The sequence below is a fragment of the Vanellus vanellus genome, assembly GCF_965231255.1.
Source record: "Vanellus vanellus genome assembly, chromosome: 1".
Lineage (NCBI taxonomy): Eukaryota > Metazoa > Chordata > Aves > Charadriiformes > Charadriidae > Vanellus > Vanellus vanellus.
The window spans coordinates 69,012,642-70,071,317 of NC_138905.1; the positions used below are offsets into that span (position 1 = coordinate 69,012,642).

General features: G+C 43.6%; 13 protein-coding genes and 1 pseudogene across 16 annotated transcripts; 8 read left to right on the plus strand and 6 right to left on the minus strand.

Annotated features, from left to right (window-relative positions):
* The first annotated feature begins 434 nt into the window (after positions 1–434).
* WNT5B (Wnt family member 5B) lies at positions 435–16,822 on the plus strand. The gene is made up of 4 exons (XM_082488905.1): positions 435–529; positions 1,309–1,556; positions 7,880–8,172; positions 16,264–16,822. Exons 1-4 carry the CDS (start codon positions 450–452, stop codon positions 16,720–16,722), a joined length of 1,080 nt encoding a protein of 359 aa, XP_082345031.1. The 5' UTR covers positions 435–449; the 3' UTR covers positions 16,723–16,822.
* Positions 16,823–24,750: 7,928 nt separating this feature from the next.
* On the plus strand, positions 24,751–73,702 carry ADIPOR2 (adiponectin receptor 2). Of its 2 annotated transcripts, none has more exons than XM_082488390.1 (8): positions 24,751–24,839; positions 48,790–49,025; positions 63,693–63,812; positions 65,680–65,851; positions 66,520–66,706; positions 67,757–67,944; positions 69,179–69,372; positions 70,907–73,702. In XM_082488390.1, the coding sequence occupies exons 2-8, from the start codon at positions 48,858–48,860 to the stop codon at positions 71,036–71,038; spliced, it is 1,161 nt and encodes a 386-aa protein (XP_082344516.1). In that variant the 5' UTR covers positions 24,751–24,839; positions 48,790–48,857; the 3' UTR covers positions 71,039–73,702. The 2 variants fall into 2 exon arrangements, with proteins under 2 accessions (XP_082344516.1, XP_082344517.1); XM_082488391.1 differs by lacking the exon at positions 24,751–24,839 and adding an exon at positions 26,126–26,232.
* Positions 73,703–82,461: 8,759 nt separating this feature from the next.
* Positions 82,462–214,576, minus strand: CACNA2D4 (calcium voltage-gated channel auxiliary subunit alpha2delta 4; the record flags this gene model as incomplete). The annotated part of the gene is made up of 40 exons (XM_082479730.1): positions 82,462–82,844; positions 84,022–84,092; positions 84,746–84,870; positions 88,629–88,746; positions 94,079–94,099; positions 95,501–95,556; positions 96,553–96,605; positions 98,432–98,507; positions 99,332–99,402; positions 105,272–105,334; positions 106,294–106,338; positions 108,263–108,277; positions 109,443–109,504; positions 151,805–151,885; positions 155,164–155,291; positions 157,458–157,553; positions 158,926–159,019; positions 160,998–161,095; positions 162,535–162,580; positions 162,707–162,774; positions 163,438–163,499; positions 167,658–167,729; positions 171,222–171,308; positions 172,727–172,801; positions 175,237–175,317; positions 176,650–176,727; positions 177,994–178,011; positions 179,667–179,800; positions 181,429–181,507; positions 182,599–182,712; positions 191,482–191,571; positions 192,750–192,824; positions 194,400–194,550; positions 195,133–195,193; positions 196,254–196,385; positions 198,726–198,888; positions 200,483–200,542; positions 202,039–202,155; positions 208,980–209,061; positions 214,488–214,576. 40 exons carry the CDS (start codon positions 214,574–214,576, stop codon positions 82,758–82,760), a joined length of 3,294 nt encoding a protein of 1,097 aa, XP_082335856.1. The 3' UTR covers positions 82,462–82,757.
* LOC309670372 lies at positions 90,053–93,601 on the plus strand (annotated as a pseudogene). Its single transcript has 4 exons — positions 90,053–90,059; positions 90,346–90,392; positions 91,453–91,537; positions 92,558–93,601. The product of its transcript is annotated as an uncharacterized misc_RNA (transcript).
* LRTM2 (leucine rich repeats and transmembrane domains 2) lies at positions 125,227–133,507 on the plus strand (the record flags this gene model as incomplete). Its single annotated transcript, XM_082488437.1, has 4 exons — positions 125,227–125,251; positions 126,680–126,841; positions 130,566–131,156; positions 133,053–133,507. Exons 2-4 carry the CDS (start codon positions 126,775–126,777, stop codon positions 133,505–133,507), a joined length of 1,113 nt encoding a protein of 370 aa, XP_082344563.1. The 5' UTR covers positions 125,227–125,251; positions 126,680–126,774.
* A 19,208-nt stretch (positions 214,577–233,784) lies between the features above and the next one.
* DCP1B (decapping mRNA 1B) lies at positions 233,785–253,730 on the minus strand (the record flags this gene model as incomplete). The annotated part of the gene is made up of 5 exons (XM_082479840.1): positions 233,785–233,865; positions 235,739–235,987; positions 242,432–243,277; positions 243,999–244,127; positions 253,653–253,730. 5 exons carry the CDS (start codon positions 253,728–253,730, stop codon positions 233,785–233,787), a joined length of 1,383 nt encoding a protein of 460 aa, XP_082335966.1.
* A 14,646-nt stretch (positions 253,731–268,376) lies between these two features.
* On the plus strand, positions 268,377–764,191 carry CACNA1C (calcium voltage-gated channel subunit alpha1 C; the record flags this gene model as incomplete). The annotated part of the gene is made up of 49 exons (XM_082498635.1): positions 268,377–268,506; positions 345,326–345,647; positions 349,347–349,452; positions 563,038–563,177; positions 570,475–570,614; positions 592,703–592,864; positions 594,739–594,935; positions 615,444–615,547; positions 621,850–622,022; positions 644,541–644,631; positions 653,780–653,806; positions 655,921–656,081; positions 656,891–657,116; positions 663,081–663,288; positions 664,123–664,243; positions 666,203–666,317; positions 667,439–667,559; positions 667,687–667,756; positions 674,292–674,424; positions 676,164–676,293; positions 679,954–680,013; positions 680,150–680,209; positions 683,615–683,721; positions 685,228–685,315; positions 686,469–686,576; positions 687,261–687,313; positions 687,421–687,567; positions 688,474–688,675; positions 689,130–689,288; positions 691,652–691,762; positions 712,070–712,153; positions 712,779–712,862; positions 733,485–733,517; positions 736,595–736,723; positions 740,384–740,449; positions 743,641–743,732; positions 744,534–744,699; positions 745,600–745,727; positions 747,098–747,194; positions 748,996–749,098; positions 751,291–751,392; positions 752,827–752,954; positions 754,103–754,237; positions 755,232–755,584; positions 757,847–757,975; positions 758,451–758,560; positions 760,527–760,630; positions 763,178–763,501; positions 763,770–764,191. 49 exons carry the CDS (start codon positions 268,377–268,379, stop codon positions 764,064–764,066), a joined length of 6,636 nt encoding a protein of 2,211 aa, XP_082354761.1. The 3' UTR covers positions 764,067–764,191.
* Positions 764,192–772,893: 8,702 nt separating this feature from the next.
* On the plus strand, positions 772,894–799,588 carry IL17RA (interleukin 17 receptor A; the record flags this gene model as incomplete). The annotated part of the gene is made up of 13 exons (XM_082479954.1): positions 772,894–773,043; positions 780,913–780,937; positions 783,854–784,000; positions 785,178–785,302; positions 786,348–786,474; positions 789,624–789,671; positions 789,768–789,925; positions 791,199–791,276; positions 791,734–791,809; positions 791,894–791,908; positions 792,769–792,870; positions 793,929–793,970; positions 796,591–799,588. The coding sequence occupies 13 exons, from the start codon at positions 772,894–772,896 to the stop codon at positions 798,099–798,101; spliced, it is 2,604 nt and encodes an 867-aa protein (XP_082336080.1). The 3' UTR covers positions 798,102–799,588.
* A 4,086-nt stretch (positions 799,589–803,674) lies between these two features.
* On the minus strand, positions 803,675–805,201 carry TMEM121B (transmembrane protein 121B; the record flags this gene model as incomplete). The annotated part of the gene is made up of 1 exon (XM_082480071.1): positions 803,675–805,201. The coding sequence occupies one exon, from the start codon at positions 805,199–805,201 to the stop codon at positions 803,675–803,677; it is 1,527 nt and encodes a 508-aa protein (XP_082336197.1).
* A 6,885-nt stretch (positions 805,202–812,086) lies between these two features.
* Positions 812,087–821,415, minus strand: HDHD5 (haloacid dehalogenase like hydrolase domain containing 5; the record flags this gene model as incomplete). The annotated part of the gene is made up of 8 exons (XM_082480197.1): positions 812,087–816,905; positions 817,495–817,683; positions 817,965–818,139; positions 818,546–818,579; positions 819,058–819,151; positions 820,350–820,462; positions 820,795–820,995; positions 821,392–821,415. 8 exons carry the CDS (start codon positions 821,413–821,415, stop codon positions 816,542–816,544), a joined length of 1,194 nt encoding a protein of 397 aa, XP_082336323.1. The 3' UTR covers positions 812,087–816,541.
* Positions 821,416–827,995: 6,580 nt separating this feature from the next.
* ADA2 (adenosine deaminase 2) lies at positions 827,996–847,563 on the minus strand. The gene is made up of 9 exons (XM_082492235.1): positions 847,244–847,563; positions 844,052–844,277; positions 836,988–837,198; positions 833,753–833,880; positions 832,546–832,636; positions 832,132–832,240; positions 830,997–831,154; positions 829,924–830,126; positions 827,996–828,983 (listed from the first exon to the last, which is right to left on the minus strand). Exons 1-9 carry the CDS (start codon positions 847,554–847,556, stop codon positions 828,875–828,877), a joined length of 1,548 nt encoding a protein of 515 aa, XP_082348361.1. The 5' UTR covers positions 847,557–847,563; the 3' UTR covers positions 827,996–828,874.
* Positions 847,564–879,152: 31,589 nt separating this feature from the next.
* Positions 879,153–977,258, plus strand: CECR2 (CECR2 histone acetyl-lysine reader; the record flags this gene model as incomplete). Its single annotated transcript, XM_082498391.1, has 19 exons — positions 879,153–879,329; positions 931,588–931,682; positions 952,994–953,177; positions 953,933–954,072; positions 954,564–954,668; positions 955,287–955,336; positions 957,690–957,859; positions 958,608–958,685; positions 963,486–963,642; positions 967,355–967,484; positions 967,772–967,809; positions 967,912–968,003; positions 968,286–968,412; positions 969,811–970,244; positions 971,343–971,471; positions 971,604–972,426; positions 974,487–975,894; positions 976,764–976,869; positions 977,152–977,258. The coding sequence occupies 19 exons, from the start codon at positions 879,153–879,155 to the stop codon at positions 977,155–977,157; spliced, it is 4,449 nt and encodes a 1,482-aa protein (XP_082354517.1). The 3' UTR covers positions 977,158–977,258.
* A 24,307-nt stretch (positions 977,259–1,001,565) lies between these two features.
* Positions 1,001,566–1,014,281, minus strand: ATP6V1E1 (ATPase H+ transporting V1 subunit E1). 2 transcript variants are annotated; one of them, XM_082493933.1, is made up of 9 exons: positions 1,014,161–1,014,281; positions 1,009,229–1,009,294; positions 1,007,770–1,007,879; positions 1,007,218–1,007,284; positions 1,005,281–1,005,370; positions 1,003,893–1,003,961; positions 1,003,398–1,003,492; positions 1,002,782–1,002,869; positions 1,001,566–1,002,181 (listed from the first exon to the last, which is right to left on the minus strand). In XM_082493933.1, the coding sequence occupies exons 1-9, from the start codon at positions 1,014,191–1,014,193 to the stop codon at positions 1,002,119–1,002,121; spliced, it is 681 nt and encodes a 226-aa protein (XP_082350059.1). In that variant the 5' UTR covers positions 1,014,194–1,014,281; the 3' UTR covers positions 1,001,566–1,002,118. The 2 variants fall into 2 exon arrangements, with proteins under 2 accessions (XP_082350059.1, XP_082350058.1); XM_082493932.1 differs by lacking the exon at positions 1,014,161–1,014,281 and adding an exon at positions 1,013,204–1,013,292.
* A 1,604-nt stretch (positions 1,014,282–1,015,885) lies between these two features.
* Positions 1,015,886–1,054,574, plus strand: BCL2L13 (BCL2 like 13). The gene is made up of 7 exons (XM_082492246.1): positions 1,015,886–1,015,990; positions 1,021,548–1,021,740; positions 1,030,974–1,031,084; positions 1,032,055–1,032,211; positions 1,035,509–1,035,578; positions 1,041,233–1,041,376; positions 1,053,196–1,054,574. Exons 2-7 carry the CDS (start codon positions 1,021,617–1,021,619, stop codon positions 1,054,006–1,054,008), a joined length of 1,419 nt encoding a protein of 472 aa, XP_082348372.1. The 5' UTR covers positions 1,015,886–1,015,990; positions 1,021,548–1,021,616; the 3' UTR covers positions 1,054,009–1,054,574.
* Positions 1,054,575–1,058,676: the final 4,102 nt, after the last annotated feature.

The window sequence follows — 1,058,676 nt, forward strand, 5'->3', positions numbered from 1 at the left end:
CACGCCACGGACGGCGGGGTGGGCGCATCGAAGGGCGGCCAAGCCGGGGCCGTCCGGGAGGCTCCGGGGGTCCCTCCCGACGCCCTTAAGGGCGAGGCCAGCCCCACGCATCTCCCCACTCCCCCCTGGGGAGGGACGGGGAGGCTCCGTCGGTGGCGGCGAAGCCCCGGCAGCGCGGCCCCCTGCCCCCGGGACCAAGGGCGGGCGGGCGGGAGGGAGGGAGGGAGGCAGGGCTGCCGCCGAAGCCCCCGGGAGGCGGCGGCCGGGGGAGGGTCCTGCGGGGTGGGAGGGGGCGGCAGCCGCAGCCGGGCTGTGCTCGCCGCGCCCCCGCCGCACGCAGGCCCCGCTCCAGGGCTTTCCTCGGCGCTTCTCCGCAGGGCGCCCCGTCCCGGCGGCCGGCTCTGCGGGGGCTGCCCCAGCCCCGCCGCCGCCGCCGCCCGCAGCCCACCATGACCGGGCCGAGGTTGGCCCTCGCCGCCGCGCTCCTCTGCAGCTGCACCTCGCCGGTGGCCGACGCCAACTCCTGGTGGTGAGTGAGGGCGCGGGGGGAGGCAGCGGCGCCTTTGTCCGCCGCCGCGGGACGGGGGACCGGGGGGGGCCGGGGACCGTCCGGGGGCGGGCGGCGGAGCGGGAGCGGGGCGGCTGCTCTCCGCTCCCCGCGGGAACTTTCCTGCTTGCCGGGCTTCTTCGGCAGCAGCTCGCTTCTTTTCAGGTTCCCCCCCGCCCCTCTCCCACCGTCCCTGCCCAATTTTGGGGGGACGTGGGACGCAGCCCCCTCTTCTCCAGGCATTTCTGGGCTCCTTTGGTACGGGCTGGCTGAAATCCCGTCCGGGCTTTAGGATGTGGGGAAAGCGTCGGGAGAGGATGGGTAAGGTTTCCTACCCGCTGCCAAAAAGCCCTGGGAGCAGCCGCGGAGCCCCCTTCCCCTAAAGAGCGGAAAATAGCCCGGCTTGAAGGCAGGCATCGCTGGCTGGCGGGCTGCAAAAAAAAAAAAAAAAAAAAAAAAAAAAACAAAACCAAAGCAGCTCACTTTCTTCTTTTGCAGAGAAAGTGCTGAGCTTTCTCTCTGCCCCCTCCCCATCCCGGGTGTCCTCTGTGTTTAAACTCAGGTTACAAACGAGCTGTGTTTTTCCCGCTAGAGCCCTGGAAAAGCCTCACATCTGGCAGAGCCGTAGAGGAGGACATGAGAAATGCGGCCGGGTTTTGGGAGCGGGGCTGGGCTGAGCTGGGCTGGCGGGGAAAGGTGCCGGGCGTTTCGCGGAGGGGCCCTCTCCCTCCAGACTCCCTTGGATGTTTTTCTCATCGTAGGTCTTTGGCCATGAACCCTATCCAGAGACCTGAGATGTATATCATCGGCGCTCAGCCGGTGTGCAGCCAGCTGCCGGGGCTCTCCCCCGGGCAGCGCAAGCTCTGCCAGCTCTACCAGGAGCACATGGTGTTCATCGGGGAAGGGGCCCGCAGTGCCATCAAGGAGTGCCAGTACCAGTTTCGGCAGCGGCGGTGGAACTGCAGCACGGTGGACAACACCTCCGTCTTTGGACGGGTCATGAAAATAGGTAGGAGCACCCCGTGTGGGGCAGGTGCCCCTCTGCAGCTTTCTCTCTTTCTTCAAATACACATGCAGGAGCGATGAGCCCTATTAGCACTGCTCCTAAAGCTGCTTTTAACGAGCTTTTCCATTCCCTGGTGTGCTGGTGCTGCCCGAACCCTGCCTGTGTGCTGCCTGTGCCTGAGAGGGTGGCAACAGTGCACCTGAGCCGCGGCCGGAGCTAGCTGGGACAGGCAGGGGGAACTTTCTTTGGGGGGCCATGGGGAAGGTCAGGAAGAGGGGGGCTGCTTTTGTGTGCTTGTTTAAAGGTAGGGAGGGAAGAAGCTGGAGCCAGGAACAATGGATCTGTGTTATCATTCCCAGCATCTGGAGTGCCCTCCAACAGGGAATGCAGTCCTGAGATGTAGGAAACGTGGAATCCCTTGGCATGGGATCTTTCCCCCCTCCCTGTTCTGCCGCTTTCTGTGTAAACCTAAGAGATTTTTATAATTCCTGCCCTGCTGGCCGTAAGAGGCACATTGACAGGCCATTGCTGCACTTGAATTGAGGTGTGACCTAGCTACATTGTCCCAGCTCCTTTTGAAATGCAATCATCTGATGGCAAGAAACTGAGAAATCCGGGCTCGGTTTGATGTGTCCGACAGCCAGGACAATAAAGAAAAGGTGTTAAATCAGCCACTCACACAAACATGCGTGTGCGCACACACACACACACTCACTCTCACTCTCTCCAACCCCGTGTAAAGACGTTTTGTTTCCCACCCACAAAGCCGACCCTTTACACTGAAGAACCAGCACTATTTCTAGGTTGTGAGGTCAAGGAAAACAATGAGCAAGGGATGGAAAAAGGCCTCCAGCTCCTGCACCCCCATCTGCCCCCAGCATTGCTTGCACCTTTTTGGCTTCACTCAAAAAAAAACCCACAAAAAAAAACCCCAAACCAAACCAAAAAATGAACAACCACCGCATAGGCAGCCAACACCAAGAGATGAATCTTTAATACCTCTGAGGTGGCAGGGTGATAGGGCACCAGGGTAACCAAGTCCTGTGATCCCTTCCATTTGATCTTGAAATTCTTACATGTCATCCTAGAGAATTTTAGGGATATTTTTGCATGTGTTACTCAACCTTTCAGAATTCCTAATTCAGCCCACCAGAACCATTCTGATTCTTCCCTTTCTGCTCAGCTCATACCCTAACAAATCCCCACTTCTCTGGGGTATTCCCCTGGGAAATGCCGTTTCCTGACACATACTTTCAGCCGCTGACACATATCCAAGGCATCTGTGCATCCTTGATCTCTTTCTTTCTGATAGCAAGGGTGGTGGCCAGATGAGGCTGTGTGCAATCCCAGATTGTTAAAACTTGTGCTTTGGAGTACGAAAACTGAAGTTTCAGCCACCAAAGGGAAAGGACAGAAAATAGGCCTCCATCTCTCCCTTCTGCTGTCCCTCTCTCACATGTAACTTATCCTAAAGAATGGGGTAAATTTCAGATCCCCCAAGAGATCCTAGTGACTCCACAAGGACACAAGAAAATAGGAATCTCCCCTTCTGGAGCAAACCTCATCTTCCTCTTCAGTACTTTCCTGCAGCCCCGGGTTGGTCCAGTGGGTGAGTCCACACCTGGAAGAAAAGAAGTAAGGGTGAACTAAGAGAAAGCAGAGATTGGAGCTGAAGGATGAGAAGCCAGCAGGAAGGATCAGAGGGTGTACAGGAAGAAGGGACTGAAGTGGATAGTGGAAGAGGGAAGATTCCTCCTCTCTAAAATGGGTTTGATCCTGTTAGATTGGGAGTAAATTTGGGGTTTTATGGGGAAGGAGGTGTTGTGGGTATGTGATGGGTATGTCCAGTAGTCCTGTTGCTGCTGTTTGGTTCGTGTGTGCATGCATTTGTTTGTTAGTAGTACTGTTGTATCTCTAGCAGGAATCTGCTGATGGTAGTGTCTGTGAGGTGACTGCCTGTGCTTGCCCGCTGTTTAAAAACCTATCCTAACAAAAGAGTTTTTAACCCAGCTCCTTTAGATTCTCTGGTCAGAGCATGTTCGGATGTTTATACTCCAGCACAAGCCAGTGCAGAAGAAAAATGTCACCAAAGGTGGCCTGAGGTATTACAGGGTCTGTGATGATTCATTGCTGTTGTCTACATCAGTGATGAGCTGTTGTGGAAGGGGATGCTGCCTCTTCTCTTTTCTCTTAGTTCCACCTTCCACTTTGATTTTTTCCTACTTTGTAATGAGGCAGTGCTTATCATTTCAGCAAATCTGTTTTCCACGCTGGGGAAGAAAACAAAGCCTTTCAATCTCTCAGGTTGTGTCAACTATAGTTATTCTTCTCTGGGTTTGTACTGTGTGCCTGTCTCCTGTTTTCAACCTCTGAGCCCCAATTCTGGACCACAGCCCTTTTTGTGTACTCTGTGCCAATGGCACGAGAAAGGTCTGGAGGCCAGAATATCTGCAAGAGTGCAGAGGCATGCCAGAGTGTTGTGGAGCAGGGGGGGAAGAGATAAGGACCAAGAAGGTGTATAGTGTGCCAACAACCCTTGGCTGCCCACCCACCAATGCAGGCATGGCATATATTACATGATTTCTTGAGCTGGTCTAAATTATGAGAGGGAGGAGAACCTGCCCTGGCCAAGTCCAAAGCCTGGGACTCATGAGAGTGTTCACTCAGAAACCTGGAAGATGTGTTTCCTTTCCCCCTCGCAGAACTTGGCTCAGCTTGGAAACGGGAGACCCGGTTGGTCTGTGTTTAATCATTACACCTTCATTTTGTGCATTTCATAGAGGTGAGGCCGTCCAATGATACAAAGCTTTTGTAGAGGCATCCATAGCACTGAAGTAGACTGGTTTTTAGCACTGTTTTTTCCTAGTGTTTGTGGTGTTGTGAGAATTGCTCTTACCTTTTAAATGTGGTTTATTCAATAATGATATCTGGCAATCTACAAAAATTGTCCTTCTGAAGTTGCTCCTTGTTCTGTCGATACAGATTTTAGACTGCATGTGTGTGTGTATATATATCTCTATACATTGTATACAGACACATTCCTTACTGCTACATTTATGAGGGAGAGGACAGCACCCAAAAAGATCGTGTTAGAATTTCCTCAGGGGAAGAGAGACTGTAACTCCTAAACGCAAGGCTGGGGTTTCCAGGTTAGTCCAGTCACTTCTGGAGCCAAAGATCTTATCTCTTCTGCCTTTTCAAATGCAAAAAAAAAAAAAAGGAGTCATAAAAGAAGAGAACAAAGAGTATTTTTTCCTCGTTTTTCGTCCAGATTGCCAAACTTCAGGGATGTGCTTTTAAAAAAATTGGTTGAAATGAAAACTTTTTCATCAAAAAAGTTAAGAACGACACATTTTTATCATTTTTGCATGAGTCTCCCCACTGGTGTCAGTTCTCCCATCTCCTTCTCGTGCAGCTCCAGAAAAGCAGGCCCTGGGGACCTTGCTTGGCATCCTCACCCGTGGCCCCCGAAAACCCTCGCGGCCCCGGGCTCTTCGTCCTGCTGCCGGCGGCGGGTGGCCGGCGGGCGCAGGAGGGCAGCAGAGCTCCGCGGAGCTCCGCGCCGGCGGGCAGAGCCTCCCGGGGACCGGAGCTTCCCGGGGACCGCAGCCCCCGGCATCGTCCCCGGCCTGCCCAGGGTACGGCAGCCCGGGGTGACTCCGTCCCATCGCTCGGGAGAGCTCGGTGCGGCGTGGGAGGACGGTTACTGCCCGACCGTCTCTGTAACCTCTGTTCATGTTTGCACAACTTTGGGGATAACACCCCTGTCTGTTGAGATGAAGGCACAAAGGTGTGGAACTGGAGTGAATTTTGAGATGATGAGTGAAAACCCAAATATTTTTCCAAGGCTGGAAGGTGCGACAGGAGAGCAGAGAAAATGAGGAGGTATAAGCCCACAATTGCCAGCTACAAATTTGCTTTGTATTAACACGGGGTCTCATGCACACATCTGATCCCACCTCCCAAACCAAGCTGCAGTCTTCCAAACGTACATCTAGTGAGCACTGTGGTTTGTTCTGCTTTGTGGGCAGCAAGGGGGGAAAAAAAAAACACTGTGGCTTCTTTCAGCTGCTCCCACTACCATCCTCAGCAGCCTAAACAACTCATGCAGATCCAGGGGCTGCACCACGGAGTTGTGCTGCTACATCTGAAATGTGGAGATGGTTAAAACATGGACAGTTAAAGTGCAAATCTGATCTGTGCTTTCAGTACAGGGATGTCAAGCAAGCTGTAAGGATGCTAAGCACCTGGAGCCGTGCAGGCTCTGTTGCACAAGCTGTAACACTGGGAGGTCCTTTCCTCGCGTGGTTTTTCATCTCTATAGGTGCTGGGAGTGCTCTACTTAATAGGATGATTGGTGTGTCCGCAGGGCTCTAGTTGTACAGGCAAAGACTAGTTAAGGGCAAAACTGCACATTGGACGGTTACCTTAAAATACCCATAACGTGCAAAACAAAGTAGATTAGTAAAAGGCTTGATTTTAGGCTGCTGAAAAATGACCATAACTCCCTTATGGGCCAATCTCAGCTGAATTACCTTAACTAGGAGTCACTCCTCTTTACCTCTCAGACCAGGGAGGTTTGGGGGGGCATAGTCCTCTCCTTATAACCTGTTAGTATGGCCCTCACTTCTCTGTGTCCTGTAGTGTTTTATCAGCCTTGTGCTGTTCTCCAGAGCAGAAGCCCTTAACGTACAACTCTCATTTAGAAGGGGAAAAAAAAAAAAATCACAAGTTGTTCTGCAAGGTGGATGCCATTTACAGCCTTGCCTTTGTCTTGGGTCATTACCACTAAGCTGGTGATAAGCTGCTATTAATTACAGATTGTCAGCACTTGCAAATTGGAACAAGAGCATACCAAAAGCATCAGCTCAGTCCCACTGAGGGAGCTGGCACTGAGAGCCTCGTGGGTTGGTGACAAACTGTTCTTGGAGGATCTGCCTTCTGAAGTCATTCAAATTTGCTTGAGAGCATTAGAGGGTCGCCTCTTGCTGGGGCTTAGTGTAAGTAGCCCTTCACAATCAGATTGCTTATTCCAATGAAGTTTTGGCAGTTGTTCTCTTTATCACCTGAGAGTTTGGTGACACAAAATTATTCTGAAGGTGTTGGTTTAGCTATTTATTACACCATGAAGTGAGAGTGCAGGTGTGGATTGCCTCCTTCTCTTCCTCATCCCCCTCTTCTCCCCCCTTTCAGACCTGCAGCACTCGCTGGTGCAGCACATTTAGCCTCATGCAGTATTCTGGCTGTGTTGATGCCCCGGTCAAATTGGGGCTGAATCGCTGCCAGGAATACATAGCTGGAGACCCGATCCAGCTGCTTGGCTGGGAGTCTAAGTGGTATAGAGAATCCACTCCAAGCAGAGCAGTCTTTAGTAAACCTGCTAATGGAAAGTCTTTTCATTTATTATTGTCTACATGGGAAAGTTTTACTTGTTCCAGCACTGCAGTTATGTAGGCGTTGGGACAGCCTCTGCCTTGATGCTTTAATGTAAAAATGATCTTCCTTCAGTTTGTCTCAAAACAATTAGCAGGTGGCCTTATGTAAACCAAAATAAGGTCAATGAATTGAGGCGCCCATAAAGAGTGCTTGTCCCAATTAAATTAAAACTGTTCCAGGGTGATATCTGGCTCAACCAGAACGCTGCTGTTGCACAGACCCAACCTTGTTAGTTGTTCTCAATGATTCTTCAGTGGCTGACGCAGCAGCTGTGTTTTCAGCAAGTGAATAACCCTCTTGCTGCTTGAGTTTCCTCCAGGTTAAAATGAGAGGATACTGAAGGGTTGATCTGAGGGGAAGGAGGCTGAGCCGTTTGCTCTGCTTGCCTATGGTGTTGCTGTTTCTTTTGGACAAGACCTGGAGTTTCCAGGGCTCTTAAATGGTCAAACATAAGTATAGTAAAGATAATAAACCTTGAGGAGCAGCACCTACAAATTCATGATGAACATGCTCTTCCAAAGAATATTCCTCCAGGTGACAGCAGAAATCTCAGTCCCTTCCCTGGTTTGTGTCAGAGAATTGGATTTGGTTTTGATCCTGGTTACACAGAAACTGACAGCTCTGGGCAGTCAATTGACTGGAGCTGTTATTGTGAAATGAAAACAAGAACAGGATGTGAGCATGTGTTAGGACAGTTCCCCTTCTACCAGAACGGGCTGGTGCCCTTGCACTTGACCACCCCATTCCTTTGTTCCAATTGATTCTGTGCACCTTCTCAGAGCACACCACGTCCTACTGTCCGGAGCCTGTTTGCTTGCTCCTTGCTGTGCATTGCGTTTGTTAAATGAGATCTGCCTCTCGTTAATTTGCTTCTCACATCTCTCTCACAGGGAGCCGAGAGACTGCTTTCACCTACGCCGTCAGCGCTGCCGGGGTGGTGAATGCGATCAGCCGGGCTTGCCGTGAAGGAGAGCTCTCCAGCTGTGGCTGCAGCCGGACTGCCCGGCCCAAGGACTTGCCCCGAGACTGGCTGTGGGGTGGCTGCGGCGATAACGTGGAGTATGGATATCGTTTTGCCAAGGAGTTTGTGGATGCCAAGGAGAGGGAGAAGAACTATGTGAGAGGTTCAGAGGAGCAGGCTCGCATGCTGATGAACTTGCAGAACAACGAGGCTGGTCGTAGGGTAAGACCAATGCTGACCCTTTCCTCTTTCTCAGAGGCAGATTCAGAAGGCTTGAGATAGTCAGATACCAAATTACTTGGCGGTTTGATGAGGGATAGTCCAATGATGCCCCAGGAACTCCCTTGAAATGGTGTATGGTCACATTTTCTGCATTTTTGTGACTATTGCAGACAATATTGCCAATATTATGTTCGAGCTTTAATGGCAGGCTTCCATTGCCAGCTAAAGCCAGTGAGTTTTTGAGTCTGTTGAGATACTGTATGGCACATGTGCCCAGACATGTAGGCCCTTTCCAAATAGACTAGGTGCTGTCATGACCCACTTTCAAGGTTTATGTCTCAGAAACTGGCTTCCCAGAGCTGCCAAAATGACAGGCTGGTGGTGAAGAGGAGAATCTGCTGGCACGAGGAGTTCTCTTCTGCTGCCATGATTCAGATTTTTGGGAGTATAAGGGCAGAAACAAACACTGAATCAGGCTACCTGGCTATGTCTGAAACTTATTCCTTGCTCAGTTACCTTGATATTGGGCAAAATAAATAATTTGCATCTAGGTGACAGACATTTTCTGTGAAGATACAGTTTTGATCTGGAGACCCCTAGGGATGGAGAATCCATCACTTCCCTTTGTAATATGCTGCCATCATTAATCACCCTGTTTCAACACTGTGCCTCATTATCATTTGAATTTATCTGGTGTCAGCTTCTCATCAGTTCATTTTCTGACTTTTACAGCTAGATCGAAAAGCCCCTTAGTAATCAGAATTTCTTCTGCATAGATGTATTTATCTACTGTAATTTATTCACCACTCTTTCTTGACAAACTAGATTTGAGCACTGAAGACTCTCTTTCAGATGTTCTCATCAGCTGTCAAATCATTTTCATGTCACTTTAGTGTACCTTTCCAGTTTTCCCATATCCTTTAAGAAACTAGATACCAAAATGACATACTGGGTTCTGGTATTGGTCTCACTGATGCTGTAAACGTAGATGAAGTTTCCCCCTTTGTATGCATTCAGTGTATGCACATTTGCTTTTTACACAATTCCTTTGTCTGTGATTAATAGCCTGGAAGGTGTAGCATCATTCATATGTGGTACAACTGTGTAATCCTGCCTCTTTCCAAATGTAGAACAGGAATACTTACTTGAGTATTTGTCCCTTTTCCACAGGGTGTTTAAAATTTTTACCATTCTTCTCTAGTAGTGAGCTTTTCTAAGGTTAATTTTATTTCTAATGCATATTAAAAATCCTATTAAGTGTACTTAGCCTTGCTCTTTTGCACATTCTTAACTAATATCCTTAGTTTCCTTATCAATTTTCTGCTCTTTCTAACTTCTAATTGTTACTGAATTATCTTTCTATTTCCTGTGTACGTCTGTCTGTTCTGCGTGTAATTTTAGCTTCATTTTGCTGCTGAAGAAGATTTGCTGGTTTTCTGATTGTGAAATCAGTGTGTCAGGTTGAAGCATTGAAAATACTCCATTCTTCTTTTGCAAAATCAAATTGGGTTAAATTTGCAGTAGGTGGAAAACTCTGGACTTGAAAGCTGTAGAACTCAGTGGGTTTTGGTTTGGGGTTGTGGGGTTTTTTTTGGCTTGCAAGGGCAGAAGGTCTGCATTTGCTTAGAAATGGGGAGGCGTTTCTCCACGGAATAGTAGCCTCAAAGTGGCATTCTTGTCTGCATTACTTGCTTTGAACATCTTACATGTCTGGAGTCATGAACTTGGGTTACTACAAATAAATACCCTGCCTAAAATAGGGAGTGAATATGTTACGAGACTTTTTAACAGCCAGTCCTATTGCCTTGAGGGATCCAGAGACAGAATATGGCCAATACTTTGAGGCGCTAGTTGAACTGTAGTAACATCTGTATTAGAAGATCAAGTCAGAAGATACTTGCTCTGTAGCATGGGTGAAACACTACCCTGTCTTGTTTTTCTTGTTATATGGGCAAGAATCCAACTGAGCTGTGATTTCAGATTATGATACAGTTTTAGATGGAAGAAAGCTTTTTCCTGCTTTAAGGATAGAGCTAAAAACAGTTATGTCCTGCCTTTACTACAGTGCAGAAAATGATCTAAATTGTGCTTGGAACGCTACAGTGCCCGTGCTTCTTTGGACTCCATAGATAAGCTCTCAAGGCAATTTCTCTGTCTCCAGCTAACCCAGGACCTGGACAAAAGCTTTCCAAAGAGCCCAGCAAAAGACAATGTTATTTCAAGCTTGTTTTTTGTAGACTCTGTAGAACATATGGCCATAGAAAATAACCTTAGATTAAATGAACACGAGTCATTTTAGATTAAATTAAATGTAAGTAGAAACCACTGTGTAATTAAGCTTGTGGATTTCAAAGAAGAATCTCTGATAAACTAAAGGAGCCAGTTAGTAAACTCAGCCGAGGAACTCGATGTGGAGGAGGTCTGGAACTTTTTCAAGTCAAAGATGCTAAAGCCATTACAATTCTGCATGCCAAGCAAGAGGAAAAAGCTTGTAGGAAGAATATCCAGACCTCACTGAATGAATAACTACCACAGAGAAACTGTTAGGAATAGACCAAGAGCCTACTAAGAATGGAAAAAAAGAACTGATAGCAAATAAATAATGAAAAGCTCTGTCTTAGAGGTCAAGAAGTGTAAAGATGAAGTGAGAACAGTAAAAAATCACGCTGAGTCAGACCTTGCAAAGGGTAGTAAAATAAACAATGAAAGTTTTTTAACCTTTGTAAATTGGAGGAGGCTATAGAAAGGAGGCTGCTAGTCAATAGGGATGGGGCTGAGTCTAAAGACAGAGTAGTTTTTGTCCCCAAAGTAAATGAGTGCTTTAGTTGGGATTTCAAGTCAGTATGGGGGACATTGCTCATGGAGAGGGGTACTGCGTGTCTGCTGCACAGTGGAGATGTCTTTTTCTGCCCTCAACACTTGTGCCTAGGGGAGTAAGTGCTCGTAGTGTAGATTTTTAAATGTCCCCGGGACCGTGATTTTGGAGGAAGCCAGGTGGGGTGCCCTAGGGACAGGCGAGGTTTATCACAGTAGGCAGCGGGCAACGGTGCTGGCACGTTGTGGGAATGAGGAAGGCATGAGGAGGCAGCTGTTGCGTTCAGACAGGTAGAGGGTTCTGATGTTTGGGGCCAGCAGACCTGGGATGGGTGCGATGGTGCAGGCGGCTGCTGGTGGAAGGGAGTTTGGGATTGGGTCAAATGAATCAGATGGGAGTCAAGGGGCAGCAAAGGGTTGGAAGAACGGAGGGCTCTGGAGTAAATGAGGCTGGGGCTTTGGGGTGGATTGAGTAGATGAGGATTTGGGGGTAGTGAGGGATGGAGATGCTGGGATCAGGAACGGAGACAAATATGAAAGGAACTGGAGATGAGACCTGGGATGGCTCTCAGATAGCATTGCTACGGGTTGCAGGGTTGTCTGCTCAGGATGGTATTTGGCCAGTATGGGACAGCTTTTCCTCTTCACTCTTAGAAATATATTAGTGTGGGAGCAAAGGAGAAAGACTGGAAATGAAAATTATCACCATCAAGGTGGAAGCAAAACTCAGGTAGCGTAAAGCTCTCAAGTCACAGGAGGTGCCTACTTTCTTTCCTGGCACTCTGAAAGAGCTGGCACCTGGCAGCACAGGCAGTGTGACCTCGGCAACATTTACAGGAGGACCTAGGGGAAAGGATATCTCAGAAGAGCCAAAATGGGAAATAATTTGAGAAGGATCACACAACCGTTTAGAACATCACTGATTTCTTAAAAAGCAAAATAGATCTGATAGGTCTCATTTATCGGAGCTTCTGTGAGAAGTTTAATGTATTTCCCACATGGGAAATGCTTGGTTAAATTCGGAAAGAGAAGGAAAAATGCAACAGCTATGAGATGGACAAGAAACTGGTTCAAGGAAAGATGTCAGTAAGTTGTGCGAAAGGCTGTATCTTGATCTTAACAGAGCTTAATTAGCAGAGTTCTTCAAAGACTTGTCTCAAGGCCAACACTTAGTATTTTTGTTTCTCAGCCTCAATACAAGAATTAGGAATGGGCTGATGAAATTTGCTGGTGATGCAAAGGTGGCAAGTATTATGGATATAGAGGAGAATCTGAATTTTGTACAGCAGCTCGTGACATCCAAAAAAACAACATTAAGACCATCATTTGAGGTCTTGTATGAAAAACATTTTTAGTCATTAGGAAATGAGTAGAAAAGAATTGGTCGCAGCAGTCACTTGCACATGACTGCAGATGTAATGTGGCTCAGAAGGTGGTAAATATCCTATAATGTACTTGGGAAAGTCTTTTCATAAAACATCGGGGAATACTAATGCCATGGTATTAAGCTCTCGTGAGGTCCCAAAATATTGTATGTTCTCATATTCCCAAGCAAAATGACCTCAGACTAGAAAAGGCTTGTTATGGCTGACCCAAGGGATAGGAATCTTTTCTTAAGAAAGTGGGCTAGAATAGCTTGCCATGTTTAGCCTAGCAAAGTGAAAGTTGAGAGAGGATATGACTGATGTCTGTGTTAGTGGGAGAAATAATACGGACGGAAAAGTACTTTTAAAGCAAAAGGCCAATTTGGCACAATAGCAAATGGGCATAAAGTGAATACATTTAGGCTGGAAAGTAGAAAAAGATATTTTATCATTGGAATAGTGATCAGAATAATGGTGGCTGAAAACCTAATTGCTTTTAAAAGGGCACTCTATACATTTAAGGAAAATATTATTTGAAGCAGTGCCTACAATAGCAAGAGATCGTACTTAATAACCGAGGAGTTCCCATCTAGCCCTGCATTCCTAAACTTCTGAGATTCTGGTTTTGGAAGCAGGAAGGTGCACGTGTAACTCCATACTCCCGAAAGTTGGTGCTGAAAGAAAGGAGTACAGGAGACAGGGCAGTGAGCACTGCTAAGTGGCCACCAGGTGCCATCCCACATTCAGCCTTGCTCCGCTTTCCCTGCCACTGTTTCAGTTGATGTCTTCTGATTTCTAGGCAGGCTTTTGGCATGTCCCCTCACTGAGTTTCCTGTGGGTGAGAAAGTTCTCCTTGAACCCTGAGGAGCTCTGGTGGCAGGAGAAAAGATTGTCCCTGCTCTCTGTGGTTCTCAGAAGGGGAGCTGAGAGGGAGAAGAGGGGACCAGAGGTCTTTTATCTTTCAGGCAGTCCTGACCCCATCACCCTTTCACTCCACGTCGGAGGCCTTGTGGTGGTGGCTCCTGGCTTTACTGCCCTTGTTTGTTTGTCTTTGGCTGTTATCTCAATATGTCCTTTCCTTCCATCTGTCTTTTTCTTCCAATTGGTCTCCATTACCCTCTTTTATTTCCCCCCATTCCTTATCTGTCACACTGTCTGGCGGACTGTGGCTGTCAGTCCTTCCGTGCTGTTTACCCAGTCAGCATATGGCAGGCCTCAGTCATCAGTCACTCCAGCCAGTGCCAGGAGAGCCTGGAAGGGGGTCTGGCTAATTGACCACATAGGAATTCCCCATTAATTCTCTTCCCGTTCCCATTCTTGCAAGAAAAGAATTGGAAGAGAACTTGGGCTTATGGGAAGGGGCTTTAAGCCTTTCCATTAGAGGCATTTTCAACCTGTTTAAGTGGCATGGCCATCGATCAGGTCCTGCCCTCAGAACTGCATGTGGGGTCTGTTATTCTTTACCTTGACCCGAGCCCAGTCAGAGAGGAATTCTCCAATTTCCTCTGCTTTCTCCCCATCTAGGCAGTAAAGGAGGAGAGTGAGGGACCCATGTAGCAGCTGAAGTTACAGTTACCTCCACAGGACGTTTATGGTGGGAGCTGCAGGGGCTGAGTGGTGGCATGCTTACCTGTGATAACTGGTAGTGTTCGAATTCCCCAGCACAGCTACTACCCACATGGGCCAGATGTTTTGAGCATCAGTTGCTTAAAGCCAAGTCGGAGCAAACTCAGTCCCATGACATTAACTGAGAGGGATCGAGTTGCAGTGTTTTTCTAAAGGAACAAAGCCCAGGATTAGGAAGAATCATAATACTTTATAAAAACACAGGCAAGGGCAAGGGAGGCATGAGTGGCCTGGGATTTGACAGAACCATAACCAAAAAGTGCTAACACAAGCTTATAACAAGCAGGCTGACAATGCAGTGAGGATATAGTAAGTGTCTGGGGCTCGGGAAATTCAGCTGTGGCTCTGTCTGGTTATAGTACAGCAGGAATCCTTAAGTAACGGTGTGGTTGGTCCTCTGCAGTTGTAGTCCGATGCAAGACAAGTGCTTAACTCCCAGCCTGTAGCTGTTACATTGCGCAGTGAGGGACTGCCTCAGTAAATTGAGCTCTGAGGAGCAGAACTAAAGCTTCTCTGTTTTAAGGACTCACTCTGTTGACTTCCTTGGGAGCTGGATCGGCCTCCATGTGATTTAGCCATTAAGCCAAATTGAATCTTCACTAGCTGTCAAAAGCACTAGATGTTAGTTAGACCAGGAGCAACCAGTTGTTGTAGGGGAACTCTGACCTCTCGCTGCTGGTCCAGAATGTAGTCGTAGGTGGAAGGTTTTGCTTGTGGTATGCTCAATTGCCTTAATCACCTACTCCTTGGCAAGCGAACGCAGAGAGCTGGGAAGCTTTCTTCTGTGTCGGTGAGCGAGGCAGAAAAGAAACCTCAGCGCTTGGCTGTTTTCCTCAGCAGAAAACCTGGCGAGAAGACTTATGGCTGTCTCCTTCAGAACATCCTAGGTTTTTTTTCTCATGTTCCTCGATCTCCCCCACCAGATACAGCTGGTGGTAATTTTGTGGCTAATGCCAAACAGCTCTGCTTGGCAGGTGGGATCTGGCAGGGCCGCTGCCCTGTGAAGGTGGCAGGACAGTCATGGGAGAGCAGATGTGATCCTGACGGTGACAGCGCAAGGAGCACGGGCTGGGGCTGGTGGAGGGGTGAGCTGCCGTAAGGCCCTAGCTCCGATGGCACGGGGATGCCAGCTCCTCGCTCTGCGAACTCTGGTCAGTGCCAACAGCATCTCGCATCACTGGCACTTTTGTACCTGTCTCTGGAATTAGCAGGAAGGACAAACCCAACCTGCATTTCAGTTTATTTTCCTACATTTTGAGCTTTGTTACTCTAGAGGGTATTCTTCAATATCTCTCGCTCCTCCCAGCTAGTGCGGGGAGGAGGAGAGTATCGACCGGTTTGCTGCACACCCCGTAGTCGCTCTGCTGAGGGTTTAACGCTCAGCGGCTTAAATTTCCAAGGCTGTTTCTTTGAATTTTGGGTTTCCCAACTTGCGGCCGGTGATGCCTCATTTTCAGGGGTATGATACATCCGCGGACCGCCGACAAGGGAGGCAAAAGTATCTCGGGAAAAGAGAGCCCCGTCAGCTTTGCCTTCTGCCGCTCGAAACGGCGGCCCCTCCTGCCCGGCGGCGGCCCTGTTAGCGCAGGGAGATGTCTGGACACAAGATGGCGCCGGTTTGCAGTTGGGGGGCTTGCAGCTCAGCTCAGCTCAGCTCTTCGAGCAGGACTCCCTGTTAACACCTCGAGCAGAGGTGGCCACCTTTCCCACCACCGCCGCCACCCCTGTTTGCTCCTCGCTGGAAAGTGGTGGCCTCCGGAGGAGGCCACCCCTTGGGCGAGCTCCTCTGGGCAGAGGCAGAGGGAAAGGCGTGGGCTGATTTCAAGAGGATGCAGGTGTATCCCTACAGACCACAAGCGTCAGCTGCTGGGGCGGGTGGTGGGAAATGGGCAGGTTCCCAGGCGTTCCCCTGTCGCAGCTCTGAAGGGGAAAACGTGGAAAACCACAGTGGTCCTTGAGATGGGGGGGGGAGGGGGGAATTTCCAGAGGCCACAGGGATGGGACTGTTCCCTTCCTTCTTTCCAACTCCTGACCTTGCCGGCAAGTCAGAAATCTGCCAGGGGAAAAGAAGGCGGGGTGGGGAAGCCACGTTTGGAGACAGTGTAACCAGAAATAGAAATATTTAGGGAACGAGAACGAAGCAGTTGCCAACAGGAGGAAGAGGAGACTTTCATCCCTTCCGAAGGGTGAAACAACAGAAATTGGGGGATAATCAAAGCAGCTATGGAAACGAGGTGAATCCATTGTCATTAAGCAGCTCTGCCTGATTGCATTTCTCTTCCCGCAGGCTGTGTACAAGCTGGCAGACGTGGCCTGCAAGTGCCATGGCGTGTCGGGCTCCTGCAGCCTCAAGACCTGCTGGCTGCAGCTGGCTGACTTCCGCAAGGTGGGCGACCTGCTGAAGGAGAAGTACGACAGCGCCGCAGCCATGAGGATCAGCCGCAAGGGCAAGCTGGAGCTGGTCAACAACCGTTTCAACATGCCGACGCAAGAGGACCTGGTCTACGTCGACCCCAGCCCGGACTATTGCCTGCGCAATGAGACCACCGGCTCGCTGGGCACTCAGGGTCGCCTGTGCAACAAGACCTCGGAGGGCATGGATGGGTGTGAGCTGATGTGCTGCGGACGGGGTTATGACCAGTTCAAGAGCGTCCAGGTGGAGCGTTGCCACTGCAAGTTCCATTGGTGCTGTTATGTCAAGTGTAAAAAGTGCACAGAGATCGTCGACCAGTACGTCTGTAAATGAAAAGAGCCACCAAAGCGACAAATCTATATTATATAAATCTATATAAATATATTTTATATTTGTATAAATAAACAGATGATGATAATAATTAAAGAAGCTTATTTAAGAGACATTTTGGTTTTGAAATTTCCCCCATCAGGCCGGCTGGTTTGCCATTCCTGCAGTTCTGCTGGGGAGTTTGCCTTTGGGTACATCTCCCCTTGGATGTTTTGGTCAGGGTGAAGAGGCGGAGGACGTGCTGACAAAGTGACCCCCCCCTCAGCACTCAAGCACATGCTATTTCATTACAGAAACAGAGCCAGCGAGAAGGAGAAGAGTGGCTTCTTTCTGCTCTCTCATCGGTAAATCTCAGCATTTTGCATAGTTATCGTACACCTGAAATTACAGCCAGACATGGGTGAGTCTTAGTTATCTTGAGTTTCAAACCGTGCCACCTCACTAAACCCACTGGGAATTTGGAACCAATTCTTGATTCTTCAAAAGGGCTTTGTTGCACTAGAGGGAAGGTTAGCCAAGCCTCCTCTACAAGAATATGACTTAAAATCCAGAGCCCTGTAAACCACTCCTGGACGCTGCACAGACCACAATGTGGTGGAGGAAGGCTTACAACCTGCTGTTGTGAGGAAGGAAGGTGTGACCTGTGGCTGACCAGTGCGTGGCCTGGGACTCCCCACAAAGCCAGTATCTAGCTCTTCTGTACCACCCAGGCAAAGGGGAAGTCCGTCCAGCTCAGATTACAGGGCGATGTGCATGAGGGAGATTTTTTTTTCCCCCCTTTTAATCCCATGCTGAAACTTAATTTGTCAATACAGAGGAGAAGCTTCTGGTGCCTAGGGATGTTTGCGAAGGTAATATACTTCGTATTTTGTCAGTAGAAAGAAGCACTGCACACACACACGTGCAGAAGGCTGCATAAGCACTCCTCATACCACTGCCGGTTTTCCTCTTTGAAGTGGATGCAGGTGGTCACCTTGTTCAGCTCTATTAAATCCTCCTCACCGCCATCCCAGATGTATAGTTCCTCTTTAACATTAAACACCCCTCAATGACATTTCTTTCCCTCTGTTGGTTGTATATATGTGTGTTTTTGTTTTATTCTTTTGGTGGGGTGCCTTTTATTTTGCTGCTCTGTATTTCAGAGTCCGGGGGCCATGCTCTTCACCGGCATAAGCTAACCACAGATACGTTTGCTCCCAGAATGGTATGGTCACCGATGGAAGTCTATTCTGTGTTTTTCATTGATAATAAAAGAGTATAATAAAATTGTACTAGGGCAGAAGGCATTACCAAAGTCTGCTAATCAGTCTTACCACGTTGGAATTTTAGTATAATCCAATTCATAAAGCAGGGAACAAATGCTGTTTCTAGCACAAGACATTTCCTGTGCCTCTCAGCATCTGCAGAGTTCATTTGCAGTCAGAACAATCAAGAGAAGCCAGTCCCCAAAATGTAAGGGTTTGCTAATATACATCCTCTTTGTTACTGACATTCCAATAGTGTTGGTTTTTTTACTGTAAATTTAAAAATGCGCAAAATATGCCAATAAGCAAAGAGCCAGCCATGAAGATTATTATTTTTATACTAAACCTCTGTTTCTTATAAAGCATTGCAGTTTTACAGATTCCACCATTTCAACCACCAGAGAAGAATTTATATGTACCTTTCATACTTCAAATATTTGAGGACTCCAGAAAAGCACAAGGAAGAAAAATTATGTTTAATAATTAGGACCTGTTGTTTTTTTAAACCAATGTGTCCAGTTTTTATTTTATTTTATTTTTTTTAATCCAACAGGCAATATATTTGCTGGCATCCCAGAATGCAGTTTCTTGGAATATAAACAGTGGCCTAGATTTATTTTATTATATAAAATCCAAAGCCAGTGGTATTGTAATTCAAAGTAACGGAAATAGTTTTCCATGCATGGAAAAAATGTGAGTGCAATGGTCTGATCCAACTCCCATTAAACTTCAGTGGGAGCTGGACTGAGCCCAAGATCGGATCAAATGTGTGAGCTATTCACTCCTGGGATACTATACGTCTCTAGCCCAGTAATAAAACTTACTCTACCTTGGATACATCTAAAAAAGACCTTTCCTCCCACCACCCGCACCTCATGTTCTTGTCCATCCTTATTGCGTCAGTGCTTAAAGGTGCCGGCTATTTGTATATGGCACCCTCAGGTATTGTTAATGTGTCTAATAATTTCAAATTATTTCATTTGGCCTTCCCGATAAAGACCACACATTTAAGGGAGTTGCAACTCTCCTTGCAGTTTGGCACCACAATTCTGTGGGTGTAAACAACTTCAGGATCTGAAAAGCTGGCATTGTTAGGGCTAGTATTCATCTGGGTGTCTCTAGATATGTCCTTCTTTTTCCACCTAGAATTTTTTCTGGATGGAAAAAAGATGATTTTTGGCCTTTTGTCCTAGCACTCTGGACCTCTGGCAGCCTGGCTGGAGCCAGCAGTTCCTCTTGGAATGAGACCATATAGCGATAGGAGAGAAGTGACCATTGGATTTCTGCCCCCCTGCCCCCGCTCCCCCTTTTTACAAGACCCAGGTTTCAGTCATCTTGACTTTCTGGGAGTTTTGTATGCATAAATTTGATCCCACTAAACTCTAGCTTAAAACTTAATTTCTATGGCGCCCACACATAAAAGAACCTCCTTAGGGTGGTAGTAAGTATAAAATAAGAGCACAGCCGGTTTGGTTTGATGCAAAGCCAAAGAAAGTCAAACAGAAAGCTGCAGCAGAACTGCTTCTTTACCATTGAAGTTAAAAAGTGGTGGATTCTAAGTTGTGCCTTGTTAGATGCACGAAGTGGTAGAGGGATGTGGGGGTGGGGAGCTAAGCTCGATTCAGAGCTCTGCCGATTATCTGCTTTGTAATCTTCAACGAGTTGCTTAATTTCTTTGCATTTTAGCCTCCAGCCTCCTCGTGTATAAAATGAGGAGCGGAATACCTCTTTTTTCTCTAAAGCTCTTTGAGAAATATGGCTGAAAAAAAAATGTAATTGAAGGCCTACCCTCTACGCTCATTAACTCTGGCAGGCAGACAGCTGTATCCCCATTGTGTGGGGACACGCTCGATTCGGGACAAAGAGGCTCAGCGGCACCTCAGAGGGTCAGATGCTCGGAGGTGGTTGCTGGGGGGCTCAGCGGGAGCCTCGGAGAGTCTGCTGCAGCGAAGCCCTACTCTGGCACAATGCTGGAGGGAAGACTGTTCTACAAAAGAGAAGTGAACTCGGGGCTTCTTTGTTTATGGGTATTGAATATCTGGGAGCAAGAGCGAGGCTTAGAGAGGTTAGCCTGGTTTCTGAATCAAATACCTGCCTGCTCACATTCTGTTTGCAGTTTCATGTGGATAAGATATTAACACAATACGCTATTATATAGTGCGCGCTGGTGACTGGCTGCCGCATTCCAACCCTGAAGTCACTGCACTTCAAGGTTGATAGAAATGACCACCCATAAGTCATGTAAAACTAAAATATTTTGGAGTTAAAGGCACTATGCAAATATACGGTTATTGCAAGTCAGTGAACATCAGCTCCTAAACAGAGCAGAACAGGATGCAAATCTGTCATCATTTTCCAACTGGCTAGTAATACATAAGTTATAACGTGAATGAATGAGGCCTCAGTATGTTCTGCTGCAAGGTAAGCTAAGCAATAGCTGATCCCAGAACAAAGGGAAACTTTCATGTGATATTAATTATGGTAAAAAGATAGCGACAGGGTTGTGGAAAATTTAGATGAACTTTTTAAGACCGCTGGACTCCAGGTCATTTGCATCGTTTGGAGGCTCCCATTCTTTGTCCCCAAAAAGTCTGTGTCTACCCAGAGCTCAATGTAATGGAGAGACTGCTGCCTTTTGCAATTCAGGAAACAGCCAAGTTGAACCCAGACACGCAGGGTGAGTGTAACTTACGCTTTCTATATGGACCCAGGTTTCATAGCCCTGACAAAGCACAAATGAAGCAGATCTTGTTCAGTCATATAAAATCAAACATGCAAGGTTCTCTCTCTGCTCACTTGACCGTGTCCAGGGAGAAGCCTAGTAGGTTTAAATTACGCTGTGGGAGCAATTCCTAATCACCTGTGGCTACAGAAATATAGAGGGTATTTTCATCAGCTGACGCAGACACAAAACATCCCAAGGAGACCTTGGGAAATACCTTCCAGTGACTAAAGGGCATTTCTCAAGTGCCTGTCACAAGGTTTTCCAGAACCTACTGCTTATGTGGTCCTTCACTTTCATTTAGCTTTTGTTTAACTACATTTCAGCTTAAATAGATTCTAGAAGATGATCTATGAAATCGAGTTCACTGAGTGGCAGGCTGTGAAGGAACTGTCACGCGACAGACCATGAGCAGATATGAACATAATATTGGATCCCCTTCTCCTCAAAGGTAGACTTCTGGCTGTGTCTAATCTGTGGGGCCTAGAGATGCATCCCATCTCCATGGCCCCGATGTGTGTCCTGAATCCCTGCCAGGGCAGTGCAGGCACCAATACCCCATGTGCAAAGGCTGATGGATGCAGAGACCATTGAGCAGGTAGCCCATCCCAGCTCCAGCTCCAGTGTAGATAGCTGGTGGCTTTGGGACTGGGCCATGTCTTGAGGATACCAGCTCCGAAGTCTAAATATAACCAGCCTCAAAGACAAGCAAAACAGATTTCCGTGGTCAACAGGACACATACCAGAAAGGACAAAAAGAATCACGATCATCTGTTGTAAATCTTCAAGTAACTATAATAAAAACCCCAGTATAATACAATGACCACAGCATGCTCATCTTTCAACCCATTGTCAATCCTCTCCTCAGGGCCCGAAGCTGTTACCATACCTTCTTCTTTTTTAGCTCTCTTTAAATGACAGTTGAAATCTTTCTTTTTTTTTTTTTTTTTGCATTAGGATTCAACAAGGCATGACCTACTAATAGCCTTTCCTCAAAGAGAGAAAGGGGGAACAAACAGCAGGGTCAGGAGTTGTCCCTGTGAGCAGGGATAAAATGCAACAGCCATAAAATGGAGTACTAAGTATCGCCCTGTGATGCTCAAGTTGGACACCCGCCCTAAGTGGCACAGTTAGCTCTCCACGCTGCCTGCCCAAAGCAAGCTGGGTCCGATGGCCCTGCAGTACCAGCAACAGCTCCAGCTGTTTGGAAGGTCGGGGGCTGGAGCAAGCACCAGCCTTTGGCAGCGTTATGGTGAGGGTCAGGCCCTTTGTGATTTGGGAGGGGACGAAGACTTTGACAAGGAAGGAAATGCAAAGAGAGTGAGCAGGCACCGCTTTGCTGGGAGGCAGGGTGATGATAATTCCTCCCCCAGGCCCTTTCCCCATTAGCACTGCCCCACAGTGCTGTCACAAGGTGGCAGCCATCCCGGGGAATTCGGAACGGAGCCGCTCAAGTATGACTGCTAATAGACATGAAGCAGTTTAGAGGCTTGCAGCAATAAGGCTTATCCTGAAAAAAAAGTTCAGGCTCTTCCTTACCCTAGGGCAGTTTTTTTTTGTGAATCATAATTTGTCTTTTGGCCCTTCCTAGAGTGCCACAGAGTTGTGTCAGTCCTTTGCATGACGGCAAGAGCATCGTGGTCACATGGGATGGGCAGAGGTATTGTCATGCAAGGACACATTACAATCCTGCCTTTCTTTTCCAAAAAAAAAAAAAAAAAAAGATGTGGGGTAGACTCAGTGTCACTTAATGACTGTCACAGTCACTGTGCTGGAGCTAATTGTAGCCCTGCCTTGTTCACAGCCCCAAGGAGCTGCACACGCGCTTAGCCATTACCTGTCTTGGGCTGAGAAAACGTCTAGGCCAGGTTTTTAGTGTGGCAGCCCTCTGTAATTCACTGTGATGACTCTGGCCAGTCTCAGTTTAATTTACCACAGGCAAATTTGCTCTCCCTTGCTGGGAAACAACAGAGTTAACTAATGACCTGCCAACTTTCACAAAGCACGGGGCTATGTATTTAGGACAAAACCATTCAGAGAGGGATTTAAGGCAATGAACATTTTATATTAATGCTGCGATTTCTAGGAATCATCTCCAAATGCCCAGGAAGTACATAAATCAGGTTTTTGTAAATGTGGCTTTCCAAATGAGTACTTTGCCCTGTATGGCAGAACAAAGCTTTCCTTTTTCATTTCCAGGCTTTCGAACCAGAATAAACCACCCTAATTCCTTCTATTCAATATTTAATTAAACAGTATTCCTATCTCAATTTCCCTCTTAGTTGGCTGAGTACATGTTAAGTTATGGTGACAGGAAATGACAGATGAAAACGACATGCAGTTTTTCTATATATTTTTCATCAATGGAGCTCAAAATATTTTAAAATCATTAGCACCATTTTACATATGAAATACCGAAAGATGGGGCAGGAAATACTTCATCCGCTCGGCACGGGGTGGAGCTGGAGCAGGCACTGCAGCTGCTACTCTCCATGCTGCTGCCCGATGGCTGTCAAAATACATTTTGATTGATGAAACTGTAAATATGTGTAATAGTGAAACTGTGATGTTCAGTAACTACCTTGCTCCCTTCGCAATAATAAAGGCTTTAATGAATATGTGAGATGGGACATAATTTAAAGGAGGCAATAGGGGATTGCAGTTTTATAAACAGAGTTTTAAGGAATGGCCAGTATATATCTAATGTTGGTGGGTATTAGGGATCAAACATTTCAAGTATTAATTTATAGGGATAATTTTGCTTCCGTTAAGTATCTTGTTCACAGTCACTGGTTTGAGCTAAAATTTCTGGGTGTGTGTACAAGTCTACTGGAGTGTGGCTCAGCAAAGCACTGAAGTGCGTAGAGCCACACAAACTACGCCAGTCCTCCCAGATCAGCCAATTGATCTTGGCAATTCATTGTCCTCTAACAGGATAGTTTGTGTCTTGTATCCTCTAACAGGATAGCACAGTGTCTTGAACTAGTCTCATTGTACAATGTGCAGGCTTAGATTTTCCACCATTTTCCCCAAGGACACTATTTCAGAAGCTGAAATCTCCACATCACATAGGTCTTCCTGCTGCCCTGCCTACACCTCCCATTACTTAACAGAGAAACTTCTTGTTCTCTTTGGAAACAGCTTCTCCAAGTCTCTACATCAGACATAGGTGTTTGGGCCCTTTCACAAAAAGGCAGCATCAGACCTGGTAACGCTGTCTGGTTTTCATCATCTTTCTGGTGTTGCACCATCTGTGGCCTCCCCACCCCGTTCCATGCCCTGGATCATGCAGTTCAGTCCCGAGCCCCAGTGGGGCCTCTTCCCTCTCAGCAGGACCCGTGGCAGCTGCCGTGGTCCCTGGGGACGCTTCACATCTCCCCACCCCAGTGAGTTTCACAGTGCATCTCTCGGCCTGGATGGCTCTAAGCCGTCACCAGGGGTGGCCCCTCTCGGGCCCCTTTTCCGTCACGCCTGCGGGAAGGGCTGCGTGCCCGGGGGTTTCCTGTGACACCGCTTTCTGTAGGAGAGGGTGACAACCCGCCGCCCAGAAGGAAGGCCCAGAGGAAGTGGTGTCACGGGGAGAACCCCCCCGCCACCCCGCTGCCCGCCCGCCCCTCCCAGGGCGGCAGGACGAATGCGCCGGCGGGCCCGGCCCTTCCTGAGGGGCTGCCAGGCCCTCCCCCACCGCCACCAACTGCCACCAACTGCCCCCGCTACAGCAACCACCTCACACGCGCGGGCCCGCGCCAGCGCAGAACAAAAGCCCGCGCAAACGTCACTCGCTCCCCTCAGCCAATCAGCGCCGGCTCCTGCCTGCGGGCGCGGCTGGGGGATCCGCACCCTTCCTTTCCCCAGCCTGCCAGGCCCCCGGGCGGGCGGGAGCCCTGTGCGCATGCGTGGAACGCCAGCCTCCCCCTTCCAGACTATATTCCCCAAGATGCAGTGGGGCCCCGCTCCCTGCGCGCTTCCTTCCGGCTCGCCGTGCGCAGGCGCGGTGGGGTGTCCCGCATTGGCGGTGGTGGCCTCGTGCGATGATGACGCTCTAGGGCAAGGAGGAGGCGACGAGGCCGGGCAGGCGGCGGCGGCAGTGGTTGCCGCTGGAGGGGGGCGGCGGGGCGGCGGGCAGTACGTCGCGGGCGCCGGCCGTTGCCAAGGTGAGTGACTGGGGGACCCGCGCGCCCCGCTCCTCACCGGACGGGCTGCGCGGCCTGGCCGCCGCCCGTGGGGCCGAAGGTCCCGGCCCGGGGCCGAGCGTCCGCCCGCTTGGCGGGACGGCGAGGGGGAGCCCCCTCGGCGGGGTCGGGTGGAGCGTCTCCTTCTCTCCCGCCGTTCCACGGGGAACGGTGGTGTGGCGGGAGTCGGGGCCGCGGCTGCCCCTGGCACGGGCGGGCGGGTGGGTGGCCCGGGTGTTGGGGAAAGACCGGCGGTGGGCGCTGCTCTCGGCCGGGGCCCGGGTTTTGTCGGCGCGGCGGGGAGCGGGTCCTGCGGGCGGTTGGCCGGGGGCAGAAGTGATCCGGGCTTGTGGTCAGGGTGTGTGCTTAGGGGCACGAAGGAGCGCTTGAAAATGCTCGGCTGGAGGAGGCTTTAGGCCAGTGAAGGACTCTAAGTGGGTCAAGAGCACTGTAAGTGGGTCTTGTTTGTAGCTTTCTGCACACTTGTTGCTTGTCAGGACAGGGAAATCGGCTGCTGCTCCTAAAAGCTTTTTTGCAGAGGCGATAAAAATAATAATTCCTGTGCTTGCACAATAGAGGAACCTTGCCTTGCTCGCGGAGCGCTCTGTGTGTGTGTTTATGTGTATGTATCTATAAACACTTGAGTTACCAACAGTAGGTAATGTAAATATTTGACACTAGTGTCGCGACAGTTTGGGTATTCCTAAGTGAGTTTATTAACTTTTTAAAAAGGCTGGGTTTTTTTGTTGTTGTTGTTTTTTTTTTCTGAGAGAATCAGGAATTCATCTCTTGTTTGCTTAGGATGAGCAACAAAGACGTTGAAACATATGGTAATCGACTAGAAGAACAAAGAAGATATGACAGCTGTTGCTCTTCCTGAGCTTTTCAAGCAGTGTTGGTTTCTTTTTGTGTCTGTCTTAGCCTTAGAACTCAATTGATTTAGTGGCTTTAGTAGATGTATACATTGGCATATGTTTAAGAAATCCATTAATATTGAATTATTACTTATTTGACATACAGGCTTTGTCACTTCATGTATGTAAACTGTATTGTATGCACCTGTCACGTAGCAGAAAAGCTTTTGTATATTATTCCTCATTTAAAGATACATTTTGTTCTTAGTGCAGCATTGAAGTTCTTCAGGCAGTTGAATTCTCTTGTGTATTGCAACTGTGTTGTATATTTTTTAAAATGGACCAGGTTTTTAAAGTTCACGGGGTCCTCAGGGCAAACCTTCCTGGGCATAATGTCGTTTTCAAGAGTTGAGGTCTTAAAGTGTAATTTAAACTCTTGTTTTCACTCCTATGCTGTAGTCAGTGTCGGGGAGTATTAAATTCCTGGTTACATCCTGGCTGTGATCTTCACATGTCTGGAAGTCAGTCAAGAGCTGTGTACTGCACAGTCCTCTCTCTGAATAATATTGTAAAAATTCTCAGCTTTTAGAGGCCTTTTTGTAACATTTCAGTAGCGAGGTGCTTGCTTTCTATAGAACCTTAATGAGACTGCTTCAAATTTAATGACGGCTGCTATAACAGAGGAAAATACGTTTATGATCGACAGAACTAGATGTTGTGTCATAGAATTATGGGTGCAGCACAGTCGTAAAACACAGCCTGTTTTCCTTGTTATCTTCGGCTATGAGCTAATACTGTTTATACAAGAAAGGAAGTGATCGTGTTTTGGGTTTGTTTTTCCTTTTCCTGCAGGGGTATTAGCCAGTTCCAGTTATGAAGATTTTATGCTGTGGCTCTTATGTTATAGGAATAACTTACTATGTGTTAACTTCATCTGTACTGTGACACTTAATCTTATGTGAAAACTGTGAGTGTGTGTTAGTAGGCAACTTGAAGGAAGTTCATTGTTGTGTTGAAAGTGTAAGATTAGTTGATAAAATATGGAAATGACTCGCTTGTCTGAACTGACAACTAAATATGGTTAAATAAGCCTGCGGATAAGGTTGTTGGCAGCTTCGTGGTGAAAACCGTGGAGAATAGTTACTAATGTGGAAAACTGAATCGGAATTAGCGATGAAGGAGTTAAAAGCTGTATCCCGACTCAGTCCAGGTTTCCATAATGATGCCTTCTGAGTATAAATCAGATAGGAAAAAATAATCTGGTGTGAAGGACAAGAGTGTATTCTTGGCATGCTTCTTAAACAAAACCTTTCATGGTGAAAATCCCTTCAACAGATTCTTATCTATTGTATGTATGTTCTCAAACATAAATATAAAATGCAATGAGTGTAGGAGCTGAAATTATATCAGGTCTTCAGGAGAGCCAGACACAAACAAAGGGTTTCCCACCCTAGTCTTAACACTGATGTAGTTGTGTCAGTGCTATTGAACTGGTGACACTGCTACTAGTTTGCTCAAGTGACTCGTGAGCAGTGGTTTTGGCAATGTGGGTAAGATTCAGACTTGAAGCCTGACTCCTGGATACAGGATAAAAAGGCTGGAGTTTGAAAAGCCTGTGCTTGCTCTAGGCAAGAGTTTCTGTTGACTTGTCATGAAGGAAAATAAATGGGAATTGGCAGGGCATGTAATGCCAGTGATTTTAATGCTTGGATCTCTGCCGTTATCATATGTTTTCAGTTGCATGTTCAAGGAGCTGTGTCAACCATTCACATACAAAAGATACTCAACTCAATGTTAGGCACTAAAAATTTTGCAAGTTTTACAGGCTTCTTGTAGTGAAACCGTGTTGTCCACGACGCTGTGCAAAGAAACAAGGCTTGCTTTTGTCAGTGAAGATGCTGTCTGCGCATGAGGAAAATCATGATAAGGAAACTTAAGGAGGTTGTTGGATTATTATGCCATCAGCAATTTGAATGCTTAAATAGAAGTAGTTCTGAAATGGAAACAGCAGTTTTGAGTATTTATGATTTGAAAGTGTCTGCGTCTGAGTCATTCAGAGAATTTTCTGGCAGACGGTGTTGGTAAATGTGAAAAGACGTTACGCAAGATAATGGTAGTGATTATGGAAAAAGTATTTGGGACAGTGTTTAAGGGGCAGACTATTACTTTGAAATTTATTGTTCTCTGATAAAACTTGTTCTAAGTGACTTATGCTTTCTACAAGATACTGTATTTCAGCTGGTTGTACTTAACATGGTGACCGGCTGCTTTGATTTTTAAAGCAATATGTTTGTCAAGACAAGTTCAATTAAAAAAATGTTTTTTAAAAGTTAAGAATGTAGAGACAATCAAGGTATGAGTTCTGCTTCTTCAGAAAACAGACTTCTGAAAGCATTTTTAACTTTCACTTGTTTATTTGAATGTGCTCCTACTACCAGAACATTTTACTTTTGAAGTAGGATACTGCAGATCAGTATGTAAACTAGTAAGAAGCAGGAGGTGAGTTATTTCCTTAGTTCCTGTTGCAGTGCTTTGAAAAGAACAACCTGCCTTCTGCGTGGCAATAGTTAGGATGAGAGCTTCAGACTTTTATCATCAGGTAACTATAAAACTAAGCTGGAGTGTAACTTTCCCAGTGATTACATATGTTCTCTGGAATGTTTGTCTCAGTGGTTTGACATAGAAATAAAATCTTTATCAGTTTGAAGATGAACCTCAAAGTTTCCTTTCAGGGCACAGTGACGATCTTTTTGTGTACCAAAGACTGCTCTCCATGTTGAAACATGGCAGCTGGTGTGGTGATAAGCAGGTAGCCTCTCTCGGGAAAGGATGTGCTACAGCTTATACTGCTGCTGCTTGATTTGAGAAGTAGCAAAGAACTTGAAGCGAGGAGGTGTTGGCTCAGAATTTTGAAGAGGAAGTACTATATGATTAATACCAATTTTCCCTCTGATTTAATATAATATTCAGCTTTAACTTCTTTGGAATTTTCAGAACCTCACGGAAATATCTCTGTCCTTCACTGTTTTTTGTTGAATGGCATTGTTTGAGTTAAGAAATGGCCTGGGTAGGAAGAAAATTACCGTCTGGGTTTTGTTTGTGGCTTCTTTTTTTTTATTTGTAGCTTAATGGTCTGAATCTTAAGCAGGTGAAATATGTTGTAGGATGATGGGCATAAAATAAAATTAGGTGACAGTTGTATTTGTTGTTGCATGTAGCCACAATTACTCTTGTATTCTAGAGTTACAGATCTCTGCTGCTCTGTTAGTGGAGGAGAGTCTCTTTTTCTAGCCATGCAGGGTTGTTTGGCCTTCTGTGAACTGTACATGTGTCAGCAAATGTTTCAGGACTTCTCAGGGCTTGTGGTTAAATTGCTTGCAGAAAGGTGTCTTCTAATACATAGAGATATATAGGGTTCACAGGACATGTGATTGTCAGTGTAGAAAAATTTCCAGCATGGTTCAGATGGATTTCAGTAGCTGTGAAAATGCAATGGAGCCTGCTGGGATGTGCCAGCTGCTGTAGCTCTCTGTGAACAGGACTAATTAAGCCCTTGTGAGAACAGAAAATAGGCAGGCACTATTTACAGGCAGAAAGTGTTGGAACAGGCAGAGCTATAATCATTGGCTCTAAGGTACCTTTAGACAGCACTAAGCAAGAGAGTAGACAATTTACTTGCAGAATGGGTTCGAAGTCAAGTCTGAGTACTTAAAATGGGTATTGCAGCGTTCTGCCAGCAGATGTAAGTACATTGCAAACTTCTGTTGGGACCTGCTGCAGGAAAGGAGAGGTCCTTTTTTTACTTTGTCTTATTATCCCCTTTCTGGCAGCGTTTTACCTTAAAATGGTTAGCATTCATGTTTCTTCAGCTAATGCTGAAAGCCAATCTTATACTAGGTGTAGGTGTCATAATGTTACAACGTTGCCCGCAAGTAAATGGGTCATGTAAAGGTCTAGCTGTCTTTGCCAGAGTGAATTATTTTTCTAAATGTAGCTATGATCGTCTGCATATATTCAAAAGTAAGGTGTGGCTAGGCTGACTTATCATAAGCACACCGAAGCCATTTTTCATATATGTTCATCCAATTTTCTTCCTTCCCTTCTTAACCAAACTAAATGCTCTTTTCCCCAACCTGTTTGGTTCCATCTGCTTAGAGGATTGCAGAGACTGCTGTTCCTTGTTTGAAGCCACGGTCAGTTGTGCTGCTCTGTTTAGGTCTAGAGGATGACAATTTATATGTTAGAGATTTTGTTATGGGATCACTGGATGTGTTAAGCAATTCTACAGCTCTTAAGTAAGGGTTGTTTTGTTGGTAGCAACCTTTAGTGGGCTTCTGTTTTAATGACAGCATTTTGGTGAGGTTCCTGTTTTAGTTCCTCACTGATGGATATGCTTATTGCTTGACTAGTATGATTTTCTCAAAATGTTGTCATAAGTGTGTTTTAGTAAATTGGATATTTATGGATATTTGAATAAACAGGCTGTTCTTCTGAAGGGAACATGCCATGGACTTTCTTGCTGTATGAAACATTTTCTTCTTGTAATTTTGCAGACTTTATCAAAGGCACTTATTTGTGCTGTTTTGATTTCTTGTGCAAACTACTTGGTGAGTGATACTAGGTTTTGGGACCTGTTGCTGTAAGGACTTCAAGCCAACATATGCCTATACATAGTTTATGAGTTTTTTCAAAATGCAGAACTTCTGATGGAAATGGAGTAGTTGAATTCAGGGAGCAGAAGCTGCCTTCTCAGAACAAGTATCACCTCTGGCTTCTTAGATTTAATCTGAATGGTAAAATTCCTTTAGCTAGTGGTAAAATTCCGTTAGCTAATCTTTAACTCCTGCTTGTACTACAAATACTTGTATCTGTGTCTCCGAGTCTGCAGTGGGAGCTGTTTTAAAAAGCCATGCAATGCAAAGATAAGTATAACTGAGACTGGCTATACTCTCAGGACTGAGAGTATTGGCAAGCTTTTTCCTGCAGGGAAAGGGGTTTTAGCACTTGGAACAAGGAAGTGGGTGGCTAGCAGGACTTGAGATGAAGAGCCACTGAACATGCATTTTGGCTTCTCTCAGCTGGTTTAGGTATGCTTTTGTTATGAAGAATGCTGCACTGTGTTTCCTAGTGGGCTGCTCCTGAGATCTCATGTTTGCCCTTCCCTGGTTTAAACTGAAGGATGTACTTATTCTGTTTTTCTTCCTAATGCTTTAATTTATGTCTTGGTCTCCTTGGCTGGTGGAATATATGGGCATGTATTACTTAGACAAGCGCTAGTGCTGTGGAGATAAGTTAGTGGTGGTGGGATCTGGTACTTTCTGACATTACGGGATGATACAACCAATTTGCTTGTGAAGAACAGTGTGCTTTGCAAATTGCTTTATTTAAGCGATTATTTGTGTGTCTGTGTATTCCCTAGAACAGCATATAGCATTGCAAGGCTGATAACAATATTTTGCTGTTCTCAGTATTAATCTTGCAGGCAAATCGTTTTTTGTTTTAATGGAACATGACTGTAGACATAAAAGGAAGAGCCTATTCATAATTCTTATTAAAGTAGCTATGTGACAAAGTGCCAACTGTTGGCTTTCTGCCTGCTGTACCTTCAGTGGGGAACAAAATGGATTATTTTCTGAGGTGGGTGTCCTGAGAGTTGAGAAAAGCATAACAAAGCCAACAAAAGCTTTACTTAGTGGTTTTCTGACCTTTATATAGTCCAAGCTAAGAGAAGGATGCTGAAAAAGGCTTGTGTCCTGATGATCTTAATGTCCGTGGTTAAGTGCAACCGCTCTTTGACTTCCTGCTCTGTGACCTTTCTAATAATTGGCAACCATATGAATTCTGCAGCATTACAGAAATAGTTCAATAATGGATGTGTTATAAAAATCCTTTTGAGCTTCACTAATGCAGTGAAGGAAGTTGCTAGGTAGCTTAGACTTGATTTGTAAGATTCTTAAGGGGCAATTTTCAAATATGTTTTTGGTATATAAGAGGAATACTAAATTTCTCTGGCCACCTGATAATTATGAATTATTCATTTCACTCCTATGAAGGATATAAAGGAATAGTTTTTCATGGTGCTTTTTGTTCTCTTTTTATAGGTCATCCTCCAGAAACAGAGAGTGTAATTTGCCAAAGCCTCCTTTTCTTTTTATTAGGATTTTTCATAGGTGTTCTGGCATTCTTATGTCAGCTAGGACTGTAGAGAAGGAAGATCAGTAATAAAACATTAAAACTTTATGGTGTACAAAAAACTGATGTTTTATTCAGTAGGAGGTGACTTGTTGCTAAAATAATTGAGAAGATGTGTGTTGGTTTTAGCTACTGTATCTCTAAAACTCTTCTAATTTGGCCTTGATCCTATGCTCTGGAGTTTAAAGATATGATATTTCCTGTCTTCTGCTGTGATGGCAAACCCAGAATTTCAAGTTAAGCTGGTCCTTCATAGAGGGTGAGAGAGGCTGACCAAGCTTCACAGCACTCACATAAATGTTTCTGTCCAAAACATTTAACTAGCGCGTGATGCTGTTGAAAATGCCAGTTATGTCAACTGATTTGGAAGGACTCCAGTATACGGGTCAGTGTAGGGAAAGGGAGGTGATACACAAGACTGTCTGAGATGATACTGAAAAAATCTTAAACACTCGGATAAAGTCAGGGGTTGATATAACAGTACAGCTCTGCATGACTGTGGGTAACCTAGGTCCGCTTTGGGTTTTGAGCAGCAGTCTTAAAATGCTATTGGAAAAGTGGTACAAGATGCTCTTAGAAGGACATTAGTTTTTCACCCTTCCATGTAAGCCCTTTCCAGCTGACTTTTTCTCTATTAATTGATGGGTTCAAATACCCCCTTGTTGCACATCACAGTAAAGTCATTGTGAAAAACAAAGCGTGATCACAGAACCCATGACTGTTTTCCTCTGAAAACTCATGTCTTGGCTCTGTTTCAATAGTTCATTATTATGTAAGTGCCTGAGGGCTTATCTGCCTGCAAGACTCACATGAATGTTTTGTGCAGTCTAAGGTCATCCTTGAAAAGGTACAATTCCACATTCCTGTTCTTGTAGCAGTAAGTATGATGTGTCCAGTAGTTCTTGTAGTACCGCCTGAAATCTTACTGCCTTTGGAGAGGCTTTATCCTATGTAGACACTAAAACTCAGTGCTCCCTTCTTGGAGATCCTGTTTTGAGGTAACAGACTATTTGAAGACTTTCTCATTTCAAGCCAAAGGGACTCCTGAATTGGGTGGTATTTTAAGTGATGTCTTTTCAATAAATGTACAGTTTATAAGCATAATTTTTGTTACAACATTCAAAGTCACAGGTAGCAGTGGTGGTATTTGGGGTTGACCAAAGCATAGTTGCATAATTCCTATTGTAGAATGATGTTTAGTCATACTGATGATGGAGTAATTGAGAATTGCTGGCACTTAAAATTAATTACTGGGCAGACATAAAAAGGAAAGGTGTAGAATGTATGCATTACTGCAGCTTGCATTGGAGACTGCTTCTTCAGGGGATGTGACAGGTAATAGACCTGTATCAGCATATCGTGCTGGTGGTGATCCAGTCGCTATGCAAACATGCAGGATGTGTATGCTAAAACTGCTTCTCTTCAGTGATTGTCCAACCGTCTTTATTTGCCTTTGAGCTTTTGATTGGATTGTGCCAAAAATCTTGGATCATCTGGTAAGTGGTCTAGAGAATTGATTATACTAGGAGGCAAGTGGTCTGTAGTGAAAACCAATTCTGCTTTCTGTTGGAAATATTGAATAAGTAAGCTGTACAACTAGAAGGCTTTAAACTGTTGGGTGTAAGACTTCGTATAGAAATATTACCAGCACTTCTTGAACATAACATAATACGTGTAATGTTTGAGCCAGCTTTTCTGTCTTGTGTACTACTTGCAGTATGGATGAAGTAGGTTGTATAACTTAGAAACCTTCCCTCCTCCGCTGGAGTGCAATGAGTGTCAGTTTGAAACTGGCATGTGAGTGCTGTATGCTTTACAACTCCAGTGTCACAAGATCCTAAGATAAACTCAGCCTTCATTTAGTGAATTTTTTAGGCTCTAACAACATGCTGTGAAGTGAAACAGAGAAAATGGAAATGGAGTACAGGAGAAGTGTCCTCTATTACTTGCTGTTTTCATGCTGTAATATTTATGTTAGACAGTCTCTCCCAAGCTCTGATTTCAAACTCCCATGTGTACTAAAAGCAACATTGTATATGGCTTGAGAAAAGTCCTTTCTGACTAACTTTAAGTGACCTGAAGCAGATTAACATGCAGATTAATGTATTTGGCAGTAATAAATCAGGTTTAGCAAGTACTAAGGCAGAGGTTTGTTTGGCAGAGAGTTTGAATAAAATGTGATATCTGGAGTTACATTGAAAAATTTATGGAGAATAATGTAGCTGAGATGGTTAAAAAATTTCCTGCTTCCCTTGATTTTGTGTTGATACATCTTTTACAATTTAGCTGTAACTATGTGGAGTTTTATTAAAGTCAAAGTTACCTTGGTGAGTGAGCCTACAAAAATTTAAATGGAATGTGCATATCCGCTGTAAATGTTTCATAGCTGCTGTATAGCATGTATACCCCAAGGATATCATCCCACCCCCTCCCGGTCTGCATAAATTTATTACCTAGTTTTGTGCTAACTTGTAGAAGAGCTTTCATGTTGCTTTCACATCCTTCTTGTAGGAATCTCAGACTTTAACCTTCCCAAGCTTGAATACATAAGTCAAGAACCAGTGAGAAGTTGGAAGTGAGAGAAGTTGATCTGTGCTTCCTCATAGGTAGCACAGCTATTTGTCAGAGAGCAGTAACAAATTAGAGAGTAGGAATACTGGATGGTTTGAGGAAATGCATTTTAGTGGTTAAGATAACTGCTGCGTGTTACTCCACAGGGAAGATACAAGATTGGGTTGTTTCATTGTTCTAAGTTTTATTTCTCAGGACTGAGGCTTACAAGAAATTTGTACATTTCTGAAATGATGTGACACTTAATGTGACAAGCTTGGCTTCCAAATTGGAGTTGATAGTTGAGGTGAGTGCTAGGTACATGCGTGAGAGTATAAACCAGTCAGAGACAGGACTTGAACTAGTCATTCTTTTCCCCTTGAGAAAGGAAATTGTAGCAGTGTGTCAGGTATTTGATAGGGTTGGTTTTTTGGGTGGGTTTTTTTGTTTGGTTTGTTGGGTTTCTTTCGGGTTTGTGTTGTGTTTGTTGGGGGGGGGGAGGTTGTGGTTGGGTTGGGTTTGGGTTCCCCCCCTCCTCCTCCTTTTTTTTTTTTTTTCCTTATACCTTTGCTTTTACTGTTGGCTTCAGCAATGGAAATCAATGACATCAAATTGCTGTGTGACATTTTAAAATACTATTCATGGAAGAAGGTAAAAATCATAGTTGGTGGTCAAGAGATTTTATCTAATCTGTATGTAAGAATCAAAATTGGTGCATACTGAGTGTTTTGATTTTCTTGAGTCTCTGGAAAAAGGCAATTCATTCCACTGAAACTTGGAATTCCAGAATAGCAATAATATAAACCAGGCTGGGTCAAATTAGAAATCCTCTGGCTCTGGATCATCATTGTGAAGCTGCTGCTTAAGTTTCTGCCCCATGAGACTCTGACCACCCTTGTATGTAACCCAAGTAGGCTGTGTGGTATCAACCCAGCCTGCCTCCAAGCTATGCTACAGAAACATCTTTATATTCTCATGCTCCACTAGCACGGTTTTCTTGCCCTTGTATCTTACCCATGCACAAAGTGATGAGATCTCCTGCCTGAAGTGGAGAGACCAGGAAGCTCTGGGCTGGCTTGTGTTCAGCAGATTCTGTGTTTCACTGGAGATAAGTTGATGAGTGTTGTGAGAGTTGTGCTATGGGTGTGTTCCTGGTACGGTTCACTTGCTGTGTCCCCCCGCTGCAGTATGAATCCTGACATGTGTATGCCAAATGTGCCAGGTTGCAGCACCTCTTACTGAGGCTTTGACTGTACTTTGTCCCTAACCTTTCTATTTATACCCTTTGAGTCTGAAGCCCAGCCAGTTTGCAGGACCACCTACCGGTCCCAGACAAGCTGGCCATTCAGGGGAGAAGGAACAGACTTGGCAAATGAGATTCCTGGCAGCTATAGGGTTTTTCTGTTCTCTTGCCCTCTTATATAAGTCGCTGGCCAAAGCATCTCAGGATGGTTCCTAGTGTCTTCTTGGATACCTTTGAGGCCTTATTGGCATTGTTAGGGTGCTTGGTCTGGTGTCCCAGAGAAATTTTCTGTTTTGACCCACCTCCTTTCTTCTGTGGGGTTTTCATTTTCTGTCTCAATCATTTGACTTCTTGCCTGTTTTGTTTTGATTAGGTGGTTGTTTTTTTTTAATTATTATTATTCATTAGGCCCCTTACTGTCCTACCTCAGAGAGGCCTCTAAGGTTTTAGTAAGGATGCCCATCCCCTAAGGAAGAAAATAGCTTCTAAGCATTAATATAAAAGCAATATATGATAAACATGGACTGGTATTTAGGGGCTTCTAGAGCTAGTGGTGGCTTTGTGTGCTTAACACCCTTTGATGGATTTATTCTGTGCATTTGTCCAGTTTCCCAGTGAATCCTCACCCCGTAGCAAGGAGTTCCAAAGGTTACTGGTTTGCTATGTCAAGAACAACTTCTTTATGTGTTTGAGGTCGCCATCTGCCAGCTCTGTGACCTTACCTTGGCTGACAGGCAGTGCTTGGTATTTTCACTTTTTCTTGTTGTTGTTTTGGGTGGTGGTGCTGTTGTTATAGACATGAAGATTGAGAAACCTTGTGCTGTGTTGAAATCTTACTGCAATTTTAAGTGGTCAGCTCTGGTTTTAAATAAAACTCTCTTTGCTATTGCAAAGCAAATCCTTTCTCAAATCATTTAGTAAGTGTGTAAAACATGATGTAAAACATTTCAACTATTACTGGTGAACTAGCATATGATAAAAATAGATATTAGATTTTGTATTTCATAAGTGCAAGGCTTGTGTCACTTCATACTCTTGTTTCCTTAGCTACAGCTGCTTGGTTGTCTACATAGATCGGGGCTTGCCTGGTTATCTGGGCAGATCAGTTATCCTCCAAGATTTTACTTCTGTTCTCTTCTAACATGCTAAATTCACAACACCAATTATTGACTTTTCTTAGGACTTAAAAATCTGTCAGGGTCTACTTTTTTTCCAAAGATGTGCATGCCACCACTGTGCTGTCAATACCATCGATACTGGAAGAACCTTTCATGCTTTTCATAATGGTATACCTGGGGATTTTAGAAGTGGTAAGGCAGTGTTTATGCTCTGTTTATACCTGACCCCTGTATAAAGTTCTCGGCTAGGTTTCCAAGTACATCTTTGGCATGCAGATTAGTGGTTGGCTCCTACGTGTAGCACTCGATCTCTACTGAGAAGCTTGGCCTGCATTATCTCAGTATTGATGACAGCTGTATGACCGTGCACATCACATCAATCTGAAGAGCTGTCTGTGTCTCAGTCACAGCCACAGACATGATAGTCTTTGCATCAAAATTATAACTAGATACCTTATTTTTATTGCAGAAAGAGACGAAAGTTATAGTAGAATGAGATTCCTAATTTCTGAACTCCATTGACAGTAGGTGTGTCAGCATAAGGTATTTTTTTCTTCTTTCCAAAATAGTTTATCTGAATAGTTCTACATTTATTAACACCCCTTACAGATGCAGTTAGGCTAGAGTAAGAGTACCTTCATGGAGTATTTGAAAACTAGGACAAATAGCTATTCAGTAGTTTGCTGACCCAGTTCTTGCTCTCTGCTTGTGTTCCTCCTGTCTGGGCCCTGGTCCAGGAAATCAACCCAAATTCCTACCCTTCCTACTTTTAAGAGTGTGGATGTTTATCAACTTGGCCATGCTTCCTTCCTGTTCTTAGGGTTTCTTAAAGAAATCAAGTGTCTTCTATGATGTCTAGAACTTCTTTCTGCAAACAGAAAGTGCAGACAGTGACTGCTTAGCTTGCTTGTTGTTTTTTTTTGTATTTAGGTGCTGTTGTAGGACTATATTTACATGTATGAAAGGTCCTTTGGTACAAAACAATGTTCTGTGTTGCCCTAGCACAAAGAGTTCCCTCTGGGGAAAGAATGTGTTACAAGTTCAGATGGCCCATATGGTTGCTTTTCCTGGGGCCATTTCAGGCTTTGTTATTACACTGTAATTTTCCTGTAATACTTCAAAGACTAACAATGCTCTTCAGAGTTGCAAAAGGGGAGGAGGAATGGAGGACCTGTTGGAGGTACTTAAAGGGGGCCTACAGGAAAGATGGGGAGGGACTTTATCAGGGAATGTAGTGACAGGATGAGGGGTAACGTTTTTAAAGTGAAAGAGGGTAGATTTAGATATTAGGAAGAAATTCTTTACTGTGAGGGTGGTGAGGCACTGGAACAGGCTGCCCAGAGAAATTGTGGATACTGCATCCCTGGAGATGTTCAAGGCCAGATTGGATGGGGCTTTTAGCAACCCACTGGTCTAGTGGGAGGTGTCCCTGGCCTGTGGCAGGGGGGTTGGAACTACATGATCTTTAAGGTCCCTTCCAACCCAAACCATTCTATGATTCTATGCTTCTATGACTCCCATCCGTGTTGTTATGTTCTTGTTTATGGGTGAAGAGGAAGCACCCCTTGTGCACATGTCTGTGTGTATATAAAAATAATGTGTAAGTAAAGCCAAGAATTTATTGTTAGTATAATGTAAATCTTAACAGTCTGATTCAAGAACCATTAGTTTAGATTTAATTCTTAAGAAAAATTAAGAAGAATATTGCAGTTAGAGTACTTATATATGGGAAAATGTGGCCAAAAGCAGCTAAAATTGTAACACGTGCACTTCTTGTTTTCTGTCCCTTCTCCTGTAGTTACTTTCACCCTTCCATTGCTGCTCTGGGTCTTTAAGTCAGCAGCTTTGAACTGGTGGAGAAGATAATGGGTAGGATATTGACATTACTTCTTTCTTCTTCCTCCCTCTAGGATCCACTTGGAGTTTTTTTTGTATGTTTGCTAATATGCTTTTGCACCTCTTTTCTTTCTTCATTGGTGTACAGCTCCAGGTTATGTTTGGATTTACTATATATGGCACCCTTTATGGATGTAGTTACTATTTGTTACCCCAAAAGCCCGGTTTGTCCAGCTCCAGGTCTGCTTTTTTTTTTTTTTTTTTTTAACTGGCCAGTAGTGAGTTGTTTATAGCCATGGGGTCTCTGCTTGCAAGGCTGTGCCCCGTCTCTTATCCTGCACTTGTACCTCCTCTGTACCGCAGCCTGTCTCTCCACTTCTCACGGCTTCTGTTGTCATACTAGGCCAGTATTTCTTGGCATCATTGTAAATACCTTTCTACCCAGAGGATAACTGGAGGTTATATCACACCAAGGTAAACAAAAGTAAAATAAATTAGCCATTGACATCTAGTCAATTAAAGAAGCTGCTGTCACAGCTAAACTGAGTAAAAGGCAGGTCAAGAAGTTTGGACAGAGCAAGCCCGACAAGCCTCAGTCTTGAGGCCTTGCAGCTTGATACTGCTGCTAGCAGTGGTAGTACTGTATTACAGGGCTGCATGGTTACAATCCCCCTCTCCTTCAATGTCCACAAATCCCTGCCTATCACTCACAAGTCCAGGAAGGGTGTTGCGAACCCTCCTATGACTCCAGGCTCCTGAATAAAGGAACCTGGAGGCATTCGGTCTTTTCCATCTTTTGCCTTGCGGTGACCTGTGTAGGTCTGAGGGTGACCAGTAGTGCTTTATTGTGATATATACCCGTCATTATTTAGTACAGGAGCTTCATGTAAGTCTTGTGTTTTCTTTTATGAATTTTATTATTACAGTAAGTGCTGTATTCTATCTATGTTAAAGACAACCTGAATGTCTAACTTCAACTTTTTCTCTTTTATGTGAAATTACTGTTTTATTCCTGTTTTGTCATAAGGTATTTTTGTAAGTATAAATATTGTGTCTATTGCCTTTGAGGATTTTTTTGCTTAATTTCCTGTTGTCACTGTCTTCTGTTGTGAATTGTCTTCTATAATAGTTTGATGTAACTAAATAATCTTTATTTTCTTTTAATGGTGCTGATTGTCGTTCATCCAATGTTACAGCTAGTCCTCATTTTACTAAACAAGCGGTGTATCTCTGTTATCAAAGGGTGGATTGCAATTACATGCTTCAAAGTACAGACAGTAGATTTTTCAATGAAAGTATATAGACGTGAAGTGCTCCTTATTGCCACAGCTCACTTACAGCATATTTTTCTTTAGACAGTTCCAATGTGTATTTGGGTTGGGTTTTTTGGGGAGGATTTTTTTCTGAAGTTGGAAAAGACATGGATCACTCTTCCCCACCCCATATGGCTACTTGAATGCATCAATAAGTGATATCAAGGCATGCAAGACATCTAATGTGTATATTCCCCAAATGTTTCCTGGTTACTTGAAAATTAACTTGGACCGTGTTTATGGTCTTAAAATGTTTCAAACTTAAAATTTACACTAACATAGCTGTGCTGGTTGGACTGCAGGCTGCAGCTGTACCACTGAAAACCTCTGCAGGGAACACAGTTATACTAGCAAAAATTATTATGCCAAGTTGGTAAAACAAACCACAGCAAGATGATTCTTTGTGTGAGTGTCTTGGTCTAGGTCCTGAAGACATGTTTTGAGTTTAAGCTACATCCCTACTTAAAGGGCTTGCATGTATATGGATAATAATTTTGGTTCTTAGAATTTTAGCAGTAATGTCACAGAGTATCATAAGTAGACTGTGGGTGTCTTGCTGTCTCTCCTTAGTTATAGGACAGTAGAAAGTAAAAGATTAACTTAACATTTTTGCTTTTGAGTTACGTCAGTGGTGTTGTGATATCAGTTTCCTTGGTCTGGTTTCAGAAATCAAGATGATTTCAAATAATGTTTGAAAGAAATATATATCTGAAAGAGTGGCACTAAATGGTAGAGGACACTAAAAGTTCACTTCAGCTGATTTCTTAACTCTCAACAATGATTATCTTTTAACAAAGTTATTCTCTGGCTATTGTTATTAAGGAAGTTAAGATACATAATGATTAAGTATCTTTACCTGGTCTTATCTAGAACTTCAGCCATTTGACTAAATCTGCTTCTGACTGACATAAATTAGGTGCAGTCTAGTTACAGTAGATCTATCTCTTTTGCTTGAGTTTTGGTGGTTAAGAAAGTATCTGAAAAAGATGCTGTACCACTTTTTTGATCTTAGACTGATACAGTGCTGTGGGTGTGGAGGTTGGTTATTCCCCCAATGTTCTTGTAACGTTTGCTACAGAAAAGTAGCAAATTTTTAGAATTATTTGACTTGGGGCAAAACATCATTATGATTTTTGAGGAAGGAATATATGCTGGTTTTAACTGAAGAACATTGCTGAACATAAGTAAAGGAGTAATTTTATTTTGTTCTTAGTTTTTACAAATATGGGAATGCAAACATATTTTGCAGACCAAACCTGTCAGCCACAAAATAAAACACTGATGAGCAAGCTTTACAACCTCATGAATAAAGCTTATCAAGTTTATCAGCAAAACTAGAGAGTGAGTGCTTCCAAAACCTGGGCAGAGTGTGATGGTCAGCTTTTTGCAGCCAAACTTCTGAGATCCTGACCGCTGCATTAAAATCGGTAATCTTGGTAAGGTGTCTGGTTTGCTATGCCAGCTGTGGTCTGCAGCTGGTCAACAGGTCATAAAGGCTGTGGTATGTACATACATAACAGTTAAAGGCTTGGGCTGACAGATAACTGTCACTCCTCAACAGGTTAGGAAAATACTGCCTATAAAATGCATAAAGAATTAAAATTTTGGGTGTGTGGTCCTACCCTTTCTGTCATGTTGTCCACACTGCTTTTCTGACGGTGTATTGAGCCAATTCAGTTTGCTAGTAAACGATTATCTCATTTTATGTGGGTTAACGTTTTTCCAGACTGCCACCTGGAATGGGTTGTGACAAACATCAGAGTGCCTCTTGGAGGTGGGGGGGGGGGCAGCGATGAGAACGGGGGCTGTTTGATGCTCACCCAGGGAAGATTGGGGCTGCCCCCTCTTGGCACCAGTCAGCTCTTAAATCTGCACAGTGATGGCATCTCAGTAAAGATATGTCCAAGCAAGCCAGTAAGAAGCACTGAAGGCAACTGTCTTAAATGTTTTCCTGCTTGAAGTTTGCAGCCTAAAACGTGTATTCCTCTTTTGTTTTAAAAGCAAGATAGTAGTAGGGGTTTTTTGTACAGTTGCTCCAGGCCTTGGAGCATTTTCTTGAGTTGTAAGAGATCTTGGTTCAGTTTCTAGAGCTTCAAGCTTATGCTTCCTAGGAGTAGGGTGTTGTACCTGCCAGGGTAGAGGAACGTTTGCTGTCTGGATTGCTGCTGTTGAGCTTGGTGCCATTTGCATTCCTATGCGAAGATCCTCTGTGTAGAGAGGGAAAAATGAATGTATCTTTGGCTTAGTAGTCTAGCTCTGGATTTTAGTGCCTGCTCCAAAGACCTTGGGTTTTTTCATATGCACCCAACAGTTTTTCTGTGAATCAGATGGCCTTGAGGCAGTAGTTAAAAGGATGTATTCTAAATTTTCACTTAAGAGGAAAGTAATGTTTAATTTCAGTCTTTCAGTTTTAGAGAATCTGTGATCCAAAGTGTTACTAACAAAAAACAACTGCATCTTTTCATTGTTGGCAACTGTGGAGTAAGTTGGTGCGAGTTAGAAACATGCCATAGAAATAAAATCGTAAAAGGGAACGATGCTGGAACGTTTCTCACTAGGGGAAACTGAGCCATTTATTGGGGGGGGGGAAGAACCAAAAGCAAGTTTTCCAGGTCTGGGCTGTGGATTATTGTGGAACGCAATGTGAAAACAACTTGAACTTCTGTTCTTTGTCTTGTACTGCTTCTGTGGCAATTCTCTTGGTTTTGGTTTATTGAAGAGTAAAACTAATTAACACCGGTCATGCAGTCTCTTAACAACTGGGCATTGTGCACTGGGGGTGGGCCAACCTCTGACATAACGCTTAACCCAGTTACAAAACTGAGGTCCAGTTTTCAGTACAAATTGGACAAATGTTGTAACAATGTAATGGGATCCTCTGAAATGGAAGCATTCGTTAATGTAGGCGGGTTGCTGGCTTGTTCCCTTTCTTTGGACCTAAATGCATCAGAATGTGCTTGATTGTTTGCCTCTGGAGCCTGCTGTGAAATAGCTTAGGCTGAAGTGTCCAGTGACAGTTTACAAGTTACAAAGACAGCTTTTTGGCCACTGACCCTGCGCAGCAGGAGTCTAATCTTTGTTTTGTAGATGTCTCTTTATCTAGAGAAATTACATCTAAGAGAAGAGGTGCTGGATTGCTTCCTCATTGTTAAAGATGACCTCCAAAGAATTTTTACAGCCTGATTCCTAGTTATCCTTTAGGGTACATTGAGAAAACAATGTTTTCTGTGATTTTCCTCCTTCTACTGTTCATACACACCCTTGCTTTGTTTCTTTTGGATTGTAGTTTTGGAAAACACTTGGAATGCTGCTGTAGGTGTTTAATTCCTGAATTGTAAAAGATGGGTCAATCATTGAAACACTCTTAAGGAAAAAAATGAAAAAGGATAAAAGTCCCTTATTTGAAGTTGTACTCTTGAATCTTTCAATAATACTGTTTTGTTAACTTTTCAGCTGTGGCTTTCTAGCTTAGGGGCAATTCACAAATCTACTTAGTATGTATGGTTTTCTTATTTCTTCCGCTTTGCGCTATGCGTAATGAAAAAAGCAGCCAGCCAGTGGATAGCCCATAGTTAATGTGACCCAGTGTGGGTTAGCTTGACCACATGCACAGGTGACGCTCAACAGCAGTCTTAACTGATGTGACACAGCACTTGCTGTCTGACTTCCTCTTTCTCTCTCTCTTACCCAAACTCTATATGCCTGCCGTGCACTGCCACTGGTGCTTGCCTAATTTCCTTGGTAAATGGACCAGGGTGCCATGCGGGCAGAAAGTCAAAGTTGACACCCACCCCCCTTCCCCCTCTAAAACCCAGAACCCAACACCTTGCCAAGAGTTTGCTGTCAATGAACTCAATTGAGCACCAGTGCTGGTGCTAGGGGGTGAGGGAATCACATGGGTGATGGGATGATTCCAGTGTCACCTGAGAATAGTTTAAGCTTTTGTACGATGGTACTGAATACTGTTGGTGTTACTGTACCATTTGGGAGGGACTACTTGTGACAGAATCTCCCTACCAGAAGATAATAGTAGAAATAGAATGTGCCAAGAAAGCTACATTTTGTTTAGTATATTTTATTTCAGTCAACGTAGCCAGAACCAACTATTTTATGGGCAAAAATTACTGGAATGAATTTGCCATTTGTACCTGTGCTAACAGTTCTGGAAATGGAGTTGTGCCGATTTTGTTACTAAGGCCTAGTCTAAACAATTTCAGATTTAGTAAAGTTAGTCAACCCATAGGTGGTTTACTGTTCAATTAGCTTTGCTATTCTACTGGCGTGGAGGTAGCTGGCCAACTATTGATGCTGTTGTAGCTGTGATGGTATGTGGACACAGACAGGCAAGGCAAAGTTGGTAGATTGAGGTAGTATCTCAAGGCCTTCATTAAATATTGATGAATGTTCTGTGAAACAATGTAGCCTGAAATTTTCATGATGAACTTTTGTTCTTTTGATAACTAACCTCTGTTAGGGTGAATGAGCTAATTTTATGAAGATTTGTCCAGAGTGTATATATTGCTTATGGTAATTTAAGGGGTGCTTTGAAGAGGGTGAGCAAGGAAGGAGCATACAGTGGATGCCATTGTCCTGAACAGGAAATTTTCTATCAGAAAGGCTGTTGATCAATGAGAGGGGAATGGAGGGGGATGCCATTTTCATTATTCTTCCAAATACCAGCTATAGACAGAATGAAATAGGGATCATTGAAGGGATCATTCTTGTGCTGCTTATAGGAGTAACATACTGGGAAGAGCTGGATGCTGGAGAGATTGCTTTGCTTAGGGGTAGTGGGGGGTAGTCTGACCATCTGGGACTGTGGTTTATCCTTAAAAGGGAGTTACAGATCTCTTAAATGTAACTACAAACACTACCCTTAGCGTGCTTTCTTTGCGTTGCTACATGTGGCATTGTTTAGCGTAGGTAGAAAACCAGCCCTTTTGCCAGGTGAATTCTAGGAGGTTAGAAAGGCCGTATCACTTATCCGGGGCAACATCCAGGGAGATCTTACAAAGAATAGTAACATCAACCTGTGGTGCTTAAGTTTGTGTAAATACTCTTCCCTTGTTTTCTTAAGGAGTGAAACAGTGTCCTAAATGTCCTCTGTAATTGTGGATGTTGACTCCTCTGACATTGCACAATTGTGAACTGTTGAAATAGTTTTGCCTTCCAATTCTGTTTTCAGAAAGATGATGAGTATCTGTCTACAGCTTGAAACTGGCAATAACTCTCCTTGCCATGGGGGTGACTTCTGAACTGGGGTGGAGTGAGCATCTGGGAGTGCTGACCACTTGGGTTTTGTAGGTTGTGTGGTGGCAGCAGCATATTAAGTTGACTAATGTAGTGCTACCTTTTGTGCTCATGGGGTGTGTTTAGAACTATGATAATATTAAACTGGTAAGTCCTTTCTAAAAGCTGACTTAGCCTTTAGAAGTTTTCTATATTAAAAAAAAAAACTAACAAACCAAACTCTGTAGATACTTTCCTCGGCTGAATTTAAACACCACAGGAACTCCCTGCTTGATCTAGATTCTGATACTACGCTTATTATATATGCATTCATTAAGTATATTTTAAGTTGTACATGGCAACTTCCTCTTAAATGGAAGCTAATTTTAATGAAAGTTTTTGTTCGGATGCTGCAAAAAAGCTAAAGGACTTAAATATAAGAATTATAATCTCAGTGAAACACAATCTCTTTCAAGACCTCAAGTGGTCTATAGCTTTCCACCTTCCAGTTTTTGTTTTCATGAGCTACCTACTCTTAGACACAGAATGGGGCAACAAATCTCTTCACTCACAGTGTTTCAACTGTCATCTTCTGACTAGATGCCACTGATCATACTTAGACTTCACATTTTCTTAGGAAAAGGTCATCCTAGTCATTCAAATCCTTCACTGAACTGTGGAGTCATAGAAACTTTGTAATAGAAATTAAAGACCATCTATGGCTTTCGTGATCATAATTTCAGACTGCTTGCTTTCACTTATGAACAAATAGTTCTGGCTATTAGCACTTTTCTGTTGGCAACTCCATGTTGCATTCAGGCACGTGTTTTTGGCTTTTGTAGTACATTTTTAAAAAGGACTAAAACCCAGTAGTGATGCTTTTGGACTATTTTTCGGCTTGCTTACCTTTGCATGCTCAGTAATGGCAAGCATATTTAGCACTAAAATGATCCTGCATGAAGGACAAGAGGGAAACATCTTAGTTCATTGAGCAATTCCTCTGTCATTTCAAGAAATGACAACTTCTATTTATGCAGAGCTCTAAAGTTCAACTCTGCTGAATGCAAATCTCACTTGGTGGAGGTGAAATGCATCATTTATTTTTAACCTTAGTGATTGCTTGGCAGCGAGTGCTAGCGAAGTAAATCTTCAAGGCCTGATTTCAGAAGTCTCTTGGCATTCTTGTATCTTCTTGTATTAGAAGAAGCTTTCGCAAGCATCTTGGCCAATTGTGGTTAAGCCTGTTGTGTTACTTGTTACTGTGTCTCTTTGAGTATTGCTCCCACAGTATCATAGAGGTGATATAAGGACATGCTCCCAGGCAATATAGCAGGTGATACAGCACACAATAGCAATTCTATTGCTTAAAGCTGGCAGAAAGAAAAACTGGTAAAACTTGCTGGCTAAATGTCTAATGCAGATTGAACAATCTGTGAAACTAACTATGGCTGTTTCAACAAACTACCAATTTGAAATGTTGTGTGGAAATGTGTGGTAGGGGTGTGTGTTTGTAACCGTTGTTTACAAACTGCTGCTCTGCTTACTTGTATTCTTGTTTTGTTTTGTTTTAGCTACAGCTTCAAATTGGTACAGTGTACTTTACTGAAATCAGTCTCTTATAAGTTGCCTTTTAAATTAAGACACCAAATCAGTTTCATATTAAACTGTAGTTCCTGTTGCATACTCTTTTCTTTCTTCCCTAGATCAGTTTTGCCAAATGGCAATGTGACAAAGTCTTAATGTTTCTCGCATAAAAATAGAATTGCGAATTGGCTGCTTGAAATATGACAAAAACAGTCAAGATTTCAGTTGTTCTGTGGCTTTCTAAATATTTGTTCTTGGTCTTAAAATCCACTTGCTCAACTTCTTCATTGGGCTTCCTGTGTAATGTTGTTAAACCTTGGCTTAATTCTCATGGGGTGATAGTCCTGTGGCTCTTGTGTTTACCAAGTAAACAGCTGTGGCCATTTTAGATGTTACTTCTCAGATGGAGGTTACTGACCCTGTGGTGGAGTTAGCAGGAAAGTGGGCATACCATCTGCTCTGCTGTTGTATTGTTCATCTTACAATCTTGGGTGATTAAAGCAGTGTGCCATACTGAACTCGGATAACCGAGGTATCATTTAGTTCTGTGAAATCTGTTACCTGCTCATTAGCAGCTCTCTTCTCTGGGGACTGCCAGGCAGCTGAGGGGATATAATATTACAAACTGCTGCAGCAAAATTAACTATAGCACATTGTCAGGGCTGAGAATTATCTTGCAGCGATCATATATAAATGAGATTAGTCCCTGAAAGGAAGGAGTACATTATTTATTCGCTTTTTGGAGGTGACATTTTATTACAAGACTGCCAATATCAGTCCCTCATCTTATGCTTTTAATTTGCTCTCATACGTTATGACAAAGTTCAGCATCTTTTATTGGGCACTAAAATTCCAATCTAATTATGCACCCTAGCCAGTTAAAACTTGTTAGATGGGTTATCTTAATGTTATGTATTAGTCACATCCAAGTACTTATATGCTACAGTAATAGAATGACACCAAGTGATTAGTACAAAACGAATAGATTCGCATTCAAAGTGATTCTGAAGCCTCAGCTGAGCGCTAATTCATTCTGATGGCTTCTGGCACTCTGATTTGTTTCAAAGTGCTCTGGCTGTTGGGGCCTCCCCCAAGGCAACCAGTGTCAAACAGGTATGTCTTGACTCGCTATTGAAGTGACCACCACACAGCGATGTACAAGATAAATAGGTAACCAATAATACTCTTGGATGAGGGCTCAGATTAACAGGTTGTCATTAGGTAATTTCCTGCAAACTTATTAGTCTTCAGCATCTTGAGTTAAATTTGCCCCGAATCCTTTTTGCTGTGTTGTAAGTGTAAAATATAGTTACTTTTCTGAGTAGAAAGCGTGGGTTATGGTTTTCTGGGAGAATTATCTGTTTATGGCTGCTGTGATGGAATGAATGGTGTTTAAGTCTGTCTGGTCTAAATCCTTGTATAAATAAAGGTACAGACTCATTGCTAGCAGTAATTGTGAATATGTTAATTTAAGCAGGGGAAACTTAATCACTGTGTGTACTACTGCCCTCCTTGCAGTCTCTCTGAAGTTAGTTGCTGCTTGAGCTCTGCTTGCTTGCTACTACCCAGGCAGCTGTACCAGTGTTCTAGTTTTGGTGAAACCTTACCCAGATGACTTGAAATGAGCTTAATATCCACAAAAAGCTGGTAATTATTGTGTCTGTGATAAGTGGTTTATTTGTAAATAGTATTAACAGCCCAGTGTTTGCAACTTTGTGAAAATAAAAATATCTATAAAAACATCACTGTGAATTTACTGTTTTATGGAGCTCACTTTCTATCATCTTTCAAAGTTGTCTTTAACTTGTGTTAGGATATGAAAGTATTAGTGGTCACAAGAATTCATTGTTCAGCAGTGTAGAAGTCTATGTAATTGATCCCATGGGAGTTTGGGCACATATAAAAGCAGTTGTCATAGCTGTTTGGTAGCTTTTAAGCATGCTTTTATTCCACCCAGCTCTTGCACTCTTCTTTTTAACTTCAGTTTAGTTATATAAACTGTTTGTCTTTCAGAGCCAACACATAATCAGCCAAACCGAACCAAGAGGAAGCAGAATATCTGAGAAGGCTCCCAGCATCTCATGAATGAACTAACGGAACTCGATAATGCTGGTTCTCCAGAGCCAGGTCTACGGCTCAGAAAAGGACACATGTCTGACACCGCAACAACACAGGCAGCCTTTGAAGAAGACAGCTCTAAGCAGAGGCTTCTTTTAGTGGAGCCACCTCTGTCTTCTGACCAGGAAAGTGTAAGTTATACGATTTATCTGTTAAGTTTGCTAGGAAAAATGACTTTTGATGTAGGCGCTTCAATGCTTGAAATAAGTTCCCGAAATGTGAACTGTGAGGATACAACCTCTTTATACCTGCTAAATAATTGTAATAAAACCAGGAAGATGCCAGAAATATTCACTTGAATGTATGCAGACTTGGTTGACAAGACAGAGCATAAGTGTAAGTTTATCAGCTTTATGGTTTTTATTCCCTCCTCAAAGAAATGGGACTCGTACTGGTTTGTTCTCTGCTGAGACACTGCTCATATCAAAGACTTTTGATCTGTAACTTCCAACTAGTTACAAGTGAAAGGAGAAGATACATTGACTCTGAATGTAATCTGAACCTTGATTAATTGCTGTTGTCTTGGCGATTAGGACAGAAAAATCCATTTGGAAGCATTCTTGTTGGAAGAATGGCTGTACTTGATGAGACCAAACTTCCACAGTGCGCAATATCCTATGTCGGACAGTAGCCAGTAAGAGACTCATAAGGAAGAGTACAAGGCTGCATTACTTCCCTAGGACACTCTCCCAGCTTTTTGTAATTGGAGGCTCACAGATTTCCTGAGCCAGAGGCAATGTTTTTGAATTTTTGGTGCATGAGCCTTTGTAAATTTTAGCAGCCACAACATCCTGCGGAAAGGCATTCCATGGCCTTAATTAAGTGTTGTGTACAGGTAATGTCTCCAAGCATTGGACAGAAGTACCTTCTGGTTAGAGAGTTTCAGAATTGCAATTAATGGTTCTCCCAGGATATATACAGGTGGATATCAGTTAAGTGGAAGAGGCATTTGGCTTAGGCTCACTATTAAATTTATCATGGCTTAATGAGGTTACTGTATCAGTACAGCTACTGTGTGGTTTTAGCCAGCAGCAAAAACACGCTGGTGCTACTTAACTTAGCCTTCAATGCAGACGAGTTAGGCTGTTGCTGTAATTGCATTTGCCACAGGTTCTGGGTGTGTGCATGGACCGCTATCATGGTTCAGCTGACATGAGAACCTCTGCTAGGCTGTTTTAACTTGATTAGTTTGGGCCCTTACTGAATTTAGTTTCAAGTGTCCTTGTGATGGGAAGTCCTAGCAGGTATTCATGGCTAATAAGCCAAGCCAATGCACTGTAGGTTGTACACTGCTAAAACTTCTATAGGACATTCTCAGAATCCTGATAACAGGAAATGCCTAGGGTCTTTTTCTTTGCATTGTATGGAAGGTTGTCAAGCATGTGTGTAAGGTGCAAAGTGTTAGCTGATAGTTGAATTTGCTAAGGTTAGAAAAAAGAAAAGTTGGGTTGTACTAACAGATATTTTGAACATACATATGTTTATCTGACAGTGTGTTTGGGATCATCTCTTTTGGAAGGCTGTTTTCATTCTTGTCTCTGACTCATCCAAATAATTTCTATTTAGCTAAGCAAATGTACAGAAAGAATTACAGGCCATAACCAGTTACGGGCTTTTACTTTGTGCTCTTCCATCTTCAGGCAAGAGGTAATTCACATTATTCAACCAGGAAAGTCAAAGTGTTTAATTTTAGAATTTTGGAAATAAAATGGTTAAAGTATTCTCACGCTGTCTTTGGCTTTTTCAGACCTTCTTAGCATGTGTTAATCCTTTTGTTTTTTTGGTTGCTTTCATCCTTATGACAAAAGTATGTGTTTTGGCTCACTAAAAATATTTAGCTTTCTTGTATTTGATGTCTTCCCTCTTTCTCAGTCTCTTAAAATGCTGCCACAGAAATTTGTTTTTTGCCATTTGGGCATTGCTGTTCTGCCTTGAACTGCATCACTTTCTGTGCCATATATGGCCTCCAGCTTTTCTGACCTTTTTTCAGCCTAAACTTTTATTCCCATCCTCTGTGATTTCTTGTTTTTAATAGCGTGATATCTTTAAATTCTTTTCTTAAAATGTTGAATACTTAATGGTTCAGATAGAGTGTTTTGGGATGCTCTGTCAAAAGTACCAATATTATCTTGCCAAATGGCCTTTATTATGTGACATACTGCAGTGTTCTAAATAATCTGGAAAAAACACTATGCTATATATCTTCCTCTGTTTTGTATAAGCCCCAGCACAGCTGTTACTCAAATGCCAGCTAGGATTCACTTTCTCAGTAGAGATGACTTATTAGTTCAAAAGCATGATTTTCTTCTGATTTTGAAGGGGCTCTTATTTAGATAACAGTAATGTAAGGTTATTGTTCTTCTGTAGATGTCAGTAGTACTCAGGCACACAAGCTAAATGCAGCCTTATAAAAAGACTGAAGTATTGCCCATTACATTAGTATTCTAATGGCTAAATTCAACCATGTTGAAGCAGACAGTAACAATGAAGGAATTCCTATGTTGGAAGAGGAATGTAGATGAGACCTATATAGTGTCTTGATGGTAGAACAACCATGGTCATTTAATATGCTTTTAAATGCTTCTACTTATGACAGGCTAATCATATTGACTTTGTTGAATATCATAATATAGATGTATTCTAATAGATACAATACTCCCCCAAAACTTACAGGGCCTAAGATTTGAGATACTAGTGTAAAAATGTGTGTATTTTTATTCTGTGATAATATTGCATTGTTTAGTCTTCCTATTGCCTCCTATTACCCTATTTACATCATTGCAGCTCCTTTATTAGTATAAAATCTGCCCCAAACTCCTCTACAAAAATCGCTTCCCTCTGCCTTCTTGTATATCCACTTTCTGCTGTACTTGTAGGAGGAAGCAATCTGAGCTCTTAAGAGGTGGTAGTTGCATTTGATGAATTGTCTTAATAGTCTTTTCAAGGAGGTGTGTGGAAGCCATACCACTGTGGTGTTCAGCATTATTTTCCATCTCTCCCACAGCTTGCATTGCATGCTATCTAATTTTCACGGGCCAAAGCATTGTTCCTCTTTAGAAATAAAGCATCTTCATGCAAAAAAATTGAGGTGATATTAAGAAATCAAATTTAGTCCTAAAAATTTTTTGAGGCCTTTATCCCTGACACCAGTAATCTACCTGGCTGGTTGCGTAGCTGTGAACTTAAAAATTACATTCAAGATCCTACTTTCTGTAAATTGTGGCATTCACTGAATACATGTAGCAAAGATTTACTAGCTGTAGTGAGCATGCTTATCCAAAATAATAATAAAACTACATGCTTCTGCAAGTGCTGTTCGTCTGCCAGTTTGATAATGGTGCTTATAAGAAGATATGGATCATATAAAATCAATATCCTTTTCCACCTGGTCCTCGTAGTCTGTATTTTATCCCATAACTCTGCATTCTTTCCTAGAGTGCATATTTGTTGATTATCCCCTCTTCCAACTATCTGTTCCAAAGAGTAGATACACATCTTGTTACCTTGTTTAAACATGCAGTTACTGTAGTGGCAGATGAGTGGTGTACCTTTTGTGACTGAGAAATAGTAACCGTTTCTCTGAACGTTAAGGATTTGGTGTTGAGAAAAGGATCAGGCAAGCTGCATAGGTCTTCTTTCTTCCAGCAATTTAAACTCTTTCACTTTCTCTAGTTTACGTGTGCTGATAAGGCATTTTTCAGGAGGTGCTTCTCTCCTGTAGCATGCTGGATTGTCTAGCCTTTGGGACATAATCTTCTCTCCTAGTGTTTCTGTGTCTCAACTGCCTTTGTAATTCCAACAGTGATAGTTCCTAAAGAAATCTCTCTTACTGTGGCTTTGTTAAGCTGACACAATTAAGTGCATGTGACTTCTTATAACCTGATGAATGGGTTCTTTATGCAGCCCTAGAAACCTATGCTTGATTCTTTCCTTTTATACCTTAACCTGTCAGTGACAGGAAGCAAACAAAAGAACCGTTTTCTTTGCCTTTACTCCAGTGTTTCTGAATGATGATTCCTTTCATACAGTTGAGCTGTGTTGTGCAGTTGTCCTGTGTGGCACCGAAATGCACCCATGAAGTGGAGACCTGTTGCTCTGAAGTGTTTGATAACATAGAGTAAGGGTTTGGGAGGATGTTTGCATAGCTCTCAAGTGATCTGAATGGACAGAAGAAATTTGGGCAAATACTCATCGCAATTGCTTCTCAGGGAGCATGGGTTTTGACTTCAAGCTACCTGCATGTAGCTACAAGAATCTTTCTAGAGCATAAATACCAAAGTGACTTGAAGGAGGTAACAGATTTTCAGGTACAAAAGAAAAGTTTAGAATAATTAGAAGGTGAGCAAATAACTTGAGGCTTTTAATTTGAATAGTAGAACTTACTCAAAGCCTTTTGTGTTACAGAATATGTATGTATTATCTACCAAAATAGACCACAAAAATAGTTTTGGTATTGACAGAAGGGTGCATGTAAACTCATGGAGTTCTCAACTTGTCTTTGTGGTGCATGCCATCAGAGTGAAAAAGATTCAGGTGAAGTCTTGAAGGCCAAAGGTAGACATTTGAGCTTTAAGAATAGTCTTTCTGCAGCTAATATTCGTAAATTCTGATTTCCTTACATTTTTTTCCTCTATAGATTTACTTGCAAGCTTCTTGCTCAGTTTGAAACAATTTAGCTTTATTTTCAATCTACCATTTTACTATTGGTACTTGGAGTTACGATTAAAAACTTGGCATCTGCTTCTGTATTTGCCTTTTTCCTGCATTGCGTTACAGGTTTTGTTGGTAGATGTCTTCTGAGTGTGTATCGGAGAGGCCCGGCATAACAGAATTTGAGGTCCCACCAAAACATGTTTGCTTTTGTTTTATAGCAGATTATGTTCAAAATTTGTTGTTCTGTAGGCTTCTTTATCACCTCTTCCTTTCTTCCATTTTTGCAACTCTTGGGAAAGAATGTTATTTCTTTGAAAGCATGTGAATTGCCTTTTTACTTCAGATCAAAAGTTCTTAACATCTGAATTTCTCCTTCACTTGCTGTTCTAAGCACTAGAAGTAATGCATATTTTACTCAGACTTCTAGTCACTGAAGTAAGTGTGTGAATCTAGTATTTTTCCCTACAAATATGCCTCTTTTTTTTTTGTACAGCAAAGCATTTTTGGATAAACAGAGCAGAGTATCTCCCAAGTATTTCCACTTAAACAGTATGAAGATGCGATACATCTATGGAGATTGTTTCCAGGCTCCGCAGGCTTGAGTTGATCAGATGCTAATGCATCCTTCACGGACAGTTGATGTGCCTGGCTTATTAACAAGCTTTTAGAGCTTGAGCGTCTGCAGAAAAGACAGAAACTGGTGACCTAGTCAACCATGAGTAGACAGTATTCTGCACAGAAGACTGGTAATGTGGGAAATGGCCATGTCTCTGTGTCTGCCCTGTCTCCCACAAAACTCCCATGTGAATTAACAAGAAAATTGTAATAGGTTATGGCTTGCTGACTTGCAGCTGGGTTCAACTGTCTCCTATTAGTCTGGACAGTCTTAGCTGTTTGAGAGGGGAAGTGTTGGTACTCTGCTGAGTTTGCTGCCTGCCAGCTGGTTTTGTAACCATTGCTTGCTGTGATGCATGTTGAAACTAGGAGAGGGAGGGAGCGGTTCTGTTTATAATTCACTGGCACAACTGTTTTCCTGGACAAGGGTTAGATTCCACAGTTTTTGCCTTTGTTCTCTTGGAGATGGTATCTGCCTGATTTGGGCAGCAACTGGGGACCTGATGGCCTTTCACAGTGGTATAAGGGAAAATAGCATTGTATTGGTTGGTTAACTTGCATCTTCTTCTAACTGTTTTAGATTGATTGAGTCTACTTTTCTGTTAAATTCAGCAGTACACTTTCAGTCTTTGTTTATTTTTTTTAACAGAGTACTTTTTTCCAAAAAACCCAGCGTGCTTGATTTCTTTTTCTGCTGTTGGGATTAACAGTGACAGAGGAACAGAAGATGGCACGTGAGAATCTTCTGTAGCAGAAGCAATTTCTACAAGCTTTTCCCCAAAGTGCACTGATTAGTGCATGCGGGCATTGAGGTCTTTGGTCCTTTTCAAATACTGAGCATTGACAGAAAATCGGTAGCTGCTACTGCTTAGAGATTCAACAAACCCATTTCATCTGAAGATCTTTAACGAGGTAGCTGGTTCTAATAAGGGTGTATTAGCAAGGTTGCTGAAGCCAAGATGTGACTTGGTCCTAGGACTATTTGCTAAAGGAGTGTTAAATGTTAGTGCTTGTTTTTAATGAGTGCCAGCAAGCAGTCACCCATGACCAGTTGTATAAAACTGTTTCCAAGTGCTGTATTAAATGGAGTGTAGCTTTTATAAGAAGGTGACCTACAAAGGAAAAATACTAAACTCCAGGAACCTTCAAGCACTTAACGTTTTGACCAGTAGGCTGAAAGGGGCTTTGGCACAGTGCTAATGAAAGACTTTTTTTGGTCTGGTGACAGCAATAACAGCTTTGCGCACCCTGCTTGGAGGGTGAATGTAGTTAGCCTTTTGGAAACTGCACTGTGTCTATGTTTACAAACCTGTCAGATTAAGAGAGAATGTAAACTCTGAATGACAAAGCTGTTACTTTAAAATAACTTGGTACGTGCAGAAGTTAGAGGAAGTTGGGGAAAGTTTTAAGGTGCTGTGCTTTTCCAGTTAATTACTTACAATCCAAAGAACATAAGCTGATGAAATTCTGAAAAACGTGCAACAGGCTTTTAGGAGAAATGGCATGGCACGGCACCACCTATTGCTCCTTTCTCCTTACGAAAGACATGTTGATAAAGGTCATATGACAGAATGGGCACAGAGGAGTTGCTGAAAAAAGCAATTTGGCTAGCTGAAAAGGATGTTACAGGACTGTGATTAGAAAAATAGCATTTTTATATTATAGCCTTGAGCGTATCTTGGCCATTACGCTGAATGCTCTCGAGTTACTGAATCTGGCATGCTGCCCCAAGAAACATTAAATGACTTGAATGTCATGTTAAACACTATTAATCATTCATCTGATGAGATCAAGATAAACAAGAGCAAAAACTCCAAGTCATGTCTAGACTTTGTGACTTCAATTTAATATTGGGGATAACAGTGGTATTGTAAATGCAGCAACATATGTTTTCTAACTTGCATTTTAAGAAGAGAATTGTATATAAGTATCGAGTTGTATAATATCCCACGACTCAGCGTTAAACAAGACATTTGCTTTTGCTGAACTATCTTGCCTGTGTTACAATGATGTGTTCATACCCAGGCAGAGTTCTGTCAGGACACAGATCAAGAAGAGAGTGGGAGTGGGAGAGCATCTATCAGCAGCTGAAGGAAGCAACAAGAACATTAGAACAAATTCAGACTGCATCGCACTGGAAATTCCTGTGATGGTAGCTTTAGGGCACCGGTGACACCTTGATGGTGAATTGGCATCACAAACAGTTGAGTTTTGAGACATGGGACTTCATTAACTCCAGAGCTTAATGTTACGTAGGTATGTGCATGGTCCGTTAGGCCCTCAAGTAATTGAGCGATGACTGTCCAAAAAGGAACTCTAACGCTTGTGTTGCAGTTACTAGTGTTAATGGTTAACACAATTCTGGTTCTCCATCAAACACTATACATGCAACCAATGAAAACTGTCAATTTCTGAAAAGTGCGGTCCTGAAGGTTGCTGGAAGTTTTGAGGATACAGCAATCTATTGAGGTGATCATTAGTTTAACTTTCCTTAATCCATGTGTGGCTAGGTTCTTAGGCTCCTTTCTAACTGATGAGTGCTACAAAAAGGGGGACTGGAGATCGTTTGGCATCCACCTGATATGCGTCAAAAAGAAACTTGGCCTTGAACGTGATCCACAGAAAGTATTCTGTAGTGGATCTTAGTAAAATGGGAACTGATGCTTCCTTTGTTTCTGTTGCAGTAGCTTCAGCTCCCTAAATCCCTTGGTTATCTGAACCAACTTTATTATCTAATAGGAAGCTCACCTAGCAAAAATGTGAGTAATTTCTGCCAGATTAGTATTGGATCAGCTAATCAACCCAAGGATCAGAGGGGTGCCAGAAGCAGCATAAAGGAAGATGGGAGCAAGGGAGAAGAGGACCACTTTTGACAGAGTAAGCTGCTTTGGTGGCTTCATTCATGTCTGACTTACGTTTCAGTTTGCACACTCTAATGAACACAGATTGATGATGTTTTCTAGCAAAATTGCAGTCTGAAGTGATGAACAAGAGCTTGCTTGTCACCTGTGCAACTGGTAGTCATGTGCAAACTCTCAAACTTTCTAAAAATCTTTAAACTGACATGAAGAAACTGTGGACCTCAAGAAACTATATTTTTACCACTTGAAGTCCAGAGAACACAACTTTTAAGAAAGTGGGAAAAGGGTTTCTGAAATCTTTTCCTACCATTGTGACTTGACTTCTGACAGGCTTTTCCATAGTGAAGGGCATTAATAAACAGTGTATCTGTTAACAGATTTGAGAGCGATAGTATAAAAACTGTTAATCTATATGAGAAGGATAAGCTGTTGTAGTAGATAAGGGAAGTATATTGCATTTACTACAGCAGGTTTTACTGCAGTTTTGTCTGTAACAAAGTCTTTGGCTATCTGATCTGACATTTTGGACTTTATTCAGGCAACAAATTCTTGTACTGAGTGTAAATATTTTTTTAAAAAAAACAACACCAGACTTGTGCCATTGCTATAAAAGAGTGAGATTTTAATGTTAAAATAAACTTACTTAGTGATGGGCACTGTGCAATTGGACTCTTAAGTTTCTTGATCTAGTGCTCTAAGTTTTGGTTTTGGCTTTAAACCTTTTCTATCCCTGCCAAAGCACAGTCTGAAATTCTTGTTTAGAAGATGATCTGTCCATGGAAGTGTGTTCCTGGAACTCTGTACAAAGTGGTATAATCAAGCCTGGTTTCTATCTCTTTCTCTTACCTTCCAGTCTATCACTGTTATCACCAAGGAATCTGGAAGGCTTCCCAAAATAAAGTGAATGTGGATAAACCAGTAAAACTATTTTCTTCTGGCCATTGTCACTTGTCCTTCAGGTTTAGTTTATTCTCTGGTATCGTTATTCAACTTGGGATGCATTTATACTTCTGTTGTATAATTTTTGTTTCATTAAGTATCTATACTTAGTTTGTTAGTAACTTTTAACACTTTATGAATTTGCAAAGGGGGTAGGATTAAAATTGGAAGGATTGTTTGGCATTTCCATAGAATTAAGTGTCCAGACCCTCTAGAGTGTAAGTATTACAGAAGCCGTGATTTCTGATTTGTATGAAAGACTGATTCTATGCATTGCTGCATGTGTGTAGCAGAAGAATGACAGCTGATGATTGCAACAAGTTTGCTTGAAATGAGGGGTTTTATTTCAAGATATTCTAAAATGATATAAAGACTTCACGGAATTCTTTAGTCAAAATCTGAGACTACTTTTACAAGAAATTGAGTAAATTAGGTGACGTAAAAGAACATCTGAAACATTAGCAGTGTGAAAATCCTTTTGGCCAATGATCTAAAAAGTACAAAGACAAAAATTATTCTGGAAGCACTTGGTTCAGGGTATACCATACCGCATTAAAAGCGGGAGTATTGAGTTTTGTTCTGGACTCTCATTTCTTGCATGGTGTTAGGCAAGTGGGATTATTTACTTAACGTGTTCCCGATTTTAAAATGTGATTCTGTGGGCAAAACTTAGAAATAGTTGAAAACAGGTCATAAAGTATATGGCTGCTTATGTTGTTAAGCTCTAGAAGTACTTTTGAATTTCTGATATGATCAGCCAAAGAAGAGAGAGTGTGGGTATCCTAAGATACGAAGGAAGTTTTCACAGTGGAAACTTTACAACTATATGCCTTCTGAACAGAAAAGTGGTATTTTTCCCCTTCAGTCATTGTCTGAAGAATTGAAGGTCAATAGACTCCTTCAAACTTCCAAATGAAAACTGGCATTGGTGTTGCACTCCAACTATAGATTTCCAGCTTGCAAGAAGCACAGTTTACTGTTCTTTCTAACGGCAGGTTACGGGAAGGAGTTGAGAGAGGATGGATGTTCCAGAACAGATCTCATTTTGCCTCCTTAGCAAGAAAAGGACTAAGAAGCTGAGCTTTAGTTTTTTTTCCTTGAATGCTAATTTTGCAGTTTAAGGGCAGGAAGGAGATAGTAAAGTAAATTCCATTTTCTGGCAATAATCTGGACTTTATATATGAAATGAATTCTTTTTATCATTAAAAGAAGCTCAGTAATGATTTGTTTGTAGGCGCATTGCCAAGATGCAAAGAGTTTGGACTGGTTCACAAATAGCTGTGCTCCTCGAGCTTTACAGTCTGTTCAAATTTAAACCTTCCCATCATTCTAGAAATGGAAGTTTGAGGAGAGGGGGAAATGAAAATTTTTTTGGCTTTGAGTCACTGGGCAGACTGCAATGAATACAGTCTTTGATTCTATAAGGGACCTTTTTTTCCTTCAGTCCACCAAGTTTTGTAAATTGAGGATTACTAACTTGTTCATCCCATTCCAGCTGGTCATTGTGTGGTGGTGGTGGAGGACATTCTAGGGTAGCTAAAAGGCACAGCAGTGCTGCTTGTATAAATTAGACTGGAATTTAAACACTATCCTTGCTGTTCTGTAAGGCGCATTCTTGGAAAGTGAAGATTTCTTTGATTTGTAAGATTGTGCACACTATCATGAGTGTATCACAGACTCCCATGGCAGGGGACTTGGACTACATGATCTTTAAAGGTCCCTTCCAACCAAAATCATTCTATGTTTCTATAACCTTGAGTTAATTATTTATAATATTGAAAACTGAGAATCCTAACCAGAGAGATCCATTAGTAGAAAAAGCCAGTAAAATTTACAGTGTGGGAAATAATGTCAGTGAATGTTGTTGAGTCAGAGTGAAACCAATTTTTTTTTTTATTAATACACTTTCTGGCCCAACAGGACATGTGCCTATTTTAGAAGGATATTAAACCCATTTACATCTTGGTGTTGCTTCATGCCTTTCTCAATAGAATTAATGGGGTAACCTGGGCAGTGACAGTGTATTTAATAGTCTTGTAGTGCTCTAGGATCTGCCTGAAGCTGATCAATATTTGTATCAATCATCTGCTATAAAATATGAAGTCATTGCCCAGAGTTGCTCAGATGAGGTGTTGGCTGGAATGATAAATGAAGGTGAGTAGACAGTACAAGTAGATTACGTACAAAGATTCATTTAATCAATAAGCTGTCCTAGTGTGGATAAATATGAGATCGTACAGAGCGTACAAAGTATGTATACTATGTATTACATAGCAGAGATCTGTGTTCTGGATAAGCAGAACTAGGTCGAGAACCCAATGGGGTGGACCTCTAAAAGGTGAAGCTTCAGTGGCTACTGCAAGCCTTGGGTACAAAGGCAAGTATTTGCATGTCATTTGTCTCTCAAAAACCCCCAAATTATTGAAGAATCTAGATAGCTCACTGTAGGTTGGAAGAAGTCTCCTTTTATTTATTAAAAATGAAAGTTTTAAGCAGCTAGTTCAGTTAACTTGTTAATGGAAATAGATAACAAGGCCTTACTCTAAGGAGAGAGCTATTGTGGGAAAAATGCACAGCCAGATCTGATCTCTGACTCAAAGTTCAGGAGAGTAACTTGAACGTTACTGACAATAGTTCATAGATAAAGTATGTGAGGTTATATGTGAGATTCTCAGTCACTTTGGATGGCTTTGTTGATAAGTAATCTTGATTTTTAAAATTGTTATCTTAGATATGGGAATAGGAGAGAGAAAAAGCGTTGTGGCTTGTAATATGGAGGAGGCTGGTCTCCGTAGATTGTGGATCTTTCTTGGCTTGGTCACGAGTTGTGTGGCAGCTTTCTGCATCAAGCCTGAAGGGTACAAAAGGCTCATTCTCTCTTTTCTAGCTTTCTAAAGCTTGTTTACCTTGGAAGCGGAAGCGCTGAATGCAGTCTCTCATGCACCATGAGCATTGTAGTCAGCAAACAGGAATGTAGAACCTTTGTGGGCCACCCTGCTTTTTTCCTAAATGGAAAGCTAGAGTGTATCATAATATGTAGATAATGTGATAGGTCAACATGGGGTAGAAAACTACCAAACCACATCCCTGTAAAGTTATTAGTAACGTGTACCAGCTGAATATCTAGGCTCCATGGGGGTTTTATTTTTTTGGTTTTCACAGAATCACCAGAGTTGGAAAGGACCTCTAGAGATCATCTAGTCCAACTCCCCTGCTAAAGCAGGATTGCCTAGAGCACATTACTCAGGACTGCATCCAGGCGGGTCTTGAAAATCTCCAGGGAAGGGGACTCCACAACCTCCCTGGGCAGCCTGTTCCAGTGCTCTGTCACCCTCACCGTAAAGAAGTGTTTCCGTGTATTTGAACGGAACTTCCTGTGTTCTAACTTGTGCCCATTGCCCCTCATCCTGTCACTTGGAACCATTGAAAAGAGCCTGGCTCCGTCCTCCTTCAACCCACCCTTTAGATACTTGTACGCCATAATAAGGTCTCCCCTCAGCCTTCTCTTCTCCAGGCTAAAGAGTCCCAGCTCTCTCAGCCTTTCCTCATAAGGCAGATGCTCCAAGCCCTTAATCATCTTAGTTGCTCTTCGCTGGACTCGCTCCAGCAGTTCCCTGTCCCTCTTGAACTGGGGAGCCCAAAATTGGACACAGTATTCCAGTTGTGGCCTCACCAGTGCAGAGTAGAGGGGGAGAATGACCTCCCTCGACCTACTGGCCACACTCTTCCCTATGCAGCCCAGGATTCCATTGGCCTTTTTGGCAACAAGGGCACATTGCTTGCTCATGGATAATTTACTGTCTACCACAACCCCCAGATCCTTCTCCTCCAAGCTACTTCCCAGCAGGTCCACCCCTAACCTGTACTGGTGCCTAGCATTCTTCCTCCCCAGGTGGAGGACCTTGCACTTGGTTTTGTTGAACCTCATTAGGTTCTTCTCTGCCCAGCTCTCCGGTCTGTCCAGGTCACGCTGGATGGCAGCACGGCCCTCTGGGGTGTCAGCCACCCCACCCAGTTTGGTATCATCAGCAAACTTGCTGAGGATACACTCTGTCCCCTCATCCAGGTCATTAATGAATATATTAAACAAAATAGGACCGAGTATTGACCCCTGGGGGACACCACTGGTTACAGGCCTCCAACTAGACTCTGTGCCGCTGATCACAACCCTCTGAGTTCTGTCCCGCAGCCAACTCTCAATCCACCTCACTGTCACCTCATCTAGCCCATACTTCCTCAGCTTCCTAATGAGGATGTCATGGGAGACAGTGTCAAAAGCCTTGCTAAAGTCAAGGTAGATGACATCCACGACTTTCCCCTCATCCAGCCAACCAGTTATAACATCATAGAAAGCTATCAGATTGGTCAAGCATGATTTACCCTTGGTAAATCCATGTTGACCACTTCCAATAACTTCCTGTTCCTCAACGTGTTTGGAGATGACATCCAGAATGAGTCGCTCCATTACCTTCCCAGGGACAGAGGTTAGACTAACCGGTCTGTAGTTCCCTGGGTCCTCCTTCTTGCCTTTTTTGAAGATTGGAGTGATGTCGGCCTTCCTCCAGTCCTCAGGCACCTCTCCTGTTCTCCATGACCGTTCAAAGATGATGGAGAGTGGTCTAGCAATAACATCCGCCAGCTCTCTCAGCACTCGCGGATGCATGCCATCAGGGCCCATGGACTTGTGAATGTCCAGCTTGGCCAAGTGGTCTCTGACACGGTCCTCCTCAACTGAGGGAAAATCTTCCTCTCTCCAGACCTTCCCCTTTGCCTTCAGAGTGTGGGATTCATGAGGGACAGCTTTAGCAGTGAAGACCGAAGAAAAGAAGGCATTCAGTAACTCTGCCTTCTCTGTGTCCTCCACCACTAGGGCACCTGTCTCATTCACCAGTGGGCCTACATTTTCCCTAGTCTTCCTTTTTCTATTGATATACTCAAAGAATCTCTTCTTATTGTCTTTAACTGCAGTGGCCAAGCTGAGTTCTGATTGAGCTTTGGATTTTGATAGCTTTTTTGGAGCTTTTTCTGATTTCATAATTCTCTTGGTGCACCTTGGGGATATGGATGTTTCTCTTTATTTGAATTTTGCTTACAATTCTGAAGTCTGTTACTGCTTTTATTTGATAACTTGCCTTTGTCTAACTGGCAAAAGTTTCATACTAGTTTCTGAAATACCTTGAAAGTCAAACAAATGAGTAAAAGTCCATTACTGGATTATGAGCTGAACAGAAGTGTCAATTAAACAGAATAGATCTTCAGATTTGAAGTAACGATTGAGTTGAAGCATTTATATCAAAGTAAATAGATTCCTCTCCTTGGCTTGCCTTTTATTATCTTAAGGTGCCAGATATGTTATAAAGGCATTAAGGCAGGCATAGTGACATTGAAACATAAAATAGGAAATAATCCTTCCCTAGAGTTGGGTAGGCTGCAAGCCTCAGACTCCATATCTGGGCTTTAATGAAGCGTAACTTACAGAAGAACACTGCTTTCTTCCAAACCTGGTGAAAACGTGCAAAATGGATTAAACATGTGAGTTCTCAGATACCTAAGAATTAAATAATTTTTTTGCTGGTTCTTTTGAATTCCTTCCTCGGTGCCATACAAGGAAAGAAGGCAACTTCTTTGTTTGTCAAGACCTCAGATCATAGTTTTGTATGGAAAACAATGTCACCTTTTTTTGTTCATCTTTCTACAAAGCATTTACTCTATTTTTCCCTCCCCGTACAGTGTTCTGAGGATTATAAACGCAATGATGAGTCACCTCAAGAAGATGAAGGTTTTATGGGTATGTCACCTCTTCTACAAGCCCACCACGCTATGGAGAGAATGGAAGAATTTGTGTGTAAGGTAAGGGCATGTGGAAACTGCTGAAGTAGTTTTGGTTTTTAGGAAGCTCCAGTGGGCAACAGACTATGCCTGCAGCAACTGCACTACTAATGTGAGGGAGAGCAGGTCCACACCATCCCTGAAGGGGGATCTGTTGTTATAACTAGTAACGCTACAGCTTCTCAGGATCTCAGTCTGTCATAAATGAATAAACTGTAAGGCATGGAACAACAGGGATTACAAATGAGACTCTAAAGCTGATCGTGCAACTGAGGAGTCTCTCTTGAGAAACACCTGTGAGCGCAAAGCAGAAGAAAAGCCTGCTGGTTCAAGGGAATTTAGTTTACAAGGTCATTTTTGTCCGAGGTTTCTTCAGACTTGTGAATATTTTGCTTTTCCAGCACCATTTCCATCCATTGTAGAATAAGCTTTGTCTCTTATTTTAAAAGAAAACAAAGCTGTATTAAAACTATATCTAAATAAATCTATTGTAGATTTTGTAATTTATGACCCTGGCTCAATTTTTACTACTTTTTTGGAGCCATGGGGCTCTGGCCCTCCTTTCTTGGTGAAAGGAGTGCTGCCCCTTTATGCACTTGTTCCTGCTGGTTTTATGAACTATGCTTTGATGTTTTTACAGAGGGACCCTAGTTACTTGGTCGTCTTTTGTATGTGGGTGGTTTTGTTGTATGTGGGTTGGGTTTTTTTGATTTTTTTTTTATTATTATTATTATTATGTGTCTTTTCCCCTTTTTTAGATGGTCTTTAGGGTGGATTGTGTAAAATGAATTCTCTCCTGTTGTTCCTACCTCCATTCAAATTTTTGGTTCATTAGTTAAACCAGTAATTTTCTTGTTTAATGCATTTAAGAACCCAATCTTTAACTGGGTTGGTTATTCTGATTAGTTTTACTTCCATGAAGGAGTGTGGAGAATTGATTTAAAAACTGTGAGCTCTTGTTGTGGAAACTGAAATAAGAATGTAGCTTTTTAAACTTAGTGTTTCAGGATTCTTCAGGCTCGCTCCTGTATTACTAGCCAGACGACAAATCCAAGGAACACTGCAGAAGCAACCCCGGTACATAAAGCAGTTCCCCGATACCCTTCTGCTTGCCAGTGCTGCTTCTGATGCCAAACTGAAGACTACATGTATCTTATGTTACTGAAGCAGTGCTTAAGAACACCTGTGCACGCTTCTTTTCATTTGGAACCAGCTGCAAGAATAGATGTGTGCACACATGCTCTCTGTCCCTTTAAAGAAGAAATCTGATGGAATTGAGAATCATGAATCTGTTGCCTTAACTGATCTGTTACCGTTTGTTTTGGGAGCAGGTTTTTTCCAACCTTGATAAGGGATTGGACACTTCTCAGTGGTCTCTTCCCACTTCATGCTTTCTGGCCCATATTAGTCCTGATGGGTAGCTTTTCTGCTTAACTGCCCCAAATGCTAGCAGATACATAGTCAGATTGGCTTGTGGTTTGAAGAACAGGCTTTTACTTATTTATTTCTTGGAGAGAACTAGGTGTAGGCTTCTTCAATTAAACGGAAAAGATAATCTGTGAAAATAACAGAACATGCAAATGAATTAAATGCTTTCCCTTCATTAGCAGTAAAAAAGCCCAGTAGCTTTCCTGTTCAGTGAAATGCCAAAGTATTTCTTTCTCTGGTGGTGCAGCTCAACTTCATAATGATACTTTTTAAAATAGGGAACAGTGACTTAAGCATTATATTTCAAGCATAAAACCTCTTCCCCAGATATGTTCCATCAACCCTTTTCTGTTTACTGTACTCATAGATTAACACTTTGACTAATATGGGTTTTCTGACTTTTGCCATACGTCAGTGGAACTCAGTTCCCTGCATTTAACTAAAGTCTTCTAACTTCTAGGTATGGGAGGGCCGATGGAGAGTCATTCCCCATGATGTTCTGCCTGACTGGCTAAAGGACAACGACTACCTGTTGCACGGACACAGACCACCCATGCCTTCCTTCCGGGCTTGTTTCAAGAGTATCTTCAGAATACATACAGAGACTGGTAACATCTGGACGCATCTTCTAGGTATTTTCAGCTTGCTCTAATGCTAATTGGCTTCATTGCTCTCTTTCTTTGAGAGCAAGAGAGGAAGGGGTGTGGGGTGGTCAGCATTATCATTCCATTAGTAACCTGTTAACAGGTTGGTACTCCTCTCCTAATTTTATCCCACCAGGGTTAGATCCTTAATTATGGAATTCAATACAAATGAATGAATTAAAAATTTCATGATCATTAATAAATTACTGGTAGATATTCTTTTTTTTCCAAGTGTGTAGGTGTTAATTGAGATCACATTTCTTGCCACAGGAACACACTTAAGTTGCAGCTTCTATGAGTGGATTTCTACTTGCAAGGAGCCTTGAAGATAAAGAGTTTCTTTGAACTATGCCCTTCTCTTTTTACATTTTGCAACTGATTTTTTTAATGGTTCAAGAATGTCCAACTAGTTTTGAGGCATCTTGCAAAACAAGCAAAAATATGGAGTCCACGCAAGTCTATACTGCATCAGTCCGAGACACAAATGTGGTTGGAATGAATAACTGAAGTAGGGCAGTACATTATTCTGCATGTGTGCTGCTGATTGTCGTGTAGCTCCCATGTTTGGTGCTCCTGTACATTCAAATCTATGCTTTGAGAAAGAAAAGCTTTCAGTATGCGTGAACTTGACACCTTTCTGCCTTACTGTTTTTCAGGATGCGTCTTCTTCCTTTGTCTGGGAATTTTCTACATGTTCCGGCCAAACATGTCCTTTGTAGCACCTGTGCAGGAGAAAGTGGTCGTTGGATTGTTCTTCTTGGGAGCCATACTCTGCCTCTCCTTCTCATGGCTCTTCCACACAGTTTATTGCCACTCAGAAGGTGTTTCCCGGCTGTTCTCCAAGTAGGTGCCTAGAGGACAGGGTAGGCCAAATAGGAAATAGGTGGGCAAACAGAGTTGGGGATTTATGCCTGGAGCCCCAGAGTAGGAGTTGTTCGTTGCATGACTGCATGTACTTTGGAACAGAGCTGAGCAGAGATTCAATGCAGCTTCTTCTAATTGTTGCTTATTTCAGCACAAGTTTTTGTGCTGTCGACTTAGTCTTAAAACTCCTTCTTTTTCTGCTGTTTGGCAGGCGTGTGCGTGCATCTTGCTGCTCTAAGTAATATACCTAGAGCTTAGTTGCAAGACTTTGAATTTTTAATGCAACTGTCACTTCTTTTCATTTAAACTATTCTGAGTAACTTTGACTCTTCAACTTATGTAAGACAGCTCCACTATGTGTATCAAGATGTCCTGGTCTTTTGGTTTTACTACGTGTTCTTTTTTGGCTGGCTGCTAAATATCTCAATCATGTAATCTGCAAGACCACCTCTAAAGTAACCCAGGAGTTAAAATCCCCTACTGAAAAATTAACTCCATCATCTTTTGTCAGAGCATTTTGTCAGGGTGTGGTAAAAAGAAATGACTGTAGGAATTCCTGCTCTTCACTGGCGTACAGAAAAACAGTGTGGTTGAAAAGTTGCGACGTTATTCCCCAGTGGTCACTTGAGCTGATGCCTAACTCATGCTTGTCAGTTACTGAAGTGTTTGTGTTGGATGTGCTCTTGCAACATCCTGTGTGCCCTTTTTTGTGTTCAGATGACTCTTGTGCTGCTTTTTTCCTCATCTGAAACTTAAATCTGAGTTTCCTTTAAAAAGCTTTGGTCTAAAGGCTGCTGTATATGTTGCTGGTGACTGTCCAAAAATGGCCTTTCTAGCTGGCTATCAAGGTAATCCATTACTGTAGGAGGGCATTGGTGGAAGAGTTGCCATCAGAAAGTAAGTTGAAATGGTGAGAATAACTTCATTTCGCAGTGAGAAGTAGACAGTTGATCTACTAAAGAAGAAAGTGTTGTTATGAGGACTTAGAGGTTTGCATGTCTTAATAAACTGATTTTTGTTTCCTTCTAGGCTGGATTATTCTGGCATTGCACTTCTCATAATGGGCAGCTTTGTACCATGGCTGTACTACTCCTTCTATTGCAACCCTCAGCCTTGCTTCATCTACTTGATTGTGATTTGTGTCCTGGGCATCGCAGCCATAATTGTCTCACAATGGGACATGTTTGCAACCCCTGAATACCGGGGTGTAAGGGCAGGTAAGACCTGAAGTTAATTGTTTTGCTTCTTAACTGCCTTTCCTCCTTCCTACTTGCCACTTGGAAAAAACCATCTTGGGAGGACTTTAAGAGAGTTTAATTTTATAGAGCGCTAATATTCTTGGACTGGGAGCTTGATGGGTTTTCTTTCAGCAGTGATTATAGCCACCTGGATGCACAGATAAGGGCTGGTGCAAGTCCTAGAAGTGCATTCCTGAAATGGACAGTAACACATGCAGTAGGAAAGGTAGTGCTAAGTATTTCTAGCTGTATCTAGCAACTTTGCTCTTTCAAAAAATGACTGACTGCTTGGTGTGTGTATGTGTATATTCCTTCTACTGTTTGTCTTGTTTTTGTAACACTAGGCTCAGACACTAGCAAATCTTTGAATGGTTGAACTAATCTGAATGATTTGCCTAGATAAAACACGTATTTAAGACAAAGTCTATTTTTTTTCCTCTTCACGTAATCAAAAGAACAAAACCACATTTGGTTTAACATTCTGAGGTAAGAAGAAAGAGAAAGCTTTAGGGGGCAGCTATGGAATCTGAACACAGCTGGGTTGTATAGTAATATTTCTTATTACTTAACCTGCGCATGCTGTCTACAGTAAATCTAGATTTCCTGGACAGGCTATGGGTGTACCTTCAGAGACTTCAGCCTTCCAAACTTAAAATCTGGATGGGACATGTTTGTTTCCCCCACCCCACACACTGTTTTACAAGATTTCTGTACTTGCTGCTAAAAATCTAAATAAATAAACCATGTTCTCATGTATGGCAGATCAGATAAGCCTCAGATGCTACTTTTATCTTTCATAGGACTACTTGTACAGTATGTGATAAATAGTCTCTTTGTTGTCTCTCCTTGTCTTGGCTCTTGAGAGACTATGGTAAAGTGAAACGTAGTTCATGTAGTCTCAGTGCCCTCTACAGTCCAAGATGTGTAACTGGCTTAGTGTACATTAAGCTGGCAGACACATACATTACGTAAAGTTATTTCAGTATCTGCTGGAACGTATAACTAAGTAGCTTCTACTATATGAAGGAAGTCTGTGCATTCTTTAACTTCCTCTCCAATAAAGCTCTTCTGAGGACCTACAGCTTCAAGTTGTCACCTTTCTGCTGCTTTGGCAAATACTGAGTTTTCCCTCCGTAGCTTTTGTGTTTTCATTGTCTCCCTTTACCGCCACTGTGTTCAAATCTGACTCTCCCACATTTTCTTTACCTCCCAGGAGTATTTCTAGGTCTGGGTCTTAGTGGGGTTATTCCCACCCTGCACTTTGTCATCTCTGAGGGGCTCCTGAAAGCAGCCACAATGGGGCAGATAGGCTGGCTGGCACTCATGGCATGCCTGTACATCACTGGTGCTGCACTATATGCTGCCCGCATCCCGGAGAGATTCTTCCCTGGCAAGTGTGACATCTGGGTGAGTCTACAGAATGACTGGATGAGGAGACCAACATGAAAGCTGGTTCCCCTTGAGGCTGGAGGACGTGTCAATGTTTTCTTATTGCAAGTCTCAAACAGCTGCACCAGAAACATAGGTCTTACGGGGCCAAATAACTGTGGGCTCCCTGAGCCTGGCTTACCTGGTGCCTCTCTTGCTGACTTATCACAAGCTGGCTGGTCTGAGGTAACTGCTGGTGTGCAAACTCACCCCGGCGCATGTACTAGATAGCTTTGATAGATGGGTAAACAACTTGGCAAAGCTGTGTGTGTGTGTGTTGAGGATCCTGCAAACACACATCTTACCTTGCTTCTGTGCAGAATAGTGCATGGTTATTTCTCTGATGTTCAGTGTGTTCTCTGGGATCTTCACAATGTCTGTCTCCTCATCTTGTACGGCCAGTGAAATTGCTGGATAGAGATGGTAGACTGTCCTGGTTTGGAGGGGTCTTGCCCAGAAGAAGGGAAAGTGGGATGAGCAAGTGGGTGGGTTGGGGGAGAAGCTTGGGATGAGGGAAAGGATCATGAAGACTGTAGAGGGGAAGTATGTGGGGAAGATGTAAAGAAAGAAATTGGGTGGAACAAGAGTAGCGATGAGAGGGAGGTGGGCCTTTGAAAGGCCGCTGTACTTCCACTAGGACAGTTTAAGGCCTCTAAAGAAGACCGGAAGTGAGAATGAGGCCTGGGTTGTTTGAGTGGCTTTTGCACAGCAGCAGTTTGCTAGGTTAGTTTAAATGCCAAACAAAGCCTTGTTATGATAACGAGCTAGGCTCCAAAAGCACTGGTGTACCACCAACTCTTTTCCAAGCTTCCCATGGAGCCTGCAAATACACATTTGTAGAAAATTTTCAAGAGCATTATCCATATTGGTATGGCTTCCCTCAAACAAGGGCGTGCTTTGTCATATAGCTCCCTCGTGGTTTTCAGTCTGCTGTACTATAATCAATAGCATCCTGGGCCTTCATTCAGAACATCTGGTTGTGTCTAGGTTTTAATATAATACCATTTTTTTCCTGTTCTGTTTCTCTATGGCAGAGAAATAAAATAACAACGTTCTGAAAATCCACTTGGTAAAATTTATGCCTGCGACCAGAGCGGAGTTTGTGCCTGTTAAGTGTATGAGAGCCCTTTTTATTTAAACCACTAGTGTGTGTTGCTGAGGAGCTAATTTAAAAAGTGTCCTGCTTAAGCCTTTTGCCCAAAGCTCTGAAATCATCTTTCTCCTTTCACAAAGATGCACTATAGCATTTATGTAGCATATTTGTTGATTGACCAGTTGGTTAAGATAACTGTGAAGGAAAGGCGGGATGTGTGTGTGGAGAATTTGATTATTTTGCAAATGATGGGAGAGGGGTGGGCTTTTAATACACAACTTAGAGATCTTTGCAGCTTGTGATTTGAGGTACTGCTACGTGTTACTGTGTACTTCAGCTGAATGTGTGGCTTTTTTGGAGACAGGGCAGCAGTAGACCCCAGAGTGCCCCGACTGAACAGAAGTGTTTTCTTTTCCGCAGTTCCACTCCCATCAGCTGTTTCACGTCTTTGTTGTGGCTGGCGCTTTTGTGCATTTCCATGGGGTTTCGAACCTCCAGGAGTTCCGTTTCACGGTCGGCGGAGGCTGCACAGAGGAAGATGGGATGCAGTAAAATCAGCCTTCAGCCCGAGATCATAACCAAAACAGTGCCGCAAGTGCGGTTGAAGCATAGAGGCTAGCAAAATGAATACCCAAGAAGAATCCAAGTTTCAGCTGATGGGGCATGGAGCTTCATGGGGGATTCTGACTAACCAATATAAATTCTATACCTCAAGCAATGGAATGAATCAATTTGAAGACCAGGAAATTCTGAAACCCTAATTTATTCTTGGGATCTACAGATTGAGCTACAGAGGACCCTTTCCAAATCGGCTTCTGTTCAATGCCATATTTATTTGTAGAAGTGGGGAGGGATAGCTTAGCCGTTTCCTTTTTTTTTAAAAAAGAAAAAAAAAAACAAGGTTAAATTTATATCCTCTTGGAGGGTCTGGGAGTTGATTTTAGATGCTCTTTTGGGAGAAAAACAAATTGTAAATAAGATTTCTAACTTTCTGTTTAAATAAAATTTATATAAATGTTTTAAACAATGGGGGGGGGGAAGGGTTTTTGTAAAGAATGCAACATGCAAGTACCACACACTGTTTCAATTTTGCACAAAATAAATGATTGCAGGAGGACCAGGGAAAATTCCCAGGAGTGAAGCATGTTGGCCCTGCAGATTTTCCAGGTGGCCAGCATGCCCTGGGCAATGTGGGGTCCTGGCCGGCACTTGGAGTAGATTCAGTACATGTACACAAGGGTTGTGAAGGCTGGATTAATGACGTTGTCATCCAGGTCGCAGTGTTAGCAAGTTTATTTACTCAAGTAAGTCGAAAGATATGTCTGCGCCCTGCCTGAGTGTGCGGGGCAGCTGCCTTCCCAGCTTGCGTGGCCTGTTTAGTTTTGGATAGTGGATCTTACAGTAAGTTGTTTTCTCATCATATGAATTGGAGCACGATGGGATAACTGCACATGAAATGGCAAACAGTCCAGCTCCATCAGTGCCTGCCTATACCCAAAGGCTCCCGTTGAGTAGGTGGTTGCCATTTGCCGGCCTGTCCTGTTTTGTGTGAACAAATGATGGTAATGCACTTGTCAAAAGATAGTTGAGCATGTGAGGGGAAACAGAGGTGAGGTTAAGATGGACTGGAAAGAGGAAGCTGTGCGCTCCAGGACTTGGAGTTAACAGTTACTGCAGACCTCAAGCACATTACCGTCTCATGTGTCAGGCTCCATATGCCAAGGGAGTTTGCAGGTTTTTCTTTTTAAGAGGAAAAATCCACAATCAGCCCAATGCAGTTCCATTTTTTTTTTTTTTTTTAGTTTTTTTTTCCTTAGGTCTGCTTCCCATCTGTGCTTGAGCAATGGGACTGCTGGTATTTCTTAAACCTAAGAGTTCAGTTGGATTGCTGTGGAGCAGACGCACCTCCTATATAAGGGAAGGCATATATCCTTCTCTTGTGTAATTGATGTAGCTTGATCTTTGGAGCCCAGTCAGAAGCTAGACTGAAGGAGAATCTTTGGAGTCGTAAGATGAAATTTGAGTGTTTTGTTTGTTATGGCACAGGTATTGCTTGGAGTGTTTAGTTGGAAATTCAGAGCAATTACCTCTCTCACAAATGAGTTAAACAGCTCATAAAATGCTGTATTTCACAAGAAAGTAAGGTAAAGGGTGGGGCTTTTGTTTTGGGTGGTTTTCTGGTTTGGTTTTTTTTTTTGTTTGTTTGTGTTTTCCTTTTTTTTAAAGACTCCTGCAAATTTGAACTTTCATCCTTCGAGAGAAAAGTGTGGATTGCAAAGATCTTCCCGTGTCCTGGATGTAACGGAGTGTGTTTTGGGGGTTTCTTTGCGTAATGGAGTCAAGTAGAAGCAGAATGCTTTCCAAAAGTTGACTGGATATTAAGGCTTCACCCCTCGAATGGAGTCTTTGTAAAGCCTCTGAGAGCAAGGTCAGCTGCAGAAAGAGGTGCTGCAGCAGAGTCTGCAAGCTGAGAGGGATGTGTTCTCAGTAGGATCACTACACTGGATGCCTGTAGGGCCAGCAGAAGTTTATCACGGGTCTGTGTGGTACTAAAATGAAGTAAAGAGCAGTATTAACTCGGATGTAAGGGCTAATAGCACTGGCATCCCGGACAATGATGTAGAGTTGCCTGGCAGGAAATATACTGGTGTCTGAGAGAAGCGTGGTACATATCAGAATCGGAGTTGCCCGTAAGGCGCTTTGGGATACCTCTGTAACAGTACCAGCAGAAGTGGCAGTCTCCATCCTGGATCATCCCACGTTCACTCCTGGAAGGGTGATTGTAACCTGGTCCTACACAGCACAGAACTATTAAAAAAACACAGTACTCCACCTGCTATTCTTAACCTAGTCAGTCTCTCCGTTCGAGAAGTTTGTGTTCCAATAAAAACAACCTAGCTGTGCACTTTTCTGTAGCTCTTGCTGAGAACTCTTCCCAGGTTGGCACCTGAATGCCTTACTCTCAGCAGTCAGAGGCTTGCTTGCTCTGTGTGCAGGTTATTGCCATAGAATAGTTAGGACCTACAGCTTCTTTCCTTCCCCATTAAATAGTGGCCTTGTTCAGTATATTTCTTTTTAAAAATTGCTTACTGTTGAAAGCAATGAAGCACATTCTGGGGTTTTGATGGTTGGGGACTCTGGTGATGGTTCCATATAAGATGGGATCTTATTACTTGCTGTATTCTTAACTTCTGCTAATAAAAGAACCAAATGGAATATTGTCTAGTTTGGATCTTTCTGTGCTGCGTGCGAACCTTCAAAGAGTCACTCTCCTTCCTTCCTGATGCTTACAGGCAACACTTCTTAGGTAAAAGACTTCTGCTGGTGCAGAAACCAGATACCTTGAGGCTTGTCTGTGTACAGCTGAACCGAGGCTTGCTGCATGCCTCCTCCAGCAAGAGCTGGTGGGCGGGAGTTTGTCTGACTGAAACATTGGTTCCGATGTGTATCATCCTCTTGATCTCTATAATTCACATCAAGTTTGTGCCTGGTCTTGCCATAAGATTTAAGTACTGTTTAACATGTATAAATGTTGCAGCAGACAAAGGTGTCCATGGACCGTGCTGCCTTGTAGTGCTAATCTCGAGGAAGACTTGTTTTTCCAAAGTCTAGACTTTTATTCAATGCCCACTGGAGTTGCCCATTGTAGTGTGGGGCAGATAGCAGTGTGGGGGAAGGAGGTGTTATTAGGTGTGTCTGGTGCCACTGCTTCATAAAGCTGCTCACTGTAAGAATTCCCTGAGATACAATTATTCTGAACTTTCAGAGAATGAAAAGCCTGGGACAATATTTATCTTGTCCCATGACTGCTTGTTTTTGACCTCTGCCACTTGAGGACAAAGTGGGATTGGTGTTACTGTTGAGTTTCATCTTTTGTTTTGGAAAGTTTAGCTGAACCGACGCTGTAGAGTGAGGGCATAAAGCTGCAGGGTGGTTTTGGGGCTGGCTAGCCTTCATCAGGTCTCTCTTCATCCCCCAAGCCTCCATCCCAACCTAAGCTAGCTATAATTTCAAAGGTTGCCTGTTTTTGCATGTTTAGAGACACTAATTTTCAGTGGCTTAGTTTTCCAGTTCCTGCTCTTGCAGGTTTTAGAGCAGACTGCATAGGTACAGTCCCCTTCCTCGCTCCAAGGGGAGCAAAGAGCTTTCTCCCACCACTGCAGGTTGGGTGCTAGCAGGTAACAGGCAGAAAAGGGAAAGGCGCAAACTGGCCAAGGAGTCAACCTGGGCAGAACGTGGTGGAAAGAGCAGAAACTGTGATTTATTGATGGTATTGGAAAGCCAAAGGTGAAGCACTGGGGGGTTAGGGCTTGCGAGGAGGGACTGAGGGTGTGAAGAACAAGAGCTGGGTGGAGAAGAGGGTAGGTGCTGGAGACCTTGGTGGGTGTGGGCAAATTTCTAGGTGAGTTGAGATTGTGAAGAGACCTTCAGGAAGCCTGGACTCAAATTCCCGGTGTAGAGGAAATGCCTCCCAGCCTGTACCCAATAAGGGATTTATTGTCTCCTCCTGGTATGCAGGCTTAGGGAAGGAGTTGAGTTTGGTTGGGGAGGGAGTGGGGCTGGTGCTGACCAGCACAGCCCTGTGCCCAGACTGGGGCCTTCATCACTGCTCCTCATCTGTCAGCAAACATCTGGGAACCGCCTGGGCAAGGTGAAACTAATCCTCCTCTTGTGTTGGTTTACACCAAGTCTGGGTATCTACAGCTGTGCTGTTTATCATTTACTTGTCTCAAGATACATATTTTGCAGTGACTTGTAAGAGAGCCAGCTCCAGTAAATGACCTGTGGCAGCTTGAGGTCTCAGGATGGATTTTATTTTTTTTTAACACAAAGCAAATTCAAGGAGTGTGGAGAATGTCGGCATCAGATTGTACACAAATTACGCTAAAGAAAGCTGCCACATTTGAATATGGATTGGGTTTATTTTGTTTTCAGGAAGCCAAGTGATACTTAAAAAGTTGCCTGAGCAGGCTGAAGTTGTACATCCTACCTCTGGTGCGTGTAGTTGTGGCCGTGCTTTGCCTTCTCCCAAGAGCCGTTTGCTTCATTCCTTGTGAAGGGTGAACTTGTCCTGAGTATGGATTGGAGCGCTGTAATCAAGGTGAATGTCTAAGGACGCTGCCTACCTTTTTGAAGGAGCTGGAAATAAATGAAGCGTATGATCGGTGTGGAGGAGCTGAGTTTGTTTTAGTAGAACCCATTAGAGACTTCCCGCAAAACTGACTTCTTTTTTCCCCTACCTGTTTTTTCTCCCTGCCTGCTGTGTGGCATCAAGCAGCTTGTTTGAACCAAACTCTCCTGCTGGTCAGCGCTTCTATACTTGCCTGGAGTGCCGGAGCCAAAATTCTCCAGTCTGATTTCCAGGAGTGCTGAGCGCTGATGTGCTTTGAATAAAGTGCCCTAAAACGATCAGCTCCCTGGAAAAGATGTGTGTTAATTCCTAGGTCCGCATTGCTATTTATGAAAAAGGAATACCAGCCTTGAGCTCATGGCAACGTAGAGGGTGTCACACCGGATCATCTTCAAGTACTTTAACAACAAGCGATGCAGGGGAAGCACAGGAGGAAGCCCTCTACCTGGCACCACGTGGGCAGCGCTGCTGTTCAGCCGCTGTGAGAGGACTGCACTATATCTGGTGCCTTGTTTGCTGTTGGGAAGGTGGGCTCCTCGGGGAGGGATGGCAGGATGCGAGCCGGGCACTCCTGCACGTGCGCGGGGGGGATGGTTTCCTTGCTCGGTCTCAATTCTGGCATTTCCAGGAGCTTCACCTTTGCCTCTCTCTCCTCTAGTAAAATTCGTGTTTGAACCAGCAGAGCTGTTGCTGTGTCTCAGCTCAGAGCTGTTTGCACTGGAGATTCGCGCTGATCCTGCTTTTTTTCATCTCTGGTACTGGTACAACTGGGCAGAGAGGCTCTTCACAGCTGGCATAAAAACCAAACCAGTCGGGTCGTAAATGAGATGGGAAAATCATGGGCCTGACTGTGTTCCCGGAGCAAAGATGTGTTTCTCTAACAGAGGCTCAACGACACCCAAACCAGCTCCAATAGCAGGTTGTTTTCATCTCTGACCATGACAAACCCGAGGTTTGGCTTAGCACTGGCTGGAGCTGAGCTCCCCGAAACCAAAGCAGTAGCTCTCTGTAGCCGACGGCAGGCTGCGGGGCTGGCCAGCAGCCAGAGCCACTCGCTGGGGCAGAGGCAGGAAGGGGCAACAGGACCAGCCGGGGCCACCGCTGGGAAGGAGACGTGGGAAGCTGTCCCTCCCGGGAGGGAGCAGCCACTGCCACCACCTCCCTTCCTGCTCCTGGCTGTGGCTGTGGTGGCCAGGCAGGGGCTCTGCTGTCCTGCTGCCCGCAGGGTCGGTGGGGCTGGGTTTGTTTGCCTGTTGAAAGCGATGCCATGTCCCTCAGAGCTGGGCAGGAGGGGAGGTGACAGCAGGCTCCAGGCTCTGCTGCAAGGGGGGGTGGCTGCGCCGCGCTGGAGGAAGCCACAGCTGGCTGAAATTCAGACGAGCTTTGGGTAGCGTGTGGCTTACAGCATTGGCATACTCGCTCCCATCGGTGTGGGAGCTTCCCTGGCAGCCCCCCATCTTCTTCCTTCCCTCCCACCCATGTGAGGACAGCCCTCGGTGCCTTGGTCGCCTCCAGGAAGGCTGTCAGCCTCCTCCCGCCGCCGTCCCCGCAGCCTCTCCTTGGGGAGGGCTGAGGAAGCACCTGCGCATCCCTGTGCTGCTCCCTGGAACGCTGGCGGGAAGGGCAGCGGCGGCTGCCTGGTCCCGGAGGAGCCAAATGGGGCTGTAATGACAGCAGTCATGGCACAGCCCTCTCCTGCCACCGGCAGGGACCTGCTTGGGGAAAGGTGGGGTGCTGGGGCTCCCAAAATTCAAGGCGGTGGCAGCAGCAGCAATCAAAGCAGGAAGAGCTGATGACATTTCCCGCGGGGCCCAACAAGGCGTTTACTGAAGAAACGCGCTTGGCAGCGTCCAAATGGGGCTGTTACGGTTTGCGTCACGCGCTGATGACGAGCTGCATTGCTGCGGCTGATGTCACGGGAGGTAATGACAGCGGCGTTCGCTGGCTGCGTGACAGAAGGCGCAAAGGCTCCTTCGGGGCGCAGGCAGAGGTGTTGTCAGGGGCCCCGCGGCCGGGGCAGGGCAGGGCAGGGACCCGGGGAACAGCCTGCGCTGAGGGATGGGGGAGCTCCCCGGCGCCTGGGGTGGGGGGACAGGAGCAGCAACCCCCTCCTGCGAGGGTCCAGCCGGCGATGGAGTCGCTCAGCCCACTGGAGTTTGATGTTCCTTCCCTACTTGCGTTCGAAAAACTGCTTTGTACAAAAGTAAAAGTGCCACATTCGGCTGCTGTGATCTCCACCTCCCCGGCAAGCGGAGGCCCGTGAGCGCACGGGGTTTCTGCTCAGAAAGTACCAGTGGGCTTTGTCAGCAGAAAAAGCAGCCTGGAAAATACTCCGCGGAGCTCGAGTTTGAGAGCTACGCGTAAAACCAAGAGGGACTGTGGTACTGGTCCTTTGCTGCGGCAGAGAAGGGGACCCCCCTCTTAACCCCCTTGGAGCGTGCAGCCCTTTGCTGCCACCGCTGCCGTCCCCAACCCAGGACGTGCCAGGCTCTTCCTGAGTATAAGCCAACTGAGACCAGCCTGGGGAAAAGCTGCTGCTTTTGTGCCCGCTCCCAGCTGCAAACAGCTGCTGTAAATCCAGGGCTGATTCTTCTACTATTTTGTAGGATGAAATCATCCCTGTCTGGTCATACTCGAAGGTGTAGTCATGCACCCGCTCCGTCCCAAGGCACGAGTCAAGGGAAGGCACGTGTACGTGACGCTGTGTGAGGTGTGTGTCCCTGCCCGTAGCTCACGTGTCCTCAGCGCCCACCACAGCATTTGGGGAAGGACAGGGTTACCTCAGCCTGCAGTGGGGTGCTTCTGAAGCCTGGGAGGAGTGTAACGGAGAGATCTGAGGTCCCTTCCCAGCTCCCCCTCCACCTGCCTGGGAGACAGTCAGGTGCAGATTTAGGGCTTGAGAAGCCCCTGATTTGTGTGGCAGCCAGATGTGGCCGGCTGGGTCTGACGGTCACCCCTAACTGCGGAGCACCGCTGGTGACTTTTCTCCCATTGAGTCTTGCCTTAACAGAATAAACCCCAGTACCTGCCATTTACGTGCTCGTGGGGGTGGACGGGATCTTGCAGGAGGTACAGCTGTGATTGATGGTGCCATATCAGGACGGCAGCGGGATGCTGCTGGGCTGGAAGTGAGAGATGGCTCCTCACACAGCTGCTCCGCTGCTGGTTGCATCCTCTGGCTTCAGAGCTCTGTTTGCTTTTGCTGACCTATTTTTGTCTGCTGTGCCCGGCACACGGCCGAAGAAGTTGGGAGCTAAAGCAGCAGCTGCTCTTCCAGAGGATTTTTCTCTCTCTGTAGGACCATGAGCCGCTATCTCTGCTGGGCAAGCAGAGCACGTGGTGGAATTGGCTTAACCCCATGCTGGGGACCAGAAATGGGTAGGCGTGCTTGGGGTCTGCTTTGCTGGCAAAAAAACAAGCAAGCCGTTTGCCTTCCAAGGCTAAAACCATACCTAAGTGTGGCTCATCCCACTGTGGATCAGCAGCGCTGTGGGAAGAAAAGGGCTGTGTTTGCATCCTAATAAATGGCTAAGACAAACCTTCCTTAGCAAAACTGGGTGCCGCAATGTACATGTGCTGCCTCCCCCGGCGAGCACCGGCGTGGCCCCCCTGGGAGCCACTGTGGCCACGGGGGTGTCGAGGGCAGTTGTGAGGGTGTCCCGGGGAAGGTCCCCTCTTCCTCGCTCCCCGCAGCAAGCCCCGGAGCGGGTCTGTAAATCACACTTCTTCCCTGGGCAGCAAGGAGTCTCCCCAGAGGGGTGCCTGGCACTGCCCAAATGGTGCTGCTGGAGCTTCCCCGGGGTGTCCTCCATCCTCCTGCACAGGATCTGGGCGAGGAGGCAAGCCTAGGATGTCCCCATCAAGCATTAAATGCAAGTGCGAGGGCACGGTGGGAGCAGGTGGTGCAGCCCATTGAGGGGGCACAAGGAGATGTGTGCAGCCAGAGAGCTGTGCCGCAGGAGTGGGGCAACCCCAGAACAGCCCCAGCTCAGGTGCTGAGGGGCTGTGGAGGTCATGCCTTACTCTCACCCCTCATAGGAGCCGCTCTCCTCTGGAGACACACCAGAGCATCTCCCGACTATTAGTTGCCATCCAGTTTCATCCCCCCAGTGCCCAGCTCAAGCCCCGCGGCGTGGGTGGGAGGGGAGCTGGTTGCTGCGGGGCACGGGGCGCACTCGGGGAGCAGCTGGTGGGCGCCGGAGGAGGCAGCGGAGGCTGGCGGGTTGGGATGCAACCTGTGGGACCGAGGCCGAGGGACTGTGAGGCAAGCGCTCGGCATCTGCTGCCAGCCCCGGCAGGGCCCAGCCGAGGCAGCCAGAGGTGCCCACAGCCCGGCTCTGGCTGCCTGGCAGGTGCCTGGGGAGGCCCCGGCACGGCAGCACCGGCAGCTCCGGGACCGTCTGGTGTACCCCAGGGCCGGCTGTGCGGAGGGAGAAGTCCGTCCTCCCGCTGCCCACTGCAGCAGCACGACGCTGCGGCGTGCAGGTGGTGCGAGTGGCTCTGCAGCCTCCTTCCCAGAGCATGCTCGGGTTTTAAGTCGGGGCAAACCTTCGCCCTTATTTTTGGGTTTAAGAAATAATCCTGTTCTCACCCCTGTCCTAGTCCCTCCAGTTACAGCCTATGCACAAACTCGCTGAGTCAGCTAACCCGGGTATAATTCACGTCCTCACTCTGTCAGCGCAGGTCTCTTTACAGGACCGTGTTTGTTGTGGATTAATGCACCTGAAATCAAACACGGCTTGTAGGCGGCAGGGCAATGTGTATTTATATATCTCTTTTAAGCTGAGAGGAGATGGGACCGCTAATCCCTTCTGACAGGGAGGTCACCCTTGAGAGCGGAGCCCCAGGAGGGCAGGCACCAGGGGCCGGCGCAGGGAGCTGGGGAGCTGTGCCAGCCCGGCAGGGGATGCCCTGAGCCAGTGGCTCCTCAGTCTGCGAGCAGCTCCTGACTCCTCAGCCTTGACAGCCGTCCCTTTTCCCTCTGCTTTGCCTTCATCTTTCTCGGCTGCTTCTGGCTCTGATAAGGTCACTGCATCTGAAGCCTGGAAACGTCTCCACCTCCGGATTTACTTCCAGTACCACAGTCGTTCCTCTCTTTTTTGCTGTAACATCACCTCCAGTGAGGGAAAGCCTGCCACAGCAGGAGCTGTAACATCCTGTCAGGTGACACTGGTGGCAAGAGGGGCAGCATCCGTACTGGCCCTAGCACACCTGGGGTGCGTATAAACACTCTTGCTTGTGGGGGGGAAGGACACAGCCCTGGTGTGAGGATAAAGCCCTTTCCCATAAAACTGCCCTTTGCAGCAGCTGCTTACGGGTCTAACCCCAGTGGCAGTGGTGGCTGCGGGAGCAGGTGGCATGGTGGGCTCGGTGAGAAGCCCACAGCTCTGCATGGCCAGCAGGCACAGAGGGCAGCACTGCCCATCAGGCAGTGAGCAAGGAGGGTGCTGGAGCTTGCCCTGCAGGAGGTGGCAGCTCGGTGTGACAAGCCACACAGCTCTCGGAAGGGCCCAGAGGGGTGCAGGGGCCTCCCAAAGTGGCCACCTGGCAGAGGAGGCCAGGGCAAGGTGCTGCCTTGCTGGCCCGCTCCCTCGGTGCCACCACAGTGTACCCACAGGTGCTGGAGTGGCTAAAGATGGGGACAGTGCAGAGCTCCAGGTGAGACCCTGTTTCCATCTGTAGCCATTGGCTGTGGGATCCCTACCCCTGGCACGTGCCCAGTGCCAGGACCCCCACTCTGCCTCAGGGTGGCAGAGAGCCACGGGCTGCCGTGGTGCAGCCGGCTGCTTCACAGCGCACACTGCACGGTCAGAGGCTCTTCTTCCTGTAGCTCCAGTAAAACCAGTGGCGCACTTCTTGGCATCCCCATGAGTTGCTGGTACATCCCTGCTGGTCAGGCCACCGCAGTTGTGTTTGCAGTCCCTCTGCCCGTACCTGGTCCCCGCGAATTCGGTGGGAAGAGGGGTTTTTGGGATGTAGTGTAGAGCTGCGATTAGCACCGAACATGACATGATGAAGCTTAAGTATCTATTTAAAATATGCCATATATTTGTTTTTAACAAGATGGTATGGAGCAGTTCATACAAAAAAAAAAAAAAAAAAGGAAAAATGGGTGCTCCTCACCCGTTGTCCTTAAAGCTCTGTGAGAAACGGCCCATGCCCACCAGCCGGGAATGCCGGACTCAGGGCAGGGGGGTGCTCGCCCCGTGACAACCAAGGGCAGCTTCAGTGAGCAGGGCAGTGCTGCTCCGAGGGGAAAAGTGCCTGTTTCTTAGCTGCTTCTGCAGTGAAACTACCAGGCAGCAGGGAACATACCCCCTCTTTTGGTGGGTCATGAATAACCCCTTCCCAGAGGTAAGTCCACATCTAGACAAGAATGTGGATGCTGTGCTAGCACTGTTAGGACGGGTCTCCTTGGCAGAGCTGGCGTAGCTGCAGCTAACTGGTCAAACTGTGCTACCTCCCATCATCCAGTTGTGTGTTAAGTTAGTGCAGTTCGGGTTAGGTGCCGTGTCCTGCCCCTGGGGTCCCAGTTGAGGACCACCCCCAAGACCAGGAGATGCCACCTCCCTGCTGGAAACCATTAAGGGCCTGCTGTGCCAAGGCTACTCTGGTCCCAGGTGCTTAAAATCCCGGTGGCTCCCACTGAGGGACAGGCAGACAGTGTCCCCTGCTTCTCCTGCTCCCTCCTAAGGGCAGATCTGCCCCACTGAGCCCTCTGCTTTCTGGGGCAAACTACCCCAGAGTGTCTCTGAGGGAGGCAGGGTGATGGCAAAATCGAAGCCATGCCAACGACCTTGGCTGTCCTGGCTGTGAGCCGACCGCCGGGAGGAGCAGCTCAGTAGGTGGTGTGCCCAGAGCCAACCCTGCCAGTCCTCACAGGCCTTTTGCTGTGGGCTTTTGAGGAGGAAGCAGCTTCCACCGGCGGTACCATGCTTGGATGTCATGGTGAAGGACACAGGACACGCTGCACTGCATCATTAACACCTTGGTCTCCCTGGGGAGTCACAGTGGTCATCCAAGAGGAGCCTGTGCCTCCATCCACTCCCCTCCTGCCGCTCCGGCCAGCAGCAGCCCCCTCCTTCCTGGGTCTCTGCCATGTCAGATGCGTTGCAGGCAGCATCACCGTTGCAGGCAGTGTCACCGCAGCAGCAGCCCCAGGGGCAGGAGGAGCAGCGTCGGCGAGACAGAGACCTCAGCAGCACCACCACAGTCTTGGGCATTTTCCTGGGAGATGGGAGAGAAGGTGTCAGTGTGCTTACAGCCAGGGTGGCTGCTGGCAGAGAGAAGGGAGCCTGCCCTTCACCTTTCATAGAATGGTTGTGGTTGGAAGGGACCTTGAAGATCATCTAGTTCCAACCCCCCTGCCATGGGCAGGGACACCTTCCACTAGACCAGGTTGCTCAAAGCCCCATCCAACCCGGCCTTGAACACTTCCAGGGATGGGGCATCCACAACTTCTCTGGGCAACCTGTTCCAGTGTCTCACCACCCTCACAGTAAAGAATTTCTTCCTAGTATCTAATCTAAATCTACCCTCTTTCAGTTTAAAACCGTTACCCCTCGTCCTATCCCTACGGTCCCTGATAAAGGGTCCCTCCCCATCTTTCCTGTAGGCCCCCTTTAAGTACTGGAAGGCTGCTATAAGGTCTCCCCGGAGCCTTCTCTTCTCCAGGCTGAACAACCCCAACTCTCTCAGCCTGTCTTCATAGGAGAGGTGCTTTGGATGGGGGAGCAGTGCCTGCAGCAGAGGGTCAAGAAGAAGGATTAACGGGGCAAAGGGACCGGTTTGATGCTCACAGGCTGTGGCATCCGCCTGGAAGCTAGGAAGCCATCCGCCTCCCCGGCTCTTGCCATGCTTTGCCCCGCACCCTTATTCTGATCCCTCAGCCTCAGAGGCCGCAGCAGGATCAGCTCCTGCCTGCCCGTCCCTCCTGCAGCTCCTTCCAGAGTTCCCTGCCTGTGAGCGGGTCACTGTGTCTGCTCCTGGCTCTGCGGGGCAGGGACAGGCAGCTGAGCTGCCTCGCACGCTGCGCAAAGGTGCCTGGACCAAAATCCTGCCATCCCAGCAGGCAGGAGAGCTGCCTGTGGTGGCACCAAGCCCAGGTCACAAGGACTGGTTACAGGAATCGGGGTCTCTTCCAATAGATGAACACCCCCCAAAGAAACCCAGCAACACTGTGATATCTGAGCTCAAGGCCTTCCCAGGTGTCACTAGCATGACTGTCCTCCTGCTAGGAAGCCCCCTGGGGAGTCACACGGCTGTGTCTGGCTCCAGCCAGCAGGATGGGTATGCCATACGCACAGCGCAGGGCTGCAAGAGGAGATGTGTTCGTGGGCACAGACATGCCCACGGCGAAACCCAGCCCTGTGCTCTCCCACCCTCCCACGCTGCCCCGGGGTACCTCGGGGTGAAACGCGTGGCATGTGTCCGGCCGCCGCCGCAGCTTCTGAGAGCGCATCCGTTCACACTTCACTGAAGTGTTATGTGCGAGGCTGTTAAGGACCACTGGCAGTGGCAGGGAAAAGGGGGACAAGCCCGGCACAGACCCACGGGGGCCCTCATGCAACCCATCTAGGTGTAACTGCACAGCCTGGGGGACAGAGCAGGTAGAATAACAGAAGGGCAGGTCACCCTGCATGGGCTGGAGACTTCTCCAAGCGCTAGAAGGTGGCAAGGAATGATGGGCAGCTGAAAGTGGCCAAAATGCACGGAGAGGGCTCAGCTTCATGGTGACAAGCTGCACCACATCACCGCCCTTACAAGAAGCAAGGGATGAAGACCCAGCTGAGATGGGTTACAGAAGCACCTGGGAGCAGTGCTGAGGAGCCAGCCCAGCTGTGCCCATCCCACCACTGACCCTTTCTCCTGGCCTGTCCCACCCTCACCCTTGTACAGTCCATCTGACAGCCAGGCCAGGGGAGGCTAGCTTCCTTTTGGCAGGGGGGGAGGATGGTTACCTCCTCTCCACCACACCTCAACCTTGCTCACCCTGTGTCTCCCTCCCTGACTGTCCCCCATGTCAGGCCATGCCCTCCACCCACATGGCAATTGTCATGGGAGAAGGTTTTCCACCCTAGGAAACACGGAGACAAAAGGGCCTGTGGAGCTGTGTGTCCCTGCTGCGCATGGAAGGATATATTTAACCTCTTTCACATCCAGCAGGACGGGTGGGAAGACGGTGCAGTCGCAGGTGGCATCCGTGACGAGGAGCAGGAGGTTACTGCTGGCGATCTGCTGTGCCACAAACATCCTGCAAAGAAGAGTGGGTAGGAGAAAGCACATCCCTCCTGCTGCAAAGCCAGAGCAGCTGCCCCAGCACCTCCTGGCCCACAGCAAAGAAATCCAAAGGAAACAGAGATCATTGGACACGGGATGTCAGCAGAAAGCGGGAGAGACACAGTGAGCAGCCATGGGCATGGGGGAGTTGGCCTTAGCACACCTTTTTGTCCTCAGGAAGCTCTGAACTGGTTCAGAGTTACAACTCCACACTGGGCACAAAAGCCAAAATCAAACCCCAAACCCAACTAACAAAAAAGGCCAACCAACAAACAAAACCCAAGGCAAGCCCCCCAGGGGCAGCATGTCGCAGCAGATGACACCTGAGAAGGCCTGGTTACATCCAGAGGTGTGCCAATGCCATTCAATGTATATTTATGCAGGTGCTTTTACAAAGCAAGACTGTATGTACTATGCGGTCCTGCAAGGGGTGGAGTTTTGCTAAATTTCCTGTTGCTGGAGTGAGAAATGGAGGATCCCAGTAGCATCGCGCATTACGTTGGCGTGATGGGACTGACCAACTGCTGCTTGGTCTTGCCTACTGCCACAAAAAATGTGCAACTTCACGTCGCAGCCGCAAGTTCTCCTGTCCCTTCCCCTCCCCGTCGGACAAGCAGGCTACAGAAAGGTCCGATGACGAGCACAGGCACGTGCCGGTGAGGAGGTGTCTAGATGTAAGCGTTTGCCCGGCGACACGCACGTGAGGGCTGGCGGAAGCACCACTGCCCGGTTGTGCAGGCGGCCGAGGGCTTGCGTGGGCAGAGCAGGATGAGGGCAGGCACGTGTTGCAGCTGCGTGCAGGGTTTTGTGCATGAATGCGTGTGCACACGGAGGTGCGTGGGCAGCTCAGACACGCCGCTGTGCTGACGGGGCTGCGGGCGCCTGTGACTGTGGGTTTGCACACCAGCACGTGCACATCTGCAGCACCCCTGGGTGAGCACGGGGAGGTGACACGGGGTGCATGTCTAAGAGTATGCATGCCGGCGTCACCGCAAGGTGCTGTACGTGTCTGGGCATCTCACCAGGCTGTGCCGTCCCCCTACCCGATGCTGTGCGGGCATTGCCTGCCCTCTGCCAGAGCAGAGGCTGCAGCCAGCCGGAGCAAGGCTGAGCTGCCCACGCTGCCCGTCCTCCAGTGCCTGCCTGCAGGCTGTGCTGCCACCGGGCACGGGGCGGCCGTACAGCCCTGGCGAGGAGCCTGCAGGCCGGGCTGGGGCTGCTGGGCACCGGGAATGCCAGGAAGAGTGGGCTTGGCGTGGCTGCGCTGGTGGCAGGGGTGCAGCGCTGCAGCCAGTACGCGGCTCTGTGCACTCCTGGTCCTGCTAAGCACCTCTCAGCCACGGGAGAGGGCTTCTGGATCAGAAATACAGGTTTGTGAGGATGTGCCCACTGCACCAACCAACCTGACTGTCCTGGAGGACTGCCCTGTCTCCCTGGTTAGTCATCACCTAGTCTCACCGCCTTCTAGCCTCCAGGGATTCCTGTAGTCACTTTTAGAGGTGTTGAATGTCACACACTGCATCAAGCAACCATTTCATTAGTATTCCCGGCTGATGACTGCTTTGGGAGCTTTGACAAGCAGATTTTTAACCCACACACAACATCAGTAGCTGGGATAGAGGTCCCCCATGCATCAATCCGCAAGCTAACTTTTTGCCCAGGATGGAGCACCCAGCCTATCTTTGTTCCACTGGGAATCACCTGGGCTTGTGAAATGTGGTGGGGAAAGCCTGCACGCCCCAGAAGGCCACTGGCTAATGCTCCACAGAGCCTGTGTCGGGGCACATGTCTCTCCTGACTATAAAAGGACCCAGGGGCTGCAACTGCGCCTGTAACCACAAAGGAGCCAAGCAGGACTCAGCTGCTGCTGCTGACAGTACTGGTGAGGTGCTGCCTCAACCCCTTATACCATAAGGCAGTGAATCAAGCGGGCTGGGCAGAAGGAGACACAGGGTTTATCATAGAACAGAATCATAGAATCATTTAGGTTGGAAAAGACCCTTAAGACCATTGAGCTCAACCATAAACCTAACACTGCCAAGTCCACCATTAAACCATGTCTCTAAGTGCCACATATATACATCTTCTAAATACCTCCAGGGATGGTGACTCAACCACATCCCTGGGCAGCCTGTTCCAATGCTTAAGAACTCTTTCAGTGAAGAAATTTTTCCTAATATCCAATCTAAACCTCCCCTGGTGCAACTTGAGGCCATTTCCTCTTGTCCTGTCGCCTCTTACTTGGGAAAAGAGACCAATCCCCCATCTTGCTACAACCTCCTTTCAGGTAGTTGTAGAGAGCGATAAGGTCTCCCCTCAGCCTCCTTTACTCCAGACTAAACAATTCCAGTTCCTCAGCTGCTCCTCATAAGTCTTGTGCTCCAGACCGCTCACCAGCTTCATTGCCCTTCTCTGGACTTGCTCCAGCACCTCAATGTCCTTCTTGTGAGGGGCCCAAAACTGAACACAGTAGTCGAGGTGCGGCTCACCAATGTTGAGTACAGGGGGATGATCACTTCCCTAGTCCTGCTCACCCCACTATTCCTGATATGAAGGAAAAAGGCTCCTCACCCTGAGATTATTCAGCCCTTCCTCCAGCTCCCACCACTCAGGGGGTTGCTATAACCACCACAGTACATAATACCCAGGGTGGAAACCTCTGCCAGCTTTCCAGGGGAGGGTGGATGGGTGCTGGGCACCAGCAAGGAGAAGGCACTGCAGCAAGGAGGCGTCAGCCCCAGGCTGCATCAGCGGAGGAGATCTCTGCAGCAACAGCTTAACGCACAAACAAGTCAGTTTGGGGCACTCAGCTCCTCTGGATCCACCCAGTGCTTATTACACCTACATAATACCTTCTTGTCACCAAATCTGCAATCTCTTCTTCTAAAACAATGTTTGGCAAGGCCTGGTTTTCCTAAAGTCATGCTGACTAGCTCAGGCTGTTTTCCTAACCTTTAAGTCTTTCCTGCAGTTGGTCCAAGACTGAAGTCAGACTAGGTAGGACTGGGATTTTTTTTTTTTTTTTTTTAAGAGGGATTTCAGTCAGATCTGTTTGGATGCCTCATTTTAGGAAAAACTGGACCAGTGGAAATTCATCCTTCTGTCACCTTTTCACACGTGATTGCGGATTGTGCTACACAACCACTGAAAACGGTTTCTTTTCACAATGACTTTTCTGTTACTTTGCACTGTTCATTCTCTTAAAATGAAAATGGAAAATAAAAAAGTAGACCTGTGTTTTCATTTCTTTTGGTTTAACACTCCCTCCAACCTTTTTTTTTTTTTTTGTAGAAAAACAGAAAAGAGGGAAAATAAAAAAAAAGCAAAAGGAAAGCCGAAAGCATTGCAAAAAGGAAAATTTTCTAAGGAGAAATCTTTTGCCAGAAATGTGAAAAAACAGAAGTAGTTCCTTTCTGAAATCTGTGGAATGGAAAGATACATATATATATATATATTAAATGCTCTTTCCCTCGTTCTACAGCCACCTCTGCTTATTAACAGATGGTTTTAGTTTTTTTTTCTCGTTTATCAATAAGTTGCAACTCGGTCTTTTCACCTCCTCGGTGTCCAGCATGGCTCTGCTCTGTGGCCAGAGCTGTGGCTGTGGCAGTGGCCATGCAATGGGCACAGCAGCAGGTGACTCTTCTCAGGTACCTGCTGTCACCAATGGGCTCTGCGAAAAGGCAGAGCATTGGGGAAGCTCCCAAATGAAAGGGAAGCTGCTATTCTTACTTTTGACAATCTCCACACTCGATCAGACCGTTGGTCTCCTTGATGGCCGGCTCATACACGAAAACGGGGTACTCGGTGTCACAGGGCTGCAAGGTGTCGTGCTTCTTGTGCTTGTGAGCTGTGATGGCAAGGAGACAAGGTGAGAAAGGAAGAACAGAGGACCATATAGGAGCAGTCTGCACTGAGATGGAAGCATTTAAGTCTGGCGATGTCTCCCCCTCCCCGACAGTGACCAAGAGCAGGTGCCTACTGGAGAAGAAGAGGAAGGAGATGCTGCAGAAAGCTGCCAGGCAGTGATCCCTGCTCCCACTAGGTGGTGTGGGAAAACCGGCCTATGTGAGAAATGTGCCCAGTATTCCCACTCGCCTCCCCGAAGCAAGGCTGGACCCTGCCCTGCCGAAGCTGCAGCCGTGGGGCCGCAGAGGCTGCAGCACCCCAGGGACCCCTGAGGCCAGGTATGCAGTGGCATTTGGGCACTGGTACCCCTGTGTTCAAACGAGGCGGGGTGGTCCACTGAACCAGCGGCGTCAATAAAGTCCCTCCTGCCTAACCCAGCCCCGGTTCATGCACTTTTTTAATGTTCAAAGCTGCGACTGGGCTGGTCCTCAATGCCGCTGCTGAGGGATCTGCCCCTGGGGGGACCCTGTGTGTCTGCAGTGGGGTTCTCCATCAACCACTGACACTTTCTGAGCCCTCTGACATTTCAGAGCAAGCCCACAGCAGGCAAATTGAGGGTTTGAATAGGTGTTACATTAAACAGAAAACATCACCGGCAAATAGATCTGGCCTGAGACCACAGGGAAGCAGATGATGGCTCTCGAGGACCACCAGAGGCCTGGCTAACGTGTAGCAGTGGCTCCTGGATGGAGCGATCCACTGCAGAGGCAGGGAGCTGCTGCTCCATCATTCATCAGTCATGCTCTGTGGGACTCCCATACTAATTTGGGGATGAGGGGGAGCTGAACTGCCTTACTCAGCCTCCCTTGAGAAGCAAGGTCATCCTTTCTAGGAGTTCAGCAGTCTGTCTTGCCTGAAACTACTACCTTGGGCCCTTCTGGCAATTATTTTCTGCAGTTGGAGGTAGCAAAACCAGCTCCTGCCTCTCTAAGACACAGGGGAATGTCACCGATGGAAATGTGAGGCTTTGTTGCTAGGGGAGAGGTGGTTCCAGCTCAGTCAACAAGTATGAGAAATGGTTTCTCCATCAGCTTTGGGTCTGAGCATAAACGACTCGCTCTGCAGCCCTCCACCCACACAGTGGCTGCAGGCAGCCCTGCCGGGGGGGGGGGGGGGGGGGGGGGGAGGGGGGGGGATATGGGCAAGAAAGAGAGTCCTTCTGATGTGGAGGACTATCAGTTTATCCCTTGCAGCAGCAGTGCTGAAGATTTATAGAAAAATGCAGCAACATGGGTTTTAATCAGTAAATGTATGGTAAGAAGGCACCAAGAGGGCACCCGTGATTCTGATGGGTAATTTGCATCACTGTAAAGCCCTCACTGAGAGCTATGGTCTCCTCTCCCCTGAAACTGCCATAGCGTACAGAAAGAGGCAGGCACCACCCCACGGAGCCCTACATCTAAACAATGTGGATTACGTGAGAGAGAAAAGCTGGATGATTTTCTCTGATTTTTCTCTCCACCATGATGATCCAGTGACACAAGACATGCATTAAGAGCCAGGAGCTGCAGCCTGATCTCCCCTCTAATGCCTTCCCCAGGTGAATATGATGAGTACTCAAACACCTCCCTGCAGTACAGAGTCCCGGTAAGTCGTGCCTTGTGCTTTTCTTCTGAAATCTCAAAAAATGTCACTTGCAAGGCAGCCTCCTACTTAAATCCTCCCAGACTGTGGGATCCACCTTTCGGTGTCGTGGTTAGGTTCATTTTGCACAGATTCAAAAGCACACAGGGCTTGATTTCAGCACGATGCCTTGTTCTGTATTCACCCTGGATTCACACTAAATTAATCAACTAAACTTGTCATTTCAGGGTCCAGCAGCAGCTCTGCCACCAGTGAGGAGCTGCCTGGCTGTGCTCTGTCACCAGTTGCTGTCCCTCTGTGCAAGCAGGCACCGCACCCAAAACCCCACACTGCAGAAGGATGGAAAAGCCTCTCCCATTTTTGCTAATGGAGAATGCCTCTGACTGGTACCTGTCGTGGGGATGAACAGTCCTGAGAGTACATTTGGGATGAGCAGTAGAAGACCCTATTGCTCTGAGGTATGTTTCAACGGCTTAGATATTTCTGATGAAATACACAGAATATCCCCATTTATGCTGTAAGGAGAGAAGCTACAAACGCTTTCCAGCTCAGACCAGCTCCGGGGCTAGTAACTGTATTCCAGCCAGTAAAGTCCCTGATGGACTAAAGGAGTGTGAGGAACAGAGCGGGAGCCCTCTCCTTCACCCTTAATTCACTGTACTAGTGGCTGGGAAAACAGTTCCAAACTCTGAAACAGACGGCCAAACTATTGTAGTCTGGGCCAGGGACAGACCTTCTTAGGGACATGCTTGTGGCATGACCACACATTGATCCCTCAGCCACCAACTATCAGATTCCTGTTGTGTTACCCCCAGATTCACAGCACTGAATGACCAGGGCTGTCACTGCAGCACAGCTTTTGGTGACAGACTGTGCCAGTTCTTGCTCAGAAGAACAGCTGTGATGACCACAAAGGTGACCTGATAAAGTTGGGGCACAACTGCTTGCAAAAATTTAGCGCATTGCTTATGTCAGGAGTGACAAAGGGTCTTGATGTATCAGAGACTTCATCCAGGTCCTCATTTTCCCCCCAGCCCTGGCAAAGACCAACACTCTCCACTAGCTCCAGCTTCCTGATGTAGTGTCATCAGAGTGGCTGGAGTTAACGCCATATAAAAACCAGTGGTGTGAAGGACAGGGTGCAGGGAGTAGGTGAATCAGACATCAGGTTGGAAAATATCAGATGGAAGGAGATTTGAGGCCTCCCAGCCTCAGCCAGTGTTGAATTGGGGCCATTGTGCTGGACTCGGTGGGCTTAGAGGACTGGGCCTCCAGGGGAAATGCAACTGAAGAGACCGCACAAGCCACACCGCAGACAAACCCGGCCAGCACTGCTCGCTGGCCTGACCTGCGCGTGTGGGCAAGAGCTGTACCTCGGCTCTGGACACAGGACCAGAGAGGCACCACTTAAGCAGTAATCCTGGGCCAAACTGTGCTGTGGTGGCACTCACGGGAGCAGCCTGTGCATCTGGAGGTAAGTGGTGGGAAGTGCACCGGGTTTAGTCCCTTCAGGGGCACTTTTGCCACTGGCAGTATGGGCTAAGTCACAAACAGAAGCTGCGTTCCTGTTTGAGCCTTTCACGAACATCTGCAATTTGACTTGCTCTGGGTTAACCTCATCACGTGCACCAAGCTGTATTTTTAAACTCTGCTAAATTGGCACAAGTTCCCTGCACAGACCATCTTAAATCAGTTTCTTGGCACAGGCTAAATGAAAAGAAGCCACTTTAAAAATCTCCTAACTTCTGCACAGAGACAAGACCTATGACAGAGATTATGCTTAAGCCTACCGCCACTTAATTTTCTTGGAAGCAGTGCAGCTGCAGCAGTATCGAGAAGTTCAGAGGAGCCCAGTAGCGTGCACATCATCAGCAAAACGCTTGGGCTGAGCCTCTGCGCGCACACGCTGGACATCAAAACGTTATCAGCGCTCTGAGAGTCTGGTGGTCAGGGATTAGTAAACAGCCAGAGGAGCTGATAACAAATTGCAAACTTTATAGCAAAGCGTGAGTTAATTCCAGGCTGTCGTTGCTACCATCTGCGCTTCCAGAAAGACTTTGTCAGACATTTGGCAACCAATCCTTCTGAGCAGCAAAGGCAGCCGCCGCGCCTTGTTATGAACTATACAGCCCAGATTGTGAACTCTTTTCCACCAGCATAAATCACAGATAACTGCACCCAAGTCAGTGGTTTTACTCTGGGACACGTGAGACAAAATCTGCCACTTAGTTACAAATACAAAACACAGAATTTAATCTATTATCTTGTAAAATATCCTCTGCATACATTACCGTGCAGTCAAAAAAGAACTTTTCTGAGCTACAGAATTCTAGAAATAGTCCTTTCTAGGCTGCATGCCTTGGCTGGAAGTATTTTTGGCTTAATTAAAGGCTTTCAAACCTGTGGTGATGTCCATAAAAGCAGAAGCCCTTACAAACACAGAGAGGAATGAGATGCTGAGAGCAGTGAAAAATCTGTGGAAGCAAACATATCTTCTCACCACCTCTGAAAAGCAGATTTGCATGATGAGTGCAGTCTGAATATATCATGCCCATATTCCAACAGCAAGTCTCGCCTTCCCAGAAAGCAAAAGAACTTGGGAAGCAGAAATAGGCGCAGTGCTGCAGAGCCAGAGGTGTGCAGGCAGGCAAGGGTAAGCATTAGATCCCCGACCGTTAATTCCTCTGCACATATCCCTGAATAAATGCGTGCTCAATTTCTCTCTCACAAAATGTCTCCTTCTCTCCATACTTTTTGCATACACCAGCATTGGCAGGCAGTCAAGAAAATGTTAACATCTCTGGCAAAAACCTACAGCCCATTCTTAACAACATGTGCAATCCATTTCTTCCAGCCCCAATAGTATTCTACTACTCCCTCCCCCACATATGGACACTCATTTTTTTTCATCCATAGCCACACTCTCTTTCTCTTCTTCTTCTTCATACAGTAAGACACATTCCAACTGTCTGTTTCTCTGTCTCTGTCTCACACATACGTCTTGCTGGGCAGAGAGCAAATCGGCAAATACAAGCTAGATATGGAAGCAGGGAGATACAAACACAGTTACAGTCTGGACTCTGTCTTGGAGGGATTTCTAACTTGCCTGTAGGAGCGGATTTATGAGCCAGAGCATATACTTATCAGTCAAACTGCTTGAAAGTATTCTGCATTATCCTGGAGCTGGGCTGGTATTCATCAGAAGGAGCTAAGCCATGGAGTGTGGAAAAGATGACTTAAGTTGCCTCTTAATATCTGAAGTCTACGAGACCCATATAGCTTTTCCTGCAAGAAGGCACGCGTTGGTCTTTGGTTTTGGCATAACAACTGAAAAGAAAGGGGCGGCTGGGAACCAAAGTGAAGAACATGCCATAGTACAGAGGCGACGGGCCCACCTATGCCATAGTAACGAGTGACAGTTTTGACTGTGCCTGCAGTCACTGGGGAGGCTGGTGTGTCCCTTCTTTTATTGACGTCTCAGTGACAGACCTTCCATCACCTGCTCAGCCAGCTAAACAAGCAACAGCATCACTTCCTTCTTTGCCGTGCAGTGACACAGCCAGGCAGTGCCTTGTCCCGGTCACACTTTTCTCTAAGTTCCCCATTGTCCAAAAGGTGGAAAAAAGTCTTTCCTAGCCTGGGATTTCTATCTAAATCCTCATTTTTTGCTGCTAAGTGGTTTTACTTACCGTGATGGAAGACAGCCTTGGCTGGAAAAGTCGCATGACGCACACAGACACACAATGAAGATGGAGCCACGTGACAGTTTCACATGATGGCAGCACAGCGAAGAGATGAATTTACACACAGCAGTCATGGAAGTGATGCAGGAGAGAGATGAAGAAAGTGCAAAAGGAAATGGTGATGAGCAGGACAGCAGTGAGAACCCCCTCTCTTTTTCCTCACGTCTCCTCAAGCAAAGACTAAACAGAACTGCAACCATTTAGCATCCACAGCAGCTCCCTGCAGGAACACCGGGTCGGCCTGTCCTCCAAAAAGAGCAGTCCCTCCTTCACTGCCACAAGTACCGTACTTGCTCGTCTGACTCTTCCCCACTGATATCTGCGTGGGGCACTCCCATTATCCCGATGTGTGTTAAGCAGCAGCCAGGACCACAGAAAGGATGGCTGCAACTACTACAGCCATTTCTGGCGATCCTCTTTGGAGGAGGTGAGTGGGACCTAAACAGTACCCAGATGTTGGGCTGGTTCTGACTAGAAGGAAATTTTGCTTTCTAAAAATGACTGTTTTGCCATTACGCCAGAAGAGTTCAGTGCAGAAGACTCAGCCTCACAGTTAGCAGGGAAGGTACCACTGTCTCCACTAAAAGCAGCATTAGTGCTGAATAATTAGTGAGGATGTAATAATAATGGCACCTACATGGCTGTGCAGAGCACTCCTCACCTTTCCCTTTGGGTTGCCTCAGGGCCATTAGCGTCCCTCCTGCCTGTGGGGCAGGGATGGGACCACAGAGACTCCCGAGATGTTTTTAGCAGGCTGCACTGTAGCTGCAGGGCAGGTCACTGGATTTCAGCCCAGACATACCACTCTGCTGCGCTCAGCTGCTGGGCAATACCATGTGCTATCTATCATCTTCTCTCTTCCAGAGAGCATCCAGTGGGCAAGTGAAGACTCTCCATGTGTTATGGAACAGGTTTCTGGCCAGGTTCCTGGGACCCCTGCTAGGCTCTGGAGAGCCTGCTGCTCCAGTCCTGCTCCGTCCTGTCCAGGAAAGACTGGAAGGGAGACTTTCCAACCTTTGCAGCTGATGGTCTCTCTCATCCCATTGCACGTTCGGTGGGGGTCTTTGGAGAGAAGAGCCTCCCCCCACCCCAGCAGTTACCCCGAGGAAAGCAAGCAGCATGCTCCGAGCCACACACACCTCACCCTGACTGCTCCCGTGCTATGGCAGCGTGAAATGGGGGTGGGAACTGGGGGAGATGGGGTGGTGGTGGGACCTGGAAGCCGGATTCCAGTGTCCGCAGAGGGAGAGGTGGTGGGGCATATGGCAGACTCCTCGCATGAGGCCAGGCTTCCCCATCCAGCTTCTTCTGCCACCAGCGGCTGTAACACTCATGTGCTATGGGGCGGCTGGACTCTTGTGTACTCACCATCTGCCAAGTTGTCTGAGTGCCAGAAGCTACTCATGTTAAACTCCAAAAGGAAGCTGTCAAAAGAGCCAGAACAGAGGATGCTTTTTCAGCAGCCTGGAAGGATGCAGGTGTCAGGGAGATGGCCCCGTCGCCCGGCGAGTATCAGTTCTAAAATGTTTACTATGAATTTGCTGGCAGTGGAAGTCTCAGGGTGGTTTTTTTTTTTATTTTTTTTTTTCTTTCCTCTCCACATGATGAGAGTGTAGCTCTGTATCATGGGAGCTGTACTGTGGAATAACTGAATGGGCTTTTACCTGAAGTACATACTGTGCGGGGGCCTTGCCAGCGAAGGAAGGACTGAGTACGGCAGCCCCCGAGGCTGGGAGGGGATTCAGTTACTGTGAGACCCACCTGAGAAGCAGGCATGGATGGCCATCAGGGAGACCATACTCTGGCTACACGGAGGTAGCTGCACATCACATTGAATTATTCTGAATTATGCTCAAGCCCTAGGAGCTGGATCTTTTCCACACCTTGCCTTCTGCGCACCCAGCAAGCTGAGCAGCATCACTTTCATCCCAATTTGAACTTGAACTCCGATTCCCCCCAGCAGTTTGAGGTGAGCCTGAATCCAGAACTTGATTCAAGGCCTCCCCTTCTTCCCTCCCTTGGCTGTTGCTCAGACCTGAGCTCCCTGGCTTCCTTCCTTCAGCCTTTGCCCCCGGCGAAGCAAAGGTGCACGTTCATTCATCACGGGCAAAGGAGACATGCAAGAGGACGTAGCATCGAGGATCTGCATGGGGCCCCGGGAGACCTGAGTCCTATTTCTGACTCTGCCACTTTGTACTGAGTGACTTCAGGTAAATCCCAGACCCGCTCTGGGCCTCTGCCTCTCCGTTTGCAAAATGGGAATAGTAATAGCTTTCTGTCTCCCAGGAGTAAGGTGCTGAGCTGAATGTCAGGAGAAGGCTGACAGCAATGCCCTGCGCAGGGGCCTCCGTCTGCAGCTTTCTCAGCTCTCACCCCTGTTGGTCTGAGCCTCCCAAACACCCCCATCTTTTGGTACTCACATGAGGAAATCACTTATCAGCCATTTCACTGCAGCTAGAAAGGCATAAATTGGCTGGAGAACAAAAGAAGAAATGAGAAATACCATAAGGACCTGGTCAGAGAGGTTATAATTGTTATGCAGGACCCCACGTTTCAGACCAGTTCCCTCCACTGATCAGAGCTCTTGAAGACAGGCTGGAAATTCAAGGACTGGGCATCACTGGAAAATGTTCAAAATACGTCAAAAGCCAGCAGAGCTGCCTTGCTACTAATAATATCTTCTCACCCCCTCCCCATCAGGGTCAGGGAGTTTATCACAAATGTATGAAGGACTTTGAAGATGTAATTGCTTGATGATTTCTCTCCAGTATGGACGACCTTGAGAGCTCAGAGCAGGAGAGAAACACAGCTAAATGGGACACCACCAGTTTAGGATGCTTTTATATTCTGATAGCAAGTGGTGTTTCTGGGACAAGCTACAGCATTGCCCAGGATTTAGTATTATCTGCCACCGATTGATTATGCTTAACTGTGCTTTCATCCAGCTTTTCCTCAAGATGGCATGACTTCTATCATCTTCCTGCTTTTCAGCTACAAATTGGAAATCCAGCATTGTCCCAGGGACAGTTCATCTGCAGAGGATCCTGCTGCTTCTTTTCTTCGTGGGAACCATGTCTAATTTTCATCTCTCCCTTTCATAATCATGCCCATACCCTCAAACCCAAAACAGATGCAGCAGTCACAGGACACAAGATAATGTTCCATTTCTGCCAACTGACTTATCTTCAACCAAAATAAATCAGCAAATAGTAAATTGTATAGAAGGTGGGAATTTGACTGATTTTCCTTTGAATGATGCATACGAAAAATGGACTTTTCTTGATTTCTTCCTTTTTGAGGGTTTTGCTGAGAGGTGAAAGGGAGAGATGAGGATGATGCTCACCCTTTTATTCTCTTCCCAATTCACCTTGTTTTTGTCAGCTAATATTTTGTGACATTTCTTTCAGAAACCGAAATTCTTAAGGATATGATCAAGCAAATGTGTTCACAATATTTTATCTATGCAGCTCAAGTATAGCTATTACCAAAACTGTTATACTGTTAAAAATGTAACACATTATTAAAAAGTAATATTTTGTTGAAAATTCTTTTACTGGAAAAAAAATGAGCATGTCATACTGTAGAATGTACTTCCAGCACACCACATTTTGAAGTATCAACCCCCCCCCCGGATCATAATGGCAATAAACACATCCCTGTTTAGGGTTGCTTCAACTAGTGTGAAGTGGCCTGACTTTTGAGTAATTACTTAGTCCTGCCTAGTCAAGGCCAGATTAGCAAGGTAGAGCTTGTATCAGACTAATGAGAGGTTGCATTTGGGTACTGGCAAAACTATTCACTCTGATAGCTTGTTCCCTGCGCTATCAGCATTTCTAAACAGCTTTAACCCCTCTCCCTGTTGCTCCAAGACCACTCATGCTTCCTTGAGAGGCTGACAGCTTTCTCCCAGATGCTCTCTTCCCTGACAGCGCAACTCTCCTTTTTGAGCTGCTGAGTAAAACCATGCCCTGTAAAAGCATTTCTTGTTCCTTTCAGCTGCAAACTGGTTCCTTGCCTTTTAGGAGAAGCCTGGCATAGTCTAGTTCCTGTCCTCTCCCTGGTCCTTCCAATTTTCAGTGAGATCCTATACGCCAATAGAGAGCCAAATTGGAAACCACTGTCAGTGGCCATCACTGCCTCAGAAATCTTCCTTAGACGAGTTTGGACATTCCCATCACTTCAAAGCAAACAGCTACTAAGCTCTTTTGGGGAATGTGCTACATCAAGGTGCTGGAGACGTTCTAGGAGAAAGCCTCCACAGCCAAGCCCAGAGAGGGTTGTGTGCCAACAGATACGTACGCTGAGCAGAGGCCGGGCACCGCTGTGGTGGTGGTAGGGTACTTTGCACATTGCTTGATAATCATACATGGTCACCCTGCAATCAAAACAAAACAAGCAAGCAGTCAAAAGCAAGCAATGCAACAACCTAGGGGACACACACATCAGTGTGCACCACTTTTCCTAAAAAAATTCCTGTATGGAAGAACTGAAGCAGTGGCCTGCTTACACGTCTTTGCTGTTTGGCCAGTGCTGGATTTCGCAAAGTGACAAACACAGGCTCTGGATTAACGTATCTGGGTCAGCACAGGAGAAAAGATGGCCCTAATTTCAGATGGTGAGGAAAGCAGGCTCTGAAGCAGGAGAATTGTATCTACCTCAGGTCCCTTTAGTTCCTGTTTTCAAGCCACTGAAACTCCGAACTCTCTTTTGACATGGGCTAGGGGAGTGGAGTGCGACGAAAAGGTATTTTTAAGAGATAGAGAGAAATGTGTTCAGCCAGCTGCAATGCCACATCTGAGGGGCTCTCAGACAACTGCTCACAGAAGGGCTTTCCAAGTGGTGGGAGGAACTGAAGCACTTCACCCGAAATGCCAAGAAGTGTTTCCCATAGCATCTTGCCCTGGAAAGACAAAGGAGCAGCTGCTTTCTGGCCTCACGGAGATCGGGAGTTACTGTCTCAGTCCTTTGCAGTAGGTGGAAGAGCAGGAGATGAGGAGAAACAGGGGGTGTGGTGATGATGGCTGAGCAAGTCGGGGGAAGGGGCAGGTAGTTAAACGAGCTCTTGCAGCAAAATAAGAGAGCCACAAGCACCAGCATGTGCATTTTCCCCTCCTCAAGTGCTGCTTATGGGCACCAATATGTTCTGACCCACACACCAGCTGAAGAAAGAGAAGTACAGCACAGAGATCCCCCGCTTACCGCCTGAACATGCCCATGTTTAGTAGCTGGGTCATTACTGAGCCATCCACTGCACCAAAAAATTTTCCAGTCTGCAAGCACAAGAAAGGAAAAAGAACAGAATAAGCCATCAACAGTAAAATTTCCAAATGCTCGATGGCTCCAGCCGATCCAGTTTGTCTGGAGGCCTACTACACATGACGAGTGTTTTATAAGGAGGTAACGCTGCGCTTTGTTTGTCGGCTGGCTGGAAAGCTTGAGGGAGAACTTCCCCCATCGCCAGCTGGGCATCCTGCACCATTCCTAGCATACTTTGAAAGGATTTAGCCCACGTAAGTCCCTGCAGCTTGTGACAGAAAAAGGCAGACTCTCAAGCTGCGGAGACCCAGGCACAGTGATTCACAGGGAGCCTGGGCTCTCCTGTGGGTTTTTGTGAATCCACATTCTCTGGATCTGAATGCCTGAGTCTCTTCCACTTGAGTCTCTCTGCTAGCCCGCAGCTGCAGTGCCTTCGAAAACCTCTGCTCTCCTGTTGCCTGACTGCTGCAAACTGACTCACCACACATAAGTGCGCCATAGACATTTATTTAGGTAACAAACACAGTTTTACAACTCACTGCTGTGCAAGTTCCGAGCAGGCAGTAACCCAAACGACACAATGCCCACTGACCCATCCCTTTAGCTTACACACTACACAGTGGCACAGTAAGAGCTGTGCTAGCACAGACTCCACCTGAGCAAAAAGTTGTAGTTGGGGGGCAACAACCCTCAAATCCCACTTGCATGCCTGGACGTGGCTTGTGGGCCTCTGGTCCCATTTAGGTTTTGGAATCAATAGCATCAAATACAGTCCCAATCCCAAATCCAGGAATCGCTGCTCTAAAGAATTCTTCAAACAAACAACAGTTCTGGGTTTCCTGATTACTAAACCATGACAAATCTATTGCAAAAATGCTTCAAATCTGCCAAGTCCACTGCTTTGTTTGCAAGCAAGTAAATAAATACTCATAAATAATAAAAATGCAGATACAAGTTGTCCTCTGTCTATTTTCCTGCCCCGTGGGTCTTAACCCAGTAAATAGCTCCCATATGTTACGGAAACGTCCACACAGTTTGGGGGGACATTTTACTTTTCCACTGATAGGCTAGCAGTCATTTAGCATGTATTAGCAGATGACAGATGACTTCATTTATTTGAGTGGGGCATTTCCACTAAAAAATCCCAAACCCTTAGGCAGATTTACCGAAGATCATATGGTAATCATCTAATAGTAGTGTTACATGGTTATGAGCCTCTTCCCAACAGGCTTTAGAAGGCGTTTCACTGTATAAATCAATACATAACATCAACGCCCCTTTAAGCATTTAGGCTGTAATCGTCTCAGACATAGTCAAATGTGTCTGAGCAAGCGCTAACTTTTTTTCACCTCCCTTACTCTTTCAATCTGATTAGGGGGTGAGGAGGCCAGCTGCTTCCATTTAATACCAGGCTGCAGCCCCAGCAGGAGCCCAAGCAGTGAGATTTAATGCAGGGCAAGCTGCAGCCGGTGTGGCAAGGGCAGGGGGCCACTGCAGGACTGGAAATGGGGCCCACCTTGTCCAGAGATGCTGATGTTGGACCGAATTTATCCAGGCAGGATGTTGTTCCTATAGGTACAAGTACAAGGAGCTATTAGTCTACTTGAGAGTAAGGCCTAGGGAATGCGTTCAGAAAAGCATCAGCTAACTGGCTTTTAACACCTAATCAGACATTCAAAGCTCAGTGCTGTTTTCAGTACCCTGTGCAGGTAGTAACACAGGAAAGCATCACTTGGCAGAAACCAAAGCGGTCCTGTACTGAAGCCATGTTTTGCAAAGCAGCTCTCATTACAGCCTGCTTCTTCCAGTGACTGGCTGCTGTTCTCCCAGGCATCCCTTTGCCGTGCTTCTCCCGACTCCCAGCTCTGGTGGATTTCCACAGGCCCTTGCAATTTCAGAGGTTCACAGCACAACACGTCGCCTCCGACATCCTGCATGACACACGCTGTATCACATCCCCCTGCAGCTAAGAGCGTACAAGTACATACGCAGGCTACGCATGGGGAAGAGATGCATCCCAGAGCATGCATATGGCTCAAAAGGTACATCGCTGCTCAAAGACATATATGTGGCCACACTTTGCTGGATCGTTGAGCAATTTGCACTTTTGGTACACACAAAACCTGTAGACAAATGAGATCTGCCAAATGGGCCGGACTTTGGGCAAGCAGGCAGCCTCCTCGCTGCACGGCTCCAAGAAAGCCACCTCTTGCTTTTCCACAGCCTCTGCTCAGCCCTGGTGGGATCTTGGCCTTTTAGCTGTCACCCTGCACCCTGTCCTTGCAGTCCCACCTGGGCACAGCTTGCAGAAGTACCCTGTAAGATGACTCAGGGAGAAGGCAACAGTTCTAGAGAAAGAGGTTTAGCAAGTGAAGGGACATATGGATGCAGCAGGCGGAGGGAGCTCCAGACCTGTGATCCGCAGCTGTGCCTCCGGCTGGCAGCGAAAGGCGGCTTAAAAACTCAGGGGCGGTTGTGGGGCCATGGCTACAAACATTGGCAGAAACATAGCGCAGGGCAGCCCTCACTGCAGCACAGCCTGGGCTCACCACTGGCTTTCCCTTCCTCCCCTGCCCTAGATCACCAGGTCCTCCTCCTCACCCGCTCCCTTCTCCTGGCTCTGGCTATTAACTCTTTGTGTCCTCTGTGATGAATCTGGAGGGAGGGATTAGCCCGAATTAAGAGATTACCCATTCTTCCCCAAGTAATCCCGCAGGGAGCTTCCAACTCATCACTCATTAAAATCCTGAGTCCCTCTTTCTTCCTCAGTGGCTTCTGGCTGCTGGTAAGCTTCCTGCTGCCTTCAGGCAGAGGTTATTAGAGCTGATCCCCCATCCTGATCCCCCATCCCAAGGGTGGAGGGGGGCAGAGCCTGATCCAGGTGGTCCTCACCCTGTTCCTTCGTGAAACCGCTCTGGTTTCCCGTGTAGTCACCCGAGGAAGGAGATGGGGGCAGCAGGCAGCCCCAGGCAGGCAGCGGGCTGAGTGCACGGTAAAGCACCTCAGCCCCAAGGGAGCGAGCAGAGAGATGGAGCAAAACACCTCAGAGCCGGGTCTCCGGCACCAGCTGCTCACTCTGTGGCTGTAAGGACACTGGCACTTTGGCACCACTCCGCTATTCTTAGCTTGCACTTTGCCCCGGGAAGTGGGCATTTGGGATGTGAAAGCTCCTTTGCTGCTTTCCTCGGGGAAGCGAGGATGAGCATGGGTCCCTGATTGTGCTGGAGCCACCACAGCCTGTGCAACACAGTGAGGAGGGTGGGTTGTCTGTGCACCCTTGCTCCTTCGGCATCCAATATGCTCCCTCTCATCCTGGCTGGCGGGGCAGAACAGGCAGCACGTGGGCAGGCTGCCCTTCTCCCTGCCGCAGAGCTGAAACGCTGACCCATGCAGCTGAGCCACTCTTGCTGGTCCTGGTGTCAGGGAAGCGAACTAGCTGACCTCTCCAGAAAGGTGAAAAACCCACAAAAGTCCAGGTATGGGATTTTTTTTTGCATTATATTAAAGGATGCACTGAGGGAAGAGTGCGGGATGGGGCAGGGAAAGCCACATAGCAGCAAGTGATCCCACGCAGCACCATTCAGGCAGCAAGACTATGAAACCCAGGGTATTGATTTAATGCTGCTGCTGTCTTGAATTCCCTGTAGGGTTTAACAGTGCGGACACCCATGGTGCCACTGGGAAATAAAAGCAGTAACTGGAACAAGATAAAGAGATCAGAAGAAAAGTAATGGTGAACTCTCCAAGGTCAGGAGAGGTAACAGCTGGAGGAGATGACAGCTCTGGTGCCTGCCAAATGCCTGATCTTGGAGGCATGTGGATAATGTTTATAATTTACCCAAATCCACTATAATGCTGTGTTTCTGCTAGTCAGATCTTACAGAGACGAGCTTTTTGAAAAATCCATTTTCCTAAGATGCAGGAAAAATACAGAGACAGAACCCAGCAAGGCAGTTGCTGAAGATGAACATTAGACATGGTACCCAAAGGTTGTAGTCACCTTTATCTATGGACACATGCCACAGGACTTAGTAAAACACCTTTGAAAATGCCATAGGGGTCAGAGGAGGAAACAATGATTCCTAGGACTACCAGCTCATCCTGAACACCCAGCAGGACATGGCCTCCCACAGTAGGGAGCCAACACAACTTGACAGCATTTTTCTCCCTTATCTTTCAAGTTTTCTTTGCTTTTTTTTTTGGCACACCACGTCACTGAAGTGGCACTTTTACTGGCATATTCAGTGTGCCGGAGAGGTCACTTTCCCCACAGAAAACAGGTTGGTTCCTTGCAATATGCCCCCCTCACTATCTGCCCGTATCGCCCGCTGGTGCGACTATGTTGCTGATTCATTTTGCTTTGTGAGTCTCAACAGTTCTCATCTTGGTCTCTCTGAACTTACAGTGTAGTGCCTGCAGAACTCACAATCTCACCTTTTTCTTTTGTCAGCCTATTCCGAATATGCTAACCCACACAACTCCAGATAGGAAACCACGGGACTCATATAGCTGATGTTTTCTGTCTAAATATCCATCTAAAAATTCTTCTTCTTTCCTCTTTTTGTCCCAAATACTTTGAGATCAATGCCACTACTTCATGCTTCACTCTTTAACCGGAACTTCTTGTAAGGGACTCTGTTCAACGCTCTTAGAAAAACTGAAAGGCAGTAGGTCACCCATTCTCCCTTACCTCCTGATTTACTCACACTTTCAAAGACCTATAGCTGATAAGATAGCTTTTCTTCCTTTATAAAAGCTGTGCTGCTTGTCCCAGTCACACCCATTGGGTGCTCTGTTACTTTATTTTTAATTTCCATTTCAACCTGTTTGTCACATCTCAAGATGTACTCAAGAAGTAATTTCTGGGATCAAATCTACTGCCTTTTGGAAATACACATACAGCGTTTGTTAACTCCAGTAGTATAGCAATTTTAATGAAACTCCACACTTCCGTCAGTAACAAAACCACTTCATTTCCTATTTCTTCTATAAGCCCACTCTTGCTATTGACTTATAGCTTTCTAGTTTATGAGACTGTTCCAACACATCACTTTCTGACACTCTATCTATGGCCTTTTATTATTTTGAAACAAACAGCTCTGTGGTGAATTTACTGGAAAGCAGAAAAGTATAGCTAAACCATGCAGTGGCTGGTAGTGTTGACTTGACCCAGGCTGCACTGGATGTCACATCACAAACTCTGCCCCTTCAGCTCCCTAGAAATGGTCATGGAAGTGCTGGCAGCAGGAGGAAAAGCAGCAACTTTTTTTGGTTTATATTTTTATTACTATTCTGAGTCTTTTTCCTTACTCTTTTCACCTCTGCAAGTAAATCCTCCAGCTCTTCAAGTGTGCTCCTGTTTCCAATTTGCCTAAATGATTTTGTCTTCCTTTTTGCCTTTGGCATTTTGCTCTTACTATCCCCTTAGTTTCCTTTCCTGAAGAACGCCCGCTTTGACTTCAGAGGTGCTCAAAAGCATGCTCCCTTCCCTTCCCTTCCCTTCCCTTCCCTTCCCTTCCCTTCCCTTCCCTTCCCTTCCCTTCCCTTCCCTTCCTTTCCCTTCCCTTCCCTTAGCACACCTGCCTTCTGGGACTGTCTCAGATCGTCTTTCAGTAGCATTTGTGCCGAGGGAAAGGAGTCTAATTTCCTCACTTCTGATAAAAAGATATTTTGACTAGTTCCTTCCTTATCACAGCATACTCCTTCCTTACCTAGGATGTGCTGTCACTCTGCCGGGAGGCTTCCCCCTCACTGCGCAGCTGAATTTAATTATACCCAAGCCACCCTTATTACACAATTGAACTTCATTTGGTTTAACAAGTTCTGGTGGGTTATTTAGGAACAAACCAAGAACACTCTCCTTCTTCTCTTATGCTCTCTTACCTCTGCAGGTCTTTTGGAAACGAGTATAAAGCCGTTATTATCAATGAGGAAGCAATTCAGAATCTGCAGAGATGAAAGAGAAGCAACATTAAAGACAGCTTTTCCATGGTTGTCTGGTACATATTGCTGTTTGCAGGATGGAGCGGTGTGGGCTTGTGCTTATGGCAACAGCCTTGGCATTTCCTTGCCTAGCCCCACAGCTCAGCTGCCATGGGTTTTAGACAATTGACTTTTCCCTCTCTGTCTCCTTTTTGAGGTATTTGCTTTGTGATCTGTCTGTGACAGAGACTGTCCCTTGCCAGGGCTGTGTGCAGGCCTCATAGGCTCCGAGACACACTTAAGACAAGACATCCTGCAGGAAGCGACAGGATATTTGGAGAGCACTTCTCTTTAATAAAATGGTATCTAATGCTTTCCATCTTCAGATTTCAGAGTTTTATAACCACTCATGAAATAACCCTCTCCTCACCACTGAGTATCATCAGTGCCGGTCTTATTTTTATTTTGTAGAGCAGGAAATGGAGGCACAGAGTTTTGAAGAAAACCTTCAGGTCTCACAGGGAAAAACTAGGATGCAGGGGAAATCCTACATGAACAGAGAAGGAAAATTCTTTGGTGATCCCACGCTCCAGGGCAGAGGAGCTCCTGTCCCAAATATGCCCGAGACCAAGGTTGAAGCAGTGGAGTAAATGCAAAGTGGGGTGTCCCCGGCACATGTCATGCTGACAGCCACTCTCTTTGGCAGACCTGGGACGCCAGTGAGAGTCTTAGAGGAGATGGACTCTCCTTAGTCACTGGCTGGACTCCCCATGCCCCTTCCTGGGCTCAGCTGATGTCTCACAGCTAAGGGGAAGTCCTGAACTGCAGGTTTGTCTCAACAGCATGAGCTCCTGCCACAGCTGTTCACCCTCTTGTGAGGAGACAACAGGCAATACCTGATTTTTGGGGAGACAAAGACCTCTGCAGAGCAGGTTGTCAATCATACCCTTCACAGGCATAGAGAGGAAATCTGGGCAACTTACATCATCCTGACAGCTTAGTGGACAGGCACCTTCAAAGGCACTGCACTGGAAAGGAAAAGCAGGGCATTAACCATGGCATGATCTCATCTTACAGTCTCCCCATTGGGACTGCTGAGCTAATGGTCTCCATTCCAGCATCTCATAAAGCTCTGCATTTTAGCTGGTGTTTCCACAAAGACAAGCTCTACAGCATGCCACCAGTGCCACCCACCGAGTTGGCCACTCAATGGCTCTGTGTACTCCCCACCTCTCTGAGCAATGTCCCCTTTGCTGAGGGCTCTGATCCTGCACCTGCTTCCCTCACACACTTCCAGGGGGCAGCATCCAGCTCTCTGGCTGTGAAAGCAAAGGTTATTGTCACCGGTGAGAAACCAGCATGCATTTCAGCATCTGCTAGTATCTGGACTAAACACATGGTATGGTATTTTAGATCAGGATTCTTCTCAGGCAGGGATTTTTTGTTGTTGTTGCTGTTGGTTTCTTTATTCTCCAGACAGCTAATGATAAAATCGGATGTGAATGGTGCTCATGTAGCCCAAGGCACCATCCATTTGTTTCATTTAGGATTTCTGTGTACTGGACTTGACATGTGTTTCACAACGCTGAACCGGGTGGGGACACGAGGGGTTAAGTGGTGACTAACAAAGCCCTTCAGGTGCTTATTGATTTCATAATTGTTCTGAGTTTGCCATGTCTGCGTGTGTCTGTCTCTTTGTGTTATTTTTTAATACTATTTTCTCTAGCAGCAGAGGGAAGAAAGCTGACATGGTGTTGCCATTTCTGTACATGGGCTCTCCTTCCTGCCAGAGGTTTTCTGGGGTCAGGGAAGGACGCTGACGTGTTGTGTACCCTGTCTGCTGTCAGCCAGCTGCCCTTTATTTCCACACAACCCTTACACATAAACCCCAGCCCCCTTTCCGGATGATTCTCAGTAACAAGAGGTGAATTTGCTATTTCAAACCACAACAAGACCATTACTTTCAGTTAGAATTTGTTTCTCCTCTTGAGTTTTGCAGAACAAACTCAATAGTTTCAGGTTTCCATCCCTCTGCTCAACTTCAGGGAAGGCTCGGAGATGCCTGATTTTGTTTCAAGCCCTGTGGCTTTGCAATATCGCGTGCTCACACTCCAACCCTGATTGGCTTTTTGAGGCCCTAGGGATGACAGTTTAAAAGCATCCCTTTACCCATGCTTGCAAGCATCATCTCACACTTGCCTCACCACAAAACAGCATCGGGTTGTTTTGTCTCCCTGGATGTACGCATAGAAGTGACCCTGTACTTCATCCCTGGTGGGTTCCTTCCTTCAGTCAGCAGAGAAATATGGCCACAACGAACCACTATTATGGCCTTGGGGGATAACAAATACAGAGCCCAGAGCTCAGAAAGCACAACAGAAACCCAGGTGAACCAGAGTGGTTTCTCACAAGAAGGGTCCCCGTCTCACAGCATCTTCCTCAGCAGTGTGAGGACCAAGTCTTCCTGCTGCTGCTCTTCCAGATCTTGTGAAGCTCCAGCAGTGCCTGGTGCTGGGCTGGCCATGCAGCAGCGGGATCGTGGTGAGGAGCCCAATCTGAGAGCACCAGCAGCTTGTAGGGAGCTTCTGAGGGGAGTGCAGAGCTGAACCTGAGCTCCCTGGTCACTCTGAGACCACTTCTTGTGGTCTTGTTGGCATGACCACATGCCTTGTTGGCACAGCTCCTTCCTCAGGGACCAGCCTACCTCACAGCATCCCCCTGCTGTTGGTCAGGTCTCTGAAATGCTTTGACCCAGGGCACTTTCAGCTTTGCCAAAGACACTTAATTACTGTGAAGACAAACACAGCCTACGACAGGCTTGGACTGTCTCCAGTGATTACAGACAAGGGACAGTGCCTATAATATGCTGGCACACAAACGACGCAATTACGAAACCGAGCTGCAGTGAGGCACACCAGGATGCCTCCCCATCCCCAGCTTGTGTCTACTTACATCACTGTCATTGGGCTGGGAGACGGGAAGCACAGCGTGGACATCCAGAGTGGCATAGTATGCGGTGAAGTAAGAGAGAGAGAGAGAGAAAACAAAATCTGTTAGTCATTCCTCTGTCAAATGGCGGTCACGTCCTGGGAAACCATATATAGGCTTTTTTCATATTAGCACCTACCAGTGCCGCGGCATGCAGGTACTTGGCACACAGGCTCCTTTCAGCTTCTTTAATAAGGCTTCCCAGTTTCACTTAATGCCCATGTGGGCTTGTTTATGTGAGAACTGCCTGGATATGGCCCTCAGGAGATTTTTTAAAATGCAGCTCTCTGCTGATGCTTGAGGATGTGCTCACATGCTTTGCAGAAGTCTTTTTAGCTCAGGTTAGGCTTATAGGATCTCTCACCTGCAAGGATACTCCTGCCACCACTGCCAACTCTGCTTTTGTGTACCCCATGTGTTCTGACTCTCATTGACCAGCCTCCTGCCCTCCTATCTTCTCTGTCATCTCCGTCTGATGACAGTTCCCTCTCCTGACAGCAGAGCTGCTTCTGCTGCCTGCTGCTTCGGTCCCATCAGTCTCACCCCTCCAGTATACCTCCCCGAAAGCAAAGCCTGAGGGGAAAGACCCTGGGTGGTAAAGGACAGGTGTTTCACTTTCCCTCCCTTTCAGACCGGGGTGCTGTTTTAATTATGCCACTTCTCTCAGTTCAGCCAGAGTGTCCAAAACTAGGACAACACTGAAAGCTTATCCCTGGAGCAAATAATTTTTATTTTGGCAAGCTGGTAGCATTTTGTTACTGTTATCAAGATGATAAGAGACGGCGGTAGATTTTTTTTTTCCATGTGTCCAAAATTGCAGATTTCCATGAGGTTTCTGAAAGGCTGAATGAGCACAAAGCATATTTCCACAATTAAATGTGTCATATGCAGCAGAGCTAATGCCAGGCCAGGATACTGACACTGTCAACACGGCATTTGCAGAACAGACTCGTGGCTCACACAGCATTAGTGCCGTCAAAGGATTACAGAAATGTGTGACTTCAAACTTATCTACTTCATAAATCTTTTAATATGAATTTCACAAAAGTCCTCATCAAAATGCGTTCATATGACGTAACACAGCATCAACTTAGCTGTTGAAGAGCATTGAATCATCTCTCTGCATGATTGCTGATGCTCCTACCTGTTGCATGGACATCCAAAACTTGCGTTGGAGCAGCTCCAGCTTAATTTGCACACCCACCGCTATGGGAAACAAAAAGAGAGGAGGATGAAAAGAGGAATGTGCAAGAGAGAGAAAGACAAACACAAGTTAGGAAAGGACGGATAAATATTTGCCTGAAGTGATGGGATGGAAATCACAATTGCAACCTGCTTCCAAGTGTGAATGATAAGCATTGGGGGATCAGCGCTGAGTCAGACTGCCAAGTGAGAGTCAGAGGTTTAACAAGGCAGAGGAAAAGGGGGCACTGACTGCTGTACCGAAGTACTGACACCTCTCTCCCATTAAACAGTACGGAGCTACAAACAAATTAACAACAAAAAAAATCCTACCAAAAAACCCCCAAGAGAGCAAGCGCATGAGCTTTCATCTTTGTCTTTTGTAGATATACCTGCCCAGAATGGATGTTTCTGATCACCCCAGCCTCAACTCCTGCACCCCTCAGCATCAATCAGAAATAAAGTAGGCCAGTGTGAGGAAGGGATTCATTTGAAAACCCACCTGTCTTGAGGGGAGACCACAGTGATTTAGATTGTTCCTAAGCCACTACAAAAGCCCAAAAATATGAATATCACTTGTCAGAAAACTGTCGATTAGAAGTAGAGCTTTGTTACCCTGTCCCAGCCTAGTGCACGCTCCACTAAGCAAAAGTGTGTGTGTGTTTCTTAATGAAGTGCGTCCTAATTTCTTGGCTTAATTTCTCTTCTATTCCCAACACCATGTTCCTGAAGTAAGACATAGCTCCACAGGAGAAGAAACGGCGCAGGGTCTCCCTGACAGAGTAACATAGCTGTCCCCAGGTAGGTTGCCTGCAGGCACACGTAATAACCAGCGCTGTCGTGCACAGCCTGGCACAGTGACGGGCAATAACCGGGCTCTGTGTCAACTAGTTGAATCCAAGAGCTCTGCAGGAATTACAGCCTCAAGCAGGACCTTGAAATAGAATATAAAGTGCAAGTGAGGGAGAAAAAGAAGTACAGAGAGGGAGAGTTTGAGCCTTTTTTCACAGCCACCAATACCGGGCGGATGAAGTGTTGCTGTTTCTACAGATTTCCTCTGAATAGCAGGAGCTTCAAAGAGGGGAACAGATCCTTTAAATCTGAATCATGCATGTGGGTGCTTTTAAGTTAACAGTATGATCTGATGCTCTAATTCAAATGTGTATGAATTAAATCTGGAGTATGCAATGGTATATTTTCTTGCAGCATGCACAGAGACCCTGGCACCTGGCAGCAGCTCTGCCTTTTATGCCAGTGTCAGTGTCCTCGTCATATTCCCATTGCTGGTACATCTTACAAAATTCCATTCACAGGCACATTTCTTATCCAGCTCTCCCTGCCGTAGGCTGAATCTGACTGTACGTGGGGGAAAGGAATGGTTTTGTAGAGCTGCCTTGCCCTACGCCTCACAGAGCACAAACCAGATAAAGAATGCAAACAAAGGAGAAAGGATGAGGCTGACTCCAGCCCAGGTGAAGATTCACCAGGCATGGTTTGGCTTGGTGCACCTGCTGACAAATCGGCAGTCCATGACAGAAGGCAAATGGTGTTGTTGCTGCTGAGTCCGATGAGGCCCACGCATCTGATTTGGTATGTGGCTTTAAATAAATTCATTGTTATCCTTTAAAACCATATCAAGAAAGAGCTACTCCCTTTATCAGAGCAGATCACATCAATGGGACTGAACATTCCCCAGGACATACAGTTTTTATGAGACTTGAAGAGCAGTTGATACCTACATAACTAACCTTGCAATGCAGAGGTTTACTCTGTGATTCATGTTTTTGCAAGTGGGAACATCTATCCACAAATTGTTCTTCAAAGGAACTTCGCCCCTGGTTGTGAATCCTTGCCTCTGCCCAGAAGGCATGAGTAGCATGTACTGAACTCAGACAGAGTTGCCTGCAACATGAGGAAGGAGAGTACCTGGAGGCTTGCACTGGTGACTGGTGGCAGTGACAGAAAGTGGAGTCTCCCAGGTCTCTCCTTCCTCTTTCCACATTGCTCACAGCCATGTCTAACCCGTTTGTGCCATCTGTCAGCGAAACTTGTCCTTTGGATGGAATCTTTGCAGCCCAACCTCTCTGTGGGGCTTGCACTTACTCATCTTCTCTGCACCAGCCCTTTCTTTCCTTCCCAACAGTCCAGTACACATCTCTAACTGTTCCCCAAGGAGCTGCAGTGAGCACCATTCTCCTCCTCACATCACAGCACAGTCTGAAGAGGTCACTGAAAGCAAAGCTGGGGGCTATTCTGCCTTGCAGCTACGTTTGTCTGTCTGAATGGTACCCATCACAGGGAACCATACTAGAGGGATTGCTCCACGCTCCTGCCTGGCAGCACTGCTCCTCGCCAGGCAAGGTGGATTGGCAGCTCCTGGCAAGGACTGTGAGAAACTTCCACGCATTCAGGTGACCTGAGGAAGATGTGTGATCTGAGGAGAAAGAGGCCACAAACACCCTCACAGTGCTAGTAACAAGTAGTTGCTCAGCTGCCTTTAGGCTGTTGGTGAGGATGGGTAGAAAGGACAAAAGCAGTGATTCAGTCTGAGGTAAGGATGATGCTACAGATCAGGTAAGAGAGAAAAAACAGGAACAACCCCCCTCTCCTGCTTGTTCCAAAGTATAACTGATCATTAATCAGCCTTCTTGCTCTGGTGTCAAAGAGCGTGTTGCAGGAGTGGGAAGATCTGAGGTCCATGAAATGATGAGTGGCCCTGGTGTGCAGCACAGCAACAACCTTGGAGAGACCATGGCTAATAGCTTTATTCCTACTAATGTGTAAATAACCTGTGCAACTGTGGCTTCCCAGCAATGAAATAAAACAGGAGGATAAGCAATGCTGCACACCTTGCATAGTTAGACGTTGCTTCACCATGTCAACGAGCTACCCAGACCTGTGCATGACACCAGCAAGCACCCTGCTTGCAAACCCAAGTGGCACCTGCTGCATGGCTGCAGCCGGCTTTCTCCAGTCGCATGATGCCATTCACCGTGGAAGAAGAGCCTTCCCCTCCACCTGTTCATCCCTCTGTTGAACATGTCTGCCTCATTAGCTCATCCTCTGCTTGTCTCTCTGTCTGCCTTCCCTGGCTTGTCTCCTTGATTATCCATATGCTGTTCTCATAAGGATCTTTCCCCAAGCTTTAATTCTCGGGCCTGCCACACGACAGAAAGGCATAACAGAGTCACAAGATTACATCCTGCTTATCAAGGTGTACCTTGCCATTCAAAACCTGTTTTCATGGCTGCTGGTTTGATGGTTAAATAAAACCCTGCGATTCAAATGGAAGAACATATGAGAGTAGCAGGGTAGCCCTGCCTCTACTGTCCATTTGCATTCCCCACTCCCTATTTTTGAAATATTCCCATTTTCCCTCTTGAGCCAGCAGTGGAGCTGCCCCACTCAAAATTTTACTCAAAAAATAACTTCCAGGTAAGTTAAAAAGAAGAAAATGCCCAAACCAAGGGCATACTGCCTGTGCTACTAGAAGAGGCAGTTCAAGTGGATCAGCACAACAGTAATTCTTGCAAATGTGGCTACCGAGGTCCTCAGCAAGCTGGAGGAAGGCAAATGAGGGGTCTGATTTTGGTGGGATGGAAGGCTGCAGGAGCCCATGGGAGAGCACAGAGAGAAGCCTGACAGAGAAGGTGGGTTGGATTCGGGTGCTTACTGCACCCCTGTACCAGCAGGCTGTGCCAGGGAGGGCAGAGAATGCCTCTGCCATGGCATGGATGTAACTGCACCTGACACTTGAGCTGGACGTATGGCCAAGCATACTCTCCCCACTGCACACCAAATTCAGGGGAGAAAAGTGTGGGTGCAAACACTCCTCTCCCTCACTCATTCCCCTTGTGTCCCACTATCCCCCCGCCAGCAGTCCTAAGTTTTCCCCAGATCCCCAACGAAGCTGAGGCCAGGTCATGCTGCATCCAAGCCGGGAAGTGTTACAGCAGCCCATGGGGTCCGCCACTGTGGCTGGGCAGGATGGAGCCAGCCTGCCGTGGGCACCTCTTGCTTAAGTCAGACACACTGTACCTCCCCCCGCCGTCTCTGGAGCACCAGTGGGAAGGGGCTGCCTTGCTCCCAGACCCCCAGTTTCTCCTTTGCTGCTTCCCCTTCACTGCTTTCCCTTTGCTGCAGCCACTTGCCTCACCCCTACACAAAACCCAGCCGACAGTGTGGCTCGTCCTTGCTCCTCCTCGCCCCTTTCTCTCTGGGTTTATTGTCATCATCCATAGCAGGCAGGGGAGGGATGGAAGAAGGGGAGGAGGCGTTCAGCTCGGTGCCTCCTCTCATAACCTGTGCCTGACCAATCTGCCTCCCGAGGGGCTGCAGGGAGCTCCCCCAGCCCCGTCACCTCCTCACCCCTCATTGAGCCCCTCGGCTGCCGGCACCCGAAGAGGGATGGCAGCAAGGTGGGGAGGAGGGAGAGAGAGGGACTGACAGCAACAGCCCTTTCTCCAGCATGGGATGAGAGAAATGAAAACCTCCCGAGCTCCTTCCTCTGGGTGTTTCGGAGCAGATCCTGCCTGCCTGGCGGGGTGACTCCTCTGCACTGTCTGTGCGCGTTCCTGTGCGTGTGCTGCTGCCATCGCAGATGTACCCCCAGCTGTCATTTCGCCGCACGCAGTCGTTCCCTCTCCCGCCTCTCTCTCTCTTTCCCTCTCCCCTTATTTATTATTTACGGAGGATTACAGTCCCTTTCCCACGCTGCTGTCTCACCGTGCGGCTCCTCTACCCTCTGTGTGGGGCGAGCGGCTGGCTAGGAGGGGCTCCTGCCAGCTAAGGTCCACCGAGAGCCCAGCTGGCAACGGAGAGACTTTCTGCTGGATTTGCTTTGGGATTGTACTGGGTTCGCTGGAAGAGCTGCCGTTATCATAAGAGGGTCCATCCCAACCTGAGAGAGGTAAGTAAAGACGTCTCTCTTTTGAATTCCGCTCCCCCCTCCCCCCCCCCCCCCCCCCCGGCTATGTGAGGTCAGTGGGGCTGCCCCCCAGCAATTGGCTTCCCCAAGGAGGAAAGTGGCGGTCGGGGGCAGCCCCGTCTGCCAGACGGCACAGTGCACAAGTCCCGGTGGTGCGAGGCTGACAGGCAGCAATCTTCCCAATAAAGCAGAACGACAATCCTGCCGCAGAGGCTGCTGGTACTGGTTCCAGTCCAGTTTCAGTGCGGGCAGCTGGGAGCAACTTCTCCCAGCTCTGAATGGCACCAGTGTCTTTCGTTGCAGCACGGGCAGCTCAGGTGCAGCTTTGAGGCTCAGCCCTTACTGCTGTGGCCACCGGGTACTGGGCAGCTCCCAGAGAGCCCTGGCTTTTGTCCCCTCCTCAGAGCTTTTAGAGGGGCCAGCATGTGAGTTGCCACGCACCTGACCCATGGTGGCTTTGCTGGGTATCATTTTGGATCGCTGTCTTAGTAAGAACAATCTAAAATGCAGAAGTGAGGAACAAAACTGGACAGGTCTGGCATTCAGTAAACAGGCGTTAGGATGAGGGGTGTGTATATGTGTGTGTGTGTGTGTGCGCATGCATGTACAGTTTCACACACAAAGCTCATGGATACGACCACAGGACATGAAGTAAAGGATGCCATATCACAAGTGAAGCCAAAAATAAGTCCCAAGTTGCTTCCAGCATCCCTGCAGGCTGAGCCTGGGATTTCTAAACTTTTGGGAGGAAGGCACAGCCCCGAGGGTGGGGGTGAAACACAGCACAGAGAAACTTCACAGCCTTTTCCAGCCCTGCCTGGGAGGAAAGGGGGAGAATAAGGTCCCGAATGAGCTGATGTGAAGCTGTCTATGGATAGGGGTATACGTGTGACCGTTAGCATGTGTGTATGTGTGTGTGCATATATACACGTGTGCATATATACACATGCATGGACACGTGCACACATACATACATCCCACTCGGGGCATTCTGCCCCCCTCCTCCCACTGCCTGCCCAGTTTATTACTGCCACTGTATCTCATGCTAATTGAGAGACGTGTAAAATTGGAGCTCTCCCAGTTTGGGGAGAGAGGATGTTTGGAGCTGTTTCTCCAACCAGGTCATGACTGAGCCAGGCCCCAGCCCCGTCATGTGGACCGTCAGGTAGCCTGAATGTGCCACGTCCAGAGCATCCCTGATGGCAAAGGTAGTGAGCGGGGAACAGATCCACTCTGCTGCCGGTGCCTGATCTGCCACCCAAGGATGGAGGGAGAAAGGCAGATTTCGTTTGGGGAAGGACTGGAGCAGCTGTTTTTGCAGGGTTTAAAGAAGGAAACCCCTAAAAGACAGGGGGACCCTTAAAGGCACACAGGGATTTGTTACAAAGCAGGGGACATTTCTAGCAGTGAGGAGGAGGGGGTGCCTTTCCAGAACTGCAGACCATTTTTCTTCTGAGCTTTGTCACTCGGGTCTGTTTGGGGGCGGGGGGCGGATCTTCCTCTAACTGCTGTGGGCAAACAACATTTGCAAGGGAATTATTCCACATGAGCGAAAGGCTTGCGGGAGTTGTCTCCCTGTCAGACATCAGTGCAGTCCCCGTTAGTGTATCTTGCCCACTTGGAAGAATTATGCTAAATCCTGAGCAAAGGGGCTGTTTGCAAAGAGAAAGGGGGGGAAGCCCTCTTATGTAAGTTTTATACCAGATCATAGCTTTACCCTTGCCTCCAGCAAAGCAAATGTCACACGCTAGCAAGGTGCACTCCCAGCTCAGATATCTTCATGAGCTACTCCAGCTTCCTGCTCTTCCTCTGGTTTTTCTAAGCCTGATGCAGAAAGGCTTTTCTAGGCTCTTCAACACCACAGAAGCCTGATTAAGGCAGACCTAAGTCTCAGCGCAGCAGGGAGGGCCAGCAGCAGCCGCTCAGGGCCCTGAGGATACCTGGACAGGAGCATCCAGGGAGCAGCGGAGGCTGGAATAGGATGGGGACAGGCTCAAGCCTGTGGGAGGGCATTTCTGGGCAGTTCTTCGGTGACTCTTCAGCACTTGCCTGTTGCTGATTCAAAAGAGAGACCAAGCAGTTTCCTTCACTTGCCATGTTTGGTTACAAGCAGCTGCTTACACCGTTTGACATCTGTCCCAGCCCTGGGTGGCTCAAGCCGTCATTCAAATGACCATACTGGGATGCTCCTGCCGGCTGGGTAATGCTCCAGAGTGCTACACCATGACACATACTCCAGTTCTTAGTGGGAAGGAGCTGGAGTCCTGGGCTGTTTCTGTCCCTACTGCATGGAAATACCTTGTAACACATAGCTTATTCCTGCCGTGACTTTACCAAAATGCTGGCTTACAAAAATGCTTTGTGGGGCTGAGGGCAACCTAATAGCAAGAAGAAATTTTTTTTTCCATAAACCAGTTCAATTCCAGGCTGGAGAGATGGAAGGAAAAGTTGCTTCAGATGCGAGGGGTGGGATTATGTGAAATATGGTTTTATTCACCTTGTAAAAAGAAGCAGTTGAAAGTTAGGAAATGTCAGGATTCGGTGCAGCATGCCATCTGCCCTGGGTTGGAGTCCTGACTGATAGGATCACGTGCTGTATTTTCATAAATTGCCTCATTCAGGGCACCAGCTAAATGGTGCTCAGGGAGTGAAGCAGGGGGCTGTTATTTCTTTTTTTTTTGGTACTGCAAAGTGCGTGCCTGTTTTATTTGCTTACTGCCTGCCATCCAAGCCCTGCAGGCAATACATCATTATTCATTGTCTTGTGGTGTTCTGAAGACATTCGCTGATACAGTTACCTTGTAGCTGATGATAGAGAATTTATGCTACTGATGAGGCAAGAGGCAGTGGTTATTTTCCTTGCTTTTGAAGGGAAAAGAGACTTCCCCTTTAGCCACATGGGGAAGGAGCAGCAGGTGCAGAACCAGAGCTTGGGGCCTCTTGGCTCTCGGTGCCATTGAGTCCTCGAGACCGTACCAGTTTGCTGGCTAAGCTGCCAGCATTTTGGAAAACAGCTGTGAGTGCTCAGCAGTTCTGCAAAATGGCCCCTAGGGTCTTATGTTGGGCACCCGCAAAATTAGGAATGTACAGGCTGTGGCCATCTGCCAAAACTGTGGTTTAATATTTAATGCTGACTTTATAAAAATAGCCTTATTTATTACAACATCCTCATTGTTAGCTTGAGTATAATGTGTCCTTTGCATCGAGTATGGGACAGGGTCCTGTGGAAAAAAAAAAAGTACTTGCTTGGATAAGCAAAGGCTGTGTTGTAACACACACACGCAAGTGGCTGAATTAAGGCTGCGTAGGTATTAACTCACATTTGAGTGCTTGGCTTTGCAAGCCAAATGGCATATTTTATCATATGGCAATTTTAAAAAAAAATGAAAATGACACTTTCTTGATTCTTTCTTTATGAATGGGAAAACAAGAGACTTTCCATTATTTATACACTGCAACACCTCACACCCATCACAGGAAGGACTGAGACCTACATTTACAGTGGGGCCATACAAGTCTGAACTTCATGACTGACTGCAAACAAAGGCTGTTACTTTGAAGACAAGTCCTGCTACTACTCTCCTCCTCACTCCAAGGAGGTTGGCGAGTTGGGGAACTTTCTTCCCCACGGACTATGCCCTCACGCAAGGAATAAAAAAGTAGGACCACATACTGAGTCTGGAGAAGAGCTGTTGGAAGCAACTTGGCTTAGCACTCATCATTTGGGCTCTTCCCGCGCTTGGTGAGGCTCTTTGCTGCCGGTGCTCCCCAAAGCAGGGTGTGCTGCTGCTGTGATTCTGCTGTGAGGTGCCTTGTGTGGGGGCAGAGGAGCTGAAGGTGGGCCCTGCTCTCTAAACTGCTTGCATTTTGTGATTTTGACGGGATGTGAATGTTGCCATGCCTCTTCTGTGGCTGCAAACACTCCAGAAAAATACAGTCATATCAAATCTGAAGACCTTCCCTAGCCTCAGCAAGCTCTGCAGCATGGGGCTCTGATGTGTGTGCTAACTCAGATGCATCCAAAGTTCCTGGCTGGAGCTCTGGGTTGTGAGAGCTATCACCACATGTTGTTGAGCTATGGGCAATGTTCCCAGCTTATAAAGAGTGTAACTGTGTCCCAGAGATCCTCAGGCACCCCTGAAGCTGCAGGCAGCAGCCTGGACCCCATGCAGTTTGTGTGGACTTTGCAAGGATGCCCCTTTTGGATGCCCTGGCAAGGTGATGGGAAGCAATAGGGAAGGGGAAGAAGAGCTTCAGGCTTTCTCTAACAGGCAGCACCACTGACCTCGTGCCACAGTGGCAACCAAGTGAAACAGATCTATACAAGTCACTAAGGGAAAAAAAAAGAAATCAGCAAAAGGTCTCCTTCAGAGTTCAGTTTAAATGCATCGTGTGCAAACAATGAGAGTCAGCCTTTCCTTGGGAGGTTTGCCAGGAGCTGTGTGCGTGCTGGGTCACTGATCCCCTTACGATAAGAGCAGAGAGGATTTTTACTGCTGGCACGTTGTGCGCTGACCCACTGCTGCATATGCATGGATAATCCCTGCCCCTGTGAACACGCCCGGGGCACAGGCTTGTGAGGTGAGATGGTAGTGAAGTTCTTCCTTCATCCCATCATGTTTTCTACCTCCTCTCCCTCCTCCTGCTCCAACTGCCGAAGTGGCGAGCCACTACCCTTACAGATGGTGGTCTGATTCTGAGAGGCCAGCCGCCAGGGAAGCACAGCCAAGGTGCTGGGTGAGGAAGAGGCGGAGGGACTCTCACTCAGCAGCTTAGGTGGCAGCAGTTCTCCATCGCTTTGGCTTCTCCAACAGAAGCAAAAGTAACCAGTGTCAAGCACTAGGACGGCTGGTAAACTTGGGGTCCCAGCTTATTTCAGAATAAAGGCTACGAAAAAAGGCAAACCCAGTTCTTGGGCTAATGCACACATGAATGATGGCAAACAAGAAGGTGTGGGACATTTTGTGTGCACAGGATCACCCAGGCTTGCAGAAGCTCACCCAATTCTAGGAATGAGGAAGCACAAGGAGAAAAGCTTATGGCTGAAGTGCCTTGGCCCCCATCAGATATAACAGGACTTTCTTGGTATTGATCTGGAAGCCCCTTGATTTGGCAGTCTGGCCATACTGTTTGACAGACATCTGGCTTAGCACTCCAGGGACAGTACTGTGAACTGAGAGCTTATATTGATAAAAAAAAACCTTATCTTTTCCTATCATGCTGCTAAATTATGTTTTCCTATCTTTCTGCATCTACTACTCTGCATGTAAATGTATCTCTCACCTCAGACAGGCTGGCACCTTCTCTGTTACAGATCTGCTGCATACTTTGACCCTAACAAGAGACCCAGGGAAGGTACTGGGTCATGTCAAAATTTCTGAGTCCTCAGAAAATCCTTCACAAATATAGGCCCATACATACCCTCCTTCTTGAACACCACCTGAATAAAACCAAGAGATTACTTTGGGATCTGGAGCACCATCCAACTAAGAAGTGTGGAAAATACCTGTGTGTTTTGTGGGGACAGGGGTGAGGACCACAGAAATAGGATTCTCCCACCAAGCCTCCTTCTCTGCTTGGAGCCTCTCCCTGTGGTGTGCCACCCATCCACACCCATGGGGTAGGCTTGGTGGGAAGAGGGGGAGCAGCATTTTAAATGCCAGTGAGCTGGAGGATGCTTGCGGGGTGCAAAGCAGGAGCTGGGAGCAGAAGGGTGACTCCCTCAGACCTGCTGGGTCGGGAGCAGCTGCAGTCCTTCTGTCAAGGGGCTGAGTGCAAGGATTAAGGGCCTGAGCTACTACTGACCATGGGATTAACCCCTGCAGGAAATTAAAGTTGTAGAGAAGGCTCTTCACTCCACAGCTGAGAGAAAGAGAAAAACTGGGATCTGGATTAGAATTGGCAGGGCTGGTGACAAGACACCACCCACAGACAACTGTTCCCAGCTGGATCAGAAAATGTTATCTCAGTCTTCATGTAGAACCCCCCTCCACATCTCACTTGGTTACCAATTTTTGCCAACAGTGTGAGAAGAACAAAAACATCACTCTGTGGCAAGAAAAAGAGGAGGAAACTGAGTAGCCGGCTCACGTGTCCCTCCTCTAAGGCCCTCTCCCACTCCCTCACCCGCTTCCCTTCTCAGCTGCCTCCGTTTTGCATGGAGGAAACATGCACGTGGTCTGTCGCATTCAATAATACTCGGAGAAGATGCTGGCACACACATGGCTGGATTTCTTCCTGTCAACTGCCCCCTCAGCTCTCCTCCTGCTGCTGCTCTGGGCCTCCTCCATATGCCGCACTCTCACTGTGCTGGGACTTTCCTGTCACTCCCGTGTTGGATATCCTGGTCTCCCCACCTGCTTCCACAGCTTCCCAAGGAATCCCACTTCTCCATAGCAATCTGGGTCTTTCCCATCAGTGCTACCCGCCCTGGCTCCCCTTTGGAGGTTCTGTGCTTTCTCAAAGGGTCTGATGAGGCCTGATGCCCTTTGTATTTCCAGCCCCTCCGACATCTCCAAGTCTCATTATGGTGCATTGGGTCAGAGAGGCTTGGGATGCAAATAATGTTTCCTGGTTAAGGTACAGCATAAGGAATCAAGAAAACTGTCTTTTCTCCTGATTTTGCCACAGGCCTGTCAGGAAACTTTGGGAAAACCTGGCCAAAATTCCTTTATTCTGTGTAACATTGATAAGCCCTACAAATCATCTCTGCAGGACAGGAGAGCGTTTACAAGCCCCAGTGATCCAGTGCAAGCACTGCACCTGGCAGCTTCGAAAATCCGGAGTGGGGAACTGATGTGGGCTCTCATGATGAAGTATCAAAAGATAGGCAGCTGAAATTTCAGACAGCCAAACTCAGCAGCCATTTTTACATCTATCATAGTTTTCCCCTCCATAAAATGGGGATAAAGTTGGTATTTCTCGGAGGTGCTTGGGGAGGAAACATTTTTTAACACCAATCACATTTGCATTTCAGAGGTGCCTACACATTGTCATTCCAAAGATCAGAAGCTTTTTGACCTCTTCACATCCCAGAGAATAGGGTGAGGTTTTTATTCACACCAAATCAGGAATGTGGCAGAGTCCCTTACAATGCCGACTGGGTTTTGCACACTTTCTACTTACTTTACGGCTTTTTGTATGAGGTGTTTTGCTTAGCTGTGATTGATCACTGCAAGTCTGATGGCACCATTTCTTCTGCAGCTGGGTTTCTAGTGTGAATTTAAAATGTGCTTTCCATTGATTGTGACAACACAACACTAATGAATCCTGAACACATGTGTTAATAAATCAGCAAGTGCTGGAAATGAAGCCCCCAGCTATTTAGCTTAGAAGCTCACTGGGGCAGCGACACACACTGTATGTGTCTACAGTGCTGCTGAGCTTGGATCCCACCTCTAGGTGCTTTTGCAGTCCAAATAGACAATAAATAAGGAGAAGCATCTGAGACAATGTGACCTCTTGTGGTCAGTAATTTGCGTGACTGACCTAGGTGTGTTGGGGGACCAACAATGGGCATCATCTCCATGCCTTCTAAACCCACTTGTGGTACTGTCAGGGGCATGATTCCTCACTAGGACTCATCAGCCGGGTTACTTCACGAACTTTCAGTTGCTGTAATCAGACCACATGGCTGACATGTCTCCGACAAGTGTGCCGACTCTTGCCCCTCAAGGGCTGATGAAGGAAGAGACATAGAACAACATGCTTTAGCCACTGGACACTGGGGTACCACTGTCCTCCTCTATTACGAGGTGATGGTAATAAAACAGGAATCCTAAAGCAACAAGGAAAGGGGAGGAAAAAAAAATAATCTCCTTAAAGCATCCTCCATGCCCTCCCTCACCCTGCTGCTTTTCTGATAAAGGCTAAAGCAATTCAGCATTGGAAAGGGGAAAGGGACTTTGCCATCACTCGTCAAGAAGAGTGTGGGGGAGGGATAAATGTCTGCGTGTACTTCCTGATAATTTATTGCTGGCATCTGTTGCAGCCTCTGTTACCTACCCTTTTGTAACATAGGTCACCCACATGCCCTGCCAATGCTCGTAAGCCAGGCTGTTAACGGAGTCTGATCCCTGAGCCACAATCCAAGGGTTAGTGCAAAGGACTAGGAGAGATAATCAGAGATAGAGGTTGCTGGGCTCTGTTTCTTACTGCAACTCATCCTAGTGACACAGTCACCTGTCTCTCTAGCCTCAGTGTCCCGTCTGGAAAATCGGATAGCTTTATCCACCTATCTAGAGCAGAAGCACTACAGCTATGACCTCAGCCTTACTTCTAGGGGTCATTAAATACTAAATAACAACAAGAACACCTACAGCCATGGTAAGAGCCATTCATAGAGCAGATGGAAAGCTTTGGATAGAAGGTGTCACAGAATTGGGAAGTGTTACTAAAACAGTATGTGGATGCAGTAAACTGAAACCCTCCCCACCCTCACAGTGTGCTCCCTGGTACCCAACTTAAGAAAGCTAAGGCTTTAGAGCCATGCTGCAAACGTTACCGGTGTCTGGGCAGGGAGAAGGGAAGCACAAGACAGCAAGAGTGCCTCTTGTAGCTTTTATGCCCTGGCAAGGGATGCAGAGTCATTACAATCTCCTCAGCACCACCCCCCCACACACACCCCCCAGCAGTAAAGTTCCCTGTTCAAGCTAATTAGGGGAATCCTCATTACAGAGTCCTCTAGAGTCTGACAGCAGGCCAAATGTCCAAGTGGCACTTCAGCTCAGTGTATTTTTGGCCACTGGAGCCCATGGGCCAGAAATGGATGATTTCATTCTGTTGCTTTGAGCTGAAACTAAAAAAGTTGTCTTTTACTGTCCTATATCAAATGGTAAGAAAAGGACATCACCAGCCCCACAGGCTACTTTGTTCATTTCTCCAGAAATTTCTCTGGAAAAGAGATTCAACTCGAAGCACATGGAAGAGAGCTCTGGACACTGTGTCCCATGGATCACAGGGCATTTGGCTGACATGTTGCTCCAGGGAGAACGAACTATCTAGTAAGCCTGGAAGAAGACTAATGCCTGGTTTGTGGAGCCCTGGGGTGGCTTCATAGCATTCAGAGCTCCAGCAATGCTGATCAGCTTTGGGTCTCCAAACGCAGGCAATGCCACGCTAGTTCAGAATGGATGGCATAGTACCTCTCCTCTCGGGCTAGGGGCATACGGGGGGCACTCCTAAGTCTGGCAGAGTCCTCGCTGCTGGAAAAGTCCCTGGCTGTCAGGCTGAAAGCAGCCAGACAGATGTGATGGTGAGAGAGCCTTGAGGTGTGGGCAGGTGCTAGTTGCCCCAGGACTATGGGGTTCCCAGTGCTGTGTTGGCAGGGAGCACAGCTGGCCTAGTGCTCTGCAGAACGGAAGGCACCTCTCAGGCCACAGTAAAACAGCTAATTATGTAAGAATTCAAGACAAATCAGAGAAAACCTTTAAAAAAGAAACTCTCAAAATTTCTCTCTGCCTCCTTGGTCTCTCCTGGCTGCAGAATATTAATTACTAAGGATCTATCATGCTCATTGGCAATAGATCCGTGGGAGAAACTGTTTTTTTCTGGATCCTTGGAATTAAAATTTCTCCATAAACATACTACTTCAAGGTATAAATGCAGAAGCTCATTGGCCCTTGCACTTCAGCAGTCACAAACCTCTACCTATTCCAAATCTACTGCTCTGCCACCTGAGCCTGTTATACTTGAAAAGTAGGCAGTTTTGTGCAAGACATGGATGTTGATAAATGTGGGTCACAGAAAAGTCCCCAGTACATATGCAAGCCCAACTCTGTACACACATTTGTAAATGTAAGCTAGATTGGTAACTATATCTGCATATGTAGATGAAGACAGCTGCTTTTAAGTCTTAGAAACATGTGTATTAGTGCACAAAGAGTGGCTGCTATCTATGGGGTGGGGAGTGCTGTGTTTATGTGACATGCTTTTAAAATAATCTTGGGTTTATCAAGGCGCCTCCATCTTTCTGTGTGTTGCAGCGCAGGAGACAGCATTAAAGCCTGAACAGGTGTTAATCACCATGCACTGTAATAAATTCTAAACATAGGGAAAGAGCTTATTTATAAACGGCTGCTCCTCCCACCCTGCACCCTGTGCTTAAGCCTTGGCGCTGCCTGAGAGAAAGAGGAGCCCGCGAGGTACCAGAAACCAGTGCACAAGCTGGACTTGCCCTGCCAGAGCAGAAGTAGCTAAGGGTAGAAACCCTGATCCTATGACCACCATCCTTGTGCCTGGGTGTGCTGGTTCTGCTCCCGCCCCGCACTGTCGCCTGGGGATGTTGTGGCTGAACTGCAGAGAGCAGCAAGAGGAATGGGGGGGACACCAGCCCATGGCCTGAGCGGGGACCTGGGCTGGGGGGAGACCACAGACGGAAGCTGTGTCACAAGGCACCCAAAGAAGCTTTTTTTTTTTTTTTTAAAGCTTAGCCCCACTGATTGGAGCCAAGCCAGCTGATACAGATGGGGTGTTACAAAACAGAGCCAAAAGGCAAGAGCGCAAGGAACAGAGCTATCTATAACCCTGACAAAGTTAGATGGAGTGAAGGTGGGGAAGAGGGGAAGACAGAGCATGGCAGGCAGCCCCTGATGCTGAGAGCAAGGACACAATCATTCAGCAACGGGATTTGGAGCTGATCGACTCCTGCTATCCAGCAGGCAGATAAGGCTCTGTGGCTGTCAGCTTAACTCTGCCGTTTATTCCTGTGCTGTAGGGAGTTAAATAGAGCACACGGAAAGCCTGCTGCCGGGGAGTGAAAGTCAGAGGGAGAGGGAAGGAAGAGGCTGTAATTGGGCAGTGGCCGGGGAATCGGGTGGAAGTGGCTGCGGGCAGAGCCCCTCCAGGTAAGTGCTTGGGGCTTTTCATCCTCCTTGTCGATACAGACAGCTGGGGACAGGAGACTTCAGGGGTGGCATTGGCATCTTCAGGACAGAGACATTGATATGGGGGAGGCTGAAAGTCTCCTTCCGAGCCAGGGTGAGCACAAGCACTGAATGGGGACAGCTATTTGTTGCAGCTTCTCCTTCAGCAGGGACTGCAGGGCAAGGGCTCCAGCTTGGTTTGGGGAGTGGGAGGCTGCAGCGGGTGGAGGGTGGATTGATTTTGGTGCCGTAAGAGGTATTCATCTATTTGGTGCATCAGCATTTGGGTAAATGATCTAAATAGCCTTGCAAAATGTACTAGTCCAGGCACTGAACCTGCTCATCTTTTTCATCAAGATGCTAATTTAAATATTTCCTGGTGGTTTACATTCCCATATAAAATAAATCAGTCCTGGGAGCCCGGGGGATGGGGAGCAGCTGGCACGTGTGTGGGGAGAGTGTTCCAGTGGGAGTGCAGCACCCAGCTAAAATAACGTCTGTGGATGTTGTCAGAGCCCCTCAGAGGGGATGGAGGAGGGTTTATTTCTGTACCCTGGTTGAAAAGTGTCCATCTAACTGCTGCTGTGACTGTGGGTGGCACGTCAGAGAGCAAGCAGGGGAACAGGAGGGTGCATGGTGCTTCCCCTTTTCCTGCTTGCCTGTATCCAAAAGGGAAGCGGGAGGGAAGGAGGAACCTGTTGTCAGTCACTTATTGTCAGGGGAGAGTTTATGGTCTTTGGGTTTCTAATTAGACTGAGCATTTTTCCTTCTTCTAATTAAGATGTAATTCCTCTCTTTACAACACTCCCACTCAGTCTCCCCCGCCCCAGGTCCTCCCTTCCCCTCCAAGGCTCACTCGCTCTTCAGCTCCTGCAGTTGCTGCAGTGTGAAATCCCTAAGCTGGAGCTGTGCTCTGCTCAGCCCTGCTCTAGCCACCACATCCATTTTACCTTACAACAGAAAGGAAGCACTGGTGGGGAATACGGGGAGCGGGGTGAGAAGCGGCTTGGCAGGGAAAGGATGCACAGGTGGTAGGAGCCTGTGTGGCAGTGAGAGGGAATGAGCTGGAGTCTGCTGCCCTGGCAGGGTCACCTCAGCAATTCATCAGGTTAACCTTGAGCATGAAGCTAATGTAGCTACTGTAGCAGGCTATTCAAGCACAGCCTTGTTTCTTCGGTACTTAGGTGAATCGCGCCTTATTTCTGCACCGTGAGGTTCAAAGTGAATTAACTTTGTGCTTTCATCATGCTGCGCCTCCTGAAACATCCTCCATCTCTCCTCCAAAATGGAGCTGATGTCTCAAAGGCAAAACTCTAGTTGGGGAGGGGAAAGGACAACACTAAGCCCACCCTCATGTCCTGTGTCCAGGGAACCGAATCCCACCTCCTCTGCTCTGCTCTCCCCCTCCAGGACCTGGCAGACAGGCTACAAGGTCATTCCTCATCCCTCTGGGGCCGAGTGCCAGGCTGGCTGGTGGATGTGAAGACACGCTGGAGAAGACAACAATGCTGCCTACAACTGCTGGCCACCGGTGGAGGAGCAGGTTCCTCATGAGGTGGCAAGAGGCTTGTCGTAAGTAATGCCTACTCAGGTACTAAGTATGATGATCCTGTTTGTCAAGGGAGTGGAAAGAAAATAGGTCACATCAGGGTTAAGAACAGGGGAGAGGGACAGCTAAGAATGGAGATGTTTGAACTAATTCCTGATTCCTTTAGAGGCCAGGCTAGCTGGGAGGGAGAGAGAGACTTGAAAGCTGAAGATGGGCTTAAAGTGGGACAGTGAGTGATGATTGCTTCTGAATTCCAGTGGGCCTGGCAGGTGAGAAACAGCAAGACAAATACCACCACACAAAGATCCACCCTGAGTATTTCTCAGATCAGCATCCTGTAAGCTGCAGACTCCTCTCTGTGGTAGGGGTTTATAAGTAGGCTGCTGAGCAAGGCTCCCAGCTCTTCATGGCAAAAGTCATGACAGATTTCAGAAGGGAATACAGGATGTGAATACAAAATTCTCCTACCGGGAACTGCCACGTGTAGTGAAAATCAAGGAGTAAATAAAGAAGATCTATTTTAAATTAAATTGTAAAAGTTCAGCCTGTGCGTCTTCCCAGTGGACTAGGGCATTTGCTACAGTATCCCTGAGTGCAGAGCAGAGACTGCTGGGGCGATGTGGAAGCCCCACATTGGGGAATGTACCTGCACTTCAGAGAAGCATTGAGGGACTGCAGCAGAGGAAAGGGAGCACCTGGAGTGTGTCCATCACCACTGCATGCCCAGGCAGCTGAGCAGGTCTGTGGTTTCCTGCCCTCCTGATCAAATTTGGGTGTACCACTGTAAGAAGCTGAGGGAATTATTTGCTTCTCCAGAAAACAGGCATCTTTGTAATCCATACTCACAGACTAGACTGCCGTATAAATTATTTATAATGAATGCTACTGAGTCTTGACTTAATCTGATCTTCCTGGATCAGCTTTCTGCCACCTACTAGAGTCACCAAACACCCCACAAAGTAACTTCATCTTCCCCTAACACGAAAACACATACTACTCATCCTTCTGTAGGGCTGGAAGACAGCTTCAAGTTCTGCCTGTTGCTTCCCTGACTCTCTTTCCTGTAAAGCTGCATCCTAACCAGTGCAATGAATTCATTGGTCTCAGCTCACATCCTAATGGATGTATCTCTTGCAGGGACTGACAATGAAATCAGACCTTCTCCTCTCTATGATTTTAGTAAAATATTTCCAAGAGCACAAAGCAATATATGGGTAACAAAAAGACATTTTTGGCACATCTTACATGGCTGCAGAAACTTGGCATGAATCCAGTTCCTGAACATAACCACAGCCAACTGCCCGAGACTTTGTTCCTACCAGCCACTGTCAGCATACATACTGGTGGAACCTCACGGATAGCCAGTCGGGTTCGGTGGTGGGTAGGTATTTTGAGAGATAAGCCCTGAACAGAATGCCACCTGTATAGCATTACACACAGTCTGCTCTTGCCTTTCTCAGTGTACAAAGAAGCTAAGTGTTATCTCATCATCACAGCTGCCAATCTATTATTAATACTGTACTTTTGTTAAGCATCTAGGAAAAGACGGGGTCACTTGAGTGACTCATGGCTCTCTCCCTTCCCCACTCCAGCTCCCATTCTTTTAATTCGCTCCCTACAACAAGAGCACGATGTATTCTGAAGGGAATTAAATATCAGCCAGCCAGACAGTGCCTGTACTGCGCCAGTCCAGAGGCTATGATCTGCTTTCATGGCAATCTTTGCTGTTGATCCCAACCTTTGCATGACGAGAAAGCACAGAGGTGCTCAGAATAAAGATCTCTCTTGTATTTCACCGTAAGGATCCATAATTATCATTAAAAGAGCACACAGATTGTTATAGCCTCAGCTGATGTTCACCTGAGATCTCAACTGTAGCACAGAAAAAAAATCTTGACGGAATTTTGAAAGATGGATGAAATAAAAAAGAGCTAAGACAATCTCTCTGAACACTTAGCCCTTGGTCCTTAATAAAGTCATATAGCTTAGGATTCAAACTGTGTAGGTCTCCTTAGGCTACCAGTCCACAAATCTGCCAACTCTCACAAGGATTGCCAGAAAGCCAAAAAGGTCCCATGCAGGATAACAGGGTTTGAGTATGAAGGCAGCATCACTGCCAGAAAGTGGATATAAAAAAAAATGGGCTACGGGTCAGACTAAACTCTAGGGAGAGTGGCACAAGGGAAGAGAGGAAGAGCATGGCTAGCTGCAGAGGTGTTCCAGGCAGAGCTTCTCCAGAGCATGGGTATCCACCAGCTCCCTGTCCTATGGCAGTCCTTTCACAATTCCTTTGAGGTTAAGAAACAAAACACCTGCTTGTTGGTTCTTTGGAAAAAAGCAGGACAGAAGAATCTGGTTTCCAGTCCAGGAAAGAGTAGCAAGACAATAAATGCATCCATTTTAGCTACCATTCACCCCTAAAAAGATTCTACCAACCCCAAGTGACTGCCTTATCTGAAGAAAAGTGAAAAATGGAGAGGACACGGAACGATGTACAGACAAACCTGCTTCAGTTTTAGTCAAATGCTCAAACTTGTCACCTTAAAAAATAGCGAGGGAGCTGAATTTGCTTCCCACATTGAAGAAACTAATCTCATTTCCACAAAAGGAATGAAGATGAAGGATGCAAATGTTTTACATAGTCTGCTTAAACAACTCCCACTCCTCTAATGACAGGAGGCACAAAGCTTGCTTTCCTGAGAGTTTTAAAAGCCACCGGCTCCCAGGGAGCGTTGGTAACTAGTGCCCTGACACCACTCATAGTATCTGGACTCATGTCTGGAATAGTGATCCACAACAGCTCTAAAAAATGCTGTTTTGTGGATTGTCTGGCCTTACCTTTGAGATGCTGCAGGAGAAAGGGGGTGTTTGCTAACTGTTTTCCTAACACCCCTTTCTTCAAGTGCAATTCACCTGCAATTTTTTTCCTCATCTACGTTGCTATGGGCAATTTTGGTCAGAGGTGATTCTTGTGGGGCTATTGCTGTGGGATTAAGAAACTATTTTGAGGGCAATGGTAAGTACCAGGTGTCTAGTGGGTTAGGGTCTCCTTGTTAATTTTTAACTGCTTTCTTGGTCATCCTTTTGTAATGTAATCTAATTCATTAAAAAGTCTTTTGTCACAAGGCCCACACAACACACTGTGGACATGGAAAGCAAATGATACCCTGATTTAGAGGCTAACTTACACCTAGAGTCTGATCTGTCACAAAGATTAGGATTCAAACTGCAGGAGTACAACTGAGATGTGGGTTATTTTGTTTACATTTTCCTTAAAAGCTTTTCATTAACAGGTCTATTTCTGGAAAAAAAAATAATAGAGCTTCTTTTATATACACCAGTCCCTCTTCTCTCAACCCTGACTGTTTAGAAAGAGCTGTCCTTTATCAGAGGTGACACCTCCCACCGCTTGCTTCTCCATTCTCATCTGACAGGTTCCAATGCTCTAGTATCTGGCAGCAAAGTCCTTTGGGATGCACTGTTCTTACTTCCTTGTGAAACTGGAAGGACATTCATTTGCTTGCTCATAAAAAAAGACCAAGAGGAAATTCATGCTGCCAGGGTGCAGGCCAGCAGTAAAGGGACATAGCTGTGAAAAAGCTCATTACACTTCAGGGCATTGCAGTGAAGAGTCCTGCTGTGAAGGTCATATTGTAGCCATAGCTGCATTCGAGGTGGTGATGGGTGAGGATGGGAAAGCACTGCTCTAATAAATGCATTCTCTCTCCCTTGCTTTTCACCTACCAGTGCTTGGCTGTTGGCTGTCGCTATGTGCTGCCGAGTCCTTCTTTGCTTGTCCTTCCTCCTGCAAGTGTAATAGTGGCAACCTGGAAGTGGACTGTAGCGGCTTGGGCCTCTCTTCCATCCCCTCAGACATCCCCACAAACACCAGGACCTTCCTCTTTCTCAACAACAAACTCAGCATCCTGCCAGGAGCAGTGTTTTCCAACCTCTCTGCCCTACAGAGGCTGGATCTATCCAACAACTTCTTGGACCAGCTCCCTCAGAACATCTTCAGCGACCTGGGGAACCTCACAGAGCTCCAGCTGAGGAACAACAGTATCCGGGCCTTGGACAAGGACCTCCTACAACACACGGCCCTGCTGCGCCAGCTGGACCTCTCCATCAACGGCCTGGCCCAGATACCGTCGGGCATCTTTGATGACCTGCCTGCTCTCCGCTCCCTCTCTCTCAGGTCCAATCGCCTGCAGAGCCTGGACAGGGTGACCTTCGAACCACTAACCAGCCTGCAGCAACTCCAAGTTGGGGATAACCCCTGGGAATGTGACTGCAACCTCCGAGACTTCAAGCACTGGATGGAGTGGTTCTCCTACAGAGGTAGGTGCTCACGCAGCGGGAGCCAAGCATGGATGTGCTGGTTTTCCATGGAAAAGCAGAGAAAGGCAAGCAGGGAAGAAATATGGGCAGATATATCTGGCAGGTCAGGCTGACCTGATTACCAGATCTTAGCCAAGGAGCATGAGGGCCGTGCTACATTAGGGCTACGCTAAAAAACAGTTTAGTGCCACCACACCTTTGTATAGCAACACCGCCAGGCTGAGTCGTCCTCGGCCAGCCCAGATCTCCTGTTTCCTCGTTTTGTTTCTAATCTGAAAGATTACTTTTTTTTTTTTTTGGGGGGGGGGGAGCGGCGAGGAAAGAACTTTCCTCAAACGTCATCAAAATTTTAGGACTATGAGTTCCCCTCACTCTTTCTGCCTAAAGAGAAGAAATGCTTTTCACACTTGAAAAGAACTGTCCCATTCTCTTCCTTAAACCAGGAGAAGTAAAAGCCAGATTTGGCTGTAAAGTATCAGGTTTGCTTTCAACAAAAGAACTATAGGAAACACCGACACTTAGGAAAATACTGCAATTAATATTGGCAAACCCGAACTAAAGCTCAAATTAACAAGCCTCAAGTCAGGCTAGCTCCAAAATCGTCATTTCAAAACAGGCAGTTTTGACAAGTTTGTATTTCCAGCTTTTCCTTGACATATGGAAGGCTGGAAAGGTACGTATCACTTAGCATGCATGCCGATGGGATGACATGCTTTCAGGAGCTGCGACTCAAAGAAAGATGGCACATTTCACAGGAATGACAATTTAAGGCCTAACCTTCTCTCACTGAAGCCAATGAGTAGGAAAGGGTCTCAAATCATGCGGATAGCAACAGTCAGCTGTCACATCCCCGCTGATCCCAGCCATGCTGCAAAGAGATTATCTACGCCTATGGCTACACTGCATTCTGCAATATGCATTTGTGTGAGCAGAATCAAACAAGCATACAAGCGCCACTTTCCTCTTTTTTTTTTTTCTTTTTGTTTGTTTTCTTTCTTGACTCTCATATCACAGAGTCAATGGAAAGCACATGGAGTTAATTTTCCTTTTTTTTTTCCCTTCCAAAGAAATTGCCCAAACTCGCTCAAGCATTTGTTTCAACATCTGTCACTATTTTCACAGAGGGAGGATGGATTAGTTGTTAGAAGATGGGTCTGTGTGTCTGTTGTTATTTTGAGAAGATACAGCCTGGTCCTATCTTTTCGCTTTAATTTCTCCTTTTCTAAAATGGTTCTACTGACACTTACATAACTCACTAAACAGTATGCGGCTGACTTAATAAACGGTTTCAGAAGTCTTTCATGTCTTGGCCTGAAAGACGTCTATGCAGATATGCACAATGAGCTCTACTGTCAAATCCAACCTAGGCAGAAGCATCCCAGCCAGCTGCCATGGTTGACACCGTTCCAGCTGAGGAGGGCTAAAGCATGCAAAATGTCTCCAAGATAGGCAAAACAATAGTTTTAAAGGATATTACGTGTGCTCCTTCTGCCCAGTGCGTGGAGATGCACTCCCTCCCTCCATCTTTGACATGCACTGTGGATGTCTCAGGATGTGGGGGTCTGCAGCACCTCCTGACTTCAGTGTCACCCTTGAACTCTAGAAACATCCTGCACTAGATCATGGCTGCCTTTTGGGGATGGGAGAAGCTCTCTGAATACTCTCTCTACTCAGCAATGAATTCACGCATGAGGGACTGGATTTTATAGCCCCATTACTATGATAAAGCAGTTCCCCACTTGATAATCATAATGCTGCTATGTCTGACTTCTGCAGGGCAAATCCTTGTCAGGTGTGAATGGAGTCATAGGAACTTATCCCACCTGAGGATCTAGCTCTGCTGTCATTGTATCAGGATGAAGCTGTGGTTCACTCCTATTATCTCTATTGGGACAGGTGGGAAAATTGACCAGCTGGCATGTACCCTGCCCAAGGAGCTGAAAGGGAAGGATATGCGAATGGTGCCCATGGAGATGTTTAACTACTGCTCCCAGCTGGATGATGAGAACAGCTCTACGGTGCTGGACAATACTGGCCCACCCTGCACTAAAGGAAGCCCAACTCCTTCCAAATCTAAATTGGGCCCAGAAACAGAAGTGGAGCCCAGTGTGGGATGCCCTCAGAAACAGCGATACAGGCCTGTGAGCGTGCGCCGGGCTATTGGCACTGTGATCATCGCAGGGGTGGTTTGCGGCATTGTTTGCATCATGATGGTGGTGGCAGCTGCTTATGGTTGCATCTATGCCTCCCTCATGGCCAAGTACCACCGGGAGCTGAAGAAGAGGCAGCCACTCATGGGTGACACAGAAGGTGAACATGAAGAGCAAAAACAGATCTCTTCTGTGGCATGAAACTCTTCTAGGAAGGAAGGGACAGCAATGAACAAAGGTACCTGAGAGCAGTCAAGCATGGGGTCCTCCCAAAATACATCTTCCCAGACAGACAGACAGACTGTGCTATTGCTCCACTCACCCAAGTAGTGCAACATGCTTTTGGGAGGTCAGGGCACCTGGCTCAACTTCTGTTCCTCTGCCCCAGGCCATTTTGTGCCCTTTCACCCTTGGGCCCTCCCAGACAAATAAAGTAGAGTCAGACCTCGAGTGCTTGCTGTGCCTCATGCCCTTGCACAGAGCTTCCCTTGCATGCCTGCTGTGGAGGCAGCTGGCACCTTCTGGGAACCTGTGTCATCCTCTCAGCTTCAGTCCTGAGTCGTCCTGTATCCTGTCAAGAGCTCTCTGCGAACAGAGAGAGCAGCTCTGTGAAAGCCTGTGTGAGGAGCAGGACACCAGAAATGTCCATGCCTCACTGTTAGGGTCACTGCTGTTGTGTGACAGTAAGTTGCTGCCCACCCTACAGGTCAGTGCTGCTGAGAGCACATCAGAAGGGAGGGAAAGTCCCTAGGGGATGACAACAGTCAGAGGAAGATTTCCCTTCTCACTTTTAAAGGTGGAAAGATACCTGTATCACTCTAACACACTGCTAGGGAGCATAGCATCCCTCTTTTTGCTCCTGGCCAGGTCAAAATCTGTGAGCTGACACACACACCTCATTCGTTATAGGTGTACAGATATAGAGCCGTCCACCTATACGCACACACACACACACACACACTTACTGATGCATTTTGATCCCAACACACACACGCAGTCAGCCCCAACTCCAGACATCCAGGCACCCCACCTGCACATGCAGAGACACGTGTGCACATGCTGATCTCCCCTCTGCGTGCAGCCATGAATACCTTCAGCCACTTTACCTTACTCTCATCATAATAGTGCAAAGCACCTTCTGGTTCAGACAAAATACATGCACCCTGCCACTGAGGAGCTAACAAAAACATCTCAGCCATAGTGCAGAGCCAGTGGAAATGGGCAGAGAGGACAGAGAGAGGCAAAGTTATTAAGGTTACAGCACGAGTCTGTGGGAATGAATACAGAGCATGAAAAAAATAAGGTGTGTTCCTGTTTTCTATTTTCTGTTTCCTATGATAAACGGAGAGCGTGAGGATGTGAAGCCTCCATTTGGAAATTTTTGATTGGCAAAGTAGAAGTGGGTCATCAGGAAAGACTAGAGGAGGAGGTGGCTTACCAGCCTCAGCAGTGTAAGCCATGTTGAGGAGTAGTGTGAGCCTAGGGGAAGGTTGCAGGAGAAGACAACACACAACCCAAGAGCTAGTGTGGCTGGCAGAGGGGCAAGCACAGTGTATGGGGTAGGGTTATGCAGCTGGGCTGACTGAAGAGAGGGGGGACAATTCTGGAAGGTCTTGAGGTGAAGGCTGAAACCTAGACCACAGCATGGCACAGGTGGGAGAGCCCAGGAAGGGTCCAGCACAGTAGGCAGCACAGCCCACGGTCCCCTCACCGTCACTGCTGCGTTCACTACCATCCACAGCTGCACATGAGTGTGCCCACACAAAATTGCGCACACTGCCACTGTCACGTAGAGTGACTTCCCCTGACCAGATTTTAAAGCCCTGAGACTGCAGTGCCTCCTATTAGTCTTAGCTCTTTCCCACCTGACAGAAGAAAAAAAAAAAGTGAGAGGGAAAAAAAAAAAAAGTAACTCAACATAAGGACTCATTTTGTATCACTGGAAGTGGGATAAAATGCTGTCTCCGGGGAAGAGCGCACATTGCCATGGTAACTTGCTCTAACCCGTCACAGTGGGTATTCCTGGGCGAGGAAGATGACACGGGAGGTCGTGCATCCGCAGTGCCTGTGGATGGTGTGATCCCTGCCATCAGGAAACAAGCTGGCAGCCAGCCCAGCTTTGCAGGGTGTTTTGCTAGCAACCTGTGTCCAGAGCCCAGCACGCACTGCAGGTGGACCCTGCCAGGGCACATCACCTCTTCCCCCTGCTCCAGCTGGATCCCGATGCCTTCAGACGTCTCATAGCCCTCCTGCTCATTGCTGCTGGATCCCTGTGGAAATGATGCACGCTGGCTCCTCACCCCCTTCTGGTCCCAGACAGGTGTCTGTACTGTCCCATGGGCAGCCAATGCCAAGTCTCTAATCAAAGCCTGGAGTGGCAAAATCCCTCCCGGCCTACCCTGGGCCACCAGAGGCAGACACAGGATTCTCTAGACTGTTCTGGCATGACTTCCCTTTGACACAGGGATGCATGGGACAGAGGAGGATGTTCTTCAGGAAGCAGAAGACCAGGCTGCCCTGGAAGGAGGACTGGGAGAAGCTGTCCACCCACAAGTGTGCACACACATTGTACCCACACTCCCAGCACACTGCTTGTGGGGAAGAGGAGGAGGAATAGGACAAGGGGGGTTGGCAAGACGTGAGGAGGAAGGACTCTTCCCCCGTGCACTGTATAGCCACACCAACCATCCCATCTGCTGCAACCGTAGCCCACTCTGAAGGGCAGAACTGGTGCACTGCAGACTCTGTATGCGTGTTACTGCTGCTCCACATTCCCAGCAAGCCAGGATTAGACTCTGCCTGCTGGATCCAAACCTCTCCCCAACCTCCCTCTCAGGGGACCTTCTCCCTTTACCATACCGGACTCCACAATCATACTTGAAATGGGACTTGAGTCAGAGCGGTATATTTATAGATCTATATTTTACTTGCATCAAATAATGGTGAAACATTGCACAAAACAAATGGGATCTATATATGTGTGTGTGTGTGCGTGTGCGTGTGTGTGAGTGAGCAAGAGAGTGAGAGAGATTGTTTGTAAGGGGATAGACTAGAGGTAAAATGAATGGGAGGGAGGCAGGGGACAATGCAGAGGTTTGGGGGGGAGGAATCTTCCTTTCTCTGCACCTTCGTTGTGACCTCCTCCTGCCCTGACCAATTTTTCTTTGTTACTAATAACATTTTCTATACCTTGTGTTGTGGGGCTGATGATGACCTAGCCCATCCTTTCCTTTTTGTTTTCATTTATAAGGCAGAAAGTCGGGATTCATCTCAACCCTAGACAAGGGACTGCTATGTTTAGAAATGCACCCAAGAAAGGAGAAGACAGGAAAGGGGAGAAAAGAGAGCTGCTGAGAAACATGAAGGCTGGCTGCTATGGGGAGTCCCACTGGAAAGCAAACACTGTACTTGGAAGGACAAGGACTTGTCTGTCGTCTTTCATGCAGCACAGAGTAACAGGGTTCACTGGGAAATGCCCTCTTTATACCACTGACTGCAAACAGGCTCTTACTCTGTTCCCTAGCTCACCCGGAAAACAGGCTGCCCCAGTGTGACTGAGCTGCTGCACTGTCCACAGGCACTCTAGGGAACATGGTATCCAGTGTGATCAGAAGCGAAGCTCTGCTGTGGCATGGTGGATACAGAACGAGACCCAGTGCTCCCGGTGTGCCCAGGCAATGGGTTCCTCTGGTGTGTGGGGACAGGGGCTTCTGTTCTCCCTGCAGGCATGGCTAGCATGGGGGGAATTCCCCTGAACGCACCCTTTGCTGCAGGCAGGTCTACCAATGCCACACGCAGGTGCCTGCCCTCAGGAAACGGTTTTCTGGGGCAGGCAGGTCTGACACGTGCCAGGGCGATGGTAGGGGATGGTAGGGCCACCAGAAACACCTCTTCTGCTCCCCCTGCTCCCCTTCCCCGCACACCCACCTGTGGCACAGGCAGGCACATTCCTTGCAGGGAACAGATGGCACTTGTAATTTCTTTTACTTTTTGTTACTGTTTGAGGGAGAGCAACAAGATTTTCTAAAATGATTGAATGGAGGTTTCTTTGGCACGAGACAGAAAATTTTTAAAGGTATATTATATTTCTGGCTTGTTGTTACAGAAGAATAATAAAGAATGTATTTTCCTACGCTCTTTCGTGTTTAAATGAGATCTCTGATAGTAACCTTCCCTCCTCTCCCCTACCCCCTGCAAAAGCAAACACTGTAGGGATACAGCCAGCCAAATGAAAAGGCCCCTGAATTCCCACATATATGTATGCTTATCTGTACAGTGTTTGAACTTGGGATGAACATAGATATAGACATAGACATACACATATACACTATATCAGTGTAAGTCCTAGGCAAGCATGTACCTGTAGTCCGGGTGAGGCTGTAGGACTAAATACACAGTCAGTCAAGGTGAGACCCTAGATCTAGAAACACACACACACAGTGCTCCAGGGACACAGCCAGACAAGGGCGATTGTGTAACAAGGATAAGATACTGTGGCAATCAGCTCATTACATAAAAGTAGAAAGGGCCAAATTAATCCCTAGTGTAAGAACGTAGAAGCCAATGGAGTTATATTCAGGTCAAATTTGATTCCAAAAGCTTTTTTTTTTTTTTTTTTTTTAATTAGAGCATAATGTTCAATAAAACTTACAATAACAAATACTGAGCTATGGGTTCCTACATCTCCAGATTCCTGACCCTCCTGAGCAAGGTTACTTTGAAATGAATGGAAATTGCTATCTAATCCTATTGCACCCCCAAGTACACCAGCTCTCACCCCTAGAGCTAAAAGAGCCTCTCCACCAGCTGTTCACTGGCTAGGTCTGTCACACACAGCTAAGAAGTTTATATTCCCCACTTCTCCACTTCCAATGCTATGCATACACAATTCATCACACACTCTTCCTGTGACAAAAAGTTCATCCTGATGCGCCTGGAACCACAAAAGATGTTAAACCCTGCCGCAAGCAAACCCTTGTGCCGTCATACTCACACTGTTATACTCAGCCACCCTGTTATACTCAGTCTGATCTTCAGAGAGAAACTGGGAGCAGAACCCAGATACTCTTAATCCGATAACAGCTGAGGCATCTGCTCTGCTGAAAAGGTATGTGCCGCGAGGGAATCACCATTATTGTTTAACAGCATGGTGTCTATGACACATAGTTTAATCTAATTTTGCCATGTAGGTAGAGGAGTGCACACAGATACTACTAAGCAGTTCATATAATACCAGAAATGTAGAGCAGAAAAAAGCAAAGCCAACACAATCATCCAATGACTCTAGGCTTTTTTGGTTCATGAATTATCTGGGAGCAGGCTGTGATTTTAGGCAGTTTGATTATCTTTCTTTTGGCAAATGTATTTGCCCTGTACACATATCCACTCATGCACACATATAACTCCATATATATAAACACATAATTACATATATGCATATATAATAGATGTAAAATATATAAAATAGAAATCCTCCTCACTATCTTGTTCATTGGCAGCTTGCTGTGCTTGCTGGAACAGTGTTTGCTAGTACTGATTGGAAGCACAGGTCAGAGGGTCAGCTTCTATCCTCTGATTAGATAAGGCAAGTCCTAGCATGGGATTTCTGAGGACCAAAAAGCCTTCCCTCCATGAATACTGTGCAATACAGACAAAATAATAAGCATTCCCTGATGAGTACAGTTACAGAACAGAGTGAAAGCAAATAAAGATTTCCTGCGTCTTTTGGGGAGCTCCCCACAGCAGTAGCAGCCCACGAAATCTGGGGACAAGGCAGCATCCTCATAACTTTTCTCCCTTTAGAAGGTAGGGGAGAAGCAACCAACGGGGGCCAGACCTCTCCTTCCCACGGTGGCACTGTGCTGCAGCCAGGCAGAGGCTGTGTGCAGGACACCTGGAGCCAAGGAGAAAGCCAAGCATGAAGCTAAGAATAACTCTGCCTTGCATTGAGCTTCTGGGCCAGGACAAAAACATGCTGCTCTTTGCTCGGGGCTCCAAGTTGAGATTTGGCTCTTCACATTTGCTTTTTCTGTGTCCTATCTTGGGAATAAACTTGTTTGTTAGAACAGCTGCAGAAAATCAACCTGTAAAGGGCACCGAATGAGCGACAAATGCAGGTATTTCATTTGAGGAAATATGCACCGATGATATACTGGGATATTCAACCAGCTCTGCATAAAGCTCAGGGGAAACATCCAGAGTAACAACAATGCTTTGCATTTCTATAGTGCTTGCCTTTGGCAGCTCTCTGGGAGCTTGCAAACATTAATGAATTCACAGAGGCAGAGATTCAGAGAGTATAAAGGCCAGAAGGGACTTTAGATCATCCAGTCTGACCTTCTGCGTGTCGCACGCTACTTAGAAAGTGCGCGGAAAAGAACCACAAACATTATTTGAGGGTGGCAGAAAATGCCTTGCTGTGAAAGGCTTAAAGAGCTCAATCTGTTTAACTTATGAAACAGAAAATAGAGAAGTTATCCTGTACAAAGTCCAACAGTGAGAGTTTACATGCAGCTAAGGTGAATCTTCCAGAAAGGCATCTACCTTTGATTTAAAAAACATTCAAGAGATGAAAAACCCCCTTTTCCCTTGGTACCTCGCTACAATAACTATTCATGCTCACCGTTAGCATTCATGCTTAGTATCTCATTTGAATCTGTTTTGTTTTCTGTCACAGGTTTTTGTTATGCTTCTCTCCCCTAGATTAAAAAACCCAAATGTTCGGTAACCAGCATCTCTCCCTGCGAAGGTACTTTAATCAAATCATCTCTCAGTATTCTTTTTGGTAAAATAAGCAGATTGAGTTCATTGAGTCTTTTGCTGTAAAGCATTTCCTCACCTCTGGAACAACACTGTAGCCTTTTGTTGCACTCTTTCCAATTTTTCCTCCTCCCCTCCTTTTAGAAGTATGCTCCTCATCCATCACAGTGTGTGCTCTGTATTGTGTGTACTACCTGACTATTGCCATACAATAGTAAATATCACCTTTCCCTACTCCCCCTTGCCAAACAATGTTCTCACAGCACACTCGCTAGGCTGTGTGAGCATTGTTCCTGCTTTAAAGATGGAGGCATATGGAAATGCTAGGGCAAAACCCTAACAAGTCGTTTTGAGGGAGCCAGGATATGTGAAACTGGTTCTGATCCCACTCATAGCCACCTTTATAGTAGTATAAATTCACTGGATTTTAAACAAGAGTCTCTGGATTTATGCAATTCTTGGCAAGAGAAAAAGCTAGCCCTTTATTTAAACTGGTAGGCCCCTTCTGGCAGTCTCCACTTTCTGATCCGCTCATGGTCTCATATGGTTATCTTTCACATCTCTCCCACCGGACATAAATGTCCTTGATTCCCCAGTTATTCTTTCTCTCTCCCCCTTATTTTCATCCTCTTGTGACTGATCATCCCCTTTTCAGCGACTGCCTCTGACCAGCTGCTTTTCAGATTCTCCCTTCTCTGATCTCCTCAACTGTCACTTCTCAGCTGCCACAAAACACACCAGCCCCCACATCCCCATCTGCTTTTTAAAGGCTTGTTATCATAAGCAGGGGTTTCTCCACTCACTCTTCTTTACTTTGCAAAACCCAAATCAATCAATAGAAACCACCACGCTGTCAAAGGCTGAGAGGGGTTTAGGTCAGCCCTAACTGCTGGCCTTCCAGGTGCTGTGCTGGGGATTTCAGCTGCGTTAACAAACATATTTTTATTCAGTCATGACTAAAATCATGGAGTGTGTGAATTATGCAGTAAAAAGGCCCAGCCTTGTACCCAAAGGGAGTGCTGCGGTGAACAAGGAGTGCCCCGACTGACCGCCCTGCGGCTCTCTTTCTTGCTGGTAATTGTACTGTGGCATGGTGAGACAAGAGACTTCAGCTGGTCCGTCTTTCTATTCAAAGCACCACCACCTTCTTACAGGCTTTTCAAGCTCCAGCTTAAACTCATTTGTCTTTTTACCTCAGATTCTGGCTAAAGCTGTATTACCCTAACAGCTAGAAACCCTCTTCTAGTCTTCCACCCTAAATATTTTCATGGCCTAGCTATACTACACTGTCTTCATACAAACCGTGTGCTTTACTTTAAATGTTTCCTCCAAGATGCATTTATTACAGCAATCCTATCCACTTCAGCCTTAGTTGCATGGGGTTAAACAACCTGGGTTCTCCCAGGCTCTTCTCAAGAAGTCAGGCTTCCCTTTCCTCTCATCATATTTCTATCCTGTCTGTACCTGTCTCAGCCTGTATTCCTTTGGCAAAAACTGTAACAGGTCTTGCAGGGCTTTGGGTACAAGCACCAATGCACCCCCGTCCCCACTGGGAACACCTCTCCAGGTACATTCTAGGACAACATTTGTTTCATCCACAACTGCATCACACTATCACTCACCATCATCCTACCATCACCTAATACATAAATTCTCAGCGTTTTTCTCCTGAGCTTTCTCAGGATATGTTTACCATGGAGTCTACCCAGTTGCCTTTCCACAAGGATCTCTGGACAGTGCTTGGCAGACAACAAAGGTTCCCTGAATTTTGTGTGGGCATCAGGAGGCAACACAGCCTACACTGAGGATCCTCACTGAGACTTGGCAAAATGGGCCCAACAGTTCCCAGAAGACAAGGGCTGCCTCTAGTCCTGCTTGCTGTGCTCTCTGCCAGATCTTACAGAGTTCCCAGCTTACAGAAGATTTCTAATATTAGTTCTCAAGCATATGACCTTGTCTGTCGTACTACTGAAATTCATTCTGTTTCTGGTACTCCTGCCAAGGTCAAATAAGGCTTTCTCTACTATGTCCTGGCCCTTCTCTGTACTAGCAATGCCTTCTAGTGTTGAATCATCAGGACACTTTCTCACTACCTATTGCTCTCTGAGTCAGGGTCTCAGGTTAACGTCAGCGAAGACTAATCCCATGGCTGACCACGGGGGAGTGCTACAAATAACCTTTTGCTAGACTTTGATAAGTGATCTTGCTGCTGCCATCTTCCCAGACTGAGTTCTACTTACCTGCCCCTTACAACTCCTCTGCCTTTCCTGATCTCCTCCAGTTTAACTAATTGTTTCTTATGTGGCATTGTATCAAGTGCTTTACTGAAATACAGAGATGAGATCTTTGAAATTTCTTTTCCCTTTCACGAACGCAATCATTTGAAAGAAAGCTATTGGGTTAGTCTGGTATGATCTAGCATTGATAAACTCACATTGTCTGTCTCCTTTTTCCCCTAACTGTTTGGTAATATTGTACTTTCCTTCAAGGTCTCCTCTAAAGTGCTACAAACATCACAGAGGTCACACTTACAGGTCTGAGACTGGCAAGCTTATTTCTCCCCCTTCCTTAACCCTAACTGCTGAATTTTCACTTTTCCAGCCTGCATGAAAACCCTACCACTGCAGATAGAGTAAAAAAAAAAAATCCTTGCTATAAGCCTGTGTTTCCACATGCCAGTTCTACCGGGGCTGGAGAGCACCCAGGCCCAGCACTGTTAGTGCACTAAGCAGCTTGAGCTGCTTATTCCCAGTCGTCAGCTTGTTTCTTTCCCCAAGGACAATATTGCTGTCCTTATCAATAACTTGGGCACAGAGTCCTCTTTGGTTTTGGCTCAGACTATAGTCTCCTTGATCTTGACTTCACTGTTACTGCCCAGAAGTGGCCTCACTTCTTATTCTTTTTTTTTTTTTTCCAAATAGCTGAAGAATCTTTTGCTGTTTGTTTTAATCTCCTTTGCAAGGTCTAACTCAGCTTTATTTGTAAGCAATCCTCACTTTATCCCTACATTTCCTGACCTTTAAGACACAGCTTTCTTTGCTGTCTGTTCTTTTTCCATTCTACGTAGGCTCTCTGCAGAGCCAGCTTAAGGAGCCTAAGCAGTTGCCTGTGGTCGCACACAGATGGAGGGCAACAGAATCAGGCATTGCCATTTACTGACTCCTCCCAGAAATGTGGGCTCCACACCATCCCCGAAAGCTGAAGTGCTGCCTTCCCATGCTGTAAACTTTGCACTGCTGCCTGTGAAAGCAGTGCTAAGAGCCAGCAGCAGACCACCCCTCCACATACCCTGGGGCAAGCAGTGTTGTCCACATCTTGCACAACATCTCTCCCCTGCCTTCACCACCGCCTTGGGAAAGCCTGGTGCTTCCCAGGGCTTCCAGGCAAGGGCTCCCAGCCAAGCACTCTCACAGGCAGAAGCAGGACGGCCACCTTCCAATGCTCCTTTCCTCTCTTGCCCTCTGTGCCTCACCACCCAACAGTAGGCCCATACCCACTGCAGACTACCCTGCGTCCAGCACCTCCTCATGAAGGTTTGCTGATAGTCCTCATACAGAGCAAGGATAGGAAGAGAAAAAGAGAATGGCTATCAGTACAGCCTCTGCACAGTACAGATGGTGAAAGTACAGTGTATGAGCACTGTGGATGAACAAGGAATATTTCTGGGCATACTATTGCAATAAAGCTCTAAACAAACTGGTCAGATCTCATAGTTGACCCTGCTTTGAGCAGGAGGCTTTCTAGAGACCTCCTGAGGTGCCTTCCAACCAGAATTAGCCTATGAATGGCCTTCTGTATCCCAGTGAGGGAAAGGAGGAGAAGTAAAAGGTCTTATGAGGGGAAAGAGCTGGTAGTAGGAGTCCCATTATAGCCTTATGACGAGGAGATTTGTGCTTTAAGTGGATAGATAGGGCAGGGGATGAGGAACTCAGGAAGGAAACAGGCTGAGTTTGGTGGTAAAAGGAATGTATCTTAGGAGTAGACTGGAGCTGTCCTCAGATCTGCAAAGTTTCTGTGGTTGTCACCCTGCTAAACTTGTCTGCTTGTGCCTTGGCTGAATTAAAGCTAAGTCATCTCACAAGACATTTCCTATAACCTCCTCTGCTGTAATATGTACCCTTTTCATCCCTACATCTACAGACTGCTTCTGTGATCCCTTTCAGCATCTTCTCACATGACTTTGCTCCTCTGCTGAACTATAGGTCCCAACACAGGTCATGACATCAATTATACTTATGCTAAGGCTATGGTTCTTGCATGGACAATACTGTTTTCCTCCATGTACTTTAGATGCATAGATGTAGGCTGCTATGGGGGGACACACGTGAGTCAGGCAATGCACTGGCCTTGCAATCACACAAGATTTAGGTTTGCACCCTACGTGGCCAGAGGAATAAATGCTACTTTCTTGGCAGTCTGTGGATCTTCACACAGCTCTGAATGGAAGGTCCCGGCCCATTCATGACCCTTGCAGTTTGTCAGTCCTCCCTGAACACTCAGTGCATGTTGACTGACTCTGCACACTGGGTACAATTCCATGTCCACACAGTTTACTCATGTACATACCTGTGTGCATACCTAGAAAACACATGTGAGTATCGAGCTCCACCACAGACAGAAATAACTGCAAGTCGCATCTGTGCACACCCCCAGTTACACAGGCAGACAGGTATCACAGCCACACAAGGCACTGTAGAGAAACTGTGTATGCAAATATACACATGCCTGCACAAATCCCCTCACGCATTGTGCATCTCAACATACTCTACATGCAAGGTGCTCCCACAGGCCCATGTGGCCCCGGGCAGAGACACAGGTCCCTGCTGATGCTGGCTAGGTAGGAGTTAATGCAAGAGAGGATGGGAAGGAAATTAAAAGCAAAAAAAAAAAAAAAATTGAAAGCCCAGCACATGATTCTTCTCCTATCACATCTGTGAATCCTGGAGCGCGAGAGTAATTGTCTGCAATGAGTCAGACCAAAAGGCACAAGGAAATGGTTGCCATGACAACCCGCGCACTGCTCTAATTCGGCTCAGAATTAAAATGATATCAAATAATTTGCAAGCAAAGAGAACACGGCAAAGGCGCCGGGTGCCAATCTAAAAAATCCAGCAATATGCAAGCCTCTCCTGAGCCAGTGTCAAGGGCTCTTTTCCCTTCAAGCGTGACAACCATGGCAATCAGAGGAGCTATAGAGGTGGCAGTGATGGATAACCTTAGGCTGGAAGATTTCTGCTAAACACAAGCAGGAATGGGCTCGTGGGCTGGAGCTTCAGCCTGGAACAGGCTCCAGGACTGGGGATGTCCCAGGGAGATGCCTGACCAGACCCCACAAGAGAAATCCCATTGCTCACAAGTTGTTATGGTATCCTGTTGAGAAAATACCCTGAAACAGCAGGTGAGGGCAAGGTCTGGTCACAGGCACCCCCCACACACACTGTGCTGGGCAAAGCAATGCCCACATGGGTTGAGGAAAAGAAGGCTGATTCACTCAACGTGTTTTTCCCAGGAAGTGGTGCAGCGTGCAAACTCTGGCACTCAGCTGAGGCTACAAGGAAATATTTATTCTACAGAATTGGCTATTGTCATCGCTTTTCCCCCAGCCAAGGGTCATCCCCAAGGCAATAGGTAATGTTCACATGCACAGGGAGGAGGCATGATCCCTGTGCTGAAGATCTTACAGCCTACACAGAAAGCAGATACACCTTGGAAGAAAAGGAAATTGCTGATGTCCAGCCAGGGTGGGCAGAATGCTATGGAAGATGTCTCACATACCTATTTTTAGCATTCTTTTGAGGATAAAATAAACATATTTGACCCCCTTGTCATCAGTTACTGTCTATGCATGGAGACATCTATACGGAGTTTTGCAGGCAGATGCTTGCTCTTTCTGCCTGTTCACTGACCTGGCTAGAGGCTAACCAGTTCTGAACAGGGAACCATGTGGCCCCAGCACTGATACCAAACCTTGGCAAAAGGCAGAGTTTGTAAGATCAAAGCTAGTGCAAAATAAGGCAACCACCTCACTTTTGTCTGGCTCATAGAACAACCGGTGTCTGCCCCAGAAACACCCCAAAAAACAGCCTTTATGCTTACACGTTTCTCCCCTAAGGCTCAGTATACAAAGTAGAATGCAATGGATGGGAGGCAGGCAGATGGATGGATGAAAGCTGCAATAGACACTGGTTTTGGCACACTAATGGCACTGTCTAACATTGATACCCTGGCCCGTGGAGTATTGGCTCAACCCTTAGGCCAGCCAAATGTGTACTGACTGATAACGGCCTCCAGACAGATATCCTGAGGAGTGGAGAATGCGTGGCTGCTGTTAGTACTAAAATCATCAGCATTTCTGCCTTACTGAGTGCCCTAACACTTTCTGTGACTGAGCTCCAAGGCACAGCCCCTTCAGATGTCTCTCATTTTGTCAGATCAAAGGGATGCCTGAGAAACTGCTTGGGCTTTGGGGACTGCCAGAAGGGGATGGCATCAGGCAGAAACTAGACGTAGCAGGTGACAGGCTGAAAATGAGTTGAGACTTCCTTCTTTATACCCGTGCTACCGCTGGATGCAGGGGAGACCGTGACTTCCATAAAGGCACCCAGGTGATGCCTCAGGAGCTCACAGAAGTCCCTGCACTGGGACAATGTTGGCATGACCTCCAGCATTAAAAGAGGGGCAGCATTCCTTCTGAATACCACAGCACACACTCAAGAGATCAGCTGCTCTCAGGTTTTGTATGGGTAACGTTATGCTGGTTTCCAGGCCAGCCTAGTGAAATAATTTTAATTCTCCAGCTTGGATGGAGCTATTCCCATGTAAAAGGTGCTTATACTATTGTAGCTTATTTCCGTGAATTTTAGCAGCTTCTACAGGTGCAGCTGTCCCTTTCTGAGAGGAGGTTGAAATGTTTTATCCACCCAAGCAAAAAAAACCTGTAGGAATACAGAATTGCGCGTAGAATAGTTTGAAAAGATGCAACAGCAACAGAACTGCTGAAAAAGCCACCTGCCCCTCCTCTCTTTGCTTGCTGGTAACAGATAGGAGGTAGTCAAAATTGGAGACCAAGGAAGAGAATGGAGAGACATCAAGCTGGCCTATAATCGCTTTTCAAATGAAGAGCTTCTGTTGGAATGACAGAGGTTGGATTTTAACCAGAGGTATAATGGCAAAATTACTTCCCATTATCTATTTTTCAGACTGATTGATTTCAAATACTTTTGAAAAAAAACCCTAGGCTTTTTTGAAAATCTCCTTCTGCTGTGAGTACAGAGCTCTTCAGAAAACACTGGTCTTAATAACTCAGTGTCCCAAAACCCTCTCTGTAACATACGGACAATACTTCTCTTCTCCCACCCTTCTTTAAGGTTGCATAGAACTCTCCCCAAATACATCTGTTGTCATCATGGGATAATAATTTCACTGTGGTCCAACCACTGCAGATAGAAACTAACAGTAACTTTGAATATAAACAGAGGAGAGAAGTGTCGTATAATATAAACCTTCATCTCCTAAGTGCCCTTTTGGATTTGTTTTATTGGGCACCATGGAGCCTGTGCATGCCCCATGGTTTGTTGGTATCGGCTGTCTCCCATCCTTGAGACACGACAACCATGGCAAGGAACCTAATGGGAAGAAACCCTACCTGCTCCTGTTGGGACTGGCAGCCAGCTGACAACCACATAACTCGAACAGCAAGAAGGTCAGGCAATGAAAGAGACGTCATACACAGCCCAAAGTGACAGCTAAATTCCTGCACAGATTCCAGCAGTTTCACTGGGGCTTTAAATCACTAAAAGCTTCTGTCAGCAACTACATGTTATTTCTGCTGTGCACCCCCTGAGGACCAGAAAGCCCCAGGCTACTGACTCATGGGAGGGAGCAGATGACAGTGCTATCTGGGGCAGGACTTGGCTTGGGGAGAGTGCCATCACAATTCCTTATTTTTCATTTCCAACAAAATTAGTGTGCTTGGAAGGTACTGGACTGACATCCCAGGAGAATAGTTGCCTTCTAATTAATTATAATTAATCATCCAGGCATTACTTAATGTTTGCATAGTGCTTTGAAGTGCCAAAGCACAATATAGCAGGTAGATATTATTGCTTCAAAGAAACAGGTATAGCCAAAGCCAACACTAGGTTTGCCTGTGTGGCTTTCCACCAAAGAAACCACACTTACTCAGCTTGCACACGCAGACCCTGCCTTGGCTCCACCATGTCTTCTGAGAGACCTGTGGGTACCTTGAACCCTTTGTGCATCCCCCTCATGCCCCAGGTACAGGGGCTTGGCCCACAGGGGTAGGAGAGGGGTGGGTGAAAAGGGGAGAGGGCAGGGCAGGGCAGAGGACATCCCTTTTCCTTCCTGAATTTGGCCACCTCCCTTCCTATTCTTGTATATAGAATTGCTTAGAGCAGCATCTCTAATGGTGAGAGAAGCATCTCAGACTCCCCCCAAACCCATTCTGGGACTCCCTGCTGAGCTAAGCCAGACCAAAATGGGGGGCAAGAGGCCCTTGTGCTTCCCGCTCTGTCCCTGCTCTCAGCCCTCCAGTCTGGCTGCTTTCTAATCCCAGCTGACTGCTCCCTCATTCCCTGACAGCGTCCAGGCCTCTGTCATCTTCCTGGACATTTGATTTTACCAGTTTGCCTTTCTCTGCCTTGGCTGGGGACTGCTATTCAGCTGCCAGAAGAAAAGGGGCCCAATGTTCCCTGTCACTGGCGTCCTCCCCGTGGGAGCACTGGGGGCACTCCCTCCCCTCAGGCATGGCTGTAAGTCCTAGAGCTTAATTTTTCACTGCATGCATAGCAAACATTTCAGAACGCTTATAAATCCCCCCCAAGCACTGTCAAGTCAAACAAGTGACAGTAATGATCAGTGGCAGAATGACAGGCCAGTTCATACCACTTGCACTTTTATAGGGGCTCTTAAAAAGTCTCTGTTGTTCCCCTTTTACAGAACTGTGACTGCATTTATCCAGAAATGAGAAGCCTACCAGATACTTGGCTTTCTGGGAACCAATGCTGGGTACCAAACTTCTGGTAGTATCCTAACTCTAAAAGAACACGGTATCAAACCTACTGAGGGCTGACACCATCAGAATAACAATAATAATAATAACAATCTGCATCCCATTCTGCTCTAATTGCCTCTTGCTGTGTCTCTCCTCACTCCCCCTCCCTCATCTCTCTCCTGTACCCAGGATGGTATTGCAGCACTGCCCAGCATCATTTGCACTGCAGCCTCCACTGGGGGGTGAAGTCCCCTAGAATCAGGTCCTAGCCACTCTCAGATGAAGAGAGACCTACATCCTCACTCTCAAAAGCTGCTATCCTCAAGATCAAATAGTATTGCAATAGGCAATGTGACCACAATTATTACGGTTTTGTGGTTTTTTTTGTTTTTTTTTTTTTTTAATGACTGCTGGTATGAAAGATTCAGATGACGAACCTAATCACTACTGGAAACAAAGCAAATGGTAACATAGATGTAGTACCTTTTTGCTCCCTGAAACCCCCAAAACATGGTGTAAACTTATGCCCAAGCCAGCAGATAGGACATATCTCTCTAAATCCTTGCACTCCGGCTGAAGTCAATGGGGACTACAGCTGGGGGCCTGAAGGACTTTGGACCCTTTGGGAGAAATTATTTCCCTCATTGCTGTCATGCAGCCCGTACTTAGGATGAAATATGGGCAGTTTTCATCAATGCATAAGAAATGGGGAATGAAGAACACCCAGATGTATGTACCATGCGTGGAAGTAAGCAGAAGATGCTTGTGGTCAGGTCACCTAACGTGCGGGCTAGTGACAGGGACTGTGGTACCTTTAAGGAATGAAAGCAATTGAGAATTCATTTCCACGTCTCAACTTCTGTGGTTACCAGTGAGGAAACTGATTTGTTCTGTATCATTTCCACAAATGACAGAATTTTTACCTTATTGTTTTAACATGATTTCTTTCCCTATCCTCTGCTGCTTTCTCCACCCTCCTTTTCCCTCTGCAGAGGATCCTGCCCCTTCACAGCATGTCCACACAGACAGTCGATTCAGCATTCAGTGTAACTGAGGGGGTGGAAATCTCCACGGGGGTTATAAAAAGTGCTGCTGACAGAAGAGAAATGGCTCTGTCAGGGGCAGATCCTCCTGCCACTTGTTCTTGCTCCAGCAATTCTACCCAGAAGTTTCCTTCCCTGTATTTATGCTGAGTGCCAGATGAACTGCTTGTGTGCCTCTGCTCTAACTCACAGGTCAGGAAAGGGAAGGAAAAGAACCATTAAAAACAATCTATTTTTTTTTTTTAAAGTTTTTTCTCTCCTCCCAAATTCATGCTTAGAGAAATGCTCCAGTGCTGCACAGAGACCCTTGGTACAGTTCCAATGCTATTTCATACTCTGCTGGGTATATTCATACTAGTGTCAGTTAGTATCGGTTTTGAGAGCAGTTTTTATGACCCAAGCACCTACTTAACATGAACTTTACTGAAGCCATCTCTATTTTGCTGGGGTCTGTTGACAGATTTCATAATAATTTACTGGAAATGGTGGTATATTAGTGAAAAATGCTATTTCATAACAGCCCTCCTTCAGCTTATAAGTACTTTCTCAACACCCAAGTGATACTTAAAGAGTACTACTCTCAACTGGAACTTACTGAAAGCCTGGAAATTAAGGAACACTTCATCAGATGAAGTTAAACTGCCATAGTTTTACTGACTAGTAGTATTGAAGACAATTTATTGTATCCTACTCAGCACAGGCAAAAGCAATAGCCAACTCTCTGATCTGAAGGTATCTGCTATATGGCCTTCTCTCTACTGGATAATCCCATAACGAAGTCATTGCTCAGTATCTATTCTATTCAATCATTCCTTCCACCATACAGGACTTCATTAACACTAAAGATTCTTTGACAAGCAGCTTTGCATCTCAGCATGTTTCTGATGATAATTACTCCATTACCTGTTCCATCAACCTCTTCCCTTAGTCAATGCTTCCAGGTCTAAAAAAAGGTCCACTGAGCTACATCTTCTCTTACCTCAATACTCCTGCACAAAGCGTTTAAGTTGGATATGATGCCAGCATTACTGATTAATGTTGCTTTGTTTCATTAAATGGCTGCTCTGTTTCACTTCCAAGTTTACTGTACTTCCATAAAGCCTGAAGCAATGGCTGCAGAAAATGATAAAGCTTCAGAAGCTTTGGGGTTCTGTTGGAAATAATGTGCTGTATGAATTTTCCAAAAAGAGGTGCAGGGTCTAGTGAAGGTCTGCCAAAATGGGTTTAAAGTTCAGATACAAAGATAAGTTTGGCAATCTGTATGTCTGAGTTGGAAATCCAGCAACGAGCCCATTCCACAGCAAAAGTTATTTTTCAGCTGAGATAATGATGAAAATGCATGAATGTGCTGTTTGTCCAAAAACAAAAGTGTCTCCTACAAACAGGTCAAAACCTGCACGGACTTCTCAACCTACTCATGCTCTAGAGAAACAGTCTCAATCCACAAATTCATCAGCCTTGAAGATGGGAAGCTTCCATTCAAACAGGCAGTTTCCCTTTCAAAAGCCTATCAGCCATTCAGTACCTGTTCTAATATTCTGTTTAGCCTAGTTTTCAACATCACAAGCTATTGTGGCTCCCATCATTTCCCTTGAATGACAAGCTAACAGCTCTCAGCTCCCACTCTCAATAGAAGAGGTAACCATTTCATTCAAGATAAAAAGAGAAACCAGAATGTCCTACCTGCAGCAATACCCATCTTCCCATCCACAGACACAGCCACTGCTGTGCTCACTGTCACCACTTTTGGTAGGCCACCTCCTTCTGTCAAGACACAAATACAGCAGGCTTGGTTAGCTTACCACCGGAGAGGAGTAAAACACAGCAGGAGCAGCTTGCTCACACACTTTCACATTCAGGCCAGTGTGGACATATGCCTCAACCCTGGAACATCCAAGAGTTTGGAGGACTGCATCTTTCAAGGCACATAAGCAGCCTAAGGGGCTGTGAACAGATTTTTTTTTTTCCCTTCTAGATAACGTCCCATGAAAAAAGTAGCATTCTCAGCATAAAATGTAAAGGACTGGGCTCCTCAATTTTGGGTATGTGGAGCTTCGCTTAGGCCAGAAAGCTGTTCTGCTTCATGCACCAACTAAACTCTAGACAGAGGAGAAGCAGGACAGGTAATTCCGACACCGTCTCGCACAGCAAAGGCCAGGCTTACACCCAGCTCTGTTACCCAAGCCAGGCCAGCACTACAAACTGGAGAGACACACACAGCATTTCCAGGTACCTCCAGGGTGCACTCCATTTTAGAAACAAAGTCTTCTGGGACTTTGCTGCCTAAATTCTGTTATGCCCCGGGGTGTCCCAATTATCCTTGAGCTGCTGCTTTAAGCATCCTGTCTGTCCTGTGTCACATCTGCCAGCCCCTTGCAGATCTCTTGGCTCCCACAAGGCATTTAAAATAGCATGGCTGGATAGGTTTAAGCAACTGAACCCCACCTGCCTGCTCTTTGTTAGTGCAGTTGTTTCAGTCTGCAGTTGTCCACGTGACAGATTCCATTTTAGTATTTTTTTTAAAGTGATGAGATTAGCTTCAGCTGGGGCACCTTTTTTGGAAGTGCCAGGGGACAGTTTGAAGGTCAGCATGATCGATCTAGCCTGCAACTGATTTCCCCCTCGCTTGCTGTATGGAAATCTCTTGCTCAGACAGATGGGTCAGGGATTCTTTCCTTCCCAAGAGCTTCAGCATTTGTTACTGCTTTCCATTTCTGCCTTCATCATTCTTGTTGGTACCCACTGTGTCCTGAGCACAATTCTGTGTCTACCACAGTTTAGCCTGGAGTCTCTACTCATTTTTTTTTTTTTGGACTGAAGCCAAACTAACTTGCTCAAGGATGTCAGAAATAGTAAAGTCCTTGTGAAACAAATACCCAGCCAACTTATGCTCACATGCCTTGAGCCTAATCCTGCCTTTATGGTGAACCCCAAATTTCTTGCTGTCCCTGGGTTGGGACAAATATGCAAAATACACTTAGCAACCCTAGGAAAAAAAAAGGCAAATCGAAAAAAAAAACCCAATCACCCAACATATGAGAGATCTGGACTGCAAGAACAGTTCTTCTTGGCTTGCAGAGCTTTCCCTGCTGTCTTCTCTCTGGGACTTTTGGACACTGGAAGGAAGTGCCCTGGATACATTTTTCTGGTGACCTGCAGCCATTTTCTGCTGGTTTCCTCCCAACATAGAGGTTCCAGGCTTTTCCCTCTCATGTGATGAGAAGTACATCTGCCATGAAAACCCCTTGTCACAGGGCAGGCATGTACTGAGTTGTGTGGAAAGCATGAAAGGGGGACTTGAGTATCTAATTATCAAGAATTTAATAAGAAAACGGCTGGTCTGTTCTGGCCAAAAGGTGGGACACCCCTGCTTCATTGGATGTTAAGGAAGGGCCTGCACTCTTCTGTGACAGTGAAGCACTGTGATTCAGAAGCACTGAGTATTATTTGCTGGCTCTTCCAGGCATATCGTGTGATCTCATGGATCACAGTCTCCCTAAGACCAGCTGCTCATCTCTAAAGAGACTAATAATCTCCCTTACAGTTTAGAGCATAAGGTCTTCAGGGCCAGGTACTACTTCTTACAATGTGCCTGTAGGGTTTCCAGGTAAATGGGGTCCTAGACTTGATTGAAGCTTCTGACCAATAGTCATGTAATACAAAGAACAGTGGCATCAGCTTGTGTTCTGTCTTTATCCATGCAAAACTACCTGTGGACTTCTAAGAAAGCCACATCAAGCCACAACCCCAATGTTTAGCCAGCAGTGACTACTTTGGCCTGGGTAATGGCTGCCCTAGGAAGACCCACAGGGCATCACTGCCTGGTTTTCTAACCCACGCTGTATTCCAAAGAGCAAATGCCCTGGCATGCAGGGGAGTAAAAGATCCCTCATGCCATGCCTCCCCCCTCTCCACATTTGCCTTTTAAGTGAGATGTAAGGGTGCTGGGTAGAGAGAGGCTTTCATGGAAGGTTTCAAGTATTTTCTCTTTCCACCCCTCTCCCTTTACATCCTGGTTCATATCTCTTGCCTCCCAATCTGGTTTTCTCCTCTTTGCTACTTGCTTTCCCACCCACCAGCCTCCCACCACTGCGCCACAAAAAGCTTTAACAGCTAAAGAGCTGAGTTCTGTGACAGAGATGGAGTGCTAAGGGCCAGGGAGGAGCACAGAGGGGACTTCTGCCTTCTGTGTAGGAGTCTCACATGAGTATTTTGTTTTGGTTGTTTTTTTTCTAGGCTCTTCTGCTCTCTTCCAGCCTTTGAGGAGGTCCTGACTGGCCCTGCAAACTCACAGGAACCAACACCCTAAGCAAGAGACACTGAAAGGCCGCTCCTTGCTTACCTCTCGTGATTGAGCTCCTTAGCTGGGCAGAAGGTGCCATAGTCTCGTAGTATGATGGGACAGGGGACCAATGACACACCCTCACCAAGAGGAAGCTATGGAAAAGCCCTCCCTTTCCCTCCACCATCTTCCATAACAAACCCATCCTTTCCTGTCATGGGAGGTAGTGATGTAAAAAAAATGACACCCTCTAAAGTTAGACTTCCTGACTGAGTGCTTGCTGATCCCTAGCTGTTACTGTCATCCAGTTCTCCTGATGATGTTTCCTCCCAGGCCTGGTCATGCCTACGTGTCTATTTCCTTCTGCAATACCTTTCCCTTCCCCTTCTCACAGTTCACGTGTTCTCCAGCCCCACAAGTACCTTGTGATTCCTCACCCCCTGCCTCCCTAAATCCTTCGGTCTACCCAGGCCCTGTGTTTCCATGTGTCCTTCACCTCCTCTGCAACCTCACATTACACAGCCCTGACAACCCTCCCCACAGCTTGTAGCTTTGTCTGTATGCTGTGTCCAGTATCTTGGCCATGACCGCTCTGCCTCTACACTGGTGTGAAGATACCGCCAAGAGACCAGGGGCTCAGCGCTTCCCACTAGGCAGTAGATGGTGATAAAGGGATCTGGACGAGCATGATATGGGCTGCAAGATGTGAAAAGCTTTTTTCTTCCCCTCTCCTCTGCTCTGGTGTTCAGGCTGGGGTTACCTGAATCGTCTTCTGAGACAATGCTGTAGATGAAGCTCCCGGGGGGATGCTCGGCTGCCCGGCGGTACCACAGAGGGAAGTGGTCCATGGTGAAGATACTTGCCTTGTCCTTCCGTGTCAGGAATTTCCTGCCGGGAGAAAACCCAGGGCAGCCTTTGTGCAGGGTGTAGAGGAGGAGCAGCAGCCCTCCTCGGGACAATGCCCCGTGGACCCCAGGCGCTGGGCACATCACCTGGGGATTCCCCTGCGGCAGAGGGAGCTCGGGGAACCCCCGGGTGACCGAAACACGACAACGCGAGGGTCCTCGTGGAGCACCCCTCTCGCCCCGGGGACTCCGGGGCGGTGTTCCAGGCCTTCCTCCCTACCGACAAGCGGCCGTGTGGGTCGGCCACCCACCCCCGGGACGGGCTCAGGGCTCCCACCGGCAGCCGGGCCGGGCCGGGCCGGGCCGAGCCGCTGTCGGCCAGGCCCCACCTGCTGGCCCGCGGCACTAACTGCCATTTTCCGTCAGCGCCCGAGGGCCCGGCGGCGGCTGCCCGCCCCGGTCCTGCTCCCCCGCCGCCTCGGGGCCAACGCCTCGGCCGCGCCTCTGCCGGCCGCCCGCCAGGTGCCGCTGTTGCCCCGGCCGAGGCCCTCGGCGCCGCCGCCGCCACCGCCGGCGGTGGCCCCGAGGGCGGGCGAGGGGAGGCTGCGGGCCGGCAGGGCGGTGGCAGCCGCGGGTTCCCCCGGTCTCTGGGGCTCAGTGCCTGGGGAGGGCGGGAGAGAAGATGTCCCCCTCTCTCCCCCTGCCCCTGCGGGGGGGGAGCGGCAGGTTACCGGGTGAGGAGGAAGGGGCAGGGCCGTAGAGGGAGAAGTGAGGCGCGGCGGGTGTGAGCGGGTGGGCGAGGGAAACCAAGCTGGTGTGTGGGCAGTGGAAGGCCGTTAATTACTGCAGGAGAGTGGGGAGCAGGTGAGAAAAGGGAATTGGATCGTTCCTTACAAAAAAAAAAAAAAAAAAAAAAAAAAAAAAGAAAAGAAAAACCCCTCCCCAAACCAAAGGTGATGCTGTTGTGGGTAAATGCTGAGCTCCCAGAGATGCGCAGACTGAAGGGAAGGGAATGAGTGCTCCTGAAGGCAAGATGGTGATTCCTGAGGGCATGGGCAAGACAGGCAGGGAGTGCTTAGGAGAGACCCCAGGGAAATCAGGTCATTGGCTTCCCTGGAGGTCCCTACACCCTGCCTGTTAAATCCCCTTTGCTTTCAGGCTCTTCCTTCACTGTATATTTTGGCATAACAGTAATTACTCATTTATACGGTTCCTTCCTTTCAGGGGATTACAGAAGCGCCTCTTGTGTGATGCGCAGGGGTCTGTCACTGCAGTGTGGTGATTGCAGCTTTTTAAAAGCATTGAGCGATGCTCCTGATGAGGAGTGGGGGATAGGGAATTGTCATGTTAGCCTCCTGCAGCACACGTCGTTTTCTCCCTTGTTGCCAGAGCCTGACTGAATTATCCAGACAGCCTCAAAAACATGAAGAATGTCACCTTTCAGGCACAGCAGAGCTCTCTGCCTTGAACGTGTGACTCGTGTTTGGGGAACTCGGAGACAGTGAAACAGTTGCCAAGAAGCTAAGGTCCACCACCGACACTGTTCCCTTCTGTTCCATCTGTTGGTGTGCCTCTGTGGCCTGTCCTTTCTTACAGCAGCATGCACTAGCTTGCGTATTCAAAACGCAACAAAAATGCAGACTATATCCTTTCCATGTCAAAACCCTCCACTGAACACACACTTTTGCCTTGAGGGAGAGGGCAAGAGAATGAATCATGTATGACAGATGTCAGTCACATCACTTAATGCCTCACTGGAAGGCACTGGGATACTACTGTGATGTGGGCAATATAAGAGGCAGAACAGAATAAACCTGGAAGAGGAACTGAGACAGAAAGATCAAACCTAGCCAAGCTGGAATGTCACCGGGGCACTGGAGTGCAGAGCCTTTGCACTGCACAATGGTCCTGGGGATATATAGTAACTGTGGACGTTTTCCCTGACTTCAGTCAGCTAACAGAGAATGATAGAAGGTTTTCATTAAAATGAATGCACTTTGGAACAGTATTTTAAGAAAAACTCAAGAGGACCAGAGGAAGATAAAGGACCCCTACCCCGACTCTGTAAATAAGCACCAATGCCATCAAGGTATTGTTCCTTTCCTTTCTGTTTCTGTCTTCCCAAATAAATTTTTAAGGCTGGTGGTGATTTTGTGCTGCCCCTTCAGAGACACCGAGAGAAACCCATTAATGCAGTTTAGGGACCTACCTGTTGGAAATTTTCTCAGAGCCCACGTATAGGGCACTCCTCATGAGTCCAGCCCGAGTCCCCAGAAATGCCATCTCAATACCTGCCTCAGTATCCCTGTGGAACAGAAACACAAAGCAGAAGCAAGCCTTTCTCAGAAGAACAGCCATCTCCCTGCCCCAGGGTGAGGGCCTCTCAAACTAGAAGCCACACCTGGAGACGTGGTCCCAAGTTCATTTGCAATGTAACCCATTTACACCAGGAGTGACACTGGCTCCTCCCTGCTGCTGGCAACAGGTTGTTACTGGCTAACAATTGGCAAGCTTAAACTTGTACCTAGATTCACACCTTTGAAGTTTCCTGATTTCATTCTCTTGTAAGTAGACCATAAGTTCCTCTCCTCCTGCTAGCCCTGCTCCAGGCTGCCTGCATGAGACTGAAGTGAGGGAGAGGAACTGCAGATACTGGCTGTATCAGGGATGCAGAGGATGGGTAGGGTAGCAGAATGACTCTGAAGCAGTAGATTGATTCTGATGTGTCTTGCTGGAGGTATCAAGGGCACAGGGGGGACAGCTACATGGTGGAGAGCCTTCTGCAGTGTGGTGGCTTCAAAGTGAGGAGGCTGTGTTGGTGTAGCTGTTTAAAGATGTGCTGATAATTGGGTGTCCTAGCCACTGGCTCAACCTCTCTTAGTGGTAGGGATATTGGTAACAAATGGGGACAGGAGTCCTGTGGCCACACATCTGTGTAAGTAGTGTGTTGTCTGCTGAAAGAAGATCTGTGTGACATGATACTAGATACTACAAGCGACAGGTGCCTCCCTGGAAATAACAAAGTAGAAAGTTGTTTACTGAAGCCAGCCTGTCTGCTCCCTTCCTGAGGCTCAGTCTGAAGGCATCACCAATACAGACAAGATCAAACTCCCTTTTCTTCACTGCTGGTAAGGGAGCAAATTCCTTGCTACCTGGGATGGAACTTCTCCTACAGTCATATAGGAAGTCAAGCCAAACCATGCTGCTGCCATTCAAAGGAATAACCAATGCATGGGTAAATAACTCATGATAACTAAACTGAAATGGTCTCAGGTGCCCTGAGACACCAAACTCTATCAACTAAAGAGGCAAATGCATCGCATCTGAGTGAGGTGTTGCAAAGAACTGGTGCTGAATACCCCTTGCAGTGACAGATCTGGATCACTGCTGTCCTCCAGTGATATTCAGACATGGATCGCTTTAATGTTGCATTACCAAAAAACCCCTCACCAAACTAAAGGCTGTCCTGAGAAGGCCCAGCCTGCTGGAGTCCACTCCCGAGAGACACTTTTTGAGTTATTTCTAAAGCGATTGAGCTATTTCTATCAGCTTTTTGATCTATTTCTAAAGTTTCTTATATGTTACGCAAGGGTCTGTGACTGTTTCGGGCACACCTGTAGCATCTGGAGGTGCATCTTCAATGCTGTTTTACCTATATTTGTTTCTTACACACTTACATGGACATATTGAGAGCTAGTGTTGTCCAGTAGGCCTCCATGGGTGCAGTGACCACTGCATCAAACAGCACTTCCTGGACCAACTCCTCATCACCTAAGAAGAAGGCAAAACAAAAATCAGGAGAGAAAGACATGTCCCTCCCTAGATGTCTTGGAGAGTCCCTTGTTAAGGAGCATCTTCCTGGCCAGGACAGTGGAGCAATATGGCACAAAAAGAGGCCTCCTGTTACAGGGCTGAGAACAGGACCTACCACTCTGGATGGCAGAGAGCTCAGGAACAGATGTTACAGCTAAGATCATCAGACTGGTTCCCCTGCAAACTCAGTGGAAGAGGTTGGGTTTGAAAGTGTGGGCAAGCAAGAGGCTTTCAATTCATCAGACCTTCAGTCCTTGATTGAACAGGCTGTCCACAGCCATTGCCTCAAATCCCTGCCTTGACCTTTCTTCTGGGTGCCCTGTAGAGAGGACACCAGCTACCCCATTCCATTCAAGAAGCTTTCAAAACCACTAGTGACTTCTTCATGGCCTATACTCTGTCCTCGTGCTCATTGGCTTCTCTATTAGTCCTTCTTCCTTCCTGTAAGTCTCACAAAACACTGTCCTGTCCTGGTTTCCACCAGATGCTCAGCCCAGTCTAGGCTACCAGTCTAATCCACTCTGGACTGGAACTGAGAGGTGTATAGGAAGGGGCGAGGTATCATCATGTGCTAAATGACATACTCTAAAACCCCATTTATTTGTCCTGCTTCATTTCTGTGTTGCCCTGCTTGCATTCATCTCCTGTGAGAATGTGATGGCTATTGTACTGCAGATATGCGTCTTTCAGTGCTCTTTTAAGTGGAACCACCCCCACCATTTCAGTGTTTCTGGCTCCACTTTCTGTTTTGAAGTCTCAGGTCTCCCCTAATGTTTTCTCCCAAGTTTTCCCAACTTCCTTTCTCCTTTCTTTGTCACAGCTGTCAGGATCCATCTCTCTATCCTTGTTGTCATTCAGTCCTTAAAACCAGAGGTCACCACCAGATCTTTCCCTCCCCAGGCCCCACATGTCTAGGATGCGTCCAAATCATATTTGTTTTTCCTCCACAGCACTTCCAAGTCTGCATGTTTTTTGTAGTCAGCTCTCTTGAAACTTTCCTCCTCCCTAGCCTCTTCCACTCATACATCTCCTCTTTTCAGCCTGCTCCAAAGACAGACAGGAGGGGTCTGCTCACATTGGGGAAGAGAGGAACAATTATTGGATTACATTTAATTTTAGTTTTAAGAGATTCCCAACCTTATGCCAAAGGTTTGGACCTCTCAGGTGGAGCATTACATGCAAAAGCTTGTACTTGGGACAGCTAAAGGGGATGAAGCCATGGAGAGTGAGGTGGGCTGAAGGACATCCTAACGCTAAATTGCTGTAGGGAGTTTCTGTGCACAGCTGCCCACCTCTGCCCCCCAACAGACATCCCACTCTGCAGTGGTGCTATATCAGCTGCTTGTGTGGCTACACATCGCCTGGAGAATGGGACCTGGTGCAAGGGATGAGCAGCAGGAAAGATAATCATTCTGTAACATTTTTTTTCCCCCTGAATTAGTTACCAATTGTGTTTGGAAAACAAAATTAATAATCCTTGTTCTGAAAGAACCCATCTGTCTAGATGGCATCATGCAGCCCTCAGAGGAAGCTGGCTGGGGCCCTGGGGAGCTGAGTAGTCACAGCAGCTTCCCTGGCTCCTCCTACCATTGCCCCCTCTAGCCCAGCTGGTCAGTCTGTCTTAAACTTGGTGTGCAGCCCCCACCAAGCTCCATTCATGCCTTTAATCTTTCAGTATTTCCTATGCTGAGACCTTCAATAAGGCTGAGTTATGTGATAGCTTTGAAATGGAAAAAAAAAAAATCCTCTGACAGAGACAAGGAAGTGGATCCTCAGCTCATTTCCATGTGTGAATTAAGCTGGGCTTGAGTTCAGTCCTGCCTGCGTGAGCAGGTGCCACAGGAGCTTAGTCTGCCACCAGTCTGTCACAGTCCCCTCTCCCCCGTGATGGGTACAGGAAAACCCCAGCAGGGCCCTTTCAGAGCCTGGGACTCACATTCCAGGTCAGGTTCCTCTCCGGTGAGGAAACGGATCACAGCCTCCAGCTGGCTGAGCTTCCGGTGGTCCGGATCAATGTCGGTGATGCAGTAAATCCTGGTGGGGAGGGGAGAAGCAGCCCGCAAGGGCAAAGAGAAACCACAGTCAAGCAAATGCTCCTGGGAAATAATAACTGCAAACAGAAATTCAATGAGAAAGCTTGGGCTGCAAAGATTTTGCCACTGCTGCATGCTGTGCCCACTCCAAATCTAACAATGTGGCTGTAAGTCAAACCCTACCAATAAACCAAGCACCAATTAATCTGACTGCTGTGCTTAGTAGGGCTGCTGTTATGTTCTCCAGCATAAGCTCACAATGCAACATAGCAGTCCCAAATCAGTTATCCCAAAGCAGTTATATGTATTATGTGTAAGATGTGTACCTGTGTATACATAAACACTAACAAAGTGATGGAGAGACCTGAAAAGCAGAGGGTCATGTGCAATGTGAGTGAGACCAGACTGGGAGCAGAAAAAGCAAGAGACAGAGAAACAAAATGTGAGATGAGGAATGATCTTGCAGTGTGATATGGTGGCAACAAAAGCTGTCCCAAAGGGACACAGCTGCAGGAGCCTCAGGACATAGTTTGGGGAGAAGTGGGAGAATGTATTACAAATGCTCTGTATTGTAAAAGAAACCTGCTTCCAATTTTGACCATTTCACTGTCAGGACAAAGGAGAAGAAGAGGTTATAAGAGAGAATTACAACTCATAAAGGGGCTGAAAGGAGTGATTTATGAGAGAAGTCTAAGAGAAATGAATATGTAAAGTGTGGTAAGCTGACACCCCAACTTAGGAGTAGAAGAAGGAGAAGTCACTGCTTGTGTCTCAAATGTGCTGCCTGTGAAACCTGACAGTGTAATGAGAGGTGTGAAGGGCTGCAGGGCTCCTTGAATATAGTTATTTTGGCTTTGATTCAGACTGGGTTCACGTGCCTGAATGTAACTGAATGTTGGGTTCATGAAAATCCCAAACCTCACAGCAATAAATGGAAAGTGCCATGCTTTACCCTGTTTCACATCCAAACCAAGCAAACCCATAAATTATGCTTGCTATTGAAACAGGGGTCATAAATCACCTTCATGTTCACTAGAAATTAGGTCTAGCCTCAGTTCAGAAGAATGCCAACCAAAAATAAGCTAGGACTTAAAAAAGCATTTCAATCTCTCACTAAGTTTGCAACAAAATTTCCTGACAGGTCTGACATACTGTAGGTTTTGTAGCACAATTCTGAGCAACACGAAGAGGAACAAAATAAGTTTGAGCAGAGAAGATTGATGGTAAATCTCAGGAGATGTTTCTTAGTAGAGGGATGTGCCAAAGGACGAGGTGGAACTGAATTGCCTGGAGACATTCAGGTCTTTCCAGGTACAGCCCCTGCACAACACTGCTTTTCTCTAGACTGCAGAGGGTGGTAAACTGAAGCCAAATTGATGGGAACTTTGCCAAAATCTCATGACAAAGTCCTGTGTCATTGACAGGATTTCCTCCACTTACCATTCATTCGCTAGAGACAAGTCTGGCTGGAGCAGGTCATGCAAACCTAAAACCAGATAATACATAGGGTATTCAGATGGGTGGCCGACAGGCAGAAGGAGAAGTGATGCGGTGGGGTTCAGAGCAGCTACCTTGTCCCTTAGGACAACGTGGCTGTTCCAGATTAACCTACCTTCTTCCACTGAAGTATTCCCCAGCAGAATGTACTCGCCATGTCCCCTGGACAGCACAACACCCAGGCTGCAGACAGGAAGGAAAACAGAGGGCTTGTCAGCAAGGAGAGGAGTAATCCCTAAACATGACACTGCGTTCCCTGCAATTACAACCCTTAAAGACATTAACTCCCTCCACAGCTATTAAAGAAAAGAACATCATCAAAAGAGGATTAAGTGAGATCCAATTTCAGTACAAGAGGCTAAGGAGCCTGCCTGTAGAGCTATGAGGCATTTTTGGTGACAATTTTTTTGGCAAACGTTGTAGGTTCAGGTCAACAATACCATTTCTCCCATATAGGCCAATTTCAAAGCACTTCAGCCGGGGAAAAAACACAAAAAATTTTTTGCTTGATTTCTTATGTGGTATTTCATAATTTTCAGTTTATAACAAAGTTTTGTTTAGAGCTGTACAGCAGAACATAAAACATATTCACTGGAACTGAAAATTGAAGATGTCTCATTTCTCTGAAATGAAGCAACATGCTTCGCCTGAGGTATAGCTTTTGGACTCTGAACTTCAGATAAATCATAATATTCCATTTGAGTTGACCCCCCAAAATATTTTAATGGCTATACCAACAAAGTGGTCAGTTATTCACTCTACTCATGAATCATAGCCAGTTTTATGAAGAAAAGGGGCCGATTTGCTGTCCCTAATGGCAGGACTTGTATTCGTGTCCTTGCTCACCTGAAGGGTGTGCCACTGATGTCCGTGAAGAAATAGTCATTGGTGAGGAAGAGAACTCGTTTCTGGAAGAAGAGCATGAATAAGAAAGTGAGAGACCATCTGACAGACCAAGAGCATAGTGATGATGGGGACCTGAGATACACGTCCCCAAGGCTAAGCAATAGCAGTTGATCATTACCAACACTTCACACCCTGCTAGGGCTGGCTGGAGCCAGGGATGAATGTGCAGTATTCAGCATATTCAGCAACTTGTGACTTTCAGGATCCAGGCAGCCACTCTGTCTTTCCGTCTAGGGCTTCAGTTAAGCTTTTCTTTGCTCTGGGGCTCCTGCACAGGCTGCAGGAAGGGGTGAGGGGAAGCAGCCCTACCTCTCGCACCCTCTGAGCCAACGCGCGGGGGCCCTGCTGCTCTTTTGCTGTACAGAACAACCTTGATGGCTTTGCACATCATCATCATCCCCAGCAGGAGTGGGGCTCCATGGGGCAGGTGGGAAGGAGAGGTGGGCTGGGAGGAGAGGCAGGATGGCAAACCTACCCACTGTGTGGGTGGGCAGCCGGGGCCAAGTCTCCCCACTCCTGTGGGAAATGCTGAGATTCCTGACATTTGTTTTTGTGCCAAACCGGGACAAAACATTAGCATATTCCAATTTTGTTAAGAAAACATCAGTAAAAGAAACAATTTACATTTTCAAATTAAACAAAAGTGCTGATTCAAATCCAAGCCGTTTTGATTCACATGAAAATATTTTTTTCAGGCTGACATTTCAACTGAAGACATTTCAGATTATTGAAAGCTGCTTCAGGACTTCAGCTGTTTGCCAGACTGGCCTTTTCCTGTAGGAAAGTGTTGATTTCAGTGGAACTCTTTTCCAAAGGAGAAAAGTGTTTGGAAAGTTTCTATCCAACCCTTATGCCGGTATATGAACCCTAATATGTTTAAAATCCCAGCCCCGGTCTGAAAACGAGGTGAGAGGATGTATGTGGGAGACAGGGAGTGAACACAGAAAACTCAGTGTTCCCTAGGGAAAGTCACGCCTGCTGTAACCTGCTTAAGCCACACAGTGGTGGAAGCGGAGCAAGGCACAAAGGACAAGCCAGCGCCAGCTCCACAGTGTGCCCCGAGTTTGTGCACACCGCGGATGGGCTGATGGGGACGGGGGTTATTGTTAGGTGAGGAGGTGGCAGATGGCTCAACCCCTTCCCTCCCCTCTCTCTCCATGCATGTCAGTTGTGTACTGCTGAGCAACAGGCTCTGATTCTTTTGCTGAGTCGAGATGTTCTGAAAGTTGTGATACCCCCAAGGAACGTGGTGGTGTTTTGGTGACTGTGGGCAAGGTACAAGAGGTCTTAAGCCTCCCTTTCCTTGCCAGTCTGATCTGATGGCAGAGGTGGGGAGGCATTGGGGGAGAAGGAGACCAGAGGGTGTAAGCCTGCCCCTGGGAAAAAGGTTGCAGCAGAAAATGGCCCAGGGGTGCCACTACTCTGAGACCCTTTCCTTCAGCAGGGCTTGTTCCGCTCATCCTTTGTTGCCCTGTCCTGCCCCTCTTCTGCATGCAGCCACGCAGCACTTGTGCCTTGTGGGAGGGAGCGCAAACCTCTGTTTGGGCAGAGGGAGGGGATGGCTGGTCAGCCCTCCCCAAGACAGCTGGAGGTATCACCACTTATCCATGGGAAGGAAGAGAAGCAGAGGCACCCTTGAGCCAAGCAGGGCTGAGGGTGATTGGGCAGGACTTTGCTACATAGCGCAGAGCAAGGGAGAAGACAAGAACAAAGGCTTGTTGGCACTGTGATAGGATGGCTGACAACCAGCACCTGCGGTCTGGGAACACACGTATTTCCAGTTTTGGGATTGTCACTGTACTAGGCAGCCAGTCCTGGCTGATGCCATTATCAGTGGTTTGCCACAGCTTCTACCCACATCCTTGCTCTTTTGCTTTCACAGTCACAACCCTTTTGTACCCTAGCTGCAAGCAAGGGCATTTTTGCCACTAGAGCTCTCGAACAACTGCCCCTTGTTGTTGGTCCTTATTTTCCCTTCTATACCTCACTCCACTCTCAGGGCCTTCCTGAGATCAACCTGGGGAATCAACGTTTACATGGTTGACAGAATAATTTCTATCCCCTTCACTCAGCCCTTCTCTCTGCCATCTGACTGCCTCATTCTCTTTGTTTCAAGGCTCTGTCAGCACTTTCTTTGTTTCAACGGTGCTCTGCTTCATCAGCTAGCAGAGTACAAGTGGGAATTGCTAAGTTTCACTTCTGGTCCTCACTCTGTGTGTATTCTGATAATAGTAAAACTGTCACATACTCAGATTCGGTCTCATATTATGCTTCATAACGCTCGCACAGTTGCAGAATAAAACAGGTAATATCTCTTACCAAGGCTACTTTTTTTTTACCTTTTTTTCCCTGAGTAGGGGAGCAGAAAGATGTCCCTAAAATAGTGAATTAAAAAGATATCTTTGGATGACTCAGAAGAAATGTTATTGAAGGTGCGCAGAGACAGAGAAAGAGAGTAAGTTAGCAAAATAAGCAATTTAGGCTTACAAAGAATAGATCTTGCTGGAAAACCCTGATTGCTTTTCTGACAGAATAACAAAGGTAATGGATGAAGGGAATAAAGAACATGCAATGTATCTGGGTTTATATAAAGCAGTTGAAACAGCTTCTCAGGAAATTTTATTCTAAATAATCACTTAAAGTGGGCTTAAATAAGATGTGGAGTGAGAACCAGCTGCAGTACTGCAAACAAAAAACCCAGTAAACAATATGGCATCGAAGGAAAATGATGTAATGAGAGGAATAGACAGAGTGTGTCTTAGGAGCCCTTATGTACAGTGATCCGTAAGACAAAATAAACCATTTCTCTGCATACTGAGAAAAAGTCCCAACAGCCCTAAAAATTAGAAAGACTGGACAAAAAGGACTGGGAAAATGGCCACTGGAAACAACAGCTAAGAAACATGGAAACCAAGGCAGCTGTTCTGGTGCAGCTATGGGAGGGAGAAAACATTGAAGGGACAGCAGAAAGGAGATTTGGGGCTCCCTGTTCAGAAAGATCCTATCACAGAGAATAGATACTCTCTGCAGAGCAACGGGGAAACAGTACTCAAATAATTCAGTGCAGCCCTGGTACTCGTGTACCAGAAACGATACAAGAGACAAAGGGAACAAAAATGATTGCTGAACTGCTTGGACTAGAAAGCATTTCAAATGCAGTTGTTGGCAAGGCCCAAGAGAAGAAGGGCCAAGCCATTGACAGGTACCTGGTAGTTGCAAACACCAAGAACAGAGAAAGAGAATTTAGTTACAAGATCCAGCAGTACAACTATTCAGAGGAAACAGAGGGGTGTCTTCATTAGGAAAAGGCACAGTTTCAGCAGTGGCTGGGAGCAGTTGGTTTATTGGAATTTGTGCTGACTGTGGCTTAGCATGGGAGCAGTTCAGCCAGCCTGATTGCTGAAAAAAACGCTCCCTATAAGAGATGGAAAATTTTCCTGAAATATGGAAGACTTCTGGGCAGTGTAACTTGCAGGACTCTGGAATACTTCCTAACAGGAAATGATGAAAGCCAAAATCTTTAGGAGAGTTAAATAAACGTGAATGAAAAAGTACCAGTGAACGTAAATGTACAAGACAATTTTGCACTGATTCCAAGGGAAGATGTATAACCCTACATTAGAGCTGGTAGGGAACGTTCAAAAGTCTCCATTTCACTAGAACTTTTCATAAAACATCTGTAAATATTTGCATAGAAATTTAATCCTGGACCTGGATGAAGCAAATCGCCTTTCTGACAGAGTGAGGGACAAAGTTTTCACGAGTCGATAGGGAAAAGGGAGTTGCAAAATACCCTCCAAATCTCTTTCTGTCTAGGTCAGCCCAGCATAGTCTTTTCCCATTCTAAACTCTTGAAGATCTCAGATTTGTTTCACAGCCCTATATACAATGAACAACACGGGTTTAGTCTTTACCTGGACAAAGTAGGGAGCTGTGAGGCGTTTCCAATGCCTCTGTAAGAGCAGAATGTTGGAGGTTTAAAGAGCATTTCTAACAATGCTCTATTTTATGTCTTTAGTGCATGTGTTATATATGTGGTGAAACAATAAAATCCTCGCTCTCAGAAATGCTGAGCATTAAAACCGCATCCTTCGTGGCTCTTCAGCACCCATTTCCCATCCCCTCTCTCTTGTGACCTGAACAGAAGGATAATTTCTTACCCCTTTATCCACAGGGACCTTCACATCCATAGAGAGGTAGCCTGTTTCCCCATTGATCATGGCGGTTCTCAGCTGCAGAGGTGAACAAGATCAGTATTAGTGTCTCCAGGCAGGGCAGGACAGGGATTAATAGAGCCACTTGTCATTAATGAATGAGGGCTAGCAGAAAAGAGCGACTGGGTTCCCCCCCCACCCCCAGCTCTTTCTTGCCTTTTTTTTTTTTTAAACTGAGAACCTGTTCTCAGTGGTCAGGATCCTTGTTCAGTCACGCTGATAAGTGGCACAGAATGATAATGGCTTATGCTGAAAGCTTGTTGATATGTCTTTTTAGTGAAAGGAAAGGATCTGGCAGCTATGAAATTGCCAGCCCAAGTTTCAGACTTCGCCCTTTGGCAGCCAGAAAGTCATTAGCACAGTGCTTTGAGAGCCTGGAAGAGGAGACACCTGAGAAACCCACTAACTCCCCCAGACTGATTCCAAAGATCTTGGACGTTTTTTAAACTGATTTATGAATTATAAACTGTATTCAGCACCACTCTGAGGTGCAGCAAAGCAGCTGTTTAACACAGCAAAGCAAGACTGTATGATTACAGGGCAGGCAGTGAGAATACCACTTTATTCAATCCAGGTTCCAAAGGCAAAATGTAATTTTCACAGTGACTCCCAGCCTCTTGCAAGAAAGAGCCAGGGAATTTTTTCCACAAGTGCAGAGGCTTTAACTTTATATCCAGCCTGCCAGAGCATATCAGCCTATTGCTTCAGCCTGGACAGAAAAAAAAAAAAAAAAAAAGGTGGGAAGTAACTTATTCATTCACACAAAATGCTTCCTTACTTCCAGAGACAGGCCTCTATTCAGGTGCTGGCCAGTCTCAACTGCGTTTGTGTTACAAGGCCACAGTTCTGTTTATCATGGCTGTTTGATGTGGGTTATTTACAGACCTAGAATATAAAGCTTGTGTTTCCCAAGGCCCACATCTTGGAAATCAAAACATTGACTGGTACTGTTACTCCTTTTTGGCTAAGAGCATTCAACCTCCTGCCGGAGCCACGGCATGCTCTCTGTTCTGGTCTGACAGCCTGCAGCATTTTCTGTGGGTTCAGGTCAGATATTGTTGCTTCATCCATATCTCCTTGAATGTCAGGCATCTCTTGTTGCCCCATAAGGCAGTGGAGAAGTAAATCAATGGACATCCAAGATGTCTTTGGATCTCCTCAGCTCCAGCTAGGCTGCAGACAGGCTACTTGTCCTGTGCCCAGCCCCCAGGTGACAGTGACTGTAGGTTGGTGCCCAACTCCAGGTTTGCTGTTTCTTCCTCAATAGCTTTTCCTGCATTCAGAAGTCAATTACAGTCCTGCTGTCTGGGAGCCCCCAGAATGCTCAGTCCTTTTTTGGGCAGAATACTTCTGGCAACAGCTGGCCTCCACTTTGAAAAATGTGTAGCAGAGGTTGGATGAAGGGGTGGTCTGGTGCATGCTGTAGTGCTCGTTCCCGACACTCCAAACAGCAAATTCTCTTGCTCCAGGGCAATGAGTCTGTGCCATCTCCATCACTGGCAGCCAGTGCTGCCGAATCCTTTTCCCTGTATGCTTGTGTAGTTTCAAACCAACACAGACATACAGTTTACCTGGGGGGTCTCACAACATCTAGGGGTTTTGCCACTCCGTTTCAACATCCTTGCAGGCTGATTTCTTCTTCGGTGACTCTGTCAAGGCTGAAGAAAATCTGTCCGGGTGACAGCTCCTAGACTGCTGGGAAGGGTCCCTCGACCCTTCCCTTTTCCCCTCACACTAAGAATATCCCTGCATTGCTTCATAAGCAAGCCAAAACTTCCTTGCTTCCCAGCTGGAGATAGTACTATTGGTATTTTCCAGACAGTGCCATCTTCCCTCCCCTAGATTTCTTTTTAGCAGCTGGCTGTATTACACATCATTAGCACTTGGGCATATTTTTCCAGTCTGAATTTGCTGCTTATCGGTGTTGCTGAGATTATACTGCAACTGATGTTGAGTCTGTCATTGATCTAATACCATAGCTGCAAATCTGAGTGTTGAAATGTTGGCAGCTTTCTGCTGCAGTGGGTGTATCTTGAGAGTCTCTAGACTTGCTGAAGTCACACTGCAGATATCGTTCGCGTCACTGAATGTTTCTGTACCCTCAGTGACTGCAATCTTTCTTCTGGAAGATGCAGTACAGGAACACAAAGTGGCTTTGTTTTTCATGCCTCTTTTGATGTTTATTTTTTTTCACTGGATAGTTTTACAGACAAAAGCCTCACACTTTGCATCATATTTGCATTCAGGTATCAGTGTTATTTGGTCAGACAGGTAGCTGCTAGCCAAATAAATATGACAGCAAAGCAAAGTCCTCTAATTTCCTGGATTTTTTTTTTTTTTTTCAATAGTGAACTGGGTAAAGAGGAGGAGCTCTAAAAGCGGTTCCAATGAGAGATGAAACTACAATGGCAGCAGGGCTCCTAGAAGACATCAGCGAACCCGCACAAAGTCATTGGCAACCTGCATCTTGGTTCTTCCACTGCATTTAAAGCCTCTTATTGTTATCTTGCTTTCCACATTTCACACCCAGTGCCGTTGTGTTTCCTTTCTCAATTTGCCACTCTTCCATTTCCCAAGTTCCTTTGGTGTGGCCCTTTGTACTTGGCCTGCACCAGTGACAGTAGCTACTTTGATCCTCTTGCTGGGCAGTTTGTTTGTCCTACCTGTTTAAGTGGATATCTTTAGCATCAGATCCATTTATCTCAGCAGTCTCCCCTGTAATCCAGAAGCATGTGTCCCACAGCTAATTCTATCTTACTCCAAATTCAATTCTTATCTTAGTAACTTAAGTATCTGTTCTCTCCTAATTCTTCTGAGTAAAAGAAAACCGGCCACAGAGGAACCTCTCTGCCTCCTCATTATATCTGGGTCTCTAGTTGTGCAATGGGGCAGTGTGCAGCTGTTAAGGTGCATGCTGTTTCTTGTTTATCACTTTTTAATAATTTTGCTCGAAAGACAGTAGAAAAGGTATTTTCTAATCTTTTCTCTCTGGTCAGCTTTTGTTTTCGGTGCCTCGGCAGCTGTGCAATAAGGTTGTTTCTGGAAATCTGTTTTTCCTCAAGTGTCTAAGTCCCTCTGTCTATTATTAACAGTGACTGCAAGCTTTAGGCTCTTTCTGAATGCACTTTCTTCCTTGTTGCAGATCGCATTAGTTGAGTGGCTTCAGCTATATCTCACATACTACATGTATGGGTAACATCAGGGGACACCACCATATTCCTAAGCTATCTTGGCTTTGTATTAAGGCAGCATTTGGGCCATGTACACACAGTGCTTCCTCTCTCCTGCCATCATTTTTCCTCCCTGTTCCATGAAAAGGAAAACTTATACTGGGAAGGAAGACAAGCACTTTGTAGGGGAGCATCATTCTTGTCCTCTTGTAGATCACCAGCCTTTCTCAGTCAGCGCCACTCAGGCACAGAAAAAAACCAGGAGTGCATGCTGCCTGCTGCTCCTCTGCCCCTTCCATACAGACACACAAAGTAATGGAAAGAAGGACCTGATACTCACTATTTCATCCCGGTCTTCCCATTCCACTTCTGAGAGATCTACGCTGTTGTAGTTTGGCTTAGGCTTCAGTTTCTTTCCTTCTTTATACTGGTGTTTATTAAAAAAAAAAAAAAAAAGAAAAATACCTAAGTAAGCAGCTAGATTACTTGCTAAACTAACCCTTTAAGAATCAATATCTAATTTGAAAAATAGGGGTGTCTCATTTATTCTCTGCCTGGGAAGGCAGCATTTGGGTGCAGGTGCCTTCTCGGTCCCATGCTATGTAATTCTTTATGCAGGTGGTATGAGGCTGGGACAGTTCAAGTGGGAGAGGCTGATCCAGTAGCAAGGGACAGGCGGCAACACAAGTAAACTTGCAGGTAAGGGCTAGAGCCTCCTTTGTGAGAATATTTTTCTAAATAGATCAGTACAATATACTTTTCTCCAAGAAATCAGTTTTTTCCCACAGCTAAGAGTGTAATCCCATTAACACTATAATACCAGCAGGAGTTCTTTCCTGATGGGAATTAGGCTTTGACTCTACTGACAGAAAGGTAGACTTTTCACTTAGGATGCAAGAGCGCTATTTCTCTGCAATCTTCTGGGTTAAGGAAAAGGTGTGAAGCAGGCTGAGAGAGCCCAATTTCAGGTGGAGGATAAAGCAGTGCCCTTGCCTAGCTTTGCCTTGCCCCATCCTGGAATCACAATGTGTCCCTTCTCTTCACCTAATGAAGTAACTGTCTATGCCTGTGGTCTCCCTGAGCAAAGCTACCTTTTTGAAGACAGCTGCTGTGAAGCCTTGTGGTGGCACTTTCTCTTGCTGGTGACCCCACTAACACAACTGTGCACAGATGGATTTGTGCCGACAGACATGTGCATGAAATATAAAATCATTGTGTGCCTGGGTATCTGAGTAATGAGGCCAGCTGTGTTTTTGCAGACAGATGTGTGGTCTGGAGCTTCAGGTGGCACCGTGAGGGAGAAACTTTGCCCTTGTGTCCACTCCCTCAAGTCCTAGAAGGTCTTTGCAGCCTACTGGTCTCTAAATTGTCTCTGGCTTTCCATGTTACTAAGATTTGTGGTAGTGGACCCTGCTAGCCTCAGATTCCCCAAATGTCCAACACTACACAGCTGCTGGGTGCCTATTACTGGGGTACTGCTCATGCTGAATCTTCTTGTAGGAGATATGCCTGAGCGAGGGGAATTGTTTCTTCAGCCCGACAGTGAAACCTTGCATGGATGCAGATACATGTGCACCCACAGTACAGCCAGTGCACACAAATACAGCTCTCACATGCATTTTAAGGACAACAGACGGGCAGGGTGCCCTACACTTCATACACATGTGTGTGCATATATACATCTGTGTATGTGGAATTGATTTTTCTGGCCCTCATTCTCCTGGGTACCTATATATCAGAGCGTGGTAGCCTTCACAGCTCAATAAAATGTGAGAAATCAGGGGCATCCCTGAAAGCCATTGTTTCCAGGTAAGCAAAGGTTCTCAAATTCACAGCTATACATACCAAAGGACGAAGGTCTGGGTGTGAAAGGATGTAGCCGTTGTTAGTGTTCAGAAAGGCGTATCCATGGACACCCAGCTGGAGAAAGAGGCATTAGAATAATTAGCGCTTTAGCTAGAAACACTGCTCTGTAATGAGTGCCACTGATACCCTGGCACCACCAATATTCAGAAATACTTTTCTTTTAAAGGTTTTCACCAGCAGAAAATAGGGTCCATCCCAAACCATTTATCTCCAGATCTCTGGCCGCTCTGTCTGAGCAGGCTGACTATGCTTGGATGTACACAGGGATGGGCAGGTAGTTGATTTCTGTACACATTCAGAAAAAGATGCCCTCCTAGAGTCTGATTGTCCTCATGGACAGTTACCACCCAGAGGAAGAATAAACCCTCCACAGCAGGCACAACAGTGGTGCACATAAAATGAGCAACGATGGGGAATGTCGTAAACAGTACGGAAACAGCGGTGACAGGTCTGTATGCCCATCACTACATATGCACAGCAGTGAATGAACAAGTGAGTATGAATCTCACAGATGGCTTCCCTGGAAACCCAGTCGGTCTTCAGAGGGGCTCTGCATTATGTTTCAGTGTTGGCAAGACCAGACCTAGCCTAGGCCAATAGTACAAGCCTGTAGTCTTAAAATGCTTTTTAAGGAATAGCATAATCTAACAAGAGCAGACACTGGCTGACCTGATCGGCAAGAGATTTCCGAGAAAGCAATTACTCAGATCAAGCCCATATATAATACAAATTCCAGCTAAACCCTGAGTTGCTAAAAACCTGCTGATAGTCCTGCGCTTGCCAAAACAATAGGTGTCTCGAGGAAAACAAGAATGGCTAAAGTTTCTATCTTCAAAAAATGTTGCAACTTTATATTCCTACAGAGACAATCCTGGAGGGACAACAGTAGGGAAGCGGGTAGGTAAGTAATTTACAGTCTATCTGTGCCTTTTTGGGGGGAATGAATTCTGTATTTCACACATCCCAGATCAAAACTTTGTACTCTCGCTACGTGAAACAGTTAGGGAGAGCACACTGAGCTCAGCTCAGCTTGGCAAGAATGAAACAAAGACATTGGATCAGGACTACAGCAAACTTCCTTGTTGGCCTATTAAGGCTGACATTTCCCAGCCCAGTAAGGAGGATCATAAATGTATGAGCTTTCAAGGGGTGTAACTCTGGAACTGGTCCTTTGCAACCCATATGCCAGGGGATTCAAGTTGAGGATCTTAGGTTTCCAAGCTGTTGGAAGAGCTCCCGGGAAGTTGTGTCCTGCCTCTGATGTAAAGAAATCCTTCAAATAATATTCCCTCCTTTCCTGGCACCACTTGGAGGAAAGAAGAGTGTCCCTCCCTGGTCCAGAAGAAAGATTATTGTGACACATGGCCTTTGAGTGACTTGGAGGAAGATGAAAAGGTATTAGTCTTACAGAGAAAATAAATGTATATAAAAGTTGCAGCTCCTAGGTTCCCCCAGAGGTTCCTCCAGACCCAAACCAGCTAGCTTTTGCATGCTGAGTGCATGCACCCCAACACTCATAGTTCCTGGGTTGCCTGAAGGATCATTTCCTATAGCTGCATGCAAATGGCCTGCCTTGCATCCACGGCTGGAAGTGCCACACAAATTCATAGCTTCTGATAGCACTTTCAGTCCTGTGAGTCTTCAGCAATCAGATTTTGGACAACTGCTTAACTGGTAGTAGTTGTCTGATAGTTATTTAAGAGAAACTGAAAACTTGAAATGATGGCTCAAACTGCCTGATTTCATGGTGATCCTCAGATGTGCTTGCTGTCTCCTGGTGTGCAGACTGATTGAACAAAAGGTCACTGCATGGAATTTACAGCAGAAACCAAACTAAACAGTTTATCTCTGGGGGAGTCCTATGGATGAACACATTTTTTTAGATATCTGGAACGTAAAGCTAATGGAAAATTGTTGGACTAACAATTCTGGAGAGCAAATACTCTATGTAGGTACAGCACAAGCGAGTGAGAGCCAACTTCCTGTACACTGTCCTGTCAAGAAATCTTCATGCTGGTCTGGAGAAAGGAACCTCTAGGCATGACAGAAAAGTTGGGTCTCTGTAGTCCATTCCATTCAGTCCTCAGTTTTTCTGCTAAGAATATTGATGGTGAACTAGTTTCTTTTTTTTGCCAGCTGGAACGGCAGCTTTGGTCCACTGGGAACTGGATTTAATTCATCTGAGATAGGCTGTCAGATCCATATCATCTCTCAGGGATCTAAGTTGGTGACCATGCAAAGGCTCCATGACCTGTTGCCAATCTACTGGATCATCAAGTCCTTGTGTTTCTGAAGCAGCCTAAGAGCTTCTAGTAGTGAAGGATTTCCCATGTGCTATATGGAAACCACGCATCACCACATCCAACATCTCTTGCTTTACACTCATAGTTCCTCCTACAGGCAGAGAAATGGTTTTTCAGTCATGCCCATGGAAGAATGACTGGTGACTTTGCTGTGCAAAATAACAAATTGCATTATCTCAGTCTTACCTTATACCGCGGAGCAAGTTTTAACAGCTCCCTCAGGGGTACATCAGAGCCCACCACACCCAGGAGAATGCCATGAGATCGCTTAAAAACAAAGGAGAATCCATTTTCAGAAGCAAAACCTGGGTAGATTTCTACCTGAATACCATTATTGCCTTCCTACTAGTCTCTCACTTATCCTCTCCAGGCTTGTGTGAATATGTTCATTCAAAACCAATTAACGTACCTCAAGAAGCCTAAAGAAGTTTCCCCAGGTTTCTCTGGTCTACCCAATACTAGCCAGCATTTTTTTACTATGATTCAGAAATAACATAAAAAAAGGTAACATAAAATCACTGAAAACAAGTTTTGAGGATGAAACCCTGTATTCAGTAGGTGTGAGTAACAATAAGTACAAGGCAATCATGAAAAACAACATGGATCGATTGATAACTTGGGTCAACTAAACCGAACGCCAAGTGCAAAATTGTTAAACTGGGAAAAAGGAATGCAGGAAATTCCTACAAAATCGGGAACTTGCTTTAATAAGCATCTGGGGAGCACAATGGAAAAATGACACACAGGCTTCCGCTGCAGTGCTGCGCTAGTACAGGTTAAGCCCAGCCTCAGGTGGAGAAGGCAGACAATTGTTTGTAGGGCCTGGATGAAGAGTTTATCCCTTGTACAGCAATAGTAAGGAACCATCCACGATTTTAAAAGGATGCTGAGAAACTAGAAATGGTATGGAAAAGAGTGTCTAAAGGGCTTCAAAACCCAGAGGAAATGCTCTTATCAGAGACACATAAATTGTTCAACCTTTGTATCTTCTCAAAAGATAGACAAGTTTGACTCTATTACAGTGTAGAAGATGCTTCCCAGGAAAAGATACCAAAGGGTACAGGCTTTTTAATCTAGCAGAGAAAGCCATTATGACAGGAAGGTGAGGTCAGACAAAACGAAAGTGGAATTTAGACACCAGTTTTTAATGGAGAGTGAGAAACCACAATGGAGATCTCGAGGCTGGATGCCTTTCTTCAATAACACTTTTGCCAAACACAGGTTATTTGGCTCATGAAGGACCATCTCTATGAAATGTGAAGGTCTGCAATAAAATGGACAGACTAGACAAGGTAATGATCTCTTCCAGCCTGAAACTTTATGGGTCTGTGAATTAGGCTCAGTTTGAAAATGGAAGCAATAAAACAGGGAGAAGTGTCATATTCAAGGCGTTTTTTCAAGAAATAGCATTCAGAGGAAATGACAGACTATCATTTTGTCAGATAAATTATCAGCCGCCCATCCTGCCAGAGGTCTACCGCAGTCCCTAATGGCTGGCTCTCTTTTCAGAGACCCACTGGCGTTAAAACCCTGCAAAGGTCCACTGCATCCTTTCACCTCTGCTTGCTGGAGGGAGACTGAAACCCGCGTTGCACTCACCGTCTCGTTCTTTTTGCTGAAGACTGGCATAGCCACTGTTGTCATGAGCAACAGACTTTGAGCCTGAGATGCAAAGAGCTGCCACAGAACAACGAACTGTATGTTAGCAAATGCAATACCACAGATAACCCGAGCGAAAAGCACTGGAATTCCCAAGGACCCCAGATGTTGATTACAATTAGCCGCCTCCTCGCCTCCCACACCCCTCCAAAAACAGATGGCAGCACTTTTCAATACTCTGTATCCAAGAGGATCGTAGGATGGATGCTTGCTTGTGTGGGGTGATGAGGATGGGATGAAAGCCAGTGAAATATGTTGAAGCAAGAGAGATTAAAGAGCTGTTTTAATGAAGAGACAGGAACCTGGAGAAGTGGTGGCACAATTTATATCCACCACTCATTGGGAGCGCAGACATGAGCACTTATGCAACAAGTGTAAAAACCACCAACACAAGGAGCACAGAATAGAGAAAAGCAACACAAATATGAGCAAAATCACAAACAAGATATCATCTATATTGCAAACACATGAATACCACGAATGAGAAACACCACAGGCAAATATTTAAAAGGCACAAATATACACAGAGACTGCTTATATATACTTGTTACTCAAGCATCTAAGCTTAGGAAAAACAGAGGCAAAATCATAATCCAAACAGATACAACATGGTGAGCTATCTCTACAGGGGATACAGGACATGCACATGTAATGGGGTAACAGATGCTCCCAGTACTGCAGAAGACAGATGCTCTAAAAACACGCAGGAAAGGAGGTTAAACAGGCAAGACACATGCAAAGGAGTCTCCCAAACATGCCTAGCTATCAAAAGAACCAAATTCCTTGATGTCAGTAGCATCCCCCTTCTACCTCTCATTTGGTTGAGGCAAGAAATGAGCTCCTCTCTCCATTACTGTACACACTGGGAGCCACAAAGGAGCTAGTCAATAATCTATGTGGTTGCTTGATAGAGATTTGAGGCTGGTATCTTGAGTTACTGGTCTGGATGATTCTGTGTGGAAACTTCCCATTCACAGCAACACTCACACCAACACACAGCAAGTAAACTTCTCTGGCACTTACCGGATATATGGAAAAAGAGATCCGGTGAACTAAGCTACAGCACAACACAGACACTCCTACCTACTCTGAACCAACAGCACAGCTCTCCAGTACATCCAGCATTTCCTCTTCTCGTTCTACCAGTGTAAGAGGGCTCCTTCAGCGCTGCAGCCCCCACCCCCCTCCAGATGTACAGGCCAGCTGTGGCTGTGAGCACTGGCACTGACACACCAACTGGCACAAGGGAAACAACACGCTCACAAAACACAGGGGTGCAGTTACCTCCTCAGACTGTGGCAGCTAGCGAGAGATATGGATGAACAGATGAATGAATACATGAATGGAGGAATGAATCAAAGATGGGAGAGGCTGGGGCAGAGGAAGTGAATGGCAAGCCAAGCCAAGAGGTAAGAAAAGAGGTGCAGCAAAAAAAAAGTGCAGCAAACAAATCCCTTTGGCTGCCTTGGGAAGTGTGACACTGTACACCAGTGCCAGGGGTGGCATGCTTACTATTAGAATAAACTTCTTGGGTAGGTAGTAGCATTTCTGGAGGTTTTGCTTAGCACGCTCAAGTGCCATGTCCCCAGCTTTCGCTTGACACCGCTACTGCAGCAGAAGACATCCCCACATCACCTTCACAGACCTAGTGTGCCATGGCTGCAGCCTCGTTGGTCAGCCACAGAACAGAGGTGAGGGACAATCTCTTCCCATGGGAGCACGGCACCTTGCTACAGAGCTAAGCTCAGTGCCCCTAGTTTTACTCCAACTCAGAGAGTTCAGATTTCTCACCACGGATCTTGAACCTGCAAACTGTGGGTTCTCCCCAGGGCTGTGGCAGACACCCTAAAGCTACTTCTGGCCAGACCTGGGCTAATAACTTCAGTCCCACAATGGGATTCTGTATGGAAACATTCTCAATGTTCCTGGAAGATTTTTTCCTCCCTCAGATAGTATAAACAGTGCTGAGACCTCAGGTTTGTCTCTGGAAGAGGGGGATCTGACTTGTAGTCAGCTCTGTCACATTTATGCAGACACTTCTCTGGGGTGAAAAGTCCAGTGTAGGAAAAAATCTTTATCTCTCTGAAAGCACAGAGAGCCCCAAAAGAAGAAATATAACTTTCTCTTTCTGCAGCGTAGAAAGGGATGGAGGTGAAGATTGAGAAACATCCTCCATTCAGGGAAGTGCAGGGGAAGGCTCCTTCAGTGGCAGTCTACTCTGTCCTTCTCTTTACTCCTTTGAATTTCCAAGCTGCCTTGGCAACACACCACCTGCATCTGCTCATGGTCCAAATGTCTTAAGTCTTCCCGTAGGGCAGGCCTGAGATGAAGCAAGGGGAGTTGGGAGTGCTGACCGGTACTTTGCAATGTCCTTTACCCACAGGGCTATACACAGGGCCACTGCGGTGATGCTTGTTTTGCTGGCCCAAGGAATGAAAGAGCGAGCCTGCTTCCCAAACTGAGATCTGTACCTTTGAGTGGCAAGCAGTATGCAGTTGGCTACTGGGCTGGAGGAGATAAATCTTTGTGACCTGTATCCTGAGCTGTAAATAATCTTTCCTGTGAATAATCCTTTAGAAGGTAACCTGCTTTCACAGAAGCACTGCTTAAGTCACGCTGTGCCTGTGTGATTAGTCCTGGGCTCCTGGGTCACTGCAGATTCAGACCTGAGTCTGCATATACATCTCAACTCCAGGAGTGAGCAGAAAAGAAATATTGTCTGCCTCAGCAGAGCCAGAGACCAGTAATTTCTATCAGTCAACCAACTCCTGGTTTTAAATAAATTTTTAAAATAAGTTTCAGGACTTTATTTAGATTCTGATATACAGAAGATATTTAGATGGGAAGCTAGGACAAGTTATATGCCTAATGTACTAGCTGGGCATCTAACACCTTTGCCAGTTTGGCCCATAGGCCCTGCTGTTTGCTGACTAAAGACTTGTGCTGTAGGTCCTTACCGCGCTGTCCATGTAGGCTTCAGTCCAGATAATGTCGTGGTCGTGGTTGATGACCATGGGACGGCTGAGCACATGCAGGTACTCCATCACATTCTCCTGGACGTCCGCTAGTGTGGAGATCTGAGTGTAGTAGCCTTCATGAAGAAACAGAGGTATGAGTCACTCTTCTAATGTGTCTTCCGTATCTTTAAACGAGCATTTGTGCAAAGCTAGAAAACTGGATGTCAAAGACTTTATCTAAGTTACCTATTTCCAGAGCTTTCTCCTCACAGATGGACCTGTAACAGTCTAACACTACAACAAGGACTACAGGGGAAGAGTGTCTTCAAGGTATCAAAAGGTCCTCTAAATTAGCTGCTTAACTGGTAAGAAATGCTAACACGGTGTAATGTCATGAGGACTCTCGTCCTGCTTCTCACCAGATGGATCTGATTGGTTGTACTTGGTATAGCACGGAGTATGCCAGATAAATGGAAAACTTTCGTTGTCACTAGGAAAACGCTGCCATGTGAAAGGGCTTATGGTCTGATAAGCTTTGTGATGTGGAAACAGATTTAGTGTGCTTGGAAACAAGGACTACAAGAGCTATACAATGTGTCAAAACAGAAGAACCGAAAAATCAGTGAATCTTCTGCAGAGCTCAAGTCTGGTAAGTGAGAATTCAAGTGCAAAGAGCCTATTTTCGTTCTGCTTGGTAATTCAGGAGAATCCATTCTCACATTTTATGGCAAACCAACAGGCCCATGAATTCCCTGTCGCTAACCTTATGGCTGAATACGCAACCTGAAATCCAGAATTTTTTTTTTGGCTAATAGAAATTTAAAACACTACGAGTTATTCATAGTGCTAACAGATGAATGTTTGAGCCTTGAACATGCCCAGCTCAGGCCAGCAATTCTTGTCTGTCAATTATTTTCAGTAGCAAGTGCACCCATGCATTTCATAGTCTGCTGAAGCCACTGCTCATACAGGAAAAGAGTCGATATACCTGGCTAGTCAGCCCCCAACATCAGTCGTCCCTTCTTTTCCCTTTTTAAACAGGATACTGATGTATCAAGCACTGCTGACTGTCTCCAGTCATGCTGAGGCCAAGTCAGGCCCAAACAGGGAAGGCTTTTTTTTTTTTTTTCCCTCCTTCCTTTACCCTTGTGGACTCTGACAGGGCTGACTGAACTTTTTAACTGGCCCCAAATGCATAGAGGTGACTCACCTACTCTGGGTGGATTTCCTCATTCATGCCATTTCACGCCAGCTACAGAGAATATTGGTTTTAAGGTGGGATTAGCAAACTAATCTGGTACCTCAGTGAAACTACTGGCACACAAAGAATTTGGCCAGGATATAGGGGTTAACCTGCAGAACTTGTGAAAAATGCTGTAAAAATCTTTAGAGATGTTCGTTTTACATCTCAGCCAAAAGATGTCAGGCTTTCTGACAGCGTTTTAGACAGATTGTCAAAAGCCAGCAACTGGGAGACAATAAGCACAGGGTGGACCACCGCCAGCATGAATCTCGGTCACAGTGTCCCTTGGCACCGTGACAGGAAAAATGTGGTGGCTCAGCACGGAGGACTTGTGTTAGTTGGACACAGACCCACTTCATGTGGACTAGTGGAGTCTGCATTTTCCTTGGGTCGTCTTCCAACCAAGGGCTCATGGGCCCCAGCTATAGTGGGGAAGCCTTCGAGAGATCCAGGGCCCCGTGGTGGCAGCCCACGTGTGATGTGTGTGATGGCGGGTGGGGAACCATTGCCACATAGCACCTTTGTTGTTGCAGGCGATCCATTTCACATTGGGGGCAAAAGTGACTTCCCGTCCAATGAGGTAAGTGAAAACCCGGACCTGGGAATGCAGAAACAGAAGAATTAGGCTGTAATGTGCTACCGAATCCAAATGGCTGAGATTTGGCATCCTGCTATACACTGGAGTGAATGCCTGTTTGCGGCGCAAAGCAATAGCTCTGCTTTCACACAGAGACAGGAGCCTCTTGCTCCATTTGTTTTGGATTTTGTGGGCTGGAACTTCATTTCCAATTACAATATGCTCAGGAAGCCAAGTAGCGCCCGGGATCATCTGAATAACAAGGCAGAAGTGCAAATTCTATTTGTTTTTATGATGGCAGCTCTGCCAGGCACTCAGCAACCGCATGCGGAGAGGTTTATAGCTCACAGGAATACTTCACCCAGGGGAACAGCTGGCCGCATGAATCATTCAGAGAAAGCTTCACCATTTCTCTTGTGTTTGACCAATGTCAAAAGAGCCAATCCTGAAATAAACTGCTTTAACAGCCCCATGCTCTGGCCTCTCAGTAGGCTGCTTCTCTCCCTTTGTGCATTGCTGCTAGCTGGGATGAGGTAAACAAATAAATCAGGAAGGTTTAGGATGAGCTGTGGTCTATTCCACTTTCACAGTCTGCTCTTGCTAGTACAAGCCTGTAATCATGGACCTCAAAGTAAATAGGGCTGGAAGGCACCTAGAGAGGTTGTCTGGGCCATTCTCCTGCCCACCATAAGAACTGCTAATAGCCAAACCTTTTCCCAAACAGGCCCCATTATAAACAGTCCTGGATGGCATTAAAATTCTTTGCATAAGTAGGTTTTTTTAAATTTTAAAACACTCATCTTAGTCTTTATCATCTTATCAGGAAAATGTTTTGATTGCCCACACCTTCGGAAAATGAGAAGTATGGAAAAAAAATCAACCCGAAACTGCACTGACCTACAGATATCCATATGCCATCCTACCACCTCTAAAATCACTGCAGCAGGCTCCCGTCTGGCTGCTTTCTTTTGTGTTTACAGCAGGATGCAAGCGGACATTGGAGTATAGGAATCTTCTGCTCTGCCTGACCTCCTGGCTCACGCTCTTCTATTCCCACCATAGCAGGGTAGCACCTTTCCTCCCCCTTTCTGTTTATCGCTTCCCAGACGAACCTTCCGATCTGGCCAGTTGTATTTTTCAAACACAGCTTCATAATCCTCCACTGCTCCGTCTGTGATCAGCATGATGGCTTGGTTACACAAGCCTCCTTGACCGGCGTCTCTGAACTACAAACAGAGAGGAACAGCATTCGTTATCTCAACGCAGGCTGTTTCCGTGTAATTGCAGCGTATTTATTCATGATGGGCCAGATCCCACCTTCCTCTTGCAAACCTCACCCTGCGCTCAGAAAGAGCTCTGCTTAAATAAGGACTGTGTGTGTATGCTGCATATAATTTGTTTTTATTTATACAGCCCTTCCTAGCACATGCGGCCACAGGAGGCTTTACAGAAGTAAAGTAACAAGCAGAAAATAAGTGCTGTGGAGGAAGGGTGTCATTCCCTGCTGCCTCACATCTTGCACAACCGCGTTCGTTTATGCAAAACAACTATAGACTGACCATAAACACTGCCACTCTGATTTGACGGCAATAACTGTCGCTTTTTATGGAAGAAAATGTGAGAGGAGGGGGAAATCAGACTCATTATTTCAGGGTAAATCCATCAACCTGCCAAAAAAATAGCAGAGAAAGGCAGGAGCACGTGAAAAAAAGAAGGCGACTGCCATCAGAGCTGAAATAGGTTATGAACGTGCCAGATAGAAAGGCCACACAGCGTAATGACGGATGACCTGTTATCCGTGCCAAAGTGATGTTTTTCAGGTAGAGTGGAAGTACACTGGGTCTCTGGTACAAAGGTTGATGTGCTCCCAAGGACATGTGGAAAAGTGTTGAACAGGCGTGCTCTTGCAGGCAAGCCAGACCCTGCCTCCCCACGTTGCTTATCTAGTGGTCCTGCACGCACAGCCATTCGCCTCTCATGCCCCCAGGTACACCGGCTCTGGGGAACCAAGTGCCTTATGCAGCAGCGACGCGGGAGTTGGATTAGCTGTCACCAGAGGCGGTGGCAGAGGACATCAAGGCACAAAAAAGAGCAGCTACTTTGCTGCGGCTCCCAGCACAGTGTCAGTAGGCACTTCTCCTGGCACAGCATCTCACCGCTTCTGTGCTCTGGGCAAGGAAAACGCTAATCAACAAGGGAGGGTACAGAAACTGATGCAGGGTAAAAAAATATGGAAAGAGGACAATATGACAAGTCTGCACAAGAGATTAATGAGAGGCAATGGCATGAGATGGAGAGTGTACAGGAGAGACTAATTGAAGGGGACTAAGGTTATATCAAACACAGCAGTAATTTTAAACTGGAGGGAGTAGTTATATCTTATAAATGAGGAAAAAGGTATCCAAGTGGCAAGACTAATTGCATAAAATGAAAGCAAGCACTGGATGGGAGAACAAGCGCACCGAGTGTGAACTGGGACTTTTTAGATGTTCTAGGGTTCAGCTCACAAGTCCCTTCTGGTTTGGTAGTGTTGTGTTAGGACAGAAGGCAAATGTCTTCACCAACGTGGATGGTACTGTGGTTCCACTGCAGATTAACATCATGACCATCGATCGATACCTGAAAGCCAACTCCAAGTCCAGATCTTCCCAGACATTTCACCACTCCTACATTTACCTGTGTGATTGTCCCTCATTATGAAATTACCAGGTTCAGAGCTAATATCACCATAATGTCTCCTTCCACCACCATTTACATTATCAGTCCTGCTTCCTTCAACATTGCTCTTGATATCACTGAAGAACCGGTTACTCCAGTAAGCATGGATTCAACAGCTTCTGAATGACCATCCCATTACTTGTATCACTGACCAATATCAGTACAGATGATTGTGAAAGAGAAGGATGATGTAATAGGGTCATTTCTAACTAGCTGTTCTCAGACAAAACATCCATATGCATTACTGAATCAGGATGAGGTGGTTGGGCATGCTCCTCCTCTTTCATGTCACCAGAGCAGCACAACACAGGAGAGGCAAACTGTACCTCTGCTGCTGCAGTCGTGCAACCCAGCAGTGGGGATCTCCCATGTCTTCCTCTACAGAGTCCCCAAGGTCTGACGTTTCCAGTGGTCCAAAAAGCTTCTACACCTTGTACCATAGAAAAAAGCCATCAGTGCCAGCTACAGGGTAACTGAAGCTCCAGGAGGGATCACAGAAGACATGCCCTCTGCTCAGCAAGGAGACTCAGGGCAAAGGCTGAGGGTGCACAACAGGAACAAACACAGGATGCTCTATGGTGCAAATGAAAGGGGGAAAACAGTTGACAGCTGCATGGGATTCTGCTGCCAACCATCAGGTAGGAAAAAGACACGGATTCTCAAGTGAGCTATTCCTAAGACAGAGATCAACTGTGTGCAGGTTAGCGGAGAGAACGGCTAGTGTGAGCGTCCATTAGGGAGGCATAGGGTTACGCGATGGTGCAGGAGATACTGTCAGAATGAGCTTCAGATCACAGATATGTGAACCTTGTAGTTACGAAAGCAGCTTATTCCAGACTGTTGCAATCTACATGTTTTGTTTAGATGATTATTAAATTAACACTTAATTAAGGTCACCCACCATTTCATCAAACTATTTAAGACATCTTTTCATGTAGCTTACTTCAGACCTCATAATACTGAGATACTGAGAAATTAGATGCTGTATGAGAACCAGCAATCTCCTAATTACAGGAGTAGATGATATTTGCAACAGGGAAAATGAGATCATCAGAGTCATAGAAATAGAGATTAAAAAGACAGATTTAGAAAACAAACGAACAAGAGGTAATCCCTGATTTTTAGGTCCTTTTGTGGCTGGCTGCAGCTGTAGCGAATGATCTGACAACATTCGCATCAAGCTCTGAGCATAATTCCCTGCTCTGACTGAAGTCCCAGGAGCGTGAAAGAAGGGGAGATGAGGAACAAGATGTCCACAGAACAGATGTCTGAAGAGATGCGGACTAGAGCCGCAGTCGGTGAATGAGGCAGAGAGCTAAGTATTCTCCTGTATAAATTTGGTCACGTTGTCAGGAGGAACAGGCATGATCTAATTAATTCAGGGTCACAGTCTCTTGTACTCCCTTGTTTGCTCATTGCCGTTTACTTTGCAGTTATAGCCTGGCACAGAGTTACTAGTTAAGCAATAGGAACATCAGCACAGCTCAGTGGTGCGCAGGCATGCGTGCTGATTATATACACATCTGGCCAGATGACTGAACAGCCCCTCTCCATCTCCTCCTGCCCGTTCTTATGCAGACTGGCCTCCAGAATTACTGAAAATTCAAACTGGGTGGCAAGCGTCCCATGGGGAGAAAATCAGCAGCAGAGAAGGAAAAAAGCCAGTGAAGAAGAAACGAGAGATGGCATTAAGCAAAATGGCATAAACTAGTAAACAGGAAATAAATCCTGAGCTTTGCATATCCTGAAAAATAAGCTGCAGAATCCAGGTGCATAAAAATGTGAGTGGAATCAAGAAAAGATTCATAAACGTTTAGATAGAAGCAAGAAAGGCAGTAAAAAGAGTATGTTGCCAGATGATAAAAAGCAGAGGGAAATGGTCAGGCAGAGATGCTTTATAGCCTCCATACTTCATCATCAAAAGGACAATATTGTAATGGCTGGGTACATGCTGAAGTGATAAGAAAAAAAGAAAAAAAATGAATTAATTACAGGCAGGGTCACAAAGTGGTAGGGTTAAAGAAAAAGTTAATTGAAAGCATTTGAATAATCTGTGCTCAGCAGGAAGGGAAAGAATTACAGAAGGTGGTGCTGGACTACTTGCCTCATGGGCTGATACCTGACTGGGACTGTATGAGATCCCAAAGGATGAAGAGTTAATCAACAGAAAATATGTTTTACAAGAAGCAGAGAAACTAGACAGCTAGATTGTCCTTAAACATCTAGCCTGTTGCTGGTAAAATTAGTAACACAGTCCTCTTTGTGTGCACAAAGGGAATGCTTCCCCACACAGATGGGGCATAAGAAGCCACACTCTCTTGATTACTCACATCAGCAGATAGGTTTATTCTTTGTATTACACTAGTTTACTCAAGTTAAGCAGAATTTTATGTTCTGCTGAAATCCAGTTTGTTACCAGTTTCACCATTTTTTTTCCACATATAGGCACTTTGGAGTGACCTACTCATAATTAAACTCAAAATTTATGTAACTTCTGAGTTCAGCAGCGAGTCAAGGCACCATTAAACCAGCTTGGTGTTAAGAGGTGTGTCCTGGTTTGAGGTTTTAACAGGACCAGTTTTGTTCGGTAACTTTACTTTTTAGCTGGGCCTCTTCTAACTACAGAAATTAACAGGATATTGTGCAGACAGTGTTCACTCTCAGAGTGATAAGACCAATGTTTATAGCTTATGCCCAGGCATGGTATGCAGAGAGGCTCTTGCTTATACTTATTGCTATAACACCCAAGGGCAGCCAACTTTGTTATGTGCCCCATTAGAGAGTTGGAAGCAGAAAAGTGTAGAGGTGTCCCACCTGCAGGGAGGAGCAGACAGAACAAGTGACCCAAAACTGATCAACAGGGTATTGCATCCCATCTGCCTCTGCCTCAGTATAAAAGCTGAGGGATCAAAGGGTCGACTCTCTTCAATGGCTGGCATCCAAGGAGGACTCTGTTCATCTGCCTCTGATACTGACCCTGAATCCCGATCTGGAATCCAGTTCCCATCCATCACTGAGTCCAGTCTGGGACTTCCCCAGTGCCAGCTGGTGACATGATTGTCATCCTGGGAGCTTGATACAGTTTTGTATATATTTCATTATTTTCTTTTTATATTATTATTAATATTTCATTCAAGTAATTTATTTCCTTCTAAAATCCTAAGTCTCTTTTCCCCTCCTCTGCCTCTGTCTTTGAAGACATAGAAGCATCTGTCACTCACCCGGTGGCCAGTTCAGCCTAAACCATGACAAGGAGACATCATTCCAAGGTGGCCTCAGAGAGCCTGGGGTTTCTTTTCCTCCACAGGGTCAGAAAAACATTAGCTTTCAAAGTACCTACTTACTCTGAGCAGATCCTGAGAAAGGAGGACCTATAAGAGTTACAGATTTTGCACTACCTAATCCTGAGAGTGTCATATATAATGACTAGGATGAGAGGTGTGTGTTTTCATATGTACGTATATACACAAACATATATACAGCATGCCTATAAAAAAATATATATATATATTTACAATTTGGTTTACATTGGAAAGAACAGGAGGCTGAATACTGGCTGGAGAGAAATACCGCAGAGGCAGATCAGCTGGATAGGAATTAACAATGTGACAGTGTCTGAAGGAAGGTGACTGTTGTCTTACATTGTGTTAAGAGGACTATGGTGTGTAAAACAAGGAAGGTAATTATTCTGCTCTGCTTAGCACTTGATAGCTCTCAGCTGCAGCACTTACATAGTGTTGGGAGGATGGTGTTTTAGGGAAGGCAGGCAGCCTGCAAGCAGCCGAGAGCAGAGCAGCAGCCAGAACAAAGGGGTATAAATCCTACAGGAAAAGGGCAAAAGGACAAGATGTGCTGAGGTTGTTGAAACGAAGAGAAGGTAGCAGCAAGATAGGCTAAAACTTGATAAACAAGAAAAGAGCTCAAAAGGTAACACTTGATACCTAAGAATTTTGAAGCACTTTATAAATGTATGCTTAACACCATGGTTTCCCTGGGATGCATATTTTATTGAAACCACTCAGTGTGTGGCTAAATTGAAATGGAGAGTTTAAGTGGTTTATTGAGCATGGCAGAGAGGGGCAGGGGAGGCTCTGGCTAACTGTTCTCCTGAAACTGTTCTGCAAATTGCGTCACAAATTAAAATATGCCCCATCTACCCCAGAACATAATGGAGGAAAACAAAGACAGTGAAAGATCGTGCTCTTCCTCAACCCTTCTCTACTACTCATACCTCATTGAGTAGGTCTCTACTGGGCTATTAATTCTACAAGCAATTGGACTGAGGAAAATTACCAGGGAAATTTTGCAGTCACTTTCATTACAGATATTATTACTGGTTGTCTATTGTAATCAGCAAAGCCTGTTTCATCAGTATGATGTAGCGATTTTCATTTTCATTCTCTTGCATATGCTCCTGTGAACAATAACAGGACAGCCTGTGAGGAATGGCTATGATTACAAGCTGAGAATGACGGGAAGGCAGTGGCCAATTCCAAAGTTCCCCCTTCTCCCACCTGCATGACTGCAGCAGCACAGATTTGTTTCAGGGCACAGTGATGGAAACAAACACTTTTCCTCCCCTATTACTGGTATAGATCTAAGAAGCTCTAAGAGATTGCGGAGAGTCCTTAAAGCATACAAGCATTTGAAGGTGGTGCCCTTTTGCCTTAAGCTATGGTACTGGCAGAGCCTGGGGTCCTCCAGCTGGTGATATCAAGGCACTCTCTAGATGAGCCCTTACCAGGGAAGCTACATGTTGGGTAAGGCTGCTGCAGGATAATAGGCATGTTTCTACACTTGTGTGCCTATGTACGCGCAGTCACAATCTCTCTCTCTTCTGAGTGTCACCAGGCAGACAGAAATCCTGGGATGAAGCTGCAAAATGACCAGCAGGAGGTCCTGCAGGCCTCCTGCTGCACGTGCAGCCATCCCACAGCTGGCTGCGAACAGGGGTCCCACCTGATGGCTTCTGTGACCTTGGACTGAGATCCCAGAGGAGGCAATCGTGGCCTATGCTACAGTGAGCTCCCTTCTGTCATGCTGCGAGAAAGCTGCAACCAGTGCTACTGGGAAAGGAAAGCTGGGTGGAAGAGATATATAGCCCAGTTTCACACCTTTCTTTGACAGCAAAGTTACTGTTTCTGAGCTCCGTTTTCATGGACGGCAGTTTCCAAGATGCAGAGAAGTGTGGCACAAGCAGCCACCGAAAGCACAGCCACCTTTCCTCATCTGCAGATGCTCAAAGGAAAGATGCTCAAATGCCTGAGTCAGTTGTCCTCTCCCCAGATCTGAGGTGATAACGAAAGGCATAAGGGAAGCAACACCTCACCTTGTGAGTGAGTAACATCAGGAAGGTTTTAACACCTCTGGGTGCTGTACTGTCTAAAAGCAATCTCAGAGCTGTTTTGAGCTCATTAGTCAAGGATCAATATAAGTGATTTTTACTTAAACTGCTGACTGCATTTTTGATGCCAAAGAGAGGAAAAATATTTTCTCCACCTGCCAAAGAGTTTCTTCCCTGTTACTGCAGTGGAGTTACATTAGTCCACTGGGCGGTATGGACATCACTCTCTCTCTGGAGGTATTTTACGTCCAGCTATATCAGTGGAGGACAGTTGTTTTTTTCGGTCTCAGCTATTCCACCACGTACCTTCTATTTCCCACGGGTGTGCCTGGCTCAAAGTAATGCAGGGTTTTATAGAGGTCCTGGCTCCTGGAGGCTTGAAGAATGCCTAGTCTAGTCGGTGAGCCATGCCTGCCAGAAAGGAGGTTGCGAGGTCTCCTCATTAGTGGGACCAGACCAGTTTGGGCGCCTGTGCCTGGCATGACCAGCTGCTATTTCAGCTGGGGCAAGCAGGCTTTCTTTAGGGTTCTCCATTACTCTCCACCGAGACCTTCAAAGCTGTGCTGGTTGAGGGAGTCTGCAGTTGTACTGCATTGGGCTGCTTTAATCTGTTGTTGGTGTACATAACTAGTGCTACATTAGACATTAAGAAATCATTTTTCCTCTGGTGGAAAAAATGTTTAAATACTCTGATTTGTGTAACACAGACCTATATAGGCTCTGGATCTTTGACTTTAAAGACAAAGTTAACTTTGTCACAAAGTGCAAGGATACATGTACATGAATCTAGCAGGCATCTAATCCATGTAATTGTTCTAGGTTTATATCATTACTGCTTCCCTGGGTCATCTCAGTAACTACCTTCCCCCAAAGATGTTGAACTAGTACTACTAGCAGCGCTGCCAGCCTATTAATGGAACGTCTAGGCTATACCACACTCTTCTCAGGTTGCCATTAAAGCCATTATGCTTCTATTACCACTGACAAGTCAGCTCAGCTACCACCATCCCTGGGTTCAACTCTGATCATGCTTGCACTGGCATAAATTAGGAACAGCATTCCCATAGCCAAACTTAAACTTCCAGTTTGTAAAATAAGTAAGAGTGAGGAATCCTTCCCAGGGTGTCAATACCTCTAGCACACTACCTTTAACATCAATGCCATCATTATGGCCACTAGCATCATACCATGTACATACTCTTACAAGCACCAAAGGCATTGGCATCTTTAGGCCAACCCCACTATAGACAGTGCCACGAGGAGGTGGGGGTGTTCAGCTGGTTCTTGATCCTTCTTTTGTTAACATTCCTTAAGAAACTGAGTTAAGTCATATGTTTACCTCCAGGCTATTGGGGTCCCAGTTGTTCACATAAGTCAATGAATCATTCACGGTTCTTATCACAGGACATGATCAGATTGACTGATTAATTCTCCTGTACCTGTGGTTTCTTCCTCAAGCACTGATCCTCAGCAAAGTGACATTGGAATAAATCTGAAGCCTGAGAATAATCTTTTATGTCTTCATCATCATCTACTTACCAGGGCTCACTAATAACATTACTTATGACCAGAATTGTTGCCCTCAGCTGACCAGTTATATTTTATTGCCACCATCTATAATCAAGGTGCCTGAGCAATGCCCAGTTGTGGGGCTCGTTAAGGAAACATCATGAGGCCACAGCCTCGCCGGCTCCTGATCCCTCCTGGACAGGCATCGGCAGCCCCAGGGCATCACGCACCAACCATCACCTCCCCAAAGCCAGGTCACTCCTGCATACTGCCTGGCGCAAATTTGGGGCCCCTGAGATCAGCTCATACTACCTCCCCCCTGCAGCCCCATGAAGGATGTGCTAAGTCATTAGACGTAGAGGGGAAAGTAGAGGTGGGCAGGGACATGTGTGCCCTATGCAAGCATTGGCACTGACTCTCTTACCTCCCTCAGGATTTTGAAGGACTCTGTCAAGGCCTTGTTCACAGTCCCCACTCCTTTTGCCTGTAGTTCATCCACCAGCTGCTTGAAGTGCTGGCAAGAAGAGAAGCAGAAAGGCAGCAATGAGTTGCAGGCAGGGTGCTCCCTTCAACCAGAGGAGGAAAGGATAACCTGGAGAAGCCTGTGCCCTCGGGCACCTGTTCCTTCACTGCTGCATCGTGATGGGTGGAGGTGGGAAAGTCAAGTGACCGCTCCATTGGCAGTGCCATCATGGTGCACCTATGGCAAAGGAGCCACAACAGGACTGCATTTCTCAGTCTGTGGGCTGGAACCATTGTTGGTCTGTGGAACGTCATGCAAGGGACAAAAGTATTAGAAATCAGACTTTCCCTTATCTACGCCTTCAGGAAAAAAAAACAAACCACATTCCTGTGCATGCAAGAGTGACAGGATTGGGGAAAAAGAAAGGCAATAAGCAAGCATTCAAATTTTAACAGGCATTGATATGGTTGTAAGTGCACCCTCAGAAAGTGCTCTCTGTAGGGTGGATAATGCCCCAAAGGCTAGGCATTCCTTTACGAAACACTACAGAGTCATCACCCTGTGGAGTCATTCTCTGTGACCCAGGGCTAAGCTGGGAAAGAAATTTGGAGAGAAAGCTGGTTGTTTGAAGACATGGAGGGACGTGCTACCTCTGTGTTAATAGAAGCTAAAAGTACCAGTCAGCCCAGAGGGTGGTGGAGCAGCCGGATGCAGGCTGACCACCTCAGGGCTGCTGAGCCCTCCTGGATCAGAGCAGCAAAAAGTCTCATGAGAGAAAGCTTGCTGGTGGTTCCCTCTGGCAAAGAATCAGGCCAGGCTGAGAATGCATTCATTGGGAAAGGGCTGATTTTTCTCCTTTCCAAGGGCTGACCATGTAGAGTTTTCAAAGATGGAGAATGTTTGCCCCCTGCATGCTGTTTTTCTGGAGCAGCCTGGCCCAGGTTCACTCGTGCTCCAGCAGCGGTGGTGCCAAGCCTGTTGTGATACTGGAAAGTTGGTTGCTGCTGTTCAGGTTGGCAGCTGACCTGATGTTACAGAGGATTTGTGTAAGCAAAGGTTAACCACGGAGCCAGCACACACCACTGAACTGGTGCTTGGTTCTGAAATGCGAATCCACACACTTCTGGGAGACGGTTGTTTCTTGTCCCTCGAATTTCATGTCACAGCATCTTAGCCCCAGGTACTTAAGAGAACTACCTGAATAACATCAGTAGTAGCCTGCTACTCACCTCTCTGTTATCTCTGTCTGCTTGGACCAGGATACCCTTAAAACAGGGTTCGATAAAATGAACATAATCATTGTACTGCAAAGAGAAAGTGAAAAGAAAGGGATTGTAATGGGAGAAAATTCACAAAAGGGGTTCACATCATAGGTGGATGTTCAAAAAACAGTACGGAGCATGATGCCATTTTATTTGTAGTAATCATGGCAAATTATAATTTTGATAAATCTTGTATTTGTTTAAATAATGTGTTAATTACAGTGTTTTGCTGAGTTCTGTCTGAGCATATCTACACACTTACTTCCCCCCCCCCGGCTCACAGGATAGAGATTTTCTCTGTGGTCTATTAGCTTGTGCCCCTGGCCTTACTTCTAGCAATATTTGCAAATATTTTTGACTTCTGGAGACTTTGTGAGTCCCCAGTGGCCAACTGAACCTCCCAAGTGGTTTTGTAGCCTTATGTCTGATGCCTCTGGCACATGGTTGAATGATAATCCGTCAAGTTATCACACATCCACCAAACTGTGATAATTAGTAGGGTGTATACTTCTAGCCTGACACATATGTGAGGTAAAACATGCCGGTGTAAACCTTTTCCTGCAAGGTTCAAGACGGCATAATTCCTAAAAGCATGGCTAAGAGGCCACTGATGCTCAACTGATCAATAGGAGCTTAAGTCAAATTATGTGTCTGAGCCAGTAGGTTCTTGGTGCGAGTACAGAAAAGGAATATATATGCTCTTTCTGGAATTGTTTTTGAAGAACATATAATATTTCAAATTCTTTAATGACTTCCCTCCATTTTTATGCCAACACTGTTCACTCTTCCATCTATCCAGCTGTATAAAGACAGAGCTGTCACCACTGGACTTTCTCACTATATTACACAATAAGAAGCAATGAACAAAAAGTAGACTGTATATTTCAGTGGCCATGCCCTGGCAAAATGTTATAGGAAGGAGCCTGGGGAAAGAGGTGGTGCTTGAATTAGCTTTGAAAATTAGAAAATGAGCGGCCATTTGACATTAACCTGGCACCAAAGCTCCCAGTCTTGACACGGATCAAGGAAAGATTTTGCTTTCTCTTGTCAGTGGTGCTGGTTCTCTGTGGGTAACTGGCCCATCCTCATCCCGGTAGGGCTTAAAATGGGAGAGAGTAACACTCAGGCAACCTGACCAAACTCCATGCAGGCCTGTGCAGATTGACACTGGACTGCAGTCTTGCAGGATGCTGCTGCACAAAATGGCTTATGGTGGTAATTTTCTAACCTGGAAACATTATCCTGAGAATTATACTGCTACTGGACCTAAATACAGTACTATGCTACGCTATGCTATGGTAGGTGAATTTATTAGCTCACGTCCCTGTTAGCTCAGGTGTCTCTACAGCACTTCGCTATTTGTTGCAATCACATCTGTAGTTAAGGAAAGAGGTGCAGCTGACATCCTCCATAGAGTGGGGTGAGATGACTAAGCAGCCACCCTGCTGACCATACGAAGCTGAGTTCCCAGGGGTACTTGGTTTTATTCCCTCATCCAACATAGGTACGAAGTGTTGTAGTTACGCCACTGTAACACCTGTAGTTTGCTAAAGGGGCTGAAGGGTTGGTATGAGGCACAAGGAAGACAACTCAGCACTGGAAATGGGACATACTTACTGCAATGATGTTGACAAAGTCATTTTCTCCCAGAGTATCTAAAATGGTGATGATGGTGTGTTTGGCAATGGTCATCCGCAGGCCCTTCATGCTCCCACTGACGTCCACGATGATTACAATGTCCTTGGGAGAGGTGGCCGCTTGGATGTACCTTTATAACAAGAAGAATACAAGGAAGCAGGATGAGCATACAGGGAGGGGGAACGCTGGGTGTGCTGCTAGCTAGCTGCAGCGTGCACCACACGCTCACGTGCACCACGAGCACAGCTATCCAGCAGGGTCAGGCTGGGCAATCTGATGGGTCCCCTCCTACCAACCTGCCTCTCCCGCCGGCCCCAGTACCTCGCTTCCTGCATTGGCAAGTGCTGGGCCTGCTGCAGACCTATGTCCAGATTCAGCAGGGAGTGACAACTGCTAAAGCCTCCTTTAGCCATGCTGAGTGGACTGAGTAAATGCCCTGCATTGCTGGAGTCTGAACAGCCCTGTCCTTCTGGTTGAGAGTTATAAGGAAGGGTACACTGGCGGTGATTTCCACGTGGCACACGTAAGATGCCATATGGAAAGCTGGCACTGGCAGGTGGGAGGACAGTATTCCTAACCTGGTATTGCCTTCATTTATGTATCCCCTAATCTCTCGCAGGAGCAGCGTGGGGCAGTAACTGGTGTCACCTTGGAAAAGAGGGAGAGAGGAAGACAGGGAGGTGCTTTGGGCAAATCCCTCCAAAACTCTTACCAGCCACGATTCCTGCAGTCAAAGGAGATGACTCCGTTCTCATCTGGTAACCACTTTATTCCTGAAGGGAGCAGCAAAAGGAGCAATCAGCACACACAGGCAGGCAGGCATCTGCTCCCCACTCCCCAGGCACCCGCATTTCTGCTGTTCACTGCTGAGACCCGGCTGCCCCGCAGGGGCACGCAAGTCTGGCCAGCAACAGCAACAGCCATTCTGCAGAAATAAAAGCAGAGCTGCATGGTCTTCAGCAGTTCTCAGTAAACTGTTTATTAAATTTCTATTTAAAAAATGTACCTAGATATAGTCAGTTTGAATTTGGGGAGAAATTGCACTTACTTTAAACTTTCTGCCACTTTGATGTAATTCTCAACAACATCTTTTTCTCCCCAAGGGTGGTTGAGAGCATAAAAAAGCAGCAGCAGTGACAGGGATGTGTCCCAGATTCCTTCCTAAAGGCTCTGTTCACAGTCATCTCTGTTCTCCCCTTCCACAACACGTGACAGGTCACAGAGCAAGGGCATGCAGCCATCTGACAGGGCCACCAGGCCAAGCTACAGCTGGGGAGGATCTCGTGGGTTCCTCCAAGCACGGGGCCTCCCTCTTGCTCTGTGACCTTACATGCTGCTTGCAGCTGGCGAGCGGATAACAAGTCAGGCCAACCAGCTGCATCTGCCATGTGTGGCCTTGGCGATGGAGAGAGGCTGTGGCCACCACTAAATGCCACAGGGAGCACAAGGCAGGGTGCCCTCATGCAGCCTCCGCACCCCACCTGTGAGATTTTCAGGTCCTGTCACGGTGTTTTGTGGGCTTTTTGGAGGGCAGTCTCCTTGATGCATAACCCTGCGAGCAGACTCCTCTGGGGTCGCAAGGACAACACGCCTGGAAGGCTGGTTCTTGGGTGGAAAAGGGGTTTATGCCTGCTGTGGACACTAGTCCTTCATCCTAAGCAGCAGCAGCAGCCGCAGCCCATGGACAGAGTATTTCTTGTTCACTGCACCCTGCCTTTCACGGGGACACACTGCCTGCAAACTTCCTGGATTGGGCTTTTCCACAGCACAACCCCTGTCGTGCAAGACTGTTGCTTTGCACTGAAAGAGTGAAGCTGATCTCTGCTCTTTTACCTGGGTAGAGCCTGAAGAATCCAGTGGAACTGCCAAAGTACTGCCAGGTTAGTGTGGGATCTCTTTCAAAGTTGTCCACAAAAATAGGATTCAAGGCTTCTGACATGTAAACACCATTCAGGATATCAGGGTCTGTGGGGAAAAGAATAGAAAACGGGGAAAGCAAGCATGCAAAAGAGGGGAGGACACCCACCACCCCCGATGAAGGAGGGGAGGGGAACAAAGACAACCCCAGGAGGAACACAGCCTTGTCCAAAGGTGGTTTTCATTGTGGTCTGCAAAAGCCACGTCCCTTTATCCCAATCTCCCCCCTCACAACGACATCTATCCCCTCAGCAGTGGCTTTCCAGCTTTCCAACAGGCATCACGAAGGAAATTGGATGCACCATCCAGGTAAATCCTGGAGGGCAGGTGACCACTTGCCACTACAAGTGATCTCAGCTTGGTCATGGACTATTATTCCCATTTCTCTTTCCAGCCTTGTCTGCCCTTGGGCGCTATGTCTGTTTGGAAGAGGGCTCTGAGAGACGCAGGAAAACCAGCACAGTGCTGAACACAACTGTCACACTGTCCAGGCAAGACTCAGCTGCTGCCAGAGAAGGGACATGTGGCTGTTGTAAGGCATTGCCTTATGCACCTCTAAGTGGAACAGCCTTTCTACAAAGAGTGTTTATATTTATGCTAGATGTAATTACCTAAAGACAGAGGAGCTCTAGGATTTACATGCCGTTTCTCTCTCTCTCTCTCTCTCTCTCCTCTTTCTCCCAACAATTCTTTTCTTCTTTGCCTGCCCTTTCTTTCACAAAGCCTGGGCTGTCCTCCCTTGCCCCTGGTCTCATCAGAATCAGTAGGAAGTTACAGACTTGCAAGAACTCGTAAGAGGCAGCGTATATTTGGTGTCTGCGTTGACTCATTGCCTCAGGAGACCGACCACAGCAGCAGCAATAGAAATAGGGAATTATAAGAAACTGGTCATTTTAGGATTAACTGTATGAATGTTGACAGGGATGGGGCTTTGACTTACCGCTTCCTGTTTAGTCACTTTAGTAAAGGTGGTTTTGGTCAAAACAGGGGGAAAATTGAACTGTGACTCCCCAACAATGAACCCAAAGTAACTTATGCAGGAAGGGACCCAGAATAGCTGTGGAGAGCCAGACTTGTTGCTGTTTGCAAGAGGGGGAGTCAGTACTGCCAGGCACTGCTCCCAGCAGAAGCTGTAGGCGTGGAAGCAGCTGCCCTTCTCCTCCGTCTCCTGCTCATCCTCCAGCCATAGCCATAGCCAAGCTGGATAGCTTGGGTCAAGCTGTACAGGCAAGAAATCAGCTAGCTGGCCACTGCCTCTCTATTCTGACAGCGGCCATTTGGCCACCTCTTTCAGTATGCCGCTGTAGGTAGCGGCCTACTTTATGTATCTCTGCCGTCGATACCCACGGCCATCTCTGCTGGTGGCTCTATTGTGCACAAGATTTTAGTGTCTGGGGCTGTCGGACCAGATGGAATTAATTTAAAGTCATGGGAGAAATAGAACTCCCTCTATTGTCCCTCTAAATAACAAAGGACTTGGAGCACATTTACAAACTTCAGGACGAGATGGGGCAGGCGCTGGTGACTGTGCTCACATCTATGAGGGAAGTAACGGAACTTTTTTCCTTGCCAAAACATATGCAAGGGGAAGACCAGATGGGGAGGTAGGGAAGGAGCCAGTTCAGGCAGCTTCAAACATTGGCCAAAAAGAGCAGTAAACTTAGGACAATTGCAACTGGTGTCTCAGCCTGCAGATTTGGCAGTGTGCTGACCAGCCTGGAGACAGACCAGTTTCTGGTGTGTAGCTGGAGTGGTGTGCATATGCAGGGGGAGAGGACGCAGTCTGGGCACAGATGAGGCCATGTGAGTCTTGGTGCCTCCCTGGACTCCTGCAGGTGCCAAAGGCTGGCTGAGAACACAAAATAGCCCAGAACAGTCACATCCCAGTAGCAGTTGTGAATTATCCCCAGTCTCCTATGGGTACGCTTACTGGAAATTAAGAGCGTCCCTGGGAGGTGTTAGTGCATCATAATACAAAGGTACTTGGGGTCTAAATTCTCAGATGAGAATCCTTGACACCTAAAGACCTTGACAAACCTGACGCTTTGTACAGAGTAACAATTGCCAATAAATTCACACCACAGTTTGTTTCACAGCATCTTTGTTTGGGTAGATGAACCCTAGGAGACTATACTGCCTGCCTAAGATGGAGGACTGTCGATCATTAAAGGTCTAAGAGCAAAAGAGCACTGTAAGTTCTAAGAGCACTGTGGTCACAGTGACAGACTACAGCACAGACATGACCGTGCCTTAGGATAGTACTTTTCCAGACCTGTTTTCTGTCAGTTGTTTTTTTTCTGTTCACATCCTTTCTTTCAGCATTATTACTGGTAGTTTCCACAGCAACCTCCTAGTAGTGAGAAAGTAGAGGCCAGTAGAGGCCGTTACCTTTGTTGTAGACGTTGGTGGGGAGCTGGATATCACTGTAGGTTGTGTTCACCAGCAGGTTATTGAAATGCTCATTTGGCTCCAAAATAAATTCATCTCCAAGCTCCACATAATTGTCATTTTCATCCTTGTCATTAATCAGGAGAGAATTGTAGTAATCAAACTGTTGATGAAGACAATGGAAAAGAGAAAGGCAACAAGAGAGAATAAGACAGAATATTACCACTACTGCCTGAAAAGAAACACTCTTTAAAACATAAAAAAGGGACATCTGGAGAATTCAGGCTTCAAATCAGATCAAGACGAGCAGCAAACAAGAGCCATTACCAACTAAAAAATGTCAAGCTGCCAAAATGATGGTTTCTGCCCAGTTTCTTATTGTCAGGCACCCCCATGACTGAAAGCATGGTCATAACTGGTAGCAGAATTGCCACCTGAGAGCAAAGGGACACAGTGACAGATTCCTGTGGTCCCTTAGAGATATTTAAGTGACTAACCAGAGTGTGTCACTGGGTCTGGTTCCCAGGTTTGCTACAGGGCATGTCGATGCTGACCTTACTTGCCCTGTCTCTGCAGCTGTCATTTACTGGAGTTAACTCCTGATGTACATCCATCCGGGATTATCCCTTCACTCTGTCACTGCAAGCAGAAGGTGCTCATCAAAGGATAGAGCAGAAGGTGCTCAAAGACAACACCGTTTTCCCTCTGGGAAAGCCACTGGGGATTCAGCATCTACAGTCAATTTAGTATCTTCAGGACACTCTTTACCCTTGTATAACAGATGCTTTTAAGATGTTTTTGTTGACTTTATCTGAGGGCAGAGGTTATTTGTTATTTAAGGATTTATGTTCAAGCACTAACAGTACTCGGGGGTTGTGAACTGTGTGTGCAAATACCTGGTCATGTACCTCCACTCACCCATGATCCTTACTGTGAATGTAGCTGACCCAACTAGCACAACTGTAACGTGATTCTTAAATAAAGAGGTAGGAGAGGTGAAATTGGTAGACAGCTTGATTTCAAGAAGCATTTTCATTCCCACCCTTTCCCAGCATGGAGAGGTGTACTTGCGGGGTAGCCCGTACTTCTGTCAAGCACCCTGCTTGCACAGCACGGGACAGCAGACTTCCTTCAGAGTTTTCACTCCAGTTCCCTTCACCAGTAATAATCCCATAGATTGGCTACAGTTTTTGACAGAAAGCCAATTATCCAAATTGCTTGGGCAGCACCACGCTTTTACCCAACAGGGAATCCTGACAAGTGGGTGTCTTGAGGGTATAGAAAAGATGAGGAGAGCTGTTGAGAGAGATGGTGAGAAACTCAGCTCATTGGGATTAACGGTTTGCTGTGGGTATTTGTAACAGCATCCTCCTCATTGCTCACACACACACTCAATTTTTAGCTCATTTTCCAGTCAAGTAACCCACAAAGCGCCAGCTAATTTGCACTAATGCGTCACATAATGACAGCCTTGGTGCATAGTAGATGTAATGCCAACAACATCACACAACCCAATGTCTTCTCAAATCCTTCCCCTCACAGGGCCAAAGGGATTGACCTCCTAGGCGTTACCAGGTTTGGAATCTGCCAAGGGAGTTGCTTACTCACACAGGTTTCTAGACAAGCTGATTGTGCTGGACGAGGAAACTCCTAACCTGTCTAGAAGCCCAACAGGACTGGGTGCTGCTAAGCCTGCCTTTTGCCTAGTGTCTCTGAGGACGCGTGTCATATTTTGTCACTGACAGAGATAAACTTACCTCCAGTGAGGAGTTGTACTCATGGTTCAGATCTGCATCTTCTGCTGCTTCCACCAACCTCTAATGCAAGCACACAGAAAGACAGATGAGGGGGTGCCATGGAAAGCCCTCCAGAAGCTCTTCCAGCTGTATCAGCCATTCACACAGTTAGTGAAAAGACACACGACTGCCTCCTTCACCACAACACAGTCACAGGGCTATAAACTTCCCTCTTTCCCTCCTTTTTCTGCTGACCTGTCATTCTATGCTGCAGCTTTACAGCTTGGAAGGTGTATTCACAGCTATTTACTGCCGAGTATGTTCACACCTACTTACTGCAGATTCCCTGCTAAACCCCTGAGCAATCTTAGATATCACAGGACATACACAAACAGAAACATGTCCATTTGGAGAAACAACAGCCAGAGATTTAATTTCATTTTTCCATGAACTCTTCCAAAAAGCCATGGGAAAGGCATTTCAGACCCAGCCTGATGTCAGTATCTCATCAAAGGAAAAGGCCTTGTGGGAGTCTCAATCTGGTATTGTTACCAAGACAAAGACCACGACTTGATTTTGTAAAGGGCTCAGTGATGCTGTGGCCATTTATAAGCTCTTACCATTTATGGAAGACAATATAATCAACTGGTATTCTTGAATACGATGCTTCAGGGCACTGATTCTCAATTGGTACAGACTGGGAAGGAATCCAGCTAAACATGTACATGTTTTCAGGGTTGCACAATCAGCGACAGTCTCAGCAAAACTACTTTTTGCTCCTTCAAAAAGGATAAGGCAATCCAAACACCGGAAAAGTCTGGCTATGAATTTAATGTTATAGGCCAAAGTTCTGGGTCTAAATATGCCCACATTTCGCTTTGAGATTCAAATGACGTGTTTCTGGATGACTTTTCCACATTAAACGCCTTAAACAGTCAAGCGTCTGTGACTACAGAAATATGCTTTTCATACTGGGTAAACATAAGGGAATATGATAGATCCTAAGATGCAAGAAATAAGAGGGGCCGTAACAATTACCTGCTCTGATCTCCAACGCAGCAACAGCTAAAGACCTCTTGCCACCTCCTCCATGCTTCCCCATGTACACAGCTGGAAATCCAAGTACCTTCTTTGCAGCTTGTGTTCAGGGGCTGCAGGAATTTCCTTCAAGCCACACACACAGCTGAAACAAGCTACTAGTCTTCAACGGCCAGAGTGCATCATGCAAGGATGAACATTATTTTCACTTCTGAGTTTTTTTCCTCTTCAAACAGCTCTTCTCTTTTAGAAGAGTGTTCATTCCCTCACATTTATTCCTAGACTTTGTTTTTATCTTATTTCCTACTTTGGGCTGAGGGAGAAGCCAGCATTGCCTTGTCTGAACGCCCACATCCTCCCACCAGCGTCTACTTAAAGCTCAGAGTGAGCAGCCAGCTGCACCAGCAGGCATTTGCTTGGGCAAGGAAGTCCTCGTGCAACCTCTGCGCCCACACACTCCTGGTACAGCAGAAGGTCTGCGTCTACTGTTCTGGGGCTGACAGGAGAGGACTTTCTTCCCATAATCCCTATGGTCATACCTCAACGGCTTCAACCTTCCTACGGAGCATGCTTTCCATCTGCTCCGAGAACTTCTTCACCAGCTCCAGGCCGTCCACCTCTTTGATCTTCAGAGTTGGCTCCACATCTTTGTACTTCTACCCAAGGGAAAGCAGAAAATTCTGCTGAGCTGGAGGCTCACAAGGAGAGGCATGAATCTATTATTGTCAGCTGGGTATTGTCTTTGGTGAAGAAAGATGTGTTGAAAGAACTGACATACCACCTTCTCCCATCTTTGCCTTTCCTCCCTTTTCATCCCATAATTTGGGTGTGTACAGATCACTACCCATAAGACAAAGAACGTTGACTAAGTGAAAGCAACTGATCCAATTGTGAGCTTGTGGCTGTTGAAAACAGCAATGTACCTGAAGCTATTAAATAGTGCCTACCAATAAAAGAGAGAAGTGAAGGCCGACTTTTGAAAACACATTGTGCTTACGTGCATAAGAGCATTTTACACATCACATACCTGAAATTTACTTAAGGCAGAGGGAAGCGCAAGGGAATGGAGCTGTATGCTGTCATTACATTGCCTCCTATGTCATAGGTGCTCTGGGGCAATAGCAAGAGAGATGTCATGCCTAGTGCATGTCCTGTCCTGTCCTCCCACAGTGCCATCATATCTGAAGGATAACTCGTCAGGTCTGCAGCAAGAAAGAGTCTGCTCGGTACTTAAGTAGGAGACTGCCAAGGAAAGGTTGGCGAGACAGTTACGATGCTACTTATTCAGCACACATGAGCATGCTTTGGGCCAAGAGTGGCACAGAGGCAATTCCCAGAAACTAGGAATTACGAGCATGGCTACTTAGTGCTGCCTCCACTGGGAGAGATGCCACAATGAGGAGGATCTGGATCTGACAGCTTTAGAGATAGCCAGTTTCTTCTGACCGTATTTCATATATTCTAGGCATTAAAAACTAGAGAGTACTCCCAAACTGGGTAACTGTAATCTACCTCCCTAAATCTTCCCTTTCAAGACTGGATACAATGGCCTTCATTTCTCCTTTTAAAAAAATCCCAAAGCTAACAAAGATAGGCAGAAAGGAAGGGGGAAAAACACCTGCAAAAAGGTCACAGTATGATTAACTTCATTCAGAAAAGACAAAGCCTTATCTCCCCAGCAATGTGGAAGTGCGAAGGCAGCCAATTGAATTTCTCTGGTCCTTCATCATCATTTCTCTCTGCAGTATATACGCATCCCCTCCTGTTATATTAGGACCGTAGCAGCAATCTCAGCCGGGGCTGGGCTTCTTGAGCTGGTATGTAATAAGGTGGTGAAAAGGGTAAGGGGACGGCAGGGCCTTCAGTGGCACTTTTGAATTAGAAGGAAGTGGGACGGAAGGACTTTGCATGTCTTTAGGGTGACTGAGTAGATCTCCTTTTGTTCAAGAAGCTCATTGACCATCCGGGAGGGCGGTTGAACAACAAGCAGAGTACGAAACGCCTCAAGGATGGGACAGGCTGAGGAGGTCAGACAGAAATAGCAGCAGCATCCAGCCTGCAGCAGGCATGGCGGGGAGGCTGCTCGCTCTGTCTGGCGTGATTAACAGCAAGGGTTTTACTGGATTAAAAACGCCAGGCCTTGCATCCCCTCTGCTGCAGCTGGGTAGCTGGGATGGGTGGGGGAAGAGGAGGAAGACGTCGGGTTGAGCACAAAGGTTAGCGTAACCATCCTGCCGAAAGAGGGATGTGCCACAGCCACCCCCTGACCGAGGTCCCTGGCTGCTGACATCCCAGACGGTGCCTGTCCCATTTAGCTCCATGTCACGGTTTCATTGGGAGGGAAGTGATCTCTGGCACGCTAGGCTTTAATCAGGCCCTCCTCGGGGGGGGAGGAGGGTAATCTCTCCTGGGAAAGCTAGCAAAGGGGGGGACCACACCAGCACGGGCACGCACGCGCTTTGCAAAGTGACCTGCCGTCGGTTACCTCGGGTCATATCTTGAATTAAAAAGAACAGGGCTCTTTAACTCTCATATTTTATTTTTCTTTAGTGTGCTTTTGACCAATTGACAAGTAGATGTTATTAGGATGAAAGTAATCACAAGCAGTCTGCTGATACCGCGTACACGTCTCAGCCCTGGGAACTAGCCAGAGCTAGGAAAACAAAAAAAAACCCCAAAACTTTCTGCAATATTTCAGTTGGCTGTGAGGTCTATACCAGGTTTAAGCTCAGATCCCCTTTGAGCTTTTTTCCAACAAATGATCCAACAAACCGTTTTTTAATCTGTATTCCCGCAACTAAAATCTCCTGCAACTAATGAATATTCACTGCAAGAGTTCCCAAAGGTGGGCAACAGAGTGGTACTGCCGATTTCAATACTGCTACCAGAGACCATGGCTGAAAGTACGCAGCAAATGTCAACACAGGTGCTTGTAGCCAACCAAGACTAACCTGCACAACCTGAGTTTAGGGTCCAGGTTACCAGTTCATTATAATTTACAGAACAGGAATCAGCTACAGGCTTGTCAGAACCTGTTGATAGGATCTGATGTCGAAAAGGGGCCAAAAAGTTAACTCTGATCTAGCAGAAAATCTTTTCATACTCATCTAGTACTTAGTATTCCCTTAAAACAGCAAGAGCAATTCATTATGATTCTCCTTCCGCAGCGATGGGGGTGGTGATTTAAAAGTGGAAGATCCAGGATTCAGTATCCTAAGTTTTATCTGTGAACAGAGATACGTCACCAAATATATTTTCTTGTTCCCACCTCCATGAAATTTAGCCCATTGAAGTACACAGTGTTACATTACTCACTCCTAGTGAAACTATATTAAGAGTGTGAAAGACATCCCTTTCATCTTCACCCAGGAATGTCTTGACTGAACTTCTTTAGCTTGTCTGTTCTTTGCCACATAGTTATTTGTAGTGCTTTTTAGTAATTACATAGCTGGAGCCAAGCCCTGCTATCCTTTCTCAGCCCCTTCCACCAGGAAAGGCAATCTGCACCTCAGCAAAAGAAAGCAGGAGGTAATTATCAGAAACTCTTCTAGTGCATCATTAACATAGTAGAAGAAAAAAATCAAGTTTTGGGTCTGCTGAAATTGATAGTGTTTCTGTCACTCAGAGACAAGCCCTGAGAAGCACAGAACCACTGCGGTATCCTCTTGGCATGGCTGCCATTGGTGGCCCCAGGCCTTTGGTCACTGCCTGGCCAACTGCAACAGCAGGACTGTGGCAAACAGACTTCAGAAGCCACAGGTTCAAACTTTCTGTTCCTCAGCTCTGGGAGATGCTACTGCCCTCCCCCTGCTCAGCCTTTCACATAGAATCATAGAATCAGTGAGGTTGGAAGGGACCTTTAAGATCATCAAGTCCAGCCATTAACCTACCCTGATAAAAACACCACCACTCCTAAACCATGTCCCTAAGCACCTCATCTACCCTTTTCTTAAACACCTCCAGGGATGGTGAATCCACCACCTCTCTGGGCAGCTTATTCCAATGTTTAATAACCCTTTCAGTGAAAAAATGCTTCCTAATATCCAATCTAAACCTGCCCTGACATAACTTGAACCCATTTCCTCTTGTCCTATCACTTGTCGCCAGGGAGAAGAGGTCAGCTCCCATCTCTCTAAAACCTCCTTTCAGGTAGTTGTAGAGGGTGATAAGGTCTCCCCTCAGCCTCCTCTTCTCCAGGCTAAACAACCCCAGATCCCTCAGTCGTTCCTCATAAGGTTTGTCCTCCAGACCCTTCACCAGCTTTGTAGCCTCTTTGCTCCGGCTGTGTTGCCCTCAGCTGCCCTAGACCCCAGCCAGCATTTTAATACAGATCCATCATCTCTGAGCCAGGCCGATATGCCAGCCGAGTGCGCAGGCTTATCTTAACCTCTGCTACATCATGGTCAAGATAATACAACGAACACTTCAGTCATCAAACCAAAACCACTCTTCAGCTCTTGCTACCTCTGTGAGGTTTAACTTCATGATATCTTGACTGCTTGGGGTGGAGAGCAACCTATGGGCTTTCTCAAAGCTCTCTGATCCAGGGTGAGAACCTGCCCTTGTGGATTCAAGGGATGTCTACTGGTTCAGTGATAAAGCTGGTAAGATATTGAGTTTTTGGGTTGGCAATGTGATATTAGGGTTCTTCGGGGGGGGGGGGGGGGGGGGGGGGGGGATCCTAACAAAAAAACACCAAATAAATCCAAACAAACTTAAAGCCACAAAAGGAAATTTATGCTAAATATTAAAGAGAAGGTTTACATGCAAAACCTTCAGTAACTGAAAAATTATGGGTCCCAAAGCAATAATAAGCTAGTTGCTTCAAGCCTATTAGGCACAAGGGAGACATGAAGTCAAATTTGAAAGGTGTTGTTATCACTCAGTTTGTATTTCCTCAAAGACAAAATGCCCATCTAGCACTGAAGAAAGAATTGTCTGGACCTCTACAGCGTGCCCCCCACCCTTCTGCTGGTCTGCATATACTCATGCACACAGAGAAATATTTCATGTGAAAAACAGGCAATGTCCCCCAAAAAGGAAGGTGGCTGAGGAGCACATGTGCTTGGATTTCCAGACTTGGTACAATTGGCTCCCCAGGCCTAACTTGCCTGCAGTCTGCACCAGCGCGGTGATCTACATAAGGCTGTTCAGGGTCTGCCAAGGTGCACCTCACGGGGCATGAAAACGTTGCCTATTAGCCAAAGATTTGTCTCTGTCCTCCTGAAGGTGTCCTTCTGCAGTGCTGTTAAGTGTCAGCAATGCAGAGGGAGACCTTCAGGACAGTTCCTGCTTTGAGACACTGATTTGTGAGAGGGTGTCTGACCCAGTGCTTGCTAAAGAAATGGAGACCGAGAAGGATGGAAGTGAATGCTGGCTAGTCCTCTCCTACTTCCCTAGTCCCAGGGATATAAGGGAACATCCCTGGCTCAAGGAGTGGGACTTGAGAGGTGAAATGTAAACCTGAGCTGTTTAAACTGCTTAAGTAAATTTCAGGCAGGGCAGAACATGCATTTAGGAGATGACTCTGCTGGAGTATTAACAGAGCAAGGTTAGATCAAGCTCATTTGTACCCCCTGCTGGAAGTGGTGACAGTGACTCACTGAAGGACATTTTACCCTCCGAGTCACAGGTGACACTGTGTTCCAGTCAGGGGTGTCCAGAGACTGTGCAAAGCACAATCGGTCTGTGCTAAAGCTGATAGAGTTGTGAATTTTTGTTCAGGACCTGGTTGCCATGACTGTCATTTTACTGGTACATCTACAGGTCTCATATAACCCCTATCCCAAAGGGATCATGATCCCAAGAGTCAAAACAGAGTGTGGACAGAAGGAGGTGAAATGACCTGGTACAACATCTCCAGAGGGCCTACACAGCATGAGATGATGAGCATCTCAGTACCACGTGTGCCGTCCTTGGCCTCCACTGTTAACTTTTGCAACACCGGTATTTTAAATCTAAGCCCTGTTCTGCTTAATCTCTCTGATTTTTGGATCTTAAGGAGTGTGAATCCCCTTAATCTGTTAGAAGCACTGTCACAGAAGCAGTGCAAGTTGGCCATGTTGAAGTACACCTATACAGCATCAGACACAGGTACCTGACTATCAAATAATCCATATCTGCACCTCCTGCCCACTGGAGCTCAAGTGCCCCCCAGAGATGCCTCAGCATGTCACTTTGCCTCTGGCAATTATTGCTTGGGGTCCCCATGGAAGAATAGGCAATGCAGAGCATCATCAAAACTGCTAAAAGACAAACTTTTGCCTGTATTGACATCACACCACAGCTGCCTCATAATTAGGGCATGAAGTACCTATATCAGTGTTGACAATTTTTTATTGCAAGGTGGCACATTCCTCCTAAGAAGAGCTGATGGTCAGTGTGGGCTGAACGCCTTCCTTGGGCAAGCCTAGCAAAGACGATGCTGCAGGAACCTCTCCCTTTCTGCAGACAGAAAGCAGCACTGTGGGGACAGGGAAACAGAGGGCTCGGCAGCAAGGCAAGGCAAATAATATGCGGATACATTTTTGCATTGAGTTGTGGGTGTTATTCCTAATAAGAGGACAGAAATCAGACACCTAGAAGGCCTAAGAGGCAATGCATGGCTTGTGTTGAAGGAAAGAGTAAAGAAAAAGAACTGGAGAGCCATGTGAGGTGGAGAGGGGCACAGCATCCCTTCAGATGCACTCAGCAGCCACCAGGTCCCCTGAGCAGCGCTTGGGAGATGCTGATCCATACAGCCCTGCTAGTGCTGAGTTCGCAGAGACTGAAAAAGGAGCAGCTGTTCACTTCTGACTTCAGGAATCAGGGTAACAGGGTGATTTCTCTACAGCTCAAAGTGGGAAAATTTACTTAAAGCCCATGGAGCCACATCCTTTGATGCTGGTAGAGCATTTGGCGCAGCAATGCCTGTTGTTTGTTGACCCAGGCAGGCAGATCTCTGCACCCCTGGAAGACCACAGCTTCCAGGGCACCTGCCTCAGAGACTCCGTCAAAGACAGAGTTTTAAAGGCATAATTCAAAGAACTGATGAGTGACTGGAGGAAGATAGGTAAGGAAGCAGAAATAAACAAGAATGCCAGCTGGAGAGCTGCAGGAGGGGACGACAGGGTATGATGAGCAGGAGGTGAGGGACTGATATTGCACTTAGGAAGGGAGGAGTGGAGCCAGTATGGAAGGGCATGAACGATCATCAGAGGGCAAACAAGAACTGTTAAGTACTTTTAAGAAATAGGGCAATTTAAGTGGCGTTGGGCCATGGCTAATGAAAGCAGGAAAGGCATTAAATTGATCCCCCTCTCCGGTTCATGGAGGACAGCCACAGGGCATCACGCTGTGCTTATGGATATGAACCTGCATGGTTTTGAAAATTCTCTGGAGACCTGTGCATTTTGCTTTCTTCCACCCCAGGGGGAAACCTTGGAGGGCTAAATGGGGAGATCATGCACAGCCAAGGGAACCCTCACAGTTTTTCGCCTACCTTCTGCAACAGGAGAGAGCCTGAATACTTAGTCACAATGGAGTACAGCTCCCCACCAAAGGCATCTGCCCAAGACTTCACCCTAAAGAGAGGAAAAAAGGAAAAATCAGTGTTAATGATTCAAAGTCGGCAGAACTGCTTACTTCTTCAGACAGGGAAAACTCCATATTCCTGATTATGACCCCCCCGTATTTCTCTAAGCCACTATAGTGGCTATGACTATGAATTGCTAGCCTGACAAGCAGAGGGCAGGACGCAAGCGCTGCTCTTAGACGTTCTGCCCAGGACATTGCTCAGTTGGGAGACACATGGAGTTCTGCTGGTATCAGTCACTACATTTTGACTCCGAGTGGAATTTGCCTTGCCTAACTTCAGAGGTATGAAATTTGTACATTTCGTCTTAGATATCATCTGGTTTCCTCTATTGTTAGTAAAGTGAAATAAATAGCTCTGCAGACACTTATTTGTCTTCAGTGATTGTAGACAGAGCCTGGGGTGAAGGGCTAGACACCTAATGTCAAGACTGCTGAAGAGAAATAAGTGCCAGACCTGAAAGAAATTGTCAAGATTCACCCCTTGGATTCGGTTCCTAGAGCTGCATGAGGCAGAGACTAACGAGCTAGACAAATTCACTGCTCTCAGCGGAGATACTACGGCTTGATTATGCCAGAGTAGATTATGCACCTCATCATTGTAAAACACTACTCACATTTGTGCCATCCTGTAAATAACTGATGGTAGCAATAGCACATGGAGACCATAAGGATGTTGAAGAGCAGCCTGAGCACCAAGCCATCCAAATCAAAATAGATGGCTCTTGTAATTGACAGAGCACTTAATCAGAAATCTGTTACATGATTCACATTAGGCAGTTCCACCTACGTGCAGTTCCTTCAACAAAGATTCACTTTGGAGAGATTTATTTAATGGAATAAGTGGCCTCCCCCACTTACCAGAATACACTACTTATTTATGGGGTGCAGAGCCTTACCTATGGCTTGCAGTAGATTTCTTCCAGTCTAAGCAGCCTTTAGCTTCAGAGCCTCATTTCCCAGTGCATTGCACCACTTTCGTGGCAGAATAATACACCAACATAGAGGCAAGCTCTGGAGTAAAGCCAGCGCAGCGATGGTGGAATAATCACAACAGCTAACTTTAGCCTAGGAAAGCCTGTTTAGGCTCTCCTCTTGCAAAGAGAGACAAATAGGCAGCTATAGAGGATGATTTGTAGCATACACTTCAGCTCTGAACTGCACCTCTCTCCACTGCCTATAAAAGGAGTATAATAAGAGTGGGTGCCCTTTTAAATCGCTCCTTAATTGGCAATGAGGCATTCATTTCGAACCACTGAGTGTGACCCAGCACCAGCTGAAGTCAATAAGAACAAGGCTGCTTGCTTTTTTTTTTTTCTTTTTTTTTTTTTTGACATCGTGCTCTGTATCTTATTTTGGCAGTGAGAGTTTTTACCTTTTCATTTCACTCTTAGAGAAAAATGGATATAGGTATTTGCTAGGAGGCCAGGATTTATTGCCCCATATCGGAGTTATGCTAGCAAGCCTGGAATAAAAGACGAAACCAGAAACAGGGACCTCATGGGATGCTTTCCTGTTTGTTGTAGTGACTAACGCATTTCCTGAAGTATGAGGACCTCTGAATCAACACTTAACTCAATGCCCATCTGCTGCTGCTGGTTTCATAACTTTTATGTATGAGAGGTTTGGTGCTGACATTAATTAATATTCTCCGGTCTTCTGACCTTTTACTGTCAAAAGAGAGAACCTAAACATGAAGTTTAGGATACTAATTTTGGCAGGGAGGTTTATTTTTACCCCATTTCCTCCCCCCCCCCCCCCCCCCCAAAAAAAAACCCCGAAGTACATGTGATCCTGGTCTTTCTCTTTTGTGTTGTGCCTGTGGCTGTGCCCCTATTCCTCCCAGCCCTCGTCATTTTTCAACCCAGCAGGGTGGAAGAGTCTGTGATATTCATTTCAGACTAGTGGGTGCGGTTGGGCAGCTTCAGCAGAAAGATGCTATTTTTGAGGCAAAAGCTCATATTGCAATATGAGCTTAGCAATGATCAGCCAGTCAGTAGAGAAGCCAGACACAGACACGGTTTTGTAGAAAACCCAGCCCTGCTGCTCGTGGATCCGCTTGTTTGTGAAGTCCCTAAGTCCACCGAGACTTGGGATTCTCCGCTTATCATAAAAACAGGAAAAGGGAAGGTCAGATTTTAGACTTTGAGGATGTAGCAAAAGAAGCCTAAATGTATGAACCCCGAAACTTCCAGTAACAGCAGAACTCGAGGATAAAATGGTCGGGATTTGGGTAATGTCCCGATTTCGGTGTGGGTGCACTAGGTGTCAGGTGCTCAGCCGGGAAGGGCTGTCCCAGCCCGCCCGAGGGAGCAGCCCCACAGCCACTTCTGAGCCACTGCTCTGGCTCAGGCGCTGATATTTCTGCTGCTCTTGAAGCAGCTCTGTGAGACGTCAGGCTGTAAAACCCACTGGCCCTGGGAGAGGCAAAGGGGCGAGGAGGAGGAGGAGAGGAGGAAGGAGGCGCAAAGGCAGAGGGGAGCAGAGAGAGGGCCAGGGACTGGCAGCTTCAGAGGACTGGCTGGAAAGTTTAGGGGGCACAGAGGAATGAGAGGGCACAAAGGTCCCAAAGCCCTGCATGACAGGGCTGAAGAGTGGGTAATTAAAAATATATGGTGGCATTTCATGGAAGCTGAAAAGGAAGTAAGTGCAGAGGCAGAAATACGCTGGCTTTTACATATTTAAAAGACAATTATTTGCCAGGGAAGGGGGTGACCTTAGAGTACTGGGAAATTAAGGGTAGTCTACTGAATTTAAATAGATTTCTATATTTTCTTCATAAACAAGTGAGAGAAAAGGTCAGTCTAAAACTCATCCGGTTGCAAAGACATTTCATCTAAGGCTGCTGGCTCTGTGAACTCAGGAGCAGATGCATAGAGGCGGGAGAGGAAGCCTAAAGAGGCCAGACCAGGTTGATCTTCACCTCTCCCACCAGCATTTCCTGATGTTTCTGATACCCCAAGAAGCAAAGGCTGAGCAGCCGGCCCCAAATCCTCACCATTCTCACAGCTGCAAGCACTCCTGCCCATGCCATGGGCAGCTTATGGGCAGAGCAGTGTCCAGGAGGAAAGAGGAGGTGGTTTCAGTGCTGGACCCGCACCCCAGAAGCATTGCTGGTAATTGACTAAGTGGATTTTTTGCACCGCTGGCGTTAACGCTGAGTGAGCTTTGCAAAGATGTGAATAAATTGGCGACGAACCGAGTGTGGCGCCACAAAGCCAGGCATGACTTGTGGAGCAGCCCAGGCTGACTTAGCCTTGTGTCACTCAGCTGTGGTTGAATCCAGCTGGTGTTTAAAAGTCTCTGGTTTTGTGTCCCCAAAATCTCCCCGTGTAGTCTCTGGAGCAGATCAATTTTCTGCTGATTTACTCCCTTTGGTCCTCTGGCCAATGTGGTGTTCTGCTGAGATTTCATTTGAAAGGGGCAACTTTTGTGTTTTAGTTAAATTCATGAGTGGATTTGAAACATCAGGGATTAATTCAACTGTTGGTCTGGTTTTGGTACCGGGGGAGAAAAGCTCTTTTTCTATTGTTTATTCTTTCTTCTTGTACATGAAGAAGTTCCAAATTGTGCAAAGTGACGTAACTCTTTTCTCAGTAGTAAAAGGCTATCACATTATAACCAAACACATCAGAAAAGGATTTGGTCAGAGGTTGCCTGCCTGTAATCCCTGCACTTGTGTTCAGTGGTGAAAACAGCAGAAAGGATGGGCTGGTTCTTAATGCCACAGATCTCAAGGCCAAAAGGTATTTCCGTGCAGTATTTCCCCTGCACACGGAAAGTCGATATTTATTTTATGGGGTTTGAAGTTATCAGAGGTTGGGTTTTGTTCCGCATAACCTCTGCGCCCTTTTTGTGAAACCCAAATGAGAAGCATTTTGCTGAGGAAGGGTTGGGTAGTGCAGCCAAAAATAAAGTTGGCGGCGAAGTTTCCTGAGATCTGCCCCCAGTTAAAGTCAGCGCAACACCTGGTAATCACGTGGGCTGCATTGTGCGAGCACATCTGCAAGGGTCTTATTGGCAATTTTTGAATAGAAAAGATTTTCTCAATCTCAGGAAAGGGCTTGAGCTGACTTAGTTCGGTGTAGCGGACATATCTCCTCCTGAATCTCGCTGGCAGGGTTGTCTCCTCTCCAGACCAACCTGCTGTCCTGCGCAGACGCACCTATCCCAGCTGCAGAGGAGCTGCCCCACAACAACGTTTACCGACCGCGGTGCTGACATTTTTAATCCTTAAAGGATTTAACTTGCCTAAATCAGCTTAACAAGGTGAGGTTTTTATAAACTGGGTTTGCTGAGAGCTGTTAGCCTCCTGCGGGCTGCTGGGGTGGGCTGCACCGCTGGCGGGGAGCTTTCCGGCAGCGACCGTGCCAGAGGAGCTTCTCGTGCACGCCGACACGCGTGTTGGTGTGGCTGCCCTGCAAACCCACATCCAAAAAAGTACATCACATTCTCTATGTGTGCGTTGGCACCTGGACTCAAAGGCAGCGCGTGCAGAAACCGCGCTGGTTTATGCTGTGTGTTGCAGCTCAGCGTTGCCTTCCCGCGCTCCCGAGCTCCGGGAAGGGCTGTTGGGCTCTTTGCAGTAGGCTGGAGCAGGAACAAACAAGAAAAGGTGCCATGGCCTTTTTCTTCTGTTTAGCTTGCCCCCACTGACATCCCCTGACATCAGCACGTGTAAGTAAACGCGCCTCTGTGCGTGTGTATTACACAGGCGGTGTATGTGCGCACGCATGGAGGCTCTTGTCAGCCTTCAGTGTACCAGACCAGTGCGTTGGATCGGCGCCAGCGACACGTAACGGTGAACAAGAGCTGCAAACCTTGCGCTGCCCTGTCTGGATCTCACATCTGTTGAAGAGATACCTCCCGGGGCCAGGTCCTGACCAGGGCTGTGCGTCCCCAAGGCATCCTCGGCAGGTTGCAAACCAGCAACGTCTGCTGGAACCGCTCTGCTAAACTGGGGAGCTGCTGAACTGGGGCCGCTGGTGCAGATCTGCCTCTGTGGCTGAATCGCCGCAAGTGGCACCAGCGGTGGCATTTTACAAATGTGTCTTTAAACTGGTTTCACCTTCTACCGCCCAGTGCATTAAGCAGAGCATTAATAGATGTCAAAGTGATTAATTAAAGCAGATGAGTGTCATTGCTCTGCTTGACGAATGGGGAAAATGAGCCATTGCATCCGCGCTAGACCTGGGAAATTAATTTGTGGCTCCTGTGCCCGTGTCCTCTCCCAGGAGCCATCACCACCATTGCAAGGAAACGCCACCCCTCCCTGCAGCGACGTGCCTTGCCGGAGCAGCCTGAACCCCCGGTGCCTGCCACTGCCAGGGAGGCACTCCCACCCACCCGTCCATGCCCACAGCATCACCCTCTTCACGCCAGAAATGCCCCATGCCAGAGAGAGGGAAACACTTACGTCTCCAGCGGGATCTTCGTCTGGGCCCTGGCGGAGGGCAGGAGGCAGAAGAGCCAGAGCATCATCCACGGGACGGCCCAGGGCCCCATCCTCCATGTGCCAACCATCAGCAAGGGGACCGGCCGGTGGGATGCGGGGGCTCCCCGCCTTTCCTGCTGCCCTGGTGGGGGTCCCACGCGGCCCCCGCCATGCTGCTGGGCAGGGTGACCTGACGCTGCGGGGCCGAGCCCCGGGATGACCCCGGCTGCCTCTGCCCCGGGGACGTTGCTCCTGCTGCCAGGCGCCGTCAGGGGTCTCCGGCGCAGGGTGGGTGGCCAAAAACCCACTGGAGACCCTTGCTGGAATGGCACCCGCGGGTGCAGTGCGTCTCTGTGCCCCGAGGAGCGGCCGCGCCGGGAGGCAGCTCCGCGCTGGGAGCCGCAGCGGCTACGTAATCCCCCGCCAACCCCTTAATCCCCTCACCGAGCAACAGCAGCCGCAGATTTAGGGAAGTGGAGTGGGGATAAAATCACCCGGGATTACTCTGATTCCTGAAGACGGGTCTCGGCTTCTCCAGCCAGAGGTCAGACCGTGCCTGCTTTAAAGGGGTCGCATCCATACTCCCGAAAAATACCCCCTGACCTTTGATCTGGGTCCGGCAGGGCTTCCCTGTCACACTGCAGGATGCTGGCGGGTTGCTCCAGCGGGTCGCCCCAGCACCGTCTCCTCCCCACCGGGGACCTGGGTTGGGACCAAGAGCATGGGGTACACGTTGGGCTCCTGCAGGCACCGGAGGGTTTGGTGCTGCGCTGCTGCTTTGCTGCTGAGGTTTGCACAGGAGTGACAAGGCCGGGGAGAGTCGGCATCTTGGCAGCATCCAATGCGGTCCTGCCCAGGCACTTGTCCTCCAAGCCATGTTTGGGGACCTCACACAGGCGAGAGGAGAGGAGGGAAAATGGGCAGCGGAAAGCAAAAATGTCATGAAAAAAAGGACTCTGCTGGTTTTAACTGATTGCCTACTAATGTGAGCAATTATTTATTAATAGTCAAACACTTCAGTTCGGGCAACGTTCAATTGAGATTGCCATCCCTTCATCTGTGTCTGGAGACCAATGAATCAAAGGATCCCAATGGCTGAACTTGATGAATGGCAGCAAGTAGCAAACTGCTCGCTCGGATGAGGGGCACGCTATATAAACTCATTATTGTCACGAGGAATATGAATTTTAAATAACTACAGATATGGCAGCAGAAAGATTATAAATGCCTAGAGCGACCTGTTGAGCAGCTTGACTCTATGGCTATGAATTAACCCGTTTATTAGAGTATCTTCCAATCATCTTTTGCACCTTTACAATTGGCTTATTTAATATAAAATGCAAAGCCACGTTAGGTCGTTAGGTTTCTCGTAAGAATGTGGAGGGGGAAAATGGCTGTCAAAGCACTGAAGTAAAACTAAGGCACATATTATAGATGTGCTACTGAGTGCAGCGTTGCTGCCACACATTAAATGGGATAATAGAAGCGGCAGAGGAAATACAGAGGAGGGAATAAAACCATGAAATGTGGAATAGAGGTTAAATTGTATGATAAGAGGCTGAAAGCCCAGGGTGAGCAATTAAGTAATTACAGGAATAGCTCACCTCAGGATAGGATGGCTTCATCATTTACTACAATCTTTACTCCAGGCTGAGTATCTTTTTGAAAGTTGCGATCTTCTTCAAGCCGAGGTTGCGGGCCTGAAGGGCAGAAATTTCCAGCTGATGTTATTAAGTCTGTGCAAAGGGTTACACGGGAAGGTTGAAATGGTTCTTTCTGACCTTAAAATCTACAAAAAATCAATTTCTACACACACAAATGCTCTAGAGACAGTGCCTTCAGGGTACCACATGGCTGTAGAGCGAATGCCATAGTCAGCGTATGAGGGCAACGGGCAGAGCCGATCTGGATCTTAGTTACGCATTTCTCAAATGGCCAAAAGGTGTTATGGGGGTTCTTGCCCTGAAAAGGGGTAAGTACAGACCCGGACTGCCCCAGGGAGAATCTGGAGGTGACGGCAGTACAGGGAAATGTCTTCCTCCCAGAAATGCTCATTGCAGCCAAGGGGTGCAGTGTGTTGCCCATGGGAACAGAAGGAGCTGATTGCCCTTCCCCTGACTCCGGCCTCGCGCTGCTGGGACCAGGGACCACGGGGCTGGGTGTCTGCTGCCTCCTCCTTCCTCTGCAGCCTGGAAAAGGGAGAAGATTGCTCTTAGAGGAGCCAGGAAGACTGACCATCGAGGTCTCATTTCTCCGTCTTTACCAGGATTAAAAATGAGGGGTAGCATCCAGGGTGGCAGACTTCCCTGTCTGGATATTTCAGGGAAGAGATGATAAAAATTCATGTTCTGAAAAAAATCTGAAAGGAGATCTGAAGGCAGGATAATCAACAATTTAGACAGCATTTTCTCTCCACTTTGCAAGGAACAATATCAAATAGTTATTGTGAATGATTTTTGCAGGATCTTTTCTCTAACCCTTCCAGCCACTGTATTCTATTTGCAGCTGGGACCCAGTTTAGTCCAGATGGGTTCTGGCGAGACCTCTTGTCTGGGAAAACCCTGAAACACTGATAGAAAAGGCAATGAAACAGCAACATTCTGAACTGGGAGATCCAAATCCCTTTATTTGGATTTATCTCATTTACTGGATATATCTCACTTAACCCCTTAATGATCTAAAGTGGCAAGGGAGCGGGATTTGAAGATGACTTGAAAATAGCACGGAAAACTGTAAACCCCCAGGTGACGAGAGGGCCCTTAATGGCATTAGTGTGCATCCAGTCACTTCTGCAGGGCTGAGCCACCACAGTGCGCGAGCACAGTTGGAGCACAGGGAGGAGATAAACGACGGCAGGGTCTGACTGGGGAAAAAGAAAATGAATCCCATGAGCAAGAATGAAAGCAAACATGTAATGAGGGAGAATTTAAGGCTGCGAGAGGTGGGGGGGGGGGGGGGGGGGGAGTACAGCAAATTAGAGCTAAATTTGCAAAACCATGGGGCAATAAAAAAAATGCCAGTGCGATTTTGTGCTGTATTCACAGGCAGGGGGAAGATTTAACAACTCTATTCATTTGTGGTTTTAATAGAACCTGAGTTCAGTTTGGATTATTTTGTTATGAGAAGATATTGGCAAATGTCAAGACCGAATATAATCAAAACACCGGTGTAAACAGTATATGAGGAGCGTTTATTACAGTAGAAATCCTCATTTGTTTAATGCATTCATGTGGTGACCCTGACTTGGAAACGCTTGGAAATGAGCGGACTAATGTGTAGTCTTACAGAGGGGTAAATAGAAGGAGAACGGGGCAAAATGAAGAGAGGGGAACTCTACACTGAGCATCAGAGAAAGCAGATTAGAAAGATGTGCTGGACATGGCACAGCCTATTGAGGCAACCTCTCTCCATGCAGTACTGGTCAATAAGGCACATTTTGTAGCAGCCAAGTGTCTCTTTGTTAGAAAGTGATCCGGAACAGGGGATATGGCAACAACTTTGAACCAAAGAGAACATGTAACTTCATGGAGTTGAAGAGCAGATGGGACAGTGTCTCAGACTCCTCAGGCATCAAACTCATTGTGATACTACTTCTGTTGCCAGGAGGTTTATCTGGCTGAAACTGGTCACTGGAGATGCTTCTTCCCCGTGACACCCGTGGTACTGATCTCCCGACTGGCCCGTGCAGGGAGGCAGGGGTGCTCCCTCCTATTTTCTGGGTACTCCGGAGCGGTGTCTCAGGGCCCATATGGAGCGAGCATCAGGGTCCTTTTTGCACTGTAGATATCAGGACTGGGGAAGAGGTTTCAGGAGACCAGCCCTGACTTGCTTTTCATTCTGGAGGCACCGGGATCTTGCTGCGTGCCTGCCACTACTGCATACCTCAAAGCAAGTCTTTGCTCCATCGTGATGCTGAACTTAAAACATCTGGGACACGATCAGTTAATAAGAATAACTTGCTTTTATTTTGAATAACTTAAAACAAGGCATGATGGGAATAAACTATGCGGTCTCGTTCACAGCAGATGCATTTATCTGAGATCATAATCTTGTGCTTCTCACTGTCTCTTGGCAGGACTCCTTAGATAAGTATCTGGGTACCACAGCTCCTTTCTGTCCTGGTCAAACTTTCTGCTTGTGAAACTGCTCTCTCCACGGTGTCTGAGCTCGTGTCCTGTTCAGGAGGCAGGAGGGCGATGCCTCTGGCCTGTCTGAGTAGGTTTAACTGTTCCTTGGGGTGGTTTGGAAAGCAGTCGTGCAGCATTTTGCCAATACTAGAGAATCCGATCTCCTTGTCCCAGCAGCTGCCAGGAGGAGGGGAGCCCTGCCAGCAGCAGTGATGGAAAAGCGCTTTTAGTCGTGGTTTTACTGGCTGGTCACGCGAATCTCTTCTGATCAGGTTTCAGGGCTGTGGGGAGTTAGCACTCGCAGGCTGAGTTTGGGGATGTGTGGACTTACTAGCTGAGCGGGGCCGGGGAAGAGGGCTGCAGGCTCCCTTTGGCGCGAGCGCTGATGCTGCAGGCAGGCCCCGGGCTGGGGGCTGGAGAGGTGTCCCCGCAGCTGAGAGCTGCCCTCCCTCCCTGTTTGGTCGCATCAGGACCTGCGCAATCCCAGCTGAGCTCCGGGAAGCCACAATGCAACGGGGAGATGCCGTTTGGTCTCAGGCCGGCTCGGCGGCCTGACTGGCAGTGTGCCTGGGACCTGGGAGGTTTGGGTTGGTGAGACCTGAGCAATGTGCAGCGCTGGGTGATGCTGGGTGAGCACAGCCTCTCTGAGGGCCCCTTTCTCACCACAGCCATCATGGGAAAACGATGCCTCCCTCACTCCCAGGTGGGTTTTGGTTTAAATTAGCTGCTTTTATCACCATCTGGGTGCATTTGAAACAGTCTGGATCTGTGCGTGGAAGGGTTTTTCTGCCATCCAAGACCAGGCTGCTGAGTGCCAGTGGTCACAAGGAGACCCTGATATAGAATCATATAACTCAGTAGAGGAGGCACACAAAAGCCTGTTTACCATGGGAATGCAGCTAATACCTGGTACCTCGCTAGGATCTCTGTAGAGCAGGACAGATTCACCCCTAGCGTAGCACAGAGAGGATATACAGGAGAATATGCAGGGGAATATAGAGGTACACTGACTGACACGTAGGCCGGCATGATACCACTGACTTTCTTCATTTAGTGTTTCCTCAGAGGCAGTGAATAACAGATGAATATCTGGCCTGCAGACCATCATCAGACGTCAGCAGGATGACTTGGACCAAACATGTCCTTCCAGACCTCACATTCTACCTGGGTGCTCTCTAAATATCTGCCTGCAGATCTATTCATCTGCAAGCCACACGCTTTCCCTGTTGTTTATAGAAGCAGCCACATAGGTGTCATATTAATGAATGCCTTCGGCTGGTTACTTTGCCTTTTTTCCTTTTAATTTTTTTCCACGGCTCCACTCTAAATTTAGACTCGTTTAAATACTCCAAGATGAAACAAGTGTTTTCTTTTTTTTTTTTTTTTTTTTTTTTCTAGCAGCATTTTAAACCCTTATCAGGCACAGTGTTCTGAGGAAATTTAGGACACAGAGGGAGACACCAAGGGAGAGCAGAATGCACAGGAAACAAGGAGCACTGAAGCTTCTTCCCACCATCTCTGAAGACAAGGCAAGAAAACCAAGAAAGAATAGAGAAAAAGGAAGAGGAAAAGTAAGTGAAAGCAGATGCTCAATTTGGGGAGAACTGTGAGAGGAATGCAGCTTTCCTGGGTGCTGTCACAAAGCACCCACAGTGAAAGTCAACTTTATCCCTATCTCTCCACTACTGAAGGGTTAAACTTAATCTTTTCCATTTCAAGTCCACATGACCTGAACGAACTTGATTAGGAGGAAGGGAAACCCCATTTTAAAAGAGATTAAAGCCTTTTGTGATAAAGTGGCTGCACTAGAACAGCTTTTTTGAGGGAGGAGGCTTTACTTCGTGGGGAGACCCAGGAATTGTGGTGCATCAAGTGACTAAATAAATGATGCCACTTATTCTGCTAATCTCTACAGCCGCAAAGACACTTGACTCAGTGTGTGTCTAGCAACATCATTTATTTTGCCAAATCCTTTGTATTAAATGCATGATGCAATGACCCTATTTGGAGGACACACTACAAATACCCCCTTCTCTCTACTCAGTGTGTTAATAAGGATTCAGGATTTGGCAAGGTTATCAGGACAGAGGTATTTGGGCCAAATTAGGGTTACAGAATCACAGAATCACAGAATGGTCAGGGTTGGAAGGGACCTCTGGAGATCATCTAGTCCAACCCCCCCTGCCAGGGCAGGGTCCCCTACATCAGGTTGCGTCCAGGCGGGTTTTGAATGTCTCCAGTGTGGGAGACTCCAGAACCTCTCTGGGCAGCCTTTTCCAGTGCTCTGCCACCCTCAAAGTAAAGAAGACCCTCCTCGTGTTTAGATGGGTTGCTCCAGCCTGGCTGAGTTAGAAAGAAGGGGGGTCCCTCCTCCCGTGTGTTCCCCTGTCAGGGTCAGCAGATGTGGAGGGCACAGAGATGAGTTACTTGCCTTCATGGTCTGCTGTTACTGCCTCACCTCTTTGCTGAAATCCTGATGAGGATTTATTAGGTAAGGGCTGTAGGGTGCTTTGGAAATACAGGGTGCTCTCTAATTCTCTGCGCTCTTGTAAAAGGAGACAACGTAGCCTTCGGGGCTGAGGACGGTCTTCTCGCATGGCAAGTGATCCACGGGGGCAAAGCAGCAAACCACTCTGTTTCCCTCCCCTCCCCTGATTTATTTGGATCACATCATCAGCGGTCCAGGGGTCGGACCAAGCCCACAGGGCTATTTTATCGGTTTTCCGGCAATGGAGGTGGGTCAGTGAGCCAGCGGAGCTGGGCTGCAGCACTCCGCAGACCTCTCTGTAGTGATCCCGGCGTTAAACATCTGCCTGTCAGGAAGAATGGCATCAATACAGACTATCCCCAGCGTAGCGTCTGTAGGCCACGGGCTCCGCGGCTGTGAGTTTGCACAGTATATAGAGCGATCGTGCCTGCTCCCTGGGGAAGCTGCTGCACGCTACCATACCATAAACAAAGGGCAATGTCTAGGCAGGAAGACTTTTTTGGTATTTTTTTTTAAATCTTTCAAAGGTTTCCTATTAATTTTATTCGTTTTCCTGCTGATACTGAGTGTCCAGGCAAGAACTGTTGTAGAAATGCATATCAGCATTGCTGGAATATTCAGAACTCAATTAAAAATCTTAAAAGTTTGATTACTTTTTCCTTCCTTTTGATTTCACAGAAGGGAGCAGCTTTGCCAAAATTCTAGGTCACAAATTATAACATTTCATGCTTTTCTCCCTTGAAAAACAGGACTATTTTTTTTCCCCACAAAAATCAGAGGCGATCAGTTTTAGTGTGATTAAAGATAAAAGCTGGGCTTTGGATACATTTTACCACACATTGATGTAGGTGTAGATAAAAACAGTCCATTCTTTCATGAATATTAATGAACACATGTTTTGTGATTTCAGGCAGCCATCAATTGTTATGAAAAATACTCTGACAGTTTTGAAGAAGAGAAAAGGGTGGGGGAAGGGTCCGCAAGGCTTTCCACATCAGACTGACACCATTTTGCAGCAGCCTGTGCTTTGCTCCGCAATTACTCTGCAGCCTGCGCGGAAGGTGTTTCCCTGACCTCCGGCTGCTCAACGGGCTGACGGGGAACGGTCTTCAGCCCATCTGAGCACGGCACTGTCTCCTTTCAACCTCTGGTTACAATTCCAGTCACTTCCCGTCACCCTAAATTGCCTCCGAGTCCGTAATTAGCTCAGTCACCTGCCAACTTTCATAACACACGCTCACTCTTCTGCCCTTCAACATCTGACAGCATCTCGCTCGGCGAGCAGCTTTCAAAGAGATTTCCCCTCCACCCCAGGGGTTTTCGCGCTGTGAGCCTGCCCCGAAAGGATGAAGATACAAATCACGTTGTGCCCAGAAGGATCATTAAACGCCGCCTTTGATTTCCTTCAAGGAGCACAAATTAGCTGAGGAAGCAAAACAGTGTGTTTCTTGCTAGCAGTTTTTGTTGGTGTTTTCTAATCCCCTTCGGAGGGGGATGATAGAGCTGGGAGCTCCCCATGGTGGGTGAGCTCTGTCCAGGTTGCAGCCACCTCCTTCCCGACACAGGTGCTGGCCAAGGAGGACGTCAGTCCCCCAGGAAAGAGTGGCTCACGAGGACTGGGCCTGGTCTAGGCACATATGTTATGAGAGCAAACAATCTCTTACTGCTGGAACGCGTACCGGTATGCAAAGTATATATCAGAAAAAATCAGTTTCTAGCAGCCTCTCTTGTTCGGCGTCCTCCTGCTGTTGTCCGCATCCGGGCAGCACGTGGGACAGTCAGTAGAGCGATAGGGACACCTCAGCAAACCATTTGGTTGGGTTGGGGACAGAGCAGTCTGCAGCACGCTTGAAATAAAACTAAAATAACTGGCTTCGCTGTCCATGACAAAAAGTGGAATTTAGGATTGCCAGAGCTATAGATAAATAAATAATGCATGCATATGTTGCAAAACCCCCTGAAAATTTGAATTTCAAGTTGTGACGTCTGTCTAAAATCATCTGCCATTTGCTAAAGAGGCACTCCGACTGCCTGCCTTCTGCTTAGCACAGCGTCGAGGTCAAAGTTAATATCTTTCTGAGCCAGAGGCTCCTGAAGTTTCAGACAGAAGCCAAATAGTTGTGCCCCAAGGGATTCCTTTGCAGGAAATCTGATGTGCATAAAGTAGGCAGAGCGGCACTGAAATCTCATTAGCGATGGTTGCTTGCTGCAGCTCTGACCTTAGCTTAATTCGTTCAAGTGATGCTGGAGTTAATTGGCGTTCCCAGTTCGGAGTGATTCCCTTTTCTAGCTGCAGTTTAAACCTAGATCTACTCTGCTCACCAGGCCTATAAATCCCCTCGAAGGAAAAAGCATTACCTGTCTCTTCTCGTAGTCTAATGTACAATCTCACACTCTGACAGCCACTATGCTACTTTATGGCTGTGTAGGGGCCAAAACGTCATAGCAGGCAGCAGTGAGATGGGTGTTGCAGCCTGCGTGCTGGTATTGCTGGTGGAGCACTTCTGCTCTGAACACTTAGAACACCCATTAGACCACAATGTCTTTGTCCGTTTTCAGAGCATTACATTGCAAGAAATGAAGACCGCATCTGAGAAACCATGATGGATGGAGTCAGCAAAGCTGCTCTGGCAGTGCTGGCCCAGGAGCGCTAGCAGATGCTGGTTTGAAGAGGCAGGTCCCCATGGTGGCTCTTGTGGGGTATGTGAGAGCTGCACCTAACTGGGAAGGAGAGGGGTAGCATCCTCTGCCAGCATGGGGGACCCATCACACTGTTGGTGTTGTGTCTCAGGAGAGCTCTAGGCAGAGGTAGGTGACGTTTCCATTGCAGGCCAGGATGCAGATGAGCCGCCACGGCTGTGAAGAGGGGGCTGTGACTGGCAGCGGTGGCACACTGTGCTGCACAGGGACCTACCTGCCTTGTTGGCACTAGTGGTGTAAGTAGTCTAAATTATTATATCAGGCAGGTCATACTCAAAGTTTCCCCCTGCACTTTCCAGCTATATAAGACCCTCCCAGACTCAGTATCACCTGCCCGTGTGGAGCCCAGTGCCGGAGGGAAACCGTGACCAAACACAACAGCTGGGTTTTACAGCATACGCTGTCATGCAGCTTTAGAGTTATCCGCTCTCCGCCGCCGAGGCATAGGGCCAACCACCTCTGCCAGGACACTCGACCTGCTCTGCTGCTCCAGCAAATTGCCCTTACTCAACTCGCACCTCTACCTTGTGAGCTCCAGCTCATTTAGGAGATGAATTCCTGAGACTGGCTGTGGCTCCCTGTGGGCGCCGGGGCGGCACGCAAGGCCAAAGACCCAGAGCTCCTCATCCCACCCTGGAGATGTAAACAGTGCCTGGGACCACACAAGTCCTTTGCTGGGACACCTCCAAACTGCTGTGGCGATCGTTACAGTCCTCAATTACCGGTCAGCTTTGTCCCATCTTTAAAGTGCCATAAGCTCCTACTTGTCTTCCAGAGGTTTTCCAGAGCTCTGCTCATATCTTTTCCAGGGTGCTAATGTCTGGCTTCACAGCTACCAACAGCTGCTTTCTCCTTCTCTACCCAAGCAGAAACAGAAAATGCAAAGGTTATTCACTTCCAAAGCCTTCCCTCCAAGGATGGTCTCCAGCAGCAAAGGGCAGACTGTTGTTCTTTCTCATCTCACTGACACGAACATCTGTTGAGGGTGATCAGGAAAGAAAGGAGCTCGCTGCTTTCGCAGTCCTCCCAAAATGCTGGGGGGAGGCCAGCAGCCTTTCAAATATGGCACGCTGCTGTCATACCCGGGCTAAAAGATTAAATAAATACATAAATAAATAACCTAACGCATCTACTATGGAACAGGATGGAAGCAAAGGAGGTTGGTGTAACCAAAACTCCTTAGAATTGATTGCTTAGGAGGGCTAGGAAAGCTGACAGGCTAGAATAGCTGTGGAGCCCTCTTCCTGCTTTTTGGCAGAGAGGATGCCGATTAGTGGATTTAGTATGGTGCTGCACATGCTAACCAAGTAGAAAATTGTTATTAGCACTAGAAAATTGTGTATGGCCGTTCAGGGCCAAGAAGGTGTGGATACAAACGCAGATAATGTGCTTGAGAGCACGCAGCCAGCTCGCTCTCCATACCGGGGCTCTGTGTAGATGAAGTGAAAAGTCGCTGTGTTCAGGAGTCGGGAAGATGTTTTATCACCCACAGTGTTTTTCAGCATTGCTGAGCAGTGCTATGCTGGGCCGTGGGCTTTCCCCGGCGCATGAAGACCGGGGTGGCAAAGGACAGGGGCAGAAACAGGTCTTAATAGCTCAACAGTCCAACCTATTCTGGCAAACTCGTGTTTGTGGGGAAGTAGCTAACACACAGGAGGTTTCTCCTTTTCCTCTCCAATCCAAAAATGGACTTTTTGTTAATACTGGTCTTTTCTGAATTGCCAGTAGCAATTGCTTACCTCTGGACAGACCATCAAAAAACCTTTAAGGGTCCCATTAAGCTGCTGCAATCATCTGGCAGAAGAAAAACATTTCTAAGGAGGAAGTGCAACAGCAGCTTTGTCAGCAGCACGTCGCAAATCACATCAGAGACTCCGAGCAAAGAGTCGAGGGAAGAGCAGACGCTAATGGGACAGGAAGGATAATGGGAAACTTGCACCGACTGGCCTCTTTAGTGCCATCTCTATTACACAGCTGGAGAGAGTACATTTTGGAGCGACAGCAATTTATTTTTTGATCAATACAGGAATTGCACATGACAATACTGTTGCTGTTCTGTTCATTCCTGCTGGCTGCGTTCATTCATCCGGCCTACGACAGGCACGGGGCACACCAGGCTGTCGCATCCCAGCCTGCTGGATGCTGCAGAGGAAGGGAGAGGGGAAGGGATTCCTGCTGGGTCATATAGCACCTGCAAAGGGAAAAAAAAATAACCTCAGAAATCCCACATTTGTCAGAACTTGTGTTTGGTCGCTGGGCCGCTGCTGTTGCCTCTATGAGTTCTTTGCTTTTTCCAGTTTTCCCCGCCTACACGACATGCTGGTCTCTTATGAAGTGCTGCATCTGGGAAACAGAGCAGTTTGGGCTGTACTCAGGGATTTTTATGTCTGCCGCAAACAAAAACTAAGTGATGGAGAAAGGAGCGAAGCCCCAGTGAGGAGCAACTGAGCATCAGTCTCTGTCTTTGCCTCTTGACTTCTTCTGTGACCTCCATAAATCCATTATGGAACCACTCTTCACATCCATTTTAAATGGAGATAGTATTTCCTTCTCTTTCCTTTGCAAGGGTAATTTGTATAAAAAGCACTTCTAGATACTTTGTATCCGTCTAGCTATTTGTATGAAAGCACTTTTAGAGCAATGCTGAAGACATTGAAAATATATGTAAGAAATAGAAATCCTTTAAAATCATATAAGAGTTCTCATCCAAAGATGTTTAAGAGGATTATGAAATCACCGCTATTGTCATCTTTCCAAACAAAGAGCAGATTGCTTTAGGTTAAATATTGACCAGACTATTTGTGTCCCTCCATTTTGTACCTGAACCCGCCCATCTTCCCCATCCCACCACGTATATTCAGGCCCACCCCCTCAGCACCAGTGTAATTAAACACGTTACAGTGCAACAAGAAGAGCCCCCAACTTTTCTCCTTCTGTCACCTCCTAAGCTGGTGTTTTATCTCTGAAATCTTCACATTTAATGAGTTGATTTCTGCAAGGTATGCACAGGAGCACTTGCAGAGCGCTCAGCTGGCGCTGCTTTGACTGCCTGCTGATGTCTCAGAAACGAGTGCTTGTTGTGGTCTTCATCTTCGGCTATCTGGCTGCTTCAAGGCACTTGACTCCGAAGAATGTTTGTCTGCTGGGTTTAGCAGCCCCCTGCAGTCAGGGATTAGCTTAGTGTTCCTTCTGAACTTTAATGCTCTCTAAGTTTCTGCTTTTATGCAAGGAAGTGAAAGTTTTCCTGAAGAAAATCGTGTTTCACTTGTGCTTTTCCATCTCCCTGCTTCCTCTTCCAATTGCCACACCTTCACTTCTGCCCCTACAGGTGAGCTGAAAATTCCCGGCTGTCACTTCTGTTATTCACTATCCTTTCTCTTCTTACTGTACATAGCCAGCGTTTCCTCTTACCTCTCAGTCAAAGGAGTTAACTGGAGATTCTTCATCTTCTTTATGTTTCTACTCGTTCCTTCTACCCTTCCTTTGCCGAAGATCATGTTTTACAATTCCTGCAGGGACTTCTCTCAAAGATAACAAAGCTCTTCTTTGTTATGGGAGTCATCATCTCCATCTTTGGTGCTGTTGCAATCATCCAGACATACCTAAGTTGTGGCACACATTTTTGGTAGGATCTGGTCCACCTGAAAGTAGTACGTGGTGATGGCTTGTTCTTGCGTGGCAGAAGCGGGCAAACATCTCCCTGCGAGCAGCTGCTGTGGAGGAACTGGAGGTGGGGATTATAGGAATTGAGGCAGTAGTGGGAATGAGGACACATTAACTGGAAGGACCAGGTTTGGGCCTTCAGGTGTAGAAAGAGGGGAAGGGAACAGTGTATCGCAAGAGAGTGAGACAGCAGGGACAAGCTGCAGCATAGCTCTAAAAGAGATGGGAATTATACCTCTCTTGCCAAACAGCAAGCATTAAGTCAGGGATCCCTGAATTATGTTATGACAGTACAGCCTGACAGATCCTCTAATTCAAACTCTTGGCCACAGCTCGCTGCATCCACAGGAGAAGCCAGGAGAGGCAGGACTTCCCTGATAAGAACCCGAGGCGAGCCTCAGGCATGAAACCCCCCTTTCTTAGATGAATGAGAAATGCAGGCACTTTTACTAAGTGGTAGGTCTGGGACTACTGCTCTAAGTGGAAAGAAGGCAGCTGTTAGTGAGCCAGGCTGCTAAGCAGCAGTAAAAATGAAGGAAAACAGAGCTTTTGTTCCCAGCCTGAGTAGCCCTATGCTGGGAGTGCCGCCAAGAGCCTGCACGCTCCTTTCCTCTCTCTCTCCCCCTCTAAATATTTATTTACAGGCAAGTGCTGAAGAAAAACACACAGGTGGGTAGGTTTTTGAAGTGGCATAATAATAATCTCTCTCTCTATTTTAGTACCTTTCAGAAGTTGATTTCAGGTATCGGGTGAAGAAATACAGTACCAGTGGCTGCACCCACAGCTACGTGGCATAAGGGAGATGCGCAGCAGCTCTGCGTTCAGCACAGGGGCCTGTGGAACAGGGTGGCAGCACTTGGGCAAGAAAAGCATGAACATTTAGGTAGGATCTAATGATGGGATTAACATCCCTCTATGTACTTTGTTTCTTCTTCAGTAGGACTTTGCCATCATTTCCCATAGTTCCCTCATGGCATGAAAACAGGCTACTCTCTTGCGGATAGCGAGATGTCATCCTTTCTATTTCTTGACTTTCGTTTAGTCACCACATGCCGGAGGGTTTCTTCTTCTTCTGCCTTTATTGACTGGTGGCGTTCGTGCAGACACATTGTTCTGAATTCAGAGGTACTTCGCTTTTTGCAACATTTGTGTCCAAATATAGTAAAAAGGGCTTTTAATTAATATATGCCCCAAGTGGTTTAAAAAATGTTTTTGTATTGCATGTATAACTGAAGCTGCTGCTCTCAAAAAATGTGTAGTGTCTTCCTATTGTGTACACCAGATGTTTATCCTAAATTCATTCTTCGGAAGTTTTTACAATGTTGCTCACCTTTTAAAAGGAAGAAGCATGGAGGTTACTTGCAACTCAAATTCTTTCCGTAACAGCTATAAAGTAAAGGTGTTCATATACCAGATGCTTTCTCCAAAAGCTATTCTTTAAAATGACCTAAAAATCTCTCTTTTTCTTTTCCTTTTATCTTCCCAGTGCTTATTTCCTGCTTGTTTCAGTAGTTTACTCAGCTACACATACAAAAGCAATCTGGTTCCTGCATTTCTCATTCACTTCCATGCTGAGCAGATTTATATTCGAACAGTCTGTTCATGTTTGATGGTACAGCCTCCATTAAATGAAAAAAAAAAAAAAAAAAAAAAAAAATCAGGAAGGGAAAATTCACCCAAACATCTGCTGTATTGTGAAGAAAGGTAGGGGCTGACTCGGATGTCAGTACTGATTCAGTACAAGATGGTGGTGGTGGTGAAGGTGTTTGCAAAGGCTAACTTTAGCCCACTCAATCTAATCTCCCAGGCTAAATTAGGTTTGTACTGAGACTTGCCCTCAAGAGGATCCTGTCTTTCCACTGGCTCTGCAGAGAGCCCGGAGAGATTAGGCTCCCGAAAAGCAGTTAGCCTTTGTGGAGGTATCTGCAAATGCTTCCACGGACTTCCACAAAGAGCCAAGGCAGGGAATAACAACGAAATCACATTTTGATCTTTGTGGCATCTTCTGAGTCTTTATGTCAGTGAAGAGGCAAAGGCCTTTAGATCACCATTTCACAAAAGCTTCAAGTCAGTTTAAGGCAGTCCTGCAGCTCAAGTCTCCTGCCTTACTCTCCTCTCCCCACATCCCACCCATTTATCCCTGCGGCTGCACACCACCATCCATACACTGGTACAGGTGCCTGGGCCACTGCCCACTGAACTGATGTAGGTTAAAACCAACCTCAGCGTGGAGGGAGCCTTAACCTGGACTAATTCTGCTGCAATACATTTTGCCACATAGCCCTCTTAATCAAAATTAAAAAAAAAAAAAAAAGGAGAAAAATACACGGAAAAAGGAAGGAAAGACTGGTGTTGGAGCAGGGATGAGCAGCTAGGAGTGGGTGGCTGGGACGGGCTGCCTCTTCAGCAGCAGAGCCAGCTTAAAGTGTTTATAAAGCTACAGCCTTTGTTTCTTAGTGTCTTGCAGAACCACATTTTCCTCCTCCTGTTTGTATATGCCAAGCTCCTTCCTGCTATATTCCCAACTCAGCTGCACGTAGATTTATATCTAGAGGCCAGAACAAACTTGTTAGAGATATCTGTAGCAGTTTGGAAAAGGCAAGGACTTGTAAGAGTCTCTTAGAAGTCCTTAGGATTAGCAGTAAAGTTTACTGTAGGTTGACTGAGGATTAATTTTTTAGTGCATTATTCATCTCCAGGACAAGAATTCAGGGATCTCTCTGGATAAAGCCGCCATCTCAGAACATTTTCTATATTAGAGCCACCAATGCTTATTGAAAAATGTCTTTTAATTTTGCCTTTTCTTCAACAAGGTTCTCCAAGTTTGCTAAAATATTAAACTGATTTTAATATCCTAAAGGGACAAAGACAGCTCGAATACTTACTGCTTTTATGACTGAAATTCAAAGCCCAACACATTCTAAACAGGCTGTCAGAGGAGACGAAGCATCCTGCCTATTCAGCTACATCCTGCTCCTGGAAAATTTTATTTTGCAGTACAATTTTAATTATCCCCTTTGCAGCTATAACAAGGAGTAAATAGAGGAGCAACATAGAGCTAATGAATAAAAATCAAATTACGGATTTGAATTTTCTGTAAGAAGGGCCTGAGGAAAGATTCAGATGCCTTCACTGAGTATCATGGATTTCCATGTTAAACATTGACAGCGATTATGCTTCAGTATTTCACTGACTTTCTACTCTGTCTTCTCACTCTAGTTTAATAGGTGGGGAATTTGCTAAGGAAGTGGACAGTGGTTAAGTGGAACTACACCAAAAACTAATATCAGTTCAATGCCGAGACTGGTATTAATGCATGAAGTGCTGCTGCAACTTCGGGAATTCTTGCTAAGCCCCAATTTACAAGGTATTTATTCCACTGGAAGAAAAAAAAAAACCCCAAACCACAACACGGAAAACCAGCAGTATATTGAGAAATATACAGACAATAAAAAAAAACAAACCATATTACACATGCATACTGTGGATGCATCTAAAGCAGAGTTAATGTGTTCCTTACATATCTTTTGCTTTTCTGCTTGCTACCTTTTCCTCTTTTTCAGATTAAAAAAAAAAAACAGGCTCAAAGAAAGGCAATCCTAACTGCTGTGGGCTTTTCCTCTCCAAAGGCTTTGCTAGCTTAAGGGCTCCCTAGTTCTAAGTGTGTCTTAAAAAAAAAAAATAAAAACCTAAAATAGGGCAACCTGAGTGTTCAGAACCACTTGAGTTCAGAGGTGATCTGTCAAGCCCAAAATAAACTTATTGGTATCATGCACAGATGTGGCTGCATAAAGAGACAGTCCCAGCTGATAAAAAAAGCTATTAAACAAAACTCAGTACAAAAAAGCAGAGACTAAGTTTTCAGTATTATGTGAGGATCCTCCAGCTTTTGCACAGTACTGGAAGGCTCCAATTATATTTCTGGGAAAAGCCTTTTTCCGAGACAGATACTTCAGTTTGCAGTAGAAAGAAGAGAGAAAAGGGCACAGCACATTTTTACACTCCAGTACAACTCCAAGCTCAGTCTCCAATTCCCAAATGCCTCTGAAGCGGTGGATCCTGCCATCTGAAATGCAAACCTATGTCTCCCGAACAATCCCCAAAATCCCTTATAGCATAAGAGTGACAGAAATCCAGCTCCATCAGTGTTACCTGGTGTAGATGTAACCAGAAGAGAGGGCAGTGGGAAGAAACCCTGAATTAGCTCTATTCTAGTCTGCTTTAAGATAAGCCTCAGCTTGTCAAGCATAGTGCCAATACTACTATTGTCACAAGCATCCAGAGTTAACAGATGTTTTTAAAAAATACGCCCCTAATTTTTGTAAATAAGTTACTCTGAAAAGCAATAAATAAGGATGTTTTTAAAATTTCTACTTACCTTTTTTGTAAATAAAAATGTTTCCCCCATGACTAGAAAACCTACCACAAACACAGCTTGAGATGCTTAAGGATTATTTTTACCTGCTAATTACAGAAGTTCCACATGTCAAATGAGGTCTTAACTGTGTGTCCCCACCATCTTTAAATTGTACTCTCAGATAATCCAGCATTACAGACAGCAGTTAGGCATGTATTTAGTTTCATACTAACTCTTTTGTGGAGATTCCAATTTATTCCACACCAGTTCATTCAGAAATAGTATCAATTAACTCAGTAGAATCCCATAAATTATAATGGCTACATAAATTATTAGGGATACAGGACTGGAATTGGGAGTTGCTATCTTTGAAGTCTACCCTTCCTGGTATCTGCTCAACGTGTTCTTTTCACTGAATCTGCAAGAATTATAAGTAATTTGGTAACAAAATGGAACTAGAATACAACTTGCTGTCTATGAGCTACTGAGTGTAGAAAAAGTCTAGCGGTTCTGTAGGCACAAGTCTCTTAAGGTTCTTCACTTGTGTATAAAGAAAGTAGCTCTTGACTTTTTTTAAATATTGATTTAGAGCCTTTCCCAAGAAATGTGAGCAACCCCCCTGCTGCACTCTTACACTAGAGAAAGGCCAGATGTAGGGCGGTGGGGGAAAACTGTTTGAATCATTACAACTATACTAATTGAAACCCGCATTCTAATTTACTCTGAAGAACCTTCACAGATGAGGCTACTGAGTTGGGCCTACATCAGTGCCCACAGTAAAGAAGAGCGTATACTCATTTATGGATTACAGCTTGGGTTCTCTGCACCCACAAAAGAAATGCCTCCTCAGCAACAACTTTGGGTTCCTTAACTGTAGCAAACTGGCACTTCAGCAGCAGATGCTAATAAAAATATACATAAAATTTCTTTCAGTCATTTATTCTAATTGATTTAAAACCTCATTGTGTCTTCTGCCAAGTGTAAAAACATTTTCAAGTCATACAAATACAAGTGACCCAACAATTCTAAATACATGGTCCATCGTACAATAAAATGAAATCAGCACATAGTAGGGATTATCCATTTTATTTTCTTTAGAAATGGATCAATGAAACCACTGTGCTCCAGGAACACACTAGAAAAAAATTAATAGGACTTTTACACCACGGAGCCTTCCCCTTAACAAAGTTGTATGTTGCTTACAATAATGCAGATTGGATCTGGAATAATAGAAATATGAATCCAGTGCCAGCCCAGAGCTACGGTGATAGAAAGTACATTCACAAACAAACCCTACCCCCCCAATTCTTCAAAACACCTGCAGAGTCCCATTTCTACAACTAGCTAAAAATATTCTTGTTAAAATAGAAAAAGATTTTTCTACAAAAATCTGGGGGAAAGTCACGACATTTCGTCTAAATTGCTTTGCAGACAACTAAGTACAATGACAGATCAGTCTTCCCAAGATTTTCCCATCCGATTCCACCCGGGTTTTCACATTCCTAAAAATAGTCCAACATTGCCACCATGTGGTCAGAGATGAGCACGTTCATCGGGACAGATGCATATGATGTCTCTCGGAGAAAATCCATGACAAATACCTAGTCAATGAATAACCACAATGCAAGTAAAAAAGGAAACTGAATTCTGAGAACTGAGTCCATATGCAGGGAAATCAATTCTAAGTATGGACCAATATAAGAAAAATAGTTTAAGATATTTTGTGATTAAGTCTTCAGTATCGTGATGCTCCCCTCCCTAAAGGCACAGTCCGTTTCCACTCACTTCTTTCTCAATATAGCATGTACTTGCCAACAAGCAAAATCTACGTGTATGCAAAATGCCTAAGACCATTCACTTCTTTAAACGTAAACATACTTGAAAAGTTTGAAACCTTTTTCTGGAGTTCAGGAAGCAACAGAAATTGAATTTAAAAATCATCTTTCACATAGACTTTTTCATTGCTGCCTTTCTCACACTGAAGAGATATGCTTCATAAATAATATTTAAGAAGTTGTCATCATTCTGAAAAACAAAACAGGTAATTGTTAGTGTGCAATAGGTGTTTTGAGTAAAGAGATTAGAAGGTTTTTCCATTTCATGGACCAGATACTTTTCAACCTTACTCTATTTTAAAGAGTGAGCAATAGGAAGGCTATTTCCTTTACCAAAAATATGTATTATTTCCAAGCCTTGCTAGTAGCCTTAGAAGAACTGGAAGTGAATATACACTTTACTGCAGCAAACATGACTGTATCTCTGTAAGAAGTAATGAGTACACAGACAGCAGATTTTCCAAACTCACAGTGGATTTAACTTGAATTCACTGTTGTTGCATGATAATGTAGTGATGATACAACCCTGAAATTTCTTCTCTTTGCCCTCACTTACCTAGGGATTTCCTTAAGTAGTTTCCTCCATTAGGTCAGTGATAATTCCAAGCATGTCTGAAGGAACAGTGTAACACCCTGGGGTGTTACACTGATCCTACACTAAATCCTACCTGGGCCAATCCTTGCATCTTGTTTAGCTCTTTTAGACGTAATGCTCCTAACTGAACCTGCTCCTTTTGCTCTGATGCTTGTTTAATTTTTTTCCTTCTGAAGATCATTTTGCAAGAATGGGTCAACCCACACTAAGAAAGAATGTCCTAAGTAGCTCACATAAACATGTGAGGATAATTAAAATCAAGATACTATTTGAGAAAAGACGGGAGCGTCCGAGATTGTAGTTTCATATAATGGAAAATAACAGGTAAGAAATTAGCAGTAAATAGTTTCCAGGTAATTCAGTTAATCCTAATTACCACCAAGAACAGCAGGGTCAAATATACATTTTACAAGTACAGTTTCAGAGGTGAAAATCCAATTTTCCTTGACTAGTTTCCTTTTTAACTTCATATATGGTTTTAGTACTATCCGGATACTCAAAGGATGTAAAGTCAGGATAACATGACATTTTTATTTTTTAATCCCAAACTAACAATACAGGGAAAAGTGAAAAAAGTCTCTAATTTGTTAAAGATACTATTTTCTTTCTGGGTCTGTAACTCAAATAGCATTTTAATTAACTTCAACATTCCAGTAATGACTTTTATTTTTATTCCTAAGCCATACAGACACATAGTTTTGGCCTACAAATCGGACCCACAAACCTGTGTCTCTATTCCTTGTGCTTTGTAGCCAGGTCTTTAGTTATATAATCTCCCCTCAACTTCTACTCTTCAGATATTCATCACGTGGCAAGTTAAGGAAAAAAAATATATTCATAATCACTGATATCATCCCAGAGCAGTAAACAATCGTCTCATACGTAATGTTGTTAATGCTTTGTCACATTTAAACCTGAAAAACTGCAGCAAAAGGAATTTTAGCATTTGAAGTACAGAATTACATTGAATACACTGAACTAGTATATTTTTAGGTTATCTAACCCATATTTTAAAGTTGCTCGCACTCATCCTGCAATTTTAATTTCCCATCTGAATTCCTCTTACTGCTAACACGCATCTCCGAAATATTTGGCAGCTAGGATAATCACCCATTATTTATTCTGAGTTAAAAATATAATAGGTATCTCTCAGGCTCATGGGCCGACCTTATGAAGCTTTCAGTCATCTTTGTTCTTTTCCATCAAACTCATTATCTTTCCTTTTTGGGGTTCACCCAAATCAGATGCATTAAATAAAACGCAGTTAAGCCAGCAAGGAGAGGCTATCACAGCCCCAGTCTATGCCATAGTGCTCTGTTAACATGCACCCATAAGTAGAACAACTTCCAACATATATTTTAACTCTTTGTTTAGCCTCTAGACAGGCAGATGCAACCGATTATAGGGTGCTTATATCAAAATGGGAATCAGGACTTTAAGCAAAGTAGGAGAAGTCTTGGCACTTTACCTGGATCAGATGTAGAAGTGTTTCTTGCAGCTGCATCTTCGTCATTGAGCTGCTGTTGACCACAGATGGCTCTGGGGTTTGCAGTGGCAGGAGAAGGCTAGCAGAGCTAGGGGCAGGTTCTTGGTTTGCTGCTGCTAGCCGCCCACTTTCATTTGCTTTTGGTGGAGCAGGTGTGGTCTGAGTGAAAAGCATGGGGGACATCAGCAAGGTAGGAGTCACAGTGGCAGGAATGCGTTGAGGTGAGATTACCTGTCCATATAAAAATAAGTAATCAATTCAACCTATCTACTTAATTCTATGGGAATAAAGATGAAGAAAACTGCAGACTGATTGGCAACGGGTACACAGACTGCTGGAGATCGATACAGTTATATGAAACTTTAGCTCAGGACCACCTATACGATCTATTTCCAGACTAAAACATCTTCCATCCCATTTGAGAGTGCAGCAATGGATTCAAGGGTGATTAAGTCTATCTGATAGGCAAATGATCTTAGGACAAGAGCATTTTATTACAGAAATCAGACTACTATTAAATATCAGCACTCAGAGAATGCAGTTTAAAGTCTTGTACATAGGGACAGTAAATAATTAAATTTAATTTTTGAGAATATACTTATATGCAAATATCACTATTGAAGACTAATCTTTGTACCTAATTCTAGAAAGTATCTTCCAGTTATAACTTTCAAATTACTTTATGTATATATATGTATATTTTTTTTCCTTCTCATTTTACTTAAGGAGAGGGGAAAGAAAACAGAGATTAAATGATTTATCTAAAGAGCCACAGTGAGCTGGTGGCACTGTCAGAAACAGAACCGACTCCTAACCAACACGCAGTTGACAAAATCAAAAAGGCCCTCAAAGAGAAGGAAAACCTTGATGCTGTAGTAGTTCTGCAAGCTCCCTCAGTATCATATCCATGCCAACCTGCAAAGATAATGTGTCAAAGGATACTTTTGAATTTCACAACGCATCTTGGAACTGTAAAACATGCAGGACTAGCAAGTATTGTCTGATATAATATACAACACAATGGAAAGTTTATTCACTCAGTTTGCAGATATTACAGCTCTCTCCAGGTAATTCTAGTAATAAATCTTAATCCTAATCAGCCATCTCCTCGCTATTCAAGTATACAATCTTTTTTTTTTCGAAGAACAGAACATACAAAGGAATTAATAGAAGCTCACCAAAGCTCCTCTCTTTTGGACTGGAGCATGATTTATTGCTCCTGTACGAAGGTGAAAGGCTATTGCAAGACTTCACTGTGTCCTGGGTTACATTTTAATTTTGAAGAAAAATTAAAATTAAGAAAATAAAACTGAGGTTTCTCTCCTAGCTGTGCAATACAATGTAGGTTAATATTAAAAAACATTCATATTTTTGTAGCTTGTCTTACTCCTATTTATGATTGTTACACCAAAGACATTTCTGAACAATGTTAGCTAGACTACAATACAAAGAGAAATAGAAAGAAATGAGGAGTACCAAGATCTCATCCTGTTTTATGTGAAATTTGAGAAAGCAGGAAGACTAGGGATGAGGAATGACTCATGAATATTAGAAAGCATGCAATATGCACCCAGCACAAAAATCTCCCAGTACACATTTTAGGTAAACATTGTTTCTGTTTCTCAAATACGAAGTACTACTTAAAGCCAAAATACTTGACCTACAGCTTTTTTTCTACCCCACGGCAGGTAATCATAACAGAAATCATAAAGTCTGTGTTACAAGCTCCTGAACGAGTTAAGGCATTCCTAACTCATTGTAGGTTTGCTCCAATCAGGAAGGCAATGCATATGTTTGTGCACCGGTGCTTGAAAAACAATGTTCATTTTAGAAGAAAACCAATGTAAGTCCGAAGTGACATCCCTCTGTGGAGCGAGACCTTCAGACTCTGTACAGATGTTCTCCTGTAAGTGAGAAGATTTTTCTCCTGCCTGTGCAAGACTGACTACCTCCAGACACTTACCACAATGCTTCTGCTCTATTCACCCATGCAGCTGCAGTAACTCCTCTTTAATTTACCTCAAGCAAAACTGGCAGGGTTTGCTTAAACCAGAATATTCTTCCTAATGTGATTTAAAGAATGTGTATACAAACTGCTCTCCAAGGGCAGGAACCTCTAGCAAAAGGATGGTGGTAGCAGCTGGAGGAGATAAACTGTCCCACTAATACAGCTGAATCCACAACAGACTATGTCAAAGACCTAGATGATACGTCCTTCAAAAGCTAAAGACATTTCTCTCTAGAGTCTAAGGCAAATAAATGAACCCGAGACAAACTGTGCTCTTAATAACATACAGTTACTACAGTCAAACACATATACATGTTGTGGTTTAAAAGACATATGAAAAATTATTTGTTTTCTCTGGAAAGAAACAGCTTTTTGGTAGGACTGGCCAAGCATATGGAATTGCAATATTTGTATCAGAAGAAGAATAGAAAAATTTATGTATATCTTTTTCAGTGCATAGCATTTGTTTCTGTATGCAAACATTAAAATGTACTTTTCCTAACAGTTTGTGCTCAAAGCTTCTGCCATTTAACAAACTTTTACATAAAAATTAAAAAAAAAAAAAAAAAAAAAAAGCACAACCACCATAACCACCATAAAGGAAAACTTTAATTTTAGATTTGGTTCAGATCACATTCAGTCACTGGGACAACTGACACCCACCAGAAAATGGGATGCTGATCTTGGTATTACTAGTACAATTCCTATAGCACCATGCTTTTGCTGAAAGCAGTGAAAATGCTCTGTAGGGACACCAATAGCCTTTGGGCCGTTCTTTCAGCTTTGAGTAATTTTTCACAGGACATAACAGCCCTTCCAAAATGCTGTTGATCAACTTCTTTCCCACAGAATCTAACCTCAGGTGCTTGTTCATCCAGCCTCTGATGAATTATCTCCAGCTTTATCAGGTCAACACTTAAATCTCTGGGTCACTAATAACAGAGTAGGAGTCTACCGTCAGTTGTGCAGCAATGAAGTAAGAACAACGAAAAACGTGCAAAATAATCATTCCAGCATATAAGTATTCTTTCTCTGAAGCACAAATGCTCACTAAGATATCTGTTTGACATTCTGCGTAGCTGCTGGCAGCTCAACGACAAGATAGCTGGCAAATTCACATAACCCCATGAACCAAGGAATGCATTGGATCTTCTGTAATGCAGACTGGCACTCTCTGTTGCTTCCTATCCATGCAGACTCCCACGTGCATCAAGCACTCCTCTGGAACATCAGCACCTGGTGGGTGCTGTGGCCCTTTAACTGTTTTAAGTGTCACTACTTAAAACTGAGGACGTTTAATCTAAGAATGGTTCAGGAATTTTAAAGACGGTTACTATTAAAATAAAGCTGGCTACCGTGCTAACATTGCTTTGTCTTTCAAGTTTAATTCAGAATTTTTTAATTTATGCGTAACTACAGAATCTTAAATGACTTTTCAAAACAAGTTTAATGTACCTATTGCATTCCCCCTGTGCACATTTACAATCTCATGCTGAAACTGCAGTCAGGCCAATTGAGAGGTAGTGGTGCGATGCTCACACCAAACATACTAGGTACCAGGCACATATTCAGAAGATGTAACACTATGTACAAAATACATTCTTGATGGAAAATGCTGCAAGAAACGAGAAAAATGGGCTGCAAGATAAGTGGCCTTCTGAAGAAAAGATAAATTTGTGTCAAGGTTATTGTAAGCACTTTTAAAACCATAATTCTGATTAACATAAACACTTAAGCATGCATGTATCTATAATCAGGATAACTCATGCCTAACACTAAGCATATGCTTAAAAGCCCACTGCAGATTAATGCTTTTTTATTACATTTTAAGCACATGTTACTCACTGTCCGCATAAGGAACACTTCACAGAATAGGGCTGGCACCAGACCAGACTGAATGCTCCCATGTATTATTCTTCAGCTTTTGCTTTTTTATTCCCCTTTTTTTTTTTTGGGGGGGGGGGGGGGGGGGGGAACTGGTCTCTTCCTTTTCATGTGGGAGATCACAGTTCTTACACCATATGGAGATGCAGCAGAAGCCAATTTAAACTTGGACTTGTAATGTGTCAATTGTGGAAAAGACTATTGCTTTCATTTTCTTAGTGCTGCTGATGGATTTAGGGTGTTCCCTTTAATACAATTTTTCCGACAACAGACATGGTCCAGATACCTCTCTATTCCTGTCAGGCTTTTTAGAGTTTGCTTTTTCTGTGTGATGAATTGTAGTAAAAGAGGCAATACCAAAAGATAAATAATTACAGAGAACAAACCTTTTGCTGCATTTGTTGTCAGAATCTGCTTTGATCAATTTTGCATGAGCATGTGCAGATATATTTGTGCCAATTCAATTTCACTCGAATGTGTGTCTGCAGGCATGGCAGCACTTAAAGCCTCTGATCTACAGCAAGGATGATATTATAAAAACATTAACATCATTGGTTTTAAAAGTTGCTTCAAATTTTTATCTTCCATACTTTTTTCAAAAATAGGCATATTTCATGTGGCTAATTCATGCTATTCTACAGGAATACAGACTTGTTCCTTCACCTTTCGCCTCCCCTCCTTTTTCTTTTTTGGCAACCTGCTGCACGTGAGACAGGCCATTCCTTCCAGATTGCAGAGCTTTAGGTGTCCTAAACAATAATTAGTCATACTGTCATTTTTAGTCTATGTATTAAATCTCAGAAGCAATACTAAACATGTTGGAAGAACTGCATCTAATACTGTTTTGATAGCAGCTGTGACTGTGTCAGTCCATGAAACCACTCCTAGGCAGTCTCACTCTACTTGGTCTGCTCACAGCCATGCAAAGTAAGACTGAGCCTCCTTAGTTGCTTTTTTTTTTTTAAAGGCAAATCTGCAGCAGTAACTGCAATGAATGAGACTTATTCCAGTGAAGATTTTTCTCTTACAAGCTGTTGTTCTAGTCATACTCAAGCAGTAAGATTACTGAAATTGCATTATGTCAGACCTCAGTCATTCCCTTTCCATATTGCAACTAATGCTGGCATCATTTTCTTTTTTTCAATACACACACATATATTTGTGTATGTTTCAAATATACACAAATACAAGTCATTTGCCATATCAGCATCTATACATATTTTTCCTTAGAAAATGTATCAGCATATTTGCCATTTTTTATTTATCCATACTGACTTACAATGCATGGCACTTGCCTCATTTTACTTTTACCTTCAAAGTAAAATGTCTTATGTCTCCATGCTATCAGTACATGTAGCAGTGAACCAGACAATTTCTTTTATCTATAGCAGGCAAGTTCCATTCTCAGTGAAGATAGAAGTAAATTTTTTGTGACTCTGGATCCTCTTTTTATTCACTAGAACTCCACTGGAAAGTCAGATTACCACCTTTAAGTAACTGATCCTGAATAATTTCAATGACTAATCCACCCCAAACTCTTTCACACAGATTCAAAGTCATGCTGCTCAAATTAAAAGAATAAAAATAATGATGGCTATTTTCTATATCAAATTCATCTTCCTCTGACCTCTCTCAAGGAAAATCTTGACCTGTCACAGCGTTACTGGCAGATGTGGCCCTTACTTGTTAAATGACTGTTTTCGTCTCTTCACCTATAGGATAACTTCCTAGAATAAAGAGGATTCTTGGGACGTGCTGAAGTATTCTGTAGTCTTTCATTCAGGTTTAACAAGTTGCAATAGAAAAGCAGCTTTTGAACTTTACACTGAAAAGGTGAATGCTTTTTCATTTGGATAAGTAACTTCTAGACTCCAACGCAAGTCAGACTCCAGTACAACACAAGTCTTGTGGACAGTCTGTCCACATTAAAGGAAGTTAAAAGGGGCTTAGATGCATCCCCAAACAGGACATTTAAAGATATGCAAGTGTAGAAGATCCTACAGAAAATGAAGTTGTTAACAAAGACAGTAGCTGTCCAGGATGAGACATTTTGCATATGATGCTTTTCTGAAGAACAGAAAAATGCACTCACGACACAGTCTCTTGACATCTCCTGAATTTTTTAAGACACCAATCTGACTTTTAGGGTCACAATCACCAGAATTAAGGGGTTTGAAGGCATTCAGGCACAAGGCCTTTTTTCAAAATAATACATAGCAAATAAAAAAATAGCTAATGAATAGCTAGAAGTAGCAGTTATGGTACAAGGTAACTAATTCATCAATATACACATATTTAAAAAAACTGCTGTTAGAAAATAAGTGATCTTTTAAGCACCTTTAGCAACTAGCATAGAAAGGAATGCATACCCACACAGAGAAAGCTACCATTAATTTTGTAAGAAAAATTATTAAACCCAAAGTATTACAGTTGGTAACCAAAAATTACACACAACAGCCTGAGACTAAGTATTGCAACTGAAAACTAGGGCACTTCTCAAAGTGCCTCTGGAAAAACCCAAGACTGCAGTATTTTTGGTCATTATTGATGCGCAAGCGATACAGCCTTCAGTATTTACAACATCACAGCTTGGCAAATCAGGACTTACTTGATGTTGTTAAATTATCACCTGCAAGATGAATGACGTGCAACATGCGGTAGGATAGTAACAAAAATATCCTGGCCAAAATGAAACAAAGACTAACCTTACAAAACCCCAAATGCAAAAGATTGCTAGATTTTTATTTATTTATTTATTTTAAATGTTGAAGTTTCCCATTTACCTGGAAGAGAGCGCTCTGTTTTTCTGTACCCGGTGCCTTTTCTATCCAGGAATCCAGTGGTTTCAGCGTATTGGTATTCTGAGTAACAACAGGAAACTTAGCTGCCAAGGTTGGTCTGCTGGATACATGCAACTGTTGTTCTTGCTGCACTATCTGGAGTTTTTTCAGCAACTCTTGAGGCGAAATCACCCCAGAACTGGCTGCTTGATTGCCAGAGAGAGAAAGCGGCTGTCTGGGAAGTTTGGATTGTTCTTTACCAAGTGTCTGAGACTCCAAAGTCTGGCCTGGTAGGGAACCATTGAAATATACCAAAGGTGGCTGGCTCATATTATTTACTGTATTATTTGCTGCTGGTGCTCCAACAGCAGCAGGAGTCCTGCTGAACACAGAAGCCGTTGAGTTCACAGATGCTGTTGCGCTGGGGTCCATTTTAGTCACCGACCCCGACTGACTCTGTAATTTCTGCAATAAGCTCTGAGTGCCAGCAGTATCCTGAACTACATGAGATGTTGCAATAGCATGAGAAGTCACAGGTTGGAAGAGTCCTGTGAAAGTCTCACCCACAGGGTGGATATTGCCATTTTCACAGAGTCGGTTTTCAGGAAACTCAGCAAGCGGATGAAGGTCTGTCCCACGCACCATAAGCTTCTGAATGGCAGGGCAAAGCTGTTTCTCTGCAGAGGGTGAATGCCTGCTAGGTTCTTCGTAGGACAGTGAACGTACCACTCCCTGCCTAACAGGAAGATTCTCTTGATGTTGTTTATTAAGTGGTTCTGAGACATCTGGCCTTTCTTGTTTTCCAAACAGTGCTGTCAAAGACAAGTGCTGTGGTTCAGGATCCACATTCTGTGAGAGGACAAAGGAAAAAAGTAAACATAGTTCCCTCCTGCTTAAGTTACATTAAGTGGTGACAATATTTAGCCAGTGGTATTCAGAAAAGCTGAGAAAACTGCTATGCTCTTTTCTCCCAAGAGGATTTTTAATAGTTTTGTCACATAGGAAGGGCAAGAAGACAGTTGTCAAGCTGCTAATGTGGGAGAAAAATCAGTGAATCTGAGAGATAGCCATGGCTTCATTTTAAATACCATGGAAGAGCATCTTCCCTTACAGCCATCAGTACAATGTCAGCAAGAGACAGAAATCTCCCCATGTATGAAGTAGGGCCACTTCTTGTGCACCTCCCTGTTGTAACTGAGTTCAGCTTTTAGGATTTTGCAGTATGATTTAACTTGAAGATATATCAAGAGGCACTTCTTTATTTAGATTAATTGAATTCACCTAAAAAAAAAAAAAAGAACACAAAATCTGTGATCAAAGCAGCATCTGAAATTTGAAAGACTAGTATTCCTCCATTGCATCAGGATAGTATGCCTGTAATTTACATTCTTCCGCATTATATGGTGGGGGTTCGGGAGCTTTGTATGAAACAGATGAGTTTGGCACTAAAATCATTCCTTACAGTGGTTCCACCTCAAATTCTTGCAATGGCCTTCTGACTCAAATAAATATTCCTACATGGTTAGTCGATTAGAGCAGCATTAGTCAGGAAACACACAAAACATTTTACCTTGCTTTGCTGAGATATTCGTTGATGCTGATTTTCACTAGGCTTCACTGGAATTGGTTTGATTAGGTTGGGGTTGTTATAGATTGCAGAGGAACTGGTTATTTGTTTTGGCTCTGAGCAAGTCTTACACTGCAAAAAGAAAGTATTTTTTAGTCAAGTGTGACAAAACCTTTTCCCTCCGTTCTCCCACTACAGTAAAATAGACACAGCCAGGTATTCAATAACCAAAGATACTAGTTGCAGCACTGATTATGAAATGTTATGCTATTGAAAGAACTTTAACAACTGCAACATAATTTTCTAAAACCGCACAGCATATGTAAAAACAAATACTTAATTCCAAGATTTCCTGAGTACAAGGCTTCCCTCTAAATCTCAGTTCTCTTTCTTACCTTCTGCTTTTCCCTCACTTAAAAAAAAACTCAAAACATAAAATAATTTTTAAAAAGAAAAGCACCTTAGAAACCAAGCAATAGACATGTTTTCCCTGCATCACTAGGCAGCCAGAAGTAGTTTAGATACATGAAGGATTAATGTGCCCATAAAGAATATTTTAAATGCTTTTTGTTAAAAACTAGAATTCTAACTCATGCTCTTTTACATAAATATTCCACATTGTGGGAACTTGGTGGATGCATATACCCGCACAGAAAAATAATTAAAGATTTAATCAAATTTGTAGAATCAGTATGTTTCCCTATTAAATATGACAGGATTAATAACCATATTTATAAAAAGATGGTCTGAGACAGATGACTAAAAGAGATCAGGGACATGGAATGGCTGACATATGAAGAGAGAAGGACATAAATTCAGAAAAAATGCACAGAAAATGCTACATGAGAGAGAAATAATAAATGGAAAAGGTGAGTATGATGTCTTATTTACATTGTACAAAAAGTTAAGAATATAGTAAATGAAACTAAAAAAGCTGTGGGTATACAGGGAATGCTATTGTTAGTAGAAATGAAAACCGTATATTGGAAATCACTGTCGCTCAATACAATTGAAACCAAGAAACTGGAAAGTTTTTAAAAAGAATCATCTAATAAAAAGTTAATTGTATCTAACAAGATTATTCACAGTTAATAACCTGAATTTGATGGGCTCTAAACTTTGTACTGCAGGACTAATGGTTGGGGTAAGGAATGATCATTTTCGGATTCTCATTCTTTCCTCCAAAGAGCCCAGTCTTGTGCATTATAGAGGACAGAACTGGACCGGACAGACTGCCATACAGACACACAGCAGAGCCACTACTGTGCAATTATGAAAATACCAGTGTCCTTCCCAGAACTTTCCAAGACAAACTCCTTAGGATTCAAATGTGTTAAGTGAGAAAATAGCCCCCACTCCCAAATACACAAAAATGATTATTTAATCCATTTCTGACACCTACTTCAACAGCAAACAAAAAGACACACTGGTACCAGGGCTGCTCTGTAAAACACAACTTGAGCTCTTGAGGGGACTCAAAGGGCTCTGGGAGGTACTCAGTGACTTCTTTGCAACATTTGTCCTCAGGAATCCCTCACGCTTGAGGCTGGTGGGGAAGTCTAGAGTGATCAAGACTTACCCTTGGTAGAGGAGGACCACATTAGGTAGTATGTAAACAAATTATACAGACACAAGTCCATGGAACCAGATGGGATGCACTTACGAGAGCTGAGGGGGCTGCCTCCATCATTGGGAAACTACTTGATTATTTTTGCGAGGTAATGGCAATTGGACGAGGTTCCCAAGGACTGGTAGAAGGCAACTATCACTCCTATCTTCAAGAAGGGCAAGAAGGATTTGGGAAACTTCAGGCTGGTTTGCCTCACCTTGATCCCTGGCAGGGTGATGGAACAAATCCTCCTGGAAGCCATTTCTAAACATACTAAGGACAAGAAGGTGATTGGAAGTAGTCAGCATGGATTTATAAAGCAGAGATAATGCTTGATCAACCTGATAGCCTTTTATAGTGAGATGACTGGCTCAGTGGATGATGGGAGAGCAGCGGATATTGTTTAACTTGACTTTTGCAAAGCTTTCAACACTGTCTACCACAGCATCCTCAAAGACAAACTGATGAAATGCAGACTAGATAAGTGGACAGTGAGATGGACAGAAAACTGTCTGATCTGCTGGACTCAAAATATTGTTGGCATGAAGTCCAACTGGAGGCCAGTCACTAGTGGTGTACCCCAGGGTTTGACATTGGGATCAATACTGTTTATCATCTTCATTAATGACCTCGAATGATAGGGCACAGCAAACTTACAGACAATATAAAACAGGGATGTGTAGTTAATAGACCAGACGGCCAGAGGGATCAGAGGAACCTTGACAGGCTGGAGAAATGGGCCGACAAGAACATGAAGTTCAATGAAGGGAAACTGAGGAGGAATAATCCCATGCAGTACAGGTTGGTGCTAACTGACTGAAAAGCAGTCAGTCATTTGCAGAAATGGGCCTGGGTGGACAAGAAGTTGAATATTCATCAGCAACATGCCCTTGTGGCAAAATAAGGCCAACAGCATCCTGGATTGCATTAGGCAGAGCATTGCCAGCTGATCATTCGCTTCTACTGAGCACTGGTGAGATCACCGGTTAGACTCATCTACTGAGCACTGCAGTGCTATGTCCAGTTCTGGGCTTCCCAGCCCAAGACAGATGGAGACACACGAGCGTGTTCGCTGAAAGTCTACAAAGTTGATTTAACCACCTGTCAAGCAAGGAGAGGCTTAGTCTCTAGAAGAGAAGGCTCAGAGTACAATATCAATGTGTATAAATACCTGACGGAAGTAAAGACGACTAAGGCAGACTCTTCTCAGTGGTGCCCAGTGAAGACAAGAGGCAAAAGGCAAAAAATAAAATATACAAAATCTTGATTAAACTTAAGAAAAGACTTTTTTTTACTTTAGGCATGTTTGAATACTGGAACAGGTAGCCCAGAGAGGTTGTGGAGTCTCCGTCCATGGACATATTTAAAACCTGACTTAAGGTGTCCCTGGGCAACCCACTTTAGCTGATACTGCTGTAAACAGGGAGGTCGGACTAGACTATTGCCAGAGGTCCCTTCCAGTCTCAACGATTTGGTGAGTCTCTGCTGAAAAAACATCTTGTGGGTGTTTGGCCAGTCAAGGACTTTTGCAATGGATTTCCAAAGACATGATCTTGCAGAGTAGAACTGTAGTTCTACTCATGTAGCCAGCTTTTTTCTATTGTATGTGCTCTTAGAAAAAATCTTTAAAGCACGCACAGACTATCATCCATCGGGTGGTTAGCTATTTGGTTTGAAGAAAGAACAAGCACCTGTCTCTTGTTTCCTGCTATACCCCTACTGCATAAAGTGAGAAACTTCCTCAAGCACTAGATTGGCAAAAATGTGAAGAACAAAGTACTGACTTTGCCAGTAATGCAGAGCTTCACAGCAAAATTGAATTTCAGTTAAACATAAAACCACACAGCAAGTGCCTTATAGCTAATCTCAGTAGGCCACATTCAACAGTAAATATATTTAAACTCAGCTACACTTTGTGCCCTCTCTGGGGAAAAAAAAAATATCAAAGAAATAATTTTACTAGAATGTAGTATCTCATTCAACAAGAGCTTTGCTACCCATCTCACAGAGCTGTGCAAGTCGGATGACTAAAGATGTCAAAACATTCAAATAAAGAGCCAAGTCCAAAGACTATTCATGGCAAGCAAAATGGTTTTCTTTTAAAGCTAGTCCATGCTTGCCTCCCTTCTCTATGATTCAAAGCCTGATTAACGAAAGCACTCAACAGAAATTTACACTTACTGAAGTTTCAGTTTTGCTTTGAAATTTGTATTTAAAATAGTTATGAATGGATTGCTGTGAAAAATCGTAACAGAAAGAAGCCATGAAAAAAAGTGTAGAAGACAAGCCTACAAGACTAACATAACTATTAAAGGTTTTAAAATAAGGAAAAGTTTCCTTTCTATTAGTGCTGAGTTAAATTTATCAGTGCACTGCAACATTGTTTTCTTAAGCTCTTTTGAGCTTACATGTAGTCATCCTTGAATTAGAGTAACTTAATTTTTTTTTAATAAAATATTTATAATGAAAAGGAAATAATGAAATATATACAAAATATACATATAATATAGACATAGAAATATACATATAACATAGACAAAGCTCCCAGCTCTTGAATATATCAAGCTCCCAGGATGACAAACACATCATCAGCTGGCACTGGGGAAGTCCCAGACTGGACTCAGTGATGGATGGGAACTGGATTCCAGATCGGGATTCAGGATCGGGATCAAAGGCAGACAGACAGAGTCCTCCTCGGACACCGGCCATTGAAGGAACAGAGCTGACCCTTTGATCCCTCAGCTTTTATACTGAGCATGAGGCAGATGGGATGCAATACCCCGTTGGTCAGTTTTGGGTCACCTGTCCTGTCCACACCTCCCTGCAGGTGGGACCCCTCTATGCTTTTCTGCTTCCGACCCTCCAACGGGGCACATAAAGTTGGCTGCCCTTGGCAGCCTCTCTGCATACCATGCCTGGGCATCAGCTATAAACATTGGTCTTGCCACTCTGAGAGCAAACAGTGTCTGCACAATATACTGTTAATTTCCATAGTTGGAAGAGGCCCAGCTAAAAAGTAAAGTTACTGAACAAAATTGGTGCTGAATTTTACGTCAAACCAGGAAAGTTGTGGTTTTCTACAAGCTGTATTTTCTCATAATTTCCAGGCAGTTCATGTGGACTCTCAACAATGTCCTAGCACGGAGCCTTCTGCAACCTCATCAACTTTTAAAAAAATTTATATACAGTAGGGAAAATGACTGAATTATTCTTATATCACTTTTCCATCCAGTTTCTGACTGGTGACTTATGATGACTCTCATACACTTAATGGCAGTTAAGCAGCTTACCTAGTTAATTATGAGATGAAAGTTTTTTCATAGCCCAAATATGTAGCCCCTATTTGATCTACACTAAAATAAGTGAAGATAATTTACTTATTTTTTTACATTGGAGATATCCTACATGGTACTACATACACCCAAACCACAATTCAGTAAGATTAAATAGCTTTTCTCTCCCAAACTGTTCTCTTTTTAATGATGCTGCCTTTTCTTGAATATACCTCCTTCTTATTGCTATTTTTCAACAGAACTTTTTGGGCAAAACCCATATAAGTACATATCAAAAGAATTGTAACCAGCAGGTCAAGGGAGCTGATTGTACTCATCTGTTCCACTCTTGTGAGACCCCACCTGGAGTACTGCATCCAGCTTTGGGGACCCAACAAAAGAAGGACATGGAGCTGTTGGAGCAGGTCCAGAGGAGGCCCACAAAGATGATCAGAGGGCTGGAGCACCTCTCCTATTCAGACAGGCTGAGAGAGTTGGGGTTGTTCGGCCTGGAGAAGAGAAGGCTCCGGGGACATCTTATAGCAGCTTTTTAGTACCTAAAGGGGCCCTACAGGAAAGATGGGGAGGGACACTGTCACAGAGTGTAGTGATATGACAATGGATAATGGTTTTGAACTGGAAGAGTGTACATTTAGATTAGATACTAGGAAGAAATCCTTTACTGTGAGGGTGGTGAGACACTGGAACAGGCTGCCTAGAGAAGTTGTAGAGGCCCCATTGCTGGCAGTGTTCAAGGCCAGGCTGGATGGGGCTTTCAGCAACCTGGTCTAGTGGGAGGTGTCCCTGGCCATGGCAGGGGGATTGGAACTAGGTGATCTTTAAGGTTCCTTCCAACCCAAACCATTCTATGATTTAAATTTTTCTTTAATATGATGGATAACATACTCTTGTATATTTCACAATGAGGTCTGTGGAATTTAAATAATACCCTTATTTCTCCAGGCTATTTTAATAGACTGAATTCTTCAGAAACCATGAGTACCTTAGATTCCACTGTCATACTCTGCATGATCGCAGAACTAAGCATATAAAATTGAGGTGAGGAGTTTAGAGTTATCACTAAATGAGCATTTTTGAGACCAAATCCCTCAGCAAAATTAACAGCAGTATATACAAAGGCCTATAGAGAATGACATTGACCTGACTTGGTATCATTCCCATGATTTGATAACATGGCTAGTAGACTGGTATCAAATACAGGGAAGTATGCTGAAGAGAAAGAAAGCCTGTGATGATTTCAAAGGGATCTGTAACTACTGCAGCTCAGAATATGAGGTCATTTTGTCAGATGAGTTGCATGGCCTTGCTGATGAGTAAAGTAGGAGCACCAGTATGACATTTTAAGCAACTGTCAGGTGGACAGGTAAAGAAGATATCAGATCATCATCAAACAGCAAAAATCAGCATGAAAGAAATGTCACCACACTCTTTAGTGACAGAACCAGAAGAGTACTCATCAGCTACAACACGTGATGATTACTACATCTTGCTTCACAGGTCTGTCCTTTAGTCACGTGTCTTGTTCAAAGCTATGCTCCTACAAAAGACGTGTAAGAAATCAAAAGGCTCTAAGGTCAAGTCAAAGAAAGGCTAAGCAACATTGGAGAAAAAAAAAAAAAAAAAAAGATGTATGTGGTGAACATCAATCAAAAAGAACAAGACCAACACTAAGGATGTTTTAGGCAAGTTTGGTTTAGTCAGAGACATTTGAGGCAAACAACTGCTCTATGTTGTGAGATTTCATAGTCTACCTGTACAATATAAAGCTCTAGCTGAACAGGACATTGTGAAAGGAAACAGACAATGGACAAGCACGGTACCTCAATATTGCAGTTTTCCTGAAGCAAATACCAAGTCACATCCCAATATCATGCTCTGAAGCAAAAACCTGACTTTGAGACATGTGAGCTGCAAAGACCTGTCAAGCAGAAGGAAGAGATCCTAGACGGTCTGATAAAAGGAAAGAAGGTCAGCCAAGATGTGATGGAACTTAAAAGACTTTGTAGATGGATGTCTATGCTGAAAGTGATGAAGAGAACTTTGAGGTTGTCAGAGCTTGAGTGCAGAGTTAAAAAGCCCTGGAAAATAAGGTTTTCTACCTAGCTGATGTAAAGCAGCCACAATATGACATTAATGAAGAGTGACATGAAAGGGTACAAGATGCTCTGCAGAAGAGAGGTGCTAAGGAAGACAAGAACTGTCCCAAAGAAGAGCAGTAGCAGCAAGGATTTCCAGTCAGAGTCCTGCTTAAGTGAGACATACAGAACCAATTCAGACTGTTCAAGAACAGTAGCATAGGCTCTGCATCATCCAGGCTGAGTATGGCACCGTGCCCTCAGGAAAGCTAGGTCTCCTGGATCCTACTATTAAGTCTTTCACATTGTTAACAAATCAAAAGCTAAGGCACCTGAAAACTTAGAAACTATATTCTTGTTTGGGCAGGGCAGTACCATTGGAACATTTTGCTGAAAAGATAGTGAAGAAGCAGGCATAGAAAGAAACAGAAGCTCAGAGGCCATGCTTGCTCACTACCACAAACGACATTCTTATCAAATGGTAGTGTGTCCTTAGTAATGAAGAAGCAAGTTTCAGTTATTTTGGGCACATCAGCCAGTCAGAGGACATCCACCTAATCTGATCTTTAATAGATCAAAGACAGTGTAGTAAATGGGTAGATGCTGTAGAAGCGCAGAGCTAAAACCAGAGCTTGACAAAGCACAATGGTTGAAAAGAAACACATTTTGTCCTGCTTTGTTCTGTACCCTAGCAGCTCGCCAACTCTTTATCTCCTCAGCTATCATTGTGAGGCCTGCTAATACCACTTCTTACCAGAAATCAAAAGAAAGCAAGCGTGTACATTTTTCAAGAAATACTTCAGTAGTTTAGCAACTTAAAGCTCCATTAATAAAAATGGAGAGGGGAGGTTATGTATTTTATTTTTCATGTAACCTCTAAATGTTTATCTTATTTGATAATAAGCTATACCCTTCAAAGTTAGTTACACTCTTCAAAAAAAATATCTTATCCTAGGACTTAAAAACTGAGCAAAATATCTTAGATTCTTTGAAAATTGATGTTCTTAATTTACAGCTCCAAACACTTCCAAACACTCTCTTCTCTGAAACCACACAGAATGTGATTTCAGCACATTAGCACTGTAAGCCGTACGACATACACTGGCAAGGAAGGAGAAGAAAATCAAACAGCCAAAAAAGCACGACTGCTCTGAAATATATTGCCATTAAGGGCAATGACAACCATTTTTGTATTTATTTATCACACCCTTCTTAATTTTTTATTACTAACAACACAGGAAAAAACACATATCCAGTTCTTAAGAGGTCAGATAATCTTTGTACTCATATTCCAGATGAAGAGGAAGTTTTCATGTTATTTCCGTAGCAACCCCTCAAATGCAGAAAGATTAAAGATGAAGTAAGAAGCAAATTTGCAAAAGATCTGATCTGAAGGGAAAAAAACTAAAGACACTATTATTTAAACAGATCTTCTGGAATTTCCTCTCCTTCGTCTTGATTTTCTGTGTGCTCATGTAAAAATGGAAGTTAACTTTTTTAGGTTTATTACCTCCTTCTCATAGAATCTGAAGACAACCTAGTATTTTTCCAGTTTTCCATTGACAGTATTTTAAGGTTATTTAATGAAAACTGCTTAAACATTTCATAATATCTCAAATCAACTCTTTTATGCCAAGACTAAATACTGATTCAGTGTTAAAACACAGAAAGGATAACAGGTTTTGGAGGGGTTTGTCCACTGTAATACATTAAATCCCTATTACAGAAAATACAAAGGTCCTAAGCTTCAAAAGAAGCTATACCAGAACAAAAAGGGATACATGTCACTGTAACTCAAATAATTTGCAATTATCTTTCTGAGGATCTTATTAGTAGCCACATTTCAGAAAAAAAACCCTTCTTCTCTCTTTAAATTGCTTAAAATATATATTTCTAGGCTCAGAACATTTAAGAGCTTTATTACTGCATGACAACGCATAGGAAATAAAGCAAACAGCAGTAGGAACCTGCAGGCTCCATAACAATTTGCAGCATATATATGACTAGTTAAAATTATTAGCTTTTTATTCCCCAAAGTAAAACGTTTTTGATTGCTCAATAATAGAGAACATTATTAGTCCATTAGTTACTTCTTTATTTAGAAGCCTCAGAAGACCAAAGCAGCACATGGGCTGAAATCATACTACATTTCAACCTTTTCATTTCCTTCCATTAGTGTCTGAAAGTAGCTAACAACCACAATTAAAAGCAGTAACTTCACTGTTAAAGGTCTCCTCTGAAGGAAGTTATTTGTACAAACCACAGAAACTATTAGCAGGTTTGAATACTTCACCCAGAAAGAGGATACAACTTCCAGGTGCTACTCAATATGCAACAAGCACAGGAAGTCTAAGGGTCAAAACGAAAGTCACTTTATCTTCTTCTTACCCCCTAGCATTCAACTAATAATCAATCATACACATGTTCTCCTTTCAGAAGTTTTTATTGACCGCATTAATTTCTTTTGAATCTTTAGCAAATTCTGACAAAACTTTTCTGCCAGCCACTTTTACACAAAATGAGAGAACACACTGTCCAAAACCAGTTTCACTTTGAGTAAAACTTTAAAAAAATGAAACAAACCCAAATCTTCTATGTTTTAAAATGTAAAACGTAAGCAAATTGGCACCACAATATCACCAGAAAGACATGTCCTCTTTATATAGACAGCAAGTCTCACCTTGGTGTACTCATCTTTGGCCTTCGTAAGCATCCGTAAGATATCCACTTCTTTGTTATTAGCTGAATTCATGATCATTGGGGACACTCCTGTTCCTGTGCCCTGCTGTGCTTTGAATTGTTCCTGCTGAGTTAGGCTGAAAGTTGGAGGTGAGAGGAGAATATACAAGACAAAACCCAGTTAAAATATAAAAAGTTTAACCATAACTACTTTACAGTAATTAATCAAAACTCAAATATTTTCATTTTCCCCATCTCCATTAAAACATGTAAAAAAATCTCTATTAAAATATCTATATTAAAACATAGTTTGACCAGGTGTGAGATTATTTTTCTCCAATCCTGAATAGGCTGGGCCACAGACTAAAATATCTGTAACTCAGTCACAATTTCTACACCCAGAAGGAGCAGTGAATTTACAGTGTTATTCAGTTCTGCTGGTGGTGGAGGATGGCAAACATACACAAATCAGTCATTAACAACTAGAAAATGACCAATTTCCTGCCCCAGCTGTTTTATTATTATTGTAGAATGCTGAGAATTAAAACATGCAGACAATTGGCTGAGTGACAGGGTATTTTTTATCTATATGCAACACTGCTATTATAAACCACTACACGTGGTTTACAATTGCATGAATCCTCTGAAAACTAGTTTTTATTGTAGTAAATTACCAGTTTGAGAGTACCTAATCACCACCAACTGAAACTTGAGCTAGTTAACTAAAATTAGCTGTCAAAAATCTGGGTTTCCTAGGGTTCATTGCTTATTTCTGTAAATTCATCCCCATCAATTATTTCTTGGGTCACAACTGACTCATTTTAGAGCTGTAGGATATACAGCAAAACCAACAAAAAACCCTAAACAAACCCCCACCATTGTCACAGTCTGTGCTTCGCAATGTTTTGTCACTGCAAAATGAAAAGCAGCAGGTATTACTTTAAAAAGAGATATAGAGGTAACATGACTACCTTCCCATCCAGTATTTATAACAAATCCTATCTGGAACGTAGTGGTACAAGAGTTAAAGCACTTTGCTATGGATCAGGATGTGCGAGGATGAGCCTTGTTTGGACTTGTACTGCAGGGTACATAAATGGGCTTTTGGGCACTTGGTAACTTTGGCAATCAAAATTGATGTCACTTCCTCAGCATGCTTCTGGCTACAGAAGCTGTTAAGATTGGGACAGGTGACCTGAAAAGGAGACATTCACAGGTCTGACAGTGCCTTTGCATTGCGCTCTGCTAGCGCCTAATGCTGTCAGCTCGACTGTATCTGCCTCCCATGGCTTTTCTTGGGATGACAAAGACCTGGCTCTGCGTCATCCCTCCTCCTGTCCCTTAAAAGACTTGTGACATGACGATATGTCCAACCTTATATACCGCAGGCAACTGGTATATCCAACCTCCGCCCATTCCTATCGGGCCGCTTCACTATATCCTCCACATTATACCTCTAAAAAATTTAGATTGCGTATGTTGATAACAATCTGTAAGACTTCAGCTCCTTCCTCCTCCAAACAAACATGAAAACCTGCAGAATATGGTCATAAGAAAGGGATTGTTGCAAAGAAGCCCATCATTAGGCCAACCAGAAGGTACAGCAGAAGAATGAACCCTGTCCATCCTGGACATGTGAAGAAAGCAGTGACAGTGAAAAAACTATCCATGAAATTGTTAAATTAAAATACAGCTGAGAATACAGTTCTGTTTAAAATTTTAATCTCCAACTTGACTGCAAAATTAAAGATTGTATAACATGTATAAAATAATATTATTATGTACATAAAAGTAATGCATTAAAAGCTAATTAAAGTCTTGCTTTATATTCCAAAATCAAAGTGAATTTTGTACATACTGCTAAGAAATGAGGAAGCAGGAATTCAGCCATGATGTAGAAACGGGATAAAACCCACAGAAATAGTATTATTACATTATGCCTTCATGGTAGCCCACACTTACACTGATATAGGGAAAAAAAGTAACAGAAACCTTTAAAAAAACCCCTCCCCAAACTGAAAAATATATTAAAACCCCAAAGAATACAATTCTTCAAAACAAATCTCTGAGTCATCAGGAAATAGATCAGATGAGCTCTGATATAGCTGGAAAGCTGCATGGCAAATTATGAAAAAGTATTGCAATACAGTGACTTATTTCTGATTATACAAAATGCAGGTGTGTGACAATTTTATTTGCAACAAAATCTATAAAAATAAGTTTAAAGTAGAAAGGTATGACCATCCTAGTAATATAATGTGCATGTATGTACAGAAATACATACATAAAAAAAGCACAAAAAGTCTTGTTACCCATCACTTACTTTTTCATGAGCTCTGCAATTCTTTGGCATTCTTCCTTATCATAAAACCAAATCCCATATATGGACACTGTAAATGCACATCAAACACAAACTATGAGCATCTTCTCAAACAGCAATTCTACCTGGTAGATATTTAAAAGTGAACTGTAAAGGAATTTTTAGGTTTATTTCTGTCTTATGTTTCCCCCATCTATAAACATAAAAATGACACCTCAGATCCTCCAAAATCAAAAAAAGATCAAAGGCAAATCTCTAAGGATGTAAATTACAAGCTCTTGAACTTGCAATAAAGGCAGAGGTATTTGATCCTTTTCTTCAGAACACTAAACAAGAGGGTTTTTTTCTTTAAAACCTCTTTCTCTGTTTATTTTTTTTAGTTGTGTTGTATCATATCCATTAGACTCCAGTGGCTAGTGTACCGCAGGTAGTGTTGCACACATATATAGGCAAGCAAGATTTGTTTAGTTTTCAACAACATTCAGGCCTATCTTGTATATCATCAGAGTTGTTAGAGTAGTACTAACACAACTCTGCCTCCCTGTAGATTTCCTATAATGTTGCCCATTATTTTCACCACCGAAGAAGTAATTATCTGTAGCCAACCTCAGGATTAGAAAATCTATATCTAAGTTCAGACCTTTGCTAACGTAAGTGCCTGCAGCTTTGCACAGCAACAACGGATTTAAATTTACTAGTAGTTCAAGATTCTCAAACGTACACGCTGCTGCTGAAACCACCATGATGGTAATAGCCATAATGAAACTGTAGTTAGTGCAGCTTCCACCATAATAAACAGGGAGCTTTTTTCCACTCACGACCATGTTATATAGCTCTTGTAAGACAGCCCGGGAATAAATCTACAACACTGTCTCAAAACAATCTGTCTACATTTGTCAGGGTAACTGTCCTAGTTTTAACCTCAGGCACAAGTTTGTTGTGAGACAAGGAAGGGAGAAGCACTTAAAGGGTTAACACAGATCTTCCCCTCTCTATCACCACAACCTTGTGTAACATCGATGTTCCCCTTTACATGATATGGTAGCAAATAGGTAGCGCTGTGTTTCTTCCCCCGTCCCCTTCCTACCATACTGCAGGCAAGAGTTTTCCCTTCATCTAAGAAACGACAATTCCTAACGTCTTCAAACAAAGTAAGAGCTAGATTTTACTTGAAAGGGGCATAAATGGATTAAGTACCTGCTTAGAAACAATTGCAACACTGACCCTGATCATGTAATATTTCCTTACATTAGCAGAATCCAAGAGCAATCACTTCTTCAATTCCACAGAACCAAAACCGTTGCATGCAAAGTATAAGTTGGCTTTGTTAATGTTTGAAAAGAAAACAAATGTGCAGCTGTTTGTAAGACACAAGTGTAATACTTATCTCCATTCCCCCTCAAATTTTTCAGCCATGTGTCGTCTTTTATATAGCTAAAAATGGTTCAACTGTTTATTACAGCATCCTGGTGAAAAGCCTAAAAAAACCACAAACCAACAGCCATCCTGTAGACATATAATAAATAACTTTGAAAAGATGTAGAGTCCTTTTTATGATTAACTTTTGAAAAGTGTGATGATGTTTTCTATTATTCACCTAAAAAAGGTAAATAGCATAATAGGCACCAGTGGTTCTACAAGCGTGCAACATAAGAGCTGATCTGAACTGCACAAATAATTTTTTGTAATAGATATTAATATTAAAATATTAATTTTAAATAGATATTAAAATTCTAACACATTCCAGAAAGCATCCAATAATAAACTGCAAACCTGTAGAAAAGCATGTGAACAATTTGCAAGGTTCCAGAATACCAACCTACTATGCAAAACTACACATCCTTCTGACAAAACATATCTGAAGACTTGTTATTGTCCATACTACAAGTAAGACTATTTTTTAATGCAACAACATAGCAAGCGGACTGAAAACCCCAGCCAAGCCAAATTTGTTTTAATCAAGATTCTTCTTTGTTATAAACGAATCTCCAATGCAGAAAAGCGTTGATGAAGCTTTGGCCACCTGCTCCATCCTCTCAGTATTTTTTTTTTTTTTTTATGTCTGCCACAGCTGGTGGCAACCTGCCTGGCATCTTGGCGATGAACAGCTTCACCTTATGGCCAATTGATCAAATATATCATAAGCTACTTATGAATATGCGATAAATTTGAAAGCTGACAGTCCCATGGAAATACTGCAGTGCTTCTGGCCATTGAAAGTCGAAAGACTGGAATCAACAGCGGAAGCGAGGTAGTTTACCTCAACTCAGCGACAGACACAAGTAAACTGATTACCACTATAAAGCACCGTTTCAGATTTTACAGAACTACAGCTAATATTTTGAAATACAATTCAAACAAACGCACTCCCATTTCAAATCACAGAATAAGGACACTAATTACTGCCTGTCCCCCCAGACCAAACCACCATCCCAACAATATATCACACCTTAACTGAAGTTTTAAGTGAGGATATTGCAGATCCAGAGACCTTTAGCCTAGGCGTTAGCTGAGATTCAAACGCCCCCCCTCCCCCCCACTTACTTGCTTACCTCAGTCAAATGGTACTTTCAACCCAGACTAGGAAGCACAGCTGAAAGCAAGCCAAGACCAAAACCCGCCATCCCCTGAGCTTACAGCTCACCCATTCAGTAGTGAAATCTTTCAGAAGCGGACAGTTGTCCTCATCTTCCTTCCACACTTCCCCCATCTGTCCATTACAGATGAACACTGCAGAAATACACTGAGAAATAATCACACAGCCGCTCCATTTGTTGCGGCACAGCATACTGCGAGCTCTTCCGTGCACGGGAGAATGATGTACCAGTGAGAAGGCAACGACTTGGTGGAAAACCGAGATACCAGGTATTCAAAGGATACTTGACATAGGTTTTCATATTTGGTGCTGATCACCTGGAGTACCCACGGCATAAATTCATACTACAGTAGTATATTCTGCTATAATCTACATTTAAGGAAACAAAAATGTAAATACTACTAGTAGAAATGTGTATTAACGGCCATCTTCTTCATTAATGATGAATACAAAGTGGCAAAAAATATTTTTTTTATGTGTATGACAACACATAAAACCCCAGGACTAGCAAAAGAAGCTAAGATGATTACAAACTGTAACTGTTAAGCTAGGAACCTGGCACGCTCTCCACTAATAAAAACTAAATACACATACAATACAAATTTCACTACAAGCTTTCTACCAGCATGAAAACACTGCATGTCTTATCAGGATTAAATCTAAACAGATTACTTTTATCCGCCCTCCATCTCTATCAGACAGTTTGACAAAAACGAAATCCTGATCTAAGTATCATCTGTAGAGTGGTAATTTCACTAAAATGTTCACATGTTAAAAATGAATCATTAAACAGCGGAGGCACAACTGAATCACTAAATAGCAGATGCACAAAGCAAATTTTTCTACTGCGGCACAAAAGAGGAAATATTAAGTCACTTTTAGGCCCAGGTTCAGCTATAAAGTTATCCAAGAAGAGATTATTGTAAAAAACAGAAAAAGAATAAACAAATCAGTCAAGTATCTTCTGCTAACCAAGTGAACCAGTTACATGAAAAGTAGCTAACAAAAGCCAAATAAGGAGAGATAGTTTTATACCGACAAGACGATACTCATCTATCCATCCACTTTCAACTGCTCTGAAGTCATTTACTAACAGAAATGAGATTTAGTAATTAATTGATCACATTAAAGAAAAAGGCACTAGTTATGATGATGTTAACAAGATTACACACAACTAGAAGAATATAATGCAGCTATCAAATCAACAAGACAATTAATATTGAATGGCAATAAGCTAAATAAATTACTTAGTTCATCTACTTGAAATTATTATTAAGAGATATCAGTCTTTAGAATTTCTAGAATTCAAAAAACGTAGGTTGCTCACAAATCAAAACTGAAAAATTTGAACAAAATCTGAGAAGCTCATTTAATATAGCTCAGTCATTTAATTTCAGGAAGTATATTATTCAATTTTTAAGTCACAACTTCAGAGCTAGTTCTACAGCTTCTGCCTTACAATTTTCATTTTTTGGCTATGTATTTCTCCTGTCCTCACAAACACTAGAGCACTCGATACTATTTATAAGCAGAAGCTGACAGCTGCTATATACCAGAATTGTGGATGACAAATTTTAACCTCTCAAAATCTGAGGCATTAATTTATTAAGATGATGAAGAATTTCTTATCAGCTTTCATAATTCATGCTAAGTATCCTTTTAAAAAGGAAGGCATTTGCTCTAGGATTATTTATTTTACTCTTCATTTGTCTAGCTTCAGCTTGGATTTTTGTCTTCTGGATAGACACTTCCATTCTCAAAGTTTTGGTTTCACTGTACTTGCAACACATCATTTTTTAAATACTGTATGCAGTCTGTGGGGCAATAGCTTAAGCTTGGTAAAAATAAATACAGAAATAACATAACTACTGACTAGAGACTCCCCTGTACCTAGAAACTATATAAATAAAATGATTCTTCAACTTTCACGTTCTATTCTTGCGATCATGCTTCTTAAGGACTTTATTTCCTAGGTATGGCCTAGACTCTCGCTCCTGAATATGTAAATCCATACTTGGCTATATTAAAATGTAATTTCTTTTCTTACAAGGTAGCCAGACTTATGTTGGTTACCTTTTCTCTTTGCTTTCTATCATTCATGTAATATTTGACTATTCAGCAAACTATCAATGCTTGCACTTCTTTTTCTAATACCTTTTAGAAAATTGCACCCTCCATTTTGCAGGACCTACTGAAAAAAGAACCAAAGTAGGTTATATGCACAATAATATTTTTTAATCTATGAGTTCTTAAAACATTAATTAAAGCATGCCATGTTAACTTTGTGCTCTTCTAGTCCAAAGCAACTGTGATCCCTTTGTCCACCACACTGTCTATACAATTACGATACAAGCATACGATATTTCTTCCACTTCACTCAGGCTCAAGTAGTGAAAGAGACTTGCTTGTTGAAGTTCTACATCATGGTCTGTGGGATAAAGCGATAGGACCGCAACAAAGGAAAGAAGATATAAAATCCAGCAGCTAAGGCAGCTGCGTGCTATCTTGGAAACCTGAATTCCATTTCTGACGCTGCCCCAGAGATATTATGCAATGATACTCAAGTTGTGAAATGTCATCTGAAGTGGCTCTCACTGATTGTGTGTATTTCATTTTCCATCATTTGATTTGAGGTCCTAGACCTGGGTGTAAGATTTGAGTGCATGACCTGCAAAAACACCAGCATCTTACAATCACAACTGAAGTCTGTAAGAAGTGTTTTTGAACATATGAATGATAAATATATTGGAAAAATTAGGCCCAAGTAATTTAAAGTCAGACACTCTACATTTAACTGATCTCTGTAATCGTAACTAGGATCCCAGTTTGTAAAATAGGAAGAATAATAGTTCTAATCTGAGCACGGTACAAAAGTTCAGCTTATTTACAAGTTATCAGTTATTATACTGATCAGCATCGCAGAAAAAAGCAATTAATAGTTCTGTCCCCGGTGCAGAACTTCAGTGGTATATAACAAAGCAAAACATCCACATATCAGTAATGAGGAAAAAAAAGAATACTAAGTAGCCACTCTTTACACAAATGCCATTCAGACTATTGCACAACTGAAGCAAAGTTCTTATTGCAGAAGACCATCACATAATTTAAAGTTCCATAAGCAAAAAAGAGGTTGCACAAGCAAGCTTAATGTTGGTATTTGCTAGCTAAAGAGCCTTAGAGTTCTTTTAGTTCTTTACAGCCTTAAAGTTCTTTCAAATACAAAATTTTGCTTAGCTATTTAGGTATTTAAAAACAAAACACTAGAAAAAAAATTAAATTTCATCCTATTATGCTATATTGATAGTGACGTCGCTCATCAACATGTCTGGAACTTTTAGTTCTCTTGCCTCTATTGTATTGTATTGTAAAGCAGCACAATACACAATATATATAAACCAAATGTATTTGTTTCTAAATAATGGAAATTAAGCTTAGATATATCCTGTTATTTCTGGAAGTTCTTAGAGGGGAACCAAAATTTTTATGATGCCCCAGGCACAAAAATGCCAAGAAACTGAAGCAAGGTAAGAGTTTTTCAAACAACAACCACTTGTATTTTGATATGAGCTTAGCTTAAATTCCTAAAAAACTGCTGAAAAAACCCCACCCTGTTAAATCACCAGACACTTGTTCTTTCATTTAAAGGTTGATAAAACTCCTGATCCACTTACTTAGGGAACACTTAATATAGACAGGGATACAGATGACTTGGTATTTCCATTATTTCAAACTTCTAAAACATTGTATTACAAACAAGCAGAAAAAAAACCTCACTTACTAAAGGGAAAAGAATCCTGCTCAGAAACATCTTAATGTAAACTGATGATCCCACATGGAGAGTGAAAAAGCTGTTTTTCAGCTTGACCAGCCAAGTTCAAGTGAGGAAGGAACTGTTTAAACAACTTTCTTTAAAAAAACCCACCCCAAAATTACAAGAAAATACACAACAACAAAAACCCCAATAAAATGCAAAAGCCCCTCAAAACCCTTCTCCCCAAAAGCAGATGGTTTGAGAGTGGGCAATGATTGGCAACACTACTGAAGTCAAGAGGAAGTTTCTCACCACCATCTGTTTAATTGTGCCTGGAACGATGCCCTGAAAATCGCCACAAGAAACAGTTTTTTGCTAATGGGATGGACCCTGAAATATCCCTGCCATCTTCTACCAGTCGTGAAAGTCAGGTGACCAATTTGCAGACTTCCAGACAGAGCCAGCAAATACTTCTAATATCATGAGGCAAAAAAAGGACAACTTGGAGATGGTGGATTGTTTATTAAATCATGTCTGTGGTTCTACTGGGACAGCTTGACTTCAGACAGATTTTTAGTCAAAATTTATCAGAAATTCTTCATGAAAGCGCCATCAACTCTGTGGCAACATAAACAAGATTGGCTCACTAGAAGACCTCTTAAATAGCCTCAAAGCTAAAGTTATGTTAGTATTGTAGGAAACAATACATTGATCCATTTATTTCCATAAAGCTCAGCAGATGTAAGAGTCCATCAACAGGTTCTTTACTTTTTGGAAAAGAGCCCAAAGGCAAACTGAATTAGCGAGATTTCCCTTAAAAATCACATTCTGTTGATGCTACAAGAGATTTTGAGTCACGACACAGGAATGGCATCTATGTTGTGATCCATCTAGCTTAGTGCATTTATTCTCCCCCCTCCCCCCCCGGCTGGTTTTCCAGTCACATCCCCTGCCATTGCATCTTCAGTTCCAAATGATTTTTAAATCATGATGACGCACGACACTGAAATTAAGGCAGGAAGTCTGTGGATGCCAGATTGTCTATTTCTTAAAGAACAAGTTTTTCTTAATGAATTGTTTATTGTTTTTATTTATAAGTTGTTCTTCTATAAAAAGTGGTTCTCATTACTATTTCACAATAGACTTCTGAAATGTCCACATCAGACTGGAGCTCCACTGCCTTTTGTAATGGAAATAATTAAAGTCTCACTCAAGGAGCATAAAAGCTAAGTGAGGCGGTATTAAGATAAAAAAAAAAAAAAGGTGGGTGAAAGTACTGTTCTATTAGTGATATGGAAAAATGACAGACACTGACTTTAGAAAGGTAAGTGTAGAAGTCTGCAGCAAGGCTAAAAATGAAATCCAAACATCCTCAGTCAACAAAAGTACCCTTCCTGTGAAAAAAATTCCATCAGAGAATGGTTCAGTGGAAAAGAAACATAATTCCTCAACATAGAATCGTTATGGCTGGAAAAGACCTTTAAGATCATCAAGTCCAACCGTTATCTAACCCTACCAGGCCCACTTCTAAACCATGTCCCTGGGCACCATATCTAGAAGACTTTTAAATACACCCAAGAATGACGATTCAACCACTTCCCTGGGCAGCCTGTTCCAGTCTTTGATAACCCTTTCAGTGTAGAAGTTTTTCCTAATGTCTAAACTAAACCTCCCCTGGTGCAACTTGAAGCCATTTCCTCTTGTCCTATTGGTTGTAACTTGTGAGAAGAGACCAACGCCCACATCTCTACAACCTCCTTGCAGGTAGTTGTAGAGAGCGATAAGGTCTCCCCTTAGCCTCCTTTTCTCCAGACTAAACAACCCCAAGTCCCTCAGCCGCTCCTCATAAGACTTATTCTCAAGACCCTTCACCAGCTTCGTTGCCCATCTGAAACTACTACCTGTATTAACTTCCCAGTGCTCTATACTCTCTGCTAACTTTCTACAGCAAACCATAAAACATGTCTTTGACACACTGAAATAAAGCCAGGCCCCGATCTACAGGAATCACCTGAACATAACACAAAAATACCATTACACAAATCTAGGCTAAACATATATCTGTAACTTCTACTAGCAGAAAAAGCCGAGACAAACATAACACTATCTGTTGTTCGTCTCAGTGGCCAGTCTGGCCCAAACCACAACATAAGTGGAAGAGGTTGAACTAGAAACCACACTCTTTTCTTGATTCCGTGCACATCACATCCTGCCTAGTAGCTAACAGCAATGAGAACTCTACTCAGTCAAGGAGAAGGGAACAAGACTGCCTTTCCAACCTGGAGACAAAAAAAAAAGTTTGCTTTTACTTTAAAGAATAGGAAGAAGAGCTGCCTTCATCTTCTCAATTTCCAGCCTTTTTATTTCCATCCTGCCTTCCAAGTAGGTTAAGAAAAAGCAGCTCCTTCCATTATGTTTCTTGTGGAGTATCTAGGCTTTTAGTCCTGCAGGGGATAGAGCCTGCTCTACTGTATGTGACAAACATGGTTGGTAGAGGACTCATCAGGATTCAAACATCACGGTTTTCATTTATAATTTAGTCAAATCTAAGAATATGTTCCCAATGATTTTTGAAGTACATCTCTGAGGTACCTGCCAAAGGTCAAAACACACCTCTAATTCCAGAGCTAGTCAAGTTCAAGGTCAAGTTCTTTTCCAAACTCTGCCGATGCCCTTTTTTCAGTAAAATAGAAAAGGAGAGAAAGAAGGAAGAATATTTAACCTCATATAGGTGTTCAACAGCATGTTATTTTATGTTTTCTTCCTGAAACCTGAATTTTTACTATAATCAGTCTGATGAGTTGTCACCCCAAATGTTTTAACTCCCACAAAATTATGAACAACTTCGAAAAGGGCTTCATGAGGAAAATAAGCAACCTTAACAATAGATAATGTTTCTACGTCTGACTGTTGCATACCTTCAGATCCTAAGTAATGGAAATGCATTTGCAGATCTTGCCTAAATTCTTAACCTCCAACAACAAAAGTTTAAGTTGCTTGTATATATATATATAAACACACACTTGTTCCATAACAAGTAACACCTAAGAAATACTGTAAGATTAACAACATTAAAAAAACTACTCTGTATTTTTCCATTTGCACACTCTGTAGATGCCATCATTTTGGAGGCATGCAATTTCTTTATTTGTCCAACACCATCTCTATTTCTGAAATGGTTAGAAAAAGAATTAAAGAATCCATATAGAAATAGGCAAAGTCAACTACTGTTTCTGAAATGTCAAACGTTTAGTTCATATTTACAGCATATTTTATGTATTTGCATTTATTGATTTGCCACAGCCTGTTAACATGTTATATTCAGCACATTAAAAAGTTCTCCTCTACTACTCTGTAGCCATTCCTTCTCTTATAGTCAGCTGTTACATTGCCTTCAGTAACACCTGCTTATCTGTAGAGTTGCTGTTGGAAATTTTTAGGTTCGTACGATTTTTAGTGATACAATACAATTTCACGGGCACAGAAAGGACTTTCACTGTTCTCACATAATGACAGGCAAACAGTACTAGGTTTACTCCAGTTGTGGGTAGGTTCACGCTGTGCTCGCAAGCTAAATTTCAGTAGACGGCTGCACTTTGGACCCTTCATCATTCACATACAGCGACTGCCTTTTTAAATGCTTGAAAACTAAAGGATCATTAATCTTAAAGTATTAATAAAAATGATCAAAATATATTTTATGACTGACTTTTTTCTTGTGAAAGTTGCAATTTTGTAGTTTCTTTCAGGAAGATACAAATACAACCTCTTTGATCTACCTTACTGCTTTTTTCTTTTGATTGCTGTAATTCTTTTTTAGTATATTTGTATATCTTTAAAAAATTTATTTTAAGTGTTGAGGTTCGTGTTCAGATTACCATGAACATTAGCAGTTTACTGACTTTTCTATTTTCCTGCACACAAGACATTCTGTGTGGGTATATGTACAGAGGGAGAAACAGCATGTACTCCTGAGATCAAATTTGTCACCAAGAAAATGCAATTTAAGCAGTAAGCATTTCCTTATTTTAAACCTGTAATCCAACAGAAAAAAAAACAACATTTATCAAATCCATTTTATATTAGCAGCTAGACATTTCACAATAGTAACACTGGGAGATACCCTGCAATTTCTAATCCCTGAACATAGAATAGAGATATATTTCAATTCATATAAAAATTTGGAATTTTGCATCGGGTGATTTTCATTACAATTGTATTATTTTCACACAGAAAGTAAAAGCACGTATTTCAATTTGCTTCAGAATTCAGCAGTATTTTACTAGCTTATGCATAAACCTTTAGGAATAAAACACATCAGTAACCATCTTCGGCTTTCTCAGTCTCTCCCCTCCTTCTGCTTTTAACTTTCTCAGTGCAAATTTGCACCTCTACTTTGTTTTATATTTGAAAGAGAGAGGTACAAAACCAGAATAAAACAGCAGAGAGATGACAACCAAAAAAAAAAAAAACAAAAACCAACCCAGAATCAAAGCACTGCAGGAGGGCATATGATACCTTACATAAAAATCCAGTGTTACTTCTCTCCTTTTCTAATTATTATGAAGTTTCATGAACATCTTCATTGAATGATGCTACACATTCCTGTGCAGAGGATTTAACACTTTATGTTGTTAAGCAAATAATACTGAAATTTTCCAGAAAGGCAGTTTGTTTGACAGAGACAAAAGAATTGGTGGAGCTCATCAAACTGAAAGTCCATACCCTGTCTAAGACAATGACCAGCACCAGATGATTCACAGGAAGAATCTTCCTAGTCCCTTTATTGTTGACTTCTGACCTGAAGCATGTGTCTTGCATCACTTACATTCTTTTTTTTCCCCTGGCTACAGGATCTCTGGTTGTTTTTTTTTTCATATAAGTATCTCTGTTATGCAAAAGGATTACTGAAACAGGCTCCAAAAGACCTAGGAGCATGTTTGTCCAAAATAATGAAGCTAGCAGGTAAAACCCATGTTTGTTTGTTTGCCTTTTTAAAGATTGATTTTTAAGCAACACATTGATACGAACACTTTATATTTTATTAAATTTTATTAAAGCAAGCTCTGTATTGCAAATCCAACAACTGGGCTGCAACTGCAACCATTAAAGCACAGCAGATAGCAAATATTAAGCCAAATACTCTAACTAGTTTGTATGTCAGTTAAGACAAAAAAGCAATACTGCATTTGCAGCCTTAGTGGAATTCCGCTGGAACAGTTGCACTGTGTTTCTGTATAGAACGCATTCCTTGTCCTTTAAAGGGTATGCTATCTTATACTTGAGAAGGGTTTCTTTCTTTTTTCCTCACGTAATTGAAAAGTATTGTTTACTGCCGATTTAAGGCTTGTTTTGACGAAGAGTGAGCTGATGAGGCACTCAAGAGCTTGTATTACAACAATACTAGACAGAAGTGAGCAGCCTGCATATGCGCTGCGGGATACACTTGCTTGCATATTTATCTTCCATGTTTTGAGAGCAGGTTAGAAATATTTTTATATATATACACACACATATAAAAGAGTGCGAGTGAGCAAGCACACATTCCAAGAGAACTTTTCTGGCTATGTCAGGAGAGAAGTCCACCCCCTAGCAGACAAACCTATTTTTTTCAAACACAGGAGGATATTATCAGAGAAGACCGTGCTGATATACAGAAACCAGAGATCGTCATGGCTCAGTGAGGTGATGAGCTGACGGGTGGATGGCGCCCATTATCTTCACTTCTCAATCCAAGTTTTCCTGAAAAACCACAGGGGGAGGAGAAGGCTCCAACTGTGCATAAGGCACAGAGGACAAGAAAAGGATTAGGAGTGAAGAGCAAGGAAAGGAAGGATAATGCAAGAGATATCGCAGAGGTTTCAAAGAGCTGGAAAATAGTTTCTAGATTAATAGACCAAGTTGTCAGTACTTTAAAGCAACATTCAGGTTTTAGCTTCTGCACAAAGCTATTACATAACTCTAAAGTAAGAAACAATTGATCGAAAGGAATTTACCTTTACTATATATAGAAAATATACTCAGGTTCAGCTGTTTCAACAGTCCTTGGAATTTTAAAATGTTTCAAGCCTTTGTTCGGCAAGCGTATCACCCGCTACCCAACCACCAGCCAGGGGAAGCTGAAATGAAGTATAAGGGGAAGCTGGTGCATGAAACTCAGCTTAACTGCTTCTACATCAAACCTGGAGGTAAGACAACATTTCCCAATTGTGTGCACGCAAACTGTACTGGTATCTACCTGCTGGGGTCTACTTAAATAGAACAGTCTGTATAATATATGAAACTACCCTAATAACTTATACTAATAGTTGGGGATAATGTACTGTGAATTCCTATATATGTGATCACACTACCACAGGATTTAGATAAATCTGGTAATTCTCAAACCTGTGGAGTTAAGTAGATGGACGGCTTCTCTTGGTCTTTTCAGCATCTAATGAACATTACTTTCCCACTTCTACTTTGACACAAGAGAAAAAAAAAAGTCACAGGCAAGGCACGTAACTATGAGGAACAAGAAAGAAAAAGGGTTTTTTTTTGTAGACAAAGAGGCTAGGAAGTTTAAAACATACAAAAGCTTGAAATATTAAACGCATAGGTGTGCTTGTGAAGGGACTAATCTGAAAAGGGGGTTACACGAGAAATTTCTAAAAAGCAACCAGTTCTGTAATATTTTCATCTGCAGATGAAATATGTAAGCATTCATGTACGTATTTATACTGACCTGGAAACATCTACTTTTTATGCTATACAAGGAGGTGCGTAAGAAGCAAAGGGTATACAGGTAGTCACATGAAAATAACCTCTTTAAAAAAAGTTATCTGTTCCAACTTGAACTCTTGAGCTTTACTGCATCATATGCCTATCTTATCTTGAAAAGATGTCCGGAATTCCCAGTGCTGGCAGTACACTCTCAGCAGTAAATGTCCAGACAAGCTAATATGTTGCTTATATGCTGACATCCATAAATGGGAAACACAGACTGCGTCTAGCTGATATACGCGGTATTATACTCCTTCCGTTCTATTCAGAACCTCATCCACAACTGCAGGATGCTTGGTACACGCTTTTGATTCTATTCCATATACTTTTCCTAACAACTTGCTCGCCCAGGCAGGGATACAGTTCCACAACACACAAAATAACTACCAGCCATCAAAAAACCTGCATAGCTGTGTTATCTTAGCTCCTTAGTCTGTTTCTTCTCACATGACATTTAGCTTCTCTGACTTCAGATTGGAGTCCATCGTTCCACACAACTGAAAACCCATGTTAGGAATACTGCACTTTTTTCCTTCCTTTTTTTCCCCCCACAACCTTCATCACACAACAGAAACGCATCATTAGAGCAAAAAGATGGCTGCGGTCATAGTTACAGTTGCAAAAAGTCACTTTCTAAGTGCAAAGCTTTCTAAATTATTTGCTTTGCTCAGTCAAAGACTTCCACAACTGGTACCAAATCCTTAGGGTAGGAAGGGTGAGGAAGAAACAACAAAAATATCCTTTTAGGAAAGTCTGAATAGAAATATCTGTGCTGAATTGGGTGGGGTGGCAAGGGACAGGATTTTTCTCATCAAAACTTACATCATAATCTTGAGGCCTTCACAACTGGCATATACAATTTCAACTGAAAAACATATATTGTATTGAGTTAAAAGGAAAACATGAATAACTGGAAAAAATAACTTTAGAAATAATTTTGCTTTAAAAACAAGAAACAAAAAGGCGATATTACAGTTCTTCCTCTGTTTTTACTTATTTGAACCCTGAAAACCTAAATCACAGAACTACATTTACTCTCCACAATAAGCACAAAAAAACCCAAACACCATAAAGCAGACTCAACCAATATATGCTAACCCTAGTCACATGAGTAATTTAGATTGTCTGGGGTCTCTGAAGGTCACTTAATCCAGCCTTCTGCCCAAAATAGGGCTAGCTTCAGTAAGAAGCTTCAGTTTCAGTTAGGAAAAGAAGAAATTGTGGTCAACTACAAGTTACCACAGAGAAGTATGTTCTATTGCACTTTTCCAGTCAATTTATTTTTTCTTACAGTAACTTCCATATATGCATGTATTTCTTCACTCTACAAAAAATTATCCTGTCTGTTTTACTACATTAAAAATCCACTCCTACTTCCATAGATTCAAGCAGAGTTTAGTTACAGATTTCAAAAACAGGCATATCGGGTTGTATACTCTAGAACAGGCAAGCGGACTAACCACCTGCATTGAGCCAGCACTGCAGCATGTCCATCCACACCCAACTGCAAAACAGTGTTTAGTTATGCCGTCAAGTTACAACCCTATTTTAATGTCTCAACAAGCTAGTATTAAAGACTTTTAGACATCCTTGAAAATTAAAATGAGAGACAGAAAGCACAAAATCTAATATATAAATGTATATATTTTATAGTTTTATGTATAAAAATGTAAATCAATAGCTATAAGTTTTCCAAGAGGCAGTTTATTATTTTTCTTGACATTCTGATGCAATTTTTACCATCTTCAAAGCACATTAAAATCATTAGTAGATTGAAGTATAGAACACAAAGGGAGGAACCAGACGGCAAACAGCATAGGAAATTAGTAATGCTTTTATATATGCTTTTATAAACTGGTCTAAAACCAGATAATTTCTGAGTAGGTACAAGGAAGTCACTAAACTGAGTGCTAGACAGCATTGTTCTCACATAAAAAAAATTATCATCACTATGCATCTGATAAGCAAGTTTCTTCCTGTTCCTATTTATTTGCTTCTCTCAAGAAAATTTGCATGACAAACTATAAAATAGTTAAGTTGGACAGAAACCATAAAGCAGGTTTTGAAAAAAAAAAAAAAAAAGAAAAAAAATGCACACAACATGACAAAGCTCATTCTGACTCAAAGTCAACCTTAATTTTCTGGGTTTAGAATCAACTCTTACTACAACATATATGTATTTTCAGTATGTATATTTTCCTTTTAAATTAAAAAAAGGCAAATAATATCTATGTCTAACAGTGTTAGCATTCCAACGCTCTCGGCAAAACCGAGGTTTCACTTCAAGGTCAATAACATCCAGGGAAGACAATAGTGACCTCTGCTGCTGTTTCTGTCTTGCTGGATGCATAACGAATTTTTATAATGCTGATCAAAGGTGGAATGGGAAGAAGGAGGAGCAAATCGTTTATTTCTCTGAGACAAAAATGTAGACAGATCCTCAGGTAAACCACATACATTTGTATTCTGAACAAACAGCAGCGGTCAGTGCAGGCAGGCTTTAAAAAAAAAGCAGCTTTAGCCAAATCTGTTTAGCAAACAATAGACTGAGAAGAACACACCTCTAATGAGGGCAAGGCCATTCTGCCAAAATTACTTTGAAATTCTATAGTTTGAGCTTTCACTTTTCAAACACTTTTGTTCCAAATTGACAAACATTTTTCAAAGAGTTTTAAACTACAGAAATGTATTATTCAATAAAACATGCAGGTTCTAGCAGGCCAGAATAATAATTTTGCAATCAAACTTAACTTAAAAAAAAATGGTTTTAAGTCATTCAGCTGTGACGAAAACATTAAGTTTTGCTTAATGATGCAGCAACAGAAACCCATGTAATATTTCTCAATCGGCAGACCACTTAATTTAGAGAAAAATAATAAAAGCTGAATGAAGTTAAAAACACTTAACAGCATTTGTTTCAAAATTTAAGAAGACCAATGAGCATTGAGGGAATAATCAATTGAATACACATTTCAACTTACTGTGTTCATCCTGTGGTGTTTTTTGTTATTGGACCAGATACTGTAGGTTGGCAGGTAGGCGGCTGATAAATAAGGCTCTCCATTTTAAACTGACATTTTTACCAAAACCAAACACCAAAGAGAAACTCTATTATATCATAAAAACAAAGCCTGGAATATCTGTTTTGCCTGTCTCAATGGAAACAATTGAGCAAGTAGTTGTTTATTGGCCAATATGCAGAAAGCTGAATCTAAATATATACACAAGTAAATTTAACCACAGAATGCTGGTTTCATTTGCAAATAAAAACACATTTCTGAACAAAGAAGTGATTTAAAATATTGAATTACAGAATATATAATGTAGTACAGACTAAGAGCATGTTTCAGGGTAAAAAAGACACTATAGTATCCAAAAGAAGATTGTTTTTCATGACATATTCATTTTTACGTATCACTCAAATTCTATTACTGTTGTCTCCTGCTTTCCCTTCAGAAGTAAACTTCTAATAGTCTTCAAACTAAGATGTTCTTTACAAGAGAAATGCTACTTGCAGGGTCAATGGGTCTTCAGAAATGCCTACAGAAGTGGGACACTTGTTACCCATTCAGTATTTTTTACCAGGAAGTATTTACTTAGAAGGATGAACTGAAATGAGCCACAATCAGTCTCCACGATAAGTTTTCTTTTTAACAGGGCTCTAGGACCTTGTAACATAGAATTTAAGCATGAAAAATAATAGTTTGAGAAAAATATACACCATTATCTTTTCCTAAACTTTTTACAATCACTCACCCCCAAGCATTTGGAAAATTTTTCATGCATAAATAATTATGATCTACAGAGAACCCATCCCCAAAGAAAAAACAAAACTTAGGCTACTTCTTTGGACAGCTGGCAAACTTCTCTCCCTCCCACCCCATCTCATCTACATGATGTCTTTGCACTGTGGGAATCTGGGAAAATAATACCAAATTTTCAGGGTTCTGACAGACATATGGTGGCAGGTTAAACTGGACAACTGAAACTAGTATGAGGTTGTGTATGTATCACATGTATCTAGCCAGTTTTACCAAAACCACACATGTCTGGCCTGCTTTTTTACCACTTCCTGAACCTCTATAAAAGCTCAAATTCTATAGAATATGCCATATCTGACTAGGAAGCTTCATTCAGTTTTAAACCTAGAAGACATGATCAAAGGCCTTGCTACAATTACGGCACAGAAATGAAAAGTAACCTCTATGCCCAAATAGGTATAGAATCTAGTCAGATATAGAATATTGGTTGATCTGTCACACAGTTTCTTTCTCCACTTGCTATACCACAAAAGCACCCAATTAACCTGTATCAGATCATTGTCATAATTAGCATAATAACTATTATAAGGTAGGATCTTACATCTTTTTCTAGCAGCTGAAACGCTCAAGGGGAAGCTAGCTCTAAGATATGCAACTTACTATTCACCAAGTTCTGTCCCCTGTAAGCATGAAAAACAGTATTCAGTGATGAAATCATAAGTCAGTAGACTCAAGAAATAATTCACTGACCCACCATACGCCCATATACACCTGGTACAATATATAGTTGGGAATAGTTGTGATTAAATTATTATATAGCTCATCAGTGTTAAAAGGAGAAAATGAAGTTATTTTAACCAATAATTTACAGTTATGCATTTCTTCTGAACTATCTCATATTAATCAGCATCAAGTCTTAAGCAACATCGGTTTTCACAAAAAATATCACCAAAGATGAAGGAAAAAAGCAGTCATTATGTAGTTAAGGTTACTCAAATATAGAACCCAGGAAAATTTTTTAAACCATTAAAATCAACAGATGATCTAAACAAACCCAGAAATACTGTCCTACTTGCTCTCAGAGAGAAAACATCTAAAATTGCAGTCAACTACGTAAGTTTAAAGGTCACACTGAAAGTACCTATTTGATCCATAAACATTCTGTTTCTTGGTGGACAAGGATTTCTGCTGGCATTAAAAACTGTCATTTGAGCTTCTCTCCTGGCTTTGAAATGAATAACCCTAGCTCTAGCCTAACAGATTTCCCAAACTAAACTTTCCTGTGAAATAGTGGATCAGTGCAAACATTAACTGGCATGGATCCCAAATCCAGCCTGAAAAGTCCTGGAATTAGACTGTAGGTGTCTGCAACAGTGTTTAGACAGTATTTCAACTTTAGATGACCAATATCATATGGAACAATAGAAGAAATAAAATAAACAATAAAGTAAAAAGTAAGATCAAAATATTCCTTTTCTTACTTTAGTATTCATAAAATTTATATTTATTTTGTATAATTTTGGAAAGCTTTTTCCCTTGTAATCGTATATTGGATACAAAGCAATCTTTACAAAACGATAGCTATAACATGACAAAATGTTGGCAGACTTGTCCAGTACACAAGTACCACCTTTTGCTGCCAAGAGCGTTTACTTTAGACTGTGCGATACAACCAGCCATAGATATTCAGCTGTACTAAAATGAAGTTGATTTCAACAAACATTTCTAATATTGGAAGGAAAAAAAAACAACTACTGGGCAGGACTTCTTTATTCCTCCAAATGCTTGCTTTTGTATTTTTCTGAAATTAACATTGTCACAAACCCCAAATGTAAGTCCTGTTATACAGGAAAGCAACTATGCCAATTAGAAAAACAGAGGAAACTCTGCTAGTTTTGTTGTATCTAATATGATATGTATGAAAAATAGAGTAAGAAGTAACCAAGTCAAACAAAAGGTTAGAAAAAGATAAGTTGTTTCCAGATACTGTTGAGTATTACTGCCAAACTGTCCACAGTTTTGCCAAGTACACAGCTATTACTGAGTACTCCCTGTTAGTATCTGAAAGCAGGAGATAAAAATAATATTATAAGATCAGGACCTAAAAATCCCAGTTTTGGATGAAAGCTCTGCTTAATAAAGAATAAGCCTGAAGCCTTAGTTTTGCAAAAATTATAAAGATAAGCTGTATAATAAAGCAAAACACAAGGAAAATATTCACATAGAAATTTCAAGATCAATATTCAGAAACGAGTTTAGATGACACCCTAGCGAAAACAGATACTTAATGTTAAGGAGGTTCCTTTATGTAGTAAAGGTTTTGAAATACACAGTAAGGAAGAAAGGCCTACAGGTATCTGCATCTCAGTGGAGAAATCACCATGTGAACAATCTGTAGGGACCTAAAGAAAACCCGGAAAAGTCAAATGAGTTGGTAAATAACTTTTCTTCTAAAGTTTTTCCTTTGAAGTACCAAGACATTCAGTTTTCTTGAAGAACTAATGATTAAGCCTTGGTAAGAGTATTTTAGGAAGATAAATAGCTAGGAGTAACATATCCCTATACCTGGAACACATCTAATACTAATTGAAATCCTAAACTAGTGTATTTTTTTAGCAAACATGAATCTTCTCTCAGACAACAAAATTCTCAAATTAATCAACAGATACAGATTTACCCATGGTTAGATCAAACAGCTAACTGTGGTAAAAGTCAGACCCACAGACCCAGGCTGAAGATGACTTTATAAAACCGGGAAAACACCAGCTGGGGATCTTGTTATTTCTTTTTTCATGGTTGCACCCAAGGGAATGATACAGTAAAGAGTTCCATGAGGTCAAGAAGCTATCAAAGTTTGTGGCTGAGAGATCCTAAGCTGAAAGAAACGTGTTGTTACTTTCACATTGCCACTGGCAAACTGCAGTGCAGGTGTTGTGGGTTCACCCCAGCCGGCAGCTCAGCCCCACTGAGCTGCTCGCTCCCTCCCCTAGGTGGGATGGGGAGAGGATCAGAACGGCAAACGTAAGAAAACTTGTGGGTTGAGAATAAAGACAGTTTAATACGTAAAGCAAAGCTGTGCACACAAGCAACGCAAAATAAGGAATTCATTCACTACTTTCCATTAGCAGGCAGATATTTAGCCATTTCCAGGAAAGCAGGGCTTCAGCATGTGTAATGGTTACTTGGGAAGACAAATGCCCTAACTCCAAACATCACCTCTTCCTCCCCCAGTTTTTATTGCCAAGCACAATGTCATAATAGCCTGGGGTATCGCTTTAATCAGTTGGGATCAGCTGTCCCAGCTGTGTCCCCTCCCAAATTCTTGTGCACCCCCAGCCTACTCACTGGCAAGGCAGCGTGAGAAACAGAGAAGGCCTTGATGCTGGGCAAACACAGTTCAGCAGTAACTACCCTAGAAGAACCATAGCGTAGACAGGAAAAACCTAGAAAAGAAGCTTTCTCATTTCACTATTGCATAATTAACCAAAAAGCCCCCGGCAAGTTACTTGAACATAGGCCCGCTGCTCAGAAGCATATGTTAGTACTTATATTTGAAACCCTGCAAATCTAAAATTCTGACATCTCTTAGTAAAAAAATGGCTTACAGCCCCCCCAAAGCCTCCAATTTTTCTCCTAATAAAAACCCAAACAATTCACAGTTTACGTGTAGTACTCAGACTAAAGACTATCTTACTTCATGTCAGCATAGACTTATGAAAACTCCTAATTACTCTTTATACCAATTGATTCAACAAAAAGAACAATTATTAGATCAGATTTCAAAATGTAGCTGTTAGCATATACACACATAAACTCCTACTGGAATTTCAAAATGAGATAAAAAAGATTACATGGATAAGACTCCTCAAATTCAGATGGGATAAGTCTTGTGGTTTTTAAAATGTTAATGTCTAGTCTAGTCCAGGTTAGCTTGGAGATGTCTGCATTTCTTTTCAGTTTCTTTGGGAATTTCAATTCTCTGTCAGCCTATCAAACACTCTCAAAAACAGAAGTTTAATTTAGGTTATTTAACATGTTATTTCTCTATTGTTTCTACCAAACAGTGTGTGTGAACAACAGGACTCCCTCTTGATATGCTTTCCAACTCCAAGTTAAATTTATGAAGTAAAAACATCTAGCAGATTATCAAACTGGGCTGCTTTGTATGCCCCAAATTTCCTCTGCTTTTACTTCATCCAGAGGGAATGCTTCTGCATCACAGTTTACATAAAACATTTTTGCAATCTGCTTTCATGCATCAAGCACAAAACATAGATCATACTACAGCTCTGCTTCCAAGTACAGATATAAACTGTATAACTGCTCATGCTCATATAATTGCACATTATAACAATCTGTATGTATATCTGCATGTAAAAGTACAGCTTTTTCATGTCTTCCACTTATTTCTGAGTTTGCCTGATGCTTACTAATTCTTGTATAAAAATAACCATGTAAGATAAACACAGAGCCCAAAGTAATAACTTTGTCTTTCATTCAGGGTTTAAATTAGGCTCAACACTATGTTGTCAAGAGTTACCCATAATAGTTTAGAAGTCATCTACCTTCCGACTTGCTTTAAGGACAGTATTTCGGAGCTGCAGCAGAAGACAGGGTTTGAATTGGCTGCATTTCTATGCAGGAACCCAAGAATACAAATATTGCTCCAACCCTCAGTAGCTGTAATTTATGGCAAGACTTCTCAACACTAACTGGGGCGTATTGAGAAGACACGCGTATCTCTGTGAGTCTTTACGCCCATCACATGCACATGAACATAAAAATCTACTATTTGTCAGTTAAATGAAGATATTACTGTTAAGCACATTCTAATACTTTCTTTAGAAGAGTAGCATTTTAGGAAGCACTGAGCGACTCTTCTCTTTCAGCACACCAAAAGGCAAAATGTATTCCTTTAATTGTAACTGTTAACCAGCTAGTTTCAGCCCTTGACAGCTGCAGTGTAATCATTTATATGGCTTTAACCAAGAACAGACTCTGAAGAGGAACTGACTTCTTCAGTATTTAACTAAACATATCACATACTTACATCTGGCATTTCTGTACAGTAGAAACGGGTCCTGCAGCTGGAAATCGAGGTCTTTAGTAATAGGTTCTGTTCGATTTTCCATGCTCAGTCTGTTCATAATTGTGAAGCCGTGCCTTGGAGAAGCTGACCTGAAAATTATCAATTAAAAATCACATCAAGTCAAGGAAAAAAAGAAATTACTGGAATTTCTTTGCTGTATAGTTCTCCAAAATCTTTTTTTTTATTTCTAAGAGATACTACAAAAATCTAATTTTGTTGCCAGGGAAATAACAATTGACTTTTGCAGTGTTTCATGTGATCCTTTTAATTATGTCAAAACCCTACGTTATGTATAAGAAATAACAGAAGCACCATTGGTCTCACAACAGCTACAGAGAGTATGCCACTTCTGTGATACTGCTATTTGAGATCCAATGATTTAGTCACAGCATAATCATATCTGCATGTTCGGTTTTCACTTCAAGTTATAAGGCCTACAACTTCTGAACAGGCAAGAGGTTACCACTTTGTCTCAGACCATCAGCATCATGTTATCCAACCATCTACCCTACAGTTTCTTCCCAGAGTAGAAAACAGCGATTAGAACAATTCAGTCACGGGTCAGAGCGAGTATATTTTTTAATACTCAGGTTAACAATTGCAGACAGCAACAGTGATCCCAGATAGGATCTTCCATACCATCTAAACATAAGAACAAGAGTGAAGGTGGTGAGACACTGGAACAGGTTGCCCAGAAAGCTGTGGATGCCCCATCACTGGAAGTGTTCAAGGTCAGGCTGGACAGGGCTTTGAGCAACCTGATCTCTTGAAAGATGTACCTGCCCGTGGCAGGGAGCTGGACTAGATGATCATTAGAGGTCCCTTCCAACCTAAGCTGTTCTATGACTCTAAATCATTATGCCCATTCATGGGAGTTACACTTCAAGTCCGTTAGATAATGCGAGCAGTTAAACATATCACGATCCTGACAGGAGATACTACTTTCAAACCAAGTATGAAAATAAACGAAAAGATGATGGCTAAACATTTGGGGAAAGTGCCATCTCTGATAATTGGTGGTGGTGGATTTCTCTATGAAATCCAAAGCACACGAACCTGCATTACAGGATCGGTGTCAACAGAAAGTTAAACAAAAGTGGAACCCTTAACAAGAATCCTTGTTTCCAACAGTCAGTACTTCACTTAGAAAAACACAAAGAAGGAAACAAAATAACTGTCCACTTCCACTGGTGTTAACACAGTTGGAAGTCTGATTTTTTTTTGACCATTCCTCAGAATTTGCAAAGTTGAGATACATGTTAAATAAGTCAGCTCAAGCAAAATGCTCACATTACTTTATATTGTCATAACAGTAATGAAAAGTAATGAAGGCAACACCAGTGGTCTCCAACCTACTATCTGTTAGCAATGCTTTTTCCACAAGACTTTCATGACTTTGTTCAAAGACACAGGAAATTAAAGTTAAAACCGACAGAGAGGGCAACGTATGATGTTACTCACAGCTCATAACCTGTTTCATACTGTTGCCTATAGGGCAGCCAGCAGCCAGGGTAGCAATCTCTGCTGTAAAAGGAAACTTTCTCAGCCAAGAAAAAGAACAGTGAAAGATCACAGATGCTAGAAGTGCCAGGTTACGCGTTGTCAGTTTGAGAGTTTTAAAACCAACATACCAGAGAAATACTACTTCTGTTTGCAGTACACAACTAGCCACCTCCACCTACTGCTAGCACAACTCAGGGCCAGTTCCTCTTGTGGTGGTAATTAAAACAGCATCTTATCTCCATTTACCTGAAAGCAGCTTAGAAAAATTACTGATGATGATTTCCACTATTGGTACAAAAGAGCTCAAAAGATTAAAACCAGCATTCTCACTTCACACAAAGCTCACAGTCTCTTGGGCCTCCCTGTCACTTCACACATATATCTCTCGCCTTCTCAAAACATTCTTTTGCTTTCTCAGTTCTCCTACCAGATCCTCATCGACATAAATGTTGAAGGAGAAAGTTTCTGCTTTGGTGTCCCATTCCAACAGCTACTGCAAGATCTGTATTATTTTCTGATTTTAACAATAGTCACAGGGAAATGCCGAGGCATTAACTTGGAAACCCAAACATAGGGCAGGCTTCACCACAGACCTAAGGTATATGCTAGAATAAATGATGTAACCAATGCTCTAAAAAGCCACAACTAGAACTGCTGCAAAAGAAAGAATTAAAAACATGCAAAAGGTTGGATGAAATATGCATGAAAAATGAACAAGCAGACAAGTAGTATGGAAGTTCCCTAAGTAGGGAACAAAATACTTTGTAAGTTCTACCATCCCCTTACTTTAAGAAATACCATTATATATTTCACTATTCTTTATTTGTTCAGACACCTTTTAAACTGCAAATGCTACACCGCATTTAAAACAATGTAACAGATTTATATGGTTTAGCCATATTAAGATTTAAATCACATTTGGAAGTCTTATCCAAATATAAGGTGATCCCTCCTTCCCAAGGTTTTCTTCCCCGTATTTGTCTCTGCCAATTTCAGTTTCTTTTCACCCTTGAACATGGAGGAGCATTCTACTTCATTCAGCCACATTCTATCCCAGCCAGCTTTTCCACATCCACAGGTTTCACCTGCAGACATTGAAACATTACATCCTCACCTTGTGTAAACAAACAGTGTTCCCTCCACATCAGTCTTCTCCTGAAGAAAAGGAAAGTTAAGAAAGTTGAAATCAGGGCAGCATTTTGCTAGCCATCACTGAGCCCCCCCCTTTATTTCTGTTTTACCAATACCACCAGTTACCAGCTCTCACACCCTAAGCCATGGAAAACCAACTAAACTTAATTTCATCAACTACAGCTAGCACAGGTCATTGTGTAGCTGACCCAAGTTTTATGGCAAGACATGAAAAGGCTAAAGGCTCGACACCGCAAGACTGGACAGGCCAAACTCAGGGGGAGGATGTTTCCAAACAGCATCTGCCCTCAGGGGCGACACTCGGCCCAGGGAAGGGGGACCCCATACAAAAGGCAGATTGCACAGGTTTGTCAGACACAGGCCTTAAGCCCCACCGTCAAAGCAAACCGAGAACCACCTGCAAACAGACAGAATGTTAAATTACCAAAAAATTCCCCAAGTTAATTCATATTTTAAATCTTAAATAGCCTTTTTGGTAGCTGCAACTCCAATACACTTTCGTACCCACTTTGGTTCCACTACAGACGTTTTGATAGCAGAGGAGCTCCTGAGGCCTACACGCTGGTCTCTGCACCCAGCCTCTGCCCCTGCAGGCTAAAATCTTTACAGCCCTGTAAAGCCTTTCAAAACCCGCTCCCCACACTCCCCAGAGAGTCCGAGCCATGCACAACCCCTCACCCAGCTCGGTGAAGGCAGGGAGCACCCCACAACACCCAGCTGGGCCCAGACAGCCCCTCAGCGCCGCCCTCACCACCGCCTTCACACCTCAGCCATGGCGGCGCCCACCCCTTGCCCCCTCCCACGGGGGGAAGGGGCGGGGCCTCCCTGACGCCCCGCCCCCCCTCCTCGCCCGGAGTGGGCGGGGCGAGAGGGGGCCCCGCCCCGCCCCTGCTGGCGGAGGGTGCGGGGAGGGGCGGTCTCACGTACCCACTCGTTGGCGCGGTGCCCGAAGGTGTAGAGCGCCACCTGGCTGGCCACGTCCACGATGCTGCTGATGTAGGGGTCGTGCTGCTGCAGCGCCGCCAGGCTGATGTCCAGCCCCTTGCCCAGCAGGGCGGCCCCGGCCACCGCCGCCGCCATTTTGCCTCCCACAACAACACAGGGTTCCTAGTAGGCGCAACTAATCCAACGCCGAGAGGAAGGGTGGCGGCTCCCCCTCCCCCGCCCAGTCGGAGCGAGAGCGGGCGGGAGAGTCGGAGCCCAGCCGCCGCAATCGAGCGCCGAGCGCCGCCGGCTCAGGATTGTTGCCGTTGGCGACGGGGCAAGCTGAGGGGCGGCCTGGCGGGCCCCGCCCCGGCCCCGGGGGAGGGGGACGGGGAGGGCCAGCCCGCATCCCTGCACCTCCTCCGGCAGCCACCCGGTTTTCCCTCGGTGCTGGCACCCGTCGTTTTCAGGCCTCTCCCTGCCACCGGCGAGGCCGCCGACCGGCTTCCTCTCCAGCGGGGCAGCTGCGCGCCCGAGGAACAGCATGGTTCCCGCGGCTGCAGGCCTGAGAGAACCGGCCCAACTCGACGGGACGTGCCGCACACCGGGGCGCGGGCACTTGCCGTGCCGAGCAAGGGGGTCCTGTGCCCTCGCCACATGGCCGTCAGCCTCAGCGGGAGAAGGTGTAGTGCGCTCCACGGCGTACGCAGCCTGAGGAGAGCAGGGAGCCACCCGCCACGGTGGAGCTGAGGCCGCGTAGGCCTGGGCCTTGCATCTGTACGGGAGCATTGGGGTGCAGCGGTGTGCCTGCGGAGAGACTGTGCATGCGAGGCTGTGCAAAGTTCATCACGTGTACCTGTAAGCAGATGTATCTGTCAGGACGTACGCGCTTCCTGCGTGCTCACGCGTGTGCACCGACGCACCGCAGGCACTGCACTCCGACAGGAAGAGAAGTTGGTTCAGATCAATGAGTGTTCACAGTCTGTATTTGCTAGCATACAGTCATAGATTTCTGCATAGAACTTAAGGGAAAACGAACACGCGTGCAAACTAAGCCATCACACAACCCTTGTGTGTGTATATATATATATATATGTACATGTGACAAGCAGCTGAAGCATAAACAAGCATACTATGATATGATGATATACAAACAGCAGAGGAACAGATGGACAAGACCATGAATCTAGTTACCATATTTTCCTGTCAGACAGACATATTTATTATTAATCTATTGATATCAACAGTTTACAGCAAATACATGAGCTTTATGTGGCATGTAGATAAACTCAATACGTACTTACGTTTAAAAGATTTGCCTAATCGTCCAGCCTGACTCCACTGCGAGAGCAAATTTTTTTTTACTTCGTCACCTCAGACCGATGTAGCAATTTTGGAAGGAGTCACCACCTTCTATATACGGAAGCAGTAGGGTGATATATATCTTTCCAGAGAATGGGATACCCTGGAAGAACTAAAGGCAAAGGTAGTGGATGCTATCTTGTTGGTTTGCAATATCCCTGACACAATATTTTGAAAAGGGCAGTAGCTGGACATAGGGGGATGAAGACTGCCATTTTGTTTTCTTCCCTCCTTTTCACTCTAGGCCAGATGGAGCCTGTGGGATAGAGTGAGCAATAGCATCTGTTCTAAGAGCAAATGGGCAAGCCCAGATGAAAAAGCTTCCATAGTGTGAAGTGGGGATGGGAGAGAACTGAGAGGCAGCAAGCTGGGAATTCATAGTATTAAATGTAGGAACAGTGAGTCTCTTGAGTGGAGTTAGGAATGGGCATGCTCTCAGAAAGGACAGAAAGGGAGACTGTTCTTTGAGACTCAGGAGAGAATATGTGGGTTTTGTTGTGGCCCAGAAGACCACTAAAATTGTGTTACTAAGAATAAGAACCTACAGCTTGCTCTGCAAACATGTAGTGGGAGAGGAAACCTCTATACTTACCCTTTTATTATAATCTGTCTCACTCTTAGTTCCTCTTTTTCTAAAGCCACCTTGTTTCCCTTGAGGCTGTAATGAAACACAGCTTTAGAGTTCATAAGTTTTAAAGTGTTTTCGGTAGGAAAACGGCTCTAAGCAGTTCCATTGCAAAGCTCCAGCTGATTTACAGATCCTGGAACAGCAAGGAAAATACATAGGCTCATGGTGGGCAAGGGAAACTGCTGTCCTTAGTCTGGAAGTGACCAGAGTAGAATGGCAAAAAAAGGAACACGTAGTAAGTAGGAAAGATAAGTCACGTTGCTCAAATAGTGTACAGATGCACAATCATTTCTTTTTGCTGATTAGATAATCCTCAGTTCCCAGTTTCCAGGCACACCTAACCACATTCCTCCTCATGTGCTGGAGTTTCTCATTACCATCTCATCTCTAATTCTTTGGCAATTCTTCTGCTTACAAAAAGTCCCAACTTGTCACCAAGGCACAGAAGTGTCAAACTCTTGGAGTCCCACTCCTGGAGTTTCCCTTTGCAGATGCCTTTGGTCCCTCCAACAATAATACTTACAAAAAAGGGGCCCTGCTTTTTTTTTTTTTTTTTTTTTATGGTGGTGAGGAGGAGGTATTGCAAAGTCCCATATGGAAGAATGTTATAGAAACTGTATTTCAAAGGGTATTCATCTGAAATGAAAATAGTTAATCACAACTGTTATCAGCTAGGATAAAGCAGTATACAGAATTTAGAAGATGTATTGCAGCCCTATTCCAACTGGAAGAAATGTTTGAAGCAGTAATAAGGTGTCTTTCAACTTTTACAACTTACCTTGTTTCTGTTGTTGCCTCTTTTGTCAGACCAAGTAGTAACCAATACTTGAAGCCTTGCATGTTTGTTATGTTAGAGAGACAGACTGAGCAGCTCACGTGTATCTCCTGTGCCCTTCTCTTGACACAGGAAGATTGTAGAATATCCTGTTTCCTTGAGCTCCATGGAAGAAAACCTGACTATGAGGTTAAATATCTTGAAGTAGGCCTGTCAAAAATGTTGCCTGTTTTCAGTGCCCTATTTGTGGATGCTTACTCCCTCCTTCCTGGAATACTGCATGCCTTTCTACATAGCTGGACAGACAGTTCCCTCACCCTGTGTTTGGAGTCAGTGAACCTGTCAAGCTTCTGATCAGGCCTTTTTATATTTTCTGTTGCACTGTGAAGTAGTTTCTGCTGGTTCCAGCTGTTTTGCTATGTAAGTGGGATGTAATTGCTCCTTCCATTTAGCCTGAAGTAAAGGTACTTAATAAAGCCATTAGTTCTGCCCTGCTTTATGGGATCACTTGATAGTAGACTAAAAATTTTCCAATGAAACAAGATCTTGTTAAGAAGAGAAACACTGAATTCTCACGGCATCTAGAAAGTTGATGACGTTTTAGCAAAAATGTCACAGCTTAAAAAGGTTGATTCTTTAAACTGCAGTTATTTGTTTACAGTCAGTAATCCAGTAGTCCATAATAACTATCAAATTGAGTTAGAATGATTTTGCTGTAATTTGTTTATGAAACAAAGTCATTTTCTAGCTTTCAAAATGTCATAATTTCATGAAGTATATAATTAGAATGTCACATTTTTGTCTTCCACCCACCTGGATACTATTCTGTAAAAAAAAACCACACACCTATGCTTTTGGCATGGTATGAAAGGAATTTTGGGTAGGTAATATCCAGAATAATTTAAGGCAAAATCCACACAGCATGATGTTCTTAAGGTCTCCATTAATAATAAAAAACATTAAGATGGTTAGGCCAAACCTTTTCACAAGGATTGTTCAAACAGATGTTAAAGCCTTTGCTTCACATTCAAGAATCTATGGCACTTGTAAAGACTAAGCCGTGCCTCCTACAGCAAACGATCAACACTGAGGATACGATTTTATGTGAATGTATTTGGTGGCACTGCTGGGTATACACAACCCCTGTCCCAGGTCCCAGACGTTCAGTCCTGCCATTCTGGCACCTTGGTACTGTACTAGCACAGGTGCCTATGTGGCCACAGTGTGAACCAGTCAGACTGGGGAAATGAACTGATTGAAAAACAAGTGTTCATACTGCTGTTGAGATCACAGCCTCCACTGCCTGCTTTCCTAGCTCTTCACATTCAGTCCTTCCTCTGAGCAGCAATATTTTTAATAAACAGCAGGAATCACTCGAGAAAATGTAGTGTTGAGCACCTCAGTTGCTTCACTTCCTCATCTCCAGACCCTTTGGAGTTGTTATTGCACAGTAGTTGCCTTTTCCTTTTTATTCCTTCCCCAGGGCTGCCAGAATTTTCTTTTCACTGACTGGTGTCACCACTGCGGCCCCTGCTAGTGGAAAGGGTACCGAGGCAGTATTAATAAGCTCCTCTTACTCCACCCGGGGCCATTTGAACACCTTTGCATGGTGCTTTCCAGCATGCCAGCTTCCTGGGGAACAGTGAGTTGCTCTTGTGGAGCCACGATGATCCCACAAGGCTTGGTTACCCATGCTCCACATATTTCTGGGGATGTGTTCACAAGTCTGCAGTATGGTACCCCTCACCACTTGGTAACCAGTGCCCCTGTGGTTTGTGCTGGAAGCTATCTGCATCCCTTCCCAGACCCTGTCGAAATGTATGGTCTTTCCAGCCCACATTTATTACAGGCTCTCAGTAGCTAGCTTTAGAGTGCTTTCCTTGTGCTCAAAATCTGAAATTGTTGGTTGTACTGTTGGACCTCTTCTTAACTCCAGTCCTAATGGTTAAAACAATTTTAGTCTTTTTGTTACTAATTTATTACTTCCTAAAAGTTCCTTAATGAGTATAGGATCAGACTATATAGCTTCATCTGGTGCAGTTATTAAAAAAATCTCTCTCTGTGCTAAAACTAAATCTGGTTATTTTGATTCCAGTTCAAAACAACTCTCCCCTCTGCCCCCAAATAAACCCCAGTGCATTAAGTTATTAGCATGCATGTGTGTGTCTGTAATGTTGCTCCCTAGTGAAGTTTATGAGACTGTTTTGAGATTTTCTGCAAATGTTAGTCCACACAAGAATGGGATAGTATTCTTTGGCATTGTTGGTTTTGAAATTTGGATAGTATACATACTGTGTATGAAATAATTAACTATAATTTACTATGATTTTCAGTTGAAGGTTGTTTTTTTCTGTATGTAAGAGCCTGGGTTTTTACAAAAGACTGCTTTTTCTTTGACTTACATTTTGTTAAGTGATTCTGGTAGTAAGTAACACTACTCTTTTTCGTTTGCTGTACATATATTTGCAAGATACTGAACTTTACCCTTTTTATAGGCTCAGCTTCTGCCAGTGGCCTAGCTGGAGGAGGGCAAAAGGAAAGTTCCCTACTATCATGAATTGAACTACAATTTTTTTTCTTTCTAACTTCCTCTGTAGATATTCTTCTTCTGAAGTGAAGAATTATTTCTGATTTAGCTTTAGTCACTTTTCAGAGTGCATAATCTGAGCTGAAAAAAGCCTTTAATACCAGGAAAAGACTATTTCAGGAGGAGGGAGAGAGAGGCTATACCAATATAATTGCATTGACTTACAGTGTTATACAGAAAAAAAATAATCTTTCTTAGAATCATAGAATGAGTAGAGTTGGAAGGGACCTTAAAGATCATCTAGTTCCAACCCCCTGTGATGGGCAGGGACACCTCCCACTAGACCAGGTTGCTCGAAGCCCCATCCAGCCTGGCCTTCAACACTTCCAGGGATTGGGCCTCCACTACTTCTCTGGGCAGCCTGTTCCAGTGTCTCACCCCCCGCACAGTAAATAATTTCTTCCTAATATCTAATCTAAATCTATCTTCTTCCTGTTTAAAACCATTATCCCTTGTCATAGCTCTACACTCCCTGATAAAGAGTCCCTCCCTATCTTTCCTGTAGGGCCCCTTTAGGTACTGAAAAGCTGCTATAAGGTGTCCCCGGAGCCTTCTCTTCTCCAGGCTGAACAACCCCAACTCTCTCAGCCTGTCCTCATAGGAGGGGTGCTGCAGCCCTCTGATCATCTTTGTGGGCCTCCTCTGGACCTGCTCCAACAGCTCCATGTCCTTCTTATGTCAAGGGCTCCAGAGCTGGACGCAGTACTCCAGGTGGGGTCTCAGAAGAGTGGAGTAGATGGGGAGAATCACCTCCCTTGACCTGCTTTCCTGTGAACATTTAATAAGTAAAAAAATCTAATTTTTATCAGTGTTAGATTTTCAATGTTTTAAGTGACTATGTAATTTCAGTATCTTATCTTTCAGTAGAGCAGAAATGATAAAATGATAAACGTAAGAAAGATTTTTGTGCGTGGACTATTTAGTCTCAGTTATTCTAGTTGATACAATAAAAGGTGTTACTTTATCTGTAAACTTTGCCTGACTTCTATAACTATACAATCATAAGCATGATTCTGCCAGATCTCTTAATAAAATTTTAGATTACATCTTCTAGTCTCTCCCCAATGCTAATAATGTTCTAAACAGACTTTGTTGGTTTTCCTGCTATAACAAAGAAAAAATACTGTCAAAACTTGTTGGCTTTTTTCACCTTCTTTGTTTATTTAGTGTACCAAAAGTTACTGACTTCCTTCAGTAATATTTCTCATAAGGTTTAACTTTACAAGTTCTTTTACTTTCACCACCATACTACTTTAATTACAGTTTTCAAAAGTTGACACTGGATTTTATTATGAGAAGACAACCATTTCGGGCCAGTATTTGAGTTCTTCAGTAATTTTGTTACCAAAACAGTATGTGCTTATAATAGAAAAAGTATTGTTGATAGCCATTACTTTACTGCTGTCCTGATAAACTGCAATAAACTGTTTTGATCCATCAGCTTCCTTCTTTACACAGTTGATTGGTTAGACAAACCACCAAAATACTGATGAGGATAGGGCATTCCTGCTGTTTCTCATAGGTTAATAGCATACAATAGCAATTATATCTTACCTAAGATAGTACCTTTCCAATCCCATCTTTCTGGTAATCACCATTTAATTTGGCAGAATCAAACACCTGTAGCTCTAAAAGAGCTATTTCCAACTAGTTACAGAGAAGATGGCATCCTTTAATTAATTCCTAATATGAAAAGTTGCATTAGATAATTATATTAAGTCAGGACCTCATTTTTACACCTCACCTGGCATAGGAGCTATTTCCATATTAAAGAAATGGAGTCATCACCAAGGTGTGCTACTGTTGCTGCTGCAAAAAAGCTGGTAGCAAGTCTGGAGGAGTAGTTGGGCTGAGTCTGATCAGGGGGTTGGGATGGCGTGCACAGGGACTTGTGCCTGTGGTGCCAAAGTATCTTTTTAAGAAAATGAGTTCTGTCTGTTCAAATCAGCTTTTTTTTTTTTTTTTTGAGTTGATCAATGAAGTAAGGACAAGCTCTGAATAACTATTAAAGCTGTAGCTGTTACAGTGTTACTCTATGAAGATAATTTGCATTATTCCCTTCTCAGCTGACAGAAGTATCTTCTTGGGGTTTGTTGGGTTTGGGTTGTTTGTTTAAATGAAGAATGTTGGTGTTTATTAAAGACTGATAAAGGATTTCATAGCTTTCTACATAGCATAAGTAAATGAAGTTAGGGTGTTGTAACAATACTGAATTTTAGAGAGCTATGACAGGTAAATGATGATACAAGGAAGTATCCTTAAAGTTAAAATAACCAAGCAAGTAAAATAGGGTTTCTGCCTCAAATATTCCCCCTTTTTTTTTGTATTTTTGATAGCTGTCCATGAAGATTGCTGGGGAAATTCTCGTGATGCTAATGGCTATTTCATATCTGCTCCTGCAGGTGGTAAGAGCTAGTGAAGGTTCTCACAAATGTATCTTCTGTAGGTAAAGTTAGGCTTAAAAGCTATTGTACGTCTTTCAACGTGAGATCACCTAACTTCTAGTAGCATGGTCTTTCCATTTTGGTATAACAATTTGGGTGATCATTTTTATTTGCTACTGGCTTTATTTTGCTAGCAAATATCAATGAGATATTTGTTTTAAAGTAAACTTCCTTTCAAACTGAAAATTGACTTTTTTCTGTCATTATGCAGCATGTTGCAATAAGGATTCAGAATTACCTCTATGCTTTAAATGAAATTACTTGTTTCTTCCTGAAATTTAAGAATGCTTCGTTTTGCTTTTGTTTCTTCATTTTGATTATTATTTGTGTTGCATTATGGTTTGTGGTTATGGGAAGAAAGGCCTGGGTAGAAAAAGGAGCTTAGATTTGTGTAACTGCACCAGAAGATAAAATTTGATGACATTTGAAGTGTTGCCCTTGGAAACAATGAATGCAATCTATCCCTGGTTTTTAGGAGGGATGTATTTGGGCAAAGGCACCCTCCAGCAGGCAACTGATGGAAGAGTTAAGCACTTTGAATGATATTTTGAAGTGGAAACTAAAGGTATTAGCACCACAAACCTCCAGTGGGTATCTGAGTCTGGGTTTATTACACTCGTGTGAATTTGTTTCCCCCAGTGAATTCTGAGAGCTGTGAAGGTGTTTGGCAGTCCCTCTCTTACAATCTCATTTTGTCATTTTCTGGTGATGCCATGCTATGTCTTCTGTCAGATTAAATTTACAGGCATATTACCTTGCTTGACATAAACATGAACTACATGGATTTTTCAAAGAAACTTCCATAAGCAGTAACAGGCTGAGGTTTCTTTCTTCCTCTTATTTTTCCTGCTGTTTTGCCCAAATCTGTTAATTTTATTATCATCCTAAATTAATCTTATAAATATGATCTTCAGCTGAACTTGCTTTGTGATCTTCAGTGAAATTGCTGTGGTGTTTAAGCAGTAGTAAACCTAACAAGACCATGTAAAATTAAAACAGGTTCAGGACACTTTTGTTGGGTGCTTCTGTTATTTACTCTTGACTTACTATTCAATTTCATGGAAATAACTTTCTGAAAAAGTTTCACATGGTTTCTGAGCGAGCTCAGTTACTAACAGATCAGATAATACAGTATATTTCATGGTGCTTTCAGAATCACAGAATGGTTGAGGTTGGAAGGGACCTCTGGATGTCATTTTGAGCAGGTTGCCCAGGACCTCCAATACTCCAATGAGGGAGATACCTCAACCTCCTTGGGCAGCCTGTGCCAGTGTTTGGTCACCCTCACAGTAATAAAAAAAAATTAAAAAATAAAGTGTTTTGTGATGGTCCAGTGGGAACCTCCTGTGTTTGCCTCTTGTCCTGTCACTGGACACCACTGAAAAGAGCCTGGCTCTCCCAGCTTTGAACCCTCCCTTCAGGTATTTATATATATTACTCATGGGAGAGATGCTTCAGGCCCTTAATCATCTTTGCAGACCTTTGCTGGACTCTCTCCAGTATGTCCATGTCTCTCTTGTACTGAGGAGTCTAAAACTGGACACAGTACTCCAAATGTGGCCTCACCAGTGCTGAGCAGAGGGGAAGGATCACCTACCTTGACCTGCTGGCAATACTTTGCCTAATGCAGCCCAGGATACCATTCACCTCTGCAGCAAGGGCACATTGCTGATTCATGTTCAACTCGGTGTCCAGCAGGATCCCCAGATCCTTTTCTGCAAAGCTGCTGTCCATCTGGGTGGCACCCAGCATATACTGATGAATGGGGTTGTTCATCCCCAGGTGCAGGACTTTGCACTTCCCTTGTTGAACTTCACAAGGTTCCTGTTGACCCATTTCTCCAGCCTATTGAGGTTGCTCTGGATGACAGCATGACGCTGGTGTATCAGCCACACCTCCTAGCTTGTGTCATTTGCAAACTTCCTGGGCATACACTCTGTTAAACAGCACTTTAACGCCTTAAACAACTCCTTTAGTCCTTATTCTAATCAATATGATTTTTTTCCTTTTTGATGCAAAACCCAGCATGTTTTGTTTCATCTCTGAATAAAAAAGAAAGGGGGGGGGGGGGGGGGGGAGAGGGGGAGAGAAGATGCATGAGGCAACTTGGTAGATTGGATTACTAAGGAGATATAAGGATTGGAAGAGAACTAGTGACAGTATTGTGTTATTGTTGATATAATGCATGAGCATACAGACTGGGGAAGCAGGATGCGGGCAGAGTCACAGCTGATGAGATGAGGGGACTGAAGAACCAGGAAGAATGGGATGGACTACAGGAGGCAGAGCTAAGGTGGGACAAGACTTGCCATGGTGGAGCGGAAGGCAGGATTAGCATGGGGGCAAAACTGAAGGAGGCTTGAGGCCAGAATGAGACACACGTAGGAATAAAAGGAAACGGAAAGGACAGGGTTGGCTAGATACTGGAGCAGAAAAATTCTGGTAGGTCTTATTACTGAAAGGAGAGTAAGAGGAGTGTTTTGAGGTTTTGATGGAATGAAATGCTGAGCACAGGGATGGGTAAACAGTGTGCCATCATTAATGGAAACTGCCCTTGTGCCACAACCATTTTTTAGGTCACTTTAATCACTGCTTGTGACATGACCTAGTTGGAAGTCTTTGCTGTTACAGAACAGAACGTATGGAGAGTCTCTCCTCACGCAACGCTGAGCAATTTGGAGCCAGATACAGCATCACGTAAATTTTCTGTCTCTTTGTCTCCGAGTGGTTTCTGAGGGATACAGAAAAAGAGGCATTTTCTCTGCCTGTTTAAGGAAGAAAGGGGCATAGACTTAAGGGTTGTAGAAGTTGGTTGACCATTAAGACAAATGGTGTAATGATTGAGGAAGCATTTATGAAAGGATAAGGCCTGCTAGAAAGCATCTGTTTTCCCTACTACTTGGCAACAGTTGCCACAAGATGAAAAAGTCTCCTGTACAGTTCCAAGAGAGATGATACAGTCTAACATTTTCAAGTGTCTTAGTATCAGTAATTCCAACTGATAAATAGCAGTTAGAATTTATCCTAAAACTAACTGTATGTCAATAGAGACTGCTGTTTGAAATGTAGTTTAGAATATAGAGGGAGGAAAAGGCGTAGGGTACTATTTTTAACATTCTATCTTGGATATTGCTGTTTGCAAAAATTATATAAACCAAGCTGTTTTGTCTGAGCTGTTGGTAGTATATGTATGTGTGTTTGTATACAAAAAAAACCCACCAGGCCTAAAAGGGGAGAGGGGCTCATTTTACTTGTCACTAAAAATCTCAGGCAATGGAATGATGTAAAGCTTTTCTGAAGTTTGATTTCCTCTAGCATTTGGTTATCTGTATTAATTTCATTGATGATGACTCCATTTGCATTCAGTGTAATTGAATAAGATGGCTTAGCTTATGGGTTTTTCCTTTCACAAGGCAAATCCACCTTGCTGTGCTAGGAGAGAATTATAACCATGTTAGGTTTGTAGTTTTATTGATTCTCAGGTGTCCTACAGTACTGAGGAATGTTATCTTTGTTCTGTGAATGAGAATACTGTACTTAAACTGCTACAGTAACAGAACAAAATCATCCCAGATTTGCCTTTTCCATTAAAGTGACTGAACAGATTTAAAGCAAAAGTAGGAGCAACAGGATTGGAGATTCCACAGTGTTTCTGGGCAACCTGTTCCAGTGTTTTACCACCCTCATAATGAAAATTATTTTCCTTATGTCTAATTGGAATTTCCTCCTTTGTGACTTGTCTGCTGCCTCTCGTCCTTTCACAATGTACCTCTGACAAGAGTCTGGCACCAACTTCTCTATACCCTCCCCTTGAAAACCTGAAGGCAGCAACAAGGTCTACTGTAATAATCTTTTCTTCAGGCTTAACAAGCCCAGTTCTCTCAGCCTGTCCTCATATGTCATGTGCTTCAGCCCCCTAATTTTCTCAGAGGCTCTGGACTTCCTCCAGTGTGTCAGTGTCTTGTACTGGGTAGCCCAAAACTAAACTGCATACTCCAGTTGTGGTCTCACAGAATGACTTCCCTGTGACCTGCTGGCAACATTCTTGCTAATTAGATCCAGGATGTGGTTGGCCTTCTTCATAGCCAGGGCATGCTACTTGCCCATGTTCAGTAAGTCCTGGTCCTTTTCTGCAAAGCTTCTTCTCAGCCTCTACTGGTGCATGGGATTATTCCATCCCACGTGCAGGATTTTGTACTTACCATTGTTGAACTTTATGTGGTTCCTGTTAGTCTGTTTCTCCAGCCTGCTGAAGTCCCTCTGGATAGCAGCTCTGCCTTCCAGCATGACTTCTCCCCCAGTTTAGTATCATCCACAAGTTAGCTGAGTGTGCATTCCCTCTGATAATCATGATTTGTTAATAAAGGTGTTACAGAGGTCCCATTTTCAATACCTGAGAGACATATGGCACTAGTAGTTGGCCACCAGCAGGACTTTACATTGCTGATCACAGCCCTTTGAACATGCCAGTCCAGGGCAATTTTCACCCTTCTTACTTATCCAGTCCACATCTCTACAATTTGGCTACAAAATGTTATGGGGGACTGTCAAAGGCGATACTAAAGTCAAGGTAAGTGACACACATTTCTCTCCCCTTGTCCACAGAGACAGTCATCTCACCATAAAAGATAGTCAGGTTGGTCTGGCATTGTTTGCCTTTGGTAAATCCAGTCTGACTGTTCTTTTTTTTGTCTTTCATGTGCTTGAATATGGCTTCTGGGATGACTTACTTCATAATCTTCCCAGGAATTAAAGTTAGGTTGACTGCCCTACAGTTCCCTGGGTCCTCATTCTTGGAGATGGATGTGATTTTTGTCTTTCCAGTCATCAGAAACCTTCCCTGATAGTCATGACCTTTCAAAAATGAGAGTGTGACCTTGCAGTGACATTGGCCACTTCCTTCCACACCTTCAGATACAGCTCATGTCATTCCAAGGATCTGTGTATGTCCAGCTGGCTTAAATGCTCCACTGCAACAGACTGCCTCTGGAATCAGAGACCTGGAAGGCCTAAAGACAAACCTTACTAGGAAGAAAAAATCCCAAACAAAATGTAAGGCAAAACAGGCATTGAGTACCTGAGCTTTCCCCATGTCCTTTGTAACTAGTTTCCTGGCAGACTGAATTGCGGGTCCACATTCTTCTCAACCTTCCCTTTGCTGCCAGTGTGCTTACAGAAGCCCTTTTTGTGTTTCATATCTCTTGCTATTTCCAACTCCCTCTGAGATTTGTCTTTCCTGACTCCATCCCTGTGTTCTTGGGCCATGTCTATGTATTCCTCCTGGGTACTCTGTTGCTGCTTCCACCCTCTTCATACTTCCTTTTTCGCATTTGAGCTCAGATAGGTGTTCCCTGTTCATGCTAGCTTTCTGCAATACTTGCTTCACTACTGCCTGTCAGAACTTCATGTTCCTGTGCATTGAAAAGGGGGTCCATGAGGACTGACCACCTGTCCTGGGCCACTCTGCCCTGCAGGGCAGTCGTCTGTGGGATCCCACGCAGCTGATTCCTAAACAAGCTGAACTATATCTTGAAATCCAAAGTTGTGATTCTAGCATTTCTCTTGCTCACTTCTTTCAGGATGTTGAACTGCAGAATATCATGTTCGCTGCAGCCTAGGCTGCCCTCGTCCTTCACATTGCCCACCTCTTCATCCTTTTTCATAAGTAACATGTTGAGTGCCTCTCGTAGTCATCTCATTGATAACCTGCATCAGGAAATTGTCATCAACATCTTAACATGATTATTGATGAAAAGGATTTGATTTCATGAAATGTCTAGTTCAGAATTACAGACTAAAAAAGTTTGAATAAATTTCCAAAACTACTGGGTAATTATCCAGACAGAACCGTTTAAAGCTCTCCCACTCCTTATATTAATAGGAGCCACAATATTCCCATGCTGACTATGAGGGGAAAAATCAATATCAGCAAACGTACAGTCATATTGATTTATCTTCCCTTTTGGTTTTCTAATTTAGTAAAGGCTACTAACGCAACATTACATAAAGATTCTCGGGAGACTAAAAAGGCTAATAAGATCAGGTATCACTGTTTGTTCTGTGGAAGTGAACTGACTTTACTGTACATAGTCAACTGTTGAGTTGCCCAATACGGGAAGGCCAGCGCGTACTATTAAGCCATGTATCAGAGGGTGTTATTCCAGGGAAGCGGACTAAAAGGAGCCATCAAGATGCTTTTTGGTATGCAGGCCTAGTAAGCTGTTAGGATGTCTGTGTTAGAGAGGAGAGGTCTGAGGAACCAAATACTAAGAATTTTTTGTCCACATAGTATTCAAAGAAACATTGTATGTGTATTTTAATGTTCTATTATACACATCTGTTCAGAGCAGTTAGTAACCTTTGTCAAACTAGGTTAGAAAAGTGCAAGTTCTTATGCAAATATTTGATTTTTAAGATATTATTTCATGTGTTGTATGGGGAAAGAGGAATGCATTATGAAAATGATCAGTTTGTTGCGCTTACTCATTTTAAACAAAGTAAAGGGAAGCAAATGGTGGGGGATTTGAAACCTGAAGTTTATGACTGTCCAGAACACTAGAAAATTGTCTTGTGGGAAAATAAGTCAGCTATACACCTTCATGTTATAAACTTAGACATGAAATTAGGACATGATATAATGCAAGCTATTGCATGTTTGAAAGGATATAAAGCTTCAGAAACAAACTATTAATTTCACAAACAGTGTACACTTAACACAGCCATATCAATCTTGCAATACTATTTCTTGCACTGAATATTAAATCTCAAGATATTTAACCTTACAATTGAAATATGTATTCCTTGTTACGTTAAAAACATGGAAGTGCAACAAGTTGTAAAAGGAGAACAGCATTATCCGTATTCTTACTGAACATCATCTATATGCACAGATTCACTATTGGAAGTATTTTCTGCTTTCCATATAGTTGGGGTTTTTCCCCTTTTTGAGGCTAGGACATTCATGAAGGTGCTATCATGAAGGTACTATCAAAAAGTAGGACTTTTCCTTGCCTGCCAAAGGACAAGGAAAACAGGAGATCACTGAAAAATAAGACCAGCTAATTCGGTCATTGAAGGCCCCGGCTTATAGAGGTATTTAGTGTCCCAGAAGAACAGCTGATATTCTGCAGCTGCAGGATGATTGTAAAAGTTGAGTTCTGTCTCCCAAACACAACATTCCCAATTTTTTCAACTTTTAATTAGTTTGACCATCAAGATATTCTGCTAGGGTTGTAAATGCAAGAACAGTCTTTCTCCCACTATATTTGATGGAAAATTCATTTTCATTAGTCACTTTCATTGGACCATCAACAAGTCCTTGCTTATGAAGAAGGATTACGTTTTGATCTGGAGTACAAAATGACAAGATGGCTATCTCCAAATGGCCATGACATAGACTAAAAATAACTTTCTTCAGACTGCTCTTGCCCAGTTGTCCATCAGCAAAGACTTGTGACTCCTGCCTCGAGCTTCAGTAACACTAGTTTGATTCAGTATAGAGATGTGCCTCTTTCCTAGGGGAGAGATTTTAGTGTACATATGACCTCTTTACTCATTTTTTTGGTTCCAAAGAGAAGATGTATCAATATCGCAGAAGTAAGGTATTCCAATGGTCCTGTCAGAAAGTAGTACTTGAACACAGCTTAAATATTATAAAACATAACTCCATGGAAACAGAATTACAAGGTTACTCAGCCAGGCTTACTTCTTGTTTCTTTCACATAGTCTTTTGGCTATAATTTTCTTGTTACGCATCGCCTGAAACACACTTTCACCCACCCCCAAATGTAAGCATATGTGGTATTACTGCACAGTTTATTAAAACAGCTGAAACATTTCTGTTCATAGCCCTTTTGCCATTTGAAAAACAGGAGTAACTGATAACAAGCATAGGGGATCATACTCTCATACAGAGACTACACCTGCAGAACACGTGAAAGCTATTCTCTCGAGCAGAGAAGTGCTAGAGATCCAAGTGTGGTGTTCTAGTCTAGCTTCTGAGGTTAGTGACTCTTGTGGTCTGGGATGTTTCTGGCCCTATAGCTTATTCTTTTTCCATACTGAGCATATGGAAGCCACAATCCTTCTATGGAACTTTAATTTGACAAGATTCAAGTCATGTACATGACAGAAGGCCCAGAAATCTGGGCAATTTTTCTTGTCAGATTACAAGTCCTAGCTCTGAAGCATTTATTACCCATTTCCATTGGGAGTTCCTAGCATATGAATTTTTGAATACTGTAGGAAAAAACATTTCTTAACTTTCTCTGAGAAATGACTGATTTATTTTTTTCCCCAGAAACTATCAGAATAAATTCAACCTGCAACCTGAGAAATTTAAATCCAAACAGTTAAAACTTTACTATCAAAAACTGAAAAGAATGTCTTGTGATAGTGTTGCCTTGGACTTATGTTGTGTAAAAGAGGGTTAATGTGAAATTAAAATCAAATTACAGGGTTCCATTTAGTAACACCATAGCTCATGTGTACTAATATGGATTTTCAGTTCTTTCATTGCAAGATCTCAAATAACTTCACAAATATTATCTCAGTGAGATGCAGAAATATACATTCATCTTTTTCTAAAGCAAAAATAGGGGTGGAAGGGTTGCAACTGGTCAATATGAGTGAAGAGGCAACATACCTTTGAGATTAAAGATGAAATAATTTACCAAGTACTTCCTGTTAACCTTTGAAACTGCAGCTCTTTCTTCTGAAAGGATCTTTAGGAAAATCTTAGTAGTTCCATCATTGGTTTGGACTGCTGCATTATCTGCTGAAGACAATGTGACTCATCGACAGTAATTTTTGAATTAAATCTCTTATTGTTGCTTGCACTGTCACAAAACCTTGTTTGGTGACAAGAATCTGTAAATTTTTTTTTACCCCCATATTCCTTTGTAGGTTGTGCTCTGCGTGGCCCGCCCAGGTGCCTGGTCAGTGAATCAACAAGTGTTTTAGATATTTACTGCTCTCGTTTTGGCCTGGTTAGTGGAAAACTGTGAACACCTGTGACATCTTCTTGTCTAGAAAAGCACTTGTCAACACACAGACTAACTTGGAAATAATTCTGGATAGCTCCTAATAGAGGACTCCCTTGGTGCTCTTTCTTTAAATAAAGAGTCCTTTGACTGAAAATTAAATGAACACTATCAAGCAAAAATTTGCATGGGGGAAATCTTTAATGTATTTTAGTGATAGGCCTGCATCTTTTAGAAATAATTTTAAAAAGTCAACACTGATACTGTTTGTTTATCTTCTGCTTTTCATTCGTATTATAATGATCAACATCATTCTTCATTTGTAATTACTTCCACCGTTTATTTCTTATGCACCACTCGGTAGTTCTTTCTCTCATGTAGTTTGGTGAAGTTATTAACCTCTTTACAACCAAGGATTTGCCCATATTAATGAAATACCTCTGAGGAGTCCTAATACGTCATCTGTCTGCAGTTTTCTGCTAGTGATAAAATAATGAGAAAGTATTTTCAAAAATATTTCCAGTATTCAGAAAGTTTGCCAGTAGAAATATTGCCAGTACTGCATGAAAATGATGCAGTTTCCCTCACTGAGATGTCAGTGAATTATTAGGGTCTGCAGGGACACTATTTTTCCAAAATTGTTCTCAGACTTCTTCAGAAGATTTTAGGATGCATGTTACTTTCCTGAAAAATCTATTTTCTGATCATTAGTTTTCTAATCTGAGGAAGGAAAGCCTGCTTGCAAATAGCTTTCCCCTGTTACTGTTTATCCAAATGCCTGGGTGATATTAGCAAACTATATGAAACATAAGTCAAAATTCAGTCTTGGACAGTGAGATGAAGCGATGGATGGTTGGGAAAAGTAATGTAAAGAGATTGCGATGCACACTGCATCCTGTCATGAGGAAATCCACCTGGAGACTAAAAGTGTTTGCATCCTTGTGTTCCCCTAGATCTTTCATTACTTCCAAAAATCCATAAAGCTTTTACTGCAGACCAGATCTTTTCCACCTGAGGCTAGCAGGAAGACTGCATGTCCTTATGTGAAACTTAGGCTCAGTTATAGAAACCCATGCCATCATCAGGTTTCATCCTTGTAACTGTGTCTTCCTGTTGCTGTCTTTCCCTGTTAAATGTGGAGATGAGAATCTTTGGGGAGAGGAACACAGAGTATAGAAGAGAAAGATCGATTTGATTTGTAGTGTTACAAGAGGCTAAAAAACTTGGGGGGGTTGGGGAGGTGTATACCTAAGCAGAGATACAACAACCAGAAGTTAACAAGGAGATGTCAAGTGTTTCTTTCCATTTCTGCAAGTTTCAATAATAAACTACCCTGCATTTACAAATCTACTCCCTCCCACCCCCAGCTGGGAACACACTAGCTTCCACAGTGCCTCACAGATGGAGGGGAAAGACAGGGAGATGTCAGCACAAACATCCTTACTGACTGTATGTGGTGGCTGGGAAGTAAAGGGTGGAGGACATGACAGTTTGGCTATGTCAAGATATGTCTTGAAAACAATATTAAGGAAGAAATTGCCTTCCTCTCTTTATGATACTTTAAATGTGATTTGAACCCAGAAAACTAAACAGGGATAAGAATGAAAAACTAAGAAGAAAGTACACAGAAGATGCAATGCATTATGATACCTTACATAGTGCCAAGTACTGGAGAAACAAAAAATGTGTTGCGCATTCTTTTTTCCTTCAACTTTTTTTTGGGTGGGGGGAAAGAGGGACAGCTGGTACGTCTCTTTTATTCAAACACAGTGTATTTTAAGATATATTTTGGCTTATCCTTTGGAACTTGAAGAGTTTTCATGTGTTTATTAAGCTACTGGATATGAGAAATTGTCTGTAATAACAAAAGTCTTGAGTAATTCAGAGGTCATTGATCTTTCTCAGATTAACAGTTGTTGTCATTTGGGTCTTAAGGATGACCACACTGTCTTTCTCAATGTTTTGTTATTATAAGAATAAATGATTCAGGAGCACCTTTATACACCACGTGTAGTAACTTCCATGTGTTGGCCCTTCATAGGCTGACATTTTACTCCGTGATTTCATGATTACCCAGTCGTTTTTCCCCCACCTTATAGCTCATGGCTCGGTTCACTTGGTAGGTATTTCCTTTCAGAGCTGAAGATAGTTTACTTAGAGAGGAGAGTGCAGAGTGCTTTTTGCTTTGTCAGATACTCTGTGACACAGATAGCTGCTGGTAAGCGGTACCCTCAGTCCCCCTTGGAATCACTTTTTACATTCAGAAGAAATAAGGTGGTGGAAAACATCTTTGTTCCCACCCTGCTATATGCGTGCTTTCTGACGGGAGACGGTAATTCAATTGGTGACGCATTCGTGATGCGCATTGTAGTTTTTCAGGTCCAGTTCTGCCAGATGTGCAAAGCATAACAGTTCAAATGCAGTCTTTCACTTTTGTCTAGGAAGAGCTGAACTTGGCTCTGGCATTAGTTCCAATTGTTTGAAGTTACAAAACAACTTTTTTCCTTTTTTTAACCCTATGCAAAGGACAGGGCTGTTAGTATTGCAAAATAATTGAGTCAGAGACTGTTGCAATCAAAAGATGATTAGTTTCTTGTGTTTATGTGTGTTCTGATGTGAATTCAACCAATCTATTATGTCTGTTTTGTGTTCCTAGGGATGCACTATTTTTATGTAGAACTTGCAAAAGCAGACACAGTTCACTGATGTTTATTAGTGACCTTGTCTTGTCCTCTGAATTATGGACAGTCTGCTTTGAACATGGGGAAATGCTACTAGCAGTCATTATGTGGATGTTCTTTTCTTGTAGTTGTTTAACCTCTCCAAGGCCCTGCTGCAGTTTTAGATGTAAAAAAAAGAGAAACTGAATTATGAGTGTTTAAAGCTGAAATATTTATAGAAGCAGTTTTTTATTTAAAAATAGCATTTGTGCCTGAGAAGATCAGATGTACCACTTCAGTATGAAAAACAAAACCAGATTTTAGTTGATATTATTAATAGAAATTGCATGAAATTTGATAATGTAATTTAGCTGAAAATATTTTCTTCCAGTCTAGGTTTTGGAGTGTTTTTGTGTTACTAAATGTTATAAAGAAAAAAAATTAGATGTTGTACTTTTTAGACGTTGCAAAGACAAATAGTTGATTACTGTTTTTTAAAGAAGAAAATATACCGAGTATCAGAACATATACCATAGAAATTAGATCTTTCAAATGAAAACAGAGGCAAGTGATATTAGAAAAATAATTTTGCTTACTATGGGAAGATGGGATTCCCATCTATCAGCAACAAAGTGGCATAAATTAAGATGAAAATGTGTTCTAGAACAGATTAAAATTAAAAACTGGATTACTTAGGATCGAAAGTTTCCTTAATTGCCTGTGAGAAAAGCTTACATAGACTTTCAAAACCTATCCCACAGACTTTCGAAATCCATCGTTATTAAAAATGAAAAACAACAATATGTGGAATCCTGAAGTCATTATTGATTTGAAGTCACTATTTAGGTTGTTTAACATTTTACCTGAATGAATGTCAAATATTGCAGGATGTGGCTCAACTGATTTTAAAGTGGTGGCAATCATTAGTTCTCCAGTATCAAAAGCATATCCAAATTTGGGTCATTTGGAAATGCTTCCTGATTTGAGAAATCATATATTGATGGGATTGAAAGAGTAAAAAAGTGTCCTGTGTTTTTATTTTAAGGCTTAAGCAAAGAATGTAATATACTGTGGTGTTTCTCTCAAGCTCAATGAAAGAAACTCTTCCACATTCTTTGTAAAATGCTAAACTGTGATAGGGAGTAAAATAAATGACTGTGGTGAGTTACTGCTTTGACTTTTCAAATACTATGTTAGAGCACACTTTGGGGGGAAAAGAAATGCCCTCGGAGCAATGATCCACAACTCCAAATCAAAAATGTAAATTTGAGTGTGTTTTGAAGAGGGGTTTTGCTCCACATTCTTCAATATTTTAAAATATTTCCAGTACTGTGACAACTCTCACATAAAAATTTGAAGAAAAAAAGTCTTCCTAAAACTTTGGGTACCGACTACAGAAACCAAAGCCTGTCTGAACAGAGAGAAGTTCCTGCTTCGTGGTTCTTTAGAATGACAGATTTCCTTGGCTTGCACCCTTCTCCCCAAAACCAGTTTGAAGCAGCACTCTTGATTAGTCAAGAGAAGGCAGCATGCAACCATTAATATTAACTGTATCACATCACACCATCTGGCTCCACCAGCTTGGAAATGATGGCCTGTATTCTTTAGTCACAGCTGACAGGAAACAGCAAATTAATTGGAAGTACAATTGTGATTTACCTTTTACCCCTTACTCTTGACTCCCCATGGTTACCATTCATTTTGCCTTTGAAAGATCTAATACTTCCATTTGTATTGGTTTATCTATTAAGAAGAGAATATTTGTTCTATACTACAGCACTAAATATGTAAAGAGAAACAAAAAGTAGGTGGAAGTTGGTGTATAACAAGTTTTCTTTTAAAAAACACACAAACTTTTTTTTTTAAAATTCAAAGTTGAAGGATTATACTCTTCTGCGAGGGTCTGTTTAACATTTACTCTCAGAAGTATTTATGGACAGAGAGTGGAATGTTAGCATGTAAGAATACTGCCGGGCAGCCACCTACTCATCTTTTTATTTCCTAACTCATAATTGACTGCATACCCTTGCTTTATTTGAAAATACTTTTGGTCTTACCTCCGTAAGTATGCTTTTGCTACAAGCAAAGTTTCCAAGGTCCTTGCAATTTAGTCTGGTTGAATCTGAGCATAAAGAAGATCTTATTCGCATAGATGCTCTGAAGATTAATTAGGCCATACTTTGCAATGCTTTAAAGAGTTAAAAATGCTATGTAAGCATTATAATTTGGTTCTTCACTCTGGAGTAGTCCAGCTTTTAATTGCTCTGCTTGCCATATTACTGGGAATTGAACTCTTGCAAAATAAGCAAAATCACTCATAGTTATTAATCGAATGAGACTTCAACTAGAATTTAGGGTGACACCAGATGTAGTAAAGCTAATGAGCAGATTGCATTCTTCTCCTGGAATTAGTACCGAGCCAACAAAACTATATGCTTTGGGTTTCACTGTGCTGCCTACTATGCTACCTTTCTGCAACTGTAACATACATCTGATGATAGCTTAACAATTTATGGTCTTTATAGATCTCACTAAACCTTTCAGTAAAGTTTAGAGGACCAAGATAATTTCCTGTTGTTATAATTATATTCTGACCAAATTCTTACAATAGCTAAATAATTTCACGTGGCATTTTTCAATTCCAATCTCAAAGTACGGTGTGGTGTTAATTGAAAATGAAGCTTTAACTCAAACGTCCATTCTATCTTTGTGACTAGTAAAATTATTTTTAAACAATTTTTGTGTGCTTGGAAGTTTTTTGGATGCAAGGCACTCTGGATATCATCAGTGACTGTATTTGATGCTGCTGCAGACTATGGGAGCTTCATCTCAAGGACCGAGAAACTTAGAACGTGGGGAGTCACGAGTATGTTCTTAACTAGTGCCAGAATATCAGCTCAAGCTGATTGCTCCTTTGTGTCACTCTTAGGGCAAGAGTGTGATTCATCACTTCCATTTTGCTGAATACTGAAGTGCAGATGCATCTTTATGGGTTAGATTTTACTTCCATTGAAGACTAAATGGCATCCTGATCTCATTTGTAATAATGTAAGTTGGGAGTAATTTGGTAAAACTGATTGACCTACATCAGTATAATTCTTGTACGAGATCTTGTCAGATTCAACAGCTTCACTGGAAATAGGTTTGGACTTAGCAAATACATATATTTAGTTCCCCTGAAAAGTATGTGTATTTCCCATGCACTGGGAGCATGTCTGGGTTCTGATTGTTATTCACCAGTAGAATATTTGCAAAATAAATTCCCTGAACATTTTTAAGCCATGTGCTCTTCCTGTGTGAAAGTTCAGGCATGATGTAGCTTTCAATGAACGATTAGGCTTGACCAGGAGCCCGCTTCCATTTTGACAATAATACCATCTGCCATTCTTTCATAGTGTGCTTGTTCCTCTATCTTTGTAACTCTCTTGATGACTACATTGTTTTGATATGCTAGGCCAGTTAAGCTGCAAAAATCTAGTTTAAAAATAGCTGTATGACTTTAAAATGATTTTTAAAAACTGGAGGAGCACAGAAGAAAAAATTGTTTATATATGGTTATAAATCTATTTCTGTAGTTCTATTTCTGGTAAACTGAAGCTATCTGATACACTAGAGTATCACAAAAAGGAAGACTTATGTAAGTATAGATAGGGAGTCATTTCAGGCTGTGGACAGGATGATCTTACTGGTGTGTCTTTGGGTCACTGGGCCAAACAGGATCTGTTATGGTTTTTTGGTGTTTGTTTGTTTTCTCTGTAGCATTCTTCGTCTATCAACCTATTTTTTTTTTAAGAACAGAATTTCCTTTCTAGTTTTTTCCTTCTTCAATTAATTGATGTCTTTCACTTCTAGACATCAGTTAGGCTGTGAAACAGCAGTATAGCAGTGTACGGCTAAATACAGATATTCAAAATGTGAAATCTGTCAGTCCATCCCCTGGGCACAAGTCTATGCCTATTCATGTTAGAACAACAGCCACGTGTCAGGTACTCTTTGTGCAGCCCAGGTACTGTGATTTGCTCTGCTTTATCCTGCATAAGCTCCACTGTTGTGCTTGTGCTGATAAGAGTTTCTTCCTCAGGCTGCAGTGAAAACCGGCAGCCCCTGTTGTGCGTGGTAGCAATTGCCATAAACACTACAGACTTTAATGGAAAAGAAATGGAATCAGAGGGATGTAATAGTCCTATATTACTTAAATATGCATCTTCTACATTCTCAAACTCTACCATCCTAGAACTTGCAGACTACACTTTTCCTTTGGGATTGACAGGCAGCACTGACCAGTAGAAAGCTCAGAATGTCGATACCTCCATTTTCCTGTCTTTCTCCAAAGTTCAAGCTGTGTTTCTTCAGGAGATGGCAGCAGATGATACAGTAATTGTAAAAGTCAGAGACTTTCCTACGAGACTGAAGAGGAAAAAAATGGAAATCCTTATTTCTGTCCAACAGTTACTCACTTAAATATCAGAATGATCAAGCCTTTTACATTATGATAATGCAGATGGAACTGAGTAAGATTTTGAACCTTTTGTGTTCGACACAAGAGAAGTACCCTCCAGACTAAAGGAACATGGTAAAGTAAAGTACAGTTGAAAGTGAATCAACAGTTTTTTTCACCTGTTCTTGTTTCATAATTGCAGCGTATCAATAGACATTTTATACTGATTACAATAAAATAAACACCAGTAAAGTCTCATAAAAACTTTGGCATTTTTATCCCTTTCAGTCTTGGAAACAGAACAGCTTATGTTGGAAGGGACCTCGGGAGGTCACCTACTCCAACATCCTGCTTGAAACAGGGACCAGGTTGCTTATCGTTTTGTCCAGTTGACTTTGCAAACCTCCAAGAGATGCCCTTCTGAGAAACTTGGTCCAGTTCTTGACAGCTCTCAGGGTGAAAACAGTTTTCTTTATATCAAGTTGGACCATCTTGTGTTTAGTTTATGACCATTGACGCTTATATCTGTTGTGAAGAGCATGGCTTTGTTTTGCTCCAGAGGTACAGAAGAATCACAGAATCACAGAATCACAGAATTTTCAGAGTTGGAAGGGACCTCTAGAGATCATCTAGTCCAACTCCCCTGCTAAAGCAGGATTGCCCAGAGCACATTACTCAGGACTGCATCCAGGCGGGTCTTGAAAATCTCCAGAGAAGGGGACTCCACAACCCCCCTGGGCAGCCTGTGCCAGTGCTCTGTCACCCTCACCGTAAAGAACTGTTTCCGTGTATTTGAACGGAACTTCCTGTGTTCTAACTTGTGCCCATTACCCCTCGTCTTGTCACTGGGAACCATTGAAAAGAGCCTGGCTCCATCCTCCTTCAACCCACCCTTTAGATACTTGTACGCCATAATAAGGTCTCCTCTCAGCCTTCTCTTCTCCAGGCTAAAGAGTCCCAGCTCTCTCAGCCTTTCCTCCTAAGGGAGATGCTCCAATCCCTTAATCATCTTAGTTGCCCTTCGCTGGACTCACTCCAGCAGTTCCCTGTCCCTCTTGAACTGGGGAGCCCAAAACTGGACACAGTATTCCAGTTGTGGTCTCACCAGTGCAGAGTAGAGGGGGAGAATGACCTCCCTCGACCTACTGGCCACAGAAGAAACTAAGGAACTGGATAGAGAGACTCCATCAGGGATTTAGTTTTTTAGAGAGCTATATCTGAAATATCCATCTTGCTTTCACTCACCCAATCTGCAGAAGATTCAAATTGTCTCATGGAAACACAAGTAAATGAGGTATAAGGACATCTCCTGAAAAGGCAATCAGAGAACAAAATGGGAAGTGTGACCTCTTCTGTTCTCTTTATAGCTTGTTGGTTGTGCAACATCGTGTCAGACATTTATTCTGTTTTTCCCAATTTGTAGATTACTTATGATAAGTAGTATTATATTTTATCAGTTTATTGGTTTAAAGTCCAAAATTCCGGATTAGGATCGAGGCCTGAGTTCTTTACAACTCCTGATTAAAGAAAACAGGACAGAAAAGTGAGGAGGACAGGACAGAAAAGCGGGATAATGGCAAGGAATGGAATGATGCAATTACATATGCTTGCTGTATGTGTAATTAGCATGAACTTTCTGTTCTCTTTTAATTTTTTTTTTCATTAAAAAAATATTGGTTTTTCTTCCCATAGTGTAAAAGGGGAAATTAAATAAAGACTGAAAAATTCCATGGTGTTCTGAAAAAGGGCGAGTTATGAATAACAGCTCAAGCAGCCTTAGCCTGTGATGTAACCTATTGTTAAACCCAGCTATTTTGTTACTTTGCAGAATAGCGTAGTCTTTTTTAGCTAGTGAGAAGGCAACAAGTTTTCCCCTCAGCGTAAAACTATTACTATTTTCAGTTACAGCAAAAGGTGGTCTTCTAGTTCTTGCTTACTGTCACTCCAAATCAAAGAGGATATTAAACCTGATCTGGAAAGCTTATGTCTTGTGATGCATTTCTTGCTGATGAAAAAAAGCCTGCTGCCTGTTGTTGTTGTTGGGTTGGGTTTTTTTGTTTCTTCTTGTGTGTGTGTTTTAGGAGCTTGGCTTGGTCATTCTTGTCTCATGGAGCTCTTGAGAGGCAACTCTTAAAAACTGGTTTACACATTGATGGCATAAAGTAAGTGAACTCTTAACTATTTATGTTAAGGAAATATAAATAATTCCTTCAGAACATGTGGAACTAGTGAGTTAAGATTTTAGAGTTGTTTATTTGTTTCATTTTGCTTGTTTGCATGTTTAAGCAAAGATGGAAAGAAATGAAAGGAGAGACATAAATAAACTGTTCTGATTGCCCACTGGAGGGGTAGTTTAAATAACAGCATAACATTTTTCTCTGCTGGTAAAGCTACAGATTTTTTTGAGAAACTGCAAACATAATAAACATCTCTTACACTATGTTTATTCCAATCCTACCTTAGTGTATTATCCCTCAAATCAAATAATGCTCTCAACTTTGCTGCCTGTCACTTCACCTGTTTTACTGCTTCTGTTCCATCAAAGTACCACTGCACCTAAGGAAGTGTTGGAGGGCACCTATTCAGAAAACCACCTCTTACATATTGCTACAAGTATTTGGAATGTTCTGCAAAAGTTGTGGCGTTTACAACCAGTGACACCCACACCCATTTTTAAATTAAAGCTATTTGAATAACTCTTGTGTGCAAGCCCAAATCCATGCAATTGGAGTGGATTTAATTTATACAGTATTTGGGAACCTTGCCAGGATGCCTTTAATATCTCTCCAGCAAAAGACACTTAGAAACACTCTGGTTTACACTTCCAGAACTTCTGTAACACTTATTAAAGTCCCACTAAATGACCTTTTGGATGTCCTAGGAGGCCGATTAGTCAAGATGGAACCATAATGAAATGTACAGTTTTAAAGTTGATGATTTAACCAATTCAATTAGGGTCTGTGTAGCATTCATTTGTGGTGTTTTGATGATGATTTTTATGGAAATAAAGGGAGCTATTTTGAGCAACCTATTGGGACTAATTTTGTTTTAAAGGACAGTTTTCAAAGGGCTTTAGATCACTTGAATACAAGGTTTAGGTGGTACTGAGATAACCCTGAACAGACTATAGTCTGTAACCATACAATTCTGTAAACTGGGGTTGAAATCAAACATTGCTACATGTTGAAGTTGTCTTTAACTTAGCACCCATTTGAATTGACCACAAAATCGTTATTCAGCTAAACACAATTACCAGTCATTTTAACAGAAGGCAGTGGGAGAAATGCAAGCTGTAGTGCAGGTTTTAAGATTACATGAATTCAAGGTGGTGCAGCTGAAACAGAGGCTGATTGCTGGGTGAGTTGTGACTTTCTGCATTTTGGAAAGAAACGATCGTAAAAAAAGCCAGAAGAAAATTACAAAGTTTGTGTTATAACCAGATATACTTACTAAGCAAATTTAGTCCTTCAGTATAGAAAGACCCACTGTGCAAAATTAAATGAGTGACATTGTATGTAAGGCCAATATGACTATACTAACGAATTAATCCAATCATCTTCCTTGCAGTTGATACATAAGACCATGCATTTTTAGACCATTTTATCTCATTAGTGATTATTGTAGATCCTCCAAAATCTGTCAGAATTCCAAATTGTTGGCTTCCTTGAGTTTGTCAATAATTTCCTATGTTGACAAAGCAGATTTAGAGGTTCCGAGACTTTAAATGCCAAAAGAGAAGGAACTTGGTTTTATAGCCCACCCCTACACTTCTTTTTTTTTTTCTTTTTTGAACTCAGTTTATTGTTTTTTTTTTAATTCGTTGCACTGTCTAAGTATATTTTTCTGCATTTCCTTCTTATTTTGACCTTGTGTAGTTTTCATTGTTTAATAATTAGATCCACTGAGGTTTCCAAATGCCAATATCCTATAATCCTTCTTGTCACTGTAAAGTCTTCCTCACCAGCTTGCAAAAATTTACTCTTTGAATAATCCATCCCTTCCAAAAAAAATCCTTCATTGTACTAGCCCTAAATTTCAATTTACACGTGATGCTTACTTGCGAACAAGATACAAACTACATATTCCTGAGTATTTTGTAGAACTATGTTAGAAAATTAGAATGGTAATAACTTTTTGTGTGTGTGTGTTTGTAAGCAGTGGCAAGTATCTAAGATACCCTCAACAGTTTGCATAATGAAATTTTTTTTGGCAAAAGTGTAGGCTGTTTGGATTAAAAATTAATTTTTCATTGTAGATCTTCTTGTAGACATTATTAGGTCATGGGGTTTTTTTGTTTGACTGATGATTTTAGACTACTTTCCACAGCAATTATTTTGGGGTTTTATGTGGGTTATTGGGGGGATTTCTTGTTGTTTGGTGGGGTGTTTTTTGTTTTTTTGTGGGTTTTTTGTTTGTTTGTTTGTTTGTTTGTTTTATTGGCAGTAGCTAATGTTGAACTGCTGAGTTTAAATCTCTTTGTATCAGTACATATCCCAATCTAGACAGGCTCAGTTATTTCCTATCTAAAATAGAAACAGTGCAACACTTTTTGTTAAGTTCAAGTCTCTTCCCATAAGCTTTTATGGCAGAGTCAACAACTGACCTTTTGCCTTTTTGAGGAACAGAAACTACTTCTTTTTTGAAATTCTGGAAAGGTGTTAGACCTTCCTCAGTGCACTAATTAAGACTGTGGCTGGGTGTCTGTGATGGCATAGTGAAAACTGCCACAAGTTCTCTTCAAGTTCGATAAGCATACCTGCATTCCTATTTTACTTGGGATAAATGTCTATTGTGTTGTTTCAGTGTGTTCAAGCATGTTTGCTGCTACAATTCAAATTTGTGCATGAATTCATACGATGCTACAGAGAATCATGAAACACTAATCACCTATTTACAAGAATAAACGGCGAGCTCTTTCATTTCTGCGGTTGGAACTTAAAAGATCACCACTGCCACCACCCATTGAAATCACAGATCACAGCTGAAAGCTAAGAGAGCTAGCAAGATTTGAATAAAGTCACACTTCCACATAACACATTACTTTCTAGAAGCTTCTGCAGTCTAGAAAATCGAAACCTACTTAGAATGGCTTGGGTTAGAAAAGACCTTAAAGATCACCCAGTTCCAACCCCCTGCAATGGGCAGGGACACCTCCCACTAGACCAGGTTGCTCGAAGCCCCATCCAACCTGTCCTTCAACACTTCCAGGGATGGGGCCTCCACAACTTCTCTGGGCAGCCTGTTCCAGTGCATCACCACCATCAGAATAAAGAATTTTTTCCTAATATCTATGCATCACCACCATCAGAATAAAGAATTTCTTCCTAATATCTAATCTAAATCTATCTTCTTCCTGTTTAAAACCATTATCCCTTGTCATAGCTCTACACTCCCTGATAAAGAGTCCCTCCCTATCTTTCCTGTAGGGCCCCTTTAGGTACTGAAAAGCTGCTATAAAGTGTCCCCGGAGCCTTCTCTTCTCCAGGCTGAACAACCCCAAGTCTCTCAGCCTGTCCTCATAGGAGGGGTGCTGCAGCCCTCTGATCGTCTTTGTGGGCCTCCTCTGGACCTGCTCCAACAGCTCCATGTCCTTCTTATGTTGGGGCCTCCAGAGCTGGATGTGGTATTTAAAGGCTATCAATTTCATCTACTTACTTCTCTGTCTAATGACATTTTATTCTTATTACTAGCTACTTTCCTACCCAGTTATAAATGATTTCATTCTTTCCTTTTTCCCCCTTAGATCCAGTATTTTCCATTGTTTACCAATACTAGGCTTTAATATGCTTTAGTAGACCATGCAAATGTCCTGATAAATCTTATTAATTTCCTTCTAAGTTTTTGTAGTTGCTTATTGACATTTGCGTGTAAGTGTAAAAGATAATGATTTAAATTTCAAAGCCAAATAACCACTACTATTAATTTCAATGTGAAAAATACCTCTAAGTTTTCCAAGTTGACTTTGAAAATCAGTCTTTATGACTGTAGAAAATTTCAAAAGTACCTGTGCATATGGCACTGTTCCAGATTTTAAGAAATGGAATAACCTAGAAATCCTGATCATCAACTTTCCTTTTCTCTTCCATCCCAGATTTCTTTTTTCTTGAGAAAGTCTCCTGTGTTCTAGCTAGTTAATACTTTTGAAAGGTCTGCAGTTTCCTGACCACACTTTGAATAGCTTTAGATAGGACTATCAATTGCTTTCATTCCAATTAAAATTAAGCAACCAAAAAAAAAAAAGTCAAATAAAGAACACTTTTTGAAATCCATACTCATAGATATGAACAGGGTTGGTTTTTTTCAGTAACAACTCAAATAGAGAGGATGATCAAGAACAATTCTAAACAGAGCAGTCCTGAAATATGAGAAAAATGTGCTGTCATCAATATTTAATTTAAAGAAAATACATTGTAGTCACAAAACACCAGCAAATACCCAACATTTCTATCATACTGTGTATGGACCAACAATGCAGTATTGTCAGAAATGACAGAAGTTGGTAAGAGTGTTATGTTATTCATGCACGATGATTCTTTTAATGTTCCCAGGACTCATCACGCTATCGCTTTAGGTATGTATGCTCTGAAGGAAACAGATACTAGACAGAAACCAGAATTGACATGTTAGTCTTTGAAAAAAGGAAGGTCAAAGTCTTCATGCAAAGATTGCTGTGTGTTTAGATCCCATTTGTTTAACTCGGTAACAAAAAAAGTCCCATAGTTTTCGGTGCAAGAAAGTGCTGATTCTTATGGGAAGCCTTCTCTGTTTGTTGGCGGAGGTGCAAAACCTTAAATCTGTGGGAAAAAAATACCTTTCAGCAAAGTAATAAAGAGCTCTGGCACTGTTTCTCTGAGCTGGCCCTGGGAAGAATCACATTTGTATTGTGAGCCTTAATACTATTTCTGGGGATAAATAAATTTCTTTTCCACTTTTGAATAATTTACTTTCTTATTTCATAGTAAAAGGCACTATTGCTTAAATAGTGTGAACATAATCTACTGCAATTAGATGGCTAGATAACTTATGTAGTAGGCCCAATGAAAACCCTAGATCATATAAAAAGTACTGAGACTGCTTAAAAGAGCCTTTCAAGCAATTTTATGAGTTATAAATAGTTTGATGCAGAGTTATTGTATGCTCTTGTCTGTTTTCATCCATTGCTTTCTAGCCCCATCTTTAAATACAGCATGACAGTAACTCTTCCTTTTTGAAGGAATTTCCTGCGCATTTTCCTGCGCAACCTATTTGGGAAATTTCTGTTCTGAAGATGGATGTGGGTTCTGATACTGGATTTTGAAGAAGCTGTTGTGCCCAGTGTACTCTATATATGGCTGGGTAAGAGGGAAGGAGTACTGTATTGTACACAAAACAAAAAAAATCCTCACATGCAGAATGGACTGTTGCATGTTCACATTATGCACCCTACAAATCATCTTTGACACTTTGTAACTTTAAATAGCTGTTTCTCAGAAATCTCTGTCTTGGTTCTTTATATGGCCCTCATTCCTATTGTTCTTAGAGCAATTGCAGAGCAATTTTTCTCCTCCTAGCATTCCTGTGGGGTAGAAAACTGGTATCTCCACTTTAGAGCTGGCCTAAGGCTGAACATACATTGGATCATTTGTCCAATCTGTAGTCATCTGCTTAGAGGAGGTCTACAAGCACAGATTCAGTCTGTTGTGAGGTACCCTTGTGTCTGATCATTACACTGTCCATCTTGATAGGACGAGGGGGAACGGCTTCAAACTGGAGGGTGGTGACGCACTGGAACAGGTTGCCCAGAGAAATTGTCGAAGCTCCATCCCTGGAAGTTTTTAATGCCAGGCTGGATGGGGCTTTGAGCAACCTGGTCTAGTGGGAGGTGTCCCTGCCTATGAAAGGGGGGTTGGAACTCAATGATCTTCAAGGTCCCTTCCAACGTAAACCATTCTATAATTCTGTTCCATGGTCTTCTAAATCTGCTGGCTGTCATGTCAGGCAGGGACTAAGAACTTTCTAATTGTTTTTGTATAGAAAGAATAAATCTTCATAAATCTTTTAAGATCATTCTCTCATCTTTGGGCTGTATGTGTGTGGATCTAGCTCTGAAGAAGGTTAGTGTACTCCCCCTTCAGAAGGCCTTTTTAGAGCATCAGCTGTTCACAAATAATAGAAAGCCTTCTAATTCACTTAGGCTGTAAACTTTGCCTTTAGAATCCTGGCCTAGAATATACCCAATTGGAGAGCTTAGGGTTCAGAGGCTGTGCAGGGAAGGGCTTTTATCCTTCCTGAAGTCTCCAAACTGCTGCTCTGGAATCCCTAAAAAAAATCCCTTCTGCAGTACTTCTATGAAAAATGTAAGAAAGTGTGAAGAATGGAAAGAAACACATTTTAGGCCAATTGAATTTTCCTGGTTTCTGGGGAGGGTAACACCTTGGGTTCTTTCCTGTGAGAATTATTATTAAATGTGAATTTCAGTAATTGCATTATTAAGAAAAAAATCTTACAAGCACCTTTACTTCAAATGCCACCTTTTTACCAAACCTGTTTTCATGAACGACATCTTCTTAGTGTACTTTGACAGAAGAAAGGCTTTAGGGAAAGGTATGATGTTCACTCTTATGTCACCTGATTCTCCTTCATTAGCAGGATCTTTCCGAATTAATCCTAGTCAGTGTCTTTCTGCTTCTCTGTATAGAAAATTATTTGCATCAGAATTGCTGAGTAGGGAAACCTGAAGTTATAGTAGAATTTTATTTATGCTGAAGAAATTAATGCCAGCAAGTATTCTTGTTTCTTGTTCTATTTTTCTTGTGTATTTGATTTTTGGTGATTGGCCCAACTTGTGTCCCACTGTGGGAATTTGGCAGAGAGAGAGGGATACAGAACAGAGAAAAAGATTTGTAGGTGGCAGGGAGAGCTTGTGTATGTTGCTGCAAACGTATGTGAGCTGACATAAAGCAAGGCTATGTGGATGTTAGCTGTTTAACTAATGCTGTACATAAATCCTTATCTAGCTGAGAATGTGATCCGAGAAGGGCAAAAGAAATATTTACAGGTACCCCACTGGTGTTTGATTTCTGTACAAGAGTGATCAGCACGCACTTAATTACTTCCCCAGAGATGATGTCCATGCAAGGGTGAATCATGCAACTCTTGGTTGACTCATGTCTGGAAAAAAATGGAGTTAGCACAATCCAAAATGGCAAGGATTTGTGGTTACAAGGAGAAAAATAAAATGTGTATTTACACAACAAATGCAGGTAGTGAAGGATTTGCTGTTCAGTCCTTCTTATGATGGTGAAGGGAGGACATTTTTTTTAAAGAAAAAGGCAACTTGAATTGAAAATGAAAGCTAATATATTGCCATTCCACCTCTAGCTGTGATCTTGCTTGATCTGGTAAGTTAAACGGGGTAAGTGCATGTGACATTATTAGACAAAAACTAGGCAATAGAGGACAGAGGATTTTAATTGCTCAGAGGAACTCTTCCTCCTGAGTCAGAAATAAAGCTGCGTCTCTACATGCTGTCAGTGGCAATGTGTTGTTGGTGAATTACCCTTTGAACAGCATCTAAAGCAGAAGTTGTGATGATCAGTGGTTATAAGAAACCAAAATGACCTTTTTTTAGGACAAGTGCTTTGGCTGCATCCAGTTTTGGGTAAGTGCTTTACATCTCTTCCAGTTTTCCTTGTAGTTCCGAGTGGATGTGTTGTTTTCGTGTTTCTTTGCCTAAATCTGTTGGGTGGTGGTGTTTTCTATTGTATTTTGAGTTCCATCCGAGAGACAGCTCAAAGTGGTGGGGCAAAAGCCTTGAAAAGAGACAGATACTTGATACATCCCACTGAAATCTGTTTGTAGGGAAGGTACCAAGTTCATTCGAAAGTAATTCCTTTATAGGGGTACTACCAACTTTAAAATACTCTTTTTCTAGTTGAAACAGAAAGCCACTTGCAAGGAAAGAACCACTGTGTTTTAAGTTCCACAAATAGTATTGCGTGAATGTGGTGTTAAATGGATGCTCTGTTGTCATGAGAATTTACAGCCACGGGTTTGCACGTAGGACACGGTATTCTGGACATTCACCCCCATGTAAGTCAGAGCGGGTTAGTTTCTCGGGCTGTGGCGGTTTCTGCAGTGGTTCCTGAGGGGCGTTTTTGAACTCTGCATCTCTTGTTTAACATGGCAGCTCGGAGAGTCCAGATACATTTAACATGTACTGCATTCAGTTCACATTTCGTTTTAAAGAAGTCATTTTTGCTCTCTGCGGAGGCTTCAATTATAGAGGGCCAAATGACAGGCATAATTAAGGCAAGTGGTGGGATACCAGCAGAGCACTTTGGTGTTTCCACCAAGGATTTTGCAAATCCTAGCTTGATTAATCTGTTTAAACATCTGTGCATCCTCTCGTCTGTGCAACTCATCCCTGGGTATCTCTTTCTCTTCCGCTGCCTGCCCCTACCGTGCCTGGATTTGCCTGCTCGTAACGCATCAAACACCACCGCAGCCCCTTCTGCCGTTTCGCTAAGCGCTCGACACACGATGCCGGCTGTAACGACCGCTCCAGCAAATGATACCGCCCTCCTTGAAATGCAGCTCACAGTCGCGTTCCGTAGTGGAACCGCAGGGCAGAGCCCACGATATTAAGAAACCGGATCGAAGCGGGGCCGGAGGACGGCGGCGCCGGCTGCCTCCGGGGGTGCTGGGCGCGGGCGGGCGGGCGGGCGGCGAAGCCGCCGCTGTGCCACCGAGCCGTGCCGTGCCACCGCCCCGCCCCTCCCCCCCCCCCCCCACCCCGGCCCGGCCCGGCCCGGCCCCGCCGGCGCTCCCCTCGCCTGTCCCCCCACTTCTCCAGGCTGCCGGCTCCAGCTCGCCTCCTTGACGTCATGTCTGTAGCGCGGTTTCAGCAGGCGCAGTGAAGGCAGGCAGCGTGTTAAACTTTCAGATCGAGTCCGGCGGCTCCGAACGCCCTGCGCGGGGGGCTGCGTGCAGCCGCCGCAGCTGGAACATCTGGAAGCGTTCAGTGTGTCTGTCTGTCGGCGAGAGGGAGAGAGCGGGGAGCGAGCGCGCTGAGGGAGGGGAGGGAGTAAGGGGCTGGGACTGTGCTCTCTTCCTCTGCAGAAACAGCTCCCTGCCAACACAACGCGCTCAGAATGGCTTTGAAGAGGAGGAGCAGCAGCGTCTGAACATCTCTTTTTTTTTTTTAATTTTTTTATTTCTCCCTTTCTTACTCTTGTAGTTGGTGGATTTTAAAAAGACATTTAACCCTCAGAGGTTTGTCCTGGATGCTTTTGCTTTTTCCTTCCCCCCCTCCCCTCCGCCCCCCCCCCTCTCGTTTCCCCCCTTCCTGTTCTTTTTTATGGTTTAACAGCCAGAGGTGCTGTGCTAAATTCTTGGAAGGGGCCCGGATGTACTGAGGATGCATTGCAATTTCACTAAAGGAGGCAGTAGTGGAAAGGATCAGTTTTTGGTGTTTGATGCAATAATGGGAATCAGGTAATAATCAAAGGGGAAATTCTGCAGCTCCATTCTTCCTTGAATTTTACCAAGCCGATTTTCGGAGGGATTAATCTGGACTCGTTTTAAATGGTCAATGAAAACAAGAGGATGTACATTCCAGAAGAAAACCATCAAGGTAAGCCTGAGATTTACCCCCGAGGATCTAGCAACCATTCTCTCCCCTAGCCTTTGTCCGTAATCTCTCGGTTCGGTTCAGCCACTGCCGCCGCTGCCACAGCCAGCGGCAGGCGGAGGGGCCGGGGCAGAGGACAGCCTTTGACACCGCTTCCCATTCGGAGCACACAGCTCCCCTCAGCCGGCGTGCTGCAGGGAGACCCCCGCAGCCCCTCGGGGAAGGGGTGTTTCAAAGGAAGCCCCGGGCAAGGAAAAGTTGCTTTAAGTCGCTGACGTCGCTTTCTAAGGCGAAGGGGCTGCGCGCTGTGGCCGGGGGCTAAGCCGAGCCGCGGAGCAGCCCCGCTCGCCCGTGTCAGAGGGAGATTAACTCGCGGCGCGGCCGGAATTAGGGGCTCTTTCCCAATTAATGTCGTCCCGGTCCTCCTAACCCCCATCTGGGTACGGCTTCGTAAAACACCGGGAGAGGAGCCCTTCCCTTCTCTTACGCTATTTCTAATCTCTCATACAAAAGGGGAGGGGAAGGGGGAATTACCTGTTTACACACATATACACCATACAAACGCACATACTGAGAGAATGAGGGACACCAGGGAGTGCCCGTATTAAAATTAAAGTTAGGTTTTACTCGGGGCAGTGATTTCTCGCCGAGCTCCTCTCAGGATCGCTCGCATCATGGATACCAACCCGTGCTGCTGCTCCTCGGCATTAGCAAACGTCCCCCGCTATTCCCTGTAGTAAAACTTTGTTTGTCCAAACTCCAGAAGCCTTCCCTCCCCCTCCCCCGCCCAACCCCGATCTGCCGTTCCTGAAGTTATTTTTATCCTGTTACCTGCATGTTGTCACCCCCTCCCCTCCCCGCCAGCCCCGGCTGCACACACACGTCGGTGTTGCAGAGCAGACAGAGCCATTTCCTCCCCTCGGCGAGAGAGGAGCAGCGCTCCGGCGGGAGCGGGCTGCCGGGCTTGCCTCTCTCTTCCCAGCAGAAGCCCCTAGCCGCGGCCAACTCCTTCCCCATCTTCCCCCTCCGCCCCCGGCCTTGCCCTGCAGGGCAGCTCATTCCTCGGTTGGGGCCAACTTGCCTGCCTCCGCAAATGAGCCCCCGCCCGCTGCGATGGACCACCTGCTCTGGGTGCCCGGGCGGCGGGGGGTGGGGGGGAGCAACGGCCTGAAGAGAGTCCCCACCCCCAGTGAGCTCCCCCCTACCCCTGATATTGGCAGCCAAGGGTGTAGATGGGGAGATGTATTAGCACTATGGCAGCCCTTAATGGTGGAGGGGCAGCGGGTTTCAGAGATAACACCACCCTCCTTCTGATTAAATACAGATTAAAAAGAAAAAAAAAATCCCAACGAACCCAGCACCCCCACCCCTAGCCACTCTATCGAAATGAGGTGGGAGGGGAAAGGAAGCAGCCCCTGATCCAGAGTGCTCCTTCTAACTGGGAGCGAGTCCACCGCAGCACATGCATTCAGCAGGCGTAATTGGGCTGCTCTTCCTGGACCAGAGCTGATAAAGTGGACGAAGAGCTCAGCCTCCATAGCAATATGCCAACGCTATGGCAACCTAAATCCAGCTCCTTCCTTATCAGCTGCAGTGATTATATAATTGGAGGAACAGTTTTGCATCTGTCTCTTGATGTGGATTGTCCTTACTCCCAGGTGAAAGAGCAACTTCTAAAGCAAACAGAAAATCAGCCAGGTGGAAGAAAGTTCTGTTCCCTGATAGTGCTCAGGCTGCCATTTATTTACAATCTATTTTGTGCAAACAGCACCTGAAAGGTTAAATCAATTAGTAGTCAGGAAAACCTGGTGGCAAGGGGAGCAAACCAATCACAATGTGGAACGGAGTAATTAAAGCAACCACAGATTCCCACTTGCAAGGTGGAGGTAAAAAAAAATAAAATAAATGAGTGGAAGGCAAAGCTAGGTCTGTGATAGTGCTCTGCTCCGCTCCTTGCTTGTAAGAGGAAAGATTGATTTGGATAAGTGCTTTAGTCTTGCATCCTTCTCAGTTGCTGGCAGCAAGGTGAATGTTCCAGGTACTACCGACGCAAGACAATTTTTTATGTCCGTTTTTGAAACGTGAGTGATGCGACTAGGCCTCTGCCAGCAGCTGCTCTCTGCACATGTCTGTTGTCAGCGAGCCCCTTATCAGCCTACCTGAACAGCCTTACGCTCAGGAGTTTGGGCAGCAGGGGAGCCTGTGTAATAGTGGCTTACTTCAAATAAATAAATAAGGAACGCTAGAGGCCATTAGTTAGATTGTGATGACTATGGGGAAGAGGAATTGTATTTGAAAGTGCTTTATTGACTTTGTAACCGCTAATTTGGGCAGGTTTGTAATATACTTGGTTTACGCTTTTGAATGTGATTTTGTGCACTGAAAATCTTTCACCCTAAAGTAAGACTTTCCTATTTTTTTTGGAAGGTAAATATAAGTCTACTGTGTTTTCATTGCAGTCTTCTATTGCACAAAGAAAGGGGAGGTGATAGAATTATTTGTTGATGCTGAGGTACTTTTCAATGTTTATTTTTGCTGCACGATGGAATGCATTTTTATAACAATTAATTATTCATTATTACCATAGAGCATATGTTTATCTAGAAAATTTTTAAAAACCACTTGACAAGCATCAGAAAAAGCTTTCAAAACTAACTACATCACATTTAATGCACATGTGGGACCGGGTGGAATCCTAGATGGGCACCTTTAATGTGTTCCTTCATAATATTTTGAAAACTTGCACCCATAATGTAAAATGGAAAATCAGTTTGCAAACCCACGTTTTACAGCCCTCTCAAGGGAGGGAGCAGCATGAGTCAACCTGGCCTCTGGTATTGCAAGTTTGAATCTCAAGCGTAGTTTAAGCATCTAGTTAAATTTCTCTGCTTGCGATTCTGGCGTTCGGTGGGATCTTCCGTAGTGAGATTTGGTGACAAGCCAGGAAATGAAACAAAACCAGTAGTTTTGCTGTGTTTTTCAGTTCCAGGGATGAGGTGGAGGTGGGAGGGAGAGCCGGTGGGGGTCCCGGTACTGCCTCTCCCAGAAGGTGGCACTACAGGGCTGCGGAGCCAGGAGTCCTGGCGGCGCTCCAGAGGGGTTTGGCAGAAGCCACTTCTAGGTCTGCTTCATCCCTCTCCTGCTTTTCAGGAGGAAAGGCCAGATGTAGCCCTCATAGATACGTATCTATCCCGGAATAAAATTCATTAGGATTTAAGAGCCCCTGCTAGGTCATTTGTTCCATATAGTAATGATCCTCTGAGTGAAAAGCCATTTCTGATACCATGTCTGAACGACCCTTCCTTCAATTTCATATAATACCTTTGGGCTTTGTCCTTATTGCATATTTTGAATAGATTTTTACCTGCTGCTTGTAAAAAAGAACCCCCTCAGGTATTTGTCAACCATAATTAGGTCTTCTTGCAACCTCCTTTCCTAACCCGCACATATTCTGTTCTTGAAATCTTTCCCTGTAAGACACTCTTTTCATAGACCTTGTATCTTTTGTATCTGTTAAATTAGGAACTAATTAGTATTCCTTTTATTTCTCAGAAGCCTATTGATAGTGAGAGGGCCAAGTCACAGGCATAGTCCCTGATGCATTTTCTGACCTGAAGTGAGGGTCAAACCCACAAAGATTCCCCTTAACTTTGCAGGTATAACTACAGAGATGATTGTGTACACTTCACAGTTGATTTCAGTTGAAGGGTTGAAATCTGTCTCATGCTGTGCTACAAGACAAAACCACTGGAGATATGGACTAGAATTTATTGGATATTTGCTTTAATTTTCTGCTCTATTTTCAGAATGCCAATTCTATTTCCTGTAATTTTGGGGGGCAATACTTTTACATGTAGGAGAAACTGTGTTCTTTCCATGGTGACAAAGCGATCGGTTTCACAAACCGAGTCTTCATTTTTGAGTATTTGGTTTCGTGCTCTTGTTTTGCTGTAAAGGTTTGTCAGAATAGGTATCGGTTGTGGGGCATAGAGAATACCTTTAAGTGGTTTGAAACAGCTTATTTTTTGGGGGGAAAAATATCCGAATCATTGTTCTAAAATTCCAGCTCCCGCTGATTTAACGAAAAATGCTTGTATTTATAAAGTATGATCTTCTACCTCACAGTACTTCGAACATTCAGTGAGTGTTAAGCATTTAATTAAATATAATATGAAATAGCAGTGTAATATAAAAATATTTAGTATATTGTTAAATAACAATGCTTAAATATTTTGCATAATACAGTGTGCTGCATTTACTTGTGAAAGTTGCCAGTAGTCTTCAGAAAAGTATTTAAGTGCTTTCAACCATTTCCTATCCTTAAAAGGAGTATTAAGCATCCTGCTAAAGGCATGGAATTTAAAGTATATACTTCTGGAAGTTTTTCTTTGAACTTTTCTTTAGTCATTTTGGGTTAGGTCATCATCAGTGTTCCTGCTGACTGGTTCTTCCTGAAGTTTGTGAGTTTCTGCCTCACTTACATCAAGAACACTTACTTGTGAAGACCTAGCTGGTGCACTCTCTGCAACCAGGACACAAGTGGGTTCATAAACCCACTCTTGGTTGCATCTCTGCTCTGCAATCGAGTATGTTTTGGGGGATACATCTGTGTAATTCGCTGCAGCAGATGTGATGCACCCTTGCCATGTGGAATTAATTTATCCTACCAAGATATTTACTTTGAATTATTTGTCCTCATCTTTTCGCTTTGTTTCCTCAAAACACTTTAGAGAACATGTCGTATAACTGCAATATTACCATGTATGCTTAGGTTTGGCTTACTTTTTTTCAATGTTGTGGAAAAAGGGCCTATGTCCGTGCCTGAAATAGGATTAATCTGAATGGCAATCACTGCTAAATTTACTTTGTGTGTGTGTGTGAATTGTCGTCATGGCCATTTGACTTGTTAGGAACCGTCTTGTTTAACCCTTTTCGGGAATTAATTCGAGGAGCAGACTCACTGAAATTCAGGACCAGCAAATACAAGATCTCTTCTGAAAAAATGTGTTCTCTAAATTTATTGTCTCTCAACCACCATAACAGATGTGACTATGTGCAGTAAAAGTCTCTCTTAAATTATTGAAAACAACAAATCAGATCAACACTGAAGAAAGCTTTTACCAATGGCAGATATATGCTTCATGAAACATAATGTTATTAAATGGTTCAATTGCCCATCTTTTTTTTTTTTTTCAGACTGTAGACAAACCCAATGTATTTTTTGAGTCAGTCATTTATCTGAAACACTGTTTTTTATTTAGATAGTGTGAATGAGATGAATTTGAAAGAAAGCATGTTAATTAAAATGTTTATTACTGGATTTCAGCATCATTAATTTTAAGAAAAGAAGACAACATTAAGCATTCAGACATATTGGTTACCACGGAATACTTTTTCTTTTGATGTAGTTCATAACACCCAACATAAAAATGGCATTTTTTTCCTTGTAATTTTGCCAATGGGTGTTTAAAAGAAAAAAAGAATATTTACCATTTTAAGATAATTTTTACTTTATTGGAATAAATTGTCATTGTGCATTTAAGCTACTTGAGGATTTTTTTCCTCATCCTTCCCTTTTTTTTCTTATGGGAGAAGAAGTCGCAGTCAGTTTTCTGTGCAGAGAGCACATTGATGGGCTTATGGTGCTTCTGCCAGAGAGTGGGTATGGTTTTAGGTGGCAGAGTGGTCCTGCGGAGCTCTGAAATACAGTGATGATCACAAGGGCTCCTGTTGCTCTTGCAAGGTTGTTGTGGAATAAATCAGAGAGGAGTCAATAGTATATACAAGTCTTTCTCTGAAAGAGTCCTTGAAATAGTTTCTGTCAGTTTGCATAGATGGGACATAACAATGAGAGGGAGATAAACTTCACTAAGAACTTGAGAGGGATTCAGGGTAGTTCTCTTTCAACTGGAAGAGTTACAGGTGTCTCTGTACTGTGTATAGAGATTTCAAGAACAAAAGTCCTTGCTGAATTTCTCCCAGAAACCTAAATATAACATTAGAGATTGTCTGGCTTGGATTGTTGAATTTGACAGTCCAGGGTGGGGGGTGGAGGGTTAGGGGGGGAGGGGGAGTAATATGTGTATCATAGAATGTGACAGAAATTTTTATGGAATCACATTTTGTCTTTGTCATATGGCAGTTGTCCAGATATCAAGGTTGAATTATTGTGATCTACGGCTGAGAGATTATTAGGACGGCTCATCCTCAAGAGAAGCTTAGGTTGAGGGGAACCCACTGGTGATGGCTTTGAAGCTCGTCTGCTCTGTATGTCACCTTCCCAGTCATCCTTCCCAGAAAGGGTATTTCTAGGAGACGCTGCTCTCACTGCTATGCATTTCACTGCGAAGAATTGCATTTCTAAGGAGCTGGGATTAAATAAAATCATAATGTAGGATGGAAGGGACCTGCAGAGACCAGGTAGTTCAGCACCCTGCTCAAAATAGGTCTAATTAGATGATGATGCTCAGGGCCACGTCCAGTCAAATCTTGAATGTCTCTGAGGACAGAGCTTCCACAAACTCAGTGGGCAGCCTGTTGCAGTATTTAACTACCCTTATGGTAAAAACCAGCCAAACGAAAAAACCCAACACATTTAAGCAACACATTTTTGCTAGTATCTACTTTGTATATTTAAATCTGTGTATTTTAAGATGGAGAGCTAATTTACATATGTCAGCCAATAACTAAACTGCAACCACGTTTCTGTGTTCAGTCAGACATAGTGGCCATTTGTTGCAACTTTGAGATGGAGGACTTGAGGGATTTATGCCTCAATGCAGCTCACCAGTTTCAGGGTAGTTTGCTAGGCTTTGTTGGAAATCTTATCATCGTTTCTCGGTGAGGTGAGACAAGCCTGGAGTCTCAATTGCTCTGATAGACACACTGAGTGGGTTGTTTTCCTGCACTGTGCTAGAATAGCTTTCATGCACAATTGTGGCTAGAGACAGACACCAGCACATAAAATAACGAGGCAGTACAAATCTATCATTGTTCACTTTACTGTTCCAATATGTGCTAATATTTCAAGTCAATAGATGAACCCTGCCATCATTTCCAAACATTTAGCTGAATCTAATTATTTACTGTCGGGCTATATATATGCACACATAAAATCACCATGGAAGTGATGACTACAGGGCTCGAATCCAAAAAGGATTGAGGTCCTAACTTAGATTCCGTTTTCCCTACTGACTAAAGAAAATTAAGGTAACTGTTAATGGATGCTCTGTGGGATGTTAGAAGCTTATATAGGAGTGCTAAGACTATGTATTTGTAGAGGACTTCTGCAATTTTCCCCCTTTTCTCTGTGTGTGCGTGTGTTATTTTTAATCCATGATATGAAATTCTAAATTGCAGTGGCTGTCTCAGCAGGCAAAATATTCAGAATCTGTGAAGAGGGACCAGCAAGTTGAATCTCCTTCAACAGCTGGGAGGAGTTATCAGAGTACCAATTAAAGCCTTGTCTGGGTGAGGAGGGGAGGAAGGTTATTTAACCTGGCACCTGTAAGGAAAATAAAAGAAATCCGCAAGATTCATCAGTCTCCTGAGCTGGGCACCAACAAACTTAGCACAGTTAAGAGGGAAGGAAAATTTGCTTCTTTGATAAAAGACAGAAGATTAAAATAAGGCAATTCTTAAGGGTGACTGGAGACTTAATGGTTTTCAAACCAGACTCAGAAATGACACCAAAAAATCTGTCTAATCCCACGGGAACTCTCTTTGCATCTTGTACATAAATCTCAAGAGTTAATTGTTTTAAGGAAAATATTGTCTGAGATCCATCTAACCTTTAAGGATACTTTACCATATGTTTAAAATATGCTTCTCAAAATGGTATTGCTATTTATCTTAAATTTTTCAGGTTTTCAGCCCGTGATGTGGATGGTTGCCTTTGGGTATTTTGGAAAAAACAATTAAATATGACTGAACATGACATTATAATTACAAAGTAAATATGCTCTAATTGAGTAATTAACTCAACATTTCTTCCTAAAGGCATTGTAGGAACAGATTCATGTTACTGATCAGATTTCAGATTCTTTATTCCAAAGGAGGAAAAAAAAGACTTCCATTCTTCAATATGTCTGGCTAGATGTAAGACTTCTTAAGATTCTTCGGGTTTTGAAATTTAATATGCATTTTGATACATCAGATGTTCCTCTAACGCTTTTTGTCAGATGAAATAATCCTTTAAATATACAAAAAAGTACCTATGTCTCTTTGCTTGAAAGTCAGTCCAACTCTGTTATGTACCAGATATATTCTGCTTCATGCATTATTGACAAAAATCATAGTTCTGGAATTGAAACTTGTATGATATAGCTGTTAGTAGTAAAGTTCATACAGTAGATACAGAAGCACTACAATGGACTGTGTGAGAAGCAATAGAATCCAAGTGAATTCAAGAATTAAAATTGATGTTTGTTGAAGAAAAGTTCAATAATTCATTTTGCCTCTACATACACTGCACAGTGTATTTATGTTGAAATTTATGTTTAGGTCTGACACAGATCAACAAATATCAGGAAGCTGAAAGTTAAGACTGATGTGCAGTGCCAAACTGCTGTGTTTTCCATCTTGTAGCTTTCATATAGTTCACAAAAGCAATGTTTTCCACGCAGACCCTATATAGAAATGTTAGAAATTGGATTTAGTTAAGTATGAAGGGGTCCGATTTCCTTGGGATGTATTTAACATATTGATGGCACGGTTAGCAAATTAAGTCAGATAAGCCCAAGTGCCATTGGGAAAACAGAGGAAATCCATAGTATTCATTATTTTCTTAAGTTGTAAACAAATAGACTTATGCAGAGGGAGGAAAGCTTCACTTGTGTGCTGAGATTCCCATATGATACTTAAATCGCCTATTATTGCTGCTGATTTATAAATTGTACAGATGCACAGAGTGTTTTCAGGTGTATTGTAAATTTAAATCGGTGTCTTGAGAGAGAAATAAAATGCATTTACAGAGTGAATATTGAAAGTGATCAGGCTTAATTGTGGTCTGAATGGAACTTTTGTAACACTGTATTCAGGAGCAACAGGTAGGAGTGGATTATATGAAATGTTTACATCACTTTCACCTAAACTGAAATTTTAAGTAAAAAGCTGGAGAATTGCAGGCATGAGTTTTATTTGGTGCAGGCAGCGTCAAAATTGAATTCTTAAATCAGTGAATGGCTTGAGTGGTATAACTCTAATGTCTTTTGTCTGTCAGATTCTCACTGGCTTTGGCTTAATTGCACAAATCCTCCGAGTGTGGAATGTTTGTTAGCAGGTGTTTGGGATGTGTTAGTTCTGCATAGAGCAGTATGCACTCTGCTGAGATCTGAAACACATTTCTCTACAGTTTTCTTGGAAGAAAGTTGTTTGTTACTTGTTATATGTAATGAAGCTTATTGCTCAAATCAGAAATGGGAGAATCCCAAATGCCTGGGAAGTTCATGAGGGACTATCTTGAAGCCTAATTTATATATATATATATATATATATATATATGTATATATATATATTTAAAATTTAAATTATGAATAAAAGAGTTAGAGTTTAATTGTAATTTTGGATTTGAAAGCAAGTGCAATGGCATAGTGGTGACTGGAACAGAGAGAGTATCTTTTGTCAGCTTGGCCATTATAACAAAAGTCAGAAATAAAAGCAGAGAGTGAAAGATTAAGATGAACATGGCTCGAAGGCTTTTATCTGCTTTAAGGCAAAGGGTGTCAAGGAAGATCATAAGAGATGAAAACTTGTGTCCTATTTCGCGTGCAGTGATAAAAGCTGTTATGCATGCCAGGAACTCAGTCAAAAAAACCCTAGAGGTACTCGCTACTGACAGTTCCTAAAAACAACTAAAGTGTTTTAAAATAAAATAATAATAATAATAATAAAAAAAAAAGTCAGATATCAAGCTTCAGCAAATTTGAGCGTGGAGCTCTGCAGGTGCTTGGCAGAATCTCCAGAGAGGTATCTTAGCACATGGTCAGACTTGAAGTGCTTTAAAAAGGATGACATCTTAAAATATTAATAATTCAATAAAACATTGCAAAAAGTTTCTAATGCTGACAATGCAACTTCCGTTAATTCCTATGAAACATTAGCTTAGACATCTTCTTAAGTGCTTTTAATTTGCGATGTGAGTTACACAGCTTAGAGCATTTCTGTCAATAGATATGTATTTGACTAGAATGTGCATCCTGCTGTCTTGATGCAAAGCTTATATTGAAACAAGATTTTGTTTGAATTTTATGGTACACGTGGGTCAGCAGTTTTCTATCTGTTTTTTCTAGTATTTAGCATTCTTGTTTTGCCTTGATTTTGCTCTTATTCACCAGAACACCTTTTTACTTTTATTTTGCAGTATGCCTTTTTTAGATTTTGTTTGTTGTGCTTTAAGGCGATTTCTCATGGAGAACATGAGTGCATAGAATACAGAGCTGGGTTTGACTGAATGTTGCTAAGGATGTTGGCATGCATGCTGTAGGGCCAGAGGATGCATTATTTACAAGAAATATGGGTGCAGAAACCCTATGTGGAGTCAATTCTACAAATATCAGAGGGCAGGAGATTTATTCTTACAGCACATATCAGTGGTGTTTTGATACTTCAAAAGGAATATGATGTAAGCTCATCCAGATGGCTTAATGTATTGGTGAACGTTGTCACTCGTCTCCCTGTGTCAGTGTTGATCAGATACTATTTAAATATAGAATTAATGTAGAGGATGGAAAGCCCTACTTGTTATCTTCAGTTTTAAACCTCTAGTTCATGTAGCTCGTTGTTTTAATAACAGTATCTAAAGTATCTAAACCTGATTCTGCAGCTACAAAAGAGTGAACAGCGAGATTTGACATTGTCAGGTGCTATTCGGGAGATTAATACAAAGACTAGAGTACGGACATTTAGAGGATCAGACTGTGTTATAATTTATTTCTTTGTTAGGATGTAGACTTCCAGGTCTGTCATACCTCCACAAAGGCAATATTTCTTTCCTTTTGGAAGGCTGGCAAAGAAATGTTTTCTGTGAAGTTATCTACCTATGTTCCTATATATTTACATGGTCATTATGCCTGTAATATGAACGTCTTCCAGTGTTAAACACTCGATTACTTTTCCTGACATGCCAGGTCAATAGGCTTGGAAATTAATTTTCTTTCTCTCTATTAACTATGTTTTGAGTGTATTCTTATGTGCAGATATTACTCTGGGAGGTGCAGGCAAAGAAATTAATATGGCATTTAATTTTAGTGATATGGGTGTTATGAAATGGCGTGTCATCAAGCCTGTAACAGATACTGACATGGCAATGCTGGGATGCTCGATTCATCTGTCTGGGTGCGAGCCAGGGAGAGCAACCCCTGCCCTGGTCCTCCCAACTGCACAAGCAGGTCCGAATCTTGTGGGATGGTCAGAACAACAGGTTGGTTTGTTGTACCGGTCCAGCTGTGGTGATCAAGTGCAGGGCTCCCAATGGACACCCCCATACAACTGTTGTCCCGGGATATGCACTATACCTTTTCAGTTCTGCTGACTCTCCTTTCCACTGCCTTTGTGCCTCCCTTCTCTGTCCGGTCTTCTCCAGAATAAACAACCCACCCCAGCTGCTTTTCCCCCCCCCCACTGGTCCCAGCTTTTCTACATCCGTACCCAAATTTGGTGTTTCTGAGCCTGGTACTCAGTAATCCTGGCCTTATTTGGCATTATTGGCACAGTTATCTGGGCACTGTTGGCCTTGCAATACTCCCCAACAGGACTCCATCACTTCCCTTCCTTTAACTGTGAAGTTTGGTCATCTCTGACTCAACTTCCTCATAACGGTGTGTGACATCTGGCCGTTCCTCACAGTGGTACTTGTAACTCTTGTCAGCTTTTCACTCTGTTGTCATGTCTGGTAGTTTCCCGTGTCATATCCAGTAGTTTTCCATGTCCTGTTCATTTACCCAGGCCAGGACTCGGTCATCTGCCTGCAGCCCTAATACCAAGTATTCTGAGTAGTCTTAACTTTGGCAAGTGAGTGCTGTATATTAATAAGTAAAGAGGATTCTCTTTGTACTTACAATCTTTCCCTGGTGATCAGCAGTTTTACAGTTAGGAGATGTAATGGTCAAGGAAGGAGACCAATATCTTAGGTAACTGGAAACAAATGATCAGGAAGGTTTGGTCAGAGATCCACAGGTTTATGAGGAGTTGGTACAGAGGACTTGGTATGAATTTTGAACCAAATAATTTATCATAAGGGATTGCATGGTTTCACTCCTGGATGTAAGTTGCAGAGATCAAGCGTGCTCTTGAATGTAGATGTTACCATGATCAAATGGGAATCTGATTGAAAAGGGGCTTGCTGTCTGGTCTGTCTCTGGGGGCTGCACATGGTAGCATGTGGTGTGCACACAGTGTACTTGGTACTAATGGGTAAGAGGAATTATGCCTCCCTTTTCCTCCCAACTCTGCACATACTTACCAGTGAGCACCAGCTAACTGTACAGACATTTCTGGGTTTATCTGCTGTCTTTCCAGTGTGTGTATCATGGGGCATTTTTATTTTCGTTTTCAAATAGCTGGAAAAAATTATCTACGCTCTGGAACCATCAGAATGTCTCAGAGATGTCTGCAGTTGCACTGTGCCTACACAGTTGTGTGTATATATATAGGCAGAAGTATAATTTGCTTAGTGGACCAGAATGAATAAGTGACTGTGATTGGAAGGATCTAGCTGTGTTACGAAAGATTTGGAAAGAAATAAAATAGTATGAAATAAGAGAGAAATGGTCTGTGTTTTCAGGTTGTCATTCTTCATATAGTAAAACTAATCATTTAGCATAGATTTCATTTTACCTCTCTGTAGGCGTTCAAATTGTCTAGTTGGAGCTAATCATCTAGAGCTCTTGGGTAGCCAGTGGAGAGGAAGGCAGCCATGGCCACAAAACATTAGATATCTAAAATAGGTGGGGTGGACTGCTTTTTTGGAGGTACTTAACTGTGCCTTGACTATATAGATAAAGGTTTGATGACTAAGTTGGACTAAATGTCAGATTTTAGATTGCTAGAATTAGTGAAATGAATTCCACGTTCTCTGTGTGTGTGTGTTGATTTCTAATTTTGGTTGTCAACAGCAAAAGTGTAGTCTGAAGAAAGGAGTTATGTGCCTATAACAGGTTTTAGTAAGTCTCCTGTCTTTCAGGAGAGCTGTGTGAATGCAAATAGATTAAATGTATAATTCCTGTCCGAATTAATGCCATTAAATAAAAGAGATTGTTAAAGAAAAGCACGACAAGAAAAACAATAACTTGGGAAAAATCCGTGTTGGAAATTCAAGGAAGCTGCTTCTTGAGGAATGTCCCTGTCTCCATCCGGGGTGAGAAAAATTCATTTTTCCCAAGACTATGTTTAGGAGTGGAGAACATCGCGAATACAAAATAGGTAGCTTCAGGAAGGAGACAGGACTTTCCAGGCAGTGTCAGAGAAGGATGGCATGCATGCCAGAAGACACAGCATCCAAGAAACCATGCTGTAATCAGTTCAAGCTGCTTCTCCTAGCTAGCGAGTGTGGTTAGGCAGGCTGGCTGGAATGTACAAAATTCACAGGGAAAGATTAATAGTTAGGTAATAGCAATGTGGAGTTCTCTGCAGTAACTCTTTGGTTTGTGTGTCTTGTGCTTTTAGGTGAACAAATACAGCGTGCCCAATTTTGACATTCCCATTTTTGAAGCATTTCAAACTTACACAGTAACAGGGTCCCAAAGAGAAGATAAATTGAGGTGCAAAATTCATTTGGTCTTTTTAACTTGGCAACTTTGTCCAACTTTGGACGTGTTGGCAAACAAGCTTTTGCTTGCCAGAGCCTGGACTACCGTACGAAGTGTGCTGGATCCGTGATTTCAACAAGAGGGACAGCCATTGTCCCTCCAAGATGCAGCCAAAGGAGGAACAGAAAGGTATTTCATTCTGGTGACATCAGGAGAAAAGGTTAACCTGTCTTGGCAGGGCAGATTTTTATCGCTGTAAATAAAGGGTGACACACACACTTTCTTTATATCTTTATAATACTGCTTTATCTCAAAGAACATGTATCTTTCTGAAATTTCTTCCTCTTGCTGCCACAAGCAGGGTTATGAAGTCTTTATGTATCATCCTATCACCTCTTTTTCCAGAATTTATAGCCTTGACTCTAGCACGCTGCCCTTTGCGTAAGCTATATAGTGACCGAACACCTGCCGTGCCCTGGAAGAAAGGCTGTGCTGCTCCTGCTACGATATGTGAAGCAACGATTATAGCTTCCTGAAGAGCATCAGCGAGAAATTCTGGTCACAGAAATTGTCATCTGTGATGAGGTAGAACAGTTCAAAGCAATACCTGCCCTTCTTGAAATAAACTTTCTTGTGAGTTTATGAAATAATTGAACTTTTAAAATTCAAATTTGAAAATTGAACTTTGAAAGTAGGATGTAAGGGGAGTTTTCGATTGAATAATAACAATTAAAAAAATGTAGTATTTCCCACCAGTGTCTCCCACTTTAAACTTTCTATAGAAATCACAAACATATGCTATGCCTCTATGGGAAGCTATTCTATAATTTTGCATAGGGTTGTCTACGATGCTTTCTGTCATCATTTCACCATTTGCTTTTGAATGCTCTTTTACTGCCTGTGCCTGGTAATGATACAGTGACTCAAAACTTGAGACAAGAGAATGTTTCAGGAAATGTATAGATTCAAGTGGGAGTAATTTACTTAAAATAACATAACAGGTTTTGTAACACTACTTTTCTGATTAAGCCATTGTGCTGCAAATAACTTGAAATAAGGACAATGGGGATTCCCAGCTGATGTGTGAAAATGTTGCATTTATCCCACTGCAGGCCTCAATATGTTGTAAAGGATACCACTTTACAGAGACATTTCCAAGTGATGTGTTTTCAATATCATTATAATAGCTTTGCGTTTCCTACTGTCCTTGGGCCGCCTGTGAATAACAGACTTTTGAGTTCACCTGCAAAGCTGAAGGCTCCTACTGGCAGGTACCTTAGAAAAATACCCGGGCCTGACCTGGCCAGAGAAAGTGCAAGTGACCCCTGGCGTTTCACAGTTAAGTTTTCCACTGGTTCGGCCTCCTCGTTGCTATCAATGCGTACCTTATTGGACATCAGAGTTTGCTTAGTTACAGCTACCAAATATTTAATCTCATAAAGGGTTTTCCAGTTAGTTGAAAGGGTCTTGTGGTGTCACAAATCTTTCGCGTGCTCATGCTGATGAATTCCGATCAAATTTTTTTAACTGTCTCTTATATAAGACTAAATGATTCTGATGTCTTTAGTCTCTAATTGTAAGATATTAGGCACTCTACATTTTCTTGTACCTCTTTTTTTCAGTTCTTTGAACTATTTTATTATTCTTTTTGAGGTGTGGATTCTCGAACCGGGGCCCGCGATATCGTGTTCCGTAGTAATGCTCTGTACAGCCACGTTACCTGGGCTTTTAGGCTCACGTGTAGGTTGAAACTCATTGAGGTCCACGTTGCCCGATGTGTGTCGGTTCTCTCTGGCCGTTAGAGCCAGCCAGCTGGCTCTCAGGACAAAGCAGCTCAGTCATGAAAGAGGAGCTAACTTGCATACGCACTCTGCCTCCACACAGGGAGGGCACAATACTGATGCCAAGCTGCAGAGGTAATGAGAGATGCCTACTCCTTGCAGATAGGCTGGATGCGTGGGAGGTTTTTTTGTGGTTTTGTTTGTTTGTTTTCCTAACGAGCAGTAGAAATGTAGAATCTCTTGCCCAGTGTTCAGATGCTGTTAGAGTAAATGGTTTGTGGGACACTTCTTGCCTCTTTTGTGATGCTGATCCTACAAAGTGCAGAGCATCCCAAGAAAGGAATGCAAAAGCCTTAGCTTTCACCACCTTTGGTGTGATCTGAAAACTATCAGAAAGATGAATCTGAAGCAGTGGCAGGAGCGCTAACTCAATGGCAGTGCATAAATATTGCCCACTGACTTCTAAGCAAGCGTTCTACAAATGTGGAGTGTGTCTGTGTCTGCTCTTGCCACCTTTGCTCTGGTACGTGTAAATTCAGTAATGATCAATGAATCTGCTTTTACATAAGCGGGATTTTTTTTTTTTATTTTTAGAAAGAATCTATAAAGACTGTCTCAAACATTTGTCTGCATCTACTGCAGAAAAGGTCACAGAGAAGCTGGTTAACCATGTTTGTATAGACAACCAGTGACATAAGAGCTATTTCAGGGTTTTATGTTGCAGTGTTTAACCTAAGATGTAAGCCAGATGCTGTTTTTTCTCATACAGGTGCTTACAAAGATTGTCTCTTGCTAATTTTCCCACCTTTTTATTACCACCCCCCACCCCCCTTGCTATAGTTGCAGTCTTCTGATTTAGTGCCTTATTTAGTTTGGAAATGCTCTTAAGTAGCACAGCAAGTCAAGAGTGCTTGGTTTTGCATCTGGTTGTTACACATGCTTAATATTCAGACTTGGAACATCTTCCAAGAGGATACCAGTAAATAGAAAGTAATGTGAGAGAAAAGCCTGCATGTTAGAGATAGAACGTACCACTTTAGATACCAAACACCTCAGTAAAATGATTTTCTTCTTTGCAAACTGGCTTTAAAAATATGACTCTAAATCTGTTAATGATGCAATGCCTCTAGATCACAAAGGCCTTAGTTTGAATAACATTGTTGTGTGTTTTTTTTGTTTTGTTTTTTTTTTTTTTTTTCAAATTGCCTCTTAATATCACCCTGAAGTTGAAACAAGCCATTGTTTTCCTTTGTTGTATAGCGTGGTTTATATTCATGCGGTTAGTAATTTTCTATGTGTTTGTTTTAATGGAGGTTCGCAAGTGCCAGGGCTTCCTTTTCTTGCTTTGCAGAGCATGTTGCATATGGAGCATCCTCTTGAGATTCTGTGGATGAAAGGAAATCGAAGGATAGGAATGAGGCAACCTAATTTTTTTTTTCTTCCCTTAGTTCAAATTTTGCCATTTTTGCATGATCTTTCCAGCACCTTAACGCTGCTAAGTCAAAAAGAGCCCTCTTGTTTGAATACTTTTATTTTGTCTAAAATTACTCAAAAATAAGATAACATTAATTAGATGACTGAAATTAGAAGAAAACCCAAACTATTTTTACTTGCTTAATTCTAACGATTTGCTAGAACTGCTTGTGTAGTCTGTTTCAAAACTTTCCTCTTCAATTGCTTTATCTGATGTTTTGCTGATCTTAATCCAAGCGGGGGGGGTGGGGGGTGGGGGGGTGGAAATCACATTTTTAAAAATAGAAAAATGTGTTTTTTAGAACACTGAGATTAATAGCTGGAATCAAAGTCAGTTTTGACACTTGAAACCCCTTTTTAATACCTTTTCCTTTGAAACTGCCTGCATTTCAAGAAGGGAGTGCATATTTAATTTATTAGGATATTGCATGCATAATCTAAAATTAGGTGAATGCAGTTTAAAATAAAGCTGAAGTTTTGCCTTTCTGAAAAGCAACAAATAGGTTTTGGGTGGCTCTGTTTTGTGTGGGTGCTGATAATATAACTTACAGATGTCTGGTTTTCACAAAGTATAATGTAGTAGGTACCTCTTAAAATTAGGTATATACTGTTCTCTTAAGTTGTATGCCCAATACCTGAATGAACCTTTGATTTGGGAGCCTACTGCGATCAGTCCTTGCAACCCTACCCACAGACTCGGAGAGAGTAGTAGTGGTGCAAGCGATGGTGTTGGATAGCCGAAGGAGTTGACGTTTGACTGCTTTTAAATGAGGGGACTAAAAAGGAGGAGGGGTGTGGACCAGAAGGCCTTCAGAGGTCCCGTTTAACCGAAGTTATTTTATGATAATGTGGATTAATGGCTTCCTGATGCGAGTATAGCCACTGGGAAGGGAGGGCTGGCAGGGAGTGCTTATGGCTTGCACAGGAAGGTTAGATATACGCTCTCCTTTTATACGCTTGCTAAGCCCTTTCCAGCAAACTGTGCCTGCTGTCTGGATTTGCGCAGCTGAACAGCGGCCCCATAAACAGCAAGGGGAAGCAAAAAACTCAGCCTGTAAGAATTTCCACTGTGTATTGTTTATCGGGGCTGATCTCCATTTAGATCCATTTAGATCTGGATGCTGAAATTTTGTTTGCTTTGGTTTGTTTTGTCGGTTCGCGTGTGTGTCTGTCTATATTGGAATTCATGTTGTCTGTAACTCAGAGACAGACCCATACAGAGATCTCTTTGTGCTTTTTAGTCATCGTCTACCTGGTGTAGCTGGGAACAGACTGCTGTTTCTGGACTGAGAATACTATAAGTAGTGAAAGAATTGTGATTGATTTTTCCAGGATGAAGAATCATTGAAATTGCAGGCTTTGAATTATTTAGATATGTCTACATATTTTCCAAATTTTGTCACCTGTTTTGGGCCAAAAGCAGCTACAGAGTTGCTCTGTACCTTGTGCGCAAGCACATGTGCATGCACGTACTCCCTACACGGAAGTGGGAGTCATTTCATCTCATTTAATCCACTTAAATTTGACGTGCAATTAAACCTACTTTTTAGATTACTTCTGTACAATCTGAAGAGAGATTGGCACTTCCAGCAGCTAGTTTCACTTGTATTTCTGACATCTGACTTAAGAATGGAAGAAATGGTCCTCTGCACTGACTCGAGAGGGAGCTTAGACGAGATCCCTTTTTTAAGATGGTTTAGGTAGAGGGAAGCAAATCACATTCAACAGATTTGTGTGTTGATTTCTGCCCCACTCTGCATTCTCAGACAAAGAATCTGGAGACCATCTAATACAATAAAGATTATTTTAAACCTGTAAGAGCTTAATTTCTGTAAAGAAGTTATATTTAAATTACTCACTAAGTGAAGAGTAATCATTCACCAGTAAGGAAATGATGAGCAGCTAAATTGAGAAATTTGTCACAAGAATCCAATCTATTGAGTTACAGTTAATCTCCAGAGGAATTTGATCTCATCAATGCTTATAAATATCTAAAGGGTGGGTGTCAAGAGGATGGGGCCAGACTCTTTTCAGTGGTGCCCAGTGACAGGACAAGGGGCAATGGGCACAAACTGGAACGCAGGAAGTTCCATCTGAACATGAGGGAAAAACTTCTTTACTTTGAGGGTGGCAGAGCACTGGAACAGGCTGCCCAGAGAGGTTGTGGAGTCTCCTTCTCTGGAGGTATTCAAAACCTGCCTGTTCTAGGTGAACCTGCTTTGGCAGGGGGGTTGGACTAGATGATCTCTGGCGGTCCCTTCCAACCCGTACCATTCTGTGATTCTGTGAATTTTAATCAAGTTAAGGAAATCTTACCAAAGCTGTGCTTGAACCCAGCATCCTTAACGGTGGTAACATGAATTTAGATTAATGTGCAAAAATGTAGATTTAAGCAAGAAAGCTCTATTGGTGTCTATGTTGGAGGATCTATGCCTGCAGTTTGTCCAAGAAGGCCATTGTTCTTCCAAGAAACTCACCATGAGGTGTATGCACGTTACGGCAAAGGTCTTGTACTGATAGGTACCCTAACATACTTGAAAAAGATGTTTTAATGCACTATACCATGAGATGTGCATATATTACTGCCTCAAGTGAGGAGCCTTGGTTTTAAAGTTATACGCTATTTGGTGTTACAGATGCCTTTGTGCTTTGGTCCTGTGGGAGACTGCATTATCACAGCACAGCTATGGTTTTATGTAAAAGCTCTTGCTAGCCATTCCTTCGAATACATGGCTTACTGGGTTCTATTGGGCTTATTTGACATGAATACAAATACTGTTATTAGTAAAAAGGATCTTTACATCACTAGTCCTCCATTGCTGGTTTTGAGTTTTAAGAATGTTTCAGTGAGCTTTGGTTGACGGAAAGGCAAGCGTTCCTTGGCTTCATTTCTGAGAGCTTCATCTAGGTGCCACCCAAAACTCGTCTCAAGAAAACAAAAAGGATTCTTGGTGGGTTTCTTTGTGTATTCTTGAGCTTGAAAACCACAAGAAAATGCAAGTGCTTCGAAGCAAATTGGCCTCTTACCACCCCAGCCACCCTCCCAGCCTAATAATTTATCTCCTAATAGAATTTGTAGTCCAACTGAGTTGTATTATAAACTTATCTGTCTCTCCTGATGTTTACATGAATTATCAAACTTTCCATATTAGACACTTGCCTTGGGGCTTAATATTTAGTAGGCTCCATGATTTTTCCCCTCTTCCTCCTCTCTGAAAAAGAGACCTTACCCCCCAGTCTACTTCTCTTGAATCCATAGTTACAGAAGAGAAAATCAGAGGCTAGATGGATTTTTGTGACTGCTGAGGATTTGGAAACTTGTGGCTTTCTCATTTCCTCTGAGCAAGATTTGACAAGGTGCCTCTTTGGTGAAGGAGGCAGAACAGACTGTTGCTTTACTTTGTTTTGTTTCAGAATGGAAAGATAAAACTAGAGAAGTAAAGGAAGGAACACTGATGAAATCTTAGATGATAACTTTTTATCACTTGCTATTAGAAGGGAGGAGAGGGGGGAATTCTATCATTTATGTTATTGTAGACCGATCTGTAAAAACCCCAAATTTGTCAGTAAATAAGAATATAACTTGCTTTTACTACAAGTACATGATCATGTCTTTTATTAAAAACAAACAAACAAACAAACAAAAAAAACAAAACAACCCACAACCCACCCCCGAAAAAAGCCTCAAAGGAGAAAATAACCCAGCCCAAACACCTGGATTGTGTTCATTAAAAACAATAGCATTTTCAAACACGAAAGTAAGAGAAATGTTAGAAATTTGCATCTCAGTACCTATGTCTTTTGCATGTCTAAGTGCATATGGAGGAAAGATCTTATCAGGAAGCAGTGGCTTTCTAACTTATTCTGAAACAAAGTATTTTTGCATGGAGAGAACTATCTATGTGGTGATTTTAAGGGAGGAGTTGTCCCATGATTTATTCCAGTGTTGATAGGGAATTATCCTTGCTTATATTCTTGTTGTGTCTTATTCATTAGCAAGGAATCCCTTGTGCTGGGAGTTCTACCAATATAGAATAAAAGTCTGTCCCTTTCTCAGAAAATTTGAAATCTGAATAGCGTTGGCAAAATTACGGTAACTTATCATGCAGTGTCCGTAGTTAATTTTCAAGCATAAATATTTAACTTGAAGGCATTCAGTACTTGAAAGAAGAGGAGCTTGTGCACTTGCTGTCTTCATTGAAATGGACTTGTTTTTTCACATTGCTGGTAGCTCATTGCATCGTCTTATGTTAATGACATGCAGCAAAGAAAAAAAGTCTCTTTGGAGGGGGAGGATAAAGGAAAACAAAGATCTGGTTGCAAAAGAAGCATGGTTCTTGAATAAGATTTTTTTTGTTTAGTTTTAAAAAAATGTTTAGTCTCAACTATGGCAAATGAACTGTCTTAAATAATGCATCTTTTATGTGCGTGTTTTGAAGCCCCCAAAAAATTTACAGGAAAAAATTCTTTAACTCTCTTATCTGGGCTAACTACCCACTGAATTTTAATCTGACATGATGTTTTAGAGTATATGTGTATATTATAAATTTTATAGAAAAAGCCATAGTTCAGGTTGCAATCCATCTTTCATTATAATTCTTATCTCTACTTACAAATTACCTCCAGAAAAATCTTCTTTTTGGACAAAACTGCTGTCACTTTAGCAGTTAGCTGTCAGAACTAATGTCTTGTCAACTTGTTTTTAAAAAAAATGAAAATAGGAAAAATATCCAAATTATGCTTTAAAGAAAGTGAGCTTCATGTGTGTGCAGTCCTTCAATTGCTAGGGGAAATTTCGAAGGATATTAACTGAAAATTTAATAAAAAATTCCAGAAAAGATTGTTTTCTAATACAAACAAGCAGATTTATTTCACTTCAAGATTTTTACACTTTGTGTATGGCTAGTTTTTATTGTCCTGAGATACTGAAAGACTTTTTGAAAAATACATTTGCAGAGTGAGGTTTTAAACCCAAAGAAGTAGAGTTTCAGGTCATTTGGACTGAGGACCCTGACCTTTCTCCCCATGGAGTGATGAGCGTGTATATAGAAGTCTTACAATGTGCTGCTGTAGCTGTGATGATCTAAAGGCTTGAGTGAAGCAGGGTTTACTTGGAGTGGTCTCTTCTGATAGTTTAGCTGATGGAAGAAATACATAAGCTTTCTGCGCAAAAGCCTTCGTTGACGTCAAACTTGCTGTAGACTAACAAAAGAAATAACTTCTCACTGTAAATCTTGCCGGATGTATGTGATTCTGGAGATATGTTTTCTGGCCTGGTCTAAAAGACCTAGAGTGTGGGAGGTACTGCCACCAATGCAGGAAGTCAAGAGATGTGCTTCATTGTCACTATAGGTAGAAAGTGTGTTCCTAAGATACATCCTGAACTTTTCTTACTGCAAAAGCCGTTGCTTCTGCTTATTCACTGGGAGTATGGTGATAGATATTCCCTTTCTGTTCTTTCGAATAATATGCACACACGCAGATCTATAAATATATATTAAAAACATATATGTGTATATATATACACACACACACTTAAAGACTGTTATCGTACCCTCCTCCCCCTCACATCCTCAGGAGCAGCAGCCCAAGTTCTGGCGTTCCCTTTTCTGTCATTTTGCCTAATAGCTCATGTTTTCCAGGCCTTTGGTTGGGCTCCTTGTTCTCTTCTGGGCAGCCTGAATTGAGCTACATCTTTCCTGAAGTGTGGAACCTGAAACTGCCCACCGTATTTCAGCTGAAGCCCTGCCAATGTTGAGCTGAAGAGAAGTCTTACTTGTAGTGTTGCATAGATTTTATCCCTGTTTATATAGTGCATTGTGATGATTGCATTTTGTGGGAAGAAGGCAGTATGACAGTATCAACTTCTGCTCTGTTGGGGATCCAATATAACCCCCAAGGCTTTTCTGGAAATAATTTGGGCAGATGATTAATTTTGCTTAAATACTTTGCATGTGTCCCTGATGAACTCCGTTCTATTTTTAAGACTTTCTCCAATTCATGAAGTTCATTTTGAATTCAAATCCTGTCCTTCAGTGTATTTGCTTTACCTCCCAGCTTCGTAGCTACCTGCTTGTTTAATAACACCATTCACCATTTCATCATCCAGATCGTTAATGAAAACATTGAACAGAATTGGATCCAGGGCAGGCACTTGGGTACCTCCATGTGACAAACCCTCCAATTGTAGACCGTGTACCAATGATAATTGCTCTCAGGCATCCACTGGGTTTGTACTGACGTTACAGCAATTTTTTTCTTGTTCTTATGTTCCTAGCATCCGACCTCATAAAACTATTAATGAAGTCAGGAGACGTGGCACCTACAGCTTCCATCTTGCCTGTGAATTCTGTTACCCAGTCCTGGAAGGAATTAATCTTCTCTGACACAATGTATTCATGACAGATCTATATCGGCTGCTGTTTTTCTTCGTGTCCTCCAAATACTTGCTGACACTTGTTTATTTTGCTTACTCCAGATTTTTTTTTCTGGAGACCGAAGTTCAACTGGATTTAAATTTCCCCCTTTCCCACTTTTTTAACTGAGGACTCAATTCACCCTTTCTCAGACCTCTGAGATCTCTCCTGTCTTCCATGAGTTCAAACCAGCAGCTAATGGCTTTGACGTTATTTCAGAAAGCTCTTTAAATATTCTAGGATATTCTAAGGTGCGGTACCTAAGTAGCTGAAACCATGGACATTATCTAAGTACTTTCTGTACTTTCTAACTTGTTGTTTCAGTGTTACAGTTGGAAATGATACCTGTTTTGGTTTGGGGATTAATTGTGCTAGTCACCTGCTCTTGATGGATTTGATTGATGCAAAAAAAAAAAAAAAAAAAAAAGTGATGCAAAAAAAATTGATGCAAAGAGGTCATGTAACCCTTAAACCTTCTTACAATCGTCTATCAAATGCTCCCCTTTTCCCGTTGGTTAATGGATCAGTGTTTTCCACATTCTTCCTGTTGTTAACAGATGATCTCATACACTGACATTTTTGTGTGTGTTATCCTTCGTGTTTCTTTTCAGGCACCTCTCACTTCAGTCTTTTATAATTTCTTTCCTGTGTGCTCGAATTGGTCTCGCACATGATCTTAGTAGTGTGATCAGTTTTCTACGTACTTTGTTTGCTTTCTTTCAGTGTTCCGTTAAGACATTATAATTTAACCATTTTTGTCTTTTTACTGTACCTATCTCTCTTCTGCTTTGGGGAAAAATACAGTCATGCAACAGTTTCAAGATTTCCATTTTTAGGATTCTGATATTTTTAAAGTGACTGGAAAAAAAAAAAAAGAATAGTGTCACCCCACATCGACATAGCTCCATTTTCATTGAAAGAATTAATCAAAGCACAAATTCTTCTAAAATAAATGTGTAGCTAATTAGATGAAGTCAAGAAACTCAAAAGTTGCAGCTCTGTTGTGTCATTAACTTGACTCATATAGAATGGTCACTGCTTAGGTCTTTTTAATGATGCTTTTGAGATAGTTAATAGGTGGCATGACTGGTGTTACTAGTATACAAATAGCGCTTATAAAGGTATTAATAGTCATCACTGTATGTTTTAATAGTGATTTTGGTGATGACGATTTTAGTGGTTTAGTTGTAAGCTTACAGTGTCAGGTATTCTGTGCAACGTCATTCATTTCCTGTTGTAAGCAACATTAACTGTTACTTTTCAACAACTCTGATTTTTGAGACCTGTATTTCTGTTGTATGTGCATTTGAAATAGTTCTGCAAGTTGGCATTTTTGCAGAAATTAAAGTCTCCCAAAGACTTTGTAATCAAATTTGTTCACTATATGGACTTTAATTACTATTCAAATGCTTAAACTCATGATCCGTAGCACGGAACTACTTGAGAGAGAAGAGTTTTGTACACCAGCTGGACATAGTCAACAGTACAAATTCTTGCTAAAGGGTGATAGGGCTTACCAGGGTGATGACACTGTGGATCACAGTGCTTAGTGAGTTATTACGTTTGGGTGGGGGCCGAATCTCCATTTCCCACTTCTGGTCAACTTCCAGCCTAACAGTATAAACAAATATGATTGAAGTGATTTAGGTATCACGAAACTTTATTTGTAGCGGGGAAATTGGGTGAAGTATTTTAACTGCTACATTGCAAAATGAAAATAGCAGATCCAGTAACTGCAGCTCCCGGGTTACAGTAAAGTTTTGTGCTGGAGGAGAAACAGTGCCATAGGTGAAATTTCGCGTGGCGCCCCACAAGTTCAATATGAACTGTGTTCTGTGTACATCCTAGGAATTAACAACAAGCATTCAGATTATAGGGTAGAACTTCGTTCTCCCTGAAAGTTTGGCTATGCTGCGTTTGAAAATATTTTGCTCAATTCTTGAATGTACTTTCCGTGAAGCTGTGTGAACGTCACTCTTTAAGCTGTTTCTATAAACTGCCTGTAGATCAAGTAATTCGTCACTGCCATTAGTTATTTAGTACAGATAGTCTGCAGTCTCTGAGCTTCATAAAGCAGAGATCCTTATCAGTAATCAATACGTGTAATATTTGTTAATATAAATCTGTCATTACTGACTCATCTTTTGAAATTAATTTGAGACAAAGCACTTGATTATAGGACTGGTGATCGTGCTAGAAGCAAGAGCAAAGAAACCACCAGCAGTTGAATCCTTAACTTTTCTGGCCTATCAAAGTAACAATGCATAGACTTGAATCGTCATGTGAAACCTAACTAATAAGCAATAGTAATGGAGAAGCTTGACACATTCCCAAATTGCAGAAAAGCCTTCATTAAGGTGCAGCAGCTGTTTATTTTCAGGACCACATGGTTTAGTCAGCACGATAAGAACACAGTGGCGATGGATCAGCAAGTTTGCTTTTGCTGGAAAACACACACGTCTTTCTTATCCACTCTAATGGGTCAGTATTAAAGAAGAGCTGGAATTGGAGAATAATTGGCATAATTTTCCATTTATTTTTCTTTCCAGCATGCCTCGGGCTAGGGAGGTCAAATGCATGCTAAAGAGAAAAACTGCATCTGGAACTAGTCTGAAAATAAATATGTATCCCATGAGTAGTACTGCGTACAACTTGCTTAGTCTTAGAAAACTAACTGTGTTTGTCTGCCAGCTGATTGCGTGCTTCATTGAGGCAATCTGCTTAGCCTGTGCGATTCTGAAAGCTCTTTTTCTTCGGTTTCAAAATCTGAGGGATGTGAATTAACTATTTCCCATTTCATGTTTCTTTCAGCTTTCCCTTTCACATATCAGAGTCATATTACTCACCAGCTTCCTTTGGCTGGTTTGCAGCTAGGAGGTTTTTCAGTGAGCAGAGACAAGCTCGAGATTTTCCTGCTGTGCTGTGCAATGAAACTATAGCAGCCTGGAAATCTTATGGCAATGTCTGACATAAAATAACATCTGACTCTATCATGTCCTTCCTTCCGATTTAGTGAGGTGAATTTAAAAATCTTGCATGCTTTCTAGGTAGAGGCGTATCCAGTTGCACTCTGTGTGTCAATGTGATGGTGTTTATTTTACCTGCTTTAATTCGTGTGTACTAGAGTCATTGCTGTGATATCTTGGCACTGCACATCCAGCTATGAAATATGCGTCTTGGGTAATTATTCCTGTTCAAGAACAGTTTGCCAGTTACCTGGTTTTGAATGTCCTTCATACAATATTTTAAGGAAAACAGCGTCACGTGGTCTTCTGTTTCCTTTGCCCAGTAGTCTATAGGAACCTGTCCGATCTATTTAGTAACACCATATTCCTATATTAATCTGAAGTGGAACACTGCCAATAGTAGACTTCGAGCTTGCTTTGAAATAAAAGGTGATCTAACTACTTTACTGGGTTTCTACTATCTGCCTCTTGCACGTACACTTTTTCTGAAGCGTAGTCTCTGCTCATCAGATGTAAGGGGAAACGCAGTCTCTTGAGTGCAGTGTTTTGAAACTGAACTCTGATTTCACAGCCTATGAAGGAATAAGATCTGTAGACCATTTGGGCTTCCTTTTAGCTGTATCCCCATGTACGGGCCACAGGCAAACTCACAAGTCCGCAAAAAAGATAAGTAGTCTCTTAAATCTTATACAGGACATATCTAAACAAGATGTTCTTCCTAGTTAAAGTTTGCTGTTGTGGCTTTGTGTAGATTTTATGTTGCACTTTTCTAACATGGTTTATATTTTCTGCTGTGAAGTGTCTGTGGCAAAATTCAGTTAATATCTCACAAGTTCTCACATATCTCAATTGAAGCGTACTCCAAAGAGTAAGGGAATATGTTTTGAAGTTTCAAAATTCACTCATTTTGAAGTGATTGAAGCTTTAATTTGAGTTGCTGAAAAATCGTCATTGAAGAGGTATAGGTGACTTAACTGTCTTTACTGAAACAATGGAACAATTGCAGTAGCTTGAAAGGGTGACTTTCATTGTTTGTACTGCTAAGACCTTCTAAATATCAGCCACATGTCGCTTGGTTTATATATTCCATGACTGTTATTGGGCAAAAGCATGTACTCCCTCACTTTTGGCTAAAAGAGGTGCAAAACTTGGGACTGCTAGGTCTTGGCATTCTTGTTATTACACACTTTTGAAATAAGTGTCACTCCATTGATTTCAATAGTTTGTCTATTTTGAAATCAGCTTATCAGGATAAGGAATCAGTTCCACTTTCTATATATATGTTGGTTGGCCTAAACCATCTGCACAGCATCCTATAGAGCACAAAAGCCATGAACTCTGCCTTTATGTTCCAGTTTCTGCTTCAGTGTACTTTTGAGTCAGGCCGTTCTTAGGCTTATACATACGTATCGTTTGCAGAGAGAATTAAGCTCATTGTTGAAATTTCACGTTACCTTGATGTAATCTTGAAAACATAAGGATTTTTATGATAGGACTTGAGAAACTCATTTGGGTGTGCTGCTGTGTACTAAATAGCGTAGTGCTGCATGTCTGTGTGATAAAGTCCTGAGAACTAGCCTCACCTTTGGAGCTTTCAAACAATCCGATTGCAAAATGTGTGGGTAAAAGAGGAAAAGGACAGTTTCTTTTCTGTGAATCCCTGGAGACAGTATTGATTGGAGGCACTTCTAACAGCTCAGTGTCCGTTGGGTCTTGTTGGGAGGCTGTTGCAAGTCAAATGATTGCGTAGCAGTATTACTTTAAACAGAGTTTAAGTTGGAGGAAGAAGTTGGTAGCAAGTGGATAGCCTACGCTTATCCTTAACTTTAGCTCTTGATTTTACTGATACTTAAGATTTTTAAAAACACTATTTGTCTTTTCTGCTGTTTAAAAAAATGGCTTCACAAATTTCTGGTTATTTTTTTTTTTTTTTTTTTTCCCTTTCACAGGTTCCAACTATGGGAGTCCCCGTCCAGCTCATGCCAACATGAATGCCAATGCAGCTGCAGGGCTTGCCCCAGAGCATATCCCTACTCCAGGGGCAGCTCTGTCCTGGCAAGCTGCGATTGATGCTGCCAGGCAAGCCAAACTGATGGGTAGTGCTGGCAATGCAACAATATCCACAGCTAGCTCCACGCAGAGAAAACGGCAGCAGTATGGGAAACAGAAAAAACAGGGTACCACCACAGCTACACGTCCTCCCCGGGCACTGCTGTGTTTAACACTGAAAAATCCCATCCGGAGGGCATGCATCAGCATCGTCGAATGGAAATATCCTTTTTGATGTTCTCATTTGGAAAACGGCAAATTGTTTGTGCGCACCAGGCACTATTCATAAGTGTGAAGAAATCAATACATTGAGTTGAAAGGCATCAATGGGAACGAAGTGCACGAATAGTTTTTGATGTCTTAACTGAGATCATTTATGCTGGGGGGGGGGGGGGGAATGTTTAAGATTGAAGCCTTAACGATAGGCTTGTGTAAGAAATCACCTAGAAGTTTAAATGATAAAGGTTAGGGGTTGAATATTGCTTTTTTAAAAACCCGTCGCCCAGCCTGAAATCGATAGGAGATACGCAAGATATCCGAGGCCAGAATTGAACCAACTCTGTGGGATTGATAGCAGCTCCTGGCTTTCCCTTCTCTCTCTCTCTTTTTTTTTTTTTTTGTTTTTTTTTTTTTTTTTGTTTGTTTGCAAGCACTTAAAGACATGCTACCAGTTAAACAGCTCTGGTAGTTTGAATCATGTGCTTTTTTGGTAGACATGTGGCATCACACTTTCTACGGTGTGGAGAAAAGAACGGGACAAAAGGGGGACGCAAAAGAAAAGCCAAACCTATGCAGTAAGACCCTCAAACTGGGCTAAGATCTGTTAATTATATTGGAATTCCACTTAAACTCCTAAGGCTCACTAATGTGAGGGGAAAAAGGGTAAAAAGAAAGATAGTTAAAGTAATCCTGCAACATGTACAAATGCAGTACAGGGCCAGATCTGGTAGTCTGAACAAGAGAGAGACTGTGTCACAGGTTCTAGATGATAACCACTGACACAGAGCTGCCGAATGTAAGGGTCAGTGCCGCTTCCCTGGAAAGTCAGTGAGAGTTGGGCCATTGGCTTCATCACGTGGAGGGAGCAAAGCCTTTATAGTTGCCCAAGTCTGATCAGCACAAGTTGGAACTTGAGAATTTGGTGTGAAACACAAACTGAAACAAAATATACCTCCCTTACCTCCTCAAAGAGAAACCAAGACCAACCCTGAACAGTAATTGTCAGTAAATCACAAGCTAATGGGGTTCTTCAGTAAATACAAAAGAAAAAGCATGTTGTTAGGGGGAGATAAGCACGTAAAGGGAAGGCAGTACAGAACTTGGCAGTAGTTAATATGATAAAAAATGAACGATGGCATTTAAGACAATGTGATAATATTGTTGCTTTGGGGGTCTGGTGGGATGCTAGAAAGATGAGAACAGGATGTGAGTATATCAGGTCTTGCTGACACGGACATATTTTTCAGATGAAGAACTTATTAAAAATGCTCCTGTCAATTCTTAGACGTCCTTAAATTACCTGCCTGCCTATTCCTTTCTTCTTCAGATGCTAATTTTTAATCCCCCTGATTAAGTTTGCTACTTTTTATCCCTTCTGGCATAGCTCTGATACTTTAAGCATAAGATGATGGATGATGACTAACAGGATGAAGCTGAATATTGGTTTACTTGCCAGCGCCCCAGTAACCACATGTCATTAGAGAAAGAGCACAGAGTGACATTTGATAAATGAATAAGATCAGCAATGAATGATGGGAATGATGTGTTGTAAAACAGGATACAGCACTGCTGAGATCGAGAGAGGACGAAACAATGCAATTAAAGCAATTTAAAGATGCTGATGCTTGCATTTTTGGTTTTCTTTGGGTTTGGGTGAGTTGATGGAAGTATTTTTTTTCCATTAGAACCTCTAATTGGAGATCTAGTATTTATAAATGTGAAACGTTTCAATGACAAGTAACAATATCAAAGGGTTGTGAGAAAGTTTAATTTTAGTCTGTATTCTAACTTTTCCCTAATTGCTTTAAAACTACGGAGAAAAGCTTAGCTTAATTTGCTGAACCACTGAAGTCTAAGCATGGCAGATATTAAGCAAATATCAAACAGTACTTCTGTGGTGTTTCTTACCCAAATGTCGTAACATTAAGGGCCTTGAAGGTGCAATTGCACTTAAGAAAAAAAGTGAAATCAAGTAATTACCTTATTTTGCACACATTTAACTGTGTATTTAATTTTCTGCCGTGTGTGCAGTGTATTTGTGGATTTTATACTGGTTTATTATTACAGTGCAAAAAGAGAATATAAGTTAAAAAAATATGCATAAACAGTGATAAATTAATAGGTAATAATCCTGTAAAACCCAAAAAGTCTAGGAAAAAAGCAATTAAGAAAAGGAAAATCTATTCAGGTCTTTATATGGAGTAAAGACTATATATACAGCCTGAGGTACCTGAGAGGTCCTGTTGATTTCACATGTAATCTACTGACCCTGATCTGCTCTTCTTCCTCCATATTATCGCATATCTCCTTTTCTTCATAGGTTTAAGCATGGTAGTCTGGTGAGTTTGGAACCCTTTGACTCTTCCGTATGTGAAATGTGGAATGTATCTAAGCACACACAGTGGTCAGGTGCCTGGGATTTGTAGGTATCTTGCAGTTCAGGCTGCTGCACATCTCCAGTTCTTTCCTACTAAAACAGGCTGAAAACTGTAGTCTGCTGACCAAAATCATACGTGTTGTGTTGACATTTGGCAACACTGCAAACCTAGTCCCGTGGCAGATAAATTCATACTCAAATGCACATGGTTGTACTTGGCATTCTCCCTGTCGTATCCGGCTCTTCATTCCCCTGCAGAGTACTGGTGAGTTATCTCAGAGCTAGCCTCCAGGATATTCTTGCAGGCAAGTAAATGTAGACAAACTGGAAATCTGGTCTCTAGTCTGAGTTTGGAGACACTTCACCACGATTAAGGTTATGAAGTCCACCAAAGTAGATGAAGTACAGTGCCAGCAAATTGGTCAGTAGAAAAATGCCTTTTGATTCAAATGGGCGGTCAGGGGGGCATTCAGATTGTGCAGGATTTGTTTGTTGAACATCTCAAACGTTTGGTTTTTTTCCCCTAAAAAAGTCGATGCCAGACTGAAATGCCTCTGAATTGGTGTTAGCTTCTCTGTCATAAGGATCTCTTAGGTTCCTAGTGTCCCTAATATGCTCTGCAGACACATTTGTTTTCCCTACAATGCCAAATGGAATGCAAATAAAAGAAAAAGAAATACTCCCTCAAATAATTTTTAAGCAAAACAAGTATCCATGGCAATGAACAGTAGAAGCGTGTTTCGGACAAAGCTTTTTTTTTTTTTTTGCCTTAACAAACTTTATAATCATTTAAATGTCTTCTAACTGAAGCTATGCATGTATATCTTGGGCCCTTGCATTTAATGTTGAGATAGAGAGATTGAGAAAGGTGAAAAAGAAATCTAACAGCAACAACAAAAAATCCCCCAAGCTTTTTTAAAAATTATTTCAGAGTTTGTAAAGACGAATGGAAAAGACTGAGAGAAACTAATCGTAAGAGGAAGGATGACAGTCCTTCTAGAACCAGCTTCTGCTATTAAAAATAGTACAGCCACACTTGAAGGAAAATGGGGAAAATGCAATCTAAATAAATAAAAGAAGAAAAAACTTTTAAGAAATCCGTGTTTACTCTGGCACGCGACTGGCCTACAGTGCTTTTGACATATTAGGAAGATTCTTGGCTGGGAGCTCCTAAAAGCACTTAAAAAGGCATATGTTTCTTTTCAGAATATAAGGGGCTTGGAATGTTTTCTTTAAACAGAATTCTTATAAATCTTTTCTTTATTTTTTTTTTTTTTTATTATGTGTGCACACTTTGGAACAACTTCCTTAACTCCATTCCTCAGACCATTTGAAATAATTATTTTACTGACTATTTTTGCCAATTGTGTGGCCTTAGCTATCTATATCCCCTTTCCAGAAGATGATTCCAATGCCACCAATTCCAATCTGGTAAGTCCTTGATGGTGTTTAGTCTTACTATTTTGAAAGTCCTTTTTAAAAGTGACCAGAGAGACTTTTGAAGCTAGGGAAGATAAATATACCCATCAAAGATGAGAATATGATAAAATAAAAATTGGTTTTTTGAGTGCTGTGTCTCCTCTGTTCGTGTTAGCGCATGCTTCAGTTGAGCCGGCTTTAGAAAAGAATGTTCCAAAAATTGCGCGGGTGCTGTATGTGATGTTTTGGTTAACAAATTTCTACATGCTGCAAAGTGCTTGGTAAGTTTGAAACTGCAGGCGTTTGTGGAAGAAATCTCATGATCATGGATTACATGGTGGGTTTGGTCTTACAAAAGTGCCATTGTGGAATTGATACCCTCCTCCTCTCAGGTGATACATGAGAGCACAGCTTGATACCTAATTTCTAGGAAGTACATTAACGCTTGCGTTTCACAGGCATGGTTGGTTGGTTGAACAATGTTTGTGGCTTTGGGCTTGTTTGTTGGTTTGTTTGGTTTTTTTTCCTTCCCACTCGTTGAGGGAATATAGCTTTTCCTCTGTCACCGCCGATGCTAATGTTGGTACTTTGCAATAGAGCTGTCCATATAAAAAGGCAAGAGTGTTTACTTTTGGCTAAGCATGAAGTCATAGCAAAAAATTCTGTTCAGTAAGGGCACAACACAAAACAACTCTGGAACGCAATTCACTGAATTAGCAGAAAGCATTTTTCTTCCTCTCAAATTTGTGAACAAATCTCCTACTCGTCTGGTTGGATCAGGATGAAAACTTGCTCCCAGAGTTTAACATTTGGGATGATTAAAATTTACTGAGACATAAGAAATTTTAGAGCAACGGAGGAGGAAAGCAAAAGCCATACTTCCAAAGTAGGGATAATTGGGATGGCTGACAAACATTGTAATTAAAATGATCCATGCTGTTCTTGGAAGTCATTCATTTGATTAAATATCTTTTGTAGTTGTATAAAGAAAATTGCGAACTTTGGGACTTAGCTGGAACAGTACTTCTGTGTTTAAAAACAAACAAAAAAGAAGAAAAAAAAATTGTAGTGTAATGTTTTTCCACTGTGACTCCTTAAAGAAATTTAAAAATGGGAGCAGGAGGGGATAAGTGATCGTTAACTTTTAACTATTCTCTATATTTACAGAATACGTGAGTTGTCTTGTTTCTCTTTTGCTATCTCTTTGTTAGCTTGACTTAGTGTTTAACAATAATGAATTGTGGTGTGTATGTTTAAAACACTTCAGTATAGTACCTTTCAAAAATTAGTGTCTTTTAATAAAACAAAACAGATTCAATCGATCCTCTGGTTATAAAAGACAGCATGTTGTTGCACGTTCTGACTTGCAAGGTTGAAAAAGGAAAACAGCAAAGTTGAAGGTTCTCTTAATTTTGTCTTAACTGGGTGTGAGTTAGAGGTATTTGCTTTATTTCAGTAAGGAGATTGCTGGCTAATATTAGATTGGGAATATATTAATAAATGAATGAGGTATATTGAAACTGTTCTACTACCAGAAAATTTATGAGCTGAGTTGCTATTCTGCATCTGTTTTCCAAGACATCTCTTACATCATTTGGATTTGGTCAGTCTATCAAAACAGTCCTGTTGTGTGTGAGTAGGATTAGAAAAAACCAAACCAAAACACAAAAATCCCCCAAACTAACAAACAAAAAAACCCCAAATAACCAAGCAAGAATTACCATCTTGGGAAAGTTTATAAATGGTGTAGCCTTGAGGAGGAGGAGGCATTGTTAATTTATCCAAACTTCTGTTTCACGGAATTAAGGGGTGAAGAAGGTAAAATGGGGAGTCTGCTTGAGTACTCTTTGTTCTTCGGATCTTAACAGAAAAAGTAATTGAAGATGGAAAATGGGATACTTGATATCCCATGAGGGTCTTGCACTAGTGGAATTAAGGCTCTATTTTATACACTATAGATAAGCCGTGAAGCTCTGACTGCTCGGTAGCTTTTCGTCGAGTGATCTCCTATTAGTCCCTGGTTGTGGTTGTTGGGCTTTGTGTGTTTCGGTTTTGGGTTTGGTTTGTTCTGTTTTGTTTTCTCAGGGCGATATACACATAACTTGGTATGTATATGCTGCTGTTGGGAAACAAACTTTTTGAGTGTATGTCATATGCTGCCTTTCTGAAACTTTTCACAGAAATGTGAAGTTATGTGTTGTGATCAGTGAGTAAAGTACTGAGCAATAGGGAGGGGAAGTGGAGGCAAATGGGTGAGATAAGGGTGAAAATATGTGTTAGTTGTGTTTTGGAATGGGATGAAAAAATAGATGAAATTTGGAGTTAAAGAAAAGCTATTCCAGATGGCAGAAACTGCAGGAGAGTGGGACCTTACTCTCAAAGAGCCAAACTGTACATGGAAGTGACTAAAAAAAAGCTGGGGTTAATAATACGTTCTTGTAAAAGCTCATGTACTCACTTGATTATTTTATTTTATTTTTTATTTTTCTACCTGTGGGCATGTATTTTGCAATCAGATTTATTTTGTAGCCATGAAGTCTAGAGTTCCGAAGGCTATAATCTGAAACAGGAAAGGAGTGTACGTCTGCAATGTGTGGACATAGCTGAATGAGCATGCACAGATGTGTGTACTGTGCAGAAGTGTGAGTCTGACGGAATTTATACAGAATCTTCCTAACTGCCCAGAAGAAACTTCCACTTGTGTAAGAACTCTTGATTCATTTCCGTTTTGCAATTGAGGTTTTTTAGGGGTAAAGCTGCCACGCAAACTCCCACATCCCCGGCTTCCTGAGCCGTCCTTAGCTTCCTAAGACATGAAGAAACTATCTACAGAAAACATATGATGGATAGTAACTGTTTTACGAGCTTTGAAAGTGACACAACAGTTTTCCGATAAGCTCCCACTTTTCCCTTAGGGTCCGACTCTTCCTTCTCTAATGTTTCATCGTAACTTTTCAAACAATGTTTTCTTTGGGGGCTGAGGTAAAAATTCAATCAGTTTTTTTTAACAAGCTAATAGAGTAGAGGGTGGTGAGAGAAGAGAAAGGAATTCTGAATTGTGTGAGTGTCTTCTTTCCTTCTCTCTGTAGAAGTAGAAAAAAGATAGCTAAATAATGTTTTGACAAATAATTGCTCCATATGAATTTCACAGATGTGATCAGCCGTTGGTGAAATAGGACATATTTAATGCTGCGTAACTTCCAGAGAAGTCTTGAAGAGATACATGCCTCATTTGCCTCTGCAAAGCCAGTAACCTGGAGTCATCTCTCTGTTTTAATAAGCCTTGTCTTTAAGTGCAAGACCTATTTGATATGATGCCACGGTAGTAAATATGAGCACTGGAACTAAGTACAGAAGAGTCCAGTAAATAATTCCTTCCCTTTCATCTTAGTGAAGAATTGTGATTAGCTGTTGCATATTACAAGTTTAGGCCAAATACCACATGGATATTCTGACTGGTGCTCTGCAATCTGGCTTCCTATAATAATAATTCCTATAAATCCTCAAGACATTTTTATCAAGTCTAGGGATTGTAACTTGGATTGTGAAGTACGTTCGTTTTTCAAATGCACATTTATACTAAAACTGAGATTTCATATTTTTATGCCCACTGCAGTGTCTTTTTCACTGCCTTTAAGAAAAAATGCCAGAACAATATAATGTAGTAATAACAAATGCTTGAAATCGGCCTCAGCAGTTTTTATGTTTTACTTTTGCAGTGTGTTCACTGGAAAACTCTTGAAACCTCACAAATGGAGGGGAGTTGTATTGAGTGCAAAATTTTTTTGGTATTAATGAACTCTGCTGAGACTTTGCTTAAATTTACCAGTAAAGAAAGCTCATGCATGACTCTGCAAAGAACAGTTATGTATTCTCTTGATGCAGTAAGGAAAATTGGAGTTAGTTTGAGGGGAATTAAAGCTAGCCTGAATGAGAGGCTGTAACTGATACGGAGGCTTTTTGCTTGTTATCCCTGCAATTATGCATTAGAACAGAGATAACCTACATTAAGGAATAAAACTATAGACTGCCTAAGATAGGAAGCTGAGAGGAAAATGCTTCTGTCACTTTACTGGCAATTGCAAATGGCACATGCCTGGTCAATGTCACAGCATGGCGATAACATAATGAGGTTAAGACCAAGGTTTACAACGCGTTCCGTGGAAGGCAACCCAGTCGGTTGTTTATGCTTTGGATAAATAGCAGGAGAAGATTCCTTGTGTTGTTTTGATAGCTCTGCTTTCTCTCCCTTGTCCTTATTACAGGAAGGAAATCCTGTTGTACACTAGTTAAATTTAAAAAAAGATCTCTTGTGTTTATATGTGAGCTTATAATGGGATGTCACCTTCAGACTAATTTGTTAAACCTGAAATAGGACACTGTGAAAGTAAAGATGGGATTTCTGCTGGCTTGTCAGTGCTTGTGCCAGCTGATGTTTGTGGGAATGCCTGCCTACGGAAAGGGGGCCTACCTTTCATGGCTGCTTTATTAACTGGTGATTATGGTAGTATCCAGTTGAACAGGTAATTCCTGTACAAAAAAGAAGTGCTTTTAATTTTTAATTTTTTTGCATTTGCAGCAGACTGATACAATAGGTGTGGACGTGGCGCATGCGGTCTCTCTCTCTCTCTTACATTTCTAGATAGTGGCATAACAAAGTTCAGCGTTTCTTATATCAGAGAATTTTGGAGTCAGCACATTGAGCAGTCTCTCAATGTTTCTTGTACAAACTCAAAAAGTGTTAGAGACCAAACTGTGAGGGAGTCAGGAAAAGAATGGCTTTTCTGGATAAGGAAGAATACTGCACAAAAGCTTTTGGTTATCTTGTGTCATTGCTATCGTCCTCCTGTGTGACAGTTCCCAACTAGTAAGTGAATACAGTAATGAGTTATGCTGCCATTAGGGGTGAGGTGCAGGGTGGGATAGAGTGGCTACCAAGCTAATAAACTCTGATAGGTTTATTAGCTTGGGCCTCGTACCTGCACTGCTACAGCTGGGAGATGTTACAGAATTTGAAAACTGAGAAGTAAGCAACAGAGCTGGAAAAGAGGAGCTGAGGAGGCTAGAAAGGGACTGGCGTCAGGATGGGGAGAAGAAGAAAGGACATTGTTCGAAAAAAATCTTTGAGGTCTTCCTCCAGAAATCACTGGACCTGTGTGATGCTAAGGAAGTGGAATATGATGGAATTTGGTCTCAAAATTTCCCAAAGTCCTTAGAAGCCCTGCCTCTAGCAGGGAGAGTTGGATACTCAGCATCTCTAGCAGTAGTGAAGCACAGGGTGGAAGAATAAGCATTGGGTTTGAGAAGACATTCAAGCTTGTCATCTAGTTCTGGTGTTGGCAAACTGTTTGGCCTTGGTTAAATTGCTGTCTCAATTTTCCCATCTGTAAAGTGGGTTAGTTACTGCTTTCACTGTGAAGGTAATAGTCAGTTCCTTACGTCACACAAACCATTAAAAGGAACGCTGTAGAAAAGACTGTCAAGAAAAGAATAAAATCTGTAGCAACCAATTCCAAGCCAGTGGTCACTAACTGAACAATAAGGGTAAAATGTAGGATGGAGACCTCATCTCTTTGCACTGATGGGGGCAGAATTTAAGTTCTGCAGAGAAGTGTGTAGGACTGCATCATCACAATTTGTTCACGTGTTGAATTAATTTGAGGGGAATCTTAACTTTCGATGGTTAAATTTGAAGCCTTTGTATCTTTCTTTTAACATAGTGGTGTCATTTCCTAGGCTTTGTGAAAACTAAGCTGGTAAAGCAGAGATTAACACCTATATGTGTTACTAGCAGGACCAAAACTGTTGGGTTCCCTCTCACTTGAGTCGTCTGGGTCATCAGCAGTGGTAAGAGGTGGTCCTCTATGTGGACCAGGTGAAGATAGGATTGAGAAGGTTTGGCAGAGGGGTTCAGAGGTTTTTGCCCACAACAGAGGAATGCTAGGTTCTGGAATTCCAGGCTCTGGAAAAGGGATATGCTTGAAGGGCTCTTCTATATCTTTGGAAAAAGGGCTTTTTTTCTGGCTCTTTCTGCTAATAATGCCTCCTTCTGAACCTCCCCCTATCTCAGCTGTAGTTGTCTGAGCTATAACTCTTCCTCAGTTCAGCCATTTGTTCTTTTTCTTTACTGGACTTAGAGCCCATACTTCAGGTTTCTCATCTTTTTGCCATTTCATTAGCAGTTTTCTGTCCTGCACAGAGCTTGCTATTGAGTCCAACTCAAATCCCAGTCTTCTGCTTTTCTTTATACTGGTGGTCCTAGTGTCCTCACCTAGTCTGTGCTTGTTGTTTACCATCTCTTGATCTGCTCTGAGATCTCTTATGTCTGTGTGTCCCCATTTTTTTTTGTTGCATTTTAATTCGTTATTGTTGCTTTGCCAAGTAATTTTTCTCCTTCCAGTCCAGCTTCCATCAGACCTGTCGTGTTTGCTTTCCCGTTTCCTCCTAATTGCAGTCTCCCGTCCATAGTGGTTTCATATGTTACCTGTTTTCTCATTTGATCTCAGTGCTATCCTCACTCAGCTTCGGCTCCCTGACCACTTCCCTTGTTAATTCTAGTCCTAAATTCCGGAGCAATCCTGGTGCTCCTTCCAGCTGCTTCTTTCTCACTTTCCAACTCCATTCTCAAGATGTTTGTCTCCCAGTCTGAGCCTGTCCCTGGTTTGGCCTTAGCCCTTTTGCTTTTGAACTTGGTGGTGCCCTTCCCAATGATGTCTGGACACCAGCAGCAGAAATACTGAGGGAGCAGCCAGCCCCAACTCAAAGTTTAGTTGTTTTATTCCAGCTTGATTCAGGCCAGCTGAGAACAGTTATTAGAGGAGTCCTTGAAAGCTTTTGTAGCCCTCGCTCAGCTCTGTGGATGTGGCACGTACATTCCAGTCTGCAGAAGCTGTAAGATGTCTGATTAGTGTTTGTACTGACAGTTTGGGTGTTAAGTTTTAGCAAGTCGCTGTGGAGCCTGTGCAGATGGAGGATTTTAAAAGCCTATCTTGCCAAACTTAAGTGGGTAGCCAAGGCAAAAAATGCAGCCCAGATGCAAAGACCATTAATTTGGCAGTTCTTATGACCTTGTTGCAAAGAATATGATCACTAAATAAAATAGTTGTTGATTTATGTGTGTGTTTTTTTTTTTTTTTTTTAACTGGCATAAATCAATGGATATTGTTAAACTGTTTTGTCTGAAATAGTGCACAAGTATTCAGCCTGAGACAGAAACCAGCCTCAAATACTGTGGTATTAACTGGTAAAATCACAATTAAAAGAAGCTGAAAACACTCTCTCAATAATGGGAAGTGTTGGGTAACTTTAACAGAATTAGCACTAGAGATTCACCTCTGTTAATGTCTTCCATATTAAAGTGTAACACGGTGGTTCACTGAATCGGTGAGATATTGAAAAGTGGCATAATAGGCTTTCAGAATTAAATAATGAATTATATATTATGCTGTAATGATATCAAGTACATTTACATTATGCAGTATATAATGTAGTAAAGAGAAGAGAATTAAGAGATACAGACCAAGGGGGAAAAGTAGGTTTCAGATAGGATTTGAAAGTGAAATACATGCCTTTGAGGCAAGATTCAACAATTCAAGAAGGGCTGTCCTGGTCTGGAGGAGCTGCAGAGAAAGGATCTTTGTACAGACAGATCCAGATTGGTAGAACAGATGAATACTCCTATTTGCTTACAGGAGGTCTGTAAGTGTAAGTTGTAGGAAAAAAGACTAATTCTGTTACAGAAACTAACCTAAGTCCATGGAAGTAGTAGCTTGAAATTTGCAGGTTGTATATTTCCGTGTAAGTGATTTTGAAATTTTAACTATATATTTTGGTTCTGATTGACGGCAAGTTTATTGGTTTAGTCCAAACATTGAGCTATTTATCCCATTTCTTTAGACAGCTCTGATTACCATTTTCCCTTTCTTTATGTGTAAGCTTTCTAAATCTCTGACTTATCAAGCGTGGTTTAGATTTTCTTTTTTTTTTTTCAGGTGGTAATTATTCTTGTTTATCAAACCTCAAGTTCACTGTAGAATGCCTCCCCCCTCCCCCCTTCAGGAAAGACAGGAAAAATGAGGAAGCAGGCCCAAGAAGAGAGTTTTTAGTACTGACTCTAAAGGCAATACTTCTTGTACTTGTGCAAACTAGAAACAGCCCCAACAACTTTTCATAATTCTCTCAGAAATAAAAGAAGTGCTGCTTGCCAAGGGGCAGAATTGCCAGAAGGAAAGAATGTTTTGTATGTTCGTCAAACTTCTGACTAGCTGTTCCTCTTGAGGACAATTCCTATTTTTTCCCCCTGTTTTCTGACTCCTAAACCATGAGGGTCCATGTGTCATAGCAGCTCTTCAGTCCTCCTGGCCAAATGACAGGCAGCCTGTACTTCAAAGCAAGCTAAGACCATCCTCGAATTTCACTTCTGAGAAATGCTGGACGATTTATATATGAGTTTGTCTACAACCTCACGGAACAAAATCTTTTTCTTGTACAATAACAGTGAAGAGCCTATGCTTATCAATGATATTCCCTATTAATATGAGGTTGGAAGTTTACCAGTTAGGGGAAGACTTCCAGTAAGCAGCAGGAAATATTCATTAACATCTCTTCATTATGTTGCATTTCTGGCAGATGCTGGGAGGTTGGCGCAGCAGGCCATCTCCTTAACACAGCCTCAGCAAGTTCTGTTTCACCTAAGCCTACGCAAGGGAGTGGGACCGTCTTTGGACTGCAGTGTTTTTCTAACCTCTTGCTACAACCTTAATAACCTGCGATGGTCTGTGGGACACAAAGTAATGCATGTTTGGCTCGGTTGAGACACCTTAACGAGGTGTACCTGTAAAGTTTTATATATGCATGACGTAAATTGATGTCTTGATGCTCGTAGTGAGCTTATCCATGCAGCCTTTAGGCTCTAATGCAGAACACCTGGCCAAAGGAGGATACCGCCTCTCTGAAAACTGTCACCCTCCTGTAGTTTCCGGTAGTACAGCTTCTTTACAGTCTCTCTGACAGCAGTGTCAACGCCTTTAGCCCCGTGCACTAAATTTGGCAATGGCAGGGGCAAGATGCACAACTTCCACAGTACGACCTTTCCAGAAGTGGCATGTACGTGGTTCCCCAGCTAGCTGTGTGGGTAAGTGTGCAACTGTTTTTCAGGCTGACCTGATGAACTTGCGCTGATGGAGAGTTTGGGGTTTTGGAATTCTTCCTCTTCTGCTGGCTTACTATTGTCTTTTGCTTGTAAAATTTATATTTAGGTAGTTTATATTAGAAACTGAAGCAACTGTCTTTTGCATATGATTATCTTCATCTGGTATGTTGAAATGTTTTTCTAGTTAGCAATAAACGCGTTTAATCTCTTACTGTTATTCTTTGATCTGAAGCATTGTGAATGCTTTTTATGTGGACATTTTAAAATGTTTTAGTTCTGTTACATACCCTCAAATATAAAACCTCACACGAAAGCGGAACTTGCATGTTATTTTATTATTATTATTTTTATCCATTGAAAACCACTTACAGTGTTGTTATCCTTGTGTGGCCTTATTGTTTGTTAGAGTCACTTTAAAACAAGAATCCCTGTTTAAATGAGATTATGCAGCCAAACATGTGGTCACAAAAGATTTTTAAAGATCTAGTTGCATAATTGTTTCACAATCTAAACTTGTATTTAAAAACAAACAAACCGAAAGCTTCTCCTCATTGTGGTCACCAAGATAATGTCTGAATCTGAACAAAAGGCACATCAGTGCCCTTCAGGAGTAGTTGGCTGAGATGAAACACTGCAAGATGAAATAAAATCGAAGAGAATGAACAGCTCCTATTCACCTCCTTCAGCTGTTAACTCTAAATCATAACAATGACAAACTAAGATCTCAAACACACGTAAGACTTGGACCACTGTAGCGATAGATACTAGGGCATTTAACTGTTGAGGGTTGTTTTTCTGTAGAATAAGGAAATCTGCTGCCTGTGCTCTTTAAAGCCACTGCTGTCCTTGCAACAAAGGGAAGGAAATACAGGAGTTTCAGCCTCCTACTTCTATTAAACGCCTCAGGTGCCTCCTGAGTCCAAGAAGCTAACTAAGCGTTTGCTTGTGCAAATAATGAATAATCATGCGTAACTATAGTAATGGAGTGGTACTATATTTTCATCTGGAGTTTTCTATAAAATCCAGTGCTGTATGTCAAAGTAGGGAGAACAGTAGGTAAAAGTTGGCATCTGCATGTAGATATCAAGGCTGGATGTGCAGCTGTGGTGTACACTTCATGCTGCATTGATTTCTACCAGCAAGAAACTGATAAATCTCCTTTAAACCAAACAACTTGTATCGTAATTTTTTGTAAGTCATTAACCATTATTTATTCTTCCCTTATTCAACCCGAACTGAGTTTTAGCTGTGAATCAAGTCACTGACTTTTTTTATAGCTCTTATCTTATTTCACATTTTCACTCTATCCTACTTCTCATTTGACAATTATGTAATTTTTATCCATCTCTGGGGTGTGATGCTTTCATCCTGACATAAAATAAGTTCTTGTTTATAGCAGTTCAGCATTACCTTTTACTTACTCAAATTAAACATTTAACGCATTTTACACCACACTTAAAAAGTACATTCAATTTCAGTCTCTTTTTTTATATTGGATATAAATATTAATGTCGAAATCTATTTTGTCTTCAATTTTCATTGTCCCTATGATAAAACTAGCACTGCTGCTACTTTGTTTTCCTTTTGAAGCATCAGGCTGTTGCATGCAAGTATTTGACAGGGGAATAGCGGAAAGAGGAAGAAGCAGATGAAGCAAAGTTGAATGTTTTAGCCTTTCAGAGGTCATGAAATATGAGAATGTGTTTGGGTCTTTCAGATGATCTTTCTGTACCGAAATCTTATGGAGTGAAAGAGGAGCAAAAAAACATATGCTGAAATGTATTTGTAACCCTCAGAAGGTCTAATTTTGCTAAGTTTTGAGCCATGTACGTAGCAGTCACCTTTACAGAGGATATGCCTATGTGAGGGACATAGTGTTTTAGAGGTTTAAAGAGCAGGAGCTAACCTAGGGAAGATGCAAGGCAGTATTTGGGAGAAGTAAGTGCTGATACAACTATGGAAGTATTTCTGATAATAATAATCTCTTGCAATAAATTCAGTCCTGGCTGACTGCTTCTTTTGGAAATGTTTACCTTTGCTTTCACATTTCAATACTGTATTGAAAAAGGATACCACAGAGATATTGATCCCCCTTTCAGAGGAAGGCAGATCACAGCTTCTATTCAAGCTGCTGTTCATGTGCTTCTCTGCTCTATTCATCTTGGTTACTCAAGTCATTTTCCATGGTAGGCACGTAACGGTGTTGGGTTCTGGTATGAATCTAAAGGAGTGTGTTTAAAACAGTCAGTGTTTTCTGTGGCTCGTTCCCCCCCTTCTACCATCCAGACCTGAACTAACATGGCTCCCAGCCTGTGTGCCTGCCGCTGCTCTTCAATAAAATACAAAGAAAGATTTCACTGGATGATAACTTACTATAGCTTTTACATTTTTCCTTTTCCTAAAAGAATAATAATTGCCAAAGAAGGATTTTTGAATCACTGATTCTTGAGTATGTCTGGGTTGTTTTAAAAGCCTCTATTGAACTAATACACTGAAGCAGAACTCATGAAGAGCATGGTTCCACCTTTGCTAGGATCTGCTTCTGAGATCTTGGGCGCCAGGGTTATGGATGTTTCTGGGTGATGCTCACAGCAACTCGCACTAGCCGGAGGCTGTATAATTGTCAGAGATAGGCTTTGTCCCAGTCATTCTCCATCTTTAGTTAAAGTACACACTCATACTGTGTAGACGTTCAGGGTAGCAGGCACCAGTCTGGAGGCTTCGCCCGTGTCTCTGCATGCAGACACAGCAGCAGCTGTGTGTGTAGGAGGAGTGCCTCTTCCTTTGCCTTGCACCTTCCCTCCTATCTCACTGGGATGGGTGTCAGGTCCATTTGACAGTCTGTGCAGGGAAGGAGGTTGTTCCGCTTTTGAAATAGTGGCAGAGCAGGTAAGGCCTTTTACTGTTCTCCCATGGGTGGCTGTTTTAAGCTTTGATCAGGAGAGTGTTGAAAATCGCCTCTAATTGATGCATCTGCATATATGGACAGAGGGTGAACACAGCTAAATACAGTGATAATCATATTGCTCTGTATGCCTCTGGCTATAGAAACTGATGTGCCTTTACTGTTCCAGCCCAGAAGGCAAACGACTCAGCTGAGCCTTTGACCTTTTGAAAGCATGAAAATCCATAGGGAGCTGAAAACGATTCCTTTTTTGTGGAACTGCTTAAAATAAAGTGGCCTATGACCTCTTGAAAGTATGTCTGACCCTGTGGGACTAGGGAGAGACCAAATGAACTAGACCATAGCAGGGCCCAGAGGTGAGCACAAACTCAAATTTGGAGACAAATTCCATAGATCAGATTATATTGTAAAGTGGGAGGTGGTGATTTCAAGCATCTGGTTTTGCTTTCCACTGGTCATGTAAATTCACAGAGTAATTCCTCTACAAAGAAAAGGAAAGACATGTATAGCATATTTGTTAGGACAACCTCAAATGTAATTTAAAGCTGCTTAAGAATAATGTAACCTGAAAAAAGAGAGAGGTGTTTCATTCTGCAGTACATTCTTCTACTACTACACAAATTCACACCAAGAATGAAAATGTCTTTCCTAGCCCCATGTAAAGTCTACGGATTACGCTTAATTGTCCCTATTATAAGGACCATAACTTTTTTAATGTTTTCACTATTTCCCAATGATAATTCTTGTTTCTTTCTGCTGACAATACTCATCAGCATCATCTTTGAAGGATGGACATTGGAGGTAGATAAAGTTTTCAATGGTGCTCTCACTAGCACAGGATAGAAAATTAATAACTGGTTCAGTTTTTCTCCTTGGGCATCCTAGAGTCTTATTAGCCGTCTTATCTGAAAGCTTTGTTTGCCCTGATGCTTGTGTTTGGATGACCTTGGATGTGATCTGGAAGTCACCCTGAAGAACAGTTGCTCTCCAATATATAATGACAGTTTGTTAAGTTTGGCCTACATTTCTTGATCATCTCAGACATATGCCTTTGTTTTTGGCTATGCTGAAACACATTGTTCAGTAGTTCCCAATTCTCTGATAAATACTCTTAAGCTTGCACTGCTTTAGCAAAATCGGAAGCATGCAGATTGATCTCGGTTGGTGAGTGAGTCTCACTCAAGCAGCTTGCAAACATGTTGTGTTTCTTCTGCCGTTTGGCTACTCCTGCTATGTCTCTGCATCTTCTCTCCATCTTACCTGCTGGAGCCCTGCATTGTATACAAGTAATTATGTGGTTATTCTGTTCTGTTATTAGTAAATATGCTTTAATTGGACTAGAGAGCAAGAGAAACTGTGGGCTTTGAGTCTGTTGTATTTACTGGCCATATCAAAGCTTGTTATTTTAGATCCTCTGGTCTGAATCAGAAAAGCAAGAACTGAAGGCTTGTAAGCAAATCCAGATCCTGCTTCCTAAGCCACAGATGAGAACATATTCTCCCTCATCATACATAAATGAGAAAAGCAGCGATGATTGTAAAGCAAACACTGAGGGGGAAATGGCTCATAGAATAACATACAGAAAAAAGCAGCAAGTGAATTTCAAAAAGCCCTCATGTTATGCCTGGCCGACAAGGATTGTGCAACAATTTGTTCAGACATTTAGTGTCAGAAAAAGAAATCATTCCTGCTTCAGGATATTTGCCATTTTCTTTACAATAGTGAAATACTGTATACAGCCCTAAATGTTTTGGAATCTAATCTCATCATGTCCATCAAATGACCATGCTCGAGGTATTTATCGATGAGGCTGGATAAATCCTAGCTGAAGAGAACACCACTTGTCATGGAGTGAGTAAAATCCCAGGCATGATGCCAGACTCTCAGGGACAATTTTGCCTTGATGGAGTATAGAGATTTATACTTGTCTTTGCTTCCATCACGGGGTGCTAGAACAGGGAGAAAGGAAGAAGGAGGAAAGCAAAAAGCACTGTATTTTCACAGGGGTGTTATTTACTTAAAAATTAAGTAAATTTTTGCCTCACTATTTTCTGGAGGAAAAAAAAAAAGTAGAAGCCTGACTTCATTTGAAATTATATAGTCCATGCTAAATGTGAGTCGGATATGATGGTTGTGATGACTCTTTCTCACCCTAAATTATTTTTTTCATGCTGAAATAATCATAATCCTGTGAAAACAGAAGCTTATTTATGTTAAATAATCTTAGACTGGACTGCTGATAAATAGACTGAATTCTTGGTAGAATTTTTCTTGCTACTCAGTGATGTTTTGTTTCAGTGAACAAAAGTTCATTTTCCAATCTGCTTTCAATGAATCATAGAGAAGTCTATACACTTTAAAGATGGAAAATGACCAACACAGAGAAGCCTTTTATGACTTTCAATAAAGCTTTTCGTTTTGCTAGCTTATTAAAATGAATTTTTGCACTTGGGAGCTGACTGACTTGTGCAAGGAGGAGTAGTTTCCAACTATTCCCTATAGCCTTATAGGAAAATAGCATTCCTGGACAAAAGTTGAGTCAGGAGAGAGAAATGACTCATTCTTTGTACTGTTCCCCTCTGACATTACTTCATGAGCGATCAAGAAGTTTATTCTGAAGTATGACTGTTGTATACGAATGCAGAAAGTTTACATTAACAACTCTAGGGGAGAATGGAATAAGAATTTGGGAGTGGTCCATCGAGGGTTAATAAATAGACAAACTGTATCTGGCTGAGGAAATCCCCTGAGCTGAAAGAAAATAATTGAAGGCTGGGAGAGTAGGTGGGAGAGGTACATGCCTGTCTTGTCATTGATCTTCCTTTGCCTTTTGATTATGCTCACTCTTGGAGGCACAATACTGAGTTAGATGAACCCTATTTTTGGGGTGGTGGGGAAGCCTGAAAACCAGAACTTTGGGATTCAAAATCCAGAAAGCGGCCAAGACTTTCTGTTTTATGGTTTTATGGCCAAACTTCTGCTGGTGTGGAGGGGAAGGAAAGAAAAGGAACCAATGTATTTTGAATACCTGAGACACATAATGCTGGAACTGTCTTTTAAGATCAGTTGCCTTTTAGTGAATTTGGTTTAACATAACTTAATTGTAAGTGAAGCTGAAGATTTGTGGCTTGTTATTTTAATTAAATCTGAGGAAAGAGGAAGGTTCAAGGTTGTCAGTTAAGAAGCTCATCCTGAAACAGTAATGTAGGAGTTGCCAAACTCAGGTAGACATCTGAAAATGCACTTTTACCTCAAACTGCTAATTTTGTTGGTAATAAGCTTTGGCTTCATAAATATTGTGGGCTTAGATTTGAACGAATTTGGGAAATGAAATCTGAAAACTATTCATAGGGAATTTTCTTCTTTCACATCCCTTCACACGGGAGAACTCTTCCTAAGAACATCAGTGATTTCCCTCTAACTGGTTTCTCAATTAGGCTGGTCATCAAAGCTGTGGCTCGTAAACCCAAAGCACCAGTGATTCCTGCCATGAGATAATGCTGTCCAGATATATTTAAGGTGGCATTGCTACCAGCAAAACTAAATTCTGTGCTTTCCTGAATCTTTCAGGATGCTGTCATGGATTGTCCAAAGCACTGAAGGTAAAAGTGGTCTTCCTGCTATATAAAGAAGTCTTTGTTTGGGGAATTCAGTAATTGTGAAAGAGTATTTAGCAAAAATTCTTCATCTCAGGTTGGTACAGAGAGCTGAAAGACTGGTATTAAGCTGAGATGGTAATCTCAGCTAGAAACTGGGGGGGAGGGAGGCAGATAATATCACAATGTCAGTTTGTTCATTTGTGATATAGCCCTCTATTCAAAACATATCTTTTAAAATCTAATTTTGCTTTTGCACTGCAGTTAAGTAAGAGAAATTGGGAATCTGTGAAGTGACATCACGAATCCTTCATTAGAGTATTGGCAATGTAGTGTCACAAAGAAGCTGACGACTCACCATCAGATTTGTGACTTTTTTTTTCTATTCTCCTTTTTTTTTTTCTATTCTCCTTTTTTTTTTTCTATTCTCCTTTTTTTTTTTCTATTCTCCTTTTTTTTTTTTCTATTCTCCTTTTTTTTTCTATTCTCCTTTTTTTTTTTCTATTCTCCTTTTTTTTTCTATTCTCCTTTTTTTTTTCTATTCTCCTTTTTTTTTCTATTCTCCTTTTTTTTTCTATTCTCCTTTTTTTTTTCTATTCTCCTTTTTTTTTCTATTCTTTTTTTTTCTATTCTCCTTTTTTTTTCTATTCTCCTTTTTTTTTCTATTCTCCTTTTTTTTTCTATTCTCCTTTTTTTTTCTATTCTCCTTTTTTTTTCTATTCTCCTTTTTTTTTTTTTCTATTTTCTATGTCCTTCAGTAGCTTTATTTCAAGGAGTTTTCAATGGAGAGTCACATACAAGGACTATAAAGGAGATGGCAGGACCCAAGACATTTCAGCCTCTCTCCAAGGAAAACAGACCTAGCAGCACGGTCTAGATACTGTCCCTATTTTCATCAATTCCCTAGCAAGTTTAAGTCCAGATATAAGTGTCCCAGATATCAGAAAAATGGATCTCTCTAAGGCCTCAGAAACCTTGCTTGAACAGAATCCTCTCAGTCTTTCCAATAAAGTTCCTGACCAGGGAACTTTCTTAGAAGACAGCTTACAGGAACAGGCTATGCTTACTGCTTGCGCACAGTATCAACAAGTTCCAGCTCTAATCACATGGGGGTATTCTACCAGTTTTTAACAAGGTATCTGTTTCCCTTTTAGTCTTTTCACTTTCTACATAGAGGAAGTACAGAACCAGTTTGACATTTTTCTAAGGTGGCTTAGCCAGTTTACCAGCTGTGCAGAGGTTATACTGTAACCCATTCAAAACTGAGTATGTAAGAACTTTGAGGCAACTGTGTTCAGTCTATATTAATAATGAAAGGGAATTTCTCTGGGCTCAGGAACTAGTCTGGGATGAGCTCTGTGGCATCTAGGTCAGTCTCTAGTGTTGTCTGAATTGAAGGTTTGGATGATGACTCTTTATGTTGGAAAATATCCTGCTGGTTTTGCATTTGTTTTTGGCATTTCTCAGGTTCTCTAGGAAGACAGTTCAGCAAAATTATTCTGAAAGCCAATAAAAAGAAGCTGAAAATATTGTTGGATTATTTTTTTTAGCACACTAATATATCACCAGGATGCCATTAGAATCCAGACACTGATGCATTTCCAAATCAAGATCCTGTACTCTATATGTACACTTCTGTTAAATTTTGCTGTTAAATTTATCTTTTGTTGATAACGTTTCTTTTATGGAACACTAGTGGTTGCTATTGATCTCCTGAGGATGTTAAAGTAATCTAGTGAAACTTGGAATTGCAATTCTGAATTTCTAAAGATGGGCAAAGCAGAAGTGCTGTGTTACATACTCTGTGGTTGGATCTACTTGACTTCTAATTGGCCGTTGGGTGATTAGCATGAACCCCACTTCCTGGACCAGTGAATGTTTGGGAAGTTCAGATTCAAAACAGGACAGAAACACACAGAAATACATCACAAAGGATCAAGAGGTTCCTATAATGACCAGATCCTCTTGCTGGACTTCTCATAGAATACTCTAGGCTGGAAGGGACCTTGAAAATCATCGAGTCCAACCATCAACCTAACGCTGCCACAACCACCACTAAACCATGTCCCTAAGCATCATGTCTACCCATCTTTTAAATACCTCCAGGGATGGCAACTCCACCATTTCCCCTGGGCAGCCTGTTCCAGTGTTTGATAACCCTTTCTGTGAAGAAATTTTTCCTAATATCCAATCTAAACCTACCCTGGTGTAACGAGGCCATTTCCTCTAGTCCTACTGCTTCTTACTTGGGAGAAGAGACTGACAGCCACCTTGCTACAGCCTCCTTTCAGGTAGTTGTAGAGAGCAATAAGGTCTCTCCTGAGTGTCCTTTCCTCCAGACTAAACAACCCCAGTTCCCTCAGCTGCTCCTCATAAGACTTGTGCTCTAGACCCCTCATCAGCTTTGTTGCCCTTCTCTGGATACACTCCAGCACCTCAATGTCTTTCCTGTAGTGAGGGGCCCAAAGCTGAACACAGTATTTGAGGTGGGGCCTCACCAGTGGTGCGTACAGTGTGACAATCACTTCCCTAGTCCTGCTCACCACACTAGTCCTGATACAGGCCAGGATGCTGTTGGAGGAGAGTCTATGGTCAGCATTGTTCAGATGAAAGCAGTGTAGTAGTAGTCTGCTTCTGACAGGGGTTTCGGAATTGGAGGAGTAGGTTGAATTTCAATAGGCTGGAGCTGATGCTAGAAGCATTTCGTGTATCCTTATGAAAGTATCTTCAATACAGATTTAGGTGAAACTGTCGTCTTGGGTTTGCTGTCTTGCTCGAGTGCAGCCACATAGTGAAATAACACCTGAGTAGCGCGTAGCATTTGCATTAGCAGCACAGAGTAGTGCACAGGCTGATCTGTGCCATCTCTGCCATTAGACTGCAGTAAAATTATTTAAAGAATCAAAGCTGCTAGGAGCCTTAGTGGTAGGCCAGACCCCATTGTGCTTGGCGTTATAGAGAACAAAAGATGATCCCTGCCCCAAATCTTCCAAGCACCGGGCTGAAAGAAGCAATCCTGTGTAGCTCAAACGGTTTTCTCAAAGTGCTAGGCTCCTTTTCCTGAATGAGAACAGAGAACGTATATATCAATACAAGCTGACATCTGAGTGAGTTTATCTGAGTATCAAGAGTATCTCAAAGCAAGAGACCTGTATCGTAGCAAATTACTGCTTTACATGCCTATGTTTAAGAATGCGTGAGTTTACTTAGTATTTTCAGTTTCTTAAGCTGTGCAAAGTTACCAAAACAGGAGGAGAGGGTTTAGGACTACTCTGATAGCACTATATATGTCAGTGTAATATTGATTATTATTATTTTTTTAAAGCTATGTTTTCTTAAACGGTGCAATTGGAAGAAGAGGTGTCTATTGGCTCCTGCATGTCTAGAAGTACAATAAAGGACCACTGCCTTGAAACAAAATATGAGAGAATAGAAGAATGTCACTGGAATTTTTTTGCACTTTATCAAATTAGTTCTGAATTACGATAGCTATGTCTTCGCCTGCACCTGATGAATGTGAGAAAAAACATACAGGGAAGGAAATTTTTAATAGAAAATATGCAATATTGTTCCAATGATCTTATAGTATTCTCAATAGAATAGCTTGTAGGCCATGTCACAGTCTCTTTGTTTTGTCAAGAGGAAAAAAAATGGTGCTAGTGTTATCTTCAGGCCATGTTTAATATTACTTTCTTCCTATTATTTTTTTTCACCGGAAGATAAATCCTTAATAGTTGCAATATTTGATACCCCACAGTAAAAGTTTTGTGCCGTCTTTACTGCGTGTCACATTTAAATTTAAGGCAGCAGGCTGAGATTCGACAGATGGTATTGCTTCCATGCACCGTTAGGCTTGTTGCTCCTGAAGTTCCAGCCAGTGGCACGTGCAGATGTTCCTTTCTGTCTTACTGTGCATAAGGCTAGTTAGGCATTTGAAATTGCTGATGCATATTCGTGGGACCCTCCTCTCCTGTGTGCGTTCTTCACTGTTTACTATTCCAATTATCAACCATTCTGAAAGGCTAACACGGCACACATGACCGCTGGCTTGAAGTGAGTTTTGGCAGAGATGGGCACACTGTCATTTTAGTTTCCTTGAAGTACTCTACATACTTATTCAGCTTGTGTATGAGTAGAACAACGTGATAGGGCTGTGGAAGAAAAAATGTCATTTAGTTTTCAGAAGAAGATGAAGTAAACTTAAAACAAACTAAACCAAACAAAAAACCCCAACCCATAAAGTGGGATTTTGCTCAGGCTTTACGGACCATTTCCCTTTGCCTGGAACAAATGTCATGAGACTCCACTATGTTATATCGCTGGCAATTGTTCAGAACCTGTGTCTCTAGCCCAATACTGGCTTACTGAGGATGAGAAACGAAGAGCATTCCCACTATAATTACCCAGACCACTTCCTACAAAATTTCCGCTTAGATTTTGTATTCAGGTTCTCCTTGTGCCCAAACCTCCTTAATTTTTGTGGTTTAATGTTTGAGAACTATCACAACTTGAACTGATTAAGCTCCAGGAACCATGGATATAGCCACAGTATTTTGAAATTAATTTGTGAGTGGTTTGTTTGAGACTGTGGCCAAAGGATTATGTTTTTTGATTTACCAAAGTTTCTAATCTTGTGGTGCTGGAATTAAATATAAATCAGGAAAGTGGTCTAGGTGGAAAAAAGGAACAATAGGCATGAGAGCAGTAGTATCCCTTTGCCTTCAGATACTTTACGGGTGGATAACAATACCAGATTGGATGAAGCACACTTTCTTATGAACTATAGGTTATGATATCTTTGTTAAAAAATAGTAAGAGTGCCTGTTATGAAAAGAAATGCTTTGTAACTAGCAATTTGGAACAAAGTCATCAAGCTAAGCTGCATCCTTATTTTGTGGCCCTTGCAGTTCTGCTTTCTCCTCCCTTCCTCAACCTCTTACAGCAAATGGGATATATACACTTTAAGTTCTGCATTGGGTTCCTGAAGTCTAAAACATTACGTGGTATAAAATGTTGATGTGGGACCAGGACAGAGAATGAGAGCTTACTGCTAGATACAGAGTGATTCAAATAAAATAAAAAATGTAATAATTCAACTTCAGCCATTGTAGTGAGTCACTGTCCCGAAGACTTTATGTTCTGACACAGTAGTGGATTAAGGCAGACTCTTCCATCTTCTCTTCATGCACGACAAGTCATTTGGAAGAACTGTGCAGCTGGCAGGGAAGAGGTGTGAGCATGTCTATCTCCTTGACAGGCCTGACACCCTTCCAGCTACATTAGGTAAAATTAACTGATTGACTAGGGGCAAATTCGAGTTTGTGCCAGGATAAGGAAGAACACCTTGAGCATGTTTTACCTTTATTTTGTTTTCTGTAGACTTCATAGTATTTAATTGTATTAAGGGTAAACATATTTGCTAGCAACACAAGTATTTTTGTTTTTTTTTTTTCCACATGTAACTGCATGCAGAAATTTGTGAAACACTTATAAGGATGTCAAACTGTAAGACTTGCTGATAAAACAGTGTGGTAGCTGGACTTCAGTGCAATAATATGGTGACTATCACAGTTTAATTATGCCACATACTTTGACATAAAAGGTTTGCCTGTGGGAATCAGTGAAGTTCTCTATACTTCCCACATGTTCACAAATCTCTAATCTCTTCCAAGGGTTTGATAGAGATTTTGTGGTTTCCTATGAAATTTCAGAAACCGGTCACTAACCAATATAGGTTATCAGATTACGTTCATGATTTGAATGTATTGGATATTACATGGATTCTTAGGATAAATTTATCATTCTCTTCCTATGTATTGAGGTGGTGGAGCTTTCATCCTGTGATTGTGCTTAAAAATCAGTAGTCTGAATGTTGTTGTCTTTGATTTGGAATGTCAGCGTTTGTATTCTTGATAAACTCTTGGCTGCACATTGGTATTAAGACCAAAATGGAAGAATATAGCTATTTTTTTGTCCATGTATGGTGCAATCTAAGAGGAATTTTTGAACTTCAGAATGGGAACACGGGATTTTAAAAACGAGCACAGCGTAGTGCTATGGTGAGCTTTAGGGTGCTTCATGACAACATTGCAAAAGATATTGCCTTTCTTGTTCACTGTCCTTCCTTTCGTATAGGACTAATGGTGTCTGAATAGAAGAGAGGAAGAGAAAAAGCCATTATAATGTGCAATCGTATCTGAGAAGGAAAATATTTTTTTCCTCATAGCTGTTGGCTTAGGCTCTCAAAGACATTTCATTCATGTGCACTGCTTTTAAAACCTCAGTGAAGTTCTGAATTCCCTAATTTTTTATGGCAACGTATTCCAGTATTGATATAAGCTTTTATTTATTTAGGTAGGCTTTTCTGCTTCACCTGTCAATTTTTCTAGCTGTATCATGAAAAATAAAAGCAAAACATGTCAAACTTTGAAAAACACACTTCCTTTAAAAAAATATATAAAAATTTTCCAAATTTCAGTGGCCTTCATTCTTATCCTGAAATTTAGAGTAGGAGCTATATGCTCAACACTTTTGAAAATTAAATCACTGCTTTAGATGCCTAAGTATAGACATAGAATGCTAACTTCAAACAGTCACTTTACAAATTTGTGGCTTTGGTTACAAATATCAGTGAATGCAGGTAATAGTGGAAGCATACCACATCATGCCAGAATCTAAATAATTGAGAGACCTGAATAACAACAGATTAAAATTTGTTATGAAAGCATGAAGGAATTATTATAGTTAACCCAATATTAAATGACTGAGTAACACATGAGGATGTAAATAAATATTTTTTTACAACATAATAAATATTTGGCTTTGGAGCACATAAAGGAAGAGGGAGGACTTAAAACTTTCTTATTGGGACTGGCGGAGGCAAATACAGCATGAGAGAAGTCACCAAATGGTGGCAATAATGTTCCATTCCCTTGGCCACTCATTTCAGTTTGGAAGGTAAACTCACCTGCCTTGGGAATCCTGCTGGTACAGTAGATGGTGAGATGTGGCTGCTGAATCACTGGCAGGTGCTTTGCGCACTGCTGCCCAAGCTCCAGGGGCAGTTATCCGCAGTTGTGCCAAATGGCAGAGCAGATCACTTGATGCGGCAATGGCTTTTACACTGGATGAATCCAAGTTATTGCCATATTCAACTGTCTCCAGGTTTGCCTATGAAATCAAACTCTTCTTCCTCCCCACCTGGGGCACCAGCAAGCACAGTGAACCTGTCCTCCAGTTGCTCCAGTCCATGCAGGTCCCAAGGGATACCTGCTCCATTACCACTTTCTTTTCCCTCTGCTAATACTGCTGCTGTCAGGATCACAAGTTAATCAAAGAATGGGATGGAAGAGCTGGAGATAGTAGGGCAATGGCTATTTCTTATAACGATGGTAACTTTTACCAGTTTATAATGGCAGAAATTCATAGACCGACCCTCTCTACAGACGGCTAGAAGTAATTCAGCTATTAAGCGAGGGAACTCTAATTTATTAGCAGAGGTGTTTTGATGGCAATTTACATGGTTTTGTTATTGTGAGACTTGAAGGAAAACAGTTAAAATGTGGTTGAAAGTTAGATGGGAAACTAAGAGAAATCTTAAACTACAAAATCATCCTGAAGAAGGCCGTTTAAATGCATTTTGCTACAAGAATAAATGGAATAACAATATAAAGCTACTACATTTGACACAATAAATCACAGAAGAGAACTAATTCATTAGAGCCTAAAAAAACTTTTTAAAAAATGGAAATTCTGTCCAGACACCATTAGTAGATTGGAGCACAAGTTATGACACAACCTGAAAATAATATTTATTAAAAGATAGGAAGATAAATAAAAACAATGAAGTGCTCTGAATATACCATGTAAGGTAACTGAATACAAAAACAGAGGCTTCTGCCCTAGTAGCAGATGACGCAGAGAATTCTCTGCATTGCAGAAAATATTGGGGAAATTGCTTATTTAAAAGTATTTTTTTAATAGAGAAATTTAGTATTGCCTCAAATGAAGATAAAACTTTTGGAATAGAGTTTGTGTCTTTTTATGTATTTGTATTTTGATCTGCTCCTTGACTGGCTCGGGATTGTTTGGAGTGTTTTGGATTGGGGTGATGGCAGTTTGCTGGTTTTTAATTGTCTTATTGAAGTACCTATTGTAATAATCAGAATATAGGGGGAAAATGAAAGCAAAAGAATTAAATTATGTTTACAGAAGCATTTTGAAAAAATGGACAATGACTGAGAAATTTGGATCTATATTCCAAAATCTGGGATGATTTAGGATATTATGTTATTCCCAGTCAGTCTCTAGATCTAAAGCATGAAAATAAATGGCAGATATGGGTGAGGAAACATCATGCATCCACAACAACAACTGTGATCAAAGACTTGAACTTGCAAAAAAAAAAAAAAAAAAAAAAAATCCTCAAACTGTTTAGACTCTGAAACTGAATTTATTTAAGGACAGAATTGTTTAAAGACTTGAAGGCTGCTTTGAACCCAGAGCCTGTCTTTGAGCGGGAGGTTGGATCAGATGACCTCCAGAGGTCCCTTCCAACCTAGATTATTTTATGATTCTTTGATTCCCTCTGGTCTGTTTTACAGTAGACACGGAGAGGTACATTTTACCCTGGACTTATGCCAGATGAACTCAAAGGCATTGCAACTCCCCTGGAAATGCCTTTTTGTGTGGTACAACTTTGCCACACGTAAGTGTCCCTCTGAGGGAGCCTGCTGACTGGCATGTATGTCAGCGGTGGGCCCCATCCGCCCCAGGAAGGCAGCACAAGGTGGGTAGGGTCCCAGGATGGTTGGACATACAGCCAAGAGCTGCAAAAATGCACATGCTTCCAGGAGCAAAGTGAGGATGGGTGGCTTAGGATTTGGATTCCCATCCTGCAGTAGATGCTTTGCAGGTGAACCACTGAGCTCGTACGCAGTAGGAGTCTTGAATGCTATTTAATCTTCCTTTATTTGGGAGTTAAGTGTGATGAGTTGTATGTTGTAACTGTCAGAGTGTTCACCTACATGTGTATTGTATCTGTTTTTAAAGAGTAAGCCATGATGAAGTCATTTTCCTTTTTGAATAGTCTGGGCAAAATTGTTTAAACCAGCCCTTCATTTTTAATGACACTCTATGTTCATTAGGGCAATATCTAAATCTGCTTGAAACTTGGCTTGTTGTAGTCCTCTCAGCATTGCTTGGTGCCTAGCAACCACCATCAGGGCCAGTATTTTCATCCACTTTCCTTCTGAAGTGTTTTCCAGTTTCTTCTAGCTAGGGTATGAAATAAAAACAGCCTGAGAGACACTTACCTCTCTATGTAATGGCAATAGCTGATTTTATGTGCTTCAGGGCAAGCTTACTGTGGTAGGAAGCCCTCCAAATCATTCTTTATTATTCTAATATTATGATTTGGAATCCTTGAATTTAATCTCTTGGAAACCCTGTGGTAGGAAACCCATGTGGTAGGAAGATGCAAGAATTTGTGTGCTCTATGTCACTTGTAAAAAAAAAAAAACAACAAAAAACAAACAAAAAAAACCCCACCAAAAAACAACAAAAAAAAAACCCCAAAAAAACAAAACCCCAGGTAATCTGCAGGGAGGAAGAGAAATCAAAAAATAGTCCAAAGGGTTCATTTTCCCAAAGTTGTTCTTCAAATGTGTTATCAAGAGAAACAGTCTTGAACGCTTTCTAAATAAGCAGACAGCTTGCAGATACAAACAGTTTTTCATCTCCGTGCTGTTCAGACAATAATCCTATTTTCTCAATATTAATAACTGCAGGGGCTTTAGGGGAAAATCTACTCTGGCAGCAGATGTTAAACCAAAACTGCATAGCCTAGACCTTATGTGCAAGCTACTTCCTTGCTTTGCAAGGTTTCAGTTGGAAGGTATGTTGTTCAAGTATCGTCATTTGTTTCCTTCTATTAGGAAGGTATTGCGCCGGCATTACTTTAACAGTATCATGAGACTTGTATGTATATTTGCAAGTGCCGTTTTTCTGCTGCATAAGGCTGCTCTCCTGAGTAGTGGCTTAGCGTGATTATTTCTCTCGGCAGTAAAGTAAAAGAAGGGAATAACAACTACGTTTGTTGCTTTCTTTTAACTCAAGTAGCTTTAAAATTGACCACCTACATTGCTAACTGTAGCATTTAATTTCTTTACAGTATAATAGCTCAACTAAGGCATGCTGGAGCTTGTAGTTCATGTAGGTTTTGCAGAGGCAGTTCAGGCGGCGCTGCAGAACTTGCAGTTCACTTGGACGGTAGCAATGCTTGCTGTAATGAAAACGCAATTAAAACCAGGCAGGAGCCTCTGGACTCCTACTATAAGTTATTTAATTACAGTTCATGGTAAGCTAGTGAGATGAGATGAGACGATTTCTGCCCATATGAGACTCTTAGAGTGATGAGCTATTTGTGAAGATGAAATGGTTCACAATAACAACAAAAAAGCACAAGTCTTAGAGCTAGATCCTCAGACTGTATAAACTGGTGTAACCCCACAGATTTCAATGGAACTAGGTTATAACTGTTTGAAAACATGGCTGTCATATTAAAAACAAACTGAACTGTGGCGAGGATGGGGAACAACCTACCTATAAGTTCCTCTTCCCTGGGCCTTTCCCTATTTTACTACTTTCCTGCAGCCTTCCCACCTACGCAGTCTTCTTTTTTCTTTAACAGTCATACCAAGGGACAAAATCTATTTGTGCAGTTACAATACATTTCAGAAGACTGTCCTCAGAGACTGGTTGATGCAGCACAAACATAAACTAAGGGTGCATTACCTGAGTCATATGAAGTATGCTGTTTGAGTGAGACGAGATCTTCTGCAAAGATTCGTTCAGATGGTGACTGAACTTTGCCTAGTGGAGGTTTGGGGTTTCTTATCTGATTACCTCACTTCCCTGAAACATTGTACTCCAAAATGTGTTTAGTATTTTTTTAAGCAAATTTAATGCTAACAGCTGTGAAATTAAATGTTATGGATTAAAGTCTGGCTGTCTTATCCAATGAGAAATACATTTATGTTATCTCTTACTGAGCCAATGGTTGTTCTGTCTCACATGCAGACACTGCACTGCCAGTATGTATCTGTAATACATTTGGTACTTACTGCTGCTCAGTCGCATCTCAAGTAAAATTTTAAAATATTAAGCTTATGTATATGGCAGTAAAAGGTCATCTGGGACATTTGTTGTGTTTATTTCCTTTGAAGTAACAGTTCCATTTCAGAAGAAACTTCAAATATTAAAAAACATTTTTATATATTGCAAATTATATAACACAGGTAATGGTATTCCTTTTTTTTTTTTTTTTTTTTGCATGCAATCTTTAGTTTTAGAATGGCCTACTGTCCTGGTTTTGCCAGGAGAGTAGAAAGAATTTAACAGTAGAGGGATAGGAGATTATTCCTTTTGGCAGTTCCATAGTCTGTGTGTTCCTCAGTGCGTGAGGAGCAAGGAGATTAGGAACATGATCATCAGAGTATGCTTGTTCAAATGAAGAGTGGAAGGAAGGTGGTTGAATTTGCCTGAGATAGCGTCATCATATTTGCCATCATATTTCTTATATGTGCCAGCTTTTTACTTGGGACACCCAGATTCTTCTGGTAGCCTGTTTATAGAGATGGAGGAATGAAGGCAGCAGGTGAGAGTTTTTTGATAAAGCCTCATTTTTAGGACAGAGACCAATCAGCAACTGGGTCCTCAAACTCAGATCCAGCCTGGAGAAACATGAGTTTCCAACATATAGGTTGCATGAATATCAGAATAGAATTTCCTGATTAGCGCATGTGTCACAATAGGCACTTTTTATAGGAATGTACGCTACCAGTTTCTGCAGGAAAAGCTTTTCCAGTTCAGAGAGGAATGTATAGTTAAGATGAGAAAATGCACAACCTGAAACAGTCACTGAGAGCTTAGTGTCCAGGACACTCACTTGATGGGGGTGATACAGATTCAAGTCTTCAAACAGCTCAGCAGCTTAGGTGGTGGCTCCTCTACCCAGCAAATGCCCCAACTACTAGGTTACAGAACCATTCTTGGCTTTTTGCCTGTGAAAAGCATTCTTGGTGATCATAATTATATACGGTGTGGAAAAAGCGAGGGAGACTTGAATGCATGTCCGCAGTTACGACAATCACTAGAGATGAGCAAAAGAGATTTAAGCCTGGTCTGCAATGAGTCAACCGTTTATATGTAGTGAGTTATATCCAACAGGAAACCTTGGGAGAGAATAATTCTGTAATCCAGTTGCTAAGACATTCTTTTATAAGATTCATATCCTTAAATAAGCAGAGTAAACATCTATACTGGGATTTCCCAAACCCAAGATGAATGCTGTAATCAGCTGCAGAGCTACTGGTTATGCAGCGGGTAAGTGCTCCCTGTCTTTTCTTGTATACTCATCTATAAGAAGAATTAGGTCCACTTAAATTTCACACCCTTGCATTAGGAAACTAGGGACCTATTTCATGCTTAGATTCAGTTGTTTGGGTCTAGATGGAGTATTACGTGGTGCCTCAGTGTTAAAGATGGCTCCACTCCATTTTATATGTTCTTCTGTTGCTGCTGTTTCATTATGATCCTCTGTGGAGAAATATGCATCTATGTACCAAACTACTTGTAGCTGGCTTCTCTTTGCAATTCCCCATATAAATGGTCAGAAAGAAGGATGAAAGCCAGTAATAACAGCAATACCCTTTGCATTATTAAACTGCCTTCATTGTTTTGAAATGCCTCAAGTGTATAGCAACAGGAAAAAATTTAGAAAAAGGCCTGTGTATGTTTCACTGGGATGTTTCAATTACTTTAACCCTTATTTAATGAACTGCTCTAAACTAAGTGCATAAAAGCCTTATAAATAGTCACAAAGACTGTAAGCAGCCTTTTTGAACCCAAAGCAGGCTAATGAGAAACATTGATTTAAAGGAACCGAACAACTTGGGCTCAAATTAGTAACAAGACAAGAGAATATTTTACTGCTTCCATAGCTTGTGTGAAATGAATTGGTGGCCCCAGTCCAGTTTCGAGTAAATGTTTTGCTGCTACAGTAATAGTCTCTCTATAAATCATCAGTAGTGCCCACATCAGAAAAGTCACCACTAATATTTGACCATAATTGGCTGAATGAACATGTTCATGCAGGATTGTCCTCATTGCCTTTCAAAGGAGTTTCTCTTTGCTAATGTTAAAGAGCATTGGGAAGGAATTTGGGGAGGGTTTGACAAGTGTTGCTGCAGATGTTTTTGGGGTAAACCCCCTTGATTTCTAATTCTGTAAAGGTTTTGGTTTTGTCCAAACTAAAACTCAGTCAAAATGGAGTCATGTAAAGAAAGGCATTGGATTATACAGTCCCGACTCTCTTCTGTTCTGATGGCTGATGTTTCAATTATTCTTATGCTGCTGCCTTTTCAGTAGTAGGGACAATAGGACCAGCAATTATTAACTATTTCTTGGTGTTCACAGAAAATGTATTCTGCAATTCTTTACTTTGTTCTAACACTCGCTGGTGTTTCCTTTGCCTTTAATACAGTAAACCTGTTGTATACTCTGAGTTGTTCCGAGTTGGCTGCTATTTTAAGTTTTCCTTATGAGACATAACTGTCTTGCCTGCTGTCCCATTGCTTGCCCTAGGGAATCTCCACAATATGTTCCCCTTAATGGCAACTAGTAAGATATGCTTGGTCAAGCTGCCAGTTTGTCAGTGAAAAAACCTCTTCAGGGTCTTAAAAATCTGACATCTGTGTAACAGTGTGGGTAGAAGATCCACAGGACTGTGTTATTAGAGCACGTAGGACAGCCATTACAAATAGGTGAATCAGTCCAGATAAAATTAGAACTGACTCTGTTCTTTACCAAGTCCTTGAACTAAACCTAGATCAGATAACTTTTGAAATAACTGTCAAATCTCTTACAGATTTTTAAATTGGAATCACTCATTCAGGACTCCGATCCTTCCATTTTGTTAAGCTTTCAAAATTAATCCACTTCTGTTCATATTCACGCACCGTGCACTTTCTTGTTCTAGTTGTGGCCCTTTGTGCAAAATCTGCATCACGGAAGGGTAGTTATTCCAGCCAGACCAGACTTGGGAGGGACCAGAAACTTCCCCATGGAAAAACAAAATCAAACCAACAAAATACGACAAAGCAAGAAACATATATTCCCACATCTGCTCTTGCAAGACTTCCTTCTGTGTTAAAAGACCAAAGAGGTTTGATAAAGGTTTGGGTAATCAACCGTTTGGTGTACTTAACAGAACCTCAAGCCTCCAGTGGTTTGACTGTCACTGTTCAGAGTTAAAAAGGCATTCTCTGCTTTTGAGCGTACCATGCGTATCTAGCAGCCAGTCTCTTTTTTAGTGTGCTTCAGACACAATAGTATGCTATTAGCTAGCAGACATTTCTCTTAAAGGTCAGATGAAGTCAGAGAAGCATATTCCTCAGTGATAATAAAATAAAGCCAGAGATGACACTTCAACAGTGCCAAGGAAAATGCAGTCTCTTCTTGTGTGCATACATGCACCTGAATCAGAAAGCCAGTCTCTACGTTCTTCTAGAACGCCATAATAACTTCATAAAAAGTAGGTTCCACAGAGAAACATCATATTGTCTCTTGAAATGAAAATTTTGTTTGGTTTTCTTGAAACACTAATTAATAAGCATTCAGCGATCCACATGCTGTGGCTAGGAAACTGTGGCAGCAAAGCCCATGCTGGCTGCATTTGTATAATATTTTTGCTTATGGCAGAATAAAAGAATAAAATCACTGGAGATATCTGAAGACTAATTCATTAGGAAGGAGCTGGATAAAATCATGGTACTTTTGTTTCGCCTCATGCTACTCTATTTCCATATGCTGTTCAAGATAATTAATGAGTAAGACTTCGGAGTGACATGACAGACGATGGTAGGAATGGTACTTTGATTAGGTTATTTCAGTATTTACTCTACAAACACATTTAGTCTAATTGGGGAGGTCAGGTAAAAATCAGAACAAGCAGAAAAAAACCCAATGGCCCAAAAGTTGTTACTCCACAGCAAATACTTTAAGGTTGGATTTTTGGAAGGCTGTTTTCTTACTCAGCACTACTGATCATGAAGTCCTAACTGCAGTAAACCACAGGCAATCTAACTCGGTCATGTCTACTGGGTTATACTGTAGCCCATAATGTGGTTATGAGGTAAAACATGGGAGTCTCCTGCAATGTAGAAGAATGAAGCCTAGGAAGTGCACAGAACTGGACATGAATTGCACACCGGCTGTACAGAAGCATCAGTGGAGCAGAAGTGATCATGTGGTGGTTCTCACACTGGAGGTAGGATAGCAGTTGTGTGTTCATTGGCTGTTTAAAAAAGCCCCAAAACCTATTTACTTTAGAATAAAGTTTGCTTACATTCCTACATTCCCACATTCCCTGGAGCGATACTTAATATTATCTGCATTATTATGATGACGATAGTGTGTACCTTGAGGTCTGTTCTCCCTTCCCACACCCATCTAACATATTGGCAGATAATTCTCTTTAGAAATTAAAGTTGCTTCCTAATGAGGCTAATCTTCGGAAACTAATGGAGTTTCTAGAACTTTGGTGATAAAATATATTATCTGTAGGAAGGTAATTGTCACATCATGTTCATTGGTCATTTTCAAAGTCAAGAATAAACTGTCTTATTACATATAACAAGACCTTCAACAGTAAAAAGAAAAATTTTAGCAAAGCTGAAGAGAGCATTGGCCTAAGTCCTATGAATGCGTATCATTCCTACCTCTTGACACAGATGGCTCTTATATCACATACTTGCTTGTGACTTCCTCGGCTAGTTTCAAACTCATGGTCTTCTGACTTCTGCACCTACATATAACCCATTTGAACCACAACACGGAGATATCTGTTCTGCTCCCAAGTCTGTTGCAGGTGCAATTGGCTGAGTGGGGTGGAAACACAGAAGCTCCCCCTTCAGGCAAAATTCCATCAGGGTCCTTCCTCCTTCAAGACTCTAAAGTGTGTGAGATGATGTATGCTTACAAATAAAGTTAGAGGATTTGGAAACATGTGCAAGCCTGGATGATGACTGGCCGGGGGTGGGTGGTCATGCAATGTGAGATGTGCTTTGAAAACAGGCCTCACAAAACAACAGCGGGTGGAACTCAGTGAAGAATCATTGTACTAGGACGATAACTGCAGTCTGTACTCATGAGAGTTGTAAGATGCTTCTGTCCTTAACCTGGAAAGCCTGACCTTGAAAATAGACTCACAGAATAAATTAGGTTAGTAGGGCCTTCTCAGGGTCATCTGGCTAAGCCTCCACCCAAAGCAGAGCCAACTTTCAGGTTAGATTGAACTTCGTAGTTAGATCAGATTGCTCAGTGCCATGTCCAGGTGAGTTTTGATCATTTTCAAGGATGGAGATTCCACAGCCTGTCAGTTTGACCACATTTGTGATGAAGTGTCTTTCCTAATATCTTATTGGAAATGCTGTGGTAAGATTTTCTATATATGTAAAGTCTGGTCTGAGTTACATCCTGCTATGACAGAAAGGATATCTATGTAGTTTGAAACTGTTTCCAATTTATTCTAATCATTCAGAACATTTCAATACTAATTTCTTTTTATTCCATTCCATTTTTTTTCTGGCAAACTGTAGTTACAAAAGTAGAGGAAATAAGTCCATGCTAAATAATAGAGAGAAAGCAAATGAGGTGTCTGAGCTCCGAGGAACTAGATAGCTTTTTTTTTTCCCCACTCTTAGTATTTAAGATCTGCATGTTTCTTTGGGGGACCAAAATGGAAGGTATTATTTCTTAAAGAAAAGTTTGATTCCTTTTCATTATACGTTCATAAAAAACTCATGCTAAAGTCATGTGATCCCATAGTGGCACTAAAAAGATGAACACAATTCAAAGCACTTAGATTTAATATTTCTGTGAAAACCTGAACTCTTCTTTGCAGCAGCAAAACCTATATAGAGAGGAAATCATTATCTAAATATCTTTTCAATGTGCCAGGAATTAAATATCTGTACGTTTAACTCCCATATGTAGGCAGTGAAGGACTAGAAATCGAATTTTCAATTTTTACTTCAGATTATTTCTATTTAATCGGTTTTACACCAAAAGTGTTAGAGGAATGTGTCATTTTTGGTTGCAATCCATATAGGTAAGAAATGCTAGAAATATTTCTTTTCTGGATGGCTTCTAAGAATGTTTCACGGTGTTTGCCATTTTCTGTGGCATAAATATATTTACATATATAGGGATATTTCTTCCGTATTTTTGCTTTCTTGAATGAGACTCTTCTAGCCAAGCTCCTTTCCTGCCTGTATAGGCATCTGTTTTGGTTTAACACCAGCCAGCGACTAGGACCATGCAGCTGCTCACTCACTTCTCCCCCAGCCCAAGGGGGGTGGGGAGAAGAATCGGGGAAAAAATAAGGAAAACTCATGGGTTGAGATAAAGACAGTTTAATAAGTAAAGCAAAAGCTACACACACAAGCAAAGCAAAACAGGGAATTTGTTCACAACTTCCCAGCAGCAGGCAGGTGTTCAGCCATCTCCAGGAAAGCAGGGTTCCATCACGTGTAACGGTTACTTGGGAAGACAAAACGCCATAACTCTGAATGTCCACCCTCTTCCTTCTTCCCCAAGCTTTATATACTGAGCATGACGTCGTATGGCATGGAATATTCCTTTGGTCAGTTGGGATCAGCTGTCCTGACTGTGTCTCCTTCCAACTTTTTGTGCGCTCCCAGCCTGCTCACTGGCAGGGCGGTATGAGGGGCAGAAAAGGCCTTGACTGCCTAGAAACAACTGAAACCACCAGTGTGCTATCAAGCACTATTCTCATCTCAAATCGAAACCACAGCACTATACCATCTACCAGCAAGTAGATGGACTCCATCACAGACTAAACCATGATAGCATCTTTGCACTGGCTCCTTGATTTGACCTTGGTTCACCTGTACTGCTGCTTAAACTGACTTAATTTTGTCAAGATGTGCCTGCTTACTTTGCCCTTCCTTTAGGGAATGATGCATTAACTTGTTAGTTTTATTTTAGTTTATAGCCACTGTTGTTCCTGGATGGTGTCCATGTCCAGAACATGCTGGACTCCTCCTTTCTGTAAACCTCTGAGTAACAATAGTTTGGGGCGTTTTGTTTGTTTGTTTGTTTGTTTCTTTCTTTCTTTCTTTCTCTCAAAATGGAACTGATGCGAATTGCTTGTTTGAATGATCCTGGAAGGGAGAACATTATGATGCTAAGTGTCATTGCTTTAGGAATGAAGATGGAACAAATACTGTGAAACAGAATATCTGAGATGGTGGTATTCTAGTCATGTGAGGAAAGCAGTTTCATAGTCAGAAACTGTCTCATAATCTTCAGCATAAATACGTTCACAGCTTGAATATTCCCATACCTTCCATTATCCCTGTCAGTTCCTTAAATCTCACTCAAGGCTGTTTTAGATGTGCCCTGAAAACACAGAGAACATGTATGTCTCATCGAGATCTGATGAAAGAGCAAGCGTAATTAGAATGTTTTACCATGTTTGTGGTTGCCGGTACATCATTAATCAAAGATTTCGCAGGGGTCTGTGGCCAGTAGATTTAGATGTGTGTAACAGACCCAACACACTTTTTAGTGTTTTGGCCTTTTGTGAATTCTTTTTTGGAGTTGGCAATCAAGAAAACAAAAAATCTGATCTGGGAATCTAAATCTTATCTTCCTTTGGGGTCTGACTTCCAAGATGGATGTATCAATTAATCCTTTCTTCCTGTCAGGCTCGAACATGATTGATTGGTTTGTATAGCTCTGCTGGCATTAGAGATCTGTTTCACCCTGGAAATTGCTCATTATATCCACAGATCTTTTTATGCAATGTCTTTTTTTTTCAAATCAGGTGTTCTTTGCTGGAAATACCTCTTGTCTTTAGGTGCAATTTGTAGGTCTGTTACGATTTTATACTTACGCATACTTTTGTTTAGAGACTAGGAGGGATACTGTTTCCTTTGCACTTCATCGTGCATAACATACCCTGGCTTGTATGTAATGATTTGCATCAACCAAATGTGAGGCAGGAGTTAGTAAATGGCTGCAGGACTGTGCTTAGGAGGTATGTGGCAGGTTTAGCAAACTCATGTCACGCAGATGGAAACTAAAAGCATGCTGTTGCTACACTTCAGGGGTAAAGCAACAGGCTTTTACTTTCAGAATGATTATGAAAAGCAAATGTTTCTCACTAGATGTACATCCAGATATGGATATCGATATAGGTACACAGAGCTAGTCAGAACCCTAGATTTTTACAACAAATTTTGATAAAACTATGAAATGAATCGTTACACTTTGTTCTCCAAATTATCATGCAAACAAAGGAGGGTGTTTGAGTGGGTATTTTTTTTTTTTTTTCATGATGGAGATTGCCTGAAAACTAACATGTTTGTTAGATATTTTCTTTATCATTAATGACTTTGAGTAAAAAAATTAATAATGTGCTGAGGAAAGTTGCTGGTCACTAAAGTTATGAGGCATTATCACTACCAAACAAGATCTGATATGTGAGAACAACTTGATGATTTGACTAAAGTAGTAAAAATCAGGTGTAGTCTTGTAGCACAAAATGCAAGGTCATGCCTTAAGGACATGCCTTTATTACACTGTTAAGCCTCATTTTAAATGTATATACATGATTTTATATAGCAAAAATAGACTGTTTTTTTCATTCCTCACTAACACCCCAACGACCACCACTTGTTTTGAAGCAGAGAAGGTAGTAACTCAAACAAGCGCGAATAGCAGTGTCTTCTATGTAGAACTGTGGGATTTGTGGTGACTGTAAAGACCAGAGCGCCTCAGCTGTAAAATGGTGCCGATGTTAGCAACAGCCCAGCACGCTCTAAGAGTTTGTCAGACCAGTCATTCAGTTACAGAAACCAGTATCGATAAATCAGTGCGAGAAAGCCACGTGCTGAATCATGGAGGAGGTTTTCTGCAAAGATCCTGTAGAGATTCTGCTGTGTGCTTCCCCCATCTCTCTTAAATAGCCAGTATAACCCCAGACAAACTCAGGAACAGAATTTTCCCCAGTTGTGTGTTTCGAGTTATGCTGTCGTGCAAGATCCTTGCTACAAGCCCCAGTATTAGGGGACTGGTGGAGGCTGCGCTGACCAGAGGGTGAGCGTCTTGGGGAAGTGAAAGGAGCTCAGGTCTACGAGTACTGAGGAATGTTCCGCTGTTATGTACAGGCGGTGACAAATTTACATCATTTTCACAGTCTATCCTAGTTAAATTGGTGTCCGTGTTTCTCTTAAGAGCAGCAGAAAGACTAACAGTAAAACATCATACGCTTGGGGTGTCCCATTCAAATACTGTGGACAGCACACCTGCTTTGTTTTTATACCCTAATAGAGTCTAAAATCTATTGCATCTGCAACTGTGACTTGAAGTCGGGTTTGGTGGCTTCTCAGGGGTTGGTGTAAATTGAATATTGGTCTCAACTGAAGCGATCTCATCTAATAGATGCTGTAGATCTGTAGATTTCCACAAAACCAGATTGAATGTGTTCTCCAGTATCCCCTTTCTTGTGAGCAATGGCAGCATCCCTGAGGTTCTAATAACTCAAGGTCACTTTGAAATTTTATTAGGCTTTCCAGGTCTTAGCGCTTTGTGAACAAATATGGCCAGTGTTAAAGGAAGACCAAAGGAAATCTAAACTTAGCAAAATACTGATAAATGCTTGCTTTTTGGATGCTGTTTTCTCACAAGGTTCTGCAAACACCTTTAAAAAGATTGCATAACAACTGTGAATAGGTCAGCACTTTTTTTCAGCTAAACGTTTCCATCCGAAAACATGAGTTCACTGAAAAGAAGGCTTTTGTAGGAACCTAGCACTTTTGTCAAAACTTAAACCAGAAGGGGTTCTGAAATCTTGGAAGGGATTCCCAGCTCTGAAAGCACTTCTAGCATAGGCAGTATTCTGGTGGATGAAGCACTGATTTGGGACACAGGAAACATGGGTTCAAGTTCTTTGCTATTTCCTACTGGGAATCTGGGACTGGCCTTCAGCTGGAATGGTTCAGCTGCTGGAAAATTGCAGTTCTGTTTGTTGCAGTGAGCAGGTGAAACTTGGTTATCCTCGTCCCACAAGAGACTCTTAAACGCTGAAGACCTGTATTTTTTCTGTCCCTGTTATTACTTATTCATACAAAATAGGCCAATTCAACAGGAGACGCTAGAAAGGAACAACCGTGGTTAAGTCCTCACTGAGTTTAGACTATTAAAACTTTTATTGTCCTGGCTGTGGGTAGGGGTTTTAGTTCTTGCTTTCTACATGTCAGAGGCATTCTCTACCCAATACCTAGGTGGATCTTACAGTACAGTACTCCAATTCTTTTTAAATGAAAAAAATCTGAAGTACTTTGCATTTTTAAGGCAAATAATTTTCCAAATCTTAAAAATCATATGTGGCAAGAAAGACATATTGTAAAATTTCTATCATTCTTTACAGATGAAGTGTTGCTTCTTGAAGAAAGAATGTTTCACTCTTGCATCAGGAACTGCTCTGCATATAGTCTATAGGGACCATTAGTGGCCTATGAGTTATAGTTTGCAAGTCACTGGTTTCAGTGCTGGTTGTCATAGAGTTCTTATTGGTGCTACAGCTGAAGAATCAACAAGAACTGAGAGCAGAACTAGCCAGAAAACAGTTACGTACCTGGAATAACGGAAATGAAAGCATGTAATACTGCATCAAGTGCTGTTAAAATAGTACATTTTTCAGAAACCATATAGCTACTTAAAATGAGGTATTTACCACAGAAAATAAATCTCCGATATAATGAAATTAGGAGAGTATTTTCTTCTGTTGCAGTTCATATCTTTTGCATTTGATGTATATACAACAGAAATTTAAGAATGAGGTTATGGACTCTTTTGTGAGGAAGGGTGTGAAATATTACAACTTTCTTGTGTGGCTTCACTCAAGACTCCGAGGTACAATATAATCAGTCAAAAAGGACAGTGCTGCATGTTCAATCTGTTGAAATAGGAGTCAGCTATTTGAAAGAGGGAGCATTGTATTTATTTTTAACACATTGAGGAAAGTTTTGCTAGAATACTAACAACGTTCTTGGTTTTATATTTATTAATTTGATATTGAATTATTAGTTGAAGTGTTTAAAGGTAGCAATTAATAGAAACAAAATGCCTGATCGTATTTAGGATGGAAAAATCCCATCAAAGAACTTGCAGCGGCATTTCGGTAATTTTAAAATTACTTTACAAACTGCCTTAATAACTGGAATGAAATATCTTTCAGGCGAGTTTGTCTTGATTTTTCCTACACTTTCTAACTTCTTAGTTACCTTTGTTCTATAAAGAAGGTGAAATTCACATCCTCTTGGAATGACCAATGCAAGGCTACACCTTGCGTTTTCCAGTGTTGAAAAAAAGCAAATAGAAGATTTTTGGTATAGAAGGGAAGGAGGATAAAAGGTGGGAGAGACACTGAATAAGGAAATAGAAACTATAATCTCACTTGTGTGAGTGACATATTGTATGACCTCGTGCAAAACACCTTTCAGTTTCTTGTAACTGTACGAAGTTCTAGCTGATTTGGTCAAGAAAAAAAAAGTGTTAATGTAACAAGAAAAGTTATACTGAATCTGAGATGAGTTTTGTGGCAAAAGAAAGAAAAACACCATGAATGACAGCTCTTTGAACTGCGTTTTTTGCATAGGTTCTTTGAGAAAAAAGCACGCGTGATAGCACTTTCTGTCAGTCTTCTGCTAATAAGTTTTGAGTTTGTTAGCAAATTTTAATCAAAATTAGCAGGTAGACAGAGATCTCAAAGGTGCTAAGTTCCTAAAACAATTATCAAAAAGGGTGACTGATTAAAGGAGGGAAACCCTGTTAATGGCCCCACTGAGAGAATGGCAGAGAAAACTCAGCCATTATCCATCGAGTTTGGCATCAGCCAGTTGGGCAGTCAGCACAAGAGCCCAAGTTGTGCAACCAGCACATGAATAGTACATCAGCAAAGAGCATGTGTGGCTCCAGACAAGCTCATGCTATGCCTTGCCCAAACAAGAAAGGTCAATGAGGTTTGGTGCAAATGAGGAATATTGCTGCTAGGAGATGGGGTAAAGGAACACTGAGAATAGTATGGAGAAGTAATGCGAATATGGGGAGGAACAGGTGGTCTTTTGCAGGTAGCTGGTGTTACAGGTATCCGGGGAAACACGGAAGATCTAATTGGAAGTACAATAGGAAACATGGGGTGTGTTGAGCTTCTTGTCATGGAAGTGGAGGAGGAAGACGACGTCTGGTGTAAATCTGTTGGAATGCTGATTTTATTAGTTATCCTGCCTCAGGAGCCATTTGGTTGCTTTTATTTTGGGGGTGGGGTGGGGTGTGTGCACTGTTCCTCCTTTTAGGTAGACCTGAATATGGTAGAGGTTTAGTGCTTGTACCTCTGCATAAGGGTCCTCATCCCAAAGACAGATTTGAATTGCACAAGTTTTATTTCAAATATTGTGCTTATTTGCAGACTCCATTATTGAGAGAAAAGGTAACTTTGGGGTTTAATTTGACTCTGTTTTGCTTGTCACATTCAAATTTTCTTTGAAGATTGTAAATGAGAGATTTGTGCTATGTCAGAGACCTTTCAAAAGAATCAGAAATATCCATATTCAAGAACCTCATGTTCTTTGGATTCTGATCAACATCTCTGTTTTTTCCTTTGTGCCTCTTATTAGTTGAAGTAAAAGGATGTGTCATGCTACCTTTATTTTCCTTATTTTTTAATCTTTGAGGCTGTGCCTGGAAGTCAGTGTTTAATTTATCATTTCATGTTGGTTTATTCCTCACTAAAAGTCATAACTAAAGCTGATTAAATCTTTCCTTTTCTCCCAAAGAAGTAAGATGTTTCAGTTTTGATGACAATTACATAAAATCTTGGATAGAATTTTGGCAAAACAGGTATGGATTAGTGTAAATAGTGCATACACAAGGCGTGGGAGATATGTGATCAAGTCCTTCATCTGCTGATCAAAAAACAAAAGAAGTCAAAACTTCAAACACTTTCAATATGTAAATTTGTTGTTTTCCTGCCAGCCTTAGCAATATTCCATATGGATAAAACAGTTTGTTGTTTGAAGGTGACGTGCCTGTTTCAATGAGATAGTCTAGAATAATTAAAAAATAATAAACAGCAGAAAATACAGATTCTGTGTGATCTGGTGATCACACTGCCTTTCAAAATGGTTTTCAAAATGCTCTCATCCCTACGTAGTAGCACCCCGAATTGTTTTGAGAAAAAAAATGGTGGACCATTGTGCGTGTTGTGAAGAGATTAGGTTGAAGCAGTGGAGTGGAGGGAGAGAAATGAGGCTGGCGGTCTCCTGGCCTTTCTTATGAAGTAAATCTCAGGAGGAAACCGGTGCAGAACTACTGCAATAGATCAACAGTCTGATTTCTAGCCCAGTTTTGAGAGCTTCCCAGGAGGTGGGAGGTGGCGATCACTCCCGAAGGACAAAGTTCTGCTCAGTTCTCCTGTATATCTCTGAGGGAAAGCCACCTTTCCAAGGGGCATATAAAATGATTGACTTGAATCTAAAGATACCTGCTGGAGCTTTGCATGTTCATTATGCCCACTTTCTGCTTTCATAACTGACTCAGACCTCAAAACTTGAAAGACTCCTTAAATTGCAGTTCTTCTTAGAAATGTGACTTTGTTTAAAAAGAAAAAAGATGTGATAGGTTGTCATGTTTCTTTCTATATAACTTCAGATCAAATATATTTAGATTACAGGTATTTTTGCTGTCAGCCTTACAGACTTTGCAAAGAAAGACAAGCCTGATTCTTTCCTGCTTGTGCATCATCACCAGTAATATTCTGCAGCATAGATTTGACTCTCAATGAAACTTATACAAGCCTATTGTTTCAGTGTAGTTTTACAAGTGCCATAAACTTCCAGATGTGGCACTTCAATGGAAACTTATAAATTGATACATAAGCCAAAAATGAGCCAGTCTGATAGACACATTTATTCCTCATTGATAGAAAGAAGAGAAGAAATTGTAAGCAGCACCTTAAAGCAATTAGTTATAGCAGTGTTGTATAGCTTGTGTTCATGTTGATAGAATTATTTTTATGGGCTGCTTTGTAAAGGAGAAACCATAAAGAGATTTGTGAATCTTTCAAGTATATTTGAGTCAATTACAAGTTTTTAGTGGAAATCAGCTGCAATTCAATGAGTCTATGGAGGATTTTACTCTAAGTTTTAGGTTTAATTAGAGTTTAACTGCCAAAAAATTTGTTCACACAAAAATGTATATGTGCTCATGTAAAAACCATTTTAGATGTGTACTTTTTCATCGTAAATTCTACAATTCTTAGCCAGTCACGGGACAAGAGTAGAGTATCCCGTAACTTACCGAATTAGTTACAACGGAGGAAAACCTGAGAAGAGTCTAGTGAAGGAAAAGGATAAATATGTCCGCATAGGAAGGTATTCCAAAATACCTATTTTATTTTAAATCGATACTTTGCTGCTATGCTCCATAGAACTTCTGTAAATAGAGAAATGGTGACATTTTAAAGAGATTTGGCCTTCTAATGACTTAAGTGCTCCTTTCTTCCTAACTAAGGGTGTAAGCGATGGTTATGTTAATTATTCAAAACAGAGAAAGTGACGCAGGAGGCAATTCCAACACATTTAGAACAAAACGTACTCCCTCGATGGCATAACACTTTTACGGTGCATTTAAGGTGAAGTTTTCTCAAATTGAACAATGGTCCTGTAGAATTTGAGAGATGAGATCAGTGCATCTTCATTCTAGTGCTGCACAAGAATGAGATCTATGTTCTGTTTTGGCTACAGGTCTCATCAGCAGTTCTTCCTCCAGTGTGCGATCTCTAAATTTTGGATTAATAGAGAGCCATTTGTTGTGTTTTGCATGCTTCCTGGTGTGGCGCTCCAACTAGATGCTTTCCGCTGCTCCTCTCATTTGTTATCTGAACACAAAGCTTTTATTTCTATTTTGCAGTGAAATAGGTTAATCTTAGGGCAGCTTTTTTTCATGTATTTCCTGGGGTAGATGTTGTTTTAACCATAAAATGTAATGTAAATACAAAAAAAAAAAAAGAAAAAAAATTAAGTATAAAATATATATACAGAATTGTTTGAATTTAAACGATTCTTTAATGCCAATATTCTGGAGGTAAATTAATAATCACTTTTTTGAGTGTTTTCAATTTAGCTAATGCTCCTGGGCTGCAACTGTATTCCCCAGAAGTTTTACGTGAATGTGTGATAGTTATTTGTGTCTAAAATACCAGATTTTCTCTTCCGTGGGAAATTCCAAAATTTGAGTAGAAAATAATTTCAAGCTGGAATATACATACAACATTTTTTGAATGAAGATTCAAAATATGGCCAACATTTTAATGGTATCAAAACATTTTGATTAATTTCATTTCCACTTTTATATTGTATAATCTCACTAAGTATAATAAATATATTTTTACATATGCAACTACAATAAATAGTTTAATGTGAGAAGGAGTAGATTAATTGCTATGTTCAACATCTAAAGTGGAGAGCTTTGACAATTTTCTGTCAAAAATGTAATTAATATCAACATGTCTGCAAAACAGCAATTTTGATAAAATTATTTATGCAAAAGAGAACTTTTCTGCCATTGTGTTTTTTTGAGGGGGTTTTGTGGTTGGTTTTTTTTTTTTTTTTTTTTAAAGCTTTAAAAGATACCGAAAGAAAGACTTGCTATAGGTAACAGAAGTGCAGCAGAAATTAAATAAGAAAAGACATAACGAGACCACTTGCTGATGGCTGTTCCTTTATTTGCCCTTAGTACTGTGCATGTTAAAACTAGAAATTAGAGCTCACCTCTCCCCTCTGCCTCCCCACCCCTCCCAATTGCCTCTGTGACACCAAGGGAGGAAACCGTGCTCCACTGGAACTAGTAGCCAGTTGCTAGTTACTACTAGTAACTAGCAGCTAGTTACTACTAGAGTAGTAACTCTGTGTACCTAAGGCAGTGTTCAGGCCCTCCGTTTAGGTGTCGCTGAGGGATTTGCCGTGGAAGACTCATCAGGGAAGCACTTCGCCCTAACTAGTTAAGTTTTGTGGAGACAAATGGAGTCTTGCGCGTGGCACAGAGAACAGAATGTCTTTATAAAGTCATGCCACTTCGTGCTCCTCTTCAGGGGAGCTGCTAACTGGCACCTCCATATATGCAAGAACTTGGCTCAGGCTAAGGAATCCCTAATTATATTTTAGAAACAAAACTAAGAAGCTCAGAGTTCAAAATAACTCTTTTGAGCTTCAGAAAACTTTGTATCTCTGGAAACCATCCCTGGATGGGTATTTGTGTTTCCCGAGGGGATGCAACAAGAGGGAAAAATCAAGTCCGATTTTTTTCAGTATTTGAGTTCGTGACTTCCTTAAAGGTTATCACCATATTTGCAATTGCTTTGTGTTTTTATGGGAGCTGAAGCCCGTCCGGACAAAAATCAAATTCTCGGCTGAAATCAACAGAGTTAAGATACAGTTATATTAAGTGTTCTGCGTGTCTGGCTATGTTTGTATAAATTAATCTTATCTGATACTCAGCAAGTCAAAATGTATAAAATTCAGTGATGGATGCCAGAACAAAGGGAAGAGGATAAGAATGATTCTTCTAACTAGAAGAGACATTTTAATTTTAAGTCCTTTCTGAAAACAAACAGTCACTAGTAAGAAATCCAGCTCTCATTGTTTTAGCTTTCTTTGTATCGTTCTTGTTTGGTTTTGGAAGTAATTTTCCACTCAAATTTGGCCTTTTTTTTTTTATTTAGTGCCTTTGTAGGGTGTCTAAAAATATATTTTTAGACGATTCTCAGCAAATCCACTGCTTCTTTATGTTACTGTTTCAAAGGTCCTTGTGCACAAGGATGTTATTCCAATTTCCCAAATCCTCCATGCCACTATTAAGTGTTTATTGTGACATTTTACACTTGCCATTGATTCCTATATACACTGAAGAAGATATATTATTTATTGAAACATGGCGGGGGGGGGAGAAATGAGAGAATAATTTTCATCATAGTGCATCTGATGTGCTGTGTCTTTCTAAATACTGGGTCATGTACAGCGCAGAATTTAGGTGGAAAATATTGTCTGGGCTGGGTGCTTGAGGTAGAAGACTGAATATTTGGATCAGATTTTACTCCTACTGAAACATACAGATTTTGCAACATCAAGATGTTTTAGAAATTCCTTTTTTGTTGCCCAGTTATTCATTTGAAGCAACAATGTTCAAAAACCACCAAATGTTTCGTTTTAGCATCTTAAGTATTGAAAGTTTACATTATTTTAATCTGAAATTACTTTCTATTGCATAATTCCTTTTTGGTTTATGTCGTTACACTGTTTTCAGTTTACAAAAAAGAAGAAAAAATGTTTCCTAGGAGAAAGAATTAATTTTTCTTCAGATTTTCCTTACTTGAAATGAAAATAATAAGTAAAATTCCTCTTTTAGTTAACTCAAAGGATTTGTTTATTTAGTACACTGAAATGGCCTCGGGCTTGATATTTAGTTCTTTGCCTAGCTTTTCCTGTGAAAGGAGTCAGCTGGACAAGCAGTTTGGCCCAATCCTGCTGTATTTCTGCCATGGGCTTATCCCTTCCAACCTCCAAGGAATGGTTCCAGGGAATCCAGTAGCACAAACCCGTGCAGATCTTGGAGTCAATAACTGTAAAACACTACTGATTAGGATCAGGCTTGATTTTGATATTTTAGTTTACAGGGACTCTTTCAGCTTTCTCTCCTCTAAAATACTTGCTCCTGGGAAGAACGGTGCTGCAGATCTGTCTTTCCATATGACCTTGGGGTTACTTGTGGTTGGGTTTTGGGTTTCTTTGGTCATGTGTCGATGTAGTGACCAGGAATGAAGCAGTGAAGGCTGCCTTTTGTTTTCTTAGTTGCAACTTTTATTAACTTCTGGTGAAAAATTTTTCACTTCAACAGCCTTTCCTTCCTTGGTGATGAGCCTTTGCAACATGTGCTTTCATCCACCCTGTTGCAGTTAGACCCGGCATATCTTGTATTCCCATCATGTCTTCAATCTCAGGATGACAAAGCCCTTGATGTGTTCCGTTGCACAATATTCTAAGTTGCGTTTTCTCTTATTTTATAGGGTCCATATGCATAGGGAATGTTTAGGGATGGAAATGAAATCCTGTTTTTTCTCAGTCCTTAACTACAGGACAGTTCTTATGCAGACAATGTAAACCAGCAGAGCTGCCACGCTTTCCAACTCTGCTGATGCAGGGATTTAAAAGGGTTTTAGTCTTTTATCTGTTAGTTGCTTTGAATATGCAGAGCAATTTATCTCCTCTCCTGCTTTTTACTCTCATGTTTTCATTGATTTGGAAAATCTCCCCACTGTCATGTTTTAGTTGGTTTTGCTGCTTAGAAAAATGGGCTAATTTTAAAAGGTGATCAAAGCCTGCGGAATCTAAACACCCTGTAACGGCTGCGATCTTGAGGGAGCTTTATTATTATTTTGCCTGTTACACATGAACATCTAGGAAAAAAACCCCGACATCTTTATTTTTAGGCCTTGCTAATTCTCAGTCTTCTCTTAGTTGCGGGCTACCTGGCAACAGCTGATTGCCATGGCAACGCCGGGCTGATGAGTGAGGCTCAGCCTGTCTGTTCTGTCTGGGTCGTTCTGATAGATAGAGAGCCGCAGTAGCTTTATGGCCACTGAAGGGCACAAACCGACAGATTGCTTGCTCACTCGAGACGCTGCAGTGTTGCCGGGGCCCTCCTGCGTGCTGTCGAAGTGGAAGGAGAGGGAAGGAAGGAGCTTGTTGCCTGGGGTTCAGATTTTTGTTGGGAAATAGAGAGCTATTCCTGTCGAATTTGTCTCCTCTTTTGAGTCATTATCCAGACTCTCGATGCACTCATTATCTTTGTTCACTTCACAACTGCGGTTGCACTGGTACCTGTTTGTGTTCCTTACTCTGCTTACTGAAAATGCTTTTACTGTTTCTGAATTTTTCTCTCAGCCAGAGGCACCCAGCCCATGGTGCCAGAACATGACCTGATTATGTTCAGGTGGTTCCTACCTGGCATTGTACCTTCTGCAAGACACCGGTGGTAGTTTTGTCACCGATGCTAGGGATTTACCTGGGACTTTAGTGCCAAGGTTGTGAGCCAGAGCAGAATTTTGACCATTCAATGTATGAGGTTAAACTAGCACAACAGGAAAGAGCTATTTACTCTTTTTAAAATTAATGTAATACTTAATGCTAGTTCAGAGGTTAGATTTCTTATTATTTTTTGCATTTATTCCACTGAACATTCAAAACATAAGTGTCAGTTTCTGGGACCTCGGCATGAAAGTTTGCTAGAGTAAGTATCACAGTATCATAGTATGCTAGGGATTGGAAGGGACCTCAAAAGATCATCTAGTCCAATCCCCCTGTCAGAGCAGGAACACCTAGATGAGGTTGCACAGGAAGGCATCCAGGCGAGTTTTGAATGTCTCCAGAGAAGGAGACTCCACAACCTCCTTGGGCAGCCTGTTCCAGTGCTCTGTCACCCTCACTGAGAAGAAGTTTCTTCTCAAATTTAAGTAACGGACAAAGACCGTTCTCTTTCCTGGCTGTTAGGACACATTGCTAGCTTTGCTACCAGCTTTGGATTGCTCCACCTTCCTTATCTTGGTTTTAACTCTGCGGAATATGACTCAGGCCTGACTGCTCTTCTTTGCAAATTGATGCAAATTGGAAGTGATTGGCATCTTTGCGTTAGAAAATGATTTTATTGAAATCCTCCTGAATGTGGCTTGAGGAGGAGTGAGTGGATCCTGCAGGTGAACAACTGGTTGCACAACTGGTTTTGACAACAGAGATTCTGCTTTTGCGACCATGGGATCCTCCTTGAGTATCAAGGGCTGCTAGGGAGAGATCCACCTTACCGTGAGGGGGTCAAAAGCATCTTTGCCAACAGGCTGGCCAGCTGGGTGAGAACTTTAAACTAGGAGCGATTGGGGAAAGGAATGATGACCGACATTCAAGTGAGGAAGGGGTGGATTGAGTTCATAAGCAAAGGGTGCAGGGTTTTGCAGACAGGAGAGGGCTTTTAATCCCCAACGCTGAAGGGGGCCCACATCAAGCCTGTGCGTGCAATAAGGAAATGCCTACAGGACAACAGCATTATAGGGAATGCTTTCATACCTTTTCTGGGAAATCAGCATGACCAAATACCCATCTGAAGAGTCTGTCTGCTAATGCACATAGCGTAGGGAACAGACAAGAGGAGTTAAGGGTTCTGTGCAGTTTCAGGGCCACAATCTCATCTGAATTGCAGGCATGGTGGGATAGCTCACACAAGAGCAGCACCATAACGGATGCGTACAAGCTCTTTAGGAAGGATGGGCCAGGACAGTACGGGGGGGGTTACTTTTCATGTGAGGGAGCAGTGGGAGTGCATGGAGTTCTGCCTCTGATGAGCCAGCTGAGAGCTTATAGGTTAAGCCTATAGGGAAGCCCCATGTGGGTGACCTTGCTGCTGCAGACCCTCTGATCAAGACTAAGAGGTTGATGAGGTCTTCTTCAGACAATAGAAAGAAGCCTTATGTTCAAAGGCTCTAGTCCTCGTGTGGGATTTAAACCACCCCAATATCTGCTGGAAGGGCAATACAGGAGGCCATGAACAATCCAGGAATTTTCTGGAGTGCCTTGGTAATAACTTATTGCCAGAGGTGATCAAGGAGCCGACAAGAGGAGGACACTCTGATGCACCTCATACTTGCAAAGCAGGAAGAACTGGTTAAGGATGTTAAATTGGGGGCCACCTTGGCTGCAATAACCATGAGGTGGTAGAGTTCAGGATCCTGAGAAGGGAGCAGGGCAAATAGCAGGATCACAACCCTAGATTTCAAGAGAGCAGACTTTGGTCTGGTCAGGGATCTGCTTGGAAGAATCCTATGGGAGGCGGTCCTGGGGAGCAAGGGTGTCCAGCAGAGCTCGTTGGTTTTTTTCTGAGAATCGCTTTCTCAAATCTCAAAAACAGTTGATCTCAAAATGTGGGAAATGGAAGGTGGCTGCAGGTCTACAAGGATCAACAAAAAGCTCCTAATAAAACTCAAATTATATGGGCACAAGTTAGAACACAGGAAGTTCCGTTCAAATACACGGAAACAGTTCTTTACGGTGAGGGTGACAGAGCACTGGAACAGGCTGCCCAGGGAGGTTGTGGAGTCCCCTTCCCTGGAGATTTTCAAGACCCGCCTGGATGCAGTCCTGAGTAATGTGCTCTAGGCAATCCTGCTTTAGCAGGAGAGTTGGACTAGATGATCTCTAGAGGTCCCTTCCAACTCTGATAATTCTGTGATTCTGTGAAATTTTAAAAAGGAAGCATACAATAGGTGGAAATAGGGTGAAGTGACCTAGGAAGACTACAGAGGCACTGTCCAAGCGTGAAGCGATGGGGTTAGGAAAAGCAAAGTCCACCTGTAGTTTAATCCAGAGAGGAACGTGAAAGGCAACAAGAAGTGCCTCTACAGGTATATCGGCTGTAAAAGGAAGAGGAGAGTAAATGCGGGCCTGCTGCTGAATATGGTGGGACACCTGGTTACAAAGGACAGGAAAAGACCAAGGTACTTGGTGCCTTCTTTGCCTCATTCTTTACTGGTAAGACTGTGCTTTAGGAATCCCAGGCACCTAAGACTGGTGGGAAAGTCTGGAGTGATGAAGACTTACCCTTGGTAGGGGAGGATCAGTTTGGGGAGCATGTAAACAAAATGGACATACGCAAGTCCATGGGACCTGATGCGATGCACTCACGAGAGCTGAAGTAGGTGCCTCTGTCATTATGAAACCACTCTTGATTATTTTTGCCAAGGTAATGGCAATAGGGCCTGTTTTTGAGGACGGGAACATGTTGTGGTTTTTTTCTCTGTAGTCTGAGAACAGAGGGGTGTACTCATCGTAACAATTGGAGAAAAAGTAAATTAAAGAATGCCCTCAAACTGGTAATCAGAAGCTGATTTTCTTTTGGTTATCCAAAAATCTGAACCTACTAAACATTGCACATCAAAACTAAATCAGTGTTACTTACAGAAAAGCAGACTCTTTTTCTGGAAAGTTTGCTGGTTTCAAAACTTGATTTTCCTCACAGAAGTTTTTGTGGGAACTGAAAGGCTACTCAAAACAGTCCTCTTAAATACGATAGCTGCTGGTTTGCCATTCCTTTTGGGTTCATGTCAATGAAACCAAATTGATCAGCAAACAACGTGCCATGGAGTTCTTTGTTGTCGCTGCCTTTCTGAATGTGTAAGGGAGCTATGAAGCAAGTTTCCTTAGAGCAAAGGCAGCGGCCTGTGGCAGGTGTGCTAATGGTCAAACACAGCAGGTACTAAGCGGCACAGAGCAGAGCCAGCACAAAGGCAGATCTAGGACACTAGGCACCCTCCAAAAACATTTGTGAGGGCGAATGCCTCCCAGGGCCTGCTTTCAGAACTCAGTGGGAGGCTTTGCCTTGTACTCATGAAGTGAGTGACAGCAATGTCTCTCGGGTCCTGCTGAATTTCCACCAGCGTATTCAAACATTCAACATCTTACCTGGGAAGGAAGCGTGCCATTTAGATACACTGTTCCTGGCAGGTAGATCACTGATGTTTGCTTTGAAATTTCTCATCTTGAATCTGGATTGGTAGGCTTGGGATTTTTTTTCTTTTTTTTTTCTTTTTTTTAATTTGCATTTTCATGTCTTAGATTTTCTAAATGTTACTATTAGGTTCAGTAATACCACTTTGAGGGTTTTGATAATGTAGAAGTGAAAAGTTTTTCATTTTTTTACCCAACAATACCCAAATATATGCTATTAAAACCCAGATATGCTTCCTGCCATGAGGGCCTGTAGTTGCCCACAAAAGCACTGATCGATATGCTCGTTTCCCTTATCTGTCAGTGGAATAGAATACTCTGTGACTGGTCTGGTATTTTAATAACTGTCATCTCATAGCTACAGTTTAATAGAAACGATAACAGAAAAGGAAAAATAACAACACTAATAACAATAATAACGATGACGCTGGTCACTCTCACTGCCTGGAGAATTGTCACTGTCCTGAGCAGTGTTAGTGGATTCCCACCCCCTGGCTAACCCCCATTTATATCCTGAACATGATGCCTATGGTATGGAATATTGCATTGGCCATTCCACTGCTCTGTCTGTGCTTCTATGGGAAGCTGAAAAAGTCCTTGAATAGTGTAAACATCGCTTAGCCACAACTAAAACCAATAGGTGTTATTGACATTCCTTTCACAGCAATCACCAGAAAGAAAATTAACTCTTTCCCAGCTGAAACGAGGACACTACACCATTCATAATTCATGGGTGAAATGCTGTATTATGTTACATGTAAAATATGTTGATGATTGTATGCATTTTAGAAGCAGCTGCACTTACTAATTTGGATTGAGTTTAAAAAAACAATTTTGCTGTAAAGCTACAGACAAAATTCCGATTGATACTCACTGATTGAGGTATTATGTTTAGCAGCAGTGGGTGTAAACCCATTTTTTTGGTCTTGGTGGGCTCTGCATTGTTGAAGCCTGTGAATTGAATATCCTAACTCAAGATAGTGACCAATTTACGGGAGATTACTTTTTAAATAAAACCTGTGAAAGCATGGAGTTGTAAATTCCTTAGCTATGAGATAGGACAATCATTACAATCTCCTTCCATCAGTAATTGATCTTTACTCTGAGTCTAGATTTCACCAGTAGATTGCTGAGCTTCTCATGTAAGGATTTGTGGAAGTCATAATAAATAGGAATTTTAAGCAAATGTAATTACTACGAAAGAATTAAAAAGCTTCAATCAAATATTTATAAAGAGATTCCTTTCCTTTTTGATCCAAAAATTACAGTACAGTTTGGAGCTACTGGGTGGCCTTGGCAATCCTTGGTCATAATTTTACAGTTTGTTGATCCTATTCAGGCCGCTGGAAATGTTAAGGTTATCTTACGTTAAAGACATATTTTACTCATTAGATACCTCCAAGAGTCTTATAGTTTTAACACTTAAAAGCTGAGGTTATGATTTTTCTTGCCTCCACTTCAGTTTCAGGGCTCCAGCAGTCAGCTTAAGCCCTTAACACAAGCTTGGGAACAATGGGAATCTTTTTGGTATTTGTAGAAGTTGTCGCTGGAAGCCTTAAACAAACTTTGTAGTGGAAAAAAATGTCTTTCTTACTATTAAGAGTGAGGGAGCTATTGGAAAGGATACATAAACAAAAGAGAAGCCTCTAATCACTCAAATGCTCTTCCAGGATAAGAAGTTGGCAGTGCTGGGCTGCATTGTGTTCATAGTGATAAGATAGATGACTGACATCTCTGGAAGATAGGGAGGAAAGGATAGGTTGGTGTGAGCTTTGCAAGAGAAACTTTAAAAGTTGAGATTATTCATACAGCCATCATTCTTCAATTTAGGACATAACTCAGTTTTGGAGAGAGACCATGAATGTTCACGTGGGTTTTTTTCTGGATATAATTACCCCACTGACATAGTAAACACTTTATTCTCTCAATAACATAATCTGTCCAACAAGCTGTCAGGAGGATGGAAAATGCTTTAGAATACATCCAAGCTACAACTCTCTTTGCAATCATAGCATTGTTGCAGGTGGCTGCTTCTAGTTCATCGTTCCTTTGGGAATAAGAGCCTTTAAAACGTATAGAAAAATACAGCTATTACAAATCGGACTGTGTTGCTGAGGGGAAGGACCATTGTCTAGGTAGGCTTTTAGAAATATATTCAGAATTGTAATTGTGGCTGAGCCACGGTTTGTTCTCTCTTGGCACCCAAGCTCTTGAAACTGGATGCTTGAAAAATATGAAACGCTGCTTCTCTCTCATTTCTGTAGGCCTGTCGGTACCTTTCTGTTACGACTATCCCCTGCCAGCCACGTGCAGCTTCCTACCAGTTCTTTCTGAATTCCTCTTTGTCCCGCTCTGCCTCTCTTATCCCAAAGCCTCTCACCATAGCTGGGATATAAATACACCTTGCAAATATACAGCACTTCGAAACTGTGGGGAGCACTTGGGAGATGAGAAGGGTATGGGAAAATTTTGGGCAGAAACAGAACCTGAGGTGCATTCCAACTGTAGCTTTGAGGGGTGTACCAATAGTTTTCTTTAACTTCCCATAAATTGCTTTTAAGCATCAAAAGCAGAAAACAAGGATATATTGGCATTGATTTTTTCTATTCCTAATCCATTAAAGTCACTGAGTGTGTAATTTGCCTAAAGAGAGAGCCAGTGGGCCTTTATGATTCACAGTGCTAATAAGAGGAATAAATACTGAAATTCTTTAGGAGAATGCATCTATGCAACTCTTCATTGTAAATTACGATTACGGAGGAGAGCCTGGATCTTTCTATTTTTAACTGTGAAGGGTTGACAGTATGTTATATAACTTCAAAATATTGCCCTCTTGCTTTCCTTGAACATCTTACTTAAAATCCAGGAACAAAAGAATATGAAAAAAAGTTCTTTGCTGTGTTGTATCATCTGTACTGTGTGCTCTGTAAGCATCAGCAGGCTGGACTGAATACACAATGCTGTAGAGTGTTGCTATCACGGATGCATTTTTGCAATCAAAAATTTCCCCTTTCACAAGATGAAAAGATATTTTCTTAATGTTCATTACAGCGTATTAAGACATTAGTGCTCGGATCCTTTCAGTGCATTAGACAGAGCACACTCATTCTTTCTTCTCATCAGATGAAATAATCGGTTATCTGAAATTGCATTACCTTCAGATAAAACAGGGAAGAATATGGGCTCAAGCTTTGACAATCAAGGCTCACTTTAGATAATGCGGTTAACCACTTGAAATAGCAGAGTGGGACACCTGAGCCATTGCCACATAGCAAACCAGCAGAAAACAGGGTAATGCTTTTGACTTGTTCTACGACTCTGCATGCCGATTTTAAGACAAAACCTAAGGCAAAGGTCAGTCTACTTGTGATAAACTTTCAAGTTGACTTTGCATTAATAGGTGAGAGATGAGAAGCTGTTAGGAAAAAATAGGATCATTGTATTTTCATGATTTTTTTTTTTTTTATTTTATACAGAGCCACAGATGTTTGTGGCGCTCCACAGGCAAATAAAACAATAGGTCCCGACACTGAGGAATTAAGACTACAGTGAAATGTTACACAATAAGGGATGACAGTGTTCACGGGGAGATAAGAAGAAAATGTTTCACGGGAGTGAAGTATCTTGAAATATGTTTATTACGCACATTTTGATGTCTAACTATTAAAATGTCAAAGCAAAGCCATACTTAATAATGTAAGATTGTAATCGGTGTCCCAGATTGAGGGTTGAGCTCAAGGTCATCGATGGAAAGATGCCTGAAAAATTAAGAGCCATCAGGTATCTGAAAATGGAAAGATGAAAGACAGGATCTGGGAGAAAACTGAAAGCAATGGGGAGGGCATGGTAGAAAAAACATTGTATTCTGCTAATCACCAGCAAGTAAAACTCACAGTAGCTATATGTCCCTGAAATTTTAAATCTGGTTGCCATCCCGACCTAAGGAAATGGATCTGTGTCTTGGTGCATCGCCCAATGCTATTCAAAGACCCCATTCACTTCCACTCTCCCACAGAAAAGTGTCTGTGTTCTCTCTCACTTTCTTGCGAGTGACGGAGTATTCTATCACAAGGTGATAGAAGTGACCAAGCAGTCACCGGAGGGAAATAAAGAGTAGGAGACAGCGATGATCTGGATTCAAGCAATGGATTGAGGGAGCATTTAGACCATTTAGGCTCTATGGAAATAAGCAAATTAAACAAAGTGGGAGAATTTTCTAGTAACTGCCTACTTGGCTAATTGAATCACATAAACTTCAGAAAGCATTTGGGGAAATGATTTGGGGAAAATGTCCATTTTCTTTCAGGCAACTTGTAACGGGGCTTTTCTCTATGTGCTATGGAAGTAAACATGCAGAATTTGATTGGACATGTTCAGTTGAGCCTTCTCTGAGTTTTACGACTAAAATGAACTTGCTACCATTCTTTGTAAAACAGAAGGACAGTGAATATTTTCCGAGAAAGTTTGAATTTTACCTGTTATCCAGGAGCTGAAATAAACTCTGTTCATAGAAAAGAAATTCTTCTGCGGAGATCTGCTGTTTCTTAAGAAATACTGCTTCCTGTTTGACAACTGTGATATTGAATATCTTAAAAGAGGCTTTATGGTGATGTGTAGTTTGCTTGCTTTTTTTTTTTTTTTAAATCCAAATATATGAAGATCTAAGATTGAATTCAAGGCATTTCTGCATGACTCGTAGAGTATTTGAACTTGGACAAGACAGAGAGTAGGATTATCAATTGGCAGAATTTTATGTACTGTGAAATTGTTAGTGTTTGTCATCTGTTGAGCAGTACCTCTATATTGAAGTGAGAGGTGGGTAATGGAGTAATGATTGTATATGGCAAATAAAAGTCTGAATTTAAGTGGACTTTGAAAGGCATTGGGTACTGGCTATCAGATGTAGTTTAGACATTCATCAGCTTTTAGGGGGCTGTGGTTAAGATATGGGATTTTTCAGATAGGAGTGCTGGACTGGAACAAAATAAAAACATTGTCATGGATGTGCCTTTTCCAAATGCATTTTGAACTCAGGAGTCTTTTAATCTTGATTTTTATTTTTTTTTTTATTTAATCAATCTGTCTAGAGATGCTCCTGAACATGGTTTACATGTGTTTTGTTTCTTTGATAAGGTTAATTTTCTGAGTTAATCATTTTAGCTATTTAAAAACCTATCTAAATACATTTGGCATGCAAAATGACAGCTGGAATGTGTATTGTGTGCTGCTGAGAGGTGCGTTTCTTAACTAAGAATAATCAAAATCTTCCAAATCTATTTTATTGCATGATATCAAAGATAATCTGTAAGGAAGATCAATCCCTTCCCCCCTCCATATGCATAGGAAAATGTTACTTTCCTGGCTCGATCACAATTTCCTTAATCAGTTTTGACTTGGTCATTATTTAAACAGACACTTTACTAACTTCACATTGACTGAAGAGGGAATGAATAAAAATGTGGGAACTTGCCCCTGGAGGCTTCTTTGTGGTAATTTAATACAATGAAAGTATGTTTTGAGATTAGGAGATAATTCTACTGGAAGAGATCGTGTGTTTTTGAAGTGAAGAAAGTACAGTTAGCCGACACAGAGCCATTCTCAACAACAGTTTGCGTAATAATAAATAGGTTACGATTCTGTAGGTCCTTTCAGTCAAGAATCATGAAGTGCTTTATAGTAAAGCCCACATATTATTATCCAGACTTTGCAGAAAAAAAAAAAAAGAATTAAATAGTGTTTGAAGTACAGGTCGAAGGTCTCAAATGAAACAGGCATATCCAAGTTCACAAACAAACTTCCTTTTTAAACCGTGAGACCATCCTGCCAATCCTTATGGTGCTTCTTTTTAGCACACAAACTTTAGCAGATTGCAGTGAGATTTTTCTAAACTGACAACCATTTGGGCTTTATGGTGGCTGTTCTTAATTATGCAAATTTGCAAACTTTGCCCAAACTGAGATTTAGGACTAGTTGGCAATTATATCTTTTTGAAGTGCTGCAGGGCAGTCATCAATGCTTTCGGATGACTGAACAGATTCGCACTTGGGTGGTTGCTTGACCTCTATATGTGAGCTGTTTTGTTTTGTTTTGTTTTGTTTTTCTTTACTGGACTGATAGCTCTTAGGTTTACCCAGGAGTTTTTTCAGTGCATCTTTTATGAGCTTGGTATCTTCATGTACAATTTAATTTAGTCAAATATTTCAGTTAGTAATTTCCACACCAGAAGAATTCTATAGATTATACTTTACCTAAGAACGGCTGAAGATGAACCTGTCAAGAAAAGTTAAATTCTTGCTGAACACTTCCACTGTCCTTAGCAATTGCACAGCACTGCATTTGAATAGACATTTTCAAATTCAAGTTCATGGTTCGATGTTAAGACAGGATATCTAATTTCCCAAACCAGCAAAAATTAGGAGCCAAAATTTAAGTCTAACCTCCCAGAAATACATTATTTGAAGTCAATAGGAATGCAAGAGAGCAGATTAACCTTCCCTTCCCATCATTAGCATCCTTCAGCTCCACTCTCTTCTTTCAGCTGAAAGCATATTATATGTCTTTGGTTTACATTCTCTCGGTTCTCTTTCTGTTGATGTTTACTTGCTGTTTTATTGCCCTCGGTTCCCTCGCATTTGTCTTCCTTGTCCATTTAACTTCATAATATCTTTGAGATGGGGACTGTCTCAGCTGATGTAGAAGTATGATCTCTGAAGTCATGGGAATTGAACTTCCATAAGCAAAAAAGTAGAAAAAAGACAAAGCTTTGGGAAAAATAATAACTCCTGCATTTCAGGTGATATGGAAAAATATTATGCAGACTAAAACTTCTACAAAACTTACTGAAGAAAGTACTTAAATATTTTCTTTAGTCTCTTTGTAGAACTGCTGCACAGGCCTAAAGTTAATCATATTCTTAAACATGCTTCTGTAGCCAGAGCCTGAATTATATTCTGTAGCTGTGTGATTATTTTTGAAAAAGAAAACCTGCATTAAAATGGAAGTTTTCATTACTATTATCCTTTGTTATTTGGCAAATTGCATAGAGAAGTCGCTGGAGAAATAAAAGCCAAAAGGACAGGTAAAGTGGCATAATTGACAAACATTGACAAACACCAAGAGAGCTCCACTGAGACTAAATCTCATTAACGTTGTTGTAGAACTGAACTGGGTAATCTCTTTCCTGATTTCCATTTTGCATAGAGAGATTGTCGTCACATACACTAGTAGCAGAGAAGAATCTCATCCATGCAGTTTAAGTATTTTCTTTATTAACCTTTGAGAAGGTCTATTTGTGCCCTGTATTGTTCACTGTACCCAGCAAAGTAACAATGAGGAAATAGCTTCTTAAAAACAACAAACTTCAAGCAAGAATCCCTCCGCATTGCTGGGAAGGTTTTTGAAGTTGGGGAAAAACTTTGTTCTGAAGCCAAACTGAACTGTGTTTGACCTATGCATCAGTAATGGCTCTTTGTTATTAGTCTGCTAGTTTTATTAACTTAAAAAATGAAATTACTTTTATTGGCTATAGGCAGGCTGCAGGATCCAATATCTTGATATGACCGTGGTTACCTAATCTGGGTTAACTAATCTGATGTATGACGATTTACAATGATATGACAGTGATTTGTTAGATGTTTTGCTATCCAGCTGAATTGTGCTGTGTGAACAAGGCCACAGTGGTTTGGAATGTTAAACCAAAATAGATCAGTATATAGAAGATCAATGACACATCTGAATATCATCGGGATATACAGTTTATCACGTAGGTTTCAATTCTGTATATGCATGAATGTGAAATATAAAGTATGTATGAGGGTATTCTCCCAGACTCGTAAACACAAATCACTTTGTCTGTCATTAGATAGGCATTAGCAGTCTGCATTCAATTCAGAGAGCAACCTGATCTCACATAAGATTAGGTTATTCTTAGTGAGTTGATAGCATCTGAGATTAGGCATTTTTTTTTCATTCATGGAAAACTGAAAAGAAACGCTCATCCATCACCAGAGAGGATGGCTTCTGTGGAGCTGTATTATTATATAAACCTACCAGAAATTAATTCACAAAGGATGCCTGCAGAATGCTGCCACAGGAAATGAGGACCAAGGAGAACCTTCTGCATGGATCTGTCGCATTAGGGGTGCCAGGAATCAAAACAACACACGTATCTGCTTGTTTTCATGGGTACAAATAGAGAAGCTGCTGAACAGACCTTTAGGTTTTAACATGATCTATCCCAGCTTTTATTTATCTGTTGCTCTTTAGTCTACAGGTAATGTGCTGAATTCGCTGCTATGGTAACTTAAGATCCAAAGCCAGCAGAAATTTTTCTATTTTAAAGATGTTAATTTGCCATTACCGTTCCCTCCATACTTTTACCAGAGTCCTATTCTGGAGTTATATTAGCAAATAACTAAAAATAAACTAAAATTGTGGTTTTTTAGGTGAGAATTAACTAGGCGAAGAAACATCTGGATAAATTAGTCCAGACCGAGGAAGCTGATGTACAGAAATGCTTGCTATGTGTCTCCAGTGATGTGGTGTTGTGACATGATTGGAAAACAATTCAAGCAGAGTCCTTTCAGAGGTCTCCAGGGAAAGGACGACACTAAGAATGATATTTGCATATCACAAGGATGTCAGTAGGAACTGTAAGACACACATACCAAATGGCAGTGCTTACGGGTTTGATTTGGGCTGACCTTCATTAACACAATAAGCTTAAAAGCAACTGTTAGCATCTCCTCATTTGGTTCCATTTCCTAGGAAAACAAGTAAGCATAGTTCAGAGATCCCTTTGGAAAATCTTTTACTTTTCAATTAAAAAAAAGAAAGAATGTGTATAGGAGATGGAAGAAGGTCCTACTCTTTATTGTAACCTAATTCTTCCACAAAACAAACCAGTTTAAAAAAATACATATACACATATAATGATTCCCTGGAAGTTGATAAAAATGAGGGATGAAATAAAACAAAAGCAAAAAGATAAAAAATTGTACTAAAACTCATTCCCGAAACCACTATATTTTAGGTGAGAACTGATCAAGAAGAATAATCTTAACAATGTATTTGTTACTTGATAAATTTAAAAATAGATGCTGATAAATTTAAACCTCCAATTTCCAGTACCGCATGCTCACATTAGCATGAAATTGAATCAGTCTTTTTCCTGCCTCTATTCTGTCTGTATTCTCTACGACTAGATTCTCTTCGTCAGAAGTAATCCCTGTCTCATAGTGCTTTCCTTGCTGTTGTACAAATCCTACCATACTTCACAGTGAGGCAGAATTCGCTCTAATTCTGATCTGGTGCTGGAACACATGCTGGAGGAAATAAGCCAATTTTATTTTGCTTTTCTTTTTTTTTTTTTTAATATGTTTTCTAAGATAAGTTTCATATAAAGACAATTGCTCCCTCATCATGTCAGCTTCATTCATCTTTCTGCAAATCTTTATGGATATTATTTGATCTGGTCTTCCGAAGCACTTAGTAGAAACAGGCAGAAGAGCCTCTCTCTTGTCCTGTGAGGTGTTGCAGCATTTCAAATATTGACTCATTCTGTAGAAGGACAAGTCTGAATTTCAAAGTCAAGAAAGATGCTCCTTCTAGAACAGTAGGCAAGGCATTCACTTTCCATGTGAAGGTCTATGCTTACTTAGAGCAAAGTTTTAAACCTCCCTATCCTGTCATAATATAACAAGTTCTTTTCTACTTATGTGGATTTCTCTTACTGCCAAATCAAGATCGATTGAGCCATTCTCCTTTTTGGGGTCCGAGAATCCATCTTTGTTGACACAGACATAGATGTCCATGTGAAGTTTTGACTTCAATTTATCAACGTCTTTCTGGAAAAAAATAGCAAATACTTCATTTGAAAATCTTCAGCTAGCTTTGAGAGATACTGTGGCTGAAACGCCTTCTCTCCGGCGACTGGAGTCAGACTTTGGGCAGGACTCTGTCTCTCAGAAGATGCTGTTTTCCATGTGTAATGGAGATCGTAACACCTGCCTGCCTCATATAGAAATGGTGAGGGTGAACGAGTTTATGTTCATGCCTTGGTAGGTGTTCTTCCTAAAGCTAAATGCTGCCTGAGAATGAGAGTCCTCACCTTGAAATTGGATGTAGTACTGTTATAGGCAAAACTTACCACAGAGCGAATGTGCCAACCCTCTATTTATCACTTACCCAGCTGTTTTGCTAAATTGCAGCTCCTTTAAAATTATACTCTAATTCATCAATAATTCAGGAGTGAAGTCTTACAAAGAAAACACTAGATGCCATTTTGAATAGCTCCACTATCAAATGATAAGCTATTCAGAGAAGAGAGTGGGAATACTGCTGAGATACTCTGTCTCCGTTACCAAGGGAAATTCAGTTAACGTTAGAGAAAGCTGCAACACAACGGGGCTCAGGAGATTGTTTCACAACAGACCTTTGGTAGACACATAACAGAATGACGGGAAGGGAGAGGGAAGCCTGTGGGGTAAATATATCGATGTGATCTTCTTGCAGCTTTGCAGGCTTATCTGCGTATTTAAATACCACACAAGAAAAGCAGATCAATGCCGAAAGCAGCGTATTGCGCATGAGCGCAGGGGCTGGCAACCAGCCACGCTCTGCCAACGCTGCAATTAGTCAGTGTGTGCTAAACAGATGTGTGTGTGGTACCCCTTTAGATCCACGCTAGGCTTAACTCCTTCGGGATGGCTGGCACAGCGCAGGGCCGGAGCACAGGGGTGCTGGTTCTCTGCACTTGTATGTGGGTCTGTCCTATCTAGCGAGTGCATCTGCTCATTGTGCGAAATGCTGTAGAGGGGCGGCTGCAGCAGTGTGTGTACTTTTTGGGTTTTGCTACAGCAGAATCATTTCAGTAGCACTTACTGGCATCCTGGAAGTCTGTCTTCTCTCCTACTCCCTTTTTCTATGCGCGTTTTACTGTATGACAAAACATTTGTCATTATTTATCTGGATACAGGCACGGATATGCTATGCGTGTGCATTAATCTGTAGTAACACTTAATGGGTGAGACAGTGCATGTTAAATCATAGCTAGATCAAACAGATTAAATCACTGCAAATTATTTAACAAGTACAGTAATTCACCTGCCTTCATTTTTGATTTGCACTGAAGTTCCGACAGGCTTTTAAGCATAAGTATACTTTTGAAAAATATGCAAATGTTTTGTGGATTTTTTTCTAATGAAAGCATATTCACGAGATTATGAGAGGACTTTGGTCAAAAATACTGTATGTTTGTAGCTTCAGCCTTTTGTACGACAGAAAAGGAAGAAACCTTCTCGCAAAGCAGTTTTCATGCAAACGATCTGAGCCGTGGATCCCACTTACAACTCCCCACAATGCTGCAAAATCAGCACCGAGGTGGAAGCTGCGCCGGCCATGATCTGTACAGGCCTGGGCACCTCCACAAAATTTGAGGTCTTATAGAAGACAAAGTCGTCTTCTTTTTCAGTCCTAGTTGTCCTTGCTTGTCCAGTTGATCCTGCTGATGCCGGTCTTTTGTCAGACACTTCTCTCCATGCCCTCCCCTTAAGACCCTGATTTTTTTTAATCTATCTACCTCTTTTTCCCTTAGGCTTCCCAGGGGATTTGCTTTTTGTTCCATACCTTAAAGAAAACAGCCTATAGAGTCCCTGGATTGGGTAACGGCTGCATTTCTTTTTCAGGGGCCACCCTGTAGCTATGAAAGGAGCCGCTCTGTGCAGGTGCTATTTAGCTGTCGATGGGGAAAACTCACCTTTGCCTCAGGGTCTTGGGGCCGCTACCAGTGGTAACTGGTTATTTCTATACAGTAAGGCCTAAGACCAGCAGTCCCATCCTGTCTAGACTATCGTTTTGATGCCAGCAGAATTAGAATAGTGCTCTTACTTATAAAGTACTCTCCATTTCTTGTTTTATTCTGTTTGTTTAAACTAGGAATTGTTCATTTAGACATAAAAAAAAATCAGTAATACTAAATAAATAATATAGTATTAAAATGCAAACAGATTAAAGACGAAGGCAGCATCCTACTATCCCTCTCTCTCCTAGACATTCACAGGCTCAGAAGGGAGGCTGGTAAAGACGTAGCATTAATAAACATACGGCCAGCAGCAATCATTAAATAAATATCATTAAAAAAATCCCCTTGATATTTAAAAAATGCTGAAGGCTTTTGTTTAATAAAAAATGGGTAGGAATATAAGATGAAATGGGTGCTGTAGAGTAGTGAATTCCACTGTCAAGAAATCAACCATGATAAAGTACAAAGACCCACTACTTCCACAGGCAGCTGTGGGATCCCTGGAACAAGGATGATGTCAAATCAGTACAGAGGTTTCTGTGTTATATAGGGTCTTTCCAGTTGGGGTGTTAAAATTTAATGAGCTCACCTTCCGGTCAAAATACCACTCTGAGCAGCCCCCGGAAAGCACTCAGGGCAGACTAAATCTGATGGCTCTTTGCTGAACAGAATTGCAGACAGGCTAATCCATTCTGAACAAGCTGCGAGCTTCGGAACTGCTCTGCAAAAACAGAATTACAGCACCTCCAGCCACGTGGTGACTAAGGCACGTGTTACCGATGTGAGGTTGCCATGGCATAAGTAAGGGCACAGCACATGCAAACTATGCAACAGTAAAGTCATTTTCAATTGTGTATTCACATCTCTTTCCAGAGAGAGTCAAAATTGACGTCAGGATTCAGCTCAGCTGCTTTCAGCTTCTGTGAAATGTTGGAGGACCACAAAAGAGGGAGCCAGGAAGGGAAGTGGTAAATGGTCTAGTTCCAAACTGAAGTGCTGGCATGATACGTTCAAATCACCAGCAGCTTTAAAGAAAAGAATACCTATTTCTACATGTACTGAGGGTTGTAGAGTGGGAAGTATTTTCCAAATACACACAATGTGAAGACTCTTGGGAGTTATAAGACTCAGAAGCAGCTTCTTATTTAATCTAAATAGCTGACAGATCTCTGAACAATGATGTATGTAACAGCAGTTTGTACAAAAGTAGCGGAGCTAGCTTTAAAACTGAATAGCTTGCCTAGCAATAGCTCTTTAATCACAGCAGCACAGAGTTCAACTCAAGCCAACTGTCGAAGTATTTTCTGAGCTTCTCAGGAAAACTTTGCAGCTTGTTCGGCATTCTGGGATTCCATTCTGGGATGCCATGTTGGTAGCAGAACATCTGTAAGCTATGTTCAGGCATAACTGTGTGAACATGGCCGTGTGTATAACTGCATACGCGGAAACCAGTGCGGAGATACGTGTTTTATCTACTTCTGAAAATGTAGTTCATAGATTGAGCACCACTTAGGAGTGGGATCTCTATATATGCATTCATTCTCAACAGCAAAGCCAAAGTAGTTTATATTGTTCATTTCTCCTCCTGTAAAAGATGAGTTGGAATACTTTGCAGTTACTGTGAGCTCATAGGTAGTGGAAACTCAGAGTTCTTCAAAATGAATGTGTTGGTGGTATTCCTTGCATCATATAGGCAATACTTGATAACAAAGAGCATTTTTGCTCATAGATGGTGTGAATTCAGACCATGAATTTATTATAGACCTTTTACATCTAATTTACTTTTATTGTACCTACAAAATGGAAATGCATTAAAGAGCATCTCCATTTCCTTTATTAGACCAATAGCCAATTTTCTATTCTATGTCTTTTGAGAATTCTTAATTGTCTTCTATAATTAGGTATTGGGAGTGTAAACAATTATATGAGATTATAAGAGGGGTTTTCTTAATACAAGGTATGGTGTAAACTTCTAGGAGTTAGGTCGCTGCAGCAGTGTTTCCTGTTTTTCCTTTTGCATTGAATTTTACTTTAGTAATTCCTATCTCTTGTTCAGTTCTGCATCATATCTCAAAAAGTAAAATATTAACAAATGTAGAAATTTCTAAGACTTGAAAATTATGTGGTCCCCACAGTTTTTAATGAGTCAGTAGGAGATCAAGACATTCCAAAGGGAGATCACAGTTTATAATGTAGAATAGTTAGCGTTCCATAGCATCTGAAGACATCACAACCCATAGTTTTCCTGGTTTTTGTCTTTTTGGCTTCCCCTACAAAAATTCCACTAGCAAGATTGCACTGCTACGCTTTGCAAAAAACTTCACTTACCTCAACTATTCTGCAAGTCAAGGAACATTTATTTTAGCCTTCAGGGCACAACCAGGTAAAAACGGAAATATCCCAAGATATTTTTATTAAAATGCAGATTCCGTGCTATTTGGATGCATGCAACATTTGAAGTCCGTAGCGGGTTGCCTTGAGTAGTTCATTTGGAATGACAGCAGCTCTCACTTCTACCTGAGACTCATTACACAACTGGTGGGGATCATCATATTATATCCAACCTCACATATACCCTTTAGATGAACTATATACTGGAAGGCTTGGGCACAAGTCTTATATTCACACTCATTCATCACTGCTCGTTTTGAGGGACTTGTAATCCATCAGTCCATCCCATCTCCACCAGTGAATAGATCATCCAAGCTTTGGAGCTGTAGAAAAGTTACTCGAGTAGAAGATCAGATAATATTTGGCCAGCCATATGGTATCCCTTTGCTCCGAAGATCATACTCAGCTGTCGGAAGGAACAAATTAGTTCAAATAAGCCTCAAATTGGACTTGATGGGCCATAGACACAGATCTTTCTCCCATGGTACTTCACATTGTGGCTATTGCTTTAAAAGGTACGCTGAAGTGTGCGTCTTTATCAAACTTCCCCTTCTGCCACTCTCCTCTTCTCCCCTGTGCGTAGCAGCTGATTTCCATAGTAGTTATTAGGGCACGAACAGGAAAGACTTTATGTCCCATAATTGGTGGGCTGATACATGCTATATATCACACATAATCTCTTCCACTTTCCCCCTATTTCACTGCAGTTCATAACATGCTTGAAATACAACAGGCCCTGCTTGCCCCGGTAATAAGACCTCCTTTTTTTTTTTTTGTTTTGTTTTTAAAGGGCAGTTTTAATATTAGCAAGTGGCTGCTCCTGTCGTGTTTTCAATATGTTGCTAATCTCTAAGTACCTGCTCCTGTTAGTGGCTGAGGGCCTCCTGTGTTGTGGGTAGCCTGCTCCGCTTCCATTGATTTCGGCGGAAGCTGAGGATAATCAGTACCCTGCAGGACAGGCCGTAAGTCCATGCTCCAGGCAATGGGAGCACAGAAGGGTAATCACAGTGCTAATGAAAGCAACAGGTGGCTGTCTGTGAAATGAAAGCAATAGGTGGCTGGCTGTGAAATACAGTTTTTCGTATTGAGTTTGTCTTGAGAGGTGCAGAAAAGTTTTGCTTGAATTAAGTGTGTATAAAAAAAAAAAGAAAAAAAAAAAGAAAAGCGGGAGAGAAGATTATTCATATTTCAAGTTTGTGTTCTCGAGCTGCCGTGCGAGGGCTGCTCAAAGGAAAAGTCACTGGAGATCTTATATACAGAGGAAAAAATATTTTCCTATTGGCTAATAGCACAATTAATTTGACTGAAATAAAAGAAAAAGTCCCTCCAAACTCAGCTTCAGACAGGATGAAAAGTTTCTAGCAAGACAGTTACATGTCAGTAATAAGCAGTGGAAAATACTATTTTTTAATACGAGGCATTTCACAGCCTTAAACGAGATAGTTGCTGACAAGAGTATTGCCACCTCTGGTAGCTTGTTCGTCCAATAGTAGAGAGCAAGTGGGGACACAGTAGAACGATGTAAATCTAACACTGAAGAGAACATTTTTAGGATGGAACTAGAGTGTTAAATAGAGATAATGACAAGAAATTATAACAGGGTAATTTTAGACCTGAGGGGAATAGACTGTGGAACGGAGAAATGGTGGGAACCCTATTGTTGACACACTTAAATATAGACTGGACAAAATGTTAATAAATGTGCAATAGGGAACAATTTGACATTGTGCTCAAGGAGATGGAAAGGATGCAGTAATGAGTCTTTTAAAAAGGTCTGTCAGGTTCTTTAATACACTTTATTGTGAACTTTATTTCACTTTAAACATGTTCATATTTAATATAAATACAACAGAATTTGTCCTATTTATCAAAGGAAATTTTACTCTCTTCTTTTTATTATTTTTTCCATTCAAATATTACACTTTTGAATTCAACCCACTGTCCTTGGTTGTCTTGTAGGGCATAGGGCTCTCTGCTGACTTGCACCTAGTGAGTGTGTAGACAGTGGTAATTTATCTTTCTGTACCTTAAAGGCACTAATCTGTTCAGTTTTAGTAAGTCATTTAACAAGTAGCTCCAGAGAAGGGAATGGCATTCGGATATGGCCCTCTGAATCTGAAAACCCACGGAAACTGTGGAAGGGAGGAACGTCTATATGGAAGCAGTCAGCAAGGGCTCTTAGATATTGGTCTTGATATTTTCTGAATCTCCTGTCAGTATCGCACAGTCATGAATCACCAATACTAAACTGTTGAAAACAATCAGCACTATCAAAAAGGTAATTTTTAATTTGCAGGCAAGACAGAGAGTGGTGGAGCTGCCATCTAAGGAAAAGACACATTCAGGTGAACAAATTTTTTGTATGATTGAGTTCTGCTAATTTAGTTTATCCTTTTAAACTCAAGCAAATCTTCAGAAAATTGTGTTTGCTTTAGGATCACATGTTGAAAGATAATTAGTGGTCCTTGACATTGAAGTTATAGGTCAAGTGTAAGTATTTAGTGTAAACCTAGCGAAAAGTACCTTTCCAACAACATATAAAAATAATTTATATTTTGTACTGTTTTTCATCCTGGAGGAGGTCCAGGTATTTTGCAGCTACCATACCCATCATAAAGTTTCACTTCTCACTAATTTATTGTTTACAAATTGTTGGTATACAAATTGTCCTCGACATTCTATAGATATAGGAGGTCAGTGGTCGTCCAGACGAGTTTGTATGCTAATAATAAACATGGTGCAGCAAGGCAGACATGCTAAAATGAGGTCGACCGGTCTTAAGGTTATAACATAGCTAAGTAAAAGTCTTTAATGTAAAAGTCTAGTAAGAAATTATTTCTCTCTACTATATTTCCTCAGCTTACTCAAATGATTTTACCTTGAGGATATCCTTCTTACTAATTCTCACTACTCACTCTGTCATTTCACTTCTCAGCACATTCTTTCTGCTACTCCCCTCCCTTCCGCTAGCCACCGAGCAGGCGACTTCCTTCGGGACACTACCACAGGCCTTGTTGAGTGAGGAACGTTACAGATCATAGGTGAAATCCAAAACAGATTATAAGGTATCCTCATTATTTTCACGTACACCAGAGTTCTGCTGCCTTTCTGAAAATATATGGCTTGGCTTTACGGGCAGATGAGTTCATGAGACAGCTAGTAAATTATAGACAATGTTTGAGAACTTTATAGCAAATCAAAGGGAATTACCTTTCTGTGATATTGTATGTTTTGAGATTCGTAGTCACAGTGCTTAGGTGAAAAATGTGTTCTCCTGTTCATAGATAATGTTCATTATCTCTAAATTATATATAGCAAAAATTTATTTTATGCATCTCCTTTCTTTCTTAAAAGATTTGACTAGATTACATGATAGGAAACCTCCTTGAAATTCTGATACTTATCAACAAGAGAACACAAACTAATTCTTATCAGAAGTGTGATAGCATGATTTTAACCCAAGAAGCAAAATAAAGAAACGTAGTATGCCACTGAGCTTATTTTTGAAGAAATCAAGCACTGACGTAGTTCAGTGTTATAGTTCCACTAATAGACAATCTCCTGGAAGCAGGCTTGTGGAAACCTGATACTCTGTCTCTTACTTAAATTTTTCTTTACAGTGCTCCTTACCTTGCCTCACCAATGTCATGCCTACGTGGTATGATTGATGCACTGACGTGCACATTACTACTGCAGCTAATAAAGCTTTTCTTGTGGGGTTTATGGGGATTTCTGCCTTGGCAAACATGGAGGGAGAGGATATAGGGCAGTCAATTTAACCTGCTCCTCGGCAAGTTTGATGGAGCTGAAAGTGAATATGTGAGCACGTACTCCAATGCTTTCAGTTCTTTTCTTGATTAACGTAAAGAGAAGGAGAAAGGCTTGAGGATGCCTCTAAGCTCAGGAGCAGTGACTGTCCAGTATGAAAGATATGCAGGAGGGAAAAACAGAGCAGCGAAGAGCAGTTCTGCTCTGTGGGGGCATTGTGTAGGACAAGGGAGAATGTTTGGGATGGGTGAGGGTTGGTAGCTGTAGTTAAGGAAGGGCAGGAAATTTGGGATGTCCTGAGTTCACAGGGCACTCTATCAAACAGGGCAAGACGGAATAAAAGGCTGTCCATTGCTAAACAGTGATTTCTGTAGCAGGGACAGAAGCAGGTTGAGGAAAGAGTAGACAGGATTTAATGTTTATTGTGTTCTGTACTTTACATTAATTCTAAAAACATTATCAAACATTGGAATGGGCTGCCCAGGGAAGTGGTGGAATCGCCATCCCTGAAGGTATTTAAAAGACAGGTAGACGTGGTGCTTAGGGACATGGTTTAATGGTGGTTTTGGAAGTGTTAGGTCGATGGTTGGACTTGATGATCTTAAAGGTCCCTTCCAACCTGGATGATTCTAGGAAAGCAACCATGTAGCAGCCAATTCTTTGCGTCACCTCCTGTTCACCTGCCCTAGAAATATTTTTATCAAGTCATAGAATGGTGACCTAGATATCAATTAAAAGTAAAGGAGGGGGAACATAACCGTACGTGTGAATTCCTTAGCTGACAGGAGGAGAGGGACAAACAAATCTACAGTGGATACATAGTTTTGTTTTCCTTTTTGATAGTGTAATTGCTATTTGTACAATCTTGTTTGAAAGAACCTCTGCTGCTCTTGAGAACCTTGTGATAACAGGCTTTTTGTAGCAGCGTGGTTAGACGCAGCTTTGTTGCGTTCATGTTTGCATGCTGGTCGACACTCAGCTGAAGGAGAGAACCTCAGTCTGTCAGAGTAAAACCACCATATCTCACTCTCATTTGCATTCTACGTGCCATGTTTCAATTTTCCGTCATTAAATAATAATTTGTAGCTATGTAGAATCTTTTATTAGGGATCTCAGAAAGCTTTATGAATATTGTATGAATGCATGAAGCCTCACAACATGCCTGTGAAGTACAACTAGGTAAGAGTCATTATCTCTATTTTTTGCAGGAGCAGGATAGGACATTAAAGCACAGGCAGATTAAGGCTCTGAATTTCACCCCCAAATTGTGAAAGCGCTGTCTCATAGCAAAGCAGTTGAACATGTATTTTTGCAAAAGGCTGATATATGTATATGCAGGTAACTTGAGCACAGTTTCAAACTGAACTTTTTTTTTCAAGGTCATGTGATGAGTTTAATCAGAGTGAGGAAGAGAACTGATGTCTTAAGTCTCCCTGTACTGTGTTTTAAACATAGGGCTCTTCATCCTCCTTGAAAGACTGAAATTAACAGGGAAGATGATATATCCCAGTGAGGATTAATCCTACTCAGAGCTTCATGTAGGCTTCTCTGATTTGTTTTTTGGTTTGCTAAATGTTTTTTTCTCACATTGTCTTTTCAGTTGGATTGTTCCCCATTGAGTTAAAAATAAATGTCAAACAATATGACTTAAAGAAAAATCTGTGTGTTTCAGAACTGTCTGCTTTCCCCAGGAAATACCAGCCAATTAATAAAGCAGAATGGGGGGTTTTGCCTAGGGACCCATCATGAAATACAAAGCGTGTATAAATACATGCACAAAGAGAGACATAAGAACCCATTAAAAGAGCATTTCATTTGGGCAGGTTCTACTTATCAGTGTGGAAATTTATGAGGCACTGTAGAGCATGGACAAACACATATCAAGGGGAGGATGCTATTTTGAAAGGCTGATGAAGTCTTCCTTGTGTATTTTTTTGCTAGTGTATCAGGAAGCATCATGAAAACCATGAAACAGTTATTGGTTAAGTCTGTGCAGCAGAAGTTCTGAAGCAGTCGTTTTTCCCCAAAACACTTAGGAGGATGTTATAATTCTTTTATATACTACCATTTCCATACTAGAAGAAGTTTCCCTGTGTCATACAGCTTGAGTATCTCTCTCTGACCAGCTTCAATAACAGTTTTATCTTTCTCTGCAGAGATTTGCTCTAATATCTGATTACGCTTAATATTAAGATATTTCCTTATAGCTAATGAGATTTCTGGCTTAATTCAAAACCAGATTTTATGTACTGACTTTGTACAAGTTGCCCATGTTGTTTCTACGTGATCTGTGCATGTTATATGCAATGAATATTCATCTTCAGATTATTCATCCTTGTCTTAATCTTCTCCACCTAAAGGCTAGTAAATATTCTAAGATGGAGTTATCACAGCCATGCCAGGTGAGAAAAAAAGGCTTCTTAAAAGAAAGACTCACGGTTAAAAATGCCAAACTCTCACTTTCGGAAATCTTAGGGATTACTAGTGGCAGAAGCAATAAAAATAATCTTTAAAGCGATTTGTGAATTGTTAAATAAATTTCTTTCAAACTGCTTTATTACTCATAGGAATTGTATCAATCAACAGTGAGAGCTAAATTACTAGATCAGTCAGAAAATATTGTTGCAGCTGAAGAATCAATGCTAATTGAATCATTAAGGCATTATTACATGAAACACAAATAGCTACGGATGATAACTCTTTGCTCTGCTTGATCTACAGTCTACAAAGAAGACATAATACCAACAATTTAAATGCTTGATTGTTCTCCTCCTAAGCATCGTATTTCTTCAATACAGGATTTTTCTCTATCGGTGTCATTTTGCTTGTAAATTTCCTACTAGTGAATTTAAGAAAGGCTGACGTAGATTAATGCAATACACATTTTCTCTGTAGTTCAAAGGTCAAACTTTCTTCAGCCAGACTCCCACTGATTGCAATGAAGTTCAGAGATGGGGGCATTTTTTGCTTGAACTATTTTTTCACTTTTGAAGAGCCTTGTCAGTGCTGCCCTTACTATGTTGGTCAAAGCAAGGTTGGATCTGATGGAAACTTTTGACAATCTGTAGTAAGACTGACATTGATTAAGGGGAGTCAGTGCCTTGGCTTTCCTCTATCTGTGTGTTTTGCCCTGGTTCACTCTTCATTGACAGCCAGAAAAGTTTGCTCTCCTGCACTTCAGGAGGTGAAGGATGTGGGTACTGTCAATATCGTTGAATTTATCAGGCTGCAGTCACATAGGATGAACAAGGATGGTGTGGTATCTTCTGATTTCTGCCCAAGTCCTCTAACACATAAATAACCACAGTCAATTTGCCAGACTTTACTCTGTTGCTGGGAGATTCAATGAATGTTTCTCTGTCTTCTAGCTGTTGGAAGACCATTGTATCATGGCTATAGCATAGTGACAGTTAGAGCGACAGCCCGTGGATTACTTATGTATATGTGGGTGTTGGTGCATATGTGCCAGTAGTGGTGATAAGGATAGTATTTAGGTGGGTAGATGGAGGCTTGCTGGGGTAGATGGGAATAAGAGCATCTAGGTGAGAAAGTGTGTGAATATGTAGGTTAGAGTAGGTTTGAGATGATGTTTTTGTCTTGATCTTCCTACTCCCTCTTTTTTCCATGAACAAAACAACTTGGGGTTCGACATATGTGGTTGCAGTCATAGCAGGATTGTCATATATGGGGTATGCTTTTTTGCCATCTTGTCCCAACAGTAAAACCTGCATATTGTCTGCCAAAGAAACCTCGCCTCTTGATTTCTCATTCTTCTGGATCAGGAATATCATTTTAGTGTATATGATAATTTCTTTTGCAAATTGACATCTTCTGCACTTATCAAAGGTTTGGAGTAGTTTAAGTGCATATGTATGCGTGTATATATAGTGATCAGCTAAAGAGCTGTACAGAGCTGGAAAAAATAAGTCAAGGAGTCACAGAACCCATGACATATTCTTTAATTCTAAAGTTCATTGGCTGCATTAAGAAGACTGATGACTAAAAGAGCTTGGTACCAACAAAGGCCTGGAGTGCGCCTTTTGAATCTCTGTTAATGTAATTTAATGGGTAGAACAACACAGCTGCGGGACTTCTCTTTTCTGTTTTTTTTTTTTTTTCTTTTTTTTAAAGTAAACGTTCTCGTTTGTATTCATGCTGACGGCTCTTTCCACTTTCCAGGTGGTTTGTCTGCCAGTCCAATGTATCAGTTGGGAAATTTATAAAGTGCTTTTTTCTTTCTCCACCATTTCCACATTTCTGCTCCTCATCAGTGCCCCAAGTGAGTGGTCACCAGGTTCTTGTAAGCGCAAGACTGCAGATGCTCATCATCCCAGGCTGGTATAATATGGCACGAGATGCAGTGGGGAGGCAGCAAAACATCATGCAGTCATTTTCATTCAAGCCAAAAAATATCCAAAGATTTTTTCTTTCTTTTTTTTTTCCCCTTCCCCCACTCCAGTTCCCAGGCCTGTATAAACCAAGAAAATGCAGCGTGATAGGCATACATTCACATTTCACCCAACAAAGTTATTATCTTAACCAACTTTTGCAAACTGGTTATGTCTGGCAAACGAACAAATCCCCGTGAAGTCATCTCCATAGTAAAACAGAGCAATTGATTTAAAGTACCCACAGTTACAGAATAATTTTAGAGGAGACGTTTCTGGGCATATCAGATAGTTAAGAAATAATTCTCTAGGTTGAAATTTAGCTGGGGTACCAGGCCAGCAAACACAGTCTGTGAATATATGGGTCTTGTTGGGAGAGACAGAGATCTGATACAAGGCCTCCTGCTGCTGTTGAAAAGTGGTCCCTACCTACAACCACAAAATGCTTCATATGTAGCCAAGTTCTAGTACTAATTCACTAACAATTCTTGCAGCCCTTTTTTTTGTTTTGTTTTGGTTTTGCACAGTCTCTATTCATTAGTGACCTATTCCCACCTCATTCAGCTACAGGTACTACTAGCTAATACAGTGAAAACGATATGACTGAATTGAAAAATTTACAGCCATTTTGGGTATTTAACAGTGATTTACTAGCTCATGTGTCTTGTGTATTTCTTTTTTGTCTTTCCAATAAGGACTTGTCAGCAGTTTCTTCAGACCTCTGAAGTTTATTTTGTGGGCTCTGTGCCTCATCCTACTGACATTATTGAGGTTTATTCTGTGTTTTTAATAGGGACAGGATCTGATCTATAAAGAATAGAAAAAAAATTCAAAAGAAAAGAAAGCATCCTAAGTTCTCTTTCAGGTTAGTTACAGGTGAAAAGCTCTAATATACAGAAAAGTAAGGCCAAGGATAAAATGGAAAGAAGGTCCTGCTCGTGAATGCTAAAGAGTCTAAAAAGACCATAAACAACATCTAAAGATAAAGAAGCGAAAATCAACAAAATCTTTTCCATCATTGGTGATTGTGACAACTCTCAAATCCCAAGTTCCTTTTACAAGTATGATTCAAGACCTTCCTGGCTCTAAAGCTTGTTAAATCAACCCAGTTGATTTTAAGAGATTTTATTTCCTCCTGCAGCGCTCCATGTTTTAATATCAGTGCTTAGAAATATTTTCCCCATTTGTACATGAAAAAGGGAAAAACAACTAAGAGGAGTGAGATGTGCTTACCAAGAACAATGAAACTAAGTCCTGTTTTGGAGCTGCACCTTCAGAACGTCACTCCATGCTCATATTTCAAATGTGGCACTTAGGCCATCCTTAATATCATTCACATGAGAGCTGCTGGGATGATTCAGTCCTCACATTCGGGTAAAGCTCTAGACATGGTCTTGCCTCCTAATGAAGTATAACTTTGTGAACTTAATACTATTCCATTCTCCGTGTTGTCTAGCTTCTGTTCAAAAGATGTATCATCGGCTGATTCCTGCCTCTAGAGGTGTATACTCTATGAGAATTGGCTTTGACACATATCTGGATGATGGCTAGCAGAGGACATATGAATCTAAGAAATGTTCAGAACAGAAGGTGGCCACGTATTTCTCTATTTCTGTTTTTACCCTGCTTTCCTGATTTTTCATTCTGTCCCTTAGTTCTCCTTCAAAAATAAATCTGATCATTTCTTCAGTTTCTGAAATGCTTTGATTATAAAGACTTCTTCCAGCAAGTAAAGTTAGCTCTCTATAGTAAATCCTGAACAAATTCTCATTTTCAATGTCGGATTCTCAGAATCTCTTAGACTGCAAATAGATTATCTAGGCCATCCAAAACAAAACTGGCCTGAATACAAACCTAGTATCTAGGTAGTTTGAAAATAGTTCTTGGATTCTCCCACCATTTTTATTTGGGTGGGCAGCTTCTGGTCAGCTATTCCATATGATCTTGTGTGTCATCCTTCCCTGCAAAATTTCTCCTACTCTTAGAAAAAGTGGTTGATTGGGGTCAGTGGCAGCAACAGACTTTCTGCTCAGTCTGGTGCCAGTAATAAGCTGTGTTGGGATCTGATGAAGCTAAGTTGAACATCATTAGTTCCGTCTGGAAAGCGCCCTTTGGATCAGAGGTGAGCAGCTTGTTGATGATGGTTTGAGAGGAATGTTTTGAATGGATCATGAATGGAAAATAAATTTACTGAACTGGGCCTGATGATTTGGTAATAAAATATTCAGATCGGCTTCACTATTATGGAGAAGTAATAAGAAGCACTGATTCTCCTTTTGTTTCCCATGACTGCCCTGTTCTGTGTCCTGTAAGCTGTGATCCGCGCAGCTTTGTCCCTTCCTAGCTGCAGCTATATTACGGCAGTGGAAGAGGACAATCCATTTGCTCTCTGTTCCACACCCTGCTTCCTTTCCAGGCTATGGAAGTCAAAGGGAGAGCATCACCTACATCTTCCCTGGGGCAGCAGTGCCTCTGCCAAAATGCAGTCCCCCTTATCCTCCAGAGACACCAGGAGCAGCTGAGGATAGGGAAAAAAAGAAGAACAGACTGATAACGGAAAATGTGAGATACTGGAAGCGGTTCAGTTTGGTTTAGTCAGACCAATAGCTGAAAACGCAACCAGTCTGCAAGCTGTATCCTGAGTGTCCTACCTTCTGCTGCCGGCCCCTGTCTGCAGATGTCTGCCCGAGTGCTCAAGTTAGTAGGGAACTCCTCAGTTCTCCGTACTTTGGTCCCAGCCCTCTGTGTGTTTGTTTGTCTTTGCAGGGTCCCTCTCTCTGCCCCTGCTTCCCACGTCCTTCTCCCAAGCTGGATGACACTGTGATACACTCTATGTCCCTGAATCTTGGTGGCAATCTTGGTAGAGAGTATAGCAGCACTCAGGCTGCTTGAACTTAACCCTGTTTGTTGCCTTTTGTAAGGGCTCACAGACTGTGTGCCATACAGTGTTCTGCAATTATTTTCTTCCCCTCTGCTTGCTGCAGCTCAGACCCCTGGCTGGCTGGACGCTGGCCAGGGCAATTCTCTGCCTGCTGGTGCCTTCCTTGTTTAAATACTGTTCTCAGCAGATGAGCAGTTTGGTGGTAGAGAATCTGTCCCAAAGCATTTACTGTGAGCTTTCCAAAGCAGTTCTTTTAATACTCACTGTGAATTTGATTAGCTTCTGCTTTTTTACAGGATGGTATGACAGTGCGTCATATTGGTGTTGGGACATTGAAGTGCTTCATTATGCAGAGCGGCGTTCGCCATCTTTGTTACTGAGTGAATATGTGGTTGGATATCGGTCACAATCCTCAAACTCTCCAGCAGTTTTTGCTTTGCTTGAAAATGGATTCTGTGACAGTATTAATTAAAACTTACAGGTTTCAATAATTTAGGTACAGATTCTGCCTTCAGCTATCTGTGTACTTTTCACAAACAAGTAAGAGCTCTGTGTTTATTTTAGATCCATCTGTCCTCATATTCCTTTGATTTTTCAGAAAGGCAACTGCTATTGAAATTCAGTGCAAAAGTAAGGAAGAGAAAAATATAGAAACTTTCTTTAAAATTCAGCTCTGGAAAAGGCCCTGAGTTTTCCCCTTCTCAGACTTTACCGGGGCATCCCTTACTCGCAGAGTCTCAGCTCCTACAGTCCTGTCTCAGGAAAGATTCAGATTTAGACTTTAACACCCCTGAGCTATTTTGAAATCTAAAAGCACCTAAAATGGCTCAGGCAGAGTCTCCATTTCAGGATAATCATCCACGCGTTCTGCATTCCTCCTCAGATTGTTTATGCTGAACATTCTCTTAATCTCACTCTCTGTAGTGCCATCTTCTTTGTAAGAAACAATAAATCAAGCTCGTTGTGTTCTCTCCTCTGCCCCCCACCTTTAGTCCAAGGCCTGTGCAAGAGTGAGCAGACCCAGCCGCTGCCCTGCTGGCCGGTGATGATGCAGGAATGCCTGGAATCTCTCTGATCTGTTTCCAAGGAACATTTCCCCATGGCATGGCCAATGAGCAAGAAAACTTTTCTTTCCTTTGTAACGAAGTTGAAGCCCTTCCTCCACTCACACTTCTCAATATATTTAGCTTCTAGCTGCAAGCGAAGAGTTGGGTCCTTGCTACCATAGAAACTGACAGGTGGTATATGTTGCTAGTTGGCATCCTACACAGGAAATAGATCATAATGGAAAGGTGGTGCCACTACCTGATGAATGGGCGCTGTTTTCTTTTACTGGCACAGATTCTGTTATCCATATGCAGGCGTTACTCTGTCCAATGAGAGTTACCAGTGATGCTTAGGCTGTGCCTTTGATCTCTGAACATTCACAAAAGGGGAGCGTGAGGCGAGGGGTAATGGCAGATGATACTTCTTGTCCAAAGTCGGAAAGTGATGCTGTGTTATGCCCATGGAGGGAGAAAAGACTAACTGGTTTCTGAATATTCATCTGTACTTCTATGCGAAGTGAAATATTTGAGATACTCAAATGATGGAAAATTCAACTGATATAATTAGAAGAAAATCTACGTCCAGGCCTTAAGTAAAGTTTAAAGCTCTGATGAAAATTAGGCTTCTACATTTTTCATCATCCCAGATGGGGACCTACTGAGATCAGTGCTTTTTAAAACCACACTGCCTTTCTAAATATTTAAATAGGAGTTAGAAGCTTATTTTCAGAAACCTGGTTATTGAAACATGTAGCACAGTGATACATACACTTTTCTTACGTCTCCTTTTAATAAAGATAGCACTGCTCTGCAGTTTTTCAAATTATCTATAATGTCCAGCAGTTTGACTTCAAAACGAACTTCCTCAAGTACTTCACTGTCTTTAATACATGAAGCCATATCACATCCTTGTTAGGCAAGCTAATATTATTACTTCTGGTTTAAGAATGAGGAACAGAATGATTAAGATGATTGGGCAAAGCTGCAGAGAAAGTCTGTGGTAATGTTTCAAACAAGAAGAAATCTTGGCTATCAATTATTATTTTTTTTTTAATCTTTTATTATCTCTGGCTTTAGAGTGTTCTAAATGGTAGAATTTTTTGAAAAAATATTATTTGTTTTATTTGAAAGAATTACAAGTGAAATGATTTTATTCCTTTGTTTCAAATTGAAATTTTAATTGTAGGACTGTTTTAGGGTTTTCTCCTTTTTCTTGTTAGCTACTGAACACTCTTTTTGACTAAGAAACAGAGAAAATGAAAGGAAGCAGAAAACTAAGATTAGGAATTTGGCAACAGGGATGGGTAACTCCCCATACTTCGGCAATGAAAAAATCTAGGTGAAAATTTTAAAGCTTAGGAAATGATTTACTTTCTTTTATTCAGTTTGCATTCTTCTGATGATGAAAGAAAGTTTGAAAATTTCTTCTGGTTGGTTTGTTTGTTTTTTTTTTTTTTGGTTATATTAGACTTTCTTTTTCTTACAGGGAAGTTAATTGATAAAAAGTAGTGAAAAGGCATTTAAATTCCCTCCTTCCAAAAATGAAAAATATAATTATAAAGAAAATGTTTTCTAAAAACAAGCACACCGAATAAAATTAAATTTTCAACCAAAATAACAGATTCTTTTTTTATCACACTTTTTTTTTTTTAGCTGAAGTTTGAGGCCTCTGTCTAAATCAAGTCAGGAAACTTGATTTGAAAGTTATAACTTTTGTTTCAGAGAATTAAAATTTTACTAAGCGTTGCCTTTCTATCAATATTTTGTACAATATTAAGTAGATAGATTGTTGGATCTTAGCTTTGGTGGATAAATGTTCATGCAATGAAAGAATGGTATACAAAAAAGTTTCATTTAAAAACTTTAATTTAGCTACATTGAAAGTGGTGTCATATCCATGGATTTTGATTTCTAATGGATGTTTGAAATCAAGCTGTTTCCAGGGGAATGAAAGACCAGAGAGTTCTATATAGGGAACTAGTTGAGAGTCGTTACACTGTATCCATAAACATGTACTTGCCGTAGTAGTGAGTTTTTCCACATCTAAGCTCACCAGAGGAAACAGTAAATTAAATAAATTATTGAGATATGGGGCAATATTAACCCAAAACAATCTAGATTCAAGCTGCTGAAAAATATACTTGTATTTGTGTTGAATTTGGTAAATAATTTTGATTTTAAGAAATAAAAAAATTAAAGTCAAAAGATTTAATTCTTTTCAAAACGGATTGTATGTATTCTGCTATATAAATTTATATGAAATATTTCACCCAACTTGAAATAAGTTTTCAGCTTTTAATTTTGCTGGGGAAACAAAAAAAGTTGTTTCTCATCTAATATCTAAGCCAAAAAAAGCCCCAGTAAACATTTGTTTAGCTCTAAGAAGAAGTCTGCTTTCTGTATATTAGAAAAAATCTGAATTAGAATACAAGATCCACAGTGTAACTTCACTGTCTCCTGAGACCTCTCTTCTCCAATCTTGTTGAGATTTCCTTCCGTGTATACCCGTCCATGCTTTCTGCTTTCCTATGTAAGTCTATATAGTTATACATCTAACCAGTAGGGCAACTGCTGGCAGGGGACCTGAAGGCAGTAAAACAAGTTTTTCACCATGTCAGATTCTCACCATCTTCATTTTGTTGCCTGGTGTGGCCAGTCAGATCTTCATGGTAATGGCTGAAAATATCTTGCAGTAAAACCGGCTGCTGTTCCACAGCACAAACCACATGAGTTAAATGAGACTCCGTCTCATATCGATGGAATTGGAAGGGCTATTACACACTCTTAAAAAAATTTGGGTTATTTTCAACAGAAAGCAATAGTGTAACATACACATTAAGAGTCAATTAAAGACAGCGTCATTATAAGCAATCTTCTCGTTGGATAGCTAACACAGCTCTGTGACTGTGCTTTATCCTCTTATGTTATGTTGAAAACCTGATTATTCTGCTGCCAAAGGATAAAATGCTCTGGAATTTAGTCCATTTTATCTTCTGTCTCAAGTGCCAGTGCCTGGCTGCCACCTCTTTTGTGATATTTGGAGTTCTGCATATATGGACTGTTTCAGAATCAAAAGCATTCCCCTCTCAATATGTGATAAAACAGTTCCTTGGACTAGGTAAGCTAAGCGATCTCCCTGCTGTCAAGACTTCATTTTAAACACATATAAAAATAACGTTAAATAAGAATTTATTAAAGTGAGCTCACAATCATTTCCAAGAATCGATGTGCTCACGCTACTGAAGTAGTGGAACGCACAGCTTTGCACCTGGTCATGCATTTATATAGCTATCTGAGTAGGAACTTATCTTTTTCCAGTTTGCTTAGGTGTAAAAACAAAACCTGAGGTGGGGAATGTAGGAGCCATATGTTCCCTTGTCATAAATTTTGTTTTAATTTTGTCCGTCTTAATTTACATCTTTATTGGAAAAGGTTTCTGGGGCTTGCATGGAGCTTCCAGGTGGAAGAAGAGGGTTCCATTTCTGTCTGCTAAGGATTATGTACTCAAACCTGGGTCTCTCATATGCGTGTGACTGATATAATCACAAGAATTACTGCAGGAAGGGGCTGTGTTTTGTTCTAATCTGGGACAAAAAAAGATGAAGAAATATGAGAAGTTTTCATGAAATGAAATTTATACTTTCCAGCTCTCCTGGTTAGACGATGGAAGAGAATGTCTTATGATATTAGAAAAGTTCATTTATGTTTAAATGTGACGTAGAAATGATGTGGAGGGAGCATGAACAATACCTTGTGTAAACATCATGGACTCTATAGCTAGTTTTGTTGCTCTGAACCTTGAAAGTTTCTAAGAAATTTCAAACAGAATCATAGAATGGTTTAGGTTGGAAGGGTGTGCAACCCCCCTGCCATTGGCAGGGACACCTCCCACTAGACCAGGTTGCTCGAAGCCCCATCCAACCTGGTGCTGAACACCTCAAGGGATGGGGCATCCACAGCTTCTCTGGGCAGCCTGTTCCAGTGCCTTAGCACCCTCAAAGTGAAAAATTGCTTCCCGATATCCAATCTAAATCTATCCTCTTCCAGTTTAAAACTGTTACCCCTTGTCCTATCACTACACTTCCTGATAAAAAGTCCCTCCCATCTTTCCTGTAGGCCCTCTTTAGGTACTAGAAGGCTGCTATAAGGTCTCTGCAGAGCCTTCTCTTCTCCAGGCTGAACAACCCCAAGTCTCTCAGCCTGTCTTCATAGGAGAGGTGCTCCAGCCCTCTGATCATCTTTGTGGCCCTCCTCTGGACTAGCTCCAACAGGTCCATGTCCTTATGTTGGGGGACACAGAGCTGGACGCAGTACTCCCGGTGGGGTCTTATTAGAGCTAAGTAGAGGGGCAGAATCACCTCCTTTGACCTGCTGGCCACGCTTCTTTTGATTCAGCCCAGGATGCCATTGGCTTTCTGCGCTGTAAGCACACATACTTAGTTCAGTAAGAAAGTTCCACTGTTCCTCTTGAGAGAAAGGAAAATGTTTGGTCAGAAAACAGAAAAATAGGGAGGGTTATGGAATAACAGCCCTTTCAAGAGTCCAAAAATAAACAGTTCTGTTCACTCTGCTCTCAAAAGGCATGTGCTCGCACAAACTAACAAACACTCCTTTGGGAGAGTTAGCAAATGAGGACATTTTTGTGGCAAGCTTATATTTTTTGGCCCTGATTCTCCTTTGGCACCTGTTTGACCTGGCAATTTAAGCTCCTTTCTGAAAAATGCAGTTTGTCTGTTAACTATACTGGAAATTTGAATCTCAGTGGGAATTTGTGATCCCAGCCACTTCTAAACTGCCTTTGACCTTCCACGTATGTCCTCCTAACCTCTGTAGAATTTAAGATGTACAGAAGCCTCCTAAGCAAAGACTCGTGCCATTTGACTGATTTTTCTTCTATCATCATGAGTAACACTAAAAGCAGCGAAATGAAAGCTGTAACAAGCTGCTGCTTTGGCGTAATAGCTTGGAAGTACTTTACCCATAGTTAGTATGCACCTGGTGCATTCTCAGATAAACACCCCAAGCAGGGACCAGAATAAAAAACATGCCCAAATATATATCCAAAACTGCCACAAATGATCTTTGACATTTATAGGATCCTGGCTACACTGTATGTGCGTTCCCCACGTCTGGAATGTGTTGGCTGTTGGTCATATTGCTTTGAATCTCATCTTTTCCAGGGATTTCCAAAAAAAGTCTTCCTGCAGCTCTGGGAAAGGTAAAAAGGAGGATGGATGATTGTTTCTAGATGAATGGATAATGACTGAATTCAGTACCAGGGATCTGAGTCTCTTATCTCCTTTACTTTTTAATTTTGAGTTACTTTATAAGAATTAGGAGCAATTTCTGAAGAGCACAGGGAAGATATAGTTGGATTTGCCACCCTGAACCAAGTTGCTGGTTCCTCAAGTCCAATGTCTTTACCTGGGAGTGGCTGTCATTTGAGGCATCAGAGAAACATTAAAAAAAAGCCCCCAACATTCAAGGCATGCCATGATCTTTCTGGGATGAGGAATGAGACTCCCGTTCCCACAGAAGTGCATTTTGGACACAGATAATAGCTTGTTTTGTTGCAGATGTTATTGATAAAGTTATCCAACTCTACTACGTATCTTTTGGCCTCCTCTTGTGATGAATTAATTTCTCGAGTTTAGTGTAGAAAGAGTAAGACAAAATAATTATGTTTCTTTTAAATTTACTGAATTTTAATTTTAAAATGGTGTATAGGAGTTGTATAGTTCCTTCTAATTTTTCTCATGTTCGTAGTAAGTAATACCTGTTTTTACATTCTCTACTTCAAAATACAGTAAGTTGAACTATAGATCTGGATCAGTTTGAATCAGAACTATGGATTTGGATTAGTAGGCTTTCTTCCTTGTAGATTGCATACTTTGTTCCATGCTTCTGAAATCACGTTTGACCAATATGGTAGCCTTCTATGATGGCATGACTGGCTGGATGGATGAGGGGAGAGCAGTGGGTGTTGTCTATCTTGATCTCAGCAAGGTTTCTGACACTGTCTCCCATAACATCCTCATCGGGAAGCTTGGGAAGTGTGGGTTAGATGAATGGACAGTGAGGTGGATTGAGAAATGGCTGAATGGTAGAGCTCAGAGGGTTGTGATCAGCGGTGCAGAGTCTGGTTGGAGGCCTGTAGCTAGTAGTGTTCCCCTGGGGTCAGTACTGGGTCCAGTCTTGTTCAACATACTCATCAATGAACTGCATGAGGGGACAGAGTATACCCTCAGCAAAGTTGTTGATGATACAAAACTGGGAGGAGTGGCTGACACACCAGAAGGCTGTGCTGCCATTTAGCAAAACCTGGACAGACTAGAGAGTTGGGTGGAGAGGAACCTAATGAAGTTCAACAAAGGCAAGTGTAGGGTACTCCACCTAGGGAGGAATAACTCCATGCACCAGTACAGGTTAGGGGCTTGACCTGCTGGAAAGCAGCTCTGCACAGAAGGACCTGGGAGTCCTGGTGGGCAACAAGTTGACCGTGAGCCAGTAATGTGCCCTTGTGGCCAAGAAGGCGAATAGTATCCTGGGATGAATTAAAAAGAGCATGGCCAGCAGGTCGAGGGAGGTTATCTTCCCCCTCTTCTCTGCCCTAGTGAGGCCACTTCTAGAGTACTGTTTCCAGTTCTAGACTCCCTAATGCAAGAAAGACAAGGAACTACTGGAGAGAATCCAGTGGAGGTCTACAAAGATGATCAGGGGACTAGAGCATCTTCCTTATGCGGAAAGACTGAGAGGCCTGGGTCTGTTTAGCCTGGAAAAGAGAAGACTGAGAGGGGATCTCATAAATGCTTATAAATATCTAAAGGGCGGGTGTCAAGAGGATGGGGCCAGACTCTTTTCAGTGGTGCCCAGTGACAGGACAAGGGGCAATGGGCACAAAGTGGAACACAGGAAGTTCCATCTGAACATGAGGAAAAACTTCTTTACTTTGAGGGTGGCAGAGCACTGGAACAGGCTGCCCAGAGAGGCTGCGGAGTCTCCTTCCCTGGAGGTATTCAAAACCCGCCTGGATGCATTCCTGTCCAACCTGTTTTAGGTGAACCTGCTTTAGCAGGGGATTGGACTAGATGATCTCTAGACGTCCCTTCCAACCCCTACCATTCTGTGATTCTGTTTTCAGTGCCCTTCCTGACTGCACTTTTGAACTGGTTTGGCTGCTTTAAGTTATTATGAAATCTCTGTTTAATTATTATTAAATCTCTGTATTTCATTTCATAGTTCCAATTTAGGCTCCAAACAGATTATTTAATTTCTAGAAACCTTTAAGCTCTTGTAGATGTTTGTGTCCTGGTTTGAGGTAAAACAGGACCAGTTTTGTTCAGTAACTTCGCTTCTTAGTTGGGCCTCTTCTAACTACGGAAATTAACAGCATATTGTGCAGACAATGCTCACTCTCGCAGAGTGGTAAGACCAAATGTTTATAGCTGATGCCCAGGCATGGGATGCAGAGAGGCTCCTGTTTATACTTATGGCTATAACAGCCAAGGCCAACCAACTTTGTTATTTGCCACGTTGGAGGGTCGGAAGCCGAAAAGCACAGTGGGGTCCCACCTGCGGGGAGGAGCGGACAGGACAGGTGACCCAAAACTGACCAACGGGGTATTCCATCCCATCTGCCTCAGGCTCAGTATAAAAGCTGAGGGATCAAAGGGTCAGCTCTGTTCCTTCAATGGCCGACGTCTGAGGAGGACTCTGTTTGTCTGCCTGTGATCCCGATCCTGAATCTGGATCCAGAATCCAGTTCCCGTCCGTCACTGAGTCCAGCCTGGGACTGCCCCAGTGCCAGCCGGTGTCGTGATTGTTATCTCAGGAGCTTGATACGGTTTTGTATATATTTTTCATTATTTCTTTTTATTTTATTATTAATATTTCATTAAAGTAGTTTAGTTCCTTCTAAACTCATAAGTCTCTTTTTCCTCCTCTGCCTCTCTCTTTGAATAGGGGTAGAGGGGAGCATCTGTTGGTCCCATCTGGGGTCCCCCAGGTCCCCAGTAGCCGATTTGGCCTAAACCACGACAATTAGCATTTGGTGTAAACCAGACAACTTAGAATAAGAAAACCTCAGCTGGAACTAAAGTGTAGCATAATCTTTTACCGTTTGGTACTCAGTTGTTTCACCTCTCTTTCCTCCTTCTTGTAAGGTCTTGTTACAGCGTTAAGTGAAATTTCAATGTAGTGTTTCTCTAGTAATGGTTTTCAAGCTCTTATATTTTCCATATTGTTCTTTGCTTAGTGACTTGGTTGTGAATGACTCAGATGTGTTGTATTGAGTATAGACTTGATTATGGCAAAACTCTCAATCTGAGTTGTTGTTCATCCCTTTTTGGAAATATTTTTTCAGGCTTCTGCAGGTTATTTGATGAGCCACACAGAAATGGCTAGCCGACTTACAGAATCTCCTCAGCCAGTTTTCACAGCCACCTTAAGGCTTACATATCACACCCACCACACTTATAATGCTCATAGTAGAGCTAAAGACGTGCAAGGGCTCAAGCTTTATGCTAGGCTTCTACAGAAGGAATTCATCTCATCATCCCGCATTAGCACTTCCAGCAGCCTCTTTAATGACATTACTACATGTGAGTTAATTTTAAAAGATTTAAAAACGGTCTAATTTTCTGTTGAAGTGTATGTGTCTATGGAAGGATGTGTTAAGCGCTGTATCATCTGAATTACGTTTTTCCCATCCTGCAGAATCACTTCAGTCTTTTGAGAGTATAAGAATACCATTTACATAAGCTTTTGTCCATTCATAAAATCTGATAATGGGAGTCTTGACTAATGGTTTAATATACAAATAAAGGGTCAACTTGATGACAGGTTAAAAAAAAAAGAATCCATGTTTGCTTTGTTGCTGTAATTATTTCTAAAAAGAAATAATTTAATATCTCTAAAGGTAAAAATACTTTTTCAAACAAGAATATTTTTGATAGATACTCTGTTTTGTACACACATCTCTTAAAATATTTTGGCAGTGAGTAATTCCCAGGACCACAAATCACTTCTAAAACTCAGCCAAATAATTTAGCTCGTACATACCACAATGTCTTAGCCCATCAGGGTTGAATGCCCTTAGCAAATATTACAGCTTTGTTGGACTGAAAAAAATGAACCAGTTGGAAAACCAACAGGGTTGGATCACAGACTGGGAAAATAATATTCCCATTAGCATATTCTGGCAACTACAACAGTTGGGTAAACTTTCAGGTCACAGAAGTATCTCTTTGCTGATCATAAAATGATGCAGGGCATATATTTGTCAAATTTTGTATACATCTCCTCAGATAGTACTTTTCAGCTGAAAAAATGGGACAAAAAAAAATAATCTGAGTTCACTGTCTACACTGTGACAGACAAAATAAATGAACCATACCTTACAATTAGGCGATGGGCCCCAGGTTTCCCATGTGATATGAATAAATCCATGCAATCATCACAGGGCCCAGGCGTAAGTCACAGAATGGTTTAGGTTGGAAAGTTCCTTGAAGATCATTGAGTTCCAACCCCCCTGCCATACGCAGGGACACCTCCCACTAGACCAGGTTGCCCAAGGCCACGTCCAGCCTGGCGTTGAACACCTCCAGGGTGGGGCCTCAACAACCTCTCTGGGCAACCTGTTCCAGTGCCTTACCACCCTCAAAGTGAAAAACTTCCTAATGTTCAATCTGAACCTGCCCTCTTCTAGTTTAAAGCCATTCCCCCTCATCCTATTGCTACATGCCCCAGTAAAAAGTCCTTCCCCAGCTCTCCTGTAGGCCCCCTTTAGGTACTGGAAGGCCGTAATAAGATCTCCCCAGACCCTTCTCTTCTCCAGGCTGAACAGCCCCCACTCTTTCAGCCTCCCCTCATAGGAAAGGTACTCTAGCCCTCGGATCATCCTTGTGGCTCTCCTCTGGACACGCTCCAGCAGGTCCATGTCCTTCTTATGCTGGGGACTCCAGAGCTGGATGCAGTACTGCAGGTGGGGTCTCACGAGAGTGGAGTAGAGGGGCAGAATCACCTCCTTTAACCTGCTGGCCACACTTCTTCTGAGGCAGCCCAGGATACAGTTGGCCTTCTGGGCTGCGATCAGACATTGCTGGCTCATGTTGAGCTTCTCGTCAGTCAGCACACCCAGGCCCTTCTCCTCAGGGCTGCTCTCCAGCCATTCCCCACCCAGCCTGGATTTGTGCTTGGGATTGCCCCGACCCAGATGTAGGGCCTTGCACTTGGCCTTATTGAACTGCATGAGGTTGGCTTGGGCCCACCTCTCCAGCCTGTCCAGGTCCCTCTGGATGGCATCCCTCCCCTCCAGCATGTCTACCTCACCAAAGAGCTTGGTATCATCGGCAAACTTGCTGAGGGTGCGCTCGACCCCACTGTCCATGTCGCTGACAAAGATGTTGAACAGTACAGGCCCCAGTACCGACCCCTGAGGAACACCACTCGTCACTGCTCTCCACTTGGACATCGAGCTGTTGACTGCAACTCTTTGAGTGTGACTGTCCAGCCAGTTCTTTATCCACTGATTGGTCCGTTTGTCGAATCCATGTCTCTTCAATTTGGAGACCAGGATATTGTGTGGGGCAGTGTCAAACGCTTTGCACAAATCCAAGTAGATGACATCAGTTGGTCTTCCCTTGTGCACTGCCGCTGTAACCCCTTCGTAGAAGGCCACCAAATTTGTCAGGCATGACTCGCCCTTGGTGAAGCCATGCTGGTTGTCACCAAATCACCTCCTTGTTTTCTACGTGCCTCAGCAGATTTTCCAGGAGGATCTGCTCCATGATCTTGCCAGGCACAGAGGTGAGATTGACTGGCCTGTAGTTCCCTGGGTCTTCCTTGTTTCTCTTTTTGAAAATAGGGGTTATGTTTCCCCTTTTCCAGTCAGCAGGAAGCTCGCCAGACCGCCACAACTTCTCAAATATGATGGCTAGTGGCTTAACGACCTCATCTGCTAGCTCCCTCAGGCCCCGCGGATGTATCTCATCAGGTCCCATGGACTTGTGCACCTTCAGGTTCCTCAGGTGGTCTTGCACTTGATCTTCACCTACGGTGGGCGGTTCTCCATTTTCTCAATCCTCGTCTTTGCATTCTGCATCATGGGCAGTGCGGCTGCAGTCCTTGCCAGTGAAGACTGAGGCAAAAAAGTCGTTGAGTACCTCAGCTCTGTCTCTGTCCCGGGTAACCAGTTCTTGCATTTCCTTCCGGAGAGGGCCCACAGTTTCCCTAGTCTTTCTTTTCTCGCTGACATACTTAAAGAAGGTTTTTTTGTTTGTCTTCATGTCCCTGGCCAGATTTAGTTCTATCTGGGCTTTAGCTTGTCCAACCCGATCCCTGGCTGCTCGAATGATTCCTCTGTATTCCTCCCAGGCTACCTGCCCCTGTTTCCACTCCCTATAGGCCTCCTTTTTCCTTTTGGTCATGTCCAGGAGCTCCTTGTTCATCCATGCAGGCCTCCTGGCTTTTCTGCCTGCCTTTTTCTTTGTAGGGATGCATTGCTCCTGAGCTTGGAGGAGGTAGTCCTTGAATATTAACCAACTTTCTTGCACCTCCCTTCCCTCCAGCACTTCATTCTATGGCACCACACCAAGCAGATTCTTCAAGAGGCCAAAGTCAGCTCTCCCAAAGTCCAGGGTGGTCAGTCCCTCTTTTCACAGCTCTACACCTTTTTATGTTCCATATCCAATCCAGACTTATTTCCATTATTCAACTATTTTTTTTTTCAGTGCTATTTGTTTATTTTCGATAATCCCATTACAGCCAAAAGGAAAAGTGGCTTTATGTTAGCATTGTGATACAGAGAAGTAGTGCAGTTTTGAAATGAGTCCTCTGATTGTCTCCACTGACCACATTGTGATACATTTCTCTTGTATGGTTTTGGTTCATGTTAAATAGATTCTTCTCAGAAGAACTGCAATCGCAAGCTCTAATCTGGGTACATACCCAGCGGACTTAAAATCCTAAAGAGAGTATGGGGGGGCTGAACCAAGGATCAATCTGCTAGAGAGCTTTACACCACATACGTAGTGGGGATGTTTTGATCCAGAAAAACAGATTAAATTTAATCTGAAGTAACAGTGGAACTTTGTACAGTGGAGATGTAGGAGCCTGAGTACCAACTGCTCTGACCTACTGACCTTCTTCTGTTGTGGTAGGAAACTTTCTCATGTAGACGTAGTCAAAGGAAGCAGTTTTTGAATCAGTGGGTTTTCAGTTCTGTTGTAAAACTATCACTAGCCATTCTCTTTCTAATTCTTATTTCTACCTCAACCTGGTGGGATATTGTACTGCGTTCTAGAGCCGAACTTGATGGTTGAAAATAAGGTAAGCCATAGAAGATCAAAATGGGAAATATTGTCATAGGACAATAGTCTTTCATGCTTCCAGCTCTGCAGGCAAAGAACAGATATTAGCTGCCACTATAAAACAAAATTAAATGACATATAAAATGCTAACCTGTCTTCCTAGTGGGAGTGCTTATAGTGGTAACATGTAATTGCTACTACTCCTGCTCCGGAAGGTGATTCAGGATTGAACCACAGATGCTCCCATCTTGTCCTTGGTGTGAGTACAGTTACAGCATGAAGAAAAGGCAGCCTGGTTTAATGGGAACCTGCTGCTACTGAACACCTACTAAAGGAAATTCAGAATAGTATGTTTCTGAGTGTTCTGCTACTGTGAAAAGAAGATTAAAGGATAAGTGGCTTATACTGTTACATTGACTTGAGCCCACAAAACAAAGTGGCAGATTTTTTCTGTGGCGGTTTTGATATGCTGTTTATCAGTAGTGTGTGGCTTCCATTTGAGAATTATAGTATTAAAGAAATAGATGGGGAAAATGTATTTTGCCCTGTAGGGAGGAATGTATTCCAGTGCAAGAAGTGTGAGAAACTTAGAAATTGGTATTCTAATTAACTTGCTCCAAGACTTCAGGTAAGTCCTACTTTCCAGAATTTTCAAACAAAAGAGCCTGAAATTAGGTAATTGCAATACTGAAGCTTGGCTAACTAAATGAGAGAAATGAAGAAAGGTCAGAGCACTGCACACAGATGGAACGTTTTTGTGGTTGACAACTTCAGTTGTGGGGAATCCACACCATTGGGGAGAATTTGCTGCTTTCAGAAAAATCAGTGGTTTTGTGCTGTTGCCTGCTAAGGGAGGCCTTTTGAATCAGCTCTTTGAAAATCCTATTATAAAAATGCAGCAAGTTTCCTATGTAAGAAAGATGTGAAGAAATACTAACTTCCTAAATCATGCAGCGAACGCTTCTAATCCAGTTCTGTCACCTAAAATTAATAGGGCTCTCATCAGTCAGGGAGTGGAGGCACACCTAATTGCCCAATATCACTGATGATAGGTAAGGGGCAGCATGCACAAACGTCCTGTAAATGACATGGCTAAAAAGCACTTTTTTGATGTGCAACATCAGCTTCCTCTTGCTAGGATACAGGCGTGTGATTTCTGTTTCTGTCTGCCCAGTTCTGCTCTGCTGGAATCCACTTACTAAATCCCTTGCTGCTTTCCTTGCAGGGCCAAGGTAGATTCTTTCTGCTAAAACCCATACATGGACTCTTGAGGTCTCATTCTTTGAGATCCAAGCATGCTTTTATTCTCCTCCCAAAGATCTGAGTATACCTTTCCCGTCTTCCATTCTCTCACCAGGAATATAAACATAGATTTAATTCTTAAAAGGCACATGAGCTCTCTTTTTTCCCCCTTTGTTACTGATAAAGTCAATGCTAAGTACAGTTCAGTGAGACTAGACCTAAAGCTTGGAGCAAAATTCTTATGGAAGCTACAGTTTTGTGTCTCTCTGGAAGCTACAGTTTTGTGTCTCTGTGGACAGCAATGCTCTGACGAAGTGGAAACTGTCCCTCCCAGACTGTGTTCGTGTAATAGAACGTTCTTTCTACCTGGACTTTTTGACCCCTTTTTTCCTTGCTCTCCTTGGCCAACGTGCTGCAGGCTAGCGAGAAGCTTAATCTCTAGGGCAAGAACAGCACATAATTAAATACTCATGCACTGTCAAAATACTGACAGTTACAAAATGCTCCAGCCAGTAACTTGTTGGAGAGCAAGCAATGAGCAAAATGACTTCAATATGCAGAAGAAATTTAGATGCCCTGAGGGAATGCTAATTCAGAGAGATAGTAATAGGGATTACTACTTGATTTATAATGTGGCTTGAAAGGAACCAACAAGACCAGACCTGCTGCCGGCGTATGCACTTAGCCAGAGTCACAATTCAGAAAGGAAGACATAAACTGTCCATCTTGCCTTAATGCTGCCGTCTGCTCCTCTGACCTCTTCCGCTCAAAGTCCAGGTGGATTCTTTTCTGTTTCTAATTAAGCAACTTCTCTGTGACTTCATCTGTCCCTCTGGTTTGCACCTTCTACCTATTTTTGCTTCACCTGATAACTGAGTTAGTAATTTGCAGTTGTTGCCCCAGGTGCTGCCTCCTCCTGTCTGATAACACATATAACCCACTTCAGTCTGTCTTCTTCCTTCTCTCTTCTGTAGTAACCGCACTCATTAAGGTCTAGAAAAGTTTCTTTGTAGACAAATCTCCTGTCCTCTTTGCCACCCTGAACTCTTTTGCTTGGATGTATCATTCCTAAATAAGTTTTAATCTGTTCTCTTTTCCTTTCCCTCCTTTGCATCTTCCAGTTACTGTGGAGTTTCTTCTGGCCCATTTAACCTCCAGTTTGGAAAAGGAAATTGCACTTTGGCATGTCAGCCTGGAAATACTGCTGACCCCTCATTTAATTTCAGCTGTCTGACATGCTCCATGCTCAGCCCTCTGCTCCTTTGCTTTGCAATGTTTCTTCTGCCACATTTTATGGAAAAGAGTCAGAAGATGGAAGGATAATCTGTGAGTCACTTGTGCAATGACTTGCAGATTTTTTTCTTTCCTTCCTCATTTTTTCCATCCTGCCAATCTTTTATTTCAGTTTCTTCTTTAAAAGGGCGAGAATTCATTTGTAAAATATGTTGAATGCCTCAGCAATTTTAAAATATTATCAATACTTAGAGCAGAATTTCTCAACTTTCATCTACAGGGCATATCTAAAGGATTTTTTCTTTTTGTCAGAAAACATAATCTTTTCACAGAGACTTTAGAGCCCCATTCATGACAGCTCAGACAGGGAGATTATATACCCTTTGAACTCTGGTTCTCTTATTAGAAGCTAACAGGAACTTTTTGCTTGTGTGCTCGTGCTTTTTTTGTGTCCTGTCTGTCCCGCCCCCCCCCCCCCCCCCTTGTTGTTTAATCTATGTTAGACCGTGGAGATACTGTAATCTGATGATTTAGGATACTGAAAAATATTAGATTTGTTATTTGGGATCCAGGATGTCTTATTGTGTAAGTGGGTGGTTGAGTGCAGAGGTATGATTTTGTATTGCTCTGGACATTTTTGTGCTGAAATGACTAAGTATTCTGGAAGTCATCTTAAGTTTCTGACTGGGGTATACAGCTGCCTTGCTGTGTGGAGAAGAGAAACTCACAAAAGCGAAATGAGAGAGAATATTATATAGTTTTATTTTAATGTATTTTTCTGATAGCTTTGTTTTGGATATATCTTTTGTTTTGATTTATTTTGATCTGCCCATGAATTAGTTATTGCCATATGTTCTATAAGTAGAATTTGTGTCACTGTTTAACAGTCGTCATTTGACTACGGGACTTAACAACATTTTCAGTTTTTCCTCTTTGACATTTTTAGGGTAAATATGTTTTTGCAATGGCTTTGGTTATTATGTAGTCAAAGCTGCTGTCAGATAGAGCTGCCCAGGCACCTCATCCATGGCCTGCGACTTCTCATTACTTCAGGCGTGCGACCTTCACCCAGCTCTATGACTGCATCTCATGTTCTGATTTCAGCCTTCCTCATTTCTGGTGATCTGTGCACTACCTCTCCCATATGTGATCTGCAAAAGCCTTTTCTGTTCCTTTTAGAGTTTCTCACATAGTTTGCCTAATGCGTTTTACTTCTGACCTGTGTAATAGCTATGCTATTTGAATCACAGGCCTTACTTTAAGAGACATCACTCCTGTGAGGTCCCTGCCAAACCTGGTAATAGTCCACAGTCATAAAAAGCGCATCCCAAACCACACTTTCCTAGCAGAGCAATGCCCGTCATGAACCTGGACTTGAGGCCATCCCTAAAACGATGAGTTTGTAAAATTAATAAATGGAGACTAAGACAATACCATCCCAGTCTCTTTCCCTTTCAGATATGCTACATGCAAAGTCTCATCAGGAAGACTAACACTTTTGGTGTTGTGATGTATGAGCAGAACAACAAATGCAAATCCTTTTTTATCCTGATAAAAGTTTTAAAACATTGAGAGGAAGCTATAATATTCTTCTAGTTTCCTGGGATGGTATAACGATTTCATGCTACACATGTTCTGACTTTTCTTAAAGAATGAAGGAGAAGATCTATGAACCCACAAATAATTTAAAACTGTAATTTTAAAAAAGGAAAAGGTCAAGAAATTAATGTAGTTATTAAAATAAAGGGGATTATTTGCAGATAATCTCCGAATTTAACATGTAAAGGATCCTGGTTTTAATAAGGTTAAAAAAATGAGAAAGATATTAGAAATATGGATTGGGAGTTAAAATTTGTTAGATGACTGATCTACTGACATTTTATCATTCTTCAAGAGAATACTGGAGTTTTCACAGCTCCTAGAGCGTAAATCTGAAAGGCTGCATAAGTCTAATATTTCTTTAAGAAAGCAAGCTACAAATAATAAAGGACACATTCAACCTCCTACTTTGATTTATTTCTGAAATCTAATATATTTTATGAAATTCCATAATACATATTGCAGTTGGAGTGAGTTACTTCTTTTTTATTTTATTTTCTTTATAGGGTAGGAGTATTAGTCACTATCATAAAAATGAAATGTGCATCTTCTAACTAAAGAAGCTGAGCATGTTTATGTTGCTAGCAACATGTGTTTGCACAGAAAAAGTTGCTGAAAGCTGACCCCATACTGGGAAAATTGCTAATCTCCAAAGAGAATCCTAAACAACTTAAACCAAACATTTTACTGCATGCATTTTTAAGGTCATCTCACACGTTCTGAGACAGCATTTCATTGCACGCTGGCAATGTAAATCGACTTGTGCCTACTAAATGTTGTTGTTGATTTTTTTTCCCAAGGAATCTTCTTGTTCCTATGCCATGTCATGCCACGTGTGCCCCATTTAATATTTTCTCAAATGGAACACGTCAATTCCAGCCTTGCTTTTTGGGTTTCTTTGGTGATTTTTCATTGATTATCCAACAAAAGCATCCTGTCAGCTGTCATTTATTGGTGAAATTTGGTTTTAGTACAGTGTCAAAAGGATTCTCTCATTTAAAATTTCTTACTGTAATCAAGTTACAACTATGTCGTTATAATACACACTTAAATGTTATATGGATATATATGCACACACACACTTTCAGAAGTAGTGAATTGTACCTTATATCTCTGTTTTGGGTCAGAACAACTAGTATGATCTGCAGCCCCACAAGATTATTAGAAAAGAAGCCCATCTAAAATATTCCACGGTAAAAAACAGCCAAAACCGAATGGGGAGTATCTCTCCACTTCAGTCACTTGGGTGGTTGACAAATAAATGGAGCACGCTGAGGGCCAGAATTGATACAGGTGGGTGCTCCTCAGTCAGGAACCAAACTCCGGTGAGATCTTTCCTACAGAGAGAAGAGAATCATAAACCGACTGTCAGCAAGACAGTGAGAAGCCTCTAGCTTAGAAACAAACCAAAGCACTGTTTGTTGTCTTCAGTAATATGATTATCCCAAAGTCATGCCGATTTGCAGCTCATCATTATATCTTTGGGAAAAATGTGCTTCAGTTAATCTACAAGGATAGATCTGATGATTGTAAAAGTCTCTTCTCGCCTCACAGTACTGAATGAAATCCTAACTTTGAAATTGGTTACAGAACTACCGATTTCAACACTGCCATGGCTGCTTCATCTGAATCCATTGTCTCTATATAAAGTAGTCTGAAAACAATAACGATTCGTTACATCTCAAAGGTGAGATGGCTCAATTTATTATCTTTAAATATTTGAACAGTTTCAGATGAAGGGTACTTTGTAGATGTGAAATATTATTCTTAATACTTAAGTGCACATCTTAAAAATATGTCTCAATTCCCTTTGTATTTACCTAAATGAGTGTGATGATAAAGTCTCCTTACAGCTATGGTGAGCCTTCACTTATCATATCTTCCCAGGATGTTCTCCAGGAGAAACTGGCTGCTTGTGGCTTGGATGGGCGTACTCTTCATTGGGTAAAAAACTGGCTGGAGGGCCAGGCCCAAAGAGTGGTGGTGAATGGAGTTAAATCCAGTTGGCAGCCAGTAACAAGTGGTGTTCCCCAGGGTTCAGTACCGGGGTCTGTTCTGTTTAATATCTTTGTCAATGATCTGGATGAGGAGATCGAATGCATCCTTGGTAAATTTGCAGATGACACTAGTTGGGTGGCAGTGTTGGTCTGCTTTGAGGATAGAATGGCTCTACAGAGGGATTTGGACAGGCTGGATCGATGGGCCGACGCCAATGGTATGAGGTTCAACAAGGCCAAGTGCTGGGTCCGGCATTTGGGTCACAGCAACCCCATGCAGTGCTACAGGCTTGGGGAAGAGTGGCTGGAAAGCTGCCTGGCGGAAAAAGACCTGGGGATGTTAGTTGACAGCCAGCTGAATATGAGCCAGCAGTGTGTCTCAAGAAGGCCAACGGCATCCTGGCTTGTATAAAAAAAAGTGTGGCCAGCAGGACTAGGGAAGTGACCAACACCCTGTACTTGGCACTGGTGAGGCCGCACCTCAAATACTGTGTTCAGCTTTGGGCCCCTCACTACAAGAAAGACATTGAGGTGCTGGAGCGTGTCCAGAGAAGGACAACAAAGCTGGTGAGGGTCTGGAGCATAAACCTTATGAGGAGAGGCTGAGGGAACTGGGGTTGTTTAGCCTGGAGAAAAGGAGGCTGAGGAGAGATCTTATCACTCTCTACAGCCACCTGAAAGGAGGTTTCAGTGGGGCAGGTGTTGGTCTCTTCTCTAAAGCAACAATCGATAGGATGAGAGGAAATGGCCTCAGGTTGTGCTAGGGGTGGTTTAGACTGGATATTGGGAAAATTTCCTCACTGAAAGAGTTACCAAGCATTGGAACAGGCTCCCCAGGGATGTGGTTGAGTCACCGTTCCTGGAGGTATTTAGAAGACGTGTAGATGTGGCATTTAGGGACATGATTTAGCGGGAATTGGCGGTGTTAGGTTTACCGTTGGACTTGATGATCTTAAAGGTCTTTCCCAACCTAAATGGTTCTAAGATTCCCCTTCCTTTCCATATTAACTTGTTTTCATATTTTTGTGAAGTGTATTTTTGTGTAAAGAAACTGTATTCTGTGGTGTTTTGTGAAGTGTTTTGCCTTGTGAAGGTCTGAATCTAGGTGAGACCTCTGGATGTTACTCTACTATTAATAATACTTAGCAAACCCATGCTTTACCAAATGTTTGTTTAGTCCTGTACTAACAACCTTAACACTCATGTTACATAATTCACACAATGTTTCTATGAAATAAGCTAGAAAATATTTTTAGTGTTACAACATAAATAGAGAAATCGAGTCAGAGAAGTGAAAAGATGTGGCTGGCGAGGGGATGGGACTTGACGATAGGGCTGCATTCTCAAACCCCGCTTCCAGGCTTATGCTGATTTCCCTGGTCAGCCTGCACCAGGAGCCGTACCACTAGGGTCTTCCTTTCAAATAGGAAGCACTCAGTTTATAAAATAACACTCTACTGATCTGATGGTCTGCATCTGGACATTAAGCTAATTAGGTTTGCCTGTCCAGCGTTCAGGTTACAGTGAGTCTGGAGCTTGGTCTGTGGCTTATCGCCTCTCTTGTTAGCACATTAAGACTGGCTTTAGATTTCTCACATTTTAATTGTATTCGAAGAGAGCTGTTTCTATGAAGCCCCGAAATGGATTTGTTTTCCAGAGCTTCTCCTTTGTTGCACATTAACGTTTAATTAGCAAAAAGATCCTATTACCTCAGCACTAAAAGTGAGATTAGCTAAGGGACCTGCTAAATATAAAATTAGATGCACAGTCAACCTTTATCCTGGTCATAATGCTGTTACCTAAATATTATTATAACTCCTATCATAAACTATGATTTGATTGATTTTGAGATGTTTATACCCAGAATGTCTGACACGACTTGTTTTTGTGAGTACGCTGAAGTCAAAATGTCTGAACTGAAGAGACAGCTACTCCTAACAAGCTTTATTTGGGGTTTTCTTTGGTTCAAGTGGTTGGTCTGTAATGTCCTTCCTTCAAAATGGGAACTGAGCTAGAATCCAAGTTGAACTTAAACCAAGAAAAACAATTCTCTAAGCATACTTTAATCACCCATAAATGTTCTCATGGCTCTAAGGACCATCTTTCAGTGGAATCTGGTTTTGAAGGAATAGCATTTTCCCCTATGGTACTGGAAATTGAGGGTGCATAACTGAAAGGCAGTTGTAACACAAAAATATATAGGAAAATATATTCTCTTGTTCGGGTTTTGTTTTGGGGTGAGATGTGTGAAGCCAAAAATCAGATGAAAGTTTTCACAGTGGGATACATAAGGAATGGCAAACGAAAGGGCTCCTGGTATGCCTGTCCTTCTGTGGCTTTAAGGAGAGCTTTGCTATTTATTACAACTATTACCCCAACAGTTAAAAAGGCTTTTGGTAACATGCCCTCTGCAAAATCTCTTGACTATTTTTTCCACTTAGTTTTTGTTGCTAAGTTCTGTTTCTATACATGACATCGTTGTGTTTTGGTTTGTATTATGATGTCTCAGCAGCAATATTTCATCACGGACAGTTGTTTTTATACTCACGTATTAATATAGCAATGGGCATCTCACAGATCCCTCTATTTTAAATTTGGGCCTACTGTTAAAAATCATGATTTGAGAACACATAGTAATGTTGCTGGGATGTTGTGTGATAAGACATACATCTGAAATTTGCTGACAGCATCTAAAATACGTTTGATCCAGCTTAGAAAAGAGTAGAAATTGAGATGTTGTGTAACTGAAATTTTGATTATGCTTGCCCTTGCCGCTTCCAATTTGGAAACTATCTTTGTTATTCTGGTTTGAACTTGGAAGCTAAAATAGTTTGAAAATCACACAAGTGATTTGTTTTTGTAGTTTAGGAACAGGATATCTCTTGAGAGGATTAGGTTTGCGACAGTTTCAAGCAGTTGGCAAATGAAAGAGGATTTCTTTAGTTTGCATTACTATTTATTACAACATTTTCTGCAAACGTAATTTAAAAAAAAAAAACCAAAACAAACCAAAACAACTTGTCTTTCGAAAATCTTATATTTTCCTTCAAAATTTTTTTACCAGTGTTTTCTTTTTCTTGGGAGAAAAAGCAAACAAAGTATTTAATTTTGAGTCTGGTTAATCTGAGACAAAGTTTTTCATTGTGTTGAACTGAATAGGAACATCTTCCCTTTGAGTTTATTTGTGTTAATTTCCTGAGCTGGTTTAATGCCTCCCAAGAGAGGTAGAAATATCTGCAGCCTCCCTTCTCCTGTAGGGACTAACCACCTTCTACAACACACTCACAGCCTGTTCTCTGGTTGTACACTGAGCGTCCATCATGGGAGACATAATCCCTAGAGCATGGCCTGTCATGTGTGACGGACGTGAAATGCCAGAAACACATCTAAGAATCAATATGACAGGTTGCAAGAGTTTACGCTAATATTAAATGAAACTTGAAGAAAGAGTTTTCTTTCCAATGGATGGTGTAAAACAGAAGTAGTTCTACAATTCCAAACATTTTTTAACATCTCCCAAGTTGTTTGAAAGAATTGTTGGAAATATTTAATTACTAAAGCCTTATCCCTCACCCTGTTTTACCTACTAAAGTGCCTGAGAGGTGGTTCTTGGTTGTCATTCTGAGTGAACAAGTATGGAAAAAATAAATGTGAGAGGAACCACATTCAGAGTATGAAATCTTGCACCACAGACTAGAACACCTATTAGAAGACTATAAATATAATTCAAATTCCTTTGACCACCATGCCTTGGCAGGTAGGGTGCAATTTCTGAAACACACAGTTGCTGTTAGTGTATTGATTTTTGTGGTTAGTTCAATGACTAGCTACTCTTGGGACTTCTGTCTTTCCTCGGATATTTGCCAACCTTATTTTTATTGTATATTAATTAAGTTCTCCCATTTATTCAACTCTTCAACTCTGTTGCTGGGACAGATATAAAGCTTTTCCACTAGGCAACTGTCCTGGTTCCGGCAAGGATGGGGTTAATTTCCCCAAGGAGCCGGCAGGGGAGGCACGTGTTCCATACCACGTGACCCATGCCCCGCTAGAAAAGGAGCTAGCCGGGGCGGGGGAGTCAGTCGCCACTCGGGGGCGGGTTGCGGCGGTGCGGGGTCGGTCGGTGCGCTTCGCGGCGGTACTGTAATCGCGTTCTTGTATTCCTTTACCGGTGTTATTGTTTTTCTTTCTTTCTTTTCTTTCTTTTTCCCTTTGTCTGTTCTGCTAAATTATGATATTTCAACCCACGAGTTTTGCCCTTTTCTGCTGATTTTTTCCCACGGCTGTGGGAGTCGAGCGAGTGGCTGCGTGGTTCTCTGTTGCTGGCTGAGGCCAAACCACGACAGCAACAAAAAGAAAGCTAAATGAAACCGCTTTATTCCCTGAGAATACATATTCCTCTGCATTTTAACAGTAGCTTTGTGTTCTGGCCCAAAGTTAAAAGTCTACTGACCAAACGCCAGAAATGTATTGAAGATTTGCTCAGGGGTGAACCCACTTGATATTCCAGGGGGAAAACAGAGAGCGTGGCTCGCCATGCATTTGCCTGCCGCGTGCATTAGCAATTATGAAACTCTCACTGTTCGTGACTCAGGTAACTCCTTGTTTTCCATCTGTCATTGCCATTCCATAGCACCACTGGAGTTAGTAATAGAAGATGTCCTGTGGTCCTCTGTAGAAAGGCCAAACTCACCTGCTGCAAGGGCAGATGGGATTAGTAGGCAGCCTTGTTTGGACACAGGGAGACAGATTTAAGGAGAATACTTGACAGCTTCCAGCTGATCCCAACACCAGCCAGCTCAGGTACAGCTATGCATAGCCTTCATGTTAAAACACCAATGGATGTCAATAGGATGGCTCCCTTTCTAAAGCAGGAGAGCTATCTTAAATGACTTTTACATACTACAGTGTTCCTGAGTTGGGTATATATTTGTCAAATTTCCCTGTCTTCCTTAGGTCTCATATGCCATTCACTACTGTTTTTAGATTTGCTATGTCTGGGGTAGCTGTCCTGATTCCTGCTAGTACATAGTATATTTTGTACATCTGCTTTTTTCTGTTTTAGTGCAACGTGGACAGTGATTCTGTGCATAGCATTTTAATTTTCCAATTCTCTTGCATGAGCTGTTATTGAACAGTTTTCACCATCATAGTGACCAGATTCCCCCCTCAGTGAACTAGACTCGTTTCCAAAACCAGAATTTGGGGACCAGGACTGTATTCATTTCCAAATAGGTTATTTGGAAAACAAGAACACTTTTTTGCCTCCCTAAAGATTTGAGAAAAAGGGAACCAACTGAGAAACTTTAATACACAGACAAAAAATGCTTTTGGTGCTTTATACATGTTATGTAAAGATCAGATTTAATTCAGGTGTTTGGAGAACATCATCCTTCAGGATATTTTAGAAAAAATGTCCTCTTTGATATTACAGCTTTCCAAATATTCAAGTTGAGCTGAAACACCTGGGAGCAGACCCCAGCTTTTCAGTCACTTTAACTGAGCAAAAGAAGTTGAGTTATTAGCCCTCCTTCTGAGTGAGGCAATTGAAATGCCTGCTGAAGTAGACAAAGCACATAGCAAGGTGGAGATTTTCAAAGTTGCCTAAAGAATTTGGAGTCCCAGAACAGGTGGCTCTGAAAACGCTATCTTTGAAAAGTTGTCAACAAAAAAAAAAAAAAAAAAAAAGGAGAAAAAAAGAAAAAGAGCGAAAGGAAAAGTAATTGTGTGAGAATCTGAGTAGACCTAGTCCTTCAGGCTTCACCTTTGTATTTCTGACTCCCTTATCAGATCTGTTCTCCATTCAGATCAGTGCTGCAGCAGGACAGTTGGCGTTGGAGGTAAAGCAGGATCCAGTGAGTCTCCTTCTATCCCCTCCCACTGTGGGACCTCTTCTGGCTCATCCTCTCCCCTTTCCCTGTGTTTCCTAGCTGAGACCTGAGCTGTTGCATTGCAGGAGCTCCCTCACTGTTCTATTACTAATTTGTGTGCAGAGTCCTAATTACAATTTACCAAAATGTTTTTCCATTTTCTATCTATCATGTTCTAAGTCTATAAAAGAGTGGGTGAGAAGACTTGTCAGTAAGTCACACCTCTTCCATTTTTTAAGCTATATTTTTAGTTGACTGACTCAGATGGACTTTTGCTGTCAGAACATCAAAAAAGCCTTACCCAGCGTGTGTACCTCTTTCCATGATCAGTCGTTTTGAATTCAGGATTTGAGTTCACGAGGGGATGCATTTGTATCCTCAACTTACTGATTATTTTCAACGTAACGTGTTGTTTCAGTCTCCTGAAGATTGAGGGTAGATTTCATGAAGCTGTGAATATGACATATTGCAACCTTACCAGTTGCTTCTTCCAATAAATAGTTTCAGTAGTAAGCATTTGCAGTGTGTGGCCTGATTGCTGTTGATAGGTAACCTGAAATTTAGCTCTAATGATATTACATGTATTGATGAGTCTGTGGTCCCTGCAATGAGAGTGAATATTTTCATTGACCAGGTGATGTATCTAGGGGGGTAAAAGAACTTGGATACGCGACAGGATATGGAAGAGAGGTTTTAAGAAGAGAGATGGAAGAGAGATGTTAGATGGAAGAGAGATGTTTAATTGCTCTCATCATTCCTCCATGTCTAGCACTTTCTACAATGCTGCTGGGTTTTCATTTGTCGTATTATGTGGTGTGCTGTAGTAATTCTCTATGTTATTGACAAACATCTGTAAATTGTTTTCTCTAGTAATAATAGTTTTTTCTTGTCTTTTACATGCCTGCTTGCATATACCCACAGTCGCCCCTGCACTCTTACGCCCACCCATGTACAGCAAACGCACCTGCGTGAGCACACACATGATTCTTTTCGTGGAAGATGAAACCGCTAGAAAGTCTTCCTTATCTTTATATGCCAATCATTCTGCATAATGGCGTACCATCTTTTTCGAAGATGTATTCTAAAGGCCTGCTTCAAGTTGAAAGCCCGGCTGTGAGCACCCTGAAGCTGGAAAAACTCAGTTTCTGATCTGAAACTTTGCAGCTAATGTGGTCTTCAACACAGAAGCTCAGGGTGAGGCTCTGGTGTGAGGAATTGCTGCTTCCCAAAGTGTATGTCAGTCTTAATTTAAGTCACTTCCATTATGGTCAGAGTGCCTTAAATGTTTCATGCTGTAAACATCCCTAACAGGAAACAATTCATTCCCCATTGATCTTTTCTGGCAGCTTGCTTCCTCCCTCCAGTGGAGTGGAGAAATGCACCTTTGCGTTCGCCTGCCATATAGCTGGCTATTTCAAAACCGGTATTGGCATTACTGAAGCTCTACAGAGGCTGTCCACCAAGGGCAGTTCAGGCCCGAGCGTTTCATGTCTCCTTAGCCGTTGTCACAAGGAGGAACGAAATGCTGATTGAGTGATTGCAGGGACAGGCCTTACCCCAGCTGTCCCAGACAAAGTAATAGGAACTATGTAATATCACCATACTGGCTTTGTTCCTTTGATCTAATCTTTTCACAACCTTTTACAGAAGCCAGAGAATTTCCCCCTTTCCTCTTGTTCTGTCTTTGGTACCAAAGTTGTAGTATATTTCTGTCCAACTCTGTATTCTGCCTCCTATGTATACTTTTTCTTGTGTCCATATGTGTTAAGAAATGCCTGTTACTAGAGTCTTTGTGATCACCTTTGTTTCACGAGTGTTTTCGCCAGCTTTGATGTCCATTAAAATATGAAAGTGCAAGCCCACTTGCTACCCTCTGTGGCACAGTATGGAAAGCAGCAAAGGGACTGAAAACCACGGTGAAGGAACTTCAGTCTTCATTTCTCTGGTCCTAGAAATCGCAGAAGGTCACTGGGGTGACCTTCAGAGGGGTGTGTCCCCTGCAAAACCTGACTCATTTCTAAGTTGAAATGAACACAGGCCTTTGCGCTGGTTTGGCCAACACAGGTTGGCCTCGTTAGAGCAAATTGCCTCTGAGAGGGAGCTCCCTGCCCCCAGGTGGGGAGAGGGGTAACTCAGGCTGTTGTGCTGAGGATCGGGGGCTGCCCAGGTGGTCTTCATTCCCATTAAGGGTATGAAAGAGCCAGTCCTCCTTGAGTCGGTGTGGGAAGATAGTGGTGGGCTCCTTTTCCTCTCTACGTAGGGATGGGCTCCTTTTCCTCTCTACGTAGGGATGGGCTCCTTTTCCTCTCTACGTAGGGATGGGCTCCTTTTCCTCTCTACGTAGGGATGGGCTCCTTTTCTTCTCTACGTAGGGATGGGCTCCTTTTCTTCTCTACGTAGGGATGGGCTCCTTTTCTTCTCTACGTAGGGATGGGCTCCTTTTCTTCTCTACGTAGGGATGGGCTTTTCTTTCTCTGAAGACAGAGATCTGCTGAGTGGCAGCTCCCAGCTCTCCCTGGCCCCTCTGCAGGAGCACCTGTGTGAGTACAGCATCTGACCGGTAATCTCTGAGCTAGGATGTTTTCTGCAGCTTGTATTCCTCCTATTGAGATTGCTGATACTTTGCCTGTTAGCAGCCTTTGGTTGTTATCTGATATATGTATTCCTGGTGTATATTTAGTTTATGGAAAGCCTATATTTTTCCTGTGTTATGTTCCATTTACAAGTATTTCTTTGTGCGGGCTGCACAGTGAATGTTAACAGCACAGCCGCTTGTGTATGCAACAAACGGGTGGGGTAGAGGATACCATACATACTAATGAACACGCTGCTCGATTTGCTGCTATCTAGTGGCTCTCACAGCCTTTGTCGTGTAATATTTGGAATACTTGGTTGGAAGAACTGTGACTGTCAAAAGGTAGCGCTAATAAGTATATCTGACCTGAAAATTATACTATAAACTGTAGGGCAGTGTATGTAGTATAGACAATTTTAATTAAACTCTGTTCAAAAGCCATGTAGCTCATTAAAATGAGGGGATGCCAAGTTGTCAACTTGCCAGTCAAACTAAAAGGGTTTCCATCGAACAAAGTGGACCCATTTGAAAAATACGGTTTATTGAAATTCAGCACCTTTGAATAATTATGCACTAAGTGCGTCTGCCCTGGGAAGCAACACCACAACGGATGGAGTTGTGCCTGGCAGGCTGAAGCTTCCTGAGTAATAAAGGCACTGTGGGACAAGTACAGTTTGTGCGCCAGCAGTGCTTGAGGGCAAAGGGCAAGGCGGGAGATACACGGTGGGCTGGAGGTGCGAGATCAGTATTACGTGCATCTCTGCTGATTTAAAAAAGGCTTTTCAACCTATAAACTTTGTGATTGCTCATAGACATCAGTCAGGGACTCTGTGCAGGCATGCCTGGGCCATTCAAGATCATGGCTACCTAATGTTGTAGTTGTTTCTTGCGAAGTCATGTACGTGAGTGTGACTGGGCTATAGATTTAAGGTAATGCAATGAGGGTGTCTGGAGGAGTTGTATTTTAATTGTGGTATGAAAATACAGGCTTAACCCCCTACCGATCATTTTCAGTTTGCTAATTTTGTTCTATGCAAAATAGTATTAAGGCTGATTGACAAAGAAGTCTAAGGAATTCAACAGCATCATTTTTGAATTTAATTAACCCGTTAGTAACTGAAAACGCACCCTTTGTTCTGTCCTGCTCTTCTGAGGTCAAGGTTATTCATAGGTCTCATGTTAACAGTGGTATCCAGAATTCTGACCATTTTGATATATATCTTTACCACACAACTCTGAGGAAGAGTAATACTGTCTACTCTGAAAATCTCAAGAGGAAGGGGCTCTGGAAAACTGTTGTTACCAATAACTTGGAAGAAAAATAAAAGAGCAAAATGCCCATTGTACTATGGTAACGTTTGCTGTTAGCGTTCCGTATGAAGGATATTCTCAGGTTTGCATGACCCTACTGTTCATTTTACAGACAGCAGAGAGAATGAATGAGCAGGGTTGCACAGGAAGGCTCTGGTGTAATAGACAAATGTGTCTTTGATGTCCTTGATTTCTGACCAACACTATGACTGCTGGACCCTCCTTCTTCTCCAGCAATACAAATACCAGCCCATTTCCAGGGTGTTGGTCTGAAAATGCTGCTGGCACAGTTTCCAGGCTATCAAGAACATCTGAAAGATGTCAGCACGCTCAGCATAAGCTAGCTAGAGCCATTACAGCTGTGCAAAGAATGAACGATGGAACAAACTAGGAGCAGTATGGGTTCAACTTACGTCAGATCCATTGTCCCCCTACCTGTGTCAAGTAAGGGTGGGTTATTTTTTTTATTTTAGAAAATTACTGCCAGTATCTTCCAAATTCCAAAGGAAATTATTGGGAATGCTTAAGGAAGTGGTTTCAATTTGGCAACGTTGCAGCATTTTCACCAGCGTGCAGCTTCATCGCGTAATATTGTTGGGTAATACTTCCTGTATTTACAAGCAAAGTCACATCCTTGTATGAACTATAATTCATGGCTATAAAGGAAGGCAGTTCTGCTTCCCGTGGCGTTAGAGAATTGTTACCATTGCCCATAAGTGGCCACGTAGGTACACAACAACTGGGGAGTGTAGCAGAGATCAAGACACATGTTCCTCTGAAACAGTGGTGTTAAGGTCACAGTACGTTGTAAACTTAAAGAAACGCTGAACAGAAAAAAAAATGTTCGGGATGGTTGGGGTATGGAGAGATTGAATGTTGCAGGGCTTTTGTTTTGTTTGGGGATAACAGACAAATAAAAGCAAAACCATGGTTCGGTGATCGTTTGTGGTCCTCGCCAAAGAGGTATGCCTGCCCTTTTCTTGCCTCTGGCTGTATATTTCTGCCACATCTCTTGTGTCTGCACGTACTGCTTTTGCAGCTCTGTGGTGAGTCAGATCAGGGTGAAAGCTAAATTGTAGGGGAGCCATGACTGGTTTTCAGCAGAGCTGATCCCTGCTCAGGTGAAGAGGAAGAGCCTGAGGATGCGTGGTGGGGGATCAGGAGCTAAGCGGGCAGGGCTTCCCCTTCGGATGTCAGCCTGTGCTTAGATATTGGCATTAAGCTTCATGAACAGTAACTTGAAAGCTACGTCATTCAACCTATTCATGGTCATGAATTGCACTTTGTAAGATTTGGGATGTCAACCACTCTAACTTTAGAGAATGGATTCCTCTTTCCTAAATCACTCTTTTGGCTCGATACAATAAGCTTCGTATATTGTCGTTCGGTGTTCCAAATACTCTCTTCTCCCTGAATTCAGGTGGGAAGGGCTTCAGCAATGGGTGAAAAATGATAATTTTTTTTTGGGGGGTGTCTCTTCCGTGCTTCTTGGGAGGTGTTGTGATGCTAATAATTCAAGAATACTGGGAAACTTGAATCTAAAGCAGTATAGGAATCCAGAGTGCTCTTAGAAGATGCAAGGAACCTTACTAATACACCTTGTGCTGATTTGCCCGCAGAAAATAATGATGGCTTCCCTGCTACTTTTAGCAAAAACATAATAGCAGAATGCTGCAGTGAGGATTTTTTATTACTTAAGACTTCATTGCTTTTAGAAATATGCCAAAGGACATTTACTATTACATTATGAAATATTATCATAAATAACTAACACTATAAATGACATTTGGAAAATAAATGAACAAAGTACTTTGTGTGATTCATTATGCTTGCTTTTGTTTTAGTGTTGTTCATTTACTTAGAACCTAAGAAAATTCAGGAATTTTCCACATGGTTCATAATGAAAGATCTGAGAAATAACAATTTAGTGTACAAATTTAGAGACTGAAGGCTATTGTTTAGTCACACAGGCAAATAACTCCACTGACCTCTGTGAAGTTGTACTGAAGTGTCAAACTGATGTTGGAAAAACTATTAAAACAAGCAAAAATATGGAGAATGTAGTTTTATGTATGATTAATAATAACTAGGTGAACACCAACACTTTTCTAAATTATTGCATTATATGTATTGTAAGCTTGATTTTTGTTGTGGTTTTTTTTTTTTTAATTTAATGATGAGCTGAAATATTCTATTCTGAACACAAAAGTATTTTGACATAATTTTTTTTTATTATTCTTTCAACTGTCAAGGTGCTGTGGTTTTGGGGTTTTTGTTTGCTTGTTTTAATCCAGTCATTCACAGAGTATTTTGCCACAAAACTGATTCTATATCTAACTTCTGTCATCTCTAATTGCATTAAACAAGAAAGAGGGGTAAAACAATCAGGGTTAGTTTTTTCTCTTGTGGTACGTGGCTTACATGAAGATGTACTTTAGACTTGGCCTCATGCCTAAATAAATATGTACCTTTTGTTTCTCGGAGAAAAGATGAACAAAATGATGAGACATCAAAAAATCAGTGAATTGGATGCTAGTTTTCTCTATTTCATGTACTTCTCAAGAAGCCAGTTGCTGTTTCAATAATATGTTACAATTGGAAGATTAGAAAAAATATCTGGTGACTTGAAAGAGTGAATATAATATCATTTTAGCAGGCTAAAGATCAAATTTTTGTAGTAGTATCAAATTCCCTTTCGCTTTAAGGAATGATGGCCATACGAAATAGCAGCAGAAATTTGAAAGTAGAATAGCTGCTTACTAGAATATATGCATGCAGCCACACACAAGCTGGTGTTATCAGATGCATTTTTGAAAAAAGCATTGGAGAAATTCTTAAGTGAAAGAAACTCGATCATTTCAAAGGAAAGTCACAATTCTGAGGCATTAAATATAAGTATGGTTTAGAAACCTGGTATTGACAGAATATTGGGTTTGGTTTCGCTTAGTGGTCTGGGGTCTTTTTTTTTTTTTTTTTTTTTTTTTTTTTTTTTTTTAATACTTATGCCAGCTATTGAGATAACTGGAGAAATTGCTAGCACCACCTATTGGATGAGAAATCCTTTCTAAACCTAAATTGTTCCTGTTAATTTCCGCACAAAATAGGCGTGTATTCATTTGAAGCTGAAATATCTTTAAACAGGCAGCTTTCAACAGGCCATTTCGTTTAGTCTGTCTTTCAATAAATACAGTAATTTAATAATTAGTTGCCAGAACTGAGAAAGATTAGGTTTCATTGCTGCAGCATGAGGGCTTTCTTATGCTGGGAGTGTACCTAAAGCTGCTGATTGTTTAGAAAATCCTCAGGCTGAGCACACTAATACTATAGCTGTCACTTTGTGGGGACATGAGGAAGTACTTGGTGCATCTATTCTTTTTGCCAGAAATTGCTTGTTGTTAAACCATTTGTATCCATCTTCTCATAAATAAAGGGTATTCAGGAAAAAAAAAAAAACCAACAACCAACCCTCCTGCCTGAGCTGATTTCTTTGAAAAACCCTTACGCTGAGTTAAAGCTTTAGCTCTTCAGTAACTATATTTAAAATAGAGCTATGCTTTTCACTTCTTTTTTTGAATAGATTATTTATCCTTCCATATACATGAACACAATTGACACTAAAGACATAAAGAATAGTTATTTATTTCCACTCCTACTCTTCTTGCTTCTTCCCTATTAACATTATCTCCTTGGTAACACATCCCATGAATTGTGTCTATGATACGCCAGTTACTGCAGTTTGTTTAGTGTCTTGCTACTTAAATGTATTTCAATTTTGTCTGTGAGGTCCCACCCTAAATGGTGAGCTTCTTAAAATTTCTTTGTGGTCTTTTCCTCTCAGCTTTCCTGAGTATTTTTTTCTTGATTTTTTTTTTTTTTTTTGTCATCATTGATCCCAGGTGTGACATGACCCCTGCCTCTCAAAGGAATGACACTGAACTTAATTGAGCCAGAATCTCTGAAAAGATTTTTCTCTTTTAATCCTCTTTTGATATCTAAAAATGTTCAGATGCATCTTTTTAGTATATTGAATAATATCTCATCCAAATGTATGTTTATGCATAAACTTAACAAAAAAGACTGTGACATCTTTTTTTCTCTGCAGTGCTCTTGTGAAAGAGCCTACTGATTTTTGTTTTAAATATTTGATAATGTGTAATCAGAACCCATCTGAGCCTAAAGCACTACCACTTCTAATACCAATTATAGCTGACAAGGTTTTTTATTGGGGGGGGGCTGATCAGGCATGTTTATATGTTATTTTTGGAAAACTACAGAGGTTTGCTATATTTCTATCACATGTACATTCTGTATGGGGGTCCTCACGGCTGATTAAAATCTAGTTACTTGTTTGGGATGGGATAATAATAATCGCTGTGAATTTTTAAATTGACTTTGATACAGGCTACTTGAACTTGTTAGTTTCAGCACCAAAGAGAGAACCTCTTTACTTTCTTTGCCAGAATAAAATTAAATTGCATCCTGGAGTTCTTTCTCTTTCACCTATTAAAAAGTTATTAAATGACTTCCCAAATAAATACAAGGACATAGAAATTACATCCAGGCCCTTTAAAAAAAAAAAAAAAAAGAAACACTATATTGGCTAGCTAAAAATTGACTTAGCTCTGCTAGGTATCTCAGTGGCTCCCTTCCTTTTATAGCACTGAACATAGGCAGACAAGTGATGATACTTTACTCTGGGTTCTGCGAAGGAGTTCTGCCTCCTGTGACAGCACCTCCTTTGGTGTGCCCCGTCCAGCCGTGCACAGGAGAGATCTCGGAAATGGCTTTGGATACCTCTCCAATACAGTCCAGATGAGCTCACGAAATTACTGGTCACTAGCAGCAGTGCTGTCTTTAATATAATATATGTTTTCTAATAGGAAATGGAGCTAATAATGGAAGTAATATTTGTAAAATACATAAACATTAGTATTTAAAGTGAAACTCTAGCCAGTGCAAACTTCAGAAATCCAAAGTGTCAAAAACTTGCAGTAGTCAGCTGGAGATGTTGCAGAGGACAACTCCTGTAATTTAATGCGGAGATAATCCTGGTGAGATAACTGAGTATTGGCTGTGTTAGGGGAAAGAAAGCTTGGCATGGATAACCCCACTAATAGGGCTTGTGTGTCTCAGGTGCTACAAGCAGCTTAACAACCTGCAACTGCGTGTGTGGCTGTGCCTCTGTGTTGGGTACATATACAAATGTGTGTGTCCTGGTGACAGCTAAGGCATCACAAATACAAAGGGATAGGCAAACTCCTTTTTTGTCGTCAAGAAGATTAGATGATGTTGAGCTACTCCATTTGTCTCACCTGATTTATTCACTGGTGATAAAACTGGCACTTGTCTATATGTGAAGCATCCAAGAAGTGGCAATCGTTTCTTGGCAAACAGTTGAAGAAATCACTCCAACTCCAATGTTAAAAGGTTGGGACTAGTGTTGTCAGTCTTGGGTGTCTGAGACGACCGTGTAGAAGTAAAGATGTACTTAAAGGTAACGTTTTGACAAATTAAAGGCTTATGCGTTTATTTGCTTTGTCATTGTCAATATTTTCTATGCCAGGTGGTCTAAGAGCCTTCATTCCAGTAACTTGTATGATGAACCCTATGGGCACTTTTCACCAAGTAATCCTCATTTCCCTAGTGAAATAGAGTTTAGTAAAATAGGGGTTTGCTTTCGAGTAAGTAGAAATATTTGCCCAAAATATGGGTGCTTCGGTATGCAAATATAATATTCAGTTATCTTTATCCTTTGTGATTGGCATGGTGGTTGTTGTGGTTTAGGCCAAATCGGCTACTGGGGACCTGGGGGACCGCAGATGGGACTGACAGATGCTCCCCTCTACCCCTACTAAAAGAGAGAGGCAGAGGAGGAAAAAAGAGACTTTTGAGTTTAGAAGGAACTAAACTACTTTAAGGAAATATTAATAATAAAATAAAAAGAAATCATGAAAAATATATACAAAACCGTATCAAGCTCCCGAGATGACAGTCACGACACCGGCTGGCACTGGGGCAGTCCCAGGCTGGACTCAGTGACGGACGGGAACTGGATTCCGGATCCGGATTCAGGATCGGGATCACAGGCAGACAAACAGAGTCCTCCTTAGACGTCGGCCATTGAAGGAACAGAGCTGACCCTTTGATCCCTCAGCTTTTATACTGAGCGTGAGGCAGATGGGATGGAATGCCCTGTTGGTCAGTTTTGGGTCACCTGTCCTGTCCGCTCCTCCCCGCAGGTGGGACCCCACTGTGCTTTTCGGCTTCTGACCCTCCAACGGGGCAAATAACAAAGTTGGCTGCCCTTGGCTGTTATAGCCATAAGTATCAGCAAGAGCCTCTCTGCATCCCATGCCTGGGCATCAGCTATAAACATTGGTCTTATCACTCTGAGAGAGTGAACACTGCCTGCACAATATGCTGTTGATTTCAGTAGTTAGAAGAGAAGAAGCTGCTTCTTTGCTAAGAAGCAAAGTTACTGAACAAAACTGGTTCTGTTTTACCTCAAACCAGGACAGTGGTCTATGTGCATGGGAAGCAGAGTAAGCGGAAAGAACAGGATTGATAAAGAGAAGAAATAATTTTTAGGCCTTTTAATCATTTTTCTGCTTCATAGCTTAGAGAAGATGAATAAACCGCTCTGAGGACAGGTATTTATGTCAGGTAGCAACCCATGAATCTGCACTTCTAAATAGCTAGGGACCCCGATATTTTTGCTGCTGGGAAGAGGGATATCAGATTCTTTTGTTCTCAGGAGATTTTTGAGATGTATAAACTAGGCTTATGCGACTTGGCTGCTCTGAACTTAGAGGAAAGAGCCTGAGCCTTTAATGTTTCGAGTAGGGCGCCCAAAATCTGTGCCAATACTTCTCGGGAATGACTTGTGAACGGCACAGTGATCTTTCAACTAGGAAAGGAATGGGAGTAGCAACATGTTAGTTGCTGGGAGAAAAAATGTTGATAATGTAACGTAGGCAAGTTGAATTTTGATTGTATTTGCAAATTTTCTGAACTCGCTTATTTCCTCTTGGCTGACATGTCTAAATTCTTAATGTCAATTACCCACAATGACGAGGAAGGCGAGAAGGGGAAATTACCCTAGCTGTCAGCACAGAGAGCTGCGCTATTGACAAGGAGCATTTACCAGACATGTTTAAAGGTTGTTTGCTTTATCAGCCACATTGGCTGTGTTATAAAAGAGATACGGTAATCTTTCACACAAGCTAAAACTGACAAATATAAAACCTTTGATGGAAATAGACACTGTTATTAGGTTACACATTTGCAGAAGGATTTTCTTATTACGATATCACCTATTTCAAGAGCATAAAGACTGCCCAGGCGGCAGACTTAGATTACAGGCTTGACTCCCTTTCCCCTGCCAGGGCAGGAAGGTGGTGTGCAGAACAAACCCCGAGGAGCCGGGGTTTGGCTAAGGAGGACTTAGTAATGTGCTACTTCGCTACACCTTCTGGGTATGAGAGAAATCTGACCCCACATCTCTTTAGCAGCCCTTATCACGGTGGTTTGTTTTGTTTGGGTTTTTTTTTTGTCTTTATTCTTAGGAGGAGAAAAAAAAATTGCCATCAAATTTCAGGAAACCCTTTTGGTACAAGATATAATTTTGTTTTTTATGATTAGCTGCAAGGCAAGTTAGGAATCTGGCCTTCTGACTTCACACGTACAAAAGACTTGCAGTTTACTGAGCTATGATATTTTCAGAAGTCTCACCGGACTTTGTTTTATGCTGGGCTTCATTTCAAACCTCAGCACAGCCATTCAAGTTGAGCTGTTGGCTATCATCATTGAGACCATAAGTTTGACCTATCATAATTTTGTCAGAATCAATAGGAATTGTCCTACAGACTTGGATATCATGATACAGGCTAACAGCATTAGATCTATACCTGAAGGATTTAGCCTGCAGGTGCATCTAAATTCAGCGATCTCTGTGTGTGTATGTGTGTGTGCGCGCTTGTTATCCGTGTGGATTTTGCATATGATTTATATTACTCTGGAGGTGTTCACATGAGTGAAAAAGATTTGCCAAGAAGCCTGTGAGGATGAGCTTACAGGGATACCATAAGATTATAGTTTGCCTGAGTGGCAAGTGAAAGGGCTCATCTAGGTGTCGGGGAGGATTTAAAGAGCATTAATGGGAATGAAGAAATTAGGTCAGACAATCTGCAGCCCAGGCAACAAGGACAAGACGTTTTACTGCCTTCCAGCTTCAGGATCTATTCTGAAAGTAGTGTTTTTAGAACCAGGGATTTAATCCAGACAATGTAGTTATTGGTTTTCATCAGGAGTCCCATCAACATTCATGTATAAACATGTTTCGCTGGCAGAAATTTCACTGATGCTGTGCAAGACAATACTTAACAAAGGTTGACAATGGAAGCTTCACAGGAGCATGCTTACAAGACTACTTAAAGGACAATTTGGGTCAAGTCCAAAGTTGTGTTTATAAAAAGTATGTAAAAGAAATACTAGTCTAAGTTAGTGTAAACCAAAATATTTACGTTTTTCTTTTTTAGTTTTAAGATATTTCCAGCCACGTACAGTGAAGCAGTCTTAATTTGTGCTTGGTTCAATTCTCTATTTAGAGGAATTTCCCTGTTACGTAGCTATGGCTGAACAGAATAAATTGTTCAAGTTCACATCCTTAGTGGACTAAAATAATTGCTTTTTGTAAATATTTTAAATACAAGCAGAAAGTGCCCTTTGGCTTACAAGTTGTCCTCGGATTAACATCATAACATGTCAAATAAATGTTCAAAGTGTTCAGAAATCGTCATGAATAGTTAAGGTACATCATGAAGGTAGGCAATGTTGGCCTGTGTATTGCAGGGAGTGCAGGCAGGCAGTCCTCTTAAGCAGCATAAGAAGCTATATAAGGACTTGATTTCCAAATTTTTCACTAGGGATAGCAAAATAAAATATTGCACTGTTCACCTTTCGGTGCATTGACTACAGCTGTGTCAGCGACAGCTTTCTTTTTAGCTTTAAGTTAATAGTAAATTAGCATGTCTCTTCTGTTTGGACATGCTGAGTTGCTGGAAACTTAATATTATGTACAGATGCATTTCTGGCCATCAGTGATACTTGAGAACTGTTCCCAAGGATAGGAACATTATACATATATATATATGCGCCAATCACATTCTAATTCAGGAAAGAAAATTTCCCTGTTTGATATTTTGTGAAGTTACTGCTACATACTGTATTCACTTCTAGTCCTAAAATGCTACGCAGCATTCATTCCTACCTATGGTGGGGAGGTTGGAACTCGATGATCTTCAAGGTCCTTTCCAACCTAAACCATTCTATGATTTCTGGTAGGGGTCTTGTGAGTCAGGACCTCTCTTCTGAGTGTGTGCCCTTCCTGGGAAAGTCCTCATGCCTGGTCGTCTTTTAGCAGAGAACCTTGCAGTTCCCCTCTGCCCAGACTCAGCACAAAAAAGCTTTTGTTGATCCATTTACTGAATTTACCGCCCTTCTATTCCCACTGTTCATAATATGTTTCTAAAAGGCAGACTTTTATGAAAAAAAAAAAAAAATGAAGTATAATGTAAGAGGAGGATGTTTTTGGTAAATTAAGGTATTCCTACACATTGAACTTTCGTAAGCTTCTTAAAGCCTCCTTACCCTTAAGAAGCGCACGTTTTTCAAGAATCCTTGTGGAATATCTGGGGACATCAGCCTGTTCCCTGTGAAAACATATTCTGGAAATTTCTCTCTGCCAGGACCAAGTGCTGTGCATTAAAACGTTACTGTAGCATTTGTTGCCTCTTGCCAAGTCTTTTGATAGCTGAGTAGTATATGGGTTAGCTCCATACAGGGTTAAACCGGGACCGCAGCCTTTGCATTACCTCAGGTAGTTTTGGAGATGATGTTAATGAGGTTATTGACCTCCTTCCTGCTGATGTGCAGCTCAGTCTGTCTTGAAAAAAGGCCTCGTGTATGTACAGTTAATCCCCTTTACTATAGTCACTTTGCACCCCAGAGGTGATATATTTCGAGGAAGAAGGCAATGATTTCTGGAAATATGTTTTGTAAGATAATTTTAAATCTTTTGAAGTAAAAGCTGCTGTTTACTCTGCAGTAAGTGTTACTACTGACATAAGGTATTAGAAAATATTCTTTCTTCTCTTTCAAAAACCACGGATAACTCTTCTGTCTAGGCACTACATTACACGAATTTTTATCCAATACAATTACCGTTTTCTAGGGGGAACATGAATCCCTCGTATTATGGTTTGTTTTTTTTTAACTTTTGGCTACACTGCAAATCAATTCTGTATGATCAGTACTTATCTGAAAGTATGCAAGATATTCTGAGAATATCTATAAATCCTCCTCTTCCCAGCATTGCTAGTGGGGCTAGAAATAGAAACTGAGAAAATGAGGAGTGTGGTCTACTAATGTTTTTGTCGCTTTGAGAGTAGTCTGCTTTGATGAACTCTAGGTGAGGCTACATCTTAAAGCTGTTAAGGGATTGCAGTGATTTGTAAGCAGAAAGGGCTTTTATTGTTTCTTTAATGAACATATTAGCCCTGTCCTCTTCAATCTAAACTCTCTTGTTGGTTTTCAGATCTATTTGTATATGTTTTTGTAAAACTTTCTCTAGTTTGGGTCTACTCTCTTATCGTAATGTTTTGTTCTGATGGGTAGCAATGGTATATAGGCGGGGAGGGAGCAAAGAGGTAAAGGAGCTTGGCTGGCCAGACTTTCTTAGGTTTCTTATTCTTCAGTGTGTGGAATAACCCCCCCTTTTTTCCCCTCACTGGTGAGATAATACATGAAGGTCTACCACAGATGTTCAGAACTCTGGGAGTTGTATGAGGGGATGTTAGTCCATTGTATTTATATTCACAGGTGAAAGATTAAGATCCACTGAGAATATTTACTCTGACCTCTGAAATTTAAATGCGCTGCAGAATTTCACTAAGTGACTTCCTCTATCAAGTCAGGCTTAAACTAGACCATGCCTTCTAGGAAAGGAGCCCCGGCTCAATGTATAACATCAAGGCACAGAGAAAGAGAATCCATTGGGCCTCAGTAGTTTGCTTCGCTAATTTTTTTTTTTTTTTTTTCTTCTTTTCCTTGATTATTTAAGTTGTGGCACAGGGATTTGTGAAAAGACTAGAGCGGGTGTCCAGGGCAGTGGTTGAATCCTCTACTGATATTTATACCAATCTAAAGCAATAATTATTTCGTCCAGTTTCTGGTCACTGTTCAGATTGTCATCTAAATAAGATGCATTCACGCCTGTAAGAATATTTGTAATATGATTTCTTTTCTTGACAAATAACATAACTGGAAATGATGGCTCCAAACCACACCCAAAATTTTACATTCGGTTGTGTGTCATTTATCTGGATTTTGACAGCTTTTTTACTTCTGATCTTGCTTCTTTTTTGAGTTTTTATATGGTGATGCTTGTTTCCTTGGGCAAGAAACATAATTTTAAATTCAATGGCATCCTCCTAATCTATCTTGCTGTATCTGTATAGCTCACCAATTTGCTCAAGCAATACATTAATGGCACTGGGGTGTAGATCGCTGCCTAGGATTCTACTTAAATCCTAAGAAATATTGGTTAGAAGGAGACAAATAAAAGCTGTAGGAAGTAAACAAAACATATTGTCTTTTATGGGTTAAAGAATAAGACTCCAAAGAAATATTGTGAATTTGCTCACCAAAGTTTGTCAGACCTATTTTTAGCTGTTTGAACATGTTGACTCTTACATAAGATTCATTCAGAATATATAAACTATTCGGTAAATATTCCCAAATGTGAAAGAATCCTATTTTCACCCATTTTGTTTCTGTCTTTCACATTCTAAAACGGGCCGCAGGAGCATTTCAGATATATTTCTGAAATAGTTGCATGAAGTTCTAGCGCTGATTCATAAGCATACATGATATATTAATAACATTGCAGGGAAGTCAGGACTTGGGCAAAGAGAGAGAAACACTATTTGGTACATGTGTGTCTATATTTAAATAAGCTCTGTATCTTGATAAATGAGTGTGCTGCTCCTTTTCTGTCACGTCTGGTACATGGCAAAGGTATGACTCTGCTGGTGAACTTTGCAATACAGCTACTTGATCAGCGAGTTACTCCGTGATGTATTTAATGACGGCTATGTCTATATTGGGTTTTGGTAACTGTGCTGGAATACAGGCTTGGCTACACAGAGCAAAGTTGACTTTTATCCAATTGACCAAAGAGACAGAGGTTGCACTTGAACCCAACGTTATGTTCCTGAGTTTCTCCGCCGGTAGAGGGAAAAACAGAATCTGATTAAAACCTGTTGAGGAACTCTGGTCTCAAGTACAAGACTGAGCTTTCGGGTAACATAAGATAACCATCTTATCTCTCTGTTGTTACAAGATGTTGAGGATGTAGTAATGGTACTCAAATTTGCACAAGTGTGACTCAGTCTCCTTATGTGGGCAAAGTTACAGCTTCCAGAAAAGGAATTCTTTTTCCCCTGACCATTGAAATCTACTGACCACTTAAAAGGATATATTATGTTTTATTCAGTTCACTACTTAGCTCCTACTAATTTTAGGTATAGCTGCAGTATGGTTATGCATGCTGTTGAAGACCAGGACTCCAAGAGAACCAGGGGGTTTGATCTGAGGAGGTATGACGTTGGGGCAACGGATTTCACTCTATACTTTAATGGCATTTTATGTCTGAAATTCTGCAGTGTAGTTAGGATTAGCCTGGTCTATTTAGGTTAAAGAAGTATCTTTTGCTATACTTTATTATTCATATGTAGCACTTTAAAGTGAATAGAAAAATATATCAACATATCTCCCTCTTGTTCACACAAAAAAATCCTCAGCAACTGTTCGGTGGTAACCCTGAAGAAGGGTAATATAAACACTCTGATGTCCATACCTTCAATTTGACCACTATCTTCCCTAAATTCTACTGATCTGGAGCGCTACATGAGAGTTGCTGCTGTGTCCAGTAAGAGAAAATAGGAGGAGGAGATCTCGGATCCTGTGCTACTTGTCTCATGTGCTTCTTCCTCCAGGCAGAATTAAGAGCCAGTCTGCCATAAGTGTTTCCAAGCATATGCAGAATAAATAATAGGAAAGGGGAAGCGCTGGAGAGATTTAAAGAAGGGGAAAAAAAAAAAAAAAAAGCTTTCCAGCCTTGCCAAGCTAAATAATTTTAAATAGTTTTCCTTTCAAGAAACAGAGTTAGAGACTGGCATTGCAAATGAGCAAATGCCTCCTGAATATTAATCCCTGTTCCTATTCCTCTCTACCTAGGAGACGGAGAGGGGGAATTACTTCTGCTGGTCCCCCTGCCCATCCACAATGGAATTGTTTACAACTCAGTGCATAAATCCTGGTCCTTGACATCCATATACTTCCTGATCTGGTTCTGCAGGGAACTGCAGATTATGGAAGAACTTAATTCCTTTTTCCTAAAGGAAGTTGCTTTAGCTAACAGCAAATGTCCCTGACTAGGTTCACGGTGTCTCCCAGATGTTGCCAGTCGTTGTCAGTGGGACTGTATCGCTCCCAAACGGTCCCATACCATAACTGTGTTTGGGGCTGTGCGTGCCCAACTTGAAGGTGATTGGCAATGTCATCACTGCAGGGCACGTACAGGATTTAATTAGTGACACCACCACCAGGCCTGTAAGCCTGAAATTAATTGTTGATATTAATACCAGGCAAGGTAAATCAACTGTTGTAGGAACAAACACAATTGAGTGACTTTGTTCCTTTACCTGCAAGGGGGAGGGAAATCATTGATGAACTGCTATAATGGGTGTTAACAAAAATAATATTAACTTTCCGTGTTACCACAATAATTTAGACTGTTGCGTGCTGCGGATGGAGTGCTGCGTGAGGAAAGCTGAAGTGCCAAGATGTTTCATTTCTATTATGAAATCAAGACATGTTCAGTCTGTGGGCTGCTACGATCTGAGATTACTTGAGGGGGTCACGACTAGGCAAAAACCACTAAAGCTAATTCTACTTTAACATCAGACAGAGAGGGCTTACAACCTCTTGTTATGTATCCTGGAGATGAAAGAACCTAGCTAGGGACCCACGCAATCCCAACAAGTACCGTGTTGTACAGAGGAAGCAAAATACAGGGTTTCCACAGAAGAGAAACACAGCAAATCTTCCAGGAAGAAAAAGGTTAAAAATCTTAAGAAGCAGGATAAAATAGCATCTAGTGAAAACAACGGAAAACAAATGTTGACAAAAAAAAAAAAAGGGGGGGGGCTTAGCACTAATTAACAAACATCAGCCTGCTTCTGAAAGTCTACATGAGGAAACATAAGCTGCTGTGTGACTCACAATATGCATCAGATGAAGCAAATTCCAAACCCATTTTGCTGGTGCCTGGAGATAAACTGTTTCAAAGATGACAATTTTGGCAACAGCAATTTTAGAGTCACACCCTGCGTAAAGGAGGTGCTCCAGTCAGCAGCCACCTTTGGGGGAAGATGCTGTGCCTGGAGCTGGCAGCAGCTGTGCTTTGGGTTAAGGCTGCACGGTGATGCTGCCTCTCCACTGCAAGGTGAGCTGTTAGGTGCCTCCAGGGGCGGTGTAGTAGGGAAGGAGGAAAGCAACAGCCCCCTTGATATCACTGCCGGCCCTGCCTGACCCTTCTCCGTCACCTACTTCCATTGCAATCGGGAAACTATTCTGCTCTGTAGTTTTGGGGGGAAATGATAGATTATGTAGGGAGATTGTATTATAAAATGCATATTATGTGTGTGTATATACATATATTTAGATATATTTATTTTCCTGAGACATTAGCAATTTTCCACTAACATGTTTTCTCATGGGGGAAACTAAAATTTGCCCATACCCCTTGATTTTTCATTTTAGAATTCAAAATGACGTGTCACACTATAGATTCAAGTTACTGAACCATTGTGTTTCAGGTCCATTTGATGTTAATCTTTTTTCACCTTAATTGCTGTGATTCCTTGCGAGCGTTCCTATTCAAGTGGTGCGTGTCCCTGTTCTTTTCCTGGGTTAGGCCTTTCCTTGGGGTTCTCTGTTGTGATACCCTTTGTTCAACCATTACAGTATATTGTGAGACTCGTATATTCCAAACAAAACAAAATGCTTTTATTCAAAGTATAGCTTTGAGTTTCAACTTGACATTAATGTCTAAATGAAAAATATTGGCATTTCTAGTTGAAATTTTCTGGTACTTCATGTTCTACAAAATATGCATGATGTTTTGGCTTTTTGACTGAGTTTTGGCACACTACTTCGATAAAAAACAGTGCTGAAATATCAAGTGACAGTACTGAACTTCCTTTTTTTTACTAGTTCTAGCTTTTGTTTACACTATTCCTTAGTGTACTCAGTCTGCTCTGCAGCATTACAAGAAACCCATATTTCATACAATCAACTCCATCTAGGCTACAATATGTCAATAATAATTTACATGTATTCCTACCAATCGTACTGAAGCAGAAGGAAATATGCATTGCCCAACTAGTAGTAAGCAGAGAGTAATAAGTGCTAATAGTAATGGCATGACAGCATCCTCACAGCACTGTTACATCAGTAGTGTGCCCATGTGAGTGACTTATATGATGTGTGACCTCTTTAATCAGAAAAGAACATTTCATAAACATATCCATTCAAATAGCTTTGTCCACATCATTTCTCATAACTCCCCCCCCCCCCCCCCCCCTTCCTCTGCCACCTTTGGTAGGAATTGCACCATATTTTCTCTTAACCTCTGTGTCTGTCACTGTGTGTATATATGTACTACAAGCCAGTCAATCTCACCTCTGTGCCTGGCAAGATCATGGAGCAGATCCTCCTGGAAACTCTGCTGAGGCACGTAGAAAACAAGGAGGTGATTTCGTGACAGCCAGTATGGCTTCACCAAGGGCGAGTCATGCCTGACAAATTTGGTGGCCTTCTACGAAGGGGTTACAGTGGCAGTGCACAAGGGAAGACCAACTGATGTCATCTACTTGGATTTGTGCAAAGCGTTTGACGCTGCCCCACACAATATCCTGGTCTCCAAATTGAAGAGACATGGATTTGAAAACCAGACCATTCAGTGGATAAGGAACTGGCTGGACAGTCACACTCAGACCTGTGGTCAACGGCTCGATATCCAAGTGGAGAGCAGTGATGAGTGGCATTCCTCAGGGGTCGGTACTGGTGTCTGTACTGTTCAACATCTCTGTCGGCGACATGGACAGTGGGGTCGAGCGCACCCTCAGCAAGTTTGCCGATGATGCCAAGCTCTTTGGTGAGGTAGACATGCTGGAGGGGAGGGATGCCACCCAGAGGGACCTGGACAGGCTGGAGAGGTGGGCCCAAGCCAACCTCATGCAGTTCAATAAGGCCAAGTGCAAGGTCCTACATCTGGGTCGGGGCAATCCCAAGCACAAATCCAGGCTGGGTGGGGAATGGCTGGAGAGCAGCCCTGAGGAGAAGGGCCTGGGTGTGCTGATTGACAAGAAGCTCAACATGAGCCAGCAATGTCTGATCGCAGCCCAGAAGGCCAACTGTATCCTGGGCTGCCTCAGAAGAAGTGTGGCCAGCAGGTCAAAGGAGGTGATTCTGCCCCTCTGCTCCACTCTCGTGAGACCCCACCTGCAGTACTGCATCCAGCTCTGGAGTCCCCAGCATAAGGAGGACATGGACCTGCTGGAGCGTGTCCAGAGGAGAGCCACAAGGATGATCCGAGGGCTGGAGCACCTCTCTTATGAGGAGAGGCTGAAAGAGTTGGGGCTGTTCAGCCTGGAGAAGAGAAGGGTCTGAGGAGATCTTATTGTGGCCTTCCAGTACCTAAAGGGGGCATACAGGAGAGCTGGGGAAGGACTTTTTACTGGGGCATGTAGTGATAGGACGAGGGGGAATGGCTTTAAACTGGAAGAGGGCAGGTTCATATTGAACATTAGGAATAAGTTTTTCACTTTGAGGGTGGTAAGGCACTGGAACAGTTTGCCCAGAGAGGTTGTTGAGGCCCCACCCTGGAGGTGTTCAAGGCCAGGCTGGACGTGGCCTTGGGCAACCTGGTCTAGTGGGAGGTGTCCCTGCCTGTGGCAGGGGGGTTGGAACTCAATGATCTTCAAGGTCTTTTCCAACCTAAACCATTTTATGATTCTATGATTTACAAACCAAATGCCCAAAGATAAGTTTTTCATGCTGGAGTCATACGTTTTGCTGATATGTTTGCATGTTGTCAAATATTTCAGCCAAGGTCACCAATCTTTGCTTTGATGGCCACCACTTTTTTTTCTTGAGAAATAAGAGTTCTGCTCAGATGGTGTTATTTTTTGTGACTAGCGCATTTTCTACCTTCCTAATTAGACCTGTAGTAGCAAAATAACATTCAGCTTCTATGTCCCACACAAAATACCCACAAGATACAGCCGCACATGCAGTAAAATATGAGAAATATATGCGGCATTCTCAGTTTCTGTTGTATCACTTTATATACTGTCAGTTTGACTGCAACACGGTTGTAAAATTGAGATCCACTCCTGTGATCTTTATGCCATTCTATGAGATTTAATTAGACTATAACTTTTTCCAAAAATCCAAACTGTCTTTTGACGCTAGTTCACAGGTTGGTTGACCTAGCTGTAATATAATAAGAGACCGGTTTAAACAAACAAACCTCCACCAAAACCCAAGGTAAAATCTTTAAAAGGTTTTATTCCTGATTTTTATAGAAAATTAGCTTTACATAGAACAGTTGTCCAATAAGCTAAGAAACAAAAATTCAACTGTTCCACTTATGGTTTCTTCTGAACGATTACTGAAATCCCAATCTTTTATCAGGCTCATATAAACAAAGAGCAGAGCTAATCACGGATGCCTTTGTAATCCAATGTACCCATTTGTAGTTCCTTGGCCAACTTGTGTAGGGTAGGATTCAGCAGTCCATGTCTAAAATGAGATTCATCTACTTGAAGGTAGATGTCTCAAATAATTGGTTGAATCTTAGCCTAGAATTGTTTCTTACTTGACACTAACTTAAAAAAAAAAAAAAAATCTGGTTGACTAGCATGGTTACAGAGCTGCAATGAAGATGAATCCTCTCCTCTACCAAAAAGCTGGAAATCTCATGATGCATTTCGTATAATCCCTTATGAGAAAATGGAAGAATACTCTCTCCTGGAATAAAATAACTATGATCATATATGCCAGCAGGCCTGATTGCTCGTTGAAAACACTTCCGTTCAACTTATTAAATTTTACTCAAAGGAGACAGGGAATAGCCATTTGAGCAGAATACATTATCTGAGCACTTTAACACCTCTCTGCCTGCCTGAGCGTGCTGTCTGTTACTGCTGTTGCCATTTCTGCTGCAGCTTGAAGAGAGACTAAAAAAAGAGAGGGCAGATGCCACTAGGGGAAACGGCACCTCGTAGCATCAGCAAGCATTCCCCATGTCCCCAGCACTGGCAGAAGTGGCAGAGCTCTGCAGTATTGTGGGAAGCGATATGTTTGGCAGCTGGTTGTACTTGACACAGATGGGAATAGGCTTGGGAAGGATGGATTAGATGGCATGGGGAGGGATTGTGGATGGAGCAGGGGTGAGTAGAGGGAAAGGCAGGTTACTTAGATCTGCCCTGCTGTGGCTAGAGGACGTGCTGTATGCTACAAATGACGGTCATGTGGTGGTCATTACCTGGCCTTCTTTTCCATGTAAAAGAAAAACTGCTTTTTGGGAAAGGAGGTTGCTGGATGATTGCAAATAGGTCAAGTATGAGCTTATGTCTCCATTAAGTGAAATACAGAAAATATTGACAGCTTCCTACAGGTTGCTTCTGCCCATTTCTGTGCTGTGGCAGGCTTGTGTTTGGAAGAGCAGGGCTTCTTCCATTCAAATGACCTTTGACTAGTGACGCAGTTTGCAGCCATATGGATTGCTACAGCAATTGGACCACTTGATGAAATTATCCTCTTCAGCTGCTGTTAAAACAAATGGGCAAAAGCTTTCTTCCCCATTTCAGCACTGTTCTCCTTAAGCTGGTTATGGATTTCTGACTCGTTTAGCAGTTTGTACTGTAGTTTTTTGAAACACACTGGTCCTAGTTTAGTTCAGGGGTTTTTAGAAATAGTTAAGGAGTATTGCTCAGTTACAGGAGGATATGAAGCCATAAAAGGCTTTTGTGGGTGATGAAACAACAAAAAAGAAATTGAGACTATGTAGTCATGAACAGTGTTTCAACTATGTGCCAAGAATAAAAAACAACCAACATGGCAAAGAATGAGAGAAGAATTCTCAAGAAAATAAAATCTTTTTCTTACACTGTGTATTTTGTGCAGCTACTTTTATAGAATTTTTTTTTTCTTGTTTCAGGATTGAGATTGTAGTTCTGACTTAAACATTATTTTCCCTGCAACTGCATTTTTTTATCTCTTTATAAGAACTCTGTTCTATAACAGAACAGAGAAATTCCTTAAGTACAGGTGAAATGGTAACAAAACAAGACCATATGGACCCAGTCTTGAATGATAATTGTCTCTTGAAAAAATGATGACTCTGAGGTCTTGGATGTTAGCAGCCTAATTCCACTTTGACTGAAGTCAGTTGTTTGGGTTTTTTTTTTCCACTGAATTCTGTGCAAGAGGAACCAGGCTCCAGGTGAATGACAGTCTGAGGATGGAGATAGAAGAGGGAGTGATTTTCTTTGGTGTGACTTTGTAAAGGTTTTCTTTGCTCATCTTAGAGTGTCATGGGGGTTTCAGCAAAACTAAACTGTCTGCTGCCTAACATAGTGTCATACTTTTTTTAAAAAGTACGTCACAAAAATAAACTGGTTTATGTCATTTAATGTCAGTATGGCAGCATAAGCCTTTGATAAGTGTTGGTTTTGGTCTTGTTTTTTTTCCGAATGCAGTGTAGTTTTCCTAAAGGGCTTAAATAGTAGACAAGATAATAGACATCCTAACAACATAGCTTTGAAATTCATTTTTTGACTAAAAGTGGTGGTTACTTCTAGAGATTGGGTAAAACTTAAAGTTTTAATGTAGGAAATTGGTACTTTTTTTTAAGTGGTGAGATTAAGTATTTAACGTTGAATTAGTGTTTAGTTTTTGAGTAACTTTTTTATGCATATAATTAGCATATACTGTACCATTTATAGGTAATATCTATAATATCACTGTCATGCTAACTACAAGCGGTAAAACTACTAATTCTTTCAGTGGCTTGTCTTTGTCTTCTGCAAGTGAGAGAAATGCAGGTTGTGCGTAGGTATAATCAAAAACTTTAGAAACAAAAGGTGTTTTGGATTAGTGAGCTGAAAATGCTTTCTTTTAGTTTAAAAATAACGTTGTTAAAAGGTATATTTGCCCTTGTTCTTTGAAGCCAGTAAATACTGAAACTCGTAACTGCCTTCTTATGTTAGTAATAGGATATAAGGAAGCTGCTTGCATACTATGTAAATGTAGCCAGCTGTCTGGAGTGCAAAGGAAGATGAATATGAAAGCTCCAGAACAGCACAAAGCAATGTTACCCGAGAGTTTGGGATGAGAGGTAAGGCTGAATACCATTTACAGCCGAAACCACAGTGAGGATTCGGAAGGCGCTCTCTAATCAACCGAGTGGGAATTGTGTCCAGCGGGAATTGCTGCCATGTACAGAAAATATTGTCACCTCCTAAATTGCCAATGCTAAATATGTTCTTTGGAGGCCCTCCATTAAGCAGCTGACCTAATACGACTTTTTTCAGCTCCTAAGACCTTGTAATATAGCAGTGTCAGGTGGGACGCCTGTCAGTGGTATGCTGAGATATTGGAGTTCCTGTAGCAGGGGACGTGCATATCAGCTTTGCAATAAAAATCCTTTGCAGTAGGATGGTATAGGAGAGGTAACAATTGCCAGGGCCCATGTCCACATCAGAGAGGGGCAACGGATAAGGAGCCCTTGGTCGGTAAACCGTGCGCACGTTCCCACTGAGTCTGTTCTGCTTGCAGCCTTCATGATTTGGTATTGTTGTTTTTGCGATTCATACCCACACAATCAAAAGTAGTTTCTTTAATGCTGCAGAACGTAATTATAGGCCTGACAGGCTCTGACAAGTTGGTAGAGACGTTTATTCTTGCAGCCGGCAGATGCTTAAATGATTTTGTATTGGAAAATGCTGCCTGTGAAATGTTCTGTCTTAGTCTCTGTTACGAAGCCCAGATTCATAATGAAGTCTAGCATCAAATATTTATGTAAAATTACTTTAATCTGTAAATAGTTTAATCTATAAAAGATAAAAACAGCTGAGAAAATTAGTTGGGGGGGTTCAGAAGTTTGTGTTACAAAACAGTGATGTGTTTCTTTTCTGATCTCTTAAAATTGTTACCCAGCTGGCACTTTACAGAGAGAGAAGTCCACAATATCCATTGCTACATGAAAGATGTTCATGTCCTGATGTATTAATAGCACTGTAACCTATCCCTCTTGGGGTCACTATGTATTATTAAAATCCTCTCACAAGACCCATTTGGAAAAGGAGAAGGCTTTATATAATAACCATGAATCAGTCATAAATAAAACACATTCCCAGAGAGTTGTCCCCAAAACAGATTGATTCTCATCAGGAAAAGCCAAAGTTGTATACCCTGACTTGTACCTCTATAGTTCTCTCTACCTCCAAGTTTAAACTGTGTTATCTTTGAAAACAAAACCAAGCCAAGCAAACCCTCATTTGCCATGAACTGACTTCAAGTACTTGGAAAGCCACAAGGAAGAGAGGGATGTCTTCAGCTATTTGAGCTCTAACTCAGAGGTTTTGACAGTGACTGAGTTTCTTTTAATGAGTTGAGTCATTATTTGGAAGCTTCAGTAGCTGACGGTTCATCTGCAGCATGTTTCAGTCTGAAAGTGACTGCAGCCTGATCCTATGGAATTGCACATTCCCGAAATATTTTAATAACAGCAAATCTCCTTGTGTCCACTTTTCCTAGCTTACACGCTCTCTGATGAAGGGTACTACAGAGGCTCTGCTTATCCCTACCACGAGGGACACATAAATCTCAACCACTGACTCTGCTTACAACTTTGTTTTTCATAAGGTTTCTAAAAGTAATCCCTTCCTAGCCACTAATCTGACCTAGTTACTATAAACTGATTTCTCTAGGATGAAAGGGCCAATCTTTCCTCTGGGACTACTGCAGTGGGACTCTCACAGATTATTCATGGGTTTTATACTCTCATCTATGACTGCATAATCTGGAGGCCATCCACTAAAATGTTTGTATAGCCTATGTGACTCTGACATCTGTATATCTCAAAAATATTTGAAAATTAGCAGTCTAAGTCAATTCCTTTCCAGTTTGGAGAAAGGAACTGCTTGTTTCAGTCACGGGATTTTGTTGTTATTTGCTCATTTGTTTGTGCTTGTGGGTGGGTAGAAATTTGTCAAGGGGAAGCTCAACAGAAAAAAAAAAAACATTGATTTTGGTTCTGCAACTAGTATGAACGTGAGCAGTGTTCTGTAATCTGATGAGATAGGCTTAGGTGATCTGAAAGTTTTGACATCATTAGTTGGTGTTTAACTGTGTCAGCGAAGAGTAGGTGTTGTAGGAAGGCTTGGACAAAGGAAAAGGGTAGATCTACAGTGGCCAAGAATTACCTCAAGAAAATTTGTTTTTCTAGATAGGGACCTTCACCTCCGTATCCAACAGACTATTGGAATAGGAAGCAGAGTATTGCAGAGAAGTGCCTCTGTGATTTGTGCTTCCAACTCCATAAAGGTCCAAGATAAGCATGTCAGTGACTATACGTACTTAGGTGATATTCTTCTCTCTGGTCCTGTTTCTTTCTAGACATGCACACAAGTGGGCTTTCTTGCTACAACAGCTATTTGGGCGATGTTTTAAGGAATCCAGATGAGACTAAATAAACCCCAGTTAGAAAATCTGAGGACAGATGCCTTTGAGAGGAGAGAAAAAAAAGCTGCTTCTTACCAATGTTACTCAGTCTTGTGTAGGTTGTTCAGCTGTAGGTAGATACCATGCCTCCACATGATGTTTTCATAGAGGCACTGAGAAAGCTGAGGGATGGTGCTGTTTATATGTGATAAAAAGGAGACTTAGAGCTGTGGGTTGGCTCACAGACTGCCAGCACGACAGTGTTTGTTATCTTACCGGCTCTCCCAGCAGCTTTGTACAGACAGCGGGTAATGTGGAGGAAGGATCTGATTTTTGAGCACTACACTGATGAGGACTCTGGAAGTGAAAGAGCAATTTCCCAAACCTCTTCTGCTCAAGTGAAGCAAAACAATATTGCTATTGACTCTTGTTCATTCTCTCCGGCAAAGGTCGTGGAGTAAGCATGAGGCGTAGTGCTTTGATTTCTTCATTGAAGTCTTGTAAGGATTTAAGCCATCAGGCTCTCCTCGACTAATAAATTCATTAGAAGGAAGCCCAAACCTTTTCTCCTGAACAGTAATTGTTTTGAGTTTTGGGTCCTCCATGTAATGCTTATTATTCATACAGGTCTCATAAAGATTTGGGGAGAAAATAAATTGTGCCCCAAACTGAGTTAATGAGATCAATGCTAGCATTTTTCTGCATGCTTGAAGTTACCAGTAAAGAGGAAATAGTCCCTTGGATTGTATAGGAGAAGAAGGAGGAGGCTTTCTTTTTTCAGAAATAAAAAATAACGGAGACTTGAAAGGAGTATTACAGAATATCACTTCTTGCAGATATGAATAAAGTGTGTAACTGCCAGATTACATGCATGTTCTAGAATGGTGTTTCTTCCTATGCTTTGTTGCCGTATCTATTGGATATTTTGGAGTTCTTATGTTTCTGTTGGCACATGTGAATTAGCTTGTAAAGAATGTGTTTTTTTTCAGGCATCTGTCTTTAGTGTCTATGAAATTCACTGAAAACAACAGGACTAGACAACTCAAGAAGGGATTGCAGAATTATTGTCGTGTTTGCTTACAAAACACACAGTTTGGATTCCCACCATTGCTTGCAATATGCAGACACTCCTGATCCTCCTGCACTCTACACTAATGTCCCATGAGAATGTTTACTTACCATGCAATTCCTTTATTTCCTTTCAGAAACTAAACAATAATGATGTGGTCATTTCAGGACTATTGAAATGTTTCCATTTCTGATAGGAGCTGCAGCTAAACCTCTTAATGTGATGAGAGGTATTAAGAATATAAAAAAGCTCCAGCAGGTCTTTAAAGCACTGGAAGGTACTGATTTTGTAGCCTGTAATCACATATTTACAGTGCTTCATTACTCTAAATTAAAGGTGTGGTAAGCAAAGCAACCGCCTCTTTCCATAGAAGTCAAAAGAGGGCTGCCTGCCTCGGCTGAGCAAGTGGCTGCATTGTTCAGAACAACAAGCCGGGAAAGACCTATTTGTTCCACCTTCTGGGAAAAAATAAAGGGAAAGAATTGAGGAGAGGGGAAAGGAGGGCAAGGAGCAAGGTAGAGAAAAGGAGGAGGAGAATACGGATATCTTGCCAAAGCTCGTGTTAAGATTCCATAATTGAATACAGCAGGTGAGGAAATACAGAAGTTAAGTTTTCTATTATAACATCAAGCTCCCTGCACAACACTAATTTGTATCTTTCACTTTCTTACCAGTTATCCAAAACAAGACATGTAGTTAAGGTCAAATTACCTTAATATGGTTAACGTGTGTATTTCCCAGCAAAGGAATGTGTAATATTGAAAAATAAGATTATACCAGCCTAGATTTTTGTATTTAATTTCCTAAAAGCAAATTTAAAAGAATTAAGTGCAGAAAATAATTTAAAAAGGTTTGCAGCATTAGTCCTGGCAAGTTGCACAGTTGTTATTTTGGTGACTCAGTAGCCTGTATGCATGTGCCCACTGTAGATATGAAAAGAATACAACCAACCCAGAGCTGTAGGACTTAACCATTTTATTTATTTATTATTAGGGATATTTTTTTATTTATTAGGGATTAATGTACCTAGAAGGATTAATGTACCCAGAAACCTCTTCATACTTTTTGATGTTGATGGTGGCTACCCATTTGGGATTAGGTTCTCCAGTGCATTCTAGGCCGCACTTGCTTGGTGCTCTTGGAGGACACAGCTACATTGTGGCGTAGGCTGGGAACTGCTCTAGTTCCCAGTGTAAGAAGCTCACAGCGGGAGTAAATTATATCCCTGATGGCTGAGGACCCAAATAGCTGTCCTGGCACCCAGCAATTGGCAAAGGTAAGATGCATCTTTGACAAAAAGACCAAAAAAAAAAGGGAAGCTGATATTAGGAAACCAGCACAGAGCTATGTAGTCCATTATGCTATTGTAAAGAGAGTAAGTGCAATTTTGGGATGCATGAGCGGGAGAACAAGCTGCAGGAGAAATGATGGAACCCTTCAACCTTACTAAGCACTGGTAAGAATTTAGATGAAACACTGAGGCTAGTCCTAGGTAGTACATGTTAAGAAAGGTGTGCAGCAACTGCAGAGAGGAGGAAGAATGATCAAAGCATGACTTGCAGCTTAGGAATGCTTAGTCTAGAGATAGGAAGTGCAGACTGGATATTAGGAAAGAAATTTTAACAATAAGGATGGTGAAGCTTTGAAATACATTGTCAAAGAAGGCTGTGGAGTCTCTTTCATTGGAAGTTTTCCAAAAGACTAAGCAAGCATCTGTTAAAAATGATGTAAGTATCTGTGATTCTCTCTCGGAACATGGAGAAGGAGTAAATTCTGCTTAACGGGATGAAATAAACTAGTGATTTTCAAACTCTGGGTCATGCTACTCTTGAATTCAAAGAAGTCTTAAAGTGTTAGCAGTGGCTGTATTTAGTAGCATTTGACCTTGAAGTTTCTGGCCCCTATTCACATAATTGTTGCGAGAAGATATATAATCCGAAAGGGAGTTGTGCTTTTCAGAAGATGAAAATCATTGTAATAAATGGCTTTTGAAGGTTCCTCCTGGCCTTCTGACTGTGATCCCACAGAACTGCCGCTAGAGCAATGCAAAGCAAAGTGGGCAGAGCAGATCTGAAATTCACATTTCAATTTAGGTTAATCTCTAGCACCCATTTTTAATTGATAAAGATATATAATGGTCATTGCTATCAAAATTTAAGCTAAATGGCCATTGGTGTTTAAAGTTATAGTAATTCTTTTAAAGCTAGTCAAAATCCTTCTGCAGAAAGACATGCAAAAATATCTTATTTTTCTCCTCGTGTAATTTTTATAAAATGGCCAGAAACATTAGCTCACTCTTGTGGACAAAGAATAATTATCAAGTGTTCTACCCTACAAATATTTATTTAAAAAGGCATGTGTGTAAGACAGAGCATGGCACACAGGAAATTTTGAACGTCTACCGTGAACGAATCTCCCTTTTATTCTTGGTAATAGGGGAAATCTGCTAATTCTGAAGCTCAGACACAAATGAAAATGTCTGTCGAGTGCATGAGTGAACCATGAACTAGCTCATTTAGTGGAACAATGCCTGAGTAAGAACCACTGCCCATACCTTAGGAAATGACCATGTATTTACATCATTTAAACCTGGGTTTTACAGTAATGACTCATCTCTCTTCCTGGCTTTTAATGTATGCATAAGAGAAGAAATATGCTTTTCTAAATAAAAAAGAAACTAACAAATTGTACATTATAACAAAAGCATAGAATAATTTCAATTGGAAGGTTCCTCTGTAGATCATCTTGCACAACCACATGCCCAACCACAGCAGTGCTGACTTCAAAGTTAGATCAGCTTGCTCAGAGGCTTCTTTCATTTGAGGTTTGATTATATCCAAGGATGGAGATTCCACAACCTCTCTAGGTGCTTGATACAATGAGGGTGATGAAACACTGTAAAACAAGCAAACAACGAAACCCCACAAAAAAACCCCAAAAACACACAAACACCAAAACAACCAACAAACTAAAAAAAAAAAAAAAATTCTATATTACAATTTTTCTTGCTATAATTTGTGTCCATTGCCTCTTGTGCTTTTTGTTTTATAGCTTTGGGTAAAGTCTGGCTTCACTGTCTATCTGCCCTCCCACTAAGTAGTTACAGTTGAAGGCGGTACCTAGATCTCTCCCTCCCACCCCCCACCAACTTCAGCTTTCTTCAGGCTGAGCAAACCCAGTTCTCTCTGCCTCACCTCACACATCATCTGCTACAGCTCCCTAATCATCTTGGTATGTCAGTATCTTGCTCATACCTTTGGTTGGGACCCTGATTTAGCCTCACGTGTGCTGAATAGGGAGAAATGACCACTTTCCTCTGATTTTTAACATCATTCCTCCAAATGTGCCATCTAGATCGCTTTGGCGAGGTGATTTGTACTGTTAGTTTAAACACCTGCTGTGCCTGGTTGTGTGTCCAGGTGATGAGTAGCAGAAGGCTTCTAATTCTCTAATGTTTTCAAGGTAATTGAACTGTGGTCAGGGCCCCTTGTAAAGAGTTGCCTGGTTTTAGCACCAGACATCCATGTCTAGTTGTCTCATTTTGCCACAGCAAAAAACAATTGATGTTGAGAATCTGCTTGCTCTCTGATCTCTTGCTTAACCATGTACAATTCATGTTTTCCATAAGGTGCATGGTTGCAGCTTCTGCTGTAGTCAGAGATTTGGCGTTTAAGAGGATGTACTGACAAGCACCTTTAAAAAACAACAGTTTTTCCCTCAATTTAAGTTCACAGAGGTATTTCTCAATACAGGGCTTACTATCCCTCAGTACCTCTCTTCTGGTTACTAAGATCAGAAAACTTTATACAGGTCTAAGCACAAAGAGCAGATTTGTGGTTTGTCAGCACTTGAGGTGTTTGGATTCACCATCATTATTTAGGCCTGTATGTTATATTTTGCCTTTCTCTACATCCTTTATTTTCTCTGTTTAAGAAGTTTCTTGAATTATTTTTTTTTTCTTCTAAGCTTACCCCTTCTTTCCACACAAAAGAACTGCTGTGACCTGGTATCTTAGATGCATTGGTTGAGCATTGCTGTAGTCATTAAACAGAATCATGGTTTGCTTTATGTGTATTGATACACAAAATATCACTGAGAATCCAGAAGAGATTTTGTATAGAGCTACTGATGAAATTTTCCTCTCTAGGGAAAAAAAACTCTCTAAAAAAAGCTGACATGGATAAAACTGATTAATGAGATCTTTTTTCTTTTATGCTTTTTTCTGCGTACCTACCATAAGATATTTTTGCTTAGCATCTGTTTAAGGTATTTATATAAACTCAGACCCTAGTAATGCATATCCTATGCAGAAAAAGAAAAACTCCTAGTTCTGGTTGAACCAAAATTTAAAAACACCTTCTTTTATTGCAGGATACTTTTATATCCCTTCAGAAGGCAGGACAATGCTTTTTTTTTTTTTTTTTAATAGTTTTATTAAGTTTTTGTCACTGTTCTATTGCATCAATAACTGAGAAATAGAACAAGCAGAGTATTACTGCACTGCATGGCTAGGCTTGCTCTCTTTCTACACTCACATGTGCACATGTAACAGGAAAATCCGATAATTAATTGCAGTTGGGACTTTGCCCAAGATAATTATGGGTCAAAGTTTCTAATAGATGTGCTGAAAAGGAGTTGGAGCAGGTGCAGAAGCTACACAGGGCTTGTCCCAGGTGGAAGTACTCGTTGGAGTGTGACACATTGCTGATGACCAGATCAGTGCTGCCTTAAATGTAAGATTTGGGTGTTGTTTTTTTTTTCTCTGAAACAGAAAAAAGCTAATGAAGTGAGATGGCAAAAAAATGATTATCACTTCAATGCTATAAAACTGTGGTCCCAATGAAGGTAGCAGATGCTGTTTTAAATGTCTTGAGACACAGGAAAGTCTTAACCGTTGAATGTGGAAGTTCTGGCATGTGGACTATACACTGATTGCATTTTATAGAGAACCTAGTTATAGCTATCAAAACATGAACCCCTTTATCTGTGTTTGATTCTTGTCAAGAAGAGGTTCATAATTTCATAGATACATGTTTGAATCTTTTACTTCGGGTGTGCTTGGCATAATTATGTCTGGTTTGATTCTTTTGCAAAGAGGTTCTCTGGAAAATCTTATCTGCACAATGGTCTGATTCTATCATTATTTGGATTTGTACTCTAATACAGTGATAAATACAGCAAAGACTTCATTCTAAAGTGATATTTTCTTTTTTAAGTAAGATTCTTTAAATATTAAAATATATTTGAAAAATATATTCTGAAGAGTGCATAGCTCAGTGAAGTTGAGCAATGCTCGACATGATGCTTTCACACTGAACGTATGCTTTTGATAGGATGAAGGGCCCAGGGCAAGTATGCAATGGTACAAACTGCCTCAGCATAAATCACAAAGAAAGTATCATTACTGGCCTAATAAGTCTGCCTCTTGCTAAGATTGCCAGGAATAAGGCCACTTGGCAATAATGGTGACTGATATCTGGATAACAGTGTGGTAGGAACTGTAATAAGACCAAGAATTCAACTTATTTCTTTACGGTAATAACTTCTTAGATAAACTCTTTGTAACAGATTAGATCTCTTCAATACATGATCCAGACATAGAAGATGACAGGAAGTAGCTCAAGTTTCTTCTTCCAAATACAATATAAATCATGTTGGCAGAATGATGGTGATTCTTGCTGTTTCCAGCCATCAGTTTGTTTTCTGTGAATGACCAAGTAAGGATTTTCTGTGGACCTCTGCACCTGTTTCTTTCACATCATCACTTCATTTGACACTACCTAGTAATTTCTACAACTGTCTTCTCTTGTTTTCTTGGTTGTAATTTTAGAGTCTTCTCAGAAAACAAAAACTGGGGGGGGGGGGGGGGGGGGAAGAAGGAAAAAAAAAAAATAAACACTTCAAGGTCATTTGGATACCAGGCCCCCTGGAAGTTTCCAAACCTGGGAGCACACTCTCGAGTGTTAAAAAGCTCTGTGCCAGAATGAGCAAGCTTTAATTCCTGTATTTAATTCCTTGAGTCTCTGCTAAATTTGTGGGTTAATTCAGAAGGATTATAGTTTCAACCTAAATTCCATCTAGAGATGATGGAAAGCTGATGTTCTAATCAACTATGAATGCTCTTTACAAATGTGACATTCTTGTCTAGGGTAGACCAACACTTTAAGAAAGAGCACCTCATTCTTGTTGCTTGTGACATAAATACAATAACTTCTGCTGTTGCCAAAGGTTCCATGTCCAAATAGCTGTCTACTTACATCTCTCAAGGGCCAGTTCAATAGCGCATTGAATAGATGCAATTTCAGTCTGTTAGTCAATCTTTGATAATTTTTGGCAGCCACATGGAGTTTTCGGCACTCTTTTACAAAGCATCGTTGCCTAGACTTGACAGGAGTTAAGAAAGCAGTCAAATAGTGGACTATTTGGGTTGCAGAACTCTTTTCTGGCATTGAATCACCTTAATCCCTGCCAATCTTATTTTATTTTTCAGAATTCTATGGCGCTTTTTTCCACCTTTTTTCTTCAGTATCTATATTCCAGCTTGCCAGCTGTGCGTGATCACATTCTTTCTCTTTCTCTCTAGCCTAGCCTCCTTTAAAATGCTACTCCAGACACCAGAAAAAGATGGGTTGCCAGATAGAGCATTATCTGTAATTACAGACAAAAAATACTCCTCAAAACAAAGTGGAATAACTATTGTAAAAAGAAGGCTGCCCAGTTGAGGCGGTCAGGAGCACAAGCGTGAGCACTTAGATAAGATTAAAAAAAAGTGTAAATAAGCTTGGAGGATGTTCTGCTCTACAGGTTTTTTGGTTCTGTTGTTTGGGTTGTTTTGTTGGAGTTTTGGGGGCTGTTTTTTTTTCTGGGTTTGTTTTTATTTGTTTGTTTGTTTTTAAAGATTACATCTTAAAATACAGAACCTGATTAAAGCCTGTTGAATTCTGATAATTTTAAAAATCTTTTTTTCAAGCCTAACATTTTGTTTCCCAAGACTGGTAGTTTGATAGGATTCTTTGGAAGTTACTTAAATTCTTATACTTAATTTTTCTCAGAAGATAGTAATTCTCTAACCTTGCCAACCATTAAGTTGATCACTCAGATAATGTTTGGCATTGATAATAGTAGTTTCTAAGTAACCCATGTAGGTCATTTTACAAGACAGGAGCAGGTAGCTAGTGTCAAAGATATTGAAGTTGCTATGCAAGAAAACACGCTAATGCAGGAGATCAAAAGTATAAGCTGTAGGAGTTCCTGCTGATCACACGGCCCAGTTCTGTATTTGAACAGAATTCTTTCATCATATCAGTTCAGAAGACAGTTGCAGTTTCAATTCTGTGAAATTCTGTCATACGGGTAGGCCACTTTTGGTTGATTAAAATGAATGTAATTGAAATACTAATACAAATTCATCATGCTGATGGACAAGGTAACTATCGTTCTCAACGTCAACACCAAATTCAGGATAAAAGAAAATATGAATAGTCTTTGTGCCTTTCATCGTGAATTTCCCTGGAAATTTTGTAGGACTGCCTTCCAGGTTACAACGTTTAATTTGCCTTTATACCTTATATCACAATGATGATACCACTTAAAAAAAAGTTAGCAGAAAGGTATGCAAACTTTATAGACAGATCATCTTTTTCAGTGTATCTCTCTGAAATCTGTCCTTCTGATGAATTTGAGTGGCTAACTTACCAGCACAAAACAAAGCCAAAAAAAAATTAAAGTGAGCAAAGATACTTCTAATATGTTTGAGCATTGGAATGTGTATTCTAAGAGACCCATACAAAGCACTGAGGCTTAGGTGTAGGATAAGGTATCTCTCCATTATCGGTTCAGGCATTTTTTTCTTAAACATAATCAGGTTACTTCCAGGTATACAGGTCAGAAAGATGTGTGCTCATTTTTTCTTCAGATATCTCTTCTACTGATGTTTTGGAACAATTGCAGAGGCAGTTGGAGACCTGGTTTTCTAACAAAATTAATGAAATGAAGAAGCATAATGCGAACCCTTTTGTTCATGTTTCACTGATTGCACGTATTCAGAGGAAATGTGTTTATTTCTGCCTGCGTTCAGTTCCAGGGTCTACAGTTCCTATTTTTAGCAGCCACACACTATTGTTAAGTTGAGATTTTTGACTATCCAATGAGTCAGAAGGTCTGACTGCCCAGAGATACATGAGTCAGACAGGCAGGAATAGTCTGTTCTTCTTCAAGACACCAGGAGACATAGATTTAAAAAGGAGGTTTCATACTTAGTGAACAATACAAATGGAAACATAATGTATAAATAGAAATCCTTTTACCCTTCACGTTGGATTCTTTTCCCAGGAAACTCTTGTCCCAAAATTGTTACTTACTACACTATCTATTTGCATATGAAAAGGGATAACTTGTCACCCTTCTTATTCTTTTCATATCCCGTCTATTGGTTAGTGAATGTATTTCTAGGACACACGATCCTCTCACTGTGACATAGCTATTCCCACAGTAAAAGATGGAATACGTAAGAAGCCCGGAGAAGGGGTGTGGGTCAGGGAGGAGAATTTCATAATCATTTAAATTTATCTTCTGAAATCGTCTCTCTGGAAAGGGCAAATTCCATTAAAACAGCAAAGACATAGAGGTGTATCTGGTCCTGAAGTTTCCTTCTGCAATGTATTTCAGGTTTTATTTTTAAATGCTAATACGTTAACCTTTCTGACTATTCATGACAGTGGAAAACTGTTAATAGCCATAGGACTACATATAACATGCAATCTAGGTATGTAACAGTAGCCTGTAAAACGATGTTACAAATTGATGTTCAGCCCTAACATCTGCAGAATTTCCCTGAGGAAGGCAGAAATGCCCAACCAGCTATAAAATTTGGTGGATTCTGAGCTGGGGATCAAGTTTAATAACTAAATGCAAGATACAAATCCACACTGGAATGCTTAGTAATGGAATAACAGTTCTTTGGCAGCTCAACAGTTCAGGAATGAAACAAGGATACTATTACTCAAAGGTCATGGGTTTAAAAGCTATTTAAATCACAAGAGGCTAAAAGCCATGGTGGTATTCAGAGGAACAGACATTGGTGATCTGAGGTCTAATTAGACCACCTGGGAACACAAACAGCATCAGCTGGCTGCCTTTTGGTCAATTTTAGCAGAAAGCCATAGGATAAAGATTAAACTTACTTACTCTTTGGGTGAAGAATGCACAAGAATTTGTAAGAATCCAGAAATTCTTTTTCAGAATAAGTTAGTAAGTGATGCAAAGAAAACGCACTTTCTAATATCTGTATCTTTGGAGAGAAGTTCTGAAGACCTCCATGGGCTTCTAAGCTGAGTAAGAGATTAGTATGCTCAGGATCCCCTTCAGATTCGGTTCAAGACAAAGAAGTCTCATGAAGTGATTTGGACAGCCAACTCATGGATCTATGTGGAGAAATAGTAGCCTGTAAATGAATTAAACGTGTAGTAAAACAGTTCAAATTATTTAAAAAAAAAACAAACCCACAAACCTGACCTTTTATTTAGCCTTTAGTTTGATGTCTCTAATATTTGTATCATCTGTTAAGCTCTCCTAGGACTTGAAGGGGTGCATGGTTTCTTTTGAGCCAAATATCTTCCACGTGATGACGAGATTAGAGTCGAATAGAACAGTTCAGTTGGAAGGGACCTACAACGATCATCTAGTCCAACTGCCTGATCACTTCACAGCTGACCAAAAGTTAAAGCCTCTTACTAGCAAAAAGATCTGTTTAAACTACCTGTGTTCCCGGAGCTGTATGTTCTTAATGTGTCTTCAAGAGCCACTTCTTTTTCTGACCCATGGTCACTTGGGTGTTATTTCCAACAGCATAGTTAGCTCTGCAATTGACAATGCAGAAACATCCAAACTGAAAGGCTGCCTGAATAAGGACATTGTCTCGTAAACAGTAATAAGTACATCAGTTTTTCATTGCTGGAGGCATCAAGATGTATTAAAAAAAAAAAAAAAAAAATCATCCAAGTTTAGTATTTTCCCCCATAACAATAGGGAACGCACATCCAGACTTCACTGGATCTGGCTCATCTGAATTTCAATTGTCTCTTCCCCCTCAACAAAAGTTCTAGAAAGCATTGCCTTTGTCAAGAAGACTAATCAGAGCCAGCATTTTCACAAAGATGTTGCTGAGTGTGCTAAGTCAAACAAAAGAGTCTGTACAACAGTTACTGATAGATGTCTGTATTGTTCCCAAAAAGGGAACTTCTGCGCATTGTAATACATACGTGTTTTGGCACATACTTGTTTCTTGAAAAGTGCCTGTAAAGATGGTAGTCATTTCAGTTCTTTGAGCCAAGGGATGCCAATTTTTGATGGCTGATCAACATGTGATATGCAGAGATTAATAGAAGGAAACTAACTTTGCATAATTGAATGGTCATTTCTTCAAGTGAGTGGTCAACCAATCTATCTTCTCACCACAAATGTGTCATCTGACTTCACATTCCATTGAAATGAAATTGATAAAAGGATATTAAAAGTTCCCCAAGGCTTTTACTGTGAGGCCAGTTACATCCTTGTTTTGCTTGACATTTAATTATCTGGACAATTTCAAAATTATTGCAGTCATGTGACTACCCTGTTAATGTTCTCCTGTTGATCTGTCATTCAATCTTAAGCCAAAGCTACATAAATCAAAACAATGCCCCTGTCAAAGCCAGGCTTAAGCTAGGAAAATTCTAAGAAATATTCTTTAAAAGTTCTTTTGCAGAGTCTGAATTTAATTCTGATTAGCTCATATTCACCCCTAAACTGTACCTCTTCATAAATTCATTAAATAAAACTAATAACTCTTTTAATAGTGAAATTTTATTCATGAGAACATTTGAAAAAAACTAATTTTGGATCCAGAGCTAAAGTTAATTTCAAATGTGATAATTTCAGGTGGAAGCAGAAATAATAGATTAATCTACCACAGAGTATATGGTTATAATATTAATCCAGGTGATCCGGGAATAGAAACAATGCAAGTTCGTTAATATGAAATGTCAGGAAAATTTTTAATTGAATTATCATGCACATCAGCAAAAATCCATAGGTTTGAAATATACTAAACTGTTAAGGAAAGTGTAAATATTCTGATCTGTGTGGGGTACAATTCATAACAACTGCTCAATTTGTTGAATAAATTGTCTGTAATAATTCTGCGCACCACTGTAGACTTGCAAAAGCAGTCAACCTGGGATCACTGTGTTTTTGAATAAATGGGTGATTCCAAGCTATGTCGCTTTACATCTAGGGGTAACATTGATTTTGTTAATAGCTAAATAGAGAAACCTTTTGCACCTCTGCAAAAGAGCTGTGTACTTCTGTCGGCAGAGCAGTACCAAATGAGGGCTGGGGAAGCAGCGATACCGAATTCAGAACTGTGGTACTTTGGGAGAACTGTATGAGGGCAGGGGGTTGGAGTTGCAAGGGTGCTGGTTTATATCCCTGGACAAACTTTAATACTAGCATGATAAAAGTTAGAGGAACATCAAAAGTTAGAGGAACATCAGCTAGAAGGCCAGAAGATCTTTTATGTTGTCACTTCACTGTTCAGAGGGAAAAGTTTATGGAAATGAGCCATCGCTAGTCTGCACTACACCCAGGTCAAGGCAACAATATGGCCGCTTTGTGTTCATGGGCAGGGGAAATCCCCCCCAAATGAAAAAAAAAAAAAAAAAAATAACCAAACCAATGAAAACCAGGGAAGGAGAGGTGAAAAAGAGAATGACTGTGTTCAGACCAGGTCTGAAAAAATTAAAAACAAGGGTATGGACTCCAACTCAAGAAATGGAGGCAGGACCCCTGGTTTTAGGGCTCACTCCTCTTCTTTTGGGACCCCATCAGTTGAGTCCGTTGGTCTGTCTGGTCTAATACATGTGTACTGCCAGCTCCTTCAGTAGCAAGCAGTCTGAATCCATTCCAACACCCACAAGTTCCCTGGACAAAACTATTCTTTATCCAAAGAGAAGAAATTTGTATAGTGGTAATAATAGGAACCAATATATCTACTAAAGAAAAGACAACCTAATAGATTATTTTCAAATATTAGACAAGTAGAGGTTTCCTTGCTATTAAATATTATCGCTTACGTCTCATCTCTTCTGTCCATCAAGCGTTACTTTGTGACAATCTGTAGCTCAAAGATAATTGTTAAGTTTTATTCAAATTACATTACTAACCCTGTAACTCATACTGTGTGTAATCTTAGCTATCTCAAATGATTCTGTGGGAGGGATGGTTTTCAATTTAAGCCAACATTTTTAGCCTTTTTTTCGCCTCTATTGTGCAATATTCAGCATCAAGTCCTAACAGACGTATTAATGATTTGAAATAATAAAAATTCTTGCTAAAAAATTTCTTACTTTTCCTCTTGAATATGCTGCACTAGTATTCTTTACAAATTGTTAACTAATCTGATTTGGCTAAAGCATCCTCTGGAAGTTTCATTATCTCTTGATTGATGCCAATTTAGTCTTTAACTACAAAAACATCTACTTTCCATAGTTATATCATGATGTGTAATTTCTTTTCCACGCTAAAAGAGATGAAAGATTTTAGAATTTACAGTTATGACCATTAATACTATTTTCTTTTACTGGAGCTGCAGTCTGTTACATGTGCAAACGAAATTGTTACTAAATTTCCCTCGCTATCTGCTTGCCAAAAAGTTATAGTCTCCAGCTGGAGTTACTCCAGATTTTCACTAATATACATAGAATTAAAGTGAATTGCAAATGTTTCAAGATGGAAAAAGATCTTCAAACTATAAACCTGAAATACAAGGTTCTGATTTTTATCTACAGTGATGATGATTAGAAACACCTCTAATAAAACTAGCAGAATTAACACTGTGAAAAGTTAATGCAAATGAGATTAGAAACAGGTAGAATGGAAATGATCTTTTTCTGTCAAACCCAAAATCTGGTTTACGCTTAATTTATGCCGGGGCTAGGAGCCAAGAAGATCTTTCTCATGAATATACAGACATTGATTATGGGTTAAGGAAAGTAGAGGGTTTGTTGTCAACTGTATGGCAGCAGCTACCTTGACCATGAGTTGTTGTTGTCATCAGTTTATTTTGTAAATTTGTCCAAATTAGGGCAATTTATATTGTGAAGGATAATGTATATCAATAGTTGCTAATCTGCAGAGAATAAGATGGAAGCTGCAGGCAATAAGGCAAGATGTGAAAGAAGAACATTCATATTCAACCTCCGCAGAGGAGTAAACAGAATCAAACAAACATACAAGAAATGTGTCTAAAGAAAGGAGGACAATGAAAGCTTTCAGCTTTCAAAAATGGATTGACTCTTGTTAGTGAAGTTGGCTCTACCACTGGTGGTGTAAAAATTGGAGTGGGATTTTATTGTCTGTTTTCTTCCATTGCCACTGTACAAAGGTAATTCATAGCACTGTTTTAAAAGTGAAATTTTGCTGTAAACCTTCAAAAATCTCAGCATGAAACTGTGTCTAGAGCACTAAAATAATTTCACAGCAAAAACATTTAGGATAATTTGATAAGGTGCTCTGACTCCAGAAGAGTAAGAGTCTTCTCTGAATTGATTCTTAGCAGAGCTTGAATAAAAATTTCGGAAAAAGACGAAGGCTGGGGATGAACTCATATGGCATCTACTTTTCTACCATGCTTTATTTCAGAATGCACTTCAGTGGTCTGACAGCTTGCACACATTGTTCATAAATCCTGATAGCCACATGGTCTGTATTTGTAGAAGGATTGGTACCATATGGAGAAGATTTAAAAGTGTGTGCTAAATGCATAATCTCATACAGTATTTCATGTAAAAAAAAATGTAAAGCTTTTCCAGGTAGGGAAAGGAAAAGCATTACCCAAAGGTCTCGTAGGATATCACTGCTTTTACTCCCATCAGCAGCTGGGTGCAACTTTGATAGAAATCCTTTACTTGAGCGTTTTCAGACAAACTCCTTTTGAAGGCAAAAAAACGGCAAGAACTCTAAGATTCCACTTAGGTTTACTTCTTTTTCTTACAAATGAGAATAATTATTAATTTTTATATATAATTTATATATTAGTATATATAAATTTATATATTTTGGCTTCTGTTTCCATACCTGAAATTTTTGAGGTATTTATTGCATGCTTTTGAAATGAATGTGGTGTCCCCAAAGTTTCAGATTGTAGTGAGGATAAGCGTGATTAACAGAGCTCCTAAAGAGGTAAACGATCATTTTTTCAAGAGACAAGCTAGATACGGATCTCTTGAATGAAGTCAAGCACTTTTTGCTTGTCAAAAAATTTGATTTAAAAATGTAAATTTAAAATTGTATTACAACCAGGAAAGCCTGGTTGCCAGTTATATAATTAATCCACTAGATCATGCTGCCACTTAGCTCTGCCATTAAGAAATGTGTCTATGTAGCCTCTCTGACATGGGGCCTCCTGATGAGATAATGTATTAGGGAACAATGACGGGTTGTTATATAATGAAACCAAACTCCCTATAATCTACGGCTGTGCTGGTTAAACAGGGAAAAAAAAAAGCTGTTCAATCTATTCTTTTGAGAGGTATTATTCTGTGCTTAGTCCCTCCTTTAAAAAGCACTGTAAAATAGCTTTCCAGGATCCCTTTTCCAAGGTCAAAAGCCTGCTGCATCTAGTTGCGAATGCCTAGATGTAACCGAGAATAGGCAACAAGCAGATAAAAGGCTCGATTGCCAGAGGTGCAAGACCAGAGTTTCAAAGCATGCAGGTATCTGAAGATGCAGATATGTGCCTAACGAGACTTCTCTAAAGTGCCTAAGCAGGGTAAGGTCTGCGAGTTGTATGCCTTGCTTGGGTAGTTGTGTCTGAAAATCTCACTTGGCTCTTTTATCCCTTTCAGTCTTCTCAATAGCTTTGAAAATTTGGCTTAGGGAGCTGAAAATCTGTTTTCTCTGTTCTAGAAACCTGGCAGGTCCTGTATGCCCTGGGTGTTGGGGAAGTTCCAGTGATTTCCGATGGGCAGATTTAGTTATCTGTCCTCTCGGTTTATAGGCATGTGTTCCAGACAGCGCAGGCCGTTACAATAGCCGAGAATTCCTTTCTTCTGTGTTTTTATAGTATCTGCTCAATGTGGTAAACTGTTTTGTGAAGTACGTGTGCTGCCATAAGAACTGATATGCAGGCATAAGAAAAAAAGATATGCTGTTGGTTCAGGAACGCGCAGTTAGCAAGTGTGATACATATACGCGTTTGCTTTCACTTGATCTGCACCTCAGCAATTCACAGGGAGTCTAAAAGCTGGACCTCTCCAAGCTGTTCTCGCTCGGCTCCCACTCGATCTAGGAAGCACAGGCAGTCATATTCCTCTGCTTGTCTTCTCCAGTTCTGAGGTTGCTACCTGGTACAAATTAGTTCCTTTCCCTGTTTTTGCAAACCATGGATTCCATTCTGTCTGTCATTCTTAGCATGGACTTGGGGTTGTCACTATCTCCTTATAACCAAAGGAGACCATCTGATTTTTTTTTTTTTTCTTTTCTTTATTCTACTCCTTAATAAGGCTAGACACTGCATGCTTCTGGTCCAGGAGAACTGGTCAGGGATATCACTTTATAAAAGGGAATTACGTGGATGACATGATTGCTTAATCATTAAAACTAAAAGCCACTAAATAGCAAATGAAAACTGAAAGATGAAACATATTCACTTTTTCTTGGCCTTTCCATGAGTTTGCAAGTCAGCAATATTAACGTTGTAGCTGCAGAAGGCCTAGTGATAAGACAGGCCTTCAAACCTCCCTTGCTGTTTCATTGGGCTACGTTTCTCTAATGCCGAGTGTATGCTTTTTCAATAAAACGTTACAGATCAAAGGAGACAGAGGGAAAGAGACAGAAAGTAATCCAAAGCCAACCCTGCTTTATATAGGATTTTCTAGCTGATTGGATTCATACTAAAGAGGACTAGAGAGAGAAAAAGAAACCATTTAGTAGCAATTATTTTTAATACTTTTTTTTTTTTTATGATGGGGTGGAGACTATCGAGGCATTAACTCTATAAAAATCAAATAGAAAAAAACCACCAAACACAAAAAATGGCACTTGATTTGTAAGGGTTGAAAGTAATTATAAAAATTCTGATCGATTCTAGTCCCAAGATGGTAATCATATTACCATAGATACAGAGGCCTGAAGCAAGAAGGTAACAAGAAGAATATATCTGTTCTTTTACCCTATTTTTTTTAAATCAAAACATGTGGCTTAAATGGGTCTTTGGGTTGTTTGTAATTAAATTTTCCTGAACAATGCAGGAGTTGGCCATTTCTCAACCGTCTGGGGCATCTGTTTTCACATACTTCAAATACAATAAAGATTTTTGTTGTGCGGATTTTTTTCCTTTTTGGACTTCCTGTACAATGAAAGTAGGAATGGATGTGAATTTATAATTGGATACACCTTTTGGGTACAGAGAGCTGGAATAAAAACTGCACAAACCAAATTTTGCCCTTAGTCATTGTTGGATTATCTCATTGAGCTTAAATTCTACAAGTGTAGAGAAGAGACAAAACTATTCTTAACCACTCCATGTAGAGCAGCTGTGTCTTCTAAGGAAATGCTGGTTTAGCAATCCTTAATCAAAATAACCTGAGTTTAGTGTTTTCTTTCAATCTGTCTCGCTGTCAAGCTCTGTCTCTGCCGTTTGTCATAGAGTCGGTGGCAAATTATTTGATTTGCATATTTTTTCATCCCTCTTCTGGAACTTGAATTTTTTGAACTTTTCCAGTAAACTGCAAGTTGCTTTGGTAACGTGAAAAAAACCCGCGAAGTTGGGACACTAGACCGTCAACTGCTCAAGGAGCTAAAAGCTCTTAAACTTTTGTTACACATAAACTCATACTGGCTTGGTGTCACAGACTTGTTGGGGTTTTTTCCTCCTGTTTTTCATAAACTTCTCCTGGTGCTTGGGAACAAAGGCTCATCATTCTTTTCTCAGTAAATGCATTTATTATCAAGATATTTATCTTCATTTTACCAGTGAAATCGAGCTAGATTTGTTGTCCATTTTACAATAACTTTATGTGAGCTTCTCATCTTAAATCAACGTGAGGAAAAACTGTACCATTACACTGAAAGCATTTCAGCAGTATTGCAGCCAGCTTTTGCTCTTTCTGCTTCTGTAAAAGGCTGTAGTGAGTACAATATTTTCATTTATCATGTGATACAGAAAAGAGATGTTCTGAATGAAGCAACTGTGTGCCCGTTTGAGAAAAATGCCCAATAGCAGCACGATGGTACCACACAGTTTGTTTTTTGTTTGGTTTTCTACATGTCAGAGATCGTACTATTTTTTACAGTAAAGGCAAATCATGTCTTCAAAGGTACTTTTAAGTTCTAAAGTACTTGGCTTTGTGGTTTTCTGAAATTTCTCTCTTCTTAAACTTCTGTCATTATCTGGACTATTGCTTCAAAAAAGTAAATTTTAGACTCCAAAGAGATATTTTTTTACTTTGTTCCATGATAGTGATAAACTGCTAGGATTTGGGATATACCTGCAACATGTCACTCTACGCAGGCTGACATACCAGTAGAACTATGCAGCAGATTACATTTTCAGTGTTTCAGATACTTTTTTTTCTTCACTCTTCTGACTTTTTCATGTAAAGTTCTGATATTTTGGGCAGTTTATAGATAAAGAATCACTTAAAACCTCTTGGTGTTTTGGGTTTTGGTTTGGTTTCTTTTTTTTTCCCCTAAAAAAACAAGAGGCCACTTTTCAAAGATTATTTTCAGATAAGCTAAGCAAATATTTTACAAGAAATAAATGGAGTGTGCAGAGAAGATACCAAATTAGATGAACAAGTATATTTAGTACAGAGCTAGTGCAAGGAGATAAATATTGCTTAGATAAAATTTTCGTGCCTCCCAATTAGTTCCTCTTTCACTGTGAATTCATAGAGGGATTGTCTTTAGAAACACAGTAATGGAATCATTTCTTGTTTTCAGCAGAACTGTCTTTTTTTTTTTTCCCATTGTGTGGAACAAAAAATAGATCATAGGGAGTTTTTATATGAGAAACTTTTTTACACGGAGGTGATTTGGGCTGGTATGATAGCTCTTTTCTCGTCTTTGCTTCAATTCCCTATTCCTTTTATTCCCCTGTTAATATACATCATTGCACCAACTCTGGTTTGAAATTTCTCTTCATAATACGGAATTCCCCTAGGAACATACGCATCAATATCTCTTTCGAGGAGACTGATCTATCAGGGTTAGAGACTCTTTTTTCATCACTAAAGTATTTTTCTGAACTGATGGTTATCCCCTCATATTTTGCATAATGTTTTAATTCATTTGTCAGATTCGTGAGCACTGCTACAGTTTTGATAAACCATGGAAAAATATGCCCATGTTGTATGTTTCTATGAAGCCTATTTTGGTTGAGTAATGTTTTGAATATACTCCAGTGGGTGAAATTTAGTATGTGAATTGCGTAATAAGTTTGGTTACTATTATATTCGCTTTTGTGTCTCTATGCACTGAGCTGTAGGCTGTAGAAGTCTTTCTGACTATTTCTTATTTTTCTTATAATCTGATGTTGTAGTGCATTGCACACAGCAGTGATTCCTTCTCTTCAGTCACTGCTATAAGACTTATTATTTCACTATACCTTTATTCCCAAGTTAAAAGGAAAAAAAAGCTAATGATTGTTTGCGACCATTTTTTCCTATCTTTTTCCCAAATCAGTGAAATCTCTCTGCCAGCACACAAAAATATGCATTTTTTTTGTTTTGTTTTGGTTTGGTTTTTTTTTTCTGTATTAAAAAATGGTACTTCAGAGTTTTGAGAGATCAGGTTAGAATCTGATTAAAGTAGTCTACGTATCTTAAAGGATTATAAGAGTTCCAAATAGTCCTGCCATGAAAGCAGTTTATGATATATAAGCCAGTTTAGATAAAATAAGAGCTAACTGCAATCCTCCCACAAAACTCAGATGGACCTCTTTTTGTAATTCAAAAATGTTCAGCCACTTTTTTGCTTTAATTTTTCATATTTTTCATATCTCTGTGCTTTGTAGAGAAGCATCAAGAAACCGCAATAAAGACTATTCTGCAGACTCAAGGGATTATGATAAATATCAGACATTCTGAATGCCCGTCTGAACCTTCAAGGTATTTGCGGTTTGCCCATGACTAATTTCTGGCTGGCTCTGGAGGGAGCAGCTCAGGATGACAATTTTTCCATAGTAATGTACCTGGAGGTACTAGTTTTTCACCAAACAGGCCTTTAAGAAAGCGTTCTTCCCATTTCCAGGACAAAATGCGAAGCTTGCGAAGCTTTTCCTTTGATTTTTCTACCACAAGATGAAGGGAAGGAGAAAAAAAAAAAATCCCAACAACCCGCAACCTTTGTAATTTCTTTTTTTTTAGCTGATGCTGCTCATTTGCTTGCCTAAAGTGATGGTAGGGAATGCTAATGCATCATACAGGGACTGCCAGTTGCCCTTTTGCTGTTGATACAGCTCTTAACGTGCATTTAGTGTAAATAGGTAAAATGTCAGGGTAGCTGAAAAGAAAAGAGCGGTAAAGTCAGTTAATTTGATGAAACACTACAAGGGAAATTCTACCCTTAGTCATACCTGACTGAGCTCCCGGGTGTCAGTGGGATTTTGGGTGTAAACGGTGGCAGACCATACCTGGGTGTATTTTGCTGAAAAGCCGAATGGTAATAGCATCTTCTCAGAAGAGGCTATAGTTGCAGGCTTCTGCCGTCGGCACTGTGCTTGAAATCTCAAGGGAATGCACTTCCCTTTAATAACTTGGGAAATCACCTCTTTCTAAGCAGGCTAGAGTGTTTTGACAGTAGCATTTTTCGTGGTATTTTGAGGATTAGTACAGAAGTCCAGAAACTTGCAAATAGCATAAATGTGGGGCTCCTGACTGATCTGAAAATAGCTGGGGAAATTTTGAGATTTGTTTCAGATGAGAACAAAACTCCAGGTAATTTCTTTTTGGTTATGACAGCATTTGCCTATGCCAAAATGATAGCTCTTTAAAATGAAATCTCTGTGTCTTCAAAGTGAGTAATACTTTCATCCAGCTCTTCCTGACCATCAATTAGCATTGTATTTAGTCAGGAGAGGAAGAAATGGAGATGTGAATATTTTTTATTATTCTTAATCTCCTTGTTGGTCATTTCTCTTACGTCTGGAAAGCTTCCACTTCTAGAACATTCATAGTACACAAAGAACTTGCAGGCAATTCCCTACATAGCTACAGCAATTCAGGACGCAGGATATTTTCAGAAGGGTATGTTTGACTTTATAATATGATAAAGAAGAATGGGTAGCTATTTTCAGGGACAGGCATACTTCATCTATCTCCGTCTGTTATTTAATTCTGAACCTCAAGAAATATAATCTATGGTACAAAATAAGACTTGGTTTCTGTAGGTTCATTAGTGAAGCACAGATCTGTCCTCCCAGCCAATATTTCAATCTGTACTTCAGTCTGACATGTGCTTAAATCTCTTCTTAATCATTTGGTTTAAGACAAACTTAACTCGCATCCTAGACAGATAAAAGGAGAGCCACCCAGAATGAGAGTTTACTTTTTTTTATAGAATTGAGAATGTCGTTACGCATAACAGAGGATACCCACTAAAAGCTGTCCCTGGAGTAACAGTGTACAAATCGTTGAGATAAGACTACATTTAAGCTTATGCGGTTAAACCCTATGTTTAGACCACTTGTCTATGCAATGTGGAACCTCTTTGAAGAATCTCTTCTAACACCAAATGCCTATTCCACAATTTTACTTTCAGTGAAGTGTTTAGAAAACCTTTTCTAATAAATTGTGCGGCAAATAGAAGGCAGAACTGAGGATCAGCTGGAGATGGGAGTGCATTCTCACTTAGTTCACTTCTTCTGCTGGCTTCTCCTTTGTAAGTTGCTTCTGTAACACGCTGGGATTTTTCCTCTTTTGTTCTTGCTTCTCCTCGACTAGCTAGCTGGTTTGGCATCTTATACTCATGAGTATTTTTAGCATCTCTTGAAAAACTCTGAGATGGATTCCTGCTGCTGATCAGCCAATGCTGTTTTCTCCAGTAGTTGCCGTCAAAATATCTTCTATCTGCTTCCTTGGCACTCTTTACTGACCTGTTTCTTCTATTCAATGTCCATAATATTTATCTCATAGCAAGTGTTCTCTCTTTTGGGGGAAGCAGACCTATGAATTCTAGCTTGTACTCTGGATGTCTTTTGCCCAGACTCTTGACTTGCTGTTTAAATACCTGTCAAAAACTTTAGGGGGGGTGTATTTCCATGGTGATTGCAACATGTTTACTGTAGTATTTTCCTTGTATTTTTCTTGTGTAAGAAGTCCCTTTCTCTCTGTGCATGGATCTTTGTGATACTGCAGGAATGTGTCTTACGGTAATTCTGACAAAATAACCTTTCTGTGTATTTAATGCAATGGGATTTATTTTTTTTTTTATTGCAGAATAACTAAAACTAAGAGAGGAATTGTCTTCTGAACAAAGACAGACTGTAGGGGTGGTTTTTTTAGACCTATTCGGTACATCTTCTCCTGATGCAATAGCTGCCTTATATAGAAACCTGAGTTTGCTCACGTTAAACTCAAAGAAAATGTTCTTAGTTATTACAGGCTGTTTATTAGCAATGGCAGTTTTCATATCAAAACTTCCAGAATTGGTATCCTTCTGCCTGGCCTCTCTCATGACACTTACCGGGAGCATAGAGTGGCTGTACAGTATTTACTGCTGTGTTCCAGGGACATTCCTTGACTAAGGTTTTGCTAAGGGAAAAATGATTTTGAAGCGCAGGCAAACAAGAAAAAGGCAAACCTTAAAGTAAGGCAAGGTTGGCTTCAGCCCTCTCCGTTACCTGGTATGCTGTGTGACTGCTGCTGCAACTGCCCAATTTTCAGTCCACAGCACAAATGACCAGGTATGCATTTACAACTGAGTCAAATGAGGACAGTCATTTAAACGATTTCAGTAGGAAAGCGCTGCCACCTACATCTCTGAAATGAACAAAATGTTCTTTATTTCTTCATAACTCTTCTCACTTTTGAGGGCCAGATTTCTGACCCCCAAAATACATTAACTGGATTCAAACCAAATTTTTGATTTAGCAGACTTTTCTGGGAAGCACTCTAGGAAGCATGGGAACATGGATGTTCACATGAGCTCTCTTCACCTCAGCATATGGAGACAGCGTTGCAAACACTGTGTGTGGCACTGGCAGGTATTCCCCAGGTGTTACTTAGCCTTTTCAGTATTACCCTGGAGAGTGTTTTATTGTAGATTCATTACTTCTCCTGTGCCTGTCCACTTTCACCATTTCTTAGTCATGTGGGAAAGATTAAGCCATGTTGTATTCCTTGCTCACTAACCTGAAGCAGCAGCACCTACACATTGCACGTCTGTCATCACAGGATGGAGCAGCATCTTGGAAACTCCTGGTTTATCAGTAGTAGCCTCATGTGCAGAAAGCTCTGGATATCAAGTTTCACAGTAAGGAGCACGTGTTTGTGATGCGTGTGCTCAATATAGGGTGGGGAAGGGGGAAAGAAAAAAAAAAAGAAAGAATTGGAATGTCTATTGATCATATCTGGGAGTTTTCAGTCCACTGATATTGCAGGATACTGTAAAGAGAGGGAACAATCACTGCTCACTAAAATGGGGAAACAGAGGCACAGAGAAGTCCAAGGGATTGCTGAGAATTTCTATTCTCACTGACCTGGGTATGCATGTGGCCGATGCTTGCTGTATCGTGTCCAGCTGCTGTCACAGCTGTATGGTGTTCACCTTAAATGTTTGACTGAAACATTATTTACTCTCCTTTAGAAGTTTACTTCTTACCCATTCAAAACTTCCAGTGATGGCAGAGACTTGGACATGCAAGGAGTACAGCACTGTGCCTTAAGGGAAGCTAGTTTATAGCTGCTCAACCCTTTCCTTCTTCTAATTCAGTATAAATTATAAAAATTGAATTTCTTATGTGAAAAGATGAGGCTTTTGATTTTCAAAACCAATCAAACGAACCTCAGTAATATCCCTAAGGTTTTGTTTTCTTCTGTTTTGCTAAGAAAAAAGATACCAACTAATGTATCTTACATTTTGACAGTGCCTTTCTTTAAACAGAAACTAATTTAACCGAACTCTCAGTTAATTGGTTTAAAAATATGAAAAAGCTCAACTAGGGTGTGCAGTCAGCTTTTCATAGCACATCCCGGAGTCAGTTACCATGGCACTGCGAAAGATTTTTGGTCGCCATGGCAACCCCAGGTCGGCTTGTCGCACCTTTTATCTTATGCAGACTGAAAGCAGCAGCTTGTGGTATCTGGAGTTAATATGTCGAGGAGGAGGTAGATATGTTACCAGAGAGGTGTTGGGTTGGTTGTTTTTGTTTTATCCTCCTCCCCCCCCCCCCCCCCGCCCCCCCAACTCAATCATTCTCTTAATTATTGCTAATCAGGCTAATGGCAGGAGCTGGCAGTAAGGGGCAGAGTGGAAGCGGCGCTGCCTGGTGGGTGCACGGGGAGGCGGGGTGCTCCTGCAGCAGGGGCAAATCTCCCCCTTTCCCTCCTGGTGAGCAGCCGGCAGAGCTGGAAAACCGCCGCTCCCCGTACTTTTTGAGACCCCTTGGCAGCCCGTTGCTGCAGGCAATGAGACGGGCTGTGCCTTTGGTCCCCTGGAGGCAGCGGGTTCGGTCAGGCTGGCTCTGGCCACGGTTAGTGCGTGCTCTGGACCCTGCCCTGAGCCTCCCTGGTGCGCAGTGTGTCTCCCGGCCATCTGTCCCTCCTCTCGCCAGCGGCTTCAGCTCTAGCTGCCTCTGCGATACGGCAGCGGAGGGGTGTTTTCCTCCTGCTTTGGGCTCAGGGAGAGGAGCAGGCCAGCCCCGCTCCTTGGGGGAGGGCTGGGGGTGGCCCTCACACATGAGGGAGAGTACGCATCACCTGGGGAACTGGGAGATTACGCTTCCTGTATATATATCTACGTTTTCTTTCTCAGATCACTCATGGTGTAAGTGCCAGGCGACTTAACTCGGGGAGGTGAAGCAGGTGGTATCCTTTAGCTTTCTGGTCCAGCTGTGCTTGTATGGGAGTTTTTGCTCGTCCCTGTCGGACCTAAGCCGGATACGCCTTTAGGCACAGGTATTACTGTGACAATTGGCCCCACCTAGCTGTGAAATCTGGGGCCGGAGGGAGAAACTACCTCCTTGCTCTTCTGGCCCAAGGGCCGCCTGGCAGAGCCGAGCGCAGGAACAGGCAGTTTCAGCGCTCCTGACCTCCTTCGCTCTCTCCCTGCCTTCACACACTCTTCACGAGCGTTGTTGTGTGGCTCTGGTAGATAGCTGTGTTCAGGGGCTGTCGTTACAGAAGGTAGGGTGACGAAGGAAGGCCGTAGGAAGACCATCTCTCTGCATTCTTTGGGCTTGTCTTGCAAAATCCTGCTGGTGGTGGTGCTGGAAAGCATGGAAGAGTTCCTGGAGCTGCAAAAAAGGAAGCGTAACTCTGGCAACCTGGTGCTCAGAGCTTCTTGAAATTGGGCTTTCATACGCTGACTCCTTGTTTACCTTGAAAGTGTAATGGCTGTGAAGAGTAGGCTGGTGAGGAAAACTGGCAATGGAGGCAGGAATTAAGGAAATACTTTCTAATTCCAGAACAGATTGAAAACTCTTTATGTTGATCTTTTCAGGGGCTTTTGTGTGCTCTCAGGGCAGAGTGGCACATGCAAACCACAAGACAGTTGTTTAGCAGGGGGTGTATGTGGTGTGAGGTGAAGCCTCTCTAGTTACACCGTTGGCTAAAAATGGAATGGGCGATGCTTAACCCATGTTAATAGTGATTCCTGAATGATTTGTCTACCAGGATCTTCCTTCTTAATAGTCTAACACAGCTTTCCAACTGCCCGTTTTTAAAGCAGAACGTGCTATGAACTGGGAAAGCAAATAAGTTTTGCTTTCAACGATAAGTAGACTGTCTTCATATGAAACTGGCAACCCTGAAAATTTTAGGTAGCTTGGTAGACAAATGAGCATTAAGATACATTTAAAATGCCCTTACATTTTTCATGCATATCGTCCTGGATTCACGCAGCTGCCTCTGAGATGCATTTAGTCTTCCCCTCCCTCTGTCTGAGCGGGTGATGAAAAAAACCTCAAGAGGTCCATAGACTTATTCAGTAGGCTTTTGTTAAACTTCCTTTGGGCTATAGAGTTTTCTGCTCCCTTAATGTGGAAAGGAAAAACTTTCCCCCCAAATCAAATCTTTTCTCGATTTTGCTTCTAGTTCAAGACCAATGGAATGAAAATCAGAGCATATGGAATATTTTCAGGCCTCAAAATAGATTTATATTTCATATGGACACGGGCTTTAGCTGAGTCTTATTTTATCATCTGTTTTTAACCTAATGATGAGGCCAAGGAGCAAAGTTTGGATCCAGTTTTGGAGGAGGAAAGTATGTGTTGCAATGAAGACTGTATTTGTGACGGTGTTAAGCTTTCTGGCTAAATTTAGAAAGTCTGTTTTAAGATTCAGAAATGACATTTTTGTATAAAGCATTGATACATAAATCCGTATGCTTTTAAATATATGGATTTCATTTAGAAATTTGACAGCCAGAATTGAAAACACTTAGCTATGACAGAATATTACCCTGTTAAATAACAGGGAGAAAAGAGGAGAAGAACTAGCGAAGATGGGAACCAGATGTAAGAGCATGTTGTAGATTGATCCCAGCATTAGAGGGGAGCGATTCCTTTCTCGCCTGTGCACTGGCCGTTCTGCGCTGGAGTCAAGCAGCTGTCCTGCAACTTTCCCAGCAGGCAGCTGCCCCGACAGCATCGCGGCCCTGCTGCCTTGAGAAGGCAGAGCTGTAAGGATAAAGTTCTTGTTTACATTTCAAGTGTTGCTCTGCCCAATGCACTGAAAGACAGAAATATATACACGTGTAAAAATCCCACAGCTTTTCAAGTTGGTCCTAAGGTTGGAAGCTTCCCTGTTTGTTTTCCAGTCGCACTTGTGTTCGAGAGACTGCTGTAAGGGGCAATTACTTGCTCTGACGGCGGTGGTTTTCGGTGCTTAAAACAATGCTTAACAAGTGCATAACATCCCTGTACGGTGTTTTCAGGAATTGCTCTATAGCGACAGAGGGAAGGAACAAGCGAAGGCAGAGCATGCTCTGCCTTCTGTCTGACTTGAGATAAATGACAGTAATCACATAGACAGTAATCTGGCCTTTTCTGCTCTGCCCACCTGCTGCTGCTGTTGTCATGCTCTGCACTCTGCTGCCATCCTCCGTGACAGCGGTGCCTCCAGCTTGGCACTGCTGGGAATAATTAGGGGTGGCACAACACTGCAGCTGCTGCGGTGGTAAAGGAAGGAGGGGGGGGATGGTGCAGGCAGAGAGGGGGTAAAGAGCTGGGCTGGAGCCAACATAGCAGGGAAATTAGCTGAGCTGTCATTCCCGCGAACAGCGAGTGTTTTAGCTCTAGTATTAGCTGAGGGCATGATAGGGAAGTTTTTATATCTGGAAGTCTGACTGTGTTGTAGGGGAGAGGAGGGGGCATCAGGCGTAATCCAGCCATAGGCGAAAGCGTGGATCGCCATAATGTAGCTCAGAGGGCAGGCCTTGGCATCTTTAAATGCAGTCGTGATCCTATAAAGTTTCTCCCACCCTTCACAAGGAGAGCCCTTCACAGGGCAGCTCTGGGCTTCAGGGGAATTGTCCAGGGCAGAAATCCTCCCGTGGACAACAGGCTGTTTGAAAAGGCAGGCGCTGTCTGGCTTTCAACACAGAAAGGGCACATCTTAAAACACTTCAATGCATTCCAGCGGTAATTAATGAGGAAACAAAAGCCATTAAGCGTGTATTATTTTTTTAAGTAACTGTAAATGACGAATTTAAGAATACAGACCTACTGGATTTAGCTAATTGAAAAGACTATGGGGATACAGAGACTAGATAATGAGCGAGCCGGTGAAGAGAGCAGGATGAAGAGTAGCAGGTTGTAGGACATAGATGTCTCCCCTAGCTCGGAGTTCACAGACTGAATGCTGATGTGATGTTAGGCCTAAGCAGTGGCTTTTGGCCATGCCCTAGAGGTCAGGGGACAAGGCCGAACCTGTTTCTAGAGATTTGAGGTGTTCTTATTAATGGGAAGAGTTGGCACTCATACTGGGCTGCAGCATGTTTTATCTGCTCTGGCTATTTTAGGCTGACCCTCTATAGTTCAGCACAAATAAGGACAGTTCTAAGACATGTAAAAGAATTAGGCTTGTTCTGAGGCCATACTAACCTACGTTGTTTTGTGTGTATATATGCATATACTTATATGTATTTTTATATATACACATGCATACATATACAGTGTGAAATTGCACACTGCCATGACAGTGTCTAATCATTTTGGGCTGATTGATTGAAACACATGTAACACAAAAGATTAATTTTCCACTGTAGATAAGCTAGAATTGATCTTAAAATGTGAAATAAATAGGGATAGTTACTGCTTTTCTGTATCTTTATTGAAAGGATGAACTTGTTACTATTTGGAGACTTCTGACATGGAAGATGTCTAGAATCTATTATCAGTGCCCAGTGCCTTTGGTAGGCCTCTGTGGATGGTGTGTTTGAGTCCTCCCATAGTTTTTGTTGCTCCCTTTGGACTTCCTTTAATCAGTCCCTACGTGGTACCCAGAAATGGGCACCCAGACCTGAAGCCTTCCAGTTGTTCAGCAGAATGGAAGGATAATTTTGCATGTTAACTTTTCTTATACATATCAATATTTCACTGTCAGTGACAAATATCGTTTGTATATTGGGAAGTAATCTCCAAAATAGTGTTCCTACAAGTTTGCACCTATTTTCACATAAGTAGTTTTCGACACTTATGTCACCTAACAGCACATTAAATCCATTACTGAAGTCAAGTTGTACAATATCTCATGTCTTTCCTCTCTCTCCATTAAGGCCTGTTACCAGGTCCTAAAAAGAAATTAGATTGGTATGACGTGATTTTTTTTCACAACCAATCCCTGCTGGATGTTAGTAATTACTTTCCATATAGTTACAAACATTTCATAATTTGTTCCAGAAATTGAAGTTAAACTGACTGTTTCTAATTCCCTTTCTTCTCCTTTCATGTCTTTTATTTTTTAAAAGACTAGAGAAAGGTAAATGTGATGTCTAATACCTTGCCCGGTCTTGATGAGTTCTCAAAATAGCTGCTAAAAGCTCTAGAGTACATCATCCAATCCTTTCGGTTTTGGCTGGGATGAAGCTCATTAGGTCTGGGCAATTTGAAAACAATTGAATTTAACTAGTACTTGTTAATCTGTGGAGGGTTTTTTTCTATTCAGAGACTTAGATCTTGCTCTTTTGTGACTGGAATTAGATTTGATAGCTGTCTGATGAAAGCTTATCTTTTGTGATGATCAACACACAGAAAAGCATTAAACAACTTCACCTTTTTGACATCATACATCAATAACTTTCGGTTTCATGGCAGACTACTCTTGAGCCTACTTTTATTGTTAATGTCTTTATTGAATTATTTATTGGCGTTTCTTGGTGGTTGCATACAACTTTGTACCCTGGACACTCTTACTGAATAATACACTGTAATTTAATGTAATCTTGTTGGGCTTTTGTACTTTTTCTTGGTGATCTGACTTGGTTTTCTCTGCTGGTTTACTTCCTTTTCATGCTTTAGGTCAACGGAGAGCTCACAGTATAGTCAAGGTTACTATGTGATTTGTCTTTTCTCCACGGTGAAACAGCTGCCACTTAAGGCCATAAGAATTATTTCATTAAAGGGCTTCCATCTCTCCTTAATTCCTTTTTCCTTAGACTATTCCCTGGAGGTCTTTCCTGACAATCCTCTGGGGTTACTGAATTGTGCTCCCTTGAGACCCGTTCCTTTGACTTTCCTGTTGCGCTGCCTTCCCATTCTAAGTTGTTCAGTGTGGAAAAATGGAGAAGTCGGAATACTTTTAGCTTTTCCCTTGAAGTAATGCCACCGGATTTTTGTTCTTGTTCATGTTTCTGTTTATACAAGTCCCCTCCAATTGTCCCAGATTTGACACACAGGAGGGTATTCATTCACATCACCTGCCTTACTTAGGTGCCCAAGTTCAGAGGTTACTCTCTGTAGGCTCTTGGAGTAGCTGATGGAAAGAATTGGGGCGTCATACATTTGTGTACGCATGTTAGCAGAGTGTGATTCACAGACCACTTCAATTCTTGCTTCGAGGGCCCCTCTTTTCTAGGGGATGTAAAGGGAGACCGAATACCTAATTTAGGCTTTTAAGTTTAGTGCTCAAAATTAGGTACTTTTCCATGTGATGTCTTTTTTCAATTTACCTCCCAAACTGCATTTTAGCCTTGCGCTGCATCTCAATGTCTCTTTAAGACAGAAATGGAGGACCTGTGAGGAAGAAATGTGACCTGGAAAGTCACCACGCGCTGTACAATTTTCTGCGTTCTGACTGATAAATTATTGTGTCTTCAGCGTGCTCTGGCACGCAGTGCAATTTGTCCATGTAGCAGTGATGATAGGTTGTCCTGAGCTTATAATCAAGACCCCTTTGTTTAGATTCCTCAGCCTTTTAGGGAAGTCTTAAAAAACAGTTCTTATCTCTATGTCAGTTTTTATTCACATTTTATCATAAATGGAGCAAGCTTTTAGCCTTGAGAGTTTTACTGTGATCATGTTAAGAGGCAATCTAAGAAAAGAAAAATAATCGGTACCGTTTGCAGTGACAGATTGCCTTTGCGCATCGCAAGAGAATACGGTTAATTGCATGTTGCAAAACGCTTAGAAAAGGAAAGCTGCCTCTCTTGTCAATACGCCCGAGAACTTTGTGCCACCAGAAGGACACGATCTGGCTTTGCCCTGGGGTTCTCTCAGCCTTTCAGCAATGACATGATTTCACATTCTATGTTTGTACCCCTTACCTAGTCATCTTCCTTCCACCTTGCAGTCAGGATGCCACCCAGAACAGTGCTGCAGCATGTGCTCCACAGCCTGGTACCCTGTCTCCCGCTCTCCATCTTCTATAACACGTCCTCACCATACAAGCTGAAAGGTTTCTTCCAAATTAAAAATTGGCTGGTAGGGTCACAGGGGCAGTGCAATTAACTTGCAGAAAAATGTTGAAGAGAATTAACTTAGCTCTTCAGCTTTAAGCCAGCGTTATTAGCTACTGAAATTTGATTATTTGCACCAAAACTATTAATGTGTAGTCTGTCATTCTTGAGGAACCAGGACTGTTTCCTCATGGCGGAGGGACTATTGATAGAGCAGGAATTGTTCCACGGCTATCCGATGGCAAAATTAAAGGAGGCTGAAGGTGGGTTGTCTCCTCTTTTGCGCTTGTGATAATAGAATACTTTCCCTTTCTCAGTATGATCTGCAGCTCAGCTGTGTCATCTTTCATTGCAAAATGTAAGGCTCCCTTACTGATGTTTTAATTCAGTTTAAGATTGCTCATGTTTTGTTTTCTTGACTTTATTTAATGGTAGAGATGTTTGGGCCCAAGATTTCCTTGTTCTTGCTTTGGGGGTTTGGTTGGTCATTTTAGTCCAACTTCATGACTATGTTACGAGATTGGTTTTAAGTAACCAAATTAATATAGATGCAATCCAACTTCTCACCTACCTAGTAAGTTTAAAGTGGTCTTGCAAATGATTTCAATGAAATTAGCCTTTCAGTTTGATGGGTGAGGCCAATTTAGCAAAATTGTTTCTGTTTTCCAATAGCTTAATCCTTTTTTTTTCTATGTCAACAAAGCATAGCCCACCAAGACTGATGACTCCAGCTCTGTGAGGCATTACAACATGTACTGTACTACTAGCAACATCATGGCACTAGTCATTAATATTTCCATGAAAACTATATTTTTCAGAACAAGTGGACTCATCAAAACTGAACCAGGTCACACTCAAAAGTTGATTAATTTTTCAACACAAATTTTTGGGGGAGTGGAAATTTTTCCAAATTTGCAATACATCAATTTTGACCTTTTTTAGATTTAAAAATAGTGCTTTTTTATTTCAAAAGTGACCTTTCCTTTAGAAAGCTAAGCTAATTATCATTAAAAAGTTTTCAAAACTAAAAAGTTTAGTATTAAATCTTTTAAGCAACCTGAACCTTTTTGGTTTGGGTGGGTTTTTTTTGTTTTGTTTTTGTTTTAAATCCTCCTAGTTCTTCTGGGACAGAAAATTACATTTCTGCAGAGCCACAGATGTTGCCTGCCATTGACCAGCATGGAAGCTAGAAGCCTGCATTGAAGCAGAACACACGTTTTAGTGGGAGTTTCATAGGGAGAAGCTTGCAGTCTCTTTATATTTTATTACATAATCTGGGGGGAAAAAAGAACAAGTCACTACACAGCAAGATAACTACTTTAGCCTTTTTATAGTTGTAGATCAGCAACCTGTTTAAGGCAGTTATCAACTTCTTTAGCAACAATCTTGACCCTTAAATGAGGGCATTAGGCTTACCATAACTGCAGCGCGCATGTTCAAGAACCTTTTTACTACTCATCCTCACTTTCTCGTGAGACTTCATGTGTGTTTTGTGAGCGCTTACCAGGCTGTGGACTGAGGTGATGTAGTATTATATTAATGTTTTGAAAAATTCCTATGGGACATCCAAAAGAAGAGCTCATAGTCTGCAGAGTAAATAAGTATCAGAAAGATGTGCAAAAGTTTATTGTAGAAAGAGCTTTTCTAAATGAACTCAGCTATCTTACAGCAAACACCACAGCTATTTTTGTTGTGCTCTCCAAAATCACGTACTTCTCAAGTAACATCTGCCAGAGTAAAGACTGACTTGAGTTTTCCCAAGCACTATGTCTAGAAGATATGAAACTCCTTTAGCCCATCAAACCATGGTTATTCAGTCTTCTGTTTTCCTACCAGGGTATGATACCCACATCTTATTTAAGGCCTCAGATAGCCCTTGTTACAGCTTCCTCATCTGAGTGCTTACCAGCCTGCTGTGTTGCGATCCTACCACCTAGAGCCTAATTGTTTATGTGCTCTTACTTTTCCTGATATAGAACTAACTGAAATTGTGAGCTCTGCAATACTTACTAGTAGGTAAGTAGAAGTTTGCTGTCTACTAGTCCTCCTTGTAATGTGCAACTCATTTGCCATCTCTCTTTGGGGTCAGTGCTGACACTGCTTATCCCCTACCTTCAACCCAGGTATTTTATTCTTCATGGTTATTTATGCCCTTTTGTGCAGATCCAGTTCTGATATGTCTGCAAGTTCATAAGGGGCTTTTTGAGTGGCATGTAATAACTGAAGCATAGAGACTTTCATAATATGCGTGGATACTTCATTGTACTTATCTGGAATCTTTCTGCCCTAACTAGCCAGGCTCTTCCTTTCTCAGTGGGTTTCCTAGCTCCATGAGACCTCTGAGCGATGAAGTAGGGTCCAGGCCTGCTCAGGAGTCTTTGTGAGTCTTTTTGTTTCTTGCATATCTGTCAGATAAAGGCCCAATTTCTGACCTCTTTGTCTCCTTGTTCACCACTGTTCACCTCCCAGCATTCTGCACACTGGAGGAAGCATCAGCATTTCAGTCATCACATCGAGAGGCATTGAGGTTTGAGTCCCGATTTTCCTTGGCCTGGGAGGTACGCAACAGTATAGATGACTCTGTGTGCTGAAGCATCCCATGGATCACAAATTACGGTGTTAATAACTACGTGGATAGATTTCTTAAATGTCCATGAGGTCTTAAGTCTGAAGGAGCCAAGATTGCTAATTATATAGATAAAGGTATAAATCTGTGTTCTGGAGTCATCACCAGGATCCTGGAAGTAGAATGAAGAGATGGGGATGCTGAGGAGTGACAATAAAGGTCAGAACTGGAAGAAAAATAAAAGAGAGGTGAGGAAAAGAAGAAAGCACCTGCTTTGAAGTCCCCTTTCAACAGCACAGTTGGAAATCACGGCTATAGATTCTAGCTTCTTGCTCCCTCACCCGTGCCAAACAAGTTTGATTTATGGAGTTTAGTCTGCATTTTCCTATCAGCCGTAGTACATTTGCAGCGATCTTACGAAATTAAGACAAAATCTCGGCATCAATGGCAGGTAACAATAGGACACACTAAGCTTCTAAGTCAATGTTTTCTCTATTGCATTTTTTGCATGTTGTGTGATGTCGAGGTTCATACCATCCCACCAGCTACTCTTCATTTCCACAGCATAGTGCCTTCAGTGATAACCTTGACATACTCTCTCTGTTATATAAGAAAACTGAAATCACGTACGCTATCTTTTTCCTGTCTAATCCTTGTCAGTCGTTCCCTTTAGTTCTCCGTGCAACTTTGTATGAGGTGCTGTGTACATCGAGAAACTGTGGTAGGGGTAAGCACAACAGCAGATAAAGCTATAAACCCTCATAAAGTTCAGGGCACTATGGAAGTGGTTGGGCTGCTGAATAGGTGAAGTCAGAGTAAGGGGAAGCCCAAGGGGAAATACGCTTAAAGCAGGGACATGGAATAATCCGGTAGAAGTAAATTTTATCTTATTGGGAAGCTACTCATTCTGAAGTTACGTGGCAAAAGACTTGGGAAAGTAGGTAGAGGAGGACCTGCTGCATATCTTAATACACATATATATACCTTAATACACAATAGCACGTCCGTCAAACGGTGCTACTTGTGACAGATTCCTGCATTACTGAGGGGATCGCATAACTTAGTGTGTCCAAAAATGATTTCGTCACAGCACTCGTGTTTCCAAGAGACATAAGATTAATTTAGTAGCAAGAGTCTGGTACTGAAAAAAATCAAGTCCCAGGTTTGCAGTTGGTTGGCTTTGTTTTGTAGGATAAGACATCTAACTTCCCTGAGCCTATGTTTAACCATCCATAAATGAGAATAATTCTTACTCATCTTCCAGGCTGCTGAAATGTTTAATTAATTAGTGTTTTAAAACTGTTCTGGACTATGCAGATATGAGGCAGAGTAAAGTGCTGCTATTATTTCTTAACACTGCATACATACCTTCCTTCCTTCCTTCCGTTTTTTTGTAACTGCAAAAAACCCCTTTGCTGCAAGCTACTGAAGCCGCGTGGTGTTTAGTCTATCATCCTATACTAACCTTCCAGCCAGAAAAAAGAACTGAGCCAGACATTGAAACGTTTACAGACACTTTTCGGTAATCGCTGCAGTTAATAGAAACTCCAGTTGCTTTAAGAGAAGTCTCAGTTTATGGCTGCGTTTGAATTTAACGTGCCATGAAACCATTCTGACATGCACAGAGCCTGAAGCTTTCGCTGCTCAAACCTTTCTCCACGAAGCTGAGAATCCTAATGAGAAATGAAGGCCCCAAGCTAAGGATCTCACAACAGGCTGTTGCTGTAAACAGAGCAGAAAATGCACCCCAAGGTGAGAAATCCTCTTTAAAAGATTACTCTGCTGTGGAGGTGGAGGAATGCCAGAGCTTCCTTTAATGACCGGATCGTTTGGAGCCAGGTAGATGTTTTGGCAGCTGCTGTTTGATGAAGAAGGAAAACCCCACAGCACCTTGGAGTATTTCTGCAGCAGTGCTCTGCGGCTGCTATGAGAGCTCCAAAGAAAAGCCCCTCCACTATCAGAACTTCTCTTTCCTGGCAGGTTATTTAATACTCCCACCCCCCAGCCCTTCCCCTACCCCCCCAAAATACACATTGACTCAAAGCTTGTTTGATGTACTAGTTAGCAACATTTTGCAAAAGTGAGCCAGGTCAGTATTAACTATGGCATACTTCTGATATCGGGGAACTTTTGAGATTAAGGTCTGGACTCCATTTCACCAGGCACGTCGTGAGAGCCAACTCAAACAAGAGGGCAATGTGGGCAGCAGCACAGCAGTGTCCTTCCTCCGTCTTCTAAGCAGGCAGGTGAAGCTTGCCACCTGCATCAAATTCAGAGCAACTAAGTTGCACCCAGTCAAAGTCTATTTCTGGTATTTGGGTTATTTACAGAGAGAGATTCAGTGCAATGCAGCAAATCTAGCCTGAATTCTTGGTTTGTTAAGTTCCTTCACAAAGCTGTCTACGTTTTTAGAGGGACGGCTGCCCCCAACCAGGTACGCTGCTGTGGTCGTGAGCTACCTATCTCAGCAACGCCCACTCCGTGTTTTCCAGAGGGATTAGTGTGAGGTTTTCAGATAGATTAAGGGTGAGAGAGTTAGATGCCAAAGGCTGATTTATAATAACCTCTGTTACTCTGCACAGTATAATCGTGAAACAGATCTGCATAGTAATATCGTGTGATTAAAAATTCACATTATAGTTAGACTGTGGTGTTTCTCAAGGCCGTAGCAAAACCCGTGGACTGCGTGCAGATCCGGTTAGTGCCAATTTAGTGAGGGTGCAGAACTAACTTACCCCAGGTGCTTGCTGCTTTACGTCCGAAACATTGGGGATGTTTCTATCTTTGCTAAATGAAGAGGTTTAACAAACTGGAATGTGTGTAAAAATACACATAATTATGCACACACAGAAATATATAAATTAATGTGTACTAAATACATATAAAAGATCCGGAGAGAGAGAATTATTTCATATTTGTATTGATGCTGTTGCCAAAACTGAATGAACACAGTAAATTCAACAATGTGCTCTGATCATTGTTGTAATCAAATTGAGTGTAAATATTTTGGCAGAGACTCTTATTTCTGTCAACAATTATTAGTCGAAAATATATTTGCTCTTTGACTGAAAACCAATTTTCACGTATGTCACCAAATTTAGCTACTTCAGGGCATATTTTCAGTCTTAGGTGTGTTTGTGCTTTACGCCAGCTGCAGAATTCCCATCTCTTTAATAAACCAATGTGAATTATTTAACAGTTGTTTGAATCTTTGTATCTCTCCTACCTGGTTGCTCGCTGTGGAAATGGCCTCCTTGTTCTGTAATCTTTTTCATTTCTTGCCACGTAGGAGTAGATAGGGAGAAGAGAGAGCCATACATAATTGTGGCTGTCCGGAAGAGGATTCGAAATCTATTCTGATCACCTAGTTTGGGGTTTTATTTGTCCCACGTACTCATGTGTTTACTTTCAATGTGGATGTCACAAGTAATCAAAAAACTGTTCACTGATATTTTGACTGATAAAATAATTAATGGTCACTGGTAGCCAGAGTGTCCCTACACCCTGGGCCTTCATCTCCCATTTTACCACGCTGCTTCGGTGCGCTCTGCGCTGAGAATTTTCTCAGTCTGCCCTTGACTTTTTTCAGTGTTTAGATGATTTAATTCAGCTGACCCACAACATATAATCTCCTCTTATGTCCTCCTTCCCTGGGTGTCTCAGTTGCTTGGCAGAGCAAAAGAGCTCATCAGAGACATTTGAATTCTTGTTATCTGGTATAGCTGGCTTATTGTGAACAGAAAACGTTCTCTCAAAAATTAAAAGTTTGCAGATATTTTTGACAAATGTGTTCTCAAAAAAGAACACATTGCAAAAATAAATTCAAATCCCTTTACTTTTGCAGGTTATTTCTAGCCCACAAGGAAAGTTTACAGTTACACAGTCGGTATTGCCAGAGGCTGTGGGGTCGTTAGTAACATCTTTGTCTTTCTGAAGAGAGAGGAATAGATTTAGTAAATCAGATTATCCATTAATTGGGTGGAAGAACAGTTTTAGAAATTGGGGTTTTTTTTCAGCCTTTCTTTCATAAAGGGAGAATGAGGTTCGAGGAGGTGGTAGCTTTGAATACCTAAGAAGAGTCATGAATCACCTCATCATTGCTCCTGAACTGGGTGGTTTGGGTGGTTCGGGCACGTAGCTTGGCTATCAGAAATGATCTTCTTTTGTCAAGACCGTTCTAGTAGCAGTGCTTTCTTCTGGATTTAGTGACATTGAATGACAACTTGCCACAAATTCACTGTAATCTAGAGGATCCTTTTAGTTTGGTTACAAGATATGATACAAGTTTTAGGAGTTCCTTAGGAGGATCTTTGAGTGCATGTGCAAGACAGTTGCAGTGACTTGGCAAGGGAGATGGTCAGTTGAGAAACCTTAAAGTGAATAAAATGACAGCCAAAAGGGAATGAAAACGGCCCTTTTCTGTTCAGTAATATGAGTTTCATGGCAGAGCAGTACCATATTTGAAGCTGTAAAATGGAAGCAGTTTTGACAAGCAGAGCATTTCTTTTTTGCCAGTTTTTGTAATGTAAACACTAGCCTGTGGATGTGGAATGGACAGTGTAAACAATATTGCTGAATCACTTGGTAGGACATCTCCAAGAGAAAATAAACCAAAAAATTTGGTTATCTATCACCTATCAATGGAAATGGAAAACTATTGCTAATTTGCATTACTGCATGGAGAAATCGCTGAGCTCTAGTAGCCCATCGGCTTTGTTAGCAACAAACACGTAGCAGATGCCATGTTGTTTGTTATTGGTGACACCTTTAGAAAGCAGAGAATAGCGAACAGATTTTCTCTGTACTAGTGGGACTGAAAATCAGACTCTTGCAAGGTTTATGATAGCAAAGTGTGTATTTGGCACATATGAGAAGAAAAAGGAGCGCTCTTTATGGGCTATCACCGCTACCTCATTGAGAAATGTTGACGGGCTTAGGGTGGAGCCTGCAGCGTAACTAGACATGGAGGAGACCACGTGAGCTGGGGTTACGTGAAGGGGAGGTAGTCCAATAACTCTAAGGCAACTGCAGAAAAAGGGTCTTCTGGTTTAAAGCTGTAACAGAATGAAGCAGAAGAGGATGAACAACTAGGGGAGACAAGATGCTGGACTGAAAAGTGCCCAGGAGAAATAGAAAGGTTGAGGACTCCTTAATTATTTGTATGACAGACTGCAGGCTTCATTAGTAATTTTTCTTATTATTATGTTTCTTGGATGGAGGTTAAAATACATATTTAAAAAAAAAAACAAACCACCAGAAATGCTAGATTAATCATGTAATTGTCAGTATCCTGTGCAGATGCATATTACGTAGAGCTGGCCCATTCTGCCAGCATTCTGTTTGTTTTTTACAAATTGTGCCATCGTCTGTGTGAGAATTATTTTCTAGAGTAAAAGGGGCGAACAGTGAGGGTTTGGTTTGGATTCCTTTCTGGTTTGATTAAGCTTAGCCCAGTCTCTGGGCCCTGGCTCTCCATTAAGTTTGGTATCAGATGGCAGCAGCATCGCTACCAGCCGGAATTGAAAAATACTTAGTTTGATATCAGAGAGGCTTGAGCATGGATGTCCTGAAAGGAAGCAAATTTAACACGCTAAAGCAAGATGCTTTACTGTGCAACATGCAATTTGACCTATGTTACAAATAGGCAAATAGCATACTTAGAGAAGAGTGGACTTGTATTTAAATAAAAATAGTGGTTTATCTAGTTGTGATAAGATTACAAGCATGTCAGGTCCCTGAGTTTTAAGGAACTTTCAGCTGGCATCAGAAAGAAATCAGACAAGTAGGCAGGTGGCTTACAGTACCGAGATATTCAAGGCTTTGTGTAGGTCAAGTATTTAGATCTGGATTTTCTGTAGCGTTGTATTTGCATATGGAGTAGCCGACCTTGTTGTTGGAGAGTTTCTGTCTGTATCGATTTAATTGTTACTCTTGGGAAAGAAAGACTGAAAGCAAAATTTGGGAATGTCACAGACCTCCATGGTCACTGGAGCCAAGTCTCCTAGTGCTGCAGGCAAACCACGGAGTAATCCCTTTTATAAACCAATCAATCCCCATCTTACAACAGTTTTCTCTTGACTACTCCTACTTGAGAGGCTGTCCTAGAACCTCGCTGCTTTTCTGGTTAGAAATCTTTTTCTAATTCCTGCTTGAAATATAGCCATGGGCTGTTTCTTGAGCCACTGGGTCCTTTTGGTTAAATAGGTTTTCTCCCTCCCTAGTGTTTACCATGGTTTGTGTACAGACAGCAATTACGTCCCCCAGTATAACGTTACAGGCTAGGCTCAGGTGAAGAGACTACATACCAAACTCACACTGGCATTAGTGGAAATGCATTCCCTTACAACAGAAAATAATGTAGCCCCGTAATTTGGAACGGTGTGTTAAAGGATTTGAAGTGGTAAAACTTTCCATGTTGATAAAGGCCCTGTTTATTTCATTCCTCTAATCAGAAGTGATGAGTCATTCTTCTGTGCAAACCCAGTCCTGTGGCCTGTCAGCAGCTTCCAGGAGAGAATAATTTTTGAAGAAATACTGTCACTTCTGTAGTGCTGCTCCTCTTGACGAAGCCAAAAACGGTTTGCGAAATGATGTTTGAAGTAGATAGGAAGATCACTTGTCCACTCCTGAAGCGAAGCTCTGTCTCTGCGGTGGGATACAGTGGTTTCTTAGCAGGGCGTTTTATTATCCCCTTGAGAACAAATGAGGTGGAGATCAAATTTACTTAAAAGTGCAGGGTAGGCTTAGGTGTTTCGGAGGAGACGCTGGGACAGCCAGCATACCTGCTTCTGCCTTGAGGCCTGAGGGGTTTCCTCTTCCTTTTTGTCGTGATTTTTGTCTGTTAACTTTGCAGCTCCCTCAGTCCTGTCTGTCATCCCTGGTGGAGCAGGGAAAAGCCTTAATGGAAGTGTTGGGTCTGCTTTCCTTTCCTTTTGATTAATTTAGGCTTTTTGATTAAGTGACAGCTTTCATCACTTTCAGCAGTCGCTCTCTGACAAGACAATTGATAGATGCATTGGCATTATATGATTAGGACAAGCACAGTAAATAACAAAGGAGAGTGATTTATTTTGAAGTTTAAACAGTTCCTCCTCCAAAATTCAATGTTCATGCTGTTTTCATATACAGAAATATATTTTATTTGTGTGCTGAGCAATCTAATACTCAGTGCACCTTTCAAGGATAACTGCTGCCATGCAATGATGAATACAAAAGACAAGATATTTCATATCACTGTGAAATTTGGTCTGTATTTCTTCAAAATCTGAGCTAACTAGATATAAAGAAGGAAAAGTTACAGTTCAAACAGCTCTTTTGGTGTTTCCATCTTGTGCCAAATCAGCTGATAATTAAATGTCATGCTCTGGTTAATCAACAGCAGTTAATCTCCAGCTACCGATGTAACTATCTCAAACTCACGGCTTACAGCCTCTCACTGGGTGTCTTAACCCAACTGTGCAGAGACAGACAAATACTAGTGATTGACACAGCTGCTGGAATTGATTAGACATTTTCTGGAAGTATTTCACTTCTAAAAAAATAATTTCAGCAAACTTGAAATGCTTGAAAGATGTGTGTTAACTTAGACAAAATAAATAAAACAGAAAAAAAAAAGAGGCAGAATATTCTAACATTTTATTTCCAGATTTTTTGGAGGAGAATATTTTGGTTTTTCATTTTGAAATGTTTATTTTGTTTTCAACAGCTATATTGATGTTATACAATATAAAGCAGAAAGACAAAATTGGAATGAAGGGTTTTAATTGCTCTGAAGAGAAAATCATTTGTTTCAGTTTTCTGTGGGAAGATTCAAGAGTTGGTGTTCCTTGTTTCTGTTGCAGATGTGGTTAAGTGTTATGGCCTAGGATGGCTCTGGGAGCTGCAGGTAGCACCAGTGCTAGCTGCAGTGTAGTCTTGCACAGTCCCATGGGGACAAGCTGAAGGATGACCAAGATGAGTAAGGAAGTTTCTGGGCTTATGTGATGCTACAATCACTTACAAAATCATATTGGGATGCGATGCCTTCTCGGGAGAGGCGGTAATATGAAGCACACAAGTCCCAAAGCAGTACATTTTGATAGGTATATTTTCAACCAAATGGTGAGAAGGAAGGACCAAAGAGTCACTTCAGTAGTAGACGTTGTGTGTACATGTAACAGACCATGATGAGTGAATTATCACGTACTGGAGCCTGATTATGGACTAGTTGCACCTCCTGATGCTCTCTAGCAGCTGCTGCTCCAGCTCTCAAACAACCAGCCAAGGACAAATAGTAAGATTTAGAAGCTCGTGAAGTTCTCAAGTCTGAAGCCAAAGCATGCTTACCTAGCTTATCACCTTCTCTGGGAATGTTCTGAGCAGATCCAGACCCTGTCCTTACTGAAGCAACTCCCTCAAATGTGTGATTTCTTTGCAGTCTCATACTCATTTTGTTTTTTCAGAGGTGAATGTTAGAGCAGCGTGCAATTCTCGTTTGATAGTTTGTTATAAGAACATATCTTGGGTCTTCTCATGCCTCATGAGAGACTCCTGGAGGGGTTTCATTTCTGTTCTCACTTTTGTTTTACATGTCATACTAATTGCCTTCATTTTGAAAAAGCCTGTTTGGTCTCTTAGTCTTCTATCGGTTTGTTTGTCTCAGGCCTTTAAGCAGGTTTCCTTATTTAATTTGATAAATGGGTGTGAAATTGAATAGGGCTTGAATGGAAATAAAAGATTAATGGAAGACCACTATGAATCAAAATATATTAGGGTTTGGGGTTTTTTTTGTTTGTTTGTTTGTTTTTTTTAAGATAAAGTAATAGAATACTGGCTAAGACATCACACCAAGATGGCTGTACATGTTTCTCTGCAGACATCTACAAAGGTCACTCAAGCTGCCATGCACGGATCCAGGGTTCTGCAATTCTAATGTATTTATGGTGATTCATGAATTAGATTAACAGGGATCTCAAGGAATTTCACAAAGAAATTAATGATAAATTATTTTTAAAAGCATTGTTTTCCTCCTAGACAGCTCCATCTGATACAAGACTGTCTCTCAGACAGAGTAACTTTATGTTTTAGACCTTGTTCAGAACATCTTTAGACCTCTCCTGTTCAATCTCATTAATAATCTGCCCTTGATTTGCAGCCACAGAACTGGGCAGCAGAATTCATCTTCTTGTTATAGGGAAGTGCACGGTGCAGCCAGGAATTACTTAAATGGATATGTGTAATTTCTGTTGACTGAGAAATAGTACTTTCTGTGCACCGGTGTGGGAAGTCATGGTATTGAAGATTACAGCTCGCTGTGGAATTTAACTAATTCACTGTAGGTGAAGGGAGGGACAAAACTTTGCCAAGTTTAAAAGTCCCTTGTTAGAGAAGAGGTGGGATTGATGGATAAATAACCTAAATCACAGCTGTTGGGATTCAATAATGCTGTTAAAGATGAAACACCATGAACGCAGCTGGCTTTCCCAGAGTTTAAATAAATGCAAGGGATGGTGTTGAGCCTTGTCCTTTTTTTGTGACTTGATATTTTGTATGCAGACCTTCTAATCATAAATCAAATTCCTGCCTCCCTGCCAGACTTGGTGATTTCTAGGGAAGATCTATGCAGAGGCTTCCCCATGGTACGCAGGGAAGGGACAAGCCCACCCACTGCCAGGAGTCAGCAGTGCCCCGCAGTGTTCTCGCAGCTTCCGACTCAACAGCTCAGCCCGATAATCCTTCCTCCCTGCTGATGTGAGGCTGTACCTAGGCTCAGAGCTGTGGCTGGAGCTCAGCTAGGCTGTGTGTCTCCAGGAATGCTTTTTCCTCTAGCACACACTTCACTGAACAACTCTGTGTGCTGTAAGACGCTTTGCAGACCTAATACGCTGACCCTCAGGTTAGCCACGATGGCCAAAAGCCAAGTGAGCCCTCCAGTTTTTCCTGGTGGGCTGCAGCCCTTTCAAAGAGCTGGCATAGGCCTTCTGCTTGAAAATGTAAACCCCTCTAGGTTAAGCATATGTTTATTCAAATTCTCGGGAAGCTGTGAGTTGAAGGATTCATTTTTGTCCTGGATTCTGTCCGCCTGTCTTCAGGTTTTTGCTTCTATGCTGTTGCTGTATATGTTGGTTAGAGGCACTCAGACACTGGGACATCCGTGCTTGAGAGGAGAGTGTGGGTGTATTGACAGAAGTACCAGGAGGTACTATACATGCTAAATCCCAAGAGGCTGGAATTAAAACAAAACTGCCACATGAGAGCAAATGAGTCGAAATGGGTGTGCTTTCCAGAAGGGTGTGCTACTTACAGAGCCAGCATAAGGATTTCTTTTTAACTCTCTTCACATTTCGCATTCCAATGTGCCTTTTTCCTTTGTGAACCGAGGAATTGGTTACAATTGTAAACATTAAATTTATAGCGGGCGTAAATCACAATCAAATTCATGGGTTTAAAAATCTGTGCTCGTGGAATTCTGGATATGTTGTTAGCAGTTCATTCTTTTCCCTTTAATATATAACCACAACCACCCCCCCAAATTTAGACAAGCCAGGACATAAAATAAGGACATATGTAAATCTGTACCTTTCAATCCAAGTTCATTTTTGCTTTTGGCACTGACTTTAAAAAGTCAAATTTGCAGGTAGGTGCCAAAATTGTGCAGAATGTTTGTGGATGAACACGCTTGCAGAGCAATGCATGAATGCGCATTTGCACATGAAGAGGCTTATAACTGTCTCTACAAATATTAGGGTAGGTGTAAACAAGTGACAATTTCTTCACACGTGAACTGAGAGCATTTACAGATAGTGGAAAAAGTGGATTTTCTGGAGGCTATTAGGAAACGTGATCTCGGATACCTCGTTAAGACAGCATCATCTCTTGAGTTTACATCTTCTGTCTCTATGAAAGTTTAGTAAGAATTGACTTACTTCAGATTTCTGGATCTTTTGCTTCTCCTTAGGAGGTTGCATTGAAAATCTGTTTCTCTGTTATCCTCTGTATTAAGTATCCTTGAGTATTGCAGTGTCAGCCACAGCAAGTGGGCTCCACACCTCCCCGGCTCCCGAGAAGAACCAAGTCCCAGAGCAGAGTGTGCAGGTGAGAACAGAGCAGAGACAAAATTCACCATGGCTGCTCAATGAGACGGCTGATCCAAGAGCCAAAACCAGTTCTTACTCTTGGCTTCAGCCCTTCCACCACTAATTAATAATCCTGTGCACCTCATTTTCCCCTACCATTGACTAGTTTTAAAATATGCCGTCATTTAAGAAAAGAGCCTGGGTTCTTGGGGAGCTGCTTTCCAACTCTAGCTCTGCTGCACGCCTCCTAGGGCCGGTTGCAATTGAAATCCTAATGGGGAAACTGAAGGGACTCAAGTGGCATTGTGAGTTTACCATTGCTGCCTTCTTCTGGCACGGTTTTTGTATGCATCATGTTTCTCAGATTTAAGACCTGATTTGGGCCCAGTACATGCCAGTAGCAATTTCTTCAAAGCCGTTAGGAATTATTCAGTCCCAGTAACTAATGCTCAGTCCCTGTTCTGCTGATGCTTTGTACTTTTTTTTTTTTTTTTTGGAAGGGGAACAGCATTGGGTAGTATTTGCATATAAAATGAAAAGGATTGGAAGTTGTATTGTGTGTGTTCTATACTGTCCCTACTCAAGATCAGATCTTCTGATTTATAATTGTAGAAACACGTTTGTTTCTGACGTAACAGCCAGTTCTGAAAATGTGATCCGAGAACCAAGCTGGGCTCTTCTTGGTTCAAGTAGAATGTATTGTTCCGAGGCGCAATTAGACCTTGAGTCACAGTTTTATTGCTAGTGCTTAAGGTACAGAGGAATGCAGGTTCTTTTCAGGATACAAACAAATGTAAATAATTTTTTTTTTTTTTTTTACTGCATTTCACTTTTAGGCAGCTGTTTTTCAAAGTGCTTTGCTAGTCCAACTAGTCCGAGGTATGGAGTGACCTGCTCTGCAAACAACTGCTGTTACTGAAGACCTGATCACCTACAGCTTTGTTAATGTCAAACGAGATTTGTAAGTGCTTAGGGACCTTGTAATCAGGTCAGGGATATTTCTTTTTCTATTTTCTACCTGAGGTGGTAGGTAGAGTTGAACAAGTTTTCTCTGTTGTGGTCCTTAATTAGGCAGATTTCCTACCATGGCTGTAAGTGGTCTGACCACCAAAGCCTCAGGACCTGGGGCTCAGTTTTAGGACCCAGCTGCAAGTTGCAGCCTCCCTCCTTATCTAAGGAGCTGCTTGCCTCTTCCCCTCACATAGCAACAGCATATTCCCACAAGAGAAAATGCTTCTCCAAGTTGCTGGGCCGGCGCACGTCTATAGCCCTTGCCTGGCTTTTCATATTGGTGCAAAAGGAGGTAATCTGTAATTTGGGTAGCCAGCTGCATTCGATCACAGCTGAACAGTGGTTTTGAGACTTATGCTGCATAAGCTGCTGTGAGATTTCATAGATTCTGCAGGCAACTGAGTGGAAAATATGTGGGTTTTTTTTGTTTTTGTTTTTTTTTTTAATACTTCTAGGTGAGCTTGGCTCTGTGTGTTGGCACTCTTAAACAGAGTGCATAGCAGTTTATCGCCCATCAGGAAATGAACAGGTGCCACTTAGGTTGATACACATATCCAGGGAGAGCTCTCACATGGTTTACTACCAAAATAATGTTCAAAGCTGATGTAAGTTGGCTGGTGCGATACATAGGAATAAACATTGCCCAAGAGAGCTGTGTAGGAAGACTGCCTTAGAATGAGACTCCTTTTCATTCTTACTCTTCTTGGTGTGAAACACCAACCTAGAGTCACATGTCATGTGTTGTAGGTTCTTTTCTTCTTCTTGTCACAGCTATTTCAAATGAGGACTACTTTGAGCAAGCTAACATAAGTGCAGATGGGACATACGGGGGTCTAATGATAATTGTGGAACTGAATGTGCTGTTTTAGCACCCACAAAAACAGGTTCAAATGTGAGTAGTTGTAGGTTAAAGATTTCAATGGTAAAAGGACATCTTCGTGTACTTTTCTTCATCACTCGTATCTTCAATAAATATGTTGGGGATTTCAGATTGGTTTATACCTTTATAAAGGTCATTATCTTTACAGAAAGACAGTAAGCCACGTCTTGTCACAACCATGTTTCTTGATCTCTGTGCAGTCAAAATCTAAACTTTATGCCCACATGGATTTTTAAACTGTTGCATGCATATGTAATGATTTTAAAAGGTCTCCTCCGGAGTTTTTGGTGTTTCTTTATGTTTTGTTTATATTACCAGTAGTAGCTGACTAAAGATATAGCGGTGTCTTCCAGGAAGGCTTGTCCTTTGTGCAGACATATATTTGTGCATGCATAACAATATACTTTTGTATTATTTTATAGCTCTTAGGCTATTTATGCTGCTGAGTGTTCACACCCAGCCTTCATCTAAAACCATTAAAAGCCATTTCCTACTATACTTCTCCAAACTTTGAGTAGAGGCATCAAACAATACTCTTGATGGATGTTTTTAAAGTGGTTTAAAAATGGTGAATTTCTCGTCTTCATTACGCAAAAAAAAAGTTCAACTTGTCTAATCCCAAGAAAATACAGATTCAGTTACCACATCAGTGGCTGTAACCTCAGCTCCAATATGTTGCATACAGTTTGTTTCAGTAAGATTGTTTTGCAGCTGGAAATGATTAGCAATAAAATGTATTGTAATAAAGAAGCGTGCTAAGGTTACATAAGTTCAAAAATACACAGTAAAAACAGACTATCATTTGCCTTCCCATACAGCTGGCCCAATTAAAAATGCTTGCTGTGCTGCATCACATGGGCAGCCGTCCTGTCTGTTCTCTCCACTTCTCTCCTTTCTTCGGTCTCCTTCCACTTCCACTCTTTTTTCTCTCCTCCTTTGATTTATCAGTTCTTCCCAGTTAATGTTTGCAGGTCCCATCTTAGCATCTGCTCTTCTGTTTCCACAGGAAATACTATATTCCTTCTCGGCAGTTCTCTGAGAAGGGGTGTACAGAAAAGAAAAATGCCTGGTATGATTCATCCCAAAGTCCAACCCATGCAGACTAAGGAACAGTGCTGCTGTACGGAGCTGGGAACACGTGTATGTTGATTTGGTAACAGGCACAGGGGTTGGCCTTTGTATTTCCTCCAGGAATGTCCAGACAGCAAATGAGTAGGTGCAGAGGGCAGGCTCAGTTAATGATAAATCATACTTTTCCCGCCAAGGTGTTCCTGTTCCCATAGCAGGAAAAAGGCGGGTGCAGCTGTTCCCTTATCCTCTGTTCAGGATAGTTGCTGTGGACAAGAGTATACATGTACCACCGACAGTGTATTGCATTACGGTAAGCCTGAAAAAGCCATTTTGAATTGGGTTACATTAGTGAAGGACATAAGTCTGTGTGAAGCTGGTCAATGAAGTCTGTAGTTAACAGCAAGGGCCAGTCCACCGAGGAGGGGGAAGATGTAAGAAAATACATTTAGATTGCCTTCCCCCAGCTTGCTTCATCAAGTGTGATTTTCTGACTACCCTCTGTCTTGTTAATGATGTACAATAACAACTGTAAAGAAGAAAACAATGAGCTAGCGTTTTCATTCAGGGAAGCCTGAGTAGGATAAACAGCAGAGCTTCTCCAGGGAATTGTTGTGCTTTGCTTTTAAAATAACAACTGGCACCAGGTGGGGATATAAGGAAATAACTGTCCACCATCTTTTCTTATGCATGAATTGTGGAAGACAAAGGATTATATGAAACTAGCGAGGGATAGGACAGGTTCAAAGAAGTCAAAGGAACGTGGCTTTTAACACAGATTCATCTGTGGAACTCCTTCATGCAGGATCTTGTGGATATTGAGAGCTCACAGAGGTTCAAGAAAAGACCCGGCTCATTCACAGAACAGAAGGCCATCAAAGGGCATGAGGTGCAAAGATACCACTCGTGGCTCAGAAAGTCCCTCAGCTAAGACTGCAGTGCTATAAGAAGTGCTCTGCAGAAGTACCACTGGAGGCTTGCCTTCACCCTGGCCTCTTGGCTGAGCAGCTGCTGTTGGCCACTGGGAGATCCAGGATAAGGGACAAGGCAGATCTTTCATGTGGCGCCTAACTGATCCAAGTATGTGTCTCTTCTCATTTTCATTGACCCTGACCTTTCTGACCCACCCTTTGATGAGTTGCCCACCTTCATACAGTAGTGGCCACCAATTTCCACGCAGTTCAGGCTTTTCTATCTCACAAGATTGTTGGAGAATGAGAAGATTTGACTCTTCCACTGTTTCCCATCATCCTGGTTATCTCCTGTTCTCAATGGGTGTCTGGCTGTACCTTGTGGTCTTTGACGTTTTGGGTGCAGTTCAGCTGCCTAAACTTGGGTGCATTGTGCCATTTTAGGTACCCAGAGCATCCTGCCTGGCCTCCAGGACAGCTTGGCTCTCCGTTAGGTTCTGTGTTAGATCTGCCAGCCCAACACAGGTGCCTCAGGAAATTTAAGTTTTTCAAAATATCTCTGTTCAGAAAACTGAAAGCCATCCTTAAAGCACATCTGTTTTTCTTTAGCAGTTTTTAGTACACCTGCATTGCCTGTACGCTTTGAATTGTGTATTTCCTTCCTTTCTTAATGTCTTTCTCTGCCCTTTTATTCTTTATACCCCTTCCTTTTGTACTTTGCCCTCCCTTCCTAGTTTTTCCTTCATTCTCCTGCTTTCTGATTTTTCTCTTCTTTTCACTTTCTGTCAATGTCACCTTCTCTTCATGCTCTCCTCCTTCCCCAACTTTGTTAATGCGGTTGTCCTCCCTTTTCCATTCATATTGTCATCTTTCCATCAGAAAGGCATTTTGGACTATGGGAGGCACCTTCAGTTTGTGTGCTGAAATTAGCATGTGGATTGTCTAGTGAGCTCTATATGTATGCGTGTGACTGGAAACTGTTGGGAAACTGATACCTCCCAAGGAGCTAAATTACAGAACAAAAGAAAATCACTTCAGCTTTAACCGATGACTTTGGGCTTCTCACATGCCCACTAGCTAAGCTGCAATTGGGATAATTCATTAATGAAATCATCTTCCAATAATAGCTGTTTGTATTAAATCAACAGCATCTCTGTACCTCTTCCTTCCGTCTGCCTTTTGTTTAGAGTATGACTCAAATGCTGTAGTGCTGGGGCTCTTCTGCGTACCTAGCCAAGCGTATAGGCTCTGTTACATGGTGGAGGCTGCGTGAGGTGGCTGTGTCAAATGTGCCATCTCTTCAGCCTTACTGCAAGCAAGGTTGGGGCAGCCTGGTCCTCGAGCATGCAGGACCCCAACACTTCCTATGAGGCATTCCCAGCAGCCGCCCCTTCCTTGCTTGCTACCCTCCCCTGCCTCCTCGACCCTCGGGACCACAATAGCAAAGCAGTTTCAAATCCACATCACCAAGGAATGGGTTAAAATGTTGTTGAACCGCAAGAGTGAGCCTGTGTGTGTGTAATCCCTCCACAGCCACCCACTGCCTGAGCCCCAAAGGGAAAGTCTTAGATCTCCTTATATGGGGATCTTCTTTTCAGAAGAAAGTGGTCAGACATTGAACGGTGTCTGTGTTCAGTCTCGGTGTGTGCACAGTGCTGTCATCTACTGCATTATGGCTCCGCAGAGCTCGATATAGGCTTTCTCCGAGTCGAGGGGGGGTGGGGTGGGGGAGCGGTCAGGGCAGCTCAAATACTACTGCTTTTGTAGTACAATGCAGTTACAAAGAAACCTGGCCGGTATGATCTTTACTTTTGCAGATTTTTTTCAAGACCGGTAGATGTCTTCCCTGTTCGAATATAGTGCTATTACAGATTTGCTGTTCCAGCACTACTGCCCAAAATTATGTTTATATTCTTCTCTGATTTTTTTTTCTCGTATTACTTTGCAGGAATGGGCACACGCGTGCGTAAGAATACCCAAACATACATTCAGCTCAGTAAAGCTGGTCTGCTTGTTAGCTCAAGGGTATCTGAACGTGCAGGGGGCTTGGGATGATTATTTAAATTTCCTTATATGGGGATCTTTGTAAGTGTAGTTTTATAGTGATTCATGTTTTGGCCAAGGCTAGGCCTTGAACCTTTTTCAGCTTTTTCATTAAAAAGACTGCTGCATTTCGTTGGTACAACTATCAAATGAAAAGTGATACGTTGCATTTTTCCCCTCCTGCCTGCCTTGACCCGTGCAGTGCTGAATGTTGCACTGAAGGGGAGGAGAGAAGGAACAGCGAGACACAACACAGGGGGGAAAGACCTGCCCAGTCATTTCCCAGTGTCCTTCCACAAAGTGACAAAGACAACGGCTTCCACCTTCCCCGCCTGTCAGTCAGAGCCCCCAGCTTCTTGTTTAATATCAGTGCTGTACCCAGGGGGAGAGAGGCTGTGTGCTCCACACACAGGCTCATCTCAGAGCCATGGCCACCCTCAGCTCCCTCTCTTATGACTCTGCTCCCCCTCCTGCTGCCTGGGGTGGCCCTGGGGTGCATCCTGGCAGGCAGCCACAAGCTGAGCTGGAGTTTGGCTCTCCCAGTTAGGTCTGTACTGGAGGGAGGTTTCTGCGGCTGCATGTTTTCAGCATGTTGCTCTGGCTCTGCGTTTTCAGTGTGTTCGCTTTGGAATAGTTGCATGGAATAAAAGCAGTGATGCAGTTTGCCCTACAGGCTCAGCGTGGCAGCTGCCTGGCCCCATGGCATTGTAAAGAATATGTATGAATGCACATGCTGTGGAGGGGAAACGGAGGATGAGCACAAGATAAGAAGGAATCAAAAAGGAGGTGGCAAACTGTCTGGCACACCCGTTGCCAGCCCTGGGCTCTGGTGTGTTAATGACTCCCGACAACTCAGATGCTTCCTTTTCTGTTTTTTTTGGTTTATGCAATAGATGTAAACAATGCTGCTCCCTTCACCCCCCCATCCTTTCTTTGTAGAGAACTTTGTAGGGTAGGGTAGATGGTTGGACTCGATGATCCCAAGGGTCTCTTCCAACCTACACAATTCTATGATTCTATGATTCTTTCAGCTTCCCAGTAAAAGGTGCTAAATTGAAGGAAAAGGCAGATTTTGCAGAGAACAGAAAACCTTTAAGTTCAAGGCCAGAGCTTCTTTCCCTGGGAGACCTCACTTCTCAAAGTAGAGAGAGCACTATGAGGATGGGCTCTGGGAAAACTGCAGCATAGTTTGGCCAATGGCTGCTGTGACCACACTTTCCCCTTTAATCTTAGTCTTGGCCTGAAGAGGAGGGCCAGGGAGCCATGTCTGACCATAAGACAGCAGTGTGTTCCCATCTTTCAGGTGTGAAGGAGAGGCACTGGCCCCACACTGGTGTTTTGACTGGAGAAGCCATCATAGAAAGCCTTATCTTGTGGAAAAGGATATGCCGTGCTGTGAGCCAGCAGTCAGATGGTCACTGTGCCAGGTATCCATCAGCAATACAAGCACAGCACCACTTTGCCATTAGAGATACAGTCACTAAGTTTTATTTCCTAGGTGAGATTACAGTTGGATCCTGTCTACCCTGACCCCTTTTTCCTTAGGATTCTGTATTAATTTTCCGCCACCTTGAGCTGCCATAGCTTCAACAGTGTCCAGCAGTGGTACTTGCACAGCATCGCATTTAACCTGGAAACTTAAATGCTGCCTGAGAGCTGCAGGCAACTACAAAGTGATCCAGTGGGATCCAGCTGCTGACCTTCGTTTCCATCAGGGAGCAGTGACTTCTAGCTGATGCTTTCTGTTTCCATTGGTGATGCAATTGCTTCATCCCTTTAGAATGACTTGAATTAATTTCTGAGGGATTGGACTCTTCTCATCAGCCTGCCTGTGATCCCTGACAGTACTAATACTGCAAAACCAGACTTGATTAATCATTAGGCTTTTAAAGAAGATTTCCAAGTCTAGCTGCCTGGATTATCTGCAGCTGTTGCTGACACTGGCAGGAGAACCTTTAGCAGAATGGGACATGGTTGATGTTCAGCCGCACATGCAAGCACAGTATCTCTTCTCTATGAGAATAAGGTTTAGGAAGTGCTTTTTAGCTACACTGAGTGTGTTTTCACTAGTACAAAGCAGAAATGACCTCATTTAAGGTCAGAAAGGTCTCTATTCAATTCTCCAGGAGGTATAAAAATCACCCAAATATTTTTCAATACCCGAATGAGAACATGCTTCATGGATTCAAGCTTGGTCATGCGTAACAGGTACAATTCTTTTACTTTTGACCTTTCGAGCTGTAAAGGTCCTGTTCATTTGAAAGGTGCTGTTATTACTTCTAATATAAAAATGTTTGTACTTCAGTTGTCACATTGTATTAATACAGCCAAATGTGTCTGTTCCATGGTGTGACTGGTTTGGAGCTGAACACGTCTTTCAGGACGAGAGGAAACGGGTTCAAGTTATGTCAGACGAGGTTTGGATTAGATATTAGGAAGAAAATTTTCACTGAAAGGGTTATTAAACATTGGAATAGGCTACCCAGGGAGGTGGTGGATTCGCCATCCCTGGAGGTGTTTACAAAAGGGGTAGATGTGGTACTTGAGTACGTGGTTTAGAAATGATTTTGTCAGGGTAGGTTAATGGTTGGACTTGGTGATCTTAAAGGTCCCTTCCAACCTCAGCAATTCTATGATTCTGTATTCTGTGATTACTAGCATGCTTCTTAGTACCTCTTATAGCTTAGATTTACCTAAAGTACATTTCTTTTAGAGGGAAATGAGCTTTTAGTCATGGCACAAGCAGATACATGTCCCATTGATTTAAGAACGGAATCCAGAGTGCCCAGCTTCTCGAGAAACCCCTGGGATCAATTCTTGGCTTCACCACTGTCTAGTTCTGCACTCTGAGGAAGTCATTTAAGCTGCCACTGCTTGAGTGTGTTTTTTGTCTCTGATTCCTTGTGTTTTATATCCTTCAGATATGAAATGGCTATATCCGAGCTCTCCTTCATTGTCTCTTTGCCAAGGTTTGATGTTTAGCTTTTTCTTAGTCTTTCCTTTTAAATCGGTTACACTGAGTTTAGATGCAGTGATGTCAAACAGTATTCAATAAGCAATGTATAATACTTTTATAATTTGTAGGACCTCCTCAGCAAAAGAAGACAAATTAACTTTCACCATCTTTGTGAGCTAGAAAATCTCATTCTGCTGTTTTGTTTCAAAAGAGATATTCAGAGAAGTCACAGTAAGAAAAAAACTACTAAATCATGCAACTTCTCTGGCTCTCAGTATGGAATATTTTCCCTACAGAGCACTTTCAATTATTTGTCCGAAATCCTCCTAAATACCCAAAGCAATGGATCTTCTGAACTTTCCGTTGGAAGGCTGCTTGATATCATACTAGAACTACTTGTAAAGACAAATTGAAGTTTCAATGCAAGTTTATCTTTTCTTAATTTAATGTCATTACTCATAGGTTTACTACTTCTTGCACAACCCAAAATTCCTCTCCTTTCTTGGTGTTTACAGCCTTCAAGTATTTTTCATTTCTTGTTATATTCTTTTTCTTCATTGTCTCCGAGCCAAGGTCTGTGTATTTCATTTTCTTAGTGTCTCCTTTTAAATCAGCCCCCGGATGTTCTTGTTTCTCCTCTGCTTCTGCTTTAGCTAGATTTTTGTTTTAGTTAATGAGATGTCTCAAAGTGAATGAAATAAGCCTGAGTGTTCTAGAAATAGGGACTGAGTCTCCCTGTTCTCTGATGTGCTGGCCTCAAATGCAAAACCACCTTAATGCATGGGGTTATGAGAAGGTCGAAAGATCCCTGAGCCAAGGCAGGAATTCCCAGATTTCTATTCTATTACAGGATTTCTCATATACATGAAATTTCTTGTGTAATAAGGAACTCGACATAATTTTTCCTGTGTTTCTGGGGAAGCCAGCACTCACAGCTTGCAGAGGCTGCTAAGGTACCTGTGCAAATAAATTGTGCGTGCAGAGCAAATCTGGTGTGTTGAATTTAGTGCGGGGGCTCCTCTGAACTCTGTCGCGTGCTGTGTGAACGTAGTCAGACTTGCCGTCTGCACGTGTCTGTCTGGAGCTGTAGAGGTGTTCAATCATAGTTGTGTCATGGGCCACCAAAATCCTTATCCTCAGCTACGCTGGGCTTACTTTGCAAGTCTTGAGCCCTGAAGCTATTTTTCAAGGTTATTAGAGGGACGGTGACATTCTTGCAAGGTATGTGGAAGAGAACCTGGCAGTGACGTTTTTGCACTGTTGCAGTCCACAGCACCAGATATGATCCTCACGGTCGGTCTGTGACAGCGGCCAATGCCTCTGTATAGAGCTCATTTCAGTCTCGTGTTTTCTGGTTGTGGTTCCAGCCTTTAAAGATACCTTTCTTCTCTTTTTCTGCTTTCTGATCTGACTAATGTTTTAAATCATTTTATCGTTTATAACCATGTCATTCTTTATTAATGAACATTTTATTTTTTCTGGAACAACGATGATGATGTTAGGCAAATAGTGGACTAACGTATTTCTCCACAATATTCCAGTAAGCTAAGTGTGCAAACTTGATGTAGTGCCAAAAACTGAATTTTGTTTACTGCCATTCAGTCTGTTTTTGCTTTGGATGATTTTGTTCCCATCAAGATTGAAGTGAATTAATTCTGTGAGTAATATTTCCTGAGATGCTCTGTCAAATGCTTGTAATTCAGATACATCATGTATACTATGTGCTCTACAGCCACTAATTTTACAATTCTGTAAGAGTTACTCAGATTTTTCTGGCAGTCTTTATTCTTTAGAAACTAGTGCAGCTGAAAAAGTTGTTCTATTATTCTATAGATTAGAGCTGACTGACTATGGTCTGCAAACCCTCGTTTTGCGTTTCATGTGGTCTGCAAAGAATTGTCTGGTCACAAAGTGCAGTCTCTTCCCTTAGACACTAAATTTTGTTACAGGGAGTTAGAGTACATTAAACACATTTCTTAATAATAGTCATGTATATAAGCAGTTCTATTTGCTGCAGGACTGTGATCACCAATAAAGGGCAAAGTAATCTGTATAACAGCAAGAGGAAAGGGTGTTGTGTCTTAATTAGGTTGCATTAAACAGTTGACCTCCCTGCAGAACGGAATATATGCTCTGGTAAGAAAGCTCAGCATCTCTTTGGCCTTTGAAGATGTACCCAGGGAGCGACAAAGGGCTTTTCCACACCTTTCATGCCCACTGCTTTTGCTGGGAGTCATTGCGGTTCCAGTCCTCTTATGCATAGAGGAACTTAGCCATCTGTGTGTTGCCAGGCTTACGTATTCTTCTTGGGGGACTAGAGAGTACAGAAAACAGTAACACAGACCACTCTACTGGCCTCCCACTAGTTGGTCTGGAGATACCTCCCTCCTTGAGTTCTCTTTGCTGCATGTTGCCCGTTGTTCCCTGGTGAGATGCAGTCCTTGTCCTTGTGATTCTCGTTTCCCCTTTTCTTTTAGACATCCTGTTTTGATCTGTTCCAGTTTGTTACCATACAGAACAAAACAGAGTAATTGTCAGTGCAGCTACACAGCTTGTGCTTTACAGGTGTGTAAGTGCATTGCACACTCGAAGGGTTTCACGCATTCATGTGTTTTGATACGCTGATGAGCAACCTGTGTTACCTGCCCATCTCTTTTCAGCTCTGTGCCTTTGTTTCCTTCTTGCCAAGGGCTCTGTGCATCTTTCCATGCCCTTTCTTCCTACGTCTGTAGTTTTGCACCCCTGGCCTTTCCCTCAGAGACCTGGTTGTTCCTTTAGTCTCTCTATGCCGGGGCTCCAGGCATTCCTTCCTTCTGTGCAGGGGCCCGCAGATCATTTCTTCCCTTCTCATGCCCTCCATTGTTCAGCATGGAGAGGATCCTTTATCCTCCCAAATACTTACTCACCTTCTACCATCTTCCTCTTTCCCCTTGATCCTTTTTTATCGCAGAGACAATAGTGGAGTCAGTGATATGATCCCTAGATGGGAGACAGGTAAAGGGAAGGAAATACTGACTCTGGTCGTTCTGTGTTTTTCTGATCTGGAGACAATTGCTGAGGCACTAAGATGTGGGCTCTTATAAGCTGTAGGTATTCTTCACTACCCATTTTTGGCTTTGACTTATTCTCTGTTTTTTTCCCTAGACCAATACATTTCTTCCAGAAATGCTTCCTGAAACAATGGAATCACATTGGTCACTCAGTCAAAATTTCCCTTACTAAAGCCGGGCAGCTTGAGTATGAAATCTCTTGGTCCATTTTTCTAACTTTTCCAGATATCAACACGAGAAACTTCAGACACTGGAAGTTTTGCTTTCTCACACCTTTCTATGTGGTCTGCAATTTTTGAATGTGTTTTAAAAAAAAATTGCTCTTTAAATTCTCACATTGCAGAACATAAAAATAGTTTCTTTTTTTCTCCCCCCCCCCCCCCCCCCATATTCATACTTACAGTAGATATTTTATTCCATTTCACCCAAGTGGGACAGCGTCTATCTCCTGTAAATGAATATAGTGTCTTACTTTGTAATCTCTCACTTTCTTCATTAAATATCCTCACAAGAATAGTCAGTGAAACTCACTATTAACATTAGTTCTTTAAATCTCTGTTTAGGACAAATATCAGTAAGTTACTGACTTAGAAAAACTGCTGTAAAAATAAATTGTATAAGCAAAAAAAAAAATCTTATACCACGATGATAAATTTTGGGACATGGAGAAAACTATTTCTTAGCGTATCTTTGTCTTCCATTAATACCAGTAATGCAGAAATTCTTTCACAAGTGAAGGCAGATAAGATAGCCACAAAAAGAATATCTTTATATGGCTCTGACCCAGTTAGCTGTCCTCAGCTAGGAACCAGAATGCCTTTGTCTTATTTTTTGCTGGCCTCTGTTTTTCTGAGTAAATTTTTCACCTGCTGGTATCTCTAATTTTATATTATTGCTCCTGTTACTGCAATCCTAAGAGATTTATCTGGCGCACGTTAGCGTCCTCTCCTGTTGAACTTTTAACCGCTGCTGAGTTCCTACTGATGGAAAGAGCCATACTTCCCTGGGTTGCCTTTGGCTCGCAGCTGCCCCATTTGCTTAAGCTCCATGATAGAAAGAAATTGCCCTCATCTGCTGTTTCTGCACCAGCAGGCCAGTTTCTCTAGTTATTTGGCTATACACCATCTTCCCACTCTCCCCAACTTTCGCCGTTTCATGCACATATTTCACTGAGCTGTGACTTGCAAGGAATCAATATAGTAGGGAGATATTGGATAGCTCTTCCAGCTGGCTGAAGTTGCAGAGAAGGATATTGTAATGACAGGGATGCGATATTATGGGAAGGACAAGAGAGAGGGGGCCTTTTGCGAGACAAAAGGGAGCAAAAGAGAAGCGAACCAATAAGACGATCTCAAAACTGTAGTAAAAAAGGACCCTGATTTTGCTTATGTGATCGTAAGATACTCGTGCTCCTGTACCAGCTGGTTTCCCATCATGCCAGTCAGGATTTGGGGAGGAGGGGATAGCTCATGCCTTCCAAAGTGCACAGAACTGTGGTCAAGCAGCTGCCTGACCTCTACTATCTAAAGGCTGACCTGAAACCTTCCAACATTTGACGTGACGGAGTTGTCTCAGGGTGATTGTGGAGGAGAAGGTCACGCACTGGCTTCAGATCAGGCAAGTGGGAGTTAAACAACTTGGCTTGTGGAATGCCCTAGATCTGTTTGAACAGTCCTGAGAAAATTCCCTCTGTTACAGGATTGACTGCATTCACCCAGCCACCTTGGGACAGCAAAAGGAGAACAGCATGCCAGCATGTTCTGCCAGTGCAGCTGCTGGGGTCTGGTATCTCTTCTGAGGCCTGGCTTGGAGCATTCCCAGAATTAAATTGCTGGCACTCACTGCATTAGCAATGAGCCAGAGGAAAGTCCAGGTTGTTTCTGCTTTCTGCTGCTTTGGTTAGATCACCTGAGCTCCCTCCAGGCTGCACCGTTTTGGTCTAAAGTTAGAGACTCTGCATCTTGCGTTTTGCTGTCCTTGCACTTGGTTATTTTGTCCTTCCTTGTGCTGACATAGGGGAAGGTGAACGTGCTATCCTCCACGTTGGGTCACTTTATGTCATCAGGAGCTGTGATGATAAGCCAAGTTATTAGAAATAATCTGCCTGCCTGTCAGCTGCCTATTAAGAAAATGTTGGTGTGAGTGTGCACGTGTGTAATTGTAGAGAGAACAGACGTGTACTTGTAGCCAGACTGCCTCGGGGAGTGAGCTCATCAGCTATGACAGCCCCTGAGAGTCACTCCAGAGGCTCCAGATCCCCCACAGTTTTTGCCAACGAGTGCCACCAAACCACCTACGGAAGCTGGTGAGACAGTTAATGGGGATGCCTACTTGCACAGAAGGCATTTCAGAAAATATGACTGTAGAGCAGGACACCAGCAGTTTCCAGCCTCCCCGGTAGTCCTTAGGTTAAGTGAGACCTCACATGTGGGACTCCACAGTGTCTCTTCTTTTAACCTTGAAACACTACAAGCAGTGTTTCAGCTGAAAACAAAGTGAACTTTAACCCCAAGGCAAAACCCATTTTCAGAGTTGTGTACAAGATGCCTCAGCTTGTCATGGGAAACTGCACTCCTTTGACAAATGCACCAAATTTCATGTCCCTGCAAGTACTTCCCCCTTTAGTGTGCAAATGACGCATTATGATCGTCTCTGGTTCATTTTTACCCCCATCTGGAAGCCATAACAACTTTAAATCCAGCTTCTTGCTTCCTGTGATGACTGAGTGTTCAGAACAGTCCAGCCTGGAGAGGCTAAAGACTAAATAACCGAGCCCTGCCCCTTCTTAATCTCCTTCCAATCCAGTAGTAGCAGTCCCCAAATCACTGCGTTGTATGACTTTCTACAACCTCATAATCTTCAGGTCCTAAATTAAATAGACTTAATATACAATTATGACACACAGCTGCATGGAAAAGACTTCTTCTATGGGCTGAGTATCTTCTGTTCTTCTTTGTACAAGCTGCGAGGTGCGTATGCCTGAGACTGATTAAAATTTTGAAATGCTTGTATCGTCCACCTCGGAGAATGTCATTTGTCTCCTCCAGGCCCAGGCTCCTGTAGTCTTTGAAGAGGAGGGATTGGCTTCAGAAGGAAAAGGTTGATGCATTTACCTATAAACTACTGTTTTCAGCTGTACATAAAAAAAAACCAAAACCTTGTACATTGTACATAGCAGGCTTAATCTGCAGCGTTATGTATTTTCCATTTAGGAATAACCCAAACTAACAAGTTCTTAGTGCAAAAGTACAAAGAAATACTTTCTAGCATAACCATCACTCCAGGCTGCACAACAAGCCTTGATCCAAAGGACTCTTGTTCTTTCGGGAATGGGAGGGAGAGGGGAAGTGCACTGGGCAGAATCCCAGTCCTCAGGGCATTGCTTAATGCACATCCGTCTTTGTGTTCTCTCTAGCTGTAAACAAACAGTGAGGTCCAAGTGTGCTTTGCACTGTTTGGGTCTCAACGTATTCCCTGGCTGCTTCCAAACCCTATGCCTGGAGGCATGCGGTCTTTCTCTGGGAAGGAAATCCAGGCTCAGGGACTGAAAGCGTGCTTGTGGCATGCTCTGATGTGGACAACGGTAACCAGAAGACTGAAGCGTGCCGCATAGTGCCTCACGGTTTAGTTATAGCCCAGTGATGATCAAGCTGCCTGTGCTGGATCCAGGCTGCTCTTCCATCCTGTCGATTGCAGCCCTGTGGTTGGAGGGTGCCGACCTTCCTCCAGCTGCAGCAGCAAAACCACTTGTGTTTGGGTCTTGCATATCCTATCACTGATTTCATCCTTATAGCAGCTGATGAACCCTGAGCCAAGATGCAATCCTGCAGCTCTGCTGCTTGGGCAGAACTGAGGTCCTTCCCTTGAAACGACGTTCTCTGGAACAGGCTGCCCAGAGAGGTTGTGGAGTCTCCTTCTCTGGAGATACTCAGAACTTGTCTGGAAATGTTCCTGTCCGACCTGCTCTAGGTGAACTTGCTCTGGCAGGGGGGTTGGACTAGATGATCTTCGAAGGTCCTTTCCAACCCTTACTGTTCTGTGATTCTGTGTGATTCTCCTCTCCGAGAAGGGGGCTGCCTCTCTGAGCAGCCTGGGGTCAGCTGCACTGTTTGCTGTAACCTATCGGGCTGATAGGACTTGGACTGGCCTACATAGTGGCTAGTGCTCTGTGGGTTTCGGCTTGCCTGTATGGACACTAATTTGGGGATGTTAATACATTCAATATAATATCCATTTCTGGTTATAGCCTTATTTTGCAGGGAAGCATGCCGTGGTAGTAAGGGAATGGTAACTTCTAGGTAGACATCACAGGGCCATATCTCTAATGCTACTGCAGTGGGTGATTGTGTAATTTGAATCAAGGTGACTTTATTTGAGCCTAATTCACTTTTCAATCTCATTTCTATTTTGCATACTCTGGGGATGCATCTGTCCTCCCTTTCCCGCCCCGGTTTAAAAATTCTCTGATCCTATTTTGGTAGACTTCTTTTTGCTACTAAGGATTGAATAAAAAAAGGTTGGTTTCTTAGTGCAGAAAAAAATGCCACACTTATGAAGCGTTTGGTTAGTGCTTTTCTCCAAGAGACTAAAAAGAGAACTTCTTGCGTTTAGAAACCCATTTGGAGGAAGGAAATGGAGTAAAAACTAGCAGTATTTGACAAATAAAATGATGACTTGGGTATTGGAAACATTCTAACTGTGGGGCTGCCTGGCTTGTAGAAGAGGCTTGGAAAAAAAATAGTGGAAGCTTCATCTGTGTAATACAAGCATAATAAAAGTAGACTGGACATTGCAGGGGAGAATATGCTGAAGAGTGCAGTCCTATTTCTTCATCTGCAACTGTTAAAATTTTTCTGACTTTCCTTTCTATGCTGTTAGTAGCTTTGCTTCTGCCAAGATGAGACGTGTGTGTCTGTGCGTGGTGTTAACTGTCAAATGAAAAAAATGGGGTCCCTTTAAGGCCAGAGGTGAAAAAATGGGAAATATTTCTTTCTTTTGTCTGTTCATCTCTGAAGGCATTACACCTCCCCTTGCTTCTTCATTCTACCCTACTCTTTGTCAACAATAGGAACAGAAGTTGAAGTTTTATATATAGCATTTGTGGGGCCCCCTGTGCTCAGCAGCACATTCTCTTGTGGTTTTGAGGCTGGAAAATAATGGTTAATGGGGCATTACGAAAATTTCTCTATCCTTGGCTGCCAGTGTTAATATTTGTGAGAAACCAAACTTGAGAGAAATCTACAAATCTCAGGTCATAATGACTGTAACACCTGGGCTGAAACATGAGGGACACTATGGCTGTATTGATTAGGCAGAATAAAAAAAACTTTCTTAATGAAGGTGAAGCTTTTGAAAGTTTATATCATGAAACATAAGAGTCTTCCTGACTCTTAATCACGTACATATGTTGTTGAGAGAGAAGTTACAGTATTTTCTCCTGCTCTGAAGTGATTTTTTCAAACATACAAGTAGTGTTACTGACTCAAAATTCAACGAGCCTGCAGACATGGGGTCTCTGCAAGTGTCATTATTTGACTCCAAAGAACCTTAAATTTTTAGAGGCTTTTGCCCCAACCGTGAACAAAACTCTAACTGTACACTTGCAGCAGTCTTTTGTGTCTCTGCAGTTTTACCAACCCTTCAGTGAACATACCTCCAAATTATTGGATGTACATGTGTGTCGTTTGCATACTTTGGCAGCTGTCACAGTGCGGTAGATCTTGATATATGGCCTCAAGATCTTTGATAAAGTATTAACCTTTAATATTAATTAGTCGGTTCAGATGTTCGTACAACTGAGGGAAGATTGATTATTGAGAATTAGATTATGAAAATGTATATAAACTAGATTTTAAAAGCGTTTAAGCAATAAAATGTTGTGTGTATAACCAAGATATTAATTAACCATGAGATGCTGGAATGGACTCTGCTCTCAATTTGTAATTCCACTCCAAGTTAAAAAAAAAAAAATCAATCATACTTGTGAGAAAGTGGTGTAAGGATGCAGAGGCTTGAGGCTCGTACGTACAAGTTCACTTCGCATATGTCATTAATAACCTGTGAAGCTGTGAATTGCGGTGATATGAATACCTGAGAGAAACTTTCTTCTCACATGATACCGATGAAATTCACTGGAATGCTTTGGTAATAGCCTCAAGGTTAAGGCAGGATGAGGCTGATGGTAGGTTATATTTAGCCCAGGTCCTTGACTCCAGGATTTACTCCCCTGCTAGTGCAGCTGGACCCATCTCCAATGACCTTCAGTTCACATTGCAAGATGGATTTAATTTTTGGGACCTTTGGAAATAGAAATTGGGTATGGATGAATTCTGCTGGGCTATGATGGATGTTGCTTGCACGCTTAATCTAATCTGCATATCTTGCTAAATCTCACACTTCTACCTTGAGTTTCACAGTAGTTGATTATTTTGTGATAGCACAGTCTTCTGCAGTTAAGTTGCTCTCAGCTTTGGTCTGAAAAACGGTGAAATTCCAGCCTGTGCATTTTTTGTAGTAATGTTTGAAAATGTGCAGTAAAGCCTCAGAAACTGTAAATCAAAGGAAAAGAACTAAAACCACAGTACTGCTGTTCTTGATAGGTCCTTTTAAGGCAAATTCAGAATTTGCATATTTATTTGCTGTTAGTTATAGTATGTACTAGTTTGAAATAGATACAGAGTTCGTAGAAAAAAATACACTTGGAAAGAGCAATGCGCAGTATACAAGAAAGTGCAAAATGGAATGTGAAAGAGCTGATCTGTAATCTCCCCTAAAATTTGCTTGAAAAGGAGCAAAATAGGGGACACATTACAGGGCAGTTTTGTTTGTGGTTGGTTGTTGTGTTCTTTTTTTTAAAAAAGAACTGATCCTTCTTATCCATTAATGAAGCTGAAAGCAGTGCTACTGGAAATTATAGGAGCTGTGCGGGTTTTCTCACCATTGGGAGTAGAAGTCAGCCTTTGGGACGGAAGTGAACTGTAAATATCCTACAGGCATCTCTTCTTTCTAGGTGCTCTTTCATAAAGTACACTGGCAGGATAGCGTTGTTTCTCTCACCCTGACTCTGTACTAAATGTTTTGCTCCTTGTTTTCCATTATCAAAGACTTAATACTTCTCCTATCGCTGTTTCCTAAGTGCTTTCACGTTGTGAGCTATGGGGTATGGATGATGGAAGGGACTTCACCTGTGACAGAAGCCTTGCTCTGCTGTCCCTGCAACTGGCAAACGGAGGTCTTAAAATCATGCTCAGTTAAGCTAGAGTGACTGAGTAACGTATGTTTCTCAACTTGAGAGGTTAAGAAATGGAGTAAAAGTCTGAGGAGGGCGGAGTCTTCATACTGTATTGTTTCTGCATTATTCATCTCATTCCATGCTGCCCCCCATTGGAAAGGAAAGATGAGTGCCACCTGTAGGATCTGATCCTGGGAAATTATCAGCAATATTCAGAGGCGCATGATGATTGGGCTCCATGTGGTTTTTTCTTTAGTCCCGCTTCATAGTCTGTGCATCTGAAAAATAGCTTACTGGGGTTGCTGAAATCTGATCGCTTACCATTCGTGGCAGAGCAGAATTGCAGCGGATGTGCTACTGCCTCCCTCTCTCAGGAGGATGCTGAAAGGTAAGAGTTGAGTGTCAGTGTCTAATGCCTCCACTCCGCTTGCCCGTTCCTTCCACTCAGGCCTGCTGCTGTTTTCTGGCAACCTGTCTTGTTTGTTAGTGTCAAGAGAATCAAGCAGAGCCTTCCTGCACATAGAGCTTCTCTTGGGCTCACAAGATGAGTGTTGACTTTCAAGTACAGCTGCTGCATACAGATCACAAGGACCATAGAAGACCCATTTAGATGCTTGCTTTTGCCTGTACCCTTGAAGGGGGAGGAAGGAGTTGGAAGCCGTTTCTGCTGGCATTGACGGTGGGCGGGGTGAATTGAGTATTCTTCAAAGCCTTCCAAATGCAATGAGGCTTGCTGTCTGTAACTAGTGTCCCTTTCTCGACTGCTCTTTCTACATCCTAATAAGTATATCTAGATCAGTTATACTAATGATAATCCACCAGAAGCCCAAAGCCTACAGTCATGGAAATTTACTTCCTTATTCAGTGTACTGAGATATAAGCAAATAATTATGTTTTTAATATTTGGTACTGTCACCCAGAAAAATAATACTCATAAATTTCCTGACACCGAAATCAAATGCAACCCACTTAATAACTAGCAAGTAAACAATGATTCTTCCTCCTTAAAATACCCAAACACGTTCATAATTAGCTAATTAAACTACCATATAAATGATTATTCAATATAAAAGAGCGATTGAGAGGCAGGCAGAGGAGGAAAAGCAGTGAAAAGCAGTGAAATCATTACCCGCAGACACGCTTCTTTCTCCAAGGAAGCTAGCGAATCGTTACAGGAGAGATGATGGGTGGAAAATAATAAGAACAGCAGCAATAATTAACTTGACAGCAATAATTAACTTGACAATATCTGCAGTTTTAAGCCAACCAGTATGTTTGTTTTGCTGAGAGAAGACCACATGTGAGAAGATGTTTACCTCTTTCTCAGCACTTCCGCAGTGTGCGTTGCAGGTGGTGGTGGCAGAACAGGGGACTGACAGGGGAGTTCTGGCTTGTGCCCTCCGATAGCCTCAGCTCACTATGTGTGATTTGGGCACATCACATAGGCCAGAATTTTCATTGTTGAATGCCCAGTTTTAAGCAACAAATTCCATGTTTGTGCAGAGCTTTTGAGTGGGCCTGAAAAGCTGCAGAAGAGCTACTCACAAAACCAGGCTTGCAGTGCTATTTTCTGCTGTAGACAGAGTAGTTGCCCTAATTCAGTGCTGCTGTGGGCTGAGTGGCCCACTTAAAATATTGCTGTGCCTGATAAGCCTTCGCTTATCTGTAGCCTAGGACAGAAGAAATCCCCAGCTTCCCCCTCTATCCTTTTTAATATAACTTGAAAAATTCTTGAGGTTATGAAATATCTGAAGGTTTTGCTTAAAGTGGCCATTAGAGTGGAACTACAGTTTGGTGTATTTTCTGCAAATTGGTAAGAACTGGTTAAAAAAAAATGGTCATCTCTCCCTGGTGACTGGGTGTCAACGCTGAGTTTTTCATGACACCATTTCTAATATCCAGGCAAACTAGCAAGCTCCTGCTGGCATGTAATTTCATATAGACAAATTTGTTCATTCAGGTGCGCTTGACATACCTAAAGAACAAGTGATTTGATGTCCGGAGCTCCATTGGCTTCAAAATGTTATATAGGTTTAATATCCATTTCCACAGGCATACGAAAGATAAGTAACGTTCTTTAATTTCTGCATCTTTTCTGTGTTTCCACAGCCCTTGCCGCTCTTATACCTGAACATTGCCTTTCAGCTTCAAGGCAGTAGTGTTTCTCTCTTCTTTCCCTGAAGGAACCAGGCTGAGGGGATGACAGTGTCTTCCCTCCATTGTCTATCCCACGTAGCAAATATTCAACATAGAAGTCGCGGTTATTTCATATTTCTTTTTCTTTTTTTTTAGCTGAATCACAGTTAAAAAGCAACAAGATTAAAAGGGCTGTTTGTTGATAAGGCAAAGAAAGCAAAATTTGGAAATACTATTCAACAGGATGAAAAATGCAGGTGCCTACTGGGTTATGGAGACAAATGTCCTTTAGTAATTGTGTAAGTCAGATTAATTCTTATCCAGTGTTGTAAACCAGTCTGCTTTACTCTTTTTCCTTTAGCAGATTGCTGGAGGACATAGATCTATTGGTTGTCTTTCCTCCCTTAAATCTAATCAGTTTTTAAAAGGCTCTTCTGCATTTTGGTATTGGAAATGCTGCTGTTTTTATGATCACTTGTGATGTGCTAAAGTGGTAATGTTTCTGGACAAGCATTGTGGAGGTGAGGTGCAAGTTTTGTGCCCTTCAGATTCTGTTTTCTGAGAGAACTGTCTGGAGTGTGTGGGCCTTGATAACTTGAATTGTGCAATAAATTGAAGTGATATCTTAATTGCTGTGTATTTTAGCTTTTCTGCCATGTCACTGAGATGTTTGTAATGTTGGAAGGGGAAACGCACGTTTTGTTTAGAGACTGCTTAACAAGAAAACGACTTGGTGGCTAAGGGAAAAAATAGAAAAAATGGAAATGAAGCCTAGGGATGGGGAGCAGACGTGAGGGATGCCTGCAGAATTGATCAGTCTTCCCCAGAGCGCCCAGAAAGCAGCAGCTTCTGGGCAGCTAGATGAACAACTGTGTTGAAGACCAGGCGGACCGATTTGGGACTGCTGTTGGAAATTAGGCATGAGGGGGAATTGAAAAGACTAAGATGCATATCTGCCACAAACAGAATAATGCTGAAACTTAGTGTACAAAGTACAAAACTCTTTGCTTACTTGGAAAACACAACCCTGTTCCTTTTCCTGCTAAAGAGAGCAAGAGCTACTGAATAGCTCAGGAAATGTTGATAGGTGCTTTGGTACAGACTGAGAAGCCAGAACTTGGATGGGTGGCTTTTAAAATATTGGCTCTGATTCACTGTTGTGCCCATTGCAGGACTAGTAATAGTGTGGGGAAATGGGACTCTGGGATTTTGAGTTACTCTGTTTTCTGGGGATTGCTAGGGAGTCATTTTGGTCATAATAGAGAAGTTCAGCGGCTCTTGCTTCCAAAGGTCCGGACCAGCAGTTGGGAATACTTTGCTGTCCATGTTCAAAACCCTTGATGAACATTAACAGGATATCATCACAACATGTCTCTGCAAGCCAGGGGAAGACAACCAGAAAGGAGCCATGGGGCCAGTACCAGTGGTCCCTGCGTGCTGTTAAAGAAGAGCCAGAGTGGCACTGATCCTCAGACCACTTGTTTATCCCCAAGCTGAGTCTGGCTTTATACTCTACACTTTCCTGGTGCTGTTTTTTTTGGACTTTTCATGCCTCCTTGTTGACTTCTGATGACTCCTAAGGAATACATTTTTCTTGTAGGTTTCCATTAAACAAAACTAGTCTAGGGATTACAAACATCGTTACTATAGAGTGCTTGTAGTGTTTTATCAGTGGCTTGGGAACACCGACAAAGTGTGACAGAAGTTTTTAAAAAAAAAAAAAGTATTTAAATAGGGGTGATAAAGTGGGATGGATGAAAATGGGAGAAGTCAGAGGAAGGAGGACAAGAGATAAAAGCCATTGAGCGTGAGGCAGAAAAGCAAAGAAGAACTGAAGTAACAAGCAATTAATTTGTAGAACAGTTTCCAGGTTAAACTCTGCTTCTATGACTGCTCTTGCTGCAGTCCTGCTCCATGTTGCCTTGTATCCACATCAAGGGTCTCTGGAGACAGCAAACCATCTCCTTAAAATAGGTATGTGTCCTCTGTGTGTTGCAGAATGCCATCGTCCTCTCTCATGCAAAGCTGCCTTGACTCAGTCCCTGCGGTAAACTGCCTCCAGGCCTTTCAAAACCACGTTCAGCTGTCAAGTGCTTCCAGGAGAAGATAGCCAAATAGCATTTTTTTGCTTTCACGGATTTCTTACCTTCCTTAAGTATCCTGAGTTCAAATATCCTTGCTTATATTAAGTGCATCTTATTTCTGTTCTCTTCTTCCATCTTGTCTATGTAGCGTTGTCATTCCTGGATAAGTTTCACAGCCAAGTAATCTTATTTAGATTTTTATTGGTTTTACCCATAAAAAAGGTAGTGATTCTTTAAAGTGGAACCCTCAGGCTAAATTGTGTTTTCATCGACATTCATGCCCCACCACTGAAAACAGTGCTGCAATCATCTGCTTCACCTTGAGACAGCTTGGCTTCCTTCTGTGTGCTGTTTCAAAAGCTGTGTCTTCTGTGCTGACTGAGAGTTAACTGTAGTAATGAGAGAGAGAGAGAAAGGAGAAAAATGTATATATTTTCATCTAGGATGTCCCTTTCCTTGTGCAATTGGAGGCAGGCGTCATCACTTTTCATAACAGGCAGCAAAAGTCATGATTTGGTGCACAGACAGCTTTCCTCATATAATGAGGGAGTGTTAGGGGCATTTGGGAGCTAGGTATTTTTGAGGAAAATTTGAGATGTAGAAAGGTTGGCTACTTTAGGGTAAAACTAGACAATCGCCATGAAAATGAAGCTACTCTGACCTTAAATTGGTATAACTGAGATGAGTCCTACAAGTGCCTCAGCAGAAAAATCTGAATGTGAATTCTTCCTTCCCATGCCCTGGGAGTCTGTTTCTCATTGTACCTTGGTTTAGCTTCCCCCCCCCCGCTCCCCCGCCTTCATTTGCCTGTATCATTTTTGTTTATCATTCCCTGGCCCCTCTAGCATTAACATCCCAAATTAATGTAGTACAATGTAAATATAATGCACAACTCTATTACCTAATAAACAAGTGTACATGTTAAATATTAGAACATGATTAAGCAACTCTGAACATATCCTGTGTCCTAGATCCTGCATGACTCATATGTCATGGCAGTTAATAACCAATCAGCTATAATTGAGTAAAGCAGGAAAAAGGGATAATACTAAAAAGGAGGGGGCTTGGTGGTTGTTTTTTCTTGGTTTGTTGTTGGGGTTTTTTTGAATAGTATGGGGATTCTTTTCCATTAATAAACGAAAAAGATTTTTGTGTTGCCTCCATTTAAAGATCTGGGAATGTTCTGCGTTCCTTGCAGGCAGATTGGAAGTACACAGAGGGATTAAGCAACTCTCCACAGGAATGCAGGCACGCTGGGCAGAGATACAGCTTTTAAACGAGGCAAAGCCACTTAAGAGCTCAGAGCACAAAGTAAAGAAAGCCTCACCAATCAAAAAAAAAAAATGCAGAACACGGGAATTTCTCTAATCGAGGTAGGCTGTATTTATCTAACAGAAATTAGTCAAAACAGAGAGAGTGACACTTCTAACTCATGAGGGAAAAGCCATTTGGATGTTAATATCCCATCTTACTAAATTGTTCTGAAAGGGAAGTTTCCTAAGGAGACTCGGGGTTTCGGGTTATGAAGCAGTAGAGATGATGTGGTATGTTTTAGGTCTTGCTCAGAGGTGGAAAAACTCAGAGGCTAGATATAAGAGAAAAATATATCCATTAAAAGATATTGATGTTCATAGGATTGTATGTGTGACAGCGCAATTTTTTTTCCTTCCTAACTGGGCTGAATTTCAAAGATAGTGAAAATCAGAAATTGATAGTACCTGTTACTCTTGGGTTCTTTTTTCCTAAACACCAGCATATTCTTAAACAGTTAAGAATAACTGCTAAAACTGCAGTATTCCTCTCAGAAATTACTGCCTGGTAAAACACAGCCCCATAAAGATTATTTTAGAAAGCTGTAAAGCTCCCCTTGGGAGAGTACAAAGTTGGAGCCCTGGTGAGGGAAGGGCATTGCGGACACAGCTAAGGCTGGAACGATGCCGCATTCCTCTTTCAGGGGACCCACTGGTCTTTTTGGTGCACGTACCTACCGATGGTTATTAAAGGCCCCGATTTCCCTCCTTGTGCAGGTCTTCCTTGCTCATGGTGCAACGCCCTAGAGCACCAGCCTTACCAAAAGCTTACCGGTAGATTTGTAAGGAGTGTGGTGAGTTTATGTTAGGGAAGAATGCTTACTGTCAATAGAAAGCCCATATCATCTCCTTTTATTTAGGATCTGCTCAGAATTTGATCTCTGATCTCCATTCTCATCAATCTACCCACAGCATGAATTCTTCTGATTGCTTTTAAGGAGGAGTGCCGTAGCCTCAGCACTGAGCTATACTGTGCCTATTCTATAGGAGAGACCTAGAGACATACATCTCCTTGTGCCCTCAGTAGGTGCACTGTCTTTTTATATAATTGGGTTTTGTTCTGCTTTTTAAAGAGCAGAGGCCTACCACATTACTTCGTCACAGCGCTGTAAAGTACATCCTGTCAGATAGTGTTTTTGTTGAACTAAATCACAATTTTGCAAGGGATGTTTTGGTTTTGCAGAGAAAAAAAAAAAACAGAGCAGCAGGTAGGAGGAGCAGCCAGTTGATGCACAAGGTCTAACTCAACTTCATTAGGACCCTGGCAACTGGTCCAAGTCTGGGTTTATAAACAGAACTCTATTGTGCAAAAAGTATTACAGGTCCCTCTCTGTGAGTGTAAATGCGGCGTATCTCTACCACGCGAGGCAGACTGCAGCCTTCTGCACCCCAGTGAGCAGTTGATCATGGATTAAACAGCAGTGAGGTTTTAGCAAATGAAACTACATACCACCTACAATACAATATATTCGTTATGCTCTGACATATTATATCGTACCCTCCCTGCTTTTAACCAAGGTAGCAACAGAGGGCTGTTAGACTGGGTTTGACAGTTTTTTGTTCAGACACAATTTGCTGGTTGAGAGAGAATTTTGGCGCTTTCAGTCTGTGTTGGTGCAGCGGTTGTATTTGTGATGTCTTGATATTGTTTTGATGTTACAATGCAAATGTCACCAAATAATATATGTGTTGCCATAGCCCTATATATCAGAATAATTTACAGTAATGACCCCCAAAATACCTTTCTCAGATAATGAAGTTTCTTTGGCACCTCACAAACATTGCTTGTATGTACACCTTATCTATGGCATGCAATAGCAAAGTATCCCCCCAGGATTCCACCATCCCACTCTTGATTTTGTCACAAGGTAGTAATCAGGTAGGTCAAATTTCCAAACTTGTCCCTCAGTTTTGAACAGCTTGTATTACGGAGATGGAGACCCAGACACCTGTGGTTTCAGCTGAACCTCCTGAAATCCTTGTATACAAGGAGAAGAAAAGTGGACTGCAAAACAAAGCAATGAAAAAGAGACGAAAGAATAGAAAGATGGCAGAAACAGGAGGCAGGAGGTGGAGCGGAAGCAACCGAGTGGGACAAAGAGGGTCAGAGACAGCAACATTTCAGTTTTCATCCACCAGGAATTAATCAAAGATTTCTAAACATTTAGACAAGTTCTTTTCATGCTTGTCAGAGGTTCGTCTTCTCTAAATTGCTATTAGCTCGTTAGCTGGTTAAGTCAGCCAAGTCAGTGTGCCAAGCTCCTATCCCTAGAGGCATCATTGCTCCAATTAGTCAACAAACCACTTGGTGTCTCTGAAGAAAAAATAGTCAGGCTGCCATTGTCCCAAAATGGGTACTTAGAAACTGGAAGACCTCAGATCTTCAAATACCTTTATCCTATGTATTTCTCAATTTTCCCAGTTGTGAAATGGAGGCAGTTTCTCTTTTGCCCATGTGGTATGATTTATATTGTAATTCATTCATTACTGTCTGTGAAGTCTGTTGCAACCCTTGGATGAAGGAGACTGCATTTATTCAATATTCATTGAATTCAAGCTAGTAGTACAGCTGGTTTGAAGACTTTCTGATCTATGGAAATCAGTAGATTCAGTGGCCTAAGCCAAATTCTCAACAAATGCCGACTCTTTCTCTGCTCCTTATAACAAGGAAACTCCAGCATTGCCCCAGAGACATAAGGAGTTCAGCAATCCACTAATCCCCAAATTTCTCTAAGTCCAGGATTAATTAAAAATATGCTCAGCAAAGCTCATAGATTTCTGCTACGGGAGCTCTGTGGACCCAAAGCAGAAGAGATCAAAAGAAGACTAAACATTCACAAGGTCATGTTCCCAAATGCCCTTCAGAGGCAGATCCACTGAGGAAGAGAAACTTCCACTGTAAATATCACCAACCCAGATGAGAATCGGTCAGAACAATAACCCTTGAGAGTCTTCTCAGAGAGGGGAAAATCCCTCTGCTTAACTTGGCCTCTACAACGTAATCTCAGAAAACCCTGAAACTGCACCATAAGAACAGGAAAACTCCGTTCCAGTGTGAGCGCAGTGGCATTTCTTGGCAGATCAGCCCTGGGCAGAAGACTGAATTCTGTTTCCCCCAAGAGAGCTATTGAGCTCCTTTTTCAAATGGCGACATATAGAGGCATTCCTTGAAATCCCAAATGACTAACACATTTCTTTCATAGATCTGCTTTAACTGCATGGGTGTCAAAGACATTTTGAAAGGCTATTCACTCATGAATACAGAAGGACTGTCCCCCAGTGTCTTTCTGTCCAAAACCAATAAACACCTGCCTCTCTGATGAGACATATCTGGCTGGATCTTGTGACCACGGACATCTATTAGAACCTCAGGAGTACAAAAGCCAGGGCTAGAAGATACCTTGGGAGGCCATTTAGTCATTCTGCCCCACAGGAGGATTTAACCTCTACTGATTTAAAGTCCATAACTTCCCAGGCAGTGTACTCTGGCACAGCCCTATCAGCAGTACTGGCATCCTAAGGAAAGTTTTCCTTATTGTCCAACCTAAACCTTCCTTGTGCCAGTGTAAAGCCGTTACTTTCTGCCATATCCAAAGTGGATGCTGGCAAATGGGTTATTCACCGCCTCTCTGCAGCAGTCTCCAGCCTTGTCTTGTCTTTCCTTCTCCACGCTGAACAGCCTCACAACAGTCTTTCCTCTCAGGTCGTTTTTCTAAGGTTCAGAAGATCCTTTTTGCTCTCCCCTGGTCCCTCTCCAGTCCATCCATGTATTCCTTCATTCACAGAATTTCAGCAGGACTTTCACGCCTGCTGTGTATAGCAGAAGGATTTTTTTGTTGCATCTTGTGGTTAGTACGTCTGTTTACACATCCCAGCATGTTGTTGTTTTTTTTTTTGTTGTTGTTGTTTTGCAATAGCGTGACATTGAGTCACATTCAGTCTGTGATTGACTATAACCCCTGGAGCCTTTTCTGAAGATCTGAAACATAAAGGTGAAGAGACAAACTTATCCCTGGCAATCTCACCCTTTCAGTCAGCTCTAGAAGACTTGTGGGATAATTTAGCTCTGCTAGTTTCACATCTGGCAAGTTATCCAAGAAATTTCACTGTCATTTCCTTTTTTCTGTGTAACAGCCCAACTAAACATAATATAGTACAGTGAATCTAATGGCATCAGTTCTTGATAATTAAACTTTTCATGAAGGGAATGACTGCAGAAAGGAAGCTAATTAAAATTAAGGAATTTCTCTTAATTATTTTATTTTATGGCCTTTGCCATAGGCCAGTGGATTCATAGTCCTCCTTGCTTATTTTGTTCCATCTCCTTGTGAAAACAAATTGAGTTTGAAATAAAGCAGAGTGAGACAGCATAGGAGAGTGAAACAGAGGACATGCAAGTGACAGACGTGGCTGGAAGATAAGTTGTGGAAAGTAGCTTGTGGAGTCACGCTTGGGGAATTGAGACAAATCCTTGTGACGTGCTGTCTTACTAATGTTTTTCTACGTCTTCGTGAATCCTGATGGATCCTATAAGGATGGAATGGTTATGAGAGAGAAAAATAAGAGGAAAATTTCAGTTTAGACTGATTAACTAAAATGGGAAAATTTCAGCAAAGTATATAAGCATTTGCAAAAATTTAGTCACAAAATCCTTTTCTGTCCATAAAATATTCTATGAAAAAAAGTTTAGGTTGCTGTGTTTGTTCCTGCAGTCTTTCAAGGGATAAGAAAAAACTGTGGATTGTGAGTGATACTTATTACCTGTAAAATTTGTCCTCTTTCCATCTATGTGTTGCTAATGGTACCGAATACAGTCAAAACAGAATGAAAGAGTAATAGTTATATTATTTTTCACTATTTCTATGTTTGTTCCTTTTTACATCCTTTTTGCTGTTCTGTAAATAATAGCAGCTTATTCTATTTAATTATAGTTTTAATCAGTTCCACCATTGAGTTCTCAAACATTCACACAACACTGCTTTAGCACAGTTTGTGGACAATTAAAAGAAAATGCTAAAATCCCCCAAGTCTGTGCAATTTGGTTTAATGTTACCACAGGATAATATTTCTGGTATTACTCGGCCAAAGCTTACTGTACTTACTCAGTTTTTACTCAGTTCTTGCTCATGCAGACCTTTTAGAAGTTGGTGAAAATCATGTCCAAATAAGGACTTCATTTAAAATCTGTTCCATGAGAGATTTTTTAAGTGTTTGCAAAATCTGTATTTTTACTCTCTCTTTTTTTTTTTTTTTTTTTTTAAAGTGAGGCTAAGCTTATTATACAATGTATCTTAAAAGCTTTACCTGCAATACCATGGCATTCGTATAAGGCATTACTTCTTGCAATATTAAATATGTAGGTTGATTTGACGTTTCTGAATTTAATGTGGTTGTCTTCAGTTAAACACAGTAATCGTTGCATGTTTGACTGGGAGATAACGCAATGATAGGAGAATAATTGTCTTAAAATGGCATCCAGGAGTTCATCCAGCTCTTGCCACTGTTGCACTGGTGGCAGTGAGCCCAACTTTACTATGCTTGACCTAAAATGTACAGAAAGCAGAGAGAGGGAATGGAAGGGTAAAAAGCCAGAAAATGTCATGGGATGACACTGTGCAGAGTGCGCGAGGCTACGAGGAGTATGTACTGAGCGCAGGAAAACACTGATGCCCCACCGAAGTTCAAGTGCGGACATCGGCTGTCTTTTATTTCTGTGGTGTGGGCTGGGACTTGGCCAGCAGCAAGGCAAAAGTGATGGGTTTAGTGTATTACAGATCGGTCAGAGCAACTAGTCAGGGTGAAAAACTTGGAAGACGTCCAGTACAGCAGCCTATGACATTAATAGCATTGAAAATAATTTTCAGGCAGATCAATACGAATCCTGTTTGCTTAGAGCCTGAGGGTGATTGAAGAAAGAGAGGGAGCCTTGGGAACAGAGTAAGTGAAAACACAAAGTGTGTAACATCTTATTTTCATCAAGTGAACACAAAATCTTTGAAATCCAAGTCCATTTGGCAAAACGCTTGCCAGCCCCGAGCGGTAGTCTGTCTGACGTAGAGGAAATCTGGCTGAGTTCTTAGAGATCGTTTCACCAGCAGTGACCTCCCGAGCGATGGGCGTCATAAGGATTTGACTGTAACTGATGAAAGGGAACTCTGGTTGTGGGTGGGATTTAGATTTTTTCAGACGGGCCAGCTAAAACCTAATTTTCCCTTTAGACAGAGATCCCACAGCCTGCAGTGCTTGCGGGAGATAAAGCCACCCCTGAAGCCAGGGAATGTAGGAAGAGTATACTTTTTTGCAAACTAGCCAGAAGCTAATCAAGCTGAGTTTAATTAATGAGCATTATAGGATATTAAAAACGTTCCTGACCTTTAACTGCCCAGAGTCGAATATTTTTGTCAGTTTTTATTGTAAGTTTATCTACATGAGAATAAATAGGATCTTAAGGGTTTATCATAGTAAGAGAAAACACAGGTACATTGGCTGTCTCTCCTTTCCTCTGGCACAAAAATTAGTAGCTCACTGTAGCTCTTTACAGACTTTTCACTTGTGAAAAGTGGCATGGGTGCAGTGTTCATTCCTTATTAATGCCTGAACTTCATTAGAAATCCTTCTTCCTTGTTTTTAATGAATTAAATGCATTAGCATGCATTAACCCATTTCAGAGCTGTTTCTCTTCTTTCCATTTTCCCTCCTGCTGGTTTGCCAGTCAGGCTGGTGGAAACTTGGGCGTTGTCTGGGAAATTCCAATATTTTGAAACTTGGTTTTGTTGAATATTAGAATTAAAAGTTGAAGTATTCTATATGTGATATTCCCCCTCTCTGCTGTCCCTAAAGGAAAGTTCGCAGAGCGTTTCAGTGCAGAAATAACAGAGCATTTTGTTTAAACGTTTTTATTGAACAAAAATGTTTTAACATTCCCAGATCCATGTGTTTGGCTTGCTTGAAGCAAATGCAAATATTTTGTTATGACGTGACCTTGCGTTGCTCTGCACCCACCCGAGCGCCGCTGTGGGCTTTGTGAGGGTGATCTAGCATCCCAAAGGCTGAGGCTACACCAACTTGACACCTAAGCCCAGCCTAACTGGATGGTAGGTGGTGGCGTCTGGCAAGGTTATTAGTTTGCCCCTTTACCCCTGCAATACACGCACACGTATGAGGATGAAACGCATGCTTGTCTTACAAGAAATGAAAATACATGCCCCAGACTGACTGGGGGGTGAGGAGGGGTGGGGTGGTGGGCAAGAATCAAGTTCCATTTTCCAGCTTCTTGTCCCTGGGTCTATTTCAACATCAGCAGCCACTGCAGTGAGGGTCGGCAGAGTGGCTAGTGGGAGTCAACCAAGAGACAGAAGAACTGGCAAATAACATCAGTTGTTTGGTTGTGGGTTTTTTTTTGGTTAGCCTAAATTAGCAAAACCCGCTAAAAAGTAAAGCACTTCTTTCACTTCTCCTTGCCCAGAAGAAATCTTGCTGTTCTGCAGAGCTGCAGCCTTGTAAGCTTTATCTTTTTAAAATGAAGTCCATTTCTATTCTCTGGGTACTGCACAGGTCACAGTCATGTTTTTAATTACCAATTAGACTTCCATTAAGAAAATGAAATGAGTTTTATGTGCTGGTTGTCAAAGGTCCTTATAGCTGCCTCATTTCATGTGCCCTGTCCATTCAAGCAGCAAGCAAAGGAACAGAAACTTATTTGGGGTAGTAAACAAAAACTGAAAACCTTTGCCCCACAAAAGGAAAGGCAGAGGCTGAGATGGAGAAGCTGCAAGGACTTTTCATTTTTCATTCCCTTCAGTTGTGTTTTTCCTATCTGCCATGAGCAGTGTGAACAGAATGTTAAATATGCCCTTAAGTTACTCGTGGAAAGGAAAGGTCACACACACGTACACACTCCATCTCTCTCTCTTTTTCTCTCTTTCTCTCATGCGTGTGTGTGTATTGTGTTTCTGTATGAATGTGTATAAAGGGACCCCAACCCTAGAACGTTGAACTGTGGGACCGATTTATTTGCTTAGAAATTTCAAGAGGGAGAGGTTATAAATAGTCATAAATTCAATTTATTTATAAAGCATTCACTGTCAGGCGTCACTGCACTGCACGAACAATTATAAAAGAATTGTAGTAGATTAAAAACATAAATTAGATCATCATAAAATGCACAAGAGTGATCGGATTAAAATGCGTTTGACAGAAATGTTTTAAAAGTGGGATTTGATCAGCTCTTCTGGGTGGTCAGTCAGAGGAAAGCCTGTGCTCAGCAGCCTATTAAAACAAAGATTCAGGGCCAGATTTCTGCAGGGGGTCTCTTGTGGCTCTCTAGTTCTTAGCTCAGTAGTTGAGAGTAATTCACAGAGGGTCTAAATTGTGCTGGATGTGCCTACGGTTTCTTGAGGAGCCCATGTTCGCTGACATCTGATCCCATGCTAGCTGCCCAAATACTTCTTTCTTTGGCTGTTCTGATCTTTCCCTTCCCAGCCCTGTTCTCTTTTGAAAATGTGTCCGAAGTCAAGGGCTTCCATGAGAGTGGCAATGCCGGTCATTCTGTCAGCTTAGTACGTGGTGGTGCCCCCTTCAAATTGGAGTTCCTCCTGCAAGGCAGTTTAGGGAAGGTTTCTAATTCTTTAGTGTTACCTGAGAAGTTATTAAAGAGGATGAAGAGAAATGCGGAATTCAGCCTGTAGACAATTACTGACTTACCTAGTAAGAGGATAATACTTTCCATGTTAAAATTAGTAGCAAAATTCTCCCTGATTTAGACTATATTTTAATATAACCTGGCATGTACTAGAATTACTCAAAACCTTGTAGGATCAGATCTTTTTTTTTTTTAAGGAAAAAAAAAAAGCTTCCTGAGAGTAAAGATGCTTCATTAGATTAAGGGTATGGAATACAACTTCTCCACACCCCTTATCCATAAGGGGATTGTAAAAACCCTTGGCACACAGAAAGTCTCGTTGTGGGTATATTTCCAAAGGAACTCACTGTCCACATATTGAGCTCTTTTGGAAATAGTCTTTCATTTTGAGGCACAATTTTTGGTGATCTCTTAGAAAAGATGACTGAATATGAACATGAATATTCCTCAGTGTGCCTGTCCGTTTGACAATAGTATAAGCTTACAAGGCAGACAAACTTGAGTTGTCATAAAGTTGAGTCCAAGCAGTTAAAAAATTGTCAACTCCTGATATCATGCGATTGACTTGAAATTAATAAATCTCATGGGGGCAGGGTTACTTCTTTTCAGCAGTCAGATGCTTGAGATTCACCTCTGTTAAGCTTTTTTCCTACCACTAAGAAGTTTAGAGACTCATTGGAAAATAATATACTGAAAGCACTGATTGTGTAATGATGATCAGATTAGAATGATATAATGAGAAGAACTCTGGACCTGTGACTTTAGGAACCAGCCCATAGATGGTGCAAAGCAATAAAATCATTAGCACAGTTATTGCTGAGGTCATACAGCTTGTTTCCAAAAGCAAGCGTGCTTTTGTGTCCTGCTTAGATGATGTGCTGTAAAGAAGACCTCCTAACAAGTCAATATTTAATTAGATAGTTTTTTTAGAATTCCTCCTAAAGTGGGATATATATTTACTGTTCTGCCTGGCAACAAAATGCTCAATATTTAACACCAACATGGTTTTGAGCATAGAAAGGCGAGGTTATGCTAGAGGGGACTTTTTTTTTTTTTAAATTAACAATAACAAAAAATATTAATAAAGTGGAGCACTGATTTTTTTATGGCTGATAGACTTGTACATCTCACTGCATACACGATCTCATTCAAACACCTGAGTAGCCAATTTCTAACTTCTCTGAGTCATTTTGGGAGCTGGATCAGACACAATATGCCTTGTGATGATCTATTAGATGTAGCTGTCATACTGGGACTGCTTTGACTTAAATGGATGCTTCTGGTATCCTGTCCTTAATCAGCAGTTGGTAAATGGACAATTGACTGTGGTGTTTCAAATGGCTGTGTTAACCTTGGGAGAAGACACTGGACTACCTCATTGCCTCTGAAACTACATAAAGGAAACTAGTAAAAGCTTTCTTCTAGGGGTGAATTTCATTCCTAGGCATGGTAACAGGACAACACCTAGCCAGCTTTTAATTTCTATCCAGAGATGCTAAATGAGGCTCTCTCAGTCATAAACTTTATGCTGCTTTCACTAATGTTGCTTTCTCCTAGAAGGGTAATCTCTTATTGGTCTGATCGGAATATAAAGTGGCAGTTCATTTCAATTTAATCAGAGTAGTGGACCAAAACAAAAGAAACTAGGATACAACATTCTTTGCCTCTTCAGAGCTGTTCAGGTTTGAGTGTCTGTACGTAGCCTGTTTGGATGGCTTCAATTCTTGGTCACGCCAAAGGAAAAACAAGCCCATTAGGAATATATTCTCTAGCTCACATATAGGCAGGATCCTATCGTTCTATTTCAGTCCAAAAGAGAAGAAATCTTGAGCAATGACACCCAAGAGATTTCTGCTACTGCTAGCCAAAGACCATAACAAAAAATCTTATATAAGTTAGACATTATCTAATCGGCATCAGAATCCAAATTTTAAGTGCATAATGGATGCATAATCCTTTATATGAATCCAGAAAGGTGCATGCTTGACCATCTCTATTATGGAGTATGAGGCATCCCACTGGGAAGCATTGATGTGTAATGGAAAGGAAATAGTGAGTTTGTTGGATTAGTCTGAGGACTAGAGGTGCATTTAGAACGAAAAAATATACATACAGAGTCTTGGAAAAAAAATGTAGGTTGAAAGGGACTTCTGTGGGTTCTTTAGTCCCAATTCCAACTCAAAGCAGGGCTATCTTCAAAATGAAATCAAGTTGCTCTAATCTTCTCTAGTATAAAGGTTTCAAAATAATACTCCTCATGTTATGGTCCAAACGATATTGGCATGTTAACCCCTTCTGAAACATAGGATTCCCAATAATTGCATTATTCTGTATAGCTGGAGCCTGATTCTCCACCTAACGTTAGTAAAAAATGTAGGTAAAATGACAGTAAATCAGAACAGTGTTGGCATTCATCATATGTATTTTGATTTGCGTGAATAACAAACATATGGCTCACTGACAGGCAAAGCCTGTTTGTACAAGGTACCTAGCACAGGGGATTGACCCCCTTGTACCTTGGCTTTGTATTACAATTGGACTCTGACACAAAACGTAATCCCACTGAACCTATAAATAAATTCAACTTGACCCTTGCCAAAGTGCTGTAAGAAAAATAGGCAGATTAGACTAGATCCTGCAAGAGAGCTATGCATGAAGTATTCGTTGATTTGCCACCGAACTCTTGAATATAGAGCATGTGTATCAGGTCTGTAATCATCCAAAACTATTAACGTCATCTCTTCTATTAATTTCGGTGGAAGTTCTTCAAATGCATCGTGGGCATGTTATGAATTATCATAAAGGCTGGCTTGCACTACATTCCTGTTTTGTAATTGCTCATTTCAGATTAGTTAGAATTTTGTCTTTGTCTGCTTTATTCTTCTACTGTTGTACACCTTTAAAGTAGCTGCGTGTGACGGTATCTCCCATTTAAAGGTGTTAGTTAAAAGGTGGCACTTCTGCAGTGCTTGGTGTGAATTTATCTCTGCTCATTGTAAAGCCTGGTGTTATATAGACACTGCCTTTGGCTGGAGTGGAGAGAAGGCAATGCTGATCATATTTGGAAATCTAACCTTTCAGAAGCTGTTCTGACTTCTGGTTGCCAACATGGTGGGTTATGTGTAGTTGAGTGCCAGTAACTCACTTCCTTCTTTGGGCTTATTTTATCTTTGTCAGGTAAAATCAGGTAGTGTTCTTTTGCTTAATTTTTTGGAATATTCTTTTTGGGGAATGGGTAGAAGAAGGGACTCTGTGTTTTAGGACCAGCAGTAACAGCAAATGGAATTATGTTCAGTAGTATACTATCTTGTCATCCGTTTCTAGTTATCAAATAAATGGATGTGGCCACTTGTTTCTGCAATGGCAGTAATTTTAAGGAGAAAGAAAGAAAAAAAAAAAAAACTAAACACGTTCTCTACTTTAAGTTCTATTCCCTCATGTGCTTGTGTACTGTTTTTACACGTACTTAGCTGAAAATGCCTCCTGAGTAACTGAGTACATTCAGAAGTAGCTCGTTGTCAACAAACCTGTCTTAACATCTTCTTTGTTGAATTGATCCTTTAAGTGCGCACATGTGGCTCTTCCTCACTAAAGGTCAAAGTTATTAATGTTTACAGTAGTCTCCAGGTCAGCATACTCACACAATGAGGATATCCATATCTCGGATGTGATGATAACTTGTAGTCCAAAAACATGGAAACTTTTTTGGTAAAGTCTCTGGGCTGTCTTTCCCAGCACTGAAGTTCAGTCTCCTTGCTGCCCGTCATAAAAGATTGTTTTCCCTACTAGGAAAAATTCTGAGTGCTTCCACTCTGACTTCTATCTTTCAGAGCCTATTTATGCAATCAATGCCAAAACATCCTATATGACAGAGGCCCTTAAAATATTGCTGTTTTCCTTGGACTACTGAGTATTTGCTTTACTGGAGAAATGTATTCTCTTATGTTTAAGGAAGCTCTGGGGAATAATAACAATGCAGACATTGACGTAACGTGGTCTAAGGTCTAACAGGCCGCTTCATAAAGGTTCTAGATGTGCAGGGCTTGCTGCACATTACTTCAAATGCATAAGCTTCAGTTTTTGAACCACAGTTTGTAACAAGCTGAGCAGAGTGCGAGCAGAGACAGCATCATGTGAGAAAACCTTCAGACTTTCAGATTGTAAACTCCACAGACTGGGGAGTCTATGTGCGGACCTGATTGCTATTTGAGCCTTGAGTAACTATTGCAAAGGAAATGTTATAACCTAGTAGTGCTGCTGGGTGGATGGGGTCTGGAGAACTAGGATCAAGACACAGTGAATCATTCTGTGGACCATTTCTCAGAAAGAGCACTGGTCTACTCACTCCTCTACCGACAGGAGAAAAGCCTCATGGCACCCTACAGTCATTTGCCTGGATTTCCTGTTTTCAGACTCCTTTTATGAATCCAGGATGTCATTAGGTACAGTTTAAAAATTATAAACAAAAACAAACCTATGACGTCTTCGGAAGGCACATGGGATTAGAGGGGTTTCGTACTTAATACAGTAATCCTCTTTTGGAAATATATCTTAAAGCCTTAACAGAAAGTTAATGTTTGTTTCTTTGTTAAGAGTAAGATGATGTACAATTTGTTTCTTGGCAATGTTGGTGCTGGCTAATCTATCAGCCAGGATAGCTGATGCTCATGTCCTATATCTATAAAAAACAAACTCAAAAACCCAGCAGTACAGTCAGCCCCAGCACATCTGTGTATGCTCCAGAGATTGGCCAGTTTTCTAAAATTTTTGTCCTTCCTCTTCTTCCACTCATATATTGTTGGTTTTTTCCTCTGGTTTTCGAAACATTTTAATTACTGTTGCCCAAGCAGGAAGCTCCTGCTTTGTAATTCTGCAACCTGCAATACGCTTCATGTGTCTCAGCCACATCAGCATGATTCCCAATACTAAGACACAAATAAAAAAATACTGTTCCCTTTTCCTTACAGCTCCAAAATAAGTTCCTTGTCTTTTAATGCTGTGGTTTGGATTTGTGTTTCAAGGGGCAATGCTCTTGCTATCTCCTTTCCCTCCCACAAAGGTAGCGGGCAGCTTTCTCCCTCCCTGCCCCCAATCAGCAGGGAGCTCTCTCAAAGAGAAATGCCAATGTTTGTCTAGCTTAGTTTCTTTTAAAATGGCACCAAATTGGCTTCTCGGAGGAGTCCGGGGTTACAGATACTTTTGCAGTGCTACGTCCCTTGGGAGCTTAAAACACTGGGGCCCGGTCTGCCTGACCTGTAAGGGCAAAACTTCAAATGCGCAAGCCAGAAGGGTAAAGGCCCATTTAGCAGAGGCGAATTAATCGTTCTATGGCTGCTGAGGGTGACAGGTCCTCCTCTCATTTCTAACTTGATTCAAGGGGTGGTTGAGTCATGTTGGTGGGTTCACCAGGCAAGGTGGCATCAGAACTGGGACTGCAACCCAGGTTCCTGGGAGCCCAGTTATGCCGTGTCATTACTGAGTTATGCTGTGTTCGTAAAAACTCTTGAGTTTTATAGTATAAGGAAAAAAGGGGAACACAAATTAATTACTAGGCTTTTCAAATTCTTCTCGAGTCTAAGCAGGAGTAGCTTCCTGAAATGGTCTTGGAGTAGCTGCACTGTTTAATCTCAGCAGTATTTTTCCTTCAGTTTTAGATCCTGAAATCATTAATTTAAGTGCAGAGGATCATAAAATTTCTCTCCTCTGCTCAGCATTCTGTATCTTATGTTCATTTCAGAGGCTTTTATAGAACTTTATTTTGTATGGATCTTTCCACCTTAACCAGAGCATTGAAAGGAATTTATTCAAACGGCTTGTAGTTGTATATGTATATATGCATATATCTATGTATAGATATATATATGCACCTGTGTGTAATATTTTGGCATATTATTACCTCAATAACATGGTTCAACAAACAGCATTACTATAATAACAAAACAGGAGTCTGTGGCCTCGTGGACTTCTTTAGAGGCAAAAAGGTATGAGGCTCCTAAACCCAACCAAATGGAACCTGTTAGTTGTTGAAATACTGGCTGCTCTAAGTATTTTTTAAAAACAACAACAACAAAAAAAGTTGTTCCAGAATTTTCTGAGTATTCGCTTTATTGGCCTTTTGATTGCGTTAGTACAGGTATTTCAATGAAATTCATGGAGTGGAAAGGCTCTTGTGGCTGGGCAGAACTGTGCAGCTCAGGGCTGTGGCCACAGAAGCAGCGCAAAGCCTGACAGAGCTGGCAGCAGCCTTTGTCCTGGGGCGCCCGGAGGCCGAGGGCAGCGTTTGCTGTTAAGTCACTGGGCATGGGGTCAGCTTTGGGCCTTCCTCTTCAGCTGTTCTGACAGTCTGCTTCAAAATGGCCCCGGAGTTATTAAATGAGAGGGTCGGCTCCTCAACATGCCCTTGGTATCAGTCACGGCTGTGACTGCCAAGAGAGGTTTTTGGGGAAGTCTGTTTGTTAGGGCCTACAGCATTTCTCCATGAGCCCATGTCTCTGTTTAGAGAGTGGGGTGCCGGATGAATCGAGTGCGCAGCGCAACCTCAAAGACAGTCTGAATGAGAGAGTGGTCTCGGACCTACTGTGGCCCTTTTTGTGGGTGGGAAAGAGAGCTTGTCCACAACTGTGGAAAGCCCTTGGCTGAAACAGGGAGTGACACCCATTAATGGGCTGGGTTGCAGCAAGAGATATAATTTTTTTCCATCCTAAAAAAAGTTCATTCATTTCTAGTGAAGCCACGTCCATCCCATCCTCTGTTCAGGGTAAGCTCTTCACCTGCAGAGCCCATTTCTACCCCCTTCCAGCCTTTACGCAGGCTTTATCTTGTCCTTGCTAAGGAAGGGCATCGCCTCCCAGGCAGAGCTACCACAAGCTTTCTGCGCGGGATGGCGTCTGGCCTCTCACCCTGCTGATAGAGTTGTGTGGCAGCACAAAGATGCCGGGCAGTCCAAAAGACACTGCATAGTCTTCCCATAACACAATCATTTTGTGGTGTTCTGTTTTGGGGTGTTTTTTTTTTTTAAGAAGTTTCATGACAGCTTGTCGTACTTTACAAATGTGAGCACAGAGCTTGATCGTTTGGGTCTGTTTGTCTGTGATTTGTACATCAATTAGTACCCGTCCAGTTGTCAACAGCAGTGGAAGGAGAAGGGCTGCCCAGGTTAGTCACTTCTAGGAGTGTGAAAGCCTTTACAGAGCTCTTTTCTGTGGCCAAGCCCATGGCTGGACTCCTGGTTGTTAGCACTTTACATGCAAATTCCTGTGCTAAATAAAATAAGGCACTTACTATTTGTAGAGATAGGGACGTAGTAGTCGCTAGTATTGCGTGCTGGTGTTTCTTTCTCTGAGTTCAAGGGGAGGAAAATGCTAAGCATGCTGACCTGTCTCTATCTGGGACAATAATGGCCAAATTCTATGCTGTGGGCACGTTCAAAAGCTTTACGGCTGGATCAGATGACTACAGAATTATACTTTTTCTTTTTTAGGTGTTCTCTGTGGTAAGCACTTGGGAATAATACTGCAGGCATTGTGAAAGCATTGTCTGAGGGAAAACTGCAATATTTTAAAGCACAAACATGTGCCTGTTACTGTGAGAGAGAATTTCCCAGCTGTGTAAAATAACATGTTAATGTAACCATGAAGATGAACTGGAAATTGCCTGTTTTGATCAACAGGTTTCTAGTGAGTTGTTGTTAATTACCTGGAGCTGAATCAAATGATGAAATGATTTTTGTAATCCTGTGCATTTTATATTGCTGTACCATACGACAAAGTGTCATACATGCATTCAGCTGGACAGAGGAGCAGAGCAATTGCAGTTTGGGGCTGAAAAGAAAAATAAAGTGGTGGCTCACCTGATTGTCTTGCTGGGTACCCTGTAAGATATAACAAAATGCCTAGGCTGTTTTAATTTATTTTTATCTCAGCTTTTTATTCCTTTAGGGTGAACTTTTAATAACTTATTTTATAGTTTAACCTTGCAGGGACCTAGTCTCCTTTTGCTGTCATCTAGTTTGCACGTACTCTTTTTCCCCTCAGCTCGCCACGCAGCACTTGTGTAGTGATTACCTAACGCTGCAGTTTCCCTCCTACTTAGTGGAGGTCCCTACCATTTCTGCAATACTGCTATTCCTGTCCCACACTAGGGCTAAAAACCCCAGAGATGAGAGACAGCGAGCCTGTGTACTGACTCCGAAAGCCTGCTTGCTTGTCCTGAATCAGGCTGTACTGTCACTGGGAGTGACTTTGTTTGGATGTGCTTAATTGCAGCCTGCATTTTACAGGGACACGTACATTTCTGCTGGAATGACTAAAAGCCTCTAGCATTAGTCAGCCTGATCTGTAAATCATTTATCACCAATATTCAGCCTACCTATTCCCCAGCAACAGAAAAGGGAATCCCAAAGAAGGCACAGTATGACGCATGCAGCAGTCTCAGGTGGGCCCCTCTCTTTATTTCTCCCCCGTCTGTTCACAACATTGCATCCAGCAACGTTTCCTCTCCAGAGGTAGAAAAGGACTGGATGCAGTTCATTTCTGATGGCTGACTATTTGGCAACACACTCCGCAGAGAGCCGAGTGCCAGAACATGACTGTTGACCCCCCTCTCTTCCTCCTTTGCACAGGCCCATGCAGTGGTCAGTCCCTGCAAAGGCAAGAGCAGCAAATTTCAGAGCCTAACCAAAACTTACTGCCGCTGTCCTGTCAGACTGGCTGCAGACTATGCAAGCGTGAGGAGAAGAGCCCTCTGGCAAGTCACGCGTGTTAGATGTACCCAAGTGGCGAGTCAGTGAGTTGGAGGCTGCATGGGTGGACTGTGATGGAGGAAAACATCCTTATCCATGGTATGTCACTCCCGCTAACCATTGTCTCTTTTGTTCTCTTATCTTCCCCAGGAACGAGTGGAATATCTCTTTCTCATAATTTTTACAGTGGAAGCATTTTTAAAAGTAATAGCATATGGACTTCTCTTTCACCCCAACGCTTACCTCCGCAATGGCTGGAATTTACTAGATTTTATAATTGTGGTAGTAGGGTGAGTACCAACATTTTCTCTTCGAATGCACTGCACACATGGGGACACTGGCAACCTTTGGGAGCATGAGGGTGGGTGTGTGCTTGGTACATTACGTATGGGTGATGTTAGAGAGGGTGATGTTCCTCCTACAGCCACCATTTGTCCCTCCTGCGTTAGCTCCCCTACAGGACTCCACATGTTTTACCAAGTTTTACTGTGTAACCTAAAAATACAGGTAACTTACTGGTCTTCTGCAGGTACGACTTGATTCATGCTAATTTCAGTGTGTAGCAATGATTTACCTGGAGGTAAGTATTAAGGGCTGACAATCAGTGGTATCCCTTGCTGCTTAGCCTTTTCCAAGGCTTCTAATGGTTTGCAAGACATGGAAATTAAACTGCTCCTTCGTAACAGGAATAAAAAGAGGAAGCAGTGCAAGGTTGTTGGACAAAGTCAAACGCTTAACTGGAAGAAAATCCTTTTGTTTGTAAATGTGTATGAATATTAAAAAAGAATATCTAGGTGGGGTCCTTTAAGATTAGAGTTGGATGACAAATAAATTCTGCCATCTTGCGAACTTTTACTGATTTTTCTCATTCTCAAAGGTGGATGAAAACTTTAAATCCCAGGTTTTCATACTTAAAAATAAGTTCTTTTGTTCAATTGCACTGTTTTGCTGATGATTTCAACACATTTTATTTTGACCCTTTTAATGTTTTAACCTTTTTAAAGACTGATTTTACTATTGCAGATAAAATTGCCACTTTGAGCTGCAACCTCTCTAATCCCCTTATCCCTTTCCATGTTTTTCAAGCTTGGCATTTAATTTATTCGAATAAAAGCAAAATAAAACACCTGCTTTTTCTGCTGAAGGGTAAGAGATAAGCAAGGGGTTTGAATTGTGGTTGTTGAAAGGAAGAGGTGAAGTATAAACTACCCCTGAAGACAAAGAGAAGAAGTATTTCTTCGCCTGAGTAATTTGTCCCATCCTCCCACCCCTCCATTGTTTAAGAGTTTCATCACCCACAAAAATTTGCAGTCTTTTAACCTCTTTACCAAGGAAACCCTGCATCAGCTCCTAGGGGAAATGTCAAAAGGGACACTCTCAGTCATCAAAACCCCCTTGTAATTTCTGTCCCAAACCAAAGTCTATCTAGCTTCTTAACCGTTTTTGTGGTGGCCCCAAAAAATTATGTCAGCAAACTGCTGTGTAGTACCCAATCCCTGCTACTTTCAGTTATCATGGGGAAAAGTGGGTGGAAGGAGGATTCCCCACCCCCAGTGAGGGGGTGGGAGAGGACAAGCTGGAACCTGTTCTTACTCCCAAAACCTCTGTGCCTCTATGTGCGCATAACGCTGCTTCTTATGGCGGTGCCCAATTGTTTTTCTCCTTCACTTCTACCTTCAACCAGAGGATCCCACAGCAAATTAGTGATTGGAAATTGGAAAATACTCAACCCCTCCCATGGCATTGATGTCCAATTCCGTAGCTGGTTCTGCCTTTGAATGCCCTCAGATATCTCACCTGCTTGGGAATTGCTGCTTAAGTAAAAGAAAGATTGGAGAACAAGAGCCTTGTGAATGTGATTATTCCCTTTTCATTTTTATGAGAAAGAGACTTTAAAAAGAGAGGGACGCATTACCTCCTCTTCTTCCATGGTAATGCGAAAGAGCGGGGCTCCAGAAATCACAGGGCAGCATTCTATCTAGTTGAAGTACAGTCCTTTTCAATTTTCTTACTAGGGCAGTTAATCAGCAAGATGATATTCAGACTGAAATTAATTCCCTTGCCAATGACAGAAGCTGCAGCTCAGCTCTTCTATCTGTTCTTGCCTCCAGCAACTCTCAGTCACTTGATGGGGAACAAAAAATGTAACCAGGGAGGGATTACACGAGTATAATAAACATGGCCAAGACCCCAAGGTTTCTGTTAAATGGTAACAATCTCAAGTGACAGATTCCACTTCAAGGCCAGATGGGTTCCTTTGATGTTTATCTGTTTAAACTCACTTGTAGAGTACCACAGCCTAGGCTGGTGCACTGCTTTTTCTCTCCACAACCCCTCTGCAAAATCTACGTGCTGATACCATCTGTTCCTGTTCTGCCCTGTCTTCTTTTCCTAGGGGCTGTCTGAAACCCCTCAATGACATTATGTTTAAATTTCAGCATATTTGAATATTTTGCCAGGGAGGAAGTCCCATGGAAAATGTTTAAAATAAATATTAAAGCGAGAGAGAGGAGGAAGAAAGCAAGTGCCGGTAACATTTCCTTGTGGTGCCTTTTTCTACCTATTGATGGAGCTATTGGTGAAAGCTGAGTAATTTGGACACAGCTGTAGCACTGGGCAGAGGGATTTATTTGGCATGTGGGGCAAAGGGTGGTATGGGAATCATACGGGAAGCATCAAGTCCCCAAATGACTGTGGTAATTGCCATTCGTGCTTGTTCTGCCTTAAGAGTCATCTTCATTTTCAATGATGACTGTCCTTGCTACAAAAGATAGAAAGACTAGGTGGGACGGATTTCTTCAAGTACTGTTGGAAGTTAAAGGAGCAAAAAGAAGACAGGTTTTAGATCCTCTGTTTGTCTCTAAATCCACCTAGTATACACTGCTTACCACATAGATCTTGAAGAGATAATAAAGCACAACTGGCTTCCTTTATGTTTAAACCATACAAGTCGATAGAGAAAGAGGAAAAGGAATATGTGTAGGACCAAGCATAAATTCTAGAGGGAAGTCTCAGTTTTATAAAAAAAAAAAAGATAAAAAAAAGTGCCTGTATACTTTCCCTTGCCTTCGGAAGATAGGTCCCCGGGTATCCAAAGGGATCTTAGAGTCGGTGGTTCTAACAAGGCCGCGGGAATATGCAGCAGCAGCGGAGGGGAGCACTGAACACAACTGTTACGTTTTCTGGATAAAGGACGCACTTTAGACCTGTAGGCTTGTAACAGCTTATCATTCTTGCAGTGTGGGAGATCTGCTTATTCATCAGCTAAGTCTTTTAAAACTTGATTCTAGCTTATCTTTAAATAGCCTATGACCCTGCTATAGCAGCATCGTTAAATGCTGCTTTGAAGAAAAATGTCTGTGTGGGGGTATCAATCAGAGGCTCCGTGAATAAGAACATTATTAGTTAAGAGTAGAGATCACACCCCTAAGCTGCCTAATGAGGCACAACCCACAAACACTAAAGATTAGTCAAATTGTATCCTGCTTCTTTCAGTTTGACTGTTCCTCTTTTGGAAAACATTAAAACTTTCAGATAGAACAGTGATGTCCTTTAATATTAGGCTGTTGGAGGAAATTTCTCTTGAGAAAAGACTAACTTGACAATGTTGTACTAGAAGAATATCTGTCTTTCCTGGCAGTGCTGTGGTTTGTCTGCCAAGCACAGTCATTCTCCAAGGGCCATAGCTTCTGACAGAAAAAAAGGAGTCATAATTTGAAAGGCAGTCTTACTTGGGAAGGTAAGCAGTGAAAGTATTTGGAAAGGATATGAAATTCAGAGCAGATTGGAAAATGTGGTGACAGTATATGACTTTCTGAAGACCTGTGGGGAGTTTCTAAAGGGCAGACCCAAACACTTTCACTCTCACAAATTACTGGTGAACTATAAAACACTGTGAAAAAACTCATTGTGCTTTACTATTTCTTTATACCTATAAGGATTCTTTCAGCTGTGTTTTTCTGCTGATTTTGGGCCTTAGAAATACCAAGCCCACTTTTTTGTCTTTATATTCTGGAGGCCCTTGACAAGTTCTTTTTCTAAACTGTAAAAATTGGTGCCTCCCCACAGAGGAAGAGATGAAGAGCTGTAGAGCAAGTTACAGCCTTATCATGCTGCTGTTGGGGTCATCTAGCAAAGCGAAAACCTTTTTGAAATTTCAGCTGTCAAAAGGGAAACAGAAAAATATGAGAAAGAAAAAGTGAGGCTAGATTCATGCCTCACATATAAATATGAAAAAAAAAGTGGAGTGTGTCCATACATGCACGTGTGTGATAAAAATTTATTTTCTGCCTTATAGTTCATGTGTGTCAAATGAATTTAGTTTAGGTGTAGTCAAGTCACAAGTGGAAACTAGGTAGCATCTATCCGTCTCTTAGGATTGGAAAACAATTAGCTGAAAAACTAGAAAGAGTCTAAAGAGCTCATAGAAACTACAAATTGCATATGGGTTATGGGTTTTTTTTTCTTAATAGAGGATAATGGAAGGGGTGTCAGAAGCCTCACTTTTTTTCTGTGTCTTATTATTGGTGCTAGTTCGGAACAGGACATTTTATTATTTTATTTTTTTTCCTCCCCTCTGGGTCATAACAAGTTACGGCTAAAAAAGCACGTGGTAGTTGTAGCCGCTGAGCCATAGATGTCTGCCCATGCCCTAACTCAGGAGGTGGTAGGGACGGTGAAGTAGGACTGGCAAGATGTGGTATAAATTTGAAGAGGGGAGTAGAGATTCAGTAGGCCGGACTGGGCACAGTCTAGACTCCAATACAAAAGGGAGGGAGAGTGAAATAAATGAGAGAAATAAAAAGTTGTATTGCATTAGTAAAAAGCAGGATTAGTACAGGGGGAGATATTAAGCATGGAGTAAATGCGTTAAAGCAGGATTAGCAGGAGTAATGCAATTCAAGTTTAAATGTAGGTTTTTAAATGAGGAGCAGCAGGAATTACTGCAAATTATTCCTGAAGTACAGTAGGCAGATGACTGCGGGTGCCTCATGACAGCACGTTTAGCACGTCAACGCCGCAGCACACAAACAGGGCCAACTGGCCTGCAGTGGAGGGGCATTAGTCTGGGAAGACAGGTTCTAGCTCCAGTGGAGTGAACTGTCTTATTGCTGGTGATTTCTGCTCCTCCCGAATTAATGTAGGGCATGTATAGCTTTTCTGAGAATGCAGAATTCTGGAGCAGCTCATGGTTTGCTCATTGCATGAGTGGCGGGAGAAATGCCCTTGGTGCCAGCTGCCAAGAGCTGCTGTTTGGTATAGCACAGGGCCAGTGAAAAAGGGGACCAGAACGGACCCTCAGTTTTGCACAAACGCTGACTCAGAGTTCCTTGAGGTTTCTTGTCTTCAGCATTGCAAGAGAGCTGAAAAACAGCATAAGAAACCTTTTGCAGTGAATTCTTTTTCCTCTGGAGGATCCCAGGAGACCGGGACTGTTGTATAGGTATGTCACTCATCATCTAGTATGGGAATTCTGTTGACTAGGAAGATAGGAACGTTTGAATAAGAAATAGAGCACGTTTCTAGAGCTTAATCAGTAGCTTACTGAAAATACATTAGCCCAAATTTGACCTACAGTGTTTCTATTATGAAGACCAGCAGAAAATTGCAACTGTATACTTTGTGTACACAGCTCAAGAAATACATACGTTCCAATAATTCATGTTCTGTGCATCAGCCCTTGTTTATCTCTCTCTGTGATATCTGTCGTCAACGCAGTATTTCTCATAGGCTCTGTTTTTGTCTTCTCTGCATCCTGCTTCTCAGTCTGCAACACCTACAAACTCAGCATCCAACCTCCCCACACACATTTTTTCCCACGCCTGTTACCTAGTTGTTAAATCTTTCTGCAGTGCTTGAAGTTGAGGCTTTGAATAGATCCAGTTAGGAGTTCCTCAGTCACAGTTGACAAGTTTTATAAGACTCTTTATATGATTTAAAAAAAAAAAAAAAAGACCTGCTTAAGAAACTAATTTCGCATTTGCACTCCCCTAATCCACTTTTTTTGCCACTTTTTTGTATGGATTTAGTGCTAGGGAAACGTGCTTCAGAAATGAATCCTCCTTTTTCTATCCAGGGCGAGCTTCCTATGTTTGTGGCCCTATCAGTAAGTTTTAACAGCAGACTGCCGGGATTGGAGCTCCTTGTAAAGCAATCAGGCAGCTCAGTCTCTGCTTGATATGCGGTTTGGGGGCTCTCTCTCTGGAATATGCCAGTCAGGGCATATAGATGAGATTCTGACACAGGCACTGCAGACTGCAAAAGTCTGAGAGAGAAATCAGACAGTGCTGAATCCAAGCCACTCCAACTAGGCTGTTTGTGGCATCCCAGGCAGCTTCTTTAAAGTTACCTCTGGTACCTCCATGGCACACCACAGGCCGAGGGGTCTCTGCCACTCACAGGCAAGCTTTTTCTACAGAGTGCCAAACATCCATTTAGACTGGAACAACTTTTAACCTCTGCTGAATTTGGCTGGGTTCAAGCTGATGACTTCAAGGCTGAAAGCAATGCCATTAGCAAATTCATGAGGAATCCATCCTCCCCCAAAGGTATTAATGTTTTACCAGAAAAATGGAAGCTTCTTCCTGAAAGCTAATTTATTAAATCAAGTTCCTATTAACACATAGGGTGAGCATTCAGCTCCTTCACAGAAGAACATTGTCTTTTCTGCCTTGCTCTGCCTTTTCAAATGCATGCTGAGTGAGACGTCTTCTCCTTAAAGCAGCTACTCCTACTAGCCAAGATAAAATACTAAGACTGGTATAATAAAACATTCTAATAATAAGACTCCTACAGTTTTGTGCTTTCCTTATCCAATGCAGCAGGTGATTTACAAATGGATACACAAGTGCATAATCTGAGCATACTCCCTTATCCAAAAATTTGCACCTCGAAGGATCCCTGTGTGCTACACCAAGTTCTACCTGCAGTGACCTTGGTGAATCTTAGTTCCTTGTAAAATGGGTGACAGATAATTAATGATGGGTTAATTATGGATGATGATTTTTTTCCCCAAGATGGATTGTTGGTTAATAAAGATAGCAAAGTATTGGCAGCAGGAAGAGCAAAACCTAAAATTTGTGCTTTCTTACCTTTCCGCTCGACTCCCACTGTGTATGTCCAGACTGTCTGGTAAGAACAACCTGGAGACTGCCTTCAAGGTCTGACTCGCGTGCTCTGCTGTTGGTGACCCTTTAAATTCAGCACGAGGCGTTGCCAGAGTGACCATTTTGAAGCACCCAGCATGCTCCAGCTCACAGGGCAGGAAGCACACCTCCACGTGCCACCAGGAAGACTGGTCGCTGGGGTAGTCTAATGCAAGGAGCCATTAGGCTGATGGAGGAGCATGTCATGTTTATGTCTGCTCCAGAAAGAAGTGTTTTGCAAATGGTATAGACATCACCGTTAGGCTATTGCATATGGGAAGAGTCTGTCTCTCCTCCACCATATGTGAATGTCGACTGAGATGTGTGACACTCTTCACAGGTCTGTGAGATAGTTTGGGTGATATGATGATGATGATCTCTGTTCCTGTTTAGCCCAAGCTTTACTGTCTGCCTACAGATTGTTTCCTCTTTCTTTTTGCAGGCTTTTTAGTGCAATTTTAGAACAAGCAACCAAAGCAGATGGGGGGAATTCAATAGGAGGAAAAGGTGCCGGATTTGATGTTAAAGCACTGAGGGCTTTCCGAGTATTACGGCCGTTACGGCTGGTGTCTGGAGTTCCTAGTAAGTAACGTCATTGTTTTTCTTTTATGTATGTCTGTGGTGTGATATGGGGCAGGAGTAATTTGTGTAACAATTTCAATGAAGAAGCGCGATGCAGATTATTTTTGGCATGCAGGGGAGGTCTTTTTTCAAATTAATATATATTCATGATAAATGTGATAATATCAAAGGATGACCAAAGCTGAAGGCGAATGGAAGTTTCATGGTATGTCAATCTGATTGTGCGACCTTTGCAAATAATGAGAGTGGAAGATCCAAGATTTTTGTTATTTCAAACAAAAGACCCTTTAAATAATTGTGAAGTCACAGTGAATTGGTGGTGTTGTAAATACTCAACCTTGATGGAAATGCTGTATGATCATTTGTGTTGATTTTGGAGGGAGAGGAGCTTTTTCATTGAAATGACATTTTCTTTTTTGCATGTGATGTTCAGACCAAGAGTGCTGGGAACAATTTAGAAGCAACAGGACATAGGACAATGGCACAGTCATGTTCTCTGTTAGTCTTATTTGCTTAAATTATTTGTAATGCCTCTGAGAAAGTCCTCAAGCAGCTTTTGATAGGCTAACATCCATTTTCTTATTTACAATGAAGGTATGAGTGACTGGAAGTCTGGTAATTGTATTGTGGAGATGGAATATGGACATCACAGTGTGGGAGGATTATATCACTTGGCTTGAGCGTTTGTTATAGATGGGACCTGTTGGCCTTTTGGAGGGAGGGTTAGTTGAAAGCTGTCGTTGCTTTCCATGCTTATAGCAACGAGAGGTTTAGTTAGCGGGAAATGAGTTAATCTTTGCCAAAATAGCTGTGGAAAGAGCTTTGTTTATTTTTATTTGGGGAGCTTGCAAGTTTGATATCCTAAAGTACTTGTAACCTTAGTCATTCAAAAACCTTGAGTAAAGTTGCCATAAACTCCGTGAGATCAGCTTAAAAATCGTGATTTATTTGTTAGGAAAATAGAAGTGTGAGGTTCTTTGTCTTGTTTTCTGACCCACTAGGTTGTATCAGAGCCATATTTGCAGGCTTTTCTCCACAACCATAAAGGGTAGAAACTTTTTTGTGGGAGGAGCTGAAGCACTGACCAAAGAAAAAATAGGGACAGCACTACTATTTGGTCTCATGAAAAGCCACGCTTGGTAACCCGGCTGCAAGGCCTCAGCTTGTGCCCAACTTGGGGTTACCTTGGGTATCAGTGGGTCAGTAGAAAATATTGAAAAGCAAATGCTATCTGTTAGGCAGCTAAGGACCTTCCCCTCTGATACAGAACTAACATCCATTATTTGTGCCACCACTGCAGTGGTTTGATTCAGGCAGACAATCGTGTACCATGCAATACCTTCAGTCCAAGCAGAACACAGCTCTGCTTTTGCCCAGATTTGCCTCCTGAAGCACATTGTGTCTGTGGTCTTCAGTCTTCATTGGCACCCACTTAATTCCTGGCTGTAGACTAAGGTTTTGATGTTCTTTCTTAGTCCTTCTCTCATCTAAGTCTTTTCACACTTTCTAGTTGATGCCAACTGTATGGTAAGCGGAAGGTACTTGACTTTAAACGTCTACAAACCGGAGCGTTCTTGGTCAGATGCTGCTTGTGCTGGGACGTTGTTCTGGCATAGGCTGAAATTAATTGTGGTTATAGTTATTGTTATTTTGGAGAACAACATACGTTCCCCAAGACTAAGGGCTTTTGTTACTACTGTTCAAGTCTCTTGACTAGTGCTCGTAGAGGACTAAAGGAAGCTGAGAGTGCCAAATCTGACATACCTGTATGCATATATGATCTTGACATATCTAATAGTCTATTTGTGGGGTTTCTCATCAAGAGAAGCATTTAATTTGTACCAGAACAGAGCCAAGGGAGCCTGGTGCAAGCTAACAAATATTTGGTCTAGACAATGAAGTGCCAGTCCAGTGTGAAGGAGGTAAACCATCAACTTGACCTGACCTTGACTTCTATTAGTGTTTATGGTTCTGACTAGGGATGTATTTATTGAACCAGGCTTCTTTGGGGCTAGTGTAGCTTTTAGAAAGCCTACTGAGGTCTGTAGCTAATACAGCTTCAATCTTCACTGTGCATTTTTGAATTGTACAAATGCCTGTTGATTAGCCTAGATAGATGTTATCGCATCCATATGTATTGGAGCGTAACTTCTCTCATGAGGCCTTTTAGATAAGATTGCCTAAGCCAACCATAAATAGTGCATTACAGGATTACATTATTACATAATAAGTTAGTGCAGAGGTTTAGAAGTGAAATCTCTGGGTCTCATTCAAGTTCTGTCCCCAGGACTTTATAAACACCAGTGGGTGAGTTACCGACATTGCACTTGCTGTATTTTGCCATCCATAAAAAAATGCCTTTTGCTTCCTTCCCCTTCCAAAATGTAGTAGACTTTTTCACTGCGAGGAGAGAACCCACACAAGTTTGTCCTAAAATTACATGAATGTAACATGCATTACAGTTTCTTCTCACTTAACAGACTCTGTAAGTGTGTGGAAGCAGTATTTCATTAGTAAGAGGGAATCCTCTGGGTCATTGGCAGCCACTTTCTGCATGGAAAGCCCAACATCTGCTGCTTGGCTTGAGGTCCGGGTCTAACTACCACTATTTGGAAAAAAAAAGAAGCGTAAAGCACAATGATTCTTATAAACCAAATTTTTGAAGCACGTGGTGAATTTTTGCATGCAAATCTTAAACTCCTGAGGACTGGGGTTGGGAAATAGGTTGTCTGAAGTGGAGAGATTGGCTTGCAGCATGGAATCATTTTTTCTGAGTCAAAAGGAGTTTGCTTAGATTTTTTTCTCTCTGGCTCAATCCATAGGAAATAATCCAATTTAAGAGGGACATCTCTTGTATTCAGGTTCAAGGATTTAAAGACCTGTTTCAGAATATAGAGAGTTTCCACATAAGTATGATTAGAAGTAGGGGGAAAAACATATGAATTGCACTCTGAAGTAAATTACTAGTGTCTGCATTTTGCAAATGGAGAGACTGAAGTAAGAGTTCAAGGTTTAACACTTTCAGAAGTGGCTTCTAATTGTGTATGTCTTATACTGGCTACCAGTGCTAGACACCAGGGTCAACACAGGTATCTGAAAGCTTCAGATAGATGCGTAGAGAACAGTAGCCTCAGAGCTGAGAATCCCTTCCTCTAAGTCCTGTGCATGCTTAGTTCCTGGGTCTTGGCTGTCTCTTGCCAGAAAATGTCTCAGCTGTGTAGCGAAGAATTTAGGGACTGTTCAGTGCAGGAAGTGATTCATCTGCAAGTAAAGATACTTCACCCTATAGGCAGACAAGCAAAGGTACCTTTGACAATCTTTGTTAGGGCTGAAATATCCCAACTCCCAAATTACTTTAGTCCATCTTAAAATGAATAGGTTTGAGGTCAAGAATTCAAAAAAGCCTGAAGACTACTTCTGGATGACTGGATTTGTTCTACAGCATGAACAAAATAGATGTTGTAACTGAAAAGTTGCAACTATTCTCTCTGCACCTTTCTTATATTTGTTGAAATATCAACTTTTGAATATGGTAATGTTACCATTGAAAAAAAAAAAAGATGTATTTTGTTGGACATATTTCATTTTTATGGTAATTTGGCCTTATACATAACTCAATCTCTCCAGGTTATAGAAGATTTAAAAATGTTTACAGGAGGGATTGAGTAAAAATGTAGCATGCTGGTGGACCAGCACTTTAACTGGTGCAAGGAAAAGCCAGTAATGGTATAACAAATAATGCCAGCTGAACATCTGGCCTAAAATACAACATATATTCAGGTTAACAGAGGAGTCACTGAGGCAGAGAAATGAATACAAGTCAAATATTCTGTGCTTACTGCATCTTTCCTTAAGAAAAGTACGTGTATGTTTATATCACAGACACAAGTATATTGTTTCATTAGAGATTCCAGCTAAATGAGTTCTTTAAAGACCAGTCTCTCTACTTTCAGACTGGGCAGCACTGGTTTGTGTTAAGCAAGTATCCTGGTGGCATTAGCATTTACTTTCTTTCCTCACATGGACTGTACGGTCAGTCATGGGCACACAAATATTTCATAATCTCTAAGAGAAGAGATGATACTTTTACTCTTTGTGGTTATATGGACATTCACAAGACCACTTGTCATGAGGAAGGAGATAGACATTTTGTTTAAGAAATAAGACAGACATTTTTTACCTATGTCACAAAACCAATTGTAGCATCATGGGAGAAGCCTTCAACAACACTGAATTTAATGGTTTGGGGTTCTCATTAGACCTTTAAAAATTGGTATTAAGTATTTACACATTTCCAAGCAATGCAATAGGGCTAGATTGAGGGTGCTTTTGGTTTTGTTTGTTTGTTTGTTTTAAAGAAAAAAAGTAGTTTGAGTTCCTTACTTGAAAACTTTTTTTGGAGTGAGAAGTACAGTTTTTGTTGTGACTATGTGAGGTGCATGGCAGAGCGGTAGGTTAGATACTTCCCACATCTCTCATCCCAGTGCTGACAGCTGCTTTGTGAACAAAATAAAATTTAAAAGGGATAATTAAGCAAACCCTTTTATTATTATTATTATTATTATTTCTAACCTTTTTAAAGTCATACTGCATCTGGAAAAATGATCCACTCCCAGTGGCATTAACTTGTAAATTAATGGTGAATATTTTCAATTGCACATGGATGATTTAGGTTTCACAGTGGTAAGTCACTTTCGAAAATTAGACATAAGCACTTTATATCATTGATACACAGCCTAGACTTCACTACTCAACTGTTCTTTTACTGTCATACTAACATAATTCTTGTAGTGCATACTCTTTTTCGGTTGCTGAAATAACTTTATTTCTCTTATATCAAAGCAGTCTCCTTGTAAAAAAAAACAAAACAAAACAAAAAAAACCAACAAAACAAACTTCACAGCACACTAGAGCACCCATCCTAATGTGGCATTAAGATCAATATATTGGTTTGAGAAAGGAGAGAGAAGGAATACAATTTGCTTGACGGACATAAGTAGACAAGTGCAAAATCAGCACGTATACCAAAACTTAATCACTTTAGTGTCTTGGAAATTGTTACCCAGTATCACCTTTGGCAGGAGTACAGCATTGCAAAGCTTTCTAGGGACAGAATCGTCATCCTTTTGTGTCTGTTGATTACTATTCTATCAGCATTTGATGTTATTAAATATTTTAAAACTTGTTTTAAACGTTTTGTGCTTGAGGAGGGCAAAAAGAAGTGTCCAATTTGGCAATGAAGACGCATGACCCAATTAAAGAAGAAAATCACTTCTGACTATTGGAAAGGGCAATCAGCTACTCCTACACATGCTAACTCACACCGATTTAACTTATTAAAGTCCATTTCTATCACCTTTATTCATGCTGCTCAATTATACCACCTCGTACATTCTGTTTATCCTCTTTATGTTGTACTCTGTCTTCATGTACATACTTTGCTGCCACTAGTTATTGTCTATCTGATATTTGCCAAACTTAATTTATAAGCTCTTCTAAATAACTTGAAAGCCATATAATTTGAGTAGATGTTGTGCTCCATACTCGTATTTTCAATGAGATCCTCTGCTGACCACCCAGATTTATGTGGGCAGAAGATCATGATATCCTTGCCAAAGCTAGAAATGAAACTTGACTCTTCCACTACAACAGGGTTTTTTATTATTTTTTTTTAAATTATTTTCTTTAAATGAACCACAAAAAGCTATACCTGTGATGTGTTCAAGCTTCACTGGAGTCTCCTAGTAGGAGACAGTTACTCAAAGGCAGTGTAGTAGGTCTCTAGCACCAGTACTTACATGGTCTACTGGAGATGCAATAATTATGTAACTGGGAAACAGAGGGTTTCAGCAAAAGAACCTAAGTCAGACCCTCCTCATGATAGTGCAATGTCTTTCTGTCAGTGAAACAACAGCGTGTAACTGGCTGAGTGTATTTTTTTAGTTAAAATTAAATAAGGCTAGAATTTTCATGCATGAATGTCTGGAGATGACTACCTTTACATGTATTTAGATAACTAACTAGAGCAACTAATTTTTCGGAATGATGCTGCTGTTGATGTCCATGATTGCTCTGAGTTTGTGTGAAAACTGGGCACCTTCAGACAAGGTGAATGAAAAATTTAGACATTTTTAGATTTTGGTCTGCCTCAGTACAATTAGTCCTCATTTCCCCTGAAAAGTTCTTCTCTATTAACATTTACAGTGCTTTCTCAGTCCCAGCAACGTTCTCTACCCCTTATGCATTGCAGTGTTTTCTCATTAGCACAGTCTTTTTCCATCTTTATCCCAATCTCTCTGGCATTAATCAGATTGTTTCTTTGGACTTTGTAGTGTGTATGAAAGTATCCTGTCTTTTCTTGCAATGTCCTGGTAGACCTGAGCCATTCAGATGTGTATGTGTGATGCCACATTCACCATATACAGCAATTAAGATGAGAAGTAAAAAAGCTCCTGGGGCTCTATGAGAAGAGTAACACGAGAGGAAAGTTTTTGCCCATTTGAGAGATGCTGGATTGGCTAAGTCATCCAGCTAGGTTTGTTGTTAATTTGCCATATTGTTGCATGTAGGTGAAGCAAGGAAGTGCCAGGGGTCATAGGACTGTTGTTGTTTTTTTTTTTTGTTTGTGGGGGACGCTGACTAAGTACATTGTACATAAATTATGGTCAGTTTGGGGGGAGAAGTAAGAGAAAAAGGCTTTCAAATGCTTACAAGGTGTTTAAGCTATAGTCCACATTTTCCAATGGAGATTGTTCTTAACTTTAAGACTGGCAACATTTCTTTTATTTCTCCCCTTTTTTAAGGAATGTGATATAATCTAATAATTACAAATTGTAGAGGAATTCTGTCTTTATGATCTCATAATTCAGAGATACCCCCCCACTGAAAGAAAAATACTAGGGGACTTTTACAGCAAAATATAGAGTAACTTACAGAGTTTAAGACAGTGGGGTAAGGTGAGACTCACCACGGTAGTCCTCCTAACGTACGACTAAGCAAATCCTCTATCTCATGTTTGATTCTGAATTTGCTCTTGAATGATTTATAAAACATGGGGGTTTGATGCTTGTTGCCTATCAGAAGGCCTCTTAGTGTTGTGAACTAGAAAATAATACTATACCAAAGACTTAGTATTCAACTACGCTGGATTTGGAGGTAGCGTACCTAACCAGTGGGGACCAGGCGCAGCATTTTCTCTCTTGTGTAATCCTTGTAAAGCTGAATTTGCCTGGAGGCCGAGTTGAACTCAGGTGTAATTGAAGCATCCTCAAAGCCACTCTACCCAGTGCGTGGAGAAGGCTAGGCCAGTAAATAAGGATCAAGCACCATGCAGAGAGCCCAGTTCCTGACGCAGACATGCCGCTCCTGAAACCTTACGTTCTGCCTGTACTGTATAAAGCAGAGAGGATGAAATGGCAATTCTTAACTACCCTCAAATGCCTCCTCACAGGGGAAATTCACTAGACTCGCTTGTAGCATCATGTCAATTTGGGTGTGCCAAACCACTTTACTGGAAGGTGAGGATGGGACCTAGAGCAACTCTACGTGTTGTTAGTTCTTTCTGTATCTCAGTGTGTAGTGGCAGCATTCGTCTTATTCCATCCCTGGCACCTGACTGTCTGGCCTGTGGTTGCCCTCATGTTTGGGCTTGCAATGCCCTTCCCAGCCACTGAGACAACGCAGATCAATCTATTGCAACGATTCTATTTTGCAGCTGTTGAAATAAACACACCCAATGCAGTTGTTTGGCTTGCATTTGGGATTTATTTTTTAGTGCACAATTGAAATTTTCAACTGTAATTTCTCATTGTTTTCTGCACAGCCCAAGAAAATTAACACCACTTTATATATTTGAGCAAATAATGTAATTGAGGTAATAAACAGAGAATTCAAGAACTCCAAAATCACATCTCTTTTGAGAACCACGCATTTTTGGAATATGGCAAAGAAACGTGAGCCGTTGCCTGTTTCTATATGTTAAATAGCACCTATTGAGTCTTAAGTTTTAAGCAAATACTAATTGACAGTTAGGAAGACAATTTTTTTTTCAAAACGTGTATGCTTCTGGCCAAGTATAGTTGACAGTCATCTGTTTTGCACGTGGTTTGCATTTATACAGTCGCTGGTGGAGCTTGGGGCTTAAATTTACCCTCCTGTTGCATGTGAGGTTATGGCCTAAACAGCACACCAGTGGAGAATTCTGGCTTACCATCAATGTGAGGAGTTAAGAGAAGTGGCCTGATCAAAGCTCCCAAAGTGTGAAAGCTTTGTGTGTAGGTTCAAAAGAGTAGAGTAAGCTGAAGGAGACAATATACTTGGCAGCTTACTGCCACCAAACCTATCTGATAAAGGTCATTGACAACAGAAGGAATAACTGAAAATGCATTTGGGCAAAATTCGGCTTCCAAATCTTAATTTTGCCTTAAACTTTGTTGTTGTTGCATTTAATAATGTCAGCTTTTGGCAAGTCCAGATCCTTTCTTTTCTCTTGGGCTCTAAAAGCTGTAGGAAACGTGCCCTCAAGCAGATTTCTTACGTTCTCCTTCATTCTTGAACAAGACTTCTCAACCATCTGTACCAACTCTCCAGCACATACAGCACCGTGTGAGGACAAGTTGCACCACCTTTCCCATGTCATTGCCTAGCTGTTTTTAATCTCAAGTGGCCAATTTGTTTTGCTTTCGTTACAAATGGGAAGGGAGTGGAGAAAAAAAGGAGAGAACAGTCTGAACCAAATGTCCTCATTAAGCTTATTTCTTCATAGTTAACTTAGAACTCTACACATGCTTGCAAGTCCTTGATTTACTTAGGTCACTGTTACTCAAGGGAGTAATTTGATTCCAGTGTAGCATCTCCCATAGGTAAAGATCATTCCCATGAGTAGGGCTTACACAATCAGGACCTAAAGCTAGTTTCCTTGGGTGGTACAACCTGCAGAATGATATAATTTATGACAGAGGAGGTTAATTCGGTGTGGCAAAAAGGGGGTTGTCTTGTTAAAGAAGATTACTCAGAGGCACAGACGACTTGTTGTAATAAAGATTTCTCTCATATTTAAGGAATGCCAATGAAAACAGGGAAATATTTATTATTTGATCTTGGCTATGTAGCTCTTTTAAAAATAGCAGTAACTACAAATGTACCAAATAACTGTGTCAGCCTTTATCCTACCAATTACTGTGCCTGCTGGCATGATTATTCAACGTGTCTTCACAACAGAACAAAACAAAAAATCCCAATACCATAATGTGGGACCACATCAGGGTGTAGACAGTCCCTTCCAAATGAAGAAAATAAAACCCACGCTGACATGAAAGAGCAGACATGAAGACAGTCAAAAAACCTTAGCTTGGCTTAGTAAGACGTTTTTCAGAAGTGCTCTGGATGCATCAGACTTTCTTTCTAGCACCTTTTTTTCATTCTTCAAGCAATGCCCAGAGTTCTCATTCAGAATGGGCATAGGGCATGGCTCTCAGAGAGAGACCATGCCATCAAGATGCTTGTCCTAAAGCATCTGAAAATCTAAGAATGCCATCTGCTGTCTCCTAAGAACAGTTTGCGTTGTTTAGTTATGCTTTTGTCTGGACCATAAAGGAGCAGAAGTATACATACAGATTGTAGCTAACTGGTATCAGCAGGAGTGTGTTGGGTTCCCAGTTGCTCACTTGTAATTACTGGCTGTTGCTGTCTCCATGACGGGCGAGAGAAGATATTGCTGTTCCAGATCAAAATAGTAAGGATATGATCTACTCTGTTTTCTTCTTACATTGTCTCCTAGATGACATGTTTACTGCATCGGATGTTGTCCCAAGATTACTTCAAATGTAATTTCATAGTATAATTCCAATTGGCTAAATTTTGTGTTGCTTATTAATTTAAGAACTTGTAAGGAATGATTTGAAGTTCTTTGTTCATTTTCTCTAAAGTAAGTCTATTAATTTGTTACTGGACTGTTGGGATTTTTTAACATGCCTGAAGCTTTCTTATCCTCTCTTGAAGAGGTGACTAACACGCTGGGTAGCATTTGTCATGGAAGTGGGACACAAGAGAGTTTGTAGAAGAGTGTTTTGCCCAGGATACAAGGCGGTGCATAGATGCTCTGTGATTCTGGCATCATTTCAATTAATTCTGTTTGTCCTGGCCTTCCAAAAGCATTGTTAGATGCCTGTGGCCATTGTTGTGATTTTTACAAAGCATTATCAAAATATAAGCAAAGCACAGAGCAGTAGACCAGTCAGATAGTTCTCTCCACCAGTAAATACATTTTAAGTCTCCTGTTTAGCCTCCAAATGATTTTTTTAGTGGTGATCTGAATTTGCAATAATATTGCATGTTGTGCAAGTGCTATAGGAGGAAAAAAACCAAAGCACGCTGAATTGCGAGGAGGCAAATCTGATGAAATATATTTAAAAATTTCAGTGGCTACATAAATCTATTGGAGACCGTCCATCTTCTCTTTAATCTAGCTTCTCTAAAATCAGCTGCTGTCCTTCTGAGTTACATCTGCTTGGTATTACTGTGCTAGTTGAGAACACAGGAATATTGGCTGGTATGAATAACACTTTTCTATGCTTAAGATGTTCACTGATGGAACAATTAATTTTTTGTTCTGATCATGGGGAAGTATTGACCAAAGGCAAACTACAGCCCACCTAACCTGCCCAGTCTCTTAACATTTTATCAAAGTTTTCTTTCTGCCAGGGAAAAGGGAAGGAGATCAGACATCTTTCTTAATCTCCCTTTTTCCCAGAGGCAAATCCAATTTCTGTTTAACACATGTAGCAATAACCTATCCCATATGTGTTTTGCCCTTTGTTGCAACTATTTTTTCTGAGTTGTCTGAATAGCTATGCCTCTTATTTTTTCAGTTTTAGATTATCTTCTCCTGGTTTGCCCTGCCACATCAATCACAATTCAGAAAACATCTGCCAGCCCTCTGCAAAAAATCTTTTTTTTCAGCTTCAATAATGCTAAAGCTGCTCAACATTTTTACATCAGAAGCACTTTTGACAGAAAGTAGCTCATGGAATAAAAGAAAAAGAAGAAATTATAAAAATTCTATTTATGTCACTTTTTGCATAAGGCTTACCAAATTTTGGTTTCTTTAGGAGTGGCAATATCTATAGAAATTCAATATCATTATCAGATTACAAAACCTCGTCTCTAAATTTTCTTCAAGCATCTCATCTTTCAATCAGACACCATTCGTGTAGAGGGCTCCTCTTTTTGAAGGCAGTAGTACACAGCTGGTGTGAGAACTGGAACATACCTATATATCGTAGGAGTATAATCTGTTGGTTTGTTTTCTTTTATATTACTGTTAACGTATTAAACTAAGAGACTGGCTGGCATTTCTGTCTGGTTTTGCATTGTCTGTTGGGTTTAGTGATTTTTCTTCTGCAATAACTGTTGTTCGGCATGTTCTCCAATTGGTGTTTTCTCATAGGTTGTTGCTGTACATTGGTTTTTAGTACGTATCGGAAGTTACCAAAAGATAAAGTTCCTTTTAATCAAGTTTGATGTCCCGGTCAGAAATAAAACCAATATGTCCGTGTATCCATACACACAGGCTTTCCAAAGGCCTGTTTTAAAGCTAACAGTTCTGCTATTTAGTATAAACAGCACCCAATGAAAGACTTCAGGGTTGAGTCTCACCCTTGCCCTCCCAGTATGGATGAAAATTTAAATTCAAGCTTTAGCCCATCTTTTGCTTCTCACATTCCAGTGTTGAGATCGTTATTTCACTTAAAATCTTTACTTTGGAGGGGGCCAAATTCCACTTGGATTTATTTATATCTGTAAAGACTTTAATTTAGCTGTTCGGTTTGCAGCAGGAGAGTGTTATGATTCCTTCTTGACAGCTTATTATATGTAAGAGGAAACTCAGAATAAATAAACGTTTAGTTCCAATGCATTCCAGCAATACATACACAGTCTGTACAAAAATCTTTTTAATTGTGCAAGTTGTAAAGAAAGCTACAAAGAAAGTTACAAAGAAAGTAAATATCAATAAAAATCCATTCTTTCATCTGACAAATACATCTTTGCAAAAACTGCAACTATTAATTTTTCCGTCCAAACATACTGGAGCTACCTTGTGAGCTAAAGGAGGTTTTGCTTGTTATATCAGAAGGCATTTTTTCCCCTAAAGCTATTTTATTATCTGATGCGTGCAAGCAGAGTTTTAAGTCTAATCAGATTCACAAAAATCGAAAGCAACAGTCTTATTGGTGTGGAAAAGAAAAAAAGCTGGAGTTTTAGGTATTCGGAGATGGGACTGATTAACAACTGAATAGATGAGTCCCTAAATCCAAACTCTTTTCTTAAAACTAAGAGGCAAAGTTGTTCAGATGTGTCTGGTCAGGTCTTTTCAAGGATTTTGGCATTGTACCATGCATTTTCATTAACAACATTTTTAATAGTTTAAAAGAGAAAACAAATCCCACGTGTGTATCAAGACAGTAACACAGCAGTGATCACACATGGTCTAGTTTGCATAAAATCTTACATTACCCAATCAAATAACTTTCTATTTTGAGTTCTCAAAATAGTCCTGAAAACCGTACATGACAGTGATTTTGAAAATGTCATGCTATGTCTCTCCAGAACCTAGTCCCAGCTATGCCCATTAAGCACTAACCAAAGTTAAGAGGTGGAGTGAGTTTTCTTCTCCAGGGCTACATAGCCTGTGTTTGTCATATACGATTCTGCACTTCTACATAGATTATTATTATTATTATAGAATGGTTTAGGTTGGAAGGGACCTTAAAGATCATCTAGTTCCAACCCCCCTAACATGGGCAGGGACACCTCCCACTAGACCAGGTTGCCCAAAGCCCCATCCAGCCTGGCCTTGAACGCTTCCAGGGATGTTATTAGGGATATTATAAAGGTCAGTGTCGTATTTTATTTTTAAAGCTTATATTTTTAAATCAAATACATTTATGCTCTTAACAATATAACAGCAAACCTGCCCCCTACATTCTAACAACCTCCTGATTTCTTCTTCTATCTTCCCCCAAAGCTCCCCAGCAGCTTACTCATGAGCGGTACCTAGTACCACCAGATGTCCCAAATATAAAGAGCGTTTTCAATGTTTTTATGTAGATAGCTATCTAAAGAAAAAGTTTTAGGGTTTATCCAGTATTTTGTTGCACTTTTTCTGTCATGAGAATGTCAAACTTAGTACAGCTCATGGTATGCCTGATATGATAGGCTTGGAGTGTTTAACCTGCAAGAAGATCAATTTTTGTCATCAATGTATTTTTCTCCAAGTACTACAAGACTGTAATATTATCATCCCTGGATGCACTTTTGCATTTGCGGGATCCCTGTTAACATTTATAACCTTGCTAGCTTTTACCTTTTCTAAACCTGTTCACAGGTGATAAGTTAGAGCACCAGGAGAAGGAGCTCAGACAAAAGACTTTTATTTGTAAGTCAGAAAGGATTATTTAATGATGGACAAAATGGGCTGATGTCCACTTACCTGGGGAGCTATGAGAGTACAGTTAAAAAGAACACTGCTCGTGACCCTGAGATTTTGGCAACTTGACAAAGTTATTTGTAACCCAACAGTCGTTAGTCCTCCACTTAAATGCCAGTACACTCACAATTGAAGGCCAAGTGCTTTGCACCCATTTCTGTTACCATGATGCTTTAGTACTTACAGGTGTCCATAGGTCCTTGTTTCAAAAACTACATCCTTAGGACACAGTAATGTGTGCTGTCATTCCTCAGAGCTGTGTACAAACAGCATTTGGCATTCTGAAACTCTTTCATCATTATCTCACTTCAGAGGTTACTTAACTATGGGTTTGGGAAGGGTGTATGTTCACTTGACCAGACTAAAGACAGTACAGAATTTTGACGCATTCCTATACAAGTTTTCTTACTGAATCCAGTGGGACAGGACTAGACCAAAATTTGTTCCTGTACTGGAGCTTGAAAGACTGTTCTCTGTCACAGCTGTGTTTGAGCAAAAATAAATTTTAAAAAGTGGAAGTGTGGTGGATCATTTCGCTGAGAATTGGTGCAGTCACCTTGCCAAACTGTCTTTGGTTTTGCATAGCTCTGTAGGGAGAGGGGGCGAATAAAAGTTCTTCCTATTTATGATCATTTGCAGTGATTAAGTACAGATAAAACCTTTACAATAAGCCCAAGAACAGTTTTCTCAGAGAGTCCATGTTTGTCCTGTCAGCAGAAAATCAAAGCTATTTCCTGGAAAAGGGTGACAGCTGATCCTTGCTGGCCTAGGAGCTGCCAGGGCTCCTCCATGCCCTTTACCTGCTTTACTTTCAACCCATCTTCAGGAATCCCTATCTGGCAGTGAATACTTGATCTCATTCTCCCCCTCTCAGCATAAGGCTACTTTACAGCGCACTGTGGTCCCTGTTCAAAACAGCCTCAAAGTTAACTTACTGAACTTCTGAACTTCACTTATGTTATTGCTCAAAAGGGTCTGTTTTTTTTCTGTAATGTGCAATATTCAGTAGTCAGTCAGTTGCCTCTTTGCTCTTCATGCTCCTTCTTTGTATGCAGGTAGCTGCATGGGAGGGACACTACAGCTTTTTTTTTTTTTTTTTTTTTTTTTTTTTTTTTTTTTTACATTGAAAGTCTGTAAATCCTGCCTGGACCTCATCCTCAGCTGAACTGAGCTGAGATCAAATAGCTGGTGAATAAAGTTAAGTTTGTAGGAGCTACCTAACGTGTTGGGACTGGAAAAATAAGTAAGGTCTTCTAATCAGCAAGCAACTTTATAAGAAAGTGAATACTTATGTACTTTGAACAAAAAGGTATTAAATAAGGCATAGTGATGATGAAATGTTAGAGTTTTTGATTCTTGGAGAAGCAAGGAGAGGGGTCAGCAGAACTGCCATCTTAGACTTCCAGAGGGTGGACTTTGGTCTTTTCAGGAGCCTGGTTGACAGAGTCCCTTGGGAGGCAGTCCTGAAGGGCAAAGGAGTCCAGGAAGGCTGGATGTTCTTCAACAAGAAAGTATTAAAGGCGTAGGAGCAGGCCATCCCCATGTGATGTAAAACAAGCCATTGGGGAAAAAGACCAGCCCAGGTGAACAGAGAGCTATGGTTGGAACTCAGGGGAAAAAAAGGAGAATTTATGGCCTTTGGAAGAAGGGGCAGGCCACTCAAGAGGACTACAAAGATGTTGTGAGGCTATGTAGGGAGAAAATTAGAAGGGCCAAAGCTCAACTAGAACTTAACCTTGCTTCTGATGTTAAGGACAATTAAAAAAAAGTTTTTATCAATACATTAGCAATAAAAGGAGGACTAAGGATAATCTCCATCCTTCAGTAGAGGGGGGCAGCAATGTGGTGACCAAGGATGAGGAAAAGGCTGAGGTGCTTTAATGCCTTCTTTGCCTCAGTCTTTAACAGTTGTTCCCTGAGTACTCAGCCCCCTGAGCTAGTGGATAGGGGCAGGGAGCACAATGAAGTCCCTGTAATCCAGCGGGAAACGGTGAGTGACCTGCTACGGCACTTAGACGTACACAAGTCTATGGGGCTGGATGAGATCCGCGTGAGGGTACTGAGGTAGCTGGCAGAAGTGCTTGCCAAGCCACTTTCCATAATTGATGAGCAGTCCTGGTTAACTGGGAAGGTCCCAGGTGACCAGAGGTTAGACAGGTAGACGTGGTGCTTAGAGTCATGATTTAGTAGTGGTTTTGGCAGTGTTAGGTTGATGGTTGGGCTCGATGATCTTAAAGGTCCCGTCCAACCTAGACAATTCTATGATTCTAAGGTTAAAGCGCTCCCACCAGAGGGGAGAGAGTTGATTCTATCAGTGGTAGTACAGGTTTCTTCCAGCAGAGAGCCCAAGAGCCTAAGGCGGTGTGTACATTTATCCAACCATCCTCCTCAGGCACCCAAAAGCTGGGGCTACGTGGCCACCATACTGAGGGCAAGCTGTATTGTTTGGCTGTCTAAGTTAGGTCAATCTGTCAAGCAGAGGATACTGAAGATGGATTGCTTCACAAGAGAAAAGGATCCAGAAGGAAGAGCTGGGGTTTGTTGTGGCTTTTGTTTTTGTTCCGTTGTTCCTTTCTAGCCTCAAATGATGAGGCAAGGGCAGTATTGCAAGACTTTACAAATATAAAACAATTGTGTTTGCATACACATGCCTATTTGTATGAATCTCCTTGTGTGTGTGTATGTGCGTACTTCAGTTTCAAAAGTCAATGAAAACATGGTCTGAAAACAGAGGAATGAAAACATTGGGAGCAGATGCCAAAGCTTTCTTTTTCTACTCCTTCCAGCACATGGTTTTGAATTGTACGTTCTTATATCTTTAAATGGAATTACCTACTCCAAAATAGTCACTGTTCAACTTGAAAAGTCTCTTTCCTAGTTTTTCTTTCTTTTCGCTTCAGCTAGTTTTCTGTCCTGTGTCGTGTCTTTCCTTCCTATTCCAGGACCTTCTCCATTATTCTTGAAATAGAAATGACATCTGCAGCCCCAAGAACGCTGCACTACGCCCACAGAATTTGCTTTATCTAGCAATCTGCCACTAATATTTTGAGACTCCAGCAAGACAGTAAAGGACTACCTCCCCAAATTGTTACTGCTGTCCTTAACTGAACTGTGTCATGTGAGTTTTCTTTGCAACACTGGTGAAGAAAGTCCTCAGTGTTTTCCCTCACAAATCATTGCAGATGTACTTATCTAAGATATCTTACCATGACTATGGACTATTTTGTGATAAAAAAGTCTGTTTTTTTCCAGGCTTCCTTTAAAATTGGTATAAAACCTTTCATATTTATGAATAATTAATGTTTTTCCATTTTCTTAGCCAATGCCTCTGTTTATTAAATGATAAACATCCACCTGGGGGAATATTACTGGTTATATTGCTCGTGCGTTGGAAACAGAGATAACTGTAGTGGCAGTCTCTTAGTTTATCATCAGAAATAACTGTGATCTGTGGGTAGGCCTAGCTCGTGGCTGGGGATGGTACATAAACTCTACCACTTAAGAGTGGTTCCCAAAAGTGAGCTGACTCAGGCACTGTGCTGAGTCACAAATCCTCCCCTGCTTCCTCCTTGCTCGCAGAAAGTAGTAGTTTTCTTCTGTACTGTATTAGCAGAAAAATAATTGCCTCCCACATCCTTGGCACTGATTTAAGTGTGAAACACTGTGTGCGTGTGTGTGTATGTATCGGGAGGCGGGGGAGGTATGGATGGTATGGATGGAGTTGAACGTCCTCTCCTTTCCCTCTTGTTCCTGCTTGTTCCCGGAAGGTCGTTTGTATGAGGCTCTGCCTGCTCATCATACTCCTGGTTCAGGCTGTACGATGGTGTAGGTGAACTATAGCCCTGCAGAGCCAATGACGGAGTAGACTCGGGATACGCTTTCTCTGAAGATGTGGACTACTAATATGATTAGAACAGGAAGCTACCCTGTCCAGCAAACCAAGTTTGATCCAAAATTGAAGACACGTGAAAACGTGAGACAGAGCTCTGCTTGGAAAGGCCCAAATGTTTTTTCTAAGACCAACCTACCGTTAGTTTCCTTGGATATGTTCCACAGCACAACAATGCCAAGTGCATTTTAGCAGCTGGGTCCAGTGCACGGGTTTTTTTGTGCCATCTTGCTGAGCATTGGTCGAAATCCAAAAAAGCTTGTAAGTACACAATGGGGTATGTAGGTAATCCCATTGCTTTAGGTACAGACACTTACATGCTTAGAGATAAGCACTTTCTTCAATAACTGCCTGAATTGATGAGACAGCAACCAGCCCCTCTCATGATTGTCTTGCCTGAGAGGAAAATACAGCATCATATAATAGCTCTAAAACACCTGCAGCATCCCTAACAGTGTATTTCCCATAGCTTTGGGAAAGATCAATGTTTCTCGCTGTAAGCTCTTTTCCTTCTCCCCCATTCCTACTCTCCAGTTGTGCCCTAAACCTTTGGCTTGACGCAGTCCTTTAGAGGCTGAAAAGGGCTTGACCTGGTATAAAAAGCAATGTTGTTCACGTGTAATAAATATTTAAAATGTTTTATTGGTGTAAATAAATGCTAAATTCTGTGAGCCCAGGGAATGGCATTAACGTGTTTTGCTTACTGAAACATTTATGGAGTCAATGTCAGCCAACCGAATGCAGCCAAAAGGTGGGGTTTTTTTAAGGTAAACTGAAGAGCTTTTAAAATAAATACTAAGAGCTGTTTAAGATCTTCAGTTATTAACAGAAGAAAAGCTCGGGCTGAAAAACTGCAAACAATCCCTTTTGTGGCACTTTCCCTAACCTCTGTGCAGTTATCTCTTTGTCCAGCCTGGAGTAAGTTCCTCAAGGAATGTGCTATGCCTTCACAGAAGTCTGGAGAGTGTCTAGTACATGGAGAGAGCTTCCACGTCTGAATAAGTACATTTAGAATGCCAAATAATTAAAAACCATTTATTTTTCTATTTACTTGCCAGGACATAAGTTCAGGACTCTGCGTTTATAATTGGCCAATGATGGCATTGCCAGCCCTGGTTAAAGCATTGTAAAAACATAGCTTTTCGCTCTACAGTGGGAAGGCAGTTATTGGCATCACCTACTTGAAATCCAGAGGCCAGCTTTTCAGTCTGATCAGGTCACCAGGCATTCTGATTTAATTATGATTATAAGCTGTACAGCACATTGCTAGGAGTGCAAGCCTTACCTCCACAAGGGAGAAAATGCCAAGGGAGATGTGCAACGGTGTATTAGAGGGAGCATCAGGCAAGCGGGAACTGTATTGCCCCTGTGTTGTGAGCACCCATGTTGTGTGATATCTATGCGTTACAGTGTACAAAGATTAAGAGCATGCATGAGGGGTGTCAGAGAAGTCATTTTTTTATAACTTCAACTGTCTTGTCTTCCTCTGCACGGGGGCAAGAGCGTGTAAAATTGCATAGAAGTTCTCGCCAGTGGTTAGAAAAAGCTTTGTGTCTGTATGTAAGGGGATGATTCACCTTGATTTACCCTGATCAGAACTGTATCTGATCATCCACAGACATTGAGCTGCACCTCTCAGATTTCAGAACACAGATCTTTGATGTGTTTCGAAGCATGTGTTTTTTATTAAAAAAAGCGTCTCTGTGTGTTCTACTCACCCATGGTTCTCCCCAATCTTTTAATCCTTTTTATCTGCTCTCCCTGTTCTCCCCCCTTGCTACTACACCAACTTTTCTGTTTGTCCAGGCCTGGTTCCTCATGCCATTCCTTGCAACAGCTATTCACGTCGCAAGTGGCTGCCTGAACTGAGAATGAAGTAACTTACTGGCAGCAACTATATTGCAGCAATAAGCTCGATAACAATGCAGGGAGCTTGGTGATGGGCACACATCCCTGGCCCTTCTACAAGTAGCATTTGTTACATCTTCTGAGAGGACATTTTTAAAGTTGCTGCAAAGTTAGCGATTTTAAACTTCTAGAAACTCTCTAAATACTTTAATGGTAATGTATGGAAGCTTGCTAATTAGTGGAATCATCTGGATTTGAGACCAGGCTGCCCTAATGGGGTGCTAAACAGCACACACATCAATTCATGCTAACAGTATTCAGTAGCTCATCTTTTCTTCAAAGTTGGTTTATCATCCTCAAGAAACTTTTCTCTAATTAAGCTAGCTGAAGCTCCTGTAAATCTTCTGGTGGTGCATGTTCACCTTGACTGTCTAAACACTTTGTCACCTCATGTTTATGGTGCAAGCACCACTTTGTTAACACAAAGGGCATTGGTTTGAGCAGATATTATCTTCTCTGGACATCTGTAGTACACTGAAGCACTTTCATGGTGTGGGTGATAATGAAGCTACATTTAAAATGAGAGAGCTTTTTGTTCGTCATTGTGTCTGTCCTCAGTACCCTCTCAAGAGCGCTGATATATCCTATGATGAATATTAAATGAATTAATAATAAAAATTGAGGGTAAATTACATAAGAGCTGGTATTAGATCTCTTGACCTTGTAATCTTGGCTACATTTTGGATTAACAGGGCTCCCAAAATCACTAAAAATTGAGGCCTTTATTTGCTTTAGTGTAGGTTTATTTGAAGCTACAAATATTTTGATTTGTGAAGTTTGTGGGTTTGTTTTCAGGTTTATAATCATCTTTAGTCTTTTAACTTTCTTGTCTCATCGTAGATTGTTTGGGAGAAGGTGGGACATTTTTAATTTTCTGGTGAATGTACATTACTGACTGCTGTAAAGTATTGGAGTAATGTTGATGTGGACTGCAATTTATTTTCTGTATATATTTAGAATTAGTAGACTGAATGAGGCGAACGCCTAGGGGAAAAAATTGACTGCCTCATGTAATCACAGCAATATTTTTTTTCCCCAGAACATTGCTTATCCAGAGAAAGTACCTAGAGGTAACTGAGTGAGCAGAACATGCCAGTCTTGTATAGGATGAGTTTTGATCCTGTCAGTATTGTACTTCATGTAAAGATTTCTTTGTTAAAGCCAGAACGTTTCATGCTGAATATCACTCCCTTTGGATAGTAACATGAACCATTAACAGATAACTGAACTGACTGCAGACTGAAAAAATGTTCTGACTAAAGGGATGCTAGTAGCCAGCTTTAGATTACTAGCAGGCAGTGAATGATCTTGCTGACCTGGCAGCTGATGCCACCTTTGACTGCTTCTGCTGTGTTCCATCACGGCTGGGGAGCAAACGCAAAGCCTTAGCTGTGAATTGACAAGTGCATTGCCTACGAGTGAAAATGCTTGTCAAGAGATGTGTCATCCTTATTAGAAAGTATTTAAATTAGTAAAAAAAAAAAAAAGGAATAAAAATTAAAATCTAAGATCTTAGATGATAGATTTTAAAAGTTAATCGTTATCACAAACTCTCTTGGCAGATATATAACAGACATTTACAACTCATGAATCACATTTTTCAAAAATCATAGCTAATATCAACTTCTCTGAGGAGACGACAGAATTTGCAGGAGACATTAATGGCTTCTGGCTCTCAGTCATTGCAAAATCATGAGCTCATAATTGTTCTGATCGAGCTGTTTGTAGACTATAGACTTCTAGAGGTCTCTCAATACTCCCGACATTAATAACTTGCCGGTGATAGTGGTCACCATCACTGCCACCAGTGATAATTTTAAGACCTTTGTAAATGCAAATCCTTACTAAAGGCTTATGAGGCTGTCTTTGTTATTCTGGTTTTACAAATGTCGAGAAGGAGACAGCGAGAGGCCCATGAATCTGCAGCTTGAGCCAGCTGCCTCTGAGGGTACAGCTGCTTAGCACTTTAGCAAACTCAGCTACAAGTCACCTTCCCTGGGCCATTCTAGAAATGTTTGTCTCACTCACGATTAGGACTTACACCAGTCTCATGTCTTAACAGCCGTGTAATAATATTTTGTTCATACCACTTTCTGGGGACCTTGACAACCTCTGCTATAGAGTGATACCTACATCTTGGGGCAAAATCAGCACTGCTGGTTCTGACTGTCCCTCTGTTCAGAGTGAAGTAAGGTGAGGTGGATCTGGAGTGTAGGGAGATCCTAAGAGGTCCAGGAGCTCTCAGTCAGTATGGGTTTGGCGGTCCTTCAGCAGCTTAGGCTCTGCCTGGGACTGGCTTGACCTCTGGAAGGTCTCAGAACTGGAGTAGGAATATGACTTCAGTTTGCCATCTTTCCCCATGCTCTGGGGTGTGTCTCTGAGGTACCCCAGCATTTGCTGTCTTGCATGTCTCACTGTTCTTCATGTCCTGCTTCAGTTCTGGTTGTTCTTTGTTTTTCCAGTGCTTTAACTCTCCTGAATACTGTCTGGGGATCAGCTTAGGTCTGGTTTTCAAGAGCAGGCAAAATAGCTAATGTGTTCCTTCCCCAGGGCGGTGGTATTTCAGTGACAGGTAAGGTAATACCTGTTGTACTTTAGTCTGTGATCCAGGCTGTGATGGTGAATTTGTGAAATATTGGGGATCTTCTGAAGGGAGGTGATCCATAAATGTACATCTTTACATCATCAAGATAATGAGTTCAGGTGAGGGGGAATGAAATAAAGATGACATATTATTGTGCAATTTATAACCTCTCTAAATTTTGTTCTCTTGATGATAAGTGCTTCCTTCTGTTCTCTCTGCAGGTCTCCAGGTGGTTTTAAATTCAATTATCAAGGCCATGGTCCCTTTGTTGCATATTGCCCTGCTGGTGCTGTTTGTCATTATTATCTATGCCATCATTGGACTGGAGTTATTCATGGGGAAGATGCATAAGACCTGCTACCATGTGCAAGGGGGACTCATAGGTAAGGGGAACGCTGTATCATACATACAAAGATTTTCTGAGGGAGGCTTTCCCCTGGTACAATGGAGCGTTTGTACTGGCACAGGAGACGGGTGGCTGTTGTTCCCTGCTGTGTACCTGTCTGGGGCTTCAAAGTGGTGGTTCCTCTGTTCTGCTTCTTGGTTATGAATCACTTCTGATGTAGAGAGACTGCCTCTAATAGTGAGACTTGCTTATCTTGGGCACACAGTTGTTGTCCTGTCTGTAAAGGCTACAACAAAACTGTCAATTCCTGCTAAACACAGTAGTGGACTTTTAAATGTGGAGGTTTGGCACTGCAAGCCAGCCTGAGTTCTTCAGCTAATCTCCCAGAGGCTCAAGCAGCACTAACGTAGTGATGATTTCACCGCTAGCAGACTGAGCTGCAAATGAGATGGCATCACGGAAATGAACAACTTTCGTATTTTATTATCAATCTTGTACACAAATACATCTTCATTTTAAACTGGTATCATTGTACAGGAATATCTAATTGAGGCCCAGTACCCTTTTTTTTTTTTTTTGAAGATGACAGACTGTAACTGTGGTTAGAAGTGCAGCTAATAAGAAAGCAAAATTATATTAATGGGAAGAAACTTTTTGCGCCAAATCCATCAGGAAGGAACTTTCAAATTATTTGCAGAAAGAAATATTCAAATTTCAAAATAATTCAATTGTATTGTCACTCACACGTCTAACCATCTGCTCTTTTTCATTTGATTTATTCAACTTGAACAGCAGTGATTCCCCATGTGGTGGTGGGTACCAATATCTAGGACCCAGTTAAGCTCATAACCAAGAAAATACTGTAAAGCAGGAAATAGTTTCAGAAGTTTTATATTTTCCGCCTTTATAACATTGTCTGCTTTCATTTTCTATAAATGATGCTAGAACTATAATGAATCATCAGTCTGGTTTACATCTTTACAGTGTATATATTTTTCTCCATACTGCCTGTAATTATTACATATTACAGCATCTGATTCTAATATTGTTATTTCCGGCATGCTTTAATGATCAGAATGTGATCAGAACTTCTGGAAAATTAAATTTTTTGCCATATAAGATAAGAAACAAAGATAATTATCTGCTCCCACACACATGCATACCTGCATCTGTTATAAATAGGCTCTGGAATCCATATATTAACAAAATCCTATCGCAGGAATTTTTGTGCTTATAAAAGTGTTTTCTGTAGGATTTTGCATATACCAAAGCATCTAGGCAGGTTTGTTGTATGGGTTCTCCGATCTTTCGAAACACCTGTACAGAATAAGGGGTGGATAATCAAGCAGCAGAGCCTTATGGAGCTTCTGAGTGCCACTGGGCTGTAGATAAAATGCCACACGGTTTCTAAACTCTAAAAGAGCAGAGATCCAGAGACTCTCTGCTGTAACTTAGCAGTAGCCCGGCACCATATCAACCTATCTCCAGAGCACTGAAGCCTGTCTGCTGCAGGGGTTCAGCCTCCTTCAACAGAGTGCCACTCAGTGCTGCAGTTCCCTTCCAAGATTAACCCAGATGCCAGGCGATTGCAGTACGAAAACGCTGGTTGTAACATGCAGCCTAAAGAAATGTAATAGACTCGATCCAGTGTTCCCTCTCATGTTGAAAGACGTTTCAGTTTTGACTGTAAAACTTGATGGCTTGGCCGTTATTTTTACAAAAAGTAATTGGAGCACAACAAAACATCCCTCTGCCCATTAAAATTAATAGTTTCTTGTGTGTTCCTAGAGAAAGCTGTCAAATTCACTGCAAATTGTTTTTGTTAAAATCAGATATCCCTCACTGACTTATCAGTGTGTCAAATAGCAATTAGTTCTCTTCATCTCTGTTTTCTCCCTCCTCTCCTTTAAGATACACCTGCAGAAGATGATCCGTCTCCCTGTGCCCCCCAGTCTGCGCATGGGCGGCAGTGTCAGAACGGCACCGAGTGCAAGGCAGGCTGGGAGGGACCTAAGCACGGCATTACGAACTTTGACAATTTTGCTTTTGCCATGCTGACGGTGTTTCAGTGCATCACAATGGAGGGCTGGACAGATGTACTGTACTGGGTACGTATCCGAAAATGATAAGCTGAAAGGCCTGCTCATGTGCTCCAGCTATGTTGAAACTTTGGGGCTTTAGCTTTCTTGCTTGTCCTATATAACGAAAGCGCGGTTGCTAGCATGGAGCTTTAATTAACTCAGAATAGTAGCGGGTAAAACAGGGGGGTTTGTCTGGTTCAATTAAATCAAACGTAAGTGTTGACTTTCCGTTGATATTTTAATGTTGAAAGATGGCATGCGGCTTACTGAAGTTTTGCAATGTACTTTTGCTGAGCAGAATGTCATGTAAAGACCCTCTCTGCAGGAGTGAAATATCTCGTACATCTCCAGATTACTGATGTAGAAGTATTTGTGACAGATAACTGTGTGCTCTACCCATGGCATTAATGTTACAAAGGCACTACGCTGATCAGCTCGTAGGTTTTATAAGAAAGGCCTCACAAATCCCTTTTCATGCCAGAACTACTCCTAGTTATGACTTTTATCTTAATAGTATTAGAATAAATTCTCCTAATTCTGATACTGGTATCAATCATGGTTACATATTTAGCCGAAACATGATATTATCTTTAATCTAAATGCAGTCTGATCTTGTCCTTTACCCTAATTCTGGAAGTTTCAATAGCTTTAGTTTCTACCTTGTAATTACTAAGGTGCTGGGAAATTCAGTGGCAGTACAATTATACTATAGGAGTTGAAATCAGATTTAGCCTTCACCTGTAAGCCAGCTCTTGCCATCAAGTTTTGCAGGAATATGTCATGGTCCAGGAATGTAATTCAGACTCAGCTCAATCCTGTCTGTATAAGGCTAACCCGGACTATGACTTTGAAGGCTGACATAGATGACACCTATGACACCTGGTTTTCCAAGATGGAAGGATTTCCAATGTAAATAAAACTTGTGCTACAATGCACAATGGAATTTAGCTCAAGACGACCCAAAGCACACAAATGGCTAATCTGGACTGAAGCATCTTGCATTGTTCATCAGCATCAGCTTCTCTCTTAAACGTGAGCCTGAAGCCGCATTCTACCCATCAGTGAGTTAGAGTCCACGAGACTCCCTTTGAAGATTTAGCTTATCTGCCATGGATATTCTCTATGTGGAACAGCTAGTAGTTGTCTCTTTATCCTTGTAAATTTAGATTAGAATTGTGACTCTAGCTTCCTCCTAATGCCTGAGATAAAGGGCAGGGATCAAACCACAGGGGGGGTCTGGGTCTCAGAGCACAAAAATTGCCCTTACTTGAAAAGAGGGTATAGATTAATAAAATCATGAAGAAGAACAGAAGTTAAGTCAGAAAAGGAACTGTGCAAAACCACTCCACTGCTCAACTATTGCTATTTATAATACACCTGTCTTTTTATCATATTTAGCTTGCATTCATCCAGTCTTTGTGCAATTGAGAGGATTTATAGGTAGTTCAGGGGAAACAGAAGAAGGTAAAAGATATCAGAAATAAACATGAAAATAGCTTTGGCAGTGTACACTACTTAGTATTGCGAAACCTATCCACAAGTTATCATCATTTTCTCCAAAGGCACATGTTAGAAAAGACCCTGCCAATCCCCGCACTTTTGGGTCCATGCGTCATTTGCATGACTGGATGTGAATCATTCAGAACTCAGCTATCAGTTATCTAATAACAGGAGCCAAAAGCATATACTCACTGCTAAATGGTTTTTTACCATGACTGCTGCAGATGGTCTGATTTTTTTATGGCATGCCTGCAGCAACCTGGATTTTAGCTGTTGGCTTTTCTTTGGTACTTAGCCAGCTTTTTTCACTGCTTTCCTGAGCTGTTCTTTTTCCTTTAGAGACACTATGGTGAACTGAAATCTGAAATTAATACAGATTGATGGTCATTATTTTTAGTGGCATCTGTATAGTTAGACTTTTAGACTATGGTTTTGATAGATGCTTGCTTTGGGAACAAAACAAATATTTGTTATCGTCAGTTCCCAGTTATTCCTAGGCAAGACTACAAAAGCTAGAGCTAGCACTGCAGATAAAATTTCAGTAATTGAGGAGGAGGAAATTTAGTTTGTGAAGGAAAAACCATACCACCTATTTTGAAAGACCATGAAATACAAAGTTGAACACCTGAGCTGACAGGCATACTCAGTTAAGCTGCCATAAACAATCCTGAGAGTACTATCGTCCCACATGACTTTTTGCCTCTTTGTGCTGTATTGGTGAATACAGTCAGCACTGATCAGTGTTTGCCATGCGGTGGGGAAGGTATCTGAGATGTGATGGGTATTTCCTTCTGCAGAGAGAACTGTGCTACTTTCAGGGCAGATCTTGATTGGGCAATTACTACAGGGCACACCTATGGAGAAGCATTGTGACTTTTATATTTATGTGTAGAAACCATCTCTAAACATTCACACTGTAGTTTCATATGTGGATGTTTCAAACCATATCTATTGTGGTTTACACAGTAAGCTTTATAGTCCATGCAAAGGGCATTCCAGCCTAAGCTAGTGAGATCAAAAGAAAGAGTACTTTTGGATAGGAAAGAATAGAAAAGATGCAACTTTTCAATTTCTGAGAGCGAAGGGAGAATTTTAGTAAGTGGGGTAGGGTATAAACATAATATTTTAAACTTCGTGTGAGCCACTGATTCTTTAGTGAAGTCTGACTCATATATAACTCTACTCCCTGGCCTTTGCCTTTTCAGCCAAGGAAGAGTAGACTTGTCATAGACAACCCATTGAGGGCTGCGTCTCCACAAGAGTGCAGACATAGGAAGTTATTCTCTTCTCAAGTAGATGACACTTCGAAAGATCCCCTGGATCCACAGTGAGGTCATGGAAATTAAGATTTGCTTTATTAGAAAATAATTCTGCACAGTTAATTAAATTAGAGATCCAGACTTAAAGATCCCCTCTCTCTACCTACATCCTGCGATAGAGAGTTGGTTGTCCTTTTTACACTGAAAGGAAAGCATGGATCGAAGAACAGTATACAAAAATGTTGTGTGACAATCAGAAAATTTTGCAGCTGAAAATTTTAGGTGATGATTTTCAGAGGTCATTCCTTAAACTTAATGATGTAAGCTAATGGGTTAGTATTAAAAGTGCTGAGCATTCCAAGTTCAAGACTGTTAGGTTCTTAGCTCCTCTGCAATTCAAAGTAGATACCAAAATTTGAATCTGGGGTCCTGCTGAGATCAACGGCAAAATTTCAATTAAATTCAAAAGGTCAGGATCTCACCTTCTATTTTGTAAAATCTTGATCATGCTGTTGCGATTTTCCACATGCGGTCATGTGTACAACAGGAAGACTTACAGATGCCTAATCAGGGCCTTGGTGTCTGTTGTGATAGTCTTCCAAGGAGATACACGTGGATGTAGGGAGTTTTCTTTGCTCCCTCCTTAAATCTGAAAATACCAGCCTGACCTAAAACTCAGCAGAACAACAGATAAAGCTCAGAGCTGAGGCTGGTAATGTTTAAACAATGGAGCAGTTCCCTTGGTTTGAGCTTTTCTATAAGTGCTTTTCAATTATATCTTCCTGTTTTCTGAAAAATAGCTTTTGAAAGGTACCTAGATCTCCGCATTCCTCTCAGTGGGAATGGAGGGACCCCAGCACATTTCAGCATGTTGCCCTGAAAAATATACTGGTAATTTCCTGAAACCTATGTCTGCCATGTGCCACACTTTGCAAGGTTAAACCTGCATGTTTAAAGGTTAGAAAGCTGTATGATCTTCCACAAGCCCTGGACTCCTAATCCACTTAGTAGCTCTTCAAATTTTACCTTCAGTCTCCTGCTTCCTTCTTCATGCTTCCCCTCATGCCTCCTCCAGCTTTTCACCTCTGTAGTGAAGCCTGTCTCCTCTCTCACGGAGCGCTATTTCCCAGCCTGTGATCCACGTCCTCACAGAAAGATAATCAGAGACAGGAAAGCAGTAAAATTTTATTCCCTAGAAGTATTTGACATCAATAAGATCAGTACACTTTCCAATCTCCTCTCTCCCTCAGCAGACAAGACTTGTGAGTAGATTGGCTTCTTTTGAAATGTGAAAGAAAAATGTTAGGGAAAACAGTTTGAAGCTGCTATAGTGGCAGGTAAGATAATTACTTGTAAGGAGCCAAATTTTTAATGTAAAATAACTATATTGGACAGGATGAAAATCTGTGCAAAACAACCTTGTTGACTCTTTGCTGAAGAATTGGTCTTCACCGAAGGAAGCATTAAGTGTTTATAGGAGCACATCTCCTACACTTCCTCACTCTTACAAGGTTTACTTTGTCCCAGTATAAACTGCCAGTTGGCTTTGTCTCACATGCAGCCGGTTCATAGAATCATTTGAGTAGACAGGCACCTCTTAAGATACGTGACATTATAATTTTTCCTATGCACTGTAGAAAGATGGAACTTATTATTCCCCAAACTATCCTTAATATATGATCAGCCAGCATTAGCAGCTCGCTCCCTTGTGCAGGCACCAAGGCCTATTTCTGAAGACCCCTCAGTCTTGGGAACTTCCAGCAGCAGATGCAAATCCAAATGTTACAAATTGAGTCATTTGGTATTTTGTAATCAGTCTCTGCTGCAGTCCATTATTTCTTATTGTCTTGTTGACTAAGGAGGAAAATTAATCCCTGTGCAGTTTGTAACATCCTGTTTAAGTATTTGTAGGCATTTGTTGTCTTCCCTTAATCTTTTTCTAATCTGAGCAGATTCAGTTCTTTCAACCTTCCCTAATGGGGCTTCTTTTTAATTATTTTTAATCAGTTTGTTACTGTCCTTCAGGGAAAGCTTCACTTCTGAGCTAAGTACAATTCGGACAGTGCCCTGTCTCTAGGAATGCTTTCATCTTTGTGTGAAATCTGCTTTCTGCAGCCAGACCCCTGTGACACCGCATGCAAAACTGCCCACTGCAGCCTCAGTTTTATGTGCCTGGTCTCTCCACTCCCTTGCATCTAGGCAATCAGATACATAAATTAAAACAAAGGGCAGAGCAAGCGCAAAATGCAACCGTACATTGTTGCATTAGGCTATTCACACTGCTGGGTAGTGGAGAACCTGGCCCTGAGATGTTCTGCGTACAGCTTGCCCATTACAGCTTGAATTCTAGGATGGAGTAATTGTACTTGATCTGCTTGATAATTATTAATAATGAGCAACCTTAAGCCTGCCATCGGTTTTGGAGCGTTGGCTTTGTCCCATGTCGTTTGGACAACACTTTGGAATACTTGGTTGAGTCTCTGAAAATAGCATGCAGTGCCTCCAGGGACAGTTTACTTCAAGGCTCTAACTGTAAACTAAAGAGTGTCGTATTATTATAGATGGACTAAAGCCAGTCTGGATGAGATCCAGGGCACTAACCTGTCCCTGGAAGAGATGCCTGAACTGGCACATGATGAGTTGACTCCTTCAAATTTCACTGAACAATCCTTGGTACGCTTGCCCAGCCCCTAGGCAAGAAAATGTTTTAATAGTCTAAAACAGTGCAGTAGAGCCACTACAGTGTACTGAGAACCACAACGTAGTGAGATTGAATCAGTGGAAACATTCAGAAGCATCACATCCCCAAGGACAGCATAGATTAGCACATATAGATGCAGTGGGTTAAAGAGGCTGTCTGAAGATACTTCCATCTCTGAATCTGTGAGATCATACTTCCAAGAGTTACTAAATGAGCTTGAAACTGGAGCTCACAGTCACAGTCACCCTTACAATTCCCATCACGAAATCAAACAAACTGGACAACAGATATAATTTACTTTGCTGACAGCATTGACATATCTTGTGAGCTTTTCTCATCCCCCACAGCCTGTTGCAGCCAATGAGGAAGATGTTGTGAGGAATACAAAGATACTGCCACAAAGTGGAAGACATTAAACGCAGAGCTGCAACCCCCAATTTTCGCCAGCTGTGTTTTTCCTTCTAACCCTTTATTCTTGCAGCACTTAGGCTTGAATTAGTAAGGCTTTCCACACCAGAGAATGATCTGATTCTAAGAATATATCTGTCTATGTGTTTCCATGGTGTTTATTCCCCATCCACCCCCGCCCCTCCAAGAAAATGTTGGGGTTTTATTGTTGTGGGGTTGAGGTTTTTTAATCATCTTTTTGGCAGGGTTTTGCATGGATGTGAAAAATTTACAAAGAATAAGCACGCAAGTATGAGCAACCCATCTCTGTGACTGCAGAGGTTATTTCATCTTCATCTGCTGTAACAGTGGTGGGTAAGGGGAGAGGCCCATAGTTCAGAGCACTGAAGGGCTACAGCATTAATGAACTGAAAAAGCAGTGTCCACACCTAATTTGCATAAAAGTTGACCTAAATCTGTTTTCCTTTTTCTCATGAACAACTGCACATCCAACTGTCACGATGGCCTGTACTGCTGCCTTGACAGAGAGTAACAGCAGTGACTTGCCGGGTGCCACCGGCCACAAAAGCCTGCTGCTGAACACTTGTTCAATGCAAAATAGGCACTTATTGTGTGAAATGAAGTTTTCGTGGGCCCTTCAGACCTCAACTTTGGACCTCTCGGCCCTCTCCCTCTATACGGAAAGAAACTCTCCATTAAAAATAAGCTTCTTCAGGTTGGTTATGGGGAGGTGTTAGTGGAGACCCTCTGCCCAGTGATCCTGCGTGGGAAGGACCTCTTTAATAGCCCTGTCCTTCTGTTTCCCTTTCTCTATTCTTTCTTCTTTTGTTCTTCCTTAGACTTTTTCCTAATTGCTGCTGTCTAATCACCACAGAGACCTTTCTTGTCTTTAATCTTTTATCCCTGAGCTATAAAATTAAGAGCTAAGCTACTGGGATATTTCTATACGACTTAGGATTTTAAGTGACTCTGCAGGTGCACTGCTTGGGGCCTACTACCAGTTTTTCAAGAACTGATGGTCACTGCCTTCTAAAACAATCATCTTCAGAGTTGTTAAGTTCGGACCCATATCCACTAGACAGATTCGCGAATAACAGACTTTGGTTCATTATCTAGACCCTGGGAAAGAAAAAGTGGTGGCTCTACAACCAACTATTTATAAAACTCATGTTTATTTTGAGTTTAATTTGTTTGAATATCTTCTTTTAAAAACAAAGGGCAATACAGCTAATCCCTCACCAATCTTACTGTGAGTAATAAGTCTTTCTTGCCTGCAAAGATAATTCATCCACTAATATTGGCCTTATTCATTGATTTCAGTGGGATTTCTGCCTGAGCAGGACTTGAGGGCTCAGTATGATGGGTGGTCATACCATCACAAGCATACAGTTTAGTTGTGCCCGTGGCCTCCTCTAGAACTGTCTCCTTCTAACTCCAATGCTCTGAACTGCACCCAATTGGAGGCCTAAAACCAATATTGGGCACATCTCCTTAAAGATGCAAAGTGACCAGAAGTAGAAAATTAAGGTTTTAGGGCTCAACCAGAGGAATATTTACCACAGAACATCTACACTGTGGATTTTTAAAGCATATCTAGAAGAAATTAGTCCTGGACATCATGCTGATCTTGCCTACTTGGTGTTGCTGATAAGACTTAAGAAAAAGAGAAGGGGCAGTCATGTCTGCCAATAATGCAGTTGCACCTCATTCAGGCTACTTGATAGTCATTTCTCCAGTGAACCTTTAGTACTTATAAAATATCTGTGAGTGGCTAGTGTGCCTGTAAGATGAAGGTTTATTAGCTGAGTGCTATGAGTTCTAGATGTTATACATTTTATTTGAGACTCTTGGGTGTGATTTCCCAGCTGAAAGCTGGATTCATCATCTGAAACGTAGAGTGGATTTCTAGGAATATCACAGATTGGGGACTGGCTGCAAAGGAAACTGGGATGTACTGATCAAGTGCGAAAAAAGAATTGACAGTCTTGCCTCCGCTTAGTAAAGAAGGTAGTGATTATCTACAGCTTACAGTACTGTGTTTCGTTGTCTTTATTTTTAAGGATTTAATTGACTATGTAAATCTATGAACAGCATGTGCTTGTGTATTCCTGTGCATGCAACAATCAGTGCTGTTCTGATATACTTGTCATAGAATTTGCTGTCACTCTGCACTGAGATAAATAAAGCAGTTATAAAAGAGAAATACAGTAAAACAGGTAGAAAACCCTTTCTGGTTAACCAGCTATGCAAATGTAAATACAAAATAAACAGACACAGGGAGGGAAAGCCCAGAATTCTAAGATGAAATGAAATCTTTAGATTTGGAAACCCACAATACCTAGGGGGTATTTTCATGGTTGAAATCAGCACTTTATTCTTTTGGAGCGAATTTCCAAAGCCTTTAAAAGATGAAAGGTTTTTAACTAACTGAGCAGCAGTAAGAGATGGAACTGCTCCAGTAGCTGTAATGAAAGAACTATCAGCCCTGTGGCTAAATAGCCTTTGGGCTTTTGGATAACTTTTTCAAAGATCAATCTTCTCCTTTTAAAGGGAAAAAAGCTATACGCAGTTCCGTAGGAACAAGGCAACTCACGTAAAGCTCTGTGACTTTTGCCTCTGGAGGCCTGAATTCAAATCCTGGTTAAGTCACACAAGTCAAAATCATTTTTGAAGGTCACTACACTGTATTTCTGCAAATTGCAAATTCATACAACGAGCTAACCCACTTGTCTAATGGGTCGCATGAGAGAATGGAGAGCCTTAATGGGTGCTGTTACCTGTATAGGGACCTGACTCAGGCAGAACACTGCAGATGGATCAATGACAGCATCTCCTTTAAGAAGACCTACTGCTCAGGAACCAAGAAGAGTACTGTGATAAGAAGGCAAAAGTAATGCCACTGTTTATGTTAGCTGTTAAGTAGGGAAGAGGTAAGGAAAATCGTCTGTCAGCCATCTACATCAACAAGCAGAATGGATCAAGAGCAAGGGCTTGGCATACTAGACTCCAGGCTATGTTTGCGGAAAGTTCTGAAGACTTGCTCAGTCTGGGCCTAGCATCTTTAAGAGCTCTGCATGGGTCAGTGTATGGCCTGTTCTTTCCCAGCTGGTCTGTATGACACAGTCAGCCTCAATGCAGACATAGAGTGAGCTGAGCCACCATTTAAAAAAAAAAACACCCAAAACTTTTGAGGGAATAGTTTAAAGGGAATTATTTACATCCTCAAAGGGCAACAGTTCCAGCACACTCTAGAATATGAGTTACTTTATCACTTGGCAATAAACAAATTTCAATATTTCACTTTTGAGCAGCACAGGCACCCACCAAATTAAATCCAAAATGCATCCATGCAAATATATAGCTGAGATTCCTACACAGAGGGATTTTGATTGCAGTTAGTTGTCTGTTTGCATTTCTGCATTGGAAGTTGCATAGGCGTTTTTGGAAGATAGGTTCCAAAGAATTATTTTTAGGCTGCTATCACTGCTACAATGCTGACTCAGAATGAGGGGATACTCTGAAATCGGTGGGTCATATCATTCAACCTCTATTTTGTTCTAGAAACTCCAGCTCATCGCTTCATTCATTTTAAATATGTTTCATTCATCTCTTTTCAGTGTTGCCCTCAAGGTCCTCAGTTTGCTCTGCATGCTGAAGGATAAGTTCTGATCTTCCACTGATGTAGACTCAGTTCTCTGCCTTTCGTGGAGTTAGTCTAGAATTAACACTTTGGCAAAAATGGTTTGAATTGGTCGTGCAAGTGCAGGAACGCAGGACCAGAAAGGCAGTTTTTGTGATACAGAATGCCGTGAGTCTGTTTTCCATGCACTGCTATAGGTTTTGTGCGAAGCACTTTATCTAGTTGAAACTGGAGGGAAGAACTGAGATGAGCTGGCCAGGACACTAACTTTGGCAGCCTAAAAGATGGCAAAAAGTCCTTCCCAGGCCTACATTTCTCAAACCGATTCTCCTCTAGTTTATTTTATTTCTGCAACATCAGGGCATTTCGACTGCTGGTGACCACACCCACGTTACTTTTAAATACTACTTCTCCAAAATAAATAATAAAAAAAAGCAAACATTATTATTCTTTCCAGGCTAACTATGGACAGAAGTAACCATGAGCAATCAATTATGATACCAATAATTCTTCCTTAAGTCTTGGCAGAAGACATGGTCTGATTGATCCAAAATTACATGGACAATTATTCTATGCTAAACTGAATTGAAATGGATTTAATTATTTTTTTCTCTTTAACATATTAAACCTGGAGAAAGAGAGTGAGGTGGCAAAGCAGGAGGCTTATTGGAGCTCAGAATTTGTCTTTGATTATTGCTGTGTAACTAATGTTTTCAGTGGGAGTTCAAAATCCCTGTCTTGCCAAGCATGCTGCAGAGGTATGTAGCCCCCTCCAGTTTTCACAGAAAAATAGAAAAGTCCCACAAGAAAGCACAGAGAGTACAGGTGGGACGGGAGGAGGTGTAAATGGTAGATTCCTGATTACTTCTGTTTTCCCTCCCCTAGTATAGCTGACTACAGGAATTTCCCAATGGTACTTGCAATAACAAAATTTAATATGCTGAGGTTTTGTCAGCAAAATCCACTCTTCAGATAGTTGATTTGCCATGGTAATCCATGGCCCTTTGGAATGTTACCAATGCTAATAGATGTTGCAACTTTGGGAGAAGAAAACCCAGTAACCCTGGTGTTTTCTGTAAGTCAAAGAAGAGCCTAACTTTTTATTCCTGCATTTTGAAATGAAAATGTGAAGTCAAATGCCAGTGGCCTTTGCCATCAGTTGAAATCGTACAGTAAACTTGTGTGAAGGCCATTCAAAATTACAGCTTTAATTAAGACAGTAATAAACACACCCAAGTCAATATTGCCCACTTCCCTCCTCAGCAAGCACAAACTACTGTGCCATAGGAGTAAGGGATCAGTAAGCATTTTCAACAGATATAGCGTGCAGTGGAAAAACAATTCAGCTCAATCATTGTGTGCTACGGACATTTTGACCTGCTGATAGTTGAATGCAAATTTTAATTCTCTTCCCACTCTCAGACAGGGACCTTATATTTCCCATAATAACTCAGTCTGTTACAGAACAGCTGACTGCAAAAAAAATTGTGCACCTAAACCGAAAACAGCTGAAATATGAATCTAGAACTTTACCAAAGAAGGAAATAGTGTTGTGGAGTCTGGTGGTTATACACGGGGGGCTAAAAAGCACAGTGGAAGGAATCAGTGTCAGCATACAGTATCCGTCATCCAGGGCTAGGTGGTTGAAAGTTGGGGTTTTTATATGTGTCTCAGACTTTATGCAGTCTTTCACAGCTGAGAAAGTGTGCATATCCTTGAAAAGGTGGGGCCAGCATTTAATGAGCGATGAAAATATGACTCAGTGCTGTTATAAAGAAATAAGCTTGCCAAATTCTACTGGTAGCAGTGCACTTCCCGCATATTGTATGCAACAAAAAACAAATACAGTTTGCTTCACATCTTTTATGTATCCTTTATTAAAGGGAGTTCATATAACAGCAAAATGCCATTCCACTGTGATTGTATAATTTCAGAGAAGCTCAAGCAGTTATTTGACATGTTTTCACTTTGCCGTCAAGCACCTGCTGCCATGGTTGTAAGGCAGTGCTTCTAGATCTCCACACTTGCCTTGTTCTTGCACAGGTTGCAGCAGCCTGGTAGGGCTCTTCTGCAGGACTCTTCTGCACGACTCCTTCCTTTACGCAGTCTCCCCAAGAAGTTCAAGCCAGGCCAGGTGTGTCTTTTGCAGGAGTGTGTGCTCTCATGACTCTGAGGTTGAGCCCAGCACTGCTTTCACTTGTCTTCTCTGTAGCGCTGTGTGGGAAGCTTGGTCAGTTCTGGAGACTTCACCCTCTTGTCAGGGAGATCAGGCAGCATAACAATGAACTGTAGCTACACCCAGTTTTTCTACAATAAAATAGGAATTGCAGTTTACCTGGTTGAGAGCAGGTCTACTTGGGTGAAGACATCTACAGCAGATTCAACACAGTCTTTGTTAGCAGGGGCGAAGAAGCAACCTCTGCAGACTCCATCTTCTCAGATCCGTCTGCCCCCTTCCCCTTCTCTCTTCTAGACTCATCTTCCATTGCTGCAGTTTCTTTGATTCTTTCTCAAAGGTTCTCTGTTGCAAATTAATCTCTTCCCTTGGTGTTTCTGTTGTCCTCACCAAGGCAGTCCTTTCTCAGTTAATGGCTCCATTTAGCTCCTGCAGAGAGTTCTGTACAAATTGCCAATATTTCTAGCTCAGGGTGGAATTTTAATTTGCTCTTTCCATCACTACACAGCATACAGAACAATTGGGGAACCGAGGAAGACATAGGAATCTTATTATTCTTCCCGCTGCCCACGTATGATGAATCTTGCCTGCATTATTTGCTTTCATCCTACAGTGACCATATAGCAGAATAACCTATCTGGAGCATTCTCTGCCATGGTTCACGGTCCCTGTGCACTTGTCTTCATTCAGTCCTGTCTTGCCTTTCTCGTCTGAATACACTCTGAAAGAAGGTTATAGATGTCTATATGCACATATAGATGTCTATCTACATATAGAATAGATGTCTGTATGTATATATAAAATGCATATATGGAATTTGTAAAATTCCATAATTGAGGTAAGACAGTAAGAAGAACCTTAAAAATAAGTGCTTGGAGAGAACAACTGAGCTTAAAATTTGCCTTTCAGTACTTCAAAATAAAAGAAATGTGATTGTCAATTTTGAACAAGAGCACCTGATCAAGCGCTGGTCCTTCCTTAGAGTGTCATCAGTTCAGACTGAAGCTGGGTTGAACTCTCCAGTCTCTCCTCCACATCCATCTAAAAGTGCTAGCTAGAAAATACGGAGTATTTCAGAACAGTTGTAATGAGCAACTGTGACTTAGAGTCCCTTTAAGACTATTAGGATGTTGATACTTGGAAAGAAATTCTACCCAGAATAAGAGCAAAGGCATCTGGAGTCCTTTGCTTATATTTTAAGCCATTCAGAAGCAATTTTATTCCATTGTTCCTAAGTCCATAAAGGCAAGTCTAGTTTATTTTAGTTTTTATATTTTTGCTCAGTAGGAGGTTTGGAGTTTTGTATTTTTTTACCCCCATCTCTGTCCTTTGGCCTTGAGTCAGCTCTGAGACCTTAAATTCCCACTCCTTATCACCTGTCTTAGAGACTCAGGAAGGCTGAGAGAGTATTTCAGGTTGACAAGATAAGTGATAATACTTCTCATGATGCACTAGAATGTCTAGACTGAAGTGCTTAGAGCTTTTTTTTGTCATTTCTTAGTCACTATATACATTAAACTTCTAATTTTTCCCACGAAATTTTGGAAAATTAGCTCCTTATCATATATTTCTCCCAATTCTGTGCCCTGTCCCATTCAAGCAAAGCACTTATGCCTATCAGTTCATTTCTGCTGGTAACAATAATATTGACCATTGACTTCAACGGAATTACTCATATGCCTTAAATTATGCACATACGTGAGTACTGGATTAAAACCCAACCACGCTAAGACAACTAATTAGATTTTAAATATTGAAGGATTTGCAAGGTGCAGTCTTCATCCTTAGGATAATAATGCAATAAGTCTAAATTCAGTTTTAAGGATATATGATGGGTAATAGGAAATATGATCCTTTTCTTGCTTCTTCTGTGAACGGTGAAGTCAGATGGATACATACGGTGTAGAGACTTGCTTGAGGTGTATGTGGAGACCAGCCAGGGATTTCTCAAGTTAAAATGTTCTTTTTTTCATGTCTTTATTGACATGATATGCAGCAGCCTCACACTGTTCAGGCTCCAAACAAATCAGCAGATACAGGACGTGCAGTATTTTGGTGCTGCAGAAGCAATCCCATAGTTACCTAAGAGTTGTTTAAGAGCATGACTGCTAGAGAGATGGTTGTCAGGTGTCTTAGATTGCAAAGACAAAGTTGAGAGAAAGAAAGGAGTCAAACCTTCACAAGTCCTCTGCTGGCTCGGGGTACTAGCAAGAGTTTTCAGGGCAAAGACTGCAAGTACTGCAGAGCCAAGGTGTTCCTAAGCCTGAATCAGCTCTGCAGTTCAGAAGTTCACCAGAAAAGAATGATTTATGGAACAAATGGTTTCTTTTTTGTTTGCAGAGCAGCCTCAAAAATCATGCTATCACCAGTTATAGTTTTTAGCTGGATGTTCTTAGGAACTACCAGCAATACCCTTTTTTTCATTTGGGATTAATATTTTGTTCCTCAGCTATTTCTGCTGACATAGTATATCCAGCATGAGGAAAGGCAGAAAAATGAATCTTTCAAAGTTTTGCTGCTTCACTGGACAAAGTTATCCAGACACTTTCTGGGAAATTCACCCTGCCTCAGTTACTTCTGAAGGCCTACCTTGGTTTTATGAGACCTTTTTTGTTTCTTGACTGTATAAATGCAAGGCATTTTAGTCAACCTGTGGGTTTCAGAAACAAAGCTTTAACTATCATGAAAGCATCATGAAGATATAATGGAAGCCAAAGAAATAATAGAAGAGTAGAAGTAGTTTCCTCTCTAGGCTACATAGCCCTTGCCTGAGATGTACAATTTACTGATTGTCTGTGATGTAGATTTTTTTTAATCTTTAATATTGTCAGCTGTAAAGGGTGAAGTTCTGTTTATTTTAATTGTTTTTGTACCTGAGTTCTGACTAAAAAATTTTAGGGAAAACATTTTTCCCTTGCAGTGTAAAAGAGAACGTTAGCCTATGAAAAAAGTTTCTAGTGTTAAGCGGAGTTTAAAGTTTTGGTTCCATAAGTATATGTGTGAGTGAAATGCTTACACTCAAATACTCATGGGAAGAGAAGGAAGGAAGGAGTAGAAAAGGAAAATTTATGTTTGAATCCAAACCTCTCTACTTAGTAATTGATCCATGATAAATATTTAAATCTCACATTAGTATCTGCATGGCCTTTTATGTATCACCTGAGCCATGCCTGTCAGGAAGGTAGCATTTGATCTTTGATCTAAGCTGAGGAAATCCCTTCTACTCATCCATGAAGTTATGAAGTACTTAAGTACTTTACCTGAAAAAGATGGTTTTCAAAATGAAAAGCAGGAAGCTATATTCAGCAACAATTAAGTGTTGCCTCTTCTTTCTGCTGTCTCCTTCTCCCAGTATTCTCCAACTTTATTTCCCTATATCATTGCAAGAAAGTTTTGGTTTCAGCTAGAGATCTTGCTGCTGGCCATGACCATTACGTATGACCAGGTTCTTTCCTGAGGCAGTGAATTCCACAGATTGGTTGCGGGCTGCATAAAATAGTATTTCTACACCAAACTTCCAAATTTACAGCCCTTCAATTTTATTGAGTACTCTGGTCTTCTTGATTAACGTTACTCTGTGAAAGGTTATACGCTTCATTATAGAATACTTGAAGCACTTGATTGTATTTTAAAAAGGCTATCATAACATTCTATAGTCATTAGAAATCAATTAGCAATTCATTCAAGAAATAGAAGACTAGCCCCGGTGTCCTAACTAACTTACTTTCCATTAAGCTGCAGCTCTCCAGTATTGTGCACTGAACAAGACAGACTTCGTTTTTTTCTTCAGCTTGTTGCTTTCCAGTGACAGCTGCCCTTCTATGATGGATTAAACTTTTCCTATAACTTTTGGTTATTTTTGAAAGACATTTGGCACAAAACGTCAGTGTGTGGGTGTGGGAATTATAAAGTCAGCAGAATTTAGTGAATTGTGTCTGCCTCTCCCATTAAGTGACTGAAAGACCCCCACTATGTGCTTGGTGATGCTGAACCATTATGTTCAATAGATAATATGCCTTTAACATTATCTTTGAACTATGATGCCTGTGTAAGGGATGAGATACTTGCAAAATGGGCCCAGACTATTATCTCTGGGGAAAAGAAAAATCTCCAAACAAGTAAAGCATGCATATCTCCTGTAGCTTTACCAATATGTCTTCACCTAGTTCTGTAGAACCAGAAGACATAGACACAAAGGTCTATTTATAGAAAAAAAAAAAAACAGAATTGTTTTTCCTTGGCCCCTACTGAAGCTCCTGGTTGTAATTGTGATCAGCAAATTACGGAATTAAAAATCCTGGTGTTATTTCTAGGAGATTATCTGTATCGTTGAGAGAAAAGCCTTCAACTGGATGTTGAAATGCTATAGTTATTATAGCAATTAAGGATGCTTGGCAAAGGAGGAGCTCTGATCAAGTACACAAGGTCCATCAGACCTCAAACATGCTGAAATACCCTTTTTTCATCATGATGCTGAGTGGTTTCTTTGACATTATCCAGTGAGGCAAGGTAGTATCCCACTTTGCAGATGGGAAAGCTGAAGCATAGTGAGCCAAAACGATGTCCCTGTGGTGCCAGAAGAGGGTATGTAGCAGATCGTGAGAAGGAATATAAGATCCTTATCTCTGAGGACTCTGAGAGATGGTGCATTAATGTTCAGAAATGTACCAACTTTCTCAGTGTTGAGAGTAGCGAGATGTGAGTGTTGAGATGTGAGCTGTGAAGGGTCAGGCAGTTTGACTCAGGAAGCAGAATTATTTCTATAAATGACAATCTGCAGATTCCCACCAGTGCTGTGCTCCCAGCTGATGTAAGAGTTGTCCTGTGCATGCTTAAGTTGACATCAGGTTGCGATCACCTTGACTGCTGTAGCTAGAATATTGTAATTCAGACCTGCCCTGTCCAACAGTCTTTGTTCAGAACCATAAATTTAGAAGATAATCCACCTTTTCTATTGAGATTCGTATGGTTAACAGTAAACGCTTGGGGAGAAGTGCACTTGGTGACCAGAGAGCTGAACTGTGTATGAAGAGTTGTACTTGTCTGTCCTAGAGAGGTAACCTATAACTGAACCCATTTCTGTTCACTATAGGCAACACTACAAACCATATTCTGCAGACCTCGTTTTTTCTGCACTCAGCAGTGTGTAATGGTAACACTCCTTCTGATCTTGTCGTGACCCTCTGCAGTTTCTCCACTTCAATAGCATAATTAGGAAAAATCAGCTGTACCACCTAAGTTAAGCTTGCAGTAAAAGCCTCCAGCTGCAGTCAACAGGACATGTGAATGCATACACACATGATTAATAGCTACATATTTGCAGAACTGAGGATAAGTTTCCAGGAAGCAGTTCCAGTCAAACAAAGGTGCAAAGTTTTTAATGATAACTGTATGGGGGCATTGTTTGGTTGAGGACAGTATGTCCCGGACTTCTAGGATACTTCCATTTTGGAGGAATTGTTTCCAGATTATTGGAAGGATACAATCTTAGCCAAGAAACTGATGTTTCTTGAATCTTGATAGGTTGCTGTTACTGTTTTGAGTAAGTCTATTTCTCTTTTTTCCCCCAACTTCTGCCAAGCAGCCTATATCTCTGCATTTCTCCTGCTGACATTTTTCAAGAGCAAACAGTAAGCTCACAATGCAATGTCTCCTATCAAAGTGGTTTTTTAAACATAATTTACTAAATACCTGGTGCTGTATCAGCATATAACATACATTCCTGTCATCTGTGGCTCAGTATGGAATGGAATAATCTCACCTTCTACTGAAGAAAATGAGACATGAGAGCACCAAACGTAGGGAGTCCATCAACAGAGAGTACATACTCAGCTGTCTGCTCTGTACTTGAGAAACTATCACTGTCTCTGTCTCTCAGTGTCTTTGTTACGTATATGACTGGGCAATAAAAACGAGATGAAAAGCTGACCTCTTAAATGTTCAGTCTGAGAAGTCCCAAATGCTTTGCTGTACCAGAATGCAAGTCTGTTTTTCAGGACTAATTTGTGCTGATGCTAGCTGGTACAATAGTTATGCAATTGTGCTAGACATTGGGAATAGCCAGAGTACACTATATTCTAGTTATATACATTGCCAGGCCACGATGGAAGCTTCTTGCCATCTGGAAATTTCTTCATGCCAGAGTAGTAGAAAAGGACAGGCACCTGAATTCTGTACCTGGCACCCTGGTATTTGCTATTTAGGATTCACTTGTACCACAGCTTTGAGAAGTTCTATTTTTCCAGCCGACTTTCCCAGCTGACAAAAAAAAAAAAAAAAAACTGTCAATAGATAAATACCATCCATACAGCTGAGGCTTTTTTATCACCATCTATCATAATTAGCGGGAAGTTGAGTCATCATTGTGCCTGCACTGGTAAATTCTTATGGCAGTTTTTCAAAGTCATCCATACTTATTGTGTGTGTGGATTGCTTTATATAGATAGTGGCGTTCTTTGTAGAAGAGAGAGGATGTTAAGTCTCATTTCTTTACTTAATTCCAGTTTCGGTAGTTACGTTTTCCCTGCCTGATTTCTCCACCGTGATTTCAGATGAATATTTGCTTCCATCTTTATATACCATAATGTTTTGTTCTCTTTAAAGAACTGATGTGTTTCACACCAGAGGTGTCTACTTTTTGGTCATGTGGGAGTAAATGTGGCTTGCAAACATAAAGAATAATTAGTATAATTTATAAACTAACTGAGCAATTCTACAGAAGTATTCAAAGGGAAACTGGATAGTATGCTTAAGGAATGTTAGAGGGACTCCTGGATTCCTGAAGAGAAATGTTCAGATGCTCTCTTCTGACCACTAAATGTATTTATCCTGTGAGGAAGGAGCTGATGAACTGTTTTCACGGAGACAGATTTTGAGCTTATTTTTTAATGAGTCTACTTCAGTTCAGTCGCAGCTGAAGGAGCCCTGAGATAGAGTTCTGGATCGGCCCATTGACTGTGGACTATTGCCAGACAAGGACTTTAGTGGCTCTACTTTGAAAGAAAAATGGGTAATGGACTTCCATCCACAAAGAACTGCTTATATTAGTGTTACCCTCCTGCCTTGTCTTACTGAAGGTCTGAAATTCCTTTCCTGAGTTGTTATGAATCTTGAGTCAGATCGCCTCCCCTGAAGTGTGTCTCAGTGCCCATGTATGGAAGAATATTTCTTCTGCGACCACAACAAATGCTTAGGTAGCAAAGGAGAGTGAGTTTTCCTGGAAGGAGAGGACAATATATGGTAAAATTTTCAAAAGCATGGAAAACAAAGGAACCTGGGCTGCTTTATGCCTTTAGGTACTTAGAAGTCTGCAATTTACGTTCATAAATCATTTTAGTGCTCCTGGAAATGTTAAACACCATCTGTTTCTTTAATGATGATATGTCTGGCTCAGGAGATAAGTGTTTATGAAAAGTAAAGAAGAAGGGACTCTGATATTTTTGATACTATCAAGGAAGTGAGATTCTATTAAGGTATCCAGCAACTTTCCAAAATTTTGAACTTTGAAGGAGATTTCAAGATAAAATGGTGTTTAAGTTCTAGATGCTTTTAGAATATATACAGTATTTTATTATGTGCTAGAGTTGCTCTACACATAAGACAGGTTCTGGTGCTAAAATAATAGTCTGCCTGCTTCATTTGCAGATTCTTATCATAGTGTGAAAGCCAGACCTGTGCTCATGTCATTAAGTTTACAATCCCCAAGTCTCTGAGTATTCCGTTGTGTAGGAATCACATTTTGAAGGAGAGCGAAAGGCAGTTTGTGAGAAAGCTTTAGAAAACACTTGACCGTGTCAGAACATGGTGGGCCTTGTAAAGACCTTCCTCAAAAGCATACAGCAACTGCTCTCACTGTGGTAAACTGTGAAGATTACCAGAGCGTTGCCAGGGAAAGATCAGTATTTGCCCACAGTTACCACATGCTTCTCTCTGAGGTAAATGTACCTGGGCTATACATGGGAAGTAAGTGTGATCTGACAACACGTTCTGGCAATGCTTAGCAAAAACTACCAATATTTTCACTGGCGGCAAAGAGCATGTACAGTGGCTAGACTAGAAGTTTAGAAGTCATCGGATGGACCCTTGTGGTGCTGTGAGTAAACTCCAGAAAGTGACAGTCTGCAACTCTGGGCATCCAAAGAAGTGCTAGTATGGCACATGGTTGTAGCTCAGCCTATATTAATCACTGCCCATAAGGAAACAGCTAGAGGGAAAAAGCAATCAAAGGAGCAGTCACATGAGAAACAACACACAGAAACACTTGCTTATGGTTATGTGTAAACCAACCACAGGCTCTGTTTACAAACCTTTCCATCTGTTCCTTTGCCTAATCATTTCTGCTTTCCCTCTCTGTCTTCTAACTTTCCTTCGTCTTTCCAGATGCAGGACGCTATGGGCTATGAGTTACCATGGGTGTATTTTGTCAGTCTGGTCATCTTTGGATCCTTTTTCGTTCTAAATCTGGTTCTTGGTGTGTTGAGCGGGTAAGCCGACAGTTTTGGTGTCCTTTTTCCAATGCTACAGGGCAAGACTCCATAATAAGAGTTCTTCCCTGTCACCAGGATTCTTTCAGAGGGGTTAAAAATCTGAATGCAACTTTACATCAGCTCTCAAATATTTTGACAAAATGTCCAAACATTGCAAATAACAATACAGGTAACAAGAGGTGTTATTCTCTGACAAAGAAATTCAACCTCAGAGCATTCAAAATGACTAATGTTAACCTGTCATAAATTTCCAGAAAACTTGCTATTGAAAATTTTATTGCTGGTGACTTGGGATCTCTTTGGCTGGAGCCTTGCAGTGCTCAGAATCTGAGCTTGTCTCACTAATTATCATTCCACTCTTCCAGGTCAATGATGCCATAGGAAGGGACTGGCCCTGGATCTATTTTGTTACACTAATCATCATAGGGTCATTTTTTGTACTTAACTTGGTTCTCGGTGTACTTAGCGGGTAAGCAGTACCAGGAAAATGTTTTGTTATTGTTTATTTTTTAAAATTTGTATTTCTATTCCTACTCTCTGGTTACCAAAACAACGGGCAGCGGCGGGTTGATTTCAGGAACCTTAATAGAAGGCCTAAGCTATTGCTGTGCCAATAGAAAAATATGGCATTCCTAATGGCATGGAAGGAGTCTTTTGACTAAATCAAAGAAATACAAGACAACTCTTTGGTTGTAACATGTTCCTCTACCTAAAACTTCTACCTGTACTCCGTGGAAAGAGGACATTATGCTCCCCTGTGGGCGAAGCATACCATTCACCATAGAAGGGGATTATAGCTCAATCTCTAGAAGAGTCAGTGGGACTGAAGGAGGAATGAGAGCAGGAGACAAACCCCTTCACATTTGTGGGATGGAATTCCTGCCAAATTATGTCTTCTCACATGAGAAATTTTCACTTTGCTTAGTATGTCTAAGGCACAGCCTAATGGGAGACACTATTTTCCCTGGAGAGTGTCTTGGGCACGTTTCTTATGCAATAAGCACATCTTCTCTGTTGTGCGGATTACAAGCTTAGCATGATGCAGGGAGAAAAGATCCTTTGCCTCTGACCTTTTCTAAGGATGAACAGAGAAGCAGGAGAATTTCTTCTACTGTTTAAGCAGCATCCCTAAGACATCTAGACATTTAGCTATGTTTCAGTTCTGCAGTATAACCCTTGCTGCAAAGCATCATTTTAGTAGCTTTGATTAAAAACAATTGATATTGTCCCCAGTAGTTAAAAACTTTTCTGCCCCTGGGGAGCTGCACAATTAGAGGAATCAAGCCAGCAAACATTCCTCACAAGATTTTTTTTTTTTAAATATCTCCTAGAATTAGGCTTCTAATTCCATATTTGGGCACGACTGGGTGCCTACAGCCATTCTATGTACATGGATAAATACTGTATGAGGACATTTATGCATCCTCTTTTTCTCTGTTTCTAACATCCTGCCTCCTTTAATCAGCTCTAAATGAATTTGGTCAGAGACTGTACCTGTTGCCTGAGCGGGCAATGCTGAAGTCCCCTGTCTTTTAATTATAAGAGAGGTAAAAAGGTTTCTGAGCAGGAGAGAGGACTTGATGCTTCACAGAAGTTATGGCCTCAGTACTTGGGCCAACAACATAGGAAGGGGTAGTAGTAGGACCAAAGAAGATCCACCATTGGCCATCTTGCAAAGAGACAGGTAATAGCAGATCTACGGGAGGTGTTACTACTGTCTTTATTACTGCACTGAAGGAGACATGCAGCTGAGACAGTTGCTGCAAAGAGAAGGGTTTCCAAGCACTAACTGGAGAAGGAAAAAATCGCCAGTAATGAAGTGTGAGGCAATAGTCTGTGTTTGGATATTTGGAGAGTGATACTCTGGGTTCAGTTTTAAAACATAAGCTCTTCCAGGTGGATGCTCTGATCAGCAGGTAAGGATGTCAGCAGTAGTGGAGGATGATGACCAGTTGACAGAGGGAAAGTGATCTGTTGTATCAGAGCTGCACTCAAGGACCGTATAAGACAGTGGTTAAAGATTATATAGTATCTGATTGGATTAACAGTGCCTGTGAGCCCAGCCCTGAGGAGTGCACACTGTTGAAGCAGTGCTGATTCAATTTACCCACACTTGGATTTGTGTCCGTACATAATTAGAAATCGAATTTCCTCTCTCTTTCATTTTTCAACTCGAGAAACTGTTTTGGGGCCTTGATCTTCCACCTCCTGACATACTGCTGCTAGACCACCCCAGCTAGTGGTGAGAGATGGAGACGGTCTACAGAGAGATCTGAAATCAAAGATGAAGTTCACCTTGTTCAAGCTGCGAGTCACTCTTTCTGGCTGTGTTCACAGTGTTATGACAGCTGCACTGTTTCTGCAAATTTTTTCCCAACTGGAGAAAAGTAAAAAGAAACTGAAGAATTTGCACCCGTGAAAAAAACACAGAAATGATGGGAGAAATGTTCCAAATTTTCTTTGGGCTAAATAAGCAGCTCTCAAACAATTAACTTTCTAAAACAGGTCTAAATCCTGCTGAGTTGCAAAGTGTCTTCACTTTGCAGATTCAGCTTTTTTTTTAGAGACTTGCTATTGCTATTAGTCTGATCTATGCAGATGATCCACCTGTCTGTTCTAGGTAGATACAAAGCAGCATTCCTGGGCATCTTTGTACATCCATTCTGGGCATCTCTGATTTCTTCCCATTTATTTATTTCAGGATCTTCACCAAGCATGTTGTGTTGGTAGACTTCGTCAATGACAGATTAGCTAGGTTTTTTAATCGCTCCTGAATACGTAAGTGTAATTAATTGTACTCACAAAGACACTTTGATTGCACCTGCAAAATCAAATGCTGAGTTCTGCTCTGCCTAAAGAACTCATTTGTAATTTGTTTTTCCTAGCTATGTCATCCGTTCATGGTCCTTCTGGTGAATTTACTAGTCACACGCTAAGCTAAATAGTATGACAGAGTATTCATGTGTAGAGCTATAATCCTCTTCCTGTCTTGACTAAGTGCAATATAAAATTCCTGTATTCCAAAGGAAATATCCAGTCAGCAGATCATACAGTAGCTCTCCTGAAGCCCAGGCAAAAGGATTCCACATCATTGCTGTGAGCAGTGAAGTCACTCTTAGAGGTCTCTTGAGATCAGAGATGTTCACATCTGTGTTATCCGCTTCAGTCAGTCAGTGAGTGAGAAAAAAAATGGCAGTGTGGGTTCCACTTTCAGACCTGCATGCCTAAGCGTATAGATGCACATTTCTTTTATATTTTGCCTAGCAGTGATCCAAATCCAGGACACAGGCCAAATAAGCAGTAGCCTAGGGCAACTGGGGGACAGGAGAACAGCCTTTTCTTCTGCTTTGAGAGGATCCTGGAAAACCCAGTTGGCTGCTTTTGATGCTCTTACTGTCAAGGAAGAGTTCAGAGTAAATGGGAGGCTGGCTATGGTTGTATCTCCTCGTGGAGCAGTTTATGTGACCTTTCAGGACTTTTTCCTAGTCTTCTGCCCCCTCTTCCAACCCTTTCCATTCCTCGGTGCACTTGTCGGGTTGGATGAGGTTTGAAGCCTTGTGCTGCACTTCTAGTAGTAAGCAAGTTTTGAACTGCTAGAATTCAGCTGGTTTGCTCACTTTCCATCCTCTCAATGCGAGAAATCATGTTGAAATCAGATATAGACAAGAATTACCTGTATTCCATCATCAGGATGGGTATGAGAAATTTTCTTCTGCAACAGCACAGGATACAGAGCTGGGTGCTTATCTTTATGATCTTAACCTGCTCTAACCTCACACAGAGAAAACATCTCTCCAGAATACTCTGCTTTTTGGTATTCCCATTGGCAGACATATCTTACCATTTTCTGGAAGAAGCAAAGGAAAGCGTCGCAAAATGAATTCTTGTAAAAACAGCCAGGTTCACCGACCCTTAAACTGATGTTCTTTTGTTCACTGACAAGAGGCAAGTTGCTTGGTAGTTCTGCAAGCCTTTGTTGACCTTATCCTAATGTGATATTGCAATCTTTTTTGGGAAGGCCACCTACAGACTCAAGATGGCACTTCCCTCAGAAAGCTTATTTGGTCCTTGGCCTCCCTGCTGAAACTGCAAACAATGACCATTTATTGCCAACTGTGAGGGTGGCAGAGGTAATCTGCACACCTGCCTGCAATAGGAACTGGACTGAGGTCACCAACTCATTTCACATGGGATGGTAAATGACCATTGGTAGTAATTCTTGATCGTGAACTACATTTGCCTGAGTACAGGCTGGCACTCCACATGGGAAGTGGTTTGAATTGCATTAGCAATTTCCTGAGCCACCTGTTCTCAATGGTTTATTGTTAGTAGAGCATAGAAACTGAGATAATTTAAATTATAAGTTGTCTTCTTTGGAGAGTCATCTGAGATGTGGAATATCGTACATTGTACAAAGGAAAGAGACTTGTAACTGCAGATCATTTAGACTAGAAGACCACAGTATTTTCAGTTGTGCCATTAGAAAGCTAGGTAACAAGTTCACTCCTGTGTAGACTTTCAGTGTAAAGACATCGTGCCAAAATCTCATGTTGAGCTTGGACTCAGCTCTCCCCTGAGTCCAAGTCCCATTTGAGAGAGACAATAAGTGGGGACTGAAAAGACCCAGGTAGGCATGCAGCTTAGATCTGACCTAAGTGATCCACTTCAGTACACAGTAGGAATTTCACTTTCTGTAAGCTGGGCTGTTTCATGACATTTTCCACTTTGGTTTCTAAAACAGCCCCTTGCAAGTTATATCCATGCAAGTATAAATAGTTCTCACTTGGAATTGAGGTCTCAGTCCCTTTCAAAATTGGATCCATTTGTTCTAGATTCTAAAAAATCAGGCTTAATAATACAGTGATCTTTTTTTTTTTTGAGTTAATTCATTAATTTAGATAAGGCACTGTGTCTGACCTGGAGGAAAGATGTTATCGAAGCAGAAAACATAACTGGTATTGATTGGGTTTTTTTAAAATTCTTTGTACAGTTTTTATTACTGTTGTTGGGGGGTTCTTTGTTTGTGAGGAAATTTTATTTTTCATTCTTGCCATGCTTGCAATAGCTGTTTCTGCCTTGTGGTTAAGTTTGGTCTCAGGGTTGACTGTGATCTACCTTCAGGCCTGAGAAGCCAATGATTCTCTTCCCCATTTCCACTTTCACTGTCACAGTCCCATGGGCTGGGCTGAACCCTCAGCAAAGTGAGAGGGGTGAAGATCACACAAACATACTCTGTCACATACTTTGGCTTGAAATGAAGGCATCATCCTACTTTTGTTTTGCTGCAGTGCTGGTTTTGGGCACAGCTCATAATATTAAAACCCTGATCCAAAGCCTGTGAAGTCAGTGGAAATATTTCAGTGGGGTTTGGACCAGACAGGAGAGAAGGATTTCAATATCAGTGTTAGAAACTCACCTCCACCTCAGTTTCTTGAGGATGCTTCACATGACACTCATTAATGTTTTGATTAGGGTTTTCATAATCCTAATATTATCCCACCAAAGTTAGTGGTCGCTTTCTTATTTGTTTCTGTAGGAGCAAACCTAAGACAAATATTAGGGTGGAATTTGTGGGTTGTTTTAAAACCACTCATTGCTGACAGTCATAAGCAAGGGTAATGGATAATGCACTGGGGAGAATGACTTAACCTCTCATTTGTAGACACAGTGGGCCATATTATCTGCTGTGTGTGCCTTGTGTAGTGATCTGCTTCAGCAGGTATAAAACTTAATGTTTAAGTACTCTTGGTCCAGCACTTTTCACAATCATTAAGCTTACTTTTTAAAATACAAGTACTAAAACCTGGTTTAGAACCATGGGAGAGTGTCTAAATGGAGGTAGGTCAGCATTTCTAAAAAAAAAAAAAAACAACTAATGCACTATAGATGTCTCTGAAAGAGAGGGAGGAAGAGCACCACAGCCAAAAAGAATGCAAAGCAAACGCCTGGGCTCATAACTAAGCAACACAAAATTATTGTTCCTATGCCCTCTGTTTTATTCCCAATAGTGTTCTTTCATAAAACTATCAGATGTCTACCCTAGTTCACTTTCTGGCAGAATCTGTCAGTTTTATCTACCCATAATCTATCATGTTTGTCTACATAACTTGAGCTTTGATAAATATGTTTCATGTCAGATGGCAGCACTGGATAATAAATGCTGCAGTAAAACACTGAGGTCTGAGTTTTCAACTATATTGTTCAATACTTAATTATGTGCCCATAATTAAGCCTGTACAGAATTGTGAGTACCATTAATTACAATTACAGTTAGCCCAATTTAGTTGTGATTACACATATAATCTTAAGGACAGATTGAAACCTGGCTAAAAATTAGAGCCACCGTCTCACTCTCCAGATGTCAGATTATTGTCAAACAGTTCATCATTGAATTAAATTAACCATTATTCATATAGATATTTATGGATAATGATTGGAGAATATCAAGTGATAAAGAATATTAGAAAGTGTGTGGTATTGTATATAAATGTTACATATGCATTTTATTTGAAGTGTCAATCAAATGTCAAGAATGAAAGGTTTAAAAAAAGATATTGATCTTTCATAAGCATTGGTAAAAATGTGGACACTCCAGCTGTTTTACATGTGTATCTAGCAAGGATTCTCCATTCATGTGTCTTGAAAGAATAGAGAAAGCTGGGTGTGCTACACAGGATGTTGAGACTTTCTCGTGGAAATCAATCTAACCCATTGTTTTTCAATCTCTTCCTTCCCTCCGCCCATGTCCTGTCCCTCCCTCCCTCTTGCTAGGGAGTTTTCCAAAGAAAGAGAGAAGGCTAAGGCTCGGGGCGATTTCCAGAAGTTACGGGAAAAACAACAGCTAGAGGAGGATTTGAAGGGATACTTAGACTGGATAACTCAAGCAGAAGATATTGACCCAGAAAATGAAGATGAAGGCATGGATGAGGAGAAGCCTCGAAACAGTAAGCAATTTTCTTCTGTCTCTCTCTGTGTGCTTTTAGCAAGGGAGCCCATGCCCACATGCTGTAGAGCTGAGATGTCTTGTAATGAAGACCAAGTTCTTCCTGAGACTTTCACTATGCTTGTACATGATTCCAGTTTAATTCCTGTAGGAAACTCCTCCTGTAGGGGGGAGAAATACATGTACAATAATTGATACTGTTCTGCAGTTTCTTATCTGTGATACTAACATAAGATCCTGATATTAAACAGAAAAAAGATCAATGCTTGCTGTTAGAAGCCCACTATTGGGATAAGTTTTAAAATATACATCTGTCTTCTATTCATTTCTTTAATTGCAGTTTAGCGTTGCAGGCTCTTGACACATGGTTAATTACTTTGAAAGCAAAGGTTTCTAGACAAAGCAGTGCTACAGTATGGGAGAAGGGCCAAATCGGCCCTGTTGTACGTTAAGTGGACCATCTGTAACTCCATTGAAATCAGTAGAATCGTGTTTGCTTTTGCCAGGCTGGAATTAAGCTCTCAGCCATTTCTTGTAAGGGAATTATCTCTTACTCTTCTGTTCTGGAGTTGAGAAGATGCTTGTGCAAAGTGAGAATTCACAAACTGTCTCTTCTAGTTAAAAATCCTGAGGAAGGAAGGGTGTGAAGAAAGCGGCGATTCCATACTTTTCATTACTTTCATTGAATCTTCTCCTTCCACCTTCTCTCTTACCAATGCAGGCTATGTAACACTTCAGAAACACCTGGCAGTTATCACTGCAGGTCATGAACTTAGGAAATGTCAGAGTTGGAACCTTTAGACGGTTACACAGTTAATGGACGCTGGCTCTACTCTTAGCTTTCATTTCTGAAATGTGCACTTTCCTAGTTTGATTTTGGAAGAGAAGACATGAAGCATTTCCCTAGAGATCTCCCTTCCAAACAAGCAAAATCCATGGGAAGATCCAATCAGAAACATATTCTAGTAATAGGAAGATTGGACATGGGAAAGTTGTGCCTACAGAGTAAAGCAAGATTTGTATCAGATGCTCATGATCTTTTGGGGCATAAGCACTACTCTCTGTTGCTGCCAGAACATTTAAGTTATTTTGGAATAATGATATGGGGTCATTAATATCAGGTCATACCCATGATACTTAGGTAACTGCACTTAAGGAGTCACCAGGGTGACTTGCTCAGACTTTCCCCAAATCAGGTTCTTTTTCTTTTTATGTTGGTGCTTCATAGGGCATATAGATTACTTTCACAATTTCACCTCAGTAATCACTCAGAAATTAATTTATTATTCATGGCCAAAATTTGCTGCTCTGTGGCATATACATGGAAGGTGATCCAAATTAATTTCTTTGTAGACACAATTTCCTATTTAAAAAAACCAAAACACCAAACATCACTGCAATGATCCCTGGTTGGTATACTTATATGACATCTGAATGGGAAGGCCAAGGACTGTGTTGACACAGCTCCACTGAAGTCACCAGGAGGCTTTCCCTTGACTTCAGTGGGAACTGGGTCACATTTATCACATTTCCTCTTAGGGACCTGCCTGCTGAAGAAAAGTGTAGCCGTACTGGTAAGGTAGTGTGATGAGAGCCTCCCTTGGTTACCAGCAGATTTGAAGTTTTTCCTTTTTAATTAACACAGTAATAATGCTGCATTGATAAAAGAGTTGTGGAATATGTCAGATGAAGATTCATTGCGTGTGCTGTGGAGTGGGGTCAATCCAGATTTGAGCTAATGAGCTCCTTTTATGGGTGGTGGTGTTAAAAACTGAAAGATAACATCTCTTCAGCTTGCTTTCAGTTCTTCCTGTTTCGTTTAATAAGGTGAGTTTTGTAAGGCAAGGTTTATAAAATTAGTCCTCTTATATCTGACAATTTCTCTACAGTTTCTCACAGTTTGCTGTTAATGACAGAATTACATACTATTAGCAAACTAACTTGTTACCCATTTCTTTTCCAAACTGTTAACGAATACAGTGTCTTCAGTGCTATTGGCTCCAAGTGTTAGGTCTAAGGGCAGTGGCTGATGACTGGTCCCTAGTACACAGCATATCATTCTCTGTGACATTGTGACTTTGGGTCACTTTATCAGTTTTTATTACATGACCGACCAGGCTTGGGAACAGACGTCTGCAGTGCTTAGTGCTATACGGTAGAATTATGCCTCTGTTGAGAGAAATTGCTAAGGATGTGAAGGAAGGCTGTGGACTGATTTTGGCCGTGCACGGGGAGCAATGGTCATGCTAACAAAAGTCTCTGCACGAGACAATAGCAGAAACCAAGCAAACAGGTCATTCTGTGATGTTTATTTGTCTGTTCTTCTGGCATGTGTGCCCCATCTAGAGCAGGCTGTTGATAGCAATGTTCTTAGCACCTATGGTCTGCATCTATGAATGGCAAATTAATCCTTCTTCTCGCTTTGGTGCACCATCCAGTGCTCTACCTTGGCCACCTTTGCACCACAGGCTTTTTTGACCATGGAAGTAAAAGGTCTTTGTGCTGCCATCCTCTGGTAAGGAAACAAATAGCCTCTAGGTGCGGATGGGAAAGAGCAACACTCCCCCACCCCAAAGCCAATCGAAATACCTGGATGCATACACCCACCCAGCAGAATTGTGGAGCTTAGATTCTGGCCTTTTGTATTTCATAAATCACACACATTTTTCTTTTCCAGTAGGCTGTTGCATTTACTTTTGGACAATTGCAGGTACCGTGTTGTTTAAGGTCTATTGTGTTTCTTGATACTTCTGAATTTCAATCTTTATTCACGTGAAAAGTGAGAATGTATTTTCAAATAGCTTGCAGATGTCCTCTCCTAAGATGTCATATGCACTTCATTGGTTGACGTGCTCACCTGTCATACGTGTCACATGGAAAGAAACTCCCGGTATACTTACTGTACCTGCCAATGTGATTCTGCATCTTGCTTATCCTATTGCCTATGAACATACCTTCTGCAGAACCATCTCAACCCACTCAGGTGCTGGAAACCAGCTCTGACAAGGCCTGTCTGCTCTCCTGAAGCTGAGTCACGTTGCAGCTGTACTGCTCTTGGGGCTTGATAGATAGATCTGCTAGAAAATGGGTTGAATGAACACTGTGTAACAAAATCCAACCGAGAAGTAGACCCCTTTTCCTTAATAGCTTCAGCTTAAGATAATACCACAGAAAAGGTGCCATGAGTAAATGACAGGGTGTTTTGTTTGGAGGTTTTTTGGTGTGTGTTATCTACTGTATTGAATATTTTGGCATTCATGACAGCAGTCAATCACCGGTAGGGTTAAAACGAGGGAGAAAGATGGCATTAATTCTCTTCCAAAGCCCTTCTACAAAATAAGCTCCGAATATAAGGGACAGATGGCACAGCAGTTCAGGCAGAGTTGTAAATGCCCTCAGGAATCCCTTTGGCTCCATTGCCCCAAAGACGTTTGAATCGCACCTACTAGCTGTGCTCAGCTTGCATTGCTGACGGTCCGATCTCTTCCTTGTCTTCTTGTGTTTAGCTCTTGCTGACAGAGCTCAGATGCCTCATATGCGTTTTCAGTGTGTTTCTCTCTCAAGCGCTCTTCAAAGCTCACTGTCTTCTGTCTCCAGTACAACATCCTGAACTCTGCAGAAGAGTGTTACTGCCCCTTTCCAGAACACTTTGTTCTGTGATTAATTAATTAATGAGGTTGACTCTTAAGGTATAAGCCCTGAGCTTTTCAGATAACAATTCACTGAATTGCACAAGGCAGTTCAGACCTCCTAAAGCTGTTGTTTTAGCTCAACAGACTTCAGGGGTTGCCTTTGCATGAGTTATATTGCACCGATGCTCGGGGGATCTGGGCTTCTGCCTGAACTCTGAACAGTAACTCACACCATTCCTTTAAAGAAGTAATGTCAGGTTTTGCTTTCTCAGTTTCCCCTTGGAGGTTATTTGCAGGTTTGGGGTTGTTTTTATAAAGAATATCAGAAGAGTTCAGAATTTTAATTAAAATATACTTATTAAACTAGAGTCTCAGCTAATTTAAACTCTGAGATTCAGCAGTTTACACCATCTGGGCTCTAACCCAGGTAGTCTACCTAAACTGAATCATCCCAAACACAAAGAACATATGTTTCCAGTCTCTCCTCTGTCCTTGGCTGCAGAGGCAGGTTTTGCTGTTGCCTTACTCTGTAGAGAGGGCTGTCTGCCCGTCAGCATGCGAGCTGCCTCCTGTAAAACAGAGAACACAAGGTGGAAGGGAAGAGAAATTCTCTTGCATCCCTATTTGGTTTGTTTACTTATGCCAGTCTTTAGTGCATCATCAGTCATATTTTTATATGCCACCGCTTTCCTGAAGCTGTCAAACCTTGCCCTAATTCTTATTGGGTGTTTATAGCCCTTAATGAAACGGTCAACAAGTCCAAGGACTTCAACAATGAGAGACATAGTGGAGGAAAGGGTGAGAAAGGAAGATAAATGCAGCCAGAGTCGGACAACTTGTGCAGCCTTTAGCTGATGCTCTCCGTAGCAGAGGTCTTGGCATTCTTCTGAGGCAGTTTATGACCCATCGTCTCCCACACGCATTGGGGGGCTTTCACAGAGCAGGCTGAATTGATTCTCTGTGGTTTGTGAAGTGCATGTTTACGGCAGTTTCTCTTTGTTGTTTGCAAACATGATTTTGCCATTGTGGCAGATGTGAGGTGGGAAATGTGAAAAGGCTTCTGGGGGCTGTTTGTGTTGATGGTTTTCTTCTATGCTCTTTCCCTGATGGGCCTTCCACATGGGAAGAAAACATTAATTTGACAGAGGAGAGAAACACATGTCATGGCACAAAACAGCTACTGAATTTCAAAATTACATGATAGCAAAGAGAACCGTCCCTCCTGTTGCCACAGTAACTGGGAATTTGCCCTTTTTTTTTACTTCCTGAGAGTGGTCTGGAATGCATCTGTGTTGCTGTGGGCAGGAGCAGGAAACCTCAATCCAACCCAGATTCTCCTCCTATTGAAATAAATTGGCAAAACTCCCCTTGACTGCACTGGGGTCAGGAAAAAGCTGTGAATGGGCAGGGAGAAGTAATTTGATGTTTCTGACTGCTCAGATTTTGCCCTCCCTCTGTTTCCCTCTATTTCAGTCCTATCTGGTGCTGCTGTCTGCAATGTATGACCACATTAATGTCAGCAGAGTCCCTAAGAGTAACAGAGCCCACTGCTTGGCCTGGGATCTGATGACAAAGACATTCTGTGATTCAAGACAACTCATTCTTCTAGTTAAGTCATATCCAAGATAGTGCTATAAATTCAAGAAGTGATTTGCAAATAGCTTACCCTACAAAAATTTAAACTCTAATCATACTCTGGAACTCTATTGTAATGGGACTGATGGTTGTAGATAATCAGTTTTCCACGTAACACAGCAGAAAAAGCAGTACAAATCAATGTGTTGCCTATCAAAAGCATACAGCAATACTTCAGATAGTATTTTAAATAATGAAAGGTATGAGATGGGGGTTCACTGTACGTGCAGATTTATGCCTCAGTTAAGCTGGGAATAGAAAGTGCCCTACTGAAGACAAAAACTACAGAAATACAGGCAGATTCTAAAATATGTAAAAACTAAGCTGTTTAGAAAGAAATAGTCTTGAATCTCTACCTTCAGAGGAATTATTATAGTGCCTTAGTGGCCTTTAGAAATGTTTGTTAACTGCCTCCTTAGAGGCAATCAGCTGCAACCTAACTTTTTGGTGGACCACAGATTTTGCCTCACTCCACAACCAGGGTTACTTGTGAACAGCACTAGTCATGACTAGGCGGTGGAGTGCATTTAATCAGAGGCTTATGAGAGTCTTCCCTAGGAGAAAATGATTTTGAGACAAGGAGGAAGTTTTCAGCTGCAAAAGTAAAACTTTTAGAAGAAATTGGGACCTCTTGGACCATTAGAACTCTTGGAAAAGCTGTGTCTTTCATGGAAACGCTTTGTGATCCTGAACACTGGGCCAGAAATGAGAACAGGAGAGCTGGTGGTTCAAACAGGAGAAGAGAAGAATTTGAGAGCTATAGAAATAGAAGCCTCGGTAGTTTCAACCCAAACGGGATTTTATTCCCAAGAGCTCCAATAGTAGTTTGACTCTATTGCATAACGGGGATAAAAGCATGACCACCTTTCACTAGAAGTTCAGGCTTTTTAGAATTTATCTATCCAATTCCTGTTGACTTGACTTCCTGTTGCAAAGCCAACTTTTATACCACAAGGAGACTCCATTGATTCCAGTGAGGGTGTCTACCAAATACTTTTCATTGACTTTAAGGAAATTTGTCCCGAAATCCTGTGCAACCCTTTGGAAAAGTTAGCGGTTTGAAGCTGTTGGCTGGAGAGAGTTTTGCGTACAGATCTAATCAGGATACCAAGATAAAAGAACACCAGCTTGTTCAAATTTTACCTTTAGTGATTTCATATGTCAGCTTGCTCTGTGGCCTCCGAATCATGTGCTTAGTGTACTGACAGGGAAGTAGCTTACTACTTTCAGCCTGAAAAAATAGCATGGTGCTGTGGGATAATGTCTAAGGCAGAAAATACATAACAGGATTTTCAAAGACTTGGTTATAGGCTAAAATTTCAGGGTGGCCTAAAAAAAACTCTTGGTCCATTTTTATGTGTTGAAATTTAATGGGGAAATGCACAGCTAGGGAATTAACATGGAAGATTCAAAGTAGAAAATGAGTGAGAGCATATTTTCAAGGTGTCTATTTTAAATTCAGTCTTGACCACCACTGCCTTAAAACTCGTGTCGTCTTACTCTAAGAGCAAAAAGGTGGTGTAGTGAGTTAATCTTTGTCTCTTGTTCAACAGAACACACTTGAAACACACTTGAACTTGTCTGTTGACAAGTCAGCTCACCCTGATTTATTCTAGTTTCATCCACAGAATTTGTCCCGATGTATTTCACATACATATGGAAGGACATGGGCAACCACCGCTTACAGGCATGTACAGATTGATATTTTAGAGGATTTTTGCCTATTGTCAAAAATCAATTAAAAAAACCACAGTGTGCTTGCATGGGGTTTATGATCATCTAAGCAAAAGCCGTAAGAGGTACAGGCTGGAAAATGAAACCTTTATCACTTTAGTTCCTCCAATGCCAGTTAATGATTTGAGAATGGTATCATACAACCTGGTTGCATTTTGCTTTCCGTGTGTAAATACAAGGAAGTAAAATCTGTTGTTGTAAAATGATTTATTATCTGTCAAAACCTCAACTAAAGAGGAAGAAAGCACAATGTCATCTACTTTTATCATTATCCACTGGTGTGGAAAGTAATCATCTGGTAACTAAGAAAAGATTAGCTGCCGTGCCAGCAACTGTAGGCATTTCACAAGGGCACCTGATAGATGTTTCACCAGGAGTGTAGTAGCTGTGATAGCTTTATTCTCTTTCACCTAAAGACAGAGGGACAAAAGAAAGGCTTTTTGGTGCTCACTGCACCACTGATTTCTTCTAGGGGAAAAAAAACCCTTCATGCTGCAGAGGTTCCAAAATACAGGTTGCTTGGACAGGAGTGACAGAAACTCCCAGCTGTGCGCTGTGCCCAATCCGTGCTCTGTAGAAAGCAGTCCCAATGGCATTTTTCTACCTTGTCATCTTTTGAAGTAGCTCATACACTGTTCTTAATGTAAATACTATGGTTTGAGGACACTTACTAAAAAGCCTTTGTAAATGATAAGTCAGCTTTGGGTTTGTTGTGTGATTGTTCTTCATGGAGAAGCTTAGGTTGCTAAATGCTGCATGGGTTTGTGCTACAGATGTCAAGCTTGAGTCTATAATTAGCATGCTGCCTAGGAAAAGCTTCTGGGACATTAGTTCTCACATTGGGCTGAATCACTCCTGCAGTCCTTAGGCAAAAATTCTACTGAAGTTGCTGGGGATTTGCCTGGGTAAGGACTTGGGTCCCAATCTGTTTCATCTGAGGTCAATAAAAAACATGCAAGTGTCAGCACTTGAAAATGTTGCCCAATGTGAGGTCTTGATGCGCCAGAGGCGTCTCTGTGTTCACACATGACTTCAGTATTGTGTAACTGTCATCCACCAAAGGGAGAGCATGAGATATTCGAGATCTGAAATTGCTTACAGGACTGAATAGTCCAGATAGTACCTTTTTTCCCAGTGCATATTTCCACAGGCTAAAATGCACTTGTATCTGGCATGAATTTGACCCACTGTCATTACGAGCATTTTGCTTCCATATCTGTACTTAAGGAAATGTGGGATTGGACTCAGATAAACTTTTATATCCTAAAAAGAAAAACGAACGTGTTTATCAGAAAAGAATGAGAAAGCATTTGTGAGGCTTCACAGTGACCCTGTCGGTCACTGCAGTAGCAGAGTACCCAGGGCCATGATATTCAGCACTGTAGGCGAGAGAATTAAGCTGACATTTAAAAGTGTCATTTTTGTTGTGTAAATTTTTGTGCAGGTGAAGTTACAAAAAGAAAGAACGTTTAGGGTGATTCTGCTTCCACTTTTGCCCCACGTTCCATCAATGTCAACAAAACTATGATGCCAACGTTTGACTTTTTCCTACTACAATAAAACCAAAACTGAGTGTAGATTTCCCTCCTGACACTCTTCACATGTTGCTTTGTTTTTTTATTGTGAGTGAAAAAGCAAGGAAGTAGTAGGGCCTTATCCTTGACTGTTTTGTCTTTCTCCCCATTTCCAAGAGGAGAAAAGAGGTAATACTTAGAGGAAAAAATTACTTTTCCCAACAAAGTTTTGCTAAAAACTTTGAGGTTTAAGTTATGCTCAGAAATATGTCATATATAACACTGATTCTTTAAAATATGCATGGAGGTTAGTATTTGGAGAGGGGAGAAATGCTGCTTTGGGCTCTTTTGTCTAATCTAAAGAAAAAGACATAGAAAGGCTAAACGATGTTCTCAGAGTCACCCACCCTCTCAGTGCCAGTGCCAGAGTCTCCGACACCACTGTTCTGCCCTCTAGACCAGAGTTTTGACCTTGGATGGTATCATATAAGGCATTTAAAGGTTTGATGAGGGAAGTTTTGAACTATTTTCAGTCTCTGGGAATTCACCATAATCATCTTAATCACTTTAATAGATACAATTTTCTTGGTCTCCTGAATGTATGGATGGTTCAGTCTGTGTAAACTAATCAACAGGTTTGGTTTTTATTAGTAATACAATTTAACAACCCAGCTTTTATCAAAAAGCAGCATTTAGGTTCATTGTTCTGTAGATTTTACAACTTTGCAGTGTCTTACTGGCTGAAAGGAAGCTTTGATCATAAACCAAAAAGCAAGCAACCATTTGAAAACCATCTTCCCCTTCCTTCTCCGCTGATAGGTACTTCTGAGGGTCGGTAAATCCCATCTAACCAAATGAGATGTAGACACAGTTTAGCTCAAGCCTGTGTTTTATGTCAAAGCACAGTATGGAGAGAAAAAAAAAAATAATTCCTTTGTTTGAATGGAGAGCAAAAGAAGAAAGAGCTGCTGATATTCAGGAAGCCTCAGGACAAACCTATGGCTGATGTTACAATTTATAATTCTGCAGTAATTTGTCCCAACACAGTATAAGAAGGCCTGATATTGTTTGGTGAAGTGGGAAAAGCATGTCTAGAAAGTAGAGTAGAGTAAACTCTTCAGCATGGGGAAGCTGGGCTGAATTCAGGCATGTGTCTGACTCCAGCAGCCAGCTTCTTGAGTGAGTGCTGGTGACTAGTGACAGCTCAGAGATGATTAACTGACCTTGAAAGGATCACTGCAATGAGCGTTTACCAAACCTCTGTACCGCTGCTGTTGCATGGAAGAAGGAACAGGAGTCTGGAAAGCGAACTCCAAAACTGTGCTAATTTTTGCCTGCAGGCTCAAATTTTCTTCTTGGTCCCTTGTAGGCATCAAAAGCTACATAAATTAGATAATCTCCCAGGCCACTGTAGTTCATGTCTAGGAAGAAACTCTTCCTATAAGACGCCCTGTGACTCAAAAAGGTTTGTGGTGATCTACACACGCTTTTGTTCTCTTGCAACTGAGGATCTGGCTTGTGTTGTTCAACTTACAGTTTTTTCCAGCTTCTCCCTTCTCTGACTGTTGAAACCTGGAGCATAAACAACATTACACTGAGAACTGTTAGACCAGTGATATGTGACCAGCTACAGCATATAGAAGCTGATGTTAATGTTAATAGGGCATTAAGTTTATCTACTATAAAAGCTATTTCCCTAGCAAAGACTCTCTGGTGAGATAACACCTCTGGTTTGTCTGCTGGAAGAGAGTCTTATGTTGATGTAGGAATCCTCTTATAGTACTAATATGTCACAGAGAAATATCTTTGAAGGTAAGGCTTTAGAGAGAAACAATTGTTTATATAGCTGGGGAAGACACCTTTGTGCAAATAAATTAATCTCCATCTGCCCCGTTGGGAAGTACTTCTTGAAGTTGTCAAGATTTATCCACTAACACTGTGATTCCACTTCTCAAGAAAGGACTTCAGAAGAAACAGTCTGTGAGAAAACTGCCATCGCCATACCTTCTGACAAATTGAACATGCTTTATTTCCCATGGTTGGAGAGGCATAGAAGGCAATCAGTACCAGGTTCTCCATCGAAAATTTTAGGAAGAAATGCCACTGAGTATTATGCTAGCTGAGTATTTATACAGTAAGGCCACTTTTTTCCCTTTTTTTTCTTCCCTCTTTTTCTTCCCTTATGTATTTTATATTAGAACTTGAAGATTCACGGGCAGGAAGATAAATACTGAGGTCCAGACCTTGTATTCCTTGGACCAGGCCAAGAGCTCTGTATCTAAGAGATCAGGACAGGCTGAGAGAATCAGGATGTACATTAGCAGAGCTCTCCTGGGAAAACTGTCACATCCTCCACCTTCCCTGCCCCTGGCTAAAGGTAGCTTGGGTAGTGCATCGTTTTCTTAAATGGATTCACAAGCAAGCACACAAGAAGGCAAAGATAATAGTATTTTGTTTTAAATACGAGCGGGGTTAGAAAGCTGACCCTGCTGTCAGTGCAGTGGAGCAGTGTGATGAGCTGTAGCTGATGGGAGGTCTGTGACGCTGTGATGTTCCTCCAGCAGAGCTCGGAGACAAGAAGTCTGGGTGACATAACACAGCTGAACTAGTATGTGTATTACCACATTGATAGCCAGCACTGGCACAGCTGAGAACTGACAGTTGTGAATGGCACCCAGCCCTTCTCAGCGCTTTGGTGGGAAGCCTGGGAAGTTTGCAGCAGGACCCCAGTACAGGCACGGCTCTGATGGAGCAGCAGTCACACGCTCGCTCTGTGCCCGCTCACTTCTGCTTATTGGGTGAGAAACTTCCCATCCGCTCCAGTACAGTCTGCTAATAGGATTAGAATCTGCAGTTGTATTTGCTCCTGGAAAGAAAAGCAGGTCTCTCCATCCCAGTTATCTCATAAACAACATCAAGCCCGGAGAGGTGGCGGGGGAAGGAAAATGTTTCCAACTGGGGAACCGAACTGAAAATAGCTGTGGTGCTGAGTCTGCCTGCTGATTACAGCAGCTCTTCAGTTAGCAGGATTGTAGAGATAAGTCAACAGATTAGAGAATTGGCCTTTCAGATCTTGAGGCCTAAATTCAAATTCAGCTTTAGGGCCCATGGGTGTTTGTAGTGCTGCTCACATCCTCATTTCCATTTACGAAACCACAGCATGACACACCTGACTTCTTGTCCACTTGAGGGAGGACTGCAGTCAGACGTGTTCCTCGAAGTGCAAACCAGAGGTCCTGTAGTGGACCCAAGGATGGGTAACACGGGTGTCACTGAAGACCAGGACGAGGATGTTACCAACTGCATTAAAATCCGTAGGCTGAAGTAGTGGAAGGGTTAAACGTCAGAACAAGGATGCAGTGGCAGAGCTGCGTGGATCCTCACAGATGTGCAGATCAAAATGTAAGTGTATTATCTAGCTGTTTGAAGAACCACAAGCAGAATAACAGGGCTATGCCAGGTCACGAATGACTTGCTTTAACACAGCTGTGTGAGGGAAGCTTGCATAACACCTGCCCACACTAAGCTTAGCTCAAGCTGTTGTTATCAGTCCCTCACTCTCCTGCATGCTAGAAGTATTTGCAAACTAGGAATCTATTATTTCAAGGCCACTATCAAATGCCTGTTTCTTTGGCTCGGGGTAATTGACCTGTTCTCAATGCCCTATTCAAGAGGTGTAAAAGCTTTAATTGCAGGTTTGACAAGCTGACTTTAAGGGCAAAACTCTTGAACTTCAATTCTTTGCTTTTCTCCTGGCTGCACGGTAACACACAGCCTGCCCAGCTAGCGTGTCTCATGCTTCTGACTCATGTGATATTGTGATAATAGTGTCTAGTATCAGACTAGTCATTATGTTAGCAAAAGTGTCTGAAAGAACACCACATGCAGGAGCAGCGCACAAAATCACAAGCATTTTATTTACTAGGCACAGAAGAAATGTAACAGACTAGGGTTTCAAAACAGAACTTTATGCACATTTCAGAATAGGAGAGGTGATTTCCATTTCAGACCATGAAGCTGAATAAAATCTGTTCAGTGTGATCCATGAATGCAACTACAGGGGTCCAGCGCTTTCACACAACCCTGGCTCCAGAGTGACCTAGATCTTATGCCTGTGTTGCTGTACCTGTCAATCAGTGAACTGAGCTGCTTGATTGTTCACCATGAGGGAGGGCATCATCCAGAAGTCTTCTCATACATCCCACATGAATACTGCTGTTAGAAAACGTCTGCACTTGCTGAGAATTAATCTCTGTCAGGCACTGCCTGTGCAATGGGACTGCTCAGATGGACAGGGCCTTGCTGCTGTCATTTCTTGATTATATTAATATTTAAATATTTTAAGCAAGTCATTCCTAAGTTAAGTCTTCCCAGATGCAGGAGGCATCCGCTACTCTTCCAGCTTGCAGAGTGGTATTTCAGACGAAACTACTCAGTAACTTGTTCTTTCCCAGAGTCCCTTCACCTGTGGCCCAGCCTCTGCCCAGTTGTCCTGCCTGTCCTTTGAAATAATACAGCCCAATTTCTCCCTCACATTTACTTTTCCTTTTTCTGTGATGTTCTGCCAACCAGGGCCAACCTCCAGGAGAATAGTTTCCTCCTTCTACACCAGACGTAGTCCTCAGAGAGACCTAACTTCTCATTGGCACAATTCCTGCTCGAGCTCTCTGGCTGCAGGCTTGTGTGAGCTCCCTCCAGGAAGGATTTCCATTATGAATTACCAGGGCATGACTCCCCACCCGCTGCACCATCCAAACAGTCCCTGCTGTCCTGACATATCCTGTTATGTGCTTTAGCTCACAAACTGGAGGCCACTCATGGAGTTTCCAGGCGTCACCCACCTTGAAATAACTTGTGACAGGCAGGAATGTCATAAAACAGCTGGAGCTGCATCTCAGTCACTTTGAAGCTTAGCAATCTAGGTGGCAAGCAGCACTCCCTGGAGAGTTTCTGATGACCTAAGCAGATCGAGTTGGAACTAGCTTCTGTAATTTTTTTGCTTCTCCTGGACTCTGCAGGGAAGACAGATTCACAGGGCTGTGAACTGAAAGAACAAAGATGCTTTTGCTGAAATAGAGATCCTCATCAAAGTTACTGATTCACCACCCAGGTGTATGTATGGGCAGACGCAGAAGTTCCCCCATGCACAGGAATTTCAGGAAACACGTGGCCCGCTTTAAAACCACATTTTTTTTCATTAATAACAATGCTAGCGAGCAAAATATGAACAGTGTCATGACTATTAGAGGGACAAAAGCAATCAAAGCAGGAAAGATTCTGTCTTTCAGTTGTTGATTATACTGTCTTGAGGGCACTTTCTTTGTGGTTAGTTATTTTGTTCATGATCAATGTTTGTATCACTTCCCAACACATTATCTACAGTGTTTGCAGCTCTCATGCCCCCCATTTCTAAGGCGCCTGCCAGGCCAGCCTGCAATAATAGAATCCTTCTGGTTTTCAAGTGAGATGCTCCTGCTTCTTGTGCCCATGTATCATTTTGCGGGGTAGATTCAGGCACATTTGGTGGCACTGCTCCTTGTCCAAACTTCCTCTACTAAAAATCATAAAGAATAATAGAGAAATCTTGCAGAACCATTCAGAATGTGCTGTTGTGATTTGTTCACCATCATAAAATACTTTTGAAAGAGTCATAGATTTTCAATTGTTTCACTTTTCCTTTTTTCTTTCTTCTTTTTTTTTTCTTTAATGAATTGCTTCAGAATTCTGTGGGAACCAGAGGGGTTGCTAAAAAGTATTAGACTGACACCAGAAACTTAAGCTATAAACTATGTCCTGGCAATTAAATGCCTTGCACTTTGGCACATTAGTTGTTGCTCTTAGCGAGGCAAACAATACAAGTCATTTATCAGACAGGAAAACCAGTTTAGGATGTCATAGGAAGATCCAGATTCAGGAGAGAGACATCTTTCAAGTTCTGTTCTGGTAGCAGTTCTGTCACCCTGTGACCCAGCCCATCTGTCCTTCTTCAGCCACTGGGATTAAGAGAGTTACTTCCATTGCATTTGCAGGCAGATACTCTGCCACGAATGGACTCCTCTTGCAAACTTAGATGTTTGCTCAGCAGTAGAACTGGTTACCCATAGAGACTGCTGGGTTTGCCCTTTTTAGCAGAAAGTCAGACTCCTTTCTGTAAAGTCTGCTTTTGGGTGAGTCTGACATCTTGTGTTTACTAGACATTTGAGATACTACAGGTTATGCAAAGAGTAGCTTTGCCTTTCAGGCAGGGAAGCGAGAAGAGGATTTTAAGTTCTTCCTTTCAAATACAGAACAGAACACAGGTGAGGCTTGCAAAGGCCATCTCTTGGCAGGGCCAGGAGTTTGGCTGTGCCTGTTTTGTGGTCCCCTGTACAATGAGCATCCCGCTCACCAGCTGAAATGAACAAACGTTTGTGGAACATTGGGTATTACTTGTCAATGCTGCTATAAAAAGAAAACTGGCAGCTGTTTAAAGTAGCTGTGGAGTCTGTTACACTAAAGTAAGTCCTAAGAAGATTAATTAGTGGCAAGGTAATGCTTTCATAGGTGTGCAGTAACCTGCATGTGGTAATGACAGATTTGTTAATCACAAGCCTGCACAACTGATAGGTATCGCTATCTCTCCTACTCCTCTTTGTGTATGGTATAAATTCACTTAGCCCAAGGCTATGTCCCCTCAACATCATAGGATGTGTGTGTGCATATGGTGACAGTCTGGAAGGGGAGGAAGACATCTTTTTATATAAAAAATATTAAAAATAAACGTTGCCATTTATATTGTAAAATATATACTTTATCTGTGAATGAAACATTTGACCATACGATACTCCATCTCAGTATTGGCAGTGTTCCTACTTTCTACTGCTCCATTCAGTAGACTGTGCTCCACTGCATCAGTCTTCTCTGTTGCAGTCCAATGCCCAGCCGGGTTTTACTGCGATGACAAGCCTTGTCACTACGTACTAGCTGCAACATCTTTGCTGCTGGTTCACTGGTCTAAAGATCTTTTTACCAAAAGCCTTTTTCTGTTTGACTGAAGTGGATACAACCGGCGATCACTTTATGGCTCTTTATTACTCTCCTAGATTCTGTGGTTGACTTTGAGTGAAAGTGTGAATCAACCTCTGTCCTTGCAATTGCAGTCATTTGTACGTAACCCAAAAATTAGGTTATGCAAAGTGTATATATTACATGTATTTAATGTCATATTGTGTGCATAATACTCTCTGTATAAGCATTGGCCTCTGAGCCCTTGGTAAGACTTTTCCACGTATCTTCACAATTTTTGTGGATCTTTTTTTTTACTGTGCTAGATCTACCGATGCATTCTGTCTAACTTTGGGAGGTATGTAACCACCAAGACTCTACGTATAGTTCGAGTTTCCTTTCCTCTTCTCCTGTAGAAGCTTTCCTATTGCAGAACTCCTTTTCCAAACAGAAAACCCCAAAGAGTTCCCCAGTCATATCTGGTATATTTTCCTGACAAAATCAGGAGATCTAGAGAAAACTAATCATTTACCTCTGCAGTTTACTTTCTGCATGCTGCTTGCATTTAAGAACACACTCATTGATTGTTCCCAAGACACTGTGTGCATGTAGTGGAATGAAAGCTGTATCTTATTTAAATTAATGAATAAGATGAATGAGTGCAGCATTTCCAAATCAGGCAATAAGAAGAGGAAAGCTAGGCAATATTCGCGTATTAATTAAAATGAGAGCTCTCCACTGAAAAAATATGAGTTGATTGATATTCTGACAGCTGCCCATAGACTCATTCATGAAATGATGGGCATGAGAGGCACCACGGGAAGCAGGGTTTTTACTGGAGACAAAGTCATTCACTTGATGCACGTTCTGTTGAAAGAAGCAGCCTGGATATTGCAATTTATTCTTGTTGTGCTTGATGGAAAAAGAAATCTTAAATCCCAGCTGGAGAATTCACAGGACTTCTTTGCTCTTTACATTTGCTTTATAGTTCAGCAGTGTCCCGCTTGGGAGACATTAGTATCAGTAATAACTATAGTACTTAGCACTTATTGTAATGTGTTTCATCTGCAGATCTCAGGGAGATTTGCAAGGTGAGTGCAGAATTATAATCCCCCTTTTAGAAAACCTGAACAGGTACGTAGAAAGGCTTATGGCCTTGGCATATGGCCAAGGTGACACAATAACATGAAATGGTGGTGGAGTGGCGTCAGGTCCTTCTGACCTCAAATGCGAGCATGGGCAAAAGGGTGATTTAGGCACATATTCTGCAAAGTAATTCATACTGGAAATTGGAGTGCTGGAGAAATTGGAGTCTAAATGAGCATATTAGAAAACACAATCAAGTTTATTGTTGCTTTTCTTAACCTGAAAACCCACTATGGGCCTTTTTCAGTATGAATGGACGTATTGTTGGATAGTGATGCTGTTTCAAGTCAGGTACCTAACCCAAGGACATAAGGTAAATGCCCAGCCTGTCCACATGGTTGAGGGAGACATCAGCACGGCATTCAGAAAACCCGTGATAGGAATCTATCTGCCTTGATAACCTAACTCCAACAGCTGAATCAGAGACATGAAGTCAGGAAATGTGAATAGCCTCTGACATAACCAGTTCTAAAAGTAATGCCCAGATCTGCAAAGTCATGTAGTAATGCATCCCGTTAAAATCTGTGAAAAATTTATGCTTTGTCTGTATTTGTGGAACTGGGCACCCTTTGACCAGGCATGACCTTCTCTGGGCCTTGAATCACCTGTGACAATTTAAGTATTAAAGTGAGATTCAGCAACAAGTGTGGCAACATTATATAATCCATGGAGATAAATCTGAATATTAGAATTACTTCTACTGCCGAGGTGACAAGCATGTCATAGATGCAATATTCAACAGTGGTAATGATATTTCTGAACTGGGAGCAAATATTATTCTCCAAGTGTGTAAAGGAAAAATTATCTCAGAGCTACACAGAAGGGTATTTGCTTGTGCCAGCTTTCTGGTTCAGTGGTTGGCTGTCTTTTGGCAACCTGCCATCTAATAATTCATTGCATGTCCATGGGGCACTTCATTGGAGGAGGGACATATGCTAGTGCAAGAGTAGAGCTGGTATCCATGCTTGGTGCCAGTGACATGGAACAGAGGGTCTCAAAGTGTCTCATACATCTGTTTGTCTAGCTGTCATGGACTGCAGACTCTGTCCGTATTTCTGTCTGCTGGGTCTCAGAGGTAGAATTAACATAACATGAAGAATTTCTCAGATTCATTTTTAAGGAAGCTACAACATAGCATTTGTTGTTGCTTTAGTTGTTGCAGGAATCTTATGTAAGTAATGCGAAAGTGGAGTTTAGGTAGTTTAGGAGAAAAAGTCTATGTTCAGAGATGAGCCACACTGTGGCAAGATATAAGAAGTGCAAAGGCTTCAGAAGCAACTGTTGAGAGAGTATAAAACCTACTGGTCCTTATAAGATACTTGCATGCCTTTAAAAAGTTGATTCACTTCCCTGTAAAAACATTGCTACCTAGAGAGTATGTAACTAATGGGAGGTTTCATCAACCAGAGTGAATTATGGATGTGATGATAAATCCAAGAAAAGAGATTGCTGTGTAAGCAAAGCCACCATGATTTGCCTCAGGAAGAGGTACACTGAAGCAGGTTGCCCAGAGAAGTTGTGGATGCCCCATCATGGGAAGCGCTCAAGGCCAGGTTGGATGGGGCTTTGAGCAATCTGATCTAGTGACAGATGTCTCTGCACATGGCAGGGGCGGTGGACTGGATGATCTTTAAAGGTCCCTTCTAACCCAAACCATTTTATAATTCTGTGAAATATGTAATATATTCTATGGGACCTGTGCCTGTGTTGTTGTTAGTGGCTCACCGTACTGCTTTGGTTGAAGTGAGCCATCCACTCTGTATACTCATTGCCCCGTTTGCTGCACTGCTGCTCCTGGTGTAGTCCAGCAAAGGCAAAATGCCTGATGGCAATGCCTTCTCATCCCTTTAACAGCTTGCTGTCACTTAGGATGGAGGGGTGAGGGGACAGAGTTGTTCTCTACTGTCAAGAAGTCACCTACGTACAACATGGGTATTTAGTTGCTTGACCTAATACCTTAGGGTGTTGGGTGGGCAGTTGAGTAGTATGCACAGGGTTCCATCACTGCTTTGCCCACGCTGCAGTTTAGATGCTGAAGCATCTTCAATGAAAAGTATGGGGTAGATTGAAGATTTAATGCTCTGCTTGAAGGCCAGGAAGTAGGGAGCCCACAGAGAAACGATGTGCCTTCTACCTTGACAGAGAACCACTCCTGTAAGAATGCCCAAGTCACTGAAGACACATGGAGGCAAGGCACCAAGATTTCCCCTGCTAAGTCCCTCTGTGCCCCGGTGGGAGGAAATCTGCATTTGCCTCTTTTTTACTTTGTGCTCAGCTCCCAAAATTACAAGGAGGAAGTGGCCAGTGAGGTGGCATAGTCTGTATATCATGGTCCTAAACATAACTCTGGTCTGGACTAGAGCCCACCATTTAGAAAAAACATCTCTTCCTAATTAAAACATTCCTGTGGTGGATTTACCACCAGCATTCTTGGTACATGGTTCCAGTAATTAATTACCCGGACTGCAAAAAAATGCCTGCCTTGTTTCTAGGCTGGAGCCGGGGTGCGGGCACAAGGTCTGCGTCTCTGAGAACTGAGTCAGATAAGAAAGCCATCTGGGCAGTATTTGATTTACTTCCTCTCATATTCAGCCCCGGTTTATGCACACCTCTCCAGCAGCATCTTCTGTTTTGGGGATTTGTTAACTGGCCTGAATGAACCTCACAGCATCTGCACACGATTATCCCCTGATATTGAAGGTGATGTGAGGTCCCAGGTAAAATAAGTGATTGCCCCACTGAGAGCATACCACATTGGGGAATATAGTCCTAATCTCCTGCCTGTCCTGGCCTTTAACTTCTAGGCTATCATTCCTCTTATACTTGATGTCATCTTAATACTTTTTATTGTCCTTAACGTTTTCCATCAGTGCAGTGTAATGAATGCCTGTGAGCTAGCGCCAGCAAGCTAGCCGGAACCGCAGGAGTCTCTTCAGCCCGTGTGCCACTGCACCTGCATCCCTCACTTTAATTTGGCTTTCTGCAGCAGTGAGATTAGGGAAGTGTGAAGTAAGCTCTAAGACTTCTCTGTGCGTGCACATCTGATCTGTGTAGGCTGAGGGCCTTTGAGCGTAACAGGCAGAGGATCAACGTTAACTAATGCCATGAAAAGTTATGCAGCAGGAGGATGTCAGAGGGCAAGTCCAGATGTAAACTCAAATGGAAATCATGAGACATTTTCTAGGGGTATCCTAGTTTGGGTAAGGCAGTGTATGTCTGAGTGCTTGATGAAGGTTGTTCATCTCTAGAGACAGAGAAAGACAGAAAAATGTGATTACCCGGACAACGTTCCTTTAGCAGTTCTGACAGTTTTGAAAGCATTTCTAGGTATTGGGGCAGTTTAGGAAGAAAGCCAAGGAACTTCATTCAAAAATTGGCTAGTCTAGATTCTGACCCTTAGGGACCTCCTTAGGTGAGGAGATAACCAGGGGACGAATTGTGATTGCATTAGTCTCATCAATTTCAAATGGTCAGACAGTCAAACAAGATGAGTTTTGCCATTGATATCACTGGAAAAAGGATTTTATCCATAAACTTAAATTCAACAACTTCATGTTCTCTGAAGTCAGATATGAAAAAGAGCAGAAAGCAAGGCAGAATTATCCTCTGATGATCTGTTATAATATTTCATACTTCCTTTGTTTTTGATTTTGTACTTTTAATTCACATGATGAAGTTTTCAGACAGAAGTGGATGTCATGTGTAAGCTGAGTTCCTTGTTTTTTTCTTTCGCCTGTCACTGGCTGCATGTTCTCTATTGATGTCTTGTTCCTGGTACTTGACACTGACCATCTTGTCTGTGAAAGGAAGCACTCCAGCTGGCTTGCCTGATGAGAAGAAAGGAAAGTTTGCTTGGTTTAGTCACTCCACAGAAACCCATGGTAATGTTCCACTGCACTCTGTGTCCACACGGTGTATATCTGTGCATATGTGTCTATATATCTCTATACAGACTGACATATAATGTACCTTTGTATACTTCTGCATGTGCGTGCCTTGCTTTTTCCATTGCTTGTGCAGTGTCCTCTTCATGCACTCAAGATAATAAGCTGCTCTGCAAATCAATCTCTTGCTAATGTCTTCAAAATTGTTTTCCATTTGCAAATAAGGTCAAATATGACTTGAAAGTGCTTTACCTCATCTTCAAAGATGACTTGCGAAATATCAACGTTTTGTTTTCTTCCTGAAGGGCTTAGTCTGGACTGAAAATTTTAATTATGAATGTTGTTTTTTCTTACAGCTTACTTGACTGTTTTGTGTGCATCAAAATATGAATTCACTTGATTCCTTAATTTGTCTTTCCGAACAGATGAGATTATTAAAACATCTAGTCTTTGTAAAGCAACAGGCACCATTAGAGTACAATATTTCATAGTTACGCTAAGAGTACTAGACAGCCCATTGTTTCATGTGGTCCTAAGAACACAGTACAAGGACTTTAGAATTCCCAAGGCATATGTTGTAGGCACATGAATTGTTGGAATGCGATGAAGGAAAGATAGTTCATTTTGAGGGACGTTTCTACCATCATGCTTTCAGAGCAGGAACCCAAGACCTCTTGGGAAAAACCTTCTGATATCTTTCTAGCCTCTGAAAGAAGACCTGGTCCCCTGGCCCGTTAAACATCTGCCCAACTGAAATGCGGAACTTATTTATTCTACATGGCCTGCTTTTGCGCCAAGGATCCACAAACAGATATGCTCTCAATATTGAGTAACGTATTCTTACAGGCTGTTAGAAGCCTCTCCAACAGCTAATAGTGCATGCTTTCAAATCTCATCTGAGATATCCAACTGCTAATACAGCTCATGTTCTGAAGTTCTACCGGGCATCTGAGATATCAGTTTAACTCCTCCATCATTCAGTTTTAAGTATCATTCTTTCATTTGTTTTGTGTATTTGAAAAGGGGGCAGGAGGGAAGAGGACACACATTGGATCCTATCCATTGTCCTAATGTATGTTGAATGATTATATATTAAGGAGTTATTAGAGCTCATATAGGAGCTGGGAGCAACTGGTGAAATGGAAATTGTGATATCTTTTTTTTTTTTATGATCTGTAGAAGCAAATAAAATATTGAGGTTTGATTACAGATAGAAGATGTGACAGGTCCTTGAATCCAGATGAGTTTACACCTAAGGTTGCTTTCATTTGATGTTTGTTCCATAATACTTCTGTAAAAGCCTGGGAGATTCTGTCCAGTTCTTAGTTGGTGGGTGTCCACATAAAATCTCTACCATAGTCCATATTCACTAGCTCCATTGTTGGTAATATCTGAATGGGTCAGAGAGTCTGAATCCCCCTCTAATTCCTATAGGTCCAGTTTATAAGTGTAAGGTTGAAACACATTAATGGTTAGTATATGACAGACCAGCCATCAGTATTATTTATGTGGTACTTGCTGTCAGGCTAACAGAAGACATTTTTCTGAATACCTGTCAATCTTTTTACTTGCACTCTGCTCATTGCAGAAGAGATTGGGGAGGGCAGTGAGATGGTTGGGCTGGTGCAAGCAAAGGGGCATTTTTTCGGGTGTTCCACTGAATCGAGCAAAAGCTTCTTTGATGGCTTTGCCAGGTTCTCTAATTTTTAATGGTTCTCATTCATAAAATTTCCAGGAATTGACTCTGAAAGAAAGAAAGCAGCTGCTTCTTCCCTTTAGCATTTGAGTAATCTGTGTATGGTCCTGAAGTCTACCTGCCCAGCCTGGCCTGTGCAGGGACACACTAGACTTGCTCAGCAAATTGCTTAATCCTCAGGACCTGCAGCTGATGGTCTTTTCATTAAGCCAGTTCCTTCAGTCATGATTCGTTAAGAGATGTGCCAGGTTCTAATGGCCAACTCTCTCTTTTTCTTCCCTTTGACTCTTACAGTGAGCATGCCCACCAGTGAGACCGAGTCCGTGAACACAGACAACGTCCCTGGAGCAGATATTGAAGGCGAAAACTGCGGTGCTAGGCTAGCGTGAGTACATATACACAGATATATGTATGTAGGTGTTGGATTGAGCTTGGTGAGTTAAAGCTTGGGCAAATGTCAGGCTTTTTAAGGGGATGAAAACCCCACAATGGGTGAAAGGGGAGGGTGTGGAATATCTTTTGATCCTGGTTCTTATCTTAATTGCAATGTAAACTCCCTCTGGACATTAGTGGAGAGCCTCTGGGTTTACATAGATGTAAATAACGCACAGAATGCCCAGGATAATCAGATCTGTTTTTGCATAATAGCTAAAAGAAGAACTGTTCTTATTTTAAAATTCCTCTTTGGTGATAGATAATCAAATCCAGTATATGTAGACCAAAGAGTGGAAATGACTGGTCTGTTTTAATTTCTCTGATGATTCTTGTACACTTTACAGTGTCTTGTAATAGAAATACATGGATGATAACTCCCATCCTGCAGCCTGAATTACACCCTTCAAATGCTGAACACAATACAGCAGTGACAAAGAAATACATCAGTTAGGAAGAAATAATGCCTTCTTGATATTGCACCATTGTAGTTAATGTAGATGCCCAAGAATGTGTGAGATAGCACTTATGAAATACCATATTATTTTTTAGCATCACAGAGACCAAGAATAGGCAAGAGGAGTCCTTTCTTCCCTTTTGCATGACTTGAACAAGACTGGACTTTATGCTGTGAAGGAATATGTTAGTCCCTCCAAATTTCCTTGAAAAATGGGCTAAGCATAGCAGTGCTATAGCTTGTACCATGCTGGAGTATTTTAAAGCTCTGTCCTGTCCTTGGGCATGCCTTGAGCTCTTCAGTGTTGGTCAAATCCTCATCATAAGTATGTAAGAAGTGCTCTATTTTGTCCAGCTGGCCAGTGTTCAGGTCCTGACAGTGACATGAGGGCAAGTGCACAAGCCTGGCGATTTCCTACTTTCCAGTCCCCTTTTACTGCTCCCAAATTCATGCTTATTGGACGAGAGTTGCTAGAGGGCACACTTCTGCTTTTTTGCCTTTAGTGGCGATTTATGGACCTGCCATCCATAGATTTATCTGAACCTACTAAGGCTGTCTGCCCTCACAATGTCCTGTGGCACCAATTTTCAGAAGTTCACTACCTGCTGTGTAGACAAGTACTTTCTTGCATCTGTTTTAAGATGATCTACGATTACTTTTAGTCAATGTCTGTCCTTCTAATACTGTGAGATTTGGTGATCAACAGTTCTGCATTCAGCTTATCTATCACTTTCATGACTTTGTAGACCTTGATTGTATCTTCCACACACACCATTGGCCCTCTCCTCTACAAACTGAAGAGGAGGAGATCTTATCTGCACTACAAGATGTGATATGTGGAATATGTTGTAAATTCAGTCTGCTTTCCTGTAAGTGCCAGCCAGAGACTTATAAACCCCAGGAGAAATTATTTCTGATAGCTTTCTTTTACCTGCCTGCTGTTGCCTACCTGCTGAGTCTGGCATTTTAGTTTAGATTATGAACTCTTTTCTGAAAGGACCAGGGAAGGTCTATTCATGATTGCGAGGCAGTTTTAGCCCTCCCTTTAGCACCCCACCAAGTTGCTTGTGCTCTTGTCGCATTACATGAAGCAGCAGCTGGATATGCGACCACTTCTTCCAGCTGGATCCAATTTGGAGAACCATCTCTATTCTGCAGTTATGGTTCCCAACACAATGGGTCCCCTGGTGCTACTCAGTACCAACAACAATGGCAACTGTTACTGTAAAGTTGCATATATATTTAATATTACAGCTTACATTCATTTAATGTCCTTAATCCCAAAGGATCCTAAAGGACTTTATGAACTGTAAATACAGGGATTGTTTTCACAGCATTAGAGTTCAGCCACCTTCAGGATAAAATGTGGCAGGTGTTTAACAACAAAGGGCACAAGTGTATAAGGAGACGCATGAGGGATAGCTTGTGCAAAACTGAAACTGCATGGGGATTTTGGCAAGCAGAACATAATTCCCTTGGCTGGAATGTGGCCAGGAGAGCTGAAGTTAAACCCAACTCTAAATGTAATCATGACTTAGAATGGAGTTTACTTAAAATAGCCCAACATGCCCACAGGAGAACGGCAGTACTGTCATTTGGCGTCACAATCACGGGATGGCTACGTCCAACACATTTCAGGGAAGAAGGCATAGGAAAATGACAGGAAAACAGAACTTCATTTCTCCTTCCCATGTTGTAAACGTTAAAACGGGGCCCTAAGTTTCACCAGAGCAGGACAGGTAAGATTCAGGGAGATAAACAGTTTCCTTGCCGCTTTCCACTTCATTTGAAAACGGGTGATGTACAGTAGGGAAATTGAAGTCTGTTATTGAGAAGGGTTTTTTTACCCCTTACCCAAGGACAATTAAGATCCTCAAGGCCTCACTCAGATTGCTTTTCATGTCTAAGAGATGGATAGGCTCCTTCATCCAGAAAAATGAATGGCTGTATCATTGCATTTGAAACTCTGGAGTGAAATACAAATTCTGCCAATGCTCCCTGCTTTTGTAAAATGTTTGTCTCAAACTTGTGGAGCTGCAAATTCCTTAGTTATGGATACATTCAGATCTGCATTTAATTCTGAGGCTTGGAATTCTTTCGGCTTTGTTTTGTTACTGCATCACACACTCAGGCAGAGAGAGAAACAAGCTTTCCTGGTTTCAAGAATTAAGACCTCTTCTTCTTACTGAGCCCTCGTTTAAATCTTCCATAGGCCTGTAGTCCTGCTGCAACATATAAAATGTAAGCAAGAATTTATTTGAATGAGTATTTTCTTTTATTGCAACCTGACTAAGAGAATCAGAATTTGGTCCAGTGTTCAAGACCACAGATAATTCATGTGAGAAGTCAGTTGAGCGTTTCAAAGTTCCTCTTCTAGTATTAGTGACTTTGAGTAACCATTAATAATTATAGTCATGCCATTCTGATTTAGTCTAGTTGAAGATTAGGCCCAGACTTTTGATCAGTCATCTGCCCTCTGGATTTTGTTTTTATGGTTGAAATGGCTAGACAAGTTTTTTGTTCAATTGTTGAGTTTCATCTGTTGCAGATGAGTCTTCATTTTTACCACCCTGCTAAAATCACCTAGTGGCCATGAGGCCCCTTTGCCTTGCTATAAACACATTTTTCCCAGAGGGCAGAGACTGCACTGGGCAAGCTGCAGCCAGACATGACTGAAGCAACAGGGAGATTTCAAGTCAAAGGTAATATATTTATTTATTTAGTGGCATCAGGCTGCTAGGGCATTTAACCACCCCAGCACCACCACCACAGTTACAGGCTGACCTTGCCATCAGCATGTGCTCATGATAAAAGGAAAAAAGAACCCAGGAGACTGAAAGAAAAAGCATTTTTTTGTTGAAGATAATTCAGAATTACTGGCTGTTCTTTCTGTTCTTATAAAAAGCTGTAGAGCTTTGAAAGGCTGGGTCTGTGAATGACAGAAAGATCTGCTTGAGAAGCCAGGCTCAAGCATGCCTTTTGACAGCATTTCTTGGCTCCACAGAGACATATGCTATGTGAGATCAGGAGAGTACCTTGCAAACAGAAGCTATCTCCTGCTGATGAATTGTCTCAAAGACGCTTTTATTTCTATAGTATCCATACGATAGAAACTGCCTTCATCAGCTGTGCTGTCTACAGCAATGCCAGTCTTCAAACCAGCAGAAGGAGTTTCAGGAGGAATCTAATATCTAATCTCTCTTTGCTTATTGTGTAATTCCATTTCTTAGAACTAAAAAAAAAAAAAAAAAAAAAAAAACCCAAACAAAAAAAACCAAGCCCTTCATTCATATTCATTCCTGATTTAATTCTGGTGCCATCAGGAGAGCTGTGTCAAGGAGTAGTTCCCTTCCAAACACGGGCATTAGCTTTATCAGGCATCTGAATTTGAAAAAGATTTTGTAGGGTTCCACAGGACATTAAAAAGCGTCCCACAACTTCCACAGTATATCATCCCTGTCATGGTATTGCCTTGTACTGCACTGACATCCACCCTGCCTCAGAAACACAACAGCTTTTATCCTCAAGGACAACTTTTGGAAGTGGAACTTATCTTACTTCTGATGTGTCACAGCTTTAATAACCTGTTGCCTCTGGGTACGAAGAAACATGTTTCCTCTGCAGCAAGCATGAGTGGGGTAAACCCAGAACTCGGAGCAATGGGTTTCTATTTACAGGATAGCCTTATAGCCAGGACTTTCCAATAATGAGTAATTTCCCTGAGCCTCTGTGGTTACTGCTGTGCAGGACTTAGATTCCTGAGGACAGGCTCTTGCTCATAATCAGTAGTAATCTGTTCTGTGCGGGATGTCAGCATATATAATCTTCCAATACAACCAGAATGTTAATTTTCTAATACAACCATACAGATCTGGAGTGCCACAATAGAGCTTGCTTTTATACATATGTATTAGCTAAAAAAAAAAAAGACCTTTGTGGAAACTAATGTTCCATAGAGCCTCAATAGAAAAGTGAAGCACTTGAGCTCAAAGGGAAAGAGAGCTTAAATTTATCTGCTTTCACTGAAACAATAAGCCACTTGGCATTTTCACCTTGGATGGGATTTCCATACATTTGGAGGACAGTTCGATTGCTTTTCCACCAAAGAGGGTTAAAAGAATAAAACAGGATAAAACAAAAGGAGCAACCGGCACTGGCTTTCCAACTGAAAACAGTGTGTCCTGGAAATATGAACAATGGAAGCTTTCCCTGGCAGCTGAACCATCAGTGATTTTTCCCTTGGTGCTTTTCTGGCTGGGAACATAATTCCTATGCAGTTCTTGCAATAATCAGCGTAGGAGCCAGTGGTAAAGGCAAAAGAGTCAGTTTGTTTGCAGGTTCGCTATAGTTGCTGCTGGTTTTCACCTGATGAGAAGATAACCTCCTTCTGTGAGGACCAAAGTCCCCATCACATCAGAAGCAGTGGTAAGAAAAGTCTGCCAAAAGCTCTGAAGCTACTGCTGACTTCAGTGGGAAAACACACAGGATCAACCCTTATGTGTCAGCCTCAGCTACTACTTTCCAATTTATTATGAGCACAGTGGTTTTGATATTCACAGTCAGCTCTAGATATGTGTCTAAAGGACAATAGCATGCCCTTGTGGAGGAGGAATTATCTTCCTACTTCAGATTCTGTGACAGGCCTTGCCTGTGACTTGCCACAGGGAGAGCAAGATTATTCACTGAATGCTGAAGTGCTGGCCCATTTTTCCAGCCTGTAAGAAAGCCTGTTGAATACCAAACCAGCTCAATTTTAAGCTGGACAGATCCAGTTTTCTTAAGGATGTTCTACAGTTTCTTACTGCTGATCGCCAACAACAACCTCTCTCTTAAAACCAGCATCGCTCCCATCAGGTCAGTGTGCTCTCCAGTGCTTCTGCAAGAGGGCAAGAATGTAAACAAAGAGAAGAAGCATTGCTGTATGGACTGTGCTGAAATTCAGTGATTGCCTCAGCAGGATGATCTCAGGCCACATCAGAACGCAAGTTCTCCAGGGCCAGTCATCTGTTCTGTTTTGCTGGAAGCTTTTTAATTAATATGAAATGGTCGTTGCATGTCCCTGAACAAGTTTCCAGTGTTAGTTGCACGGTACAGAGGGTAACCAGGTGGAAGGATGGAGGCCCATTGCTTCAGTGTGAATTGCAGAGGCATAGCTGAGGGTAGAACTTAGCCCTAACACTTTATTAGCCTGAGAGATTATCAGGTATGCAGCATACATTCCTGAAATGTCATGATGCTATATGCTCTTGTCCCAGTAATATGTGGAAAAAGGACCCTAGGGTGGGCATCTTCTCTTCAGGGATGCCAGCATGCTAGAAGCAATGAAATGTCATGAGCAGGAATAGAGAGAGGGGAAAATGTTGTGCTGTTTGACCAGTAACTGCATGAATGCACCATATTGCACCAAAACGGAATCAGTATCACACTGGGACCATGTTCTCACAGTTCTAAAATCTGTAGGATATGCACAGTGCAGCTCTTTGGATGTTCTCCAAAGTTGTGTATAACCTAGAGGCATAGTAAGTAAATTTCTGCGTTACTGCTTTTCTGAGAGGTTTTACTATTATCCAAGGGCTTTTGTAAGTCCTCATGAAGATAGTCACCTATAGGGAGGATCATATAGTGTAAAAGTAGTTGAGACCAGCATGCCAGATAATTTCATGGTCATGTTTATTAATTTCTACACCCAGAAAACAACTGTACCATGGCCTTTATGTCATGCTTGGAGACCTACAAGATTTTTCCGGAATTGTTTGTTGTGTGTACAATTACACAAAGTCCTCAATCCCTGTTATGCAGGTGTCACACCCTTCACAAGCGCATAGTTTCTCTTCTCTGGTGTCCACCATGAACAGAGCAATAAAGACTTTATCTCTCAGAACACGGGATATCTCACTACATTTGAAATATGCTGATTATCCTGAGTTTATGTTGATAAAATCTTTACATTTCACTTCCTTATCTGTATGTGGTGCATAACTATGTAAGATTAGAAGAGTTTTAGAGAATTTAAAAGATAGCTAGTCAAACAATAGAGGTCTGATTTTTGTGTTTGTCTTTCTAAAAGATAATCTGAGTTATATGGTTCCTATGATAAAAACACTCAGTAGTGATCTGAAATGGTTTTCGTATGGGCTCCTATACCCTAATTTCAAACAATAGTTTCTCAAGACATTCCAGAGCTGGACACAAATGGGAATGCTCTCTTTCTCCCAATGACGCAAAGCTCCCAGGATACCAGGGATGCAAGAGATCCATGTTTAAACTCAGCAGAGAATCTGGTCCACCCTGAAGCCCTGGCAAGTGCCAGTCTGGAGCGTCACAAAGAAGCTGTGGCAAGGCCCCAAATACAGACTATTTGACAGCCCCTAGTGATGCCATAAAAGCATTTTTGTATGTGACATAGTTAACCCTGGTTCTGAAGGACAAAAGGTTCTTGATCATAAGGTTTATTTGAAAAATGTGTTTCCAATTCGGACATAATGTTTTCAGAATTGGGTATTGTACAGTTTGTGTTTCCAAAATTCCATTTCACTCTTGGATTCTGCCTCTAAATATAAATCTCTTCCTCCTTCCTTGTCCTGTTCTATATATATATCACACCCACATGTGATAAAGCCTTCTGCCATAGCAGTAAGGCAATGGGGAGGGAGGCTGTAGCTAACCTGTGGGAGCACTGAATGCACTTGGCTGCTGCTCATAATGCTCCAAAGATATAATTATCACATGCATGATGAGTACTACACCTGCCACATCTCTTTTGCTTAAATAAATAAAAGATTCCTTAAATGCCACACTGCTCCCATACTGGGAAACCATTAGCCAGAGAGGTCACCAGAGGACTTCACACTCCCTGTCCTTCACCTTCCACCAGGCAGGTTCCCCATGACATCTCTCTTGCTCTCTTCCCTCCTCCCCCAGCCTTTTCCTATGAGCGTCCTTGCCATCTCCTTTCCAGTGCCCAGCTTTCTCCTTCATTGCGATTTTTTCTTCTTTTTCTTTCGGTTGTCTTTGTCTGAGCCTTCTTTCCTGTTGCCTGTAAATCTGATCCATTACAGTTTGTAGGTAGCACTTATCAAGCAAGAATTCTGTGAGAAGCTGGGATAACTTTAACGTTAAGGATGTGCTTCGTAGGTGCTTCACCCACCATCCTTGTTAAAGCTTGCTTTGTCTCTGCAGCGTAATTTAGCATTCTGTTCAGCCAGTGCATTATTTCTTCTTTATCAGAGGAGCTCTTGCCTGTGTCTGTAACCATGCTGCTGCCTAGTATGTGGCCTAGACAAGCTGCCTGTGACACAGCAGGAATGATGTATTCAGTGCAAAGGCTTTTCTTTTTTTTTTTTGCTTAGACCATCTGCTGGTGAAATGTTCCTATCACTAAAATCTCTTCCACGTAAGGAAACTGACCCATCACCGATTACTTGTCAGTGACTGATGTCCTCAAACAGGGACATGACCATTTTTAAGACTGCTACAGAAGGTAGTGTTAGATGCTTTGACAATTACTTTGTCCCATGTCTACTAACAGTAAATCCATTTTTAAGCCAGTACAGCAAGACCTTTGCTGACTGTTGTCAACAATGAATCACTTTCCTATCATAGCGGGAACCTTAAGAAATGCTTCAACCCAGCAGAAATGTCTTGTTCATAGTCACTCCCCAGATTCTCATTTCTTCTGTTATTGGTAGTGGATTTTGCAGCTTCCTAAATCACCTCTGACTCATGCCATTGCATCCACATACCTTTATTTCTCTCTGTGCACCATTATGCATGTACCGAAAGACAGCCAAAGAGTTCAAAGGCCTTACAGGACATGTGTCACGCAGAGCAAGGTAATGGTTAGAGAATTGGGGTCTATCTCAAGCTTTGCCTGTGACTTCTTATAAAAGGCTAATGAGATTGTTTAGTTGAATAAATCCAAGTGCATGGAATTAGATATTTAAAAACATATATAATGGGAACATGGCCGATTTTTCAGGATGCTTAATTCCCAAAATTTCATTGATAGCAACAGAATCTGTTATTGTTCAGACCCTTTTGAATTCAAACCAATTTTCATAGGTAACAAAGAAAGTGTTAGTATTTAGTATTTAAGTGTTAGTATAAGTTTGAAAATATCCAGTATGCACTGTTTTTCCCTCAATTGCTAGAAAAAAAGAAAGCATTATTTTCCCCATGGTTTCATAATGTGCTTATATATCCTGAAGTGACAGGTGATGTGTGAAAGCAACAAGTCTGTCTGTATAAAGTCATGCATATTTTAATATAAGAAAAAAAAGTCTAGTTACTAATAGAAAAAAGAGTCGTACTTGAAAAATACATTTGGTAGCAGATGTAGAGTACCCCTAGCATTAGACCAGCCTGTTACCCAAGAGAAAAGCTAGTTCAGTGATGTCTGTAGGTGGTAGGATCCCATCATGGCATGCCTCCTGCTTCATGACTCCCGCCAAAAACAAGATTTGTGTATCAGGGAATTCTGGCCATGCCCAGTGCCTACATTGACTTACAGGGGATTCAAGAGGAAAACACCATCCATTAAAAAATTAACTGAGCTTAACTTTGTTTCTTTCTATCGCTGTTTTCATAAAAGCCTGGGAGGTATGGGACAGCTTCAGAGACTTTAATAGCAATTCTTGTCTTTCAGGCATCGGATCTCAAAATCAAAGTTTAGGTAAGTAAAACTAACTTTTGCTTTTCCTTCTTTCTACTGGTTTTGTTCCTTACTTTTTGAAGTGGTTTACTTATGCATCTGTGGGTCACAGTGGTGATTCTGGAGATACTGCCAAACTTGTCAGGTTTTAGTCAGTCATCTACCCAAAATCAAGATCCTTTTTCTTAGTTTCATACTGAAATAAGGCACAGGGACTACTGACAGTATTTCACTCAGAAGTACCTATCTGATTGCTACCTACATATCTCGAGCCATAAAATATAAAAGCAGAAAGAAAAAAAGTTCAACCACGTAATTATACTACATCCATCAACATCAACCCTGTCAGCTCAAGGTTCTCTTTCCTACACTTTGTTGCGCTACTCTGCTTTGCTTTATTGTAAATCTTTCAGCTGATGAGGTTTGCGTATTATTTGTGAAATGCTCCCTTTCACCATGGGACATATGGAGTTTTTCTGGTTGTATTTGTTTTTCTGTGGACTTAAAGCTTTTGAAAATGTGAAGCACTCCCCAGGTGGTCATCTGTGAGTTTCCGCTGGAAAGGCTGACTGAACTCATGGAACTTGGTTGTTGAGGTCCCAGTCCATTTCTACCTCTTAGCAGCCCAGCTGCGCCCATAACTCTGAATTCAAAGTCAATTTTATAAAACCTAAATTAATTTTCAGAGTAACTGGAACAAAAGTGAGAAACTCTGTCCTTCAGCTTATCTAAATAATGAACAGTAATGTAAATTCAGGAATGCACATATGCATACATGCTGTCTATATGCATCTCTGTGCAAAGAGTTGCATACATGATCGTATTCCTACAATCCGTGGATTTATTTGTATGTAGTTGTAAGCACAAAAACTCACTTGTATCATCACATGGTCGTGTGCATGCACGTTTGTGCACAAGTACCTAGAAAAGTGTGTGGGATGGCTAATGATTTAATGACAACATGAATGCCTAAGTGTTGTGCCCATTTTGAAACCTGGGAAGATCATTTCTTGTCCTAAATCCACCGCAAAACACACAACCCTTATTAAATGTTTGTGCTAGCTAGACTGGGTGCCTTTATAAATTGCATAGCTAAAACAGCCTGGATTTGATTACCTTTTAACATGTTGTAGCAAAATTTTTGGCCACTGTGTGATGTTCACATTGCCTGGCTTTAGTTCTTATAGAAGCTGAACCCTGACCTCAAGCATGGACGTAGCTTATCACTAGAAATAATACGTAAGAGAAGACTAGCCAAGAAAAGTTCTCTTTTCCTGTAATGTTGTGTATTTGTGTGTTTCTTTAGAGACAAACACGCATGCACACACACATATATGTATATAATATCTATGTAAAACTATTAGATTTATTATACAGTGGCAAGTGTTGCCTGGAAACTGGTTGCTATGCAAGTTAAATTCTGAAGAGTAGGAGGTGTGTAATTAGCTTTAAATATCTTCTGTGGTTAGTAATTACCCTCAGAAATCAGTGACACAAGGGGATGTGTTCATGGAAGGCAAACTTTAAAAGGTCTGTTGATTAGTAAATGGTATCCTTAGTTCCAGGTATGAACGTGCAATGCTGAGGTACCCTAAGTTTTGTTTTTCTGTTCAGAGTTAGCCCTCATATTGGGCTTACTCCTGAACATTGCTGAATGTTGGAAGTGTTCCATGGATTTTATTTGACCTCACCTCTCTAAGGACTTAATCGAAAGGTCCATAGTATATAGTGGGTATCTTTTCATTGACTGTCCTGAGGCTGGGCAAGGTCCCATTGCAGGCCACAAACATAAAATACAAGAACAATAATTATTTTTGTGAGAATCGGGCTAAAACACCTCTCAGGGTAGCTGCGTTGGATGTCTTAATCGGATTAACACATTGCTTGAAGAGGTTTATTCACCCCCGAATGTTGCAAATTGGTTTAGGACTAACTTCATTCCTATAGCTAAAGGAAGGATTGAGCACAACTGTCGACTCAGATGAGAATAAGAGAACATTTCTCAGGGTGAACTTTGAAGTTATTCTCTACCACTCTTGAACAATAAATCAAGACTAGAGTCTCTCTTGACAGAGATTTGCAATAGTCTAAGGATCCCTATCTGAAAAGAATTTTTCCTTCTCCAATCTTTCAAGTCGCTACTGGCGCCGATGGAATCGATTCTGCAGAAGAAAGTGCCGTGCTGCTGTCAAGTCCAATGTTTTCTACTGGTTGGTGATCTTCCTTGTGTTTCTCAACACCCTTACCATTGCCTCTGAACACTACAACCAGCCAGACTGGCTCACGGAGGTCCAAGGTAAGGAGAGGCTGATGGTTCTGTTTATTGTGGTCAGTGTCAAAAAAGGGGGCTGAGGGAGGAGCTGATGCATTAGACCACACAATGTAAAAGGAGCATGCACAGCTCCACGTAGTCCTCTGTCTGTGGAGGAACTTAAAGAATACAACTAAATATCTGCCTGCAGTGGGAGAAATCTCAGGGAAAACGCAAGTTCCTCATTTCCAGCCAAAGCAGTGTTCCACTGGGTGTAGGTGAAATCAGGATCTTATGCTAAATATATGTTTGCAGCAACTGGATTTCTGACTTATGGATAGCTACTGGAAGCCACAGGTTCTCCAAGGTTTTCCCTGAAATGGCATTTATGATAAATTCTAGTTACCAGGGAGTTGAGGAAGGAAGAGTGATTTGAAAAGTTCTTCTGTCTGCAGAACAGTTGAATCCTCACTGAAGGTGAGAGCAGCTGAAAGGCTTAATTAAGCAACAGTAGGTAGCACAGCAGCTCTTCTATTCCCACTCTCATCTGCAGATGACAAGTGTGATGGGAGGTTGTGCACAGGAAGGCACGTCCCTGCCATGGAGGTTGTGTGGTTGTGTAATACATTGCAGCTGTATGTGCAGTACATCAGAATTGCTGTAAGCGTCTTCGTAAAACATTTCTGTGAATGAGATGCCCATGCTTTTGAAGTCCATTCTTTGACCCAAGCTGATATGATGTTAATCTTTCAGACTGATCCCAGAAGGGGTTTCTTATAGGCAAGGGCCAATGATTAGCTGTGGTGAGCTTTTGACTAAGTTTCAGTAATCTGTTTCTGTTTGTTTTTCATGAGACACTGCCAATAAGGTGCTGCTAGCTCTTTTCACGGCAGAGATGCTGCTGAAGATGTACAGCCTTGGTCTCCAGGCCTATTTTGTGTCCCTCTTCAACCGCTTTGACTGTTTCATTGTGTGTGGAGGAATCCTGGAAACGATTCTGGTTGAGACGAAGATCATGTCACCACTGGGCATTTCAGTGTTGAGATGTGTCCGACTCCTAAGAATATTTAAAATCACAAGGTACTTTTGTGCTTCTTTGAGAATGAAGGAGGGTTACTGCTCAATGCACAACATATGTAGGTACAAGTCACTCACATCTGTTCTTTCACTTTTTCTACCACTAATTGGGTAGTGGGAGTGTTAGGTTGACAGTCCTTATCTTCTGAAGTCAGTGGCAGGATGGGGAGGGCTGTACAGACTGGATATCCCTGATGTGAGTAGTAAGGATTGGTGAGGAGTCTAGCACAGGGGGCTGGAGACACGCAATACCATGCAGATTGTTAAACTGAAATCTAAAAGGATAGTGTGAGCTGAGCTTGGGCTTTTGGGTTCCCTGTAAAAGGCAAAGTGAAAACAAAACAGGAGATAGCCTTGTGACCTTTTCTGTTGCTTTATGGTGATGGAGAGGAGCCTGAAAGACTGCTTTGAGCCAAAACAACATTCGACTGAGGAGCCCATGCCAGCTCCAGTAGACTCAACAGTGGCCTGAGTGGGAGATACTGTCACTACTAGCAGCTATAGGCAAAGGATGTTGCCAGCCCCACTCCTGCAGAGGAGTCCAGTATGAAGCAGCAGCTTTATGAAGAAACCAGACTTTTCCAGACCCCATTTTCCTCTCTTTTTCATTTTCCTTCTTTGTGTTCTCCCCCTGCATAAAGACACAGTGGTGTCTATTAAACAGTTGTTGCTTCCTGCAGTCAGGTACCTTCAAAACACCAGCTTGGTTTGGCAGGAGTTTTTCAGCTTGAGGGGAGGTTGTAGGAGAGGTCAGCTCCCAACTTACCCAGATGGGAGCTCTTGGAACAAATCTATCCAAGTGCTCACCCAAAGTAGCACAGAGTCTGCCTTTTCCCACGTGGGCACCAATCACCACCTTATAAAAAGCTTGACTGAGGTGGTGAAAAAGTGTGTTTTCTGCAAGCTCAGCTATGAAAATGTCCCTAGAATTGCTATAAACTCCCCCAAAGGAAATTTCTGACAAATTTGAGATAAAAAAACACAGTGCGTGAGAAAAACAAGACCAAAACTGGAAGGCAGTCAAGACGGCAGAGCTGTGAGGCAGAAAAAACAACAGACTTGGACTTGTGCATCGTACAAGATTTACCCTTAAAGCTTCTGAGCCTCAACTCTCTGGCAGGGTGGATGGGTTTCAAGGTCAGATGGCAGAGAGAGAAAATCAGTTTACAGTCTCAGAGAGACAGGCCAAAGCAAGCCTACAACTATTAAAAAAGAAAAAAAAGGTGGTCTGTTTAGATGTGTGATCACAGAAGAGGGAAAAACGTTCCAGCTAACAAGGAGTTTCCAGCCAGAGAAGTGTCTTTGACCTTTCAGAAATAGTGGGGATCTCTGGCCTGGTGGCTGTTTTTCCTGTATCTTTGGGTCTGAAAGCTATCATCACTGAGTCCCAGGCCTGTTTCTGAGGAAACCAGTAGCTGTTTCAGGCATTGGGTAATCAGATACACACAGGGCAACATACCAATAACTATAAAAGCATAAGCTTCAGCATAGCATCCTGGAGAGGTCCTTGTTTTTTCAAGACATTTCTCCACTCCTACACAAAATATATAACCTAGCTAAGAGAATTCTCTAATAGAAAGGCAAATGCTGAGAGAATAGCATTAATACTTTAGGAAGCTTGAGCTATTGGAGTACTCAAATGTTCCTAAAGCTTCTGGCAGAGATGTAGCGTTGGAACCAACCAGCAGTAGGACTAGTTACATTTACCTTCATTTTGCAGCAGAACTAAAATACTGTTTTGCATGGAAGAAAATGTTACCTGGAATGTGTCTCCTGCTATTTGTACAGGGGTCTATGTATAAAGCACAGAGCTGAGGAATAACTCATAATGAATAATGTATTAATCAGATTTTGCCTTCTTTCCTGTTCCTGAAATATTGGCAAGTAGGTTGCAGTAGTCTCAGATTTATCTGTGTTTTTTAATTATTCATAATTTTCTTCATGATTTTTCCCCTCCGTGGGTGAAGTTCACCCTCATGTGGAAGGCCCTAGCACAAGCCTCCAAAGCAGTATTTTAGGCCCACTCATGCCTTACTGCAGGAGAGAATATTCTGGCATTAAAGCAAAACTTTTACCTCTGGTGTTCTCCAGTAAAATACAATTTTTTCCACTATTCATGTAGCTCTAAATATAGTGATGATTTATTGACCATATTGTCAATACTGGTGGACTGCACCACCTGAGTGCAATGATAATACAGAAAGATACAATCCTAGAAAGCTGGGAGGAGTAGGAGGGATGATAGTATAATGTTTTATGTCAAATATATATTCATGAGCAGTGACATGGAGACATATGGTGGAGATGGAAATAGTGATAATCAAGGCCATTAAAAAGGCACAAAGCAGGAAAATTATTCTGGTGGGAGTATATCAGTAGGTAGCCTAATCTCTGTATATTTGTATGGATTTTTCATGGTAAACACCGAGCACAAACAAATTCTGGGTGCGTCAAGATGATACGCTTCTAGGAAAAACACTACTACAGCTCCCTAATATAATAGAAACAAATAAAGACATCGTCAGGTGAACAATGCATTATTTTAGAAACCACGTTTAGAATTTCAAGAGCAAACATTTCTTCCAAAATTATAGATACACTTCAGAATCATATAGTCTTGTTCATTAGACAAGCAGACAATACAATCTGTTTGGTTTATTCTCCCTAATTTTTACAGGGCTGTGCAGAAAGTCTCCCTTTGCTATGAGAAGACAAATTATTTTCTCTTTATAAATAATCCTTTACTGCTTTATAAATCCCTTTATTTGATCCTTTATACTTAAAAAGTAAATCAACGTATTTGCAACAGCATACTGAAGTTTGATATTTTATACCTAATCCTGCCACTAGATATGTCACTGTTAACTGTAGGGAGGAGAGACAGGGCACCTTCTTTTTGTACCTGCTTTCAAAGTGGTTTTATATTGGATGAACAGTGTGGGAAGCTTTCCCACAACGAGACTGCCAGCTGTTGCTACTGTTTTAAGCTCTGCATCTGTGATTGCCAGTATCATAAAGACATAGTGGAAGGCAATGGAGAAGAGAGGGAAGAGAATAAAAGAACACATTAAGTTCTAATCTAGTTCCGCAGCTGATTTTTGTGTGAGATGTTGAACAAACCATTTAACTTCTCTGCATCGTTCCTCCATTTTGAAACAGGGATCATAATCACATCCTACTCACTGGGGTTTTGCAGTGCCTCATTCACTGGCATCCTCAAGGGTCTGAGATCTGCAAGTGTGAGATGTTAACAAGCACATTCATTCCCTATAAGTCTGAGGAAGCAGCAGTGCTTTCTGTCATACTTCCCATTATATGCTACCTGGTCCAAAACCTCTGATTCCATCCAGCAGTGCCATGAGATTCATTGTAACTGGTTTTTTCTTTGTAGTATATTAAGCAAAGAGGACAGAGTAGTGAGAGACTTTTTGTCTGGGCTTCGTCCATTCCTGACTTAAAAGCCTTGCGTTTCATTGAGTAACCCCAGATCTGACTTTGAGGGGGTGTTCGTGTTATTTCTGCAGCCACCTAATGTGACAGATAGTAACCTCAGTTCAGGCTTCTAGGACTCTAAGATAAGACAATTGTGTTTTTCACATCCCAGTCAAGTCAAGCCTTCCTTATCCTTTTTTTTTTTTCCTTTTCTTCCCCCCCCCCCCCCCATTGGTTTGTTTACTTTTCTAATGGTGCTGTATTTCTAGCTAACACTCAGTGCACAGATAAAATGGCACTAATCTTATCACCAGGTCATCTCAGTTAATTGCTTTAAGTTTGACAGTTACATAAGAAACTGAATCTCAGGTATTGAGCCATCTGTAAGAAATGCAGAGCTGATAAAAGTCTATGCAGTTGGGCTCTGAGATAGCAAGGCATTTAAGCTTTAAGTGAGTCATTGAGACTATTCAGATGGGTAACAGCTCTACTGTACCCTTCTTAAGGGCACTGCTAGGAAGACCTAGAAAATGTGTGTGCTGGCTGACATTGGAGGGCTTGGAGAGACATTCTGGACCCCATTGGTTTCTGGTTTAAGGATGTTAAAGTCAGTTAAGTTTCATCAGAAATGAAGTTTTCCCTTTTCCTGTGTCACTTTTCCTTCCTCCCAAAGTGTGAAAGTATGCGAGCTGGAAGCGTAAACGCAAATACAGCGAGCTGTTACATTGCACATTCAGTGCCGACATTTGGTGGCACTGAGCCCACAGCTTCCATGCCCTTACCTTTGGTCTGTAGTTTTTCATTGCTCATCTCTTTAATTGCAGTTAAACTTTAAAGCATTCTAGTTTTCTCTGAAGTGCTGAAGCTGGGCTGGAGGGAAAACATCACAGCTCTTTGAAGCTCAGCCCTTGGAGATGAACCAGTTGCTGAACTTCAGAGGACATGGCGGTGTCCCTCTGCAGATCAGATTGCTAACCTTCATAAAGTGATTGGGCTACTCAAAAATTTTCGTCTTCTGTGGGGCAAGGAAATTCTTCTTTTTACACTAACATTTTAACAATATTAATTTAACTGGGATTTTAAGAACCCTTGTCTCTAATGACTACACTACCTTCAGAACAGATTTGTATGTTGAAGGATCAGAATTTCTCAAAGGAGCGAAAATACTAGACATCTCTGCCATCCTTCTCAAGGGGAACACTTTCTCTGAGGAAAATATGGCTAGAAATTCAGAGTCCTCTAAGGAAAGAAAAGTTCGATGTTACGGGATTTGGGAGAAGGGAGTGGAGGATGTTGGCCAGCGTGGAATCTCAAAGCATGCTGGTAGGCCACAAGAGACGGTCGTAGAAAGAATACTTAGAGATCACAGGCAAACATTATTGGCTTGCTGACCTGTGAAAGCTATTGTAGTTTGCTTGTAATGCGCATTCAAAATGAGGTGATTGGAAGATGACAGCTAATCTTCAGCCCAGTCTGAAAGCTCTGTCAGACTCAAAACTGCATAAAAGAGAAGTGGTCATGACCAGCTAAGCAGTAGACTAGGAGCAGATGCAAGACCAAAGTGGAAGTTGCTTCATGGGTGATGTGGTGGATTCTTTGGATTTTTTTTTCTAAAGCCCTTTTCCAACACATGGCTACTCTGCAGGCTGGCAAAGAATGTGAGCAAACGGACGTGCTGCAGCAGAGCAGGTATCTGGCATCTCTTTGAACCCTAAAGTGGGACCACAAGGGCAAGAAGATCCTTTCTCGGCATCATACATCAGTCTGATCTGGGCACAAGCCTGAATACACCAGGAGAGCAGGTCTTAGCCATCCTCTCTCTTGAATGAAGCCCTTACAAAATGTTCTGCAGCCTGTTTGAGGAAGTATAGTGCGTTTGATACTCAAAAAAGCAGTGATGGTGTGTTCTTCCAAGAGCAGAGGAAACTCTGGGCTTTATGGATGTAGATCTGGAGTCTCTTTTAGGGTCCCTGTAAAAGGATCTTTAATATCTTTCTCATTCCTCTCAATCCCAGAAAGCTTCGCAACCTCTACCTGTGAGTGAGCCCAAGCACATACTCACACGCACCAGATTTTGTACAAGTTTGTATTTGCATCCAAACTGTTTCCCCATCTGCTCTTGTTAGTTATTAGAGGCCATTCTCTGGAGTGAGGTATTCTGACTGCCATAACATCTGTGAGTGTTGTAATGAGGTTGGTTAGAATGTAACTCACTGAAGCAGCAAGAACTAATCACTGTATATTGATATAAGATTTACAGAGCCTTAGATGGAGAGTGCTGCAATAATCTTCTGGGTGTGCATATGGGGTGGGGGGTGGAGGGAATTGTGTATGTACACGTGTGGTAGTAAAATTACTCATTAGCTGCAGTAGGTCTCATTATCTTAGGGAAGCACATCAATGATTCACTGCTTAACAGGGTGTTTGGAAATGCCTGCTTATAGGCAGAAGGCAGCCCGAACCAATATCCTGTGCAGTCCATGAGCACCTGTCTTGGATTGAAGGAATTTTAACTGCCTCTGTTTTCTCTCCCAGATACTGGAACTCCCTGAGTAACCTTGTGGCCTCACTCCTGAATTCAGTCCGCTCCATTGCCTCCCTGTTGCTGCTTCTCTTTCTCTTCATTATTATCTTCTCACTCCTGGGGATGCAGCTCTTTGGGGGCAAGTTTAACTTTGATGAGATGCAGACCAGAAGGAGTACATTTGACAACTTCCCCCAGTCCCTCCTCACTGTGTTTCAGGTAAGGGCAAGAGCAGTCCCAATGGGGCCAACACATTGTGTTTACATGAGCAAAACAGAGAGCAGGTCCTGCACCCGTCCCCTGCAGTCTGACAGTCCCCGAGAGTGGACATCAGGCTAACAGTTCCAGGAACAAGCTGCCACAGGGGTATTCTCTCCCAAAACGGGGAAACAAAGCTAAAGCCCCTGTTTGTAGCGAGGCCACCAGGTCTTAGCAGGGTAGGACAAGAGAAGGGCCATTGCAATGTCCCAGGGCCGCACCTACATGCCAAAGCCCAACCCTGCAGCTGTCCTCCCCCCTCCCACAGTACTGGGGAACAGCACCAGAGAAGTAATCAAACAGCCTTTAAGCTGACTGCAGTTTTGGGAGTGATCAGCCAAGAGCATCAAGATCATGATTTCACATGCCAGCTGAAGGAAAGCGGGGGAGAGGGCTGTGCTGAGGGCCGCCTTCAGTGCTATAGATTGTGCAGCCTGTCTGAAACAACAGGCACATGGGAGGGAAATGCCTGCAAGAGGTGCGGAGGCCTGAGTGGAATTGTCTGGGAAAGCCATTTGGCTTCAGCCATCATCTTCAAGGGGACATCTCTTTTTCTTTTTTTTTTTCTTATTTTTTTTCTTTAACACTTTGAGCACGGGCCCTCTTTGCATTCTCCATGAGTTTTTGTTTGTTTGTTTTCTTTTTTATTTTCTAGATGGACACAGCCAGAGTCTCCAACCATCCTGGGGGAGGGGGTGTTCTCTAAGATAGTAGATATCTTTGTGTTAATGGGGTTTTCAAATTCTCTATGTGGTCTAACACTGTATCCCTTATTGGTGGGAATGTGTCATTTAGATCCTGACTGGGGAGGACTGGAATTCGGTGATGTATGATGGGATCATGGCTTATGGCGGCCCCTCTTTTCCAGGAATGTTGGTCTGTATTTACTTCATCATCCTCTTCATCTGTGGAAACTGTATCCTTTGATGCTACTCTTGTCTCCGAGTGGGGCTGAATTTAAAGCCACCCTTTACTACTTTGTTATGTCAGAAAATAATGAATTTCATACCTTACATTTTTACCTTTTCCCCTTAGGTCTGAATTTTGGCTTTACACTGCCAAAACTTAAACAAGTTTGTTTAATTTTAGCTAGTGCTAAGACTTCAGGCATATAAACAGTTGTAAGAGCCAGCTACGTGCCAGTTCCGCATGCTAGCTTTTATTTAGTATCTTTACATGTGTATTGTTTTTATTTTTCATTCCCCTTAATTATCTCATAGGTTTTTCTTTCCTGCCTTCTTCAGAAACTAATCTCTGTGTGTACCTACTGCACTTACTGAATATTTTTGCTTTAATTGCCTTTTCAATAATATATTCCATGTGCTTTCATCCATGCCTTATGTGGAATAAAAATACGTATAATCTACAATATGCCATATACAAATGCTGTAATAGGAGTAACATATGTTTGACATAATTGATTTATGTGAGATCATATATTAATTCATGTATAAACTAACAGGAACCATGTTCCATTTCAGTTACTGCAATCTGTGTGTTCTTCAAACGGTAAATCACGTGCTCTGTTATCTTCCAGCCTGTGCTGGTGTGAAGTAACTTCAGTTCTCTCTGTCTTCAAGGTGAAGTGAGGGCACTGTACATATCCCAGGAGGTGCAAAGCACATTGCATGATTAGGCTGTGAGTGTCTTTTCACAGGAATTTGCATATAACACAGAGCTATGGTTCTGTTCCGTATCACAGTTTGCTCCAAATTTGTTCATGTTTAATTTCTGCTTCCCTAATAAATGGCCCTCCTGTGTCAGAGGTGACATTTCTTTTTATACTGATTCTTCTATAAAACCACCTTGTAGTCTCAGCCCAGCTCTTCTGGCCTTTCCTCATAATTCAGATCTCTCAAACCCTGTTATTTGACATTTCAGTTGACCTGCATGCCCTGTCTTCAAAGTGAGCTGGTGCAATTCCACTTATCTGAAGGTCGAAGGAGGCAGGCTGCTTGACAGCTTAAAAAAGCTACAATTTGGATCTCCGTGTGAACTGCAGAGGAAATGTGAGCCAGCTCTACATGCTGGCTGACTTTGGAGCCGTGAGACCTTGGAGCACAGGGAGGGGGGTGGCTATATTTCCAGGCTAAGCCTTGAACTGGGGTTTACTTAAAAGTTACCATGTTGTAATAAGACCCACTCTCAAGAAATTTATAAAAGAAGCTGATGTTCAGATTTGTAACACAAGATCTGACCACTGACTGCCAAGACAAGAAAATAGTTGTGATTCCTTGCCCTTCAGCTACGTGGGCATGACTGGCCATGCGTGGAATCTCTGCTAGGAGATGGCAGAGTTGTCAGCTCAACCCTTCGATGCCGAGACTAAATTAATTTCTTTTTGGTTGCCTCAGAGATGCTAATGAGTGCTATGCTTGCTGTCCATAAAATCCACTCATGTCTGTCAGAATACGTATAATGAGGTTGTTCAACTCAACTACGTAGCCCAAAACTGGAAAGCCCAGGTGCCTTGTGGTATGAGGCTCTTGAATACGAGTGCTTTAGTAAAAGTGACCTACGCTGTCAAAGATGCAAAGCATTCAGCACTCCCTTTATCTTCAGTGGGATTTGTTGCACAAAGCGAGACTCTTTTGGGAAATAGGAAACTAAAATGTAAGTCTGGACTTAGATGTTTTACGTCAGTCATTCTGTTGTGAAATTTTGGAAACCCCACACAGTGTGCTAGCCATTTGGATAGACAGTGTAGGTTTGTGCCTGCTGGATATGGGCATCCTGAACATTTGTGTGAAATGGAAGTTTGGAAAATCCAAGAGACCTGATGACAGGTTGCTAAAAATTTTCAATTAAGAAACCTTTAGTATAATGTTGTTCTGCAGTTTTCAGAGTCCATTTTCTTTAAGTAGCCCGCAAACAGATATCCTGCTGAATGTATTTTTGGCCATTGCTGTGGACAACCTTGCTGATGCTGAGAGTTTAACATCTGCACAGAAAGAGGAGGAAGAGGAAAAAGAAAGGAAAAAGCTAGCTAGGTAAATCCATTTGCATACACCTAACTACATTCATATGTATGTATTCCTGTGTGTATTATTACACACACATTATGCACATATGTATGTGCAAGAAAGTATGTGTGTATATGTAATTTATATATATAACTTCTCTGTGGGTGTATATAGATTATCTATATGCGATTAATATAATTATATATGGAATTTCGTATATATAAGATTTTATGTAAAAGAATTCAAACTAAAGGACAAAAAGGTGTCATGAGCTGGGAGTCCCCACAGTTGCAATGACGTGAGCAGAGGAAAGGAAGTCTGGGTGACCGATGAGCTTCCAGAGCATCAGCAGAGAATGTGTGTGAAATGGTGTCAATGTTACAGTCCCATCTGAATCTCCCTATTACCTCCTGATTGGTTTGGACCACAGCGCTTATTTTCAGACTGTTGTTCCCACAACACGAGGTTCGGCAGCTTCCTTCTCTTCTGACGCCACATGCTGTTCTTCTCTTGCCAGTTCTTTTAGTGTTTCTGCAGACTCTTAGGAGGCAGGAGCTGAATGTAGAGCTTCTCTGTCATTTCCAGCTGCCAACAGCGGGGAAGCCTCTCCTTACTGTTTATTTCTAATCATTATCTTCCAGGCTGCTTGGAAGGGGTCTCTTGTGCAGGTCTTTCTGCTTTGTCCTGCATGTTAGTCAGCAGGTTTCCCTGGCTCTGAGAGTACAGCGAGAAGCAAAACTTTGTAGGCAACCTAGTGGAAGTCCACAAGATATAGGTTGGAAATGGTTCATGCCTTTGTCATTGGGTGCACAAAAAGATCTTTAGTGACAGACCTAGAATACACATGTGCCCAAACACACAGGCACATATTTTCTCCCCGTGTGCATGCACGCCCACCCCCACACACAAACACATGCCATTAAGAAAGCTATAAAAGAAAAGGATGCTATATAGAATTAGAGCAGAGTCTCTGCCTTCGCCTGCAGATGAGGACAAGGTGGAGCTGCTGGTATATAAGCTGGACTCAGAATGGAGGTGCCGGCCAACTGATCGTTCTCATGGTGTGTGCTGTACTACATGAAGTTCCTGAAAGAGAAACAGCTTTTCACCTTTGTCACTCTTTGCTTTTTATCTCGTAAAACTGTTAGGACTGCTAGTCCCGAAAAGAAGCAGGAGATAGAAAAAACAGCTGTGGAGGAGGAGACAAAGGAGGAGAAAATTGAGCTGAAATCGATCACTGCTGATGGAGAATCCCCGCCTGCTACCAAGGTAAGGTCTGCTGCCAGCCAGCACTCTCTGTGCTGTGATGGCATGAACAGCTTGGGTTTCTGAGGGAATGAAAACCCTCTGCCTTGGCTGATAAAGGCTTTGCTGCTTCTCCTTCCATTTCTGTCAGATCAACGTGGATGATTATCAGCCCAACGAAAACGAAGAAAAGAGCCCATATCCCACAACAGAAGCGCCAGGTATATATATCTATATATCTTCTTCCCTGATTTGACAAAGAGAAGCTCCAGTTGCTAATGCACATAAAGCCAAATTGTGGTAGCAGGTATGCTGAACATGCAGTGCTTTCATGATGGGACAGGATGACGTGCTTGCCTGTGTTTGCACAGGTGTGGACTGGGCCCTTTGCAGTCCCTATACTGATTAGTCCTATTTGATTTGGTTCTCTGTAAAGCTCTGTATTTGGAAACAGAGAACCAAATCGCATGACATACAAATGTCTGTATATGAAAATGTACACGTCTTTGTTTTCAGTCTATTTTTTCAGTACTCAATGGTCAGGGGAGACTCACAACAGATACTCATGAAAGGCGAAGTGCTGAATGCCTTTTTGCACTTTTTTCTAATCAAAAAAGACGGTGTGACTTATTAACATGATTCTAAAGGCATGAGACGTCAGCCTAGAATTGCAAAAAACAAGCTAGAGCATTAGTTAGGCTAGTTTTCAAGTCAGTTGGACCTAATCAACTTCATAGTCAGATACTCAAAAGATTGGCTGAAGAAATCTCAGAACTTTGAGCAGTTTTTCTTCAAGAGATCCTGAATGGGGGGTGGGGTTGGAGCAGAAGAATGATATGCTCGTCAGTTCACTTCCATTCTTGGAAAAGCACTGGAACAAATGATTAAACAAACTATATGACTGCACGATAAGGAGATGACTAGCAGCCAACATAGATTTGCCAAGAACAAATCACGTCAAACCACCCTTATTTTCTTCTAAAAAGGGCTGCAAGACTTGTAGACAGGAGAAAAAGTAGATGTCATATTGTTTAGGTTTTCTAAGGCTTCAGACTGTCTCTTACAACATTCTCATAAGCCAGCTAGAAAAACATGGTCTGGATGACTGAGAGAGAAATCGGTCAGACTCTTTACGTGGAGAGTAGTGATGGCCAAAATGAGGTTCTACAACCCAAGGGCTTGTCCCGAGTTCAGTTCAGTTCGTTGTTAATGACCTGAATGATGGAAGAGGAAATATGCTTATTACATTTGCAGATGACATGAAGCTAGGAAGGAAAGGAAGCATGCTGGAGGGCAGCATTAGAATTCAAAGAGCTCTTGAGGAACTGGATAAATGGTCTAAATAAAATTGAAAGTGCCAGGCTCTACACATAGACAGGAATAAACAACTCACAAATAAAGGATCTTAGGTGACAGCTATTTAGGTAACAGTCCTTGAGAAAAGAATCTGAATCTTGTGATCACAAGCTCAACAGGTGCTAGTAATATTTTGCTGTCTTTCAAAAGGCAAGCAAGTAGTGAGATTTATAAACAGTGAAAACATGATCCTTTAGTCCAGTTATGGTTTTCTTCTAACTGGCCAGTGAAAGCTAATGAGAGCAAAGCAATTTGTTCACCATTGATAAGATGTCAGGTGGGGTATCGTGTCTCCTTTTGGGTGCTCTGCTTAGAAGTGGGGCTGAATTGGAAGGAGTGTAGAAAAGCATGGTGAAAACAATGCTAGTAGGAAGTAAGAACTAAGATTGAAAGAATTGTGGTCATTTGAGCTAGGAGAGGCAGGAAAAACATCTTCAAATGCATAAAAGCCTATTACAGATAGGAGGGTTATAATCTCTATTACGAAGAAGTAACAGATTTAAGATTCACACCAGGAGAGAATTTTCTAATGGTGAGGCTAGAAAAGATCATGAAGATGGTTGTGGAAGCCTAGCATCACTGAATGTTGTTAAAAACAGGTCAGAAAAATATCTGCCAGAAAAGGCTTAGATATAATAATTAGTTGATCCTGGCTTAGCAGAGGCATGAACCAGAGGGCCTTTTGTGACCCTTTCCTGCTCTGCCCTTCTGGGATTCTGTGATTATGTAACAGGCTGTAATAGGTAATAAAACACATTCTCTTCTATTCCATGATTCCTAATAAATGTCTGATAATAGGTTGATGTGATAGGGTACAAAAAAAAGACACAATCATTCATTTTAAATAGATGGACAAGGGTTTCAGACAAGCAAAAAGGAAAACTGTTCATTGCATTTGATTTTCAGTACAAAGTCCCCACATTTGCTATGCTTGTATTCGTTCATATTTGTAGCCCATTTATCCAACACCATGCAATACTGTTTTAACATTGCCTGGGGCAGATCACTCTGGCTTTAATCTTCTCAGCAAATGATAGGTGAATATCATGAAATATCGCTCTATAGGCACAGGCACTTACTGGACACGCATCCTCAGTTGCTAAGGGGTTTGTCAGAGTCTTTAGTCAGAAGCACAAATTAAAACAGCTTCATACAGTTCTGTTTATGAGCTGGCTTGGATTGGCAGACCATTGCATTTTTTCAAGTGAAGGTACAGTCACCTGTATATCAAAGTTAAGCCTACTGATAACAGAATTGCATTTTAGTTACCTTCCATGGATAGCTTAGAAATAGTCCGGCATGTGAGCTACATGACAAAAACTACATCTACAATTTGTGTCATGGGCATTTTACTGCAGCCATGCATAGGATTAGAGTGCAGAAAATTAATCAAAAACACCTTTAACTCCTGCCTTGGGGTCTCAATCCCTGGCTTGGCATGCTTTTGAACAGAAGCTAAAATTTGAATGAATAGTCAGGTTTTCATGCATCTCCTAAAGTATTAGAAATGCAAAGGGACAGCATCTTGGTTATTTGCCATTGTATGATGCCATTTCTAAACAGGCCTATTCCCTGAATTGTGTACCAATTCTTTGTGAAGAGTGAAGTTACTTTTTCTCTTTTCTGGCTCTCTGAGAATCTTAGCCTTTTGCTGAAAATGATGCCTAACAGCTCACGCGGTTACCTGACCACTTCTTTCAGAGTTCATGGAAGTCAACCGTAAGGCTCAGATGCAGTGAAGTTTTGTAAATCCCTTGTTAGATCAGATTTATCATAGTCATCTATTCCTTTCTGCTGTATAAAGCTCAGAAACACCAAGGCCCCCTCAGAGCTGATGTGGCATGTCACATCTGCCTTGTGTAGTCAGTTTTGGGCAACAAGGCTCCAAGGCTTGCCCTGGCGTTAGCAAGCAAGAATTTCCCAATCCCCACATGCACCCCTGTCCGGTTCCCTTGTGACCATCTGACCAGTCCACAATCCTTCTGCTGATTGCTGATCAGTCCAGCTGTGGTACAAAAGATGCTGTGCAGCCTTATATGGCCCATCTGGGAACATGCCTTTTCTTGACCACTTGCATGCGGATCCATTTCAGCTGTGTTTTGAGTGAAGCATCCTATTGCTTCTTACATGCAGTCAGCTGGTTCTACCTATTTTCTGTTCATGATTTAAGCTGTTAATGTCTGTGACCTTTCCATGGATGCGTACCATTCCATCCTCTGAAAACATCCTTCACCCTAACCCCGTGTTCAGAAACAATTTGAAATGGTCACTTCATTTGTTTTCCCTTTATTCTTTCACCCTACCTCGCTCAATCTCCTGTTCGTTTCTGCTGCCTCAACCAGTTTTCTCAGTAACCTCTTCTGACTCTATTTGCTACACAGTGTTGCTCTTAGCCCCCAGGATACTTTGGGTACTGGCAGCTCATCAGATCACCTATCCTCTTTGTTGGAGAGAGAGACTAGTTATTCCAGAGATTTGTGTACACTAGAAGGATTATTATGATGATATGTTTATTATAGGAAGACAGGGAGCTAGTCTTGCAGTCTAGTACAGAAACAGACAAAGAATTCAGAATGTCAGATGAAGGTAAAAGCTTGGGATGATTCATGGGAGCTTGAAGCAAAGCAGTGTCCTTACACAAGAGTTCTGGTGTTTGTACAGTAAAAAAAAAAAAAAAATCCTCATTATCAAATTTCTCACTGTTGCTGCACTGTAGCCTGTGTGTGCTTATGGCTTCACATCCAAAGGACATCACCATTCTAATGAAGCGTAATTCAAGATGACAGTTCCCAGATTTGAATTTCCTTGAACTTTAGGAGAGTTCAAACCTGGATATGAATTTGGCAGCTGTGACTCATGTTTCTTTATGATTTTGTGGCAAGCTTGATTAGAAGTGTCACTTTTTAAACACAAATATACCTTAAATGTAGAAGAGGGTCAAAGAACAAGTGTTGAATTGCCATTGATGTGCTGCCCAGCCCCACTGTGAATACCATGTTGACCTTTGCTTCTACAAATAATGGCAACTGTGCAACGTACTGTTTCTATATGCAGGTAGATGGCTTAGGTAGTGACCTGAGCTGAGGCTGTAATCAGGTTATTCTTTGCATATTTGGGCCTCAGTGTTTCTGTTCTTCTGTGCCCTAGACCCTACTTTAAATGAAAAAGATTTAGAACATTATTCTTTATCTACGGCTGAGGAACTGAATGAGTTTTCCAGTCTGAAGGTATGTAGTTGCCAGAATTGTTAATATATTTCTTGCTGTATGGCAGGCACAAGAAAAAGAGGAGAGGAACAACGTTCTTTATGGTCTTCATGGGGCTGATCCTTCTGCTAAGAGTCCACTTTCCTGAGACGTTGTTCAATACCCATTTGAAAGTGTTTTCTTAAGCATTCCTCTAAGTAACAGAAAAAGAATGATCTAATAGTGAAGGCACAGAGCAGGGACTCAGAATACTAGTCTTGTTAAGTAAGAGCTCTCAAATATCCTACATGATCACGGGCATCAGTATTCTGGACTGTTAAAGGAGAAAAAGAATTTGCTTACCTCACTCATTGTCAGACCACTCTGAAATCTGTAGAAAAAAGGTGCAAGTGCAAAGTATTATAATATTATATAAATATAAGCATTAACATTAACACCAATTTTACAGGTACTATGCACAAAAGTAGTTCTGAAAGAACGTTTCTTTAACTAATAAAGCCTATAGAAAGAGTATTATAAAGTATATTACAATCTAACATTGAGCTGTTAAAAAATAGACCAGCTTAAAAAGTACAAACTCTATGTACCAGCTCAAACATTTATCCAAAAGTCTATCAAGTGAATTTGAGCTGAACTCTTGCTACTCAAAGAGTAAAGAAAGAATCCTATTTGCATGCAATAATGGCGTGCATTGAAAAGGACATTTTTCTCCTGTCTCTGACATCTAGATTAGGATCTGTGCTGATTCATCTGTTCTTTCTGATGTGTCCATTACCAGATCAAGTATAGTACCTGACCCTAAAGGAACAGGCTTTTTCTGGAATTTATCTCACTTTATGGACTCAAGATAAACCTTTTAACTAGAGTTTCTCCCTTTGCATTGGCTGGAAGATTAATCAGTTGCATCTAACCTGTCAGGCTCCTTTCTTGAAATGTTTTTTCCTGTCTTGCTGATTAGGTGAGAGGATTTGGATCTTTAACATAGCAAAATCCTATCATGTCATTTACAAAACAGCATCTGACTTCAGCAGGTAGAAGAAATCCTCAAAGGTGGAAGGTTCTCTTTCACATGCCACTTAGCCTCCACCTCTGTGTTTTTTAGATTGAGTGTGCTCACTGAGCTGCACACTGCCTGGAGATCTGCTCCATAGGCATCAGGCTGAAGAGTCTCAGCCTTGTTCCTGCCTTTCAGTCTTCCTCCCACTGAATTATGAAAGGGTACAATTATAAGAATTTCTGATTGGTGTAAATGAAAGTGCTCATGCTCCATGTTTGCTCTGGGGCATACAGGCTCTCATCCAGACGCAATCCCAGATGTGGCAGTGGCTCCATGGAGAGCCTTACAAAGAGGAGAAAACCAGACCTTGATAAACTGGAGGAACGGTCTGAAGAAAATAAGATGCAGTTCAATAAGGATGAGGTCAAAGTGCCACTCTTGGGAATAGTCAGCAGCAGAAATACAGAGAGGGGAGTGACAGGCTAGGCAGTCGTTTTGTGGTAAAGAATCTGTACTTTGTGCAAATCAGAAACTGATGGCAAATTAGTGCCAGAGTGTAATGAAAAGAAGTGCCCATGAAGGACATTTAAACAGGAAGATAGTATTATAAGAAGTAACCTAGCTCTCTTCTGCACCAGTAGAACCTCAACTGCAAGTTAATACTGCGGATAATCTGGAGGAAAGTAGCAAGAATGCTCAGAGATTTAGGGAAGACTGCACCTCAGGAAAGACTGTTGTTTTGCTCTAGGAACCAACAATCCTTGCAGAAACATAATAATGGTTCTTGAGTACATAAAAGCCTTCTGTAAGAGGAGGAGGAGAATTTGCTGATTTCTGTGTCCACAGAAAATAAGAAAGTAATGGATTTAGACCATAGTAATAAAGATTCAAGGCAGTCATTAGAAGCAGCTTTTTTTGCAGAAGGGACAGTGAAGTGTCTGAGGAAACCATTGTAAGGATATTGTGGATTTACCAGCATTAATGGTTTTACAGAGAGACTAGATCAATGTCTGCTGGGGCGAGCACTGGGCAGCGGATGCTGCCTTGGAGAAGGGAAAAGTGGACAAGGAACCTGAAGCTTTTGTCATCCTATTTCAATGATTCTTAGTTTTGAGCTCTAGTTATGACAGAGACAAATTCCTCAGCACTCCAGAATGGGTTGTATTTTGCATTGAAAGACAAAAATGCTTCTTGCAGCAGAGGAAGATGAGGAAGAACCTGAGATGCCTGTCGGCCCTCGACCTCGCCCGATGTCTGAGCTGCACCTCAAGGAAAAGGCTGTGCCCATGCCTGATGCCAGTGCTTTTTTCATCTTCAGTCCTAACAACAGGTATTTAAGAGACTGATTAGCTGGAACAAGAGGCGGAGAGCAGGTACCCCTATCGTACTGGGCCCCAAAGGTTATGCGGTACAGAGGTCCCTTCCAGCAGTTCATACCAGAGACCTCCTTTGACCAGTCTCTCCTTTAAAGGCCCTGACATGAAATCCTCATGAAAACACAACTGTAGGTAGCCCCCTGACAATATTCAATGGGAATTCATGGCACCTGCAAGGCTGATTAAAGACACAAATTGTGAAAGCTTTGGAAATAAGGGACTTGGAGGCAAGTCAATAATTGGAATTCCCCAACGTATTCAGGTCCAAATTGCAAGCAAGCCATCATCCAATCAGTTAAGTGTGAGGTAGGAGCTTCCTGTCCTAATGGCTACTCAAAATCAACTCCCAGTAGGGAGTTCATGTGTCTCTGCTCATTCCTGCACATCAAGAATGAGCATACAAGAAAAGGGGGGAGGAGGATGAGAGTCCATAACTCTGAGGGGAGGCTGAAGAGAATAATTCTTCTCTCGCACTCTTCGCTGGGTTCCTACAATGTGGCTTCACGTTGCCTCACCTGTCTTTCCACCATGGATGTGCGAGACCAGTACTGTGAGTAGACACAGCTGAGCTATGACACAGGGGAATATGTCTTTTCAAGGGTGCAGAAATAAGCTCACTGCCCAGTGTTCTGTGCAATACCATGTTCACAACACCTCTCCTGGGGATTTGGCCTCCAAACACAGCCCCAAAGTAAGGCAGGGGTTTAAAAGCACAGCTGAATTCAGAGGCCGTCTTTCCACAGCAGGGCTTGTGCTACTCCTCTTTGGGTATGTGCAGTAGGGAGGGACTGATGATGATTGGGACTCATGGACTCTAATGCCAGCTTTGCCACCCACCCACTGTCGCTTGTTGAAGAAGTAAATTAACCTCTGCAATCATCTGTAAAATTGCTATAATAGGGGCTTGCAGGCTTAACAGCCAAAAGTTGAGCTAAATAGATTAATGAAGTGCCTCTAAAATTATGCATAGGACTGTTATGAGGTTTAACTCCTCATATCCTGTTACCAATGCGTGGAAGGTGCTGTAATGGTTTCCAGTAAGCATGCTGCTTGATGGGAGACTGCTACTTCTTTACCTGCTAGTTTCCCCCTAAGACCACAGAGCACTATACATTGGGCTGATGTTTAGCAGACATCCTGCATGGAATTATGTCCTCCCAGAAGCCCTCTTCAAATGCCAGCCTGCCCTATATCCATTTGGCTAGGTCAGTGCCCTGTTAGCAAGGTAGATCGCCCACAGCTCCTGCCTAGTGACACTGCAGCCCCAGCTCAGAAAGACATCGGCCACCCCGAAGCCCGTTTCTGCTGCTTTCCCCCTAAATGAATGGGGAATGGTTCTGTGAATGAAAGCAAGGCATATAATTTTGGGTTGGCAGGTTTCAGACCTCATCTAAATCACAAAAGGCTCTGTTGGGAGGGAGTGGCTGCTCTCCATTCAAGCGTGAGTCCTGCAGGCAGCTGATCACCCTGTGTGCATCACTGCATGATGTGGAGAGCCAGGGCTGCCCAGCACCCAGCAGGGCCAAGTGCAGCTGCCTGGGCCCACCATTCTCCCTACTGGTGGGGCAAAGGGAAGCTGCTCTGCAGAACGATCCTCCAGGGCCAGTCCCGCTGGCAAAAGAGGAAGGGGGAATGTTTCCCAGGTCTTGCTGTTCCCTGAGAGATAAAGTTGTGCCTCTCCTCTCTCTTGCAGGTTTCGTGTCCACTGCCATCGAATCGTTAACGATAATATTTTCACCAACCTGATCCTATTTTTCATCTTGCTCAGCAGTATCTCCCTGGCAGCTGAGGACCCCGTCCGACACCTCTCCTTTAGAAACCAAGTATGCTTCCCAACCTCCTTCCCTCGCTGTGTATTAGAACTGTGGTACAAGCAGATCATGAATTGAAGCCAGGAAAGGCAGAAAAGATGGCATCAGAGGCTTTGGGAGTGAATTTCTTCCCTGATTTGTGCCTTTTGTTGGCTCTCTGTGAAATCATTGGGTTTTGCAGGGAACACGAGTCAGTGCAGAATTTGGCCTCTAGTTCATTTCAGAAGCATGTGTAGGGGATGGAAGAACGAGAGGCCAAAGCAAAATTATTGTTCCCTGGGAGTGGGGCATTAGAAATGGGCTGTAGAAACATTGATTGGGATACAGATAATTCTAATTCGGAGAATTTGCAGGTTCCCTTTGGAACATTTGCACTCCTGCCACATGCTTTCTTTTGAACTAAAAAGCCCAGGGCCTGATTTTCACTTCGTTCAAGTTGGTGTAAATCAGGAGTAATGTTCTTGAGTTTGATGCAGTCACTCTGAGGGAAACTGGTGTCATCAAGGTTAGAATCAGACTATTTGAATGCAAGCTGCACAGCTATCATTAAATTTGAGATAATCCTCAGAAAATATGCTGTGCTCCTCTCCTCACCAGCCTGGAGGAAGGGAGAGTAAGGCATTCAGCACAGAGATATATTCTCACCTTCTTTCCTGACCATTCTTATTAGCCTTTTGAAATGTTCAGTGCTCCCTTAACTTTGCCGGTGGTTGTTTCCATTAATCCGGGTCATTGCAGAAATCAGAAGAAGGACCAGTCGTATGTGAGACTTCAGGTCTCTGCTGTCTGCAGCGGCATTTTGGTGCCTTTATGCTGGAAGAGCTTTCTAGGCTTAAAGAGTGGGACAATTTATATTTTTTTTTAATAATAAAACCTTAATTTAACGTTTAGTGTTCTACCTCCCTGAAATATCCTGGCCTGAGCATGTATTTAAACACATATGTGCGTGCAGAGAAGATGTTAATGGAGGTTTATTCCTGAGCTTATCTCAGAGCTGCTTTACATTTTGTCCTGAAGGAGGGTACTAAATAATACAGCCAAACCTGTGCGACCAGTGATGCACTTTGTGCACAGCTGAGTGTACCCACCACATAGGGATAGATGTATGTAAATATGTATTAGCACTGCAGTGTGATGTCAGCTGGCATATGGACTTCTGATGTGCCACAGAAGCTGCCGCAGAATCTGTAGCAGAAAGATTTAAATGAGAAAAAAAGTAGTCAAAGCTGGTTGTCCTGGATAAAAGAGATGAAGTTTTGGGGCAAAGTGTTGTCTTGTGTATTTGAAGCCACTGATGTTGCATGAAAATCTGTGTTTAATTTTTGCAGGTACAGATGTTTAAAGTGTATCATACAAGGGGACACTGCCAAGATGTTTGGGTTGCAAATGTGATCTGCCTTTGCACTTTGACAGTAGAACAGTAAGATTGCATCCTGCCCTCTGCCCGCACAGGGGCCTGGGAGGGAAAGAAAGCAAGCAAGCTGAAAGCAAACTAATTGCCTCTACCTTCACTCTAGGACATAATCAGGCAATAACCTGTGCACAAGGGCTCATGCAGACTAGTGCTGCTGTTGACACAAACAGGAATGGAGAGAAGGTCCTCCAGCAGGGGCTAGTAAAGAGGCTTGGACACTGCTCCTGTCCCAGGGCAGGCTAGTGGCTGCGTCTTTCTTGTGTCACACAGGGCTCAGGCAGCAAGTTTTTTGGAAGCGCCTCCCCAGTCTGATCAAACAGCCTTTAAAGCCCAAGCAAGTCCTAAGACTGTGCTCACAATAGTCTACTGTTTGCACCTTGGCAAGGTACTCATACATTTTAGTATACTCTACAGTAAATTCATATTTAGAGACTAATAAATATGCCTGATGATAAATGGTACTGCCTGCACAGGTGGAGCAGTGATCTTTTTCATTAGGCATGAATTCATCTATAGGGGATATCTTTACTAGCTGCAGCTTTGGGGCCAGATTCACCAGTATGCTCTAGCTGGTTTGCAGTGCTCAGGTGATGTAAAGCAGCTGCAGTTACAGCTTAATCACCCACTTTAATCAAGTTTATGACTGCTTTGTGTTGGTGGAGTCATGCAAAACAGCCTTAGACTACCCATGAATCTGGCTAATTGATTATAAAATTATTCCATTGAAATAATAACCAAATATCAGGACCTACAAGGCAGCAATGCAAGGGGACATTTCCAATTATAATGTGCCTAAATTAATATAGGATGTAATTGAGATCTGTCCATCCTTGAAATGGCCCTTTTTTAATTCTTTAAGTTGCAAAAATTGATATAGCCCAAGACAGCCTTGAAGAAGTGAGAACAACTTGGGGTCAAAAATTGAGTAGTGACCTGAAGGATTTTAAGTTACACGGTAGCAGTAAGTGGTACATCCCCCCACTTGACATTCAGTGTCTGCAAATTAGTCCAGATTTTGATCATGCTTAAACAGTGCAATCTAAAATAACCCTGTGGTTTGCAGTAGCTAACCCACTGCCCCTGGCATACCAAGCTGTAAGAACGTAGCCACCTATAAATCTGAGTTAGGGCGCAGGCATTGAAATACAATAAACACCTGTGGGATGAGAGAGGACAGTTTACTGCTGTATGCTTATTAGTGTTTTAGCAGTAAATGTTTAAATTTCACAAATGATCCGTTTTCTACAGCTTCCGTATATTGCCCTTCCAGTTTAGAATTTGGTTAAGCTAAAACAACAGCAATCCAAAGGATGAATACCTTTGACTTTCACTATTTGTAGGGTAGATAACACTAAAATGGCTTGGGATATTGGAATACATTGGAAACAAAGAGTTCAATTCCGGTCCCATTAGTCAATGAGAAAGTTCCCATTTCCTTTTGCGGGATGTCAGTTAATCAACAGTGAAAGAAGTTTCTATCTTTGATGCTGTTACTTTGAAAATCACTTTACGCTTCCAGACTTGCTGTTGCCTTTTGTGACACTCTGGGGCCACTTTTTGTGGTTTGCTATGCGTGCCACCGGTATCTCCATCACCAGGTCTAATTTCATGGGAATGATGAGTGTTTCAGCTTGCCTGTAATCCAGGATGCCAATAGAAAGATGCAAGATCCAAGTTAGGCACCTTCAGCACACGATTGAATTATGGCTGCAATACAAGAGCTGCAATTCTGTTCAGTTGGCAGTGTCTTTGTTATTCACTCTAATCCAGGGCAAATCAGGATAGAGGAAAAAAAGATAGCTAGAGCAGGAATTTGCAGTTTGCTTTTCTTCCTTTGCGAAAGGCACAGAACAAGACTGAGTGGAAGTTATAAGAAGGAATCTCATGTTTTCTGCTGAGAGACCAGGCATCCTTGTATTCTCACTTTGGAAGTCTATTTGGGAAAATGCTTGAATTGTCTGTTCTTTATCAGATTAAAAAAAAAAAAAAATCCTACAACAACAACCAAAGAGTTATTTTGCCTCTAGAGCCCTCATGGGATTGTAACTTGGAACAGATTTAACGGAATGTGCTTCTTGTCCTCTGTGCGAGGACCCTCACTGCATTCAACAAGACGACGTCACAGAACCATTTCCTATATAGTCCTCTGTGTTCCTTTGTTAAAAGGCATATGTATTTGATTTTGAACTGTGATTTCCCATTCAAGTGATCAGTCACTGATCTACCCTCCCCACTCCTATTCCCTTTTGTTTTTACAGATTCTCTTTTATTTTGATATAGTTTTTACTGTCATTTTCACCATTGAAATTGCTCTGAAGGTAAAGTGCCCATCTTCTCTACCATAACTTGTTCACAAGCTTACTAGTTTTCTGCCACTATCTGTTGCTAACACACACGCCTGTTTGTTCCTGGGTCACGCTCAGTACCACTAACCCGATTGTGCTTATTTTTCAGATCCTAGGCAATGCAGACTATGTCTTCACTAGTATCTTTACATTAGAAATTATTCTTAAGGTAACCAATCTGAGCAATACACTTGTTTTCTCCTTTCTTTTTCTTTCTTTCTTGCTCTCTATCGCTCTCTTTTTTTTTTTTAACCCCATTATTATCTCTATTCAAAGGATTGTTTATCTTTTGATTTTATTGTTTTGTTAGTTGCTTTAAAAAGTCTTCTGTGAAATTTTGATATTCAAACTTGTAATTCAGGGCCTATGTCAAAAAAATGCTTTATAGGGGAATCGCAATGAAAGGATGATCCTGTTGGGGAAAGTAAGAGGGGACCAAGAAAAAGGCCATCACCCCTTAAATTTCTCTCTCTACCCTGGCCAGTCTTTCCAAGACAGGATTTGTTTGCTGTGCAAGGGACCCTGAGCGTATACACCTCCTCTAACACATGCTACAACCCAAAGAGAAGGTCTCTGTTCTGCACAAGCCATGAGGCTGGGCCAGAGGGAGGCCAATGACTTCTGTAGGGTTACAGGGTACACAGTCAAGTAGGAGATGGGGAGCACAGTGCAGAAGCTCAATTTTTAGGTGTGGAGAGGTAACTGAGAGTTCAAATCACTGAAACACCAATGAAAATTGCTGCATTGCCCGTTTGAAACTTGGCTTCCCGTTTCCCAGGAACGTGCTCTATATACCCAGGGAAATGTGCAGGAGAATGATCTAGCTTGGAAGAAAATAAAAATAGGCTGCCTTGTTCTTAACTCTAATTTTCCCAAATTGGTAGGCTAATAAGTTAAATAACAGTAATTGAGCAAAGTTCTGGCTTTCTAAATGCTAGGTTCACTTGGCAGCTTGGGTTTTTTCTCAGCAAGCTAACGCTAAGTGCTGGCAAGCAGTACCTTGCAGTTGCACAAATCTTGCAACTCAAGACCCTAATAACAGTATCCATACTGGAGGCTGGCAAGCAGGGTGGCCCCTGCATATTTTTGTAGAGAAACGTACTTTTTGATATTGCTTAAAATCATCAAAGCCGTAATGTTCTCCAAAGAGGTGTACATATTATGCTTGTGTGCAGCGTGCATCTGCATTTACACAATAAATCTGAACATGCAGATCCCAAATGGCTGATCAAAAAGAAAAACATCTCAACAGCAACATTTATAAAATAGAACCACAGTTCAAGGCACCTGTTTGAACTTACAATTACTAATTCTGCTCCCACTGAAGGAAATGGTAACACTCCTAATGACTTCAGTGGAAGCAGAACCTGACCCAATCCATAGGCGTATTGCTCTGGTTTTATCAGGGGAGTGTACTGCATAGTACCTGAGCCTTCCCGATGTCCTCCTGTTAACTTCAGTGGATGTATCTCAACAACCCTGGATATTCTCTAGGTTCAAGTGGGAGAGCAGTGCAAGGACTACAAATGTTTAAGAAATCCTTCTGTTCAAATGGCTTGGTTTCTCAGGGCACGTTTCTCTGCTGCCTTGCATTGAGCACAATGTTTTGCACAAGAGCAACATTAGTTTAAATGGTAAGAAACAAAGGAATAAATGGCAATGGGATGTTCAAGGCTGTAGAGAAACGAGCTTCATCTGCCCTTATGTTGCTCATGACACCTGCAAGCCTCACACTGCCATGGTGGAGTCTGATGAATGTTAGCAAGGTAACCACCAGGTTTTTTTTAATTAGCATCCTAAAAGCTTGTTCAGTGCCCCAGATGGGAGACAGACATAGATTATACACTTTTTGAGAGTCTCTTCTGAGATAACAAAATTTCCCAACAGGCTTGAGAGAACCACAGTTCGTATAGAACTTAAATTCAGCAGAGCTTCCCCTCCTGATTTCAATGGTGTCTCCTTTCTTTCAAGATTGCCATACAAAATCCAACCAGTAAAGGGCATCTTTACCACCTTTGTTATGGCAAGAACACCTCCCCCCCCGCCTTCCCCAATTGAATGTGTCTATAAGTATAAATTCTAAGCCAAGACCAGAGTTTATACTTCCTCCCCTTCTAAGTTCTGTCTGACTGATTGATAGTCAGTTCCCTGATGTCATGGATATTTGGTGAAAAAAAATAATCTGATATATCCACGCTTCTCTGAATAAAGTTGTCCCAGGCAGGTATGGCTGGAAACCACTAGCAAGTATGCCATCCTGAGCTATTAGCAGGAGCCAGAAAACTCCGGTTTGAATTTTTAGTTCATGCTTCTCAGCTGGGAGTCTGGCTAGAACTCGTCATTGAGGAACAGTCTCGTGGTGTCTGCTTCAAGTTACTTTAGACATCTAACTTAGATGAGATCCAGAAGACCAAATTTAGAAGCCTGTGTTCCTAACCCAGGTAATGGAGGGAGATTAGCAGTTTGTGGGGATGGGGTTTCTTCAAAGCAGCTACATTAGATCACTCACCGAGTCTAAGGTAGGTGGTACAAATATCCCCATCACCTCACCCTCTTTCACTGTGCCAGACTCATTTAGTCCCATTCTGTAACTGAGCTCAGTCTAAAATTCGAATTCTGAGCTCAGAAGTGTTTAGGTCTGACACTGGGGCTGAGACCTGTTTCTGTTTACACTCACTTAATCCAATTCTGGAGCTGTGACATCTGCCTCAAAGCCAGCAGGTATTCAATACCCCTTCATACCCAGAAGAGGCAGAGAGTCCCTTGTAAAATATGTAAAATTTTTCCTTTCTTCTGCTGGGTGATGTTCATAATGATTACCTCCACAAAGAAACCACCCTGTCTCAAGGAATCTTACCTTGGGCTTTGTGAGGAAAACCAAGGGGGAGATGCATCTGCTTCTAGAATAAAAATGGTGGAAGCTGGGTAGGAGTAGGAAAAGGGATATAGAGGGATATTGAGCTGAACAGATGGAGCAAACTGAAGACAGCAGGAATTCCTACTGTTGCTTCAGTTCAGCTCCAAAGAATCTGATCCCTGAAGGACTCTCTTTTTATTTCATAGAGTAAAAAGAGCTCTACTGTCCACTGCAGCTCGTCTAAGCATTGAAAAACGTTATTAAATATCTCTTTTTATTTTGTATTATTTACTCAATTTAGCTAAAGAGGCCTTTATGTAATACAAGCGTCCTATTCACAAGTGTCCTCTGTCCTTGAAGAAAAAGGGAAAAGCATATGATTGCGAAGAGTAGTTTTTGCAAATAGTCATTTTGCTGCTTTGCTGGTTCTAAATGTTAGGTACTGCATGCACTCAAAGTGCGTATTTTCCTCACTGAACCCTAGTATTGGCGTTCCTTCCCTAGTTAGGTCTTTCATAGTTATCTTACTGTCTTCTTTGCTCTCTTTTCTTTCAATGGGGACTCAACTTCTCCTTTGGGGTGTGGGGGTAAATTGTCTGCTATATTAGAAAATTATATACTCCCCAATTATATACTCTGAGCACAACCAGAAGGGTTTGGTTTCTGAACAGGTGCTAATGGCAAAGTGTGTTTCTGTCTTCATGTGCCTTCCTGCAGATGACCGCATACGGGGCTTTCCTCCATAAGGGCTCCTTCTGCAGAAACTATTTCAACATCTTAGACCTGCTGGTGGTCAGCGTTTCTCTCATCTCCTTTGGGATCCAGTGAGTGAACTATTTTCAACTGGCTGTATTTTGGGGATTGTAGGACTGAGTTGGGCGGTGATACCTCAGAGCTCATTGTCTTATCTGAGTAAGATTTTTCTTATGAGCCTGGAGGCATTTTTCTCAAATGATTCAAGACCATTAAAATTCATCCTCAAGAGGGGAGGTAATAATTGGGAAATGCTACACTAGCATTTCCTTGGAGGGGGGATCTTCCAGAAAGAGTAAATGAGAACAAGAAACTTGGTCCATTGGGAACTGTGACACTTAGCTTTGTTCCAAGATCTCTGATTCACTGTATCAGTGCAGGACAGCTAAATGACTTACTGTTCCCTTCTAGAGCTCTCATAACCTCTTTGGAAAATGGGGTGATAATGTTTTGCTACTTCCTAAGATGCTGTGGGTGTTGGTCAATGGAAGGCCATCAAGCGCTTGAAGAGCTGTGTGAGAATCTGCAGAGTACTGGTGGCAGTGCCAGTTGATCCTGCTTCTGTCACACCACTTTGTGTTGGTTGATCTGATAATTTGCTTAATACGTTTATAAAATTACTTGACCATGTGGAACTCTATCTGTCAGATAGAGTTTCTTAAGTAGTCTCGCAACTGATGAGAAATAAGCTCCCATTTGTTACCATTACAGGTTAGCAGGTCACATGTTATGTTCCAGAGCTAAGCCAAGCAGAAGGATTTGTCAGGTCCATTGGGCTTTCAGTCAATGTCTTAAGAATGGCACAGTGCTCATTTTGACCTGCTGTTTCTTTCTTAAAAACCTCACTAAACTCTTAATATGTTAGCAAAAAAACTGTTCCCAAAAGCAGTAGGAGGGCCTGATGTCATACAGCATGGAGAACATTCTCAGTCTGTGTTTTAGTCCTGGAAGATGCAGAGAGCTCTGTTGTAGTAGATAGTTGTGTTCAGTACTTAAAATTAAGTATAGAAGTCAGCCTAACCAATTCAGTGGGAGTTTACACATCCTTATATTTATGTACACACTTAATTGATTTGCAGGTTCAGAGGCCAAGCACATTGCAGGATCAAACTCCAGGTAGACAGTATACCTTTAATGCTGGAGTCACCTGGAGTTCCCACACTTCTATGAATATTTCAGTGGAGTGCTTCTTTGAACCTTATCTGAAAATGTCTTGTGATGGCTACATCTTGGCACAATTTCCATATCATAGATAGCTACAGGGTATTTGGCAGCTTGCCCTGCTTAAAAAAGTACCGTGCCCATTCCCTTCCCTTCCATTCCCTTCATTAATACAGCAGAGATGGTGAAAGCCTGGAGAATGTATACTGACCCTGCCCAGAAGACGGAAGGAAGGCCTATGAAGAAAACATCAGAGAGTAGTTTCCTTGCCCCTGAAGTGTCATAGCAAAGAGTTGACTTTCTAACTATCCTAAGCAGTCCTAAGGCTTTGTAGGAATTCAGACAAGAAAGAGGGGGCACAGCAGCACGCCCCCTATATTGCTGTGTCTCTCTAACCTTCTAATGCTTTCTTCCAGGTCCAGTGCTATCAATGTGGTGAAGATCCTGCGTGTTCTGCGAGTCCTTAGACCGCTGAGGGCCATCAACAGAGCCAAAGGACTAAAGGTTAGAAGAGTCCCAATGAGTTCTGTAAACTATAAATTCAAGTTATTTCAAGCTACAAGGACCTTTGCAATGGCTCAAGTAGTGTTTTAGCATAATCACAGAATGGTTGAGGTTGGAAGGGACCTCTGGAGGTTGTCTTGTCCAACAACCCTGCTCAAGCAGGGTAACTGAGAGCAGGTTGCCCAGGACCATGCCCAGATTGCTTTTGAATATCCCCAAGGAGGGAGACATCACCACTCTGGGCAACATGTTCTGATGTTCAGTCAGCCTCACAGTAAAAAAGTGTTTCCCAATGTTCAGATGAACCTCCTGTGTTTCAGTTTGTGCCCATTGCCTCTTGTCCTGTCAGTGGGCCGCACTGAAAAGAGCATGGGTCTGCCTTCTTTGCACCCTCCCTTCAGGTATTTATATACATTGACAAGATTCCCCTGAGCTTTCTCTCCTCGAGGCTGAACAGTCACAGCTCTCTCAGCCTTACCTCATGGGAAAGGTGCTCCAGTCCCTTAATGATCTTTATGGCCCTTTGCTGGACTCCTTGCAGTACATCTATGGCTCTCATGGACTGAGGAGCCCGGAACTGAACACAGTACTCCGGATGTGGCCTCTCACTGGTGCCAAGTAGACAGGAAGGATCACCTACTTTGACCTGCTGGAAGTACTTTGCCTAGTTCAGCCCAGGATATCATTCATCATCTTTGCAGCGAGGGCTCATGTTCAATTTGGTGTCCACCAGAATGCCCGGGTCCTTTTCTGCCAAGCTGATTTCCAGCTGGATGGCCCAGCATCACTACTGAGGTTAAATGATGTAGTTTGCTAGGCTTACAGATGGACTCAGAAGCCTATTTTAACATAGCCTTGCTGTATTAGATAAATTCCTTTCAGTGGACTGGTGAATGCCCAACTATGTAAGTCGGTGCTGGTGGAAGTCTCAGAAATGAGCTCTGGTATTTTGCTATCCCTTTCTGCCTGCTTCTAAGACTACAGTGAGGAACTTAACAAGTTGGTCTTCTCTCCCATTTCCTGAGACATTACTTAATGGGCAATAGTTAAATGAAATTATTTTATTTGTATTTCTAGTCTTGTGCTTTTCCCTTAGCCCGAAGAGCTCAGAACAATCCTGCAAGTTTCTTTTGTTCCTATCTTCCATTTGCAGCATGTGGTCCAGTGCGTGTTTGTTGCCATCCGAACCATCGGAAACATTGTGATTGTCACCACTTTGCTGCAGTTCATGTTTGCCTGCATTGGAGTTCAGTTGTTTAAGGTAAAACCATTGGGCCCATTCATTCATCTATTACACTTAGCTGTATTACAGGGTGGGAAGAAAAATAGCATGAAGAAGCTTGAGGAAGGGGAAGTGGAACATTCTGTGTCAAAGGCAAAACATTTGAGGTGCTGTCAGTGTTACTTGGGCTCCTGCTACCAGCAGTTCCCCAAAACTGGACCAGGCATATTCAGAATGCCTGCCCTTCATCTGTAATCGTAATAATCACCAGTAACATCAGTGACCACCTTCTTCCCTAAATAGCTTATGGCATGACTTAGTGCCAGGGAAGTGAAGGGGGCTGTTCTAAAGGATTGGTACTTGCAGGCTGTCTACCCCCCATCTTGTAGAGGAGGAGGTCATTCATTCACTTCTTTATGTCTGCTTTTATTTCTTTGACCTTAACCAGTTCTCTGACAACTAGTGTTCTGCAGCACGCCGTGGTCATGCACCTCAGGACGTACACATAAAAGTACTGTGCAAGCAGGTGAAAACCTGTGCTCTGAACTACCCAGATGCAGGCAACTCTCAGTCGAGTTTGCTCACATCTACCTGAAAAAAAAAGCATGTAAACATACTCGTGGTTGGTTAAGCAAGTAGTAAATGCAGTCTCCTTGCTACATGATCTGCCCTAACCCTTCCACTCGGGAAAGGAAGCTTCATTCCTCTTTTTTCCTTTTCAAGGGCAAGTTGTACAGCTGCACTGATAGCTCCAAGCAGACAGCAGCAGAGTGCAGGTGGGTCTGACCTTTCCCAGTTAGCCCCATTCACTGGCCACTCACTCTCAGAGCCTCATACTGGAAGTGCAGTTCTGCCATGTTCTCTCTCTGCTCTCCATCCACAGAGGGTACTACATTACATACAAGGATGGTGAGGTCAACCAGCCCATGATACAGCCCCGGAGCTGGGAGAACAGCAAGTTTGACTTCGACAACGTCTTGACTGCTATGATGGCACTCTTCACTGTCTCAACCTTTGAGGGCTGGCCAGAGTGAGTGCTTCTTGGACCGGTGCAACACTAGCAATGTCCTCATTCATTTCAAAAGAGAAAATTCAAATGCTGAGCATAGTCTTTCCCATTCTAAGTATTAAAATAAGCCTAAAGTATTAAATGTGACAATAGTGGCAGCAGTCAGTGTAGTAGTATGTACTTTGTAAATTCCTCGGGGCCTGCAGGAATTGCTGTTCCTGTACTTGTAAACAGTGCACAGCACTGTCTCTAGGTCTTAAAAACGATTATCAGTAGTAGCAGTGATAGCAATATTTATTACAAATATTATGTATATAAGTGGATAAAATGCCAGTCAGGTACTTACCACTATTGCTAGGTGTTGCAAGTTTCCGGGTGGAGCCAGAAGGGCAATAGGAAACACACCAGTGCTATCTCTGCAGTTTGGGCAGCCATGGGATGTCTTACCAGGCTGTGTTGTCTGTGCCACAGGGGCCGAGGACTTCCACAGCTCCACTCTGTCAGAGTGGTATGGGCATGCAGGGTATCAGGGAGCTGACCCTGACCTGTGTCACCGGGTGATGCCAACAGCAGTGTTAACAAATGTTAAAAGTGCTGAGATCCCCTTTTCTCACAAAACCCAGTTCCCAACAACACAGACTTTCCTGTCTTCTGTTAACTGAAGGGCATGCTTTTGGTTTAAATTTTAATTGTTCAACTATGAAAACCTTTCACCCCTAAGCAGGTTCAAATGTGTAAAGTTAGTAAGAGCCATGTCTTCTCTTTCGCAAGAGTTTACACTCAGATCAGTGCAAGTCTGCACATCTGTGAGTGAATTAATTTTGATACGTGTAGAAGAAAATCACAAAATTAAACTTTATAAAATCGCCTATAAGGCCTCAAGGCAGTTGCAGATTTTCTCTGCATTGGGCTCCTGTTTGCTTCCAGGTTGCTGTATAGGTCCATTGATTCCCACATGGAGGATGTGGGACCCATCTATAATCACAGGGTTGAGATCTCCATCTTCTTTATTATCTACATCATCATCATTGCTTTCTTCATGATGAACATCTTCGTTGGTTTCGTCATCGTCACATTTCAGGAACAAGGAGAACAAGAGTACAAGAACTGTGAGCTGGACAAAAACCAGGTAATTTACAATACCTTGTTGCCACTAAAGGTAGAAAATGCATTGAGAATAAGCATTTAAGAAGGAAACGCATACAGAGAGTAACATGAAGATTGCCAACAAGATAAAATAATAAGCTGGCTTCACTGCCGTCTTTCAGGAATCAAGCAAAAAAAAATCTTGCTGCGAAATTTGCTCAAGGGACAACATTTACTTAAAAATGTGTGCTGTACCATTTGGTTCGCTGAGATTAGATGACCATGATAGCATTGTCTGGCCAAAGCAAATGCATATGGAACTCTTCAACAGGTAGAATATGCACATTCAGATTACAACCTAAAAGAAATTCTTTTACCAAGCATTTTAATTTCAGTAAAAAACTTGAAACGCATTGTATTTTTATTATATCTGGAGGTAGCTGACCAACCCTGTATTTTGGGTTTGATTTTTAAATCTACCCATGCCTCTTTCACAGCGCCAGTGTGTAGAATATGCCCTGAAAGCCCGTCCTCTGCGGAGATACATCCCTAAAAACCAGTACCAGTACAAAGTTTGGTATGTGGTCAACTCCACCTATTTTGAATACCTGATGTTCGTTCTGATCCTGCTGAACACCATCTGCCTGGCCATGCAAGTAAGTAAGCAAGCAGAAAATTTTACAGGTGATGAATTATTAGACTTTGTTGGGTAAAATGTAGAAATTGCCAAGGTTGAGACCTACTTTCACCTTCGCAACATGTATCAAGGGAGAAAGACAGGGACATGATAAAAACTGTTGTACCATGTTCACCACTGATGACATTTAGTTAAAAAGAAGAATCTGCTTCTTGTTCTCTTCCTGCTAATATCTGACACTTCCAACAATTCTGTTTTAATTGCTTAAAACCAAACAAGACAGGCCGAGAGAGCTGGGGTCGTTCAGCTTGGAGAAGAGAAGGTTCCAGTGAGACCTTACTGCAGCCTTTCAGTACTTAAGGGGGGCTTATAAGAAAGATGGGGACAAACTTTTTAGCAGGGCCTGTTGAAATAGGTGTAATGGTTTTAAACTAAAAGAGGGTAGATTTAGACTAGATATAAGGAAGAAATTTTTTACAGTGAGGGTGGTGAAACACTGGACCAGGTTGCCCAGAGAGGTGGTCGATGCCCCACCCATGGAAACATTCAAGGTCAGCTTGGACGGGGCTCTGAGCAACCTGATCTAGTTGAAAATGTCCCTGCTTATTGCAGTCTGTGGCCCAGACAGTCCAGATCCCCACTTGTCAACCAGTCCTTCTCACTGCACAGACTCCCAGTTGCAGTTACCCCTCCATGGACCTCCCTTCCAGTCTCTCTCTGCTCTTTCTATTTGATCATCTGCTACACGTTGTTCCCTTCTCTGGTCTGTCCCTTACTGAGTCCAACTCCCCATGCACTCCTACACCAACTTCCCTTTTGACCTTAGCATCCCACTACTACCTTTTCCACTCCATCACTCCCACCTCTGCCCCACTCCTAGCCTTCCCTGGGATAGGAAACTAGCCTCAGTTTCCTATCACTCACTGACAGTCTAAGCCTATATTCAAGTCACTTTTCACCTTATTTTCTCTCACTGTCTCCAGCCCAATCTCGGCAGATTTCTTGACTTCCCTACTTTTTCTTCATCTGGTCTAGCTCTTTCCTATCCCCATTGAAAAGGCTTCCCCTGCTGTCTTGCCTAAGGTACCAACAAAGGAGTGAGGCAGCATGAGCACGAGAAAGTGCTCTGCTCTCAGCTGAAGTATGTATTGTCCTGCTGTCATGGACCAATAGAGAAGGACTATTATGTTCACTCTGAAGCTTTGAATCATGCTCAGTCGCTGTGAAAATGGTGCACGCCAAGGGCAGGTAGAGCTAGAAGCTGTGAGATGTTTGCAAGCTCACAAGCAGGACAGCATCTCTGGAGATTCTGGGAAGTCTATATCCATCTTGAGAAAAGTAGTTTTTCAAAGGCTTATACTGTGGCCAAATTTGGGTCAAATGTCATAACAGACAGCAAACACAAAAGCTAAATTCCACTAAAATTCCACATTTTTAAGCAGAGTCCTGCAGGTACTAGTCTTTCAAGGAAAATGTACAAGAAATTTTGAAAACACCTCAACAATATATTTTTCCGTGGCCTGGCTTTCACCTGCAGCTGAATTGTTTTAACTGAAACTCCTTTAGATAAATGACCTTGAGCCAATGTAGAATATGAAAATGCATCCCAGTTGGTTAAAGTTTATCAGAGTTAAGCAACTACAAAAGGGGGTCTTATAACATGAACTGGAAGATGACCTTAGAATAAGGCGGTGCAATCAGTCTCAAGTATAATGATCTGGAAATAGGGATATGACAAGTGAGGTGGCAACATTTGTGGAAGACACTACTTGAATTAATCAGTAGAAGACAGAGAGTAACTTCATAAGATCTTAATAAAGTTAAGTGAATGGGTAGCATGATTGCAAATTTAATTCAGAGTTGACAAATGCAAGATAATGCATATTGGAAAGATATGATTTGAGCTGCTCGTGTACTTTGCAGAATCCTGAATTAAATATAATTACTTGGGGAATGGCTTGGTATCATTACGAGCAGCTCAGTGAAACCCCTGTTCACTGTGCAGTACCAATCAAACAAAAAAAGTAATCCAAGCATTAGGGAAGAGTGAGATAACAAACACAATTGAAGACTGCCTTGTACCATTATGCAAATTTGTAATGAGCCCTCAACTGGAATGATAAGTGTGATTTTGGTAGCCCCCAATCAAAAAGATTTTTTTAAAAAAGATAGGAGATGCAGACCCAGATGGCAAAAATGGCTAGAGGTATGGAAATGCTTGTGTGTGAAGGGAGATGGGAATTCTAAATTGAAAAAATATGGAGTGTGCTGAGGTTTTCTTTAGAGAACCTGAACATACAGGGAGATCTGGAGGGGCCCTGTGGATTCCTAACTAGCTGGTATGTCTGTTCCTCATGCTGCTGCCGGGACGCTATTTTTCAGCACTACGGTCAGAGCTGCATGTTCAAGGAAGCCATGAATATCCTCAACATGCTCTTCACTGGCCTCTTCACTGTTGAGATGGTCCTGAAATTAATCGCCTTCAAACCCAAGGTAGGTGCTATAGGCATAGAGTTTCCTGGCCTCTGTGTGAGTGTGCATGTGTGCGGGGCAGCTGTGAGGAGAAGGAGGAGGTGAAATTTTCTGATCTATTACCCCACCAGTAACTGAGCTGGACAGTTGCTCTCTGGATTGGAGTCTCGCATATATTTATTAACTTTTCACTGGAGATTAGACACACACAAAAAAGAAAAAAAAAAAAAAAAAGCAGTCTCTGCTAATAGACAAGGTTCCTAGTTCTCTGTTTTCATTAAGTCATAATAGTGACACTATGTTAAGCCTATAACTTGTTTTCCATTTTGAATGTTATTCTAATGCTCTCTCTGACTTTCCTTAAATAAATTATAAATAGCATCCCATGATTAGTCTCCTGGCCCAAGTGAAGTTAATCAAGCATGACTCATTTTGAGTTATGAGCTTTGGAAAAAAATGTTTCTTCTGAGAGGGCTACATCTCAATGATAGTTTGGATTGCTTTAGTTTTGAATTTAAGACTTCATTGATAACATTCAGTACCCAGTAGGTCCTGTCTGAAAGTATTGTCCTGTCCATTGGACCATGGCATTTTACTAGTATAGCTGCACCGTGGGGTATGGTTATAACCTACTCTTCCAACTAAGCTGGCACGGCTGCTGCAGGACAAGGACAAAGATTCTGTCCTCACATAATTTAAGATTATACAAGGCATTCTTCTTTGGCGTTTAAGTTCAGTGGTGTGTACAGATACCTAAACACAGGTACCTCGTGCCATTTCATATCTTCAATAATACTTTGACACACGGGGTTTTATCTTGAACGATACCTTGATACATTGGTGTTGGCAAATACTGTCTGAAACATCAGTTATGACATTGGTAAAGATGAGAACAATCATCTTTGACAGTCACGCTTCTCCTTCATGTTAAACATTCAGGGAATCACTGAAGTTAAGAGCTCCTCCCAGCTCTAACCTAACGTCTTCCTCATCCTCAGCTCAGAAACTTAGGTCTCCAATTCTACTGAATTTGGGTTTACTTTTTCTGTTAACTCTGTGTTGACTTTACTCCCACCCAGCCTCTCTCTCTCCTTCTTCCACACTTTCTAGGAATTATTCTTAGAAGAGTCACAATTTTATTTTTTTTCCTCAGCCCAATATCACTATCCTATCTCAGATGTAGTTCTCTTGAAAGTTAGGAGCATCTTGTGCAGTCCTGGTGAAGGACTGATTATAAGGTGGGTTGGGTTTTTTTGTGAGATCTCAAACACTGTCTTGGGAAATTTAGAAGTATCATCATCTTTTTCAGAAGAGATTTTGATTTTCATGAGGGATCTACCTTTCACTTTTGAGATTTCACGATGTCTGTTAGCAGACAAATCTTCTGGCACTTTGTAAAATTATTATCTGCACACTATATACCTAGAAATGTATCTCACAGGCTTTGTAATGTTCTTCTGATTTCATGGTTCTACTTTACAGGAGATCTGTAACTTTGAGACAAATGAGGTTCTTAGCAGAATTTGTTTTGAGCATTTAGGGAGAAAGTTCAGCTACTTCAAATATTGAGCTCTGTGTGTATACAGAGAAGGCTTTACTACACATGGTTGCCTCTAGCAGTAAGGAATTGGCATTGATGATATTGGAGATCCTTTCTACTTCCTGTGTTCAATCTCCTTTTCAAGTTTTGCTACGCAACAAAGTATTAAACAAAATCAACTGAAGTTAAACATGTGTCCTCTGGATAGAAAAACATTGGAGCAGATTGCCTAAAGAGATTGTAGAATCTCTATAATTTGAGGTTAAGATTAAATTAGGGGAACCTTTTGTTAGAAATAGTTTAGGAATGTATGATCTGCCTTGAGACAGGGGAATGGACTAGACTATCTCATGAGGTCCCTCTCGGCCCAATTTTCCATGATTCTGTCCTTTCCAAACTAAATCCCCAGCTACTACATTATAATAAAAGTCAGAATATAAACGAAGTTTTCCTTGTGACCAGAATAGTAGAGTCTTAATCAAGTCTTCTCAACTAAGGATTAAACAACAAACTTAGTTTGGGTCCTACCCATCCTGAAAGAATAACCAGTGAAAAAAAAAATCTGTTTCAAATGCTAGTCTGGCCTGTATCCCAAAAGTAGTACTAATTCTTAAACTACTATTTTAATTAAATACCTTCAGGAAAATAATTTTTTTAAAAATGGAACCCCAGAATTTACCGGGAAGAAAAACAGGAATGAACTTGTGAAAACAACTAATACAGCAAAAAGTCTTGCCTCCAGCAGTATATTGCCACCTTGGACTTCCAGAGGGCAGACTTTGGGCTTTTCAGGAGCCTGTTTGACAAAGTCCCCTGGGAGGCAGTTCTCCAGGGCAAAGGAGCCCAGGAAGCCTGGATGTTTTTCAAGAAGGAAGTTTTAAAGGCGCAGGAACAGGCTGTCCCCATGTGCCGAAAGCCAAGCCATCGGGGAAAAAGACCGACCTGGCTGAAGAGGGAGCTAGGGTTGCAACTTAGGGAGAAAAAGAGGATTTATGGCCTTTGGAAGGAAGGGCGAGCCACTCAAGAGGACTACAAAGAGGTAGTGAGGCTATGTAGGGAAAAAATCAGGAGGGCTAAAGCCCAGCTAGAACTAAACCTGGCTTCTGTTGTCAAGGACAACAAAAAAAGTTTCTATAAATATATTAGCAATAAAAAGAGGACTAAGGATAATCTCTGTCCTCTAGTAGATGGGGCTGGTAACATAGTGACCAAGGATGAGGAAAAGGCTGAGGTACTTAATGCCGTCTTTGCCTCAGTCTTCAGCAGTAGGACCACTTATTCCCTGAGTACCTAGACCCCTGAGCTAGAAGACAGGGCTGGGGAGCAGAATGAAGCCCCTGTAATCCAAAGGGAAATGGTGAGGGACCTGCTTGAGGACCTGGAGGTGCACAAATCTATGGGGCTGGATGGGATCCACCCAAGGGTACTGAAGGAGCTAGCGGAAGTGCTCACTAGGCCACTTTGCATCATTTTATGAGCAAAGATAACCGGGGAGGTCCCAGCTGACTGGAGGTTGGCAAATGTGACACCCATCCACAAGAAGGGCCAGAAGGAGGATCCAGGGAACTACAGGCCAGTCAGTCTGACCTCGGTGCCTGGGAAGGTCATAGAACAGATCATCCTCAGTGCCATTACACAGCACATGCAGGAGAAAGGGTGATCAGGCCCAGTCAGCATGGGTTTGTGAAAGGCAGGTCATGCCTGACAAACCTGATCTCCTTCTATGATAAGGTGACCCACTCAGTGGATGAGGGAAAAGCTGTGGATGTTATCTACCTGGATTTTTGCAAAGCCTTTGACACTGTTTCCCACAGCATTCTCTTAGGGAAACTGGCTGCTCATGGCCTGGACAGGTGTACTCTTCGCTGGGTAAAAAAATGGCTGGATGACCGTGCAGAGAGGGTGTTGGTGAATGGAGTTAAATCCAGTTGGTGTCCAGTCACAAGTGGTGTCCCCCAGGGCTCGGTGCTGGGGCCTGTTCTCTTTAATATCTTTATCAACGATCTGGATGAGGGGATCGAATGCACCCTCAGTAAGTTTGCAGATGACACTAAGCTAGGTGGGCGTGTTGATCTGCTTGAGGGTAGGATGGCTCTGCAGAGGGATCTGGACAGGCTGGACCAATGGGCCGAGGCCAATGGTATGAAGTTCAACAAGGCCAAGTGACAGGTCCTGCACTTGGGTCACAACAACCCCATGCAGCACTAAAGGATTGGGGAAGAGTGGCTTGAAAGCTTCCCGGCAGAGAAGGACCTGGGGTGTTGGTGGACAGCTGGCTGAATATGAGCCAGCAGTGTGCCCAAGTAGCCAAGGAGGCCAACAGCATCCTAGCCTGTATCAGGAATATTGTGGTGAGCAGGACTAGGGAAGTGATCATCCCCCTGTACTTGGCACTGGTGAGGCCCTACCTCAAGTACTGCATTCAGTTTTGGGCCACTCACTACAAGAAGGACATTGAGGTGTTGGAGCATGTCCAGAGAAGGGCTACAAAGCTGGTGAAGGGTCTGGAGGACAAGTCTTATGAAGAATGACTGAGGGAACTGGGGTTGTTTAGCCTGGAGAAGAGGAGGCTGAGGGGAGATCTTATCACCCTCTACAACTACCTGAAAGGAGGTTGTAGAGAGGTGGGGGCTGACCTCTTCTCCCTGGTGACAAGTGATAGGATGAGAGGAAATGGATTCAAGTTATGTCAGGGGAGGTTTAGATTAGATATTAGGAAACGTTTTTTCACTGAAAGAGTTATTGAACATTGGAATAGGCTGCTCAGGGAGGTGGTGGATTCGCCATCCCTGGAGGTGTTTAAAAAAAGGGTAGATGTGGTACTTAGGGACATGGTTTAGAAGTGGTTTTGTCAGGGTAGGTTAATGGTTGGACTTGATGATCTTAAAGGTCCCTTCCAACCTCAGCAATTCTATCATTCTATTCCCACCAGATTATGTTGAGTACCAGTTCAGTGACTCAAGTTTGGAAACATCAAAATTCCTTGTGTAACTTGCCATTGTCTGTTCAGTAAAAGCATTTGGCCTGCAGCCTTCATTCCCTGCTCCATATTGACTTAACCTGCTCTCCAAAGAAAGAAACCCCCTCTCCCAGATGACCACTTGGACTGATCTGGACCAACAGTGGGGGGCACAATCTGCTTCTCTTTAGGTTGCACATATGGATTGAAGCTGAATTTACCTAGAATATGTTCTGATGTGGAATCTCCCAGCATGGAGAAAGTTGTTACCTTAGTCCTCTGCTTGGCCAGACCTTGTGTCCTCCTATCACTCTAAGGTATAAAAACAAACTACATTTGCAGATGAAGGTTGTCCCTAGAAATACCATCTGGAAAAGTCCAAAGGGATGGGTGAACATCGCTACAGCACAGCCATCATCCTCTCCCCTCTAACCAAGCAAGTCCCCCAGATAAATAAATGAGATGCTAAGTAATACTAGTGTTTCCCAGATGTGAAATGGCAAGCTCAAATGCTCATGAGATCTCTGCTGAAGATAGAGTTGCCTGCCATTTCCTGAGCAATAAAACACAAACCAGCCTTTGTTTAAGCTGCTTTGTCTCATTTTGAATTTGCACCCAAACATCATTTCTGAGGAGGACCCTAAAATGAGTGAGCCGTAAACTTTATGACTGACAACGAGAAAGCAGGAAACTTGGGTAGCTGAAGGTGTCATGTCCTCACCTTCGTGACAAATCCCAGGAGAATGTGGCAGAACAGGACTGAGTACAGAACCCAAGCCGGCAAAATTCATTCTGTTTTCTCCAACTTTGTGGTGCTTAACCCATCAGTGGGTGCTGCAGCTAACCATCAGCTACAGCAAGCAGTGCAGTAACTGACTTGTAACTCTGAAGCAACTGCCACAGAGCTCTCCCTTGCACAGTTGCTTCCTAAAGGCACCTTGGAATGAGTGGTCTGCAGCAGCAACACAGGATCACAGTTTTCTCCATCTGTGCAAGGTAGAACAAGCTGCTGTTTATTCATACCTTTACCAGAGAGAATTGCTAAGGGAACTGGGACAGATCTCTGAGGTATTCAGAGCTGCTATCGCCCTAGCTTCTTACAGAAGTCATCACAGGGATGTGCCCATGCAGAACAGCTTTGGTGGAAGCCTGGAGTTCCCAATATGTGGAGTTCCTGCTGCAGGCAGTGCTGTGGCAATTACTGTATGAAGTAGTATAGTGCACTATAGTGCTACCTGTCTGTTACATACGTAACAACAGAAAAAAGGTGGTAGTCTCTGACTGAGTAGATTTTTTACTGTATCCAGTTTTTATTTCTTCACTCCTATTCTGTGAGGAGACGCGTCTTTTTAATTGCTGTTCTTGATATCAAAGGTAAAAAAAACAGGCACAGTAAATTGTAGACATTAAGTGGGATCACATATGTGCCCAACTCCAAAGAATCAGCACGGATAATCCAGCCCTGCAACTAGTTCTTGTGGTAAGAGTAAGGATTTACTCATTGAAAGGCCAGCTGTTGGAATCAGGGGCCAAGTCTGAGTCAGGGCTCATCTCCGAACACTTACAGAAAGTATGTGAAGGGGGTAGAAAGGCAAGAGCTTTCCTAACTAAACAAACTGTTACTGTTGAGATTGGTGTCTCTAGACAGCAAGTCCCTTTGATAACTGTCCTTTTTATTGGCCATCTTCCGTGAAGAGTGTTTTGGTTTGTTTAGCCTCCAGAGAGGCTATAGAGAAGAGGGGGGTGTTAGCTGGAGCAGCTGCTGCTGGTATAGATAGCGCATGCGAGGCAGGGACAAGGCCAGCCGCTGTGAGCCCCGGTGGTTTTGTGTGGAGCATTTTCCGGAGGAGAGGATCAGTTATCCCAGGTTTTCTGCAGGATAAATCTAAGCACTGTGTAAGACAGCTCATCTATGTCTGATGCAGTCTTGATAGAAGGCTGTACTAACAATGAGCAAGAGAGATTTGGGATGATTAGGGCTGCTAATAAAGAAAATATCCACTACATGCTCTGCATCTCCTTACAGAGTATTAATGTGCTGCTCTGAAGCAAAACTCCCAAATGGACCTGAGTGTTTGTCTTGGCTGACGCTCATAAACTGATTCAAGACTAGTTACTTCAAAGAGACAGACAGTCTAAAAGTAATGCTCTTGAGCCAAGGCCTTTTGCTGCTTCGTTTTTCTAATTTTATAAATTCTCCAGCCAGTCTGGTGAGCTATTTTCCAGTTCCTGCATGGAGCAAGCTGCTGATACTTCATGCTTTTTCCAGAGAAAACTACTAAAGGGAATGAGAGGCGCTGTGCTCTCTGAGGTGATCACAGCTACTGCTGTCTTAGCTTCTTAAAGAAGAAATCTCCACAAGCACCAGTCCATGAAGGACCAGCTGCTCTACAAAACCTCCCTAGGGTTATCTTTTCAATTCAAAGGCAACTTAGAATTCCTATTCATATGAAGCTGTGCCATCTGTTAACGTACCTGCTAATATGGGGATGGATATTCCTCCAGGAATTTCAGATTTTTCTAGCTCCCTGGAATGGACTGTTTAACTGATGAACCACATCTATTTTGTGTTCTTTCAAGAAACATTTAATCTGTCCTCTTATTAGCTGGGGCAGGACTAGTAATCCGAGAGCTATGAATTTTCTACCACTGTTCCTGTCATCTCAAAGTAGGCAAGCCATATCAGTGGAATGACTTCCATGCATAAAGTAAAGCACATGTTCATATATTTTGTCAAATCCATGGCTGCGTGTGGAAAGGGAATCTTGGGGATTTCCTCTGTGGAATTATGACTATCAGAGACACTACAGATCACAAGTCTATTCCGTTTACCAGACACTGTCAGCACCTTTTCTTCCCTGGGTGTTTATGGATGTTACTTGTAAAGCAGCCTGTAACAACGCCATCTGTCCTGCCTCAGATAGTTAGTTCAGTCCCTCATTTATCACTGCTACTTTAGTCTGATTTTTTGCCATTCTTTAGTGTAATTTTCCTGTAGCAGAGTTCAGACTTCTGTACACTGTTTCAAACCAGGTTCATATTCAGTACAAGGCATATAATCTCATGTGATCCCAGACTCCCTGGGGTGACCCTCTGAGTAGTGGAAGTCATGAGTGTCGCCCATGGGTATTTCTTAGTCTCCATTTACTGATGGATCTATGTGTCTTTAGTATTTCTTTCTCCCCTGATCTATTTTCCCTTCTTTAATCGTCTTTAAGCTCCTCTCACTCAGCATTTATCATGCATTTGATGCACTGATATCTCTTCTCAAACCTGCAAAATGACTCATCTGCTTTTGTTCCCTTTTTACTACTCTATTTCTAGTACTTTTATGCCTATAAACAGATCTTTGAGAAGTTTCTCCTGAAGTCACACTGGCTGCTTCATACTACTTGCATTCTTCTTTCTGACTATAACCATAACCTGTCATTCCTTGGTTGGGACAGAAGCTTCAGGTTTCATAAACAACTGAAATTTATATCCTATCTATCCTCTTGCACTACAGAAAAAAGGTTGGTTACTTTTGGAAATCTAATGCTTTTGGTACTTCTTCATTCTTGCACCTTTAGATATACCCATATAGCTTAGGATGCTGCCCTGGCATCATTCATCACAGTGTGTTAATTCTCTGGCTTATACAGAGAAAGCAAAGTAAAATACAAATGTGATACAAAAACGTCAGAAAAACTGTTTACAATTGAGTGGTCTTTTGCCCAGTGCTGAAAAACACTTCAGGTGGATCCAACAGACATAGGAATCATATTTAGTTAAAAATCACATGGTCTGGGATGAAGTATGGTGGTATAAATGAGTAGTTTAAGTTGTGTAAATGTATACGTGAGCCCATGCTGCAGGCAGCTGCCTTCCTCTTATGGAGTTTGGCCGCACAGTTCTGATTGTCGAATGGCTCTTACTTTGCAGATTTTCTCTGCTGGTTTTGTCAGGTTAAGAACCTAAGTAGTCATCTAGTTGTTTCCTCTCCTCAGCTACAGTATTACCCTTTCCGTTGTGGAAGGACAGCATCTAGACATGGAGCATTTGCTGACTGAGTTATCTACCCAGTGCAATGGGAAGTGCAGTCACCAACCACCACCCTGCCTTTGGTTGGAACAAGTGTTTTAAAAGGCAAAAGAAGGGGTGAAAAGCTAATATGTTTCAGGATTTGTGGGTGAGGAAAAAGTATACATCATTCAACAAAAAGGAAGAGTAAGCTCTGCTTGATGTGGTGAATGGAGTTAAATCCAGTTGGCAGCTGATCACAAGTAGTGTTCCACAGGGCTCAGTATTGGGGCCTGTTCTCTTTAATATCTTTATCAACGACCTGGACAAGGGGAACGAGTGCACCCTCGGTAAGTTTGCAGATGACACCAAGTTAGGCAGGAGTGTTGACCTGCTTGAGGGTAGGAAGGCTCTGCAGACTGATATGGACAAGCTGGATTGGTGGGCCAAGGCCAAGTCCTGGGTCCTGCACTTGGGTCACAACCCCATGCAACCCTACAGGCTTGGGGAAGAGTGGCTGGAAAGCTGCCCGGCAGAAAAGGACCTGGGGGTGTTGGTCAACCACCAGCTGAATACAAGCCAGCAGTGTGTCCAGGTGGCCAAGAAGGCCAACAGCATCCTGGCCTGTATCAGGAATAGTGTGGTAAGCAGGACTAGGGAAGCGATTGTCCCTCTGTACTCACCACTGGTGAGCCCCCACCCCAAATACTGTGTGCAGCTTTGGGCCCCTCACTACAGGAAAGACATTGAGATTCTGAAGCAAATTCAGAGAAGGGCAACAAAGCTGGTGAAGGGTCTGGAAAACAAGTTTTATGAGGAGCAGCTGAGGAACTGGGATTGTTTAGTCTGGAGAAAAGGAGGCTCAGGAGAGACCTTATCACTCTCTACAGCTACCTGAAAGGAGGTTGTAACGAGGTGGGGGTCGCTCTCTTTTCCCAAGTAACAAGCAATGGGACAAGAGGAAATGGCCTCAGGTTGTGCCACAGAAGGTTGAGATTGGATATTAGGAAAAAAATTATTTGCAGAAAGGGTTATCAAACATCAGATGAGGCTGCCCGGGGATGTGGTTGAGCCACCATCCCAGGAGGTATTTAAAAGATGGGTAGATGTGGTGCTTAGGCACATGGTTTAGTGGTGGTTTTGGCAAGTGTTAGGTTGATGATGGGACTTGATGATCTTAAAGGTCCCTTCCAACCGAGACGATTCTTTGATTCTAAGTAATAGCGAGCGTGGAGAGAACTAGAAATAGTCAGGTAAGAGAGTGTGTGAACTGAAGAAAGCGAGAGAACTAAACAAACAGGAAGGACCATGTCTGGGGGAGAAAGAGAGAGAAACCAAACCTGGAGGGGAGGAAAAGCCATACAAAGACAATCGAGACTGGAACAGACAGAATATCCTTAAATGCAGAAAGAAAAAATAATAAACTAAAGACCCTGAAGCAGTAAAGTATTCATAAAATGGAGAAGAAATGATTGGACAAAAGCGATGCAAGGAAAAGAAAAACAGAAACAGGGCTGAAAGGAAAAGTAAACATGGACAGGAATTTTTAGAAAATTAAAAACTGAATTAAACCCCATAGCTTTTAAGATAATGAACATCTTTTTGTGCTTCTACAATTTATTGAAGTTCCCTGGCAGACATCCCAGGTCTCCATGTTCAAACACATCAGTATCTCAGTCACAGAGCTTCCCTGTCTACTGTCTCATCACAATAATTTGCAATAAAAGATTGGTGCAATGTATTTCCCTACTTCTGTGGATTAATCTCAGCCCCATTGCAAAATGTATCAGCATGTTACCCCAGAAATACTTTCCTTTTTCACCCCAATTTTTTTTTCTGGGTGAGATCTGAATGTATTCTATATTCCTCTGGATCTTCTGTACAGCCAGTAGCCCGGCTGGAATTAATCTCAGCTGCTCCGAAAAGCCCAGCAGCCATATGGGGCTTTCTCAGCCCAGAAATCCCTGACATCTCTGTAGTGCACAACCAGACACTGCACTGTATGTATGCAGTCAGTCCAAGGCTCTCAAGGAACTGCTGAATCAGACCCAAGGGTTTTGGAAATACACTAGAAAAGAGAAAAAATCTTAAGCCCTCATTAATCACTCCTCTGCTTTCTCTTTACTATGATTACCTGTCTGCCAGGTGTTTCATGTATTTTGCATAGCATACACGTCATGTGGAGATCTGACCATATGGTCTTTCATGTCCACAGGTCTGGGAGGAAGAACAAGCCTCTTTTCTAAGCCCTTTCTACAAAAGTAAATACTAAACGTACTCTGTGTCAAAAAAGCATTTTTAGGTAACTTTGATGTGAAGAAATACTTAAGATAGTTATTCTGGACATGAATGGTCAGGTCACCCCAGTCCTTTATACCCATCGGCAGGTTGGAACAGAGAGTCATCAGGTAGACTTGCTCCTGGATGCTGCTTGCCTGACAGAATTTCTGTCTGCCCATATGTCCAGGAGAAAGAAGTGAAAAGAGAGACTAAGAAAGTAACTGGGCCTCTTGCAGCACAGTCTGTGCCACAACACTCTCTGAGCAGCTTGGCATTGAGACTTTCTCGCAGAACATGGAAAGGCATCCCACCAGCCAAGGGCCAAAGCAGCTGCTTTTGTTATTCCAGGTCTTAAATCAGAACTACTCACGAGTCTGTGCTACCAACATATTACAAGGAAGTGACGTTGAAAGAAAGAACCGCACCCTGGTGTTTTAGAGTGCTGGCCCATCAAGTTAAACAGTATACCTGATGTAACTGTAAAGTCTCAAGCGACAAATCCTCCAGTTAGTACAGAAAAAGAAAATTTGCAACAGAACGTTAGGGATGAGGTTGATTAACAACAGTTTCCACAAATAGGGAGTCAGCAAGCAAATAGCTGCCTTCTCTGGCATGTGAAAGTACAGGGAACCCTCTTCTAGATTTCACTGAGTTCCTCACCAGTTCCTGAGCGTGCGTGGGAGGGGAAGTCTGGCCATTCCTGACACTTTGAAGGAGAAGAAAGTAGTGCCAGACTAAAATTTTTCTATTGTGCATATGCTTATATTCTGAGATGGCATAGGCGTGACTCCACCTAAACAAGTCGTGCAGCGTGAAAAACATTTGGTAGGTGAATGTAACAGAAGAAACTAGATGGATGATGAGAAATGGAATTTTGCAGTAAATCCTAGCTCTTATCTCTAGTGAATCTGGGTCAGGAAGCATAAAAGTCTTCCTTCTGAACACTGGTTGATATCCTATGTGAAGTATACTGGTCTCTTTCCCATTTCCTCATGGAAAATGTACGTTGCAGAGTTGATCACGATTGGTTTCTTTGTTAGTGCCCCGAAAGAAGAGGCCAAGAATGAAATGAGTATCAGAACAAATTTCCGTCTTCATGCAAAAAAACCTTGTCCTTTCATGTTGTGGTGGAAGCAAATGGGGAGGGACAAAAAGGCTGTTTGATCTGCTGCTTCCCATGCTACATTCGTTGTTCAAATGCAGGACTTCCTCCTTCCTGGAGGATGAGGCCAGCAATTTGCTGCACACAAATATATCCTCTAATTGGTGTATAGAATGTGTGAAATTTCTAACACTGATCAGCCAGAGCTTTGCAATCCTCTAGCTTTCTGAAGGATCAACAGAGAATTCAGTAGGCAGAAAAAACTGTTAAATAAGCTGTATAAGAGCTTCAATGAGAGAGGACCTTTTCCTTCACAGCAAACGTACCCAGAGAATTTGCATATTGCTGCAACATTGTGACAGATTTATTTTCAGTCTGGCACTTGGGGGTTTTAATGTCATTATAAATGATCAAAAATAATGATATGACTGCACAATGCAACAATGTGGGAAGTACTGTATTAGCTATTACACTTAATTATTTAATACAGAAAATTATTCACACAGTGTTAAAAGCCCAGTGGGATGGTGAACTGGGGTCTCATTCACAACAGCATTAACAGCGTCAGCAGCAGCATGTAAAGGGAACAGTTCCAGGGAAAAGTGACTCGCTCTCACTCTCAGAGGAAAAATCCCAACCCTCTATCACTTCACGTGAGGTTGGTTTAAGGGGTCAAAAGTTCTCACAGATGTGAATCTTCTCTTCACGTAAGAATGATACCAAACAACAGACTGTGATACAGCCCCTGTTAAGACCTGTTTATCGTGTTAGGAAATGACTTTTCCACTGCCAAATGCTCACCTGACTGAGGTCTACGAGAATTGATTTCTCTTCTCTGTCATGCATCTGGCTTTTGTAGAACCTTGGAAACTTTAGTTTCTGCTTCCCCAATTGTAAAATGAGAGTAACCATCCTCTTCTGAAAAGTTGTGATTGATGGATTACATGAAAGTAAGCGTTATTTTATTAACTACTCTAATCCATATAAAATCAAGCCTTTTCTGAAAACGGAGATAACTTACAAAAAAAGAAACTATTAAAAAACCTATTGCTTATACTTACCGCCCTGTTTCTAGAAGACTGTGCCTTTCTTCCAGTAAGTATCCACTATCCACACAGCAACATGTCAGAGCAGTGCATAGCCTATTCCCATGGTGCATACAGAGGCAGAGAAGCTGTTCCAATTCCAGCCCCATATTCAGACTGCTCCTTCACCCATTATTTGCCAGTGTCTCATCTTCCCACAACAGTAAGTGGCTCTTCACTCTGAAAGATGTGTCACTTCTCTTCTTACAGGTTGAGTTTTACTTCTTTTGCATCATTCTTCCCTGAACTGGGATGTCAGTCCAACTTTAGAAAATAGACTGTCTTAAACAGCAAAGCCCATCCTTTTGCTCTTTTCATAGGACTGTTTCACGTTGCTCGCTTGGTTTAGTGCCTTCAAGAGTTATTTGTTGGCTCTCATCAAGACCTGTTTTTTCTAGACCTTGCAAAGTCTTTGAGCATTTACAGCTTCTTCCTAATGGAATTTGACAGCAAAATTCTCACAGAATGCATTTTGTGATAAACGATCTGTTCAGACATAGCAAGCAATCACATTCACTTTTCAGTCTTTCCGGTAAGAGTGGTGTTGATTTTGTTTCTCTTCGCTGAGAACAAGTCTGGTTTCTGACTGCAGGGCAGTAATTGTTAAATGATTGCAGTGTAATTACTGTTCGAGAGGAAAAGGGCCCAACTCCTCACAGGGTCTCACTGTGCCACAACGTACCTGTAGGAAAGTCAAGAATGATTATCTTATTTTTCTAGGTGGACAGCAGAATTTATGAGAGAGCTTTCTCTGCCTCCATTTTCATGCATTTATATCAAGGAGGCCTTAGGCATTACTGTTCTGAGGCGTTACTCACCCTCCCTTCAAAGGCAGCTAAGAGCAATCCAGGCCAAAAATGACATCAGGGTCAGCTAGTTGAATCATGCAGTTTCAGCATGTTTTACTGTTATCATTTCCTCAGGCCTTCTCAGCACGTTGCTTTGAAATACAATCTTTGCCACCTCTAAGAGATGCTTCCATAATAAATGCTTCCATATTGCCTTTGCCGTGATTTTTTCCCAGTCTTTGGAGGACCTGGGACCACAACATTGCACTTCAAGGCTGAGTGCTTCTGTACTACTAGCAACTTTACAGTAAATGAAATACTGACAGATATAAAAAAAACCTGTACCACTATGTAGGTGGGCAGGGAGGTGCTCATGGGACCTTCTAGAAAATACAATTCTAGTGGAATGAACTGGGTTGCAAGATCTGGAAATGGGAATTCCCAGTTCACAAGACAGGTATGATAAAAACTTTTCTAGGCATGTCTCCCCAACATTTTAAAATATCAGTAGGTGTGGAGAGTGTAAAAAAAGGTGTTGTGACACAAGAAATTATATAGTTCCAGCCTCCATAAATGTTTAAGTTTGTCAAATCGTGGCTTGGGGACCCTGGTTCAGGCAGTGAGTTTTATTCTTTTTTTCCTGTGATGGAGGTATTTGTCCACTAGAAGCACAGGTGAGAACCATGATTTGCTTTAGGACCTACAGGCTCTCAAACAATAAGCAGAAGGTGGTCGCTATTAAGCAGTAACAAGCTAGCCCAGATTTATACCAGTGACCTAGGAATAAACATTTGGGGTCTTTTTTCCAGATCACGGAGCCATTCCAGTGCTCCAACTCCTTTGTTTCTGTCAAGCAGAGTGTCCACTATGTCCAGACAGGCCTCCAGACCCCAAGGGACACCTGTCTGCTTTCACCAGCATCCTCGTTGTGAGAAAGAGTATGAAACAGAGTGAGAGAGGGTAAAGGAAAACATCAGTTATTAAGCACCTATCTTGGTCCGCAAGTTGGTCTTGTTTTCTTATGGAATAAGCAGAGAGAGGCAGGAGGCTTCTTGAGAACCGAGAAGGCCTTTGGAGCAGTCTGGGGAGCTGAAAAGCTCCTCTCCTCACTCCCTGTCTGCAGAAAGATTTGATGGAGTACAGGGGGGCCTTGTGCGATTCCCTGCAGCAGTGACTCATTACAGCAACTGGAAGGTGAACTGCAGGGAGTCTGTGTCTCAGAATTAATCCATCAATGGATGAGAGCTGATAGATAGTATGCAAATAGATGCTGTTTTCCTGCAGCCCGTCAGGAGCTCCAAGCAGCTGCATCCTCCACTTTATTCCTTCTCTGTTAGGTTCTGCTCATTTCACTGATTGCTGTTATGGCTAAATGGTATCTTAGCATAAGAGAATTTGCATCTGACACAATTCTCCGTTTGGTGTCGGGAGCTATTGTAGCTTTGTAAGATTGTTCAGGACACGTACGACTCACTCGAATCTGCTGTGAGAAGGAATGCCAAGAGTCACGATAATGTGTAAATATTGTTTGATACGATACTGTTTTCCAATGAAACTGTCTCTTTTGCAAAAATACTTTCAGGGAAAGCCTCTGTTATTGAAATCTGAGAACTGACTCTTGCAGCTCCAAATACCCTGCAGCATTTTCAGAAACGGATTCACATACTGATCAACCGTCAGCCAAACTAGCAGTTCATCTCATTTTGCAAATCCCCAGTAAAGTCTGCTTTGGTGCCCTTTACAACCAGCAGGAAATTTTTGCTAAGAAATCACACTGAATATCAGGGTATCAGCCCTTTTCTCTCCTTCCTATATATTCTTTCTAGCTGATTAAAATGATGCTTCTTTTTGTCGTTTTAACATGCAGGTTTGTTTCAGATAAGTGGTAGCAAGGTTATCCTGTAGTTTGCTTTCCTTTTAGTCTGTGTAATTATCTGTATGTCTTAGTTTCTCCTCCTGGATACTCGTTTCTGTATTCATACATACATTCTTTCCCTTTTTTCCTATGACATTGCAGCATCTTCTTCCACTGGGGACCATCTGACCTACCCAGTGAATAGCCTTGACCCTTGCTGTGCTCTTCATCTTTAGAGGCTTTTCTCTCAGAGGTTTTTTTTTTTATTTTATTTTTGCCAGCCACCTCATAAGAGATGGAAATGAAAACCTGGGACCAAGCAGATAAATAACTGCACATCACTTAACACACAAGTGACCCTGCAGCTACCGCAGGGCTGGATGCTCAAAACCCAGCTGGTACCATGACTCAACAGCACCCTTCCCCTCAGGATTTCAGTGCTTCAGTGTAGACACGTAGCTCTCCGGCCACCACACATTCTTATTATGGGCCCCAGGTGACTTTGAGCTCAGACCTTCAGATAGAAGTGGGCAATTTTCCCAGCTGTTAATGAGGCTTCTTAGATACTGCATTTAGTATCTCATATTCACAATAAGTAAAAGAAATGGTCTCCAGAGATTTCAGTGGCTCCATGAGTACCCAAACAAACCCCAGCTTCTTTGATAGGTAATCTCAGCAACTAGGAAACCTAAAAATGATTGGCATACTCATTCTGAAATGCTACAATGTCTGCTCCCTTGCACAAATGAGATTCCATTCCAGTCAGCTACTGCATATTTATGCTCAGCCTTTCATTAACTTATTGATCATGTGATGATACACTATCCTTTGCTACTTTTGGGGAAATAAAACAATGGGGAAAAAATGTGCTCTAATGGTGGGGCTATTTCATGCTTTCTGAGTATTCAGTCCAATCCTCCTGGTCTCTTTCTGTCCTCCTTTCTCCCCAAAAGCTTCATGGATCTCCAAAGACATCCCACAAGAGAGGGTGACTACCATTCCCCAGTAAGCCCCTGAGGCTGCCATTATGTGACATGCAATTATACAACTAAATCAGGGTCAAGCGTCTCCCTTTAAGGGTAAAATATGGTATTACACTCTAAATTCCTGTACTGCAAAAACAAACAGTGCCATCAATTCATTTCCAGTCAGACCTCCACCCCCTTGGGAAAAACACGCAGAACTTTCTGGTGGGAAAAATAGTTTGGAACTACAACCTCTTTATTAGAGTGAAAGCTCTTCCTTCATTCAGCTTGTCTTTCATTAGCCACCCTGGTACACTCCAGTGAGGAATGTGGCTTGAAGAGGTACTTTGAGGTCGCAAGAGGCAAGTCTCGAAGGGGTGTAGTTCACTCTCGTTATGTATTCATAACTCCTGACAAGGTTATGAGGTCTGATCCAAAGCTAAATAACCACATGGCCATTTGTAGGTAAATGTTTCTAAGGAGGGTGGCTTTTTAAGGAAGGATTCCATTACCTTGCACACAAATGAAGCGGCTATGTTCTCTGTTTTCTTTAAGCTCTCTTACTATGAATAATATCTTCCTATTTTTCACCCTTCTGTTTGAAACACAGAGGGAACAGGTGAGGAGGAAAGGAAGGTTTTGAAATTAATGTGTTTCCTTAATTCAACACTGGCATATTGGATGTGGGGTTGAGTAAAACTGCATTCATATCCATGGTTCCTCTCTATTATTCATCTAAGAGGTGCAGGAGGAAGAGAAGAACTCTCAGTCCACCTTACAGCCACGTAATAACAGACCATGGTAATGCTCTTTCCGTGCTCCCAGAGCAGACCAGCCCATGACTTGCAAGCAAGGAGCTGGCTGATGAAGCTCAGCAGAGCATTCCAGGAGAAACAGCTCGCAGTGTAAATCTGGAGCAGCTCCACAGAAGTTAGCAGAGTGACTCCAGATATGCTGTGGTGGCACAAAGGTCCAAAGCAACTCTTTGTGATAGCAATGAAAAAGGGACCTTTTCTTCCCAGGCCTGAGTCCCTCCTGACACGTGCCAGCTGTGTCAGTGCAGTGCCATTGCTTCCAGTGAGGTTACATTACTGCAACTGGGAGCAAAATTTAATTCACTGGCTTCAGTGGTCATCTGAGGACAGGATTTGATGCTGCTTGTCACCTTGGTTTTGTACCGGCAGCAAATGCTGTTTTACCAGCAGCAATGGCTATTAAGCTCTATGTCTGGAGGTATTCAGTAAAAAGAAATTGTGAATTTTGTTACACCAAAAACATTCTTTGCAGTATGATGCCAATCATAGTAAACACCTATGTATCACCACAGTTTTAAAAATAGATAGTCATCATTTTCACGGGCAAAACCTGAACAACATGTTTTGGATCTTCACCCTTGCCCAAAAGCAAACTCTGTTTTTTTGGAGTTGTTGGGTTCCTAATGAAATCCTTAATAGTTCCCAAGCTACGCAATTTGAGAAGGAAATGGAAGATAGCCATGCTATTGAATGCATGTATTCATTCGGCATGTGAGCAGTGCCGTTGCCTTCAGCAGGACTGCGCACATGAACCAGGGGCAGGAGGATTGGGTCTGTTGTCTTCTACTCTGTTCTCTTTGATCCTGCAAGTGTACTCTCTGTCAAGGTCGCATCAGGCTGCAAAGGCACTTTTTGCAACTCTGTATGATCTGTGTCTGTCCTTTATTTATTCAAAATGCATTTGCCTCTACAATTTAATCTGCTGTTCTCTCCCTCCCCTTCCTCTTGGTGAAGTCTAATTGCAGTTTTATTCCAGGTCCATCTGGTTGCTAACGATGCTGGACATCACCGCTGAATTCATTCTAATATTTGTTGTGTATTTTCTAGGCTGGACGCTGAATAATAATTTTCTCTGAATTTGCTTTTACTCCTGTTTCCTTCTTCCCTGTTGTAGCTAATTGCATAGAAATGCGTAGCCGTGGGATGATTCCTCCTCCCAATGTAGATCTGCTAAGGGTTGCCTGTTTCAGGCTGCAGAATAAAGAACGGGGTGGGGTGGTGGTGTCTGTTTTTGAGGAGAAGATTTCAAAGTCCACTCTAACAGCTCCCTTCACTGGTGTGGAACCAGCTGGGCAGTGGCTTCCTCTGTTTCTTTTTTTTTTTTTTTTTTAAATTTTTCCTGCCCCAAACATGACACGGTTTATAACTGTGAATCTCAAAGCATCCTGGAGGCAGTGTTTCAGCATTTAGAAAGACACTTTTTGCCAGTGCCTGCTCCACGTGATGGCTGAACCCACAGTAATTTCGGGTTCCCAAGCCTGGCTTGTGCAGTGCCAGTGCTGGGATTTTTTATTATTTTTTTTTCCTTTTGCTTTCTGCAGCACTGCCCTGGGAACACAGACTCACACTTTACCCATGACCTGACTCTCTGGCTAAGAATAGCAGTCACAGTGCAACTTGGGTTCAGTCTCACTGGAGACATGCTGCAGCTGGGAAACAGGGAGGTCAGATTACCCATGTTCACAAAACCAAACACATAAAAGGAGCATGGAGGATTTTGTATGTTCGCCTCCTTTTAGGACTGCAGAACAAGGGGAAGAGGTTGGCACAGACGTTCAGTGAGCCAAGATAAGTTTTCTTTACTCATGACATTGACTTAGACAGGAAGTTTGCATACAGAAGCTCACGTCCTGGGCGGAACAGGACCTTTTCCAAACGGGTCCTGTATCCTTATGGCCCATCCAGCCAAAAATCATGCAGGATGAGGACAGCAAGCAGTGCTGATTAGCATCTCCTGAGCCCTGCTTAGGACGATGAGATGTTTGAGAGAGCCCCCTGAGTAATTCTGTACCACAAAGTGAAGATACCTTCTTATCTTAACCTTCTAAAGAAGAGTTTAGCACATGCTAGTGGATCTGCCACAGCTTGTCCTGGACAGCTGATGTTGCAGTGTTGCTGTGGCACTATCTCTAGCGTGAGTGAGCAACAGGTCACTCTGAGCATTTGCTAAAGCCGACTTTGCTCTCGTTCTTACACCTTCCTGGTGGGATGCGGCAGCAGATGCTTCATTTTGTGGTGCAGACGTGCTTTCACAGTAACGAAAATACCAGTCCTGCTCTATAGTTTTAAGACAGGAGCTAAAGCATTGGTAATAGAAAGTGTTTGGCTAATGACTGTTGTTATACTCATTGCGACTGGGTAAAGATAAAGGAGACAACCAGTGAAGTTTAAATAGCACATCCTCAGCTCGACTGTGCACTCTGCTCCATCGTGATGCAGCAGCCGGCTGTTCCCAGCACCGGCACAGAGCATTACATCTGGAACATGGACTGGTGGATTGATATTCACACTGGCAGAAGGAGAGCTGTTTTTTGAGAGAACTGTATGGCACCATTCCTTTACTCTTCCCCCAGCCAAATCTAGGTCAAATGGGGAAGGGTGCTGTGTTGTTAGGAATCGGAGATGTCTGGAGGAGCTGGTCCTGCAAGCCTTACTCCTGTGAGCGGCCATGCTCAAAGCGCTCTATGTGGGTTCCTTTTGCCCCCCGTTCCAGAGTTGGAGGGGAGGGGTGGCTGCCCTGGGATCGCACTAGCTGGATAGGGGCTGCTCACACAAGTCAAGGAACCCAGGACTGAGCTACAGCTTGAGATGCGACGAGTAGACTTTAAGAGGAAAACCCCTTGAGTATTAGGGCAGTAATTCTAATGGTAATTTTGAACTGTTTTTGTCTGTCTAACATTCCTTTTTAATCCCCATCCTGCCTGCCCCTTCCTTATGTAGGGTTACTTTAGTGATCCTTGGAATGTTTTTGACTTCCTCATCGTAATTGGCAGCATTATAGACGTCATTCTCAGTGAAACTAATGTGAGTATTACTCTACCCTCCCCAGGATACCACCACCTCCTCCTCCTCTGCTGTTCCTTCTCTTTTTCTTTCTTTCTTTCTTTCTCTTTTTTTTTTTCTGGGTTTTTTCCCTCTAGTCATGCTTTTATTGAACTTGCCGTCGTCCTTCTCCTTCTCCCAGGGAAAAAAAAAAGGAGGGGGGGAAAATACCTCCTTCTTTTTCACTTGTCATAGCTTGCCCCAAGGCTGTGACTGGTGAAAGCGCACAGAGTTTGGGGTGTGTGTGCTTTTTTTCCCTCCAAAAGGTAGACATGCTTGAGTGTAACTTTCTGACTAACCAGGCTTTTGTTGATACCCTCCATCATGTGAAACGTTACAGAGGTTTGAGCAACCAATACTATAGAGTGGTAAGAGACTATTTAATATGCCCACGTAACCTCTTTCTTTTCTTATTTTTTCCCTCTTCTCTCCCTCTTTCATGCTTTTTTTTGTTTTGGTTTGTTTTTTGTTTTGTTTTGTTTTTTTTTTTACTTTTTACTTTTTTTTCCCTCTTTTCTCCCTTTCCCTCTCTCTCTCCTCTCTCTCATTCTTTCTTTCTCTTCCTTTCTCTCTCTCTCTCTTTCCTTGGCTTCTCTGCCACATGCAGCACTATTTCTGTGATGCATGGAATACATTTGACGCCTTGATTGTTGTGGGTAGCATTGTTGATATAGCAATCACCGAGGTGAACGTAAGTAGCTGGCGTCTGTCCATGATCGTGCCTGCTCTAACATTCATTTGTCTTTCCCGGGTTCGTTTTTTTTTTTTTTTCCTCCCCCTTCCTCCTTTCTTTTGAGTTTGTTTTCAGAGCTTTTTCTTTAGTTTTGAAACTCTCTCTTTTTTTTTGTTTTGTTTTGTTTTCTTTTTATTCTGTTTTAATTTTTGGAACGACTTAAAGGACTTTTTGACTGTTGCATCATTTTCTTCCCTTCATAATCCGCCTGGCATGAATTAAACTGTATAGCAGGAAAAGTGATGGGAAACGTGGAGCGTAAGTGAAAAAGCTGTTTGTGCCATGGGAAGTTGCTAGAATAGTCCCAGGCCAGCACTTTGGTCTACCCAGTGTTATGCTTTGCTTCCCATGGCAGTTCAATACTCTCCACCCCACAGAGATGTAAAGGTTAGTTCTTTCGAGGTGGAACTGTGGGAACCAAACCAAGATTCCTCCCTGTGCCTCCTCACCCAGGCTTCCTCCAAAAGAAATAAAGACTGTACCATCTCTGTTCAGAGGAACCTGCTCCTAATGTTTAGTTTTCTGATTTGAAAAAAGGTAGATAAAATAAAAACAAGGTAGAAAGGCCAAAGTAAAACAAAGCGACAGAGTTTCAACCCAGTTTTTTGGGTTTGCAACCCAGTTTGCACCATCTCACAAATTCCACCTGCACAATTGACACTGATTGGCCCCACTGGTGCCCATCTCAGCAGACAGGTGAAGGATTGAATGAGCCATGGAGACTGAAATGAGCAGCTGGTGTTCAAGGAATAAATCATGAGGCACACTTTTTCCTCTGTCTTTTTTTTTCTTGAAGGTGGATGGATACAGAATTACAGGATAAACAGACAAAGGACAGGCAGGAAACACACAGGTTCCCAAAAGAAAGACTACAAAGGACCCACTGGGTTTATGAGCACAGACAAAAATTACACTGCAAAATCCAGCTTAGCAAGGCCAGGGAAATATGAAGATGGAAAGAAAATTGCTGTAAATACGTTAATGAAAAGCAAATCAATCATGAATTTGCAAAACGATGTGGTTGTTGAATAAACATTCCAGCTAGGAGTTGTTGTGTACTGTAGAGGCAGTCCATCGCAAGCAGAAAAGTGACAGCATAGTTTTCACTCAGTTGCTGTGTTTAGGGAAAAATGTAGGCAACATTTTGAAAAAATCAAAATGCCCTACTTTGAACTTCCCAAACAAAATGTTTCCATATCTTGGTTCTAGTTTAATTTCTGTTAAACTTCATTTTTTTTTAGTTCTGGAACAAGGAGGTATATCCAAGTTGCAATACTTTTATTTAGAATAAATGGAATCTTTTATTTGACACTAGTCTGTTTTCTTTGCCTTTTGAGAGAATGGAAAATAGTTTCTAACTGAAAATGAACGGGGTTTTTTTTTACATCTCTTAAATGTCCTGCTTTCAGGTCTAATTTCCCCCAGATTGTTGTAAACAATTTTGGTTACCCTTTTAGTACAGAGATACTAGGATTGCGCTGACTTTGCAGAGGGAAGTTACGGTAATCAGCAGGCTGAAGTTGTTAATTTTGAAGAATGAAATGAAAGCCTTTTTTATGCCGCATTTGTTGCAAGAAAACTACATGGGGAACCTGGCAAGAACCTCCAGATTGTGAAAAAGTTCCATTCTCATCCATAGAGGCAGAACTGTACATGGTAATTGGGGAAATAAGTACAGTTAATAAGAGATGAGTTATGCTAAACTTCAGCAAGACTTTCCTGACTGATGTGTTTGAATCTGTAGAAAAGGCTTTCAAGCAGAAAGGAGGGAAATCCTTGTGTTTTGCTAAGTAAGTGGAGGCCCATCATAATCAGAAACTCTGTATTGGAGGGAAAATCTAATGGATCCTTTTGAAAAAATTCATGGTAATTCCCTATAAATTAAAGAACTTTTTACATCAAGGTTTAAGATACTTTGATATACATCTCATTAAACTTTAGTCATCTGAGAGAAGACAGATACCCACCCAGGCTTCCTCTTACAATTAGTGGAGAGAAATGCACACCTTCCCTGGCCAACTGATGCCTCCCTCTCTGTGTCTATGACAGGGAAAATGAACTGCCCTTTGGAGGTGCCCATCCAGTGACTGGAGAGTGTCTAGGTTTGTTAGGTTTGTCTAGACGCCCAGCCCTCAGACACTAAACTTAAGCAGGATAAATTGCATTCATTCTCAGCATGTTGTCAAGAAGGTCACGCTGCTGCTAATTGGGCTGTGTTCAGATCTTCAGTCTCCAGGGCTATCCATATGGGTGTGTTTAATTACCGCTGACAAGGCTCCCTCTCTTTTCCATTCCCTGTCTAAATTCAAGTTCATGTCAGCCAAGGCCCAGAATCCAGTTTTTGGTTGCAGAAATCTGTGAAAAATGAGGGCGTGCCTCTGTCCAAACAGCCATCACCTGTCTTAGTTGAGGAGGCAGCAGGAGCAGCCCTGACTCTTTCGGTTAGGGTTATGAATAGCATTTCATGATGGTCCCTCTGTTTCCTCTAAAGAATCCTTTCCTTCTATACAGTTTTTACAGATTTCTGCACACGTCTTTTTGTTACCTGGCATGTTTAAATCTTCTCTTTTTATCTAGGCAAGTCCTTTGCTACTAGTTTCTAATGTTTGTTACTAAAAACTTGCACAATCTTTTGATGCACTGATAAATGAGCAGCAGCTATGGATGGAGTTTGTTCTGAAATGTTCTGAAATCCCTTTGCACTTATAACCCTTATTGAATAAGAGAATGTTTTGTATGTTGGTTTGTCCTGTCGGATTCCCTTCCTGCTAGCAGCACTTGATATGTTATATCTGTAGCAGATGGGCTTTGGAAGTAGCAGCCCATCTTGGACGGACAGTTGTCATCTCCCCAAGCAGTGTGAGGCAGTTTATCAGATACACTTCCCTTCTTCTCAGGAGCTTGTTGCTTTCTTACTGTTTGTGGGTTTGAGCAAACCCTGCCTTGTGTTTCTGTACACTGTCTTGTCATGTTCCAAGAGACCTGGAGTCTGAAAAAGAAAGAAAAAATAAACCCTAAAATGCCAGTTAACTCCACTAATTGGAGATGTTTAGCCTGGTCAGGACCAGGTAAGATGTTTCTGCCCAACTCCTTAGAAGCTGCAGAATGGTTGTCGTAAGGTCTTGAAAGGCGCTGCTCTTGGAGCTAAGGGACAGTTTTCGTTGTGGTCAGTTAGGGAAGATGGAGACACCTGGCACAGGTTAATTTGACATGTGGCCATAGACACGTAAGCCTGAAATCTCTATGAGGTTCACCAGACGTTTGCACTTAGGGGAAGCATACCCAGCAAGTGCTGAGCTGAGACAGATGTAGGTGCGATGGGAACCCTGACTGACAGGCTCCACGGTGTGTGTGTAGGTATGCGCTTGCATCTATTTGTGCAGTTCCCCGTGCTCTGTTTTTTCCTTTTGACAATTATTTTTGTTTCTTGTAAAGGAATTTCCCAGACCAAAACCTTCATTAAGACATATGTGAGTGTGCATGGGTGGGTCTTTGTGTGTGCACTCCATTGGTTGTGGTATATGTTCCTGAATGGGTTTGGATGCCCGGGTATGGGCTACAAATCCATGGGAGAGTGTACGGACACGAATCCGTGTGTGGAGGAATGAGAGTGTGTATGCAAGCATACCTATTTCATACGTATTTGTGTTGTGAATGGTTGTTGATGGAGACACATGGGTTGTTGTGTATGTAACTGAGCCTATGAACATGTTTTGTGAGCCAGTGTGGCTGTCTTACTGTGCAAGTTTGATCTGCTTATGGGTGGGTGTTTATACCTGAGAGTTTCCTGTATGCAGGCATGTTCTCTGCATGCCTGTGGATGAGTGTACACTTGCATGTCAAGCTCAGCGTATTTTGGTTAGCATGGCTGTGCATTCAAAAATAGCGAGAAGGCATGTACTCATGAGGCAGGGTCCCGGGTTGCCTTCAGCATTTCTGAGTCCTTTAGGAAGCCTCTGCTTAAAACACCTCCGTGGTGTGGAGATATGTTAAGCGTTAAGTCCAATTGCGTCACGTTAGGCTCACTTGCTTACTGCAACTTGGGAACAGCTCCCAGGTCCCCCCGGTCAGCTCCACAAACACATGGAGATGCATCTCACACAACTGAAAAAGTGCAAAGGGCACAGGGCAGGCTAAAGTCTGGTGGGTCTGAAAACTTCAGAGTGGCACGGTTTCTGCCAAAATCACTTTTAAATTACCTCACTTTCAAGCTGCATTTTCAGAGCTTTGCTTCTCAGTAGGTGTTACACAACTACTTCCTAACCACAAATGAAGATCTTCCCAAATTTTCTGGAAATATTCTGTGATTCTAATTTGGGCCACTCTTAAGCCACTTCTTAAGTAACTAAAGAGGGAGGGGAGGACTTTCATCTGCTATTAAAAAAGTAATTTCTGAGGCAGAGACCACATCTACCATGAGTCAACTCTCTTTAAGTGCTAAGACCAAGAATGACTTTTGGGCAACAAGATGAAAGATGATGTAATATATGCATCCCGGGAGGTAGGGCCTGGGAGTTGTATTCCATGGACTTTGACTGGACCCCTATACCTCAGTCTCCCCATCGGTAAATTGGAGATTGTTATTATTCCCTACGTTAAGCAAGCATTTGTCATTGCTGTTTACAAACCACTTTAAGTTCCTTAGAAGAAAACATTAAGGTGGTAAAAATTATTACTATCTATTATAATAATAACAGGAAAGACAATGTTATAGGAGGTGAATAAAAGCCAGCAAATTTGGAATATATCATCGCAGAAGTAGCCCCAGGCACAGGCTTGCATTTCCTTCCCTTCCACCTCAGCAGACACAACCTGGAGTTGAATGCCATGAAGCTGACTGCCAGCCTACTGTCCCCTCCTCCGGGCAAAGAAAGTTGCTCAAAGAAAAGTTGTTGTGCTGTATCAAAGAGGGAAATCAAGTTTGATTTGTGCTCTGTGCTACGGTGCCCAAAGTGATGAAAGAAAAACAGTCAGACCCTGTGTCACTGGGAAAGCTGCTAATGTAATGCCTTCCTCTCAGTCAGAGAGAAAAAACGATAGCTCTCTGGTACATAGGGTCCTTTTTCCTTCACCCTTTCCCCTGCTGGTGTCAGACCAAAGATTTGCTGTGGCTGAGTCTTCATTTGCCACCAAAGCGATTCTCATAGCACTGCCCACTGAGGTAGAAGGGTCCCTGTGGCCAGCCGAGAGGTTGGCCCATCCACCTGCAGTGGGCAGTTCATGGCGTGCAGATGTGTGAGAGTTACGTAGGCACATTCAGGTGGGAGCATGTGTGTCTCCACAGCAACAATGTAGGTACCAGTGACAGTGGGGATGTTGTGTGTTTGATTCTGTCTGTCTGTCTTGAAAGGATGTCTGGGAGGGAGGGTTTGCGCTTACCTGTGAACCTGTCGCTGAGGGCTTCTGCTGGTGCCTCTGACAGTGTCTGCATGTGTGGGTACCTCTGTTCGTCAGTTGTGCCTGGGGGTGCATGAGGATGACTGAGCAAAACCATCTGAACTGGTATCCATCCTGCCTGTTCTACTTGGTGACCATCCTTGCGTGTCTGAGTGTGTCTGTGAAGACTGCAAGAGGTACAGAGGAGGAGGAGGCACTCGTGACAGGCACACAATGCGATACTGCAGATATGACGAGCCAGAGGGGTGTGCGTGGATAGGAGATGGGAACTATCAGAGATAGGGAACTGGTGGCTTGTGGGTTTTTGTGAAATAATGGAATATTTCTCTGTGTAAGTTGCCCTTCTATTGCAGCAGTACTTGTTTTCATAAGAGTGAGTGTTGTGACTGGCCTGAGGGTTGATGGAAATGGTGGGGGTTTTAATGAAAGAGGTGACAGGAGGAGAAAAAAGGAAAGTACAATGTTGTGTGTGATCTGATCCATGGTGGCATCTGGGGTATGTAGGACCTGGGTGTTTCAGGAAGTAGCACCCCTATGAAGAAGGTTAGAGAAACCCAAAACCCATCTTGCCGTATTCCTTCCCCTAAAAAATGTTGGTCAGGTCTGTTGTGCCTAGGCCTGATGGGCAGTGGTTTGGTGTTTGTCTATCAGATATTCAGGAGAGCTGAGTACTTTATATCTTGCATTTCTGAAAAGTTTTCCAAATTCTGGTAGGAAGTCAGCAGAGGGTTGCAGCTTGGTTGATTCCTGAGTAAGTGCATTAAGGCCAGAGACAAACCGAAGCATTCAGCTCCCAAGAGTACTTGGAGACATGTGCAGTGATTTCTCCTTTAGTCTTTTTTATTTCTGAAGTAAAGCAGCTCAGGCTTGAACCAGGCGCATGGGGCCTTTCCTTACAGTCATCTTGCTTTTGGTGTCGAGAGGCTTCATATGATTTGTCATGGGCTCCTGCTCCCATTCTTTGGAATATCTGACTGCCTATACTCAAGTCTCCCTCTTACCTTCTCCTGCACTTCTCCCTTTTAACCCACCCCCTGCCTTTCTTCCTTTTCTCCCTTGCTTTCCTCTCCCTCGTCTCCAGCCACACTAAACCTCACAAGTTCATTTTCACCCTCAATCAATGTGTCTGAAGGCAGAGAACCAGTGGCTTAAATCCTGCAGTCCTTATTCAGGGAGAACTGCCCCAGGGCATTTCGCCTGCACAAGGATTGGAGAGGTCGGCCCCTGCGACACAGTCCTATACACACACCCCCCCGCAATGGGAGCAAGGATCAGTGGAAGGACGACATACATCTAGCCTGCACCTTAGTTGGGACTGGCATTCATCTCTGTCGCTGCGTCTGTCTGTCTGTCTTTTCTGTCTCTGCCTGTCTGGTTCTCTCCGCTTCCATGCCCTTTGCTGCTCAGATTTTGGCCATCAGCTGCCACTGGAGACAAATCTTTGCAATTCCTAGAACTTGCAAGTTCGTTTACCCAAACCTTCCGGAAGAGGCAGAAAACATCTCCCTCCCTCTCTCTTCTCTCTCCCTCTCTCTTTCAAATGCCGTCTGGGTAGCAGAGGCCTCCAAATTATGTAGCAAAGGGCTGGAGAAGCACAGTGGCTTCTTTTGACATCTTGTGTTGTCATACCCTTACTGCTGCCATCCTAGAAGTTGTATGTAGTCCTGAGCTATCCCTGTGTGTGTGTATATGTATGTATATATGACTTGTTTTCTTTTTGGAAAAACTCCTGATAAAATTGATGGGGGGGAGGGGTGGATTTAGTTTGCTTTTTTTAATATCTGGTGGTGTTTTTATCGCTAGACTAATCCAGGTAACACACCGTGGTGGCCCCAGCTTCTATATGTAGGAAGCCACGTTGAAGCATGGTTGTGAGCTGGAGCAACGGCAACTGCCAGTACGCAGTGCTTTATTTTGCCTTTGGTGAACATCAGGAGAGCTGCCCTGAACTCTTCCCCAAATTAGGCTTAGACTGATTTGAATTTGATCCCCTCTTATGCTTAATAAACAATTCCAGTGCATGTTTTTCACCCTGTGTTGGTGAGAGAGGAGTATGCTAAGACTATCTGACCACAACCATGTTTGAACAGGGTTATTTTGTTTTTATTTATGTATATTTTTGTCGTGAAGATGGGGCCTCTTTTTTTTCTCTTTTGACTTAAGAATGTTGGTATTCCGAGTACATTTCCAGAGTTCATAATATGATCTGCGCATTCAAAGAGGTGATTTCGGTAACTGCACAACTTTTTCTGTAAGGAAATCTACATGAAATGTGGGCAAACAGAAGAAAATGTATGTCTTTTTTGCAGAAAAGGGGATAGTAAATGCAAATGACTCCTTCCTCAGTTTACCTGAGTATTTGAGCTGTTACTGATGACTAGCAATATTAGCACCATAAGAAGAAAGCGTGTTGTTTTCATGGGGAAAACCACTTTGAAAGACCAGTCTTCACACTACCTAGTTTTGAGGAAATACCTCAATATTGTGATTTCCACAAAACTACTTCTTATACTTGGCTTCCAACATTATTCCACGTGCATGGAATAAGCAGAATGTATTTTAATGCAGAGGAGATTTAAGAGCAGCATAAAAATAAATTTTCTGTACTGGATAAATATAACCACACACATGCTAGTTAATTAAAATATGAGAAACAGAAGACAAAGAATTGCGGAGAACAAATTCTTAAAAGCTAATTGAAAAAGCAGTAAAAGGAAAGTTAGAGAGCCCTATAGCTTTAAGACTTGATGCACAAACCTGTCTGGATTCCTTCTGAGTGAAAACATTTAGAGCTCTCTTTAAAATGGTGGGGCACAGCATCTCACTGACGGCACTGAGGAGTGGATCGTGCTTTTAATTACTGCAGGCTTTCACATACCCAAAACCTCGGTGGCTTTTAAGGCTTTTCGAGAAGGAGTCCTGATTTCTTACTTGACTGTAAATTATTGTTACAATACCAATAATAGCTAATAATAGGAACATAAAGTATCACAGGCCTTGTCCTGTGTTGGTGCAATGGTAAAAAACTGTGGCGTACGTTTCAGTACAAACAGCTCTTTAAAAAGCCTTCATCCAGATTTTCTGACCGGTATTTAATTTTCCTTGTCATTTTTCTATCACATTACTTTAAAAAAAAAACAGTACAATATGCTGGCATTAATATTTGTGATATAATACAGTTATATTTCATTTTCCTTTTAATTCCAATATGTTTTTCCACAAAGCTAGTTAAAACACTCAAAAGAAAAAATAATAAAAAACATTAGAACTACCCCAAGCTGGTTATATTTTCCATTGGCTTACTAGCCAGGATAAATCATTCCTTTTGCCGAGCAAAAGTTTCTTCTAACTTTCACTGAACTCTAATAGAGATTGTATCTTTATATGAATCCATAGACAAATCTCTGACTGATTCCTTAGATCGTCTCTTAATATATTAATGTTCATTGATGATAGCTTTCTGAGCACCATAAGTTAGATGGTCAAAAAGGTGCTCGGGTGAGTTCAAATCCGGCTAGTTCTGTAATCTAAGGTAATTCCTTGAAGCAGTGGTATATGTTTTCTGGCAACTTATTCTCCTTTTTCGAAGACCTACTTTGCTGAGAACGCCCAAGGAATTTTCCAGCATCGCTGTTCTCCACATGCAGATTGCAGTAATAAAGGGTGCTCAGTCCCCTGTATTTCACTCATTCAGTTTTGCTGTAAAAGCTTCGTTCTTCATCCAAATTACAAGAGCTTTTAACATCAGTCCTCCAAGACCTCATTGCATGCACCATCTCTTACTATTATGCATATTTAGACATCTGCTAACTGGTTCTAGATTGCACTGCCAGTTGCAATGAAAGCAATGAAGGTGATGGAAGAAGGGAAAACACACACAAGTATTTTACTTGTTTTATTCTTTAACTTTCTCTTCCCCTCATTATTCTTATCCCCAGTCACTTTCTCCAAATTTTGCTGAGATCTTGGGTAGCAGGGGTCACGTTTCCCATTCCCAGGAGCACTGGGAATAGTTTCCAGCAAGGCAGTAGTTAGTTCCCTTCTACCTACTGTATCAGTGATTTTTTTCCTGTCTTTCTTCAGCCAAGATACCATCAGTCCAGGGGAAAGGCTGTTCCCCTTTGTGAAGGCTTTTGTGCCAGGCACTCAGCAGCAGTTCAGCATGGTAATGGGTACCATTTTGCAAACCCTAACCAACAGGAATTTTTGAGGTCCCCATTAAATAAAGACCCGATTGTGGGGTTTTTTTGCTAGCAGGCAAGAGAACGTGGCCCCTCAGCCAGATTTGTAATCAAAGGTAAACACATATAAACTAATTTTACCCTTTCTAATATAGCCAATATAGCACCCTTATTTAGCTCCTGCTGCCTTCCTTCTACAGTCCCGTGCACCAGCCAGGAAACATAAAGGAGCCTTTTATTTCTCATTAGAAAACTGTTTTTAAAATGCCTGTGCTCTTACCTTCCTTCACTGGTTGTTCTTCGTGGAGACTGTCTGGCATAACATGCCAACAAAATGACTTCTGCTTCATATATCTTCATAGGCATCTGCTAAATGGGACCCGTTCCCAGCTGCATCCAGATAACCTAGCTGTAAAGACTGTAATTGCTGCTTATGGTCACCTGATTGATGGCCAAAATTCTGGGTCTGGCTCTAATTGCCAGTAAAATTTACAATGTTGCAGAGTAATGGGACATCCCAGCTGGTCACATCCCAGTCATTCTCTCGAAATCAACTTTTAAGCTCAGAGATACCAGTCAGCCATGCTGTCTGCTGAGCCTTGTCCGAGTGACTGGGAGAAAATCTGCTTCACCCAAAGCCAGATCAAGTGACATCTTTTCCTCAGCAAAGATGCCTCAGCAGTAAAGAAACACTTGTTAATAGAAAGGCACTAAAATAAATTGATATTTAGAGCTAGGGATTTTGAGTCTCAACTGTTTGCCCAGATTTGAACATCGTAAATCACACACAGTGAGCATACATATCATCCAAACTATCCCTACTATTTTTTTAACCAAAAAATTCATCAAATCAATAATAATTTATTCTTGGGAAGAGGTGTAGAACAAAAATCTGTTGCTCAGTAGCTTTGTAACAGATAGCTGCCGTCTCCATATGACCACTGCTAACGTGCTCTGATAATGCCTGGGATTGGCATTTTCAATGCCAGAATGGCTCATAGGCTTTATTGTATCCCATATTAACATACAGAAATCCAGTGTGACTCTGTAGGCTGTTCTCCTCTGGGAAACATTCTGCCTCAACATTAAGTAACTTTCTAATTTAAAAGGCAATGAAAAGACACAGCCTGGGAATTAAATACTAACTGCTACAAAATCTCAGATGAATATGATTTTATGTAATAAAATACGAATATTGCTCTCTACGACTACCTGAAAGGAGGTTGTAGACAGGTGGGCATTGGTCTCTTCTCACAAGTTACAACTGACAGGACAAGAGGAAATGGCATCAAGTTGCACGAGGGGAGGTTTAGGTTAGGCATTAGGAAAAACTTCTACACTGAAAGGGTTATCAAAGACTGGAACAGGCTGCCCAGGGAAGTGGTTGAATCGCCATCCTTGGATATATTTTAAAACTGTCTAGATATGGTGGTCAGGGACATGGTTTAGGGTGGGCCTGGTAGAGTTAGGTAACGGTTGGACTTGATGATCTTAAAGGTCTTTTCCAGCCATAACAATTCTATGATCCATAACAAACTCTCTCTTTGGGCTGCTGGTATCTCTGGCTATCCTCCCTTGAGCAGGGATTCATTATCCAAAAGTAACCCAAAAGGGCCGCTAGTTCACCTATATCTATTGTCTCGTGCAATCAACAGTCCTGTTGCATTTGAACAAAGGTGGGTTGGGTTTTTGCCTGTTTTAAATGGTATGTGCAGTTTCTTTCAGCACCTTCATCAAAGCATAAGAGGGCTCGTTCATCTTCACCCTATCCCAGAGCCGTTGGGCTTCCCAAAGGAATGATGCTGGCAACACTGCACGCAGTCTTTGAGCTGGTAGGCTGCCTGCCTTCTTCCCTGGAAAAAACATGCTCATGATCTAGTCTCCATCTGGCTCCATTAGTGCCCAGAAAAGTTATACTGAGGAGTGGGTATTTTGCTGCAGACCACAGGCCTGCTTCTGACCTTAACACCACCAGTGTAATTCCCCATCGGTTACACAGGAGTTGCAAAGATGCTGCTGAAGCTTCTTTCCAGATTCACGCACTCCTGCTGACCACATCACAGTAAACCCTCCATACTGAGCTCCCAGCAAACCTCTTCACAGATGGAGCCCTACAAAGTCCAAAGGTCTCCAGTCTCCTTGCTGTCATAGGCAGGTGAGGCTGCACAGAGACACCCCAGTAACACCAATACACAGAAGGCACCAACTTTCAATCTTTTCTTCCTTATTCTTTTCCCACACCATGCAATCCTATCAGCTAATTAATAAGTAATTAACAAATAGCTGTAGAAGTGCTCAAATGCTCAGTGCACTGAAGACAACCACAGCCATGACAGAAGAAGGACATGCCTCTGGGAGTTTGCTTAATTCTTCAAATCATCAGCCCCCAGGGAATATGAAGCCAGTAGATGACACTCAGCCTCTCTGTACTAATGGAGTATTGCAAAGTGCTGGAGACATGGAAAGCTCCTTCCTACCTGTGGCTCAGGAAATTCATCTCAGAGAAGAACTCTGCTGCCATTATCTTTTCTATCATTTTTTTATTATCCCATTCTATCTGTGGGATAGAAAAATCTACACCTTACACAACATACAGCAGCATGTCTTTCAAGTAACCAAGACTGGTATGAATGCTTTGAACGGTCTCCCCTTTTTCATTTCAAAATCAAAATCAGTGGCACAGTCTTAGAACTTTAGCAGACCAAGCTGTCTCTACTTGCACCCTTCTAGAGCAGCTGTGCTTTCACAACACTGCTACAGATAAGAAGTCAAGATAATCGATTTGTTTGGGATGGGAGAACCTGGATATGAAAAGAACTGTCATCAAGAATGAGACTCAAAACTAGATCCAGTCTGTGCTCCTTTTGGAAAACCAGCCCCGCAGATTTCCCTCCCTCTATCCATCCCTCCTTCCCAGACAATGGAAAGAAAAAAGAAAAAAAAAAAGAGTGACCAATGTAAGGGAGAACATAAATCTTACTGAAGAGGTGGGGGAAAAGACAACTGCCCTTTTCAGCACAGTGATAAGTAAGCTGCTGGGTTTGGTGTTTAAAAGCCATATTAACTGTGTGATGGGAAAGACAGCGAGGCACGTTGGACTACTTAGGAACAGCAATGAGGAAACCATTGGTGTGGATGTTAATAGAGCTGAGGAAATCTGGAGATCTGGGAACTCTAAACTTTCCCATTTGCTCTCTCTCCGTCTTGCTTATTGTGCTCAGTGTCCTGGTCTGTTCCCAGGGTCATCCACCTCAGTCTGCTCTGGGCTGGGACAGCCCGATTACCTCCTTTGGGAGCCCTTGCCCTGTGGATCAAAAATTGGCCAAGAGAAAAGGCAAGCTGAATGAAACAAGTCCACTCTGTTACACATGTTTTCTTGCAGAGGTGTTCAAATAGGCAAAACCTCTCCTCAGCTGATACTCAAACTGGAAAATCCTTAAAATCACTCCACCTGTAACACAAAAGTAACAGGTCCTACTTACAAGTAGCCTTTCAACATTTATTTTCACAGCTTGGTTTATCTTCAGAGCCTTTTTATCCAGATATTCTAGGGCTTTTTTTGGCTACTTGTCCCACAAAACATGAATAATAAAACACAGGCAAGCTGCACCTGCCTCTCTGAGTCAGACCAGTACTTGTACCTGAAGATGAGCGCTACATCTCTGATAGTGTTTAATATCTACTTGTTTCTCAGGAACCCCCCAGGCTTGATTACCACAAGACTTGAACTCTTCATTTACCCAGAGCTAATGAGAAGGATTATTAAAACATCCTGAAAATTAAGAATAATTTGCATAGATATACTTTACCAATTGTTCTGCTTTTCTGAAAGTCATGGGAAAAAATAGAGCTTTCAGCTGTGTAAAAAGTGCCTCTCATTAACTGTCCAGTAATTGTCAATCTAGGGTAATCTGCATAACCAAATTAAAGCAATTGACTTTCCTTATATTTACCTTAAGCACTTGGAACCATAAGATTACTGTCTAACAATTTCATGGATATATAGGAAATTAATTAATAAGCTATTCAAATTGGTATGATTTGCATATTTGAAGCTAATTAGAAAAGCAAGCTCTAGAATTTCAAAATCTTAGAATACATAGGAAATGAAGGGAAAAAAAAAAACCTGATAGCTGCAGGACTCATTTGCTTTAAAAGTTACCTTGACCTTATTAACTGTATTCAAAATAGGCTTTTGTTGCACACGGATATGCTAATATTTCCCCTGAGATCTGAGATCACGTGGAATCTATGTGAAGAATAAACGCGTATATATTGCATTTGTATGAGCTGGCACTTTATGTCTGTTGACTCACATGAGTTAGCGCAGGCAGAAATGTGATGGCAAACTTCGTTGCAGGTGTCACGTTTTTCCTAATTCCCCTTATTGCACCAAGTAAAATTTCAATTCCCTAGTGAACGAGATCTCAGTCTCTCCTGCAGAGCTATCTGAGGATTAGCATGTTATGTTGCACTGGAGCAACTCAGGGAAACCAGCAATTTGTTCCTGTGAAGGCATAGACCTTGATTCCCTGTTTTCCTGTAAGATGGCACCTTTTTCTAATAGGCACTAAAACCAAACCTCAGTTTACGAAAATTATCTAAAAAAACCTCTGGTGCTCCACCCAGGTTAGAGTTATAGGAAAGCTTGGGTTTTTCCAAAAGCTCTTTGTAATTGTGACATTTTCTTCTGTTTTAAAATAGAATAAAAATTGCAAATTTTTCAGTAAAAGATCACTCCAACAGAAATAATTGAGGAAAATCGAAACATTTTCTTAACTAAAGTAAAAACAGTTTAGTCTAGGATTGATTTTTTCATAGTTATATAACATTTCTAATTGAAATGAAAACTCAAATTGAAATGTGTGAGGACAAAAGGTGAGATTTCAATCTTACATTTCTTAAATGCTTTTTTCTAAATTGACGTATTTCTACACAGCATTTCACTTCCAGCATCAGCATTCTTCTAATGGAAATTTTTTTTGTAGAAAAAAAAATCATTGTGGCTAGTTTTATTCAAAATATTCCCAGAAATTCTCTAAGAACTGCAGGCTTAATGGAAGAATGCAGAGCCTGAACAGCTTGCCTTGCTTGTTTTTTATTTTTTTCCTGCTAATAATTTGATTTCACCGTAAGGTTGTGGGAATTGAGAATGATGCCATCTGCAATCCAGTAGTATTCCCCATCAGAATACCAGATATATTTCTGCCTGGTCTTATAATAACTTCACAGACTTTGGTGGCAGGTGGATTATCTCTAGAGTTCTCGTGATTAAAACCACACGCAGCAGTGGCAGACAGATGACTCTGGAGCGGGTTGTGGTAACTCCCCAGTGTAATGGCAGGCTATTACCCGCCAGCAGCTGGGTTGATTTGAAACCCTGACTTTTCCCAGCTCTCCACAAAGACTTGTGTTACTCAGACAGCCTCCTGAGGTCCCTTCAGACTATTGACGCTGCAAGCGGCAGAAGAAGTCTAGTGGCTTTTCTTTTATCATGTCTCCATGGCACTGCTAAACTCTAAATCTCTTTTTTTCCCTGTATCCTGGTAAATTCTTGTTCCTCTGGAAGCTCATGTCCTTGCAGATCCCATCTCAGCTTGTGCGTGACCCGCACGTGTGAAAGAAAAATCCGCAGAACGGTAGCGCCGTTGGCTTGCAGTTGGCCTGTTTGTGCCCTTTACATCCTGTCAAAGTGAAAGTGGCCAAACAGCTGAAACAGCCCTTCAGTTCTTTCTCACTCCCTGTAGCAACAAAATCAAGTCACTGTTGCTCGTCGGGTATCCCTTAATGAAACCGCTTCTACTTCCCCTCAAAATCTTATCTATGTTTGTACAATGAGTTCATTTCCCCAGAATGTCTCTTTCCACCCTTCATTTTGTGTCCAAGAAGGTCACAGATGCAGTATGGCTAAAGTAGACAAGACTCTTGGAGGACTTCTAGATACGAAGAACTCCAGCTAAAAAAGATCAATATCCTAGACCTGCAAAGGAGCTACACAGCACTGCAGCCTGCTCAGGTGAACTCTGCGGTGCAGATTCTCAGAAGCATCCTTCCTGCAATGAGCAGAAAAAAGAGCTCATTTGAGTGAACATCTATCACCCCCTTCCTCATGGGAGGCTAACAGACTGATGGACAATTTTCCAACAGGTACGGCATTTTCATGGGTAACTTTTCATTCTCCAAATGTCAACAGCAATCAAGGAAACATTGTAGCAGACATCCATCACCATCAAGCAGCTACTGCAGGTGGTCTCGTAAGAGCTTCATCCACAAGCCTATTTCCCACGGTGGAGAAATGCCATTATAGATTTTTTTGTCACAAAAGGCAACATTAGCATCTGACCATTTGTTTTCTTGAAAAATATGAAGATACTCTGTCATATCATGGTGCTAAAGTCTCAAAAGCAGATTTCCTCTCATGTCTTGAAATCTAGGGCTACCAGGCAAAATTAGAAGGCTGCCATTGTACCACTGCATTGACTGAGACAACTCTGACTAACAAAGCAACAGTAACACTGTGCATTCGGCTGCTTAAATGTTCCCCAGATCACACCAAGCCAGAGTTCTCCACAACATAAAGGTTGGATTCTGTCTTGCGAAAAGAGATTCCTCCCTATGCATGGAAAAGAAGTTTTGTTAGAAAGTAAAAAAAACTTATCAGCAAGGAAGTTTTACTCCTCAAACGTCAGGAAAAAAACAGTTTGGACTTCCTAGCAAAGACTGGATTCTCTGAAGGAGCTGAACTCATCATCTGCGGTGTGTTCTGTGGTGTAAGAAAATTATTACCATCAACAGTGCTGGTAATGGGAATGCCGCCTGCCTGTACCATCATCTCAGTGGCAGTCAGGCTTCTACAACTACTAAAGCATACTTACCCAGCAGACAAGGAGCCTCCTCGGATATATTGATTAAATATATGCTGTACAAACCTAATGGAGCTCCCCTTCAGGCATTTCTAGGTGCTGCTTCTCTGGATAGCCGTTAATAGCTGACAGCAAACCAGCCAAAAGCCCCGGGGAACTCAAACCTCTCAACATGGTCTTCCATCTCCAGTGTTCCACAGGGATGAAGTGGGATTGATATATCTTCTCAGGATTTTTCTACTGAAAATTTCATTTTAATCTATTTATTAACACACCTTACTGTTTTCTTTCAAATCTTTATCTATCCAGAAGATATTCTAAGCCATGGATGTTTTGAGGGACTTTGATACTACCATGACGGTACCAAGTCTTTAGTCTTTTTGCTCCTATTTTTGCTCCTGTCTTAACAGCTCTGAAGAACAAATTCATCCCTTCTCAGAATTTCAGCATGGATTACGTTACAGCATAAACATTGTATGATATTGACTCTTATGAATTGCCCTTGAAACATTGAAGCTGGTTCTCCCAGAGTGTAAATTTTATCCTCTCCTAGCTTCCAAAGCATTCATGCTATTATCAGGATTTAGAAAACCATAAGCACGACCTGTTAAAAATTGTTTCCTTGACTTGATGGCAAGATGAGACACCAAGTTTGATATGTGAATCAGTATGGAAGTCCAGGAGACTCTGATGCTCCCTGTACCCGTCTGGAGGTGGTATGTTCTTTGCAAATAGCCACCACTCCCACCTACCCAGGTGGAGCATGATTAGCAGGAACACAGTTACTTTATTTGGTGCTGTGATCTCTGAGATTTTAAGTATCTGTCCATTGAATAAATCTCTCTTCTTTTCCAGAGGCGTCCTTACCTGGGATCCTGAATTCATGATGGGCATAAGCTGTACCTTTCACTTTTGTGCCTGTAGGGGCTTTAAGGATGCACACAGTTTAGCAGCAGCTCTAGCAATGTGTCTGTTCAAAATGTTGGTGCTCTGGTACACATTGAACATCGTTAAAATGATACATATGCAGGCAACAATATTTTGAGGAGCTTTTCAGACATGCTTCAGGAATCCCTCAATCTTTATCCTTCTGAATCTTTACTTTGGCTTCTAGAACCTGCTTTTCTGTTTCTTGACCTCTTCTGCTCCTTAGCATCTCTATTACCTTTTTTAATATGGTGACATCAAGGGGGGGGGGGGGAGGGGGGGGGAAGAAATGGCCTAAGCAGTTTCATATCACTCATCCCCATTGAGTGTCTTTACACAGATGCATCCTGCCTCAGGTATTTCTCTTCCCACTCTTAGCCTGCTTGTTCCCTTCTGCATCACTCTTAGTATGCCCCTGGACTTGTTTGTGATTTATACTTCGGGTTCCTTTTTTCTGTGATGGAAATTGTGCAGAGCGTCATCTCTTGGCTGATCTCACTGTTATTGTTGTTGCTCTTTCACATGCAGTTATGTGCATGCTACTTGTGCCCCAAATGACATGAGCAGGGTAGAATACTTGAAGTTCCTTTGCAGGTTAGACCACAAGCAAGAGAAAAGATGGCTGCAAGTAAAACAGAGTACAGCCAAGGCCACCTTCTGTTAGATGGTGTAGCTTCTCCAAAAGCTCTTTCAAAGATATTGAACAGATGAGGATTTGGTTTTGTACGTTGTTCTGAGATTTGTAGAAATGAAATCCTGTCCACTTCAGATGGACATTAGACATTCGCTTTAATTCCAAGTACCTAGCACCATGCCTTCATCCCTGTGAACTGATGTGACTGCTACATTCTCAGGTGCCGGGTGCCTGTCCTTGTCCTAAAATTGTCATACCCACATCACTTGCAAGGTTGAAGATTCTCAGAAAATCTAGCAATAGCTCTCTGACTTTATAGTTAGGAATGGCCACACTTGAAAGTCCTAGTAGTAGGTTCTCGGATATCTGTGCTCAGGTCCATATGGTGACTTTCAGCACAGGTGGAAAATTGTGGGATTTGGCTCCTCTCCGAAACATTTGTGGATATCGGAAAATGTATTCAGCAACCCACAGCTGGGGGCTGATTCCCCCCTTACATATGCATGCACAAGCATATCGGGAACCTCAGCCCACAGTGCGACAGTTCGTAAAAATACCACCCGCCAGCGTTAATGGAAACTTTCCCATGCTGCTTTTGGGCCTTTACTGCAGGTAGTGATATAATTTGCTACCTATTTTACCCCATCTTAAAACACAGGCCAGTTAGTTCAGGGGATAAGAGAGGAGTAAGTCAACCTCTACTTCACTTTCTTAGCAGTGCCAAAGAAACTCAGAACCTTTGGTTTCTAGTTTTTCAACACGATGCCAACTCCTCCAAGTTGAGCATCCTGTATCAACAGTGCCTTATATAGTCATATCCTTTTATACCGATTTTTTTTACTCTCTTACATTACTATTGTCTACACTTTTTGATGAAATAGTAACTATATAAAAATGACAATCAAGGTATAATATTCCACAGTAATTTACAAGGCTTCTTCAGCCAGTCAGTCACAGATGCACCAACACTGTCAGCCAGGAAGGATGGAGAATCCTGAAAGGTGCTGAAAATTTCTGGACTTCCTTCAGTTAGTTTGAAGGGGTTTTGTATCTTCTACCAGGAATGCAGCAACTAGCAGAATAAGGGTCCTTCTATTGTTAGAAAAGATGATTTGCAAAACAAGAAAGAGGAAGGGGGAAGAGGCAGAGAAACTCTTTGCTGGAAAGGAGGTGTTTGCCCAGCGACTCAAAATCAAAACCTATGCCTGGTCTTTAAGAAATGTCTCTATGGGCACCGCTCCTTTATTTGGTATTCAAGATGACTTTTGCCTGTATGTGATCTGAAAAGAAAACACAAGAGCAAACATGTGAAAGAGGAGGATAAAGCAATGAAAGCTGACACTACCAAACCAATGAGTTAACCGCAAAGACTATTTAATGATTAGGTGTACCTTGAGTTTTTAATTTTTCTCACTTGCCTATATCACTAAACAGGCCGTGCATCCAAACTACAGTTTTTATTTAGGTAATACAATGCCAGTTTGGTTACTGCAGTGTCCTTGGAGAGCGGGAGCACACTGCAGGAGTCCTCTGTGATACTAGAGGTGAACTCTGCCATTGGAAGAAGAAGAAATACATCAGTTTCAGCTTTTTTAATGTAGTCACAGGAAGTAATGACAGACAGGTTTGGCATATGGGGCCTATGGTAGAGGTGAAGCCTGAAGGATTATGTTACTATTGAACTGAAGGACTCCCGATAAAGGTGGTTTTATTTAATTTTCAATTCTGCTTCTTACACCTAAAGGGTATTTGCAGCCTTGGGTGTTTTTTTAGAATTTCTCTCAGTATTGGAAATGGCCCAGAAGTTAAGGAATGTCAGGCAGCGTGTTTGCAGCAACTAGACTCTTTCAGGCATGACCAGGGCTCAGCTCAGCTCAGCTTGGCCTCCAAGGACACATCCATTGGGTCTCTGCAGCTTTGCAGTGGGGTGGGTGAAGGTACAGCAGGCTAACCAGCTTTACCAACCCACTTTCCACAGCTGGCGATGGGTGTTGTAGGTTTACCAAGAGCTGATTAGACTGTCCCAACCCACTGTCTTAGTAACAACAATGTTATCACCCAGAACTACGTGTAAGGGAATGGGGATATATAAATAGAAAGCGTTGCTTTAGCACTGGGGTTTACAAATCCGACTGATGCACTAGAAGCTGGTTGGTCCCTGTGCAGACGTGGCCTGAATCTGAGTCGGGGAGCTAAATCAGCCCCTGTATTGAACTTGATAGTAGTCATATAAGAAACATTTTAACAATATAAGTACCTCCAGTGCCTGGATGCCAGCATGTCTAGCACTCAGGAGATACTGGACGCAATTCACATGTGGTGGTTGTGGATACAGCTAACATCAGATTCAATGGGAGTTGTACCTACTTCTGCCATGGCCAGCTTTGATCCTGGGCATCCTAGGGAATAAGCCCAGCCTCTTGTGCATTTCTTTCAAACTCCCTTTTGCCCTCTTCTGCCATTTTGTTGCTCCTGTGTGTCATGGTTTAGGCTGGGCTGGCCACTGTGTTAGCCAAGTGTACTAGGGCTCTTGATTGGAGACTTATTACAGCTTATTTCTGTCTGCCTTTCTTTAAAGCCAGCTGAACATACCCAATGCTCTTCCTCTATGGTAAGACCGAAAATACAGACCACCCTCCCAGCTTCTGTGACACTCTTTCTAACACACTCCTTTATTCTCTTCCCCGTGATCACGAGTTCTCTCTCCAAGCCCAGCCTAGTTATTTGTGCATGAAGCTGCCATGTCGTGTATTGGTGTGAGTCTGGTGTTCACATGAGCTGTGAATATGCTGCACATGTGTATTTCTTGTGCATCCTGAGCTTTCCTTTGGTCAAGTTAACTGTCGTTCTGCCTTCTAATGAATCACCAAGAGAGAACTAGACCTGGTAAGATTTCTTGTTAACAACAAACCGTGTCACAGTCAATGTGACATGGAATGAGTTTCCAATGTAACTTCACGTCCAAGCCTCCAGACTAGAAAGAATTGGGACTCTGAAGTTTCTCTTCAAGGAGGTGATTCACTGTAAAATTTGAGTTTGTACTTTGCACAAAAAAAGAGTAAGTTGTGCAATGGTGCACACAAACTCCTCTGGCTTGGTCTACAAGGCAGTTCCCACACCACTCCAACAGAGTTGCAGTAACTCCAGTCTCTTGATTGCCACTTTGCAGAACCTCCCTCCTCTGGCAAGGTTACACCTTCAAAAAGCTGGATGAAAGCCAGGAGAAAGCAAGCAAGGCTACTCAAGCACCGACTAATCTGTAGCCACCTTGTCTTAAATTGACCATAATCTCCCCAGGCATCACTGAGTGGTTTTGGCTAAGGGGTTTGATGCCAGTAAGTTGCATATTTGCATCAGGGGGGAATTTGTTCTGTTTTATCTGCTGCTTAGACTTTGCCTACTCCAGGACCCTAGGAGGACAGGGATAATTTTCTGTCTATGGCAGCTGCCTCTTCTCAGCAAGGAAAGAGAAAGGAATGCTAAAACCTCTGTCCAGACCCATGTCCCAACTTGCTGCCATCCAAAGGGCTGAGCCAACAAGAACAGCAGCAGCTAGAATAAGAAAACACTTTAAAACGCCTTTTTTTTTTTTTTTTTGGTCACAACCATAGCAGTACTGCTGTCCAAACAATTTTTAAATTTGGACTTCAGTTCTATTCTAGGTGCGATTGGAGTTTAGCTTCTTATAGAAAGTGGAAGGGAGGCCATTGGACTTCTGTAGGATTGGGAGAGATGTGTCACCTTATAAGTAGCCCTGTGGGCCTGTAGTGCTGAAAGTATTGAATGCCATGATTTTTGATTCTTTTGAGGCTGCTCTTCCTCCTTCACCTCAGAGCAATTCCCTCCAGTTCACTGAAGCCCCCAGCCTGTTGTCCAAGTCAGAAAATGAGAACGATGTGAGATGTAGGGAGCACTCAGTCCTTTCCGTGACGCAGCCTCTTCCCCTAATCTTTTTCACCCTGTTACTGCATGGGCAGCGAGCGTCAGCCTGTGCTGCAGACGGGGAGGAAGCTACCCAAAATACCTACCGGTGATTCACCACAGACAGACAGACAAACGGCAGCTGGGGTGCAATCCTGACCTACTGCACATAGCGCTGTGCTTTCTGCGTGAGCGGGGTTCACACACACGCACACACTAGCAAGCAGCTATGGTCCCTGCGAGCCCCCACGGTGGCACAGCAGGAGCTGGGGCACCAACCCAGCCAGGGGCCGACAGGGCTGAGCGCCAACCTGCTCATCCTGGGTTGGAAACAAGAGCACAAACAGCGCACAGGTATGTGTCCTCATCTGGACGTGTAATCCCAGAAAGGTACATCCCGGCGGTTCCCGTGCCGTGGGTTTGATCGGGAGCAGACAGGCAAGCAGCTGCCGTTTTCGCTGCCCGGTGACAGGAAATCCAAAAGGTCTGTTCTCTCTTGGTTTACACAGTGATGAGTAGTTAACAGCAGGGGTGATCTGCACTGTTTCTTCCTCCTAAATGTTGCTCTTTCGGTGGCATTTAGACTCAAACTGCAGTCTTTGCAGCCTGGGTGGGGGACAGAGCAGGGGAGTTCTGTGCACTTCTTCGCTCCATGGCAGGTCAAGCGTCAGGGTGACAGTGTTATCTCCCCCTGTGACAGGAGGTCACATTCCCACAGAGCTGCTAGTGGAAACCACCAGTTCCACAGGCTTCACACAGTATTTTAGGGGGTTGACGAACTGGGAAACACAGCCTCGCCTCCCCTCGAGCTAGGCAGCAGCAGGTCCTTCATCGAGGCCCAGGTGAGCCTGCCGCCACCATAGCACTCAGACAGATGTTGCCTTCAGACGTGTGAAGGCTGAGGAACGTCAGAGATGGTTACAGGCCCAGGGGAACGTGCTTTAGGGACAAAGCAGATGCTGTGAGGAAAAAAAAAAAAAAAAACAACACAGGCCAGAAGAAAGACTATTTTAAAGTACTGCACGCTTGAACAGTAGCAGTGAGCCAAAATAAAATGTTTGGAAAAAAAACAAAAGTGAGTGCGCAGACTGTGGGAAATACAAAGGGGTCATGAGAAATGCGAGAGGCCCAAACACAGAGCAGCGGGAGCGAGCGCCCGGGGCCCAGCCACCCCGAAGCATGGCCATGGTGGCGCAGGGGCAGCCGGGGCTGCCAGCCGTGCCCGTGACGCCGACATTTGGGCAGGGGCAGTGCACACCATGTCCCCGCAGGGTTTCGCACCCCAGGACAGACCTGGGACCTTCTACTGTTTCCCAGCAGAGCGAGCGGCACGTGGCTGATACCCAGCACCAGATTGACCAGAACTGCTGGCTGAGGCACTTGCTGGGGTAAAACATCCCAGACAGGCCAAAAGAGAAATTATCTTTCTCCTCCAGTACAATGTCAAAGGAGAATTGCATCTTTCCAATGTGTGGAGAAGATGTAATTTATAGCATAACACATCGCTAATCCCCGAAGTCCAGGCAACCTGAAGGGAGAGGCTGATGGCCTCAAGAGCCCCTGTAGAGTAGTCTCACCACCATGGGAGGGAGGGCAGGCTTGAGCAGCCCCAGCCCATCCCTGGGGTGCCGGGGCAGCGCAAGCCCAGGGAGCGGTACCAGGACAAGGAACAGTGCAGTGAGCTCTCGGCATAGCGTCCTCTGTGGCCCAGGGCCCCTGTTCCTCCCGTGCTGTTGTAACTCCTGCCTCTGTGCCAATGGCTTCCAGAACGCAGAGGAAAACTCTCGCATCTCAATCACCTTCTTCCGACTCTTCCGCGTGATGCGTCTCGTGAAGCTCCTGAGCCGAGGGGAGGGCATCCGGACACTGCTTTGGACCTTCATCAAGTCCTTCCAGGTATTCCTTCACTTATCTCTAAGTAAGAGCTAATTCTGTGGGTTTTTTTTTTCCCCTTGGTGGGGTGGGGGTGGTTCTCCCAAATGAGCTGGTCGGAGCTGTGCACACCAGTGACACGTGGCACAAATGAGACTCAAGTAAACGGGGCTCGCAGGAGATGACTGCCTGGGTATGAGTTTCCTCTTTAAGGCATGAATAATTGCTCGAGACCTTCCTGAACAGCCTTGATAGTTCAGTTCAACTCAATTACTGCCTTTCTATAACCCTTCAGTCTCCCCTCTGGTTTTGGTTGGTTTGGTTTTTTTTCTATTTTAGCTGTATTTTATATCTGTTGCTTTAAGCTAAATATGCAGCTATGGGGAAGGCCTGGGTCTCAATTAAGTTTCCCTTAAGCCTTGTTTTGAGGATTTCCAGTGAGTATTAGAGGTGTGTGGTACCCATGCTTTCATCCAGGAAGATTTTCACCTTTCTGGCCCCCCACCTTTGGCCCTGGTAACAACGCCAAGTTATTAAATTGCTGCTGCTTTTTCCCTGGAGGCAGGTTGCATTTCAGTGGCAGATAAAGTGCCAGAGTAGATAGGGGAGACCAGACTGGATAAGAATCATCACCTCTGGGGGAAAACAAAACACCAAGAGACAGCTATTTGCTGGAGAAACTGCTTCTAAACCAGCCCCTAAGCTAGCCACATATAGAAAAATGATAGTTAGAGATTAAGCATGGCATACTCCTGCATTTTACAAGTACTTGACCTGGATTTAGTGGGCCAGCACAACCTGGATGTTAGCTGGGGTAGGTCCGGAGGAAGTGTCAGGGAAAGACAGCACAGGAATACAAATGGTGGTCTAAACATGAGAAAAGATGCAGGACACACCACTGGACAAAAGCGTGAAAGAGTAACTTGCACAACACACAAGTCTTGAAGCAGCAACCATACATCCCGCAGATTCAGGCTTTAAATGGTCTATAGCATTTGTATTGGCTCAAACAGGAAAGGAACTGAACCACGCTTTGAAACTTACACCTCAGCAGCTACAACATAAGCTGGGACCAAAGCCTGCAGTGCTGTGGATGACCATGACTGCTGTCTCCGTCAGCAGGAGTAGCACATGTGTACACCAGGGATCAATCTGGACCTTTTCTAGTGCAGCTCTCAGGTGGTCTCAGTAGCCAGACCACCAGGCTCAGGCCAGGGAATCTCATTTGCACACTCCTTGACTGCCAGAGGATCTAATATTGTACACGTCTGTACTACAAGTGACTTTTTCCATTGCTTACACGGTTGCTAACTTCCAGGTTGTTATTTGAGCGGCTGCAGTGGGAACCATTTTGTCTGCATGCACGGGAATGAAATTCCCTTGGCACAGCTCAGCCATCCCTGATGCAGGGGACAGAGTCACACTTTCCAGTTCCTGCTTCTCCTCCCCTTGCCCCTGTGCCCCTCCAGCCTCTTTAGCAATAGCTCCCTCTTATCCTGAGCTCAGCTTGCCACGGCTCTTGGCTGGAGAGGATGAGATGGATGGGAAAGGGAGTGCCTGGTACTTCCCTCCAGTGACCTTCAGACCTCTTGGATTGGAGAGTCACTTTTAGGCAGGGTTGTAGGGTGATGGGAGAAAGTATCGAGGGAGGTATCTTCCACAGCAGGGGGGGCGGGGAGGAAAAAAAAGCACTGCAAGGCAGTGCCTTTTCTCTTGAAAGCCTTCAGCCATTTATAACATGGTATTCTCTCCTCAGAGCTCCTCCTCTTGCTACTACTGGGAGGCTACTCGCATAGCTAAGAATAGCCACTGTGCAGAGCTCTTAACTCAGCCACTCCCACTGTCAAAATCTGGGATCCCTGCAGACTTTGTCTGGCACAGGCTCTTCTCCGTGTCCCCACATGCTTCCAGGAAGCATCTCTGCTCACACAGAGCAGCCTAATAAGCAACAAACTTAGGCTGGAGTTCAGATCCCACCGTAACTACCATGTGCCCTGTGCATGGCACGCCATGCTTACGTACAAGCTGGGGCACTGGTCAGAGGAGCGTGTGGTGGGAAAATGCTCAGCGGGGTTTCCGCCTGCAGAGATAGCAACGGAGCCCAGGCTGGCGGGTGGGAGGAGTAGGAAGTGAGAGGGGCGCTGAGGGCAAGGCAAGGCCGTGGGAATCACAAGGACAAAGTGGTAAAGCCAGGGAATGATGAGACGGAGGAGGACAGAGCCAGAAGGGTGGAATATGGGAGGTGGGGAGATGAAGGAGTCGTGGGGAATACAGGGCAGAGATGAGTAGGGAGGTGCATCAGTGGAGAGGAATGGGCTGAGTGGAAGAACATGGAAAGAAAGTGGAGGGCCAGACAGTGAGGAGAGAAGACACTTTTCCCATCCCCATTTGAAAGACAGAAGAACTGGTATGGTTATGACCTGAGGTCTTGCCTGAACACTATCCCAGGAGCTCTTCTTAGGTCTTTTGTGTATCAAGTCCCAACTAGATCATCACAAAATGTTTGGACCCCAGTTCTGAGCTGATGTATCTCTATTGACGTTGTGGAGTAGCCATACAGATTTGTCTTTCCCCATAAAACACACAGGAATCTGTCCTTGAGCCTCAAGATAATGATTACAGACATTGTTTAAAGGTTTGAATTTTTGCCATTTTAAGATTCAGATCTCTGAGATGATTTCTGCAGATCTTAGTCAAAGTGGTCAGTGGAAATTTTTCCTTAATTCTTCCTGTATGATTTAGCTCTGTTGAATTTAGATATAAACTTAAAATGTGTAAATAATCTTCTTTTTTAAAAAAATAATACTGTTGTAGGCTTTTTATACCCTGCGAAGTGGGGTGTTCAAAATCCAGATTGGAGACTGTACTCACATTTTCAGGATGTATCCGTCTGCCCACTGAAGTAAGGTCTGGAAATATCTGGTCTGAGCACTATATATTTCAAAAGCAACAGAGTCCAAAATTCCTCCTCAAAAGCCTGAGCCTGTGAGGTCCCAAGCTGTGCCCTTGATTCCTGCTAGTAGCGGAGGAAACCGATGGCACTCAACACTTCGCTGATTGCACTGGCCTCTTGCTTACGAGGCAGCTCTGCGTATCAGGGCTCTGCATTTCCTCTTCAGCAGCTGATCACAGACACATAGTGCATTGTGGACACCATCACAGACACCTAACACTGAACAGGGAACAAAGCTGATGCTGCTTGAGGTACTTAGGGTGGTACCAGCCATCGTAGCAGAAGCCTTGAATTTGGATCTTTGCAGCTGTTGTGTTTTTGATTTTGCCAGACTGGATCCAGAAAAAAAATCACATTGCCATTAGTGCCAGAATGATACTAGTTATGAGAGCTGTCTCCTCTTGGCAAGCAGCTGTAGATGCTGGTTTTGGCCTTACTTTCCTCACTCCGTCAAGGGCTGGACTGACTAGAAGGCAGCAAATCTACACCATCGCGAGTAGAAGCAGAGTTAGGGCCTGCCTGAGCTGGGTGGCAGCAGGGTGGTGGCGGGGAGGGCAAGGAAATGTGGGACTGTAGAGGCATCTAGTGGCAATCTGGTCAAATTACAGACTCTAAATTTGGGGCCAGCCTCTGCCCGGTTTCCCAAAGCCAGGAGCATGAACCAGGCTCCTCTGTGCCCGGCTCGGTGGACACACAGTGTTCTTTTTTTCTTTTTTTTTTTTTATTTCTAGGCTCTCCCCTATGTGGCTCTTTTAATAGTGATGTTGTTCTTCATCTACGCCGTGATCGGGATGCAGGTAAGTGATGCTAAAGAGCTCAACTGTGTCTGTCTCCTCCTGTTAAGAGTTTTGGGAACTGACTTATAAAGTAACTAGATCAATATGTAGTTGTAGGGGCTTACAAGAATGTTTTCATCCAGTAAGGTAAGACAGTAGCTAACCTTGGTTAGAAAACATTGTCTGCCTATGCACTTCCAACAGAAGCACAACACACTCCAGGAAAAAAAAAAAAAAAAAGTTTAATGGCTGAACGCAATATGCAAATCGTAAAAGGACCATGCAAAGGAATACCCAGCAGTGGTGGCAAAGGAGATTTACTGCCTCACTTATTGGTTCAAAGTAGTTGTTTCAGTGGGCTTATGGCCATGCTGCACTAAACAAATTAATTTTTTCTCTCGCATCACTTTCACACGGATGTAACTTCCACTGAGTTGTAAAGAGCAGCTTCTGATTTACACCCGTGAAAGTAAATATGGGATCAGACCCAACGTACCAACACTCTGTGTTTGTGCCAGTTCTTCAGGAAGCTGCATCGATACATATCCTACTTGGTTTACGAAATGAACTTGGAACCTGCCTGAGCATTCATCTGTGCAAGGAACTGATGTTGCATACAGACCATTGAAGAAAGCATGTGATATAGGCACAGTCTCTGACAGTCCTAGCCTCATTTGCTGTACTGCTGTTCAAACTAAGCTTCGCTTTCCACTTTGGTGTTAATCAAAGATCTCAGACAAGTCAGCCATCTGGGGCCAGAGACCAAAGTATAGAAAGGCATGGCATAATTGCTTCCAGAGGTCTTCAAACGTGACAGGCTGCTTGGTTTCACAATGCTGACAGAATTTGTAACAAAATTCATCTGACCTCTGTGACCTTGTTTTAATTTGTTTCCTGTTATTGTAATCACATCTTTTCACAGACTCCATCTATCCTCCCCCAGTTTGAAAAATAAAACTAATCTTTCCTTGAATTATCATAGGTTATCTCAATTGCCCCCAGTAATTACAGCTAAATGTCATTTAGTCTACTAGGCTCATACTGTAAACTTGCCAGTTTTGCCTTTAATACTTACCTAGCTCAAATGGCCAAGATCTTACAGGATTACCTGTGCTATACAGAAAATCACTTGAGAATATTACACTAGTGTTATATAGCTACACAAAGCATTAAAAATGGCTTCCAGTCACCCACGCAGATGGAGTCTACAATGATCAGGGCACTGCCACAGCTAGATATTTTATTCTGTAATTCTGTTCCCTTTTCTGTGAGCTAGTTCTAAGTTGGCTATTTAATCCTTGTCTTACATTCAAGCCTCTGTTTTAGTCATCTCTCAGCAGCCTGAAGATCATACATCTGTCTTTCACATTGATCTAGATTAGTAGATTGCTTGCTGCCCTCCTGTCTTCCAATGAGAAAACCAACTTTTCTCATCTTCCCTCTTAGCTTAGAGCCCACAGACCTGTTATCATCACTTTTTGTCCAAATGGCATCTCAGACATTTTGTGTGCTGCTCTCCTGAACCTGCTGACACAGAGAGTTCCCTCACACAGAGACACGTAGAAAGGAAAATCCTTCTTCACTCCATTAAGCAGCTACCTTAAAAAACTAGATGTACCAGATCTGATGAAAATGTAAGAGTTTCCCTCATAAAGGAGACCTACCACTTTATCTCAGCTACTGCCCTGACCTGGAGCGTAACAACATTCAGGCCTCACTACCTAATGTGCCCAAGTGGAAAAATCCAAATTGATGCTGATGGATGAAGCCACTCATATCATGGCCCAGGAGGCACAGACTGGAGAGGCCATGAGAGAGGAACTGCTACCTGCAGCTCCTCATAGGTGCCTAATGCAAAGCACCCCTAGTAGCTGCTGCTAGTGCCTCCTGTGTGAGGGAATCTGCAGGGCTGAAAGGAAAACTAGACTTCCAGCATGGGAAGTTCCCTCGCCTACGCTTGCCTGAAATGAAAAACATGGGCTGTCTCAGCTCAAACTGCCTCTAAACATTTAATCTGTCCTCCTGCTCCTCCTCAGTGCAGCTGGGGCTGTCACTGCTACCCACGGCGCGGGAGCAGTTGGGGCTGGGGAAGGCCCACATGTCCATGAGGAACCCCTGCAGAAAGCCTGCCGTGTACAGACCCTCCCTCCCATCTGGCATGGCCTCCCCGCCATTGTCCCTCTGCCTCTCTCCACCTTGTTGTTTCCTTTGGGGTGTTAATTACCAGTGACATTTGCTTGAAAAGAAGCTTCATGTTCCCTCTGAGATGCTCTGTTCCTGCTGCTCATTTTGGCTACGAGATTACGGCTCTCGGTCCTTGAGATCTCTGTCACGTTGCTATCGATGGGGAATAAATAGTCCTGACTGACCATGCTGTGCAGAGACCTTTCTGCCAGGCGAGGTTGGTTAAGCTCTCGGTCCTGATGCCCGAAAGTACCAAAGCTACATAAGACTTTTTCAAAGAAGCCTGAAACTCTTCTCCACTGGGGGCTTCACATCTGAGGACAGGTCCCTAAAAAGGTTTGCTGGCGGCTGCAGGCTTCGTCCTATGGCTGGATCAACGAGTTGGTGCAGCGCCGGTTGGTTGGGCACAGAAGGAAGCTGTAAGCCATCCTTGCCTAGGCAAATACAGCGTCATCATCTTCACACTGCTGCATTCAGGGGGAGGGGGGACCTGAAACACCTGCTGGTGACAGACATGGCTACTAGAAGGGCAAGCATTTGGACAATCTCCACGTTCAAGGCAATGTACTTTACATTGTTTTGGGAAGATCCAAGGCACCCCACAGAGATGGAAGCTCAAGGCTTTGCAGCTGCTGGTCTTTTGCTATCGTTTCCTCCTGGTGAGGACAGATAAGCAATGAAAGAAGGAGCCTTTTCTTCTGTGTTATTGATTTCTTTCAGTTGGACCCCCTCCCCATATGAGTGCCTGGTAAAATAAGGCCCCGTATCATGTATTCACAGTGCAGGAAAGAAGGAAGGATGTCTTGTTTTAACAAAAGATGCCTCTTGTTATAAAAGGAGTGCTTTTCTGGTAGTAAAGCACAAGCAAGGGAAGCAACAGCAAATATGAAAGACCTGTGGAAATGATTTTTTAAGAGAAGAGCAGATTCTGTTAAATATCAGAGTCAGGGTGGGGCCAAGAGCTACAGGTGACAAGAGGTTTGGGGATTTCGCAGGGCTAACCTGAAAAGACCTCTGCTTTCTGCCAGGTGTTTGGTAAAATTGCGCTGAACGATACCACAGAAATCAACCGCAACAACAACTTCCAGACCTTCCCCCAGGCAGTGCTGCTGCTTTTCAGGTAGGTGTCTGACAGCTCCGGATTGTGTCAGTCTGGAAGCACGATTCCCCTCTCTTGGGCACGGCTTATCTCCTTCTTCCGTGTCATGCTCACAAGGTGAGTAGAAACATGTTGTCCCTTCGTGGGGGAGCCCAGGAGTTAACATCAGATGAAATGACCGATCCATTAAGCCTTGTGCCCTGCCAGCTGACGCTGGCCAACACTCAGTCCTGGGGAGGGAGGCAAGTCCTCCTACTCAGGAGGGAGGTAGCCAGTTTTCAGTGCTCTCAAATGTTGATGTGCATCTCAAATGCAGTATGACTTCCCGCTTATTTTAGCAGGGAAAGGGACATGAACTCCCACTCATGCTTTGGCATGGCCATGCCCAAATCAGCTTAGCACATCATCCTACTCCAGCTGTGGCCAGGTGTGCTGGGGCCAGGTAGGTGTGCTGAAGGGGTGGGGAGTTGGCACGAATTCAACACTCTCTCCTTGTTTTCAAGGAGTTTTTTCGTGCAATCCACAGCCGTTTCACACACATCTCAATGACTCTGGCTGGTGGGAGCATGACAGCCCCGTAACCAGAGTAGGCAAAGCCAGTCAGGAACAAGACGCTGATGATGGCAACAAAGCCAAAAAGAGGAGCAGAGTATACCAGTGTATGTCAAAGCCCAGCCACCAGCTTGACTTGCTCTTAATTGACCTCAGTGGCAAAATTCCCATTAATTTTCCCATTAATGCTCATAGGAGCAGGAATAGGTTGCTAAAGTGCCAGTCCCTCTCACATTGAAGATCACTGCTGTCTTCCTTTGCCATGCCCAGGTGTGCCACCGGTGAGGCCTGGCAGGAAATCATGCTGGCATGTCTCCCAGACAAGAAGTGCGACCCAGAGTCAGAGCCGGCCAACTCCACCGAAGCCGATCACTCCTGTGGCAGCAGCTTTGCCGTCTTCTATTTCATCAGCTTCTACATGCTCTGTGCCTTCCTGGTGAGTCTGCCCCAGCCACCGACCCCTGCCCTCTTTCAGGCTGATCTCCTGCCTCCCCAGATATCAGCACTGCACAGCAGAAGAATGATCTCAAGGAGGGGAAATCTCCCCATGGGGTCTTTCCCAGCAGCTCCCTTTCAGTGACAACACTCCCTTGGTCACTGCCATTCCTGCCTCCCTCCAGCTTTGGGGGATGCTCTGCTTCCAATCCCAATCCTTTGTGCACAGCAAAGGAGTGTTCTCCTCCCCTCCCCCTCAATGAGAAAACCAAATTAGCGTGTTGTGGGCTGTGCTGAGGCTAGCAACGCCTCAGCCACACTTCCCACCTTCCCTCCTACCTTCCTTCTGGCTGCTGAGCAGGTTTTTCCTCCCCTGCCAGCAGGAATGACTGTGAGAATACACATATCCCACTTGCATCTGCTCCGTGTTGGCAATGCGGCATTGCTCAGAGCGACAGCACATGCTCTGCAGCTGGCATCAGTGCGCAAAACTCTCCCAGTGAACAGCAGCAACATTTTAAAAGTTTTGGTCTTGGGCCAGAAGGAAGGACTTTTATCTCAGCCCTGCTGCGTGTAGAGGATAAATCACAGGTTCTCCCACCACTACCCCATTTTGCTGGGCAAAGACACAGGTAAATAAAAAGCCATCACAACATGTCGAAGCATTCAGCAAACTTGGGCCTCATCCATTCAGTAGGGAAGAGAAAAATGTGACCAGCTGAGAATATCCCACCCCTGGGATCTTCCCATTTAAACTGGGGGGCTGCCATGGGGAAACAGAGAACCCACCTCCAATGGCTTCCTAGTTTTACAAGTCCAAATCCAGGCCTTAAATGGAGAACCCAGTAAAGTCTGCTGTTACCTGCCTCATCCATCAAGTCATCTCTGTCCTTGTTTGCAGATCATCAATCTTTTTGTAGCTGTTATAATGGATAACTTTGATTACCTGACACGGGACTGGTCCATTTTAGGACCACACCACCTGGATGAGTTTAAAAGGATCTGGGCAGAGTATGACCCTGAAGCCAAGTAAGTAACCCAGCATGGATATCGGAGCTCCTCGGGAAAACAGGCCTGTTATTTTCTGTTCTCTAGACCCAGTGCAGTAAGTGCCATGTTCCTCCTGCAGGAACACTTTTTTTCTGCACTAATCCCAAAATAGGTATCTCCACAAGGTATTGCTGGTGAATCCATAAGACAGCAGTGCAAAGATACACACAAAAATCTCAGCATTTAGGCTGCACTGTTACCTGGCAGGACATCGCTCCGCTTTCAGTTGAGGGGAGATACAAGACTCTCCAGGGAAGGGCAGTAGGATATTGAGCAAAGGAGGTTAGTGGGTTGGTTTATCGTTACATGTGTTTGGGATATTGAGCTGGGACTCTTCTATGTGACTTTCTACTCACAGTAGAGCTGCTGCACTCAAATCTCCATTTTGTCATGTGTCATATAGGCCCATCACAACCTGTACCTTCACATGGCTGCATTACGTTGTCTGCGGGGTTATTCACATCAGCAGACTCGCAGAGAATTAAAGCTACACAAGAACAACTCACACAAGGGCTTAACTGACATTCAGCATTATATGCTCTGTTTGACACATGCTTCGGCTTAAAGTGCATTTAGATCCCTGTGGCATTACAGTACAGTTGACAACTGTAATTGCAAAGGCCCCTTCGTCATGCAAAAACTGTGGAAGGAGATCTTGGTGTAAACTAAAAGCAGATCTCTTTAGGAGACATAGTGTCAAGATTAATTTGGGCTTGGGTTCTGCAATATGTGAGGCCACGTCACATTATCAGAGTGATGCGTAAATTGAAACCCTTCTTCTCTGCCAGAGTGACTGCCAGAGAGACTTTTAATATGGATAGGGGATAAACAAAGAATTCTAATAAATACACCGTTCGCTAACAAAACAGATGCTACTATTTGTGCTTGTTTGAAGGCAAGACTGCAGTGGCTGAAGCCATACAACAGAGAGCTGCTCAGTCCAGATGACATCCTGTTCCTTCCCATCCATGAATGGGAAGCTCTTTTGTTTCTCTTCCCCATCCATGTCCCACACTTGAAGCCCCACCTCTGGCTCTGGTAGCTCTCCTCCCTCCCCGAGAGAATTCTTCTTTTGCGATGCCATTCACAGAACTTAAAAGAAACCCAACAGCTGCTGTGGAGGAAATTCAGCACTTTGGTTTGTCCTGGCTCCAGTGAGAAGAGCCCAAAGCATAAACAAGTATCAAAAGACAGTGGCTTGGGGCTAGTTATAGGGGAGGTAAAGCGCCGGGGGGGGGGGAAAGAGACCCTTTGCACCTCTGTGCCTGCTATAGCCCTGAGACCGAGGAGGCGGATCGGCAGGTGGCCCCGTGGTAAGGACGCGACCTTCACTGTGCTTTCTTCTTTAGGGGACGGATCAAACACTTGGACGTGGTGACACTGCTCCGGCGGATCCAGCCCCCCCTGGGCTTCGGGAAGCTCTGCCCTCACCGGGTGGCTTGCAAAGTAAGGCACGCCGCGCCTCGGGGCGGGGGGGAAGGCTGGCGATCACAGCAGCTAAATAAGCCCGCCGTGGCGTTTGCTAGTCAAGCCTGCCGCACGGCCTGGCCGCCCCCCCCCCCCTTTCCCCGGGGGCTGGCGCCGGGCCCGGGGGAGCGGAGCGGCGGCGTGTGCTGCCCCGCCGCGGCGGAGCCGGCGGCCGCCCCCTACGGGTCTGAGCAACTTCCCCCCGGCCGCCCCGCGCCCCTCACCGGCTCCTCTGGGCGGCAGCGACCCGGCCGAGCGCTGGAGGGCCACCAGCAGGCGTGTTGGCCGCTAGCCAAGAGGCATGGGCGCACGGCCAGCCCTCTCTCTAGCTAGGAGAGCGTCCATGCTAACTACGTACAGCTCTCGCATACCCAGCACTGAATCAACCACACGCCTGTCTGATAACCACAAACACACATATCGAGACAGATCGGGACAGATAGAAATAACAGTGCAAGTAAAAATCCCTCTGAGATTTTCTTTCGACTAAGCAGTGCACCAAAAACCTGGTGTTATGTCTCATTCTTGCTTAAATAATGACAAATATTAAATGGCAAGGTGAGCGTGGTATTAAAATACAGGAAGGGCAAGGACAGGTTTTCTGTGAAAATGTCTCACTCGTTTCTTTGGTTGTGAGACTCCAGCTATGAAAAAGGGCTCTCTCTAGCGAATAATGACATGTTTATAACCTTTATGCTTCCCTCACTTGAGGTGCTCTGTTCATCTCCCTGCAAGTTTGTATGTGACGCTTGAAGTTGTTTTTATATCATTCCCAGAGCAAAATACAAAGCCTGGGGCCTGTACACAGAAATATATGACTTCTGTGGCCTACTGTCGATCCCTTTCCATCTGCAGTCTCGCAATTGCTTGTTATCTTGATCTGGTCCAAACCCCCCAGTCCATGATTGCATTGGTAGTGATGGGGGATGACACCCTTTCTTCCAAACTGGTACTGAACAAGGCCTGTTGCATGAAAGTGTCAGAAGACAGAGCTCGAACAAAACCAACCCCTGAAAGCATAAGAGTTCGAACTAAGCCCCTGGTGTCTCTTACCTCCTGAGAGAGAAGTAAGGATGTAAGATCTGGTGACTCTGCTACATCTGTCTCAGATATGTGTCACTGGTCTCACTGACCTGCAGCTGCAACAGCACTCAGCACTCACTCTTTGTCCTACATGGCTTTACAGAATTACTGCAGGGCAGACACAGCCTTGTTTTAAAAGGGAGAAGGGCACTTGTTTGATAAAGCAGATCAACTTTCAGGTTCGGCTAATCCCCTTTCTTCAAGCCTGTCATATAAAGGAAGACCCTGGCTCTCTGTCTATATACATTTGAACCAGGCACAGCTTTAGTACAGGCGACTTTGCAAGTGTCCCACGAGGTATGAAGAAATCAGTTTGCTCCTCATAAGGAAAAAAAAGGTGTCATTTAAAAGCCAAATGATCTGGGGACTAGATCAAATCTCTGTCAATGTAATAAATACACTGTGGGCAAATGCCCACTGGCCACTGGGGAAAATTAAGGTTACAAAGTGATAGCCATACAGAAGGAAACAGAGTATCTAGCAATGCAAGAGAGACCCAAGGGCAAACACACCATGGTTGGGACCATCAGTGGCTAGGACAAGCACTTTTATAATTGTGTAACTAAATCCACAGGCCATGGATGCTCACATGAGAAGGGTGGCAGGTCTGGAGGTCATCATGGGGGCATAAGGAAGAGCATGCTTCAGTCCATGTGCTGGCAGTATGATCGTTCTCTTTATTCTCCTTACTCCACAGCGCCTTGTCTCCATGAATATGCCACTGAACAGTGACGGGACTGTCATGTTCAATGCCACTCTCTTTGCATTGGTCAGAACAGCGTTGAGGATCAAGACAGAAGGTAAGAAGCTGGCTGACTACAAGGGTACAAAGGTAGCTGAGTGGTGTTCACACTAAAGCGTGCTGAGCTGGAATACAGCAATAAGGACGTCTTGTGTAAAATGATCCCAGTTACTCATATGCAGCACATGGTAAAAAAAGCAACGTAAAGATGTTTGGAGGAATATCTTCTAGAGAGAGAACAGTGTTTCCAGTTACTTAGAAAGTATTGCCATAGTATTGTCTCAGATTATTGATTGCATTCTTTACAGTGGTCTCAAAGTTAAAAGTTTTAGATCAATGTCCGCTCAAACAGCAACCAGGGGAAGGAAAAAGGGCAAAGAAGCCTCCCCTTGTGCAAACCAGCTGCTTTTTGACCTCTGTTGCCACTGATCTTCCAATCCAAGGCAGGCAAAAGAGCTTGGACTCAAGGGTCTCACCCCACTGAAACTCCCCCTGCACTTCCATTAGCATGAGTTAACATCACACTGTAGTGCCAGTGTTGTAGCCTAAAGACAGACGAGAAGCAAAGTGACTGTTAACAGCTTTGCATAGACCAGTGCTATAGTTGGGGAAAGCAGACAAGATTTTGGGCTCAGCTTGTCCCCTTTGTTGCACTCTGTCATCTGCTGTAATGAAAGATATTGGTCCTGAGTCAAAACCTGGCTTCATGTAATAATGAGATGCCCTGAAAGAGTGTGTAGGTCTGTGATTCACAGCTAAATACCTCTAGCTCAGGAGTGGCTGCATTACATTTCAGGCATGGGAAAGCAGAGACCAACACAACCCTAGCTTACTGTGCCAGGATTATACTGACAGCTGAGCCAAAAAGAGTGGTAAAATTTAAAAATTATATTAAGGCCTTGGATGTTGTGCTAAACAGAATTTGACTGTAGCCAAAGAGACTGTCCTGAGGAAAAAGCCAACCGCAACCCCTGTAGGACATCTTGTGTCTTATGAAACAGAGACCCAAAAAGGACTCAATTTTTCTTGTCTATCTTTGCCTCAAACTCTCCAAGTCATTGCCAGTGAACTCCTGGGAAACCACCTAAAAGCCTCAAACTGCTTGCTTTCTTGCCTTAGCAGGATTTTTGTAAGTGGTTAGGGCAGGAGTTTGGAATTAGCCCTCCTGGGTCAGATTTCTGCCTTTGATGCTGCCCACCTGTTTGATCCTCAGTAAGTTACTTAGTGTCAGGATGCATCTTCACTGCATCCCATTAAGGGAGCTACTGGCATGCAGAGCCCTGTGCGGCACATTGAGGAGCCTTAATGCTGGGAGCATCAAGAAAAGCTACAGGAACATCACCTTTAGAAGGAGAAGATAGTGGTTTAGTACACATAGGGAGAGAAGAGAGCTTCAATTATAAGGGGGTTGAATGTACCTCAATCAAGAAATAAAATCGAAGGTGAGTCATTTGGGAGGAAATGAGTACCTAGAAGGAAAGGATATAAACCAAACCTGCTTCACGCACTCTCGAGGGGTAGTATGGCTTGATTAATGTCTCATTTAGCTCAGAGCCCCTTGGAGGAACATGTAATGTCTAAGTTCAGACAGTTACATAAAAGGCTTGTTATAGCCTATGCTGTTCTTTAGAGAATAAACACAAATATCCTGGGACAGTCCTCTGAGTTAGATAGTGAAAGCCTTGGACATGCCTGGAGTGCCTTGTCAGAGCACTGTGCAGGCTCTCCAAGGCAGACTTTTGGCACCATGTGAAGAACTTGATATCTGCTGGGAGGCAGGGATTGCAACAGGTAGTTCTTGGGAAGTGCTGCAGGCAGGCCCAGGTATTCAGATTTCTAGGTGCATCTTTACCACCAATTATTTGTCTTCTCCAAGCTGTAGTTTCCCAGTAACTGACCTCTGTTCTCATCATATTCAACCTTCACTGGATCTTAATTAAAATTTGAAGTGTTAGATGAGATTGTTGCTTTTTGGGACGAAGTAGCACCATGGTTCTGTTGTTTCTGGCTGTTGCAGACTACGAATCAGTAACTCAGTCACTTTCCTACCCTGAGATGACTATGCATATTTAGGAAGAAGACCTCTTGCTGTGAGGGGGCTTTAGAAATGGTCAGAGCATCTCTTTGCCCAAAACTTTCCACTACTGAAAAAGCTCTGTTATTTTCCTCCTAAGATTGCCATGCCAGACATGAAATTGTTCCTCTGCAGGGTCTGCTTAATTCCTGTCTCTGATGATTTTCACCCTGCAGGTAACCTGGAGCAAGCCAACGAAGAGCTGAGAGCAATAATTAAGAAAATCTGGAAGCGCACCAGTATGAAGCTGCTGGACCAGGTGGTGCCCCCCGCAGGTGGTGAGTGCAGGATCTTGTCCCAGACTTTGAATGTCTCTGTCTTTTTCCCCACCTGACATGTCCTACTGCACCTCATGATCATCAGGTGGAATATGGGGGACAAGCTTTCTTCTACAAGATGCTACCTGTATTTCATCAGGCTCAGATCTCTTTCTGCCTGTACTAACATGAATATCACGTTCTTACTGCTGAGAAATCAGGAAAGGAAGAAAAGATGTATAAATAGGAGTTAGAAACCACTATTCCTAGATCTTGTTCCAGTTTGATCATAGGAATTTGCTCCCCTGGACATTACCTGGTGCCTGCTGGGGGCAAAGGAAGCAAGCAGAGCTAAGGCTCCAGGGAGGATGATGTGGACTTTATCTGACTGAATAAGAGATATGGCCTTACACTCAAGTTAAGGATGCAGCCGCATCTCATGACCCCTTCATATTTAGCAAAACTACCTTTACTATGGCATATAACTCTTTTTTTTCACTCACGTAACTGCTTTCTACTATGATACCTGGAGACATTCCTTAGCCAGTCTGAACTAGTGTAACAAATTGCTGTGGGTTTCTATGCAGCGTCCCTGGCAGGCTGTAATTACCAGGCTTCTGGGACACTCCTTTGCTAAGCTTCTTGGGAGCTGAGGTGCACAGACATCCAGTGTGGCCTTCGCTGACCTTCCCGGTGGCTCCAGGGGCTATAGCACAAAACACCCCTTGGTAGTTGGTTAACAGTTGCAGACAGATCCTGAACCTTGCTCAGCCTGCTCTGAAGTCAGTGGATCATGTCTTATAAAATTTCCATTGGGTTTGGAGAAGGGAGGAGAGTTGCCTGGATAAAAACTTAATGCACATTTTGGCTCACTGACAGTTTGTACTGAGTGAGAATACAGCAAGGACTGCATTTCTGGGGAGAGGTGATCACTTTGGTTTGCTCACACCCATGCTAGGCACAAGACAGAATTTCAATGCAGAGAATTCCAGATCAGGTCTGGAATGGATGGTTAGTTAGATGCTGTTGGTGAGCCCAGACCCTGCGTGTGTCTTACCCCAGGCTATCACAAGACAGAGCAGCGTGTGTTGACCCAGACTGGGAGTCTGCTGCTATAGCAAGATCCTATGTTGTAAACCAATACCAAAGACTGCAAATGTTAGAGACACTTTACCATAAACAACATACATCCAGAGGCGCATAGCTATAGGGGTTCTGTGCCAGCAGAGCCAGTCTATCCAAATCCCATGTGCACCTCTCCTCCTGACTACTTATAGCAAGCTCTGGCCGTGGAGCAATCCCTTCCTTCAGCTCTGCATCCTGATGCCATAAAAAGCAGAGTTGTACTGCAGTACCTAGTGTTTCTGCTGTGAACTGCAAGGCTCACATTAGCAAATACACTGTTTAAAACCAGTTGCTTATTTAATTTTATTTTTTTTTTAAAACCCTTTGCAGATGACGAGGTGACCGTTGGGAAATTCTATGCCACTTTCCTGATTCAGGAGTATTTCCGGAAGTTCAAGAAGCGTAAAGAACAGGGACTGGTGGGCAAGCCCTCCCAGCGCAACGCGCTCTCCTTGCAGGTGACAACCGGGCACAGGACGGACAGGGGTGGTACAGTAGAGGCATTTGACCCCACTTCCCTCTCAGTCATTCTGGGGGCTGCAATGGGCTATCCCCACTGGAAAAGAGCTTGTAGACCCCTTGAATTGCCACATCAATTCTTTTGGGTAAACAAGCATGTACCATGGGCCACATCCCTTAGCTCTAGAGGTGGAAGGCACAAGTGAGGTATATCCACAGTTTATCAATCTGCTGGTTATATTTGAAATTTGGGCTCCTTTTAGAGAACTGGTGTAAAGTATCCAGCAGACATTTGCTTATTACCACATTCATTCTACCCTTTCTGAGGGGAGTCACTCTAACAGCGTCAGCGAGAGCATGTTGCCAGGAGGAAAAATCAGTTAAAAAGCAAAAAGCATACCTGGATACTAAGGCCATCCAACGGAGAGGACACCAGGCTCTAAGACCTGGGATCTGTTCACTGCTGTGCTACACGTTCACTGGGTGGGCTACCAGGCTGTGTGAAAGAAGGAAAAAGCCCCATTGATTGTACAAGCAGCACCATTTACGTCCCTTGAGTGTACAGTAAGGAAGAAGGGTGACTCCACAGTTCCAGCAATCTAAAAAATGCTGTGACACAGCCACAGATATAGACTGAGGTCTCGGCATAACCACAGCTTACCTTCCTGGATGGACTCCCTGGAATGGATTTCAGTCAGTGAGGGGTTTGAGGACTGTCCAGGTCCAGATGCCAGAAGTTTAGCTATAAAATACATATTTAAGCTGCTGATCAAAAAGAAGATATTTTTAGAGGTACCAAGTACGTGGTTCAGCTGGAACTGTGGCTGCTATAGGGCTTCTGGTTGTGGATCTCAGAACCCAAAATTGAAAGCATGCAGACTTGCTTAGTCAAGCCTGTGGATTTATGTCTATGTCTTGTTGTGATGAAGCCAGGGGACTAGCAACAAACATTCCTGCGTTGAATTGCTATGAGTTTTTCCCTCTTTAAGCTGGAGATGAAAGAACAGAATTTGTTGGTGTTTTTCTAGGAGCTGGGGATGCTATATTAAGTGAAAGGGCTTCACAGTGCTTAGGAAGAAATAGCACTGCTTTTATTTCTCATATACCCAGTCGGAGATATGAAGCTCTATAGTTTGCTGTTTTGCAGGCTGGTCTGCGCACACTTCACGACATTGGGCCAGAGATCCGACGAGCAATTTCTGGAGACCTGACAGCTGAAGAAGAGCTAGATAAGGCCATGAAGGAAGCTGTTTCTGCTGCCTCTGAAGATGATATCTTCCGGGTAGGTGGTGAACAAGTTTACAAGCTGAGGCTAGACCAGTAGCTGAGCTCAAAGAGCACTACATTCTCTTTTATGCACTCTATTTCAGCTGGGCCCTCCTCCTTGTTTTCTAGACCCTAGAGTAGTGGACTCAGGGTGCCAGATCCTGAGATCTTTGCACAGTTTTTATCCCGTTTTCTTCTCAGTGGAAGTTTCCCTCATAAAACCTAAATAAAATCAGAATAAGAATGGCCAAAGAGTCTGAAGAACAGATCGGTTCAGACATCCTACAGTCTGCAGAGCAGCAGCCGGGCACGCTTCGGTGTTTTGTTCACTCCTCCTTTCAGTGGCACAAGTAGTATCCTTCCAAAAAGTACACCAGAACCCAATAGAGCTCCTATGGAAGGAGGACATTTTCTGAGAAAGTTACCTAGATCTTCTCTTTCTTATTTCATTCCTATTTCTTGTAATTGTCTTCTCTGGTAATATTTCCTCTCCTTTGGCATTTTCCTCCTTTCCTTTCAGAAAGATGCTGTCAGTCCCTTTCATTACTCATCATCTAAACAGTACATAACTGGCTCATTAAATCTTTCTTCATTTGTTCCTCCAGGTGACTAATAGTTTCTGGTGCTCTTCTCAAATTCCCGCTCATGTCTAAATGTTGCTTTGTAACTGCACTGTGAAATCCAGAGAACAGTTACCTGGTTCTTCCATCCCTACCCAGTCCTGTGCTCCCAGGACTGGTGGGAGGTGTAGAGACACTTTTGCCTCACCTATGCACCTGGCTGGTCCTCTGAAATATCTTAGAAAGCTAAAGTTTTCACAGCCTGTGTGTACCTAGTCCTTCTGACAGAGAAGTCCATGCACTATCCTCTGGCAGAGAGAGCACCAGTGCCATCATGCACACTTTGGTCCTCACATTTCTTTTCCTCAACAACAGGCTAACCAGGAAACATCAGGGCCCTTGCACATCTTCTCCCTCACAAAGGGAAAATAACTTCTGTTTCTCTGACAGAGAGCTGGAGGCTTGTTCGGAAACCATGTCAGCTATTACCAAAGTGATGGCAGGAGTGCGTTCCCCCAGACATTCACCACCCAGCGACCTTTGCACATCAATAAGTCTGGCAACAACCAAGGAGATACCGAGTCTCCATCTCATGAGAAGTTGGTGGACTCCACCTTCACTCCCAGCAGCTACTCATCTTCAGGCTCCAATGCCAACATCAACAATGCCAACAACACTGCCCTGTGCCGCTTCCCCAGCCCACCCAGCTACCCCAGCACTGTCAGCACAGTGGAAGGCCACGGTACCCCCTTGTCACCCACCATACGTGTGCAGGAGGCTCCTTGGAAACTGCCTTCCAAAAGGTAAGCTTCACAGAGCAAAGAGTGGGTCAAGGGACCAGGGAGAGGAACACGCATGCAAACACCAGAGCACTGCTGCCTAGCTGAAGTCACCCACCAGACATTGCCCAGCCTGCAGCCTGGATTGAGCCTTCTGGTTCTCCCCTTGCGCCAAAGCCCACAGTGCAACAGATACACATCAGTTGACCACTGCAAAGCAGCAGCACTCTCACTGACCAATGCGCTTGATTTCTTTGGGCTTTATCATGAAGAAACCTTTGTAAGAACCAAAAGGAGCTTTCTTTAGCCTTCCTTCACCACATGGAGGTGTTTTATCAACTACTAACTGAAAGACAAAGGGACTGCAATTCATCTCTTAAGAGCCGAATAGGGAGCTTGGTGGGAATCAGTGGTTTTTCATTCAGTGGGTCACATCTCTACAGAGGTCACCAAAGGCATTCTGTGAGGCATTTCTCAGAAATGCAATACTGTGCAAAGCAAAGAAAATCCCCTTCTCTGGACAGCTTTCAGTTTGTCTATGCACAGATGACAGATATTAAAGGAGTGTCATTTTTATTGGTGGGGAATTTTTTTTTTACCATCTCAGTAACAGCAAGAAGGAGGTGGAAATTTTTTTTCAGTGCAGAGAGTGGGCAATGTGAAAAGGTGAAATGCTGCCCCAGCAAAGGACAGAATAGGACAATAAGATGGAGGAAATTCAGTGGGTGCAGAATTGCCCAATTAAAGAGTCCAGTGATGTTTCTATTTCATGCCTTCCTGAGGGAGGCCACAGGAGTTGCACAACATGTGTTACCATCTGCCCTCCCCCTTGCTTACTTGCACTGATGTGACACTGCTAACATGGTGTTCTTTTCTCTCCTCGCTTCCTTGGGTACCTTCCTTGAATTAGGACGCATTACTACGAAACACTGGGACGGTACGTCTTTTCCCTCATGCTCTAATGCTCTCTGGGTGTAAGACCCGTTGTTTGTGCCATTGAAAGTCCAAATCTGTGTTAATGCTGAACATGAGCTCTTCTTTTTGGTGTCAGTAGGGCTGAAAAATAGGTAACAATCACCATATCTCTAGAAAATACTCCCAAATCAGGACTTTTCTGCCCACAGGCAGGTAGCGATGCATGGGCTGTTTCTAGTTGGTTTCTAGATTTGGGGTTTTTTTAGAGTTTCTAGCTGGGCTCACAACATCTAGGCACCCTCTGTTCACAGTACGCAGTGGCATGTTCGTACAAAAATTCTGTATGGTTTTGGCTACACACAGACTGTTGAATAGGGGGAGCTGCCACGTACTGATTTCTCCCCCCTGCACCTTAGCAGATTTACTTGCCTCCCATCTCAGCAGGAAGGTCACTCCAGCACTGTCCTGAAGGCTCTTCTATACCATGCATATGCACATTTCTCCTACTGCTTTTTTGCTCAAATCGAATGATAAAATAATGTTTCCTATCGAGTTCCTGAAAGATAAAAAAACCTGCCCCACAGGTCTCTTCTGCAAACGCTAGTAACAGACTGACATTGGCTCCAATAGCTCCATGTCAGTATCTCGAAGACTCACACTACCTTCAGATTTAGTTTACTCCTCAGAAAACACAAACTCAGAATGAAGTATGAGGGCTCAGACATGAAACAGAGGGACAAGGAGGAGGCAAGCAGGGAATTCAGGGCTGTTGCGCTTAAGGATTTGAACAGACCCTACCGAATTCAGTAGAAGCACTCTGCAGTTAGCGATGAGAAAAAAGGGACTAAGGATGGGAAAGACAGCAAGGAACGAGAGGATGAACAGGAGGCAGAGGGAAGAGATGGCGCAGAGATTTGGGAGGCAAAGACCATACACCACAGAGCTGAGAGGGTTACTGTTAGTGTCTAGGAGGCTTCTCTGAAATTCATAACCGAGGCTTTTGCCACAAGGGAAAAAGCTGTATTTCCAAGAGCCCATCTCAGATTTTACTTCAAGGTCAGTGAGGTCTTTCTTTGGAAATGTGGTCAGTGTGATATGCACATTTATAGAGTACATGTAGTCACAAATGACATAAATATGTTTACAGTATTGTTCAGCATTGATTTAAGAAACTCTTCCTCTGAAAGAGGACACAGACAAAGGTTATTGCTTTGTGTTTGTGAACTCTGCAGCTCTGTTCAATCATTAATTTCTCTATGATAGCTCTTCAACATTATAATAAACTGAGACAGATGGAGCGTGTCATTCTTGTCTTTATAACAGGTTGTCTTTACCATCTCCATATCTTGACTTGTCTTTTTTGCTCATTAGCTCCAGTTCCAGAGACAGCCAGCTGGCAATTGTTTGCCAAGAGGAAGTGTCTCAGGATGAGACTTATGATGAAAATTTGAATGAAGACATTGAGTACTGTAGTGAACCAAGTCTGCTCTCTACTGAAATGTGAGCTTTGCAGCTTTAGTCAAGGTGTTTGGGTGGTTCTTTAATTAAGGGGGAAAGGTGGGAAGAAGTGATGTTTTTCTAGAAAAATTTAAATTTATGGGATAAGGCCAGAAGATTTTAGTCAGACAACTGAAATACCAGAAAATAATAATAATAATAAAAAAAAAATGCAGTTCAGCCCTGAGAAGTAAGGATATCTTTCACCTAGGATTTTCCTTCTCCTCTGAATGAGACATCTGGATCTGCAGGGCCTCCCCCCTCCCTTCACTTCTACCATCTAATGTTCCCAGATCTCATGTTTAGAGCATTCTCTGTCTCATGGTCTCTTTTACTGCTCCTGGTCCAGTTATAGGTCGAAGCTAGCTTGCTATTGCGTCCATTTGATAGCATGATCTTCTTGGCTTCCCTGCTGGAAGAGGGGTTATGCTGTCCATTATCTGCTGCTTTTCTAGAATCCCTCTGTTCTCCTTTCCAGGCTTGCATACCAAGATGATGAAAACAGACAACTTACTCCACCAGAAAACAATAAAGGAGAGGACACCCGGCACTCTCCGAAGAAAGGGTTTCTGTGCTCCTCGGCACTAGGTAACATCCCAGTGTGACGTGCAGGCTGTGCTCTCCTCTGCTTTGACTGGGTTCTCACATCTTGCTGGAGGAATCCCAGTGTGTGTGGGCACGGGTGTTGCTGTTTGCTGCATTTAGCTTGTGAGACCAGGAATCCCACGGCGTGCAAACGACCCTGATCACGCACATGACTCTACTGACTTTATGCTCAGTCAGTAGATGAAACTGTGGCTGTTCAGTTAAGCCCACCTGTGAATTAGGGGAGTTCATTAGAGCATTGTAGACTTTCAAAACAATCACCAACAAGTCACCGAATGGGCTAGCCTTGAGTATATGGTGTTCTGTTCTGTGTGCATTCAGCAGAGAGAAAGGAGAGGTTGTGTCTTTTGTCCGCTACGACGAAAACAGTGAATTTCAGATTAAGTTAATACAATACAAATTTTCTTTCTGCTCTAATTGTACCTGGAGATTTTTCAAGTGCTCGAGCGCGCAAACTACGCCCAGGTGAAATCCATGAATCACAAGATTTTATGACAGTATCAGGATAAATGTGAGAGTCTGGAAGAAAAAGAGGTCTTTTATGTAGAATATTTTTCAGCCTTTTTCCTGAGTACTGGTGTGGAGAAAAAGGACATTTAGTGGAGAAACTAAAAAGAATCCTGTTTATAAAATATATTATTACAAAATAAAAGTGACAGACTAGGTCGTGTAATGTTTAAAGTGAGGCTAACAAGTCTTCACTCAAATTCTTCAGGATGTTTGTACAATTGGCTATTTTAAAAGCATTTACGTTATTTTAAAACTTAAAATATTAAGCAATGACAATTCCTCTATCTATCTGTAAGGCCAAATTTGCAGTCAGTCCTTGATACAATGCTTCATTAACTACATTCTAGTGGGTATTTATACAGTGATGTCATACTCATTTTACTAGGATTTTTTCTCTAGAAAGAGAAAATTCTTTTTATCTGCATTGTAGCATTCATTCTCTGGGTTATAACATGTTTCCTCCAACCCCTGAGAGGGCCTTATCTCAACAAATCAATATTATAGATACTGTTTTCAGAATTCTAATTTTCTTTCCTTCTTTAGAAAAATATCAACAAGATTGAGAAATCCACAAAATATTTTAGTATGCCATACAGTTCTATATTTAATGCTGGATTTATTTGCCATTCTTCAGAAGTAAAGCCTGTGCATGTGTTCATAAATATACTTTGCAGTACTTTTAAATTCCTGCGTAGGGAGTACCTTTCTCCTATTTAGAGAAGTCAAGTTTATTTTTATAGCAGGTAAACAATGTGATGCTTTCAATAGTTCCCTCTAAAATCTTTTTTAAGAGAAAAAAAGCTTTTTTTCTCTTCCCTTCTTTCCAAATTTTGAAAATGCTTCATGTCTATATAAGCAGCCTTCCATTCACCAATGAATTCAACCATTGATTAATTCACTTCTACTTGACCTTGCTCTAGACGCAGCCTCATAAGCTGTGGTATGTCTGGCAGCTAAGGGACACAGATCACATGCAAGCAGGAGGCCAATGTCACCTGAGCAGCCTGACGTCCCCTCCTGCAGGATGTGTACAGCCAGGCACAGCACCAGAGCCTCAGCTGCCATCACTGGTCCCGCTGAGGGCTTTACCTGAGCCAGAGAGGTCTGAGAACACTTCCACTGCTTAGGAGGGAAATCAACTGCCTGGTATCTACTAGGACAGTGTTTTTTAAAAGAGGAAAAATAAAACCCATCATCCAGAATTTTATCTTGCAGCTTGCTTGGAAGATAGTGCTGGTTGGTCCATGACGCTTGACTGCTTTTTATAAATATAAGTGCTTTGGAAAGGGCAAGGTGTTGAGGGCTTGTTGAGGACAGAGCCTAAAATGTGGGTGTCTTTGCTGTACCTCCAATGGGACTGCACTACAAGAAATTGAAATCAGATTAACTGTAGTGTAGTATGAGTGATGGACACAGTTGTGTGTGATTGCTGTTTCAGGTCGAAGAGCATCTTTTCACTTAGAGTGTCTGAAAAGACAGAAAAACCAGGGTGTAGACGTCTCACAGAAGACAGTTCTGCCTTTGCATCTGGTACATCATCAGGTAAGCATTAATAACCACAAAGGCCCCAGCAATGTAACAGACCCTACCATCTGCAGTGCTCCCCCATTATGCCCCAACTAACTTTTTAAAAACCATTTGTGATAGTTTTCCACCCGTATCAAAGGTCCAATTTTTAGAAATTGTATTTGCCATCATGCTCATTCCTGCTTTCAGGATTTTTGTCATTCCTGGAAGAATGCTACAGGAACATGTCCTTTGGAGTCAACAGAGATATCATTTTCTGATGTCCATAAAAGAATAAAATAAAAAAACAGCTAAAAGATAAAAAAAAAACCTACCCAAATTGCATACTGCAGTGCAATTACACTGTCTTTGATGGTAGTATGCATATGAATAAAGTGTGCAGGGTCTACTTTCACATTAATTAAAGGTAATCAGTAACTGTAATTAATCATTTTAAAACATAAACTGATTACATGTAATTAATCAGCTTCTTAAGCTCTTTGTAACTGCATTCAGCAGCCTAGCAAATGTATGCTTAGCCACGTACCTAGATGATTAGCCAGCTGTCATAGTCCAAAGTAGATTTGTGTCTTTTAGTTTGATGATGCCACTTTTTGTCACCATGAAAGAAACAGGTGCAGATGGTAGTGCCAGCCTTGCAAGTGAGGCATCCTGCGCTTTTCAGTCCTCCAGGGCATGGCAGAATGGCCTTCCCGTCTCCCCAGGGTGCCACAGGGGCAGAAAATGCCAAGCGGCAGGGGCGGTAAGAGTGAGAAGTCAGAGCAGAGGAGTGAGATGAGCGTGCTTGAGGCTCCCTGGCTTTTCTCACCTCCACTCCCAGACAGTTATCCTTTACGGATTGAGCTCCAGAAAGCAGTGGTCTGCAGAGAGTGTAACTGGGGGCATGAAACAGCTTCCCACCTTCCCCGCAGCAGCAACAGCCTCCCACGGCAGTCCAGGCACAGGGGACATGTGTTAGCCCACCTAGCCAGCAGAATCACCTCCAACCTGTACAAAGAGGACAGAGCTACTTCACCCGTCCTCATCCCACCATGCAACTCCAAACCTAGAGGGATGGGGCTCTACCCACCCCAGTGTCACTCAGCCAGACTGAAGGGTTACCCTGAAATAGGCATCTGGCCTCAGCTGACAACACTCAGCAGTGTTCATATGTCTACAAAAATGTTAGCCTACAACAGTGCTTAAAACAAGAATGTAAGGTGGAAAGGTTGCCTCTGCTAAGCGCAATGGATTTGGTTACTCGTGAATGCTTGAAGGGGTATTCTCAGGAAATACTCGTGCATCATGATATGTAAATATATGCATGCCTGCAGGGCATGACTCGTACAGATGAATTTTTAAGGCCCTACTTCCTCACTGAAATTCGATAGGAGTCTGACATCTAATTCCTGAGAAAATCTTGGTGAAGCTTGTACGTGACTAATAATTGATTCTTTTCTTCATCTGTCACTGAAATCATCAGCACAGCATGGTTATTGGTTCCCAAGGATTTCACTGGCCGATGGACTAAGCTTCACTTAACTTTAGATACCTTAAAGGCAGCTGTCTGGTTCAAACCGGTCAGTTCAGTCTCACTGTGGTTAACGGAGGGAGAGAGCATCTCCAAAGTAGGCAAGTGTAAGTCGTCTCTGAGTTGTCCTCCAGACAGCATTTTCAGGCAGGTGTCCAAAAGAGGCAGGAGGCTGGTTTCTCTCTGCACAGTTAGCTTAGACTAAACACATAGCCCTCAGATAGCTGAAGGTGTATGAGACCAACCCCAGCCCTCCTGTCTCCAACACAATCCACATGCCTTTGTATTTCCTATGCATTTTTTAATTTGCTCATACTAGGCAGTAGCGAGCTCTATGAGATGAGCTTGTGACTCTGACGGCATTGCTTATGGAACAAGGCAGCATTCACCATGAATAAGGCATCAGATCAGCCCTGTGCTACAAGGGGCTTCTTGACAAATTTGTTTATAAAAGGAGGCTGGATGACTCAGAGGTTGTGCATATGATTACAGGAAGGACTGGATGGCTCAAAGTATAATCATCAGATATTGATCCTCTCACCAACAGGAGATGCCTTAAAATCCAGTGGTGGATTTATAGTTATAGCCAACTGCAGACATATCTAAAATTCACATCTGGTATCCGTTCAGGTTCCACAGTAGATACTTAGAGAAAACACAGCAATGTCAGTAAAAGCTAGCAGTATGGGTGGTGGCAGTGGTGGGAAAATGCATTGCTGTCTCACCCACTGGAGAAGAGGTGGTGTTTCTGGCAAGGCTGTGAGGAGTGGGGCTGCATCCCTCCTGTCCGTGCAGTGGCTCCAAGGCTGAAGAACTGGAGTCATGAGAGTTTTCGGTCTGGTGCTTGGCACTAGCGCAAGATACACCATTTAAAGGAAAGCTTGCAAAATGAGTTCGTAGGAAACATCCAAACCATTCCAGCAGCTGGCACCTGTTTTCACAAGCCTCGAGACCCTCCAGGCCTTTCTCAGGTAGTTTCTCCAGCACCTCCTCCTTCCAGCCCTGCTGCTAAGAGCAGGCTCTCACTCGTCTTGTTCCTCCTCTGTCCACAGGCGCTAGCGGTGGCCGGCCTGAGTCCCCTGCTCCAGCGAAGCCATTCCCCCACCATGTTCTCTCGTCTGTGTGCTACGCCCCCCGCTACACCCTGCAGCCGTGGCTGGCCGCAACAGACCATCCCGACTCTGCGCCTCGACGGGGCAGAGTCCAGCGAGAAGCTCAACAGCAGCTTCCCGTCAGTACACTGCGGCTCTCGGTACACTGACACCACCAGCTGCAGCAGCCCGAGGAGAGCCAGACCGGTCTCCCTCACCGTCCCCAGCCAGAGCGGAGGGAGCAGCAGGCAGTTTCACGGCAGCGCTGGCAGCCTGGTCGAAGCGGTAAGGCTGCAGAGTCACAAAGGAAACGAGCAGTGTCAAGGCCAACTAGAAATGTGGCCCTCGGAAGAGCAGGGCAACAGATGTACTGCTGCCCGTAATGCCAAGAGCAGGAGAGCCCATCTCCAAGTGGGGGTCAGCAGCATGAATGGGAGAAGGACCGTTGGGGAAAATACAGCGGTAAAGAGGGTTGTGATGGGGTGTGATAGGGTTGATGACGCAGGGTACTAATGTATGTCTTTGTCTCTGGTTTCCCTACCTGCTTTTGAAGGTCTTGATTTCGGAAGGACTGATGCAGTTTGCTCAAGATCCAAAGTTCATTGAGGTGACAACCCAGGAGCTCGCAGATGCCTGTGACATGACGATAGAAGAGATGGAAAATGCAGCAGACAACATTCTCAATGGTAACAGCAAGCAGAGCCCCAATGGCAACCTCTTGCCTTTTGTTAACTGCAGGGACCCAGGGCAGGACAGTGCAGGAGAGGAAGAGGAAGAGGTGCAGAACCCGGATTGTAGAAAAAGTCAGGAGGAGCTCAAGGACAGCAGGATTTATATCAGCAGCCTGTAGTTGCCAGGGCTGGAAGCGATGCTGGTTTTTTATTTGTTTCAATGTTCCTAATGGGTTTGTTTCAGAAGTGCCTCACTGTTCTCGTGACCTGGAGTAACCGGAACAGCGTTCTTCATTCATTTCTGTTGGGACGAGTCGCAGAGTTGGGTGGTGTAAGAAAGCTTTTCAGGAGCGGATATAACCCCAGCACGTGTCCATGAAGGAAGAGTGAGGAGGAGGAGGAGGAGGAGGAGGAAGAGGAGGAGAGCCAGCTCCCTCTTTTTTTCAGTCCCTGCACAAGGAACGATGACTGCCTCCCGAGCGCGAAGGGGAACCTCAGCTTCCTGTGGGTGGCCCCAGCCAAAAGGACCCTGCGTCAAACGGGTGTCTTTCAACTTTGCTTGTAAAAATCATTTTGCACATATTCTGTATGAGCCTCACCGTCTCCATAAAGCCAAGGCCCTTTGATTCGGAAGGAGAGGAGGACTTCTTCTGCTGTGGATTCCCATACCGCCAAGGGGAGGAGGAAGCAGAAGAAGCCCACGGGCGCCCAAGGGGCAGGTGGCCAACACTGCCCAACCCTGCCGAGACTCCCAGGCAGCGGTCTCTGCCAACCAACCCGAGCTCAGGCAGCCACTCCTGCCGACCAATCAGAGCTCAAGCAGTCACTTGCCAGCCAATCCGAGCTCAGGCAGTCTCCTGCCAACCAATCAGAGCTCAGACAGCCAGCCGTGCCGGCCAGTGGGAGAGCGGGGAGCAGGCTCTGCGGCGGGGCCAAGCCGACCTGCCCCGCACTTGCTGAGGTGGTGGTGGGCTTGTGTAGATCTCTCCTTGTTTTGCAGTTTGATATTTTCTTGAAAGCATGTTGCAGTTTTTATTTTGACTATTTTATTAACTTTTTTTTTTTTTGGGAGGGAGAAGGGAGTGTTTACAATGTTTTGTAATCACCTACCTTTTTGTTTTGGTTTATTTTCACCTTTGCAAATGTTAAATTGGTTTGATCATATTGTATTATTTAAACTGGGTTTCTTTTCTCCATTGAAATTTGGTAGAAGTATAACGATAGACGAGTTTTACCAACCATTATGTACACCGAGAATTTGTAATTTTATTTGCTAGTAATTGAAACCTCCTTTTTTTGTTGTTGTTTTATAATTTAAAGATAGTAGGCAATGCACTTGATATAGTCTTGCACATTTGAGTGATTGATTTGGGTTCTTTTTAGTGCTAAGTATATCTGTGAGCGTGGGAGCAATACGGAGCGAGTGTGCGTGCGCGCGCGTGTGTGTGTAAGTGCATGCAGTTCTCCACATCCTGATTTGAGCTGCAGGAGATCTGTATCTGGGGCCATTTGAATGCAAAAACAAACCACTGTCTCTGCTTTTGAAAGGGGAATCAGTAACTCTTTGCATCTTCTGTTCCACAAGATATGCAAAAACAATGCAATAATATTAATTTTAAAATACAATTGTAAGTTGTGTTGGCATTAACACTGTATAGAAAAAATTGCGGGGGTGGGGGGAAACAAAAAAAAAAAACCAGAAGGCGTTACGCTTCGATATATTCCGTGTGATGTTTTATTGCATTGATAATGTTTCTGTTGAAGAAACCGTTATACTTGAATTCAGGTCAGTTTCAGTATTTTTCAAATATTTTTTTAAAATGAATTGCAATTGTGCCAAGCAAAGATAATGAATTGAATTAAGTTTGTTTAAAAAAAAAAAGAAAAAAAAGAATCACTTCTTGTATATTTTGCTGCATGTCAAGTGAATCATTTCGTATTTGGAATGTGCCAAGCTTTACCTTTGAACTTTTAAGTGCTTTTCTACGTGTGGTTGGGGAAAGGGGTACTATTTTTTTTTCCTTTTTTAATTTGTACAATGAACAAAGTGTACCTGGTGTAAGTAACTATTCTGCAATCCACTGACAGGTTGAACGTTACTGATTTTGCATATCTTGTGTTCATTTTCCTTTTTCCTCACTCCCTTTAAACATGCACGATGACTTTATTGCTAGAGAATCTTTCTTCCCGAGACCGGGACATTTTATTCAGGCTTTGTTCTCTTTCCTTTTGCTCAGTTTCTCTAAAAGTCTCATCCCACTCGAGGGTGGCAAGACCCCTAAGCCCATTTGGCAGATCCATCCTAAGTATTCAGCTGGCACCAGCAATTCAAGGAGGGGGGAAATAAAAATCTGCTTTCAAATTTAATTTATTAAATAGCTGACCCCAATCGATTGTAACAGGACCCTGGGATAAGCAAATGCAAGAGGCAGAATCATTGGCAAAGTAAAATTATCTAAGTCTGGTCTGGACTGAAAGCAGAAGGTAAGCAAGGGAGACAGCTCTGGATCATGGCTTAGGAGAATTACTGCAGTCTGGTCGAGATGCAGATGTTAAGTGACTTTTTTGCATTCCTATGCACGGTCTCATCCCTCTTCCCAGACTTTAGTGAATGGGTCAGATTCGAAGTCACAAAACATCTGACGGCACAGCATGTCCCAGCCGTATTTCCCTACTAGTGAGTGTGAACCTCTCTTGACTTTCCTCACACCAATACTTGGCCCTAACCCATGAGAGAGGCTGAAAAACCAGGCAGGTATTGTTAGATTTTATGCAACTGATTTTTGTCTAGACAACTGCTGGTTTTTCTCCCTTCTCAAGATGGTTGACAAACTTGCAGACCAGTGCTGGGTTAGGAGGTGTGATCTGACTCACAGCTAAACTTTCATTCAAATCTTGGGCTTGTGCAGATGTCAGAGAACATCATTTATTGCATATGTTGATTACGTTATTTTTGTAATGCCCCCCTTTTTCTTCTTGATTCTCTGGGGCATAAAGCAGAAATAGCAAAGGGTATTTTTGACAGTATACTTTTTTCAGTGTCATTTTGAACTGGCCGATAGCAGCTCAGGATACCTTGAAAAAAAAAAAAAAACCAAATCCTTTTAAACCAGGGAAATATGAGTCCATTTATACAAACATTTGGGATCAAAGTTGTAATTCAAGACTTCCCTGGAGAAAGTAACCAGCTGATGTCAGTCAGTCTCATCCTTTCCATCCCTTGTGCCTGTGTCGAGATGGGCATGCAAGCGTGTCTCCCTTTTGAGAGTTTGCTGCTGCTAGAGCTGAAGTGCTCCAAAGCTGCTTCTGAAAATGAAATCAGCGTAAAGACTCCCTGTCTCATTTTCTTCCACTAGAAAGTCCACCTGACCCTCCCAGTGGGAGACAGAGGTGTTCTCTGCTCCTGAGAAACAAATTACTGATCTAAATTAGTGGTGGCAATGAGCATTTTGGATGCTTGACAGCACATGTCATCTTTTAGGATTTTTCTTGACAGGATGGAAAATAGTGGAAAGGATTATGCCCTGCAGGTATTTCTGGAGAAAGCTGCGACTCCCCTAGGGGTCAGAGCCTACAATTGCCAGGGGAAATCCCATGCTCTGCTGCAAGACCCCTTAGGTCCCCCAGAGTTGAAAACACATGGCTAGCAGACAATGCAGATGACTTTTGTGGTTTGAAGGGCAGGTGTTAAATTTAGTAATTGCTGGTGCCGGCTGTGCAAATTTCTCTTTTTGGGGAGGGCGGTATATTTTTTTTTTCGTTTGAGGTACTTCCAATGTGCACATTGTGACAGGCCTGAGCAAAGAGCTACTGCCTCCTTCAGGTGAGGTAGAGTCTGGGGGATGGTGGGGAGGTGGGTGCAGGTTTAGTTCTTGGAGTGTCCTTCTTTCCCTGTGTTTGGGAGCGGATGGTGGGTACAATCACTGTGCTGTGGATGGAAGCTTTGAAGGAACCGATGGCTGAGGAGTGGCATGGAAGGAAAGGAAAGAATGGAGAAAATGATCTGCTGTTTGCCACTGAGCATCTCTGACTTGCAGGAGTACACTGCAGACTAAAGCTGTTTCTTATCAAACAACAAACCTCCTCCCTGTATCACTCCTGCTCATTGTTCCAGGCAGTACTGGGCCAGCCACACCGGGTGCATTTCTTTTTTTTCTTCCTTATTTCTGTGTGGCTGACGTGATGGGGAAGAAAGTGGAACTCATGATCCAGAGCTGGAGTTTCGTTATCCACAGACCTTTTTCTGCATCATCTGCCTCTTCAGCTGGACATGTGAACGATGATGGTGTAGATGCTGCTGCTACTGCAGGGGTCCCGCCTGTTTTATTACCCTGCCCACCACACCCCAGCACAGAGGGACAGCCAGAGAGGCACCATGTACAGAATCGCATCTATTTCTGCTTTGTTTTCTGACTCAGAACCCTGCCCCTGATGACTACAACGATGACAACAACAACAACAAAAAAAGGGCAAATGCATTTTTTACATTTCTTGATAATTTCCAAAGCAATGTATCATTGCTTTCTTTAGACTGACGCCAATATAACAGTTGTATGGGTCTCAGCCAGGCTCCTGTGTCTTTTCTGCCTGATAGTTTCAGATTGCTGTATGAAAAGTATGCGTGTTTGCACACAGACACAATCCTATGAGGTGACAGCACCGCGAGCCTGTGGGGTTGTTCACCTGTGTCACAGATGAAGTTGGAGGCCTTGCTTCATACGTGTAGATGAGAAACCCCAACCCGTTGGTCCAGTGAGCTGAAGTGAAGCAGCCCTACTGTGACAGAACTGAGTATCCTAAGATATATGCACGCTCCCGTTTTGACTGCCCCCTCAGAAGGGGCAGGGTGGGGGAGAGGAACACTGAATGGGGAATTTGGTGCACAACAAAATTGATAAAAGAAGTAAATACAGTCGGGGGCTCCAGCAGGGGTGAGATTTTATCAGTTCCCATAATGAAAACTCTAGTGTATATAAAGAAAATATTCCAGGCCATCAGAAGCCCTGGTTGCTATCTTGCTAACATGAGGATGGAGGGCACTAGAGGCCAAGGAGGTTGTATTGGTGCAAAGAATGCAGAAAACAGAACCGGGCCCAGAAAAATTTGATTATATCTTTCCTCCATTTATTTTCTTCTCCAAAGAAATGTAAGAAATATAAATTTCAATAGCTGCACAGGGTTTGGGTTTTTTTGGTCTTTTGAATGTTGCCAAGTTTTTAAAGTTTTATTCTGGGTTAGCAAGCCCAGGGATCCAAAAGGTTTCCAATGGGATCTCTGTCCATGGAGCTTTGCTCTCTGTTGCTGCTTTGTTTCTGGATGGCTGAAACCATTATGGCCTTGCTGGTACAGTGCCCTGAGATGGGGCAGGTAAGGGCAGAAGGGCAGCCGAGAGAGAAATCTCCTGTACTGAAGACAGACTGGGCTCCCATTGCTTTCAGAGAAGTTGATAGTATTAGCTGGAATGGAAAAAAAAACAGCCCTCTTCTGATATAAACTTTAGTGTTCTAGTTAAATCCTCCATTCTTCCCCTGCCCCTTAATGAGGACTTAACTGTTAACACTTGAGCATAAAATACAGGCCTTCTTAGGGGCACAGAGCTCGACTCACTTGCCTAAATGTGGGCATCTACTGCCACTTGAGATACGCTAGAGTCCTCTGCCCAGCCTGCAGCAGCTGCTCCAGAAAGACACAACACTTCCACAGAGCTGGTGTCACAGCTACCAGCCCCACCTGGATGGCAGAGATCTCAGGTGGCAGGAGACAATTAGGCAACTTAATTGAGTCCCTTTCTAAAGGGCTAATTGAGAGGAGCAGCACCAATGACTGACGTGATAAGGGAATCCTCATTAGCATTACCAAGGGCTTAGTTACGCATGATCAGGAGCTCATCTCCACGCTCCCATGCTGTTGGTTTTCTACCCCACCTCAGGCAGACAGCCTCCACTCCTGCAGCCTGAAGGTCACGGTGCTCTGCCTGGCCTTTACATTAGGCCACGGTCAGCAGCTGCATCCCAGGCCCAGCGGAGAAGGGGCAAGCCCAGGCGAGAGCAGGTGTCACTCCACCCAACAACAGATTTTTTTCTGCCAGCATTCAAACAGCCCCTTTCCAAAGCATTTTCCTATTCAAGACAGAACCACAAACTTGGGACACCATTCATTACCATCATCGTTCAGATTATGACATACTCGTGGTTTTCTGTTGTGTTTTGCCCAGCCACGCAAAATGCAAGCTCTTTCCCAAACAGCCTGTAATGCTTTTAATATTTTAAGCATCCTAAGCCAGTCTGCTCCCATCTCAAGCACCTAGGTGGACTGGCAGCCAATACTACCTAAACATCATCAACCTTACGGTCGCTCATAGAAGTGATTGGTTCAGGCTTATTCAGTCTTGACAGTTTGAATGTGGGATGATTTCAGAGGAGTGAGATTGTAAATAACTCTTTGACAAACATTGCTGCATCACACACAAAAAAAAGGGGGGGAGATACTTTTAAAACTGCCTTAAAATTCAATTATGAATGATGGAATCTCCCTCCAAATGATTGTTGCTTGCTAGAGCGAAGGGATAAGTTGATTTGGGTGAATTCTGGCAAGAAGTGGTTGGAATCTAGTCCGTTTTCAGGAGTGAAAGCATAATTTAGGATCTGATCTCTCACTCAGTCTGAATTCACATCAACGTGGGTGACTGAGCACTGCAGGATCAAAACTGTTTAAAGTCGGGGGGGGGGGAGGGGGGTGTTACTGTATCTGGCCTGCATCTGCACGGTTTGGGTCTGGCCCAGCAAGGTACTGCATACCTGTGTTTCCCAGTGACTTCAGGGAAGATGGGGTTCCTCAGCACCTCTTAAGTTCAGGCCCTGGAGCATCATTTCCTGCTCTGATCATCAGCTATAAATGTTGATAAATATAAGTGTTTTGCCTTCATTTGAATTGCCCAGAGCTGTAAAATGACCTCTCTCAAGTATGAATCAGTCCAGATATAAACCTCCTCTCCCACTCTTCCCTACACTCCCTGCACACCCTCCCAACCCTCCCTTGCATCTCCACCCAAGCCCTTCCCCGTCTCAGTTCTTTACCTCCTTCCACAATTTTATATCTAGTTTTCATGAACCCACAGAAATGCTTTTGTAAATAATGCTGTACAGTTTGTAACCGTCATGTAAGCCTGTCATCAGTGCCAGAGTCCGTCTTGCCCTCTCGCACGTTTTAAAAATCAACAGAGGAAAGTTAGAGCGAATGGCCCGCCAGTGAGCTATAGGGTCATCTCTGTGTGGGACAAATGTATATTCCTGTAAGATTGCATTTTTATCTAAGGAATGATGTTATTTTAAAATTGCTAATAAATTTCTAAACAATGTCCAGATTTGTTTAATATTGTAAATGTTATCAGAACTCCTTTGACATTGCTCCCTTCTCTCAGCAGTGGCTGAAAAGTAAGACGGCTTCCTGCAGCCCTTATTTCCCATCGCCAGTCCCACTGCCATTCATGGGCTCTCTCGTGTAATTAAGGGCCTGCAGAACAGTCTTGGGCAGTCACAGCCTGCCCTGTTAAGCTGTAACTTAGGAAATCCAATCACTCTCTGTACTGTTGTCACTACAGAAATTCTGCCGTGTCATGATGTCCAAAGTGTGACTCATGCATAACCACACACTTAACGTTTTCTCCACAGGATTTTTTTTTACCAAGCATATGCATCGAAAAATGAATGCCCACAGCCTAAGTACAGTGTAATTAGTACATACATAAGCCATGAAGCTAACAAGACCATAATACCATGCATTTAGTTTTCAATCAAACAAATCTGTTCTACCACGGTTATCAAGCAACTACACTGCGATGCCAGCTGAGCACTCCATTTCCTGTCACAGCACTATAAAATCATAGTGTACTCAGTCCCAGTGTGTTGGTATAGGATCGGGCAAAATAATGTCTAAAGAAAAAAGAATGTTTTTCTTCAGTTACGTGTGTATATATTTTTTTTCCCTGACTTGCACGCAAATGTCAGAACTGCAGGCTTTGCTGCTATGGTTAACTAGTGATGTCACAAAATGATAAAACCCAGAAGATGATTAAAACCTGTGGATGTCATCAGCATGAGGCTTTGGAATGGCAGAACAATCACCAGAAACCTCGTTATCTCCAGGCTCAGACCAGCCCTCAGTTAGACGCTTGCCACCACAAAACCATCCGAACCCGCCGTGTTCTCGGCTGTCAGCCGAAGCCCAGCTTTGCCAAAAAGCTCGCTCAGCTGGAAACCCGGCTGAGCTCCCCGGGGGCCTGGCTGCAGCTTTGTGTGAAAAACCATGAGGTGAAAACCACTGCAAAACCCGGGTGAAAGGTGGCTGTGGGTGTCCCGCAGCATGAAGAATGGTGTGATAACCCCGAGCGAAACCCGTGAGCCAGCTGAAACGCAGCAAGCACGAGGAACGAGTACGAGGTTTGCACAGCCCCCTGTGAATTGGGTGCATTTAGGACAGCCCCACAAGAGGAAAAATACAGCATAGACCTACAATGCTTTTTCCTGGGTAGGTGCAGACCGCGGCTGATGTCGGGGTTTAACGTTGAGGGTATTTACCCGAAGCTAGAGGCGTGCACCGGGGCGGATGAGCACACAGGCCTCGGGAACCCCTCCGTTTACCCGTGAACGCCAAGACAAACCCCGGGTAAAACCAGGCGCGGCTCCTCGGCCCCGACCTCTGCCCACAGCGCTGCCTCCAGCGGGGCCACACACCCCCGTCAGGAGTCACCCAGAGCTCGCAACAACCCGGAGCGGGGCGGAGAGGCCAGCGGAACCCAACCCAACCCGCCCCACTCCTCACGGCCACAGCCACCCAAGCAAAACAACCGCCCCAACGGTCGCTGGCGGCGGGCCGGCCTTCTGCCACGGGGGCGAGGCCCCGCCCACCTCAGGCCCCGCCCCGCGGCGGCCCCTCCTCAGGTGAGGGCTGGCCCCGCCCCGCGCCCAGGTCGGAGCCCGGAAGCCCCGGGGCCCTGGCGGCGGGGCCATGGCGGGCGCGGGGCCGCGGCGGTTGCCCGTGCCCCTGTCGCTCCTCCTCGTTGTCGTCGTCGTCGTCGTCTTCCCCCCTATCCCGCCCGCCGGCGCGGCCCTGCGGCTGCTGTTGGACGCCGCGCCGCCCTTCACCTGCTCCCAGCCGGTAAGCGCGGCGGGGTTGGGAACGCCGGGAACTCGGAGGCCGGTGGGCGGCGGGGCCGGGCCGGGCACGGCACGGCAACAGGAACGGGCACGGGGCTGGCGGCGTACACACCGTCTCCGCAGCGGGCCGGGCCCGGCGGCCGGGTAGGGGAGGTGGGGGTTTCCCGCTTCCTGCGGTGTCTCGCGCCGCCAACGGCTGCTAACTGCCGGTGTGCCCGGGGGGGGGGGGGGGTTCCCCGCCAGGGACAGGGGGGACCGGGATAGGGGCGAGGACCCGGCGGGCCGGAGACGGGGGGGGCGGCCGGGAAGGTGGGATGAGGGAGCGGTTTCCCCGCTGGAGGGGTTTGCGGGGGTCAGCGCCCTCTCACTCGCACGGGAAAGGGCTTGTTGTGCGGGGGGCGCGGTGTCCCCGGCCGGGGCCTGGGCCCGGGCCCGTCCCGGTCCCTCCCGAGCCGAGAGCAGAGAGTGGCTCTGGGGCAAACGCCCCGCAGCCGCCCCGATCCCAGCCCTGGCTCCGCTGGCGGCGAGCGCCTGTCCGAAGCAGAGCCTGTCGGTGAGGGGAACCGCCTGGGCCGGCGGCGGGGTGAGCGCCGACGGGTCCCCCTCGCGGCGCTCCCGCAGCTGGCGGTGGGTGCCCTCGGCCCGTCCGAGGTCGGTGGCGGTTATGGTCCCGCTGCTGACCTCATACTTGTGTCAGGCTGTGTCGCTCAGCCAAGAACCGGTATTTGGGTTTGTACGGTTTGGGGGGGGTTTGGTTGTGGTTGATGTGGGCTGTAAGTATCAAAGCAATGGTATGTAGCGCACAACTGCATTAACTTAATGTTAAATGTTAGAATTATAAATACCACAGAATTAGTCTGGCTATGTGATGGCTGCCAGGAAGCGTCTGTCACTAACATCTGTGAGGGGCCATGGCTGGGGCTGAGATTTGCTAAAACTGCCTGAAGTTACTGAGCAGGATGTGAGTCTTTGCTAATAGCTGAGGTTGCCTAATATCCTAAATGTTTTAACCTGTTCCTTGCAGCTGAGGGGTTTTTAGGAGGAAGTAGGGACTCTCTGCTGAAGGAGTAGATAAACAAACATTACATGTACTTGATTTTGGCTGCTTTTTCTCCCCGTGAAACCAGCCAGAGAGGATAGAGAGGTGCAGATGTGGTGTCTATATAAAAAGTGAACTAACCAACCTGAGCTTACTTTGGCAGCCCAAAGTATGAACTCCTAGCTGGTCTCTTTTTCTGTGGGGGTTTCTGGGGTTTGTTTTGGTTTAGGTTGGGGATTTTTTTGGTCTAAGATACATATAGAGAGTGTGTAGGAGGGGGAAGAGATCTGGTTTTGCTTTTTATTTCTTTTAACAATAGCAATGCATGCATAAACAGGATAATGGGCAGCTATCTTCTAAGCTAGAAAGTTTTATGTGTCATGATGCACTCTCATCAATCTAGAGAAGGCAGCTAGTCAGATGTCGCTATAGACATACATAAACCAAAATGTGTCCTTTGGGATGAAAGCTTCTATAATCTTTTCCTGTACACATTTCCTATCCTTTGTCTATTCTGCCTCCTTTCCTAATGTTTGACCATACGCTTACCCCTGTTTTACCTGACCTCTGCTCTGCTGCCTTCACTCCTATTTAAAAATACCCCAAGAAAACAGTCCACTTCTGCAATTTTATGTGAGGCTGGGCATTGTGGAGTTACAAAATGCAAAATCTTAGCAAAGGGGAAAGAGGACATTACAATATTGCTTAGGCATCTAACATAACCATGGGTATCCCAAACATTGTTAGTAACACAGAGTTTGAGAGTAATACATTATAGAGTTTTTGTGAATCCTTGGATGCTTGGGCTTTGACTGTCTTCCTGGCTGTACCTGTTTTTTTAGGGAATGTGAACCGCAGTAACTTCATGAGTTCGCCAGTACATTACCAACTTCCACTGAGGAAATGTGCTGCCCCACACTCTGGGTGTGCTCATAGATCAGTGAATGTGTTAGCCTGCTACTTAGGCCTTTTCTTTCAATAAGACAGTTTCTAAAATGCAGACAGAATTAAGAAAAATGAGTTGGCTTAAGCCCATGTGCAGCCTCTTTAGAAGCAATTGTGAAGCTGCTGACACATATAGGAAAAAGTACCATCAACTGAAGTTATGACAGTTGAAAACAGTTTCCTCTCTTTCTGTTGGTTGCACTGTTTTTGGAGGATGATTCAGTAACCCTTCCAATGAGTGACTGCAGTGCGGTTCAAAAGGGAAGCTGTTGCTGAGCAGCGGTGAGACCCACTTCCTTTTTCTAACCCACTACACTCACACTGCTGTTGCTGAGCTTTGGAGTAGGTCAGGGTGAGCAACAGTGGTTTTTTTTCAGCAAAACTGTCATGTAGCAGAGGCTGTTTTGGAGATGGAGTGGCAGAGGGAAAGTGTCATATCAGTATCAGTAGACATCTGTAGATTGTGAAAGTAAAACTAAATGCTTGTTAACAGCTCATCTTATTAAAATGCCAACAAATGCACTTAATGGGTCTTACTCACTGCCACTACATCAAACCTGCTCAGCTGTAAGGCTGAGTAGCACAGCTGCAAATCCAGTTCCTTCTAGTAACTATTATTTGAATATGTCACCTGCAAGGAGGTGGGGTTCATTTATTTTTCTATGCATAGGGGAAAAACATCCCAGAGCTTAAATACCCATCTGGTTGTTCACCATCAAGTGTTCAATCATTGTGTTCAGTCATTGGGCTGTAACTGTTTCACGACACAGCATGCCTCATGTCCTGAAGGAATGCAGTGTTTATAACCCTGCCATCTTTAAGGGGCTGGATAGGTGTACATAGGTACATGTACATAGGTGTACATGTCTTTGAAATCCATCTTGCCAGCTTGATGGATATTCATTAAAAGTCTCTGGAGAAGAATTGATGCAACATCTCTCGTGAAGATGAATGACGGTGGTGCATGTGAAGAAGGCTTTTCCTGGTCCTCCTTTACAAATGTGTTCATTTTGCCTTTGTTATTGACCAACTTATCTCATTCCATCTGTGTCATCTTTTTGCTGTGTAGGATGTTACTACAAACCATGGTCACACTTAGTGCTGATAAAATATTTCTGGACTTCTTGGTACGAAAAAGATTCATGATCAAAACTACAAATCTTCAGCATAAAAAGGGGTGGTGATCAAAACTATCAAAATACGATAAAGAAAACTTTAAAACTGATTTTTATGGAGAAGCTTCAACTTTTGTGTTTCAATTTGATTTTGCTGAGAATTTATATGAGGGCAAGAGAAAAACTTAGAAACTATAGAGAAACATGCTTAAAAAATAACAATTTTGTAGAAGATAGTTGTTTCCTACCACCCTTAAACAAATAATCTTTCAGCAGTTATTCCTGTAACGTGTTTATGTCCTATTGATCTCTGCTGCTTTTAACTAAGGACTCAGGAAAGGGAAACTGCAGTAAACTTCAAAGTGGCCAAGCCTCAGAAGATATGTAGAATGGTTCACAGGTAAGAGGCACATTTTGGGAAGCTGGAGTCCTTCCCATTCAGCAGCCACTCTTTAAAGGAAAACTGGACGCTTGCCCAGCTCACAGCAGTTTCTTGCTAGTTACCACAGCATCCTGCTGGGAAATCTTGGCCTCCTGGTAATTTAATTGAATTGTTATGACGTGGTGACGTGGTGCTGTTAATCAGTTTCCCATTTTTTTTCAGATTCATACGATTCTCTGCAGCACTTGGTCTGTTCTTTTTTGATCTCAAAAGCAAGAAAAATCTTGGGAAAAAGCAGTGAAAGAAACAGTTGCATAGCTTTCTGTGAAAATATGGCAAGTAAACATGAAGGATTGACTGTGTGTGTCCTCTTTTGTTGATAATAGTTTCGGGCATCACCTCACAATTGTCTTGTTCTCGTCTTTATGCCTCTCATGTCTGTAGCTTTGCTTGTTGGGCCTGCAAGGCAATAGGAAACTGATGAGAAAAAAACATCTCGATTTAAGCCCCTTCTATAAAAGCATGCAGAGGGTGTTGCCTGGCTGTAGGCTCCATCTTTTCTGCAGAACTCTTGATTTTTTTGTTTCTCCTCCTCCTGTTTGTCTGCTTCTCTGTTGTGTGCAGACTGGCACATGTCTCAATTCTGTCAACGCTTCTTACATGCTTCTAGTTTTATGTGGGTGAGCAGAAACAATCATCACTGTAATTTTATTTCTACTGTATCATCTAAATTTGTGCTTGCTTAAGTAGGGAAACTAGGTTAAGTAGTTCTGCTGACCACAGCTTTGTTAATGCACTCTGAATGGGCCAATGCATCAGATAAGGTTTTGGGTTGGTTGGACCTTTATAAGAGAAAACCAGCAGGTATTTCCCCCTGGTGCTGAAGAGGTAGCCAGTGCAAACCTGGAAGTAGTTGAGTTATTTTACTGGCTATTTTATGCCTTGTCTTTTTCTTTAATTGCTTCCTGACTTTTGGATGTCATTCTCCAGAGTTACACTTTCTTGGTATTAAAGTGTGCCCTCATCTGCAGCTCAGTCTAGTTCACCTGGGCAATATCCAAAAAGGAGACGAGGGTTTTCATGGTGACTACTTTCTAGGTATCCTTTGAGGTTCTTATATCTCCGCTTGCATTGCGTTGTTATCTTCTCCTTCTGTTATCTTTGCTTTCTTATGCCAATAGCGAGGACTTCCTGGCTGGATGAATTGTTCTTCTGGGCGTTTAGGGCTGTTGGGTGATCCCTGTAGCACTCTGGGGACTGGGAAGGTAGTGGACCAACAATTGAGTTGGTGCAGGCTGCCATGTGGTGGTAGAATACTTCCCCTACCCTCCTGTGGTAAACCTGCTAAATTCTTGACTAACTGGTGGCAGCTTAACACTCCGACATAGTCGGCTACACAAAAAAAAAATGTTACTGTCACAGCAGGTAAACAGGTTAGTGTGGGATAGGAAAGAAACGTGTAGGTAACCCCTTGAAAATCCTGAGTAGGGTTGGGGAATGGTGACACGCCAGAAAAGCTATTGTTGTTTGTCCCCATAGAAACCCAGTGTTGAAAGGTAAGAGGTATCTTAATTGTCAGCTTCAGGTCTGAATTCTCATCAACCAACTGATGGTTCCTGATTAACCTCTTGGCTTTTTAATGAATCTCAGAAAGGGCATAGTCTCATCATTGCTGGCAACATCATTGCAAACACTTTACCTGGGACAATAGACCTGGGACAATAGACCTGGGGAGAGAATCCATTTATCTGCTGTGCTGGTTAATTATTCATATTGATCATAAAACAAAAAAGGGGAAATGCAGACTTCCTCATTTAACCATATCTTATCTGCTAATAAACAGAAACATCAGCACTCAAATGAAAGCAGATGTTGCCGCTCTTTAGGCAAATAATGCCTTATAGTTTATATAAGGGCTTTATCATGATGCAGTTTACAATAATTGCTGATAGCTGCAACAGCACAAGGACAAAATGGCTGAATATTAAGTGATAGGTTTTAATAGAAGTCATTTAATTACAAAAAAAAACCAACTTGGTTAGTAGGCAATTATTTTTGTTGGCTGTTGTGTGTTCACCCCAGCTGGAAGCTCAGCCCCACAGAGCTGCTCACTTGGGGAGAGAATTGGAAGGGCAAAAGCAAGAAAACTTGTGGATAGAGATAAAGACAGTTTAATAGGTAAAGTAAAAGCTGTGTGCACAAGCAAACTGAAATAAGGAATTGATTTCCATCAGCAGGCAGATGTTTAGCCATCCCCAGGGAAGCAGGGCTTCATCCCATGTAACAGTTACTTGGGAAGACAAATGCCCTAACTCTAGAAGCCCCACCCTTCCTCCTCCTTTGGTTAGTTGGGGTCAGCTGTCCCAGCTGTGTCCCTTCCCAAATTCTTGTGCACTCCCAGCCTACCTGCTTGGGGGGAGCACTGTAGAAAACATAAAAGGCATTGATACTTTGTAAGCACTGTTCAGTAATAACTAAACCATCCCTGTGTTATCAACACTGTTTTGATCACAAATCCAAAACATAGCACCATACCAGCTGCTGTGAAGAAAATTAACCCCATCCCAGTCAAAACCACTGCACCTGTTTATGCAAGGGGCATTGTCAGGCTAAATAATTTACCTAAGAAAGTCTGATTAAGCATTTGAAATATTAGGAGTAATTTTTCTTCATAGCTTAATCTACTTTTCTGTACTGGTAGTTACAATTTATATTTTTCTCTTTTTCAGTGATCATAGTTTAGCTAGTTTGGTTTGGTTTAATCAGCATTTGCTTCCTTGCTTTCTAGTTTTTTTCCATTATCAAAGGATTTAAGTCCCAGATGCTACGTGTGTTCCAGAATAGGGGGGAAGGAAACCTGATTTGGGAGGTACAAAGTTGCAATAACACTTCTATTAAGTATACTTGTAACCAGTTTTTCTTAAGTCCGACAGGATCTAAATACTCAATGGAGGATGTCTGCAATAATTAGGCACCTAATTGTGAAAGTACAGTTCATACTAAATTATATAGTATAAGTGCTTGCGTGCAAGTGAGGGGAGGTTTTGGGCTGTATCTCTAGCAGTGATGGTGTCTCATGCCAACTTAGTGTCTGTGAAACTTCAGCTTTGCATGCCACACTGGAGGGCATGCTCACTACCAAAAAGGCACAGCTGGCTTTTTCAAGCATCCATCCATGAAAATGTAAATACAACCTTGGATAGCCACGGCTACACCACATTAATAAGCTAAGCCCCAAATACAAACACACTTGCAGAGAGGTTAAAAACCCTGCTGCCTTGCCTCCTCCGCTGGAATGAATTATGTTGTGGCAACAGTGTGACGATAATATCCAAGTCTATATGTCAAGGCATAGGAAAACAGTGGGAGGAAACCTAGCCCTCCTCTTGATTTAGTAAGTCAGTGAAAACTTCAGACTTCCATATCGCTAGGATTTTGCATCACGTTAACCAAGCAAGCTTACATGCTTTTTCCTGGTGACCACGGGGTCTTCCAGTGTAAACAAAACATACCAGGCAGAGTCTGCATAACTTCAGGTTACTTCTTTATGTTCAGGAGATCTTTATCGTTAATATGAAAGAGTCTAATTCTGATATTATTTTTTTTTTCCTTCATGGGTTGCCTCTGAAATAGATTTCTAGAAAGCAAACCCGCCAGACCCTACGTACGAGCCTTGCACTTAATACATGTTATCTTTTCCCTTCCCTGCTTCTTGTGAGGCATCAGAAAAAAGACCAGCCATAACTGATGCAGCCTTTCTGTTCAGGCAATATAGGACCGTTCATCACTGTGTGCTACTTGTCACTTACTGAATTTAAGTTTTTAGAGTGTCATTGCGTAGTGGTTTTGAACCCAAATGCAAGATGAAGGTGATGCCCTGCAGTAGGCAGTATATAACCCAGTGCTTCAGTAGCAAGCCTAACTGCGGAGAGCTCACACATATGGTCAGATGGGCTTAGACCTTGCAACCCTTTCCAGCAAGATCAGTGCTGGGTAGCAGTAACTTAAAGCAGTGGTGTTTAAAAAATATACCCATCTATTTCAAGCAGTCTTTCACATCACACTGGTTTCTGTTTTCACTGTCCTGGATTTTGGAAGGTTTTTACTATCATCATATTACATTTTTGCCTCTCCAATTTCTTTGCATTGTTGCAATTATACTGTCCCATATGCAGTTCAGGTGTGCACAGGTTTCATGTCCTGTGTCCTTTGGGTTTCTGATTAACAACTTTGTGCAATGTTTCCTGATGGTTAATTCTTCCAGTTTGTATGCATCACTATCCACTGAATTGTTTTTTCCTGCCCCTCTCCTGCCACCAAACAGAAGGAAATTACTGTCAATGTAGTTTCTATTCTGAGAGTAATATTCTTGTTTCTTTACCCCCACAGGATTTAAACTGCCTCGTAAGAAATAGTAAGTATTTTTTTCTTCTTCATTGCTGTTTTCTCATCAGATCATGGTTTGTTTTTTTTTTTTTTAACTGGGTTCATACAGCAAGTTTTTCCTGCTAGAATAGGAGAGATGTAAAGTGAAGCAGAGCTATTGTGCCTTGCTTTGGGAGTTTTCGGTTTGATCCATAATCAGCTCCAGCTAAAAGAGGAATGGGAAGTTAAGTCTTTTTCAGGATAGAGTTTGGGGGTGGGGTGGGTGAAACACAACCCAACTTGTTTAGTTTCTATTTAAAGCTGGGGCAATCAATTTTTAAAGAAATGTGAATGTTAGAACAAGTTTCTCAGTAAATGTTCGTTATGACCTATTATATCTATGATAGTACTTGATGAAAAATTAATGTACGAGTTAGAATAAAAAGGGGTGTAAAGGGGTGCAGTTGAGAGCAATTAATGTAAATTATTTGGCATAAAGTCCAATGAATTAGCTCAATCTTAAAGGTCTTTTCTAACCTAGGTGATTCTATAAATTGGAAAAGGAAATTAGTTACTGTAAGTCCCACTGAACAAATATATTGGCTGTATGAGTTGTAAGGGGTCAAGCCTTAGCAATGGCACACATATGAAATACTTTAAGAGCATTACCCATAATTATACAAAAAAAAAAAAAAAAGGAGAATGTTCTGCATTTGTCTATTTGGTACACAGAGGCATCTGGACGGTGCTGCAGAACTCCTTGGCCTTTCTTAGCAGTTGTCATTCTAAGCAGCTTCATTTCTGCCTCAGTGCCCAACCCTGTCTCGTACTGGCACAAGTATTTTTGTAGCCATGCTTGGCATGCCAGATCAGGGAGATGACTATGCTGAAAATAACCAGATTTAAAACTTTTTTGGCAGGAGAAGGATTGGGTAGGATTGGATTAGATCATATTTCCCACGGCAGATGGCCATCAGAATACAGCTTGACAACATGGCTAAGACAAACTACAGCTCCACCATTAAAATGCTGCCTTATTTGAATATTTGGTTTAAATTCTGCCCTGTAGTTCTTGTTACATTTTTCTGCTCTGGGGGGAAAGATTTATTATTTTTTTTTTTGCGCTTAGTACACTTTTCTGAAAGGTACTTTGATCTTATCAGGTTTTCTATAGATCTATTTTGGTAGAATGAGCATTTGAGAATTGCCTAATTACTTCCTAAGCCTAAAACCATACTGTTACACGAAGGGTTAGTGCCCGCTTCCCACTCTTCCTATCACTGACCCAGCAAAAAAGACTGCAAGTGTATTTTGGGGGGCCTGGCCATGCATTGTGTAATGGCAAACGGCTGGGGAAAGGTGCTGCTCCCACCTATTTCCCTGCAAGCAGCCAGCTGAGCGCTCCCACTGCTTCTCCCAGTACAGTGCCAACAGTGGTGTGCCTGCAGACTGAGCTGCTTCTTCAAGCTCTGCTTGATGGAGTGGCACACCAAGGAAATGGGAAAATCTTTGTTTGGTAGGTCATTTTTAAGAACCAAATCATCACACAGCCCCGTCATTGTTTTTGAACTTGTGCAAGGGAGTAAGTGGAAAATGTAGCCAAGAGAGCAACCTTTCATTGGCAGCATGGATTTCTATTAGCTGAAACTGGTAGCAAAACATGTTTTGCTTTTGAGGAGTTCAACCTACAAATTTATTCTCTTGTTCTTCGTTGTTCTCTTTTCAATATTACAGTGGTTTAGTGTGGATGCAACAAGTAGCCAAAGAATATCACACCAATCTCTCCAAAGCCTGTATAACCATTTTACCTCTTCTTTTTTCATATATTCAGTGATCACACTAGCCTATGCATATGATTCACAGATTGCATGACACTGCTTATGTTGAGTAGTTTTCCTGCTACTTTTTCAACAGTGCTGTTATAAATAAATGCTGTTATAAATTCTTATTAGGTAAATATGGCCTACAGGACATGTGCTTAGATGTATATTACAGTGTGTGAAGGAGTGTTTTGTCTGAATGGCCCCAGTATACAAAGTGACTCATATTTATTTTTATTGATAGTTCTACCTTCCCCTCCCCCCATGTCTAACAGTTATGTGCTCTATCATCAGATATTTTATATTTACTTTTAGATTGTTGATTTAAAAAAAAAAATGCATAGCGTTGGGCCTATGCTCACCCCCACAGAGCTATTTAAAACATTCAAGAAGTAATGATTCCCCACTGGCAACTCGTTGATTTGTCAGCCTAGTTCTTCCTGTGTTTGTGCTTCATTGGTATTCAGTAAAGCTATTTTTAATGTGCTCTGATAAGCCAAATGTCTTACAAAAGTCTAAGTAGATCATGTCTGTCTAATGCCTGTCATACCTGATTTCATTTTCTGATGAGATTACAGGACCAGTTTTCCCTAACACTGTATTGACTAGCATAAATTATTTTTCTGTCCAGAGAGCTCATTAATTTAGAAAAGGCAAAACAAGCAGTTGGTGGAAGCTAAATTCAGGTGTATATTCACATTAGGAGTAAGGCAGTTTTCAAACAGAAAGTAATTAACTATTGGAACAATTTCCCTGAGTATCTGGCAGACTTCTTATCTTTGGAAAGCTGGAAATTAGTACTAGTCTTCTAACATAGGTTTGTTTTGGCAGCAAGGTATGGACATGCTGCAGGAGATACTGAGTAAACTTACATGACCTGCTTAGGCTGACTACATGGATTGTGATAATTGCTAATGGATTTTAAGGAAAACAGGAAGTGTAACTTACTAGAATGAGTGAGTTCAGAATATTACAGGCAATTTATAAAGTACTTGCATGCTGAAAACTACCTTTCTGAACTCTGAAGCACTCTGTGATCCAGTTCTGTCCTTTGAGTAACCCTGACCCAAAGGGCAGACCATAATTGCAATTAAGCAGAGCTTCCTTGGCCCCACTCTAAATAGTAGTTTTCATTTGCTGGACAGGTACCTGCATGGAGGCGAGCTGGCTGAAGGTTCCCATGTGGACTCCTTCTGCTCCAAGCAGTCTTCATGTCTCTTCTGACGTTTTCCATCAGATGGATGGAGAACTGCTCCCTGTGCTTCGAATAGAATGGAAAGTGGCCACTGATGGTAAGTGGTGGTTGTTAAATGTGAACATGGAGCAGAGGAATTAACTGGTAAGGGTAGGGAGGAGAATTATGACTTGAAGTCTTTCACTGATCTAGTCATGAAAGCAGACCTTTGAAATTTGGGGGTTTGGCTGCTTCATTTTGTCTGTTTTGAGGGATGTTTTTTGATTTTTCTTGCTGACTGGATTGAGGGTTTGGGTGTGCTGGATATCCAAGAATTTAAAATGTTTCCACTAGTATGGGAAAATGACATTTAAAATGGGAAAGGCAGATAAAAATGGAATCAAGTGGCCTACACCTTTACCATAGTAGTGAGGGGAGAAACTAGGTTTGCACTGCAAGCATTGCCTTTTGAAGGCGTAATTATGACTGCAGCAGTCTTGTGCAGGGGAATTACATCTATGAACTGAACAAATAAGTATTAATTTGAGAGCACAAATAAATTATGCACTATTAACTCAGTGCAAGTTCCTCCCATTTTGGGTAATCTAGTCCTTGTGCACGTGTCTTGGTAAAGGAAAAATTGTCTCATTGCTGGAGCCTAAATGAGTGCCAGTAAGTCAAGTTTTCTCACTCTCTAAATATCTTTGTATATGATGTTTCCTTTGCATGCTCTTGTCCATGGTTTTGCACTGATTCAAGACAGAATTAAACACATTCATTTTTTTCTTCTGCAAGGCCTATGTCTGAGGGCTGTATGGAGTTATTCTCTCAGTACAGCTGTAGTAGTGTAGAAGCAGGTGTGACTTGGGTTTCCCAGTCATTTTGTGTAGCTATGGTTAAACTTTTTAATTGGGACTGTCTGTACTAAAATAAAAGCATATTTGCTTTGGTGCCCAAACTGCATGAAGCAACCTTGAGAGGCAGAGATAAACACATCACTGAACCTGTGGAACTGCCGGGGTGTCTGGAAGGATGAAGTTGCCTTCTACTTTGCCCCTTCATTTGCACATATGATCTCTTGCCATGCAGGACAACCTTTAAGCTGAAAGTGCTGTTAGTCAACCCTGCATGGTCACATTTTTGTGGCCATTTATCTTTGTGTTGGGATCCCCAGCACTTCAAAAGAGTAAGACTGTGACACGAGTAGACACAGTGGTAATCTCTGGGGGTTGCAACCTCTGCACATGGAGACGACAGGAAAAGAAAGATATCTTTCTCTGTCCCTGTGCCTGCAGCTAGCATCCGGTATCTCCGAGGGGCAGAGCTGGCTGTGATGCAAGTGAACAGCAATCAACAGATCTGTGCCCAGTATGACTTTCAGAACAACTTGCCACTTCAGGTCCGTCCGGATGGAGGCCGGGTGAGTGCAAAGGGTTCTAAATTACTTTTTCTAGTCCAAGGATTTGTTTCTGCTTTCACTGTCATACAGCAAGGTTATCAAATAAAAAGTACGGACTGGTTAGAAGAGTTGATGAAACAATCAAGATACTGGGTTTGAGACCTACTGTTGTTTCCAGTTTGTTTTACACTTGTGTGTAACCATGTACAAACTGCTTACCTTGGTTTCTTTCTCACTCTTACCATCCTTCAGGTTTTAAGAATTGTTGCTCAGTGCCTGGCACATGTCATCGTTCTGAACATTGCTTAAAGCAAATAATTGTAGGATTTTTTTGCATTCTGCTTGACAGCCATGACGTTATAGTCTTTTTAACTCAACCCTTCCTTTTACCTCCACTTCTTTCTTGTATTCCCTTGCTGTGGAGGAAAGCACATGGGGTGGTCCTTCAGCTTACACTCAGTCTAGGAAACTCATCAGGAAAATGCTGAGCATCCACAGGTCCCTTTATGAATAATAGGAATCTGGAGTTCATTGCTTACTATGCAGAATTTAGCCATAGTTAGCTTTCCATCTGGAGCCATTGCCTCTCCCAGAATTTGCACAATATTGCCGATGTGGAGAAAACTATAGATTTAAGAAAATATGTACGGAATGGCCAGGTACAGAACTATATATGTATAAGTGCAATTCTGAACGCTTAGCAGTTGCACAGCACTGCAAGATTCATACTAGACTAAAATTTCAGTTTTAAAACTGTGTATTTTAGACTAATTTCCTTTTAGTTCAGAATCTAATTTAGTGGAAACACCACACAGTTGTTTGGCATAACGCTGTTGTATCAAAGATCCCAAGAAATAATTGTACTTTTCTTATTCCAAACAGAAGAATTTGGGACAGACTTGTACATTTAATATACTTGAGTTCCTTTTGGTTTTTTTTTTATAGTCAAGCTTCAGATAAAGGGTGGAATGGGATGAGGGAACACAGTGGAACAGGGCTGTTAATTTCAGGCCTTTATAGAACAACATTCTTGTTTTGAGTCCTTGTGAGTATGTTTTGTTTTCAGTGGAATTTCACTTTTGACCGTTTTGAAGTGGAACCTGGCCAGACTTACCAAGTGACTGTTTACCACCTGCCCAAACTGGGTGTACATGGAGACTACAACTGCAAGTCCATGTCCCTCACAATGCCTGGTAAGAGACGCTGTAGTTCACTTAGGCATTGAGCTTAGGACTGTGATGGTTTGTAGACTTGTGTGTTCATAGAATCATAGAATCAGTGAGGTTGGAAGGGACCTTTAAGATCATCAAGTCCAACCATTAACCTACCCTGATAAAAACACCACCACTCCTAAACCATGTCCCTAAGCACCTCATCTACCCTTTTCTTAAACACCTCCAGGGATGGTGAATCCACCACCTCTCTGGGCAGCTTATTCCAATGTTTAATAACCCTTTCAGTGAAAAAATGCTTCCTAATATCCAATCTAAACCTGCCCTGACATAACTTGAACCCATTTCCTCTTGTCCTATCACTTGTCGCCAGGGAGAAGAGGTCAGCTCCCATCTCTCTAAAACCTCCTTTCAGGTAGTTGTAGAGGGTGATAAGGTCTCCCCTCAGCCTCCTCTTCTCCAGGCTAAACAACCCCAGATCCCTCAGTCGTTCCTCATTCATTTTTTTTTTTCAGACCAGATCTGTGAACTGTGAGTGAGTTTGGCAGTATAGGCAGCAGTATAAAAACCTGTTGTCCTTTCTGAATATTGCTGTTTAGAAAGTCCATGGTGCTATCCTTGTGTACCCTTGTGGCGTATAACCAAAATGTGGGTATCATTTGTACTGCAAGTCACCATCGTTATTTCCGAGATCTTGTGTCCAGGAGTTTGTGAAATCTCTGCTTGGAATAAGGTGAATGTGGAGGGACTATTCTGTGAAGGACAGACCCTTGGATTCTGATTCACTGTAGTTCCTACATGGAAGATATTGCTATAAAAATTTTCATATGCTCTCTAGAAATCTGGACAAAGCCTTGGACTTCGGTCTCCGATTTCTGAGAAATTGCATTTGTAGCTTGTCAGGGGTTCTGCTACAGCTATGGGTAAAGAGAATATTAATAGTTAAACCTGAAAACTAGTACAGGTGCCCCTCTGAGGGGCTGTTTGAAGGTAAGTTACATCTCCTGGATTTTGTTGCTGAATTGTTCCTCAGTGGAGCAGGCACCAAGATATTTCATCTACAAGAATGGGGCTGTAGAGCAATCTCTCATGCTCTCCACAGACTATTGCTGCTGCTTTTACTTAATTTGAAGTCTTTTGAAGTTGCCCCTCTGCTTGTGGAACTTGGAAGTAAAGGCCAGAATTTCCAAATCAGGAGGAGTAAAGTTTGGCCTCTAATATTAAATCGTAGACACGTGAAGTTTGATTTCGGAGGCATAGTTAAGCATAATTTACCAAGAAACTTGATAGAGACAAGTGCCCGACCCTTTCTTGTGTATGTGAAAATTTTCCTATAACTAAAAAGAATTTTTGCTGTTGTCCCCAAATGCATCTGCAGTGGCCTCTGGCTGCTCTGACTAGTTTATAAGTATTTGGCACTCAGTACAGAGCTTGAAAACTGATTCATAATTTTCTTCTTAATTTGCTTATAGTTTTCAACATGACTTTCTAGTTACAAAATGGCAAAGTATGTGGTTTGTCAATGTGAGCTGGAAAAGGAGAGGGAGGACTTGGTTTTCAGCCCTGTTATCCTTTCTTATACCTGGTCACTCTATGAACTTCCTGGCTTTTACCCTCCGCTCTTCTTCAGAAACCGAATGCATTGTGTCAAACTCGATCATTGCTGATTAGAGCTCACGTGTAAATTACAGGGGCACTGTAAACTTTCCAACTTTGAAAGTTTGAAATTTGAGGTATGCAATGTTTTATTTCAACTGTTTAAGCAGGGAGTTATTCCTTTTCCTTTATCCAAACCCTGGAGGAGTGATGTAGTTTAGGTTGAGACTTGTAAATCCCACATTGCTAAATGTTGAATATGTAACTATGGGTTTGACTTTGAAGAAAGTCACAAAGAGCAGGGCAAATCTGCTAAATGAAGTGAAGAGAATGATAAATGTGGAAGAGTGTTTTGGGATCAAGAAAGATTGCAGCCTCCTAGTTTTCCTGGGGCAGAATGCTTCTCAGGAAACTATCGCTGTGGCGCTCTCAAGGTCCAGAGATCAATATGAAGTTTTAATTCCACTATGACTCTCTACACAAGTCTTAGCATCATCTAGGTTGGAAGGGACCTTTAAGATTGAGTTCAACTATTAACCTAACACTGCCAAAACCACCACTAAACCATGTCCTTAGGCACCACGTCTACCTATCTTTTTAATACCTCCAGGGATGGTGATTCCACCACTTCCCTGGGAAGCCTGTTCCAATGTTTGATAACCCTTAAAGTGAAGAAATTTTTCCTAATATCCTCCCCTGGTGCAACTTGAGGTCATTTCCTCTTGACCTGTTGTTTGTTACTTGGGAGAAGAGACCGACTACCACATAGCTACAGCCTCCTTTCAGATAGTTGTAGAGAGTGTTAAGGTCTCCCCTGAGCCTCCTTTTGCCCCAGACTAAACAATCCCAGTTCCTCAGCCGCTCCTCATAAGACTTGTTCTCCAGACACCTCATCAGCTTTGTTGCCCTTCTCTGGATATGCTCCAGCACCTCAATGTCTGTCTTGTAGTGAGGGGCCCAAAACTTAACACAGTATTTGAGGTGGGGCTCACCAGTGGTGAGTACAGCGGGACAATCACTTCCCTAGTTCTGCTTACAACGCTATTCCTGATAAAGGCCAGGATGCTGTTGGCCTTCTTGGCCGCCTGGGCACACTACTGGCTCATACTCAGCTGTCTGTCGACCAACAGCTCCAAGTCCTTTTCTGCTGGGCAGCTTTCCAGCCACTCTTCCGCAAGCCTGTAGCACTGCATGGGGTGGTTGTGACTCAAGTGCAGGACCCAGCACTTGGCCTTGTTGAACATCATACCATTGACCTCAGCCCATCAATCCAGCCTTTCTGTCTTACATGGACAAATATTACTGTTATAGTAAGTATTGTATGTTTTCAGTCTTTTCTTATTATTATCTCTGTTCTGAAAATACAAAAAACACTGTAACATCAGTGGAGGGGCCAGTTTATACACTGGAAACCAATACTATTCTGCTGCAGAATTTTGCTACTGCTTTGGAACAAAGGTTTCTACTCATCAAAGAGGTCTTGGTTAGGTGTATGGCTTCCGATAAGAAAATTGATGTTTTTCCTAAGTAGAAATACAATGTTTCTCCCTAGTCACTGATGGTCTTTCTTGCAGACTGCAAGGACTCTCTGATGAAAAGAACCATCCCATGTATAAAGACAGGTAATTTTTTTTTCTCTATGAGTCATATAGACATGGGTGCTTTGCTGAAATATTTCTGACAGTTGAGAAACTTGGGAATATCTGCACTACTTCCAGGCAGCCTGTGGGAGCCCAGGATCCAAGGTGAAAGTCTAGATGATACAACTCTGCTTGTGAGCTTTAACCCATGGATGGAGGCAGCCCGATACCAAATTCATGTGGCCAGTTTCCTGAATGAGAAAAAGTGTAAAATGATCACACGTGATTTCACTGAGGTAATTACCTTCCTAAATGATGCCCTCTGTGGTAATTTGGACAAACATTTCTTTTAATGGTTGCTAAATAAGGACATGGAACACACTTGAACAGCAGTTTCCCAGGAGTTATTTTCACAGATTTTTAATTGCCTTTGAAAAGAGGAACTTTATTTCCAGAATTTGGTGGATCAAAAAGAGGTTTTGTAATGCATGGAGCAGTCTGTAAACATCTGCAAAGAAACCCAAAATTTGGTATTTGACTATCTGGACTTTATTACTTTTGTCAAGCCAATGCCTGTGGGATAAAACTAAATAAATCAACCAAAACTGAGGTACAAAGTTTCAATAAATCATTGAAGTAGTTTATCAAATGTGATGGCAGGGGTGGGGGGGTGGGTTAATTTTTTTAGATCATGAATGAGTGATTTTGGAACAGACGTTTCAAACTGAGAATCAATTCCTGTAGGTCTTGCAGCCTGTGTTGTTGAGAAGCTCAAAGTAGATCTAGAGTGTCTTCTGACACAAGAAATATTCCTCTTCAGGCATCTGAGGAAGGAGGAATGCTGAATATTTGGTACCAGTCCCCACCCTTCCTTGGGGGAGGGCGGATATATTGGCATTCATTTTGTTTAATCTTTCCGTTCCTTCCACACTTAAAACCCTTCATACTGCATGCGCTGATATGTATTAAGTTATTACTGAGACAAGTTATTAAGTTATTACTGGTACAGCTGTGTGCATATTTCCCTAGTAGAGGGGAATATACCTCATTTTGGAGTATGTATCTGCTAATCACTGTAAAATATATATTTAGATTATCATGATATTGACTGTATACAGCAGGTAGCAAGGGCAACTTGTCTGTTCTAGTGTCAGAAGCAGCAGTGTTGACAGCTGTTTTTAATTAAACAAGGAAGCTTGTTAATGTTTACACATTAAATAACTGAAGACATTTACATTGTTAAAAAACTGTACCTTTAATACATTTGAAGTTATACAATGTATATTCTTAATCATCTCCTGTTACCTGTGCAGTGCAACATTAGCCTGCTGTCTTAATTGTATTACCATGTCTGTCACACAGGGCGCCTGCAGTGACGGTGGCCAGACCATTTATCCGTTTCATTTATTCATTTTGTTCTCTGTGGGCTGCTGCTTAAAAAAAAAAAAAAAAAAAAAGACTTTTCTGCTTCTTTGGACCACTCCATATTCTCATGTCAACTCCTCGTCTTTTTTCCTCCTTTCATTCTGTTTTTTTCCTTCCCTTATAACTTGCATCTGATTTCTGCAGAGTGGACTACAACAGCAAGTGAATGTCACAATCAAAATAGAGAAGAACATAAGAGCTTGCTGCAACTACAGAATACAGGTAGGATCTCACTGTTATCCCTGTGCCCTTCTTTCACCAACAAGGCAATGAGCAATTTAGGAATGTAATGTTTTGTTGCAGTGTTTTTTTTTTTTTCTGAGAATAGCAATCCCTAATTACCTGTACTAGGGAAATAATGACTATAGCCAAAAGAACAATTTTTTTTTTATATAGGTATTCTCTGTAGACCAGGGGCTTTTCCTTGGTATAGGGTTGCCACGTCAGAGACTATAGAGTGGGAATGGGAAGTGTGCAGCCTCAGGAGCTCACTGCCACCTTAATGTATAGTGTAAGAATTTTTGATTAATCTTGTTTTCTGAAGGAAATTTGTGTCCCCGAAGGAATTCTGTGTCCCTGTGCTAAAATACAGGGAATGTTGAGGCAGGGGGAAAGTAAAGCAGGGAAGAAAATTGCTTTTAAGACTAGCTTCTGTTTTCTGAATTTATTTCAACTGCAGATTCAGCCATTCTTTGTGAACTGTGGCACAGACTGCCTGAGACACTCTGCTTTCATTCCATGTTCACCAGCTCCAAGTGAGAACTGCTTTTCTGTAAATTAGATTCCCGTTGTCTTACAGATGAGAGATGAATTTTTAATGTAACTCTTGTCTTTTGCAGGTACAGACCCATCAGGTAAGAAGTTCTTCCAATACCCTGGAACTTTTTTTGCTGTTCTTTTCCTGTCATATAGAATAACAAATGATCCTCCCTGGGAATAACCCAATGGGCAGGAAATGTTCCCTTGTAACACTGAGTTCAGAATGAGTTGTGTTAAGAGTTATTTCACCATGATTTAACAAGGCAAGTATTTGTATGCAGTGTGAACCTTAAAGAGCAATTTTTTTAGAGATACTTAACTTGCATAAAATTCTTTGAGAAACAGTTTTGACAAGAAGAGTCTTAATATAAAATACTTTCTGTCACTTTGCTCAGTGTTAAAAATTTGCATAATATAAAGCAGCTTTTGGAGAGAATAGCTTGCATATATTCATTTTTATGAATGTCAAGATAAATCATGTGCATAATTTGACATCTTTTTTTTGGCTGCAACAACACCTGTAAGGAGCTAGTTTGCACTAGATTTAAAAAGGAAAAAAAAAACACCTGTAGATTGAAAAAAATGTATCACCCAAAATGGTGATTTTATTTTTTTTTTTTAAGATAGATTATGTGAACAGGCAGGACATGGGCGGCATGCCTGTCAAAGCTGGATAAACGTTGCTATTTAGAGGAAGGTTATTGATCTGTGTTTTCAGTGTGCTGCACATATGGTTCTTTGTGGAGCAAGTTTATGGTGTAGAGCATCATCATGAAAGCAGGAATTCATTTTGAGAAGTGACTGTGGTATGTTGTAAGGGGGAAGTGCTGGACTACCTATGTTTTTTGGCAGAGCCAGGGTCCTTCTGCCTTAGCCACTGCTGCTTAAGAAACTTCTGGTTTTTGGTGAAACTGTTGGTGTAAAGCAATGTTTGAGCACTGCTTTTGTACTGCAGGTGATATGATTATATGGCTCTACTGGTGTGTCACTGGGATCTGTGTGTTACTGGTGGGATCAGTCATAGCAGGTGTGATTTATATGACCAAAAAACGAGCAGGTAAGACTCATACCAGCTAGGAAGAAAAGATTTAATGCTAAAACTGCATTTTTCCTATTTCTGTACCTATTCCTATTTTCTTCCTTGCTGTTCTGATGTCTTGCCACTGAGATAATGCTGATGTAAATACCTTCTGTTTTACATCATGGGGCTTGTAACATCCTAATACTATCCACCTGGTTAAGGTAAGACTTCCACAGGTTATGCTGTCTGATACTCCATTTTCATAGCATTTCAGAGCTCATGCAGGGGAAAAGGAACTTCATAGTTCAGCCCTTTGTTTCCTGCAGATTGCTGCAAATATCTTTTCCATTTATTTTTTTCCTGCATTGCCTAAGAGTTTTGCAGGACAGAAGCTTCCTGTTTGTCCAGACTGTAGTCTTTCCTCTGTCCCCCAAAGTCTCTACAAAAATTATTTACTCTCAAAATAGTATAAAAATGAAGTTTTTTAATAAAGATAAAAGAAGAAAAACAGGACACAGAGGTTGACATTGAGTAGGTTGGAACATTGGGTACTTAAGGACTAATTTCTAGTCTTTTGTGCTGCAACTATGAGGCAGTTATCACAGAGGAACTGTGCAACTCACTAGGTTGGGTTTTTTTACCTGGGAGGAGTAATTGGAAATCTTTTTGAAAATTTCTTAATGTCAAACTTATAAGATGTAGTTAGGGACATTTTATTTGCTTCTTCAGAGAAGCTTCTTAAGAAAAAGCTATCTTTAAAAAAGCCTCTTCTCCTTAAGGAGAGGTAGCAGAACAATTGAGGGTTCTGTACTCCTTGAGGCTGGCCAGATCTGGGGAAGATGGAGAAAATTGGGTTTGAGTGCATTCCTTCTTCTCTTAAAGGAAAAATGTAGTGAAGTACATAGCAAAATCGGCTGTAGAAGAGTCTTTATTCATTTAGTGTAATTTTTTTATCAGGCTTCTCCCTTCCCATGATTTAACCTATGGTTAAAGATTCATTTTTTTTAACCTAATCTTTGGAGGGTGTTGTAATTTTAAGGGTTTAATTTTATTTCATGTTTTCCAAGGTGACAGTGACTTTTTCTCTCTTCCAGGACATGGGCGAGGGAAATGCAACCACAATGACTTGCAAACTGGTAAGATGTCCTGCCTGTGTTTTATCAAGCATATGTAATACATTCTGGAGGTGTCACATGTTTGTCCAGAAGGGGCTCTCATAGGCTGTACTACTCTATAGGTGCTTCTCAAAACCAAAAGGTTGCCTCAGGATCTTTCTGTTTAGCTAAAAGAAACATTGTATTTGTGTCGTGGTTTGGCCTCAGCCAGCAACAGAGAACCACGCAGCCGCTCGCACGACTCCCACAGCCGTGGGAAAAATCAGCAGAAAAGGGCAAAACTCGTGGGTTGAAATATTATAATTTAGCAGAACAGACAAAGGGAAAAAGAAAGAAAAGAAAGAAAGAAAAACAATAACACCGGTAAAGGAATACAAGAACGCGATTACAGTACCGCCGCGAAGCGCACCGACCGGACCCTCACCGCCGCGACCCGCCCCCGAGTGGCGACTGACTCCCCCGCCCCGGCTAGCTCCTTTTATAGCGGGGCATGGGTCACGTGGTATGGAATACGTGCCTCCCCTGCCGGCTCCTTGGAAATTAACCCCATCCTTGCCGGAACCAGGACATTATCCACCCCTTATTCCATACCATCTATGTCATGCCCAGATCTTTCAGTTCCCATAGTCTATGAGCCATCCCTTAAAAATGTCCATTAAGCTCACGTAGTCCATGACGGTAGGCTCCAGCAGTGAGAACAGTCTCTCAGGGCACATAAGATGATGTGTAGTGCTGAACTGGTGGGTGCTGTATTTGAAGCTCGTGACTGGGGAATGCAATACAGTCCATGCCCACGGTCCACAGGTTGAAGATGTCGATCTCAAGGAAAATTGCTGGGCGCCAGATACTGAGATCAGTTTTTATTACATCATAAAATTATTCACTGGCTATTCTCACCCAAAATCAAATCCCCATAAGGTACACATCGGACCTCCCCATCCTCTCGCATCACCCACCAAGTGCACCCGGGGTTGGAGTAGCCTCCTTGTCTGCTGGTCTGGCTTTCCCCTGAGGGTCCTGCATAGTACTGAGCAGTGTTTGGTAGATACTGGCCAGGGCCCAACACAGTGCCATAAGTTGTGCCTCTCTGGAATAGCCACAGCATTTTCCTTTGAAATATTCTATTACTTTATCAGGGTCCTGTAGTTGTTCAAGGGTGAAGTCCCAAACCATTGGAGGTGAAAAGTTCTCTAGATATCTGCCCATGTTCTCCCACATCCCATGCCACCCCTGACTATCTGGCCTTGGGACAGATTTCTGAGTGGTAGTCTTAAACAGCTTTTTTACCCTAAAAAAGACTTGAAAAACATTCAGGAGACATAGCAATAGGAACACGCTGGTTTGAGCATCCCAAGGATATTCAAAATTCTCAAGAGGTGTTACACCTGGCCCAAAGGAGAAAAAGGAGGCAAAAGAGCTGGGGAAAGTATCTCCCCCTGTTTCTCCCATAGATTGGGTGTGATTATTGATAACTTCTGAGAGACGGGAACCAAGGTATGGACAGGACAGCAATACTACATAGAAACCCCAACAAAGCCACTTGAATAGTGATGTTACCATATCATAAGCTGATATTGCACAGGACAGCAAAATTATAGTCCTGATCCCTCTCCCTGAGATAACAAACAGCATCACAGGGAGTACATACAGCATATAAGAATTTACATAACACAGCCATGTAAACAAACGAAGCAACATTGTAACCGGCTACTATTTAACTAATAGGAGAAATACATATAAGAAATCCGTTTTAACAAGCTCTGGTCAGATCTGTTGTTATTACAACCCTTCGAGCCCCACGTTGGGCGCCAAAAAAAGGACTGTCGTGGTTTGGCCTCAGCCAGCAACAGAGAACCACGCAGCCGCTCGCACGACTCCCACAGCCGTGGGAAAAATCAGCAGAAAAGGGCAAAACTCGTGGGTTGAAATATTATAATTTAGCAGAACAGACAAAGGGAAAAAGAAAGAAAAGAAAGAAAGAAAAACAATAACACCGGTAAAGGAATACAAGAACGCGATTACAGTACCGCCGCGAAGCGCACCGACCGGACCCTCACCGCCGCGACCCGCCCCCGAGTGGCGACTGACTCCCCCGCCCCGGCTAGCTCCTTTTATAGCGGGGCATGGGTCACGTGGTATGGAATACGTGCCTCCCCTGCCGGCTCCTTGGAAATTAACCCCATCCTTGCCGGAACCAGGACAATTTGGAATGCCATATTTGCCAGGTGGGAGATAATTGCTTTGTGAAGCGGTGAGGCTTTTGACCCAGCTGAGGCTGTACTGGCAAAAGAACCTTTGCTGATCATCTAGGCCATAGCAATAGGAGATTGTTTTGGGGGTGCACTCAGCTCTCCAGCAGAGAATATAGCTACATTTGCAAGCTTCTTGAAGCCGGTCTATTATTCTTGTGTGGTGAAATTCCATGAACCATCCAGGCATTATTATAAATCACAGCCCCGCTATCTGGACTGTCATATTAAATTTCTACAATGAGATGTAGTCTGCATAAGTTGTCAAAATAGCTTCAAAACTAGTGGTTGCTAGAACCTTTTGTTAATATTCTCCTATGTTGATTGCTGCTGGCTTGCACCATTACAAATTTCAGGAATGTGGCTGAGACAAATGTTTTTCTGTCTTTCAGCATCACCATATACTGACCTTCCTCTGCCACCCTTGAAGTCCCGAAAGGTTTGGATTGTGTACTCTGCTGATCACTTGCTGTATGTGGATGTGGTGCTGAAGTTTGCTGAGTTTCTGATGACGGTCTGTGGCACTGCTGTAGCTTTAGATCTACTAGAAGATCATCAGATCTCAGAGTTAGGGCCGTTACCCTGGCTTACTCGACAGAAGAAAGAAATGGAAGACCTGTCTTCAAAAATCATCATCTTATGTTCACGGGGCACGCAGGCCAAATGGCAGGCCATGCTTGGGAGTGAGCCTGTGTGTCTCAAGCAAGATCAGCAAAAGCCAACGGGAGACCTGTTCACCCCAGCCTTGAATTTGATCCTGCCAGATTTCAAGAAGCCAGCCTGTTTTGGAATGTATATAGTCTGCTATTTTGAGGGGATTAGTAGTGAGAAAGATATACCTGATCTCTTCAATGTCACATCCAGGTACCAACTGATGGACAAGTTTGAGGATATTTATTTTCGGATTCAGGACTTGGAGAAGTTTGAACCTGGGCGCATCCATCGAATCCAGGAAATCACAGCTGAAAATTACACCGATACCCCGAGTGGGAGGAAGTTGAAAGAGGCAGTACAAAAGTTCAAGAACTGGCAGATGGAGAACCCAGACTGGTTTGAGAGTGAAACCATCTGCTTGGATAATGATGAAGAGTTGCAGACCCTAAACAGAGAGAGCCAGGTGGATTCATTGCTAAGTGAACCGCGTGGAATTGTGAAACACCAGCTGCACCTACAGGAGCCTGACCCTAACTGCTGTTATGTCATCAACCTCCACATGCATGAAGGTGAAAGCAGAGGCTGTAAACTGCAGCCTCAACTTAATCCGTGTGGGGATCCAACTTCTCAGACTATGGTCTTTCCTATGGATGAGGCTCCTCTAGTTCAGGTAGTGGAGCCAGTCTCTTCCATAGAAGATGGAAATATACTTGGTCATCATGTGCTGAGTAATGAGGACTGTATGGAAGGAGTTCCTCTTCTGGAGACAAGCTTTCCCATGAGGAATAACGTCATCCTCCACGATGACTCTGAAGTTTCAGCAATAGATGACCAGAGTCCTGCAAACCTCTCAGGTGAACTGAGACACCATCTGAATGGACTCATGTACTCTCTTTATCAGCAGAGTGTCATTCCTTCAGAGCCGTCTCTCTGCCAAGAGGAGGCTGATAAGCAACACCAGTTGGTTTTTGATGACCAATGCAAAGACCAAAGACAGTCAGTGCAGTCAGACCAGGGCTACATCTCTAGATGTTCTCCTCTGCCTCCTGATGACCTTGTGGAGGAGGAGGAGGAAGAGGAGGAGGAGGATCAGGAAAAACAGGTAGTCTTTGATGAACTCTCTCCAGAGGTCTTGAACAGTCTAAAGAGCCTCCAGCAGCAGCTGTTTTTCCAGGACATTCAACGGAGCTCTGACTGGGGGTATCCAGCTGAGGTGATGGACACTGGCCAATCTTTGGAGGACCGTTAGGCTCTATCTGGGACCTGCTCCATTTGAAAGGCAGGGATGGAAGGTGGTACCGTGCACGGTGCTGAAACTGCATTTCCAACACCATCCTTGTACTATAAATGACTTAATGGTGGGATCTTCCTGTCTACTGCTAGGAGGCAGGATTGCCCAGCAGACTGGTAACATTGCTTCCAATCTCTGCGGAGAGAAGCAATGAATATTAACCACCCCTGTGAAAGAACAGGCAGTAGTTCTGTTCCTTGGGGAAATGTATTATGTTGAGTCCTCACTGATGGATGGCAGAAAAACTGTGGCTTCAAAATGCCCTCCAGCTCTACTGGTTCTATTGCACTGGATAAAGGTCATGGCCAGGGTTTGGAAAATAGATGTAGATGACATGGCAAAACTTGCATTGCCATTTTAATACACATTTAAAATATTTTGCTGTAAATAATGTTAAAGATGTGTGCCTTAAACTTCAGCTAGGTTAGGGCTGTCTCTACCTGGTTGATACTTGTGTCTGGAGATTTTTTTCTTTTGCCACTCATTCATTTGCAACTGCATTTCCACGGCCATTCACAAATTAAGTGGAGTAACTGTGCAGTAAGTGGGATAAACTTTTAATTAGGAGTTTCCATAACTCTCCTTACTGGCAGGTATGTGCTTGAAAAACAGCAATAGGAGGAAGGGGGTAAAAAAGGGGTAACGGACCAAAAAATGGAATTCAGGCTATAAGAAGAACCTGGGGCTGAATACAGAATTACTGAATCAGGGGAATCTGGTGTATTCTATAATACACTGCTGCAGTGCTGTTTGCTTTTGGACATCTTAGCACCAGGAAGACTTGAACTGAAGATGTAAACAGTGACACACAATTAAGGATATGAAAGACTATTTTGGAGAGGGGAAAAAGTGTAGCTTCAGCAGATGCTGTTTTAGAGCAGAGATAACTCTGTTAGGGGACGCTGAGCTAAAATGAGTGCAAGATGTACTTATGTGGGTATAAACTCAAACACAGGTAGTTCAGGTTAACCATTGTGAAATATTTAATAGAGGGGTTCCTCTTTCAGGAGCAATGATGGTAACTATCAATTCTGGTGTTTTTAAAAGATTAGGCATGATGCACTAGAAAAAATTGTTCCCTGCAAGTGATTGCATATTGGCCCATGTAGCACTGACGGGGTAGCAGACTAGCTGAGTCAGGCATTTACCCTGTTTGTTACCACAGTTTCTGCAGTCCAGCCCACCAGGTAACAACTTGTGAGATATAAATACACCCAGGCCTTTCTCCTTTGCGTTCAATCTTGTCATATTCATGTCCTTCTAAGTTTAACTGTCAAAAAATCTTAAGATAATCTTATTTCAGCTTTTTAAGAATCTGATATCTCGGAAGATAATCTGTTCTTTTGACTTGCACCCAACGTTGTATTATGTATGCTTTATAATTTTATTTGTCTATAACTTGTGTTTTGTTCCTTAAATTAAAAAATGAATACTTTTTGGATATATTTACTTAAACACTTATGTCCTTAATTCTGCCTAACTCCTTATGTTAGTATTTCTTATAGAAATCTGAGGCAAAACTGAGAGCCAGAACTGAACTGGTTGACAAATGCCAAACCATTCCTGCGAAGTGTTGGAGCTCTATCCAGTTGAGCTGGTGGATGCAACTGAGGGCTCTCATGTGGGAGGTACATGCTCCTTCAAAATGGGTCCTAAAGAACGTAGATGTTTGTAATTTCCGTACAGAGGCAGCACTGTTGAGACGACTGGCTTTCCCTGCAGCCAGGTGCCTCGAAAGACTGAAAAAGGGACAGCCCCTGCAAACTTAAGGCTGGGTGCCACCTTCGTTTCCCATCTGTATAGGACCTAACCCAACAGGAGCTAAGCAAGAGGCAGCTGTCATCTCAATGCTTCTCCAATGAGAACACGTTTCTCAGATTATGTGGATAATTGTCATCGTAATGATCTTGCTTCTTAAAGTTTCTCTTATCTTACAGCAATTAACATGTAAATCAGATATTTTTTTCCCCATGAGCCTTTTTCAAGTGGTATGAATTCCTATAAAGCATTTAAATAGGAAGCTCAGAAGTGTCACCTATTTTCTTGCCTTAGTCATTCCCTTCTCAAATAACTCCCTTGGTATTACAGCTTTTAGAATTCGCTTTCACTTACAAGAAGTTTATTTGAGGGAAAAATCCAGACGCTATTTAGCAATCCAACATCAAGTAACTTTAATGCATCTGTTGGTCCCTGAATGCAAAATTGGATAGTCCAGCAGGACTCAAAGGAGGGGAAAAAAAGAGCAAAATCAGTCACAAGTTTCTAATTTTATTTTAACAATCCTGCTTTTTTAAAAAATACAAGTTCTGATTAATGCCAGGGGGATGCCAAGTGTCCATTGGCCACAGGCCTTATCTCTCAGTTCTGTTTCCCCTCCTGGGAGTAATCTCTTTTGTCAGGATAGCAAACAGAGAGCAATAAAATGCTAAATTGCTGAGTTGTGTTACAAGACTTGTAACAGAATCCCAAGGGACATATGTCTTAGTATGGCACAACTTCATTTAGCAAAGTGTTATTGACCCGGACCAGTAATTTAATGGTGGGAGAATATACAGTAGGTGTGCAAGGTGCATCGAGTGAGGTATTGTTTGCACTTTAACAGTACCACTATCTCTCTCTTCTGCAAATGGATCTATTATGCGGCAGAAGAGTTTACATGGAAGTGAGAGCTCAATTACCAAAGAGAAGGGAATTTAAAAGGAGGATCAGGCTTATAAACAAGACATTGAAGAGCTTTAAATGTTTCCCTGTAGTAAGTAATTGAAGTGGCAGCAGAGCTGCCCTTTTAGTGGCAAGGAGGCTTCTTTACAGCCAACTACTACAAGAGCTTTACGCTCTCCAAACAGCACATTTACTAACAACCTAGAAACCATGGCACTACAAAGAACCATTTTTTCTACAAAGGAATTCTATGCAACAGAAGCACCATCTTGCAAGGTCATCTGTCCCAGGCAACCTTTGCATCCATGCACAAATTTGAACTGTGATTTTCCCCATCAATAATTTGAATATGCCATGGCTAGATAAATTTCAAATATGCCATTTTCTCAATAATGTCTTAAATGGAAAAAGGCACTCGCTGTTGAAACAGCAACTTTGATGTGCTATGAAGGGGTACTAAAGTAAGACTTGTTAATAATTCTACTGTGATTCTTCTAGTGTGTCAACTATGCTTACGCTTCAGTGTATTTGGGATGTTTGATGCACTTCGGTGCTATTGTGAATTTGGCCATAGGACATAGTTGGTGGTGAATAGCTCTTCCTTCACCTTGTTTTTAACAAAGTTTGGGGGTTTTTTGGGTTTGGGTTTTCTTTTTCTCTTTTCTTCAGCTGTTTGACTAAAGCATGCAGTACTTCTAGGTACAGGTATCATCTCATTCTCTCTCGAATAATACTGTAGTTCTTTCTGAGCTTTTACTATCTGTTTAATGCTGAAAAAGGAAGGTGCAAGGAAACGAGTATCTGTACAAGCGTAATATACCTGTAATTGCACCTCCTTTGGCCAGGAACTTAGCATCCCCTTGACACATCTCACATCACATAGGAAAAGTTCACAGTACCAAGTTTTACAATCACAGTCACTCACAGCACCAAGATTGTCCAGACAAAAAGAAGTTACTGAAGAGAAAAGGCCACTGGCCAAAATTCACACAACTGCCCGCATAAGGGCTCAGGTTAAAAATAAAGCACTGATGGGAAACTTAATCCAAGCCTTTGCTGACTTTCCATTTGGCATGGGGAGAGCAGCAAGTCACTCATCCTAGCTGCAGCTCGGAACAGTGCTATTGCCCCATCTTTTCTAGGGGCTTTTCTAACCCCTTGAGCTCATCAGCCACCTGAGAGCTGGGGGAGAAGAGCCCCGTGGCACCCCCACTTCTGCCAGTGGGAGCTGGAAGTTACCCAACTGTAAACATTTTGTTGTGGCAGTCCACTGGAGCAGGCAGTTGATCCCACTCTGTGAAAAGGGAGGTGGGATGGAGGCTCAGTCCCACTGAAGCCTGAGCCCTGAAGGAGAGAATGGATGTGTGCGCAGGAGAAGTGTGGGCTGACCCTGCAGTCCTGTTATTGGCTCTGGGTAGTGGTTGGTTGTGCTTTATTTTCCCTTCCCATCAGCACAGCTTGAAAAAAGGCTCAGGATAGGAAACGTGTTTTCCTAATAAATGCAGCCTTGCCCAGATAACAAAATATAAGCCTGGGAGGGGCAAAGTCCTTCCTCCAAACGTGGCCTCTGTGCTCCTGCTTCCGTTTGGCTGGTTTTAGGAGCAGCTGTAGCCAGGCAGAAGAGCAGGCCTTAACCCCCACCAAACATTCATGGAGCTAAAAACCAAAGATAACTGTTTCTATGAGAGGTTACTAACAATTAACTTTTTCCCCGTCCACCCTTAACCACATGCACATGGAGGACAGGGTGCTGGTGTGTGGGCTTTCACCAAAGCTCAGGAGCTCTGTGCTGAGGAGTGAGGTTCACCGAGCACAGGGCCCACCCCGAGCAGCGCTGACACCCTCTGCTCTGCTGTTTGAGAGGGGAGCAGTTTGCAGGCTTAGCCCCATCTCTGCTCTCAGACGTGGAGGGGGGGACAGAGAAAATCTTCCCGGCCTATGGAAAAGGAGACCCTACACTCTGCGTAAAAGAAAATCAACACTGATCCCATAAACATGCATATTCACAGAGAAATGAGAGCCCCAGCACCTGGGCGCTGCTGTCTGAAGCAAGCAGTAGGCTGCTGTAAACCCTGTTCTCACCAGAAATAAATGTCTCAGTGGTAGTGAAATGGGGTCTAAGCCCCTGGATTATGTCCATGCCGGATTTGCATGTTTCACGTGTGAAGTCAACATAAAATGCAAAAGGTTGAAGCACAGAGGTAGACATTTTCGGCTTGGAGAAAGTGGCTCCTAGGCTTGAAATGACCAGATGGCCGGCATGCTCCCAGAGGTCCCCCAGCTGGTATGCAAAGACCTTCTGCAGATCTGCTGCTGGGAAACAGAGGTGGCAGCTTTACACGACCTAGCGAAACCAACGCGTGCTTCCTTTGGTCCTGCCCACACCCCGAAGGCACGTCTCTGCTGGTCAGACCCCTTTCCCATCTCGTCATTGTGGTCAGCAGGAGTTCTTAAAAGAGGGGACAAAAATCTACTGGTCCCTGGTGTTTGGGAGGAGAAAGCAAAACTAAACCTTTATGGTCACAAAGCAACACGATGTCCTGGCAGGGAGGGGGAGGGGAAGAGTGGGATCCTCCAAACAGTGCGGAGAGGCAGAAGCACTAGAAGAAGACTCGTCGTGAAGGGCAGGTGCGTTTTCCGGGGACAAGCGTCAGCCGTAGGCTCCTGCAGGTAGTCGGGTTTGCGCTGATGGATTTGTCCGCGGGAAAGGGAGGAGGAAAGCGAGAGTCCGACGGGGGAGCCCGCGTCCCCGTCCCCTGCTCGGCCACGGCGGCGGGAACCTGAGCAGAAACGCAGAGAGACTCTGCCGGGAGCGGAGTCGGAGGCGGCGGGAGCCCCTCCGGGGGCGGCGGCAGGGGCGAGGGGGGAAATCAGCCCTGGGCGGTGACGGCCAAGGCGTTCACGTACCCGTGGGGGCCCACGTCGGCGTCGGAGAGCCCGTGGGCCAGCGGAGCGGCGGCAGCGGGGGCGGCGGCGGCGGGGCCGTACTTGGCGGGCGGCGGGGCGGCAGCGGGGCGGAGGAGGCAGCAGGTCTCCAGCGCCTCCAGGCCGCGGCAGGCCAGGAAGAAAAGGTTCTTCAGCATGAAGAGGGAGAGCGGCTGCTGGTAGCGCAGGAGCAGGAGGCAGCGGAGGGCCAGGAGCGGGGCGTCCAGCAGCCCGGCGGGCAGCAGGAGGTGGAGGGCGAGGCGGGCGGCGCCGGGGGGGCGGGCGGCGCTGAGCTCGTAGAGCCACAGCACCGGCGAGGCCAGGCAGAGAAAGTAGACGGCGATGAGGAGGTAGCGCAGCGGGGCGGGCAGCGGCGCCGGCCGCCCGGGCTGCAGCACCAGCTCCAGCAAGGAGAAGCTGTCGAGCAGGTCGAGGCAGGTGGCGAGGAAGGCGGCGGCGGCGCGGTGCTGCGGCGGCGGCTGCGGCGGCAGGAGCAGCTGCCCGGCGCCCTCGGTGCCGATGGCCCGCAGCAGGCAGTACAGCAGCGGGGCGGAGAGCGCCAGGGTGATGCGGAAGCCGGTGGTGCCCAGCGGCAGGCGCAGCTCGATCAGCTCCAGGATGGAGGTGCCCAGGATCAGCGCCGCCTTGGGTGTGAAGGCGATGGAGTAGATGAGCCAGGCGAGGTGCGCGTAGGCGAAGTCGCCTCCGCGGGGGGGGCCGCCGGCCCCGCGACCCCCGGCCCCGCGGCCGCCGGGGGGGCCGTGCAGCAGCAGCGGGTGCGGCGGCGGCGGCCCGGGGGGTGGCGGCGGCGGCCGCTCCCGGCGGCGCGCCCGGCTGTTGCGGCAGAAGAAGATGCCCCAGCCTGCCGCCAGCACCAGGTCGGTGGCGATCCAGCTGCACCAGTACAGGTCGGTGACGGCGATCAGATAGAGGTCCAGCAGCGCGCCCTGCCCCAGCAGCAGCACCAGGGACAGCGCCTGGAAGCCCCAGCGCCGCCCGCCCGCCGCCCCGCCGGGCCCCAGCAGCGCCCCCGCCGCCGCCCCGCCGCCCGCCGCCCCGCCGCCCGCCGCCGCCGCCCCGTACAGCTCCGCCGCCGTCATGCTGCGGCCCGGGCTCCCGCCGCCGCCGCTGCTGCTGCTGCTGGTGCTGCTGATGCTGGGGAGCGGCGAGGCGGCGGCGGGCAGCGGGGCGGCGGGCGGCGGCACCAGGGGTTTGCTGATGCTGATGCTGTCCTCCTCCTCCTCTTCCTCCTCCTCCTCCTCTTCCTCGGTGCTGCTGCGGGGGCTGCGGGGGCGGCGGGCCCGCGCCGAGCCCGAGCTCGACCCCGAGCCCCGCCGGCTGCCGCCGCTGCTGGAGCCCCCCGGGAAGAGGGGCTGCCGGTCGGCGGCGTGCGGCAGCGGCGGCGGCGGCGGCGGCTGAAAGGAGCCCGAGGAGGAGGAGACCGAGCGCTGGTTGGAGGCAGCGCGGTGCATGGTCCTCCCCGGCCCCCGAGCCGGCGCGCCGGGACCGACGGCCGCGCCGCGGCCCCCGGCCCGCCCCCGGCCCGCCCCCCGCGCCGCCGCACCGGCACCGGCAGCGGCAGCGGCGGTAGCTGCGGTGCGGAGAGCCCGAGCGGCGGGAGGTGGCGGGGCGCGGCGGGGGAGGCCGGGGGCGGCGCCGAGCCGCAACCGCAGCAGCTGCTGGAGCCGGGGAGGGCGTCTCGGCTGGCGGCGGTGGGTGGGCTGGGGCTGGGGGTGGGGGTGGGGGAGCGGAGAGCGGCTGTGCGGCCGGGGGAGGGGAGGGGAGGAGAGGAGGGGGGCGAGAAGGGGACGGGGAGGAAGGCGCCCCCCTGCCGGTCCCTGGGGCTTCGATAGAGCCAGACCTCGGGAGCATGGCCCGGCTGCGGCCCTGCCCCAGACCCCCGTGACTGGAGCCAGCCGGACCTGGGCGAGTCACCCGTGGACACGCCACAGCCCCCTGACACCCACTCCAGAAAATCAGGAGTACTTCACTCTCCCTTGATGTCTCTAGGCTGACCAAGACAAGGGCCAGTGGCCAGGTGCAGAGCCTACAGTGAAGCACTCCCTTGTGGCTCCTCTGTGGTGCTGGGCATTTGGCTGCCCATATTTTCAGTCAGTTGTACATCAAAGTAAGTGGCTTTTACCCCACTGGTTTCCTGAGTTGAGCCAAGCCACATACTGAGAGCTCTGCCCAGCTTGCCATGATGGGACAGTGGCTTTAAATCAATGTGAATAGCTGTAAAATTCTCGCTTCTACTGAAAGCACCAGTCAGGGCCTTTATTCACCTGCTAATAATGACCTCGAATTGAGTTTGGCTGGCTGGATCTGTCACAGCACCAGCACTAATGACTTGGCATATCATGTTTCAAAGTGCCTCAGTGCTTGGCATCACCAGTCCCTCATTCCTACCTGTGCCCACCAGTCATGAGCAGAGTGCTGCTGTCAGTGATGTAAATTGTATTAACTACACTTTGTGATAGAGATCCAAAATAGCTTGATTATTAGGGTGTTGCTAATCAATACATGGGTTTGAGCGAAACCCAGATGCTTAGTACTGGGAAAGGACATCCAGGACAGCAGTGACAACCATCTAATACATGTTGGTACAGGCTCCCTGAGGAGCCCTGCTCCAGTAAATGTCACTGTCTGCTTTTGACAACAAGGAGAAATCTGTCTGGGGTACCAGGAGAATTCATGCTTAAACCTGAAACAAAGGAATAATTGAGAAAGGGAAGGGGAGAACTTGAGGTGGGTTGACACAAAGATTTCTTTAGACACATAGCAATAATCAACAGGAAAAGCAAGGGAAGATGAAGAAGAATCACAGCAAAAGCATTACTGTCAATGTCGACTGGAGTGAGGGGGCACAGATAAATTTTCTAAAAGCATGGTCAAAACAGAGAGAGGAAAAAAGATAACTGGAGGCTATGCAAGCTTTAATGTAGTTACCTGGGCACAGTACTGAAGTGGTGCAATCTCTAAACTGGGGTAGCAACACGCAGGCATTCCCATGGTCTCCCACACTGGTAGCCATCCTGCTTTGAAGTCCATGCAGGCCCTTCTCTGCTGACATTGCCTGCATGGCTGGGTCGTGGCTAGGACTGGGGACACCTATTTTCTGCTACATCCACATTGTATTTTCAGAGCCAGGATAAACTTGCCAAGATTCAACCTTGCATCAGCACTACTTGTGTTCATTGCCTTCCTCTAACTCACCTCGTCATGATACATAGCATCAGATGAGACTCAACACACATGTGCTCTCTTGCTGCATAAGGGCCCTTTCTCCCTAATTTCACTTTTCAATTTGCAAATAAAAATACTTCATTTTAAGAAGGTCAGTAATTATAGCATATTGTAAGAAACATGAGTGTTCAAAAGAACAGTCCAGCCTGGAGGGCGGTGAATGGGCTGGTGTATCCTAGCCTGGTACAAGGATGGAGGACATGAGGCATCACCCCAGGGCAAACAGGCAGAACACCTATGCAGGTGCCCGCAGTGGGACCAGGATGCAGCAGGCAGCACCACTAGCCTTGTAATTGTGACAAGCGTCGCTGGCATTCACAAGTGTAAGATCAGGTGAGTCCCAGGAGGGCTGTTACCATTTATTTTCTAGAAGGTGGCTGCGTGGCAGCCTGAGGCTGAGGACCTCTCACAAGCAGCGTCCAGACAGCCGTGTACAGTACTGCCCGCATTTAGTTCCGGCAGCTCGTATGCCTCTGCCGAGGCCCTTGGCGCAGGTGTCACAGCTCCAGCATCCCCTCTGCCACATGGACTCACACGGCTGCCCTTCCTCACAGGCTGCTCCCCAAAATCCGCATCCCACGTCAATGCCTCGGAGGCGCTGCCACGTTGCTGCCTCCGCAGTGACGCAGAGAACACTCTTCCCTCGGCATTTGCTGGGGTGTGGTGCTGGCCCGCAGCCACCCAGCACAGGAAAACGGCAAAATTTTGCGTGACAGAAGCAGCGCAGCACTGCTCTCAGCCCAGCAGCTTAGTCTGAGGTCATTCAAGGTGCAAGAAGAGAGCGAGCAGTGAGCCGCCTCTCTTCCTTGCCGGATATGGTCCCATCGTGTTTGCTTTGCTCTCCAGCCTCTCAAGGTGTGTGAACATTGTCAGAGACGAAAGTGTTGGGCTCTGCCACTGAGCGCTGCGTGTTTCGCTGGCGAGGCTTTCTCTCTTTGACAGACTCGCCTGACAAATTAAACACAGCCAAACAATTTGACTACAATTTTGGTACAACCTCGCAAAAACCTTGCTAAGGGCTCTGTTGGATGATCTCTGTTACATAGGGAGCGTGAGGCTCGAGACCATGGCCAAGGAGGATGTTTGCTGTCTGTGTTGGTCTTTCAGGTCTGAGCAGGACCCAGTGCTGCTTCTCTTTGGCTGGTGTTGGGAGTTGCCCAGTTCAGGATGGCTCAGGGTGGCAGCAAGGGTTTGTGAACAACACCGGCTGTGTCTCCTAATTTAGTTTCCACAGAAAGGCTGGGTTAGATGGCAGTGTAAGTGTGCATGATCAAGGGTAGAGGGTAAAATCACATTCCAACATACTGGATCCTGGCCTTTATCTAAGGTGGGTACATCCACCTGACCCTTCTCAGGGTATACTAATGCCTGTGTCACTGACAATGGGTGGTCAGTTCCGAGGTTTAGCTAAAACAGTCTTGCCACATTCATGGATTCCACTGCAAGAAAAGTTTTCCACTTCTACAAGAGGATGTGGAGTCAAAAACCAAGCATCCACCTGGGCTTCTCAGGGCAACAGCCCTCACACAGAGAAGGTTGTTCCTGCCCTACCTGGGCAGCAGATGGTGATGGCTTTGCCTCGTTGGCTCTCCCGCTCCGGGTTTCCTGGGCAATACGCTTCCCTGCACAGCCGTAGGCTGGACATGCTCACTTAGCTGCCCTGGCAGTCTGCCCACAGGCACTCGCATCTCCTCTGCTTTCAGTCCAGAGGCCCATTTCGCAAAGAAGCCGCCGCTTCACAAAGGTTCAGGTGTGTTTCTTGCCAGACTGGCATCTGTCCCACCTGGTGGGATAAGTGCAATTGGATGGAGGCCTCTGAACCAGGTGATGTGGTGAGCTCAGCCCGAGGTAATGGGGGAAACGAGGCACCTGGGGAGGAGCTGGGTGCTAAGTGGGCCTGCCTGGGCTAGCACGTGCTTGGTGAAGGGGCTTGCACCTCTTGTACCCTGGGGAGTGTGGTCCTGCTGGGCTGAGGTTGTGTGAGCCGGACAAGAGGAGCCTTATGGAAACAGTTCTCCAGAGACTAAAGGATCCCTGCCGGGGCTAGGAAGGTCCCTGCATCCGAGGTAGGCAGGTGGGAACAGGGATCTGTGGCTACAGGGTAAGGGGAGCTACAAGCAGGGATGGAGGAGCACTGGGAAGGAGGGTGGGGGCTCAAGGAATTTCTTAGGCTGAACATGGGCTCCAGCAGGGCAAGCACAACCCCAAAAAACAGGTGAGAATAAGAAAAGAGCTTATTTGTGTAGAAGGAAGAAGAAATTCTGCCTGTACCTTAAAAATGGGAGTGAGGGGAGAAATGTCTTCTTCTTGAGGAAGCACTGAAGAGCTTTTTGTAGCACACTGTAGGATGAGATATGACAAGCTTATGTTTCCCATGTGATCCAGTTATTTAATGCAACGCGCAGTCCTTATAAGTGTTAGTGCTTAACCATTACTGTTAAAACATTAAAAGGCTAAACTATAAATAGCTTCTACTCTTCAGCAGCTCCAAAGCTATGTTTCTGGCTTCTTTATGTATTTATGTGTATGCACAGATATATGTGTGTGTACATATATTTAAAGGCAAGCAGCAGACAACAGAGTTCTGTGAAATAGTCGTACTGAATATCTAAAATGCTACCATTTCCAGCTCACACTACTAGTGGAAACAAGCTGTGTGCCCTCAAAAATACTCCTGCTGGGGGAAAGACAGAACTTTCTTGAGGGCAGAATTCGAGAGGAAATAAAATAATGACTCAATTTCTTGGGGGAAGAAAAAAAATTAAAATAAAGAGGCAAATATATGCCTGAAAGAAAGACCAGAGACTAAATCCCTAATTATACCCTGCAGTAAGCTGTCAGAAACTGGCAGCAGTGGGAGGGAAGGAGGCAAAGCTGATCTCAGTGAGTTTGAGCATAATCTGCTCTAACCATACTTAAAATGCCTTTTGTGTGGGAAAGGAAAGTTCTAGGATTCTCTGACACATGCTTTGTAACCGCACTTATCTAATCCATTCAAACGGTCAGGGTTGAAGTTACAGGCCAGTGTAGAAGAGTTTCACCTGGCCAGCACCAAAATTCAAACATGCCTTGGTTCATCTGCCTCCGAACGCAGTCTTTGTAACTAAAGTGCTGATCCAGGATTACAGTTTGGGGAATACAGATAGTCTTCAAAAGGGTATAAAAGTGTAACAATCTAGTGCCTGTAATTACATTTCAGTTCAAAGAACTTTTGATACCAGCATAAAATGCAAAGAGGGTTTTTTTTTTCATGCTTGTAGCGGGGTAGGGGTTTAGAAAGCGAAGAGGATTTGGGGTTTGCTCTTAGTATTTTGTACTTTACTCAGTCTTAGCACACAGTGTGTACTGGAACTGACCTTGAGGAGAAAGTGAAAGTTCTTAGTAGCTGAACTGACTGAATGGGAAAAGCAGGTTTATTATAATGAATTAGAGAAAAGTGCTTTCTTGATGGAACAGTTTGATTCCTAGAGAACCTGTAGCTGCCTTGCTGGTGTGGGGTTTTAAACTGTTGCAGTCTGGATCTATAAAGGTCTTTAAGTGCATAATTTTCATCAAATTGACTGTGTGGCTGCAAAAATCCTTGAAGACTTGTGCTTTTATAATTGAGGTTAGGTAGATTCGGTAAATAGAGGGTTTGGCCATGCCCCTAAAGGGCCAAGGTCTATTCCAGGGTAAGCAGGTAACTGCTTGGCTTGCATTTAAGGCTCACCAGAATCCATAGACTAAGCACTTCTCAGAGCTTACTCTGGTAGGCATTTCTCACCACACCCACCTGGGAGCAAACTCCAACTTGAATAGGGCTCTCGGTCCCTCTTGTTCAACTTGTTCCTTCTTCAGTGTTTCGTGATGCCAATGTTTAAGTCTGCTCCTTTGATGGTTAAGGAATTATATAGAAGTCTATCTTCCAGCTAAGGCTGTCTCCTGCAAGGGACACCTTAACCCTAGGCTGCTCTTTTACTTTGACAATAGTGTAGTGATTAAAAGCATTCACCTGAAGAGGTTCAGCTTTGATCTCTTTCTGCCTAACTAAACCTTGATAAACCCTATCTTAGGTGAGTGCTCCAACTACCAGAGGACTGGATAAAAGGAGAGGGCTGGCTAATGCTTTTTATTATTATTTATTAGAGGTCAGGGCCTTGGGTAATTTCTCTGGGATGTAGAATACAATTTGATTCTTCTCTCTGCTGAGAACAGGAATTCTTGTCCAGTCCCTCCAAAACTGCTTTTACTGCTTTATCCATTGTCCCTTTCAACACTGAGTTCTCAGGACTCTGAATCACGCTTGTTTTGCTGTCTAATGTGCCTCCTGTGAGCTGTGAACTTTGTAGATGGAAAAACTTCTAATGGAATACCTTATAAGAACAACGCAAGTGAATTGGCTGTTTCTACATCATTAAAGCTGACTGTTTTCACCTAGTAGGATCTTTAATTTTCCATTTGCTGAAATCAATGGAAGCTTTTGGCTCTAATCTTTGCCAGTTGGTGTATGACTCCCTAACTCCAGTTACCTTTTTCAAAAGGTACCAGGGCATGGCTCTTGTCAAACAAGTTGGGTTCCTTTTTATGGTCACAAAAGCTTTAACATAGAGCCAAGTAAGCTTCTAGTGGAAAGGATGGCTTTCCTTATGCCCTTAGGTTTGTTCTTCATCTGCAATAGTAGATTGAGTTGGTGGCATCTAGCTTGAGGCTTCCTTACCCAATAGATGTAATCATTACAAGCAACTGCTTAGGTTAGGTCACAACTAAATGCCTACCCTGAAAGCATCTCCCACACAGGTGGCATCCCAAAACTAGTCTTCACTGTGAACAGTCAGTCAGGGCATCATAGCTTGTGGTATGTCCTTCTTTCCCCACCCCCTACAGAGTAGGAATGGTCAAAGTTGCACTCTTCTCACCTGACTATGGCAGATGTAGAGCTTACAGGGAATTGCAGTTTGGCTCAGTCAAAGGAACTGCTGGAAGGGTATCTTTCAGGGTGGCTTGCTCAAGAAAATCTGAGAATGGCTTGATGAACAGAACAAAAGACAGAATTTGTCCTGATAATCTTCTAGGGCAAAGATATGAAAGAGACCAGGGTAATACTCATGAAATGTACACACAGCAAGTTAAAATTAATTTTAAAGAAAACGTCTTTTATTATTTTATATATGTGCTAGATCAAAGGAGCAACTCCAGAACTGGGTTGAAATTAATAAGAAATCTAAAATAATCACAGCGTGTGATTTCTCTGTATGATACGTAATCACTCTGCTACAGTGCACATGACATAATCTGAAACATTACCCACTTATTGGAGGGAAAAAGACAAACCAGGATTAAGATTGGAAAAAAGGGGACAGTAGTGTTATTTGACTCCCTGAATGCCAGGATAGTAGTTGCATGTATCCTCTGGAACAAAGGAATTGATGTCTCTGGCCACCACGTTATGGCATGACATAAAAGCTCTCTGCTTCAGATTTAAAACAAGGTCTAGCCCTTCTCTGCTTCCTCCCTGCTATACTCAGTTGTCTCATCTCGCTGCATACTCCCTTCAGGCTTGACTACAACCCATCCATCTGTGGAAGATGGAGTTGTTAGGATCAGGTCTTCCCCATGTTTGTTGTATAGGGCAGTGCACCATATAAATATTAAGGTATTGTCGTGGTTTGGCCTCAGCCAGCATCAAAGAACCATGCAGCCACTCACTCGACTTCCACAGCCGTGGGAAAAATCGGCAGAAAAAGGCAAAACTCGTGGGTTGAAATAGGGCGATTTAACAGAACAACCAAAGGGAAGAAGAAAGAAAAACAGTAACACCGATAAAGGAGTATAAGGACACGATTACAGTACCACCGCGAAGCGCACCAGCCAGACCCGCACCGCCATAGCCCGCCCCCGAGTGGCGACTGCCCCCCCTCCCCGGCTAGTGCCTCTTATAGCTGGGCATGGATCACCTGGTATGGAATACCTGCCTCCCCTGCTGGCTCCTTAGGGAAACTAACCCCATCCCTGCCGGAACCAGGACAGGTACTAGATCAGCAAGTGAAGTCCCCTCTCCTGCTTGGTCCCATAATCTGCACAGAAGTATGCTTGCTCCAAATGAGAGAAATACAGCTTCAGAAATACCACTTCTGTGCAATACATGAGACAAAGGAAAAGGTTTTTTTTCCAGCCACACTTGAAGCTAATTCCAGGAAGCTGCAATTCCAAGGAAAAAAGATTTCACTGAATTCTAGCAATAACTGATGTCCATAAATGAACTGCAGATGAGCTAGAAGCCTGCACAGCACTCTAGCACAAAACTCATGGAGCAGAGGAGACCTGGCAAGCACAGTTGTCTGCAGAAATTTTCCACAATCAAATCAGTATCCACAGCAGCTGGAGAACCCAGATTTCCTACTCCATCCACAGTGTTCATGCAACAACTAGGCAGTGACTTGGACAAAGTGCACTGTTTCAAGGAGCTGAGCAGGGGAAGAGGAGAAAGGTCTTTCTGTTGCTCAGACCAAGGGCAGCCCATCTGACTAATTAGTGCATAGACGAACAAGCAGAGCCTTTTATGCAACCTTACTTGCTAAGAACTGGGGAAAGGGTACAAGATTCTTCTAGATTCCTTCTCTTCCCTTCTGTCCAATTTCAACTTGCAAGTGAAGCACTTAAATTCCTTACCACTGAAGTTCCTCCTACACATTTTGAAGACTCCCAGAGCACTGTTTCAACACTAACATGGTGAAAAAAAACAAATCTGGAGCTAAAAGCAGATTTGGAATCTGAAGCAGATTCACATCAGTCAGCTCACCTCTACTGCTGTTCCAAAGATGGAGATGCCTGGCTGACCCTCCGTGCAAATGCAAACCTCTTCCTTTCTTGAAGGAGGTGCTACCTCATTCCTCTTGCTACCTACCTCACTTCTGGCTGAGATGTGCCACGCATGCTGATATGAAATTAGAAACTGCTTGTGATTTCTCAAAATTCTTCTGTATGTTCCTTCCACAAAGCTACCGCCATCATTGGAGCAGCAGCCAGTGCCCCCAGCTCCACTTGCGACAGCTGATTCAGCAGCACTACACCCCACAGGGAACACGGGGTCAGCAGCACCTTGTCTTTGAGTAACTGGCAGCACAGTCTTAACAAGTAACAAGAAAGAGCTCTGTCAATGGTTACTGCGCACACAGAGACAGACAGACCTTAGTATTTCTGCAGATAAGTACCTAACAAACTGAAGGTGTGGTGAGCAGTTATTGCCAGCAGCCAGCTCTCTCAGGTCTATGTAATCATGGCCTAGAAGACCGTTCCTATGAAAGTTATCACCCAAGTTAGCAAATACTGCAAGGAAAAGGAGAACTCTTCTTTCTGCACTGGATAGCACCTCTGAAAGTGAGGCTGAGGGACACTAGAGCTAGTTTACGAAAAAATGGGGTTTGGCCTTCCAGTTTCAGGCCTTGCACACTGGGTCCACAGCACAATTGTGATCGTGGAAATGCGCTGAAAGCTAAAAGACCTTCCCTATGTTATATGCAAAATCCTTCCCTGTACTTACTCTTCTGGAAACTGGAGACAAGCCCTTGTCTTGTGCAAGTAGATGAAATGGTAATTGTGTTTTCTCTCCAGTGAAAGGCAAAAGATTAAAATTTAAGATTGTGTTCCTCACATTACAGCTGATTTTTAAAAGAAGCCAAGCGATTCTTGTCCTACACAAAGGAGAACTCCAGCCAGTGCTAAGAGAGGAAGAGACTGCTTCCCAGTATGGATTTCACAGGAGGGAAATTCACCCAAAGAGAATACCTTTCTGCTCCTATTCAGAAAATAAGGTATAGAGAAAGAAGCCATGGAGAAGGACCTCTTTGCCCAAGTCGCTCACAGAGCACCCAGTCCCATTCAGATGCAAAGCCTCGCGTAACATAAGAACAGAGCCTACTCTGCAGATACATCAGTACTGAAAAGATGGAGAGCTGCTGAAGCAGAATGTCAGTGCACATGGATGCTGAGATTAGAATTAAGAACAACTCAAACTTCTGTGCAGAACATCTTGTTTGTACCCTGTGTATGGAGCTGCCTGGTAAAGCAGGAAAGAAGAGGCAGAGCAGACCTATTTCTTAACTCTGTGTGGTGTGAGCTGAGTGTAACTAGGAACACCAACTCAGTTGTATTGGCTCCAAAGGCTTTCCATCACATAAACAGACTGATTTATGCTTCTAAAATCACAGTGCTTCTCTGGAATTAAGACACTCCTTGCTGAGCTAATATTTCACATGGAGTTTCTCAAGCAATGCTTGCTTAGCTTCTTCGAACTGTCTAAGGATAGCCCAAACTAGGAAAGCAGAGGCAACAGAAGGTGCATGACACTAGGGATATGGAAATGTTCCTGGGCAGTAAATCCCTGCTGCTATTTCATGTTAGGGGGACTCTACCTGCATGCCAAATGAAAAGGAACAGGGATCAGACCACATAGGGTATCCCTGAGCTGCAAACCACATGAGGGATGAGAAGAAAAAAGGACGGATACATTTGTACTCTTAAAAATGAAGATTGTGGATTTGGGGCTCAGGTACCATCCCGGCTTGGTGATCTCCTCTTTCAGTCCTGGCACGGAAGGAAGGAGCAAAGGTGTGCCGTGACTCTGTATGGTTGGCCCTTGTTCCAAAGAGAGGCCTCTCTTTGGAAGCTGTGCCAGCTGGAGCAGGAGGATGACCCTTGCAACAGTTGGGGTCAGGGTGGGTGCTGAAACAGCCTCTTGCTGCAACACTGGGTTCTGGGCAAAGACAACCCTGGAAATTCAGACCCTGTCGTGGTTTCCTCTGCTATGGAGAGCAGGCTGCTGGCTCCCTAGTGGGATGCGAAAAGGCAGAAGTGTTCACAGAATGCTAAATAGGCGGGAGGGAATAACGTAAGTTTCCCCTCAGCCCTGTAGCAAGTTGCTCTGACTACTGCAGCTTCCTTTGAGGGGGCCGTGCCTTTCCAAGCTGCCAGATGACTGCAAAATGGGACTTTGTTTCAGACTGACAGTGAGGCAGTGGCAAATCCCCAAGCAAACAGAATTTGTTAAAGTCCATAGGCACTTATTCTTTATAAGGAGAATGTTAAGAGTTAAAGCCTTCCCTTGGCAAAGTGCCACCACAACACAGCTTCTGGTGTGCTCACGTCACAGACTGGACGAATAGTGCATTGTACAAATGGTACATTGGCTGACAGTGGCTCCTTGCACAGGGAAGAGCTTCCTCCTCAAACACATCATGAGGAGGAGGACAAGCTTGCCTGATCTTCATGCACAAAGGGCAGAAAAGAAAGAACTCTGGCTGAACAAAACTGGAATTGCTGGGACAAGCTGCCGCCTTATACCCTGTTTCCATTATGGCTCAATTATTGACGGCAGCAATATACGTTCACAGTTGAAAGCCTGCTGGCAGCTGTCAGGATTGCAGATGAGTACCAATAAAAGCAAGGGGCCTTTAGTGCTGAGACAGGGAGTTTTCTTTCATGTTGGCTAGATTAGTTGATCACCCCAGGTCTCTCCCCATTCCTTCCCTCTTCCCTTTCCAGTACCTAACATCCCTGACAGTAGATCTTTAGGCATACCTGCCTTAACCCTAGCTCCAGTTCTCCTTCTTGAAAGCAAGCTGCACAGCATCATTCACATCGTGCACTATGTAAGATGCCTCCACCAGGCTGGGGTCAAAGCAAAAGTCCCGATGGCCATGGAACACCGTTTCTGTTGTGCATTCCTCCATTTTTCTGGGAACATCCGCATTGTGGCGGTAGACCCCAGTGCAGACCAGAATCGATTCGCAACTCTCCACTGAATTGTTGCAGTCCTTCCTCAGCTCGAGTTGATCCTCAATTTGGGGACTGGCTGCCTCCAGGCTCCTCTTCATCTGGACCTGGCTGTCCTGAGCTGACTTGAGGTAGTTGTTGTAGAGGTTTGCCCCATAGATATCAGACATAGGGTTATCCCTAGATAAGGTCACAGTGTGAAACAGAAATGAGAAACTAGCCCATACATCAATTTCTGGCTCTGGCAGACTGGGATCAAGGCAGCACTGAGGGAGGAAGGGGAGCAAGATATTTACTAACATCAGAAGAACCACCCAGTCTGGGTCAGTGAGTCTACCTAGTGGCGTGTCCTGTTGAGTTGTGGTGAAAGCCACATGCTTCACCAACATCTTTCCAAGGGGAAAAGACATGTCCAAAGCACCCATAGCAGTTTCAGCCACTACTGTAATGTATTCCCTAAGATCCAAAAGCGTTGGGCGTAACTGGGCTAATGGTACCACATCCGAGTCTCTTACCTTTTTTCTTTAATCCAGTCATGCTACATGCATTCTGCATCCTACAGTAACAGCTTTGCTAGGCTGACAGGGCCCTTCAAATTATTAAAAGTGCAGGGTGCAAAAAGCTAGCAAGCATCTGTCCCAGGATGTGAGGCTCCAGAGATGCCATGGGGACTTTAGTATTAATTTTAAAAATATCCATTAAAAAAAACACTTAGGACAAGCCAGTATGCAACTCCCTAAGGAAACCAGCAGGAAAACCAGTCTCTTACCCAACTGCATAGAGGCGTCGGATGGGAGACTTCCAGCCCTGTTTCTCTGCCTGCTGTTTTATCAAGTATTCGGCATAGCGGTAGGTGACTGTGCTGGGTTTTCCAATCAAGGCCTCATACTTCAGCTCATGGCCTGTTACTTTCTTGTAGATGTTTTCCAAGCAGAGAAGGAAAGTGCCATGGCCAAACCTGCTTCAGAAAGGAGGTCATCAATATTCCCAGTCACACCACTTAAGTAGCAAACACTCCTCAGTGAGGAGGACCATCTGCTGTAGCCAGGGTACCACCTAGTTTGGACACGTTATCTACCCACACAGACCTCCACCGGCAGTGGTCTGGCTTTTACTTCTTGAAAGTTTTAGCCTTTGTTTCTCATGCTGCTAATTATGCCATACAGTCAAACTCTAACACTAAAAAATGTAGTAAGAAAAGATCATCTGCAGGAGAGATGTATGACATATGCTCTTCACCTGGGCATCTTGGCTTCGGCCATCCACAGGAGATCCATGTTGCAGGCAAGAACAGGCAGATGGGGATACGGTATATCTTGCAGCTCTGCCCCAGGGTTCCCATTGCTCAAGAGTACATCAATAATAAGTTGCAGGCTTGTCTCCCACCTCACTGGCTCACCAAACAGAATCACCCCTGGAAGATTTTAAGAGATGCTTAGAAACTCACAGCATCCAAGTATAGGACCCACTACCAAAACCCACCCACTAGCAAAAACACTCCTCTGCTGGGATGCCCTGGCTAATACAGCTACTGTTGGAATGTGGCTGGTGTCAGGGCTCCAGTCTGCATATCACTGCACCATGTGCACCACTGGTCCCAGATACGGGAGCAGTGCACAGAGAAAAGTTGGCTTTGCTCTTATCAAGCTTGTGCTTCACACTGTATGAGGGCAGCGAGGCTGCCTCCTGACTGTATCCTCTAAATAAGCTGCCTGTGGATACTGATGAGCCAACAGCACATCATTAGCTCCCATCCCAGCTGGCTTGCCTTGCTGTTATTTCTGCTTGCTGTTCATATGTAAACAAAGGCTATTGCTTACCTTCTATAGTGGGGAAGCCAGTGGTTGGAGGAGGCTGCCAGAAAAAAACGAAGGCTGTGTTAGTAATGCAAAACCTAATGCCATCTCCAAAACAAAACTAAAAATGCTTCCTTTGAACCTGCCAAGGCAATCCCATAAAGAGGCAAGACAAGGCCACCTGGAATGCCGAAGAAAGATTCCGCCCCCACCCCACCCCCCCCAATTAGATTTCACAGATCTTGCATTCCTGTCTCAGAGTTGGAGATGCCAACCAAACCATCTTACCATTCACTGAAAGGAATAGCAACAAAAGACAAGCACGGCATAATGGCATAAATGAGGGGAAAGTCACTACCCTTCCTGCAGGAGCCTGCAGAGAGATGCTGGCTACTCAGTACCAGTCCCAGGTTCTCGCTAAACAAAGTCACTACCAGCCAGCTGCTCTGTGCCTCTGCAGCTTCTCCACGCCATGCTATACACTCCAAGCACCACCACACCAGACCACCCGTTCTACTGATGCATCAGGAAATTACCAGCTCCTTTGGCCTCCGGCTCTGATCCACCATGTCTAACAGGGGATATGCCTTCCTCAGTGCCTCCATGGTGACCACATGCTTGAACCCCAGGCTATTTCAGACTGTCAAGGAAAGTTGTGCAGACTGTTTTTTTTTTTTTTAAGTTACTGTTTTTCTAAGTTACTTGCAAAAGCATCTACAGGATTAATGAATACAAGTCCTAGTAACGGAGCAGTTATTTAACCTGGTAATGCATAACCTCATGGCTTTCAGTGAAACTGTATGCTCTGGTTCAACCTACAGGTGGCCCTGAAGGTTTACAAAAAAACCCAGACTGGGGTGATTTAATTTGAGATCAGCAATCCCCAGAATTAGGCAAAGAGCAGAGGTCGCTCCAAGACCTCTATGGAAGTATGGATGTGCTTTGGGAGACCTTTAAGGCCAGGGTTCTCATACTGATGCAGCACAGGGAGCTGGTCAGACTTCTTGGCTAGAAGCAGAATCGGTGAAGCTCTGGTCAGCTCAGCTGGTGAAAAGAAAATGGTCTGTGCTGATAAAAACTGCGCAAGTGAAGGATGAGTTGCATTTGCTTGCAGAACACCTTGCCCTTAGCTCGCCCTACTGGCCTTGGGGAAACACAGAGATGAGCCAAGTTTTTGTACCAAATGAAGTTAAATGTTAAGTACAAGGTGTGACTCTGTGTGTACAGGTTGAGATGTCGCAAACCCTGCAGGCAGTTCTTACCTGCTTGCAGACAAGGGGCATGTCAGACCAGCTGTGCCCTTGCCTCAGCCAGGCAATATGCATGTGTGATTGTCATTTAGACCACGTCCCTGTACTGGGATGCTCTGAATCTAATGATATTTGAGTTCCTTCAATTGCTGTCAGATTCATGAGGAAAACCTCAGCTGTGGGAGAGCTGGGAGTGATCTCTAATGCACCATGAAAGAATGGGAGAAGCACAATTTTAGCTCAAAAGTGAGAAAGGCACAAAGCTGACGGAGTCCTTATGATGACATCCCGCCAACGGGAACAGCAATCACAAGCGAGGTAATCAGCGTGAGAAGCCAAACACAGAAGGAGGACAGCTAGGAGGTAACTAAGATGGAGATCAACAGTGCCTGCATTTGAGCCTCTCCATGAGGGAGCCTCACCATAATATGAAACCAGTGACCTCTCTGTCTCCTTGTGCTTCTACAAGCTGACCGAGTGAGTGCCAGGGCTATGGGCAGGGCAGGAGCAGCAGCGTTTAGCTGGGAAGCCGCAGAGGGACGGGCAGAGCCCCACAAGGCACGCGCAGCAAAGGATACTTCAGGGCGTTCTCCTCCACGGGCCCCTGCCCGGCCACCAGCATGCACTTCTGGTGGAACTGGCTGAAGAGCCGCAGGGGGCTGTGGGACAGGATCACCTGCTCCGGAGACACCTGCGGGAGGGAGGAGAAGGTGACGGGGGATCCGTGGGGATGGTCTCCCCCCTTCTCCCTGAGGTCAGGTCACATCCCTAACCAGGGCTGCCACCCGCCTCCCTCCATCCCCTCAGGCCAAGGAAGGACCAGTCAGTCACCCCGTGGTGCCACCAGCCCCACAGCCCTTCACCCCTCCCGGGGAAGTCGCACCCGGGTGGGCTCCCTCCTCCACCGGTGCTCCCCTCCATAGCCGGGACACCTGAACGGGGGGGAGCCGTGAAGAAGCCGCCTCCCAGACGGCGCGGGGCTCCGTCTGACCCTGCCGGAGGAGCCGCCTCGTCCTCCCTTACCTGCAGCCCCAGCGCCTGGGAGAGCTCTTGGGCCTTGGCCGACCTCAGGCAGTTGCCGGCGTTGGTCAGGAAGACGACGGGCACCCGGAGCCGCCCGCCGCCGCCCGCCAGGCTCTGGAAGGCCTGGCGGGCGGCGGGCAGCGCCTGGCTGCCCCGCACCAGCACCCCGTCCACATCGAAGAGGAACCCGAAGGCCGGCGGCTGCAAGGCGAGCGGAGGGGACGGTCACCCGCCGCCAGGAGCCCTTCCCTCGCCTCGCCTCTCCTCTCCCCTCCCCCGCACCCGGCCCCGGCCTGCGGCGCCCTTCCCGCCCCGGCGGCAAGGACGCGGCCGGCGGGCCTGGACCCTCGCCCCCGCCGCCGCTCACCCGGCCCCCGGCGCAGGCCCCACGGGCGGGCGGCCGCCGCGGCCCCGCAGCACGCAGCAGCCCCCGGCCGGCCCGCAGGCAGCCGCTGCCCAGCGCCATGCCGCGCCGCTACCCCCTCGGCCCGGCCCGGCCCGGCGGGGCACGCCGGGGCTCGTAGTTCCCGGACTACAACTCCCAGCGAGGCGCGGGGCCCGTCGGGGCGGGACGGGGGCGGGCGGAGGGCTGCCTACCTTCAGCCCGGGAAGGCGACTCATGTCCTTCCTGCTTCGGAGCTGAGGGTTACGGGCTTGGGGGGGGCTGGGGGCGGCGGGTGGTTTGGCACGGTCTGGGGAAGGGGGGAGCGGGTACCGAGAGCCCCGCGGTGGGAGAGGGGTGCGAGGGTCACGGACGGAGAGAGAGGCAGGAGGGGAGCGAGAGGCTCAGACCTCTGGAAGGTGGTTACACCGGGTCCATCTAACCCCTTCACAAAATCCAAGAGCAGGAGACGCTGAGTGAAGCTGGCTCGGTGCTGGAGGGCCCAGTACTCCCAGTTCCAAAGGCATCACCCAGGATAGATTCCGATCTGAGGTGGTGGCAGCTCACCCTGCCCGCAGGTCTGCGTGAAAAGCACCTTCACTGCAACTTTTAACCTCTGCAACCTGCTGTCCTGCCTTCGCTCAGTCTTTTCTACACAAACCCAAGTCTTCCGGCCTTTTTTTTCCCCCACAGATCATTAAGTTTTCTAAAACTCTGGTCATTTTTCTTGCTCTCAGATGTGGGACTGTGTCCCAGTGACTCCCTCTTCCCTGCGGCGCCAGACAGAAATCTTGACACTGAATTCTGCTGAGGCCCTTCCAGACATGAAGAAAGCGAAAGGTTCGCTTCATGTCCATGGAGATGAAACGGTGTTTGTTTGCTTTCTGGCTGGGCTTAAGATCTCCTGACCAAAGCGATATGGCAGGTTTAACAGGTATGACTTTAAGCGTCAATTACACAAACAGTGTAACTGTTTGTTTTCATGCTTCCATTGCCATGAACACCGGCGTTAATTTGTTTTTCACCCACTTTAACACCCAGAGCTCTTTCTGCAGACCCATAAAAGCACTGGCAATGCAGGGTTTTACATTTGTACAGGTGGTTATTCCTCCTTAAGTGCCTTTGCCTTAACTGCACTATCTACTGTTTATTTTACATCATTTCCTCAACTTGCCAGGATAGCTTTAACTTCTCAGAAGCGTTTGCAGCTTCTCCTGCTCTGGCAAAATTTATGCTGGCCTTGGAGACATGACTAAAAGTGTTTAGTTCCCTGCAGAACTGGGCCTCAAACCTTCTTCCGCTAGCACGAGGGAGTTGGTTACAGCTGCTTTAAGGTATGTCTTCTCAACTGCTTCTACACCCACTTACAACTGAGGGACAGCCAACCCAAAGACCCCATTTCCCGTGGCTGCCGATGAAAAGTACAGTCGGAGAGAGACGCAAAGACTTTCTAAAGTTCATGACAAACACAAGAACCTCATCTCGAGGGTTTCTCAGCTATCCACCAGGGCGGTTGCTCCTGGCAGAGAAAAAATTTGATTGATTTACTGTGATTTCTGCTGAGAGTATTGGCCAGTGTGGATTTATGGCCTTTTAACGATACAACCACTCGCAAGTTAGACAGGTTGTTTTGGTTACCGGCCTCTAGTCGCTGAAATCGGGCTGGATTGCTGAGGCCCGTCCGCCCCTTCATTTTAACTATGATATACTTTTAAACTATGTATACTTCTGCTCTTTTCCTGTTCCTGAGACTTGAGAAATAGCTGTGAGAGACATCTAGCCAGTTCCCTGTTGTAGCATTTAAGTTTTAAAAATGTTTACCGTGTCTAAATAGCCTTGAGTTCGGGTTTGGGGGGGAGTGGTTTTTATTTGATGGGGGATTTTTCACCTCATTTTGCTCCCCGCGCGCGGGGTTGCGCGGGAGAGGCGCGCGGCGGCGCGCGCCCCGCGCCGGCCGGCAGGGGTCCCCGCTGCTCCACGGCGCGGGCGCGCGGGAGGGGCGGGGAGGGGGGCGGGGCTAGGTGTCGTGGGGGCGGGTCTAGGGGCGGGGCGGAGGGAGCGGCGGGCGCAGCCGCTCACCTGCAGCTGCGCTCTCTTCCCCCCCCCCGCTATAAGGCACGCTGCTGCTCGACGGGCAGTGGGGCTCGGGAGCTCCAAAGTAAGCTTTGGAGATGTGGGGCAAAGGACAGGCAGTTTCTAACCTTCCTCCCGGGTGAGGTGGCCATGTCTGCTAATGCCTTTTGCATGCTCTGCAGCATTCTCCCCCCGTGGATCAGCCACAGCAGAAAGTGTTGGTGTAGTTCGGGCTGCCACAGCGCAGGGAGGGGTGTTGGAGGTAGGGCCTGGGGATAGCAGGGGATTTTGTGCACACCATGCCTCCGGCACACGAGGTTACTTGTGCAGTGGAGGCCAGGTTGGTAGAGAGGGCCGTGTTTCCAGCCAGGGTACCCACTGTTGAAGAGGTGCCCCTGAAGAGCACATACACCCCAGCGAGCATTCCCAGCAGGCTGTCAGAGCTGCCGTATTTATTTTTACAAGGAAGGCTGTCCAACAGGCTGAAGTGCTTATTTTTAAACCGACACGGTGGGAGTTTGCCAGCGGTCAGGCACAGGCTGAGCCTGGCACACGCAGCAGGGACTGGCAGTGGTGTGGCTGCCAAGCACAGCACCCTGTGGCGCCTGCTTCAGCTGATGAACTCCCATCCTCCCAGCACCTCCCAGCAGGCAGACTTTAGCCTGCTCATCCCTGTGCTAAGTGCCTGGTAAGGTAATTTTCCCTTCAAGAGCTGAGACTTTCCCTGTGACTGCTAGGAGCTTCCCATTTTGCATGTTATACATGGATGGACCTTGTGATTTCTTCTGCAGGCACATCTGGCAACAGCAGTATCCCCTAATACCTCCAGAGATGGTCTGTCTGCCTTTCTCACACCAGCCCACAGGAGACTCCCTCTTCTTCCCCTGTCTACACTGTACTTTGATGTTTCCCCCACCCCCTTTCATAGCTGCCTTTAAAGACTAGTAAACCAGGCTGTTGCCCACAGTCTTCTCCCACGGGTTCCTATGTAAACTTTGCAGATCTCTTTTCCCTGGACTCCTAGCCCTGTCACCACCTCCCCTTTCCTGACCTTCTAACACCCCCGTCGACCGCAGCCCTACCTTCGGTCTCTTTTCTTACCACAGCGGCTCTAATGGCCTGAACCAACCCTCCCCCCCTCCCTTCAGTTTATCTCTTCTCTTTCTCTGCTGCAGCCTGCTCACAGAATGATGGACAAGCTAAAGGTTGAGAAAATACAGTAAAATGCCTTTCTTATCCTGTAATGACCAAGGGGGAGGACACAGCCTGATAAAAATGACAAGCCAGAAGAATTGAGAGCCAAAGCCTTCATCTGCCTGTCCCTTGGCAGACAGAAAACACTTGATAGACCTGCCATGATTGCAGCTGCTGCAAGCCTGGAAAGAAAGGAATTAAGTAGTGAGCCAATTAGAACTACAAGTTTCTGGCCAAAGAAATGTCCTTCTGTTACCTGTGAAGAGACTAATTCAGAGACCTATAGGAGAAAAAGCTGAAGTGGTATGAGCATCAGGAGCTGGTAGAAAACACCTCTATAGCCTTGTGTTTTATGGCCAGAGGGCCTTGCTTAGCATCTGGCATCTGCATAGTCCCACTGCAGTGATGGAGGCTCACATGACATATAGATCCAGCTGCTCACTTGGGCCTATCTCTATTTTCAACCAGCTACTTTACTCCTCTGTTTTTATTGGCATGATTTTTGACAGCGATGACTAGTGCTGGATCAGCCATTTCCTGCTGGTGAGTGACCAGGAGGCAAACATTTCATCTGCTAAAGTGCCCCAAAGGCGGTCTAAGCTGCTCTGCAACAAAACGCTGCTAGACATGGTGTGCTGCGAACAAAGCTCCATCCACCTCCCATTTAAATAAATTGGACCTGAAGAGGGCACAGGGAGAGACCGATGGGGGACATAACAGGCATAAGGCTTGCCGTATTCCTATAGCCGCTTGAAGTAGGCAGCACAGAAACTTCCATGGATCTTCTGCTTTCCTTCCTTGCTCCTGAGTCTGGATGGAGACCAAAGGAGGGCACTTTCTGCCCTGCTCAGCCTCCTGCCACCCTTGTGGCTGCCTCCAGCCCTGCTTGTGCAAATATTTTAATCTCAGGCCATCAGGTTCTCTAGCTGGTAGGAGAGGTAGCATAAGCAAATCACATCCGTCAGGCAGTCTCTGTATGAAAACGTGGCCCAGAGCTGGATGAAGCTACTGAGTGGTTTGGGGAATGGGGGGCTGGGGAGCCTGTGTCATGTCTCTGCCAGGTGGCTTGGGCTTGACTCCACAGTGTGTTAGCCCCTTGGATCATATTGCCCTTTGCACCACGCTGTAAAGACATTTCAGACCCCCTCCCATAATTGTACTCCAGGTTGGGTGATGCGAAACATCCCCCCACCCTCCACTGGGCATTCCAGATTAAAACCTTGCATGAAACACAGTTCTTTTTAAGAGAAAAAAAGGGAGGAACCCCCCCCCCCCAATTAAAACAGGTTTACAAATTCAAATATATACTGTGTCATGAAAGAGGCAGGCAAGGAAGTGTTAGATGCGATGTATTTGCCAACAAACACGAGCAGGGAGCCACGGTACTGAGGGTAAGGGAATGGACCGGCAGCGAAATCCTTGTAATGTTACTGTGAATGCTAACAGCTGAGTCTCAGTGAAGCCTCATAGCCAAATTTACCTGAAGCTTTGGGGATATCTGAATGGACTGACCTTTTTTTAATGGCTGTGATTCAGCCTAAATCCCTCCTTCTTTTGCACACCTAGATTTAGAGAGGTGGGGCTGGCCCTCCTCCCATCTGACTCTAAGGCTCTAAAAATGGTTAAAGCCCATCTACTGCCAGAGGACTCTTGGGAAGCCACAGTCACCACATGTGGCAATGCTCTATTCAAGCAGGGATCCAGGGAAAGCTACATCAATGGAGTCAGGCATCTCCATGCAGTTCAGGCTTGCATTTAAACATATGTGATTGGGATGGGAAAGTTTCTGCTCTCTGACCTACCATAAGATGGATACCTTCAGCAGAAGTGGAGTCACTAGGCTAGTCACAAATGCAAACATAGCCCTGTAAGGTCAAGTTTCACCTTTCTGAGGGCTTCATCTGAAGATCACCTCAGCCCTGTACAATTTTAAACCCCCAGCGAATTCTGTGCTGTAATCCCCAACATCATTTCACTGCTGGCTCCAGACGCTGGGCCACATCACATCACTGTTCCTGATGCAAAGTAGGTAAATGGCCAAGTGCACAACAGGCTTTCCATAGGAAGGCAAGAACGAACTGGACACAACATGTAAACTGGTCCCAGCAAGTGTTTGGCAGAGAAGATCTAGCCCTGCTGTTAATGTGGGTAATGAGGAGGGAGGATGACAGGTAAACAAAAGGCCATTGGTAGTTCAAGCCCTCAAGAGACCACATGCAGGAAGAGCTGAAACATTCCTACTGTGGCAGAAGAGGAAGGGACATGGGTCAAACTGTGTTGAGGAGCTCAGCTCCTCCTACATTAGCTCTGTAATGATTAGCTTCACCTTGGCAGCAAAGAGGCTCACTTAACTTATGGCAAATAAAAGAGCTTCCTCCATCCACATATAGCAAAGCTGAAAGATCAGGGGTCTCAGAAGGACATGTCTTTGCGTCACTGGTTTGCAGCCATTCCACCCGTTTGCAGCGGTTTTCCTCAGCAGCGTTACAAATAAGGCATTTTGCAAATCAGCATTTATAATCTGACCGTGATCAAAGCCTATCTTGGGGACTTTAGACTGAACTCTGTATGCAACATCCATGGAGGAGGAGGAAAGGTGGCTCTACTCTGGCTCCTCCTCCAGTAGAAAGCTCATCCACCAAGTCTGCATCAAGGCCCAGTAAAAGCCAGCAGCTGCTGGTGCTTCAGAGGAAGGTCTGGGGCATGTGGGCAGAGAGAGCTGGAGCAGAGGCAGCTCTGGCTGAAAAGGGCCAGGGTGTGAGGCACATACCCACTCAGTTAACGAGGCGTGCGTCTGGGTTCTCGCTTTTTTGTGGTTTGTGTTGCTGGCTTTTGCAATGTAGACACCTTTGGTTTGTTGTAGGTTTATTTGGGTTTTTTTTTGTTGTTGTTGTGGGGTTTGTAACATAGGTTTGTTTGTTTGTTTGTTTTCCCCTGGGATAACTAGAGCTGAACTTGAGCCTGTGAAACATGCGCAATTTAACATGGGCTGAGCAGCTTGATCCACTTCTGTAGTAAGTATATTTGCCTCCTGCTAAGGTGTTTTAACCAAGGTCAGTGGAAATAAACACTATGGCCAGGCAGCTTGGGACAATTAGCAGAAAACATAAAAAGAGCCAATTTGCCCGAGCTGGTCAGATCAGGAAACAGCAGCCCTCGCAAGTCTGAGGCTCTGAGGAAGGAGACGTCTTTCAGCAGGAACTTTTGTAAATTCTCCCTTTCCTGATGCAAACCAGCATAGTTGTACTGAAGTCAGGGAGAGGTGCTGGTTGATCCTGTGTGCTTTGGGTATGTGTGCCAAAGGATTTTGCTGAATTTCTTTAGCATCCTGATTGAGACTTCTTTTTTTTTTAATCTCCCTGCAACTAGTTCTGATGTTTTTGATGTTGTTAAGCAAGGGAATCTGCTTGTTCAGACACTATTTATTGTGTAGTTGCTGCAATACCTTTTTGCCAAAGAACTGGAAAGTCCTACTAGAAAGGTCCAAGTGAACATATCGGACATTCACAGTGTGACAGTAGTTCTCCACCAAGGAGAAAATCTGTCTGACAGGCTGAGTAAGGCTGCATTTGCACCCTGAGTTAGGCTGGTAGTGGAACCCCCCAAAATCAAAAGGCGCTTCCTATAAATGAGGAGACTTGTATTAACATGGCCCAGTGCAGGGGGAGAGTTTTAATTAAGCTAGATCGGGGTGTTTTTTTCTCAGATGAAAAGTGTTTTAGCTTCCCTGTGACCAGAGGACAGGAAAAGATTTTGCAGGAAAAAAACCTGTCGGCGAGTGAGGCACCTCTTTTTGGCTTTATGATCACTGTGCAACCAGGCTTAAATGTTCTGGGAGCAAGTTCCATCAGCTCATTTCCAGCCATGGTAGGTCCTGAAATAGCAGACATCAGACCTATGACTGGTTCTTCGACCTAGCGGCGCTATTTTGGCAGCAGGCCCAGGGTTAAACATAACAAGAGTCATTTTCAGTCCTTGCTCTCCTGAAGGTCAGTGGCCCAAATGGTTGGATGTTTGTCTTAGCTGTTTCCGGACAAGGTCTGCATTTTGTAACGATAAGGCGAAATTCAGAGATCCTCATGTTGGCAATCTCCTGCTAACTCTAATTAGAAAGCATGTTTTTCCTGAATAAGGATGTCAGGATTTGGTCATTGGCAGTTTTTAATTGTTTTGACTATTTTGAGGGGATGTTCTTTTGTGGCTGCAATAAAGGCTCTATTTTACCTCCAGTCTATGACTTTCACAGGACAGCACAGCTCATTCTTAGCGTTAAACCCATCAAGCTTAGCTTACCAGAATCGCCCATTGCCAGGTGAGAATTTGAAGTTCGTTCATCTGCTCAGGTCACATGGAAGAAGCAGTCTCCCTCCTAGCAATAAGCCTGGCTTGCTCTGGCTTGCCAAATGCCTTCTGAGATGGGTCTTCTCCCCTCTAAAGCTCCCTCAAAAAGCTATCAGAGAGGTCAGCCACAAATTGGTCCCATTTTTTCTGCCAGACCTCTTTGGCCTTGGATTTCTCATCCGGTAGCATGGCACTGTATCTGTGAGGAGGAGAAAAGTCAGTATCAGACAGGAGACAAGGGGGCAGCTATTTCAAGCTCAGTGGCCAAAATGAAAAGGCAGGAAGCAGCAACAGATTAACCCTTGCAGGACAAGCCTACACCGCACAGAGTAACAGTGTAAAGAGCTTTGAGCTCCTACAGGCTGGGCTTACACTGGGACGAGAAGTATGATAGCCGTATCAACAGCTACTGAGTCCTGCACCATGAGGACAAACAGCTCAGTCCACATAAGCTGGAGACTCGCTGGGTTGCACGCAGTGACTAGCACAGAAGAGACAGTGCTTCTGTCGCTTTCAGTTGTCCCCTGGGCTTGGTCCAAATCGGTGGGAAATAAAACTATCTGTTATTTCCCTGGCCATGCGGGAACTTGGGATTAGCATGAGGATTGGCATGGGATTTGGCAAACAGACAAGAGTCTAGGAATGTACAGAAAGACCTTGGGCACCATATCCAAACTATGTTGGGACGTTCAGAGCTGTCCAGATAAACAGAAAAAGTGGTTAAACACACCCAAACTACATGCTGGTAGATTGTTTTCCTGTGTTTCCCTGGTGGGCCATGGCAAACACCACAGCAAGTCAGACTTCAGCAGAAATAGACAAGTGATACAAAGACATAACACTTCTCCCATACCCAGAATGAGGTGCTGGAGGCAAGTTCGCAAAGGATAGAAAAAGAGGAATAAACTAAGACGCTGAGCTAGAAGAAGGCACTCTAGGTCATGGGAAGAGAAGCCTCCGGGGTTGCTGTGTCCCGCCCTCAGGGGAGACACACAGAGGAGATTTTGGATTAACAGAAGCCCAGTTCATGTGGCAAAGGAGACTCTGGGGCCAAAACCCAAATACAGAGGGTTTCCAGGGAGCAAGATGATGGTCCCCTTAGCATCACTATGGCTAGACAAGACAGGTGAGGAACTTACTTTATGGAGTTGAGTGCAAGTTGTTTTAAGGTCCTCAGGTCAGCATTCATCCCTCCGATGCCCATGAACACCTCGTAGAAGTCATAGGAGACACCCTTTGCCCCAAAGATAGGGGGATCATCGGGGCTGATCACAATGGGGTGCCCTTCAGCCATGAGGTCAGCTGCGGGGTGGCTCCGCAAGTCAGCTACCAACAGCAGGACCTCAGTGAGGAAGGGTGGGAGACAACATGATGTTGGGTTATTGCTGTAGCCATGTTTGCAGTATGGCACCCATCACACCACATACCTGCTAGAGCCGCCTGTGTCATCAGGTAGTCATCAGGGAGGAAAAGCCTCCTGAGGGCTGTTCAGAGCATGTTAGGTGTTCTCTGAACTGCTGCAGAAGGAGCCTACTTGTCTCCACTGACTATACAAAGAGATTGGTTTCTTAAATTAATTACCTAAATCAAGGCTAGTGGGGTGAAAAACTTCTGCTTATTTATAACAATTTGACTGTGACCATTTCAGGAACAGTCTTTTGGTTACGTATTTGCCATGACACTTAGCTAAGGGCATCTGGAACTGGTATGAGGGTTCTCTCCTTCAAGGCTCACAGCGGTACATCTCTACCCCAGAGCATCCTTTCTGCTGCATCTAGGGGACAATGCACACCATGCTAATGTGTTGCAAAAGAGTTCCCCCTGGTTATGAATTCTACAAAACCAAAAGGACTCACAGTTGTTATCCCAGCTTCTCAGCCTCTGGCCCTCCTGGCTTTGAAGTATTTTCTGTTATATCTCTTTAGGCACCTCCCTGGCTCTGGGCCTCATCTCCTCTAGGGACGACTGCCTTCCCAGGTTCCTCTGGGTAGGAATTTAAATGTTTTTGAGCTGACTGGCACTGTAAGCCTTATATATACACAGCGTGTGTCTACGTAACAAACTGCAGTGTAATGATGTGGTGCAAAGGAAACTGAGCCAGCCTGTGTACAACAAAACATCTAGCTGACCCCAGCTCCCCACTGCTCCCAGCTGCCATGGTAAATCCCATTCCAGTGTCCCAGCCCCAAGACCTAAGCTTTAATCAACATACCTGGTTGGAGATGGGACAGACTTCTACAGGAATATCCCTCTTCAGAGACAAACTTTTGGCTACTGGGTGTTTAATGAGGGCAAGTCCGTGGCCAATCCGGCTGGTATTCAGTAGCAATGCATCCAGCACATTATTGTCTACAGAGGTGCCCTGCCAGTCTGAGCAGAGACAGGTAAGAATCAATGCAGTGCTGTGAGGAAATATATCTTGTCAAACTGCTAGATGGTTTTGATAATAAATGTCTCAGCTGCAAGGTGAGAGGGTTGCTCATGCTCTGAGTTCCCAATTTGCATTTTCAGTGAAACAGGGATCCAAATCCACCCAGGACATCGCCTAGCGTAGAGATACCCATTCATCTCATCTGGCTTTCGATGTCCATGGTATTGCTCTTACAGCTAAGCTAATTACGCTGGTCTCTGTTCATAGTCAAGGGAGAGGAGTAATAATTTCTGGGGAACAGACTGTGCATTAGGATGAGATGTATCACTCCTTAGAAGTGCCTGTTACTGTCTACGGCTATAAAGTGAGCCTAGGATAACTAGTTCAGATGCAGACGTCTTCTCTGTAGATGTCAACATGCAATAAGCATAACACACAAGTTAGAATCAACTGTCATGCATGGTTAGGATAAATCCCACCCATATGGACTGAAGAATATATTGCCAATAATAATACATATCCCCAGGAACAATGGGCAATGATCAGTTACTTTGATGAGTGTATTCGGTTAAGACTTGAAGCTGGCTCAGACATTCCTTCACCTTAAAATGTAAAACAATGGTTGAGGAATTCTGCTACTGCTGTGGATGGGAGGTGAGTGCTGCTCTGAGGAGGAAATGGCTACCAGCAATAACTCTTGCAGCATGACTCGCTGTTACACACAGGGCAAAGACGCTGAGCAACATGACGCTTACAGTCAAGAGCAGAGAGCAGATAGGGAAGGTGCCATGTAGGGATGCTACAGCAACAAGCTGATAATGGGAGAAGCATAGGGAAAACCGATGACACACATGCATGCATACACACACACACACGTCCCATCATCTTGATACAGACAGTCTTACTTTTCTGTGCGTTGCAAGACTTCACCTTTTGCCTCTGCAAGCAATAACAGGTCTTGAGCCCTCATGCTTACCAGTCTCTCCAGCATGGAAAAAGTACGGCAAGTTGACCCCTAGGGAATACGGGATGGTCAGGGCATCTTTCAGGTCCCATAAAGAGTGACCTTCATCCTCATCACCAACCTGGGGGGAAGAGGAAAGGTATTTTTGAACATGCTCTGGAAGATGGTGGGACTTACAGCTATATATCACTGAGGCACCAACTGTACTGAAATTGCAATGCTGTGGGGTAGGGAGCTGATTCTTTCGGGGGATTTTGTCAATTACCCTCAGCAAAATCCTTAGCTGTAGGATTTGCAATTCATTTACACTGATTTCAGTACAGCAGCAGAGGATCTGGCTCTGGTATAAAACATATGTCATATTATACATGTAGTTCTATTGCACCTCTAGGGGTTAACTCGAAATCACAGAAGAAATACAGTTACCAGGTCGAAGCCTGCCAGGGTGTCTGGGAAGCGGGCTCTGAGTGCCATGGCAGTGACGATGGCTTCTTTAATCTGGGAAACGTTCAGCATCCTAAAGAGCAAGAGAGAGAAAGCAGTGGAGAGGCTCACTCCCACCAGGCCTGCCGCCTTCGGGTTTGAGTTGTGCAATGGGGCCCCCAAGGGAATTTCCAAAATGTAAGTTGCTCCTGAATCTGACAACCAGCTTCAGGTCTCCAGAGTAACAGCAGTAGAAAATTGATATTATGAAAGTAAACCCCTGAATGACCAGGAAATGCCTGGCTAGACCCTGCTGTCACTTGAGTTGAGGCACACTTGTCTAAGACTCACCGGCTTTCCCATCAACCAAGCAGGGAACACAACAGTAAGGAGACAAAATGTGTAATTTTTTTTTTTTCCTCTCAACTGTTTTGCTGGGAGGTGGGACAGTAGCTGCATTTCAAGGAAGTTTTAAATTTAGATTTGTTCCAGCCCTTAAACATCACAGTGCATTTTGCAGACCGACTCCATCCATACCCAAGCTGGCCAGAGGCAAGCCGGCTCTGAACTGGAAACAGCATCGTGCCGAGCCGGAGTAAGTGCTGCTGAGAGGTCTGTTATATTTACTCAGGATCACCTCACATGACTTCGTGGTATCTGGCTGACTTGGAGAACAGCCTTGTGCCTGACTGTGAACAGCAGCACGAACATACCGTACAAAGGCTGCTGAGAGAACAGCGTTTGCAGGGTCCCACGAGGACCTTTGCAATACCAAGTGCCCATACTCGGGCACTGCTGTCACTGCTTCAGCTTCTGCAGAGAGGAGGAGTATGTCCAGGCTCGGCAAGAGAGCACGCAGGGCTTGGACACGCACGCACGCAAGCAGCCCTCCCCTTGCTCATTCCCGCACCCAGGGCTCACAGACGCTTGTCTCTCCAGCACACGCCATGAGCTAACCCTGGTTGCTTCGCACGTACACAGACTTATATAGATGATTTCTCATCCTCAGCCTTTTACATGTGCCAGGGAATGCTTCGGGAGTCAACACCCCAGGCCTGACGACACATGCGGGCATTGCTAACCAACTGTGGCACTTCGGCCCAGCCCTCAGCATCTCTTCTCCTGGCCTGGACCCCTCTCTCCCCACCTCTGCCTCTGCCGTAGCACAGCCAGCCATGCACAGCCGCTCTTAGCCCCTCTCAGCCTCTACCTGTGTGCTGTAAATATAATCTTGGCTCCAAGAAAGTCAGGGTGTTCCTTCACAAACTGTCTGGTCACTTCCCGATAGGTTGCCACAGACCATGATTTGTTGTGCCGGGTGCCATCCAGCTCATACACCTGCGGGACGAAAAGCAGATGGCAAGCAGAAGTTGGATGAGGTGTTTTATTGGAGGGTGGGAGAAATGAACTGAAGAAAACCTTGGGAGAAGCAATGTGCTGCGGTCCTGGCAACAGGGTGGAAAAAAGCGGTTAAATCTGTGCGGAACATTTTCTTCTTGAAGCCTTTACCAGCTGGCAAGAACCAAGGAATGGTTTTCCTCCCTTCTATGTGATACAAGAAACAAGTTGTCCATGTTCAGACATGGCAAGCAAAGTGCCCTTGAGTACCCAGAGGAGACCATGACCTCTTACTCATGTCTGTATCAAATGCTGGAGCGTTTTGTCCCGTCTGGCAGCTCACACACACTCTGTGCCTTGCAGTGGCAGTCTGTCAGCCAAGGCAGCCCCAAAGCACGCGAGGGCTGAGCTCCATAAGCTACCAGCTGGGCTGGGCTTCTGCTTCCCTCTGCCAGAGGTTTGCTCTGTGACCTTGAGTCAGTTGTTTAGTCTTGCCATGCTTTCCCAGTTCTCTGGCTGCAAACTGGGAAAAATAATCCTTTTGGCACGCCCAGTCTCATCAACTTACTTTGTGAGTTCTTCACTACCAGGGCTCTACGTGGGGCTTGTGCCATCATTTCAGCAGGGGTGTAGACCCTGCATGCCCCATTGATACTAACCCACAAAGACCCTGCCTGGCATCATTCACGAATGGTGGCAGAACTCACTCCATCTTTTCCCTTCATGTCCTTCTCGCCTTTCTTTTCTCTTTCACCCTTCTCCTCCACCCTTCAACTCGTCCACTCCACCTTCTTACTTCCCCTCCGGTGCTGCCCCTTGCAGTGCTACCCCTCGCTAAGCCCCCGTGCTCCGCCAATTCTGTGGCATCCCCTTTTGCCGGCACCAGCAGCTGCGGGGTGGCCACAGACGCTCAGAGGGAATTTTCCCCTGCTGCAGCCCATGGGAACGTGAGACTTTACACAGCTGAATTTGCAAACACAGCTGGGCTTGGGGGCTTTTCCACAATGTTTGCAGTTTCGCACTAAATCCCGACTTTCATTTACTTTACTTCAGGGGCCTTTTCTGGCGGGCTTCGCCGCAAGGCGAGCTTTCGCAGAGTGTTAGCGCTGTTGCCCGAGCCTTGCAGAGGATCTCCAGCCACACAAGCATCTCGCTATTCCCGTCGCACCCTGCTCACCTCGACTTTCGAGGCAAAGCCTTTCCCGTTCCAGCCTAGCTGGCACTCAGCTGCCCGTCGGGGGCCGGCAGCCCAGCACGCCCCGGCTCCTCGCAGCCCTTGCAGCGCTACCCGGGCCGCGGACAGCCTGTCTGCCCCGTACCTCGCAGCGTGCCACGCTGCCGGCTGCGAGCAAGCCCGGGGGGGCTCTGGAGGCTCCCACGCCTGGAGCCAGCATTAGGGGCTGGATGGGAAGCGAATTTTCCCTGCCAAGCCTCTCTTCAAAAGACATTACAACCATGTCTAAGGGCTGCCGGTAAATGCAGGGTATTTTCCAGTCAGGCCCACGCGCTCGTATCATGGCAGATACTCTTGGCCCGGAAACCTGTGTGACCTGAGGGGATGCCAGCACTCGCGCTGTCTCACAGTACAGGAATTTTGACACTGCTGTTGTTTTCTCTTTCCAGGTAACCCAAAGACAGATGGTGACTGAGTTCAGAGCAACTGGCTCATGACCAGCCCCCAGCAAAGTTAGATACACATAAGCTTTGTGGTCTTTTCCCCCTCCTTTTTTTTTTTCCTCCTTTTCAATACACCCTTCTCATCTCAGGCACGCTAGAGTGCCAGCCTGCAGTCCTGACACTGAGCCCCATTTTGCTATGGGGCCAGCCTGAGCCACCACAGGGCAGGGTTCGGCAGCCCTGCTCCCCAGCTGTTGGGGTGGAGGCAGGCGCAAAGCCAGATCAGCCTCCAAATTTGTCACAGCACCTGCCTGCCTGCTCACGGGGTGGCTGTGCAGACCTGCCCGGCAGCAGCAGTGGTTGCTGGGGGTACAGACATTCGTCTGCAGCTGGCTGGAGCCCACCAGCCATTGCATGTAAGGGCAATGCTTTAAGGAAGCTGCTGGCAGACACGTTTGGGAGTTGGGCCACTGGCAGGACGTCAGTGTGGCTGCTCCATCCACCTGACACTGCAGTGCTAGCAGCAAGCTGGTACCTGCGTTCCCATGCATGGCTTGTCACCACTGCCTGGTCGTTCAGGTGCTGCTGGATGGACCTCGCACAGCAGCTTCATTCCCATTGCAATGGACTTAGGAACATGGAGGTAGATGGTGTAGTGAGAGTGAGGAGCAGCAGCCTCAATTCATTTGTTTTGGCAAGGAAGCCGCCTTGCCGACAGAGTGCCCACCTCCATGCTGCCCTGCTTGGAGCTGGTCTGGAGAACGGTATGGAAAAGGCGTGTCTGCAGTGTTGAAATTGCCACCAGGAAAGTGGGAACCATTAGAGCCGAAGAATGGTGGTGGGGTCTGCTGGTGCTTGGGAAGGCATTGGGGCAGTGTGGAACTGTAGGACAATCTCACCAGCTCCAGGCAACGTGCAGAGAAAAAGCCCTGAACTCTTACCAACAGATTTTAGTGTTAATGGCAATGAAAAGAGCACTTCATACTTCACGTAGCCAAAATTTTAGGTTGTCTGCAAACCGTGGAAGACTGTACTTTGCCAATTGGTTTACTAGCCTGTTCAGATAAGTCATTCTGAAATAAGTTACAGATTTAAAATAACACAACTCTTCCAGAATGTTTCTATTCAAGATGAGAAATTGTTCCAGAAGAGCTGCCACAGAAGAGGCGATTCTGGTGCAGACCAGCCAAGATGCATCTTCCCAACCAGCAAGGTTTTGATGCAGCTCCCAGTCAGACTGTACAATGCAGTCTTGTGCTCTTGCCACAGTAGGTATCTTCCTTAACCATGAAGAACAAAGTATCTCTTACTTTCAAGCCCTCGCCTATGCAAATCTCCAACAAAGATCTTTGAATATCATCAGGGTTTTCCAGCATCCTTAGAAGGGGAGGTATGCAAACATCCAAAAACTAAATTCAAGATAGGGCTTGAGAAAAGTTTTGGAGAAATAAGGATTTAAAAGAATACTAGAGAAGCCAAAAAATACGTACCGTAGGCAGGATAGCTCTTATCTCAACATACTGTACGTTATCTTCATAGAGCTCCAGCAGCCCCTGGTAGAAATAGGCCTTGAACACAGGTGCATAGCAGATAAGTCCAGAGGCAATGAGAAAGACTTCTTCAAATCTTTTCCATATGAAAGCCTGAGAAGGGTAGGCCAGCTCAGGGGCATCCGTCACCAGCGTCAAGTTTCTCAGCAAGCTGAAGAAAAGGGTAAAGAGAAGAGGAAGAATGAGAAGAACAAACAAGACAACTGGCTTTCAGCACGCGAAAAGCCGTCGGCTGGCAGCTGGGTGTTCAGTACAGGAAGAAATAGGTTTCCTCCAAGATAAGTGTGAGTTTTACTGTCAGAGACCAAGCTTTGCAGACATGACAGCCTCCGACCGGAATGCTCTGGGATGCAGTAGGGCAGTGGCTGTGATGAAGGAGGTAGGTGTTCTTTGGGCAGGACCAAGAAAAGGTGCAAAGCCATTTCTGCCACAATAGGGTTCCAGAATCTAGCTCGGATCCTGTTTGCCTGCAGTACAACAGGTGTAACAATGACTGGTACAACTAGGAAGCATTCAGGTCATTTTTCTGCCACCTATATTTACTCCCCTAATGGCTGGTACAAGTAATAGCTGACAGTTAAAAAGTCATATGCTATGTGCTGAGCCACAAGCAGAGTAAGACTAGGTGTTCAAAACCTGCCCCTTCCTTTTTTGAGGGCAGTATCTTGAGGAGTTACAAAAGCAAAGCAAGTATGATGTTTTTATATCATAAGAATTGTATGCTGCCACCCATCCTTAATGCAAAAGTAGGCTACTACGCTACTCCTGCAGACAATATATTCTCCCAAACATCTTCAATGCATGAAAAAAGTTATATGACACCTGGTGCTCTGTTCACCACCTAAAGGCAGACTGAGTCTCCAGGACATGCCATGTACTGGGCCACCATCGACCTTCTTACTAAGCCTGTAACCTTTGTAACGCTCTGGTACCTTTGTATTGCCAAATATGTCATCTAATACAAGCAAGGGGAAAATGATTGTGAATCAGAAATCCCCCCCCCCAGTGCAACAAACCTGATATCCTGCCTGCCTTGCTGATAACTTCTTCAGATTTGTCTGATGGGAAACAACTGATAAGAATTGCAGGTCCTGGCTTTTCCTTAGTGGGACAGAAATGTTTTTAATTTCTCCACAGACTCAGCTGGTGAATAAGCCTCTTTCATAAATCCAGAGAGGCGCGGGTAGTTTTATCAAGCAGAGTTTAAGGGACCCAGTAATTGCAAGATTATCTAGTTGCAGATGACAGCTTGCATTTAGGACAGGGTGAACGTCTGTGCCGCAACGCTGTCATCTGACAAGCTGATAGCCTTCATCCCGCATGAAGCCTTGCCTCTGGCAATAGCTCTCCTCCCTCCGCCGGTGGCCACCGGAAGAAGAGTTCATAGCAAATTTCTCAGGCCAGTGGGCAAAGTCTAAATGGCAATACAGGGGGGTCATTAACTTCATTCCTGGGTGGCCAAACTGAAGCCATCGCAGCAAGCTATGGAGCCGGTTGCTTGCAGGCAGGTGGGCTTACCAGTCCAGCCAGGCCTGATGTTTATCTAGTGTCAGGGGCTAAGCAGGTTCAAATAGAAATACCTTCCACCATGCTCCATCTTTCAGCTGAGTTTTTTGTTTCCCCTCCATAACAGCTACTGATCTTTAATAATGTTTTGTGTTTGATGTCTTGGCCCCCATCCTCGTGCAGTACTCTGCTCTGTTATATGGGAGACGTGGGTTTGATTATCTTCTTCCAGGAGGCTCCCTCTTACAGACATAAAATGTGATCTGGTCCAAACTTATAAAGAAAGACATCCCAGGCTGGGACATCCCTTTTGAGTCCCTCCATCCTGCGGATAAAACAAAGCTGTTCCCCCAGCATCTGCCTGCTGTTTTGCTCTCTAAGTGGCTGCAGTTTCATTTCTTCTTCACTCTTTTAATTTCTTTGCTGGGAACAATTTTAGAAAGCAAAACTGTACATAAAAGAGATCCTTGTACCACGTTAAGGATGAGATTTGAAATGCTCAACAGTCAGGAAAATTCAGAGTTAAGGTTTCCACAGCAACTTCAGCTCTGCCCTCCCGCGCATTACAATAGGGGCTTTGGTGCCATTATCACAGGACACTGGGCAACCCCAGCTACTCTTCAGTAATCCATGCAACCGAACTGACCCAGCTGGACCATGGCTGGGGCAGGGCGGCATTTTGGGCAGGCAGCGGGGAGCACAGCAGCAGCAGGAGACACCATAGCATCACCCTAGAAACCAGGAATGTGGGAGCCAGGGGCATCGTGAAGGCACTGATCCAGCTGCCGGAGCGGAGAGGGTGTGCTGCAGCTTGGCAGGGAGGGAAGAGGAGGTTTTGTGTGGGAAGAGCTGGGGAAAGCAGACTTGTCCGCTCCCCGCCTGGCCTCAGCCCTGGCCGAAGGGCAGCTCCCCACCAGCCCTGCATGCCAGCGGAGAGCACCTGCACGGAGCCGAGAGCCGAGTTCCCACCAGCCCTGCGAGCACCGAGGGGAAAAAACCTCCCCATGGATCAAAAGGCCGTGCAAGCCCGTTCTCGCCGCCCCACGCAGCTCCGTCTCAGATAAGGATGGGTGGTTAATCGGGCTCCCACCGCTTTCTCCCCTTGTCCTGTGAGAACTCGGCTCCTCCGGCAGCGAGCGCGCACAGGGGTCCCCTCCCTGCCTTTAAATCTAGCTGTACAAACTTGTGGTTGTTTACTTAGCCTGTGATCTTGGGCTAGAAACAGCAATAAATCCCCACACCGCCCTGCTCCTAAAAGCACATAAATCAAATTGTGCTTTTTTTATAATCCCCTTCCCTTTGAGACTGATTATCGATCCCTATAACTGTTGAAGATTTATTGCATAATAGTGATCCATCCTTGATAACTGGATAATCTCCTAAGGGTTCGGGGTCTTTTGCCATCAGTAGCTCATGCAGATGAAGCAAAGCTTCATAAATGCATTTTTTTCTCCTTTTCTGGAATGGGCCCTCGCCAGTGATCAGGTGCAGACTACAAATAGCCTTTCGTGTCATGTCATATATGCACTGAACAATGCTATTGCAATGCATATGCCCAAAGGGGCACAACTAAAACGACCAGCTAAGGATTATTTATTTTCAGCTGTGGTTTTGTTTTCTCTTTTTCCTGTTTTTTCCCCCCCTAACTGTTTTGCTTTCTTGCACTATATAAGGCAGAAGCAGGTTTGTTGCCTTATTTTTAAAGGGAATCTTCTTCCTGCTTCTTTTTCTGTCCTCAATGGGTAATTATACCCCTCTCCTCACCATAGTATCTGAATGTCTTCCAGTGGTGCATTAAATAGTGTGACTAACATCTGTCACATGTGGTTCATTCGCTTTCTCTCTCTCTCTCTCATCCCCTCTTCTTCTCCCCAAGGGGAGACTTGTAGAGGGAGTGGAGTGCTTTGTTTCTGTAGTGGATTTTTATTCTTCCCCCCCCCCGCCTCCCCTTGTAATGCACACATTGCCCTATTTTTCTGTGAGAGAAGGCAGTCGGAGGACACAGAGGAGAAGGTGATGGAGGTCTGGGCAGCCATTAGTGCCCAGGGGAGTTGTCCCCGCAGCTTCGGCCATGGTGTCAGCTCCCTCACAGATGACTTCATCCTGGTGATAGAGAGCTCCGCTGGGCTGCCGGAGCTGTGCTGCTGGGCACGGCCTTAATCCTCGGGCTGCTGGCCGGGGGGGCGTGGGGTGGTGCGGTGGTATTTTACAAATATCTGGAATGTCAACGCTGTTTCCCTAAATATCTAGAGGCATGCTCTTGCTTTACAAAACAGTGGCTGTTATGTTGCATCTTGAGGAAAAAAAAATGGCATTCTCCTATATCGTAATTGATTGTGAAGTAAATAAGTGAGGATTATTTTTTCTTTTAAGTCTCAAAGCAAAATTCCCTTCCTCCCTCTGTCTCCTGGCCTGTGGTCTCCTGATGCTCGTAATAGCATCCTTTTGGAAGCTTACCAGTAACAGAATACTCCAGGGTCTTGGCCCATAAGACGTGTGTTTTGAATAGGAATGATTAAACCTTCTTTTGAGGGAAACAAACAAAAAGACTTCCTTCCAAAACACACACACACACACACACATATATGTATGCATATATACCTAAAAATGCAAACAGCAAAAATGTAATGCAGATACCTCTCTCCCTCACCCCTTCCTGGTCAGAAATGCAGTAAGGTGAAAGAAGTACAGCCTCTCGGAAATATTTCCATTGTTCCCTTCACATTTGCTGATCCACCCTGTCTTGCATGAGAGCCCTTCCCTGCTGCCATATTCCCTTGATACTTCCTTGAAACCACCCAACTATCCATCCGTTCCTTCCTCTGACATCTGCTTTCTCTCAGCTTGTCAGTGCTCAAGGGCAAAGAGGAGCGCAGGCAAGAGGTAGCCTGGGATGCACATGTTCAAGAGACTGGGAGAGTTTCCAGAAACTGAGAAGCAGAACAGATTGGGGCCTATTCCTGGCTAGAGACCTATTTCCAGGCAGCCAAAAAACATTCCTAACCCCTAGACTAGTACCCGGGGATTAGATGAAAATAGGAGGGGAAGCGCCTCAATGTGGCTGTTGTGCATGTGTTCGCACATTATGTGCAAGGACTCCTCTGCGATTTTACGGTGATGAGCACAGAAGGGCAAGAAATGAAGGACAACGCACCCAAATGAGGAGAGCACCCAGAATGTGAAAGATCCAAGTTTGTACTTGGATCTGGCACGCATTTGCTGAGGAAAATCACTTCCTTGGTCTCTGCCTCTGTTTCCCCTCTGGCCTTGGGGAAACTCTTGTAGCAGGGTCTGTCTTATGTCCCTGTGCAGTGCCTGCCACTCTGAAGTCCTGCTCTGACTTGTGGCTATTAGAAGTGTCGGACAACTAATACAAAAGAAGACGAATGTGGTAACACTGCTTCTGAAAAGAAGTTATGTTCCCAGACAGGACCATAGGGAACCAAATAATGCACAGCTCCACCCTCCTAGGTGTATAGGGTGCTGTGGCCTCTAGCCTCAGCCAGAAAGGGTCATCACACTATGGAAATACAACTGAAAACAAACACAACGAAGGGTTGCTCCTGGGATTGGTCTGAAATACCCCGTGCAATTGCTTCAGCTTTAAGGAAGTGAAACTGTTTCAAAATCCAATCTCTTGCACATTATTTATGGGTCTCCTGGGTGGGGTTGAAGAGACCTGGTGCCACGATCTTTCCCTCATCATCACTCCCAGTAGAAATGGAAGGGAGCTAATGGGGAACCAGTTTTCTCTTTGGAAGACATAGATAAGTGACTTCTCACTGGGTCTTATTTCTTCCACCACACGTCAGGGCAGTTGAGCCTCAGGGTCAAGAGCCCTGGGTCTGGTACTACCTTTTCCTTCACTTCTGGAAGTGCTCAGACCTCTGCAGGAGAGGGGCGGTGGGTGCCCCGGAGAATCAGCTCCCTCTGCCTCTTGCTGTTGCTGGGGAGGGAAAGCAATACCATGCCAACAGTCTGGCAGCTCCTTAGCTTCCCAACCTGACCTCCTTCCCAGATCTGTAGAGCACAGAGCCCAGACAGCTTCCATGTGGAGGCGATACCAGCTTCCTAAGTGTTAATAAGTCTCTATTTAAGAGCACGCACCCTCACTGAAGACCACTACAGTAAAAATCATAAAATTTCACTTAGGAAACACCATAATTAGGGTCACCTGCATCACCTTAATCCAGCCTTCTCCTAGTGTATCAGCATGGCTATATTGTCTTTAATTACATCACACCCCATACTATTTTTTTCCATGGGACCCCAGCCCCTCGGGGAGCACTGTGGACGGCAGTGCCCTCTGAATGGATCACTACTCAATATTTTCCTTTGTCCTCATCACTCAGTGTCTGACTTCATGCATTATTTAGTGTGGTCTCTCCAGCCCCCTGCATGCCACACAGAACTACATGCTTTCTCCTGGCCTTTTTGGCGGAGCTTTGCCCCGGGATCAATGGCCCCTGGATGGGGAGATAGGGCTCCCTCTTCCTGCCACCACCGGCGAGGGGGAGCCAGGCTATTCCCACCCAGCTGGAGGTGGTTAAATGGTAGGTGGCTGCTGAGCAGCCAGCTAACACCTGGTCCTGATAAAAGACTGCCAGCAGCTAAGGTAGAGCTGCCTGTGGGGAGTGGAGTTCCTGCAAGAGGGTGAGTGATGCCTTGAGGGGGCCATGTGAGCTCCTGGACAGCTGTAGGAGGCTTTGCCTGTAAGGGGAGAAGCTTTGTTAGTGCAGAGGGTGTTGAGGTGGGGAGTGCTACCAGGCAAAGGACCTGTGTCTCAGGTTTGTTAGCTCAGCCAGGCTGAGACCTAACCCCTTGTCTGAGGGCAAGAGGGCAAGTTGCAGTTCCTGGTGCCTGAGGGTCCTGTTGGGAGTGAATGCCCCATGCTTCAGTGTGGTGGGTACGAGTGGGGTTTCAAAGAAAGCCTTCAGAAAACAAGGATGGTGAGTGGAGGAGGAGGCTGAGTTGGGTTTTCTTTCGGTTGCTTTGGGGCTTTTTTGCTAGTGCAGTAACTAACATAAGTAGTTTGCCCAACTTCTTGCTCTGAATCAAGATGATGACTTTACAAGTGACCTCTCTGTTGTTGGGGAGAGCCTGTTTCTGAGCTACCTGGCTCCCTCATCCTGTTCCTGGGTGCCTCAATGGATGAGGCAAGGTCTTTCACTATTCAGCCCTGTCCCATGCGGGGACCATATACAGCCTGGGTGCTGAGGAGAAGTGGGGGCAGGTCACATAAATCTACCTAAACTGCTGTCTTCAACACATCTCTGCAAAAGACTAGTGTGAGGGCACACAGAAAATTTCCATTTTGATGGTCTCTAACTCTGGTGTTCTAATGCTGGAACCTTCAAGTTCTTATATTGCTATCTGCTTGTCCTATGTCTGCAGCCCTAAACAGAATTCTGCACCTTCAGGGCAGCAAGCAAATGGGGAAGTTGGAGAAGAATGATCCTGTTGGCTACACAATGCTATCATGAAGCAACTCCACTCACCTGCTATCAAACTCTGTCACGTTGTGCAGCTGTTTCCGGTAAGTCTCCAGCAAAACCCACTGGGAGCACTGGGCTGGCACTGGGTGAGGAGGGTGAGGCTTGGAAAAGTGAAATCGAACAGTTCCTGTGCGGGTGAAGCAGATGTAGCAGTCGGGAAGGTAGGTGGCATTGTACACCAGCCAGTCTACGCTCAGGATGGCATAGTCATGCAGATGTAAGACAGCACCTGGTGAGAAGAAAAGCATATCCTGATGAGAAAAGGCAGCCGAAAAGAAGCAATGGAGTTTTAATGTGGTAATAGTTTGAGTTTGCCCATCCAGGGGCATCTGGAAATGCTTCTAGATGGCTGTGAGTGACCTCTCCCAGCAGAGAGACGGAGCGGCTGCTCTGCCTCCCCCATGCTGGGGGATGTGGCCCCCTCCACATCAAATGCGGGGCAGGCAGAGCGTGACCGCTCCCTGGGAGCAGAGGGAAGGAGCGGGAAATCAATAGGGAGCTCTACTTCTCCACTGGGATGGAAAATGCTCTGAGTTATTAAAGGTCTTTCAGACAGAGTTTGCTGTGAGCTGGCTCAGGCCCCGCTGATTTAAAGAGGAACTCACAGTAGGCAGCAGTTTACAAGGCATACTAGCTGACTGGCAGACCTGAAGCAAGCCTCTGTATCTAAGCTGTTTGAATCCCAACCTCGATTTTCGCATCTAGTCTGTGTCTCTTCTTTCATCTCTTTGAAACTCTGGTGCACACCAAAATCCCAGACCGTGACACACCAGGGAATTGCACTCAGATGCAGAAGTACCATCTACTTCTATCCCTTACCAAAAGCATGCTTACTTACATTGTGCATCTGCTGCTGGCCAGCACAAAGGGCCTTTGGGATGTTCTGTTACTGTGCAGTATGTTGGCAACTGCCAGTTTTCCTGGCACAGGAAGCATCCTCTGCATGTTCATCTTCCTCAGCCCATCCTTTTGTTTTGCTAAAATCTCTCCTTTTGCAGAGACTTCTTATGTTATTGGTGCTTGAACTAAACTTCACCTTTGTTAAGGGAAGGTACTGCAAGAGCTAAAGCCTTATAGATATGTATTTTATTAGCCTATGGGAGACCTCATAGTCAAAATAGCTTTGATGCCCTTAGGGATAAAGGGAGAATGAGTAAAAGGAATGAAACTGAAGACTAGTAAGCATGTGATGTTAGACAAACTTCAAGACTATAATCTATAGTGGACTAATCTAATATAGACTATAATGTCTATAGATTCTCATTACAGTGGGTTTGACTGTTAAGATGCTGAGGAACTGTGGTTACTGCTCTCCCCAGAGCTGACATGACAGAATGGGCATGCCACAGCTGTCTAGATCTGACCCTCCTCTCCCTGGCAATGCCACCTTCTTTCCTATGTAAGCACCAATAGAAACCACAATAGTGCTTGAAACAACAGTAATTCCCCAGGAGGTCTGATCAAGACTGAGCCCTCTAAGACTAGGTCCTACTCAAGCAGTTACAAGGATGTGATCTTGACCCTAAAAGCTTACAGCTCTTGCAAAGGTTCCAAGAACCCCTTTTAGCATCTCCTGGATTTAAAAGTTAATTTTTTGTCTTGATTCTTCCTTGGTATCAAAGATACCCCATTGAAGGGGTGTGTGTGTGGGGTGTGTACTTTTAAATTCCTTACTATTCAATCCAGCAATGAAAGGGTAATATCACAAATGATTAGGATGACAGAGTTCCTAACAGATTAGGATGCTGCAAGTGACAGATCCTCATCCCACATCAGAAGCTGGGAGGGAGAAGCTGGGAAGTGAAGAAGATGGCTCTTATCCATGTGCCAGTGTCACAGCCTTGCAAGTGAAAAACATTCCCGTGGAGAAGCTGACTGCCAAATCCTCCAAAGCAGGCCACCAACTTGTTTCTAGGCAGCCATGTGGGCAAGGCAATGGCATTCTGCATCTAGAGGGAGACCACCTAGAATGGTGAACACAGTATTCAGTCACAGGGATATTGGCGACGTCTGCTGTATTCATCTCATATCTTTAGTTAGAGGTGGCACCTTGTTCAAATGTTTCTGTACTGAAACAGAGATGCAGAGGGAGAAACTATCAGTTGGGAGTCAAGGCCTTCCTCTTGTGATCATCTCAACCTCCTGCTTCTCTGCTGACCTGTCAGCAGGTCGCAGACATGGCGATACCAGGTTTCCTGCTACATAGCCTAGATGGCTTGGATTTCCACTTGGCTAAAAATATCCTCTACTCCTTTCCATCACAACCTGGAGTACTGATCTTTCAAATGCTCCTCATCAGAGGATGCCCAGGGTGATGTGGTGCATGGATCAGACAATCTCATGCCATTATCTAACCTAGAATGTTCCAAAGGCCTTAAAAAATATGTATGTGCTGCAAAGTACAGAAGCTCATTTTGGCATAAGGCATGGCAGCCCATCAGCACGTAGCTTGCTGTGTAACAGGAGAAACAACATCTCTAAACTGATGACAAGAGGAGAAATGCCTGCCCTTATAGGCAGAAATCTCCTATGAATGTCCAGAATAGAACACGATTAAGAAAGACTAAGTGAGAGAATGCAATAGTTTCTATATCGTATTCTACAAGTCACATTCAACACAGGCTTTGACTTCTATTCAACAATTAAAAAATGTGCGGTGTTGGAGGTAGCACCTTCCTTCTCTAGTATCCCCCCCCTCTCTTTGCAGGAAAACTCCAGGCCCGCTACAGAACCACCTGCCCGAAAACTTATCAGGGGATGCAGCACTTCTGGCTAAGTAATGGGCTAAGGCAAGGGTAGTAGCATGTCTGTAGTATGTGTGGAAAAAGGAAAGGCCCTGGCTGGAACATGCTGAAGAAATATGAGTGTCTGATATCTTGCTGTCTTCACTTCCTCTGCCCTTTCTCCACGCTTGAAAGGCTGAAGGATCCATATTGTAAGTTACAGCAAATGCTACAATTGCTGGAAATGTGCATTCATCCAATCCATCCCTCTCTTCCTCTCTCCCGCTGCCCTGTCCCCACGCTCAGAGGCAGGGCTCTTCCTGGAACCCAGCGAGCTTGATTTACAGCTCTTGTAGGCTTGCCCGCAACCAAAGGTCTGCCACATCTCCTCATGCTTTGTCCCAGCTCTGACATAGAAAGCAAAAGGCGAGAGGAGGGTGACTAAGACAAGCAACCCTTAGGCCAAGCCTACCTTTCGGCATGCGCTTTAAGATGCTGAACACCATGCTCTGATCAATGAGGCCTTTTGCCCGAAAGAAGTGCATGCTTGGAGGAAACTGTCCTGTAGTCATGGCTGTTGCAACCTCCTTCTTCTTGAGGTTTACGAGCTTTGTACTGAGCTGCTGCTCCTGTCTACTCAGCACCAAATTGCCGCCTGTCTGATGGGCTTTCTCCTCCTGCATTAGGGAGTCCCGGTCCTTCCAGAGTGGGGTGGGAAGGCAGAGGGAAGCCAAATTCAGGAGAAGGTATGCCAGCTTTATGCCTTGCCCACATGGAGGCTTCATTTTACTGCTGCACCTGAGGAGGGAATAAAAGAAAATTGGAGAACTAGCATAGGTCAGGAGGTGACATCTTAGCAATGACCCATTGGGATGTTAAACTGCTGGCCCATCCTGCAGAAGTAGTAGGTTAATCGGATATTCAGCACTAGGGGAGTATCCGGTACCTGTCCCCCCCTTTATTTAGGGCTATGCATTCACGTGCTCCCCATGATGCTGCCTGCACGCATCAAGACTGTGGGTAGGGTGGAGAGAAGTTGCTCCCCGGATCAGGCTGGCAGCACATCACGCAGACCTGCAGTCTGGCAAAGGTCTCGCCCTGGAATGGGGGAGTGGTGAGGTCTGGACTCTGGCTTGCCAGCTGGGGTGGAGCCCCCTCAGAATAAGGGGTGCTGGTGACAAGGTGATGGCTGTGATGTCGGTGTCCCAGGGAGGGAAGCAGGGGGCCATAGCACTTGAGGTGCTTTTGTTTTTTGCTTGAGCTAATCAGATCCCAATTCCCTACATCAAGACCTTGTTGCACCCCTGTAGTATATTCCAGCTATCAGAGGGGTTAATTTATGGGCAGGAAGCCCCTGGCTTTCCCTGCAGTGACAGAGGCGTGTCCCTTCCTTGCAATCCCAAAAGAAAGAGGACAGAGGATGGAAGGGAGACCACGGGAGTAGTAAGAGATCACAGGAGACAGGCACATGTGAACTTGGAGAACTCTGCCCTTCCCAAAAAAAGCACAGCTGCAATATAATCCTTCAACACCAGCATTTAGTGACCCTCCACACCAATCCCTCCAGACCAAAGCAGGCTGGAGAAAAGCTCGACATTTTGAAATGTTCCCCTGTGGAATACAGAGTAAGACCCTGTTTGCGCATGTGTTTTCTGCTTCCAGCCTCTCGCTCTCCACCCGTGGCGTCTCCAGCCCCTTAGCCTCTGCCCTATCAGTGTGTCCCAGGAGGTGAAGATGTGCTGGGGGAGCAATCTGCTGGGAACGGGGGGTGGGGGGGGTGGTAGACACAGCCCCGTGTCAGGCCTGTCTCTGAACTTAGCGAAAGAAACATCCTAGAAGGCGCTATCTTATCCCTGGTGAGACTGACTCACTTACGGTTAACTTTCCTCCTCCTTGCATCCAGAGCTCAATCCAGCTGCCGCCCCAGAGAGCAGGGAACAGTTATCTCTCTCGCAAGCCGGCGCTGTCCCAGCGAAGATAAAGAGTCAGGATCCGTCCCGGCAGTGCGGAGCGAGGCACCCGCCGGCGCACACAGTTCCTCTTCCTGTGCTGTCGCTCTGGCTTGTTCAGCTTTTATTCATCCCTGTCCCTACCGCTTCATGAATATATAAAGAGGAGGAGGAGGCAAGGGGAGGTTATGAGAACGCCGGACACATGCGCTGGGGCAGGTTGAGCTGGGAACCGGGGGGGGCCAAAGCAGTGGGGTCACCTGCGGGACCCCCTCCAGCTCCCGCACAGGATAGAGGGTAGGCTCTTTAACCCGTCATTGCCTGCCTGCGAGGCAATCGGGGGCTTGGCTGTGCAGCTCTCCTGCAGCTTTTTCTCCTGGTACACATATGCAGCTTTTAAATATCTGGGAAGAAACGCTTAGGAACCCGTTCCCAGTACGGGGAAGCTCTTAAGCCCCACTCAGGCTGTTTCATGCGTACACGTGAGCTTGGGTATCTAATCTGATGTAGAACAATGTGCGTTTAATGCCAACAATACTGCAAACTCTACTTACTAATAGGTTTTTATCCAAAAAAACAGTAATTTGTAAAAGCAGTTTCAAATGATTTTGCCCGGTCTTTGCCAGCTGTGCAAACCAGGCAGATGTCAATCCAGCCGGCTGCACCAGGGTTGCATTGGGCACACAGGGCTAAACTTGTTCCTGGGGACTAAATCTGGTGGAGGTGGGTATGGTCTGATTCTTTTTTTTTTTAAAAAAAAAAAAAAAAATCACAATAAATATTGTCATTTCACCCTTTTATTTTGCACAGTTGAATGGACTGAGTTTTAAAGTTATTTAAAGCAGATGTTACATAAACAGCTTCCAATGGAGAACAAAGTCCATTTGGTTTAATTTAATAAAAATTTTAACAATTTTAATTTTTTTAATAAAAAAAAGAAGGATCTTGTAAGCCAAGAGTTATTGAAAACAACGCGCAGCGGTCACAAAGATCATTTTTGAGGCAGAGAAAGTAGAATCTGGCCAATAATACGCTAAATTTCATTAGCTGGCACCACTGCAACAAATTGAAAGTGGGGTGGACAGGCGCCTCTGCATATCCCAGCTGCACACCTGCCAGCTTTTCCTCCGGTCCTGATCCCTTCATCCTTTGCTGTCACCAAGATCAGTCCCAGCACCCATACCAGGATGAGCCAAGGTTCCTCAATACTCTCTGAGCCCCAGCCGGAGCAGCGTGTCCAGAGGGTTGCTGTGGCCCCTTGCCCGCTCCACAGCAGGATGATGTTTTTCTTGAGTTTTGAGATGATTCTGTTACCGAAGGGAGATCAGAGGAGTGGAAAGATGACCCAACTATGCTCTGCAGCAACTATTATTTGATGAAAGCAACCTGAAGACAGGAGGTACAGGGAAGGACCACAGAGGGAAGTGCGTGGAGTGGAAAAGGAATGGTTCAGTAGAGACAAGTGTTCTGCCTACAAATACCTTCAAGGGGACAATATAAGCAAAGGAAGAGAATTGCTCTAATTACGTTGGAGTAGTAAAGCCTGACATTAGGACCATAAAACCAAATTCAGGCTAGGCAGTTAGAAAACCATCTTTGCAGTGAGGAATCGGGTGCTAGAGATGGATTCCCAGGGAGGAACACTGAGATGGGTTAAAATGCTGTGCGAAGGACCTCAAATAGGAGCTCAGAGCCAGGCAGGGGTCTTGGAAATGGCTGCCAGAGGGCCTCCGAGATTTGCAGCACTGGTTCATCCTGTCAAATCAAGTCTGAAAAACAAAATCCAAGTCCAGTATTAAAACACTTCTTTAATGGGACTTTTCCATGTAAGCACTTGCAGCCATTGCCAGAAGAGCGCTGTACAGATGTTGTAAGGGTTATGCTAGGAAATAAGGTGTTTGAGATGCTTTGCTCTCTATTAAAATGTGGTTCATGCTCTGAAAACAAAAATCATGGCAGGGCAGCACTGGTGAAATAAGACCGCAGATGCTTTTAGGCAGGATCTGTCTGGACATGGAGGAAGGAGGGAGAACAGGACAACCCAAGCGAGGGTTGCCACCAGCCAGGAGCCCCATTTGTGGGATGACCTGGGTTCCTCTAGTGCCTGCAGGCATTGACAGCTCTGGCTTCAGACCTCCCTGGAAACCAAGGCATGGTATAGGAAGATTTGCCCTGTATAAATGACCAACAAGGAAGGTTATAGGGGTCATTTCCATGCCAATGCCTCTCTCAGCTAGTTTGAATTCTTGCTGAGAAGTGGGTAGCCTGTCTGGAGGCTGTGTAATAGCTCTGTGTGTCTGTCCACGAGACCGTGATTGCAGTTCCTCTCCAGTCTTGACTGGCTCCTGAAATAATAACTCCCTGGCTCCAGTCCCACTTGCTGTTTAGCTAGCGCTGATAGGGCCACCAATCATGCCCTGCTCCTTCATCAAATGCCCCAGCTATTCCCTGGTTTCTTGGGTGGTTTCTAGCCCATGCTGACCTCTCGGCTGCTGCAGCTGTACCTAGCAGTGTTCAAAAGCCCCGTTTTAAAGCTGTCATGGGTATGTCTGTGCAAGCTGTAGGCACACCCTTTCTTTATGCCCAGCTGCACATCAGATGCATGTGAAGCTTTAAATAGCTGGTGGCCACCACTTAGTGCTTGCAGTGAATTCCCCTTGGTTCAGTTTCAGTTCCGTATGCGAACCAGTTCTTTTTTTCAAACCATTTGAGCTTCTTGGAGGCAATGGTTACCATCTTCTCCAGCACGTTTCCCCACCTCTCCCTCCTGCATCTTCCCTGCCGCTGCCACTGCTGCATGTCTGCTCCCGGCGTTCAGAGCCTTGCAGTGACAGCGGTGCAAAGGGGAGCATGGACACCATCCCCAGCCATGGGGTGCAGGAAGGGGCGAAGGACTGCAGAGGCAGCAGCAGCATTGGGCTTGCGGACATGCGTTTCTCACTTCATCTTTCAGCTCGGCAGTGCTTTACAGCATCATCCAAAGTCCATCTTTCTGCTGCAGCCTCTGCGCAGAGGATTGGCTTGCTGTGCACCACTGCACATCCCAGCCCCAGATTAAAGCCCTGCAGGGCATGGAGGTAATAGCAAAAGCTACAGCGATGACAAACCCAGCAGAAGCTGGACCCAGGGATGGTGCAGACCCAGATGTTTCCTGTGTGGGCAACCCATAAACCAAATTCAAACCAAGGAGCATTTCTGATAGTACGGAGGGTCAGGGTGTCTTTTAGCTTCCCAACATCTCTGAAGTCTGTGCTGTACACTGGAAATAATCACTGTAAGGCCAGGAAGAGAAGGTTGGAGCCGGGAAATGCGTTCCCAGCAATACCAGTTAGCTGTCCTTTATGTGCCAGCTGCCTCATTCGCGAAATGGGACCAATTCCCTACCTAGCTGCCCTGCTTGACAGCGGTGATTGTTCACTGTATCTGCTGGTGAAATAGCCCGGGACAGAAGCTAGATGATTGCGGTTTTAAAGCAAGTCCGCGTAAGGGACGTACTCCAGTTTTGAGAGGAAAACTGTGAGGTGGGACAAGGGGTGGAAGTACATGGGTAGACACGGCAGTGAATGAGGGCAGGCTGTGGAAAGCCTTCTCCTTGAATCTCCACCTCTCTGCTAGGCCTGGGAGAGACTGCATTGCCAGTCCCTGCTCCAAAGCAGTCCCAGCCCCCAGTTGATGCCTGCGAAATACTTAGAACATGTAAAAGTGCTAAGTGCTATAAATTATTATTAAGAAAAGATTGGCCCAGGATGTTTGGGATGATTAAAACCTCCCCACTGGCCTGCTAAATAATCTCTGCTTTGGTCCGGCTGGGCACAGCTTGGTTTTTTGGTTCCCCCCCCCCCCCCCCCCCCCGCCCCCACTTTGTGCCCATCCAGGCAAAAATACAGACCATTTACCAACCAAGCAAGGAGGGCAGTGGCAGCTCTGCAGCAGAGAGGACGCCAGTCTGCCATCGGTCATGCTGGCAGCGTTGTTCCCCAGCCTACATCCAAGCTCCACTCACCCTCGAGGTGCTCCATCCCTGTTCAGAAACCCTTCCTCCCCTTTGCTGTCCAACCATGCCTCCATCCCTCTGTCCTTCTGCTCCTCCTCAGCTACATCCATGGCTATCTGATGATTTAAAATTAATAAGACGCTTGAGATGCTACAAGAACTGGAGTTGGAAATGGAGAGAGCCAGGGAAAGAGCTAAACTCCCAGGTTAACGATGAATCACTCCGGGAGTGGAGTCATTGATTTGTAATCGGTGCCTGGCTCCCAGATATAATAGCCATGAATTCCTCTGACCAGCAACTGAGACGAGGTGCTTTGGGCTATTCCCAGCACACCTGCAAAAAATTCAAATCCATCTTGCTCACAAGAGCAGGGCTCACAGCTCCAGGAGCCCAACAGCTTCATAGGTGCTTGCCCTCTAACAAGCGGAGCTGGCAGCGCTCGCTGGTAGCAGCCTGCACACATGCCAGGTTGCCGCTGTGCTGCTGCTGAGGCTGAGCTTGCAAATAAATAAGTCAAACTGCACTGTTTCCTTCAAAATATGACCCCTGAGAGTTGTTCCCTGCTGTTGTCGCCCCACAGTGGAGGGCTGGGAAGGGGAAGGAGAAAACAAAGCGAGCCGGTGTGTATTAGCACCCTATGGCTTTGGGAGCAAAAGGCAGGCTGCCAAGGGCTCCCAGGGCAGGAGCTGAGAACCCTGGGTATTTGGGGAAGAGACTCGGCACCATCCAGGGTGGGTCTCAAGCTGTCTCTGAGCTTTCCATGCAAAGGCTCCCAGAGAATATTAGCAGAGTCTTAATCTTATCGTTTGTATTTTCTCCCTTGCCTACCTACTAGGGGCAAAAATGAGAGCAAACTAGGCAACCAAAACACTCTGCATTAGCAAGAGTACCTGACTTACTCTCTCTGGGGAATGACTTCAGGGAGGGAAGAAGCCCAGTGCCACAGTGGGAAGTGTTTTCTTGATTTTTGCATTAGTCACATCAGGTTTCCTGTCCACCCTGGGGTGTCTATCCATTACCAGGCTGTGGTGGCTCCCACAGATCAGCATGGTTTTGGGGGGATTGGCCCTAGTATAACAAGCAGGGCAAAATTCCTGTTCCTAAAAGCTATATTCCATCTAAACATTCTCCTCACTCCCTGACTCCTGCTCCAGCCACCTGCCTTCCCCAACCGGAACCTAAAACAAACCACATCTCTGTCTAGATTCTTAATCCCCCCACCTCTGCCACGGGGGTCCATCACACCTCGATACAGAGGATCTGAGTTCACCCCTGCAGCTGTGGACATCCCCATGACCTCTGCCAGGACAGAGGTGTCTTCGCAGTGTCAACCATCTCCTCCTCTCACTGGCTCTCCTTTTCTCTGTATCACCCAGGTTGCTCCACCATCACGTAGACTTCACGCCCAATCAGTAAGAAGTATGAGGCCTTGCTGTGGCACAGCACCATGGTTTCTCTCTGCCTCTCACCCCAGGCTCTTACAGAAGTCCCACCAGAAGACACATATGCTGCACTGCATCCCAAGGCTATGGCTCTATCATATGCTCCAAGGCTCCAGAAATGCTTTGGGAGAGGATAGCAAAGGCTGGGGAGCACACCAGCAGCCACATCCAACCTTCAGTTGCTCTGAAGTCACCCCACTGTGTATGGTTTCTTTTCCTCCTGTACGTGAGGCAAGCAAGTTGGCGTTTAGAATGGGTTTATACTACAAAATTAACAGCAGTGAGGAGTATTTGAGTTAAAACCTGACTGCTCTCCCTGAGTGTGTCTGTCTTGTAGCCAAGCTTCATCCTGCCTAGGCAAGCTTCCAAATTTATTAAAGCCTTGAGATGTCAAAACAAGGCTTCTGCCTCGTTCCCTTTACAGGTACCTCCATACACCGTCACCACAAATGCAGACACTGGCCTCAAGCCAGTTAGCACTAGCAGCGCTGCCAGCAAAACATCATTCCCCCCAAGCATTACCCGGCTTCTTAGGCAGGGTTGTGCTCTGTGGGGATTTATATTGCTATCAAATCTAGCAGCACCTGAGCAACAGAACTTCAAGCGAGGTGAAGGGTGCTCATCACAACAAGTCGCCTGCCCAGGCTACACGCTCAACAGCAGAGCCCAGCCACTTGGGATCATTACAGAAAAAAAACTCAGGGTGTTTCTGTTGTGCCTAGACTTGTTCATCCCGTTCTTCAGAGGTCTTTCAGCCCAGCCCATAACACTTTGCCTCTTGTCCCCTGGCACCTCCCAACCCTGTCCTGCAGGTAGTGACAGGGGCAATCTTACCTTTGCCTAAATCGCTGCATTGCCTCAAGAGCTGCTCTTTCTCTAAAGCACTACAGCACTACCTGCATCACCACATGTCGTGGTTTAGGCAAGCAGAGAAGTCCTCAATGCACCCATCCCAACCTGGGTGACAAGCAAGGCATGAAGCACACAGTCAGTGTCCATTTTGCAAGCCCTTCGGCAGCAAGCTGCAACGTGATCTCTGACCTCACAAAGTGAGGCACAGACAGAGGCTTCAAGGATATGGCTTGTAGGGTCTTGAAGCCAAACAGCCCATGTCTTTTGGTAGTCATGGGGACACAACACCTTCTCAGCTCAGCCTGGGAACAGATAGCTCAAGCCCACCTTCTTTCAATCACTGGTGAATAAGCCTTAGCTCTTGAACTTCACTGTCAGCTCTGAGAATGGCTCTCGTGCGAGTACTGCACTGAGTGACAGGATGGGGAATGTGCTGCTACGAGGACCGCTGTGTAACCTGGGTCATCAGCTATGAGAGGAGGCATGGCTGCAGGGACCAAGCCCTCAGGCTTACCCTGGGATCCCACTCCACATCTAGCATAGCCCCCTTCAGAGTGGCACGTTAGGAGCCCTGGGGAGCCATTATCACCATCTGCCTAAAATTCCCTGTTCCCATGGCCTTCTTCAGTTTGACAGACAGCCCTCATGGCTCTAGCACACATTAAGATTTTGGTATGTGGCACATACGTGTAGGAATGCTGCCCATCGCTGCTTTGCATTATAATATGAGAGCTACTTCCTTTATGTTCTGCCTGATCAATACGTCCTCTGCAGACAGACAACTGTTTCCCACTGTGGTTTCAGGCCATTGGTGACAACCAAGGCAAGATCACAAGGCAACATCATGGATGCAGGCATCGATCAGCATGTCAGCTGGGAGGAAGCAGCAAGGGCCAGCTACTCCATGGGGGAAGGTGAGGCTGGAGTTGGGCGTGACAGCAAGGCAGGCACGGAGCAGTGTGGTCACCCCGGCAAAGGCACAGTCCCACAATATCCAAGCAAGAAGAGCAGAGCAGGTCTGGTGATGGTAATCAGGTTCATCCAAGAGCCCAGAGATTGCTGGGCAAGTCCATGATGATGATACAGATCCGAGGTCAAATCAGGGATTGGAGCCCACAGGCCAAGGTCCGCATAAACAGGGTACATGGCACAGGCATGGCTGAAACACAGCTGCAAGGGAGCCTGGGCAGACACCAAGTGAAAGACCCTCAGCTTACAAGTGAAAACCAGGCCAGGTCCTCAGTGAGGCTTTTTAGCAGAGCTTTCTTGAAGAGAAACGTTGCACGGATGCCTGCAAGACTGTCTAAGTCAGCCCTGAGCCGAGGGAGCCAAACCCACAGGGGGTGCGCTCGGGGCCCTGATACTGGCTACCATGCTGTGGAAGCCTTCTCGAGGCAGGTATAGATGCCAGGAATTAATGTAATCTGCTGCCAGTCTCCAGGCTCAAGCACCACACCTCCACAAACGCCCATGGTAACAGCAGCGGGCATTTTAAAGGAAAAGACCCTTACCAGACATCCCTCACCTGTACCCCAAGCAGCTCTCTGCCTGGCTGGCAACAAGCCTGTGTTATAAGTAGTGTTGGTATAGCAGTTTAATCCTCAATTCTGCTTCCTTGAACACCACCAAGCCCTGCCATAATACAACCCAAAACAAGCTCTGCAGTAGTACCTGTGTACTCTGGCTTCACTGAATCTTGCCTCTGACTTTTTTACCCTCTTGCTTTTGATCTGACAGCAAATGCCACCTGAGGCTGGCTGCCATTTCTTTTCCATCGCTGTGAGTTCTCTACAACTTTGAGCTCTAGTTTCCCTGCCCGTTTGATTAAGGAGCCCTTTGCAGAGATAAAGGCTGGGTACCACCAATGCCGCTTCCTTGGCTTTTTGGGAAGGTAGAGGGTGGTGGAGCGAGGGATGGTTTGTGGTGTTAACAACCAAGCAGTGGTTTGTGGCCCCTGTGCCCTCTGCAGCAGTGAAGTTCTCTGCTCTTATAAAGATCATGCTTTCATGGAAAGGATGTGGAAAGTTGCTGTAAAAAAGGGGGGAGCAAATAGAGAAATTGCCAACCATGTAAAAATAACTGGTTTTTAGCAGTTTTGGGACAGTGCTGCAGACAAAAAGCAGAGCAGTGCATAGCAGAGAGCTCTGCCTCAGTGCTAATACGTGCACGCACTCACCTTCCTCTGCTAAAACAGTATTCATGATTTCACTCCGGATAGGGAGAACTATAAGCCAAGCTGAACTGCTGACTGACTCCAGTGATTCTGGCAGTTTCTGTTTATTCATCCCATTGTGAGTTGGACCAGAACCAGATCCTACCTGCATCTCTCTCGGGTGTTCAATACCCACCTCTGGGAGACGGCAGGAAAGAAGAAATGCTCAGCATTCGTGCCATCCTCACCACTGCCTGAGGAGAAGAGGGGGCTAGCAGCCATCAGCGCCCTTTCTGGACCAAGGTGAAGATGTATCGAGCTAGGAGGGAGAACACGGTACTAGGTTCAAAAATTTTGGTCTAAACTCTGCATCTAGCTTCTGCACCCGTGAGGCTCTCCTGCAATGTGAGAAATCAAGCTTAATAAAACGCAGGGAGGGCTGTGCCACAGGCACTGAGACACAGCCAGGCCGCAGCTTGTTGGAAGGGACCATCTCCATTAGCGTGAAGAAAGAAGATCCAACAACTACATTTAGTCTGTGGACATCTTAATGTCCCTGACACCGCCAGCCCACCTCCTCCCACCACAGCCCCAGTCCAACATGCATGGCCCATCTCAGCACTGACGTAAGGCTGTAATTGCCATCACGGGGACTGGGGCCAAGGGGAATTCGCTGAGACCGTCAGGCTCTCCAGCAGCCTGTCAGCTCCTGGGTCCACAGTGGGGATTAATCACTGAAGCTCGAGGAAGCGCACCTTAAACAAAAAACAGCTACGCTGAGGAGGCAGGGCATGTCCAGCCTGTTGAAATGACACTGTAATTAAAACTTAATAAAAAGTGGCATTTATCGATGAGTTGTATTAACCTTGTCCAAAACCATTTGGACAGATTAAAACCCCTCCTGGTCTTTTCCCGCCACGTTAAAAGCAGCAAGACACGAAACAGATCGATATCGCTAGCCATGTCGGCTCTTTGTTCGGGGCAGGAGAAAGCTTTGCTGTCACAGAGCTTCGGCTGGCATGGCTTCAGCCACCGCCACGCTGCCTCCCAGCCTCTGCCAGGGCCCCTGCTGGCGAGCCCCGAAAGAGATTGCCAGGGTACTTACATGGCCACATAAAGAACGCTCCCAAAAACGCTGCTGGGGACCAGCTGTCCCACTCCTGGAGGGAGGGGGGGGGCACTTCCAGGTTATTTGCATGAGCAGATATAAATGGATGCCCCGGAGAGCGCTGCCAAGGCCCCCGCTGGCTCGCAGCAGGGGCTGCTGCCCAGGGGGGACTCCCCCCGGCACAAAGCAGCGCAGGCCTCGGGGTGCGGCTGCCGCAGCCCCTGCGTGGGTGCTTCACGGTGCAGCCCCTCGTGGGACCAAAAAGTACCCGGGGCCCCTCAGCAGCACAGCCGTGACAGGGCGTCCCCGTCCCAGATGGGTCTCTCCCCACATCTTCTGCGCCGGCGACAGACCTGTAAAGCAGAAAGAGTGCCAGACCTTGAGCGCTTTCCTTCCCTCTCCCAGCTGCGTCTGTCTCTCTCCGGCCACACGACAGCTGAGCAGCTCGGCGTCACGCCACCTGCTCCCCACCTCCACTCCCCTCCTCCCCTCAAATCCCCAAATCCCATGTGCGGCCACCCCACACTCTGCCCCTTTGGCTGCACCCTTCTCCCGTGGGGCTCCGTCCCCCATGGCTGCCACGGTCTCATCAAGTGGTGTGCAGCGGCCAGGAAAAGAGTGGGCAACTTGGGATGAAACTCTAAATACGCCCGGCCAAGGCAGGGGTGGGCACGTCAGCCCCATGTGTGCCTCCTCCTCACACAGCCTGGCAGGGCAGGCAGTAACGGGCAGAAGAAAGGCACAGGGACAAATGGGATGCCTCAGTCTTCCATCCGCTGTTGAGGATGCTCTCGGTTCTTATCAATACTTACAAATACTTCAAGGGAGGGTGCCAGGTGGATGGGAACAGTCTTTTTTCAGTGGATCCCAGTGATAGGACAAGAGGTAACAGGCACAAACTTGAATATAGGAAGTTCCATCTAAACATGAGGAGGTACTTCTTTACTTTGAGGGTGGCAGAGCACTGGAACAGGCTGCCCAGAGAGGTTGTGGAGTCTCCCACACTGGAGACATTCAAAACCCGCCTGGACGCCGTCCTGTGCAACCTGCTGTAGGTGACCCTGCTCTGGCAGGGGGGTTGGACTAGATGATCTCCAGAGGTCCCTTCCAACCCTGACCATTCTGTGATTCTGTGGTTAGTCACAGTCTGCTCATGACGAGCAGTTACTGTGGCTTCTGCTAAGAAGTGCCCCAAAGAACGCGCTTATGTTTGCTGTCGGGTTTGCTTAGGCTGTGGCCTCGGGGCTTCCCCCTGTGGTCCTACCATGGCCGGAGTTCTGCTCTCCTCCCCCATCCCTCATCCGCTGCACTTTGGCAGCCACTGGCTTGCCACAGGCCATCGTATGTGTGAACATCGCTAAGTGTGTGGTTACGGTGGTTTAACTCTGATTGTTCTCATATGATCAAGCAGGCACCAGGCTTGTCCCTTTTTTGGATGCTGGTTAGTCCTTGGTATCCGTTACAGCCAGTGACACAGGGGAATCATCCCCCAGCTGCCAGCAGCCCTTCAGCATCTGCAGTTGGTACATATCCACTGCTGGTGCGATGCGGGCACCCTTCAGGGATGCTTAAAATGGGTAAAACACTTTTAGAGAGAAAAACATTTAGGAACTTTCTCTTTGGAAATGCCAATGCTGCAGAACAGCCAGTGAAACCAACTTCTGGGAGAAATAAATCTGATAAAAAGAAAGTTTTCTTGTTTGCTTCCTGCTCAAGCAGGTAGTTAAGCCATGGAACTCACTGCCCCAAGGCATTTGTTTAAGGCAAAGGATTTTTTGCACCTTTTCACAAGCTCCCAGCACAAGCCCCTACTGGAGTTAAGGACACTGCTGGCATGACCCTCAAGCCATCCCTCTAACCTTGCAGCACCCTCAGGGCTATTCAGGGTTACAGTGGGCATGTTCAATACTTGACATTTAAAGTAGAAATAGAGGAACTGCTTTGTGTTTGATCAGACTAACTCTTCCTCTCTTCTAGCGTTCTGTTTTGGCCAGGGGTCAGCATCACAGGCAGGGACACAAAAACCTCCAGTAGGTAGGAGTGGGAAAACATCCCTACTTATGAAACTCTTCCCAAACCCCACAAGCAAAGGTTGAATTCAGCTTTGGTAAACAGGGATTACACCACTAGAAGCTTTTGTTGCTTTAATTATAACTTTTTATATCATCTGTAAAAATGTTTGACACCTGCTGAGCTCTTCTCTGACTCCTGCTAAAGACCCTTGGGATTCATTGCACGTGGCAGAAGCAAACTCCACAGGTAAGATGTGAATGGCTTGAAAAGGTATTGCCTTTAATTGTCCTGACACTGTTTCTAATGTAATTGAATATCTCTGGATTTCACACAATGAAACAGGGGGATGAGTTCCCAGTGAATTTTTTCAAGCTGCTCATTCTTTTACGGAGTTTTATCAAGCTGCAGCCACAAAGGAGGGGAAAAAAATACTTTGACTCAACCCTGGCTGGGGAGGAAAATGCCTTTGTTTTTACTGTGCAGTTCCGCTTTCCATTTGCATTCAGAATTAAAAGTACCCCGTCTAGCGACAAAAGTAAGTTCTTGATGCTTTTCCCCTTCCTGCACCTTGGTCTCCTTGCAAAGCAACGCTAGCATAGGAGATTAATATAAAGGGTTAGCGAGCAAAATCTGCCATGCTGATAAAGGCATATGAAGAGGAAAACTCCGCTAAACCCTCAGGCCTCCTGTTTAGTTTGCAGAGTTGCAAAACATAAAAAATTCCCTGTTTAGTAAATTGGGGAATCGTAGTCCGGAGCAACTGAGAGACAGATGTGGAACCCCATGATGCCAGTGCTGCAGACTCGCTTTTCAAGCTAGAACAATACTTAAAAATGAAAAATTCATTACCCGGATCTGTGAAAAGCAAATGAAGCTCAGCCTTTCCTAACCTTGACATTTTCCAGACTGCTGGCCAAATCCATGGGTAGGACACATGCATGCACATCCACCCCCACCCTTCAAAGGGCTAGCTGGTCTGACAAAGAATGCCTTTCAGATGTGACTTATCTTCTCTGAATGAGCTGTGACACCACCGAGTCCCAGCGTACGAGGCGCTGTGCATCTATACTTCTAATTACTTAAACTGGCAGTGGTAAAGGCTTTTCAGCTCTGGCTGTGCACTGTTCTGGTGTAGTCCCCAAAGACACACACCAGAAGAAGAGTGGGTGAAAGCAAAGTGCAACAATTAGTTAGTTCAATTGATGGAAGACCGTTTGCATGTGCTCTTGCCAATTGCCACTCCATTTACCCATCGCGAGCGTTGGCAGCCAGGGTCTGCTCACTGATGTGGGGCTATCTTAATGCCACCCTCTCTGCTGTGTGTTTTGTCCTTGTCCTCCCCCAGCTCTGTCTATAACTTGACAGTTTCTGCCAAACAATGTTAGTGCATTAGCCACTTTTCAAACGATCGCTTCCCCACTGGGTAGGGTCTCTTCAGAGCGAGAGGATGGAGACCGCAAGCCTCTCAGCTCCAAAGAGATTTTCCCCTCTCAGGTTAGTGGTATTCCCTGAGCCCTGCTGATGAAAGACACAGATGTGTCTGCAGAGGAGCTGCTCTCAGTGCCTGCCTCATTCCCCAGAGCCCGCTTCAGCCAGTTTGATGTCTAAGTGGAAGGGAAGAAAATAAGCTGACAGTGGGGTTACCACCCAGATGATTTTCTGAATTGATTAGCTGCTTTTTCATAGGTCTCACAGCCATACAAACAGCACCCTCGTTGGGTCTCACAAGCTAAGTAATGACCTCAGCTAGGAGAGCTCTAGAGAAAGACCAGCCATAATGATGTGCTGCTTCCCTAGGAAAGAAACAAAGGAAAAGTCAGGGGAAAACAACATGAAGGGAACTAAATAACAGCTAGAAAGAGGCAAGGGAAATGCAGCTTGCAAGAGGGAGAGGAAAACAAGCACCATTCAGCAGGGGCTCGGTTTTGATTCCAATTTGTATGTAAAGGGCTGGGCAGGCAAGGAAAAGAGAGCTCAGACCACAACTTTTTGAGGTCAGGGCTGCGAGTGCGGGACAGCCCGGTCAGCAGCTTTGAATGTGTTATGATAGAGGTGATGTTGTAATAAAATCCCGATCCCTTTGAGCTGTCATGTGCTGGCCAGCCCACAGCCACATGTGGGGTGGCCAGGAGCCACGTTATCAGCTCCAGCCGTGACCTCTGTGCCAAGTGAAGCCAAGCCGTGTGGGGCAAGTATTGTCCTGCACCCCAAAACCCTCCCAGCCAAGCCACAAGGCTTTCAGCTCAAGAGCTCACCACCCGCGCCACAGACCTCCTGCCAGCCCCAACCCTGCTGACCCCAGCCCCGGCCCTCTGCACCCCAGTGGGTGGGAGTGGCGGGCACCAGTGTCGGCTTTCAGTGCGCGCTGTCTGTCCATCTGAGGTCTTGCAAACGGGAGGGGCCAGGCAGGGCTGCTGGGCCCGGCAGCAACATCAGGGCTTCCTCAGTTTCTCCCACCATTTCTGAGAGGGAAGGGTCTCCTTCAGCATCCTTGGGCAGCCCCGCTCACAGGGAAGCTGCATCTCAGGCAGGGAGGGTGGGTGAAGCCCTCTCTGGCTGGCCTGAAGAGCACTTTGGGGTCCGTAAGTGTCCCACTCAAAGTGTAAGCTTCATGTGTGCCTCTGGGCAGAGACAGGCTTCAGCAAGGGCTACCACCGGCTGGGCTGCGGGTGCCACCGGGGCACGCCCTGTTAGACCCTGCAGAGGTGATGGGTCATAAGAGGGGTGAGTTGTGGAAGTGGGGAGACTGAGGCTGGACTCCGAAGGGCTGTGCTAATTTGGATCAGAAACTGAAAATCTGTCTTTGAAGGAAAACAAATGGCCCAGCCTTCCTAATCTTTTGCTCCTGCCTCCTCAAACCCCAGAACGATGCAGATTAGAAGAGGGAGGGTGAGAAGGGTGCTGTGGAGCCTCATCTCATTGCTCTTTCCCATCTGTGCTGTGCTACTCCTGCCAGAGGTTTTTATTTGACCAAAAATAAATTAGAAAAAAAGCTGGAAATAAAACCGCCCCACACTATATTCCCTCTGCAAGTGCCCCACTCTTAGAACTGCAGTCTGCTGCTCTCAGCGCCTCTAATTAGCTAAGCAAGGCAGGCACTCATTAGCCCCACCTGGGTCACTCTGCAACTGGGGAAGAGGAGCATTAATCCCCACATGGCTCCAGAATAAATAGGTGAGAGGCAGATTCGTTCCCTGTGGCTGCCTCTCTTGGCAGTGGTGCCCTGGGCAGTCTGGCCCTGGAGCAGGGAGCCTTGGGATGTCGGTGCCGGGATGGATGTTGGTGCCAGGAGGCTGGGCGTGCTGACAGTGCTCCTCTGCAGAATCCAGCCTCCCTATGAGGTGCTATTAGCTGTGGATTTGGAGGGAAATTTTGGGAGGGGGAAGGATTTGTTATAGTGCCACAAAGCAGCGCGCTGCAATTTTAGCTGTTCTTGTGCCGTAAGTGCTTTGCTGGTAGCGTCTCCTGGAGTATTTGTGCACGGGAATAGAGAGAGGCTGTGGCACGATGGGTACAACTGCAGCAACAGAGTTTGGCTTGGCACTGATCTGATGTTTCATGGCCATAACTTCAGAGAGCTAAGCAAAGCCAGCTGTCAGTTTAATAAAAAACAAAACAAAAAACCTTAGATGCGTTTTTTTGTTAAAGTTAGGACACAAGGGGTAAGCGAGCACCACAACTAGTCCCTGTGCTGTCATACAAGTATTTCTCTCCCTCTGTGTCAAGGGTTCTGTCAGATCAGGTGGTTTTTTCAGCTGTGGTAGTGCAATCTCGAGCCCAGGGTGGTGGGCACAACAAATAGATGTGGGACAAATCAATCACTGCCTCAGGCTGTTTGTAGCCTTTAAGTAAAGGCACTTAGACACTGGATTCACCCAAAATGGGCAGGCGGATCAAGTCAGAGAATAAAATAAGTGTGTGGTTCCTTGTTCAGTAAAGTTCATTATTATTTTTAGGAAATTGGTGCTAAACCATGTAAGGCATCTGTCTGGGAAAGGACAAGCGAGGAATGGGAGCAACTGCTCTGCCTGCAGACAGGAGATGGTGAAGAACACTGAGTGGCAGTAAGTACTGAAAAGAAAATATGTCTCTGTCCTCTCTCTGGTACAAAGAAACAGCATGGGGCACAGCAACTGCAGCAGCCAGCAGCAGGAAAAGGATGGAGAGTGCTTAAAATACTTCATGACTGACCAAATCTTGGGGCTGCAGAGAAGTTCTGCCTTCCTCTGTGTCCCCTGCCCTGCAGGTGAGAGGAAGTTCAGGGCAGAGGAGGTCAGTGGTGGAGGCCGTCATGAAAGACACCCATTCTGGGTTTGGGAATTATACAGGGTATACCAAAAACATGCTGTCCTGCCTCTCATTCCTGCTTTGCAATCAGGGCAGAAGAGTTAGGGAGACCTCCCGAGTCCCCCAGGGCAGGATACATAAATGATTTGAAATAGTACAGCAACGAGCCGCTAAATCAGCGAGTGACCAGTGACTTCAAGTGACCTCCTAGCAACTGCTCACAGACGTTATTTTTTTTTTTTTTCTGGGGACCATTTCTCATCAGGCATTGATCACCGACACAGAGATGTCAGGAATAGATGTAACGGGCTGACAGGCATCGACCTGAGCTGCTCAGCAGCCTTCTGGGTACAGCCAGCAATAAAACATTCCTCCCCAAACCCTGACCTCTCCCATGCTGCTTCAGGCGAAGGGCCAAACAGTTGGCCTGAGCTGCTAGATAGCTCCTCACTCAGCAGCTTTGAGGTTTCCATGCAATTTCCTAAGTAGAAAAGTTAAAAAGGGGTAGCCTATATAGGCTACACATGTACACACACAGATAGATGCTCATTCACACACAGGCCTCCTCACATCAATAACCCTGTAGGCATTTTTTGCCTATCCGAACCATGCAAGCTATCAACACAGGCAACAAAGCCTGTGGTTATTAGCAGAACAGAGTCTGTAACACACAGTTAAGCAGTTCCCTGTATAGTATTCCACCTACAGTATCTAAGGGCATTTAACAAAGACCTGTTAACAAAATTGCATGTAGCTACAACTATACGTTAACATCTTCATTTCACAGACAATGATCTTGAGACATAGTGATCACTTGTACTAACAGCAGTTTGGACTACTAAAACTGATAGCATTAAAAAAAAAGGACTATTCTTTATGCTACTTCTTTCCCTCCTGTATTTTTTCTCAGCTGGATCAAAGGAATTAGTTTGGCTGGCTTCTCTTTTATTTCAAGTCATCTTCACTACTCTTTCTGTTTGTTAATCTTCCCCAGCACAGTCTTCAGGGTCAGGGTTGGGAAGACTGCAGGGGAATTTGGTTTATATTTAATATCACTGTTGTAATGGCATCTGAATGTTTTGCTAAACGAATTTTTGCTTGGTTTTTCTTTCAACTTTACTCCTATGATGCTACTTCAGAACAACGGGAAAGAAAAATCAGTTGAGAAAAGCACTTTCTTTGGAAAGGTGAGGGTAGAGTGTGATGGGTATTTAGAGACTCTATTTACATCAGAAAGAAAGGGGAGGGAAAGAAAAGCAAAAGTAGTAAAGTTTGGCCTCCCTAAGCAAAGAGACTCCCTGGGAAAGAGTGGCCTTATGTGGGGCCCCTTTCTGAGGCCTTAAAGAGCTGGGCACACAGAACCAGAAATCACTGAGGTGGTGGCCTCAGCCTTCAGCTCATGGGCAGCCTGGTACTTACAGCCACAGGGCTGGCAGGAGAGCAGAAGCTAAAGCTGAATGTTATATGCCAGTGGGCCAGCTGGTGGACCCTATGGAGGAGATGAGCTGGGAAGTGGGCCCACTCCTGCAAGATGCAGTGGCTGCTTAGAAGCTCGGGTTAGAGAACACCTGAAAGATTGTATATTGTCATGCCAACCAAAAAAGCTCTTTGTGTAGGTCCCACAAAAAATCAGTTCTTCAAGGTGTTTGCAATGAGCAATGCTTTATCCTCTGCTGGCATCGTTCCGGCTTCCCACAAAGGCAGCAAAGCACGGCCTTGCCTGCAGTACGTTACTGCATGTTCCCTTGGGCCAGCGAAGGCTGGAGACTGCTGATGTCAGGTGTGCCTACACAGGCAAATGAGAGCGGTTCTGGCAGGGGCAGGCACAGGCACAGGCACACCCACACTAGCTGCCAGTTTGCCAGCAGAGTAATAACGGGAGTAAGGATAATCGTCACTGATGAACCAAATTCATGCTCGAGTGGGCTGGTCCGCTTCGTGCTGAAGCCTACACTGCTGCCTCTTCACCACTGCTCTCCACGCACTGGCTCAGAGATGCGCTCCCCATCCCACTTTGCTCCAAACACACGCGGGTGTTTGACATGAGGTGTCCCAGCTGCCTGAGCAGGGTATGGCTCGATACATGCACCCAAAAAAACCACCTGCCCAGCTCCTGCCTCTTCACGACCTTCAGATCAAAGAGCAGGGGACTTAAGTATGAAGCACGGCTGGCAGCTAGGCAATGCTTCTTGACAGATGATACTCTACAAAAAGAAGGATGGCTTTTGTTTCTTTGCTCTTTGTAGAGTCTCACTCAGAGGAGCAGCAGGATGGGCATAATCTTGTGGTGTGTGAACTGTGCACCATCGGTCTCCCAGGCGCAGTGGGCAAGAGAGCGCTTCTCTGCCATGTCTCCCTTGCGCTGGCAAGGGTTTTCCCCCATCTTATTGCTTCACAGAGAACACATGTGCCCAAGCAATGTGTTTGGTGGAGAGCAGGCGTTGAAAGCCAAGTGGGCCAGGACAAGGTGATCTGCCCCGTCTACACATCTCAGGATGCCCGAGCTCTGTGCTGCCACTTGCCTGAATGGTGGCTGCAGGACCCATCTTGTCTCCAGAGACTTTTCCCTGTCCAGTCTAGCTGCCGATCAAATGTACGAAGCATGTTTCACCCACAAGCATCTCTGCAGTATGTACTAACAAGACATTTCTCCTCCTCCCAGCAGTCCAGCTGCCTTTAGCGTAGACCGTGCACAGCAGGGCACATTTCACCAGGGAAGGCGAAGATTAATTTCTCCTCCAGCTGAAGCTGTCTGGAATTGCTTTAAGACCAGCAAAATGCAATTGCTCAGCTTGCAATGTGCCCAGCACACATGTGCCCAAGCAATGCCAGGGGATTTTTAACCACCAGGACTCACTAAGACCTATATACAATATTGCTTCTTAAAAGACAACAATATTACTTCTTAAAAGACAGGATCTCTGGAAACTCCATCCCGCTTTCCTTCCCGAACGCCCACATGCCCCCCAGCACCATGCTGCACTTGGTTCAGCAGTGACTCGGAAGGAAGATCACTGACACTGGACATGCCTCCCGTCCTGTCCGGGATCTCCCTCGGAGGCCTTCTGTCCCACATGGATCCAACCCATTTTGCAAGAACTTGCACGAACCCAGCTTTCCCCCCGTGGAGTCCACCTGAGGTGGCATGTGCCATGTCACCAATGAGGACAGCCCTAGCTAGGTGTTCGGGGTGACAGAAGGCAGTGGGAGGATTTGCCATTTGCCTGACGTGCTGGCTCTCTGACTTAAGTTCCTTAACCCCCTCAGGCTCAGCTGTGACTCACTGCCGGTATTTGATCATATTTTCAGAGCAGGATTCATTACGCTTTATTGCTTGTTCACATAACGGATCAGTATCATCTTCAAAGGCCCATTCTTTGGACAAGGAGGAAGGAGACATGCCCCGTAATGTAGTGAGCATTGCTTCTAAATGAGAAGGTTAATAGCTTGACCACTTCATGTTTTAACGCCTAAGACTTTTTTCCCTTTCTAATTCTGAAGCATAATGTTTTTTATTTCCATACAGCAGTTCCCTGTGGGGCTTCGTCTATATGTATAAATCAAAGTCTTGCTGCTGCCTTTTGGGGCTCGGGGGCAGATTCTGCCCTCACCCAGAGTATAAAGTGGGGTCACCCCCCCCACAGCTGCCAGCCAAATTACCCCATTTTGTCTGCACATCACTGGGAGTGGCCCCTGGGAACAGGCAAGGGAAAGATGGCCACTCAGATAACCAGCAGGATGGTTGGGTGCCGAGTACTTTTGCAAATCAGACTGTTTATCTAGGTGATTACATACAGCATTAACTTCGAACAGTTGATTTTTTGGATGCTATGGTCTAGCAGGGCAGATGGCGTCTTGAGGGCTGAGGTGGACAGACAGAGCTGCCGGCACACATCACCCTCTCTTCCCAGCAGGAAAATGAGGCTTAAATGTGAGAGTGAACCAGGAAGGCTGGATGTGGGAAACCCAAAACTTGAAAGCTATTAAGTGCAGAAGAAAGAATAAATCAGCTGGCCCTTCTTCCTGCCAATGAAGACCTTTCTCTGTTACATATTTACTTGTATTTTCATCAAGTCACAGGTTTAAAACAATTCACGTGCTTCCATGGGAGCAACCATCCCACCACAGCCGGGTCATTTGCTGTCGGATCCTCATCTTGAACTGAGAGGAAAGAGGAGGTGCATTGGCAGAGCTGGGAACCAAAGCTTAGAGGTTCCTCTGGCCAAGACTGATATGTTTATCAGATCTCTGTTCAGGAGCCTACGGCATCCCTCCTGACTGTAAGGAGTGCTAGCAGCTTGTATTGACACGCCATTAGCATGGGAAATTCTGGAGCTGAGCCTTAAGTGTTTGTTGAGAGGTAGTAAATGAAAACCAGCTGGAGGAGTCAATGGATGACAGTGTCACTAATGATGCAAGCAAGTCTTTTCTTTCCACCTCTACATTGCTGCTTTAAACTGCAGTAGTGACCAAGAGAGGTGACCAGCCGCTGTCATTGCATGCCCTGCCTTAAATACATCGCATGGCCTAAGTCCACACCTCTGAAAGCCTCTGAACAGTAGAGTTACCATGGAGGACAGAAGGGCTCCATCAGGCAGGCGGGGTTACGTCCCAGCAGACAGTTATTTCATCAGTAAGGAGACTATTGCCATGCAAATCATGTCCAGGAAGCAATACTTTGGGCAGCTTCAGAACACTGATTTTCGTGGCGATGGGAGCCAAAACCTTGCACAAGCATATTCAAAACCACACCAGTGGCTCAGGCTTCCTGGATTTAGTCTTACTGGCAGATGTGTGTACAAAGCAGCGTGCTGAGAGGAAGGCTGAACCAGGGAGGTCTAAGGAGATGGTAACACCCCACATCGCCACTTGCACTGCTCTGCCTGTGCAATGCAACACACGTAATGGCAACAGCCGTGCTGCCTCTCAGCCCCCCTGCCCCCATACACAGCGCGGCGCTCAGGCTGCGTCAGACCCTGGGGAGGACCTTTTCTGGGCTGGGTACCAGGCTGGGGTACAGGATGTGCTGCTGGTGTGTTAGAAGAACGAAGCTGGTGCCTGCAAAATGCAAAGTGTAAAAGTGTTTCCCAGACCCTGTGGAAATGCAGTGGGAAGAGCCGCCTGCCTTTTCCGGGCTCGCTGTCACCCCTTGGCTAGCCTGGCACCCCCCATGCCTCACTAGACACAGCTACTGGAGAGGCTGGGGGGAGCAAGAAGGGGTGAAGGCATCTCCTTGGCCCTGCTGCCAGCATCTCAGATCTGTTCTAATGCACATTTGGCACTAGTGGAAATAGTTCCTAAGGTGAAGACTGTGCTCCTGTGGAGACTCGGGCTTTCCCCTTAACTGTTTGACAGAAAAAGTATCTTAAAACTCCCTAGATACAAGCAGAACTGTTCTGGGAAAGGTCTGGAGATGACTAATGGGATTAGTCACTAGCTCTTTCCCTTTGAGGCTGGGCATTTAAAATCCCTTCATTCCACGAATCTGCCAGCCAACCCCCCCTTCAAGCTGCCTACAATGACTTTTCTCTGAGCAGCTTGACATCCACACAGTTTCTGAAAGTCTTTCATGGACCTCGTTCTGATTGAGACCTGTCTGAATTATTTATGCCAGATCCTAGCTGTTTGCCTTGCACTGAAACCCAATCCTAGTAGATATGTGTCTAAACGAATTTAAATTGTGTTTATGCTGGGTGAGCTTAATTATATGTACTGAATTAAGCAAACCAGTAAAAGTGCAGCTTAAACTGGTTCAAGATCATCTGCATTAGGGATCTGGAAATAAATCAATTTTGTTACATGCCAGGCAAACTTTTCTCCAAGTAGGCCAGACCTCGTACTAAAGCCATTACCAAGAATTTCAACTCCCTGCCTTTGGTATTTACAGAGAAACTAGATTAAGTTTCTCCATCTCACCTAGAATAATAACGTTTAGCATGTAAGTAGCATTTTACAATTTCAAAGCAATAAACACTGAGATATCATGGTAATGAGAGCTGACAAGGCACTAGCATTAACTAATTAAGCCCCACAACCTCCCTGAGGTATCTAAATAGGACCGTTCCCTTTTTATAGATGAGGAAGGTGTATATGAGTTGATTTACTCAAAGGCACAGAGCAATTCAGTGAAAGAGCTGGAACCACAACTCAGTCCTCCATGAGGCTCTGCCTTATTTCTAGAGCCGTGCATCGGTGTAACCTAGTATCCCATTCTTAGCAGGATTTAGTAATAAATTACTTTTAATTTCTGTTGACTGCTATAGAAGGAGTGGGATTTGAATATCTCCCTAGCCAAACGCAGCAGCAACAAGCGGAGTTATCGGTGCAGTTGAAAATGGGTGCCAGTGAAGTTGGGATTCAGGAGTTGCACTCACCGCAGAAGCAGCGTAGCAGGAAAAGCAACTAACAGGTGGGTGTCAAATAAAGTGTTGGAAAGGACTGCGTTAGCTTAAACCGTCACAGGTCTTGCGTTTCCAACCCCCGCAACGGTTGTAGTAATTGGTATGCACGCAACCATCACATTTTTTAATTTGTATGGACTTAGTTGTTTACATCAACACTGAATCTGGCCCGGAAATCTCTGTAAGGAGCATCGCTTGACACCAGTTCTGAACGGGAACCCTCCTGCTCCGCACAGGTGGGTACCCAGCAAAACCTCTCGTAGCTGTCCGAGATCAGCGGCTTTAGACAAGAGATCAAGCTTTCCCTCGCATCGTGTATTTTGGTCCAGACTACGGAAGGATGGTTAAAACAAAGGTAATTTCAGCCACACTGCCAGAGCTGCTTTGATACTTCTAATCCCCATCTAAGAAGGCGTTGAGCAGAGAACCACATCGTTATGGGTTGTAAGCAAAATGGTCTTTTAATTCCCCTAAAGGAACACAGTTTTTCTCTCCTGGAGTGACTGATGGGGAGCTTCCCTATGCATGGAGCACTGCCCTGCCGTGAAGCGTCCTCTGCATTTCATCCGGGGCTGTTGTCTCTGCCTGTGAGCGCCTTGCCTCCGCTGCACACTGCACCTGAGCCCAACAAGCTCAGGCTGCGGCGGTGAATCCCAATGAGCCTCTCACCGGGTGTTCAGAGGCAGTCTATAAGGAACCAGTACTGGAGCGCGCAGTATGCGTATCAGCACCATTGCTAACCGCTGGTCTGGAAACAATTAAAATATCTTTTTTGTTTATGCCGTAGCACTGCTGCCTGTGGAATAGCTGCGGATGGCAGAAGTAGAGACAACAGACCTGGAGAGACATGAAAGCGTTCGGGTTTGCATGTCTCTCCGCTCTGCTTCCCACTGAGATTTCCAGGGCAGATCACTCGCTCACCCTCTTGTTTTGTGGCTATCCAAGCCAACTCTCTTCTGACTCCTCTCTCTGCTGGATGTACGGACAAGTGCTCGGCAGCAGCTGTGAGCATGGCTGACCACAAACGCACGCATATGTGGTGGGCCCCTCTCAGTGCTACCCTTTGGGGAAGACTTGGAAAGATCCAGATTCCCTGGCTTTAAATCCATTGCCACAAATTATCATTCGCCTGTTGATTGCTCTCCAGGGGACAAAACATCAAGTTACAACCTGTGGTTTTCAGCCCCAATGGATTAAGAGCAGAAAATCTGTTGAGACCTACGGCTTAGATCTGTTAGTTTGATATGTAGCTCAGTAAAGCACACAGGAGAGGAGCAACGACGGAAGGTGCTTTGCCACATCAGTGCTAGCCAAATTCCCAGTAGGTAGATGCTTTTTGACTAAGAGAGCCAAAACAAACTAAAAAGGGTGCGATGTTGCTAATTTTCTACCTAAACCGATGGTGATGTGTGTGACTGCTGTTATGCTTCATGAGAAGAAAGGCTACACTTCAGTAACGTGGAATTACTCCTACTTTCCAATGGTTTGCTCAGCTGCAAATAGAGTTGTGAGGTAAATATCTGGGATATTACAAAATGCATGGATGAGTTTTTCAGATGCTAGGTCAGGTTCGCAGCAGTGACTGCTTTCACGTTAACTTGTACATTGAACAAACTGAATGTGTACATGCAGGAGATGAAACAAATACTGCACCGCACTTTTGCAATTGCACTGTCCACGGCGTAACAGCTCAGGTCTGCGTGTGAGAAGATGGAGGATGCTTTCCGACCAAGCAACAGGTTCTTGGTTCTTGAGCAGATGAGTCTCAGATCCACACCGCCCATGATGCAGGCTGCAGGAATCACGGAAAACCTCCTGGTTACTCAAAGCTAAAGAGAAATGTTTGTGTCCCAGTTAAATCTACAGCCCTGTTTGTGTTAGCTGAAGTTTAAACGTAGCTGTATCGATACTACATACCTGACTTCAGCAACAGACCTTGTGCAAGCTGGTTCACTGCAGCACAGTGCCAAATAAGTGAGAATGCTGTTTTTTTTCTTGTGCTACTCCTGTTTCCAACTCCTGTCTCCTACGCTTTCCAGCGCTGTCCAGGCAGACCCTGTTCTCTCTTGTGCCTCCGCTCAGCAGCTGTTGTCTGCACCCACCCATCTCTTCCCCACTCATTCTCTGTTTTAACATTTGGCTCTCCTTTTTATTGACTCCCTCATCTTTTCTCTTCAACTTAACTTTTCACGTTGTTAGGCTGCTCAGACCTCACGTTTTGTACCTTCCTTACCTCACCACCTTATCCAACCCTGCAGCTTCCCACTCGCCAGCAGAGTCTCCTGCTTGACCTCGCCTTCACTATGCATTTCTTCCTTTTTCTTTATTCAGCTTCTCCCTCCCTGACTTCACCATCTTTTTCAACCGCTCCCCACTCTTTCCCTTTCTTCCTCACTGCATTCCCACTCCTTCCACTCCCCAAGCGTTTGTGACTACAGACTTTTCCATACTCCTTCCTAATTAGGAAGCAGATGTATAGACTCCTCCACTTCCCACCTTTCACAGCATTTACCGGTTGCTCCCATCCCCTGCTTCCCTTGTGTCTCTCTCATCCTACACAGTCTCTTGACTATACCCATGTCCTCTATTCCAAATCTGTTTTCCTCTCCTTTAGCACTTTCTTGTCAAAGAAACAGGACTTTTCCTGTTGTTCCACTCCAGTTGGCTTTCAAGCATCTTATTTCAGCCCCTTGTGCACCACTGCTGTCCCTACTTACAAACCCACAACTAGTGGCTCAAAATAAGTAATTGTCAGAACTCAACATGGCTTTCTTCTCTCCACTCCCCTGGTTTAATTATAGGAAGCAAAGTTTCTCACCTGCTTTCACACCTCTTCTCTGATCCCTCCATGATGCCAGCCCCACCACTACCCAGAAAAAACCTCTGCCCTCGTTTTCACCGTAGGTGCCTCAGTTTTCTTGACTTCTTGTCTGAGTCAGAAAGGCAGATCAAGGCATTAAAGCCAAACCCCCCAATGCTAAGTACTCCACTTCAGTCTTTTCTCTGTTCAGGAAGGCTTTTGAACCATGCTACGTAAAACACGAAATCTCTTCGCTTAGGAGGTTTGGAAAAGGGAACAAGGAGCTTGAAGATGGATCAAAGTACAGAGAGTCCTAGAAGGCACAAGTGGCCTGGGGTGAAAGCAGGAGTCTAAATCACAACTGTCTTCTACATCATAACTCAGAGAGCAAAAAGAGGCAAAGGCAGTGAGATCTGCTGGTGCTAGACTATTGAGGGAGGTCAACAAAAACAAGTGAGCAATAAAATTCAGACATACTAGAAAAGGGACCTGAAGCAATTCACACAGCAAAATGCGAAAGTTCTGTTTTGAAGAAATGTTGGGTTTAATCTATTCTTAAATTGTTTCCCCTGAATTAGGAAAACCTGAACCTCCCAAAGCCTTGTGCTTCTCAGAATGTACTGCCAGTGAGAACAGAGTCTCAGGTTTGGCTGGTCCTTCTGCAAGTGCTTTAGAGTCCTTACAAGGGAAGACTGCAGGACCTCTGGTACCTAGTTTACAGAAACCTGGTCAGTGGGGCTTTAGCGTAAAGCCATGAAGGAAATGCAAGGAAGTTAAGAGTTTTTTTTAAGAGATCCTTATTAATGATAATATTGCTTCAGCTGGTGAGAAACTGACCTGTACCTGTCAATAATCCATTCTCTTTCAGAGGTGGGCTACAAGAGATCTACCTGTCATTAACCTAATACTACATTTAAGCTTTGCTAAATCGGGCACATATTGCAGGTCTTTCTGGAGAAAGTGGAAAGCATTCCTCCCTTCTTTTTGTTTCCAGGTGAAACAACTTGTCATACAGGAATGGGGACATTCAGTCCCTGCATGTCCTACAACCTTTTTATTTGCTTTTGGCACTTTTTATTTGGCGTTTTTTCTCAAGGAAATGAGCTCAGAAATCCAGAGATAACCTCAAACAACAAAAGCATGAGGCTTTGATTTGGTCCATCAGCCTCAGAGTTCTTTCATAGTGTGGTTCTACATGGCACAAGCACTCAACTTACAGCCAGTTTGGGAAGAAAGGAAGAGAAAAAGTGCAGAAGACAGGAGAGGAGTGTAAGTATGGAGGGGAGTGAGCAGCCAGGATTGGATATTGAGCTGAAAAATCAGTAGGTAGGTGAAGTCTTACCAATAGCGTAGGGAAAAAAAAATGATCAAGAGGAAGAATATAGCATACTGGGAAAGGACACTGGTCAGAGCAGGCTTTGGTTTTGTTAGTTATGAAAAGGCAACTCATAACCAAAGGTAGCTTGGAAGCGGAGAAGCACATGGATTTGTGAACTGAGATATTTATCAAAGAAGAGGAAATGACATATTGTCTTTGCCTACTGTTGAACTGCAGTGGGAGAACAGAGATTTTTGTGCTTGAATAATAAATCTAAAGAGGTGGTTTAAGAACAGTGTAAGAATCTGGCAAAGTAAAGCAATCTTAAGTGATCATGGGCAGCTCCCAGCATCCCTGCATAAAAAGAACAATAGAAGAGAAAACACAGTCCGACAGAAATAATGGGGACGATAGAGGGAGCCAAATTAATTCAAAAAAACGTTAGGCAAAATCGGGACCGCAGCTTTTCTGACAAAAAGAAAGATTAGGAGTTTTCATGAAGGTTCACAAAATTCATGGTGGGATAGAGAGTGGGGATGCTACAAAGCTATTTGGCCTAGTGTCAAGAACAAGCAAAGATGCAGCAGTAAGATAAGCCATGGCTGGACATTACAGGAATTCAGGGAGGAATGTTGGGATCGACCAAGACAGAAACGCAACATGAACTCCCCTTACATGACCGGAGGACAAAAAGTTTACTCCATGGAAGAATCAGGCATTACATAATACTGTAGAGTTCTGTAACTGGCCCAAAGGAAACTGTGTCTGAGGATTTGTCACCCCAAGATTTCTCATGCATGCTATTGGTATTTTACAGAGATCCTGTATGTTGACAAATTAATGTAAGTTAGCCTGCACTCTCCTCTCTGGCAGTTACCGTATTGTAGCTGGAGCTGGTTCAATCCAGTGCAGGCAGATACAATACGCAAGACGTCAGACACTGCCTTGCTGAAGATCAGGTCTTGGAGTCATTGTGCCTTGAAACAGTCAGGGTTTCAGTCTAACATATTGGTCTCCTGCAAATAATAAATTAACTAAGTCAAAAGGGTTTTTTTGGGAAAACAGATGCAAAGACTGTACTTAGAAAGGTAACTAATAAACCAATCAAACTGTATATTTTGGCAAAAGCCTTGTTGGGGAAGGCCTTGGAAATCTGTGCTGTGGGTGTGAAATTTACAGCAAAGGAGAGTGTGGTCTGCTGCTGATGAATGATAGAAGCAGCCTGATGCTACGTCTTATATCTTATCCTCTTTACCACTCCATTTCTCAAGCAACTCTCACAGCCCTCCAAAGAGCACAGCAGTTGCCGTACCAGATCAGCCCAGTAGCCCTCCTAATCCAGTCTTCTCACTTCAACAGTTGCCATTCTCTGACACTTCAAAGAAAGGTGTGAGAAACCCCGTAGTGGTCAATTATAGAATAACCTGCCCCGCAAGGGAAGTTTCTCCCTAATCCCTCGCCATCAGTTAGTAGTTATGTTGTGCCTTGAAGCCTGATGGTTTATATCCCTTCTAAAATGTATTTATATCCTGTCTAATGTGACCATGAATGTTCTCAGTATCCTTATAAATGTCTAATCCTTTTCTGAATCCTGCTAATCTCCCGGCCTCAATGAAACCTCATGGTAACAAATGCCACGTGTTAATTACACACCATACAAATATTTCCTTGCACCATTTTAAATTTGCTTCCTTCCAATTTCACTGGGTATCCCTTGATCCTTCAGTATGAAGAAGGGCAATGAAATTAGAGCTTGTTCATTCTTGCCGAGCTGCACTGCTGTCTCTTGATTTGTTTCTTCTCTAAACTACCTGTTCCCACCCTCCACCAAAGTTTTCCTGGGTCAGGCTGTTAGGCAGTGGCTGAGGGCACAGCACAGACTTATGCCTTCACCTTATTCTCTGTCACCGAGTTCTTTTTTAAAGGAAAGAGAGAGAAAACCCTGAAAGCCTCAAAAGCTTGAGGTTCCAGACCCCGAAATCAGACTGCTTTATGTCAGCTGGTATTAGCTCAGCAGCAATATGATGATGCTGACTGATGCCACTGGCCTTTCCCTCTCTGATGCCGCCAAGTCAGACACAGAACAAGACATCTGCAATGTGGTTTCCCCTTAGCCTGATCCAGCCGCTCTTCAGGCTGCTCCTGAAAAGGGAGGTCCTGCTCCCCCTCCCACCCCATCGCAGGCGTTTCACTGCTTCCTTGCATCCCCGCTGGTGATCACCAGGTCGTGGGATTTGTCCAGTCAGTTCTGGACTAATTACCCTCAGCCCCAGCCTGAGCTCTGTGCATCCCCTCTCTGCTGTCCTGCGCTGAGTCCCCACATTCACGAGCAGCAGCCCGTCACTCTCGGCCAGCTGGAGATGGCACTGGAAATGGCAAAGGAATGTAAGGTGTGAAGAGGAGAGGCTAAAGATGAGAAAGGGAACAGAAGAAAGGAAAGGAAAGGCTAGGAAAAGCGGGACTGATACAAAAGTGGCCCCAGCCAGTGAAGGTAGGAAGGAGTGGAAGGAAGGAAGTCCTAAACCGTGGTTAAACACCAGCTATGCAAAGTTTTCACTGGAGGTAAGACCCTAAGCTGGTGCAGCTGTGCACAGTGGTACTGTGTAACTGTTTTGAAGCTGGACTAAGGGGGCAAACGGAGAGGCTGTGAAGTGACGCAGTGCCAGCGTGCAAAGCTGTACCAGCCTGGTGTTCCACTGAAGCTCTGTGTCTCATTAGGGCAGTCCTGCAAAAAAAAAAAAAAAAAAAAAAACCAAACAAACCAACCACCCAACATCCTCACTGTTACTGGATGTTTTTCCGTAATAGATTTCAAAACGGGGCAGCGCTAACCTCTTTGTTTCAGAGCCAGGAGAAATGGCGGTACCGGGTGTATGGGCGAGACGCTAAAGCCCCTCATGGAGAGGAGAACCAGAAGTGCCGCTTGAGCTCCCGCACCCAAAAATACAAAGCGAGAAAAGAAATCCCGGGGGATTCCCCCTTCCGCAGCCCCCAGGAGCCAGCCCCAGCAGCTCCCCCACCGCCCCAAGCAGCTGCAGCCACCCCTGGGGACCTGACCCCCTCCCCCCCGGGTTGGGGGGCACGGGCTTCGCACCGGGGCTGAGGCACCACCGCGGCCCGCCCCAGCGCCCTGGAGGACCGGAGCGGGAAGGAGACCGGCCCGGGCTGAGAGAAGGGGTTCGAGGCGAAGGGCAGGCCGCAGGCGGGGAGGGGGGGGGCGGAGACCTCCCCGAGGGGCTCAGCCCAGAGCGGCGCTTCGTCCCGTCGCATCTCTCCGGCGGGGGAGGGGGCGGGCACCGACCCGGGGGAGGCCGGAGCGCCCCTCGTCGCCCCCGCACAGGGACAAGATACCGGAGCCGCCACCGCCCGCCCAGTCTCCGGCAGCCCCATGACCCCGCCCACTCCCGGTGGCCCCGCCCCAGTAGGCGTGGCCAGGCGGGCTCAGGGGGGCCCTGTTGTTATGATGAGCGCCGGCTCCACCCCCTCCTCGTGCACGGCGGCGCAGCCTCCCCACCCGCCGGGGCCCCGCCCACCCCGCCCTCACGCCTTTTGTCCACTCCCCGCGCCCCGCCCCGCTGGGCCCCTCCCACCCGCTCTCACCTCCCTATTCGCCCTCCCGCACCGAGCCCCGCCCCCTCCCCCTGCCCGCGCGGGACCCCGCCCCTCCCCTCCCGAGTCCGGCCGTCCCCGTTCCCCCCCGCCGCCGCCCCCGCCCGCCCCGGGCCCATCTGTTCCCCGGCGGCGCGGCGGTTGCACTGCAGGGCGCGGGCGGCGGAGGGAGGATGGGCCCGCGCAGCGGCGGCCGTCCGCGGCAGGGGCAGCAGTAGCAGCAGCGCCCCCGCCGGCCCTAGCGCCCCCGCGCCGGCGCCGAGCCGCCCCATGCGCGGGCGGCAGCGAGGGGGCAGCGCGGGGCCGCCGGGGGGCGGCCGCTGAGCGGCGTGGCGCCGGGGGGCGGGCGGAGCCGGAGCGCCGAGCGGCGGCGGCGGCGGCACCACGCAGCCGCCCGCGGAGTGAGGCAGCCGAGCGGGCGGCAGGCAGCAGGCAGGCAGCCGGCGGCCGCGGGAGATGTGCCCGGAGGAGGACGGCGGCTGCGGCGGCGGCGGCGGCGGCGTGGTCGGCACCGGCGGCCCGGAGGCGGCGGTGGCGCTGGACGAGCTCCGCTCCTGGTGGGAAGTCCCGGCCATCGCGCACTTCTGCTCCCTCTTCCGCACCGCCTTCCGCCTGCCCGACTTCGAGATCGAGGTGAGAGACCCGCGGCCGCCGTCCCCCAGCACGCTGCGCGCCCCGCCGGGCACCGCGCCGGCCGGTCTCGCCCCAGCCCGGGGGCTGCCGCTGCCCGGCGGGTCCCGTGCCTCGCGGTGGGGCGGAGGGCACCCCCCCCCACACACACACACACACCCACCCGCTCCCGGTGAGCCGCTGGATCCCGGGGTGATGCAGCGCGGGGTCTCCCCCTCCGCTTGCCGCAGATGCAACAACTTCCCCGTCCCTGCCGGGCGCGCTCGCAAACTTTCGGCGCGCTCGTCCCGGGGCGGCGGCGGGCAGGACCCCCACCGGGCTGCGGAGCCGGCGGGGCGCACGGCGGGGGCAGCCGCGGGCGGAGAGGGGCCGCTCGCCGCCGGGCCGCATTGTTCCGCCGGGCCGGTGTCCGCACACAAAGGTGGGGGGGGGGACGGACGGAGGGGGGGACGACGGGACGGCCGCGGCACGGAGCCGGCGATGTGTCCCCCGTGCCCAAAATGGTGGCGGCGAGAGGCGGGCCTGGCCGGTAACCCCCCACCTCCCCCGGGGGTACGCGCGGCTGTTGTTGAAGGGGGGGTGTCCCCAGCCCGCTCAGCCCTTGCCCAAGTTGGTCCCTTTTGTTGGAGGAAGGAGGTCCCCACCTGGCCGGTGCCGTTGGGGGGTCGGGGAAGGCGCGGAGGGTCGCCGCCGAGCTGAGCCGAGCCGAGCCGGGCGGCGGGAGGTGCAGCCGTTCTCCCGCATCCCGGCGAGGCCGGGCGGCTCCGCGGGGCACCGCGCCGCTCATTGTGCGGCTCCGCGGAGGCTCCGGTGGAGAGACGGTGCCGCTGTCTCCCGCGCAGGGAAGGAAAACTCTCGGCTTTCGTACATTTTTACCTATTTCCCACTGTAACTTTCTTGTCCCCTCCTTTTTTTTCCCCTTTTTTTTTATTCAGATTTTTTTCGCGTGCGTGGCTAATGTTCCGTAAATATTTTGTGCTCTGGCTACAAATGTTACAAACAAAGTGTGTCCTGGTAGGCAATCTTTTGTGCTTGCTGTGAAAAGCTATTCTTGCCAGCGCGTTGGCAATAAACCGGGTGAATAACGTGGTGGCGTGTGTTTTTTTTAAAGACAGTAATTGCCCCGTGAATGCGAATTCCAAAGATGCTTAAAAGTTCAATGGGATGCGCGAAGCCCTAAAGAGCAAAAAAAAAAAAAAAAAAAAAAAAAACCTCCTCGAGCAGGATGTGAATTTCTGAAGAGGGGGAATCCCTTATGCGGTGCGAAATCTTGAAAGGGGATAAGGTCTCTCAATGATGCAACTTCTTGCGAAAGGGAACTCCCCTCCCCCTCCTATTGATGCCAAACCATTAAAGGGGGAGGCTCTCCGGGCCCAGCAGCGCAAAGTCTTGAAGGAACCTGAATTTACAATGATAAAAGGGCCAAGGCACTAGCCTTTCACCTTTGGAGGCAATTAGCATCTGGCTTGCTTCACAAATGAAGTAAATGTGGGCTCCCCTTTGGTTCCCGGAGCACGCTTAGGGTGGGGGAGTTTAACATCACTCGGAACAAATTAACTTGCTTTTTTGGGGGGATGCCCGGGACGAGGAGTGCGTGCGGGTTGGTGCTGGGGGGGTTGTGGGGGGTGTTGCAGAGCAGAAGCAGTACACTGCAAAAGCGTCGCCAAAAACCTCTGTGCGTGTGGATGGCCTGCAGCGTTTGGCAGAAACGGGTTTCAAAGGATGGCGGGTTTCAAAGGATGGCGTTTGTCCGAGGGACGGTGGAAATCACGGTTGAAATCGGGATGCTGCAAGAGGACAGATGCAGCTGTCAGAACTCGGTGTCTTGAGGCACACGGAGTAAATCTCCTTCTCCAGCACGCTGTGAGCAGCCCAGCGCGGGCGGTTTCAAAACTTGCTGTTCCTTCAAGCTCACCATCTTGTTACCCCTCGCCTGGCGAAGTTTTCCAGTCTCGTCACTGGAATCGGGGATATCTGGGAACGGTGCTTTGCACAAAGAGCTTGCCCAAACAGTTCATGGTGTGAAACCGATTGTCAGCAAAGAGACTTATACATTTCTTTTAAAGAGTCTTGCTTTGTGTGATTTTTGGTTTGTACTTTATTTGGCTGCGTAAACAAGGCTCTCCTTTTGATTTTTGAATCTAATAATGCCAGTGTCCATCCTGGCTGTTTCACTGCTGCCTCCGAGATGGGCTTTGAGCTTCAGGGGTGTCTGAATAAAACAGAGGTGGCCGTTCTTCTAGGGGTTCAGGGAATGCCAGGACTTGAGGCAAATATTAAGGGGAAATAAAACCGTAGCCAGCCATCAAAAATTGAAACTGTGCTCATCTGCAAATGGCATTTCCTTCCTTGAGCTTTGGTTACCGTGGGGAGATTTGCTGGTGGCTGAATGTGAGCGGTTTGAGAAGTTATTGCCCCTTCCCTCAAAAGTTACTGTCCCTGATGGGTAAGCCAGGGGTGAGTGCCCTGGTCCATTTGGATGTGAAATAAAACAGGTGATTTGGGTGGATCTCTTTCCTTGTGTGCGGAAGCAGAAATGGAGAGCTGGGGTGGCTCAGCTCAGAGGATTTCAGCTGGAGGATGGTCATGCTCAAACTCCTTGAGCTTCATGGCAAATGTCTGTCCGGCTGTGTCCCATATCTCTAAGGGATAGCCTTACTCTGGATACAGTTGGCTCTTCTCGGAGGATATTCTCCTCTTCCTTGGAGGGCCCAGCTCCTCTCAAGGGAAATCCTGGTTGGTGGCTTTTTTCTTAATTTCTTTTTCCGATACTGGTGTATCTCCAGTGGGGAGTTTGGTGCTAAGCTCTTACAACATTGTTACAAAAAGTGAAAGTTTTAAACAAACCTTAATTCTGCTTGTAACAAATACCCTCTGCTCTCTCCCTCTCCCCAGTTTTAGGGGAGCATGAGGTTAGAGTTTCACGGCTACAAGTCTCTGCAGTCCCCAAACTAGACAAAACCTGATCTTTCAATGTGTTAAAAAACAAACAAACAAAAGCAAAAAAAAAAAAACCAACCAAACAAAAAAAAACCAACCCAAAAGCAGCTGTAGTTATCTTTTGTTTTGATAGGGTGGTTTGGTTGTTTTGGGGTTTTTTTGTTCCGCCCCTCACTGACTTTTTTTCTTCTGGTGGGTCTGCCCATAGCTAGCTGGAAGGCTCTGTAATGGAAGGCCATCTGGACCCATCCCTCCCATGCTGAGCAGATTTGCTGATGGTATTTGAGAAGTTTGGGGGCTTTAGTACAGGGAGGCAGCACGGAGCTCTTTTTATATATTTTTTTTTTTTTTCCTTTTTAAATGCAAACCTTTCACCCTCTACTTATTGGCCCAAAAGAAAGTGAAGCTTCCAGATGCGGAGCTGCCATCAGCAGCTGGATGTCAGAAACCTGGGAAGCAGATGTTTTGTTTTCTTTTTGCTGGACCAGTGAGTAGACACTACGGGGAAGGGGTGTCCAAAACTGGAAGAAAGGAGCGCATCCATCAGGCCGGGCCCTGGGCATTGTTCAGGAAGGGGGTGGGCGCAGCCGGCCCCCATGCTGGCTCTGGCAGATGCAGGCGCCTGATGAGGCGCAGGGATCCTCTTTTCAAATCTCTGCCGCAGCAGCAGCATCATCGGCAGGCAATGAGCTCAGAAGGGGTTCAGCCACTGCCAACGGGTCAAAAGTTCAGTGGGCCAGGAGCGGGTGCTCCGGGACACGTTCAGCTTCATGCCGTGATTCTATGTGGATCTCCGAGGATGGCAGAGAGCACTTCTGCCTTCTGGGGTGGGTTTTTATTTCCCTCCCTCCCCTGTTTAAATGGCTGCCTTGTCAGCCATCTGCTGTACAAAACTTTCATGCTACTTCAAAAGTGGGCTTTTAGTTGTGTTAGTTTGGTTGTTGTGGCTTCTTTCTAGGGTGGTTTGTTAAATCTGCATTGAGCAGGTTTGTCCTTACCTACTCTAACAGTTCTCCCGTGGGAAAAGGCCTAGCCGTATGGGACACATTCTTTTTTTTTTTTTTTTTTTTTTTTTCTTGGTAGGCGTTACTTTGATGGACAGAAATGATGCTTTCCACAGTCAAGTTAGGGCAGGTGATGATAGGGAGTGATTTGTTTCCCTCTTCCAAGACCGGACTGTAATGTGGGACACCCCTTGTGACAAAGTCTCTCCTGGCCAGTTGCCCTCCTCTCTGCAACTGAAATATCTTCCTGGCAGCTGCAGGGATTGTTTGCATCGAAAATATTAGGAGGATATTTAACGTTTTCAACCGTATTTCAGCACAACTTGAAAACACTGGACAGAAGCCAGCGTGGCTCGGCCACCCAGTTCTTTGGCATGTGCTCCCAGGAGCTGTGGGCTGAAACATTTAGGAACTTCTGCCCGGGTAGGTCGAGGGGAGGTGACTTTCTAGAACGTGCTTGAAAATAGTCAAAACATTGTTGTTAACTTAGTTTATTTGGAAAAGGGGGGGGAAAGCCACATTACACAGGGAAAACATAAATCTTTTCCTGTGGTTTTTAAAAGCGCCTTTGGGCAAATTGCCTCTGCTGTTAACTTCACTACCGCTTTAAGATGCTTTTCCTCGCCTTTTGCCCCTTCCTAGCGCTTCACGCTCTGGCTCTACCTTTAGGTACGCTCCTCCCACCTCCAGACGGGGCACCACTGCTCTTGCCCACCTTTTTCCTCCTGTAGTGCGGTATCTGCCGTGTCGGTTCTTGAACAGGGCCTTTCTGTCAGGAATATTATGTGGCTGTTACAAACCAGCGGCTGCTACTGCTCCCGTGGGTCCCGCAGGAGGAGGAAGAGTGTGGGGAGAGGAAGAGCTGGGCTGCAGCCGTGTGAAGGAGAGCGCAAAGAACAGGGTTTCTTCTATCTGTGCAAACCAGATGCAGCTTTAAAAGCAATATCGTGGGGTTTTTTAATGTGTTAAACTCTAAATGTGTTAGAAATTTGATACTTTGCAAAAAATGTTTTTCCTAGTGAGGATGGGATGGCTGAGTGTGCTTTGACCTCCATTGTCCTGTCAAGTTAGGTCCTGATGAAATTTCTCTGTGGAGCCCCTTGTTCTGTGCCCTCCAGGTGCATCCCTTGTGATCCATGACACCAAAATGACACAATCTTCCTGTTCTGTCAGTGTCCGTATGGGGTTAATTGCCCAGGTAGTGTGGTACAGTACCTGAGCACTAAGTCTTCACCACTCTATAGCTATGTTCTGGTCTGGTGCTGCATTCTTGTTTGTATTACAGTAGCGCGTACAGCATCTACTGCTGCCTTGTCGTGTTGTATGATAGCTGACATGGCCAGGTAGTTTCTGATCAGAAGAATTTAGAATCTAATTAAGATCAATGCAACAAGTAGGTACAGCAAGCTGATGAAAATGTCGGTGAATTCATGTAGGTCAACTCTACTTATAGAAGGTAAGTCTGAGTTCAGTGCCTTCTCAGTACAACAGTTCAGGCAATAGGATGTCCGTCCCTCCTGTCATTTGCCCGTTGGCTGTAGGCAACGCTAAAGTGGAAGGGAGTGGGCACTGACTGTCTGACACGAGAGCGAACAATAGATCTGCTCACTAAAACTTCACTCTCACGCAAAGCACCTGGCTTTAGAAAAAGCAAATTGTCTGAGGAAGGGTAGAGTAATTGGCGGTGCAGGGAGGAGGTGCTGTACGGCGAGTGGACAGGGTTGGAAAAAATGATGGGCTTCAAACGTATTGAAAAGAAAAAGTGTCAGTCCAATTGTGCGGAGAGACCCACTTATGGACTGCTGTGTGAATTCAGGTTACATACCACAGCGGCTCTGCTTCCCCTGGGCAACATCAGCTTCATTGGAGTAGAGGGTGCGAGCTGGGTATTTGTTGTTTGAAAATCAAATTTAAAAAAAACAAAATGAAATGGAGGGTTGATATTGTTTTTTCTACCTGTCCCTTTCGCTGTTTGGTTTAGTGGCTTTGACAGTGCCTCATCCCTTTCCCCACGTCTGTTCCAGCAGCAGTTCTTACTTTGCTGGTCCTCACTTTTGCTGCCTTAGTTATTCTGTTCATAATAGAATCATTAACACTCTACATGTCAGTATTGGGCTCTAGAGTTCATTGAGATTAATGGAGGGGGAGGCAGAGAGATACTTCTCAGAGCTGTTGTTTCAAGTGGTCTGCAAATTGGAAAGCATTAGATCAGTTTCCATTTCAAATGCAAGTCACATCTTTCCCAACTGTAGATCTTAAACTTTCTAACAAGTGTTTACATTTTATATAATGGGACTGGTATAATTGGGTACAAAAAAAAAAAAAGGAATAGGTAGTTGAGGGGGCTGATATGTGAGTTAAAACATTATCTTAAGCCTCTGAAAAGAAACAAGAAGTGACTGCACGCAGCCAAAGGGTGTCTGAACAATGGATAAGGAAGGTTATTTTGACAGCAACATTTTGAATGGATCTGGCTTAGGTGACAGGGGAGTCAGGGAATGACTGCAGCAGCGGAAGGCAGAAGAGAAAGTGGACCTCGATAAGAATTTCGAAGTCTTGGATGGAGTACGTGGGGATTGACAGTACGGGCTTTCTGTGGTGTTAGTTGGAGGCAATTGCCTCTTCTGCTCGTGCCACCGACTGAAAATCATGTCTGGTGTTAGCTGAAGTGTTTCTGCACCCACAAGTTTAACAGTTTAAGCTGAACTTAATTAAAAACCAATTTAAGATAATCTGGTGCAAGTCTTTCCCCGCTAGAAGGAGAAGAAAAAAAAGAAAAAGAAAAAAAGATGCTTTGTGTAGTAGCTTAAATATGACTTCGCAGTTTGCTTTGTTTACAAAGACTCACTACCACAAACCTGCACCAATTCAACACAGCTGATGTAAACTTCTGCACAGCGCATCTAAATTAGGCCTCCAAAGTTCGTTCGTTTTGGAATTCCCTCTAACCAAACCAGCTAAAAGCAACACCTTTAAAGTGTTGCAGCTTTATACGTGGACCTGCTTAACTGCTGTCTTTCTCTCCCCGCGAATAATGCCGGCAGAGCTGTGCCATTCTGCCCCTGGCATCTGTTAAGTGCCTGCATGAAGGGGGAAGAATTAACTTTTGTAATGGCAATGGATGCTTTCATAGACTTCTTTCAGGCAAAAATCTCCTCCAGAAAAGGGCTACAGGCAGAAACGACAACAGCCAGGCGGTTAAAAGTTCCCGAATTAAAGGTTTATCGTGTAAACCGTATTGTAGGTAGGTATGAAAATTATTATTTTATTATTTCCACCCCCCCCTCGCCCCTCGTTACCAGAAGCAACAGCATCTGCTGTGGTGGTGGGAACAATGCAGCCTAGTGATTCCTCCTTCCTTACAGTAGAGAATCCTGTTAAACACACAAGGCTGTGCCTCAGAGTGTATCCTTTCAGCAGGCTTGTTCCTTTTAATGGGTGCCCATTCCTGGGGTCTCCATTGTTTCACCAACAATAGCACTGGGGGCAGCTGATTTGGTTGACAGAAAATGTGTTAATTTAACAGATCTATTCCCTTTAGCCGGTCTCCTTCCTATTGTGCCCCCGTTCTCCCCCAGTTCCTGGGGAGGAGGGCCCCGAGAGCAGGGTCTGTTAGGTGGAGGGCTCCTGCAATTAGGAGGGGTTTGCGGCCTTTTGTGTGAGGAACAGAAAACAGCTGATGGGGAAAAGTGTGGTTTGCTTACTGCCAGAACACACATTTTTTTCTGCTTTTTTTAGGGGCTTTTAAGTCCGCCTTTACCGGGGACGGGGGAATAACTTGACACTACGGGGCTGATGGCAGTCAAGGTCTTTGCTTTGCGCTGAGGTGGCCTCGCAACCCGACGTGGCAACTGCTTTCAGAGCTGCCTCAACTTCTTGATGAACTCTTTATAGCCTGTAAATGCCTAGCTAAAACACGGGCTCCCCACTGAAAACGCAAAGCTGCTGGTATCGTGCAGCATAGGGCTGCTGAGGGCTGGCTGGAGAAGCCAATATGTGAAGTTAATACTGAACAATTTTAAACATGAGGGTGGTCCTCAAGCCACCTCTGCCCTGGGCCAGGCCAACAGTTTAACGCAGTTTTGGGACTGATCTGATTTAAATGGTGCAAGCTCTTCACCCTAGATATACTTACGCTGTCTCAGCTCTTTCCAAATTAACGTAGCTTAGTTCAGCAACAAGGTGGTGGTGTCTCTCTTGGTTTTTACATCGGTGTGGTTGAGCCGGCATGTTCAGCCCGGTGGGAAGGAGGGCACACATACTGCTGAGGGAGCAGTGAAACCCGAAGCTTTGGTTTCGGGGGCTGCCGGCTGCCAGAAGGACCATCCTATCCTGGTCCCTTTCAAGCTCTTGCCCTGGCTTTGCTTCTGACTTTGTGATCTGCCCCTTCCCCGGCACCAGCCCAGCTGCTTGCTGGGTCCCGGATGGGCTTTTGAGGGGTTGCGGTGCTGCGGTGGGAGCGGGACCTCGTGCTTTTAGTAGCCACGAGCTGTTGGGTTGATCCACCATGGCTCTTGGAACTCTAGCCTTAGTTTAGTTCTGGTTGCTGAGGCTGGTGATGTAAAAAGAGCTCTGGAAGGGTCTTTTTCTTCCTCCTTGGTAAAGCCGTTAATTTTCTGGCTCTTTCCCTCGAGTTAAGCCTGCCATAAAGGGGCTGGAGTTTTGCATGGCAAAAGGGTTGGAAGGCAGAGCTAGTTTGCTTGTTTCTGGTGAACACTGTACACAGGGAGTTGTATGGAAGCAAAAATATTTATATATCCATAACATAAGGTAAAGAGGGTTGTGGTTGGGGTTTTTTGGTCGTTTTTTTTCCTTGCTTGGGTTTTTTGTTTGTTTTTGGAGGCAAAAGGTGAGAGTTCATTTAAAGAGCTTGACTCTTAATAGAGCTTGTCATTGTTGCTAATATAAAACAAATGATGAGCATGGGAGAGGAGTCAAAGGCTCCCTCTTCTGGTGTGCTGGGAAGGTTCAAATGCTGAAAAATAAGCAAGATAAAAAAAAAACAGTGAGCAAGACCCCTTCTGTGCTTTCCTGTGGTATTTTAGGACCTTACTTTTGTGCTGGGCCAGTAAAGGTTAGGCCTAAGTTGCTTCATGACTCCTGAATAAGTAACAGTAAGGGTGCCCTGTAAGAGTGAAATGCGTTTTCAAATGCAAAATACATTGTACTTGCAAGTAAAAGTGCGTCCTGGTTTCCGAAGGGTTTGCAGTCTGAACATGGAGGACGGCAGCCCTTCACATCCCTGCATCTGACATTTCTCAGTGCTTCTCTTCACTTCTCCTCTTTTCTGCATCCTCCTCTCACAAAGATCATGTCTTGTCCCATGCGGTGCCCAGGCCACGTGTGTGCACTGACATGTAAACATGTTTGGGATGATAGCAGGGGCCAAGTATGGTGGGTACTCTATATAGAAACTGCGTGTTCAAGACTTCAGCACTCCTGTTGCTTTTGGTTGAGGCAGCCAAGAATTCAAAACTTGTTAATGGGTGATTGATGGAGAAATGTTCACAAGGAGTAACATTTTGTTGGGATTTTTAGATGAGTTTTCTAAAAATCCTTGTATAAAGTGCAGTTGTGGGTACCTCTGAAATTAATAGTACTTCAGGGCATTAGAGAAGTGACTCTTTTTGTTTGTTTCCTATTTTTTGTATTCTTCACTGGAGAGTTTGACATCACGTGGCCATTTTCCCTGAGGCATTAGTGTGGACTCATCAGCAGTGTCTGGTGCAACCTGAGGACATCCATTCTCACACCGCCTTCCCACGGCAGCTCCGGCCACCCGTCACGGATGGCAGTAAAACTGCTCACCCGGATTAAAAACCGCAACACCTTTTTTTTTTTTTCTTTTTTTTTTTTTTTTTTCTTTAAGTGAGCTACGTCTAACCAGGAATAGTTCCCCCAGCCGGTTCCCTCCACAGCCCCACAAAAGGGTTGTACCAGCATGACTGAAGCAGCAGCACGGGAATGGAAACAGGCAGCAGGGAAGGGAAGGGCTTTTTATAGCTGACCCTTCTGCTGAAAGAAACACTTATCACACTGCAGCCCTGGGTAGCAGGTGGAGTGAGACCGCACAGGTAACAAGAGGTCATGCAGCAAGGGGGGCACCTGGGGAAGAATCCCGATCATCCTCTCTAAAAGGGGTTTGGGGGTTGTTTTTTGGTACTAAATCAAGGCTTGCTGTATGTATTTTTTTTTTTCCAGTTAGGGTACTGGTTAGAAGTAGTTTAATTTAAAGTTGATGGTAGTCAACTTTAAGTTGTCCTTTAAACTGTCCTTTAAATTGTTCCTTCCAAAGTCAGATCTGAACATGCAGTTGAAATCAGTTAAATGTCACTGTAGCTGTCTCGCACACACACACAAAAAAAAAGGTGAAAAGTTTTATTATCTTTCCTAGAAATTCAGGCTTTTCTCTTTTAAATAAACAAACCCTTTTCCCCCAGAAAGTATTCCTTATGCTCTGGTCACCCAGCGATGCACGTATCTCTCCATCAGGATTTGCTTGCTTGTGCTGAAGAGGCCGGAGCGACTTGCCTTGTCGGATAGGGCAGCCATGTAGAATAAACAGGGAATAGCAGTCTCAATTTCCTTTCTTTCAGCCCAATACAAGGTGCCGAGGCACAGAAGACTATTTTGCCCTTAAGATAATTGTGTGTTGGAGAGGATCAAAGGGCTTGAGGCGTTGGGGTTTTTTTGGTTTTTTTTTTTTGTTGTTGTTGTTGTTGAAAGGGGATTTTCTCCATGGACAGCTGCAGTAGTGCATTAGTAGTGCAATGGATTATCTTTCCATGATCTGTAGGATCTCAAACAGCTATCGGGGGGCCCCGCTGAAGGCTGCTGCTTGGGGGAGGCAGAGTGAAAGTCTCCTGTAATAGGGAGACCTGTAGGGCTGGGAGCTCGGACCACTTGACTCCCCCTGCCCCAGCAGCAGGGCGGGTGGTGCTGGATATTCTTAGACTTCAGATAGTGCCGGGCAGCATGGGGAAAGGGAGCCCAGCTCTTGGTTATGATTAACTGCAGCTGATGCCCTGCATCCACCCTGCTCTCCGATGGAAGTGCTTATTAAGGAATGTGAGAAGGGAGCCCATTCCAGCTGCTGCGGCATCCCGTAAAGGGCAGTGTGTAATTTGGGAGGGTGTTACGAGTCCCTCAGCGGAACAAACTACTCACTGTAGTAAGTGTCTGACCTACCAAACACCCGGACTTTCTCATTTTGGGAAGTTTTGGATGATGGCTGATCCGCAAATAGCCATGGCATCGAGAGGGAGTCCCTTCACATGCATGGATGGGTATCTCTGTATCCTTGTTGTGTGTAGGGGGGGAAGGTGGCACAATGTGGCCTGACTGTGGCAAGGGTGACAAGAGGGGATGGGACAGGACTTGGTACTATCAGAGGTGGAGATCAGGTCATGCTGTGCCTTGACTCCCTGACCTGGTTTCAGGGCTGGGGGATGAAGGGGCTGGAATGCACAGGGCGGTGGAGCTGTCAAGGAATGCGGGTCCCCAGGTGGCCACTTCAGTCGCTTGCGCCTAAGTCGGGCTCGAATTGCATCTGCGTCCTGGTTAATAAGTGTTGGGGCAGCTCTGCCTCGGCAGGTTCTCCTGTGTGCGCTTCCTGAGGTAGTGGGGTGCCAGATATACAGGGGTGACAATAATATCTTGGTCTCCAATAACCGCCCCCCTCCCCCCCCCCCCCCCCCCCCCCGGCATTTTTAGAATTTTCTGCTAACTTGATGATATGAGTTTTGTCACTTTTGGGGCGGTTTTTTTTGTGTGTGTGTGAATAGCAAAGCACAAGCCCAGAGGAACCCAGCTTTGGATTTCAGGGTTTAGTTTCTTTCAGGACAGGCAGTTAGGAGGACTTGTCTTTTTTTGTAAGTGGGACTGGTTTCAGAATTAAAGGGTAAGCTTGGACCTCCATATGATGTTGCGTTTTCTTTCCTTGGAGGAATAACTACAATTTATAATCATTGCCTAGTCCGTAGCCAGTTGGCAGGAAGGCTGCTGTGAAGGGATTGATTATTAGTGGATGCTTCATTGTGATGTCCAAGCCTGAATTTCTTGATCTAACTGGTTTCCTTCATTTGGAATGGTTGCAGTCAGCAGAGAGAAGAGGGGGAGATACGTCTTCCCTCTCGGCAGCGCTGTTTCTTGTCCATGGGATATGCTCAGGAAAAAAAAGGATCAACAAAAAGTGTCAACACTTCAGCATCCTCATAGAAAGCCAGCTGGCTGGCTGGCCGGCCAGCTAGGGACTGCTCACAATTTTTGTGCTTTCTCTTGGGATTCTCTCTGCATTTGTTTTCAGCGTGGTGACTTAAACAAAACTGGTGCTGTTTGGCGTGAGCATCCTTGAGGCTCCACTCTTTTCCTGGGGAGTGCACTGGTAGAGTGGGAGCATCGCTGGGAAGGTGATCTAGTGCTCAGAAATGGGAAATGCCTGCCCTGCGGTGCAAAGACACGCCGGCAGCTGCGGCAATTGGAGCTGAGTTAGCATTTAAACTGGCAGTAGAGGACGTACAGATGCAGCAGCAGCACAGGCTTGAGCATGGACAGCAACATCTGTCGGACTCCTCGGATAAACGCTGGGATGGTTCAGTTGTGCTGAACTGTATCCTGCTGCAGCTCCTCCGATAAACCTGGGCTAGCTCATTAAAAGTTATCCTGTACGCCGCTAGGCAAAAAGCAGCCGTGCCGCTGTCGTGTAGTGGAGTTGGCCAGCGCTGCTCTTCGGGAAAAGGGAGTTTCTGAGCTGGGTCTGAGCAGGAGCAGTCGTGTGAGTAAGGGGCTGATGGAGGAGGTGGTGTGGCGTGCTTGGGCTGGGCTGCGCACCCCGGCCCGGCTGCCTCGCCGGGCTTAGGCTGAGCGGTAGCAGTTGGAAGAGGACAGCTGAGCTAATACTTGAAAAGCGGAGGGGTGGGAGACCGCACACCAGGTCTTGGAAGTATGATCCTAACCCTCTGCTTGTCTCCTCCTTTCCTCCCCCACTCCCAAAGCCCCCTCTCTTGTGTGGAAGTGTCCCAGTTCTTGCAGCTGTGTTAATTGTAATGGGTCATTTAGTCCTGAAATCCCTGTTTAAAAGGGGCAAGTCCTTGCCTCGTGTGACAGCTGCCGCCTTGCACTTTTCCCCAGGCTGGAAATAACTGCATATGACACAGGAGCAGAGCACGGCGTGGGGGAGGGAGGAGGGTTTCTGGCTTCCTCTTAGTGCTGTAATGGCTTTGCTGTGTGGCTCTTCTCCCATGTGGACCATAGCAGAGTCATGCCCCACATATTTAGCAGATCTCTCAGTTGGCAGTGCCTAGGCAATAAGCTAATGGCCTGGCACTCTCCAGGCTCTGGTCCACTTCCTCGGCATCTGGGAGTGCGAGAGAAGGGACAAGGTGGTGGTGACACAGGACACTTGCATGGAGCATCAGGGAGCCTCTCTGGGGCCAATGTGCCCGCCTGTTTGGAAGTGGGAGCTGTGCTGTTCTGTGCAGAGGCAGAGACAACGAGAGGGAAGGTGGAAAGGTTTCCACTCCCTATTCCCATCCCCGCTCCAAAATCCAGAGCCTTGAGCCCATGGAAACCTGGCCAGCTTTTCCTTCTAGCTGAAGGGCTGTCTCCTGATTGGAATGACAGCTTTGAACTGGAAGACATTATTTCATTAGCGTGCTAATCAGATACAGAGATTACCTGATTGGCTACTTAATAATTAAATGAAGTTGCCTGTAATTCTTTGAACACACACAGAACTAATTAAATTAACCCTTCACTGCCCTGCGTGCCTGGGGTGCACTTGTGTGAAATGGAGAGGGCAGCTTCCCAAATGTGGGGACTGTGAGCAGAAAGGGGTGATAGTCACGAAATAGCCAGTGCTTGACCGCCAGGATGGTCTTTTCTTATCAAGAGCCTTGAGAGGAGAAGGTGACAGACTATTATACCCTCAAGTTTAGTTGGTGTTTGGCCTACCTGGTATGTGATCAGTATGTCCGGCAATGCTCTACCAACAAATCTTGTCCCCATGTAGCCTAGAGAATGCACTGGGCGTATGGAAGTTGGTGCCCAGGCATGTGTTGCAAACCAGCTGATGGCTTTGTTATCACCTAATGAAGAGCAAAGTATTGGCAAGGAAAGATGCACTTCACAGTTCTTCAGGAGAAACCATCAAGTAGAGATCAGAAGATGTTCTCCTGTACCTTTGAAGCATTCTTCCCCGTCCTCACTAGCACACAGCCCAAACAAGCCAGGTTGTCTCCATGCGTTTGACAGGATTCTACAATTAAACTTGTTGTTGACCACCTAATTCTCTCTACTATTTCAGTGGCTGCTTGAGGAACCACATGTTGTGCGCGCTCACAGGAATACAAGTGTATTTCCTACAGTTCAAGGAGGAGACAGAAATCGTATCAGTGCCATAACTTTCCCTTATTATACATTTTTTAAAAATGTGAAAAGAGTAATAAGCAGAAAATTTCCCTGTGTTTTCCAGCCTCACGTTTTCCAGCTCTAATGCTGCGCCCAAGCTTTCAGCTTCTGTAATGCTAGAGGTGTGGCAGAAAGTTTGAAATCTATAGTGAAAGGCCAATTTTTATAACCTGTGAGAATACTGTTACCGTGTTGAAGGCACTGTGTTTGATTATTTCATTGCTAGGGTGAAGAGTCAGCATCTATAATTTTTTTTTATCCGTTTTCAGTACTGAGCACTGGGTTGAGGCAACAGGAAAGCTAGCTGCCTTATAATAATCCAACTCTGTTCCCTTGCTGTTGCTGCAGTCTCCTTCTAGACTTTGCCCATACATGTTAAAATGAAACTGTCAAATTAAGCACATTTCACTGTCATCCAAGACTAAACTTGGCAGAGAAGAGCCCTTGGACCTTCTGGCCTAAGTTAACCACAGCTGGCTTCAGCTACCCCAGTAAGGAATTGCCGCTTCTCCTTGCAGAACGTCTTTCCCTGTACCCATGGTCCATGTTGCTGGGTCTGTCTTCTTCTCCCCTGAAGATGGGTGGTAGCAGCAGTGCCCTCGGAATCAGCCGATCCTCAGCAGAGGGATGAATATCTGAGCTGCTGCTTTGTCTTAAAAATCTGGCTTCCACATGACAGGCAGCCCGAAATGCCTTCTAAAACAGGTCAGGAGACAGAAGAAAATAGGGAGGACGGGAAACAAAAGGGCAGCTTTCGGGGTAATTAGGTGGTTGCAGTGCTCCCTCGGGTAGAGAGCATTCGCTGGTGAGAAATGATCCCCCATGTTGACTCTCTACAGATGTGGATACGCTGACAGGGTTTGAAAGAAGAGCAGAGGAAGCAAAGAGAAGGGCCAGCAGGCCTTGGGATGGTGTGTCCCTCTTGATCCCTGAGATTTAGCATCTCCCCTTCCAAGGGCAGCCATCGGACCTGTTCTACTCGCCAGCTGACCTACACGCCCCATGCCAACCTGCGGCAGACCCAGAGCTACGGTACCCACCTCCGACTCTTAGCTGGGGTCTCTGGGAAGGTGCTACCCCGTTTTTGTGAGCAAGTGGGCAGGCATAGATCTTAAAAGCGTGGGTTTGGGGGGAGACGGGGAAAGAGTGCGTTCAGCATATGCAGGGTCAAAATTGAGCCCAGCTGCAGAAGCCAGTTAGTTTTTAGTATTATTAATATTTGATGGTGTCCTGTTGTAAAAGGGCAATAAGTAAGGCTATAGCAGGTCTGTGCCTGGTCTGTTGTTGCAGTAAAAAGCTATTTTCTGAGGAGATTTCTGAGACAAAGGATATTCTAGCATGTGGTGGAAGTGGCCATTTAAATGCATCTGACCATAAAGATGCTGCCTGCCAGCAATTTTGATATCTGGAGCTTGTGGGACCCACTCCTGTGGGTAAAATCCTGCTCCATAGGACAGACCCTGAACGCCGGAGGTTTGGTTTGGAGATGGAGTTCAGGGAGGCTTTTTACCTTTTGTGTCCTCTTTGTTTTTGTTTATGGGTTTACAAAGTCAGATTAGCATTTCAATGTTGGAGGCGAAGGCCCTTGGGGTGTGGTGGAAAGCGGCCTGGCTTAGCCGGTTTGGGATTACTGCTCCTTCCCCAGCAGCCGTCCTCCCCAGGCTCTGGTGAGGAGCAAAGCCTGAGGCTTCTCTCCCTGTTGGGAATGCGCCCAGGCTGCGGCTATCCCTCCAGCTGAATCTTAAGGTGGATGGGCAGTGTCATCGTGAAGGGTAATTAGCCGCCTTTTCAGGCAAAGATAATTTTTTAATTGTTTTAAATGGTAGCATAAGTTCTAGTGGGGGGAAAAAAAAAAACCCAAAACAAACAACAAAACGAAAACCAAACCGTGTCTGAATCCAGAAGCTGTTTACTTTTTCTGTTTGTAGCTACTGATCTAATAGATGTTGCCTGTCCACAAACTTGGCTTTGCTTTAAATCCTGGGAATCTCACATCCACAGTCCTATTACTGTAATAAAACAGCGTATTGAATAAAACAGAAGCCTCTGCCCCTTTCCTCTCCCTGTCAGGCATAATGCTGTATTCAGTCGCAGCAGTGTAAATTTGGAGCAAGTCCAGTGGGTTCAAGTCAATGTACTCCAGATTTACGCTGTAAGCGCAGAAAGCAGTGTCTCATCTGAAACCCAAGTTTTATCTTTGGGATAGCCCCTGTTTGTTAACTAGAGCTGCTGCTCCATGTGGTACCCAATCTGTATGCTGAATATGGAGTGCAATAGAAGCGGTCTTACGTGCTCCTGTAATGCAAGACTGTTGCATGTGGTTGAGCTTACAAACTTCAGTTTATGCAAGAAGCTTAAAGAGGTAATTTAAGCATAAGAACTTGTCTTTATTGCTTCTTTATTCTGAAAATAATGGAAGGTTGTTTTTTTTTTTTTTTAACCCCACCCCACCCCTCGGTTGATTAAATAGCTCATTTGGGTTTTTTTCTCCCCCTGTGTGAAGAGGGCACTGTATTCTTTGCTGAAAGGTCAGTCTAAAAAATCTTCTCAGCTTGTAGATATTAATAAAAGGTGTTTTGAGTCTGAGTAAAACGTATTTCTCGAGGCTAGTTTTACCTTCTTGGCTGTCTCAGGTCAACTCCGAATTTTTTACTCTAATATAAGGTTTTATAACGGCTAGTACTATGTGCTGCCTCTTTTCTCATGCTAGGGCACTGTGTACACCTTAATTCCTTGCTCCCCTCCATATTACTGTTTGTCTGCTGTCTGGGAGAGAAGTCATTCAGGTTGCCAATATGTTAAGCTGTTGAGAGAATGGGGAGAGATGAGATGAAGGTATTGTTATGCTGGAAGGTGTTAATTGGTGCTATCAACCACTTGTTTAATTTCTAGACAATTACAGCAGCGCTTGAAGTTGTGTCTGAGCTAAACAAATGGCAGGGGCTCTGCAAGTTCCCCAACTTCTCTTTCTTTTTGAGTGCTTATTTCCCCACTGACACCCAAAAAAATTAGCAGGGCTGTACACAGTTGAGCCAAGAGGATGTGCCTGGATGTTGGGGAGTTAGCTGGGTACGCTGCACAAAAGTTATCGCATTGTGTGTGAGCCCTGGCCTAGCCTGGTGGCTTGGCACGGGCAGGATGAGGAGCAGGGGATAGGTAGGGGATGCTGAATGGTGTGGACGTGTTTCTGGGTTCCTTAGAAGCAGAAGAACAAATAAACTAGGGTGATGTTTCCTTCTGTGATGTTTCCCGGTTAACAGGCAGATGCTTGACGTTATCTAAGGTAGAGCCTTCTTGGAGGACAAATACCCAGCTGCCAAATAAAACCTCTTATTCGTAGTCTGGGACTCTTGCCCCACAGAGAGGAGAAGTGAGAATCTCCATTCCTCCCTCTGTAGGAGCGTACGAGGTCAGACCTGTGGCACCAGAAAAGTGGCTTGGTCCTCTGCAACCAAAGAGGAGGAATCCTCTTCCCTGCTGCCCTTTCTCTTATAGGAGGGAAGTAAGGCACCGTCCTGATTTCCCTGATTGATTTTTCTACTTTTTCCGGGATGCAATAAGAAGCAGGATGGGGAGTGGCATCTGCTGCAGCGTGGAGGCAGGTTAATTTCAGCCTGGGTACATTAATGCCTCCTCCTTCCACCAAAAGGTCCAAGGTGTGTTGGACATTACTCAACCATACCTTTGTGGGGACCTCTTAGCGTTCGTATAAACACATGCATTCAGCCAGCCCCAAATGCTTGTTCATCACATTCCTTTGGTCACGATGGGTGCAGTATTGCCACACCAGTGTCCTACCCTGGGTGTAATGGCTTTGCTTGTTGCTTTTCCTGGTCGTTCATGGTGTGCACCTGGGGTTTTTTTGCTATGTCATACATGGAGAATAGAGTGAAAGGAGGCATCTGAAGGTGTAAATGATCTGTGATGACCATTACTAAGGGAAAGCCAGTCAAGACTTGATTTCAGGAAAGGCTGATAAGGAAAGCCCAAAATAGAATCACAAGCATTTATAGTCAGAAGGAACCTCTGAAAGCCTCTAGTTGAACCTCTTGCTTGGATTGAGGCTGTTACCAAGAGCAGGGCAGGCTAACCGTGGTCTGAAGAATGCAAAATGCTTTCGTCTGTTTTTTTTTTTTCCCTTTTCCTTTTCCCCACCCTCCAAAAAAGAGAGCAAAATTGTCACAAGATTTGTTTTAAGAGAACACTTAGCAATGCACGGTCTAAAACTGTTTGTTGAAATCCATCTTGGGCAGAAGGGTAGCTGGGCAGCAAAGGTGTTTAGTTCTGAGGCAGGGATACGCCTTTTGCTGGTGTTTTTTTGAAACTCCACTTGAACTGTGACTTGAATAAGACAAGGTTGGTAACTGCCAGTTCCTTTTTTCACTCTGTAGGGATTAGTTTGCCTTTGAGGGATGGTTGTTGCCTGTCCACTGATACCTTACTTCAGGAGTCATTATGCAAGCACTCCAAATGGGACCTGTGGCTAAGGAACACACAAAGTAGCAGCTGTTGCCGTGCCAGAAACGCCTTAGACCAGACAGGAAGATATTTTTTTTAATTATTATTATTGAGAACAGATAGCCCAAGAGTTCTGGCCTTTGGTTTTTTAAGACCTAGCTCACTTCATCTATGTCTATATGCCCAAAAGCTAGATGACTGTCTAGTCCCTGCATCCCTAGCAGTACTTTCTCAGGTATGCCAGCACAATTCTTTGTGGGGCCACACTGAAACGGGTCAGGGAGCTGATCTGGCTGATGGATTAAAAAGCAAAACACCTCAACTCCCCTTTCCTCCTGTTATTTTTTGCCTGGATTAGTTTTACGAGCTGGCTCGGAGTGGCCTGGCAAACAGTTGTGCCAGCCATACCATGGTGTAGGAGTTGGAATAAGCTGTGGCGATGAGAAAAGGGGCAAGAATAATTTAGTGTTCAAAGCGGACTGTCATGTCAGACTGATTGTGCAGGGGTTCATCACTGTCAGTGGAAAGAAATTGATCTTTGAGAGATGAGAGGCGTCTATTTTAGACCAGAATGAATCACTCTGAAGGTGTTCTCTCTTTCTCTATGGATGATGGAGAGGAACCGAGTGCACCGGCTCAGACAAGACATCAAACTTGAGCCTCTTTTTTTCACTCTAATATTTTAATAATGAAAATATCAGCATGGCTAATTGGTGTTCATAATGCTTCACCTTCAGTGCTGCTGTAAATATAGAAAACATCACCAACTAGAAGCAGAATCCCAGACTTCTTACCAGGGCAGGTGTGAGCAATAGCAATACCATGAAAATCCAACTGCTAACCGTAGCGTACCTGGTTGAAGAGCTAACTATTAGCTCTGGGCAGGGGGGGAAACCCCACTTTTAACTGCTTGCCTTTGGGCAGGCTGCCCATAAAACAGGGCTGTTCCTGCATGCTTTTCAGTGTTTCTGTCCTGCCGCGAGGGCTTCAAAGAGCAGTATTCTCTGCTTGCCTGCTAATGTAATTTGTACTTGAGCTCAAGTGGTAGTGGTGGTAGAGAAGGTGTCTGCCTCAAACCACTGCCGTGACATGATAGTGAGGGGTTCATTGTGCATTATTGTTTTCTGTGTTGAAACTGATGCTAAATGATTGCAAATTCAATTACTTGACAGGAAACTGTAGATTTACAGTTGTCTGTACAACCTTTAATGCATTGCCTTGTACCTGCAGATGATGATTGTTTTAAATTACAGGGTCATATGCTTTATCTGTGGGAGAATGGCAGTGCTCGCTCTGTAGGGCAGATGGTGCTGAGAGTATAAATCAAAGCTGCGCACCAAACGAACCTGTTAGCTATGTGGTTCTCACCTCGTTTGCTGAAGAAGTTTGAAGGTGGGCAGGACATGAGAGGCAGGAGCTGCTGCGGCAAAAGAAAGGCTGTCTTTCGGCTAACTGAGGGTGTACTGCCATGTCAGTCTAGCCACTGGCAAGGCAGGTGTTGAGGTCATTGGCTCTCCCTTCTTTTACTTCTGCTCCCAAGCTAAGAGGTTACAGCCCCTTTTCACCCATGAGTTCAACTTTGTGGAGTTATGCTTGAAACCTGGAAATGATCCAGATTTCAGAAGCTAGTTCGGAGTTTTAGTTTTTAACGGGAATTATTTTGGTTGTCTGGCTAACTGTGAAGCCCTCAAATGTGTGGAAGAGGTGTAGGAGTAGAGGAATAAGGATAGGTTTTGCCAACAGGAATGTGCTGATGTGGAGTTGCATGTTCAGTCTCAGCACTCCTCTCTCTTGCAGAGACCCAGACTGGCTTATGGCTCTGGGTGAGTAATTTACACCCCATTTCTCACAAGGAACTGTCATTGACCCGGCCTCACACTTTGGAGGGTATATTCCCACCACATGTATTTTGGTGGCAGCGCTGTCTGAAGCAGCTCTGGACATGTGTTCCCCTCAGCTGTGGTAACACAACTGTTTGTGAGCTATTGTGGGAGTTGGGAAAGAGTGTAGGTGAAGCCGAGGGAGACTGGCATGAGGTCCCAGATCGCACCACGGACAGGCCCCACAAGCTGCCATGTCAGCTGAAGCACAGAGGGCAAAGGCTCCTTCACCCCTATTTGCACTGCAGAGCTCCAGCTTGGGGCCCTGGTTCGTTCCACACGCCTCCATCCCTGGCTGCTGGTCATCCAGATGATTTAGATAAGGGCGTGTTCTTCGTTCGCTGAATTATCCAGCTGAGGAACGTTCCTGGGTGCCAGCCAGGACAGAGCTAAACTGGGGAGATGTGTTGAAAATGGTAGAGTTGAGCTCAGTAGTGCTCTGTGGCATTTCTGCTTCAGCACCGAACCCCCTGAAGCTATCTCAAGTATTGCCAAACTTTAGCTTTAGAAAGTGCTGAGAGCTGGGTGCTGAAGTTGAAATGGGTAATGGTGCCGCAGGGAAGAGCCAGCCTCTGCCACAGGTTCTCTTGAGTGCCTTTGGCCAAGGCACCTTTCTTTCCCATGCTTTCCTGCCTCTGGGGTGTATTGCTACCTACCCACCTTCTTGTAGTCCTGGGAAAAACAACAATTAAAACTCTTGTTGTATTTTAAATGCTGCCATAAAAATGCCAAGCATGGGGCTTGTGGGATTCTTTTTGGGGGTGGGGAGCAATCTCAAATAGAGGTGCAGCCACTGGATGCTTAAATGGAATAGTGTATTTTGCTAGCACAGGTCGTTTTTTTTTCCCCTCCAGTTTCTCATTTGTCAAATCGGACTAAAAATCATTAAGTTGTAAATAGGTTGAGAAAAGAATTAATGCTTATTGAATTGAGATACTACATGGAGGCCACCACAGAAAAAGGTCTGTGAGGCGATTAATAGCTTATTTGGTGGTTGGGCTTAGAAGCAATGTAGCAAATTAGCTGTAGGGATACATAAAGAATAAGAAGGATAAAAATCAATATTGAACAGCTGTCTTTACTTCCTAGTCTCACACTCCCATGTACTGAATGAAGTGTAATGGAGATGTATGTGATTACTCATTTAGTAACTATTACAAAGGGTTTGAATAATGGGACAGATCTCAAGTTGTTTTTACAGTCCTAAATGTAGCATTTCCTCCTTCACACACTGTCACCTGAACTGTTGGGGAGAGTTAATAATCTGCACAGGTGACAGGAAAGAATTAGTAACAAGTGAAGTTGCGTGGCAGTGTAAAAACCAAAATACTCCAGTTAACAATGAGTGAAGAGTGAAACGAAGCTTTGGGTGCCCTCATTTGGGTGAGGACAGGAGGGAACGGGGGAAAAAAAATGAGCACTGGCAGAGAATGTGAATAGAGGGAATTGTCTGGATCAGAGACATACTGGTTATAGGTCTGAACTGTCCTGGTACGAGATGGCTTTCTGACTGTGGGATTGCCAACAGGCTCAAAATTATAGGATATACAACTCTGACTCAGAAGACAGATGATTTTTTTGATAGATATCTGGAAGACCTAACTTTTGCCTTTTAGTAACCTAACTATTGTAGTCTCAACAGATCCGTGGTTTGCAAATATGCAAATTTCTGTATGTCTGATGAAGTAGGCTGTATGGAGTGGATGTTGTCAACAAGCTGACTGGTGCTGGTGCTGCTCAGTCTCTTCAGGGATAATAGAATCTGGGAACAATTAAGAGGCAGCTTAATCAGTTCCTGGGGGCAGGAGCATACCCTCTTGCTTTTCAGCATTCCCTCGGCTGACTCATGCACTCTGTTGATTGACTTGGGAAGCAAATGAATCCAGCTCTCCTCCACAACGAAGAGTTATGAAGGCAAGGTGGTGAGAGGAATACATCAGATCTCGGGCAGCTCCTGCCCTCTCTGCTGGGAAATGTGTGGAATTTACAATGGCTACTTAGCTGCTAAGGAAGTAGGCTTTCTTTTCTTTTTTTTTTTTTTTTTTTTTTGGCCTTGAAGTTGCCTCCATCCTTTAAATTAAGGACTTTAACAAGCTATAGCTGGGAAATGCTCGTGCATGAGCCCAGAAGAAGGACAGTCTTGGCAGCTCGCTAGAAAATGTACTGCAACTAACTATATTTGTCCAAAAATAATTGCAGCCATAAGATTTTAAGATTTGCAAACGCTCTGTGTATATTTTGGTAAATCAAGGAAATCGTGTGTTTGGATTCACAGGTCCTCAGGCTACTTTCTCGTTATCCAGGCATTCCTAAGCAGGTAACTAGGAACTTTGCTTTGGGGTGCAGGTGAACATCCCTGCTTTGATGCAGTTTGTATTTCCATTTTTCCTTCCACCCAGGAATCCTAAGGGCATTAGCGGCTGGTTAATGAGTGCAGGCAGGCAGGATCCCCGGGAGCCGGACAGCGTCCTGGTCTCACAGGTGAGGCACAGCGCAGTGCAGAAGGGTTGGGTGACCTGCCACAAGCTTCCTGCCTGAGCATGGGCAGCCCGCAATACAAACCAGATCATCTGCCTTCCAGTCCTACATGTGGGAAACACAAGAGCGCTTAAAGCATGAGAGCGCTCAAAACGTTTTTCTTTAGCGTTACTTAGTTCTTTTGCCAAAAACGTATCTTCTTTATTCTTTTTTTTTTTTTTTTTTTTTTAATAGTGTATTTTGATGGTAGTATGCTCTAGGTAGTTACTCATCTCCCAAGCACACAGAGCTGGGGGGGGAGGGGGGGGGGAATAAAAGATTGCAATACACTAAAGTGTATGCAAGGATGAGATGAGCTGCACGAGCAGGACTTGCCTTTAACCAGATGTGGTTTATGATATCTTACATTCAAGGATGAGAAAAAGGCTAGTGGTGTAAAAAAAAAAAAAAAAACCAACAACAAAAAAAAAAACCAAAAAAAAAACAACCAAAACCAACAACAACAAAACAATAACCAACCAACCTCCCAGAGGCTGAGTGGGCTAGTGACAGGAGAAGCTGCTGAGGGGGGAGAAGAGACGAGCGCATGGAAAATAAGCTCCTGCTCCCTCAAAAACATGCATGCAGAATGATAGCAGGGTGGGTGTGGGGGCGTGTAAGCAAGTAACATCCCAGAAGCTGGAAGAATAAAATGAAAAGGCAGCAGGATCAGCCCGCAGATGAAAGGCAGCCCCTTTAACATTTGCTCCTGGACTCCGGCAACTCTCAGCAGTTGGCTGGAGACTAAGCTGGACGGTCCTGTGGAGCTCCAACAAAGGGACGAAACAAACCCCCGTCCCTCGGGGCCCCCCTCCCCGACAACGCGTGAAACAACTTGATAAATGATTGCTCTGTCAGGGGACCAGGGGATGGAGACGTCTGGGAGCACAGGGGGAATGTATCTAGTTCAGGCGTGAGGGGAGCTTGGGGTGGGAGAGGGGAGCAGGCAGAAGGGCGGTGGGATGTGGGGGTACGTATGGTGGTCCCCTGCCTTGGCAGCAAAATTAAGAAGGATGGAGAAGCGGGAAGGGGTGGGCGGCTCTCCAGAGGGGTGTCTCGGGAGCGGGCTGGTGCGTTGTCCCCCAGCCGGCCGGCCGGCGGTGCTCAAGGCTGGGTGGGTTCCCCTGGCTGTGCCCTGCTTGCAGCCCCCCGAGCCCCCGGCCCCGCGCTCGCTCACATTACCTCATTTAATGGGGATGGCAGGAAATACAAACCTCCCCCCGCCGCTCCCAGCCCAGTCCAATAAGGGCTGCTGATAGCATTGAAAGCTGCAGAAACAGGAGCCCATGCCCTGGCTCTATTCAAGGGAACATTAATTACCCTAAAACAAAAACAAGAGGAGTTCACAGCTGGGGCCCAACACTTCAGATCCCCCTCCCTCCCTCCCTTCCTCCCTCCCTTCTTCCCCTGCTGCTCCTCCAGAGTGTGTGTACGCCAGCTATTTATACAGTCTGCCCTTCCAACCGACTGATACAGGGCCCGGAGCAACATCGGTGCCCGACCCTCTGCCACTGGGATTTATAGGGAAGGCGTTGCGCAGGCATCTCGGAGGCAGAGACGGTCCAAGGGTTGGATCTGTGCTGCAAGAGAAGCTGCATGCCACGGCCACCAACCCAAAAAAAAAAAAAAAAAAAAAGGCTATGTAGTTTGTGCAAAGCGATGGCAGCTGGAATAGCGAGTGTTCCTGCATAGTCCGGAGGGCTGCCGATAGAAACCTGGGTTTGGACAGCTTATCTGGGCAAGGACAGGAAGGAGCAGTGGGGAAGCTTCAGTGAGTCCTGTTGGAAGAAAATAGGGATTCGGTGGTGGTGTATTTTTCTCCCTCCCCTTCTGTGGGAATGGAGCAGAGAACTTAATTTAGAGCCCTCCCGAGCTGCTGGTTAATAAACGCTTGATCCAGGAGGCAGCTGCTGCCACCACTTACAAGGTGACCCAGAGCCCTGTTCCAGCGTGTCCCAGGCCACTATGTCATGAGCACCAGTTGCCAGGAATAGAGAGCACAGCAAGATGTATAAATAAATAAAACAGGGTTTGAGTGTACTTCTGTGTTTGGCTGATGAAGAGGAAGGGCCTGGCTTCAGAAGAACTAAATGCTGAGTTTTGTTGTTTTGGTTATCTGGTTGCTGTCACCCATCCAAAGAGAAGTTTGCCCCAAGCCTCGCTCTTGGAGCGTGCTGGCAATAAACGTTAACAAAAATAGGTAAAATGTGAAGTCTACCTGTGAGGAGGAGTACTCTGAAACATGTGGAAAGCAGTGTTTGCCAGCTGTCAGCTCCGAGCATGTCTTCGTTGGAGAATTTGATCTCCCCTGGTTATTGCCCTTCCCCTTCTCCTCTATGCCCCTGTGCCAAGGTCTGCGATGAGCTTAGCAAGTGCTTTGGCCCAGGGTAAGGTGTCTCGCCTGCGGTGGAAGCGTTGGGTTTGTTTAGGCTGCTAACCCTCTGACTGTGCAGGAAAGACAGAGGTCAAAGCACCTGAGTGCTCAAAGCCCTCTAGCACCTCCCCGAATTCATCTTGTGTCTCCAGAAGATTAAGGAATTCCCCCACAGTTTATAAGAAAATAATTTTGGAACAGCTACGCGTATATATAGCGTGAGAGCTATGAGAGATGCCCCTGGAAGCCCTGGTGTGAGCAGTCCCTGCAAGAATCCAGCAGCTGGTGTGTAACTGCAAGGTAGCCACTTGCACTCACTTTGAGTTAAGTGAAATAATGTTCAGCTGAGCTAAGTAGACCTATTTATAATGTCGAGTGGCCTGGTTGAAGCACTGTTGCAGATTAGGAGGGCAGAAGATAGGGAGTTAGTCAACCCCCTTAATGCTTTACCTAGCATTAAGGAGGAACGGCTGATGGCCGTGCCTACTCTCCTCTTGGTCCTGAAAACACCATCAGTGCTTTGGTTTGTTACAGAAATAGCTGTCAGCCCTCATAACTCTCTTGGACTTCACTTTTGGAAAGAGGGTACAGTTTACTAAAGTTGCCCCGTATTAGAAAAAAGCCAACATATAGAAAGACTCTTCGTGCTATTTGGTTTGGCTTATTGAGAAAGGAGGGGAAAGTAGAAAGAGATTTCGTATAATATTATCTTTACAGTCTTTCTCTATACTTCAGTTTATTTCTTGTGGACCTGAAACAGTGGGAATAACTAACCACTAAACCCACAAAAATTAATAGTGCGAGCAAGGCAAAGAATTCTGTTATTTGTGATCATTTGCACTGGGTTGCAGCACCTAAAGTTGTAAAAGTGTTAACACGGGAAACTTCTTAGAATGCAGACCTTTCCTTGCAGCCTAGCAGGGAACAAATCTTGTCTTGTAACGCTGGATTTTTGCAAGTGTGTACAACAGTCAGGAATGTAGGCAACCCATTTGTTTTTCATTTGCTGCAAGTTTCCAACTCGTATGGGACCATAATCCACCACCATCATTTCACCTCTTTCACCAGCGGCCTTGTCTAGTACTCTGGGCAGTAACCTTCTGCAGAAGGCCAGAGAGGACGACTGAATGCAGTGATTTTAGCTCCTGCAGTACTTTACCAGAACTTGCAGTCTTACATAGTAGTACGTAGTGGTAGTTGTTGGGTTTGGGTTTTGGTTGGTTTGTTTTTTTTTTTTAGGGGGGGAAGGAAGTAATTTCCTACACAAAAGGGAAGTATTTTTTCATGCAAGACATAATTAAACTGGAATTCATTGCCACAGGATGTTGTGGATGCCAGAAGTCGAGATAGGTTCAAAAAGCAATTAAACAAATGCATGGAAGAGAAGTTCATCAAGGGCAATTAAGCGCAAAAGATACAATCTCTGACACAGGAAGTCTTAAGCCACAGCTTGCTGGAAGCTGGTAGAGGGGAAGCCTTATGGTATGCTTGCGCCATTCTTACGCACCCATGAAGTATTTGTTGCTAGTCACTGTCTCGGGCAGGATATCGGGCTCCCTGGACCTTTGGTCCGACCCAGTCTGATGGTTACATTCATCTGTTGTGCTTTAGACAAAGTGTGCGGCATCCTAGTTTCGCTAAGGAAATGGTAGCAGCATGTAGAGATGCGTGTGTCCCTTTTCTGTGTCCCTTTTTTGCAAGCAAAAAGAAGAATCAAGACTAGGTCTTCTGGTGGCAGAGGCTGGAGCAGTGCTCACAAGGAAGAAGGGGGAAGTGGGAAGGAGAGGACACCGGGCTGCTCAACCCCTGTCCTGCTGGCACACGATGTGGTCTGCAGAGCACATGGCGTGGTGTTTGTGGACAAGCTCCAGACACTTCATGTACTTCCAGAAAATGTGTGTCTGTGTGAGTCCCATCTTCCAGTAACCTGCCTTCCTCTGCCAACTGCTTTCTCTGGTACATTCAAAACACGGTGCCTTTTAAAGTGGACTTAAAATGAGACTTGATGCTGGGTAATAGCACGTAGGTACATAAAGTAATCCTTCAGATGGAAAATAACTTGACTTTTAGCCTTTTCTTTAGTTTTATGCTTCCTGCAGTTTCCTTTGGTTCAGAAATTTAAGTGAAGCACTGTTAATATGACATTGCATTAAGTGCTGTCGTTCAAGGTAGATGACGCATGGTACTTTGTTATTGGAAAACAATTGTTATGAGAAAACACTTGATTTATCTCAATAATGCTGCTTAGTTTATATTGAGATCCGTAAAAGCTGTAATGAAAAAGGAACTGAGGTCCTCCCTCCCTGCCCTGGGCAAGCCTGTAACTATAAAGCATGCTGCGCTGCTAGAGGGTATGTATTGGGGTGCCACAGGGATGAGAAGTAGTTTCTGTCTCAAATCCACTGGTGATTCAGAGGAGGAAATAGGCAGTGTATTAATTAAATTCATGGATGTTAAAAACGCTAAAAGAGTACTACTCAAAAGTGCAAGAGCCTAGAGAGAGCTTGAAAGTATAAAGAAAGAAATTCAAGTTGGAAAGCATATGCTACCATATCTGGACACAAATAGACTAAACCAGAGCTACTTGGTGGGAAGACTTGAGATGTGAGAGCAAGTGTGCCATCTCTTGTGACTTTTGGTCAAAATCAGTATTTCGTATTTTCCTTGATCCTCCAGTTCTTGAAGATGCTTTGAAAACATGAGCCAAGTATATCCCCAGTTTAGAGAACCAAAATGAGCCCAGTGTTTATTAGAATTTTAAAAAAATTTTGTGAATCCAATAGGTCATGTTTGTTGTGGACCCAACACCTTGTTCTGAATGTTTTAGAGCAGCAAAGCAGACCACTAGTTCAAAAAAGGTTATAAGAGCATAATATTGCATGATGTTTTCTTCTTAAATGTGTGTAAATGAAAAGGAAAGCTACTGACTGCGTATAAAGTAAAGTTACACCATAAAATGTATTAAGACTGGCGGTAACCCCTACCCTTTTGTGTAACCACACTCGTGGTGTGTTTGTTTCTGAACACCTTAATACCAAAAAGATTTAAAAAATGTGTGGAAGTCACAGGGTATCAACCAGAATAACAATGAGAGATTGATCCTATTGTAAAGAAAGATTGAAAAGTCTCAATATATTGAATGCTTACCTGTTTCTAAAGGACACAGATACCAAGGGAGCCAAGGAAATTGGGTGACAGAAATAATAGGCTGAGCTGGAGGAGGAGAAAATTGATTTGTACACAAGGAAGGGCTCCTGAGCAGAAATAGGAAGCTCTGCTCTTGAAACACTTATACTGGAGAAATACATTGGAGAGAGAGAGAGGTAGCAGAGAATATCCTCCCAATAGTCCAGGCTTAGAAATAGGATCTCATGTGCCTCTTGTGTCTCTGAATTTTATGCTTAATGAAGTGAATTGGAAAGCAGGGGATGGTTAGTGTCATGAATCAGTAGCAGGTTCATCTCGGTAACCGATGTAAGGATTATTTGACAAAGTAGGAGAGTGTGGACGCTTCATACATGCATTCCTTTTGTGGACTTGGGCTAAGTGCTAACCAAGTGACTCAGGATTTACTGGAAGGTATGAGAAGGAATTAGATGGCAAATATCCAATGATCTTGCTATGCGAGTCAGTGCTCCGTGGGCTAGCTGACTGTGCTCAGTGGTCAGTTTTTGGTGGAGATATTTTCCCTTGCCAGCATGGGGAAAAGATTGGCACCTCCTCAAATACTGTTTGGGTTTTTTTCATCCAGAGGTGGATGGCCAACAGGTTGGTAATCTCACACCCACCTTTCTCTTTCCCTAAAATGACATGATGTGGGCCATGTTACATGACCTAGAGGGCAGATGTGCAGCCTTTCTTCCCTTTGGCATCACAACAACACCAAGTTTTGTCTGTGCACATTACAATTCAACAACAGCTATTCTACTTTTAACTTCTCGCTCTAATCTGAATGGATACACAGGTATGGGCAAAACCTAGTCAAAAAAAGCCTCCTATTTGGTTTGGATGAAAGAGTCGGCGATAGCAACTATAGAGTTGATATTGCCTCCTGCCACTTTTCAGAGAAGGCTGAAGTTTTTAGACATGAAAAGCTCTGTTACTCAGCATTTTTTCAGCTATTCTTGTCATGACTTAAGCCATCTTTTCCTTGAATGCAGCTCACACATTGAAGTTAAAATCATGCCTTCCCTGTTTCCTTCCTCTTTCATTTTGAGCTACTTTCATGTCCAGGGTTTGTCTGCCTCCTCGCACAACCTTATGAGCAGGTTCTGGATGAGGCCACCAGCCCAGCTCGTTCTCGTTTCTTGTCCTGAGTCATGCTTAATATTAGATACCTTGGAAGAAAGAGTAAAATCCTGCAAAGTCAAGTGGGAAAGCTGCAGAATTCTCTTGACTCCAATTGCTGACATTGTTGATGTTTTGTGGTTTTTAATCTTATTAGGATTATTGCTTCAATAAATACCTTGCAGAGAAGAGTTCTGTGGGTTAGTGCTGTCTGTATGGGTGCAGCAGTATTTTCTTTCATCACTTCTAAATGTATTGTCTTTTATTTAGTTGGACAACTCCTCGCTCCTGTCTTATTGGGAGAGAAAGAGGGTGGGAATGGAGAATAAGTGCATCCAGATGGCTTTCTCTGCCTGCTTTGAGTATCATATGCTTGGATCGTTTCACCTCTTACTTATTGCCCCTTGAACATAGCCCAGAAATTTGAAAATCATTAGAGTTCTTATTCAGCAAACTTTTAAATGGAATGTGGGCCAGCCAGAGTCATGCTAACTAGGGTTCAGCGAGTCTGAGTTACGTACTGTGTGTATTTTGTAACTGAGTTCTTAGACACGCATCTTTCTGGACCTCTAATTTATGCCAACTCTTTCTGGACTTTTAAGTTTCTGATATTTTGTTTTGCTACAAAGACAAACAGGTTGAATGCAATGTTCAAAATGGAATTTGCGTTTTCCATATCATTCTTTATCTCTCTCTAATACAAAGCTCCACATCTGCTTTGTGGTTTTGACAATGACTGGAAACTAAGCAGATGTTTTCCCCTGCGCTGTCCACGAGGGCACTTAGATCTTTCTCTGAATGGTTACAATTAACGTGGAACCCATCCATGTCTTCAAATAGTTCAAACTCTCCTTGCCAATTTGCATAACCTTGCACTCATGTGTACTAGCATTTATTTTCTGTAACTTGGGTGGATCCTTCAGATTTTTTTTTTTTAATTCTCATCGTTTTTAACTAACGTAGAGCAGTATCGTCAACAGTTTTTTTTCCCCATTTCACATTATATATGCCCCTTTCCAGATCATTTAATATATTAAATGTTGATCATAGTATCCGCCCCTGGGACTTCCCCCATTAACCTTCTTGAAAACTGGCCATTTATTCATGCTGTTCGTTTTTTGTAAATTAGCTTTAATCTATTGACAGATGTTTACCCCTCACCCCATGACTAGTTTCCCTAATAGGCTGCGGTGATTAATATTACCAAAGGCTGTTTGAAAATCCAAATTAATTATATCTACCAGTTTTTCTTTAACCACTGTCTTGACTCTCCTTATAGAAAATATGGAGGTGCCCATTTTTCTTATGGAAATACCATGCTAATCTGTGCCTCCTGTATGGCATTATTCTAACTTTCATAACTACCCAGTTGAGCCATTTTACCAGGTACTAAAGTAAGGTTTACAAGTGTCTGTAATTCCCAAGCTTACCGTTGCTTTTTATACACGAATGCACGGTATCGCCTGCCCTCCAGCTTTGCCACTTCCTATTTAATTTTAATGATGGAGCTGCCAGCAAAATACGTAATACACCGCTTCGCTCTTAACATTGTTTGAAACTCGGGCAAGTGCTACCCGGGCCAGTTTGTTTCCAATTTAAATTAATTTTATGTGACTCCAGGCATCAGTGGCAGGCTGCCTTGGGTTTTTACAGCGCCTGCTCTTGAACTGCTCGTTACCGGCCCCCGTCAAGGGCTCCTGCAGGGATCTGCGCTCTGCGGCGGCATTGCCCTCCTATACCGATGTGTTTGGTGCGGCCAGCGCAGCCTCTCTCGTACGCTTCCCACTCTGGAGACACGCTTTTAAAAGGTCTTCCGAGTATCTTGACAACCCCTTACCCTCAAACTTTTGGGAAGCTTAAACAGGTTTGTTAAAATTGGAGATTGTAACTTTTTAATTCAAACAAGCAAGCAATAAATTGTCATTTAAATATTATTTTAATATTTTTGGCCTTTTATGTTCGTAAAAGTTGGATTATCTCTGGATCTTGCTAAGGTCTGCAGATTTACAGCAAAATTCAGTCTTTACATTCAATTCAGTATTTTCTTCTGTACATGTTTAAGCAATTTATGGCTTTAAAGTACATTTACTTGGATTCGTTTTAATGTTTTATGTTATAAACTGGTAACTGTTTCTTCCAGTTTACAGGACAAAGTATTTGCTTATGACCTGTATCAAGGTGCTCTTGGTTAAAAATTGAGTTAAAAAATGGACTAAAACTTTTAAAATCTGTTTTGATGTTGCCATGGGGCTGTTCAGCCTGGAGAAGAGAAGGCTCTGGGGAGATCTTATTGCGGCCTTCCAGTACCTAAAGGATGCCTACAGGAGAGCTGGGGAAGGACTTTTTACTAGGGCATGTAGCGATAAGACAAGGGGGAATGGCGTTAAACTAGAAGAGAGCAGGTTCAGATTGAACATTAGGAAGAAGTTTTCACTTTGAGGGTGGTGAGGCACTGGAACAGGTTGCCCAGAGAAGTTGTTGAGGCCCCATCCCTGGAGGTGTTCAGGGCCAGGCTGGACGTGGCCTTGGGCAACCTGGTCTAGTGAGAGGTGTCCCTACCTATGGCAGGGGGGTTGGAACTCAATGATCTTCAAGGTCCTTTCCAACCTAAAACATTCTGATTCTATGATTTAGTATGAAATTGTGTTAAATGAGATGCTTCGCACCTAAAACTGATTTACTGCAGTTAGCCAAATGACCCAGTTGGTTTTGTGTCCTCTGGGACTCTATGAAATCACCATCTCAGCATCTCACATAAAGGTTTTTTTATTCAGAAATTGGAAGGGGAAAGTCAGTTTTTGGCTTGCAGCTCAGTGCTCCCCGGTGCACTGAGGGTTGTGCTCAGGTTGTAGGTAGGTGGTTGGCAGCAGCCACCTCCTCCCACATGCTGTGCCGCGTTGCGATGGCAAGACGGGCAGGGAAAGGCCGATCCACCTGTAAAATGACACAGAAAAGAAAACGCAACCATCCTATTGCTTTTAGGATTTTCAGTCCTAAAACCTCCCCGTGCCTGGGCATCGGTGATGGCCAGGAGCCACTGCAGAGCTGTGAGCGAACAGAGGGTGGGATGATGTGGGCAGGGGAGCGGGGCACCAGCCTCGCAGTGTTGCTATAAAGTTACCCGTGAAATTTCATCCAGAGTGAAGGGAATAAACAGAAATGAAGTGCGTACACTTCGCCGCTCGCAGATGGGCTCCACACATGTCAAGGCTCAATTTATCCTATCAGTAAGGTCTATTCTGGGCTCTTCTGCGTTTTCTGCCAGTTCAGTCTGGGAGTCGTTTTACACCTCTTGGCAAATATTTGGTTTGGATGTTTTTAAGTGTAATTTAAATGATTGATTAAAAGTCAGAGAAAGCTTCAGCTCTTGCTGGTTATAGCAATCTCAAATTTAGCTTTAGATAAGTTTTAAAGGTATTAGTGTATCTTAAGTGTAAAGTATCTTGAGTGTAAAGTTTCAGTGGATCAAAACAGCCCGTACTGCGGTTCTTGTAGATTTTGCGCTGGTGCTGGTATCCCAAGTCAGAGTCTGTTTGTATCTCCTTTAGTGATACAGTTAATATTCAAATGATTTAAGATTTATATTCTTGAATGCAGTGGGGCGGGGAAATTTCGGTAGAAAGTATTAAATGTTAGGCTAAGCATCGCTTCTTCATTCCTAAGTACTCAAGTGCATCTTGGATACAGACTCAGATACTGCAGTTCTTGACACATTATACCAAATCATCCTATTTATCTCCCACCCTTGTAGTGTCATGTTGATTTCTTCCTACAGTTTGTTGTGTTGTCCTTCAGAGGCATTGCAAACTTTTTGGCTCCTTAAATGCTCTTTCCACATCTTATATTTTGACTGGCTTTGAATTCTCTTCGCCTCACACCTTATTTGGTTTAATTTGCCTGAGTCGATTGCCTGCGATGGAATTATTTCCCCTGTCCCTGCCGCTGTGGTTACATCCCGTGCTGCGTCTGGTCCCAGCAGCCCATGAAATGTGGTCCTTGGCATGCGAGTGCTTGGCATTTGCTATCCGAACTGCACTTCTTCAGACACCACAGTGCGTCTCAAATGTTTAGAGAACTCAGCCTCGTAGCTTTTCTGTGCATTAAGAAAATATTTTCTCCATTTTGTGGAACAACAAAGTGAAATGCCCAACACCGTGAAGGAAGTCTGTGGCGCAGCTGGGAAATGAACTCTGATCTCCCAGTGTCTGTCCAGTACCTTAATTATGTGATCATCTCCACTGCCTCATCTCAAATTCGTCTCTTGAAGTTGAACGAGCATGTCAAACTGCATTTTTCATCTCTTTTCTCTTGCCTCTGCTTATAGCTTGAGGCATTGGAGGAGAGTGGAGTTTTTACATGTTGGGAGTCTTCTTCAATACTGTTCTTTTATCCCCCCCCCCCTTTTTTTTTTGCCTCCCTTCTTACATCCCAAGTTGTGTGAAATCAAGTCTCTATTCCCTTCTACGTCTGAAATGCTGTTTTCTGTATTCATACACATACTTGCTGTCAAAAGTTTCATCTCTGTCCTCCTTTTTAATGCTGTAACAAGATATTTCCCCTCCTCTATGACATTCGGCTCTAGGCAACTGGTGTTTTCTGCGTTTGCCATCTAAATCACGTTCTTTCCTGGTAGAATTTTACTATCGCCAGCCTGATTGAGCATGGAATACAAACCTTTTTCTGCCTTATATGCAAAAATGGATCTACGGGGTTAGATCAAAGGTCCGTTTAGCGCAGCATCCTGCCTCTTGTTGTACAGCGGATACCCGGGAAAGAGTGTCAGAATGGGGCGATTGAGCAATGATACTTCCCTAGACTGTGCTACCAGCCTCTGGCTCATATTGGAAGCTCAGAAACTTCCTTTTGTATTTGGCAGCCCTTGATAAGAGCCCCCCTCCCCCTTCTGTTAAATTGCCTTTTTCTTCTGTGAACCCATGTACACTTTTAGCATCCATAATACTCCATGGCAAAGAGACAAGCAGATGAATTATTGCTTGTGCAAGGAAGTGTCTCTTTTTGTTTGTTTTTATCCTGATAATTTCATTTGATGTCTGTCCATTCTTTTTTTCAGAAGGGACTACGAGCACTCATTCTCCATGCCATTTCTGGTTTTATAGTCTTTTATTGTTTTGCATAATTGTTTTTCCTGCAGAAGCTGTTTGGTGTGTTTGATCACTGTTGTTGCCCTGCTCCAGCTTTTCAGCTCTTCTGTCTTTTTTCTTCCAAATGTAGGGACCAGAACCGCATGTAGCGTTCAAGGTGTAGATACACTCTGCATTTATACAGAGGTATAATGAAGTTTTATGTTCCTTTCCTCAGCGTGACTGCTATTATTAATTAATTTTTGACAGCTTCCACTATATTGCTTCTACTTTCAGGGTTCTGCACCCTGCTGCCCAAGCTGCATCTCGGCTGAGCATTTCCCTTGCACTTTTGCTTGTGGTCTGGACCCTGACAGTTGGTCTTGCTTCACCAGAATTTCCTTTTTCCCCTTGATTCTCCCTTTTTGTGCTTCCACCATATCTGAAAGAGCTTCCTTCCTCCACTGCTCCTACCCACCTTGATCTCTAAATTCCGAAGATTTGTACTACAAAGCCCTTCCAAAGCATCTGCTCTTTCTTCCCCTTATCTAGTGTACCAGCACTGTCAGGCAACTTTCTATTATGCTGGAAATAAAAAATGCCTCTAAGATGTGTGCCAAGCTCACAGAATGTAAATCCACATATGTATATCCAATCCACTCTTCTTTTTTCTCATTTCCTCTTCACCATCTGTCTTCTAATCTGCTTTCTGTGTGCATTAAGGTATAATTTTACACCAGTCCGGTTAATTTCAAGTTTAGTTCTACTTTGCGCTGTTTAAAAGTGTCTTACATTAATAGAGCTTAAGCTGCTCACACCGTGCTTAAGGAAAGCAGCACTGCAAGATTTCGAGCAGTCCAGGAAAGTCTGGGGCCTCCTCTATTCCTGTCTGGGAGCTTTTGGATAGAAATCACTCGGATGATCTGCGTAACTTCTGCAAAATAAGCCTGGTGTTCCTTCTCTGTGTTGGACCCGCCGCACCACTGATGTGCAGATGTGCAGCCTGTTTGCCTTCCAGATGTGTTGGACTGTACACAGACGGACTCTGAGCGGTGAACACGCACGCCTGAGGTTGGAGACGTACCAAGCTCGTCGTGTTTGCTGCTTAAGCTGGGTCAGGTCAGCACATGAGCGTTTTGTCCAGAGTGGTCCTGGATGAGTGGTCCTGACTGGACCTGTAAGAGAGGAATCTGCCATCGGGTGCCTTCCTGTGCAAGTCTTAGTATTGCTGTGTGTTTTCACCACAACCGAGGTAATATGGGAGAACTCTGTGTTTTTATAGCAGTATAACATATATTTGCTATATCACCATTACAGATTATTAGATTACCCTGATTCCCTCTCTCTCCCCTAAAAGTGTAGAGCCCCTTACAGTTTCACCAAAAAGGGGTTGTTATGGGCTCTGAGCATCTGAAAAATTGGGCGTTGTGTTAAGTTTCTCCCATATGGACTTTAGACCTTGGTCTGAGGTGGGGATACACATCATTCTGCGGATGCAGTGAGGCAGGACCAGTGTCCTTCTTCCCCTGTGCTCCACAACCACAAAGTTTAGATACAGTGTGGGTTTGAAGGTCAGCAGCATTTCAGGTCTCCCCCGATTGTGGAGGTGCTGAGGATGACTGCCCTTAAAGCTGCATCATTACATTTACATGTACAGATGTAATTCACAGAAAAGTCTGAGTCTCTTCCTCTAGTGTATAGCTCCATGCCATGTAGTAGTGGGTTGGAATAAATCTGTTAGCTGAGTGTTAAGTTCAATTAAACTAAATTAGAAATAGATTAATGCTGCATTGGTCAGAGGTCTAGTCTGAGAGTAGTTGTGCTCAGTTTTAGTGCTCTGCATTTGGCTTCCTGTGTGATCTTGGGCAAGTCACTTAGCTCATCTGTGAGAAGCCCACATGGTTGTTGTGGGGTTAAATGCCATAAAGGCACGTGAAGTCCTCTTGTGTATATGTTACTGGGCTTATACAGAGATTGAAGATAAAGTTAATAAAACAGGTCCCCCTTTGCCAGCCCTTTCTGTGTCCCAAATGATCTCTATGGTTGGAAAAAACCCCACCCTTAAAAGTTCCCATATAACCAAATCTTACAAATATAACTGCACCTGAAGAAATGAAGTTGCACTTAAATGATTAGCTGTTGAATCTAATGTTTATGATTACATTGGCTGTGGGATCTGCTTCTGTAGTGTGTGGCTCAGAGCCATTCTGTTGTTAAAACAGGGACAGAAACAATCAGTAACCCCCGCTGCCAGGCGAAGGAAGGATGAGGGCTGGGGCAGACAAAAGCTTAATCTTTCTCTCTCTCTGTTTTTCTAAGAGTTTGAGCTAATCGCTGATAACCAACACTAAAGCATCTGAATCATAAATCTATCCAGCTACTGCGTGACTTCCAACAAACCGAATACGAACTGTTTGTGCCTTAGCTATTCCCTTCCCTGCTGAGCCATGCCTTGCATTTATCTTGCATATAACCCCTTCTCGTAGTCTTTGCAGGTTTAAAACAAAATTCCTATAACGCTTTTTACATTTAAGTCATTGGGCTACCCCTTCTGTGGTAGCTCCCTTTTAAGATAGTTTTAGGCAGAAGATGAAATCACAGCAAGGCAGTCCAAAGACCAGGGATGCAGCCTACATGCTCATCCTTCTCCCTTCTCCCCCACTCACCCCACCAAGAGCCGGGTCTCCTGCTTCCCGCTATTGTGAGATTTAATCCTTTAGTGCTCCTCACTGCTTTACCTTCCATAAAGCCAATAAGCACGGAGTGACTGAAAGATTGGATGTGTGTTCGAAGGAATGAATAGCAATGGATCAAACTGCTCTAGTTCTTTCACAAGTGCTGTTAGGAAAATACAATCATTTGCTTTTTATTTGAAAAATAATCATGATACCTCAGTTTATAAGAAGGTGAGTCTGAGCATTTCTGGATTATTTTTTTTTTTCCTTCTCAGATCAGTGGACAGATTGGGGGGGGGGGAGCAAATTCCTAACTTTTCACCCCAGTTAGAAATCAATAGAGAGGTAGTCCTGAATGCTCTTCCTTGATTGTTGGCTGTGGATGTGCCCCTGTGTTGACTGAGGCTGCCCACAGTAAATGCATAGGTGGAATTTTTTCAACACCAAAATTTATTTCGGAGGAAAAGGAAGTGACATTATGTTGTTGTGGTTGGATAACTTTCTTCAGTGCAAGAAACTCTGGGATGAGCAAATCTTGTAGTCTGTGGAGTAGGATGTGATTTTTTTTTTGTTTGTTTGCTTTTTCTTCTTCTGTTTCAACTGGGTGGAAGTGGCATGGAGGTTACTGAGTTAAAATGATTTCTTGAGATTTCTGTGTGCTAAAAGGGAATGAGTTGGGAAACAGTCTTTGGAGCTTCTCTTGATAAAGCTTTATTAGTGAGGCTGAGTCACAGGAAAAGTTACCACCCATCAACACAGTGGGTCTGAGTCCTCTGGGAGCAACCAGTTCAGAGTCACCTGCACTCATGGGCAAGTAGGTGTTTCGAACAGTAGTGGCATGTGAATGCATCGATCAAAACGTTGGGTTGTGCAGGAAACAGCTGTGCTCAGTCTTGAAAGATAGGAGTCTCTGAAATGTTGTAGTGCAAAGCACAAGTAAGGCTCTGCGTGCCCTCTTTTAAGGAGGCCTGTAAATTATGGGATTGTTTTATACCCAAATGTTTGTACTCATTTTATTTAAAAGTTTGAAGAAGACTAATATATGGAAACTAAAATATGAAGAGTATGTAACTACGACAGTTTGAGGGGAACAGCAGGCACCTTCTGAGAGGAGGCCCTAACCCAGTATTGGTTGTCACAGTGGAGATGTTTAGGATGAATTTATTCTTGGAAGGAAAGTAATGATCCTTGTTCCCAGAGCTGAACATTCTATGTGTCATAGAATCATGGAATAGTTTTGGTTGGAAGAGACCTTTAAGCACTTTAAGCACCTAGCACTGACAAGTTACCACTAAACCATATCCCTCAGCACCATATCTACCCATCTTCTAAATACTTTCAGGGATGGTGACTCCACCACTTCCCTGGGCAGCCTGTTCCAGTGCTTGATAACCCTTTCAGTGAAGAAATCTTTCCTAATCTCCAATCTAAACCTCCCCTGGCACAACTTGAGGCCATTTCTTCTTGTCCCATCTCCTGTTACTTGGAAGAAAGGACCAATGCCAACCTCCTTTCAGGTAGCTGTAGAGAGCGATAAGGTCTCCCCTCAGCCTTCTTTTCTCTAGGCTAAACAACCCCAGTTCCCTCAGCCACTCCTCATAAGACTCGTTCTCTAGACCCTTCTTGCACTTCTGGTGGTTTTCTGTATTTTACCTTGAAATGCGTGATGATTATTTTTTAATTGAATGTAGTTTTTTGTCTCTAAGTTGTTTTTAACATTGTTGCAGTGAAATCGGATCCTGTAGAGGAAGGTTGCTCTTTGAGAATTACCTAGAAAGCATGGCTTTCCCTAAACTAGAATTTTTCTCAGTTCCTCAGTTTTGCTCCTTTTGAGCACCTCCTTAGGACAGAAATGCTGGACAGGATGAGACATTTCCTTCACTGCTGAAAAAAATATAATTGATAATGTTGTAATTCAGGATTCTTGCCTGTATGAAGTGCCAGGTGCAGGTGTCCTTGCTGCTTTCTGTGGGACTTACTGTGTGGAGAGGTTTGAGCAAGCCTGCGTATAAAAGGGCCTGCCATCCTCTTCTGCTTGGAGGGATCTGTGAATAGTTAAGCTGGTTCTCGTTGTCTTACAAATATTAAGCCTCAAGGGAGATTTAGGTATTTGTCTCTATTTTGTGTGTATTGAAAAAGAGCAGAGAATAGTCAAGTGGGTTGCCTCCTGAAGTCACCCAGCCTGGCAGAGCTGGGAATAGGTTTCCTGGCTCCCACTACTGTACTTTAAACCACAAGATTAGTCTTTTTTGAAAAGGATAATCTGTATGTTCAAAGAAGGCTTTATAAAGCTCCCATTAACCCCAGTGCCATACCTAGTGAGGAATCTAATTTATGTTCTGGCAAATGAAAGCGGTTTCGAAGACCTTCGTGCTGCAGGTCACTGTCAGACCTTCAAGGTCTGTTGCCACCAGTTTAATTTTTCTCCTGCTTGAACTCGCCTTTCGTTCCTGAGAAAGGAGGCGCAAAACTGTACTCCTGAGGAAAGATTTCCAGAGACATCCCGTTGTGGGTAACTGAGAACAAGGTCCACATGTGGCTTTTTGCTATGCTTAGTTAATGTACAGAATGGCTAATGTTCCTAGTCCTTCCTTGAAAGAAAGAGATACTGTCTGGCAAAGCTCTTTTTTATTGCATTTTATCACTTAGTCAAGATCGGAAGATCTGAATTCCAGTAGCCAATGACTGGAAATGTCTTTTCAAACTAAAATGTTGAACTTTAGAGTTTACCCCTGAGTCCTCGAGCTACCTTATCTGAGCGGCAGAGGAAAATTTTTTTCCAGTTTTCTTCTGTTATCAAGGTAGAACACAGTGTCTGAATGTTAGAGAAGTAGCAGTACATTAACCTCAGCCTTCCTTTTCTTCAAAGATTGCAAGTGTTTTACAGGGTTGGCTAAAGATTATCTAACTTTTGGGTGGGGGAGGAGAGAGAGATGGACAGAGATTTATCTCTCATCACTGAATGCATGAAGTGAGAATAAAAGCCAGGGCTTTCCTGATCCCATGCTCCACTAATAACACTTTTACAAGCTGGTTATATAATTATCTGTTACCGTATTTTCTCCCCCCCCACTTCAGGCAGATCAGCTGTTTCATCCAACCGAAACGTTTTGTGCAGATCTTTGGATAATCCAGTGTCATTGCTTCTGCATTGAATTGTAGAAACAAAGCTGGCTCTTCCAGTTTATAAGACGTAACAGACCTTTGTTTCGTTTTTTAAAATCTAATTAAACAAGTCTGGGTTTTTTTTCTCTTTTCCTTATTCTTGATGGGAGGAGGGAATTTAGGAGAAAAAAGTGCTCCAAATAATGTCTGTAGAATAAGTGTTACAGGAATAGACCTGGTTTCCTCTGTGTCTGGGCAATAGTTTACTGCCCTACTCTCAAATTACGATGCTGTTTATAATATGTGTTTTAAGAGTGTAGTTAGCATTAACATTTATGAACATAATCATCATCATAATTAACAATAATTTGCCGTTTCTGGCAGATTTAACTATTACTGCATAAATAGCCAAGTGTTTGTAGCAGTCTGCAAATTTATTGGCTATAAAGACGACATTAAATAAAGCTAGAGAAGAATTCCCGTATGGCATGTGTGTTGAAGAAGATATTCATCCTGTGCTCTGGAAGGAGAGCTACAAGCACTCCATCACCTTTTTTATGGGGCAGCATTGCCAGATGTGGAGTAAAACACGGAGCGTCCGTCTCCTAAGCACGCGAAGGGCCCTGTATCGTTGGCAAATACGCAACCAATGATAGGACAAGGGGTAATGGATTCAAGCTGGAACACAAGAGGTTCCACTTAAATTTGAGAAGAAACTTCTTCTCAGTGAGGGTGACAGAGCACTGGAACAGGCTGCCCAGGGAGGTTGTGGAGTCTCCTTCTCTGGAGACATTCAAAACTCGCCTGGACGCCTTCCTGTGCAACCTCATCTAGGTGTTCCTGCTCCGACAGGGGGATTGGACTAGATGATCTTTTGAGGTCCCTTCCAATCCCTAGCATACTGTGATACTGTGATGTGAGCTAAGCTCCTTCCAGGCGCGGGTGGAGGTGGAGGTTCATGGCCACCTCTGGCCGAGGGGCTTTAATCAGGACAGTTGCACTGGTGCCACTTGTGCGAACTTGTCGAGTTACTCGCGATATGTTGTTAAGAAGCATGTTGTTAAAAACCCTGGGACTGCCAGCTTTTTTGCTTTGTTTTTCTGAGCAGACCCATCTCCCCTCTGCCTCCCCCCAGCCGCAGGGAGGGGAACGGGAATTCCCGTGGGCCTCATCTCCCGACTGCTCCCAGTCCTGAGAAGCAGCCGCCTCGGTCACCAGGTGACCTTGCTGGGTCTTCTCTGGGTTTTTACTGGCATCCTGTGGAAGATGATGGCTCAGCGGAGCAGGGCAGGTCTGCGTGTTCAGCAGGACAGCTGAAGAAGTGTGGGATTCCCTTTGGAGCCAGGAGGCCGGGCAGGGAAGGTGTGTTAGATGGCGGTCACTGAGGTGGAGGCTCTGAGCCATGACCAGGCTTTAAAAGCTCTGGGGGGTGGGGGTTTCCACATATCTGATGAATACAGATTTTTTTGGACAGGGCCGAAGGTAGAGTGTGAGTACTGGTAGAGGTAACTTCTTGCATTTATTTTGACATTGGATCCTGCGGTGGCGTGCGTTATGAAGCCAGAGCTGCGTGAGGAACCGTGACTCGCATTACGATATTCGACAGGCCCAAAATACCATTTCCCATGACAAGCCTATCCCTTAGTGCATACATCTCTCATTAGGGTGGTAGCATCTGTGTTTCTTATAATAATAATTAAAAAAATTGTGTAAAAGCCATTAATTTTTGTATTGAAGTATGACTGGACTGTATAAGCTTGGAACAAGCTCAGAGTCTGACAGATAAGGAAGGTGATGCTTTTGGCTATCCACAGTAGTGCAGATGATTATCCATGAGTATGAACGAGAGCTATTAGTTATATTTCCACAAACTGTTACGCAGTGGAAGAGCTGTGTGTTTTTAAAACTCATTCTTAGGCTTGAGACTAAGCAAGTTGCAAACAGGCAGTTCACGCATGCGAGTGGCTCTCTGGCTGCTTCATCACGAGTGATACTGGTAGACAGCTATTTCATACTCTTGCAAATTCTTCTTTGCTAAATTCATGGGAAAAAATGCTGGAACGTGGATTTCGGCGTAGCACCCCAATGGAATTTGTCTCTCGGCCACGCACTGTGGTAGAAGCCCGTGGGGTACCTGTGTGTGGCTTCAGGCTCACTCGGCGGCTTTTCTTTTGTCTGACCCAGAGCGAGGAGGAAGAGTTTTTAGTGCCGACAGCACTTTAAGGCTGATCTCCCCGCTGAGCCGCCAGCCAGGTTTTGTTTGTGGTGAGTATGCTGTGGGGCTGCGCTCCACACGGCATCTGAAGAGGAGGCAGAAGAATGGCTGGCTGGGGAGATCAGATTAAAGGGAAAAAGCAAAGCTTCACAGCCTTTTTTTTTTTTTTCCTCTTGATGCATTTTACCGTTTCATCCCGCTTTTTCAGGCAAGGGCGAGCCGGGGACCTTTTTTTCCCCCATTCAAAAGCCAGGCCTTCATTTTCCGTAGAGGGGCAGAAGGGATGGAAAGGAGTCACCTGAGCCCTTAAAGGCTGATGTGTGTTTTCTGTTTATTTCAACGCCCATGAAGATTTTATTTTTTCTTGACTTGCTTATCAACTGGCAGCTAATGACATTGGGGGGGGTGGGGGTGGGAGCGATGTAAATGCCGAAGCGCCACTCATTTTTGTTACAGGAGAGGTTTCGTGGTGCGAGTGCAAACCAGCTGCACAGCTTGCATGCCATGTTGCATCAGCAGTGCATGATGGCAGGGAGTAAATCTCCCAGGAGTTTTGGCCGGTGCATGAGCTAGAAAAGTGGAGGTTGGCTTAGCTGGGCCCGTCTGGCTATATCGAGAGCGTCGAAAATCCCCTTAAAAAATAATTTTCCCAGTAAGTCTTGAAATCTTTGCAGAAACTTTAGCCAAGCAATCCATTCCAGATTTTGGCGCTCATCCTTTCCCTTCCCCGTGCTCATGCTGAGCAGATGAGCGCAATGGCCAGACCTAAAATGAAGAGCATCTACAGTCTGATCTCATCCTCCCTTGCTGCCTTTGGCTGGAGAGAAGGAGGAGGAGCTTGGAAATCGGATTATTACTTCGAGCCTCTTGGCTTTGGAGCTACAGACTGTTCCCCACGTTGCCAATGGGCTTAAAAGCTTAGCAGAACTCCCACTAGGTACCCAGGAAGCCTCTTACCGCAGGAGATGGTGACATGGCAGGATCAGCTGTTCTTTATTTATCATGCAGCCGAATCGTCTTGGGAGGGACCATAGCTAACCCGGTGATGTTGTTTCCAGAAACAACATCAAGAACAGGTAGAGCCACGCTGATGCTGTTCCCCACCAACGTGACTGTGCTCACCCAAGGTGCTATGTGAAACTGTTGCTAAAATTTTTAGTCTTTAGCTGCTGGTAGTACTTAGCCAGTAAATGGGAATGATAAATCCAGCATTTGTGGAGAGAGGGAGTTTGGGGTTGTTTTGTTTTGGTTTGGTTTTTACCAGCAAGGTACGGCTGGCATGCGACTGTGAAAGCTTAACAATATATAATCTATATGGTATTATGGGTTAGCTTCAGAACGGTCCCAGTCTCTCTGTCTGCTCACCGCTTTCCTCAGCCTGTCTTCCCAGCAAAAAAAAACCAAAATCCTAAACCAGCACAATCCACAAGTAGTGTAATGATCTGAATACATCTGATACTCCATAGAAGCGCAGCTACTGGGAGAGATCCTTTCCAGGTGATAATAAATGATATCTTTCTGAGGGTGAGACAGACAGGATGCAATTCAAGCAGACTCTGTTTCCTCTCTTTGCTGTTGTGTTTGGAGGTTATTTTCAGCCAGAGGAGTTGAACTTGTGGCTTGGGCAATAGTGGTCAGCCACTTTGTGGGGTTTTTTTTTGTTTGTTTTGTTTGGTTTTTTTTTTTAAGGGTGCGACCCCAGTACTTTTCCCGTAAAGGCACAGACCTCTTAGAAATTTAGGCAGACTGGTGTTAAGCATGCTTTTCTTAATTGCCCTTCACAGGCCTCTTGGAAGTCTTCCACGGGGTCTGCAAACCACAGGTCGGAGACCATCGGTTCTGCTGAGCCTGAAATTTCTGTCTGTCCCCCGTGTAAAGCCAGCTCGGTGCCCAGTGCAATGCTTGCCCCTCAGCCAGCATAACTGGCTTACGGTAAATGGTGTAGATTATCTGCTCTGAAGGAAGAGGGGATTATTTTGAAAGGGAGAAATGATCCTTTGGAGGGAAATAGCACGATCTCCAAATGCTTTGGCTGCTAATAAAACTGCTGAAAAAGAAAGATGATGGCAGTGGCATCAAGTGTCAAGCCTTATGGCTTCTCTCTTAGCCTCGCCGCTGAGTGAAGCATGCCCCTGGTAAGGATGCCGGGGCTTGTGTTCGCTCCTCCATCTGTAAAATTGCTCTGCATGTGGGTGTGTGCCTTCCCTTCCTTCACAGGTGCTGCAAGGCTTTACTAAATGTTCTTTAAATGCTTTGATGCTCCAGGATGAAAGCTGCTCTAGAGGCATAAAGTACTAATGTCTAACTATTAAAAGAAAACTAATCTCTTCAGATGTACCCTGTCCATCCAAAAAGGTACGTTGCTGGGGGAAGAAACGGGATGAGTAACAGTTTTACATCTTTTAAGTGCTGACAACGCATAAAATTCGTGACAAATGTAGTTCTTGTCCCAAATCGCTTGCACTGCAGGCAAGATGGGCTAGGAAGAGAGGAAAGCTTTATTAGCACCGGTGCGCTGGCATGGGGCATGAGGGAGACTGGATTGATCGGCCTGAAATCTCTTTTCAGTACAGTTTAGCCACCCAGCGTGAGCTGCTCGTATTTGTTTGTATTACACAGCAGTGAAAAATTCCAGTTGGAGAGCAAGCAGCGGCGTGCTGTGCAAACAGGGGACGGTCCCCGTCCCAAAGGAGAGATCGGGCAGCAGGTTAACGTGGACCGAGAACAAGAAGCCACAACCGTTCCGGCCAGGGGGGTAGAGGGTAGATAGCACGGTGGTCTCAGATCGCCAGCAGCCTTGTGCCTGTCTCAGATTTTTAAGGATTCTGATAGAGAGGCTAAAGGAGGACAAAACCGAGGCACCGAGGGTGGGGTGGGGTGGAGCATGTGGGATTTGTTCTTTGCAAACAGCCGTAATGTGGAGGCAATACGACAAATTCTCCCTGGCTTTCTGTTTATAACTATCTCCCTCATACAAAGCTGTCATCTCACACCTCTGCTTAGCCCTGGAGTAACATTATGCCCCTATTTACAACGTGCTTGAAATAGCCTTCAAAGTCTGCTCGCAGAAAGTCGAGGGAGGTAGAGATCTCAGAAGGCACTGGCAGACATTAGAGGGGGACCTGCAGAAATGGGAAAAGGGAATACCTTTGCTGCACTTGCTTTTTCCCCTTCCCCAAATGATAGTCCCCTTCTGACAGGGTAGCTTTTCTCCTCCCTTGGGGGTTTGCTCTTCATCCCTTGCCCTCGCACACACCAGTCTGGCAGCTCAGGGAAGAGGAGGGAGTTCTGCAGTACCAAGTGTCACTAAACCTCTTCACTTTTGCACACCCAAAGCTCCTGTAGAAGGCCAACTTGGCTCCCCCCGAGCTCCTAGTCCCCAGGGGCAAGGTGAAGATGATGATGTTTCCTTGAGAGCTGCTGACTTGTTCCCCTCTGTCAGGAGCACAGGGAGGGTGTTCAGCACCTGCTCTCCCTGCGGTGGAACAGCAGAGTGGAGAAGTCAGGGGCCGTTTTGGCTCAGGAAGCCATAAAGCCCTGGAGCATCCTATAGAGAGAGGACAGCTTGCAGCCTCCTGTGGGAATCTGGGAGAGGCACATCCAGCTGCAGACTTGGAGAATGGGTGGTGTGTCCAACTAGCCGCTTAAGATTAACGTGGCTTGGAGACTCCATCAGGAGCCGTAACTTCTTTCTGACTTTACAGCAGCCATCTAAACCCACTGCTGTTTGCGCTTCCAGGGTATCATGGCCCTGGGAATACCCCTGACTCCCCACAACGCCCTCCCAGCTTGTCATGCAGAGCGAGGCACTCTCAGTAGGTTTCATATTTTGAAAACTATTTCCATATGATGGCAGCAGTCATAAGCAGGGAGAGCATGGCACTGGGCTGCTGAAAGCACTCTGGCTGCTGGGCACGGGGTACATGGTTTTTTCAGGCGTGCTGAGTGCGTCCTAGGGGCTGAGCCCACCGACAGACCAACAAGCTGAGTTGCAGGGCTTGGCAGAGTCACCGGCTCGTGGTGTAGCTGGACTCTGTCACTTCAGCTCCAGGACCATGTCCTGCTGTTCATTGCACTGGCTTTCTGCTGCGGCTTCGGGTGAATCGGCTGGGTGTACTCCACGGCTGAAAGGAGAGTGCCATACTTTCCTCTCTGGAATGTGTTGAGGGACGCAGTGGTCCCTCCCCAAGCCCGCGCATCCTTCTCCCAGCTGGGGAACATCTGGCTCTTCTGTGGAGAAGACAGCAGGAGCTCCTAACTGGAGATGTGAAACACACGCACCGGGCTTCACACAACATGGGGGTAAATGATGCTTGTTGGAAGCCTTTTAGACCTGCAGTTGACTTCCCATCTTCCTGCCCAGTCCCAGTAACCTCACCCTTCTGCGTGCATTTGCCTAACTCTTGCCCAGGTACCTGTTGTCATTAATTATCTGTGAGGGGAAAAGAATGTCCTAACTCGGTTTAGTGACGGTGTTGGAATTTCAGCGCATGGGTTGGGGCTGGTTCAGCACAGCCCACTGGTAGCTTTCGGTGATCTCCTAAAGCCTCTGTAAAAGCCTGTTGAGTCACTCGGGAGCATTGCAATGGAAAGCTGATCACAGCAGTGGTATGGAAATAGGGCTGAAGGGATTGGAGTTTTTAAACTGGTGGCTAACTTGGACAAGGCTTAGCTGTGCTTAAACTGGTTATGTCCATCAGATTCGGTTATAGATGATTCAGCTCCGGCACAGAGGAAGCCTTTAACCTGTAGTCCTGTGCCTCAGCACCCAGCCCGCTCATGCCGGGCTCTTTCATGTGCTGGGCTTCCCTGTGGTTTTGGAGGAGCCCATCTTCTGAAATGAGGGCCCCAAACTTTGTGATGCCGTCCTCCAAGAGGGCAGCTTGCAAGGAGCTGGAGTTTGACTGGCTGCTTTCCGTAGTTCAGGAAGCCAACGTGTGCAGCAGCCCCGTCATTACCTCTGCATTGGTGTTGGTGACAGCAGTGTTGGCGCTGTCACGTTTGTGGACTCATTAGTTTACTTTTATCCGGGAAGTTGATTGTCTTTCCTCTCCAAAGTCTGAGAAGATACCCAGAAAGGAGTATATACTTTGGGCAGCATGGGGCTTGGGTCACCACGTGTAGAGAGGCTACAGCGCTTAGGTGCTGCCAAGACCAAACCGAAGCAGCTATTGCAACAAAACGCAGGTGATGCCGGTGTCTAATACATGCTTGGAAGCAACATTAGTTTGGGACCTAGACTTCCCTCCCAGCCCACCCCTGCCAGCTATTTCCCAGGCAGCGGGGAAGGGGGGGAAGAGGGGGGGTTGGTGCCCTCTCGGCCGCCCCGGCTAACCCTGCTTCGGGCCAGCGCTCCTCCCGGGCGAGGTGGTCACCCTTGCTCCGGCGGCCGCCTCTTCCCGACAGCCCTCGCCTGACTCAGGGGGGATTTAAGTCCCGGGCTGGGGGGAGGGAAAGACGTTAAACAGGCTTTTCCCTAATGAGGTGTGACGCCAGCTGGAGAGGGGGAGAATCCTGCTTTTCTCCTGTCTGTTGCTCTCTCCAGCTAGAGGAGGAGGAGGAGATGTATCTCCCCCCCCTCTTTCCTCTGCTGATTTGCTGCCTCTTCTGTTTCCTTTCTGTGCCGTCCCCAAAGCGGTTTTGGCAAGGTTCAGATTTCTGTGCTCACAGCTCAGTGCTCAAAGAGAAAAGGGGAAAAACAAAAGGGTTGGAGGCGTGGGGGGGATGGTGGCAGGGAGGAAGCCCAGCCGCTCTCGCCCACTGGCCCTGGCCAGGCCGGAGGAGAGCGGGGGGGTGGGGGGGACACACAGACGGGCACCCCGAGCAGGGTTTGCCCTCAGGACCATGGAGGGGTTTGGTGGCCTCTCTCTCCTGGGAGTCCCCAGCGTCACTTTGGCCACCTCTGTGCAGATGCGCCACTAGAGCACCCTGCTGCTATGCTGGCCCTCCGGTGTTGGAGGGGAGGGCTGAAAAAACAAGGTTTATTCCTCCTCCCGCAAAATGTGGGCTGAAGCATTAGGTGGAAACCAGAGGGGATCCGAACTCTTCATTCATGGTCCTGAGATACTAAGATTTCCATCGTGTCCTCCTGGTCCCTGGTGTTCCCATCTCAAGCTCTCCTGGTAGGACAGACAAGCACGCATGGGGAGTCTGTACCCAAAGATGGGCTAAATGTCTCTCTGGGGAGATCTGTCTCCACTGAATACAGAGGGACCTGGGCTGGAAGAGTTAGAGACCCTAAAGTCTGTACACCTCAAGGGAACAAAATCCTCCCTAAATGCCGCAATTGCTGCAGCTGTTTAAAATACTTGAAAATTTCCTAGTGCATCATTTTTGATTTTTTTTTTTTTTTCTTATTTTTAATTTGGAAAATTAAACTGAGCTGAAATAAAATCTTTCCAGGGGAATGTCCCTGCCCATAGCAGGGGGGTTGGAACTAGATGATCTTTAAGGTCCCTTCCAACCTAAACCATTCTATGATTCTATAGCACCCTGGACATGTGGGAAAAGTCCCGGATTTAGGTGTTTTGGGGCAGAAACCTGGAGAATCCGGCGGGGTAGAAAATTGTGACATTCAGTTAAACAGGGCCAACGGACCCAGCCCTAGGAAATTAAAGCACCTCTTGCTGCTCTTGCCCCGTTGCAAGCAGCGACAGGAAAAAATAAGTAGACAAAAACTTTACAGGACAATGTTGTTATCTTTTTTTCCAAGGCAAATAATCACAGTAATGCTTGGACTGTGCCGTTACCATAACCCGCTGACACAGGGTGAAGCTGTGGGTAGGGACCAGAGGACCAGAGTGGGCTACAGGCAGCACCCATGGTGGGGAGCGCGGTGCAAGCGCCTTTCTACAGAGGTGCCGACAGCCTCACACCTGCTAATGATGAACCTTCGTTAGTTAGCCCTGTGCTGTGTGTGTGCTGATTAATCCTGACTTGTGCCAGAGCCCCTTTAACCCAGCGTGGTGCTGGGACTCCACGTCGGTCTGCATGCCCAGTGCCCCTGTTAGCCAGCGGCTGTGAGATCCGCCCGCAGGCAGGTCGGGTCCCCAAATTGGTGCTGCACCTGCCAAGATGGCAGGGCTGAGCAGCACCCATCTGGGAGAGAGGAGGCAGCAAGAGAAAGGGGGGAAACTCCCCAGCCACATGTTTTTGGGGAAGGCTGGTGTGTCCCTGCCCAGGAGACAGCACCTTGCCCAGTGTCTGAGGAATGTCCCCCAGCCCCTGGGGTGACCCGCTGGCTCCGAAAATGTAAAGGTCACTCCCAGGCCTGGAAAACAATGGCTGCAGATAGGGGCTATCTGAGCCGGTTGCGGCCACTGCTTAAGGAGTGTTAGTCAAACAGCAGGCTGAAAAGGCTGACGGGAAGCATTTTAAATATTCCTTCATACAAAAGGCTGTCGCATCCCAGCAGAGGCAGGCTGCTGACTGACAGCTTTAGCGCACGAGCGTACGCAGATGAGGGAGAGGCTGAACGGAGGGGAACATCCTGGAGACTTATTTTCCCCCCACCCTTTATTCCAAGTCCTAATGTCATTTTTCACAAGCTGGGAGATTACTGTTGTAACGTACCTGGGATGTTTTAGCACATCACGTACTTCGTGGGTTTTTTTCTTTCCCCCTCTCAGATATATTTTGTTAGAAAGCAGATGTCGACTAAAGTAATTCACAAATAAAATAAGTCAACACCTTCAAAATACTAACCGCTTGCCAAGTGAATTCACTCGGTAATTGCTATTTATATAGCGTGATTATTATTTATACAACAATAATATCACTCTCTTCAAGGGATGGGAAGCAGCAACTGCAGTTTTTGTATTAACTTGTCATTAAGTGGGGTAGTCATCTAGAAGTGAGAACAAAGATTCTTTGGGCTTGTCCTAGCTCTGCGGCAGGGATGCTATATCAGGATTTGGCTGCCCACCACCCTTTCCTTACTTCGAGTTTCCACATATAATAGATGCATTTAATACATTCTTCACAGGGCAGGTGTCAGGCTTCCGCTCATGAAGCACTTTGGATGTTGCACAAGAGGTAAATAAGAGTGGTGCTGATAATGAAAATATGCCACTAATACATTTCCAATAAAAAACTACAAGCAGCATTTAATCTGCAATCTGTTATCAATAATTTTATTACCGCAGTTACTGCGGTCTAATAAAAAAGCACTTTCTCTTCTTTATTGGGTAAGTGCCAAAACGTTTATCCTTTATTCTCTGGCCATTAACCTTTATTCTGTAGCCATTAGCTTAGCCATTTGTGTAACAGTCTGTTGAGTAACGTTCAAGTAGGAGTTTGTATTCAATCCATTATTTACTCTGAAACCCAGAAAGAATAGCTTCTTATGCCTATGTTGTTTATCCATATTAAATCTTGTTAAGTGCTGTATACTACTGATGATAAGTCTTATAGGAAGTGGATTTTTCTTACTGTGAATTATTTTCTGGCATATATACAAAACTGTAGTTAACCTAGTTATATTTGGAAAACAAAGCTTGAAATTGCTAGCTGAAAACCAGATATTTCTCACAACATGTGCAAAATGCATAATAACTACATTTTAGAAGTTTATCTTTTTTGTGGATCAGTTCCTGCATCACACCTTTACGTGAAATCTATTGTGCTGAAATAAGCCATAATACTCTCCACGTCTCCATCAAGGGTTGAAATTATGGGTCATGAGGTCTGACATCTCTCCATCCTTTCTTTCTCTCTTACTGGAGGGGAAAAAAAAAAAACAACAACGAACCCCCAAACCAAAAAGAAATAAGTTAAATAATCAAAATGCCTGCTTTTCTTTGAGGCATTTGCTTGCTAGCTTTCAGCCATTTCTGGCTATCCATCTGAAACTGCTACTTCTCTGTGTAAGTGGCTTTTAGGGCCACGCTTTCTGAGCACATCTTTTAAATGAACTCACCAGCCTTAGCGAGTGGAAAGCAAAGCAGGAGAATGAAACTGTTGATTCCTGCCCATCAGCTGAACATGGGAGAAATCATGGGTTTCTTATTAGGCTGCAGCATCTCAACCTCACTGAACCCTATTTTTCTGTTTCCAGACAAAAGCATTAGTCTTCTGGCTGGAGAGTGACATTCGGTAAAAGCCTTTCAAGGTCTTCCCATAAACTCTTGCAACAAAGAGGTAGTAGTAGCAGCATTTTTAATGAAGGGGACAGTCGGCTTACCCAGAGTATGCTCTGCTGCTGTGCACATACTTGAGGCTGCTTGGGTCTTTTTGGTCCTGATCAGCCAGCACTAAATTTTAAGGAATTAGTTTGATGACTGGATTGTATTTATTTTTTTTTTCCGTTCTGCTCATTAGGAACTGGAAGCTGCTCTTCACAGGGATGATGTGGAGTTTATCAGTGACCTGATCGCCTGCCTTCTTCAAGGTTGCTATCAGCGCAGAGACATCACGTGAGTAACCTCGCTGTACTTCTTAAGTGCTTTGCAAGGGGAGCTAATTAACACGGTCGCGGGGACGTTTCACAGCTTTAGAGTGATGACATGGCAGTGATCGGCAGCCACCAGCAATCAGGCCAGATGCTTCACCAAGTGGAAGGGAATTCCAACTCTTCTTGGGTTGAGTTGCAGGTTTTTAATTTTACAGACCCATTGTTAAGCAAACTTGTTTGTTCAGATCCCGTGCAAATCTGTTTGATGCTCTGCTGTAGCTCTGGAGCGTACAGTGAACATTCACATCTGCTGTTATGCTCTGCACTCTATTTCCTCAAATTAGTGATATCACAGCAAGTCTTTAAATCATCACATATGTTTTTAACATTTTATATGTGTTGTATGGAATAAAACTTGCTGCTTTGCAGCCACCTCACTTACATGGAAGATCTCATTGCTTTACACAGGGAGAATTGTAATTACTTTCTTGGAAATAAGAGGAGCATTGGAATCGGTTCAGTTGCAGGATGTTGGAAAGTGATTTGACACGTTCCTCCTGATGTTTCAACATCCAGAGACGCTTTGTCAGTGTCCCCCAAAGCAGCCTCTCAAACTGAGACAAGTGTAGAACATCATTCTTTGGAGGATCACCACTCATGCAGTGAAATGTGCTCCCAGTGATATCGAAGGCTTGTTGTGGGTGTGTTTTATGTGTTCTTCTGTGAATCATGTTAATAACAAAGCATAACTGTGGAGATGAAGACAGCTTGGCAACTTTTGCAATGGCTTAGAAGAGGTGCTCAGCAATCCTGCTCCCTAAAATTCCCCTTTTGTGCAGAGGCTTAGACTGGTGCATTGGCATAACCATAGATGCTTGCATTGAAAGCTCTATTTCTAATTAACTGATTATGCTCAACAAAATTTATGTAGAGCATTTTTATATTTATATCTGCCACTTGAATAGGTTCTCTTGCACTGCTGGGTTGACATTCAGCATAAGCCGGTATCGGGACTTGAACCAAGCAGCTGCACTGTTATTTACTGTCTCTGAATGAAACTGATGTGATGAGAAGCTTGATTGTAAAGGGACTGCAATCCTCTATACCTCCTTCATCAAAATAGCCGCAGAGCAATATCATGTTGCTTATAAACGTGCGGCAAGTTTATTTCTTCCTGCCAGAAGCACGAGAAAGTAGTGGCTTAAGTGTTTTGCCCACCTTAACCAGCTCACCCTTGTAGAAGCAGTGAAAGATTTGTCTTTGATGAATTTCATAAATTCAACATTGTGAGGTTCTCCAAAACTCTCCAGATCTGTGTCCGCTTAGTAATTGTGCTGTTTAATTGCCTCCCCTTTCTCAGCTGTTTTAACTAACAAAATTCAGGGATGAATCACGGGTGAGTCGTCGGGCATTGGCAAGTTGTCTGTCTATCTGTCTGGGGAAGGTTACACGTATATGCATGCATGTGCACTCATGCACAGTTACGTGACGCACCTGGCAGCTCAACAATGTGTAGTTATTCAACATTGCATGTACGTCCCACTTTGTGGCTGCGTAAATACAGCTTTGGTTAACTCCCGAGATGCAAAAGGTGCAAGGAGGTAATGTCATGGTAGAAGGAGGAGCTGGTAACCCAACTGTGGCTTTGTGCAGCCTCGTCCGGCCACATATGCAGCATAGATAGGTACCTACATAGCTGTTGCTGTGTGTCTGTCCGTGTACGAGAGGTGCTGTAGGAAACGGAGGAGTGCGAAGTCACGGAGTGGAGTTGTGAGAACTTACACCTCACCCCCACAGTTGTGCTAGGGAAAGCACGAGGTGCCTGAAGGAGAAACCAGCTGTGCCCTTTCTACAGCACCTCCTGGAGAAGGGGAACAACCCCATGGGCAGGGGAATAACGAGAAAAATAATTTCTGCAGTGGAGATGGGGAAAAGAGCACAACAGGAGGGGCACAGTGGAAATGGCTGAAGGAATATATCAGGAAAACTGCTTGAAGCCACTGGGACGTTAGGGAGGTGGGCTCTAAAGCACTGCAGAGGAAGCAATGAGGGCGGCTAACTGGAAACAGGGAAAGGTGCTGTATGCAGAGGGATGTCATGAAAGAAGAAGCACTAAGGCTCGGTCTAAATGCGGAAATAATAAACGAGAATAAAAATGATAGCTTGGGTACGCTTCTCAGAAACAAACTTGCCCCACTGTTTGTTTCACGCTTACAAACCAGCTATGGAATACTCATCCAAAATGAATGTGTATTTTTAAAGCCAAAAATTATCCTTGTTCCTTACACATTTATTTCCAACACCTTTGTTCCCTCTAACCCCAGCTCAAGAGGCATAGGTCTTGGCTGATGCACAGCTTCCCTACCGTACCTAGTTTGTGCCCAGTTAATGTTAAGGAGTTGAGCTGCTAATTGATTTTTTTGAGCGCTCAGCAGACAAAGACATGCAAATGTAAGGGGCAGAATTTGTGTGGTGTTTAGATTTGGCTTTTCACAAAGGGCCAGGACTCTGTATTTTTCTGTTGCAGACAGATAGTAGGTATGAGTCTTGCGTGGGAAAAATCAGCAGTTTCACAGACCATCACAGTGGCGTTAGAGCAGTGATTTCTCTAGTCATTTCTGCTCCGCATCCTCGTGCCAAGGCTGTGAGCTGTTAATCTTTAGGCTATAAACTTTGCTGCCTGTTGCACCTCAGAGGGGAAGGTAGGAGCTTGTTCTCGTCCTTGTTCTCAGGCCGGAGCACCACGGCTCAAGCACAAGATATTTTGTATAACCTCATGTAAAACATAGTTTACCGACCTCTCCGAGGAGTTTTGAGGTTTAATTGGTTTTGTATCACGTCTTACCTCTTTGATGGCCAAAACGTTATCTGTGTATGCTTTCTTAACAATCTGTCTGGGAGCAGCTTGTAGTTCTTGTCACATCTGTTTTGACGGCGTGCAGAACTAGTGGCTGACCTGGGCTGCCTGGCTTTAATCATGCATCATAGAGGGGTATAAAACTGTCACATACCTTTGCTAATTATAATGTGCTCTCAAGTAATTTTGGAAGTGGAACCTAGCTGAGAGCCCTTCTAATGCACAATTTAACGTACTCTAGTTTGATTTGTTTATTGTTCTTTTTTAAAAAAAAATGAAATTAATAGTTTTGTAGTGTTCTGTGATTCTTGATTTTGAAGTAGAGCAATGTTGCCTTCGTTTTGATGTTCTTTATGGCAGACTTTTTTTAAAAAGAAGAATTACATATGAGAGAAACTGGTTTTTAACCTGCTCGATGGTTGAATGTCTGGTAACTTAAGACTTTTTGAGTTATGGATATCTGTATTTAACTACAGAGACTACTTAATGGGATGCCACCTGATCTTCTCCAAATTCTTATTTATCATGACCTATCATAGCTGTTAGGAGCACTGTTCATTGACCTGGTTCTTGCTGTGTTAAGCACTGTAGAAGTATAGAACAAAAAAGATGGGAGTCTGCATTTCTGGCTTCCAGCATCTTTAGCGATGACCCCGTAGCTGTCCTTGCCTGTCACTGGGTGGTTTGAGCACTTGGCCAGGACAGTTTCCCTGTTGCTCTCCTCTTTTTGCTCTGACCCAAAATACTTTTGTGCCATAATCTGCAGCTTTTGTTGCTTTATGAGTAGCCTTCATAGTATTCATATACCATCCGTGCCATCTAACTACTAACCACATAATAACTAATTTCCTTGAAGCTCTTTGTATGGTCTCTCTGCTCAGTTTAATGCTATAGGCACCATTCGGTTTGATGCCAGTGAGTTTACCTATATGTTTTTCCTGCCTTTAGCTTTTGGGCACAGACCTTGACGTGTCTATGTTTTCTTTTAATTGTTTCAAAATGCCGCTGCCTGGACAGCGGGGAGTGAGGAGGGAGAAAACTCTTAACAGAATTTGGGGTTTAGAAAAAATAAATAAAAATTAAGCAGGTTAAAAAAAATACTGGTGCTTGCTTCAGATTCTCTCTGATATAAATTGGGCAGCTGCGTAGTCCCTAGGGGCTGCCACTTTAATTCCAGCAGGAAATGCGACTTGATGACTTGTATCAAGACAGGAAGATCAGAGCTTCAGCTAACGGCAACAGCCGCAGCAGGAGCCTTCTGCAGCTGTTTTTAAGTAAGAAGTGATGGTGTGACATGGATGTGTACACTCAACTAAAATAATCCAGAAAAGCTCCTGCTGTTCAGCATTTCTTTGGGTGAAACTCATTCTTCACTGCTCTGTTATTGCATTTTTGCTATTTTTCTAATCTGATGGCATAAGAAGTTTCAATGACTTTATCATTTTTCTCATTGGGAGACGTTTTGTGTGCTGCTATTGTCTCTTGAAAAACATTTTAATTGCTTTTTTTTAATAGCATACTTTATTTTTTTTATTTTTTCAACATAGATAAAGGTGCCAGAAAGTGAGGAGGAAGAAAAACAGTATCTCTGCTCTTGCCTATGCCCCATGAGATTATTTATTTTTTTCTTATACCCCAGGAGATTGGTCCATCGCTGTGGCTGAAAGCTATCTAATTGACTTCTGTGGCACCACAGACAGCATTTGCTTCCTTAGGAACCTCAATTATTTTTTTCTTGTTATTTCTTCCCTTAATGCATTGGAATTCTTTTTCCCAAGTGGTTCATCTGTTTTGTGCCCACCTTAAGTTCTTCCTGGATCTATAAACTAACCTTGGAGTCTTTGGCTTGTAGTTTGTGTGTGGTTTGCTCTAATATGGATAATAAGAGGATATGCCTTAACTCCTCTTCCCTCCCCCTCAATTGTCTTAATTCTTTCTTTCATATCCTCAGTGGTGGCATTGAGAAATACTGCCAGTATGGCATCTGAAGAGCTATATTCCCTACTTGTTGCATTGCCAAGCAAGAATACTGCCTCTATTCTACTTATTTTCTAATGCTTATTCTGTGATCACTTATTTGAGCTTTAATCAGAAAGAGATAAGGGATAATCTGAAATCTTCTAACCCATTGGGAAAGAATGCCCGTTTCTGAGGTCTGTGTTTAATAGCTCTGAGTATTCCAGTTCTTCCTTCTGCTTTTTCACTTTTGTCCATCCTTGTCCTTTATTCTTTGTGGACTGTGTCTTTACAGGCTATTTTTAGGGGTTACCCCAGCTCTCATGTTTTGGTAGAAGTGCCCTCAATAAAACACTTAACATCTTGAAACTGTCCTTCTGCACATGACGATGTGAGCTGTGTCCTTTAGAAACTGCTGTATGCTGGTCTGGTCTCGGGGATAAAGTGGCAGGTGAACTGGGATAGCTGGCAAACCAATGCTAAGTTTTCGGTCTTGTGGATACTGCAGCGAGCCGGGCTGCAGGAATAGCTAAGCCAACGTACTAAGACAATCTGAATGAATTCAACACTTCTGTCCACGCCGTAACATCTGGGGCTGCCAACCCACGCCCAGTCGCAGCAGAGCTGGGGACCAACACCTTCCGGAAAGAGTTTTAACAGGCGGCTCTTGCAGTTGTGCCAGTGACCTTGATTATAACAACTGTTTCCATGGCCCAGCCACAAAGCACCTCGCTAACTCAGAGTCATATGCATGAATGCCAAGTGAATATCAACAAGATCAGCATTATTTACAGTCTGACTTTTAACAAGTGCTGCCTTGCATACATCATGGAGATTGGTGGATGGCCTCTGGGATCGACCCGGTATCATCAGCACAGGAGATACCATGAGGGGGCAAGGGAGATGAAGTGGCTACATTGCTCATCTTGAATCTAATATTAATATTTATTATAATAATAGCCAAGCCATGCAAGGTGAGCCTCTTAAAGGGTAAAAAGTGAAAATGAGGCAGCTGGCAGATGTTGGGAAAGGAAGGATGAGATTACAGCAGTAAAATAACACGGTCATTCAGAGATTAATGAGAAGCACAGTGGAATAAAATTATAGAGTTCGAGTATAAATAAAGCTAAGTAAATGTCTTTGATTCTCAAATGGATAAAATGAATCTTTAAAGAAGAATTTGAAGAAAAGTTGCTAGCATGTTCTGGAAGTGCTATTCCATAGACATGGCTTTCACGGTCTCTTTTTCTTCTACCATTTTCATTCCTTATTCTGTGCTGTTACTGTCAGGGCAGATGGATGACAGACAAATAGATTGGATAGCTGGGGAGAGGGAGTTATGCGCAACATTGACAGGGAGGAATAGGTGGCTAAACTTAAAAGGATGAATAGAGAACAGTCAGTGAAAGGTCTTGGAGACTGCAATGATGTCATCACACCGATGTCAGAGTTTGAAATATGAAATGGACAGCTGTATTTTTAAGTTATTGATGTTGCAAACCGTGTACTCCAGAGAGGAGGAAGAAAGCAACAACAAAGAAAGAAATTGAGGAGGCAAGTGGAAGCATCTTCTCCTTTGAAGGAAGAAGACAGAGAGTGATGGAGAGAGAGGGACAGGATGTGGAAGTTCTCTCTACGTGAAACCTTTGCCCTCACTTTTGAGACTTGTATTTCAAGATAGTGATGCTCCAAACTACCTCTGCAGGATTTTTGCTCCAGCAGGATTGCAAGCCACCACCCAGCACCTCAGCCAGATTTAGAAACTGATTTTTAGCTCAGGGGTGAATATTGCAGAAGTTCTGAAATTATTTTCTTGGGGCTTTTTAGCCCAGCAAGCTTGATGAACAGCTGGAGTGGCTGCTGGCCAGCTGCTAAGCCACTGTGATGATTTTGACTCTGTTCTAAGTCAGAGACTTAGAACATACACTTTTAGGTTTTATCTCATCTTACCTTCCATCCTTCTTCAGTTCCCTTCTGGTTCAACCAGTGTAGTTGTTTAAACTTTGGAGAGAAGAGGAAAAACCTGTTCTGAAATTAATCCCAAAAGGAACTTCTTTAGGACCAATTTATTTATCTGTAAAAACTTGGGTTTATCCATTGTCCCCAGAAACTTGTAATCTGTGGGGCTGGTTCTAAGTAATGAATTTGACGAGCTTGTTTGCTTCAAGGCAACCCCATGCTAGGTGTTTTTTCCTCAGAAGATATTCTCTTGTCCCCCATAAAGAATATTTTTCTATGAGCTGCAAGGCACATAATGGCTTGTTTCATATGGATTTGTGCCATAATACAGCATGTGTCCTATTTCCCCGTCATCATCAAGACAATAACTCTAGCTTCTTCCCCACAGTGCTCATCGTCACTGTTATACCCTAAGGTCCTCTCTACAGCCCCTAAACAATCGGAAGAGCGCATGGTGCAGCAATACTGTTGTGTTTCCTTATGGCTATGAATTGGGAGCATGCTTTCTCTTGATGGGCACTAGAATGAACAATGCAGCATTAAGCTGGCTTCACTTGTTCTTTAAGGATCCAGGAATGAGTAGTAAGTAACGATCCCCTTCCAGTCTGAATGTGGGGCACAGTGAGCCTCGTTCCTATTTGCTCTTTCAGAATATGAGAGATGTATTTGGGGTTTTTGTAAGTCAATCGGCTTCAACTCCCAAGGGTTGATCTGCTTCTCTTCAGAAAGAGGTCACTGTCGAATAACAGTAGTAGAAAGAAGCATGTTCATGAAAATTGGCAAGCGTGGATTGAAGCCTAGTCAGATGCAGGTGAAGGTAATTGATGGGAGAAGTTAAATGCCATCACAGACCAACCAAAGCCCTTGCTGTCTTACCAGGTCTGTTCACATGGTGAAGGTTGGGCTCTAGATACGTTTATTCTGGACCATCCAGAAGGCTACATTCATCCTTCCTGAGACAGATACTACTATGGTATGATCTTCATTTCATCACATCCATAGTGACTTGTTGGGCATACACTGTGCGGTTGGTTGTCAAGGTCAAACAGAATAAGACACAAAACAAGGGGAAAAAAACTCCATGCTTTAAGAGTCAGCGTGCATGTGGAGGCAGTGTGTGGCAAGAGCAGAGCACGCAGCAGCTATTCTCACACTTCATTGTGTCTGTGTGGCAGTCAAGATCCTTCCCTTAAGGACTGCATGTCTTTTCCAGGTCAGATCGGTATGTGCTGGCTCTACATCCAGCGTGCAGGAACCAAAGAGTCCCTTAGTAGAACCCTTCAAAGCAGTAGCTGGCAGCCTCTGTTTTACAAGGCCGCATCCCACACCAGCGTTACCCAAATCTGCCTGCACTGATTGACAGAGTTGGCTTCTCCCAAGGTACTCGTTTCCTTCTTGAGCACTCAGATCCTTCTTTCTCCCTTTTTATTGTATCTAACAACCTGTAACTAGTTCTTGAGTTAGTTAATAAATAGTTTAACACTGGTTCTTTTTGTTTTCCTTTTGATCCTTCAAGAGATTGCCTTTTGTTATTCAAAGCCGAAGGTGCTTGACACAGAAGCAATGCAGAAACCCCCAGGCTTCAGACACTGTCTTGGCTGTGGGATCGTTATGCCTATAAGTGATTCCCATTCTCCGTGTCTGATAAGCCTTGGGGAAGAACTGGGCAGAGAAGAATGCAGCACTCCAAATTCCTGAGGGGTGCTGGGAGGCATCCATCCATGCAGGGACTGGAGGAGTTTCACCTGCTGATCGGGGCCTTTCAGGATCAACATTTCACCCCGCCTAGGGACCCTCCCGCCTTTGTCTGACTTCCTTTGCAAGGCTGACAAAAAATCTGGCCTCCTAGCTGAGGAGGGGGGAGATACCTCCCTTTGTTAAGTTGAGCTCAGAAACATCCAGGTCAGACGGTTTTGGTTTTGAGGCCCAGGAATTGCTCCTTGAGCCTAAAAACTGACCCTGGGAACTGCTGTCTCTCAAATTTATTACTTTGTGAGCGTGTGGTCTGAGAAGAACCTAGGTTCTTTGCTTTCCCGTGGCATCCAAAAAGTGACTTAATTTACTGATACCATTAAGTCTGTCAGTGTCATCAAGCCTGCTGCCTGCTGATGTGCCTGTAAAGTCTCCACTTTGGCATCAGTATTGCTTAATCTTCTCTTGGTGATCTAAATGCTTCACCAGGAGACCAGCTGTGCCCTGCAGATCAGTGCTTTCTTCCTTCATCTGGCTCTCCTGCTCTGCACCTCTGTCTCGTGCACCAGTACCACCAACTTCAGTGCTGACTGTTCATGACATCTCATCACCATTATCTTCCTGTCCTCTGGTACCAGCATACGCTTCAGTGCCTTCAGTACACACCCCGCTGTTGGCTTTGAGACTCAGGACCTTTCTTCTGCCTGCTGCCATTCTGCCTTTGCCAGTAGCATCTGTTACTCATTTTCTGATTTTGAGCCTGTCGGAAAACTGCACTTCAGGATCTCAGGAGATTCTTACCACTTTATCTGAGCATACTGTCAAGGAAAAATTCACATTCCCAGTCTAACTGCTGTGATAGATCTCGTTGGATAGGGAATAGTATGGCTTCAGCTCTCCTCAGCTCCCCAACCCTATTCACTATCATGCCAGGGAATTCATTGTTTAATGAAAGCCATTTTCCCTGGCCCCTCCCCAGCCAAGACCAATGTCATCACATGGTAAAAGGTGACATATGCTTAGATATCTCCCTTGTATCTTCCCGCAGTATCACATGCCAGCTTGACACCAAATTTCTCCAGGCATGATACAGAGACACTTTTAGTTCTGTCATTAATTTATATAAGGTGCTTGGGGTGAGATAACTTCTTTTCTTGGTCCTTTCCACCTCAGACATAATGCGTGATGGCATCAGCGCTGGTACCACCATGTTCTAGTACCAGCTCTGCCTTCCTTTCTGAGTAAGCTTCAGTAACAGATACTGCTTCTTTCTTGGGCTCCATTGGCTCAACAGATTGATTCCTCAAGGCAAAAAAGACCAGCTGACACTGCTGGGGACATGCATCTTGTCTCCTCTATGATTAATGGACTGTCCAGTGCAACCCCTGATAAAGAAACAGAAGCCACTTATTGTTTTACAGGCACTCGAGTCTTCTTCCCATTCGGACAGGCAGGGTATCTGACGGACCATCTTACCAGGAGTTTTCTGGAGGTTCCTGTGTATTTCCAGATGCACAGTATTTTACAATTTCAGCCATATCTCAAAGAACTGGGGTCTCTATTTTTAAGCAAGAAGAGAAAAAGTAGCTGCAGTAGCTGCTTTCCTCCATTCTGGAGCTGTGGTGCATGTTTCAACACAATGCAGAGCTGGTTTCCCCTTGGAGTTTAAACCTCCCCTTGCTGCTCCTGTGGGTTATACATCACACTGAAGGCAACTGATTTGTTATTGTGCCCTTTAATGGTTTCAGGATAGTATCTTAAAGGTAAAATTGAATAAATAGCGAAGTAGAGTATCTGTGAGTTTAGTATGTTGGCAAAGCCAGGCAGGTGTGTTTAAACATGCCTTTGGTGTGAACATGGTCATCCTGAGTCAAACCAACAATGCCCATGGACAATAGCATAATCACACTTAATTAATTGCATTTATGCAGTTACAATTAAGGGAAAAGAAAATTTTTAAAACTGTCTTAAATCATCTCCTCTTTTTATTCATTCAAGGTAAATAATCCTTTCTGTTCATCTATTGCTCCCTTAAGTCACGTTTTCACAAATATATACAGCAATACTGTTTGCTCACCACAGTGATGTTTCAGGATCTTTTAGCAGAATTGTTTTTCCTCCTTTTTAATCCAGCTATCAAACCCATTGATTTTTCATTATCAGTTTTCACTCAAATTGCAGCTTCAGTAGTGGGGGAGGGGATTCCTGCTTCTCTGTCCATACCACTACCCCAAAACGGTCCACATGTTGGGAGCACAAATCTTCACTTCATGGAGGCTGTGCAGAGACTCACTGAGTTTGAAGGAAGGGTTGAGCTAGCATTGAAAAACAAACAGGTAGTCACCTCGTTTTAAGTTTTATTTTAATTCCATTAATATTCCCTGAATCTGGACAGTGTGCTTGTCTTCCTGCTCATCCTCTTTGCCCCCAGAACTTTCTCTTCCTTTGGTACCATACACCTTCAGCTGTTGTTTGGGATGTTTTTGTCTGCTCTGGTTTTATTGCTGCTCGTATTCTTATATGTTCTTTTCCCTAATTAAACAACAAAAGCACACAAGCAGCCCTTGCTCCTACCTAAAAATCAAATGCAGGCCCCCACACCCAGTGCGCATCTAGTTAACCATATGTGTCTTCCTCATCCTCCAAGTACTGCATAATCCACCAGGCTTGGCAAATCCAACCCTTCTTTCCTCCAATGCTTCACATCCTTCACACCAATTGCTTTCTTTCTCTGGCTTACTTGGCCAAATAGGCTGCTGGTCTCTTGAGACAGGGAGATGGATGCTGGGCATCTGCTCGCTTCTTCCTGGTATTCTGGTGGGGAGGGAGAGGGGGAGCAACAGAGAGGCAAATAAAGGGCAGTGAGGAGCAGTTTAGCGTAGGTGGAAGAAGGGTCATCAGCACCTTCAGATTGTATTTCCTTCACCAAAAATCACTTTCACCTTCTCATGCGGAAGGAGAAACAACAACACGCCTCTTTGTTGCTTCCCTGTACCTTGAGGTGTTAGAGGAAGGACGAGCACACAAAACACTTGTGGCCCCTCCTGCTGATCCTAGTGATGGTGATGAAAATAGAGCAGCCTTGGCTCACAGAAGGGTGCTTGGAGCTCCTGCAAGCAGGGAGACGGAAAATCACAGGACAGTTCAAAGTAACAGGTATGTGTGATTTCTCCTGCGGGTGCTGCCGTTCTCTCACAGAGCTCAATTAACAGGGGTCACAGAGCACTGATTAGCTGCCTTGGCATTTTGTGAACATAAAGCAGTGAAAAATCCAGGGCGAATGGGGAAGAGAAGATCAAATAGACACTTATCTCAGCACTCCTCCCTGTCCCTGGCATTTGCCAGCTCCAGTGAAGAGCCTTTCCAGAAGAGGCCACTGTGGGACAGTGCTGTATCTGCGCCGGTATCTCTGCGGCTTTTCTGCCTTCTCTCAGCAAAATAACAAACAAGTCACCCTCAGCAGCTGTGTCATGCCTAGGGTGGTTGCGAGATAAAAGCAGAATCACAGGAGAAGCATGGACCATAGGCAGCTGGGGAAGATCAGAGCATGCCCTTTTACCACTCTGCTGTGTGAGATGAGTTCAGTTCCTACAGCTGGTGTCTCCTTTTGGAGGGGTGGACTTGCTGCCTCCAATCCCTCATGTGAGGGAAAAGGGGTGGAAGACAGGGCACATCAGCTCACAGCGTGTAAAAAGGCCTCTCCACCTAATTCAAGAGTTGGTGAGTGTGGACTGGTAGTGCTAAAGAGCCCAAACTAGAAACTTCCTTGATTGCTCAGTTTTTCTGCCTTGGCTGGGGAGGGGGGGGGGGGGGGGGGGGAAGTCTGCATGAGCAGACCTGGGATCTCCCAGGAGGGTGGGCAGCTGTGGTGACCTTGTGGCTTCCCCTTCTTCCTTTGTGCTCCCCTTTTTTTGGGGGGTAGCAAAGCAACGCTCCCACTTCAGCTGTCATACCCAGGTTAAGTGGCTGCACTTGCTTCTGTCAAGCCAGCACATGCTCCTGTGGTGTGATCCCTTATTAGACTAGACAGCCCACATCAGCTCGCCATTCTCTCTGCCTCCCTGGAGACACTGCCTCGCTCCATAGCTGTTCCTATTCTGCTTCTCTGTGGGATACAGCATATCTGCCAGCTCCCCCAGTTTTTATTGTATGGAATATTGTGCGAGGTAAGATGGAGGAAGACAAGGAACAGGCGTGGAGTATTCTTAACTGCTGACTACCTTGGGTTTTGTTAGCTGATTTTTCCCCTCTTCTAACCATGAACAGTTTAGGAATTCAGCTGCGAAGGGAGTGGATTCCCTGGCATCCAACCACGTAAATTAGATTTCCTTAGCAAGATCGAGCAGCCCTTCTGCTGGAGAACCCACTCTCCTAACTTTGTATTATCATGTTGGAGGAAAGGTCCAGAACCCTGATGTCTTCTCTAAGCATCTCTTCAGCATGTTCTTGGGGGTGGTCTCAGTGCCACATTTGAGCTCTGGAAGCAAGTCATGGGGTGGACAAGTGAGGGCCAGGCAGGGAACAGGAATTGCTACGGTGCTGAATTTACTCTGCTGTCCTCTACTTGTGTGGAAAACTTGGGAGTATCTTTTATAGATGTGGAAAACTCTGATCAGTCATGTTTCAGGCTGCCAAATCCAGGAGTTAGACCAGACTGCTTTAGGGAGGAGCTGCCACTACCTAACATTTGCTAACCAGCTACTTTTTTGTCCTTATGGTTTTAAACAAAACCGTGGTTGTAATGTAGGAACTTTGTCAAGGACTCACTGTATGTAGAGCTCAGTGCAATCCACGCTCTAATTCTTAAGGGTCTTTTTCCTCTCCTTCACTGCCAATGCTCCTGATGGCCACACAAGTAAGCTACAGAATTACTTGAGGTTTGGGCAGCATCTGCATTCAGAAAACTAGTTCTAGTTAGAAGTGGAGGACAAGAGGCAGGTCTGTACATGCCTTGATGGTCTTGTACTCCAGCAATCTCTGCTATCTTTCTGGCTCTGGGAAAAGAAACTTCACTCTGGAACCTTGATAAGCCCAGTTTATTTCTCCCCCCCCCCCCCACTCCGCCCTATTTTGTGGTCTCATTCAGGGCCCATTAATGTAAGATGTCCTCCTTTTGTTCACAGCCCCTTGTAGGCCAGCTGGTCTTCTTCAGGCATGAATCAAAAGACGGCACTGAAAAGCAGGATGAACATGGGTGTGTGTTTGCTCCATAACAAGGGCTCTGACAGGGTTGGACCCTGCTGAGGTCTGTCACCATTTTGCTGTGGCCAGGAGTTACTGCTTCTCTCGAGACTGTCCCTGGCTGGAATTTGTGAAGTCTGTCCCCACCAGTGGTGCAGGGCAGTGGTTCAGCTAGTGGCACTGCTAGCTGAATTGGAAACGAAATCATAGAATGGTTTGGCTTGGAAGGACTTTAAAGATCACCCAGTTCCAAACTCCCCCCCCCCCCCCTCCCCCCCCCCCCAATGGGCAGGGACACCTCCCACTAGACCAGGTTACTCAAAGTCCCATCCAGCCTAGCCTTGAACATCTCCGGGGATGGGTCATCCATAACTTCTCTGGACAACCAGTGTCTCACCACCCTCACAGTAAAGAATTTCTTCTTAATATCTAATCTAAATCTACCCTCTTTCAGTTTAAAACGGTTACGCCTCATCCTATCACTACACTCCCTGATAAAGAGTCCCTCCCCATCTTTCCTGTAGGCCCCCTTTAGGTACTGGAAGGCTGCTATAGGGTCTCCACAGAGCCTCCTCTTCTCCAGGCTGAACAAACCCAATGCTCTCAGCCTGTCTTCACAGGAGAGGTGCTCCAGCCCTCTGATCATCTTTGTGGCTCTCCTCTGGACTCAGTCATGATTCCTGGATCTCCAGCTCCTCGGTCATTTTGCTCTGCTTCAGTGAAGTGTTTTGAGGAGGGGTCCTTCAAGGTGCTTGTTGCCCTTGAGCCTCTGCCAGTCCGATTGCCCTGATGACAAGTTGGCCCGTGGATGACAAGTTGGCCCGTGGTCTGAGGAATATGTGCTTTCTGTTGGCTTGCATGCCTTCTCAGCGAGCTGCACACAGAGGGCTTGCAAGGAAATGGGGAATATACCTATCCAACCCTTTTATCCCCAGAAGGATTGGGTAGTATCTTTTCCCTGCATCGTGCCTGACTTAGTTTCTCAGTAGGGTAAGTTGTTTGAAGGTAAAGTACAAGCTGGTCCATAAGGCTTCCTCCCCCACCTCAGATAAGAAAGCTCATTAATACAGTAAAACAAAAAAAAGTGTCCATTGTTACATGAGAGCTCAAGGTCAGGCTGGTAGTAGTAACTCATATTGCTTCTAAGGTCAGCCTAAGCTTTCTCTTTCTGACAAGCCACGATAGATTGATCGTGGGGGCCCTTACATTATTTTTTTCTTCTGAAATAGGCTTTGCTTCTCCTGACCCTGCTAATGATGTTTGACTGAGGTCATCCCAGCAAACCCTGAATCTTTCCCATTACCTTCTAGAGGGCTTGCCTTTGTGCCAAAGCATTGTACGCTTGTTAAGAATTAAGCTTTCCTGATCTCTGCTGCAGCAAAGAAGCTGTCTTGGTTGGAGAGGGGAGAAATATCTTGAATGCCATCTGTCAGTTAATGCTCTCGTTAACACCTGAGTGACTCCGAACGCCAAGCTGGTGCCTTCTTGCCAATTCAGAACTTAAAAGGTGCCAGCCCATAAGGTGAAATATCTTCAGTCCATAAAATTAATTCCTTGATAAAACGTCTGTTTTCATAAGACCTTGGTTTTTGTTGTTGTCATTTCTTTTGACTAGTGAGATCACAGAGGCAAAACCAGTTCTCTTGTGTGCTGCCTAAGAAGTCTTTCTTAATTTATTCCTGAGAACCTTGTAAAAGCACTGCTTGTGCTGGGTGGCTGAGGGAATCCAAGTTTTTTCAGCTTTTAAAGCTTTTACCAGACAGAAGTTTCACGTCTATTATTTTTCTTACTGGCTAACTCTGTAAAAGGAACTATGAAAGTAATTGTATTCCTGTTTAAATAGTCTTTGAGGGAAAGGCTGAGCTCTCCCAGTCTTGTTTTCCATGTTCCTCCCACATACGACTTTTGGGCAGGAGGTGGAGGAGGTCTATTGTTTCTGCTCTTTGTCGTCCTCTAGTTTTGTCAGGGTTCTTGGTTTTAATCTCAAGTACAGAACAATATACTGCCTGGGATAAGACATAGGTCAGGCTTGCCATTTTCCCAGCAGTTTTAGCTCAAGAGCGTTCCAGTATTTACTCTTCCGTTGCATTTTGTAAATTAAATGAAACAAGAGACTTAAAACACTGTCAACATGATAGATATTCTAGCTAGTGGGTCCAGGCAATTACTTGGAAGCTGAACTTTCAGGAGCCTTATCTGTGTGTGCCAGCAGTATCTGAGCATCGTTGGGAAGATTTTTGTCTCCAATATTTCCAACTCCTGACCCTAATGTTTCTTTTAATCCTATATTTACTCCCACAGAGCTGGGGAGTTTGTAGGGGGCAGTAGGGGTTTTTTTGGAGGGAAGTGGAGGGGGCTTGTAACAAAATTGGCAGCAATAGGCCAGCTAGGGAAGTGTGCTGTGACAGTTATTCCACACTCGGGCCATGGCACCCTGCCTGCGGGAAGTGCAGATTGACACGGGGATTCTCTTACTGAATCAGTGTTTGTTTTTGCTTTTGTTTTTTTGGCTTGATTTGTTTACAGTTTCCCAGCCAAGATTTTATTTACTTTGGAGACTTTAAAACTAAAAGCCCAAGTCACTCTGCTTCCTCTGGGCACGAGGATAACAAAAATAGGGGAGGGGGTGGTGTATGTATGTACTCATAATTCCAGCCCCAACAAGTGCCGGGTTCGCCCAAAAGGCATTTCACATTGAGTTTGCCCTACAGGGTGCCCGTGGGGCTGGGGTCTCCAGGCATAGCTGTCCCCTCCCAAGTGTGCTCACCAGAGGCTCCGACCAGATTTTTCCATATATCCCGTCAACCTTGTGAAATTTTCACCTTCTCTTCCAGACGTCTCCAAAGGAGCCCCTCCGGGAAGCCAGGGACAGTGACGAGCGTGCTGGCCAAGCTGCCAGCAGAACATGGCCCCACGCATTGAAAGCCCAGGCGCTGGGAAGGGTGCCTCTTCTGTGAGCAGGGGAAGCCACGGCAGAGGCAGACTGCCGAATTGGGATTGCCAGGCGGAGGGGAGAGGAGTCCTTGGATCCCCTCTGCTGGAGCACAGAGAAACCTCCCTCTTTGGGAGGCAGCCGGGCAGCAGATGGCCGGGCTGCAGCGCTGAGCTCTCAGGGGGTGTATCATTTCTCTGACTGTTCTGGATGCTGATACCCATGTTGGGGAGGAGCCCTTCCTTTGACTTGCTCCCGGCTTCTTTATGCCCTGATTTTTTTGCAGCTGCTAGTAAAGATCACAGGCAACTTGAGCTGCAACCTCGCTGGTACTCTTGTGGGTTGTCTGCCACTGTTCCTCCCCTTTGACACTGATGTGCTATGTTGCGTCTTTCCCTGCGCCCCAGATTTCCTCCTGTATATGTAGAGGTCCACAATGTACGATTAAAACTTTGAACCGCAAGTGTGATTCAGCTTTGACCTCCTTTCTAATCATTGCAAAAAAAGGTAGGGACCTCAGACAATGATGCTGTGGTTTCAGAGGACAGACGAGACCAGAAATTGCATTGGGCTCACTAGAAATCACCTGCATCCTTTTGGGATGTATCACATAGATACACATGTACTGTGCCGCTGCTTCCCCACTACAGCTATCCAAATTGCTTTGCCCATCAGGTGGCAACTGCCAAGTAAGTAATGCTGTGACAAGTGAGGGACACTTTGTCTCGGTTTTCTGAAATATTAATGGTGCTAGTGAAGTTGGGGTGGGAAGAAAGGCAGTCGGTGGGGAGGATGAAGTTTTATAGTTACAGAGTACTCTGAGGTAACTTTTCTGACCTCTTGTAGGTGATTTCTGTAATACTTTTCCTTGGTTAATGAGCTGTATGGAAGATGCTTCTGCTGTATGGCAGGGGGAGGTAGAATTGGTTGAGCTGTGGTGACCGTTGTGGCCCATGGTGTCACACTTTTTATAAATTGTTTCTAGGAGGTCCAATTTACTTTCAGGAGAGAGTTGATTTTCCTTTGGATACGTGCCCTGAGACAGAATGTGTCCATGTACTAGTTCATCCTCCTTGGGAATACTTCTATTTGTGAGAAAGGACATTGCTGACCTAACATTGTCTCCGTTGGTTGAGTGTTTTTACGAGTCTTAGAGATGCTGAGAACCTCGGGAAAAGACATACATCTGTCTCCTCAGCTCAGTGGTCTTCCTGCCTTCTTCCCACCTACAAAAGGATTTTTGGAGATTCTTAACTGCAGCGCAGACTCTGCAGGACTTGCCACACCTGCAGGTGTATCACTGTCCTACTAGTAAGCTTGAAAAAAGGGCATTTGCCAGACTGCCTCCAGTCCATTCCAGTCCTGGACCCTGTCTGTCTGATTCTTGGTTTTGAATTTTATGGATAATAAGTTAGTTAGCTAACAGTAAGTAACTGTTAGCTAAACAGTTAGTCCCGAGCATTTCTGCTTTGCGTGGGGAAGAATCCCAAGGGCAGGGTTCTCGCAGATAGCTGTGCTCCCTGCAGATTTTCTTCTCCAAACCAAGGGGGCTGTTTCAGAAACCTTTTTCAAAGGGGAATTTAATAGGGATAGGCTAAGTGAGACAAACCATAGGTGTAGCAGACTGGTTGAAGATGAGCATCTCACATTTGTCTGGAGAAAAGAGGCTGGCCTCCATGAAGAGGGAAAGAATATAAGTTGGGTAAGATTGAGAGTGATTGGGAATGCCTTGAGACATCTGGTTCCCATCTCTGGTTCTCATTTCTATCCTTATTCAAAGCGACAAATGCACAGTAGCTGTCTTTGAAAATTGATGGGGGTAGGAACTCAAAGTACTCTTGAGAACAGAGCTTGTAATGTATTGAACACTGGGTGGATGGTGGAAATTTCTAGTGTTAGCCACTTATGTGAAAGTCAAACTCAAACCAAATTGGTTAAGCCAACAGAGCCAGTCCCCAGGGGGAATGAGAGTTACATAGGCAAAGATTTCGGACGATCTTCTGGAATTGAGGGGCTTCCTGGATCAGTTTTCTTTGAGAGCGGCCAAAATGGTAGAGCAAGATAAGTGACCTCATGCAAGCAGTAAAGGTATCTGTCTGACCCATGTCTTTCCCTTTTTTTTGGTAGAAAAAAAATTTAGCCAGAAAAATAGGAGCAGACAAAACGCTGTTACTTTTGTTGCTTCTTCCTGGCATCCCATGTCACCCACTAGCTTTTCGGGATCCTAGGGAAACTGTTTTTTCAATCAATTTTATGGGAAATAGACAGAGCCTCTGTATCAGATCTGATTAAATAATCTTCTGCCTTGAGCTCTGACAGAGTTGAACAACTGAACTCAGGGGGCTGAAACTCGGATGCTCCCCGAGAGCTTACAGTAATTCCGCTTCTATGATGGACTAAGCATCCAAATACACACGTCACTTTCCTGCTTTCAGGAAAAGATACTCTTGTCACTGTTTCTGTTCTTGAAAGCTAGAGTCAGATCTATCTTTTTTTTTTTGTTTGTTTTAATCCAATGGCTTCAGTAAATATCTAATATTTAAGCTGCATGTGACCAAATAGTGTTCTTAAAGATAAAAATTCGATAATCTAGTATCACACTTCTTGCCAAGTTGAAGTCCTTGCTGTAAGTTGGATTGTGTCTTGAGGTATACAAGGAAGGCACTGTGTGAATGCACAGCTACTTCAGGTAGGTGTGCTGTGCACCGATTATTTCAGTTTTAAAAAGGGTAGTTGCTGTAGTTTTTACCCTAAAATTAGTAATTGAGACAGCACAGATATTTCATTAAACAGCCCTCCTTTATTGCGTTGGTGAACTTTGTGAGTGTAGGGGACTGTTTCAAGTTGCATTTGTTTGATTGCTGATATTAGTGGGGCAAAACAATGACACTCGGAAATACCGATGCTTTGCTTGTGTCATGGAGAAAAAAGCACACTCCAGGCTGCAGAAGGCACTAAATCCAGGTACATTCAAGCATCTGTTGTTAAATACAACCAGAGAGCTGGCAAAACTCATCCGGTGAGAGGAGTTAGTTATCTCTGGGAGGTCAGCTTGCATTTGACGTCAGAAAGAAGCAGGCTGGTGGGGAGTGATCTGCAGGGTGGTAGCATCAACTTCTCTCCACTCGAGGAGGAAGGCGAATGCTGCCAGGTGGACATGGCTTGAGGAATCATGTGGCATCTGTTCCTTCATTCTTGCAGTCACCATCCAGTCATGGTCCTTACAACGAGGTCCTGTCTTTGGCACACGTGTGAACCCCCCTGTCTAATAGCTAACTTCTTGTTGACTTTTAACAATCTTATTCCAGTTGGATCGCACTCCTCTATCTCTTTGTTCAAAAATAATAGCTTTTGTAGTAGTTAGCAATTTCTCAGGCAAATGCAATTCTGTAGCATTGGCATGGTTCCATTAATCATATAGAGTAATCCGTTAGTGCCAAAAACCTATCAAGTTGAGCTGCCTTTTTGAGAGCTGGTGGGAATTTGTACCCAGTGGTGTTCTTGCCGGCATATGGACTTCCCGTGTGTGCAAGAATGGCTGGGGCATGGGCGGGGAGGGGGGGTATCCCCCTTTGCTGTGCTCAGGGTACACCACTCGAGCAGGCTGAGAAAGCCTGGCAAGTCTCAGGACTCAAAGTGATATGGACAGATCTTAAAAAAGTTTTATATTTAGGGACACATGGCCTCACCAGCCCTTTTTCATTCCCTCCCCTGAAATTTTTAGCAGTCAGAATAAGGACTTAAGTCTTAAAATATAGACAGGAGTTCTTCAAGCCTGAGGCTCCATCAGCAGTCTAATGTGTGTCAGATGGGGACATTTACCCTCAACGCCAGATGAGGGAAAGAAATGTGTATTTCCTTGGGCTGTATGGTGAACTGCTGGAAACAAAAGGGGGATTTAATGTGGCCCACCTAGCAAATGAGAAAGATCGTTTTAGTAGCAGTGTTTATGAAGACTTCGAGTGTTCAGCTTGATCATCTGGGAGACTAGAGAGGAGTGTCCTCTGGACTGAACCCTGTTTGGGAAGTACACTCACATTGGGAATGAGCCTTGTTGTGTGGCAGGGTTCAGGCCGCGTGCATTAACCGAGCTGTGCAGATGTCCTGCCAGAGCCACTGGTGGAGAAACAGGCAGAAAGTGGCAGCACAGACAGAGGGAGAAGAGAATAGGGGCCACAACAGGAGTATGGGAAGCACACAGCAGCAAAGCAGGGAGGAGACAATCAGCTATGGAAAGTTTCAAAGCACTGAACCTGGGCATGGAAAACTACTTAAGAGGCAGAGAGAGGAACGGGGCTTGGCAATGGCACGTGTGAGGAACGAATGGAAAGCTGAAGAAGAGGGTCTTTGCAAGAAATGTGGAGAGGCGGAAGGGGATCAGGCTTGTCTGCTTTGTTGCATCCTATTTTAGTAAAGGGTCAATGTTGATGCTAGCACGAGGCACTACCCATTGGGATAGAAAGAGGATGGGGCTGAGGTGAGACCATGTTCTTTCAGGTAGGAAAGAAATAACAATAATACAGCATCGTGTAAGCTATATGTGTATAATGTGAAATCCCGCAGTGTTGCAATGACATTGCTAGCTTTTGGAAACCTGAGTTACAGAGCTGCAGCTAACCGTAGCTGTCATAGGGCATGGTTTTCCTTCAAGTGTTAACTGTCTCTATGTTGTGTTTGTTCAAGCTGCTCGGTCACACCAGATGTTTCCAGCATGCCGAACTATAGTGAGTTTGTGGGACTTTGTTTCCTTGGTTAGATCCCAGACGTTTCACAGCTACCTGGAGGACATCATCAACTATCGCTGGGAGCTAGAGGAAGGGAAACCTAATCCCCTGCGGGAGTCCACCTTCCAGGAGCTGCCCCTGCGCACCCGGGTCGAGATCCTGCACCGCCTCTGTGACTACCGCCTCGATGCAGATGATGTCTTCGACCTGCTCAAGGTGCTTTGGGCAGCAGGGAGAAGGGAAATGGGGCAGCTGCAGGAGCTGGGCCAGATCAAGGAATCTTTCTGGGAAGAGAAGGGTTGCTGCTACTAAATGTATTTTAAGGCCAGGTACTTGGTGGTGGTGCAGTGGGTTGGCAGTTCCCCATCTCCTCTTCTGCCTTGCAGAGGACCCAAGGCAAGCATGCAGGACTGCTCTTGGGGCCCTTGTCCTGCGCAGCTGTGTTTGTAACACGGGAGTCGCTGAGTAAATTGGCTTCATTGGCTACTCTTCCTGTGAAGAGTGAATTTGGAGATGCTCCAACTGTAATGGCAGGGCTGTGAGAGCTGAGACTGCCTTGCTGAGGGATGGTGTGAGATGAAAGGATGGGGCTGAAGTGTACTGGGGGAGCTGGGGGAAGGGTGGTGGCAGGGAGGGGGGAGGGAGCTTCTCAGGGCTGTGCGTGACTGTCGCCAGCACTAATTAGACCTTCCCTGTCAGGAGCACCAGAGATGAAATGTTAAAACGAGAGAGGCCATTCAAATTAGAGATGCCAATCTAAATCCCTCCCTGGACAGCGAGCGAACATTGCCTTCCCCCTGGAGTAACATTTTCCCAGCTCAGCCTGGAGGAGCAGCTGTACTGCTGCTGTGGCATGGTGGGAGGGGAGAAGGGAGGGAGGCGTTTGCAGAGGGGTGTCATCATGTTTTGTGTGACAATGTGGCCGCTTTTCAACTTGTCACCGTCTGGCGGGGGGCTCCCGGTGGGCGCAGGGCTTGGACGCCGACAGCCTCCGCGTGGAGCCGCTGGGCGAGGACAGCAGCGGTGCCCTGTACTGGTACTTCTACGGCACGCGGATGTACAAGGAAGACCCGGTGCAGGGGAAAACCAACGGAGAGCTGGCTCCAGACAGGTAACAGCTCCCCCCTGCCATGTCCCCCCCGTGTCTGGGTGATGCGGGGGGGGACAGCGCAGCCAGCCTGGCTGGAGGGCACTCCGCCTGACTGCTGTTGTGTCGGGGAGGGGGGCCTGGGAGAGGGCTGGGGCGATGCGGGGCGAGACTGGAGTTGCCAAGCAGACTGCGAGCTGCCCCGCGTCGTGCATTGTGTCAGAGCCAGCCTGCAGCCTTTGTGGCACCAGGAGAGCCTGCTGTGGGAGCGATGCTGCCTGCCCCACCGCATTCCTCCCCGTCTGCCCCGCACCACGCCGGCGGCTCTCAGATCAGGCTCCCAGCAAGTGGGAATCCCTCCTCTCCTCCCCTCCCTGTCCCGTTGCTGCTCTGATTTAATCCCTCCTTTGGTTGGGTTCCTAGCAGCTGTTCCGATTTCCCTGCCCTTCTCCCATCCTCCCAGCCGCAGTTCCCTGGCTCAGCAGATATTTCATGGTGGTTTTGCCGTTTCGCAGGGGATGTGGGGGGCAGACAAACGCCCCGAACGTTCCTGGGAAAACGGGCAAGAGACGAGGGCGACCCCCAAAGCGGAAAAAACTACTAGAAGAAAATTTGCTGAGGTATGGAAAGGTTGTTCCTGCAATAGACATAAAATGCATATGTTCCCAGAGGTAAGTATAATGTACTTCTGGGGTTCCCCCAATAAGTATGTATACACCATGCAGCCATAATTTCAATGCATCTCTGAAGTGAAGCAAGCTCAGACTTGGTGGGTCCTTTGATCACTTTCCAAAGAAAATTCTGACTGAGCTGGAAGCCAAGTTTGGTGAAACAGTGGGTATCACTCTTCCAACTGCCTCACTTCACACGCAGCTCCCCCGTGCAGTGCTAGGGCATACGCTCCTGATAAAGAACGCTTTCACTGCATAGTGCTTGAAGCCAAAATCCTGGCCACTGGAGTCAGTATAGATTTTGGGATGCTTCCCATAAGAATTGAAATACTGTCCTTGCCAAATGCCAGCCTGCATTCTTCACTTCTTAAAATTTTATGAATCTATGATAAATATATATGTGAATATATATATATATCAAGCCTCTGTTCTGCATGCTGGTTTTTTCATGGTTTTGCTGTGCATTGAATAATTGCTGCGTCCCCCATTCTTCTCCGAAGCGGCTGCATTTCAGTGGTGTGAAGTAATGTATTTATTGTATCACTCTTTCCCTTTCTTTTTTGGTAGGGAGAAGGCAGAAGAGAACTTGCTAATCCGCGAGACTCAGATAAGAAATGGTAAAGAGATTTTGCGGGGTCAGGGTTGATACGATCAGCTAACATGGCTCTTAAATTATCAAGGCCCAGAGAGATGCCTTTCTCAGGAAAGGGAGACTCTTTCTGTCAGGGGTTGGGGCTGAGTTCGGAAGGAGGGGTTGGAGTTGCAGGCTGCCTTGCAGCTGGGAGCCTGGGCACCTGCAGGCTTCCTATCTTATCGTGGATTAGTTTGGGATGAGGAAACATAACGTATTGGGTTACACTAGGCCTTGGGGGCCCAACTACTCACTGAAGTTGATGGAAATGTTCTGTGAATGGCCCTTGCTCCTCTAGAGATGAGGTGATCATAAGACCCTGTTTGTGGCAGATGCGTTTTTTCAGACCAGGAAGAGAGTGGGGTCAGTGATGCCAAGATGGGGAAGGAAGAAGCATTTTGGTTGTCCTCATCTCTCCTTCCTGATGGCCATTGGGTGGCTGAGCTCTGTAAATGGTGATTTGGAGATACCCATCTAAGGGTTAACAAGGCAAGCAGTAAAAGCAAGTTGGCAACATAATGTGAAACTGAGTCCGAGGGGGCTGGGATTCATTTGTCATACATGCGGATCCATTGGTTTCCACATAACCCAGGGGCTGAGCCTGCTTGTTGCCCCACAATAAAAGGCAAGGGTGGCATTGTCTTTGCTGTGCTTCCTTCCCTTCGCCCTTTGTCTTCACATTTCCCGGCGGCTGCTCCGGAGCTGGGCAACAGAGCTGGAGCGAAGTGCATTAGGCGCTGGGGGGTTTTATCAGATCACTGTCTTTCAGCAACTTGTGTCACTTCAGCTGCAGAGTAATCTTCTGGTGGGACAAAGCAGTGCCTTAGTCCGGGTTGTTTTTGAAACGAGTTGTCCATAGGCAGCTGGCAAGGGAAGGGGAAACGAGAGGGCAGGCACTGGGGCCGGCATGCAGGTAAGCTCCCCACTGCAGGTGGGCAGGGGACAGCTTCGCATAGCCAGGGCCATAGAAACCAGTACATGGTTGGTCCTTTGCCATCTCGGTTACCAGTCCCCAGTATGTTAACTTGAGCTGAAGCCGAGGGCGGGTTAAGCTATACGGTGGCCTGTGACCTGGAGCTAGCGCACGCTCCCTTTGTGCCGCTACCACAGCACGGAGGTTTCTGACAGAGAGCATGTGGCTGGAGGGAGGCTGCAGCTCTCCGGTCTTACTGGAGCAACCTGATAGCTCACATGCCAGAACCGCTGGCACTCAAATCCACAAAGGGCCCAAGGTCAGGTTCAGAGAGAAAAGGGCTCTGTTTTTTGCTTATTTATATATTTTTCATAGTTAATTTACTTGAAAATGCGGTGAGAAGCTGTATGACATCTGCCAGTGGGGGTGGTGACCATTGCTTTCTTTCCAGTAGCCTGTGGTTAGCTCTAGAAAAGTCTAGAGGGAGCCGAGAACCCCTCAGCCTGAAGGTCTTCCCCTCCCCAAAAATGGGCCACCACGTTTTTTGCTTAGAGAGCACCCTGGGGCAAAAGCATGCAGCTTGCAACCCATGAGGCATCTCTGCTCTGTGTAAACATTTGTGGAGCAGCAACCACATTCCCCTTCTCCAGGTGGGTGTTCCAACCACCATGAGAGAGTCCTTCCTTCACAATTAATATTCAAATGTTTCACACAAGGCGGAACAGCTCAGAGTGTCTTGGTAGTTGGGACATGCTTCAGAGCAGCGGGAGATCTGCTTCAGATCCCACTCTGGATCGAACAGGGATGGGATGTGAACTTTTGGAACTTCCCCCTCATCTGGCAGCCCGATGAAGCCCATCTTTCACTTCCTCTTCTGTTCTTTCAAGTGCCTGCAAACAAAATGTTTCATTTGGGGAGAATGGGAGGTTTCATTCACCGCAATTCACCGCAGCAAAGGTTTGCAGTGCTAAAAAAAAAAAATTGGCTTATTTCAAATAACATTAATTTTCAGTGTTTTTATTCTGCTGCCAGACTAAATCAGACATTTGCATTACCCTATGTCCTGCTCTGGCTGACAGCCTCCATTACAAGAAATTAAATCCTTTTCTCTGCTCGGTCTTAACTGGAATGGAGGCTTGCTATACAGGGATGTCACACTACCCATGTGCTGCAAAGTGCCACCATTACTTCTTCACCTGTGTACTTCCTCTGTGTCTTGGCATCACTTTGGGCATCGCTAGGGAAAGTAGCAGTGTTTCTGTTGGCTCGTGAGAGCTTTGGGTCTATAGCAAGGAGCATGTTTCTTATAACAGTGGCCACTGGCAGTATCTTTTGCTCTTCCTGAGCCCTGAGGAGAGGAGAAGGGATAAAGAAAAGTTGTTAGTCATATCTGCTGTGGAGATAACATCCTTTCATGTTGTTGAAGGGTCCCAAGGGCCTGGCCGTGGGACATGGTGGCTGCTGTGTCAGACGGAAGAGGAGTGGAGGCAGGTCACAGAGAGCTTCAGAGAGAGGACTTCCCTTAGAGAGCGGCAGCTCTACAAACTCTTGAGTGAAGACTTCCTGCCGGAGATCTGCAACATGATTGCGCAGAAGGTGAGGAGACATGACATCCTGTTTACCTCCCTATGACCGCTTCCAAGAGCATGGACATTTGCTGATTGAAGGAGAGCTAAATCCAAGCAGCCTGTCACCCTGTCCTGCTCCCCTCTTCTCCAGCCTGCAAGTGTCGTTGATGTGGGGGCTGCTTAGCTTGTATACGGGGAGAAGAACTCTCCCCCATGGAGTGGCAGGGCTAGAATCGATAATTAAGGATCTGGTTTGTGACTGCATGGCAGCATAGGTAGGATGGCTGAAGGGGTTACTGTCTTCAGCCATCTTCTGTGTCCCTTCTCTGCTAGCAGGGAATCTCTGTCTGCTTTTGAACTGCTGCAATTTACAGCCTAGCTTTTCTATGCAAACTGCCTCTGATTTCACTTTTACTGTCGTTTCTTAGCTGGCTCTGCTGAAGGGGCAGTGGCTGCTTTAGCTGTCCTAGCTAAGTCCGCTTGAGCTGGTACGTCAGAGCCCCGAAACTCCGAAGGGTGTTGTCTGTCAACTGAATGTTTTCAGGTGGGACAGATTTGGAACGGGATCCTTCAGCTAGCTGGCTTTGTAAAATGGGCTCTGCATTCAGCGTGATGTTCTTGGATTGAGTTCAGTTTGCTTGTTTGCTACCCTTGTAAAGCTAATAGGGATTTCATGGTCACTTCTAGCCCCCAGAGTTTCTCCTGCCAATATCACCGATGTGCCCTAATTTCCTCCACTCTCTTTTTCCTTCCCTCAATTCTCAACCCTGTTTCAGGAGAAGCGTCTACAGCGGACAGAGTTTTCTCCCAGGTGGATGTCTGACCATCAGCCCATCAAACCAATCAAGCAGGAGGTGAGGGGGGGTGTGAGGGGGAGGACGACGGAGGGAGGCGAGAGCAGATGCCTCCTGGGGGAAAAAATAAACTGCAGCATCGCTATTCAGTGGGAAGGAGTCGTTTGAAAGTGCTTGTGCTGAAAGAGAGATGGGTGGTAATGCCCGTCAAAGGCAGGCTGACACTCGGGGTTTCTATGGCGAGCAGGGAGGTGCTGCCCTCTGGATCGCAGAGGTAACCGGCCTCGCCGCAGACTCCGGTGCAGCTGCATATGGAAATCTGCACTCAGTCTGGGGAATTCCACTTCAATGAAAGTGCTGGCACATTCGAGGCAGTTCAAAGAAAAGTTGAAGAAGGATGAGAGGGCTAGAAGAACCGGCTTACAAAGGGAAATGACAGAAATTCAGCCAAGGGGAAAACGTGAGGCTGCAAACACATGAGGGTGTAGATAGTGCAGAGGGAGAGAAGAATGACTGATGCAGTACGGAGCTGAGCGAGGAGGGGGTCAGCTGGAAATGGAAGTCACAATTTAGGCGGCTTAAAGAAATGCTTATCAAACTGCAGCCTTGTCAGCTGAAACGGCTCTTTCCATGCCTCTTCACCCTCATCTCCTCTCTACCCCGTCAGTGTAACAGCACTGCCGCTTGCGGGTCTGTGCAGTGAACCAGACCCAGGAAAATGACTGGAGTTAAATATAACCTTTTTCTTTGGTCGGGGTTATTTTTAACGTAGATCAGCTTTCCGATCCAGTTCACCACGCAGCCCCCAACAGTCACGTTGGCACAGCCAGGGGCATGGTGCGGTGGAGATGGGAGGTCTTTGAACTGGCAACTGCTACCCGAAGCAATCGGTCAGGCAACATGGGATTAGCTTTGGAGGAAAAAATTGGCTTGATTCTATCAGGCTGTGGCATAATATCTTGCTGTAGATGTAATGAAAACATAGTTACCTGGTGTTTTGTCAGACCCTGGGAAATTAAACTGCAGGGAATATTCCATGTGAGCCAGGGTCAGGGGTTCCCACAAAACAAAGGAGAAAGTACAGTTCCCTGCAATAAATATAATTGCTTAGAATAGATAAATAAAAGGAAGGAAGAACCTCTCATCATGCTGCAGATAAAAGCCTGCCGAGAGGAAAATAAGACCCCAGCGATGGTCAGTTTGGGGCCAGAATTGCTCTCTGCAAAGCCCACCATGCAGGAAGCACAGGGACACGTGTTTGTTCACAGGCAGCAGAAATCCCAGAGGAGGAGGGGAGTGGGAAACACATGGAGCCTGAATGATGCTAATCAGTACCGCAGGTGCTCCAGGTCTGCGGCGGCAGAGGGCTGTTAATTGCTGCCTGTGGGCCAGTGAAACGTTTCCAGTGAGCGGGGGGCCCTCCCGGCACCCGCTGCGCTGAGGCATGGGGAGCCAGCCAGCATGAGGGTGGTGACACTCATGCCGGCTCCCCAGCAGGACATGGCAGTCACCCCTGCCATGGAGGAGCCAGGGAAGGTGCCAGAATGTCCGATGGCTTGTTTGCCAGGTGAGGGGTGGGCAGCAGGCAAGTCTTGGAAAGAAAACCTCAGCCCAGTGCAGGGGTGACCCCTTCCTCCGTGAACTGGATGTCGCTTCAGTCCGAGATATAACTGTTCCGTAGGCTCCTAATCCTGCGGGGGATTTCTCAACAGGTGGTTCAGATTAGCTCCTCATTAAAGAGCCGCCTGAGCAGCACCCTCATTAGGGCAGTGCTGCAGAAACCAGAGCAGGGAAGGTTTGGAGGGTGAGGGGTTGGGGCACCTGGGGCACCCGTGCCTCCTGGCCTTCTGCCCCTGAAGCCTGATACCCACTGCCTGGAGAGCAAAGCAAAAGGCAGAAGTTTGGCCCTTTTGGGGTCCCAGGGGGCGTAAGGCAGCGATGTTGTGTCCTGGAGTGCTCTCTGGCGGAGGGAAGGAGGCGGTGATGCCGTCGTCGCAGATGAGAGGGGTGTTTTTTATCCTCCAAGTGGGGAGGAAGCTGGAGAAACATCCCTTAGGCACCTCTTCATTCAGGAAGGAAGTTTAACTTATGTTGGGTTCTTGTTTTTATCGTTCCAGTAGGTGTCTGCTTTCATCACATTTAGTAAGAGTTTACTTGTTTGTGTTTGCTTATTTTTTTAACCCTGAGTTGCGCACCCTCATCCCCCATGGGCTTAAGTGGGACACCAGGCAGTAGGTCTCTCTGAAAATCTGGCTATTTCTATGTCTGAAGTGTCTCAAAGAGCCTGTGCCACCATTGCTGCTGCCCTGCAAGTGCTGCAAGGAGTAAGTGCAGTTGTCGCAGGCATCTGCTGCAGCCCTCAGTGCTCACTACACTGCACTTGTGGTTTCTGCTTTTCCTTTTTTTTGCTCTTCCTAGATCTGCTAGGATGAAATCCTTTCCTTTGCTTCAGATTGTACCATTGCTTTGTCAATGCCGTATTCGTGGTGGGTTGATGTGGAATGTGCTATAGATTCTGTGTCGCGCCGTTACTGTATAGGGTGCTGAATGCAACCTGCAGGCTTAGAGAGGCCCCGGCGTGAGCACTGCGGCTTGGATGGTGTGTTCACATTTCTGTAGGACATGAATGGTGGAAGCTGTATGAATCCAGGGAAAGGGAAGGTCTGACTTGTGCACCAACACTGGAAGAAATTGGTGTGGCACTCTAAGGCTGGCTTAGATGTACTGGCTGGAGAATCTAGAGGCTGATGGTCACATCCTCAATAAAATATCTTGGGGTACCAACTTCTGGTGGCTGATTCCTGCTCACCTCTTTCTCTTCCTAATTGCTGCAAAACCTGATGTTCTTTGGTCCCTGTTGCAATTTAAAGATTGATCAAGAAAGTTAGGGGAAAACTAGTTGATGATGATCAGGATTGGGCCTGAAAGGAAGATGATTGCAGTGCATGAGTAGCAAATAGGATGGTACAGTGGTTGAGAAAGGGATATGAAAAGTGTCAAAATTGGAAATGTAGAACACAATTCTGTAGGTTCTTGAGCTCTTGTACTTGGCATAGCAGTTTCAGTCCTGGGCATCCTGGTCTTTGGAGATTGATCAGTTGGATGAAAGGTCTGAACAACTGAGACAATTGGAATGATTAGGGAGCTGGAAGGATTGCTGTATATAGAAACCTTTAACCTAATTACAGAGACATGGGAGTTTTGTGTAAGTGTCTGAGGAATTCCATAAAGGCTGGAATGTGGCTGAAGAAGAGAATTTATGCTTGCCCAGAAGAGTGTAACTTGGAATAATTGGATGGAATAAGGGGATGAGAAATTAATTTTGAGGAGAAGCTGGCTAATCTAAAGGCGTGTAGACTCACAAAATGGCTTCCTTAGTCAAGTACTAGTATTTGGCAAAGGTCTGAAAAGAAAAAGATGGGTAGGGTTCCCTTGTGGTGAGATTGCGCTGCGGGTTTCGCTTAAAAAGACCATCACAGAATAGGTGTTTTTGCTGTCCAGTCTGTACCTAGATGCAGGATGCGGTCATAATGTCATCAAGAGTCCCATCACTCTCTCTTGGACACTTCTCCATGGCTGTTGATGGTTGAAGCGTAATTCTCTTAATATGTTGTTGCTGCTGGAGACAGGGAGATGCTTGTCCTCGGAGAGCTGCAGTGCGAGATTGTAGGGCAGTGCTATGTAGGGGAAGGGGAGGCAGAGGACGAAATGAATGTGCAGAAACCAGACAGCATTTCTAGGTGTTTATCAAAACGCCCCAAGGTTCCACTTCTAGGCAATGAAACAAGGACAAAATAGTAATCATGGTGCCAGATTTTTTTCTGGGGATTAATAATGGGCCTGGAGAAGTTGATGGTCTGAGCAGCAGCCAAGGGACCCCAGCCGATTGCTAATCCTCAGGAAATGCCTTAGTGGTGGTTGCTGGTTATTCCCTGAAAATGAAGGTGGAAAAAACTGTATGCACACTGTTCTTTTCCAGTTGATATTCCCTGCTGATAAGGCACACATATGTTGGTCTTGCAGAAGTCAAAGACATGGGAGTGGCTGGTGGATGACCGATTTGTTTGTCTTATAATTAAATTAAGCTAATAAAAGTAATTCCACACTGCCATATACATACCTTGCACTTTATTGGAGAAATAGGAGCAGGCGATCGCTGGTCTGAGAAGCCTGCAGTCTAAGTGGGATCAAACACAGCCTTGCAGCCTGCTGGCAGTGGGGAGGTGAGGAAGCGGGGCACTAAAGAGCCAGGCGTCCTTCAATGAGAAAACTGGTTGGGAGACCCAGCAGGAAAACTATCCAGACAAACAAGCTGGAGCTAGTTCAGGGGAGATTCGCACACAGAAGTATGGCAGGCCTTATTTTGAACTGGAAAGGAAAACGCTCCAAATGATACCTTGACGCAAGGCTGTATCAGTCTTTTTTCCTGTATTCTGTGTTTTATAGCAGAGCCAGGTTCGGTTGAGTAGTCCTTTCTGTTCATGCTTGCAACTCAGGGCTTTGCTAGCTGGAAGGGGTAGAGGTGTTGTGTGTGGGCGTCAACAGCCCGAATCCTTTGCCCAGAAGGGAGATACATGTGGTGCGTCCCTGGCAGAGTGGCAGCTTGTCTAACCCATCGCTTCTCCTTCCTTTGTCTGTGTATCAGTAGGATTTCATTGCTTGACAAATAACTTTCCTTTACATGTTGCTTTTCATCTGAGAATTCATATGTACAAATCCTTTTTTTTTTTTTTTTTCCTTTTTTTTCCCCCCAGCCATTCATTGTAGGTATGCTTTAATGCTCGCTCAAAGTAAACCTGCATCTGTTCAGACTTCAATAAGCCAATGCATTACAGTGTTTGGTGCACCATTTTGTCACAGGTAAACCCAAACGTGCTGAGTTCGATGGAGAAGCAGAGGCGTAGAGAGGAAGAGGAGGAGCGCCAAATCCTTATAGCAGTACAGAAGAGGGAGCAGGAACAGCTGCTAAAGGAGGAGAGGAAGAGAGAGATGGAGGAGAAGGTGAAAGCAGTGGAAGGTACGTGTGGCCAGTGTGAAGCAGGGGTGGAAACTTCCAAAGCCGGGATTGAGATCTTGAATTGAGACGTGCCATTTACATTCCTCCCCTGCCAGACCTGCCAATGGGAATATATTTTCTTGCACTTACCTTGGATAAATTGTTCTGACTGTAGCTTCTTTTCCTTTGTATATCTCCCTTGGCGATGGTAGCTGTTCTCTAGTGCACCCTTCAACTGTGTTGTCTTCCTTATTTTTGCCCTTGCCCCAGCAGTATTTTTTTTTTTTGCCCCTGTTTGTGTTGTTCCTCAGTTTTCTTCTGTCTACCCGCTTGCCTCCTTGTGGATTTCCCTGTATGCAGGATTAGCTGGCTTTGCTCTTGCTGAATGGCATTTGGTCCTTTTGGCCCAATGCATGATGAAAGAAGGATTCCCTTTGAGGAGAAAGGGAAGGGGACAACATGGGAGTAGCAAGAGTGCTAGTTTTATATTGCAACTGGCCTTATCAATTGAAGAACTAAGGATGAGGGGACCAGGCTACGTAGAGCAACAGAGGTGGCAACTTTAGGTGTTTGTCCTGTTTTTTCATGGTTTTGAATTAAATGCTCATTTAAGCTGTTCTGCAAGAAACAGCCATGTTGTGTTTAACATGTCATATTGAGGCACAGACAGGAGGCATTTGGCCAGTATGTGTAGGCACTGATGTCTAAGAGCCGGTTCATTTCTGACCACCTTCTCTCTGTCAGCCTCCCTTATGGGGATTCCTTTATCTGCTGCTTTTGCTGCAGTGGCTGGCTGGGCTCTTGCAGTTCCAGGAAAAGGCCGAACATCTTCAGAAAGCTGTGGTGGTAATGTGTGGTGGTATCAGTATCGTGAATCCTTAAGTGGATAAAGAATCAGAAAAGGGAAAAAGATTAAGTCCATGCAAACCTTGTAAACTTTCTAAGATGAAACAGTCTGCTGCCAGATGTTTGGTAGCAGACCAGATGTTATCTAAGAATAGTTTCTTTTACCTGCTTACCTTTCTAACCTTTAGAAAATCCAATTATTTGCTTGGCCTCCGTGTGTTCCTGGTTGCCAGTCCTAGCTAATCTGGTGCTTTAAACTGAGAATCATCCAGCTCCTATATCTGCCACAGATATCTGTTTCATCTTGGCAAATTGCATATTCTCTATCTGTATAGACAAAATTAATCTTGATGTTCCAGAAGATACATGTATCTTTAAAAAGGTCTTCTTTTGGTATAAGCTGTGTCCTTTCCTGGGTTAATTCAATCACATCATTTAATGCAAAGGCACCAGAGCCAATCAAAGAAAACAGTGTGGGATTGGGCAGCAAACTCTTTTAAGCCAATTTAGCATGCATTCATTCTCTTCTTGGCAGAGATGCTTTTATTTTGGTTTGTGCAGTTTCTTTCAGTTTAGTTTAAACTTGTCCCTAGTCAGTTTAGGCTAAGTCAGGAGAAGTCTCCTTTTAAGTTGGCACAAAAGCCTTTTGGAAAGGTTATTTAAGTGGCTGACTTGTTCAGTTAAATCACTGCAGTATTTTTCATCCCTAGAAAAGGCAGCTATCCAGGTAAAACTTTGACTTCTTAACCATCTTTCCTTATTGCCAAGCTCACCCTCCGTTAGAATTTACTTTCATGACAGTTCTTATGGACAGAAAGAGATTTGAAAATGAAGTAGTTTGTTTTGCTTGGTTCAGACTTGTTAAAACTGGGCATCTGTTGACAGAGATTTTAGGGTAACAAAGACTTTCTCCTATTTTGCAGTCTGTTTGGGATTTAACATTCATTTTGTAAGGTCTTGTGTACAGGGGTGATGTGAAACACAGGGTGAAATATCTGCTTTCTGATGAACTTCATCAGCACTTCACCTGCTTCTCGGTTTTGGACTGTATGCCTGTTTTTAGATTACATTGTTGTTTCCAGTCTGGGATTTCACTTCCCCCCACTCCAACACATGCCCCAGGTAGCGAGCCTCCTACTGGGCCCATCTGTACTTTCCTGAATTTAAGAGTTAAAGCAGCTTTCTAGATTTCTGCCCACAACAGCAGGTTAGAGTTTCCCAGTTCTCTTTCCAGATGCTGCTCCAACATTATCCCTTGCACATACGACTTTCTAGCTATTTGAGGTACTTTTTAGGGCATTGGTTAGATTTTGAAAGCTGCTGGGTAGGACTCAACCCAAGCCAACAACATGACAACCTGCCATTAATCCTGACTAGCTCCAGTCTGATATCAGGGTAGCACTCCCTGATTCCTGTCAGTTTACCAGGTCAGATCCTTGGCAAGCCTTTACCGATTTCTAAAATCTACATCACATTACCTCTTGGCTGCTTCTGCCATGAGATTTTCAGTTTGCTGCCCAAGTCATCGCCTCATGTTTTTTTCAGCTTTCTCACTTAGGCATCCATTACAATGTCATCTAATTGATGTTAATTTTACAAAGGAAGCATGAAGTACTGACAGCTTGGACAGACTCAGATAATCTGTTAACTGCAATTTGATGTTGGACTTCTTATCATTCAATGTTATAATAAATGCCGTTGGATTCTGTAGGGTGTCTTAAATGCAAGTCCTGTCCTCCCAACTTCAGTGCTCCCCACAGTTTTCTAACAGGAAATTTGGACTTTCTTTTATCAGTTTTTGACATATCTGGCCATGGATCTCCCTGGAAATACCCACCTTGTAGCTATTCCTAGTTTTCTTATGCCCGCAAGCCCCATCCCAAGCGTGATTTTGACTGACAGAGTAAAACAGTAAATTAATACTCTTCCACCAGAGCGGATCCTTCTTGAGTCTTTGGCATTTTCCAAAAATGGAGCCTCTGCTAGACGGTATTAGCCAAGTCTCCCCCATCTTACTTTTGCTCTGAGTGTTATGCAATGTGGCATGTTTTCTGGGGTCTTACTCCTATCACATCTCTCTTTGAACATTACTTTCACAGAATCCTGCTCCTACAGAAAGTTGGTTCAACCGCAGGTGTTTAGCAAGTCAAATGAATTCAGATTTCCTATAAGAAAAAGGAAATGAGGTTCATAAGAGCCCATAAACTTTCTATTATGAAGCAATCTGTTAGCCAGCTGTCTGGTTGCAAACCACAGGTTTTATTTCCACTGTTGCTTCTTCCTGTCTCTCACCTCTTAAACCAAAGCTGTCCCAGTGGCCCTCCTGTGTGGCAGCTTGCTTGCTCTGGCTACCTGAGCAATCTTCTCAAAGTTAGCCATGGTGGTGGAGGATACTAATGACCCCAGTTACTTATTGCCACCCAGCTGGTAAAACTTCACCCTTCCCTTGGCACTGCTCTTCATCCACTTCAGTGCAAAAGCAGCTGCCTTGAGTTCACCTGGCTGAGGTGAAGCACCTGAAGGATGGTAACTTAACAAGCCAGCTCTTTTCATAGTGCTGACCTATGTCTAGATCTGTGCATTGAACTCTCTTTGTACCACACCATTGTCAGGAATTTGCCTGGAAGCTGCGCAGGAGAGCATCTGTATCACAGTAATGCTTCAAAATCACTGATAGTAAATTCAGGGGGAAATGAAGAGGCGTGTTGATGGTGTACTGTAGTCTCACCTCCTCTGCTCCTGTGCTGTTGCTGCTTTTCCTGAAAGAACAAGAATATTTCACAGGAGTTCTTGAGAATTGCAGGAGCTGCCTTCCGTTTTTTCCTGCAGGATCTTGTTGACAAGGAGTGCTGAATGGTTTTTCACCTCTTTCCCCTCCCCACTGCAGAACGGGCCAGGAGGAGGAAGCTTCGTGAAGAGCGGGCCTGGCTGCTGGCACAGGGGAAGGAGCTTCCCCCTGAGCTTTCCCACTTGGATCCCAGTTCCCCTACCAGGGAAGAGCGAAGGACCAAGGATCTGTGAGTATACAGCTAGGCGTGCAGCACGCAGTTGCACTGAAGTAGTGAGTACGGGGAGGAGAGGAATGTGATCATTCACAAGAGTGAGGAGGGAGAATTGAGGTTAGAGAACAGCAGGGAGTAAGCTGAGAAACATTTGGACTGGGTCCACACTAGAGGAGTGTTTGTGATGAGGCCTATTTCTCAGCGTTATGGCACTGTGCACGGCATGGAAGGGACGGTGAAGTACAAGAGCATGTCTTATATGTCTTCAGTCTGCACATTCACTGTTGTGGTTCCCATTACAGCTTTGAACTGGATGATGAGTTCACAGCCATGTACAAAGGTTAGTCCTGCCCCAGCTTTCCCCTTTGCATGACCTGTTCAAAGTGAAATACTCCCCTGAGCATGTGTGTGTAACCGTTCACCTTTCTTCCGTTACTGCCAGTTCTAGATGTGGTAAAGGCTCACAAGGACTCTTGGCCCTTCTTGGAGCCCGTCGATGAATCGTATGCTCCCAACTACTACCAGATCATTAAGGTACGGAACGTGGTCCAGCCATCTTGACTGATGCACTTTGACCAGGATGCAGGCTTTTGGAAGTGCTTTGAAGTTTTGTGGGCTGTGTTACCCTCGCAGTCAAACTGCATAACTCCAGTAGTCCCTTCTAGCCTTACAAGTCAAGGAAATCAAAGATGAGAGGCTACCTCTCAGGAAAGGAGCCTCCACTCCCCATCCCCTCTTTTTGAGGAAGCTATTTATGCCACTTTGTAATCTCCACTAGGCTTGCTTTAACTGAAGGGAGATTTTGTTGTGTTTCAGGCTCCCATGGACATCTCTAGCATGGAGAAGAAGTTGAATGGAGGTCAGTACTGCACCAAGGAAGAATTTGTGGGCGATATGAAGACCATGTTCAGGAACTGTCTTAAGTACAATGGTGAAGGCAGTGGTAAGAGCAGTAAGATGCTAAGTTCATTTATTTGCACTGCTGAGTCAAAACAAGCACTGATCTCTCCCTACTCACCAGTACTTTATTTGTGCTTATTCTCTTTTGGGGTATTTTCTGGGGGCTGGGTGAAAACGTAGGAGCTCCTGAGTATTATAAGGCCTGGGTTTTTAGCCAGGCTTTTAGCACAATTAGGTGATGCTGAATTGGGGCCTGGCATACTAAGGGACTCCCGTGTTGGTAGATGGTGAAGGCAGAACATACAAAGAGAAGAAAGCCTGTTTCTTTCTGAGCTCGTTCCTTTGTGTGCTTCGGTGTGCTTTTTTGTCTCGTAATATCTATCACAGACTTTGAAAAGCATGGAAGTCTGGTTAGCCCCCAGTGTTTGCTGAGTACCGCAGGAAAGTGAGGAAAGAGCCAGTCTTTTGTAGTCCTTTGGATGGAAAATGTAGGTTTTAGGTTCCTTGGCTATTGAATGAACATGGCTCTGCAAATGGGAAACCCTGGGTTTAAATGCCATGCCAATTAAAATTCTGCATGTTGCTCTAGGTAAGAAATCAGTTCCCATATGGTGGGTCATCACTGCAGACTGTGTCTCACCAGCACTGCCTTGAAAGGGAAAATAGAGCTACCCAGCTTGTCACTGTGGGCCCCAAGTAAAAGCATTCCTGCACTGCCACTGGGAGAGCTCTGTTTCCCGAGGAACTTCTGGGTTAGTTTAGTGGAAACAACTGGAAAGTCATTTGCTTTAAGCCCTTGTCGTTAACACCTCTCGCATGTCTTTTCCTTCCTATCCACTCCAGTGAAAAGTAGGAGCCCCTCTGAGCAGAACTGTCCTGTGGAAATGATGCAATGGGGACACTGGTGTTGGCAATCGCTTTTGTGTCAGAGTCAGCAAGTGCTTTAGAAACCATGCATGGATAGATATGTTTGCTGATTTTCCTCTGTCTTGTAGCATACAGCAGATATTTGAATGAGTCCAAGAAAAGCCTCTGAATGTAATCAAATAGCATTGCTGGAAGTTCATGTTTCTTCTCTCAGGACTCTGCTGGCTAACACTGCAGGTCACGCATCTCTGCAAGCAGAGGTGGTGCTTCTCATAATGTAATTCTTGGCGCTATGCTGGAACACTGGGTTAATGCTGACTCTGCAAGCCATGCTGCTAATGGTACTTTGTCATGCCTATTTGCCTGTCCCCTGGTGAGGTTACTGAACAAATCTGATGCTGTGCTGCTTATCGAGTTTAAGAACGTAAACCAAAGTCAACTAGTTAGAAACAAAACTCTTCCTCAAAGAAACTTTGTGGAGGGGAGATGATTTATCTAATGGAAAAGTCTGATGTTGTTTAATTGTTTCTCTCTATAAGGCTCTGTCCCTGATGTTGCGGGTTTTTTACTGCAGAATATACCAAGATGGCTTACAACTTAGAAAGGTGTTTCCACCGAGCAATGATGAAGCACTTCCCTGGGGAAGATGGAGACACAGATGAGGAGTTTTGGATAAGAGAAGATGGGAGACGAGAGAAGAGGAGCCGGAGGACTGGCCGCTCCAGCACAGGCAGTGTTTGGACTCGGTCGCGAGACCCAGATGGACCAGGCAAGAGGCAGCAACGCCTGGAAAATGGAGGAAAACCTCCACCATATCGAGCTACTTCCAGGGCTCCTGCTTCTTCCTCCTCTTCCTCTTCCTCCTCCTTCTCCTCATCCTCTGCAGAGGATCCAAGTGGCAACCCAATGCAGCCTCCTCGAGAAGTTGGTCCTTCCAATGGGCGAAGTTTCCCTCGCTCTCTGCAGTATGGCGGCATGCCCAGCTCTGTGCCACATCCTGGCCAGATGGTAAGGAGCAGTTTCTGCTGTTCATCATGCCTGCGGAGGGAGGGAGGTAAAGGGGAATGAAGCTCTCTACTGTGAAATCCCTGCTGTATGGCAAGAACCTTTTCCCAGAGATTAAAGGTCAGGGCTATGGTTTCTGCAACTGAAACTTTTCAGCCCTTAGATTTAAACTGATGCAGTTTCAGTCATTGCCACAGTAGCTGGGAAGTCTCCTAATGCTTCCCATGGCCAGCATGTCCCCATGTGGGCTTGCACCAGCCCTGGCTACCCTGATTCTCTTCTCTCCTTTGAGAGTTACCCCATTGTGCGTGGAAAGCAGGCACATTTCTTATTTTAACCTCCAATTTATGATGCTGAACAAGCTGATCTTCTTTTGTCTCAATTGTTTACAGATGCCTGGTAACTTTGTGCCATCTGTGTACTGCTGCATTTTGTGCTTTGAGTATTTATAAAAGCAGTAAATGAAATCAAACACAAGGCCACCCTGGACTGCAGCAGTGACCTGCCTTTAGCCCAACATTGCTCCTCTGAATGCCACCTGTTCTGCCTCCCCTCTGGGCTGTTCCTCACCCATCCTTCACTGCCTTTTCCATTTCAACCAGTGATGTCTTGTGATGTGGTGTATCAGCTGCTCCTCTGAGATCCATACAACCCCTTGCTCTTTTAGCTAAAGATCAAACAAAATTTTTAGCATGCTTCTTGTGATGCAAATAGAGGGGGGCAGTGGGAGAGCTGAAGGCAATGAGTATTTTGAAGGAAATGTAGCATGTTCCCCCATTGTCCTGCTCACATGCTCTTGTGATCCACTCCTCTCCTTGGAGCGAACCACTGCCCCTTCCAGTCTTCTTGCTTGCTCCCAAGTAGTTGGGTGGCGGGTGAGTGTATCATGACCTGAGCATGGGGACACGTCGTTGGGCTTTGGCAGGGATCACCTCATAGGAAAGGGAGTGCAGGTTTTTCGTGGTCTCTCCAAAAAGCCCATCTGCTCATCTGTGTGGTTCCTCCAGCCTTGCCTTCCCCTTGCCTGCAGCAGCTCTGCTGCTTTACTGCCCTTCACAAATTGTTTTCTTTCTCTCTCCCGCACCTCTCCCCGTCCCCCAGAGACCAGCTGTACCGGGAACATTTGGCCCCCTGCGCGGATCGGATCCCTCAAAACTCTACGGCTCACCACGAGTGCCTGAGCCCCATCCCGGAGACCCGGTCCAGCAGCACCAGCACTTTGCCATGCAGGTAAGAAAAGCTGCAGCCCAGAACCCACAGGTCCCCTACACTCCCCGGTGCGATGGCTGTCACCAACACCTGCCCCCATCTGTCTCACTCTCTCTCTCTCTCTCCCTCTCTCTCTCTCCCTCTCCTCCCCAGCCCGCTGTGGGACTGAGCGAGCACCGTGGGCACAGGCTGGCCACCCCGGAGAAGCAGGTGTGTGCAGGACCGACCCACGTTGCCGGCCTCGGCCCCCGGCCGGGCACCCTGCAGCTGGGGCGCATGAGCGGCCCCCCGCCTGACGCCGTCTACCCGCCAGCCCAGTTCCAGCAGGGCTTCCTCCCCCCGAGGCACAATGGGCCCCCCGTGAGGCCACAGGAGGGCTCGGAGGTCCCCCCAGGGCACATGTACCGGCCCTACAAGTACCTGAACCGTGCGCACCCGGCCCTGTGGAACGGCAGCCACGGCCCCACCGGCCAGGGTGCCGTGGGGCCAGAGGAGAAGGCGCCCATGGGGCCAGGGCCCTCGCTCCAGCCCCGTGCCCTGGGTCATATGATGGACCCCCGGGCCATGAGGCCACCGCTGCCTCCCAGCCAGTGGACCGAGCAATCAAATTTCCTACCTCATGGGGTGCCTCCCTCAGGGTATATCAGACCACCTGGGAAAGCTGCCGGCCAGAGGATGCCACAGCCACCAGCCCCTCTGTTCGGGGGACCCCCTCAGGTTCAAAGAGGGTGCCAGGGTGGGGACTCCATGATGGACAGCCCGGAGATGATCGCCATGCAGCAGCTGTCCTCCCGCGTGTGCCCGCCGGGTGTGCCTTACCACCCTCGCCAGCCGCCCCCGCCGCACCTCCCTGGACCCTTTCCTCAGCTGGCACATGCTGCCTCCGCTGCTGGCGTGCAGCCACCAAAACCCATTGTGGGGAACGGGAGCACTCAGGATCCAACTGGCCAGACCGTGGAGACGGAGAGCAACCAAGGTAACCCCTTCAGCACCCACTGGTAGCATTTGACCTTCCCTGCCCACCTCGGTTGCCTGCATCCCCCTGCCTGCCTCCCCTTTGCTTGCTGCCCATCATCCCTCTGGCCTCCTGCACCATGCCGCCATTCCCCGTGCCGGGGCAGACCCTCTGCCTGCTGGTGTGCACTTTTGGAGAGGGGGCAGGAGCTGCCCCCAGGCCAGCTTTGTTGCTCTTGGGCTCCAAACTTGTAGGGACCCAAGCCTTAACTGTCACGCAGGTGCACAAAGCCTGTGTCTGCAAATGTGGTGTTATTTGGGTTTGTGCCACTAGAGAAGTGGAAAGTATGCCCTGACCTTCAGGCTTACCGGAGTCAATTTTGAATGGTGGCTAAGGCTCAGCAACAAAAGCAGGGTTGGGTTTTTTTTTTATTGGAAAGAATTGAAATCTTGATTAAATAGTTGTGGGGGACACAGTTTTTACATGTCTCTTTTTTTTTTTTTTTTAATCTAAATTGGAATGTATTTTCTACTCCAGTCATTGCTTAGGTTTTTCTAAGATTGTTTTGTTTCACTGTAGCCTGCCAGAGGTCCCCTCTGTCCCAGCTATACCTGCAAGTTATCAGTTTGCCGTGGGGTGCAAATGCAAAGCATAGGCTGTGATGCTTCTAGAGCTCAGTTGGAGTTAATATAAAAATTGTATCTGTAGAGAGTTAGGTAAGGAAAGAGGACGTTATGTGAATACATGGTTTAAATATACTCCTTTGAGTATATGTCAGTACGGCTTCTGCTCTGAAATGCACATGTGCCTTCTGAGCTCTCAACATCTCAAAATCTTCACACAAACGGGACTGCCCAAAAGCCCCTGAGCAGCCATGTCAGTTCAGGTGGAATGGCAGTGTGTCATGTGTGTGCCAACACAAGTTTTTTTTCTAGTTTATTTTCATTCGTTCTAACTGATAAACTAGAGATTAAAAAAAAAAAATTAAAAATAAAACAAACCTAAAGTAGAGATCAAAAAACCCTAGAGATCAAAAAAAAAATTTTTTTTTCATTAATTCTAGCTGGTAAACTAGAGATCAAAACCCTTGCATCTTTTATCGATCCCTTGTGTGCCTTGCGCTAAAAGGAAACTCTTTCCTTGTGTGGCATTGCTTAAAAGCCATCATCATTTAACTGTGCTGGATATAGAACAGAGACTGAGGGAGGACGTTGAGTGATTGCAGGGCAGAGTAGCCACATCTCCGAATCACAGTTGGTTAAAATATGTCTGCAGTCGGCTCCACAGCATCTCAGTGTGTGGTAGCGCTTCTGCCCAAGCTGTGGGCAAGTGGGGTTTGTGAACTAGAAGGGGTAACACAGCCTGAAAGCAACCTGCGGTTACCCCAACTTCTTATCTTGCTGTCATGTGGACCGCACTGTGGTATTTCCCAACTCTGCATCTCCACTGGGCAGCCTCTGCACACCCATGTGTCAGACCAAAGCTACGCATGCAATGTTAGTCCGGTGGAGGTGTGATTTACTGGTGGCTTGCGAACTACAGTGTGCCTGTATCTTGAGGGTTCAGTCGACGTGTACCACTTTTCCGAGAGAGGTGCGACCTCATGAGTAGATTTTTAAAAGAGCTCTTCTTTTAAAAGAAGCAGCTACTACAGGTTACCCAACTTTGCAAAAATGCACTTCAGAATTGCTAAAGGTCTCTGAAGGGAAGACTGTGTGATGGGTGTGGGACGGAGGCTGCAACCCCACAGAAGAGCAGTTGTCCTGGTGCCATGCTGTAGAGAGGTTTGAGTAGAGGATGGGACATTGTAGTCTTTGGAGTACTTACAATGGAAGAACTGTCATGGCTTTGGAAAATCACTCCTTTCTCTCTTCCATTTGCACAAAAGTGGGATGTTTCTCCATCCCGATGTTAGGGACTTGATGGGCAGAGTAGATGGGTAGACTTGCTTAAGATGGCAGGAATTACTCTTTGCCACGTGTGCTTTGGGTGAGCGCAAGTAGGCGTGTGTATGTGTCAGGCAGGGAGGGCTGATTTCCAAAATTAGACCGATGTGTGACTTTTTCCCCCTTTCTTTCCAGTGGAGCCGCCAGCAGGTGTGGACGAGAAGGCTCAGTGCATCGGCATTCCCGACGGGGCCTACACCAAACACCTACCTCATCCCAAGCCCCCGCTGGCCATGGAGTGCACCAGGCGCGCCTTGCCCCCGGACGGGGAGGGGGGTGGCTCCGGCGTGAAGGGCGACCTGAAGGCAGGGCAGGGCAAAGGCACATGGCCAGCGGAGAGCAGCTATGCGGGCGGCCCGGGCTGCGTGAGGGACCTGGTACCCAACTCTGAGAGAGGGGGTCCCCTGCCTGAGAACGGGGCGGTGGGCGAAGGGCCAGCAGCCGGTGCCGAGGGGAAGGGGCTGTCTGCCAACCTGCTGGAGAAGCCCCTCTGTGGCACGGGGAAAGCTTTGCCCGAAGCAGCTGTGCCTTGCATGGGGCAGGGCACCGGCCTCCCCGGCGTGGATGCCAGCTCCATGGGGGCCACCCCCAACCAGTTCCACCCTCTCTACATGCCCAGTCTGGAATACCCAAATTCAGCCGGGCGGTACCACATCAACCCGGGCCTGCAGGGGTTTGGCCCTGTGATGGGGGGAAAGCCGCCTCCTCCTGCCTCCCACCCCCAGCATTTTCCCCCGCGGGGTTTCCAGCCAAGCAGCGCCCACCCTGGCGTCTTCCCCCGGTATCGGCCACCCCAAGGCATGCCCTACCCATACCAGCCACAGCCTCAACCTTCCTACCACCACTACCAGCGACCGCCCTACTATGCCTGTCCGCAGGGCTACTCGGACTGGCAAAGGCCTCTCCACCCCCAGGCCAGTCCCAGCGGGCACCCCACCACCCACCCATCCCTGGCCAGACCCCCTTTTCCGGACCGGGGTTCCACCAGCAGCTTGCAGGGCTGCGAGGCACTGAGCGCTGCCCTGGCTTCTCCCAACCGCATGGACGTAGCAAGTGCCAAAGAGGTTTCTCCGAGCGACGGGCAGGATCTGGGGCCTGAAGATGAGAAGTCCGAGGAGTCCCAGGAAAGGCCGGAGAGTCCCAAAGAGTTCCTTGATTTGGACAACCACAACGCAGCCACGAAGAGGCAAAACTCGGTGGCAGCGGGCGAATTCCTCTACGGAGCCCCTCCACCGCACCTGAGTTCGGGGATGGGATTTGGCCCATCAGCTTTCCCTCCCCACGGGGTGATGCTGCAGACTGGCTCTCCTTATGCATCCCGGCATCCCGCCAGTCATTTCCAGCCCAGGACATATGGATCGCCCATGAATGCTCACCTGTCTCATCATCCAGCCTCCGGCCAGGCCAACGGCCTCTCTCAGGAGGGACCCCTGTACCGCTGCCGGGAGGAGAACGTAGGTCACTTTCAGGCCTTGCTGATGGAGCAGAGAGGCAGTGGAGGTGGCATGGGGGGGCCACCCCAGGACTTGTATAGACCCTCGGGGTAAGATCATGTTTTCTGCGAGAAGGCAAGGTGGGAGGGGAGGTGGGAGTGATGCCTGGGTGACTATAATTGTTGGATATCCTTGAAAGGACATGGGTTGAAGTCAGAGGAGATGGGCAGTGCTGTTGAGAGGCTAACAGATTACTCTTACACCCTTGGAGTAAAAGGTCTCTCAGACCTTTCTGTAAGCTGGACGGAGTCTTGCTACAGCTCCTTAAAAGCAAGTAGCAATAGCCATTGTGGAGATCTGTTAGCCTGTCCCATCCATCTCATCCCTACACCAGTGCTTTGTTTTTTCTAACAGTGTTTTTGTTAATGTGTCGTCCAGGGTTGTGCATCTCTTAATCGAATAAGCTCTTATCATTTTCTTTTCAAGTATTTTATTGCATCTTTCTCATAGCAGGGCAGAGTAGTTAACTGAAAGTTATGAACTTGTTATGAACTCCTTTACTTTAATGTTGCTCCCTTTTTCCCCTCCTCTTGCTTTGGCCTTTCTCTCTGTCTCAAGTTTCCCTCACAGAAAATTACTTCTCCCTGAGATTGTGTATATCACATTTTATCCCCGAGTGGAAAATGCTGCTACTCCAAAAATTCCCTGTTCAGATTTTATTAATGTGCTTGAACTGCTACTGTTTTGTCCTAGTCCCAGCATGACAGCCCTTCTTCAAGTATTCAGGGGGCTTGGCTTACAACTAAGCCATTGCAAGGGTGGCAGGGATTAAAGGTTGTGTTTTGGGGGGAAGCCAGAAAGAAGAATACACGAGATGCATGCTTGTATGTGAATGTTGTATGCATGCATTCAACCAAGTAGATAGGATTTGCTCTTGATGTTCATGTGCTAAAATTCTCTCCATTCAACCTGGCTCCAGAATGCAAATGCATCAGGCTCAAGTTCCCTTCCCGAAGATGCCTACAGCAACCATGTCCCGGGAAGATTTGACGCCACAAAAACCATCAGCATTGCCTCTGGATCAAGTAAGGGCCCCTAGAGAGAGCAGAGTTGAAATGCGAGTCTTTCTCTTCCTACTGGTTAAAGGAGTGAAGTGTTGAATGGGAGTGGGAAGCACTGGAGGAAGCTGGGAAGTGAACTACTGCTCTGTAGAGGAGTTGGGGATGCCTCTGTAGTCTTAGCTGAATGTAAAACGTAACCTAGGTGGACTGATAGTGCCGGTTTTGAACTGGTTGCATGCAATCATGAGGCTATTCCTTTCTACAGCTGCCAGTTAAAACCTCCAACTCTTGTTCTTCCTCTTCCAGAGCTAGTCCGAGGAACGAAGGACCTCACAAAGATGAAAGCCACACGTGATTTGGACAAGGGGGAGGAGGGGCAGACCTTCCTCCCACCCTCCCCTCGCCGGAGCAGCATGTAGCTTCCTGGGTCCGTGGAACATGGTGCCGCAACGGCTTTTGTGTTGGAAACCTGGAGCGGTGCCGGGCCCCAGCCAGCCGAGGAGCTGGCTCGCCACCACAGGGCGAGCATTGCAAACTAGTGGCTTTCTGTGACCGGAGACTGCGTCTTGTTCAGGGTTTGAGGGAATTTTTGGGTGGGGAGGGCGGGGGTGGGGGCAGAAACTTTCATTGACTGCTAAACTCAGGTATATTTTTCAGGGTGGAAGAGGATGATGATGGAATTTTACTTGTAGTATTAACGTGTGTGTTTTGGAGCTGGATCCAGTTTACAGAATTTAACCTGTTGCCTTTTTAAATAAATTTCTGTTGTTGGTGAATGTATTGTACATAATGGGGGAGGTGGTGGGCCCAGCTTGTAGTGGGCTTAGCACTGGAGGAATCCTTAACTGTTTACAATCATATCACACTGAAATCATTCAGGATAGGGTGAGAGTTTGAGGGAAGCGGAGAGAGGAGAAGGAACGTGTGATGGATGATTTGCTGTCCTCCTTCCTATCCTCTGCAACCAAGACACAACCCGATGGTTGGTTGACTTAATAGCAGGAATTGCTCAGGAGCATAATGTGTCCTCCTCTTTCTCTTGTCCTCTTCCTCCTTCCTCCCTCACCCCCACCTCTGTCCCCTCTGGATCCAGGGCCTGAGTGCACTTCCAGCTCCTGTCATCATGGGGGAACAAGGAAACCAGGACCAGGAATTGAAACCAGGACAGGATATTCATGGCATTGTCCCTTCTGCTAATATAGTACCCTTCTCCCTGCCTTTCTGATAGATTTTCTGTTCTAGAAAACAGAAAATGGCATAACTGGTCATCTTAGACTTCCTTCAGTGAAACTGGTGCAGCTGGGGGTGGAGCAGCATCTATCCAGTAGAACAAATACTGTGCAAATCTGTACTGCCCTGCTGCCCAAGGAGAGGAGCAGAATCCCCACCTTTCTTTCTCTGTCCCTTGGCTATATTCACTTTTTAGCACCAGAGAAGCAGAAAGTACTCCAGGGTTCCCGACCATTCTCAGTTGCCTGTAAAGGAGGAAAATTAGGCTACTTTTTGGGAATGGTTGGTTTGCTGCAGTGTGAGCCGTTTTTTGGCCTACGGAGTTGGATTTGGCATTAGCAAGTTTCAGGTGAATCAGAAAGCACTGATTTGGAATCAAATGTTGAGGTGGCGTGTTGAGGGACGAGATGGCCGCGTGCTCAAGTTGAGTTGGTTTACCTTTGTCATCACTGATGCCATAGCAGCAAGTCCTACAGGCCTAATGGTAGCTTCCCTCTGAGGCTGTACACAGTCTGCAGCAGGTTCCTCACCAGTTGCAGTACTGCACTGGGGAACACCTGCATGCCAGTACTTTGCCAACACTGACATTCAAATGAAGGTTTAACAAATTAGTTCGGTGGGAATCTCATCTGCAGATGTTTACTCGCATCTTAAAGCTAATACAGCTGATTATTTTTGAGGGAACTAGGGTAAAACAAGGTGGAACTGCTACATTACAAGACTGGGCAGCAAGATCTGCTGGGACCACAGCCCTGGTGCAGGCTGCTGGTTGCACTTGGGGGACAGCATTATGGTTAAAAAAAGGAGGACGTGCCGATGTGTTGAGCAAATTGTGCTAGCAACAGCACAAGTGACAGCAGAAGTGAGGACAGAGCAGCATGCCGTTTAGTCTGTGGTACCAGCCAGGGGAGGGTCTTTGTCTCCAGGTTTCTGGAGAATTTTTCTGGCTGCTTTGTTGTCTTGGATGGTGCCATCACTCGTATCTTTAGCTGTATTATACTAGCATGCACGACTGCATGGCCTTTGTCCTGCTGAGTAGATCTACCATGTGCTGGCAAAGCTGTTTGAGCAAATGGCAGGTAGCATCTGACTCAGCCATTACTCTTTCTGTCCTAAGCTTTTGGAAGCACAAAAAACCTAAAAGATGAGAAACATTATTTCTTGAAATAGTTAGAACAAGAAAGGACTGCCACATTAGTTCCATCTTACCAATGAGTCTTACTGCTCTCTTGCTACAGTACTTTTGCCTCTGATGAGCTGTGCGGCCAAGGCGTTTTCCAAGCCTAACAGAAGTTAAATTTCTTCATGCTGTTCCCACAAGCGTGTTTATAAACACAGCTCTTCTTCCTCACTGCTGCAGCTGCCTGTGAACTATAGCTGCTGTCTGCTTAGTCCAGCGAGTTGCCTGGGACAGCTGTCTCCTCTGCAAAGGAAGACTTCAATATAATGTGAATTACTTACAACATCTATCTATAGATGCCACTACACTACAAAAGGGAGATTTGTGTGTGTTGGTTGTTTTTTTTTTTTTTTCATTTGTGTTCATCTGTCAGGGAGTAATTGTCACTGGTGGATTGGTATAAACTGGAATAGATGATGCTGAAGGTTGTCCTTTGATTGAGAAGCGGGTAACTGCTCTCCCCAGCCAAGAACATTATGCTATAGCTCATCCGAATTTGTCCCAGATCTGAGGGTCTGCTGTTAACTTGTCAGCTGGCAGTGGGTTTTCAGAGGTGCCCCAGCTGCTCGGAAATGCAGGTCTGGATCCTTCCCTGAACGGAGATACTGAAGCAGTAGTAGGTATTTATGAAAAACTGTGCAAGTATACCTGCTCTTCAAGACAATAAACCCAGGACAAACAAAAACACATTGCTTTACAATGAGAAGCAACTCTTTAGTTCATTGTAGACATAAAAGTAATTTGAAATAGCACATTTAAAAATAGAGGAACTGTAAAATATAACTTGTAGCAAAGTATTCAAAATTCTGGAAATGTGAATGTAGATTCTGCAAACAACTCCTGCCATACTTCAGCCTGTCTTCTGTGTCACAGACAGTTACCCAAATATTTGAAGTGGCTTCCATTCAGCTCATTGTGAACTTTGTGGAACAGGAGGTTTTTAGAAGCTATTAAAAAAAATAATAAAACTCAACCAAACTGAAGCACTCTTGGCCTTCAGCTGGAACTGGCGCTGGAAACATGGTTCTAGTGGTCATGGCATCTGGATGAGTACCAAACCCAGATCAAAAGAGGACAAATAAGAAAGGCAAGAATTGCTTGTGGTCTGCCTGGAGAGCGTGGTGGAGTCTTAGACAGTGATAGATACCCTGAGGATCCTATATGGAGTGTGTGACATGAAGATATTATCCCTTACCTGACATAATGGAAATCTGGGATCTGGGAGAAGGGTTTGACTTGGAGATGGTAGGAAAAACAGACTAGTGAAGCTGATTCCTCCTGGGAGAGTTTCTAGGTAAATGCTTTTGATGTAGTCAGTAATTCTTATTAAAGTGACTAACAAGCTGCTGTTGTGAGGACACGTGGTTTATATTAGAAAAGTACTATACTGTAAGGGGAACTATGGCTGTGCTACAGGGATAGGGCTATCCTGGGGACAGGGCATGCTAAGATAGAAAGCTGCTTGTGGAACCTTGGCTCAGTTTCCAGACTTTCAAATGCTTTGTTTCATAAGTGTTTGTGTTTGGATTTGTTTTTTTTTTTTTCTTTTTATGATGACATCTAAGGATGCCCCAAAATTCAGAGCTCTATCTCAGGTACTATCTAAGCAAATCACAGAAAATTGGCACCCCTCAGAGTGCATGGGGCTGGGAGCGAATTGCTGGGGTGGAGCACCGGTGGAAATGCACGCGGAGAAGCAGAATACATGGATTTTATAGTTTATGGTTTCCCAACCCATGCTGCGCAGGGCTGTTTTGTAGATACTGTGAAAGACACGTGTTTAAGGAGGGATTTAGAAGAGAGTAAAATGGCAGCTCTTTATGCACAGAGTGGTACTTTTTGCTATGGGTTGTCATAGAGTGCAGGAGACACGTAGCTGCATTTTAAAATACCCTGGCTTTTGAGTGCCATGCTTATATCACTATCTTAAATAATATTTTAACACAATACAGAGAAATTCTGCACTCTGGTTGGAAACCCTCTTTCTCATCCCCCAGCATTGTTGTAGGATAGTATATTAGCAGTTGATCCTTCTTCAGCAAGCATCTTGAGCTAGTGACTTTGCAAAGTTTCCTGTAGCTTTTACTTTTCCCATACGGAGGATGTGTTTTGCAGTAATTATGGATTTCATGTTAAAGAGGACTATATAATATGTAGAACAAATATGATGTTGACAGTGCTTGAGCATGCCAAAAATTTCCAATATTCTCAGAAGAACTTTGTACGCTACTCGGCTTTTTAGCATCTTGATCTCCCCACCACCTCACCCATTGCAAGTGGTGTGTGTGGTGTTCCCAAGACATTCAATTGCCACTATAAATGTCGTTGTTTAAACTTCCCCTGGGACTCTGGAAGCTTCAGGCATCTTAAGCACCACAGGCCCTGGCAATTCAACTTAAGTATTTTAAGAAGGCTGGTCACTGAGGCTTCACAGTGATTTTTAGCTGTGTCCAGCATAAGTTTGCAGCCTATAAATTCCATGGTGTGACCCACCAAACCACTCAGTAGCAATCCAAGGCACTAGCCTGCAATGAGGACAACAAAAGAGGAAAGTAAATTTGAAGCTTCAAGGCCCAACTGGTTTGATTTGTGACTTTAAAGTGCATGGAGACATTTTTCTTGGAAGAGCTTCTGATCCTTTCTTCTGCCAAATGCCTTTCCCATGCAAACTTTCTGAAACAAATCTCCTGTGTATATTTTTGTAAGTGTGGCTTCTCGGGGTCTTGGAGCGCTATCAGCTTCTTGATGTCTTATCTGAAAGCTAGTCACAGAGGCTGTCTTTCATTCTGCTGACTGAGGCTGTTCTCCTGCAGCTTCTCACCCCAACACTTCCATTTAAAATGAAAGTATAATTAGAAAACAACATTCTTGGTTTTTCCTCTGCTGATCTCTGTCAGTCTTCTGTGCATCTCTCTGTTCAGACAGGGCTGTTGCTTTGCTCTTGATGGCTTTGTTCTTGCTTTCCTTTTCTGAGGAGATGGTGCTGCCATGTGCATTGTGGAGTTTTGGAGAAGGTGCTGAACCAAGTGATGGGGAGGCACCATCCTGAGGGGCAGCTTGGAGAAGACAAACAGGGGAACTGATGATGGTGTGGTTGCTCCTGGTTCCCCTCACTGCAAAGGAACCGTGAAATCGGGTCTACGCTTAATCAGAGCAACCCCTTAAAAATTTTTTTACTGGGGTGCATTGGTGGTATAGGAGTTTGCTCTTGCAGAATTCCTGTTTCACTTTAAGTACAGCACTGGTGGTTGAAGAGCAGGTGTGTGAGTGCCATATCCTTTCTGTAAGGCTGAGACTGAGATAGCAGGCTATGAAAGTAGTGTTGCAGCTGCAGGCCATGTGACAAGCTTTAAGAGCATGTGCTCATTGTAACTGAGAAAGCATCTCAAACGTTGACCTTCCAGCCTTTCCCCATCTGTACCTGTTTAACATACAGATGGGGGTAAAGCACATTCGGGCTTGGCAGGACCCCTGCCGCCCATGCGGAAGGAAAATGCTTTTAACCAGCACTTAATGAACTACGCGTTCTCATTTTCACTCTCTGCTGCCCACCTCCCTCTCTGAAAAAGAACTGGGGGGAACCCATTTCCAGCTGTCTCCGAACAGGGGCTCCTGGGATGACAAGAGCAAGGCTCAGCCTACTCCTAGGCAAGGAAATTCAGGACATGGTTGTATGTATTTAAAACTAAATAGTAACATCCAAGTGTACCTTTGAAGAGCAGGTGTTGGGAATAGTGTGATGTCATATTGTTTTTGATTACTCTCCTGCCTTGGCTCACAGGCAGTATCTGAGAGACTGGAGCGTTTTGTAGTTTTAACACTGCTGGCCTTGCACCGACTGAGGTTTTCCTCCTTAATCTGCAGCAGTGGCCTAGATTTCTTTTGGCAAAGGTCTTCCACTTTTTGAAATGTGGATGTTAAAGTGGGCAGTGCATCCAGGAGAGAGCAAGAGCTACATCCACCAGCGGAAGATGGAACAAAGGATTAATTAGGCCTGAGGATTAATTGGGATTATCACCAGCTGTAGCAAGTCCCTCTGTCCTTCACCTTCATTATTTGGAAACACATGGCTCGCTAGCAGAAGTGTCGTAAGTGGAATATCTTCTAAGTAAAAGTGGAACTGATTTTATGTGGTCAAGATACCTTTGTGGACAAAGTTAGACCAGACAGCCATTAGGGACTCCTTTGGCCTTCAAATTAATAAGAGGCAAGCAAACACCTAGTGCATTCAAACATTCTTGAGTACGTCAGAGGAGCGATCTCCCTTTCTGAAGCCAGTCAGAGAGCTACAGGAGCTTGGGCCTCAACTTTTAGTCCGGAAAGTCCTCTGATCCCCTTTTGTGTCGTGCGCCAACATTTCCCCTGTCCTTCCTTCCTAGCTTTCAAGTTTCTCTTCTTCTGCTCACTTTGCTGCAGTCGGTTGCTGTCAAGTGCAGAGATGAAAGCTCACTGCCCACGTGAGTAGAAGGGCAGAAGGTTGAACTTGCCAGCTGTCTCCTCTGCACATGCATATAAAAAGCAGGTGGGGAGTACACATTTACTCTCCACATGAATTTAAGGTGTCCTCAGTGGCTCACTAGTTCTCCCCCGTGGTCCTGGCATTTGCCACCCTGGCATGGCGATGTCTGTCCCTCTGACAGCACAAGGATTTGCTCCTGGCCCTTGTGCAGGGTTCCCACGCATGATCATGGTGTGTCTGCCAAGGGGGCTTAGATAAAAAATATATGCTCTGTACAACCGTGAAAGCTGGTGCCTCTCTTCCTTGATAGATCAATGAACACTGCTGCCTGATTTTTTCTGAGCAATAATAACGCACAGCAGTGCAACTTTGGCCTTCCCATATTGTTTCAGGGAGCAAATGGCTATGAAAACACTGGAGGGCTTCATGGTTTGAGTGGAAAGCAAGGTGCTTTCTGTGGCCCTGCATTTTATCTACACCATGTTCCTGCTTTCCCAGCAACTGTTGGATTGATTTAGGTCACTGGTTGTGTTCTCTGTGGTTGGGAAGGTAGAAAGGGAAGGGAGCAAGTTGGTAGAGGTCAGCCTCACCCACAAAGCAGAGTACATGGAAGAGGGGTGCCTGTTGCTGCCATGGAGCGAGGGGTGGGTGCACCGCTGGTTTAATGCCTCTGGGGGTGGAGAGCGACCCGCTGTTGCTTCACTTGGCATTGATGGGGGAGGTAGCGGGAGAGTCTATGCCACCATTTTTCTGAGTTGGGTGATGTTGGGTTTTTTTTTGTATTATTGTAAGTTTGTAAAGAATGTAATCTGTCTGTTGGGGGCACAAGGAGAAAACGGGGGCCTTTCTCTTTTGGGGTGAGGCTATTCTTATGTTGCTGTGTTTTTTGTTGTTGGGCGGGGAAGGGGGTCTAGGGGCCATGGGAGCAAAAGCCTGGCCCTTGTCAGCTGATAGCAACTGTCCCGGGCCCACAGGAGGGTGAGCTGATGCTGTGGCAGAGACCTCCCACACAAAGCTGTGAAAACAACTCCTGCCTGCATCCTTCAGTGGGGGAAATCTGACCTGCATGGGGCTCAGGACTGGGTCTTTTGCTGGGTGGTGGGACCTCATACTCGAGGGCTGGTCCTGCTTGTCTTCAGCTCTGTTAGAAACTGAGCTGGCCAGCTGCCTATGCTGTTTAGGAAAGGTTGGGTCTGATAGCCTGAATTTCTCAGTGGAAGGAGATCATGCAGGAGTTGCTCACCCCAGTGCTCCTCTCCCCACTGGGGATTCAGATCCTGCACCTCTCCTTCGCCTGGTGCCCAGGAGCCCCAGCTCTCGCCCCTGCATCCCTCCCCCTCCTGTAGAGCACAGTGTCAGGGATCCTCCTCTCTCCTGCTGCTGCAAAGTTGTGTGAACTTTCCTGGTCAATACTGGAAAGGGGAATGCTATTTATTTTTATATTGTGTATATTTTGTCTTGGTCTGCTGATTACCTTTGTTCCCCAAGAGCGACAGTTACCTCAATAGTTAGTTTAATACTGTGTGTTGGGTAATTTTTTTAAAGAACTTTTTTAAAAGCTTGATCCTTGGAGGTCTGTAGATTTTATTTCCATATGAATTGGTTATTTTGTATAAAGTACGTTCTTAAAATAGCAGTTACCCGTGCTGTATGTGTGTTTTCTTGTCTCCTGGATGGTCTCCCTCTTCCTTTGTAAGGGGGGAGCAGATGGGGGCGGGAGGGGAACACAGAGGGCTTTTTTTTTCAGAGAGACAAAGCCCTGGACTGCAGTCAGACCCAGTTGTACCACCTGAAAGCCATTTACAAGAGAGCACCTGGAAAGCTAATTGGGATCGTTTCCCCTTCTGAAACACAGCTGTCTGCCTACAAACAACCCAGTTGTGGAAATGAGATGGTGTCACCGCTTTTCCCCTGAGTCGCTGGTGGGCTGTGGGTTTTGCTGCAGCCCAGGTGTGCTGGAAAGCCTGCCTCCCTCCCCAAAACACCACGCAATCTTGGGTCACAGGTAGTCTGTTCCCTCAATGTGCCCAAATCCTCTCTTTGGTTTAAAAAGGGTGACTGCCCTTGAGTAAAGCCTGAGGTGTGATGCTGCTATGAAGGAGGAACGAATTGAGCCTACATGGTTCCCTTTTGTGCTGCTTTAACGCTAAGCAGCACAGGGTATGACGGCCCTCGGGGGCTGTTAGAGGAATGAGAAGCCTTTCGAGCTTATGTGCAGTGGGCTGAATCCATACTGGACCCAAAACAGCACTTGCCATTTGCTGTTTGTTAAATCTCCCATGTGAGGTGGGGCAGTGGTTGCAGCCCTCCCAGCACAGAGGTGTTGAAAGATATTCTTATGAGGGTTTCAGCACCAAAACTGGGAACTGGCCATACTATTTCATGTGGGAAGGCACCTGCTGTAGGTGCATGAGGGCAGTTTGCGCTTGGCCCTTGCTCAGCTGGTCCCTGAATAAATAACTTGCTCAATTTTGCTGATGCAGCAGCTTTTCATAAGGACAAAATCAAGGTTTTACTTTTCCTTAAAAGTTGTTGCCAGCAAAAGGGGGCACGGGGGACAAAGAGCAGAAGGTTGGGGGCACAAAGGCTCCAAGGCGCACATTGCATGCCCCTTCCATTTCCTCCCCAGCTCTAGCTGGTGAAAGCTCCCTCTGACTGGTAACAGATGCTCTTGCTCACATCTTCTCCTCCTGCCAAAACAGCTTTGCAGAGTAGCCTGCTTATGCCACGGGCTCCGTCTGCCCCTCCTGCGGGAGCTGGGGCTGGGGCTGCTCCCGAGCCCAGCACGCTCCCCCCTGGCTCGCAGCACCACCTCTGCAAGGAGATTCTTACCAAACATTTCTCTGAGACCCAATACTTGCCAGCCAAACCAGAGGCCTCATCCTGTCCTCGTAGTTCTTCTTTCCCTCTGTGTGCCCTAAGCAGTGAGTTCATCCCCTGAGGCTGCCAGCGTTTTACAAAGACGGGCAAATGAGCTCAAGTGAAAGAGTTAGTCAAGAGCTGAATGTAAAATCCCCAGCACATCCCCACTCCAGGGGCTGCTTGGGGACACGCTGTGCCCTCCATGGCTTGATCTGAGTGACTTACCCTGCCACATACTCATATGTTTTATGCACAAAGAAGCCCGCAGGAGCACACATTGGCACCTTCCCACCCCTGAGTGTTTGGAGAAGCCTGGGATGCGATCCGCTGCACATTTACATCTTGAGCACCCCAAAACCACCAGCAGGGTGTGGGGAGCTGCCCCGGCTGCCTGGGCCAGGCAGGTGAAGCCAAGCATCCCAGCGAGCACTTCCCAGCACAGCCACAGCTCCGGGCCCTGCAAAAGGCTGTTTGAGGACATTGGCTCACGGAATTTTCAGAGTTGGAAGAGACCTCTAGAGATCATGTAGTCCAAGTCCCCTGCCAAAGCAGGATTGCCCAGAGCACATTACTCAGGACTGCATCCAGGCGGGTCTTGAAAATCTCCAGGGAAGGGAACTCCACAACCTCCCTGGGCAGCCTGTGCCAGTGCTCTGTCACCCTCACCGTAAAGAAGTTTTTCTGTGTATTTGAACGGAACTTCCTATGTTCCAACTTGTGCCCATTGCCCCTCCTCCTGTCACTGGGAACCGCTGAAAAGAGCCTGGCTCCATCCTCCTTCAACCCACCCTTTAGGTACTTGTAAACAATAATAAGGTTGTCCGAGCTGGGGCATGGTAAGTTGTTCCCAGGGGCGGGTGAAGGGCTGCTTTCTGTCACGTATCCCCCTTCCCCCTCTAACCCTGGCGGGGGCCAGAGTTCAGGGTGACGAGAGCAAGCTGTCCAATTTAGGAAAGGGAGGAATTTGGTCGCCCCATCAGTCCCAGGAAGTGTTTGGGTCAGAGGGGATTGGGAGGGGGAGATTTCTAATCCTGGGGCTAAGCCGGCACTGAGCGGAGCCGGTGCTAATTGGAACCAGTCCTGGGGAAGGAGTGGAAAGTCGCTGCTTTTAGAGCTGCCTGGCAGTTCGGGCGAAGACAAAGCTTATCTGTGCTATAGGAAATGCCACGTTCTAACCTCGACAAGATGCTATCGTGAGTGTAACAGGCGGTATCAAGCTAAGCCACATGTCTCCCTAATTCTTTACCTTTCTTCCTTTTTTCTGTCCTCGATTCTTATTCCTTCTCCTCCTTCCTTCCCTCCATGGGTTGGCAAAGCTACCCCCTTGTACTAGGAGTGAGCTTTCCTGAGTTCTTAGGCTGAGGCTTTAAACTCTCTACTTCCATTCTAGCTTCATTCTCCCTGAGAACTAAGATGCGTCCCCCATCCAGCTTTTTGTCCAGCCATCTCAGGGCACCTCGCTAATCCAGGCAGGCTTGAATTGGGGATGGGTGGATGAATCGGTTTCAATAGGAATCAGTTCAGTGCCCAGTTTGGGTGCAAAAATAAATGGCAGCCCCCCGACCCCATTGTGGGGCAGCCCATGCAGAGAGCTTCTGCTCCAGAAAGGCTTTGCTGATGGTCTTTGAGGGGGGTGCCTAACAGCAAGGGAAGAACTGGAGTGCCCTTAGCACCCATCAGTGTTTTAGAGAGGGTTTTTTTGTTGTTTTATGTATTTTCCTAGAAACAAAGAATCCTGCAGCTTGATCCCATCTTGAATTTTCTTATTAGTCACCACAATTTAGATGGGACACACCACCTTGCACAGAAAGGCAGGAATAAGGCATTTAGGGTAGCTCAGGAGGACTCAGATTTAGGCTGAAATGAATGGTTTCTATTCACAGAAACATTTTATTTAGTTATACGTACTAGAAAATATATATCCACTCGTAATTTCAAGAGTTTGATTTTGTCCCACATTGAGATGTAAAATGCAACATCTCCAAGCCGACAGGAATCTCTTGAGGGATAGGACCCTCCAGCCCTTGAAGCTGCAATTTTTGTTCAGCGGAGGAGGCATAAACAGAGAAAAGTGAAACAAAGCTGCTCACCCTGACAGGTGGGAACGGACCCAAACGCCTTGCTCCCAGCCATAAGCTCACTCTGAGGGTGCAGTGTTGTTGTATATATATTTATACACATACAGAATGAATGTTAGCATCTCCCAAGTGCTAACAAATACCGTAAACTTGTTCTGGACCGTAACAAGAGCCCTAAAAGCTGACCCCCGAACGGGGACCCCCGAGGGTACTGTGATTGCCCAGCAGAGAGGGGACAGAGCAGCTTTGCCAGAGGAGGAGGAGAAGGTGGGAAGGGGCAGGGGCTCACCATGGGCCTGGAGCAGCCTCTCAGGGCTGTCCCCTCCTCCTCAGTCAGCAAGGCAGAGGCCACATGTTCCCTGCCCGCTTTTTTAAAGTCTTTTCCCAAAGAGGCTGCCAAGGGCAGAGGGATCATAAAAAGTTCACCCCCTTGTCACGAATACACCCGTTCTTCCGGGGCCGGTGGGCAAAAGTTGTTTGCAATTTCCTCAGGCCATGACCTTTATTTTGACCATGGCAGAGGAGGATTGCAATCCATCAAACCCATGCCTGGCCTGCACCGAGGGCGGGGGAGAGGTCTGCTTTTGGCCGGCAGAGGTGGGGTGCCTGTCCAAGGGACGTAAGGACAGCCCTTTGCCGCTCAGGTTTGGTTGAGAGGTGTGTGGGAGATGCCTCACTTGCTCGCTCAGCTGGCAGTTCAAGCTTCTCAATGGGGGAAGCCACCCTGTTTGCCACAGGATATGCTCCTGCTGGAGAGATTTGAGAGAGTTTGCTTTAATTTTCTTTCCCGAGAGGGATGCTGGACCACAATTTGCTGCATCAGCAGAGTAGGAAAAGATGTCTTGCAGGGCTTGTGCCTAGAGCCAGCCCTGCAGAGCGGCCGGCTGCATCAGGACCTTACTTTTAGCAGGAGCTTGGACAAAATGGGAGATGCCAGCAGATTTACCACCTCCAAAGCCCCGGCCACTAATGGTCCCTGAGGTTTCCAGACTGCATGGGCTTTTGGAAGATCCTGCACCACTATGTTTTGTTAGGAAAATCAGTGGCAAACTAGAACCATCCCCTGGGAAACGGCTCTGTAGGCGTCTGCCTCTCCACTCAGGTTCCCAGGGGGGCAATTCATCCCAGGAGCACGTGTTTCCCTGCAACCGGGTGTCCCCTTTGAAGACATACCTGCATATGAAACGAATCTCCCCCGAGGAAATGCAGCCTGCGCATACCAGTCTGCCCCACTTCCCTTGGCCGCCTGCCCCGTCTCCCCTCCCTCTGATCTCCACTTCCCTAGGGAAATGCATCCTACCGCACTTCCCTGCTGCTAAATACAGATTCCCTTGGGAAGTTTCTCTGTCATGAACCCGCCTTGGTCAAGCCTTTGGAGAGCCCCTAGGTTTTGGCTTCAGAAGGGAGGGTTGCAATATTTCACCTGGCCCCTTGTGTAACACCAAGCGTGGCCCTACAACACCCAGACCATCCTTTCCAGCCCGACCACTTGCATGGGAACCAGGGTGCTTTTTTTTTTTTTTTTTTTGTAGGAAGGAGCTGTGTGCTGTTTTCAAGGCATGGCAGACCACGATGTGGAGAAATGTGCAGCTCGGTTCCTTGTTTGATGAGGATCTGTTGAGCTCAGGGCAAAGGAGAAGGGACAGACTTTTTACATCTTGAAATGAAAACCTTGTGCTGGAGGGGGAGGCAGCTCTTCAAACTAGGAGGAAGAGGGAGCCACACATGAGCTCCCCAGAACCAGATCTCTTTGTAAGCATCACCCTCCTCTCCTATGTCAATCACTGTCACACTTTGTAGCCTGCATGCCTGGATGCTGATGGTGCTTCTCTGTAGCTCTCTTCTGCCCCTCCGATTTTCCCCTCTGCACCTGTGTACCCACTGCTCGATTTGCACCAAACCCAAACCTCTTCTCTGCCCTTGTCTGCATGCACGTCCTCAACACCTGGCTTGGCACCCAGCTCCCCGAGAGCCAGCCCCCCCTACCAAACCTCACATCCCCTCCCATGGCTGACCTGCCTCCCACCCTTCACCCCGTGGGTCCCAATGGTTCCTGGTGGTGAGAGCCCGGGTGTGAGATAGCTTTGAGGGCATCCAGCATCTTATTGCTTTCCTCCAGCTGCCAGGAGGCTGTTACAGACCGAGTGCAGCAGTGGCATCCCCTGAGAGACCTAAGCTCCTCATCACCTCAAGAAGATGCCCTGGGCAGGGCCAGGAGCAGCTGCTTCTCCAGGCTTCTCCAGAAGCCTACCACTGAAAGAGCACTTTTTTAGGGGTCAGACCAGAGCTTGCTTTGCTGGTGTGACCCACCATGAGCCAGACATTGAGTCTGGAGGAGGAGAAGGCAGTGACCGTCGCATGGGCACGCGTGCCAATAGCTGTCCCACATGTGCAACCAATGGTCACATCTATGGGCATCGTGCAATGGGGACACCCACGATGTGGTGGCATGGTGTGGGGGGGTCATGGTGGGGCACACTCTGCTGCAGAACTTCAGGAAAAGCTGCCCTGGTCTGGGGGCCTTGCAACGACAAGGTTGCTCTTCCCAGGAGGGACAACAGTACCCCAATTCAGCCTCCTGAAAGGCCAGAAACCTGCCAGCTGTTCTTATTGCCAAACCTTGTGATTTTGGCATGAGTCTGGGCAGGGCGGGTTTCTCCATTTGCCAAGCTGCAGGTGATGCTATTTGACAGTCATCTTTCATTTAAAAATGTTGCCTGTGAAAAAAAGCTTGAACACCCTTCGTGCTCACACGGCAAGGGGAAACAAACCCTTTTCCCTTGTATGGAAATTGCTTGGGCTTTTTTTTTTTCTAAAGTGCTTGAGTCAGCAGCACTGGGGCTCAACACCTTTGATGTCCCACCACGCAGTGCCTACCACTGCAGCCAAACAGGACCAGTGGCTGCAGGCTCGGGATGGCATGCAGAGGGTTTTGTACCCTGGGTGCTGACCACAGGCCTGCTGGTGTTTAGGGTCCATCACCGCCAAAACACCAAATACAGCCTCTCCTCGCCACTCTGCCCAGTGCTCTGTGACTGTCCCAGGCAGCATGACCCTCTGAGGTCAGAGTGCCCATTTTCAAGCCTTGCTGAAATTAAACCCAGGGTACGTGCCCCTCAAAGTTGCTTTCCTTTCTCCAGCCCAGGAGCCCCTCCATGCTGTGGCCGCAGCTCCCACATTGCTCAGAGTGGTTTGGGGGGCCGAGGCTGGGCACCTCAGTGCTTGCCCTGGGGCATTGGCAGGCATGGGAACAGCGGGGAGCCAGGGCCGGACGCTGCTTGGCTCCACCAGCGCCTGTCTTTTCTCCGGGGCTGATGCCGCCTGCCTGCTTTGAAGGAGAGGGAGCGCAGAGCATGGGAAACAGCAATCATCTTGCTTTGGGTTTTCATCCTCCTCTCCCAGTCACGCATGTCTCTGGGCCTGCCCTATAGGCAGACGTATGGTGGATGCCCACATGCCAGATGTCCTGGGAGATCAAAGTTGCTGTTCACTGCATCCTCCGTTCATGCGTGCGCACACACCCCTCTGCACCTCCCAAAAGACTTATAACTTATGCTCTCTATCTTCTCTCCAAGATATTTTCCTTCCCTTCCTTTGTTTGCTTTCCAAACCCCCTTTCGTCTTTGGCACTCCCTGCAGCCCGGACCGTGCCAGCGGGGAAAGGCACCCTTTGCTCCCACTAACAGCATCTGGTGGGGGGGAAGAGCTTGGGGTGCCTTGTGGGTTACCCATCCCACTTCCCTGCCTGTGGGGTTTGCTGCTTCTTGGGGTGGGAGGCGAAGGGACCCCATCACCCAGGGGATCTCTGTGGTACCCCTGCACCTCCCACCCCAGCCGTGCAGCTGAGGGGTGTTACAGCTCCACATGGCCACCTGGAAATCCCCCTCGGATGTCTGTCTTTGCCCCCTGCAAAATCCTGCAGCCCTTTCATCCCCTCATAGTGCTTTGGGGGTTTCCCAGTCTTCATCCTCATTGCATCTCCGAGGGTCTCAGGGCTTCCCTGGAGGCTAAGGGCAATGCAATGCCTCTAGCACAGGGGCTGCTACACCCACCAGCATGGAAAACCCTTTTGGTACATCAGAGGTCTCCAAAGTGGAGTGCATGCAGAAGTAAACACCATCAGGCTGCAGAAAGAAAATATTGTTTATAGCATTAATAAATAAAATAATATTTATTTCATCTTAATCTTATTCTTTTTTAATGACTATTTTTGTGTATATTTTATAATGTACATGTTGTTAGTACAGTAGTACATGTATATAATTTATAAGTAAGCATATATAGGGCATGTATGCCCCCAATATATTTATTTACTTTTATTGATAGGGGCACACAATCAGAAAAGTTTGGAGCCCGCTGGCCTAAATCACCAGCCAAAGGTTAAAATCAAAGCAAAGGTGGATGCCCAAACGCTGGCAACTCACTCGCTGGCGTGGAGACTGCTTCACAGAAACAAAGCAGCAGAGCTTTTGTCAGCTCCAAGGGTTTCCCTCTCCTTTTTCTCTCCACTGTTACTTAACGAAGGGTCGGAAGGCTTTCGAGGACCTCAGGAACAGAGCCAAACCGAGCACAAACCTCCCTGCTAGGGGCAGGGGATTCCCATTTGGAGTTGAGGGGTTAGCGGGACAGGGGACAACCACACACTTTCCCCATCTTCCCACTGCATTAGATCCTCCCTCTGCCTGAACTGCCAGGTAATTTGTAAGTTAAGCAGCCTCTTGCCCAGCTCTTCTTGCAGAAAAGTCATGAGCTTTATTGTTTCTGTCTGTATTTCAGAGAGATGCCGTGTGCCCAGCGCACCATGCAGCAGAGCCGCCTCCTGCCTGGAGGAGGGACACACTCCTGCCAGCAATCAGGTTGGAAAAGCACCATCCCCCTGCCTGCAGCATGTCCTATGGCTAACCTATAGCTTATACCTATAGCTGCCATGGGGACACAAGAGGGTGAGTGCCCCCACATGCCTCTCCTGCCCATTTTAGATGAAAGCAAAGCAGAGGAGTGGCTGTCGCCAGGCACAGCCTCCTCTCTCCCTGATGGCTTGGGGCATTGGTGGTGCCCGGGGTGCCCCGGTGGGTGGCCACCTTGTCTCCATGGGGAGAGTGAGACGCTCTGGCCCAGGGGATGGCCACCAGCCTGCTGCCAGGCAGCAAGGCAAGAGCCATCTCCAGCCCGGCTACTTCACTGGTGCGTGCAGCTGTCACTTCCAGTCATTGCATGGAGCTGGTGCTTAATGAAAAAGGGAAACACAAGATGAAAAAGGCATGATTAGTACAGAGCAGTAAAAATGATCAGCTGCAGGGAGATATGGTAGCAATATATTAAATACAGAACAGAAAAAAAGCCAGATGGTTGCTTCAATTTACTTTACAACTCCAGATGACTTCGCAAGTGGTCACTTAGTGGAACTGAAAGACAAATGGTTCAGGCTGGATGAAAGCAACCACTTCGTGCCTGCTGACACAACGTGTATGAGGCTGAGGAACGGCCTGCCGCAGGATGGCATAGGCACAGCCAGAGTAATAACATTTTTAAATGGCTTTTAATAGGTTAGCACCTTTAAGCTGCATTGCAGCAGTAGTTGCATTTACTCTGGGATGGCAATTTCAAGATATTACATTTTGATTTTAGAGCATGGGTGATGAAGCGCTCATGCTCTTAGTCAAGAATGGTTTCCCTTGGACACAGCACGGCAGAGCTTCCTCCATGTGGTTTATTGCCACAGGCGGGAAGCGGATGGCCTCCAGCATTTACCAATTCTCACGTGCCCATTCCTAAAGTCCAGGAGCTGCAGGCTTGGGAGACCTTGCTGCTCCACCAGCATTTCTTCTCCTAGGAACCATTTCTGTGCAGGGACACTTCTCCCACCCACCTAGCATTTGTGGGGTCACCGAGGGGCGACTGCAGGCACTGCAGGAGCCCTGGCCATCAACCCAAACTTCTCATTGCTTTGTCCTCCCACCACATCATCCTGTCACCGGCACACCAGGAGGGCTGCTCTGGAGCAGCACCCACTTGGCCAAGGTTGCATAGTGAATGCACTGGTTTTACACACATGAATGCTGTGTGCGGCTTCGGGGGGATGGGGACCGGGCATTTGCATGAGGTCACCCACATGCATTTTTAATTGCATCTGTGCCTTTGCGCCATGCGTGTGCCGTAGTGAGTAGACGTAAATATGCCCATGCAGCCATGGGGACAGCTGCATGTGTTTTTATGTGTTGTGCAGATGGTGTGTAGGTATCTCTCAAGTGTTTCATTTCTGGCATTTGTGGATCCAACAGTACAACCCCCCTCGAGGGTGTGTGATTCACACTGATCAGTACATGACTATGCAGGCAATGTGGGGGGCTGCTGGCTATACGTACAAGGTGTGTGGCATCTTGCCTGTCTGGGCAGCATTTAGACCTAAGTAAAGAGGACAACTGTCAGAGGGTAAATGATTAAATAGTTGCTTCAGTGACCCAAGTTTAGCTTAGCATCAAAAAAATTGTGATCTCAATAGGCACATCTATTATAAAACTTTTCTAACTAGTACAGAAGTGATCTGTGGAGCTCCTTGCAGCATATCTGAGAAGCCACTTGATTTCTTTATTTGAACAAGGAAATACCTCTGTGTTTAAGCACAGTGTAAAATAGTACCCCAGTTCTAAGTGCTATAAACCTTCCCAGAGGTATTTGAGCATCATGACTCAAAGCCAATCACCAGCTGAAGCCAGGAGGGAATTTCGTTTTGTCATATAGACTATCATCAGGACCATTTTTGGATTTTTGTGCCTTGAGATCAGAGACACTATTGCTGCTGGGCAGCCTTGGGCTGGTACACACAGGTGAGTGTATTTTGGGAGCAGGGAACCAAGGAGGAGACCTGTGAGTGCAGAGGTGGGTGCTGCCAGCATGACCAGGAAAGCGGTGTCTTTGCAGACGGTGTGCCAGTACATGCACGCATTTCTCCATGTCGCTGTGGTACAGTGGTGCCAGGGCTGTCCTCTGCAGAAAATCATGATGTTAGTGCTTGGGGCAGGAGCTGGGACCCACTGTGTGGGATTTGTGTGTCCCCTGAAGATGCTGAAAATTCAGCTTCAGGATCCTGGAGGGTAGGGTGGGACCTGCTTTGGACTGGGGAGGCGCAAAGAGACATCCAGGCTGTCTCTTGATGCTGTGTCATGAATCCCTTTGGTGCAGGGACACACTGTCTTCGATAAACCTTTTGTGCCTCAGTAGGGGCTCTGCAGGCCTACCCCACAGAGCCCACTGGTGGTGGCAGGGACTCGGGCAGCAGGTGGAAGGAGCCTCCCAGTTGCTGCTGTCCCAGCCCTGGCTAGAGGTGCTACCGTCTTCCTTCAAAGTGGAGCTGAAAGCAGAAGTGTGGAATAAGCAGCTGCGCTTAAACTGCTCAACATCATATGCACGGGGGAAAAATACTCATAATTTCATTTTTAGACAGATTAATAATTTTCTTGTGCTCCCACTCAAGAGTTGCTTTGGGACTAACTTCTAGCATTTTGCTGCTGATAGTGAGGCTCCTCTCTCCTTCTGGAGCCCTCTGAGGGGAAAGCACCAGCCTTTCTCCAGACGTTCCAAGAAGGTTTTGTCTGTGGTGGGTCCCCACTACAGAGTTCCTGTGACCATCTGGGTAAAAGTGACTCTTGCTGGGAGAAAGGTGTCACAATCGCACTGCAGGCAATGATCCCAAGGAAGCCAAGTGGAGGCTGTGCATGTGTGGATGAAAGAAGAGTTCTGAGAAAGATAACTGTCCCTCCAAATACTGGAAATACCTCTACATGTCCCTCTCTCCCTTATTTGTGTTCAGTTCACAGCTAGGCCAAGCTAAGACATTTGTTCCCTCCTCCTCCTCCTGTCCACTTCCAGCTAGATGTTAAGATGCTGCCTCCATATTTGATACTCTGCAGTCACAGGGAGTATTGCAGAGCTGTAGATACTCAGGAGCGGCAGCTCTATACCAGCAGCTACCTCCTAAGGGGAGGCGGCCAGCAGGTAGGGAGAGAAATGGCCTTGCTAATACACATGGCTGAAGAACCCTTATGGACAGCCAGGAGGGAGGAAGAAGGAGAAAGTGTGACCTTCCTGCATGCCCTACAGCTGGTTTGGGAGGCAACAAGTCTTTTAGCCCGCAGAGCTTTGTGCTATAAACTCAAAGCTGCTCAGAAACCAATGATCTTCCAAACTCTCTGTTAAAAGACTTCCAATGGCTTCATGTGAAAAGAAGGATGTTTCTGCCCTGGCAGATGGTAGGATGAAATCCAGGATCCTGAACAGTCCCAGCGCTTGCAGTTGGTGCTAGGGTGGGTATGTGCAGTCACTTGGTATTTAGGTAGGGGATGAGTAGGCCAGGGACTGTCTGTAAAAAGGATCTGACTTCATGCAAACTCTCTTGGACACAGGATGGGAAAGGGCCTTCAGAAATGCTGAGAGGGACCAGCCTTAGTCATTTGACTATGCAGTCTCTCCCAACACATCAGCCTTGAACTACCTAAAATAATGTGGGAGCCTTGATTTCCACTTTGATTTCCATCATGTAACATGGGCTGGGAAATGACATTTTTTGGCATGTTGTCAGTATGATTCTTAACCTGAGAATGCTCCTGTACAGATGTTTTTCTTGCTTTCTCTAAAGCAAAGCCAGAGAAGAAGTATGGGATGCTCTGAGAGATGCTTAGGAAGACAGATTTGGGGTTTCCCAGCCAGCTCTACCTTGGCAGAAAGCGGCAGGAACTTCCCAGCCCTGGAAGGGCTTTCTTGTCATGGCCTGTTCCCTGCAAACACACTTGAGATGCAGGATGGAGGCCCCCACCTGCCTCTCGGAGATGTCTGTATCAAACAGCAAACACAGCCAAACCACGCTGCAGTCTGTCTGGGCTCTTGCTTAGGGCTAAACACCTCTTGCCAAGTTGCTTTGCTGCAGTCTCAAGTCTTTGCTCCCCAGAATAGCAGCTCAGAGTTCACTCAGCCAAGGAAATTTTTTTGCTTTGAATTTTCCTCTGGGGTAGTTCACTTTTATTTCTAAATTTTTCTGTTCCTCACTTACTGAGATTTCTTTGGAATTAAATAAATGGGTTATTTTCTCTTAATATCCCAGGCTATTTTAGGCACAGACTGTGGGTCTATGGAGGTGGCTCCAGCCTCATTGCACTGCGTACGCTATTTGCCTGTGTAAGGTATTGTCTAACACTCTTCTATTTTCCAAGAGAGATGCGTATTCTTCTGTTACCTATTTCCCACTGCTTGCTAACTCCAGCAGATCAGGACAGAGGCATGCACCAAACAAGGTACCCTCCCTCCACCAGCTTGTCTCCAACTGCACGCTGGGATCCGTGACCTCTCCGGAAGCGAGCACCCAAAGGCCCGTATGTGGGCTTTTATGGCAGGATTCACCCAAAAGCTGGATTCTCACAGCTAGCTTTTAACAAGGCTTGTTACAGAAAGCACAGCTGTGCTTCCCTTCAAGACTGGCTCTCATCAGGGAGCTGGGCACTTAAACAGCCTCCCTGCAGCACGCTCACCCCGTCACTACCAGTTTTCTGATGGGTAGAACTCAACCCCTGACAGCCAGCTCAGAGCTTCCTTTCAGAAGTTATAGCTCTATCAACCATTACTGGCTTAATAAAGACACCGAGGCCTCAGTTCTCAGTACTTTCTGGTTGTTTTCTTCTTGTCTTTCTCTCACCTTGACACTTGTGCGCACCTCTAGGGATCATTCATACAGCACGTGTCTCTCTGATTAATGTTAATACCTCTCAGTGTGAAAACTAAGTACTAAAAAAGGGGTTGTGACTCAGGTGTGCAGTAACATTTTAAGTCCTCTGCTGATCACTTAGTGTCAAACCCGCTCTTAAATTTTCCATTGCCAACTGTGCAGAACAAGTGCAATATTATCTGTTTCCCCAACTCCTTTTCCAGCACTAGACAGAACCAGCTCCATACTCTCCATTAATGTGAGGTGCTTGCCTCTCCCATCACAACTTAATTCTTTTACCTGAAGCCTGATTTAATACCTCCTTTGTTCCCTGTATTTGTCCAGCTTCTTAATGTGCAGATTTGGCTTAGGGCTTGTTTACTATAGCCAACTGGAATATTTTGCATGCTTATACAAAGATGAATAAAGATCGATATCCTCATTGATTTGCCCTAGGTCACCAGGTAAATCAGTAAGAAAAAGAAATTGTGCATCCTACTTCATTTGCTTAAATCAGCAGTACAATTCAAAATAATAAAACAGTGCTGCAATGATGCTCCAGTAGGAACTCCAAAATGCACCTGAAATGCTGCTTTTGTTTCACATTTTACTTGTAAAAACCTGTTACGAATGCTAAAGAAAAGCTTGGATGACAACACAACAGGATTGCTAACTATACTAGATAAACCTGGATGGGATGGTCCTTTTTTAAGCTCAGCTTCTAAGGTAATAAAATTTGGTAACAACCCTTATTACCTGGAATAAAGGACAAGAATGTTCCAGGTAATGCAGACACCATTTTTTGTACTTAAGTTCTCTCATGTGGTTGTCCCAAGATTAAAATGAATCAGTGCTTTCTTGTAACACACTTACAGGGAACTGCTAGTGCAGGAGGAAGTTCCTATTGCAGCTGACACGGTTCAAGCTAAAACTGCCTGGAATTCCTCTAATAAACTGAGTAAGCATAAAGAGCTCCAGTTAGCTTGGGATGTGGTACAAAGCCACTGGTCTTGGGCTTTAGATGCAACATACATAAAGCTCAGACCATATCTTAAGGACCTGCTTTGAATCACTGCTGCCCAAGTGACTGACATGAAAAAAATTCTTGATGCCACTAACCTTCATATGTAAGTATGACAGTGGTTATTTCTTCCTCTTTGCTGCATGGGAAGATAGAAGAGGAGATGATAGAAAACTAAGAGAGGAAAGTAAATAGTAAGTCCAATATCTTCCACTATGAGCTCCACAGTCAGACTCTTAATCAGTTATTTTGCTTTTAAAAAATTCACAAGATCTGGATTTGTGAAGTTCTCGCTACCTTCATGAAAGAAGCAGACTATCAGACTCTATACAAAGAATCCCTTTTTGTAACAGATGAGCATGTTTATGTTATTGGTATCACAGAAAAGTCTTGATAACTTCTAATACGATTTTTTTTACTGAATAAAACCTACCTCAAGATAATGTTGTAATACAGCCCATCACTGCAGAATGACGTGCAACAGAACCATCTGTTTCTTCTGTGTCCTGACCTTTAGCTTATTCTGCCTGTGACTTTATCTACATGCATCACATCGTTGCCTGCGTCAGTTTTCCAAGGGAAGCAGTAGCACTAGGACAACATAAAGCTACACTTTCGAATGATGATACCTAAATCCAGGGCATCCACTTCTTTAGAGATGATCTTATTACCTGTCTGAATTCTTTTCACTGAGCATTGGAGCAAATATTCAGAGTGCACATCACGTACCAGAGACTAGTAACCTACTCTTGGCTCACCCCTTAGTATTTCATTTCCATACACTGCACTCTATTTCTACACTTTGAGTTTCTGTTCCTAGCCCTAGTTGTAAAGAAAATAAGGATTCATATAAGTTAAACCACTGGCAGATAGCTTATTGATGAGCTGAATGAAACCATCACAAAGGACAAAAACAAATCAGTTCCAAAAAGTACTATTTGAACCAAGAAACAACATAGTTAAGCACGCACGTGTGAAGGCTGTTCCTTCACTACAGGTGTGTCACAAAACCAGAGCCCAGCGATTGATCAGACAGTTGCAAAGATGAAAGCTGTAACAGTTATCCAAAATCTAGAAAGAGTAGGACTTTAGTCCAGATACATGGCTCGAGAGCGTATTGAAAAGCAAAGCACTATGAGAATACATGTAGTAACAATGTATGTGGAAAACAAGAACCAGTACCTAAATGCAACAATGAGGAGCAGTAAAACAGAAAACCAACCCTGCTAAAGATTCTTCGTTTTGAAGAGGAAATCAAAAGATTAAATAAGTTTGGATTCAGGATTTCTTAGCAGTCAATCTCCATTTGGAGAAATGAGGCAGCGAAAAGCTTATCTAGCATTTAGAGTCTTTACTTTACATGGGGACACACACCTCAGCTTGAGAAGGGCCTCAGGTTAAAAATGCTGCATAAAGCAGTGTTGCTGCAGCTTGGCAAGTATTCTTCATGGCACAAAAATTCCTACCATTCCTGAATCACTGCAATACTTAGAGGAGATGATTTCAACACATATTCAAGTAGTAATTGGTTTCAGCAGCTTCTTATTTCCATGAAACAAGTTTCAGAATTGAGCACTAGGTGAAGAGTCAGGTATTCTGGCAGAGGCTTGTAGTGTGGAAAGTCACCTCAAGAATTTTTCTGTCCTACACCATAGAAGGTGGAGACAATACTAGTCATCGCTGCAGAAGCAAAGGAGAAGTAAGTGTTAGTAAAACTTAACAGATTAGATAATGAATATAGTTATGCTACTGTTATTTAACTTGATAGTTACTCTAATAATAGAGAGAATAGTTGCAACAGTCAGCTCTTGTTTCTCAAGTCCTGAAATTACTACAGCGGTATGGTTTGGATCTCCTGCACAGAAGTAACAAACCTGTAATGGGAAATGGATTGTATTTGTTATATCTAAGTAGCACAGTTGTGTTACTCTAGTTCTCTCTTGTGAAAGAAGGTTGAGGGAGCAAGACTACTGACTCATTTTTTAGGAAGAATGAAGCTCATCCTAGAGTTCTATTTAAAAGGCTTGCCTACAACCCAACATTACTCAAGCAAATAGCTTGACAGTACTGCTTGCGCTCAAATTCTAGCTTCACAGAACACTCATTACACACAGCCCTCAAGTAGTAAGTCCTTATACACACAAGCCCACTTTTCAAAGGTTGTTGCCAAACCCCCAGAGAGAAGCTACAAAGAACTCCATACACACACGCATTTTTATTTTAATAAATAAAGTTTTACAGGCTCAGGATTTTTTTTTTTTTAATCACATATACAGAACAGAAAAATGCCTGACTAACTAACATGAATTAAACTACTAACCCTGGGAAAGAATGCATGCCCTCTATAACACTGAAGACCCTAACTAAAAAGGAATTTCCCATCGGCAGCATAGTAATTTACTTCACAGATTAGACAATTTGAAAGAGATGTGGCCAAAGCAAAGAGAGTGACTCTAAATGGACCACTTGTCCTTACAGAGCCACAACAGTGCAAAGAAAGCCAAGAGCCCAAACGCCTCCATTTTCTAGTGTCACTTCTGGATAAATATGCATGTCTTCACATCCTTCAGGCAATACATTCTAACCACAAGTAGAGAGACTAAGCACAGCAGGTATGCAAAATTATTCCATTGAAGAATAGATATTGGATGACACAGTAATGTTATATTTCAAGATTTTAAATTAGCAGATGCTTTTGCATCCCCTTCAGTATGGCAGTGGAACAGATCCCACCTTCTCTCATAGAGGTTTAGTCCAAAAACTTCCTGTTGGCATTAGCACCAAAAAGAGCCACTCTGATTTCTGGCATCATCTGTTGAGAAAGAGTACATCAGTTATATGCAAGGGGCAATACAATTGCTGTACATTCCTTATTTCAGGCACTGTGTGATAGCTAGCTTATGCTTCAAAATTAAGAAGTCAATTCATTCGAGTTTTCTGAAGCCTCTACCCGATCACACACTGCTGGCTACTCTATAGACTTAAAGATTACCTATACCACAGCATAAGAAATACATACTAGAGTTAGATTTTTCCACTAGGGTTTAACAGGCCTCAGCCAAAGTTTCTAGTACTCAAAGTTAGCTTCAGTAATTCAAGTTAGCCTCAACATTGCAACATCTTGACTGCACTGTAGTCATAACAAGTCTTTCAGTATCATAAGTTCTAGAGTTTTATGCTCATGCTTAATTCAAAAGGGACCGTTCCGGGAAAAGCCGTGCTTGTTGTACAGAAGCACAAACAGTAAATAATGTGCTTTCTTCCCTTCAAAAATAACTTCTTACTTGTCATCCACATTGAAATCTGATCCCACACACTACTATGACAGTTAACACTGGAAACACTAGGATTTAATTACAAGACAAACCTAGTTAATTATATCTTATTCACCTTGGCTGTTAGAGAAACTCACCTGCTGGGCTACAAGGTCCAGCCGACTTTCCAAGGTATTGGAAACCTTAATTTTACCATCGCTGTTATAGATTTCAACACCTCCAGCACTAGAAAAGGGAAAAATAAAATAATTCATGAAATCCACGGTACATCTCAAAGTCTGAATGTGGCAGAGAGGTTATCCCAAATCAGTGTTTATAGGCAAGTCAGATACATAGATAAGTTTGTTATTTAAAAAAAAAAGAAAATTTTTTTTTTTATCATGTCTCAATAGGAATCAGCACAAAGCGATCTTTGGAGTTACCAAAGATCGCAGCTACATACAAGAATCCTAATTAGCGTGTTTGAAATACAAGCAGAGCTATGGAGTTATACTCTACTTCAATACTGCGAATCAGGCTGGAGGTTACAGAAAACTGTTATTGACATTTTTCATTGAGGCAGTGCTTGTCTGGAGGAAACTGCAGAGTCTCTGCTTGATTAACACAAAGAAGTGCCAGATCCCACTAGAACAGCAGCAGACACACTGTGGGGATATTCCATATGTAATTTTCTGAGACTGTTCTAGTAGGAGCTGTGGCTTGAAAAGTTGCATTAAGTTAGTTCTCTGTATAAAAGACTCCCATTCCCCTTACATATCCTCTGGCAGGAAGTTGTCTTGGTCAATGTGAATATCCACATCCCTTTTGGTGGCATTTTTGTAGATGGGAATGCTCTTCTGCACAGCAGTCTAGGAAACAAGATAAACCTCCAATTAGCATTGACAAATGTTAGCGCACCACTTGGGTTTCGTCACACAATCATTTGGAGTAATAAAATGAAGGAATTGAGGCCTCCTTTTTTTTTTTTTTTAAATTAAGCAAATGTTTTTCAGTAAGGCTTTTGAGCCAAAACCAATTATTATTCTTAATAGTGCAGCAATGTCAAAAGTTTCCTAGGTACTATCCAAGGCAAGTAAATGATCCCCAACTTGAAAAGCATACTTGTTCTTTTGCATTGTATCTACTGCACAAGTGCAGCAAGTAAAGCTTGTTTTCATGTCACACAGATGGGATCTGAGCAGCAAACATTTGCAGTCAGGTCCCAGCCTACGTGAGCAGGATATTGTCAAACTATTCTAGGTGTCTTACCTTAACCATGGGGAGATCCTGTTTCCTGCACCGAACAACTATTCTGGGCTCAAGCAGCTGGTAGAATCCCTGCACAAGATAACCACTACAGTATCAGGAAGTCAACATTTTGACTGTCTTAGAATTATTTAACCCCATGAAAGGAAAGGAGCCGATTGATTTGAAAACCAAAACCTGTTGATATTAGCCTCTTATTTAGAACTTTCCTCGCAAGTTCACCCCATTTTGAGAGGACAACACCAATATCTCAGAAAGAGCCTAAAACTATGGATTATGTGGGTTTTTGTTAGCTTCAAGTTTGGAACTCAAGTGCAACTAAACGTATATATCATAGGATTGAGTTGCCCAGACAATGTACATGTATACCTAAGGATCATTGCTGTCTAAGTAGACTGACCATGCAGCCAAGCTGACATTCTCCTATACAGCTCTTGGAGAAAATATGCAGTAGTTTCAGATGCCTGTTCTAATTACTCCAGCCTTGCAGTTCCTGTAGTAATACATGAGAATAGAATAGAGGAGGTTTAGTTCCAATTGGAAGGGACCTACAACAATCATCTAGTCCAACTGTGAGTACTGATGAGTACAGATCCCTCACTGGATCAAATATAATGAGCCAAGACAGACGTGGCCAGCTTGCAAGAGTGAGACAGGCTTGTTTGATGCACAGTAATAGCAGACCTAGATGTGTCAAAGAAACAACACTGAATTGGAAGCAGAGGCTGGTACGAAACACTGTTAAGAAAACTCTACCATCAAACTGCGGACAGGAGAGCTTGTAGCTGGCTTCTCTGAGAGTTTATAGTAAGAGGACCATTTCATACCAGAAGGTGGCACTAGTGGTCACACAGCTGACCCTGGCCAATGCTTATTGGATTTTTAGCAGTTAATTTCTGGGGCTAGAAGATGGTATTCCAGCTAAACAAAGCTTTAATTACTGCTTTGTATGCCTGTCACAGACGCATGTCCTACTACAGCAAATTTGTCCAAGCCAGGACATACAAGTCTCAAATGCCAAAAAGATTTTAAAAGCAGATAACTATTGACTTACAGGTTTGGAGGAACAGCTTTTGCCAAAGGTACATTTGATCCAACTACAGAGGCTTTAAGTGTGGATCCTAAACATGCATGTATGTATGTGCACCTTCAATTATGCTTATAATGGAACTGCTACTTGGTATACCAGGTATACACCTCAAAATAAGCTTATCTGTTCAGAATCAAAGACTGAAAGATATAGCAGAATTGATGTTTAAAACTCAAAGATCACCCAGCAACATTTGAACTAGACTCCAATATAACTGTAACCTTCAGTGGGTTATGTCTGAAGAAAGACACCTAGGAGGATGGGGCTGTGATCATCTATTTGTTACAATTTAAATATTTACCTGTAGAACTAGTCCGTCCAGCAGTGTCTGGTACCTGGCAGTATCCTTCACCACCTTGGCAAGTCTCTGCTTGGCCTCATTCAGCAAATCCTACATTCAGAAGAAATCAGATCAGCAGAGCCCATCTGTTTGGCATTTGGTTTCATGCCTACCAACTTTCTGTACTCCTATTATAGCTATCACGCCCTGCCAACACGTAAACGTACACTCCAGCTGGTGTTCATCCAAGCTAGACCTTCATCACTGTGCATGGCACAATATCCTGTCCAAACAGTTCCTTTATCCCTGCCCTGATCTGAACCTATTACAACCTGACAATGATTCCTTTTTCATGAAAAGGGGAGCCCTCAGTAGTAAAAGGATAGTATTTATAATAGTAATTCAGACAAACTAAAATATTTTGTAAATCATTGCCTAGTGTAAACTAATAGTTGCCCAAACAACTAATTTTTTCAGTTTTGTGGTCAAGCAAAGAAATCCAATCTATCTTTTTAATCAAACAATATTCAGGTTAGGTATTCTTTAAATATAAGTAAATGCAAGTGAAAATTTAAAAGTGAGAGCTTATTTTTAATTTGAGGTAGCTGGGTTTGGTTATCTTTATTCAGCAAATCAGTATCAGATGAGACTGAATTTTTAAGAAATTTGAGTCAATTCAAACACAGCTCCTAGAACAAAACCGTCATAATTACTTCAGATAAAGAAATTGTATGGTTTGGTATAAACCTTTCTTTACTGTCCTGCCTCATAGTGTTTAGAAGAAGAGTGCATGGTAACACAGTCAGTGCTAGGATATAAGACTATCACAATGTAATGTCACAGCCAAACCTAGTTATAACGTCTACCCTAGAGAAACATAGTATTTCTACAACTGCTCATCTCTCGTGTTCATGAAAGAGGCCAAAGATCTGATAAGAAAAAGCTAGTAGCATGTGACTTAAAATGTTTTCAAATGAGGAAGAGTGTTATGCATTACTCAGAAGCATGAGGTTGAGTCAGCTGATAAATGAGGAAAAGATTACCCAGCAGAGACTATCACAATAGAGTTAGCTCTTTACCCACCTACCTTCCTCCTCTCTGTGAATACAATCTAAAGTTTGAAATTAGGTTTAAAAAAAAAAAAAAAAAAAATCAATAAACTGCTGATTTTCTTCTGCTAACTCTACTTTTTCATGGTGACACCAACTTGAGCAACATTACCCAATTTTTTATTTTTGACTTCTACAGGTCTTGCAGCTTTTCCAATAGCTCAATAGCACCATCTAGCAGAACATGGAACACTCAAACTGTCCTGAGATGGGGTAAGAGATAACAGGACACCTGCAAGCCATATAATGAGCAGAATGAGGATACACTACACGTGGTGTAAGATAAACATAGTAAGTCTGAACTAAGACTAAATGTAGCCTGCTCTGATAAATGATCACCCACCCTATATGTCAACACACAGACTGGACACCTATTGGAACAAGATGCAAACCTTTTCACATACTAGGAGCAACTAAAGGAGACAGAAAAACCCAGTGAGTGGTGTTTTAAGCCTACTTGCTTAAGCCATGCCAGATTTAATGCATAAATGTTGCTTCAGGCAAACAGAACTTGAAAGTTCTCCCATCCGTGCAAGAGAGTTCCTCCTCTTTAAAGGAATAAGCTATTGTCCAAATGATCGAAACAATGCTGCCTGCAATGTTCTTGGCAGAAAACTCTATTTCCCTAAAAGAGCACGTAATAGAAACTGTGAAAATAAGCTAAAGCAGACTACTGAAGCTGGACTAAATCCTTAATGACTTTCCAGAGCAGCTGGGAAAGCCATTTTTGTATGTTGAAGCAAATGCCACTCAATCACAAATCATACTTTTCTTTAGAGAATGGTTAAGAACATTTCCTAACAGATGGTAGGAATAGAACCTCTGTGTCTTTACTACAGAGATACTCACTGCAATAAGGTCATCCCTTGCCTTGAGGACCTTCAGTCTTGCCTGATTCATCAGGTTGGACATCTGACTGCAAGTTCATAATAAAGTTGCATCAATCCATCAGTTTGACAGAATAATTGCAATATTCAACTGTATACTTTACATTTAGAGATAACAATACTGCAACATTTAATAACAAAGCCTGTTCGCCTGTTTGAATCTGTTTCTGAACCTGCAAAAATGATTAGAAGGCACAACCCCATCCTTTAGTAAAGGCCCACCAAAACTAAACCCAACATGAACGTTTGTCCCAGAGTAACAGACCAGGGTAGAGTTCTAGATATTAACTACATAAAGAAATATGAAAGATTCTTTCACCACACTTACTAACAGTTATACTATTGTAGCTTACCTTTGATAATTTATCCCCAGGAAAAAATAGCAACTTATAATTAGAAATATATATACTAGTTACAATTTGCCTATTTGGCAGGGAAAAACAGTTTTGTATAAATTTAGCAATAAAATGAGAGCTCAGGCTCTGAAATCAGCCATCTAACCTAAGCAACTTACATTTTCTTCTGCTGTTCAATTTGTTTCTCCTTCTTTTCATAATACTCCATGATTTTCAGCCTCTGTGTCTGAACAAGGCGACCCTTCTCAATGTTGAATTCTTCTTCTGCCTATAGTAAAAATTAAATAACTGAAGTGGAAATTGATTCCACGGGCTGAAAAAAACAGAATCAAAATGAAACAGCCATGCTTTCAGAGCACGTTCATAGATAAGCTAGAATGATACAATTTATGGTTCCATATAAACAAAACATTTCAACCAGTACATTTCAACCAAAGGGAGTTCAGGGTGTGTTCTGCTGAACTAGAACGTGGCTAACTAAGACACAGTTTATTTTATCAATTGACTGACACGTGTTTCCTTGCAGTATTTATTCCTTGGGCACAAAATTGCCAAGTTTATATATTACATACTGTTAAGCAAAACTCATTTTATCTGAGGTTCAGGTCTGATTTGGTTTTGTAGAATCGGTCTCCTTTCTGGCTATGAGAGATCCTACCTAAAACAAGCTACCCAGCCCTCAGTGTCCACAAATGCCATTATGTTAGGCAATTCTTACACAAGGAGAGTGACAGTATAGCTATTGCTTTTTTATAAAACCTAGCCAGACAGCATGTGCAAACATGTGGCAAATTTTCCTATTTATACCAGAGAATCCAGCCTCAATTTCTGACTTCTGTTTGCAGATCATCAGGAATACCTGCTTTAGTATTGATTATTTGTGTAGATCTAAATGTTTAAGGGAGATTAATATATTAGTAATACATATGCTCAGTCCAATACCAACAAGATATTTCAGTATTAGTAGAATGCAGATTGTTAGGGTTGTAAGGCACCATTAATCCTTCTTTAGTAAACGACTATATTCTATCACCAGGTTAATATTAAACTTAGTCTCTTGTGGCTTAACCTAAGTGAAGAATTTTGCAAGTAATTCAACTCATGCCTTAAAAATACATTTATGTTTTTGTTCCCCAGGATAGCTACCTGCAGGCTTAATTCTAGATGTGATTTAGTAGGTATCCTGGGGAAGTCAAGCAAAAATTAAAATTAAACCTTCCTGTAACTGCTTGTTATGACAAACCTTAGCAGAACTCATAATTATGCAGAGAACTCCTTTAATCATCAGTGATGTCAAACTATGTATAGGAGGTGGGGGAAGGTGTTCCACTTAATCCAGTCTATTCACATTACCACCCAGGTCTCCCGATTGCTTAAATTTATATTTAAGAACCACTACGAAAACTTTGACCAAAAAATAGCTCTGACTTGTTTTGATTGTCCAAAGTTAACAAACATTAACTTAATTTCGTAGCATCATTTTTTGCTATGTAATAACTAAACATGAAGTAAGCTGTAGTTTACAAAAGTATTCTGGGACTGCTCTGACTGCAACTATCAAAACAGTATGTCAGATGCAGTCTTCCTTTTGCACTGACATTGAACTTCCATTTTTACCTTTGCATCTATTTCTTCAGCCTTTTCATTGGCTTCCTGCTCAATGAAAGCCATCATATGCTTGATCTGCAACAAGAAAGAGAAAAGAAACTATTTTCTGTTGGAAAGGACTTTGATGAGAGGAAGTATGTATATATTCCTCATTTGTACAGTAGGCCCCTCCATATCCATTTACTAATTCATACAATGTTGTTTTTCAAGGAAACTAAACTGAGCATACAGGTCAAAGAGTCAATTCATCTTAAACCAGATTACAAGAAAATTAGAATTTTTTTTGTCAAATATTTCTATATAATGCTGTTTCACTGGTTCTCATTAGAAGAATGTACTTTAGATATGCAACTACACCAAGAAAAACCCAACCCAAATGTAAATTTGTATAAACGTGAGGCTGGGTATTTTCATTCTTCGCTAGTGAGAACAACTTTTTTCCCTCCAGGATTAGTAAAAAGAAAATTAAAAAATCCTCACACAGTAAGATTAAAGGAGTCCATTATTTACGTGAAACATAGAAGATTAACACAGAGTCCCTGCTCTATGGCACAGGTGGCATTTGAATGAAGCTGGGCCTTCCACACTAAGATGACTGGTGAGGCAAAGCAAAGGGCTATTGACCACTCTGGTCAGATCTGTACAACCAGAAGTTCCTTTACACACTGAGAAATCTTTCTTGAAAAAAATGTAATAAATTCTGTAAAGACTTACAAGGTCATTCAAAAATATCACTACATGGTTCAAGTCAAAAGGACTTTATAAATTAGTTGCATATAGGACCCAGGGAACTACAGACCGGTTAGTCTCACCTCTGTCCCTGGGAAGGTATTGGAGCGACTCATTCTGGATGTCATCTCCAATCACGTTGAGGAACAGGAAGTTATTGGAAGTGGTCAACATGGATTTACCAAGGGTAAATCGTGCTTGACCAATCTGATAGCTTTCTATGATGTTATAACTGGTTGGCTGGATGAGGGGAAAGTCGTGGATGTCATCTACCTTGACTTTAGCAAGGCTTTTGACACTGTCTCCCATGACATCCTCATTAGGAAGCTGAGGAAGTATGGGCTAGATGAGGTGACAGTGAGGTGGATTGAGAGTTGGCTGCGGGACAGGACTCAGAGGGTTGTGATCAGCGGCACAGAGTCTAGTTGGAGGCCTGTAACCAGTGGTGTCCCCCAGGGGTCAATACTTGGTCCTATTTTGTTTAATATATTCATTAATGACCTGGATGAGGGGACAGAGTGTATCCTCAGCAAGTTTGCTGATGATACCAAACTGGGTGGGGTGGCTGACACCCCAGAGGGCTGTGCTGCCATCCAGCGTGACCTGGACAGGCTGGAGAGCTGGGCAGAGAAGAACCTAATGAGGTTCAACAAAACCAAGTGCAAGGTCCTGCACCTGGGGAGGAAGAATGCTAGGCACCAGTACAGGTTAGGGGCTGACCTGCTGGGAGATAGCTTGGAGGAGAAGGATCTGGGGGTTGTGGTAGACAGTAAATTATCCATGGCCCAGCAATGTGCCCTTGTCGCCAAAAAGGCCAATGGAATCCTGGGCTGCATAGGGAAGAGTGTGGCCAGTAGGTCGAGGGAGGTCATTCTCCCCCTCTACTCGGCACTGGTGAGGCCACAACTGGAATACTGTGTCCAGTTTTGGGCTCCCCAGTTCAAGAGGGACAGGGAACTGCTGGAGCGAGTCCAGCGAAGGGCAACTAAGATGATTAAGGGCTTGGAGCACCTCCCTTATGAGGAAAGGCTGAGAGAGCTGGGACTCTTTAGCCTGGAGAAGAGAAGGCTGAGGGGAGACCTTATTATGGCATACAAGTATCTAAAGGGTGGGTTGAAGGAGGATGGAGCCAGGCTCTTTTCATTGGTTCCAAGTGACAGGACGAGGGGCAATGGGCACAAGTTAGAACACAGGAAGTTCCGTTCAAATACACGGAAACAGTTCTTTACGGTGAGGGTGACAGAGCACTGGAACAGGCTGCCCAGGGAGGTTGTGGAGTCCCCTTCTCTGGAGATTTTCAAGACCCGCCTGGATGCAGTCCTGAGTAATGTGCTCTAGGCAATCCTGCTTTAGCAAGAGAGTTGGACTAGATGATCTCTAGATGTCCCTTCCAACTCTGATAATTCTGTGATTCTGTGATTCTGTGATATTACTTTGGAGGAGCTGAGGAAGGAGACAGATAGCAGCACTAGTTGATCAAGACCACATCAAGTATATCACATGCTGCTTTAAAATCTGGTATCAACTAATACATTCTACTTGAAAAACCTTCTTGAAACCACCTAAAAACACTATAAAGCACAGGTTCAACAGCTTAAAGACAAGGAGAGCAATTATACTGACTGCTTATTTATCATGTGCCTTTCGGTGACCAGACCTAAGTTTAGGTTCCCATTTGGGGCAGACTGTAAGGACTCATGCCCAACCAAACTGCAACTTTGAAGAGGTGTAGTGATTTCCGAGGGCAGATGGAGTGGACCATATACTTGAGCGGACCATAAAAAGCTACTGACTTTTTGCTTGCATTTAGTGACAAGACACATTTTGCAGACAATCTGGTCCGAATAAACTTGCACGAAAGTTTCTATCTATATAATCTCATGTTAAAATGAAATATTTTAAAGAGATAAGAAAGATAACAATGTGAAAACTGAGCCAACGTGCAGAACAGCACTATGCCCATACAGATGAAAAAACAGAAGTGAGCAGACAAGTGGAAGATTTTAAGCATGTGCAGTGGAGGAAGTGAACAATAATACCCACATCCTCAAAATCAAACCAGCAATTTTTCTTTTAATTCCAGTTTTAGATCTACCTGCATTTCAGAAAGGACAAGAGAGGCATATAAAATTCGGGCATTATTTTGCTGAATAGCCTATTGTTGAAGGAGACTAAGAACTTTTGCACACCAGTAATAACCCTTACATTACTGAGTCACTTCCTCCAGTTTGTTTTGGTTTCTGAATTTTTAAAAAGTACTTCAAACAGTTCTGAGTGTTCAAGAAATGTCCTCTGCATAACGAAGAGGAACAAGACAGAAGCAAGCTAATATGGCACCCATTTTCCTTAGTCTGATAAGACTGAACAGCATCATTTCCTTCAAAATCTGTTGTACTAAAATCCCTTTTCGCATAAATGAAAGAGATCCTAAGTGACACTTTCACATCTATAAGTAGGATTAGTTTTAGTAACACTGACAAAATTATGTATTTTAAATGAGAAATTCATTTTAAATGAAGTTAATAACTTTAGCATAGTAGTATTTCCTATAAAAAGGAAAAGAGGGTTTTTCCCATCAGTAGTAGCATGATTATCCTTTCCATGGGATGTTCTAGATGTTAGACTGGCTTTAGCTAGGAGTGACTAGCCAGATTAGATGGAACAATCTATTAAACACCTTTGGCAAAATAAAACAAACAAGTCCATCAATGGGAAAAAATTCATAATTAGAGATTATTTTCAAAGTGAAAATTATTGAAAGTGCCATGGCAAGTAGTTAAGAGTTCAGAGAACCAGTTGGCAAATTCATACCAGGCTTATACACATGCAGAACTGCCACGCGATCAGCAGCATTCTCTTTTCCAGTTAACAGGATCACCCTAGGCTCAGGAGTATAAAACAATGATGGGAAAGTTGTGGATGTGAAATGTTATTAGCATTACATGTTTATTATATCAACAGATCCTGAACTGGCCTTTGAAGTTCAGGTCCATGGTGGCTGAGCAAGACCACCCCAATGTCAGCTTTATTTTTATTATCTTCATGGAAGAGGCAGGAAAAAGACAAACAAGTTTTGCTGATAAAAGGCAAGAGAACATAATGTTACAATTCCCCTTTTGCAGAAAGGCAACCTACTGATTTTACTTTCAATGTGATGCTTCTTTGCCAAGAGACTATGTTTACTGAATGAGAAAGTGAGACACAAAGCACTTAGGATGCAAAGGACAAAGGGAACTTGGCTGATCTGCTCATCACCTGTAGGAAACTCCACAGACCAGTGCTGACTGGATCCATGCAGTCTTTAACACAGCATGCCATTTTCAACCCAGCTCAAAGCAGCTTTTTTAGGCAAGGGCAGAGTTTACTGTCAATAAGGACAAACCGTCCAGCCTCAGAAGGAAGTGTCCACAATCAGACTTCAGGGTTGTAAGTTTCCGTTGCAAGAGAAGCCCAGGTTGCACTACTCTGCTTAGGATAGAAAAGTGAAAAAGGCATTCGAGAATGCTGAATAGCCTACCCAAACACTAAATTACAAGTAATTAGTTGTAGAATAGCTATAAGAAAAAAAGAGACGGAAAGTCCTTAGACAGCAACATCTCAAACCACAGTACTTATCTAGAGCAATGTATTTCTCTGCCTTAAAGTACAATTAAACACTGTTGATAGCAGAAAAGCTACTCATGATCTCCTTCATTACAATCTGGCGTAACGTGCCGTCAAAATGCCCAAATTTTATTCAGAGACTTCTCTTTCTCACTAAGATTCCCAGAGAAGATCCTTCCCCTTCACCAGCCCTTGCTTTCACAGGGTAGCACCACCGTTCCACCCGCAGGGCGGGAGCCCCTATTCCACACCTAAAACTGTCCGCAGCCGATTCTGCTGTTGCGGGGTTCAGAGCCGTCGCTGCCCCCCTTGTTCCTTGGCCTTTTACCAGCTTTTTTTTTTTACCGCTTCCCCCTTGGCCTTTTACCAGCCGGGCGGCCCTGCGGCTCAGGCACACCTGAACAGGGCAAGGAAACTGCCTGGAAGCTGCTGCTGCTGCCTCGTCCGCCGCCTCGGCCCAGCCCTCGGTGCCTCTCTCCTCACGTCGGGTCCGTCCTGTCAGCTCCTCTCCCCCAGGACCCCGGCCGGGCCGAGCGCAGCGTGGAAGCAGCACCCCGGCCCCGCTGTGGGGCCACAGGCTCGCGTCCGGGCTGGGGCCCGCGGTCCTACCTGCTTCTGGACGTCGGCATCGCTGAGCGCCATGGCGGCGGCAGTGGCGGCGGGGCTCGAGGGAAGGCGGTTGAGGCCGTTGGCGATGGGGAGCGGAATCAAATCCGGTTCGGGTCACAGCTGGTTGCTGCTGCCGTTGTGTCACGGCGCCCCGCCCACCTGCTCCTCCGGACCAATAGAAAGCTGAACTCCGGTGAGCGTCACGGGGTGGGTCCTTGCGGGCGGCAGACTGCCATCTTGTGGCCGGGGCCTGTAGCGCTCGTTGGGAGGGGTGGGCGGGGTGCTGCTGCCTCTTCTGCCGGGGTTGGGGGGGGACAACCCCGGCGCGGACGGGCGGGCGGGCGGTGGTGTGAGGGGGCTTCCTCCGCACCTCCCGCCGGCGGCAGTTGCCCCTGAAGTCGAGCCGGAGTGAGGCAGCTGGGTCCGGTCGGCTTTCCCGGGCGGGTGGGGAGCCTGGGAGGGGAGAGTGGTGGGGGGAGGAGGCTCGGGCCTGTTCAGCCTGAGAGCGCGGTGGGGAGGTAATCTTTCCCTTGTGGGTCGTGTTTTTAAGGCTTTGGTGGGAATAACCTGTTCAGTGTCGAAACGAACTGAGCTGCTTCCCCTGTGAACTTCATCTCCTGGGAAGATGGGCTGGAGGAGTTGAGGTTGTTCAGGCTGGAGAAGAGAAGGCTCTGGAAAGATCTTACAGCAGCCTTCCGGTACCGAAAGGGGACCTACAGGAGAGCTGGGGAAGGACTCTTCATCAGGGAGTGTAGCGATAGGACGAGGGGTAATGGTTTTAAACTGGAAGAGGGTAGATTTAGATTAGATACTAGGAAGAAATTCTTTACTGTGAGGGTGGCGAGACACTGGAACAGGTTGCCCAGAGAAGTTGTGGATGCCTCGTCCCTGGAGGTGTTCAAGGTCTGGTTGGATGGGGCTTTGAGCAACCTGGTCTAGTGGGAGGTGTCCCTGCCCATGGCAGGGGCATTGGAACTGGGTGATCTTCAAGGTCCCTTCCAACCCAAACCATTCTGTTATTCTGTTTATAAAATCTCACAGTTTTTCCAGGTTTGGATTGGCAGAGAGATGGAAGTGGTCGTTTAATCTGCACGTGAGATGTGTGCTGGTGGTGGTGGTAGCAGCGTTAAGGAGCACGAAGAGAGAAGTAGAAGAGAGGAGAGCACCGGCGGCCGTGGGGAAGGGAAGGACGGCTGTGCTGGGGGTGAGGGCTGTCAGGTGGAGGGAAGTCTTGCGTTGGGCCCCTCAGGTTGGTTCTGCTTTTGTGCGGAGCACATGAAACGTCCGTCATTTTTTCATATTGCCGCTAACGTTACAGTGCAGAGAATCACCCCGTGCTCGGGGGGTCGAGAACGTTTTACTCTTCTTTCGGGCGCAATCTAAGTAACACTGAAGCAGCCGGGACTCCACTCTGACGTATTTCCGCCCTCGTGCCCCGTGACCGCCGCCGAGGAGGAAGCCCAGCCCAGCCCCGCCCCGCCCCTTCAGCGAAGTCACGTGGTGGGAGAGGCGTCCTTGCCGGACCCCGCCCGCTCGGCGCGGGCCGTGACGCGCGGCATACGCCACCGTGACGTCATGCGCTTCCCCCTCCCCCCCCCCTTTTCGCCTGCAACCACCACTCCTTCCCCGCCCCTCCGTCATGGCGGCGGCGGCAAATTAGGGCAGAGCTCGCACCGCCCGCCCGGCGCGCGCGCGCGCGCGCCCACCACCCCCGGCCGGACCGACCCGGCTCAGCGCCGCTCCTCGCCCGGCCCGGCCCGGCCCCCTTCCCCCTCCCCCCCTACGCGGGCCGCCGCTGCCGCCTCCTCCCCGCCCCCGCCGCGCCCGCAGGTGAGGAAGGGAGGGGGGCGGTTGGTTGGTTGGTTGGTTTTATTTATTTATTTTATCCTCGCGCCCCCGCCGGCCGGGGGTGAGGGGGGACTAAGGGGCACGGGCACGGGCACGGGCACGGTGCCTCCCCCCCGCACCCCCCCAACTTCCGTTGCTCGTGAGGGGAGGGGGCTACCGGCTGCCCTCCGCCGGGTCGGTGGCCGGAGAACTTGCCCGCGGGGCGGGGCACGGCGGGGCCCCGCCCCTCGGCGGCCGTTGAGCGCGCGCCCCCTCCCCAGCCGCCCCCGCCGTGACTGGGCTGAAGGACGCGCCCCGGAGCGCCCCCCCCAACCCCCAGCACCTCATCTCCCCAGCGGGCTGCGGGGTTGCCCCCGCCAGGGAGCGGGTGCCCGGGCCGTGCCCCGTGGTGTGGGAGCAGCGGGGCTGCGCCCCCGCCGCCCCCCGGCAGCTCCTGAAGGGCGGCGGCAAGGAGAAGCGGCGGCTCCTCCGCCGCAGGGCTGCGGCCTGCCCGGACCCCGCCGGCTGACTCATCCCGGCTTTTTGCTCCTCGCCGCTTCTGCCCAGATATAAATATCTCATTCATCGCCGTAGTAACTGAGTGGCTTACGCTGCGCTCTCGCAGGCTGCTGTGCCGCTCCGGTGCTGCCTTCGTCTGGCGCCGCTGAAACTCTAAAAGAGCGGGCCCAGGGCTTCTGCCTCCCTCCCTCGCCAGCCTGGCCCCTGGCCTATTGCTGGCTTTTGAAGCCGAACCGCGCTCGGCAAATTGAAAGAGAAAGTGGATGAAAGCTTGTTAATGAAAGCCGGGTTTGCCGTGATTTAATACTGTGGTAAAGGCGGTTTAAAGCTGGAAAGGATTGAACCTTTATAGTAGATAACTCATACGTTTTTTTGTTTTTCTTCCTAAAAGAAAAATCAAACCACTTGCCTAGCATGCTCACTTAATTACATTTCCCTCTAAGGTCAACTAAAACCACGGCCCAGATAAATGACTATTATATCTTCCAGTATTTCTATCCATTAAGTGCCACTAGAGGATTGGTAATGGGTGCAATAGTGATTAATTTCCAGTAGGAACTGGCATGTTTGAACTCAGTAGTTCTCAGTTTATTAAAAACAATCTCATAGTCATACCGTCATATATTGCTGGAAAAGTACTCTGAAGAATTTATCTTCCAACTTGATCGCGATTGGGTGCTTTGGAAAGTCCTACCTGTTACGTGAAGTGTTTTCAGAGACAAATTGCTGCAAGGTTAAACTAGTCCACACATGCAAGTATCATCCAAAATCCCCACACAAGCCTTCTGGTAAGGTTGCAGAGCGCTTGAATGTTTTTCATCTTGTGATGGGGTGTGGTTTTGTATACCTGCAACTCCTTGAAATTCGGTACATTTGGATGAAGAGCACTGCATAAGTGTAAGGCTGTAGACTGGAGTAAACTGAGAGTGGTTTACCTGTTGCAGAGATTGATATCAGGAGGATGACCCAAACCTGTGACTGTATCAGTGGCATGCTGCCCTAAAAATGATTTGAACTCTGGTGCTACCGTTGTGTTGCTTCCCTAAATCTCCCTGTCTGTGCTTGGGTGCACACTCGCTGACTGAGACCACGCATGCTTTGAAATGACTCCTCACCAGCAGAAAGTATTCTGCTAGAGCTGCGATCTAGGATGATTATGTTTGTAGCCGGTAAGTGATGCTTGGTAACCTGGGCTGTAGCTGGGAACTGCGTGCAGCCCTGGTTTGACTCCGTTTTCAAGTGGAGCTTCACTGCACTCATGGTGATGGTGTTATCTGTAAAAAGAAGGCAGTCTGTGACTGCGCTATTGTTTCTGGACCTGTGTTTATAGAGCATTAGAAATCAGGAGCGATACTGATCACCTACTGCTTTGTTTGTCAACATGCAGCAAAATACTTTGTAAGGCTACAGCTCTAAACGCGGAAGGCAAGTCTGACCTGCAGCAGTCTAATAGATGCACAGTAGATCTTAGTGGCAGCTGCTGAACTGTTCTTATGGGCAGTATCATAATGCTGTTGCATTTTGGCTTTTGAATGATGCACGGTAAACACAGCTTGATGCATGGTAGGATTTTGCAGGTGAGGACTAAAACATAGCAGAGCCTCATTGCGAGGGGATTATATTCGCTGTATTCATTGGTAGACTTGTGTTGCCATTATCTAACGTATAACTCTTCTGTGGATTAGGATGTGACAGATTGCACGAGGAAATGTCAGCCCACATGAAACAAGTGACAGCAGGGTCGGAGGAGTAACAAGCTAAGTAAGCTTTAACAGGTGTAACCTTTTATTCCCCTAAGGGTGCAGGAATTGAGAAAGGTGATTTTTTTTATTTTTTTTTTTTTGTAGGGAGCAATTGGTAATAATTTTTATCTCTTTAGTTTTTTAAGAGGCAATATTCTTGCAGTGAATCTGTTACACCAGAGGTAACTCTTGCCCTTGCTTCGAGGCTTACCTAGTCTGTATAATGCCTTATTTCCTCTACTCCATTACATCTCCCATACAAGCCTTTTGTCTTACTCTCTCAAACAGTTTCTGGACTGTCTTCCATTTTGCTACTGTAGTGGAAAGCTCTCCTTTCTCTGATCTGGTCTCTCAAGCTGTGTGTCCTTTTTTAATCCCACTCATTCCTGAAAAATGGCCTTTTCTGAGATATTTACAGTATCTGAGTCAATGTTTCTCTGTTTCTTTTTGTAAACAAAACCAATCATTCACAATTCAAAATGAGTAATTCAGTTGATGTGCTGTGGGCTTCTCTCAAAGGAAGACTAGTGATTCTGAAGTGCTTTTCCAGTCTGACATTCTTTTATGTGAAGTTGAAGATACTTCTTCCATTCAAGTTCTTAAGTCTCCCTTCTCATTTCAGTATAAATCTACCTCTCGGAATATATTGACCGAAGTGATTACTTTTTTTCATCCAAAGCTTTTTTTCTTCATCCTTTTCCCAGGAAAACATTAACCACTATTTAAATAAGTTGTGGTCTGATTCTCTCTCTCTCTCCCTCCCCCCCCCCCCCCGAGGTGCTGAGCTAAGCATGCTGAAATTTTCGTGAATGAGTCCTCTCTGTTGCACATGGATCACTGTGCTGGTATGCTTGTTTTGATTGAGTTTTTTTCTTTCCTTTTCTGCATTGATTTGGAATTATATTTTGAAGAATAACCTTTGTTATATAATCTGACTTGTTCTTTGATCCACAGTGTAGTGTCTGGTTGTCTCTGGACCATCCGTCAGACTGATTCTTTCAAGACAGAACAGTTCAGGTTGTCTGGAAGGGCTCCCATTCACTGTGTAGGCGTTGCAAGACAAGTGTTGGTTTCAGGACTGTGGTTCTCTACTGAACAAACCAGAACTGAAACGCGCTGGGGAGCTTTTGCTTTTTGGTGAATGGCATCTTTCACACCTAGTGGTGTGAAGATGTGATGTGGTGATGGCATCTGGGGATCTGATCTAAAGAGCAGATCTATTGCTAAAGGATCCTAAAGTCTTCGGAGCAGTTATTTTTTCCAAATGTCACTGCTTTATGAAAGTCTCAGTTTGTGGAAGTGGCTTCAGGGTAGCAGTGTATTGTGCAAAAGCTGTGCTTATCCTCTGCTATAATTTCTTACATTTCTGAAGCATGATACATTGCCCGTAGAGCATTCTGGGATGGAAGAGGCAATGTAAATGTAGGTTTCCTGCTCCAAGGGAAACGGGATGAGTGTTGGCTCAAAGTTTCAACAGTGGTTCCTTCCTATATAAATCACTACTTTGGTTCAAGTGGTAGCAAAGACTTAATTGAATCTTGCTGGTAGAAGATTTTATGCATTTTGAAGTACATGGCAAGAGGCAGAGCTTCCAGAGTATAGTCTTCAAGAAAGAGTCCTCTCCTGTTTTCAATACTGAATGAGTTTCAGAAACTAGAGTTGCTAAAGATTAACGAAAAAACGCTTACCCAATTTTACACCAACTTTTCCTTTTGCAGCTTTCAGTTTGACAGATAATTTTTTCTTTGCCAAGCTACCTACTTGCACAGTAACCATGCCACAGCACAGTTACAGTTCTGTTTATCCGCAGTAACCAGTTGTACTGCTGTTAATCTGAATTCCATTCCAGGGAGGAGGGGGGTTAGAAGTTAGCCCAGACATCTTGCATAGCTAGACAGATCAATGCTTTTCTTTTGCTTGCTATTATTATTATTATTATTATTAATCTTGAGGCTTCATTTGCAGATTGTGCTTTGGTTTGGGAACATGGTTCTCTCTGTCAGTCTCAAGGCATCTCCAATATAATCAGGAACTCTCTTGAGGTGTTCCAACTCTTATTCTGTGTATACAGCATTTTTCTCATTCAAACTCCTTTAAGCTTTAGAGTCGGTTTAAATATTTCTTCTAAATGTAACTGCACTCTGACACTAGTAAATTGTCTAGCTCCTTTGGTATCTGTTAAGTAGCTGTTATGTAGCATGAACTTTTCTGCATGCCTTTCAATTAGACATCCATTCTCATGGCCAAGAGTGGACTACTACTTGTTTGGGAATGACTCTTTGAAGTGATGGAGAACTTAATTTTGAGCATTTATCTTAAAGCCCTAAATATTGTTATTTGATTCATCAAGTAGATTGTGCGTTGGAAGTAGTTATCCAGACTGTTCCTAATATAAAGAGCTAAAAGATGTTGATTAATCTGAAATTTTCTTTCAATCTGTTGTATGGCTTTTCCCCCATTTCCATGTTGCCTTCCGAGATATTTTTTTCCCCTTGTCCTTTATGGCTGTTTTTAGTTTTCTCTCTATCTTAGTTTTTCATTATTGGAAAAATTTCTTATTTGGATGTTTGAAAAAAGCGCCAAAACAAATAAAGTAAAACAGGGAAGTTCTTTGGCCAGATGTTGCTGTTGGGTGTGGATTTCTGGTTTATAAGTATTAATGTCTGGATGAGAAATCCAGGGCACACAACCATCTGTTGTTCCAATCCCTACAATGAATGTGGAATTTCGTCTGCTGACCATATGTTTTCCATTGCTGCTGGAACAGTAAAATGAATTTGAGGATATTGTGGTCACTTTTTCTGCATTAAAATTTTTAAGCATCATAATAGAGAATCTGAGAAAGGAGAGAATTGGGAAAATGCTCATCGGAGGCTTAGGGGGAGAGAGAATCCTCGGAACCTGTCTTTTTACCTCAAATTGTAGTTAACTAAGTCTTCAGAATCCCTTAAAACCTCTTTGCATGAATACATGTGTATTTTCGTGTGTGATTGAGTTGGGAGGCATTAGGAGGCAAACACATGGTGAGGAACTGTTCAGTTTGCTTTAATGTGAGAGTGCATATGCCAAGCAAGAGTGAGAAATGCCACTGGCTGGCAGCAGGCGAGCAGGGTGCTGGACTGGGGGGACAGTTGGTTTTACTCTGCACGGTTCTTATTAAAATAAGAATGCATAGGATATCAGGGCAAAAACCTGGATATTACTTCATGATTGTTACATAATTCCATGTTATGTATGAGTTCGTGACCTATTGCAGCCTTATAAAAAAACAAACAAAACACTCTATTCTTTCCTTACAGTCTTCCTCAGTTACCCAGAGAAAACCCTACGTGTCCCATAAGAGCACTGCCGCATTGCAAGCCAACCTGATGGCGTCCTCTACTGCTGTGCCTGTAGGATTTCACTATGAAACAAAATACGTAGTTCTCAGCTACCTGGGACTTTTATCACAAGAGAAGCCGCAGGAGCATCCTCCTCCTCCTCCAACTCAAGGTAATATTTGCATATCCATCTGTACCTATTTATGTACAAAGCTGTATTTGCAATTAGTTCTTCAGCTGTTTGTGCATGGATGGAGAATGTTAGCCTGATGTTTAGTGCAAAGCATCTCTTATTTTATTCATTTAAAATAATGGGAAGATATGCTGATGGAAACAAAGCAGTTTGTATTTAGACTACTGTTTTAATTGGAGCTATGCCAGGGCTGGTTGGTGTTTATGAAGCAAATAAGTGGTTTTAGTAGCTGTCTTGAGGTTAGGAAGGATGGATACATATTATCTTTGTTGAGCCATCTTGAGAATTTGAGCCCATGCTTGCTTTTTTGGGGAGGCAAGTGGAAGTAAGCAAGGGTGAGGTGGTATTTACTGGCATAAACTCTTGAGTGATGACTTGAGCAATCTCATGTGCTAAATAGTTTTGCCCTATTACGTTAACACTTCTGTTGTTGTCAGTCAGTGGTAGTGCAGAGATGTGAGGCTTAACCTGGCCTATGCTGCATCTATTTATTTATTTATTTTTAAGAAGTCAAGGACTGAATGGAGTCAGAGTCAGATGTTTCTTCCAGAACAGGTCTGTGCATACAGGCGGCTAAATAAATAAATAGGAGACAGAATAAAAGAGGTTTGATAGATTGTTTCATCTAAACCTAGGTAGTAAAATTTGCTTTATGTTGTGGTGGCAAGCACTTAAACAATGTTGTTTGTCAAGATTGTTTTGGTGGCTTGTCACTTGTTAATGACGTTTCAGTCACTACTATTTAGTTCCTGTGACTCAGAACTTATTCTGATGAAAGGTGTATTAAAGAAAAAAAATGAAGACAGTCTGCAGGATCTTAGAATCTTTTTTTTTTTTTGAACAAGCATTTAAGAATGCATACTCTGTCATTAACTGAACTTACCTGTCATGGAAGTGAGAAACTCCTGAAAAGAAAAGACAGCATGAAAATTATGACACAAATGATTTTATCAGTCTGGTACTAAAGCATATAGCATATACTGGTTATATTATATATCATTTGTAAAATTAGTCTTTGTATATTTAAGGTATGTCTATTACTTCCACTTTGACTGCATCTGTGGTCAATGGAAGGAGAAGCACCCTAGTGCCAAGATGCTGTTTCATAAAACCCTTTGTTGGAAAATGGGCTTATTTTAGCAATAGCATCTCATTCTGAATATCCCATCTGGGATAACTGGGCTATAACTGGAAATGTATTGAGTACATATAAAGCTACAATGTGGAAGAGTGTTTTGTTCTGTAAATGCAAGATTCAGAATGGGAACTGAGTCTTAAAGCTTTTTTTTTTTTTAATAATTTGGCTGTAGTTACCTTTGAAATCTTTGGAAATTGAGGGGAAACCTTTCAACTGATTCTTATTACTGAAACCTCTGAGAAATATTTAAAGAGCAGTATTAAAATTTTATAAAGAAGCAGCTACAAATGCTTAAATAAAATTTTTGTAGTCAGCTAAGGGGACTTTTAAGCTCCTGAGTAAAGATAACTGTTGAGTCTACTTTTCAGATATTATTTAGATGTTGGCTTGTGTGACGGCAGGCTGTAGTTGGATTTGCAATTAAAATACTCTAAAGTGTTGATACTTTCTAAGTCTGTTCTTTCATCCCTGTTGCTCTAAACCTTTCCTTCTAAGCAGGAAATTCTCCTACATTTCCCCCACCCTCACTCTGAAAACCAGGCAGTGACCACAACTTCTCCTCTCCTGGTCATCTTTCACTGTAATTAGATCTCTTTCAGTGTTTTTACTGCTTTCTGATCAAAGCTTCTGGATAAAATAATTTTCCCTTACTTTTAATCTGCTGTGTCGTTTCTCGCTGTGTTTTGTGATGCCTTGGATGGACTTCAGGCTGTTATTGAACTAAGTGCAAACACTCCTGTTTCAGGATTGTTTAATTCTTTCCTAACTCGCTTTTCCGCTTTCCATGCTTCCAACAGCTCTCATTTGTCTGACAGTTACTTTTTAAAGATCTTTTCTCCTACTTCTTCTCTCATTGCTTGTAATTGCATGGTTATTTCAGCTGCACTCCCAGCATATGTGTGGTAACAGCCGTGTGTTTATTTTGAAGTTTTCTCTGCATCTTTTTGGAATATTAAGTAGTTTATATTATATATACAGTCTGTGTCGTCTTCTTGTCCGGCACGTGGCTGATGCCTGCTTGCAGAGAGCTGTACCAAAGCACTCTGCTGTATATGCTCTATATTCTCCCCTAGGGAGACAGTGAAAGAAGCAGCAGTCTATAATGGATATTACCTGCACTGCCTAATGCACTGCTGGAAGGTAGCTGGGTATTACAGTAACAAGCGTGGTCTGAGAAACCTGTCTAGAACAAGAGAGATGTGAAAGCCAGTAAACGAAAATTAATAGTTGTTCTGTAGAATCCCATCATGATGAGGAAACTTCTGGGTTTTGGTAACGAAGATATATGAGGGATAATAACAGTATGACATTACAGCATGCTTGTCAGTGTGTTTTTCAAGCACTGTCATCAACCGTTGATACAATATCTTGACTGATCCCAAGTTCCTTTCATTGATGATTTTTGTGGTACTTTAAAACGCTGGTCAGTAGTCTTTCTATGGCTGAACACTGTTGATTTATGAACTGAGAGGATTCTAATACGAAGTACCTGACACTTTATCTTATTTTGCTTTAATTTGGTTATTGTGCTGACAGACCTTTCATGGGAAACAATTGAAGCAGTGACGTTTTACTATTGCTGCTTTCTATTTTAGTTGCAGAACACTTCTTAATTTTATGTTTCATTCATATGAGGTATTGACTGTGGTATATGGTACTTTCCCTTCATGTATTTTTCTTAGATCCATATAGGTCCTTACTCTTTGTCTGATTTCTGTATCATATTATAATATAAGGGGAATATCCAGGAAGGCTGGCTTTGTCCTCACTTGTTAGTCTCCTGTCTCCTTTGGTATAGGAGGGTGAGGGACTCCTCTAGGGGGCGGTTTAGAGCAGGATACTGATTATGGCCACCTTGTAGCACCAGCTGGAGGATCTTCTCCCTTTCCATTGCATGTATACATAACATGGAGAAATAAGGCACACTAGGTGTAGTTAGTATTTCTGTACCTCCCTTGGGTCTCCTTCTACAGCAGTCTCACAGGTTTCAGTGAAGTTTCATCTCTCCTGTTAAACTAGAGAATGTATTTGATGGGTCAAAAAAACAATCAAAAAAGCAATCTTTCCCAACAGGAGTGGAACTATTTTATCTCTGCTAGAACTAGTAGGAGAAATGAATGCTTATGGCCATTCCCCTCCCTTTCCTCCTACAGTCATCTCCCCCAAACCTCTGCTTTCCTGCATTTCATACGGGAGTTCTCTTTCTGATACATGTCTTTTTGTTTCAAAAACTCAGATGCTCAGATAAGAGTAAATCTTTAAGATATTTGTTAGATTTCAAGTTACTTCTCATTTTTTTGCGGACATAATATGCATTACAAGACCAGTGGTTTTCGGAGGGATCTTATTTAGTGAAGAGAAAACTCAGACAAATTACATGGAAAATTACCTCAATGTATTTCCTTTTGGATCTCTTGGTTGGTCTTGATTTTGTAGCAAGAAAGATGGCTTCAATTACAAGAGCTAAAACCACTTCTGGCTTCAAGCAAAGAAGGCTGATCTAAGTCAACAACTTTGAAATTTTTAGATAGCTTCTCTTCTGTGCAGGGACTTCAGAGAGAACCATCCAGTATTCCAGGCTCTTAAAGAAATGACAGTTTTATTGGACAAACCAATCTTTTAACATTACGTCTCTATAGTATTCTGTAGTTGATTTCAGTGTAGTATTCTGTAGTGGATTTCAGTGTTTCCAGAGGAAAATCCAGAAAATTTAACTGGGCAATAATTTGAGAGATAATTGCTATTACAGTTCTGGCAGAATAGTGATTCTGCATGGCACTCACTTCAGTTTATTTAAAGCAAAGTCCATTAGCAGTAAATTCTGTTACTTTTTGGTAGGTTTTCAGGTAGGTGAACAATACAAATTGCCTGGGTAAATCTGATAAAGCACACACGATAAGATATCATCTGCTTAAGTTCACGTGGTTTTAGGCAACAGATGAGTACAATTACTTGAAATGTGTAGAAGCTCTCAGTTATCTGTTCATTAGATTGTGGAGAGATGCTTTAGTGTTTTTTCATAACTCTTATAGTATCTATAACTATTGGTTCATATACAGAAAATAAATACCAAGTATTGGAAAACATTTCTACATTTTTCCCCCTGAAGTTCATGCTCATTATAGAAGATTCCGGTCTGCTTCAGTTAGTACTACTTACTGTTTAAGTGAGTCAAAGTACTTTGTTTTTGTGATTCAGTATATTTTATTATAAATGCTTCATTTTGTTTCATCAAGGAGTAACTTTTAGTGTATTTCTGTTTTTTAATCTACTTCCCTGTGGTTTGACCCCATCCCATAAGCCTGTGGCTATAACAAAGATTCTGAAGGAAAGTAAGTTCTTCTGTGTTTTCCTTGACAGAATGAGAAATCTTAAATAATCCCTTAGCTCACATAGCATCTGGAAGATTTATAGTCACTGCCACTACTGCATGGTGGCATAGATTACTCAAGAGGTGAACAAGGTTTTGGCAGTTTTACAGTTTCCCTGAGGTGCGTGCTATCCAGAGTTCTTTAACCCAATTATCATGCACAGTGTTCTTTTGACCATTTATAATCTGATTTGGAATTACTGTATGAAGTACTGTATATAGACAGTGATGAAGGCATTTTAGTGGTTTCCAACACAAATTTCTTACAGCTGAGCAGTGTTGAACTGTTACTGGGAGAAATGGATTTTACATTTATTTTTTCACTTGCTTCGGTTAGAAGTGAACTCTGTTACATCTCAGGATGTGCAGATAGGCAGAGATGGTCAGGTTTCATGCATTGTGGGTGAGCTCAAGGCTCCTTTGTTGCCATCCCATATCTAACAGTAGTGCCTCTTATATGGTTTTGACCATCACGGGTTGGATTCCTGTCGTTGCAAGATTTATTGTTATCAGGTGACACTTGGAGTGGCTGTTGCAGAGTATCTTGGTTTTTTTCGTACTCTATCCCTGTATCTTGACTTACCCTTCATAGTACCTACTGTTGTTCTGTAGGAAATGAAGGAGTTTTTGAAGTGGTTTTAGCTTAGATGAATAACTCAATCCTTAGAAACTTTCCTCTTAGGGCAAAACATAGCTACTTTGTCTGAAAAGGTACATGTTGTGGGTCAGACCAATCCAGTTCGTGGTAATGAGGGAGGTATTTGCTGAACTGAGGCAAGGAAAGGGAGTTTTTGGGGGCTGACTTGGAGAAGTAAGAGGTGGTCCCTCCAGGAATGTGAATTAATTAACCCTCCTCTATGCCCACAAAAAAAAAAAAAGTCTGCTAGTTGGCAATGTCTTGTTTCTCCTTAGTTCTTAATATTTTGGACTTCTGTAGTTTCTCTTAAGATGAGCCTTCTTATGGTTTATAAAGAGCTTTTAAACATTTCTCAAATCAAGGGCTACATCTATGTGTTCTGGAGTTCACTTGGGTAATGGATATACTTTTTGTTAAAGGAAACATAAATATGTTTGTAGAGAGTTTTCGTGTATTTTTGTCACTTCTCAGTGCTTACAGAAATTTTAGACTCTTGCTTGTTCTCATTGTTTTAAAAAGTCTGAGATGTTAAAGAAATAGTAGAATCATGGTGAAAGTAAATTTTTAAGTCAATGTTGACTATACAGAAGTTAATATAGAGGCCTAGGAGAACTTGGAGACAGAAATATCGGTAAATTAAAATTACAAGCATAAAACAAAAAAAAAATCAGGAACAATCTGTGACATCAATGGCTTCTTCATTCACCCTACATTCACTTGAACTAAAAAGGCATAACACCTTTTTAGTCTCTCCGTACAGTTGCCATTATCTCTTGTTAGCCATAGTTTGACACAAACACTGTAGAATCAGATGTGAAGGCTCTCGAGCTCTGATGAATGATTTCCCATCCCTCCTCCTCCTGGGATCAAACCTGGGGAACGGGTTAGTCTTGTATTGTTACTAAATTGTTACTAAAATGGCCTTATTGTCAGAGTTTTACAGTTCTTTAGTAGTCATAACACTGATTGTAATGCAGTCCTTGATGAACTTTTAGAATACGTTTTCCCCTACTTTGCCGGTTGCCTCCAAATACCTGAAAAACAAAATCTTAACAAGAACACACTTGTGCAACAGGGAACATTTATTCCATAAATAGAAAGTAGAATGCACTAACTTCTTTGTGTAAGACTGTAACAGAGGTTTGTTGTGTCTTTGGGTTGGGAAAAGGCCTTTCAGAGTCAGTTTCCCAAAAGCCCATAATAGGCAAACCCATTTTTTCAGCATAGAAAAGCATTAAATGTCTATGGATCTTACAAGTGCCATTTGTGGTGTGACCATTTGCATTCTTAAACAATGAAAATATGTTCTCATTTACTAGAAGCTATTTTTAGTGTTTTATTCTACCTATTTGCAAACTGACTTGGAAGCTGCCTAAAGGAAAAAGGTACCACTCGCTTAGGACGTTTGCTGTTGGAATATGCTGTTCTCCCAACACTGGGTGCAATTTCTGTTGGTAGTGGTCAACATACAGGAGATGCAGAAAGCTGAAGTCCATTGATAATTAGGGGAATAAACAGTGCAAAGTCACTGGTCCGGGAGGTGTGGGTTTTTGATGTTTTGGCACAACTAAATAGTCAGGTGCTATTGGAATCAGCAGCTGCTGCAAAGTTGTGGGTGTTACGAGATGGAAACCATTGACTGTAGCACTGATTATCTAAACAGCTCTTTTGTACACTGGCAGCAATGGAATTTCTCTTCCTTCCATTTTCCGGGTGACTTATTATCAAGTATGACAGCTTGTCATGTGTGATCATCATCACATTAGTCCCGTGAGAACGGGTGCTCTTCTGAATACCCTCATCCCTTCCGTATACAGGGTGAAGCACAGGTTAAAATAAGAGTTTGTACTTGCATGTACTTGTTGCGCTTGACTGTGAAGCAGTGGTTCGGTTGTTCAAAGAGGAGACCTTAAAGGGACTGACAAGGCATTAGTGAGTGTCTGTTCATTAACCAAAAGGAGGAACAGTTTGCTCCTCTCTGGAATTTATTCTTCAGAGTGGCAAAGAGAGGCTGTTTGAGCAGGGATTTAAGAAGCTAAATAAAGTTATTCTGAACATAGTGGTGATGATCTCACTATGTGGTTAAGTAAAATGGAATTAAACTATTTGTTGTTCCATTAAACTGTTCACATAAATAAATGTAAACATTTTACACTGACTTTTACGTCAGTTTAGAAAGATTTTGTCTCTCAGGTATCTACTGAGTGCTGAGTTTTTAAGCATTAGCACACATTCAGTGGGTTGATTCTGTTGATTTTTAACTTATTTTTCAAATGTAGGAGACCTTGCAAGCTTATTGTCTAGTGGTTTTTTAAATACACAAAATGCATAGTATACTTTGCTACACATCTGTGTGTGTTAACTAGTATCATTGCTTTTATGGTTTTCACACACCCTGAAATGAAAAGTGGTGATATTATATGTCCATTATGGAGGAAAGGGGAAGGCGATACAACACTTGGAGTTCAAGCAGATTTAAATAGGATGAACCAAAGAACATAGGCAGTTGTTCATAAGACCACCAAATTATGATTTAGTATCTTCAAAACAGGAATGAAGACATGCCAGAAAGCTGCACTGGATGTTGCAGGACTTAGCCAAAGATTTGGATGTGAAATACAGGTGGTGAGGAGGAAATGAAGTCAGATGATACCAACATTACAGATATAAATCCTTTCCCTTTTCATTTTCTTCAACTGAGTGAAGAACATCTGTGGAGAAGAACGATGTCTAGATGCCCAGGTGGAGCTGTAGGCAGTTGGTGTAGGTGAAGAAAAGGTGAGATAGGTTGGAGATAGGTCAGTATTTGGATGCGTGAGTAAGAAACAGTGGACATGGGCAACATTGTCAGAAAGTTGGCCAGGAGATGGTGTTTAAATCATGGGCATGAGAGGACATGAAGTCCTAAAAAAGAATTCTAAGGAATATTCAGAAGTAAGAGAGCTAAGAAAATGTGTTTTGGGTAACCCAATCACTGATACTGTTGAAAGTAGCAGAGTGCGGGGCTAATGAAGACTGATAACTCACCCAAAACTTGGGGAAGGAAATGGCTGGAAGGGGGATTACTTAGCAAAGGGAAGTTTTGTGGTTAATTTTATTTGTTTATTTATTTATTTTCAAAGTAAGTTGATACAAAATTCACTTTTATATTCACGTGGATATAACAGAGACCCATTTTATCTTTGTGGGATGTTTTAAGAAATTGAAAAAAAGGAAGAAGAAAATTTCAGTGGTAGGCTGTTGATTCAGTGATGTTTGGTGAAAATAAGACAGCGGTTAATGGAACACTTATTGTAGTGTGCTTTAAGAATGGGATTTGAAGACATGCTTGAAAGCTGATGGAAGAAATAAAGATGAGCAAATACAAAGAAAAAGCAGCTAAATAGCAAGAGTTTTGCGCTGGAACTCTGTCCCAGACATGTAGTCTTTCCATTAGTACCCATCCCATAAAACAGTTACTTGAGTACCTTGTCATATGGCCTTATATTGGAAAGGTTGACATTCAGCAGGCAGTTCCTTAAAGATTCAAATGTTTTAAATACTTTGGCTTGTTTGGAAATAGTTTTATGTCTCTGTTTTGCTACAGCATGATAATCAAGATGATTGAGAGTCTATATAATCCTGAATCATATGGCTGAAGCAACTTCTTGTTACCAAATATCTAGATTCAGCACACAGAATATGTATTTGTGATCCCAAACTACAGCATGTAGTTTTAATGACTGGTTATTTATGTGCCTTGGTTTGATTTTGGTCTTAAATTTAAGATAAGTTTGTTTTTAAAGCTGTTATATATTCTGTTTGTGGCTTTACAGTTCTATTTTTTTTTTTTAATGTATTCATATTTAAAGCACCTATTCTATCTTGAATAGGTGGGGAAGTTATGTGTTTCTGGGTTCATATAATAAGACTTTTGTAATAAGTGCCCTTAAGGGATAATAGTTTCTATGTTGCTGTCTCAAATAGAACTTTCACCTTGAATTCCTTTATAGTTAATATTTCTATATCGTGTTCCATTATCTACCTTATTTGAAATAACTATGAATAATTTCTTTTGTTTCTTTTAGGGACTCAACAACAGCTTATGGCACAACATGCTTTGGAGAAGGAGGCTTTGGAGAAGATTAAAATAGAAATCGAGGAGGAGCTAAAACGTCTTGATGAAGAAATCTTGGAAGGTGTTCTTCAGATTTTCCCATTTCAATCAATAATCTCTGTGCACTATAAGGGTAGTTAATTTGTAACAGGTACTCTAGTTAAAGAGGTTTTTGGAAGCATTGAATCTCTTTACCCTCCTACCCCCCCCCCCCCCCCCCCCCCAAGATTTCTACACCTTGTCACGTGAAGGAAAATAGTTAAACGTTACCATTTGGAGTGGTGGAGTCTAGCCAAAGCAAACAATTGAATGACATTTAATAGGCTACTATAAATAATGAAATGTAAGCAGCCCTGAAGCTGCTCCAGTTGATGACAGGAGTGAAATCATTCTTTGGCGGCTAATATTCAGAGGAGTGTGGACTTAAACCATCAGATTTCTCACTTCCACTAGGTTTATTTTTTGTGATGTGATGTGCTTTGACCTGTAGATGTGGCTTTTATAGGACTCCTAACAAGGCATGGTTTGGAAACAATCTTTGCTATGCCTGTGTGTTGCAAATTGGAAATTTGAAGTAGAAAGGTTCTAGAGCTGTTTGCATTCGTCCATACAGACCATTCTTAGAAGTTTTAAACTGAGAAGGAAAAGGTTATATAAACAAAATATTATTTAAAAAATGATACTCTAGTATTGCTGCAGGCACATCCATGTGTGGGGAAATTTTACCATGGAAAAGAGGCTCTCTTTGCTGCTCCGTCAGGGTTGGCATCAGTTTAAAGTTGAGAATAGTTGCACATTCAGCTAACTTGCTGGTTAGGATGTAGTTGTGAAATAAGAGCTGGAGGGGAAATGTAGTTCAAAGTACCACTTCCAGAATATATTTGGACCATGCTTGTTTTACTACGGTTTGTTCATAGCATGTTTTAACTATAGAGTTGTGATTTCTTCGTCCCTCATGTAAATTGTGTTAACTGGTAGGATAAGAAATTTGAGACTGCTGATGTTCTTATATGAATCTATTATATTTTATTTAGTATACTTTTTTCTCTCAGCATTTACCACTACAGGATTTGACTGCCACACTTCCCCAGTGTTCAGTCCTGCCAATCCAGAGAGCTCGATAGAAGACTGCCTGGCTCATTTGGGGGAGAAAGTGTCCCAGGAACTGAAAGAACATCTGCACAAAGCACTGCAGAGCTTGCTTAGCAAGTGAGTTTCCATTTGCTTTTTTAAAGGGAATGTGCTTCTTATTGCATTGTGAGTGCTGCTGAAATGCTCAATATGGGACTACATTTTGTATTGGATTTCTTTCTTTTTCAATGTTCCTTTATCTGGCTGGGTTTTATTTGTTTTGTGTTGTACTGTGCAAATGCTTCTTTCTGGTATTTGCTCTGTGCATTAATGTAAGTTCTGAAATTTTTCTAATCTTTTATCATTCAACTTCTGAGACTAATTCAAGTAGTTTGAGTTGCTGGTGAAACTAGCAGCTGGCAGCTGCCATTGCCAATTTCATGAATTCTGGGCTGTAGCCAGATAAACTTCTTTTACTTTATAGTTAAGAGTGAAGCTGAAGGTTTGTTTGTAGTCTGGCTCAAGATGAGTGGGAGAGTTTCCCTGAAAGGACAGTAGTTAGATGTTTTATGATGACTATTAAGCTACACATCTGAAGCAAATGTGGGCCCGTGGGCTAACTGTGGTGCCTTAAGAGCTGTCCTGCCAGTTTAAGCTTATTGCTTAAATAGCACATTGTACTTGGCATGCTAGTATCTTGATTAATGTCTTGCAAATTGGTAAAATTTTATGGTTGCTTGGGTTTCTATTGTAAACTACAAGCCTGATTTTAATGGATCCACATGAACTACTTCTGGCTGTTCTGAGTGACCTCCAAAATGTATTTGTAGAGAGCTGGAAGGTGCTACTTTAGGGGCAGTTACATAAATGCAGTTATGAAGGCAACATAAGCAAATAGCTATCTGAGTCTACGTTTTGTAGATTGGTTTAAATAATATGGCTCAGAAGAAGCTGAGAATCTCTAGTATTATTTCAGAGTTTGTGTGGCTTTGATGAACTGTTTGAACAACAAGACAACAAGATACTGGAAGTCTAGATATCGGTGCCTAGTGTATACTTTCTGGTGCATGGGGCTTAAGCCTTCCGTACGTGCATTGGAGAAGCATCTCATGCCCTCATGAAGGTAATACTCTTTGTGGCAGGCTTCTGGAAGATTACAAATTTTGGAGGTCATCCCATCTGAACATCAGGAAACACCTTTTCATTATGAGGGTGACTGAGCACTGACATTGGCTGCCCAGAGGGGTTGTGGAGTCTCCATCCTTGGGGATATTCAAAGGCTGTCTGGGCATGGTCCTGGGCAGCCTGCTGTAGGAGACCCTGCTTGAGCAGGGTCGTTGGACAGGATGTTCTCCAATGTTGCCTTCCAAACTCAACCATTCAGTGATTCCTTAACTAGCTCCCTAGTCATCAACTAAGGGTTGACATTTTGTGACCAATATAATGTAAAACTGACTGTTCAAAGTCAGGTGGGACAGTGCTTTGGGCAACCTGATGTAGTGAACGATATCCCTACCCGTGATCTTTAAAGGTCCCTTCTAACCTAAACCATCCTATGATTCTATGACTCTGACCTGGATTTCACAGCAAAGGTGCCATGTAACATCGGACCAGACAGATGAAGATGATTGTCTCTTTTTCTGTGAATCTCCAAGGGAAAAGTACACTATGCAACTCACCATTTAACTTTGAGAAACTAATATATAGTCTGTCTGCTTCTATATGCAGTTTCTATAGGGTCAAAAAGTAAGCTCAGTATTGTGTAAACTAACAATTGCTTATTCACAGAAAAGAGTATGTGGGGTACAAGTTTCTCCTTAAGTGGCAAAAGTTATGCTAGTGTGTACCTCCAGAAATGGCAGAAGCTTATCTGCCTTTACAAGCCAGGCATTTGTCCCATGTGACCTTAAAAACTTGTACTTAGTATCTTCTGAAGAGCTGAGGTTTTGATAAATACCTCATGACACAGTAAAAAACCAGACTGGCAAGAAGTCGGAAAATTAGCAATAAGCCTTGCAACCCATCCTTTTTGTGTGTCTAAAATGGGAAATTGAAATAACAGCATTTTAAGTTTAAATGTCTTAAAGGTTGTAGATAATTGGCTGACTGTTTGACATTGAGGAGTCATAACTGGTGCACTCTAGGTTGATTGGTTTTGGAAGGTTCCTCAGATGAGGTGTTTGACAATTAAGTGGTTCTAGCTTGTTAGTAGCCTGATGGTTTAGGCTTCTTGTGTTTTCTGTGGGAAAATATTTGCGTTCTAAGTATTTTTTTTTATTTATATGCATACATACGCACATATATATAAAGTCTGAAATGCTTGTGAAAACATGTTGACACGCATGCCTTTTCATAAGGCAAACCAGAGCCACTGTTTAATCTCTTGATAATATCCTTCCTGCAGCTGCTGTTGCTGTTCTCATCCCACTGATTGATTTGGATTTGCGTTTTAAAGGAACTAATGTACAAAGGAAGAGAATGCACTTAAAATGACAAACCCAAATGATGTTTTTCCCAGTGTGCTTTAACTCTGTTCTTTTGCCCACGTTTGCTACAGTAGTGCTATTTGATGCAATACTTATTTATTTTGCGTATATTTTCCTGTCCTTTTTACATGCGTATAAACAAGTCTGTTATGGTACAGTAGGCTGTTAGATCATGACAGATTCTTGGAGTTCAATAAGCAGTCATCTGTCCAATTCCAGTTACTGTTACTTCCCTTAAACTAAAGTCTGAACTTGCCTTTTGTTATGATCCGGCTCAGGACAACTTATTTTGAAGCAGCACATCTTCTGTCACTTGACAGAAAGTCTTTATTGTTACTGACTCTAAGATACTTTTCCTCCAAGATCATACAGTATGTAAGAGAGGAATTTTATCATCCCAATTCAAAGAAGCAGAGATATGATAAATCTAAAATAGAGGTATCTACTGAAATACAAAAGGGGTTTTGTGATCAGGAGTGCTGTTTCTTGCAAATAAAGGCATTAATTCTAACATAATGTTAATGCAGTCAAGCAGTCTGTGTTGGTTCATAGCCTATATTTTTTATTGGCCTTTATCTCACACATGAATTTCATAGTGGAATTTTCTGTCCTTAAAGTCTTAGAATATAAAAATTATATGCAAGAGCTTAGAAATTTTGGTAGCATATCAGAGAACCTCCTTATCGAATGTCCTTTAAGTTGTAGAGTATCAAATTATTATGAAATTCACTTAAACAATTATATGAAATTGTGTAACTGGGAGAAGGTGATGCCTTCCTGACCCTACTTGTTTCTAGTGTTTTATGTCCTGAAACATGAGACTTGTTAGCTCTTGAAAATTATTTGCTGTAATACATGTGAAAATATTTTGTTCTCTGGAAACTGAGAATTTTATTTTATTCTTGTTCTTTTGTTTCCTTTTATAACTTTCAGTGTTTAACTTCTGCAGGCCGGTGACATATCAAGAATATCGAGAGCGCACACAAGAGACAGCTGCTCATGCCACTGGATGGAACAAGGTACCAAATAAGTGACTTTCACTTTGATATCTCTGGCATCTATTTGATGTCCGCAGTGTTTTTACTAGGTACAGTTATGCTTCTCAGAGGACCAAGAATAAAAAGAACACACTTGGTTTTAGTATGACATAACTTTCACTCTCAGAATGGTAGATGTGGACATAATACGTAGTTTTTAGATAATTTAGCCAGAAATTATCTAATGAAGTATTAGGTCAATCTTCCTTTATTACTGTAAAATGAAAAGTTAGAGTTGTTGCTTGACATATTTTTTAAAAAATAATCATTAAACGTTTTTAAATTCCCAAGAGAGATTTCTTTCTTTAGCAGTTTTGTAATGAAATCTGAGACAGGTGTTTTAATAATATTTCTCTGCTGTTTCTTTGCTCCTATCTCAGGTTCAAAGTATATGTTAAAAAAAGTGCTAAACTTAGTGAAAGTAAAAATTGATAATATCTTCACAACATTTAAATTGTTCAGAAAACATAAAGATGCCTACCTGCTTTCAGGAGTACTTACCTCAAAAGAACTGAAGCTTCTTTTTAAAACAAAATGCAAATCTGTAAATGAACTATCTTATGTTTTAATGTAGAATGAGTATAATTACTGTTCCCAGATTCATCTTTCATTAATCATCCAAATTCATCATCTTAATCTTTCTCTGATGGGTTCAGTGGGCATCAGAAAAAGAATTAAAGGATAAAATAACTACTTGCAAATTTCACTCAACAAATTGAGTGTTAAAATTTAGTCTTAAATTTAAAATAGAGCAAGAAATCTTTTTTCCCCTCTTTAATTATTTTTTCCGGAAATACTTTTCCTTAACTAGATTTTCCTGCTTACTTCAGAAACTGATCATCTAACCAAGGGTGTGGGACTTTTAAAGCAGTTTATTAAATGTTGCTTGACAAGTTACTGCCTGTGGCTTCAGCAATTATAATTGGCGCATGTGTTCTTTCAGTTTATCATCTTGTGATTCATAGCGTTTTAGTTTAAACAACCATGAAATCTGATTATCAAGAAGGTGTCTTAAGCTAGCACATTTTACTTTTCAGTTGGCAAAAACTAAAAACAAGCATAAACCCAGTCATTGTGGCTCAGTTGGCAAGGGAGGATGTGGATAGAGCTTGTCAGTTGCCTACTACGTCTCCGTAGCTGTTGGTACTCACCTCTTGAAGATACAGCCCTGGGTGGATGGATTGGCTGCATCTGGGGGTTTATGATTTAGCCTTCATTGCTGCTACATTTGCGCAGCCCCTGTGGCTTTGATCCCCATCAGCTTGTCATTGAAAATATGAAAAGATATCTTTGCCATCATCTTTGCTTACCTGTAACGTTTGTTGCTACAGAACCTATAGTCCACAAGCAAACCAGAATTGAAATTTTGTAGAATAATACAGCATCTGTTTGTATTGTTTTCATGGTAGCTTGATGCTTCAGGAATGCCCAGCAGTTCCTTTAATAATACTTGTTTTGAGGAGATGGAATACATTTGTGTTGTTTTCATTTCCTTCTAAATTCCTTTATCATCTTCATCAGAATTGTATTTTATAACAGAATAGATCTAGGTATCTTTCCTCCAACCTCAACTTAGCTTAATTTTCACTCTAAAGAAGCTGTTAGAAAAATAATTTTAAAATGTAGCCATAAATAGACATAGGATTAGGTCTGATTAGCAGGCATGCAGCAGCAGCAGCAAAATGCGACTGTGCTTGGCCACAAGTTAGCGAAAAACTGAAGGGTGTATATATAAATCGACTCTCTCAGGAGAACTGAAGCTTACTGCCTTTTATGACTAAATAATAAGAAAACCTACAGCTAGCTGAGCTAGCTGAACAGAATAATAAATCACTCCCCATTACATGCTCACAGCTGTTACATATCCTGTAGTTTCTTGGGTGGAGCAGAAATTGAAGATGAACAGTAGCTGTGCTGTGGCAGATGTCAAAGGATTGAAAAATGTGGAAATACCTTCCCACAGGCAGAATTCTGCGTAATCAGGGCTTATGGTTTGATCCAGACTAGAAGAAATAAAACAACTGAAGCTAGTAGATGGAATGTGTTTTCAGTTACATGTAAGCTGTATCTGTTGTGCTCAGTAGTAGCGTCTTGCACAGCAAGGTGCTCTTTTTGCTTTCAGTAGCCTATGAACTAGTATATAAAGTCTTGCTTTGAATTTCTGAATTTCTGTTGTAGGTATGTATTATTGTAGCATATGTATATATAAAGGCCCCACCTATTTAATATATTGAATGTGATGCACTCAGAAAGCCACACTGATCGCTTAAAGGCCCAATATCTCTGTGGCATAAAGCAGACTCAAAGTAGTCTTTGCAAATCTTGCTTGATGTTATGTGTACGAGAAACATGGCATACAGGTAAGCGTGTACTTCTGGGAGGCACTGGATTACCTAGCTGGGTAGCTGGTTGGAGGTTGAACGCGAACAAAGGCTTGATCTGTCTGGTTTACAATTGGGAAGGTCTCATTTTTAGTCATATCAGTTTTCGAAGAACCTATTCGTTATATAGGCCTGAGCAGAAAGAAGACACTTCTAAATATAGCAGTTACTTTTTCTGTTTAAAAATGTGGATCTTTTCCAGAGTGCAGTGGTTTGTTTGAATGGCTGAAGAGATTTGGTTAACTGACTATAATGTGGGATGTAAAGGAGTGTTTTCAGTCACTAAAACATGAATATCGATCTGAATGGGGAAGTATTCCAGGGTAAACTAATACATAGGAACATAAGTTCTTCCATTAACATCCCACAGAAGCAAAGTTTACCCACAGTGTTAGTAGTGCTGGTATTCAGTTAAAAAAATACAGGAAAAGAAATTATTTCATGTATTTCTCAGAAATTGTGAAGTGAAAATAACAGGCATGATGTTGAATTCTGTAAAGACAAGGAGCCTTCACCTTGTATTTGAAATAAGGCTCTTTAAAACAAAACAAAACCACCTCAAACTTAGGGCAAATTATATTTCTGTAATAAAATAAATGTAATAAAAATTGAAATACTCCACTGCTGAGTTTTTATGGGTTTTGCTTAAAATTGAATATTGTATACATACTCCAAAATACATAATCCCACTATCATGTATCAGATAAAGGGATAAAAAATATTCGTATTGAGAGTAACCTGAACTGATAAGTAGGTTAGCAGTCATCTTACTGTCCCATTTTTACTGATAATTGGAGCCAAATAATAATACAACAAAAATGTAAGAAATAATAAAGAATTATTTGAATTTTATGTTGAAATAGTCAAAAGGCACACAGAAGTGGCAATTACTTTGGATAGCTTCTTCAAAGTGTCTGAACTTTCTTTGTAATTTTTTTTTTGCATTTTTGAATTTGTAATATTGTACTATGGGATTGCAATAGTATAATTCACAGAAATTTTTCATTTACTCAATCAGAAATATTCTGATAGTACAGTAGTTTTTTTTAATGATACCCTAGAAGTTTTCTCCTGCCAACTATTTTCTGGCATGCTGTGCTTGATATTGTATATGTTTTTCTTCAGTCAAAATATAAACAGCCCCTACTGTTTCTTCCCAGGCGTACTGGTGGAGGGAATTGCAGTTGCTTTGAATTGCTAAAGCTGTATTTTTACTTTGCTCTAGTTAAACTTCATCACCATTCACATAACTACTCTTATGTACAGAAAGCTGTTGTTAACCTTTATGGAAGTGCTGTGAAGGTAATTTCTTAAATGAATTTAGGGACAGTATCATGCGAACCTGTTCCTCCAGTCTCAAAGGCAGAAGTGTCAATAACATCAGTGGGAAAGGAGAACCAGGTGGTGTTTGTGGCTCTGCACGAGACTGGTATTAAGAGTCTGACTTTGGTCCCTCACTTCTGAGGCCTGCAGAGACTTGCTAAATTTGGGAGGAGTGGATGGATTATATATTTAAGTTGGCAAAGGAGGAAGGCGACAGTCATGTTCAGTACGCCAACATTTGAGCTCTCTTCATTTCCTAAGAAGCTTCTTTTGCCTTTGTTTCTCTTGCCTTCAGCTTAAAGTAAATGTCAAATATTTTGAGATCTCAATGTTCATGCTGTTGTAGAGTTATGTGGGTGTGCCCAAAGCCTCTGAAAGATGCCTGGTCTTGACAGCATGCTTTTTTTTCTTTGATCCAAAAAGATTGATGTTTCTTCTGACACTTGCCTCACCTTGACGTGCTCCTTATGTTTCTGCACTGTAAGTTTGTACCTCCTCTGCCTCTGAGTTGAGATTAATTACAACAAACTCAAAAAACCCCAAGGCTTTTAAAATTAAAGCACCATTTTGTTCCTAGTTAAGTGAGTTCATTGTTAACTGTTCCTCCCAGAACAGTACTATAACCTGTCTGTCATAGTATTGGACTCTCAGTTGTTAATCAGCTGGAATGTCCTAAATTTATCAGATTACAGGCATTTTTAAGCCTCCCATCTGTTTTCAGTTGTCCATCTCAGTGTGACTCCATCAGAATTTAATACAAATCTCAAACCCAGCCTACTTTTTCCTATTCATCTGCCTTCAGTTTTGCATCCTAAAGTGTGATTTCTGGGAATAGTAATGGAGGATATTTGCAGAAAAGAAAATCAGGCTGAAGGAGAAGGAGACTGGGAAAGGAAGGAGGCTTTTGGAGTTCAGTCTGAGTGGTAGTATTAGCCTGCATCTGCTTTGTGCAGCTGTGAAACTATTCTTATTCGCAAAGTGAACAGATGTGCAATGCAGTTGTGACAGACTAGGTGCAGTAAAACTTACAAATATTTTTCTCTTGCATTATAATAGTGCTTTTTCAGATGCTAATGGCTTCAATTCATACCAGTTTCCTGAACTTGGCAAAGTGCTGCATATAAACTTTGCCCAGAGGGCCACTTGCCTGCTCAAGGAGAATACATTTAGAGTTTATAAGTTCAACTGCATGTTGTTTAGGCAAACAAAAACAATTTCAGAAGGAAGTGTCTAGAACTGTGTAATATGAAGGAGGTGGGTTCACAGTGTCTGGCAGCTTCCAGAGCAATTCACATTTGGGTTAAGGCTGAGCTAAAGACTAAAAGGTTTGGAAGGAGGAATGGGAGTAGGAAATGAGGGAGGGAATTCTGTACATGTTGAATTTGATGTAGGAGGGAGAGTTTAACATGGAAAGAGAGGGGTTTGTGTTTGTTACTTTAAATATGTCTGTAATGTTATGCAGCTGGGAGGAGTTGGTTGTTTCTGTCCTGTCTGAAAGCCAAGTGTGAACTTCTAAAGAGACTGTCTGGTGCAGTGCATCTATTCAAGAATGTGTATGAGTTTGCTGTTTAAATACAATTTGGATGCATAATCCCTTCAAGCTATTTATAATGTTGCATCCTTCCACTTCTGGGCTACTTAGTTCTGGACTTGTTCTGTTTCCTTACCTGAATCTTGTGTTGGGAAAAAATGGGGTTTAGGAAAGCACTGCAGTCCTGTTCAGTGAAATTCTCAAGTTAGGTTGTGGTGTTTTGCTTATGAGATTAAGTGCGTCTTTCTTAACCAAATTGTATTGTTTTTCTGCCTTGTGTCTTCACAAAAATGAAGCGTATAATCCATGATATCTTTGGACCACATGAATTCTTCTGTTTTACCTACACAGTAGTATTGATAATGCTTTCTGTATTTATTCACAATCCTTGTTTGTTGAAGGTCTTGGTACCCCTGGTTCTGCTACAACAATTTCTGATGGAGTTAACCAGACGGGGCCAGGAACCACTGAGCGCACTTGTGAACTTCGGAGTGACATATCTAGAAGACTATTCTGCAGACTATATCATTCAACAAGGAGGATGGGTAAGAAGACAATGTTTAATTTTCATACCTTGTTCAAAGCTTATTTCTAAGTGTGATACTTGTCTTAATAGGAGTCAAAGCTAAGAAGGGTTGCTAGAAGTAAGCAGATGAGAGAAGGAATGCCCCAGAAAAAGAAAAAAAAAAAAAAAAAAAAAAAAGGCAGGAGGTCAGGACTATACAGTTGGAAAGGGATCTTGGGCAGTCATCTATTTCACCTCTCTGCCCCAAGGCAGAACTGACTTTTACCCATTCATTTCTGATGTTGACATTAAAGACCTATGTGATTGGACTACACAATTTCCCTAGGCAGTCTGTTCCAGTTCTTTGCATGTCTGGTTTGTTGGATGTCTGTTGAAATTGAAGAGGTCCTCAGATGTCAAATAACAACTAGTTATCATACACTGTGCCTTAAGATGCTAATTTGTTGCTATACGGTGAGGTTTTCTTTGTATGTTCTTTCCTGTTAATGTACATACATAATTGCATTTAGAAGCAAACACCTGTCACAAGAGATACTATGCCCGAGAGGCTTATCTTTTTAATATTATCTTCATACTCTGGAAATGTTATACGGGTTTGTTTTCCTCTTAAATTTCAGAGGGTTTTTTAGCAGATAAGTAATTGGGGAGAACTTCATACAGAAATGTCAGTAGGTACTAATTTATTTGTATAGTAAATGACAAAATAGCTAATGCATATTGGATTTTTATAGTTATATAGGAACGTGGATAGAACGAGCAAACAAGATTTCTTTGTGCTGCATTTCCTTGTGGAAATCTTCACTTCATAGTAACCAATGTTCCCGAGTCATGGCATGCTGAGAAAGTTTCATTTAAAAATACATCACAGAGGCAGCTCACAGCCGATGAGCTGGGTCTTGAAGGTAGAACTGTGCTAAAGGAGGCTGAGCTTTAGATTACTGGGTTTGGGAAGCATGCCAGATTTGAATGGAATTAGTCTGGGATTAGTGAAATGGCTCCAGCAAGTTGATTTATTCTAAAAAGAAAAGCTGTTCAGGAAAACACAGTGATTAAAAAAAAATGCTAGTAGGAAGAATCTCATTCAAGCAGCTTCTTGTATTTCAGTACTTTATCTGAATTGTTCTTTAAGAGTAGTTTGTTCCAGAATTTCTGCATGTCTGCACCTTCCTATATCCTTTCCCTTCCTGGCAATTGTAATAATGGTTTTCAAAGCCTGTGGGAGGGATTGTTTGTCTTTAATGGACAGAAACACTAACAGCATGCAGCCAAATGACCTTAGGTCATTTGATAAACGCACTCACATTTCAGAGTATTTTCATCATAGGGAAAGTCTTTACTTGCAGCTTTAAGACAGATGGATGTTAGTGCTATTTTGCTTTTCTGCCTTTTTTTTTTTTAACCTCAGAAGAGGCTGAAGTCTGTTCTCTATCCCCTATTTGAGGCCTGCTATAAACATACTTAATACAGCATAAAGCCTCTCAAAACAAGCAGCTTTCCAGCATGGCCTCTAAGGGAGGGGGCTGTGCTTTGTGTTTGTGTGACTGTGCATGTATGTACAGATCTGGGTAGTCGGTGTTTAATGGGCTACGAGCTTGTCTGTATACATCCAGTCAGGCATAAAATCAGACTGACATAAGCGGTACAGCAAACAAACCAGGGCTATTTTTGAAACAGCAGAAGAGGCGAGGAAGGAGACAAGGTGATGAAAATCCTTTCCAGCCAAATTAATGTAGCTGCACTAACCCTTTGTGAGTTGCACTGGGAATGGGGTTGGGGACCCACTGGGCTTGTGGCTTTACTTGGAGGACAGCAATATATGGTTTTATTGTCTTTTTTTCTTTCCCTGTAATGAAAATGTACATTTTTACAGAGTGATATGCTTCTTGGTTTCTTCCAAATTTGTGGGATGTTGTTCTGGGGATGGCAGTACTGAGATTGGGGCATGGCGTGAGGGTGGGAGAGTGTGCGTGTTTCTGAGAAGCGCTGGGGGAGAACCAACCGCCTGGCAGGTTGTTAGCCATCAGGCAAGTGTTTTGCTTTTTTTTTTTTTTTTTTTTTTTTTTTTTTTTTTTTAAGATAAGCATCCGCCACAGGAGCTCTGTGTGCTGGATCAAGTTGTCAGTAATACTTTGCTAGAGCTGTAAGGGCAATGTATAAACGTGGGGGTCTCCAGTGAATTATGTTGCTGTGACAGTAAGAGGTTCAATTTTTGTGTTATTCTGGTGCTGTGTGAAGATAGGTCTTCCCTACAGCTGCTAAGAGCTTACTTAAAACTGAAAAGATATCAGAATAGCCTGTCTGTTTTTTCATGGCTCTGGAGCAGAGGAGAGCTTCACAGGAGTCAGCTTTTCAGGGGCAGACGTGATCTGTAGCGTCTCTGGCGTTGTCTCTCTTCCCTTGGCACCACATAATTTGGGATCATCCTCAATTTTTGGATTGAAGCCAACCTTTGCCAGGAGGGAAGTAACCAGTCAAAGGTAAGAGGTCAGCTGAGCCCTTCCTATGCCCCACTGTGGATCTGTGCAGTTAGAATTTTACAGAGCTCTGTTGTCCAGTGGGACCACTTGCTGCGTCATGCTGTACAGCCACGATGCGGCTGGAAGAGCTCCCGACGTTCTGTGTGTGTCTGCAAGACCTCAAGTTGTTTTGTGGGCTCGGAAGGTTTGTAGGTCCAGGAAAGCATCTGATTGAGGATGGTAGGCAACAATTAACAAGAAGCAAGGGAATTACAGTCGATAAATTGAATAGCTATGCAGTTAGATTTCAAGAAATCGGGGTGGTTTGTGAGGAATGGGAAATTTGGAATACTAGAGGTAGAGCTCCTGAGATGAGAAGGTGCTTTTTGAGTTGTTTCATCCCAGTCCTGGTGACAGGATGATGTGTTGAAACAGTGAGTGTTCCCCTCCCGTTTTCCCTTCTGGCGCTTAAATTGTAATTTACCTAACTTTTTATGGTAGGGTGGGACTTGGATGTAATGGTTGGTTGGTTGGTGAGAGGATAGCTGGCTTTTTTGTTCACATGCATACAATATTTTGATACTATGATTCTGGCTGTTGTGTAAGCTGTTCCCCTTCCCCTGGGTCTGTTTTACTGGTTTAGAGTGAAAGTCTTCCAACTAGGAATGTTTGCAGTGCACTCCATATTGTGTTTGGATGCAGCTGTCAACATAAATGTGAATGAAGAGATGAAATGACCACTCCATCTAGTTTACAAATATCTTAAATTTGCAGGTAGATGCAAGTTGAGTTTAGAGGGATGTAGGAAAGCAAGGGAATCTTGCTTTCTTCTGAACAGCCTCTCTCACTAATTTCAGTGACAGTTTTGGCTGCAGCTCTTGCATTTACCTTGCTTGACTTTAAGTTTTAGTATGATCTCTCTTTTGGAGCAAAATCATGTCTGGCATTCCAGGTTCTTTAAATAGACACACGGGGGGACATATTTCTTCCCCCTGACTCTGTTTTGAACTCAGATGGTCATATTAAGGGCTCATTCCCTTATCGTGAACCATCAAAAACCAATTCCCAGCCTGATTTAGTAGTGGTTTTCATTATTCTCTTTCCCAAAAGCAATGTTAGGGCTCAACAAACTGACATGCAGTGTACATGCTCTCCCCTCCCCTTTTCTCCTCATCCCTCCCTTCTCCTCCTCTCCCCTCCCTCCCCTTCTCGTACCTCCCCTCCCTTTTTGCTCTGCCTGACTTCTCCAGGGCCGAATGCTGCTGCATCAGAAGCAATTCTTGGTCTCCTGGAAAAGTGCACAGTAAGGCCAGTCAGTTGGTAAGGTTTTTTTTTTCCTCTTCTTTTCCCACCCCTCCTCCCAAATAATTTATTTCTTCTCAAGCTCTGCGGATCCTGTTTTCCATGGTTAGATTTCATCTATGTTGAAATAGTCTGGGAATACCTATAAGGAGGAAAAAGTATAAGATTACTTGGAAGCTAGCTGCCTTTTTTTTTTTCCTCAGATTCACATTCACATTACAAGCCCATCTGCTTTCAGTTGTTTGAAAGAGGTGAAATAAGTGCATGCAGTCGGTGTTTATCGGTATTCAGTTAATAACCTTTCTTCTCTCAGTAAGAGGCTGGTATTTGTATTTGTGACCGGTAGCTGAAATTGGCTCTGCCTTCCCAGGGTTCTTGTCTCATGATGTTCAGATCTGGATTTGAATTTAACTAGTTATTTGCCCGTGTTGAAGAGATTAAAAGTAAATTTGCTTGAAATACGTATAGTGTTTACAGGTTCATATCTCAGCCTTAGAAGAGCTATTCTCTGCTTCCAGTGTTTTGTCTTGGGCTTTTCTGCCAGTTTTGACATATTCTTTGCTGCTAGTGATTGAATAATTTACGTACTAGAGTCTGTTAACGATCTGGAGGAGAAAAAGAGTAAAGAGACACTTGCCATCCTGGGGAAGCAAGGCAGTCAGTTTGTGCTACCAGAGATTAAAAACTCCTGCAGCAGTCCAGGTGTCTGCCTTGAGAATGACAATGCAGAAATAGAGACGTGCTCCACTGGAGGAGAGATAAGTAAGTTTATTATGGTAGATGCAAGAAAGGGCAATCTAATTAGAGAGTTTTCCTTTCAAAATAATTATACTTTACACTTGTATCATGGACCGCGGCTGTGAAACAACCATTTTCATTTGTATGTAACTTCTTTGGTACAGTAATAGTTTTTTTTAATTTTTAGGCACTATGGCTGAAGGAGAAGGAACTTAAATGGTCAAGGATCTCTTTTTCTTTTTTCGCTTCCAACAACTTCAAATCAGTCTGTCTGAAGAAGTGGTCTCTAAATAACCGAATTTACTTCAATTTAAACTAAGACTGAAACCTTAAAGGGAGTTGCTTTGGTGCTGACTCTGCAGGTAATAGAGGTTATGCTAGAGGGCAGGGGAAGGAATAGGATCATTTCTGCAGGCTTTTCTAGTCAGAGCATTCCTTGAAGGGGATGAGAGCAGTGGCTGCAGTATCAGTGTGCTTTCATTTGGTTCCCATGACTTTTTTTAATTTTTTTTTTTCCTTATTCAAAAGTACCACCCTATTTGTGGACTCTGCTTTGTTTTTCTTGGCTCTACCTATCCTGACAGTTTCACAAAGATGAATACTGCAATAAATGCCTGAGGGCTTTTTGTTTGTGGTTTTTTTTTTTTTTTTTTTTTTTTTCAAAGTGCTGTTCTAGATCTGGGTTTTGTCAGCTGCCCCTTTCATAATCCATTTCTCTGAAGGATTAGCGGGATAACGCTGTCAGATCTGACTTCAGCGAGGGTCTGAAGAGGCATGGCATAGCGGGGCCGTGGATGGAGGCACGGAGCGGATGGAACCGCAGCCCGCTCAGCATGGGCAGAAGCAAAGCTATCCCAATCCCAGCTGCCGCCTGTGGGCACAGCCTTTGCCTGCTCAGTCCTCGGCACAGACAGCACTTCACTGGTACACACCTGCTCCTCTATTATAGCTAGTAATCATACAACAAACACATTCCCAGCTCTGGGGAAATCTGTTATTGTGGGAAATTTGTATGTTTCCCCAGAGGGAGATCTCTCTGGATCCCGGGACACAGACGAGTTCATCACTCCTTGCCTTTTGTTTTTCAGACACTAGATTTTAAGCATAAATGCATTTGATGGGTTCTAGTACTCGAATTGTCAATGTAACACTGTTGGTGCAAAGAAAGTAATGGCTGAACCTCATTTCTGTCTGTGATAGGTTATGTTACAAGATAAAGTCAGGGGAGATATACTCTCCCCTAAAAAACTTCCTAGCTGTGTTGAGTGTTCCAAATTTTTTATCAGGGTAAAGATTGATCTCCTGGAACATTTGTGTTCTGCCAGCATTTCCTCCTGTACCTCAAAGTGCTCTTTTTCTTGGGGATTTTATGTAGGTCCGTTTTGTTTCAGGGGTGTGGGGGGGAAGTTCAGGGAACATAGATATTTTCTTCCGTGAGGTGGCACTCTTCTCTGACCTGTATACAGAATTTTTGCTTCTACTGACAAAATCAAGATTTGGGGTGTATGGGTAGCTTCCTGGGCTGTATAGCTTTTGGGGGTGCTTTTTAGCATTTTTGGAGATGAGTTTTGTATGAGTTGCAGATCTATGTCATTTCTTTTGTGAACAGACTTAACTGTAACCTGCCTGTTTATACTTCTCTAAGAACTGAAGCAGAGAGACCAGTCGAGCTTTTCGGAACCCTTAAAACTAAACCAAACCCTAGAAGAATACACACAGGAGTCCACAGCGATTAGACATAGTTGTTCTGCATGCATCTGGTCTTCTGAGCTTACAGGGCAGGGCTTTCAAGATGCAGTAAATGCTCTGTTGGACACCTTAACAGCAGTCTCTTTCCTTTCGTTATCTAACATCTCCATTACGGATTCAATGTGTGCTACTATTCCTACTATTTTTTAGGAAAAAGAGTTACTTTTATCTTTGAGACATTCAGATTTCTGATTTGAATATCTTATTTCCACCAGAAGCAGCTTTTCATAAATCAGGCTGAAATTATTATTCTGGTAAATAAGGATGTTATTTTCTTATGCGTAGTTAAAGTTTTTTGCTGTTTATCAAAAGTAACTAGTATAGTTAGTAAGTCAGCTTGTTTCCATACCCTTAATAAAAGACCTATTAGAAAACCATGAAAAATAGTATAGTCATAATGAGAGTCAGTTTCCAAGTCTTTTTTTTTGTTTGTTGTTTTTAAATCATAATTGAAACTTGTCAGATGTTTTTAAGTAGCAATTTCCTACTATGTGTTAAAGGTTCTTAGTGTTCTGAACCCACTGTGATTTTCAGCAAAGTTCAGATTACTGACATTGGCAGGACAACAGCTGAATCCAAACTGGTGGGTTCTGCTTGTTAAAAGACCTTTCAGATAGTTTTTTCCTGATTTTGTTACCAGTTTACGGTTGTCTAGTGTAGCTCACCCAGTAATATAATAGCTATAACCCATCCTGAGGGCTAGTCTACCACATTTGTTAGAATTGCTTTCTGTCACTTGTAGAAGTCTTGTGGAAAATTTCTACAAGACAAACTGCATAGGTTGAGGACAGTTATTGACTTCTGGAGCTCCTTTTTTAGATCTGCAAATGCCACCTTGACAGAATTAAGTTGATGCTCTCCTCAAGACTGCCTCATATGCTGTGCTCATCCTTGTGTTCGAACCAAGAAGGGAACTATCCAGTTCTCATTCTCATCATAACTTGTGCCAACTCTTCCTTCAACTGGCCATGGCTGGGATCAGGAGTGGCGGGGTGCTGCAGTGAAGGACTTACTCCCTTGCTTCTCTAGACATATGTGACATGGTTCTGTAAGTACACTGGATGAGGAAAAGCACTCCTAAGTTAGCAAGTCTCCCATCCCAAATTTGAAAAAGAGGAACTGATTTTTCTGGTCTGGAGCAGTAGACTATCCGTTTACAATAAACAAACGCTTACATACATTCCTTGTTTACAGTTAAATCTAGAGTATAGGTCTTATATAAGTCCTCAGGTTATTAAAAATTCTTCCACAGGTTCCATCCTGTCCTGAATTAATCTGTCTATGGGAGCTTTGCTTCTGGGTCACATCTGTAGATGAATCAGGAGAATTGTCCTAAATGTCATTCAATTTTTATTGCAGCTGCTTTAAAAGAAAAAAGAAAAAAAAAAGTGCAAATCTCAACCAAATCAGCAGCATAAAATCCTAGCTTTATCCTCTTGACTTTCTGAATTAACTCTTAATTCAGCTCAAGAAATATTAATCATTTATCCTAAATAATGCCTGTTGCTGTCTGGCTTTACGATTAAAACTTCATAAGCTTTTAATGAAAAAGTAGTGAAATTATCCACGGACACTCAGCGTGTTAACTTTCCCCCAGATTTCTCAACCTTGGGTGATCTGTCTCTTCGAGCTTGGAGACTTGTGTGCCTGAAGCACTGACATGGAAGTTAAATCGCCTGTAAAGACAGAAAGGAATCAGCCAGGCTTTATAAGGCTCTGATTTATAGGGAAGCCAGCGACTGATAACTCTTTTGAGGTCAATCCAATCTGTACTGTGTGAGAAAAGGAACAATGAAATGCTTGAGCCTCGTAGGCCCTCCTTTCTGCTGAAGGGAGGATGGGTGTGTAGTGTTGGTACACATATTAATGAAGTATTTGAAGTGTTGAGGGTTGCCCATGTTCCCTCTGTTACCATCCCTTTATGTCCTTACCCTCTCCAGAGCAGTTTATCCTGCACATTACCCTCAGCATATGCCCACATCTTACCTGTATTTTGTGAGAAGCGTTATCTCCAGTCAGAGTGCTCAGCAAACCACGTGGCCTTTAAAAAATGCCCTGATACATGGGAGTAACTAGAATAACTAATCCTTGTGTGTCTCTGTTGCTTTGGTGCTTTTTTAGTTTATTACTGAAAAGAAGTTTGCTACAATCACCAGAGCTCACAAGCATAGTGTGGTTTTGGAATTATTTTTTTTTATATGCTTCATGTTGAGCCAGTCACAAATGCATGGCTGCACTTCCAGCGGTATGTTAAGAGAAGAGCTGTTACCAGTTGTGTGTGTCCCTGTTCTTTTTGCTACCCTCAGATTATAGGTGTAGTCTGGTTTGTTGTGATGTGCCGCAGACAGGAAATAAATTGATTCTGATTTGTGGAAGGGTAGAACTGAGTGGAGTGGAGTGGAGTGGAGTGGAGTGGAGTGGAGTGGAGTGGAGTGGAGTGGAGTGGAGTGGAGTGGAGTGGAGTGGAGTGGAGTGGAGTTCATGAGATTGCAGGTTTTACTCCTAGTTATTTCATTGTTTAATTGTCATTGTTCTGAGTCTGTATCACCTGTGGAAATGAAAAATTTGCTATGATAGTAGGTGTGTATTAGTAGGTTACATTACAGTGAGAATATTTCCTACTCCATCAACATCCAGAGAAAATCCTGATCATCATAGGATCAAATGTATGATCTCAGAGTGTCTGGGCAGTGGGCTGCCTCTCTACCCTCAGCACAGGGCGGTGGAAGCAAACCACAGGGACTGACTCCCTGCTGTGCTCCTCTCCAGTGTCTGCTGGAACAGGACAGGTTGGCGCTGCATGTGGAGTCCCGTCGTTGTGTGCTGTGCAGCAGCCTTGGCCCACACTGCTCAGGATTTGGTCTCTTTGGATCCGGTAACCTCTGCCTTCACATCTGCTTCTTGGCTTTTCTTTTCCATCGCCCTTACCTTGCAACGCTGGTTGCTTCCTCCTAGGTTATAGAGCTCCATTTTGTTTTAATGGCCTGAGCTGCATTTTAAAAAAAACTTCATTCTTCTAGTGAAACATGACATTCAAGAGGGTACTGAAGTCTTGAATTCTTAGTCACTGCTCGCAGAGCAGAACTTGCTTTGGATTTGTTGGCATGTGTGTGGTGTCTGAATATTTTCACAAATATAATCTATTAAATTTTATTTTCTTCTGAACCAAGACTTCGTGGAGATCCTTAAGTGCTTAGTGACTGGCTTGATCGCTTTTAAGTTTCTCCTGAGGAATTCTGTGTACTGTTTCTCCTTAGAGTTTCTGAACAAGTTACTGAGCTGGATGATGCTTCCCATATCTAAGCAATTTAAAGGCATTTATGAAGAAAAGTTCCTTTTAAAGTGTTCTGTGAAATTCCTTTATTCGTCCACAATTATCTTCCAAAACTCCATGGGCTAAGAAGATGAGATTTAGATGCCACCTCTGCCAAAATATATTATGAAATCTTGATGTTCCCAGCACTGTCCTGTACTACAGCCTCCACTGTCGTACAGAAGTCTGCAGGAATGGGTCCATCAAGTTTTGCAAAATGGCAAGGCGTTTGGGAGGAGCGGGGAGAGAAACCTCACTCCCATCCTCAACTCAGGCTCCACTGACCCCCTTTCACAAAATTTATTGATATGGGAATAGTTAACACCATGAAAGATTAAAGTGTAGTGCCCATAAGTTGCACAGATCTCTCAAGTCCCAGTTTAGTGCTTTCGCCAGGGGTCCGCTCCTGCTTCATTTGCTCTCAGCTGCTGCCAGTTACCTGCAGTGTTTGTGCTGCCAACTCGCTTTCTGGTTTGGCTCTCGTGTGAGTGGAGGTTCTTTTCCCTGCTAGGGAAGTGAGGGATTGAGTGTGTTTGGTGACTCTGTGGAGCATACACCTGTGTCTGGGAGAGTCTGGGCATCTTGTGCTTTCCTGAGAGAAAAGCGTGTTGCTGCTGGCCCAGAGCTACGAGCTCTGCGGGGATGCCTCCTGAAAGTTAGAAACCATTGACTTGTAGGCCCTGAACTCCTCGCATATTAGGAACTAAGTGGTAATTTGGAGTTACCAAAGCCAAAATGCGTTTTCCTTCAGCTCTCTGAGCCAGGGCACTGGCATTGATTCAGCTCTTTTGGCATCAGCGTGAGCAGGTGCAGCGACTGGCCCTGCTCCACCCACAGTCCCGCTCGAGCATCTCAGTGGGCCAAACTGGACGCTGATCAAGACTAAAACCAACTCAGCAAGATAATGTCTTTGTTTTTAACTTGGATCAGTTCCTGGCACAGCCCACTGCGCGGATCCATAAAAAGTTGTGGAACAACTGAGGAGGTGTCTTGAAATGGGAACCCATTGGTAGGAGACTGGAGCAGAACCAAACCCCAAATTCACAGGTGTTGGAAAGGGTTTAAAAAGATGGGGACAACGGCTTGGAGCGCTCTAGGAGAACTATTGTGTTCAGAAAGGTGCAGGGAGGAAGAGAATGAATGGATTTTTAAGTTTTTTTTTCGTTGTGTTATGATGGGACTGAACAGGAAAACTTGATAATTGAATGAGGAATTTGCCGGGAAAGGGCTCCCAGCACTACAGTACTCGATAAAATGTTCAAATGCTCCCTTGTTAAGAGCAAGGGAGTAATTGAATCTTTGTTAATGGTTTCATAGACTTCAGTTATATGGCATAGCAAACTTTGGGGTTCCTCTCTGCCCCTAACGCTTGTTTTTCCATTCTTGGTATCACACTCATCTTAGGTTCTTCTTCTGCACTTAGTTTATTTTCCTCTTGTAATTTTCCCCCTTGAAGCAAATTACTTGTGTTCCGTACTCAGCAGTCAATGCATGACTAGGGTCAACAGTGCTGTTCTTTCTGTAAGGAAGAAATCAGTCAGTAGTTTACACTTGCGGTTTCTCTAAATGGAGCCCACTGTCAAATTTTTAGGATGTCTACAGATTTTTCCTTGCCAAATAAAAACCAAAAAACCCTGTCAGCATCTTTGGATGTCTGTGGTCAGTTCTTTGTTTTAACTTGAGTAGCCAAAGTTATGATGACGGTCTTGGAAAGTGAACTCCTTTAAGAATAGCTAAATTTGTTTGTAGTAAAATACTAGAATTGCTGTAGATTCCAGCTTGTTGATACAAAGTAGAAATACAGGTAGCACTGGAATGTGATAAAATTAACGTAAGAGAAACACTGTTAGATGCAAATGGATGAGCAATAGAGGGCACTTGTACAAAATGGAGAAGGGAGCGGTATTCAGCTAGGCTCGTGTACTTATGTTTCCTTTCTTTGTTTTGTTTCAGTTGGGTTTCAGACTTTGGTATCTTGTTCTCTGGTTAATAATGCCCACATGGTATGTTTTGATGAGGTACTCGATGATGCAGTAACATCAGGGAAAGGAGGAGCTCCCAGCAAAGCTTATAAGTGCTTCCATTCTCTGGAAATGCCAGCTGGAGCAGCTGGGTTTTGTAATCTCTTCTAAAATGTAGGTCAGACAACTGCTGCTCCTGTGGAGGCTTCTCATCTTTCTGCCAGCCCCACTAAGTTTCCAGGTGTCCTGTTCCTTCCCGTACAGGGGAGGTAATGCTGCAGCCATCGCTTATGTGTTGTGTCCTCCTTTTTGTTCATAGGGGACGGTCTTCACTTTGGAATCTGAAGAGGAAGAGTACCCGGGGCTCATCGCAGAGGACAGTAATGACATCTACATCCTGACCAGTGACAACTCGGGACAGGTGAGCCCCCCAGAGTCCCCCACAGTGACCACGTCGTGGCAGTCGGAGAGCCTGCCCGTCTCCCTGTCAGCGAGTCAGAGCTGGCACACAGAGAGCCTGCCGGTCTCCCTGGGACCCGAGTCCTGGCAGCAAGTGGCCATGGATCCTGAAGAAGTCAAAAGCCTGGACAGCAACGGAGGGGGTGAAGAAAGGAGTGAGAACAACTCATCCAACTCAGATATTGTTCACGTGGAGAAGGAAGAGATACCGGAGGGGATTGAGGAAGCAGTGGTGTCAACCGTTGCTGCAGAGTCCGTGCAGGCAGCGTTTCCAGAACCCCCTGCTTCTTTACAGGAAGTAAAACCCCAAGCTGAAATTGCTGCTGTTGAAAAAGCACATCCCTCCGCACTTCTGCGTACAAAACAGGAGGAAAAGGGAAAAGTGGCTGAAGAGCTTGTTGAACCTGAAATCCCCGTATTAAGTAAACCTGTCCCAAAGTTAGCCCCATCAGAAGAAAAGGCTGCACCAGAACCTGAGAAAATACTGCTTCCGGGGGAAAAAATAGTGGGGAAAGAGGGCCGTTTGGAAGAAATAGAAGAGAAATCCTCCGCTGCAGAGGAGAAGCCTATCTTATTGCCGGAAGGGAAATCTATATTGCTGTACGGTGGGGCTGCTGCAGTAGCTATATTAGCTGTAGCAGTCGGTGTAGCGCTGGCGCTTAGAAAAAAGTAATGGAGCTCTCTTGAGGAGGAGGAGGGGGGAGAGAGGAGAGCACGATCCAATTTTTGTAGTTGTGTTACCTAAAGGTTGAGCTGCCTGCTGTTTAATTGGACATTTGAGTAACTTAATGGTGATGGGGTGAGGTCGTTCAATAAGCCTCCAGCTATGGACAATCATGTTTTTAGTAGAATTGGGGCGGGGACTGGTTTTTTGTGATTAAAGTACAGGGGTATTTTTAAAAAAAAAAAAAAAAATCTGCAAATTTAAGAACTTAAGTGCAGGTGCTGAAGAAAGGGGTGCTCGTACTCTAGGAACTGGAACAGAGAATCCCCAGGGGAAGGGGAGAGCCAGCTGCTGCCAACCCCTGGAGTTTTTGGCTTCTCAGACTGACCGCTGTTGCAGCTGTGCTGTCTTGTCACCTCCCGTCGTGCCCCCCGAGCCCTCCCTAAGAAACATTAGTCAACCTGAGTCCTGTAGCGAGAGGCTGGTCTCCCTGTTGTCTCGGCTTCCTCTCAGGTACAGCACTGCTCCTCGTAACCTCGCAGGTTCCTCCTAGGCCCCAGTGGGAGAGTGCTTCTTCTTACCTCTCTTGCTTATGCCGATTTTGGCCCCTAACATTTACTGGAGCCCCATCCTGTAAAGATGCTGCCTCTCTATAGCTGTATTATCTCTGAGCATCCTGGTGTTCCTGGGGGAGAGGTGCAGGACAGTGCTTTCGGCTGCCCAGGAGGGTGGGAAGGACACTGCTATTTGCTGGTTTGAGAATCCATTTGCTCCACTCCTGCCCAGCCCACTTCACTGCCACCCTTGAGTTACTAGAGGTGCAAAATTCATGCTGGACACGGTGCCGTTCTGATCGGTACTTTGATACCAGGGTATATTCAGCAAAGATATGGCAAAACTGCATGGAAATGAGGCCAATGCCTCCTGTGCGATTCAAAGGTTAAAGGCTATGCTGTCCTGTATCATGCTGCAGACTATCGTTTTTCCCAGGTTAAGTACAGAGTATATTTAGTCCCAAGTTGGTCTTGGCTGCGACAGAATCCCAGATACATAAAGCAATGGATTCTGAGCAAAACAGCATTAAGCATCTCCTCTATCTGCCTGTTCCTGACCTGACCCAGAGTGTTGTTCAGTGTGATTTCTTTAGCGACTCTGAATCAGTAATAAGCTAAACTTACAGGCTCACAAATGATGAGAAAGTTACTTTGGCAAAAAGTAAAACCTTCTTCCTGCAGTCACAACACTTCAAATGTGTGTGAAGAGAAACCTTTTAGGTATTGCCATACGCATTAGTTACGTCAGATCCAACCACAAGTGTTCCTCTTGCAGTGTGTGTTTCTGTGTCTGTCCTTGTCCATATGGCAGCTCCATGGGCAAGATCTCCGGCTTTCCAGGCAAAACTACTGATGCATCTCTGAGGGTCTGTGCTGGCACAGTGGCTTAGACCAGGTGGAGGTACGTGAAAGGGAACTCGGGATAATGTAAAAATCAAAACGTGAGCTTACAGGAAGCTTACTCTTTATGAAGCACAAAGACAAGGTACTTTATTTCTAACTAACCTTATCTAGAGTATGTCTCCTAATGAGCCTGTTTCTTAAGTGATTTGAGAATTAAGAGATTCTAGCACATTGTCCATTTTAGGATATTCTTGCTACATATCCCAGGATACTGGGAAGTTAGTAAGAACCGGGACGATTCTGAGGAATTTTTTTTGTGTAAGGTTTTTTGAGAGTGGATTTTTCTAGTAAACTTTTCAGATTTTGAATTGTGTGTGTGAAGTTGAATATTGAAAGGAAGGATTGTCACGTATGTACAGCTGCTGTGGACTGAACTCAGTAGCTCTGGATTGTTGGACTTCACTGTTGATCATTGATTGCTCTTTAGCCATGTACAAAAGGTAGCAGGTTGGCCTTAACAGAAAAAGAAACCCTTTACCATGTTGCAAAATGGAATTGACTTTTTTGGCACCCTGCTGGGTACTGTCACTGCTGTGCTGTGTGCCCAGAACTGCTCACTGAGGCCTCCTCACGCCACGGACTCTCTGGTTGTCTGCTTTCCCACCACTGCAGTTCCCTCTCCTGGTCCCTCACAGGAGCTTCCCTCGCGTGGAGAGGAGGGGTGTCTTTATACTCCTTTCCTCACGGATGTGCACGAATGTTTACAGTTTTGCTTCATTTCACATGTCGCAACAGTGACAACATGTTGTCTGTGAGGGTACCTGGTTGTTCCTACATGGCTGCTTTACCGCCTGGGAAGTTGGGTAGGCCTGCCCCTCTCCTGCTGCTTTGCCAGCGGCTTTGGTTTCCTCTCCGGGCATGTTTTCTGTGGGAGAAAGGCCATTCTTAACCCGACCTACATCCTCTCCTGACTGAAGATGATGGACCTGCATTTGGGACATCCCCCAACTGTAGCCATGCAGCGTGTTACACAAAAGTACCCACATGCACTCTGAAGCAGAGATGGATTTTTTTGGACACTCTGGCTAACTTGTGTACAATCTGGGACTGGGGTAGAAGGTCAGGTGTTCTTTTAGCTCTTCTCTGTAAGTGGTTGTTTCAGTAGTAGTGTGGGAGGTGGGTACAGAACAAACAAGAATAAATCCAGAAGTCCCTAGCTTGTTGACACAACGAGCCCAGTGGGGCATTAAATAAAAAGTCTCTTCTTCCACACACAGCAGCAAGAAGGTGGCAGCAGTAGCGAGGAAAACAAATTACTTTGTTTTGTTAAGCATTTTCATGGTTGGGCAAAAGCCTTGAGTATCTGGTGTGTTCTACATTTAAAGGAGCGTCAGCTGCACCATGTGCTTTGGTTGCTTGGTCCCTTCTGTATATTATTCTCATTTTAGGGTCTTATAGATTTGACAAGTCAGCAAGGATTTGTACCATCTTCCGCAAATTGCTGACCACACATTTTGAAAATTTATCATGTGCGTCTCCTCTGGGAACACTCCATTAGCTAAGGAGGTCAGTTATGAACTTGCATTCTACTGACTTTGGAGCCCTGTGGTCAGAGCTGTGACAGGCCCTGTGGAAGTCACCAAAGGGCAGGTAAGCTCAGTTGTCAGCGTTCTTACAGACTTGAGTACCAGGCTGCTTGCTATATTATAGGTGTGAATTAGAAAATGGAAGGGTCCATGTCCCCCCCCCGTTTTCAAGTGTATTAAAGTAATCCTAAACTGCAGGGTCTAATTACCCTGAACCATGCGATGTGACCTCTTTTTAGTGGATCTCTTGCAGCTGGCAGAGGAAAGGCAGTAGCTATATACTTACAAAAGGGCATATAGAATTACTCTCACTTGTGTTGCTTATCCCCTTCCCAAAAGTGCCTCAATATCTGTCCTCGAGTGGCCTGTACCTTAAAAAAATATGTACCTTAGACCCAATCTTTCTTCACTTTATCCTTGTCTGCAGCAAACCCTGAAATGCTAAAACAGCAGAGGACTGGATCTACAAAAAAAAAAGTGTTAAATACTTAAGGAACTGCAGTGGTTAGCATGTTAAATAAGGAACCGGCAAGGAAAAGGCTTTCAAGATAAGGTGCAACTTAAATTTCAGTTGTGCTTAACTCTAAGCTATGCTTACTTGGGCATTTATGCTTACTTGCAGCTGCAAGCTGGGCAAGATCTTCAGACAGCATTCCTGGAACAACAGGCTGCGGGCAAAGACTGAAACTCAGAATCCCTCTGTTGTATAACAGCCCAAACCACAGCACAGAGCCATGACCTTGCTTGTTGCAGCCGTGTGCTGTATGAGAGCCTCCCGAGTCCCTTAAACTTCAGAAGATCCGGGCTGTGGGGCTGTAGTTGGCACAGCAGTGTTGAGCTGCTTGGCTAGGGCAAAAATCCAAATATTGTTGGGCACACACAGAGAAGCAGCTTGAAAACTTAGGCTTTTGGTTCTCATTGGGCTAGGTGGATGCTGAGCAGGGGTTCTCAGGGTGATAATTTGATTGCCAGAAAATACTGAAAATAGCCTAGCTCTAAAATACTAGGTCTGGCCCAATGAAACAAGCTAGAGACAAGAAAGCAACACTTCTCCAGCCTCCTGTCCATTCTGATGTGAATCATTAAGCAGCTGCCTGCTCCAGGTACTCACCAGTCTGACCAGAAGCACCTAGCTTAGCACCAGGTGAAGCAGTGGAAGCATGTTTGTTTAATACCGCACCTGGTTTTGGACACCAATTTAACTTCTGGCTGGAGGGGAAGTACCTGTTGTTGTGGTGTTTGCAGTTGGTTGTTTCTTTCCTAACCTGCCTTCTGGAGAGCAAATTACTGCTACAAGAATCCATCCTTGCTGTTCGTGAGGGCTTGATTTTTCATCCTGGCTGGGGCTGTGCTTGGGCATCTGCAGCTCAGCTGCAGATGGAAAGCTGTAGTGCTGAGTGCTCTTGCATAGGGCAAGTTCTGTTGCCAGAATCCTGGTTCCTTCCTTTTCATGTAGCTCTGATCACAGCTAGGCTAACACTTTGCACTGTATTTTTAAACTAATCAATGCTTTCTAATGGGCTCAAATGAAAAATTTCATTAATACTAAACAAATGAGGTTCTGGAGTTTGGTCTTTTTTCGTTTTAGTGATTGTAGTAGACAAAGTAATCTGAGGTCATAAGCCTTCTCTACAGCTACAGTGGTATGGCAGTACTAGCAAAGCCCTAGATCTTGCTATTCTGGCAAAAAAAAA

Excerpts from the sequence above, each read along its gene's own strand:
- WNT5B (XM_082488905.1), top strand. The coding sequence starts at position 450 with ATGACCGGGCCGAGGTTGGCCCTCGCCGCCGCGCTCCTCTGCAGCTGC. Across the intron at positions 530-1,308 it reads GCCGACGCCAACTCCTGGTG|GTCTTTGGCCATGAACCCTA; the intron begins GTGAGTGAGGGC and ends TTCTCATCGTAG. Across the intron at positions 1,557-7,879 it reads TGGACGGGTCATGAAAATAG|GGAGCCGAGAGACTGCTTTC; the intron begins GTAGGAGCACCC and ends TCTCTCTCACAG.
- ADIPOR2 (XM_082488390.1), top strand. The coding sequence starts at position 48,858 with ATGAATGAACTAACGGAACTCGATAATGCTGGTTCTCCAGAGCCAGGT. Across the intron at positions 63,813-65,679 it reads TGGAAGAATTTGTGTGTAAG|GTATGGGAGGGCCGATGGAG; the intron begins GTAAGGGCATGT and ends TCTAACTTCTAG. Across the intron at positions 67,945-69,178 it reads ATACCGGGGTGTAAGGGCAG|GAGTATTTCTAGGTCTGGGT; the intron begins GTAAGACCTGAA and ends TTTACCTCCCAG.
- ADA2 (XM_082492235.1), bottom strand. The coding sequence starts at position 847,556 with ATGAAGCCTCCATGTGGGCAAGGCATAAAGCTGGCATACCTTCTCCTG. Across the intron at positions 832,241-832,545 it reads CCCTGGCAGGCTTCGACCTG|GTTGGTGATGAGGATGAAGG; the intron begins GTAACTGTATTT and ends TCTTCCCCCCAG. Across the intron at positions 830,127-830,996 it reads TCTGTCCCATCTCCAACCAG|GTCCTGCTGTTGGTAGCTGA; the intron begins GTATGTTGATTA and ends TTCCTCACTGAG.
- ATP6V1E1 (XM_082493932.1), bottom strand. The coding sequence starts at position 1,013,266 with ATGGCATGCTGTGTTAAAGACTGCATGGATCCAGTCAGCACTGGTCTG. Across the intron at positions 1,009,295-1,013,203 it reads GTCTGTGGAGTTTCCTACAG|ATCAAGCATATGATGGCTTT; the intron begins GTGATGAGCAGA and ends TTCTTGTTGCAG. Across the intron at positions 1,007,285-1,007,769 it reads ATTGAACAGCAGAAGAAAAT|TCAGATGTCCAACCTGATGA; the intron begins GTAAGTTGCTTA and ends ATGAACTTGCAG.
- BCL2L13 (XM_082492246.1), top strand. The coding sequence starts at position 1,021,617 with ATGGCGTCCTCTACTGCTGTGCCTGTAGGATTTCACTATGAAACAAAA. Across the intron at positions 1,021,741-1,030,973 it reads TCCTCCTCCTCCAACTCAAG|GGACTCAACAACAGCTTATG; the intron begins GTAATATTTGCA and ends TGTTTCTTTTAG. Across the intron at positions 1,041,377-1,053,195 it reads TCATTCAACAAGGAGGATGG|GGGACGGTCTTCACTTTGGA; the intron begins GTAAGAAGACAA and ends TTTTGTTCATAG.